This window comes from Capra hircus, chromosome 28 (genome assembly GCF_001704415.2).
Source record: "Capra hircus breed San Clemente chromosome 28, ASM170441v1, whole genome shotgun sequence".
NCBI lineage: Eukaryota > Metazoa > Chordata > Mammalia > Artiodactyla > Bovidae > Capra > Capra hircus.
In genome coordinates this window covers 4,585,475-5,738,907 of record NC_030835.1, presented here as the reverse complement: position 1 = coordinate 5,738,907, position 1,153,433 = coordinate 4,585,475, and the positions used below count along the sequence as shown (strand labels likewise).

The 1,153,433-nt window shown below is 45.1% G+C and overlaps 1 protein-coding gene and 2 non-coding genes across 3 annotated transcripts; 1 reads left to right on the top strand and 2 right to left on the bottom strand.

Moving 5' to 3' along the window:
• TRNAG-CCC lies at positions 13,485 to 13,555 on the top strand. The gene has a single exon. It is a non-coding gene; the product is annotated as a tRNA-Gly (tRNA).
• GRID1 (glutamate ionotropic receptor delta type subunit 1) lies at positions 410,508 to 1,096,400 on the bottom strand. Its single transcript, XM_018042611.1, is given in 17 exon segments — positions 410,508 to 411,249; positions 422,449 to 422,689; positions 426,989 to 427,155; positions 454,550 to 454,745; positions 524,680 to 524,818; positions 525,996 to 526,299; positions 526,301 to 526,321; positions 529,552 to 529,749; positions 531,130 to 531,231; positions 622,305 to 622,424; positions 624,074 to 624,235; positions 637,063 to 637,233; positions 683,637 to 683,690; positions 882,818 to 883,023; positions 948,824 to 949,108; positions 1,093,926 to 1,094,081; positions 1,096,197 to 1,096,400. Coding segments are annotated over 17 exon segments (3,030 nt in total). The 5' UTR covers positions 1,096,276 to 1,096,400; the 3' UTR covers positions 410,508 to 410,820.
• MIR346 (microRNA 346) lies at positions 1,005,608 to 1,005,717 on the bottom strand. The gene has a single exon (NR_129716.1). It is a non-coding gene; the product is annotated as a microRNA 346 (primary transcript).

The window sequence follows — 1,153,433 nt, the reverse complement described above, 5'->3', positions numbered from 1 at the left end:
ACAGTATTTGACCAAACACTGTGTTAAGTGCTGGGAAGGAAAAGAAAAATGCTATTTATTTCCTTTTTATAAAGATGCCCAAGGCTAAGCACAAAGGAGGCACCATAAGGGCCATCTGTTGTAATTAGAACTGCAATACAGACAGCGAGGGCATAAAAGAGAATGATTGTCTCACGGGCAGAGGTTGGGTGGTGGTGGCCCTGTGGACATAGAAATCTTCTTCCAAAATGTCACTTACTTGCTTTCTTTTTAATTGAGGTGTAGCATATATACAGTAATGTTCACACATCTCCATTGTGTAGCACAGTGAATTTTTATATATGTTTACACTCATGAAATTATCACGCAGATTAAGATATCGGATGGGGCATTTCAACCTCTCAAGAGAGCTTTCTTTGTGCCCCTTCCTAGCCAATCCTCCTCACCTCCAAGAGGTAGCTGCTAGTTTATCACTATGAATTTATTTTGCCTGTTTTGAATTTCACATAAATGGGTTCATATTCTATGGTAGAGCAGCAACTGTTTTCTTGAGTGCAGCATTTGTCTGTGAGATGCATCCCTGGATAGTGGGTTCCTGTAGCTCTTTTTATGCCTATGAAGTCTTCCATTATAGACAATGGCGTTTGAAGGATGGATACCAGTGGCTCCTATGTGGACAGCTGGGAAAAGGCACTTCATACATTTCTTGGAGGAGGAAATGGCAACCCACTCCAGTATTCTTGCCTGGAGAATCCCATGGATAGAGAAGCCTGGCAGACTATGGTCTATGGGGTCACAAACAGTCACACACGACTGAGTAACTCAGCTTACTGCTTACATTTAAGCATGGTATATTTGGAGGTCCATGGGATCACAAAGGGTCAGACATGATTGAGTGACTGAGCATGCATGCATGGGAGACTGCACTGAAAAATAAGATTGGAGCTATACTGGGAAGGATGTAAAATGTATGTAAGATGGTTGAACTCTGGTTTTTTTTCTTTGCTTATCCCCCAACAGTTTTAGAGGTCAACTGGAGATATGGTATGATCAAATCTAAGAGTTGGACCCAGTTTTCTGATGTAAGCATGGCAAATGATAGAGGCAAGGAGAATTCAGCATCAAGAAGCTAGAGGAAGGCCATCACAGTGATCCAGCTGGCTCAAGGTCAAGGGAAGGAGAGAAGAGGAATAATCAGAGTGAGGTTAACATATTCAGAAGTGACAGGAGGGGAGGGAGGAGTTAAACACCAAGTTGTAGCCTGTAAAGCAGAAGCTTTGGAGGAAATGAAAAATTAGCAATCACTTTTGATGTTGATTTGAAACTTCCCTTTGAGAGTGAGTGAGAGCCTCCAGGCTCTGCTGAGACCCTTCCTGCCCGACTCTCCACCCTCAGCTAAACCGACAGGACTCACTAGTTTAGCAGCACAGCCCTTAGGGGGAGATGGATAAAAAATGCCTAGAGGAATTATGCACATTTAATTTACATCTGGGCCTGAATTCCCTGTGCCTGCTCTTCTGTCATTTTGCCATTTCAAAGAATAACATACCAGGGCTTTTTATTCCAGCCCTGTGGTGGTGCCCTTTTTGAGAGAATAAATCCCAAGTAGTGTTGCCAAAAGCCAGTGACATTTGCCATGTTTGAAAAGGCCTTATTTTGAAGAATGATTATTGATTCTTTTTCACATTTCAGATCATTCTTTTGATGCTGCCTTTTACTGGCTCTGGTGAGTGACCCTCAGCTGCGTTCCTGGCTCCCTGACACAGCAGTTCACCTGAAAAGAACAGCGTGTTCTTCTAAGCAGCACTCACCCTGGGAAAAGTCACTGTTCCTCTGATTATTTCATCACATAGAGAGCTTCTCCAGGCCTTGGCTGTGTTGTTGAAAATATGCAGATATGCTTCTCAGTGAACACACGTAATGATGGTCTTGTGGAGGAACGGATGAGAAGTACCAGGGTACCTCATTAGAAAGAGTAATAGCAATGTTGGGACTGTCAGTGCTGTGGGTCTGCCTTTTGCAGGACTGGAGAGAGGATAGCAGGGGAGTAGCAGGCCAGGAGAAAAATGAAAAATAAGCCATCGAAATTGCTCACAACATATTGACTCTCAAGGAATGAATGTTGAAAAGAACCATTGGGTATGGATGGTGTCCCTGGAACAGAAGACCCTAATTAATGGTTTTCAGAATCAGGAAGTCACTCACCACGCATCTTAGGAATCTTGAAATCATCCATGACTGTTGGAAGTGAAACCTCTCATTCAAATGCACTGATGGTTTTGTGGGCCTAGTAGAAGCAGCTTAAAAACAAAAGAATGAGGCTGCAAGCTAAGGTATAGACTCTGCATATTTGAAATGTACTGTTTATTCTCTACTATATATCTCTCTTGATATCATGTTGCCTTTAGGGTATTGTCAAGGAGAAGGGAGAGGATACTGCATGTCAATGAATTTCTGGGATTCAGAAATAACTTTTTATCAAATACTGATTTAATTCCTCAATGGGGGGATAAGGCTAACACCTCAATTATATCTATCTATCTATACATATATATAGTATAAATAAATTATATATAATATATGTAATTATATGTGTATTATCTATTTTATATGTTTAAATTTGTAATACATATTTATATATTAATACATATATTATATATGTATACATATAAAATTACATACAGTTGAGCATTCACCTCTCAGAAAGTAAAGCCTTAAATTGTGAACAGTGTTTAGTATAATGCATAGAACAAGGTTATTTTTATTCTAGCTTTTCCTTTAGAACGACTCTCTGCAGTGTGTATGGATACTTCTATTTTAGACCTAAACATCCAAACTGTACTCTTAATGACTATTTTGCCAGTGCCAGGATTTTTACGTAAGGACTCTATGAAATCTGTTTGGCAGTGAGTGGTTGAAATGTGTCTGTAAAGGCCTGACAACCCTATGGCACTCCATCTTCTGCTTTCTCTGGATGTAGCCTTAATTTCAGCCCATCAGGAACCCTGATGTTTCAGAAATGGAGCATCTATTCATCCAAGTAAGAACCTACAATGGAGTATGCTGTCCCTATATGGCCGACATACCTGGGCAAGATGATGGTGAAACTACAAGACCTGTAATTTCGATAGCTTCTTGTGCTTTTCTCCTTTAAAAAGCTGTTCTTCCATTTCTAATACTTAATACTAGAACAAAATGCTTCCATTTATATTTTTGTATCAGCCTTTGCACTACCTTCTCATGGATATTTATAAGTTATGATTTACAGCTAATACAGTCATTCTCAAGTATTACTGTGCATTGTAAGCACATGGGATATTGGTTTAAAGTGCCAAGCTTAGTCCCAAACTTATTCAGACAGACTCCTTAGATGTGTTTAAAAAAAATAGCAACAATGAAAATTCTTACTTTGATGACCACCATTGGCTTAATTAACTTGAACCCTTCTTTAAAATTTACCCTAACTCCAATTTTGGAGTCAGACACATAATATGACTGGATTACAATCTAGTTATCTAAGTTTGTGTGACTTCTGAGCGCTTTTGTCTGCCTAAAACAGGATTGGTCAGCTCATTTGCTTTGCAATTTTTGGATTATATTAGAGATATGGCTTTCTCTGTGAAAGGGTTGGCTATTGCACATATTATGTTTTTCATGTACTGGGGAAGAAATAACGAGCTTAACATTATGATGACTCTGTGGTCCCTGATGTCTAAGACAGGGTCATGAAGCCAAGGAACAAAATGTCAAAAACTAGCAAGTGTCTCAAAATAGTAACTGATAATAGTTCAGAAATACTTATCAAGATTCCAAAGCATGTCAAAGTCGAAAACTCCAGAGATATCACTTCAGCAAGTAGAACACCCTGTGTAAAGCTTATCCTGTATTAGACACACCCTATACCAATGTTTTCACTTCTTGGATGACTTCACTTTAAAACATTCTGAAAAATTGTGACTTTCCTTACCTTTAAAAGAACATAAGAATTGGGACAATTTTAACTGTTGTAATAAATACTAACCAAATTTCAGTGTCTTAAGACAACAGAAATATATGTCTGGCCCCTGAAATAGTACAATATGGATGGTCCTGGCCAATACATGACTTTTCTCCAGGCAATGGTTATGAGAATCATGTTCCTTACAACTTACGGTTTAACCATTCCTTTAACCTCAGGAAACAGCAGACAATTGGGAATACAGAGGATGAAGACAGCATTCTCACTTCCTAAATAGTTCTCCTCCAAATTAACGATCAGCACATCTGTTCATCTTGGATGAGGCTTGGTCACATGACCTCAACCAGACTCAAGAGGTCAGATAACTGTAATCTCTGACCTGGTATCCACGTTCCAGCATCAGCTCTATCACAAAGCTGAGACTTTTAATCTTTCTTTGGTAATTCCCAGTGTTGAGGCTAACCTCCATATGAAATTCCCTTTCATATGCATGTAATATGTATGTTCTTAGTAATAATGGAAAGATGGCTTTGAAGGTCTTTCTCCTAATGACCTCTGAAGGTCATCCATCTATGTCTGAATGATAGCCATTAAGTCACTGTCTTCTCTCAGGTATTAATACTACTTGAAATTTTATTATAAAATGAATTCACTTAAAAACAATTGACTCAATTAAAAATTAATTTTTCTTTATTTCTTACTTTTAATTCAAGTATAGTTGATTTACAATATTACAGTTTCAAGTATACAGCATAGTGATTCAGTATTCTTACAGATTGTACTCCATTAAAAGTTATTTTAAAATGATAGCTATAGTTCCCTGTATAATATATCCTTGTTACTTACCTATTTTATACATTGGAGAAGGGAATGGCTACCCACTCCAGTATTCTGGCCAGGAGAATTCCATGGACTGTATAGTCCATGGGATCATAAAGAGTCTGACATGACTGAGCAACTTTCGCTTCACATTCTAAACACAGTAGTTTGTATTTCTTTAATTCCATCCCCCTGTGTTTCCCCTTTTCCTTTCTCTCTCCCTACAGGTAACCACTAGCTTCTATATCTGTGAGTTTGTTTCTGCTTTGCTATATTTTCATTTAATTTTTAGATTCCACATATAAGTGTTATTATAAAATATGTATATGGTGTGAGGAAATGTTCTAATTTTAGGAAAAGGAGTACATCAAGCTTGTATATTGTCACCATGCTTATTTAACTTATATGCAGAGTACATCATGAGAAACGCTGGGCTGGATAAAGCACAAGCTGGAATCAAGATTGCCGGGAGAAATATCAATAACCTCAGGTATGCAGATGACAGACACCACCCTTATGGCAGAAAGTGAAGAGGAACTAAAGAGCCTCTTGATGAAAGTGAAAGAGGAGAGTGAGAATGTTGGCTTAAAGTTCAACATTCAGAAAATAAAAATCATGGCATCCAGTCCCATCACTTCATGGCAAATAGATGGAGAAACAGTGAAAACAGTGGCTGACTTTATTTTGGGGGACTCCAGAATCGCTGCAAATGGTGACTGCAGCCATGAAATTAAAAGATGCTTACTCCTTGGGAGAAAAGTTACAACCAACCTAGACAGCATATTCAAAAGCAGAGACGCTATTTTGCCAACAAAGGTCCATCTAGTCAATGCTTTTGTTTTTCCAGTAGTCATGTCTAGATGTGAGAGTTGGACTGTAAAGAAAGCTGAGCACCAAAGAATTGATGCTTTTAAACTACGATGTTGGAGAAGACTCTTGAGAGTCCCTTGGACTATAAGGAGATCCAAGCAATCAATCATAAAGGAAATCAGTCCTGAATATTCACTGGAAGGACTGATGTTGAAGCTGAATGGACTGATGTTGAAACTCCAATACTTTGGCCACCTGATGCAAAGAACTGACTCATTTGAAAAGACCCTGATGCTGGGAAAGATTGAAGGCTGGAGGCAAAGGGGACAACAGAGGATGAGATGGTTGGATGGCATCACCGACTCAATGGACATGAGTTTGAGTAAACTCTGGGAGTTGGCGATGGACAGGGAAGCCTGGTGTGCTGCAGTCCATGGGGATGCAAAGAGTCAGACAAGACTGAGCGACTGAACTGAACATGTAGCTGTCCAATTTCCTAGCACCACATATTGAAGAGACTGACTTTTCTCCATTGTATATTCTTGCCTCTTTTGTTGTAGATTAATTGACCATGCATATGTGGGTTTATTTCTGTGCTCTCTATACTTTTTTACTGATATATGTGTCTGTTTTTGTGTCAGTGTGATACTGTTTTGATTCCTGTAACTTTGTAGTATAATCTTAGGTCTGGGAGGGTAATACTTTCAGCTTTGCTCTTTTTCATTAGATTTTTTTTTCCCCTACAAAGATGTCCAAAAGTTGTATTCTAAAGAGGCCAATGTTCTTTCCGATACAAAATAATTTTCTACAGTGTGTAACTAGAAATCAAGTTATTAAGCAATTTTTAAAAAATGATTTTGTTTTACTGATGTAAAGGACAAACTGCATATGTTGGAGACAACGGATTGCAAGGAGCCAGATACACATGCCTCCTACCAGACTCTGTAGAGGGTTGCCTGCGGTGAGTGCTACATGTTTTGCATTTAGACGTGAAGTCCATGTGTGCCAAAACCAGATGTTACGAGAGCATTCTCTTTCCTAATGCTGGCTAGTGACTAGAAGTTGTTTAGATGATGATTTTGAGAGCCCCTCCTGAGCCCTCCCAGAAGAAGAGACACCATACGTTGTTTTAAACAATATAATTGAGGCTGAGAGTTTTGGCTGTATTTGAGAAGCCACCAGCTCTCATGAAAGAAGCTGTGTGGTGCTACAACTTGATGAGAACTGCCTCTCAGCCTGAGTTTGAAGAGGCAGCAAATGGTCTTTCTGTGCCATATGAGGGTCAGTTACACTCTCAATCAGCTTTCGGAAAGAACTGAGCTGCTGTAGCTGTTAACTCTGCTATGACATCAGTTGTGCAGGTTTTCATGATGCATGCAAGGTATTTATCATGGAAATAGATTCCTACTTCACATTACTCTTAACAGTAGTGAACCCTGAGCACTGGGAAGTTTTGAGTGCTTACTTTGCGCACTGTAATAGGTATTTGCGGATACAACATAACCTAATCTGTATCTTATGGTAACTTTATGTGAGGGTACAGTATTATCTCCATATTACAGAAGAGAAAATGCCAAGGCTTAGAGATGTTTAGTTTCTTGCTCACAGTCACAGGATAATTAAATAGCAAATCTGTGTTTCCATCCCAAACCTGTCCAACTCAAAAGCTTGAGCACCAGCTTCAGTATGAAATAGCTTTGCCTTCTTGTATAAGGTTCCTCATTTATTCACCCAGTTCATAAATATTTATTGAACAGGTACTGGGGGTCACAAAAGAGTCAGACACAACCTCATGACTGAACAGCAACAACTGGGCTTAATGTTGAGAGTAGACCAGTAAATCAAAAAGACATGGTCTCAATATGAAAAATACATGTGAACAGGGATGAAGGCAATTAAGTGAAAATTACATGAGTTACCATTTAAAAGATAAAAAGCTAACCTAAGTAGTCATTAGCCTCAAAAGCAGGGCAACGAGTGTGCCTTGCAGAGGAGTAGTGTGGTACAAGCCCAGAGAGAGGAAATGGCTGGTTGAAAATCAGAAACCTGAGGCAGGGAGGCCAATGTTGCTAGATCAAGGAAGCTAGGCAGAATGGCCAGAGAGGAGCTTGATGGAGCAGGCAGGGCTGTGTTCAAGGAGGGCCTAGACTACACATGTGGCAGAGAAAAGCACAGACCCATGCCCCAACGACACCTATTAGATATTCTGGAAGGTTGAAAGCTGCTGAGGGTTCTGATTTTCTTTTTAATATAATTTTGTAAATATAATTGTTAACAGTGCATTAAAGACATTTTACATAGGACTAACCTATTTTATCCTTCCTTATAGAAGTTAATGCAGAATCAAGTGCTCAAAATGTCATCAATAGTTAGGAAATCAATTAAGACATATTTTCCAGCATAGTGAGTTGCAAACCATAATTTGTAGCTTATTAAACAGACTGTGTATATGAGCTATGCCATTTGGGATGAGCAAATTGCAGATAATTGGAATATAATTAAATACCTTAAAAATTAAAACTTATAGTAACATAGTTCACTTTTCTCTGAGTCTTCCAGTCAAATATACCATCTTACTGGGCAGGCCATTGCACTATCTCCTTCAGCTTCTGCAGGCTTTCCACTAGAACCACAACTGATGGCAGGAGAAAACAAAACCTATCAAACAAATATAACATTTACCTAAAATTAAACACAGACATTTCTGGAAACCCTGCAGTTTGAAAACCCTCCAGTTGATCATTGTTCATTGAACACCAATCAAGTACTGTGCTAAGCATTTCATATGTTGTGTTTTTTATGCTTTATAATCCTTCTAACAACTTGGCCAACCAGGACCTTTAAATTTCTATTTTAAAGGATAAATCTGAATGCTAATAATTTAAGTAATGTGTCCAAGATCACACAGCTCATCAGAGGTGAACTTGGACTCTGGAGGTGCCTGTGCCTTTAACCACAAGGTTTCATGGCTTCTCTCCCTAAGAGATCCAAGGTGTCACTGAAGATCCCTTAAACAGAAGCACTAAAGCCTTCTTTTGTCCCACTTGCCAGTCTCACTTATTCCTAGTGAATAATGTTTTCACTTATCTCGAGATAAATGCTAACTTATTCTCCAGGGAGACAGTTATACATGTGTGAGCATCAACTATTGCAAACATGTCTTTCCCTTTCCTTTCCTCCATTTACCATTTCTAGAAAGACCTTTCTCACTTTCTTCTCTGAAGGGTTGCAGTTCAAATGTGGCCTACAGTCTTCTTAGCCGAGGCTCAATTACCCACCAAGTGGTCTTTTTCCATGTATAACATACCTCTGTGTTAAGTCCAGATGCTGGGTAAATCCCATCTGGTCTCATAACTCTGGGTCAATTTTCTGCAGATAATGGATCAGAAAAGGATCTGGGTCACCTTTTCTGCAGATAATGAGTGGAACTGAATCCTGACTGGTCTCATCCAGTAGAGAGAAGCTACAGGTTGCCAAGGATATGCCAGGTTTTGAGAAAAAGCTCAGCAGATAGTATGTGAGATAGTTTCAGACAGATCCTTGGAGCCAAGGTGTATCCATGCCACAGGAATTTTCCTGTAGGTATATAAGCAATCCTGCTAGGCAGACCAGTTTAGGAAGAGAATTGCCAAGCTTCCCTAGAGTGCTTGTCTGTGCCTCATGTTCCAGACCATACCTGAGATTCTATAAGGGCTGCACCATTTCCTAACCAGGCCAGTATAAAATCTGGGACATAAGTCAGGAGACTGCATGAACCATCATAATAAAATGTCTCTGTTACATGAAGAGCTTTCCAAGATGCAGAGTTTTGAATGAAAAAGTATTAACTCTCTCTGGGTAACTCCAAAAAATTTTCACAAAGGAAAGTATTAGAGGAGAGAGGACTTTTTGTGCTCACTGATGGGGGAACGTGGACACAGGAGAAAAAAGAATATAAAGAATTTATATATTCATGAAAGATTATAACTGAGGAAACTGAACAGACACGGAATTGTTGATATAAATTAATCTGTTGGTAGAGACAGTGTGAGATATTTTGTGGTGAGTCTTCCTGGTGGTCACTGCATATGTTCCTTGGGTGGCAAAGAGACGTGATTTATTAAGAGGATGTAGGAGGTCCTGAGGGCTTCCCAGGTGGTATTAGTGGTAAAGAACCTGCCTTCCAATGCAGGAGACATGAGAGATGTGGGTTTAATCCCTGGGTTGGGAAGATCCCCTGGAGGAGGGCATGGCAACACACTCCAGTATTCTTGCCTGGAGAATCCCATGGACAGAGGAGCCTAGCAGGTCACAGTCCGTAGAGTCGCAAAGAGTCAAGACATGACCAAAGTGACTTATCATGCACGCTGGAGGTCCTGAACCACCAAAAAGTTTAGGGTGTATTCCTTTCTCCAGTATCTGCTCGGGACCTATTCTCTTCCCACTCTCACACAGTAGAAAACCAGGGATTATAAAGTCAAGAGATGATTAGCCTATGACCATGGTCATTCTTTAACAAGAAGCAAAATTAACTCTATAGCATTCTTGTCAGAGCTCTAGAGCATTCTTGTCAAGGATATATTACTTCTCACTTGGGTTAATAACCTTCCCACCCTCTTGAATATTGTCACCTCGGTCTCCCTCACACCTCGTTTGACCGGCCGCATTCTCACCAAGGTTACTTGTGATAGCCTCATTCCTAAATCCAGGGACTCCTGTCAACCCAAATGGTATTGCGTGCTCTGCAGCTAGGTCACTCTTAACACTTTTCATCTTTCTTTGAAATGATCCTGCCATTTCCTCCCTTTACCATGCATGGTACTCTATCTCTAGGCTTTCTGGCAGACATCTACCTGTTTGCATTTCTGGCACCTGTTTTTTCCCCTCTGATAATTCTCCCTTATTCTCCAAACCCAACCAACATAGTTGCAAGGCAAGGGGGTGGCTCTTGCCCAAATGAGCTGGTCCATCAGTAGGACTCTGACCCAAGTGAGACTAATCATCATTTTTGTATTGGAGAGAGGACAGGTACTGGGGGAAGCAGTTTCAGGGTGACTTTGAATAAGAATCTTTCACTGGCTATCTGAATTCTCAGATACAAAGGGCAGGAAGTGATGGTAAGTTTCTTACCATGTGCTCAAGAGAAACAGGTCCTTAATGAGACAATGAAAGATGGAGCAGACACAGAGAATGGAGAGACCGAGAAAAGTAACAGCTGATGTTTGAAATTGGACTTGCTTCTCATTGTGAGCCCTTGGTTTCTTCTTCCCAGGGCTAGCAAAGGAAGAATGCAAAGGTTTTGAGTCAGGGCATCATGGACAATGGGAAAAGCCTAGTGTCGCTGCAATAATGTCACCTAAGGATTTGAGGGGGAAGTCCTTGAAAGCAAGTCAAGGTACTCTTTGCGGAAAAGGTGGAACAAACGAACCCAAACCAAACAGAAACAGCAGCTTTCCCCCACGCAGAAGCCATGCCCAGATTTTCTTTTGTAATATTAATCAATATGTTTATTGAGAGCCTAATTAAGAGAAACTTTAATGAAACTTCCTTGATAGCTCAGTTAGTACAGAATCCACCTGCAATGCAGGAGACCCCAGTTCGATTTCTGAGTTGGGAAGATCCGCTAGTGAAGATAGGCTACCCACTCCAGTATTCTTGGGCTTCCCTTGTGGCTCAACTGGTAAAGACTCTGCTTGCAGTGTGGGAGACCTGGGTTGGATCCCTGGGTTGGGAAGATCCCCTGGAGAAGGGAAAGGCTACCCACTCCAGTAGTCTGGCCTGGAGAATTCCACTGACTGTGTAGTCCATGGGGTTGCGAAGAGTCGGACATGACTGACTGACTTTCGCTTTCACTTAATGAAGCTTTAGAATGTTTGCAGACATATGAAATAAAGCTAATTAATATTCAGTTAAGGCAATAAATCTTTTAAAGAGACTCATCTTTGTTGAGGACGGGCTCACCATTCACAATGAAAGATAATTAATAAGTTTTATTTGAATATTTTCATAAAATAAGACCATTTCAGTGATTTGTTCAATATTTTGAGTTGATTAATTAATAATTGTGGCCATAAAACATTACTACTCTTCACATGAGTGCTGGGTCACTTCGGTCACGTTGGACTCTTTGCTACCTTTGGACTGTAGCCAGCCAGGCTCCTCTGTCCATGGGATTCTTCAGGCAAGAATACTGGAGTGGGTTGCCATTTCCTCCTCCAGGGGATCTTCCCCACCCAGTGATCGAACCTGCATCTCTTGTCCTCCTGCATTGGCAGGTGGGTTCTTACCACTAGTGCCACTTCAGAAGCCCCCAGTACTCTTTAATGTTGGACTAAACCTGCCATGTGGGCTTCCCAGGTGGGGCAGTGGTAAAGAATCTGCCTGCCAGTGGAAGAGATGTAAGGGACGCTGGTTTGATACCTGGGTGGGGAAGATGCCCTGGAGGAGGAAATGGCAACCCATTCCACTATTGTTGCCTGGAAAATTCCATGAACAGGGGAGTCTGGCGGGCTACAGTACAAGGGGCTGCAAAGAGCCAGATGTGACTGAGCACACACACACGCACACACACACACACACACACACACACACAGAAACACACACAGACACACCCCTACCATGTAACATAATTGCAAATCAGACGCTCAAACACAGTCCAGGCAGCCTGTGGCAAGAACTCGCACAGTATTTTTAAGAACCTTGGATTTGAATTTCTTTAGTGTGCTTTCACTCTCTAGGAGCTTACAGAACCTACTACACCCTATTGGGATTACACCAGTTTCCTTCAACCAGTTGAGTTACCTTTCTATCATCTAAAGGGTTTAATTTTTAAGCTTCTGTAGAAATTCCAAAGTATTGGCATAAATGAATAGATTGGGGCTCATTCATGCTATGCAAATTAGACATGATCACATAGGTAACGAGTAGTATAAGGAATATAAAAACTGAAACTGCTTTTCACAGTGAAAGCAGAGACATTAATTTGCTGACTAAGGTCCGTCTAGTCAAGGCTATGGTTTTCCTGTGGTCATATATGGATGTGAGAGTTGGACTGTGAAGAAGGCTGAGCGCCAAAGAATTGATGCTTTTGAACTATGGTGTTGGAGAAGACTCTTGAGAGTTCCTTGGACTGCAAGGAGATCCAACCAGTCCATTCTGAAGGAGATCAACCCTGGGATTTCTTTAGAAGGAATGGTGCTAAAGCTGAAACTCCAGTACTTTGGCCACCTCATGCGAAGAGTTGACTCATTGGAAAAAACTCTGATGCTGGGAGGGATTGGGGACAGGAGGAGAAGGGGACGACCAAGGATGAGATGGCTGGATGGCATCACGGACTCAATGGACATGAGTCTGAGTGAACTCCAGGAGATGGTGATGAACAGGGAGGCCTGGCGTGCTGCAATTCGTGGGGTCGCAAAGAGTCGGACACGACTGAGCGACTGAACTGAACTGAATACTCTCTCCAATGCAACAGGGACCTTCTATCACCTGTTTTTTTCTTTATTGTTTTCTTATCTTTTCTCGTTCTTTGTCCTCTTCTTTTTCCTCCTGTTCCTTCTTTTCCTTCCTCTTTTTCTTAACAGATCTATAAAAAAAAAAAAAAAGAAAACAAAAAAAAACCAACCTCCTACCCAGAGATTTAACATATAAGCAGACATTCTCTGATAGAAATGGGAATTGACAACAAAGCCTCACTCTCTTCTCTGGCAACTTCTTGGTCTTAGAAAGTGAAAGTGAAGCCACTCAGTCATGTCCGACTCTGTGACCCCATGGACTGTAGCCTGCCAGGTTCCTCCCTCCATGGAATTTTCCAGGCAAGAGTACTGGAGTGGGTTGCCATTTCCTTCTCCAGGGGATCTTCCCAATCCAGGGATCAAACCGAAGTCTCCTGCACTGCAGACAGACCCTTTACCTTCTGAGCCACCAGCATAGTGACAAAGCATTGGTGGTTCAGTGGTAGAATTCTTGCCTCCCATGCAGGAGACCCGGATTCGATTCCCGGCCAATGCACAGTGTCCAAGTACTTTTCTTGGTCTTAATTAGCAGAAAACACTATATGGGCTAGTTTCTAATCAATCAATAAAAATATCTCTCTTGTATTCTGCCTATCAAAATGACACATTGTATAACACTTTAATGTATATTCAACACAAAATATAATCAAGCATCCTGGTCTTTACCATATTGATAGGCAAGAAATGATGTAGCAACTACATTTTCAATTTGTTTCTTCCTAATTATCAGTATGAAAGAATGTAGTTTAATATTTTTGAACATTGGTGCATTTTATCTTTAAATTATCCATTTTTGTCATTTACTTATGTTTCTGTTGGTTTATTTGTCTTTTATCTTCTTGGTGCAAAGGAGCACATTAAAGAGTGTAGACATGAATGCTTTATGTATTATATATGTTGCAAATCACTTTCCTTGTGCTATAATGTCTAAAGAATACATTTGCAATGCAGGAAATGTGAGTTCGAGCCCTGGGTTGGGAAGATGCCCTGGAGAAGGAAATGGCGACCTATTCCAGTATTTTTGCTTGGAAAATCCCAAAGACAGAGAAGCCTGGGGGGCTACAGTCCATGGGATTGCAGGGAGTAGGACGTCACGAACCACTAAACAGCGACAGAATGGCTTAACTGAATAAGGAAGGAGAGGACCCAGTTAAAGGAGTAGAAATATCTGCTTTTGTTTCAGAGGAAGATCTGGATGTGAACCCTGACTTCTCCATGTACTGTCTTGTCTCCTGGAAGTTTTCCAAATCTCTCTGAGTTTGTGTTTCTCTTAGACAGAGAAGGTGTGTATTATTAGTTTTGAAAGGATTAAGTGAGATAACACAAAGGAAAGCACTATAGGATTATCAAAGTGCCATTCAAATTTAAGTGGCCCTTTGTAACTACACTCGTGCTCTTGAATAGCACCTGGTGTGTCCCTCACCCTGAAATAGACATAACCGCTATCTTTTGTACAAGCAAACCATTCTACATTTAAAACTTGGGTCACCTTAAGCATTAAGCCTCAGGTCATTGTTTGTAATCTTGTCTTTTTCCATAACTGACAGCATAATATACACATTGAGGGGCTTGCTTAACTTTTCCCTTTTGTTCGATAAGTATAGCCTCTTTTGTGAAATGACCCACTCATTTAATGAACTCTATTCTTCAGTCTAAAATGCACTTTGTATCAGTTTGTCTATTTGTTACCAAAAATCCGTTCCTCTTATTTCCCTGCTCTGTATTTCAGAGGATTATATTTTCCAAGCTTCCTTGCTTGATGACTTGTTTTACCACATCTTCTGTAATTAAAAAACAAAACTTCATTCAAAGTGTATATAATCAAATTTATAGCCTCCAGATTAAAAAAAAATTTAAGAAAGATTTTTAACTTATATATGAATATGAAAATATTCTCTATGTGTTATAGTACATTTTATAGCATTAAAGAAGTAATTTCATCTATCTAGATTTTGTTTCTGAGTGTGATGTGAGATATTTATATTTTGTTCCCAAATACCATTATGAATAAATAGTCCCAATACTATCTGTTGAATAATCTATTCCTTTCTCACCGACTTGAAAGCCACCTTCTGCATACACTAAACTGGCGTATGTACATTGACTGTCTTGTTCTGTTTCAATGACCTCTTCATCTATGGCTATGCATGTTTTCACCTTTTGTGTTACAAAAAACTCAGATGTCTTCTTCTTTTTGAGGCTCTGAAGCATGTTAAGTGATCTAAAGGACTTGTTCCATCATCGACTTCCACTATCAAACCTCTGACACTGCTGTTGTTGTTTAATCTCTACATCCTATCCACCTCTTTTGAAACCTCATGAACGATAGCCCTCCAGGCTCCTCAGTCCATGGAAATTCCCAGGCAAGAATACTGGGGTGGGTTGCCATTTCCTTCTCCGGGGGATCTTCCCGACCCAGGGATTGAACCTGTGTCTCCTGCACTAGCAGGCAGATTCGTTACCGCTGAGCCACCTGGGAAGTCCTAGCACTGCTACTACTATAGTATTAATACTCTAGTTTAGTTACTACATCGTGTTATAGTAACTCTTAATATCTGCTAGAACAGGTGTGCCCTCACCTACTTCAGATCTGGCCCCAGAGAAGAATGAAAAGCTTTCCAAGTAGTTACCCCTCAGATGAAGAACTGATTTTCACGGTACCTCCCCAGTTATATTTCATTAGTCCAGCAAACAAGTGAACAAGGGATTCATCTCCTTTGTGATGAAAGTGTTCATTATAGACATTCTTTGCCTTTTCCACCACTGTGGGTTAGAGAAGGCAGATAAAATATTTTTATTCCCAGATCACTGGGCCATCAAACAAACCTGATGGAGAGGAATGAGAATCATCTGGAAATACCAAACTTTGAACCAGATAGGCATGTGGGTTATCTCAGGAGAAGGATAAAATGAGTATTTCAAGATGAGAAGAGCATGATGTTTCAGATACAACACTGTGCATTCATCAGTATACTTTTTCTTACTTTTCCTGGGTTCTAAGCTACCCTGCATTCCCCATTCTTCCTCGCAGCTTGCTGTGAGTGATGGGCTATTTTCCAGCCAAGAGAATGTGAGCAAGAATGATAGATGACACTTACTAACCAACGTTCTCATTTTGGATTTTACATGAACAAGAAATTTACTTGTATAATGTTTGAACAATGAAACATTGCAGAGGTTATTAAACCTGGTGGGCTACAGTCCATGGGGTCACGAAGAATCGGACACAACTGAGCGACTTCACTTTCACTTTTATGCATTGGAGAAGGAAATGGCAACCCACTCCAGGGTTCTTGCCTGGAGGAGTCCCGGGGACTGGGGAGCCTGGTGGGCTGCTGTCTCTAGGGCTGCACAGAGTCAGACACGACTGAAGCGACTCAGCAGCAGCAGCAGCAGCAGCACTCAGGTATGTTTTTCTCTTCTTTTTTTTTTCTGATTAGGATGTGTTTTACTTCTAGGATTTGAAGAGCAAGGCATTTGATTAATTATGGACTTAATTAAACATTTATTGTCTCTCCTTCATTCTGTCAGTTTTTCTGGACCCCAGTTGCATGTATATTGGTTCTTAGCAGTCTATCCACTGCTGTCTCACATCTGTCTTTCATTCGCTTCATTTCTATGTTGCCTCTGGGTCATTTCTTAAAACCAATCTTTTATCTCACCATTTCTCTTTCTAGTTACGTCTATTCTGTTTTTTAACCGAATGACTGGGCTTTTAATTTAAATGAGTATAATTTTTGATTGCAGAGAGTTTGATTTGGTTCATTATTCAAATAACCGTGTTCTTCATAAATAGCATCTTTTTCATATTTTAGATTCTATTTTATTTCTTTAAACATTTTAAGTAAAAGTTTCATGTTCTGTATCTAATTTCTCCTCTTTCTAAACTCCTTGTGGATCTAATTCTATTGATCGTTGTTTCAGCTTACTTTAGCTTATGACTTTAAACATTTTAAGCAAAAGTTTCATGTTCTGTATCTAATTTTTCCTCTTTCTAAACTCCTTGTGGATCTAATTCTGTTGATCATTGTTTCAGCTTACTTTAGCTTATGACTTCTCTATGCATGAGCTCATTTTCTTTCACTGGGTGTTTATTTGGGGCCATCCCTGGGGTCTCAGGAAGTAAAATGTCTGCCTGCAACGTGGAGACCTGAGTTCGTTCTCTGGGTTGGGACGATTCCCTGGAGCAGGAAATGGCAACCCACTCCAGTATTCTTGCCTGGAGAATCCCCACGGACAGAGGAGCCTGGTGGGCTACAGTCCCTGGGATCACAAAGAGTCAGACATGACTGAGCGACTAACACACGCATTTAATTGTGACAAAGTTGAGAAGGCTGGCTTCTTTTCTCTCCTGAAAAGGATGTCAAGATCCTGGAATCTCTTAAAGTTCACATCCAGAATTGGAACTTTCTGGAGGATTCAAATAAATGTAATCCCCTTATCTATGTATTCAGTTACAAGACTGCAATTATGACTTTCTGCTTTTGGTCGAAGCATGGTTTTGTGTTATCTTTTTTAGAGGGATGTTGGGGGGAGGGAGGTGGGAGGGGGGTTCGTGTTTGGGATCGCATGTACACCTGTGGTGGATTCATGCCAATGTATGGCAAAACCAATACAGTATTGCAAAGTAAAATAAAGTAAAAATAAAAATTAAAAAAAAAAAGAAAAGAAGTATCTTTACCTGACCGTATAATCTTCTGAGGGCTGTATATGATGGATTCAATCTAAATCCCACATTTATGCACCTAAAATCCTTTCTCCTAAAGATCTGGAGGTTGTTAAAAGTCAAATTTATAGCTGGAAAATGTCCTTAGGATGGCCAGGTCTTCAGCTGTAGCTTATGATCCTGATTACTAGATGTCAGACTGTTACAACTTCTCTCACACTCTTGAAAATTCAGCTAGGCAAGCAAAATAATCTTTATTTAATTTTATCTGATGTTTCCAGGTTTTAAATGAGAGTGTTTTCATAAAATATAATCAACAACTGTGCTTCTAGACACAGTTTATGTTTTCTCTTTATTAAGCTTTGTTTCATTAAGTTACAATGGATTTTTTTTTTCCTTTACCCTGAGTTTTGTTAGATTGATCTTTTGCTGTTGTTCTCATGGATTGGACTTTCTACTTCACAAATCTGTTTTACTAGTTATTACACTAACTTTTAAGGAAATGCATTATTAAAACTGGATTGTTAACCATAGCCCAAACCTAGAATCCCATGCTGCTGCTGCTGCTAAGTCACTTCAGTCGTGTCCGACTCTGTGCGACCCCATAGATGGCAGCCCACCAGGCTCCTCCGTCCCTGGGATTCTCTAGGCAAGAATACTGGAGTGGGTTGCCGTTTCCTTCTTCAATGCATGAAAGTGAAAAGTGAAAGGGAAGTCGCTCAGTCGTGTCCGACTCTTCGAGACCCCATGGACCGCAGCCTACCAGGCTCCTCCATCCATGGGATTTTCCAGGCAAGAGTACTGGAGTGGGGTGCCATCGCCTTCTCCAGAATCCCATAGAAGAGACAAAAATTCGAGCAGGATTTTAATTCTTTTTTTTAGAATTTTCTACTCTGTCAGTTTTATTCTTTGGTCTCATAGCTTTGAAATGGGCATTTTTTTTTTTTTACATTCTTATTTTTAAATATTCTTTTCCATTATGGTTCTTTACAGGATATTGGACATATTCCCCTGTACTATACCATAGGACATCGTTTATCCATCTTGCATACAATAGTTTGCACCTGCTGACCCCACACTCCTAGTCCTTCCCTCCCTCTTGGCACCGACAAGTCTGTTCTCTGCGACTGTGAGTCTGCTTCTGCTTGGTTGATAGGTTTGTTTGTGCCTTACTTTCGCTTCCACATGGAAGCGATATTGCATGGCGTTTGTCTGTCTCCTTCTGACTGACTTCTCTTACATCGTAGTCTCTGGTTGCGCCCATGTTGCCGCGAATGCCACGGTCTCATTCTGTTCATGACCGAGTGATGCTCCGTTGCGCTGCGTGTGTTATCTGCGCCACCTCTTTATCCGCTCCTCCGTCGTCGGACATTTAGGTTGCTTCCATCTTCCGGCTTTTGTGAAGAGTGCTGCTATGAACACAGCGGTGTGTGTATCTTTTTGAATTATAGTTCTGTCTGAGTGTATGCCCAAGAGTGGGATTGCTGGATCATGTGGTAATTCTATCTTTAGTTTTCGGAGTAAACTACACACTATTTTCCATAGGATTTGAATTCTTCTCTTCCTATTGGACGCTTCCTTTGGGGGAAGGGAAAGAAAGAAAGTGAAAGCGAAATCGCTCAGTCGTGTCCGACTCTTTGCGACCCCATGAACTGTAGCCTACCAGGCTCCTCTGTCCATGCAATTTTCCAGGCAAGAATACTGAAGTGGGGTGCCATCTCCTTCCCCAGGAGATCCTCCCGACCCAGGGATTGAACCCGGGTCTCCCGCATTGTAGGCAGACACTTTACCGTCTGAGCCACCAGGGAAGTCCTTTGGAAAGGGAACATTTTTTTAACAGCTGGATTGGGTTCCATAGCATCATTACCTGTAACTATTTAAAATTTATTATTGGTGTCATTAGGTATCCTCCACATACTTAGATTCATTTCTCAGTTTTCAAGGATATGTTAATGAATACATTTTGTGGAAAAGGAAATGTAAGTAAAACATAGCTTTTTTCAATTGATGTCTAAAATGTCTATTTTTTCCTCATAATTGAATCAAAGTTTTGATAGGGATAGGGTTTTTTTGTTTGCTTTTTTTTTTTCTTACTTCAAAATCCTTTGTTCTTACTTGTTACTTTCTAGAATCCAGCATCTGAGATAAGCTGGATGTCAGTCTGAATTTTTAAAGGATGTTGGTAACAGTAGACCTAGCCTCCATCTTCTCCTTAATGTCTTTTAACTCTTATTGCTTTGACTTTTTAAACTGTACATTGGTATAATTCTCCACTTAATTTTCTAGTTACAAGTGTAGTCTTTATCCATGACAATTCTGCTATCCAAACTTTATGTTATTATTGTAATTTTTAATCTTAGTAATCATGTTTTTAACTTAAAGAAGCACATAATTACTTTCCATGTTTCAGAGCATCCCTTCATTCTATGAAAATATGAGAACTAGACAGTTAAACTCTTTCTGTATTCAGTGCTAACTCTGATTCCGCTAGTGTTAGTTTTCCTGTTTGTTCATTTTGATTTCTCCGTTTAAAAAAGATCGTTCAGTTTTTAAAATTATTTTTTTCTTCCAATGTGTGATGATTTTCTTCCTTGCTAATTTCCATATATTAATATAGCTTCCCTGGTGGCTCAGTGGTAAAGAACCCTCCTGCTGATGCAAGACACACAGGTTTGATCCCTGGGGCAGGTAGATCTGCTGGAGAAGGAAATGGCAACCCACTCCAGTATACTTGCCTGGGAAATCTCATGGACAGAGGAGTCTGGCAGGCTATAGTCCACGTGGCTGCAAAAAAGTCGGACATGACTTAGTGACTAAAACAACAACTGTTCATGAAAGTATCCTTGGCACATGTAACAGTAATTATTGCCACAACAATGAGTGCTGAGACCAACTCTGTACAGTGGATGGGAAGGTAAAAACAGTGGGCTCTACCTTAAAGGTGCAGAAAGAATCTACGTGGACAATTTGTAAGTGGCCCTGTCCCCCATAAGAAGGACAAAAGCCTGAAGTCACCTCCCTATAGACCCCTTGGCTGAATTTCCATGGTGACAAAAGAAGTCCTGCAGATTTTATCCAGTTGGAAAATGTAACAGCAGGTCTGAAAGCAGGGGGCAGCAGTAACTATTTTGCAATCCTTTAATTAATTACACAGTGGGGGGAAAAAAAACAAAAACAAAACAGCCCACACTCTGTTCCAGTTTCTTTGCTCTTGCTCTCCATGAACTTACTTCTGAAGGATTCATTTGGTCAAAATTAATTTTTCAGAGGTTATGTTATCTGTTTTTAAAATTTCACAGTTCCTCAGATATATTAGGTGTGGTAATCAATATTATTGCATTGGCTTAGTATCATCCAGAAATACTCCATTTTTCTTTGCTTTTGAAGGCATTCTCAAATTTTAGCATTTACCTTTTTTCCTTACATCAGAATAATTTTGTCATTTTCATCAGATTTTGGGAGAAAAAAGAAATATTTATGCTCAGTAAATTGTTAAATGGGAATTCAGTCTTATATTATCTTTTATATATATATATTTTTAAGCTTCAGAAAAGTTCAGCATTAGCAGTCTGGGTTCAGATCAGTTCAGTCACTCTGTCGTGTCTGACTCTTTGTGACCCCATGAATCACAGCACGCCAGGCCTCCCTGTCCATCACCAACTCCCGGAGTTCACTCAGACTTACGTCCATCGAGTCCATGATGCCATCCAGCCATCTCATCCTCTGTCGCCCCCTTCTCCTCCTGCCCCCAATCCCTCCCAGCATCAGTCTTTTCCAATGAGTCAACTCTTTGCATGAGGTGGCCAAAGTACTGGAGTTTCAGCTTTAGCATCATTCCTTCCAAACAACACCCAGGGTTGATCTCCTTTAGAATGGACTGGTTGGATCTCCTTGCAGTCCAAGGGACTCTCAAGAGTCTTCTCCAACACCACAGTTCAAAAGCATCAATTCTTCGGCCCTCAGCTTTCTTCACAGTCCAACATTCACATCCATGCATGACCACTGGAGAAACCATAGCCTTGACTAGACGGACCTTTGTTGGCAAAGTAATGTCTCTGCTTTTCAAAAAATTTCAATGTGAAGTATCAATTGTCAACTCAATAAAACTTCTCCTTTTTTAATTTATTTATTGCTTATTCATCTATTCCATAGTCCTTTACTCAAAGATGTGTGTCTCTCTGCATAAACAATTTGGGTTCATAGAGTCTATCCTTGAACTTGTATTTATCTCCTTATCGTTTCTGCTGGGATCCATTTAATATTTTACAAACTTGATTTTTTAAATACACTACTTGTCTTCCACAGTTTCTAACCTGATATTCCTTTCACTGACTTTATACTTTTTGATAATCTAATTTTCAGGTGAAAACAGTATTTTCTCATTGTTCATTTATTTCTTTTCACACGTTCATCTTAAACTCCGATCTTGGTAAGTATATGAAGTAAAATATTTCTTGAAGTTTTTTCTTCTTAGAATAATCTGTCTTAGAAGGAAACATTTATTCTTATTCCTCAGTGTTTTTATCATGTGTACACACACACACACACACACACAGATATATATATATTCTGTTTGCTCTCATTAAAGTGGGAGCTTCATGTTTGTTTAGTATTGGAACCAAGATGGACATGTTTCAAGACCATTAAGAGCACTGTTCCAATTTCTAGAGCTGGATGAGTGAGAAGAACATGTTTGGATTTGCTGACTTTTATTTTGTGCATGAATGTACAGTGGTCCAAGCACAAAAGGAAAATGAACTTGCATGTTCTGAAGGTACAAATGCTCTTTTCTCTCACTTTCTTTCTTTTTCTTTTTCTTATCTTCTCTCTGTCTGTCTCTGTTTCTCTCTCTGTTTTGGAATACCAGACCACCTGACCTGCCTCTTGAGAAACCTGTATGCAGATCAGGAAGCAACAGTTAGAACTGGACATGGAACAACAGACTGGTTCCAAATAGGAAAAGGAGTACATCAAGGCTGTATATTGTCACCTGCTTATTTAACTTATATGCAGAGTACATCATGAGAAATGCTGGACTGGAAGAAACACAAGCTGGAATCAAGATTGCCAGGAGAAATATCAATAACCTCAGATATGCAGATGACACCACCCTTATGGCAGAAAGTGAAGAGGAACTAAAGAGCCTCTTGATGAAAGTGAAAGTGGAGAGTGAAAAAGTTGGCTTAAAGCTCAACATTCAGAAAACGAAGATCATGGCATCTGGTCCCATCACTTCATGGGAAATAGATGGGGAAACAGTGGAAACAGTGTCAGACTTTATTTTGGGGGGCTCCAAAATCACTGCAGATGGTGACTGCAGCCATGAAATAAAAAGACGCTTACTCCTTGGAAGAAAAGTTATGACCAACCTAGATAGCATATTCAAAAGCAGAGACATTACTTTGCCGACTAAGGTCCGTCTAGCCAAGGCTATGGTTTTTCCTGTGGTCATGTATGGATGTGAGAGTTGGACTGTGAAGAAAGCTGAGCGCCGAAGAATTGATGCTTTTGCACTGTGGTGTTGGAGAAGACTCTTGAGAGTCCCTTGGACTGCAAGGAGATCCAACCAGTCCATTATAAAGGAGATCAATCCTGGGATTTCTTTGGAAGGATTGATGTTTAAGCTGAAACTCCAGTACTTTGGCCACCTCATGCGACGAGTTGACTCATTGGAAAAGACTTGATGCTGGGAGGGTTTGGGGGCAGGAGGAGAAGGGGATGACAGAAGATAAGATGGCTGGATGGCATCACTGACTTGATGGACGTGAGTCTGAGTGAACTCTGGGAGTTGGTGATGGACAGGGAGGCCTGGCATGCTGCGATTCATGGGGTCACAAAGAGTCGGACATGACTGAGCGTCTGAACTGAACTGAACTAAAGTTATCTGATAAGTATATGGGTTTTTAAGAAGGTCCACCCTCCCTTGGATCAGTTAGAAGAGGATCTTCTCCCTTCTTTAGAACATTGTTCACAGACAGGTCTGCCACGCTGGTTGCCACCTTTGTGGGGCTGCGTTTGAACTGAGCCAGATTTGCAGTGGCCAAAGGTTGCCTTCAGGTCCTGCTTCTTGAAATCTGAACTTGATATTGGGTATTTGTGAGAGGCTGTCCACACACTCCTAAGCATAGGCAGCCCTGTAGGAGACTGTTGCCCCTTCATTTTATCCAGAGCTTTTATGCTGTAATTCACAGTCTTTGAGTTTTTCCTTTGCCTTTGGGTGCCTTGTCTCCTTACATGAAAGTGGTGATACATGTTTTTGCCAATTTATATTTCATTATTTGTTTCAGTGGAGTTGTTAGAGGATCAAGTTAAAGGTGTGGTTTTAAATTGCCATTTGAACTAAAAGTCTTACTGATTTTGTGTTTGACCATTTCAGATCTGCTCTTTTTTATGCTCTAACATCAATTTTAATTCTGCTTTTAGTTGTTTAGATGCCTTTAAGTCCTTCTGTGATCGCCCCTCTCTATAAAGCTTATCTTCTTTATTTCTTATCACATTCTATTGAATTTTCATCTCTATCTTTCAGTGGCTTAAGGTTTTCCACTCTTGTTTCACTGAGGACATGTCTTATTCTATTTCACTGATGATGCCAAAATATTTTTGACATTTTATCCTCAACCAATATTTTCCTTATCCTTCTCAGAACTTTGCTATACCTCTGAGTCATGTGGCTGTGCTCTTCTTTTATTATGCTATGACATTTTATTATGTGCTATATAATTTATCATTATTAATGAGACAGTTTTGAAAGAGAGGGTATCTAAATGGTAAATTCAGTTCAGTTCAATCCAGTTCAGTTGCTCAGTCATGTCCAACTCTTTGCAACCCCATGAACCACAGCATGCCAGGCTTCCCTGTCCATCACCAACGCCCGGAGTTTACCCAAACTCATGTCCATTGAGTCGGTAATGACATCTAACCATCTCATCCTCTGTCATCCCCTTCTCCTCCTGCCCTAAATCTTTCCCAGGATCAGGGTCTTTTCAAATGAGTCAAGTCTTCGCATCAGATGGCCAAAGTACTGGAGTTTCAGCTTAAACATCAGTCCTTCCAAAGAACACCCAGGACTGACCTCTTTTAGGATGGACTGGTTGGATCTCCTTGAAGTCCCAGGGACTCTCAAGAGTCTTCTCCAACACCATAGTTCAAAAGCATCAATTCTTCAGCACTCAGCTTTCTTTATAGTCCAACTCTCACATCCACACATGACTACTGGAAAAACTATAGCCTTGACCAGACGGACCTTTGTTTACAAAGTAATGTCTCTGCTTTTTAATATGCTGTCTAGGTTGGTCATAACTTTCCTTCCAGGGAGTAAGCATCTTTTAATTTCATGGCTGCAGTCACCATCTGCAGTGATTTTGGAGCCCATAAAAATAAAGTCAGCAATTGTTTCCACTGTTTCTCCATCTATTTGCCATGAAGTGAGGGGACTGGATGCCATGATCTCAGTTTTCTGAATGTTGAGCTTTAAGTCAACTTTTTCACTCTCTTCTTTCACTTTCATCAAGAGGCTCTTTATAACGTCATTTAAAATATCTCTATATTAATAGACATTGGTTTTATTATGTTGGATACCTATACCATCAGTTCAGTTCAGTTCAGTCACTCAGTCATGTCTGACTCTTTGCAACCCCATGAATCACAGCATGCCAGGCCTCCCTGTCCATCACCAACTCCCAGAGTTCACTCAGACTCACATCCATCGAGTCAGTGATATCACCCAGCCATCTCATCCTCTGTCATCCCCTTCTCCTCCTGCCCCTAATCCCTCCCAGCATCAGAGTCTTTTCCAATGAGTCAACTCTTTTGCATGAGGTGGCCAAAGTACTGGAGTTTCAGCTTTAGCATCATTCCTTCCAAAGAAATCCCAGGGCTGATCTCCTTCAGAATGGACTGGTTGGATCTCCTTGCAGTCCAAGGGACTCTCAAGAGTCTTCTCCAACACCACAGTGCAAAAGCATCAATTCTTTGGTGCTCAGCTTTCTTCACAGTCCAACTCTCACATCCATACATGACCACTGGAAAAACCATAGCCTTGACTAGATGGACCTTAGTCGGCAAAGTAATGTCTCTGCTTTTGAATATATTATCTAGGTTGGCTATAACTTTTCTTCCAAGGAGTAAGCATCTTTTAATTTCATGGCTGCAATCACCATCTGCAGTGAATTTGGAGCCCCCCAAAATAAAGTCTGACACTGTTTCCACTGTTTCCTCATCTATTTCCCATGAAGTGATGGGACCAGATGCCATGATCTTTGTTTTCTGAATGTTGAGCTTTAATCCAACTTTTTCACCTATACCATAGTCTGATGCAAAAAATCCTAAATATAATATTAGTGAGTAAAATTCAATGATGTATTAAAAAGATAATAAAATGACCTGGTAAGGTTTCTCTGGATCTGTAATACTAACCTAGCATTTGAAAATCAAAAATGTTATTGACATATTAAAAAAAAAAAGGAGAAAAAAAACATGATCACTGTGACATATGTAGAGAAAGCATTAGGTGAATTCTTTACCCATTTATGTTTAAAAATTAAATAGCAAACTCAGATAAGTACTTCTAAAATTTTTATAGTAATCATCATATTTATTTTTGAAATATTGAGTTTTCTTCATATCTTAAAGAAGAATGAAACAGAGACCTCATCACTTTTATTTAATTCTACATTGGATGTCCTAGACAGTGAAGTCCAGTCAAAGCACAAAGTTACTAGCAGATTCTAATACCACTTCTCTAGCAATTTTTGACTTTTTGTTTCCATGCAGCAAGAAAAAGTTCTATAGGCCCATAGTATAAAGTAAATCTTGATAAAAAATTAAGTTACAGGCTTATCATCAACTTTTGTAAGAAATGGAATTTCATTCCTGTTTTAAAATGAAACGTGCTCAAATTATCTTGTTCTCTTTTGCTGAAAGACTTACTGCAAAAAAAAAAATATTAAGCCTTACAAAAGCAATAAAGCAAATATATACTTTTAGATTTGCAACGTATAATAAATAAAATCATAGTAGAACAGCCCTCAGAGCATTCCCTTCACTCTATGACAGGACAGCTTAGCGTTTATATCCTACATGTATTTCACATCATCTAATCTCTATGTGCTCAGTAATGTCCAACTCTTTGTGACACCATGGACTGTAGCCCACCAGGCTCCTCTGTCCATGGGATTTTCCTGGCAGGTATACTGGAGTGAGTGAGTTGCCATTTCCTCCTTTCAGTTGAGTTCAGTATAGTTCAGTCACTCAGTTGTGTCCAACTCTTTGCGACCCCATGAACCGCAGCATGTCAGGCCTCCCTGTCTATCACCAACTCCCGGAGTCCACCCAAACCTATGTCCATTGAGTCGGTGATGCCATCCAACCGTCTCATCCTCTGTCTTCCCCTTCTCCTCCTGCCCTCAATCTTTCCCAGCATCAGGGTCTCTTCAAATGAGTCAGCTCTTCGGATCAGGTGGCCAAAGTATTGGAGTTTCAGCTTCAACATCAGTCCTTCCAATGAATACTCAGGACTGATCTTCTTTAGGATGGACTGGTTGGATCTCCTTGAAGCCAAGGGACTTAGGGACATCTCATCTATTATTTACTACCTTTTCTTCTAACTCTTTGGACTAGCAGTGCAGCAGTATCTGACAGGTTACAGAAAGGGTCACAATGAAACTGTACACGAAGCAGCTGGGACAGCAGAAACAATTATCTGAGCCTGGCCACCCCTCTCAGAGCACATTTTGTTTTAATAATAAGCTTCCTGCATGCATTCATTGAAAGGGAAAGTCTACTTAAGTTGAACCTGGGTGGAATTAGGAAGGGAGGGATGGGCCTCTTGCCTGGACATCTTGCAGATTTCTCATTTTAACAGGTGACTATATTAACTTTGTGCATTCTTTTTTAGTGGTTTCTATGGAGATCACACATACATTCTTAATTTTTCAAATTCTACCTTGAATTTATATGGTACTACAACGGGCTTCCCTGGTAGCTCAGCAGTAAAGAACATGCCTGCAGTGCAGGAAACCTGGGTTCAGTCCCTGGGTCAGTCAGGAAGATCCCCTATAGAAGGTAATGGCAGCCCATTCCAGTCCCCCTGCCTGGAGAATTCCATGGACAGAGGAGCCTGGTGGGCTATAGTCTATGGAGTGGCAAAGAGTTGGACATGACTAAGTGACTAATACTTTTCTTGTAAAATATAGAAGCTCTGCAACCATGTAGGTGCTTTAATCTTTTCACCTCCTTCCTGTAATAGTTGCCATATATATTGCATCTACTTATGTAATTAAGATAATTTATATTTTTGCATATTTTTGTAGCATTTTTTTTTGTAAAGAAGCTAAGAGAAAAAATTAATCTTTTATATTCAAATGCTTTTCATTTATTCTTGAAGAATCTAGTTTCCTTCTGATAGCATTTCTCTTCATGCTGCAAAACTTCCTTTGAACATTTCTTGTGCTACAAAATCTGATGACAATGAATTACTCTATTTTTCCTTTATCTGGAAGGATTTTGATTTTCTCTTCCTTTAATAAGATATCTGCTGCTTATAGCATTTTGGGTTGACAGATATCTTTTTTCTTAGTCTTTGAAAAATGTTGTTCTACCACCTTTTGACCTTTTTTGTTTCTAATCAGAAGTTTGTAGTCACTCACATTTTTATTTCCCTGTATGTAAAGTGTTGATAGTCACTGGTTGCTTTCAAACTTTTTCTCTTTATATTGATTTTTAACAATTTGATTACGATGTGCCTAGGTGTGGTTCTCTTCAAATATATCATCTTCACTGGGCTGCCTGAATCTATATACTTATTTTTGAACAAATTTGGGAAGTTTTTCCTTTCATTTTAAAATATTTTTCTCCCTCTTCTCTCTCCCTATCTTCTAGACCCTTTGAAATGTCCCTCAGGATTCCCAGACTCTATTTAGATGATCTTTGATACTTTTTCTTCTTGTCTTTAGATTGTATGATTTATATCTATCCATCTTTGTATTCGCTGATTCCTTCCTTTTCATTGCTACACTCACTAAACCCATGTGTGGAAAAATTTATTTCAGGTGTTATATTACAAGTCTTAAATGCCCAATTTTTTATTTCTTTTATTATCTGTTTCATTTACGATCCTTTCGAGTGTTTTGTCTGTGTATTTTATTTCAGTGTGCATACTTAAAAGAGACATTTTAATGAACTTATCTAATATGTCCAGTATCTGTATCATCTCAAGATTGATATCTGCTACAAGTCTTTCTTCTTGTTTGTTATATGTCAACTAACTTTGGATTCTATCTGAGACATTCTGAATATTTTGTTGGTAGGGTTCTGGATTCTCTTTTGTTTCCCCAGAGGTTGTTGAGTTTTTTAAGCAGGCAATTACTTGTTAGATTTAGATCCAACTGATCACCTGTGTTGAATAGCCCAAATACCAATTCTGTTCTTTGAGCTAAAGTGCAAATTGCTTTCAGTTTGATTTTCATATACATGGTTTATGATAGTCACAGACTTTCACAGAGTTTATGTATAGAATTAGGAATTCCATAACTTTACTCTCTTTTGCTCTTTCATTTTCGTTTCCCTTTATTTATCTATTTTGCTTAACCTTGTAGTACCAAGGTTTTCTCCACTGACTAAGAAAACTAGTGGATTTTCTACCAAAGGTTTAGCTGCCTGGAGCAATTGTGATAATTGCAACTATGGCTACCCCTTGAAGTAAAAATTAAGAGAGAGAGAAAGAGAGAAGAAAGGAGGGAGGGAAGGGAGGACAGAGGGAGGAGAAGCAGAAAAGAAGGAAGGCAGGAAAGAAAGAAATAGGGAAAGAAATAAAAAGGAAATAGAAAGAGAGAAATGAAAAAAGGAAAAGACAGAAAGCCAGCAAAAGGAAGCATAGGAAAAAAAATACAGGAGGGACTCAGCTCCCATTAGATACTGTCTTTAAATTTTGACTCTCCTCTAAATAGTATCAGCTTTCATTTAGTCTCTAGAGCCCTCAAAGTAGACACCTTGGGGCTTTGTTTTCTTGTTTTGATTTTAAGTTAATTCAGCTTTCATAGGTATCATTTTGGGGTGGATCAGTTTATCAGGAACTCACTCCTCCTTACTGAATGCCATTTCCAAAGTTTTAAACTTCCATAGTACAGGGGCAAAAATCCACATAATCTTCGTGCCGTAAATGGTTAGTTGATACTGGATTTCTTATCAATCCTAGGAAGTGAGGTTGACCCAAATTTAAGATTACTTAGAATAAGCATTTTCATACTCCCAGCTATTTTATATGCATGTATGCAAATTTGTGTGTAATAGGATATTGAAATTAAAGTCTTAACCAAGAAACCAAAGCACTAAAGATGTTTCTTGTAAAGTGAATTATACCAGATTAAAAGGCCAGATTATGTAATAAGGGACTGGTAACTGACTCATGGTCACCTTGAACAGTGAATCTTAAAACACACCTAAGCTCTAAAAGATTGAAAGAATGGACCTGGAAATAACAGTTTATGATAAAATTTCTTTGGCAAGAACTGATGTGGTACTGATTTACCTGGTTCCCACCAGGGTGGGTGGGAGAATGCATAGATGGATGAGGATTCTACTTCCTTCACTTCAATACTAGAGACAGGGATTTCACAGGAGTCTCACAAGGACTTGAAATGTGTGGGAGCCTGGAAAGGGGATTGAATTCTGAGAAGGTATATGGAGGGCAGGCACCATAAGCTGGCACATTGCCCTACTTACAGAGAAGAAGAAGGCAAGTTGCTGCTACTTCTGGGAAGCAACTTAATTCCCCTCTGTTGGCAGTTCAAATAGGGACGAGCGTTTTCTGGGAACCAGATGCATACTCTGCAGGAGAGAGTGCCAGCCTGGGAATATTGTGTGGCTTACTCCAGAACACTATGTCGGAGATGAGAGTGTCTCACTATGTCCAGTGAGAGTCAATGTGGACCGCTAAAAACAGGACTCTGGGGGACGCGAGTAGTTGAAGGCATGTGGGAAATTGTATGCAACATGCCTTAGCAGGGGAGCCTCCAAATTTCGGTAAACACCCAAGACAGTCACTATCAACATTGGCCAAGGTTGAAGACCACCAAGACATCTCATGAAAGGGTAAGCTCTAGAAGAAAACACCTCTGCCCTGTTTTCTTCTTCTTCCTCTCTCAAATAATTGATAAAAAGAGAAGAAGCATGGCATCTTCTGCCACTCCCAAGTAGCCAGGGTTATTTTTGGAGATTAATGTTTTTGGCACTTGACATTCTAACTTCTCAATTGAGGCTACGCTTGCAAAGTAAAGAAGCAGGAGAAATTATTATGACCTAAGAGTGAAGCAGTCAGTTATGGGGCCTAATAAATATTGAGCTACAAAAGTCAAAAGTGAAGACTTAAAAAAAAAAAAAAATTACCTACGACAATTTGTGCTTGTGCAGTGTGCTGACATTATACACGTTCATAAAGAGAAAAGGTGAGCAATCGATTTTGTTCCAGGATCCTGGGGCGTAGCAGAAAGTAAGTGACATTTGAAATGGGTCTTAACAATACTGAATAATAAAGGAAGCAAAATGAGCAAAGTCTGGAGTTTTGAAATTACACAGTGTGTTATAGGCAACAAGGAGAATTATAGTATATGGAGAAAGGAGGGTTTTGAGGAGAAGAAAAGTGCATTTGTAAAAGTGGCCTGAAGCCAGTGTATTAAAAATAGCATGTGCCACATGGATTTAATAAAAAAAATAAAAAATAAAAAAATGAGGTAGCAGGAAGCTATCCATTTCCCAGAACCAAAAATTGTTTTTTGAGTGTTGTGAAAGTATTTGTGTTTCAGAACGACAGTCTTGTCAGTACTTTGGAGGACATTTTAGGGGACAAAGATGAGAGGCAGAGGCATGGTTGTAAAAAGTCGAGGCAGCACAGTTGAGAGGTGATTCTTACCTGGCCCAGGGAAGAGGCATGGATGGTGGATTTGCTAGCCTTAGTGGTGAGTGGACAGTAAGTATAAGCAGCCAAGGAGTGGCCCGAAGCAACACTTAGATTGTCTGGTGTGAGGTCTTTAGCTGGCTTACAAGACTGGTAAAACAAAACTGGTTGAAGGAGAAACATTAGATTTGAGCTGGTGGCAAACGAAGCAGACTTTGAATATATTCACGTCGACTTACCTGTAATATATCCAGATGCAGATGTTCAGTCAGTGATTAGAAGGAGATTCCATTGGTTCAGATTTGGGAAAGATTGGTATTTACAAGCTTGGTTTCAGGTAGGTAGAGACAGACATTGCAAATCACTTTAGAGAAAGTGAAAGGAAGAAGATTTGACAAAAAAGATAAGGAGCTGTCGGCGGTGTGAGAAGCAGGAGACAGTGACATCATAGAAATTTAGGAAGGAAAGAGAGGTTTCTATAAATGATGAGGGGGTTACACTAACATCAACTTTTGCAAATAAGCCAAATAGGATAGAATTGAAAAGAAACCAGTACATTTGATTATTAGTCAATTTCATTTGGTTTTTGCCTGAATCATTTAATAGAGTGGGGATTCAAGTGTCAAGATGCTATGGCGAGTGAATCAAAGGCAACAGCTTAAAAATAGTGAATACCACCTTGGCTACCTAAAATATCACCATGTAAAGAAAGGAGAGAGCTGGATAACTGTGTAGTTATATACGTGCCAGTTTTAGAATGCAGGAACTGAAATAACGTGAGATGTCAGAGATAATATGAATGTGAACTACTAAAGAAAAATACACAGTAAAAATTAGCTCAGTGGTGCCCTCTGTGACTTCTGCAATGATTAAGAGCAGCTCTGCGATAACAGCATCTAATATGTTCTTACAAAATATGTTTCCTTGTCTTTGTCCCCTTTGGCCAACTTTAATTAATTTAGATCTAGAGATAATACTTGACAATTGTGTGAGAAAAATTGGATAGACAAAATTAAATGCAAATAATCTGTCTGCAGATGACCCAAAATGTAGTGGTAAATGCTTCTGTTCAGAACTCTGCACTATTGTATTTCTCAACTGTTTTCTTTGTTTTAAGGATGGAGGGGTTTTGGGGCTCTCATCACAGAGTGCTTACAGTCTGGTTTTGTTGGTTTGTTGGTAATTTGTGGTTATTCTATTTAGCACTTGGTTTTATATTGATTTACACAGTGGGTTTGAGACCAAACAGATGTGGACTTGAATACCAGTTTTACTACTTCTTAGATGTATGATCTTGACAAAGAATTAGCCTCGCTGAGACTCAGTTTTCTCACCTGTAATGCAGACAGAACACTAGGTCACCTCACTGAGGATTCATGAAGATTATGGGTAGGCAATTCCACATGAGTTGCATATATTTAGTGAATGGTAGCTGTTAACATTAAGACATGATCCAGATCTCCCAAAGGTGGTCTATAGTACACTTTTCTAAGGACATTTCTGGGAGAACAGTGTTTTCCTCCTCTTAGAGTGTCACCTACTCACTATTATAATGAAGGTTTAGAGAAGTCAAGTGATGGGGGCATCTGATTGACTGTGTAGTGAAGGTTTCACAATTGCACACTACGCTCAAGTGTAAAAAAAAAAAAAGAGAGAGAGAGAGAAAGCTTTTAAAATGATTATGTTGTGCCTCTTATTGTATTCCTAATCCCTCATATCCTAGATGAATTTTGTGAGTGTGTGTGTGAGAGAGAGAGAGAAGGAGAGGGCAGAGATGGCGTCAAATCTTATTATCTGAAGTAATTTCATTCTCTTCCACTTAAAAATAACTTTCAAGTTAGCTTGATATTGTTTTGATGAATTCATAAATGTTTCATCAAATTCAAAGTTCAGCCTCCTTACCAGGATTGGTTTTTATTTTGCTAAAGATTTCTTTAGGTCCTCAGGGAGTTTGGGAAAGGTCTACTGCCAACCAGTCCATTCTAAAGGAGATCAGCCCTGGGTGTTCTTTAGAAGGGATGATGCTAAAGCTGAAACTCCAGTATTTTGGCCACCTCATGCGAAGACTTGACTCATTGGAAAGGACTCTGATGCTGGGAGGGATTGGGGGCAGGAGAAGAAGGGGACGACAGAGGATGAGATGGCTGGATGGCATCACCAACTCAGTGAATGTGAGTTTGAGTGAACTCCAGGAGGTGGCAATGGACAGGGAGGCCTGGCGTGCTGCGATTCATGGGGTCGCAAAGAGTCGGACACGACTGAGCGACTGCACTGAACTGAACTGAAGTGAACTACTGCCTTATACAAGGCTGCTTGTGCCATGCTCTGGACTCATGAGCCCTCTGTAGTGATGGTCATTTCCCTGCCCAAACACTTGGCATCTGACAAGCATCAGCTGCTCACATTCAGGGCTGGTAAAATCCATGACCTATTTTTTTTTTTTTAATCATAGTTCTCTGGTGACTGTCTGCTAACTTAACTTCACTGTGGTTCCTCCTAGCCCTTCAGACCCTTGTATTTAGGCCAAATTTTCTAACTACTAGATGTCTACTGCCACAGGAACTCTTTTTTTTTTTTTTTTTTTTTTTTGCTTACCTTGAGCCCAAGGGAAGCCCACCATCTTAATTCCTCACCACTTCCTCCTGTATCCTGGAAGCACGCAGAACTTTGGATTTCTTCCATACTGCCAGGAAGCAGAGAGCAGGGGTGCTACCTCTGGTCTTGCCTCTTCCTAAACATACCATGTGGCTGCTCCCGTGTCATTTTCAGGCCCTTTGTTGAGGGGAATTTTCTCTAAGAATTCCAAACATAGCTCCTCCTTCAGCCTTCTTGGAGTTTCTGTCATTCTTTCATCTTTTTCTCCTACAGCTTTAGCCACCAAGATCCTTATACCAGATTACTGGATCTCTTTCATGAGTCTCCTCTCATTCCTTCCTCCCTGAACCAAAAGAACTTCCACCTCTGCTTCACTTTTGATGGAAAATGAGAACATTTCTGAGTCAGGGCCTCCATTTTCCCTCCAGTGACTCTGGTGTAATTGAAAGAGTCAGAGACGACTGAGCGACTAACACTTTTGTAGAAGGAAATGGCAACCCACTCTAGGATTTTTGCCTGGAGAATCCCATGGACAGATGAGCCTGGTGGGCTACAATCCATGGGTCACAAAGAGATGAACATGATTGAGTGACTAACACAGTAAAAAGCTTTGTTCAACAGATGGAACGGAGAAGGCGATGGCACCCCACTCCAGTACTCTTGCCTGGAAAATCCCATGGATGGAGGAGCCTGGTGGGCTGCAGTCCATGGGGTCGTGAAGAGTTGGACACGACTGAGCGACTTCCCTTTCACTTTTCACTTTCATGCATTGTAGAAGGAAATGGCAACCCACTCCAGTGTTCTTGCCTGGAGAATCCCAGGGACGGGGGAGCCTGGTAGGCTGCCGTCTATGGGGTCGCACAGAGTCGGACATGACTGAAGCGACTTAGCAGTAGCAGCAATAGATGGAAAGCCTTAGGGAGTCATGGTTTAGGGAGCAGGAGACTCCAATTTTTCTTTGACTTTTGTGCATGCATGCTAAGTCGCTTCAGTGGTGTCCGACTGCTTGTGACCCTATGGACTGTAGCTTGCCAGGTTTCTCTTGTTCATGAACTTCTCCAGGCAGGAATGCTGGAGTGGGTTGCCTTGCCCTCCTCCAGGAGATCTTCCTGTCCCAGGGATCAAACCAGCATCTCTTTTGTCTCCTGAATTGGCAGCTGGGCTCTTTACCACTAGCACTAATCCAATTTCCCTGAAATCTATTTACATACACAACTGCTCCACCCCCTGCAATGTGTGTATCAGCTATTAAGCTATTGGCTATTGTTGGTTGGCTCTAGACCCATCTTTCCATACTTAGCTCTGTGATGTTGCAGCTGGGCCTCTGAACCACGTTTTTGTTTGACTAGATGCTCCTTGTTGGGATCTTCAAACAGGAGACACTAGGGGTAGACACAGGGCAGGAGGAGGGAGAGGCCGACACGCTCCTTCCTGTCCTGTCTGTTTCCTTTTGTCAAGTACTTCCTTTTCCTGTGTCTGCCCAGCAACACCTCTTCACCCTGGCAGAGGCATTTCCTTCCTGTAGCAGCAGCTGAAGCCAGTTTGCAATTACCCCAACGCTTGCGGAGCGAACTTTCTTACATCTCTCTCCAAGATGCCAGCACCTTCTTAAAAGGTTGGGCCCAAGCTCATGGATCCTCTCACTCAAGCTCAGACACCGGCTCTGGGGGACTGAGTTTCAGTTCTCAGGGCCCTTCCTCTGAAGCTTCTCATTTTTAATAAATTCAGCCTCTTCCCTTTGTTCCCCAGCTCTGGGTGTGGGCGGAGCTGCTTCCTGCACTTGCTACCCCCATGATACCTAGGGAAATTTTATACTCTGTTTGCAATTCCATGTATCAAGTGCTTTCTGTTAAAATTACTAGTATAATTTCTATCACCTGAACGGATCTAGACTGATATAAACTCCACCAGAACTAGTGTTTGGAGAAGGAAATGGCAACCCGCTCCAGTGTTCTTGCCTGGAGAATCCCAGGGACGGGGGAGCCTGGTGGGCTGCCTCTGTGGGGTCGCACAGAGCCGGACACGACTGAAGCGACTGAGCAGCAGCAGCAGAGCTAGTGTTACGTGAATGTCGGTATGTGATGGACTCATCTACCCATTTGTTGGAGGGATGGTGAGAGTGGTGATGGGATGGTGACAATGCTTCGCACATATGTCTATGTGAACACATCTGCTGGTCATGTGCGCTTGGTGAACATTCTTTTGCTCAGTGGGGTGACCCCCAGCCCAGGGGAAAGGGAGACATTGAGCCATCAGTTCAGTTCAGTTCAGTTCAGTCGCTCAGTTGTGTCCGACTCTTTGTGACCCCATGAATCGCAGCACACCAGGCCTCCCTGTCCATCACCAACTCCTGGAGTTCACTCAGACTCACGTCCATCGAGTCAGTGATACCATCCAGCCATCTCATCCTCTGTCGTCCCCTTCTCCTCCTGCCCCCAATCCCTCCCAGCATCAGGGTCTTTCCAATGAGTCAACTCTTCGCATGAGGTGGCCAAAGTACTGGAGTTTCAGCTTTAGCATCATTCCTTCCAAAGAAATCCCAGGGCTGATCTCCTTCAGAATGGACTGGTTGGATCTCCTTGCAGTCCAAGGCCTCTCAAGAGTCTTCTCCAACACCACAGTTCAAAAGCATCAGTTCTTCAGTGCTCAGCTTTCTTCACAGTCCAACTCTCACATCCATAGATGACCACTGGAAAAACCATAGCCTTGACTAGATGGACCTTTGTTGGCAAAGTAATGTCTCTGCTTTTCAATTTGCTATCTAGGTTGGTCATAACTTTTAGGACTCAAATATACATGAAAGAAAAATTGGTTTTCTGACTAAAACAATTAAGTGTATCTCCATCAGACTTTCCAATACTCATGGTCATTTATGGATTAGGGATTAAAAAGTGTCTAAGAGTCAACTTTTAAGACCAAAAGGTCTAACTATGCAACCAACACAACCAGATTAAAAAAAAAAACACACACACATTTTATCTTTTATGTGTGCTCTGCCTTTTGAATCCAGAATGCTTCATTTCAATTCAGTAGAAGAAATACTTGAAAAGTGTCTGTTATAATCCTGGCACTGAGCTAAGTTCATATAATATGATCCCTGCCTCAAGGAACTCACAGTCTTGCACCTCAAAGTGTGGTCCATGAATCAACATCATTGGCATCATCTGGGAGCTTATTAGAAACAGAAAATCACACGCTCCATCCCAGATCTACTAAATTAGAATCTTCATTTTAACTATATTCCCTGGTGATTTTTACACACACTAGCATTTGACCTTGCAAGGATGAAAACAAGTGCTCCATCAAGCAAAAATCATACCATTCACTTCCAATTCCTATATCTCTCCTGTTTCTGGATTTCTACATCCCCTCACTATACAGTGTAGCTAAAAGTTAGAGAAGGTGGGATGAGACATCTTGGGAAGTATAATTTTCCCAGATTAACTATACTAGATGAGGTGGGGGGCAGCGTTTTGGGCATCATGATGGGCCTTCCTGGTGGCTCAGAGGGGAAGAAGCTACTTGCAATGCAAGAGATGTGGCTATGATCCAGGGGTTGGGAAGATCCCCTAGAGGAGGAAATGGCAACCCACTCCAGCATTGCTGCCTGGGAAACCTCATGGACAGAAGAACCTCACGGGAGAGTCCATGAGGTTGCAGGAGTCAGACACGACTCAGTGACTAATCAGCAACAGCAGAGACCACCACACATTCTCCACAGCCTGTATTTTTACTCTCTGCTGGAAGAATTAGGCAGTAGCAGTGCAATACAGCATTTCTGGCCGGCATAATGTGGGTCAGGGATGGGCACCCTCTTCCCAGTCATATGCCCCAAAGGAATTTTCCATGAGGGTCCAGGTGGGTATGTCGCCGTCTAGGACTGTCCACATACCTGGTCCACTGGTGAATAGCAGTCGTTGAAGATGGTTCCTTCTTCACAGATTGAAAATGAGTCCACAGGAAGATGTGAAGTTGAGGCTGTGGGTAAAGAAAATAGATTAGGACTCTGGCTTATACTGGGGGTAAAACAAAGGGCAGAGGCGCTGTTTATCAACTCTGGACTCATGTTCGCATGAGGGTGGAGACTTGGGCTGTCCTCTTACTTGGGAGTGCCTCCAGATGTAGAATAGCCGAAGTGGAGCCTACTGACACCTTAGACCCAGAGTGGATCCCTGCACTATTTCTCTGGGGACCTTCAGAAGCAACACACTACAAGCAAAGAGCCAAGGGGATTTATTTCTCTGCCAAATGTTTCACCATCTTGCTGCATATAATGTTGTGGCCTATAAGAAAAATCTGCGGGATAATAGTTGTGGAGGATTCAGAAGAAAAGACTATCTTTGATAATTGCTGTGAAAACAGACCAAGTTTTTAAAAAAATATGTCTGGCTGGTGTTCTTGGTAAGATAAAGAGGAATCATGAAACAAGAAAATGACATACAGGGAAAGAACAGGTGTGATAAGAAGACAAAATTCTGAAATAAAATAGCATAAGCTGAAAACATTAAAGTCTGACATGAAACCAAAAATAAGAAAGCTGTGTCAGGTTTAAAATTGGCATTGGGGTCAAAAAGAAATAAAATTGATGGTGCAGAAAATTAAATTATGCCGAAAGAAATGTTTGAGAAATTATTTCAGAAGGCATAGGAAAGAGCCAAAGTGAGGTAGACAAAGATAGTGAGGAGATAAAGATTTAGTGTGTTTGGAGGGGGAGAGACCAGAGAGAGAAAGGAAGAGAGAGGACTGGTAGAAAAGACACACACGTAGAAATCACCTATAAATTAGAAGCGTTCCTACAGAAGATCTTCTCCCTCTATGAAAGGAGTCGGAATATCAGAATAAAAAGGTTATTTTAATAGTACATAAGAACTTTGAGCTGAAAAGAAAACCCAGTTTAAAACAAGTGTCATAAATCAATAAGAACAAAATTGATTATTTAGTACCTGCTGCTGCTGCTGCTGCTGCTGCGTCACTTCAGTCATGTCTGACTCGGTGTGACCCCATGAACGGCAGCCCACCAGGCTCCCTGTCCCTGGGATTCTCCAGGCAAGAACATTGGAGTGGGTTGCCGTTTCCTTCTCCAGTGCATGAAAGTGAAAAACGAAAGTGAAGTCGTGCAGTCGTGTCTGACTCTTAGCAACCCCATGGACCGCAGCTACCAGGCTCCTCCATCCATGGGATTTTCCAGGCAAGAGTACCGGACTGGGTTGCCATTGCCTCCTCCGATTTAGTACCTAGTATTGAATAACTGGAAATAAATTATATCCCTACTTTATACACACTACAAAATAAAATTTATGGATTTAAATTTCTAAAAATTACAAACAATTTAGTAAAATAGATGTAAATATTTATTAATGTATGCATGGAAGAGAAATCTTCCAATCTTGGATGCAATGAAAGAATTATAAGTTAAACCAAAAAAAAAAAAAAAAGTGGACTGTTGTTTAGTTGGTAAATAGTGTCCAACTCTTTGCAAAGCCATGGACTGCAGAACACCAGGCTTCCCTGTCTTTCACTATCTCCTGGAGTTTGCTCAGATTCATATCTATTGAGCCACCCTCTTCTCCTGCCTTCAATCTTTCCCAGCATCAGAGTCTTTCCAGTGAGTCAACTCTTTGCACCGAAGTATTGGACCTTCAGCTCAGTCCTTCCAGTGAATATTCAGGGTTGATTTTCTTTAGGATTGATGGGTTTGATCTCCTTCCTGTCCAATGGACTCTTGAGAGTCTTTTCCAGTACCACAGTTCAAAAGCATCAGTTCTTCAGCACTCAGCCTTCTTTATGGTCCAACTCTCACATCCATACATGACTCTTGGAAAATACCTTTGACTGTACAGACCTTTGTTGATGGAGTGATGTCTTTGCTTTTTAATATACTATCTAGGTTTGTCATAACTTTCCTTCCAAAGAGCAAGCGTCTTTTAATTTCATGGCTGCAGTCACTGTCCACATTGATTTTGGAGCCCAATAAAATAAAACCTGTCACTGCTTCCACTTTTACCCTTTCTATTTGCCATGAAGTGATAGAACTGGATGTGTGATCTTAGTTTTTTTTAACGTTATTAAGATTAAAGAGTAATATGATCCAGAGGTGTCCAAGTATAAAAAGGCAAAATTAATTTGAGAATCAGGTTTCAATAAATAAGATAAACAATGAGATCTCAGTGTCTGCCCCAAGTGAATTTATGCAACCAAGGATGATGACTATGAGAACCAGAAGCCAGCCTCCTGACACCCATGTCCAGCTGAATAGATTGAACAGTGTGCATCGACCATGAATGGACCTGCACTCCTGAAGGTCACCCTGCATGTGCTCATTGACTTGAGATAAAGCAGTGTTACCGTTCATCACCGCTGTGCTCATTCTCCTACAAGGAACTGACTTATGCAGCCACTCCTGTATCTATTATAAGAATCTGAAAATGAATGTGATTTTTCTATAGTCATTATGCCTATCTCATCCATTACATTGGTACAGAAGCTCACCAAAACTCAGATTACCCCCAAAGGAAATGAAGAGCCAAATATAGAAGAGAACTAGCTTGAGGCAAAGCAGGAAGCCAGAAGGCCAGTCAATCTGCTCATTGTTATTTATCCTGAACTCTCCTTCCAATACAGACTCAAGGGAAGTGCTCATGAGCCCAGATAGCTCATCTGTTTTTTTTTTTTTTTTTTTTTTTTTTTTTTTCATGGTGTATACAGCCTTTGGGACTTCCCCAGTGGCTCAGTGGTAAAGAATCTGCCAATGATGTAGGAGATGCAGCTTCAGTTTCTGTATTGGGAAGATCCCTTGGAGGAGGGAGTGGCAACCCACTTCAGTGTTCTTACCTGGAGAATCCCTTGGACAGACCATCCCTTGGACTGGAGCATTACAGTCATAGGGTCACAAAGAGTAGAACACGGCTGAAGTGACTGAGCATGCACACATGCATACGGCCTTTATTTTTCTCTCTCATCTTCTTTGTCCATTGCTTTTTCTCCATTTTCCCTTTTCTCCTTTCCTAGTAAAATGGATCATAGACTTTGGAATGAGACAGTGTAGCCAGTTCATCCGCTTTAATGACTTTTAAACCTTACATAAATTGTTTATGGGCCAATTTTCTCTTCTGTGAAATGGAGAGAAAGATACCTAGACTCTAGGATTTTGTGGGCATTAAATAAAATAATGCATGTAATGTGCTTGGCAATAGTAGAGCTCAGGAAATATTAGGTCCCTTTCCCCTTGAGTTCACCTCCTTCCCGGGTGTTCTACTAGGCTGAGCCTTTCTGTGATCTCAGGCTAGATGACCCCTAAAGCCCTACGTGCTGGATGCCAGTCTGTGAAATGCCCAGTTGCTTTCGAACAACAGGAAATGAGGAATAAGATGAGCATAGTTCTATGTTCGTCTCCTACCCCGCAAACACCACCAACTCTATGCTCTCCGACACTACGCTCCCAGTCTCTTACCTGCCTATACTTGGAGTCCTCTAGTCTAATCTGTTTAATCTTTTAAACCAGAGATGGAAATAGTGCGAGGTTCTCCAGGTTTAAGTGGCTTCCAGGACATAGATTGTGAGACAGGGTTTCCTCAACACCGTTTACAAAGATTCAAAGGTTCCTCCCATGGAATTTTGTTCATGAGTACTCTCTGGGTGTTGGCCAGAGATAACAGTCATTTCTCCCTCTGTAGCTGTCCAGACCTGTGGTGCTTTCATTCCTTCTAAGGCAGGCAATAATTACCTAACCCCCTCCAGATAACCCTGGAAATAAGAAAGTTGCTGGCTTTGTAGATGGAAGGTCCCAGCTTCCTTTCTCTATAGCAAGTATGGTATCATCCTCATCAGGTGGAGGCACGAGAGTATGGTAGTGCTTACTGGCGTAAGGATCAAGGGATGAACTGTGTCCTAAAGTTGTGAGGTCTTCCTTCCATACTAACCTGTCTGGGAAACATAGGGGAGGAAATTAAAACTAATGAAAGGACATAACAAGGGCACATAATAAATCATAGAAAATATCGGTAGTCTTAAAAAAAAATAATAAATTCAGCTTAAGTACCTGTGTGTGCTGCGAGCTTAGTCATTTCAGTCATGTCTGACTCTTTGCGATGCTATGGACCATTGCCCAGCAGGCTCCTCTGTCCATGGGATTCTCCAGGCAAGAATACTAGAGTGGGTTGTCATGACCCAGGGGATCGATTGATCACCTACTGAGTGCTAAAATCTGGAAAGATAAAGGCAAAGGTAACACAGGGATGGCGATGGAGTGCTCTCGCTCTAGTGGGTGAGACACTTGTATATACAAGCGCAGTTTGGTGTTCGTAGCTGTTGTGGTAGAAACCTGAGGAGCCCTTTGTGGCATGCAGAGAGCGGTTTCATTTGAGGCAGTGGGTGGTGGTAGCAGATGGTGGTGATCGAGAAATGCTTCCCGAAGAGGTTGCCCTGAAGGGCTTTGCTGCACCGACTTGCATGCTCTATGAGGTGTCTTCAAGGCCTCATGTAAACACCAAGGCTTTCTCACCTCTGCTAAAACACCCACCCAGACACCATTTGTCCTCCCAGGGTCTTGATAAGTTTCTCAGATCATGTCTTATTCAACTAGAGATATAGATTCCAATTTCAATTACATTTTCTGAGAAAGACTTATAGGATCCAACTTAGGAGAAACACTGAAAGTGTTTTCATAGAATTCCAAATCTGCCATCCTTCTTTGGACTCCCACGCTGAGGTCCCAGTAGAATGCCTGGTGTGGGTGGAATCTATAAATCATTCAGGGAGAAGCAGCATCAAGGCAACTGAGAGACCTCCACATCACAAGAGCAGCTCATCTTGTCATGGCTGGGCCATCTTATTAAATAGCCATAAAAATAGACGGTGGAAATCAAAGGGAACTCAGAGCTGGCCCATGTGCTTGATCTGCCTTCATTTTCATGCCCCTGTCCTCTGAGTTCCCTGTTTCACTCTTTTCCAGGAAATGTTCCTATCTGTGAATTTTCAGGAGGATGTTTGCATAAGCCCTTCCTGTGCAGCACGTCCCACCAATGGGTGAAATGTTTTGCCGTTAATTCCAATAAAGGAAGAGTTTTAGCGCCTTCAGCATTGTCACGGTCAATTACATTTGAATTAAAACTGTAGAGTAAAATCTGCAGAGGAGCAAACCTCGGTTAATGCACACAGTTTGGCATTTTGTGCTTCAGAACACTTGTGCACAAATACACTGTAGAGGGCGAAATGGTTCCCTCAGTAACAATTTAAGGACTTTGGAGCCACATTTGGATAGACAGAAGTCACTTGATCTCCAGTATTGAATGTCAGACAACCGATTTCCATATTGCCCTGCAAAATGACTCAGGCAGGGAAAAAACCCTCTCTTATGTTGAGGAATGCGGGCAGTTCTGTCCTTGCTCCTCATCTCTGGAAACTAAATGAGTGAACATGGCTTCTTGAGTTTTGAAACAGGATTGCCTCCCATTCTGGGCTACAACGGCCCATGAGTATGATTTCTTCTCAGTGGTATAGTAATGCAGCTGAATTTGCGCTCAAGGAGGAAGGAGAGAGTGACTGCTATACACAGGTAAATGTCTTAAACGTGCTTAGATCCACAGAAGGTAATTAGCATGTAAATGGGATTCTGAAGAGGAGAGCACAAATAGTCATGCCACTAAGGACCTACCTATAGTGGATTTTTGGTGCCAGAGTTTGACCTGCAGTCCTCTCTAACGAGGTGATAATGAGCTGGGAAAGCCCAAAGGAGCCATTGGGTAGCAATCCTTACAGGGTAAGGTAAGCACATTTCCATACACACCACCAGTCCTTGGAGGTAGCAGTAAAGTCCCTGATGTCAGCTGCCATGATTTCCCTCAGAAAGCATATGTTGTTTCAGAGATGACACTGGCTGAGGCTTCTCGTCTTTTGAAGTTGTCAGTGTCTCATCTTTTGAAGTTCTAGACATCAGGAAATGAGAGCAGACCTGGTGGGATATGAAGCTGCTGGCATCCTAAGAACAAACCATCTGTCTTTACCCAGAGACAGAGACATCTAACTTGAAACTCCAGACCCAGGCCCATTCTTCCTCATTGAGATTAATTCTCAATTTAGGCCAAAGGGAACTGAAGGTTCCTGTGCCATCCTCTGAACTCATCATCAAGACTCTCTTGCTCTAGGTGGGTTTGGAGCTCTGGTTATTAAATTCAAAATAAAGTGTTTGCCTCATAGTAGAGAAATAAAGCTGCTTATTTCCAAAAATACCCACCTGCCAATGCAGGAGACATAATAGACGTGAGTTCAATCCCTGGGTCAGGAAGATTCCCTGGAAGAGGGCAGGCATCTGATTCCAGTATTTTTGCCTGAAAAATTACATGGACAGAGGAACCTGGCAGACTGTGGTCCATGGGGTCGCAAAGAGTCGGACACAACTGAGCAATTAACACTCTCACATTCGAAAGTTCATTCCTCCTAAAGATAAAGTTGTTTTTTGTTGTTGTTGTTGTTGTTTGCTGGGGATTTTAACTCTTCCCCAGATTACAGAGTAAGGCCTGAACACTTATATTTAAGGACCAGCTGAGAATGGATGGTGGCAGGTCAGAAGCCAGCTGAGACAGGACAGATGTCAAAGTCTAAGATATGTGTTCAGAGCCATTCAGAAAGAAGACCAGGGGAGAGGAACTGAGTTAACTGGTAAAAGGACACAGATGCTCAGAACAAAGGTAAAGAAGAAGAGCCAGGAATTTGAAATAGATCCATGCCAGGAAATTATCTTAAAGGCAGAAGAATATATCTATAGCTATAGCTGCATATAATCTAGCAGAACTTGGTTGAAAATACAGTATTTTAAAATGGGTCTGGGACAGTGACGGAATCCTTAGAGTATGAGCATATTCACAGAACAGGAAGACAAAAGTTTCCCCAAAGGTCTGTCCTAGCTTCTTTAATTGGAAGTTGCCCCCTATGGTTTACTTTAATCCTGACTCCCTAGAAGAAGTTGAACCATTGTATGCATATTTATCAGATGCCACTTGGTTCCCTTGGCCTCCTCACGGCTGCTTTGTTTATCCTTGTGATAACCTATACAAAAGAAGTCTGGTATAGAGTAAGAACCAGTCACAGAAGATATGGCCTGGTCTATAGGGACAGATAACGCCTATCTGGGAAAGTGACATTTAACATGAGATCTGAAGGATGAGTGAAGACTTGATCAGAAGAGTGGAAGGTGAGGTTTGACTCCTAGGCATAAAGCATGGTGTGTGCAGAGGTCTTGAGGCACAAAACTGGCAAGCCTGCTAGTTCTGTATATCCTGGGTCAATCTCAGTTGGATAGCTCCTGCCAAGTCACAGCCCTGGGCTGGAGAGAGCTGGGGAGAAAACGAGGGAATGGATGCATTTATTTGTAGAGATGCTCAGTCTGCTCAGAGAGGAAAGATCAGGGGGTTGAGGGAACAGAAAAATAAGAGAGTGCTCAGTGAGACCTAGTGTTCTATTTCTCATCACTTTGGCCATCATTTCTGAATTAGAAATTAAAGAGAATGCTTGGCAGTTCTGACATTTCACAACACTCTAGCTGACCTCCAGTCACAGCTAGAAAGAACGGCAAACCTCAGTGTCAAGAGCTGTTGTAAGGAAAAGTTATATATATATATACATATGGTTCCTTTTTCTTAACAATGAAAGATTTGGAACTCACTATATATTTACTCAGCTGTGCCTAGCAATTACCAAACAGCTAAATGGTCAAGAATTTCCATAAAGCAAAACACAAATACCTTATATTTATGCTTTAATGTCTCCCCTTTCAAACCATCGTATTTTAACCCTCAGCATGGGAATTCCCTGCTGACACAAGGATTTGAATGACAGATGTGATCAGCCACTATATTTTGTTTCCATTGGGGTCACATTATCAACCTGTAATTTTTCATATTAGAAAATAGCACTTGATTTCCACATAATCAGCAGTTGAATGATGGTTTTGCCCCCTGCCACCTAACACTAGTGCCATTTATATTTATATCCCCCCATGTGGAGGTAGACACAAGTGACCTACTTCCTCTAATCACTTATGGACTGGATCTTGGGGCTTCTGAGAATAGGATCACACCATCCTTCATAAATGACATGGCCCAGAAGACCCCTTGCCTCCTGCTCTCACTGTTGAGAGCCTGGGGCCCAGGGAGCTCCTTGACACTTCCCTGGAGTATCGGAGCTCACTTGGAGCATTTCCCAGCATCTTCCACTTGACTGATGCCTTTCCTGGGTGGCAGGGATACTGTTCTCTGGAGGTTTCAGAACACAGTAGGTTGACTATAGACATTTATCTAAAGGAACTCGGTTCAAGCACCCCCTTTTCAGAGAAAGTGAAAGTGTTAGTCATTCAGTCGTGTCTGATTCTTTTTGACCCAATGGACTATAGCCCTCCAGGCTCCTCTGTCCATGGAATTCTCCAGGCAGGAATACTGGAGTGGGTAGCCACTCCCTTCTCCAGGGAATCTTCCTGACTCAGGGATCAAACCGGGGTCTCCTGCATTAAGGCAAATTCTTTACCGTCTGGGCTACCAGGGAAGCCCTTTCAGAGAAGTCCTGTCTAAATATTAAACTTTCTAAGTCCTGTCTTGAAAGGCGTCAACTATATAAATTCTGAGGTTCCATGTCCAGGGCAAGGTAGTGACCATTTTTGGTCTTTGAATCTTCAGGAGAGGGTTGTGGCATAAACTAAGACAGAGGCAGGAGAACGTGCAGGCCTTCAAGTCCAGGGAGACCAGAATCACAACAAAAGACCAATGGTTGTGAAAACGCTTGAGTCCACTTAACGGCACTTACACTTGCTATTTCCTATGGGAGTGTTATGAGGGGTTTAATTCTAGGGGAGGAGAGGGTGAGCTTAATTCTCAGAGTCTAGACATGCAGAGCTGAGTCCTGTCCAGGGATGCCCATGAAGGTATAGCTTGGGTGAATACATTCTCATAGAAAGCTGTCAGCATGAAAGCGAGGCAGATTCGAGATAGCCAGCTATGACCAAGGGCAAGTCATTAAACTTGTCTCCCATTGTTGAGAAAGAGATGATATTGACTTGAAACTTTCAATGCTAGGATGAGGAATTAATGAGAGGTCATGTACTAAAAGTCCAGCATTTTCCTTAACCTAACATGTCTCAAACTTCTATTTAAGAAGTTTGTTTTAACATCTAACTCCTAAGTTAATAGAATAAATATAATTCCTAGAAATACATAGTAAAAATCCCAGCTGCTCCCATCTGCTGATCCCCATTTCCCAGCCTCCTCCCTTCTTGTACAAATAAGATGCAAACTCTTGGGCTGGGACTTTACAATTGTTTTGCCTTGGCTAGCCAATCTCCGTGGAAAGTCAGGATATTGTGAACTCTCACTGAGGATCCCCTAGTGGCCCTTTTCCAAACTGATCTGACAGGCAATGATAATCTGAACATCTTTGCCAAAACGGCTGCTCCACAGTGACCTTCCTGAATTTATCATTGAATGGGAAACATGCTTGGTTTTTGGCAATGAATTCTTTTCCTCCCAGAGCAATGATGGGTTGAGGATGTTACTGAAGGATCTTCTCTTGCGTCTTATTGATCATCCATCAAATTCCATCATGGTCACAAAAAAGTATGACTTTTATGTTGCCGAATGACGGGGGAGGTAAGGAGCAGGGAACTAACAATGAATGGGCCCGCCCCTCTGAGTGTTCCCAGAGGAAGTTGTGGTGGGGCCACAAGAAACAAATCTAGTTTGTACAGCTCTGTAGAGCCTGTTCACTCACTGCAAGGTGGGGCAACCACCCCATTTACAGATGAGCAAACAGAGGTCCAAAGAGGTTAATTCAAGTGGTCCATGTTCAGTTCAGTTGCTCAGTTGTGTCCGATTCTTTGTGACCCCGTGGACTGCAGCACCCCAGGCTTCCCTGTCCATCACCAACATCCATCTCCTGCTGCTGCTGTTGCTAAGTCGTTCAGTTGTGTCTGACTCTGTGCAACCCCATAGACTGCAGCCCACCAGGCTCCCCCATCCCTGGGATTCTCCAGGCAAGAACACTGGAATGGGTTGCCATTTCCTTCTCCAATGCATTAAAGTGAAAAGTGAAAGTGAAGTCACTCAGTCGTATCTGACTCCCAGCGACCCCATGGACTGCAGCCTACCAGGCTCCTCCATCCATGGGATTTTCTAGGCAACAGTACTGGAGTGGGTTGCCATTGCCTTCTCTGCACCGACACCCAGAGCTTACTCAAACTCATGTCCATAGAGTCAGTAATGCCATCTAACAATCTCATCCTCTGTTGTCCCCTTCTCCTCCTGCCTTCAATATTTCCCAGCATCAGGGTCTTTTCCAATGAGTCAATTATTCATATCAGGTGGCCAAAGTATTGGAATTTCAGCTTCAGCATCAGTCCTTCCAAAAAATATTCAGGACTGATTTCCCTTAGGATGGACTCGTTGGTTCTTGCAGTCCAAGGGATTCTTAAGAATCTTCTCAAACACCACAGTTCAAAAACATCAATTCTTCAGTGTCAAGTTTCTTTATAGTCCATCTCACATCCATACATGACCACTGGAAAAACCATAGTTTTGACTAGATGGATTTTGTTGGCAAAGTAATGACTCTGCTTTTTAATATGCTGTCTAGATTGGTCATAGCTTTTCTTGCAAGGAGCAAGCATCTTAATTTCATGGCTGCAGTCACCATCTGTAGTGATTTTGGAGCCCAAAAAAATAAAGTCTGTCACTGTCTCCATTGTTTCCCCATCTATTTGCCATGAAGTGATGGGACCAGATGCCATGATCTTAGATTTCTGAATGTTGAGTTTTAAGCCAACTTTTTCACTCTCCTCTTTCACTTTCATCAAGAGTCTCTCTAGTTCTTCTTCACTTTCTGCCATAAGGGTGGTATCATCTGCATATCTGAGGTGATTGCTATTTCTCCCGGCAATCTTGATTCCAGCTTGTGCTTCATCCAGCCTGGAATGTTGCATGATGTACTCTTCATAGAAGTTAAACAAGCAGGGTGACAATATACAGCCTTGATGTACTCTTTTCCCAATTTGGAACCAGTCTGTTGTTCCATGTCCAGTTCTAACTGTTGCTTCCTGACCTGCATACAGATTGTTCAGGAGGCAGGTCAGGTGGTCTGGTATTCCCAACGTTTTGAGAATTTTCCACAGTTTGTTGTGGTCCACACAGTCAAAGGATTTGGCATAGTCAATAAGACAGAAATAGATGTTTTTCTGGAACTCTCTTGCTTTTTCCATGATCCAGTGGATGTTGGCAATTTGACCTCTGGTTCCTCTGTTTTTCTAAATCCAGCTTGAACATCTGGAAGTTCATTTGGAGAATTTTGAGCATTACTTTACTAGCATGAGAGATGAGTGCAGTTGTGTGGTAGTTTGAGCATTCTTTGGCATTGCCTTTCTTTGGAATTGGAATGAAAACTGACCTTTTCCAGTCCTGTGGCCACTGCTGAGTTTTCCAAATTTGCTGGCATATTGAGTGCAGCACTTTCACAGCATCATCTTTTAGGATTTGAAAGAGCACAACTGGAATTCCATCACCTCCACTAGCTTTGTTCAGAGTGATGCTTCGTAAGGCCCACTTGACTTCACATTCCAGTTCGTCTGGCTCTGAGTGAGTGATCACACCATCATGGTTATCTGGGTCATGAAGATCTTTTTTGTACAGTTCTTCTATGTATTCTTGCCACCTCTTCTTAATATCTTCTGCTTCTTTTAGGTCCATACCATTTCTGTCCTTTATTGTGCCCATCTTTGCATGCAATGTTCCTTTGGTATTTCTAATTCTCTTGAGATCTCTAGTCTTTCCCGTTCTATTGTTTTCCTCTATTTCTTTGCCTTCATCACTGAGGAAGCTTTCTCATCTCTTCTTGCTATTTTTTTGGAACTCTGCCTTTTGGCATTTCTTTCTCTTGGGGATGATCTTGATTTTTGCCTCCACAGTGTCACGAACTTCCATCCATAGTTTTCAGGCACTCTGCTATCAAATCTAATCCCTTGAATCTAGTTGTCACTTCCACTGTATAATCATAAGGGATTTGATTTAGTTCATACCTGAATGGTCTAGTGGTTTTCCCTACTTTCTTTAAGTCTGAATTTGGCAATAAGGAGTTCATGATCTGAGCCACAGTCAGGTCCCAGTCTTGTTTTTGCTGATTGCATAGAGCTTCCCCATCATTGGCTGCAAAGAACATAATCAATCTGATTTTAGTATTGACCATCTGGTGATGTCCATGTGTAGAGTCTTCTCTTGTGTTGTCAGAAGAGGGTGCTTACTATGACCAGTGTATTCTCTTGGCAAAATTCTATTAGCCTTTGCCCTGTTTTGTTTTGATTCCAATGCCAAATTTTCCTGTTACCCCAGGTATTTCTTGACTTCCTACTTTTGCATTCTAGTCCTCTATAATGAAAAAGACATCTCTTTTTGTGTGTTCGTTCTAGAAGGTCTTGTAGGTCTTCACAGAACCGTTCAACTTCAGCTTTTTCAGCATTACTGATCAGGGCATAGACCTGGATTACTGTGATATTGAATGGTTTGCCTTGGAAACGAACAGAGATCATTCTGTCATTTTTGAGACTGTATCCAAGTACTGCATTTCAGACTCTTTTGTTGACTATGATGGCAACTCCATTTCTTCTAAGGGATTCTTGCCCATACTAATAGATATAATGGTCACCTGAGTTAAATTCACCCATTCCAGTCCATTTTAGTTTGCTGATTCCTAAAATGTTGATGTTCCCTCTTGCCATCTCCTGTTTGACCACTCCCAATTTGCCTTGATTCCTGGACCTAACATTCCAGGTTCCTATGCAATATTGTTCTTTACAGCATCAGACTTTACTTCCATCACCAGTCACACTCACAACTGGGTGCTGTTTTTGCTTTGGCTCCATCTCTCATTCTTTGTCGAGTTATTTCTCCACTGATCTCCCATAGCATATTGGGAACCTACCGACCTTGGGAGTTCATCTTTCAGTGTCCTATCTTTTTGCCCTTTCATGCTGTTCATGGGGTTCTCAAGGCAAGAATACTGAAGCGGTTTGCCATTCCCTTCTCCAGTGGACTACATTTTGTCAGAACTCTCCACCATGACCCATCCATCTTGGGTGGGCCTACACAGCATGGCTCATAGTTTCATTGAGTCAGACAAGGCTTTGGTCCATGTGATCATTTGGCTAACCAACAAAACCTAAACCTAACCCTAACCCTAACCTGTGATTGTGGTTTTCATTCTGTTTGCCCTCTGAAGGATAAGGATAAAAGGCTTATGGAAGCTTCCTGATGGGAGAGACTGACTGAGGGGGAAACTGGGTCTTGTTCTGATGGGCGGGGCCATGCTGAGTAAATCTTTAATCCAATTTCCTGTTGATGGGTGGGACTGTGTTCCCTCCCTGTTATTTGAAAGTGAAAGTGAAGTTGCTTAGTCCTGTCCGACACTTTGCCACCCCAGGGACTGTAGCCCACCAGGCTCCTCCATCCATGGGATTTTCCGTACTGGAGTGGGTTGCCATTTCCTTCTCCAGGGGATTTTCCTGACCCAGAGATTGAACCCGGGTCTCTTGCATTGTAGGCAGACGCTGTACCGTCTGAGTCTCCAGGGAAGTCCAGAGACCAAACTATGGTGGAGGTAATGAAGATAATGGTGACCTCCTGCAAAAGGTCCCATGCAGGCCCTACTGTGCTCAGTGCACTGACCCTGCAACAGGCCACCGTCAACCCACACCTCCACTCGATACTGCTGGATGGGCAAGGCTGGGTCAGTCTCTTGTGGGGACGCTGCTCCTTTTTCCTGGGTCCTGGTGCACGCTCCTTTTTCCTGGGTCCTGGTGCACACAAGGTTTTGTGTGTGTGCCCTCCCAGAGTATGTTTCCCATGTCCTGTGTAAGTTCTGGCTGCTCTCTGGTGGGGTTAATGTTCAGGCAGTTACTAAATGGTGCTGGATATACGTGGTTTGTTTTTTTCTGCTGCAGAATAATGTCCTATTAGTCTTATTGGGAAATCTTGAAGGTTTAGTGCTAGCCTCTCGTGATTTGCTCTGCCTTATGCTATCTGTGGATTGCACACAAAAACTCAGCTGGCTTTGTCAGGTTGACAATGGATGCTACAAAGGTCCAGGAGACCAAGAATGCTGGAGGATGAACTTCTGCCACTTGACCTGGTGTCCCAGGAGATGCCTGAGTGATTGATCTCCTCACTGGGCCCTGGGAGAGTCTGGTTCAGAGATTGAAGCACAAGGTCCCTGAGGAGCCATTGGGCCAAGAGTGCACCCTCCACAGAAAACTTGAAGATAATACCCTTTCATAAAAGGAGCAGTATCATTAAATATAGCAGAAAGATTAAATTAAAATTGGAACACATGCTTAATTTTACATTAAGGTTTATCCTAATCTCCAGCAGAGCTTTAAGATCTCTTTGGTTTGTAATATCCACCAGGAAAAATAGAGCTATCACTTATTCTCTTTCTGTAGCTTACATTTTTTTTTTCCTTTTTAATTCTAACACTAGATACAATATCAGGTTATTTTAATTAGTTTTTCTATAAAAACACATTTGCAAGTATAGTCTGGTTTAAAATCTAATGGAACCATAGTTTGTAAATGCTCAGTTAAAGATTTAGGTGAATATGATTGTCCCATCAGTGAGTGCTATGAAAATCTGTTCATGGAAATTAGAGTTCTGATGCTACTTCATTTCCCAGGTGGCACGTTATCATCTCTTTAGCTACATTTTCCAATGGGTTATAGCTGCAGACCTAACCTCAATGTCAAAACAGTTGGGAAAGCAATATCATATTGGGAACAGACTCAATGATATTTTGCTGCTATTTGTGGAATATGACAGGATATTCACAGTACAACCTCATCACGCCCATAACGACCTTAAAGAAGATCACACCCTTGTGGGCTGATGGTCCCCTGCTTCGATCAAGCAGGAGGCTTGAAAGCTGCAAGTTGCTGGTATGGATGCAGCGACTATCAGAGGCAGCCCTGAAACTGTCAATGTATAATCGTATTTGTGCCAGTTGATCGTTATTCTTTCTGGACCGCATAAGGATCTTACTGATACATTGACAGCTGATGCCATAGAATGACTGCACAGAAAGTCATCCTTGCCCAGAAGCAATTCAGGATCCAATCAGGGTGGGCTATAGAAGTCAATATTGTTTTAGTCATTTTATATTTATTTCTCTGAGGTTCCTTTGACCAACTCACTGATAATGTAGCAAGGATTGCAGAGCTATTTGTCTTCTGTAAATTCATCTGAGAAGAGACTCTGGCATGTTGCAATGCGTCAGGATTGGCCCCCGAGGGTTCCATCTGTGGATGTGCCCATAGGCATTTGGGGAGAGACTAGCCACTGGATGCTTTGGAGTTAAATTCACGGACAGTAAGACTCTGATGTAAGTGTCCTACCTTAGTAGTTAAGGGAAGATACTGAAATTTGTAACAGATGGAAGAGTTGATGTTGGATGTGATTCTGTGGGTGCAGGCACTTTCTTTGGACCAATCCTACAGATAATACACTTAAAGAGTTTTGAAAATGAAGTAGGATAAAAAAAAAAGTGGACTAGTATCACCAATAGAATTGCTGTTATAAGAGAGCAAAGTTGAAGAGCGAGGATCCATGTGTTGGGGATACCACATTAACAAAATGGAGGATAAAAATCATTTGGTTATCAATATATGCAGAAGAAGCTTCTGACAGAATTCAACAACAATTTATGCTAAAACAAAACAAAAGAACTGCCAACAAAATGGGTCTAGAGGGGCATATCTCAACATAATAAAGACCATATGTAACAAACCCTATCAACAGATTCAATGCAATTCCTATTAAGATAATAAATAGCATTTTTCACAGAACTAGAATGTACAGTCCTAAAATTTGTATGCAATCTCGAACAACCAAAGCAATCTTGAGAAAGAAAAACTAACTGGAATTGTCACACCCCCATACTTGAAGCTATAATACAAAGCTATGGTAATCAAGGGTGTGATGCTGACACAAAAAATATAGATCAATGGAATAGACTAGAGAGTCCAAAAATTAACCTGTGCTAGCGTGGGCAATTAAGCTATGGCAAGGGAGCAAGAACATACAATGGGGAAAAGACAATTTTCTCAATAAATGATGTAGGGAAAATTGGGTCAGTTCAGTTCAGTTCAGTTGCTCAGTCGTGTCCGACTCTTTGCGACCCCATGAATTGCAGCACACCAGGCCTCCCTGTTCATCACCATCTCCCGGAGTTCACTCAGACTCATGTCCATCAAGTCCATGATGCCATCCAGCCATCTCATCCTCTGTCGTCTCCTTCTCCTCCTGCCCCTAATCCCTCCCAGCATCAGAGTCTTTTACAATGAGTCAACTCTTCGCATGAGGTGGCCAAAGTACTGGAGCTTCAGCTTCAGCATCATTCCCTCCAAAGAAATGCCAGGGTTGATCTCCTTCAGAATGGGCTGGTTGGATCTCCTTGCAGTCCAAGGGACTCTCAAGAGTCTTCTCCAACACCACAGTTCAAAAGCATCAATTCTTCGGAGCTCAGCCTTCTTCACAGTCCAAATCTCACATCCATACATGACCACAGGAAAAACCATAGCCTTGACTAGATGGACCTTAGTCGGCAAAGTAATGTCTCTGCTTTTGAATATGCTATTTAGGTTGGTCATAACTTTTCTTCCAAGGAGTAAGCGTCTTTTAATTTCATGGCTGCAGTCACCATCTGCAGTGATTCTGGAGCCCCAGAAAAAGAAAGTCTGACACTGTCTCCATTGTTTCCCCAACTATTTGCCATAAAGTGATGGGACCAGATGCCATGATCTTAGTTTTCTGAATGTTGAGCTTTAAGCCAAGGTTTTTACTCTCCACTTTCACTTTCATCAAGAGGCTTTTTAGTTCCTCTTCACTTTCTGCCATAAGGGTGGTGTCATCTGCATATCTGAGGTTATTGATATTTCTCCCAACAATTTTGATTCCAGCTTGTGCTTCTTCCAGCCCAGCATTTCTCACATTAATCATCAGGGAAATGCAAATCAAAATCACAATGAAATATCACTTTGCACATGTCAGAATGGATATCATCAAAAAGACAAGCAATAACAAGTATTGGAGAAGATGTGGAAAAAACGGAACCCTTGTGCACAGTGAGTGGGAATTTAAATTGTTACGGCCACTGTGGAAAACAGTATGGGGTTCCTCTAAAAACTAAAAATAGAACTACCACACAGTCCAGCAATTTTGTTTCTACGTATTTATCCAAAGAAAACATGGATACTAATTTGAAAAGATATATGCTTTTCAATATTCATTGCAGCATTATTTCCAAGAATCAGGATATGGAAGCATAAGTGTCCATGGATAGGCGAATGGATCCTATTTTAAGGCTAAATAATATATTCATATATGCACATATAAATATTACTTAGCATTAAGAAATAATGAAATCTTGCCATTTGCGGCACCATATATAGATAGACCTAGAGAATATTATGCTAAGTGAAATGTCAGAGATTAAAAACTAATTCCATATGATTTCACATAAATGTGGACTTCAAAGCAAAAAACAAATAAAACAGAAACATATCATAGATACAGAGAATAGGCTGTTGGATGCCAGAGTGGAAGGGTTCTGAGGGATGAACAAAGCAGGTGACATGTCTGTTGAGAGGTACAAACTTCCAGCTATAAAATAAATAGATTACAGGGATATAGTGTGCACATAGGGGATACAGTCAATAATATTGTATCAACTTTGTATGGTGATGGTGGTAATTGGTTTTATTTGGTGATCATATCATAAAGTATAAAAATATTGAATCATTTTGTTGTACACCTGAAGTTAATATAAAATTCTATGTTAATTGTAACTCAAAAATCAAAGTGCATATGGCTGGAACTTAAGCTTTTAGTTTTCTTCTTTTTCTCTCTTTCTATCCCTTTTCTACTTCCTCTCCTCCTTTACTCTCTTCTTCCTTTACTGTCCTTCATTTATGTATTCAAGAAACTTTACTGATCTCTTCCTAGCTCCTAGGGTTACATTGGGAATTGTTAAGTACATGTAGTAAGTATTCTTAACAAGTTTTATTGAGGAAGAAATTTTAAATGGAAAATAGGTAATATATTTGGGGGCAATTAGGAAAGGCTGCAGAGATTATGTAATTTATACACTGAGTATTGAAGAATGATTTGGAGCCTTCCAGGTGGACTGGAATGGGGATGATGGTGGTGGTAGGGATGTGGAAAGTGTGAAAGTGAAAGTAGCTTGGTCATGTCTGACTTTTTCAGACCCCATGGACTGTAGCCCACCAGGCTCCTCTGTCCATGGAATTCTCCAGGCCAGAATACTGGAGTGGGTAGCCATTTCCTTCTCGAGGGAATTTTCCCAACCCAGAGATTGAACCCAGGTCTCCTACATTGCGGGTGGATTCTTTACCTACTGAGCCACAGGGAAGCCCAAGAGTGTGGATGTAACTTCATTTCCAAAGCAAAGTGAACAGCATTTTCCAAAGAATTGAAGAGTTGTGAAAGACCAAGGCATTAAGACAGCCTCCAGAAAGACAGGACTGCACTTAATAATCCAGCAGCCCTGCGAAACATACAGCATGTCTTTAAAGCAGCCCTGGGAGAAGTATCAGTAACCTCAGACATGCAGATGACACCACCCTTGTGGCAGAAAGTGAAGAGGAGCTGAAAAGCCTCTTGATGAAAGTGAAAGTGGAGAGTGGAAAAGTTGGCTTAAAGCTCAACATTCAGAAAATGAAGATCATGGCATCCGGTCCCATCACTTCATGGGAAATAGATGGGGAAACAGTGGAAACAGTGTTAGACTTGATTTTTTTGGGCTCCAAAATCACTGAAGATGGTGATTGCAGCCATGAAATTAAAAGGCGCTTACTCCTTGGAAGAAAAGTTATGACCAACCTACATAGCATATTCAAAAGCAGAGACATTACTTTGCCGACTAAGGTCCATCTAGTCAAGGCTATGGTTTTTCCAGTAGTCATGTATGGACTGTGAAGAAGGTTGAGCACCAAAGAATTGATGCGTTTGAACTGTGGTGTTGGAGAAGACTTTTGAGAGTCCCTTGGACTGCAAGGAGATCCAACCAGTCCATTCTGAAGGAGATCAGCCCTGGGATTTCTTTGGAAGAAATGATGCTAAAGCTGAAACTCCAGTACTTTGGCCACCTCATGCGAAGTGTTGACTCATTGGAAAAGACTTTGATGCTGGAAGGGATTGGGGGCAGGAGGAGAAGGAGACGACAGAGGATGAGATGGCTGGATGGCATCACGGACTTGATGGATGTGAGTCTGAGTGAACTCTGAGAGTCGGTGATGGACAGGGAGGCCTGGTGTGCTGCGATTCATGGGGTCGCAAAGAGTCGGACACGACTGAGCAACTGAACTGAACTGAACTGAACTAGTGGTATAAAATCCACATGATGTGTGGAAGTTTGTGAAAAACACTGAGCTGTGTTTAAGAGGACAGGAGTAGAGCTTAGAGTCTGGTAGGGTCATTCCTGGCTTCCTGAAGCCTGTGTTTGCACATCTTGGTTTACATTGAATTTACGAGGGCAATTTTCCTTAAGAGAGAGTGAGGTCCTCCAATTTAAATGGATTATTTATCCTTGTTTTGGTTTTTTTTTTTTTTTTCCCCTCTAAGGAGTCCCTTGGACAGCAAGGAGATCCAATCAGTCCATCCTAAAGGGGATCAGTCCTGGGTGTTCATTGGAAGGACTGACGTTGAAGCTGAAACTCCAATACTTTGGCCACCTGATGTGGAGAGCCAACTCATTTGAAAAGACCCTGATGCTGGGAAAGATTGAGGGCAGGAGAAGGGGATGACAGAGGATGAGATGGTTGAATGTCATCACCAACTCAATGGACATGAGTTTTGGTAAACTCCCAGAGTTGGTGATGGACAGGGAGGCCTGGCGTGCTGCAGTTCATGGGGTCACAAAGAGTTGGACACAACTGAGCAACTGAACTGAACTGAACTGAAGGAGATATATGCATTCAACCCCATGAACAGACACAGATTTATGTGTAACCCTAGAAAATAATGGAAATGTGGCCAAATGGGCCAAAAGTTAGGGAAACCTAAAAGCCCAGGCAACACCAAGGATTCAATATTGGTGTAGGCTGTTTCCTTTAAAAATATCCAGCTCTTGGAAATAAAAGCAAAAAAAAAAAAAAAAAAAACAAATGGGATCTAATTAAAATTAAAAGCTTCTGCACAACAAAGGAAACTATAAGCAAGGTGAAAAGACAGCCTTCTGAATGGGAGAAAATAATAGCAAGTGAAGCAACTGACAAACAACTAATCTCAAAAATATACAAGCAACTTATGCAGCTTAATTCCAGGAAAATAAACGACCGAATCAAAAAATGGGCCAAAGAACTAAATAGACATTTCTCCAAAGAAGACATACAGGTGGCTAACAAACACATGAAAAGATGCTCAACACCACTCATTATCAGAGAAATGCAAATCAAAACCACAATGAGGTACCACTTCACACCAGTCAGAATGGCTGTGATCCAAAAGTCTACAAGCAATAAATGCTGGAGAGGGTGTGGAGAAAAGGGAACCCTCCTACACTGTTGGTAGGAATGCAAACTAGTACAGCCACTATGGAGAACAGTGTGGAGATTCCTTAAAAAATTGCAAATAGAACTGCCTTATGACCCATCAATCCCACTGCTGGGCATACACACTGAGGAAACCAGAATTGAAAGAGACATATGTACCCCAATGTTCATTGCAGCAGTGTTTATAATAGCCAGGACATGAAAGCAACCTAGATGTCCATCAGCAGACGAATGGATAAGAAAGCTGTGGTACATACACACAACAGAGTATTACTCAGCCATTAAAAAGAATTCATTTGAATCAGTTCTAATGAGGGGGATGAAACTGGAGCCGATTATACAGAGTGAAGTAAGCCAGAAAGAAAAACACCAATACAGTATACTAACATGTATATATGGAATTTAGAAAGATGGTAACAATAACCCTGTATGCGAGACAGCAAAAGAAACACAGATGTATAGAACAGTCTTTTGCACTCTGTGGGAGAGGGAGAGGGAGGGATGATTTGGGAGGATGGCACTGAAACATGTATACTATCTTGTAAGAAACGAATCGCCAGTCTATGTTCGATACAGGATACAAGATGCTTGGGGCTGGTGCATGGGGATGATCCAGAGACATGATATGGGGTGGGGGTGGGAGGGGGGTTCAGGATTGGGAACTCATGTACATCCGTGGCTGATTCATGTCAATGTACGGCAAAACCAATACAGTATTGTAAAGCAAAATGGAGTAAAAATAAAAATTTAAAAAAAAATAAAAAATCAAGCTTTTTTAAAAACAAAACAAAACAAAAATATCCAGCTCTTGTCGTTGGTGACATTTTAGGGAACCTGTGCTCTGAACCATGTCTTTGACCGTGACGCGGGTGGCTCATGGCCAAATTATTGTCACACTCTCGTTGCCACGTGCATGGGCCCCAGCCAGTCACACCCCGCTTACCAGCATGACTTTGTTTCCTCACTCATGCTCTCTGATTTTCAGCTTTTCCAGATTTAACAAAGTTCTAAGTTGGTATAGGATTTTGACTGAGCATATTTAGTGGATTGACATTTACAGTTAAATGTCATGCGCTTAGTTCACGTCCATCACCACACACACAGCCTTTTCCTCTTTCCTGGGCATCGTGGCCTATCCAGTCTCTGGTAGGGTTCTTATCACTCTTCACACTACAGTTCTGTCTCCAGCTCACCAAGGTTCCTGTGCTCCTTAGTCTTTTTTTCTTGCCTCTGGAGGAAAAATTTTAAAACAGCGTTGCCATGTAGCAAACTTGCCTCTTGAATAGACTAATATGTTTGCCTTAATACACTAAATGGGAAACAAGTTTATAGAAGTTTTACAGGTTTGCTAGAGATTGGGTCTTGTCTTACTTGATACTGAATTCAGGTTCCCAACAAGCCAAGAAGGTAGGGTTATTGGGGTTTTAAACCAATGCGCACCAAAGGAGACTGCTGAGAAACTCTATGTAAAAAGAGGAAAATAAGAAATATTAGACAAGCATCCCAATCAAAACCAAACCTAGTATGTGACTTTGAGCAGGTTACTTAACTTTTCCCTTCCTGGGCTTACAAATTGGGAAGATAATCACATTATCTTCATCACAGTACTGCTATGAAAATGAATTGAAGAAAGAAAATTTCCCAAGCCCTTGCTCAGTACTTGGAATATAGCAAATGCTCCCCAAATGTAAGACATTATTTTTTTCCTAGCCTGACCACCACCCGCCCCCCAAAAAATACAAAGTTTATAGTCACAGGAAAAGTAGAATTCTAACTAATGTTTCACAATTTATGCTGCAGCTTTACTGTTCTTTTGACAGTTCTATCATATTTCCCAGCGTTTGCTCCTCTAGGCCACTGAGGTTTTAGGTCGATGGTAAAGGGGCTCATTCCTATGGTTTCCCAGTCTCCAGAGCATGAATGGCCCAGAGATCATGTTCGGTCTAATGTATCATGCAGTCTGTTCAGTGTTTTAGTTTTTCACGAAATGAAATGTTAATGCTTGAAAGATCACTTACATACAGCCTACTAGTTATTTAAGAAAACAGCAATTAACCACGTTGAGATAATTAACAGTGTGCACACGATTAACAATGCTTTTTCGATGCTAGACGTTAATGGAGTAGGTGCCAAATAAATGTAATCCATACCTCCATTAGCATTTCTTCGTTAATTATATTAATTTACAAATTTAAAACAACAAAATCGCACTCATTCAAACAAAATTAGTATTTTAAAAGTTGAAAAAATCAAAGGGGGGTCTCCACTCTGAGGACAGAATGTAATGAACTCACCTTATTTTCTGTCCCCAGCAGAGGACAGTGTAATTAAGGACAAGAAATAATCCTATGCTATAGGTCCATCCACAATGGACCCCTCCAACCCTTCCACAGGCATCATTTGTTTTCAAGCTAATTCGCCTGCTGGTATCTGACAAAACAGAATTGTTCTGCAGCTGTGATGCCTGTGCTCTTCCCAAGCTCTGAGTCCTGTGTTGACCCCACAATACGGCTTCTCAATGGAATATGCGAGAACATCAGGCAAACATACTTTCAGTCCAGTTCCTTGGCTGCCTGGCCTGGAGTCACACACACAGCAGGTTGAGGGGACTCTCATATTCACTCTTATTCACAGCAACATTTCACAAGCCCGCGACTGCTCCCAAGATCATCATAGTCTATTTTGAGGATAACGACCCAACCACCGCTGCAACCGGGGCATCTCTAGTGTCTGCTGAGCCACTGGCACATGAAACAGCCCCACTGAGGGGCAGTCGGATCCCAGAGAAACCTTGGATTGACCATTTCCATCACTTACTGGCTGGGGGGTTTTGAACAAGATGATATGCTTCAATGTTGCTGAACTTGTAAAATGGAGATAATATATTATTATCTATTTCATGGAGTTATTTTGAGGACTGAAATGAGATCATCCCTTGAATGTTAATTCTTTTCCACTTGTTTTCGATGTTTTTTCAGCTCTCTATATTCAGGCAGCTGCAGCATGAAAATTTAAATTGAAAGAAAGGAAAAGTGGGAGGGAAGAGAAAGTTAAAATTCTGGAGTTGACTGCTGCATGAATCTGCAGGTATCATCAGAAGAAGCATTGGCTATAAGGCTAAAGGTCAGGCTATAAATATAGCAGGCAATATAAGGGAGGTGAATAGAGTGAGTGACAGTTGGAATCTCCTCCAGGAAGCCTTCCCTGGCTACCCTTCACCCTCAATATGTGGTTATGGGTCTTCCCTTCTGGAATGTTTTATTGTCTTCATCACACTAAATGTTACATGTGTATTTGAGCCTCTGCACCCCTTAGTATACCAAGTAACACCAGACAGACGCTGTTTTGATCTCTCTGCATGCTAAGTCGCCTAAGTCCTATCTGACTTTTTGCACCCCTGTGGACTGTAGCCTGCCAGGCTCCTCTGTCCATGGGATTCCGCAGGCAAGAATACTGAAGTGGGTCGCCATGCCCTCTTCCAGTCTCTTGGCTCCTGCATTGGCAGGTGCGTTCTTTAGCACTGGCACCACCTGGGAAGCCTTTTGATCTGTGTGTGTGTGCGTGTGTCTGTGTGTGTCTGTGTGTGTCTGTGTGTGCGTGCACACACACTCATTAGTTACTCAGTTGTGTCTGACTCTTTATGATGCCATGGACTGTAGCCCACCAGTCAAGAATACTGGAGTGGGTACCCCTCTCCATTTGATCTCTGTACCCTAATACATATCCATACCCCGAACTAAACACGTTCACCAAAAAAAATTTCACCGTCTGGTCCATGGAATCTATATGTGGCTTCAGCAGTCCAGATAAGAGATCACTGGGGGAATCGCAGACCTTCCTCATTAGGATGGACACAGATGAAACAACTAATTAACATGTACCAACCACACTTTCTGGAAAGAGAATGAGATCTATTTAGAGCAGGCATTTTAACCCAGCTCCCTCGACTAAGTTCATCAGCAGCCACAGGGACTGAGGAAGGAAGGTCAGTAATTGTTCCATAATTTAATCAAGGCAAGAGCTCATCTCCACCTTTTATACTAAAGCAACAACCTGTTCATCAATAGTCTTTTGTTCGGGCCTTGTTACAGTTCAATCTGAAAGTGAAATTTCCCTTTCATTCCTGTCTTCTGTTCCTTGGCATTTTGCCCCTGCTCTGGAGCAGCACATCTCAAATTCTCATGTATTTAAGGTCACCTTGAGATATTAATAAAATGCTGATTCTGATTCTGGAGTTCTGAGATGCGACCTGAGATGCAGAGATTCCAGCAGACTCCCGGGCTAAGTGCTGTTACTGCTGGGGAACACACGTTGAATAGCAAGGTTTAGAGATGTAATTTTCAGCCTCAGCTGTTCATCATTATCACTTGGAAAATTTTAGTAAAGTACCAGTTCCCAAATTCCACCTCAGACCATTTAAATCAGAATACGGATGAGGTATTCTGAGAACGGTATTTTGTAAAATGTCCTCTGGGGATTTCAGTGGGACACAGGATACCAAGGTGGAAAACCATTGGTCTTAATCAGTGGTTCTCAAAGTGTAGCCACCAGAACAGCAGTTCTGGAAACGTATTAGAAATGTACATTCTCAGTGAATAGATAAATCTTATGAATAGAACATTATTCAGCAGTAGAACAGGAATGACATACTGATACATACTATAACATGGTTAGACTTCAAGAATATGACATAAGTGAAAGAAGATAGATGCAAAATAGCACATATTATATGATCCTGTGCGTACATGATCTGTTGCTAAATCACGTCTGACTCTTGTGACTCCACAGACTGTAGCCCACCAGGCTCCTTTGCTCATGGGATTTTCCAGGCAGTGGGTTTCTATTTCCTTCTCCAGGGGATCTTCCTGACCCAGGGATTAAACCCAAGTCTCTTGCATCTGCTGCCTTGGTAGGAGAATTCTTTATCACTGAGAAGCTTGGGAAGCCCTGTATGATCCCGGATAGGTCGTTTATAGAGACAAAAAGTGAATGCCTCTCAGGAGCTAATGGAGAATACCAACAAATAGACACAAAGGATCTTCCTGGAGTGACGGGAATGTTCTAAAGCTCAATTGTGGTGATGCTTGTACAGGTAGATCAAGTTATTAAAAATCATTGAATCGTACACTGAAAATGATTGAATTTTAATATATGTAAAGTCTATTTTAACAAAGCTGTTAAAACTGTTTTAAAAAAGAAAGAAATGCAAATTCTCTAGCCATCGCCCTGACCCACTCAATTAGGAGACTCTGAAGGGCTCAGCAATGCATCGGCTCTGAGATTCACTCCCACTTAAGAGCCCTTGGTCTAAGGTAGGGTCTTGAAAAGTTGTCAGCTACTGGGATAGGGGTTCTGGTAGGAGTTTTAGGGTAGGACCTCTAGAAAAGTGCTCTGGAGAATTAAAAAAAAAAAAAAGAAGAAGCAAAACAGTATTCCAGAAACAGTGTCCTTGGAAGGAAAAAGCTGCATTCCTCATCACAGCTTATGGCTCTGTGGACCTGGGTAAATGACTAGCCTTTTTCTCAGCCCCAGTAGCTTAACATGCAAATGGGAAAAAAACAGATACCTATTAAGGTTGATGTGTAGATTCTGGAGGGCAAACATGAAAGATCTTTACAGTAATAGACTCATAAAATGTGCTGGTACAGTATACATTGAGGAGAATAATAGATATGACTTCATTTTTCCTTCATATAAACCTGACATAATCCAGCCTCTTTCGAGAAGCTCATCCTGGAATTTTCCTTCATATTGGGGAAGTTTTGTGCTGCTATATTTAGAAGCTTATTATTACAGTAAATGCATATTCTTCTGGATTCTTTCTTGCCTCTAGGGTCTTACTTATTTAAGGCTGCTTTTTTTCAAAGTCATATATATATATATGCTACTTGGAAAAAGTTTCAGGACAATGCCCTGGATTCAGTTTCCTTCTCTTTGTAATCACGAAAGCAGAAACAGTGCTTTTACTGTGTCTGGGGAAATTGACACCCTGAAAGAGTTCTCATTCTTATCTTAGAACCAGTGAATTATTCTTTGTACTCCCTGACCTGGTAAGTGGACTTAATATTACAAGAGACCACGTGCTTGTTCCCTAAAATGGTCCCTTAGGTGTGCTAAGAGAATTTCAGCTTAGCCCCAATGACACAAGAAGAAGTAAATGGAAACAGTCTTCAGAGGAATATATTTTAGGGTATCATATAGCACTTTATAGCAATTGGAGCTCAAGTCAAGACATAATCAACTAATCATTGGTAATCATTAGTAATTCAGATGTGAATCAGGCTAATTTCCAGACAAACAGCCCTTCAGATGGTTCCATCAAATTGCAGGCAAAATGTTTATGATAAGTAGTGTTTCGACTCAAGGAAAAAGTCAAAGAGCTATACTGTGGGACAGCCAGACTAATTCTCAGTCATCCTCGGTCACCCTTGCACACTTTAACCAGCGCACAAAAAGCTAGAGCCCCTTTCTCCTCTCCTGAAACCCTGCCATGTCATTTCAACTGGCTTTATCTTTCAGTTACTCAGTAATGCTTAGCTGGGGATTCGAATAGAAAAGGCTTCATCCCAGCTAACATAATTTGCCTGCCATCTAATATCCTACTGTAGACCTCTTTAGGGAAGTGCCTTTGTCTCGTCCACTGATGCGTCCTGCCCAGAGAACCCCGCCTATTGCAGCAGAGCACTGTCCCTTTAATGTTCTGCTAACAGTTAACATCCTCACTGCTCCTGGGGAGGGGGAAGTATCATTTGGAATTTATCAGGAAGTATGTGGTAGAATAGGGGCATGAAGGCACATTTCAAACTCCAAAGACCATGCCCTGCATTTGGTCCCTTTTTGCTGCCTCCTGTATTTATATCTAAGAACAGGCAGCAAGTTTGACACACTGGAACCTGACCCTCCAGTTTATCTCTTAGTTCCTGGGTTATCTGGGACAGTAGAGGCTTACAAGCCTTACGTGTCTATGCAGTGACAAGAGAACAAGCCCACACTCCCCACTTGCTATTTTCTGAGGCAGCCTTGATTCTTTGAGCCAAATCCATCTCTGCCGAAACCTCTGAGTCCAGTTCTGCCCATAAGCTCTTTAAACAGCTTGCTCATCCTGTCTATAACAGTAAAAATCCCTGGTACAACAAGCGAGGAATTGCTTAAAATTCCAATTAAGCCAAGTCTTACCAAGGCCTTTCCCATTATCTCAGTAAGCTGCTTTCTACATTAAAAGGCTCCCCTTAATTAATTCTTCTCTCTGGTCTGTGGACATGCAATGTTTTATTATGACCTGCAAATTCAAAAGCAGGAAAATGAAGTGTAGATAAGCAGGACGCTGAGCTTCCGTCATCAAATCAGAGCAGCATTGCTGCTTCCAGGAGCTGCTCATAGAAAATTGTCTCTCACATCTCAAGAAAGAACCTCTCAAGAGAGGGGCAGGGAACACTCAGTAAAGGGTTCTCTGGGGTCTTTGGAATGAACAATGGCATCTTCGGGGGGCTGCTTGGATAGCTGTGTCATGCCCTTTTAGAGACAGAGCGCTGAGACAGAAAAGGTGGGACCTTGTCCCACATTTCTTGCCCAGCAGTGACTGCGCATGAGGGATACGTTACATGACTGGATGCATGGTGGGACAGCTTTCTTTGCCTGATGGGTTCTGACTGTGTATCATCAGATGCCCTCCTGCCAGAGGACCTGTCACATAGAGCCCACCTTACCGAGGTACTTTTTGTCTTGAATCTTCTGTGCTCTGCCAGCCTCCCAGTGATCCTAGTGGTCTTTCCAGTGAAATCCAAATAAAGATATCGAGGCAGAGGACCTCCTGCCCAGCTTAACCCAGTCTTGCCTAATGCCATAGTGGAATCCGAGAAAGTGGCATTATCTGTACATAGCACTTTCCCTGGTTCTACATGGGTTTGGGGAGCTCTCTGCTTCCCTGATATTTGTTTCTCTCTTCAGTGTTGAGTTTGTCTCAACACAGGCATGTATGTGTGTGTTCACTTCAGATCAGTTTAGTCCCTCAGTCGTGGCCAACTCTCGCAACCCCATCTGCAGCATGCCAGGCTTCCCTGACAATCACCAACTCCCGGAGCTTACTCAAACTCACATCCATCGAATTGGTGATGCCATCCAACTATCTTATCATCTGTCATCCTCTTCTCCTCCTACCTTCCGTCTTTCCCAGCATCAGGGTCTTTTCCAATTGGTCGGTCCTTTGCATCAGATGGCCAAAATATTGGAGCTTCAGCTTCATTCAGTCCTTCCAATGAATATTAAGGGTTGATTTCGTTTGGGATTGACTGGTTTGATCTTCTTGCAGTCCATGGGACTCTCGAGAGTCTTCTCCACCGCAGTTCTGAAACACCATTTCTTCGGCATTCAGCTTTCATTATGGGTCAACTCTCACATCCATACATGACTGCTGGAAAAACCATAGCTTTGACTAGACCAACCTTTATCAGCAATACTATCTCTGCTTTTTAATATGCTGTCTAGGTTAGTCAGCTTTTCTTCCAAGGAGCAAGTGTCTTTTAATTTCACGACTATAATCACCATCTCCAGTGATTTTGGAGCTCATAAAAATAAAGTCTGTCACTGTATCCATTGTTTCCCTATCCATTTGCCATGAAGTGATGGAACCAGATACCATGATCTTAGTTTTTTTAGTGTGGAGCTTTAAGCCAACTTTTTCACTCTCCTCTTTCACTTTCATTAAGAGGCTCTTTAGTTCCTCTTCACTTTCTGCCATAAGGGTGATGTCATCTGCATATCTGAGGTTATTGATATTTCTCCCTGCAATCTTGATTCCAGCTTGTGCTTCATCCAGCCCAGCATTTCTCATGATGTACTCTGCATATAAGTTAAATAAGCACAGTAACAATATACAGCCTTGATGTATTCCTTTCCCAATTTGGAACCAGTCCATTGTCCAGTTCTGTTACTTCTTGACCTACATACAAGTTTCTCAGGAGGCAGGTAAGGTCATCTGGTATTCCTATCTGTAAGAATTTTCCACAGTTTGTTGTGATCTACACAGTCAAAGGCTTTGGTGTAGTCAATAAAGTAGAAATAGATGTTTTTATAGAATTTTCTTGCTTTTTGATGATCCAACAGATGTTGGCTATCTCTGGTTCTTCTGCCTTTTCTAAATCCAGCTTGAACATCTAGAAGTTCTTGGTTCACGCACTGCTGAAGCCTTGCTCAGGGAATTTTAAGCATTACTTTGCAAGTGTGTGAGATGAGTGCCACTGTGCAATAGTTTGAGCATTCTTTGGCATTGCCCTTCTTTGGAATTAGAATGAAAACTGACCTTTTCCAGTCCTGTGGCCAATGCTGAATTTTCCAAATTTACTGGTATATTGAGTGCAGCACTTTCACAGCATCATCTTTTAGGATTTGAAATAGCTCAACTGGCATTCCATCACTTCCACTAGCTTTGTTCATAGTGATGCTTTCTAAGGTCCACTTGACTTCCCATTCCAGGATGTCTGGCTCTAGGTGAGTGATCACACCATCGTGACTATCTGGGTCATGAAGATCTTTTTTGTATATTTCTGTGTATTCTTGTCACCTCTTCTTAATATCTTCTGCTTCTGTTAGGTCCATACAATTTCTGTCCTTTATTGTGTCCTTTATCTTGGCATGAACTATTGTACCCTTCTGTTGTATCTCTAATTTTCTGGAAGAGGTCTCTAGTCTTTCCCATTCTATTGTTTTCCTCTATTTCTTTGCACTGATCACTGAGGAAGGCTTCTTATCTCTCCTTGCTATTCTTTGGAGCTCTGTATTCAAATGGATATATCTTTCCTTTTCTCCTTTGCCTTTTGCTTCTCTTCTTTTCACAGCTATTTGTAAGGCCTCCTCAGACAACCATTTTGCTGTTTTGCACTTCTTTTTCTTGGGGATAGTCTTGATCCCTGCCTCCTGTACAATGTCATGAACCTCTGTCCATAGTTCATCAGGCACTGTCTATCAGATCCAGTCCCTTGAATCTATTTGTCACTTTCATTGTATAATCATAAGGGATTTGATTTAGGTCATACCTGAATGGTCTAGTGGTTTTCCCTACTTTCTTCAATTTAAGTCTGAATTTGGCAATAAGGAGTTCATGATCTGAGCCACAGTCAGGTCCCAGTCTTGTTTTTTCTGACTGCATAGTGCTTCTCCATCTTTGGCTGCAAAGAATATAATCAATCTGATTTAGGTATTGGCCATCTGGTTATGTCCATGTGTAAAGTCTTCTCTTGTGTTGTTGGAAGAGGGTGTTTGCTATGACAGTGTGTTCTTTTGGCAAAACTCTATTAGCCTTTGCCCTGCTTCATTCCGTACTCCAAGGCCAAATTTTCCTGTTAGTCCAGGTGTTTCTTGACTTCCTACTTTTGCATTCCAGTCCCCTATAATGAAAAGGATATCTTTTTTGAGTGTAAGTTCTAGAAGGTCTTGTAGGTATTCATAGAACCATTCAACTTCAGCTTCTTCAGCGTTACTGGTAGGATTGGATTACTTGGATTACTATGGATCCAATCCATAGACTTGGATTACTGTGATATTGAATGGTTTGCCTTGGAAACTAACAGAGATCATTCTGTTGTTTTTGAGACTGCATTCAAGTACTACATTTTGGATTCTTTTTGACTATGGTGGCAACTCCATTTCTTCTAAGGGATTCTTGCCCACAGTAGTAGATATAATGGTCATCTGAGTTAAATTCACCCATTCCAGTCCATTTTAGTATTCTGATTCCTAAAATGTCAGTGTTCACTCTTGCCATCTCCTGTATGACCACTTCCAATTTGCCTTGATTCGTGGACCTAACATTCCAGGTTCCTATGCAGCATTTTTCTTTGCAGCATCGGACTTCACATCCATCACCAGTCACATCCACAGCTGAGCCTTGTTTTCACTTTGGCTCCATCCCTTCCTTCTGGAGTTATTTCTCCACTCTTCTTCAGTAGCATACTGGGCACCTACTGACCTGGGGAGTTCATCTTTCAGTGTCCTATCTTTTTGCCCTTTCATGCTGTTCATGGGGTTCTCAAGGCAAGAATACTGAAGTGGTTTGCCATTCCCTTCTCCAGTGGACCACGTTTTGTCATAACTCTCCACCATGACCCGTCCATCTTGGGTGGCCCTAACATGGCATGGCTGACAGTTTCATTGAATTAAGACAGGCTTTGATCCATATGATCAGTTTCATTAGTTTTCTCTGATTGTGGTTTTCATTCTATCTGCCCTCTGATGGATAAGAACCTTGTGGAAGCTTCCTGATGGGAAAGACTGACTGTGGGGGCATTGGGTCTTGTTCTGATAGGTAGCGCCATGCTCAGTAGATCTTTGAACCAATTTTCTGTTAATGGGTGGGGCTGTGTTTCCTCCCTATTTTTTGTTCTGAGGCCAAACTATGGTAGGGGTGATGATGGCAATGGCAACCTCCTTCAATGTTCTAAATACCCTGGGATCTACTACCAATCCCTGGACTGAAAAAAAAAAAAAGTTCTCAAACTTTCCAATGTTTCTGCTTCATGCAGTTGCTGCCCTAGTGCTAGATTTTCTCAAACTTTAACCTCCTATGTGAGAGCCCAAGTCCCTGCCACCTAGACAGTTTCTCTGGACAGAGAAGCCAAGGCAAGCAGTTTTGGATTTGGAGTTAAACAGGATTCTTGGGGACCTGGCTGTATTCTCGGGGGTCTGGCTGTATATGGCCACCCACAATGTCAAAAAGTGATGGTGATGCTATAGATTGCGAAAGAGGCATCTCCACTGAGTCTAACAACAGGTTTAGATTTCAGCAATGCCAGGATAAAGCTTTAATAAAATTGGCACCACACCCACAAATGTATCTATTTCCCCCACAGTGTCTGTTTCACGTTGTGTGGCTCCAGTACCGGGCTATGAGAGACAAAGTCCTCATCATAGTGTTTTATCATTCCCCAAGCAGTATGAGCAGATGACTGAACATAGGGTTGAACGGTTATAGTGGCATCTCTTTCTCCTGAGTGTGCAGAAGGACATCTCAATTTTGATGAAGAAGACAGTTTGAAAGTATTTCTAATTGCTTTTATTGAAAGGGATAAAAAGAAAGAACCCTAGAAGATGAAGTGAGATGGCTTATGGGACTAATATCTGCCTCCGAAGATTATGCCTAATTTATGGTTTTGCATTACTGAATGCTGGGGTTCTTTCTCCACCTCTCTGTAAAAGCCATTTATTTCTCTCCATCCCCATGGATATATCCTTTTAGGTCAAGCAAGAGCCTTTCCTCATAGGGGCTATCACAGCAGCCACCTGTCTCACCCACTCCCCTCCCAGCCCCATGAAGCACTTAGACCAATTTTTCTAAAATACACAACTGATCATATCAGCCCTTGAAGGAAACCCTACTCTGGTTCCACATCTTCTTGAGGATGAATGGCATGTGCCCACATCATGAAGCTGCAAGGGCTAGTGAGACATCATTCAGCATGATTTAGAAATCCGTTGAACTGGCCACCAACACCTGGCCACTCCCCAGCCCTTCTCTTCCATTTATCTCCTCTTCTAGTCTATGGCGTTTTCTTACTGTGCAGTGGCTTCCTCATCTTCTGTATAGTTTCTGATTCCTAACCTGTTTTTGGCAGATGTTTTGAATGAACTCATCTATTCCACCACTATTTGAGAAGAATTGCCTCCCAGGCACTGAAAATACAACTGAGAAGTCAAGAGAGCTCACTGCCCTCCTAATGTTGACTTAGATAATGATGGAGGGCAATTTCATGTAAGGCGTCTAGGATGGCCTCTCCTTAAATAGAGACCTGAAAAAAAGGGAGAAAACCAGTCTTACAGGTGCCTGATAAAAGAGCGCAGCAGGCAGGGGGAGGGGCCAGGGCCTTTCTTGAGCCAAAGCCAGGCTCAGGCCCTCAGGGCTCCTGGAATAGTGAGGAGCCCTGTTATGTCAGGAGGAGGGGAGTTGTGGAGAAAGAAGGATGCGATGGAATCAGAGAGGCGTATAGGGGGCACATGGACAAATGCAAGGTATTTGGGTTTTACTCTCAATAAAATGAAAGACCATTGGAGGATATTAAACAAAGAGAGAATGTGACCTGACCTAGATTTTCAAAGGACTGTAAAGACTGCTGCATGGAGGTAAAGTAGGTCGAAGGAGGGGACAGACAGTAAAGCAGAGAGCAACTAGAAGACGACAGAATGTGGGTGGTTGTCATAACGTGGTAAGTAATTGGATTCTGGGGACATCTTGAAGGTAAAGCCAACTGGATTTGCTTATCGATTGGATGAGTGGGACAGAGAAAGAGAAGAGTTAAGGTAACAGGAAGGATGGCCCTGGCTCCCCATTCTTGGCTATCCTGGAGACCTGCAATAACAGAATGACCTCTTACTCTAGAATCTTTACTCTCATCTCCTGAAGTCAGATACCCCATTATCTAAGGTAGCATCTTCTTACCTTTGCTGCCTGGCACTGTGCATGCTGTTGACTGCATCCCTCCTCAGCCTGGACCACCGCCGTAGCCTCCCAGCCAACATGGCCGCTTCCATCCCTCCACCCTGTCTGCCTGCAGGGGGAACCAGATGCTGAGTCCCTCCCAAGGCATCTGTCAGTGAGAATAAAAACTAATAAGGATCTACTGAATAGCTCAGGGAACTCTACTCAAAACTCTGTAATGCTCTCTATGGGGAAAGAGTCAGAAAAAGAGTAATATACGTCTATGTACAACAGATCCACTGTGCTCTACAGCAGAAAGTAACACAGCATTGTAAATAAACTATACTCCAATCAAACAGCAGCAGATAAACTCTGTGTCCTAGCCTAAGTCTCCCACCACATTGCACAGCACGCAGCCACCATTGGCTCATTTCCCTTCTTGTAACACCACTGACCATGTCCTCTGGAAGCCTGACATACTGTTTCCACGGCCTCCATACCTTTCCCTCAGTACTTTAATCTCATGGTCCAAGTTTCATTTCTACTCTTGCCTACTCAGAGAAGCACACTTGCCCTGATTACTTGATTGGAAGGAGTGCTCAGCTACTCTCTACCTGGACCTTTTGAGCTCCTGCACACATTTGTAACTAATAGCCTTATTGACTGGTTTGTTTGTTTACCAGCTACCTGTCCCTCCTCCCCACCCCCCGACAAGGCCCCAAGATGGACAGAGTTCATCTGTCTTGCTAAGCACTGTATCATCAGTTTCCATAATGCCTGGGACCAGGTAGACAGGCCATGGTTACAGGGTGAGTGGAAGGCCATGCTGCTGCTGCTGCTAAGTCGCTTCAGTCGTGTCCGACTCGAGGCATGTTTAAATGTAATTATAAATGCCAAAGACACAAAAAAATGCAGACTTTCTTGTGCCTCTGAATAAACTGCTGATAACATTTTGGTGCAAATCTTTCTGAAATCTTTCTTTTCCCACAAAGATGAGAACATACTGAGTATAATGTAGCTTAAGTTTAAGAATTAAGTTGTGAACATCACACCGTTAGAAAAATGTGCTCATAATAATATACTACTAATTGTATATTTCTATTAATGTATACATTAACATCTTGTACATTATTTATAATGTATAAAATGTGATAGTGTTCTTAATGGTTGCTTTGTGTCTCGTAACACTGGTGTACCATAATTTAAACTACAGATTGTCTATTTTTAGATGCCTAATCTCTGCTCCCCAGTTTTGGAGTTTATAAATAATATGTCACAGAAGAAATTTATCTACATGCACATTTCTAGTTTTTACCTGGCACCTATACCTAAAGATAGGTTTATTTTGTATTAAAGTTCTACTTATAAATTTTCAGGAGATTTAAAAAATTTTAAGACTAAAAACATCATCTCTTTGCCTGTCCTGTATCAGTTTTCTGCTTACTTCTATAATGATTTATAATGAGTTTCTTTATATACAGCTTTATTTTTATTTAGTAAAATCTATTAATGATATTCATCATTTGCCTTTGATTTTATTCTTAGAGGCATTCCCCAGCTTGATATTTAACATATATTTGCCATTGCTTGGTTATATTCATGCTTTTCTTTATTACTTAACTCATAATCCATCAGAAAAATTCTGGTGTACATCATGGCATGAGCACGTAAATTCTACATTTCTGTAGTAGTGTACCAATTGCTTAATTTTTAAAGCAAGCAATCTTTTCTTCCAGTGACTAAAAAATATCTATCATGTATATTATTCATATACTTTGTTGAATGTCTTTGGCTTTCCACTTGTTGCTTATTATTGTCTTTTCTTATTTTACTATATATTTTGCTTTATGATCCCCAAATAAAATGTAATATATGATAGCTCAAGTCTATGAGTTTGGGCAACTTACTGAATCAGTATTCTTGTTTGTGAAATGGAGATAATTATCTGTACCTCATAGTCTAGTTGTGAGGATTATATTATACAATTCATATAAAGTGTTTATTTCCTTTAGCAAAAATTTATGTCCTTGCTCAAAAGAATCCTGAAGATTTCTTACTAAATTTTTATAATATATTTGATACTGGAAAGGGAGTTTATTTATTTATTTTTAGTCTTTTCCAAATGGTTACTTCTGAATGGTAGGATAAATTGTTAAATGTGATTATATATACACTGGGAGAAGGCAATGGCAACCCGCTCCAGTGTTCTTGCCTGGAGAATCCCAGGGGCAGAGGAGCCTGGTGGGCTGCCGTCCATGGGGTCGCACAGAGTCGGACACGACTGAAGCAACTCAGCAGCAGCAGCAGCAGGATATGTAAACTAACTTCTTTAGATAATTTCACGCTTTCTAAATTTGTTGAATAAATTCTCTTGATTTGCCAAGTAATCAGTTGCCTGTGCTGCTTCCGTTTTCCTGCAGGTGTGTCTGTCATATTTATTTCTTTTCGCTTCTTTCTCTAGCCATAGCGATGTTAAATGGCAGCAATGCCCCTGAGAGCCTTTGGGGCTGTAGCAGCATTGCCACTAGCTTCTCCTTCTCACACAATGGTGGCTGTTGACTTCAAACTGAGGGCTTGTTCTCATCTCCCTGGTGGCCTACAGTAAATCTTCATCAAATACCTTTTCTGCTTATCTTTCTGATAATCATATTGGCCTTTTTTCTCTATTAAAGTAATTACATATTAGGATTTTCAAAATTTTTTAAATCCTGTGCCTTGTTACTTTACTGGGGTTAATGCTTACATGTGTGCATAGTACATGATTCCTAACACTTGAGGGTACTTTATGTGTGATTGCATTCATGGTCACAGTGAGATAAGAGTCACAGGCTTCCTTCTGGTCCTGTCTTTCTCCAAGTTTGCATCAGTTTTACTCTGGTGTTATATAGTTCACTGAGAAATTTGCATTCATTTCTTATTCATTGACAGTTTAAATAGCATTGGATAAAATTCTTTTGAAGAATGATTTGGTTTAAACATTTATTTTGGAGGAAGTTCTTTGACAGTTTTTATCATTTCTAAGATAATTGGAGAAGGGAATGGCTACCCACTCCAGTATTCTTTCCTGGAGTATTCCATGGCCCGAGCAGCCTGGTGGGCTACAGTCCATGGGATCGCAGAGTCAGACACAACTGAGCAACTTACACTTTCAACACAATTAATGGCCTGTTTCCCTCTTCTAACTTTTTGTGAATAAATGTTGGTAGTTTACATTACTTTTTCTAGAAAAGCATGCATTTATCAATAAACTGCATGTTATAAGCTTATAACGACACTTTGCATCCCATTCTATTTTACTCATTCTCATGTCTGCGTGTATATGCTAATTTGCATAATGTAATACATTTTTGTGTTTTTATTTTTGCCTTTTTTTGTACTGCCAGAGATCGAGCCATCTTATTTTTCTTTCCTAAAAATCAGGTATTTGACTCTTCACTTTTATTACATCTTATTCTATTTTGGGTTTTTTATTATCTGTTTTCTATGCCTTTTCTAGGAAGTCTCATTGTTCTTTGCTTCAGGAATTGAATGAAAGTTTATTTTTGTTTTTTTTTTTCATATTTAGTCGTATATTTTACAAGCAAACAAATTTTCTTGAATATAGTTTCTTGTGAGATAATCTCTGAACTGTAATGATAGCTTGACACTAATTAATTTTGAAAAAAATCTTTGAAGTTAATTGTCTTCTTTGCCTCAGTCAAAATTAAAAGTTAAAAAATAAGTATTTGGAGATTTTTGCTTAATTCTTTCCTGTTTAGCTTTAAATATATTCTAACTATAATTATTAAGTTGGTATTTTGTTAAAATTTATTTAGTATTAAGTATTTGGTTTGTTTACATTATCATAGAGTTGCTTTTTTATTATTGATTTTTAATTGGAGTATAATTGCTGTACAATGTTTTGTTGGTTTCTTTTCTTTTTTTTTTTTTTTTTTTTTTTTACCCCCATCCTTGTTGGTTTCTGCTGTATAACAGTGTGGATCAGCTATGAGTATACATATATGTAAGTGTTAGTCACTCCGTCGTGCCCGACTCTTTGCGACCCCATGGACTGCAGCCCACCAGGCTCCTCTTTCCATGACATTTTCCAGGCAAGGATACTGGAGTGGAGTGTCATTTCCTTCTCCAAGGGATCTTCCCAACCCAGGAATCGAACCCGGGTCTCCTACACAGCAGATTCTTTACCGAGTGAGCTACAAGGGAAGCCCCGTGTATACACACATCCCCTCCCTTTTAGGCCTCCCTCCACCCAACCCCATCCTGCCCCTCTAGGCCATCACAGAGCACCAGGCTGAGCTTCCTGGGTTATACAACGGCTTCCCACTAGCTGTCTGTTTTATACGCGGCAGCATATACACGCCAATGCTACTCTCTCAGTCTGTCCCAGCCTTTCCTTCCCCTGCCGTGTCCACAAGCCCATTCTCTGCATCTGTGTCTCTATTCCTGCCCTGAAGGTAGGTTCATTGGTATCATTCTAGATTCCATAGTGTGTGTGTGTATGTATGCATACTATATTTGTTTTTCTCTTTCTGAGTTACTTCACTCTATGTAACAGACTCCAGGTTCATCCGCCACACTACAATTGACCTAAATTTGTCCCTTTCTATGACTGAGTAATGTTCCATTGTGTATATGTACCCCAGCTTCTTTATCTATTCCTCTGTCGATGGACATCGAGGTTGCTTCCATGTCCTGGCTATTGTAAATAGTGCTGCCGTGAACACTGCGGGTACATGTGTCTTTCAGAATTTCTACTCTTTGGATCAGTGAGATTCTCTCTCCTTTTAATTATTGGATATCTGTATAAATGCTACATTGGCATCAAAAAGTATATTTTCTATAAGTATGTTAGTTATATGTTTGATATATTCCCATTAGTGCAACATTAATTAGTAAAGTGCTCCATACCATTTTTTTAAATTTTTGTCTTCTCAGTGGGTCATACTGAAATTTGTGTTTTGGACTTTCACTATAATTGTGATACTGTCAAATTCTCCTTGGGTTTCTAACACTTTTTCCTTTATATTCTCAACGTTTTATTATTCTTTTCATGAATGGTATATCTTCCTTGTGGATTATTTTTTTAATATAAAATAACTCTCTTGGTATCTTTTTATGCTTTTGCTCTTCTATTTTCTCTTCCCTATTAATTTGGCTACATCTGCTTTCTACATTTTCATTTATCTGATCTCTAGCTACTCTTCCTGTTTGCCTTTCTTTTCCAAGCTTTTTTGAAGTATAATTGACAAATAAAATTGTAAGGCATTTAAAGTGTGCAACATGATAACTTTATACACACACACACATTGTGAAAGAATTCCTCCCATCAAGTTCATTAACACATTTATCACCTGATATATTTACTTTTTGTGTGTGATAACAGCTAAGTTTTATTCTCTCAGCAAGTTTTCATTAGATAACACAGCATTATCAACTGTAGTCACCATGTAATATGTTAGATCCTGAGACCTTATTCATCTTATAACAGAAAGCTTGTACCCTTTTACCAGCTTCTGTGCCCCTCACCCCCAGCCTCAGCACACTACTCTCTCTTCTGTAGCTTTTGTTTCAAGCTTGTTATCTCTTCGCAAATGGCTTATCTTCTAGTTTGCTTTTGTGTTTTGACCCTACCCAAGAGATTGCTCTTTAATTATCTGCATTATTTTTGCAGCTGATAAGTTTTGGCTTACTGTGATTCTCTAAACAATCTTATTCTCTGAAAATATCTTAAAGTCCAACAAGGATTTTCTTTTACCTTTTCTTTTTCTTTTTGATTTTCCTTTTCCTCTAAGTGATTTTGAAGTTGTCACTTTAGAGGTAAATCAAAGCTGTGCTGAAGCATTCTACACAACTAAATCGAATTGATTTTATACAGTCAGTGGGTAAACACCATAGCTAGCAATGTGGCAGTGGTCTCGGGTCTTCCCTCTGGGAGTTCCCCGTGTTACCCACCGGAAGTTGCATGACTGCTCCCCCCAGTACAGAGGGGAAGATGTTCTTCATGCTCAACCTCACTCCTGTACTGTTCTCTGGACACTCTGTTCTGTCTTGTATGCCAGGGACTATTGATCCATTATTAATTTAACCTCCCATTAAAAAAAAATAAGCTTATTCAAAAGTTGTAAGAATCATACAGCAGACACCCACATACTATTTACTTTGATTGGCCAAATGGTAAGATTTTCTGCATATACATTATATGTGCGTGTGTGTCTGTGATATGTGGGAATTATAATGACCCTTGTGGTTGTTCAGTCACTCAGTCACGTCCAACTCTTTGCGACCCCATGGACTCTGCCTGCAGCATGCCAGGCTTCCCTGCCCTTCACAAACTCCCAGAGTTAGCTCAAGCTCATGTCCATGGAATTGGTGATGCCATCCAACCAGCTCATCCTCTGTTGTCCCCTTCTCCTCCTGCCTTCAATCTTTCCCAGCATCAGGGTCTTTTCCAGTGATTTGGCTCTTTGCATCAGAGTATTGGAGCCAAATATTGGAGCTTCAGCTTCAGTGTCAGTCCTTCCAATGAATATTCAGGGTTGATTTTCTTTAGGATTGATGGTTTTGATCTCCTTGCTGTCCAAGGAACTCTCAAGAGTCTTTCCCAGCACCACAGTTTGAAAGTATCAGTTCTTTGGTGCTCAGCCTTTATACTGTAGCTCTCACATCTGTACATGACTGTATGGACATTTGTTAACAAAGTGATGTCTCTGCTTTCTAATATACTGTCCAGGTTTATCATAGCTTTTCCTCCAGGAGCAAGTGACGTTCAATTTCATGGCTGCAGTCACCATCTGCACTGATTTTGGAGCCCAAGAAAATAAAGTCTGCCACTTTCATTGTTTCCCCGTTCATTTGCCATGAAGTGATGGGACCAGATGCCATGATCTTAGTTTTTTGAATATTGAGTTTTAAGCCAGGCTTTTTCACTCTCCTCTTTCACCGTCATAAGAGGCTCTTTACTTCCTCTACACTTTCTGCATATCTGAGGTTATTGATATTTCTCCCAGCAATCTTGATCCCATTTGAGCTTCATCCAGCCTGGCATTTTGCATGATGTTCTCTGCATATAAGTTAAATAACCAGGATGACAAAATACAGTCTTGACATTCTTCTTTCCCAATTTTGAACCGGTTCCTTGTTCCATGTATGGTTCTAACTGTGGCTTCTTGACCTGCATACAAGTTTATCAGGTGGCAGCTAAGGTTATCCGGTATGCCCATCTCTTGAAGAATTTTCTATGCTTTGTTGTGATCCATACAGTCAAAGACTTTAGAGTAGTCAATGAAACAGACATTCCTTGAATTTTCTTGCTTTTTCGATGATCCAACAGATGTGTGGAATTTGATCTCTGGTTCCTCTGCCTTTTCTAAGTCCAGCCTGGATATCTGTAAGTTCTCGGTTCATGTGCTGTTGAAACCTCACTTGCAGAATTTTGAGCATTACTTTGCTAGCGTGTGAGATGAGTGCAGTTGTGCAATAGTTTGAGCATTCTTTGTCATTATCCTTCTTTGGGACTGGAATGGCAACTGACCTTTTCCAGTCCTGTGGCCATTCTTGGGTTTTCCAAATTTGCTGGCATATAGAGTGGAGCACTTTTACAGCATCATCTTTTAGGATTTGAAATAGCTCAACTGGAATTCCCTCTCTTCCACTAGCTTTGTTCATAGTGATGCTTCCTAAGGCCCTCTTGACTTCACACTCCAGTATATCTGGTCCTAGGTGAGTGATCACACCATTGTGGTTATGACCCACCATCTCTGAATACTTTGGTACAAATAATGACCTTCTATTGTAACTACTGAAGTACAAACTTCCTAAGAACAAGAACCTATTTTAATATAACAAAATTATCAAATAATAGAAATTTAACATAGATAATTTGCTGATACCAAATACACAGCCCATGTTTGAATATTACTAATCTTTCTAATAATGTTGTTTAGAGCAAAACAAAGTAATTTTTCTTCCTGTGGACACCACCCTAGCCAACTGACCAAAGTTGACACCATTAATATTTGGATAAAACCATTTTAAGAGTTCTCATCACAAAGAGAATTTTTTTCCTTTCTTCTTCCTTTGCTTTTTTATTGTACATGTGCAAGGAGATCCAACCAGTCCATTCTAAAGGAAATCAGCTCTGAGTGTTCTTTGGAAGGAATGATGCTAAAGCTGAAACTCCAGTACTTTGGCCACCTCACGCAGAGAGTTGACTCATTGGAAAAGACTCTGATGCTGGGAGGGATTGGAGGCAGGAGGAAAAGGGGACGACAGAGGATGAGATGGCTGGATGGCATCACCGACTCAATGGACGTGAGTTTGAGTGAACTTCGGGAGTCGGTGATGGACAGGAAGGCCTGGCATGCTGAGATTCATGGGGTCGCAAAGAGTCAGACACGACTGAGCAACTGAACTGAACTGAACTGAACTGGTGAGAAGGTGGATGTTACTTGAACCTATTTTGACAATTATTTCACAGTATATGTAACTCAGACCTTCATGTTGTATGCCTTAAATATATACAGTAATATGTATTAGTTATATCTCAATGAAACTGGAAAAAAATAAACACACATATCTCTTGATATGATGTATTAAAAGAATACAATATCAACTTAGTGATATTCTTGCCAGAAATGAAGAACCTGAATCTCATCATGAGGAAATATCAGATAAAGACAAGTTGAGTGGAATTTTACAAAACAGTCCTGCCATCTTAAAAATATCAAGGTTAAGAAACTCAAAGAAAGGGTTAGGAACTAATTCAGATTAAAAGAAATGTTAAGGAGCTGACAGCCGAATGCAATACATTACCCTGTACGAGAGGGGAATAATATAGCTCTAAAGCAGGGGTTGGAAAACTATTTCTGTAAAGAGCTGGATAATAAATATTTTAGGTTTTATGGACCATATGGTCTCTGTTGCAACTACTCAGCTCTGTGGTTGTAATGCAAAAGCAGCCACAGACAGCATGTAAACAAATGGAGCATGGTTTTGTTCCAATAAAACTTTACTTATGAAAACAGACGGTGGGTGGGCTGCAGTTTGCAAACCCCTACTCTAAAGGGCATAACTGGGACAACTGGCAAATTTGAATATGGACAGAGAGCTAGATGATATTTTTATTTTATTTTATCAGCATTACAGTTTCTAAAGTTGATAACCATGTGATCGTTACATGAAATGTTGTCCCTCTCTTGAAATACACACACACACAGAGGGAAAATGATCTACAGATAAACAGATAAATAGATTGATCTTTAATCAATAAAGATTAATGAATCTTTAATCTGTATCCAAATACGAATCCAGGGTATGGCTTTAGTGGGAAATGTTTTCTCCTCTTTTCTTTTTTAAGGTTTTGATGTTTTTGAAGATCAAACTTTTTTACTCTCCCTCAATTTACATTTATCTTGGGGTTAGAATCAAGGTATGCATTTTTGGTACAAGTACTGTAAAAACAATATTCTGTTCTACTCAGCACGTCACATCAGGAGATACATGCTGCCAGTTTACGTACTTATTGGTAAGGTTAGCATTGATTACTCACTAAATGTGGGGTTTTCCAGATTTCTCCACTGTAAAAGTAATTACGTTCATCATTCTTATTATTTTAAAATTTATTTGAACACCCTTTATATCATAGTGAGATCTGACAGCTCCCTCTGTTCAGAGGAGCCATCATCTTTTGCATTTCTTACAATTACAAAAAAGAACCATCCGCATTGTGTTGATGGTCTTTGAACTCTATAGATACTTGTGAAATCTTGTAAGAGTTGACATTTGTTTCTGCCACATTAAAAATTCTTTCCATTATATTTTCACATAACAGAAACACAGGAGCTGGGCCTTTTCACCATGTGGGCGGGCCCCTTGTCGAGACCCAGTGTGTTTAAGAACATACTCTTCTATTTAAAGGTTACTGTGCTAAGACCAAATAACTTCCACAGCTGGGTGTGAGGTGGCGGCATTGATTCATAGAGCTTTCAGGGCTTCTGTGATTTGCATTACTATAGTTGGAAGGTTTTATTAAAAGTTATACATTATAATAACCTAGTTTTTAAAATGAATATGGGTCTTAAGATATTGATGTGCCAGTTACACAGCTAATTAAGAGTTCAGAGAATCAAAAATACCAAATTTAAGGCTTTTGATGTTTTAAATGGTTTTTTAGAACTGAGAAGGTATAGGTTTGGTTATGAATGTGGCCCACCGAAATGATTTTCTTTGCTTTAGCTGCACACCTCAGGGGATACTGATCAGCAAGCCAGGATCCAGGGAACTCAGGCAGGTACAAACCTATCATCAGACCTACTTTAGGAACTGGGCATCCTGGCACCGTGATGGGCATATGATAATTTGCAATGTGAAATGAACAAATGAATATACTCATTAAAAGAAGAGTTCGGTCCAGTTCAGTTGCTCAGTCATGTCCGACTCTGCGACACCGTGGACTGCAGCGTGCCAGGCTTCCCCCCTGTCCATCACCAGCTCCCAGAGCCTACTCAAACTCGTGTCCATCACGTCAGTGATGCCATCCAAGAGAGGAAGCCTTAAATCCAGACAGAGCAGTGGGATTAGTAGTTTAGGCACATCCCTTGTGAGGAATTGAGCAACATGATATGCTCACCTGTGATGGAAAAGGTTAAGTACCTTGCAGAGTCAGTGGATTAAGAGAATTCTCAAGTTCCATACATCGGAGCTGAAATAGGAAATCATTTGGGATTCCTTTGCTAAGATGGATGGATCCATCTAGTACATTTTGGCTTTGAAAACAAATATACCCAGATGAGTGAAAGGGAGGTGAGTGCTGAAAGAGAGTAAACTCAGAAGTCACTGTCCTTCCAATTATCTTCAGAGGAGATAAAGATTTATTGAAAGATGTTTGTTCAGGATGATCAATGGTTTCCTATCTGGCTCTTCTGGGAACCCAGCAGAAAATTTTCATTTTCTATAGAGAGTGAAGGACACCAATTTATCTTTTTTTCTAGAGGCTGTGCTTGACTGGAGGTACAGTCAGCACACCTAACTTAGACTCTTCCATCACTATCTTCATACAAAGAGATTTGATAAACCCCCCTATGAGAATGTCCCACAGTGCACTGGCTTCCTACAGGAAGATTTGGTGGTCATCCCTCTCAGAGGCGGGCCAACAGAACACTTGGGCAGAAGTGGGTATGAAAGAAATGGGAAGAGTGCTGTCAGGCTCGAGATCTGACAGAATCAGCGCTGAGCAAAATTTAAACTGAGAAGCTCAGAACTGCTCCAGCAAGAACCAGGGAACCAAAGCTTCAGGCTGGAGCTGAGTCGTCTGAAGAGAGGGGTGAGGCAGGACGCAGTGGAACTGTTTCTTTTCTTTTTGTTGGCCAGCGCTGTATTGACTGGCTTTCATTCCCAGAGCACCGCTCATTCCCGATGCCTAGTCTGTTTCTGCAACCCACAGAGGTCCAAGCCAACCCTGGGTGGTGATCTTCACCTTGATCTGACGGAAGGCAGGCAACATCTTGGGGTAGGATACAAAAGTTTCCCAGCATGATGTTTCTGATGGTAATGGGGCTTTCCATTCCTCCAGGAGTTTTCATTTCCTCATTCCTGTCTACCTATCCACCTTAAATATTTTACCTTCCTCAGAGACCCTGCTACTCTATAAAAGTGGCCCTGGGTAGCTGCAGCTCTTCTCCAAGTATGTGATTTGCTTCTAACTAATTTTCCATCTGAGTTAACAAGACCAAGTGAGGTGAAGCAATTTGACCTTGATTCCTAGTGAGCCTGTGACTGAGTCTACATTTAGAAGAGAACTCACCTTTTGCCTCCTAGGGCTTCTCCCAACAACCACAATGTCCCTGAACCTTTCAGCTGTACTTGGATATGGGCAAGATTAATATATACTTAAGTATCAGATGGATGTTTGCCAAGTCATATCACTGGCCAGGCTGTACTGAAGAGTCCTTCATCCCTCCTAAGCCAGGCGCCATCAATTTTTCCATACATCCATTCATCAGTCAACTTTTGTAAGATAGTAAGACAGAGCTTTCCAAAAGGCATACTTGTTCCTCAATCACTCTTATTAACATTCTTATCATAGGGGATTATTTGCAACTTTTTTTTTTTTTTCCTGAAAGAAGTCTGAAGAGACAGACAGAAGAAATTTCAGAGGAACTTTCTTACTCACTGTTGGGAATAAGTTATTTTCCAGCCTCATAGTCTCTTCTTTTAAAATTCATTTCTTTTTTAAAAACAGAAAAATCTATCTATAATCTGATACATTAAAATAGTTGTTGATAGCATTATCATTGATACCAATTTTTATAACTAGCATTCAATTTGGCAGTTTCAATTATGGTTTCCAAGTCTGATCAGAGTCTCTAAGACACAGATCCAAGGTTGGATATTTACTGGGCTGTGGCTTTATGTTTAATTAAAGGAGGAAAAATGTCTGCTTTCAGTTTGCCCAGAGTGCTTGCTTAGCATAAGGATAATCAAGAGCAGTGGATTGGTGAATGTCATTACTTCGTTGCTAAGTCATTCCTGTCTCTTTTGCAATGCCAGGGACTGTGGTCTGCCAGGCTCTTCTGTCCATGGGATTTCCCAGACAAGAATACTGGAATGGGTTGCCATTCCCTTCTCCAGGGGATCTTCCCAACCCAGGGATCAAACCTGTGTTTTCTGCATTGGCAGACAGATTCTTTACCACTGAGCCACTGGGAAGCCCAAAGGACATGGATAATTGAGATGGGTGGGGATCCTTCCTGGAAGGGCTTAAAGGCACAGAAAGGCCCAGATATGGTTGCAGATAAGCAGGGCCAGAGGGCAGCAGGGTGTGGTCCAGTGAGCATCCTGGGAGGAGAAGGAAAAAATGGAAATGAGTCAGAGCATCACAGAGACTGGAAACCACAGCGGGGGCAGCTCTATGGAGGATTTGGTTTAAATCCCCCTCCCCCACTTCAGCTCTGGGTGTGGAGTCATACAGGGAAGGGCAGCGCGTAGCACATGTAGGGCTTTTCAGCTTCCTCTGCTTGCATGGATGCCACTGTCCAACAGGGAGCTCATTGGCTTACAGAGCCCAGCTCACTGGGGCAGGATACCTGGATCCAGCTTCCACATGCAGGGACTCCAGCTTCTAGGAAATGCCCAACCCAAGGAGTTGTGTACAAGAGATAAAGTATTCAAATAGCTGAGCCAGATGCCATCCATGCACCAAGCAGAGGCTTAATAAATCTTTCTTGAATGAATAAAAGAAGGAAGAAATGGATGCATGCAAGTTAACTCCCTTGGCACATTCTGATTCCTACAGGGTCTGTGATTTAGAGACCCAGGGAGGCCCCTAAGTGATCTTGCTAAGATGGCTAACCACTTGAGGGCTGGGAGTGCGTCTGAAATATCAGCCTAGCCAGGGTCTCACTCACTAATGAGGAAAGATAGGAAGCCCAGATAATCAGTAAGCTTAATCCAGAGTGCACTCTCTGCCAGGGAGCCTTTCAAAGGCACTGCATGCCTTAACCTTTTAATCGTCACTATACATCTATAATGTAGACACAATTATTAACCCAAACGGCAGATAAGAAAACTGAAAAACCACTTGCTCATAGACACCCTGCTGGGACTGACCCCATTAATAAGAACCATAGTCCAAATACTACAACCAGATGGAGGCTGTTCCTGAGGAAGAACATGAACACGGGAATCCCCAGGAAATGGATGACTCACAGTCAGGCGGGAGGTGGTCTGGACTCAAGGCAGTCCATTAAATTTGGCAGAAAACAGTGCCAGAAACCAGATTTAAGGGGACAAGGACTTCCCTTAAGAAGAGGCGTATGGCAATAATTAGGCAGAAGTTTTAGATGCCAGACAAGTGTAGAGAGCAGGAAGACATTGTAAGGAATGAGCAAAGGAGCAAATTCATCGCATTTGGTGCATACGGCAGAGATCAGGAGAATCTTACAGTCTCCCGCAGACAAAGGAACAACCCTGGGTTCGAGCTGTGAGACTCTATTCCTTGTGTGCAAAATTCAGTCCCTGTGTGCAAAGACCTGGCCTGCAGAAACTCTGCCGGTTTTGCTCAGGATCTGAATCATCTGGATGTGAAGGACTCAGAGGGATTGTGATTACTGAGGTCAGAACCCAACACATGTATGCAAAGACAAGCACAAAAGGGAGCCATCTGTCCCAGGGAGGGAAGAACAGGTGGCAGGCAAGTGGTCCTGGCAAAAGGCTGAGATGGACTGGAGTAACCAGAGTGGACGTTCAAGTACAGGGTGAGCAGACAGCTGGCAGATGGGTGGCATCAGGTGTCCGGCACTCATACAGGTGGACCACCAGATGGTACCTATTGGAAAGATAGCTGGCAATGCGTGACGGTAGTCTGTGTGAAGTCCTTGCAAGGCACTGATGAGATCTGAGCACAACAGAGATGCAGGTGGACAGAGACAGTAGCATCACAGGATGGCCAGACGTTCAAAAAGCATGATGGAATCCCACCCTCACTATCCAAACTGTCTGCTCTCCAAACTTGAGTATTAGATAGGGTTGGGTGGGAAGGGATTCTTGTATCAGGGTCTTATGAAGATTGAGTTCCATGGAGTATATTATCCTGACACTGGAAAGACTGGGAAGAACCTCAACGCCTGTGAATTTAGGTTTCCCAAATAAGCATTCCATAGCCTTTACTGGTAAGGTCTCAGCCCTATGAGAGGTCAGGCAGGCAATCATGTCTGGAAACCCTGGACAATGTGCTGATTGAAATTCCAGTTCCTTGTACACCGATTCTCCACCCCGTAAGAGGCCCCACACAAAGTGGTCCAACCCATTACAAAGTAATTACACACCCAGGAGCCTGCTGTGGAGGCTCCGCCCAGTGGCCCCAAGTCACATGACGCTCCACTCAACACAGGGCTCAGAGAAGGGCTGATAGGTGAAGATGGTCATAGAAGGCCTCAGACCCTACATGGAATTGTATTATTTTACTGTGCTTGCTAACAGAAGGAATTGACTTGGAAACTCCCCACACATATACACTTTCTATACTTTTGGGGGTGTGGTCTCTGTCCCACAGTTGGCATTTTTCTCCCTTTTAAGAACAAGACTCCTTTTGTTCTCCTTAGCAATAGCTAGTCTTTTCTGCTAACCTCTGCCTGCACTATGGTCCCTCTTTGGCCTCCTCTGGAGTGGACGGCAGACCCTTCAGCCCTGTGGACAAGGACAGAGGAAATAGCACAGAGTGGGCATTCTGCAACCTGAGCCACCACCAGCTCTGTGGCCTCCCGTGGCTCACCTGAGTCTGGCTCCCAGACAAACTCTTCAGCCTCATGAGGCCCCATGGCTCCTTCTCTCTGTGCTCTTTCAGCTCCTCAAATGTCTCTCAATGTCTCCTTCCATGGGTCTTTATACTTGCTTTTCTAGCTGCCTAAAACCATCTTCTTTCTCCCCTTCATCACCTAGGTATCCTTTGTTGTTGTAATTTAATTGCTAGGTTATGACTGTTTGCAACCCAATGGATTGTAGCCCACCAGGCTCCTCTGTCCATGGGATTCTCCAGGTAAGAATACTGCAGTGGGTTGCCATTCCCTTCTGCAGGGGATCTTCCCCACCCAGGGATCAAACCTGTGTCTTCTGCATTGGCAGGAGATTCTTTTCTGCGGAGCCTTAGACCTCAGCTAAGTCATCACTTCCTTCAGGAATCCTCCTCTGACCCCCTGAGGAGGCACACGTTCCCTCTGAGAACACATGGTCAGCACTTACTTGTGATAGCTGTAATTATATATCCATTCTTGTGCCTATCTGATTCATGTCCTGTTCCTTCTCTGAGCTATAATGTCACCTATTTCATTCACTACAGCTTCCAGCACAGGACATGGTCCCTACTAGATGCCCAGTGAAGGGTTGTTGGATGAATGAATGAGTGATGTCCTTAGGGAACACACTCACAGTCTCAAGTTATATTTGCATAAGCGTGCAAGGCTGGCAGTGAAAGCAACCTGCCAGTATGATTGCGATAGGATCGATTCATAAGGCATCTGTGAAGCCCTCCCAGGGTGCCTGGCACATGGTGGCACCCTGTCCCTTCTAATTCCCTTGTTCTCGTCACATCTCCCGCCCTCTGCTGGGGCTCTAATCTGCACTTAGACTGGAGAGACATACAACATGCTAAGCAAAGTGATTAGAATGCCAGGCTGACCTACAGTGTGGCCACAGCAAGGCTTTATTTCTTCTGAGTCTCAGTTTTCTCACCTTTAAAGTGGGGGTTTTAATAACGCTTGCCTCATGGCGTTTTCATTGATGGTACACATAGCAGTGCTTAGAATAGTCTCTGACATGTGAGATTTGGGAATTAATGGTTGTTGTTATTAGATATATCTTTATATTTCTATTACAGGGACTCAATTTGACGCTCATGGGAAAAGAATTATGAAAACTGGCCCAGAGTTTGCCATACCCCAAATATTCTATTAACATCTCATATATTTAACCAGCTAGATAGCTATCTGTCTGGCCAGGCAAGGAGTCCTTCAAAACCAGGGAACACTCCCATGCTGTTTTGGTTAGAAGACTGCCTTGAATAAGCTGGCTTCTCAGCCTTGTCAATTCAGTTAAAATGCATTTTACTGAGTCTTGAAAATGCTTTCTTGATCGTATTTCCACTTATCCTTTCTGAATACAGCTCTGTTAGAACCCTGCTAAGATTGGCAGTTGCATTTCTCAATTCTCAAAGGACATCCCAGAGGATAAAGAAAAATTCTCTCCACTGCAGTTGGCTATGTATTACTCAAAACAGGGTTCATAGAAGACCGACTTGAGCTCTAGGTGGACAAGGGGAAAAACTGCAAAGGATGAGCCAAATAAATGAACAAAGAAACAAAAAGAAATGAAAAGAAAAAAGTTTTAAAGAAATGCATCCTTTTTGCCATCAAGGACAGACTGTAACTGAGTTCTTGAATGGAAGCAAGACCACCTTAACAAGGAGAATGAGGGAGGAGTCCATGATAAAGTCAAGATTCACCCATGAGGTTTCTCCAAACAGGATATTACAAACAGGAGGCTGGGATTCCACTGAAGGAGCCCAGCATCAACTCCTTATCTTCAAGAAGAGGGTCTGCAGAGTTAGCTTGCAAGTAAGCCTCATAGTGGTATACTCACTAGAACAAGGACAATTGCTTAAAGAAACTCTGATGAAAGTATATAGGACAGAGCAGAGAGAGGCTGAGTAGGTCATTGGATTTTCTTTGGAAAGACTCCTCTCACCAGCACTGCCCTGCATGTGGCTTTAACTTCAGGCAGTCTCTACGGGTCTGGAATTAGAACTAAGATAATTAATGAGCCTCCTTTGAGCAGGAAGGGTTAGGCTCCACCTTTCCCCAGAGGAGATGAAAAGTGCTCATGGTGGGGTGTGATCACCTACTCCAAAAGCCGCACGGTGCATGCTCAGTCACTTCAGTGGTGCCCAACTCTTTGCAACCCTATGGACTGTAGCCTGCCAAGCTCCTCTGTCCGAGGGATTCTCCAGGCAAGGATACTGGAGTGGGTTGCCATGCCCTCCTCCAGGGGATCTTTCCAACCCAGGGATTGAATCTGCATCTCTTGTCTCCTGCATTGGCAGGCAGGTTCTTTGCTGCCACCTTGGAAGCCCAAGCTACATGGTACACGGATTCCCAAAGACTTCAGTGATTCTTCAGTATTAATAGGGTCAAAGAGGAATATTTGAGAGTAAATAAATGAACCATATATACTATGGAATGAATGATAGGCAATTATATGCAGGTATTTTTTGGTGCTCACACACACATACATACTTATCAAGCTGTAATAGATATGCTTTGGGATTCTGTATTATCTCTAATCATTCCCTCAACACAAAATTAAGGAACTGCTTAATCTTCTTGGTCAGGTATCCGCAAAGAAAATCTCTCTTCCCTAGTCACGTTTTCCTCCTCTTCTCTGCTTCTCCCTAGTTCATTCATTTTTCCATTTTCACTTTTGCAGATTAGAAAAACAGGGTAGCCTTTGAAACCAAGAGACCAGAGCTCAGATGGCTTTTGTGCCATTACCAAGTCTATAGCCTCTGGCAAGTTGTTAAACTCTGAGCCCATTTCCTCCGTTAAGAGAACCAGAATAGCCATAATTACCTTAATAGTATTGGTACAAGGATTAAATGTCATCATAAAGGTAAAATACCTTTAAACATGCCTAGCAAGAGGAGTGCCCCACTCCAGTACTCTTGCCTGAAAAATCCCATGGACGGAGGAGCCTGGTGGGCTGCAGTCCATGGGGTCGCTACCAGTCAGACACGACTGAGTGGCTTCACTTTCACGTTTCACTTCCATGCACTGGAGAAGAAAATGGCAACCCACTTGTGTTCTTGCCTGGAGAATCCCAGGGACGGGGGATCCTGGTGGGCTGCCATCTATGGGGTTGCACAGAGTTGGACATGACTGAAGCGACTTAGCAGCAGCAACAGCAGCAAGAGGAGGCAAAATCAATGATAATTCTCCATTTTTTCTTCCATATTTTAGTGCACTTTGGATTCTTCTAATATTTACTTCAGGGTTTCACAATAACTTCAGAGAACTTTTCAACTCACCCTTCCTCAAAGTTTGGATTTTAATCTAGAATCTTTGTCAACCATGTAAAAAGCTCTTTCTCACAGTTGCTCTTCCTACTCTGCTATTTTTAAGAACTGTGCACCTCTTGAATTTGGGGAGATCTCCTCTGTCCTGATTCTAAGTTGATTACTGGAAATAGATTTGGCTTCTCTTATTCCTCTCTGCGTCATGTTGAGAGGAGGAGATTTTGGACTGCCTTGGCTTTTCAAGGCAACAGAACCACTTTCACATTAAATCCCCATTACAGATTTCCCTCTAGTTGACAAAGTCATTGCAAATTTAAAACGTGACCCTAAGTAATTTAACCATCTCTTGTATTGCCATAGTGATATAGACAAAGCAAGAGATAGCTACTATTCCTACTGTATTTGGATCTGAATCCTCTTGTGCTCAGAACTGAGAAAAGGGTCCATATGTTTGGCCTGGACAGGCAGGGGCTTTGGAAATCAACCATTGTAGTTGGCAGGGGTGTGGATCCCTGGACTGGTCAGGGCAGAGTATTCATATAATTGAAAGTAATTATGTTAACAAAAAGGGGAAGTGTAAGGGCACTTCATAATTGCAAACAGATGTGTGTAAATAATGGCAGCCACTCTTTCAGGGGCCCCACAGACTGATGCTTCAGCAGGAATCCATATCCCCAGTGGGACAGTGAGGCTTAAGCATCTCTGATGGCCCAAACATGGCAAGTGAGACTGATTGAGCTATTTTCAGAGAAAACTGTACACCAGGCAATCAGATAAGGAGGGTATTATAGTCAGAAAAACACTGGTTTTAGAACGAGATCATCTGATTTAAATAGAAGATATTTACTTAATGGCACAAGTATGTCTCAGTAGCTATATAAACAGTCTGTCTTGCTTTCCTTACCTCTAAAATGGGTAGAATAATATCCATCTTATGGAGTTGTTAGTAGAACTTGTAAATTACAGGTAAGTTGTCTAACATATAACAGGCACACAACAGTTACTAGTCCAACCAACATCATCATAGGCAGTGTCCGACCTGTTCTCCCTGTTTCTATTCGAACATTATGTGTTCCCCGGAGGAATTTTTTAAACCTAAGTCAGAACACCCAACTGCTCAAAACTCTAATCACTTCCCATCACACTTGGACTAAAATCCAAGATCCTCCTCCTATAAGATCTGGGCTCAGCTCCTGGGATTCTCCAATCTTCTCTCGTCCCACTTCTCTTTCTAATGGCCTCCACCCAAGATCTCCTCTTGGTCTTTAAAGCATGTCAAGTTTATGCCACAGATATATGCACTCTTGGCTACTCTTCATCACTTATTTCCCAGCCTGAATAGGATAACTCAAAAGAGACTTTCCTCAACTGCTCTCTTGGCTGTGCTTCCTAGAAACAGAGCCCCTGAGAGAAGGTATGGCAATGCATGCTTTGTTCAAAAGTTTAAAATATGCTTAGGAAAAATGGATGCAAATGGATGAGGGCAACAAGGAGGGGAGAACAAGAGAAAGAGAGCAAGGACATGGTCTTAAATGTGGTCTTTGGTAGCGTCTAGCTTGGCCTGATCTCTGGGTTATGGTGGTGGGGGGTCTGGAGCATAAATCATTCCTCGTAGGTACCCAGCCTTGAAGGAAGGAGCCAAGCTTTTGTTACTCTGTATCAATCCATCATTGGCTGCCTCCAAGGCATCTTCTATAGGCCAAGGACAATTCTCCTGAAAAGGTTTCACATTTAAGCCACTGGCCACAGGATTATCTTCCAACAGGAGGATGTGTGTACTGGTTTGTTACTAGGATCTAGCAAGACATCAGCTTAATTGCTATAACGCCTGGCCCTGCATTGCCATCTATGTGTTATCTATGTGTTAACATAAACCTAGGTTAACTTTTAGCTTACATTCATTTTCTGCCATTTCCTTGCTTAATTAGTTGATTTTCCTCTCTACCTGACTAGACCACAGGATCTTGAGAGCAGTGATTTTGTCTATTTTGTTCATAGACACATGTCTAGACTCTAGAACAAACACTGGCTTAATGAGTGAGTGTTGATTGTCCTACACCTTTTCCTCAAATGGAAAAAAAAAAATCTGTTCAGATAAAGGATGTGTTAAAACAAAATGAGAGGTGGATGAAACTGGAGCCGATTACACAGAGTGAAGTAAGCCAGAAAGAGAAACACCAATACAGTATACTAACACATGTATGTGGAATTTAGAAAGATGGTAACGATGACCCTGTATGTGAGACAGCAAAAGAGACACAGATGTGTAGAACAGACTTTTGGAGTCTGTGGGAGAGGGAGAGGGTGGGATGATTTGGGAGGATGGCATTGAAACATGTATACTATCATGTAGGAAACGAATCGCCAGTCTATGTTCGATACAGGATGCTTGGGGCTGGTGCACGGGGATGATCCAGAGAGATGACATAGGGTGGGAGGTGGGAGGGGGGTTCAGGATTGGGAACTCATGTACACCCGTGGCTGATTCATGTCAATGTATGGCAAAACCAATACGGCATTGTAAAGCAAAATAAAGTAAAAATAATTTTTTTTTTTAAAAAAAGGAGAAGACTGACTTGTCCATCATCCTTTTCATGGCTACCTGCTGCTTGGAGTGCCTTTGTTTCCTTGGCCGTTTCCACGTTCCATCAGTCATTACTTGACTGTCTTAGTTTCTGTTGCTTTTATTATTATTATTTTTAAGGTTCCAAGGAAACTTGCTAATAAACTGTGTTTTCTAAAACAATGATATCTGCCACCAGGGAGGCAGAGTCAGCTTTCAGTGCTTATCCTGAAATATTTACAGAACAGATTTGAAGAAAGGGGAGAGAAGAGCTGTCCCCAGAAGCTTATATCCTCAGTTTATTAAATATGACATCCCCCCAAAGATATTCTCCAACCAGTTCATTGCTACTGGGGCCCAATTTGATGGAGCATTTGCTGTGGATGAAGTGGTTCTCCCCTCAGACCATTCATGGGCATCAAAGCACAATCTGTCTGTGGGGTGCTGTTGCCTCCCTCTGCCTTCTCATTTTTGGGGAAAGGAGATTATGGCCAAACAGCAACATGTTAGAGGATTAATGGGATAATGAGCTGTGTACTTCTGGCTCTTGCTTTGTCTACACAAGTCACACACCACTCCTGTTGAAACATGATAGCTGCCAACAGCTTTTGTAGTAGCCTTTCTGATAGTTCCAGCTTCCCATGGACCCTCCGGCCATCAGAAATTCAGATTGTGTGACAGATTCTGGACTATTTAAATAAGGTATCAGAGGCATGAGGAAAAAACAATGCAGTTGCATGTCGGAAGGTATGAGAACCGAGTCATGAGGGCTGGGACAGTGTAATAACATAATGCAATGATGTTTGGAGGCCTTGTAAAGCATCAAGTATGGCGCTGAGCAATTTCAAACATTTTATCATTGGATTCTTTTCAAAGGCCATGAGGTGCACAGACTGTTTTACAGATGAGAAAACTGATATACATACAGTGTATGCAAATTATCCTATATCACACCATTGGTTTGGTGGTTATTTTTTTGCTTGTCCAGTGATCATTTGCCATTATTCAGGTCATCATACCCTGATCTGTCTTTGAAATGCCTTTTCTCAACTTTTAGTACACATTGTGTTAAAATGGGGCTGACTCCGTCCAGTGGTCTGTGTCTGGCTAACCAGTTTGTTCCATCATCCTGACCATTCTGTGAGTTCAGCATGGGCACATGGCCTCGGCTAGATCTGTGAGACTGCGTTCCTGCATTTTTTGGGCATGTGAGGAGAGATAATATCTTTCTTGTGATCGCTTGGGCAAGATAAGTGTAGCTAATTGTGATGCTGATGTGAAGGGAAATATAGACATATGAGAAACATAAACATATTCCTGGTGCCTTTGCTTTAGCTCCTGTGTCCCGCCCTTGCTGAAGCTGGTGCTACTCATGGGTTTTTTTAAGAAGCCAACACTTTTCCTTTGTTCCTCAAGATAGTTTAAAGTGGATTTCACTTTCTAGCAGTTGGATGAGTCCCAAGATAGAATTAAATAAGTAATGGTTGACCCTGGATATAACTGCAGAATGGCTGACCCCTCAATGCTTGTGTACATAGCTGGAGAGCAGATACACTCTAAGGATCGTGCAAGGGGAAAGGATTCAATATTTAGTCTTCCTTTTCTATTGAATCTTTGACTATCTAAAATACAGCTTTTATTCAACTAGACATGGAAATAGCCCAGAAGAGAAAGAGTGAGACTAGGAAAACAGATTGAAACCCTGAAGAAACCTGAGCTCAGTATCAGCCAGTACCTGCTTCAAATCTCAACTCTGATGTTACAAATCAAAATATGATGATAAAACCTATCTCCTAGGGTTATTTTGAGAAATAGGGAACAGTATTCATGCAAAGCCCTTGACCAGTGTTTTTTCTAGTCACTAACTCTTCTGACTCTTTGCACTCCATGGACTGTAGCCCACCAGGCTTCTCTGTCCATGTGATTTCGCAGGCAAGAATACTGGAGTTTGCTGCCGTTTCCTACTCCAGGGGATCTTCCTGACCCAGGGATTGAACCCATGTCTCTTGCATCTGTTGCACTGGTGGGAGGATTCTTTACCACTAGCGCAACCTGAGAAGCCCCAACTGCTACTGACACTCACAAATACTGGTTTAGGAAAGAGGTTGGGGGTTTTCACCCATGCCCACCCACAAATAGTCATTCCTTTTTTTAAGGATGAGTAAATGAGGCACTTTGGGGCTCATTCTCTAGCAATTTGAACAACTAAGTGTATTTGCACTTTATAGAGTCTTTGAGGGAAGGCACGTTTCTAAACAAACCCAACCTAACTAATAGAAAATCATGTTTCAGCCAAATAACTGAAGCAACTTTGACATCTTGTCAAATAACTGATTTGACTGATTTGTCTCTCCCCTCTGAATAAAGGTTGTCTGGATCGATCAAGCCAAGGAGGTTTCTTGACAGCCTGTAATAAGAACAGAACCATCCTTCATCTCCACGCTGGGTCCTGAACGGGGGACAGGTGTGTACAAGGTCATCTGCACTCCAAAGAGTCCCTTAAAGTTAATGACACATGCTAACGAAAGACTAGTTAGAGTTAGGGCACAGATAAGGACTAGGGAAAAAGTTTAGATAGATTTTTTTCTTGAAAAAGGGGTGATGCCTTTATCATCTTCCTGCTATAGGTAGCCTGTGGGGTCAGTCAAGGACCATGTGCATAGCAGGGCAGAATAAAACTGCGAGGGGATGGATGGCCAGATCCCAGTCTTAGCTGAAATTATTAGAGACCATTTATTCATCATGCATTTTTTGAGGGCACACTATGTTCCAGGAAGCATTCTGGAATCCAGATAAAATTCTCATCCTCATGGTGCTTAAAATGGAAGGGGAGGAAACAGACAAAATAATGAAAATATGTAGCATGTTAGAACATGATAAGTTCTGTGATGAAAATAATAAGGCAAGGAAGGGATATCAGAATAATAGATACCACCAAAGTACAGGAGGCAAAAGTTACCGTTTAAAATGGAATGTTTGTGTATGTTACCATATGTGAAACGAGATTACCAGTCCGAGTTTGATGCATGAAACAGGGCCCTCAAAGCCAGTGCAGTGGGGCAACCCTGAAGGATGGGATGGGGAGAAAGCTGGGAGGGGGGTTCAGGATGGGGACACATGTGCACCCATGGCTGATTCATGTCAGTGTTTGTATGGTAAAAACCACTACAGTATTGTAAAGTAATTAGGCTCCAATTACAATAAATAAATTGAGTTAAAAAATGAATGGAATGTTTACTGAAGACCTGAAAGGTTGTATTTGATGGGAAAAAATAAAGGGAGGGAAAAGAAAAAACAGTGGATTTCTGGGAGAAGAGCATTCCTCTGAAGGAGAGGCCTGCCTAGCATGTTGGCAGACAGCGGGAAGGAATCAAGGGGCAAAGAAGGCAGGAAGTGGGATCAGGTTGTGGGCAGCCCGGGGTAGAAAGGGTAGGGGCTGAGTTGCTGAAAGCCCTTTCTTCCTTGGAGCAGAGGGAGCCAGAAGCTGGTTCCAAGCAGCTGTTACATTTAATGAGCCCCTCTGTCCCTGCTGCTCTGAGAGTGAACCCTGGAGTCTCATGAGTAAGAGGAGCAAGACATGAGGAAAGGGACCAAGCAAGCGGTTATTACAATAATGCAGGTGACCCATGAGAGGGAGTTAAACAGGGAGGGCAGCAGTGGAGGGGATGAGGCATGGCTGGCTTACAGAATGTTCCAGACTGTGGTCAGCCTTCACCTATAGACAGGGACAAAAGAAGTGGTCATCCTGCTGGAAAAGGCCCCCAAAAAACATTTTAAAAACTTGAATAAAATTGACAGTGTCTCAGGTCAAGGAGCTTGAGGCCAGTCAGCACAGTACCATGCTGGAATCATAAGCTAGAGTACGCATTCCTAATCCCTCAAGCCCTAAAAGGAAATGAAGCCAGTGGGGACACCAGAGGGTGAGGCGTGGCCAAGGGTGGTGACTGGTGTGTGGGAGCGGGAGTGTTACAGAGGCCCCTTGGATGTCCTACATGCACGGGAGGCAGAAACAAACTTTACGGAGCCCCAGAAGGTGGAGGAGGGTGTCAGCTGAGGAGCACCTCCAAGAAGCAAGGTGGAAATGGGGTCAAGAGAGCTGGGCAGCATGGACTGCACTTTGTGCTCTTTGGGAATGGTGTTTCAGGTGGGGAAGGTGTGGATGGGAAGGACGGTGGATGCCAAGGGCCAGCCTCATCAAGGTTTCCTTTTTGTGGGAAATCAGAGGGAACATATAAAGTGGCTCCTTCTCTTCCTGAGAATGACACTGATTGAAGATGATCCTTCCGAAATTCATTGCAGAAAATGAAGAACGGCTCCTGGTGAGGGTGATTTTCTGCCTCCCTGACCCAGGGCTGCGGCGGGAGAAGGCTCATCCTTCATGCTGTTGCCTCCGTGCCAGAGGGCGGCACTCCCCTCAGGGCGCCGTGCATCTCTCACCTGGCAGAGTCCTGGATACGACAACAGTCAGAGCTCATTTTGTTAATCTTTCAAATCCTCTGGGCCAGAGATCAACCCCTGGCAGAAGCCTGAATCTGAACGTGAAAGGAAACACAAGAGACGAGAGAGAGTATACACACGTTAACCGTTTCCTCTCAAGCAGGCATCATGCCAAATACTTCTCATGTCTCATCCTATGTAACTTGCAAAGCCCCCTCAGAGGCAGAGTCTAGAAAGTGACTGAATCAATGAACTAAAAACAGTTCCATGACTTACTCCAGGACACTTCCACCCCGTGTTTCTCATCCCAACATCATGATCTCCCCGGGCCTGCTGCTGTCCATGGTCCTGCCTGGCACGAGCCTCCAGATAACAGGCAAGGGAATGAGGGCAGGCACATATGTTTTCCAAGCATAGCCTTTGTGACAGCTTTTGAACTGGTTTTACATACAAGGTTTCTGTTAACCCTCATCATGTTTGCTTGAGGAAACTGCCATTTCTATGAAGAAGCTCAGTGTTTACCTAGCCCATGAGGAGCTTTTCTGGGAGGCCAAGGGAGACCCCAGTATGCGCCCAAATTCCATGCTCATGGGTGCATGAGCCCTGGGGAGCCTTATTGGTTGGACAAAGTTCAGACACAATTCTCTGATTCTCTTCATCAAGAGGCACAGAAATTAAATTCAGAAAATCAGACTTGTCAGAATTACTGAGACTGGAGTATACCAAAGAGGTATCCAGGATTCTCTGCTCACTTGGAGCAGAGAGGAGAGTGGGGATTGTAACCTGCTCACTGTCATTATCAAGAGCGTTTGTGGGTGCAGGGCTCCATAGAGCTGACATTGCCACTATCTGTGTGACCTCACACATGTTGCCTAGCCTTTCTGTTTCCTCAGCCACAAACTATATATGATATAAGAATTTGCTTCCTCCCGAGTTCCTTGTGAGGATAAAACGAGACACTGATATCATTTAGTACCGTGCTGACTGTGTGTGTGCTGGATAAGTCCCAGCAGTAGCACTGGTTGCTGAAGGACTCATACACTGTACATGCAACCAGTCTTTCACAGTCAATAGAAGCTTGCTCTGCAGGGTCATATTTATTTGAAACTAATTAGAGTCATCATTACAAGGAAGAGATGAGAAGGAAAGAAAGGGAACAGGAGACAAAGGACAGGAAACCTTGCAGACGATGCTTGAGAATACAGGTGGGGCCACATCAACATGTGTAGGAACACGCTGGCTCAGGAGGCCACTGATAGTCAGAACTGCTTTCCCAGGAGCCAGTAGGGCCCCATGGCAGTAGGGTGATGAGCACTCAGACCTGAGTCATTGGTAATGGGTAGAGAAGGAAAAGAGGGACCTTATCTTATCTTCAAGGTCATTTTCTAATGAAAAGTGTTACAAGCCCCTTGCCTGGTGGGGCTCAAGCATGGTTAAGGGGGTGACTTCATCTTCACTTCTGCTTCATCAAAATTCCCAACCATCTCCTGCCTGACCACCCAGCCCTTCATTCCAGCATGTGTGGTAGGGACTGGCTGCCTGGATGTATTTATCATGCAAATAGTTGCAAATTTTCCACTTGACTTGCCCCAGCCCCACCATCCCACCCACACACAGACACACACTTCCATCCCTTCTGGACAATCTTATTTTGCTCCAATAGCTTCAAGAATTATTATTTCTCCTGTGCTTTCTACTGAGAAAGACAGAATAGAGAAAACTAATCCTCAACTCAGGTTGTGGCTTCTAATTATCTTATTAAAACCATTTGGGTTCCTTAAGCCTTTTATGTTGGTACCCTTAAAAAAAAAACTTCCTATTTTATGATGTCATTTTCAGGGATGTCTTAACACCTGTTGAGGAATTACAGGTGAAAAGAACTTTGCCATAATTTTTTTTTTTTAATCAAAATGTGATTCTCACATACAAATTGTCTTAGCTTTAAGAGGTCTGTAGGGAAAAGGTCAATCTGGAATGTTTACTCTTTACAATGGAGGCTCACCTAAAATGTCATAGAGTTAGGAATCAGGAAGACTTGGAGAAGTCAAGCTTATCTTAAAATATAATAATATCTAAAAAACTGCCTTTGTTAGGCTGAAGATACCTCTCATTTGTCAAATCCGTGATTCTATTGCCAACAGAGTGAGAAACAGGTATAGGGCAAGAGAGGACAGAAAACATTTATTTCAATGGGGGAAAACAAGGAACTTTTTCTAAAACGATTACCAACGTTCCATCTGCCCAAAGGCAGATGATGCACTAGATAGCTGAGTCGCAGTATGGCAGTCTCTTTGGATGCATCAAAATTTCAAAATTATCTAAGTAGATAAAGGTTAAAGATGGGAAAGTCACATCATTAGACGTTTCCATGATTCGCAAAATAGGCTATCCTGAGAAGACACCCAGTTACTCACAGGATGTCACTAACCCCTTCTCTGTTCTATAAGAGTACTGCGTCTCCTTGTCTGTTTGTATAGTTCTGTTTCTTATCCCATTAACCTCTTCTCTCTCTAAATCTGTGCTCACATGATATCTAAACACATCTGTGAGTTCCCCAAACCATCTTTCCCTGAACCATTCCAAATGGTTCTACCCATGATCTCCCCACTTTCACCTCCTACCTCAATCCTCTACCCCTTGCCCACACAGCAGGCTCAGCACAAACACCACCTCCTCTGTGAGTCCTTCCTCTCTGCTATTCCTACCCAGCACTACTGAGTCTTGATCGTCATCAATCAGCTTTAGCAAGTGGTAGAAAGGATAGTCTCACAAAATATCCTGTCTTTATATGTACCCAAGTATACATCATTGAGGTTTATTGACTCTTGGGGATTTCTTTTGTACATATGGAGAAACTGAGAAAGTGTGCTGTTTTATCCTCAAGAAGTTATGTACCACGGGTATACACCTTAAGATGTTTGAGTGCTGGGCAATCCTTATTTGTGGATCAACTATGGTGTGTGAGCCCAAAAAGAATTATATGAGAAACTGCCATACTGGACACAAATCAACACCAAAGCCATGAATCTATTTAATTCAATTCAATACACAATTATCCATCCTCTACTAGGAGCAGGCACTGTACTGCCTGCTGGTTGGAGATTTACTCAGCTCCAAGATAAGGTCTGGACATTGTGCAGCTACAAATTGAATAAGAGCCTAGACAAGGCAATGATATATCCTCTTTGGGGGAAATGCTAGTATTGGAGGGATTTTTTTTTTTTTCTCTGATAGTTAAACCAATGATGTTTCTTGTAGTTTCCATCTATTATCCCTGGTGAGACCTATAAAACATTCAGAGGTCTTTATATACAACAGCATAACTTTCTGCCGGGGTCCAGCCCTGGTGGATCCAGGGAATTTGAAGTGGGGATGGCGTTGGTGAGGAAAAACTTATTTATTTAATTAGAAATATAAGATTAGATTAGGAAGAAATAGTGTAGTAGGAAAATTTAGTGGCGAAAAGAGGCTGAATAACTTGGTTTACATGGAAAGCCAATAAAGTTACAGACAAGGAGCTTGCATCGTCTACGTTAGGCCACCAGCATCCTCTTGAATAGCAGGGGGGGGCCCTACCTTGGGCTCCCTCTCATGTGGATCTTAGAAGCCAGGGCAAGTAAGTAGACATGGCGAGCCTCCACACCCCAGGTGGGAATTCAGCCAGAAAAGGAGTAAGACAAGAAGACATGGGGGAACCAGTCTTCCCAGGATTGGCCCGGGCTCTATTGTCTAGAAAGGCCTTTTATACCTTTTTGATTGTACATAGAGATTAATGGGTAATACAAAATTAAGCAGCATCAGCAGCCCTGACTCTTATCAAAACCAGGCTTTCTCTCTGCATACCTAATTGTATACACAAGTCTTAGATGATTTACATCATCTTCTGGCCAGAGGGCCAATTAACATTTTACAGCCTTTTTCTGATAAGGGCTTGTCAACCAGAAGACTTACTTGTGTTGTTCTGCCCAAAGTCTGGTGCCACTCTCAGAAAGCACTAAATAAAGTTACATTCTTACATAGCAAAGATACAACAATTTGTAACAAGTAAAAGGAGTACAGTGATTTATAACAAAGAAAAGTAATTAACTCAAAAGTCTAGTGTTGCTAACATCAAAACTATTATATATCTCTTTCCATATCCTGTTTACATTGATTAACATCCTCCCAGATGCCTAAAAGATAAAGAATATGGAGGCCTGGCGGCAATCATTGAGTCAACAGTGAAAACCTATCACCAATATGATTTTTAGCTCTTTAGAAAAGGCTCTGTATCTCTAAGATGCTTTTAAGCTTTGTGCCTCTCGTGGTTGGGGGGCTGTAAGCAATTCACAAGCTGTAAGAGGTCCAGGGAACCTATTAGGCAAGCTAGAGAGTTATCAGAGGGGGTTTAACTGAAACATCCCTTTCAAATGCAGAAGACTAAAGCCCTGAGTTGACTTTTTCCAGAGTGTGTCAGAAAAGTGGAAAAGCAGAGTACAAAGGCCGGCAGATTTTTGGTTTTGGGGGCACATGCTCAGGAAATACCAAGGGGACACCCTGAGATCTGACTCACCTTGCCCATCAGATCTCTGCCGCATGACCTTGTCATGGGTGGGATTCCTCACGCTGGCTCCCGGCAACTTTCTTTTTTAATGAGCATTGTTTGGCTTGTTGTTCAGTCATCAAGTCATGACCCATTCTTTGCGACCCTATGGACTACAGCATGCCAGGCTTCCCCGTCCTTCACTATCTCCCAGAGTTTGCTCAGATTCATGTCCATAGAGTCAGTGATGCTATCTAACCAGCTCATCCTCTGGTGCCCTCTTCTCCTTTTACCTTCAATCTTTCCCAGCATCAAGGTCTTTTCCAATGAGTTGAGTCTTTGCATCAGGTGGCCAAAGTACTGGATCTTCAGCTTCATCATCAGTCCTTCCAGTGAATATTCAGGCTTGATTTCCTTTAGGATTGACTGGCTACTCTCTCCCTTTTGCCCCAAAACATCTCTTCTTTTATGAAACAGCTGTCTTCCAATTGTTTCCTAATCTAAAACAATGGCTTCTACACCCTGGCAACTCTTCTCTTGACTCCCCTGTGAATATTGCTCATAGAGTCGGCCAGCCAGGTCTAGACTCAGTGTGCAGCTGTGGTCTGAATCATGCTGCTATGCCCCACCTTCCTCTGTGTCACCAGCCACTTGAATAATCCATCTCCTGAAGGCACTGGCAATTTTGGGGGCAAGTTGCGGCTCATGAGTCGGCATATTAGATACCTACATATCACATCCCTTTCTGTTCTTGTCATGCAGAAACTTGATAGGAATATCATCATCACCTGTATAAGTCCATGATAAACGTCTGAACAGGATAAAAGCAATGGGCCTCCTCTGTCACGAAGCAGTGATTTCTACCCTGAGAGTCATGGAACAGGAAGAGAAGTGGGGTATTAACATAAGTTTGCCAATATTTTATTTTGCCATGTCAGGATATTGTTTGTTTATTTTAAAAAGGAAACTAAAGAAAGTACCGCCATCTAGAATCACTATCATTTTATAAGGGAAAGGACAGACATGCTCTCACCTCTACCACCATTAATATTCTCTATATCATGGTCCCACTGCACACACTTGCCCAGTATTTGTGAATAAATGGATATAAAACTAAATATGATTTATAGGAAATATGCTCCACTGATTTAACAATTATCTCCAACAACTCTTTAGCTCAGTGACTATCGATACGATGGCAGGAGAAGTTTCATTTGTCATAGGGGACTGACCAAGAGAATAGTTTACTGGCCTTGTGGGACAAGTGAAAACCTGCCTTGGATGACATGGTGTCCTGAGTCCTGCAAATACCTTGTCATCCAGAAGGCCTTAAACCCTGGTCCGACTGTCTTTATACCCCACTGCCACCAACAGGATGACACAACCCTTCCCCAATACCTCCCGTGCCCACAGCTGTGAAAACTCAGAGTTACCCACAGTTACCCACAGATGATGTGTACCACCAAGGTTCCAGCTCCAAGGAGATTCATTTAATAAATGGCTGAGTAATAGCACACCTTTCCTCTGTCCACAGCTGATAGAGCTAACTCCAGGCATCTTCATCTCCTCATCCTTCAGCACTGCCTGATACGCTTCCCTAAAGCTCAACTTTCATCATAGCCTTCTCCAGTTCAAAAGTCTTTAATGATTCCCATTAGGCACAGAAAAAGTCCTTAGGACCAACATTAAAAGACTCTCATACTCTGACTTTAATGTATCTTTCCAGCCTTGCAGTACTTTGTCTTCAGCTCCCCTCTGGCCTTTTCGGTATTCACTGTGCCTACTAGTGAATCCCTGTGTCTCCTGTCCTCTGCTAGAGAATAAGCAGGGTGCCTTCCCAATCCCAGTACAGTCTTACAAACTTTACCTCAAATTACAACTGTGAGATGAGCGAATAAGGGAGGCAAGCCCAGGGAAATGAAGCTGTATCTTTACTCAGTGACTCAGACTGTGACGGGTCCCAGCACCTAGCACAGGCTTAGGTACTCAATATGTCAAAGTGAAAGTGTGAGTCGCTCAATTGTGTTCCAACACTTTGTAACCCCATGCACTGTGTGTGGCCCACCAGGCTCCTCTGTCATGGAATTCTGCAGGCAAAAATACTGGAGTGGGTAGCCATTCCCTTCCCCAGGGGATCGCCTCTCCCCAGGGATCAAGCCTGGGTCTCCTGCACTGCAGGCAGAGTCTTTACCTTACAGGGAAGCCCCACTCAATGCATAGGTCTTGTAGAAAGAAAGGATAGAAGGCAAGAAGGCAAGATGAAAGGGAGGAAGGAACGGAGGAGTGAGCTCATAGGAGGTCAAGATTTAACTATATTAAAATCTCAGCAGTTAAATTTTCTCTCTTGGACCAGAAGGCAAAGATTTGGGTGAATAATGCTGGGAGAGTGTGAGTGATTCAGACGATATGCATCAAGTCTGTCCACGAAGAGTTAGGGAAGGCAGACACAGTCTCCCACGATGGGCAGTGGGAAACACTGTCCTCAGCAAAGGAGAGAAAAGCTGAAACTGAGAGCCTGAAGTAAAGGCAAGGGTGGTAACGATTTGATGAAGATCAAACGCACACGTGCATGATGGCGCCCAGCTGATCCTTGTGCTTGTCTGCTCTGCATCCGGACCTTCTTCCAGATGCTAACTCTGCTGACCAATGGTCGTCCTTGACCATTATGAGACAGGAGTTTGCAGGCCCCCAAAGGCAACATCCACATAAAATCAACAGCTTTCCATAGATGTTTTCCCAGATCCTCTTCACTGTCCACTTTGGTGCTTTATCAGCCAGTTTCTCTACTTGTTCACCTTCATTTCTCCAGGACATCCAGTTTGTGACTTTCCTATAATCATCCACTTTTTCCTTCTTAATAGACCCTGACTGACCCAGCTCCCTCCATGACTTTGGAAATTCTAACCACTGTAATAGATTCCCTGTTCCACAGAGCTTATAGGGGATCTCTTTCATGGTTGAACCAGACTTACAGGAAATGAGGAAGCATCCATAGCCTCAATCTTCTTTAGACAGGGAGCAGCCTGAGAAAGCTACTGTATTGCAAACACGAACCATTTCTTATGTAAAAGGAGATATATTAAAATGTTTCCAGGGTTTGTTTTAATCAAAGATAGTAAGACAGCAGACACAGAAATGACTGCCTTGAAGGAAAAGGTTTCTATTCACAGGCAAAAGCTGAAGGCAGAACTTCCCTGGTGGTCCAATGGTTAAGACTCCATGCTTTCACTGCAGGGACACAGGTTCAATCCCTGGTCGGGGAACAGATCCTGCCATGTAGCATGGTGCAGCCCAAAAAGAAAGCTGAAGGCATACAATGCCATGCAGGGCCTTATGGGGAAGAACCATAGATGGCAGAGAAGGGCAGGTATAATCCAGAGACTTAATTGGGTTTTTGAAGGAAGAAACGGATGAAGCAGAGTAGAACATGATGGGTTTCGGATTAGATTGTTTGAATAATTTCACATGGGCTCTAGGCTATAGAGGGGGTCCCCAATTCTCAAGTGTCTTGCTCTGGGGTGATTTAGGGTAGAGGAATGATTGGCTTAGTGTGTGAGATTTAATAAAGGAAATGGTTAGGGGTATGGACTCTGGATTGCTTGATATCAAAGGTGTACTCTAAAGGAAGCTGTTTCTAAGCCTTGGAGGGGTATTCACTTGAGGATGAAGGTCGCAAATGTCAGAGCATCAAGAGTATAGAAAATAAGAAAATGCAGTCAATACAGGAGAGACGGCTCAGATAGGTAGAACCAAGAGCTCAGACAACAAAGTTAAAACCCAAGGAGAGGATTTGCCTGGTGATCCAGTGGTTAAGAATCCACCTGCCAATGCAGGAGGCACAGATTCGATCCCTGATCCAGGAAGATCCCACGTGTTTCAGAGCAAGCAAGCCCAACGTGCCACTACTTTCGAGCCTAGGCTCTGGAGCCTGGGCACCACAGCAGCTGAAGTTTGTGTGCCCTAGAACCTGCACTCTGCAACAAGAGAAGCCGCCGTAATGAGAAGCCCCACAGCACAGCCAGAGAGCAGTCCCCACTCACTGCAACTAGAGAAAAACTCACACAGCAACGAAGACCCTGCACAGCCAAAAATAAAGAATTACAATTATTTAAAAAACAAACAAACAAGGAGAATCTGATCTACCAAAGCTACCGCGGGAGCAAAACCAGGTCCTAATCAATGTACATCCCTTGCCCCCAAAGCAGGAGTCGTGAAATGTGCTGGACTTCAGAATTTCTATGGAAGAGTGATGTTTACATACCTCATATTTCCTCCTTTTGTGAACATGAGTTTCTATAGTAGTTATTCTATGCCTGTTCCATCACTGATTATTAGATTGTATCTCTTTAATTCCTAGGTCTTCAAGTCAAGAAGGGAGAAGGCAATGGCAACCCACTCCAGTACTCTTGCCTGGAAAATCCCATGGACAGACGAGCCTGGTGGGCTGCGGTCCATGGGGTCGCGACTGAGCGACTTCACTTTCACTTTCCACTTTGATGCATTGGAGAAGGAAATGGCAACCCACCCCAGTGTTCTTGCCTGGAGAATCCCAGGGACAGTGGAGCCTGGTGGGCTGCCATCTACGGGGTTGCACAGAGTTGGACACGACTGAAGTGACTTAGCAGCAGCAGCACCAAGTCAAGAAGAACCGTTCTAAAAGACTACCCCCGAGGAATGACCTGTCAGGGTAAGTTTCTCATGCACTCTCGAACATGATTAAGTGATAAGATCCTGGACTTCAAACCTAATTTTGATGTTATCATTGAATAGGATGTTTACGGTTCCTGGGGTATAGGGGAGTGTATTTTCATGTGGGAGGAATGCAAATGATCTGCAGCCACAGGATGAACTGCGGGTACAGATGGTGATCATTTTTGTTTGTTTGTTTTTGCTGTTTCCTGAATCGAGATTTAAGATCTAGTCCTCTGCACTGGAATGTGGCCTGGTCTGGGTCTGCTTTGGAAGGGACCTTGCATATTTTGCAAGTCTGGATCTTAAGAGCTGTGCAGCTTTCGTGCACTCGAAACACTTTCTCTTGGCGCCCAGAGGCTGAACTGTGAGAGTCTCGAGCAGTTAGTCTGGGTAGAGGACCTGCGCCAGCACACTCTCTAGTTGACAGTCCTAGCAAGCTCCCAGCCAGCAGCACTAGTAAACATCAGCCATTTTGGTGTGTTATCTCTGTTGTTCCAGCCTAGCCAAGCCTACTGCTGATAAGTGTTACTGAACCAAACTTGGATCTGCTTGTCCAAGTGCAGTAAAGCCAGTCTACTGAAGGAAAGTGCAGCATTTATCTCAGGGCACCAAGCAAGGTGTCCAGGCAGCTACTGCTTAAAAAGTCGTGACGTGCATGATCAGCTCATGGGTTTTCTTCTGATTGGTTGGTGAGATGATTGGGAGTCAGCATCATCAACCTTCTGGTTCCAGCTGGTGGGGGGGTTCAGTATCTGCCAAACAGCTCAAAGGACATGGCTCAGAATATTATCTTAACACTTGAGAAGGAACTAAAAGTCCTTGTTTACTGGATAACCTATTATTATTTTACCTTGTTTTACTATTTTCCTGTCTTTCTGCATTTCTTTCCTTTCTTTTTGCATTTCTCCAATTAAATTTATTCTTTGACTATAATTTTTCTTCAGACAAAAGGCAGACACAAGACATGAGGGTGGGATCTGTTCTGAGAAGACCACATAGGATCTTGCTTGGTTACCATAGCAATTCCAGCCAATAACATGAGGAGAAAAAGCACTCCAGCTAAGCTCATGTGATCTGCAGAATTGTGAGAGATAATATTTTTGAGTTGTGTGTGTGTGTGTGTGTGGAGAAAGGGTGTGGTTGGTACACAGCAATAGGCAGCTTACACAAGAGAATGGTATACTTGGAAATGCATCAAAAACATCTAGATTATAGGATTTAGCCTATGATCTCAGATGTTCCCAATGCACATCCTTCTGAGAGTCTACTTGCCTCTACCCCTGTCCAAAGAACCACCTGCCTCTAAAAGAAGGACAGCCACAAATCAGGCCTTTAGAAGGACACACTGAATTTTCTGTTTGGACTGATCTCATCTGTCCTTTGGGGAGTTTTGCTCTCCAGTTTCTTACAATAGCAGAGACAAAGAAATATTCTTAAAAGAAACAAAATATGTGAAAATTTCTTTGGAGATTGATGCTCCTGGATAGAGAAGTAGCAAGCATTCTATGGGTTCCAGCCATTCTGTTCTCATTTTGCTTTCATATTGCTGCTGGCAAATCTACATATCATAAAAGTATATCTCCACACTCTTATGACAAAACTTCTAAATTTCCCTTATAGATTGATGCCTCTGAATGAAGAGGTAATGTGGTTTATCTGGTTCTAGCTGTTCTGTTTTCATTTTGTTATTGTACTGCTCTTGGCAAATTTACATATCATAAAAAAGATACTTGCGTCTACTTGCCTGAAGCTTGTTAAGATCTTTCCAGTGTTGCCTACAACATGATTAAGATTATACGGGACAGTCATCATGACTTGGGATCCAAATTAGGCCAACCTAATTTGACTAGTGCCCTTGAGCCCCTAACGTTGCTCAACCAGGTAAGGCAAATGAAGAGTCATGAGATACACGTGAAAGTAGGCTGCCAGAATTAGTGAATCGCAATACAGTTCAGCCCATTCAATTAAAAATTCAGATAAGCAATAAATAATTTTTGGTACAAGTGTATCTTATGCCAGTTTGGAATTACTTAAACTAAAACCATATTTAACTGGACGCCTTGTATTTTACCTGAAAACCCTATCATAGTCTCAATAAGGTATAAGGAGGCCAGGTATGTTTCCTATAGTCATACATCCTTTCAGAAATGTGTCTCTTTGTCTGCTTTTGTGGGATCAACAGTAGTGTGGTTATACTTTAACATGGGGCATGGGAAAGTGAGATAGACTTCTGGGACTCTAGAGCCCTCACACCTATTGGACAGTTATAATGCATCCAGTATTTCACATATGTTATTTCAAGTAAACTTCTCAACAACCCCAACAGATCTGAGTGTCACCACTTTGAGGGAATACTGGGAGAGGACTTGCCCGGGGTCACACGGCTGGGAGACTGAAGCTCAGTTCTCTGATCAGAACTGGCTGGTTCCCAAGCCCATGTGTGGGTATCTCCACAATGTTCTGATCTCGAGGGTGATGTGACAGGAGCCAGGAGGGGGTGAGGAGGGGGTGGAGTTCTTGCTATTTTCCTGTCACTGTTGTGTCCCCTTGCTGCATGACATTTGAGAGGCTTGTTGATAACTAGATACTTTATTGAGGACAAATGAAGGTAAGAGAAAGCAGGAAAGGTGCAGCAAAGACATAAATGTACCTCTTTTTTAACCTCTGAAGGAGGAATAAATCCTTATTCAGTGACTCAAACAGTCCCCTAGCCACTTGCGCTTGTCACATACAGATGGCAGCAGGTTCCTCTTCCATGGGAAGGGAGCCTAGCGGGGTGAAAGCTCTGCAGTAAGCTTGCGGTTAAGTGATCCCTCTTCGGTCACTCAGAGCCTGAGTGGATCGGAGTCTATTTTTATGTGGAAGAGCCCCTTGGCACAAAGTAGATTTAGAATGACTCCCCTTTTGAAGCTCCAGGACACAATTCTCTGTCCTGGAATATTGCAGGAGGGAATAAAGAGAGATGAAAATGAGGACATGGGGCAATGTCAAGCCAGTTATGGGTCCCTGTGCTTATAGTTCTTACTTATGCTGCCTAGTAGGGAAGCAAGTCAAGTTTAGGAATTCGATTGTAAAAAGGTGGTAGATACTATATCACCTCCAGGCAGAGGTTCCCTTTTTCAAAAAGAGCAAGCCAATATTCAAATCCGAGATGTCAGCAGATTGGTATGTTTTCCATGAAAGACTAACGTCTCTTAGTCGGGTTAAGTAACTCCAAACTGGACTTGTATTTTCTGTCACTCGTTTTGCATACTTGAGAGCTTGGAATAAACCAGTCAGCATTTATGCTCCAGCTTGACCTAAATCATTTTCTGGAAGGACACTGACATGAAAGGAAACCAATGGCCCAAAGCTGAACTGAGCAAATGATTCACAAAATGCTCTTGTCTCTGCTGAGGCATGTGGTCCTGATGCTGCTGGGAACCAGGATACAGGACAAGGGTCTTAGCTGGCCCTCAGCCATTCATAGACGCCATACAGGATGTTTTTCTTCTGAGTCCACACAGGCTTACATCACTACCAGGATTAGGACTCAGAAATGCTCATCGTAGACAAAACCCAGCAAATTGATTAAATGTACTTGTGTTTACCTACTAACGCTCCCAGATAGAAGTATCCCTTTTGCTTTCTGTAGCATGTCTTTTTCTATCTTGTATGTATTTCTGGGATGGAGCTGGGAAATTTTGATAGATTTTCAAAGAAACCCATGACCCCTTGGACAGAGAAGTTACACATTACACTTTGCTGTTTTCATCTGAAGAATGATTTGATATTTTGGCTAGACCAGAAACTGCCTTTTACTGTTTGGTTTTCAGGCAGTTTTCAGGGTGTAGGTGACTCACTGCCTTGAGCAGCAAATGCAGGCCAGATAAGTGCAGTGCTGGGATCAAACAAGTCTTACCCCTAGAATCTTCTAATCCACTCTGGATGTGAGCATCAGTCTCCCTGGCTCACGTGTGAGTTGGCCTGGCTGAGTGGAAGATGTTGAGCATCAGCCCCGCTGGATCACTGCCAGACAGTGACACGGCAAGAAGACCTCGCCAGGTCTATCTTCCAAAGCTATTCTTTGTGGTGCCTCTTATTTCCTGGTTCATTGAAGACTAGTTTGTTCCATTGCTGTTGAGCTGGCCCTTACCACTTGTGCCTGAATTATTTTGTGGAAGGCCTTCTCTTGTTCGAGAACTCTTTCTGCTATCTTTGCCATATGCTGAAAGCATGGAAGAATTAACTTTTCCACTTCTGGGACTCCCCAACCACGACTGCTGAAGTCAATAGATGAAAACTCAGCTCACCGAGGCTGTTCCTCGGTGAGTTAATCCTGCTGTGTGTGGTCTAGACTGTTACCTCACTTCTTGGTGAGGCCAAACCCAGGTGCTAAGATTCACAGATGCCTCACTAACTTATCCTTTCTTGGCTGCCTTCCCTTCCTTCTGTCATTTCTCCCTCCTCCTAGTGTTGCTTCCTAGGTTATCTCTTGTATTGCTGGCTCATGGCCTGCATTTGAGGGAAACCCCAAAATGTAGCTTCAGTTAATGGAAAACAGAGATGGAGAGGGAAATAAATGTGGTATGTGGTGCGTGCGTGTGATGGGAAGCGTGGGAGCTGGTGATGGTCCAGGATAGGAGCTTCCGCCATTCCCGTTTGCTTCTGTTTTCCAGTTTGTAAGATGTGATAAAACACCTGCTTGATGTGCCCATTAAAAGTGTTAAATCACATGATGTCTGGAAAGCTGCTGCCTATAGTGGGTTCTCAATAAATTTTGATCAATTGTACAGTTAAATGGTCATGAACTTTGAGTTTGACCTAAATCACACATATGGACTTAAATTCTGTATCTGTCACTTACTAGCTAGATGAATTTGGGTAAATCACTCCAAGTCTCAGTGCCTTGAGCTGTGCAATGGGTGTAAAGCTATGCTCTCCACAAAGCTGTGCCGAGGACTGAATGTGTGCGAATCAACTACAGACCGAACCCTGTTAGTTCCCAGACCACAGACACACCTTTGCTTCTGTTTTTTCTACTTCTGCAAGGACACAGGCAGAGCCTTCTGGGCAGAGTGGTTTGCCAGCCTTCTTAGTCCTACTCTAGCAGGAATTAAAACCACACTCACAATTTCTCTGAGTGATTGATAGGCGTTGCGTGATGATTCTATCACTTGGTAGAGGGTGAAAGTCGCTCAATGATTAGCCGGATTTCTCCATTAGAACCCACCACCCAAGACATACTCTAATTACCCACAAATTCCTGTTAGGCTTTATAGTGTAATTGCTATTCATGGTCCAATTAAGGGGCAATTGCAAGCCAAGAAAAAACAATGTGTTTTATTGCTTCAATTTTGAAATTCGTGTATCTTGGAGCCTTAATCTACTCTTGGTCTATAGAGTTCCACATAGAACAATGCCCACGCTGCTTCAATGAGCCTTGTGGGACTCTCTTCCCGGGCCAGCCTCTTGCAGGAAAGCTCTGTGGCTGACAGCAGAGCTTCATAGGCTTAGATATTTGGAATTTTAGAAGGTAGTGGGACAGATGGACAAGGGGGCTTGCTTTTTCACGTGTGTATATGACCTTGAAAGAAAAGCATCAAGTCCTTTCAAAGTCTGAGCTATCCAAGTGGGCTCTGCTGGGTTGGAGGCTGGCCCGCCCCCCAGGGTAGGCAACCTGCCATTGCTTAAGAGACAAGCAAACGCTTTTCTTTTAAGAGAATTCAGGTGAGTCTGGCTTCAAATCCCGTGTTACCACTTCCTTGTGGTATGACCTTTGGCAAGGTAGGTCTCTTTGCCAGGTTCCACATCTGTATGAATAGGGATGAAAATAACACTCACTCTTTATCAAAGCTGTACGAATTAGATGAGACAACACATGGAAAACACCTCACACCTACTAGTCTCTCAGTAAACACTGCCGTCATCAATATCACCAGCCCCACCACCACCAACCACACTACTGCTTCAGCCCTGCATGCGTGTCCTGTTCCGAACCTACAGGTCAGGAAGGGATATACCTGCTGGTAGTGGCAATTGTACTTGGAAATCTTAACAACGCTTTTCATGTTAAGATGAAGCATGATTAAATAATGCTCTTTACTGAGCACATCTCAGTGCATTCAATCCTCTCATTGGTATTGTTTATCTGGAAAAAAAAAACAGCCTTCTGGGGCAGCACAGAACGTAGTGGTAAAGGATAAAGACTTTGAAGGCAGAGACATCTGGGTGTAAGCACCTAGTTCTGTACTGTAGGCCCCTTGATTCTCAGTCCCTATAAAATGAGAATAAGAGTATTTTGTTCATAGATGTACCTTTGGCAATTAAATGAGATAATTTGTGAAAAGTATTTAATACTGTACATGTATTTAAATATCCGATGAAAGTAAATTCATCATTATAATTCCTATTTTTAATTTTAAGAAGAGATGGAGTCATACTATTTTATAGAGCTTCCCATAGCCTCTCTTGTATAAAATGACTGAATCTGAAGCAGAGTCGGACATGACTGAAGCGACTTAGCAGCAGTAGCAGCAAGAAGAGAACTATCATGTTTCCTAAGGTTCTTCTCAGAAAACCTTGGTGCTGTTGTACAAAGTGAACACAGATGATGGGCAAGGGAAAAAATTTCCTCTCTGTGATTCATACTCTATAGTGTCTGCAAAAGGACCCTGAGGGGAAGGGGGCTGATGGTTTGACACGAACGGATCAATCAGTTCTTCATGAGAAAGACACTTTTCTGAGGACAAGCAGGATGGGATTCCCAAGTAGAGATTTGGGGGAAACTTGGATTATGCCCAAGTAGGGAGAGAATGAGTCTCAGGTGGCACAGTGGTAAAGAATCCACCCGCCAATGCAGGAGATGCCAGAGACGCGAGTTCCCTGGGTCGAGAAGAAGTGGCAACCCACTGCCACTTTCCAGGTATTCTTGCCTGGAAAATTCCACGGACAGAGGAGCCTGGTGGGCTACAGTCCATGGGGGTGCAAAGAGTCAGACACGACTGAGCAACTGAGCACGCACACAAGGACCAAACATCCCCTGATCAACTAGGAACTGTTCTTTTGTCAGCAAGGACCAGGGCTTGCTGAACAGCCCTTGGTCTAATAGGTATCATGATGAATGCCATGTCCAGCTCCCTGGAGTGGCCTCAGCTTCCAGATACCATCTTCAGAAAGAACCCAAAGAATGTAAAACAAACTCTGATCTCCAAACACTGCTAGGTCTGCAGGGATGTGGCCAAGCCACTTCGTCTACCTGCAGAAGAATCTTCCAAGCATCTCTCCATATGCCCAGAGGGATATGCTTAAGGAGTCCTTCATCTTCCAGAAGTCATCCCTCATCCATAGATCTTACAGACGAGGAGCAGGTGGTTCAGTTGCCTTTACTCTGTTTTGCCAGATAATTCATTTTATGCCAAACAGAACGGATCATTTTGCTGAGAGCTTGGTTCAATGGTTCCCAGGTTCCCATTGGTGAAGCATTACCCCTTCACACTCTGGCCCATTTGTTTCCACTGTGAATTCCCCAGAGACGTATGGATATGATCTTCATAGATTTTTCCATTTATGTTGTTTCCTCATGCATAACAATGAGCTGCCGGCTTTCATTTCTGTTAATGACCCTCTGAATGGAGGAAATGTTCCCTTGTTATGTCGCATGTCTGATGCTGCCGGATTTCAGAAGCTGAAACAGTCTTGCATGATGCTGACCTGAAAAGGGTCACCCTCCACCACGCTGTAGGCTGATAGCAAGTCCCTATCCAAAGAGGAGGGCATCAGAGAAGGGCAGCCTGGGGTAGAGTGAGACTTTTTTTTTTTAATATAAATATATTTATTTTAATTGGATGCTAATTAAGTCAAACAGGTAAGGCTTGGATTTATAGCTCTGGTGCTTTGTCAATGTTTGGCCTTGGGCAAGTCCTTTAACTGCTTTAGGCCTCAGTTTCCTGAGCTTTGTAATGGAACGAGTGCTTACAGATACTTGAAGATCACAGTAAGGCTTGCAATATTATTTCCACTTTCAGTAATAATGTGAGATCCCCAGGAATTATGAGTCAGGACTCTATTCCACCCTGGCTTCTCCAGAGATGATCCATAAATGCTAACATCTCTAAATTACAAAGGACACGCAGTCTCCTGGACTTGTTTGTTTATATGTTCTCTTTCCCCTAGAGTGTGGTTTTCTTATAGGTAGGAGCTGTGTCTTATTTTCATTTGTATCCCCACTAATCACTAATCAGTAAACATTTATTGAACTAATGCAAATGCCAGCTGTGTACTGAGGCTTGCCACGACGACAGCGATCCCTATAGAAGTCAACAGTGCAGCCTTGAATGAATGCTGTCTGATCCTGGAAAGGCGGTAACCTCTGGGGAGAAGTTGATAGCCTATTCCAACCAAGGTCTTGGGAGAAAGGGCAAAGCAGCTCTGAGCAGGGGGAGCCTGTCCAGGGTCTGTACCCAGAGAGATCCAGGACCTCCTCCAGGGTTCGTGATTTTGGTCAGAGAAGTTAAGAGCAGTGCTATGGGGAGTTGAGCTGGGACACATAAGCCTGCTCATCACTAGGGGAAGTGAAGGAGAGGGGAAGATCACACCCACAACTATGTATGCAATTGGAGACTGAGCCATTTTGCTGTGATCCTTGTAGGAGTCTTGATATAAAATCCTTCACAGCAAATGAGGTTGTCAGTGTTTGCAGATTCTTTTGAAACCTCAGGGGAACTCACTGTAGAGGTAGTCACTATATTCTGGGCAAGTCCTCAAGATGCTTGGCTGGAGAGAGAGGACGGGAAGCCATGCTGGCCCACAGGGCACACGTATGTACACACACAATGATGGCAGAGCCATGTGTCCCGCTGTGCATCACACTCCAAGGGACAGAAGCAAGGGTGTGCCTGTGACCGCAGGTTTCCCATGGTTCTCACCCACAGTATTCATGCAGAGAAGTTCTGCAGGATGTTGCCTGACGCTCTCCTGGACACCCCGGTCAGTAAACTGCTGGGCTCTAAATGCATCGGAGTGTATGCCCCAGGGATTTACTTTCTGATTTCACAGTCGGAGATGGAAAAACCTGAGGGACAGGAGGAGGAAGGGAAATAAAATGGGCAGGAGGAAGAAAGAGAGGAAGGGATGGAGGAAGGGATCAGCTATGAGTAAAATAACTTTTACGGTACTTCACGCCCAGGCTTATCCTAAATAGGTTTTCATTTCCAATGCCCAGTGAAGAGGAATTTATCTTAAGTTCTCGTTAATGCTTTGTGCAGGGAATGCCCCTGCTGGGAGTGCCTGTTTGCATCAAGAGCCAGCTGCCCTGTGCAGCTTAATCATGGGAAGATGCTCGGTAATCATGTCATTGCCATCTTTGCTCCCATTAGAGCTGATGGGGATTATTTTTTTTGCAGCCACGGAATCATCTGAGGTTGCTGCCTTTCCTCTGATGATGTACACAGCTTTGCCTGGCAAGTCATTTTAAATGAGAGACATATTAAGGGCATTGTTGGGAAGGCTGGGCCCCTGGGGGGCTAGCTCAGGCCTGGTCCAGAGGCCATCTCCTTCTTTGTTGCTGCCTCTGGAGCAGCCAGACACTGTCATCCAATTATTGGGTCACATTCTATACAAGGAAGTGGAGGGTAATAAAAATAGCACCTCACATTTGAAAAAATGTTTTACAATTGCCAAAGTGCTTTTCATACCTGCCATCTGACTCGGCCCTCACAATACCCTTCCCTGGGAAGCAGGAAAATATCCTGTTTGACAGAAAGAAGCCCCACGTGGCAGAGTCACCTGCTTGACATCCCACAGCAGGTTCCCCCAAGCCCTGCCTCCCCTGTCCTCTTCCTTGTAGTCTCCTTGTAATTTAAAAGGAAGTGGGAGAGGCTTGTCGTGACCTCACAGCGGGCTTCCTCCATGGCCTGAGCCTCTTTGCTGTCCAGTCCAATCCGCAGCTGCTCATCACTCCTCTTAAATATCTCTGTCACCACCTGCCCCAACGGCCCTTCCCAGTGCAGACTGCTAGCATCTCCCCCACCCACAGTCTTGCTCACCTCCCCCACTCTCCATGCCACAAGCAGAAGAAGATGAAAAGACAGGTGCTTTTCCTAAAACACAAATATGAGCATGTCACGTTGTTACCCAGATCTCTCCCCTGGCTCCCAAGGATAACATCCAAGGTCCAGCCTACTCCACAGATCTGTTCCCAGATCTCAAGGGTTGTCATTCATGGCTGCTGAACGCTCTATGCTTCACTGCTACTGACTTAAGACCTTTCTGAATGTGCCTGGGAGGGCGTGCTCTGCTGGGCCTCACTCATATGCTTGCATTCCTGGCGTTATAGTTACTGTAATCATTGTAATAACAATGTAAGTGTCATAAACAGAAAGATAGTGAAGATAATAAACATTTTGGTGATAGTTGGCCATCAGTTATTTAACTCACTTATCTACTCTACTGTATGGAAAATGCAGTCGTCTTATCAGTCAGTGCGTGCGTGCTAAGTCACTTCAGTCGTGTCCGACTCTTTGCGACCCCATGGACTGTAGCCTGCCAGGTTCCTCTGTCCATGGGATTCTCCAGGCAAGAATACTGCAGTGGGTTGTCATGCCCTCCTCCAGGGGGACTTCTCAACCCAGGGATCAAACCCACATCTCTTATGTCTCCTGCATTGGCAGGCAGGTTCTTCACCACTAGCGCCACCAGACCTCAGGTGGTCAGGGAGGTCTAGACATCCTTCCCTAAAACCCTCTGTGCTTCTCTGTGTCTCCTTGTCTTCGTTGTCCTGTTTGCATTTTGTCACAGCTTATCTTGTTTATGCCTCTGTGTGGTGGTATCCCATCCCCAGTCACACAGCCACTAGCAAAGTAAGAGCTCCTTGGGAACAGTGACAGGCTGTCAGGCTTACTCTCCATAGCCCCATGCCTAGAACATGCTCGTGTCCGTGGTAGTGAGTGGCTCAGGACTGTTTGACTGATGAAGAATCTGAGGCTCCAAGTACCTAATTATCTCACCTGAGGTCAACCAGCTACCAAGAGGCAGATCCCAGAGTTGATGCAAGGTTTTCTGATCTTAAAATCATCTTCTGATTTCAAGGTCATGTGGTTCAGAAACTTTTTCTAGTGTCCCCAGGACTGTATGTCTCAGTACACACAGGCACACATGCTCTTGAGCTCATCACTCCCAAAAACTACTCCTCTCTTGGCAGTACTCTGCCTTGTAACAGTCCATTCATGTACTTCTAGACAAGAAGTCACTGACACCAGGGATTCTGTCTTGTTTACTGGGATATCTCTAGCTCTTGGCATGGTAACTGAAATCAAGACTAAGGTATGGAGGAAATCGAACACTACTTCCTGGGGTGCTCTTTGTCTTAGTGTTACTTTAGACCATAGCTACTCAAAAGGTGGTCCCTGGACCAGCAGCATCAGCAACCTTGGAAATCGTTAGAAGTACAGATTCTCAGACCCCATTTTAGATCCACTGAGTCTGAAATTCTGGGGATGGGGCCAGATATCTGGGGTTGAAAAAGCCATCTAGGTAATTCTGAAACATGCTACACTTTGACAACCACTGCTTTTAACTGAGGACTGACACCTCTAAGTACATTTAACACAACTCTGGCCGAATCCCATATTCCCTCTGGCTGTAGGGTGCTGTGGTCTCAGAGTGGAAGGCAGTAGAAAGCGCAGTCACCCAGCCCTTGCAGGGAGAGTTAGCACCCGTTTGCCCTGCCTCAGTGGGTGCAGACACACAGGCTCCTCCTTGTGCACTGTAACACCAACCTTCTGTAGGAACCTCACGCCCAATGGCAGGATCAGGGAACAAAGGAACTCTGCCCACTCCCAACACTTCCTCCACCCTCCTGCACACCATCTGTGTCTAGGGCACATCATTCTTCCTTTTCAAAGTTCCAGACCCCCACCTGGACCACAGCACCCCCTCAGTGGGGTCTATGACTTGACCTTGTACTCTTATCAGAAAGCAGAGCTGACCCTACTCTTTCAAATCCTGCCAAACATCCTGCTTAGCTTCATTCATTCCTCTGCCCCTTGTAAGCTGGATTAATACTGCCACCCAGCTCACTGATGCTAGGGAATGCAGTCCCCAGCAGTCCTTTGCTCTCATGCAGTCCAGATTGGAATGGTGAGTGGAGATGACAGGACTGATTTGGTTAACAGCTTCCTTCACGGTCAAGTACATGAACTAGTTATTTCCCAGAACCCTGTCCCCATTGTGCAGACCTGGGGGTCAGGTTTTTGGGGCGGCGGGTCGTGAGCCCTTCCCCTGCCGCTTTAAGTACTTCTGCAGCCCTCTCAGTAACAAGAAACTCTCTGCCTTCCAAAATGGTTCATTTCATCCTCAGGCAGCTCAGACTATTAGAATGTCCTCTTATGACCACAATCTACTTCTCTATAATTTCTTCTCACAGCCTCCCTGCCCTACACCTCCCACCCCCATCATTCACTGCTGGCTCCCAAGCTCCCATCATTGCTCTAGGGATGCTTAGAGATTTCTGGGTTTTGATCTTCACTCAGTACATTTTATCTTTAATGAAATGGAGGCTGATAGAATCTGCACTGGTCATTCGGGGCTCCAGAGGCAGGCGGAAGGGTTTCGAGGTACGGGGAGTAGGTGGCAGTGCTGTGAGAAGTGGGACAGGTCTCTGCAAATGTGTCGGTGACTGCCTGGAGCTCCCCAGAAGCTTAGCTCTGAGCAAATGAATATTCTTACTTCAGAATAGTTTCATTTTATTTTTAGAGCATGCCCCATGGAATTACAAGCTTGGAGGGACACGGGAAAGCATATGAACCTTCTCCAATCACGGCAGACATGTTACAGGGATATGAAAGAGGAAGCCTGGAAGGGGGGTAAAATGTCAAAGTGGGGAAATAATGAAGGAGAAGCTATTTGCCAGGTCCAAGGGGCCCAAAATAGAACATCTCAGCCAGGGTCAAGCCCTCTAGTTCTAACCCATTATCCATGTGTGTGAGCTCCTGCAATACCAGTCTTGTCTCCTTGGCCCATAAGGGACCACCATCACCTGAGAAGAACCTTGGTAAAGCACTCTGTCCATCAGGAATGTCCTGCCCCAACAATTCATTAAGTTAGAGACCATCTTAATTTCCATGGATAATACTGAAGTGTAGCCCCCCTAGATACAGTATCTCTGGAAAATCAGTGTGAGTTCTGGAATCAGACAAATCGACATCTAAATCTTGGCCTCTCATTGTCTCTAGAGCATTGGACAGATTATCTAACCTCCTTGAATCTCAAAGTTCCCATCTTTAACATGGGTATACAAATATATACCAAATATCCATTTGGAAGACAAAAAGAGTAACATTTGTAAGACGACAGCAACTTTTTTCACTAGTATTACAGGACAGGTAGAGCCTGGTCTAACCCCCTTTGCCTCCCTCTGTTAGGTGCCTTCATCTCCACCTCTCAGAGTCACAATGATGTTACGTGATTCTCCAGCTGCAAGGTCTGGATTTAGAGTCCTGCTTCATGTTCTTCTACACTCATTTCCTGGTGTCTGGCTCTGAGGTGCATTTTTTTTTTTTTTTGCCTCTTTTTGAATCCAGATCTAAGGATCAAATAAATGCCTGGCAGTTCCCCTATCTCCACCCAGCACTAAGGGATACACTCTTGTTTTATAAACTTAGATTGGACTCTGTTCTCTCGCAATTGGGCAGGGCTTGCAATGACCCAGTGCTATTGAGAAGAAAAATCTTGAAGGTCTAAAGTAGCGAAAAGTCAGTGGAAAGGGATAGAAAATGTTTTCCCACTGTAGGAATAGGCATGCTGTTAAATTTTAAATCTCAAGAAATGAAGCATGATGCTACTTTGCAAAAGAACACGGGAAAACACGTGCCCACAACAATGTATAGAGTTTGACTGGACTATCTGGCAGGCAGAGCTGAGAAGGAGCTGAGACATCAAAGCCCTCAGTGCAGTGTGAGGGCAAGGAGGGGGTGTCCTTGTGGCTCACAGACCTGAGACCCAAAGCAAAACATACACAGAGAATCCAGGCTAGACCTGTGACCATAACATGAAAACGACCCTCAGAGGAGGGACCAAGAACAGAGAATGGGCACCACACAGAGGTACTAGAACAAGAGCTTATTTGTACACAATTGACTGGGCTGTAGAGCTAGAGAGGAATTCTCACAGCCCAGGTTTTCCCCCTGGAAGCATGTACACCTCCACTCCCACAGTGCAATACACCTGTACCATGAGGTGTGGGACCTTGAAGACTCTTCATCTTAGCCTGCTCTTTTGACACTGCACCAGGGTGAGATGCCAAAGACCTAGGCACTGCACAGATGTGCAGTTGAGTCAGAGGGGCTGGGTGTCCAGCTTCATCAGATCTGGGCTTAAGGACAAAGCTGACCATTCACCAGCTGAATGAATTTGCAGAGAGTTTTTAGCATCTACAAACCTGTTTGCTCACTTGTAAAATGAGAAAATAGAAATAGGAATCATATAACACAGTCTCAAATATAGTGGGGTTATTAGTTGTTTGTTTCATAGTTTGGTGATAGGAGTATCAAAGTTACTACATTTTGTAAAGCTGCGAGTCACTGGTTGGAATCCCTCTCCATGAAAAGACATTGTATTCAGCAAGCTCAAGGGATTTATGAAAAAATAAGAGAGACAATTGCTCACACAAGTAAAATGATACCTAAAGAAAAAAATCTGAGTGTGGTGTGCCATTGGAGGAGGAAAGGTGACATGTGTCTGTCCCCGGCACTATTGTTAGAACTCTACAAACCTTATTGTCCGTACTCCTCCCAACTACTTTATGGGAAAGGTTCATTACTGTCTCCCTAATTAAACTTAAAAGCTTCTGCAAAACAAAGGAAACTATAAGCAAGGTGAAAAGACAGCCTTCAGAATGGGAGAAAATAATAGCAAATGAAGCAACTGACAAACAACTAATCTCAAAAATATACAAGCAACTCCTGCAGCTCAATTTCAGAAAAATAAATGACTCAATAAAAAAAATGGGCCAAAGAACTAAATAGACATTTCTCCAAAGAAGACATACATGTGGCTAACAAACACATGAAAAGATGCTCAACACCACTCATTATCAGAGAAATGCAAATCAAAATCACAATGAGGTACCATTTCACGCCAGTCAGAATGGCTGCTATCCAAAAGTCTACAAGCAATAAATTCTAGAGAGGGTGTGGAGAAAAGGGAACCCTCTTACACTGTTGGTGGGAATGCAAACTAGTACAGCCACTATGGAGAACAATGTGGAGATTCCTTAAAAGACTGGAAATAGAACAGCCTTATGACCCAGCAATCCCACTGCTGGGCATACACACCGAGGAAACCAGAATTGAGAGATACGTGTACCCCAATATTTATTGCAGCACTGTTTATAATAGCCAGGACATGGAAACAACCTAGATGTCCATCAGCAGATGAATGCATAAGAAAGCTGTGGTACATATACACAATGGAGTATTACTCAGCCATTAAAAAGAATACATTTGAATCAGTTCTAATGAGGTGGATGAAACTGGAGCCTATTATACAGAGTGAAGTAAGCCAGAAAGAAAAACACCAATACAGTATACTAACACATATATATGGAACTTAGAAAGATGGTAACGATAACCCTGTATGTGAGACAGCAAAAGAGACACAGATGTATAGAACAGTCTTTTGGACTCTGTGGGAAAGGGCGAGGGTGGGATGATTTGGGAGAACGGCAATGAAATATGTATAATATCATGTAAGAAACGAATCGCCAGTCCAGGTTCGAGGCATGATACTGGATGCTTGGGGCTGGTGCACTGAGATGACCCAGAGGGATGGTACGGGGAGGGAGGAGGGAGGAGGGATCAGGATGGGGAACACGTGTATACCTGTGGTGGATTCATGTTGATGTATGGCCAAACCAATACAATATTGTAAGGTAATTAACCTCCAATTAAAATAAATAAACTTATATTTTAAAAAAAAGAGTTGTTAGAACTGAGGCTCAGAAGGGCCAGATGACTTTCCAAGAAGCCCAACTAATGGACGATAAGAGGGATTTTACACCATCTTATGTTCTCTTTCTAGAATACCTCCTTGAGGAGAAAGAAAGTAGAAAGATATTTACACTGTCCCTGGGGGGCGGGGAGGGGAGAGTGCTATTCTGCAACCTTCCATTGGATAATACGGAAACTAAGTAATTCTGCAAAAGAGAGGTGGGAAATGAGCATTTTTCCCCTGAAATGATAACTGAAAACACAAGCACCGTTTCTCCTGTCAGAGCTAAGGGTGAATAACATGGATTGTCCTGGCAAAGTATCCCCAGGCAGGATCACTGATAGTTCAGCAGGGAAACATTCAATGATGATTTATTGGAAATCAGCCTAGAATACCAGCATGAGTCAATGGGCCATGGATTTCTTCCAAAACTTCAGAAAATAGATCAAAAGTATAAAAACATTAATACTTCTTAAAAATCTTAATAAAAATTTAAAACACAAAGAAAGAGGGTTTCCCTGGTGGCTCAGTAGTAAAGAATCCACCTGCCAGTGCACAAGACATGGGCTTGATCCCTGATCCAGGAAGATCCCACATGCCGTGGAGCAAGTAAGCCTGTGTGCCACAGCCATCAAGCCTGTGCTCTAGAGCCTGGAAACTGTAACTACCAAGCCCACGTGCCGCAAATGCTGAAGCCCGAGTGCCCGAGTGCCCATGCTCCACAGCAAGAGAAGCCGCTGCGATGAGCCAACACGCTGCGACTGGACAGTAGCCCCCGCTGCCCACAGCTAGAGAAAAGCCTGCACAGCCGCAGAGACTCAGCACAGCCAGAACGGAAATAAGGAAATTAATCAAATTTTAAAAACCCACAAAACTGAGTCAGCGATGCTGTCTAACCATCTCATCCTCTGCCGCCTCCTTCTTCTTTTGCCTTCAGTCTTTCCCAGCATCAGGGTCTTTTCCAATGAGTCGGTTCTTCACATCAGGTGGTCAAAGTATTGGAGGTTCAGCTTCAGCAACAGTCCTTCCAGGGAATACTCAGGATTGATTTCCTTTAGGATTGATTGGTTTGATCTCCTTCATAGCAGCTAATGTGCCAGACCTTGTACTTGAGGCACACTGGATTTAAAACAAGAGACTATTGAGATGGGACTATAACTGGCCTAGAGGGGGAAAGGTGATACCCAAAGCACTTGGTCTTGCTGTAGCTGAGGATATAATTCCGGAGCAGCTTGGGGTCAGCATATTGAAAGAGTTTGCATGTAAGGGAAACCAACACAGAGGAAAGTGGAGCTGAGGAGATGCATGGAGAGACAGAAAAGCTAGATCTAACGAAACTCTTATAGCCTCTGAATCCAGATGCACGTGAAGCCAGGGCCATCACTGGATTCTGTGTTGTGTAAGCTGTTGCATCTTCTCTTTGGTTTAGCTAGTTTGCATGGGAGTCACCATTAATTGCCACCAAAGAGTCTTGCCTAATGTGGAAATGAACTCATACTATATCTCCAGCAGTGAGGACAATGGGGGCCACATAGGAGATGCTCAAAGAGATTATTGGCTTGAGTGAATAATATGCTTGATCTCTATAAGCAGTAACTCAGATATTGTTGTTAAGTAAAACTCATCACCTGATTTCTAGTTCAGTTCCCCTTCAGGTTCTTTGCCTGCACCTCTACTAATTTGAGGAAAACCTTATGCCTCTAGTACATATGGAAGAATGCCCCTTTTTTAAAAAGAAGATATCTTTCTGCTTTGCATGATTTAAAAATTCTACATGAATACTTTTCTATCATAAAAGATCCACCCATCTACCGCATCCTTACTCTATCCTCAACTGCAGATTGATGTGTATGTAACAGACCTTCTTCTGTGCATCCACATCAAGTTAATTAAGTATCAAGTTGATGATAATCTTTGAATTAAAAATAACATTTTAATTTGCTTCCAAATAACACAAGGAGCATAAGGGTGAGTTCAACTGAAACAGAATAAACTCTGCTGATAATTGTTGAAACAGTATGATGGGTGTGTGAGAGCTTGTCACTTTGTTCTCTATACTTTGCATTTTTAAAATATACACAAGTAAAAAAAATCTTAAAATAAATATATGTACAGTGTAAAGAATTTTTAAAAAGAAAAATGAGAAAATAAAAACATCATCTTCTATTATCCAGAATTAACCACAGTTAATAGCATGTTCTTATATCATATGTCCTTCCAAATCTTTGTGTAGATACGCACACACACTTACCTGTTAGTTTAAAAACTTAGCCAAAATTAGATGAGTATACATGTTTAGCTACTTTTTTTCCTCCTGTTGTTAACTTGTTTCTTATTTGGGAGAAGTAATGTCTATCTTTATGCTTCTAAGTCAATATTCAATATTCTTTGTCTCAATAATGCCCATTCTATATTCAAATTTCTCTAACCATCTTTAATAATTCATTTATTTGTTTGTGAGCATCCAATACAGAATCAGGTATTATATCCAGTTTTTATGCTCCCTAAAACTCATGAGAAAAAAAAAAAGCTTTATTGAAATTTAATTCATGTAACATATAATTCACCCATTTAGAATGTACAGTTGAGTGTTTCCTAGTATATTCATAGACTTGTACAATCACTGCAACAATCTAATTTAAGAACAACTTAGAATTCCCCAGATTAGCAGTCATTCCTCATTCCCTTCCCAGCCCTCAGCCACTTTTTCTCTCTAGACATTTGCCTGTTCTGGACATTTCATAAAAAGAAATCATATAATTTGTTGTCTTTCATAATCAGCTTCTCTCACTGACCATCAGGTTTGCATGGAGCATGCATCCCAGCTTCACTCCACTTTATTGCAAATAATATTTCATTACATAGATACAACACATTTTGTTTTTTCATTGATCAGCTTATGATCATTTGACTTGCTTCCACTTTTTAGATATTTGTGGATAATGTTGCTATGAAATTTCGTTGTTTGTTTCTATGGATTTGTATTTTCTGTTGGGTGGAACCACTGGGACGATGTGGGCTTCCTTGGTGGCTCAGACAGTAAACAATTTGCCTGAAATGTAGGAGATCCAGGTTTGATCCCTGGGTTGGGAAGATCCCCTGCAGAAAGGAATGGCAGCCTACTCCAATATTCTCAGGGCCTGGAGAATTCCATGGACGGAGGAGCTTGGGGGGCTCACAGTCCATGGGGTTGCAGAGAGTCAGACAGAACTGAGCGACTAACGCTTTCACTTTCATGGTAACCCTACACTTAGCATTTTGAGAAACTGCCTAAATAAATGTATGATCTAAACGTGTGAAATACGTGGTATGTGGATGCTATCTCAGTAAAGCCATTAGAAATGTTAAATATTGTCCTCCCAGGTTTGGTAGTTTAGCACCCCCCTAGTAAGATTCCCTATTGAGTTATTTACTGACCGTTCCAAATATTCAACATACCCTCCCCACATTGCTTGGAACTAGTAAGTTGCTTATCCCTGCGTGGTCTGACAACTGCTTAGTTTATAGGTCCTTGGTGATTCTTTTTCACCAGGCAAAGAACAAAGAACAGACAAAGATTCAAGTAGAAACCTATGAATATTTCTGTTCTTTCTTTTTGTGACTTCATTCTCTCTGGTATCTGCCCTGGACATTCTAGCTGCCTTGGCCTCCATGAATTTCTGTCCTCAATGAAATGAGGCCACAGACTTCTCCCACTATGAAGGCATTCTCTGGAAAGTGGCTCAGAAATGTAGGGTGATTATAGGGCTCACCTCTTGTTTCTTTTCACTCAGAGATTACGGTCATGTCCTACCCATAGGAAACTTCTCCTTCATATAGGTTTTGTCTAATTTTCTACCTATCTATGGAAAGGTAGTAATCCAGTGTTTACTCAGTCCTGGTTAAATATACTCACTGGCCATTTAGCACCCCGCCCCAAATGGCTTTTGTGTAAATTTTACTAAAAAAACAGGTGCTAATTCTTTCTCTTCCACTTCAAATAACCAATGAGATTTCACAAAGTTAGTAGAACTTGGCTCATTGTTGTTCATAACCTCTTAACAAAGGAAGGAACACACTATGCAGGGACTGGTTTTCATGTTATCATTGGATTAAGAAGTCTGATCAAACAGTGACAGGCCTGCTCTGATTTTTGGATATCCATTTGGGTTTCAGAGTTGCCTGCTTTTACTTAGAAAAGAAGGGCACAAATCAGAATATTGTTCCATGAGTCTATTGAAAGAAGACAGAAGTGTATGTTACGGAAGTTGCCAACATTGTCTTGTTGACGAAAGTCATGGCTGTAGGTCGTTTGCCATTTCTTTTTAGGGTGCGTCTTTGCCCCACGATTACATAATGATAGACTGTTTTTATCTGGAAGCCAGTGTCTGATGCCAGTGAGCTATATGAGGATATGACCATATACATTGTTCTTCCTTTCTCTCCAGTTCCTGTTTTTGTCCTGGCATAGGGTATGTGTGAAGTTATTCTAAACATTGAGTGAATAGCTAAGTATAAAAGATGATATACATGCCCCAGACCTGCCGCCAAAGTAGTCTCTCAGAGATTAAAGTCTAGAAGTCTAGAAGATTAAAAGCCAATTTTAACAAGCTCTATGTGCGAGGAGGAAGACAAGTCAAAGATGAAGCACAGAGGCGTGTGTACTCCAGACCGACATATAAGTAGCTTCCTCGATCAATGGCAGGATTCCTTCTCCTGTAATCAGACCTGTCATGTTCCGATGAGGCCAGCACAATGAGACCTAATCAAGGTAAATGCAGGATCAGAAGTCCTTTTGCCCCAGAAGTGAAAAAAGAATTTCTCTGGAAGTAACATACTCCCCCATAATTGACACTCGACATTGCTGCCGATTCTGCTCAAATTAGGCAGAAATATGGATTACAGGGGAGTGCCTTGTGGTTTAGCGGTTAGGATTCAGCACTTTTATTACCATGGCCTGGGTTCAATCCCTGGTCAGGGAATTGGGATCCTTGCAAGTTGTGCGGGGCAGCCAAAAACCAAACGAAGAAATATGGATGACAGCCTGGGCTGTGAAACAGTACGGTAACTTCAAGAAACACGCTGAACTGTGGAGCGCCAAGACTGTCCACCTAGAAAAACAACGAATAAGTTGGCAAAATTCGTCAGAATTAACTTTCACAGAACTCTGGTGGGATCTAGTCAAAAATGTAAACTAGCCAAGGTAAAGCCTAGCTGGAGAAGCGAATCGTCTCACTGTGGGAAGAGCACCGTGATGTTTCACTTCGCCTGTCTACCTTCCGCCACCCCCAAGAATGTCAGGAGCCATGAAAAAAGCAGCCTGAACACCAGGTTCGTGTGGCAAGTACCATAAGGAGCAATAAATGCCTTACTATTAAACAGAAAACTGTGGTCTTAGGCTTCAACCTGGCTGGCAGCTGCCTCAATGATGGACACAAAGGCTGGCACTGGTTTTGTTTGGCTTGGAGCATTTCAAGGTCTGGAGAGCTTTCAGTGAAAGTACTTAAAGGCAGGAATATTGGCCGCAGCATCTTGGGTCAAGGGAAAGCAGTGAGGACAAGTAATAGATAGACCGAGACTCCTGGGAAAGAAGAGACTGGAATGTGAGATATATGAGAAAAGGGCTTTAAAAAGCTCTTGTGTACACTGGAGAATCAAGAAGGTCAAACCCATTCCCACCTATACATGCATTCTTAGTAAAAGCCTGAGAAGGCTTTGTTTTCACCTCTGGCTGATCTTCACACTCCACACAACAGGGAGTGAAGGCTAAGGCACAGCTGTAAATGTCCTGGCTCAGCAGCAAGAAAGTCCCAACACAGAGACAATCTACAAAGATTGCAAGTTTTCTTTTCTTTCCTTGGCTCCAGGAATTTAAGAAAATTCTTTCCAAGCACTGGCTTACTACTAAGTTCATAGAACAGAGATTTCAGTGATCACATGTGACAGAGAACGTAGACATCAGAATAGTTTAGAAGAGTCATTAACAAGCAAACAACCCCCAGCAAACAGCAGCACAACTCAGGGAGAAAAGAGTATGGTTTCTAGAGTTGCCACAGTAAAATATTCAGAAATAAAATATGCAGAAGAATATTTTCAACAGAAGGTGATAAGGTGTGGAAAGAGACAAGGAATTCTGTTCCAGTCACAGGGAGAAAAAAGATAAATTAGCAGAAACTGTCTCTAAGAAAGCAGACATTGAACTTTCACTAGCCGATGACTGTTAGCAAATATGTTCAAAGGACTAAAGAGAACCATGGACAAAGAACTAAAGGAAACCAAGAAAATGATGTCCCATCAAGAAGAGAATATGAAGAAGTAGAAATTGTAAAAAGGGATGAAATATAATTTCTGGAGCTGAAAAGTACAATAACTGAAATTAAAACTTCACTAGTGTGGTTCATAACAAATCTGGATATGAAGATAGAAAGGGGCAGAATCTTTGAAGAGGTACTGGCCAAAGCGTGATGAAAAATATGAATGTACATATTCAAGAAACGCAATTCAAGAAATTGCAAACTAGATGGACTCAAAGATAGCCACAATGACAGAAATTACAATAAAGTTTTGAAAAGCCAAAGAGAGTCTTGAGAGCAGCAAGAGAGTAGCAACTTGTCATATGTAAGAAATCCTCAGTAAGATTAATGGTTGATTTCTCTTCAGAAACCACACAGTCCAGGAGGCAGTGGGATGATATATTAAAGTATTTAAATTTTAAAAAGAACTGTCTACAAAGAATTCCATATGCAGAAAAAACACCCTTCAAAAATAAGGAGGGATTAAATTAGTCTCTGATTTTAAAAAATGGAGTTCATTGCTAGTAGACCTGTCCAACGACAAATGCTAAAAATAAAAGTCTGTTAGACTGAGCTAAAAGGACATTAGTCAGTAACGCAAAGCCAGGTGAAGAAACAAAGGACGTTGGCAAAGGCAGCTACAGGGGTAAATAAAAAAGCCAGTATTTTTCCCCATTGAGGATAATGTTTGCTGTGGGTTTGTCATATATAGCTTTTATTATGTTGAGGTATGTTCCTTCTATTCCTGCTTTCTGGAGAGTTTTTATCATAAATCGATGTTGAATTTTGTCAAAGGCCTTCTCTGCATCTATTGAGATAATCACATGGTTTTTATTTTTCAATTTGTTAATGTGGTGAATTACATTGATTGATTTGTGGATATTGAAGAATCCTTGCATCCCTGGGATAAAACCCACTTGGTCATGGTGTATGATCTTTTTAATGTGTTGTTGGATTCTGATTGCTAGAATTTTGTTGAGGATTTTTGCATCTATGTTCATCAGTGATATTGGCCTGTAGTTTTCTTTTTTTGTGACATCTTTGTCAGGTTTTGGTATTAGGGTGATGGTGGCCTCATAGAATGAGTTTGGAAGTTTCCCTTCCTCTGCAATTTTCTGGAAGAGTTTGAGGAGGATAGGTGTTAGCTCTTCTCGAAATTTTTGGTAGAATTCAGCTGTGAAGCCGTCTGGACCTGGGCTTTTGTTTGCTGGAAGATTTCTGATTACAGTTTCAATTTCCATGCTTGTGATGGGTCTGTTAAGATTTTCTATTTCTTCCTGGTTCAGTTTTGGAAAATTGTACTTTTCTAAGAATTTGCCATTTCTTCCACATGGTCCATTTTATTGGCATACAACTGCTGATAGTAGTCTCTTGTGATCCTTTGTATTTCTGTGTTGTCTGTTGTGATCTCTCCATTTTCATTTCTAATTTTATTGATTTGATTTTTCTCTCTTTGCTTCTTGATGAGTCTGGCTAATGGTTTGTCAATTTTATTTATCCTTTCAAAGAACCAGCTTTTGGCTTTGTTGATTTTTGCTATGGTCTCTTTTGTTTCTTTTGCATTTATTTCTGCCCTAATTTTTAAGATTTCTTTCCTTCTACTAACTCTGGGGTTCTCCAATTCTTCCTTTTCTAGTTGCTTTAGTTGTAGAGTTAGGTTATTTATTTGACTTTTTTCTTGTTTCTTGAGGCATGCCTGTATTGCTATGAACTTTCCTCTTAGCACTGCTTTTATAGTGTCCCACAGGTTTTGGGTTGTTGTGTTTTCACTTTCATTAGTTTCTATGCATATTTTGATTTCTTTTTTTGATTTCTTCTGTGATTTGTTGGTTATTCAGGAGTGTGTTGTTCAACCTCCATGTGTTGGAATTTTTAATAGTTTTTCTCCTGTAATTGAGATCTAATCGTAATGCATTATGGTCAGAAAAGATGCTTGGAATGATTTCGATTTTTTTGAATTTATCAAGTTTAGATTTATGGCCCAGGATGTGATCTATCCTGGAGAAGGTTCCATGAGCACTTGAAAAAAAGGTGAAATTCATTGTTTTGGGGTGAAATGTCCTATAGATATCAATTAGGTCTAACTGATCTAATGTATCATTTAAAGTTTGCGTTTCTTTGTTAATTTTCTGTTTAGTTGATCTGAAGGGTGTCCACTTTCACCGCTACTCTTCAACATAGTTCTGGAAGTTTTGGCCACAGCAATCAGAGCAGAAAAAGAAATGAAAGGAATCCAAATTGGAAAAGAAGAAGTAAAACTCTCACTGTTTGCAGATGACAGGATCCTCTACATGGAAAACCCTAAAGACTCCACCAGAAAATTACTAGAGCTCATCAATGAATATAGTAAAGTTGCAGGATATAAAATCAACACACAGAAATCCCTTGCATTCCTATACACTAATAATGAGCAATCCCTATCAAGCTACCAGCCATATTTTTCACAAAACTAGAACAAATAATTTCAAGATTTGTATGGAAATACAAAAAACCTCAAATTGCCAAAGCAATCTTGAGAAATAAGAATGGAACTGGAGGAATCAACTTGCCTGACTTCAGGCTCTACTGCAAAGCCACAGTCATCAAAACAGTATGGTACTGGCACAAAGACAGACATATAGATCAATGGAACAAAATAGAAAGCCCAGAGATAAATCCACACACATATGGACACCTTATCTTTGACAAAGGAGGCAAGAATATACAATGGAGTAAAGACAATCTCTTTAACAAGTGGTGCTGGGAAAACTGGTTAACCACTTGTAAAAGAATGAAACTAGATCACTTTCTAACACCGCACACAAAAATAAACTCAAAATGGATTAAAGATCTAAATGTAAGACCAGAAACTATAAAACTCCTAGAGGAGAACATAGGCAAAACACTCTCCGACATAAATCACAGCAGGATCCTCTATGATCCACCTCCCAGAATTCTGGAAATAAAAGCACAAATAAACAAATGGGATCTAATTAAAATTAAAAGCTTCTGCACAACAAAGGAAACTATAAGCAAGGTGAAAAGACAGCCTTCAGAATGGGAGAAAATAATAGCAAATGAAGCAACTGACAAACAACTAATCTCAAAAATATACAAGCAACTTATGCAGCTCAATTCCAGAAAAATAAACGACCCAATGAAAAAATGGGCCAAAGAACTAAATAGACATTTCTCCAAAGAAGACATACGGATGGCTAACAAACACATGAAAAGATGCTCAACATCACTCATTATTAGAGAAATGCAAATCAAAACCACAATGAGGTACCACTTCACACCAGTCAGAATGGCTGCGATCCAAAAATCTGCAAGCAATAAATGCTGGAGAGGGTGTGGAGAAAAGGGAACCCTCCTACACTGTTGGTGGGAATGCAAACTAGTACAGCCACTATGGAGAACAGTGTGGAGATTCCTTAAAAAATTGCAAATAGAGCTGCCTTATGACCCAGCAATCCCACTGCTGGGCATACACACCGAGGAAACCAGAATTTAAAGAGACACATGTACCCCAATGTTCATCGCAGCACTGTTTATAATAGCCAGGACATGGAACAACCTAGATGTCCATCAGCAGATGAATGGATAAGAAAGCTGTGGTACATATACACAATGGAGTATTACTCAGCCATTAAAAAGAATTCATTTGAATCAGTTCTGATGAGATGGATGAAACTGGAGCCGATTATACAGAGTGAAGTAAGCCAGAAAGAAAAACACCAATACAGTATACTAACACATATATATGGAATTTAGGAAGATGGCAATGATGACCCTGTATGCAAGACAGGAAAAAAGACACAGATGTGTAAAACGGACTTTTGGACTCAGAGGGAGAGGGAGAGGGTGGGATGATTTGGGAGAATGGCATTCTAACATGTATACTATCATGTAAGAATCGAATCGCCAGTCTATGTCTGACGCAGGATACAGCATGCTTGGGGCTGGTGCATGGGGATGACCCACAGAGATGTTATGGGGAGGGAGGTGGGAAGGGGGTTCATGTTTGGGAACGCATGTAAGAATTAAAGATTTTAAAATAAAAAATAATAGAAAAAAAATTGTAAGTGTACAGTGGAACACCTGTCACTGTGTGCAAAGTGCTTTAGATATAGAATATTATTAACCTTAAAGTATTAAAAATAAACATTAACCTTAAGTCCTATTAAAAAAAGCCAGTATTTTTGTATTTTAGTTTGTATTTCCTCTTTTTTCACTGCTATACAATTTTAAGACAAAGGCATAAGACAATTATTAATGCATGTTAACAGACAAGCAATGCATATAGATGTCACTGAGATAACACATAAAGGGAGGAGGGATAAAGCTGTAAAGGAACAGTGTTTGAATACTACTGAAACTAAGTATAAATTCAGATTTGACTGTTATAAATTTAGATATTAATTGTAATCTCGTGGTAACCACTAAAGAAAAAAAACTAAAAATATACACAAAGAAAAGGGAATTAAAATGATACACTAGAAAAATATTTATTTATAAATCATTGGGTAGGACAGGAACATAGGCAAGTAAACTGAAATGATACATGAAGAAACAAACAGCAAAATGACAGAAGTCCTTTATCAGTGACTAGCGATTGGTGGGAGCTGGGGGAGAGAGGAAGGAGAAGTGACTACCTAATGAGTAGGGGCTTTCTTTTTGCTCCTATGAGAATGTTTTAGAGCTAGATAGAGGTGGTGGTTGCACAAACATTGAGATTGTACTGAACGCCACTGAGTTATGCACTTTAAAATGGTGAAATTATGTGAATTTTACTTTAAAAAATCTAATATTATACTTTTCCCCAACTCATATGGATTCTAACTGTAAATCTTGAATTCATTTATTTCTGCTTCCATTTGGGATAAAACACTTTGAAAAGCATAAAATAATCTGCACACATTAAAATATATATATAAACCAGTAGGTTGATAGTCTTTCCTTAATTTTATTCATAAATAAATTACTTCAAAGGTACAGCAGCACTCATTTCCCCCAGCATATGAAAGGCACACATATTTTCACACTATATTCATTTTCTATGGTTCCTCAGTGTCTGCAAGATACAGTTTCTGCTTTTCACCATGCCCTTGAACATTTGGTCTATGCCTTCCCTGGTTGTCACCTGTCTTTGATTTATTCTGCTTCATTCCATGACACCAGAGTAATTACATAAACACAACGGACCATGAGTATACTCATCTCTCTACCTTAAATGCCTACAACACCTAGTTCAGGATGGAAACAGCGACTTAACTGTCAAGATACGGTTCACATCTTGGAGCCTTTGGGAAGACCATTCCATTCACATACCATGAGAGGATACACCTCCATTTCCCTGTGTTTCCAGCTCCTAGTTATTCAGAGAACGGTGCCTGGTCATCAGCACCATGCAAGAGCTTGTTACAAAGGCAGAATCTCAGGACCCTTCTGAGACTTCTGACTCAGACTCTGCCTGTTATCAAGTATGCCTTCTGATTTGTATGTACATGCAAAGCTGGGAGGCACGCAGGGCAGCCCTCACTCTTTGCAACCCCATGGACTGTAGCCCTCTAGGTTCCCCTGCCATGGAATTCTTCAGGCAAGAATACTGGAGTGGGCAGCCATTCCCTTTTCCAGGGTATCTTCCCAACCCAGGGATCAAACCCAGATGTCCTGCATTTCAGGCAGATTCTTTACTGTCTGAGCCACCAGGGAAGTTTTTTATACTTTTACTATTACATTTTTCTCCTTACTGGTCTGCATGAATTTCCAGACTGTTAAGTTCCTCAAAGATGAAAGGTCTATTTTATCAATATATTCTTACATGCACAGCACTGGGCTCATACCTCCTCAGAAAATAGCTTCAGAATTGTTAGAGAAAGAATGGATTTTGGCCTTCCCTGGTGGTCTGGTGGTTGGGAGTCCACCTGCCAATGCAAGACACAGGGGTTCGATCCCTGTTCGGGGAAGATCCCACGTACCTCGGAGCAGTGAGGCCCGTGAGCCACAACCACTGAGCCCGGGCACCTAGAGCCTGCGCTGCACAGCAAGAGAAGCCATAGCAGCAAGAAGCCCACACACCACAGTGGAGACGAGCCCCTACTCTCTGCAACGAGAGAAAGCTTGCATGCAGCAACAGAGACCCAGCACAGCCAAAAATAGACAAATACACAAAAATCTTCAGCAAAAAAGAAAGAATGGTTTCTGTAGTCTTCTAAGAAGTACTTATTTTTTCAATTCATTATTGCATCACTTTAGGGGCTTTGGTGGCAAAAACCCTAGAGTTCAAACTCAGCTATCTGTAGATTTTCATCATCAGGTTCTACCAGCATCATGAGGCTGATAATGCTGACAGTAGCGACAGAAGTAAAGTCATGCTAGCATGTGACTGGAGAAGGCGGTGGCACCCACTCCAGTCCTCTTGCCTGGAAAATCTCATGGACGGAGGAGCCTGGTGGGCTGCAGTCCATGGGGTCACTGAGAGTCGGGCACAACTGAGCGACTTCACTTTCATTTTTATGCACTGGAGAAGGAAATGGCAACCCACTCCAGTGTTCTTGCCTGGAGAATCCCAGGGACGGGAGAGCCTGGTGGGCTGCCATCTATGGAGTCGCAGAGTTGGACATGACTGAAGCGACTTAGCAGCAGCAGCACGTGACTACAGAAGCTAGGCTTCTCCTGCTATCCCAGAGAATACTTTGAAGTTCAATGGTGCCTTTCAGTCAAAATGCTTCTGCGGCCCACTTCTCATTATGGATCGTGACCATGTGAGGGCTTGTCACTGCGCCTGGGTGACAAGGGTCCATGTGGGAAAGTACAGCTCAGCCTGTTTGCTGCTAAGCCTGGCAGGCAGTGAGTGACAAGAGGTGTTGGGCAGGTTCCCCACTCAAAGGCTCCCTCCAACCCCACACTGTTCAAGCCTAAACAAAGACATTGCTGGAATGTATTTCTGCAGTCCTGGGCTCGATTCCTTCCCTCCCTATCTCATTTTCTGGCTTTCCTAAAATGTCTATTATCTCAGTTAAAAAGATGATTGAGACATAGCACCCGCCTTCAAAAAGCACCCTGTGCAGAGATAAAGAACCTTGTTGCGAATTCTTGAAATATACTAAGTACTACAGTAGAGGTGTGTTCAAGGGGGCAGAGAGGTGGAAGAGAATCAGCTTTGCAGGGAATGACTAGAGCTGGGTATTAAAGGACCTGTATATACGCACAAGGTTGGTGAGTTAGGGAAGGACTGTCATTTGCAAACACACAGGACCTGAAATTATACAGTGCATTTAAAACACTGCAAGTTGTTAAATAAGGCTAAAAAGATACATAAAAGAGACATACTACAGGTGGATCGAGGGGGTGAGGGATAGCAGAATTAAAGAAAGCCTCGCATAATTTACAAAGGTGCTTGGACTCTATTTTCTGTGGTGTTCCTCATACTTTGTGACGTGAACCACAACAAGAAACAGGATTTGTATCATGAGTCAGTAGACATGCATAGAACTGAAACAGACATTTCACTAAACCTCATTAAGTACCTAAATTCCTATTATTTTCATTTTATTCTATTTTATGTTTCAGATACTGGTTATGCTTTAATCTTAGTGTCTACTCTCCAGAGGACCTGATCTGTAATAGTGAATAGTTTTGTCTTGCTCTAGATCTCAAAGGAAAGCTTTCAACATTTCATCACTAAATGGGATGTTTGTTATGACTTTTGTACATTTTCCTGTCAAATTGAGGAAGTTCACATTTCAATAAAAGTCTTTAACATGACTGTTTAATTCCATCCAACATTATTGAGGTGATCACTTTTATCCTTCTATTCAGTTATTAACAGCTTCATTAAATTGTTTTTCTAATGTTAAAAGACAATTTGTATTTAAGAGAAAAGCTTAATCTGGGCATGATGTGCTACATTTTTTATATATTTCTGGATTTGGTTTGCTATTTTTTTGTTGCAGTTCATTTCAGTCGCTCAGTCGTGTCCGACTCTTTGCTACCCCATGAATCGCAGCACACCAGGCCTCCCTGTCCATCACCAACTCCCAGAGTTCACTCAGACTAACGTCCATCAAATCAGTGATACCATCCAGCCATCTCATCCTTGGTCGTCCCCCTCTCCTCCTGCCCCCAATCTCTCCCAGCATCAGAGTCTTTTCCAAGGAGTCAACCCTTTGCATGAGGTGGCCAAAGTACTGGAGCTTCAGCTTTAGCATCATTCCTTCCAAAGAAATCCCAGGGTTGATCTCCTTCAGAATGGACTGGTTGGATCTCCTTGCAGTCTAAGGGACTCTCAAGAGTCTTCTCCAACACCACAGTTCAAAAGCATCAATTATTTGGCGCTCAGCCTTCTTCACAGTCCAACTCTCACATCCACACATGACCACAGGAAAAACCATAACCTTGACTAGACGGACCTCAGTCGGCAAAGTAATGTCTCTGCTTTTGAATATATTGTCTAGGTTGGTCATAACTTTTCTTCCAAGGAGTAAGCGTCTTTTAATTACATGGCTGCAATCACTATCTGCAGTGATTTTGGAGCCCCCCAAAATAAAGTCTAACACTGTTTTCACTGTTTCCCCATCTATTTCCCATGAAGTGATGGGACCGGATACCATGATCTTCGTTTTCTGAATGTTGAGCTTTAAGCCAACTTTTTCACTCTCCACTTTCACTTTCATCAAGAGGCTTTTCAGTTCCTCTTCACTTTCTGCCATAAGGGTGGTGTCATCTGCATATCTGAGGTTATTGATATTTCTTCTGGTAATCTTGATTCCAGCTTGTGTTTCTTCCAGCCCAGCATTTCTCATGATATACTCTGCATATAAGTTAAATAAGCAGGGTGAAAACATACAGCCTTGACATACTCCTTTTCCTATTTGGAACCAGTCTGTTGTTCCATGTCCAGTTCTAACCGTTGCTTCCTGACCTGCATACAGATTTCTCAAGAGGCAGGTCAGATGGTCTGGTATTCCCATCTCTTGAAGAATTTTCCACAGTTTATTGTGATCCACACAGTCAAAGGCTTTGGCATAGTCAATAAAGCGGAAATAGATGTTTTTCTGGAACTTTCTTGCTTTTTCCATGATCCAGCAGATGTTGGCAATTTGACCTCTGGCTCCTCTGCCTTTTCTAAAACCAGCTTGAACATCAGGAAGTTCACGGTTCACGTATTACTGAAGCCTGGCTTGGAGAATTTTGAGCATTACTTTACTAGCATGTAAGATGAGAATTCTTTAAAATTTACATATAAAAAATGTACTCTATTTGGTGTACAGCTCTATGAGTATTGACAAATGCATACAGTCAAGCAACCATCACTGCAAGTCAAAAAATGCGACAATGTTCAAGTTTCCAATTGCATCATAAACATCATTTTTAAAGGTTCTTTGACTCAATATTCAACTATGTTCCATACTTCAAGTTCCTTTCCATTTTTTCCATTCCCCTTACAATGTACTTGTTGAAGAAATGGGATCATTAATCTTGTAGAGCTTTGTATAAGCTGAATTTTCCTGATTATAGCCCTATCGTTGTTCTTTAACATCTGTTATTTAACATAATATGTTGTTAAGCATATTGTTCTGTCTTTTATATTTTGCTAAATTGAATCTGGAGGCTTAATCAAGTTCAGGCTTGATCTGAGTGAGGACAAAACTAGCTTACATATAGATTTGTGTATTTCATCAGGGTACATGGAATGTTTATTTGCCCTTTTTTGTAATGTTGTTGGCTTGTTATTTAGCTGCTAAGTCACATCTGACTCTTTTGCTCCTCCATGGGCTGTAGCCTATGAGGCTCCTCTGTCCATGGGATTTCCCAGGCAAGAATAGTGGAGTGGCTTGCCATTTCCTTCTCCAGGGGATCTTGCCAACCCAGGGATCGAACCTGCATCTCCTGCATGGGCAGGTGGTGGGATCTTTACCACTGAGCCACTAGGGAATGTAATTTTAGCAGTAGTTAGTGACTTGCATTACAGGCAGATATTTTTCTCAGATAATCTGAGTCACCCTAGGATTCTATACATAACACATAAGCAATTCATATATTGAAGTACTGGTCATTAACTACTGCTAAAAGTACATTCCCTAGTGGCTCAGTGGTGAAGAACCCAAAATCTGCCAATGCAGGAGACCCAGGTTTGATCCCTGGGTCCGGAAGATCCCCTGGAGAAGGGAATGGCAACCCACTCCAGTATTCTTGCCTGGAAAATCCCATGGACAGAGGAGCCTGTCTGGCTACAATCCATGGGGTCACAAAGAGTCAGATGACACACTCGTATTATATAATGATGATGTTCTAGTTCTTTCCTTTTTTCTTTATGCATTAGCTAGATACTTGTCTAAAGAAAAATTGCCTCATCTACTTTTTGGTGACCTTATAAAATGGGAAGACATAATAATATGCTGAAGTCTTTCCCTTTATTTTCAAGTTTCCAGTGGTCACCTAGGTTTTTTTTTTTCTTTCAGTATCATATTGTGCCCTACAATCTTATACCTCTTTTTATATGTTTAAATTCATAGCAGAAATTAGTGCAAGTGATACTCAAATTGTACCACTTTTTCCAATAACAACTTACTCAGTTTGGCTTCAGATTTGCTTAGACATGATCCTCCCAGTTGATAGAGTTCTTGTTATCCACTAGAAAAAGATATTCCATGATAATCTTATACTGCCCCAGACTTAGAGGCAGTCATTCTTAAAGGAGATCTGGCTACTCTAAGTATGAGAAGTCATTTCAATACTGTAATCTGTGAGTCATGATTGTTCCTTGCTATTGATTTACTAGGTTTCCAAGGCATTTTCTGGGAACAGAGCTAGAAAATACACAGACACATATGTATGTATTTATAAAGGTATTTAATGCCCTGGGATTTCTTTGGAGGGAATGATACTGAAGCTGGGACTCCAGTACTTTGGCCACCTCATGCGAAGAGTTGACTCACTGGAAGACTCTGATGCTGGGAGGGATTGGGGGCAGGAGGAGAAGGGGACGACAGAGGATGAGATGGCTGGATGGCATCACTGACTTGGACGTGAGTCTGAGTGAACTCCGGGAGTTGGTGATGGGCAGGGAGGCCTGGCGTGCTGCGATTCATGGGGTCGCAAAGAGTCGGGCACAACTGAGCGACTGAACTGAATGTATATTCTTGTGTGTGTGTGTATGTATGTTTATCTCTGTCTAGACATATGGACTTCTCTGGTGGCTCAGATAGTAAAGAATGTCCCTCTATGAGGAAGACCCAGGTTTGATCCTTGGGTTGGGAAGATCCTCTGGAGAAGGGAATGGCTACCCACTCCAGTTTTCTTGCCTGGTAATTCCATGGACCGAGGAGCCCGGCAGACTGCAGACCATGGGGTTGCAAGGATTTAGACACGACTGAATAACTAAAACTTCCACTTTTCAGACATCTATCTTATATATCTATTTTATGTAACATATATATAAATGATAGTCTGAATCTCAGTATTCTACGACATAGGGACAATTGATTTAGAATATCACAGAATTACTCATTCAGTGAATCCCCAAATACACATACTCAATAATCTCACAAACAGTCAAATACAAATAATAAATAACAGCAATAAGATGTTTGCTGTAAAAAAAATGAGATTTTTTTTTTTTTTTTTTTTTTTACTGTTGTTGAGTTTTTCTCTCTGAGAACATATCCTACTAGGATATTAGTCAAACAGTTGGAGTTTTTGAGTCAGTTGTAATAGATCCACTCTGAATGATTAGCCATCAGTAGACAAGTATTTAATTTCATCTTTCCATATCACTCTCAATTTTTCAAGTATTTGATTCTGAAATTAAACTTATAAAACAAGGCACATTCAAAGACATTTGGTTTCTAACGCTGTCCCTGCTAGGATATTTCTGTAGGATATTTATTCCCCAACTATATTTAATTTCATATACACACATATGTATAAAATTTAGTATTCTCTATTTTCTTAGATAACAGATAGCAGGCTATATGCTCTTCTCTCCTTTATTTGCAGACAATAAGATAGCTTAGAGAACTCAGCAGATTAACATATAGAGACATTCCTCATTGTTTTTCACATCTGTTTAGTACTCCACTGTGAATAATATATATTTATTCATCCAGTTTCCTATCTGGGGACTGTCGGTCATCTGGGCTGTTTCTAGTCTGTTGATATATCAAATGTTCCTGCAAAGCACGCCAAGAGCATATCTCGTTTTATATTTTTGTCTGTCATTTTTGTTATCAATTCCTAGAAATGAAACTGCTGGGTCAAAGGGTTAGATATATATGTAATCTTAGGAATTATCACCTATGCCAGGACTGGGATAAGGGGAGTGAGGCACCAAGGGTGCAAAATTTGAAGGGCACTTGCTCACAGGATCTTAGGCTTGCTGTGAGAGTCGCTGCCTCCTGGACTTCTGTGCCCTGAGCCCTTTACTTCAAGTCTGAGCCTTGAAACTGATGCCCATGGAGAAAAAGTGCTCAGTCAGCTCATGTAGTTAGTTGGTGCCAGAGCTAGAGCAGGACTTCCCTGGCGGCTCAGACAGTAAAGAATCCGCATGCAGTGTAGGAGAGCAGGGTTTGATCTCTGGGTGGGGAAGATCCTCTGGAGTAGGAAATGGCAGACCACTCCAGTATTCTTGCCTGGGAAATCCCATGGACAGAGGAGCCTGGCGGGCTACACAGTCCATGGGGTCTCAAAGAGTCACACACAGCTGAGCCAGAACTGACACAGCTCTCCAGTGCTCACCTGGGACCCAACCCCCCACCCACCACAAACTCACATTAGGCTGCCTTTACTTTAGCCACTGATCTAAGGAATCACTCTCAAAACTGAGATAGCCTTGGAAAGCCCTTGAGCATCGGTTCATGCCAGACATGGAATGATAACCAACAAGAGCCCAGCCAGTGAGACCTCATCCACCATAAGATAATCACACTGTTCAGATGAGTACATGTTTACAGGGTGAATCAACAGGTGAACAAGGGAAATGATTACCCTTCATCATGAAAATCAAGAAGCTTTCTTTAAGTGTTAATGAAATTATTAAAAATAAAGCCATTAGCACACAGTGACCTCACTAATTTATCAGACTCTCCTCCTATTGATTGAAAAGCATGGAAAATCCTCCAATAAATAAAATAGCTCCACCTTTTAAGACAGTATGTGTTAAGAATTTGAAAAAAAGAGTTCCCCACTTCCTCAAGAATACTCTAAAACCTCAGGTTTTCAATAAAACAGGTAGACCCAAAAATTCTTATTTACCCAAAAGAAATGAAAACTTATGTTCACATACACACAAAAACTGTATTTCATGTTACAGCATCTTTTTTTCCTAATCAGAAAAAGCCTGGAAAAACCAAAATGTATTTCAATGAGTGAATTGATAAATGAATTATGGTATGTAAATACCCTGGACTACTACACAAGAACAAAAAGGAGTGTAATGAATATATATATATAAATATATATATTTATATATACATATATAAAAATCATTGTTGTTGTTGTCCAATCACTAAGTCCTGTCCGACTCTTTGTGACCCCATGGACTGCAGCATGCCAAGCTTCCCTGTCCTTCACTATCTCCTGGAGTTTGCGCAAACTCATGTCCATTGAGGCAGAGATGTTATCTAAACATCTCATACTCTGTGGTTCTTTTTTCCCGCTCTCAGTTTTTCCCAGAATCAGGGTTTTTTTTCCAATGAGTCAGCTCTTTGCAACAGGTGGCCAAAGTACTGGAGCTTCCACTTCAGCATCGAATACTCAGGATTGATTTCCTTTAGGATTGACTGGTTTTATCTCCTTGCAGTCCAAGAGACTCGCAAGCATCTTCTCCAGCATCACAATTCAAAAGCATCAGTCCTTCAGCGCTCAGACTTCTTGATGGTCCAACTCTTATTTCCATGTGTGACTACTGGAAAAACCGTAATTTTCACCAGATCTTTGTCGGCAAAGTGATGTCTTTGCTTTTTAGCATGCTGTCTAGGTTGGTCATAGCTTTTCTTCCAGGAGGAAACATCTTTTAATTTCATGGCTGCAGCCACCATCCGCAGTGATTTTGGAGCCCAAGAAAATATAGTCTGTCACTGTTTCTACTTTTTCCCCATCTATTTATCATGAAGTGATGGGACCTGATGACATAGTCTTAGTTTTTTGAAAGTTGAGTTTAAGCCAATGTTTTCACTCTCCTCTTTCACCCTCAAGACTCTTTAGTTCCTCTTCTCTTTCTGCCATCAGGGTGATGTCATCTGCATATCTGAGGCTGTTGATATTCCTCCCAGCAATCTTGATTCCAGCTTGGGAGTCATACAGCCCGGCATTTCACATGATGTACTCTGCATATAAGTTAAATAAGCAGGGTGGCAAAATACACCCTTGATGTACTCCTTTCTCAATTTTGAACCAGTCCATTTTTCCATGTCCGGTTCTAACTGTTGTTTCTTGACCTGCATACAGGCTTCTCAGGAGGCAAGTAAGTGGTCTGATATTCCCATCTCTCTAAGAATTTCCCACAGTTTGTTGTGATCCACACAGTCAAAGGCTTTAGCCTAGTCACTGAAGCAGATTTTTTTAAAAAATTCTCTTTGATTTTTCTGTGATCCAGCAGATATTGGCAATATAACAGGTGAATCTCAAATGCATTATACTGAATGAAGGAAATCTAACTTAGAAGACTATATGCTATAGGATTTCATTTATATGATATTGTAAAAAAAAAAAAAAAAGAAAAAGAACAAAAGGCAAAATTAGAAGGGGAAAAACAAACCAGTGTTGCCAGGGCTGGAGGTTGATGGAGCGGGTGACAACAAAGAGCCACGGGTAATTTTTGAGGTGATAGAAGTATTTTATATCTTGTTTGTCCCAATAGTTCCTGAATTGTATGCTTTGTCGAAATTCATAGAATTGCACACTAAATAGAATAAATTTTATTGTGATATACATGTTGATAAGTTTTTCCATATAAAATATGTTTTCTCTTTGTAATCCTAAGTATTTAATTATATGCATATAAAGTATCTAAAAATTATTCTCAGAATGAGTATTTAAGCTTCATTAGACTGTCAAAGGGAATATTTGGGAAAAAAATCAAGAACTTCTGTTGTGTGAGGTGTTCCTCTTAACTTCTGCCTCTGGTGGATTTGAGCTCCCAGCCTGTCAGCCCCAAGTGGCATCCGAAAGCTCTGCTCACTTCTCAGCTGTTTGTTAGGGATGCACAGGCAAGAGACAGGATCTCAGTGTGAGTGTGTGTGTGTGTGTGTTTGTGTGACAGAGAGGAGTTTCTCTGATCCCTGTCATGGAGTGACCGAACTCAGTGCTAACCTGCCTCCCGTCTGCTCACAGAGCTTCGCCTCCTGCTTGCTTCCCTCCTGATGCCTAGGAGGATATCCCTGAGCAGAGCATTCTGTTCCACACTTTAAAACATTATTTATTTATTTGGCTGTGTCAGGTCTTAGTGGAGACACTCATGATCTTTCGTTGTCATGCACAGGCTCTCTAGTTGTGGGTTCTATACTTATAGCATGCAGGGTTAGTTGCTCTGAGGCATGTGGGATCTTAGTTCCCTGGCCAGGGATCAAACCCAAGTACCCTGTGTTGCAAGGAAGAATCTTAACCACTGGACCACCAGGGAAGCCCATGTTCTACACTTTCTGCTTGTATTTTCAGCCAGTGACTTGGTCCAGTAAGCTTCAATATCTTGTTTGGTCTTTGATGTTATTAAGACAAATCTTTCTGCATGTTCTCAACTTTTTTATTTGTTGCTAGTGAAAGAATTAGTTTGAAACATCTAGTCTGTCACTGTATAACCATGTTTAAAGAAACTGAAGCTATCTAGTGTTTTTCTCTTGAGTTACTGCATAATATTTTACCTAAGTACATTCTTCATAGGAGCAAGGCTGTATCATCTTTACTTTTAAATGAATGGGCACTAATGATAGAAAATGCAATGACCTTCCTGATGGATTAAATCTCAGATTTAATGATATGGTTCTGAATATTCATCTGATTTCATTTCTATTTGATGTTTCAGTTCAGTTCATTATAGTCTCTCATCATGTCCGACTCTTTGAAACCCCGTGGACTGCAGCACGCCAGGCTTCCCTGTCCATCACCAACTCCAGGAGCTTACTCAAACTCATGTCCATCAAGTTGGTGATGCCATCCAACCATCTCATCCTCTGTCATTCCCTTTTCCTCCTGCCTTCAATCTTTCCCAGCATCAGGGTCTTTTCAAATGAGTCAGTTCCTCCCATCAGGTGGCCACAATATTGGAGTTTCAGCTTCAGCATCAGTCCTTCCAATGAATATTCAGGACTGATTTCCTTTAGGATGGACTGGTTGGATCTCCTTGCAGTCCAAAGAACTCTCAAGAGTCTTCTCCAACACCACAGTTCAAAAGCATCAATTCTTAGGCGCTCAGCCTTCTTCACAGTCCAACTCTCACATCCATACGTGACCACTGGAAAAACCATAGCTTTGACTAGATGGAACTTTGTCAGCAAAGTAATGTCTCTGCTTTTAATATGCTGTCTAAGTTGGTCATAGCTTTTCTTCCAAGGAGCAAGCATCTTTTAATTTCATGGCTGCAGTCACCATCTGCAGTGAGTTTGGAGCCCAAGAAAATAGAGTCTGTCAATGTTTCCATTGTTTTCCCATCTATTTGCCATGAAATGATGGGACCAGATGCCATGATCTTAGGGTTTTGAATGTTCAGTATTAAGGCAGCTTTTTAACTCCCCTCTTTCACTTTCATCAAGAGGCTCTTCAGTTCCTCTTTCTGCCATACGGGTGGTGTCATCTGAGTATCAGAGGTTATTGATATTTCTCCCTGCAATCATAACTTGGGCTTGTGCTTCATCCAGTTCGTCATTTCGCATGATGTGATCTGCATATAAGCTAAATGAGCAAGGCGACCTTGATATAATCCTTTCCCAATTTGGATCCACTGGGAAAGTCCATTGGTTCCAGTGTTCCATGTCCTGTTCTAACTGTTGCTTCCTGACCGGCATACAGGTTTCTCAGGAGGCAGGTTGGGTGGCCTGGTATTCCCATCTCTTTCAGAATTTTCCAGTTTGTTGTGATTGGGGGCAGGAGGAAAAGGGGACAACAGAGGATGAGATGGCTGGATGGAATCACCGACTTGATGGACATGAATTTGGGTGAACTTTGGGAGTTGGTGATGGGCAGGGAGGCCTGGCATGCTGCAATTCATGGGGTCACAAACAGTCAGACATGACTGAGTGACTGAACTAAACTGAAACTGAACTGATACAGTCAAAGGCTTTGGCATAATCAATAAAGAAGAAGTAGATGTTTTTCTGGAATTATCTTGTTTTTCCTATGATCCAGTGGATATTGGCAATTTGATGTCTGTTCCCTCTGCCTTTTCTAAATCCAGCTTGAACATCTGGAAGATCATGGTTCACGTACCATTGAAGCCTGGCTTGGAGAATTTTGAGCATTACTTTGCTAGCGTGTGAGATGAGTGCAGTTGTGCAGTCGTTTGAACATTCTCTGGCATTGCCTTTCTTTGGGATTGGAATGAAAACTGACCTTTTCCAGTCCTGTGGCCACTGCTGAGTTTTCCAAATTTGCTGGCATATTGAGTGCAGCACTTTCACAGCATCATTTTTTCAGTTCCGTTCAGTTCAGTCACTCAGTCACGTCTGACTCTGTGCGATTTGAAATAGCTCAACTCGAATTCCCTCTCTTCCACTAACTTTGTTCATAGTGATGCTTCCTAAGGCCCACTTGACTTTGCATTCCAGGATGCCTGGCTCTAGGTGAGTGACCACACCATCATGGTTATCTGGGTCATGAAGATCCTTTTTGTATAGCTCTTCTGTGTATTCTTGCCACCTCTTCTTAATATCTTCTGCTTCTGTTAGGTCCATACTATTTCTGTCCTTTATTGTGCCCATCTTTGCATGAAATGTTCCCTTGTTATCTCTAATTTTCTTGAAGAGATCTCAGGTCTTTCCCATTCTATTATTTTCCTCCATTTCTTTGAATTGATCACTGAGGAAGCCTTTCTTATCTCTCCTTGCTATTCTTTGGAATTTTGCATTCAAATGGATATATCTTTCCTTTTCTCCATTGCCTTGAGCTTCTCTTCTTTTCTAAGCTACAGGTAAGGGCTCCTTAGAAAACAATTTTGCCTTTTTTTTAATCAAAACAACCATTTGATGTTTCAGTCCTGACTAGATACCATGAACCTTTAGAATAAAAGAAAAAAAAGATTATGGTTATGAATTTAAGATTGGTTTCCTGTAGGACTGACTGGTTTGATCTCCCTGCAGTCCAAGGGACTCTCAAGAGTCTTTTCCAGCATCACAGTTTGAAAACATTGATTCTTTGGCATTCAGCCTTCTTTATGGTCCAAATCTCACATCCATACATGCCTACTGGAAAAACCATAGCTTTGGCTAGACAGAGCTTTGTCAGCAAAGTGATGCCTCTGCTTTTTAATATGCTGTCTAGGTTTGTCATAGTCCCCTCCCCCCCACCCCCCACAAGGAGCAAACATCTTTTAATTTCATGGCTGCAGCCATTTTCTGCAGTGACCTTGGAGCCCAAGAAAATCAAATCTGACACTGTTTCTACTTTTTCCCCATCTATTTGTCATGAAGTGATAGGATTGGATGTGATAGGACTAACATATTCTTAATTTTTTGAATTTTGAATATTAAGGCAGCTTTTTTACTCTCCTCTTTCACTTTCATTGAGAGGGTCTTTAGTTCATCTTCACTTTCTGCCATTAGGGTGATGTCATCTGCATATCTGAGGTTATTGATATTTCTCCTGGCAATCTTGCTACCAGCTTGAGCTTTATCCAGCCTGGCATTTCACATGATGTACTCTGCATATAAGTTAAATAAGCAGGGTGACAATATTCAGCCTTGATGTACTCCTTTCCCAATTTTGAACCTGTCTATTGTTCTATATCTGGTTCCAACTATTGCTTCTTAACCTGCAAAAAGGTTTCTCAGGAGGCAGGTAAGGTGGTCTGGCATTCATATCTCTTGAAGAATTTTCCACGGTTTATTGTCATCCACATAGTCAAAGGCTTTAGTGTAGTCAATGAAGCAGAAATATATGTTTTTCTGAATTTCCTTTGCTTTTTCTATGATCCAGTGAATGCTGGCATTTTGATATCTGTTTTCAGTTACATCTCTAAATCCATCTTGTACATCTGGAAGTTCTCGGTTCATGTAGTGTTGAATCCTAGCTTGAAGGATATTGAGCATGACCTTGCTAGCTTGTGAAATGAGTGCAATTGTGCAGTAGTCTGAACATCTTTGGCATTGCCCTTCTTTGAGATTGGAATGAAAATGGACCTTTGCTGGTCCTATGGTCACTGTTGAGTTTTTAGGATTTGCTGGCATATTGAGTGCAGCACTTGAACAGCATCATCTTTTAGGGTCTGAAACAGCTCAGCTGGGATTCCATGACCTGCACAAGCTTTGTTCATAGTGATGCTTCCTAAGGCACATTTGACTTCACACTCCAGAATGTCTTGCTCTAGGTGAGTGACCACACCATTGTGGTTTCCAAGTCATTAAGACTTTTTGTTTTGTTTTGTATAGTTCTGTGTATTACTGCTACCTCTTCTTAATATCTTAATGAGTCAAAGGAAATCAGGAAAAAGGAAACTAAAGCCTAGAATCAGCCAGGAATCTCGAGGAGACGGAGTTTTAATCACATTTTGAAGGAGATCAGTCTAGCTGTCAGTTACCCAAAGAGAGCATTATCTCTGTTGTAGGTGGCTCTGAGCTTTTCATTACCCAGGTGCTCTGTCCCAAGCTGCACACACACTTCCTAGAGAGGTTTGAGAGGATATTCTGTATCATGAGGTACACTGGACCAGTGCTCTCAAGGGACCCTTCCAACTCTAAGAATTTGCGAGCTTCTCATCCTGGAATGCTTGATTTTTTTTTTTTAATTGTCTAAGCTAAAATAATCTAATTAAATTGTAGATAATATCAGATTTCTTTATTTCCTTTCAAGTGCAAAGGTAAGTTAATCATACTACTTAATTCTTAGTATATTATTTCTGCTGGCCTGTGTAAAGCTCTCCTCTTATTTGTTTATTAGTTCAATTATTTAGCCGTGTCCTCTTATTTTCATGTGGCCTGCTATCATTTTTCTCACCCACATTAGACAAAATTCTAATGTATCCACTATATGTCTTTCCATTCATATGAAAAGCTGTATCCTTGCAAAATAGGCATTTTGCAAAATATACACTGTTGCTTTACATGCATACATTTTCAATTTACACTAATGATATGGTACAATGCATCTCATTCTGTTTCTTTATTCACTAAGCACTCTATCTTCACTCTGTTTGGTTCATTGTGATCACATCCTATTTGACCTAGTCACTTTCTACCTCCATAAATAAAAGGACCCTTATCTATGCCCTCGTATGAACTGGTAAATAAGGGTTTTGGCTGGTGTATTAGTCAAAGTTCCCTGAAAAACAGAACCCATAGGATGAGTGTGTGTGTGTGTGTGTGTGTGTGTGTGTGTGTGTGTGTATTAGTATATCAAGAAATTGGATAAGGAATTGGTTGGCATGTGTGTGTGTATTAGTATATCAAGAAATTGGATAAGGAATTGGTTGGCATGATTATGGATGCTGAAAAGTTCCAAGTTCCGCAGGGGGAGTCACAGACTGGAGACCTGGGAGAGACGATGGCATAGCCCCAAGGTTCAGGATGAGCTGTTCAATTCTAGTCCAAATGCAGGGAAAAAAAAAGGAGGGGGGGAATGTTCCAGTTTGGAGACTGACAAATAAGAAAAGTTCCATTTTACTGAGGAAGGGTTAGTCTTTTTGTCCTATCCAAGCCTTCATATGATTGGATAAAGCCCACACATATTGTGGAGTGCAGTCTATCAATTTAAATGTTAATCTCATCCAAAAAGACCCTCACAAACACAACCAGAATGCTTGACAAATATCTGGGCATCCCATAGCCCAGTCAAACTGACATGTAAAATTAACTCTCACAGCAGGTAGAGCCAGGAGTCTAAATGCTAGGTCATGAAGTATATTTCCCCTGAATTTGATTAGGTACTGACAACTTACTCTCCTGGGTGGTAGCCTTAGTCTACTCCCATTCACAGTGAACCAGGGTTCTTACTCCCAGGGTTCTTAATCCCTGGCAACACTTGGCATCATCCAGCTTTCTAATTTTCCAGTCTACATGGTTTAAAGAGATATCCCATTGTTGTTTTAATTTGCATTTTTCATATTACTAATGAGTTTGAACAGCTTGTCATATGCATGCTGTCTGGTTTCCTCTTCTCTAATTGTTGTTTTAATATGTTTAAATCTCTAATGTGTCTAAATTATCCCTCTTTCATTTGGTATTTATTTGTACTTTCTGATTTTTCTTGTTTAGTCTTGCCTGAGGTCTATCTTGTTAATCTTCTCAAAGAACAAATGTTGGGCTTTTAAAATCTTTTCTATTGCCTCTGTGTTTTATTTCCAAATTCCCCTCATCTAATATTCCTCTTTTTCATCCTCCTTGAGAAGAGTGATGTTGGTTTATTCTACACAAGACCCTCCTGAAAGCACAGCAGAGTATGACACATATTACAGATACGATATGTTTGTCAAATAACTGAATTAAAGAGCAAATACATCATCTTTGAAGTATATTGACTTATTCTATTTTTACATTGAGTTTTCTGCAGAAAAATGAGGATAGAATGACACAGGAATGACCAAAGGGGAAAATAGGAAGACTTCCATGGTGGCTCAGATGCTAAAGCGCCTGTCTGCAATGCAGGAGACCCGGGTTCGATCCCTGGGTCGGGAAGATCCTCTGGAGAAGGAAATGGCAATACACTCCAGTACTATCGCCTGGAAAATCCCATGGACAGAGGAGCTTGGCAGGCTACAGTCCATGGGGTCGCAAAGAGTCGGACACGACTGAGCGACTTCACTTTCACTTTCTTTCAAGGGGGCCTACAGCTTATATTTAACTTGACTCTCTGTCGTGGTTTGATTTTATTATCAAATGCTAACAGGCTTAAGAATGTGAGGAGCAAGGGAGGCAATTATCTCTCCAGATATTATACCTGTGGACCAGCATACAGAAGTTTTAATGAAACTATGTTTTTAGAGTAGTTTGGGTTCATAACACAATTGACGGGAAGGTATAAAATTGTCCTACACATCTCCCACCCCACACATTCATAGCCTCTCCCCCCCACCATTATCTATCAGCATCTCCCACCAGAGTAATACATTTGTTGTAACTACTGAGTCTAAATTGACACATCATTATCACATGAAGTCCACAGTTTAGAGTTCATACATGGTGTACATTTTATGGATTTGGACAACAGTATAATTATATATGTGTATATATATATGTGTGTGCGTGTGTGTGTATATATATATATATGTATCTCATTATGGTATCATAAATAAGAGTTCCACTGCCCTAAAACTCTTCCGTTTTTTATATTCATCCCTCCTTCCCCACAACGCTTAGCAAACAAACACTGATATTTTTACTATCTGCATAGCTTTAGAATCATATAGTAAGAAGTCTTTTCAAACTGGGTTATTTCAATCAGAAATATGCATTTAAGAGTTACCCGTACTTTTAAAAATGTATATTTATTGATTTTTGCTTGTGCTGGGTCTTTGTTGCTGTGTGTGGTCTTCCTCTAGCTGCGGTGCAGAGGCTTCTCATTGCAGGGGCTGCCGCTGGTGCAGAGAACAGGCTTCAGTAGTGGCCACAAAGGGCCCAGCAGCTGCGGCTCTTGAGCTGTGGAGCACAGGCTCACTAGCTGTGGAGCACGGGCTTAGCTGCTCCACAGCATGAGGGATCCTCCCAGACCAGGGATTGGCCATGTGTCCCCTGCGCTGGCAGGCAGATTCTTACCCATTGTACCACCAGGGAAGCCATCTCTGTGCTTTCTGTGGCTTGGTAATTGTTTGGTTTTAAGCACTGAATAATATTCTATAGTGTGGATATACCATGGTTTATCTACTCACTTAAACTGAAGGGCATCTTCTAAGTTTTGGTAACGAATAAAGCTGCTGTAGACATCCATGTGCAAGTTTGTGTGTGGACATAAATTTTCACCTTCTTTGGGTACCAAGGAGTACAGCTGCTAGCTCATATGGTGAGAGTGTGTTTAGTCTTCAAGACACTGATGAACTGTCTTCCAGCGTGGTTGTACCATTGTGCATTCCCATGAGCAATGAATGAGAGCTGTTCTTGTTCCATATCTTTGACAGTAAATGCTCTCAGTATTTTGGAGTTTGGTTATTCTCACAAGTGTATGAGATTATTCTCACAAGTGTAACAGCTGGTTGGATGGCATCGCCGACTCAATGGACATAAGTTTGAGCAAACTCCAGGAAATAGTGAAGGGCAGGGAAGCCTGGCATGCTGCAGTCCAAGGGATCTCAAAGAATCAGATGTGACTCAGTGCCTGAACAACAACAACAAACAAGTGTATAGTGGTGTCTCATTGTTTTAATTGCAATTTCTCTCGTGAAATATGATGTAGAACATCTTTTCAAATGCTTCTTTACCGTTTCTATATCAGTTTAACAAATTTGAGAGGCACTTCTTTGCTGCTTAAAAAATTCACTCATCAGGAAATGCTGTTTTTGAAGTGCAGTCTATATCTTATATAGTCCTTAAAGCAATGGCTAGTTTTTAAAGTCAATTGGACAGAATAATTAGCTCCATGTTTACATCATCCAAATTTGACTTATTTCAGCAAAAGCAGGATTTATTTTAAAATTCATCACATTTAAAGCACTCAAAGCATCAACTGTGAAATCATTCAAGCCGTACTGTTTCTAGACCTTTGAGCACTCTTACAGTCACACCTCAGAAGGAGATGTATTGGCTATAGGAACCAATAAATAGCCATTCCCATAACTGAGATGTTAACTTCTGGGAGTCATAATAATTGTTTCACTTTAAAAACTTGGGGAATCAAATTAAATTTGGGAAAATTTTGACAATTAGAACACAGTTGCTATAGCAATTTATCAATGCTGTAACAAACCCATCCCTACTTACCTAAGCAGTGTATAAAACTTGGCATTTTTCTTTCTAAATTAATAGGATGGTACATCCCTCCAAGCTGGGATCCAAAGAGAAAATGCAAAGATGATTCAGTAAAAGATAAAAAACTACAAAGCATCTTCCTCATATGGGGGTAACACAACAAGTCATCATTTCCCAGGGAAGACATTTTTTTTTTTTCATATTGCTAACCAGTGTGAATATCCATCTCAGACCTCCTAAGTTTAATGAAAAACTGCTAATACCTCACCTCATCCCTTGCTCTTTACCTGACAGTCATTGAAAGAGAAAATGTATTGACCATCGTCAATCCCCAACACACACACACACACACACTCTCTCTCTCTCTCTCTCTCACACACACACACACACACACACACACACACACACCCTGATCAAGGGAAAAGTGGTTGGGGCTATACTGAGGGTCAGCCCTGACACTTAATAATTAACCACAGTAAGTGAAATGCTTGTGGTTCTGGTATAAGGAAATCTAGCTTCCCATGCTGACATCCTCAGCAAAACACTAGCTTGTGATTGCTTCACTTTAACTGTGCTCTTTAAATCAGCTGGACCCCTGACCACATGAAGGCAAGAGAACAGAGCGCTCCAGCAGCCCAGACAACGTGCTGCACATGGCTGTGACCTGATCCATGATTGAAGTCCAGAGGTCCAGTCTATGAAGACCAATATCCATTTTGTCACTGATAGTGATAAAATAAATCTCAGGTTGACATGCATTTTGAATTGTAATTTTTTATTTAGGTGTATTTTGTCCAGGCAAGAATACTGGAGTGGGTTGCCATTCCCTTCTCCAGGGGATCTTCCAGACCTAGGGATCACACCTGGGTCTCCTGTATTGTAGGCAGAATCTTTACCATCTGAGCCACCAGTGGGAATCTCCATATTCATAAAAATAAAATGCAAACTAACTCATGTCCAGGTGGGGATAGGTCAAGCAGTTAAAGTAAGACCTAGTCCCATAACAATAGAGCACACACTAAGCAGGATGGTCTATAATTTTGAATAGAGGCAACTTTTTGTTGTTGTTTCTCTTTAGCTGCTAAGTCACATCCTACTCTTTTGCGACCCCATGGACTGTAGCCCACCAGGCTCCTCTGTCCGTGGGATTTCCCAGGCAGCAATACTGGAGTGGGTTGCCATTTCCTTCTCCAGGGGATCTCCTCGACCCAGGGATTGAACCCGTGTCTCCTGCATTTGCAAGCAGATTCTTTACCACTGAGCCACCGAAGAAGCCCAGCGACAACTTTAGGGTATTCCAAAATTGACCACAAAGAAAGAAACTGCCAAATATTCTTTATCTTAGAAGAGTAATGCAAAATCAAGAAAGATGGAAACCACCCAAAGGACAATATTATCATGAACATCCGTTTAAAAAATTTAAAATGTGGTACAACACAGCATGTTTGCACAGTTATTGGACAATGGGAATAGGGATGCAGTTATATTCTGCTATGTATGGTCTGTGCTGCACGTGAAATTGCCTACTCGGGTGCTTAATAAAATCTCAAGTTCTTCTAAGTGAACCACAAGTCAGCCTACTTATCTATATGCAAGGTCAGAGAGTGAGTAGGGACACCCACATCTGTGCTATGTCATACGCCACCAACACAATACTGATATTAAAATAAAGATGACAAAAACAATAAATTCAAAATGCTGCTCTCTGCAGTACAATGTGGCAGCCTTATGAGAAGACCCATAGTCGCTGGTGACCCGTATTCAAAAAAGGGCTCCTCAGGAATGTTATGTTGTCCTGGGGAGAGAGGGAAGCTCTACCATGAAGCTGAGTGGTGCTGATGACCAGGACATTTGCTCTCTTCTGCTCTCACAGTGATCAAGCAAGGAGAATAGAAACTTAGACATGTAAAACATGCAATGTATTTGAAGCTATAGTTCATCTATTGATACTTTTTTTTCAATACTAAGAAAGTTGGGCTTCCCTAGTAGCTCAGCAGTAAAAAAAAAAAAAAAATTGCCTGCAATGCAGGAGATGCAAAGGAGACAAAGATTTGAACCATGGGTCAGGAAGACCTGCTAGAGAAGGAAATGGCAACTCACTCCAGTATTCTTGCCTAGGAAATCCCACAGACAGAAGAACCTGGCAGGCTACAGTCCATGCAGTCCATGGCATTGAAAAAGAGTGGGACATAACTTAGTGACTAAACAACAACAAAAATGTTAGTGAGATTTACATTTTCCCCATTCTGTAGATGTTTCTAAGACTTCTAAGAAAGAAATATTTCCACAAAGATGATCCATCTAAGCTAGTGGCCTGCGGACCCCAAAGGTAAGGTACAAGAGTGACATTAAGAGGCAGAGATTTTAAAGACAGAAAATTATACAAAGAAGTTCCAGAATTAGGAGTCTAAAGTAAGAGAAACACTTATTATTAAGAATACTGAATACCAAATATAGAAATACCATATGATCCAGCAATCCCACTCCTGGGCATATATTGGAGAAAACATAATTCAGAAAGATACATGCACCCACATGTTCATTGCAGAATTATTTGCAATAACCAAGACATGGAAGGGCATCGCATGTACCTAAATGTCCAGTAACGGATGAGTGGATAAAGAAGCTGCGCTGCATAAATGCGATGGGCTATTACTCAGCCATAAAAAAGAATGAAATAATGCCATTTGCAACATGGATAGACCTACGGATTGTCATACTGAGTGAAGTATATCAGACAGAAAAAGGCAAATATCCTATGATATCACTTACATGTGGAATCTAAAAAAAAAATGGTACAAATGAACTTATTTACAAAACAGAAATACAGTCACAGATATCGAAAACAAACCTATAGTCACCAGGTGGGAAAGGGGAGGAGAGATAAATTAGGAGATTGGGATCGACATATATACACTACTATATATAAAACAGATAGCTAATAGAAACCTACTGCATAGCGCAGAGAACAGTACTCAGTACTCTGTAATCCCATGTATGGGAAATGAATCTAAAACAGAGTGGATATATATGTCAGTTAAGTTCAGTCACTGAGTCATGTCTGACTCTTTGTGACCCCATGGACTACAGTACGCCAGGCTTCTCTGCCCATCACCAACTCCTGGAGCTTGAGCAAACTCATGTTCATCGAGTCGGTAATGCCATCCAAACATCTCATCCTCTGTCATTCCCTTCTCCTCTTGCCTTCAATAATTTCTAGCATCAGGGTCTTTTCCAAGGAATGTTCTTCAATCAGGTGGCCAAAGTATTGGAGCTTCAGCTTCAGCATCAGTCCTTCCAATGAATATTCAGGACTGATTTCCTTTAGGATTGACTGGTTTGATCTCCTTGCAGTCGAAGGGATTCTCAAGAGTCTTCTCCAACAGTTCAAAAGCATCAGTTCTTTGGTGCTCAGCTTTCTTGATAGTTCAACTCTCACATCCATAGATGACTACTGGAAAAATCATGCTTTGACTAGACCGATCTTTGTCAGCAAAGTAATATCTCTGCTTTTTAATATGTTGTCTAGGTTGGTCACAGCTTTTCTTCCAAGGAGCAAGAGTCTTTTGATTTCATGGCTGCAGTCACCATCTGTGGTGATTCTGGAGCCCTGAAAAATAGTCTGTCACTGTTTCCAGTGTTTCCCCATCTATTTGCCATGAAGATGGCATGATCTTAGTTTTTTGAATAATGAGTTTTAAGCCAACTTTTTTACTCTCCTCTTTTACTTTCATCAAGAGGCTCTTTAGTTCTTCTTCATTTTCTGCCATAAGGCTGGTGTCATCTGCATATCTGAGGTTATTGATATTTCTTCCAGCAATCTTGATTCCAGCTTGTGCTTCATCCAGCCCGGCATTTCTCATGATGTACTCTGCATATAAGTTAAGTAAGCAGAGTGACAATATACAGCCTTGACGTACTCCTTTCCCAATTTGGAACCAGTCTGTTGTTCCATGTCTGGTTCTAACTGTTGCTTCTTAACTTGCATACAGATTTCTCAGGAGGCAGATAAGGTGGTCTGGTATTCACATCTCTTTAAGAATTTTCCATAGTTTGTTGTGATGCACACAGGCAAAGGCTTTGGCATAGTCAATAAAGAAGAAGTAGATATTTTTTCCGGAACTCTCTTGATTTTTTGATAATTCACCGGATGTTGGCAATTTGATCTCTGGTTCCTCTGCCTTTTCCGAAAAAACCAGCTTGAACATCTGGAAGTTCACAGTTGACGTACTATTGAAGCCTGACATAAAGAATTTTAAGCATTACTTTGCTAGCATTTGCGATGAGTGCAATTGTGCAGTAGTTTGAGCATTCTTTGGCATTGCCTTACTTTGGGACTGGAATGAAAACTGACCTTTTTCATTCCTGTGGCCACTGCTGAGTTTTCCAAATTTGCTGGCATATTGAGTGCAGCACTTTCACAGCATCATCTTTTAGGATTTGAAATAGCTCAACTGGAATTCCCTCTCTTCCACTATGCTTTCTAAGGCCCACTTGACTTCACATTCCAGGATGTCTGGCTTTAGTTGAGTGGTCACACCATCATGATTATCTGGGTCATGAAGATCTTTTTTGTATAGCTCTTCTGTGTATTCTTGACACCTCTTCTTAATATCTTCTGCTTCTGTTAGGTCCATACCATTTCTGTCCTTTATCGAGCCCATCTTTGCATGCAATGTTCCCTTGGTATGTCTAATTTTCTTGAAGAGATCTCTAGTCTTTCCCATTCTGTTGTTTTCCTCTATTTCTTTGCATTGATCACTGAGGAAGCCTTTCTTATCTCTCCTTGCTATTCTTTGGAACTCTACATTCAGATGCGTATACCTTTCCTTTTCTCCTTTGCCTTATGTATTACTTATTCACTTTGCTGTACACCTGAAACGAAGAAAACGTAAATCAACTACACTCCAGTAAAAATTTAACTAAATAGATAAGAATATTGAATAGAGGCCCTATCCCCAATGGCTCAAGCAGTAAAGAATTTGCTTGCAATGCAGGAGACATAGGAGATGCAGGTTCTATCCTTGAATCAGGAAGATCTCGCAGAGAGGGGCATGGCTACTCACCCCAGTACTCTTGCCTGGAAAATTCCACAGAGGAGCCTGGAGGAGCTTCAGTCCATGGAGTCACAAAGAGTTAGATCCCACTGAGGCTGCACGCATGCACTGAATATTCCGTAGGCTTCTGATTACCAGATGTACTAATTATAAAAATAATGAGTATCAGAAATCTCAATATCACGAATACTAAAAGATGGAAACCAAGAGTATCCGTGTTAGAGCGTTCTTGAAAAGTCCTTCCCACCCAGAAGAACTTGTACACAGGTTAAAATCAACAAAGTACTTGTGAGTCTTCCTGAATAATGTGAAATACCTTGTAATGTGAAATACCTTGTGAATCATTATCATGGAAATCAAAGAAGCTTGCTTCCCCTTAACCTTTTACTAAACCCTCTTCTTTGTCACATCTCTTGCGGTGACACTGACCACCCGGCTTCCTGGACGAAAGCCTCTTTCGGTGGATGGCCTGCAGTGTTTCTCAAGAACAGCTTAAAAGCTGAAACTCCCCCTCCTATTTCCCTATTCACTGATCTGTCAATCTTTCAAAGAGGTTCTCCTGTTTCCAAGATGAATAAAAATAATAATCAAGATGCATATTGTTAAAAATAATAATTAATTTTCTCATTTGAGAGAATCCATGACCCAGGTTATGGAGAAAGGGAATGAGCAGTTTGAAATCTTAGCGAATTCTTGGGTGATTTGCCCCATGAGGCGCCCAAGTGTCTCTAATCCAGGAGGGCAGCTGGGAGAATGAGGAAAACAAGCAGGGTCTAGACCCTTGAGCATTGGAGATTTTGCTCTCCCTGATAATTTTGCTCATTTGACTTGTTTGTTCCATTTTGTGATGTTGTGGCTCCCATGTCCTTGAACAATATCTTCTTCAGTCCTTTTGTACATTGGATAAATGGCTGGTAATCTGCATTGATGAAGTACAAATAATATCTCAGCACCGGCAAGTTAAACATAGTGTTTGGAGTGGACAAAGGCAAGCGTTACCACAGCCAACTCTTCAGCCTCTGGGGAAATACTTCAACATTCTGAGCCTCAGTTCCCTGGTCTCTTAAATGAATACATAACACCTTCTTCACAGATTATTTTTTATTAGTATTAAAAGAGGTGATAAAAGAATACTTGCAGGCCTATGGTATAGCATAAATGCTCAGGTGAGGGTTGTATTTTTGCCTTGTGAGGCCCCAGCCAATCACGGCAGATCCTGCCTGGCCTCAGATCCTGAGACTGCTGTCCTGGGTGTTATGCATCACCTTTCTGCTTCAAGTTCATTACTACCCATGGTGTGAATATGTTTCTATTGGGCCCCACACCATGCAGACGGTACACTCCCAAAACAGGTTTGGGAGTCACAGAGCCTAGAGCTTAAAACCTGGATCCATTCAGTACTAGCCTCGTGGCCTTAAGCAAGTGATTTAACCACTCTGAATCTTTTTTTTTTCTTTTTTAATATATAAAAAATAAACAAGTGGACTTGGCACACAGTAAACATCAAACAAGTATTGGTTATTTTGCATTATTAGTATGAAAGGTTATTACATTTTCATTTCTTTAACAGGCTTTATTTTTTATAGTCATCTTAGGTTCACTGCAAAATTGAGAGGAAGATACAGACAGTACATATCCCTGCCCCTACACATGCACAGCCATCCCTTCTATCAACATCTTGCAGCAGAGGGGCACATTTGTTAAAACCAATGATCCTACACTGATACATCATCATTGCCCAAAATCCATAGTTTACTTTAGAATTGATTCTGGGTGTTGGGTTTTGACTGCTGAATAATGACAGATCCACCATGGTAGTATCATCAAGAAGAGTTTCACTGCCCTAGAAATCCTCTGGGATCTGCATATTCATCTCTCCTTTTCCTCAGCCCCTGGCAACCACTGATCTTTTTACTGTCTCTATAGTTCTGCCTTTTCTAGAATGTCATATCGTTGGAGCCACACAGTGTGTAGCCTTTTTGGACTGGCTTCTTTCACTTAGCGAGATGCATTTAAAGTTCATCTATGCTTGTTGTGGCTTGATAGCTCATGTTTTAGCACTGAAAAATATTCCCTTGTCTGGATGTGCCACAGTTTATTTATTCACTCACCTACTGAAGGACATCTTGGTTGTTTCTAAGTTTCTACATTTTGCTTTTCAAAATTCACATGCAGGTTTCTTGAGTTGGTATAAATTTTAACTCCTCTGTATAAATACCAAGGAGCATGATTGTTGCATGCTAATGGCAAGAGTATTTTTAGTTTTCAAGGAACTGCAAAACTGTCTTCTGATGCGGCTGTACCATTTTGCATTCGCACCAGCAGTAAGAAAGTTTCTGTTGATCCACAACCTCACTAACACTGGGCGTGGTCAGTGTTCTGGCATTTGGCCGTTCTATCAGGTGTACAGCAGTATCTTATTCTAATTCCCTCATGACATATGATGTTGAATATCTTTTCAAATGCTTATATGCCATCTGTATACCTTCTTTGGAGAAGGCAATGACACCCCACTCCAGTGCTCTTGCCTGGAAAATCCCATGGATGGAGGAGCCTGGTGGGCTGCAGTCCATGGGGTCGCGAAGTCGGACACGACTGAGCAACTTCCCTTTCACTTTTCACTTTCCTGCATTGGAGAAGGAAATGGCAACCCACTCCAGTGTTCCTGCCTGGAGAATCCCAGGGACGGGGGAGGCTGGCGGGCTGCCGTCTATGGGGTCGCACAGAGTGGGACACGACTGAAGCGACTTAGCAGCAGCAGCAGCAGCAGGATACCTTCTTTGGTGAGATCTTTTTCAAATTTTTTTGTCCATTTTTAAGTTGGATTCTTCAGAGACGTTAAATCACTTGTTGAAGTCCATGAAGTTAGTACCTAACAGACTGACATATATGCACTACTGTATATAAAATAGGTAACTAATAAGAACCTAATGTATAGCATAAGGAACTCTACTTAAGATTCTGTAATGACCTGTATGGGTACAGAATTTTAGAAAGACTGGATACGTGTGTAACAGATTCACTTTGCTGTACAAAAGAAACTTCTACCAAAACACTGGAAGTCAATTATACTCCAGTAAAATTAATTTTAAAAATGTAGTGCCTAACTGAGCCAGTTTAAACTCAAGCCTACGTGACTCCCAAATCCATTCTAGCAGCACACAATCTCCATGGTTTGTGGTTCAATAGAGGTACACATATACATACCAGACCAGTTACGTATATATAATAAAATGGCTATATAAAAATATACACATGAATATTTGCATATATATATGCATATATATATCATATACTATACAATTCTTTATTGAATCTCATCCACTGGAACGGAAGTCCCATGTGGGCAGGGATCTTGTCTCGTTAACTACAATACTCCTAGCACCTAGAGGACTACCTGGCCCAGTGTGAAAGCTGTACTTTATAGTCTTCTAATAGTTCTTCTAACAGTTTCGTTAAGGTGTTAGTGATAGCTGTTCTAGGCTTTTCTGCAAATGCTTATTGATTAAATTAATACATGAACATATAAACTAAAATACAGGTTTTCAAATTATAGAGGCATAGGTGTAGGTGCTATACGTGCTTCAGAAGGAGACAGTTCTTTTTGGCTTGTAACAGTATTATGTTGACATTTCTTCCTTCCCAATGGTATTAAAATGTACTGTATTGACCATGGAGTTTTCAAATCTGGTATGCAGGTAAGAGTTCTTCATTCATGAAGAAGTCTGACTTCCCAGGATAATATGTGTGCAGGAGGAAGAGAGGAAAGGTATTATTATAATGCAAAATAATCATCAGCTTTTTCAGAGATCAGCTTAAAAATTCTGCCAGAATGGTTGCTATTTCAGACTACATTGATGGACTTCCAATAACTATGATCAAGTTTTTTCATCCTTAAGAAGAAACAAGTGATCAATGACATTTTTATAAGGTTTCTCATGATTGTGTAGCAGAATGCATCTCTCAAATGCTGTAATTTGTGAGGACTTCAAGAGAAGCTTTAATGAGGGTTTGGAGACAAGCAAACTGGGTAATCATCACTTAGCTGACAAAAAAAGTGTTAACATATCTAAAAAGGCCGAAGGTTAATTGAAATTTGGCAAACTGAAAGCCCTGCTTAGGTTATTTTTCTTGCCACAAATTGGAGGACATCAGATTTGCTCCTTAAACCTCCTATCAACATAACTCTGCTCATGTCTCCTCTGTTCACATGCCTTGGTTTACATTTCCAAAAATACGTGGGAGAGAAAATGGAAGAGGAAGCCAGAAGGGTTCTCTTAAAAAGTTCTAGGACTTAGTCTAAATATTTAGTATAAAATAATACACATTCATAATACAAAATTTGTAAAACATGAAACTAGAGGAAAAAAGGGGAGAAAAAATGCAGATCTCTACACTAAAATCACAAGGTGCAAACATTTGATGTGTCTCAGCTTATATTTTATATATGCACACCCTTAGCATATTTTAGACTTTACTCTATGTACAGTTTAGAATCTTTTAAAAACTTAGTCAAGAGATGGTCATCATCCTTATACATTTTGATGGTTAAATAATACATCAGAAGCACATTCTAATTGAAGCGATCATTTTCTTATTACTGAGAATTTCTTTTGCACTTTCATTAATGCTTCACTGAACAATTTTGTGACTATTTGTTTCCAAACTTGGTATAATGTTCTTACTCAACAGTCCCACCAGGAGAATACACAGATCAAAAATTCTGAGCAAATTTTAAACTCTGTTCTGAAATTTCTGGAATTTTTCTTTTCAAAAAGTTTGGACCACATGCTTTTACCTCCTTCACTAGAAATGAAAATCAGTTTCTCTCTGGCTTGAGTCTTTCACGGAATATATGTCATTACCCTGACGTTGATCTTATCCCTGTCCACAGTAGATGGGACGTGGGTCAACCTAATAAAAATCTCCCTTTCTTATTTTCTGTGTTATATTTCGCTCTGAAATGTAAGTGGGGTTGGGACCAGAGGTGGGTGCCAGCATTGGCTGGAATCACGTCACATGCAAGCCAAAGGCCAGGGGTACCAGTACGCAGAAACCAGAAGAGCAAATAGGGAGCTGGCGGAAGAAGTCAGTTTCACTGAAACAAGAAGTTGTGTGGTCCCTGGAGCAGGAGGAGCCTGAGACAGATGATCATGTCAGTGGCCTAGAGGGCTTACTCTCCCATGAGGTCTCACTGCACTTTCCCCTCTTCTTATAATCAACCTCCTATTTCCTTAAGCGTTTCTGAGTGTGTTTCTGCTCTTTGCAACAGAAAATCCCTAGCAAAGCATATGTCAGTGCCAAAAGGGACAGCATTTTGTACATAACTGTTTCCAATTTCTCAAGAGATTTCAGAGAAGCCAAGTATACTGGATTTGGGTTTATTGCTTCCGGGCTCCCATTGACTCGAGCGGCTTATTCAATCTCTAAGTGTAAACTAACATGCACTGTGTGTGTGTTATATATATATATAACATTATATATATATAAGTATTTATGTATGTATGAGTGTGCATATATGTATAACTCACATATATGCATGTACATGTATATCTCGAAAAACATATATGCCATACAGACACGTTCATGACTAGTTTTTGGATGGTAAAACTCAGCAAAGACTTGAGGAACAATGTCGGTTTCCTACGGGCATACTTCAATGTTATCGCCTAAGCTCCTGAATCCTTGAGAGAGAAGACTATGGGAAGCAAATCTATAACTATCAGGTTGGGAAATGCTGAAAAGGAATGTAGCAAGTCTATAACTTAACCTAGAGAAATGCAAAATTAGCTTCCCAGGAAAGGGTCAGGGAGGGTGATGACGTAACATTAAAATAAAGCACATCATAAACCATTAACATGGCACATGGTAGTATTTATGCATCTGAATTAGCAGCCACATGTCCACAGGGAAGGAGGAGCTCACCTGTTATGATTCTGCAGTGCGATTCTGTCTTGCGTGTCGCAGGGACAGCCCGTGTGTCCTCTCATGTACAGTAGCCACAGCAGTTCTTCGTGGGGGAGATGAACATACTTCTAACTGTGAGGATAGGTGAGGCAAGGCTGGCTGTTAGCCTGTCGTCCTCTCTTAGCACCTAAGAGAGTTAGGAGGTGCACCTGGGGCCACTCTGACCCAGAGGCCACGCTCCTTCCCCTCCTCCATTGGACTTACCTGTTTCCACTACCGCTAAACCTAGAAATAGAAAATGGTTCTGTACTTAGGGTCTTTTCTGACTTATCCTTAGGCTAAATACATTTTGTAGGGTTTATTTTCCTCTGGTCAAGGATTGGAACCTATTCCTCACTCAACTTGTCATTATTCCCTCAACTCCCACCTTCCCAGACTTCCTAACTTCTGAAATTGCAGATTTTGACAGAAGACATTCAGATGGCCAAAACACTCATGAAAAGATGCTCACATTCACTAATCAGCAGGAAAATGCAAACCAAACTACATATCACTTCATGCCAATCAGAACAGCCATCATCAGAAAGTCCACAAATAATACATGCTGGAGAGGGGTTGGAAAACAGGGAACCCTCTTACACTGTTGGTGGGAATGCAAACTGGTGCAACTACTAAGGAGGAAAGTACGGAGGTTCCTTAAGAAACAAAAATTAGAGCTACCGTATAATCCAGCAGTCCCACTTCTGTACATGTATCTGAAAAAATATATGTAATTCAAAAAGACATGCACCCCAGTGTTCCATTGCACCACTATTTACAATAGCCAAGACATGGAAGTAACCTAAATGTCCATCAACAGATGAGCAAGTAAAGATGTGGTACACAAACACACACACACACACACACAGGATTATTGTCCAACTCTTGTGACTCCATGGATTGAAGCCTGCCAGGCTTCTCTGTCCATGGGGTTCTCCAGGCAAGAAAACTGGAGTGGGTTGCCATTTTCTTGTCCAGGAGATCTTCCCGACCCGGGGGTCAAATCCACATTTCTTGCTGGTGTCTCCTGTTTCTCAGGCAGATTCTTTACTGCTGAGCCACTAGGGAAACCCCAGTGGACCCAGTCATAAAAGAGAATTAAATAATGCCATTTGTAGCAACGTGGAGGGACCTAGAGACTGTCATAATAAGTGAAGCAAGTCAGACAGAGAAAAGCAAATACCATACAATATTGCTTATGTGTGGAATCTACAAGAAAATGTACAAATGAGCTTATATACAAACCAGAAATAGACCCATAGACATAGAAAACAAATGTATGGTTATCAAAGAGGAAAGGGGAGGCGGACAGATTAGGAATTTGGTAGCACTTTATTCACATCATTATGTGTAAAGTAGATAACCAACAAGGATCTGCCATATAGCACAGAGAACTCTACTCAGCATTTTGCAATCACCTATAAAGAATCTAAAAAATAGATCCATATACGTATGTGAAACTGAATCACTTTGCTGGACACTTGAAGCTAATACGACACTGTAAATCAATTCTACTTCAGTAAAAAATAAAAAAAAGAAATTATAGAATTTTGGGACTAAGATATATAGTTATTAAGACCAAAGGCTGAGAGACCATACTCTTACAACAGGAGTTTTGTGAACTAGGCCCACCTTAGGACAAGCTCGTGCTGACAGTAAGCGGACGAAAGCAAAGGAGGAAGAAGAAGGAGGCTCCGGTTGTATTTCCTTGTTCAGGATTTCCCTCTCTGCCCCACGAGTGTCTTTCCTTCTCCCAGATTCTGTGACATGTTTTTATAATATCACTATATAGTCTCATCCATTCATCTACCTCTGGGTTCAAGGGAAAATTCACACTACTGACTTTTCTTCCCATGAAACTTTTATTTTCAGGTTCAAGTAAATTGATGTTCATTTTCAATTCTCCACATAATCTGCCCAGCACACTCATTCTATTCGATGTGCTCCATCTATAAGATACACCGCTCCACAATTGGTGAGATAGAGTGCAGTTACTGAAATGAAAGGCAAACCAGGGAGAAGAAAAAAATCACTGCAGCCCTACCTCACCCTGTTTCCAAAGGGTCAGACTGGAATTTATCCTCCAAAATATTCTCTTAGGCTTTATCTTACCCTGGGGCAAGTCTTAGATAATGGTCTGCAGAGATGCCAGAATGAATTTTCTATCAATAATAAATTCTACTTTATTATACTTATGTATTCATTGACTAGGGGCTTACCTGGTGGCTCAGATGGTAAAGAATCTGCCTGCAATGTGGGAGACTTGGGTTTAATCCCTGGGTTGGGAGGATCCCCTAGAAAAGGAACGGCTACCTACTCTAGTATCCTTGCCTAGAGAATTCCATGGACAGAGGAGCCTAGCGGGCTACAGTCCATGGGGTTGCAAGGTGTTGCACTTGACTGAATGACTAACACTTTCACTTTCACTTATTCACTCATTGAACAAACATTTATTGAGTGACGCTTTATGTACTGGGCACTACGCAAATTGCTTACCGAAAAGATACAGAACTTTTAAGATGCAGTCTGGCTGTTGCAGGAAGAAAGAGTCTAAACAAGCATGGGGCAGTGAGAAAGGGCTTCTGATGGGAACTCTGGGGCACCTGGAAGGGCACCCTCGCCCTTCTCGAAGGGTACCCGAAGAGATTCAGCCAAAGAGGACACTTTTGATTTGGCACTTGCTGAACAGAGAGACCCATGTGCCAAAGCCTGTGTGTTTGCAGAACCAGGGAGGATGAGGAGGCATGATTCTTTTAGTGATATAAACTGGTGCCAGAGGTTGTGGGGAGGCTGTGGCGAGCAGCACAGAGACCAGGGTACAGCTACCATGCCCAGTGAAGCAGGGGGCTAGGGCCATGTCACAGAGGGCCTCCTAAGCGCCGTAAAAGCTTAAACTCTACCACCCCCACCCCACCACCACACCCCCCCCCCGCCGCCCCCCACCGCCAATAACTGACAGAGGCGCGACAATGCCAACACAGCTGCATCACTCTGGCCCCAAGGATGTATTGTCCCTGGTCCAGGACTCATTATAGGCAGCAGATGTGAAGTTCCAGATCCTATGAGCTCCAGGAGGGGGCTCTAAATTCCTGGTTTGAAGGAAAAAATAAGAGGGGAAAAGAGAATCTTGTTTTGCTGCTTATTAACTGTGAGGTTAGAACAAATAAGTTAACTCTCATTCTCTATTTATTTGCATACTGAGGGTGAACTGGACTGCCTCATGGGTAAATATCTTAGTATATAAAATGCTTTGCTCGCTGTCTTCTTGGAGATAAAGCTTGCTGTGATATTTACCAAAATTCCCTCATCGTCACCTCCTACGCAGGCCTTCCACCTCTGTCAAATTCTGAGCTGTGGAGTGGCAGAAGCCCCATCTCCAGCAACAGGGTAAAGATTGGGTCAGTGTCTGAAGGGAAAGCGAGAGTTCAGCTTTAGTGGGTGTGGGTGTGAGGTTTGTATCAGCCTATCCTATTCTGTGTTTGAGGGGCATGATGAGAAGCGTCCCAGATGGTTTAGGGGAAGCCAAGTGTAGAAGGAGCTGGGTTTCCAATTCATTTCTCATGACTGCTGTAATAAATCACCCCAAAAGCAGCAGCTTAAAAAATACACATTTATTCTCTTATGGTTCTTAGTGGGTAAAAATCAAAGAGATCATGCTTCCTCTGAAAGCTCTATGGGACATCTGTTCCTTGCCTTTGCGCAGTTCCAGAGGCTGTCCATATTTCTTGGCTGGTGTCTTCTTCAATCCTTGACGTCCATAGCACAGCATCTTAAATCCAGCTCTTTGAAAATCATGGCGGTGCCTTCTCTCTTCTAAGTACTCAAATGTCTCTCTCCTTCCTTCTTATAAGGACACTGTGATCATATTTAGACCCCAAGAGGATAATGCAGGATAACCTCCCCCAGCTCAAGTTCTTTAAATTAATCAATATCTACCAAGCCCGTGTTGCAATTTAAGGTAACATATTCACAAATTCCAGGGTTTAGGACCTAGGTATCTTGGGGGTCACTCCTCAGCCCTCCAGAGTTCCTCTAATGAGTAAAGCCTGGGGAACCCTGCAGCAGAGCAGGGCCTGGGGTAAGGTAAGTGAGGTGCTCAGAGCCTGAGACTTAAGGAGTCGCTCACTTTCAGGATTATTCGGAGTGAGGGATCTGCTCCTGAAAATGAATGTGCCTTTAAATTTTGTGCTTTAGATGCCTTGCTCACCTTACCTTAGTCTGGATCCTGTCTTGGAGTAGCAAACAGAACTGGAGCAAAATTAGGTGGGGCTATGTCTAAGCAGCTGGAGAAGGCAATGGCACCCCACTCCAGTACTCTTACCTGGAAAATCCCACGACGGGGGAGCCTGGTGGGCTGCAGTCCATGGGGTCACTAAGAGTCAGACACGACTGAGCAACTTCACTTTGACTTTTCACTTTCATATATTGGAGAAGGAAATGGCAACCCACTCCAGTATTCTTGCCTGGAGAATCCCAGGGATGGAGGAGCCCAGCGGGCTGCTGTCTATGGGGTCGCACTGAGTCGGACATGACTGAAGCAACTTAGCAGCAGCAGCATGTCCAAGCAGCAGGCCCGAGACAGTCCAATAGAGTTCCTGCTGGTTCCAAGAGCTAGGACGTCTTTGCCTGAGTGACTGTCTGTGTGTGTGTGAGGGCAGTGAGTAAGAGACAGGGAGGAAGACACAGAGCAGTAGAATGACTGCCCTTGATCACAGGAGTAAATAGCACCCCTCTCTAGTAACTCCCCAGAAGGGTGTGGTTTCCATGCAGTCTTGAAGCAGCCTTGCTTCTATCTGGGAATGGGACTGCAGGCCAGATGGGGGAAGGGACTTGTCTGAGTTTGCAGCATGGATACCATTGAGGACCAGATGACTACCCCCAGAAGGTACATGCAGCAGGGAAAAGTGATGAGAAGGTCACGGGTTGGTATCTATTAAAACAAGTCCTGGGGAACGAGTCCTTGAAGAGGAAATGAAATGCAGACGTGACACGTCATGGATGGACCCACATGGACCCACATCCAGAGGGTCTCGTCTGTGAGTCCCACAAGCAACGATGCTCCAGTCCTCCTGGCTGCCCTGCTAGGACCAGATGCTTTCGGTGTACCATTTGTTCTGGAACTCCAGTCACTGAGAAACTCAAGGAAGAATGGCCCCTTCCCTGGTCCCAGGCCTGGCTGTCTTCCTCCTTACCTTCTCCTCCTCTCGCTCACATACTCCCAGCCAGGAGGACAGTGACTCATGCTAATTATACAGTAACAGCAGAAGAAAACGCACACTTTTTTTTTTTTCTCCCTACAGCAGCTGGGGCTTTCTATTTATTTGTCCGCTATTTATAACTCACTCAGACAAGGAGGTCTTATCTCCTCCCACCACCATTTCTCCAAATGAAATTTCTCTAGGGTCGATCCAGTTCTATCTAAATTGGTTGGATAGAGGAGCACAACATATACAATCCATACTGAAAGAGATAAGGCTTTCTCCTTGTACTTGATATAAAAATAACCAACAGGCAAAATGAGCATGGATAGGGGAAAATTAATTTACTTCCCTGCCTAATTAGTAGATACAGGATAGATGTATCTGCTTAGCTCCCTAATTATAATAATACTTAGCAGTTACATGAAACTCTTTATCATAAGAAATACCACCCTCTTCTGACACAAAATAATTAATCTTCAGTACTCCTATGTGAGCATCTTATCTGAGCAAGAGAAATGTCATGAGGTTGGAGGAGAGCAGGAAGATCAGAGTGGGGTGCTGAGGCCACCCTTTATCACTCATGCAGGAGCTGCTCCGCGTGTGCAGTCCCCCAGCCTCAGAACCGGCCCAGGGACAATCTGTCCACCTCAGCCAGCTCAGGGCTCTGCCAGCTATAGCAGGTAATTCACCAGCAAGTCCCAGAGTCTGCAGATTCTAGCCTACCTGGCTGTGCAGCTAGAATCCGCCTCCCAACATGAAAGAGGCCACGGTGGGCCCAAGCAGAGGGGCAGCTTCCAGGCGCCACGCTGCAAGGAGGGGCCATCACGAGATGAGCCCCTCTGGGTGCCTTCCGTCTGTTCATGGGCTTTCTGCACCACTCCTGACTCGGCGTGCATTCGCTCAGGGCTGTGCTGCGCTTGCCAAGTCGCTTCAGTCCCCTCTGACTCTTTCCGACCCTACGTACTGCAGCCTGCTGGCTCCTCTGTCCATGGGATTCTCCGGGCAAGAACACTAGAGTGGGTTGCCATGCCCTCCTCCAAGGGATCTTCCCGACCCAGGGATCGAACCTACACCTCTTATGTCTCCTGGGGCAGGCAGGGTGTTTACCACAAGTGCCACCTGGGAAGCCCTCACTCAACCCTACTTTTTCCTATTTCCTGTGGTGGGATACAACTCCTGGCCCATCTTGAATCAAGTCAGAGTTCCTGATAAGGCCTATGACTCTCTCCTTCACCAGGAAACATAAACTTCTTTGCCTCTAAACCCCATGGCCTCACCATCCCCTAACCTGGGATCAGATGTCTTAAGCAGATATGTTTTCAGCCTCCTGTAGAGTAGCGTTTGTTGCTCCGTCCTGAATTTGCTGCTCCCATACTCCTGCTTGCCATCCTTAGGAAGGGGGTTCACAATCTTCTCCCCACCTCAATCCCATGCCTTCCTCAGCCTGCTCCTCCCCCCACTGGGCAACCTCAGCGTGCCCGTGGACTGTTCCGTGGCAGCCAGGGCAGCTGCCTTTGTCCATGCCCAGGACTCGGGTTGTGATGAAGCAGATGTGGGCCCTGTCTCCCTGCCTCTTATGCTTGAAACTTGCCAGAAGCTGCAGGAGCCCCTCTGGTCTCCAGATATTGAAAACATGTTAGTACTATAAAACAAAAGTAAAAAAAATCCAATATAATTATCATTGTATTTAGTGCTTAATAGACCTTCAGTGAAGTTTGTTTAAAAAATTACATTTTAAATGATTTGCCAAGGCCTTATTTTTCGTGACTTTCAGAAAAAAAAAAAAAAAAACCAACCAAAAAACCCATACACAGCCAAGCTACAACTATGTGATCTTGCCTTTATCTTGTAGACAGGGGTGGGGAAAAGGAGAGCAATAAAAACAATCGTTACTTAAATTGCAACTTCACTGTCTTTTTATTTTTTCCTTACTTTTATAAACATAATAAGCCATACAAATATTGCTTACATTTAAAATTTGTTAAAGCTCAAAGCTACTATAATGAGATAAGAATTATAAGTTCTAATTATATGCTTCGAGGCAATGTAATTATGCAACAGTTTTTGGGGAAAATGAATGCGACATAACAGATCTTCTTTCTCATTTTCTTAATTTTGGGCTTTATCCTTAACCAAGGAAGAAGATCCAACTCCTACCAATTATTCCTCCACAGTTCAATTGACAATGCATCTCTGGTTAAATCATATGGGTCCAGAAAAGGAAAGAGGCAAAGAAATGGACATATTTGTTACATCTTCTCACAATATGCCTGTGATGTGATGACTTTTTTTGCTTTTTTTAATTGGAATATAATTCCTTTATAATGTTGTGCTAGTTTCTGCCATACAACATCATGAATCAGCCCTGTGTATACGTCTATCCCCTCCCTCGTGAACCTCCCTTCCCCCACATCCCACCCCTCTAGGTCATCACAGGGCACTGAGCTGAGCTCCCTGGATTGTACAGCAGCTTCTTAGTAGCTGTCTGTTTTACAGATGGCAGTGTATACCTGCCGATGCAGGAGACGCAGGTTCGATCCCTGGGTCAGGAAGATCCTGGAGAAGGAAATGGCAGCTCATTCTAGTATTCCTGCTTGGGAAATCTCATGGAGAGGGGAGCCTGGCGGGCTACAGTCCATGGAGTCGAAAAGGGTCAGGTATGGCTGAGTGACTGGGCAGGCACACGTGCAGTGTATAGCTCTCAGCCCCTCGGTCGTGTCCGACTCTTTGTGACCCTGTGGACTGTAGCCCACCAGGCTCCTCTGGCCAGGGGATTCTCCAGGCCAGAGTGCTGGAGTGGGCTGCCATGTCCTTCTCCGCACAATGTGCATGGGCCGATGCTGTTCTCTCATTTCGTCCTCCACCCCTCCCCCTTGTGTGTCTACAAGTCTGTCCTCTATGCCTGGGCCTCTGTTCCTGTCCTGCAAATAGGTTTATCAGCACCATTTTTCTAGAATCCATATATATCCCTTAATATACGATATTTGTTTTACTCCTTCTGACTTACTTCTTTCTGTATGACAGCCTCTAGGTTCATCCACATCATGAAATGATGCCTCTTAACATCGCAAATCAGAAATCTGACCTCATAGGTTCGGTCTGATGTAAAATCTCATGTCCTATTTCTGTGTGCCACACGATGGGCTAGTTCAGAGCGTCCATCAGGGTGGGGAAGGTGACGGTAAGGAAAGACTCTGCAGGATATGGAGCTGCCGCAAAATCACTGAGGCACTAGCACGTGGGAGGACCATCCTCGTTCTCCAAGGAACCCGGGTCTGGAAGCAGAGTAAACGCTATAGGAGGTCAGCTTTCCATCTGATACTAAAAGGAAAATGCTGGACCAATCTGGGCTCTGTCTCTGGACTAGGCAGTTTCTGGAGATGAATAAACAAAGAAAAGGAATTGACTCATCAGGGAGCTGTGGAAGAAATACAATCTGCAATCAGATAACTGCTTCTCGAGTCATTTCCAACTCTGAGGTGCTCCAACTGTATTTGAACTCTCTGCACCTCATTCCTCAAAGTGAGAGGAGTTAGATTGAAGCCTAGAAACGCACGCTTCCAGTTTTACAGATGTGTGTATGTATGTGTCCTCAAATGGAACCTACACTCAAGCCTAACTTGTGAAGACTGTATTTAGTGTGCTAACCACATTTACTAGAAGAAAAGAATAAAGACTATATTTTCTGATCTGTGATTGGCTGATTAAACAAAACAGTGGAGGAGAAGAGAACTGGTATCCTACTTTGATAGAAAATGACAGTCAAAAATGATGATCACACCTGGTTGGTCAGGATTTTTTTTTTTCCCCAGAGGATGTCTATCATATTTTCATAATAAAAGCAGACCACATATAATCCATATATTCTGTACCTTCTGCTATGTTTAATCTGTACAACAAATTATTACTGATTATCCTTCTCATTAGACATAAGGAGAAAATGAAGCTCGTAAAAGATGAGTTGCTGTTTAGTCACTAAGTTGTGTCCTACTCTTTGCAACCCCATGGACTGCAGCACGCCAGGCTTCTCTGTCCTTCAGCACCTCCCAGAGCTTGCTCAAACTCATGTCCGTTGAGTCGGTGATGCCATCCAACCATCTCATCCTTTGTCGTCCCCTTCTCCTCCTGCCTTCACTCTTTCCCAGCATCAGGATCTTTTCCAATGAGTCGACTCTTCACATCAAATAGCCGAAGCTTTGGAGCTTCAGCTTCAGCTTCGTCTTTCCAATGAATAATCAGGTCTGATTTCCTTTAGCATTGACTTGCTTGGTCTCCTTTCTCTCCAAAGGACTCTCAAGAATCTTCTCCAGCACCACACTTTGAAGGCATTAATTCTTCATCTCTCAGTCTTATTTATGGTACTCATATCCATACATGACTACTGGAAAAACCATAGCTGTGACTAGAAGGACCTTTGTTGGCAGAGTGATGTCTGTGCTTTTTAATATGCTCTCTAATTTTGTCATAGCTTTTCTTCTAAGGAGCAAGCACCTTTTAATTTCATGGCTGAAGTCACCGTCTGTAGTGATTTTGGAGCCCAAGAAAATAAAGTTTCACTGTCTCTACTTTTCCCCCATCTATTTGTCATGAAGTGATGGGACCGGATGCCATGATCTTAGTTTTTGAATGCTGAGTTTTAAGGCAGGTTTTTCACTCTCCTCTTTCACCTTCATCAAGAGGCTCTTTAGTTCCTCTTCACTTTCTGCCATTAGGGTGATATAATCTGCACATCTGAGGTTGTTCATATTTCTCCTGGCAATCTTCATTCCAGCTTGATTCATCCTGTCTGGCATTTTGTATTATGTATTCTGCATATAAGTTAAATAAGCAAGATGACAATATAAAGCCTTGATATACCCCTTTCCCAATTTTAAATCAGTTCCTTGTTCCATGTCTGGGTCTAACAGTTGCTTCGTGACTTGCATAGAGGTTTCTCAGAAGGCAAGTAAGGTTGTCTGATATTCTCATCTCTTTAAGAATTTTCCACAGTTTGTTATGATCCACACAGTCATAGGCTTCAGTGTGTCAATTAAGCAAAAGTAGATGTTTTTCTGGGACTCCCTTGCTTTTTCCATGATCCAGTGGATGTTGACAATTTGATCTCTGGTCCCTCTTCCATTTTTAATCCAGCTTGTACATCTGGGAGCTCTCAGTTCATGTACTGTTGAAGCCTAGCTTGAGCATGACCTTGCTAGCATGTGAGATGAGCACAAATGGTATGGTAGTTTTGGTCACTGCCTGCTATATGATGTCATGAGCCTCTATCCAGAGTTCTTCAGCCACTCTGTCTTTCAGATCTAAACCCGTCAATCTATTTGTCACTTCCACCGTATAATCATAAGATGGGTTGAAGTTGAAGTTGAATTGTTAGTTGCTCAGTCATGCCCAACTCTTTGCGACCCCATGGACTGCAGCCACTCAGGCTCCTCTGTCCATGGGATTTTCCAGGCAAGGATACTGAAGTGGGTTGCCATTTCTTTCTCCAGGAGATCTTCCCAACCCAGGGATAGAACCCAGGTCTGCTGCACCGCAGGCAGATTCTTTACCGACTAAACTGTGAGGTAAGCCCCATAAGATGGGTGGTGTACCCCAAATCTGCAGTCTGGTTCTAAAGCCCCTGAGTTCTTCACTGCAGCCTCTGCCCAAAGATAGTCAAAGAAACCAGAACTCAGATTTAAAACATAATCTACTCTCATAATTTCATGAGAAGTTATCTGTACATAATAAAGCCTATAGGAGTCATGGGTTCAAATCCCTGTTCAGTAAGATCCCCATGAAGGAAATGGCAGCCCACTCCAGTATTCTAGGCCGGTAAATCCCATGGACAGAGGACCCTGGTGAGCCGCAGCCCATGGGGTCGCAAAAGAGCTGGACATGCATAGAGTTAGAGCATGCATAGGCCTTACAGAGGCGGCACAAGGCCTCTGCCATCTCTGAGTCTGCGGTGTCCCACGTGGCATGTATGTGGGAGCCCATGGCTTATAGGCTGCCTTTGCTAGTGACCACAGAGCACCCACTAGAAATTATGTCAACTGCACTTCGTACCCAGACCCCCTGTAAAGAACCCTCCACCTGGGTTCTCCCTATACAGCTTCCTTACTCATCGACAGAACCAGCTTCTTTGAGATCTGCAGCACCATTCTCTGTCGCTGACTACAACACCTTAAAAGGTTAAAGACAAACACATTCTCTTTTTCAGAAAATTAATTCTGCCTCACACTGACATATGCTGTATTGACAAAGGGCCGCAGGCCTTTCTCTCCCCCAAATTTTCAAAACAGAAGGTCTCTGTCCAAAATAGAAGTGTATGTTACACTGTTCCCATAAAAGAAGGAGACAAGAAGAGTCTCAGAGCCACAAATATTCTATTTTCAAGTTCAGAGCAACCAAAAAATATGTCAGCCCAGAGGGGATGGATTTGGAGGGAAGGGGGAGCGAGACACGCAAACTTTATTCTATGTTTAAATCCCAACATATGGGCCATTCCTATTTTGGGATGACAAATACTGACTTCCATGTTTTGCAATTAATGATATAAAAAGAGGAACTAAGCTACATTTGAAGGTCCCAGTAGGCTATCCCCCTACCAGTGGAGACCCTCTGCCATCTTGCAGGTTAGATTCGAAGAAGTCAGTTGGCATTGCCCGATTTGAGAGCAGAGTGTAGATGAGAATCTGGTCCCGTACTTATTTCTCCTTATAAATCTCATTTTCTGGGATCAACTTTGAACCACTAAGTTTCTAAGTTGAAACTTTTCAGGATCTGAGAGGCCCCTTGAAGGTGCTGGGCTGATGGACAGATATTTCTGAAGGCTAGTGAGCCCTGGTAAAGGGGTCAAAGAACTCTGTGGGCCAAACTCAGGTCTCAGGGATCTCTGGCCCACTCCAGTTTGTAGGCTAATTGAAATAGCATTTGAGAAGTCAAATGAAATAAATCCTCTACCACTTTCCCATGAATGGAAGCAGGCTAGTTCTCACTGCCCATGGACATGCTGCTGCTGGCACCTGGACCATGGCCCCGAAGCCCAGGATGCAGCCCTTCCCTGCGCCCAAGCTGCACCCCTGTTCCTTACCTGGCCTTTGGCCCAGATCCTGTTCCTAGTTGTGACTGCAGACTATAGGTTTGCAGTGATTCCCAGCGGCTCCAAAATTCTACAACTAGATCTTGCATCCTAGGATGCTCACTTAGCAGTTTACCAACCAAGGTGTATGAAATGTGTAGCTTACTTTTAAAATTTTATTTATATTTTTACTTTAATGAGACACGATCCATTAGTAGGAAGGAGTGGAACACGGGAGAGTCCACTCAGGACTACCCACCAGCATTTCCTGGAGCTCTATCTAGGTTTCCAAAAATCTTTGTCAAGATTTTCGGGAGGTGTGGGAAGCAACTTGTGCAAGCCATTGTTTCCCATGCTGCCTGTGCTCAGACGTCACGGCTCGCGTTTGGTGTGTGGCTGTCGGTCCGCTCAGATGACTACAGTCTCCAGTTTTCCGACCTCTGGCTCCTGGCTGCGCAGGTCTCTCCCACTGACTCAGGAAGCTTTTCATGGGACAGGAGATAATTTGTCTGTAATCGCATCGCCCTGGACTTGAGAAATCGTCCCTTTCCCAAAGGCATGTTTACTCCTCGTGCAGAGAGATGTTTTCCAAGTCTCTGAGCCTGTTTCAGCGCTGTATGCAATGGACACAGCTGCACACTGCCGTGCTGAATTTTGATCCTTTCCCTGGGTTCCGTCGGAGGGAACAGGCATAGTTTCACTTAGAATTTGATTTTGCATCCTATCAAAAGTAGCAGTTTACTCCAAAGTTTAGCTCAATAACCATTCCCCCACCAACATCATCTTTGCTCTAGCATGTGGATTCTCTTTTCCACTGCATCTTTGAAATCATTTTTTCTAAAGGCATTCCAACAAATTTTAAGATCTAAATTTTATTTCACCTGGGACTTTTGATGATTCACACATGAAATAAAGAATTCACGAGTGGAATGGTATGTGTATGTGTACTAATGAGTTTGCATGCTTTATAGTTTATTAATTAAATCTTATCTAAACCGTAATTAGGAGAAGGCAATGGCAACCCACTCCATTACTCTCCCCTGGAAAATCCCATGGACGGAGGAGCCTGGTAGGCTGCCGTCTCTGGGGTCGCACAGAGTTGGACACAACTGAGCAACTTCACTTTCAGTTTTCATTTTCACGCATTGGAGAAGGAAATGGCAACCCACTCCAGTGTTCTTGCCTGGAGAATCCCAGGAACGGGGGAGCCTGGTGGGCTGCCGTCCCTGGGGTCGCGCAGAGTCGGACACAGTTGAAGAGACTTAGCAGCAGCAGCAGCAAACCGTAACTGACCTTCTAAATATGATTATGTGGTTGCACACCTTTATTTTATTAATGTGGTAAATTATAGTGATTATTTTTGAATGTTTGATCAAAATTTAGTTCCTGGAACACACACACAAAAAGTTCAACCTAATTAAAAGAATACATTTACTTTTCTATAATAACTCTGAATTTTATTTAATAGTGAGTGTTTAGGAATTTGACACCTATGTTCCTCCAGAGATTACTCTTCCTTGCAAGCCCTTTGTCTGCTGTTGATAGCAAGTTCTGCTGATCTCATAAAATGAACTGGGCGGGATTCCCTCTTATTCTATTATCTGGACAAGTTTGTTAAAATCTGTGTTTTCCTTCACAAATATTTGGCAGAGGTCACTGGTGAAAGCCTGTCAGCCTGCAGCTGTTCTTGCGGCAGGACTGTGGAATGGTGGGCAGTGCGTGTCCTGGGGTTATCATTCCTTTCACAGATCTAGAACTAGGCAGGTTATTCATGCCTCTGCGTCAGGCACGGTTTGTATTCTCCAGAAACTTGTTTCACCAAAACTGTCAAAATTGCTGGGTATCCTCTTATTATCTTTTAAAAGTGGCTATGGTTTCTTTGGGAATGATTTTCATTTCTAACAGTGGAATTTATCATCCGTTTTGCTTGTCCATTGCTCCCAGAAGTTTATCAATTACATTAATCTTTTCAAGTAACTTTGTGCCTTTGTTTATTCCCTGTAAACAGATTTCTTTTTGATTTCAATAAGCTTGTTCTAGTCCTTCCTGTGTCCTTCCTGCTGTCTTTTTGGGGGGTTAATTTGATACTTGCTTTAAACTTCTGAAATAAAGAACTTGCCTATATTCTACATGTTTAAGGTTATAAATCTGCCTGGAATCACAGATCTAGAGAGGCATCACAGATTTTAATATATCACAGGTTATTAGCATTCCATTCATATTTTTTGTTTTGTTTTTGTCCTAATTTCCAGTTCCTATTTTATATTCTTTTTTGGGTGTGTTGGTATCTATATCTGTATTCTCTTCTCCTCTGCATCTTTGAAATCATTGTTTCCAAAGGCATTCCACTGAATGGTAGCATCTAAACTCTTTTACACTCAGTTTTGAAAGTTTCAATGACTTGGAATTTTTATTTATCCAGTAAATCGGTTGGTCCCAGTTAGTAGTCCACATATACCTGAGAATAAATATATATTTTATTGCTGTTGGGTGCCTGGTTTTAATCATTATTTTAATCAAAATTCTTGCTGATGTTTTGTCTTCTTATTCTTATCAGTGATGAATGGTATGTTAATATCATCACATCAATCTTGGCTTCATCTTTTTGTGATTTTTTTTTTTGTTTTAGCTTCTTAATATTTGCTTTACATATTTTGAGGCTATTATGGGTTGAATTGAGTTCCCCAGAAAGCTATGTCAACTTTCCAAACCCTGAAATCCGTGAATATAAACATATTTGGAAATAGTCTTTGCATATACAAGTTAAGATGAAGTCATACTGGATTAGGGTAGGTTCTAACCAAACATGACTGTTCTTATAAGTGGAGAAAGCAGATAAATGGGGAGGGAAATGTCATGTGAAGACACAGAGACAGCACCATATGATGAGAGGCAGAGATTAGAGTGATAAAACTCCAAACCAGGAATTTCAGGGATTGACTGTCACCACCAGCTGCTACTTCATACCCAAAATACATTATTATTCTTTTAATAGACTTAGCATCCATTAAATTTTATCTACATTTTAACCCTTTCCATTGCTTTTTATTCCTTCATGCTCTCTTGAGCTTCTATATGGGATTAATTTTTCCTTCTCCCTAACATACTTGCTTCAAAATTAGATTTACTGTGAACTTACTGTTGATAAAGTCTCTAGTTTGTGTGTTTGTTTAAAAATATCTTTGTTTTTCTTTCATATCTGAAGGCTGTTTTGGGTATAGAATTCTAACTTGATAGTTTTTTTTTTTTGTTTCGGCATTTTGAATATATAATACAGCTGTCTTCCCTTTTTCATTATTTATGATAAGAAATCATCTATTAGGCTTATTGCTGCTACTTTTAATTAACATATCTATCTACCCCTGGCTTAAGGCTGTTTTTAAAGATATTTCTCTTTGTCTTTGGATTATGGCTGTATTATTATGCGTCTATATATGATTTTCAAAGTGCTTCTCCTGTTTAATATTGAGCTTCTTGAATACGCATCTCATGAAAAATTCTAAGCTATTATCTGTTAAAATATCAATCTTTCATATTTTCATTTTTTCTTCTCTTCTTGGGAGTTGAATTACACATATGTTATATTGCTTCACCGTACTTCATATGCTTCTTATGCTTCTATTTTTTGTATTTTCCTTGCTTTTATCTCCCATTCTTCAGTATGAATATTTTCCTCTGATCTTTGTTACATTCATTAATCCTTCTTTCATTGTGACTAGTAGCTGCTAAACCCTAAAATGAGCTTTTAAAATTCAACTATTTAAGTTCTAGTTCTCTCATCTTCCCTGTTGCTTCCAGAGGTTAAAAGCCTCAATGCAGTAATAATAGATCACAAAATTCTACATAGAAAAACTTATGGGCATCCATTACAGTTGGGTAGAGCAGACAGAAAAATGAAAAATAAAAAAGAATCCAATTCTGTATGAAGGGCAGGAATCTGTGCTAGGCACAGCACCAAAGCTGAAAAGAGGTATCAGATGACTAGGAAGGGATAGAACACCCACCTAGGATTGATGCTTAGTCAAAACATCAGGGACCCCGCCCCCAAACCACCACTTACTGCCTCCCAACAGCCTGAGCACAGAATGGAGATAACACTGGAGTGCTAACTGTGAAACTGCAGGAGACAAACTCTTTTTAGAGTTCAGAGTAAAAGGAAGATATGAAGCCAAGAAGGAAGCAGACACTAAGAAATAATTTCTGGAAAATAGCGCACAATCTAAACCCAAGGAATTACCACAAAGGGATGAAGTAGTGTTTAGGGGTGAAGTTCTTTTTCCTTATCATGTTAATGGTTATGTGAATGTATACATTGAAATATGCTCCAAGAATAGGTCAGTTTTGCTGCATGGTAACTAAGCTGAGCTCTAAAAGCTGTTCTTGTTTTAAAAGGAACAAGAAATAAATACATTCTTTCACATACAAACTCTGATAATACATTGCTAACAGATCTACTCAAGAAATATCAATGGAAGTCCTTGAGGCAAAGAAAATATGATATTATTTGCAAATTTACATCTAAAAGGATTACTAGAAATAGAATATAGCGTGGTGAAATAAGACTCATAATCTTTTCAAGAGTAAGTGAAGGGAAGGTGTTAGTCGCTCAGTCGTGTCTGACTCTTTGCAACTCCATGGGACTGCAGCCTGTCAGGCTCCTCAGTCCTTGAAATTTCCCAGGCAAGAATACTGGAGTGGGTAGCCATGTGCTTCTCCAGGGGATCTTCCCTGACCCAGGGATCAATCTCCTGTCTGCCACATTGCAGACAGATTCTTTCATAATTTGTACTTATGTTTAATTCCTGTAGAAGATAATCCATGTCCTAAGGTATATTTAATATAAATTATTGTGTACGTATAACAAGTTTAAAAGTAAAATACATGAAGATATTATCACAAAGGGTGAAAGACTGGGAATATACTATTTGATATACTCTATGATCCTTACTGTTCATGGGGTTCTCAAGGCAAGAATACTGAAGTGGCTTGCCATTCCCTTCTCCAGTGGACCATGCTCTGTCAGACCTCTCCACCATGACCCGCCCCTCTTGGATTGCCCCGCAGGCATGGCTTGGTTTCATTGAGTTAGACAAGTCAAGGCTATGGTTTTTCCTGTGGTCATGTATGGATGTGAGAGTTGGACTGTGAAGAAGGTTGAGCACCGAAGAATTGATGCTTTTGAACTGTGGTGTTGGAGAAGACTCTTGAGAGTTCCTTGGACTGCAAGGAGATCGAACCAGTCCATTCTGAAGGAGATCAGCCCTGGGTGTTCTTTGGAAGGAAAGATGCTAAAGCTGAAACTCCAGTACTCTGGCCACCTCATGCAAAGAGTTGACTCATTGGAAAAGACTCTGATGCTGGGAGGGATTGGGGGCAGGAGGAGAAGGGGACAACAGAGGATGAGATGGCTGGATGGCATCATGGACTCGATGGATGTGAGTCTGAGTGAACTCCCGGAGATGGTGATGAACAGGGAGTCCTGGCATGCTGCGATTCACGGGGTTGCAGAGTCGACATGACTGAGCGACTGAACTGAACTGATGATCCTTACACTTGGTGTGAAGCAGTGTGCTGTTATTTGACAGCAGACTCAGATTACTTAAAAATGCATATTGTAAACTCTTGGGCCACCACTAAAATATTTTAAGTGGTATAAATAATAAATCAACAGAGGAAATAAAATTTTCAAATAACTGAACAGAAGTTAGAAAAGAAGAAAAATAAAAGAACCAGAAGAAACAGAAAACAGGTAACAAGGTGGTAAGTATAAATCCAGTATTAGGCTTCCCTGGTGAGCCAGTGGTTAAGAATGTGCCTGCCAATGCAGGGGGATGCAGGTTTGATCTCTGGTCCAGAAACATCCCAGATTCCTTGAGGCAAGTAGATCTGTGCATGGCAACTACGTCCATGTGCCGCACGCAGCCACTGCCCTGGAGCCTGTGCCCCAAACGAGAGAATCCATTGCAATGAGAAGCCTGTGCACCCCAGCTAGAGAGGAGCCCCTCCTCCCTGCCACTAGAGAAAGCCTTCACACAGCAATGAAGAGCCAGAGCAGCCAAAAATAGACAAATATAAATCCAACACCATTTATAATCGCATTGAAAGTAAATGATAATAAATTACTTTAAAGATTGAGATCGTCAAATTGAACACAAAGCAAGACTTGACTATTGCAGCCTATAAGAAATCACATTAAATTTAAAAAATAGACATTAAGAGTAAAATGGTAAAATTATCATGTAAACACTAACCTTAATAAACTGAAGGAGCTATACTAATTTCATAGAAAGTAAATTTCAAAACAAAGAACATTTTCAAGGACAAAGATGGACATTCATTAATGAGAAAACATTTTGACTTTCTGTAGAAATACATTAATCCAAAAGTAATATATTTAACAAAGAGCTTCATAATGCATGAAGAAAAATTGGTAAAACTAAAATGAAAGGTAAGAGCCATGATTAAAATGATGAAAAGTTTCAAAACTTCTCTCTTAGTTGATAGTACAAGTAGGCAGAAAAGCAGATATTCCCTGGGGGCTCCATCAGTAAAGAAGAGGCCTGCGACGCAGGAGACCTGTGTTGGAACCCTAGGTAGGGAAGATTCCCTGGAGGAGTAAATGGCAACCCACTCCAGTATTCTTGCCTGGAATAATCCCATGGACAGAGGAGCCTGTCAGGCTATAATCCATGGGATCACAAAGAGTAGGACATGACTTGGCAACTAAACCACCAGGCAGAAAATCAGTAGGTCCCAGGAATTCAAAATGTAATCTAAACTGACGAATGAATCTAAAAGTATTACACATGTAAAATATGACCACACTAACTAACATATGGGGGTAAAGGAACTTACGTAATTATCTTAGTGAAACAGTGATTTCCACCTGATTTTGTATCATAAGGCTAAAGGCAAAAGGAACTGAACATAATCACTATGCCTGCTTCAGGCACTAGTGTATTTCAGTCATATCTGACTTTTGTCACCCTGGAAGACCTTAGCTCTACAGGCTCCTCTTCCAGTGAATATTCAGGGTTGATGTCCCACTGGAATGACTAGTTTGATCTCCTTGCTGTCCAAGGAACTCTCAAGAGTCTTCTCCAGCACCACAGATCAAAAGCATCAATTCTTCAGCACTCAGCCTTCTTTATGGTCCAACTGTCACATCCATACATGACTAGTGGGAAAACCATAGCTTTGACTAGACATACCTTTGCCAGCAATGTGATGTCTCTGCTTTTTAATATGCTGTCTAGAGATCTCTTCAAGAAATTACAGATACCAAGGGAACATTTCATGCAAAGATGGGCTCGATAAAGGACAGAAATGGTATGGACCTAACAGAAGCAGAAGATATTAAGAAGAGGTGGCAAGAATACACAGAAGAACTGTATAAAAAAGATCTTTATGACCCAGATAATCATGATGGTGTGATCACTCATCTAGAACCAGACATCTTGGAATGTGAAGTCAAGTGGGCCTTAGAAAGCATCACTATAAACAAAGATAGTGGAGGTGATGGAATACCAGTGGAGCTATTTCAAATCCTGAAAGATGATGCTGTGAAAGTGCTGCACTCAATATGCCAGCAAATTTGGAAAACTCAGCAGTGGCCACAGGACTGGAAAAGGTCAGTTTTCATTCCAATCCCAAAGAAAGGCAATGCCAAAGAGTGCTCAAACTACCGAACAATTGCACTTATCTCACCCGCTAGTAAAGTAATGCTCAAAATTCTCCAAGCCAGGCTTCAGCAATACGTAAACTGTGAACTTCCAGATGTTCAAGCTGGTTTTAGAAAAGGCAGAGGAACCAGACATCAAATTGCCAACATCCGCTGGATCATGGAAAAAGCAAGAGAGTTCCAGGAAAACATCTATTTCTGCTTTCTTGGCTATGCCAAAGCCTTTGACTGTGTGGATCACAATAAACTGTGGAAAATTCTGAAAGAGATGGGAATACCAGACCACCTGACCTGCCTCTTGAGAAACCTATATGCAGGTCAGGAAGCAACAGTTAGAACTGGACATGGAACAACAGACTGGTTCCAAATTGGGAAAGGAGTACGTCAAGGCTGTATACTGCCACCCTGCTTATTTAACTTCTATGCAGAGTACATCATGAGAAACGCTGGGCTGGAAGAAACGCAAGCTGGAATCAAGATTGCCGGGAGAAATATCAATAACCTGAGATATGCGGATGACACCACCCTTATGGCAGAAAGTGAAGAGGAACTAAAGAGCCTCTTGATGAAAGTGAAAGAGGAGAGTGGAAAAGTTGGCTTAAAACTCAACATTCAGAAAATGAAGATCATAGCATCTGGTCCCATCACTTCATGGGAAATAGATGGGGAAACAGTGGAAACAGTGTCGGACTTTATTTTTTTGGGCTCCAAAATCACTGCAGATGGTGACTTCAGCCATGAAATTAAAAGACGCTTACTCCTTGGAAGAAAAGTTATGACCAACCTAGACAGCATATTGAAAAGCAGAGACATTACTTTGCCGACTAAGGTCCGTCTAGTCAAGGCTATGATTTTTCCAGTGGTCGTGTATGGATGTGAGAGTTGGACTGTGAAGAAGGCTGAGTGCCAAAGAATTGATGCTTTTGAACTGTGGTGTTGGAGAAGACTCTCGAGAGTCCCTTGGACTGCAAGGAGATCCAACCAGTCCATTCTGAAGGAGATCAGCCCTGGGTGTTCTTTGGAAGGAATAATGCTAAAGCTGAAACTCCAGTACTTTGGCCACCTCATGCGAAGAGTTGACTCATTGGAAAAGACTCTGATGCTGGGAGGGATTAGGGGCAGGAGGAGAAGGAGACGACAGAGGATGAGATGGCTGCATGGCATCACTGACTCGATGGACGTGAGTCTGAGTGAACTCCAGGAGCTGGTGATGGACAGGGAGGCCTGGCATGCTGCGATTCATGGGGTCACAAAGAGTCAGACACGACTGAGCGACTGAACTGAACTGAACTAGGTTTGTTATAGCTTTCCTTCCAAGGAGCAAGCATCTTTTAATTTCATGGCTTCAGTCACCATCCGCAGTGATTTTGGAACCTAAAAAAATGAAATCTGTGACTGTTTCCACTTTTTATTCTTCTATTTGCCATGAAGTGATGGGACTGGATGCCTTAATCTTCATTTCTTAAATGTTTAGTTTTAAGCCAGCTTTCCACTTTCCTCTTTCACCTTCATCAAGAGGCTCTTTATGTCCTCTTCACTTCCTGCCATTAAAGTGGTATCATCTGCATATCTGAGATTTTTTATATTTCTCCTAACAATCTTGATTCCAGCTTGTGAGTCATCCAGCCTGGCATTTTGCATGATGTAAAAATACAGGGTGATAAATACAGCTTTGTCATACTCCTCTCCCAGTTTTGAACCAGTCCATTGTTCCATGTCCAGTTCTGACTGTTGCTTCTTGCCTTGCATACAGGTTGATCAGGAGGCAGGTAAGGTGATCTGGTACTCCCATCTCTTCAATAAATTTTCCAGATTTTTGTGATCCACACAAAGGTTTAGCACAGTCACTGAAGCAGAAGTAGATGTTCATTAGAATCCCCTTGCTTTTTCTATGATCCAGTGGATGAGGCAACTTGATCACTGGTTCCTAAGCCCTTTCTAAATCCAGCTTGAACATCTGGAAGTTCTCAGTTCATGTACTGCTGAAGCCTAGTTGAAGGATTTTTATCATAATTTTGGTAGCATGTGAAATGACTACAGTTGTATGGCAATCTGAACATTCTTTGGCATTGCTTTTCTTTGGGATTGGAAGGAAAATTGACCTTTTCCAGTCCTGTGGCCACTGCTGAGTTTTCCAAATTTATTGGGATAGTGAGTGAAGCACTTTCACAGCATCATTTTTTAGGATTTGAAACAGCTCAGCTGGAATTCCATCACCTCCACTAGCTTTGTTTATAGTACTGCTTCCTAAGGCCCACTTGACTTCACATTCAAGGATGTCTGGCTCTAGGTGAGTGACCACACCATCATGGTTATCTCGGTCATAAAGACCTTTTTTGTACAATTCTTCTGTGTATTCTTGCCACCTCTTAATCTCTTCTGCTTCTGTTAGATACTTGGCATTTCTGCCCTTTATTTTGCCCATCTTTGCATGAAATGTTCCTTGGTATCTCCAATTTTATTGAAGAGATATTTAGTCTTTTCCATTCTATTGTTTTCCTCTATTTCTTTACATTGTGCACTTAAGCAGGCTTTCTTATAGCTCCTTGCAGTCCTTTGGAACTCTGCATTCAGTTGGCTATATCTTTCCCTTTCTCTTTTGCCTTTCAATTCTCTTCTTTTCTCAGCTATTTGTAAGGCCTCCTCAGACAATGACTTTGCCTTCTTGCACTTCTTTTTCTTGGGGATGGTTTTGGTTACCACCCCCTACAATGTTATGAACCTCTTATCCCTAGTACTTCAGGCACTCTGTCTATCAGATCTAGTCCCTTGAATCTATTCCTCACCTCCCCTGTATAATCATAAAGGATTTGATTTAGGTCATATCTGAATTGCCTATTGTTTTCCCCTACTTTCTTCAATTTGAGCCTGAATTTTGCAATAAGGAGCTTGTGATCTTAGCCACAGTCAGCTCGAATTCTTGTTTTTGCTGTCTGTATAGAGCTTCTTCATCTTTGGCTGCAAAGAAGATAATCAATCTAATTTCAGTACTGACAATCTGGTGATGTCCAAAGTTGTGTAGAGTTGTGTGTGTGTGTAGGTGTGTAGAGTTACCTCTTGTATGTTGATTGGTAAATGTGTTTCTCAGAGTAGTATAGTTATTCTGAACCTACTTTACACATACTCTATATTTGGACAAAATCATATGTATTTAGATACTGAAAGCCAGGTTTTTCACCAACAGAAAGATGTATAACAGATAAGCAAAGAGGTAATGTTAGAATGAACCTATGATGTTGGATTGGAGTCGAATATATCAGTATAAACTTACATTGTTTAATGCACATGAAAACATATAGATACAAAAATAAGAATAACTTGATCTTCGAATACCATTGTGTCCTTCTTAGATAAATGGACCATTCTATGGCTGAGAAAAGTTTAGTATAAGAAAATCCTGGTATATCTTGGTGCCAGAATGAAGGAAATGCTTATGCTTCAAAAAGAAGAAACATAAAAGCAGGAGGGTATGTCAGAAAGTCAAAGAAACCAATCTGTAAAAGCTCCTGGTGAGCAATGCAGAAATTATTTGAGCAACAAAGTGAAAAATAATAGTATTGGGTTTTAACCTAGATAATAAATATATAAATGCATAATTGAATAAGTAAATAAATAAGGTATAAAGGGCAACTTGTCCTTATAGGAGAATCCCAAATAATAAACCTAGAAGTAAACAGAAATGGAAAATCACCACTGGAATGCCACAGTAATAACTGCTCAAACAAAATCCACTGATAAATGCCAGATTTAGTGGAAAAAATATTTTAAAAGAAATAGGATATTTGGAAAGAAAGTTATGGCAAACCTAGACAGCATATTAAAAAGCAAAAATATCACTTTGCCAACAAATGTCCATATAGTGGTCTTTCTAGTAGTCATGATATGAGAGTTGAACCATAAAGAAGGCTGAATACAGAAGCATTGATGCTTTCAAACTGTGGTGCTGGAGAAGACTCTTGAGAGTCCCTTGAACAGCAAGGTGATCAAACCGGTCAATCTGAAAGGAAATCAACCCTGAATACTCATTGGAAGGACTGATGCTGAAGCTCTAATACTTTTACCACCTGATGCCAAGAACCGGCTCATTGGAGAAGACCCTGATGCTGGGAAAGGTTGAAGGCAAAAGAAGAGGGCAGCAGAGGATGGGATGGTGGGATAGCATCAGCATCATCGACTCAATGGACAGGAACTTGGGCAAACTCCAGGAGACAGAGGAGGGAGGGACGCCTGGAGTGCTGCAGTCTCTGGGCTCCCAAAGAGTCGGACACGACTTAGTGGCTGAACAACAACAAGGACATTTGCATGTCTTCAAAATATCTGTCTTGAAACACTTCTTAACTACTCTGATGGTTTTAATATTGTCCACAAATTCCTTTATATTTTTCCCAGGTAGAGAGGCATAATTCCTCACTTCTTATGCATGAGTTGGATGTAGTGAGTCACATCTAACAAAGTAAGGGAAGGGAAATAATAACTTTATAGTACAGAAACCTGACAGACACAGCTTTAAACAACTGATCAAGGTTAACATCACCTGTCATATTGATATCACATGCCCCTGATTATGATGCAATATAAAAAGGCCATCACCTCTCAGCTGTTCCTTCCAAAAATGTATAAGCACAGCCTCATCATGAGAACATATACATATATAGATCAGAGAACATTTTATAAGACACCTGACCAGTACCACTTCAGAAGTGTCAAAGTCGCCGAGACAAGGAATAACTGATAACTTATCACGACTTAGATTAAAGGCACGTGACAACTAAAGGCAATGTACCATGCAAGGTTGGATCCTAGGATTCTTTAAAAAGTGGAAAAACTGAAGAGATGTAAATAAAGTATATAGTTGAGTCATTAATATTTTTCTGCCATTAATATCTTAGTTGTGATCATTTGAACTATGGTTACATAAGATATTAACATGAGGAGAAGCTATGTACAGCATATATAGAAACTAGTTTTGCAACACTTTCTACTTCTGAAATTATTTCAAGAAAATGAAGAAATTATATGGAGTTTAACAATATTCTACACTGAAAACAGACGCCCAATATAGCTCCCCTGTTCTAAATTATCACCAACCTTCAGTCAATCCTAGAGGTTTTCACATCCTAAGAATATAGAAATTGTCTACTCACTGTAAATCCCTCTTTGGTGTCATTCAGGTTAAGGTAGATTCAATTTATTATTCCTTTGGCTCAGCCAGATATACTTTGATTTCTGCAAATGTGAATCACAAGTCTCATCAATTTAAAAATAAAAGTTAGTCTTGTAATCACTTTTTACATTGTTCATGTCATTTTGCTCACTGTCTCACAAAGGGCAATTTTTTTTCTTCTAAATTGTATAATAGTTATTTTCTATGTAACATATCACATAGGTTAAGTCTCATTAAAACAATTTTGTTTCATAATACTCAAGGCACAGCAGGATTTGTATTTTAAATAGTATATATATATTTACATACTGTACATATCTTTTATTATATGTATGTGTACCTTTTGTTTTACTTGTGATGTACCCTACATTTAACATTTCCCAGTACATGTAGATAAATTCAGCAGCCTTTCTATGTCTCCTTCTCTGAGGCTGGCGGATTCACACTCCCAGTATATCCATCAGCTCAGTTCAGTTGCTCAGTTGTGTCTGATTCTTTGTGACTGCATGGACCATAGCACACTAGGCCTCCCTGTCCATCACCAACTCTGGGAGTTTACACAAACTCATGTCCATTGAGTTGGTGATGCCATACAACCATCTCATCCTGTATCGTCCCCTTCTCCTCCTGCCTTCAATCTTTCCCAGCATCAGGGTCTTTTCAAATGAGTCATCTCTTGGCATCAGGTGGCCAAAGTATTGGAGTTTCAGCTTCAACATCAGTCCTTCCAAATGAACACTCAGGACTGATCTTCTTTAGGATGGACTGGTTGGATCTCCTTGCAGTCCAAGGGACTCTCAAGAGTCTTCTCCAACACCACAGAAGTACAAAATAGAACTTCCCTAGTCTATTGCAAGGAACACTGTTCTCTCAAGAAGGTCCCAGATCAAAGAAATCCATAACAAAATTAATATGAAAAGCTGTATATATTTTACATTACTACTCAGAGATTTCAAAGCACATTAAAATCTCTAACATCTAACAGAAAATGTAATTCTTTGACTCAGAGATGTCCCAACTATTTTTTTTCCCCATAGTGTAAAGAGCATCTTGATGAAAGTGAAAGAGGACAGTGAAAAAGTTGGCTTAAAACTCAACATTCAGAAAGCTAAGATATGGCATCCAGACCCATCACATCATGGCAAATAGATGGGGAAACAATGGAAACAGTGGCAGACTTTATTTTCTTGGGCTCCAAAATCACTGCAGACTGCAACCATGAAATTAAAAGACATTTGCTCCTTGGAAGGAAAGTAATGACCGACTTAGACAGCATATTAAAAAGCAGAGACATTACTTTGCCAACAAATGTCCATCTAGTCAAGGCTATGGTTTTTCCAGTAGTCATATATGGATGTGAGAGTTGGACTGTGAAGAAAGCTGAGTGCCGAAGAATTGATGCTTTTGAACTGTGTTGTTGGAGAAGACTCTTGAGAGTCCCTTGGACTGCAAGGAGATCCAACCAGTCCATCCTAAAGGAGATCAGTCCTGAATATTCATTGGAAGGACTGACACTGAAGCTGAAACTCCAGAGGAGGAGATGGCATGAAACTGACAGAGGATGAGATGGCACACCCAACTCGATGGATATGAGTGTGAGAAAGCTCCGGGAATTGGTGATGGACAGGGAAGCCTGGCGTGCTGCAGTCCATGGGGTCACAAAGAGTCAGACACGACTAAGTGCCTGAACTGACTGAACTGATCTGTCATTTTTGGAAACCAATTTGGAAATCTGTTATAAACAGAATACACCATAAGAGCCAAACTGGAATGGTGCTACTTCAAGCTAGTTCATAGCTCAGGGTGTGCAGTCTATGCATGAAAGGAGATTTCTAAGCTGGCAGTTGCATGGATGGCTGAATTGGATAGATAAATGATAAGTGAACAGATAGATATATGGACAGACAGACAGACAGATGAATAGATCAGACCACTGTTTGGGCATATCCCAGTATTATCCTATCAAATGAGAAAGAGGCGAGGCAGTAGAAAGAATACAGAAGAGTAAAGTGTTTTGCATAATCCCATGAAGACGATATGGGCAAAAAAAGCAAAATAAATGCAGTGTTTGCTCTTTTTGTAACATTTTACGACACTCCTCACGTGTGCTTTTGTGTTTCCATGGGACCCTGTGGATATTATTTTAATGCTTTAATAGTTATAAATATCATGATGTTTTATAAAGTCTTATTTGCCAATCTGTTTTTCACTCATATAAGTTTCAAGTGGTGAGAAATATATCACAGTCATAATCATATTCTGATTATCAAGTAATGGCCTAGCACAGAGTTTGAAACTCTGGCTTAAATGAATGACATGTATAAAAGCACCATATCTAGAGTTGTATGTTGTAGGAAAGGTGCAGAAACAGGTGAGTTTACAGATTGAAAATTTCAATAATAATGATAGGGGACTTCCTTGGAGGTCAGGTGGTTAAGACTTCACCTTTCAATGCTGGGGTTGCAGGTTCAATCCCTGATCAGAGAGCTAAAATGCCACATGCCTTCCAGCCAGAATACCAAAACATTAAACAGAAACAATATTGTAACAAATTCAATAAATACTTCAAAGATGGTCCATGTCAAGACAATGTTTAAATAATAAAAATGATGATAGTCAAATAGGAATAATATTGTGCATTGGAAATTTAGGAAAGAAAATAAATTTGTTTTCTAAAATAATGCATATGAAAAAGGTTAAAATAAATTAGAAGACAAAAATATTCTGTACTTTGAAAAATAAATATCCAACAAAGTAATAAAAAGGAAAAAATATGTGCATATAAAGTGAGAAAGAGGAAAGGAATTGTAACAATAATTTAGAAGAGATGTTTAACTTATAAAAACATACGACAGATGGCATATATTGATTGATTTGAAACATGTACCAAATATTTCTCATAGAATAATAACAATTCAAATTACTCAAGTCATTACAAAATCAAGTAGAAAAACTGAATAAATACATAACATGAAAAGCAGTTCATAAATTTGTTAAAAGGTGACCCAAGTGAAGTCTTAGGTATTGTTTATTATTAAAGCTTATTTTTATAAATATTCAGCAGCAGAAAATTTCTACACAACAGAAAATGATCTAAAACCCAGAATAAATAATGTAAAAACAATTTGATTTATAAGGGAAATGTGACCTTGATATCAAAAAATACTAGGATAATAAAAACAGAAAACCGTAGATCAATGAGTATAGATTTGGAAATCCTCAGAATTTAGTGGCTCACTAAAACATGACTGAATAAAGTTTAATCTTTTAAACAGAAATATTAAGTAGTAAGAACTTTACTGTAACAAAATATCAACTCAATTGGCCAAATTAAAAAAAAAACAGCAAATTAAAATTCATCTCAAGAGAAACCAAAAAGCTTTGCTGAAATAAAAAATTCTTTCTAATAAATGGTGTATACGAAGAACCAATATTCAAGATGCTAACAGTACAAAAATAATAAAAATGATTCTATAAATATTAAGAATCAAATGACAGTTCCTACCATCATTGCTATTTAATACTCTCTGGATAATCAAGTCACTTATGTAACAATAGCAACAAAAGTAATGATATTGTTATCAAGAATCATGTCTTGAATTACCACTAATTTCCAGTTTTAATTATTTTGTCTATTAAAGTGCCTTATATCTCTAAGATTCATAGATGAAAGAGAGATGATATAACTTGCCCGGGGCCTGACAATCCCGGCTTCACACCTGGACTTTATAGGGAACTAGTTCTAGGAGTGTTAGCAAGGGTAAAAAAGACAGACAATTCATAAGAGAAACAGAAACTGGTAAATATTATAAGCAAAGACATGGAAAACAGTTCATCGTTACCAACAGTCACAGAAATGAGCATTAAGGCAACCAGGTCCTCTTCATCTATGAAACTGGCAAAATGTGAATAAGGTAAATATCTGATCCTAGGAAGAATAAGTAAAATGTTTCTCTTGTATAATGAAGGCGACATTGAAACTAAGAACGGAACATATCAGGACTGAAAATGACAGTGTCTGTGAAGAAGCAGAGGTTTTCTAGTTATTGACAGGATTAAATAGATTGTCCACGATTTTTTTTGAGGAGGGGGCTATTATATTAAATAGTTTCCTATATATGTAGTACTCATAGCAGTGGAAGATAGGAAGCAATCTACTGTTTCTGTAACAGTGGGATGGTTGGGTAAGTCCTAATTAATTCACTAAATTGACTGCTAAACAACTGTTAAAATCGTGTTTTCAAAAATCACATAGGAACTATGATATATATTAGTTTTAACTAAAAAAAAGGTGACACATGGAGTGAATACTTTGATAATGACTAAGATACTTGCACATGAAACCGACCGTATCATCGGGTATAAAACAATTAACCAGTGACACCCTTGAGTGACGGCTTCTGAAGAGTCATTCAACGGTAGGATGCAAAATGCCCCAGTGTTCTGCACAATCAGGACCTGTTTTCCTATCAGGCTGTCTCTGCTCATGTCACTGGAAGGCACTACTTTTATTCCAAAGCTGCAGCAGAATTCTGATGACGACCACATAGAGATGGTGTTGTCAATTTAAGGACACAGAGTTGCCATTCCATCCAGCCATTAAGGAGAAGAGCAAGGCCTCCGCAGGTTTCCATGCCTGTGATAGGAAAGCCAAGAATTGTGGGCTTTCCCACAGTGTCTTGAAAAAAAAAGGTTGACGTTTGAGCAAAGATTAATAACTGAAGCACAAAGATTTTCAAAAATATATGAAACAAACTGTAAAGCAACAGTTCATAACGGTTTATTTTCTTGAGAGAGGCATGATACTATAAGCTGATTAAGAAGGTTTATTTGGAAACATGAAGAAATTTTCTAATTTAAGGAATTTCAGGGACTTCTCCGGCAGTCTAGTGATTAAGACCTCATGCTTCCAATGCAGGGGGCATGGTTCAGTCCCCGCACAGGGAACTAATATCCCACATGCTACGCTTCACAGCCAAAAACCTAATAACAGGAGCTTCCCTGGTGGCTCAGTGGTAAAGAGTCTGCCTGCCAGTGTCAGAGACATGGGTTCGATCCCTGGTCTGGGAGGGTCCCGCATGCCGTGAAGAAGCTAAGCTCCCCAACTACTGCAGCGCACATGCCCGAGTGTCTGTGCCCCACAAGAGAAACCACAGCAGTGCGAAGCCCCCGCTTGCCGCAACTGGGGACAAGCCCTCACAGCAATGAGGACCCAGCACAGTCAATCAATTGATCAATCAAAACTGAAAAAGAAGAACCAACAAAAGAATTTCATGATTTGTTGGACTTGTAGAAAGGGTTTGCTAAATTTGGAAAATGATGTCACTTACAAAAATCTTTGATATCTTTGCTGTAAAACATGAACTTTCAATTCAATAATAATAGTTAATGTAAGGAAATAAAGACCATCACCCTTCTGGGGGAAGGAGGGAAAGGAAAGAAAAAAAAAAAAAAGGCACTTGAAAGAAAGCTGATCAGTCCAGGGAAAAAATTCCAACACAGGGCCCCAAAGGAGATCGCCATTACATAGAAGTTGAAATCCAGATGAAAAAATATTTCTTCATTAGTTACTCTGGTTAGGAGTTAACACCTCTTTCATAGTGAAGATGGAGCTGCTGCCTGAGGATTGTACCTACCGGTAGATACAAGTGAGATGCGTTTCTGAAGAGTAAATTTCCTGTGTGAAAAGATTTTTTGTGTTTTGGATGGAGATGGTTTGAATTGTACAGACGGGGGAACCGCTGCATGTGAGTATGTGTGCACGTGTGCACACGTACACATCTTCTTTCTTAAGCAATAGAACACAGAAGACCAAGATGTGTCTTCTCTGAAGAAGAATGAGCTTCTACTTGAGCAGATGGGGGATTAGAGCTACTATGTTTTGGCATAAAGGTACATATGACCCCAGTTTTTCACCACATTTGGAAAAACTGGGGCATGTTGCTTTCAAAAATTTGGGAGGTAAACCTCCCAACATACACAGCTTTTGTGTCGGTTCCTTACAACAAATACCCCTTAAAACAGTAACACTTGTTATGCCCTTAAGTCTACAGTTGGAGTAGAATCTGGGAAAGTTTGGCCTCTGCAAGCATTAACCTGAACTAGTTCCAAGGCTATGAAGTGTAAATATCTGAAAGTCTGTGTTCTTATATGTCTGGTTTGGTGAGGGCTTTGGCTCAGATTCCTCTCCACATGGCTCCTCCATGTGACCTCTCCACACAGTCTGTCAACAGAGGCTAGTTTGGACTTTTTCTCAGAACAGTGTCTGCCTTGCCCAGAGAGTGAGTGTCCCAGAGAGAAAGAGAACTTCAGAAAGAGAGAGATTCAGAGAGCATGAACAGAGAAAAGAGAATAAAGAGGAGGCCGAGTCAAGGTCACCTTGCTGTTTGTGATCTAGCCTGGGAAGTCATAGTGTGACTTCTACTACATTCTATTAATTAAGGCAGACGTGAGATTCATTCCTAATGGAGGAGCGTCAGTGCCACACTGTAGGAAAAATGCTTGGGATCAGATAAATATTGGTCCTTCCATCTCGGAAAAATATAATCTACCAGAGTTCATCCCTTGGCTTCCATAATCCCCTCCTCTATCATACCCAAAATACACTTATTTCTCTCCCCTAAGGCGATGGCACCCCACTCCAGTACTCTTGCCTGGAAAATCCCATGGACAGAGGAGCCTGGTAGGCTGTGGTCCATGGGGTCACGAAGAGTCAGACACAATTGAGCAACTTCCCTTTCACTTTTCATTTTCATGCATTGGAGAAGAAAATGGCAACCCACTCCAGTGTTCTTGCCTGGAGAATCCCAGGGGCAGGGGAGCCTGGTGGGCTGCCGTCTATGGGGTCACACAGAGTCAGACATGACTGAAGTGACTTAGCAGCAGCAGCAAGACCCTCAAGCTTTATCACAAGACATCATTTCAAGATTCAGATACTGTATATAGTATCCTATGCAGTTTGTCAGGTGAAATTTCTCAAAGGCAGCCCTTAAGTAAATTTCTTTAGATCTGAAGATCTGTGAACTAAAAAGGCAAGTTCTACGCCCTTTAGACACCCAACATACAATGGTAGTGCAGGCATCCATTAACTGCTATGGAGCTTCCTGTTCAAAGAAGAGAAAAAGGGAGACACACGGTTTAACAGCTCCAGTTCTGAAATCCAACTGGACTGACACCAGTTACCAAACTGGAACCCCATCCTACTTCCAATATTCTCCTTGATTCTTTTTTCCACCCTCTGACCCATTGTTTCTGTCTTATACCTCGTTCTTTTTTCATTAGAAATGACAGGTGTTTGTAGCTCTGTAGTTTACTCAGAGTACATTCTGACAGAGGTAATTTGGGCATCCAAAGGTCTATTTTCATTCTGTATCAACTATATCTCTTTGAGTCCAAAGCGATGGAATTCCTTTTACACTTTGTGAATCTGTTATGAATCAATCTATCATCAACTCTAATAGACAAAGAGCCGCATCCACAAATCTGTACAAGAATAGTTTTTTTTTCCCTACTTGAAACTTTCTAAGTCGACTGTGTGATGTGGCCATTATAGGGTCTTTTGTTTAATGCAAAGATTCTTTAATTATGCCTATTCTGATTGAATGACTCCCTAAGACAGTGCCTTACATTTTTCTGAGGTCTTTATAAAGCATATTTTAGTCTCACGCTGGATTTTATCACTGCTCAGAAGCTTGCCCTTAATTTGGGGAGCTAGGAAACAGAATGAGTTATATTTTTAATCCAGTAAGCCTAGGTCCCTTTATATTGAACAGCCATTTCTTTAGCTTGCCCCTCTCTTGCATTTTATTATGGACATATAAAATAAGCCAAGTAACAACATTAACCCTTTGCCCAGAAATCTCTCCAGTGAGACCCTCCAGTTCATTAGATACATTTTCTACTTTCCACATTATAATGTATAACATTGTTGCTAAACTTCCTGAATCTAGTTAAGGGATCCTCTTTCCTTCAGTTTTCAAGAATATTTACTTTCCTTTCCTTCAGTACTTCACAGGTAGCCTCTAAAAGGGCCATTATGCTCTTCTAGGTCTTTCCAAATACTGTCTAATCTCTTAGTCACAAAGCTATTATCATCATTTTAGTTTTTGCTTATGGCAGCATACAACATCCAGGTCCCAACATGTGTACTAATGAGCTAGCGCAGCATAACAAACCAATCCTAAATGAAAGAGACTTAGAATGATAATATTTAATCAGGGCACGAATCTGCAATCTGTACAGGTTCAGCAAATCCTGCCTCCACTCTCTCAACTAGACAGCTCAAGATCTACAGGCTGGGAAACATCACAGGCTTGTTCACTCTTAAATCTGGCATAAGATTTTGGCTGTCAGATGGGGCCTCAGTATCTTTCCAGGTAGTCAGTCTCTCCTCGTGGGTTAGTCTGAGTTTTCTCATGGCATGGTGACTGGTTTCCTACAGAACAAGCATTCTAAGGGGGGTGTGGGGGATGTGGGCAGACAGAAACTGTTTTGCCTTTTATGACCTGTCCTTGATTGTCATGCAATATCACTTCTGTCTACAGTTTTATCAGTTGTACTAGTTAGAAGGTTTTACCCAGGTTCATTGGAAAGGAACACAGACTAAACCAGCTAAGGCTGAGCGCCGAAGAATTGATGCTTTTGAACTGTGGTGTTGGAGAAGACTCTTGAGAGTCCCTTGGACTGCAAGGAGATCCAACCAGTCCATTCTGAAGGAGATCAGCCCTGGCATTTCTTTGGAAGGAATGATGCTAAAGCTGAAACTCCAGTACTTTGGCCACCTCACGAGAAGAGTTGACTCATTGGAAAAGACTCTGATGCTGGGAGGGATTGGGGGCAGGAGGAAAAGGGGACGACAGAAGATGAGATGGATGGATGGCATCACTGACTCAATGGACGTGAGTCTGAGTGAACTCCAGGAGTTGGTGATGGACAGGGAGGCCTGGCGTGCTGCGATTCATGGGGTCACAAAGAGTCGGGCACGACTGAGTGACTGAACTGAGCTGAATGCAAGGGTGTCAATATTGCACTTTAATAGAAGTACCTGCGATAGTTTATAAATTGATGTAGCCATCTTTGGGAAATGCAGAGCAAGTAGTTTTTCCTACAGATACTGGGCTTAGTCATTCTGAGTACATTATAGTGTCTCCTTCATATACCATGTTGTTATTGTAGCAATTCCTAAACCAGGTGGGCCCAATTAAGTAGAATCCAAACTCTAGTTTGATCAAAATCCTTACTGAATGCTTAATCAGGTTTAACTTTGAACATGCAACATATTAGGAATGTAAAAATAAAGTCTGAAGACAATGGAATCTGGGAAATGATCAAAAAGTTTAGGAACCCAGAACTGGAGAACATTTTTACTACCCAGAAAACCACAAAAAATAAAGAAAACCACAAAAAATAAAGCCTATTTAAATTAAATCTTGTAGAATGAATACAAGCTTTTCTAGTTAAGAGTGAGGCTGGATGAGGATAGAACTGCTGTGAAGGATCTAGCTTCAATCCACCTCTTAATCTCTGTGTAAATCAAAGGTCTGGAGAGGTTTCACTGCGTTGCTCTCTACTTCATTAGAAAGAAAAAGCTAAGCAAGCTTCTTTTTGATTAAAAAAATAGAAAAAGAAAGGAAATGGTCCAGTAGTAGTTATATCTACTCCTACTTCAGCATGTATTTCAGGAGTAAAGCATATTTAATTTATATGTCTCTATTTTTATTCCAAGAAGACAGATTTTCATCACATCTTTCTACTCATAGGGCACACCAAAGGTTTTGTTTATAAAAATAAGTAAGCCCAACACTTTTTGCTATTTTTTAAAGCCAATGTATTTCATCTCTCACTGTCTGCTGTAGGAAACCCCGTATCTTCTAGCATGCAGTTGGATTGTGTCGATTCTTCGTGGTCCACTATCAGCCAGACAAGATTCAAGGTCGCTGTTTTAGTGTGTCTGTTTCCTGGCAGAGCTCCCTGGACCTGATGAGGGCCCTTCAAGTTATAAGTGGGCACAGACTATTTTGGGCTGTATGAAAGGCAATTCATCACTCTGTCCACTGCTACCCATCTAGGCTTGCCTTGCATCTGAGCACTTGGCATTTTCAGCAGGTAAATGATGCTCTTCATTTTCTCTGAAGGTAGGGTTGGTCAGATGGTTGGAATTATCTACTGTAAAGAAGTCAACTTCTACCAAGGGTAGATAACACAGTCACTTCCCTGAATGTCAGGACAGTAAGAAATAACCCACCCACATTGATTTCCTAAATCAAACACATTGATGTAAATTTAATAAATATTATGTATTAATATTATACAGATTAGTATAACTAAAACTTCCCTAGGTTTTCGGTTCATTCCATGTTTTACCTTTTTATATCATTTTGACTGTTTATTAATTTACTATTTCTGATTTTAATCACTGGATTGGCCTAGTCTAGTTTTTAAAGTCTCCAGTTTGTTTATTTCCAAAATTTCTTTTTTTTCCTAATACTCTAAAGCTATACATTATTCAGTGTTTACTATTTTAAAACCATCTGGGTGTTGTCTTTGCTGTAAGTTTTTTTTGAAGTTAATTTATGTTTGGCTGTCAGGTCTTAGGTGGGGCACATGAGCTCAATAGCTGCCCCGGGGCATGTGGGATTTTAGGTCCCTGACCAGGGACTGAACCTGAGTCCCTGCAATGGAAGACAGATTCTTTACCCACTGGACCACCAGGGAAGTCCTGCTCTACATCTTGACTGTCATTTCTGTCTTTATGTTTTCTTGAATTTGAAAGTTACCTGTAACTGTGTGGGTTTTATGTATGCGCATGTTTTACTTCTCAGTGAGTGCAATCATTTGCTTCTATTTTGTTGTTAATTCTTAATTGTATTGTATTTTATTTAACGGGTATAAATTATAGGATGTCAACTTTTTATAATTTGTTGAGATTTCCTTTGAGCCCTAATTCATAATCAATATTTGTGAATGCTCATTTATATTTTTAAAAAACAGTCTTATGAAATTAAAAGTAATGCACATTTATTTGCACAAATAAATTTATTTTACTGTTTGAATTCACAAAACGATGTGCATTTCTATTGAATTCAAATTGTTTGTTCAAGCATTTTATTATTCAGTCTACATATATTTATTTTGATCTACTTATCTGTTCTGTGATTTTTGAGAGTGGCATAATAAACCCTCACTAGGTTGGTAACTTTGCCAATTTGTCCTCCATGGCTAATCATTTTTCTTTTACTTATTTCCAGCAGTTTTGCTGGGTACATGAATATTATTGACTATAACATTTTCATGGATAAGTGTTTATTTTATCAAAATGAAAAACTTATTTTTATGATTTTGAATCTTTTCATATTGAATTCTACTTGATCCTGCTTGCTTTATTTTGTTGACATTTTAAAAATCTGTTTCTACTACATGATTTTTTTTTCAGTCATATTGATTGTAATTATTCATTTATTTGGACATTCTCTATCCTTTTATATTTATCTTTATCCTGAATTCTAATGACCCCTTCCTCTACTTTTTTGATTTTATGTGTATCTCTATTATATTTTCTCAAGGACTTTTCATTGTTTTTCTGCCTCTAACAAACTGCAAGTTATTGATTCTAATTCCATTTTTCAAGTATTTCCCCTAAGGTGTTAACACTTGTATTTAACCCAGAGGGATGGTATGGGGAGGGAGGTGGGAGTGGGGTTCAGGATGGGGAACACATGTATACCCGTGGCGGATTCATATCAATGTATGGCAAAACCAATACAATATTGTAAAGTAATTAGCCCCCAATTAAAAATAAATTTATATTTAAAAACAAAAAAATAAAGCTATATTTGTCAAACAAAACCTTGCCAGTATTAACCCATATCTATATTACCTTCCTCCCATCAACCTTTTAAATTCCTTATTCAAACAAGAAAAATAACCCCCACATATCCTTTTCTTTTCTCTGCTGGATTTGAAGTTTTACATGCTGAATGTGATTTCTTTCTATCACGGTACAGATTTTTCTTAAATAGTTGATGATTATATTTCTGAGTGCACTGAAGAGTTGCTTGGACTGATGGGGGGACCTTGTGTCCATGTGGTGCTCCTAGGTGAGAAGAAGTTTTACATGCTGAATGTGATTTCTTTCTATCACGGTACAGATTTTTTTTAAATAGTTGATGATTATATTTCTGAGTGCACTGAAGAGTTGCTTGGACTGATGGGGGGACCTTGTGTCCATGTGGTGCTCCTAGGTGAGAAGAAGTTTTACATGCTGAATGTGATTTCTTTCTATCACGGTACAGATTTTTCTTAAATAGTTGATGATTATATTTCTGAGTGTACTGAAGAGTTGCTTGGACTGATGGGGGGACCTTGTGTCCATGTGGTGCTCCTAGGTGAGAAGAAGTTTTACATGCTGAATGTGATTTCTTTCTATCACGGTACAGATTTTTCTTAAATAGTTGATGATTATATTTCTGAGTGCACTGAAGAGTTGCTTGGACTGATGGGGGGACCTTGTGTCCATGTGGTGCTCCTAGGTGAGAACTGGGACGTATCACATCTTCCCATTGATTTCTGGGATAGTCCCACCATGTGGACATCAGTGCCCAAATTCACTGCTCCTGCCTTGAATGAGTCTGCTTTGTGGCTTTGCCTAAGCTACACAGGACAGATGAATTGCACTGATGTCAAAAACCTGACTTAGATCTTCCCTGGTGACTCAGTGGCTAAGACTCCTGCGCTCTCAGTGCAGGGGGCATGGGGTCAGTCCTTGGTTGGGGGAGATCCCGCATGCCATGCTGCATGGCGCGGCCACAGAAAAAAAAAAAGTTGGCCTAGTTGGGCGTTGCAACTAATTTCCATTGTAGCAATTGTCTTTTGTGCCTAATTTTGCCTGTGGTTTCTTTCTTTCTTCTTTTATTTTAAATATAAAAATATCAATTTTATGTGTATAGGTATTTGTTTACTTTCTACCAAAAATAACCTTTTATGTTTTCAGTGGTTTTTTGGATTTATTATATTTCTTTTCTACTTTTTTATTGTTGATGTGTTGCTACTGCTGTTGCTGTTTGGTTTGGTTGGGTTTTCATCTAATAATATTCTTTACCATATGAAGCATTTTGCAGAGGAGGTAAGAAGGGATTGGCATAAAACTCATCCTGTCATCTCAAAATATGAAAATTTCTCTTTTGATAGAAATTATCCATTTTTACTTAACCTTCCAATTCATGGTGTTAAACTTAATAATTTAAAAATAAATATTCTAATTTATTTGTATTTGGGCTTACACCTCCCCACATCATTCCTAATACTCTGCATTGTTCTGGCCTCTCTTTTTCTCCTAAACTTTGTTCAATTCCTAAATTGTTGGGAATTTATTTTACTCTTCTTGAAGGAAAAAGGGTTTTACTAATTGTTCTCTCACCATTTAGCTGTTTTCTATTCCTTCAATTCTTGTTCTTAATTCCTTCATTTTTTAGTTCTTGTATTGCTTAATTTTTTTTCTATATTTTGTAGGCAAGTTCTCAATGTATTTTTATTTTATTAATTTTAAAATGCCATTATAAATTTAGTATAGGTACAAATTTTGTTGTATTATACATATTTTAGTATTTTTCAGGGAAACATTAATATATAGGAATATGTTGCATTTCCATACATTAACAATGAGCTATCAGAGAGAGATTCTCTTCTCCCATTTACCATCACATCATAAAGAACAAAATACCTAGGAATAAAGACACCTTCTTACATGCCCCCTCCCTCCTCCAACAATATAGGTTATCTATCTCCTCTCCTTCAACTTCTCCCTTTCACGTCTCTCATTTCTCCATTAGACTTCTCCCCTTTCCTTCTTGTCTGTTATCCCCTGTTTTTACCCCTACTTTCGTGTTTTCTATTTCCCACATCCTTCTCTTTCCATGGAGGGAGGTGGCAGTCAGAAGGGAGAAAAATGTAGGGCAAGATTATCCAGATTCTCCTGTTGTACACTTATCTTTTTATGAAGGAATTTCAGTGAGCTCCAGTGCTTGCCTTGAGGAGTCAGAGAACATGAACAACATTTCAGCAAAGACTCTGCAGAACAATAGAAACAATGCCCATAAGAACCCAGCCACCAGGAAGCCTGAGTTCAGCTGCGACTCGCTGGCATCTGCTGACACTTGGTCTCACTGCAAGCGCTACCCCATTAAGGAGTTTCTCAGAGTGGAGCTCTTAAAATGAAAAGATTTCTCTAAAAAGGCACAACTCCATGAAGAACAACTGAATACATGGGTTTGAAATACTGCAAGTTTCCTTTAAGGAAAAAATATAGTAAGTGTGAAGATTGTATGAGAAGCCAAATAGGGAAAAGAAAAAAGCCAGGATATGCTAAATTGAATGCTGACTATCAGGAAATTGCAGCCAAGGGTTACCTTTAATTGCAAAATACTGTACAAATTTTAAATAACATTTGGCTTCTGGTCAAGGGATCAATTTGAGTTGAAGAGACATGAAAAGTATTTAATTTACCTTTCTATGTTTCCGGGTTTTGCTGTTTCCCAGCAGTTTGAAGAACTGTAAAGCTGCCACGCCTTGGAGAGGACTCTCAAGATACTAGATACGGCACATTCCTCAACTGTCTATGAGGATTAGAAAAGGAAAATAACTGAAATTAACCATATTTTAATTTATGTTTTGTGACTCAAGCAGTATATGGAGGAAAAGCCAGAAGGATACCCGTGACGGATTTTACCCATAACCACAAGACAGAGAATGAAGACGGAAAGGAGGAAATGTCAGACCAGAGCAAAGCCGCGTTAAAAGCAGACATTCAAGAGGGAACTAGGTTTGTAAAACAGATAGTGGGAGCTCAAGGGGCAGTTAGAATTAATTCCCCAGAAAAGTGTTCCCAAGTAGTCCGTTTTGAGTCACATTAAATTTAAAGATCATATTAGTGATCCCCACAGGGAGAGTTTTTAGGGAGCCACTGGGAAGTCTAGCCAGGCATGATGAACATCTGGTCTCTAATTTTCACTGTGAAGGTGAAGCTATATATGTAAAGCATCACTTATTAGAATAAAATCTATATTCCTTACTGTGACTCTTGATGACATTTCCCTGTCTGTTCCTCCAGCTTCATCTTATATCATGAAGACTCTTTTCCCGACACTTCTGCCATGTTGGCCTTCTTTCTGTTTCAAAAGCAGGGTAATCGGAAACCACACATTGGTTCATTTGTCTGTATCTCGTCACACTCATCTGGAGCTTAAACACCAGTGATTTCCAGTTTAACCTGAACTCTCATGTCCATCAACTTCAACACTGAGTAAAAATGAATTGAGAGCCTGTGATGCTCCCATCCCTCGGGTAAAGTGGTGAATAAAACCAGGACAGACCATGTCTCTGCCCTCATGCAGCCACCTTCTAGCTGGGGAAAATGGGAAATGAGCAAACAGGCAAAAAAGACAATTCTAGACAGGGACATGTGTAATGGCAATGGAGCAGAAAGTGGCTAGGAGACCCTGTTCTTTGGCAAAAGCGGTCAGAGAAGCTCTCTTTGAGGAGATATTTTAACAGACATCTTTTTGATGAGTATATTTTAATTAGCTTCAGTGTATGTTCAGTCTACACCCATGGCAAAGACTAAGCTGGCATCTTCCTCCCAACCCCAGATTCTTTTCTTATAAGTCTCAGTAATGTCACTAACGGCTTTACCTTCCAAACAGAAACCTGCCATTCCTCCCTTTCCTTCACTTGTGACATTAATTACATGCTAAATACTCTTGAGTCTACGTCCAAAATATCTCCATGATCCTCAACATCTAAGTCAAGGAAGACAGTACCTGGGCGCCTGCTCAGCACCCTGTAAGCTCGCCAAGGGCAGAAAACGTGTACTTGCTTCATGCCTGTATCTCCAGAGTCTTGCATGGTACCTGGCGCAGGATGGCCTTCAGCATGTCTTTCTTTATGACTGAAAGAACACATCTGATTGTGGAAATTACCTTAACTGGATTCTTGTATTGTATAGGATGGGCTTCCCAATGGCGCTAGTGGTAAAGAACCCGCCTACCAATGCAGGAGACATAAGAGATGCGGGTTCGATGGCTGGGTCCCTCCTGGAAGAGGGCACGGCAACTTGCTCTGGTACTCTTGACTTGAGAATCCCATGGACAGAGGAGCCTGGTGGGCTTCAGTCCATAGAGTCACAAAGAGTCGGGCATGGCTGAAGTGACTTAGCATGCATGCCCGCATTCTATATGGTGAAAGCTATGAGTAAACCCTAGCCTGTCTAACTTCTCCTTCAATAACTAGCTCCAGATACTCTGAACTGTTTCTATACATGACCTGCTCTTTCACAATCTGATATCTTTTAAACCCCTGTTATGCTGAATGCCTTGTTCCTGTGAGGAAAAAAAAATAATCTTGACAATACAGTCGAAATACTGTCTCCTTTATGGAGAACTTTTTGAATCCATAACTGTATTCCTGGATCTCTAGATATTCTAACACCTGTAATTGTCATTGTCTTCTTCCAACGCTCCCATTGTGAATTGCTCAAGACAGGAATTTTGACTCTGGCTGCCCAACATTTATCACAGTGCTAGGCACTAAGGTGTGAAATAAATTCTAACTGAAAAGAGAATATAGGCTCAGTGGCTTTGTTTCTAACAATAAAGGTCACAGACATTGGTCTAGTAGATGTATGCCTTTAAAAAATCATTGGTTACTGCTGCTGCTGCTGCTAAGTCACTTCAGTCGTGTCCGACTCTGTGCGACCCCATAGACGGCAGCCCACCAGGCTCCCCCGTCCCTGGGATTCTCCAGGCAAAAACACTGGACTGGGTTGCCATTTCCTTCTCCAATGCAGGAAAGTGAAAAGTGAAAGTCAAGTCGCTTCAGTCGTGTCCAACTCTTTGCGACCCCATGGACTGCAGCCCACCAGGCTCCTCCATCCATGGGATTTTCCAGGCAAGAGTACTGGAGTGGGGTGCCATCAACTTCTCCGAATCATTGGCGAATGAAACACTAACTATTAACAGCTAGTAGGAATCAAAATAATCAGTCATATAGTGCACCCAAAGATGCTTGATGTATAAAGATACATATAAAGATACATAAGATACATATGCTTATATGTATAGAGTGATTATATTTTTTTCATCATTTGAGATCAAAGAAAGGTGTCTGAGAGCATATCAGAGTTAGTTGTGTGTTAATACACACACAAACTAGCTGGCCTTATTTTAGATATATTTATTGATATCAAAGGCCAAATAATACCTATATTACACAAACCATTTCAAAGTAGATTTAAAAGGTTGGAGCTTATTTACTTCCTTGTCATGAAGCAAGTGTGACTGTCAAATATGATGTCAAGGGCAACAAAAGAAAAGAACATTATATTCTAATCTAACTTATGACAACCCATGCAAAACTATTTTTCAAGCTCATTTTAACCAACCTAATACCTTATGTATCTACCATGAAAAAAAAGTGACTTGTTTCCCAAATAGAAGGCTGTTTTAACGCATGCACATTATAATAATAAAATTTAACTCCCTGTGTGCCGGAGTGTTCATCTCTAAAGTGGGACTAGTATCTCATGCATATTCACCTTTTTTTTAATGAGGGTTAAATGATTTAACATATGTAAAGTATGTGAAAATAGGGCCTAGCCCTTATTAAAATTGCTTTATAAATGTTAACAATAATTAATTATAGCAGTAACACTAATCAGTTGTAAGCACTAATGTGTCTCATGCACTATTTGAATTCATTTACATATGTTATTACAAATATTAATTATTTTACAAAATCATTTAGTCCTTTCATCAACTTGTCGAGGTAGATAATAATACATGCTTCTTTTTATAAAAGGGGGAAATGAGGCTAAAAGGCATGAATTAAAGATACTTTCTGAATTAAAGACATGAAAAGGCACTTCAATGGCAACCCCCTCCAGTGCTCATGCCTGGAAAATCCCATGGGCAGAGGAGTCTGGTGGGCTGCAGTCCATGGGGTCGCTAGGAGTCAGACATGACTGAAGAGACTTAGCAGCAGTAGCAGCAGCGCATTTAGTGCTAAAACTAGATTTCAGCTCATGCAAATCTCTTTTTGGAAGTTCACATTTGGCCATTCAGTTGCATTGTCTCTCAGAATAGAGAGGACTGGGCTTTTAGAAGTGAGCCTCCAGCCATCCAGTGATTAAGACTCTGTGCTCCCAATGCAGAGGGCGTGGATTCCATCCCTGGCCGGGGAACTAAGATCTCGCATGCCACACAGCACTGCCAAAAAATAAATGAGTCAGATGATAAGAACTGAGCCTCCCATTCGTTAAAAAACTCATTATGCTTATTTGTTTTACTCTCCAAGTACACAATTGTAATTCCTACAATTAGTGATATATGTTACATTTCACATGTATTTCATACTACATGTGTCACTATGTAAACATAATTATTACAGTACATAACAGAATAAACTGTAATTGTAAAATTTATAAATAGATATTTCATTATGTACATTGTAGATGGTATAAAATTATAAATTAAACCATTGAGATAGATTAATCAATGTTCACATTTTAACATTTATTTTGGATATTAAATATACATAAAAACTTTTCACACAGTAAATATTCTCATTAATAATAAAATTTTAATAGTGAAAATGTGTTTGAATAGGCATCATTATTTTTGAATAATATTTGTTTCACTCTTGATGATACAGAAATTCCAAAATCTGGTTCTAATTTTAGTTCATTTTGATTCTTGGTTTAATGCCTATAGTATCTGAAAAAGATGGCTCACAAAGATTCATGAATCTAAATGAAAAAGTCATCATGGGCTGTACATAATTAATCATAGTATCATTTTTCATTCTAATTAGGTGTTGGTTTTTGCAGAAATCGGAATTTTATATTTCCACAATTCTTGAAGTCAATCAGCAGTCCTTACACACTAATGAGAAGATATTTCACTTTGATATTGTAGCACTTTTGCTCTATACCCATGGAAATTCTGTATTTGGAGATTTTCTAAACATGCAAAGATTCTAATTCTGAGTTTTGTATGTGTGTGCCAATGTTCATACATAATAGATTTTATGGTTTTATTTCATTTCTTTCATTGGCTTATGAGCTAAACTTACTCAGCTTGTGTTTAGTGGTTGCTTCGGGGTTGCAGCATGCACCTTGACCTTAGTCCCCCTGCTTTCCACAAGCCCTGTAAGAGCCTCACGCGTCCACTTCCATCTCCCCTCTCCCGGCCCTTCTGCTGCTGCTATCATGTCTGCCTCTGCACATCTTAGAAGCTATATGACATATTTACTTTGCTGTAAAGAGCCAATTACCTTATAAAGAGGTTTTTATAAAACAAGAAAATTGCTTTATGCTAGTCCACATATTTGACCATTTCCAGTGGTTTTATTATTTTAGGTAGATCTGATTTCCATCTCATAAAATTTTTTCCTTCTGTCAAAAGGACTCCCTTTAATATTTCTTATAATGCTGGTCTGCTGCTTATAAATTCCTTCAGCTTCCTTACCCGCCCCCTCACCAAATATTTTACCATCATCTTTGCAGAAATCTTATTGGATGTGGAATTCTAGTTGATGTTTGTTTGTTCGCTCTTTAGTACTTTAAAGATATTTCTCCACTGTCTTCTGCCCTAAATTATTTATAAAGAGAAGTCTATTGTATTTTTTCTGTTTTTGAGGTTCATATTTTTATGTCTTAGCTAAGAAATCAGTATGTGATGTAGGTCACTAAGATATAAGTGTAAAGCTTACACCTATACGCATTTTGGAAGAAAATGCAGACAAAATTTCGTGACCTGGATTTCCTTTGCCTTTCAAGATACTAATAGTCAGAAAAATTAAGAGAAAGTATTAGTAATACAAATATCTTTATACAGAATATATGAAGAACATTTAAATCAAAATAAAAATGGAAAATAAGAATTTTAAAAATCAGGCAAAATATTTTAATAGAGATTTTTTACCAAACAAGACGTATGAACAGTAAATAAGCAAGAGAAATGATTAACACTGTCATTAAACATTAGGGCGATTCAATTTATGACCACCATGAGACTGCTAGGACTAAAGTCACTAGAAATGTTGGACTTGAAAAGAACCACAGTACCACATGTTAGTTAGCAATGATCTGGTGTCACTAGCACTCTCATTGCTGCAGGTGGAAATACAAAAGGAACATTTCTTATAGTTGCATACGCACTTGTAATAGTAGCCTTAGGAATCCTACTCCCAGGTATTTATCCAAAATAAGCGAAAACTTATGTTCACACAAAAGCTTGCAGACAAAACTTTTACCAAAAATAAATCCAAACTGGAAATAGTTCAAATTTCCATTGAAGTGGTAGGTGCATTAACATGGTAGGTGCATTAACACATTGTACTTATCCCCACAAAAATAGGAACGGACTAATGTCTTTGGAAGGAATGATGCCAAAGCTGAAGCTCCAGTACTCTGGCCACCTCATGCAAAGAGTTGACTCATTGGAAAAGACTCTGATGCTGAGAGGGATTGGGGGCAGAAGAAGGGGACGACAGAGGAGGAGATAGCTGGATGGCATCACAGACTCGATGGACGTGAGTCTGAGTGAACTCCGGGAGTTGGTGATGGATAGGGAGGCCTGGGGTTCTGTGATTCATGGGGTCGCAAAGAGTCGGACACAACTGAGCAAGTGAACTGAACTGAATGATTTGCAACCACATGAATATCTTTCAAAAGCATTACTTTAAGTGAAAAAAGCCAATAAGAAGACACAATTTAAAAGAGAATGATAAAACTAATTCATTAATATCAAACTCAAATTAGAGGACAGAAAGAGGGGGACAGAGATGGTAGAGGGGGGAAAAAAATGAAGATCTAGTTTCTGAAATGTTTTCTAGTTTGGGTCACATGTAATAAAGAATCTGACTCCGTTTTAGACATTCATTTGCTGAATGCTTTTAAGCACCACCCCTCTTTTTCTCTTTCTGCTTCACAATTGGGCAAGCAAGTAAGAAAGCCCAGATGTGGCCTCTATTTGAGCTAGTGGGAAGTTCATACCATGCAACTCATCCTGGTCCGAAGTCCTAACCACCACAAAAACCCCAAGCCAACCTCCTTTCTGTATACTCTGATTCCATTTTGGACCTACTCAGGAAGACTGCCCTGCTCTCCCCATAAATCTTCATTATGTGAGTAATAAATTTTTACATATTCTCTTGGTGTGTGTATTTGGTGTTATCAGGTTTGATATTTGTACCAATATTTTTGATAGATGGGGGGACTCCAGGCCACTTCTATGGTGTTAGCAAAGCATGATATCAGAAGTTTACAAATTAAAAATCTCATTGGGATTTCCCTGGTGATGCAGTGGATAAGAATTTGCCTGCCATTGTAGGGAACACCAGTTCAATTCCTGATCTGGGAAGATTCCACATGCGCAGAGCAACTAAGCCTGTGTGCCACAACTATGAAGTCCATGTACCTAGAGCGTATGCACTACAACAAAGAGAACCGCCCACCCCCACCCACCCACTGCCCCCTACCCCACCCCCGCCACTGGCCACAACTAGAGAAAGCCCGTGCAAAAGTACCGAAGACCCCGTGCAGCAATGCTCACCTGCCCGCCCCAAGAAAAGCTCGTTGAATTCCAAGGAGATTTCACACACACACACACACACACACACACACACACACACACTCCTAAGAACATCAGCTAATGTCCTGAAACAAAAAAGAGACAGAGAGAGAAAAATCTTAAAAGGAACAAGGGGAAAATCATAGCATTCAGAGGTATAGTGGCTTGAATTATCACTGCTTTCTTATCAAAAATTAGAGTTCAGAAGACAGTGGAAACACATCTTCAAATTAATGAGAGAAAAATTATCTCAGTTCACAATTCTGTATCCTTAATTCTATACATCTTCAAGAGAGAGTGAAAAGAAAACATTTTTAAATAAAGGAAAATTAAAATCTTTTGACCCCTAACTATAAGAAATTTGGAGGAAGGTGCTATCAGCATTTAATGTTTAGAACACAAGGAGGCACCTACACATTCTACAATGCACACGATAGCCCAATACGACAAAGAAATTATCCAGGCCAAACTGTCCAGAGTACAAAAGGTGAGTAGCACTAAGTTAAAATATTTGTGACAATGTAGTTCTATGATGCTTTCGAACTGAGGTACTGGAGAAGACTCTTGAGCATCCCTTGGACAGCAAGGAGATCAAACCAGTCAATCCTAAAGGAAATCAACACTGAATATTCATTGGAAGGACTAACGCTAAAGCTGAAACTGCAATATTTTGGCCACCTGATGTGAAAAGCCGACTCATTGGGAAAGACCCTGATGATGGGAAAGATTGAGGGGAAAAGGAGAAGGGGGCAACAGAGTATGAGATGGTTGGATGGTATCACCAACTCAATGGACATGAATTTGGGGCAAACTCAGAGAGATGGTGAAGGACAGGGAAGCCTGGCATGCTGCAGTTCATGGGGTCGCAAAGATTCGGACACAACTTAGTGATTGAACAACCGCGACAGTTCTGACAAATAGATCAGTGAAATAGGCCTAAGGCACCCAATTAAGGTAGGTCATAGATCTAAACGTAGAAGTTCACACAGAGAATTTTAATGGAAAACATAGGAGAACGCATTTGTGATATAGGAATATTTCTAAGTTACATAAAGCAACACCTAATGAAACTGATGAATTTGACTTCATTGTTATTTTAAATATGTTACTCATCAACAGAGAAACACTGCTTATGTTATCAGGAAGCCCAGTTTGGGGAGAAACTGAACAACACACTTCTAAATTACCTATCAATTTAATTAAACAAAGGGAGCAATCAGAAAATATATTTAACTGAATGATTATGAAAATACAATGTATTTGGATCGGGGGATACAGCTAAAGCAGTGCTTAATGGGATATTTAAGCCTTAGAAACTTAGAAAGAAGGATGGTCTCAAATTATTGACCTAAACTTCAACCTTATGAAGCTAAAGAAATAGGATAAAAAGAAAACACAAAGGAAGCAGAAGGAAGGAAATAATACATGTTATGTTGAAAATCAATGAAATAAAATACATAAAAACAAAGGAGAATATCAATAAAACCAAAAGTTCTTTCTTTGAAAATATAAACAAAATGGATAAGCTTTTACCTGAATTGACAAACTAAAAAGACAGAATAGACACATTATCAAAATCAAGACTGAAATAGCTATCACTACAAATCAAAGTTTTTAAAGAGAATACTATAAATTACCATATTAAGAAATCAGACAACTTAGATGAAATAAAAATGGACACAAAGTATAAAAATTGAATAAAAGCAAAAATAAACAAATGGGATCTGATTAAACTTAAAAGCTTCTGCAAAACAAAGGAAACTATAAGCAAGGTGAAAAGACAGCCTTCGGAATGGGAGAAAATAATAGCAAATGAAGCAACTGACAAATAACTAATCTCAAAAATATACAAGCAACTTATGCAGCTCAAGTCCAGAAAAATAAACGACCCAATCAAAAAATGGGCCAAAGAACTAAATAGACATTTCTCCAAAGAAGACATACGGATGGCTAAGAAACACATGAAAAGATGCTCAACATCAATCATTATCAGAGAAATGCAAATCAAAATCACAATGAGGTACCATTTCACACCAGTCAGAATGGCTGTGATCCAAAAGTCTACAAGCAATAAATGCTGGAAAGGGTGTGGAGAAAAGGGAACACTCTTACACTGTTGGTGGGAATGCAAACTAGTACAGCCACTATGAAGAACAGTGTGGAGATTTCTTAAAAAATTGCAAATAGAACTGCCTTATGACCCAGCAATCCCACTGCTGGGCATACACACCGAGGAAACCAGAATTGAAAGAGACACATGTACCCCAATGTTCATCGCAGCACTGTTTATAATAGCCAGGACATGGAAACAACTTAGATGTCCATCAGCAGATGAATGGATAAGATAGCTGTGGTACATATACACAATGGAGTATTACTCAGCCATTAAAAAGAATTCATTTGAATCAGTTCTAATGAGGTGGATGAAACTGGAGCCTATTATACAGAGTGAGGTAATCCAGAAAGAAAAACACCAATATAGTATACTAACATATATATGGAATTTAGAAAGATGGTAGTGATGACCCTCTATGCGAGACAGCAAAAGAGACGCATGTATAGAATGGACTTTTGGACTCTGAGGGAGAGGGCGAGGGGGGGATGATTAGGGAGAATGGCATTGAAACATGTATACTATCAGGTAAGAAACAAATTGCTAGTCTATGTTCAATACAGGATACAGGATGCTTGGGGCTGGTTCACGGGGAAGATCCAGAGAGATGATATAGGGTGGGAGGTGGGAGGAGGGGTTCAGGATTAGGAACTCATGTACACCCGTGGCTGATTCATGTCAATGTATGGCAAAACCAATACAGTATTGTAAAGCAAAATAAAGAAAACAAAACAAAAAAATTGACTCAAGAAGAAACAGAGATGAGGGAGATCATTGGTGCATATATAAAAATCAATTGTATTTATATATTAGCAATGGACAAATGAATATTACATTTTTAAAAATCCTATTCACAGAAGCATTATGAAGAATAAAAACCCACAGGAAAAAGAGCAATTTATTGTACTATAAATATTATATATATATATATATTGCTAAGAAAATTTAAAAGAGATCTAAATAAATTAAGTCATTCCATGTTTATGGATCAGAAGTCTCAATATTGTCAATATGGTAATTCTACCTAAATCAATCTATGGATTCAATACCATCTGGATAATATCTAGTAGCCTCTTAGGGAAAAATTGACAAGTTGATTATGAAATTTATATGGAAATGCAAAGGGCCCCAAATAGCTGAAGCAGTTTAGGAAAAAGAAACCTTGGATGCATAAAATAAATTCTACTCAAAGGGCCTAAATTGATAACTGAATTTGTTCATACATACACTTTTTAACAAATAGAAGCATAGAAAAGAAAGAAAATTCATGTCCAAATCAAGTGATTCAATAGGTGTTTGCTGAGCATTCACTATGTACCAGTTACTCTTTTAGGTGCTAGAGTTATAGCAGTGAATCAAACAGACAAGATCCTAAGATCCAGGAGATAAAGATAATCAAATAACAGCCATGTCAGATCATGATAAGAGCAATGGGGAAAACTGAAGCAGAGCAAGAGAGGTGGGATGTTATTTAAACAGGATTGTTTGGGAAAGTCTCACTTATAAAGAGAGATGTGGGAATAGAAATGAAGAAAATGAGAAAAGGAGCCACTGAATCCTGTGCATGTGTGGAAGAGGAGTGTTCCAGGCAGAACACTATGTTGTCTTTCCAAGTAACATTAGGGAGTAGATGAAAATTCCCAGTGGTGACAGTCAGCTTCCTGCGGTTGAAGAACATGAAGAGATCCCATCACCTCAAGCTGGGCAAGCAAGGAAACAAGAAGACAGGACGCAAAGAGGATATAATACATAATGCTTCTGAAATCGCACTTCCATCAGCCTCTGAAAACCAGTTTCAGAGAAAAGAAAAAGTAACTTGGACACAATGTTTAATTCAGGTAATCTAAATTCAGTGGTTTTCAAAGCTGAAACCTAGCAATGTCCACTGTGTTTAACTTTAGGAAGCTTGTGTTACTGGATAGGGAATCCTCAACTTGGATTTTTATCAGAGAAGTCAGTCGTTTCCAGGAACTGCTCACAAGAAAGGAACATTCTAGCCAAGAGTCCGTGCCTCCCTGGCCCACGTGGAGGCTCTGACCAGCAGGGGAGATGGTGAAGTGAACCCCCACAGCTTGATAATACAGGGCATTAAGAATCCCAAGCTTGTTTTATTGCTCTATTTTTAAGTGGACATATTGCTTTACACGCAGTGAGCATGCAGTGAGAACACATTTCAGGTATTAAATGTGACACTGTCTCTGTGATGGTGCTGTTTTCAATGTATTAATACATCATTCCATTCACTGGTGTATCCATCTCTGTGAATCTGGTTAACGTGAGTGTGATTATATTCTGGTGTTTTGCTGGAAATTGTTGTTTCAGTTCAGTTCAGTTGCTCAGTCGTGTCAGACTCTTTGCAACCCCATGAATCGCACAGCATACCAGGCCGCCCTATCCATCACCAACTCTCAGATTTCACTCAAACTCATGTCCATCGAGTCAGTGATGCCATCCAGCCATCTCATCCTCTGTCATCCCCTTCTCTCCTGCCCTCAATCTTTCCCAGCATCAGAGTCTTTTCCAATGAGTCAACTCTTTGCATGAGGTGGCCAAAGTACTGGAGTTTCAGCCTCAGCATCAGTCCTTCCAATGAACACCTAGGACTGATCTCCTTTAGGATGGACTGGTTGGATCTCCTTGCAGTCCAAGGGACTCTCAGGAGTCTTCTCCAACACCACAGTGCAAAAGCATCAATTCTTCAGTGCTCAGCTTTCTTCACAGTCCAACTCTCATATCCATACATGGCCACCGGAAAAACCATAGCCTTGACTAGATGGACCTTTGTTGGCAAAGTAATCTCTCTGCTTTTTAATATGCTATCTAGGTTGGTCATAACTTTCCTTCCAAGGAGTAAGCATCTTTTAATTTCATGGCTGCAATCACCATTCACAGTGATTTTGGAGTCCAGAAAAATAGTCGGCCACTGTTTCTACTGTTTCCCCATCCATTCGCCATGAAGTGATGGGAAAATTGTTTCCCCAACATCTATTCCCCCTCCCTAATTGTTCTATCTGTGTGTTCTCCTTTTCCTGACACCGCATTCCAAGTCCTGCTCCCAGGGGACTGGGTCTATTGGATTCTCACCATACTTTTGCCCCCTGCATGCATGGATTGTGTGAAAGAAGTGCTGGATGCAAGCCTAAGGTAATACTGATGTTTATTGCCATCACATAGTAATTAGAAATAAGCAAGGGACCCACTTCAGTCCAATGAGAGACTATCTGGGAGGGAATAAGACTTATTTTTGAAAAGTTTCCTCAATTGTAAAAGGAGTCACAAGAAATTAAGTTTTGTTCCTTAGTTGGGTGTTGTCAGATGCAAAAGTGAGGCTCGGAGCTGTCTTAGCAGGTTTCCCTCCAACAGCAAGTAGACACGAAGAGAAAAGCAAAGCCAAGAGAATGCTGGAGATATGAGCCGCAATGCCTGTGAACAGAGCCGTCACCCAGCTCAGTATACCTGCTTCATGATATTAGCCAGTATGGATTTTCTTCTCTGCTTTCTGTTGCTGAAAGCATTCTGAAAGACACAGGCTCTGATAAAATCAAGTTGCTAGAATTGTAGGAGTGTTTCACACTCGAGTAGGATGACACTACTCTGTGATTTTTCCCTTGTGCTATTTTCCACGGCTGCCTCCTAACATAACTAAATTAGCAAAACAAGGTACAAGGGATAAAAAAAATGTTTCAAGTCAATGTTGACAAGACCGTGGGGAAACAGGCACAATTGTACATTGCTCCTAGCATAGCAAATTGGTTTCATCTTTCTAAGAAGAAATCTGTTGCTATGTAATAAGACCTTTAAAACTGTTCACAGTTTTGACCCAGAAATTCGACTTCTGTGTTTATATCCCAAAGAAATTCCCCTGGATTCAATAAACAAAAATTTAGGCACTCACAGAAATGCAACTGAAAATAGGAGAAAAAAAAAAACAAAAACTGGTAAATAATCCAATAACCAAGCAAATGGAGAGCATGACAAATCAACATAAAGAGAAATTATGTCACCTTACCAAATAATATTAAGACTATGTCCAACTTGGAATGAATACGAAATAAAGTAGAATGAAAATAGTAGAAAACAAAATGGTAAAAACATATTATTTTCTCGGACATCAGCCTCTCTTCCTATGCTCATAAACTATCAAATCAAATCATCTTCTTTTGATGTGGCAGAGTTACTCTCACACACACACACAGACATTCACTACAGAGTGCAGAGCACGAAAGTCAACCAGAAAACACACGAGTGAATAAGGTATTCACTGGTAGTACCACTAAGCTGCTGCTAAGTCGCTTCAGTCGTGTCCAACTCTGTGCGGCCCCATAGACGGCAGCCCACTAGGCTCCCCCAGTCTCTGAGATTCTCCAGGCAAGAACACTGGAGTGGGTTGCCATTTCCTTCTCCAATGCATGAAAGTGCAAAGTGAAAGGGAAGTCGTATCCGACTCTTAGCGACCCCATGGACTGCAGCCTACCAGGCTCCTTCGTTCATAGGATTTTCCAGGCAAGAGTACTGGAGTGGGGTGCCATTGCCTTCTCCTCACTGGTCATAAGTTGGATGGAAATAAGCATAGTGATGGCTAGTGTGTAACTGGATGGACGTGTGGGTTTCCTTTGGATTGGCGGGGGATGGTGGGGCAAGGGAACAACTTGTGTGGGGATGGTGGCGCTGTTGCAGGCACAGCTGCAGCCTCGTGCCCATAAGGTGGGTCAGCTGATCAGAAACAATGTCAATGGGCTGCAAGCTGTCTGCTGCTTCCTTTCTGCTTCCCCATCTCGCAAGCATCTGCCTGCGGCTCACTCTCACCAAAAACACAGAGGAAAGGGGATTTAGGGAAATGCAGTTCAGCCTAGCCAAGCTGACGCCTTATTACCAAGCCATCACACCCAGAAATGTTGATGACTGGAGTTGAAGAAGATCTTGGAGGCTCTGAGCTTTCATTACTCTCGTTGGAGCTAGATTCCTGATGCATCAAAATGAGGTTGGACTTCCTAAGACAATTTCCACAGTTAACTCATCATTTTTAATAAGAGATGCTCAAATCCTGAGCCTCAGCTGTAACAACCTCTATTAATCCTTCTAAACTGAGACACAGGCTCAAGGTCAGTTGGGACAGAACCCTTCCTCCTAAGGTGGAAAAGCTGAAGGCCTGCAAGTCCTGGCTCAGAGAACAATCCCCTGCTCCAAAGACCGTGGAACAGAAATAGCATCCAGTCCTATCGGTAGGTTTTGCTTTATTCTGCGCACACTGTGGATTGCTTCATTAATTAGTGGTAGGTAGGTAGCTGCACGGAGAAGGCAATGGCACCCCACTCCAGTACTCTTGCCTGGAAAATCCCATGGATGGAGGAGCCTGGTGGGCTGCAGTCCATGGGGTCGCTAAGGGTCGGACACGACTGAGCGACTTCACTTTCACTTTTTACTTTCATACATCGGGGAAGGAAATGGCAACCCACTCCAGTGTCTTGCCTGGAGAATCCCAGGGACGAGGGAGCCTGGTGGGCTGCTGTCTATGGGGTCACATAGAGTTGGACACGACTGAAGTGACTTAGCAGCAGCAGCAACAGGTAGCTGCACACACAGACGGATTCATGTCTAGTTATTTGGATAGTGCACAGTGTCTCTAATACAGAAACAAAAGAATTGCTCACAATTTTGACCATTCTTAATTCAAAATTTCTCCTGGGTTTCTTCACACAGATGACCATACGTGATAAAATCAGTAGTGCTTAGCAACATTCTGACAGGATTCACAATAATACATTTCACCAGGCTATTCTTTATTGTCTTCTTCAACTTAATCAAATTTTCCCATGCAAAAGCACAGTTTAATAAAGTGGTTTAGAGATACCCAGTATGATGTACCTGAGCTGGAACATTTTAATATATTAAATGGTGCGTCGTCACTTTTCCTGATGCTATTTTTTTATTCCCTGGCCCTTCCCAGTGCAACCTCAGAGAAGGGCTATTAGAGCTTTTTAAAATTTCAAAAAGCCAAATCCTGAGAGAATACACAGCATCAAAAGAAAAAATAAAAAGCATGTTGAGGCAGAACACAGCTCCGCCCTCAGCCACACGCTAGACAGAGTTGCCCAGGTCACGGGGAAGAAAGAGGCCAAGAGGGACATGGCATGGAGTAGAGAGTGACAGTGCTGAGGTGGAGGTGGCTGAACATCAAGGGAACAAAGAGCCAGGAAAGGAAAGAGTTATATCAGTCAGAGCAGGCTATGGCGTGCTGCAGTACCAACCTCCAAACCACAAAGGCTTCAAATAACAAAGGTTTATGTCCTATTTTTCGTATATGTCGATCAAGGGTCATAGGCTTTGCAGGTGGCTTGAGTGGTGAAGAACCCACTTGCCAATGCAGGAGACACAGGAGACTCCAGTTCAGTCTCTGGGTCCAGAAGATCCCCTGGAAGAGGGCATGGCAACCCACTCACTACTCTTGTCTGGAGAATCCCATGGACAGAGGAGTCTGGCAGGCTATAGTCCATAGGGTCGTGAAAGAGTCAGACAAAACTGAAGCAGCTTAGCACGCATGCTCATCAAGGGTTATTTGGAGAACTCTGCTCATTTCTGTTATTCAGAGACCTGGGCAGACGACGTAGTTACCATCTTAAATGTGGCCAAGTATTTTCCAGAGGAAGAGAAATTACTGTCCTTAAGCTGAAATTAAATATTCCAGCTAAGTTGATAAACAGGCCATGTATTCAAAACTCACTGGCTATAATATCCCAATCTTAAGCGTCTGGAGGTGCCATTCTACATGTGTCTAGAAAAAGAAGAAATGGTCTCTTAGCAGCACTGATGACATGAAATGGCATCAAGAAATGGCCTGTTCTCCATATACACGAGCACTACAAAAACACATCCATTTCAAAAATGTATGGTATATGCACTCAGTAAAATATTGTACAGATTTTAAAAGTTAAAAGTTTATAATATTTAGTCATCTGAAAGGGAAGAGCCTCTTCTCTTGCTGCCTCTATGAAACCATGCCCTCTTAGTGCTCCCATCCTGAACCTACCAGCCTCTCCTTTTTCTGCCCCCTCTTTGATTTTTTCTTCTCTTCCCAACTACAGAACCTCTGCTAGGGTCTCTGCGGATCTTGTATGCACCCTCTTCTTCAACTCCAGTGCTAAGACCAGTTTGACGGCAACATTGCACTTTCACATCTTCAGTCTAGGCCACTCCTCTCCAGATGGACAGATCTCGTTGACTACTGAAAACCTTCACTTGGATGTTTCACAGAATGTCAAATAATAGCAAATGTCCAGAATGACTCTCTTGATTGTTCCGTACTCGTGCCCCCAAAAGAAAGTAATTTGAAGACCATCTTCTCCCAACCTGATCCACATTAGTAAGTATCATACACTTTTTTTTTTACTTTATTTATTTATTTTATTTTTTTAATTTATTTTTTTATTTTTTAAATTTTAAAATCTTTAATTCTTACATGCGTTCCCAAACATGAACCCCCCTCCCACCTCCCTCCCCATAACATCTCTCTGGGTCATCCCCATGCACCAGCTCCAAGCATGCTGTATCCTGCATCAGACGTAGACTGGCGATTCAATTCAGTATCATACACTTTTAGAGTGTGAAGTCAAGTGGGCCTTAGAAAGCATTACAAAGCATAAACAAAGCTAGTGGAGGTGATAGAATTCCAGCTGAGTTATTTCAAATCCTGAAAGATGATGCTGTTAAAGTGCTGCCCTTAACATACCAGCAAATTTGGAAACTCAGCAGTGGCCACACGACTGGAAAAAGTCAGTTTTCATTCCACTCCCAAATAAGGGCAATGCCAAAGAATGTTCAAACTACATACAATCGCTACAGTCCATGGGGTGGCAAAGAATGGAATACAATTTAGCAACAAAACGACATACACGTTTAGAGCGCTTCCTTTGTGGCTCAGCGGTAAAGAATCCACCTGCCAAGGCAGGAGACACAGGTTTGATCCCTGGGTTGGGAAGATACCCCAGAGAAGAAAATATCAACCCACTCCAGTATTCTTGTCTGGGAAATCCCATGGACAGAGAAGCCTGGTGGGCTACAGTCCATGGGGTCACAAAAGAGTTAGACATGGCTTAGCAACTAAAGAACAAGAATAAATATCCTTTTAGAAACCTTGAAAATATAACTGACCACTCAGATCCAAGTCAGTAGCATAGATAGTTGGTCTACTCCTAAAGTACCTCTCAGAGACATGTACTTTTTCTCCATCTCTGATGCTACCAAGTCTGGCCAAGGCTCGGTGGCATGCTGCCTCTATCAGTGAAAGTGTTAGTCACTCAGTTATGTCCAACTCTGTGACCCCATGGACTGTAGCCCACCAGGCTCCTCCGTCCATGGGATTCTCTAGGCAAGGATACTGGAACGGGTTGCCATTTCCTTCTCCAGGGGATCTTCCCGACCCAGGGATCGAACCTGCATTTGCTGTGTCTCCTGTATCACAGGCAGATTCTTTACCTGCTGAGCCAACAGGGAAGCCCGTAGTCTCCTACTTATCCGTATCTCTGCTTCTGATGTGTGCACTATGTTCTCCAAACAGCAGTTGGAACAATGGCTTAAAAAGATGTAGGCAATTAAATAATAAACTCTCTTGTTTTCAATCCATGTGAGGCCTTCAGCTTTATTTAAATTAAAATCCTCCCATGGCTCACACGCCCCCGGCCTCCTCCTCCAACTTGAGCGTGTGTTTCTCCCCTTGCAACACCCTTCTCCCAGCTGTCCTAACACTCAGGTGACAATCACCAGCTCCAGAAGCCCCGCTCTGGTCCCGCTAGGCTCTGTGCCATTGCCATCTCTTGTTCCCATCAGAATACTAGACTGTGAGATCTAATTTTGGGTTTATGAGATGCTGTATCCTTCTTCTCACTGTCTGTTGATGCCACTGCCTCTCTAGGCCTAAGAGGGGGCCTGTATGAGGGGGTGTTAATACACGCTTTATGAATGAGTTATTGATTAATGCTAATAATCAGATTTCTAAACAGTACCATCCCATGATAATTGTCATACAAGAAGTACTAAATGAGTATGAATGGATGTGTGGAAGGGGAAGGTGTTTTGTGTATTTGTGAGTGTGTGTGTAAAAAGATTCAAAGGAGTTAACCCAGAATCCTAATGTGGGTATTACTGAGTAAGGAGTGAGTATTTAATTTTTCCTCTATTTCCTAAGGACTCCACAATGCAAATACTTTTTGAATAATAAGAAAAAATGATATATATTTTTAAAGGTATCCGATTTAAGTGGAAGTTTTCTGGAGGCAAGGGTGACCTCATCAATCTCTGGAGGTCCTTGGTAAACTCTCTGGTTCCTGAGGATTCTTGTCTCAAGCAGACATAATGAGCACATCCTTGAGTTTGGCCAATTTGTTGATTTTAATTTGCTCAGGAGTGAATCCACCTCCCCCCACATTTCCTCCTTACGAAGGTGAAGAGGTGCTGGCCTCCTCCTGCCTGTCTCTCATTTGGGCTTTTTTTTTTTTTTTTAATCTCTCACAGTAATTGAAGAAAGTTAACCCAGGATCAGAGGAGAGAAAGGAGAGAAAGCCTCCCGCTTAATTCAACCTGCATTTTAACAAGCTGGATACACCCGACCTGGGTGATTGCAGAAGCCTGCCAGTCCTGCTCGGCTTCCTCCCACTGAGCTCCTTGGCTCTCAGGAATTGTTCTGTCCCAATTCCTGGGGCAGTCAGATGGCAGTGCACTGAGCTGCCCTTCTCGAGGGCTGACCTGGAACATGGAGACTCAGGGCTGACAGCCTGAATCCTCCTCTTTCAGCAGGAAGCCCAGAAGATGCCCTAAGGGCTAGGTTAAGCCCCAGCTTCTCATTTCCAATTTCATCCAGGGGCATTTGCCCCCACATTAATTATGCTAGGAATGTTTGAAGTTCTCTGCTAGGCTACCACATGTGACCATGTTCCTTTTTTGAATGCTTGCTTCTTATAATATGCATAACTTCTCTCTGTTCTTGACCAAATTAAAATTCTTTTCATTCTGAGAGCTCATTTCAAGAACCATTGCCCTTGGAAGCTTCCTGGGTGCTCTCTTAGGTGTTCTTGCTATCCTTCTTGTACGCCTAACTCACTTTGTTCTGGACCAGCGGGGCAGTGGGCTTTCTCCCAGAAACACAAGCACTTTTACAGACAAATCAGCCACCAACTAATAAAGATATATGGTGCCTTCCCAACAGTGGACAAGAGCGTCTGCAATGCGTGGCTCCTCTGTCATCTCTCTGGAGTTCCACTTCCTAACTCTCCACCTTCTTCCTGGTATCTGGAGAAGCCCATTCCCATTATCAACTGTGGCCCCTCAGATTTGAGGGAATTGTTTAGACTTAGTGGATATGACTCCCAGCTAGACACTCAGAGGTATTCACTCACCAGAGTTTGGAATTACACCCTGGGTGACAGACGCTATCAAAACCAACACATTCTCCCCACCTCTCTCTTGATCAGAAGGGGGAAATTTGACACCTGTGAACTGCATCTGTTTACATTTTTGGCTCTTCCAGCACACTGAGTTCCTCATGGGCAAAGACCTGTCCCCATAGTTTGAGTAGCCCATGCTTGGCAGAGGACTTGGCAGCTGGCAGCAGAGAGCTAGAGAGTATTTGCCAACAGTAAGGAGTAAAAGAGTTGACAGTCCCCAGAGTACTCGGACCCAGAGGCTGGCCCTGAGTGTCCACATGGGATCTGGTGCTCTGGCTTCCCTGGTGTGAGAGTGCGTCCGCTTCCCCACCAAGAGCCTGTGCAGAATGGAGCCCCTTTGCAGGGCCCTGCAAGGGCGTATGCTTGACCTCATGGAAGTGGACTTCCGTTTTGGTCCCAGAGCTAAGATACTATCCGCCACCGGGTACGTATGTGCACGTGTGTGGCAAGAGCGCTGCCCGAGGATGGAATCCTCAGTGTCCTGCCTCTGCTCAGCTCTCAGTCGCTCAGGCATCTCTGACTCTGTGAACCCAGGGGCTATACCCCACCAGGCTCCTCCGCCCATGGAATTTTCCAGGAAAGACTACAGCAGTGGGATGCCGTTTCCTTTTCTAGGGCAGTGTCCTGCCCAGACCCTGGTTATTAGACCCTAGTTATCGGATGCCCGCGTGTTAACCCATGCACACTGGGGGCTGTTCCCTCATCTTTCTCCCTTAAGTCCCACACGTTAACTGCACTCCTGGAGCTAAAGATCATCACACACAAATATTTCTTAAGCATTCTCATCCTCCGTATGACCAAGTTACCTTCAGTATTAATCACATCATCATCATAATGACCAGAAATTTTTTAAAAATATTTTAAAAAGTATTTTTTAGTGAAAATTGTGTATTGAATGTCAATTAAGTATGAATTTCTGAAGATAAGAACAAAACAATCATTTGTTTCACTGTTTGAAAATTTAAACACAAACTCCAGCTGAACTAAATTGAATTCTGTCTGTGTTTAACATTACCTTTCATTTCTAATCAATCATTTAAATAAAGATGTATGGAGTAAATACAGGGGTTACAGACATAAATTCTACTAGATATGGGCTTGAATGAGTCCAAATTTTTAAGAATTGATTCTTGAAATGAATACATGCATTTGAGTCATCCTGTGCCAGGGTATAATACATGTTTGTGTAAGTTCATTTCAATGTTAAATAAATATTAAATTTATTAACGTAGAAGTAATAAAATTTCAGGGCTTCCCTGGCGGCTCAGGGGTAAAGAATCTGCCTGCCAATGCAGGAGACAAAGTGTTTGATCTCTGGGTCAGGAAGATCCACTGGAGAAGGAAATGGCAACCTTCTCCAATATTCTTGCCTGGGAAATCCCATGGATAGAGGAACCTGGCAGGCTACAGAACTGTACACGACTTAGTGACCGAACAAACAAAACAAACCACAATAAGAATTCAGCAACAACTAGAGCAACGGCTTAGTACTTAGATCACAAAAATACTTTGTGGTGGAAGAAAATATTATTGCTGAAGTTGTCTAGAACTGCTGGAACATGAGAATATTATTGCTATGGGCTGAGTCGCATCCCCTCAAAATTCATATATTGGCATCCTAACCCACAGTAGTTTGGAATGCAGCTATATTTAGAGATACGACCTTTAAAGATGTAATTATGTTGAAGTCAAAAACCTAGAGGTGGCCCTAATTCGGTCTTATAAGAAAAGGACATTTGGATGCACAAACGAGACCCCAGGGATGCGTGCACACGTAGGAAAGACCTTGTGAGGACACAGCAAGAAGATGCCATCTACAAACCAAGGCTTGAGGTCTCAGACCCACCAGCCCAGGCAACATCTTGGTCCTTGACCTCCAGCCTCTAGCACCATGAGAAAATACCTTGGTTGTTTAAGCCACCCAAGCTGTGGTATTTGTTATGGCAGCTCTAGCAAACTAATACAAAGCCAGATTAATATTTTAAAAGTTTCAGTATTGTTACTAAATTCTCTGCAGGCAAGGCTGCAGAGAGGATGGACTAGGACACCCAGGTGACCAGTGTGGCTGAGCATCTGCTTCCTGCAAGGTTTGCCCAGGGTCATTCCAGAGTGAACTGATAGCTCCATCGCCAGGCAATGCTCCTAGCCTGCTGCAGGATACCTGATAAATCCTAAAAGATCACTGACGCATGCAGGTGTTCCAGGGCAGAAATCCATCACGGTCACAGTAGCAAGGAAAGACCTTTTGCAGGAGATAGCAGTTTAAGGATCACAGTGACTCAGAAGGCTCTTCCATGGCACCTGCAGGGACACCAGAACCACAGGCAGACACTTGACAGATTCACAGGAGGCCACGGAAGCAAAAAGAGAATTTTCTACAGATACGTGTCATGTCTACACCCTCAGAGGCACAGACAGATGTTGCAGAGAAAACGGCTCTCTTCACAATCAAAGAAACACCCAGGTATTCCTCTCAGATCCCACCCTGGACAGAAGCCATGACGAGAGTGACACAGGTGGGTATTTCAGAAAACACATTCTGGCCTGGAGATTAAAGAGACCCAGCAAATGTTTCTAAAGATCTTTGCAGAGAAGCTCGGGACAATGACATCCCAATGTCAGATAAAGGAGCAGGGAGGCCCCAGAGAGCAGGTCTCCACTCTAGATGCCTGTTCTTGAATCTCCCCTCCCAGCCCAGTACCCAATCCTCAACCTGCCCAAAGATGGGGTGTGGGGCCGTGCATGTTTCCCTGCCCTCTGCCTAAAGAGCTCAGGATGCAGACACCATTTCTGGGTCTGTTTGAGGATGCTGTCCTCATGCCCTTGTGCATACACTGGAAGAAAGGATGCACTCTCATTGGGTGTGGTACTGAGGACACTTCATGAAAAACAAAGGTTTGCAGAGGACAGAAAAAGCCCAGCAAATCACTCCAAGTTTGAAAGGGCCAGAGATACTTTGTTGGCAGCCATCAACACATCCCCTGCTTTCTCTGCTATGCAAGTTAAAACTTCTCTAAAACTGAATAGAGTTAGGAGTCATCTATACAACTCCTAATCCAAGTGAGGACTGGCTGCTGAGAAAGGCAAGGCCACAGTTGATCTAGAAGGTGAGATTTGGATGACAGGGTGAGCTCACAGCCTCTCTCTCACTCCCAAGGGCATAGCCATCTGCACTCACACTCACCCACCTGCTCTCTCTCCCTGACTCAACAGCCCCTGTACCCAACTCAGAGTCCCTCTCTTCTCATTCACATTCTCTTTCTCCCATTCCAGTGCTGCAGAAGTAATAACCACGTTTACAGTCTGGGTCATTATGCCGCTCAGGGGATCCCACTGCTGAGCTCTTTTTGGCTTGGAATTGCTTGGTAGAGGCAAACAGCCCAAAGGGAGTGCAGTTTGCAGCGATAGATCAGTAGCAATCTCTTTGCTGAGCTTGCTCCTTCAGAACATCTGTGGGCAAGCTCGGGAGGGGCCGGCAGCGAGGAGGAGAGGGGGGTTTCAGCTGCAGTAAATGATGAGCTTTGGAAATTCTATCCCACCCACCCTGGCATCTACACCTACTAGGTCCTACCTGCAGGTGTGTATAAAGGTGTGGTGGGGGAAGCAGTTACCCCCGGGAAGAAAGATTTTGTCACTGATGTTGAGTTTTGTATTATTCAGTTCAGTTCAGTCACTCAGTCATGTCCAACTCTTTGTGACCCAATGGACTGCAGCATGCCAGGCCTCCCTGTCCATCACCAACTCCTGAAGTTTACTCCAACTCATGTCCATTGAGTTAGTGATGCAATCCAACCATCTCATCCTCTGTTATCCACTTCTCCTCCTGCCTTCAACCTTTCCCAGCATCAGAGTCTTTTCAAATGAGTCAGTTCTTCACATCAGGTGGCCAAAATATTGGAGTTTCAGCTTCAACATCAGTCCTTCCAATAAATATTCAGGACTGATTTCTTTTAGGCTGGATGGGTTGGATCTCCTTCAGTGAAAGGGACTCTGAAGAGTCTTCTCCAACAACACAGTTCAAAAGCATCAATTCTTCGGTGCTCAGCTTTCTTTATAGTCCAAATCTCACATCCATACACAACCACTAGAAAAATCATAGCCTTGAGTAGACAGACCTTTGTTGGTAAAGTAATGTCTCTTTTTTTAATATGCTGTCTAGGTCAGTCATAACTTTCCTTCCAAGGAGTAAGCATCTTTTAATTTCATGGTTGCAGTCACCATCTGCAGTGATTTTGGAGCCCAAAAATATAAAGTCCGACACTGTTTCCACTGTTTCCCCATCTATTTCCCATGAAGTGATGGGACTGGATGCCATGATCTTCATTTTCTGAATGTTGAGCTTTAAGCCAACTTTTTATTCTCCTCTTTCACTTTCTTCAAGTGGCTCTTTAGTTCCTCTTCACTTTCTGCCATAAGGGTGGTGTCATCTGCATATCTGAGGTGATTGATGTTTCTCCCGGCAATCTTGATTCCAGCTTGTGCTTCCTCCAGCCGAGCGTTTCTCATGATGTACTCTGCATAGAAGTTAAATAAGCAGGGTGACAATATACAGCCTTGACATACTCCTTTCCCAATTTGGAACCAGTCTGTTGTTCCATGTCCACTTCTAACTGTTGCTTCCTGACCTGCATACAGATTTCTCAAGAGGCAGGTCAGGTGGTCTGCTATTCCCATCTCTTTCAGAATTTTCCACAGTTTGTCTTGTGATCCACACAGTCAAAGGCTTTGGCATAGTCAATAAAGCAGAAATAGATGTTTTTCCTGGAACTCTTGCTTTTTCAATAATCCAACAGATATTTGCTATTTGATCTCTGGTTCCTCTGCCTTTTCTAAATCCAGCTTGAACATCTGGAAGTTCATGGTTCACGTACTATTGAAGCCTGGCTTGGAGAATTTTGAGCATTACTTTACTAGCATGTGAGATGAGTGCAATTGTGTTGTTGTTTGAGCATTCTTCGGCATTGCCTTCCTCTGGGATTGGAATGAAAACTGAACTTTTCCAGTCCTGTGGCCACTGCTGAGTTTTCCCAATTTGCTGGCATATTGAGTGCAGCACTTTCAAAGCATCATCTTTTAGGATTTGAAATAGCTCCTCTGGAATTCCATCACCTCCACTAGCTTTGTTTGTAGTGATGCTTCCTAAGGCCCACTTGACTTCGCATTCCAGGATGTCTGGCACTAGGTGAGTGATCATATCATCATGGTTATCTAGGTCATGAAGATCTTTTTTGTACAGTTCTTCTGTGTATTCTTGCCACCTCTTCTTAATATCTTCTGGGAACACAATATATCTGGGAACATAGTGATAATAAAAAACAGATCAACCTCTAGTTGACTTTAGTATTGTTTTCAAATGCCCTTAAGATACTGTCCTCCCTTGCTCTGGACAGCCAGGGCAGACTTCCGCTTTGCTCCACCTTTGATTTCTGGGCAAAAGTGGTCTTGCTTGCTAGTAAACACAGCCAATCCTAGATCCTAAAACCCTAGTGGTCTTAGGATCGGACCACTTAGATTGGCACGCCCTTCCCCTCAGGTGTGAGTCAACAGGGTAACTGCAGAAACAGAGGGGTGGCACGGACAATGGCATAAGTCAAGAGGTCACCCTCCTCATGCCACCCGCATGGCAGAAAGTGAAGAAGAGCCAAAGAGTTTTTGATGAAGGTGGGAGAGGAGTCTGAAGAAAACTGACTTAAAACTCATCATTCAGGAAACTATAAATAAGACAAGAAGACAACCTCAGAATAGAAGAAAATAATAGCAAGTGAATCAATTGACAAGGGATTAATTTCCAAGTCAATAGCAGAAAAACAAACAATCCAATCAAAAAGTGGGCAAAAGACCTAAACAGACATTTCTCCAAAGAAGACATACAGATGGCTAATGAACACATGAAAAGATGCTCACAACACTCATTAGTAGAGAAATGAGTAGACTGTTTGATTTCTATTAGTAGAAATAAAAATCACAATGAAATATCACCTCACACTGGTCAGAATGGCCAACATCAAAAATCTACAAACAATAAATGCTGGAGAAGGTGTGGAGGAAAGGGAAGCATCTTGCACTGTTGGTGGGAATATAAATTGATACAGCTAGCATGGAAGATAGTATGGAGATTCCTTTTGAAAACTAGAAATAAAACCACCATATGACCCAGCAATCCCACTATTAGGCATGTACTCTGAGGAAACCAAAATTGAAAAAGACACATGTACCCCAATGTTCAACCCACTCCAGCATTCTTGCATGGAAAATCCCATAGACAATGATGCCTGGAGGGCTGCAGTCCATAGGGTCGCAAAGAGTCAGACACACTGAAGTGACAGAGCATTCAGCCATGCTCAGCCCCAGTGTTCATTGCAGCACAGTTTACAATAGCTAGGATATGGACACAGCCTAGATGTCCATCAGCAGATGAGTGGATAAAGAAGCTGCGCTACATACATACAGTGGTATGTTACTCAGCCACAAAAAGGAACACATCTGAGTCAGTTCTAATGAGATGGATGAACCTAGAGCCTATTATACAGAGTGAAGAAAGTCAGAAGGAGAAAAACAAGTTTCGTATACTAATGCATATATACATAGTATCTAGAAAGATGGTGCTGATGAGCCTATTTACAGGGCAGCAGTGGAGACGCAGATACAGCGAACAGACTTACGGACACTGGGCAGGGGTGCGGAAGGAACGAGTGGGATACATTCAGAGAACATGGAAACATACATTACCATACATAAAATAGATAGGCAATGGGAATTTGCTGTATGACTCAGGGGACCCAAAGCGGGGCTCCGTCATAACCTAGAAGGGTGGGATGTGAAGGGAGGTGGCAGGGAGGTTCAAGAGGGAGGGGTCATGTGTGTACCTATTGCTAATTCATGTTAATGTTTGGAAGACACCAACACAATACTGAAAAGCAATCATCCTTCAATTAAAAAAAAAAAAAGCCCATCACTTCATGGCAAATAGATGGGAAAAATGGAAACAGTGGCAGATTTTCTTTCGTTGGGCTTCAAAATCACTGTGGAGGGTGACTGCAGACATGTAATTAAAAGACACTTGTTCCTTGGAAGAAAAGCTAGACAACGTATTAAAAAGCAGAGACATCACTTTGCTGACAAATGTCCATATAGTCAAAGGTACGGTTTTTCCAATAGTCATGTACAGATGTGAGAGTTGGACCATAAAGAAGGCTGCTTGCCGAAGAAATGGTGCTTTCGAATTGTATTGAAGAGGACTCTTAAGACTCCCTTGGACAGCAAATACATCAAGCCAGTCAATTCCAAAGGAAATCAACCCTGAATATTCATTGGAAAGACTGATGCTTAGTGTGAAGCTCCAATACTTTGGCCGTGTGATGTGAAGAACTGACAGGGAAGCCTGGCGTGCTGCAGTCCATGGGTCATAAGGAATGGAACACAGCTTAGTGACTGATCAGCAATAACAACTGATACATAACAAGTCACACAACAGACTGAAGTATGTGTCTTTTCCCAGCCCAACCCTGGTACCAGTCAGCAGAGAGGATTAAGGGGGAATATTAGTGGCTGGGCTCTGGTCCTTGGAGGTGTGAGCATCATCTCTGCTGAGCCTTTTTGGAGAGCTGAGGGCGAGAGCTGCATAGATGGCCTTGCAGCTCCCTTCTTGTCCCCTTGCTTCATAAGTCTGAGGCCACAGCATGAGGTGGGTCAGAGGTCTGGGTTTCTTTCCTTGTGGTCCATGAAGGGCCATACCACAAGATTTTTTTCCCAAAAATTGTTTTACTGTGCCTTTGTTTTTAAACCATTTCTCTTAGAAGGAAAAAAAAATAACCTTAGAGACACGTGCTTTCAGTGCCAGTGGGATCAAGGAAAATCAGCACAATCTCACCTTCCTTTCATTTCTGCTTAGGTTTGGAGGGGTAAACCAGCTTTGTCCAAGGCCTGGACTCCAGGAGCTCCTGATGACTAGCTCAGTGTACTTTGCACCCTATTGCTATCACTTCCTGCTACAACTGTCTTTAATAATGATGCTTGTGTAGAGTCACGCCACTTCCCCATCAAGAAGAAGGTCCGCTCCTGCTCTCCAAGCAAGCAGGAGCCAGAGTTTGGGCCCTGTGCTAAGGTCTCTGGGTCAAGAGAGGGGCCTGCACAACAGACTCAGTCAATTCATGTATCTAAAGCTAAAGGGAGCAATCTGAGCTGAACTACATAGGGAGAAATCAGCTTCAGATTCCAATCCTGAACGTATTAGTCACTCAGTCCTGTCCAGCTATTTTCAACCCCAAGAACTGTAGCCTACCAAACTCCTGAGTCCATGGAGTTCACCAAGCAGAAATGCTGGTGTGGGTAGCCATTCCCTTCTCCAGGGCATCTTCCAGACCCAGGGACTAAACCCTGGTCTCCCACATTGCACGCCGATTCTTGACCATCTGAGCCACCAGCCACGAAGGGCTCACCAATAAAGGGAAATCTTGCTGTTGACAGTAGTTTCTAGAGAAATCCAACAGGGGTCAGCGAATCCTTTGATGCCTTCATTCACTCTCATCTGTGAAGTGAAGGAGATGGATCGACCATGAGGGGGAGATGCTCGCTGGCCAGCTGAAGCAGATATTCCAGGCCAGCCAGCCACCAGGAGACCCCTTCGGTTACCATGGAAACAACTGCATGAAGCTGACGAGTAGATAGCACACTTTAACTCGGTTTAAATGCAAATTCTACGGGTAATTAAGAGGCAAACCACAGTAAGAACATTACAGGAGATATATAGTCACTGGAAAGGTAATAAATGCCTGCCTTGAAATGGATATAATGAAAAATTTGACAGTTTGTCTCAGCAAGAGATTCCATCTTTACAAAACCTCCATCATTTCTAACTTCCCCTACAGTTTTGGAAATTGTTATTCTAGGGGTGTTTTTTTCTTTTTTTTAAAAAACAAACAAACAAACAAAAAACCTCAGGCTTGCAATGGCTTAAAAAAAAAAAAAAAAACCTTCTTCTCATTAGCAGGTGTCTCCTATCTTCTCCAGAGCCCTCACTGGAGCTTTTTATGAGCTGGAGTTCTGTCGACATTTCAACTTCAATTTTCCTGTTGCTGCTGAAGAATCAATTGGTTTGAAAGGGAAAGTTTTTCTTCTGTTCGTTTTTCCTCAGACTTGTTCCTTGACTTGAACATATACGCAGGCTCCTCAATGAAGAGGCCCTGGGTGTTGAGCCCAACTGCCCTGATGTGCCTCCATAGGCCTCTGGTACTTTCCCAAATAATTGGAAGGCTCGTCTCAATAAGCTTATGTGAGAGAGGAAGACAGGGTCCCGTCAGGGCATACTGGGGCTGGGAATGAAACATTTGTGACTTGTTCTCCTTCAGATGGATGGTCTGAATTAGGTGTGACAGGGCAGCAGGCTGAGCCTGTGGGCCTCCACTTAAAAAAGGCAGTAGCGCCTTAACTAGGGTTTCATTGCCTTTGACACCTACACACCTAAGGAGGCTCTTGGCCCCAAATGGAAGGAGTTGATGGCTGAGAAAAGCGCTCTCAGCATTGGGCAACCCCCAATCCCATGCACACACACCAGTTTCACAAGTCTGAGACTTGCTTCCCTGAGGTCTTTCTTGATGAAGACCTTCCCCAGTTTCTGACTGACTGTTATTACCATCCACATTTTAAATTTCGTGTATTGGCTCTGGCCACTTTTAGAGTCAAACAGAAGAGATTGGGTTTTTAGAATTGAATATGATTGCAAGGGGCCTTCCCTGGTGGCTCAATGGTAACGAATCCACCTGCCAAGGCAAGAGACACAGGTTTGATCCCTGGATGGGGAAGATCCCCTGGAGAAGGAAATGACAACCCACTCCAGTATTCTTGCCTGGGAAATCCCATGAACAGAAGAGCCTGGTGGGCTACAGTCCATGGTGTCACAAAAGAGTTGGACACCATGGAAAAAGCAAACAACATTATTGCGAAGATAATGTTTAAAACTCCCTACTTAGCAATCTCATTATTTATATCTGCATAATTAAATTTCAAAAGGATTAAGAACTGGAAGAGATACTGGAGTTTATCTAGCCTATGGTTCTTAATTTGGGACCCATATATTAGTGTCAATGCAATCATAAACACCTCGCAAAGCAGGAGGCTGCCTACTGCTGACATCAAGAGCTAAAATAAGTTTGTAACATTAAAAAAAATGAAAAAGGTGAAGGACTAATGTTATTATTATAACATTTTGTGCAAACAGGTGGTCCCTCTTTATGAACTGTTGGTTGATTGAATAAGTCGAACCATATAATTGAGGTTTCACTAGCCCTCTGAAGACATTTTTTGTCTAGTACCATCTCACCTTTCCTCACTCCCCATCAAGTGGAAAAATGAATAAATACATTAGTAAATAAAAAGAGAAAAAAGAAAACAAAATGCCGAATAAGCAAGAAAACTGGAATGGATTCTGCTTTGGCATATTACGGATGTCCTTCTATGATCTGACCATTTGGGAAAAATAATCCTCTCATCCACGGGGCACACCTGCTGGGAGCATCCACCGGACAAGCCCACGGATGAAAGACTCTAAGTGCAATGTTGAGAGCTGGCCCTCGGAAAGATCTTTCCTTCATCCAAATTACTGAACAGTATCTTGAATTAACATCTCACCACCATGTGCACAGTAAGCGTTCCCATGTTAGGCTACAAGTGTTGGGAAAAGCAGCAGCCTTTGACGGAGCTGCAAACGTCTCACCCCAGGGGTCAGAGCTCCCCCTGCTGGAGACTCCATTCTGCCTCCAGCAACAGTAGTGCTTATCACTTATAAGCACCACAGAGCCTGACTTTGAATTTCTTTCCTCAGCTTTCTTTTTTTAACCTTTTTCCTTTGGGGTCATAAAGTATGTGACCCCAAATACTTTAGTCACCTTTGAAACAAGTACACAGCTCCCTGCTTGGCATCTGTGTAATTCAAGATGCATAGCACATATTGACTCTCCTGCTTCCAGAGCTGGTCCCCTCTAGGGCTGGGCTCCCTAGTCCAGCCACCATCATCTGTACATGTAGTGAAGTGTCTGACTTAAAGATCTTTTTAGGAAGAAAAATGGACTGGTATCTGAAAGTGATGCAGTGAAAACAGTGTCAAGTAAGCAATACGAACGGAAGGTAAGGAATAATGACAACTCACAGCAAGCCTTAAAGATAGAGGAACATCCTAAAGCCAGCCTGCCTTTCAGTCCAGTTCCAGGATGAGGATGGAATGAAACATTTTTTATTTGGGAGGGTGGAGGTGTAAAGATTCTTACCCCCCTGCCCCTAAATGATAAAGAACCTGATGATAAAGGACCTTGACACAAAACCAGCAACGCAAATGGGGAGGAGCTCTGGGAAGCAAAATGCTCCATCTACATAGGTAAGAGAGCTTTCCAGGTGGTTCAGTGGTAAAGAATCCACCTGCCAATGCAGGAGATGTGGGTTCCATCCCTGAGTTGGGAAGATCCCCCGAAGAAGGAAATGGCAACCCACTCCAGTATTCTTGCCTGGGAAATCCCATGGACAGAGAAGCTTGGCAGGCTACAGTCTATGGGGGTCACAAAGGAGCTGGACATCACTTGGTGACTAAACAACTATACGGGTGAGAAGTAAGTTAACCTTTGAGACACAGGTATTTTTTCAGGACCATGAAGAAGGCTAAGTGCCGAAGAACTGACACTTTTCAATCATGGTGCTGGAGACTCTTGAGAGTTCCTTGGACAGCAAGGAGGTCAAGCCAGGCAATCCTAAAGGAAACCAACCCTGAATATTCACTGGAAGGACGGTCGCTAAAGCCGAAGCTCCAATACTTTAGCCACCTGATGTGAAGAGCCAATTCGCTGGAAAAGACCCTGATGCTGGGAAAGATTGAAGGCAAAAGGAGAAGGGGGTGGTAGAGGATGAGATGGTTAGATAGCATCACCAACTCAATGGACATGAATTTATGTAAACTCCGGGAGATAGTGGAGGACAGAGAAGCCTGACATGCTACAGTCAATGAGTTAGCAAAGAGTCGGTTGTGCCTTAACAACTGAACAACATGTTTCCAGCAATACTGGATTAGAAGCCAATGAGACTCCTAAATCCCATTCAAGTACAGGTCTCTCAACCTCACCGCTACTTCAGTTTCATCATCTATCAGATGGGGATACTATTATCTGACTTGTCAGTTGTTTTATGGACCAAATAAAATAACACAGGGAGGGATTTGATCCCAGCACCTAATACTCCCTTAAGTATTCAACAGATGGCAGTTCACCTCTTTCTCAGCCTAGATCTGCGGCAATGATCCCCCCTCCCTCAAAGAGCACTGGAAAGCTGTAACAGGGAAGTGCTGCTTTTTTTGACTAAGAAGACCCTCTCTGGAGGCTCCAATTATGTTAAGAGGGTTTTTATTTTTATGACAAAAATTAATTTTCAATTACCTCTATTTGAAGATAAACTGGTGAAAGAATTCCGAAGAGATGGCAGAATAAGATGAATAACAAGGAATCTATTCCCCCCTAATGCTCATCATTATTACTATTAAATCATATAATTCAAGGAGTTTCCAACAGCAACAGCAGTAGTGGCAGCAATTATAGGGAATAACAAGGGCTCCCAGGAATAGAAGGCACATCATATTTTTTCTCTCAGTCACGACGCTCCCACAGCACTGGAGGGCCATCTCTGTTCCAACACATCTCATCTTTGCAGGGGAGAGCTGCTCCCACACCTGGTCTGTGCTGCCACTGAGTCTAGGAGACCATCTAAAAGCACCTGAGCCCCCGGGGCAGGTGTCAGGAGCAGCTCCCACCCTTCATCTATCTGCAATCTGGGTAGAGTTTCCGAGTGCAGCCAGACTGTGATAACATCTTGAAACATTCTCCTTGAAACTTCTAGAACAATCTCTGCAGTGCCAGTCCCAGAAAGTACTCTGTGCTCACTTCCGGCCACTCTAGACAGGTGAGTGAAAGCACTCAAGCTTCCACATGTTTTACCTTCTGCATCAGTGTCAAGGTGAGGGCATCGTTAGCCCCAAGGTGCAGGAGAAAGAGAAAAATGCATCCTCTCTACTGACTTCTCTTCTAGTCCTATAGAGGACTAGACCCAAGCAGGTTGGGAATGAACTTTCAAGGGGCTCCTTGAGACCAGGATCAACACGCCACACAAGGTACACAATCCTGGCACTCGTCAACAAAATGTGACAGCATGGGCACCACAACCAGCCAAAAATAAAATTGAAATAAGTAGAATGTAGCTTTGCAGAGAGCCAACTGCTGCCATAAAAGGTAAACCTAAGAAAAAATAGTTCATAGATAAGCCCCTCATCATTCTGAAGATCCCTTTGGATTCCCTGGCACAGTAGGCAGGCCTCGTTAAAGCCCTATTATTCTGGGAATGTGTGCACACGTGTTTCCTAAACACCAGCCAATAACCTTAGTTATTGCAATGGACTGAATGTTTGTGTCCCACCAAAATTCCTATGTGGAAACTCTAATTCAAATGCAATGGTCTTTGGAAATGTGACCCTTGGGAGCCAACTAGATCTTGAGAGCGGAGCACTCCTGAAGGAGATTTGTGTCAGTATAAGAGACCAGAGAGCTTAGCCAGCTCTGCTCTCCACTCTGTGGCGTTACAAAGAGAAGACAGCCATCTGCACCCCAGGAAATGGGCCCTCACCTGGCACAGGAACTTCTGATCCCTTAATCATGGATGTTCTAGCCTCCAGAACCATGAAAAATAATATTCGTTGGTTAGGTCACCCAATGAATGGTAATTTGTTATGGCAGCCCAAGCTAAGATAGTTATCTTTGAATCTCCAGCATCTGGTAAGTGTCCCTAGTGGGTATGGATGTTTGGAAAAGTTTATTGATTAAATGAACAAATTCCTAACTAAGTATTGGGCCAACTCAATAGCCAAGTGAGTTAGAAAATGAACAACAAGACAGAACCTGGAAATCTAGCCCCTAAATGGTCAGTATTACCAAGGAAGGACATTAATAATTACAGATCTAATGGAAAATTTGTAGAACAGTCGTGAAAATATGGAAAGGGTCTGAGGTGAGAAATGGAGAAGAAGCATCATATGCTAGATAAAGTTAGTAATAAGAAAATATGCCAAGGAATACCCTAGGGGGAGCAGGGGAAAACTTTCCATTTCAAAGATAAAGAAAGACTTCTGCAAGCTTTCAAGCCAAAAAGAAAAAAAAAAATCTGACATATCATCCTTCAAAAAGATCCTTTGACTTACAAGAATAAAACCCTGAGTGTTCCTAATTCAAAGAAGAAGAAAATGGAACACCTAATCTTACAGAGAGAGAAGGTTTTGAGAAGAGACTGTCTTTGTTTTGGCATAAGCTGTTATCCCTGGGAACTGTGGTCCTCTCCCACAGGACCTGCATCTTCAAAGGCTCCAGTCAGCATGGCTGAGAACCAGCTGTCTCTGCTTCTGTGGGTGGAATGGGGGCCCCAAGGCACCTTGTTACAGCTCTGGAGTAAGGACACCCAGAGTTGCCAACTGCCCCAGGGAGAACAGCGAGAACCAGCACAGGACACATGGCTATGCAGAAATAGTTAACATCACAGTTAACATCCACTGTGATACTTGAGAAGATCTATCAGCAAGGCGGGACCTTGACCAGTGTCTGGGAACTTAGATGTCAGGAAAGTTCCCAACATAGCCTGGTAAGAGTGGCTCACAGTGCCTAAGTTATTTGCAAGCTGGAAAGCAGCTTGGTAAATGACGGGGGAACCAGGAAAAGGCAACCTCTGGGTCTGAGGGCTATCAGGTAAGATATTTGGCAAGAGCAAGACCTGGAAATGATTCCTGAATGCCCCACCAACATGTCAAACAGAAGCTCAACATTCGCCTTGAGCACCCCGGTGTCTTGCTAGCTCCTTGCCCATTCCTGCTGGGATGATAAAGAGCTTTATTGACCCTCTAAAACAGAAACATTTTTCTCCAGCTGTGCCATCTGGTTGTTTTTCTCTGTACAGGTAGTCAGCAGAAAGACTCATCTGTTGAGATATAGATGGGGCAGTGTGTGTGTGTTTAGCAGGATGGGGTAGGAGGGCATCTGGGTGTGTTTGTGTTCATCTGTTTATGTGATGGGCAGAGGATTTGCAGGCTGGGTATGACAGGAGAAGAACATAGGTTCTTTGACAATTCTGAGGCACATGGAAAGATTAAGCCTTGAATGTTGTCTGAAGTACACAGACACCCGTGTCAAGAATGGTCAGCCTCAGCCTACTCCTGTTCCAGCACCCCCAGCTGCTGGGTTAGCTTCACTCCTGTTCCAAGCACAACCAAGGGAAATGCATGTAATCACCACAGGTGGGATTCTGCATACCTATGCTTTTGCTAGTCAAAGTCGGGCGCCTCTGAGATGAGAAAATGCTGTTGCCATTGGGATGATCAAAGACACAGTACCCAACTTCCTCAGCCAACTGGCCATCATAATTTATTACACTGTGAGAACAGCTGCTGTTAATATCTGCCCAACAACAGGGATTGAAACATCATTTTTTCTCACAAAAATCAAATGTTGCAGATTCAAGAGACAATCTATGCCCAAGGTTTGCCTATATAATTTGAAGCATCTCTGAAATATTCAAGATATTCTTGCCTGGAGAATCCCATGGAGAGAAGAGCCTGGCAGGCTACAGGTGGTGGGGTTGCAAAGAGACACAGCTGAATGACTCAGCACACAGGTACTCAATTACGGTCATTACTTTTCCATAAGTCTACAAGAAAAGACAGTTCTTCAACCTTCTTTCAATTGAGATAAAATTTTATTGAACATTTACTGCATATCTAGGCATTTTACTGATTATAGTGAGGTAGTCCTCCAAAAACCTGAGATTCAGAGTATTGCAATGGTTATAGCAATTAAGTGGAATGGTCATGGGTGGACCTCAAGTAAACCAGGTAGCAAATCGTGTTTGTTCCCCTAGAGAAGAATTTCTAAACCTCACTGCTGACATTTTGGGCCAGATAATACTTTATGTGAGGACTTTCCCATGCTTTATAAGATGTTGAACAGCATCCGTGTCCTCCATCACTATATGACAGTAGTATCTATCTCTATATGACAATCAAAAAATCCTTAGACATCACCAAGTATCCTAGAGGAGAGGAGGTAAGCCCTACCCACCCCTACCTCCACCCCTGCCGTTCCAAGAGCCGTAGAGCCAGTCACCTCTGAAGCTTTGCTTCTCAAAGTGTGGTCAAAGCCACACTTCAGCATCATCATTGCCTAAGAGCTTATTAAAAATTCATAATTTCACACCTCTTCTTAGGCCTACTGAATCAGAATGCGCATTTCAACAGGATCTCTAAGGCAACCCCTGTGCTCGTTACAGTTTGAGAAGTGCTGTTTCACAGTATCCTGTGGTCGGTTGTTCCCCTGGATTTTCCTGGACAAATTCAGTCTCTGAAAGTGTATTCCTAGCAGAGTGCTTATCGATTCAATACTACCATTTCAGTTCAAAGACTGAAAGATTTTTGTCAAAAGATCACAAATTTTTAAACTACCCTTGGATACTGCAGCATTTTCCTAAAATTAACTACCCTGGGATAGGGTAAATAGGGCCCTAAGCTTTAATCAATATATCCATGCATTCATTCATTATTGTCAAGAAAGTTTATTGCACAAGGCACTAGAGACATGGGGTGTGCAGCAGCCTGGGCTACCATCTGGAAATCCAGCCATGTTCCATGAGGCCCAGTATGAATCTCAGTTGCTGGGTGCAGACATTTCTCCGCTTTTCTTTGGCCTCAGTGCATTGCTTATAGTATCCTTTCTGGGAGTTCAATCTGGATACATTGTATCTACTAGAACCCCAGCGCAAGTATCTTGACTTTAGTCTATTAATCTGTTAGAAATACACAAAAGGGCCAGTCAATAACCTTGAGGTTAATGACTGATTCACAAAGATAAATGTTTAGTCCACCATCCATTGCTCCAGAAAAAAGTGTGAGGGAGGGGATACTTCTCATCCACAAAAAAGAATGAAATAATGCCATTTGCAGTGATGTGGATAGACCTAAGTGAAGGAAGTCAGACAAAAACGTCATACAACAACACATGTGGAATCTAAAAACATGATACAAATCAACTTATTTACCAAACAGAAATAGACTCACAGAAATAGAGAGCAAATCGTGGTTACCAAAGGGGAAAGACGGTAAGCAGGGATAAATTTGGAGTTTGGGATTAACACATACACACTACTCTGTGTGTGCGTGTGTGTGTGTGTGTGTGTGTGTATTCACACACACATATATATAAGCAAGTGCTCAGTCATTCGACTATGTCTGACTCTCTGTGGCCCCATGGACTATAGCCCACCAGACTCCTCTGTCCATGGATTTTTCCAGGCAAGAACACTGGAGCAGGTTGCTACATTTTCTTACTCCAGGGAATCTTCCTGACCGAAGACTGAACCCACATCTCCTGTGTCTGCTACATTGGCTGGAAGATTTTACACTTCTAGAGCTACCTGGTAAGCCCAACATACTATATATATAAAAGCTCCACTGCCGGGAGCCAGCACGAGGAATCCTGCCCATGGCAAAGGTCATGAGGAAGAGACTCGACAGGCAAAGGCGAGTCGGATCTCGAGGAACCTCCCTGAACCTACTTGAGCATCTACCCCAAAACCAGAATCTGTCTGCCTTACTATATTATGCCTTTCACCAACTTCTCTGACATTACCAGGGGGCTGTCCCCCAATCACCTTTTTCTGGAAAAAGTTAATTTAGAACTTTTAGATAATAAGTCTCCCGGGCATAATAAGAGTGTTTCAATCCAAAAGCCCCTCTTATGGCTTTCTAGCCTGCTTGACAGGTTTATCCGGAATCTTACAACTACGCTTGTGATTATTTACAGCCTCCCAACCCGAGAGGCACAGGAAGCTTAAAAAATTCTAGGAATGTAGGGCCTTCTGAGGAGTCAAAATCATTAGAATAGAACTGATTAAGGCTTTCATTGTTGAGCCAATACTTGCTGCCAAGTTTTCATATCTTTTATTTGTTAATATAGTTGGTATGTAGAAAAAACAGGTAGTAGCCCTGGCATTAGCAATATTAGATCTTTGAGTTAAGTACTTTCTTTGTTATAACCCACTGCACCTTTGTTCTAGAGGAATGTAGCTTTATTTAGTACTTTGAGGGTGATGCAGATTAAAGGAAAAACACTTCAAGGGAAAATGAGTTTTCTGGTTGATAGACATTTATCTAGGAAAAGAGCCATAAAATTGTTAACAGGCCTTTTGGCCAGAAGATAATGTAAATCACCTGAGACCTTTTGTATATGGGAAGGTATACAAAAAGAAAGCCTGGTCTCAATAAGGTTCAGGACTGCTGCCCCTGCATAACTCTGCATATTCCATTATTTTTTTTATGGAACTTAGGGTATATAAGCTGCCTTTGAAAATAAAGTTGTGGGTCTTGCACCAATGCTTGGCTCCCCCATGTCATTCTTTTCTTATTCTCCCTTATCAGGCTAAATTCCCATCTGGAGCATAGAGGCTCGCCATGTCTACTTATTTACCTGGGCTTCTAAGACCATGTGAGAGGGAGCCCAAGGTGGGGCATCCACATTCAAGCGGGCGCCTGTGGCCTACATAGATGGTGCAAGTTCCTTGTCTCGGGACTTTATTGGCTTTCTATGTAAACAAAGGAATTTCAGCCTCTTTTCTCGTCTATTTTCTCCACTACACTATTCTTTCCTAATCTCTCTTTATATCTCTAAATAAATAAGTCTCTCCTCGCTGACGCCCACTTTGAATTCCCTGGATCCACCGGGGCTGGACCCCGGCACTCCACCCAACACACACACACACACACACACACACACACACACACACATAGACACACACATACAAGGTCCTGAGCCACCTAGGAAGCCCTACACATGCACTGTATAGAGGGAACTATACTCAATACCTTATGAAGTGTGTTAGTCGCTCAGTCGTGTCCAACTCTTTGAGACCCATGGACTGTGGCCCGCCAGGTTCCTCTGTCCATGGGATTTCCCAAGCAAGAATACTGGAGTGGATTGCCATTTCCTTCTCCAGGGGACCTTCCCAACCCAGGGATTGAACCCGGGTCTCCCGCATTGCAGGTGGATTCTTTACCGCTTGAGCCACCAAGGAAGCCCAATATCTTACAGTAACCTATCATGGAAAAGAATCTGAAAAAGAATGTGTGTGTGTGTGTGTGTGTGTGCGTGCGTGCGCGTGTGTGTGTATATGATTAGCATTTGGACTAGACTTTAACAGGCAGGTAGGAATGTGTAGGGTGGAGAAAAGGACAAAGGGCCTCTGGGCAATGGAGGCAGCATGCAAAGGCGCAGCGATATGAGAGGAGTGTGGGCTCTGAAGAAGCGGTGAGTGGCAATGAGGAGCTATAACAGGCTTTGGGGAACTAATGTGTGACTTGTCTATAAAGTACATACAGTATGCAGCTGCTGCTGCTGCTAAGTCGCTGCAGTCATGTCCGACTCTGTGCGACCCCATAGATGGCAGCCCACCAAGCTCCCCCATCCCTGGGATTCTCCAGACAAGAACACTGGAGTGGGTTGCCATTTCCTTCTCCAGTGCATAAAAGTGAAAAGTGAAAGTGAAGTCACTCAGTCGTGTCCGACTCTTAGCCACCTCATGGACTGCAGCCCACCAGGCTCCTCCGTCCATGGGATATTCCAGGCAAGAGTACTAGAGTGGATTACCATTGCCTTCTCCAACATACAGTATGGCATCCTAAATAAAAAGTCACTTTGAGGACAATGTGAAGAATGAACTAGAGGTAGGGAAACAAACAGAATGCTATTCAAATAATCTTGGAGGGCCTGGGAAAAGACAGAAGCAAAGCAAACTAGAGCTCTGAGAGGCATTTCTGACATTAGAGCAGTTGTATCTATGTCAGAAAGGTTATTAGTGGTTAAAGAAAAAGAGGATGTGAGAATGCCCATGAGACTATTATACTAATTTAACTGAAACTGACCTCCCAAAGAGGGGCCTACAGTCCACCCTCACATTTTAATAGGACTTTAGGTCTACAAGTGGGAAACTCTATGAGATTTTGCCTCATTGTTAGCCAGTTATTGTCCAGGCTATTTACCTACTAGAAACTAGAATGTTCTTCTCAGTCAAAGAAGATGCCAAGATTTTGGAGAAAACAGCAAAGAAATGATTCATCTCTCCATAGAATAGTTCTGGGTACTGATGTGCTATAGATTATTCCACCAGATCTGGAGACAATTGTCCTAAAATGACTTTTTTCTTTGAGAATTGTTGTGGGAGGTTTAAAGTCAACTCAGTGCCCTCTTCATGCTTAGGATATTGACTGGGCCCAACACGGGCTTCTTCGATGGTCAATATTTATGAAGCGAGGCCACGTCCTCCAGCTGCAGTGGCAAAGCATGCTGAGCAGGAAGAGAAGCTGCACCCCATTCTACGAGGGCCTTTTGTGCTGAGGCTGCTGTCCTGTCTACACACAGGCTGCTGGCAAGAAGCATCCCCAAACCCTCAGCTGCAAGGTTGTAAATTTCAGCGAGGCTATTCAATATTCATGCAATTACCCTGGAAAGCACATTTGACATTTCATAAATACAGCAGAATATTTAGCATGTGTCTCTCCCTCTCTGCTACCTAGGCATACATAGAAAAATAATCCCCAGGGATCCCTGCTGTCTGAAATGGCAACAGTTATTGAATCCATAAATTTGATGGATCAAAGTCTTCCTTTTTCATGCCTTTCATAATTTACAAATGGAAGCCAGACCATATAAATGAGGAAGCCTGATGTCCTTCTGCACAGAGCTCTGCCTGTATCTCCAGTCCCTTAGGTTTGGATGTCTTCCCAAAAGGGAGAAGTACAGACCCACAAGTCCCAAGCAGGCTGGGGACTTGAGTGTGAGACCTCCAGATGCCCAGGCAGCAATAGGTAATATTGATTACCACCTGTGTCCAGCCTCAGAGCCACTGAACTGGAATTCAACTTCCCAAGGACTCTAGGACTCTGCAGACAGATTCAGACAACGCTGGTGCCTTGTACACAGCACTCCCACTGCACACACTCACTCAGGAATACAAACTGAAGCTCTCCAGCAGCTCAGCCATGAGCATAGCACTGAAGGAAGAAAAACACCTTGTATTAATCAAGTCCAGCCTTCCGTGAGCTAGCACTGAAGACGGGGCTTCTGTAGAAGAAAAACCCATCTCATGGTTGGCTGGTGGTGCTCCAGCTGCAGACTGGCTCCTCTTCTCAGGGTGGGGAGTGTCTCATCTCCACGGCTGACATGAATTAATGAACTTCTCCACCACCAACAGGCTAATAAAGATCGCAGAGCATATGTCCCCAGTCTAGGTGTTCCCAAAGGAATCAGTGGAAGTACTTGCGTGAGGCACTAAGATCACCAGGCCAGAGGGATATTTTCAGTTATGATTTATTTTGACTTGTTTTGGTATTAGAGGTGAATTCTTACTATATAAAATATGTAATATATATGTGTATATATATATGTCACATATATAATAACTACCTATGTGTGTGCTATGTATATATTAGATGCATAGACATACGCCTGATGTGGGTGTGTCTAAGAACACATTAATGAGCTCTTACACGTGTGTGTTTGCATGTTTGTTGCTGTTCTGTTGCTAAATCGTGTCCAATTCTTTGTGACCCCATGGACCTCAGCATGCTAGACTCCTCTGACCTCCATTATTTCCCAGAGTTTGCTCAAATTCATGTCCATTGAGTCAGTGATGCTATCTAACCATCTCATTCTCTGCATCTCCTCCTCCTTTTGCCTTCCATCTTTTCTAGCATCAGGGTCTTTTCCAGTGAGTTGACTCTTCACATCAGGTGGTCAAACTATTGGAGCTTCAGTTTCAGCATCAGTCCTTCCAATGAATATTCAGGGTTGATTTCCTTTAGGATAGGTTGGTTTGATCTCCTTGTAGTCCAAAGGACTCTCAAGAGTATTCTCCAGTATCACAATTTGAAAGCATCAATTCTTCAGCATTCAGCCTTTTTATGGTCCAACTCTTAGATCCATACATGACGACTGGAGAGACCACCATAGCTTTGAGTATGCACACCATTGTCAGCAAAGTGATGTCTCTGCTTTTTAATATGCAGTCTAGGTTTGTCATAGCTTTTCTTCCAACTAGCAAGCGTCTTTTAATTATATGGCTACAGTTGCTATCTGCAGTGATTTGGAGCCCAAGACAATGAAGTCTGTCACTGCTTCCATTTTTTCCCCTTCTGTTTGCCATGAAGTGAGGGAACCGGATGCCATTATCTTAGTTTTTTGAATGTTGAGTTTAAAGCCAGCTTTTTTCACTCTCCTCTTTCACTTTCATCAAGAGGCTCTTTAGTTCTTCTTCACTTTCTGCCATTAAAGTGGTATCATCTGTATATCTGAGGTTGTTTATATTTCTCCCAGCAATCCTGATTCCAGCTTGTGATTCATCCAGCTGGGCATTTTGCATGATGTACTCTGCATATAAGTTAAATAGAGTGACAGTATACACAGCTTTGTTGTAGTCCTTTTTTCCAAATTTTGAACCAGACAGATGTCTGGCTCTGACTGTTGCTTCGTGTCCCACATACAGGATTCTCAGGAAACAGGCAAGGTTGTCTGGTACTTCATCTCTTTAAGACTGTTCCACAGTTTGCTGTGATCCACATGGCTAAAGGTTTTAATGCAGTCAAGAAGCAGAAAAATATGTTTTTCCTGGAGCTCCCTTGCTTTCTCCATGATCCAATGAACGTTGTTGATTTGATCTCTTGTTCCTCTGCCCTTTCTAAACCCAGCTTGTATATCTGGAATTTCTCAGTTTACATATTACTGAAGCCTAGCTAGAAGGTTTTTGAGCATTATCTTGCTAACATATGAAATGAGTGCAATTGTGTAATAGTTTGAATATTCTTTGGCATTGCCTTTCTTTGGGATTGGAATGAAAACTGACCTTTTCCTGTTCTGTGGCCATTGCTGTGTTTTCCAAATTTGCTGGCATATTGAGTGCAGCACTTTCACAGCATCATCTTTTAGGATGTGAAATAGCTCAGCTGGAATTTCATCACTTCTACTAGCTTTGTTCATAGTAATGCCTCCAAAGGCCCACTTGAATTCATACTCCAGGATGTCTGACTCTAGGTGAGTGATCACACTACTGTGGTTATCTGGGTCATTAAGATCTTTTCTATTTAGTTCTTCTGTGTATTCTTGCCACTTCTTCTTAATCTTTTTCTGCTTCTGTTAGGTCCTTACCATTTTTATTCTTTATCATGCCCATTCTTGCATGAAATGTTCCTTTGATATCTCCAATTTTCTTGAAGAGATCTCTAGTCTTTCCCATTTTATTGTTTTCCTCTTTTTTTTTTTTTTTTTTTTTTTTTGGCATTGTTCATATAAGGCCTTACCTCTCCTTGCCACTCTTTGGAACTCTGCATTCACTTGGGTATATCTTTCCATTTCTCCCTTAACTTTCACTTCCTGTCTTTCCTCAGCTATTTCTAAAGCCTCCTCCAACAATCACTGTGCCTTCTTGCACTTCTTTTTCTTTGGGATAGTTTTGGTCACTGCCTTTTATACAATGTTACAAACCTCCCTACATAGTTCTTCAGACATTCTATCTACCAGATCTAATCCCTTGAATCTATTCATCATCTCCACAATATAATCATAAGGAATTTGATTTAGGTGATATCTGAATGGGGTGGTGGTTTTCCCTACTTTAGTCAATTTAAGTCTGAATTTTGCAATAAGGAGCTCATACTATGAGCCACAGTCAGCTCCAGGTTCTACTTTTGCTTACTGTACAGGGCTTCTCCACCTTTGGCTGCAAAGAACATCTGATTTCAGTATTGGCCATCTGGTGATGTCCATGTGGAAAGCGTCTGTCAGGTTGTTAGAAAAGAGTGTTTGCTATGACCAGCATGTTACATTGTCAAAACTCTATTAGCCTTTGCCCTGCTTCACGCTGGGCTCCAAAACCCACTTTGCCTGTTATTCTGCATATCTCTTGACTTCCTACTTTGGCAGTCCAATCCCCTATGATGAAAAGGACATTTTTTTTTTTTTTTTTTGGTGTTAGTTCTAAAAGGCCTTGTAGGTCTTCATGCTGCTGCTGCTGCTGCTAATCATGGAACCAGTCAATTTCAGATTGTTTGACATCAGTAGTTGGGACACAGACTTACATTACTGTGATGCTGAAAGGTTTGCCTTGGAAATGGACCAAGATCATTTTGTCATTTTTGAGGTTGTACCCAAGTATTGCATTTTGAACTTTTCTGTTGAATATGAGGGGTACTCCATTTCTTCTAAGGGATTCTTGCCCAAAGTAGTAGATATAATGGTCATCTGAAATAAATTCACCTATTCACATCCATTTTATTTCACTGATTTCTATCACTGATGTTCATTCTTGCCCTCTCCTGCTTGACCTCTCCAATCTACCTTGATTCATGGACCTAATATTCCAGGTTCCTATGAAATTTTGTTCTTTACAGCATCGGATCTTACTTTTACCACCAGACAGATCCATAACTGAGCACTTTTTCCATTTTGGCCCAGCCGCTTCATTCCTTCTGGAGCTATTAGTAATTGCCCCCCACTCTTCCTAGTAGCATACTGGACACCTTCCAACCTGAAGTGGTGGGGGCTCATCTTTTGGTGTCTTATCTTTTTGCCTTTTCATACAATTCATGGGGTTTCAGCAAGAATCCTGCAGTGGATTGTCATTTCCTCCTCCAGTGGACCATGTTTTGTCAGAACTCTTCACTATGATTCACTCATTTTGGGTGGCCCTGCAAAGCACGGCTCATAGCTTCATTGATTTACACAAGCCTCTTTGCCATGACAAGTCTGTGATCCATGAAGTGGGCATGTTTACGTATATTTATACATACATACATGTATATATGAATGGTTATAAAATACTATCCACGTATCTGAATAAAATCACTGCGTATGTTGGTATTTATGGTGGTGGCTCAGATGGTAAATAATCTACCTTCAGAGCTTCAGTGCAGGGGACTCGGGTTCAATCCCTGTTTTTGAAAGATCCCCTGGAGAAGGAAATGGCAACCTACTCCCGCATTCTTGCCTGGGAAATCCCATAGACAGAGGAGCCTGGTGGGCTACAGCGCAAGGGGTCACAAAGAGTCAGACACGACTAAGCCACTTACACTTTCACTTTTTCCATGAGCTCATATATATAAAAAATGTATGCGTACAGAAATACATGTATGCATGCATATGAATGAGCATATATGCATGTGGGTTTGGATACATATAGTTGAATGACAATTTATGTTTTGCTTAAATTTATACATGTCTAAATATGTAGGGGGTACTTAGTTTTTTACACACATTATTTTAGTTTATTTTCACATCACCACTGAAAGCCTATAATTATTTTCACTTTATTGATGCAGAAAATAAACATCAGGGAGAAAGACAGATTTGTTCAGGATCATAGAAATAGCAAGAGGTAAATTTGGGATTACAGCTTAAATCCCTGGTCTGATACACTATAGATTCAGTGTACCTGATGCTTGTGTGTGTCTGTGTGTGTGTGTGTGTGTGATATAGTCTCCATGCATGGAGTGTGTATGTGTGTGCATCTATGTATGTATGAAAGGAGTCCCCTGCAAAGGGGTCTCTGTACACAGAGAGCCTTTGACAATTGCCTGCAGACAGGACCCCCCTACGGGTCCATGTAAACAAAACCACCCCTGCTGGTTGATCCATTTCTTTTTCTCAAAGCCCTTCCTTCACCAAGCAGTCTTCACAGGATGATTGTCCATCTGTGGCCCCTTAGCTCTTTTAAGTGCTGCTGCTGCAACCGCAAGAGCAGTAGCCAGATGCAGGACCAGCTACTTTGGCCAAGCCACCTAACTCCTCCAGCACATTTTAAAGACCTGAAGAGCCAGGGTCAGGAGGGCCTGGGGTGCCAAAAATGAGCTTTGGAGACAGAGTGGCCCAGTCAGCTTGCTCCTATTCATGAAGAAAGGGGTTAAAGTGAAAAACACAAAATGAAAGTGTAAGTCCCTCAGTTGTGCCCGACTCTGTGACTCCATGAACAGTCACCCGCCAGGCTCCTCTGTTCATGGAGTTCTCTAGCCAAGAATACTAGAGTAGGTAGCCATACTCTTCTCCAGGAGATCTTCCTGACCCAAGAATTGAACCTGGGTGTCCTAAATCTTCATGTTAAACTGTGATTCTCACCCTAAAGTGGGTATGAGGCTCCAGTTGAATCACTAATTATAGAATACAGAGCACGATATGTCCTACCCAAAGCGAATTTCTAAGAGAAATTCCCTTAGACTACAAGGAGATCAAACCAGTTAATCCTAAAGGAAATCAACCCTGAATATTCATGGAAGAACTGATGCTGAAGCTGAAGCTCCAATACTTTGGACACCTGATGTGAAGAGCTGACTCATCGGAAAAGACCCTGATGCTGGGAAAGATTGAAGGCAGAGGAGAAGGGGGTGACAGAGGATGAGATGGTTGGATGGCATCACTGACTCAATGAACCAGAGTTTGACCAAACTACAGGAGATAGTGATGGAGAGGAAAGCCTGGTGTGCTTCAGCCCATGGGGTCACAAAGAATCAGACCTGACTGAGCGGCAGAACAACAATAAAAGCAGAAAGTGAGATAAGAGAAGAGTCTGGCATGAGGCCGTGCAGATGCGAGGCTCTGAAAGCCAATGTCCTCTCCTGTGGAGCAGATAGTCTAAACTGCAGTCATTCTGCCCAACAGGCAGAAGAGTATTTTCCTATTAATCTGACTTCAATGAAGCTAGTTCATTTCATATTTGAGAATCCACCTCCATGGTGGGGTACCTACCTCCACTCCCAGGTACAGATGAGTAGAGGGGACCCTACCCAGCAGCTGATCCATAGGGACAAACTAGTGAGATGCAGGCTCTCAAGAATCTGAACTGAGTGGGGTGGTGCCAGTCTGTGGCGAACATTTGATTGAAGAGCCCATCCCAAGGTTATCTAGAGCAAGGCTGGGGATCCCACGCATGCTGGGGTGGAGGAAAGAAAGACCAAATGCAGCTGGAAGAAATAGAATCAAGAGACCACATGGCCTCTTGAGAGCAGGCTGTGGCCTTGATTCTCAACTTCCTAGTTCTGTGTTCGCTCCCAGACCTGGCTCCATGCCTTGCCTTGGGTTCTTAGGGTAACTGCAATTTCTTTCCAGAAGAGCCTCCCTTTTGTTCAGTGATGCCTGAATCAAAAAACACACAGTCATTTCTGAGGCACTGAGTTTTAGAACATTCCTCACATTCTCTTCTGCAAAGACATCCAGTCTGGCAATGTATGCTCTGGTCCCATCTATTTCATGGGCTCAGTGAATAAGAGGCTGTAGATAAACTTGAAAGGTCAAGATGCCCTCATACCACTGAGCAAGAGAAATGGCTATGAAAATTTAATATACAGTTAAGGATCCTCAATTTTAAATAGTCTCAAAATCTATTCTCCTTATTTCTCCTGCTGCTGCTGCTGCTAGGTCGCTTCAGTCGTGTCCAACTCTGTGTGACCCCATAGACGGCAGCCTACCAGACTCCTCCATCCCTGGGATTCTCCAGGCAAGAACACTGGAGTGGGTTGACATTTCCTTCTCCAATGCATGCATGCATGCTAAGTCACTTCAGTCATGTCCGACTCTGTGCAACCCCATGTACAGCAGCCCACCAGGCTCCTCTGCCCACAGAATTCTCCAGGCAAGAGTACTAGTGTGGGTTTCCATTTCCTTCTCCATATTTCTCCTGAAGATGCACTAACTTCATGCTGTGTTCAAAAAAGACCTCATGCCTGCCAAGATCATAAGTGACATATATGTGAAGGCCAATGACAGCCAGTGTCTCTCTGTTAATATGTAAATAAAATTGGCTTAAAAGTTCTGCAGTTTAATACTCTCTCCACACTTTTGTGACTTCTTGGAGCTTTTTGTGTTTATGTCACCCAATTTGTACTCTATTTTGATACCTTGTCTCTTATTTCTGCCTTGGGCTGACCTCGACTCGGAGCTCAGCCCCGTCCCTTCATTTCGCACAGACACCATTTGTACAGGCGGCTTGGCTGTGCAACCACTTTTCCTGAAGAGGCGTGGCAGCATGGCACAGGTCACAGCCTAAACCAAGTGACAGACAGCTCATCCTTCTGTCTTCTCAGCAGCCTTGAAGCCCCTGCCCCACCTACACTGTCTGCCTGACAGCCACGTCTGGTCAACACCGATCCCCTGCTCCCTGCCCTCACCCTCTCTCCTGGTTCTGCCTTGCCCTGCATCTCCCCTGCCTGGTTTACTGTTCATCTCTTCCACCTGCTCCTCCCGAAATCCCCCTATTCCTCAGTTCACTCTCCTTGTTGCACCCCAAACCCATTCCTACAATGCCCACAGGGCCTCCAAGTATATTCCAAGGGGCCCATTAATGCTTGTTTTTAAACAAGCACAATTCTCTCCCTGAGTGGAATCCTGCTCCCAACATCTCAAATAGCATTGTTTCCCTCACTCTTGCACAGGCCGCTGAAGGCAACCAGGCCCTCCTGAAGAGTTCTGGGAGCTCTCCTTCAGAGCTCCATCCCCTGGTACTTCCCCCCAGACAGCCTCCCTGTGAACTTCTCCATGTTCTCCAGATCAAAACACAGGCCCTGCAGGGCCCTCTTCCTTTCCACAGGCCTTTCCCTCTGCCTGGAATAACTGACCTTTTCAGCTGTCAAATTCCCTCTCATCCTGAACACAACTCAAATATCACCCTCTCTGTGACTTCTCTCCAGTTCTCTGGACCAAGAGGGAGTTAGACGCTTCTTCCCCTGAGCTCCCGCAGACATGCGTTGTCATCTGCAGAGCACTACCTCCCTCCCCGCTGTGTATCACAGCGCCTGTTTACCCCCATCTCCCCCTTACAAGTAGGAGAGCCCTTCACGGAGGAGCCAGGGCTCTCCCAGTCCTGTATCTCTGCGTATTTTGCAGCTGGCAGATTATTGCCTCTCTGAAAGTATGATTTAAATGGAAGTATAAACGGACAATAGATGACATATATTTAGTGCTTACTCTCTGCCAGGCAGTGTTCTAAGCACCAAGCATGCACTAGCTCATTTAACCACCTGTGTGTACCTCCTCACCAGGACGCTATAAATATTATGGAGTACTTTACTTACATGTGAACATCCTGAGGCTCATCCACGTTAAAGGGCTTATACAAGATCACTCAGGTAGAAAGTGCTGGAGCTGAAATCTGAACCCACCCATGGCTCTTAATAATTATGTTGGACTCAAACCTACGGCTTTTCCAGTAATCATACACAGATGTGAGAGATGGACCATAAAGAAGGCTGAATGCCAAAGAACTGATGCTTTCAAACCATGGTGCTGGAGAAGATTCTTGAGAGTCCCTTGGACTGCAAGGAGATCAAACCAGTCAATCCTAAAGGAAATCAACTCTGAATATTCACTGGAAGGACTACTGCTGAAACTGAAGCTCCAATATTATGGCTACCTGACGCAAAGAGCCAACTCAATGAAAACACCCTGATCCTGGGAAAGACTGAAGGCAAAAGGAGCTGCAGAGGATACGATGGTTACATAGCATCACTGACTCAGTGGACATGAACCTGAGCAAACTCCAGGAGATAGTGGAGGACAGAAGAGCCTGGCATGTTATAGTCCATGAGATTGCAAAGAGTTGGACACGACTTAGGGACTGAACAGCAACTAAGGAAGTGGAGGGGAGGGTGATGAAGGCATCCTTTAGAGACCATAAATTCAGATTCATGGGACTTCCCTGGTAGTCCAGCGGTTAAGAATCTGCCTTGCAATGCAGGGCACATGAGCTTGATTCCTTGTTGGGGAACTATTCCCACATGAAGCAGGGCAACTAAACCCGCATGCCACAACTAGGGAGATGCATGCTGCCACAACTGAGTCCTTGCCCTGCAGCCAAGACCAAACACAGTTAAATAAATGTTTTTTAAAAAGATTCACTTAATCACTAGGGGCTGTGTTGACACTATCCTAGAACCAAAGTATACAAGGCAACTGTGCTTGCTGTGGCTGGGAGTGTTAAGCTCTCTGGGGTCAAACAGCTTTGGTGGGAATTCCTGATCCACTGATCGATCTTTCAGCTGGAATTGGGATGATCTATTATAAATATTTAGGATCCCACAAAAGACAGCCATGTTTAATTTCACTGTTGTGTAATCCAGCGTGGGAGAAAGGCACGCACATATGCATACAGATACACACATGCGCATACACATAATAATTCCATTAGACCAGGTAAGTGCTATAAACCCTGCAGGCTCCTGTGAGGCCACCAGCTGTTGTAGGAACCTGGCGTGTGCCTTGGCCACCCATGCAAGTTACCCTAGGGCTTTGGCTATAGCCAAGGAACAGAAGGTGCAACAAGGACCCAGAACTACTACCGTCGCCTTTGGGTTCTGTTGGAGTGGCCAGTTTGGGAGAAAGTGGACCCTTTCCCTAACACTTTAATGTCATCTGAATTGTAGTCTCATTGCCGAAAGAAGTGCCAGCCTCTTTGCGAAAATCAAACTCTAAAGGCCTCATAAAAAGATCCCAGCCCCATATGCCAATATTGACACGAAGACGATGGGAAGCACATGCAAATACAGCTGATTGGAGCCCATGGAGGCACACGTTCACTGCTCTCGTTTGCTGTTAGAATCATCATGCAGTAGCCTGTGAGACCTACGAACACGTGGGGAGAATATGTGTATACCTGCGAATACACACAGGAGGGGGATGCTTCTCTGGGTAAATCTGAGCATCTTTTTGAGCTTTTTCTAGAAAGTACTGATACTATGAATATCTGGCTGTATTAGCTAGCAATTGCTGCATAACAAACCACACCCACATTGATGACATAAATGACAACTGTGTCTTATTTCTCAGGGGTCGACAGGATGGCTGTATGGCTAGCGGATCTCAGCGGGGCTTGTTCGTGCCCCTGCAGTCACCTGGCCAGCTGGCTGAAGCTTGCCAGTCTAGAGCGGCCTCGTCTGCAACAACTCTGTTTGGCACCTTGCGGTTTTTCGTCTTCCTGCAGGTTAGTCCAGGCTTGTTCTCATGGTGGCACTAAGAGTCCACAAGACAAAATAGAAGGAGGCAAGGCCTCCTGAGACCTGCAGCTAATACACCATCACTCTGTCACTTTCTTTTGGCCGAAACAAGCCCCAAGGCCAGCTCAGACTCAAGTGAGTCATGGGGAATAGTCTCTGAGGACGAGAACTACAGAGTCATGCTGCAGTCAACCCACGCCACTGCACGATGGGAACAGGGTGAGTGGGCTAACTATCATTTGCTGAGCATTTAAGATGCACTATTTGTTGTTGTTAAGCTGCTAAGTCATGCCCGACTCCTTTGCGACCCCACAGACGGTAGCCCACCAGGCTCCTCTGTCCATGGGATTTCCCGGGCAAGAATACTGGAGTGGGTTGCCATTTCCTTCTATAGGATATCTTCCTGACCCAGGGATCAAACCCACATCTCCTGTAGTGGCAGGTGAATTCTCTACTGTTGAGTCACCAGGGAAGCCCAAGATACACTAGCACCTACTTATGATTCCCCCTTTTATGAGACTCAGAGAAGTTAAGTGACTTCGTCATGACCACAGAATTGAAAATTAGAAGCGGTGAGTTTTGAAGCAAAATTTACTTGACTCTAAAGCCTGTGCTTTTTCCGTTTCTCCAAATGGTGCTCTACACTCAACAATATTGATGTGAAGAAGTGACTGTGCTTGGTTCTGAGTGTTCCTGAGGGATGTGTGACAGGAGGGAGGATCAGCCTAGGCTCTGGAGGACAGGGGGTGTTCAAGCAAACAGGCTGGCACAAAGGAAAGAAAAATGGTTTTAGAATTAGACACCCCTGGCTCTAAATAGCTATAAATCTCTTTCCTCATTTGCAAGAAGCTGACAGCAAATACTCCCTCACAAGGCTGTGTGAAAAATAGATATGCTCTGGACAGTGGTTTCGGGTGCAGGCTCCACCACTGGCTGGGTGTTTGACCTCAGACAGGTTGCTCTGAGTCCTAGAGACTCAGTTCCTTCAACTATAGAAATGCATATAACAAAGATCCTTGTTTCCTAGGGTTATTGTGAAGACTAAATGAATTCACATCCGCAAAACACTTAGAATACCTAGTACCAGGTAGTGTTAATCACTCAAGCCTAGTCCAACTCTTTGCGACCCCATGGACTGTAGCCCACCAGGCTCCTTTGTCCAGGGACTTCTCCAGCAAGAATACTGGAATGGGATCTTCCTGACCCAGGGATTGAACCTAGGTCTCCAGCATTGCAGACGAATTCTTTATCTGAGCCACCAGGGAAGTACCAGGTAAGTGCTATGTAATAATCAACATGCAGATATGCACCTATATAGATGGTGCCAGAAAGTCAGAAGGGAGCAGACAACGCCACTGGGCTAAGCCCAATAAAGGGTCTGGAGAAGCACCAGACTTAGAGTATCTCAAAAATTAAGTGGGCATCTTCAGGGTCTGACCAGACTGAAAGGGCTGATGATTAAAATCAATCTCGAGACACAGCTGGATCTCAGACCCTCCCTAAGGAGGAAATGCATCTGCCCAGCTCAGGGAACGGTGATGGGAGTGGGCTTCCAAGCTGTATTATGTGGACAGGCTTGGAGATGCCTTGTCCCTCCGAGGGATAGAATTGCCATGCTCCTTGAAGGTACATAGCTCAGGGAGCTGACATGCATGGCTACTGAAAACCAGAAGAAATAAAGCATTATTAGAGAAGAAAACAATCATTTCATATTCCTACTTACACATATACACATTTATAATTGAGCACTTGGCTTTATTTGAGAGGAAAAATGGAAAGAGACAATGTTACGTGCTGATCTGTGCACAGTGCACCAAATCAGATGTTGTGGTCCTAAACCCTAGCCTGTCAGAATGTGGCTATATTCGGAGACAGGGCTTTTAAAAAGGTAATTCAGCTAAAATGAAGTCATACGGCTAAGTGCTGTTCCAATATGAACAATGTCCTTAGATGGAGAGGATATTAGGGCACAGACACTGGAAGGCTACATGAGGACATGGAGAGAATATAGCTATCCGCAGACCAAGGAGCGTGACCTCGGAAGACAGCAGCCCTGCTGACACCTCGATCTCATTCCTAGCCTCCAGAGCCATGAAAAGCTTACCTTCTGGTTTTTAAGTCACTCAGTCTGTGGTACTTTGTTATGAATGCCCTAGCAAACTCATTCCCTGGTAGCTCAGTTGGTAAAGAATCTGCATGCAATCCAGGAGACTCTGGTTCAATTCCTGGGTTGGGAAGATCCGCTGGAGAAGGGATAGGCTACCCGTTCCAATGTTCTTGGGCTTCCCTTGTGGCTCAGCTGGTAAAGAATCCCCCTGCAATGAGGGAGATCTGAGTTCTATCCCTGGGTTGGGAAGATCCCCTGGAGAAAGGAACAGCTACCCACTCCAGTATTCTTGGGCTTCCCTTGTGGCTCAGCTAGTAAAGACTCCACCTGCAATGAGGGAGATCCGGGTTCCATCCCTGGGTTGGGAAGATCCCCTGGGAAAGGAACGGCTACCCACTCTAGTACTCTGGCATTTGGCCAATTACTGGCCATGAACTCTATAGAAATTTCAGTAAAAAAAAAAAATCTGGGAATCCTAGGTATAGTCTGCTTTTCACAGGTCAGGAGAGCGGTGGGTCCTTGATGAAAGGGGCAGAGGGCCTGGCCCACAGAACTGTGGGGGAAAGGCTAGCCACAGACATATTTCCATCTGCCTCACCCCGTACAGTCCTGAAGAAACAACTCTGTTCCTGCCAGTAGAATCATGTTTCTGGACCCCTCCCTCCTCTGTGCTTGTGGTCAGCCTTTGGCTCCCATGGATTTTTCACTCTGATGTCAGCCTTGCCCCTCCTAACCTTGCCTTCCTGCTCTCCTCCCACTGGACACACAGTTCTGACAGGGATAGACTCCAGCAGGTGGGTTCCTCTCTGTTCTGCCCCTCTCTGCTTCTGGCCTGAATAAGCGTGAAGATGGAACATTACATGTGTGCCCATAATACCTGCTGTTTCTGCAGGGTCCCTTGGCTTATAACGCACTTCATATTAACATGAACAAGTTGACATTTTTAAGGTTAATGATCCAGTTGCTTATAAGACAGGCGGGGTTTGAAATCAAACAGCGCCTATGAACTGGTAGTGTGTGAAACAGCTTTTATTATGCTTCTCAGGAGCCTCCGAGAAAACTAACTTGTCCTTTGGCACCAATACAACCATCTAGGACCCATGTCCTCCATCTAATTTGCACTTTGAAAAATTTTCCCCAAGTCTTCTCACTTCAGCAAGTGTCTCATGGTTTTTTAAAACAATGTGCGTCATGACCCAACTTGTTGAAGCTGCTGAAGACGGGCCAGGGACTTTTCTAAAACTGAAGAACATACATAAACTGCTCTACAAGGAGGGATGGTCTGCAATAAACAGCAAAAAGCAGTTATATTGAATTATGACAAAGATTAAAAACTGGATGTATTTTTGACCAATTATAATTAAAGTTGGAATCCTCTCAATTGCATGACAAGCTGCAAATCATCTATTTTCCCCTTAACATTAAGAGGTTGTGAAGTATGAGGCTCTGTTACATGTCCCCGTACCCCTGCCATCTATGGAAAGCCAGTTGCTCCTCCTGTCTCTGAGATGGATCCTGAGTCAAAGTAGGATCCTGATAATGAAATCATCACGTCACACTGAGTTCTGTAAAAGGCCAGCTCTTCTTAGGCTTAGCCTCAGCTCTTTAATGCAGAGGAACAGTGGAATTTCACCTCCCTACTTGATTTTCTGTTTCCTTTTTAAAATTGCTTTTCATAAATAATAAAAAAAAAAAGCACAGTAGTTTCATGCACTTAAAAATGCAGAGTTAGGGACTTCCCTGGTGGTCCAGGGGCCAAAATTCTGTGCTCCCAATACAGGGGGCCCAGATTTGACCCTTGGTTGGAGAGCTAGATCCCACATGCCGCAACTAAGACCCAGTGTAGCTAAATAAACAAATAAATATTAAAAATAGATTAAAACACAGAGTTATAAAAATTAAAATATCAAGGGCTTCCTTGGTGGTTCAGTGGTCAAGACCGTCCTTCTACTGCAGGGACTTGGGTTCAATTCCTGGTTGGGAAAGTTCCACATGTCAGATGGGGCAGGCCAAAAGACAAATAAAATGAAATAATTGTTTAAAAGTTAAAATACTGGTATTGCTGCTTCTCCCCTCCCCTTAATCCCACTAAATTGAATTAGTCAGCATGAGTAGTTGGCTCTGGGTGTATTCTCTCGCCTTTCTCTCTGACATTATGAATATAAAGATATACTTATTTATGCACAAGTGCTATTTTCCATCCACACTGTTTACAAAAGTGTAAGGACACACACACAGTTGTCTGCCCCTTGACTTTCGTTCACACAGTAACCCATCAGAGCCATTGCTCTGACCCACATACATGTGCCGCATTCTTCTTTTTTAACAGCAGCATGAAATTTCATAGTAAGAATGCTCTGTGGCTTATTCAACCACCCTCCTTCTGGTGGATATTTAGATTGGGGTATCTTCAAGCTTTTTTTGTTGGATACTTCAAACATTGCTGTGATAAATATCCTTTTATGTATATTAATATGTTTTACTACCAACTTCCAGAAGGGCAAAACATATAGTTATTTTCAATTGAATTTAATACCCTGTTCCTTTCCTAGAAAGTTATAGCAATTTACACGTCTATCAGCAACTGTGTGTTTCCCCATACCTTAACTCATGAGCAGTATAAATCAAGATGCGGGAACTTCTAATATATTCAGGAAATTAATTATTAATGCTATGTGCAATTTGGATGTCCATCTGCAAATGCTTCCACATTTTCTTTTAGCTTAAAAGAGTGGTGATGGTCTCCGAGACTATCACAGCTTTGGTATTTGTTAAGTTCACTTTAACTCAAGCTAGTTTTACTTGTATTCTTTCAGTTGCAATTGAAAGAGACTTAGCTAACAAATTATGTATTTTGCTATGTATATAGTCTATATATATTTAATATATAACTTGTGTTTTCTTCTCTAAAATGTGCCTCCATCCAACAATACTACAATTGTTCTCCTAACTTTTCACTTAGAATTTTTGTTTCCTAGGTAGGTTTTTTTTGGCATGTTGGGTAAGATATGAGTGTCTAGGAGTTTAAGATTTTCTCGAGAGCAAGGAGGCAATGGGCATGTTTTCGGGTCTGTATGACCCTTAGTGCCTATATTTCACATAAAAAGACTCAGGAAACATTCATGGGGGAAAAAAGAAAGGAGGAAATAATGAAGAAAAGACAGACAAAATGAAAGAAGAAAAGGGAAGCAAAGGGATGGAGGTGGGAGGAAGAGAGGGAAGGAAGGAGAAAAATGTTCGAAAATAAGTCAAGTTGAAAAGAAGGAAAGAAAGATTAAAATGTGCCTCTAATCTTTTAGGAAAAAAACAAAAACACTGATTTTGTTCTATATTTACCAAGATGGTGATGTTAGTCCCTGAGTCTATCATAGCTTTAGATCTTTTAAGATTTGGGGGCAAGGGTGGCACTGCTCCTACTGATGATGACTATTCTACATTTTCACTTCTCTTTTCAAAATTTCCCATCATAGCAGTCAGGCACATTTGAGTCTAAAATTCTAATTGTACTCTTATTAGCTGGTTTGCCCTGGAAGAGTCATCTCGCATCTCTGGGCTTATTCCTCCCAATGTAACATGCAGCTGGCAGCATCGCCCTGAGAGGTTATCCATGAACCTCCAGCGGAATTATGGAGGCAAAGGGTTGACTCAAAAGATGCAGCAAAGACAAACCCACCATGCCAACTTCATTCCTTCTTTGAGCCATCCCCTGCCCCCAATTTCTTTTGATACCGATTTCAGCATAGACATTTCCAGAAAGAGAAAACATCAGAGCCTGAGGAGGTTTCCACACCTGAGGGCAAGGTTTCCAAGCCTGAGGGCAGGTTTCTCCCTGCCCTCTCTCCTCTCAGGAGGTGTTTTCTAGGGCCTGTGATGTGGCCAGGTACCAGGCTGCTCCCTCCATGTCGTGGACTGTCATCTAAGATTTACATGCCTTTCATTTTCTGGATCACAGAGCTCCTTGAGGAACTGTGAATGCTTTGGATTTTTCCCATGGTGGGAGAGGGGGAAAACAGATATAAATCTTCTCACAACTGTGTGCATGCAATTTGGGTGTCAGAGATGCCCCATATGAACTCGTCTTTAGACCCTCAGTTAAGGAAAGTGGTGGACAGAAAGCAAATCAAGTCCTTGCATCTTCAATGTTTACATTGAAACACAAGCTTATATGGCAGCGGTGTGTTCATCAGCCAGTGTCGACCCCATCAGCATGCCGCACCTGAACTGTAGGACCTCACCCTCAGCAGGAGCGCTGATGGTGTGCTGGGCCAGGCAGAGATGACTGCCTGTTCTCCGTCAGCCAGGAGAGGATGGAGGACTCTATCTTCCATCCAGGACTGGGGAGTAAGGGAAGGGAGGTCCCATGCAGTTTCACACGCTATCTGTTTTGCTTACTCAAAACCTTCTCAGTTAGAGAAAATGCCGAGTGACTATCTCTCTTAAGAGATTATTCTATGTAAACCCAACAACAATCCTGAGAAGCAGGCTGTTGTCTGCATTCCAGATTATGGATGTGGGAGGCTAAGAGAGAATGTGACTTGGCCAAGCTGACATCAACAGGAGGATGGATCAGGAGGCAAAGCCATAGCCAAATCCAGTGTAATTTAACCAAAACCAGGCTCTGATGCATGTCTTAAGACCTCATTGCTGGGGGACCACCCAGCTAGCCTCTCCATACTCAGGCATGCACCCTCCGGTTTTTCCTCTCAACCTCACTGGAACAGAAGTCACAGAGCATGGTGGCTAAAGGTATGGGCTTCAGAGTCACACTCACGTCCTACTTATTTAACTTCTTTGGGCCTCGGTTTGCTCATCTGAAGAGCAGGGATAATAACAAGGCCTACACTGTTAAGCTGCTGTTAAATGCAGTGATACATGGATCACTTAGCAGACTTCTCATAAAAGTATGTGTTTAGCATAGTTTAACCATTATCATCATCATTATCACCACTGCAGACCCCCACGCTCAGAAAACTAATCAGCCCAGCTTTTCGTGGTAAGTGGCCACAAAGTATCGTGATCCTCCACGGTGTCATGCACCGCAAATTTAGGAAGGAGATGATCTCGCGCCATCTCCTGTCCATGGCCCCACCATGGTGTGCCAGCCCCTGAGACTGTGACCATCACACTTAATTAGCATGCTGCACAGATGGTTGGAAATCAGATTTCACAATAGAACAGAGAAGGTCGTTCCTGGGGAATCCGATATAGCATGGACATGAATGAAGCTGAGTTAGAAAAGCAGGAGGGCCGAAGAGGCATCCGAGACAAGATCCAGATGCTTGTGTGTGTCTCTTTTGGACACACAGTAGCCAAAACAACAGCACAAACCTCCACAGTGATTGCAATGTGCGGTCCGCCCTTGTGGCACCACGGGCTCTCTTAGAGATACAGCTAGCCTCAGCCCCTCAGTCTGCAAAGCTTCCAGAATCTTTCTTTTTCGGATGGATAAAATCGCGAGCAAAACAAGACCCTGGGGAAAGTCTTGAATTCATATAATATATCGCTGCCTGCGCTACAAATGCTTGATTCAACAGAACTGGTTTTGTGTGCTTACTCCTTGCCCTGGGGAGAGAACACGAGCGAAGGATAAGGGCACTGCTCTCAGGGACATGCCTGTTAGCAAGAGAGACAGATCATCAACAAGTAAAACCATAAATAAGTAATAGGATTCAACAAATGAGAAGCTCTACAGATAAAACATACTGTAACAGGGAAATGAGGTGGAGAAGGCTAGAATAATAGGGGTTGTTCAGAATGTGGAGCGGGCAGTGTGTGGCCACCGGGAAGATGAAAACAACTGTTATCCAGATCTTGTGTGCAAGAGATAAGGACACACCAAAACAGGGCAGTGTGTGTGTGTGTGCCTGTGTGTGGGAGTTCTAGCAGGAGTTCTATAACTCGTTGGTCAGAATCTATTAGTGTCGTCAAGAGTGGCTCAGGAACAGAGCTTCTGACTGAGGATAGGGGGAAGAGCCAGATGATAATGCCACATTGCAGGCCCCACCCCCTCAGGGAAGGGTACTGTGAGCAAGCTTGTGGAGACCACCCTCTGTATTCAAAAACGCTGCTGCTGCCACTGCCTCTACGGCTGCCTGACTGCCTGGTGTCACGTGTGTGGGGCGGGCTGGGAGCCAAGGGGCCCTTTTCACATTAAAGCACAGCAGTCTACTCTGTTCTCCTGTTAGGTCGTAAATAAAAGGGCGTTTATCTCAGAAGATGGGCATCCCTGGCTTTGGTGTGAGCAAAGTGCCCGAGGACAGATGATTGTAAGTGCACTGGGTAACTGAGAAGGGAGGAGGACGGCCACCTCAATAGACCAGGGAGTGTTCTGGAGAGGAGCAGCTGGCAGCCTTCACCATGCTCCGGGAAGCTTCATGAAAACAGCCTGGCGGGAACATCTGGTGAGGTCAGCGCTCAGTCCAGGTGCCTCAGAGCCTTTGTTCTACCTCACTAATTGTGCTCCTGCTGGTGTCACAGATCAGAGAGGAGGTGCCAGGACCAAGGGTTCAGGCAGCACAGGTTAACAAGTGCACACTTCTATGCAACCATGAGAAAATCAATTTAGGGAAGGCCAGTGGACAACCCCAGAGAAGGCAACGGCACTCCACTCCAGTGCTCTTGCCTGGAAAATCCATGGACGGAGGAGCCTGGTGGGCTGCAGTCCATGGGGTCGCGAAGAGTTGGACATGACTGAACAAATTCACTTTCACGTTTCACTTTCATGTATTGGAGAAGGCAATGGCAACCCACTCCAGTGTTCTTGCCTGGAGAATCCCAGAGATGCGGGAGCCTGGTGGGCTGCCGTCTATGGGGTCGCGCAGAGTTGAACACGACTGAAGCGACTGGGCGGCAGCAGCAGCAGCAGCAGCAGCAGCAGCAGTAGCAGCAGCAGCAGCGGACAGCCCACCTGGCCTTCCACCTCCTCCTTCAGTGCCTTCCTGTTCCCTATGAACTGAAGCACAGGCAGCTCCATGGATCCTGAAAGCCGTGACTGAAGACACGTGGACTCTTCCAAATCCCTCCCTTCTATGAGGGCAAGGATGCCACTTGGAGAGCATGGCTGAGATGCCAGGGAGGAGATTCCTAGAAGTGTGAGCTGGAATTATGGCTCAATGTGATTCCTTCCTAGGGAAAAAAGTTAACAAATTTCCTGGTATCTCAAAAGGGTCTCTGACCCTAAATATCTTAAAGAGGCACAACCTTTAAAGATTCACTGGGCTGCATGATAGATCTAGAACCTGTAATTATCTCTCAGAGAAGGGATCTTTCTATTGAAAGCACGTGAAGTGAAGAAGGGCAAAGAACACCAGGATTGGGCCAGCCACTGCCCAGCTGCCTCACATCCAAGATTTACTCAACTTCCCCATTCACTGCAAGGTGCTGTTACTGTCCTCAGTTTACAGAGGAGGGAGCTTAGTCTTCAAGCAGTTGGTCAGAATGGACACACTCTATGACAGGATTTGGACCCAGGGTTTTCTGACTCCAAACTTTGTTTTGCCCACCTCATCACAGTGATACTTTCACATAACTGGTGCAAAGGAGTGGGACCTCAAGAGTACGACCAGGTCCATTCAGGACATCCCCAACCAGTTCACATGAATGCCTACCTTCTCCTTAAAGGCAACTTCCAGCCCTGAGGTGGTAGCGTAAGATCCTGACTCACTGTGGGTTCTTTCAGAACTGGCAAGCACGTGGATGAATCAGTGAGTAAGAATCTTGCTATTAACAGCATAAGATTTTAGCACAGGAAACCCAACAAGCAGAGTTTTCATCTGATCCAAATCCCCATTTCACAGATGAGGGGATGGGGGCAGAACTTGCAAATAAGCTATCAAAGTCACACCCGTTTTTGGTGCCTACACTTGGCCAGACTGGAAGGGAGATCCACTTGACCACGGTGATAAAGACTACTTCCTTTTTTATATAGATTCCCTTCTCACACCATTCCTTGGCTCTGGGACAATTTTAGAGGGTCTTGTCTCACAGTTCAGATAGTTCCGGTATTGTCCTGACCCCCTTCACAAGGTCCTGTGGGCAGAACATGGCTCTGAAGTCAAGACATCTGGATCGAATCCTTCCCTGCCAAGGCTAAGTTGTGTGACCTTGGGCAAAGGCTGTCGCCTCTCTGAGATGTTCGGTCTCTTCTTATAGAAAATGGGAGGAAATATTCATCGTACACAGTAGTCATGCAGTAGAGCATACAGAGCATCCAGCAGGCGCTCAATACATGTTCAATATCTCTTCTTGCACTCCTGCATTACTTGCAGCTGCAGCCGAGCCAGCAGGGCTGACTGGACTCATAGAGACTGCACTGCTGGCCCCAGGTGGAATTCCTTGCCCTTGGGCTGGTCACATGCTCTTCCCTTGCCAGTTGCTCTTTAAGAGGAACCAATTTCACACTTCCAGAGAGATCCACACTCCAAATTGTGTTTGTTTTAAAATAATGAATAGTGGCATTATTATCCCCCCCGCTCTCCAGGGCGCTCTGGGCTGAATGCATTCCTTCTGCATTAGTAGAGCTTCACTGCGGCAGATAAACGGGCCAGTGCCTGAGCTGAATGCACCGAAGAAAGGCGAGCCCACCCCGCCCGTCGCCCATCTCCCATCTCTCTCTCCCTGAGACCTTCCCAGGAGGCTGCCAGCAAGGCTTCTTCTGCTGCTTGGGGAAGCAGTCACATGTTTCAGAGGGCGCCAAGAGCCCGGGGCAGATGTAAAAGGAGGGGACAGCCAGGTGTCTGTCTTCCCCAGCTTCTCCCTGACTCCCAGGTGACAGCCTACAGTGGGTGGAAGTGTTGAGGAAGCCCTAAAGGAATTGAAGGAAGGGTAAAATAGTATCCTCCATAAAACACACAAACAAAAAGCCTGCCTGTGCACTGAACACCAGAGAAACTCAAATTGCTCAAATGCATGGCAGTGACAGGTGCGGCCAGCTCCAGAGAAGCCAGGGATGGAATCCCTGCTCAGAGAGATCCAAGGCCAGAGGAGCTCTGATTCAGCCCTGCTATTTCTGAGAGCAAGGGAAGATGTGCTGATGGTCCTCACAGGCCTTCTGCTGCTCTTAGGAGCAGAAGCTGAGGATTCCTTTCCTTCTCTTTGTCCCTCCCCCTTCCTTGCGGGGTTGGGGTGTAAGATCACACATGATCCTCCCATTGGGCAGGCCTTGCTGATGGGTGGCATCTAGAGCTGAGTTTAGGGTTGCAAATGTATAGATATGGTATTGGGTTTCTCTGGTGGCTCTGCTGATAAAGAATCTGCCTGCAACATGGGAGACCTGGGTTCAATCTCTGGGTCAGGAAGATCCCCTGGAGGAGGGCATAGCAACCCACTCCAGTATTCTTGCCTGGGGAATCCCCATGGACAGAGGAGCCTGGCAGGCTACAGTCCATGAGTTAAGAGTCAGACATGACTGAGCCTGTGAGGATCATCACAGCACAGCACAGATATGGGATCAGGTTGGGATGCTGCCACGGGTCAAACTGAGTCCCTCTAAAATTCAGTCCCCATCTCCAGTACCTCAGAACATGCCTGTATACAGAGATAGAGTCTTTAAAGAGCCACTTAAGCTACAATAAATTCATAAGGGTGGGCTGTAATCCAGTATCACTGGTCTCCTTTTAATGAGAGGAAATCTCAACACAGAGAGCAAGCCTTGTGAGAACACAGAGAGGACAAACATCCCCAAGCCAAGGGGAGAGTCCTCAGAAGAAATCAATCCTGCCAATGCCTTGATCTTAGACTGCTGGCCTCCAATACTGTGAGAAGCTAAATTTCCATTGTTTAAGTCACCCAGTGTGTAGTACTTTGCTATGTCAGCCCAACAAAACTAAGACAAATGTCATCTTCTCTGACATATTGCAGTAGGAAGCAAAGTTAGGACGGCTCTGAGCCCTTCATGAAGCTGATGATACAGGAAGACCATTTAGTTAATACCTCAAAGGATACAGGGGCTTCAAATGATACAGGGGTTTCATAGCATGTTCAAATACCATTACACTGGCCGTTGCAGAGCTAACTTGCTTGACTGAAGGAAGGTGACCACTCTGCAACAATAAATGTGTGCTCTTTCCTGGACCACCAGCTGTGAGGGCCTCCATATGCATGTGGTATTTAAAATTCTGGAATCATGTTGTGCAATTTTAACTTTATTTTTGTGAAAACATTAATTTATTTAAAAGAAACATTATTTTTTATTAACCTCTGTTTAATTTTTTCATGTTCTTAATATAGCAGGAACCTCAAATATAGAAGTACCTTGGACCTTTATCAACTTCTCCACGGCCCTGAGGGAGTTTGCATCTCTTCTTTTCTCACAACTGCCTTCCCTGGTGTTTGTCCCCTGGGACAATTCTTCCCACTTCTGGCATTCCTCTCTGCTTCTGCCTGCATGCTTGACCTTTCCAGGACTGTGGAGTGAAGCTCTGAGATACATTTAGGTTTTCAGGTCAAAACTTTGGAGGAGGTCAAAGCAGAGGACCTACCCAAGGTCAAGAATTTTCCTCAAGTGCAGACGAGCATTCTGCACTTACTCACAGTGACTGGGGCCGCACTGTGTTCAGAATAAATCACTGCTTTTCCTAGCTTTATTCTGTGCACACATTTCCCATGAGGCCCTTACAGGGAAAGGTGATTTGTCAATGGCATCTACGGCTGATTTGATTGTTCCTGGACCCTCTTCCCAAATATCACAAAAACATCATTTGAAGATTTTCAGATAGCCCTGGAGTCCAGCATAGCAATAGCTATAACATGATTCATATTTGGCATCTGTTTAAAATCTTCAGTTAAGGGACTGCTGACCAAGCTGGAGCAGTCTCAGAATGCAAAGCTGAGCTGCTACTGGTCTGTGCATGGAATGTCATCTGTCCCATGCCACGTATCAGCCAACTGAAACAGAACTGATCATCTCTTGAGAACCGCAGGCTAGAAGCACTTGGCAGATGCGAGGTCCCTGGGTTCCTAGCCTCCAGTCCCTCTCACCTGCTTCCAACCTCTGGGCTGTGAGTGTGCCTTCCTGATACCAGTGCCTCAATCCACACACGGAAACATCTCTGCCTGAGCATCTCCCTTGGTTCGTTTTGTTTGTTTGCTTGGTTAGCAATCTCTGGAGACCAAAGTTGTACCAACTCCAACCAGTTCTTTGGTCACAGAAATGTGGCATGACCTAGAGTCCTTCCTGCAACCCTGAGCAAGGGGCTGACAGAACACTGGGGGTCAAGCTTATGTAGAAATTGAGTCCCTGTAGGATCATTATCTACCCATCCATCCTTGCTAAGGAATCCCTTGCTATCAGCCATCCTGGGCTACATGAAGAAAAGTACTTGGATGAAATTCATGGCAAGAAGACCAAACTTTAAACAGTGCCTTCTTACTCTCCACACCAAACCTCTCAGCCTCTTTGTGTTGCGCTCTTGACTGTGGTGCCAGTTTCCTGAAAAGGAAGTTAAGAAGGTACAGCGATAGGTCCTGAGTAGCAGGAGGCACTCTAAAGAGAGATTCTTCAGTTGTGCTTTCATTTAAGCAAACCTCAGAGTCACTGGAGGGCTTGTTAAAACACACTGTTGGGGCCCTCCCTCAGGACTTCTGGTTCCACAGGTCTGGGGTGCATGCATGCTCTGATGTTTCTGACACTTTGCTATTGCATGGACTAGTCCAGGCTCTTCTGTCCATGAGATTTTCCAGGCAAGAATACTGGAGTGGGTTGTCTTTTCCTATTCCAGGGGATCTTCCTGACGCAGGGACTGAACCCACTTTTCCTGCTTCTCCTGCACTGCAGGGGCTTCTCTAAAGCTGGGCTATTGGGAAAGCCCATAGGTCGGGAGTGGACCATGACAATTGTCACCGCTTACACATTCCCAAGTGAGACCGACGCTGCTCTGGGCCCACACTCTGAGAACCACTCTTGAAACACTACAGGATGTAATGACTGCGCACATCAGAGGTCATGCCAGGGCTGACCCGTCTGTTTCCACTTCAGACTTGGCCACTGTGCTTTTTTCCAGAGTCTTGGCTTATTGCACCAACTCCTTAAGAAATGTCTCTTACTTGCCCCAACATCATATTCTGGGGCTTCTCCCAGCATGCCTCTCTCCCTGTAAAGAACACGAGCAGTAGCTAAAGAGCTGGAGTCAAGGGAGCAACTCGACGTGCCAGGTTGAGGGGAGTCTCTCCTGGGGAATTGCTTCTCCGCAATTCTGTCTCAGAACCTGAGGTTCTGTATCCCCAGACATCTGCCTCACTCACTCAGTAGCCTCTAGCCCTGTTTCCCAGAGAAGCTGCTTTTCCTAGACTGCCAACCAAACATCTCTATGCTCTTTCAATCCAAGAAAGAATCAGAAGAGCCTTTGTTTTTTTGTTTTTTTTGTTTTTTGTTTTTATCACATATACGAAAGCAGTGCAGTTTGGGCAGGAATGAGATGATGTGCTCCAAGCCTATTATTCAGCCCCTAGCACAAGGCTTTCTGAGTCCTAATAGCTTAGAAAAAGAGAGGTTTAGTCATGGATGTGGCTACATCCCATTCCCCCATCTTTTCCAAAGCAATCACCATATGCTGAGCATCGGGGGAGACCCAGAAATGCTGGACTCCTGCTCCAGAAGTTCGTAGGAATGACCACAATGACCCTGTGCTACCATAAACACAGGGCTCTATGGAACCAGACAGTGCTTGGACATAGTCCATACTCCCTTCCCATCAAACGTTTGCTGGAGTCAGTATGTTGAGTCAAGCAGATGGATCTGGAGAAAAAAGAGCAGGAACTCAAAGAACAGCAGACAGTTGCCCTGTCAGAGTCCTGGTAGAAAAGACACGGCATACTCAAATTAGATGGTTTTAGGAGAACTTAGTAAGGACTATTTGCAAAAAGGCAGGCATGGCTCAGTAGTAAAGAATCTGCCTGGCAGGGAAGAACAAGATGGCAGAGGAGTAGGTGGACGTGGAGTACGTCTCTCTCCGTGGATACATCAGGAATACACCTTCAGACACAGAAGTGCATGCAGAACACCAGCTGAGAGTGGCCAGGAGTACCTGACCAGTGGAAAAGAATATATAGAACCGCTTGGTAGGACGAAGGAACTAGAGGAGAAAACAGGAGTGTTAGTAGGACTGGCCCTGCCCTCGGCGGGTGGGGGAACTGAGGCAGGGGTCTGATCCCCGCTTCAGGGCAACTGTCTGAGTCAGAGGAGAAACATTTAAGGCTGAGAGTGAAACAGCCAATCTGCGGCAGCCTAAATGGAATGAAAGTCAGACAGTCCTTGCTGCAGCCATACAGGCTCCGGACAAGAGCACTGGTCCCCGTCCCCTGCAAGGTGCAGCAGCTGGGAGCTGGAGTTTGGGGATTGTGGAGCAATCCCAGGGTGAGGGCTGCTGTTGACTGTGGAGAGATGGATCGAGGGGATGTGAGGGAGGAGACAGTGGTGGGAAATGCCTGTGGAGGAAATCCAGGCAGCCATGGAAGCAAGGCGATACTGCTGAGTCATGCGTAGGGGGTGGAGCCATCACCATACTGCTCTCTCCCCACACGCCAGCATCGGCAGCTGAACAATAGAGAGGCTGGCCCATCAAATGCCTGACGCACTGACCAACAGAGTAGGACCCCGCCCAGGGTGACACTTTAAATGCCTGATGCGCTGATCTATAGAGTAGGGCCCCAGCCAGGGAGGGCCCCTCTATGTGCCTGACGCACCAAAGAGAAGGACCCCAGGCAAGGAAGCCTGAACGAGCAGAGCTACAAAGAAAGACTGGCCAGAGACCTTCTGATCGCCAGCTGTAAGAGGCTCAAAAAAAAGACTCTAATAGGGCCATAATTCCTCCTACAGCAGAGGCAGTCCATGTCCCTGCACACTTGGCGCTGCCAGGGTCCCCGCAAGCCAAGCAGCTGTACCTCCTTCGGGCTCAACTCTCCCTGGGGCAGAGCTGCCACAGGCAAAAAAAAGTCCTGAGTCTATGCAGGCAGGGTCGCTTTGGTTGTGTCCAACTCTTTGCAACCCTGTGGACTGTGGCCTGCCAGGCTTCTCTGTCAGGGGGGCTCTCCAGGCAAGAACACTGGAATGTATTGGCCAATACTGGTTGCCATACCCTTCTAGAGCACTATATTTCCTGCTGCCCTAGCCGCCAACTCCCCTGAGTACCTGGTGCTGCCAGAACCCCTGCAACCCAAGCAGTGGACCACCTCCACACCTGGCCCTCAACAGGGGCAAACCCAAGTCCTCCAATCAGGAGCACACCTGGCCCTCAACAGGGGCAAATCCAAGTCCTCCACTCAGGAGCAAACCCCAGGGGACCCACCCAAAGGCAGAGATGGAGATAAAACCACAACTGAACCCCAGGGGAAGAGTGACTAAGGAAGAAGACCCCGAATCTTCCCACAAGCTGTACAAGCTGTGGACTAAATTCACACAATCAACTAGGCAGACTCTATGTCTATGGAATATTTAAAAGGACATTGAGAACTCCCACAAAAGAAAACACACTAGTTCTGATAGCTGTGCACATTGGAGGCAAGAACACATGGGAGCAGGGCCAGATTAGAATCTGAGCTGTGCCCACAGCAGGTGCAGAGATCATCAGAGTGTTGGAGGGCATCCTGGGGAGATGAGGTGGACTGTGACTCCCAGCGAGGGAAAGGACTTTGACAGCAGTGACTCAAGAAAAACATTTATCATTCTCATGTTTTGACTTGTTCTATAGATTCTTTTGGATTTTTTTTTCTTTCCTTCCCACACCCCCTCTGTTGTAGTTATCAATTTTCTTGGCTATGAAATCTAATTAAGCTTTTGAGATTTTTTTTTCTCTCTCAGTCACATTTTTTGTTGTTGTTATAAATCTCTGCCTCTATGTTATGCTTCTGCAGTTCTATGGAATTTTCTTTTCTCTCTCTCTCTCTCTCTCTTTAATTTTATTTTTTAAAACCTATTATCATTTGTCTATATTTTTTCCTTTGTTGCTTTTCCTACTGTGTGGATCACAATAAACAGTGGAAAATTCTGAAAGAGATGGGAATACCAGACCACCTGACCTGCCTCTTGAGAAACCTGTATGCAGGTCAGGAAGCAACAGTTAGAACTGAACATGGAACAACAGACTGGTTCCAAATAGGAAAAAGGAGTTTATCAAGGCTGTATATTGTCACCCTCTTTATTTAACTTATATGCAGAGTACATCATGAGAAACACTGGACTGGAAGAAACACAAGCTGGAATCAAGATTGCCAGGAGAAATATCAATAACTTCAAATATGCAGATGATGCCACCCTTATGGTAGAAAGTGAAGAACTAAAGAGCCTCTTGATGAAAGTAAAAGAGGAGAGTGAAAAAGTTGGCTTAAATCTCAACATTCAGAAAACTAAGATCATGGCATCCGGTCCCATCACTTCATGGGAAATAGATGGGAAACAGTGAAAACAGTGTCAGACTTTATTTTTGGGGGCTCTAAAATCAGTGCAGATGGTGACTGCAACCATGAAATTAAAATACACTTGCTCCTTGGAAGGAAAGTTATGACCAACCTAGACAGCATATTGAAAAGCAGAGACATTACTTTGCCAACAAAGGTCTGTCTGGCCAAAGCTGTGGTTTTTCCAGTAGTCATGTATGGATGAGAGTTGGACTATAAAGAAAGCTGAACACCGAAGAATTGATGCTTTTGAACTGTGGTGTTGGAGAAGACTCTTGAGAGTCCCTTGGACTGCAAGGAGATCCAACCAGTCCATCCTAAAGGAGACCAGTCCTGGATGTCCATTGGAAGGACTGATGTTGAAGCTGAAACTCCAATACTTTGGCTACCTGATGCAAAGAGATGACTCAATTTAAAAGACCCTGATGCTGGGAAAGATTGAGGGCAGGCAGAGAAGGGGATGACAGAGGATGAGATGGTTGGATGACATCACCAACTCAATGGACATGAGTTTGAGTAAATTCTGGGAGTTGGTGATGGACAAGGAGGCCTGACATGCTGCAGTCCGTGGGGTTACAAAGAGTGGGACATGAATGAGTGACTGAACTGAGCTGAACTACTCATGTCCCCCTGCAGTTAATCTTTAATGTATATAAATCTTCTTCATCTTCCTCTATTTAACTTTGCATATCTATGTTTTCTTTCTTTTCTTTCTTGCTTTCCTCTCAACATATTTGTTAGTTTTGTTTTCATGGCTTTATTCCCCACTTGGCGCCTTGCTTTAGTTTTGTTTGCCAGTTTGTGCTTTAGTTAGTTTTGTTCTTAACTGGTAAATATAATTTTTGATTTCCTTTGTTTGCTGGGTCAATATACTACACTTTATTTCTGTTGGACTGTTCTGATTTTCCTTATGAGTGTATATGTATGCATGTATATTCCATTATTTTAATTATTATTTGCCTGATTTTATAACTGCCATTTATGCGGGGTTCATCTTTCATTTCTCATTTTCGGGTATCTGTTTTAACCTCACTTAATGCCATAACAAACCACTTGTGGAATCTTCATTCCTGACCAGAGATCAAGCCCTGAGCCTTTGGAGTGGAGCACTGACTCCAAGAACCTAGACTACCAGAAAACTAACCCTAGGGAGTATCAGATAGTGAGAACTCACACAAAGGAAACCACTTAAATAGACCAAGCATCACCCAACCACCAGTAGCACCCTGTGCAGGAAGCCTCATCTAAACAACAAACAAAACAAAAATATAAAGCCAGTCATCAGCAGACAGGATTACCACCTTACTCAGCCTTGCCCATCAGAGGAAAAACAAACAAACAACTCAGCACAGATATCACCCTATACAAAGTTTACACATACCACTGGACCAACCTTAGGAGGGAGGAAACCAAAAAGAAGCAAGAATTCAACCCTGAAGGGGAAAAGAGACCTCAAACACAATAAGTTTAAAAAAAAAAAAAAAACATGAAAAGGCAGAGAAATGCTACACAAATGAAGGAACAAACTAGAAATACAGAAGTCCAAATAAATGATGAGGAAATAGGCAAACTACCTGAAAAAGAATCCAGAATAATGATAGTAAAGATTGTCAGAAACTTTGAAAACAAAATGGGAAAAATGCAAGCATCAATTAACAAAGAACTAGAAAAATTAAAGAATAAACATATAGAGACAAACAACACAATTACTGAAATTAAAAATACTCTAGAAGGAATCAATAGCAGAATCTCTGAAGCAGAAGAATGAATTTGTGAGCTGGAAGATAAAATGGTAGAAATAAATTCTGAAGAGCAGAATAAAGTAAAAAGAATGAAAACAACTGAGGACAGTCTCAGAGACCTCTGGGACAATTTCAAACACACCAACATTCAAATTATAGGGGTCTCAGAAGAAGAAGAGAAAAAGAAATGGTATGAGAAAATTTTGGAAGAGAGTATAGTTGAAAATTTTCCCAACATGGAAACAGAAATAGTCAATCAAGTCCAAGAGGCACAAAGAGGCCCATACAGGAAGAACCCAGGGAGAAACACACAAAGACACATACTAATCAAACTAACAAAGACTAAACACAAAAAAAGAATATTAAAAAGCACCAAGGGAAAAGCAACAAGTAACATACAAGGGAAGCCCCATAGATTTAACAACTGATCTTTCAGCATAAATTCTGCAGGCAAGAAAGGAATGGCAGGATATGTTTAAAGTACTGGAAGGGAAAAATCTACAACCAAGATTACTGTCCCCAGCAAGGATCTCATTCAAAATTGATTGAGAAATCTAAAGCTTTTTAAACAAGCTAAAGTTAAGAGAATTCAGTACCGCCAAACCAGCTTTACAACAAATGTTAAAGGGACTTATATAGTCAAGAAATACAAAAGAAGAAAAAAGATCTACAAAATCAACCCCAAACAATTAAGAAAATGGTAATAGGAACATATATATCAATAATTACTTTATTTATTTTTTTAGTTTTTAAACGTGTATTTATTTATTTATTTTTAATTTTTATTTTTACTTTTTTTTACTTTACAATACTGTATTGGTTTTGCCATACATTGACATGAATCCACCATGGGTGTACATGCGTTCCCAAACATGAACCCCTCTCCCACCTCCCTCCCCATAACATCTCTCTGGGTCATCCCCATGCACCAGCTCCAAGCATGCTGTATCCTGCACCGGACCTAGACTGGTGATTCATTTCTTACATGATAGTATACATGTTTCAATGCCATTCTCCCAAATCATCCCACTCTCTCCCTCTCCCTCTCCCTCTCCCAAAAGTCTGCTCTACACATCTGTGTCTCTTTTGCTGTCTTGCATACAGGGTCATCATTGCCATCTTTCTAAATTCCATATATATGTGTTAGTATACTGTATTGGTGTTTTTCTTTCTGGCCTACTTCACTCTGTATAATCGGCTCCAGTTTCATCCATCTCATTAGAACTGATTCAAATGTATTCTTTTTAATGGCTGAGTAATACTCCACTGTGTATATGTACCACAGCTTTCTTATCCATTCATCTGCTGATGGACATCTAGGTTGTTTCCATGTCCTGGCTATTATAAACAGTGCTGCAATGAACATTGGGGTACATGTGTCTCTTTCAATTCTGGTTTCCTCGGTGTGTATGTGCAGCAGTGGGATTGCTGGGTCATATGGCAGTTCTATTTGCAATCTTTTAAGGAATCTCCACACTGTTCTCCATAGTGGCTGTACTAGTTTGCATTCCCACCAACAGTGCAAGAGGGTTCCCTTTTCTCCACACCCTCTCCAGCATTTATTGCTTGCAGACTTTTGGATGGCGGACATTCTGACTGGTGTGAAGTGGTACCTCATTGTGGTTTTGATTTACATTTCTCTAATAATGAGTGATGTTGAGCATCTTTTCATGTGTTTGTTAGCCATCTGTATTATTATCTGTCTATTTAGTTCTTTGGCCCATTTTTTGATTGAGTCATTTATTTTTCTGGAATTGAGCTGCATAAGTTGCTTGTATATTTTTGAGATTAGTTGTTTGTCAGTTGCTTCATTTGCTATTATTTTCTCCCATTCCGAATGCTGTCTTTTCACCTTGCTTATATTTTCCTTTGTTGTGCAGAAGCTTTTAATTTTAATTAGATCCCATTTGTTTATTTTTGCTTTTATTTCCAGAATTCTGGGGGCTGGATCATAGAGGATCCTATGATTTATGTCGGAGACTGTTTTGCCTATGTTCTCCTTTAGGAGTTTTATAGTTTCTGGTCTTACATTTAGATCTTTATGTAAATGGACTAAATGCCCTAACCAAAAGACTAGGCAAGCTGAATGAATACAAAAACAAGACCCATATATATGCTGTCTACAAGAAACCCACTTCAGACCTAAAGACACATATAGACTGAGAGTGAGAGGATGGAAAAATATGTTCCATGTCAAAGAAAGTAGCAAAAGGAAGCTGTAGTAATAATCCTCATGTCAGACAAAATAGACCTCAAAATAAAGATTACAAGAGATAAGGAAGGACACTACATAATGATCAAGGGATCAATCCAAGAGGAAGACATAACAATTGTAAATTTCTATGCACCCAACATAGTAAGCAAAGTCCCTCAGTCATGTCTGACTCTTTGCAATCCCATGGACTATAGCCTACCAGGCTCCTCCATCCATGGGGTTTACCATGCAAGAGTAGTGGAGTGGGTTGCCATATGTTCACCCAACATAGGAGCACTCCAATACAAAAGATAAACACTAACAGACATAAAAGGAGAAACTGACAGTAAGACAATAATAATAGGAGACTTTAGCACCCCACTCGCACCAATGGACAGATCATCAAAATAGAAAATTAATAAGGAAACACATGTCTTAAATGATGCTTTAGATGAGATGGATCTCATTGATATCTTCAGAACATTTCATCCAAATGTAGAATACACCTTCTTAAGTGCACAAGGAACATTCTCCAGGATAGACCACATCTTAGGTCATAAATCAAACCTCAGTAAATTTAAGAAAATTGAAACTGTATCAAGCATCTTCTCTGACCACAACACTATGAGACTAGATATCAATTACAAGAAAAAAAAACTGTAAGAAACACAAACACATGGAGATTAAAATACATTTCTAAATAACCAATAGGTTACTGGAGAAATCAAAAGATTTCTAGAAACAAATGTCAATGAAAGCATGACAACTCAAAACCAATGGGATTCAGCAAAAGCAGCTTTAAGAGGAAATTTTACAGCAATACAATCCTACCTCAAGGAACAAGAAAAACATCAAATAGACAATCTAACTTTACACCTAAAACAACTGGAAAAAGAACAACAACCAAAAAACCCTCCAAAATTAGTAGAAGGAAAGAAATCATAAAGACCAAAGCAGAGATAAGCGAAACAGAAATGAAAGAAACAATAGTAAAGATTAATAAAACTAAAAGCTGGTTCTTTGAGACAATTAAAAAAAAAAAAAAAAGACAAGCCTCAAGCCTCTAGCCAGACTCATCAAGAAAACATGAGAAAAGAATCAAAGCAACAAAATTAGAAATGAAAAAGGAGAGGTTACAACAGACAATGCTGTACAAAGGATTACAAGAGACTATTATGAACAGCTATATGGCAATAAAATGGATAACCTGGAAGAAATGGACAGATTCTTAGAAAAGTTCAATCTTCCAAGACTGAACCGGGAAGAAATAGAAATTATGAACAACCCAATTACAAGCACTGAAATCGAAGCTGTGATAAAAAATCTCCCAAGAAACAAAAGTTCAGGACCAGATGACTTCACAGGAGAATTCTATAAAACATTTAGAGAAGAACTAATACCTATCCTTCTAAAACACTTTCAAAAATTTGCAGAGGAAGGATCACTTCCAAACTCATTCTACAAGGCCACCATCGCCTTGATACCAAAACCAGACAAAGACAACACACAAAAAGAAAACTACAGGCCAATATCACTGATGAACATAGATGCAAAAATCTTCAACAAAATTTTAGCAAATAGAATTCCTCAACACATCAAAAAGCTCATACACCATGATCAAGTTGGGTTTATTCCAGGAATGCAAGGAGTTTTCCATATACACAAATCAATCAGTGTGATATACCATATTAACAAACTGAAAGATAAAAACCATATGATCATCTCAATAGATGCAGGAAAAGTCTTTGACAAAATTCAGCACCCATTTATGATTTATTTATTTATTTTTTAATTTTTTAATTTTTTTAATTTTAAAATCTTTAATTCTTACATGTGTTCCCAAACATGAACCCCCCTCCCACCCCCCTCCCCATAACATCTCTGTGGGTCATCCCCATGCACCAGCCCCAAGCATGCTGTATCCTGCGTCAGACATAGACTGGCGATTCAATTCTTACATGATAGTATACATGTTAGAATGCCACTTATGATTTAAACTTTTCAAAAAATGGGCATAGTAGTTTACTATGTTACTACTTCAACATAGTAAAGGTCATAGATGATAAGCCCACAGCAAACATTATTCTCAATGGTGAAAAACTGAAAGCATTCCCCCTAAGATCAGGAACAAGGCAAGGGTGTCCACTTTCACCACTATTATTCAACACAGTTCTGGAAGTCCTAGCTACAGCAATCAGAGAAGAAAAAGGAATAAAAGGAATCCAGGTTGGAAAAGAAGAAGTAAAGCTCTTACTGTTTGCAGGTGACATGATACTGTACACAGAAAACCCTAAAGATAGTATCAGAAAATTACTAGAGCAAATCAGTGAATTTGGCAAAGCTGCAGGATACAAAATCAATACACAGAAATCACTTGCATTTCTACATACTGACAATGAAAAATCACAAAGAGAAATTAAGGAATCAATCCCATTCACCATGCAACAAAAAGAATTAAATATCTAGGAAGAAACTTACCTAAGTAGACAAAAGAACTGTACACAGAAAATTTTAAGACACTATGAAATAAATCAAAGATGATATAATCAGATGGAGAGATATTCCATGTTCCTGAGTAGGAAGAATCAATATTGTGAAAATGACTATACTACCAAGTGCAATCTACAGATTTAACTCGGTCCCAATCAAATTACCAATGGCATTTTTCACAGAACTAGAACAAAAAATTTCACAATTCATATGGAAACACAAAACGCCCTGAATAGCCAAAGCATTCTTGAGAAAGAATGAAGTTGGAGGAATCAACCTTCCTGACTTTATATTATACAACAAAGCTACAGTCATCAAGGCAGCATGGTACTGGCACAAAAACAAAAATACAGACCAATGGAACAAGATAGAAAGCCCAGAAATAAACCCATGCACCTATGGGTACCTTATTTTTGACAAAGGAGGAAAGAATATACAATGGGGCAAAGAGAGCCTCCTCAATAAATGGTGCTGGGACAACTGGACAGCTTCATGTAAAAGAATGAAATTAGAACACTTTCTAACACCATACACAAAAATAAACTCAAAATGGATTAAAGCCCTAAATGTAAGACCAGAAACTATGAAAATCTCTTAGAGGAAAACATAGGCAGAACACTCAATGACATAAATCAAAGCAAGATCCTCTATGACTTGCCTCCTAGAGTAATGGAAATAAAAACAGAAGTAAACAAGTGGGACCTGATTAAACTTAAAAGCTTTTGAACAGCAAAGGAAACTATAAGCAAGGTGAAAAGACAACCCTCAGAATGGGAGAAAATAATAGCAAATGAAGCAACTGACAAAGGATTAACTTCCATAATTTATAAGCAGCTCATATAACTCAATACCACAAAAACAAACAACTGAATCAAAAAGTGGGAAAAAGACCTAAACAGACATTTCTCCAAAGAAGACATACAGATGGCTAACAAACACATGAAAAGATGCTCAACATCACTCATTATTAGAGAAAGGCAAATCAAAACTACAGTGAGGTATTACCTCACACCAGTCAGAATGGCAATCACCAAAAAGTCTACAAGCAATAAATGCTGGAGAGGGTGTGGAGAAAAGGGAACACTCTTGCACTGTTGGTGGGAATGTAAATTGATACAGCCTTTGTGGAAGATGGTATGGAGACTCCTTAAAAAATTAGGGATAGAAACACCATATGACCCAGCAATCCCACTCCTAGGCATATACCCTGAGGAGACCAAAACTGAAAAAGACACACGTATCCCACTGTTCACGGCAGCACTGTTTACAAGAGCTAGAGCATGGAAGCAACCTAGGTGCCCATCGACAGGCGAGTGGATAAACAAGTTGTGGTAAATGTACACAATGGGGTACTACTCAGCCATAAAAAGGAATGCACTTGAGTCAGTTCTAATGAGGGGGATGAACCTAGAACCTATTACACAGAGTGAAGGAAGTCAGAACGAGAATGATAAATACCATATTCTAACGCATATACGTGGAATCTAGAAAAACGGTACTGAAGAATTTATTCACAGGGCAGCATTGCAGAAACAGCCAGAGAATAGACATAAGGACATGGGGAGAGGGGAGGAGAGGGTGAGATGTATGGGAAGAGTAACATGGAAACTTACATTACCATAAGTAAATAGATAGCCAATGGGAATTTGCTGTGTGGTTCAGGAAACTCAGACAGGGGCTCTGTATCAACCTGGAGGGGTGGGATGGGGAGGGAGACAGAGGGAGCTTGAAAAGGGAGGGAATATATATATACGTATGGCTGATTCATGTTGTGGTTTGACTGAAAACAACAAAATTCAGTAAAGTAATTATCCTTCAAAAAAAAAAAACCTGCCTGCCAATGCAGAAGCCACTGGAGACATGGGTTTGACCCCTGGGTCGGGAAGGTCCCCCGGAAGAGGAAATGGAAACCCACTCCAGTACTCTTGCCTGGGGAATCCCATGGACAAAGGAGCCTGGTGGGCTACAGTCCATGGGGTCACAAAGAGCCAGACACAGATTATGCATGCAAATTAGACACAGGCAAGGTTTAGGAAAGCAAAACCAAGAATTGTGTGGTATACTGTATGGCTTGTAACAAAAGGATAAATCTTTACCCACCTCCATGAGGCTGAAACAGTCAAGTGAGAGGGGGAGTGTTTGAAAGAAGCTGTGACCTTTGATCAAGGATCCATCCAGCCTCAATGGTGCCACCAGAAGGAGCAACCAGAACAAACCTCTCTCTTCTTCTCCAATCTCTAGATTCTCTGTCGGACAAATTCAACCCAAAACCAGTCTGCAAAGGAACCGATCAATGGAATCCACACAGTTTATTCTCTGGGGATGCACAGCAGAGTAGAGAAGGGTAAGGAGCAAAGTTGAAGGGAAAAGCGGAAGATGCCAAGCGCATTTCCCAAATGGAACTACATTTGAAAGCAATGTAGCCCTAAAGATGTACATTTAGTTCCAGACAGGAAGCTGGGGAGAGGCAGAGAGATATCCTAATAAATGACTACTCAACCTGGTGTCCCTTCTTTCATCTTCAAATGAAAGAAGATGTGATTACAAATTTTAAAGATGATAAGACATGAAATTATATCACATGAATTTAATTCTCATTACAAGAGTTCCACTACCATATTCAATACTACAAAATAGGAGAGAGGGACATTAATTTAGAAGACAGATAAGGAACTCTCATCAGGCTTTGGAAAAACATTAATGTTTCCTGTAGGTCTGAAAGAAAGGGAAAGTAATAAGGAAAAGGTCACAGCACTCAGGGTGCAATTTGAACAGAGGCAGAAAATCACAAGAATAAAGGTGTATTTAAGGATTGGTGAATTGCCAGAAACAGTGCAATGTACAGTACACTGTGGTAAGATTCACAGGAAAAAGTAGACTAGTGTTAAACTGGGGAGATTTGGGAAGGCAAACAGAAAAATGTTCTTATATATGTGAGAGGCACGTTTGAGAGGGCAGTGACTCACTCAGCCTGAGATGTGCTGGGGCACCAACTTCACTAGGTAACTCGGGTGTGGGACAGATTGGAGGACACCAAGGCTGGATGCAGAAGGTCAGTCAAACAGAAAACAATGGAAAGGGCAAATGACTTAGGCAGTGGGAGAGGGAAGAAGGGACTGCTGCAAAAAAGAACATTATGAGGTTTCATCAAAGCACATTGGCACCTAGACATCAAGGAGGGGTGGAGAAGGAGAAGCCAAATATGTCTCTGAAATTTTTAACTGTCTTTTTAGGAAGATGCTTACATCATTCATCATGATGGAGCAGGATTATTGTGGGGACGTATGTTTCAGTTATAAAATGAAGCTGCTGCAGGACATCCAAAGCGAGATGCTAAATGTAATAGCTGGAAGAATGATCTGATGTGAGAAATCACAAAAGCGAAGTGAAAGTGTTAGCCGCTCAGTTGCGTCCGACTCTTTGTGACCCCATGGACCACAGCCCACCAGGCTCCTCTGTTGGTGAAATTCTCCAGGCCAGAATACTGAAGGGGTTAGCCATTCCCTTCTTCAGGGGATCTTCCTGACCCAGGGATCAAACCCAGGTCTCCCGCATTGCAGGCAGATTCTTTACCACCTGAGCCACCAAGGGAAGCCTGACAAATCACAAGGTGTGGGTTTTTTAAAAGGAGTGAAAACTGAGATGAGAGGTTATAGTCTGGGGTCAGTTAAGGGTCTAAGATGTCTGCCATAAAGTAGATATGAATACAGTGGAGACTGTTGAGGGAGAAGCGAGGAAGGGGGGCTCCAACAGTGAAGCTGGTTTAGAACTAAGTAAGCAGGGTTTTAAATGTGTCATCTGCTAGATACTGAAATACTTGGAGAAAAAGCAGAGGGAAGGGATAAATGTCCCTGGATTAAAGGATAAAGCTGCCTGAAGGACCAAGCCCTTCTCAGTTTGGAGTTCATGCATCTCTCTGAATCCAGTTCAGTATTTCCTTGCCTTGGGAATTAGAATATATTAGCTTCCTATTGCTGCTAGAAAAAATTCCCATAAACTTAATGGATTAAAATAATACACAATTATTATTTTATAATTCTGGAGCTAGCAATCTGAAATGGGTCTTATGGGGCCACAGTCAAGACAGTTGGTAAGGTTATACTCTCTCTGGAGGCTGCAGAGGAGATATTCTGCTACATATTCCCTATTGCAGAAACTGCCAACCTCCCCTGAGTTAAGGCTACTTTCCTCCATCTTCAAAGCCAGTAGACTAACATTTTCAGTTACCTCTCTGGTTCTGACTCTCCTGCTTCCTAGTCTTACTTATAAGGATGCTTAATATCTCATTCAGTTCAGTTCAGTTCAGTCACTCAGTCGTGTCTGACTCTTTGCGACCCTATGAATCGCAGCACATCAGGCCTCCCTGTCCATCGCCAATTCCCAGAGTTCACTCAGACTCACGTCCATCGAGTCTGTGATGCCATCCAGCCATCTCATCCTCTATCGTCCCCTTCTCCTCCTGCCCCCAACCCCTCCCGGCATCAGAGTCTTTTCCAATGAGTTAACTCTTCGCATGAGGTGGCCAAAGTACTGGAGTTTCAGTTTTAGCATTAGGCCTAGATGATCCAAATCCCATGGGCGGAGGAGCCTGGTGGGCTGCAGTCCATGGGGTCGCTAGGAGTCAGACACAACTGAGTGACTTCACTTTCACTTTTCACTTTCATGCATTGGAGAAGGAAATGGCAACGCACTCCAGTGTTCTTGCCTGGAGAATCCCAGGGATGGGGGAGCCTGGTGGGCTGCGATCTGTGGGGTCGCACAGTTGGACACGACTGAAGTGACTTAGCAACAGCCGCAGCATCAGATGATCCAGGATAATCGCTGCATTTTAAGATTTTTCCCTCGGTCCCATCAGCAAAGCCCCAACTGCCTTGGAAGGTAGCATTCACAGGTTTTGAGGATGAGGATGCAGATTTGGTGGGCAGCATTACTCTTCCTACCACAAAGAATGCACTTATCTCTACTTGGAATTCCCTGAACTACTCTAGACATTCTTTAAAACACAGCTCCAGTAGCACTGACACCACCGACACACCAGAGCTGCTCACTTCCTCCCCCTGTCCCTGCAGGTAGGGTCAGCCCTCAGGAGGTCGCCATGCACGTTTGACTGTCGCAGTGACCTCTCCTCTAAGACCGAGAGCAGGAAGCTTGGTTATGTCCACTCCATGTGCCCAAGGACTACCACAGGTTCTCTCATTCTAGGATGGGTAGTTCTGTTTTGTTTTTTGAAGATAAGAAGGAAGGGGAAAATGGAGAAGACATTGGAAAATAAGAGAAAAAGAAGAGAGTAAAAATGGTTGAGTCGATTTACTCTATTTAAACTAGGCCACTTACACAGTCTCTTGGTCGATCATCCAAACAGCCCAGCGTAATGCATGTTCTCATCCCCACTTTACACATAAGCAGACTGGGGCTCAGAAAAGAGAACTGCCTTGGCAAAGGCTGAGTTAGGAAGTGGTACCCTGCTCACAGTCTGCCTGGCTTTTACCATCATATTGTCAACCATTATCCCCGTAGTTTAATCCACTCTGGCCACACAGGACTGGACTGTGTGCTGGTCTATGAACAAACACATCAACTCATCCCCAGTGCAGCGCCTTCAATACACATTGCTCTCTGTGCCTAGAACATCCATCTCTCCACATCTTCTCATCACTTGCCCCATAGCCTTAGGTATCTTCCAAAATGTCGTCTCTTCAGTCAGGCCTTTCATACCCATTCTTTCTCTAATTGGTCCTACCCCCAAACACTCTTAGACTGCTTGTGTGCATGCGTGCATGCTAAGTCACTTCAGTCATAACTGACTCTTTGCAACCTTGTGGTCTGTAGCTGGCCATGGGATTCTCCAAGCAAGAACACTGCAGTGGGTTGCCATGCCATCTTCCAGGGGGTCTTCCTGACCCAGGGATCAAACCTGTTTTTCTTACTTCCCCTGCATTGGCAGGTGGGTTCTTTACCACTAGGGCCACCTGGGAAGCCCTCTTAGACCTATTAACATAGTGTATTTTTCATCATAGCTATTCTTCCCAGCTGAAATCAAACATAACAGCTTTATTGTTACTACACAGGTCTAGGGAGGCATGGAACTGATCAATTTTGTGCACTTTGGTGTCCCTAAAACCTAAAAGAATTATCTGGCATAGAGAAGGTCAGTTCAGTTCAGTTCAGTCGCTCAGTCGTGTCCGACTCTTTGCGACCCCATGAACCGCAGCACGCCAGGCCTCCCTGTCCATCACCACCTCCCGGAGTTCACTCAGACTCGTGTCCATCAAGTCAGTGATGCCATCCAGCCATCTCATCCTCAGTCATCCCCTTCTCCTCTTGCCCCCAATCCCTCCCAGCATCAGATTCTTTTCCAATGAGTCAACTCTTCGCATGAGGTGGCCAAAGTACTGCAGTTTCAGCTTTAGCATCATTCCTTCCAAAGAAATCCCAGGGCTGATCTCCTTCAGAATGGACTGGTTGGATCTCCCTGCAGTCCAAGGGACACTCAAGAGTCTTCTCCAACACCACAGTTCAAAAGCATCAATTCTTCGGTGCTTAGCCTTCTTCACAGTCCCACTCTCACATCCATACATGACTGCTGGAAAAACCATAGCCTTGACTAGATGGACCTTTGTTGGCAAAGTGATGTCTCTGCTTTTGAATATACTACCTAGGTTGCTCATAACTTTTCTTCCAAGGAGTAAGCGTCTTTTAATTTCATGGCTGCAATCACCATCTGCAGTGATTTTGGAGCCCAAAAAAATAAAGTCTGAAACTGTTTCCATGGTTTCCCCATCTATTTCCCATGAAGTGATGGGACCATGATCTTCGTTTTCTGAATGCTGAGCTTTAAGCCAACTTTTTCACTCTCCTCTTTCACTTTCATCAAGAGGCTTTTTAGTTCCTCTTCACTTTCTGCCATAAGGGTGGTGTCATCTGCATATCTGAGGTTATTGATATTTCTCCCGGCAATCTTGATTCCAGCTTGTGTTTCTTCCAGTCCAGCGTGTCTCATGATGTACTCTGTATATAAGTTAAATAAGCAGGGTGACAGTATACAGCCTTGATGTACTCCTCTTCCTATTTGGAACCAGTCTGTTGTTGCATGTCCAGTTCTAACTGTTGCTTCCTGGCCTGCATACAGATTTCTCAAGAGGCAGGTCAAGTGGTCTGGTAGAAGAGTAAAGACACAGGCTCAGCGTGTAGAGATATTTTGTCCCCTGATGCCAGCTTAATCCTGATGCAAATGAAGCCTAACCTTTTGAAAAGCAGGGTCATGTGGTCATGGATATGGCTGTGCAGCCAGGCTGGTTCCAGCTCTGTAGCCACACTCTGCTGCTCACCACACTTGAACAAATCAAATCCTCTCTCCAAGCCCCATTTACTTCCTCATATAATTAAGATGATAAATTCCAGTTTCCAGGATTTCCCTGAATGTGCAATTAGTGAAGGTATTTAAATCACCAGGTACTTAAAAAGTGCTCAAGAAATCTAAGTTTTCCTCTTCATTCCAGTTTCCCTAACTGCTTTAGATTCAGTCTAGTTTTGTTTTTTTTTTTTTTTTTCAAAATGTGCTGACATGTTTTTATTCTCAGTAATTTCCTTAAACTTCAGGGGTGAATCTAAAGGTTATTATTGTCTCTTCAGTTGCCCCAGGGGGACGCCTGTGTTTTAATGAATCACATTCTTCCACAGAGCCTGCCCCAAAGGGCTGTAACTGGAGGTGGCCATCAGCCCAGCTGTTCTTCGACTGACCTTGGGGAGGAAGGAGGACACATGGTTCCCTTGGGCCAACTGAGTACACGGGGAATCAGATGACGTGAGGCCAGCCCGGATTTGCTTTCCTGTCAGCAAGTCTGCCTCCAGAAGCCCATCCCTCTCCCTACAGACCAAATGTACCGCAGTGGGAAACGATCTCTACAGAACCACACAGGCCCTTGGGTAGAAAGCTACCGTTACCCTTCAGTCTTCATTACAACGGGGGCTTCCCTGAGCTTCACGGCAAAGAATCTGCCTGCAGTGCAGGAGCCACAGGAGACATGGATTTGATCCCGGGGTTGAAGATAAACTGGAGGAGGCGATGGCAGCCCACTGCAGTATTCTTGCCTAGAAAAAATCCCATGGACAGAGGAGTCTGGCGGGCTACAATCCATGCAATCGCTGAGTTGGACACGACTGAGTGAGCACAAGCTTCATTACAATAGAGAGAAATTAGAGCTGAGAGGGTCCCACAAGGGCATCCAGACTGCCTTATCCCCTTTCCTAAAAAGTCACTGCCACCATCACCCTGCAAGGATAGCTTCTGAGAAACACACAGAAAAACAAATTTTATCATGAAAAAGTCCATTTCAAGGAATCCAGCTTCAGTCCCCTGCACTATGGAATCCACTATGTACTTGGAATTTCACTAACCCAACAACCCACATGATCCCATGAAAGGTCCAGACAACCCTGTAAGATAATTACTATTATTCTTGGTGGTTTTTTTTTTTAATGAAGCTACTGACACTCTGTGAAGTTAAGTTCCTTAAATAAGGAGTATCCCTAATATAGAATGGAACTGTAACTGACTTTCCCCTCACAGCTACTCTCTGCAACAGTTCAATCCAGTCGCTCACTTGTGTCTGACTCTTTGAGACCCCGTGGACTGAGACACGCCAGGCCTCACTGTCCATCACCAACTCCCTGAGTTTGCTCAAACTCATGTCTATAGAGTCAGCGATGCCATCCAACCATCTCATCCTATGTTGTTCCCTTCTCCTCCTGCCTTCAATCTTTCCCAGCATGAGGGTCTTCTCAAATGAGTCCTTCGCATCAGGTGGCCAAAGTATTGGAGTTTCAGCTTCAGCATTGGTCCAATAAATACTCAGGACTGATTTCCTTTTAGGATTGACTGGTTGGATCTCCTTTCAGTTCAAGGGACTCTCAAGAGTCTTCTCCAACACCACATTTGAAAAGCATCAATTCTTCAGCACTCAGCTTTCTTTATAGTCCAACTCTCACATCTATACATGACTACTGGAAAAACCATATCTTTGACTAGATGGGCATTTGTCGGCAAAGTAATGTCTCTGCTTTTTAATATGCTGTCTAGCTTAGTCATAGCTTTTCTTCCAAGGAGCCAGTGCCTTTTAATTTCATGGCTGCAGTAACCAACTGCAGTGATTTTGGAGCCCAAGAAAATAAAGTCTTTCACTGTTTCCTTTTTTTCCCCAGCTATTTGACATGAAGTGATGAGACCAGAAATCATGATCTTAGTTTTTTGAATGCTGAGTTTTAAGTTTTTTTAAGTTTTAACTTTTTCACTTCCTCTTTCACTTTCTTCAAGAGGCTCTTTAGTTCCTCTTCACTTTCTGCCATAACGGTGGTATCATCTGCATATCTGAGGTTATTGATATTTCTCCCCGCAATCTTGACTCCAGTTTGTGCTTCATTCAGCCTGGCATTTCGCATGATGTACTCTGCATAGACATTAAATACGAAGTGTGACAATATGCAGCGTTGATGTACTCCTTTCCTGATTTGGAACCAGTCTGTTGTTGCAGTTCCAGTTCTAACTGTTGCTTCTTGACCTGCATACAGATTTCTCAGGAGGTGAGTAGGGTGGTCTGGCATTCCCATCTATTTTCCACAGAGTGTTGTGATCCACACAGTCAAAGGCTTTGGGGTAGTCAATAAAGCAGAAGTAGATGTTTTTCTGGAACTCTCTTGCTTTTTCAATGATCCAATGGATGTCGGCAATTTGATCTCTGGTTCCTCTGCCTTCTCTAAATCCAGCTTGAACATCGGGAAGTTCACAGTTTACATACTGTTGAAGAATTTTGAGCATTACTTTACTAGCATGTGAAATAAGTGCAATTGTATGGTAGTTTGAACATTCTTTAGCATTGCCTTTCTTTGGGACTGGAATGAAAACTGACCTTTTCCAGTCCTGTGTGCTATTGCTGAGTTTTTCAAATTTGCTGACATACTGAGTGCAGTACTTTCACAGTATCATCTTTTAGGATTTGAAATAGCTCTACTGGAATTCCATCACCTCCACTAGCTTTGTTTGTAATGATATTTCCTAAGGCCCACTTGACTTCACATGCCAGGATGTCTGGCTCTAGGTGAGTGATCACACCATTGTGGTTACCTGGGCCATGAAGATCTTTTTTGCATAGTTCTTCTGTGTATTCTTGCCACATCTTCTTAATATCTTCTGCTTCTGTTAAGTCCACACCATTTCTGTCCCTTATTGTACCCATCTTTGCATGAAACGTTCTCTCTGGATGTCTGATTCCAAAGCATGATTTTAGTTATTGTATCTGGAAATTTATTATATGCACAAGAGTAAATAAATAAATCATGTAAATACATCACAGTCAATAGGAAAGACTAACTTATGTGTTAGTAATAAACACCTGTGTCTCAGTAACCTAGCACATATACTATAGTTTTCACTCACACAAAGCCCACTGCCTGTCCAGAGGTTGGTTCTCCAGGGCACCTCCTTACAGTAAGAACATGTCTAAGACTCAGGAGGTCTACGCAGGCTCCATCTCAACATTATGCCAAAATAGCATGAGAAGAGTGTGCCAGAAAGATCATGTGGAAACTCTCACTGTGTCAGCCTGGAAAGGAGGAGCATCATTCACATTGCCATTGGAATGTGATGCCATTAATTCCCTAATGGCAAGGGGCTGAGAGATGCTGTGTTTCTATGTACCCAGGAAGACAAAGTAAAAGTTTTAGTTGCTCAGCTGAGCCCAGCTCTTTCCTACCTCATGGACGGCAGCCTGCCAGACTCCTCTATTCAAGACTCCTCTTTGTCTCGATTTCCTAGGCCATAATTACCTGAGTGGGTAACCATTCTCTTCTCCAGGGGATCTTCCCAACCCAGGGATCGAACCCTGGGTCTCACGAATTGCAGGCAGATTCTTTACCATCTGAATAACCAGGTGACTGCTCTATACCTACCACTCAAGAATCAAATAGAATTTTACAGTCTCATAGAAGTCAGCATGAGCCCTCCTTCATTCATCAGGGCTTCCCAGATGGCTCAGTGGTAAAGAATCCGTCTGCCAATGCAAGAGATGTGGGTTCGATCCCTGAGTTGGGAAGATCCCGTGGGAAAGGAAATGGCAACCCATTCCAGTAATTCTTTCCTGGGAAATTAAGACAAGGAGGAGACTTGGACAGAGGAGCCAGGTGGGCTACAGTCCATGCGGTTGCAAAGAGTCAGACCCGACTCAGTGACTGAAAACATCCATTTCACAAACCTCCCACAGGAAAATGCTACCTTAAATTTTGTGTTAATCAATACCTTTCTCTTTTTTATAGATTCTAATACTTGCACACACACACACACACACACATACATACATATAGGAAAGAGATTTTTCTCTTCTTGAACTTTATACACACAGAATCATAATGTGTATATTCTTCCATGGCTTCTGGGCTTCTGGGCTTCTGTTTTGACTTAATATGTTTCTGAGATTTATTCACACTGAAATATATAACTCTAATTCATTTATTTTCATGGCTTCCCAATACTGTATTGTGTGAATACATCAATATTTATTTATCTGTTACATAAAGATAGTTTCCATAGGTTTGTTATCATAAATGATGCTGATATGAACATTTATATACATATCTTAGCATAAAGTTTCTCAAAAGCATTTTAGGGTAAATATTGCTGAAATGATTTACTAGCTAAAAAGTATTCTTACTTTCAATTTCACCAGGAAATGACAAACAGTTTACCCATAAAGAGAACTGAATAATCATTGTTGTTTAGCAGGCATATTGGAGACTCTCACCTACTTCCAACAGGAGCATATATTGATTAAAACCACTTTGGAAAACAAGATAGAAATGAGCTCCTTGACCAGAAGCAATATTATTTGGGATAAATGTTAGTGACTTAGGCATTTCATAAATCTATGGATGGTGATGATGGAAGAATATTGGGATATTAAGGCAAATCCATATCTAAAGCAAGAGGCTTTCTACTGAGTACATTCACAATGGAAATGCTACTCATGAGAGAGAAGGTCACTGCAAATAACCTGACACCAGGTAGACAACGGATTGCCCTGTGGAAGGCGGCTGTATTAGAAGCTCGACTTTGGTCCCTATCATTAGCAGGTAGACAGTTTCTTAAAGACTGCAGACTGTTTCCAGCATGGAAACAGTCCTGATCCCTGGTTTCAGAGCAGACCTTATCCACAAATTATTGTGTTTGCTCTAAACTTTCTTTGAGCTCCCTGAAAGACTGCTGCAAGGCATTCATTTTTGGTCTAACTCAGAACTCAAGCAGCATTAAAAAGCAGCAGTTAGTCCTAGAAAGCATTACAATGTGAACAAAAAAAAATCCTGTAGCTACCTGGGGCATAAGATTCTGATTTAGACAAGCAATAGATCACTTAAATCTTGGACGGAAAGCTGGAGAGAAAATTCCTTAGAAAATGAAAACATTCAAAAGCAACATATGCCTCCTAGGTCAGAATGCATGTTCAGAAAAACCTGAGAAGACCCTGGGCTTCCAGAACTGACTGGTCTTTATGCTCAGTGAAAGCAGTTTAGCTAGGTGTTGAAGGAGTCCCCCAACACAGAAAAAATCCAGAAAGTCTAGGAGAAGTGATTTGTTTCTTCACTGTTATTTTATTTGCAGTATCTGGTATTTGATAAAATTTCTGTCAAAACACTAGCTAGGGCTTCCCAGGTGGTTCAGTGGTAAAGAACCTGCCTGCCAATGCAGGGGACACCGGATCAATCCCTGGTCCAGGAAGATCCCACATGTTGCGGAGCAACTAGGCCTGTGCACCACAACTATTTAGCCTGTGCTCTGGAGAAGGAAATGGCAACCCACTCCAGTGTTCTTGCGTGGAGAATCCCAGGGACGGCAGAGCCCAATGGGCTGCCGTCTGTGGGGTTGCACAGAGTCGGACACGACTGAAGCGACCTAGCAGCAGCAGCAGCAGCTAGAGTCCAGAGGCCACAACCACTGAAAACCATGCACTCTGGAGCCTGCGCCCCTCAACAGGAGAAACTACCACAATGAGAAGCCTCCTCATGGCAGCTAGAGAGTAGCTCCCACTCGCTGCAGCTAAAGAAAGCTCAAAGTAAGGAAGAACCAGCACAGCCAAAAATAAATGAATACATAAAATTATTTAAAAAAAAATACAAACTAAAGAAACAGGTCTTCAGGGACCACATACAACTAAGAATATGTGTGTGCTCAATCTACTTCTGCTTCATTGACTACACTAAAGCCTTTGACTGTGTATCATGATAAGCTGTGGGAAATTATTAAAGAGATGGGAATACCAGGCCACCTTACCTGTCTCCTGAGAAACCTGTATGTGGGTCAAGAAGCAACAGTTAGAACCAGACATGGAATAACTGACTGGTTCAAAATTGGGAAACAAGTATGACAGGGCTGTATATTGTCACCCTGCTTATGTAACTTATAGGCAGAGTACATCATGCAAAATGCCAGGCTGGATGAACCACAAGCTGGAATCAAGATTGCTAGGTGAAATATCCACAACCTCAGATATGCAGATAATGCCATCCTGATGGCAGAAAGTGAAGAGAAACTAAGAGCCTCTTGTGAAGTGAAGTGAAGTGAAGTGAAGTGAGTTGCTCAGTTGCGTCTGACTTTTTGCAACCCCATAGACTATACAGTCTATGGCGTTCTCCAGGCCAGAATACTGGAGTGGGTAGCCTTTCCCTTCTCCAGGGGATCTTCCCAACCCAGGGATTGAACCCACATCTCCCACATTGTAGGCAGATTCTTTACCAGCTAAGGCACCAGAGAAGCCCAATGAAAGTGGAAGTCACTCAGTCCTGTCCAGTTCTTTGTGACCCAAGGATTATACAGTCCATGGAGTTCTCCAGGCCAGATACTGGAGTGGGTAGCCTTTCCCTTCTCCAGGGGATCTCCCCAACCCATGAATCGAACCAGGGTCTCCTGCATTGCAGACGGATTCTTTACCAGCTGAGCTATCAGGGAAGCCCCAAGAGCCTCTTGATGAAGGTGAAAGAAGAGACTGGAAAAGCTGGCATAACATGCACAAAACTGAGGTTATGGTACCTGGTCCAATCACTTCATGGCAAACAGAAGGGGGGAAAATGGAAGCAATGACAGACTTTATTTTCTTGGGCTCCCAAGTCACTGCATATGGTAACAGCAGCCATGAAATTAAAAGACACTTACTTCTTGTAAGGAAATCTATGACAAACTTAGACAACATATTGAAAAGCAGAGACAACACTTTGCTAACAAAGGTTTGTACAGTCAAATCTATGGTTTTCCCAGTAGTCATGCATGGATGTGGGAGTTGAACCATAAAGAAGGTTGAATGCCGAAGAACTGATGCTTTTGAACTGTGATGCTGGAGAATCTTCAGAGTCCCTTGGCCTACAAGGAAACCAAACCAGTCAATCCCAAAGAAAATCAACCCTGAATATTCATTGGAAGGACTGATGCTGAAACTGAAGCTCCAATAATTTGGCCACCTGATGTGAAGAGTTGACTCATTGGAAAAGACCCTGATGCTCGGAAAAGACTGAAGGCAACAGGAGAAGAGGGCTAGAGGATGAAATGGTGTGATAACATCAGTGAATCAATGGACATGAATTTGAGCAAATTCTGGGAGATAGTACAGGACAGAGGAGGCTGATATTTACAGTCCATGGAACCATAAAGAGTTGGACCTGATTTAGTGACTTAAAAACAACAGTTGCTCAGTCCTATCTGACTCCTTGGGACCTCCTGGACTGTAGCCTGCCAGGCTCCTCTGTTCATGAGATTTTCCAGGCAAGAATACTAGAGTGGGTTACCATTTCCTACTCCAAGGTTTCCTCCCAACCCAGGGATCAAATCCATGTCTCCTGTGTCTCCTGAATTGACAGGCCAGATTCTTTACATCTGAGACATCTGGGAAGCCAAATGAAGAATAAATATACTTTGTGCAGAAATAGCCTGGAAAAGTCATTAACCAAATGGATAGCTATAACCTCTAACAATCAAAAATAGAAAACCTTAGAAAAGGAGGAGAATCTTATTTCCAGTATTATCACATTATAATATTATTTAATATAAAATACTTAAATGTTCAGTTTTCAACATAACAACAAAAATCACAGAGATACAAAGAAACAGTAAAGGGTGCCTCATTCAAAAAAAAATACATGAATAAGTTGACAGAAATCATACTAGGGGAAGCCTAGATATTGGATTTACTAGGAAAAAGTAAGCTTTAAAATGACTGTCTTAAATATGATCAGAGAGCTAAGGAAACTATCTGTGTACAAATAGAGAAAGGAAGAAAGTACAAGCGTTGAAGTGAAAAAAATCAGTGAAGGGTTAAACAGCAGTTTTGAGCAGGAAGGGGAAAAAAGAATCAATGAATTTCTTGAGGAGCAGAAAGAAAACAGAATAAATAAGTTAACAGAACTTAAGAAATCGGTGGAGCACCATGAAGCAGATCAAATGAAATATTAAGAGAGCCCAATAAAGAAAAGAGAGAAAGAAAAGGGGAGAAAAAATATTTGAAAAAACCATAGCCAAAACCCTCCCAAATTTGATGAAAGACATTAATTTATAAACCCACAAAATTTCATCATGTCTAAGTAGAATAAATGCAGATAGATCCACATGGAGACGCATTGTAATCAAATTGTCAAAAGGCAGGACAAAAGGAATCTTGAAAGCAGCAAGAGTAAAACAACTCACCACATACAAGAAATCTTTAATGAGATTGATAACCCATTTTACAAAAGAAAATACAGAAGGAAAGATGGCATAGTCAAACTGAAAGAAAAACAACTGTAAACCAAGAATTCGAATCTGGCAAAACGACCTTTCAAAAATAAAAGAGAAATTGATGCATTCCCAGATAAGTCAAAGCGGAGGAAAGCTGCTCTCAGTACGAAATGCCACTGAATTATTCACTTTAAAATGGTGAATTTTGTGTTATGTAAATTTCACCTCAAGGAAGTATACAAGGCAGGTATATCTCCAAAGGACACAGGTCTTTGATCCAAAATTCTAGTGATTTTGTACTGTTTCTTTCCTATCCGTTTACCAAGGGCTTCATTAAGAATCTGTAAGGACCTCACATACTTCAAGTCCCATTGGATCTGCTACATTAGAAAGCACAGCTGATAAAAAAAAAAAAAAAGGTCCAGTTCTGCAACAAAATTTCTTTTGCTCCACATCCCTCTCAAAACCAGTGGCTTTATAGCTTGCTTAATGAGTGGTTCAAAGCAGACACTCAAATATGATAAATTGTGTTAGTCACTTAGCCTCATCCAACTCTTTGTAATCCCAGGGATTGTAGCCTGCCAGGCTCATCTGTCCTTGGAATTCTCCAGACCAGAACACTGGAATGGGTAGCCATTCCCTTCTCCTGGAGATCCTTAGGACCCAGGGACTGAACCTGTCTCCTGCGTCTCCTGCATTGGTGGGTGGATTTTTACTACTGAGCCACCAGTGAGGTATACATATATCACCTTTTGGATACATAATGGACCAATGGAACAAAAATGTGCTCAGAAATTTTTACAGTACACATACATAATTTCTAATTTGTTTCAAAGCACTAATAATCTAATGAGTGCAGTAAGAGTATAGTCAAAATACATAAATGTTTACAGATACATAAAGTAACTGAATTACAGAATCATTGTGACAACATGTTGACTATAATGCATGTATAATATGCATATATATGTTGACTATTATATATATATTATATTTTATATATATAATACAAAATTGCTCACAGAAAATGTAAAGTGGCTTTCTGTCTCTTTTGGGGACATGAATGTCATGTTTTCATTTTGGAGAAAGTAATTCATCCTACTACAGGCCACAAGATCTCTTCATCTATGTTGTGTCGATGTTTTCAAGTTTCTGTAAATGAATCGTGTTAACGTCCCACTTCCTGGTCTTTATTTATATTTTACAGTGGGGAACTATAGTGATATCACTGATCACATTAAAACAAAAAGATAACAATTTGATTAAACTTTAGCAACCACCTCAAGAGTTAACATATTCATGTGGAGTAGGCCACACATGTAAGAAAGCACCTAGCATGGTAGGTGGTGTTGCTTTTCAACTGTGCTCTGGAAGAATATAAAAAGTGTGCATTCCTTTCTCTGTAATTTAGGAAGTCTGCAATAAAGGGTATAGCGCTGAGTACTGCTGGAACCCAGAGTAGAAAATCCTGAGCTAATCATATGGAATATGAAGGAACTCAGTATCTCTGATAGCCATCTTCCCTGGTGGCTGCCTGCAACGCGGGAGACCTGGGTTTGACCCCTGGGTCGGGAAGATCCCCTGGAGAAGGAAATGGCAACCCACTCCAGTATTCTTGCCCAGAGAATCCCATGGACGGAGGAGCCTGGTGGGCTGCAGTCCACAGGTTTGCAAAGAGTCGGACACGACTGAGCGACTTCACTTCAAGAGTTAACATTATTTTTAAATGATGCCTATGAATGATGACTAGCATTCACTGCAGACATTTTTATATAATGAAACATGACTTTCCTTTAGATCAAATGACAGATTTTCTAAATTAATTTCAGTTATATTTGATCCTGAATTTTTTTATGAATATACATGGGGTGGAGGATAGTTGCTAATAAGTTATTTCAATTGTAGAAGGTAGATTTTGCAAATAATTAGAGGCAGTAAGACTTACATGTCTTTTCAGAAGCATCAAAAAAAAAAAGTCAAGTTAATTCCAGTAGTGGGTCAGAATTACTCTATTCGGAGAATCTAAATAAAAAGTTGTTAGAAATTTGTTCTATTGAAGGTGAAATATCTGATGTTATTGTGAAGGCAATTTTAAATTCAGCTGAAAATTCAGCTTTGAGAATTCATTTGTTTTTCAGTAAAATCAAACCAAGAAATTTAATGATGCACAACAGCATTAAGGCAGAAAAAGAACATTTCCTTTTTCTGAGTTAATGGGCCAATGGAACAAAAATGTGCTCAGAAATTTTTGCAGTGAACACATAGTTCCTAATTGCTTTCAAAGAAGCACTAATAATCTAATGATTACAGTAAAAGACTATAGTCAAAATACATAAATGTTTACAGATACACTCAGTAACTGAATTACAGAATCACTATGACAAAAGTGTTGACTACGAAAATTCAGCATGGCAACACATGCTTTCACTGATGTTTAGCATCGGTCAAGTTTTAGAAAGAGCTTTTGAAGAACTACTTTGTAAATTGACTAAAATGTTCTATAATGATATTAAACATTTTAAAAAGAGTTTTCTAAATCTGGCATGTATTTTATTAAAAATCAGCTGTAAATCTTTAATCAGTATACTCAACAACTAGGGTACCAAAGAAACCCAGCCTTTGTGCTTTCAGCAAATTAAGACTTGAAATCAAAGCTTGGAAACAGGAAAGCATTTAAACTTAATTCTGCAAAAGCAAACGTGAAGCCGAACAAACTAAACAAAGAGAATTCAAATGGTGTTGAAGATTTACCTTTTAAATTCTGCAATTACTCTTGCAAATATCTCAACTGTGGGAAGAATCTTTTGATGGAGCTCCTATTTTTATTTCAGCAAATTGACATTTAACACCAGAAAAGAATGAAATTGAAATGGTCTCTGTGGTTTGACAGTCTCTGCATTTGTTGAAACATTCAAAATAATTTGATCAGATTTCAGTTGCAAAGATATTTTTCAGAGGAAGATAAACATTTTTGAGGCAAAATAACAGTACTATGGAAATATATGGTGCAAAATAGATATCAATGTTATTACAAATGTTAGAATTATGCATAGGTCCTGTTTAGACTAATAAATGTAAACATTGTCATTACAAAGTATCTTAGCACTTATACGGTACTTTTTAATTTAAAAATGTCATGGTCAACAGAGAATGATTAAATTAAATGTCATAACTTGAAAATTATTAATCATAACATGCAACCTTGAAGTTTCAGAAAATTTTACTTGAAAAAATAAGATTATACTAAAAAAATGCAATCTTCAAAAATACCAGTGAGCTACATAAGGCTAAAAAATTGATTAATATACATAAGTGTATTCCAAAAATGCATTGCTTTAATACTTTTTTTATTTCAGAAAATCAATATATATTTTTAAATTTTGTTTTAATGTATTTCGAAATATATCACTATTTTCTTTTAGACATAATTATGGAAAGCTTTTTCTTTTAAAGAACAATTTCATACACCCACAAATAAATCAGTTGCTAATCAATATAGAAATATTTTCCAAATGATATCATGTTAATTCAATAAATTTTATGGTCAGCCTAGCCATCACCCTACTGGACTCCTGACCTTGAGCTAGTAATCATAGGTGGCAAAGAGGAATCATTGCATTATCTCCACAACCAGCTAAACAAAGACAAACATAAAGCATAAGAGAGCGTATAGCTTGGGGGTTGAAAGAATGGATCCTGGGGCCATGCCATCGAAATTCATGGCCCCAGAAGAGACACTTTCTGGCTGTGTGACCTTGCTTCAGTTTCCTCCTTTGCTCGGCCCTGGGCCCTGTGACGATCAAATGAGTTAATACACGGAAAGCAGTTACAGCAGTGTAGAGCGAGTTGTAAGAACACAGAGCTGCTGCTCTTAGTTTTGCAATCCAAATAACTACATTATTACAGCTTCGTTACAGTTCTCTGCTGGCCTTAATTTCCTTTGCATTCACACTGATGCCCAAAAGTCCCTTGTTTCCAGAAACATGGGAGCTGCCACTCTCCAGCAGCTTGAATTCCATTGTGTTCTTTCCCTTTCTATAATCCTAGCTTTTTTTCAGTTGGTCTCTCCGATCCCTTCCAGATTTCAGCTTGCCCTGTGGCAAACCAGCCTCAGTTCCTGACTTTCTTTGCTTGACTTGGCAAATCTGTGCCTCAACGGTAGCACACCAGCAATAAAGAGACTCCTGAGCCCAATCTGGCAACAGATGAGGCAGTGATGTGAATGAGTCAAAATTCCCAGACGAGATTTTCAAAAGCACAAAGGGAAATTATGATGGGTTTCTCCTGCCACTGATCCTCAAGCTAGGAAATGACAGATTCATGAATGGTATCATCTTCAACAAGGCTTCCTGGTTCCAGTCTAGCAGTCCTGTTATTTTGCTTAAATCCGTGATATGCGCTAATTACTGAGATGGCTTCTTGTGTGAGTCTACCAAAGAACATCTTTTATGTGCTTGAATTCAGGCTTCTAGTAAATGGAACACAAGAAGGGCTTTTAGCCCATGGCTGCATTTGTACAAAGATGAAGCAAACAAAAGGAGCAGAAAAATGACTGGTCGATAGTTCCAAACAAATTCTTCCCTTTAATAACATTTGCTAGTAAAATAGGATGGCTGTGCTTGGTTCTCAAGGCAGGATGAGCTAAGCGTTTTTAGCCAAATTCTCATTAGAATTAGAAAGGTTAAGCTTTGCTGGGTGCCAAGAAGTGAATTCTTCAATAATCATTTTCTGGACTTCGCTGGTGGTCCAGTGGCTCAGAATCTGCCAACCAATGCAGGGGACGTGGGTTCAATCCCTGATCTGGGAAGATTCCACCTGCTCTGGGGCAGCTAAGTCTGAGGGCTACAACTGTTGAGCCTGTATTCTGCAACAAGAAAAGCCACCACGATGAGAAGCCTGCATGCCAACTAGAGAGTAGGCAATGCTTGCCGAAACTAGAGAAAGCTCGTGCACACCAACAAAGACCCAGCACAGCCAAAAAATGAAAATTATTTCCTAAGAACCAACCCCGCACCATGCTCTGAGGTAGAAACTAAATGCATGGGTATGAATGATCCTGTCATTTTATATTAGTTTATAAAATAATTTATATTTTATAAATTTATTTTAGTTTCCAGTGTATATTAGTTTCCTAGGCTGCTGTAACAAAGTACCACATACTGCATGGCTTAAACAACAGAAATTTATTATCTCACAGTTCTGGAGGTCAGAAATTCAAAATTAGAGTATCAGCAGAGTCAGTTCCTTCTTGAGGCTCTGAAGAAAATCGGTCCCATACCCCTCTCCTAGCATCTGGTTGTTCTTGGCATTCCTTGACTTGCACGTCCATCACTGTGATTTCTACCTATGTCATCATGCATCTTCTGTCCTGTGTGTCTCTGTGTCTTCATTTGGTTTTCTTATAAGAAAACCAGGTTTTAGATCTGGAGTCCATCCTAATACCCTGGTGGCTCAGACAGTAAAGAATCTACCTGCAATGCCGAAGACCCAGGATCAATCCCTGGGTCAGGAAGATCCCCTAGAAAAAGGAATGGCTATCTACTCCAGTATTCTGGCCTGAAGAATTCCATGGACAGAGGAGCCTGGCAGGCTACAGTCCATGGGGTCTCAAAGAATCGGACATAACTGAGAAACTATCACTTTCACTTCCCCTAAGTTAACTAACTATATCTGCAAAAACAGTTTCCAAATAGGTCACATTCTGAAGATGCAAATGGATGGGCATTTTGGGAAAACACTATTCAACCGACTACACTCTTCTTAAGGAGCTCACAGTCTAATGATAGATTGAGATAAGTAAGGAAGGGATTGGGCTTCCCTTGTAGCTCAGTTGGTAAAGAATCTGCCTGCAGTGCAGGAGACCCGGGTTCGATTCCTGGGTTGGGAAGATCCCCTGGAGAAGGAAATAGCAACCCACTCCATATCCTTGCCTGGAAAATCTCATGGACAGAGGGCTGCAGTCCATGGTGTCACAAAGAGTGGGGCACGACTGAGCGACTAACACTAAGGAAGAAATTACCACCCACTTTGATATGAGCTGTGAGAGAGAAAAGCTAGGATGCTACAAAAGCATGGAGGAGAAATATCCAACTAGCTTGGTATTGAGGAAACTTTCTTTAAATAGTTATATTATTAAATGAGAATGGAAAGAAAAATAGAAATAAGATAAGGCAGAACCATTTGGTCCTTAAAACTCAACATTAAAAAAACTAAGGTCATGGCATCTGGTTCCATCACTTCATGACAAATAGATGGGGAGAAAGTGGAAAACAGTGACAGACTTTTCTTGGGCTCCAAAATCACTACGGACAGTGACTGCAACCATGAAATTAAAAGATCCTTGCTCCCTGGAAGGAGAGCTATAACAAACCTAGACACATATTAAAAAGTGAAGACATAATCTTGCTAACAAAAGTCTAAACAAATGTATAGTCAAAACTATGGTTTTTCCAGCCGTCATATATGGATGTGAGAGTTGGACCATAAAGAAGGCTAAGCACCGAAGAACTGATGCTTTCAAACTGTGGTGCTAAAGAAACTCTCAAGAGTCTCTTGGACTGCAAGCAGATCAAACCAGTCTATCCAATCCTAAAAGAAATCAACCCTGAATATTTATTGGAAGGACTGATGCTGAAGCTGAAGGTCCAATACTTGGCCACCTGATGCCAAGAGCCGATGCGTTGGAAAAGACCCTGATGCTTGAGAAAGATTGGAAGCAGTATGAGAAGGGGGTGACAGAGGATGAGACGGTTGGATGGCATCATCGACTCAATGGACGTGATCTTGAGCAAAATCTGGGAGATAGTGAAGGACAGGGAAGCCTGGCATGCTATAGTACATGGGGTTGCAAAGAGATAGACATTACTGAGTGACTGAACAAGGACCGTTTGGAAAGGTTATTGGGAAATACTAATGTCGCCATAGACAATGGGAATCATGTCCCTAAAGTAGCACAAGATTTCAGGTTTGCCTAATTTTCACTAGAAGTATCCAATAGTATCCAATAGTCCCAAAGCAACATAAACAAAGGCAGATATCTGTATTTATCCAGGCTCACTGAATCATCTAGCAACAGAGGCAGAAAGGTGATGAAGGTATCCGCCAGAATGCTCTATATTTTTAAAAAGTAAATCTGAAATGTCATTGATATGGGAGAACATAGAAAATGAAAGGTCTGTGGTCTTAACAAATTGAAGGATTAAATGAAGGGCCTAAATTGCAGAAGGCATAGAAGTTAAAGTTCAGAGAGCAGTAAGATCCAGAAATGAAAAGATCTCAGATACAAAGATGACAGATGGCTGTCTCTGCATGAAACCTGGAGAGAAAGCAGATACTAGGGACATTCAACCAGGTGACCAAGTCACTCAAACTGTGATGAGTGACTAAACAGACAGCAAAAATAGGGCAGTAGAAAGTTTTATAGCTGGGTATCATGTCTCAAACAACCATCATTGTAACTGCCAACGTTTATTACATACCTTCTGTGGCCCACCACTAATATATATATTAATATTAATCTTCAAAGTTCCCCTATGGGGGATATACTGCTCTTCTCCCCTGTTTACGAATGAACACTGAAGGGTCAGATAAACAGCAGAGTGTTCTTCTAGGCCACCGTTTATTGGTGCACATTTACTCCTGCCTAAAGTGAGAGGCCAGGTTTAAGTAAGTGTAGAGTGATAGATTAGATTAGAAAGCCGCTGAGGAGGAACAAGATGAAGAAGCTGACTTTGTACCTTAACATAAGCATCTGTTAAAGAGGCGTGCCAGAAATCAATGTGCGTATGCAGCAGACCCCAATGTTATCAGCACCAGGGGCCAGTTTCATTGCAAGAAAATGTTTCCGTGGACGGGGGGGTGGTGAGGGGTGGGAGATGGGCGGTGAGGGATGGTTTCAGGATGATTCAAACCCATTACATTTATTGTGTACTCTGTTTCTATTACAATCACATCAGCTCCATCTCAGATCATTAGGCATTAAATCCTGAAGGTTGTGGACCCCTGCCCTAAGGGATACGGGATCTCAGTTTTATCAGGTAGAGGGAAGATCCTGTCTGGATGCTGAGAGGCATGTGTTGATTCAACATTCAGTGAGATCCTAAAGGCCCCAGCATTTGAGAAAAGCTAAGAATGCAAGGGGCAGCGGGGTGTGTGTACATGAGGCAGGATGGTTGAATATTTTGAAGATTTCACATAAGACACTGGATAGAATTGTTTACCACTAGCAGGTCCTAGGGCCCAGTGAGCCCCAAGAAACTTGTGATGTTGCTGGGCAAGGCACTGCACTGATTATACTCCATGAGGCATAAAGTTCATCCTTCCAGCTTCACTGTGACATATTCACATTCATATGCACTTTCATACAATCAACTTGCATTCTCTCTGGGCTACAGGGAAATACGCAGGAAAGAAAGGACTATGCCACTTCTCGGCTTGCTGATTGCTCTAGCCATTCCCTGAGTTTATCATCAGTTGGTAGGCTATGTTTGGCAGCTGAAAGCGTACAGGCTGGCCAAAGTTTTGCATATATATATATCTCCTCTAGAGAAATATTTATTCATATTCTTGCCTATTTTTTAATTAGGGTATTTACTTTTTGTTGAATTGTAGAAGCTCTTCATATATTCTGCATAGTAGATTCTGATCTAATACATGATTTCCCAATATTTTCTCCTAGTTGGGGGTTGTCTTTTCACTTTCTTCATACTGTCCCTTCATTCATGAAAGATTTTAATTTTGATGAGGTCCAAGTTATATATTGGTTCTCATGTTTGGGGTGTTATATCTAAGGAACTATTGCCTAACCCGAGATTGTGAAGAGTTATACCTATTTACTTTAAGAATTTTGTACTTTTAGCTTTTATATTTTGGTCTTTAATACATTTTCAGTTATTTTCATATGATATAAGCAGTAGTCATGCATCGTTTGTTAAAAATAAAACAAACAACTTTTCTTTTCCCCCCCGCTAAACTGTCTTGGCAGACTTATTTAAAATCAATTGAACACTAATGTACTTATTGTACTAATGTGTTTATTTATGGACTCCAAGTTCTATTTCATTGAGCTACATGTCTATCTTTGTACTAGTATCACCATAAAGAATTAATTACCATAGATTGGTAGTAAGTTTTGAAATCTAGAAATATAAGTCTTCTAACTTTGCTCACCACTGTCAAGATTATTTTGACTATTTGGTCTCTTACAATTCCACATGAATTTCAGGGTCTTCTTGCTAATTTTTGTAGAGAGGCAGCTGGAATTTTGATAGAGATGATACTGAATCTTTAGATAAATTTGAGGTGTATTTCCATTTTAATAATATTTAATCTGCTAGTCTGTGAACAAAGGATGCCTTTCAAGTCTTTTTCATTTTTGGTGGATAGGTGGCAATATTTCGTAGTTTTTTGTTTGTTTTTTTTTTTTTTGCGGTCCCTGACCAGGGATTGAATCTGCGCCCATGGCCGTGAAAGTCCTGATTCCTAACTACTGGACTGCCAGGGAATTCCTGATATTTTGTAGCTTTAAATGTCTTATATTTCTTTGTTCAATTTCATACTGTTATTTAGTATTTATAATGTTCTCATAAATGGAATTGTTTCCTTAATTTCATTTTTGTATTGCTATTTCCTACTGTAGAGGAACGCAACTGATATTTATGTATTGATTTTCTATCATACAACTTTGGTGAACTCGTTTACTAGTTATAATAGGCATAGGCATTTTTCATTGATTTAAACAATCAATGAAGGGGTTTTTACATTTAATATCATGTCATGAACAAACAGAGATAGTTTTACTTCTTCCTTCCCAATTTGGATGACATTTATTTAACCTGGCTAGAGCCTCTAAAAGAATGATGAACCAAAGTAGCAAGAATGGATACCCTTGTCTTGGTCATGATTTTACAGGGAGAGTTTTCAGTCTTTCACTATTAAATGTGATGTTCATCACGGGTTTTTCATAAACAGACTTTGTCAGATGGAGCTAATTCCCTTCTGTTCCTAGTTTGCTATATGTTTTTATGATGGAAGGGTGTTGGATTTTTTCAAATGCTTTTCATGCTTCTGTTGAGATGAGCGTGTGTTTTCCCCTCTTCCTTCTATTATTATGCTGCTTTACATTGATTTATTTGTGTATTTGAATCAACCTTGCATTTTTCAGGTTAAACGCCATTTGGTATATAATCCTCTTTAATATGCTGCTGGATTCAGTTTTCTAGTATTTTATAAGAGGACTTTTACATCTGTGTTTATAAGGGATATCATTCTTTACTACTTGATTTTCTTGTAGACCTTTTATGATTTTGCTCTCAGGGCAATGCTGGCCTTGTATAAGTTGGGAAGTGTCCCTTCCTCTTCCATTTTTCCAAAGAGTTTGTGAAGATCTGGTACTAATTCATCTTTAAATGTTGATAAAATTCACCAGGGAAGCCATGTGGTCCTCCTAGGCTTTTCTTTGCGGTGAATTTCTTTGATTTCTAACTCAATCTCTTGTTTTTTAACCTATTTAGAGAGTCTATTTTGTCTTGAATCAGTTTTAATAGTTAATATCTATCTTTCTGAGAATTTGTCTGTGTCACCTAGGTTATGTAATTTTCCAGCATACAATTGTTTCTTTATAGTCCTTTTTTTTCTGTAAGATTAATGATGTCCCCTCTTTCATAGTTATGCTCTCTTTTTCATGGGTATATTAAAAGGTCATAAGAGCCAACTTGAAGGGCTCCTATTAGCCAATTGTTAGACAAACTGAGCATCAAAATACATAATTAAATGGAGTAAGAAATCATGAGTTCATATTAATATAAGTAAGGAAATTAATAAATATGGGAGAAGCAAAACTCTTCCTTACAAGAGCATGTCAACTAACTATAGAAAGGATGATAAAGTTAGAAAATTTTCATTGACCCTAAACCAGTGATTTAACACTTAATGGGGAAAAGTATATTTTTTGGTCCCAAAGTGTCTACCCACAAATTATATTTCATGAGAGACAATAGTAATTTCACAGTGAAGAAACCTAGTAAACACCCCATTACCAAGTTATTAAAGTTAATATCAATAATATTGAGGATATCTGGAATCATGTGATTCTTGATTTGATACACTGAAGAGAACATGATACTCCTACTATTTCTAAACAACAAAAACATAAAAATAATGATAAGGAGATATCAAACAAACTATTAATAATAGGCATTCTATAATGTGACTGGGCTTTTCAAAAACATCAAGGTCAACAAACACAAAGAAAGCCTCAGGAAAGATTCCGTATTAAAGGAGAATGAAGCTCACAACAATGAAATACAATGCAAGATCTTCGGTTAGGTACTGCATTAGAGAAAATAACAATATAAAGTTTATTGTGGGACAAGTGGACAAGTCACTTAACCATCTCATGTCTAATTTTCTTCAACTGTCAAAGGAGGCAAACCTCTACCATCTTCTAAAGCCACTAGTGTAGGGAATGAGATATCATTGTGAAATATACAGCACAGGTCTAGACTCCATAAATGTTTAATATAAACTCACTGAAAGTGTCTTAATCTTCTATAACACTCTCATTCTACCCCATGATGGATTCTGACCTAGTGGCTAGGCTCATCCTGCCCATTTAATCTGTATTTACTACTTAATTCTACCCTTAGGGTCACTTTTGCAACTGTTCTGCCAGTGCTGGGTTGTAACAAATTGCTGCTGACTTTTCCTTCTAGATAGTTTCACAAGATGTGCGACTCTGATACCTCTCTTTGCAAGTGACCCAGACCCTCAAACTATACCTTCTGATAATAGAATTTTATCTCCCTCTCCTCCCTACCCACAGTGTGTGTGTGTGTGTGTGTGTGTGTTTGTGCCAGTGTTCATGCACATATTCAAGACTTCTCTTCTGATAGTGCGCTTCCTTGATGGCTCCGTAGGTAAAGAATCTGCCTGCAACGCAGAAGACACAGGAGACGTGGGTTCGATATGTGGGTTTGGAAGATCCCTGATGGAAGAGAATGGTGACCCACTCCAGTATTCTTGCCTGAAGAATCCCATGGACAGGGGAGCCTGGTGGGCTACAGTCCATGAGGTCACAAAGAACTGAATATGACTTAGCCACAAAGCACTTCTCATATTAGCCAAATTCATTATCAAATGTCAAATATCTCTTTCTCAGTAATATCTTCTCAAACCACTATTATTTATTACGATTATAAATTATGATGATTTAAAATTTTTTCTTTCTTTCTTTTTTCATTTTTTGGCTGTGAGGAACTTAGCTCCCTGACCAAGAATTGAACCCCAGGCCCACGGCAGTGAAGGCACCTAGTCTTCAACCACTGGACCATCAAACTACATTTAAAATGGCAATCACCGCCACCCAACAACCTCTAGACTTTTACATTTTTCTTTATTCTCCCTCATAACACTTTTTACACTTCTACAGACTATTTGTGTTTACTTGGTTGTTTTGACCATTTTCCGTCCCCTTTTGCTGGAATGTAACCTCTATCAAGTTAGGCGATTTCAGCTGTATTTTCAGGGATATATCTTCAGCATCTACTGTAGTGCCTGACACTTGAAAGATACTTGATAACATTTGTTAATAAATGAAAATTTCTCATTTGTTGGGCAGGTGCCCTTGTGCTGCTTTTGACAGAAACTGAGAGCTTTTGAGAATATACCACGGTCACTGTGGTAAACCTGTTCCTTCATCGTGTTGAACAGTATTTCTCAAACTGGGCTTCATTAATAAAAATTCAGCAGTTCCTGAGTTCATGTGGAATTTAAAAGACTTGAGAAAAGTTGTTTAAGATCTTATTTGAGACAAAGAATTACACATAGAAGAGCAAGCTTCTGGAACTCTGAGGAATATAAAGAAATGAAATGTGCCAGAGGAATTTCTGTTTTACAAAACTAGACTCACTCGTTACCAAGAGAAAGAGGACCCCTAGACAGTCACCATTCTGATGTCAGGAACAAAAGGAAAACAGAAATTAAAGTGATTTTAAATATGGGTGATAGATAGCAAGGGGAAGAGGGAAGTCTCAAGTTAGACCTGAATATTGATGCAGAGTGTCACTGCAACAATTTTCTAAATATTTCAAAATAAACAATATCGTAAATGCTTATTTGGAGAAGGCAATGGCAATCCACTCCAGTACTCTTGCCTGGGAAATCCCATGGACAGAGGAGTCGCGGAGAGTCGGACACAACTGAGCGACTTCACTTTCACTTTTCACTTTCATGCATTGGAGAAGGAAATGGCAACCACTCCAGTGTTCTCGCCTGGAGAATCCCAGGGATGGGGGAGCCTGGTGGGCTGCCATCTCTGGGGTCGCACAGAGTTGGACACAACTAAAGCAACTTAGCAGCAGCAGCAACTGCCCATTTTAATCTGTTTCTGAGTCTCCCAGGTGGAGGAGCTGATTTGAGCTTCCACCTCTAATCAAGAGTGACCTCAAGAAAGGAAAGACAGCGTCCTCTGAAACATCAGAGACCTCTAGCTTCAAAAATGCCAACTAGAGTTCTGACGGATGGTAGACTCCCACATCCCATATATCAAGATTAATATTCTGAAGAATGTGAGAAGAGATCCAGCATTTCCCTGTGTTCACTTTGTCCATAACAAGGAGAACATTCTTTAGCTCCCAGAAGAAACTAGTGGAGTGAACACTTTCAGCTCTTCTCTCACTCTTGCATGTTTTTTCTTTCTGTATGTGATTAGAGTCCAGGACACTGGCTGGCTTAGTGGGAGCACCAAATTGGCTTCAATATTTGAGTCATATCCTCCTGTTCTCCCTTCCTGAGGTCTATTATACAAGCACTGATTGTTCTCTCACCCAGGCATGGCGTGTCTCTGCCCTCACCCCTTCCTTCATAGCAGAGAAAACTAGTGGCCCTATTTTGGCTTTAATTAACTGGACTCTTGTATTAAGGTTTGCAGGTACAGCCTGGAAACACATTAGTCATACAGATATTCATGTTTTTGCTTTTGCTCTGTTCGTATGTACTCGAGAGAGATGAGAGTATCTTGGCCACTCCCTCATACCTTCAACAAAAGCAGTTCCATAATTCAAGCTTTCAGAGATTCCAAATCAAATTTAGGCCTGCAACAGTATTTTAATATAGAAACGCATCCCCATAGATCAGCTTTGTCTTCTGTCAAGAGCGGAATGGGGAGGTTGAGGGAAGATCTAAGAAAAAGCTGGGAGAAGGAAAGGGGCAGGATGTCAGACAGCCTCCTGTTTTTAGAGCTGGTAATGCTGCCTAGTCCTGGCTGGGCCAGCCCTGGAAGGAAGTATGTGGGCTGGCTGGAGAATTAATTGAATTTCACAACTTGCCTCACATTCCTGCTGACACAAAGTGCCTTGCAAGGAGGGAAGCATCCCAGGAGGCCAACGCAATGGCAAGGCCAAGGCTGGGCACTGCTGTGAGTCTTTCTATAAGCAACTCCTGGCTCAAAATAGCCTGCCTGTTAGCGCCCCAGCCGAGAGCCCCTACAGACAAGTAAGGAAGAGAGGTGCTGTCTCTAGGATACATGCGGGCTGCCCTCTGCTCCAAAATGAAGCCATCGACCTGTGGTCGCCCTTCCCCTCTCCGCGCTAGAGAGGCCTCACCTATAAAGAAGGCATTCTGACTGCATGAATTTTAAATTCCTTCCAGCTGTGATGCTCTATTTGTCTAAGGATGGGAGGATCAACTCAAGACTTCCTTTAGCAGCAGTCCCATGCCCCATTAATGTGTAGAACCTGACTCAGGGTATATAATAAGCTTCCTGTCTCGTTTCTCCACCTAGATAGGAACCAAGGGAAGGATATAACTCTGAGCCAGGCACTTTACAAGTCTTTACATAGGTAACTACATGCCACCTTTACAAAAAGAATGCAAGAGCTAAAGGAGGAGTTGTACTTTACTAATAAGGAGACAATGGCTCAAAGAATTTAGAGGACTTACCCTGTGTAAAAAAAATAATAATAAAAGGCAAGAAAAAGAGGTAGAATTAAAATTCAAACTATAAACTCCAAAGCCAGGGGCTATTCTCACAGAACAATTCTGCCTACATGAAGCCTGAATTGTTTCTGTGACCGTTCCCATAACATCATTACTAAATACATGTTTATTAATGAATGGCTGTCTAAAGGAAAATATGATTTATTAGGTTAAATATATTAAAGTGTTTGATCAGTGAACAGAAACATTATTGTGAACAAATTCTGACTTCAAATAATGTTTCTAAGAATATTCTGCAAGATGACCTTCATTTATTCATGTATTCATGCATTTAAAAAAAACGGCACCTACAAGATGCTAGGCACTGGGCTAGGGGTAGGTCAAAGAGGAAATGATCCTTGAATATATAGCACATACTGTTTTGTGGTAGGACAGCCTACATTCAGTTAATTTGAAGTCACAACAGGGATGCAAGCTGTGACAGAAGGGTGACCTGGAAGCTGAGAGTGTGTCCTGGGGAGTCAGGTCAGGCTTTCCTGTACTCATGGCGGCTCAGCTGAAATTTACAGGAAGTGCAGACATTAACCAGGTGGGAGAGGTCAAGAGTACAATCACTCTGTGCAGCAGACAGCATGTGCAGAGGTGCACAGGAGGCAGGGAGGAGCGGGATCCTCTGCAGGAATGGAGAGAAAGCTGCTAAGGCTGAGGTGAGCCTGTGGGGGCACGGGGGTCCAGAGCTCACTGCGCAAAGAGATGGTTTTCTAACATGCATACCTGCAAACTCTGCTGCACGCACACGCATCTCAACCTCCTTCAAGACCCTTTTCTGAGGAGCTCCTTCTTTTCCAGGCTCATCCCTTCATCTGGGGTCTGCAGCTCACCCCCACCTTCTTCACGGGTTTCATGTTTTGTCACTTTTTCTGGGTTCCACTTCACTTACATCCCTTTCCCTTCTGCAGATTATCATTAATATGCAAACATACTATAATTCCCCCATCTTAAAAATCAACTACATTGATACCCACATTCCCTTAGCATCTGCCACGATGCTTCCCTTTTTCTTTTTATAGACAAAATTGTTTATAAAGTTGTCTTCATAAGCAATTTCTCACATCTCATTCTCCACCTCTCTCTCTCTCTCTCATACACACACACACACACACACACACACACACACACACACACACACACACACACACAGATGGGCAATTACTATTCAAAATTAGTAAATATAACATACATTTACAAAAAGACAGCAAGCAACGAACTGCCACAACCATCAATAGAAGAACAACAGGACAGAGTCAGCACCTCAGGAGCCCCCTCGTTTGCCCTTCCCGATTCTACTCTTGCTATACTCCAAAATTAACTAGTCTTAATTTTACTTAAGTACTTTTACCTCTACTTTGTAGTTTTACCATCTATGCTTGCATCCTTAAATGCTATTGTTTAGTTTATCTTGTCTGATATTTTAAACTCATAACCATATGATATAAAGTTATTTGTATCTAGTTTCTTTCACTCAACATCATGTTTGTGAGGTTCATCATGTTGCACAAAGCTGCAATTTATACATTTTCATTGTTAAAAAATCTTCCGTTATATATACATAACTCTTCATTTGATTATTGATAGGCATGGGATTGTTTACAGTTTGGGCTCATGAATAATGCTGTATGAGCATGCATCCTTGCATATGTCTATTGGTAAATACCAATAGATGCAAAAGTGAGAGATCACAGGCTTTACATATCTTCAACTTGAATAGATATTTCACTAGTGTAATACAAAAATGTTTCCCAAAACACACCAACTTACACTCCCATTAGTAATATATGAGAGGATTTTTTGCTTTGTTTTGATCCACATCATATTCATTAGCACTTAGAAATATTAGTCACTTTTTCTTCTTTTTCTCTTAGTGTTCTGGTGAAATGTTGTATTAAACTATGATTAAAATTAACATTTTCTGATTATTTTCATAAAATTGAGCACTTTCCAAACACATGCGTTAAAGGTCAGTTGGACACTTTAGTAAAATGTTTGTTCAGTTATTTTGCAAATGCTTCTATTGGGTAGTCTATTATTTTTTCTTAGTGAAATAGTTATGGATTATCCAAGGCTTTATTGGTTATATGAGCTTAAAATATCATCCACTCTGTATCTTTTTAACCCTTTTACTAGTCTTTTTTAAACAAAAATGCCTAATATAGTTCCACTTTTCAATATTTTCCTCTGTAGTTACATATATTTACATCATTTCAAAAAGCTTTTCCTACACCAAGATCATGAGCATATTTTCAAACATTATCTTTCAGAAGCCTCATTGTTTTGTAATCCACATAGGCTTTGAAAATCCATACTTAAAGCCCCCTTGAAACTTATTTTTGTGTCATGTACAAGATAGGAGTCAAATTTCATTTTTGTTCACTTGGATATCCAACTGACTCAACAGCATTTATTATTTGCTATATTTATATTCCTACTGCTTTGTAATTCCTCTTTTTAAAACAAGTGACTATTTATGAGTATGTATGCATCTGGGCTGTTTACTATTTTTGCAGAGCCCTTGTATAATTTATAGAATATCATACTGCATTATGTATGATATTCACAACAAAATTCTTTACAGATATTCTTTATCAGATCAGCCAATTCTCTTTTATTCCTAGGTTGCTAAAGACATAAAGGATGAATAGATGTTAAATTTTATCAACATCTTTTCATCTTTTACAATAATAATATAATCATTCTTCCTTATTTGTTCCTGTGGTAAATCATATTATTTTTTAACACTGAAACCAAACATGACATCCAAAATTAACCTAACATGGTCATGAAGCTTTATAATTACATATATACTTTATATTATAAATATAATTGTATTGTTGTTGTCATGTCTGACTCTTTGCGACCTTATGCACAGCAACACACCAGCCTTCCCTGCTCTTCACTATCTCCCAGAGTTTGTTCAAACTCATATCTATTGAGTTGATGATGCCATCCAACCATCTCATCCTCTGTCACCCTCTTCTCCTCCTGCCCTCAATCTTTCCCAGCATCACAGTCTTTTCCAAGAAGTCTGCTCTTTGCATCATGTGGCCAAAGTATTGGAGCTTCAACTTCAGCATTAGTCCTTCCAATGAATATTCAGGGTTGATTTCCTTTAGGAATGACTATTTTGATCTCCTTACAGTCCAAGGGACTCTCAAGAGTCTTCTCCAGCACCACAGTTCTAATGCATCAGTTCTTCAGTGCTTAGCTTTTTTTATGGTCCAATTCTCACATCCATACATGACTACTGGAAAAATCACAGCTTTGACTATACAGACATTTGTCAGCAAAGTGATGCCTCTGCTTTTTAATATACTAGGTTTGTTATAGCTTTTCTTCCAAAGAGCAAGAGCCTTTCAATGTCATGGCTGCAGTCACTGTCCACAGTGATTTTGGAGCCCAAGAAAATAAACAGTTTGTATTTGGTTGTTTTCTCAAACCGGCTAATCAAAAATGTCATTGCCCAGTGAGAAATCATGATTGACAATGCCATCTCTTAAATCTACAGCTGTTAACCAGCGTGTTTCCTTTATTCTAACATTTGCACTTATCATGGATGAACTGTCATCATTCTGTGATTACCTAGGCAAAAGCTTGTGTATTTTGCAATGCCTTCTCTATCCTCTCTGGGATAGTAAGAATCAAGCCCTCAGTAGTGAGCAGGCAAGGTCAGCCACCACAGAACTGAGGCTGGGAGCTTAATACCAAGAGATCACAATGGTGCATGTCAAGCATTCTTAGGAGGAACAGTAGATCCTGGTGGGAGTGCCCAGAGCAGATCCCTAGAGGAGGGAGAGAGACCTAGAGTCCAAGGGAGCAAATGAGGGTATTACTAAACATCTGTCATGTGCCAGATTCTCCACAGGGGATCACTGAGAATGCAAAATTCAGGCAGAAGTGCTATGACTTAAAAAAAGAAAAATCCAATTTCTTTATCTCATGTTCTCTGCTCAGCCAATGCATTCTATCTTCCATTCCCTCCACTTACTGAAACTAACCTCCCTAATGCCAAATAGAGTATTTACATCTCAGACTCCTACGAGTTGAAGTCCTAAATCTTCTTACCATCTTTCTCTCTCTTGAGTAATTATGATAAGCAAAATACCATCTTCTTTCTGATGTTTTTCTGTTCCTCATCAGTCTCCACTCTCAGGCCTTTGCCCTGCTTGCCCCTTAGATATGTTGGTCTCCTGAGATTACTTCTGAGTCTCTTCCATTCTTTCTCCATGTCCTGCTTGTAATTCCAGTCTTGCCCATGGAACCAGCTATCAAGCCAATGAGAATTTCTCAAAGATCCACATCTTGAAACCCTTCGCCTCCCCTTTGCTGTTTCTGGCATATCCATAGTCTCTTTCCTTGATTGACTCTGCAGTTAATCCTGTGAAATCATGCACAACATCTGCACAGTTTTCTGCATCAAAAATCCACTGTCTCAGGCTTCACGGCTTTCACGGCTTTTTCTATAACAATGATGGCATCTTCAATGGTGTAATCCTTCCAGACTTTTATGATGTTCCCCCTACCAGGGTTATCTTTATACAGTTGACAATCCTTCCCATTGAGTACTGTGTATAATGTGCCTGAAAGGTTTCTTACGACCCTCTTTATCTGAGGTTGAATTAGACACATTTTGTTTGGGGGCAATTAGACCATCTTGACACCTTTGGTGTTGAACTTGTGGGGCTCTGGGTGAGCAGGGACAGTGCTCAGGATCAAAAGAACTATAAAGACAATCACTTACTGACAAGATACCTCCTGACATCAGAGACAAAGTATCCATGGACCCAATCTAGAAAAAGGAGTCTCGTTGTCCAGGCCACCTTGTGGTAAACCTTGTGCCACCTTGCGGCAGCTTGCGGTTATCTTTTCCCTTCAAGGCTTGAGGGTTAGCAGGCTTATAGATAAAGCTGGTCCTGATTACAAACCTGACAGCATTTGCACAAGACAACAGTTAGTTTATCCCTTCCTGCCTTAAGTCTTGGTGCATGCTTCTCTTCCTTCCTGATAAACAGCCTTTGTTGCATTTATCTTCTCCAGAATAGGGCACGTTTGTCTGCACTAAAAACCTGCGCAGGCAGATATCCTTTCTCCTCAATAATTTTCTTAAAGGTAACTGGGAACTTGTCTCCTGCCTCTTGGTTGGCAGAAGCTGCTTCTCCTATATCTTGACATTTTTTTTAAGTTAAACCTCTTCAACAATTATCAAACCATCCTTTGCTGGCATTAAATTCCCTAGCTTTAGAGCCTTTTCCTTCTTGCTATAAGTTGTTAAATGATGACTTTGCTTTTTCTTGGATCCTATAGATTCTCAGGTGAGCATTTTTTACAGAAATCTTGCAACCACATGAAAGTTGCATTTTCTGTGATATAGAAAGGTATTTCACGAAAAGTGCAAGGTATAGCTGGAGTCATGACGTCACAGATTTCCTTTTCTCTTTTTACAATGGTCCTTTAGCTGGATTAATTTATCTTGAAATGATGGTCAACTACAACTGCCAGACCTCAATCTATGGTACACATTAAGCAATTCGGCTTTTTCTTTTAAGTCATGACTTTTCTCTGCTTCTTGGGAGAATCTCTAGCATCACTAGTGGCCCTTCATATGGGTCCCCTGGTATCATTCAAGGCTTATGGTGTTGCACTAAACACGGTGGGAAATATACAGGAACAGCAAGAGATCACTTTCTATTATGACACAAACTTTACTGGAGAGACAAACTGCTCACACAAAGATGATTAGCATCACACGATGTTCTAAGTGAAAATGATGTTCACTTAGAACATCACATGATATATATATATATATGTATGTATATATTACCATCTTCCCTTGTGGCTCAGCTCGTAAAGAATCTGCCTGCAGTGCAGGAGACCCGGGTTTGACCTCTGGGTAGGGAAGATCCCCTGGAGAAGGAAATGGCAACCCACTCCAGTATCCTTGCCTGGAAAATCTCATGGACAGAGGGGCCTGGAGGTTGCAAAGAGTCGGGCAAGACTGAGTGACTAACACACACACACACACACACATATATATATATATATAAAATTTCTTATTTTATTTTCCCCTTTTTCTATTAAGAGATATATCAATGTAAGTGGTGTTGACATTTGCGTTTCAGTTCACAGGACACTAGAAACCACATCGAGAGGTTAAAGGGAAGATGGTGTATCACTGGAGATGTGAGACTTCCAGGTGGGTACAGTAAATAACAGGGCACTGTGTTGTCACTTCTGTGTCATGAAGTTGCTGCTGTTTGCAAGTTAAATAAAGGCAGAAGTTGAGACTCAATAGTGAGTAGCAGAAAAGCGGGCTCTGCTAGCCTAACATCTGGTTTGCTTCCAGATCTACTCCCTGACCAGCATCCAGAAGCAATGTGAGGGCATGGGAGCAGGATCAGCAAGAGGCAGCCCGTGGACAGAGGAGAAAAGTTCACAGCACTAGGAGGAGGGCCGAAGGAAAATCAGCAAATTCTGGCAGCTTTGTCAGGGTTATAGCCGACAGCCAACAGTGAATGGAGCATGGTGAGCATCTCAGGCCAGGTAGATTTAGATCCCTGTCTGAAACCATCTCAGATGCTCCAATCAGCATAGACTGGCAACACCAGAAAGAAGCATGGTGCGTGATATAAAACGGAGAAAACTGGACACTATAGTGGGCTATGGTCAGAGAGAGGGGCCAGCATCGTGGGATAGGCTGAGTTTGGAAACAATCACTCTGTAATGGTTTACACGGATCTTGACTTATAATCAAAGGAGACTGTTGTGAGTTCAAAGGAGAATGTCACACTGCCGGTTCATGGCATTTAAACCAGGTGGGAGTTGGCTTGATTAGTAACAGCAGTGACAGGACTGCCTTGGCAAGACACAGGACTCTTCCTCTCGAAAGGCAAGTGCTCAAGAACAGAAAGAGAGTGATAGGGAGATAGAAGTGAAAAAGAGAGAAGCTGAAGAGTGAACATGGGCTGACCGAGGAGGATTAAAGCAGCAATAACTAACGGAGAGAATTTTGGAGGCAAAGTCAGTTTCATTCAAGGATTAACTCTAGCCTTGGGGTATGCACTGATGGAATGCTACCAAATGATATCAAATTCACAGAAAACATCAAATTAAATGCTTGGGAGGAAAAAGAAGCAAAAACAAAGGAAACTACCCTACTGTTTTGAAGGCAACTGGCTTTTTCCTACTATTGAGCATGCAGCTGCCAACCCAAGCAAGTGAGATAGATGCGGTAAAGAAACAAAGATCTGAAAGACAGCAGAGAGAATAACACTGAAGAGTACTGGGCAGCCAGAAAAATGAGACACACTTGATGAGCCTTGAACTCGGGAGGCGGTTGGCCTGGGACTTTCCTGCTCTGTGATGGAAGCTACATCTATGGCCAGAAGGATTCCTGTGCACTGAAGCTGTGTTCCAGAGAATGTTATTAGTGCTAAGAAATAGGAAAATCTCCCCAGAGCAACTACTCAGTCTTCAGAAATGGTTCAACAAAAAGAATTTCAAACTCTCTTTCGCACAGACATTGATCACACCCAGTGTGTTCTTTGCAATGATTCCACTACAAGTTTCAGCATTCATTGTACACAGAGTCCTGCCAAAGCCAACAGAGCTTCCACTGTTTGCCCTGCAGGGAGAAGGGAGGACTTAGAGAAAGCCACTGGCCTCAAGGAGCACGCTGTCTAGAAGGAAAACATGGTGACTTATCCATGATAAGGCTTCCCAAGTGGCTGGGAAAGCATGAGATATAAGAGCTGCTGGTTCGATCCCGGGGTCGGGAAGATCCCCTGGAGAAGGGAATGGCAACCCACTCTAGTATTCCCGCCTGGAGAACCCCATAGACAGAGGCGCCTGGCGGGCTACATATAGTCCATGGGATTGCGAAGAGTCAGACACAACTGACTGACTCACACTTTATGCTTACACAATTAGTGCGTAAGAAAAAGTAGAAAGTGATAGCGCCACTGCAGACGGTAGAGAAATTCTACCATTTCTTGGAACATTTCAGGCTGTCTGGAGCTGCCCTTTGCAGACTCATCCTTGAGAGGCTGTTTTCTTTTGAGGGCGTTTTATTTGTCTTTTCTCTAAATCACTCCTTGCTATCTAGTGGCTTCACAATTTAATCCATATGACCCCAGCATCATCCAGTCCATGAGCACATCTCATATCAGTGGCTTGGGGCTTATATCCAGGACTGATAATGTAAACATCACCCAGTAGGTCCAGAAGTGTGTTAGCAAGAGATGACAAATTCTAAGTGAACTTTATAAATCTTTCTTCAGACAAGGCATGCATGACTTATATAAGCCACACCTCAGGACAGGGGCCATAGTATCTTTTTCAGCCTTCTCAACCAGATACAGGAATACCGTGCTTACCCTTGTCTCATGAACTGTGCTGGATTGGGACCCCCCACCCCACGTGGAGTACATTTGGTTCCCATTCCCCCAACATGTCATCCTCACTCCAGGCTGCTTCTGCCCGCTTCCAGACGGAGCGCTCAGCAGGCCCGTAACTACAGCTCTGCTCACCGCTGAGGGCTGAAGTTATGCTCTGGGCCCCCAAGAGGTTCTGTCGCTTGTGAGCACTGCGTATCCATCACGGATATGTTTAAAACACAGGGAGGTTCACAGCGTGAACTCCCAATGCCATTCTGATCCGTCATCTATGTCATCTCATTTAATCTCCATGATATTCTAAGAAGGTCAGGAACACCATAAATCACAGGGTAGATTTCATACAAAAATTATTAGAATAAAAAATTCACAGGCAGTTGGCTATGCCAAAAGAAGTAGGAGTCAATATCTGCATTTTAGCAGATGAATAAATTAGCCCAAAAAGTTTTGACCAAAACCAAGTCTTGAGTAACAGAATAGAAATATGACTCCATATCTGTGGGACCCCAGAGCCTGTAGACAGTGTTGCTTTAGTGGTTAAGGAGAGCTGGAGTTCCTTTCAGTCAAGTGCACAAAATTCTTCCTAGCCCTTAAAAAACCTGAGTAAGGAATGAGACATTTTAGACAAAGGGAACCTATATGTGCAAAGTTTTAGAAATCAGAAATACCAGGTACATCTCCAGAAGGGCCAGTCTTCCATGCTAAAGCATTCTTCCATCCAGTTACCAGTGAGTTTATGCATCTACCCCTTCAATTCCAATAAATTTATAACTTTTATTGAGTATTACTATGTACCAACCACTAGGTACTAAAAACGCAAAGGATGAGTAAAATCTTGACCTGTCTGAAAGGATCCCACATACTAGTAAGAGAAAGAGATACTTGACAAAAATATTCATTATTGTCTATACTTTAAAATATAGCCTAAATGGCCGTGCTATATTAGAGGAGTTGACATTTGACCAGGTTCCTGAAAGATGTATAGAATTTCAAGAGGTGCAGAAGGTGAGGGCTCTGGGCATTCCGAGCTGAGACAATAGCAGATGCAGAGACCAAAGTATAAAGCACACAATATTACTCTCAGGACTTGCAAGTGGTCCCTTTGGGCAGACCCCCCTTCTGCACTCCTCCCCGGGTGCAGAGACAGACTAGGGGTGGAGATGAATGGGAATGGATTGGGTAGTTTGGACCTGCCTCCCTTTCGACTGATCCCCAGCTGAGGCTGCAGCTCAGGAGCCTTTAGAAACCAACAGGTCAGAAACTGGTGAATCCCTGGGGCTGAAGGTGCCGCTGCTCTCAGTCCCAGGCTTGTCTTATCCTAGATTGCTCCCTGAGCTGCAGGCCCTGATGCCGGACGCTGAAACAGATACACTCATTTCTCCCACTGCCCATTCCTATCTCTACAGAGCATCCCTGCCTTCTTACCCTCTTCCCAGGTAAGCCAGACCACGCAGATGTGCCTTGTAAGGAATGATTTCACATCAGCAAGCTGTCAAAACACAGTATTTTTATCCCTGAGGCTTGCATACAAACAGCATGCCAGCTGACCTGCTTTGCTCCAGGGCCAAAGGTGAGGGAAGAAAGTGCAGGGGCAGAAAGGATGGGGAGCAGGTGGCTGACATATGCTGAAAGGAGGGTGGGCAAAGAGCAGGACCGGAGAAGGGCGAGATGGGGCCAGAGTGATGAGGGCAGTTTCCAAGCTGGGTGCATCTACCTTCTGTTTTTATTAATATGTTTGTTTTCAAATTCTTCCCATTGTCTGACTTCACATCCCGCATAACCTCCCAGGTCTGTGATGATTATTTCTAAATACCTATTGGTTTTGGCCATTTTTATTTCAATCCAATTCAGTGAAAATTTACCCAGGTTCATCCCAAATCCATGAGCTAGGCTGAAACTTGCAACTTAAAAGGAAATAGGGCATAAACTCCATTTTCATGGAACTCACAATCTAATGAGGAAAGACACCACACAAAGCACCATATTAGTAAAGAATTAAGCACAAGGGTGCTGAGGGGATGAAGAGAAATGAGCCTGGAGGACCAGGGCAAGACCTAAAGGCGGTGCTTCCTGCACTGGGTATAAAGATAAGCGGGAAGTATATTTAGTATTAATAGCATTGTCGATAATGATAAACGTTCTCAATAGACCTGCCATGAGATGTTCATGGGGAATAACACTGCATCAATGTAAATATAACGACTGCTATAATATGAGGGGAAATTAATGGAACTATCATCAGGTTTGGAGACTAATCCAATTCTCTAAATCTTTAACAGATCAAATAGACAGGAATAAGTGGGTTTCAGGAAAACAGAGTAATACAATAAATAAAGTTTATTTGCCAGATATATATATATATATAGTACTCTACCATATTTTTAAATGACCATAGTATATTGCAGAAAGAAAAACATAATATTACAATCTAGACATACACTGACTCTTAATACAGTCTGAAAGCTAAAATTATATTAAAATAAGACATAAATTAAAATTAATTCCTTATGGGTCTTTATGTATATCAATAAAACAGACAACATTCTGATAAATTTAACTAAGGACTAAAAGAGAAAATATCAATATATCAACACTTGGAATGAGAAAGAAGGCCCAATGACAGACACAACTGACTAATATTTTAAGGAGTTTTGTGCATAGGTTTATGAAGGTATTTGTTATTTTATTTTTCAATTATATATGTGTCTGGTTTGGGAATCTAGATAATGCTGGATTTATAAAATGAGGTAAGCAGATCTTCTTATTTTCTGTAAGGATCTGTGAAAATGAAATTATTTCTCACTCGAGTATTTGCTAGTGTTCCCCTGGTGAAAGCACGTGGGCCTGGAGTCTCTTTGTCTCTTTGTCTCTTTTAAGGAACATAGGGTTGGATCTTGCTTTTTTTTCCAGACTGGAAAGCTGTGACTTATGATTTTGTTCTGCTGTTCTTGCCTTTTTTTCCCCTCTTTTTATTTATTTATTTATTTTTGCCCCCGGGGGTGGGGGGTACGGGGGGTGCTGGTGAGGGGCATCAGCTTGGGGAGTATTACTTGAATATAAGAAACTCTTTTATTTCCTCAACTTCTTAGAAAGACATCTTTTGCTATTTTGTTAGTTTGCCGTTTTGTTTACTCCAGGACTAACAAGCTGTATTTTTCACTTTGAACATCTAGTTGGGTTGAATGCATTGTACTACTTCACACCTGAGTGGTCCACTCCTGACATGACAGTGTTCCACTTCACTCTTCACGCTCCCCACTTAGCAGCTTTCAAAGGGAATATCCAAAGAACAGTGTTACTTTATGTATACAATCCCTTTCTATAGTGCCATTGCGTTTTTCTAAATACATTAGCAATCCTACCTTATGATGTTATTCATTCTATTTTAAAATCCATTAATATTTATAGAAACTATTAGTGGGGAAAATGAGCAGTCTTTTATGTTAACCTGCTTCTTTTCCGCTTCTCTTGCCTTTCTTTACTTCCTGGATATCTGAGCTTCTCTCTGATATCACTTCCATTTTGGCTTCAGGATATTACTTAGAATTTCTTCTATTGTAGGTAGAAGAAACAAATTCAGCTTTTGTTTCTCTTAAGATTTCTTTATTAAACTCTCACTTTTGAACATAGTTTTTAGTTCATATAGCATTCCAGTGGACTGACCCCACTACCATCACCCCAGCAATGTAAGCAGGTCATTCCATTGCATTCTGGGCCTCTGTCTTCCTGATGAGAAGTCAGGAGTCACTCTCATCTTTGTTCCCATATATACAACACAACTTTTTTTTTTTTTTTTTCCACTGCATGCTTTCAAGCTTATAATTTGGGTGGGTTTTTTTTTTTTCTTTTTTTTTTTTGGTCTCCAGCAGTTTGACTAAGATATGCAAGGAAGTGGTTTCCTTTGTATTTATCCTGTGTTGTTCATTGAGCTTCTTGTGCCTATAATTCGATGTTTTCATCACATTTTGTAACTTTCCAGTGATTATATTTCAATTATTGTTCTGTATTATTATTCTAATAATTAGCATTCTAGAAGACTAATTAGTCCTTCTAGCACCCTTGTTTATGTGTCAGACTGAATGATATTGGTCCATATATGCATATCAGTAAAGTTCACTCTCTCTTTTTTCAACCTTTCTCCAATCTGCCCTAATTCAATATCTTTTTCATCTCAGTCAATTCCAAGTTTCGTATTTGGTTTCCTTTGGATATATTCCCTAAACTGGAATCCCAGGTCACATGGTAGTTCTATTTTTTTAATTTTTTGAGGAAACTCCATACTGTTCTGTCTCCATGTTGGCTGTACCAATTTACATTCCCACCAAGAGCGTTTACGTCCCTTTCTCCACCTCCTCACTAGCATTTATCATCTCTTGTCCTTTTGATGATAGTCATCCTAACAGGTGTGAGGTGATATTTCATGGCGGTTTCTATTTTCTTTGCCAGCGGTACTGAGTATCAATCCGGGAATGGAATCCAAAGTAAGTGGCATCAAAACAGAGTTGTGAATGTCAGAAAGCAGGAAGTGTACTAATCAAAATGACTTAACAAGGGAATTAAGTGGCCCCTTTTTTTCTTGGAAAGGTACGTTAGTAGTCAAGATCCTGCTCTCCAAAGTCAGGAAACCTTGATTAGAATCCTGGTTTGCTATCTACTTGCCCATCACCTCAATAACTCAATCCCTCTACGTCTCAGTACGAATGAGATGCATGACTCATGTAAAGCACTTTGCTCAGGGCCTAGTGACCAAGTAGGAGCTTAACAAATATGGCCTATTATCTTTTTTTGAATAATGTTTCTTCAACGAGACACTATTTTGTCTTTAAGAAGTCTATGAAAAATATTGCCAAAAAAGGAATGAAGCCTGAAGAATCTTAACATTCAGAATCGGCTATAATCCCATCTGCTGCAACCTCTTCCTTCTTGCTTGACCCTCTTTTCATCACAGTTTCACCCTTTTGATGTCACTGAATCCAAGAGATAGCAGTAATGACGGAGGGAAAACTGAGGCATGGTCTGGAGACGGAAATGAAGTCATCGGTGGAGTCCTGATCAGAAACCGGGTCCCTCCTATGTTGCCCCTCTACCAACTGGCCTATGAACAAGGGGAGGGCACTGTCCCTCACACCTCCTTGTCCTCAGCACCTAGTCTATAGCTTGAGGGGGTCAATAAATTTCATTCGGGAGAGCAAGGAGAGGATGATGCATGGGAAGAAGGGGAGGAGGAGGAGCAAGTCGAAGTTTCCACAGACCTATTAAGTCACATTACTAGTGTTATTATATTGAATTCTCTGCTTTTCTTCTTCTGCAGCAGTTCTTAAAATAACCTAAACCTATGATCCATGAAACTGAGAAAGAAGTCAAATCAGCGGTGATCTGATTTGGCTCTGAGTCCCTTTTCTACTGTCTCTAGGTGGATGGGAGCAACTGAGAGACTGTTGTGTGGAGGGGGGATTAAATGTGCCCTGTCAGATTTTACAGGTGTAGTTTTGGGCTAGGCATGGGTTTAAAGTAAGCCTTACAGAAATTTCTGGAAAGCATTGAGGCTCAAATTTTTCTCAGTCCTCCAGTTTCAGGGGAACCATACCTCAGTGACCCTGTTTCTTTGTCCCCTCCTCCTTCAACATGCAGACCTCGTGTGGCTGAGGAAGGGCCTTTTCATTAGGAGTCAGAGAGCTAGGCAATTACGCACAATCTTTGAGTTACCACGTAGAAACAGTCATCCTGAAATGTTCATGGGCAAAACCAGAGTTCATGGCAGTTGAGATTCTCAACAGGGTACTTAAAAGAAACCAGTCACAAGGCTTTACTGTGTTAAAATGGATTCAGCCCTGGCTCTGCTTTGCTAAGGCCTAAGTGTGAGTGTGTGTGTTGTGTGTGTGTGTGTGTGTGTGTGTGTGTGTGTGTGTGTGTGAGACTGAGTTAGTGTGTATATCAGGGGTTGGGAAGAGCAACAGGAAGGAAAGAAAGAAGGGGAGAAAGAAGAGGAGTATAACACCAGAGGATGCTAAGCCCCTGCCTCCCCTCCTCCATATTCCACATTACGCACTGTTCTACACCATTACAGTCACTACATGCCTGGTGTTTTTCTCATGAACTGAGACCTGCACTCAGCTGTAATGGGATGAAAACTCTCCCCCTGATGGTCTTACAGCCCCTTGAATAAAACCACTCCAAAGCTGCTGGAATAGATCAAGCCCTGTTTAGAATGATTTGGGAGCCAGGAAGAAGGCCGAAATCCAATTAAATGGGTATTCACTGGAGCTGGAAAGAGTCTGGACAAGCAGAAAGTAGGGGAAGGAGGGAGAGCCTAGATGTTGAACTTGAACAAAGTGCACTTGTGGGTGGGAGGTTGCTGGGAGTGGAGAGCAGGTGGGCTACAGCAGAGCTTGAAGGAAGGGGCCGCAGGAAGGAGGCAGGTAAAGAAAGGCTGGTGGAGACAGGGAGGCGAAATCAAGGATTGACCTGGTGCCACACTCTTTAGAGTTTAGAGTCACAAGTTGGAACCTTTTTATTTTTTTCTTTAAACTTGTATGGCACAATGACAGATGTTTGGGAAATGCACTTTCATTTCATTCTTTCCATGGCCCTGAATTGCAGGTATTAATGTATTCCCATTTTACAAGTACAGAAACAAAGAAGTCTGAAAGATGTTAAAAAATATATCTATGTTTTATCATAAAACTTGTGCTTTTTTCTATCTTTCTTCTACCACATCACCTCTGGCCTGGAAAATCCTTCCCGCTGGTAATCTGCTTGTCACTTGAGCAACCTGACCCATGCTATGAAGCACAGATGTTGGCCTAGGGTTCTGTGAGATTCCCTCTTACTCTCAAGCTCTAGCCCTACCAGCAGGAACAAGGGGAGAAGATCCAGTTAAAATGTATCGCACGAAAAAATTAAAATGTATCACACAAAACAAACAAACTGAAGTTCACTCTTGTACTCCACAAAACTTCTTTGTGGTTTTCTTGATGCTGGAGCATGATCGTTTGAATGCTGAAATGGTCCCTTTCAGTCCCGCTTGGGTCACTAACTCTATGAGCTTGCAGTTTCCTTAATATTGCCAAGTTTCAATTTCTACACGAGGCAAATAGGGATAATTACACTGTTAAAAACCTGCATTCATGATTAAGTGAAATGACCTTTCCATTCCTTTGTCTAAGAAAGGCAACAACCCTTGCCTCCTAGTGACTGATCTCCAGGAATCTGGGTGGGAATCTGGTCTATTGCTAAAAAACAAAAGCAGCCCCACGCTGGTGGCTTCTATTGGACCAATTCTCCACAAAGGAAAGAATACACAAACATCTGTCCCTTGAGTCCCTGAGAGAGTTGAACAGTTGTTTCAGACCCAGTTCCATGAGACAGGATGACTGAGAGTGTATTCAGAATTCAAGGTCGCCTTTGCGTTATTGGACAATGCCTCTGTACTCTCGGGGGTGGTCCACAGTAGGAATGTGTCAGAATGGCAGACATCATTCCAAGCAAAAATGTTCAGAAAACCCAGGTAATTACCTTTGGAGGAAGAAATCAGGTAGATGATGCCACAGGCCCTCATATACCGCTAGAGGCTTAGCAATAGCTCAATCATAAATGAATCCAAAATGATCATTTGGAGTCATTAGCAGGTAGCAACCTCTGCCTACATTCTGTCCCAGACTGGGGATACAGAACTCTGTCCAGCATCAATGGAGAATGTTATGGACTGAATGTTTCTGTCCCCAGAATTAATGTGTTGAACTCCAAATCCCCAATGTGTTGATATTAGGAGTTGGAGCCTTTTGGTGGTAATTAAGCCATAAGGGTGGGACCCTCATAAATGGAATCCATGCTCTTACAAAAGAAACCCCAAAGATCTCCCTTGCCCCTTCTGCTGTGTGAGGATACAGTGAGAAGATGGCTGTTTATGAACCAGGAAGTGGGTCCTCACCAGATACTGTAAATGTATTTGGTAAAATCTGCAGGTACCTTGCTCTTGGACTTCCCAGTCTCCAGAACTGTGAAGAATAAATTTCTATTGTTTATGAGTTGCGCATCTGCAGTCATTCGTTAGAGAAGACCAAGTTAAGATAGGGCACATCGTTGCATTTGGACGAGACAGAAGAACATCCAGTCCTAAACTCCAGCTGTCCTTTCTGCACTCAGAACATTGAAGCTGAAAGGAAACAGCTCCGTGTGTGAAGAGGAGTTAAAGAAGGAAAGAATTCATCCAAGAGTCTTGTCTTGGAGAATTTCCGTGACAGGAGTGTAGGAAGAGTGAGGCTGTGAAGATGCAGGCCGGTGGGCTGGGGACCAGAGGGAGCAAGAAGGCCCCACACAGGATATTCAGCTATTAGACCCAGAAAACTGCACGTAAGACCAGTGGAGGCAAGCCTTTACGAGAACTACTGGAAACCTTGTAAAAACCCCTCTTTGCATCCGAAGAAGACTACTATCTTCCCAATAGTGAGGGAAATGGTAGGGATTCAGGTGGTGAGGGTAGGAAATGGTAATAGCTGTGAGAAGGAACTGCACTAACCTGGAACATGCATTATCTTATTTACCTTCACACAAATAATGAGAAAAGGTGAAGCGGCTTCAAGGTCAGAGAATGACCTGAAATCTGCAAGCACTAAAAACATGTTATTTGAATGGCTAAACAGGATTGTTCTAGGCTGGGGCTAAGGCTCAGAAACTTGCCAGGTTACAGCTTCACTCTGTGCCTGGGTCTGGATTAACATGGAGGATTGGTCAGGGTTTCGTGAGCCTGAGGACAGGTGCCGTTTGTAACTAATGCTCAGTTTCAGGACTAGGCTATATCTGAGGCCAGGCTCAGATCAAACTGTGCACGTATCAGATCTGCGCTTCAGTACCTTCCTTCCACCACTTGGAGCCTACTCTGCAGACCTGGAGCTCATTTCTCTCCCCATGCCTCTCCCTCACTCACCTCTGAGCTGACAGTCAATGTCACTGTGCCCACAACCGCTCCCACGTGTGTCCTGCTTCCTTGCAGACCACGGGCTGTCTGGGGTCCTTAGTATTACACCCTGCCTCACGCCAAGTACAGACAAGGCTCTGCTCCAAAATGGCGATGCCAGGTGTTACGGGATACTACCAGGTGATACAGAATTATGCCTCCCATACAGCGCATGCTAGTCTCTTATCTTCCACAAGGAAATGTGTCCTAAGACACATGACTTTGAACAACAACAAAACATAACCTTAGGGGTGCAGGAGAACCCACAATCAAGTCACAGACAATTTAATATCAGTTCATCTAAACCACAATTTTACCATTTAACTGGATAATTGAATGGACTGAAAAGGTAAACTGGGGTGGGTCTTGGTACCCTGTCCACTCTGCATATCTTGTGACCTACTGGGATGGAGACTGCAACCGCGGGCACCAAGCACTGGGCTTCCCTCATCACGGGTTTCTTCCTCTGTTGGCTTCTTTCCATTTCCTTCCCTTAAGACACACAAACAGAATCCAAAGTTACTGTGACCCAAATGTGTAACATACGGCGCAATTAGTGAAAGTGCATTAGGAACCAAATTGGTCCTCCACTGCCACTTTTGTGATAATGAGGGGGAGGAAAGCCTGGGAAAGCAATTGGCAAGCAAATGGTGGGGACCCAGTGTGGACTTCCAAGAAGACAGAGGCTCTGAGGATGGGCTCAACATCCTGACTCAGGGTCACGTCTTAGAAAAGACACCTGTAAAACTTCCTTTGCAGAGAAGACTGCATTTCTGTTAGGCAATTTGGCAATATGTAACCAAAGTCTTAAAAATGTCTGAAACCATTGCTCTAGTAATTTCACTCCCAGGAACTGATTATAAGGAAACCGAAGAAAAGGTAAACTAAGATTTATTTCTACACTGATCCTAACAGGGAAAACTTGAAAATAACTTTGAAAGAACAGAAATATGAGAATAGTTAAGGAAATTACGATGAGAACAAACAATGGAAAATCATGCAACCATCAAGCATGATGTTTACAAAGAAGCCCTAATAATGCAGGGAGATGCTGCTAATAAAATTGTGAGCCAACTGCAGCGCATAAATCTAAAAATGTAGTGTGAGCTCAACTGTTTTATCTACCAACTGACATCATCTAGCTTAAAAACACATTGTAAATACATAAAAATTGTAAATAGTGGTTACTGCTAGATTTTGAGCTTCTGAGTCAGTGAAACAGTTATGCCATTATTTTAAGTATCTTGCAAATGATTCATAAAAAATACACAATGTTTTGATAATCAGAGGGGAGGGGATGCATCCTGTGGAATAAAAAGTGCGTCTCCCCTGCCTCATTCTTCTTTCATATCAAGTAAGACATTTCTTGGTTTTGTTTTTGAGACAAAGGGCCCTGGCTCTTTCCTCTATTACCAACACCTTCCCCAGCTTCCGAGCAGAGGATATGATGCCCCATAATACAGATTCTCTTAGATTCTTCAGTAATTGCTCTCTTCCTTTCACACAGCCAGCTCAGCTGCTCATCCAAAGCCGTTGTTTCCCTGGCTGTCAGACCAAGGTAGATGAGGATCAGGTAACAGAAATCCTCTTTTGAAAGTAGTTTTATCTCAAAAAGGGGACTGATGGCTGGAGCCATACATCCAGTCTCCAAATACCTTGCTCCTCAAAATATAGTCCCTGGATCTGCAGTACCAGCATCACCCAGGAGCTTGTTAGAAACGCAAATTTCTGTGTCTCACCCCAGACCTACTGAATCGGTATCTGCATTTTAACAGGATAGCCAAGTGATTCTGTGCACAATAAGTTTTGAGAAGAGAAGTGCTGTTTTATAATATATTTGTAGCCACCTGGTGTAATAAAGTATAAGATCACGAGTTGGGGTACCTGATCTTTGGTACCAGCTATTGGAAAGGAAAGAAAAACGTTTCCCTCTACCCATCTTAGTTTCATCGCTGGGACCCTAGAAGCGAGACTGACAAAAGCCAGATTAACGAGAAAAACAAGCAGAAGTCTATCAACATGTGCCTCACCCATTCATGTGAGAATACCTAGAGATGAGGAACTCAAAGGGGCTAGTTAGAACTTGTGCTTACACAGCACCTTAGCAAAAACCAATAGATTTTAAGAGAAGTGACATCATAAAAGAAAAAGGATTTTGAGCTTCTAGAGGTGGCAAATGGTGGGAAAGCAAACATATGGGGAAACTAATGGTGGATAAGGGCTAGTTTTAGCAAAGATTATGGTCTGTATTCCTCTGGTGCTGTCTCTGGGCTGATGAGGGTCTGGAATTATCCTTGCTGATTAACCTCTGTGCTTTGTGGTGGAGTGTGAACACCTTTACAAATGTATGACCTACTTTGAGACAAGCAGGGGAAAGACAGGGAGCTTTTCCTGTGTCAGCTTCTTCTCAATTGCCTTCAGTTCAGAATACCAAAGTGACCTATTTTGGTATGGTATATTCTGCCACCCTTCACAGTTCCATAACCAAAAGTAGCATGACCTTGAAAAGCTTGATGCTTCTGACTAAGGGATATTTAAGTTTCAGTTTTTATCTCTGAAAAAATGGGAATAAGATGAACATGTACACACTGTTATATTTAAAATGAATAACCATCAAGGAACCACTATATGGTGCACGCAGCTCTACTCAGTGTAGCAGCCTGGAGAGGAGAGGAGTTTGGAGGAGAATGGATACGTGACGTATGGCTGAGCACCCTTCACTGTTCATCTGAGTCTATCACAACATTGTTAATCAGCTATACCCCAATACACAATAAAAAGTTTAAAAATAAAATAAAATCTCTCCATGATAAGGTTTGGGAGAACTGAATTGGGCAGTACGAACCTTCGAGGACACTGCAAACTGATTAAGCATTAAATAATTTTTATCATCATTATTGTGATTGTACAAGACAGGGATAAGGATCAAATGAGATAATAAATACTCAAGGCTGCCAAAGATGTATGAGATTCTTATGCAGATGTGAAGAGAAGTTATCTTTATAGACGTTAGGAAGCATTCTGATCCAGAGAGCCAACTGTGAAATGATGACTCGGAAAAAGGCAGTGAAAATACAGGGTTATTGGAGCGTTTGGATTCCTGGGGCCTGGGCTCACAGAGTCAGCAGGGGCAGGAGCCAGCAGAGTGGAGTCAAGGTTCCACAGACTCACAGCTTCTCTCACTGCTCTCAGTTCCTTCCCGCTCAGGGAGGAGAAGAAAGGATTCTCTTGTTAGGAAAGTAAAAGGAAGTTTCAGTCAATCCACGCTCTCACCTCCCTGGCTCCATTACCTGACAATCCACTCATCCTCTTCTGGCTTCTGGTGAGCAATCTTTGCAAAAATTTCCCCCCATTTTCAAATGTTGGGAGGTTCTGCCTTGATGCCCTTGAAAGAGGAAGAGGAAAATGTCTACGTATTACACAGCCCTCATCAGCTTGTCAAGCAAAGTGGTCAGCTGCCATGGACAGGGAAATTGACAAGGGAAAAGCTTTCAGTAATGGTTCAAATCTACTCAGCTTTGAAGAAAGGCAGTAAGAACATGTCCTAAGAATTTGAGCTTGAAATGTAAAGAACAGAATGGACTCAAATGGGGAAAAGTGGATAGAGATAAGCTATGGAGATGGATGGGCGTCCCCGGTCATGCTAGTGGTAAAGAATCTGTGGGCCAATGCAGGAGACGCAAGAGACATGGGTTCGGTCCCTGGGTCAGGAAGATCCCCTGGTATAGGAAATGGCAACCCACTATAGTATTCTCACCTGGAAAATTCCATGGACAGAGGAGGCTGGCAGGCTACGGTCCATGGGATCACAAAGTGTTAGACACAGCTGAGCCAGACATACACACAGGGTGGATATGAGAATCGGTTTCAGGAAGTAGGGATGAAAACCTGGGGAAAGGGGTAACCAGTGTTCTTTTAGACTGCAGAGGGACCTGGGGGGCTACAGTCCATAGGGCTACAAAGGGTCAGGCATGACTGAAGGACTTAGCACACAGCATATACATGGCAATCTGAATACAACTTGAATTGTATTCATCAGAATCCTGGCAGAGAAGACAATAATGAAGCAAATTGACCCTAATAAGCTTGCTTCTTAAAATTCAAAAATTTGGACAAGGCCACAGCAACCAAACAGGACACAGTTTCATTTTGCTCAGCGCTACACCCAAGGGATGTTACAAGTATGCATTTTCCCTGACCTTCCTCTGACATCACGCTCGACTTCACATCTTCCCCTCTCTGCTAACAGTCACGCTTTCTCCAGGCCTCCATCACGCCCCTCTTACTGCTCTCCCTCTGATCCCTGTTACTTGGTCGTCCCCAAGCTGGCCTGGTCTCTCCTCGAGTTCCGTGATTTGTTTTCTCACAGGTCTTGAACTCAAATACCTAGAGGGTCAGGGAAGGAGAATGAACGCGTAGATGAATCAGATGCAATAGGGAGTGGTGTGGAGCTTGGAAAACTGGAAATTAAATGTTCTGCTAAAAAGGATTTAGGTGTCTTTTTCTGAAACCATGTGCAGGCCAGGTTTATCCATCCCCAGTGTTGGGCTACTGTCTCTCCCAAATGTCTGTCCCTAGCATTTGAATCAGGATCACACTGTGTCTCAAAAAGGAAAGGGATGTCTACTGAGATCAGTGAGCCCCAGAGGAGCCAAACAGTGCACCAGGAGCCAGGGGCAGGCGTCTGTCCGACACTTCTCCACTCTCTCTGGCCTCTGGCTGGACTATTTCAGATTCCATTCTGCTTTTATTTTGATCTCATCTGGGCCTCTTGAGTTTCCTGACAATAGCAGTTGATCCAAGAACACCTACTCACAAAGTCATGTTTGCAGAAAGATGCCCCAGTACTCTACATCGCACACTTCTGGCCTCTCATTTGAATGGATGGTTTCATACAAGCCCAGTCTCACCTTACAGGGACAGTGTTCTACTGTAAGCAGAAGCCAGGCGTCTGTCAGCTTTGCTTCTCAGCCAGGACCTTGTCGGACACCATGGTTATCTGCTCGGCCCACGTGTAAGTACAGCCAAAAGTACAGAGGAATAAGGCTGACCTATCCATCCCCTTCTTGCGCGTTGTTTCTACACATCAGTCAGCCATGTCTGAGCTTCTCAATACACCCCTTAGAATATCACTCTCCAAAGGATACGCTTTGTCCTTCACCTCTTTCCTTATCTACCAGGCCGAGTCCCACTCATTTTTCACAATCCCCCTCCTGTTCTCACTCCTCTAGAAAAGCTTTCATCATCCTTTACCCGCTTCTTCCATCGGAGTTAGGTCTCTTCTCTCATCTTGTCAACAAAGAAGAGCTTACTACTCTTTCTTATGATTAATACTTTCTTCTTTTTCTCTCACATATACTGGGAGTCCTGTCAAGGACAGAAGCCCTGTGAATCACCTCTGTATCTGCATTCCAGCATGTTACACACAGCTGGCGCTCGGCAAACATTTGTCGAATGAATGCATCGGTGGTTTGCATTGACGCTCAGGCTCCCACCACCACATAGATCATTGCGTATAAGATGCAAATCAAAATTAACACATAGTCTGGGCGGGGGGGGAACTTATTTGCTACATAGAAATCATTCAACAAATGCTGAACTCTTAACAGAACTAAAAAAAATCACTCAAGAGAATGAGGAAAATGAATCTAAATGTGAGAAAGCTGATCATCAGAGTTTTAATGACTTAATGAGTCAGAGAGTGGGCAAGACTATGACTGACTGTTTCACGGAAGCCGTGGGGTTGTAAGAGAATGCCAGAGCTAGCGAGACCAGTATTATTCATTTAAGAAATGCTTATGGGATGCGTCCTTTATGCCAGGTGAAGTATTTAGTAAATCTGAGCTTATGCAATGAACTACTACAGCATTGGCAAAGCTGTAATTATGGTGAAGGCAAAGGGGTGTTTACTTGGTGCGAATAAATTCTAAAATCTTTAGTATCCTGAAGGTGAAATTTGAGTTCAGGGCAGTAGGATATCCTGGCAATAAATGGTCCTTAGTTCCACTCTAGGTTTTTTCTTTCTGACTCTTTAATTTTATTTCTTCGGCTGCATAGGATCTTAGCTGCAGCGTGCAGGATCTTCAGTGAAGCATGCAAGACTCTCTAGTTGTGGCCTGTGGGCTTTCGTTACACCACAGCATGTAGGATCCTAGTTCCCCGACTTAGGATTGAGCCCACATTCCCTGTATTGGCAGGCAGAGCCTTAACCATTGGACCACCAGGTAAATCCCCTTCACTGTAGATTTTGATTGACAGCAGGCTATCTGTGCCTGATGTTTCTCACTTCAACTAAATCTTGAGTCTAACTTTTAAAGATAGTTGCAAAAATTATTAGGACCAACCACAATTGTGCTGATGTATTTATTGGAGGAGGTAGTGTCTAAGCACTTAGGAAACTTAGTCAAGATGTTGAACCTGTTGCTACCTGGTCAGGGTCCTAAGGCTGCTGTTACGGAAACAGAATTGATGTTGCCCTAGTGTTGATGTTGTAACTTCTCTTAATCCCCTGCCCACCCGGGCATATGTCTGGAGAGGTAGCTTGTTAAAACAAAAACGGCAGGGTCTTGGGAACCAAACTGAGTCTGCCCTTTATTTAAATGTTCGTAAAGTTGCACTAATTGGTTTCCCTCTTGGAACCTTGGTTTATTTACCTGAAGCATGGGGTAAAATTGTACACCCTGCAGAATTGAATGAGATAATATAAGTTAAGTGGGCCTGACCCAATGACAAAGATTCTTTTGTTGACCAAACTATAGTCAGGCTCCTAAACCTTCTTTTGGGTCCATGAATGTACTTCCTCATAAAATCTAGTTTTAACAAGAACCCTGCTAAGTATTAGCAAAGAATTCCTCCGCTCTCAATATCTGATCACCCTCATCCTTGATAATGGACCAAGTTCTTCATCGTGTGCCATCTATCCCCTGGGCAATGTCTGATTACTCTGGCCTGCTGTCTGCCAGAATCCTGTTAGATCAGTTTAACCAGAACCTCCTTTACCCCTAATGTTTCTTCTTAGTAATTTTCCATCCAGTAACCCCATCCTGTTCCTTGGTTAGAAATTGCCATGTGCCCATCTTTATTCAGAGTTGAGCCTCACCTCTCTCCTGTGAAACTCCAGTGGTCCTGTGATAATAGTCCTAAGTAAATTCTGCCCCACCACCTTTAACAAGTGGCATTGAATTTTTTTTCTCCTCTTACCATCAGTCCCTGGAGTGGGGGACCTGACAAAGTTTCCCTTTTTCCTTGCCCCACAATCAAGAACCCTACTATTGGGATGCTTCTGCTCAACCTTCCAGATCTTTGATATTTCCCCCTCCCCGACCCCCCCATCCCCCATCCTCCTGGCTTCTCCTGTGCTCTAAATTTCAGGGTTAGAAGCAACTATGTGGCAAAGCTGTTGCTGTTGTTGGCTGTTCAGTTCCTAAGTTGTGTCTGACTCTGCAGCCCCATGGACTGCAACACGCCAGGCTTCCCTGTTCTTCACTATCTCCCAGAGTATGTTCAGACTCACGTCCATTGAGTCAGTGATGCCATCCAACCACCTCATTCTTTGTCATCTGCTTCTCCTCCTGCCTTCAATCTTTTCCAGCATCAGGGTCTTTCTCACTGAATCAGCTCTTTGCATCAGGTGGCCAAAGTACTGGAGCTTCAGCTTAAGCATCAGTCCTTCCAATGAATATTCAGGACTGATTTCCTTTAGGATTGACTGGTTGGATCTCCTTGCTGTTCAAGGAACTCTCAAGAGTCTTCTCTAGCACCACAGTTAGAAAGCATCAATTAGTTTGGAGCAAAGGACCCGAGGACAAGAATTCCTTGCCTCCTCTTTGTACTCCTAAGGTCTCCAGTGCTGCAGTTTCTTGCTTGCACTAAATACAACTTGAATAAGAAGGACAAGTGTCCTGGAGAGAACTGCAGATCCTGGAACTTTTGCTTCTGATTATGTAAAATGAAAACATTTGAAATGCCTGCATAAATGCATATTTGTTATTATTATAATCTCATACTTTATCTTCATTTTTGATTGCTATTTAATCAGCAAAAGCTTGGAACACTTCAGCTTTTAGTTTCTTCCTCTGTTAAGCAAGTAATGATCTGTAAACAAATACTTAAATAAGTGCTACTTAAAGGAACCTCTAAATCCTTTTGCAATGTAAAGAATTCTTTTATTGTGCAAACGAGCTTACCTTCTAATTTTGTTTTTGAGAGTTTGCTTTTCAGTAACTCCATTTACCTCTGTGTTTAGAACTTAATTACACATGAAGGAGTAGGTATTAGCCTTCCCTTGCTGCTGTAATAAATTACCACAAACTAGCAACATAAAACAAATGTTTTTTTGTTAGCTCACACTTCTAGAGGTCAGCAATCAGGGAGGCCTCTTTTAGGTTCTAATTTCTGGTTCTCACAAAGCAAAAGCGAGGTGTGACCCAGTTAGGGCCTTTTTTGGAGGCTCTGGAAAGACTCCACTCCCAAATTCATTTAGGTTGTTGGCCAGATTCGATCTCGACCATCAGTAAGAGGTGCTGTCTGCTCCCAGAAGACACCTAGATTCCCCTGCATTTGGCAGGGTCCTCTGTATCTTCATACAGCTAGGGCACATCAGTCCTTATTCTTCACATCTCTGTGTTATCTTCTGTGCTTTAGGGGCTCCTGTGATTTGGTTCACAAAATCTGCCTGCCATGTAGGAAACACAGAAGATCAGGAAGATCCCCTGGAGGAGGAAAGGGCAACCCACTCCGGTATTCTTGTTCAGAAAAGCTCACGGACACTGGAGCTTGGCGGGCTCCAGTACATAGGGTTGCAAAGAGAGGAAAAAAACTGAGAGGCTGAGCCTGTGATCAGATTAGCTCCGTCTGAATACTCTCCCCTTTTCTTGGTCAAGTGTGCTACGTAACTTAACACAGCCACAGGAATACTTCATGTTCAAGGGTTCCAGGCACCAGGATGTAGAATCTCGAGTGTTTTCCTAGAACGTCTGCCCAGCGCAGGGACGCCGCTACAGAAAAAAGTGTTTGCTACTCTGCTTCCTCTTTTGTCTTCTCATGAATGTTCTTGAAGAGGATATCTCTTCGAGGTTGGGAGACTGAACAGAAGTCAGCACAGTAACAGTGGCAGAGTGAGACGTCAAATACAACAGATTGCTCGACAATTTTCTTAAGTTATCATTATTGAAGAATTGAAGCTTCTCAGACGGAGCCAAACCCAAGTTCTGAGGAGGAATCATTATTCAAAATCATTGAAATCATTATTGAAGAATTGAAGCTTCTCAGATGGAGCCAAACCCAAGTTCTGAAGAGGAATATATACAAACTCAAAGTTTCCTAGTGTCAGAAAGAGCAACACTGTTGAGCTAGATTCTCTGAGGTGCTAGATTATATATTATATATTTAATGCCTGGAAATACTCTGTGATTATAGTAGGTACTCAATGTTTCTCCATTAACTATTTTTTTAAAAAAAGACTAAACCGATATGGAAAAGACTGATAAGTAAGAAAGTTCTTGATTAAAACTAGATATTTTATCCCAGTGCCATACAGTTGTGATCACTATAGCTTTGTGGTATGGTTTGAAATCTGGGACATGATATCTCTAGCTTTGCTCTTCTTTGTTAAGATTGCTTTTGTTATTTGGGATCTTCTCTGACTCCATACACATTCTATAATTATATTTTTTCAGTACTGTGAAAAATCCCACTGGTATTTTGATAGGGACTGCATTGAATCTGTAAATTGCTTTGGTTACTAAATGGGCATTTTAGCAATATTAATTTTTCCAATCTGCTAGCATAAAATACTTTCCATTTATTTGTGTTATCTTCCATTTCTTTCAACAGTTTTTTTTATAGTTTTCAGATTATAGGTTTTCTACCTCCTTGGTGAAATGTATTCTTCGGTATTTTATTCTTTCTGATGCAACTGTAAATGGGGTTCTTTCTAAACGTTCTGTTTCTGATAGACATGTGTCAAGCACTGAAGATCATGCCACCCTGTTGCAGAGTTCGGTTGGAGTAACAGTTAAAGCTGAGGCACCCCCTGTCCCTGTTTTGCATGAGAAGTCTTTCCTTGTCTCCTAGAAACTCTAGTCTTCACCTGTGTCTACCCTGGAAAGATGACGGAATCAAACAGGAAGACTTAACCTATTGACAGCAAGCAGGTTTACCTGAGGGATATATAAGCTCCATATTATTCAAAATATATAAAATTTGGTCTTGCATAGGAATTGGGTAAGATAGTGATTTGAGCAAAGGTATCTTGCCTCTGTCTCCATTGATTTCAAAAGATTGATAATGCAAAGAGAGAAAAAATTCTTTTAATCAGGCTTGGGTTACAATCAAAAATGAAAAGTAAACTTGAGGGATTTCTAAATGAAACCTTATTTTCAACCACAGGAAAATAAAGGGGCATGCCTGAAACTCTGCTGCTGCTGCTGCTGCTGCTGCTAAGTCGCTTCAGTTGTGTCCGACTCTGTGCGACCCCAGAGACGGCAGCCCACCAGGCTCCCCCATCCCTGGGATTCTCCAGGCAAGAACACTGGAGTGGGTTGCCATTTCCTTCTCCAATGCAGGAAAGTGAAAAGTGAAAGCGAAGTCTCTCAGTCGTATTTGACTCTTAGCGACCCCATGGACTGCAGCCTCTCAGGCTCCTGTCTGTGGGATTTTCCAGGCAAGGGTACTGGAGTGCGGTGGCCTGAAACTCTAGAGAGACATCAAATAGGCTGATAAGGCAGAGTCAATGAGAGAACTGGTCCATAAACACACTTTAAAAATAAATCTGACAAAATCTTCTTGTCTGATTGGGATTTGCAGATGCCGAGTGAGTGATGGGGGATTGGTTGTGGAATCCTATCTTGAATCTAGCACTGGAGGGAAAGAATGAGCACACCCACAAGGGAAGCAAAGCCATCCTCCTGAGACTAAAGTCTGACAAGGGAGGCAAGAGATCCCGGACAGAGCTCCGCTCGCCAGCCATCATGAGGTCCAGGAGCAAGTCTGCAACCGGCCTCAGCCTCAGCCAGCTGTCCTCCTCCTCTGTTCCTTTTTTATCTGAACAAGCAGTATTTGAAAATAATTGAATGCGTGACCTCAGGCTTGTGAGCTTGGAGAAGGTGGCCAGTGCCGCCAACCTGGGCTCTTCCCTGACAGAGTGAAGAGCAACACAGCAAAAGGAGCTCTGGTGCAGGAGGCAGGAAAGATGAGGGTTCAGTCCCTGGGTTGGAAAGATCCCTGGAGAAGGGAATGCAACCCACCCCATAATTCTCGCCTGGGAAATCCCATGACAGAGGAGCCTGGCGGGCTCCAGTCCATGGGGCTGCAGGGTCGGACACAACTGAGCGACTGAAAAACAGCAACAATCTCCCTCCCAGCCTTAGAATCCCTTTCAGAAGACATGAGAGTCAGGTTTCTCATTCTCAGAAACATAAGAATCCATGCTATTACAAGCACCACCTCCTTCTCCTGTTCCATCCATATCAAGATTTCTGCCCTGTCCGTGTCCTTCTCTGTGTCCTGACTGCATGGAGCTTCTAGAACTCTGCATCCCTTTACACTGCCAGGAGGAAGTAGGAGTAACAGATTGGTCCCAGGACAGTCGGCTTCATCACTGAGCCTCCAGCTCCAGCTCCCCAGGAAGTGCCCAAATGCAGCATGAAGCTCTTGAGTCAATGGCTGGTATCGTCTTAGGCACCTGGTAAGCTTTATGAGCCTTTATGGTACTTGATACATAATAAATAATATACCGCTAGATGACTACTGCATGACTGCCGCTATGATGAACCGTTCAGGAGGAAGTAATAACCATAAGCAAATAGAAAAGCAAACAAAGAAACAATCTGTTGCACTGCACCTAAAAATAAATCTAGGAACACAGAGAGATTCATCAGGGGTTGAAATATTTTGTTGACAAAGCCACAGGGATAATAGGTGTATTTAAATGTGCCCTTCTGTGCACAGCTTCCCTGGTACACACTAGCCCACCTTCCTCCGGCTCTCACAGCCACATGAAGGCAAAGTGGGCCACTTGGGGTTAGACATACATTGACCCCTTGTCATCCCTTGTGATCTGAGGCAATGACTCAGATGTTTTATGTCCAGGGAATATGGTTTCATTCTGATTCCTGAAGGCCAGGAGTTGAGTGCTCAGAATAATGGGATGCTTGCTCCTTTAACAGACCATGGATATATATTCACCCTGGCCTCTAATTCCTTCTTTTTAAATTCCCATACTTGTTAGAGGGACTTGAGAGGAGGGACCAGTATGTCACAGCTTTTGTCCCAGTAAAAGAGTATTGCTTGATGTCTGAATGCCTGATAGCAGCAAACACACAGTGCCAAAGATTGAACCCTGTTAAAAACTGATGGATATACTGTATGATTCCTGGATATACCTATGATTTCCAAGGTTATTGTAGAATAACCTTGAAATGACCAAAAATTGTAGCGATGGAGAATAAATCAGTGACTACCCAGGGTCAGATTTGGGGTGTAGCCTGGAGGTGTTTTTTTTTTTTTCTTTTGTAGTGATAGAAGAGTTCTGTATCTTCCTTGTGGTGGTAACACAAGTGTGGAATTTCATGGTACTATACACCACCAGCAGCAACAAAGACCTGATGAAAACCAAGCAGGGTCTGTTGTTTAACTGATAGTATCATGCCACTGCCAATGTCCTGGTTTTGAAATGCACTGTGATATGTAAAATGTTACATCACTGGGGAAATCTGGATGAAGCATGCACAGAAATTCCCTGTATTATTTTTGCAACTTCTGTGAGCCTAAAGTTAGTTTCCAAGAAAAAGCCAAAATATCTGCAAAAAAAAAAATATTTTTTTTTAATAAAACCTCATGGGAGAGATTCCAGTTCTGTTAAGTGGAATAACTATACTTCCCACTGCTATGACTACCATACCTGGAGGAACTACTTTAGGGTCTGGAAACTAAGTAGTAGCAAGTAGATCAGGAAAAAAGAGCAGAATTCCAAATAGCAACAAAACAGTGGTGAGTCTGCATGTTTTTTTCCTCCAGGATCCATTGGCCTAAACTCAGTTCAAATCAAAACCTAAAGGTGGCAATCAGCTCTAAGAGAGACCTCCTGCTTTCTGGCTCTGGGAGCTGTGAGGGAGTTCTGAAATCTCAAAGAGCATGTGGAAATCCCAGGTTTTGTTTTATTTGTGTGTTTATTTTCCCATCTCTGGCAACTTATGCCCAGCCTCTAAGCATTAACACCATGATGGCGGCAAAGACCTCTCTGGTAAGTTGGGCTGGGATCCCAAAAGTGTAAAGTGAATCACCATTTTCTTTTCATGTTCTCCTTCCACCTGACCCCAAACATAGCTGCAGTCTTGGAAGCACAGGGGAGAGCAGGGAAAATTAAGCCACAGCACCTATGTCTGGAGGACAAAAACAAAGAGTGCCATGAGCCCTTTGGAATCTGTTAAAAACTGATGGATACACTGCACATGGTGAACTGTGAAGAGGAAGTGTATACTGAGAAAACAACCCTATAAGGTTGTGTAAGAACTAGTCTTCAAGCCACACGCACACGTGGATCTGATTCTACTGAGCAAGAAAAAAGAGTTTAAGAACTGAACTAGCACACGGATGGGTGTCTAGGCCCAGACTAACCTCAGGGGGGCACCTATCTGGGGCAAAACTGAACTGCACTGCAAGACACTGAACACTGAACTGAGCCTGGATCCACAGCCAACCAAAGGCAAGAGGAGCCCTGCAGTCTGAAGCTAACCAGGTCAACTGACTGCTAAAAGAACAGTGCCAACATTCTCCATAGAATTTACATAAGACCCAGAAGTACACACATGATATTCAGAATACCAGGAAACAATCCAAAATCACTTCTCTTCCAAAAAACCAGGAAAACTCTCAATTTGCACGGAAAAGATAATTAACAGGTACAAATGCCAATTTGACATTGATGCAGCTATTATGGAAGCAGTGTAATAAGCAAGAGTAAGTACCCGAAAGTGGGAAAGCAGGAAGCCGGCAAAGAACTGGAAAATGTGAGGCAGAAACATAGAAATGCTGGAGCTGAAAAATCTACTAACCACATTTTAAAACTCACTGGATGGGTTCAACAGTAACAACAAAGAGAAAAAAGATAACGAAAGTAAATAGAAACCCAAGGAATTGTGTGACAATAACATAAGACTTAACATATATGTTATGGGAATTCTAGACCTGGGCGAGAAGAAGTACAGCTTGAAATAAGTATTTGAAGAAGAAATGGCTGAAGACTTTCCTATTTCATCAAAAGACGTAAACCTATAGAGCCAAAGTCAGTGAAACTTAACCAGTATAAACCCAAACAACTCCCTACTCAAACACATTATAATCAAACTGCTAAAAATGAAGAGATGAAGAAAAAAAATCATGAAATAATCAGAGGAAACCAACACGTTACCTTTCAAGAAATTTATTTCAAATGACTGCAGATCACTCATCAGAACGCATGAAAGCCAGAAAATGCCACAACATTTTTAAACTGATGAAGAAAAGATCTATGGACCAAAAATCCTGTACACAGTAAAAATATCCTCTGGATACAAAATGACATAAATATATTCCAACGTGAAAGAAAATGAAAGCAATTTGTTGTTAGCAGATCTGCACACAAAGAACTGCAGACCAAAGTTTTTCATACAGAAGGGAACTGATATCAGGAGGAAACTTGGAACATTAGGAATGAAGGAAGAGCCACAGAAGTGGTAAATGACTATTAATGATAAACTATTCTTTTTTTCTCAGCTTTAAAAATACTGATATATTCAGTTGCTGAAAACAGAAAATATAATCATTGTATGATGAGTTTTTTTTAATGTAATTGTAATACATAAGACAACTACAACATAAAAGAGGGAAACTTAAAATTCTACTTGATGAGGTAAAATTATTAGGAGTCAATGAAAGACAAAAAGTGTCCTGTGATTATGAGAATAGGTAAGCTAAAATATAATAAAAATGTAAAATTTACCCAATGAAGGCAAGGAGGGACAAATGGAAATGAAAATATAGAAAAAGCATTCAGAGAACAGAAAAAATATTAGATCTAAACCAAAACCTATCAATAATTATGTTGCAGGCAACTGGCCTAAACACAGCAGCTGCATGAAAATGTGGGTTTTGTTTGTTTGTTTTGCCATTTGCAGCATTACGAGCAGACTTGGAATGCATTGTGCTAGGGCAAATGAGTCAGAGAAGGAAAGACATACACTGTGTGATATCATTATATGCTGAGTACCTATACACTTAGATATAGGTAACAAACTAGTGGTAGTGGTTACCGGTAGGGAGAGGAAAGAGGGAGGGGCAACTAAGGGGTAAGGGATAGACAGGTACAAATGATACTGTATAAAATAAGCTACAAGGATATACAGTACAACACACGGAATATAGTCAATAATGAATAATAACTATAAATGGATTATTGGAGAAGGCAATGGCACCCCACTCCAGTACTCTTGTCTGGAAAATCCCATGGGTGGAGGAGCCTGGTAGGCTTCAGGCCATGGGGTGGCGAAGAGTCAGACATGACTGAGCGACTTGACTTTCACTTTTCACTTTCATGCATTGGAGAAGGAAATGGCAACCCACTCCAGTGTTCTTGCCTGGAGAATCCCAGGGACAGGGAAGCCTGGTGGGCTGCTGTCTACGGGGTCGCACAGAGTTGGACACGACTGAAGCGACTTAGCAGCAGCAGCATAAATGGATTATAACCTTTAAAATTTTTGAATCACTATATTGAACACTTGTAACATATAGTATTGTACATCAACTATACTTAAATTAAAAAAAACTATTAAATACATGCTGCCTATAACAAACTCACTTCAAATATAACAATATAGGAAAATTTAAAATGAAACGGATGGGAAATTACTTCTATGCCAAGGTTAACATGGAGAGAGCTAAAGTGGCTATGTTAATATCAGACAAAGACTTTGGGACACAGAAAATTACCAGGGATTAAGAGAACTATTACATGCTAATCAACTAATCAATTCACAAAAAAGAAATAGCAATTCTACATGCGTATGTACCTAGGAACAGAGCTTCAATATGCAAAAAAAAAAAAAAAAAAGAATGCAGAAATTAAAGGAGAATAAAAACATTCACAATTATATTTAGAAAATTTAACATATACCATTCAGCAATAGACAGAACTAGTAGACAGACTATTAGCAAGGATACTGAAGAAATTAACAATGCCATCAACCAACTGATCCAACTGTGTTTATGGAACACTCCACCCAACAGCAGCAGAATGTACATTCTTTTAAAGTCCACATGGACAGTTCACCAAGATTGTCAATATTCTGGTCATAAAACAAACTTTAACAAAGTCCAAATAATTAAATCCTACAAATTATGTTCTCAGGTCTTAAAGGAATTAAATTAGAAATCAATAATGGCTAACTGGAAAATCTTCAGACACCTAAGTATCAAACAATACACTTCTAAATAATCCATGGGTCAAAGAAGGAGCACTGAAGTAAATTATAAAAAACAAAAACAAAAACAAAAAACTGAACTTAGAGAAAATAAAAATTCAGATATTAAGTTTGGGTGCAGTTTAAGCAATGCTTGCAATGAAATTCATAGCAATAGCTTTTATTAGAAAATAAGAAAGGTCTCAAGTCAATAATTCATGCTTCTAAGTTAAGAACTGAGAAAAAGAAAAATGGTATAAGCCTAAAGAAGCATAAAGAAGAAGATAAAAGAGAGTGAGTTTCAATAAAATTAAAAGCTAAAAAATAAAAGTCAATGTAACCAAATATTTATTCTATAGGTGAATACAATTCAATATACAAAAGACATGAATTCTTCCCAACTTGATCTGTAAGTTAATATAATACTAACAAAAATTTCAGCAAAAATAATATAGATTTAGACAAGCTGAATCTAAAATTTACATGAAAATGTTAGAAGAAAAACTTGAATAGCATAACACTTTTGATCAAGTATCAAGCATTTGGAGAAATCACACTATCTAAATTTAAGACTTGCTATAAATCTATAGTAGCCAAGAAATTGTGGTGTTGAAGGACTAAACACATATATCAATGAAACAGGATAGTGTCTGGAAATAGACCCTCACATATATGGCCAATTGATATTTGACAAACCTGCAAAAAGTAACTGAAGGGAAAAAGACATTCTTTTTCAACAAATTGTGTTAGAACAATCTGATATATATAGACAAAAAAATAAACCTTAACCTACATCCCATATCCTATGCAAAAATTAATTCAGAATTGCGTATACATCTAAAGATATGACGTAAAACTATAAATGTTTTAGGAGAAAATCTTCATAACCTGGGGCTATACAAAGAATTAGAATTCTCAGACATGACACCAAAAACCTGAGACATGAAAAAAAATTTTTTTTGATAAATTAAACCATCAAACTTAACAACTTTTGCTCTGCACAAGGCACTATCAGAAGAATGAAAAAAGCAAATTACCGATTGGGGGATGTTTATAAATCATATATCTGACAAAAGACTTCTATTCATAATAATAAAGAACTATCAATACTCACAGTGAAAAAAACAAGTATTTTTTTTGAAATGGGCAAAATATGTTGACAGATGCTTCACCAAAGATATATAGATGACAAATAACCATATGAAAAGATATTCAACATGATTAGCTAGTGAATGCAAATTAAAATCATGATGAAACAAAATTGCCATCCACTGAACGTCCAAACCAAAAATTATTGACTATGCCAAGCACTGGAGAAGAAGTGGAACAGCTGCATCTCACATACATTGCTGGTGGGAATATAAAATTATTCAGCCACTATAGAAAATTGATCAGTAGTGTCTTCAAGAGTTTTTCATGTACTTATTATGGCCCAGCAATTTCACTTCTAGGTATTGAACCTAGAGAAATGCAAATTTATGTTCACATAAAACCTGTACCTGGGTATTTACAGCAGCTTTACTCTTAATCACCAAACACTGAAAATAAACCAAATGTCTCTCAAAGAAAGAATGAATAAACAAATGATGCTATATCCATACCATGGAATATTCCTCAGCCATAGTAAGGAACAACTATTAATTCTCATTTAAAAAGGGATAATCCTCCAAAGCCATTATGCTGACTGATAGAAGCCAATCTCAAAAGGCCATATATCATATGATTGCACTCATCTGATACTCACAAAAAGGAAAAATCACTGTGCTGGAAAATAGACTGGTGGTTGCCAGACATAAGTGAGTAAGAAATGGGAGTATAAGGAGAAAACATAAGGAAGTTTTTTTTTTTTTTTTGAGTGATGGAATTGTTCCATATGCTGATTATTGTGTTGGTTACATAAATCTACACGTGTATTAAAATTCATAGAAATGACATTAATCAGGAATGGTATGGTATTGGCGAAAGAATAGACAAATAAATTCATGGAGCAGAATGGAGAGCCCAGAAATTGACCTACACAAATAGAATCTATCAAACTTTGAAAAAAGAGCAAAGGAAATTTAATAGAGAAAAGAGAGTCTTTTCAACAAGTGTTGATGGAACAACTGGACATCCACATGCAAAAATATTAATGTAGACACAGGCCTTACACCTTTAACCAAATTTAATTGAAGATGGACAATAGATTTACATGTAAATGCAAAGGGCTTCCCTGGTGGCTCAGTGGTGAAGTGTCTGCCTGTCCGTGCAGGACACACAGATTCGTTCGATCCCTGATCCAGGAAGATCCCACATGCCACAAAGCAACAGCCCGTATGCCACAGCTGTTGATCTCTGCTCTAGAGCCCAAGATCCGCAACTACTGGGTTCATCTGCCACAACTACCAAAGCCCACATGTCATGGAGCCCACGTGTGGCATTAAGAGAAGCCACCTCAATGAGAAGGTGGAGCGCCACAGCTGGAGACTGGCTCCTGCTCTGCAACCAGAGAAAAACCCACACAGAAGTGAAGACCCAGCACAGCCAAAAATACATAAATAAATAATATTATTTTTTAATGTAAATGAAAAATTATAAAACTTCTCGAAGTTAACAGAGGAGAAAATCTAGGTGTCTTGAGGTTGTCTGACTTTTTACTTTTATTTTATTTTTTTAATTTTTATTTTTATTTTGCTTTATACTGTACTGGTTTTGCCATACATTGACGTGAATCAGCCACGGGTGTACATGAGTTCCCAATCTTGAACCCCCCTCTCCCACCGCCCACCCCATATCATCTCTCTGGATCATCCCTGTGCACCAGCCCCAAGCATCCTGTATCCTGTATTGAACATAGACTGGCGATTCGTTTCTTACATGATAGTACACATGTTTCAATGCCATTCTCCTAAATCATCCCGCCCTCTCCCTCTCCCACAGAGTCCAAAAGTCCGTTCTACACATCTGTGTCTCTTTTGCTGTCTCGCATACAGGGTTATCATTACCATCTTTCTCAATTCCATATATATGTGTTAGTATACTGTATTGGTGTTAATATGACAGGAAAGCATACTTGTAGAAGAAAAAATTGATAAGCTGGACTTCATTAAAATGAAAAACATCAACTCTAAGAAATACACTTTTAAGAGAATGAACAAACAAGCCACAAACTGAGACAAAATGATTACCAAATGCATATCTGATAAAGCATTAGTACCCAAAATATACGAGGAGCTCTTGAGAAAAAATAAGAAAACATACAGCTCAATTAAAAAATGGGTAAAGGATCCAAACAGACAAAAAGATAAACAGAGGGCAAATAATCATATGAAAAGTTGTAAAACATTATATCTCATTCACTTCAATCCAGTCACTCAGTCGTGACCGACCCCATTGTGATCCCATGAATCACAGCACGCCAGGCCTCCCTGTCCATCACCAACTCCCGGAGTTCACTCAAACTTATGTAAATTGAGTCAGTGATGCCACTAGGTAATGGTAAATTAAAATAAAAATCAACCGCTACACACCAATTAGAATAGCTAACATTCAGAACACTGACAGCATCATATGCTAGAGAAGAGTTAGAGCAACAGGAACTCTCAATCATTCCTTAGGAATAACAGTCTAGCAGTATCTTCCAAAGTTAAACACAGTCTTCCCATACAATCCAATATTACCATACAATATCTCTCCTTGCAGTTCCACACAAAAACCTACATATTAATTTCATAACTGTCAAAACTAGGAAAAAACCAAGATATCCTCCTTCGGTAGGTGTATGGATAAATCGCTACATCCAGATAATGGAGTATTATTTAGCACTTAAAAGAAATGGGCAATCAATTCACAAAAAGACATGAAGCTACCTTAAATGCATATTATTAAGGAAAAGAAATCAGTCTGAAAGGGAATGGGCAAAGCTATAGATAGTAAGGCTTCCCTGGTGGCTCAAATGGTAAAGCGTCTGCCTGCAATGTGGGGGACCTGGGTTCAATCCCTGGGTCGGGAAGATACCCTGGAGAAGGATATGGCAATCCACTCCAGTACTCTTGCCTGGAAAATTCCATGGACAGAGGAGCCTGATTGGCTACAGTCCATGGGGTCACAAAGAGTCGGATACGACTGAGCGACTTCACTTTCACTTATAAACACTAATAAGATTAATGATTTCCAGGGATTAAGGGGAAATAAATAGCAATAAATTGGTAGACAAAAGAGGATTTTTAGGACAGTGAAGATATTCTAATGGTGGCTATATGTTATTATATATTAGTCAAAATCCAAAACCAAATGTGAACTATAAAGTAAACTATGAAATTACAAAAAACTATTCAAACTGATCACTTGATCACAGCCTTGTCTAACTCAATGAAACCGAGCCATGTCATGTAGGGCCACCCAAGATGGACGGATCATGGTGGAGAGTTCTGACAAAACATGGTCCACTGGAGAAGGGAATGGCAGACCACTTCAGCATTCTTGCCTTGAGAACCCCGTGAACAGAATGAAAAGGCAAAAAGATATGACCCTGAAAGATGAACTCCCCAGGTCTGTAGGTGTGCAATATGCTACTGGAGAAGAGTAGAGAAATAGCTCCAGAAAGAATGAAGAGATGGAGACAAAGTGAAGACAAAACCCAGTTGTGGATGTGACCGGTGATGGAAGTAAAGTCCGATGCTATAAAGGGCGATACTGCATAGGAACCTGGGGTGTTAGATCCATGAATCAAAGCAAATTGGAAGTGGTCAAACAGGAAAAGGCAAGAATGAACATCAACATTTTAAGAATCAGTGAACTAAAATGGACTGGAATGGGTGAATTTAATCCAGATGCCCATTATATCTACTAATGTGGGCAAGAATCCCTTAGAAGAAACAGAGTAGCCCTCATAGTCAACAAGAGTCCAAAATGCAGTACTTGGGTGCAATCTCAAAAAGGATAGAATGATCTCTTTTCGTGTCCAAGGGAAACCATTCAATATCACAGTAATCCAAGTCTATTCCGCCACCACTAATGCCAAAGAAGCTGAAGTTGAACAGTTCTATGAAGACCTAGAGACCTCCTAGAACTAACACACAAAAAAAGATGCCCTTTTCCTCATAGGGGACTGGAATGCAAAAGGAGGAAGTCAAGAAATACCTGGAGTAGCAGGCAAGTTTGGCCTTGGAGTACAAAATGAATCAGGGCAAAGGCTAACAGTTTTGCCAAGAGAATGCACTGGTCATAGTAAACACCCTCTTCCAACAGAGACAACTCTACACATGGGCATCACCAGATGGTCAATACCAAAATCTGGTTATATACTTTGCAGTCGAAGATGGAGAAGCTCTATACAGTTAGCAAAAACAAGACCGGGAGCTGACTGTGGCTCAGATCATGAACTCCTTATTGCCAAATTCAGACTTAACTTGAACAAAGTAGGGAAAACCACTAGACCATTCAGATATGACCTAAATCAAATCCCTTACTATCATACAGTGGAAGTGACAAATAGATTCAAAGGAATAGATCTGATAGACAGAGTGCCTGAAGAACTAATGACAGAGGTTTGTAACATGGTACAGGAGATGGTGATCAACCCATCCTCAAGAAGAAGAAATGCAAAAAGACAAAATGAGGAGGCTTTGCAAATAGCTGAGAAAAGAAGAGAAGCTAAAGGCAAAGGAGAAAGACATATCCATCTGAATGCAGAGTCCCAAAGAATAGCAAGGAGAGATAAGAAAGCCTTCTTGAGTGATCAATGCAAAGAAACAGAGGAAAACAACAGAATGGGAAAGACTAGAAATCTCTTCTAAAAAACTAGAAACACCAAGGGAACATTTCATGCAAAGATGGGCTCCATAAAGGGCAGAAATGGTGTGGACCTAACAGAAGCAGAAGATATTAAGAAGAGGTGGCAAGAATACACAGAAGAACTGTACAAAAAAGATCTTCATGACCCAGATACCTAGGATGGTGTGATCACTCACCTAGAGCCAGACGTCTTGGAGTGTGAAGTCAAGTGGGCCTTAGGAAGCATCACTATGAACAAAGCTAGTGGAGGTGATGGAATTCCAGTTAAGCTATTTCAAAGAAACATGTATATTATCATATGTGAAACAGATCGCCAGTCCAGGTTTGAAGCATGAGACAGGGTGCTCGGGGCTGGTGCACTGGGATGACCCTGAGGGATGGGACGGGGAGGGAGGTGGAAGGGGGGTTCAGGATGGGGAACACATGTACGCCCATGGCTGATTCATGTCAATGTATGGCAAAACCACTACAATATTATAAAGTAATTAGCCTCCAAAATAAATAAAATAATTAAATAAATAAATAAAAGATGATGCTGTGAAAGTGCAGCATTCAATATGCAAACAAATTTGGAAAACTCAGCAGTGGCCACAGGACTGGAAAATGGCAGGTTTCATTCCAGCCCCAAAGAAACGCAATCCTGAAGAATGTCCAAACTACCACACAATTGCGCTCATCTGACACATTAGCAAAGTAATGCTGAAAATTCTCCAGTCTAGGCTTCAATAGTAAGTGAACCAAGAAATTCCAGATGTTCAAGCTGGATTTAGAAAAAGCAGAAGAACCAGAGATCAAATTGCCAACATCTACTGGATCACTGAAAAAGCAAGAGAGTTCCAGAAAAACATCTACTTCTGCTTCACTGACTACTCTAAAGCTTTTGACTGTGTAGATCACAACAAATTGTAGAAACTTCTTAAAGAATACCAGACTACCTTACCTGCCTCCTGAGAAATCTGTATGCAAGTCAAGAAGCAACAGTTAGAACCAGACATGGAACAATAGACTGGCTTCAAATTGGGAAAGGAGTACATCAAGGCTGTATATTGTCATTTTGGTTATTTAACTTATATGCAGAGTTCATCATGTGAAATGCCAGGCTGGATGAGGCACAAGCTGAATTCAGGATTGCAGGGAGAAATATCAATAACCTCAGATATGCAGATGGCACCACCCTTATGGCAGAAAGTGAAGAGGAACTAAAGAGCTTCTTGATGAAAGTCAAAGAGGAGAGTGAAAAAGTTGGCTTAAAACTCAACATTCAAAAAATGAAGATCATGGCACCTGGTTCCATCACTTCATGGGAAATAGATGGGGAAGCAGTGGAGACAGTGACAGGCTTTATTTTTTTAGGCTCCAAAATCACTGCAGATGGTGACTGCAGCCATGAAATTAAACGATGTTTGCTCCTTGGAAGAAACGCTATGACCGACCTAGGCAGCATATTAAAAATCAGAGACATTACTTTGCCAACAAAGGTCTGTCTAGTCAAAGCTAAGGTTTTTCCAGTATCATGTATGGATGTGAAAGTTGGACCATAAAGAAAGCTGAGAGCCAAAGAATTGATGCTTTTGAACTATGGTGTTGGAGAAGACTCTTGGGAGTCCTTTGGAGAGCAAGGTGATCCAACCAGTCAATCCTAAAGGAAATCAGTCCTGGATATTCATTGGAAGGACTGAGGCTGAAGCTGAAGCTCCAATACTTTGGCCACCTGATGTGAAGAACTGACTCATTGGAAAAGACCCTGATGCTGGGAAAGATTAAATGCAGGAGGAGAAGGGGACGGCAGAGGATGAAATGGTTGGATGGCATCACTGACTCAATGGACATGAGTTTGAGCAAGCTTCAGGAGTTGGTGACAGGCAGGGAAGCCTGGCATGTTGCAGTACACGGGATCACGAAGAGTTGGAGACGACTGATCAACTAAACTGAACTGAATGAAATTTGGGTTATGATATAGCAATGGAGGTTAATCAGTTTTAACAAACATACCACCCTTGTGAAGGACGTTGATAAAAGGGAAGGTTGAGCATGTACAGGGACAGGAAGTATATGGGAACTCTCTGTAGCTTCCCCTCAGTTTTGCTGTGAACTTAAAACTACCCTAAAACTAAAGTTTAGGAGTCACTCAATTTTCCTGGGTCTCTCCTGTGTATACAGGTGTTGTACATGTTATTAAACTTAGTGTTTTCCTCCTGTAAAAAAGAAACAAGAAACCCCACAAAGGTCTATTTTACAAAGAACAATAATTTATGTCCCATACTAATAATGCAATAATAGCCTATATTCATTTGATGCTTAATATGGATAGTGAAAATATGATATTGACATTGGTCAAAACCTATAGAACTGTACAACACAGAAGGAGTCATAATGTAAACTATGGGATTTAGTTAATAATAATGTATCAACATGAGTTCATCAAGTATAACAAATATATCACATTAATAAGATGTTAGTAACCACATACAGAATCTGGGGTAGAAAGATAGTGTATAGCAATTCTGTAATAGCAGCTCAACTTCCTGAAAAATTAAAACTGCTCTAAAAAATAAATGCCATTAGCTAAAGAACTGTATACTAAAAGAAAAAAATCTATTTTACTGTATTGATCATTTAAAACTGAAAATAAAGCAACCTAGGTGAAAAAAAAAAAGCAACCTAGGAATACAATACCAGGGTAATGTTTATATGTGCCTATAGGCAAATCCACTCAGTCATCATTCAACAAATATTTATTTAGAGCCCCATGGACTTTGAAATTAAAGTTAAACCTCTACTCAGAGTACTGGTATGTATTCTTCATTTTCTTTCGCTTAATTAGTGTCAGTTAATCTCCATCTTGTGAGACTCTCGGTCCTGTGAAGCTTTTTACCACTTTTTGTAGTCAGCTTAGATTTTTCTGGCTGATCATTTTCTCCTCTTTCTTGCCGTTATCTTTGCCTCTCTTGTCCTTTTGTCAAACCTACCTGGCAATTGTATGACTATTCAGCTACTTCCCTTCTTCACCTCCAGACATAGGACACTGCCACTGCTGGAGAAAACTCCCGTAGGTTACCATTGGGATGCTGCTCATTGTAGCATATCTGATTTCAAGGAAGCTCCCAGCACCACTCAATATTCATGTTATATTTGTGTGTGTGATATCTTATTCCATAACAGTAATTTGAAACTTTCTCCATTTTAAAATATCTGGCCGTACCATCCTGCTTTCCCTCAGCAGTTGACATTTCATTGAAAACACAATAGGAATCAGCACATGAGATCTACCAGAAATTCCCACTACTAATTAAAATAGAAGCATTATCCTCCAGGTCTGCTCTTGCTTCTGGAAACCTCATCCTATTAATTACTTCTCTCTCTGTTATCATTCTACTATTTTCAAAGTATCCTTTTCGACAAAATGTCTCCCCAAAGCATTTACACTTCATCAAATCTTTTCCAGTTTTGAAGAAAAAAAAATCGTATTCAGATAAACATTAGAGCAACTATCTTATTCTCTCTTCTTATTGATAACCATCAACTGTCATTAAGAGATAAATCCTCACTTTTCACTCACTTCTCAATTCATCTGATCCTTTTCCATAAAAAAAAAAAAAATGCACTCAGAAAGATACTAATGAACTGTTTGGTGCCAAATCTAATGGGCACTATTTATCTTTATTTTCCTTGATCTCTTCTTAGCACTTAAAATTTCCTCCCTTGGTGTCTCTGATTTAATACACTTACTCTATTGCTCATTTCTATTTATTTTTTCCTTTATAACCTCTGTTGTCAGCTTTTATTCTTTTATCATTCACTTAAATGATGGTCTTCATACTCTGTATGTGATCTCTGAACAACCTTCTTTACTCCTCTACATTTAATTAGGAATCTTAACTTCAGTGTAGTTCTCGCCTGAATTTCAATTTTACAGCTAACTTCCTAACAGTTGCCTCTAGTTATAATTCCAACGGTACCTCAAAATTAAAATAAAAATGGAATTCATTGTCCTCTCTTTTCCAATAGTCCCTGTCTTAATTTTCTATCCAATCAACCAAGTCTAAATTCTGGGTCATCCCTAACATATTCCTCTCTTTAACTCCTTATATCCAATCAAGTCCTAAGCCCTGTTGGTTCTACCACCTAAATATCTCTTGAATGTTACATATTTCTCTCCAATGTCAATCATAACCCAAGTAAACCCACCGTCATATCTCATATAATGCAGCTGGTCCTCTAACTTGTCTTTTCCTTCAATTCTGTCCACTTCTCATGTCTTTTTCCACAGAGCAACCAAGGTTGCCTTTCTCAAGCACGTTTCTGATTGAATCATGCCTCTGCTTCAAATACTTCAATGACTCCTCCTGCACTTAGACTAAACTTGTGTCTCCTTAGCAGAGCTGACAGTCTTCCACAATTTGACCCCATTCTGGTTTAACTTTCACCACTTCCCATTCCCAATCAGCCTGAACGATGTGTGCTTCCCAGAGCTCGCTGCTCTACTCCACGTCTCCAGGCCTTGGAGAATGGTACCCCTACTCTCCCCACTCTGCGGAATGCTCTTGAACTCTTTTTTTTAACCACACTAGCTTCTATTTCGGAGAAAGCAATGGCATCCCACTCCAGTACTCTTGCCTGGAAACTCCCATGGACGGAGGAGCCTGGTAGGCTGCAGTCCACGGGGTCGCTGAGAGTTGGACACGACTCAGTGACTTCACTTTCACTTTTCACTTTCCTGCATTGGAGAAGGAAATGGCAACCCACTCCAGTGTTCTTGCCTGGAGAATCCCAGAGACGGGGGAGCCTGGTGGGCTGCCGTCTGTGGGGTAACAGAGTCAGACACGACTAAAGCGACTTAGCATCAGCAGTAGCTTCTATTTATCCTTTATTACTAGTTAAGATACCACCTTCTATAGACATCTGTTTCTGGGATAAGTGCTGCCTAATATCAGGTATTTATGTCTATCACATACTTTTTCATGGTATAACAGGTGGTTGCTTGCCTGATCTCACGTTGGTAGAACTTGAGGGCAGATTTAAAATTCTGGGTCTAATTTTCTGATTGCACCACTTGGCCTGTGGGATCTTAGTTCCCGGACCAGGGATGGAGACCACGCCTGCTGCAGGGGAAGAGCAGAGTCCTAACCACCGAATTGCCAGGGAATTCCCCAAATTTTGTGTCTTATTGATCTGTAACCGTTGGCAACCAAGAAGTGTTTCAACAAAATGAAACAAGAAATGTTTAAAGAAAGAAATCGCAGAGTCAAAAAGGAGGGGAGTAAGGGAGTGAGGACTACTCAAGCGCATGCCCTCTAAGTTCCTGGCCATGTAAAGTGGCATAAACACTAACAGGTACTTTGTTCCTGGCATAAGATTGTGGGTAATTCCTCTCTAGTTTTGAAGCACTATTGTTAATGTTGTTACACTGCTTCTATAATTAAAATGAATTTGTGCTCCGCAGATGCCTGACAGGGACTCCTGCTGTTGCAGGGACTGTCCTATGTTCTCCAGAAGTTATGTCTTCTTCATGGCACGCAAACTGGTCTTCCTAGTCTCTCTGTTACTGTAACCATGGGATCAAGTTTCAGCAAAGACAAAGCAGTGCTGTGTGCCACTTCAAGGCTTAGTTTCAAAATATCCTCCCACAGTGAGCTCTGTTCTTTCTTCTTGTCTGGAAGGTGACCAGAGAGAACTTCAAGAACCTCAAAAAGGGAAGAACCACAGGAGGGAAGAATTCTGGGCTCTTAAGTGATGTCCTGGAGAGCCACCCAACCAAAAACCCCTCAACTGGACTTTATATGAGTGAGAAATTTGTTTATATTTTCATAAATCTCTGAGGTTTGAAAATAGATAGATAGATAGGCAGGCTTCCCCTGTGGTTGGTGGTAAAGAATCTTCCTGCAATTCAAGAGACACAGGTTCGATTCCTGGGTAGGGAAGATACTCTAGAGGAGGAAATGGCAAGCCGCTCTAGTATTCTTGCCTGGAAAATCCCATGGAGAGAGGAGTCTGGTGAGCTACAGTCCATGGGGTCACAAAGATTCGGACATGACTTGGCTACTGAACAACAACTAGGAACGGCAGTCCACTCTAGTATTCTTGCCTGGAGAATTCCATTGACAGAGGAGCCTGATGGGCTACAGTCCATGGGGTCACAAAATATTGGGCATAATTGAGCGATTCACACACACACAGACACACACACACACACACAGTTGTTAAGTTGCTCAGTAGTGTCTGACTCTGTGACCCCATGAATTGCAGCATACCAGGCTTCCTTGTGGAGAAGGCAGTGGCACCCCACTCCAGTACTCTTGCCTGGAGAATCCCATGGATGGAGGAGCCTGGTGGGCTGCAGTCCATGGGGTCGCTAAGAGTTGGACACGACTGAGCGACTTCACTTACACTTTTCACTTTCATGCATTGGAGAAGGAAATGGCAACCCACTCCAGTGTTCTTGCCTGGAGAATCCCAGGGACAGGGGAGCCTGGTGGGCTGCCGTCTATGGGGTCACACAGAGTCGGACATGACTGAAGCAACTTAGCAGCAGCAGCAGCAGCAGCAGCAGCCAGCTTCCTTTTCCTTCACTGTCCTTCACTCTCTCCCTGAGTTTGCTCAAACTCATGTCCATTGAGTCAGTGATGACATTCAACCATCTCATCCTCTGTCACCCTCTTCTCCTCCTGGCCTCTGTCTTCCCCAGCACCAGGATCTTTCCCAATGAGTCAGCTCTTCACGTCAGGTGGACCAAGTTTTGGAGTTTCAGCATCATATAAACTTAGTAAACAGTTTAATATGGTCCCACCCATAAACCTTGATTTAGGGCGCATGAGAAATTCACCAAACTTGACTCTGATAACTCCAGAATGATTCAACTTATAAATTGGTAAATACATATATTCTACATGTATTGTTTGAGCTGAAGCAGATAGCAGAGATGTTATTGGCCATCCTCTCCATGTTACACAAGGACAGTACTGAGGTATAGCAAAGGAAAGGCTGTGTCTGGTGTGGTTGAGTTGTCTTGATGTCAAGCCTCCTAACCCACACAAGAGAATGTCCTGTTTGGAACAGCTTGGTCTCCACTGATCGTACAGGATGACGCCTGTGCCCAGGGTATCTAAATGCAGGCTTCTCCCTTACACCCCCATGGGAATTCCTCCTGAAACTGCCCCTGTGATTGAGAAGGGTGACCTTCACAGATAAAGAAGAGTTCTCTGACCAAGAGGATCCAAGGAACTTCCTTGCCACATCACATTTAAGAATTCCCACTTAATAAAGGATGCTGTCAATTTTGTTTGCTGATAACAGACTCAGAGAAGATCATGGAAAAATAGAATCCCTCATCCACTTCTGGTAGAAGTGTGAAATGAGATGTTATTTGGAGCTGATTAAGAGCTATCTGGGTATACATAGTAGAATTACATACATGTGCATTCTGTGATCCAGCAATACATGAAGAAAACTCCTGCACAGGTCAAAGAGGACAGGTAAAATGGCAGAAGGGACCCATCACTAGAAGAATGGAAGTAAATGGGAGAGGTGAATGCTGGAATGCACGCGGCCCTCAGGAACACTGAGGAAGATCAGTAGAGAGCGATACAACTAATATTAAGAACGAAACGAATCCTGAGGGAATAGAGTATAAAATACAACAATGTTTGTGTGTGTGTGTAATATGTAAACTTAAATACATAGAAAACAGCATAAAATACATTTTTATTTTTTATCAAGAAAGTTGTTGGGCATACAGATGTATGCACATTATAACAAAAAAACAAATATTCTTGCTACTCAGCTTAAGAAACAAAACATTATATGTAAAATCCAACTCCATGTGTAATTGAGAAATCTCCAAGAACATAGTCCCCTCTCCTCTGACCAGAGTTTGAACTAATTTGACCCTGCTGATCATTTCCACTCATGTTTTCATTCATGCAGAAGCAATATATAATGTTATTCTATATACTTAAAGCATTAGAAAACAGAATTGCACTGTACATATCCTTTTAAAACTAGCTTGACTTATTCAACATTATACTTACATTTTTTTTCCTATTGTTACTTGTACATCAAGTATATTAATTTTGACCATAGAGCATTTCATTGCATGGATATACCATATATTATTTTTCTTTGTCTTGTTGATGAAATTGTTTCAATATTTTTGACATTGCAAGTAAAGTTGAGCAATTTTGTACATATCTTCTCGTTCATGTGTGCATGAGTTCACCTATGGAATAAAACTAGAATGGAAATTTCTGTGGTATTTGGACTTGTGTTTCCCTAGATATTAGCAGTGATTCCCCAAAGCAGTAATACCAGTTTACATGCTCATCAGTGGCACATGATTGCGTCTGACCCTCTATATCCTGACCAAAATGTGGCATATTCAGGGATTGCCATTAGTTTATTATTATTATTATTATATTTACCAGTGAATACGAAAAAATCTCCTGAGGTTGAAAATCTTATGCTTTTATCTAGTCTTTGGATTTACCTGCTTATATATTTTGTCTATCTTCTATTTTCATCTGTCTTCTTACTGATTTACAGTAATATTTATACATGCCAAAGGCTAATCATTTGTCAGTTTTATATATTGCAAATATTTCTCCTGATTGTGACTTATCGTTTCAATTTGTTTGTTTCTGACATATAACTTTTTAAATTATTCAACAAATCCACATTTTTCCTTTATTGTTCATATTTTCTTGATATTTAAAAAAAAAGCTATATTCTTATGCCAAGGTCATAAAGATAATTTCCTGTATTTTCTGACAAGTATTTTTGAGTTTTATATTTCACATTTAGGTCTTTAATTGACTAGAACTGATATGTTGGCATAGTGTGAAGATGAGACACATTTTTTTTTTCATATGGGTAAGTTATTGCTCCAGGAACATTTATTGAAACTCCCTTCTCTCCCAGCTGATTTGCAATGTTAACTCTGCCACATGTCACGTTGCCTTTCATTCAGCATATTTCTATTGTTTACCAAGTATTCAAATCTGTCTTAAGAACTAGTTATATATTAATGATGAAGTATTTGTCCCTGAGTCTCATTCTGGATTTCTTTTTTTTTTTAATATAAATTTATTTATTTTAATTGGAGGTTAATTATTTACAATACTGTACTGGTTTTGGCATACATCAACATGAATCTGCCACAGGTATACACGTGTTCTCCATCCTGAACCCCCTCCCTCCTCCCTCCCCGTACTGGATTTCTATTCTATTCCTTTATTGAAGTTGTTATCTCTGTGCTCCAAAAGCTCATTCTTTAAATGATTATAATGTTGTCATAGTCAGAATATCTACCAAAGAAATGCCCCACTCTTATTCTTCTTTTTGAAAATATTCTATTCTCAGTGCCATATATTTTTCAAGTTATTAATTTTACATTACTATTAAATATATTTTTAAAAATATTCAGTTTAGAATAATTTTGTAAATTCATAAAAATTTTATATAATGTATATGTGTCTCATGTATATGTAAATCATTAACTTGTATGACAAACCTGGGTCTTAGGTTAGATTTTCTAAAGGCAGAGCCTGAGGGAGAGGCTGGACATGCTTCTCTTGAGAGGAGCATGAGTGAAGTTATGCAGGGCAAGAGAGAGGTCTCCCATGCAGCTAAGGATAATTCTCTAGAGAAGGGGCAACTGGGAATGTAATCAGTCAACATTCATGACAGTTTAAGCATGCATCAGGCTACCAACATTATCTATTACAATCTTCCCATTTTTCAGAATGAATATATACCCCTAAACATATAGATTTTACACATTATGACAACTGTTGAGAAAAATAAATGAAGTTAGGGATGAGTAAAATAAAAACTTATATGCATATTACTAAATAAAGAGAGTCATCAGAAAGGCTATATACTGTATAATTTCAACTACATGATAGCTGGGAAAAGGCAAAACTCTGGAGATAATAATAAGATCAGAGGTTGCTGGGACGAGGGGATAGGGAGGGAGAAATAGGCAGAGAACAGAGGATTCTTAGGGCAGTGAAAATATTCTGCATGACACATGCCACTATTTACATACATGTCAATATTAATTTGTAAATATTTACATACACTTATATACATATTTACCAATATTTACACACATGCCAGTATTAATTTACATTAACATTAAATATATTTAAAACATAGTTGAGTTATATATAATTTTGTAAATTCATAAACATAAATCTATGTCTCATGTATATGTACATAATATCTCTGCCTATGTACATAATATATAAATATGACATACATGGTTTTGTCCAAACCCACAGAATGTTCAACACCAAGAGTGAATTCTAATATCAGCTATGGACCTTGAGTGACTATGATGTGTCAATGAAGGTTCATCAGTTATAACAAAGGCACCACGCCTGGTGAGGGGTGCTGATAATGGGGAAGACCATGAAGGTGTAGGGGCAAGAGAGCTCTGGGGAACCTCTGTAAACTCCTCTCAATTTTGCTCTGAATCTAAAACTGTTTTTTAAAAAACACAGCAAAAGAAAAAACAAAATCTGAAAAGGTTTTTTACTGGCTAATTAGTGAAGTTCAAATCATGTACATCTCTGAATCTGAGATACAGTAAAAGACTGATATAAATAAATAAGTGAGTAATAAAAGCACCATCTCTTCCATAACCAACATGCCCTTTAAAAACATTGATTTGCCAAAACAGAAGAAGCCCTGTGAACAGTGAAGGTCTATAATTTAGGTGGTTTTTGTTGAGCTTTTGTAACTCTCTGCTAATAAGCCTATGTTCAGGCACTCGTCAATTGCAGCTTTTAATTGCAAACTTTGGTACACTCTAAATTAGGGCTGAGTGCAGTCAAATTCACTAAAACCCAATACATACTCATGGCCTTAATTTTATTTCCCAGTGTAGACTTATTTTAAACCTCATCTCACATATATTTACATTATGAAGAAGCACAAGTCTTATGTTCTGATTTATTTATGCTTAATTCCACAGGAAACTTTTTACCAAGACTTGTTTGATATCTAAGATGTCTCAGGAGTGATATTTGTCTACGGTGGCTATCTTGCAAGCAGAATAAAATATATGTTACACAGTTCATCTATTTCGTCTTTTTTCCTGATCACCCAAATGCATTCTTAAATTTCCATATTATCTCCATTTGTCCTGCCATCCCCACCACCTCGTTTGAAACATACAGATGAGGAATTAATCAAAATCCAGTCTAACTTTTATAAAGGTAGCCTAGAATTGAATGTTGGGCAAGATGATGAAAGCATTAGCAGAGTTCTCAATCCCAAAGTAGTACCACCCATCTAGTCAAAAATTTTAAAGTAAAGAAAATTCAGAAGCATTGAATAAAGTTAAGCAGAATAATAAGACCTACAGATGTTATTGCAGAAGCCACAGCAAGACAAACGGAGGCTTCAGAGGGAAGATTTGGCATCCCAGTATTGTCTCAGACACAGAACACTCGGCTTCAGGCACAAATGAGGTAAGGAAGGCCAATGAGGCCTGGTTTAGAATCAGAATCATGGGAGGATCACAACTGATTGAGACTTCCGTGGTGGTAGTAGGAAAGAACTCGCCGGCCAGGATAGAACCCTGGGTCAGAAAGATCCCCTAGAGAAGAGAATAGCTGCCCACTTCAGTATTCTTTTCTCTGGGAAATCCCACGAGCAGAAAGAGGGAGGCTTGTGGGCTACAGTCCACAGAGTTGCAAAGAGTCAGACATGACTTAGCAAGTAAATAACAGCAGCAACAAACGAGCTGATTGACAGGATGGAGAGAATGCCTGCACTCCCTCACCCCTGGAACCGTGGGAAATGAAAGGCGAACAGCTTTTGCCTAGGGCTTTGCGTGGGTAAAAATATCTTCCAGGTCTCTATGGAAATTTTATTCATAAACTTAATTCATGTAAAGTCAAAATTCTCACTATGCACTCAATTCACAAGTGAGAAAAACAAAAGTAAAATGTTGTTTCCAGCTGTTGAAAACCCTTTAGGCAGCCTGACAAAACTATATGTAAAGCAATCCAGATTAATTATCCAGTTAGGGTGTCTTTAGACAAACAGTCTCTGCTGAAGATGGGCTTTAAAAAAAAGGAATGATTCACTATGTGGGAAAGTCAGAAGATGGCAAAAAGTAAATTAAGTCCAAAAAGGAAGCACAAAAGAGAAAACCAATATGATAAGAGAAGGAAATAAAACAAAAAAAGAACAGAGTGAAAGTCAGTCAGTTGTGTCCGACACTTTGCGACCCCACAGACTATACAGTCCGTGGAATTCTCTAGGCTAGAATCCTGGAGTGGGTAGTCTTTCCCTGCTTCACAGGATCTTCCCAACCCAGGGATTGAGCCCAGGTTTCCTGCATTTCAGGCAGACTCTTCACCAGCTGAGCCACAAGGGAAGCCCAAGAGTACTGGAGTGGGTAGCCTATCCCTTCGCCAGCAGGATCTTCCTGCCCCAGGGACTGAACTGGGGTCTCCTGCCCTGCAGGAAGATTCTTTACGAGCTGAGCTATCAGGGAAGTCCAAATGGACTGACAAAACGCAGATGGGTTCTTCAATGAGTAAAACAATTGGTTTTAAAAAATTAATCTAATGAAGATAAAAGAGAAAGGAAATATCTTCAAAATCAGGAAAGAAGAGGAGAAAGTCACATTTAAAATTGAAGGTATTTGATCAACTTTTTGAAAATAAATGTCATAATTTAAATGAAATTAACAAATTCTTAGAAAAATCATAGTTCACTAAAATTGAAATAAGAACAAAGAGAAAATATAAATGGTCTTTTCTCTATCAAGGAAATAGTATCCTTAAAAAAAAAAAAAAGAAAGAAAAGAAAAACTCATAAATGATGGCAGTCCACTACTACTTAGCAGGGCAAGTCTGGTAAACCTTTAGGCTAGATAAGAGAAATCTTTCCAGAGAAATGAAGATGCAAGATGATCCACCATTTCAATTTACAAAAACAGAGTAACTTGGCTTTAAAACAAAATGAAAACCAAAAGGAAAAGTACTGGCCAATCCTACATATGAACATAAATGAAACTTTTAAAAGATAATATTTGCAAAAACATGCAGTCATATATAAAAATGATAAAATCTATCTCCAATTTAAGTTTCACTCACGATTGCAAAGTTGGTTTATCATTCAAAACTCAGTGTAATATGACTCATTAACAGAACAAAGGAGAAAAACATTATTTCAATAGATTCCTATGTATCTTTTTAAAATTTATTTACTAAAAGGAAGTATTTATAGTAATACAGGTTAATAATTATTTTTCACATTTTATAACACATGCATGTGGTTCTAATCAATTTTGTTCCAAAGACTGCAACAGCAACTCAATCTTGAATATGTTCTGAAATATTTAGATCATTGTATTTAAACAGATTTCACAATAAAAATTATAATCTATATTCATTTTTAGAGAGAAATATGATAGAATTAACAGTAATAGATTTTCAAAAACAAAAATATATTAAATTATAATTTATGGATATGGCTGAATATAAACAAAGTTAAACTTTAAGAAGGAAAAATTGTATATTTCTAACTGTTAAGGAGACTCATTTTACATATTTATTAATTATGAACAACAGATTCTATGCATTCAGGTTGAACTGTAAAGAAAATTTGCAATTTTTTCACATGTGAATTTTTATAACACACCTGTAATCATATCATCTTATTATATTATATGAGTTTATTAAGGAAAATTTTATGCCTCAATTTAAAATTGTTTTAGAAAAAACTTCGCCTTAAAAATTCAAAACAGTTAGGCTTCATATATCATCTGGTGCAGGCTGATGATTTGTGTTCTATTATCCTAGTCATAATGGGTTTTTTTTGTTTGTTTGTTTGTTAATTAGTTTATTTTTATTGAAGGATAATTGCTTTACAGAATTTTGCTGCTTTCTGTCAAACCTCAACATGAATCAGCCATAGGTATACATATATCTCCTCCCTTTTGAAGCTCCCTCCCAACTCCCTCCCCATTCCACCCCTCTAGGTTGATATAGAGCCCCTGTTTGAGTTTCCTGAGCCGTACAGCAAATTCCCATTGGCTATCTATTTTACATATGGTAATGGAACTTTCCATGTTACTCTTTACATACATCTCACCCTCCTCCCCTCTCTCCATGTCCATGAGTCTATTCTCTATGTCTGTTTCTCCACTGCCGCCCGGTAAGTAAATTCTTCAGAAACAGTTTTTCTAGATTCCGTATATATGTGTTAGAATACGATATTTACCTTTCTCTTTCTGACTCACTTCACACTGGATAATAGCTTCTAGGTTCATCGAGCTCATCAGAACTGACTTGAATCCTTTTATGGCCGAGTAACATTCCATTGTGTATATGTACCACCGCTTCTTTATCCATTCTGCTGATGCACATCTAGGTTGCTTCCATGCTCTCGCTATTGTGAATACTGCTGCAGTGAACAATGGGACACATGTGTCTCTTTCAATTTTGCTTTCCTCAGGGTATATGCCTAGGAGTGGGATTGCTGGGTCACATGGTGCTCTTATTCTTAGTTTTTTAAGGAATCTCCATACCATCTTCCATAGTGGATGTATCAATTTACATTCCCACCAACAGGGCAAGAGTGTTCGCTTTTCTCCACACCCTCTCCATAATTTATTGTTTGTAGACTTTCTGAGGAGGGCTCTTCTGACCCGTGAGGCAATATCTTGTTGCAGCTTTGATTTGCATTTCTCTAATAATGAGCAATGCTGAGCATCTTTTCATGTGTTTCTTAGCCATCTGTGTGTCTTTTTTGGAGAAATGTCTGTTTAGGTCTTTTTCCCACTTTTTGTTGGGCTGTTTGTTTTTGTGGTATTGAGTTACATGAGCTGCTTGTGTATTTTGGAAATTAATCCTTTGTCAGTTGTTTCATTTGCTATTATCTTCTCCCATTCTCAGGGTTGTCTTTACAGCTTGCTTATGTGTGGATCACAATAAACTGAGGAAAAATCTGAAGGAGATGGGAATACCAGACCACCAGACCTGCCTCTTGAGAAACCTGTATGCAGGTCAGGAAGCAACAGTTAGAACTGGACATGGTCCAAAAGACTGGTTCCAAATAGGAAAAGGAGTACGTCAAGGCTGTATACTGTCACCCTGCTTATTTAACTTCTATGCAGAGTACATCATGAGAAATGCTGGGTTGGAAGAAGCACAAGCTGGAATCAAGACTGCTGAGAGAGATATCAATAACCTCAGACATGCAGATGACATCACCCTCATGGCAGAAAGTGAAGAGGAACTAAAGAGCCTCTTGATGAAAGTGAAAGGGGAGAGTGAAAAAGTTGGCTTAAAGCTCAACATTCAGAAAACTAAGATCATGGCAGCCGGTCTCATCACTTCATGGGAAATAGATGGGGAAACAGTGGAAACAGTGGCTGACTTTATTTTGTGGGGCTCTAAAATCACTGCAGATGGTGATTGCAGCCATGAAATTAAAAGATGCTTACTCCTTGGAAGGAAAGTTATGACCAACCTAGAAAGCATATTAAAAAGCAGAGACATTACTTTGTCCACAAAGGTCCATCTAGTCAAGGCTATGGTTTTTCCAGTAGTCATGTATGGATGTGAGAGTTGGACTATAAAGAAAGCTGAGCACTGAAGAATTGATGCTTTTGAACTGTGGTGTTGGAGAAGACTCTTGAGAGTCCCTTGGACGGCAAGGAGATCCAACCAGTCCATCCTAAAGCAGATCAGTCCTGGTTGTTCATTGAAAGGACTGATGTTAAAGCTGAAACTCCAATACTTTGGCTACCTGATGTGAAGAGCTGACTCATTTGAAAAGACCCTGATGCTGGGAAAGATTGAGGGCAGGAGGAGAAGGGGATGACAGAGGATGAGATGGTTGGATGGCATCACTGACTCAATGGACATGGCTTTGGATAGACTCCAGCAGTTGGTGATGGACAATGAGGCCTGGCATGGTGCGGTTCATGGGGTTTCAAAGAGTCGGACACAACTGAGCAACTGAACTGAACTGAATAGGTTCCTTTGCATGTGAAAGCTTTGAAGTTTAATCAAGTCCCACTTGTTTACTTTTGTTTTTATTTCCATTATTCTAGGAGGTGGGTTATAGGGGATCTTGCTTTGATTTATGTCATCAAGTGTTCTGCCTATGTTTTCCTCTAAGAGATTTTTATATTTCTGGTCTTACATTTATGTCTTTAATCCATTTTGAGTTTATCTTTGTGTATGGTGTTAGGAAGTGTTCTAATTTCACTCTTTTACTTCATTCTTTCATTCAGTTTTCCCAGCACCATTTATTGAAGAGGCTCTCTTTGCCCCATTGTATATTCTTACCTCCTTTGTCAAAAATAAGGTACCCATAGGTGCCTGGGTTTATTTCTGGGCTTTCTACCTTATTCCATTGGTCTATATTTCTGTTTTTGTGCAAGTACCATACTGTCTTGATGACTGTAGCTTTGTAGTGTAATCTGAAGGAGGAAGCTTTGATTCCTCCAGCTTCATTCTTCTTTCTCAAGACTGCTTTGGCTATTTGGGGTCTTTTGTGTTTCCATATGAATTGCAAAATTTTTTGTTCTAGTTCTGTGAAAAATGCCATTGGTAATTTGATAGGGATTGCATTAAATCTGTAGATTGCATTGGGTAGTACAGTCATTTTCACAATATTGATTCTTTCTACCCAGGAACATGGAATATTTCTCCATCTGTTTATGTCATCTTTGATTTCTTTCATTAGTGTCTTATAATTTTCTGTGTACAGTTCTTTTGTCTCCTTAGGCAAGTTTATTCCTAGATATTTAATTCTTTTTGTTGCAATGGTAAATGGGATTGATTCCTTAATTTCTCTTTCTGATTTTTCATTGTTAGTATATAGAAATGCAAGTGATTTCTGTGTATTGATTTGGTATCCTGCAACTTTGCTAAACTCACTGATTAGCTCTAGCACTTTTCTGATACTATCTTTAGGGCTTTCTATGTACAGTATCCTGTCATCTGCAAACAGTGAGAGCTTTACTTCTTCTTTTCTGATCTGGATTCCTTTTATTTCTTTTTCTTTTCTGATTGCTGTAGCTAGGACTTCTAGAACTATGTTGAATAATAGTGGCAAAAGTGGATACCCTTGCCTTGTTCCTGATCTTAGGGGGAATGCTTTCAACTTTTCACCATTGAGAATAATGTTTGCTGTAGGCTTATCATATATGGCCTTTACTATGTTGAGGTAGGTTCCTTCTATGCCCATATTTTGAAGAGCTTTAATCATAAGTAGGTGCTGAATTTGTCAAAGACTGCATCAATAGATGCCTAGGTATCTTTTGATAAAATTCAAGCTCTATTGATGACAAAAATTAAAAACTACTAGCAAACTCTGAATATAAATCTTTGCCTTAATCTTCAAAAAATAAAAATCTTATGTTATTGAACAACACATATGTTCCTTCTTACTCCTTTTCAATATCACAGGACAAAGGAAAGAATCAAGACATACTAGAGCCATATTTATTTTTAATAATATCAAAATCACAAGTATAATTTACAATAGCAAGTTTAATGAAAAGTAGAATAGCAAAATAAGGTACATACTATTCATATAATGGAATATTTTTCAGCCATAAAAGTGAATGAACTAAGGCTTTACATAAAAAAAACATTGTTGAGTCTTACATATGTATTAATAAGTAAATAAGCCAGACACTATAGAATATTTGTCTGATTTCATCTATAAAATTTTAAAAGCTTGCATAACTAATCAGTGATGGTAAAAATCTGGATATTGGTTATATTTGATGAGAAAAGAGCATAATAATTGAGAGGGGACATGAGGGAAGTTTAAGGGTTTCTATTAACACTTTATTTCTTGGAAAATGTAGTGATTACATATATGGTTTCATTCATAATCAATTAGCATTTCTATCCTTTTCTGTATTACAGTCAACTTTAATTTTTTAAGTTTACCATCAAGATACAGAACTCTTTAAAATGCAAGCTTTTGTGTAAGAAAGGATGGGAAATAAATATCTATATATCTATATTATCTACCTATCTAGATACATACACTCATACACACACACACGTGCTTACATTTGAAAAAAGAAACACTGAAAAAATAAACAAGAAGCAAAGCACAACTATTATTTTTAAAAAGAGAAAAGATTTTTTTTTAAAGTTCTCATAATACATTTTATATGCTTTTGGTTCTGAACCAAGTAAATGCTTTACATATTTAAAATAGACTTTAAAAAACAATCCCCAAAATGAAAAATCAACTGAAACAGACTTTCTCCTGTTAGTATTTAGAAAGAAGCAAGAAATCATTGTTCTTATTCTATCTACCAAAACAAGCTGGTTATGCAATCAAATTACAGCTTTAAAAAAACTCATCAGTAATTTGAGAATGCAAATGCACTAAATTCCAGAAAAGGATAAACACATTATCGGATAAAAGAAACAGATGATTCAGGACCTCCCTGGAAGTCCAGTGGTTAAGACTTGTGCTTCCACTGCGAGAGGCAAGGGTTCAATCCCTGGTGGGAGAAGTAAGATCTGGCATGCCATATGGTGCTGCCAAAAAAAAAAGAAAGCAACTGATGGCTCATGCTTTTGAACCATGGTGTTGGAAAAGACTCCTGAGAGTCCCTTGGGCTGCAAGGAAATCCAACCAGTCCATCCTAAAGGAACCAGTCCTGAATATTCATTGGAAGGACTGATGCTGCAGGTGAAACTCCAATACTTCAACCACCTGATGCGAAGAACTGACTTATTGGAAAAGACCCTGATGCTGGGAAAGACTGAAGGCAGGAGGAGAAGGGGCCGACAGAGGATGGCATCACCAACTCAATGGACATGAGTTTGACTCCTGGCGTGCTGCAGTCCATCGCGTTGCAAAGAGTCGGACACAACTGAGCGACTGAACTGAACTGAACTGATGGCTCATGGAGAAGTTTAAAGAGGAAAACTCCATCATGGGTGAGGTTTAGGGGAATGTACAAACACTTTTAACACAGTTGCCATGGTCCTGAGTGGGCATGTATAATAATCTGAAATTCTAGCTACCTCATCCACAGATAAGTCTTCCTTACTCACCAACTCTTTCCCATGGATCTTCACTGAATGCTCAGGGGGACCATGTGAAAGGCTAAATGTAGGGCAAGAGCTGAAACAGATCCCAGTGAGGTGCCTGGACCCTGCCTCAAGGGCAAGGCAAATATCCTCCAAAAGCAGAGCCAGAAAGAGAACTGAAAGAAACTGATCTATCAAGGCAAGCAGGGGTTGCCACAACTGGAAAGCTAAGGGGAGGGCAGGAGAGCTGAGAGAAACTGCAGTTGGGTGTACACTCCTCTCTCTGTAACCGATAGAGTAAGTATACCAAATGGCTCCCCAGGTGGCTCAGTGTAAAGCATCCGCCTGCCAGTGCAGGGGAAATAGGGGACTAGGGTTCCATCCCTGGACACAAACGAGCAACTGAGCACGCACGTGCATGCAAGTACACAAAAACTGGTAAAAGACAAGCTCGGAAAAATACAGTCATGCAACTTGATGTAACTGGCTTCTATAGAACACCCCACATCAAAACTGCAGTATACCTGTTATTTTTAGTGGCATATTAAAAAGTCACTAAGAGAGAGCAATACTCTGGGTCATTAAAGAAGTTTTAATTAATATGAAAGAGTAGAATCATGCAGAATATATCTGGCCAAAAATATTTTAAATTATAAATAAACATCATTAAAATCCCCCAATATTTGGCAATTTAGTAATACCGTGTTAAATAATTCAAGAGTCAAAGAATCAGAAAGAAAATTAAAAAGCATTTTAAAGTAAGTGATAATGAAAACATAGCATATCTAAATGTGTGGTTTATGGCTAAAGAAGTGCTTAGACAGCATTAAATAGCTTTAAATGATTGCATTAGAAAAGAAGGCAGGGGTGAAACCAATTACCTTAGCTTCTACCTTAAGAAGCAAAGAGATCAAATTACACCAGAATTAAGCATAAATAAAATTATTAGTAGCTCAGTAAAATAGAAAAATGACAAAAAATATATTGAAAACTTGAAACTTTGTAAACTAATAAAATACATCAAAATCTAGCATGACTGGTTAAGCTAAAAAGAGAAAACACAAAATGCCAACATCAGGCAAGAGAGACTATTATTATCTATCAACATCAGAGTGCTAATAAGGGAACAGCATGAAGAACTTCAAATATAAATTCTTTAACATAGCTTAAAGGAACAAATCCTTAATCAACGTTAATAAAAGTAGAAAAGCAGAAAGTCCCAATATCTCTTTAAAAATGAAATTCACAATAAAAAATCATTCCACAAAGAAAATTCAAAGCTCACATGACTTTAGAACAATTCAAGGAAACATTAAGAGCAATAATGCAAATTCCACACAAACTTTTTAGAATATACAGGAGAGAAAGGCAATTTATTACCCATTTCATGGAACTGATATTAATACTAATACCAATACTTTATAAAAACATTAGAAGGAAAACAAACACAGTCACAAAATACTTAATAAAGTATTTGGAAATCTTTTCCAGCAGTTGGTAAAAAAAAATAATAAATCACCAAAAGGAATTTATCTAAGGAATCCAAGGTTGTTTCCGCATATGAAAGTCAAGCAATGTAATTTACCACATCAACAGAATGACTAGAAAAAGAAATGATCACCTCAGTAACTGCAGAAAAGCATTTGATTGAATTTGCCACATTGTCATGATAATAACTCTGAAGAAACCAAGAACAGAAGAGAAATTCTTCATTCTGATAAAGTACATTTATACAACGAAAGAAAAAAAAAAAAGAAAACCCTATTGCTAACACCATACTTAATTGTGAAATACTGAATCCCTTTCTACCAAGATGGGTGAGGGGGGAGGCAAAAATATCTGCTCTTAATTTGTATTCAAATTGAAACTCCCCTGGGCTGCAAGGAGATCAAACCAGTCAATCCTAAAGGAAATCAACTTTGAATATTCATTGGAAGGACTGATGCCGAAGCTGAAGCTCCAATACTTTGGCCACCTGATTCAAAGAGCCAACTCATTGGAAAAGACCCTGATGCTGGGAAAGACTGAAGGCAAAAGAGAAGAGAGCTGCAGAGGTTGAGATGGTTAGACAGCATCACTGACTCACTGGAGATGAATTTGAGCAAACTCTGGCAGAGGATGCTGGACAGGGGAGCCTGGCACACTATATAGTCTATGGGGTATCAGAGTTGGACATGACTGAACAACAACAAATTTGTATTCAACATTATACTGGAAGTTCAAACTAATTTAAAAAAAAGGGGGGGAAAGGAAGATAAAGATTGGGAAAGAAGAGGTAAAATTGTTACCTGTTATCATTTTCAGATAATGATTTTGTATATAGAAACCCCTATGGAATCTAATAAAAAATGTCAACTAGAAGCAAAAATAAAATTTAGCATGGTTACAGAAGGTAATGTAAATCAAAATCAAATTCTAATACTAGCAAATGAAAATCAACAAAGAAAAGTTATACAACAATAATGCAATACTACCAATAATATCATAAACATATTTAGGAGGGAATTAACAAATAATCTGCAGGTCTTTTATACTAAAAACTACAAAACATGCACCAGAAAGAAATTGAAGACAACAAAGAGAAAGATGTAAAGATAGATAATAAAGGTATCTATCTAATTCTTATATTAGAAAACACAACTTGGTTACGGAGAAGGCAATGGCACTCCACTCTAGCACTCTTGCCTGAAAAATCCCATGGACGGAGGAGCCTGGTAGGCTGCAGTCCATGGTGTCGCTAAGAGTCGGGCACGACTGAGTGACTTCACTTTCACTTTTCACTTTCATGCATTGGAGAACCCACTCCAGTATTCTTGCCTAGAGAATCCCTGGAACAGGGAAGCCTAGTGGGCTGCCGTCTATGGGGTCACACAAAGTTGGACACGACTGAAGCGACTTAGCAGCAGCGGCAACTTGGTTAAGATAGCAATTCTTTCCAATTGATACTCAGTGCAATACCAATCAACATCACATCAGATTTTCATTTTTTATCTACTTATTTTAGTAATTGACAATATTATTCTAAAATCAATGCAGAAAACAATGGACCTAGAATAATTAAAACCAATGTGAGAAAATAATACAGTTCAAGGATTTGCAATATCTAATTTGAAAAACTGAAGAAATGAGTGTGTTCTGCTGGCAAAGACAGATAAACAGCTCAATAGATTAGAAAACCCAGAAATGGAGCCAATACATTATTTGATTTTTGATGAAGTCACCATATTAGGTATCTACAACCATGTAACAAATTGCCACAAAACTTAGCAGCTCAAAGTAACAAACCCCTATTATATCACAATGTTAGTAGGCTAGGAATCTAGGCACAGCTTAGCTGGACTGCAATCAAAGTGTGGCTGGAGCCCTAACTATCTCAAAGCACTACTAGGAAAGGATGTGATTTGCTGCTCACTCACGCCACTGTGGCCAAGATTCAGTTCTTAGAAGGTTGCTGGACTGAGGACCTCAGTTCTTTAGCATTAGCTATTGGGCTTCAATTCCTGACCACACTGGCCTCTCCAAAGGAGAGCCTATAGCACTGTGCCCTGCTTCAACAGAGCAAGTGAGCATCTCAGAGTAAAGGAGGGGGAGACAGGGAGGGAGGGACTGACAATATTTAATGCTTTTGCATCACTGACTAATCAACCTGACACCATTTTGTTATGTTTCTGTTCAGTTTTTCTACTTGCTTTTCATTAAATTATTGGAGCTCTTCACGTATTAAAAAAAAAATTCAAATTCATAGAAGCAGAAAGTAGAAAAGTGATTGGAGGTGGGGGAAATAAGCAGAGCTTGGTAAAAGGGTACAACTTTCAACTATAAAGATGAATAGAGTCTGAAAGATTTAAGTATAACATGGTGACTATGTTGATAACTGCACTTTATAACTGACATTTACCAAGTGAATAAAACTTAAATGTTAACAACAGGACTTCCCCTTGCAATGCAGGGGCTGCAGCTTCGATCTCTGGTCTGGGAGTTAGGATCTCACAAGCCTCATGGCCAAAAAAACAAAATGTAAAATAGAAGTACTATTGTAGCAAATTCAATAAAGACTTTAGAAATGGTCCACATTTAAAAAATATTAACAACAACAAAAGGTAAATATGTGAGGTGATGGAAGTATTAATGAATTTAATAGGGGGAGTCCTTTCACAATTTGTAGGTATATTGAAACATCACATTATATACACTGTAAATATCTTACAATTTTGTCAGTTATACTTCAATAAAAATTATGTTAAAAGTTAAAACACTACCTCTAAGAAATAGTGTAGGTCTATTTCTGGACTCTTCATTCTCTTCCATTGATCCATTTGCTTACCCTTACACTAAAGACTTGCTCTCTTGATAAATATAGCTTTCTACTATCTTGAAAGCATAAAATTTAATTCCTCTATATTTGCTCATAATTTCAAAACTTTTGTGGATGTAGAATCAGCTTCTAAATTTATAGAAAACACCAACTGAAATTATGATTAGAATTACCTTAAGCTTACAAACAATTTGGAAAAATTGGCATCACAGAATGTGGAGACATCTAGTTCATAAAAATGTTATACCTTGACATTTATTTAGGTCTTCTTTAATTTCTTTCAAGTGAAAAAGTGAGAGTCAGTTGCTCAGTCGTGTTCGACTCTTTGGAATCCCATGGACTACAATCCTCCAGGCTCCTCTGTCCATGGGATTTTCCAGGCAAGCATATTGCAGTGGGTTGCCATTTCCTTCTCCAGGGAATCTTCCTGACCCAAGGATTGAACCTGGGTCTCACACATTGCATGCAGACTCTGACCCACCAGGGTAGCCAGTTGTGTATTTATTTTTTAGTTCATGGCTTTCATTATATCTAGTCCTAAGCATTTTGATTTTTAACCATTTTGGAAAAAGCAGCATGGATGCCTATACAGGAACATATGTAAATAGATAGCCAATGGGAATTTGCTGGATGACTCAGGGAACTCAAACTGGGGCTCTGTAATTACCCAGGGGGGTGGGGATGGGAGGGAGATACAAGAGGGAGGAGACATGTGTATACCTATGGTTAAATTCGTGTTGATGTATGACAGAAATCAAACCGATATTGTAAACCAATCATTAATCAATTAAAAATAAATATTAAAAGCATATAATGGGAGAAGGAAATGGCAACCCACTCCTGTATTCTTGCCTGGAGAATCCCATGGACAGGGGAGCCTGGTGGGTTGCCATCTATAGGGTCACACAGAGTCGGACACGACTGAAGTGACTTAGCATGCGTGCATGCACTGGAGAAGGAAATGGCAACCCACTCCTGTATTCTTGCCTGGAGAATCCCAGGGACAGGGGACCCTGGTGGGCTGCCATCTATAGGGTCACACAGAGTCGACACGACTGAAGGGACTTAGCAGCAGCAGCAGCACAGTGAGAAATGTGCATTAAAATGGTATATAACATAACCACACTTATTAAGAATGTATTCTAATGTTAAATGGCAAATTTCAACAAAAAATAAACTATCTCTTATCTATATTCAATAAACCATATTCTAATTATCTGCTGCTATGATATAGAAGTGTGCTTCCCTCATAGCTCAGTCAGTAAAGAATCTGCCTGCAATGCAGGAGACCTGGGTTTGATTCCTGGATTGGGAAGATCCCCTGGAGAAGGAAATGGCAATATTTCCATCCCAGTATTCTTGCCTGGAGAATCCCATGTGCAGAGGAGCCTGGCAGCAACAGTCCATGGGGTCACAAGAGTTGGACATGACTGAAACAACTAAACCACCACCATGATGTAGAAATCAAATTGATCTGGTATATCGCTCAGATATCCTGCTATCTTACTAAATTCAATTACTATCCAAGTTGGGTTTTTTACAGATTCCTCTAGATTTTTTATGTAAAAGTCATGTCTATTAACACAACTTTTTTATTTTACCAAGTATTACTTTTTTTTACTTTTTCACTTCTTTTATTTTTTAATTCTTGCCTTACTGTGCTGGCTGGGACCACCATACAATGCTAAATAGAACTGATGAGATCAGGCATCTTTGTCTTGATCTGAATCACAGGATGACAAAGTTTAATATTTTATCATTGAGTGTATTGTTAGGTGTAGTCTTTCATATGACTTTTTTCATCTTGAGGAATTTTTTTTCTATTTTTAGTTCTTCTGACATTTCTCAACATGAATGGGTTTTAAATATCATCAAATTATTTTTAGGCATCAATAACTGCAATCATATGCTGTCCACTTTTGTTCTGAAAATCTGGTAAATTACATTGATGTTCAAAAGTAAAATAACTTTGCACTCCTTGAATAAATCTTATTTCATTATTATCTATTTTCTATATACTCTGAATTGACTCTGCATTTATTATGTTTAAGATGTGTATCTATATTCATGAGGGTATTTGCCTGTAATTCTTTTCTTGGTAATACCTTTGTCAGATTTTGATGTCAGTTATGGAGGCTTTGTGAAATAAGCTGAGAGTCTTTCTCTCCCCTTAATTTTCTGACAGAGTTTATGAATGCTTGATATTATTTCTTTTCCAAGTGTTTGATAGAATTCATAAGTGAAGGTAAATAGTACTTGGACATAACATAAAATCTTTTTAATGTAAATCATTTTCCTATATAGACAACTATTAACATAGTTTTCAAGAAATTGTTTCACTTAAGTGGTGACATATATTGGCATTCAATTATAGTTCCAAATTCTTTTAATAACTGTAGAACCTGTAGTAATGTCCCCTTTTACTGTCTTAATAAAGATAATCTGTTTTCTCTTTTCTTGATAAGTCTTGTGCAGGGATTATATATTTTATTCATTTTTTTCTGATAATTTTTGCATTTGTTAATTTTCTGTATGATTTGTCTGCTTTCTATCATTGGTTTCTGCTACTATATTTAACATGGCCTTCTCTTTATGTGCTTTGTGTTCAACTTACTTACATGTTTCTAGATATTTTTTGGCTGTGCCAAGCAGCATGTAGCATCTTAGTTCCCAGACAAAAGATGGAACCTGTGCCCCTGCAGTGGTGTACAGTCTTAACCACTGTACTAACCACAGTCTTAACCACAGGGAAGTCCCCTTTCACCAGATTTTTAAGGTAAAACAAGTTATTCTAAATCTTTTCTAACATGACCACTGATACCTCTAAATTCTCTCTAACCACTGGTTTAGTTTTACTCTACAAATCTTGATACATTATATTTTATTTATATGTACTTTCAAATAGTTCCCAATTTCTCATTACTTACTCTTTGAACCATGAGTTAGTATTTGGTACTTAATTTATTTTCATAATTTAATTTTATATGGCCAACTATTTGTTAGCTTTAAATATTTTTAAATGGCTTGAGATTTACATTATTACTCTTCATGAACTTTTTATATATAGTTGAAAGGACTGTTTAATTTGAAGTTGTTTAAATAGCCTATAAATATTTAGAAATTCTATATCCTTACTGGTTTTGTGTCCAGTTGTTCTGTTAATTACTGAGAAATAAATGTCAAAATTCCAACTATGGCTGGGATTTGTCTGTTTTGCTTTTTATTTCTGTAAGTTTTTTATTCATTCTGCAACTTTGTAAATTACATATGTTATTACTGATATATATTCCTAAAAAACTGACACATTTATCTTTATGAAATATTCTCCTTTCTCCCTGGTAGTTTCCGTGAGTTGCAGTGCATTTTGGTATATTAATACTGCACTCAGTTTTATTTGGCTATGGGTTTCATGGTATTATTTTATCAATTTTTATTCAACCATTTAAGTATAAAGCTCAGCTCTTTATAGAATATAACTAAGTACTGCCATTTTTAGATAATCTAAGTTTACAGGCTGTCCCATTTAACTGCAGTGTTTTATTCTCTTCATTCAATATATTTAGGGACACAGTGTATTACTTTGTTTCAATTTATCCTGGTTTTCATCTTCTATTACTCTTGTATTGTTTTCTTTTTGTTTAAATATTTTTCAGTAATTGATTCAATGTGTCCATTCGTTTTTTAGATATAGTTCTTTTTTTTTAATTTTTTTTAAATTTTTTTTAATTTTTTAAATTTTAAAATCTTTAATTCTTACATGCGTTCCCAAACAGAACCCCCCTCCCACCTCCCTCCCCACAACATCTCTCTGGGTCATCCCCATGTACCAGCCCCAAGCATGCTGCACCCTACGTCAGACATGGACTGGCGATTCAATTCTTACATGACAGTATACATGTTAGAATTCCCATTCTCCCAAATCATCCCACCCTCTCCCTCTCCCTCTGAGTCCAAAAGTCCGTTATACACATCTGTGTCTTTTTTTCCTGTCTTGCCTACAGGGTCGTCATTGCCATCATATAAAAGATTCTTAATTCCTAAAGCAACACTAAATGTAACGCAAAGAACTATATCTAGATTTTTAGATATAGTTCTTTGCGTTACATTTAGTGTTGCTTTAGGAATTAAGAATCTTTTATATGATTTTTATGGTATTAAAATCCCTATCCCATAAACAGGGATTTTCCCCAAGTGCAGTTTCATTTTTTTCCTTATCATTTGCAACTTTTTTGTTCATATCTATGTAACATAATACTGCTTTATAGACCTCAGTCAGTTCAGTTCAATCCCTTAGTCACGTCCGACTCTTTGCAACACCATGGACTGCAGCATGCCAGGCTTCCCTGTCCATCACCAACTCCTGGAGCTTGCTCAAACTCATGTCCATAGAGTCGGTAATGTCATCCGAACATCTCATTCTCTGTCATCCCCTTCTCCTGCCTTCAATCTTTCCCAAAATCAGGGTCTTTTCAAATGAGTCAGTTCTTCGTATCAGGTGGCCAAAGTATTGGAGTTTCAGCTTCAGCATCAGTCCTTCCAATCCATAGTCAGGACTGATCTCCTTTCGGATGGACTGGTTGGATCTCCTTGCAGTCCGAGGGACTCTCAAGAGTCTTCTCCAACACCACAGTTCAAAAGCATCCATTCTTCTTCACTCAGCTTTCTTTATAGTCCAACTCTCACATCCATATATGACTACTGGAAAAACCATAGCTTTGACTAGATGGACTTTTGATGGCAAAGTAATGTCTCTGCTTTTTAATATGCTGTCTAGGTTGGTCATACCTTTTTTTCCAAGGAGTAAGCATCTTTTAATTTCATGGCTGCAGTCACTATCTGTAGTGATTTTGAAACCCAAGAAAATAAATTCTCTCACTATTTCCACTGTCTCCCCATCTATTTGCCATGAAGTGATGGGACCAGATGCCATGATCTTAGTTTTCTGAATATTGAGCTTTAAGCCAGCTTTTTCACTCTCTTCTTTCACTTTCATCAAGAGGCTCTATAGTTCCTCTTCACTTTATGCCATAAGGGTGATATCATTTGCATATCTGTGGTTATTCATATTTCTCCTGGAAATCTTGATTCTAGCTTCTGCTTCATCCACCCCAGCATTTAGCATGATGTACTCTGTACAGAAGTTAAATAAGCAGGGTGATAATATACAGCCTTGATGTACTCATTTCCAGATTTGGAACCAGTCTGTTGTTCCATCTCCAGTTCTAACTGTTGCTTCTTGACCTGTATACAGATTTCTCAAGAGACAGGTGAGGTGGTTTGGTATTCTCATTTCTTTAAGAATTTTCCACAGTTTGTTGGGATCAAAGGCTTTGGTGTAACCAATAAAGCAGATGTTTTTCTGGAACTCTCTTGGCAATTTGATCTCTGGTTCCTCTGCCTTTTCTAATCCAGCTTGAACATCTGGAAGTTCACTATTCATGTACTGTTGAAGTCTGGCTTGGAGAATTTTGAGTATTACTTTGCTAGCATGTGAAATGAGTACAACTGTGTGGTAGTTTGAGCATTCTCTGGCATTGCCTTTCTTTGGGATTGGAAAGAAAACTGATCTTTTCCAGTTCTGCGGCCACTGCTGAGTTTTCCAAATTTGCTGCCATATTGAATGCAGCACTTTCACAGCATCATTGTTTAGGATCTGAAATAGCTCAGCTGGAACTCCATCACTTCCACTAGGTTTGTTCATAGTGATGCTTCCTAAGGCCCACTTGACTTCACATTCCAGGATGTCTGGCTCCAGGTGAGTGATCACACCATCATAGTTATCTGGGTCATGAAGATCTTTTGTGTATAGTTCTTCTGCGTATTCTTGTCACCTCTTCTTAATATCTTCTGCTTCTGTTAGGTCAATACCATTTCTGTCCTTTATTTTGCCCAACTTTGCATGAAATGCTCCCTTGGTATCTCTGATTCTTTTGAAGAGATCTCTAGTCTTCCCCATTCTTTTTTTCCCTCTATTTCTTTGCATTAAGCACTGAGGAAGGCTTTCTTATCTTTCCTTGCTATTCTTTGAAACTCTGCACTCAAATAGGTATATCTTTCCTTTTCTCCTTTTTGGACTGTAAAGAAAGCTGAGTGCCAAAGAATTGATGCTTTTGATCTGTGGTGTTGGAGAAGACTCTTGAGAGTCCCTTGGACTGCAAGGAGATCCAACCAGTCCATCCTAAAGAAGATTAGTCCTGGGTGTTCACGGGAAGTACTGATGTTGAAGCTGAAACTCCAATACTTTGGCCACCTGATACGAAGAGCTGACTCGTTGGAAAAGACCCTCATGCTGGGAAAAATTGAGGGTGGGAGGAGAAGGGGACAACAGAGGATGAGATGGCTTGATGGCATCACTGACTCAATGGACATGAGTATGGGTGGACTCCGGAAGTTGGTGATGGACAGGGAGGCCTGGTGCACTGCAGTCCATGGGGTCACAAAGAGTCAGACACGACTGAGCAACTAAGCTGAACTGAACTTCCTTTTCTCCTATGCCTTTTGCTTGTCTTCTTTTCTAGGCTATTTGTAAGGCCTCCTCAGAAAACCATTTTGCATTTTTGCATTTCTTTTTCTTAGGGATGGTCTTGGTCACTGACTCATGTACAATGTCAGGAACCTCCTCCATAGTTCTTCAGGCACTCTATCAGATCTAATCCTTTGGATCTACTTGTCACTTCCACTGTATAATCGTAAGGGATTTGATTTAGACCATACCTGAATGGTCTAGTGGTTTTCCCTGCTTTATTCAATTTATGTCTGAGTTTGGCAATAAGGAGTTCATGATCTGAGCCACAGTCAGCTGCTGGTCTTGTTTTTGCTGACTGTATAGAGCTTGTCCATCTTTGGCTGCAAAGAATATAATCAATCTGATTTCGGTATTGACCACCTGGTGATGTCCATGTGTAGAGTCTTTTCTGGAAGAGGGTGCCTTGACCAGTGGGTTCTCTTGGAAAAACTGTCAGCCATTTGCCCTGCTTTATACACCTACACCTTTAATAATTGGTAAGTGACTGGGCAGTGATATTTGTTACTGTCTGAATTTCTCCCCCTCATCCAAAAAAAAAAAAAAAATTCACCCAAAGTTTTTTTTGCATCAATTGGTAATATTTGCTAGGATAAATTTTTGCATTAGAGGTTGCAAATATGTGATTTTCAAATTCTGCATTGATTAGCTCTCATTTTTTCCCTCTCCCTTTATGAAACATCTCTACAGAAACTGAAAGCTAATGAACAAGAATTAGAAAATTATCATTTCAAAGATCAACATCTGCAGGTCACTTCCCCTTTGGAAATGTCCTCTGTAATTCTGGAGTGCAGGGTGTGAGCCAGTCTGACTGGACTTTCCTTTATCAGAGCAGGATGGCAGCTCCAGGACTCCATGAAATTTCAAGAACCATTACCCAGGGGTCTCCCATGGAGCACATAGTTTCCATGGAGCTGATTCTGGAAAGGGTCTTTCCTTAATAATGTAGTCGGAAATGATTAATTTCCCAGTGGAGACATGTGGGCATCTGGGTTGCAGGGGATTAAGGTGTGGGTGTCTCTACCTGATTAAATGCCTACCAGCCAACTTCTATAAAAACAGATTTCATACCCAAAGGCATACTCTCTTTTCTGAGCGGATTATCCTCTTTCAAGCCAAGAAGAAACAATCCCTGACAAGCACTCTTGGGCAAAGACTGCAACAGATCCTATTTCATTTTACCTCTGCCTTATTTGCTTGAAATGGCCAACTCTCTCCTTAACAGAAATTCAGAGGAGTGGTTCTTTTTCTTCTTAAAAAAAAAAATAAAACTTCAGGTTGAAAAGGTCACCTCTTTTGAGAAACAGTCACCACCCTGTATCTCAGACACTTCAAACTAGTGTTATCCCTAGCCATTCTTCTCAGCAGAAGTGCCTCATTGGGGCACCGGGGCTCCCAAGCCTATATTTTTCAAGGAAATTCTTTCAGCTGCATCAAACCCCTTATCCCTACCATCTGGTTCTCAAAGGTAAGTCTACTACATTCTAGTCATATAATTTGGGACAAGTGATAGTGCCTCATTAACTCATTTTTTTCTTAAAAAACAAGGAAAACAATAATATTACAAACAAGCATTACAGGAGATGTAGCGCCAGCATGGGTTCAGAGAGAACGCTCCGCGATTTTAGTTCTTTGTCCCTTTTCCTCCAATACTAATCATAGCCTGGCGGACTGCAGCCCATGGGGTCGAAAGAGTCCATGGGTCGAAAAACACAACTGAGCAACTCAGCACAATTATAGCCCAGACCTCACAGTGACCATACACAAGAGGAATCCCTCCTCCCTTCTTTATGCATAAGGATGCTGAGATTGAGAGAGAATTGATTTCAGTTGCAAGAACTTAGCCACCCTACCATCCCTCTTGGTGCCTTTCCTGAGGCTCTCCTGGAACCTGCCTTGATGACTCTTTCTCCATGCACTCCAGACACAGGGATTTTCTAGAAGTAGGGCTTTCAGTGAAAAGCCAAGACAGTCTAGGGAAGCTGATTGGTTAAGCACCCAAAATCCCCACTCCTGGACTTAACTGCCATTTCTGTCGTATTTAGGTTTTTCCTGCTGAGGGATTATCACGCTGACTCTGCAAGTTATCCTAATGAAATCCTTCTTCTGCTGGAACTTCTGTGACCCTCTACCCTACATTCTGAAATCACCCCGTGTCTTCTTTACCCTCATATCTTACTTAATTTCAGGTTGTTTAAGCCAAAGGAAAAGATGGATGTCACTCCTGCATTGTGGCAATCTCCAGTTAGATTCTAGACTAACAGACCTTAATCTCTGATCTTCTTGAATCTTTGCCTGGAGTTTTCTTAATAATAGGTACCCATCAACCCCAGTAATTCTCGATATCACCTTCCCAATAAGCCTTGAGCCCCTGAATGCCCAGTGCTGTGCTCTAACCTACTAAAATATCTCACCTTGGTCCTGGATGTTCCCCACATAGGTGGTCTTGCAAGCTATAAGTACATAGTCCTTTATATAATTTGCTTACATTTCCAGTAAAACCTGAAAAAAGTTTCTGAAATACCTATACACACAGAGGAAAAAACAAAACAAACAAACAAAAACCCACTAACAGTTCACTAAGCATCTGGGCCTTTGTTGTTCAGTTGCTCAGTCATGTCTGACTCTTTGCAACCCCATGGACTGCAGCACGCCAGGCTGCCCTGTCCATCCCCAACTCCAGGAGCTTGCTCAAACTCATGTCTATTGAGTCGGTGATACCATCCAACCATCTCATCCTCTGTCATCCCCTTCTCCTCTTGCCTTCAATCTTTCCCAGCATCAGGGTCTTTTCTAATGAGTTGGCTTTTCACATCGGGTGGCCAAAGTATTGGAGCTTCAGCTTCAGCATCAGTCCTTCCAATGAATGATTTCCTTTAGGATGGACTGGTTTGATCTCCTTGCAGTCCAAGGGACTCTCAAGAAGCTTCTCCAACACAACAGTTCAAAAAGCATCAATTCTTTGGTGCTCAGCTTTATAATCCAACTCTCACATCCATACATGACTACTGGAAAAACCATAGCTTTGACTAGACAGACCTTTATTGGCAAAGCAATGTCTCTGCTTTTTAATGCACTGTGTAGGTTTGTCATAGCTTTTCTTCAAAGCCTTAGGTTTCATTTGTTCAAGAATTGTTAGTTGCTCAGTCATGTCTGACTCTTTGTGACCCCACGGACTATAGCCCTCCAGGCTCCTGTTTATGGGATTTTCCAGGCAAGAATACTGGAGTGGGCTGCTATTTCTTTCTCCAGGAGATCTTCCCCACCCAGGGATCAAGCTTGGGTCTCCTGCATTGCAGGCAAATTCTTTACCAACTGAGCTGCCAGGGATGCTAGACTTCATCACACCTGGCTTTATATCTCAGCTTCACCACTTTGTGCGAGCTTAGACAAGGTGTTTAATTCTCTGAGGCTGGCTCTCCTTCCTGTAAGATGGGGTAATAATTATACGATTGGGACTTCCCTGGTAGTCCAGTGGATAAGAATCTGCTATGCAATGCAGGGAATGAAGGTTTGATCCCTGGTCAGGGAGCTAAGATCCCACATGCCGTGGAGCAGGTAAGCCCACTCCCCACAACTACAGAGTTCATGTGCCACAACATTTAACATCTAAGAAAGAGCTCATATGATGCAGCAAAGATTCCTTATGCAGCAACTAAGACCCAATGCAGCCAAATAAATACATATTGTTTAAAATAATTAAATGATTTGCGATCACTAATGGCACTTAAAACTATACCTGGCACACAGAAGGCTGTTATTAACTGATGGCTTCCTTTCTTCTCTTAAGCTAGGAATCATAACTGATCTTCCCTCAGGTCTTTCATCCTGTGTTGAACATCCAGATTTATGGGCTTTAATGAGTCACCAACTATGGGCTTTAATGGGTCAGGACTATAGGACCCTGAAGGTGCTAACATGGTTGGTGTCTGCAGAGACAGCATGTAAGTGCCATCTTGCAGGAGCCAGATTCTCTCCATCTTCTATGCAGGGCACACAATCACCAAACACCCCTGGAGAGTACCCGGGGTCACTCTCAAGCCCACCTGAGTCCTCATTGACTACACAGTGTTGAATGCACACGTGGGCACTAATTGAATAAAGCTTTCTCAGAATCAATATGGCTTGACTCCAAGTAGGCTATTTAAATAAGCAAAAGAAAATGCTACCGACTGGCCTCTGCTTTTTGTCTCCTAATTATGAGCATATTTGGCTGACTCAGAACCAATTTCATGTGCAGAAACCAAACAATTAAAAAGATCTCATTGTTGAAACCAGGGCATCCTTTTACGCAAATGAAGCACTGTGATGTACATGGGATGACTACAAGCAAACCAAGCTGAACTTGGCTGTACATGTACTCTTGTTGCAAGAGGGTCCCAACTGGGTTGAGTCTCAGCCAACCCAGTTGGGACCTTTGTTAAATGCCTTGTGTAAAGCAAAGGAAGCCAAGAGCACCATCTCCAGCCTACAGCTGTGGGACCCAGGTCGGTTATGGAAACAAAGCAAAAATACTATTATTCACCCAAACAGCCATTGAATCACCCTTCCTATACCCTGGTCTCAAGTCTTCTCCACTCTGAAATTCTGCCTCTCTGCACTTCTTCAGCCTCTTACAGTCACAGGTACATCCTAAGGTCACATCATGATCACATAAAATTAAGAATATAAATATCCACCTACTCCTAGAAGGCTTACCATAGTCTACACTATGCTAAGTGCTTCACAAGCACTGTCACATTTAATTTCCACTAGAAGCTTTTGACATAGGAGCTATTATTATCTCTACTTTACAGATTAAGCAATTGAGTCCCAGGTTCACATAGTTAGTATCTAAGAGAAAAGATTTATACACAGGTGTGTCTAACGTCAAAGTACGTATTTTTATCGGTTTCACATTGCTTCTTTTCTAGCCTCTGGTTTAAACATTTCAGTGTCTGACTACAGTTTCTCTCTTCCACTGACTCAATAGAACTGCCCTAAGCTAAGCTTCATGGAGAATTCCAGCCTCAGAGCCCTGCTTTATCTTTCCAGCCCATCAACCTTAGCCCAGCTTCACTTCCTTCCTTATCAACCTCCTTGCCGTTGTCAGTCATTTCAGCTACATGTTTACCGACTTCCTCCACTCCCTTGATCCCTTAATCTTTGTTAGCACTGACTCTGATGATGTCCACACCTGGATTAATACAACCACCTATTTTTCCCTTGGCTGGCCTGGGGATGTGGAGTGTCACTGGCTTAAATGGACTACACATGTATGAACTCACCTGTCTTTGAGCTTTCTGTTTCACTCCAAATTCTCTATCCTGCTCAAGCTGGCTCCCTCTCCTGTTCCCCATAGAGATGACTCTCAGTCTTGTCTTCATTGTCAGGCACCCCATCAGGCTCCTGCCCTCATTCTCTCCCCTGTGAGTAAGTGGTCCGTGTCACTGAGAAAACTGAGCTCATTAAGCATAAACTCGTTCATCTAATTTTTTTTCTGAAATCCCATACCTTCCCTGTTTCGGCCCCCCACCTGTCCCTTAGATTTCAAATATCCTGGTTTTCAGCAGGACCCCACTTTGTCAAAAAGTTCCAAGGATCATGCCTTGACCCTACGTGTCTGCTATGTCTTTATGTATATCGCCAGTCATTCCTCTCACTCTCCAGTGCGCTGCCATCTTCCCATGGCCACTCTGGAAAGACTGCAGTCCCCACGCCATTCCTCATCTTAACGGAAACTTGCAGCTTATAATAGTGTTTATCATACCCTCCTCTTGAAACCTCTTTCCTTTGTGACGTCCGTGATGACACATTCATAATCTTAGGGTGGATCAGTTCCCCCCTCTGCTGAATAGATTTTATGCACATTTGTCGTAGTTCAGTCCCTAAGTCATGTTCGATTCTTTGTGACCCCATGGACTACAGTGCATCAGGCTACCCTGTCCTTCACTTGACTATAAATACCATCTAAGAGCTAATGATTTCAAAATCAATTGCCCAAGACCAGACCTGAACCGAATGCTGGAGATCTGTATGTACATAGAAAAAAATCGTATGTCAAAGAGTAAACCCAACCTCCTCCCCCTAAAATTGCTTTTGTGACTTCTGTTTTTGTAATTGGCATTAACATCAATCATATTGCCCAGAGTCAAAACTTAAGAACAACACTTTGTTTTTTTTTTTAATCAATTACTCCTGTTCAGTTCAGTTTAGTCCCTCAGTTGTGTCCAGTCTTTGCAACCCCATGGACTGCAGCATGCCAGGCTTCCCTGTCCATCGCCATCTCCTGGAGTTTGTTCAAACTCATGTCCATCATGTCAGTGATGCCATCCAACAATCTCATCCTCTGTTGTCCCCTTCTCCTCCAGCCTTCGATCTTTCCCAGCATCAGGGTCTTTCCCAATGAGTCAGTTCTTCATATCAGGTGGCCAAAGTACTGAAGTTTCAGTTTCAGCATCAGTCCTTCCAATGAATATTCAGGACTGATTTCCTTTAAGATTGACTGGTTTGATCTCCTTGCTCTCCAAGGGACTCTCAAGAGTCTTCTCCAACACCACAGCTCAAAAACATCAGTCCTTCAGTGCTCAGCTTTCTTTATTGCCCAACTCTCATATCCATACATAACTATTGGAAAAACCATAGCTTTGACTAGATGGACCCTTATTGGCAAAGTAATGTCTCTGCTTTTTAATATGCTGTCTAGGTTGGTCATAGCTTTTCTTCCGAGGAGCAAGTGTCTTTTAATTTCATGGTTGCAGTCAACATCTGCAGTGATTTTGGAGCCCAAAAAACTAAAGTCTCTCACTGTATCCATTGTTTCCCCATCTATCTGCAATGAAGTGATGGGACTGGATGCCATGATCTTCATTTTTTGAATGGTGAGTTTTAAGCCAACTTTTTCACTCTCCTCTTTCACTTTCATCAAGTGGCTCTTTAGTTCTTCTTCACTTTCTACCATAAGGGTGGTATCATCTGCATATCTGAGGTTATTGATATTTATCCCCACAATCTTGATTCCAGCTTGTGTTTCATCCAGCCTGGCATTTCACGTGATATACTCTGCATATAAGTTAAATAAGCAGGGTGACAATATACAGCCTTGACGTACTCCTTTTGTGATTTGGAACCAGTCTGTTGTCCCATGACCAGTTCTAACTGTTGCTTCCTGACCTGCATACGGATTTCTCAGAAGGCAGGTCAGGTGGTCTGGTATTCCCATCTCTTTGAAACTTTTCCACAGTTTGTTGTGATGCACACAGTCAAAGGCTTTGGCGTAACCAATAAAGCAGAAGTAGGTGTTTTTCTGGAACTCTCTTGCTTTTTTGATGATTCAACGGATGTTGGCAATTTGATCTCTGGTTCCTCTGCCTTTTCTAAATCCAGCTTGAACATCTGGAAATTCACTATTCATGTACTGTTGAAGCCTGGCTTGGAGAATTTTGAGCATTACTTTGCTAGCGTATGAGATGAGCGCTATTGTGCGGAAGTTTGAGCATTCTTTGGCATTGCCCTTCTTTGAGACTGAAAGGAAAACTGACCATTTCCAGTCCTGTGGCCACTGCTGAGTTTTCCAAATTTGAATGCAGCACTTTCACAGCATCATCTTTTAGGATTTGAAATAGCTCCACTGGAATTCCATCACCTCCACTAGCTTTGTTCGTAGTGATGCTTCCTAAGGCCCACTTGACCTCGCATTCCAGGATGTCTGGCTCTAGGTGAGTGAACACACCATCGTGATTATCTGGGTCATTAAGATATTTTCAGTATAGTTCTTCTGTGTATTCTTGCCACCTCTTCTTAATATCTCCTGCTTCTGTTAGGTCCATACCATTTCTGTCTTTTATTGTGCCCATTTTTGCATGAAAAGATGCATTACTCCTATGCATATACTCAATTCAATATTGTCTCATTGATTTAATCTCATTCATTCACCCTACAGTATGTATTATAAATCCTTTGGGTGTGATGGAAATAATTCCAGCTATAGCAATGCATGTTTCCAGGGATAGCCTGCATTCTGTGCAACACAGTGACCCTGTGAGGTACTGGGCGGTACACAGGAGGATATAATAACAAGCAGTAAATGACATCCTCTGTGTTCATGGATCTGAAAATCTAAATGCTTTAAGCATCAGATAAATAAAACAGTGCTTAGATAATTCAGGAAATGATAATAGAGCCAGGAATTGAAGGAAGAGATAATGAATTGAATAGAGGAGGACAAATGGGTTCAGGTAGAGACACACACTCAAATCCCCTCAGGCAGAAGCACCAGGGAGCATCCGTGCTACTGAAAGGCCAATGTGGCTGAAGCAGACACTGGGAGAAAATAGTACCAAATAAGACTGAAGGTTAGGGGAAAAGCTGATCAAATAGAAGTTTAGTCTACATATCAAGTCACGTTTCTGTTCTAAAAGTATTGGCAAGTCAATGGAGATATCTGCAGATTTTGAGCAAGTGTGTGTGTGTGTGGTGTGGTGTGTGTGTGTGGTGAAGTTTGTGTGTGTGGTGTGGTGTGGTGTGGTGCAGTGTGGTGTGTGGGAGAGAGTCAGAGACACCTGGAGAGAAACAGAGGCACAGGGAGTCAAGGAATCTAATTTGAATTTTGAAATAAAACCTGCTCTGGCTACAGTGTGGCAACCAGCTGGATAAGGAGCAGGAGTAGATATACCAAGGCAGCTATGGCAACAGATCAGCGTGCGGGCAGTGGGACTGGAGACAAGATACGCCTGTGAATTACTTGGGAGGCAAAATCGACAGAACACGGAGATGTACAGAATAGAGCAGATAAAGGAGAAGACGCCCATATGGCTTCCTGACTTTTATAACTGGATGGATCATGGTGCCACTCACTGATGCAGAGAATAGGGGAAGAGGATTAAGAAGATAGGAAATTGCTTAGGAAATCTTGACTTCAGTTCAGGACATATCGGTTTGCAGAGACTTTCAGCCTTCCAAGAAAGATTATACATTACAAGCATAAAACTCAGAGGAGAGATGAGATTGGATATAAAAGTGTGAGCCGTCTATATAGATAATAACTTAAGCCATGGTATAAATTAAAATGTCCAGGATATTTTTCTGTCTTGGTAGGCTATCCAGGGAGAAAACTTGAAAGATATGAGAAGAGAGCATGTGAGTCAGCTCGGAGAACAGAATTAGCAGTAAAGTAGACGAGAAAGAGCTCAGAAGACAGACAAATGGCAAGAGAATAGAAAAACCAGGGGAGTGATGCTTCATTGAAGCTAAAAGCAGAGGGGCTCAAGAATCAGGAAGTGATCTTCAGAGCCAAAAGAGACCAAGAGGCCAAGAAGCATAACATGCAGAAATGCAGTAGGGCCACGTGGAGGTGCAATTATGGAAACCAGCATCGCGTTGGGATGGTTGAGCATTCCATTCGAATGTAGAAAAAATTAAATATTAAGTAAATAAGGACATTTCCTTTCAAGAAATTCAAAGATAAAAGAAAGGAGCCAGAGGGAGTGTAAGGCCAAGACAGACTTGTATTTAATGGAAAGGGCTTGAACTCAGTTAAAAGCAAATAGAAAAATTTAGTCGTGGGAGGTATCTATGTGTAAGGAAAAGGGAATCTTGTTTCAACTGTCCTGGGGAAGAAGGAGTGGATGAGATCTAGTGTCTAACACGAGGCTTGGCCTTAACTCCAAGATGGGAAAGCTTCTCTCTTATGGCAAGAAAACAGAGGGATGAGATTGGAGGCAGTGGGTTCCCTGGGTTTTCTGTTTTGTCTCATATATCCCAGACACGGAGCTCAAGGAGCAGGCGACCTGGGGACACTAATGCATACATGGAGGCTAAGTTCCTTCAGTCGTGTCCAGCTCTTTGTGATCCCATGGACTGCAGCCCTCCAGGCTCCTCTGTCCCTGGGATTCTCCAGGCAAGAATACTGGAGTGGGTTGCCATGCCCTCCTCCAGGGGATCTTCCCAACCCAGGGATCAAACCCGTGTCTCTTGTGTCTCTTGCATTGGCAGGCAGGTTCTTTACCACTGGAGCCACCTGGGACATCTGGGAACACTAATGAAAATGAAAGTCACTCAGTTGTGTCTGACTCTTTGTGACCCCAGGGACTATACAGTCCATGGAATACTCCATGCCAGAATACTGGAGTGGGCAGCTGTTCCCTTCTCCAGGGGATCTTCCCAATCCAGGTATCGAACCCAGGTCTCCTGCATTGCAGCTGGAATCTTTACCAGCTGAGCCACAAGGGAACACTAATAGGCACAACCAAAAATAAACCCGTCACTAAAGCCCTACTCTCTCTAACAAAGGACCAGGAAGTGGATAGCTGATGAAGACAGAAAGCTACAGAGAATAACTTCTCCACTATTATGAAACGACAGAAGAAATCTCGGCCCCACCTCTATCCCTGCCAACAAAGACAAAGTGGGGGAAGTGGGGGATGTAGACTTCTGCCTGGGTCAGGCTGTAACCAAGCGCTTCTCCTCCAACCAGTGTGTTATATAAGTCCAAGGTATTCAAGGAGACCTGGTAGAAAGCCAGGACTTTCTTGGCTGCTCAGCAGTAACGAGGCAACCCTGACCATGGTGTCAGTGAGGCCGAAACTCCCACCTCTGTCTAAAAGTAACAGTCCTCCAATGTTGGATGCCATTGGAAGCCAAGTGCTGAACTTGAATTTCTATCCCTTATGAAAGTGACCAGGCAGGGCTACAGAGCACTGCACTCTTACCAGAGCAGTGTCAGTAAAAGGAAGCAAGCTAAAGCAGAAGGTTTAAAGAAAATCCACAGCTTTATAATACCACGAATGTCCAGACTTCCATGGGAAAGCATTCATTATTGAGGCCTTATTCACTGAGACCAGGAAGTTATCAAACTATGAAATAAGATGATCAACAGATGCCAACACTGAGAAGACAGATATGTTAGAATTATCTGACAAATATTTTAAAGTCACTATAATTTAAAGAAAAAAGGTTCAATGAGCTATTGATGTTAGCACTGAGCTTGAAATAAAATTTTAAAAATGACCGAAAGAAAGAATGTCTCAGCCAACAAATAGGAAGTTTCAACAAAGAAGAATGAGTAACTTAAAATTTAAAATTTTAGAGCTGAAAAATATAATACAAAGCTAAAAATGGTAAGCTAAACAGCAGAACAGAGAGATCAAAGGAAATCAGTGGACATAAAGATAAAACAATTACCCAATATGAACAAAGGAAAGAAAATAGACAGCATTAAGAATGAACAGAACCTCAAGTAACAGTGGAACATCATAAAAATAGCTGACATTCATGTCGCTGGAGTCCCACAAGAGAGGACAGGATTGTAAAAGTACTTGAAGAAATACTGGCTAAGAATTTTCCAAATTTTACAAAAGACATAAACGTATAGATTCAAGAAGCTGACTGACTTTCAAATAGGATAAATCAAAGAAATCCACATGAAGAAACACCACAGTCTTATGTATGAAAACTAAAGGCAAAGACAATATCTTGAAATTAGCAAGAGATCAACATTACCTCACCTAGAAAGGAAAACCAATTTGGAAGACAGCGAAGTTCTTAGAAACCACAGAGGCCAAAAGGAAGCACACAGCATTTTTAAAGAGCTGAAAGGAAAGAAGAGTCAACCTAGCATCATCTTACATTCAGTAAAAATATCCTTCAGGAAAGGAGACAAAATTGAGACAGTTTCAGATAATGTAACACTAACAGAATTTGTCATTGACAGATGCACCCTAAAAGAATGAATAAGGCAGTTCTCAAAACAGAAAGAAGATAATAAAAGGAGGACTCCTGGGACATGAGGAAGGAAGGGAGCACGTGTGAGCGTAGATACCGGCAACAGACGTCCCTTCTTCCTTGAGTTTACTAATGGATGAAGCAAAGTCATATGGTCTGATGTGCTTCTAAACGTATGGAAAGAAAATATTTAAGGTGATTATAGTATAAACAAGAAAAGTAAAGGAGTGAAAATAGACGTAAGGTGATAACACATCATTCTAGTGGATAAAAGGACAAAATCAGTAGATGGTGATATTGTTGTTTAGTTTGTAAGTCATGTCTGATTCTTTGCAACTCATGGACAGTGATACCATGTACATATTACATCTGTAAGCTTCCCTCATGGCTCAATGGTAAAGAACCCACCTGTCAATGCAGGAGATGTGGTTTCCCTGCCTGGGTCAGTGAGATCCCCTGAAGAAGAAAATGGCAACCCCCTCCAGTATTCTTGCTTGCAAAGTCCCATGGACAGAGGAGCCTGGCGTGCTACAGTCCAAGGGCTGCAAAGGAGCTAGACAAAACTTAGTGACTAAGCAACAGCAACACTGTAATATCTACAGAAACCCTTAAGAAAACTGTGCAAGGAGATGCACTCAAGAATGCTTTATCGAAACGGAAAGGTAATTTGAAAAAAGGTTCACACAATCCAAAGGAAAAAGGAGAAGGAAACAAAGAACTGGAAAAGGGAGAGAGAAGAAAAAGAAATGATATACTTTAGCCCCATCAAAGGAATAATTATCATAAAGCACAAATATTTGCAGAGTGGATTTAAAAATGTGACCCCATTATATACTGTTTATTTTTTACTCTACAAAAATAATGATACAGGCAAGTTGAGGATAAAATAATGGAAAAGTTATATTATGTATACATTAAACAAACGAAAGTAGGAGTGCATATGCTACTATTGGATAAAGCATTCTAGACTTCAAAGAAACGTATTACAGAAACAGACAGGGACATGATATGATTTAGAAAGGATCAAGGGTCAGGAACACATAGACATGCTAAATATACACCTGTATTTACAAAACAACAGAACTGCAACTGTGAAGAAAACCCTACAGAACTGAAAAGGAAAATAAATCCACAATCACAGTTGTAGAAGCTACTGTGCCCCTCTCCACAATCACTATGACAAACAGACAAAAAATGGAAGAGCCTAACAACATCAGTCAACAAGGTTTAATGGACATGTATAGAACACCTCCCCCAACAACAGCAGAATACATATTATTTTCAAGTTCATGCAAAACATATATCGACATTGATATGACCATACACATATCTTGCACCATAAGATAGTCTTCAACACATTTAAAAATTGAAATTGTACAGGATGTGTTCTTTGACAATAAAGGACTTGAACTAGAAATTGATAATGTAAATCTAACAAAAAAATCTCCAAACACTTAAAAGGAAAGAATATACTTCTAAATAATCCAATGATCAAATAGAAAATCTCTAGCAGAATAAAAAAAATTGTTGCATTAAAAAATCAAAATTATGGGACACAGAAAAAACAGTGCTAAAAGAAAAAAAAAATAACACCAAATACATATATTAGAAAAAGGAAAAGTCTCAAAACAATAATATAGGCTTTCAGCTCAAGACCCTAGAGGAATAAAATAAATCAACAACAATCAACAGGAAGAAAACAACAAAGAAAATAATAGAAATAAATAACATTGCATACAGAAAAAACAGAGATAATCAATGAAACCAGGATCTGGTTCTTTAAGAGGATCAATGAAACTGACAAACCTCTAGCAATACAGATGAATATGAAAAGATACAAATTACCAATATCAGGAATAAAACCAAAGATATCACTACAGACTGTAGACTTCAGAAGGATAAAAAGAAAATAACATAAACTCTACAAAAAGTATTTGACAACCTTGGTGAAACAGAAACAATTCCTCAAAAAGCAAAAAAATTGTTATAATTCATCCAATACGAGATGGACTAATAATGAAACTGAATTTTTCATTTAACTATCACCACCCCACCCCCAAAATGCAGACCAGGAAGATTTCACTGATGAATTCTATCAAACATTCAAGATGAACTAATACTCACTGTACAAATCACTCTAAGAAAGCAGTAATAATTAATTTTATGAAGCTACTGTCATCTGATACCAAGACAAAGACAGAATCAAAAACAACTCCAAAACCTAGACATATTTATCCTTTAAATATAGATGTAAAATCCTTAAAAATATTTTGGTAGACAAAATTCAGCAAGGTATAGAAAGAATTATAGTGTTACCAAGTGAGGTTTATTCCTGGAATGTAAGGAAAGATCAATATTTGAAAATTAATCAAGGGGAAAAAAAAGTAATCATATCAGTCAATGCAGAAAAAACATTTGATTAAATTCAACACCCATGACAAAAATACCCAGGAAGGAGATTGGTCAAGATGGTAGAAAGACCCTAGCTCGCCTTTTCTCAGGAACACACCAAAATTGAGACAGGAAGACAAGAGCACAACCATTTTGGAAACGGGGACCAATTTTGAGCAAAACAAGTCTTGCAAGCTAAAGAACAAAGGCCTTAAGAGCCAAAGTCCCAGAGACAAAAACCAGGCTTGCAGGAATAGAAGACTAACTTTATTACTGTTACACTAACAAGTATCCCTAGTTGCCACAAGCCAGGAAGCTCAGCTATAAATTTTAACTTTGTTCTGGGCTTTCTTATAGGAAATTCTCGTGCATTTCTTTCCCCTCACAGGAGTGCTTCCTATTCCTGATAGCCACCATGGAGCCACCTGCTGCTGATCAAAGAAGTCTGAGGATTTCGGCAAATTATCAATGATCGGGACACAAACCCTCCACGTGTCCCTTCTATGCAGGGAGCTACCACTTGGTTCTGCCTTCTCCCTTGTGCACAAGCAATCTCTTTTAGTACAAAGCTTTGCTTGTTCGAGAATCTTATAGAAGTGATATTTATTTCTATGGCATTGCCTTCCAAGAATCTGTAAAGGGCCCTGTAACATGACCACATGTGTGCATGTGGGCCTGCTCAGCCGCTCAGTTGTGTCCGACTCTTTGTGATCCTGTGGACTGTAGCCCACTAGGCTCCTCTGTCCATGGAATTTTCAAGGCAAACATACTGAATTGGGTTGCCATTTCCTACTCCAGGTGATCTTCCCAACCCAGGGATCTAACTTGAAAACTCCTGTGTCTCTTGCATTGGCAGGCAGATTCTTTACAACTGTGCCACCTGGGAGGCCCCAACATAACCACAACTATCTGCAAAACAGTTATCGATGAAACAGACCAGAATCTACCTGAAAAGATCTTCTGTAACTAAAGACACAAAGGACCCACAAGGAGACTAGCAAGAGGGGTGCCAGATAAAATCCACATATAATATAATATACTCCAGATATAATCGAGCCTCATATCCCACAGTAGGGCTTCCCAGGTGGCGCTCGTGGTAAACAATTGCCTGATAATAGATGCAAGAGACACGGATTTGACCCCTGGGTCAGATCCCTGGATGAGGAAGATCCACTGAAGTAGGAAATGGCAACCCACTCCAGTATTCTTGCCTGGAAAATTCCATGGGCAGAGGAGCTTGGCAGGCTACAGTCCATGCGGTTGCAAAGAGTCAGACACGACTGAGCGACTAGGTACCATCCCCTGGGTAGGCGACTCACAAACTGGAGAATAATCAAAGAGTAGAGGTTCTCCCACAGGAGTGAGTCATTCTGAGCCCCGTGTAGGGCTCCCCAGCCGAGGGTCCAGCACCAGGAAGAAAATCCCCCAGAGCATTTGGCTTTAAGGGCCAGAAGGGCTTAATTTCAGAAGTTTCAAAAGATAGAAAAACAGACACTTCACTCTTAAAGGGCATACACAAAACCTCGTATGCACTGGGATCCAAGGCAAAAGAGGTAATTTGATAGGAACCTGGAGTGGACCTACCTGCTGGTTTCCGGGGAGTCTTCCAGAAGAAGAAGGGCTCCTGGTGGCGACACAGGCATTGACGGCAGCCGGATTTGGAAACAGTCTACCGCATGAAAATGTGTTGGCTGTACTTTGGTGGGCTCCTCCTTCCAGCATAGTAGAACCAAGACCTGCCCCACGCAACAGCCTGTAGTTACCAGTGGTGGGACAGCTTAGGCCAAACAGCTAACTGTGCTGGAACACATTCCCAGCGGTCAGTAAAGGTATTGTTTAAAGACTTCAGAAACTCACAGCCAGCCACCTCAGGACACGCCCCTAGACACAGCCCAGCCTATCAGAGGGCCAAGTTCCGGCTCTGCCCACCAGTGGTCAGGCGGCAGTCTCAGAGTCTTCGGGACCCTGACTCCACTTACCAGTGAGCCAGCATTAGCCCAGGCACTCCCTGACATTTGGCAGTCAGGCACCTCATGACCAGGCCCTACTAACCACATACAGCCAGCAGCAACCCCCACAAGGTAGCACCTGGCAACCTACTGGGCCAGGGGCCACCCAAGCCTACCAGACCACGCAGAGAGTAAGCCTGCCCCAAAGTAAGGATCAATGCAGCTCTCTTAAGGGGAACCCCTAGAGGAGCACTCCCCAAACTTTTTGGCACCAGGGGCCAGTTTCATGGAAGACAGTTTTTTAGTGGATGGGGATGAAGGGTGGGGATGGTTTTGGTGTGATTCAAGCTCTTGAGAAACTGATATGCAGGTCCGGAGGCAACAGTTAGAACTGCACATGGAACAACAGACTGGTTCCAAATAGGGAAAGGGGTATGTCAAGACTGTATATTGTCACCCTGCTTGTTTAATTTATATGCAGAGTACATCATGCAAAATGCCAGGCTGGATGAAGCACAAGCAGGAATCAAGATTGCTGGGAGAAATATCAATAGCCTCAGATATGCAGATGACACCACCCTTATGGCAGAAAGCAACGAAGAACTAAAGAGACTCTTGATGAAACTGAAAGAGGAGAGTAAAAAAGTTGGCTTAAAACTCAACATTCAGAAAACTAGGATCATGGCAACCAGTCTCATCACTTCATGGCAAATAGATGGGGAAACAGTGGAAACAGAAATTTGTTTTTGGGGACTCCAAAATCACTGCAGATGTTGACTGCAGCCATGAAATTAAAAGACAGTTTCTCCTTGTAAGAAAAGCTATGACCAACCTAGACACCATATTGAAAAACGGAGACATTACTTTGTCAACAAAGGTCCGTCTAGACAAAGCTATGGTTTTTCCACTAGTCATGTATGGATGTGAGAGTTGGGCAATAAAGAAAGCTGAGCACTGAAGAATAGGTACTTTTGAACTGTGGTGTTGGAGAAGACTCTTGAGAGTCCCTTGGACTGCAAGGAGATCCAACCAGTCCATCCTAAAGAAAAACAGTCCTTAATATTCATTGGAAGGACTGATGCTAAAGTTGAAACTCCAGTACTTTGGCCACCTGATGCAAAGACTCATTTGAAAAGACCCTGATGCTGGGAAAGATTGAAGTCAGGAGGAGAAGTGGATGACAGGATGAGATGGTTGTATGGCATCACTGACTCAATGGACATGAGTTTGAGTAAACTCTGGGAGTTGGTGATGGGCAGGGAAGCCTGGCGTGCTGCAGTCCATGATTTCACAAAGAGCCGGACATGACTGAGTGACTGATCTGAACTGAAGCACATCACATTTATTGTGCACTTTCAATAGTACCGCAGATCTGACAGGAGGTACCAGTCCGTGGCCTGGAGGCTGGGGACCCTTACCCTAGAGCATGTAGCTTTGGTGACAAGAGGGAGTGGGCTGCTGGGATGCATAAACACTGCCTACAAAAAGCCACTTCTTCAAGATCGAGGAACATAATTAACCTACCACATACATAAAAATAAAAACACACAAAGAAGAAAACACTCAGGAAAATAGATATACAGAAAAACTTCTTCCACTTGATAAAGAACAACAACAAAAAATCTTTTGACAAAAATCTACACCTAACGTAGCACTTACAAGTGAAAGAATGTCCATACCGATGGCAGTTTCTTTTAAAACCAACATATGACTATCATAGCAATTCCAACCCAGCAACTATACCCCTGAACTTTTATCCCATAAAAATGAATACTTATGTTCACATTAAATCTGCACCTGTTTGTCTGCGCAGCAGGTTTACTTGTAACAGGTGAACACTGGAAACACTCAGATAGCCTTCAGTGGGTGAATGGTTAAAATAACAGTGGTTTGTCCATGCGATGAACTATCACTCAGCAATATGAATATACAAAACAACATGGAAGAATCTCCAGAGAATTATGCTGAGTGATAAAGGCCAATCCCCAAAAGTTACATACTGCATGATTCCACATATTTAACAGTCTTGAAATGACAAAATTATGGAAGTAGAGGAAAGGTTAGTGGTTACCAGGAGCTAAGACAAGGCAGAGGAAAGTGGATATGGCTATAAAAGGACAGTATGAAGAGTCCTGTGATGGCGAAAATATGTTCTATCTTGGCTGTGACTGATGTCCGTCTCCTGAGTGTGATGCTGTACTCTGGGTTTGTGAGTTGTTACATCGGAGGAAACTGACTAAAGGGCCATTGGATTTCTTTGTATTATTTCTGTAATCTATAATTATCTCAAAGATTTTTAAATTTAAGTTTTAAAATGCTGAGTGAGGGAAGGGGAAGGCATGTTCATGCATTTCAAAAGTGTGAACAGTTTCTGGGGAAAGTGAAGACTGAATTGGTTAGAATGTCCTAGTAGAATTTCCAGGTCTCCTTGAGACTGGTGATCATGAATTTACTAGGACAGCAACCTGCTCTGCTGTAAACTTACATCACCTATAAACTTACATCTACTTTCTGGCTGTAGGAATAGAGAAAGCAGGTGGTTGGGTTTATTCAGGGTACAGAGGTCATCAAACAGGTACAACAATGAGAAATAAAGGATAATGTTTCTCAAAGCCGTCTTTATCCTTTTCATTCTCTGCAGCTGCTGCACAAGCTCAGAACCCTGTTCTTATACTTTAGGCTACGGCCAGTACTTCCTCATGATCCTGCTATCTATTTTTTCCCATCCCACCACTCATCCACTGCTAAAGAGAGCCTTAGGAAGAAGTCAGCACCCCCAGGGTTTCTCTCCTTACATTCTCTGGTGGTCCCCCGTTACCACCAGAGAGCACTTTATTGGAAGTGAAAACTGCTTTGGCCTTTCAGAGCTTACCCCTAATTTCTCTTCCAGGCCCTCCACCAACTTCCAGCCACAGAACTCAGCATCCCTCAGCCTTGTCATTTAGCCTACTTTCCTTTCAGATTTGTGGGTCCAGAAGAAACAATGTTGCCTGCAACTAGCCTGCATGGGAGTAGCAAATGGAAACCCACTCCAGTATGGGAAATCCCAGGGACAGAGGATATAATCCATGGGTTGTATCCTGGCAGGCTATAATTCTTGGGGTCACAAAGAGTTGGAAACTCCTGAGCAGCTAAACAACAGTGCCTCCATAGCCCCAGAGTCCCTTATGCAAAAACTCATTATAATTGTCATAGTTCTCCAAAGAAACAGAACCAACAAGATGTGTGTGTGTGTGTGTGTGTGTGTGTGTGTGTGTGAATAAAGAGGGATTTTTAAGGAACTGGCCCATTCAATTATACATGCAATTATGGAGGAGTCTGAGTGAATGTTAGTCACTAAATCTTGTCTGACTCTTTGTGACCCCATGAATGGTAGCATGCCAGGCTCTGTCCATGGGATTCCCTAGCAAGAATAATGGAGTGGGTATCCTTTCCTTTCACCAGGGGATCTTCCCGACACAGGATCGAACTCAGGTCTCCTGCATTGCAAGTGGATTCCTTACCGTCTGAGCCATCAGGGAAACCCATGGAAGAGTCTGGCAAGTACAAAATCTGCAGGACAAACAAGCAGGCTAGAGAGCCAAGGAAGAAGTGATGTTGCAGCTTGAGTCTGAATAAGAATTGGAGCAGAATTCCCTCCTCTCTGAAAGCGGAAGTTGTTCAGTCGTGTCTGACTCTTTGCGACCCCATCGACTATACAGCCCATGGAATTCTCCAGGCCAGAATACTGGAGTGGGTAGCCTTTCCCTTTTCAGGGGATCTTCCCAATCCATCGATCAAACCCAGGTCTCCTGCATTGCAGGCAGCTTCTTTACCAACTGAGCTATCAGGGAAACCCCTCTTCTTTGAGGACCTCCATTTTTTCTCTTAAGGCTCTCAACTGATTTTTATTTTTTCCCTTAAAGCTTTCCTCACATGATAGAGGATAATCCTCTTTATTCAAAGTCTGTTGACTTAACATACCTTCACAGAGACATTGTGTTTGACCAGATATCTGTGTGCTATGTCCCTAGCCAAGTTGACACAAACAAGTCATCAACACATCAGTGACAGCTAGAGTGACCACATAATTTATCCTTCTAATTGAAGCTATTAGTACTAACTCTGCTAGAACAATAAGCATAATGTCTCTGGCAGATGAGGATGTGAGGTCATCCTCATTATAGACTCATCACAGTATACTTTGACATCTCCCTGGGAATTTCTATGCATCTCTGCATCCCCAGAGGAAGATGGTGCCCTGCATGTTGCTATCTTTGATAAATGTTTACTGCTTCTCCTGGCCCTTGTTAAAGATATATGTAGAATTAAAGTAACAAAATGTGGGAAATAAAGTTTTAAAGTTGTTTAAGATGCTGACATTGTCTTCAGTTTGGTAAAAATACATATCTATATCTTTAAGAAAATTCCTTTAAGGATTTAGAGAATATAAGAATGTGTAACCAGCATGCTAGCAAAGATACCGAAAGACAAAGCATTGTCTTGACTGTACGATTATAGATCTAACCCAACTATATCAGCAATTACGTTGAATGCAAATAGACTAATTACTACAAGTAAATAATTTTTAAAAATAAACTAAATTAAACACAGGACCCACCCCCCCCACCCCCAGCACACACACACATTCGCACAGAACTTCAAGCTGCTAACGAATGCTACACCTTAAATATAAGCACACAGAAAAAGTTGAAAGTACGGAATGGAGAGGTTTCAATTTTCTCCAAATTTATTTCTGGATTCAATGCAGTTTCAATCAAAATGTCAGGAGGAATTTTGTGAAAAATAGGATGGTGATTCTAAACTTGATGTGTGAATGCCTAGGACTGACTTAAATTGCCAGATATCACAACTGATCACAAAGTTGCAGTAACTGAGATGGTGTGATCTTAGTAAAAATGGACAAATAGGCCATCAGAACAGAATATGAAAGCAATCTAGCACACACAGCTCAGCTGATTTATGATGAACCTGATATGGCAGTGGGGATGGCAAGGGCACTTTTTCCCTATAGGTGGTGCTAGAATAACTGAATCTCTGTGTTTTAAAAAAACGTCTTTTAACTTCTATTTTTAATTTAAAAATTAAGTCCAGGAGGATTATAGGTGTAAATATGAAAAGCAAGCCAGACAGCAACGAAGCATGAATGTCTCCCTGACCTGGGTTAGGCAGAGCTTTCAGAAGCAGGGCAAACTGATACTGGGGGCAAGAGAAAAGTTGACACATGAACCTACATTTAATTTAAGAACTTCTGTTCATCAAAAGATAGTAGAGAGTGAGAAGGCAAGCCATAGTGTGGAAGAAGAGGGACATTCACAAAAGCAGATATTCAGCTAAGTGTATGCAAAGACTCAATCTCATTAGTCAACAAGAGCATGCGAATAAAATCCACAGTTTGGTATACTACATTCCCACTAGCGCATGGCTACAATTAAAATATCTGAAGGCACTAGTGTTAGTGAGGATTTACAATAATTGCAATTCTCAGACATCACAGGTGAACTGCATAAATCAGGGCAATGGCGTCTGAAAACATTTTAGCAGTATCTATATAAAGTCCAACCAATGTATACCTCTGACCCAGCACTCTAACAGAAACATATACATAAATCTGCCCAAAATCATGTACAATAAAATCTTCATAGGGACACTATTTGTAATAACACAATAAAAATAAACCGAGTCTATAAACAGTAGATTGCATAAGCTGTGATATTCATATAATTAAATCCTCTATAGCAATGAAATGAACTTCACATAGAAATGAAGAGAAACCTCTAAGGCCAACATTGAATGAAAAAAAAAAAAAAAAAACAAAACCCAGGGCCAAAAAAGGATAATTGAATCTATCTGTACCTATTTTAAAAATATATTAAATTAACGAGTAGTTACAGAACTAGGAGGCATGGTTTACTCTGAGGTTTCAGAGGCATTAATTAGGAAGTTGGAAATGTTCTATTCCTGTTTAGGCTGCTGGCTACGCAAGAGTGCTCACCTTGTTAAAATGAATCAAGTGATTTGCACACTTTTTTGGATGTATTCAATAATTTTGTTTAAAGATATATTTTCAAACTGTGCCCCTGTAGTCAGCTGGGCTCTTTGCAATCATATTTTCTATACCAATGATGTTCATCACTGATTAAAGCTCTTGCTACGTGCTAGCCACTAATGCTGACACTAGATGATTTATTCCAGTTATTATTTCATCCTTTGAGATGGGATTGCTCCTCTCTTTGTATAGATTTCACAGATGCAGAAGCTGATACTCAGGTTAAGTGACTTACTTAGGGTCCTATAGAAATAAAAATAGCAGAACTTGATTTCGAAAGCATGCCTTTCTGATTGCAGGTCAGTGCCTCTTCTGTAACTCCCTGCCTTGGCATTGTCTGGGATTCCATTTAGAAGGGTGGCCTCCAACAACTAAATTAGAGTTTTGAGGGATACAGTCTCTGCCTCAGCTGTGAAAAGGGAAAGGAATGATTTTTCCAAAATGTTCCACACTCCATTCTGTCAGCCTTCACCCACAAGCTTGCGATCTGTGATGGCTGAGCTCCAGATCTAGGAAAATAGCCCTCTGCCTGATGTCTCTGCATTTCATGTCTACATCTTCTGAACACATGGAGCAATCTAGGATGGAGAGAGCACAGGTTTTATCTAGGCAGATAAACTAGCTGGACCTCCTTGAGCAAACCACGTAACTATTCTGAGTCTCTTTTACCTCATTTGCCAAAAAAGAGATTTCTTGATTTTCCAAGATAAGAAATGAGTTAATTCTCATAGAACATGATAAGCATATAATCCATGTGAATCCCCCCTTTTCCTTCTCTGCATCCTGACATGTTAAGCATCTTTCATTTCTCCCCCTCACCATAGCCATTCCACCCTGCTCTGTGCCCCAGGAGGCTGGCCAATGTGAGTCTTGGTGAGCTCCTTGCTCTCTGCTCTTAGAACTGGCAGAAGATTAAGAGGTGGGGAACCAGTGAAGTCAGAGTACACGTTCCTCCTCCTGGCTCCTTGTGGGGTTGCCATCAGATGGCTTATCCCCTGGAGATGGACTTAGCCCATTTCACACCTCCTCTCTCCCAGTTAAAACACATGCTCCCTCCTCCTCTCCTTTCTGGCCACGAGGTGCTAAGACCGTGCTGCTCCCACCACCCACAGCCTTCTTCACTATTCTTACGGCTGACCTGCGTACATCCTTCTGAATGGTGCCCCTCTCCTCAAATTCCTCAGCTTCAGTGTGGCCTCTCTTTCTTACTGGGCGGGATCCTTACGGATCTGACAGCCTGCTCTTTATCTCCTGAATTGAGAAGCACCTTCTTCCTGAGAAAACCTAGCTTGTCCAGATGACAAGTTGCTCATCAAGGAAGATCAGCCACTGTGAGCTTCACACCTAAGGTGGTGGCAGAAACTGAAAAACAGATAGACACAGTAAATGTAAAATGATCTCAGCACACACACTCACGCATCTACTTTTTTCATCAGGCATAAGGGAGTTAGGTCCTATCTCAGAAGCAAAGAGACATCACCCCAGAAAGCCCCTGGCCATCTGGGGTTTTATGGAATGTGTGACTATAAACCTCACCCCTTATGCTCTTGAAGACTCAGTACCTCTGTAGCTTTGGAGGCCAGTCCTCCCCAGAGCCTGCTTCTTCTCACATCTGCATTCATTATAAGCCCATAGGGAAGTCAGGGTACTGACTGAACAGCTTCCAATCAATTTGTGCCACTCACTGTAGGTAAGCCAGGCTGCTTTTCATTTGCTTTCGGGGAACAATTAAGAATTATTATCTGAGCCAGTGTCGGGAATAGACGTGAGAGCTGCAAGCATTGTCAGCTCCCAGTGGGACAGGGCTGGGACATAGGGCAAGTGTCCCAATCCTAGGGGTGAAAATGGAAATGCTGTTTTCCTTTGCCCTGGCAGGCAACTTTGCCTTCTGCCCAAGCTGAAAGGAAGTGTCCCCTGTGTGATCACTATGAATGAGACAGTTGTCTACACTCAGAGGCTGAGCAGTTCCCACCAAGAAGTAGGGTGCTGTCGGTATGCAGATAAGCCCAAGAGCCGCCATTTTCGAGGCCCTATTTGTGCAGAGGCTTTATCGCAGGCCCTCACAGCTGATCAGGACTCAGGACCCATTCTTAGGGGAAGCTATACAGCAAGAGGCTCGGAGCTGAGAGTGACGGGACCAAGGATACTCGTATGGTGAGTGACAAAGACCAGAGTTTAAGTCAGATTTGTTTGACCCTTAGTCTCTGCTTATTGGATGAGTGTTAAGCCAGGCTGGTTCCCATAGCCATTCATTTGGCTCTGCCTTAATATGGAAGAAAGCAATCTGACCTCCACAAAGCAAAGGTAAGAACTCTTGCTTGTCAGCCTCCGTGTAGGTTCAACAGGTGGGTCAGATACCACAAGAGGGGAGCATATGAAATGGGAAAACTTTGTTGTCAGAACTCACAGATAGCTCTACAAACATCCTTATCACCTTAAATCCGGGATAACAGAGCTAAAAGGCCCAGAAGCTAAATGAAAAGCCAGCTCTTGCTTATTTTAGTGACACTCAGCAGTTGCCTTGCTGGAGGTCTGAGGGATCCCAACCCCTTCTCCCTGTCCCATCCCACAATGAGCCCAGCATAGGAGAACGTATGTTGCTCTGCTCCAGGCCCCGTGATAACACTCTCAGTGTAAAGTGCTAATACTGTGTCACGAGTAAAAGCTTGGGCTCTGCACTCAGATTCCCTGGATGTCACAGCCCTGTTCTACCCGGCCAGCAAGTCACTGAACTTTTCTGAGCATCCTTTTCTCCCTTAGCTACAATGCACGATCAAAACAGGAACAAATGAGATGATATAGAGAAAAGTTTGGCATGTAATAAACACTCAATAACTTGCAGCTATGCTTATGATTACTAACTATGGTATTCTCAAAAAAGACAATGAGATATATATTATCATCATCAATATACAAATAAAGCAGTGAGATTCCAGGAAGTAAAAACAACACCAAAAACCCACTGTACTCAATACGTCACAACCATTATGTGCCAGAAATAGGATTCCAGCCCACACCTGGACAGTTTCACCAGCTGCCCCTTTGCCTCGTCTGGACCACGCTCCCCTGCACCAGGATTAAAGCATCGGAACCACTCCACGGCCCCTTCGTCCTGCGGTGCCTTTTGTGCTCTGCCAGTGGGCCTTCTCTGCTGCTGCTGCTAAGTCGCTTCAGTCGTGTCCGACTCTGTGCGACCCCGTAGACGGCAGCCCACCAGGCTCCCCCGTCCCTGGGATTCTCCAGGCAAGAGCACTGGAGTGGGTTGCCATTTCCTTCTCCAATGCATGCATGCATGCTAAGTCACTTCAGTCATGTCCGACTCTTAGCGACCCCACGGACTGCAGCCCACCAGGCTCCTCCATCCATGGGATTTCCCAGGCAAGAGTACTGGAGTGGGCTGCCGTGGACTTCTCTACCTCTGGGTTAAAGTCCCAAGGTTCCACCTGAAGTGTATTTCCCACACTTTCCTCTGGGTAATGTTTCATAATTCTTCCCCCTCAAATGGGTACTGACCTGGGGTCACACCTGAATACCAGCATTGAGAGACTGGAACACAGGGCCTTCCCGAATCCCATCTATCACAGGCAGAGACTTAACATTTGTATAGGAAAAGTTTTAAGAATATCTGAGAAGATATGGATCTTGTTTCTGAAAAACATGCACACACACAGAGGAACCAAACAATTTAACAAACAATTAAAAAAATCATTCAGGCACCTCAGAGGTTTATCCAGGGGCTTCCGGGGAGGCTTCCCTTGGCCTGACACACAGTTTACTTTCTGCAGAAGGAGGGGCTTTGGGAAGAACAGACACCCCACCTAAAAGCAGCCTGTTTTCTGAGTAAATCTAGGAGACCCTGACACCCTGCCTGTTAAAGAGTTCTTTAAAGGAGCAGGTACCCGGCCCAGACTCTGTGGATAGGAATGACCCTGCTAGTCCAGGCTAGCCATGGCCACAGCAGGGGTGCAAAAGCAGATACTCACCTGAGGCCACTGGAGAGAAAGCAACTAAGGCAGAAGCTGAGGGAGCTGGTGGGGCTGGCGCCACGATGCCTTGGGGCAGAGAAGGTCGGCATGGGTCCAGCAGCTGAGGGACAGCAGGGCCGCTCCCTATCCAGGGAGAGCCAGCTGCGTTGGCAGGAACACGGGGCTATGGACTCAGACAGACAAGGAAATGTGTCTCCCAACACTGTCACTTACCAGCTTTGGAACCAGGCCTTTTTGAGTCTCAGCTTCCCTTTCTACAAATTTGAGACAATAATCTCTACCTTGCAGGGCTGCTCTGAGAATGAGAGAGCATTTGTATGTAAAGCGTAGAGAGCAGACCCTGGAACACGTTACTGAACTGCACAGATATTGTGCTGGCTATAAACTGAAAGTTTGTGGCATCTCTGTGTCAAACACGTCTATTGGCACCGTTTTCCTAACAGCAGTTGCTCACTTTGTGTCTCTGCATCACATCTTGGTAACTGTCACAATATTTCAAACTTAATCATCATTATTGTATCTGTTAGATCTGTGATCAGCAATCTTTGATGTCATGATGGTTAGCATTTCTTTGCAATATTTTCGATTAAGGTAGGTATATTGTTTTCTTAGACATTATGAGACTATACACTCAATAGAGTGTAATGTAAACCTAACTTTCATATTCAACAGGAATTCAAAACAGTTCGTATGACTTGTTTTGTTGTGATATTCATTTTGTTGTGATGGTCTGGAACTGAACCTGTAGCATCTTTAAGGTCTCCTGGCACCTGATCAATAAACAGTCAGTGAAACGGATGTGATAATGTCTATTCTTAAATGGAAATATTTAGATACCTTGGGGGATGCTGGAGACTTCTTTGCATAGTTCCAGGATTTGGGTTGAAAATCAGGAGGACTGCACAATAATGGTTTGGTGAGAATGGGCAGTTCACTGGGCACGTTTGGCGCCTGGCCAGAGAGAGACCAGATAGAAGCAGGAAATGCATCTCCCTCCAGAGTGGCTGACTGCAGAGCACCACGTGGCTGATGGATGCATGGAGGCTGGACACTGGACAGAAAAGCTCTGAGACAGCCTCTTTCCTCCCTGGACTCTGTTTCCCAGATCTGAGAAGCAGGACCTGCTTCCGTTGCCCAAGTGCACAGCAGTGTGCTTCCAAACTGCATGCCTGCTTCTGGAGTGCTGAGTGTGTGTGCAAGGACCCCAGTGTTCACGCAGGAACGTGTGTGTAAGTGTATATGTGCGTGTGTGCTGTGTGCTCAGTTGTGTCCAGCTCTTTGAAACCCCATGGACTGTAGCCCGCCAGGCTCCTCTGTCCATGGGATTTTCCAGGGAAGAATACTGGAGTGGGATGCAATTTCCTTCTCTGGGGGTCTTCCCAGCCCAAGGATCGAACCTCCATCTCTGGCATTCCCTGAAACGGCAGGTGGATTCTTCGCCACTGTGCCACCTAGGGAGACCTGCTCGCGCCCGTGTAAACTTACCTGGTTTGTTGATAAGTCTCAGTGTGTTGATGGATATTTTGTTTCCCTCAGAGACTGACTACCTGGTTGCCCTAGCAACTGTATGCTTGGATCTGCCAGTAACAGAGCCCTTCCTGAGACATTTGATTGCTCACCCTGGTGCCCTCTCTTCCAGATCTTGGCCATTGCCCATTGCAAATTTCTGTAGCAGAAGTTGTTTTTTCTTGTTATGGAGAAAACCTCTCCTTTCTCTGGAGCTCAGCACCCAATGTCAAGTTCAGAGGTCAGAAAATGAAAGCTGGAAAGAGGATCTGATATCATTGACAACTGTCCCTTCCTCCCTTGTAGGAGGTGATTATTAGCTCATCTGATTTATCTGGAACAACTGTACTTTTCTCATAAATAATCTCCACTATATACCACAGAGAAGGTAAAAAGACAATAATTAAAGTTATTGGCACAGGAAGTTGTTACCTATTTGAAATTTCCTGGTATGAAGGGTGAGAATAATAAAGATAGAACATAGTTTCATTTATTAAAAGCAACTGGCATGAAAAAATAATATTTTAAGTACAAAAAAACTCACATTAGGAACAGAAATGCTGTCTCTTTCATTGTGTTCATAGCCAGGGAAGGTCAGTTAAAATATTTTGAACTTTTATCTAATCTTGTGTTGCCAAAGCTAGGAGAGCAAACTAAGGCTTTTGTTAAGACATAGATGCTAATTCATGAGCATATTCCTGTGGGAGTGAAAGGTGAGTAACTAACCCCTTAGTCTTGGAAGCATAAGGTCGCATAGAGACCCAAGTTCCCCAAGGGGCCTTACCCACCCCCATGGTGATTAAGTGAGACGGCACAACCCAGAGGAGCTGAATGTTCCTGCCGTGTCATCACGGCCTGTAGGGCCAGTGGTATTTTGTTCCTTTATGTGCCATTTGTCTCCTTTCAAAGCTTGAAAAGACAGGATTAAGTATCGAATTTGTTTCACCTTGGTAAGATTTAGAATGATTTAGAATTTAAGAACTGAGTCGCTTTTTCTCAAGTAAATAGAACACTTTGGGATTCCTGTCTAGATCCAGCTGTCTGTTCAGATAATCTGGGAATGCCTGAGGGTTCTATGCCTCCCCACCCCCAGTCCTTCAAGCCTGCACTCAACATGGGGGAAGCCTCTCATTGGTGCAGGGACAGAGGACAAGGGCCAGACAGGCTCCTTCCAGTTTCCAAAAGTTGAGATTTTGATCATGAAAACCAAACTCCTGAGGTCAGCCCTGCTTGGCCCAAGGCTGCCAGGAGGGGAACTTTGTGATGCAAAAAAGTGGGGCTGGAAAGCATATGACTCTGGAGGTGCAAGGGCCAGACTGGTGATCCCAGGGTCATAGAAATGACTGGGTATATGGATATTCACTGGAAAAAATGGTACCCCAGAGCATCTGAGGGTCAAATATTGAAAAGCCAAGCTATGGGGCCTCAGAGCATGACAGAGCCTTAACCCTAAGGCCAAAGCACAGGGAAGCAACTTCTCCGAGATCGGAGTGGGTGTAGATCTGAGAGAAGAAACAAAATCACTCAATAGTTAAAAGGGTGCTCATCCTACAAGGCCGTGGGGACACTTCCCTATGTAACGTGTCCTGGTTCTCTCGTAGGCATCCTTCGAGAAGGCAGACATAGCAGGAAACTATCAGGTCAACCAAGCATTAGAATCACTTCTCCGCCTGCCCCTCGCGTTGCTGCCCAGCTGAGAGGCGTGCTCTGCAAACACACTGCGTGAGGGGGACGCGCCTCCTCTCCCAGGTGTGTCGAGAGCCACTTGGCCTGAGAAACTTCTCACAGCAGTCCACACCAAGGGGACAGAGTATAGCTGGTGCCCAGGAACACACAGATAGCATTTCTTCACCCCAGAGAAGAAGAGGGTAGGGAGCAAAGTCAAGTTTTATTATTAAACAACTTTAATCCAAATGCTGATTATTATTTGCAGTGTCTGAAGGCACAAAATATACCTAAAATGTATGGAATAGTCTAAACAGAGTTATAAATCCAAAGAGCAAAGCATGAAGGAAAAAAAAAATACATTCTGAGCCGACACAGAAATCTGAGTTGGGAGGAATTTTTTTCTAGAGAACTTGCTTGAGTATCAGCCATTTCCCCTCATGCCAAGGATAGGAATTTTAAAAAAAAATTATATAAACATGGTGAGGAATAATACCATGAGTTGTTTAGTTTTTTTTATATATATAAGCAAAATACCTTTCCTTTAAAGATCCACTTGTTCTCATTCTCTCTCTCTTTCACACACACACACACACACACACACACACACACACACACACACACACACACCAGCACTCTCCTCTCCCTGACACCCATTCAAAGCAAACTGCCCAAGAAGACACCCATGGTATACTCCAGAAGACAGGTCATTTCAGGGAAAATAAAAACAGACTTGAGTGTGAGATAGGCAGTGAGACCAGAATTCGATTAAGAAAATAGAGAAATATATATATGAAAAAACTGACCATCCAGGGAAGGCCCCCTCAAAGTGCTGATGGAAAGAAGATGAAGTCTGTTCTGCCTCAGGATGACTGTAGCCCACCTAAGCTTCCCCGCTTGCACGCACCCGGCTCCAAACTCTACGCGCTCTGATTAGAGGAATGTCAACGGATTGTCCTGGCAGCACGAGTATCAGGCCATTCGCAGCATCCAGATAAATAACATAATTATAAACACTCTCCTTCCCAGGGTGTTTTTAGCTGACTCTGTGATGCAGCCGTTCCTTACTGCTCAATCATGTCACACGGGACTTTGGGAAAGAAATCAATCCCAGGCTAGTTATCACCTTCATAAATACGTCTCTGGAGTAACTCCACAGGGCTACAGGAGAGGCAATCAATAGGACTTCGTATTTCTTCAGGACCACAGACAGACCCCAGCTCTCAGCCCCGTCCCACTACTGCTGGGGGATGGAGCCCCGCCCTTCCCGGTGCCGGATGTGGGGTGTGTTCAGCACCATGGCAAGTTATGAAAGCAGAATCACCTTTGTCTTCAGAAGAAAAAGAGCTAAAGTTACATATAGTTACATACAGCTTAGAGCACTTGAATGACTGCCTCTAGAGTCATTTCCTCTCCCTGATTCTATAGTTTCATTGCCCCAGAAAGGGCAATGGAGGGAGGCAGGGCTATCAGGTCATTGCAGCCTGAAGAAAAAGAGTTTCCTAGCAGGTTTATCAGCTCAGGGATAGAGCCGGGGAGCTCAGAGGCTAGACGATGCCCTCAGCCAGGAGAGACCCTGCTATGGGCTGGATCGCAGACTGAGAGCTTCTGCTTTGGAGCAGGTGGCGAAGCAGGACGTGAAGTCTCATGCTGGGTTTCAGCCCTGTCTGGCACACTGTCTGCAGGGTTTAAGACCCAAGGATATCCTTTCACTTTGGGAGCTTCTTCTCTGGAGGTTGGGAATTACTTATCTCCACATCACACAGGTTACACTGTTCTTTCCGTAAGAGCCAAGGCTTCCTCTTACCTGCACGAACATGGCCCTTTTTATCTACTGTGGGCACTCGCATCACCTAGGGCACTAGTCTGCTCACCTGCGGTCCCTCTCCCCACTCCTGCAACGGGATCCTTTCACCTGAAAACACACCCACACCCAAGTGAATATTCCCCCCTAGCTGGCTTCTCGCACCCTCCGCCTCACCTGGTCCACACACCAGACCTCACAGCTTCCGATCCCCATGGGAAAAGCCAAGCCCACCTCTGCTCAGCCTCCCTGAGGCAATGGCGGGACCCCGCCTCTTCCTCCCAGATTCCATCACTTGTGGATGTTTCTTATTAAGAAAAGAAAGTCAAACACACACACACACACACACACACACACACACACAGAACAAGGCCAACAGGATAACCCTAGAACACGTCGGCCTCCACGTCCTCAGAGTTGGCTGCATCTGCCTGGGTGCTTCTCTTGACCCACAGCACACCGTGATGTGAAGCGGGGTGACCAGCAGGACAGCTCCGGTCCCGGGAGCCTCCTCAGTCCCAGGCTGACTGGCACAGGGACCCAGGGGTCAGGCTAACGCTGGTTCGAGGGTCACCCTTTATTTACGTGAGAGGACTAAGGGGAAAAAGGCCTGGGACAGAGGAACACGGCAGGAACCAGGAGACACGGAAGGAGGCAGCGCCCCAGGCTGCTCTAAAGGGACTGGCTGGTCACCTTCCCCTCTGCGCCAGCAGGGGGCGTCCTTTTCTGATCGCCCCTCCTGCCCTCGCCCTCAGAAAGGCCCAGGAACAGGGGGCTTCTTTGGCACTTCAGAATGATCACAAGTAATTTGCCATTTTATTCATATAGAACAAAATTTACAAAGTCATTCATACAGGTTTTTGTTTTTTTTTTACTGACTTCGAAAATTGGGAATATTCAAAATACACTTTTACCCCACTCCATTCTGTCATTATTTACACGTATATACAAGAAAAATGAAAGAGTCTCTGTGTGTGTGTGTGTGTGTGTGCGCGCACAGGCACGCGCGTGTGTGGTTTGTGTTGTTGTTTTCTGGTATTAAAAAGCTCTGCTGGTCGGGTGGGTGGATGGGCGGGCAGGAGGGCAGGCGGCGCGGTCAAATGGAGGTGCCGTGGGAGGTGTCCAAGGCCTCCGGAAGGACGCCTCCAGGCACGGGCTGGAAGGACATGGGGATGGGGGTCTTCACGGGGCTCTGGCGGAACAGCCCCCCGTTGGGCGACCTGTGTTTGCACTGCATGGAGGGCATGGTGGCCGAGCTGCTCAGTGGCAGAGGCAGGTTGCTGCTGGGCCCTGATGAGAGTGTCCGGCTGGTGCCGTGGCTGCTTTGCTCCGGCAGGAAGGTGCTGACCGAGAGCTGCGTGTTCTGGTACTCTCGCGTGGGCTCCAAGGCCTGGCTGGGAGCCAGGCCCCCCATCTCCAGGGCCGAGAGCTCAATGGACGCTGGGGAAATCTGCTTGTGAGCAATGTCTTCATCCATTAGGCTGTTCATGCGCCGATGGACCTGCTCCAGGTTTACTTCTTTGTCCTGAGGGAGAGCACAGGAGGAGGGTCAGGCCAAGCCCTAAAGGGAGCCCCAGCTGGCTTTCTACGAATTTTGGGAGGCTGGAGAGCGCAGCTTGCTGGGCAGTAGGGTAAAGTGGGCCCCCATTCCTCCCACCCTCCCCCAACTGCATGGCCAGCCCTCCTTACCTGGGATACCGGTAGCCTAGGACACTGCTCCCAGGTAGCAAGGACCCAGCAAGAAGGGCTTTGCAGCATTTGCCCCCCAAATGCACTCTGCTCAGGACCAATCACACCCAGAGGCAACCCTTGGGAGAAGATGCTTTGAACAACTGGCAGAAGCAATGGAAGAAAGGAGTCCCATGGAAATAAAAAGGTGTGGTCCTTGAGCCCCTGATATGCCCCATGGATGTGCAATTTAGGGTTTACAGTGCTCAGAAGACCTGGTGTGATCATCCCCGCTGTACACAAAAGGAGGCTCGGGTTCAGGAAGGTCAACGGCCTCCCGAGTCATAACCCCAGTGAGCGGCAGACGCAGCAGGGGAATCCTGGAGTACACGAAATCTTCAGAGATGCTGGGGAGGGGGCCTATCCCTGTCTGGAAGCTCATGTGGCTGGGGGCCTGGATGAGGATGGGGCATGGGATGGTGAGGAAAGGGAATTCCTCAGGATCAGCTGTCATTCCTGATACTGTAAAGGTTTGAGGCTGCCGAGGTGGGTGACCCTCATAGCTGATTCTCCATGTAGTGAATTGCACACCCGACTCTTTTGCGATAAGGGGGATGGTATCAAGGAAAATATTTTGTTTGTTCAATTATTTATTGGCTTAAGAAACAGAACAAATATCACTGGTATTTTGTCTTCAATGTCAGAATAAATCAAAGAGGCCAAACTACTTGAAAGCTCCTTAAAGACAAAGACTATATAATCTACTTCCTCAGTTTCTCCCCAGTGACTTGGGGTACAAAACCAGATGTCTGTGGAAGAGCCATACCAACCCCTCAATGAGGTATTAGAAGCTGCAGTCCTATTTTCAGGCAGCATTAGGGCCTCTGTGTCAGGCAAGGTTAATCCCTCCACCTATGCGGCCCTGGTGTCAAACTCCAAGACAAGTACCATGTCGAAGCTTTGCTCCAAAACAGGACATCACAGGCTGTCTGATGCCAGTCTTCATACAGCAGAGAGAGGAACCTGTCCCCTGCTAACCCTTCGGCTTGTTAGGAATAACCATGAAAGGTAAAAGTCTTGAATATGATTTCAAATGGAGAAAGAAGGAGCCACACAAATCCAAGGACCAGTTCAGCGAGTCTCTGGGCTCCTCTAAGGCTGGTTCCCCAGGAAGAGGCAACCCTGAATAACTGGCCTGAGCTCCCCTCTCAGAGCAGGGCCCATGGGGCTAACCCGCATGGAGTCTCACCCCAGGTCTCCTCAGACCAGGAAGCTGCCTTGGCCGCCCACTCCGTGCCCCCAGTGCCCTCTGGCCTGGAGGAGGCAATGTCACTGCTCTCTACCGCCTTGTCGAGGCCATGACCGGCACACAGGCTTGGCTTCTCGGGGGAGATCTGCTGTCTTCCCCAGAACAAGAAATCTGACAACACTCAAACAACAATGAGGAGCTCATTCCAGGCCATGAAAAAGAGAGGATGAAGAAAGCCAACTGGTGTGACAGTGAAGGTACGACGGTGAGGAGATCGTGCTGTGGATAGAATTTACTGCAGAAATCACTGACATGGTCCCAGCGGCAGAGCCAGGATTCCAGTGAGTTGAAGCCCCACATAGCAGAGCTCAGCTTGCTGATGCCGGCAGACCAGCTCCAAGTATAGGAACGTCTGGGTGGCAAATGGGTGGAACTGGGGGAAGGGTACTAGGGCTTTACTTAGACTAAATGTGGTTCATACAATGTCTTCCACGGACTCCAACAGTTTGTAAAATGTTAACAAACCAAATCCAAGTTCGCTTCTTAATTAAGTTATAGCATGGTTAATCCAGCTCTGTGCTATCTTGGTCTTTTCCCTGTGTTGTCTATATGCTTTGTTTCCATTTTTGAGTATTTGAGCAAACTCTGGGAGACGGTGAAGGACAGGAAGCCTGGCATGCTGCAGTCCGTGGAGCTGCAAAGAGTGGGACACGACCTGGCGACTGAACAGCAAGCTGTTATGTTAGACGCTGGCTGTTTGACTGCCATCAAGCATCAATTCTCCCTTCCCAAGAAGACCTTATTTTATTTTGTCTCATTTTTGGGAACTGCTCTTTCCCCCACTGGATAACAGTGTGGCCGCTCCCTGTCTACCTGTAGCCAAAAGGCAGGAGCATGACCCAGTTAAGGACAAGAGAACTGGATCTGAGTTCTGAACAAAGAGACAAAGAGATGGAAGATGTTCGATGGTCCATGACGGTGACAGTTTAAGAAACTTTGCACTCTCTGATCCCCCTTCTGGATCTTGCCTCCCAGCTCTCCAGACGAGCCTGGACTTCTGCGCATCGCCGGGCAGGCTTCCCCAGCCTTCTCTTGGCTGCTCTGAGCCCCTGATGAGCTCCTGACGAGCTCCTGACGCAGCGTGTTCGTGTGTGGCAGCCAGTGCCACAGCTGTGTTGGTAAATATTTGTATCTACAGGCTATTTTCACTTCAAAATAAATGAAGGACACAAGACAGGTACCAGAAAGCCTGGAAGCTGGAGAAATTGAAGGAGAATTTCAGTCATTTCTGAAGTTTAATAATACAAACTTCCCTTCTCCCTGCAGCCAGCAAAGCTAGAAGAATGAACAAGCCGAGTGCCTTGGCTGGCAGAGCCTTTAGCTGATGAAGGAAACTGAAGACCAAATAAGTGGTCCTGGGATCACTGGAAGAACTAGTTAGTTGCATAATCTTGCTTTTACTTCCTTTCTATGTTCTTTTCAGGGCTTTAAGAATCCTTTTGAGGATGGAAATAAGTAGTTCAAAAGTGGACTAATTTGGAGTAGGAGGAAAATGTCTTGGTCCCAGCTGTATTCACTCTGGAATCTGGCCTTAGAGAAGAGCTGGTGGCGGTTTAGTCACTAAGTCATGTCCGACTCTTGTGACCCCGCTAGACTGTAGCTGCCAGGCTCCTCTGTCCATGGGATTCTCCAGGCAAGAATACTGGAGTGGGTTGCCATTTCCTACTTCAGGGAATCTTCCCAACTCAGGAATCGAACCCAGGGATCCTCCATTGCAGGCAGATTCTTTACTGACTGAGCTACAAGGGAAGCCCCCCTTCTCTCTTAGAAAAGAGAGCTTGGCCTTTCTTTTCATAGTCAATGGAACACTCAGCCAAGACAAGTGATCAGGAGATGTTCCTCATGTTGTTGGGGTCTATAGGTAGAGAAGGGATAACTTCCTGCCAAAGAGGGAGACAGAGCTGAGAATGGGGGGCCCTCTTACCTATTGCCAGGGAAGCAGAGCAAAGGAGAGCTTTGGGGGAAGGCAAACCAACCAACATCTTCCAAAGAAACATTTGTGCACAAACGAGGTCTCTAAGACAAACTCCTTTAGCAGTGAAGGACAAGGGAGAGAGGTTTGGTGGGTAGTGTTATAAAAGATTTAGGTCTCAGGCACTAGTCTAGCATAATAGTCACAGCTCTGAGGGGTCGGCCAGGTACCAGCAAAGCATCTAGACCAGCAGTCCCCAACTGTTTAGCACCAGGGACTGGTTTTGTGGAAGACAATTTTTCCCTGGACCAGGGCATGGGGGATGATTTTGGAATGATTCAAGTGCATTGTATTTATTGTACACATTATTTCTCTTATTATCACATCAGCTCCACTTCAGATCATCAGGCATTCGATCCTGGAGGTTGGGACCCCTGATCTAGACCACACTGTGGATGTGGAGAAAATCCAATTACCCTAGAGTCAGGATTTTGGAAAGAAAGCACTTGAATAAGTAGTCTTTTTAAATCCATATTTTTTCCTGCCTCCAATTAAGGACAAATGAAGCAGTTTCAAGGAGGTTGCAAAGCTGTGCAGTGGGTCTCGTTTCCATTGAGGTTATTCATTAGCCTATAACCCCTCCACATCAAGACATAGAGAAAACTTTCACTCCGATTGAACAGACTTTCCAAGCTGACCTTCCTACTCCAAATGGCAGTCAAGAAATCCGTTCCCTCCACACAAGTGGCACCTCATTCTATTCAAAGTCTATTACTGCGGGTAGTGCCTGCTCAGTCACTCAGTTGTGACCGACTCTTTGCAACCCCATGGCCTATAGCCCACCAGGCTCCTCCCTCCTTGGGATTCTCCAAGCAAGAATACTGGAGTGGGTTGCCATTTCCTACTCCAGGGGATCTTTCTGACCCAGGGATGGAACCTGAGTCTCCTGTGTTTCCTGCGTTGGCAGGAAGATTCTCTACTGGTGCACCCCCTAGGTAGCCCGTTACTATTGGCACACCCAACACAAAGTCACACCTGGAAGAAGAGGGTGCCATCTTGAGCTTCCTACATTGGATGCTTAACTGGAGAGGAAAATGAGTAGGCTTCCCTGCTGACTGAGACAGTAAAGAATCTGCCTGCAATGTGGAGACCTGGATTCGAGCTCTGGGTAGGGAAGATATCCTGGAGAAGGAACTGGCAACCCACTTCAGTATCCTTGTCAGGAGAATCCCATGGACAGAGGAGTCTGGTGGGCTACAGTCTACAGTCTACCAAAGAGTCAGACACGACTGAGACTAACACACACAAGGCAAATATCTCCCTGGAAAACACATGTGGCCCATTTCTGAGTCTCCCAGTATGTTCCATCAGGCATCTGTTTAGGAGGCCAGAAGGGAAGTGCAGGCAACGGGAGAAAACCACCTTCTTTGGAAACTCTGAAAACACTGTCTTCTTGGACCAGATTGAGCCCACATGAAGTCATTTTTGGTGCCCTCCTGGCCAAGGAAATAGGAGGCAGACATAATCTGCCTGCTCAAGGAAAGAGACAGGAGTGATTTGAATAATTATCTATATTTTACAGAAAATGGGGCATTCTATTATGTTATGCAAATTCAAATAATGGACTTTTTTATGTGCACTACATCAGTTTACATCCTCATTATCTCAAGGTTTCGGTGTTCAAGCAGGTAATGACAGCTGTGGAAAGAGACTCGGAAGCTTGCTGTGGCATCCATTAATTTACTGTAGGCAACTGACCTAGTCAAACAGCCCTGAATAGGACATAAAATTCACTGACGGCATTTATTCATGAATCCTGCTGAATTCCAGCTCCATGCTGGAATTAAACATGATAGCACACGCACCAGCAGAGGTTACTGGGGACCCTCTCACAGGCATTGTCTTGCAGAGAGAGAAAGTTCTGTAATTGAGCCGCTGTTCACCAATGTGGAAATAAAACATTGTACTGGAAAGCAGTAATTAACTCAACTATCATCTGTGTAACAGCAGGCTACACGTGGGACTCATCAGAACCGACTTTGGAGTCCAGCAGCTCCCACTTTAAGTTAGGCAGGAACAAAACGGGATTGGGGACTTCCCACCTGACAAAGATGGTTGTAGGAGGTGATCTCCTGTTACTGCAGACCAATCAGGTGGGAAATAAGACTCAACTGACTGGGAGAAACACCATCAATGTAATCTTCTTAAGTATTGCTCCAAAAAATTGCTCAAGCCCAAAGGACTGGCTGAAGTCTGAGAGTGATGACTGGGTAAAAGCAAAGAAGCTGGGCTTTAAGTCCATGAAGTGGCTGCAGGGTATGATGGGCAGTCCCTAACTTTTTTGGCACCAGGGCCTGTTTTCGTGAAAGTCAATTTTTCCATGGATCTGCAGGGAAGCGTTCCAGGACTATTCAAGCTCATTACATTTCCTGTGCACTTTATTCCTATTCTTACTACATTAGCCCCCTCAGAACACCAGGCGTTAGACCCCAGAGGCTGGGGCTCCCCGTTTCAGGATGTTGTAGGAAAGAACTCTGGTGAGCTTAACTGCAGATTTTGCAGAGGAGGACTGTGAAAGGAGGGAGTCCATAGACACTTCCCATCGCATGTAGTGGCAGCAGGTACACAAGGTGTAAAGGGACTTATTGAGGACACACAGTTCTACAATAAATGGAGCACCAGGATGACAGCCCAGTGTGCCTGCTTCCAAAACCTGAGCTGTTTTCTGCTCAACTTCCCCTTGGCATGACAGTCTAGAGCAGCAGTTTTCCTCCTTGGCAGGCTATCAGAAGCACATGGGGAGCTTCTAGAAATTACAGTTGTCCTCAACTGCCTAATACAACCCTTTGGAGAATGGAGCCCAAGTATCCGTATTTCTAAAAAGCTCCAGGATGGATCACCTCTGATGTGCAGCCAGAACGGAAAGCCGTTGATCCAGGTGCAATGACTCTACAACAATTTAACATTAATAACGTTTTCCTTATAGGATCTCAGACTGGTTCACTCATTCAGTAAACACTTTGGAACTCCTACTACCAGAGGAGCTCATGTTCCTCGTGAAGCATCCATCTTGGCCCCTGGCACATAGAATTTGCTCGATATTTTATATTCATGACCCCTTAATGAGAGGTCTCACTGTTCCGGAGACTGAGCAAAGTGATGGGAATGCAGAGATGAAGTGCCAATAGACTTGAAGCAGAGACAGGCAGGTAAACCATCAGTTGTAATTTGGAATCACACCCAACGTGAGTGTATACACAGGGAGGTAAGGAGACCCATGGTGATGGGAGAGGGGAGGTTTTACAGAGGGGAGTGATGTGTGAGTTGGTTCTGATATACATACTGGTGTATGATAAGTGTTCAGTGACCTCTTACTAAAAGGCACACACACTCACTTTCTTACCCTCATGCCAAGAGATCCGGTTAGTAGCAGTGTAGTCATCGGGCCAGGCTCAAGTCAGAAGCCCTGAACCCTTCTGGACTGGGGCTAAACCTAATCCCTCTGGGGTTCAGAGGATGTAAATACCTAGCTAGGAGCCAGGATCCTGGCTTAGGAAGAGTTCTCAGTTACACCCTTCATCCCCAAACCATCTGGAAAAGCCAGGTTGGGACCCCTGCTCCTGCACACTCCCAATGCCAGGTCCAGAGCTGGACACATAATCCCTATTCCAGTTCTGCCCCTATTGCTTCTGAGTCCTATTTCTCCAGGGACATGGACGCCTTCCTTAACTGTTGTGGAAGAGAATCAAAAGAGTGAAGAAGATAACATGGGAACCTGAGACTCATGTGGGGGCCTTGGGGGAAAAAAAAAAAGACCCAGGTTCAGCTTTGAATCCATGGAGTGGGACCTGGGAGTCCATATCTCTAATAGTGCCACAGAGGCAGATCCCAAGTCCGGTTTGGGCAGGCTTCTTAACCTCTCCCCATCTGAGACGCAACAACAGGGATGGCAGGCCGCCAGGTCGTGAGCTGTCCTATGGGGAGGCCCATGTGCAAATCTGCTGATGACCCCTGGCCAACATCCAGTGAGGACAGGAAGCCTTCAGCCCAGTGGCCCACAAGGAACTGAATCCTGTCCACACCATGTGAGTGAGTTTGGAAGTGGATCTGTCCCCAGTAGAGCCTTCCGAAGAGACCCCAGCCCTGCTCAACAACTTGATCACATCAAGTGAGACACCTTGAGACAGAAGACCCAGCTAAACTGCCCTTGGGTTCCTGACCTACGGATACTCTGAAATAAGTATGTCATGTTTTAATCCAACAAAATGAAACATGTGCTTTTCCTGGCATAGAGCAGGTACCCTAAGATGTGACTCCTCTTCCTCACAGCCCTTTCTGCCTATCACAGGGTCCTTGAGAGGGAGCAACCACTTGGGCACCATCCACCACGCACGTTCCTATGGGTCAGATGCTGATTACGGAAATTTACACATCATCCCTCGTTGAACCTCAGAGCAACCCTGTGAGGTTGGCATAAAGGAAGAAGGCAAAGATGCTGGAGGAAGTCTCCACATGCAGCTGAAGAAGCATTCGAGGATGGAGGTGGGGAGAGGCGTTCATTCGAGGGGAACGTCCCCAGCAGCGAATCTCCCCCGGAGAGCAGGAGCGCATTGTGGGAGTCTGCAGATGAAAGCCAGCCCGCTGGCCAGGATAGAGGAGCCTGACTGCTGCTCCACCCTTACTGCCTGCCCCCTGCCCTGCCTCTGTCAGCCCCTGTCTGCAGTGGAAGCAGGGCCTGGGGGAGAGCAGACACAGCCAGAAGCAACAAGAATTCCAAGCTCCCAGCCCAGTGACAGACGATTCATTCCCCCACTTCTCATGTCATCTCTCATTTGTGCAGTTCTCATCTTTATTTCATGAATATTTTATTCTCAGAGCAATGGCTCCACTTCCCCCATAAATTTACAGGGTGGCTCTTTATTGCAACTGCGGAGCGGGGTGCACTCACCTGCACTGGATAACTACATAATCGTCTGATTCCTTAGAAAAAAATATGACCTCAAATCCACATGAATATTAAGAGGCTGAACGTACATTACTACTCTTCTCCAAGTAGCTGTCTAAACTCTGAAGACGTCGTGGCATAAGCTGATAAATACGGCTAGGACTCCACCCAAAGACAGGTTTCTGGCTTTTAAGAAATATGGTCAATGGCCCAAAATGAAGCATTCTAAGCTCAAGCAGACACTCTCACCTAATTGCAAACGCTGCTCCATAAAATATAGGCAACCAGTAACACAAAGTAGTTCTGGATTAAATACCATCATTATTTGTCAAAGGTTTTAAGTATATGCCTCTAAAATCAGTTGTTTCAACCCCTTTCCTGGGTCCTATTCCCTGTGATGAGCTATAAAGCCTTTCGCCTGGCATTTAGTCCTTTAGACCAAGTCTCTGCTTTGCACTCCAGCCTCCTCTGCTCTAATTTCCTTGCTGATGCCCCAGAGCTCTGGGAGGTGGGATGACTCTGCCTACCCCATGCTGGCCACCCTACTCCAAAGGCAACATCTCCTCTTCAGCTTGAGGATCAGTACCGATCCTTCATCTAACTCAATTCTAACAACCCCAAGTCCCAGGAACTCTTCACTAACCAGCATCACTACCCTCTGTAACCCTACCATGTCCCATCTGGGCTGGGTGCCCCTGAGCCCTGGATGGAACCTGTAGTTCATCCCAGGATGGCGCTGATCAATGGACAATGGAAACCACTTGGCTGACCTCTGCCACATCTGCCCACACAGAGGTAAGCCCCCTAAGGACAGAGACTGTGTCCTTATAGGCATACTTATTAAAGGAAGAAGGAGAGAGGAAGGCAGAGATTTCATTTGAAAACCAGAAACTCATAATAACAGGGGAAAACTGGAACATTCCCTCCTTTTACCATGTAACACCCAAGTGGGCTGGAGGAAAGGCAGCTGTGTTTTATTCAACCTGCGTCTGCATCGACTCTCTTTCCTATCTGGAGCAGGCTGGCATCTCTGGGCAGAAAGTTTCACACTTTCTAAGCACTGCATCCTCGTGGGGTCTGAGATCCTGGGCTTGTGTAGAAGCCAAACAGAAGACGGGATACTTTTCAGGCAAGACAGGAGCTGTTCCTCTCAGCTAGCTCATCTCATGCTGTCCCTGGCCTTCCTGTCCTTTTGCCTCTGCCTTCTATGTCTCTCAAGTAACCCCCCACCTGCCTCCCACTCCGCCCCCCGTCATCTCTCTCTCACAGTGGCAGTTCATCTGGGTTGTCCAGGCTGGATCTGGCACTAGATACTGAACCAGGGGATGCGAAGAGGCATGACTGGAAGCAGACAAAATTGCCTCGCACAGTACCTGCCTCACAAGGGACATTCTGGAGGAGTGGGCCTGTGTCTTCTGGGCTCCACACTGCCTGCAACATCCTAGCACGGTGCCGCCGTGACAGCGCACTGCTCAAGCAACTGGAAAACCTGTCCTCCCCTAACCAAAGGGACATTCGCTAAAAACGTCACTGAAAATTTTCCAGTAGCAACAGAAGCTCAGGACAGAATCATTCACTGTTCTTTTCAGTGGGCTTTCCTCAAATATTTCCTTCCTTCTCTCATGGCCTAGGAGTGACAGGAGAACCCTGAGTTTGTGGGAAACTCTAGCCTTACATTCCTTACATGGAGGTTTACAGGTGATGTGAGAGAAAGATGGATGTCCTCAGAACATTTCAGACGTGCTGAATCAAACAGCAAGCTCTTTCCAGGAAAATCAAGGTATGACAGCGAAGAGCTCCCTGCCTGCTGTGAATGGTGGGTCTGCCCTCACTCCCAGCCGTGCCAGGGACTCTGTTACAGACTGATGTAGGGGGGCATGGCCAGTCAGCCTTTCTAGGATGCAGAGATGGTGTCTATGGTGACGCTGCCTCTTTGAACGTCATGCTGGTTACTTCATTGCTCCTTGCTTGAAATTTACACCTGCCTGCGTCAACATCATTTACAAGCAAAGCTGTGATTCAAGAAGTAGCTGAGATGTATGTATCAGGTAATGAGAGTGCTACGCTGGAGTGGCTGGGCCTGTGCTGCAGTGCCTGGGTATAGTTTCAGCCAGGAGAGCATCATTACCAAATGATGCACCTTGCCACCCTCCCTTAGGGGCACTGGTTCCAAGAGAACTTCCATGAGGACTTTATACTCCACCCTCCCCAGCCCCGCCACCCCATACCCCCAAAATATTGAGCTTGAAAACCAGCAAAACCCCAAAAGAAGGAAGTGTGGAGGGCAGAATCAGCTGTGGCTGGCACACACAGGGAAGGAAATGTGCCCAGAAGCTGGAATCAGAACAAAGCCACAGTGGTCCCTGTGCTGGGTGTCCCTGGAGGGACAGAGGCAAGGCTGGGCCCTGCAAGGAGGAAGAGAGGAGGAAGGGATGATGAGGGGACGGGAGCCGATCCCCCTTCGACATGCTGGGAGAGCAGGGCTCGTGGCCCTGGGTGAACAAGGAGAACCAGGAAGGAATGCAGTTTCCTCTCTTACCCTACAGCTGGTCTCTCCAGGTCAGGGTGGAGGCACATGGGCGGGGCAGGGTGGGGAAGGGCTCTCTGGCGCTGCTCATGCTGTACCCGCTCTACAGATAGATACACGACTTTAGTGGCCATGCCTGCTGCCTCGGCATTTTGTTCAAGCATGAAAACACCCCCTTCATTTGTTCTTCGGCTTGCAGTACAAAATAAAACAATGTCACCATTCCCCAGTATAAAACACTGCTGTGCACAGACAGGTGGTTTGGGCAAATACTATCTGGAAGAGAACCACCCGCCAAGTTGCCCAGGGGGCCTTTCCTGCCTCTAGGCTGCAGAAGGGAGAAGCAGGGCCCAGGAAACGGACCTCTTTGGGGGTCTCCTGGTGGCACCGGTTGCTGTTCCACCACAACTCCAGGGCAGCCACCAGGCAGGCGAGGAGGAGGCCGATGGCCAAGATGCAGAAGACTCCAGCGAAGCTGTGCAGCTTGAGGGACTTGCCATCCGCCTGGGCACTGGCGTGGCTGGTGAGGTCGCAGCGGCCCGTGTGTGGCCACCACTTCTGCTTGAGCACATCCAGGTCTCCGGTGTCCTGAAGCTCCAGGATCCTGCAAGATACACCCCCATGTGAGCCACAGCGCTGGCCTCATCCACACAAGCTTGGGGCCCTGGTCCCTTCCCCACCGTGCCGGCCCCTCCACAGACAACGCTGAACCATCAGAGTGGCTCTCTGTCTCCGCTTTTCACTTTCCAATTCATTCTCCACTCTGCTGTCAAAGCACCTTTCTCAAAGCACTTAGCAGATTTTGTCATTCTCCTCAGAGTTCTCATGTCCTCTCCCACCCTGTCCCACTGCCCAAGGACAGAGTCCAATAGCAAACCATGTAAGGATCCTTCATGTGGGAGCCTGGGGCAAACTCTGAGGATAAAATCAGGTAATTACGGAAATGGATGATGCAAACCCTCAGACTGTGGACCTACTAAAAGGCTCTCTTTCAAAAGTCAATTCACTACATCCTAAGTCTCTCCTACTAGAATCCAACAAACCATTCATGTATCTTGATTTGAGGAGCATCTGGTTTGTGCCAAGTACAACATTCAACGCTGCTGAGAGCACAGTCTAGACACATCTACTTGGACACTGAAACAATTAGATGAATCAATGTAGAGACAGAAGCTGTGATCAATACAACAAAATTCAAGCAGAGGTGTGAAGATAGGGTGCAGTGGGAGGATGGCCTGAACCGGGGGGTGTGGCGAGACCTCGGCAAGGAGCCAACAGTTCACATGAGTTTCGCATACCTAGTGCCAGGAAATCTAAGTGCTTGACAAACTGTTTAATTCTCATGCCAACCCTCTGAGAAGGCTACTTCCACGTTCCCATTATTACAGAGAAGAAAACGAAGGCATAGAAAAGTGAACTCTGGTGCCATGTTGACCCACAGCCCTTTTCCTCCAATACTGACATGAGACGCCTTTTATTGAGAACATCGTAGGGACTGATCATTTTATATTGTTTTAATCCTCACAACAGCCTGCAAATCAGTTTCCAGGTTTACAGATGGAAGACCTGAGGCTCAGAATCTAGATAACCTGCCCCTAGTTGCAATTAGCAAGGGGTAAAGCTGCTGTTCAGAGCTGGATCACACTGACCCAGGGGGCAATGCTCTTTCCAGAACTCCAGGCTGCTAAACGCAGTCAGCCTGCTCTCCTTTCCAAGAGTCAGTTCCGGCCTAGGGCATGCGAGCCTGGCCAGAGAGGGGCCGTAGGGCTGGCTTCCTGCTCCTCCACTCACTAACTGAGGTGTCAGGCAGGCAGCTTCACTCTGCTGACGCTTTCCTTCTTCCTGCTCTTTATAACTGTATGCATTTTTATGCCCAATATTATTCCAAGAAGAATGTAAGGCAATGTATAGGAAAACAAAGACTAACAGAAAAACAAGCAGATTCAAAGGGAAATTTAAATATGTAAGCAACAGAGGAAAGATAAAACAAGCCATGGGCACAGAATGACTCCTGGAACAAGGCGAAACTAACGCACACCATAATAATCTCCACTCCTGCCTGTGAGTAAACCAGAGCGATAATAGCCACTTCCTGAAGCCAGTCCTTCTATTTTCCAGACAGATATAATTGCAGGTGCTTTCCTGTAGTCGATAGCCGTGGAGCCTGCTACACAGTAGGTGCTCTATAAATGGCTATTAAGTTGCTAAACATTTGCTGAATGCCTACTCTGCACGCCATGGTCCACAAAAGGGCTACAGCATTCAACCCCAGTCACACACACACACACACACACACACACACACACACACACACACACACACACACACGCTGTAGCCTAAAGACCCAGTCCTCTTCCAAAGCAAGGCAACACACATTGGTATTCAAAAAAATATCTTAGTTCTTGGGACTCAGGGTAGGAAGGCTACAGAAATTCCAGAGAAGGCCGGGATCTGCTATTTCCGCAGGACCCTTTTTCTGTCAATGGCATGGAGTGTTCGTTGTTTTCCGAACCTGGCATCTTCCTCCTCTCAGGCATGACCCGCAGAGGGGAGGCTCACCATTCTGCCTGAATCATAAAATGGGGCCTCTTAAAGAATTACTGGCAGCAGTAGGTTGGAAACCTGAAGTCCTGAGTGTTTCCCCCAAGTACAAACCCATCTTCCCAGGTGAGGGAAGCGAAGGATGTTTCCAGCCCAGGAAGGACAATACTTCAAGGGGCCAGCACAGTCCACTGGGGACATTTACTTACAGTCACAGAGCACATGGCCTTCTGATGAAAGCAGGGAGTAATTAATTAATCACTTCCTGCTAAAATATCACAGGAACTGGACTAGCCACTGTTGTTCACGTCCATTGAATGATCTAGTTGAGCACCAAGCTTTCTCCTCTCTGGTGTGTCACTGTTCTCTTCAGTAGACTTTCAGGGGATCCCTGAGCACTGTGAGTGCGTGGGGACTGTATGCCTTCTGTAGCGGGGTCCCTGCACTTCCGTGAGCGCTCTCTTGGGACACATTAGCTGTCTTGGTGGTGTTGATGCCATGGTGCTGGTCCCACACGTCCCCTTACCATCTGCTTCAGAGAGGTGATCACAGGTAGCTGGCCTGACCACCCCCTCTCAGAAAACCAAATTGGGTAAACCTCAAGAACGCCATTGTCTTATACATCTCGGAGGAAAGCCTTTGAGCCTTTAATCCAAGCAATCGATAAACCACTCCTCCTCCTTCTCTCATGTGTCATCCTTCTCTGCTCCGGGGAGCAAAGGGAGGCAGAGGATATACACTTGATTTAGTTCTAGACAAAACCCCAAAGCCTCATTGAATTTAGTTAGTTCTACCCCTTTTCCCAGTTTTGCAAACAAGCCACTGGATGAACGGGTTGCAGGCCCTCCTCCTCGGCTTTTCCCTGATGGGCTTTAGGCTTAGGTGCTCACGGTGGGGAGAGCCCAGTCGACAGGAGGCAGGAGGACGCAGTAAGTCTCAGAGATCTGAAGCACAAGGGCACAGCACTGGGGCCTGAGGACCTGCTTTCTCCTCTCAGCTCTGCCAGTACCTGCCTGAGCCACCCTCAGCACACGTTACCTCTCTGAGCTTCAGGAAGTTAAATGAGTGGTCTTTAGCAACTCTGGCCCCTCCAAATGGATGCTCTCCAATTCTGGAAAGCATGTGTTCACCAGGCAACTGGGGGCTGTCCCTAAAGCCCAGTGCCTTCCTGGCCTTTTCACCTGGATGCTTTGGCCACAGTCTGGACTTTGGTAGATCAAGGCAGAGCTCTTGTTCTGCTCCTTCACCGGCCAGGATGTGAGCGGTGAGCTTAGACAACCCTGGGGACAAGAGCCCCTGTTAGCAGGCCGGCTCCTTGGAAAAGGCCCCCAAGCTGACCCATGCTCTTCACCTACACCCTCTCGGCGGGACCAGGTAACCTGGTCGAAGACTAAGGACAGTTCCTACGGGGGAGCGAGAAGTGGATGACAAGCGACTGCCTTCCTCAAGGAGGCTGGCTAGGTGTCCAGACCAAGCACCTGGAAAGCTGATCACGCCCAAGAACCCAGAGAAGATTAAGCTCAAGGGACGGACTTGCACCAGAAAAATCTAAAGAGGAAGTAAAGAGGCCAATGCAAACTGGATCTGCACGTTCACTGCAGGTGGACGAGGTCTGCGGGTCTTTGCTTAGTCCAGAACACTCCTGTCTACGGCGTTGTCCCCCACCTTCCCCCAGTGCGCCCACCATTGCTAGTGTTAATTACCAGGAAGCTGATCTGGACAGGATGGGGAGGAGGCAGGCAACTGAGGGCCAGTCTGTCTCCTGCCACGGCAGGTGGTGCCCGCTCCCTCAGCCCCTGTGCAGGTGGATATGGAGTCAGTTTGCTTCTCTGGCCCCACTTGTGTTCACATCTCTACACCAACCTGCCCCACTTAACATTTATCTTAAGAAGTTATCATTGGGACCTTGCCAGATCCAATTAATCTTTCATTTAATTTTAAATTACTAGCTATCTCCAGCTAACTCCTATTCAACCTTCGGGCCTCAGGTGCCACTTCCTCCGGGACGTCCTCCCTGGTCTTCTGGGTCTGGTCAGATGCCCTCCTCTACCCTCCTCCACCCCCAGAATATCCTCTCTGTCTCACTGACTGCCCTGTTCCAGCATCGCCTGCTTACATCTCAGCTCCCACGAAGACCATGCAGCTTCATGGGAAGGCAACATACACTTCCTCCTTTTACTCTGGAACCTGGCCCAGGATGACCTGGGGATGCGGTATGGGGAGGAGCATGCGTTGGTGCACAGTCGGCGCTGAAGAAAACGTAATGAATCACCAACTTTGTGTTGGCTCTCATGCCCTGAACGAAGCTTGAACCCCACCCCAGCACAGGCGTGGTTGGCACCTCCTCACTGACCATGCCTACCTCTGCGAGAAGAGATCCCTGTAGGGGCTGCCATGCTGCAGGGCGATGCCATAGCCCTTGCTGCTCACACTGTTGGCGATGACGGTCACAGAGCAGTCGTCATCTGTCAGAGCTGCATACTCCACCACGGCCACATCCCACAGAAAGGCGTAGTTCCCCTTCTTTGCCTGAAAGACCAAAATCACCTTGCGGTTAGGCAGGCCTGGCCTCCCGTATTAGTTTTGAGCAGCGAGAAACCTCAATGGTGGGGTTTGGGGCCCCTCCTGAATGGTCCTCCTGCCCAGTCAGCTGGCACAGCAAACTCTCCTATTTTCGGATCTGCAGAGCCCACCCTGGTTGATGCCACTCACTGTGATTAGACATAGAAGGATGGGATGCTGTCTCTGCACATCTCCAGAAAGACGTAGGTAAGGTGAGCTACATGTGGGCTCTAAGTTAGCCCCTGGTTTCAGTGGCATGCACCTGTTTCTCAGATTAGCAAGCTCACCTTGGAGACTGCACAAAGTCTGACCCCAGGGAACCGAAATTTCTTGATCAGCGATTTAGAGGGCTGCACAATAGTATTTATTTAATTTCCACTTAGAACTTGACTGATCCCTGCTTTAGGTCAACAAGGGAGACAGCCCTAGGATCAGTGTCCCTGAGTAGCTGCAACTTGGTATCTAAGTCACAGACTTGCTCTGCCTGGGGAAGAATCCATTAAGGATCGGGTCTTGATTGTTATGGTGCCACAAGAGTGCGCGCACGCGCGCGCACACACACACACACACACACACACACACACACACACACCCCTGTCGGTTCGCATTCACACACAAGAACAGATTTCTGGTGTCAGTATCTCTATATCCACACAACAATGGCAGATTATTCCATCAGGAACTTGCCTTCGGCCACAGCTCAGGTCCTTTTCCATCGCACTCATCCACAGCAGACGTTAAATTCTCTGCAAGTGTGTTAAGTTGCTTTAGTCGTGCCAATGCTTTGTGACCCTATGGACTGTAACCTGCCAGGTTCCTCTGTCCCTGGGATTCTCCAGGCAAGAATACTGAGTGGGTTGCCATGCCCTTCTCCAGGGGATCTTCCTGACCGAGGGATCGAACCCTTGTCTCTTACGTCTCCTGAACTGGCAGGTTGGTTCTTCACCACTAGCGCCACCTCCTGAGCCATAATCCTGACTTGGCCTGGAGTTTAGGCACTCATAAGGAATGCGAGCTGTTTGCTTTGTGGAAGAAAACACAAGCTAGACATTGTCACTTGGCCAGCTTAAAACAGAGCATCGGGTTCTTAGTGAAGGAAAGAGCCTGGTTTAATTCTCTAGTGGACAGACGTGTGCCCTCTTCTTTCCTACTCTAGCTCATACTAGATGCTAGAAGATCCCAGCCTGGGGTGGTGATGGGGCTGAAACATTGCAGGTCGAGCTGGGAAGCCACAAGCCTCATGACACTGTCAGGGGTACTATTCCACTTCTCTGCTTTTGTTCAATTGAGTATTCATGTCCACTGAGATTTTCCAGAGAATGCCATAGCTGCTTAGATGGAGTCTGTCAGAATTTTGCTTCTTTGGGGACCCTAAGTGCCCATGGACCATGGGGCATGCGTGCCCAGTTGTGCCTGACTCTCTGTGACCTCACGGACTGTAGCCCATCAGGCTTCTGTGTGCATGGAATTCTCCAAGCAAGAATACTGGAGTGCGTTGCCATTTCCTTCTCCAGGGGATCTTCCTGACCCAGGGATTGAACCCACATCTCTTAAATCTCCTGCATTGGCAAGCGGATTCTTTATCAGTTGAGCCACCAGGGATGACGGCTTATTTTCTCCTCAGGAATTTTCCATCTGAAGGATTTGTGGACAGAATGTGGTGGCCTCCCTTTGCCAGGAATAGCCATTCACACAATTGTGCCTGACGACCTTGTAAGAAATGGCACACACCAGGCCACCCACTGATGTTCACCTCAGGGAACAATCCAAATATTACCTCAGAGCCTCTTTCCTTGGCCAAGTCAATTTCAGGAGTCCCTAAAGGGCGTTGACCCAGGTTGCAAAATTACACTCATCTCTCTCCTTCCATATGGGAAGATAACAGTCTTTGAAATTTTTTTCCTGCTGGCAAACACGTTTTCTCATGAAAAGATATACATTTTCCACCTCTTAGTAACCGAGTTTCTCAACAAAATGTTGACTTATGACCTAATACTTGGCTTCCACCCAACTCTGGAGAATTTCATAACCCACGCTCACAATTCAGTGTGACGATCGGACCTTGCAATTTGCACGATTTCAGAAGGGCACGTCCTGCTGAAGGAAGAATCAAGATCAATCTCGATCCCGTGTTTCAAGTGATGTCCCAGAAAGGAGAAAGAAATAAGCTGGCCCAGCTCAAGTGGAAACTGACTCTGACAAGTGCCTGTTACGGCCATTTTAATGGGCCACTTGGATCCGTCAAGCCACGTGCATCTGTGGTTCCAGTTTGTTCTAAGAGACAGGTGAGCACAGATGCCTGAAGGAAGCTGCATCTATAGTCCTGCTGCCTAAGCTGACAATGCAGAAAGCATATGGGAGGGGTGCTCACAATGTCTCAGCTACAGAGCCCTGCTAACCGGGAAGGTAGTCAGGGCAAGAAAATAGAAGTCCTCTTTCTTGAGTTTCTGAATGACCACAGACACTCACTCTCCCTGTTTGGAAACAAGGTCTACATTTATTACCATATAACTTCTTCGAGAAGCATGTGGCTAGTTCCTAACCTATAGGATGACACCAGAAGAGGGAGGACCTGGAGAGCCTTAGGTGCCACATCTTATATGTGGGCCAACTCAGATGCTACAGTTGTAATGGGGCTTTATCCTTATAAAATACTCTTCATCTCCAACATCCCTTCCTCAGCATCCCAGAGCTTCCTGGGGCCTCCTTTCCTAGCCCCAGTCTCATGCTGTGTAAAATGCACCACCAAAACCTTCCCTGAGCTTCCCAAGTCCATCAGTTTCCAGGACAAATTCCCGGACCTTGCTGACAGCTCCCCAAGCTTCCTGGTGTGTCACAGCCCCTGTATGAGACAGAAGGCTTCTTAGGTAGGACCATACTCTCAAGATCACTTTGAACACCAGCTATAAGAAGCTCAAAACATGCCATCCATCACAGCTATATCCCCTGTATATAAATCCTCTTCTTGCTCCATGCAGAATGAACGCCCCATAACCTCCCTAAGACTCGTCCTTTAGGATCAGAATCAGTTTTCCAGGTAGCCCTTAGCAGTTATGTATCTATCTTTTTACTCTGTGCTGCTTATCCAAAATTTCTAGCCCCTCCATATGTGGGGTTCATCAAATATAACAAAAATCTGCCTCTGAGAGATCCAAGAGTTACCTCGCTTTCTCTCCCCTCCTATCTCAGGCTCATCTTCTGCTTTAAGTCTGAGCATCTCTACTCACGCGACTCATGGTCCCTCCTCTGCAGCTCAGCCCCTTATCTCACTGCCACTACCACTGCGAAGGCATTTCTGCCACTCCCCCTCCACCCTGCACCCTCCTCCTCCTCAACTCCATGCCAGAGACCTCTCACACTGTGGGACAGTTGTCATTTCCTATTTATATTAGCTACTTCTTTCTGTTGAGGAATTCCCTCCAGTCTCTTGGGGAGGCAGAAAGAGTACTGGCAGGAATCTAGTCTCTTCTCAACTGTGTGCCATCGGCTGTTTCTCACAGAGAAAGAAAAGGGCGAACCAGACACCCTCCTGCAGGAGCCTGGGAGTCCCCTGGTTACACGGAGCAATACTTCTACAGGGTGGCTCTTTTGTCACTTCCCGTTCATACGAACTCATCCTTTCCTGTGTCTCCAGGCCCTGTCCTTCCCCTACTTCCCAGGGGGCTCTGGGGAATTAACAGGAATGTTATCTGAGATTAGGAGGACTAGGCAATGTTGTTGTTCAGTTGCTAAGTCGTGTCCAACTCTTTGTGACCCTACGGACTGCAGAACACCCGACTTCCCTGTGCTTCTCTGTCACCTGGAGTTGGCTCAATAGGCAGTAAGCGCTTTACAAATAGATTATTGACATTCATCTTATAAAGCTTGGGAAAGTGGTACCACAGATTTGTATTTTGCATTAAAACCAAATAGAAACAAATACCAGATGTCATATCTTTAATGAGTCAGATGACCTCTGGCTGGCTTATGTACAATATTAAGTGTATTCCTCATTTCTAATCACTGACTGTTTTGCATGCATGTGAAAGGTAATTTGCCAAAAGATGGACAGGAATGGTACATAATGGAGTGGGATTAGTGATGATTCTTAGGACAAGTTGACGAAAATATTTTCTTTAACCTTGTGACACAGTCTATGCTATCACACACTACACAGGTACCCGATTCTGTCTCCATTGTCCTGTGTGTTCCCAGAGGCGCCTTTGCCTGTCCACAGGACACAAGGGTCTGCCAGAGCTCTCCAGCTTCTCGGCCACCGGCTCCCTGGCATGACCCAAACACTTGGGCAAGTCTCCCTTATGTTCCTGGCCTGCATCTAAACATTTGGCTTCATTTCAGTCTTTTTCTTTCCCTACAAGAAAAAGAAAAGGCATTTGGCTCACACACACAAGAACAGATGTGAGGACTCAGGGAAAAGAGGAGAGAACAGCTTTGACACTGGAGAAAGTCAAGGGCATCTGGGCATTCATTCCCAGGATGCCAGGACAGCAGCAGGTACACAGACCGCCCCTAGTTTGTCTCTCGGGAAGCATCTTAGCAAAGAGGATCCAAGAGCATCCCTGAAGCCGCTTCCTCCACCCACACACTGGTGCACTGCTACAAATGAACGGGGACCCAGACCATGGGGCCATCTGACCCCAGTGCGTAGAGCATCCTCCCTACATTTGCAGGAGCATGATCAGCCTATTTTGCTGGAGGAAGGTTGGGCACCATATACAGAGCCACAAGTGAGCTGGGATATTGGCTGACTCATCTCCAAGGCTGCACACTGGAAATAAAATGAGACCACATCGCCCTTCATTGCACCACTGATTCGGCCCTTTACAGAACTCACTTGGGGCACAAACTTTCCGAGACAACAGCCTTGGAGGCAAGAACTTCACAACACTCTTCTACTCCATCCTAACTGCATTTGGAAAGGGACAAGCAAACCCATAATCCCCCCCAAACAAGAATGTAGGTGCTACAAACATCAAACACAAATGCTCTCAAAAAAGAAGTGCTAAAGGAAATCAGGGATCTGCATTGCCAGGTCCAGGGTCACTATGAAGTACCTGCTGGATGCTGGGTTGTCAGAAACCTGATTCCTTTTCCATGGTATAATTCGGAGGAGCTGAACATGAACCCATTTTACAGATGAGGAAACTGAGACTCAGGAAAATGAAACGACTTGTCCCAAATGAATCCAGATAGTGAGTAGTAGAGCCAGGAGAAAGGCTGTCATTGCCATTCCTGTGGGTTCTATCACCAGCAGCATTCCCCTGGGAAGTGCTCAGAGGACCAGGTACCATAGCAGTTTCGCTAGTCCTCCATTTACACATCCAAGCAGGGCAGAGAGCAGAGCATGGGTTTCTTTGGCCCCAGGAACTGTCTTCCTCCAGCTTTAGAGGTGGTTCGTGGCATGGCTGACAGCTGTGAGGTAGGACACAGGAGCCTGTGCCATCCGCGGATGCGGGTGTTAGGGTGTGAGGGACGCCTTGGAAAGCTTATGCAGACTCATGGGCAGTAACTGTCCAGTGACACCCTTGACCCTCACAAAGCACCGCCTTGGAAAGCTTATGCAGACTCATGGGCAGTAACTGTCCAGTGACACCCTTGACCCTCACAAAGCAGAGCTCGGCATCCCAAATTTTAGCTCCTACGGTCATGTTCACAAAATGACAACACATTGCCACAGGGAGCCTGAATCCTGGCTACAGTGATCCATTATTATGCACTAGGCCAAATCACAAGGGGCAACAGTAAAATCTAGACCATCTACGGAGAAAAGCACAATTTTACAGTCTGCTCGTGGGAATACGGCTGCATATTTCTGGACCGGCAATGCGGTGGGGAGAGTCAAATGCTTTTAAAATGTGCATATGTAGCAAATGTACCCCTAGGGATTCACTCGAAGGAATTAGTTTCAGAAAAGATGTTTGTACAAAGAGTCTCAGGGCACTGTTTAAACTAGCAAGAATTGGAAACAATTTAAATGCTCAACAATTGAGAATCAGCTAGGTAAATGATGTGTTAGATGATGGAATATTATGTTACCGTTACTATGCTGTTTTAAAAGAACATACCCTGCTAGGAGGAACAACTACCCATGGGGAAGAAGAACCAACTTGGGTTCTGGACTCCAACCGTATGGATACGAACACCAACTCCATTTTTGCTGGCTGTGTGAGTGCCAAAAAGATGCTTAACATCTCTGAACCTCAGTTTTTTTCACTCTCCTCTTTCACCTTCATCTTTATGGAGAATCAAAACCAAGTATCAAACACTGTCTTTGGGTCATGCAGTCATGGGTGACTTCTGCTGGTTTCTTTTAGTCTCCGGTGCCTGATGCTTTCTGCAGCCCAGTGAACATTTCTTTTGTGGTTCCAGCTGCTAAAGAGGGTCATTTTAGTGATCCGGCCTCCATCATAGAGCACAGGGCAGTGAAAAGAGCAGGATCTGGATGAAGGCACATCCCGGCTCTTTGGTGAACCTACAGTGTGTGTGTGTTAGCTGTTCAGTCATGTCCAGCTCTATGCAACAACATGGACTGAAGCCCACCAGGCTTTCCTGTCCATGGCGTTTTCCAGGCAAGAATACTGGACTGGATTGCCAAGCCCTCCTCCAGGGGATCTTCCTGACCCAGGGATCGAACCCAGGTTTCTTGCACTGCAGGTAGATTCTACCATCTGAGCCACATGGGAAGCCTGGTGAACCTATAGACCTGGGGCTAATAATCACTTCCTAGAGGACTATTCTGAGGATGAAATTACAGGAGACAGAGCACTGTGCCTGGCACACAGAGAGGAACCAACACAAGCTCCTCCTTCTCCTCTGGCAGCCCCAGCTCGAGATTGACGATCAGTCCATCAACTGTCATTAACACATCTTTCCTCCCACCTCCACCCCTCCTGCCAATCATTCCTCCACCTTGGCTAAGTCAGCAGCATGCTCTGTGTGGGGTGTGTGTGGGGGGTGTGTGTGTGCCCGTGAGGATGTCTGGGCATGAACATATGCATGTGTGGAAGTTTGTGTGCACACACGAGTGTGCACGTGAGCACCACAGACCCTAGGGAAGCAGCAGAGAGCTGAACTCAGATAGAGAGTTCAGCACCTAGAGACCAAATGGAGTTTAGAGAAAGGAGACCTTCAGCTGGAGACATCTCGATGGTCTCTCAGCACAGAAGGAAGAGGCCTCCAAAATGATGTGAAAAGGTAAGGCAGACACTCAGCGGGACCCTAGGAAGTGTTCCCATGCCTCCTCAGGAGGCTGCAAGGAAACCTGCTACCCAAGGAGAGAAAGATAATGACCCTTCTCCTGGACCAGCCCTGGAGCAGAACCAACAGGCAAAGGAGGGCAGGCCCAGTGGAGAGGAGGGGTGGGGCGGGAGGAGACGGCAGCTGGGTTCTCCCACGATTCATGCCACGACTGCTTTCCTAAAGCGTCCACACGGTACAAAGTCAATTCAGCTCTTGGCTTCAGACCAGAGTGAACAGGATGGAGCTGACAATGAGATAACATGACCCAAGGGGCAGCAAGAGCACCTGGTGGGGAGACGTCTTGCGTGTGAATGTGTGTGTGGCCACGAGCACAGGCCTGGGCCCTGAGGTTTTGTCTTGGTGGTCAGTCGAGTGAGGCTGCCCCTTACCTGGGTGAGAGGACCAAGATGGCAGAGCCACCCCAGGGCAATCACAGCAGAGAACAGCTTCTGATGGCTAGGCAGGAGGTCTGCAAAATGATTTCTGCCAATGATTGCCTTCCCGCTTCTTGCACTCCTGTGTTCTAGAGTGACACAGAAGAGTCAGGAGCAGAGCTAGAGGTGGAGAGAACGCCAAGTCCTTTCTCAGGCCATCAATGCTCTCACCCTAACATTACCTTCTCTTAGATTCCTCAACTTCCTTTACAGAATCTTCAACTCCTTTTCATAGAAAGTGTTGCATGGTACGTGGGTGAGAGCAAGGGTCTGGAGAGGAGCAGAGCAGGCCTTTTTTCTAGTGTCCTTGGCCAGGCGCCTGAACCCTCTTTGCCTGAGTCACCTCGTCCAGGAGACAGGAGTAGCAATCCCCACCTTCTCACACAAAGAGACAGCACAGAAAGTGTCTGAGGCAAAGGAACTTGAACAATAAGACACTATCCTTGTGATCACGAAAATCATCACCTTACAACTTAAAGTTTGGATTCTCATTAAATGCAGTTGCCTCGGAAAAAATAACATTTGAAATTGTCCTCAGTCACCATCCTGGCAAATCAGAAAACCTGTAAGATGGGGTCACAATCTTACTCACTCACTATCATTTTGTAAAACTGGAAAATGAATCCAGACAGTCCTTAAGATCTTCTCCAGCTTTAACATCCTCCAAGTCTCAGAGAGTGTTCCCTAGACCAAGAGCTTCAGCATCACCAGAGAAATGTAAATTCCCAGACTCTATTCCAGACCCACCGAATAAAAGACCCTAGGAGTGGGGACCACCAATCTGTCTTAATAATCTCTCCAGATGACCCTGATGTGTGCTAAAATTGGGATCCAATGATAGAAACCTCAGTGAAATGAATTTCTGATCTTCTCTTGAGAGTAGGTTTACGAAGGAAAAGAATATTATGGCTCACTCTTGCCTGAAAAATCCCATGGACGGAGGAGCCTGGTAGGCTGCAGTCCATGGGGTTGCACAGAGCTGGACACGACTGAAGCGACTTAGCAGCAGCAGCAGCAGGGTCTTGAGCAAGGGCCCAAAATGGAAAAGGGAATCACACGGGGTTGAGACCAAGATCACTAAAAGCAAACATTAAAGGAAAGTCACACTTTCCTTTAATCTTCTTCCAGAAAATCATTCTACTTGATGCGTTCCCATCCATTCTCTTCCAAAATAGTTCAGGATAAACTTCCATAGTACAAACTGTGCCCATTTCTCAAGGAAATCAAGACTCAGAGAAGACTTCCCAAGACTATAGATCCAGCCCCTCTGGCACAGCATCATCCCAGGTCTCCTTGGCCACAAGTGGCCTTCCCTTATCCACATCAAAAGCTCAACATCAGGAGCCCCAGAGAGGCATCTAGACCTCCCTGAGCAGCTGGCTCCTATCAGATTGCCAGATTCTGGACAAACTTTGCTAATGATGTCCACATTCAGCACCTGACCTTATGGAAGCTTTATAGCTGTTTTCCCATTTAGGGCCTTAAGCACTCTAGGCAGAAAGAATCTTAGTGAACCAAGTACTGTCTCAGTGGGAGAAGGTTTCTCACATCTCCCAGGGAGGAGAAGCTGGTTTGGTACCAAGGAAAAAAGAAAAGCCCTAATTTGGAAGAATCAATAGCTCCTTCTTCAGAAGTCTGAAGTTGTACACCATCAGCAAAACTGGGGTCGTAAACAACCTTCTCAGCAGGCCAAAGGGACACATCGATTTTCAGTGGTTTGTCAAAACTTTAAATTGTCCCAACACCATGGTAAACAACAATCTGAGTTATTCCATGGGAAAGATTAAGAATTATGTAAAGAAAGTAATTTGGTTTGCTTAGATATTGAACAGATTAGGAAGAGACAAGAATACAGAATAAGAAAGGCCCATGGAGGAAAGGGAAGCAACCCAAGAATGCATGAACCCACGCAGCGCAGAGAACAGGCATCCCTGAGGTCAAACATCCCATGAAGAAGCCCCGAGACCAGGCCTTGAAATACTCCCCGTGTGCACAGAGGCATGAACACACACACACACACACACACACACACACGGAAGGATGCGAGCCCCTTGGCCATGCGTGTCCTTTTCACTGCCCTAGCACAATGTCTGGCATACAGCTGGTGCTCAATAAACATGTGTAAAGTGGTAAATGCAGAATCTGAAGGCATGACTCCTAGAATCTGAGAAGCCTGGGTACTTGACGCAGGCTGCACTGGCTATGTGCTGTCTGCCCCTCCCAGTCTGCCCTCCACCCTTCCTTTTCCTGCAGCGTCCTTCAGAGGCTGATTTCATGGAGAGTATCAGTGGTCGCCTTGGATTCTGGCTAAGAGTCACTTCCTAAGATTCAAGAATAAGTCAAATACTGATATTATTAAAACAACAATCATGCCAGTAAGTACTGTTCATTCAAGCATATGTTCTCAGACTTGAGAGGGCCTGAGGATCCCCTCAAAGGCATGTGCAAATATAGATGATTAGCCTCCCCTCAACATCCTTTCTCCAGCTTCTGATTCATTAGGTCTAAAGCAGGGACCATGAATTTCATTTCTACATGTTCCTGGATGAGGCTGATGCTAAAGGCCCAAAGAACACCCCTGGAAAACTACTATGTTAAAATTCACTCCACAAGGCATTGTACTCATCCATTCACATCACCTCTGGACTTCACAATAAATCTGGGAAGACCCAGTATTATTATTCCTGGTTTTTTCAGATGAGATAACTTTGCTCAGGAGTAAGTTAACTTAGCCAAGATCTCATCTCTGGCACAAACCCAGTTCTCGTTAACTCAGACCCCACGCTCTTCCCTGGATGCTATGTGGTCTTAACTGAGCACTTGACTCCACCGAGACAAAGTGCCAGTGAGACTTCATGAAGCTGCCCCTGAGGCCAGCCTGTATGCTGTCTGCAGTCACATCTTGGTGTTTCTTTAGCCATAAAGGGTCTTAGGGAACTGGCAACTCAGACTATAAAGGACGAGGAGGGAAGCAGTGAAATTGTATGTGATCACGATTCATATTAAAAACTATCCTTTAATTGGTTCAGAGACCATCCCTGCGGGGCTTATGTTGAAGAGCTGTCTCATTCTCTAATCCCATTTGTAGCCAAGAATTCCTTTATGGCCTTTGCTAAAATGTCAGCCTTGAGGGAGAGAGAGAGAGAAAGGCTCTCACAACAGCCTCTCACACTTTGAGGAGCCACAGAAGAGGTCACGTCCTGAGTGAAAAGATCCAAATGGACTCCCCTACCTCACAGAACCAGCTCTAAGCTCTGCCTATCAGGAGGTACAGCTTTGTAAAGTTAAAGAATCAGAAAGATGAACCACTAGAGGGGCTTGCAGGGGCACGCCCCCAACAGAGGACAACTGCATGGTCCAGGGACGCTGAGCACTCACTCCAAAGGGTAGCAATGCCTGCTCATCACATCCCCACATCACCAACTGAGGTCTGAGACCGGGGCTGCAGGGAAAGCTTCCCTTCCTGACTCCTTCCATGTGAAGATTCTTCAAATATCAGAAATACCAAATTTCACTGCTGAGAGTGCCCTTTACCAGGCTCCTCACCACTCCTGTTTCCTCTGTCTGAGCCTTGGGAGGCATGCTTTTCTGAGCTCTTACTGTTATCACTCTTCCTGATTTAAGTTAATCCACCTCTCATTTCTCTCTCTCTCTGCCTCTCCTTGTCCACTTCTGTTTATGTGTATCACACACACATACACACACACACTCACACGCTAAAATTTTTAAATTTAAGGTTCAAAGCCAATCTAAGTATCTCTATGTCAGAGAGTAAAGAGACTCCATCAGAGGTTCCCATCACAGTGGAAACAACTGCTTATACCCAAAAAGGTTTTTTGTTGTGTTTTTATTTTGTTTTTTAAACTGAAGAATAGTTGATTTGCAATGTTGTGAGTTTTGAGTGTACAGCATCGTGAGTTCGTCCTTTGTTTGGTTTTTGAAGACTATATTCCATCGTAGGTTATTACAAGATATCGGGGGTAATTGGCATAGTCCTTGTACTATACAGCAAATCCTTGTTGCTTACCTATCTTATGATGGTAGTTTGTACCTGTTAATCCCATACTCCTAATTTGTCCCTCCCCGACTCTTTCTCCCCTTTGGCGACCAAGTTTGTTTATGTCTGTGAATCTATTTCAGTATTGCACACATATTCATTTGTATCTTTTTAGACATTGCACATAAATGATATCATACAGCACTTGTGTCTCTCTGACTTATTTCACTGCACATAATATTCTCTGGGTCCCTCCATATTGCTATAAGTGGCGATATTTCATTCTTTTCATGGCTGAGTAATATTCTATTATATATGTAAATACATGGAGGTAGAAAGAGTGCAATAATCTTCAGGCAAATTGTTTAAACTCTGAGTTTTACATTTCTTATTTTCAAAATGGAAATATCACAAGATGCCCTCAATGGTGAAAACAAAGTGTATGAACATAATATCACACATAGTAATTTCTTAATAAATGTTATTTTCCCTCCCCTCTTCTCTTTCTTTGTTCTTGGACAAACAACATTATACCAAGAAAATGGAAATAAAGATAAGGTAAACAAAAACTGCCAACAATTTGACTGACACAATAAATCAAAACTGTTCTCACCAGCTACTGCTTCTGGATTTTAATGTAATCAAAAAACAAAACAATTCAGTTCAAAATACAAAAACTTAAGTCATAAAACTCAAAGTCATAATATTCAGTGGAACACATAGAATGGAATCAGCCCACATTTATAGCTAGCACTGAGGTGAAGTGTATGAGACCTGGGTACAAAGCAAATTACAGGGCAGAGGAAATCTGAAGAATAAAATCAGGTTTAGGGGGAGTGAACATCCTCCCACCCTTCTAATGAGGATTGAAAATAATCAGCGTTAGCATGATGGCGCAGATATTGGTTTGATTCCAGAGCTTACCCTACCAAATTATAAAAATCGCAAAAGAAAGTAATTGAAGATTTCATAACGAGATTTGCTTGGCAATGTTCAAAATCCAAAGCAAAGTAATTTTATAAAGGAGGCACAGAGGGGGCTTTCCTCGATCTTTGCACTGTATTATCCCAAACCAATCATCATCAAACAAAATTAAGCTGCAGGGCATTATGCGGGGACAACTCACTCAATCGTACGGAAACCTGCTTCAGGAGACCGACTGAACACCTGCCCTCCCACCCTTCCTCACCCCTTTTTGCTCTCCCTGCAACTAGATCCCAGCAGTCCTGCTCTTTCTTCTTGAAGAAAGATGCCCATGGGTGTATTTCCAAATACTGTCACTTATTTTTCACTTACTGATTATTTATTTTGTTGATTTTTAAAAAGATAAAGCATTTGGATGCCCACATGTGTTGCCGCTGCACCTACCACTAACTAGGCCCTAGGACAACACATGAGTAAGAGACAGGCCTGATGCGATGGAGGCTCAGAGTCCAGCCAGCATGCGACAGAGCAGGGCTCTGAGGATGGGGCGGCGTCTGATGCGCCTGGACTCTGGGAGGCACAGGGTGTTGGGGAGCCCCTGACCCTGCCCTGAGAAAGAAGGAGCTTCACTGGGGGTCAGGAAGAGCAAATGCTCCTGCTGAGGCCAGGGAGATAACCAAGAGTCAGCCTGGAAAACAAGGAAAGGGAAGACTTTCCAAGCAGGAGGATCCTGGGTGTGCAGAGCAGGGGAGAGGGGAAGAAACCGCTCAGGTTTCCTGTGATGAAGACACTAGGTAAGTGGAAGTAGGAGCTGAGGCTTCATTCCGATCATGCATCGCCTCCATATTTTGCAGCGTGTCACACAGGAGCTAGAGTGAGAAAAGTACAAAGCCTGGGTTCGATATTGACTCAAACTTGATTTTCAGAAGGTCTCTTGGCCTCTTTAAGCCCTAGTTTCCTAATTAATAAACAAGTTGTCTAGAAGTCCAGTTCAGCTAATTTAATGCCTGGAAAAATCTTCAATTCCCACCCTTGATCCATCCCAGGCCTCTTTAATGGTAGTCATTACTATTAAATTAACCTTCTGATTGTTCAAACACTGATGCAAGGCCCCAAAGGAAGGAAGGAAAACTCTGGGTAAAGTAAGAAAGGAAACACATTTTTTGAAATAACATACCATACTAAACCAGCCTTTGTTAAAGCTAACTCAGTTTAAAGAGGAAAGCATCAACCACACTCTTACATATTAACTGAGCTCAGCACTACTAAACGAGTTGCTGCTGCTAAGTCGCTTCAGTCGTGTCCGACTCTGTGCAACCCCATAGACGGCAGCCCACCAGGCTCGCCCGTCCCTGGGATTCTCCAGGCAAGAACACTGGAGTGGGTTGCCATTTCCTTCTCCAACGCATGGAAGTGAAAAGTGAAAGTGAAGACGCTCAGTCGTGTCCGACTCCTAGCGACCCCATGGACTGCAGCCTTCCAGGCTCCTCCGTCCAAGGGATTCTCCAGGCAAGGGTAATGAATGAACGAATGAAAAACTCGAATGTTTAAAGAGCAACCACTGCGTACTCATGTTTTTATGTACATCAATTCTGATTAATAAAACAAAGGTAGGTATCTAACCATCTATTCAGTTTCCTCGAATGAACCAAAATTCATGAATTTTGCCTAATGTAGGCCAAGGAAAAAGTGAGTTGAAGAAAAAGTGATTTCTTTTCCATTCAGTCCCCAGAGCAATAAAGCAAAATAAAGTCAAAATACGTATATACCTATATGAAGAGAAAGAAAGACATTTTTATAAATCACAATAAAGGATTTTAGAAAAGTAGAAAAATACCAATTTATAAAAAGACTTTTCCTACTAAAGATAAATCCACAAGGATTTAATGGGGAAAAAAAAACCCACTGAAGCCTGTATTCTTTTGATCCCCAAGATAGAATGTAATTTATTCAAAGCTGTGCTTCTGGCAATACTCAGTAATATTTTGTCGAGAGCTTTCAATGTTTATATCCTTCCTTGACACCATGTTTCTACTTCTGCGAATTTGACTTCAGGAAATAAATATAGTAACTGAACAACCATTAGGCAATAAGGTGCTCATTATAGTGTTATTTGTAATTTGTGAAAAATTGTAATAGACCCAAATAATACTCAAGAAGGAAATGTTTAATTTTACATATATTTGATGAAATATTGAGCAGCCACTAAAATGGTTTTTAAAGTTTTACAACAGTGTTAGAAAGTGTAGGATAAAATATATTTTCTCTAACATCATAATTATCCAAAATATTTACAGAGATTTGAAAAGACTTCCCAGAAATACAAGAGTTCCTAGAGTCTTATTTAGGTGGTTGAAAAATATATATTTGATTGGTTCTTTTCTGTTTATTTTTAGAAATATTCTAACCTTTTAAAAATGGTGATATTTAAATGATATATACTTTCAAATTATAAATGTATAATCTAATATTTCCTTTCAAAACCTCTTATTTTAAACGTTGGCATGGATTGGGGGATATTTCATCTAAGTGCCCTTGGAATTGGGTTGGGCCACAGATTTAAAGGGGCTTCCCTTGTGGCTCAGCTGGTAAAGAATCCTCCTGCAATGTGGGAGATCTGGGTTCGATCCCTGGGTTGAGAAGATCCCCTGGAGAAGAGAATGGCTACCCACTCCAGTATTCTTGCCTGGAAAATTTCAGGGATAGAGGAACCTGGTGGGCTACAGTCCAGGGGGTTGCAAAGAGTCGGTCATGACTGAGCAACTAACACTTTCACTTCACAGATTTAAATCATGTGAGGAAGGCTCAACTGTATTACAAGATCAAGACACTCAGAACTCTGCCGGAGACCCAGAGAAGGGGTTCTGCAGAGAGCAACTGTTAAACAACGAAAATCCCACTGCCGTCATTCTCCCACAAGGAAACTGTACATTTAGTAGAAATAAAAATGGGTTTTGTTCTCATGGTATTCCACTCTCCTTTCTGCCTCTCTGGTTTCCCTTATTTTTTCTATGTATTTTATTTCCTGCTTGTCAGTTTTCTCTCACATTCTCACATTTGTGTTTTCAAAACTGAAAAGGAATTGAGGAGTCTGGATTGTAATATGTAGGTACATGACAGGACTACCTTAGGAAGCTTTCCTAACCTCACTAAGCAGAATAAATATTTCATTTCTGTTCTCCTACCCTTTTCCACACTAAATCACAGCTGTTTTTTTATCCTTCAGAACTCAGTAGGGATACCTTGGGGAAAAAAAGCAACAGCTAAGTCCAATGCTTTATGTTCTGAACTCGATGCTAATGAAAACACAGCATATAAAAGTTCATGGAATTCAGCTAAAACAGTGCTTAGAGGGAAATGTATAGCTTTAAATACTTGTACTGGGCTTCCCTGGTGGCTCAGTAGTAAAAGAATACACGGGCAATGCTGGGGACATGCAGGAGATGCGGGCTCAATCCCCAGGTCAGGAAAATCCCCTGGAGGAGGAAACGGCAACCCACTCCAGTATTCTTGCCTGGAGAATCCCGTGGACAAAGAAGCCTGGCAGGCTACAGTCCATGGTCCCAAAGAGTCAGACACGACTGAGCGTCTGAGCATGAAGCGGAGCAGGACCATATGGTCCTTGCCTCTCCACCCTGTCCTCTGCCTGCCTTTTGCCAGTGGAAAACTGTAGTCAAAAAATAAGTTTAATCAGAGAAGCGAGAAATGCTGAAACAAAGGAAACAGTCAAAGGAGACTAAATCATAGTGATGTGGTCATAAAGAATAGTAAGGACCTTCAGTTCCTTCTCAAGAGCTGTAGATAATATTCTGAGCCACATCTCGTGAGCCGTCTTATAGATACCAGAACACCAGGCGGAGAAGTTGAGCACACGATAGCCACATCGGACCCAGGACACGAGCTGCCGCAGTTCCGAGAACCGACCACAAACAAATGGGAACAAACGGACCCGAAACTGACGATGAACTGTATCTAAACAACCAAGATGATGCCAGTCAGACCACTGATGCCCAATTTGAAGACGACTGTTCGAGATGACTGTGCCGTTTCTGCATGTAGCCCGCTCCCCACTCTGTTTATAAAAGCTCTCACCCCCTGCTTCCCAGGGGTGGGGGAGTCGGCCTTTGGACAGATGTCTGCCACCCTCCCCCCTGCCAGTTGCCAGCATCAGAGATAAAGCAAACTTTCCTTTCCACCAACGTGGCCTGTTTACTGGCTTTTGAGTGATGAGCGGCCAGACACCCCCATGCATACCTTTCAGTAACAAGCACAGACACAAGAAAAAAAATTACCAAAAATCTGAATCAATAAGATAAAACAACTGAGAAAAGTCAATAATATCAAAAGTTGATGTTTTAAAAGGAAAAACTATGTTTACATATTTAAAAACTCAACAGTGTAAGGTTATAACTTTCCTTCCAAATATCTATAGATTCAATGTAATAGCTATCAAAAATCTCAAGTTTTCTTAAGGAAACTGACAAGATGATTATAAAATTTAAATGGAAGTGCAAAAGTTCTAGAACTCTCCAAATATTCTTAGTTGAAAGCACAGCCTGATTTAAAGAATTATTATAAAGCTATAGTGATTAAGACTTTTTATTAGCATAAGAATAGATCAGTGCAACAGAAGAGAAAATCTAGAATCTAATAACAGACCAACACATATGCCCAATTGATTTTCAATCAAAGCATCTAGTCATTTGCTAATTAAATACAAGTATTTTAAATAAATGGTGCAAGAACATGTAAATATAATCTGTGGCTTCCCAGGTGGCTCAGTGGTAACGAATCCTCCCACCATGCAGGAGACATGGCTTTGACCCCTGGGTCAGAAGATCCCCTGGAGGAAATGGCGATCCACTCCAGTATTTTTGCCTGGAAAATCCCATGGACAGAAAAGCCTGGCTGGCTACAGTCCATGGGGTCACAAAGAGGCAGACATGACTGAACGACTGAACAAGCACTCGCGCACCGGAAATTCATGAAGTGCCTCATGTCCTCAGTCGCACAGCTGTATCCAACTCATTGAACCCCATGGACTGTAGCCTGCCAGGCTCCCCTGCCCATGGGATTTTCTAGGCCAGGCTGAAGCGGGTAGTCATTTCCTACTCCAGGGGATCTTCCCGACCCAGGAATGGAACCCATGTCTCTTGTGTCTCCTGCATTGGCAGGCTGGTTCTTTACCACTAGCGCCACATGGGAAGCCCACCAGAAATTCATACTGGTTGCTGTTGAGGTCAGGGGGAGACATTTCTAGAAAGTAACATGAGAAAACTTTTGAAGATGATGGAAATGTTCTACACATTTGGCCCTCTGTATCTGTGGGTTCTGCACTGTGAATTTAACCACTGTGTAGGATGAAAAATATAAAAAAAACAATTCCAGAAAATCCCAAAAAGAAAAACTTGAATTTGTTGCTTGTTGGCACTGATTTGCATTTCATTTACATTGTATTTACAACTATTTACATAGCATTTACATTGTATTAGGTATTGCAAGTAACCTTATAATGACTGATGATTATTTAAAGCATACAGCAGGATGCTTGCAGTTATATGCAAATACTACCCATTTTATATAAGGGACTTGAATATCCATGAATTTTGGTATCTGCAGTGTCCTGGAACACATCCCCCTCAGATACTGAAGGATGACTATATCTTGTTTTGGAGTGGTGATTACGCAATTGTATACATTAGTCTAAACCCATGAAATAAACACTTAATGTACATGAGTTTTATTGTTTGTCAATTATACCTCATAAAAAGACTAAGTGCTGTTTGTCTTCATATTTTTATCATGCTCTTTTTCTAATATACAGAAAGTGCTAAGGCAATTTGCTGACATCTACTCAATGTCAGCTGTACCACCGGAGTCCACACTGGACACTGTACCAGAGTGGAACCACTTCTGCACTGGTAAACACAACTAACCTGGGCAGGCTTGTCTTGGTCTCACAGGTAGCCCAGAGAGGTGGATTCTCTTGACCAAAGCCACCGATTAAATCTGGTGGAAAGTGGAACTTAAATTCACATCTCCAAGCTCTTAGGTGGAAACTATTCAAATTACATGTCTTGAATAGATGAATTAGCGAATAAATGGACAAAGAGATCATTGAACTTGCAAAAAGGATATAGTACCTTTTGAACAAGTGCAAAAGAATAGAGATGGATTATTATCCAATGTGAGTGTCTGAGAGGAATGAGGCATCTGGAATCCCCAATCTGCATTGACTTGGAAGCAGGAAAAGGACAGAATGTGTGTCTTGGGGCATGCCCACAAGGCCTACCGCTGCTAACAGAGTTGCTGGTTCCCACTGTACAGGGTTGCCTAGTTTGTATCAGCCCTTTTTGTTGCAGGTGGTGGGGGTGGGGGGGGTGGCGCGGCAGGGAATGGGGTCAGACCTGCATCAATGGTCCCTTTCATTGACTTGACAAAATCTTCCTGATCATTGAACCCAGCATCTCCCAAACACAAAGAAGTGTCATCCCAGATAAGCCTCTTCCTGCTCCTCCATAAGGACATCTACTATGTCATGGAATCAGAATGCTTCCTCACGTCTCTCCTTCCAAATGAGGGGCATCAAAATTCCTGATCCCCCCATGGAAGACTGTAGTACTTCTAGGGCCCACCTTTTCTGCCATAAGGTATGGTCCCTGGCACTCAGTGGGGAGCGTACACAATGAGAGCATCCCCTGTCACAAAGCAGAGAGCCCCAGGAAAGAAAGAAAGGGAGGTGTTGATGGGTGATACCCACACGCAATCTGGCGCCAGGGCAAGCATTAGATCAGTGTGGAAATAAATAAGATTTGTGAGCCTGTTTTCTTCCTGTATTTGCATTCACACTTTATGACCTCAGCGATATTTACTGAGTGGAAAAAAACCACCTTCTGTTACAATTGCTCGACTCCACAGTAACTTCCCTCAGAAAAATACTGTCTCCAGCCACAGGGTCTGAAACTGGCTACTTGTCTATTTATTCAAAGAGCCCAGTGAGCTGTGAAGATTAACATTTAAACTATTAAACTATATTCTATTTGACAATGTTATTAAATATTAGGTCTGATTTATGAAAAGTCTTAATAAATTGGCAGCTTGGGTCAGCCCTGGCACTGCACAGAAACTGTGTTATGGCTGGATGTTACTTGAGAGAGTTGATCAAGCTCAAGAAAAATAAAGTCCCACCAACAACATTTAAAGTCTGATTTCATGTGACATAGTTTTTATCATATAAATTCAAACCACTTGCCAGCTCCATTCTGCATCCCAGAGTTTCTCTAATTGATATTTTTAATAATTGGGAAATCAAAAGATACAATTGCAGACCTAAATAACCTCTGCTATGTCACATGGAAAGAGAGGTAAGGCTTTTAAACATGGGAGTCAGCCATATATCTTGCTGCTTTGGTGTAAAAGAGGAAGGAAAATAGAGGCACAAGCGAACAGTATGCAAGGAGGGTGCGGACACGTTGGTTATGGAAATGGCGATGTAACCCTGTGGCAAGAGGCAAAGTTGGAGCGAGATATGACTGTACTGTGGCTTACTCACATCTGTGTGACCTTGAACAAGCCACTTACTCTCCCTGAGGGTCAGTCCCATTTCTCCATGACAGAGATAATGACCATCAAGTAGTTCTGCTGAGGATGAAAAGAATAATATACGTAGATCAGGGTGCCTGGTACATAGAGACTGCTCAACAGATTTCAGGGGGGAATTAGGCCAGGCCAGGAGTGAGGCTGGGTCCAGGGTAGTGAGGGTGAAGTCTGTGTGCCACCAGAGTTAGGCCTGAAAAGGACAAGAAAGGACACAGCCTGTATGCTACTAGGTGGTATGGAACTAGGTGCCTACGTGCTGTTAGATGGTGGAAAGGCAGAGGAGGACTACCTACTCAGTGTGCTCAAGCATTCTCAGATGATACAGAGCTAAGATGATGAGCTACTGGACATGTCTATGAGCTATCAGATGACATTAACCTTCAGGAAATATCCCTGGAACACCCATTGCTTTGGACTAGGGAGCCTCAAAACTTTTTCTATAAAAGGCCAGATAATAACTATTTTAGGCTTTGGAGACCATATGGCCACAAGTACTCAGCTGTACTTAAGTAGCAGAAAAGCAGCCACAGACTCTGTGTAAACAACCGAGTGTGTGTTCCAATAAAACTTTATTTGTAAAAGCAAGTGATGGGCCAGATTCAGCCCATGGATCATAGTTTGTGCAGGTGGCTGAGGGAAATGAAAGCCGTCTCTTCTCTGCTCACTAAGGATCAACAGAATCTCTTTCCTAACAGGCAGGCCTGAAAGCAACTCTAAAGCTATTTCCCTCATCCCGCCCATCAGGGAATTCACAGAGGGTAACCTGCTCACTGATGGCGCCAACTACACTGCCGATTTATGTGTTTCTGGTCAGTCCAACAACAAGCAGATGACTCATTCAGGGACAATCCAGTATTTATTGAGAATTAATGGGCACCAGGCAGGTTTGCTCTGAAAACTGCACATGGTAGGCTTTCAATAAATAAACAGAACTTCTCTCCCCTTCCAAATTGCTTTCTGCTCTCTTCACCAGGGCCCAGAAAGGGCTGCCTCCTCCTTATCTGAGTGATGGCTGGCATGAAAGAATAGGTCACAGTAGCAGGGGCAACCATGACATAATTCCTTTCTCTGGTTCTGATACTGTGCAAAAGTGATCACCTCTTGCTAAGCAATTTCCCACCTAAATTGGTTTCAAGTCATTAAAAGCTGCAGCACTCCCAAGGAAAAAAATAATAGCAGCTCTCTGAGGTTACTCACAGTATCAAGCTCCTTGACTTTAGCAGCAATTAGACATTGTTCCACTACCAAGCACTCTCTGGAAATGGACCCAGGTCACCAATGAGTAACTTGAAATTAGAAGTGGGAGCATCCTCCTTTTGCGAAGACAGTTTCCTCTGTTATTCCTTGGGGGCATCCAGTCCTCATCTTTGCCACAGCCTGCACTGCACCCAAGCAAGTTCTGTCTGGGATTTGGAGAAGTCCCGCCTCCCTGAATACCAAGACCATACTCATATTTCCCAGGATGCTGGATTTTTCCTTACAGTTTCTAGATTCAAGATATGACCCTCACTCAGGGCATAATCCTACCTAGTCTAGTCTGCCAGGGATTCACAAGGCATTTGCAGCCATAGGCTGGGGGGGTAAGGGCAGTTCCACAAGGGCAGGAGACAGAAAAAGTTTCAGATAAGCATGTAGGCACAGTAGCCACCCAAACAGGCACTTGGAGAAGGAGGGTTTGAGAACGAATCTGAACACTCCTTGCTCCTTGCAGTAAAAAAATGCAGTGCACTCTACTTTCTGACAGTACTATACACTCACTTATATGACACCAGCTATAAAACCCTTAACATTTGCCTAGGGCTGACAGATTGTTTGTTTGTTTGTTTGTTTTCCTTAAAGATCCAAATGCAAGAGGGAGATTTGTGACCTCCAAGGCTGGCTTGGGGTTAATAAAAGGAAGGCATCATAAAAGCAACTCTGTATTGGAAAAAGATTAGATGCTGTACCATGAAGCTTTCGGCATTTATAAAGAATCTCTTATTTGCATTTTCCACCACTTATTCTTTAACATTATCTTATTCATGAGTAAGACCCTAAATATCACCAGAGGATGATGTAAATAGGATGATGGGAAGATGCTTCTCTGAGGACCCATTTCCAGATTTATTGTGCTCCAGAGGGCTTCACTGCTGGTGTCTGCCTTCTTCATGTACTCCAGGAGTGAGAGGAGGCATGTACCTGGGTGCCTGCTAGGAGAGAAGGGAGCTGGCGTGGTCTGGGAGCCAAACTCTGCCTGGCCAGCCTGGAATTATTTATCCAAAAAAATAGGTAGGTGCAAAGAATAAGAATAATCACAAACTTTGGTTCATAATGAGAAATAAAAGATAAAAACAAAAAACCTGTGACTGTACAGCTAACACTGACCCAGACTTCCATCCAATAATATACTTCGCTCTTTTGTCTTGCTCTGACTTTCCCATGTGTAGTAAAAACTACCCTGTCTTACATTTTACCCTTACTTTGGATATATGTATGCCTGTGTTTTATACATTATGCCAAAGAATGCTCAAACTACCACATAATTGTACTCATCTCACATGCTAGTAAAGTAATTCTCAAAATTCTCCAAGCCAGGCTTCAGCAATACGTGAATCGTGAACTTCCAGATGTTCAAGCTGGGTTTAGAAAAGGCAGAGGAACCAGAGATCAAATTGCCAACATCCGCTGGATCATTGAAAAAGCAAGAGAGTTCCAGAAAAACATCTACTTCTGCTTTATTGACACACCAGAGCCTTTGATTGCGTGGATCACAATAAACTGTGGAAAATTCTGAAAGAGATGGGAATATCAGACCACCTGACCTGCCTCTTGAGAAACCTATACGCAGGTCAGGAAGCAACAGTTAAAACTGCACATGGAACAACAGACTGGTTCCAAATCAGGAAAGGAGTACATCAAGGCTGTATATTGTCACCCTGCTTATTTAACTTATATGCAGAGTACGTCATGAGAAACACTGGGTCGGAGGAAGCACAAGCTGGAATCAAGATTACTGGGAGAAATATCAATCACCTCAGCTATGCAGATGACACCACTCTTATGGCAGAAAGTGAAGAGAAACTAAAGAGCCTCTTGATGAAAGTGAAAGAGAAGAGTGAAAAAGTTGGCTTAAAGCTCAACATTCAGAAAACTAAGATCATGGCATCCAGTCCCATCACTTCATGGCAAATAGATGAATAAATAGTGGAAACAGTGGCTGACTTTATTTTGGGGGGCTCCAAAATCACTGCAGATGGTGATTGCAGCCATGAAATTAAAAGACGCTTACTGCTTGGAAGGAAAGTTATGACTGACCTAGATAGCATATTAAAAAGAGAGATATTACTTTGCCAACAAAGGTCCATCTAGTCAAGGCTATGGTTTTTCCAGTGGTCATGTATGGATGTGAGAGTAGGAGTATAAAGAAGGCTGAGCACCGAAGAATTGATGCTTTTGAACTGTGGTTTTGGAGAAGACGCTTGAGAGTCCCTTGGACTGCAAGGAGATCCAACCAGTATATCCTAAAGGAGATCAGTTCTGGGTGTTCATTGGAAGGACTAATGTTAAAGCTGAAACTCCAATACTTTGGCCACCTGATGCGAAGAGTTGACTCATTGGAAAAGACTCTGATGCTGGGAGGGATTGGGGGCAGGAGGAGAAGGGGACGACCGAGGATGAGATGGCTGGATGGCATCACCGACTCAATGGACATGAGTTTGGGTGGACTCCGAGCGTTGGTGATGGACAGGGAGGCCTGGCATGCTGCAGATCATGGGGTTGCAAAGAGTCAGACATGACTGAGCAACTGAACTGAACTGAAGAGGTTGCTATGTTGACTTATTTTCTATCAGTTGACCCATGCAAAATTGCCTTTAATATTTTTCTTTGGGGCTTCCCTAGTAGCTCAGCTGGTAAAGAATCCACCTGCAATGCGAGAGACCTAGGTCCGATTCCTCGGTTGGGAAGATCCCCTGGAGAAAGGAACGGCTGCCTGCTCCAGTATTCTGGGCCAGATAATTCCACAGACAGGGGCACCTGCAGTCCGTGGGGTCGCCCAGTGTCAGACACAGCTGAGCAGCGGTCACTCTCACTCTCTTCTGCAGAATTTATTAAGAGTCACCCACACAATTGCATGCAGCTGTGGTTTAGTCATTTCCCTGCAGGTCTTACTTATTTCTAAACTTGTTAATGCTCATTTGGACTGCTTCCAGAATCCTGGCTCTATAAGCAATGCTACCACGGCCTTTCTTTTGTCTGAGGTGCTACAGAGGTTTGTTTGGGATGGACACATAGGGGTGGAATTGCTGGGTCAGTGGGTATGAAAAACTCCATTTTCTAAGAGAATGACAATTGGTTTTCAAAGTGGCAGTACTGAGTACACCCCCACCAGCAATTAACCACCTGTTACTCAGTCTTCTCCACCACCTCTCCTTTGGGGCAAGTCTAATTGATATAAAGTGATATTATCTTTATGGTCTTGATTTTCATTTTCTGGAAACACTAATGACTTTGAACATCTCTTCACATGAATACTGGCCATACGTGATACCTCTTCTGTGAAAGTCCTGTACAAGTCTTTTGCTCATTTTTCTATTAAATTGTTTGAACTTTCCTTATTCATTTGTAAAAGGTTTTCATGTGCTATCCATTTAGGATATTAATCCTATATGGGTTGCATGCATTGTAAATATTCACTCCCGGTGTGTGACTTGCCTTTATATTTTCTTTATAAAGTGTCTTGTAATAAACGGAAGTTTGATGAAGTCAAAAGCTGTGTCTTTTCTTTAAGAAGTTCTTTTTGTAGCCTTGTTGCAATGAATCTTCATAAGCATCCAGTTTGGATGGGGGTATTGGCTCTCCATGAGAGACAAAGAAAGCAGAGAAGGGAAACTCAAAGGCCATTTGGCTCAAGTCTTACATTTATAAAAGGCCTTAAATCAACTTTGTATTCATTATCCGCAAATGAGGTCACCTACAGCCACAAAGATCCACTGTCAGGCATGAAAGAAGACCCAGCAGCTCGAGGTGAGAGCACCGTATTTCTCTGTGCACGAGGACATAAGAAGTTTTAATAAACCTCATGAGCATAGGACTAGCACATCTATGCTGCATTCTATTATTTTTGTTATGAAATATAAACATTCCAAATCTACCACAACATGTCCTTTAAAATGTTTCAAGTGTCTAAAGAGACCCCCCCAAATGCGAAATTGACCAGGCTTCTCTTGACACCTAGAGGTTTGACAAGAAGACTGGGGTGCTCAATGTAAACAGCACCGGGGAGCTGTGGAACGGGGATTCACACGCAAATGTGCCAGGCTCCAGAGCCCAGACACTCTGTGCTGCTTAACTCTGCTAAATGATGGGGAGAAGCCACTCTGAGCTGACTGGCCTGTGGGCATGCAAGCCACAGGGACTCCTCAATCACGCAGAGCCCTGCCTCAAGACACCATGCCAGGAGCCAGCCCCGCTGCTTCTGAAGCAGGTCTCAGGCTCTGCCTCTCTCCCTGGACCCATTCTTGACAGGGGCTGGCAAACTACTGAGGGCTTTTCTCATCATGAAGAGCAAGGTGGGTAGACTCTAGTGGCCTTGAAACTCTCTGGAGACTCCTCCTTATACCCACGGCCCTCTGCAGCAAGGCCAGGGCGTGTGTGTGCGTGCTCAGCTATGTCAAACTCTTTGTGACTCCATGGACGGTAGCCCACCAGGTTCCTCTGTCAATGATATTTCCCAGGCAAGAATACTGGAGAGGGTAGTCATTTCCTCATCCAGGGGATCTTCCAGACCCAGGAATCAGGCCTGTGCCTTTTGTATCTCCTGCATTTGCAGGCAGATTCTTTACAACTGTGCCACCTGGGAAGTCCACAGTAAACCCAAGGGATTGCCAAGTGACCAGGGATGTAGAACACAGGTGTGCGCATGCATGTGTGTGTGTGTGTGTGTGAATATGTGTGAGCGTGTGTGTGTGTGTGTGTGTGTGTGTGCGCGCGTGTGTGTGTAGTGGGAGCATGTGCATGAGCGACTATGTGTGAGAGAGAGCCTGTAGGAATGTTCTGCAGAGGTAGCATTGATGGGTAGGGAAATGTAAGCCACACCGAGGCAGGCTGGATGAGTGGATGCGTGTGCGAGTGCGTGCGTGACTGCATGTGAATGTGTGAAGATGCTGCAGAAGTGGTGGGGCAGCTTGAATAGAGAACAGAAGGGAAGAGATGCTGAGCAAGACGGGCTGGGCAGAGGTCCACCCAGAGAGGCAGCTGCGCTGGGCGCTGCGCACATCTTTCTTGTATTGTTCACTAATGACCAAGAGTAAGTGGCCTCTGTACGTGAGGGTCACTGAGAAGAAGGTGCCACCACCCGAGACATCCTTACAACATCTGCCTTCATCCCACTGTGACCTTCACATGTTCTGCCGCACGGGGCGGATAAACACCAAACCCCTCAGTCTGGAACCCCAGGCATGAGAACCTAATGAGGAGTGTGACCCATGTCTGATTCTCATCTGCATAATGGGACAATCACGATTAATTTGGGTCCCTGTGGAAACTCACTGAAATAAATCAGCAACGTCTAACCATCTCTGCAGAGCGGGTTCATCTCTCCCGCCCGTCCTCTCTGGCGTAGGCTCTCCTCACGCAGTGCTCCCGCAGCTCCACCCCGCCCCCATTCAGCCTCCATGCTGGGCTTGCTGTCCTGACCACCGCATCCCAAGCACACCCCTGCTCACAGCATGGTCCCAAATGGTGCCCACCCTTCCCTGAACCCTGTCCCCACCTCCTCTCCCTCTCCCCTGGTCCTCTGCGTCTGCTTTTATTGAGTGTTCTCACTTGGGGTGGGCAGACCCCTCTGTACCACCATCCTGTGAACCCAGGAAGAGGGAGATCCAGGTCTTGGGCTTAACCTCCCTGCCCTTCCCTGATCCTTTGGAAACTTAGAAGGGCCTTAAGTCTCCCTTCTGCCAGCCCCTTGGCATCTCTTGCCAGAAACGGGCATCTACCTGAAGAATGTGAGCCTCTTTACCCACATGTCTATGAAAAATGCCTATTGAGGCTGCTGAAGATGGGTCACCCTGCAGGTGACAGGGGTACTCAAAGGAGATGCCTCTAGGAGGGTGTCTCCTACTGCAAGGATGACAGGCCTTATGGCCCCTGTCACAGCACACACATGCCTGGGTGGCCAGCTCCCACCTACCTTCCTGATGCCTTCCGAAGGACTGGACACACAGTTGTCAGCCCCTCCATTCTTGCTGATGGTCCGCCAGAGCTCAGCAAACGTGCTGTCTTGCTCCAGAGGGTTGGTGCCCTTGGCTCGGAAGTACTCGTACACAGCAGAATCCCGGACAGTGCCGTAAGACATCTCCACTTGCTTGGACAGGTCCTGGAACGTCCTAAAATACAACATGGATGTGAAACATGGGTACACGGGGCACCCTGTGGGGACCCACACAAGGCCCGCCTGAGGTGGGAGCCAGGTGTGGTCCACTGTCCACATCCTTCACTCCCAAACCCCAGCAGCATGAGGCCCAAGGCCTGGAACATGACTTGCCAGGATCTCATTCTATCCAAGTTACTTTTCTTCCCTGTAGATTAATTCAGTAATGCCATTAAATGCCTAAAACCAGGTGCTGTGCTGAGCCCCTGAGCCTGAGAGACAAAAGGATGAATAAGACATGAATCCTGCCCTCGAGGAGCTTAGAGTTTAACTGTAGAAACACATAGACAGACCGTCATAACAGAAGAATGATGGCGACACAGGAGGATGTACACTGAGGGCTCCAACTCAAATGCCTGCAAAAGGAAAGAGAAACACCATGGCAAGACCAGCAACAGTGCCTGCTCTCTGACATTCAGAGCTGGCATATGGTGGGCACACATTCAGAGACTGTGCCCATGAAGAGGCATGTCTCCTCCAAAGCTTGCAGCTGTTCTGGAATTCCACCCAACTGTTGCCTTCCAAGCATCTGCCCTTATTGCCAAATTCAGACTTAAACTGAAGAAAGTAGGGAAAACCAATAGACTATTCAAAGAAAGTGAAAGTGAAGTCTCTTAGTCATGTCCGACTATTTGTGACCCCATGGACTGTAACCTATCAGGCTCCTCCAACCGTGGGATTTTCCAGGCAAGAATGCTGGAGTAGATTGCCATTTCCTTCTCCAGGGGATCTTCCTGACTCGGGGATTGAACACAGGTCTCCTGCATTTCAGGCATCTGAGCCACCAGGGAAACCATTCAGGCATGACCTAAATCATATCCCTTATGATTATATAGTGGAAGTGACAGACAGATTCAAGGGATTAGATCTGATAGAGGGAGTGCCTGAAGAACTATGGACCGAGGTCTGTGACATTGTACAGGAGGCACTGATCAAGACCATCCCCAAGAAAAAGAAATGCAAAAAGGCAAAACGGTTGTCTGAGGAGGCCTTACTGTAAGCTTTCATAAGAGAGATGAAAAGAAGAGAAGCAAAAGGCAAAGGAGGAGAGGAAAGATGCACCCATGTGAGTGCAGAGTTCCAAAGAACAGCAAAGAAAGATAAGAAACCCTTCCTCAGTGATCAACGCAAAGAAATAGAGAAAAACAATAGAAAGGGAAAGACTAGAGATCTCTTCAAGAAAATTAGAGATACAAAGGGAACTTTTCATGCAAAGATGGGCACAATAAAGAAAAGAAATTGTATGGACCTAACAGAACCAGAAGACGTTAAGAAGAGGTGGCAAGAATACACAGAAGAACTATACAAAAAAGATCTTCATGACCCAGATAACCATAATGGTGTGATCACTCACCTAGGGCCAGACATCCTGGAATGTGAAGTCAAGTGGGCCTTAGGAAGCATCACTATGAACAAAGCTAGTGGAAGTGATGGAATTCCAGTTGAGCTATTTCAGATCCTAAAAGATGATGCTGTGAAAGTGCTGCACTCAATATGCCAGCAAATTTGGAAAACTCAGCAGTGGCTACTGGAGTGGAAATGGTCAGTTTTCATTCCAATCCCAAAGAAAGGCAATGTCAAAGAATGCTCAAACCACTGCACAATTGCACTCATCTCACACGCTACCAAAGTAATGCTCAAAATTCTCCAAGCCAGGCTTCAACAATATGTCAGCTGTGAACTTCCAGATGTTCAAGCTGGATTTAGAAAAGGCAGAGGAACCAGAGATCAAATTGTCAACATCTGTTGGATCATTGAGAAAGCAAGAGAGTTCCAGAAAAACACCTACGTCAGCTTTATTGACTATGCCAAAGCCTTTGACTGTGTGCATCACAATAAACTGTGGAAAATTCTGAAAGAGACGGAAATAACAGACCACCTGACCTGCCTTCTGAGAAATCTTTAATGCAGATCAAGAAGCAATAGATAGAACTGGGCGTGGAACAACAGACTGGTTCAATTTGGGGAAAGGAGTATGTCAAGGCTGTATATTGTCACCCTGCTTATTTAACTTATATGCAGAGTACATTGTGAGAAATGCTAGCCTGGATGAAGCACAAGCTGGAATCAAGATTGCTGGGAGAAATATTAATAACTTCAAATATGCAGATGACACCACCGTTATGGCAGAAAGTGAAGAGGAACTAAAGAGCCTCTTGATGAAAGTGAAAGAGGAGAGTGAAAAAGTTGGCTTAAAGCTCAACATTCAGAAAACTAAGATCATGGCATCTCGTCCCATCACTTCATGGCAAATAGATGGGGAAACAGTGGAAACAGTGACAGACTTTATTTTCTGGGCTCCAAAATCACTGCAGATGGTGACTGCAGCCATGAAATTAAAAGATGCTTACGCCTTGGAAGAAAAGTTATGACTGACCTAGATAGCATATTAAAAAGCAGAGACATTACTTTGCCAAAAAAGGTCCATCTAGTCAAAGCTATGGTTTTTCCAATAGTCATGTATGGATGTGAGAGTTGGACTATAAAGAAAGCTGAGCGCAGAAGAATTAATGTTTTTGAACTGTGGTGTTGGAGACTCTTGAGAGTCCCTTGGACGCCAGGGATATCCGATCAGTCCATCCTAAAGGAAATCAGTCCTGAATATTCATTGGAAGGACTGATGCTAAAGCTGAAACTCCAATACTTTGGCTACCTGGAACTGACTCATTTGAAAAAACCCTGATGCTAGGAAAGATTGAAGGCAGGAGGAGAAGGGGACAACAGAGGATGAGGTGGTTAGATGGCATCTCTGACTCAATGGACATGAATTTGAGTAATGTGAAAGTTGGTGATGGACAGGGAAGCCTGGTGTGCTGCAGTCCATGGGGTCGCAAAGAGTCAGACACGACTGAGCAACTGAACTGAACTGAACTGAAGCATCTCCCCCTAATGTTTTTGAATAAAGAAAGGAATCTGGGTTTGCATATGAGCTTCTTGACTCCGGAGTGTTGATGGTTATTCAAATGGTGGTGAAGATAATCCAAAGCACCTCTGAGAGCCTCCGTCTGTTGTCCATGGAGGAGAAGCAAGTAGCTCAGGACAGGCGTATGATGCAGGGAGCAGGTGCATCAGGAAGGTCCATCAGCTCCAAGGAGCAGAAGACTGAGCTGCACCTTCTTTGGAGGAGGGAGCAGGAATCAGATCAGGGAGGACCGACTTGGCATAAAGTCTTCACGTGACACGAGATGAGTAGTACCTGATTCAATGCGCTGATAGGATAGAATTGCAAAAAAAACCATAAAGCTCACTGATGAGCCAGCCTCTCTCTCTTCAGGTTCCAACTGGATCCCCCTTTGCTTATTCCTCTTCTGGAAATCTGTCTCTCCTTTTCATCAACCAGAATCATCATTCCCACCACTCAATGAGTCACTGATTCCACGAAAAGACCCAATCATTTCAACCTGATCCACACAACCCTCAATCTGGTGAGCTCATCTTCAGCTATTGCACCTGTATCCACATGACCCCAGAGCTAAGGTTAAAAGGAGAAATTCCACAGGATCACCATTTGCGGCACCAGACCACAGAGCTCCCTCTGCCTGGAATCCCTTTATCTTGCTCATCCGCCTGATACACTTCTACAAACCCCATGAAGTTCCAGCAGCCGCCTTTCCCTATGGGAAGACATCAGCATCCCTCAGCTCCCTGGCCATCTCCGTACCCTGTGTGGTTTCTATGGCAGTAAGAGCTCACCGTGACTACAGGGAAAACACAGCCGAGTATGTGATGCACAGGCTCTGAGTCCAATTACTTGCCTTGCCTCTCGATCCCATCAGCACTAACACTGAGGGCCCTCTGTTAGTTAGCTGGCCCCTCTGAGCCTGTTTCCAAATCCTTAAATAAAAAGCAAAACAAAACACACACACACAAACACCAGGGTTAGATGTAGAGCCCATAGCAGAGGTTGCTGTGAAGATGAAATGAGGCGGTGTGTGCTCAGTTCTTAGAGCAGTGGCTGATACACACTCAGTGGCCAGTCACTGGTAGCAGGTATTATCATAGGTCGGGGTCCTCAGTATGTGTGTGTTTCGTCACTCAGTCATGTCCGACACTTTGCAACCCTTTGAACTGTAGCCCACCAGGATCCTTTGTCCGTGGGATTTTAAGAATACTGAAGTGGGTTGCCATTTTTCCTCCAGAGGTTCTTCCTGACCCAGGGATCGAACCTGTGTCTCCTGCATTGCAGGCGGATGCTTTACCTGCTGAGCCATCAGGTGTCCTCAGTAGACAGAGCCAAAGCAGCTCCGCATTTGCATCCTCAGCACTAGACGCGGGCTGCAGCCAGCCTGCACAGCCCGCACACAGAGGAGCCAGCAGCGTAGCTAGCTTTCTCCTGTTCTGGAGATACCCTCCATGGAATTCCTTCAGGCCCTGCCACATGGCCCAGAAACAGAGTTCTGTATTCGTTTCAATGCATTACAGATGAAAGAAAACATAAAATAACAAATTCGATGAAGAAATCTTTCTAATTATTGTTCATTATTTATATCTAATTGAAGCAAGATGTTCCTTTGCTTGAAGGGCCCCAAGGGTTGTAACTCTGCCGTAATTTGCCTGTAATGAAAGGAAGGGGGATCTTCTTTTTTCCGCAGTTTTTATTTTTCTCATGGTAATACAAACAAACACAAGTCTTTGATGAATGGGAAACATCAGGATGAATTACACAGTTGATTCTAAATACTGGAACTGTTCTAAATTACTGCAGTTTCCATGAGCCTAGAATGGATGTGTAACTGCCAAGGAGTTCAGCACTACTGTTTCATCCCCACATTTGAAATGGAGATTTCCTCTCTCCTCTTGGTATTTATTCATGACGGTGCCCCTGGTCAGAGGCTCAGGGAGCAGTTCTGGAATATAAGCAGGCAGCCCCAATGCTAATGGCTTCATGCCCATTTCTGTCCTGGTAGAGGTCACTGTTGTCATCCCCAAAACACCGCTGCCATCTTTGCTGAACCAGACCCATGGCTTCCATCCCTCACCACTCACAGCCATGGGTCTGTGTACAGGGATCTATTGCCCATCTTTATGCATCTTTAATGAACATTCCCTCTTTCAAGGAAAATTTCCAAGCTCACTAACACATGGGAGGTACTACCATCATATTTCAGAGTGAATAAACCTATCTAAGGCTCTTTGGCAGAGAAGGCAATGGCACCCCACTCCCGTACTCTTGTCTGGAAAATCACATGGACGGAGGAGCCTGGTAGGCTGCAGTCCCTGGGGTTGCTAAGAGTCAGATGTGACTGAGCGACTTCACTTTCACTTTTCACTTTCATGCATTTGGAGAAGGAAATGGCGACCCACTCCAGTGTTCTTGCCTGGAGAATCCCAGGGACGGGGGAGCCTGGTGGGCTGCCGTCTATGGGGTCGCACAGTTGGACACGACTGAAGCAACTTAGCAGCAGCAGCAGCAAGGCTCTTTGGAGGCTTGCAAGAGGGCCCAACTAATCATGGAACCAAACTGTCATCATCCAGGGGCACTCACCCTCTTGTCCAAGGGCACAGCTTTGGAAGGGACATGGAAGGAAAGAACAAAGAAGAGCCAGCCAGCCAGGGTCCAAGTCAACAGTCAGCCAAAAACAGATGTTCACATCCAATAGGACTCCCATACAAATGAGCAAGGAAGGCTTAACCTGGAGAAGGCTCCAGGAGCAACACACTCAATCTAGCATGTTTCCCAAATTAGTCTCTTCAGCCACAACTGCTAGAAAGTGTCCGAGCACCCCCACCGCAGAGAGGTGAAGGAGATCTTCCTTTCACAGGTGGTGTCTCTCTAAACCCAAATCATGAATGATGCAACTGGCTGAAGTCATTCAACCACGTGCCCCATCCACAGTTAACTAGTTAGTTAGTGGGTACTTGGTAAAGCACAGAGGCAAGGCAAGAATGTGAGCATCTTCAAGGGGTTCATAGTGATGGGTGACGAGTGGTGAGAAAAGTAAACCAATAGTAACTAAACAATGTGAGAAGTACTAGGAGAAAGCTGCTGCATGAGGGGTCTTGGAAGCAAAGGGGGGCAGCACCTAGCTCATTGGCCAGAGCTAAAGAAAGGATTTCTAGAAGAGTAAGTCTGCCTGGGCATGCACTGACTAACTAAGTGTCCCGTGGAGGCATGCACATTTAAGCAGCTGAGCCACAGCTCTGTGCATGGCTGTCTGTCTCCTTCACCTTTTTATTCATGATGAGGGTTACAATCTTCCCTTGGCAGACCTTAGCCTCTCTTCCAGTCTTTCCATTGAGCCAGTATCTTTTACCCTACTGAAGATCCCCCGGAGAAGGAAATGGCAACCTGCTCCAGTATTCTTGCCTGGGAAATCCCATGGGCAGAGGGGCCTGGCAGGCTACACAGCCCATGGGGTTGCAAAGAATCAAGACAACTTAGCAACTAAACCACAACAAAACCTGATTGAAACTGGTGGGTGGGACCAACAGAGCTGCTCCTCTGTCCTGAACAGCTAGTTTGGGGGTCTTCTCTAGCTGCAAGCAGAGCTGACTCCTATGAGCATATCAGGCTGTCTTACAAAAGCACTCTATCAGCATCCCTTGCCTCTGAGAACAGTTTCCTCCAATTGAACAGGCACCACCTGAAGGCCCCACATCGTCTCCTTCAGCTGTGGCCAAGGACAGTCTACCCAGCCCCGCAGCACCTCCCTCCCGCCCCTCACCTTTCTCATAAATCAGTCTTACTATTTCCCAGATACATTTTCATTAACAAAGAGATAAATGTGTTTGCAGCATGAGAAAAATCAATAATACAGAATGTATAAATACAACTTTGCATGTTACAGAAATATTTACATTGGCAATGGAGATAAATACACTCACAACAAGAGGAGAATCAATATACAGTATGTGCAGAACAGATTTCAGCAACTATGAGGTTGCCGTCGTCACAGGCCTGCTAAATCTCCTCCTCAAGGAGAAGAGGAAGGGGACTTCCCTGGCAGTCCAGACTGCAGCGGGCACAGGTTCCATCCCTGGTAGGGAACTAAGATCCCGTATGCCACAATTCAGCCAAAAAGAAAAAGAGAGACAGAAAGAAAGAAAAGGAAGCAATGGAGTGACCCCAAAGTCACAGGAGGGTGAGAAGGCTCATTCTTGTAATCTGAAGCTGTCGTAACTACAGCCCACAGAAGCCTCTACCATCATTTCAGCTGCCCTGCTTTTTCACTCTCATTTCTGACTCTACAGAAGAGGATGCTGCACCAATCAGTTGGGAGGGCATGGTCAGGCTTCCATAGCCAGCCTCCAGGACCTTGGGCAGTAGTGCTGCCCATTTCCCTGCCCTTCCTGAGTTCCTTCCCCAGGGCACCCATGCTTTGGGAGTCTCTGATCCTTCTAGGCAGAGACGCCCACTGAGGCTCTGCCACGTTTCCCATTCCCTCCACCCCAAACCTGGGCACTTCAAGGTGAACAGGACTTCAGGTAAGGCGAAGACACTCCAAGATGCTTCTCGACCTTGGGCTCTGAAAGGCATCTCAAGGTCTTTAGTCTTTCATTCATACAATGGGAAAAAAAATAATCTATTTCCTGAGCATATGCTTCTATCAAGCACTGTTGTAGGTCTAAAGCTACAAGCAGCACAAAGTCCCCCCTCTCATGGAGTCTGCATGAAGGAGGCAGGGAGAGAGAGAAGCACATACATGAAGAGCAAACACAGACACCAACCGTTACGAAATGCTGGGGCCACAAGCTTTCTGGGAAAGGACTCGGTGCATGTACGCAGGCAATAAGGGCCACACACCACTCTGCTGCGTATCCCTTGGTTTTGTGGCGGCGGGGAGGGGGGAGGCGGGGTGTTTTGGAACACTATAAAAAATGTTTCAAAAAAAGAAAAACAATCAGCCTGCAGGCTGCAGGAAAATAGGCTGCCAGCCAGATGTGGCCCAGGGGGGTGTAATCAGCCGACCCCCACTGTCATGTTTCCAGTGATGAAAAGTGCTATGAAGAGTCATAAAGCAGAGTAAGGATTACAGAAAACGATGGAGGAAGTGATTATATGCAGCAGACGGGGGCTGTTTTAGCCATCGGAGCTGACATCGAGGGCACGTGTTCCTTCGTTACCTTTTCTTTGGCTGGTCTGGGAGGAGGTGCGAGGAGAGACTGCTGAGGACAGGGCTGAGACCTGGAGAAGCTGTGCCTTCTGAGAAGCAGAGACCAGCAGGCTCGGAGCTTATCACCGTCTCTTCCCTGGAGACCAGGGATCCTCTGGGCCCCTCTGAGAGGCTGGAGCAGGCAATGCTGACTATTGCATGGGGCTCCTTGGTGAAAGGCTATGGTCTGAGTGGCCGCAGGTCAGCGCCCCAGCTCAGGAAACTGTCAGTTTAACACCAGTGAGGACACTCAGCGACCCACCAGGACAGGAGCCCATTCGGCAGGAAAGGCATCCCTGCAGGACGCAGGAGGCCGGGAGAGGGTCTGGGAAGGGGAGGTGGGGGTGGGTGGACTGGGCACTCACTGGCGTGCGCTCACTCCCTCTTGCAATTTTCCTCCACATTCTCTTCTCTCTAATCCCATTTCTTTGATTACAATTGAAATTCAAAGATGCCTAAAACATACTAAGGAAAAAAAAAAACACTTGATGCTTTTGTATACAGTATATTTCCATTCTTGTCAAAAGTAACCATTAAAAATGGAAGTAAACATCAGGACGAAAATAGGAGGAATAAGCATTGAACTGTAGGGAGATTTCCGTTTTTTACAGATGTGTTTCTGTAAAGTTTGCATTTTTTTATGATGCAAAAACATAATAAACATATGTGATCTGAATAATTTAACAGACCCTCCTGCTGCCAAGTGTCAGTTCTGAGACTTGGAAATCTAGCTGTGTGCTATCCTGTGCCCTCCATGTCCACTCGCTCTGCCAACTGCCCCGGCAGCCAAGAGCCACTTGGAAGAGAGGGGCCTCTCTCCTGCTCTTGAAGGCAGGCCCTGCAGGCTTTAGGGAGCAGGCTCCGAGGGGCTCTGGGAGTTGAATCTTCCTTCCCCAGAGTAAGACCAACATGCCAGGATTAACCCCACTGGGGCTGAGCCATCCTGGGCATCCAGGGCCCATCAGAACCAAAGTGGGCTGGAGTTTCCCTTATCTGCACCTTCTGTTTGGATTCTCCCAAGCCCAGGTTCCCTTGGCTGCCAAATCAGACCGGGGTGGCAAGACAAGAGTTTTTGAAAGAAGGGTATATGCCTCTTATGCGCTTCCCACGTCTACAAGAAACACCCCAAATCGTCACATATCCTGAAAGGTCACACACGGTCTGGACCCAAGAGCTTGCTCTCACCACATGGGCTGCCCTGCCTTCCTGCCTTGCGGGCTCGCAGCTGTGTGACACACTCTTCCTTCGCATCTCTAATCAGCTCGTTCCCTCAGAGCCATGGAAACATTAGATGTCACCTTCTTCATGAGACCTCTGCTGACAACCCTCTGTACAACTGTGTTCAGTCACTCAATTGCGTCTGACTCTTTGCGACCCCATGGACTGCAGCACACCAGGCTTCCCTGTCCGTCACTATCTCCTGGAGTTTGCTCAAACTCAACACTCATTGAGTCGACGATGCCATCCAACCACCTCATCCTCTGTTGCCACCTTCTCCAAATATCACCCTCTTTAAATTATATGATAAAAACAAAGAAATATACACCAGGCTGTTTCATGGCAGTTCTCCCCCTAGAATGGAAACTTCCAGTTTATTGCGATATCAACAGTGCCTCCATCTGCATGGCCAATCATCCTAGTTTGTACAGAACAGAGAGGTTTCCTGGGATATAGGACTTTCAGTACTAAAACCAGGGAAGTTCCAGCCAAATTGTGGTAGTTTTCCCCGCCTCTACCTACAATAGTGCCTGGCATATGGTAGATGCTCCAATCAACACAGGCTATTATGTGCATGAATAATACATTAATGAATTAGCCTTTGTCTCACTTTCCAATCACCTAGGTTGGATATTCTGTTGGAAAGGTCTCGGGTTATCTTTCCAGGATAAGCATGGGTCATTCACCTGCAGAGGACTAAGCATAGCAATAGCCTGGGAGGACTGACTAGAAGAGCTGAAGCCCTAGCCTGGGGGGCGCAGCACAGAGCTACAGAGTTAGAGCCAAACCAGAAACAACTCACCAGGAAGCCCGGGGATCAGCCCAGGCTGCCCAGAGGCTTCCTTCTCAGGGTCTTGAAGTTTCAAGATCAAGTTTCCTTGTGGATCAGATGGAAATCAGCATTGGTTGAGAGTCTCCTCTGGGGTCTGCATTCCCAGCAGCTGCTGTCTTCATCCCCAGATCCCATGTCCCTCCCGCTTGGCGGGATCCCCACCAGGCAGCAATTCCACCATGCCAAGAACATGGCTGGCTCCCAGCTCTCCACACCAGCAAATATTTGCTGCCACAAATCAATACAAAAGTAGGATGCACCATTAAGCTTTAATATATCAGTGCTAGGGCTCTTAATCCATTATGAGGCTGTCATAAATGTGACTGAAATGCAAATCAGCGCGGCAGCCCTCCAGGAGGGTGTGAAGGTGCCTTCACCACCTCGCGGCACAGCCTGCGTCCCCTGTGCTCCAGAGAAACAGCCTGAGTCTCCTCTCTCCCTGTTGCTTTTTGTTTTCACCCTCCTCGCCTCGCTCTTCTTCTTTCCAAATGTCTGACTGAGCCCCCTTATTATGTCAGCTTCCCTGGCAGGCAGTCACTTGACATGCTAGAAGAAAGCTATAATAACGCCAACTTTCAGACACTGAACTGAGACTTCATTGGCACTGCTTCATTTCACCTTGACCACAAATTCATAAAGCTATTATTATCCCTCCATTTTACAGATGAAGAAATCAAGGCTCAAGGAGATTAAGTAACAGAAGCAGCAAGGAGAAGAGCCATCTCCCCACTCAGGACTGGCTTAATCCCAGACCCAAACATTTGAATGCCATCCTATAGCTATGTTAGGAAGCCCATAACTAAGTGAGGAGAATTAGCAAGTAAGCAGGTGATCAAAAATATCATGCAGGCTATATTGCTAGAAATAAGCTCAGAGTCATTATAACAGGGATGACTGGGATGTTGAAGCTATTCCAGTTTGGCAGAAGAGAGACTGAGGGTGGAGATAAGGACACAGGATTAGGAGGAAAGGTGGGGGTTAAGTTGAGACTTAAAAAGCGGAAATTAACACAGAAAGGGACTAAAAGGTGAAAAGGTGATTGTATTTTCAAACCATGGATGTCTTGAGAGCAAAAGCTTCTGGGAACTACTAACCGTTTACCATAAGGGAGCAGAAATGATAAGTAATTAGGCAGCACTAAGGATAGTGCTTATTTCCTATTATTGAGGAAATAATTACTCACAAAATACTTATAAGCTAATATAATGGACTATGTCAAAGCCTTTGACTGTGTGGATCACAACAAACTGGAAAACTCTGAAAGAGATCAGAATACCAGACCACTTGACCTGCCTCTTGAGAAACCTGTATACAGGTCAGGAAGCAACAGTTAGAACTGGACATGGAACAACAGACTGGTTCCAAATCAGGAAAGGAGTACATCAAGGCTGTATATTGTCACCCTGCTTATTTAACTTCTATGCAGAGTACATCATGAGAAACGCTGGCTGGAAGAAACACAAGCTGGAATCAAGATTGCCAGGAGAAATATCAATAACTTCAGATATGCAAATGACACCACTCTTATGGCAGAAAGTGAAGAGAAACTAAAGAGCCTCTTGATGAAAGTGAAAGAGGGGAGCACTTGGCTTAAAGTGGAGCCTCATTCATCCCTGAGCCAAGCAAGCCTCATCAATATCAGAACATGTAATTCCTTTGTCCCCCCAGCTCCCTTCCTCAACCTCTTCATCAGAGTTCGTAGCCTTGTTGGCTTAAAGCTCAACATTCAGAAAACTAAGATCATGGTATCCGGTCCCATCACTTCTGGCAGATAGATCGGGAAACAGTGGAAACAGTGGGTGACTTTGTTTTTTGGGCTCCAAAATCACTGTGGATGGTGACTGCAGTCATGAAATTAAAAGACGCTTACTCCTTGGAAGGAAAGTTATGACCAACCTAGAGAGCATATTCAAAAGCAGAGACATTCCTTTGCCAGCAAAGGTCTGTCTAGTCAAGGCTATGGTTTTTCCTGTGGTCATGTATGGATGTGAGAGTTGGACTATGAAGAAAGCTGAGCACCGAAGAATTGATGCTTTTGAACTGTGGTGTTTGAGAAGACTCTTGAGAGTCCCTTGGACTGCAAGGAGATCCAGCCAGTCCATTCTAAAGGAGATCAGTCCTGAGTGTTCTTTGGAAGGAATGATGCTAAAGCTGAAACTCCAGTACTTTGGTCACCTCATGCGAAGAGTTGACTCACTGGAAAAGACTCTGATGCTGGGAGGGATTGGGGGCAGGAGGAGAAGGGGATGGCAGAGGATGAGATGGCTGGATGGCATCACCGACTTGATGGACGTGAGTTTGAGTGAACTCCGGGAGTTGGTGATGGACAGGGAGGCCTGGTGTGCTGTGGTCCATGGGGTCGCAAAGAGTCAGACAGGAGTGAGCAACTGAACTGAACTGAACTGAATATAGTGGAATGCAAGTGCAAAAATGACAGTGTTCTCTGGACAATTACAGGGTCCGAGTATGTGTGAGAGGAGCAGTTGGGCATGGGTGGAGGGTACCAGAGAAAGCTGTCACGTGTGTTTCAGAAGGCAGGGCTGAGAGGCCGCAGCGAGGCCACGTGCTTGCATGCAAGTGTGCACGCATGTCTACACACATGTGTTCAGGGCCTGGGAATGTGCACGCATGAGGCTTTCCCAGTGGTAAAGAATCTGTCTGCCAATGCAGGAGATGCGGGTTCAATCCCTGGGTCGGGAAGATCCCCTGGAGAAGGAAACAGAAATCCACTTCAGTATTCTTGCCTGGAAAATCCCACGGACAGAGGAGCCTGGCGGGTTACAGTCCGTGGATTCTCAAAAGTCAAACGCGACCTAAAGACTAAACAATGACAACAAACGTGCGTGCATGTACAAGGAAGACCCCCCCAAGACAGAAAGAAGACAGGAAGGGGGAGAAGGTATGACTGGAGGGCTGGGGGACTCGAGAGATGCCACTTGCTATGACAAGTGTTACAAAGCAGCAGTGGAATGGCGACCTCACAGGAGGAAGATGCGGATGACGAGGAAACTAACCAAAGCAGCTCTCGCAGGGATCACAGCACGTGAGACATCTCGCCCACTCGAGCACGCTGACGGGCCTGGGTGGTCAGCACTCCTCATGCAAGAAAATGGAGACTCGGGCCTTTCCCACATGGGAAAACCTGAGAGGAAACACTAGCATATGTGAGTCTGCTACTGAACACAAACCCAGCTGCAATTAAACACGAAGCGACAAGATGCTAGTCATTCTGCATCAGTCCGTAGAATGATCACTTTAACAAGGCTACGAACTCTGATGAAGAGGCTGAGGAAGGGAGCTGGGGGGACAAAGGAATTACATGTTCTGATATTGATGAGGCTTGCTTGGTTCAGGGATGAATGAGGCTCCACTTTGTGCCAAGTGCCGTGTGAGAGCTGACTCATTTCGTCTTTGGAATCACCCATTGTGATAAGTTATTTGACCCCTTCCTAGAGGAGGAAATGATGAGGTTTTTAGGGCTGATCCCATTCCAGGGCCAGGCTGAGCTTGCTGGTCTGTCTGATGCTGAGCTTCCCCAGGACTGTAGCTCTGAGATACCTGAGAGCTCCTCCCAAATCAGCTCCAACTGCAGATGATGCCCCTGCTGGGCACCATTCAGTTACAGCTGGTTCTCCCAAACAAAAGGCTCTTCCAGCTCCATTAGCAATGCCAGGTGCCAGCCACACCACCCAGAAGACCCACGAGCCAGATGGCCCCGACCTGGCACTCTCTCTGGCTGGTGACAGACTGTCTGCTTCACTCCCCAGGTGGACACCAGCAGAAGCCACCTGTGCCCGTCCAGAGGAGCAGCGCCCACAGCTGCAGCACTGGGGTGCTGGCAGAGCTCCGCCGTGGTCCGCTTCTTGTTCTCTAAGATAATCATTCATCCCATTAACTTCTTAGGGTTTGGGCAAGATACTCGGGACAGATCTGCCAGCGTCCAACATGAGACTATGGGATGGGAGCAAAGCACCCAGCTGGGGAACACCAGATAAAGCAGCAAGGAGAAATTCTGGAATTCTGTGGCTTCCACAGGCTGGTGGACACAGAGAAGGATACTGGCACCGAGGGAGGCGCCCAAGAACATGCCCCCCCCCCCCGGCGCTGTCTCCTCTTTCACTGGCTCCTCCCAGTCCTGGGAGGAAGTCATCTCAGTCCTCAGGACCCTGAAAGGTGAACTACCTCCCCTAAGAATTAAAGACTCACACCAGCTTACCCACGGTCCCACGGCATCAGCACTAGAGCTGAGTATGTACGTTTGTCCGTCCTGGCTGCACCTCGCCTGATGCCTCCTGAGAAATGGGAGCAAACTAGGAAAGCACCATGGCCAGTTTGTCACCTGGGAGTCTGGGGCCTGGGTTCGGGGTCTTGCCCAGAGGACATGGAAGCTCCCTGCTCTGAGGAGGCACCCTTACTGGTGTGAGCCCACAGTGCGGCGGTCCAGGGCTTCAGGGTGGTTGTCACACTGTGGTTGTATCACACTACCCTGCTAGCTCTGTGACCCTGGATAAGATGCTCAACCTCTCTGTGCATTGGTTTCCTCATCTATACAGCAGAGGTACTCACAAGACTGGGTGGATTCAGGCAAAGCCCTGAGGATAGTGCTGACCCTGGGAGAAAAGCAATGCTTGCCTCAGTTACCCAACTGTTGTGGCTGTTTAGTGGCTCAATCATGTCCAACTCTTTGGCAACCCCATGGACTGTAGACCCTCTCTCCTGGACTGTAGGTTCCTCTCTCCGTGGGATTTTCCAGGCAAGAATCCTGGAGCGGGTTGCCATTTCCTTCTCTAGGGGATCTTCCTGACCCAGGGATCGAACCTGCATCCGCTGCATTGGTGGGTGGATTCTTTACCACTGAGCCACCTGGGAAGCCCCAGTTACCCAATTATTCTATGTGAAATTAGGCTGTGTCATGGTTATAAGCTGTCATCCTCAGGACAGGTCCAGAAGTGGCTGGTTTAGCTAGCATGATGTTCGTGTCGAATTTGAATTTTTTTTTTAATTTAATTGCAGGATGATTGCTTTATAGAATTTTGTGGTTTTCTGTCATTCACCAACAAGAATCAGCCGTAGGGACACCCATGTCCCCTGCTTCCCGCTTCTCCCTCCCCTAATGAGGACCTGCGACTTCTGGGTCGTCACATGCTCTGGTGGTCTCCTTGACCCACCCGGACACTCTCTGCCTTGCTCTGTAAACAGCTATGATTGAAACCCCTGGACAAGATGGTATCTTAGGTCTCCCCGACTCTGACGTTTCATGAACCTGTGGCCTGGGATGGAACTCAAAACTGCACCTTACTTAAGATTCTCTCTTCTGACAAAGTAGCGGCACCATGGACTGTTTTCTCTGAAACATGGGCATTTTGTCTGAAAACTGGATTCTCATTTTACAGTGTCTATAGGGACTCAGGACTACCATGGGGAGGAGCCCACAAAGAAGAGACTTCTAGCAATTAAAAATCCAGTTTGACTGGATGCCAGAAGCTTTGCCCCTGTGGGAAGCCAGCAGCTACCTTCCCATAAGCAGGGACCACGGGAGCTGGTCTCCAAGTCACACCGAGGCTGAGGCCAGAACCTACTCAATGGAGCAAAGCAAATTAACCACCTCCAATGCCATTCACTCAGGTCTCTGCGGGCTGCCCTGACTCTTAGCAGCATAATATTGTCCCCACGGTGCCTTGGGATAAAAGAAAATGCACAAAAACCAGCCACAAACCCAAAGGGAACCCAATTCCTTCCTCAGTGGAACAGGGAGAGTTGGTGAATTTTAGGAGGATGCTGGCTGTCGTCTTCAAGAGAAAAAGCATTTCATGGGAACCCTCAAAGGACTGTGTTGTTCAAAGCTGGGGTGCCCTGTGCCTGCCATCCCTCCAGATTTCTGTCTGCCAAAATCAAGGCTCTGTCTGAAATGTTCCCCTCCTGCCATGTTCAGAAGCTATCCACATTCACAGCGACCTCCTGTGTCTCCTGGGAGTCAGACCCTAGAGTTCCAGGGTCAGGCTGTGCCTAGATCTCTATGCCCAGATCACAAGAGTCACTCAGGAGACAGGGCACCTCCATTTGGTTGAGTGGATGAATGATGTCTAAGCACACGTCTCTGCTGCCACAACCATGCCTTTCTCTCCTTCTATTCCAGACACACTGATCAGGTAAACAAGAGGGTTCCTGCACCTCTCTCTAACGGCATTTCTGAAAACATCCTCCATGGATCTGATCATCCAGGCCGGAAGGGGCAGAGGGAGGACTGAAAGGACACTGGCATGAGGGGAGGTAGGAAAGGGCTTGGATGCAAGGATGAGGGACTTCACAAGCCAAGCGATGGTGTGAAAAGACCAGCGAATGAGCAGAGGGAAAAGCTGGTCATCCTGCAGAGCCCCAGCTCTCTCCCAGCCCCACGCATTGTTGCCCATCACTTTCCCAAATCTCCCTCCCCATACATCCAATGCCAATCTCCTAAACCACTGGACTGGTCCCCCGAGGAAGAGGGCACATCTTCCTGTGCCCGAATGGAGCCCTGGGCAGTACTGTTCTGTGGTCGGGCCTGGTGGGGAAACTGGGCTGAGCAGACAGAGCTGGACCTTGCACTGTGGGCAGCCTGCTCCCTGCTATACCAGGTGAAAAGGTTCTGAGCAGGAGGCTGTGATGAGTCCTGACCATGATGCTGTCTGGACAGAACTTCCTGGCTTCCTATTCACCTCAGAACCAAGTGACCCCTTGTAAACATGACTCTATGCTTTGTGGGACCGTGTCCACCTAGTTCTCCAGCCACCATCCCTGAATTTTAAGTTCCCAGTGTGGGTTCTCAAGCCCACCCCACTTTCCTTCACTTCTAATCCTTTCTGTTTGCCACATGGAACACTTCTCCTTCCGAAACACACAGGTACCTTCTCATATTCTGGGTCTTGGGTTATATATCACTACATCCAGGCTTCAGTCTAAGACATCCCTCCCACATCACAGGTTGAATGGTGCCCCCTGCCCCCAGATAGATATTTTGGAGTCATAATTCCCAGTACCTCAGAATATAACCTTACGTGGAGACAGGGTCTTTGCAGCCGTAACCAAGTTACATGAGGTCATCGGGGGGAGCCCCAACCCAATGCTTCCTTGGCGGCCCAGCGGTAAAGAACCCATCTGCAAACACAAGAGATGCAGGTTCGACCCCTGGGTTGGGAAGATCCCCTGGAGAAGGAAATGGCAACCCACTCCAGTCTTCATGCCTGGAGGATCCCATGGACAGAGAAGCCTGGCAGACTGCAGCCCATGGGATCGCAAAGAGTCAGACACAACTAACCTAACTCAACAACAACCTAACTCAATATGACTGGTGTCCTAAGGGGAAATTTGGACATAGAAAGTCACAGACATGAGTGGAGCGCCATGTGGAAACGAGGAAGACGTCAGAGCAGTGCAGCTGCAAGGCAAGAAACGGCAAAGACTCCAACAAGCCGACAGAAACAAGGAGAGACACACGAACAGGCCCCAACACTCCTCAGAGGGGCCCACTCCCACCATCGCCTGGATCTTGGGCTTCTAGCCTCCAGAACTGTGAAGACAAAAACTCTCTGCTGTTTAAGCCACCCAGCCCATAGCACTTATTTACGGCAGGCCCAACACACTAACAAACCTCCTCCCCACGTGCTCTGACAATCACCACCCTTCCTATCATGGCACCTGCCCCACCATCCTGAGTCCCTGGTCCGCCTGCTCCTCTGAATTGCCAACTGCCACTCCATAAAGGTGAAGACCACGTGTCCATCACTTAGATGTTTAATCTCTAGAGCTTAACACAGTACCAGGCACATAATAGGAATAAATGAGCTCTCTGGTGCAGGAATTTATGATGCGACAAATAAGCGAAGAATGGAGTGAATAAATGACTTAATAAGTGAGCGATTGAAGAAATGAGTGAAGGAAGGAAGAGGACGACCTCTGCTTATGGGCAGCTCTTGCAAAACGGTGGTCGTGTCAGTTACGTGGAGATATTACTGCAGTACTGTTACTCCACCAACGCCCAGCCCAGTCTGGGTACCATACACGCTCAATGGCTGCCAAGTGGATGAATAAACGCATCAATTAACCTACGAAGAGACTGGGGATTTCACAAAATCTAGAAGGCAGTTTCCTCTGTGAGTTCATTCCTGGTGTCACATTCATTGAGATGAACTTAACCACATGGGATAGTCACTTGAATTTGACTTGACAGAGGTCAATTCTCAGTAAGCAGCTCCTAACAGGAAGTCAAGGACCAGAGTCTGAGAGCCCACATGTAAAAGCCTCCAGCAAGAGGAATCTTACTGTTTAAAGAACACCTACTGTGTGTCGAGCACCTGTCAAATCCCCAGGAAACTCAAGACAATTAAATATGAACATCTCAATTTTCCTCTGAGGAAGCCAAGGCATATGTATGAAATAGGGGATTTATCTGCGGTCTTCAGCCAGTAGGGGTGTGAGCAAAGATTTCCTCCTAGAGGTATCTGCTGACTCCAAAACGTTCTTCCCTTGGAATCAAAGGATTACGTTGAGGCTGTTCTTAGACTCGGGATTCCCAGGGGGCTCAGAGGTAAAGAATCCACCTGCCAGTGCAAGAGACGTGGGTTTGATCCCTGGGTCAGGAAGATCTCCTGGAGGAGCAAATGGCAACCCACTCCGGTATTCTTGCTGGGAGAATCCCGTGGACAGAGGAGCCTGGCAGGTTATAGGCCACTGGGTCCCAAAGAGTCGGACACAGCTGTGTATACACCATGCAGGTGCAGGCTTACAATCTATGTTTTCAGTTTTTAATTTCTTAAATTAAAATGTAATATCTGAATGCATTCAGGTTTTATCATCCTGCATGGGCTGATGAATCATTTTCAAGTCCCAGCCAAACTTAACTGTGCCTGGGGACCCAAGGGATGAACTCCGTCTCTTTGCTTAGAACTGAGCTTGAAGCTACAGCCTTGGGTATCTTGGAGATGGTGGTGGCAGGGATAATAGACTCCGAGGTTTCATTTCCCCCGAGGAAATGAAAATCAGGAGGGCACAACAGGTCCCCTCTCAGCCTGAAGACTTTCACTTTTTTAGCATAAATATCCTTTTAAATGATGTACACCAGTGAAAAGCTTTGACTTTGGTTCAAACAAGCTTACGTTTGAATCCAGTCCCAGCGACCTACCAGTTGTGTGGACTGGTTCTCTGCCTCAGTTTCCTCATCTGTAATAACAGTTCAACAGGGTAACAATTAAATGATAAAATTCATGTAAAGCACTTAGGCAACTTCTAGCACACCTAGATTTTTTAACTCTTTCTCCAACAAATAATATGCATCAATGTTATCATTATAATCATTACTATCATTATTATTTGGTGTTGCGGTGGAAGTAATTTCCCTTACAGAGTAAGGGGAATGGGTGATTGATATTCAGGAGACTCCTCTCTTGGGCCCATACACTACAGTTTCCCTTCCATACAATCAAAGCCGTCAATGGGCTTCTCTTGTGGCTCAGCTGGTAAAGAATCTGCCTGCAATGCAGGAGACCTGGGTTTGATCCCTGGATTGGGAAGAGCCCCTGGAGAAAGGAAAGGCTACCCATTCCAGTATTCTGGCCTGGAGAATCCCATGGACTGTATAGTCCTTGGGGTTGCAAAGAGTCGGACATGACTGAGAGACTTTCACTTCACAAGGCCCTCCAGCCCCAGGGTCACACCTGGGCTATAACCCAAGACATGCACTCACAGCCCTGGGCCCGGGATGAAGAACATCAAAAACATCAACATACAGATCCAAAGGCCTCTAAAGAAATCCCCTGTTCCACATTGCCACTTTCCCCCGCTTTTTCTCATGATCACAAAGGGTTAACATGGTGAGGAAAGCATGAAATCCTAGTTCTTATGATATTAATTAAAGTGAAAACTGCAGATGGTGTTTAATAACAATTTAGTCCCAGCAGGTTCCAGGCACTTTACCTAAATCAAACATATCATAAAGTTGGCATGAGAGTCACAGAGCCTGGCCTTGCCACATCTGGCCAGGGACACGTCCTCACTGAGGATGAAAGTAACAAACCATCTCTATTACTTATGCAGATGTGGCCTTAAATGGCTTGACAGTCAGATTCCACCCCACCACCTTCTGGAGCCAAAAATAAAGGAGTATTGATTGCAAAGATTAATAACGGAGCTCAAGAAGGAAAATGGTGCAAAACACCTTTTTCTCTCCGTTCGTGATATAAACGCCTGCCACCCCTGCAACCTAATTTTGTCACCCAGCACACGGGAGTGTATTAATTAAAGTGACACCAAGGACAGGAAAATCTGAGCTCTTGGGTGATGACTGGAAATACATAAATATGCATCTCCAGGCTGTCTCGAGAAGAGAGGCACGTTGCCAGGCAAGATCAGCATAATTCCACCAAGGGGAGGGGGGAGAGGAGTGCACACAGCTTACCCTGGAGGTCACGGCTGTGGTTTTTGCAAATAGCTCCTCAAACCAGACAGAGAAATTAGACCAACAGCGACTAGCTGCTATTGTACGTCTTCTGTAGAAAACTAGGCCATCACTTTTGTAAACGTCCCCTGATATGGCCTACGAATTTGCTCAGACGCTAAAGACTCTCCCTGCCAATGCAGGAGATCCAGGTTCAATTCCTGGTTTGGGAAAATGTCCCGGATAAGGGAACGGCAACCCACTCCAATATTCTTGCCTGGAGAATTCCACGGACAGAGGAGCCTGGTGGGCTAAAAGTCAGTCCATGGGGCCGCGAGGAATCAGTCGTGACTGTGCGAGTAATACACACGTGATATAGCCTGGGGAGTAGCTCATATTTAATGGGAAAATTGTGCACTCAATTTTCACAAGATACTGAGACAGAGTGGCATCATTCTGGATGAAGAAACTGAGGCTCAGGATGGCTAGTCTATGGCTCAGCAGAATTCAAGACCATGCTTGATTTAAATCACTGCCTTGCACTGTTTTTCAAATGGGAGGCATCCGAGGCCAAGGAATAAAGAGAAGACTTTGTCCAGGGGACCAGTCCCGTGATAGCCCTTCTGACTGGACATCCCTCCAGGTCAGAGCTTCCTTCTGCAAGCCGGTGGCCTGTGGCCGCCCCTCCCAACAGCAGAGGTTGCTCTAAGACTTAGACTTCATAGCCAGGGAAGCTCTTCTCCCTAGAGAGTGGCTGGTACCAGCAACTCTCTATGGAGAACTAGAGTTAGCTAGGGTTAACTTGTAAGGTATGAGGAGATGAGACTGGTGAATGACGGTAGAGACGAGATGAGACTGGTGAATGACGGTAGAGACTCCACGTTTATACTGCTTTATTTAGGTCAATTTCACTGTAGTCAGTAAACCAGTTTCAACAGCCAGTGTGCCGTGTGTCCTGATTTCAGATACTATAGGAGGTGGGACCTTACCTCATCCTGAGCTCCCTCACTGTCATTACCTGTTAGGCGTCTCCACCTGGACATCCATGAGCATCCAAAACTTATCTGGTCTCAACTGCCCCTCCACTGCACACCTCATGTCAGGTCAGGCATCACCAGTCACCTGAGCCCTGAAGCCAGGACCTGGGCTGCCCTGCATCCTCATTTCAGCTCTTCTCCCATCTGTCATATCCCAACAGGCATGATCAAGTTGACCTCCTCAATCTTTCTCAGACTTCCTTCCCCCTCCAACAGCACTGCTGCCCTAGTTCAGGAAAATACAGAGCATGTTCACTGGGCTGTAAGGAGAAGAGAACTAAGCAGAAGCGGAGAGGAGCAGATAGAATCAGCTTAGCTAGTCTCATTAAGAGCAGGAAAGCAGAGTAGATTCCATCCCGGCATCCTTCTGTGACCCCCATGTCACAGGGGTAGGAATTCTGACATGTAACACTTCTTCTTTAATCAAAGTCTTATATTATATATCTCATATTAGCTTGTTTCTTCCCCTAATAAGCTGTTATTTTTAAAGAAAAGGAAGAAAAGCAAATAAGAGGAGATTATTAGTGAGTGGTTACTGTGTATAGAGTTCTGTTGTTAGTATCTGCAGAATGACTTTTTCAGGTAGGGCATATTATTATTTTCGATCTACAGTTACTTAAGTTACCCAAAGTCATTCCTCCATTAAATATTGGGTCCCCAGAGTGAGTTCAAGCAATCTGGCTCCCTAACCTGCATTCCTTCCAGGCTTTAAGTGCCATGAAAACATTCCACAGGTCAGCCTTCTTCCCCAGTAGGTCCTAGAACTGAGCGCAGTGCCTGGAGCATAGTGATGATCAATAAAGAACTGGTGAGCGGATGAGCCCAGATGGTCCTATGGCGAGTGTGTAGGCGTCACTGTAGGCCCTGATAATGGCTCCGAAACACTCTGCTCCTAACTCCGCTCTTTGATGTGGCTTCCCTGTCCTGCAAGAAATGGCACCTCCTCCTTCCCCACCTCTCCGTCCACTCAGGCTGAACCAGCGCTCTCCCCGGGAGGGCACTCACCATCCCCACAGTCCCCCAAGCAACAGGCAAGGGCCAGCTGTGCAGAAATCACACACATCTCACCAGCCAAGTTCCCCACCCATCCCCGCCATGTTCAGAAGAAAAGCCTGTGCCAACCTGCTGTGTGTTTTGACCATCACTCTTATGATATAAAGCACATTAGCCACATGAGGGCATCAAGCACACGTCCACATCCCGCAGCTTGTCAGACATGGGAGTCAGGAGTGTTCTGACAAAGAAGCACCAAGAGGAATCCTAAAGAGACATGTACCACCAGCCCTGTCCTTCTCAGCCAAAAGCAGAGCGGGGAGTAGGAGAGAGCAGTACGCAAAGAGATCAGGTTCCCTGCCGGGTATGAGCAACAGGCTGTATGGCTCTGGTGTGTGTGTGGGGGGGGGTATACGTGTGTATCTGTGTGTGTCTACCTGCATGGCCACCTCTGGGTGGGTGTGTGTGAGCTGATGTGTGTCCTCCAGGTGTGAAGCTCTGCAATGGATGGAAGGAAACGTGTCTGTTCTTGACCCTAGTCTGAAGCCTGCTTTGCTTAGTGGGCTGGGCCAAGAGAAGCCACTTCCGAGATCCCCTACAGAAACTGCTGTGTCAGACCAGGCTTAGAGCTAAGTTGTTGATAAGCCTGCAAACTCTTGGAGTGGGAAGAAACTTCAGAAATCTTGTAAAATTCCCCTATTTTACAACTAAAGTGAGGTGCAGGAAGGACACTTTCCCAAGGACACACAGCTGTTAAGTTTGCCAGGACTCCCAGAACCCTACTCAGAGACACTGCACAGCACCTGCGGGGCTGCCACAGAAAACGGCCGTTGCTTAAAGGGAGACTTTGTCCCACGTTTCAGTAGTGGAGTAGGATAAGGCTCCTGAATAAAGGCCGCCAATATTCACACTCAGTGTGGCACACTCAGGTCTCATCGGTCAGTGTCTTGTCAAGTGCTCAGGACTCTTCTTGAGAACACAGAAGCCGAGTCACGACAATGGAGCGTGGTCTAAGGGGTTCAGGGCTCGAGAGGCCGGAAGGAAAGAGGTGGCCCTGAGGGCACATGGATAGCCACTGTGGATCTGCATGGATGAAGCTGGGTGTCTGGAGAGCATCATCCAAGGGAGGAAGCCTCTCAATTACCCCAGAAAATGACACACGCTTAATCGCAGAATTCTGCACTCCAGCCCGAGCTTGCATGTGACCCTAGCCAGCTCGGCCTGTTGTCCCTGCTCAACGCGTATTCCATGGCCGTGGCCCGAAGCCAGGGCACAGTCTTCTCCTATGGCTGCAGGCGGGGCTGTGGGGTGAAGGGAAGGATGGGATGAAGTAGAAGTGGAGGATGATGGGAGATCTATGGGCTGTGAGGTGAAGGGAAGGATGGGATGAAGTGGAGGATGATGGGAGATCTATTGACTGAGGACCCCCATGTGCCGAGCCCTTTGCTGATGGAATCTCTTTTCACAATCACAGCACTTTTGGGAAGTCAGTGCTGTCTCATGGAGGAGGGAACTGGGGTTCTGAGAAAACTCCCAGTGCTTCTCCTGGGGACATGAGGAAAGGCATGAAAGGCAAATGATTTCCAATATGGTCCAGCTGGTTGTGGAATATAAAAAGCAAAACACATCCGCAGACAACAATGCTCACACTTTTCTAAGCCTCCAGCTTCACCCTCCATACCCCTAACCCTCTGGTATGGCTCCTGACCCAGGTTTCTTCCTGCATTTCCAATGTGACCACCTAGCCTTACCCCTCATGGCATCCTACCTCAGTCCTCTTGGTAGGTCCTGAGGACCTTGGTAGATCCATGAATCCAGTTTTGATTCATGCTTAGATCAAGTTGCCTAAGGTAGGACTGCCGTCTCCCCCTCCTAGAACATACTCTGCGGTGTTTCAGCTTACACCAAGAGACGCAGGCAAAATTGTGTCATAAAAAATGGATTATGTTTCCTGTGAAAATGTGATGAAATATTTTTATCAAGTTAGCTTATTGAATTCTCTTTCTCATCTTCTTTTAGGAAATAAATATTTTTATTTAAAAAAAAAAAACAAAATTCATTAGTAGAAAACATTGGGGAAATGAACACTGTGGCTCTCTCCTGGAGATTTATGAAGCATGATAACACAGTAAAGACTCTGAGAAGTCCTCTAAAAGAAAACTTTTAACTTTATTTAGCCCAGATTGTTCTATCTTAGGAAAATAGGATCCCTGTGATTCACTTTTGGAAATGCTGGTGTATAGACTATCCAAGGACCTGAGGCTCTAGAATGGGCATCAAACGCGGAGTCAGCATTGAGTCTTGTATCAGAAACAGGGCATTCAGGACATTTCTCCTCCTTAAAAGCCTTTGTATTTCTATCTTGAATAATTTACTGAAGGAACTCTGCTCCTCAAGAAAGAGAAACTACTAAGGCTGACACCTCCAAAAAAGAGCTAAAAACAGTGTCAGAAGTTTAAAAGGCAAGCGAGGCACAAACTAACATAAAGATGCAGTCTTTGGGGTCTAAAGACAAAACTGAGGACAACTGAGAGCATGAAATGGCAGCCCACTCCAGTGTTCTTGCCTGGAGGATCCCAGGGACGGTGGAGCCTGGTGGGCTGCCGTCTGTGGGGTCGCACAGAGTCAGACACGACTGAAGCAACTTAGCAGCAGCAGCAGCAGCATGAAAAGCATGTGAATCCCCTGAGACTTCACCTTCTGCTCCCACCCATCGGTCAATGGCGTCCCCCACCTTGCTTAATTAGTAGACCCTACAGACCACCAGCTCCAAGAAACCGCCTTACCTCTTTGTGCCCATATCGATAACGCACTGTTTCGCCTTTTCTCTTTCATCTCTGATTGCAGGTCCTCGGTCCTCTTCTCCGTCTCTTCCACCTCCTCTCACCCACTTACAGATGGCTTGCAGCCTCTCCCTTACCCCTCAAGCCCTCTTATTCTCACAGGGTTACAGCAAGCGCCTTCATGATGCCAGCATAGGGTCCTTCCACTCCAAGAACTCCATCACTCAAACTTCTTTCAAAATCAGCTCTTCCTCTTGACTTCTCTATTTCCTCTGCGGATGCTGTCATCCTTTCAATCCCCCAAACGTGAATTCTTACCCCTATTTACGAGTCCTTTCCTTTTCTATAATTGTCATATTTAATCAATAAAATTCTACTGCCAACTCACTTTTTCTTTCACTCCTGCTGCTGTCCTTTAAATTCAGTTTCTTTCTCAGTTACCCAATTATTGTAGTATTCTCATTCCAGGCCTCCACTCTCCCAAGCTCTCTCTGCATGAGTCCAGCTACAAATTTCTCTGAATGCTATTAATCTATAAAACCATTTTCTAAACCTGACTTATGCTAAGGATTGCTACTCCTCTTTCCAACATCTCTGTCCATCCTACTTGATGAGGTTTCATTTCTGCTTCCTTTTATGAATCCTTCCACACTGCATGTGTGAGTTGGTCCTTTTCTCTGGCTCATATGTCCCAGCAGTTACCATGCTCTGGGCAAGTCTGATCTCCCCCTATATTTACTAGAGGAAAATGTCAACATCTTTCTCTGTTTGGTTCTAGATGTCCCTGCAGGCTTTTCTAGAAAGCCTCCCACAGGCCAGGTACCCAGGAAATGGTTATTAAGTAGAAATCAAATAGAAGAGCTTTAGCATATTCTGGTGCACAGCTCAAGAAATATAAATTATAGAAGTCCTATCCCACAGATTTATGGTTTATAAAAGCTTATACAGTATATCTCATAAGATATTTCATAGTAGTCCTGGAATCAGCACATTGATTGATCAAGATGACTATCTTTTGAAATCAACCGCAGTTATTCCAGGACATGGAAACAACCTAGATGTCCATCAGCAGATGAATGGATAAGAAAGCTATGGTACATATACACAATGGAGTATTACTCAGCCATTAAAAAAATACATTTGAATCAGTTCTAATGAGGTGGATGAAACTGGAGCCGATTATACAGAGTGAAGTAAGCCAGAAAGAAAAACACCAGTACAGTATACTAACACATATATATGGAATTTAGAAAGATGGTAATGATAACCCTGTATGAGAGACAGCAAAAGAGACACAGATGTATAGAACAGTCTTTTGGACTCTGAGGGAGAGGGAGAGGGTGGGATGATTTCGGAGAATGGCAGTGAAACATGTATACTATCATGTAAGAAAAGAATCGCCAGTTTATGTTTGATACAGGATACAGGATGCTTGGGGCTGGTGCACGGGGATGATCCAGAGAGATGATATGGTGTGGGAGGTGGGAGAGGGTTTCAGGATTGGGAACTCATGTACACCCATGGCGGATTCATGTCAATGTATGGCAAAACCAATACAGTATTGTAAAGTAAACTAAAGTAAAAATAAAAATTTAAAAAAAAGAAAGTTTCCTAATAAATCTCTAGTCATACTAAAGAAGGATAAAACTGATTTCTGGAAAGAAAAAATGGTAAATAAAAAACATGATGTTCTTTAAAAAATAAAATAAAATAAAAATAAAAATGAGGAAACAGGATTCTGAGAGGTTAAGGGTTACTCCGAATCACAGAGCTAGTACTGTATGAAACCTTATCATCTATCCTTTTTGCTATACCAGATATCACAAAAGAAGTGAGGAGCTGACACTGTAGACTGTATGTGTGTGTGTCAGCATGTGCACACGTGCACGTTCAGTCGTGTCCTGCTCTTTGTGATCCTCTGGACTAAGCGCCACATAAATCTGTCCATAGCAGAGACAAAGGCACTTTTCTGCCATGACCTAGTCAATGTACGACCATGGGAAGCTCACTCAGTATTAATGCAAGTCGTAGCCAACGACACACTAGATCCTCCATCCCAAAAGGGGACAGATGTAGGGACAACTCTGTTCGTGGAACTTAGACATGCAGAATCACTCTGCTTGAATTGCTGATATATTCCATCGGAGTTTATTGAAAATTATGTCTTAAAGCTCATTTCAAGATTCATGTTCAATGATCTATCAATGGTTTTACAGCTGTTTCAGAGGAGATAAGAAACCGTCCATCAGGCTCAATGCTGCTGTTTTGTGTCATTTCCTCTTAGGAAAACTGTCCAGAAAAAAAAGAAACATATTTCAGGGAAAGTTTTCAGAAATTATTCACACTACGAGAGGGTTCAGAAGGGATCTAATGTCAGTGTCAACCCTGAGGCAGCACATACATAAGAGCTGTGGCAAGCAGGGCGCGGTGAGGCATGTGAGGGTTTGCAACTGATCAGCATGGACGGTTTGGAATGTAAGTGTCTTCCTGCCCCATCTCTTCCCCTCTGCTCCAGTTTCTCCCAGGTTAGGGGACAATGAAGAACTCAGCCTGGAGCAAAATCATGCAGAAGGAGCTTGACCTTAGAGGAAGGATGCATGATGACTGGTGGGGGCAGGGAGGCTGTTCTGAGGAGTCACACTGTATGACATGCATGTCACTTAGGGGGTTCCCTGGACCAGTCCTGCAGACGATGGCTCAAGATCCTTAAGGGAGATGTCTGAGCAAACAACAAAGCAAGCTAATTAAAATGTGCTTATACGGTGGAAAATCAATCCCCTCTCTCTTTCCGTCTCTATCTCTCCTCAAACAGAGGGAGGTCATAAACACAATGAAGTCAGCATTTGAACTTCAGGAATAAGAAGAATAATGCCCTCTCACTGTCCAGCAGAAACCCTGGTATAAAAATGCTGTAGAATCTGGTATGACACTAACCCGTCAAGGCAAATTTGGATGTGTCAGCTTCGGGTATGCGTAAGAGGGACACTATTGGTCCTTGGTCTCTGAGGCAAAGTCAGAGGCCAAGGATGGAGTCTGTATCAGGGGTCCACAGGCTGGCGTTATGAACATTTCAGGCAGCCTACAAGGACTGGGAGCTTTAGAGGAAGCGGTAATTAGGAACTGAAGGTCCCCGGTTAGGCCCCAAGTTTAGAATCCTGGGATTGGTCAAAGAGCAATTGGCAAATTATGCCTCCTGCCCTGACCCTCCCCAAGTAGTTTTTCACTACAAAGGCTATGCAATGCCACTGGGGCAGCTATAGCAGGAAGGTTTTCCTAGCAGTAAAAAACACAGGTGCAATCTGAGTCCCTGTTTACAGAAGGGAGGTCAGCCAGACCTGCATGGTATACTGTTGGTGCCTTGCCTAGATCCCTTTTTGCAAGGATGTACACATGCTTGTGAGTGTTGGATGCTAACAGCACAGGAGCTTTGCCCTCTGGATGGGAGCTCTTACCCCTAGAGATTGCCCCCTCCTAGCTCCTCTGCGGGGCGCAGCTCACAGCCAACAGTTGAATGATGTGAGGCTGAAACAGGCCAGCCCTTTCACCTGAGGATAAGACCATCTCTGTAGAGCAGCTCACACACTAGCGCCCTTGTAGTAGTCTAGAGCTAGTTTCCAGCTGATATTACATCCTCTCTTAGCAGTTTTCCCTGCCCGTCTCTATTTCTCTCATCCTCTTTCTCTTGAGATTCTTCCCTCTCACCCTCAATCCCCTAAAACTATTGTGGAGCACTCCTTGGCTCAAACTCTGGTCCTAGGAATCCCAACTTCAGGCAGGAGGCCTGGAGCTTGGGGATGAAACACATCACGATGAAGATGCAGACTTCAACGAGCTTCCCCCAGCCCCAGGCTGGCAGACGGAAGCTGAGAGGCACACACTTCCACGTTTCAGAAAGCTAAGAGGCACAGAACTCAGCGTGTCGTAAGCACTCATTAAAGCCTGGAGGTCTGACTTGATTGAGACAATGCCGTATTTTCTTACGGCTGGCTCTCTGCACATCTGCACTTCTGCTCTCCCCTAAGTCCTCAGGAGGCAGGCTCTGCAAGGACAATTAATTTCACTTGTTCACCAGATTCAAGCACAGTTAGTCACTGAGTTTGCCATTAGTTCATAGCAACCAGAGTTATCAGAACCGTCATTTTTCTGTTTGGGGAAGGAATAAAACAAATAAGGCCTGGGAGAAAACTGGATTCACAGTGACTGCTGCTTGCAGACAAGCTGAGAAGCCAATTCTTCAGCACCCATATATGGAGTGCACATTCCAAGCTGCCCTGATGACTTTGGACTATGGGACACAACATCTCAGAGCAGGCTTTCTGACCCTCCAGAACAGCCAGGGCCACTCATAGGTAAGCCTGGAATGTACGTCTAGAACAATGTCTCAAGAGCCAAAATGTTCAACAGGACAAGACATAAAGTGGGACTAGGACAGTTAAGTTTTAATTAAGATCAAGGTCAGGTGTGATGGCTGCAGGCAGACCAGAGTCCACACCCACCCAGCCTTCCCAGCACTAAGTGGCCAGCAAGTAGGGGGAAGAGGGTCTGTCTCACCTGAGTCACCCTTGTGATTTTGGGGTGGCAGGAAAGTGCAGATCAGAGAGCAATATGTTCCTGAATGCATCAAGAATCAGGGATTTAAAAAGAGGGAATGAAAAGAGAGGTGGTCATCCCAGTAGAGGACCTACCACATGCTAGGTGTATTCACATGCTGATCTCTACGGACCTCTTCAACAGATTTATGGAGAAGGGAATCATTTTTCTGTCTAATAGCCCCAGGAAACAGAGCTGAGAAGATACCAACCTACATTGATCTAGCACCAAAGTTCAGGTCACTCCCACCCACCGCCATTCTACTCTCAGTATTTTTCTGGAATCTGACTTGGATGGCACCTTTCCTTGGAGAGATGGCATCTTTCCTGGAGAGATGGCATTTTGAGTCTGAACCTGAGTCTCCTTGAGGAAGTGTTTATGAGCTGAGTCATGAATGAAAAGACAAATGTTGCAGGTCAATAACCTGCAAGGACATTCCAGGGAGTAGGAACAGCATGAGCAATGATGAGTAATTGACAAACAAGGTCCTACTGTACAACACAGACCTATATTCAATATCCTGTGATAGGGACCTTCCCTGGAGGTCCAGTGGCTAAGACTCTGTGTTCCCAAAACAGAGAGTCCAGGTTCAGTGCCTGGTCAGGGAACTAGATCCCACACATTGCAACTAAAGATTCCACTTGCCGCAATGGAGCTCTTACGTGCCTCAACTAAGACCTGGTGCAGCCAAATAAATAAATCTGAGCTACCAGGAAAGCCCAAATAAATAAATATTTTTGAAATATCCTATAATAAATCATAATGGAAAATAATAGTTAAAAAAGAATGTACGTCTATATATATACACATAGACACATACACACACATATAAATATATGTACAGCTGCATCACTCTGTTGTACATCAGTAATTAATGCAATATAGTAAATCAACTATACTTCAGTTAAATAAAAGGACATGATGCATTTTGCAGACTGGTGAGATTAGAGAAAAGTGAGTTCATAGTCCTGCATCTTGGGACACACACACACAGAGAAACTCCAAAGAGTGAAGGCTCCGGAGCCTCCTCAGACACTGAAACATCACACTGGAGTTTATCAGTTCAGTTCAGTTCAGTTCAGGGGCTCAGTCGTGTCCAACTCTTTGCAACCCCATGGACTGCAGCAGGCCAGGCCTCCCTGTCCATCACCAACTCCTGGAGTTTACTCAAACTCACGTCCATTAAGTCAGTGATGCCATCCAACCATCTCATCCTCTGTCGTCCCCTTCTTCTCCCACCTTCAATCTTTCCCAGCATCAGCATCTTTTCAAATGAGTCAATTCTTTGCATCAGGTGGCCAAAGAATTGGAGTTTCCAGTATAGCACTGGAGTCTATAGAAGGGCTTTAAAATAGGAAATGTGCAGGCAAGACGCTGTTTCTCATTCTTCGTTGAATGGCACTCAGAGGTCAAGAATCCACCAGTCCCCTATCCCCGAACTTTAAGTTGGTCAGAGTTGAGGCAAGGGCTAGGGTGGGCTTCCAGGCAAGAGTGGGGTTGTCACTAATGAGCCTTCAACTGAGGCCTCAGTGAAGCAGGAAGTTCAGGGCCCTGTTGGGTGTCAATCTACTCCAGGAGGAAACGCAAATGGGATGATTCAGCAGAGGAGCAATTTTTTTCTTATTGATGTCCTTAAGGGAAAAGATCGAAGGCCGGACATAACGCACTCACTTCTACTTCTCCACCAGCTGCCTTCAAACATGTTCAAAGACAATTATGGCTCCAGGCTTCCCCTGTGCCCTTCCTCAAGCTTTAAGAGCAGAAATCACAAACTGGGAGCAGTGGCCTTTTACAAGTATCAAAGCCAAACATGAGCTTCTTCTCATGTAGTGCTGTGGAGAGGTGCTGTCACCTCTAACGGTCTTTGCATCTTTATTCTCTGGTTCTCTTGTCCACCTGAATCTCACCTTTAATCTCATTTTCTCCAGTCTTCTTAAAGACTTGACCCCTTGATCAGCCTTTCTTTATTCTGTTCTTGTTGTTGAATTGCTCAGTCATGTCCGACTCTTTGTGACGCCATGGACTGCAGCACACCAGGCTTCCCTGTCCATCACCAACTCCCGGAGCTTGCTCAAACTCATGTCCATTGAGTCAGTGATACCATCCAACCATCTCATCCTCTGTCGTCCCCTTCTCCTCCTGCCTTCAATTTCCTAGCATCAGGGTCTTTTCTAGTGAGTCAGTTGTTCCTATCAGGTGGCCAAAGTATTGGAGTTTCAACTTCAGCATCAGTCCTTCCAATGAATATTCAGGACGGATTTCCTTTAGGATGGACTGGTTTGATCTTCTTGCAGTCCAAAGGACTCTCAAGAGTCTTCTCCAGCATCACAGTTCAAAGGCATCAATTCTCTGGCACTCAGCCTTCTTGATGGTCCAAGTCTAACACCTGGACCTGACTACTGGAAAAACTATAGCCTAGACTATATGGACCATTGTCAGCAAAATGATGTCTCAGCTTTTTAATATGCCATCTAGGTTGGTCATAGCTTTTCTTCCAAGGAGCAAGCGTCTTTCAATTTCATGGCTGCAGTCACCGTCCACAGTGATTTCGGAACCCAAGAAAATAATGAAAATATGTCACTGTTTCCATTTCTTTTATCTCTGGTTATTCTCATTCTAGAAGCATAACCAGGTCTGCCTCATCTGAAAATGATAACTACCACATCCAAGTCTCCCTGGACAGTTCCTCCCCCAATCAATCCTATCACCACCACCTCTGCAAGCTACCATCTTCTCTCTCCTGCCTGTCAACAACAAAGTTCTCAATAATGATATATCCTTACTTCTTCAAGTTTGGTTTATACTCCTTGAAATTTAAATTACACCCTTAGAATGCAACTAAATTTCTCTCTCTGCAGATAAAAGAGAGGGAGCTATACTCAGCCACGTCTCCCACTACAGCTTAACATGCATCATTACAGGTAATCTACACCTGCCAAGAGAGAAAATGGGCTCTGAAAGAGTGCTGATGACTTAATTTGTCACTTAATCCAGTGTGTGTTCTGGTCTCACAAGCCTCATCAAAACTATTGCTTTTTATTTTTTGCCTGTGTCACATGGCATATGGAATCTTAGTTCCCAAACCAGGGATCAAATTTGTGCTCCCTGAATTGAAAGTATGGAGTTTTAACTACTGAACCACCAGGGAAGTTTCCACACATCACATCTAGAGATAGGACACCTTCCTAGTGGCAAGAAAGCCTAACTGCCATGGAAGCGATTCTCAGTGGTCGGGGCGGGGCGGGGGGGGGGAAGCATATTTTCAACTTCCCCCAACCTAAGAGATTCAACCTCCCAGACCAACCACTCCCCCCACCCACACCACTGCATTTCCACAATGCCTGCTCCTTGAACATCAGTTCAGCTCCATGGGGGCTCTCCCCCACCCTAACCATAGACCTCTCTCCTCTTCCTCAGTCATACCCTACCCTCCTGTCCAAGGCTCCTGATTTTATAGTCCACAGTATCTCCAGTGAGAATTCATTAACTTCCACAGTGATGAGTACATTTCTTGGCAGGGGCTCTGAAGGCTCTGCATTTAGCAGTCCTTATCTCTTGATGAGAGTGAAAGAGGAGAGTGACAAAGTTGGCTTAAAGCTCAACATTTAGAAAACTAAGATCATGGCATCTGGTCCCATCACTTCATGGCAAATAGATGAGGAAACAGTGGAAAAGGTGTCAGACTTTATTTTGGGGGGTACAAAATCATTGCAGATGGTGATTGTAGCCATGAAACTAAAAGCCGCTTACTCCTTGGAAGGAAAGTTATGACCCACCTCCATGAAGTTGCTCAGTTGTGTCCAGCTCTTTGCGACCCCATGGACTATAGCCCACCAGACTCCCCCATCCATGGGATTTTCCAGGCAAGAACACTGGGGTGGGTTGCCATTTCCTTCTCCAGGGGATCTTCCTGACCCAGGGATCGAACTCAGGTCTCCCACATTGCAGGCAGATGCTTTACCATCTGAGCCACCATGACCAACCTAGACAGCATATTCAAAAGCAGAGACATTGCTTTGCCAACAAAGGTCCATCTAGTCAAGACTATGGTTTTTCCAGTGGTCATGTATGGATATGAGAGTTGGACTGTGAAGAAAGCTGAGTGCCAAAGAATTGATGCTTTTGAACTGTGGTGTTGGAGAAGACTCTTGAGAGTCCCTTGGACTGCAAGGAGATCCAATCAGTCCATCCTAAAGGAGATCAGTCCTGGGTGTTCATTGGAAGGACTGATGCTGAGGCTGAAACTCCAATACTTTGGCCACCTCATGCAAAGAGTTGACTCATTGGAAAAGACCCTGATGCTGGAGGGATTGGGGGCAGGAGGAGAAGGGGACGACAGAGGAGGAGATGGCTGGATGGCATCACTGACTCGATGCACATGAGTTTGGATGAACTCTGGGAGTTGGTGATGGACAGAGAGGCCTGGCGTGCTGCGATTCATGGGGTCGCAAAGAGTCGGACATGACTGAGCGACTGAACTGAACTGAACTGATTTGTCTCAGACCAGGAGGTATACATTTCCAGCTATTCCTCAATCCATTCTAGGGGAATCTGAGAAGACTTCCTGGAGGAGGTAACAACTGAACTGAGTCTTCAGGGACAGATACAGATATATAAGTTCCTTGGAGAAGCAGGAGAGCAGCGTGTTCTAGGCAGAAGGGGAAGGATGCAGAATAGGGGACACAGAGCCAGGGAGCCCCCAGTCTGCTAGGGAAATGGGTCACTGGTGGGGGTAGGGAAGTGCATAAGGCAAAAACGTTTCCATAGAAATGGCAGCTAGGCTAGCTGAAAAGAAACTAAAAGAGTAGCTATGAACATTAGCAAGGCAGAAAGTATCCACAGACTAATTTCAGGATATGATGGCAAGGCACTGGCAAGAGCCATTACAGTGACATTAATGCACGTCAGTTCCGGTCACTGAGGCAGCTCTACTGCCTGTAAGGAGCCGCAGAAGAGTGGTGAGCAGGCACTGCTCAGATGGCGACGGCCAAGGGAGGGAGTACGGGTCAGTGTGGGTGTTTTGGAAGGTGTCACGTGGCTCTGGGAAGGCAGCTTGGGTTCTACCGCATCTGTCGTTACCGTGACCATTTCAGGCCAGGTGATGACCTCCACCACCAGCCCACTCCTCCTTCTATGCCCAAACCTGCTCCTCTGGCCATTCCATGGAAGTCCCAGAACTACCAATAATACTGAAGGGCCACGGTGAGAGAGCGTGCAGGGAATGGGAGGAAGGCGTGGAACGTGACAAGGGAACTAGGTGGCGGGAAGGCCCAGAAAGGCCAAGCTCAATAACCTCTCACCTCCTCTTCAGGCCGTGCCCACCAGCACCCACATTCCACCAGACACCCTCCGCTGCACCTTCTCCCACGCTGCTTCTCCCACTCAGGCTGCCCGTGGAAACACCCCCACTCCCCCCTTAGCCCAGGGGTGCACAACTCCTCTCTCCTGTATAGTCACACAAACACATCTCCCAAAGAGTCTGCCACCATGGTCATGGCCAATTCCTGATTGAAACTCTCATTCTCCACGCCATTAACGGTAACAATTCTTGATCTCTTCTGCAGGGCCCTACATCCAAGAACCTGGGCCAACCTCCGGCCCAAGTTTATTCCCCTGGTTCCCCTATGAGCCCTGTTCTCCACCTCATATGAACCCAGGAAGAAAGAAAAGGAGCACTTTGCACACCTCTTTGGGGTCCAGCCGTACATAAAAAAAGAATCCAAATAACCCTCATAATTAGTGTTTGCAATTATTTCTGGAAAAGAAAGGAAAGAGAACCAGAAAACTTACATTGAGCAAGGTTCATTAATTTCCAGATCAAGGACTCAGGCCTTTGTCTGACAGTCCCACACTGATGCCCCTTTCACTCCAACCCGATGCTTCCCCAGAATCCTCTCTGAATTCCCACCTCTGCTTTTACCCAGCATGCACTGCTTCTTTACCTGGAATGCCCCGCTCACCATCACTTTCTAAATCTTACACCTCCTTCACAACCCAGCTCCTCTCCTGCCACCTCGGCTGAGAATAATTATTTCCTCCACACTGCCTTTGGCCCACGCATCTGACACATCTCTCTGGGTTGTTCTGCTGGCATTTCTGCTTCTCTTTTATTTCTCACGTCAAACAGCATTCGCTCTGTCCTTTCCAGGGACGACAGTACCTGCCCCTACTCTGCCCACACATGCGGAGCTGATGCTCAACTAGAGTTGAATGAATGTCGGGATTCCCCAGGCATTTCATTCAAAGGCATCCTCTCAGTGTACTTGCTGGAAGAGCTTACACATGAGCAAACATGGGGAAAGCATCTCATCCCCTCTCTTATCATGAGCTGGAGCACTTTTTACATGAAACCAGCAGTAGAGAGGAAGAGATCCTGGATGATGATAACAGGAAAGACAGACTCGCCTTCTCAGAACCATAGGGCTTCTTGATAGCAAGAGATAAGGGTCTCAACTGAGGCCTTGAAGATAGAGATAGAGGTGATGAGTCAATAAGAGAGGGTGTGGGATGAAGCTCAGGAACACAGAGCTTTGATGAGCTGTCAGGTAACAGTAAGCAAGGCTCTTAATATCCCGGATCCTCTATTTCTACTTCAGTGAAGTGGGAATAAACTGGTACCCACCTCCTAGAAAGCTGGGATGATAATGAGATTATGAACCATAATAACATTATTTTTTTTTAATTTTTTATTTTTTTTTTAATTTTAAAATCTTTAATTCTTACATGCGTTCCCAAACATGAACCCCCCTCCCACCTCCCTCCCCACAACATCTCTCTGGGTCATCCCCATGCACCAGCCCCAAGCAAGCTGCACCCTACGTCAGACATGGACTGGCGATTCAATTCTTACATGACAGTATACATGTTAGAATTCCCATTCTCCCAAATCATCCCACCCTCTCCCTCTCCCTCTGAGTCCAAAAGTCTGGTATACACATCTGTGTCTTTTTTGCTGTCTTGCATACAGGGTCTATAATCCATTTACTAGAGAGTTTAGCACATAGTAGTTTTACAGCATTTATGGACTATGGTCAGTAGAAACAATGTCCAACAACAGACTCTGAAAGAATAAGCAAGCAAATAAATCTTTTTTTAAAAAAGAGCCTTGAAATGTAGAGTTTTCCAATTTCTATGATATGTTACCCTCTCCTTGGCCAGTTTCAAGCTAGCAACATGATGTCACCAGACTATGACTTCATCAAGTCTAACATATCACTATCACTGCTTATAGCTCTCTCTCTCTCTCTCTCTCTCTCTCTCTCTCTCTCTCTCTCTCTCACACACACACACACACACACACACACAAATGTTAATTCCATGTGCTATACTCTCTACCTCCCTGTAAACACAGATGGACTTATCTGCCAGATGGAGAAAGAAACAACTATGGCTTTTAGTTGGGGTATGGAGAAAAGACTGGGACCTCAGGCACCCTTCCTGAGCAGCACAGACTTGAATGGGCAGAGCCACTGCGCCTGGGGTGGCCAAGGTCATGGAATGCAGGCATTTAGAATCACGAGCTGGCCTGTTCTGAGGATTCTCTCACATGCACATTCTTCTCCAGGGAAGATGGCCCATAGCTAGACAACGTGTCAGTTGTGGTCATTTTTCAATTTCTAAGGGTGTGAAGCACATCCTATTTTTTTCATGGTTAATATCTATCTCAATTTGCCTCAGTCACTCTGGTAAAGCAACCTCTTCTTATAATCAGTACTTAAGTGATACTCAGTTCCTATGGCAACATGTTGGACTAGTAGCCCTCCCATTCATCTCACCACCACTGCCCAGTAAACAGCAGTTCCAAGAGACATCCTGCTTATCTCTTCCTGAAACCTACTCAACATCAGAGACCTACAGAACATCATTGAGAAACCTACTCAACATCAGAGACATCACAGAAAATCCTAGAGGTGTGTTGTAGGCATGAAGAAGAAAAACAGGGAAATGAAATCCCTGGACAAAAGTGAAAAATGATCATCTACAGAGATATTTTTAGGGATGTATGAGTGCCAAAGTAGATAGGGTGAGTTCCAAGTCTCTCTTGATAACAATGTACAAGTCTGATTGGAGAGGTGATCTCTAGACCTTAAGAGAGGGAATTTTAAAAGGTTTGCTGACAAAATATGAATCTTCTCAACACTGTTTTAGAGCCCTTAATGAATACTGGACAATGGGCATAAGAATCTGAGACATGATGTCACGGACCATTCCAAGGCCATGGCGTCCACTCTACAGCAAACATGTTTCCTCCTTTCCTCATTACAAGCAGCAAGAAAATTGCCATGTAATTCTTAGGATTCCAGCTAAAAGTTTTTGTGGTCATTTTAGTCATGAATAAATGCTTGAAAATATAGTACTCAAGAATTCTAATAAAATCAATATGAGAATAAATTTTCTAAAACTTAAATAGTCCTACAAGTATTAGTGAAACTAAATCCATATTTTGAAAACTTTCTGCATTAAAAACACTTGGCCCAGGTAGCTTCATTAATGTGCTGCTGAATGTTGAAGAACTAAATATTCCCCATCTTCAACAAACTCTGGCAGAGAACAGCCAATGAAGGCTTCTCCTTGTAATCATCAGTGTCTAAATACTCATTAAACCTGCTTTCTCTTACTGGACACAGTGGAAAACTACATTTTCTAACCTTCCTGGAAATTAGATAGGACCATGTACTAGATTAAAATCAATAATATATGGGTATAAATTATGTATAAAAATTATAGACCAGACCACAAACCCTTAGTCTTTCCCCTTCCCTGACAATCTCAGAAAACTACACATTTAAGATGAGATGATGGACCCTTAATCACCCCATGCCAAAAAGAGGCCCCTAAACTAGTCTAGACTATAATCTGTCTAAAATGAATTGCATTAACACATTTTGGCATTTGTTGTCACGATATATAGATTAATCTGACAGATATCAATATCCCCACATTTTGTCAGTGCTCAAGCTGGATTTAGAAAAGGAAGAGGAACCAGAGATCAAGTTGCCAACATCCGTTGGATCACAGAAAAAGCAAGAGAATTCCAGAAAAACATCTACTTCTGCTTCATTGACTACACTAAATCCTTTGATTGTGTGGATCACAACAAACTGTGGAAAATTCTTCAAGAGATAGGAATACCAGACTACCTTACCTGCCTCCTGAGAAACCTGTATGCAGGTCAAGAAGCAACAGTTAGAACTGGACATGGAACAATGGACTGGTGCAAAATGGGAAAGGAGTACGTCAAGGCTGTATATTGATGCCCTGCTTATTTAACTTATATGCAGAGTACATCATGTGAAATGCCAGGCTGGATAAAGCACAAGCTGGAATTAAGACTGCCGGGAGAAATATCAATAACCTCAGATATGCAGATGACACCTCCCTTATGGCAGAAAGTGAAGAAGAACTAAAGAGCCTCTTGATGAAAGTGAAAAAAGAGAGTAAAAAAGTTGGCTTGAAACTCAACATTCAGAAAACTAAGATCATGGCATCTGGCCCCATCACTTCATGGGAAATAGATACAGAAACAATGGAAACAGTGAGAGATTATTTTGGGGGGCTCCAAAATCATTGCAGATGGTGACTGTAGCCATGAAATTAAAAGATGCTTGCTTCTTGGAAGAAAAGTTATGACCAACCTAGACAGTATATTAAAAAGCAGAGACATTACTTTGCCAACAAAGGTCCATCAAGCCAAGGCTATATTTTTTTTTTGGTACTCATGTATGGATGTGAGAGATGGATTATAAAGAAAGCTGAGCACTGAAGAACTGATGCTTTTGAACTGTGATGCTGGAGAAGACTCTTGAAAGTCCCCTGGACTGCAAGGAGATCAAACCAGTCCATCCTAAAGGAAATCAATCCTGAATATTCATTGGAAGAACTAAGGCTGAAGCTGAAACTCCAATACTTTGGCCACTTGAGGCAAAGAAGTGACTCACTGGAAAAGACCCTGATGCTAGGAAAGGTTGAAGGCAGGAGGAGAAGGGGACAACAGACAATGAGAGGGTTGGATGGCATCACCTACTCGATGGACATGAGTTTGAGTAAGCTCCGGGAGTTGGTGATGGACAGGGAAGCCTGGCGTGCTGCAGTCCATGGGGTTGCAAAGAGTCAAGTCAGGACTGAGCGACTGAACTGAACTGATCAATACCCCAACCCAAATGATGAAACTAAACATAACTTTTATTTAAAATCTGACAAAGACAGTAGGAGAATGGAAAATGACAGATCAATCAATCAAAGTATAGACGTAGAAATCCTAAACAAAATGTCAGGAAAATGAATATAATAATATATATCTTAAAAGATAGACATTGTGACCTAATTGGGTTTCTTTCAGAAATGCAAAGTTGGTTTAGCATTAGAAATATCAATGTAATTTACCATGTTAATATAATAAAGCAGGAAAAGAAAGCTTATGATCACCTTCACAGACATGGAAGAAGTGTCAAATGAAAATGCAATGTCCATTCATCTGAAGAAAAAACTTAGCTTCGTAAGAATGAAGAATTTCTCAATAATGGTTATCTGTAAAACATATCAAACATCATTCTATACAGCAAAATATTGAAAGCTTTCCCCTTGAAACAAGAAACAAGATGAGTAGGCTTCCGTAACAAAAATACCAAAGACTGGCGGTTGTAACAACAGAAATATATTTTTTCAGTTTTGGAGGCTGGAAGTTTGAGATCATGGTGGAGTTCTGGAGGACTGGCCAGGGCACAATTCAGTCTGTAGCACTCCATCCCTGGCCTGCCAAAATTTATGTCCTTATCACAGTCCAAATAAATTTTATTCCATCCTAATAGACAAGTCTTATTCATTTCAATATCAAGTCCAAAGTCTTATCTAAATTTCTAAATTAGATGTGGGTGATAATTGTGATACAATTCATCCTGAGGCAAAATTTGTCTCCAACTCGAAACCTATGAAACCAAGCAAGCCATGTGTTTCCAAGGGACGAATGATGGAGGCCACTTCCCTAAGGGTCCAGTGTGTAAGACTCTGTGCTTCCAATGCAGGGGGCCCAGGTCCGCTCCCTGGACAGGGAACTAGATCCCACATGTTGCAACTAATGTTCTCATGCTGCAACTGAAGATCCTGCATGCTGCAACCAAGACCCAGTGCAGTCAAATAAATAAATATATTTTTTAAAGATTAAGGGTAGGACAGGCATAGGACAGACACTCTTGTTCTAAAGTGAGAGACTGGAAGGGAGAAAGCAATGACAGGTCCCTAGCAAGCTCAAAATATAGCTAAGGTAAATTCCATTAGGTCTTAAGACTGGAAAACCATACTCTTTGGTCAATACCCTGCCCTCCACTGGGGTTGCCACCCTCCAGGTTCTATAGGGCCACTCTCCCCCTTGGCTCTCCAAGGGTCCTGCACAGGAGGCTCCAGAGAGTAACTCCACCCCTAAGGCACTAGGGTGAGAGAACCTATCCCACTGAAACCAGAGAGGTGAGCCTCACCCTTTGAAATCAGGGCAAAATTAACCTTGTCCTTGGGTCTACGGTGGGAGTGGCAGCTCTGAAGATAGTTGAATCACCTACCCAGTCATTCTCCCCTTTCCTTGAAAAATAGCATATGCTCACAGCCAAAGAAATCTATGTTCCAGGCCTATCGAATCCCAGAGGTTTCCGGTGGCTTCCTGCCTTCCATCCCACTTTGTCTCCTTTAGCTCAAGCTGGCAATGCTTTTGTTGGTGTTAATCCCAGTCTACTCCTGGATTTTGCAGAGATGGCTGATTAGGTCCACGAGGCACACCTGGGTTCTCTTTATTAAATGACTGGTCTTTATTGAATGGTTGTTCTGCCAAACCCTTACTGTGAGGCTGAGGATTTTCCAAATTTTCAAGTTCTGTTTCCTTTTTGTTTAACATTTCCTCCTTCAATTCATCTCTACTTTCACATTTGACCGTAATGATTCAGGAGAAACCAAACTGCTCCATTGACACATAGCCTGGAAATCTCTTCAGCTAGATATCTAAGTGCCTATCTGCCAGTTCTACCTTCCACAAACTCCTAACACAGGTCAGCCATGTTCTTGACCACTTTATAGTAAAGACTGTACTCTGACACTTTCCAGGAACATGTTCTTGTTTCCATCAGAGACCTCACTAGAATCTCCCTCATTATCCATATTACTAGCACAGATCTCAAAACTCACCAGTCTCTACCTATTACCAGTTTCAGAGCTGCTTCCACAGGTTTAGATATCTGTTAGAGTAGCACACTGCTTTGTATCGAGATCTGCATTAGCTCAGACTGTCCAAATCCACATGATTGCGTGCTCAGTCATGTCTGACTCTTTGCAACCACGTGGACCGTAGCACTCCAGGCTCCTCTGTCGCATGGCATTTCCTGGGCGAGGATACTGGAGTGGGTTGCCATTTTCTTCTGCAGGGGATCTACCTGGCCTGGAGATCAAACTCATGTCTCCTGCATTGCCGGTGGATTCTTTACCCACTGAGGCAACAGAGAGAACCTATTATTAGCTCAGACTACAATAACAAAATACCAAAGAATGGATACCTTGAAAAACAGAAATGTATTTCCCCACAGCTCTGGAGGCTGGAGGTCCGAGAGCAGGGTGCCAGCATGGTCAGGTTCTGCTAAAATATCTCCTCTGGCTTGCAGATATGACTATGTCTCACTGTGCCCTCATTTATGTCAGAGAGGTGGAGAGAGAAATCCCTCTTCCCCTTCTTTTAATGCCACAGTCCTATCAGATTAGAGCACCATCCTTATGATCTCAGGTATCGTACCACCCTCTAGAGACCCAGTCTTCAAATACAGTCACTTTGGAGGTTAGAACTTCAATATATTAATTTTGGGGAGACGCATTTCAGTCCAAAAGAATTCATTAACACTGTTTTTATTCAACATTATTTTGGAACCCCTGTTTAGTGCATTAAATGAAAGGAGGATGAATGCTAAGGAATGGAACAAAAAAACAAAATGCTGGATTTTCACAAATGATATGATTGTGTACATAGAAATTTTAAAAAATGTATAGTTAAATTACTAGAATTAATAAGACTGCTCTGAAAAGCAATTACATTTAAATAAAGAAACTAAATAAATAACATTTCTACATATAGCCAATGTTCAAAATAAAGTTAAAAATTATAAAGTTAAAATTTTTAAAGGGTGTCAAAATTTCAAATACCTATCAAATGGTGTTCATGTCTTTGTCACAAAAACATCATTGAGAGAAATTAAACCAAAAGAAAGAATACTTACATAGATGGAGAGACTACCATTTACATGGGTTGGACTATTCAATATTGAAGAAAAAATCAAAATAAATAATAGAGGGGGAAAGAGATGCACTATATTCATAAGTGGAAAGACTCATGCCAAAGAGGGGCCAATTATCCCTGAATGTATCTACAAATATATCACAGTTTTGTTTCTGTGAAATATAAGAAGCTTATTTTAAAATGCATGAAAGAATGAACAATGCTTCAAGACAGTTCTAGAGAAGAAAAACAAAGATGAGTGTGGCAATTATGAAAGAATACAGCACATAGGGGCAGACAAATAGATCATTCAAAGAAAAAAGAAAGCCCAGACATAGTCTTAAGGACATACAAAGCCTGCTTATGTGACAGAAAAGGCTCTGGCAGCAGTGGTGCAGAGGCACTTATCCAAACCCATAGCTCTTTACAGGACAAAGAGTGAAGGAATACAAGTTATGTAAATCGTGATGCAGGAATCTAACTATAACACAAAAGTATCTCATAAACTCTGAAAGGTAAGGGAGATAAGGTGTGTGTGTGTTTAGTCACTTGGTTGTGTCTGACTCTTTGTGACCCCCATGGACTGTAGCCCACCAGGCTCCACTGTCCGTTGGATTTTCCCAGCAAGAACACTGGAATGGGTTGCCATTTCCTCGTATGGGGGTCTTTCTGGCCCAGGGGTTGAACCTGCATCTCCTGCATTGCAGGAAGATTCTTTAGGCAAACAATGTGAAAAAGAAAAGGGTAAGAACAAAAGGCAATGTCCATAAATGCTGTGTTCTAGTTGGCAAGTTTGTCTTTCATGGAATAAGGGTATCAATTCTGAAACTGGTTCGTGTATAAGTAAATAAGTAAATGGAAGGCAGACAGTGGGACCCAGATTTCTGCCTGTTGGAAAGGGAGATTACAGAGAAGCAAAGGAGAAAATTAGACAGTAATACATGACACTGGATTAGAGTAGACAGCACTATGGATTCATGTGTTACGTAGTAAAGAAACAGATAAGGAGACCATTATATTGATAGACACATGGGTTAGTAGATGGATGGATGGAAAGACAGACAGATAAATAATTTTCTAGTTCTGACCTCTAAGAGAATCTAGAAACAGTGATGTCCCAGTAGTAATGAGCACAGCTAGAACCTGTATGTTAGATTCCCATACCATTCTTAAACAAAAGGAACTAAGTTCCTTGGAGAAATGGCTGATTCTAAGGCTGGGGCAGGATATATACAAGATGAGCATGGACCATCTGGTCATCTTAGAAATCAAAGAAGTGCTAAAACATAAAAAGAAAGGGGATATTCCCACCATGATCAAGTTGGGTTTATTCCAGGGATGCAAGGATTCTTCAATATATGCAAATATATGGTGTAATGCGATAGATACACCATATTAACAAACTGAAAGATAAAAAACATATGATCACCTCAATAGATGCATAAAAAGCCTTTGACAAAATTCAGCACCCATTTATGATTGAAACTCTTCAAAAAATGGGCATAGAAGGAACCTACCTCAACATACTAAAGGTTGTATATGATAAGCCTACAGCAAACAGTATTCTCAATGGTGAAAAACTGCAAGTATTCCCCCTAAGATCAGGAATAAGACAAGGGTGTCCACTTTCACCACTATTATTCAATATAGTTCTGGAAGTCCTAGCTACAGCAATTAGAGAAGAAAAAGAATAAGTAAAGCTCTCACTGTTTGCAGATAACATGATACTGTACATAGAAAACCCTAAAGATAATAACAGAAAATTACTAGAGCTAATCAGTGAATTTAGCAAAGTTGCAGGATACTAAATCAATACACAGAAATCACTTGCATTTCTATATATGAACAATGAAAAATCAGAAAGAGAAATTAAGGAATCAATCCCATTCACCATTGCAACAAAAAGAATTAAATATCTAGGAATAAACTTACCTAAGGAGACAAAAGAACTGTACACACAAAATTATAAGACACTAATGAAAGAAATCAAAGGTGACATAAACAGATGGAGAGATATTCCACGTTTCTGAGTAGGAAGGACCAATATGTGAAAATGACTATACTACCAAATGCAATCTACAATTCAACGCGATCCCTAACAAATTACCAATGGCATTTTTCATAGAACTAGAACAAAAAATTTCACAATTCATATGGAAACACAAAAGACCCCAAATAGCCAAAGCAGTCTTGAGAAAGAAGAATGGAGCTGGAGGAATCAAAGCTTCCTGACTTCAGATTACACTACAAAGCTACAGTCATCAAGGCAGCATGGTACTGGCACAAAAACAGAAATATAGACCAATGGAATAAGATAGAAAGCCCAGAAATAAACCCATGGACCTATGGGTACCTTATTTTTGACAAAGGAGGAAAGAATATACAATGGGGCAAAGAGAGCCTCTTCAATAAATGGTGCTGGGAAAACTGGACAGCTACATGTAAAAGAATGAAATTAGAACACTTCTTAACACCATACACAGAGATAAACTCAAAATGGATTAAAGACCTAAATGTAAAACCAAAAACTATAAACCTCTTAGAGGAAAACATAGGCAGAACACTCAATGACATAAACCAAAGCAAGATCCTCTATGACCAACCTCCTATAGTAATGGAAATAAAAACAAAAGTAAACAAGTGGGACCTGATTAAACTTAAAAGCTTTTGCACAGCAAAGGAAACTATAAGCAAGGTGAAAGGACAACCCTCAGAATGGGAGAAAATAATAGCAAATGAAACAACTGACAAAGGATTAATTTCCAAAATATACAAGCAGCTCATACAACTCAATACCAGAAAAACAGACAACCCAACATTAGGTAGGAAAAAGACCTAAATAGACGTTTCTCCAGAGAAGACATACAGATGGCTAAGAAACACAGAAAAGATGGTCAACATCATTTATTATTAGAGAAATGCAAAACAAAACTACAATGAGATATCACCTCACACCAGTCAGAATGGCCATCTTCAAAAAGTCTACAAACAATAAATCCTGGAGAGGGTGTGGAGAAAAGGGAACACTCTTGCACTGTTGGCGGAAATGTAAATTGATACAACCACTATGGAAGATAGTATGGAGATTCCTTTAAAAACTAGGAACAAAACCACCATATGACCCAGCAATCCCACTCCTAGGCATATACCCTGAGGGGGCCAAAACTGAAAAAGACACATGTATCCCACTGTTCACTGCAGAACTATTTGCAATAGCTAGAACGTGGAAGCAACCTAGATGCCCATCGAAAGATGAACGGGTAAAGAAGTTGTGGTACATATATACACAATGGAATATTCAGTTCGGTTCAGTTCAGTCGCTCAGTCGTGTCCGACTCTTTGCAACCCCATGAATCGCAGCACGCCAGGCCTCCCTGTCCATCACCGTCTCCCAGAGTTCACTCAGACTCAAGCCCATCGAGTCGGTGATGCCATCCAGCCATCTCCTCCTCTGTCATCCCCTTCTCCTCCTGCCCCCAATCCCTCCCCAGCATCAGGGTCTTTTCCAATGAGTCAACTCTTCGCATGAGGTGGCCAAAGTACTGCAGTTTCAACTTTAGCATCATTCCTTCCAAAGAACACTCAGGACTGATCTCCTTTAGAATAGACTGATTGGATCTCCTTGCAGTCCATGGGACTCTCAGGCGTCTTCTCCAACACCACAGTTCAAAAGCATCAATTCTTCAGTGCTCAGCTTTCTTTATAGTCCAACTCTCACATCCATACATGACTACTGGAAAAACCATAGCCTTGACTAGATGGACCTTTGTCGGCAAAGTAATGTCTCTGTTTTTGAATATGCTATCTAGGTTGGTCATAACTTTTCTTCCAAGGAGTAAGCGTCTTTTAATTTCATGGCTGCAGTCACCATCTGCAGTGATTTTGGAGCCCAAAAAAATAAAGTTTGACACTGTTTCCACTGTTTCCCCATCTATTTCCCATGAAGTGATTAGACTGGATGCCATGATCTTCGTTTTCTGAATGTTGAGCTTTAAGCCAACTTTTTCACTCTCCTCTTTCACTTTCATCAAGAGGCTTTTTAGTTCCTCTTCACTTTCTTCCATAAGGTTGGTGTCATCCTTATGACATACCTGAGGTGATTGATATTTCTCCCAGCAATCTTGATTCCAACTTGTGCTTCTTCTAGTCCAGAGTTTCTCATGATGTACTCTGCATAGAAGTTAAATAAGCAGGGTGACAATATACAGCCTTGACGTACTCCTTTTCCTATTGGGAACCAGTCTGTTGTTCCATGTCCAGTTCTAACTGTTGCTTCCTGACCTGCATATAGGTTTCTCAAGAGGCAGGTCAGGTGGTCTGGTATTCCCATCTCTTTCAGAATGTTCCACAGTTTATTGTGATCCACAGAGTCAAAGGCTTTGGCTCAGTCAATAAAGCAGAAAAAGATGTTTTTTCTGGAACACTCTCGTTTTTTCAGTGATCCAGTGGATGTTGGCAATTTGATCTCTGGTTCCTCTGCCTTTTCTAAAACCAGCTTGAACATCTGGAAGTTCATAGTTCACGTATTGCTTGAAGCCTGGCTTGGAGAATTTTGAGCATTACTTACTAGCACGTGAGATGAGTGCAATTATGCGGTAGTTTGAACATTCTTTGGCATTGCCTTTCTTTGGGATTGGAATATTACTCAGTCATAAAAAGGAATGCACTTGAGTCAGTTCTAATGAGGTGGATCAACCTAGAACCTATTATACAGAGTGAAATAGTCAGAAAGAGAAAGGTAAATATATTTTAACGCATCTATATGGAATCTAGAAAAATGGTGCTGAAGAATTTATTTACAGGGCAGCAATAGAGAAACAGACATAGAGAACAGACTTATGGACATGGGGAGAGGTGGGGAGAGGGTGAGATGTATGGAAAGAGTAACATGGAAACTTTCATTACCATATGAAAAATAGCCAATGGGAGTTTGCTGTATGGCTCAGGAAACTCAAACAGGGACTCTGTACCAACCTGGAGGGGTGGGATAGGGAGGGAGATAGGAGGGATATTCCGAAGGGAGGAGATATATGTATACCTATGGCTGATTCATGTTGAAGTTTGACAGAAAACAACAAAATTCTGCAAAGCAATTATCCTTCAATCAAAAAATAAATTTAAAAAAAGAAGAAAAGGGGTATGTCAAAGGACAAAGGAGCCAACCCAAAACAGCTCCCAGTGGCCACAGCTGAAATAACCGGAGCAACATAATAAACACAGTAGCACTGAATTATCATTTGAAGCATAAAATATTCATGAGTCCATACTAATAAAAATTAATAGCTGAATAAATGGGGAGAAGGGATAAATTTCCCTTCAAGAAAAACTTCAAATAAATTATGCAGACATTCTCTCCTCCAGGAAGTGGAACTTAACCCTTCAACCCTGACTTAGGCTGTGCTTAATGACTCACTTCCAAAGGACAGAGTATGGAAAACATGAAAAGGTAACTTAGAACTTCCCTGGCAGCCCAGTGGTTAAGACTTCACCTTTCAATTCATGGGGTGCCGGTTCAATCCCTGGTCAGGGAGCTAAGATCCCACATGCTTCTTGGCCAAAAAACCAAAATGTAAAACAGAATTGATATTGTAACAAATCAATAAAGACTTTATAAATGGTCCACATCAAAAAGACAGAAAAGATAACTCCACTTTGGAGAAACCTGGTAAACACTACCTTGGCCAGATGAACAAGGTTAACATCACCAGTAATAAGTAATGTCATAGAACGTAAACCTTATATGATGTTATGAGAAGGTAAGAAGGACATTTCTTCTCCATGATCTTCCTCCCAGAAACCCATGGGGGGAAAAAAAAAAAACAAGTAAGCCCCAACTGAGGAACATTCCACAAAATATCTGACCTATGCTCTTCAAAACTTCCAAGGTCATGAAAAACAAGGACAGTCTGATCAGTCACAGACTAAGGAGAAACATGATAGCTGCATGTAATATGGGATTCTGGATGGAATCCTGGAATGAATGAAGGATACTGGAGGAAACTGGTGAAATCCAAATAGACTGTGGCATTGAGCTACTAGTAACTTTAAAAGCAATGGCAAATGTGGTATTTTAGTCATGACAAATATAAGATGTTAACCATAGGAGAAACTAGGGGAGAAGTATACAGAAATCCTCTATGCTATTAGTTCAACTGTTCTGTAAATAAGAACTATTCTAAAATGAAATACTTATCTAAAAGAATCACAGGGGAAGGCATGGATTTTTCAATAATTGGTGCTGTAAGAGTAGTTCACTCATACACGTTAAATGATAGTCTCTAAAATAAATTCATGATGGATAAAAAAATCTATCTGTGAAAAATCAATGCCGTGCAATTTTTAAGACAAATTATATGACCTGGAGTTAGGTATGATATTTTAAAATAACATACAAACAGAACAAACCCTAAAGGGATAACTGATAAAGTTGACTCTATTAATATTAAAATCTTCCTCACAGTAAAAGACACTGTAAAAAAATAAAATATGAGCCCAGATAGGAAGAAAATAGTTGCATACATGGAACAGATAAATGCACGCTAAATAAGATTAAAACTAATAATCCGATTGAAGAAAAGCAAGAAGTATGAAAAGGGAATGTGCAAAAAAAAGCCTAAGTGGAAATAAACTTCTGGAAAAATGTTTAGCCTCACTTGTAATCAGGAAACTGCAAATTAATATAGTCATAACATATCATGTCAGACATAAGATTTCCAAAAGTGAAATGTGTGAGATCAAATATTCAGAACATTGACAAACAATGAGTATTTTCCTTCACAGTTATTGAGAATGTAAATTTGCTAAACCGCATTAGAGAGTGTTTTGGCAATATCTAATAAAATCAAATGGGCCTCTACCAATGAGCCAGCAATTCTAGCTCAAATCTGTATCCCAAGAAACATATCCATGTATTCATCAAACACAGACAAAAACACATAAGGCAGTGCTGTCAATACTGGCAAAATATGGGAAACAATCCAATGTAGAAGTGAAAGTGAAGTCGCTCAGTCGTGTCCGACTCTTTGCGACCCCATGGGCTGTAGCCCACCAGGCTCCTCTGTCCATGGGATTCTCCAGGCAATAGTCCTGGAGTAGATTGCCATTTCCTTCTCCAGGGGATCTTCCCAACCCAGTGATCGAACCCGAGATAGGTAAATATATGCTTATATAATTAAAATATCCTCCACCATATGGGTGTCTAAATAAATGGACTAAAACTTTATGCAAAAAATATTGATTATAAAAGACAATACACAGAAGAGCTTCTACTGTATACAGATTATATGCTATAATACTATCCATATACATTGGAAGATAATAAAAATATTACACTGAATATGTTAAATATATAGATATGAATATATTAAGATATTAAATATATGAAAATAATACTATTTTTTATTTATAGATGCATGTTATATATGATAAAATTATATATACACATACATATATATGTAAACTCAAAAAACTCTGAATTCATGTTACAAATGCACCTGGGTAGAATAAAAGATAATGAAACTGCGTGTTCAACTGTGTCTGTAAGATTTTATTTCAAAAACATAACTTGAAACAAACTGATTAAGTAACATTTGCTACATTTGGGTGGTGGGGCATAAGTCTTTGTTATATTATTTTTTATTTTTGTTCACAATTTAAATGTTTCATACAAAACCCAAAATAACTAATGAGATGTGAACTATGCTACAAATATTAAGCAAATCCTGAATTTATGTACTTACAGAACTAACATTTGGCAATCCTGAGTTATGTGGTTACAGAAAAGTAATGTAAATGTCATAATTTTTACCATGTAAATATAATAATTAATTTTTAAAATGAAAAGTAATGCTCAGGGAAATGGAGAGGATATCTGTTTATGGTATTTCTCTTTTCATAGTAGAAATGAGAGATTCAAATAGTTGAAGCAGATGGTTATAAGGTACTTGGATTCTTTGAGTTTTTCAGATTTGATTTTATAATTACAAAGAATAATTTAGCAACTAATATTTCCTGCCATAAATAAATATTTATCAAATTTCAGCAATATCTTTAGTTGTACTTTCTTCATTTTTCTTCAAAGTCAAGAAAAAAATAAGTGTAAAATGTAATTTTTTTTAGTAAAAATAAATTTGACCTTATGACCCCATTGTTTCCTAGATTACATCTTTATATTCATAAATATGCAGAGCCAGACACCTAAAATTATTTTCTCCAAATGGAAATATTGATGGTTTTAGAGGGAAGGGGAGGAATTTTAGTGATGGTTAGTATTTTTACCTGAATTTTTATGGTAAGTATAAGACACACTCATCAAAAAGAATACAACTATTCTTCTAAGACTCATGTGGCAATGACAGTGAGGCACCCCATGCCAGGAAAGGACAGTGTGACAAGGAAGCTTAAAGAAAGGAGCCTCAATTAAATTAGAAAAGTTCAAGAACCATTCAAGAAGAAAAGAACTTCAGCAGGCCTGGAAGAGTAAAGTGTCACAAAGAACAGATGGTGAGTGTGTGTTAGGAGTGGGAGAAACTAACCTGAAATTGATTGATATACCGACAGTAGAATAACTGTATTCAAAACCACAGAAATATTTAAATGTTAAATATTTAAATGTTAATATACTGTATAGGAAATACAGTATATCAACGATACAATCTGGAGAAGGGAAAGGCTACCCACTCCAGTATTCTTGCCTGGAGAATCCCCATGGACAGAGGAGCTTGGCGGACTTCAGTCCATGGGGTCGCAAAGAGTCGGACACGACTGAGTGACTAAGCACAGAGGGAGTTGGACATTAATACTGATATGTGTAAAGTCCTGGAAAAGGATGGAAAAATAAGATTGTTCAGAGTCAGGGAGATCACAGAAGGATTCATAGAGGACAGATTGAAATAGAAAATTATGAATTTTCCAGGAGGATGAGGGTTAGTATTCCATGATGGAAAAAATGATGCAAAAGGACAGAGACAGCTTGTGATTAAAACACGTATGAGAAGAAATGGAGAAGAGTGAGGCTGCAAAGGCAGGCAACGATAATATTCTTGCCTTCAGTGATTTCTAAAAGAGCTTACTTCTAGCAGAAAATCACTAACAGACTTTTTAGAGCAGGGTGGAAATGGGAAATAACATGATCAAATTCGTCTTTTATAAAGATGCTGAGAAGGAAATGGATAGAAGGAAAGCAGAAAAGATGGATTTAAACACATGGGGAGGAAGTCATTCAGGTGTATGAACCCTTGATCCGAAAGTTCAGTGAAGAAGGAAGATCCTGAGAAATAATAATGAAGTAGACGGAATGTATAGGCGGCAAGTGATTTCCTGTGGGAAAGGGGGACAAGCTGGGTTAAGGACGACTGAGTGACCTGGTGGATGGTGATGCTCTTCAACAAATGAATAATGTTGGTGGGATGGCTTGGGGGTTGAGCTAATGAGCTCAGGGTTGAACAAGTTGACTTGAGGTGCTTGGCCTGGACCAGGGCTGCAAATGTCACATCTGCTGCAGCTGGTGGTAATTGAAGCCTTCAGAATGAATGAGATTGGCTGGGAAGGTCAGGAGAATGAGCAGAGCAGTGAGCTGAATGTGTAAGCCTGGAAATACACCCAGTCAGGCAGCCCCCTTCCTGTCCTGTACACAAGCAGCTGATTATTTTCAGGCAGCCTGTCAGATTTCATTTATCCAGCTTGTTGGTTTCAGCACTTTGTTCCATCTTGTTGATATCATTTAGCATCTTGATTCTATCAGTCAACATATTAACCATCCTAAGATGTTTCCACTGAAGACAGTTTCTGTCTAACATCACTGGTTTCCCAACTTCCTAGTAAAATAACCATAGAAAAGGATAAAATGTCACAATCACTCAAAAATTACAATTGTGTAAAACAGAAAATGCACTCTTCCTTTGCAAACATTTTTGGAACTGGTACAGAGAGCCTGAGAAGAAAAGAGTTTTCATAGAAAACTAAGCAGTGAAAAGTCAACAGGGTGATTGTAAAGGACAAAGGTTTATAAAATAAAGAACTGCAGATGAAAACCTGTAGTTGCTCAGATGAAATCCATGTTGATGGCAGAGAACATAGAATAAACTGCATGAAGGACACAGTTCAAAAGAGGGCTCTGAATGCAGAGTAAAAGAATACAGGAGTTACCACGATACAAGCAAACATGTATGGTAGAAATAATAGACAAAGTTGCACTTAAAAAAAATCGTAAAATACAACAAAGGAACAAAATATAAGAACAGGAGCGTTGAAAGGGTTCATCCCATTCAAAGGAAAATCAGTGAAAATAAATCTACACTGTCTGTGCACATGCTAACATAAATCTGTCAAAACCCTAAAATTCGAGCTTAAAAAACGGGGAGCAGGACAAATCCAAAGGAAGAAAATTAAAACTGCCTCTCAGGTGCAGTCTTCATGCTAGTGAATACAAACTTGGATCCATTGAGTTATCCTTCACATCTTAAAAACCAGAAATGAAGCAGTTTTGAAAAGAAAATGCCTATAGTCTGTTGTTGAAACCCCTATCAAAAGCATACTTCAAACAATCAAGAGTTAAATTAACAATAAAATCCCAAATATGGAGAAAATTGCATATAAAAAGGATTTTCAAAAATATCATCAGGAGGAACAACACTCTACTTTTCAAACTTATCTTAAAGAGAAAGATTTTAATAAACTATACCTATTTGAATTTGCCATGAATTAAATCTGCGATAAAATAAGTATACATTAACATGCACAGTCTTGTATTTTTGTACTTTGATTTGTGTATTTGTCTTTAATGAATACATATTTTTAATAAACTTCATAATGAAACATAGTATATGTCCTTGAAATTTTATTTCATCTGGGAAATTGATTAATATGTCTTTGATTAGTATGACTTAATATGTCTTTGATGATTATTGAATACAGTGGTTCCAAGGTCAGAACTTTATGCCTCTCAATCAGGCAACCATCTGCCAAGTCAAATCAAATATTTTATTAACAGTTTGGGACATTTTTAAATCAAACTAAAACCTATCTAACTATAAACCACATTTTCATCTTATTCACAAGGTTACTATACAAGCCCACCAAATATATTGCTTAAATTAAGATATAATATACCATTATTCTAATTTGCCAATCTAATGTGCCAAACACAAACAAACACAAATTGAAAGAGGCTAGGAGAAGGAAATGGCAACCCACTCCAGTGTTCTTGCCTGGAGAATCCCAGGGACGGGGGAGCCTGGTGGGCTGTCATCTATGGGGTCGCACAGAGTCGGACACAACTGAAGCGACTTAGCAGCAGCAGCAGCAGCTTAACCCAATATGATTTGTTTTGGGGGAGTCGGTACCACCTTCTAGGAATCACGTTTTCCTTTCAAAGAATCCAAGGGTCTCTTTCCAAATGAACCACTTATAAATTTTGCCATAGTTGCGCATCTAATTCACTAACCTACCAAATAAAAAATCCAACTGTTTTTCAAAAGGTTAGATATTTAACCATCATCAAGAATCTGATACTATTTCCATTTTAAAATATTATAAGCAGTACACTCGCATATATATCTGCAGATTTCCAGTGTCTTAGGATAGTTATTCAATTCAGTCTGGAAGCAAGATTTAAAAGGCATCAAGGGAAAGACGATTGATTGATTGAGGACCAACTGAATGCCAAAACCATGCTGGATTTAATAAAGTTCAGTTTAATTAACTGACATAACACATCACTGAACTGGTCGGTTTCTGTCTGTTTTGGAGAAGAGAAAGCTAAGACTCTGATCTATGAAGTGACCATCTAAAATCACACAGACAGCAAGCTCCTATGCTGGTACAAGGCTAAAATCCCATGGTTTTCGTATTGCAGCAGCGATTCTGCTTTATCATCCATTCAGACCACCCGGTATTCCTGAAGCACTGGCATCCTCTTTCTTTGTGATAGTTTCAAAATCAAAAGTAGAGTTTAGAAATTAATTCTACCTAAACTCTGGCTTTGTTTTGTTCAGCATTTTTCCCTAGTTGAAGCTAATTCTGCAACGTGGTCCTAGCTGCAAATGTTTTCAAGTGACATGCCTATCTCAGCACCCTGTGTACCATCTCTCAACTTCTGTACTTGTCATTGGGCCACCTGACCCCATGGGAGATGCCCTGAGCATCGGCTTGCTGTCCCTTCCTCACTGGGATCATTTGTGATGAGACAATTATCATTTTAATACTTAAATCATTTATTATTTAAAGACCTCTGAGATTTCTTTTTTTTTTTTTTCACATGAGTTCCCAGCCCTGAACCTCCCTCCCACCACCCTCCCCATATCATCTCTCTGGGTCATCCCAGTGCACCAGCCCCAAGCTGAGATTTCTTATAATCCAAGATAACTGCCAAGTTATGTCTAGCTCTTTTTCTATTTTGTGTCTATTGTAATAAATTTCAATAAGACAGTTCCTCTTTCCCCCAAACTTCTCATGACTTGCATTATAAACACATTATTTTCTTTCTGTAACAATTAAAATGTGAACAGAACCACATGGCCCCAAATATGCCATAATAAGGTACTCACTTTCTAAGGAGATGCTGTATCTTTTAGTAGTTATGATTTATATTTGAATGCCCTGGTTACTTTCTAAAACACTTGACCTGGGCTTGTTGGAAGAAGTCCGGGTACACAGAGAAGTGAAAACCAATTTAAGGGGTATTTTTCCATCTTTGCTGTGTCATCTTTAATTTACTGTCATATAAAATGGGACAATTTTAGCAATAATAGTGCCTTCTTTTAAAAAAATCACATCATATAATTAAGAACCATTAACTTTTGGTAGGGGATTTACTTAGGTCTTTTTTAAGTTTATTAAAACAAAATGAATGACCTTCCATAATCTTCAAACAGAGTTATGGACTTTGCAGACAATAAGAAACTACTGTCAACTCTCCTGGGGTAGTACTCACTGTGTGAGGTTCATCACAGATGTTTTTAAGACCTTATGAGAGTTTTTATGTAAACGTACTAAAAGGTTTTGGGTTTACAAAGCAACATTAGCTAGTTATAACAAGACACTCACTTTTTAGGGAGATGCTGTATTTTTTAGTAGTTATGATTTGTGTATTTAAGAATGGATATGTTGCTAAATAAGCAGAAATTAAAACCTGAACACAACCATTAATGACAGTTAAAAACAGAAAGAAACCCAGGTGTTCTCGGGTTACTGAATACGAAGAACCAGCACTATGGATTGGCTGGAAGATGGATGGTTCCACAGTCACTGTACACTAAGAACAATCACCAGCCCAGTGAGACTGTCTCATTTCCACTGCTGAGGATCCTGGAATCAGGGTCCTGTTGTACACTGGGCGATCTCACTTCAAATTTGCACTGTGTCCCTCGTTCTTGTTAATGCTTGATAGAGCCTTGCTGGTACCCAAATGTCCCACGTGACAATATCAAAGCCCATTGAGGAACTCATTATCAGCAACAGATATTTTTCTCCCTGGTTTTACCAGCAGCCTTGTTTTCACTACTTTCTGTCTACATCCAGCCATTTCTTCCTCCAGCTCCCAAATGCTCATCTTCATTATTATTTTCCTACTAATTCTAGGTCACCTGAGTCTGTTAAGTTCCCTTATCCATTCATTCAAGCATTTGTCCAACTCTATGAAGTTCTAGCTAAATGCCAAGTCCTTTACTTATGATAGAGAATCCTAATATGAATGTTTCTACTCTCAAAGGGTTCATGGTCTAATGAAGGAGATATAAATGAAAAGTAATAACTCAGTTTAATCAGTCTGATGATAGAAACACAAAAAGAACCAAAACAACAACAACAACAACAACAACAACAACAACAGCTAAAATTCAGTTTAAGAAGTTCTATAAGGAAGCTGCCATCAAAAAAAGTAAGGGAAGGAAAACCATACAAAGTTTTTTAAAACCTGCATCTTAAAGAAAATTAACTCTTACACTAGGTAAGTACTGGAAGTATATACATTGACATACCCACCAAGGTTTAGCAATTTGAGACAAAATGGAACATATATATAGTTATAAAGTTGAATCTGGAGAGGTGGCTAAAGTCAAGAGAAGATAGGGTGTTAAGAAGCTGAACTGTTAACTTGAAATGTATGCAGAACCACTGGAAATGTAAAAGTAAGGGACTGACTTGATCAGAATTTATTTTACAAAGATGCTTCTGCTGGCAACACAGAGAAAGGCTTGAAAGAGTTCTCCAAGAAAGAAAAAGAAGGCTGCTGTAAGAAACTAAATGGTCATCAAGACCTGGATATGGCAGAAAGAATACAGAAATGACACCCATTTTAGAAATTTTGCAGGTAGAAGGAAAATAAACTGTTTACAGAGTTGTCTGGAGAGTATGGAACAGGTAGGTATTTAGAAGGATCTCAGTTTCTGCTTAGTCAACATCATATTCAGGGCACCTCCCTGATGGCCCACTGAGCTTCCAATGCAGGGGGTATGGGTTCGAGCCCTGGCTGGGGAACCAAGATCCCACATGCCGTGAAATGCAGCCAAGAAATAAAAATAAATACATAAAATAAAAAGTGAAATTCAGAGAAAGAGGATAGGATGAATAGAGAACAGGGAACTTTTAGTACAGTGAAGCTATTTGTGTGCTACAATGATACTGGATACATCTCATTATATATTTATCAAAATCTACCTATCATACACTATAGGAATGAGCCCTAGGTAGACTATGACCTTCAGTTAATATCAATGTATCACTGTCAGCTCAGCAAATGCACCATATTACTGCAAAATAATAATAATAATTCTGGAAGAGATGGGAATATCAGACCACTTGACCTGCCTCCTGAGAAACCTATATGCAAGTCAGGAAGCAACAGTTAGAACAACTGGGCATGGAACAGCAGACTGGTTCCAAATAGGAAAAGGAGTACGTCAAAGCTGTATATTGTCACCCTGCTTATTTAACTTATATGCAGACTACATCATGAGAAACACTGGGCTGGAGGAAGCACAAGCTGGAATCAAGATTGCTGGGAGAAATATCAATAATCTCACATATGTGGATGACACCACCCTTATGGCAGAAAGTGAAGAAGAACTAAAGAGCCTCTTCATGAAAGTGAAAGAGGAGAGTGAAAAAGCTGGCTTAAAGCTTAACATTCAGAAAACAAAGATCATGGCATCTGGTCCCATCACTTCATGGCAAACAGATGGAGAAACAGTGGAAACAGTGTCAGACTTTATTTTGGGGGGTTCCAAAATCACTGCAGATGGTGACTGCAACCATGAAATTAAAAGATGCTTTCTCCTTGGAAGGAAAGTTATGACCGACCTAGATAGCATATTAAAAAGCAGAGACATTACTTTGTCAACAAAGATCCATCTAGTCAAGGCTATGGTTTTTCCAGTAGTTATGTATGGATGTGAGAGTTGGATTATAAAGAAAGCTGAACACCAAAGAATTGATGCTTTTGAACTGTGGTGTTGGAGACGATCTTGAGAGTCCCTTGGACTGCAAGGAGATCCAACCAGTCCATACTAAAGGAAATCAGTCCTGAATATTCATTGGCAGGACTGATATTGAAGCTGACACCCCAATACTTTGGCCATCTGATGCAAAGAGCTGACTCATTGGAAAAGCCCCTGATGCTGGGAAAGATTGAGGGCAGGAGGAGAAAGGGACAACCGAGGATGAGATGGTTGGATGGCATCACCGACTCAATGGGCATGAGTTAGAGTAAACTCTGGGAGTTGGTGATGGACAGGGAGACCTGGTGTGCTACAGTCCATAGGGTCACAAAGAGTGAGATACGACTGAGCAACTGAACTGAACTGAATAATTATTGGGGATATTGGGGGAGAAGGTATTTGGAAACTCTCTATACTTTCCACTCAATTTTCCTGGAGACTTAAAAGCATTCAAGAGCACAGTCTAGTTTTTAAAATTAGAAGGTGTGAGATATTGCAATTTGAGTCCCTGGGGTATGACACTTTAGGGTAGCCATCGAGAAGGGTCATCTTCTTGAAGAGTCTACACAATAAGCCTGAGGAAGCCCTGTCTCTACATTTATTTAGGATCCCAACACCTGCTTCAGGGAAGTGGGTTCGAAGCCTTTCATGTTTCTCTCACCGCATGATGCTTTAGTTCTAGATGTGACAAGAATGAAACGAACATGTACCCTACGACAGGGGTGGTGCAGTTTATCTCCCCCTCATGCACCAGCTTTCCTGAATGATACCAAGTTTGCTAATACACTGCAGACTCATAAGCCTGAGTCTGAATACAAATTCTACAGCCAGTTTGTGCCTGTGGATGATTTATCATAGCCATAAAAATCTGGAGCTTTTCAATCCATGAATCTCATGGTTCCAATGTGAAGCAGTGCACAGACTGCAAGCTGCATTTCCTGCGATTCTACGGATCCATGAATACAGGAGCGATAGAGGAATAAAAGGGACAATGAAAAAAAAAATCAAAAGATACAGAAAATCTCCATTGCGACCTTTAGTAAAAGGTATTCTATTAACATTTTTCCCAGCAGGAGACAGACTTGTGTATCTAACATAAAAGCCTTTGCCCTCAAGATAAAAATAAAGAAAGAAAAACTAACAGAAAACAAAGCCAGCTCCTTTGCATACAGATCTATACATGGAGTGTGACCCAAAGGGCAGGGAGCACAGAACATATTACATCAGAGTTTAGGAGTGACATTCCTCATCCCCAGCTACTGCAGACACACTTCTAGGGATGTGCAGTTCATCGTCTCCCAGGGGTGTTCATTCAACTTCAGATAGGTTTGACACCAGGAAGGGACATTTTGTTGCTGAGCTAACCTCTATATCTTGACTCATCCTACTCAAAGTTCCCCATTCTCTATATATTAACAAAAAGAACAAATTTTCCTTCAAAAATTAATTCAGCCATTTACCATATATTAGGCATGCATAGTTAATGCTATGGACAGAATGCTTGCTCTCCCCTCAAATTCACCTGTTGTATCCCTCATCTCTGATGTGATGATATTTGGAGGTGGGTCTGTAGCTCAGATGGTAAAGAATCTGCCTGCAACACAGAAGACCAAGGTTCAGTCCCTGGGTGGGAGGATCCTCTGGAGAAGGAAATGGTAATCCACTCCAGTATTCTTGCCTGGAGAATCCCATGGACAGAGGAACCTGGCGGTCTACAGTCCATGGGGTCGCACAGAGTCGGACACGACTGAGTGACTTCACTTTCACTTTTCACTTTCATGCACTGGAGAAGGAAATGGCAACCCACTCCAGTGTTCTTGCCTGGAGAATCCCAGGGACGGGGGAGCCTGGTGGGCTGCCATCTATGGGGTCGCACAGAGTCGGACACAACTGAAGCGACTCAGCAGCAGGAGCAGAGCTATGAGAAATAAATTCCTATTGTTTAGGTCACCCAGTCTATGATACTTTGTTATGGCAGCTGACCTGTGCCAGACACTGTGCCAAGGGTTGGTTATACAATGGGGAACAAACTCAGTATCCAGATCCAAGGAATTTATGATCTAGAAAGATGGATGCATGGTAACAAACAGTAAACACATAAATTCATTTATACATGACAACTGCTAAGAAAGAAAAGTACTAAAAAAGAAAGAAAGAAAGAAAAGTACTGAAGCATATGAAAGAGAAAAACAGAAAAGGGTGATAGTATCCAGGAAGGGCCACTATGAGGAGGTGACATTTGAGTAGAGACTTGACAAATGAGTCAGTGCTGGCTAGGTCAAAAGCATAGGGGAGCATTCCAAAATAACTAGCTCAGTGAAGGCCATGGAGCAGAAAATTAACTGCAGTCTTCGAGGAGTACTGTGAAGCCAGGAAAGCAAGAGCACTGAGAAAAAAGATTAAATCCAGTTAGACAGAGGACATGCAGAATGCCCCTGCAGCTTTGCAGGAAGTCAGAAATCACGTAGTGCCAGTCGTCCAACTTTGTTCTTTTTCCAAATTCTGTTCCTCAGTCACCTTTTCCAGTTCTATTTTCTGCAGTCTGCTGGAGTTTTAATAGATATTGTATTCAACCTGTAGCTCAATTAGGAAGATTTGCCATCTCAGCAATATTGAGAATTCAAATCCATGAATATTGGATATCTTTCCACTTATTTAGATATTTAATTTTTCTTGATGACATTTTCCACTAAATTTTCTGTTAAGAGTTTAATATTTATACACTTTAAAAAATATTCCTATGAACTTTATACCTTTGGGGATATTGTAATTTTTTTTTAAATTTGTCTTCCAATTGTTGGTTTTCAGTTCAGTTCAGTCGCTCAGTCGTGTCCGACTCTTTGCGACCCCATGAATCGCAGCACGCCAGGCCTCCCTGTCCATCACCACCTCCCGGAGTTCACTCAGACTCACGTCCACCGAGTCCGTGATGCCATCCAGCCATCTCATCCTCTGTCGTCCCCTTCTCCTCCTGCCCCCAATCCCTCCCAGCAGTTTACTAGTATGTGAAAACATAATTTGTTTTTATATAGGGATTTTGTTTCTGGCAACTTATGAAGATTTATTTATTAGACAATTTTATTAAAAGATTGTTAGGATTTTTCACAAAGATGATCATGTCATCAGAAAATAGACAGTGGAATTTCTCACATCTGTGAAAGTGTCAGTGGTCCAGTCATGTCCAGCTCTTTATAACCCCAAGGATTGTGGCCCACCAGGTTCCTCTGTCCATGGGATTCTCCAGACAGGAATACTGGAGTGGGTTGCATTCCTTTCTCTAGGGGATCTTTCCAACCGAGGGATCGAACCCACGTCTTCTGCATTGCAGGTAGATTCTTTACTGTCTGAGGCACCAGGGAAGACCCTTCTCAAGTCTATACAACCTCATTTCTTTTATTGCTTGTTGGTCACATAAGGGCCTGAAATATTGTTAGGGAAAAGGCATCATTAAATCGTTGCTAGTAGTCAGCTCTCTGTTTGTGCCAGTTATCAGGGTATGGAAATTTCTTTTTATATATTTATTCATTAATCATGAACGGGAATTTAATTTTGCCAGGTTATTTTCCGTATCATTTGAGGTGACAACATATGTGACTTTTGTCCTTGATTTTTTTTAATGTGGTGAATCACATTAATTGGTTCTCAAATACTAAAACAAGTTATATCCCAAGGATAAAACTGCACTGGAATATGATGTATTATCCTGTTCATACATTTGTAGATTTAATGTGCTACCATTTTGGTGAGGATGTTTACATCTAAGTTCATAGGGGATATTGGGCAGTGACTTTCTTTTCTTGTAATATCTTTTTTGGCTTTTGGTATCAGAATTATATCAGTTTTGTTAAATGAATTAAAAAACATTTTCCCCTCTATCTTCCGAAAGAGTTCACAATTAGTGTTATTTAATTGAGTGTTGGCTAGAACTCACCAGCAATGCCATCTGGGCCTGGAATTTCATTCGTAGTGAGGCTTACAAATCTATTATCTTTAATAGCTTTATCAATATTCATATTTTCTTTTTAAATCAGTTTTCATAAACTGTTTTTAAACAAATATATCCATTTCATTAAGCTGTTAAATTTATTGGGGCCAAGGTGTTCATAATATCATCTTATTATTCACTTAATGTTTAAAAGATCCATGGTGAAATCCCACTTTCAATGCTGATATTAATACTTTCAGGTTTCTCTAATTTTTTTTGAATAGTCTTGCCCGAGGTTTATTAACTTTATTAAACTTATCAAACAACCAAATCAAATTAAGACTTTGCTAACTTTCTATGTTGTTAAACATACTCTATGTCTTTCTTTAAAGTTGCTTTGAGTTTAGCCTGTTCTTATTTTTATAATCTTTTTTGAGAGGGAAACTAAGAATCTCAAATTTATGCATTTTTTGGTTCTGTATTAGGCATTTAAGGCTATAAACATTTCTTTAAGCGTTGTTTTACCTGCATTCCACACATTTTGATATGTTGTATTTTCATTATCACTTACTTAGAAGATGTTTTTACATTTCTTTTATGATTTTCTTCTTTGACCCATAGGTTTAGAATTATGCTATTTAAATTTCATTGGGAATTTTCTAGTTTTTTTTAATTGATTTCTATTTTACCTTAATTATAGTGCTAGAACATACTTCGTCAGATTTTGAAATGGACTGCGACTGAGACTTAACTCTATGGCCCAATGAATGCTGCATCTTGGTGAATGCACACTTGAAAAAGATGTGTGTTCTGCAGCTGTTGGGTATGCTGCTGCTGCTGCTAAGTCGCTTCAGTTGTGTCTGACTCTGTGCGACCCCAGAGACGGCAGCCCACCAGGCTCCCCCGTCCCTGGGATTCTCCAGGCAAGAGCACTGGAGTGGGTTGCCATTTCCTTCTCCAATGCAGGAAAGTGAAAAGTGAAAGTGAAGCCGCTCAGTCGTGTCTCACTCAGCGACCCCACAGACGGCAGCCCATCAGGCTCCCCCGTCCATGGGGTTTTCCAGACGAGAGCACTGAGTGGGGTGCCATTGCCTTCTCTGACTGTTGGGTATAGTGTTCTCTAAATGTCAATTATGTCATGTGGGTTGACAGCATTATTTAGATCTTCATAACCTTATTAGGGTTTCCCTGGTGGCACAGATGGTAAAAAATCCGCCTGCAATGGGGGAGACCTGGATTTGCTCCCTGGGTTGGAAGATCCTCTGGAGGAGGGCATGGCAACATGCTCCAGCTCCATTCTTCTTGCCTGGAGCATCCCCATGGACATAGGAGCCTGGCAGGCTACAGTCCACAGGGGTGACAACTGACTGACACCCAACCGACGGGCACGACTGACGGACTGAGCACAGCGTAGCGTACAGCCTTAGAAGGTGTTTTTTTTTTTTTTTTTTTGCTTATTTGCTATGTCAATTTCTAAGAGAATGAAATTAAAATTTGGACTATATTAGATGTTTCTATTTGTCCTACTATATTTGTCATTTTAAAAAATCATTTTGTATAATGATAGAGCTTCGGATCTGATACAATAATTCAGAAATATAAAACAAATAACTACAAATGTTAGGAGATATTCAAACAGCATTTCCTCAGAAAAAGCTACTAATTCTGTATCATTCTGATGTGGACACCTACAGTCATCTGGGGTGAAATGTGAAGACAGGCCAGTGATCCAGCAAAGGGGGGAAGGACTTATCAAATTTTATATCATAAACTTGAATGTTTGTTATATGGTGTAAACATATTTGGAATTGTTCTTTATCGCTATGTAATCCCCTATAATACTGTAAGGCAAAAAGTCTAATTTGTCTAATATTGAGATGGTCTCTTATACTTACAATTTGCATGGTATATCTTTTCCTTCTTCTTCAATCTACCTGTTCAGTTCAGTGCAGTTCAGTCGCTCAGTCGTGTCCGACTCTTTGCAACCCCATGAACCGCAGCACACCAGGCCTCCCTGTCCATCACCAACTCTCAGAGTGTATCCAAACTCACGTCCATTGAGTTGGTGATGCCATCCAGCCATCTCATTGTTTGTTGTCCCCTTCTCCTCCTGCCCTCAATCTTTCCCAACATCAAGGTCTTTTCAAATAAGTCAGCACTTTGCATCAGTTGGCCAAAGTATTGGAGTTTCAGCTTCAACATCAGTCCTTCCAATGAACACCCAGGACAGATCTCCTTTAGTATGGACTAGTTGGATCTCCTTGCAATCCAAGGGACTCTCAGGAGTCTTCTCCAACACTGCAATTCAAAAGCATCAGTTCTTCAGGGCTCAATTTTCTTTATAGTCCACCTCTCACATCCATACATAACTACTGGAAAAACCATAGCCTTGACTAAACGGACCTTTGTTGACAAAGTAATGTCTCTGCTTTTCAATATGCTGTCTAGGTTGGTCATAACTTTCTGTCCAAGGAGTAAGCGTCTTTTAATTTCATGGCTGCAATCACCATCTGCAGTGATTTTGGAGCCCCCAAAAATAAAGTCAGCCACTGTTTCCACTGTTTCCCCATCTATTTCCCATGAAGTGATGGGACCGGATGCCATGATCTTCTTTTTCTGAATGCTGAACTTTAAGCCAACTTTTCACTCTCCTCTTTCACTTTAATCAAGAGGCTTTTGAGTTCCTCTTTACTTTCTGCCATAAGGGTGGTGTCATCTGCATATTTGAGGTTATTGATATTTCTCCCAGTAATCTTGATTCCAGCTTGTGCTTCTTCCAGCCCAGCGTTTCTCATGATGTACTCTGCATGGAAATTAAATAAGCAGGGTGACAATATACAGCCTTGATGTACTCCTTTTCCAATTTGGAACCAGTCTGTTGTTCCATGTGCAGTTCTAACTGTTGCTTCCTGACCTGCATATAGGTTTCTCAAGAGGCAGGTCAGGTGGTCTGGTATTCCCATCTCTCTCAGAATTTTCCATAGTTTTTATGATCCACACAGTCAAAAGCTTTGGCATAGTCAATAAAGCAGAAATAGATTTTTTTCTGGAACTCTTTTGCTTTTTTGATGATCTGGCAGATGTTGGTAATTTGATCTCTGGTTCCTCTGCCTTTTCTAAAACCAGCTTGAACATCTGGAAATTCACCGTTTACGTATTACTGAAACCTGGCTTAGAGAATTTTGAGCATTACTTTACTAGCATGTGAGATGAGTGCAATTGTGTGGTAGTGTGAGCATTCTTTGGCATTGCCTTTCTTTGGAATTGGAATGAAAACTGACGTTTTCCAGTCCTGTGGCCACTGCTGAGTTTTCCAAATTTGCTGACTTATTGGGTGCAGCACTTTTACAGCATCATCTTTCAGGATTTGAAATAGCTCAACTGGAATTCTATCACCTCCACTAGCTTTGTTCGTAGTGATGCTTTCTAAGGCCCACTTGACTTTACATTCCAGGATGTCTGGCTCTAGGTGAGTGATCACACCATCGTTATTATCTGGGTCATGAAGATCTTCTTTGTATAGTTCTTCTGTGTATTCTTGCCACCTCTTCTTAATATCTTCTGCTTCTGTTAGGTCCATACCATTTCTGTCCTTTATCAAGCCCATCTTTGCATGAAATGTTCCCTTGGTATCTCTGATTTTCTTGAAGAGATCTCTAGTCTTTCCCATTCTGTTGTTTTCCTCTATTTCTTTGCATTGATTGCTGAGGAAGGCTTTCTTATCTCTCTTTGCTATTCTTTGGAACTCTGCATTCAAATGGGTATATCTTTACTTTTCTCCTTTGCTTTTCACTTCTCTTCTTTTCACAGCTATTTGTAAGGCCTCCCCAGACAGCCATTTTGCTTTTTTGCATTTCTTTTCCATGAGGATGGTCTTGATCCCTGTCTCCTGTACAATGTCATGAACCTCCGTCCATAGTTCATCAGGCCCTCTGTCTATCAGATCTAGTCCCTTAAATCTATTTCTCACTTCCACTGTATAGTCATAAGGGATTTGATTTAGGTCATACCTGAATGGTCTAGTGGTTTTCCCCACTTTCTCCTATTTAAGTCTGAACTTGGCAATCTACCTGTGTTTATGTTAAAAATGCTGTAAACAGCAGATGTTTCCAGTTTATAGCTGTTAATGATAGGAAGTCTAGTCAGATACCTGTAACTTATGGCACGTGGAGTAAGTCTCATATTCTTTTTCTTGAGTACCCTTAATATGCACCACCTTTTCCAGTCTGTGGTACCCTGAAGGCAGAAACTGATGGATAGCTCTATTAAAATGCATTTGTTGGTTGCAGCCAATCGCTTCAGGCTATGAGGATTTCACAGATCAATTTTTTTCTAATTGTTGGCAGAGCTGTCCAAACTTCAATGCGAATAAAAATCACTTAGAGACCTACTTAGATACAAATTCTGGTTCGTGAGATCTGAGGTAAGGACTGAGTGTCTTATGCCAGCAATATTGGCCTGGGTACCACACAATGAATAGCATGGATGTGTAGGTCTTGCTCTCTCCCCAAGAGTCAACCAGGTCTTCTATGTCACAGGATACTAACTTGTATGATTTGATGCTGAAAAGTAAATATGTTAAAGTGTGAAGCTGGCATATGTAATAAAGTAGAGGACAGTGGGACCAGAGGCAACCTGAAGAGTGTTACCATCACCAAAGTCATTCAAAGTTAAATATTCAGCATACTAAGCTGCCAAAACCCCCAACAAGCTTGCAAAGTAAATTCAGGTCACATCCAACTGTTTATGATTCCTGCTCAATGTCTTACTCCACAAATGAATTTTAAAAATGGAAACTTCACATCCAAATTTACAAAACAGAAAATGACAAAACTTTCAGAAAAACAAACAAAATATCCAAGATTATATTCAGGGTCTAGGACCTGGCAGAGTTAGACTTAACACCAAAAGCATGATTCACGAAAGAATAAATTTATAAATTGAACCTCATAAAATGAAAAACTTTTCTTTGTGAAAGACTTTGTTAAGAAGTTGAAAAACAAACTTCAGAGCGGGGGAAATATTTGCAAACCATACATCTGGCAAGGAACCAGTATCTAAAGTATATAAAGAACTTTCAAAATTCAACATTAATAAACAATCCAGTGAGAAAATGGGCAAAATACATGAAGATATATTTCATCAAGGAAAATATAGCAATAAGCACATGAAAAGGTATTCACTGTAATTAGTCATTACGGAAGCAAAAAGCCACAATGCACTATCACATCATGACTATCAGAAGGTAAAGTAAAAATATACTGACACACTGCTGCCGCTGCTGCTGCTGCTGAGGTGCTTCAGGCATGCCTGACTCTGTGCGACCCCAGAGATGGCAGCCCACCAGGCTCCCCCGTCCCTGGGATTCTCCAGGCAAGAACACTGGAGTGGGTTGCCATTTCCTTCTCCAATGCGTGAAAGTGAAGTCGTTCAGTCGTGTCTGACTCAGCGACCCCATGGACTGCAGCCCACCAGGCTCCTCCATCCATGGGATCTTTCAGGCAAGAGTACTGGAGTGGGGTGCCATTGCCTTCTCCGATACTGATACACTAAATACTGGCAAAGATGCAAAGAAACTGGATCATTCCTACATCCATAGTAGTAATTTAAAGTGATAGTTACTCTCGAAAGCAGTTTGATCATTTTTTTTATAAAACTCAACATGCTGTTACCACGAGATACAGCAATTGCATTCTTGGATATGTATTACCTATTAATGAAAATGCATGTTCACACAAAAACTTTCCCACAAATGCACAGTGGCTTTATTCATAATTGCCCCAAACTGGAAAAAACCTAGATATCCTTCAATGGGGGGACTGTTAAATAAATTGTGTTACCTTGGATTCTACCGAGCAACAAAAAGCAATGAACTATTAATACACACAACAATTTGAAAGAATCTCCAGAGAATTATACTGAAAGAAAAAGCTAATCCTAAAGTGTGATTCTATTTATATAATATGTGTTTGAAATGACAAATTTCAGAGATAGAGAGCACATTAGTGTCTGCTAGGTGTTAAGAATGGGACAAGAGGCAAAGAAGTGCGAAGGAGGTGGGTGTGGTTATAAAAGAACAACACAAGGAATTCTTGTAGAAACAAAATTATTATACTTAGTATCTTTACTGTGATGGTGGATACACAAATCCACATATACAATAAGACTGTATAGAATCAAATGCACACACACACACACACACACACAGAGAGAAATGAGTACAAACATGAGAGGAGAAATTTGAATAGAATCAGTCAATTGATACAATAGAATCAGTCAATTGATATCCTGGTTTTGCAAAATGCTACCATTGGGTGAAACTGGCTAAAAGATATTCTGAGATCTCTCTGCAGTATTACTTATAATTGCAAGTGAATCTATAATTATCTCAATAAAAATATCAATTAAAATTAAAACTAGACCATATCATTCTTAATTTTTAATCCTAATCAAGGAATCTTTCCTCTTTCAAATAGGCACTTGGGAGCTACAGAAGCTGGTTGAGTATGGATGACCTGACTAGGGTCGAGGATCCAAAGAATTGATATAATGACAGTAAGTATGATGAATTAGAGAAATTACCAAAGGCAGGGACACAGAAAAGCATGATCAGGGATAAAGAAAGAGGTGATACTGAGGTTGATATTGCACCCAAAGAAGTGTGGACTAAATCTGTGCCACTGGTCAGTTTAGCAACCACATAGCCAGCGGACGTTCACTTTATCCAAGTTCTTTTGTAATTCACACAGTATGTGAGACTCTGATTATAAAGCAAAGGCATTTCTGAGTTATTTCACTATGTTGAACTAATTCTTTTATGCCCTATTTTTAACATTTTGGTTAAAATGAAACATTTTTAGTTCTTGGTTTCAATAATTTTACAATTTTATAACTGTAAGTGAAATACATTTTCTAATCACTACAATAACTGGCATGTTTTAAAAAATATTTTTTAGATGTTTGAAGATTGGAGAATTGGAGAAATATATTAGATGTGTGGTTTTAATGAAATGTTTATAAAATTTTGATTAAATGAGTTTGTAATCAATATTGAAATGTCTGAGGACATTTCACTTGCTGATTTTTAATTTTTTGACTTATTAGTTACAGGTAGAATTTAAATGTTCAAAGAAATACTAGTCAGGGAATTTATCCATGTATTTAATTGCACATAAAATAAAATACAACAGGAGTGAAGTTCCTCATGCATTAAAGATCACTGCCATCAAATTGCAGATCCGGAGGAGTCCTTCCCTGCCTCCATGACAGCAGGCCACCATGGCCAGGCTTATGTTCTCTCTTTACAGCCTTCTGGAAGGAGTAATGGACCTTACCTTATGGGGTTGTCCATCCGGGACACTGTGAGGAAGGCGGCGAGATTGGCTGTGTAGGAGGAACACACGATCAGAGTGAAGAGCCACCAGCTGCCCATCACGATTCTCATGGCCATGGAGTTCACTGAGGACTCTCCACCTGCAGGAGACAGGCAAAGAGGATTGGTCTGGGGTTTCTGCTCTCACTCCTGTCCTCAGAAGTTCTCTGCCCTGCAGCCAGCCATAGGGAACCTCCCCTGGTGATGAGCTGAGGATCAAGAAAGTGACCGCCAGCTGGTTAGGGTGGACTCTTGACAGTTCTGAAAATAAAATCCTAGGACCACCAACCTCAGAAAGGGGTGGAGGGTCACAAAATACAGCACAGCTAGGCTTGGCATTTTTAGTGATAGGATGTTTCTGAAAACGCCAACAGTAGAGTTCTGAATATCAAACTCTTCCCCTTAGAAGGTTCTCCTCACTGTGTCGAGAATTTCCAGGGTTGCAACCCTATGTAAGGTCCCTATCTGTTTTAAATTCACATGAAACAGTCTCAGGAATTCTGTAAATGTAAAATTACCTTCTACCTAGAGGGTTCTCTAGCTGTCTTTTAAGCCTCAGAAATGAGATGCACCATATCACTTTTATTAACATTCGGCCCTCACTAGATGACTTTTTTCTATGATTTTCAGAAATCATTGTATATGACTTATAGTCCAAAGCTGCCTCTTTGAGGTCAATCGTTCCTCCTCGGTGTCTCAGGCGGTAGCAGAAAAAAGCTCCTTGCTGACTATTATTATATAACCTCTCGAGCAGATAATACCTAATTTGCTATAGTGCAGATAAGTCCAGGACTCACATTAGGAACTTTGCAACTTTGTTGTTTCCCATCAAAACTGTAACTTCCCAACTGCTATCAAGATTTCTCTGAGATAGGAGACTGAATCTCAAGAATGGCTGGAGTATTGCTTAGACGACTGCAAAACAATTGTGATTTTTTAGCCCATGAAGACTTCACATTTAAGGAAGATAGTTTCATTTGACAACCCCGTCTGCATAACAATCAATCTAATGTGGGAGGGGAGGAAAGTGCAAAGCAGAACTAGAAGTTAATTTTATCTAAAGAGGAAAATCAGGACCCGAAGTTCTTTCTTTTTTTTAATCATTTCATTTACTTTCTATCTGAATACTTGGAGTACAGCATGATATTAGGACCATCTTAGAAGTTTAATAAAATTGCATTTTAAATGACTTTGGGAACATGAATCTAGAATGTCGTCAGTAGACAAGTCCCTCCAGGACCTTGGGGTTACTCCAGCATGGAGAAACCAGGAAGGTACCTTGCTGTACGAAGGCTCCGTAGACAATCCAGATGGCACTGTGCAAGGTGGCGGAAGCAGATGGTCGGGGCTGGGCTGCACTCTGAGCCCTCACAGCCTGAATCCGGTTCAACACGAATATCAGCACACCAACCACGGGGATGGCTGCCGCAATGCAAGCCCACACGGCAAAATCAAACGGAGCAAAGAGGGAGAAGATGCTGATTTTCTCCTCGGGCTTCTTAATGAGGATTCCCACCGAGTAGTCCAGGTACCGCTTGCTGAAGTCCACGACGCTCTCCCTCTCCGGGGTGATGGTGATGGCAGGAGATGGCCAGATCTGCTCTCTGCAAGGCAAACCCATCTGGTCAGAAGGCAGTCCTCAGATTACTGCTGGGTTCTACCTTTGCCCAAGGCCTGTCCGCTGCCCTTTGGGTTGCTCAGAGGAAAAGGCTTCGAGTGTTGACGCCTCATGACTTTGAACATTGTAAGGAAAATCCAGCATCAGGATTTATTGCCATTACCACCTTACCTTACACATGTCTCCCCCAAACCCTAAAAACTCTTGGAAACCACTTCTGGAGGAAAGAGTCTATCACCATTTTCATTTCTGTGTGAATTGTAGGTTTTCTTCAATTTCTTAATGATTCCCTTAGTGAACTACCTCTTTCCTTTTACTGGTATTTCCATCTTACTGCCCACCCTTCTCCCCACCCTGTCTTCTATCTTCTGGACTCGTCTTCATCCTTCCTATACTTCAAGACCACAGGGACACTCCATTATTCCATCAAACCTCTCCAAACTCCATCAGCCCACACAGATATATCTCTTCTCTAAAATACTTTTGAAGTTATATGGAGAGTGTACAACTACCTTGAATCTCATTAGAGTATCAGTCCTAAGTTGCTTTATATGCAGGCTCTATGCCAGAGAGTAGCATATTCCAAGAAAAAAGGGATCATCTTCCTTCTTCCACTTCCCTTAACTCATGGCTTCTCAGACATATGGTTGATTCTTCCTTCAGTAAAGCCATGCAGTGAAGGGGCCCCTAGGACATCCTCTGCTGTGACCTCAAAAGTACCTCCCAAGATGTTTGCTTTCCAAGATGAGCTTAATTTAAAAATAGACAAAGACCCCATTAAGATGAAACTAGATTGTGAGGTTAAAGCTGCCAAGACTGGTGGAGACTAAGATCCTTACGCCTGAGTTGAGGCTGGCATAAGAGCATTAAAATTGCACAGTGATCATCTCTCTCTTGGCTCTCTAAGTAGGAGGCCTGTCAGAACTAGGTTTATTTTAGAATGACCAGTTGTGACAGCTTATCCAAACTACATATTCAAACTGGGGGAAACTACATAGAAGAACTTTATCAGGTCCAATACGCAGGCTGGAGGGGCAGATATACTGATTGCCAAGCTGAAATCTAACATACGGAGAATAAAGAGAGAAACTGCTGGGGGAAACCGTGTCAGCGCTCCCACTTGCCACACGCGCATTTCTCATTCTGCTTCTCTTCTCAGAAACCCAAGATCCAGGGAGGTGTGTGTATGTGTTTGTTTGTTCTGTTTATGCTTGGAGAATATGTAAGGACTGAGAAGGAAATCTAGGGGATCAGGATAGGTTAACAACATAGGATGGAGGGAAACTAACGTATGAAACCAGGTCCAGAGAAGGCGCCAGGGAGGTGACTGGTGACCCCAGTGAGGGGTGAGCTGTGATAGGCGGAAAGACACTCCCCACTCTGAAACTGGAGGTGAGAGCGCACGTCTGCAGATGTGATCTTTATAGGAAATTGAAGTAGACTCTCAAGTTCAGATGTCTTCATTTCTTTCCTTAATAGAGGAGCACTTTTTTTTCTAGTTTAAGATAGGAGATTCTTAGGTTGCTTGAGGAGAAAGATACAATTTTGCAACAGTTTCTAAGGAATGTTGCTAAGGGACCCAGTAAAGGCCATGTTAAGGAACTGGGGCTGTCCTGAAGGCCCAGCTGAGGTGGAAGGCCACACATTGTTTATGCATCTATCTGGACAAACTTGTGGTTTTCTCCTCTAATTGCATACAGCAACCTGGATGTCAGAGTCAGAAGGTAGGTAATAGAACCAAGTCAAGGTTTCAAGGTAACAAGAAATCAAAAATAATTTAGGAGAATCACATAAGATGAAGGGAACAGGGGTTTATCTGGACAGCCACAGAGGGCATGCCAGGCGGGAAAGGATGCCACACCAGAAAGGCACAGAAATCCCAGAGAAGAATGAACCTCAAATACATGTGCCAAGTGAAAAGGGTCAGAGACAAAAGCCTGGTGTGGTATGACTGCTTTTATAGTACATATTTGCAAAAGCAAATCTATTGACTAGAGAGTAGATTACAGTTTGCCTCGGGCTGGGCTGGAACGGGATTAATCGTAGATGAGCATGACGGATCTCATTGGGGTGATGAAGTATTGCAAAATTAGACATGGTGATGGTCGCACAGCTCACTAAACTTCCTAGAAATCCTGAATGATACAGCATCTGAAATGGGTACAGATTATACATAAATTATTCCACAATAAAGTTGTTATGGGATTGGCTTTTGTTTTCACCTCCTTTTTTATATTAAGCTGATTTAATGAGCAATTTCTTGTCAACAGGATTAGAATGCACGCTACTGGAAAAAAATGACAGCCTAGGAGAAAATGGAGAGAACATAGGTATCCTGTCTGCCTTTATGGGTTTATGAAGAAAAGGACTTGTGTTCTAAGATAAAATGCCAGAGTCAGAAGGATGACAGGGTATAGTCATGGAGTGGGACAGTGACATGTAAGATGCTAACAGGATGCACGGGGACAGGTACTCCAAGCCCACTGGAGATGAACGGTCAAAGCACCGGAAGCCCAGGGTTATCTGTAGGGATGTCAGAAATGTCCAGATTGACGGTGACGGAGGGCTTGAGCAGACCCACCAATGTAAACGGCTGTCAGTAAATAACCCAGAGGCCACAGGCTGGCAGGGAAAGGAGGGGGACCCAGTGAATCGGCCTCATGCCACAGGGACCCAGGTTCTACAGGAAAGAGGAAGAGTAAAGATTTGAAATTGATCTGAGGCACTGGGGAATGTGATTTCACTTATCCATAGCAATGCAGACACGCCTATACACTCATTCACACACATACATGCATGTGGACACACACAAGACACCCCGCCCAGTTCTGTGAGCCATGAAGAAGAGAATAAGCATGCACCCGTCTTCCCCATCCCTGTCCCCATGAGCACTGGGCTCCTATGGCAGCTCAAATGTGGGGGTGGATTTCATGAAGGGTGGATTATAGAACAGGCACAATGGGTGTTTCAAAGGAATGATAGCAATGGACACAGAAGGAAAACCCAGAGTGCCTGGGAATAGGAAAATAAAAGCAAGAATGATACAGCAGGGAGGAGGGTGGAGGTGGAGGAAGAGGTCCTTATCGCGTGGAGAAGGGTGACTGTGATCTGTCTAGCTGGTCCTGAGGTTCCAGCTTCATAATGGGCCCAATTAAGACATCACCCCAGAGGCAGACTAGGGGGCCCCCTCCCCATGGATCTGCTTTTGGGACCTACCTTGCTGATGAGCTCCCCGATCATCCCGTTCCAGGAGGTGTTATGGAGCTGGTGACCGTACCTGCCATCAGGGGCCTGGTAAATCTCATATTTGAAGCCCAGAGCCTTGGCCAGTGCATCCAGAACATCGATGGAGAACCCTTTATAGCGCTTGGGCTGTCCAAGAATGTTCTCAGCCACCATCACAAAAGGTTCTTCCTGAGGACAACAGAATGAACGTTCTTCAACTAAATCACTGGTTCATTAACACACATCTTCCCAGGGTCTTATTGGAGAGACCAATCTGATGAACCATAAGTTCAGAACGTTTGTGGACACACGCACTGTATTCGCCCAATTTAGGCCTGGAGTCTGAACCTCTCTGACCTTTTCTAAAGTGGTTTATAGACACTCAGGATACAGTGCACAGGAAAATCCCTCCAACCAGCATACTGAAGGAGGAACAGATTTACTTGTCCTCTGTCATTTCAGACTCAGCTCAGCATCCCATTCTCCTAGGATAACATGGCTTGTTTTCACGCCTTCATCTGTGACATTCAGGACTCTGCCCTTTGGAAATGCAGGAATTCTTTAGGACACACATAAGAAATGTGAATACCTCTCATCTGGGATAATAAATGACCACAGAGCTCTGTGAACCGGGTTGAGAGAAGACTATTACATCTATCAGACTGGACCAGAAAAATGGATGCCGAGTCACAAGACAAGGTCATACCGCATGGCGGGTTAAACCTCACTGTCCAAAAGTCCAAAGGCAGGCCATGGGCACATGAACACATTTGCGCTGTGTCACGCGCGCTCCTGTAAGGCACATGGTCATCTGGAAAACACCTCAGCCTTCCCCGCCATAATCCGTGAAACTGAAAAAGAAGGGGCCTTATGGCAACAGCCCCAGAGACCTCATTTCATTAATTTAATTTGGGGAAGGGGGGATAAGGTACAATGCTTATTCATGGTGTGCATATGGGGACTGCAGGAATGGCAATGCCTGTCTTCCCAGCTAATAAGAGATAAATCTAAAATGTCCCCTCCAGTTCTAAAAAGTTGAAGGAAGAAATGGGAAGGAAGATGCTTTTAAGATAACTGGAAGATGTCCAAGTCTGTGGTTCCAGGACAACCATGCAGAGAAATTGCAACCAACGGTCTTCATTGTAAACTTTGTGTCACGTGGGCTCATCAGTGGTGCTGGATTCTAGAAGGATGTCTTCCCAGCATCTTTCTGGGGACTCTAGCTAGCAGCAAAAAGGTCCTAAGGACAACCAGTAGGTTAAGATCCGACATCCAAAACCAAGTAGAGCTATTGTCCGCGCTCTGGGGTTCAGCCCTGGTTCTGGAGGAGTGGTCCTTCTCTAGAGCAGCCCAGGGACCTGCCCTGGAGGGTCTCAGAGGCCCTGGAGCAGAATCTCCAATCTTGCTCTTCCTTCACTGTTCACAGAATTCTTTGAGTGAAAAGGCTATGAAAGCTCAAGCCACTACTTAAGATCCCCTTGTCTCCAAACTCAGCATTAAGCCAAGCAGAGCAAAGCCCCTGACTCAAAGCCTGAATGGCAGACCTCCCCCATATGCCCAGGATCCTACCAAGACAGTCACCACTTTGAGAGTCAGTCCTTGGAGGCGGCTGCCCATGGGCCTTTCCTGCAGGCTGCCATTCAGGCCCTTCTCCGAGTCCCACGTCGCCAGCTGTGAAGGAAAAAGGGAATGTGAGGGGCAGATGGGCACCTGTGCAGACCTTAGGAGTCAACTGCTAAAGTGGGCTCCAGAGTCAGACAGCTACGTAGACAGCAGCCCTAGAAGTCTCCTGGAGACCCAGAGTCATCTCACAACCTTAGAACGAATAAAATTGTGACAGATAGAGCTCCACCTCCTCCATCAGCTCACCTGGATCTTGAAGACGTAACACATGCTTGAAATGAAATCAATCTGTAGGAACTTGTTTACGGAATAAACATTTATGTCCAATTTTATTCTGTCCACCCACTGAGGCCATATCATCGTGCCTTTCACAAAGCGCCCTCTTTCTTTAATGCTCCTTTGACTTGCCCAGGCCAGTGGTCCTTGAGATCAGTTGCTTCACCAGAGCAAGGTGAATTTTAACAGTGAAGCAAGTAACAAAGACCCAGGTTTAAAGCTTGTGTTGCACCCCGATGCCAACTGCAATTAGGACCAAGAGCTCACTGTCTTACCGCAAACTTTGTAACTTTCCCTGATAGGTAGATAGAAGTCAAGAATACACATGCCTTAGGTCTGCACATCCTCCCAAGCCTGCAGGATCTAACAGATACATCCCATCTCTGTCAGGCACCTTAAGATGGTCAAGGAGATGCTATCCTGGCTCAGAAACACCTGCAGACACAGATGCCCTAGAGACTGCTTCCCTTCCCTGCATCCCTGCAGAGCCTGAGCAATAATGATAAACCCTTTGTCTGATCAGTGATTTTCAATCATTAATTGGTGAGATGTAAATAATATAGATATTGGCCCCATCTAGAGCCAACATAACCAGGATCTTAGTGCTTGGACATGAGAAAAGTTAATATTTTCCCAGTGATCCTGGTTGAAAACCTCTACTCTTCCAGGTCACGGGGGCTCTGACTTAGCTGCACATTAGAATCTCTTAAGAGGGCTTTTAAAACATCCTAAAGCCTGGGTCCCACCCATAGAGACTCTGATTTAATTGGTCAGTAGTGGATTGGATATGGATCATTTAGCTCCTGGAAGATTCTAAGGCACAGCCTGGATTGTGAACCACTGCTAAAGATGAAAGCAGTGATCTTCAAACCGTAATATGCAGACAAATCGCCCAGGGGCTTTACATGCACTTTCTGATCCTGGGACCTGAGATTATTCCTGTCTAACAAGCTCCCAGGTGCTGCTGCTGCTGATCCATGGACCATCAGTTCAGTAGCAAGGGGTTAAAACTCAGATTGTCACAGACAGCATCTTACCCTTTATCAGAGAAAATCCACAAGACTCCTAGTTAGGGTGAGCAAAAAGAATTACCCCTCTGTGGAAAAGTCACCAGGCACCCTAAAGAAGGCACCAATAGCATCATCTAAGGACATTTCTACTCTCCCAGCATTTCTCATAGCCCCGATATCTTCAGCAAGGTTAGGGCACACTGAGCCTTGACTATGAGGCCACACTTTCAGAATCTGTGGGGCCACTCTGCCTGGAAGATACTAGAACCCCAAAGCCTACAGTAGAGACATCAGAATGAGCTATGTGATTCTAGAACCAGTTTAAAGGAACCTAGAAACTCCTGCTGTCACTTTGGATGTGATACCAGCTAAGACCCACTTCACCCTAAATAATAGGATGTCTGGCAGCGATAAGGATCGTTTAGTTAAAGCATGGCCATATACTCTGAGGCTCTCCCCAGAGGCACCACTAATTCAATTGTGGGGCATTTCCATGAAGAGCAACGTTAAGATCTATCCTAAGCCCTCTGCAAAGACATCAAAGATGTTGCACTCTGGAAACCGACATAGTGAAAAGGAAACCTGGTGGCTCTCTCTCCACTGAGTCTCAGGAAACAGCCCTGGGACTCGGGATCAGCTCCTGCAGCTGGTTGCAGATGCTGGTCAAAGTGAAAAGACAAACTCAGACAGACAGAGTTGAGGTGTTGACTCCTTACATTCTTTGGACCCTGTGACACTGGAATCAGGGGGCTCATGCTATGGATTTGGGCAGCCTGCATCTCATCCCCAGAAGTGTCTAGCCCAGGCATTGGGGCTGCTAACCCTGTGTGGTCTGTTGCATGCCCTGGATTGGGTGGTGTGATGAAGGCCCCCTTTACTCCCTTGTGATTTACAGAGTTACGATGGAAGCAATGATGACATGTCAGTTCCAGGGACCGGATATTCTGCTCTGCACCAGGACTTGAATTCCTGACACCTGCTGCCCAACTTCCTCGGCACTGGTGAAGGGCATCTCCTCCCTGTGCTGCTCTGGCTTGGATGAGCACCTGGATTGAGGCTCTGCTTGGCATTGATCAGACTTCATCTGTCTTTCCATGGGATTATAATCCGTCATGGGAGTGGAGGCAGGAAGAAGCACTTGGGATAAGGCCCTGTCTGTCTAGGGTTTTAGCTCAGCTGTGAGAAGGGCTCCACCTCTTCATCCTTGTCCACACCATCCTCTGCTTCTAGCCCACTGTCCAGCTCAGGGCAGCAGCATCTCTGCCCCAGGCCATTGCAACAGCCTTTCCGCTGATCTCATTACACTGTCTTCCAGCCCTCCTCCATTGTGCTGATATTTATTTTATCTTAAATAAAATCAAACACAGACTATGTTAACTAAAATTTCCTAATCAATTCCTATTTCCTAAACAATAAGTCCTAACACTTTTACACTCAGCCAAAAAGAAAGCCCCTTCTGATCGAGACCCAGCCCTGACAGTCAGCTCCAGCACGCTCCATCTCTACTAAGTCCCTCATCTTTCTCATGCACATGGTGTTCCCTCCTCTCCACATTCCAGTTCCTTCTGCCTGGAATGCCACTCCTCTTCAATTGGGTCTGCTACACTCTTACTCAATTTCTTTCTTTCCTTTTCCTTTTGGCCGAGTGGCACGCGGAATTCTAATTCCCCGACCAGCTACTGAACCCGGGCTCGCTGCATTGGAAGCACAGGTCCCTAATCACTGGGCCACCAGGGAATTCCCTCAATTTTCTAAAAAAATAGAAAAGCTTTCAACTTTAGTATTTTTAGATTCACAAAAAAGTCACAGATTGTGCAGAGACTGTCCATAAACCCCACAACCAGTTTCCCTTGTAGCTAAGGTGTTACTTTGGTATCATCATACATTTCCTCACCGTGTTAGTCCCTTAATAGTGTCCGACTCTTTGCGACCCCATTGATTAGGGGACAGCCTCCCCTGTCCATGGACTTCTCCAAGCAAGAATACTGGAGTGGCTTGCCATTTCCTTCTCCAGGGGATTTTCCAACCCAGGGATCGAACCCAGGTCTCCCGCGTTGCAGGAGGATTCTTTACTGTCTGAGCCACCAGGGAAGATCCATTTTGGCTCAGTTTTTAGGAAACCTCTACAAATCTCCATGCACAAAGAGAAAAAACCCAAGAAACAGTGTTGTTGTTTAGTCACCAAGTCATGCCCAACTCTTTGCGACTCTATGGACTGACTGTAGCCCGCTAGGCTCCTCTGTCCATGGGATTCTCCAGGCAAGAGAACCCACTGGAGTGGGTTGCCATTCCCTTCACCAGGGGATCTTCCTGACCCAGGGACTGAACTCAGGTCTGCTGCATTACAGGGAGCTTCTTTAAAGTCTGAGCCTCATAACTAATGAAATATTTAGCTCAAATCTCCACCACTGATACAGAGCTGCAGTAGAAATGATCCTCCACTCTGGACCTAAGTCTGTGATCCTGCTGTGCTATCTGGATTTTTTATCTTGTTCCCTGGGATCAAAACCCTGTCTTCATAAACTGTCTCTAGAGGCTCAGGCTCTTGGATTGGACCTTGCCTTGCTTATTCTAATCTTCAGAGTTTCTCACCTTGCCTGAATGCCATTCTCCTCTAGAAGATCAAGTCTCTATTACTAGTATAGATTTTGGGAACTTGGAGATATTAAATTAGCATATATTTAGGAGCCAAGAGATCTATGTTCTAGGTATGTTTCCACCACTTACCTTAGTGACCTCACCACATTTTACAGCATAGTACTAAATCACAAGAGGCAATAAATATTTTTGAATAAATTTATCTTCACTGAAATTCCATTTTCTTATCTATAAAATGGAAAAAAAAAAGCCTTTTTGCCTACCATATTGAAGAGCTACTCGAAGGAGAAAATGATTTTAAAATAATACATTACAAATTGGGGCTTACTTGGTGGCTCAGTGGTAAAGAATTTGCCTGCTAATGCAGAAGACACGGGTTCAATCCCTGATCTGGGAAGATCCTACATGCTGAGAGCCGCTAGTCCTGTAACTAGAGAGTAGCCCCCTCTCTGCACAACAGGAGAAAAGCCTGCACAGCAACTAAGACTCATCTCCGACAAAAATAAATAAAATTATAAAAAACTTAAGAAAAAGCAGTAGGTTAAAAATCCATAATAACAAAGTAACAGATCGGGATATAAAAAGGTATGTACAATGTGACCTTAATTGTGTGTGTGTTTTAAAGGCAGTGGTTAAAGTGGGAAGAAATATATTTAAATGCAATATTTGGATTTATCTTAGTGGTGGAATTATGAATAACCATGATTACCTTTTTATGCTTTTCTAGGCTTTTAACAGGCTTTTCTTTCCTTTCACAAATAAAAAAGGAAAATAAGATTTTGATAAAAATAACTAGCCAAGGTAATGAAGCCAAATCCCATCACACATCCTTGTGTGATTGAGGGCTGAGTGGAAGGAAGCAATCAGAGTCAAATTATCTGTCAGAAGGTCAAGGCCAGGTGAGAGTCAGAACTCAATACAACAGTCCTCTGGCTACAAGGAGCTATGGTTGAGGTGCCCATCTCCCAGAGTAGACACACATCAAGGTTCTGTGGGACAGCATCTTATATTCTAAGGTATTTCCAAGATGCTGTGGGGCCCAAGAACCTGCTGGGTTTGGAGACAGGGCAGTGGCCCCTCCTAGGACCCAACTCCATGCAGGCAGGCAATCTTTCTCCAGTAAGGAAGAAGGGCAGCCCCAAATTATGTTAGTTACTTCTTGAGCCATCCCAAGGCTAAGTCATTTAAATCAAAGTGCAACTACATGAGGGAAAAAAAAAAAAAAGATTCCTCCAACCTGTAATTATTATTCCTGTTTCTTTTGTCTGAAAGTATGTAGGGCTTAAAGATTTTTATTTCATTGTTTTTCAATACGGATTTCTCTCTCCCTGGCCTTCAGGCATCCTGTACTCTGACAAAGAAAGAAAAAATACTTCAAAGAGAAACCAAAATTCTGCCTTCAAACACATCAAAGTAACCATGTTCCAGGATCCTGGATCCTTCGAGTCAAACAAGAAAGTTTATTATTCCCTCACATCAGCCTGAAGCTGACCGCCCTAAGCTGAGTGAATCTCCCTATTTCCACAAAGCCTTGAGCTCTTACCCAAATCTTAAGACCAGAGTGGTAAACTCTCATCATTTCTGAGTGAGGCCATCTCTCTGAGCACCTGATTTGTAAGATCAGAACACAGAAAGTCACATCCTTTTCAAACAAATGTTTTTGTTTAAAAGACTGCAGTGGAAATTAAAAATAAAGTAAAATAAAAGCCTGTAAATGGATTCCCAAACTTGCAGCCCATTAAGATTAGGAGAGAGTGTGTTCTGCCTCCCTCCTGAGGGTGCCTGGGGCTCCCAGTTCAGAAAGCTGGATGGAGAAAAACTTTCAGATAATAAAAGCTAAATGAGGCTGATAGGCTTGATAAATGAGAAGCCAGAAAATTCTTTCACCCGGAGAAGTCCTGACACTTAGTCATACAGCTGCAGACCATTTCATTTGTACACAAGTGCGCCTACATTGACTTTCCTCTCGCATTTTGCAGACAGAATTTTGTTTATGGGATCGATGAATTTATGGCCACAGACACCCACTTTTGACAGCTGAACTGTCAAGATCAGAGCCTGAAAAACTAATTTCTAGCACTGTTTAAACGAGAACTGCTGCTATTTGATAAGACAGCTATGGTTTTCATTCATTGCCAAGATCTGCTCTACCCAAACCAGAAGTGAAGATGGAGCCAGAGGTTACAGCACAATCGTCACTTGAAAAGAGATATATGGTTTCAAAATCTGATGATGACAAACAAGTGTTCAAGAGATCAGCCAATTGGAGAATAAATTTCATAAACCATTGGTCTCAGGAAAATATATTTCTTTGAGTCAATCAGGGTGTTCTTCATGTCAGCATTTGAGTTGTGAGATACAGGGGTTTGGGACTTTGCGGCCTAGCCTTATTAAATGCAGGACTATTAACCCTAAATGAGATGAACCTCATTTGGCAGATGGGGCTTTGTGGTCTGTCATCTAGGAATAGAGGTGTTGTAAAGTATTGGTTTCTTTCCCTGGGGAGGAGGAAGGAGAGAAGAGGCAATCCAACTGCTTTACAGCCCAGAATATGACCATCTTCACACACTGAGCCTTGCCAATTCTTTGGGAGGGAAGGGGGACGAGAAGAAAGAAAGCAGGTTTGCTTAACCGCAAATCTCATGAATGCGTGCATGCCCGGTCGCTTCAGCTGCGCCTGACTCTCTGTGACCCTATGAACTGTAGCCCACCAGGCATCTTTCTCCATGGGATCCTCCAGGCGAGAGTACTAGCGCGGGTTGTCATTTCCTACTCCAGGGGACTGAACCTAGCCTGACCTAGGGACTGAACCTGTGTCTCCTGAATTGCAGGCAGATTCTTTGCTGCTCAGTCACTGGGGAAGCCCAACCCCAAATCTCATTTAGCTAAATCCAACAAGACAATAGATCAATAACCTCTATCATCACATTTTTGCAACTGAGTAGGCAATACTTTGGTAGCAAACATGTCTCAAGAGAGTACTAGAAGCAGGAAGTGAAGTTTTTATGACCGTGCCTATTAGACCTCACAGCCATCGCTGGCGCCCCATCTGAGCAGTATGCTCATCGACGGAGTGCAGACATCTTCGGCTGGGATACGGGCTTCGGTATGATGGCATATTGAGCTTATCATCATGTCAGTACATGGCTTTTCTGAAATACTAACCCCTCTATTAGCTTTTATTTCTCAGCCCATTTTTATTAGAAAATAAAACCGTTTGATATGTGTTTCAAAGAATCAGAGCCTTGGGTAGGGGTGGGGTGAAGGGGAAACCCACATCTTGCATCACCCTGAATTGGGTGATTCAGCCAGCACTGATCTCAGTCAGGAAACGTACCCTTTAAACTTCGGCTAAATCCAGGGACAATATGCTTAGACACAGAGCATCCTGGAAGCAGACTGTAAGCAACAGAAAATAGAATATCGACATGTGTAGCCAAGGTTCCTAAAGAAGGCCCACTCTGAGAATTTATTTTGGGAATTTCAGTGCATCAGGGTTACTAAGGGTAGGCTTGTAGAATATGAACCACAGGATAGGGTCATCAGATTGGATATATCCATGGAGAAAGGTGCCAGGGCCACTCTTGAGGCTCCGGATGTGCTGTATGAGGAGAGGGGAGGGTTCTCCTTCTGAGACATGGGATAAATGAAATTCTCAGCCCAGGAGCATTTGCAGAAGGAATTAAGCACTTGGTGAAAGTTGTACTTTCTAAACACAAGACTCAGCAGAACTTGGGCTAAATGTCCAAAGGAAAGAGCCCTTAGAAAATGAAAGAAAAATGAAATTCTCTGGAGAAATATCGTATATGAGAGCTTCATGAAAAAATCTTTCGCAAGGATCAGAGGAAGAGACTCCCCTGGTAGTATTACAGAGGAGGGCAAGGAAACCTAGTCGTGCCCTTGACCCAGATCGCTCATGATGGAGGCTACAAACAGACTTAAACTCTAGCTTCTCCTCTCTGAAAGCCCCAGGCACAGAGGGCTCACCGGGCGCACACTAACCACCTCCAATGGTGCCAGCAATAAGATTCTTCTGCCACAGCCACAGGGAGGATGGTGGCAGTCCAACTTCAGCTTAAGTTGCAGAAAGTGGAAAGCTGACATTGCTCTCATTGTATCAATCAAACAAACAAACATTCATATCAACAAAATACATTTTATTTATTTTTAAATTACTTACTTTATTTGTTTGCCACATGGCGAGGCATGCAAGATCTTAGCTCGGGATCCCCACTAGGGATCGAACCCACGGCCCCTGCAGGGGAAGCGCAGAAGCTCAGAATCTTAACCACCGGACCTCCAGGGAACTCTCAACAAAACTATATTTTAAAAATCCTCTGAGGCCCCTGTGGTCATAAGAGCATCTGGCAAACTGAATTTCAAAGGATGAGAAACTCCTCCAAGGAGAGACAGGATATAAGAAATATTTCATCTTTGGCAGAAAATGGCACAAAAGAGGTGGTATTAATAGTTATATGAGTGAATATGAAGGAAAAAACCTGAAACTTTACCAAGTTCTTAAAGGGCATGTGTGGGCCAACCTGACAGCTGAGGCTCCCTGGGAGCCCAGATTCAAGGGGGACCCTACTGTGGCGGCCACATCCACTCATTAGCTCTTTCCATCAAGCCTCCACTGGGTGCAGAAAGAAAAATGGACCAAAGCACTCATGAGTTATGGGATAATATCAGATACAAGATACTAATGTCTAGTATAGGACTTAAATCTGGTATACACGAAGAAATCTTACAACTCAATTACAAAAAGGCAAACAACTCAATTTTAAAAAATAGAGAAAGAACTTATTTTCCAAAGAATACATGTGAATGGATTATATGCATATAAAAACTCAACATCATGAGTCATCAGGGAAACATCAAACAAGACCACATGACATCCCACTATACCACATCAGTTCAGTTCAGTTCAGTCGCTCAGTCGTGTCCAACTCTTTGCGACCCCATGAATCGCGGCACGCCAGGCCTCCCTGTCCATCACCAACTCCTGGAGTTCACTCAGACTCATGTCCATCGAGTCAGTGATGCCATCCAGCCATCTCATCCTCTGTCGTCCCCTTCTCCTCCTGCCCCCAATCCCTCCCAGCATCAGTCTTTTCCAGTGAGTCAACTCTTCGCATGAGGTGGACAAAGTACTGGAGTTTCAGCTTCAGCATCATTCCTTCCAAAGAAATCCCAGGTCAGTAGGTGCCCAATATGCTACTGGAGATCAGTGGATAAATAACTCCAGAAAGAATGAAGGGATGGAGCCAGAGCAAAAACAATACCCAGCTGTGGATGTGACTGGTGACAGAAGCAAGGTCTAATGCTGTAAAGAGCAATATTGCATAGGAACCTGGAATGTCAGGTCCGTGAATCAAGGTCAAACAGGAGATGGCAAGAGTGAACGTCGACATTCTAGGAATCAGCGAACTAAAATGGACTGGAATGAGTGAATTTAACTCAGATGACCATTATATCTACTACTGCGGGCAGGAATCCCTTAGAAGAAATGGAGTAGCCATCATGGTCAACAAAAGAGTTCAAAATGCAGTACTTGGATGCAATCTCAAAAATGACAATGATCTCTGTTCATTTCCAAGACAAACCATTCAACATCACGGTAATCCAAGTCTATGCCCCAACCAGTAACGCTGAAGAAGCTGAAGTTGAACGGTTCTATGAAGACCTACTAGACCTTTTAGAACTAACACCCAAAAAAGATGTCCTTTTCATTATAGGGGACTGGAATGCAAGAGTAGGAAGTCAAGAAACACCTGGAGTAACAGGCAAATTTGGCCTTGGAATACGGAATGAAGCAGGGCAAAGACTAATAGAGTTTTGCCAAGAAAATGCACTGGTCATAGCAAACTATACCACGTAAGAATGGCTAAAATCAAGGCTGATGCTACTGAGTGCTAGGGGGATCTGAAATGCAAGAGAGCAGCCACTTGGCAGACGGTGTGGCAATTTCCAATAAAGTTAAATGTACACTGCGCACACCTTCCCGCAACTCCACTCCTAATTATTTCCATAAGGGAAATATAACATATGTACACACAAAGGTCAGGATGTGGGTGTTCATAGAGACTTGATTCATAATAGCCCCAAAGTGGAAATACTCACATGTCAATCATGGTGGCTGGTGAATGAGTAGATAAACAAAGTGGGGTATACTTATACAATGGAATACTACACAGCAAAAAAAAATAAGATAGAGGCAACAGCATGGATGAAGTTCAAAAGCATTACACCAAGGAAACGAAGCCAGACTCAAAAAACCACAGACTTTATGATTCCATTTATATGACTTCCTTGAAAAGGCATTATTATAGGTCCTGGCATCCAGTCCCATCACTTCAAGGCAAACAGATGGGGAAAAGTGGAAACAGTGACAGATTTTATTTTCTTGGGCTACAAGATAACTGTGGACAGTGACTGCAGCCATGAAATGAAAAGATGCTTGCTCCTTAGAAGAAAAGCTATGACAAACCTAGACAGCATATTAAAGAAAAGCAGAGACATCACTTTGCTAACAAAGGTCCAATAGTCAAAGATATGGTTTTTTCAGTAGTAATGTACTGATGTGAGAGTTGACCATAAAGAAAGCTGAGCATCAAAGAATTGATGCTTTCAAACTGTGACGCTGGAGAAAACTCTTGAGAGTCCCTTGGACAGTAAGGAGATCAAATCAGTCAATCCTAAAGGAAGTCAACCCTGAATTTTCACTGGAGGGACTGATGCTGAAGCTGAAGCTCCAATACTTGGGTCACCTGATGTAAAGAGCCAACTCACTGGAAGAGACCCTAATGCTGGGAAAGACTGAGAACAGGAGGAGAAGGGAGCAACAGAGGCTGAGATGATTGGATGGCATCAGCGATTCAATGGACATGAGTTGAGCAAACTCCAGGAGATAGTGAAGGACAGGGAAGCCTGGCGTGTTGCAGTTCATGGGATCACAAAGAGTCGGACATGACTTAGCAACTGAACAACTGAACAACAATAGGTCCAGAAGATAGATCAGTGTTGCCCTGGGGCCAGGACTGGGGGGAGGGTATCAAGTGAAAAGTAAAAGGAAGGCTACTTGGGGATAATGGAAGTGTGACTGATTATACTACCATTTACATTTGCCAGAGCTCATCACATTGTACAACTGATGAATTTGTATAATTTGATCACATTGTAAAAACCAATGAATTTATTGCAGGTAATTGCATCTAAATAAACCCAACTTGTTCTATACACATACGCACATCTTGATAATAACCTGAAAGAGGATGGAGCCATGTGCTGGAGAGGTGGGCTAGTGGAACTAATCTATCATGTGACCCATCTATGACCCTTTGGTAAGGACGGTGAGGTGAGAGGATTTTCACAATAACATGATGGGCACTGTTAGTACACTCAGGCAATTGTACCTGAACTAGCCAGAGCTAGATGGATATCAAGTGGCCAAGAAATCATTTATCCATCTAGAAGAATTTAATTCATCTTTATAAAGGTTTAGGAAGAACATAAGGGTATTTTCACCTTCAAATAGTTCCTTGGTTTGTGGGTTTGTGTGGGAGAAAAATTAGATTACATAACATTATATATGGTATGATCCAATTTTTTTCATGCTTATTTCATTTTGCGAGATGGCACACGTGGGTGACTAAGACACAACAAGGCAGTTGTGAATGGCTATTTCCGGAATTAGGGAGGATGATGAGATTGCAGAGAATGTTCATCTCTTGCCCAATACCATCCTGTAATGTTTGAATTATTTTACAGAGAGGAAACATTGCTTCTGAAATCAGAAGAAAACAATAAGCTATTTTCATTTTGAAGCGGCACTGCAATCTGGCGTATAACTGAAATGTTGATTTCGTATCTCTCTCTAATTGTTTTGGGTGTATTGGTCTTGTCTCTCGAAATAAACTGCAAGTTCTACCAAGGGCAGTATCCACAGTGAAACAAGCCAGGATGGAATTTGCTTCTCCCACCTGCGTGCTGGGAGACCTCTGGCAAGTTACTTGAATTGGTTATATTTTTTCTGGGCCTGTGTCAGCATCTCTTATTGGTTATTAATAGGCTTTAGTTAGTATTATTGATGATACTTTCTTTTTTTTCTCGGGTATTTACTATGCTCAGCTCCATGTTAACAGCTTAGGATATTTTTGCTAGTGTGAATTGACTAAAATTAACGGCACTATACATCAGTCTGAAATCTGACAAGATACCCCCTGACAGTCAGTACTATGAGTCTTTGCACTGAAAAAGGAGCCGATGTCTCTCATTATACCATCTCTAAATGTGGGCTATCTTCTCTCCGAAGAACACTCTGCTTGTCCTTGGCCCTCTGACTCTGAGTTATCCTTGAAGATCATTCTAGAAATCCATCCTTGAACCTTTCACCAAGAGGACACGTCTCCCTTTGGTGATCCCAAGTCATAGCACTCCAGCCTGGACGCTGTGGAAATGGTTTTCACGATATATTAACATTCCATGTCTATTATTCACAAATATACTCTATCTCTTTTAAGGTAGAGACTCTCTTTTCTTCATTTTGATTCCCTCAATAAAATTTTATTAGAAAAATTAATAAAATTTATCATCCCCTGGGCAGTTCTTCATTAACTGGTTCAAAATGCGTGCTCTTCACAAACTCTTAACTCCCAGGATACATCTCCTATCTGAAGCTCTGTAAAAAGGCTTTCTCACTCACTTCTGATTTATTTATAATGGTTGCAAGTGCCTGGGCTGGATTTTCTCTTTTGCAAGATTTTGTTTTGCATACTTACTTTAAGACTTCCAGTCATGGGAAAGTGTTAGTAAAATGAATGTTTCAAAAGGCATTTTAAAGACCCACTGTTTTTTCACATCTTTACCTCTAAACTCTCTTTGCACAAAGTGTGGTGCTTGGACCAGGGCATCACATCACCTGGAAATTCATTTAAAGCAAACAATCTTGGCTCTATTCCATGTTTCTTGAGTCAGCTTCTGCGTATTACCAAGATTCCCAGGTCATCCGTGGGCACAGAAAAGTCTGAGAAGCACAATTTCTAGATCATGCTATCACGATTTCTGATCTAGAATGTTTCAGTTCAGTTCAGTTCAGTCGCTCAGTCGTGTCCAACTCTTTGTGACCCCATGAATCGCAGCACGCCAAGCCTCCCTGTCCATCACCAACTTCCAGAGTTCACTCAAACTCACATCCATCGAGTTGGTGATGCCATCCAACCATCTCATCCTCGGTTGTCCCCTTCTCTTCCTGCCCCCAATCCCTCCCAGCATCAGAGTCTTTTCCAAAGAGTCAATTCTTCACATGAGGTGGCCAAAGTACTGGAGTTTCAGCTTTAGCATCATTCCTTCCAAAGATCACCCAGGGCTGATCTCCTTCAGAATGGACTGGTTGGATCTCCTCGCAGTCTAAGGGACTCTCAGGAGTCTTCTCCAACACCGCAGTTCAAAAGCATCTAGAGTCTTTACGAGCTGCTTTGCCTATCTCTCAAGGCCTCTTCTCCTGCTATTGAACCCCTACTCTGTAGCCAGAATTTCCTTTCTTTTCCTTTTCTAATAAAAATTGTTATTGTTCTATTTCACTTTCCTTCTCAAAATTCTCAAGTGGTTTTCTGTTAAACTTGGATTTAAAAGCAGATGTCATTTTCATGGCCTATAAAACTTTCTAAGACCTGCCCCAGGCCTGCTCTACAAACCCAACATCTGCCATGCTTTCCATCTTGGTTACTAAGTTCCAACAAAATGCATCACCTTTCAATTACTCTCTAAAGCCAAACTATTTCCTGCCTTGGGAACTCTGTGTACCCTCTTCACTTTCCTGATATTTCTTATCACCAGACTTCATATCCCACCGCTGGCTCTTTCTCATCTGGCAGGTCTTACCTTTATCCTCTTTATAAAGTCTTTCCGGCTCACTTTTCCCAAGTACTCAATATGCTTAAGCATAGAACTTTGTTATTTTCTTTATAGCTCTCAAATATTGCATTATTAATAGTCAAAATCACCCTCCAAAATAACTATTTTTTGTTTCTATCTAGTCTACTCTTTGTCTGTTTTGCTCACCATTCTATATTAAACCTTTGATACATTTCTGGCATATAGCATCCACTTAAGAAGTATTTGTTGAAAAAACAAATAAACTGATGAACTAGTCTAAGGGGTGAGCAAAGTTTCCCATAAAGGGCTAGGCAGTAAATATTTTAGGCTCCTTGGGCCACATGGTCCCTGTGGTTAACTACTCAAAGAGTAAATATAGCTTGGTGCCAATTAATCTTACTTACAAAATAAATAACAAGCCAGATTTAATCCAAAACCCATAGTCTGCTGATCCTTAAGAATGAATATCTTTATTCCTATTGTTCTTTCTATTTATAATGCTTGTCTCTCCAACTGAGTTTTTCAAAATACTCCACTTCTTTCAAGGTTTAATTTATCATTGAAAAAAAAAATTGTTGAATTGTCATGTTTTCCGGAAATCCCATTTTATCCCTCCAACCAGAAGAGGCAGATCCTCCCGCATCCTTAAAGCACCCTGCTTGCCCCTTTTCTGTGGCTCAGATCACAGTCAGATTTCCCTGACAGTTCCTGCAGCAGATTGTATTTTCTAAAGATGGTTGTGACAATGTTTCCATCCCACATTCTCTTCTATAATGTGACTTCACCACCCCCTATCAAGAAGTGATGTTTAATTCCCTTCTCTGTTAAAATCTGGTCTGAATATGATGCTGCTTGTCTTCAAGTCTAGATCAGAAACTTCTGCTTGACTCTTAGGATGCTCGCTCTAGGAAAGGAATTTTCAACCTTGACCACGCTGACATTTGGGACCAGGTAGTTCTTTGTTGTGGACCTTGGGGGGTGGGGTGGTGTTTGCCCCTGTGCATTGTGGGATGTTGAGCAGCATCTTCCCTGTCCCCTTGTCCCCACCAGAAATATCTCCAGACTCTGCCAAATATTCCCCCAGGGCCAGAATCATGCTCCATTCAGAATCGCTTATCTAAGAGAAGCCTGCTGCCATGCAAAACAGTTCGGCAGCCCTGAGGCTACCATGCTGGAAAAACCACATATAGGTTTTCTAGTCAACAGCTCCAGATGAATCCAGCCTTCCAGCCACCTCTGCCAAAGCACGAGACGTGTGAGTAAGGCCATCTTAGACCCTTAGGATCCGTCCATCAGGCGGCTGAGTATCATCAAGCCATCTCAGCTAATGCCAAAAGAATCATGGAGCCAAGCCCTGATCAAATTTCTGATGCACAATACATGACATACAGTATTATTGTTTAAAACAGCAGGTTTTGTGACATTTGTTATTAAGGAGCAATAAGTTGAACAGAATGTGGTATCTGGAAATACGGTGGCATTCCAATGGGGAAAATATAAACTATGTGGAATAGACTTTGGGACTGTGGAGCAGGAGTAATCTAGAAGGACCTTAAGGAGACTTTTAATGGAAGCAAAGTGAACCTTGAGGAGATTCATGAGTTTAAAGGAAAGTGAGGAAAATATTACTGGGAGTTAGAGGAAAGGGTACCCTTGTTATATAATTGCAGAAAACTAAGCAAACTTGTTACCTGCAGTAATTTGGAAAATAGAAAATCTACTTAATAAACAGATCATTGTTGTTTACTCACTAAGTCATGCCTGACTCTCTTGCGACCCCGTGGACTGTAGCCCAGCAGGCTCCTTTGTCTATGGGATTTCCCAGCAAGAATACTGGAGTGGGTTGCCATTTCCTTCTTCAGGGGATCTTCCTGACCCAGGGATCAAAACTCACGTTTCTTGCATGTGCAGGCCATTGAGCCACCAGGGAAGCTCTAATAAACAGATGTATGCTAAGTCACTTCAGTCGTGTCAGACTGTACAACGTTATGGACTGTAGCCCTCCAGGCTCCTCTTCTCATGGGTTTTCCAGGTAAGAATACTGAAGTCCTCCAGGGGATCTTCCAGGCCCAGGGATCGAACCCATGTCTCTTACATCTCCTGCATTGGCAGGCAGGTTCTTTACCACTAGCAACACTGGGAGGCTAACAAAGTATCAGGCAGAATTTGAAGGATCTTTTGTCCTCTCTTAGCTGTATATCATAAGGTAAACACAGATGCATAGACAGCTGAAAGATGGAGTACAGAAGGGATTTTGTTTTCAAGCAAAATTTACAGAAAATATATAGAAGCCATGATTTGTTAGATTCAGAAATAATATTATTTCTCAACCCAGGTCTCCTGGAGCAGAAAATTCCAAAATAAATGAGGTTCTTGATGCAAAGAACTCTCATAGGTTATTTCCCTTGACTTTTGACTGACTTCTCTTGGAATTTATAAATTGTGGTGGAAATGACACTGATTTCTAAAGCTATATTCTAAGAGAGCAGGCAATATCCACTTGGTTCTTTTGTGACACTTGTTCTGAGGGAAGCAGTCACCCAGCTACGAGAAATCTAACAGCCCTGAGATGCCATACTGCATGTAGGTTCCCTGGAAGACAGTCTGGGATGAGCTCAGTCTCCCTTTCCACTGCCAAGGAACCTGACATATCAGCGAAGTCCTCTTGACTCTCCAAACCAGCCCATCTGCCAGCTGAGTGCAACTAAGAGATCTCAGCTGTTGCCATGTAGAGCTAAGCCCTGCTCCGTGTCCTGACCACCAGGATCTGCGAGACATAATAAAATGTTGCTGTCGGACGCCACTAAATTTGTGGGTAGTTTGTTATGCATCAGTAGTAACAATTTTGGGACTTCCCTGGTGCCTCAGTGGTAAAGAATCTGCCTGGCAATGCAAGAATCCGCCTACCAGTGCAGGAGACATGGGTTTGATCCCTGGTTCAGGAAGATCCCACATGCCACAGAGCAATTAAGCCTCTGTGCTACAACGACTGAACCTGGGCTCTAGAGCCCGGGAGTCCCAGCTACTGAGCCCATGCGCCCCAACCACTGAAAACTGCACACCCTAGAGCCTGTAGTCTGCAACAAGAAAGGCCACCGCAACGAGGAGGCTGCACACCGCAACTGGAGCAGCCCTGCTCTCTTCAACTACAGAAAAGCCCGCAGAGCTACAAAGACCAGGCACAGCCACAACTAAATAAATGAAATCTAAAGAAATAGTAGCCGTTTCCTCTGCATTTGTCCTTGTGCTTATTATTATTATTTTTTTTTTTAGGCTTGTAGGATCTTAGTTTCCCAACTAGGGATTTAATCCATGGTCGTGGCAGTGGAAGTGCCAAGTCTCAACTGCTAGTCTGCCAGGGAATTCCCTCCTGTGCTCATCTTAAAGGTATGACCTGATTCATTTCTCTCTGTATTCTTAAGGTGTCTGTAGTAATGCCTCCCAAACATTAAGTGGACTTTCTTTTACTCTACAGGGTATCACCACATGCTACATCTCATTTGAGTGTCACCGATACTTTGTGAGTTAAGCAGAATAGGAATTAGCATTCTCAGGTTTGCTAGTGCAGAAATCATGGCTCAGAGAAGTCATATGACTTCTTGTATGTCTACTAAATAGTTGAGGGAGGCTATAAACTCAAGATTTCTGAATCTAAGACCACTGGGATTTTCTTGTAAAATTCTCCCTCCACACATAGTAGGACCTTCAAAAGCATCTTCTTCTCTCATAAAGGAAGAAAGAAAGGACAGATATCTCCAAGGCTGTTAATAACCATGGTGATAGAATCTCTTCTGACTCCAGGACTACAGAGGAGGGGCAGAATTCAGACATGTTCCTGAAGTCCTTAAATTTCTCCCGGCATTTTATTGACATCCTGGGAACCAGATCATTATACTGGTGCAATCTGAAAGCTTCACAGCCTCAGACCTCCGCTCTCTGGCCTCTTCTTCTCAGCTTCACAGTTTAGATGTCTCTCCAATCGCACAGAAGGTAAATGGCCTCTCACTGCCCTCAGAACCAGAGTCAAACAATTAATATTACCCAGAAAGTGTATAGAAGGGTGACAATAAGGGGGCTAAGGCCTACCCCTGAAGGTGGTTGTTTTATATAGTAGGAATCAATCGAGCAAGAGAGATTTTGGAAACATTTCTTGTTATGGGAGATAGGAGAAGACTTGAGCTGGCTATAGAGATAGTTTAGGAGGAGAAAGATGGCTTTTCCTGTTTCTCATTTTCTCTTTCATAGCCCATAATCAGAGAGGAAATGATATTTGCTTCCAGTCCCAGTGATTCTTCTTTAGATTATACATGTAACTCAGATCTGAAAGTAACCAAATAAAGCATCTTTATTTCTACAACAGTGAAAACAAAATGAACAGAATACTACCTTGTAAGAAGACTTCAGAGAAGACTCTGCCTCGGATGAGCTTTAAGGCTATGAGTCATACAGTAAAGGGTATCTGGTCATCTTGACTGTGTACATCCAAAGGTCGGCATCTGAAACTATCTATATCTTTGTGGCCTCCCTGCACTCAGAACAAATACCCAGGAGGGTCATTTGTAACTGAACTGAAAATAAATGGAGTGGGGTAAAATGTTCATAAAACTTCTTATTGATTGAGACAGTATAGTATAAAGTACTAGGGTTGAAAAACACAAATCAAGAGTAAAATTGCCTGAAATACATCATATGATCTTAGCCAGTAACTTGAATATTCTATGTCCCATAGTCATCACCTGAAAATTGGGGGTGAGAGCTTTTATTTCAACTCTCTCCACTAGTGAAACTCTGCATGAAAAAAAGAGGGCTGAGAGCTACAAAATGGAACAAAAAGTTGACATGGTATTAATAATACAAAAGCAAATATTATCTTTGGCAGGATGAGTTGGAAAAGACTAAAATTTGAACCCTATCTTAGTCACATGGTAATTATAACCTTAACCAAGCTACTTAACCCTTTTCAACCTCAAGCTTTGCTTTTTTAAAAAAAAATAGAGAATATAGTAGCATTGATGGTAGGTTCTTTTAAGTTTTAAAGTCTACCAGTGTTCTGATCACTTTCAAATATTTCTTCCTAGATCAGGTTTTTCCCCTGGCCGCCAGGTTCCAGTGTTTGGGTTCTAATTTAACATCTCCATTTGAATACTTAATGGACAACTCAGATTCAAACAAATACCAAACATAACTTTTGATCCTCACACTCCTGAAATATTCATTAGGCACTAGTGTTTTATTTTCATTCCCTCAGTTACAAGCACCATCATCCACTTAGTTGCTTAAGCCAAAGACATCAGAGTTATCTTTGATTTCACCTCCCACATAAAACCCATCTGCTTCTGAAATATGTCCTGGAACTGAACCATCTCTGTTGCTGTCTCCCAAGTCCCAGCCAACAATACCATTTAGCTCCTTGAGACCGCCTGTAACTGGTATCCCTAATATTACAATTTCCATGCCAGGGGCATGTGGTTATAGGCAGTCACTGTTCATCAAATATCAGTATGTTTTCCCTTAAATTTCTCAGTCTTCGTCAGTGAGAGTGGGGCTACCTCTAGGGAATACCTTCTCCATGCGTTGACTCATGGATCCAGGCAACATCTATCCTGTGATTATCTATAGCAACACGTGATATCCATAACACAAAGACATGAAAAGCACACAACTCTGATATGCTCTTGACAAAAAGTAAGAATCCCTTTTGCAGACATCCCCATTTGTTAGAAATTTGGGCACATGGGCTTATGACTAGCATATGGTTTTTATGCGGGAGGTGAAATCAAAAATGACTACGAAGTCTTTGCATAAGCAACTAACTTTGTGCAAACAAGAAATAAACTTGTATTAAGCTTCTCACAGCAGCACAGTCTAGCTCATCCTGACCATAGTCCATTCTTCACACAGCAGGTGGAGTGATATTCAGAAGCATAAATGATTTCATATCACTCCATTTAAAATGCTCCCTTAGCTCTCAATTAAAATAAGATCCAAAATCCTAAGCACCACCTACAGCATTCTCCACATTTTGATCCCGATTAGTTCTCTAATAACATAGTATCGCTTCTTCCTAGTTACCTGAAACAGCCACCCTGGCCTTTTTTTTCCTCAAACCTTCTACAACTATTGCTAGTGTAGAGCCTTTGTACATGTTATTCTTCTAGAAACATTTTTACTTTAGAACTATTCTGAGTTGGCTTCTTTGCATCATTTTCAGTCAGTTCTCATTTTCTCTAGAGATTCCTTGTCAATCCTAAGTAGATTCTCCTGCTGAGTCCCTCTCTATCTCATTTTCCAGTTTCATTTTTGAATAGTATATGTCACCATATAAAATTATGCAACTTATTTTATTATGCAATTACTAAAAATGTAATAAAGGTGTATTCCATCTCCCCTCACTGGAATATAAGCTACATGAGGACAAAGTAGTTTTGACCCATTTTCAGCAGTGCCCTCAGCACTTATGAAAATGCCTGGTGCAGACCAGGCACTCAATAGCAGCTAATAATTATTACTATCACTATGTCCAATCATGCAGATATTCATGCCTATTTTTATAGTTACTTGAATCCAACAGGAACATCTGTCCTGGTGCAGACAGATGACTAGAATGTGGATCTGGAAGAATCCTAATATAAGATCATATGGCAACTTCCCTCACTCAAAACTCAGGGAAGACAGTTATGCTCAAAAGCACAAGATTCTTCTGACTCATTATCAGGTAATAATTTAGGCATCTGATCACCTCTCATGATTGGTTGAAAGGTGTGATACTTCAAAGGTGTCAAACACCTGGACTTCCCAGGTGGCCCAGCAGTAAAGAATCCGTCTGCCAATGCAGGAGCCACAGGGATGGGATCCCTGGGTTGGGAAGATCTCCTGGAGCAGGAAATGGTAACCCACACCAGTATTCCTGTCTGGAAAATTCTATGGACAGCAAAGATTGGTGGCTACAGTCTATGGGGTTGCAAAGAGTTGGACATGACTGAGCGCACGCACACACACACACACATACACACACATACATACACACACACAGACAGACACACACACACCTGCCCTCCAGTATCATAGTCAAAAAGCCTTGTATCATAAAACATCTTTTAAACTGAAAGGAAAGAAAACCAGTAATCATAGGGAAAAAGACAAAACCAAATATTTCCATAAAAGATAATATGTAATTACCTAAAAATATGTTATATCTAATGTCATAAAAAGATAAGTTGTAGTGATATACTATTTCCTGCTTATAAAATATTTTTAAAATTAAAACACCTAGTTGATGATACATTGAAATGAGCACCATCATAATACAGGGTAAATTGATACTCTGTGGAAGGCACTTAACAGTCTGCTTCAATAGCTTAACAAATATACCTCTTGACCAGTCATTTCAATTCTAGGGGACTTTCATAGGAAAGAAACGCTACTCATTAATGACAAAAAAAAAATCACCCACAAAGATGATCATCAAATAATTAAATACAATAGAGAAAATAAACCAAAAAGGGTACTTTAAAATCCAATTACATGAGAACCGTTAGGTAGGTATGGTCCAGCCCAAAATATAATATTATACAGTGCTAAAAACAATTATTAGAGATTGCACTAACATTAGAAAATATCATGACCCTAAATGTTAGTTAGTGAAATCAGAAGGGGACTCTTGTAACTGTTGAAGAGGTGTTTTGTCAGTAGAAATAGACTGTATTGTGTGTGGGGGTTGAGGGGAGGCCCTGGAAAAGAGGACACAGATGAAGGCAGATTCTGGGTGTTTACACTCTCACAGCCTCAAGAGAGAAGGGAGTCAAGAGTAGATCAGAATCCAGCTAAATGGAGCAGAAAGTCTGTTGAAGTCTGAATTGCAAAAGCACCCCTTCTGGTTGCCCTGGTTACAGGCCTCCTTTTCTTGGTGCCGGTATTATAAATGGGCCAAGTCACATGCAAATGAAGTTAGCAGTATTAGTGAAGAGCTGGGTTGACTCTGAGAAGCTATGCTTTGGGGTAGGGCTGGCGAAGAATTTGAAAAGAGTTTGTGCAGGAGACAAAAAGTGACTTTAAGAGGCAATGTCACAGTCAAAATAGAAATAAAGTGCTGCCAAAGCTTGAAAACACCGTGTCTTCTGTCACTCCCATCACAGCAGGGGGTCCACAGGCCTTTACTTTTTAGTCTGTTGACTTTGGGGGTCAGCACAGGTCAAAGGTAGGGGTCAAGATAATATGACTTTAAAAGGAAACGATAAATATACTCTTAATGTTACATATGTGTATATGAAACTATATACTGTGCATGTGGTGTGTATATAGTACGGGTCTTTATAATACATGATAGATAAATAGATGTTGTTTACTCGCTGAGTTGTGTCCAACTCTTTTGTGATCTTATGGATTGTAGTCTGCCAGGCTTCTCTGTCCATGGGGTTTTTCAGGCAAGAATACTGGAGTGGGTTGCCGTTTTCTCCTTCAGTGGATCTTCCCGATCCAGGGATCAAACCTCCATCTCCCATGTCTCCTGCATTGCAGGCAGATCCTTTATCCTCTGAGCCATCAGGGAAGCCCCAGTATATAGTATGGGGTGGTATAATACATGATATTAATAGACAGATAGAAAACTTCACAAGGATTCCTTTTAAGTAATGATATTATTGCTGATTCTTTTCTCTAGAATTCAGTGCATTTTAAAACCTTTCTATAATGAGCTTGACTTCCTTCTGTAAAGAAAAATAAACTGTACTTTGAAATTAAGCCATGCTTTGACACAGGAAGGCTCAGCGTTCCCTGGCAGAGAAGCCGAGGGGTACTGCCATGCCAGTGACCAACTGAAAGCCATCATCCCCACATTTCTGTAGTCAGCCTACTCTGGCCAGGACAGAGCCACATGAGTCTTCCCAAAATGGTCTTTCTTTAATCCACATTCTTTAATGAAGCTTGGAACAGACAAACTGTAGAAAGAGTCAGTGCGCCCCTTGAGCGTATCTTTATGATCCTTGTAATTGGTACAAGATCAAAGCACACACAATTCCAGCCCTCAGGCCCTTTATGAATTCGAACTGGTGGAAAACACATTCCAGGGCCAGCCCTAAGCTCCGACTCGTGGAGACCAACTCCAGCTGGAGACTGGCCAGAATCCCTGACTTGTGCTTGCAGAGTGAAAGGTGAGACGTGCCTGGGCATGTTCTCCAAGCTTAGGAAGGTCTTGAAGGTGACCCCTTGCCTAGGTCTCTACATTTCCTGGACATTCCTCCTTCAGTGAAAGTATGTCAAGCCCCAAGACAATATGTTATGCTTATTTATGAAGCCTGGCATGCTGCAGTCCATGGGGTCACAAAGAATTTGACACAACTCAGCGACTGAATAACAACCATAATACATATATGCGAACATACTGCGTATAGTGGGCTTCCCAGGTGGTGCCAGTGGTAAAGAACGTGCCTGCCAATATAGGAGACTTTAGAGACATGGGTTCAATTCCTAGGGTGGTGAGATCCCCTGGAGGAGGGCGTGGCAACCCACTCCAGTATTCTTGCCTGGAGAATCCCATGCCCAGAGGAGCCTGGGAGTTGGACACAACTGAAGCAACCTACACACACAGCACATTGCATATAATATGAAAAATAAAGTCGAATTTTTCAGGTGGTGACACAGATGCAATCAATTATCATTAAATGTCCTGCCAAGTTTGGAAGATTATAATTTCATTAGGGAATATTTCAAGATTCAATATACACTTAAGGAAAGGTTCATTATTAATCATTATAAATTCAATTTGATATCTTAAATACTTCCATGGATAACTTGGAATGTTTTTTACCAGTTTCCTACAATATCAGAACATACTGTCCTTGTTTTTATCTTATGGCTGATAAGGAGTTCACACTAAAATCTGAAGAAATGTCTACTTGGTCATTTTCATATTTTTTATATTACCTTCAATCTGAAAATTATTAACAGGTAACTTTTTAAGCCATTTTGTCCCATTCTCTAAGGATCATTTTACTCAAAACTCAGTGTTATCTATAAATCCCTTGATAGGCATATATGAATTATAATACATTATAATTTATTGAAATCAAATAAAAATTTGGGCACTTTGGTCAACCATCTGTGTTCTAAAATCCCTACTTTTCCCTGGAGGTACCCCACATTCTACACATCAGTATTGCCTAGAGTGTGATCTCTTGACCAGTGCCAGCCCTCAAACCATTTCTAGCACTCAATGAGATAAGCAGAGAAATCAAAATCAAGTGTATAAACACATCTAGCAGTTTGACAGATTACCCTGAGTAGCGTAATTTAACACAAAGAGGGAGGGACTTATATTTGTAGGTCTTTCATTTCATCTTTTTAGAAACTCATTTTATGAAATGAGTGAAAATATTGGTTAGTGGCAGATCAAAAACAGAACTAAGTGGCCTTTCAGTGTAGAAGCTGAAAAGATCTGCCGTGGGTGATACACGGAGGTGCCATCAGGCACATAGGTGAGGCCAGAACCAAGACCTGAATGATTCAGCTGGTAAAGCCACGTCAAGTCGCTTTTAGATTCAGTTTATTACTTATACAGACAGAGAAAGGAAGCGTGGCCGAATGTGCTGCCTCCCTGGGCCCTTTTGCCACACATCAAAAGGGACAGCATTGGGCTTCTCGGGTGGTTCAATGGCCACAGCTCCCCACTACCAAAGCAGGAGGCCGGCTTCAAGCCCTGATCAGGGAACTAGACCCCACATGCTGCAACGAAGACACAGTGCAGCCAGCACATAAATGAATAAAATCATAAAACAGAAACTCACACAATGTGGTATGTCAATAGATCTCAATCAAAAGCAATCAATTTTTTAAAAAAGACAGCAATGAAACAAAACCATCCGGATGATGTAACAAAAATGGTGGAATACCCCATTGCTATGGGGCCAGTCTGAGACTCAGCTAAGCATTTTTCTAGCCCACAGCAACAATCTGTATTCAGAAACCCTCCCAATTCGTCAGGACCTGAGCATAAGTTAGAAACTGTCTTAAGGACGGCTCCCCAGGAGAAATAGGGAGGGGATGGGAGATGACCATAGCAAATGCCTCACAGGCTGCCCTCGCCTCAGGTTCCGGGAGGACTGCAGAGTGCTCCACCCAGACTTACAGCAGCTGCAGTTCAAACCTTTACCTGTAGCCCATCCGGATCCACACAAGGCTGTCAGAGCATCAAGGCAGAGCAACCTCCCTACAAGCATCAAAAATGACAGCATTGGACTTCCCTGGTTGTCCACTGGCTAAGACTTCATGCTCCAATGGCAATACAAGCACCAGTCGTCAATCTGTGTAGTAAATATTGCAGAGCTTCATTTCCTTCTCAAGTTTTAGAAAATAAAAACCTGTAAGGAAACGCTCTAATTTTACCCTCTGTCACCCAATGGTCCATTTCACTCATGAGATCACTCATCTAGTGAAATCTCCATATGACATCAGAATCCACATAGCATCAGCCTAAATGACTACTGAGGCACTCAACCGATGGAGGGGAAGGGGCTCACCTCTCTCCCAAGTGTCATTTTCCAAATACAGGCAATAGTTCACTGAGTTATTTCTTCGGTTGACTCATCAATATATCCATTAACTAAACAAATATTTATTGAAGCCTGTCACAGGCCAGAACCCGACAGGCAGTGGTCACAAAGATGGATGAGCCACAGCCCCTGTCTTAGAGAAATTTATGATCTTGAAGGGAGAAAGGCAAAGTGAAAAATAGTAATTAAAATCATGGGCTGCCTGTGAGAGAGTTTGTAGAATGCACTTGGAAAGACAGAGGGAAGAACGGTCCTCTGAGCCTGGACGTCTAGGGAAACTTAGGAGTGTAAGATATGATGTTCAAGGGCAAACAGGATTCCTTATCAGAAAGGTCATTTCTGGTTAAAGGAAGAGCATATGCAATGTAGCAGAGGTGAAAGAGAGCATTCAAGGCCCAGAGATTGCCCCGTCCCCTGAAAGAAATGTCCCCTTTCCTTGTGTTCTATCCGGTAGGCCAAGAAAGAGATGGCAAGGCATACTGGAGAGAGGCCCGTCTTGGGAGATGACCTTAGGCTTGAATTCTAGTAGCATCTCCCCTTTATCAACTGTGTGATCTTGGGCAAATAACCTCTTTGATTCTGTGTCTTCACTTGCAAAATAATGAATTCTAACCTTAAAGAGGTATTTATAAGATTAGGGTAGGCTGTATGTAAAATGCCTGGTTTATTGGAAGTTCATATTTATATCATTGTTACAGTTTCTCTTAGAGCACTTGGATGTTTTTAGATGAGTCTCATGTCTCTCTAGCACAGGACTGCCCTCCTGCTATTTGAAGCAGTGGGTTCGATCCCTGGATCAGAAAGATCTCCAGGAGGAGGAACCGGCAACCCACTCCAGTGTTCTTGCCTGGGAAATCCCACGGACAGAGGAGCCTGGTGGGCTACAGTGTATGGGGTCGCAAGGAGTCAGACACGAATGAGCATGCATGGATGCAAATAATGGGCCTCTGGGAAGTTTTTAGTCTTTTTTTTTTTTTTCTCAACATCTCCTCCTAACGTTCCTGATGAGTCATGATTCTGTGCTTGCTCTTTTCCAAACACAGTCCAGTTTTACTTCGTATATGAGTAGAGGGGCAGTCAGAAAGGGCCCAAGACTCCATGCCTGGTCTGACCTAGGCAGGTGTTTCAATGATCTACCAAAACACACTATCCCAAAACCTAGTGGTCAGAAGCAATTACAGTGAGCATCCAAGTGTGCAAAGTAGAAGTAGAGCAACTTCCTGGGGCTCCAGAAACTTCCACAGTATCATTTCTGCCATATTCTATTGACCAAAGCATGATACTGGCCAGGCTAGATTCCCAGGGTAGATCAAGAGACTCTCCGTCTGGAAGGAAGAAGCAGCAGAGCCCAGTGACGAGGAGCACAGAAGCTGAATGAAGGGACCTGCCACGGCAAAGAGAGCCTAGCAGAGCAGGACAGGGTTCCATTCTCACCTCTCAGCTCTGATGTGGCACCTCTGCTCAGGGACACCTGCGCAGAGGACCTGGAAGGCAAAGCAGACCCCAAAACACATGTGATGGGGTCCCTGATACCCAAGCCCCTCCCAGGACCCCGGACCTTGGTGACAGTGACGGGGACAGGAAAGGTCTGATACCGAGTTACTCCAAAGTATACAGGTCTCTCCCCTGGCCCTGGGAGGGCATCAGTCATCTCGTCCTAAAACTTGGGGTGGTATCCTGACCTCGCAGAGTCCTTTCACCACCACAAGGACTGACTGAGACCCAGCCATGCCCTGGACAGGGAAGAAGTGCCCCATGGCAATCTCTGCACATTCTTCCTGCTTCCATCCTTCACCCAGCCATGTGTCCAACTGTCTGTACCCTGAGGCAGCCATCCCTTCTTTACTGATTAAAGCGGGTGCTGCCCAGAGCACTGCACACACATGAACTCCTCTAGTCCTCAAGACATCCTAATGAGGTGCCATCATTACGAACTCCAAGCACAATGGGAAAGAGAGTAGGGAGTCGTTTTGTCTTTAAGGGAAGGTGGCTGTACTTTTTGATCAAATATGCTCATGTCTGCTGGCTACTTGTGCACATGGATCTAGCTGCTGGGATATGCCCTGATCTAAGCACCAGATCTAAGATGTAAGAAACATACTGAGCCCACAGAGGAGAGCCTGGGGGCGCAGGGCTCACCCATCAGTAGATGCGTCGACCTGTTTGTTGAGGCTCTGCGCCCCTGCTCCCTGGGAAGCTCCAGCCCTCACTTAGGAACTCCTCTCTGCTCATTCACTCCGGGTAAGGAGGAGAGATCTGCCTATGGCCCAGCCAGAACCTGATCCCTAAAGAGCCACAGGAAAGCAAGCTGGCCATGCTGCCGCTGTGCTCAGAACAGTGTTCAGGATGCTGAGAGGGCCCGATGGCCCCTCTGAACAGAAATTCTCCCATCTGTCTTCCGTGGAAGTTAGCATGCCCAGAAAAACAAGCACTGTGGTCTCTGATCAGGGGATTGAGGAGGTGCTACCAAGTCTGGGTGATCTTACAAACTTGCAAAGCATCTCCGGGGTACTGGCTGACCTTGACGTTGAAGAAGGGAGAGGGTAAGGAGCTGAACTTGGACAAAGTTCAGCAACAGCGTGAAGGAGGAGCAGAGCCTGCTAGGGATACTGAATAGTGGCAAAGTCGGACCACAGACTGTATGAAGGTGGAGCTGGACCAGGGTCAAATTTTAGCTGCACATTCCAAACATACTATGTTAACCTAAGCAAATGAAATCTCCAAGCCTCAGTTTTTCTATCTGCAAAGTGGGGATACTCATCTTAACTGTGGTTAAGATTGCACGGTAAGGCTGCTGAAAAGTGTCTAGTACATACTTGGAGTTCATTAAAGTCTGTAGCACGCCCCTAGGCTGGGAGGCATTCTAAAGGGGGAATGGAAACTCCACCCAGACGGAGAAGGCCCAACAGGCAGGAGTCAGGGCTCACTTATGACACTATTCTCTATACAGTACATCCTGGAAGATGCGCCAACAGAGGGAAGAGAGAATAGTGCATAGGGGGCAGAGAGCATCTCTGCACTCGCACTGCTTGATTAATTTGCATCTGCTACTTCCTAGCTATACCGTTTGGGGAGTGTTCTACAGCCTCTTTTGTATCTCACACTGTTTATCTGTAAAGTGAATAGGTGTTTCAATTATGCTTTGCTGCATTATCAAACAATTGCAAAACAGTAGCTTAAGATAAAAAGCATTTTCAATCATTCTATTTCTTTGCTCACACCTCTGCAATTTGGATAGAGTTCAGCCTCAGCTCTTCTCTGCTGCACGTCGGGGAAGCTCACTGAGCCGCAGAGTCTATTTCCAAGATGGCTCTGATCATCTAACTGGCAAGGTGGTAGGACTATAGGCTGGGAGCTCTGCAGGGGCTACTGGCTGGGGCCTCAGTTTCCCTCCAAATAGCTTCTCCTCATTGCTGAGGATGGTGTCCTCAGCGGAGTCAGATGTCTTACATGGCAGGTGGCTTCCCCCAGAGCATAAAATAAAGGCTGACACAGACTGAGACCCAGAGTAGTCCCAGGGTCAGCTCTGCCGCAACCTATTGACTAAAGTGGGTTATAGGCCAGCCCAAGTTCAAGGTGAGGGGACTACAAAAGGGCATGGAAACATGGAAACCTGCGATTCATTGAAAAGGAAGTAAAAGTGTTAGTCATTCGGTCCCTTCCAATTCTTTGTGACCCCATAGACTGTAGCTCGCCAGGCTCCTCTGTCCACGGGATTCTCCAGGCAAGAATACTGGAGTGGGGAGCCACTCCCTTCTCCAGGGGATCTTCTCAACCCAAGGATCGAACCAGAGTCTTCTGTACTGCAGACAGATTTTTTTACCATCTGAGCCGTGAGGACCACCAGAATAGCAGCTCACCATCGTCCCTCTTTCCTTATACAGTGTTGAGAGGATTAAACACATGTGGGAGTCTACGGCACTTGGTGAGTCATGAGTGACCCGCTTATCCACAGAGTGGTCAAAGCAAGGGCATCCAGCCAAACTGCTGGAGTTCCTCCATTGCTGGCTGTGTGACTCAGGACAAGCTGCTCAACTCCTATGCACCTCAAATGTAGATAATAATAGCACTTGCCTCTATAATTGCTGTGAGGATTAGATAAGTGGGTGTTTGTAAAGTTTCGGAAACACGCTTTAACAACACTGAGCAACACTGAAGTTAACACTAAGTTAAACAGTAGTGTTTAACAGCATGAGAGTGCCTGACACATAGGGCGCATGGTGGAGGGCTTGCTGCTTTTACGACCCCAACCACCCCCAACCTCTGAGTCTTCCGGGTCAAACTGCAGGCATCAGCACTTCCCAGGAAGCAAAGTGACTTCTACAGCCACTCTCTTCTGCCCCATCCTTGAATGGTAGTCAAGCTGAAAGTGAAAGTGAAGTCGCTCAGTCGTGTCCGACTCTTTGCGACCCCGAGGACTGCAGCCTACCAGGCTCCTCCCTCCATGGGATTCTCCAGGCAAGAGTACTGGAGTGGGGTGCCATTGCCTTCTCCAGGGGATCTTCCCGACCCAGGGATCGAACCCAGGTCTGCCGCATTCCAGGCAGACGCTTTAACCTCTGAGCCCCCAGGGAAGGTAGTCAGGTGCTATTAATGCTTCCCCTACCCTGGCGCTCTCTGCCAGGCAGCCCAGTCTGATGGGACTTGGGGCTGGCTCCTATACCAGTCCTTGGCCTTGCTGCTGGATACCCTTACATTCCCAGGACCTGGTCAAGCAGCTGAAGGCAAGTGCTCTTGGGGAGAGATATGTATGTAGTCCCAGCCAAGTTGACCGCGACCCCTCTGTCTTCCTGCAAAGAAGAGCACCTGTGTTTCTTCGTCTTCAGGAACAACCAGCTCCTTCTTGAATAGGTCTCCCTGACTCTTCCTTGACTAATCACTGCATAAAAATGACCCTCCATAACCAGAGAGAACCGTCCTCCTGGGTGGTAAAAGACGATTTGCACAGTGACAGGAAAATAACATTTTTTATCCCATCCATAATTAGGTCTTGGAGAAACAAATGAAACGAAGGCAAAATTATATTTCTTTAAAGCATGAATACTGATCTACATAATGATGTACATTTAATGGTTTTAATTTCCAAGGGAAACTATTTTTAAAATGAGTTTGGAAAATATATTTTTCCCCTAAATTCTCTGTCTATAAAGTTGAGTCCCCAGGCCCGGTGCTGCATTGCCCCAGCCTACAATCCTAGCTAATCAGCGATGACATTTTAAACTTAATACAGCAAAAGCGTCTTCCACCTCTGGGGGGTACCCTGCCACGCAGGTGAAGAGCAGAAAGAGCCCAGAGCATGGTCCATGGGAACATGCTCACTTCCCTCACACCACAGCCACCTCTAGGAACAACTGTCGTTATTGTGAATATATAACATGGCATGCTGACATCTGTTTTGGCAGTAGTACAGAAGCTTACCTCCTTGGGAGGCAGTGTCACAACAGGAAATTTGGAGTCACATGGCCTGACTTTAGTTCAGTCACAAATAAGATATGTGGAAAGTACTGACCTTCCATTGCTTTTTATCTTCTCAGATGGCAATTTTATATGGTTCAGCTTTTTGAAATGCCAACATATGGCAACTGCTCAACAGATTTCCGATGTTATCATTATTACTAGTTGCAGGAGTTGGGCGACTCAGCTGTAAATGGAGCTGGCACCACCTACTCCTCAGGTTGTCTAGAAGGGTAGATGGAATTATATGAGATAATGTACTTAGTACCCTTCCCAGCACACTGGCCAATTTGAAAATAATTTGGTTCCCTCCCTTTGCCAGTTTTCAGTTTGCCCTATTTGTTTGCTGTCAGGAAAATGGAATTAACTCAGCAAGCCATAGGCACCTTGCATGCCTCTATCTTTAAGCCTGCCCACATCTTGGAAGAGCAGTTGATAATAGTCACCCTCATCTTATTAACTCAGTGGGGGCTTCCCAGGTGGCGCTAGTGGTAAAGAATCCACCTGCCAATGCAGGAGACGCAGGTTCAATCCCTGGGTTGGGAAGATCCCCTAGAGGAGGGCACAGCAACCCACTCTAGTATTCTTGCCTGGAGAATCCCATGGACAGAGGAGCCTGGCAGGCTGCAGTCTGTGGGGGTCACAAAGAGTTGGACATGAGTGAAGCAACTTAGCACCAGGGAGACAAATGTCAATAGTAAATGTGTATTTGCAATATTCTCCATGGTTTTTCAAGCACAATATCCCCAATTTTCCCATTTTATCTCTCCTAAGAGCCCCATGGAATTACCCCTGGATTTCCTGTATGGTAGCCATTCTGCTTGGCTGTAGCAATTTGAGGGTTCTTGACCTTCCAGGGCAGGGAAAGTTGCATCTCACAGATACCAAGCCCCAGCAGGGCCATCAGACTCCACTTGCAGCAGCGGAGTTAGCTGAAAGCATGGGCAGAAGCTGTTTCTTCAGCATTGCAGATTTGCCCACAGACCACTCACACCCACGTGGCTTCAGGTCCGTGGCATTGATAATCCAACAGTAACACCTCTAACCTGGAGTTAAAGCTCCTGGCTTGTGGACCCTTACCGAAATCTTGACCAAATCTTCAACAGATAATGAGACTCTGAGCTCAGATGAACAAATGAAAAGTAACTTTTTACACATATCCTAGAAAGACAGGGGCCCGGCGGACCTCCAGGCATTTGCCATACACTTTCAGTTTGTCCTCTCAAAGATTCAGAGACCAGCTTTATACACCTCCTCGACCCCAGAGAAGCCGACCTATTAGCTCCTACTCCCGCATCAGATGGAAGGTCCACATTTCAAACACGCACGCTTTCACCTTCAGGGGGTTATAGATCACACCTCTAAACCAAGAATCTTTGAAGACAGCTTGTTTAGGTTTCAGCACAGTTAGGGATGTGTGGAGAGGAAGGATTGATTCCTGTTCTTTCCAGTTTCTGATCACACGTTCTAACAAATACCTCCTGATCCCTTTCTATGCAGCTAAGCTGGAGACTGAAGAACCAGGACTGAACAAACGATGTGGCCCCTGCTCTCACAGAGGGTACCCAGAGTGTACAGGGGTGAGAGGCACACCCTTACCCCTATGAATTAGCATGCACGCTGAGGCTGCTGTCCTGTGAAAGTAAGTTCACGGCACCCAACCCAATCCAGGGCCATCAGGGGAGCCCTCTTTTTCTATTGAAGTATAATTGATTTACAATATTGTGTTAATTTCAGGTTATAGTGAAGTGATTCTATTATACATATGTCCTTTTCAAAATTCTTTTCCAATATAGGTTTATTGCAAGATACTGAATATAGTTCCTTGTGCTAAATCCTTATTGTTTATCTGTTTCATACATAGTCATTTGTATCTGTTAATTCTGTGCTCTTGATTTATTCCTCTCTCACTTCCCCTTTGTTAATCAAAGTTTGTTTTCTATGCCTGTGAGTCTGTTTCTGTTTTGTAAATAAGTTCATTTGCATTATTTTTTTGAGTCCACATATAAGTGATATCATATGATATTGGTCTTTAGGGGAGGCAATGACAATAAGTTCTAAAGGGCTGGTGTTAGTTAACCCAAGGGAGGAAGGAGGGGTGGAGGCCAGGAGACAGATAAACCTGGCGTGTGTCCCCAGTAGGTCAGGCTCTAATATTACAAACTCTGAAATCCCTGGGATCCACATTGTCATGGTCCATCTGTCCACCACACACTTCATAACACCCTCATATTCTCCCCCAAACACACATATCCTTTCAAAGTCCCCTTCAGCAGCTCACTTGAGTATTCCAAGCTGAATTCTGCGATTCAGAAGAGGTGAGGCTACTACAAGAACAGAGAACAAAAGAAATGCTTGAAACAGAGAAACATTTTTACCAGCCTACTTGAAATGTAGTTTGCTTCTCTCCGATATGTTGAAAACACTGAAAAGCCTTTCCAAATATCTCCAACATCTGCTGAGTGAGGCCAAACGCACCCTCCCTTTTGCTCCACCCACCATCTCTATATCCATCAAGCCTCATATTAAGTGATACTCAATTACAACATGTATAATTTTGTACCACGTTCCTCAATCAAGAGCCCGTGCTGGAGCAGTCTTTCCCCTACTGTCCTCTGGGTGTGCTCGGTTATACCGACGAAACACACGTGCATGATAATTAAATTTGGCATAATTACTTATCCAAATGATTGCTGACATTCCATTGTTCTGAAAGGATTAATCCTCAGAGCCTTCCTTATGCAGTCTGTTTCTTGGATCTAAATGAGAGTTCAAGGAATATAATTTATAATAACCACAATCCCTAATGCATACTTTAATATATCCTTTCTTTGTTACAGTCATTTGCTGGTAAAATCCTGCCAAATTAGAATTCTCCCAGGGTGCCAAACTACCTGTCCGTGGATGCTGACGGCCCTGTCACAGACATTTCATTGCAAGTCCCTGCCCGATCTGCCCTGACGCAAGGACTGTGTTTCAGTCGACTTCCTCCTCTCTCTAGCTAGGCCTTGGACAACTGCACGGGCCAAGGAGAGGGAACGGGCCACTTGCTCTCTTCCTGCTGACCCAAAAGGTGACTGGGGCTTTGCCAGGACAGAGAGAGGGTAGCGGGGGCGGAAAAGGGAACCCCTAGTCCTAATGTTTAGAAATGCATGACAGGTTGGAGCCAGTGGGAGAAGTGAGTGCCTGCTATGAACCAGGTGATTTGCCAGGTGCCTGATGAAACATTAGCTCACTGATTAACAGAATGATCCCAGGAGATGGCTGTGTCTACCCCTCTTTAACACACAAAGCTCCCTGAGCAGCCTCAGCCTTTAAACCTAGACTAAAGCCACACAGCTAGCGCAGGGCAGGCTAGAATTAGCAACTACCATTTATCTATGGAGCTCAAAGTCTCACGCTCTTTCTGGAAACTTGGAAACCATAGGGGAACACAGAGCATCTGGAGAGAGGAGGTGGGTGGACAGCAAGCTGGCAAAGATCCTCTGTGGCCTGAGCCAGAGGTACTGCCCTCCTTCAAAAATCAAGACACCTTTTGGAAAAACAGGTGGGGGCCACCGGAGTCTCTATCATCAGTGACCCCACACCAGCTGCCCCCCACAACCCCACAGTAGCCATAATCCCCTCTCCTCTGTCTGCCTTCCCTATCAGAGTATCTGTGTTCTATTCCTTGTAGGAAAGGATGCTATGGCCACCTGGTCAAGGATGCCCACTGAGATGACAGTTCTCGGCTATAGTTTCTCTTATGAAGAAGAGAAGACGCCATGATAAACTTTGCAAGGCTGTGCTGGGGAGGACCTGGGGCTGCCCATTGCCTTGCCTCTCACTGAAGGCCTCCTGGTGGACTAAGGTCTGACACTCCATTTTCCCATCACACCCTGCCAATGCGCCTCTACCCCATCACCTTCTGATTTACATGATGCAACGTATCTCATAAAAACATGTCCTCAATGCTAGGTCAGTTTCTTATAACAGTGCCAATTTATCTGGTTAAGTCAACATCAAGTGACGAAACATCACCTGCAGACATCACGAACATGGGCCTCATTTATAACACAATTTTTACCTCATTCCCTGGAAATGGATAGCAAAAATAGCAATCACAAGGAGATTTGGGGATTCCTGCAATTTTAAACAGCACCTTCTGCATTCGTGAGAATCTTCAGTATTTAGACAGATTTGAATATGTATAACATTTATTAACTGTAACGTTAGCGCTGACATTTCAATTTAATCAGTGTTACTACAGACAAGTAAAGTAATTCTCTCATACTCATACATAAACAGTATTATCTTTTCATTTCCAAAAGGTAGCGTTTCGTGATCTAAGACACTCAGGGAATAATTTCGTCTCTGTGCGGGGAGGCAGATGAGGAAATCCGGCAAGGTCTCTGTGAGACTGCATTTGAAGATTAAATCATACATAAATTACAGAGGCCACAGAGAAGACCTCTGGAGACAGCTGGATGCTTCCAAATTAGTTCATAATAAAAGTTAAATAAATATGTTTTCTGCCCGCAAAAATCCAGTTTGTTAAGAAATAGGATGATGAGCCTATGAAATGGTGAGACTTTCCATGAAGGGTGAGGGCAGGTGATTCCTAAATGCCCGAGAAATCCTTCCCAGACCGTGGAGCAGCCATGTGTAATGATCAGAGACGGGTGCTGCCTTTCTACCCTGCTGGGTGCGGTCTTGCAGAGTGATGGTTCCAGAAGGGCAGCGCAGAAACCCCCAATGAGAGTGATTTTTGGTAGGGGGGCATGTGGCAGATACACCCACCACGTGGCCTTAGAAATAAACGCAGGGCTTTTGCCTGGCCCCAAGTGGCACTTTTTGGTAGGATCGCAAGCCCTCGGTGAGACCCTTAAGGGAGAGAGAAAGTAAAAGTGAAGAAGGCCCCCTTGGTCCCTTTAAGAACCAGCCTTCTGGGTGTGGAGAAACTCAGCCATCTGGGCTACTATAGGTAATCAATCCATAGGCACCAAACAGTCCAGAGCAAGCTAGGACCCAGGACATGATGGGCAGAGATAAGTGGATGAATGTCCAACCTCTGCTATGGAGAAACCCTGACAAACACACTTAGACTTTATTCCCAAATCTATTCCAACTAGGTTAGCAAACCTGTATCTTCAAGTGAATCCTCCCAACGTATACTGTCATCACCCTTGATCCACTCACAAAAAAGCATCTAGAGTTTGCTCTCACTTTAGCTTACACCTTTGATTAATGTTGAGTGAAAACAGCAAAATGGAAAACAAAAATCAGAATCACTAAATACATGATATTACTTGACTGTGCCACGCAGCATGTGGGATCTTATTTCCTGGACCAGGGATTGAACCGATGCCCCCTGCAGTGGAAACACAGAGTCTTAACTACTGTACCACCAGGGAAGTCTCAAAGTGAGACTTTTATAGCTCTAAGCCATGAAGCATCATCAGACTATATAGTACAAATACAGCAAGGATTTGGTCCCATAAAGAACAAAGCAAGTGGTTAGCCTTTCTGAGGATGTCCAGTGTATCTTTATACAGATATTTATCTAGACTTTATGATGTTTCAGGTGCTGTACAAAGCAACTGAAATATACCTCATTTAAAAGAATCCCATACGTTCACATTATTGGGAATATCACAGATCAACCAGATGAAACTGAGGCTCAGAAAAGTTACACAACTAGCCCTTGGTCACACCACAACAAACTGGGAACGGGAGTCTTCCATCAATTCTCACATGTGAAGCCCTCCAGAAGGTATAAGAAACGACAATGGTTACCCTGTGGAGCTCTGCACGCAGTGGGAGATTTAACAATTGCTACTGCTACTGCTAAGTCGCTTCAGTCATGTCCGAATCTGTGTGACCCCATAGATGGCAGCCCACCAGGCTCCCCCGTCCCTGGGATTCTCCAGGCAAGAACACTGGAGTGGGTTGCCATTGCCTTCTCCAATGCATCAAACTGAAAAGTCAAAGTGAAGTCGCTCAGTCGTGTCCGACTCTTAGCGACCCCATGGACTGCAGCCCACCAGGCTCCTCCATCCATGGGATTCTCCAGGCAAGAGTACTGAAGTGGGGTGCCATTGTCTTCTCCGTGGAGATTTCACTAAAGGGGATCATTTAGACCTCAGGACCTTTCTGCTGTTCTAGCAAATTGGTCATATGGCGAAGGGAGACCCTAGCTATGTGCTCACATTCCCCTTTAATTTTGTAAACTTGGAAAAGTGCAGTACATAACTGAAACCGATTAAGGCCACAATTCCACTCCAGCTCCCTTTAGCCACGCTTTTTCTTACGTTTACTACTGTTGGAATCTGCCTAGCAATGCAGAGACCCAGGTTCAATCCCCGGGTCAGGAAGACAGCCTGGAGTAGGAAATGGCTACTTACTCCAATATTCTTGCCTGGAGAATTCCACGGACAGAGGAGACTGATGGGCTACAGTCCATGGGGTCACAGAGTCGGACGCGACTGAGTGACGAACACTTTCACTACCATCGGAGCAGCAGGTAGAAATTTGAGGGAGTTAAATTTTGGTATGTTAGGTTTGAGTTTGGTGGGACACTGTTCCATGGTCTAAGGGCATTTCTGTGCACAGTTAGCTTGTTTCCAGCTCTCTCAGGAGGTAATCCAGGATTTCTGTAAGCCGCACTGTGTCCCCTCAGCTGGCCTCATGCTACCAAGGTGAGGTCATGTGATGGCAATATACCCTGGCACAGGAAGTGTTGAGGCAGTGGAGGAGAAACGAGGTTTGAAATAAACCACGTCAGCAGCAAGCCGTGGAAAAATCTTCTAAATCTTACAACTCACATATGGACATCCAAATTTGACAATAATCTTAAATATCCAAGACCTTGACAATGATGAGAAGCAGAATAAAACTTTTCTAACTGCTAAAATAAAAAGCTTTCAATCAACCATACTAGAGGATAGATTTAATTATCTTTCTAATCTTCTTACATAAAATTAAATGTAAAGAGATGGCCATATGACGAGAGGGTCAAACAGTAGCCAAAAGACATAGCGGAAAGTTTATAGACCATGTGCCGGGCAGTCTGTGTGTGTATTCTATGTGATTTGTTGTACTTGTCATCCTTTTCATGTTTTTTAAATGGTTGGTGTTACGATTTATATTCTCAGTAAATACATATTCATTTTCATGTCTGATTTCATATTCACAATTTCATATTCTTTTCCTTTAAAATGCTCTGAAATTGCATACACTTCCTGTCTCACAAAACCTGGATGCATCCTGCCTGCCAAGCTAACCAGAATTGAAAGATCTTCTTCACAGTGTAAAGATTCATCTATGTCCCTCTGATTCCTCTGCAATCAAATTCACACACATGACTGTCAATCCCAAAGAGGTCTAGAATTTCTTTTTAATGAGCATTTGAGTCTTTTGGAGAACAAGGCCCCAGGACTTGATATCAGAAGTTAGATTTCTCATGTGCAGCTCCTTATCTTATTGTAAGGGTTGTAACTAACATTCCCCTTTTTTGCTTTGCCTGCTAGAAAATACCGAGCCAAATCAGCATCTGGTGCAAATGCAGCAACTGTACCGATACATCTAAGTCGCACTGTTATGAGCCTGTCTTCCTTTTCAACCATCATCCCCAGTGCCCCAGCTTTATGACTTTCTTTCCTTCATTATCAAGTTCTGCCAGTTATTCTTCCTTATCTGCTTTAGTTTCTTTAGCTGCTTCAAATTCTTTATTGAATCAGATTCATTAAAAATTCAAATAAGTTAAAAAGCTTATCTAGATACAATGAACATGGTTATTTTTATAAGGAGAAATCAACTGTCTATAGAAATGCATTCATTTACAAACAGGACCCCAAAGTCCTGAGTTATTTACATTTTAATGGAATTTTCAGCTTGTGGTTAATCATCCCATTGGCAAGAGTTGTTGGATGAGGGAGATGGAAAGGGGAGAGGGTGGAATTCAGGTGAAGGGTGTAGGTATGTTAGTTCTCTCTTCATGTGCTTAAATAGCTGATATTTTCTCCCACCTTTATGTTTTTATTTCCCACACACAGCTCCACCCCACTTGTCAATATTTCTTCCTTGTCTGGCATCACCCATCCTGTGCTGAGGTAGAGGGATTTGGTAGAAATGAACAAGCTATGAGGTATTTGTTGAGAACTCTCTGTTGGCAAATGGCTGTAGCTGGTGCGATAGTTGGAATCACCATGAATGCAAATCAGACACATTGGGTCTTGATGTGACTTTTTGTAGGGAAAAAAAAAAAATCCCATTACCAAGGGAGGCAGCCACAAAGGCTTGGAAAGCAGGTGACAGAGCTAAAGAGTACATGGCAATCCCAGACAGAGCAGGAGACACGCACACCAGAGGTCTTGACAAGGAGATTTATCATCTTCCCAGGAAATCCCAGGCTAAAATCTATTAGGGCAAGCTGAGGGTTGAGAATGTTTTGCCCTTAACCAAACTCTAAGGAAGTGCAGAAAATGTGAATTATTCAATAAGTGGTATTGGAATAACTAGGCAACCACCTGGAAAAAAATATTAAATGGGATCCATCCTTCTAACAAGGCACAAAACACACCAAGATGAATTCCAAAATTATCATAGCTTCAATAGGATCAAATTAAAACTACAAAAAATACTAGAAGAAAACATGAAAATTTTATTTAACAACCTAGAGTCCATTAAGGGGAGAAGGCAATGGCAACCCACTCCAGTACTCTTGCCTGGACAATCCCATGGACAGAGGAGTATGGTAGGCTGCAGTCCATGGGGTCGCTGGGAGTCAGACATGACTGAGTGACTTCATTTTCACTTTCACTTTTCACTTTCATGCACTGGAGAAGGAAATGGAAACCCACTCCCGTGTTCTTGCCTGGAGAATCCCAGGGATGGAGGAGCCTGGTGGGCTGCCGTCTATGGGGTCACACAGAGTCAGACACGACTGAAGCTACTTAGCAGCAGCAGCAGCAGTCCATTAAAAGAAAAAAGATGGTAAATGGACTTACAAACATCTTCCATGTGGTAGAAAATAATGATGATAACAATAATAATAGTAAGTATAAAAGTAACAATATTCTAGAGAAAATACTGTCAGTGCACAGCACAAAGGGTAATAATCTCCCTTATGTATACAAACATCTGCAAAACAAGAAAGAAATGTATCAACAACCCAATTTTTAACATGGAGAGTTATATGAATAGTGGCTAACAGGAAAGGAAAAACAAGTGGGTCTAAAACATCTGGAAAGATACATAGCCTTTATAAATGTAAATTCCAAATATTCTGTTACTTTTTTACCTATCAAGTTGGCAAGTATCTCAGTTTGGTAAGACAGGGTCCTAACAGGGCTGTAAGAAATTGGTACCTCCATGCATTGTTGGTGGTTGTAGAAACTGACGTGACCCTTATGGAGGGTATCTTGGCAATGTTTAGTGGTATCACACACACACACATCCTTTTAAATCAGCAATTCTATTTCTAGATATTTATTCTTAAAGGTTATTCTCAAAAGCTTACGAGTTGATATATATTCAGTGTTAGTCATTCAATGATGTTTTCAATAGCAAAAGATTAGAAATAGCTTAAATGCCCCTCAACTGGGTACTGGTAGGATAAATCATGCTCCATTCACTCACAGGAAAGTATTATAGCTATAAATAGACAAATAAAATACCCGTAGACATGCATCTGTAAAAACTGAAACAAGAAGTACTTTCTGAATTATTAAAATAACCACAAGAATATCAGTAGGTAAGGGAAGGGGTTAAGGTCTATATATACATTCTTACGTGCTTGCATGTCATTTAAGAAAAGATAGGCAATGAGGTGTCTATTCAGGCAGGGAGGAAATCAGGACTGCACACCCAGGAGCTGGTCTGCCTGTCAAAGTGGGGACCAGGCAGAGAGGAGCATTTCTACTATACACTATTTTAATACTTAAAGAGATTTTCCGAACCCTGTGAACACATTACATAATTAATTTACAAGTTAAGAAAAATTCTAGTGTGATGAATTTTAATAACAGTACCTGCCTGAGTTCTATACCATCAGAAAAACTGACAAATACTTTCTGTTAGTGGTGTCATTAGCGAGCTGGCCAGTTAGATGCTGGGGGCTGAGAGCCCTGGGTGTGCATGCCGACCCTGGCCCTAACCAGCTCCATGATCCTGGAGGATCACGCAATACCCCTGGGCCTTGCATGTTGGAGGAGACAGTAAGCAAGGCCTCTGCTGCTCTGAGAGAAGCTACAGGAAGCTAGCCATCAGATCTGGATGCCAGAGGCCCAAGAATGAGCACTGAACATATGTCTATGAAATAAAATTAATCCTCAAAGCAATCCTGCTTTTATAAATAAGAAAAGTAAGTCTTAGGCCAATTTAACGATTTCCTCAACAAAGGGCATGGAGCAGAGAAGTGATAGAAGATAAAATACAAAAGGTTAATAAGTAAATAAGAAATGCCCCTCCCTCATGAGGAAAATAGAAAACACGCCTTTATAAGACAGTGTTGGGATCCTGGCTGGGGCAGAGCTAAGGTCACCCATGCAGAGCGTGGGTAAGACATAGAGCACCAAGGAACTGAAAGGAAGTGACAGGAGTGAAACCACTCCTAGCGGCCAGACCCCCAAACGGAAGGGCTTCTCCCAAGAGCCACAACTGAGGCTGTCACCCCTGGACCCTCGCACACAGACAGGCAGTCCCTGTAAGTTACCAGGGTGCATGGGGAGCACCAGCCCTGGCAGAAGGGGGTCCTGGGGTGTGGGATCCGCCGAGGGCCCAGGCTCACGGGTTGAGGCCACATGCAGCACGCCCTTCCATCCTATGAGGCAGGAGGGGAACCCAGCGGGGCTCACAGACAGGGGAGCAGGGGATCGAGGGACGCGGTGACGATCAGCTGGCTCAAGGAGGAAAGATGCAGCCGGCAAGCGGAGCCAAGATGAGCGCCAGCAACGTTCCTCCAGGGCCAGCTTGTCAAGAACAGTAAATACATAAAAAATATATTGTGCCTCTCAAGAACTCTACTTAATACACCATGGTGACTTGAATAGGAGGGAAATCCCAAAAGGGAGGGGATTTATGTATAGGTATAGCTGATTAATTTTGCTATACAACAGAAGCTAATACCACATTGTAAAAGCTACTATCGTCCAATAAAAATTCATTTTAAAAAAAGTGTTGCGCCTCTCTTCTCCATTTGCCACATATAGGCCCTTGGGATACTGCTATGAACACAAAAGATGTGGTTCCTGACCTCAGGAAGCTCACTTTCCAGTAGATGCGAAGGACCCATGAGAGACCATTTCAGAGCAAGGGGACAAGTAGCCTGCATGTGTGAGGCTGACGTTCAGGATTTTAACTGTCAATAAGAAACCAAAATTCCTAGCAGAAAGAAAGACCTCAGTAATGAACTTCAGAAAGACTGCGGAGCTGGAGATGAACAGAGAAGTTCCTCAAAGCTGGGCCATGACAGATACCAACTAGAGAGAGTGTGAAGCAATACAACATCCCCAGGAAATTACAATATTTAAAGGGATGCAAAGGAGAGAAAAAGCACCTGGGAAGCCTAAGAGGGAACTGCCTATTTAAACAGAAATGTTTTATGTTGTCATTTTTCAAAATATTTTCAGAGAAGTACAATACATCTCTTTCTGCCTGCTGTTCATGTAACTGAGCTGCTGTTGGAGGAAAGTTGGGTGGCAACTTTCATGTGAGGGTAGCGTGCACCTCGAAAGGCCCCGGCCCGGGGATGCCTTGTTTCATTTGCTGGTGTCTCTCGTACTATGAAGGCCTTCAGGCAAGCAGGGAAAACACATCAAATGGAAACAAGACTCGCTTTTTGTTTCCCTTTCTCTGCCAGAGAAATCTAAACCCTGCCTTGGGGACATGATATCTCTACTCTCCAGTGGGGGCTGCCTCAGTTTTCCTGCCAGAGTTTCAGCACTGCCATCCAACTCAGGCACTGCTTACTAAGCAGGTCTTCCCAGTTGGCGCTAGTGGTAAAGAAACTGCCTGCAATGCAGGAGATGTAAGAGAGGCAGGTTCAATCCCTGGGTTGGAAAGATCCTCTGGAGGAGGGCACAGCACCCTACTCCAGTATTCTTGCCCAGAGAATCCCATAAACAGAGGAGCCTGGTGGGCTATGGTCCATAGGGTTGCAAAGAGTCGGACACGACTGAAATGACTTAGCAGGCATGCACACACTCTGTGCCAGGCCTAATGCTCCTGGAAGACACCAGCTCCCAGATGTTTCAGAAGGAGGGAGCCTGACAGGACGATAAACGCCTTGGCAAATCCGAAAAGAAACACAGCCTCAGCTGTTTCTCTCCCTGCACAGTCCCTGCTTCTCTGTTTTAATTAAAACATGTCGAATACCAGAATGATCAGACAGCATTTGACAACGTTATCCTCTCTACAAGCAGAAACGTGATGAGGTTAATTACATCGTCTAAAGAGGTCCTAACTGCCCCTCCCAGGCATGTTCTATCATTTTGCCCCTGAGCGAGCAGTCAGTAATAGCAGCTAATCTCACACAACAGACACTGACAAGTCAGCTGCCGAGGTGAAGACGGAATGAGAAACAGGCAAGTGGAATGCAGAAGAAGGTGGGTGGGTGGCTTCCGCATGCCACTGAGTTCAGGTCCTTTGCGTTAGGACCTGGTTGGCTAGAGTCTAGGGGTGATGGAGAGATGCCTGCGGGGACCAAGAAAGGAGAGCTGATGAGGGCAGGGGGCAGCTGTGGACAGAGTCTCAATTTATCCACTTTCCACAGGCGTGAGTCCCGATGGCATCATTTGTTGCAACTCAGGAGGTATCAGGTCAGGGCTGGGTGGGACACGAGCAGGACAGGAGCTCTACTTTGTGTCATCACACAGAGTTGAGAGGACATTGCCAGCCCCGCATTTACCCCCAGCTGGAGGATTTCAAAGTAAATCTTCTGTATGGGAAGGAGGGGCTGCTAGACCTCTGTCCATGAATTGCTTTGCTCCCGTGGGCACTCTAGCCCAAATGAACAAAAATCCAAGGCCACCAGAAGTTGGGGTTCTGGGAACTTCAATGGCCAACAGACCCCCACACACTCACAAACCAACGTGTGCTTGGAGGAGGTCGTGGGAGGGCTGGAAGGAGGAGAACCAGTGAGAAATGGGGTTACAGAGAAGAAGAGAGCCTGCTTCTCACCCTCCACCGCTGGGCTAAGGTCCCGTCTCTCCAACTACTATTCACGTGACCTTGAGCACATTGCTCAACCTCAATCAACCTCAGTCCCCACACTGGGGAAATGTGGACCATAATCCTTCCTAGAGGGTAGCTGCCAGGATGGAATAAAAGTGTTAGTCACTCAGTCACATCCAACTCTTCACGACCCCATGGATTACCCCATCAGGCTCCTCTGTCTATGGACTCCTATAGGCAAGAATACTGGAGTGCACAGCCAGTCCCTTCTCCAGGGGATCTTCCCAACCCAGAGATGGAATCCAGGTCTCCTGCACTGCAGGCAGATTCTTTACCATCTGGGCCATGAGAAAAGCCCAAGGAGAATTGATACTTAAAAGGTGGCACGCAGCAAGCCTGATGTGAGATGAGCTGCGTCAGTGATACTCATGAGCCAACGTCCCTAACACCCAGTCTGGAGGCAGCCCCTCTGGATCAGGCCCTACTTCCGCCCCTTCTAAACTATGTGATTCTGGCTGAGTTATATACCTCCTTATGCCTCTTTTTAAGAACCTGGAGGCCAGGATCAGTTCCTAAGTCACAGAAGCATGAGGATTAAATTAGTTATCAGATATAAAGTGCTTCAAATAATTTCTGGCATGTAGTTAAGTGCTTAATAAATATAGGTTACTATTATGGTTTCCAGAGCATGTAGTCTTGTCCAGAGATACAGATGCCCTGCTTGGCCCTTCCACGACAGACACAGGTGTGCTCAGAAGCCTGGACAGAAATGGAAGTGAATGCTTCTCTGCATCACAAGAAGTGTGTCCTCCGATCCCTGTATAGCAACGTGTGTGCCTGCAAAGTTGCTTCAGTCACGTCCGACTCTTTGCGACCCCATGGACTGTAGCCCACCAGGCTCCTCTGTCCATGGGATTCCCTAGGCAAGAATACTGGAGTGGGTTGCCATTTCCTCCTCCAGGGGATCTTCCCGACCCAGGGATCAAACCCACATCTCTTATATCTCCTGCATTGGCAGGCAGGTTCTTTACCACTAGCATCACCTGCAGGAGACTCCTTCTGGCTCCCTAACCAGAAGGGAAGATGAAAATTTGGGTGCTCCCAGGATTAAAAGCCTAACATTTGAATCTCTGCTCTCAGATTGAATGTGAATGCAGCAGAGTCTAATTTTTAAAAATCAATATCAAATCAAGGATAATTTTCCTCTGCTAGAAAGAAATTAATCTAATTTTCCTGCATTCCCGAGTCATAATATCATTTGGGAAAGAATATTTCCCTTCAAATATTGAGACACCTCTTTATGCTTCCTCTGTGCCACGCAAGTACTTCTGGCACCACCAGAAATTAGTTCTTTGTCCTCTGAAATACATAGTGCTATGCTTTTATAGTGTGTCTCTGAAAAATGAAGAAGCTTTGCGTTTGTAAACTGTGGCATAGATTTTGTAAAATTGAGGATAGAAACTATGATAGAATGGTGCTCGACTAGTATAAACATGAGTTCAGATGGGAAAATGCTGTGACACAGTTAATAGGCAGGTTTCTAGGTTTCAATTTCTAGCCTGAGCGTTTGACTCAGGAAATGCTGACTCAGTCCTTTAAGCCTCTTGAGTAAAATCTGTATTTAATGAACACCTACTACATGCCTGACCTTATAGTAGGCATTTTACACAAAGGAGTTATTTAAAATAAGTCTGTGAAGTAAATACCATTTTCTCCATTTTCCAGCAAAGAAACAGAGATTTATTGCACATTAAAAAATGAGTTCAAAGTATTTTTTATTATTTCATCTATTGTGCATTAAAAACTAGTTTAAAAAGTAGTTCAAAGTAGTTTTCACACAGTAAGTGGTTGGCCTTGGATTTGAAACCCAAAATATTTGGCCTCAGAAGCCCTGATCTTAATCACTAAGCCCTGACAAGCTCTTTTAGACTTTGTTGGTTATTAAGGAGGCCAGGAATTCTCAACAGTTTGGCATTGATTTGACCTCTTTTTTAGTCTTTTGTCTCAAAATTAATCCTCCTCAAGGCTCAAATAAGTTTTTAATTACAATGAATCCAAATTAATATTCTTTTAAGAATTTCATGATGTTCCTAAGTTGAAAAGTCAGCCAGGTCTGGGAGCCACAGCAGTTAGTACAAAATGATAATGACGGCAGCAGTATTAATACTGACACCTAACAGTTAATCTTCAGACCAGAACCATACACACACTCAGAGCAGTCTGAATCTATATCATAAGATATCATATCAAGGGAATGACTCAATTATAGACAATCAATGCCTTTCACAAAGAGTCTATGGGATGGACAGCATTATTGTCTATTGACAGCTCGAAGACAGAATTTCTTCATTCATTCGACATGTTGATTGAGCACATCAGGCCCGTTGCTAAACCTTGGGGACCCAGCAGTAAATAAAACAAGCACAAATCACAGCCTTTCTGTATGTCAAAATCTAGTGGAAAGAGACAGACAAAAAGCAAGACAAGTCAAAAGAAATACAGTGCTACATAACATGATGGTTAATTTTATGTGTCAACTTGACTGAGTCATGAGGTGGACCAGATATTTGCTCAAATGTTATTCTGAGTGTTTCTGTGAGGGAGTTTTGGTTGCATGTGTGAACATTGAAGTCTAGAGATTGAGTAAAGCAAAGTGCCTTCTCCAGAGTGAGTGGCCTCACCCAATTAATTGAAGGCACAAGTGAAAGAAAAAGGCTGACCCAACCCTCCCCAAGTGAAAGAGAAGTGCTCCTGCTAACTGCCTTCAGACTGGGATATCAGCATTATCACGCATTCCAGATCAAAAGAAAACATGGGCTCTTCCTCGGTCTTCACCAGCAAGCCTTTGGACTGGAACCACACCACCATCTCTCCTGGGCTTCCGACTGGCCACTCACCCTGTAGACCTTGGAACTTGTCAGTCTCCATAATCTGTGAACCAATCCATATATAAATATATGAATTCATGGGCCTATATATATATACCATGCGGAGCGTCCATGGACTAATACAAATATTTATATAGGAAGAGATATAAGGAATACTCAAACCTTAAGTTTTTAAGTAAACGGACCCTAAAAAGCCTCACTGAATAGGAGATATTTAAGTGAAAACCTGAAGGATTTGAAGAAACAAGTCAAATGAATGTCAGAAGAGCATTCCAGGCTGAAAGAAGAGCAAGTGCAAAGATCCTGGGATAGGTGCATGCCTGGTAGACAAAAGGAGCAGAAAGGAGGCCAGGGCAACTGAGGCCGAGTCCAGGAGGTCAGGGAGGACAGACTGCACTGGCTTCCAGACCTGCTCTAGGAAAGAGTCACCTACACAGCAGTCTACTTGTGTGCACATGTGCAACCCTCTTTCCCTGAGGGATTTGGGGCACCTTAAAAAAATGCATTGCAACATGTATACTATCATGTAAGAAACGAATCTCCAGTCTATGTTCGATACAGGATACAGGATGCTTGGGGCTAGTGCACGGGGATGATCCAGAGAGATGATATGGGGTGGGAGGTGGGAGGGGGATTCAGGATTGGGAACACATGTACACCCATGGCAGATTCATGTCAATGTATGGCAAAACCAATACAGTATTGTAAAGTAAAATAAAGTAAAAATTAAAATTTAAAAAAATGCATTGCAATAACTGAGTGTACACTAACATAAAATCAAAAGAAGAAAGGGAAAAAAATAAGGATGAAAATAAACTGGAGGCAGAACCGAACTAGAAATCAAGGATGTTCTCTGCATCTCCAACAAGTGATCTTCTCTTTTACTGCCAGCCTCCTAGGAGTCAGCAGGAGCAGGCAAACACTGGCACCAAACGCCTCACCTCCTGAAGATACATGCAAACAAAGTGCTCTCCGGGGTTACAAACATCCTTGGCGTTATAATCAGAAAAGACTCTCCTGGGGGATCAGACACCCCTCCTGTGTAAAACAAGTGACCAACAACATCATTAGCAGCATCCTTACAATGAGCGCAGCTAGAAGCTTCCCAGACTGTTTCTTAGGTAGCAAAGAGCAAGGCACTCAAAGTAATTCTGCTGAGGGTGCTGGGAAGAGTGTGTTTCAAGGTGCCACCTTTAGACAGGTAGACTGACTTTATAATGTATTATAAAACATCAAGAAGAGAGGTGAGGCCTCTTGTCCTTCATGTAACCCTCACTGGTTTGGGTTTCTTACAGCTGAACTATGGACAGAAAGAGCAATAGTGAGCTTGGGACTGTCCAGTACTGCCCAGCAATCTCCAGGGATGCAGTTCTCTGTTCGCCAGGTGAGTAGGGACCTCTGAGACTTAGCAGGAAATACAGCCAGGGAGAGGTGACATTCTTTTGTAGAATCCACGAACCCTGATAGGAATGCATTCCACCTGTGTCACGAGGTGAGCTGAGAATTACTGCCGGTGGCACCAGGAATCACCCCAGAAGACTGCCGTGAATCTGCTTCAGGGCAGGCAAATGGGCTGTCAGGAACTGCTCCAATGTTCCCTGTCATCTAGCAGGGCCAGAATAATTTTACTCTGAAAAAAATACAAAGGCACTGCCACCAGACACTTGTTTGAGCCAAAATATAACCCCCTAAGAGCACGTAGAGAATTGCATCCTTTGAGAAATGATAGCCATACCAGGACGCACCGAGGAAACCAGAGATGTAGAGAGAGAGAGAAAGCGTGTGTGCATGTGTAGAGGGAGCTACTTGAGGTCACAGACACCCCTGGCATCAAGGGGGCCAAGGGCTTTTTAAGAATGTGAACGTGCAGTGTTAACTCTCTGTGTGGCTTCCTGTGTGGGGATGGAATACACTGACGTGCATCATGTCAAATCTTCAGTAAAATCAGCTACAGATGAAATAGTATCTGGGGGACAATTAGCAAAGATAATAACATAAATTTTTGGAAGGTCAAAACAACATGGACCTTCTCTTGGAAGAATTTATTTTGGAGGGTTTACTGTCTGACCAGGAATCTTCCAGTTCAAGATGTTAAAAGCATATCAGCTCCTACACGAAATAATTTTTGATTCTCATCTCAATAGCTGGGTTCCTGCTTATATACTACTATCTGTATAAACATACATCAGATAAGAGCTTTGCCTATATAAGCCAGTTCTCAAGCCTGTAAACCCGTGTGCATACTCCACAGCAACCCCATCAGATGCGACACAAAGGCTGATGGGTAACGAGCAACCTCTGGAGAAGGAATCAGAAGCTGGGGAGGACATGGATCAAGGAAGTTACCCCCAGAGAGTAGAACCAGGCTCTGCTCGGAGAACACTGTCCACTGCAGGGAAGAAGAGCTCACAAGGGCTTTCCAGGAACTCAGCATCACTTTGAATGACTGTTGTCTTTCGCCCTTTCTTCTTTTTCCTGAGTGTTCGCTGTACTTATCCCATCTCAAATCCAGGACTGTGTATGTGGTTTGAGGAGAGCGCAGCAGCCAACCAGAGACACTGGTTGTTTCAGCTTGTAAATCCCAGGACCACAAGGAATCACATCATAAGCCGACAGAATCCAGAGTTTACGGCCTTTGGAGCAGATCCAGAGGCTGCACCAGATTTAGGAGCTGTCGCCTTTGGGGATGGGTGTGTGCATGTTCCATGTGAGGGCAGAAAGACGCAACACCATGGGCTACCTGAGGCAGGGCCCTGAGTTGGTAATGGACTTCCCTGCTTCTCCCCCACGGCCCACAGCGAGGCTGTATCTTCAACCTTCTTTCCATCTCAGTCTGACCGTGTGACAGAGCGCTGCTCAATGAGAGGCGACAAGTAACACTCCTAAGCCTGGCAGTGATTCTCCGAGGAGCCTCCCATGCTCTCCACTGCAGATGGGATTGTCTCCCCAGCACTGCTTTGGAACCAGTCACTCAGTGTGGAGCACAGCACACGCCTAGGAGGAGCAGACACACACACACACACACACACACACACACACACGCCTGGGAGGAGCAGACAGACAGACACACACACACACACACACACACTTCTGTGGATTTCATATGAATGAGAAATAAACTCAGAGGCTAAAAAATTCAAGTAAGGGATGTCTTACGCTGGTCTCTGGGCATCACTGAAACTCTCCCACCACAATAGCCTCGTCTTGGGGTCACTTTGGTAAATCAAAGGAAAAGAATTTGGCACTGCAGTGGTTCAGAGCAACACCAAGGAAAGAGACTCAGAGTCAGAATCTCAAAGACTCAGATGAAATGATGAGGAGATAAATTTCTTGGAGGTAGGAAAGTGACAAGAAGGACAGTGACCGGGAGGAAGAAAGCATCCCTGAGATATCCAGGGGAGATTTGGGGTTGTCATCATGATGCGGATAAAAACTCAGCCATTTCTGCATATTGACACAAGCATGACCTCCAGAGTCTGAGGCTTGTGGGCTGAAAGGAACCCTCTCCACCAAGTCCCTAGAGACAGGAAAGGTGATTTTTTTTTCCTGTGTTCCTGGAGTCTGGTGCTTCAGCAGACTCCATCGAAAGTTACGACAAAGCCCCAAATAATAAATGGTTTGTATCCAAATCTCTACTGCCACAACCACCACCAACCCCCAGACTTCTAAACCTTGGAATCAAATCAGGAAATGTGTCTGACTCAGGGTAAGGCTGAAGACAGATAAGAGCCACTTCAATAGAAGGAAAAGGAAAAATGGCCACAAAACTACATCAAACAAGGGTACACATACACATGCAACACACCACATTTACACCACACACACACGCACACACATACACATGCTCACACACACGTACACACACATGCATGCACACACGCACACGTGCACACACAAGCACACATACACATGTGCACACGTGCGCATGCACACACATGCACACACATACACACATGCACATGCACACACAAGCACACAGATACATATGTGCACACACGTGTGCACACACGCACACATGTGCGCGCACATACGCACACATATGCACACGTGCGCGTGCACACGTGCACACACGCACACATACGCACGCATGCATACATGCACATGCATGCACACGCACACAAGCACACATGTGCACACACATGCACACACACATGCACACACACATACATGCACACACACAATCTCTAGCCCAACTACATACCTAATGCTATGCAAAATGAAATTCTTTTTTCATAAATTATTCCCCCAAGCAATCATCTTTTTCAGATTACAGAGGCAGTGAGTCCCAACTCGCAGATAGAAAGCTGCTTAGATCAACAGCCAGCCTAAATGACACAATATTTATTTTTAATGCTGCTTTTACATCATTTGCCAAAGATTCATTAGGCACCAACCATGTGCCAAACATCACATTAGGCACTTGAGAAACTCAGTGTAGGAGCTGTCATGCCCATCCTGGAAAAATTCTGCAAACAGAATGCGGTGGCCACCTCCCCGGCACTGGAGCTGGTGGACACTCTGGCCCTCACGTCCAAGATGACCCCCTCCCTGAGGAGTCAGTCCACCTAGGATTGACCTGACAAGCCTGCCTTTTCCCAAAAGCTCAATGGCCCACCCACGAGCAGACATGCTGGACTCCAGGGGCAAGTGGGGGTGTCCCGGGAGGGGCCACAGGGGCAGTAACGGGCTTGCAAAAGCAATGGACACAGGCTGAGGCAGCAATCTCCCCCACAGTCCTCCCCACCCCGCCACCTCACCCAGGGGCTTATTTCTATTGGCAGTCTCAGCAGTGCACATCCACATTTAGATAAGTGGTACTAAAATAAAATGGACTGTAATTATTGTTATAGATTACAGTAATTACAGAGGGGGAATGGGCCGATTAGATTAGCATGCCCACCCCCCACCAGGACCCGGCTGACATGAAGGGGATTTGCACAGAGGGCGATGAACCAGCTGTGAGCGTTGGCTGTCACTAAGGCCTCCCAGGGCCCAGGCTGCAAAGGGCAGGGTGGCTGAGGAGGGGCAGTGAGAGGGAGGAGGTTTCAACCTGGAAATAAACCAGCCATGAGAGAATGAAGTCTCTTACCAGCTTGCCTGGGGGTCACAACCAGCCAACCCCACAGCACATGTGAGGGGCAGCGTGGTGGCTGGGTTTCCTACTGTGGTCCAGGACTTGGGTACTGAGTCCCCCTTCTATGGGAAGGCTGCAACTTCCAGCTCTGGTCAGCCATCTGCCACTGGGGTCACACAGGCCTGCCTGGAGCACAGCACCCACCAAGGATGACCAGAATACTAGCGAGTGGCTTAGGCTCTCTTTCGGAGCCTCGCTGTCCCCCCTGGGGGATGAAAAGAACATTCCCATGCATATAACGCCGTAGTGAGATCACAACACAGAGCATCCAGGACAGACTGCCTGGCAAGGAGAAGGACCTGGCTAACGGGACTGCTCCTTCCCCTGCTCTGGCCACGTCCAGCCGCCACTGGGCCTGCTGGTGCTCTCCTCTCACTCCCAGCCTGCCTCTCCCTCCCCCTGTGTGAATATGCTGGCCTCGGCAGGAAGACTTAGCCCACAGTTGCCTTGGCCGTGAAATGTGCGTTGCCCTCTGAGTCACCGTTCTGGTGTCTACTTGGATCCCATTCATGAAAGGCCCCATGGGTAAGGCTACCACAGGAGCAGCTCCTGGCTTGTCCACGCCCGTCTCCAGTGTCCAGACCTCCCTCCCTCTCACCCGTCTCTCCTACAGGAATTAGGGTCCTGTGCCTGGTTCCATGCATGGTTCGGACAAATGGGTAGCCCTGGGTGTATATAGTGGTAGGTGTCACTGAAGCTGGGCAGGTTCTGGGAAGCGAAATAGGATTGGTTGGGCAAGAGATATTCATGACTTCAACTTCCAGTGATTCTACCCCAAGAATCAAAAGCTAGTTAAACTTCCAGTGATTCTACCCCAAGAATCGTTAGTTAAACTTCCAGTGATTCTACCCCAAAAATCAAAAGTTAGTTAGTTTTGATTAGTTAGTTAAACTTTTGATTCTTGGGGTAGAATCACTGGAAGTTGAAGTCATGAATATCTCTTGCCCAACCAATCCTATTTCGCTTCACAGAACCTGCCCAGCTTCAGTGACACCTACCACTACATACACCCAGGGCTACCCATTCGTCCGAACCATGCATGGAACCAGGCATGTGCCCAGCCTGTGCGCTGGCCTCCACCGTCTCCCAGGCCAGACCATCCCTTGGCTAGTCTCAGCAAGTGTGTCTACTGTCCCCTCCTTCTCTGATGCTCTGTCCTGTTGATACCCATCAGCTGGGGGTTCATGGAGCCAGGCAGTCCCCATTCTCCCTACGCTGACACTTCTGTTCCTGGTCCTGAGAAAGGTCCCTGCAACTCACAGAACCCAGTTCAAATTCACTCCCCATTATTGGCCCCCTTACGCTCTCTGCTTTCATCTCCTATTTCCTGCAAAATACTTATTCCATCTTAAGTATCTGCTTATTCATCGGTCACCCTCTGAAGGCTATAAACTTCATGAAAAAAAAAAAGAAGTTATTTTGTCTTTTAATTACCCCTTAGCAGAGTGTCTGACACACAGTAGACACCAATTAAGAGTTGATGAATGACTGAAAAAAATAAGAAAGTACTGATGCCTAGAAGCTTGCCAGCCTTTTTTTTTTAACTGTCTTGGTTTACTCCTTCTCTGCTTGAGGGGAGAGTTTCCTTACAGAATGTGGTCAGGGATAGAGGGTGCCGTGGATCTGGCCAGAAGAGGCAGGTGCTCGGTGCACCACTAGACAGGGACGTATGCTGGCCAAATAAGGAAGGAGGCTGGAAGCAACTGGAAAACCTCGCCTGTGACTGGCTTATCCTCCCCGCTGGAGACACAGTCTTGGTCAATGCAAGGAAACTAGCAAATCTGTGACTGCCCTTACCTCATAGCTACTCTTGCAAGAGCTGAAACCCCAGGGCTTAACCCAGGGACTGGTACAGCTTGGCTTCAGTTGCTAGATTATTATCTTGGCTCCTTATCTTCATGAAGAAAAACTGAATCTAAATGGAATGCTTTTCTGAAACCCTGCTAGTTGCTACCAGGCCAGATTTTGTTTCCAGGCTCCAGAGTTTGCCCATTGGCCCCTGCCCTCTGGATAGAAAACCAAAGGACAGATCTATCCACAAACCAAGAGCATGGGCAATTCAGTGACATCACCCCAACAACCAAGCTCTTGCCCCTATTTCCCAGTGTCACAGTCAACTCAGGAGCATCTGTAGTGACACAGAAGCTCAGAAGGATAACCACTCAGTGGAAAATCTTCCAAATCTGCTTGCCCTGTGGTAGGTTTTACCCAAGGTGGCCTCTACATATAACTTCCACATTCTCTCACCATCCCTCTTGGTGCCTCTTAAAGCCAATATCTGAGAGTGAAAGTGGGGTGAGTCTGATCTGGGTCCTTCTGTGCCATGTAATGCCATGATCAGATTTCACTGATGGTGGGGAGCCAGGCAAGGTCCCGTTCCTCCAGGTCCTGAATATAATGCTGACTTTGCCCTCATACCCCATCCGCTGTCTTGAGGGTAAGCTGAGGCAATGACGAGTGGCCCCCGCATGCACTTCCTCACCATGCTATCCTCAGGGAGAATTTGAGTTGAAAATTACTAGCCATGGACACTTCCTAGAGGAACCGCCTGCTCCCTGGAGATGAGGACAACTCTTAGAGGATGCCTGGTTTCCTGTCCTTGGTCCTATGCTCTGATCCTTACCCCCAAATCCTCAAATTGCCCCTCAGCCAGGCAGGCTCCTATTCCAGCTCCTCCCCTTTCTCATCAGGTTAAAGTCAAGCCTGACCAGAGAAGATGAAGTCCTCCACTGACCCCTAGCTGCCCTACCCAGCGTCCACCCAGGACTGATAAATGCCTTCTACTTTAAGAGCCAAAACCCTTACAGGTTCCTGAGCCTCTCCTGCCTCCAGGAGAGCACAGACTCTCACCAGGACTAAGTGCCAGGGTCAGGCTCTCAGGCTGAGGTCCTGGGAGCCCCAGGGTAGAGACAGGAACCGGGGAGTCAAAGTTCAAGAAGTGGCCCTATCTTCCCTCAGTCCCTGGAATGATCTAAGGTTCGTCTCACCTTGATGCCTTTGCCCCTTCCTCTCCTCTGCCTGCAACGTGGCTCCCCCGGTTCTTTACGTGGCATTCTCCCTCTCAACGTGTGGGTTTCAGTTTGTATGTTACCTCCTCGGAAAGAACTCTGCAGAACACAGCCCTGTCAACAGCATTGTCCATTTCCACCAGAACCCCACGCAGTCCCTTCCGAACAGTCACTAAGACCTTCATGTATTATGTGTCCTCTCTATGGTCTAACTCCTGATAGCCCCTCTCCAGCAGTGAACGCAGTGGCTGCACCAGAGTAAGGTCAGTAAGGACTTGTTGACTGATCACATGGATTTATTCCCTGTTGAAAGGAAACGCTATTTGCTTCTAAACGTCAAGGGACGATTTCCTCAGTCGTGAGTATCTGGGGAGGCTCACCTTCTTCTGGGGTACCAGGTTTATCTTTGCCTTAGGAAGCCCAGCACCTTGACCAGGTCTTGTTCCCTTCTTCACTGTAACCAGTAAGAGGCTCCCAAGCACATAAGGAGCATTGGAGCTGACCTCTAGCAACTGATCACATTCTTAGCAGATGAGTTGCTGAACACCAACCACAGGAGCCTGGAGGGCTTGGGCTGTTTTACAGGCTTCATCCCATCAGGACTCACTTGGGAAACAGAACTGGGCTAGAGAATGTAGGATGGGAGGGGGAGTGAGCACATGCGTTTTATAAACTCATCTTTCCACTGTCTTCAGTTTACATCCCTGCCCTCATTTTTCTCTTTGCCCTGATTTCCCCAATTTCTTGATTAGGGGAAGAAAGAAAAAATTCTTCAGTTGTATATTAAGCATTTCTGTAAGTGGCAACTAATCCTTTTTTGGAATGAGGCAGGATATAAATAAATATAAATAAATAAGTTCCGTCATCCCCCAGGGTGCCCCACTCCACTAGGATTTAGGTCACCCATGTGTCTATTTGTGATCTATTTTCAAATTTTAGGATTCTGACTGTGTAAGCAGGACTCACAGGGCCGGCTCTGCGATGGAGACACCTGCCCAAGTTGCCAATCCATGGAGCCCTGCAGCTCGAGTGCAGGCTGAGAGCAGCTCAGATGCCTGGGGAAGATGCTGGAGCTCTCATGGGGGGTACTGGCAGCACGCCAGGTCTGGAGAGTCCCACGAATCCATCGTAATTCTCGGTAGTCATATCCCTTCCTGGGCCTCAGCTCGAACTTAGTGGAAATGGAGGTTTCGGACAAAGAGGATCTCTGAGGATGAAAAGGGGATTTTGCAGAGCTCCTGGGCCACTGTCTGGGACAATGTATGACCCCTGGTATCTCCAGCTCTTCCTGCTGCACATGTGGTCTTCAGATGCTGTGTTCTAGGCTCAGCCTCACCTGCTCTTGGCCACAGTTAAAGCAGAAGATGCTCTCGAACTGAATGAAGGATGGAGCTGACTTCAGACTTGCCCATAAAGCAGATGACCCCCTAGGCACCCACATAATTCTGGGGCCTTGTGGCCAGGGTGAAAGAGGTAGAGAGCAGAGGTGCAGCAATATTCCAGACTCCAGTGTCCTCAGCATCCCCACACTGTGCATTTGATCTCACAGAATGCAAACCTTCCCACTATCCTCAGAGCACAGTCCAAACACACAACTGCAGGTATGAGGGCCTGAGTGATTTGGCCCCTGCTCTCTTGTGCTTCACCCACCCTGGAGAGTCCCCAGTTCTCTGGTGGCGGCACCCGCCTTCCTCATGCCTCACGGCATTCACATCTGCTCCTCCCCCTGCAAGCAGCCCCATCCCTTTTCCACTTCTTACCTTGACTCTGCCTCAGGCCTCAGCTTAGATGTGACTCTGTCCGGAAGCCTTTCTTGCTGCTGCCCCCCACGCCAGGCTGAGACCACTGCTGGGCCTCTCCTGTAACTCCCTGCCCCCCAGCCCCCAATCACAGCACTCAGCGCATCGCTGGAAATGTCTACTGGATGGGATGGACAGCCACCAGACTGGACAGAGGGCAAAGCTATGTCTCCTTTTGTCCCCTGGCATTTCCCCAGCATCAGAGCCCATGACTGGCAGCTACCAGGAACTCAGTAAATATAGATGGAGCAGAAGATGATCAAATGAGATGACACTCAGCCCACCAAGCAGCAACAGTTGATAAACTGTTGGCTAGGCAATTGTCCTCAGGGTACCTGGCTCTTTACCCAGGGGCCATCCCCTGGAAAAGGGAAAACTGGCAAGAAACAAACAAGGTCTACATCTGTGAGACGTCAGGACAGAGAAATCACAGGCAGGATTCAGAGCCGGGCAGAAAGGAAGCTCTGTCATAGAGAATGGGCTAGATGGGCAGAGGTGGGGTGATGTGGAGAGGGTTCAAGCCCCATCCGGACAGAGATGTAGGGCACACTGGAGTCATTGGCTTTGTATTTGATCCTATCCTGAGTCAGACCTGAGTCTGACATTGGGTAGCCCATGGTTCAACCTGCTTTCTGGCTTGGCCAGGCATGCCTGGGAATGGACACCATCTTGCTCAATAAGTGGGCATCCAGAAGCAGAGGACAGAGGTGGCTGCTGACACGCTGGGCTTTAAACGAATCAGGTACCTTGTTGTTGTAGGAGCATTCACCTTGTCATTCCTCCTCATCAGCCCCCTCCTCTCCACCCCGACCCACTGCCCATAACAAGCCCTCGTCAGGGGCTGCACAGAGCCCTCTAGGACCCAGCTCCTGCTCTGTTAAGGCAGATTTCCAAGGTGCTAGCCACAGCCCGACACTGGGGAAGCAGGGATGAGAAATCCACTGGTCTTCCTGAGGGCCAGTGGCAATACTCTCTACTGTCAGACTTAATGTGCTCCCACTTTAATCCTGACTTTCCCCAAACAACAACTTTACTCCCAGAGACTCCAATCCACAATGATCAGAGCACAGCTGTTTGGGGGTGACATCTGAGTGGTGAGGCAGATGCGAATGAGCCAGAACACAAATGTCCCCAGGACAAGTGTCCCCACTGTGGCAGGGAGCCCATAGAAGAAGTGAGTGATGTCCCAGAAAAGGTCGGGCCCGCCCCTAGAAAGAGCAGAGGAGGGAGCAAGTGTGAGGCCATGTGGTGGTCTTCAGCCAGGCCCCAGCCAGGAGAGATGCCTCCAAACTGAGGTGCAGTAAAGGAGCTGAGGGCAGCCCTCCCCAAGTCCTCATGAAGACAATGCGGCTCTCGAGGTGATTTTCAGGAAAAACCATTCACATTTGGAATCCTGAAAATTATGACCAGGCACACACCCAGGACAGAGTGAACCGAGGGAGGCCAGGACTGCCCGCCTCCTCTCACCCGGATTCCCGAATCCCCCCGTGCTTCCTTTACCAAGGAGCTGGCAGTCCTCAAAGATGGGTGACAACCAGAAAGGAAGCAAATAATGAATATACGAGCAGACTTCCTCCCAAAATGGAGGGAGGGAGGGAGGATCAGGCATGGAAAAAGAAAGGAACATCAGAAGAGCAGATAAAGAAAACGTAAAATCCATCATAACGAATTATCTCTCAGGGAGAGAAAAAACGAGAAAGATGAAGAGTTCAAACAAATATTCTCCCCAGTCTCAGAGAAGTTACAGATAACATGGTCTGTCTAAGGGAAAAGAAAGCTAGGAAGAGAGACGAGAGTTCAAAGAAGAGATTATAAAACAACAAACGGAGATAAAAAGCAAACAGTGGAGCTGAAGAAAGAAGCCAGGAGACTCTGTTTAGGGGGCACAGCGGGAGGGCTAGAGGGGAGGGTCTGGCTATTCAGCGTGGAGCAGGGAGCGCTAGGTGGAGGGGAGCGAAGTCCCTGAAGCTGGGGCAGCAGACAAAGTCACTGAGCAGGCGGAGGAGCAGCCCAAAGAGAAGTACATTTTCAGGTCAGGGCAAGACTAAAGTTCTCTGTTCACCCCCTGCCACATCAGGGGGCAGGGCGTTCCCTAAATGCTCCTTCAACAGGCCTGGGACTGCAGCCGCCTGGGAACCACTGCCCACCTCGCTGAACCATCACGTCCCCACTGCCAGTGCCACCAGTGAGCCATCTGTCCTGTGAAGCTTCCAACAGTGGCAGGGGCAGTGGGAGAAACAAGCTGTAGTTGTCACTTCTGAAATGCAGACAGCATCGTCCCTGTCTCTGGTTGATGCTGCGGGACTCGGGGCCTCAAATGAATCTTGTATTGATATTTCCACCAGCGGAGGGAGCCCTGGCGAGGTGCCTTTCAATATTTTTAAAATGACTTTTTTTTCCTCTTGGTTCTACTTCATAATCAGTCATCAGACACTGGAAGCCAAAATTCTCTTTCTTGCTGAAATGATTTGTTCTCTGGCAGGATGCAAGGTTTGTGACCCTGGAATCCAGCTCATGAACCAAGCTGAGCATCACGGAAAGCCTCCAGCCCCTATTCCCCCTCTGCTGTCTTCACAGAACCGGCTGAATAAAGCCACTGCTGCAACTCTGTCTGAGCACCCAGGTTCACAGGGCAGGTTCAAAGCAGGGCCATCCCAGGCTTTCCCAAAGGAGCTTGTCTTCTTCCCCGTGAAGCTGAAGCCTTTCTGATACCCTAATGGGCCAATGGAAACAACACCCCAGGGTTCTACACGGGGAGCCACAGGGATCCTGGGTCTAATTTCCTTTCCAACAAAACTATACCAGAGCAGAAGCTTCAGAAACAGCAGACTAGAAAAGGAGAAGTGATGGAAACCCTCCCCTATCAGAAAGACACCAGGAAGGATGATGCCTGGCGCCTGATTTACTCAGATGCCTTATCAGGGCTCTGGCACACCTGTGCCCCCCCCACTCCCTCCCAAGGCAGGCATCCAGCAGGTTAGAGAGCTAGCCATGTACACCAGTGGACCAAGCTGGCCAGGCCTCTGGGGGCCCAGCCAGAGAGCTCCCACCAACTCCAGGACTGTCATCAGGGCCCTTTCTTATTAGTAGCATCACCTTTAAACAAAACAATTGTTCATGGATAATACACCTGATGCCCTGAGTCTACAGTGGAGGAAATCTGTATCCATATCTCTAGGGAGATGGAAGCCCAACATACCCAGCATTGGCCTTCAACATGCGCTGAACCTGGGGTCCCACAAATGGAGTACATGCTTTCTGTCCTGGGCTCCAAGGCCAGCAGGCCACCAAGCATGACCTGATACAGTCTGGATCCAAACACACGTCGATCGTGACAAAAGAAAAGCACCGTGTTTCATGTCTTTTGTGTGGTGTGGTCTTAAATCCATCCCCATCTTTATGACTAAGGTTTTAGGAACTCCTGAATATCTCAGAATCTGGGAGAGGCTCAGAATTACAGAAACCTAGAATGGGAAGGAATGCGTAGGAGGTCAGCACATCAAAAATCTCACTGACAACAGAAACTCCCTCAATTTTATCTAGACCCTGCTCGAATACCCCCAAGGATGGGGCAGTCATTACCTACCCAGACAGCCTGTGTTAGCTTCTGACAGCTCTGTTAGGAATTTACTCTCGGTGCGGTTGTCTTCCTATAATCTCTCCCTTCTGGAATGGTACAGAGCGCACCCCTGGCCCCATATGACATACCGTCCTAGAACCACTTCTAGGGTCAGATGTGCTTTTAGAAGATACGTCCTCGATTATCAGCAGTACTTAGTCATCCCAAGACAGCCTCAAACCCCAGCTCCTTCTTACAATTCTTTCAAGCCCTTCAATCTTTTCCAAGCCTCCCTGCCAGGGCCTTGGTCTATACTCTCAACAGCTCACTCCTAAACTATTTCAATGGTCTCCTTACCAGCCTCCATGCCTCCCATCTCTCTTCCTTTCAACCCCCCATCACATGGGATTATCCTTCTCATTTATGAACTATGCCATCACCTCTTGGTTCTCCACTGTCTTTGGACACATCCCACATCCTTCAGTAGGGATTTCCATAATGAATAACTAGCGATTCTATAACATGTATAACACGTACCTACATAGAACTCAGAGGATATGCCAGGCAAAGCCTATGGTATCTCATTTAAGCCTTTAAGTTCCGCTTCAACCCTCATTTGGGCTTCCCTGGTGGCTCAGCCAGTAAAAAATTCGCCTGCAGTGCAGGAGACCTGGGTTCGATCCCTGGGTTGAGAAGATCCCCTGGAGAAGGGAACCGCTACCCACTCCAGGATTCTGACCTGGAGAATTCCATGGACTATAGTGCATGGGGTCACAAAGAGTCAGACATGACTGAGTGACTTTCATTTTCTATCCCCATTTAACAAGTACAGAAAAAAGGCCTTTATCAAGTCTTGATGTAGCTTTCTCATGATTAAATGTCTGGCAAGTGCCAGATGTTAGATCCCAGCATTTCTTGCAAAGATACCCACTTGCTGTACTTCAGCACCTGAGGACGGGTTTTGGTGACCTTTCCAGTACTATCTTCCGTCTTTCTTCCTCTCCCTAGAGGTTCTGTGATCTGGCTACACAATACCCACTGCCTCAGGTAGAAGCATCTATTGGCAGTTCTTCACATAAATCTTTGGGCCACACGTTCTAGGGATGTGGCCAGGCTTCCCTGATGGATATCCTCAGCCAGCAACCCACCTGGCAGCCCCTGTCCATCCAGAGGCTCCGGTGACCTATCCTCACTCATGTACCAAGACTAATCACTTCCTCTCCTGGAGTCTCTTACCCCAGGTCCTGTCAGCTGCTGGGCCCTGCATGTTCACTTGTCTGTCACCATTTGGATGTTAAGCCCTTGGAGACAGTATCTATATCGTATTTGTAACTTTAGTCACAGAGTGTAGCACAGCCTGGAAGACAGTCAGTCAAGATGTGAATGAAGGAATCAAGTCCTGCTCTTGAACCACCAGCTGTCACATGCAGTCCTCCAACCTGTATGGTGCAAGGCCTCCCCTTTCAGGACACTCAGTGTGCTTACTTTTATTAAATGTACGCAACGTATACAGAGAAGGCAATGGCACCCACTCCCGTACTCTTGCCTGGAAAATCTCATGGATGGAGGAGCCTGGTGGGCTGCAGTCCATGGGGTCGCTGAGGGTCGGACACAACTGAGTGACTTCACTTTCACTTTTCACTTTCATGCACTGGAGACGGAAATGGCAACCCACTCCAGTGTTCTTGCCTGGAGAATCCCAGGGACGGGGGAGCCTGGTGGGCTGCCATCTATGGGGTTGCACAGAGTCAGACACGACTGAAGCGACTTAGCAGCAGCAGCATACAATGTATAACATGTCCTGGATAGCCCACAAATGGTAGCTATTACTGATATTGTAAAGAAAAAGTTCCAGACAAATAATGAAGAGTCTATGAGAAAATAAAAGCACCATGAGAGTGGGAGAGAGTCCATAGAATAAGGGAAAATTCACTGGTCTTTTACGTTAAATGATTTCACCCAGCATTTTCTAAAGTGAATTCTTTCAGGCACTCCTCAAATAGTATGAGGTCCTGTAAGGAATAACACCAACAAAAACAACATGCGAAGTCCTGCGGTCAATGAACTTTGGAAGAAAAAAGACGGCGACAACAAAATTGAAACATTTCTTTACTACAGACTTTTAAGATGTTAATAAGTGCTGTGAATGATCATAAGATACATATAGCCCTTCCCATACTTTGTTTTCCCCAGGGCTCTTCCTTTGGGGAGAATCTCCTTGAAGTATGGTTGCTTACAACACATTTTTGGAAAAGCCAAATTAATCTTGCTGTCAGGACAGGTGTTTCAGTTGATTGTTTGAAGGCTGTAGATTTTCCCCTGCTGAGGTTATTTGGTAGCCTACACCAGCCTGCCATGATGATTTAAATATCAACTCTGTCAGCCATCATTCTAGCTAGTTAATATGGTCAGTAACTAATCATTTACATGGTTTATGATATCATAGCACCAAAACAAGCAGGCTTTTTCTATGGCTGAGGCTGAATCTCTGTGCACCAGTGCTTACAGAGAAAACATGTGTCAAGCTGCCAATGTTTTCAAGATCAGGCTCCAAATAAAGTCAATAATGAGTTTCATAAGTGTATTTCTAACCATGCCTCTACATGGCAGCCAATGACATGACACCAAAAATATTGGATGAAATGGGTCTCCATGGAGAAAAGCAATTCTCAACAGAAGAAGCTCATCTGATGCCAGCTTTATATCAGATTATAAATATTAGAGTGTCCAAAGGACTGACGGATTGAATAGCTTTCAGGTAATCTATTAAAAGGGCTTCCCTCATAGCTCAGTTGGTAAAGAATCTGCCTGCAATGCAGGAGACCAGGGTTCGATCCCTAGGTTGGGAAGATCCCCTGGAGAAGGAAATGGCAACCCACTCCAGTATTCTTGCCTGGAGAATCCTACGGACAGAGGAGCCTGGCGGGCTACAGTCCAAAGCGCCGAAACAGTCGGACACAAATTAGCAACTACGCCAGCAATCTACTAAAAGTATTGTTTCTCTCAAGCTGCCTGTCATGGGGACTAAGCAGTGGCAAGTTCAAGGTTTTACCTCTAAGCAAGTACCTGGGGTGCAGCCAGTACCCACCACTGGGTGCTAACAGAGCCATATGCTATGAAAGCAAGGCCTTATCTCCTGCTCAGCCTGCTGTCATCATGAGACAACACAGCCAGGCCCTTGAGGTCAAAGGCTCTTGGAGAGGTATAAAGCTGCCATGCTTCCCAATGATTGCTTTCCCTGCCCCCAAAGACACAGCACACCCAATGTGGATTATTTACCAAACTTGCACTGTTTACCTAAATCTTTGCTTTAAAATGGCAGATGGTACATTTTCCCCCAAATTCTAATGAAAATATTTATGAAAACACAGAAATGACTTTTTAAAAATCAAAGAAGAAAGATGAAGACAATTTGGCAATCACACTGTTGCAAATATTGGGGGAATTTCCACTGAATATAAGGTTGATGGTTATGGATTGAAAAATATAACTGCCTATGTTTTCTGGCAAAAGACAGAAGAGCCTGGCCCTTCTGAAATAGCATAAGCCTGTATTCTAACATCATCTTTCCCTTCCCTGCTTGCTCTTGAAATTGGCACCCAGGGTCTAAGCTAACCTGAAGAGTGCACAGCAATTCCACAAGCACGTGCTTTCTGTTCCTGGGCAGCTAGCAAAGTTCTCCATCGTCCCCAAAATATGACAGCTAGGGTTCCTGGAAGGAGATCTGCGGAACATCAGTCTTACAAGATGAGTCTCAAAGAGCCTCATCCAGCTCCATCTTGAGGAGTTATAGAGCCATCACAGTCTCAGAGAGGACATTCAGTAAAGAATCCTTTATGGTTCTGTTTCACTATTTCTTAAATGCATTTGAATACATGGCACTTTTATTTTTCACTTAATGTGAAAAATACACACATTTGGAAGAATGACACACATTTGGAAGAACTACCGCTCCCTGAAACATATTTTCAGAAGATGTTCTAAATCCATTTAGGGAAAAGTTTGCAATGAACAACAGAGCAGGAAGTGGAGAAGTGTGGGGACAGGTAGGGACACACTGCATTCTGGGAAATGCAACCCTCCCAGCAAAGCACGCCTGGATGAGACAGATTTGGAGAGAGGCTTAACGCCCTATGGCAGGAATTGCAGGTGCTTACTGAATCTCTTCAGAGTGTCAGAGAAAGTGACCACAGACAGAACGGTGAACAGTGTGGTAAACAACACTGCAAAATAATTCAGAGGACTTTGTTTTTTAATGAAACTTACAAAGAACTAAAAGAAACCAGACTAAGAGGAGAGTCACAGGAAGAGACAAAAAGATCACAAGCTGAGCTTGAGGCATCTGGTGAGTTAAGGAAGGAGGGTTGCCAATAAAACCAAACTTCTAATCCCAAGATTTAAGTCTCCACAAAGAGGAGACTGGATTGCTGAGGCGGTGCTCCCCTTCCCAGCTGTATGAGGGAAACAACAGCAATAGCAAGACTAGGACGAAACGCTTGGGGAGGACCAAGGATGGGGGGCAGGGACAGAATTACAGACGACTCTTAGAAAATACGTACGCAAACCTGCACACACACAAAAAACGTTAACACAACCAAAGGAAGAAACACATGAAGAAATATTTCTTGAATTATAGAAGAATTCATTATAAACCAAAGAGACTTATAATACTGAAATATTATTTCAAACCTAAATATTTTCTGGTAAAATAGACATTTTGCTTGAACAAGGAGTACATATTACAACAAATTCTTACAGAAAAATAATGATGTTGATTAAAATCAGATTGACTTCAGATTTTTCCTTCCTTATACTAAAAACAAAGAAAAAGGAGTAAATGTCTTCAGCTTATGTAATAACATAAGAAAAGTGATTTTGAGGTTAAGAATGGCATTGCCAGATATAAAAGCCCAGAAATTAATAAAAAGTGATATAGCTGGAATACTTGCATAAATTCATAATCCAGCAGATTGGAAAAATAGCATGAATATAAAATCCAGCCACCTGAAAGAGATAACAGAGTTCAGAAACCAAGACAGGCAAATCATACCACAAAGGCAGTGATGCTGAACACTGAAATAATTCAAGCACATAGTTCATATGTGTTAATTCCAGTTTTTGGATTTCTGATAATTAAATGTCTTTTAAAAGTAGGAAGATTATCAAGAAGCAATATTTAGTTCCCTTGTTTGGAACATAAGAATGCAAAATATAGATCAGTAATAGAGCATCCCAGTCCACACTGGACACAACAGAAAAGCAGAGGAGGGGCACAGAGGAAGAAACAGACAAAAATCAGTCTGTGGATGAGACTTGGCAGAGGAGAAAACAAATGAGATGACTGCAGATAAATTTTTTAAGACTCAAGACTTCAAGAAAGATAAATTACATTGGTTTGAAAGTGCCACTGGATGAAATACAGGGAAATAAGAAAACTGACATTATAATGAAATTTTAAAATATTCTAAACAAAGAAAAAACTCACAGTTGCCTGAGAGGAAGAGCCAACGACCCATCACAGCCATTCGACATCAGACTTCACAATAGCAACACTAGGCTCACGAGACAATGAAGTCATATTTTTTTAAGGTGTTTGAAGCAAAGGTACATTAAACCTGGAATTTTATATCCAGCCAAATTGCCTTTCCAATGTCATAAAATAACTGCCATGGAAGGCTTCATTAGACTTGTCACACAAAGGCCCATTTTAAAAAGATTCTGTGAGAAAGTACTCAAATAAGAAAAGGGAAGAAAGTAGATGTTGTAGGAGATTCCTGAAGTAGGGGTGAAAAAAATATTTGTTAAGTTTCCTTCTGTCTTTAAAAGGCTAAAAGCATCCCGCAGAAGGGAAGACAAAGTTAACCCATAACTAACCAAACAAAATTCCAGAAAATAGCAAGATGATGGAGCGATGGTAGACGTTAATGATACAGAGTAGCTACACTTGTTATCACTTGAAAAAGGCAAAAAAGGTTTTTAAAAGGAAGAAAATGTTGGATAATTTACATTAAATTTTCAAATCATAGAAAAATTCAAATTTCTTGATGTGTGTGCTTAGCCACTTAGTAGTGTCCAACTCTTTGTGACCCTTTGGACCGTAGCCCACCAGGCTCTTCTGTCCATGGGATTTTTCAGGCAAAAATACTGGAGTGTGTTGCCATTTCCTTCTCCAGGGGATCTCCCCAAACCAGGGATCAAACTCACATCTCTTGCATTCCTGCCCTGGCAGGAGGATTCTTTACCACCGTACCACCTAATAAACTCAGAGAGCATAGAAAAATTCAGAGTGGATATTTCAAAACAACCTAGAACTAACTAATTAATACAACCACAAGATATCAAGGTTTACAGAATGCAGCAGAAGTGTAGTAATTTGTGGAATATGTATAGCTTCTAATTCTTAGAAGAAAAGATCTAAAAATTTAGAAAGAGGAAAATAATAATTCCAAATACATATGAAAAAGAAGATAGTAAAGATAACAGAAATCAACAAATGATTTATTTAAAAAGTAATTATATATAACTATTTGCCAGGTATTACGCTAAGTCTTTTATAATTAGTAAGTCATTTAGACATCATAACAACCATACCACAATGGCAAAGGTGCAAACCAAAAGGCAAAGAGTTGAAATGATTTATACAAGAAATTTATACATGTGGCTAGCAACTGCTGCAGCCAGGATTTGGTTACAAAGACTGGGCTTCTTTGCTTTGTTAAAATGGAAAGACTCAAACAGAGATAAATCTATTTGTTTAAAAAAAGAATAACAAAATGGAAAGATTTCTAGGATTACTGATTTTTCAAGAAAGAGATGTTACAAATAAATAACATTATTAATGAAAAAGTGACATAATTACCAATACAGGAGAGATTAAAAATGTAAGAGGATATTAGTAACTCCTCTACGCCAGTAACTTTTAAAAGTTAACAAGGATATTGATTAAAACTACTGCATAAACAGCTTAAGAAGAAATAAAATACAAAAATTCCTACAGCTTTTAGATGAATTTTAAAACAGTAGTTTGTACATATATTAATCCCAAACTCCTAGTCTATACCTGCCACACTTTTCCCCCCTTTGGTTACCATAAATTTGTACACACTATTATATTTAAAATAGAAAACTAGCAAGGACCTACTGTAGAGCACAGGTAACTCTGTGCTCATTATTCCCTAATAACCTAAATGGAGAAGAATTTGAGAAAGAATAGATCATGTATACATGTAACGGAATCACTTTGCTGTGCACGTGAAACTGACATGACATTGTCAATCAACTATGCTCCGATATAAAATAACTTTTCAATTTAAAAATAAAATAGTAGTTAAATTTTGTGCACAGATAAGTTCTTGACAGCCTCACATGCAATTTCCAGTAAATTTATAAAGAACAGATCCTTTTAGACCCAGAGAGATGTTATGGGGAGGGAGGTAGGAGGGGGGTTCATGTTTGGGAACGCATGTAAGAATTAAAGATTTTAAAATTTAAAAAAAAAAATTAAAAAAAAAATAAATTATAAGAAGAAGGAGAAGACCCTAAGTCATGACCCACCCTAAATCTGATACCCAAAGAAACAAAACAAAAAAATACACACAGCATGAAATTTTACTGAACCATTTCATTTATAAATATAGATGCAAAATATTCAGGCAAAAATATTTAAAACAAATTCTGAACAACTGTTACAACAGCATTTAAACTAAATTAAATACATTAATAGAGAAAATCCATCTTCACCTCACAGTGGCAGAAAAAGCTTTTCATTATACTCAGTATCTATTCATGATGAAAATATGATATAATAGAATAGGAGGAAAGTTTTTTAATCTGATAAAAGGTATCTACAAAGTACGCTTAATAAACATAATCCTAAATGGGGAAATAGTAAAGCAATTACTTTAAAATCAGAAAGATGAAAGGATGATCATCATTATCAAATCTATTCAACATGATACTAGAGGTTCTAATGTATATAATATAAAAAAGGGCGGAAAAAAGACGTAAAGATTTTAAAGAGAAAATGAATCAGTTTCAGGTTAGATTTATATGTATATAAAACAAAAATGATCTTGAGAAGAATCTTTAGTATGAGATGAATTTAGCAAAGTGAGTGACTGGAAAATCTATTTGATATAAAGTCAGCTGTATGTCTGTGTACCAAATAATTGGAAAAAAAATCTTTAAAGGACAACATTTAAAATAACAACATAGCAGATAAATCTAACAAAATAGGTGAAAGATCTATACTGAGAAAATTATAAAAATTACTGAACGTCATTAAAGAACTTTAAAAAGTGAACAGTTAACTCATGAACAAGAAAAGACACACATAATAAGGTAAAGACACTAATTTTCTCAAATTGATCTATATGAGCAAAGAAATGCTGAGCAAAATACTATCAGTATTTCCCCTCAAACTTGGAAGAATAAAGAACTAAGAATAGCTAAGGCATTTCTGAAGAAGAACTGGGAGACAGGACCCAACTTAAAGGATAGCATATTTTACGCATTTATTATTAAGCCACAGAAATTATGATAGTTTAGTATTGGTACTGGGATCAGTCAACTGACCAGTATATTAGGATAGAGAACCCGGAAACAGATCCACACGTGTCTATGGAAATTTGCTATGGAGATGAGGACGCACCATAAATCATTAGGAAAAGCACAGTTCAATAAATAGAAATGAGATAAATGGTTGGTTATCAATAACTCTTTAAAAATGAAATTAAAATCCCTCAAATAAAATCTGTCAAAAACTAAAGTACAGTAAAGCACATTCACAGACACACACATACAAAATACCCAATGGAAAATGTTAAAGGACGTTTTCAGGCTACTGGAAAAAATTATCACATGGAAATGTGGAACTCACAGATCTTGATTAGCATGGAGGAAATTGTATATATAGAATAGATTTTAAATGTTTGTCATTTTTAAAATATATCTGAATGTCTAAAACAAAATTACTAGCCATAAACTATGTTTCTAAAACATGAGTAAAGGGACCAGGTTCAAGACAGCGGAGTAAAAGGATGCGCACTCATCTCCTCTGAGAGCACCAAAATTGCAACAGCCATTGACAGGAGGATGCTGGGAACCACCAGAAAGGGATACCCCGTGTCCAGAGATAAAGAAGGAGCTGCAGAGAGATGGCAGGAGGGGCACAGTCACGACAGAATCGAATCCCATACCTGCCAGTGGGGGACCCACAGACTGGAGAACAGTAACACCGAAGAAGCTCTCGCACTGTCGTGAAGGTTCTGAGCCCCACGCCGTGCCTCTCAGTCTGGTGATAGGACAAAGGGACTGGGAATCCCCAGGGAATCTGGCCCTGAGGGCCAGCGCGATTTGATTAGAGGCCTTTCAGAGGACTGAGGGTAACAGAGACTCCAGTTCTGGAGGGCACAAACAAAATTTTGCATGCAAAAAGACCCAGAGGAGAGGAGCGATGACCCCACAGGAGACTGAACTGAAACTAGCTGCCGGTGTTGGAGGGCCGCCAGTGGAGGGTGGGTCAGCAGGGAGTCACCACTGGGACAGGGGCACTGGAAGGGCCCCCTTGGCACAAACCCTCTTGGAGTTCACCATTAACCCCACCATAGCCCACAGACCTCAGGCTGGGTCTCCTCAGGCCGGACAGCTACCAGGGAGGGAGTGCAAACCCACCCAGCAGCAGATACTTGCATTAACGCTTTACTAAACGGGGCCCTGCCCACACAGTTTTTCCTATCGGCAGTCCCTCCCATCAGGAAGCTTACATAAGCCTCTTAGTCTCATCCATCAGAAGACAGACAGAAGAAGCAAGAAGAAGCAAAATCTTATAGCGGCTAAAACAAAAACCATATTATAGAACGTTAATCATGATGAAAAAGCAGAAAGTTATGTCCCAGATGAAGTGAAAGTCACTCAGTCATGTCCAACTCTTTGAGACCCCTTGGACTATACAGTCCATGGAATTCTCCAGGCCAGAATCCTGGAGTGGGTAGCCTTTCACTTCTCCAGGGGATCTTCCCAACCCAGGGATCAGGGTTGGGAAGATCGAGGTCTCCTTCATTGCAGGCAGATGCTTTACCAGCTGAGCCACAGGGGTAGCCAGATGAAGGGACAAGGTTAAATCCCAGAAAAACAACCAAATAAAGTGGAGATAGGCAACCTTCCAGAAAAAGAATTCAGAATAATGACAGTGAAGAAGATCCAGGATCTTGGGAAAAGAATGGCGGCGAAGATTGAGAAGATTCAAGAAATGTTTACCAAAGACCTAGATGAGCTAAAGAACAAACAAAAAGAGATGAATAACACACTAAAGGGATCAATAGCAGAAGAATGGGTAAATGACTGGGAGGCCAGAACGGTGGGAATCACTGCCTCAGAGCAGAATACAGACAAAGAATGAAAAGAAATGAAGTCAGCCTAAGAGAACTCTGGGACAATATTAAATGCACCAACATGTGCATTACAGGGGTCCCAAGGAGAAGAGAGGAGAGAGAAAAGACCTGAGGAAATATTTGAAGAGATAATAGCTGAAAACTTCCCAAACATGGGAAAGGAAATAGTCAACCAAGTCCAGGAAGCACATAGAGTCCCAGGAAGGATAAACCCAAGGAGAACACATCGAGACACATAGCAATCAAACTGACAAAAATTAAAGGCAGAGATAAAATATTAAAAGCAACAAGGGGAAAACAACAAATAACATATAGGGACCTCCCCTCAGGCTATCAGCTGATTTCTCAATAGAAACTCTACAAGCCAGAAGGGAATGGCATGATATATTTAAAGTGATGAAAGGGAAGAACCTACAGACAAGAATATTCTACCCAGCAAGACGCTCCTTCAGATTTGATGGAGAAATCAAAAGCTTTCCAGACAAGCAACAGTTAAGAGAATTCAGCACCATCAAACCAGCTTTACAACAAATGCCAAAGGAACTTCTCTAGACAGGAAACACAAGAGAAAGAAAAGACCTAGAGAAAATAAACCCAAAACAATTAAGAAAACAGTAATAGGATATCATGCATATCATTACCTTAAGTGTAAATGGATTAAATGCACCACCCAAAAGACATAGGCTGGCTGGTGGATGAAAACATGAGAATGTATGCACTTTGCTTGATCTCCCCAAATTGTATGCAATTATTTTATATTGATTTAGTCATGTTCCCATTAATGCTTGTGATTGTAATTATCTTTTTTTGGGGGGGGGGGCGTCTGGCTATTGATTGTGAAAACTGATAATCACCTTTTACTGTTGTGATTATGTAACTATTACTCAAACCATCGTATCATGATTGGTCAACAGAAAAATAACAGGACTCTGAGAGTCCCTTGGACTGCAAGGAGATCCAATCAGTCCATTCTGAAGGAGATCAACCCTGGGATTTCTTTGGAAGGATTGAGGCTAAAGATTAAACTCCAGTACTTTGGCCACCTCATGCGAAGAGTTGACTCATTGGAAAAGACTCTGATGCTGGGAGGGATTGGGGGCAGGGGGAGAAGGCGACGACAGACGATGAGATGGCTGGATGGCATCACGGACTCGATGGACATGAGTCTCAGTGAACTCCGGGAGTTGGTGATGGCCAGGGAGGCCTGGCGTGCTGCGATTCATGGGGTCACAAAGAGTCGGACACGACTGAGCGACTGAACTGAACTGATATCACCAAAACTAGAATCTAACAGAAAAACCTGTAATCACATTTTAAAATCTGAATGCATATCAGAATTATCTTGAAATTTTAAAAAAAAATACAAATGCTCAGGTATTGCTTATTTTCTCCAGAGCTCCAGATAAGCATACAATGAGCAGTCATGTTTAAAAACGACTGGACTATACGATGCTCTTCCACTTTTATCTAGTTTGTTTCACTTTTCCTATTTTATATTCAGCGCTCCCATTTCATTTAGTTTATGTTCTCTAATTTCTCCATCTCTTCTTTTTCTTTTGATGTTCTTTCTCAAACCTTTATCAAGTATAGTAGGAAAGCTTTCATATACGTATATATACACATGTATAATATACATATTTTAGAAAACTGACCAATTTTTACCTAACAAAAAAAATGTGACATTTTGATTCCACTTGTTTGACTTAGTATGAATACTAGATTTCTAATTTAAAAATGGATATACAACAAGGAACAAAGGTTTACTGTATAGCATAGGGAACTAAGTCAATACCTGTGATAGAAAATAATTTCAAAAATAATACATGTATATTTGTAAAACTGAATCACATTGCTGTGCACATGAAATACTATAAGTCAACAATACTTCAATAAAATAAATATATTAAAAAACATAAGTAAAAATAAAAGTAATGACAATAATAACTAAGTATAGGTAGGATAGTGGAAATTGAAAGTATACTATTGTGAGGTTCTTTCACTATATGTGAACAGGTATAATATTATTTGAAGGTAGAAGATAATAAATTAAAGATATATATGATACACCCTAGCACAAGCACTAAAAAATAACTTCAAAATTAAAAACATATATCTAAGAAAGTTAGAACCAAGATTGCCAGGAGGAATATCAACAATCTCAAATATACAGATGATACCACCCTAATGGCAGAAAGTAGAGAGGATCTAAGGGCCTCTTCATAAGAGTGAAAGAGGAGAATGAAAAAAAAACTGTCTTAAAATTCAACATTCAAACAACAAAGATCATGGCATTCAATCCCATCACTTCATGGCAAAGGAAGGGGGGGAAAGAGGAAACAGTTGATAGATTTTACTTTCTTGGGCTCCAAAATCACTGCAGATGGTTACTACAGCAATGAAATTAAAAGATCCTTACTCCTTGGAAGGAAAGCTATGACAAACCTAGACAGCATATTAAAAAGCAAAGACATCACTTTGCCAACAAAGGTCCATATAGTCAAAGATACAGTTTCTCCAACAGTCATGTATGGATGTGAGAGTTGGACCATAAAGAAGGCTGAGCACTGAAGAAATGCTTTCGAACTGCGGTGCTGGAGAAGACTCTTGAAAGTCCTTTGGAGAGCAAGAAGATCAATCAAACCCATCAATCCTAAAGAAAATCAACCCTGAATATTCATTGGCAGGACTGTGCTGAAGCTGAAGCTCCAATACTTTGGCCACCTAAGGCAAACAAACAATTCATTGGAAAACACTTTGATGCTGGGAAAAATTGAGGGCAGGAAGAAGGAGGGGTTAAAGACGATGAGATGGTTGGATGGCATCACTAACTCAATGGACATGAGTTTGAACAAACTCTGGGAGATGGCGAAGGACAGGGAAGCCTGGCATGCTGCAGTCCATGGGGTCTCAAAGAGTCGGACACACCTGAGTGACTGAACAACAAAAATACATGAGAAACAAAAGACATTGGCCATAAAATCGGCAAATCTGATCCCACTAAACATTAAACTATTGGTTACAATTATTTAAATGCTTAAATCCTTTGAAGACAACATTAAGGAAGTAAAAAAGCAAACCATGAGCTGGGGGAAAATGTTAATAATACATATATTCAACAACTAATTAATATCTAAAATATTTTTTTAAATCATGCAACTCAATAAAAGGAGAAAAAGCAATCCAATGTTTTAAATGGGAAAATATCTGAATAGATATTTCAGAAAAAAACATTATAAAAATTTCAAATGAGCATATAAAATGGTGCTCAATATCATTCATTAGTCATTATAGAAGAGAAATTTGAAAACACAAAGAGATACCACTAGAATGGCAAAACTATAATAGACATACCAATGTTAGTCAGCAAGAATGTCAAGCAACTAGAACTTTCATACTTTGCTGGTGGTATTGCAAAAGGGTACAGCCAACATGGACAGCAATTTGTCAATTGCTTATAAAGCTAGACACACACTAGCAATGTCCCTAGATATTGACTCCAGAGAAATGAAAGCGTAAGTCCACCTAAGGAATTGTATATGAATGCACTTAGTAGCTTTATTCATGATCCAAGAATATAAATGGCCATAAAGTTGTATTCATATAATGGAATACAATTCATCAATAAACAGAAACTACTCATATACAAAAAAACTCAAAACATTAGGCTAAGTAAAAAAAAAAAAAAGTATTGTAAAAAATGATTATATATTTTACTTATATTTTCCAGAAAAGACAAAACATGGGCTTCCCAGGTAGCTCTAGTGACAAAAAATATGCCTGCCAATTCAAGAGATGAGGGTTCAATTCTTGGGTCAGGAAGATTCCCCTGGAGTAAGAAATGGCACCCCATTCTAGTATTCTTATATGGAAAATTCCATGGAGAGTTTGGGGGGCTACAGTCCATGGAGCTGCAAAGAGTTGGACATAACTGAGCAACTGAACACACACACACAAAATCTATAGTGACAAATACCAGATCATCATTTGTATACAACAGAGGGGGGAACTGAATTCCAAGGGACATGAGAGAATTTGGGGGGTCATGGAAACATTCTATCCCTAAAATAGATTGGTGATTACCTAAACAAACTTAACACGATACATTAACTCGTTTAATATTAAGTACACAGAACAAACTTTATTAACATAAAGTTAAATTTAAATTTTAGTCTCAGGAGAATATTTACAACATGGTATCCTTATTTAAAAGCTCAAAACTATTAAACCAAACTGCTTCAAACAGGAAGACAGTGGCACGTAAACAAACGTGTGATTGTTGTTGTTCAATTGCTCTGTCGTGTCCGACTCTTTCTGAACCCACAGACAGCAGCTCATCAGGCTTCACTGTTCTTCGCCATCTCCCAGAGTTTACTCAAACTCATGTCCATTGAGTCGGTGATGCTATACCACCATCTCATCCTCTGTCTTCCCCTTCTTCTCCTGCCCTCAATTTCTCCCAGCATCAGGGGCTTTTCCAATGAGTCAGCTCTTTGCATCAGGTGGCCAAAGTATTGGAGCTTCAGCTTTAGCATCAGTCCTTCAAATGAATATTCAGGGTTGATTTTCTTTAGGATTGACTGGTTTGATCTCCTTGCAGTCCAAGGCACTCACAAGAGTCTTCCTCAAGACCACAGTTTGAAAGCATCAGTTCTTCGGCACTCAGCCTTCTTTCTGGTCCAACTCACACACCCATACATGACTACTGGAAAAACCATAGTTCTGACTAGACAGACCTTTGTCAGCAAGTAATGTCCCTGCTTTTTAATATGCTGTCTAGGTTGGTCATAGCTTTTCTTGCAAGGAGAAAGCGTCTTTTAATTTCATGGTTGCAGTCACCTCTGCAGTGATTTTGGAACCCAAGAAAATAAAATCTGCCACTGTTTCCACTGTTTCCCCATCTATTTGCCATGAAGTGATGGGACCAGATGCCATGATCTTCGTTTTTTGAAAGTTGAGTTTTAAGCCAGCTTATTCACTGTCCTCTTTCACCTTCTTCAAGAGGCACTTTAGTTCCTCTTCACTTTCTGCCATAAGGGTGGTATCACCTGCATATCTGAGGTTACTGATATTTCTCCCAGCAATCTTGAGTCCAGCTTGTGCTTCATCCAGCCAGGCATTCTGCATGTAAGTTAAATAAGCAGGGTGACAATATACATCCTTGACATACTCCTTTCCCAACTTGGAACCAGTCCATTATTCCATATTCAGTTCTGTTACTTCTTGACCTGCAAACAGGTTTCTCAGGAGGTAGGTATGGTGGTCTGGTACTCCAGACCTCTTTAAGAATTTTCCACAGTTTGTTGTGATCCACACAGTGGAACTTCCCGTGATAAAATAACCAAACAATCTATTAAAATGTATAAAATAACCGCTTTCAGGCCTTTCTGTATCCACCAGTATAAGACTACATTTGAGATCATGAAAAAAACATGAGAGGAACCCAACAGTCACACTAGATCATCTTGCCTGAAGACATTTTTCAATCCATTTCGCATGGATATCAAACAAAATCACGGATTAGCAGTGTCAGTAGGTGGAGGAAACAGTTTGTGGTACCAAGGAGAGACAAATTTGTGAAGCATGTTAACAGAGAGGAAGAGCTACACTGCAAAAGGACAAAATATCTCTGCAAGAATTGCATGCGTGTTCTTGCATGACTCCTAGGATACGTATCCAGCTCACACAGAATCTACAAGGATGTGATGGACTTGCTAGCAGCACAGAGAAATAAGAAGGAATTTCAGAGTCTTAGAATGCTGGAGATATGTTACATTTTAAGCTCAGCTAACAATAAGACTCTGATGCTGGGAGGGATTCAGGGCAGGAGGAGAAGGGGACGACAGAGGATGAGATGGTTGGATAGCATCACCGACTCGATGGACGTGAGTCTGAGTGAACTCCGGGAGTTGGTGATGGACAGGGAGGCCTGGCGTGCTGCGATTCATGGGGTCGCAAAGAGTCGGACAAGACTGAGCGACTGAACTGAACTGAACTGAACTGTACAATAAATATCTTGATGAATCTCAATCCCTTTCAGTTGAGACCCCAGAAAGCTGTATCCTCAGTGTAAGAATTCTATTTTTAAGAGTGAGCGAAGCAGCTATTCTTACACTACTATGAAAGAGATAACTAATGAGAACCTAATTGCAGAACAGGGAGCTCTACTCAAGGCTCTGTGGTGACAAAGAAGGGATATATGTATATGTGTACCTGATTCACTTTGCTTTACAGCAGAAACTAACACAACGTCGTAAAGCAACTAAGTTCCAATAAAAGCCAAAAAAAAAAAAAAAAGAGTAAGGAATGACTCATCAAAGAAAGACAACATAAGTCAGGCCTTTAAACATATCTCCCACAATGCAAGTGGAGAGATTCCTTACAAATCACAACTTATCAAAACTGACTCGAGAAATAACACAGAACCTAAATACACATACTATTGCATGTATACACATGATCAACATTACTTTGCTTCACTAATGGAATCTCCCAAATGTTTAAGAATGAAGTTATACCCATGCTATCAACGGTTTCAGAAATAAAAACAAGGGAACAGTTTCTATCTCATTTTAAGAACCTCAACCCTCAAAAACCTTGATACTGAAACCTAACAAGGACATTACCACATAGGATAATTACAACATAAAAACATAAAGAAATTATCACAAAATATTAGCAGATTGAATGTGGTGATGCATAACAAGGATAAGGAATTATGACTTAGCAGGGCTTATTTGAACAATGAAAAATTGCTCAACTTTCAAAAATCAATGAATGTGAAAGTTTTTGAATGAGATGGTGTCGACTCAGTTCTCCCTGCTCCTCCCTAAGTACAACTAGGCATGAGTGCTAAGTCACTTCAGTTGTGTCCGACCCTTTGTAACCCTATGGACCATAACTCACCAGGCTCCATGGGATTCTCCAGGCAAGAATACTGGAGTGGGTTCCCATACCCTCCTGCAGGGAATCTTCCTAATCCGGGATCAAACCTGTGTCTCTTAGGTCTCCTGCGTTGGTAGGCAGGTTCATTACCACTGGTGCCACCTGGGAAGCGCTGGTACAACTATACATCCTGGAAATAATGCCACAGGCCACCAAAAGATAAATCTGAAAGGGGCAAACTAGCTAAAGAAAGGAGGAATGTCAGTGACGGAACACCCTATGGTCCTCAACCAAGAAAAGCAAGTGGAGCCTAGAACTGGGAACTCCGATTCAGCAACAGAAGGCGGTCCACCCAGGCTCATTCTTCACCAGCCAGCCCAGGAGCATTGGTAAGGGAGATCCATCAAGAACCCACCTGGCAACAAAGGCGTTGCCCAGTCTGGAAACTACCCCCCTTCCATACCAGCCTGAGCCTCTCCTGGCCCCCCACAGTTTATCAGGCAGCTGGGCAGCACAGGGAAAGGGGTCTCGCTACACTCTTACGGCCGAGGCATTCCTTTTGTCGCTGTGGGTGCAGCTCTGTTCCCTTACAAACAGACACTGAGGCAGGTAGGCAGGACCAACGAGGGAGATTCCACCACAGCAAGTGTGTAGTCCAGGAAACCTCTTTTGCCCCAGAGCCCTCAGAATGCCCTCCATCACTAAGAGCCGCGGGTGGCCTTAGCAAGGCGCATCCTGCCACAACCTGGGCTCCACCAGGGGAGTGCTCTCCATTCCCCAGAAGCATGGTCTGGCCTCAGGTGCCCAGCCTGGGAAGTGCTCCTCATCTTCACAGGCCAGAGGTTCTTTTCCTCAGAAAGAAGTACCAGGTGGGGTCCATCCTGGAGAAACCCCTTCACCTTCCCCAGGAAGCATGAAGAGGGAGCAATAGGAGCCCAACGGCGCCAGGTAAATCCAGCAGATCAAATCAGCAGCACACAGTAGCAGCAACTCCCAGGCAGAGCAGTGGTAAAGAATCTGCTTGCCAGGGCAGGAGATGCAAGAAATGTGGGTTTGATCCCTGGGTCAGGAAGATGGAATAGGAAATGGCAACCCACACTGCAGTATTCTTGCTTGGAGAACTCCTTGGACAGAGGAGCCTGGCGGGCTGTAGTCCATGGGGTCACAAAGAGTCAGACATGACTGAGCACAGCCACACAGCTTAAAATTAAGTAGTCACTGTAAGCACAGCTGACAAAAACAGGCCAGACATGTATGCCTAAACTAAACAGGGTAAATCCCTACTAAAACAAAAGACTTAAATAGAACACAGTCCCCTAAGATAATTACCATGACGCAATGAAAAAGTACATATCCTATCAAGGACCAGGAAAATCACAACTCAGATTTAAAGGAAGACAAGCAACTGATGCTAAGACCAAGACAATCAGATGTCAGAATTATCTGATGAAGATTTTAAATTTCTTTATAAAACTGCTTCCACAAGAAATTACTAAATCTCTTAAAATGAGTGAAAAAATAGACAATCTCAGCAAAGAAAAAAAATAAAATAGATATAAACGAAGCATCAGAAATAAGAACAGAAAGAGCAAAAATATGAGTATATACAGTAGACCGACCTCCACATAAGTTTTTACATGTCATATTTGATGACTGAAACAGAAAATATAATACTATCTGACACTCAAGACAATTACATTTGAAAGTGAAGAAAATAAAGAAACTCAAATGAAAGCAAGATTTCCATATGTCACTCAAAATGGTAAAATGCTGACCAGCAGACTGATATCACACATGTATACTGTAATACCCAGCAGAAACACACACACACACCTGCGAACTGAGGAACTCTGACAGTAAATTAGATTCGTGGACTATATCAGTGTCTACTGTTGAAAGAAACATACAAGGTATATTTGATCTCAGGATCTCTCTGCATTATTTATTACACCAAATGTGAATCTACATTAATCCCAAAATAAAAGTTTAACTTAGAAAAAGAATATTATGAAAAGAAATTAGGAGGTAACCATCTTTCCAAATACTGGAGCATATTATGAAATAAAAATATTCAAACATGAAGGTCTAGTACTTATGTAAAGAAGAGAATTAACAAGCTACCATTAAAAGGAAAAAATAAATCAATGGAATTTACTGCATTAACAGGAAAAAGTAAAAATATAATTATCTCAATAGATGTAAAAGAGACTTTTACTAAATGTAAAAATGCTTTTGACTAATACCCCCTTTCACAAAGCTGTTAGGAAGCTAGAATTCAAGGGGATTTTCTCAACCTGAAAAATGAACACAAAAATATGTGGTAAACAAAATGGTACATTATAAAAAGTTATCCTCTGAGGTTAAGAACCAGATACGCATACCCACTATCATTACATCTATTCAACTTGAATTAATGACCCTAAGTAGTGCAATAAGTAAAAGAGAAAGGAATAAGATACATAAAAATTTGAGAGGAAAAAAAACTATCATTTTTCATAGATGATATGATTGTGTTTATAGAAAAATCTTAAAGAATCATCAGGTAAACTATTAAAATAAATCAATGACTAGAGTCCACTAGAGACAAGTTTCATATATAAATCAACTATATTTCTATATATACACAATAACACGTAGGAAAATAAATCTAAGTATATTCCCTGGTAGCTCAGTAGGTAAAGAATCTGGCTGCAGTGCAGGAGACCTGGGTTCTATCCCTGGATTGGGAAGATCCCCTGGAGAAGGAAATAGCAACCCACTTCAGTGTCCTTGCCTGGAAAATCTCATGGATAGAGAGGAGCCTGGTGGACTGCAGTCCATGGAGTCGCAAAGAGTTGGGACGACTGAGTGACTAATACTTACTTACTTACACTTACATACCATATATAAGATTACTGTAAACGTCAATATCTGAGGACAAAAATCAAACAAAAGTCACTCATGATCTCTACAGTGACAGCTACAAAACTGTTGAGGGAAATCAGAGACCTAAATAAATTCAGGGGATACCATGTCCATGAGTTAGATTAGTTAATATTGGTAAGATGTTAATTCTCCCTAAGTTGATCTAGGGTCCATGCAATTTCAATTGAAATGCTAAATTTATAAAAAAGCGAAAAGGGCCCAAAACAACCAAATATATCTTGAAAAAAAAAGAGAAAGAGCTAGAGAACTTACACTACCAGAATTTAAGTGCTATTATACAACTATGATCATTACAATGGTGTAATATTGCACATAGAGATAAATAGCTAAATGGATGGAAAAGAAGGCCCAAAAGGTGATCTACAAAACACAGTGGCCAGACTTATGAGAAAGGTAGTATGGCAAACCAGTAACAAAACAGTTTACTTTTTTTTGATAAATGGTATTGGGTTAATAGGCTGTTTAGTTTGTTCACTTGTTTTTTATATACCTTGCCTCCAAACTCATGCCACAAGCAAATATCAATTCCCGATGTAATGCAGGTGTGAATATGAACTGCGGAACCAGAATAGATTTAGAATAAAATTTAGGATAATATCTTCACATTCTTAGGTAAACAGTTCTTCAACAACACACCACATGTAATAACCAAATAGAAAGAAAGCTAAATTGGGTACACTAAACTACATTAAAATTAGAAATTTCTGTTCATCAAGAGACATCATTAAGAGCATTAAAAAGGCAAGCTACAGAGTAGGAGAGAACGCCAGTGCATATACTTATAAATGACACATATTTGGTTCTCCTACAAATCACTGAGAAAAGGCTGAAAACCAAGTCAAAAAACGCATGAAAGACAGACACCTCACAATGGAGATATCCAAATGATCAATAAACATTGAAAAGGTGATCCACATTCTTAATAATTGTGGAAATAAAATTACCACACTGAGAAACCGTTACCCACTCCCCAATAATGGCTAACGTGTAACCGACTGACAATCCGTATTAGTTCACTGAGGGTTAGTGAAGCAGTAGCTGGAACTCTCAGGAACCACTCACAGGAGTACAACCTGGTACCAGCACTTTAGAAAAGTTTAGCAGTATTCATTAGGCATACACACATCCGTGGGCCTAGTAATTCCACTCTGAGGTATATACACAACAAAAAGACAGACATATGTCCCCCCAAAGGATGTATCTAAGAGTGTTTATAGCAGAATTATTGCATTCTAAGTCACTTCAGTCATGTCCGACTACTTACAACCCCATGGACTATAGCCCTCCAGATTCCTCTGTCCATGGAATTATCCAGTCAAGAATACTAGACTGGGTTGCCATTTCCTTTTCCAGGGGATCTTCCCAAACCAAGAACTGAACCTTCATCTCTCTCTTACATCTCCCACATTAGTGCCACCTGGGAAGCCCACAGCAGTATTACTGGAAATAGACAAAATCTGGAAACAACTCAAGTGTACTCAGAATAAACAAAGTATGAAACAGTCATGAAAGGAATATGATTTGTCAATAGGTATTAATCATATCTTTTATTTTCTCTATTTCTGGTGCTTTGATAGCTGGGCCACTGCTACCCCTGGAGAGAGTCCCTTCCAGGGTTAGCCAATTTCTGTAACAGTAAATGACTGTCCTGCACTTGTATATTTATATGCAAATTAACCAATCCAGAGCCCACATCTCCCAACCACCTCCTCTGTGGACCTCTTACACTCTCAGCTACTATCCCCCTGCTCTAATCATCCTAGGACAAGATATTTGACAACTAGGAGCAAGCCCCACACCCTGGAGCCTGCTGAAATTATTCAAGCTAGCCAATCCTAAGCCTGCTTACCTTGCTTTGCCGATCCCTTCCTACACAAACCACAATAAAGGCTCGTGCTCACATTTCCCCTCCTCCTTCTGCCTCCTGACTCAGCCTGGTGCTTCCCCATGTGGCCTTGAATGGTATGCCTCCTCCCCTCTTGGGAATTGTAATAAACTATCTTTTCAGTGGCAGGCATCTCCTGACCTGTTGGCATCACCATACATAAATAATAATAAAACCTACATTTCTAAAAACACAATAGAATGAATGAACCAAAACTATGCACATCAATAATAGTAAATCTCACAATGTCAGTGTGTTGGACGTCAATGTTCCCACCGATTAGTGTAATGACCAGAAGGGGGCACGAGGGGGACCTCTGGGGGCACTGGTGATGTTCTGTTTCTTGTTGCAGTTGTTGATCGCATGGGTGTGTTCTATACATTCACTGTGATTTACTCATGATTTAGGCATTTTTCTGTATGAGTGTTACACTTCAGTTTACACGAGAAAAACCACTAGGATTCAGTCAAAACTATATTCAAATAAAATAGAGAACATTCCAAAACTGGAAAGAATATAAATAAATTATCTAACACCTCACATAATAAGTTTAAAAATTAACAATGAAAATGAATAGGAAACAGCCGGGAGACAAGAAGGAAAAACAAACAAGTTAATTAGAGTAACATAAAATGCAACAAAATTGATTAAACAAATTAGAACTAGCTCTTTGAAGCAATCAGTAAAAATAATTCCATCTAGTCTAATTAAAAAATAAAAGCAGCAGCACAAAAATACAACAGTATCAATGAAAAGAAATGTATTTCAACAGGTAGATATTTTTAAATTATTTGCAAATACTATATCAAGCTTTAATGAAACATGTGAAAATGCCAGTGTTTTATAAGATTTTCTATAAAACAGGTTTCTAAAAATGACTTGAGGAAATACAGAAAGCAGAAAAGAAATGTTTCAAGATATCAAAGTAATAGCTCCAACATCAACACCCAGCTCAGATAATTTTAATTTTTTTCCAACTTTCAAGAGCTCTGTCCATACAAAGGCAAAAGAATGAGCAATTTCTTATATATGTCATGAAGAGAGTACATCCTAATACAGGTTAAATACAAGCAACTGAGAGAGAAATTACTGATCAAGGTCGCATTCGCATTAGGTGGAAAACTTCAAGCGCAGTAACAAAAAAGCAAAAAAAAAAACACTATAAAAATTAGGAAGCCAAGGCCAACTGCTGGGAAAGCTCTTCTCATTTATAAAATGGAGACACACAGCAGAGAATACCCTCTTCTTCCCTGCGTAGCTCTTTCTGGGCATGGCAGTTGGAATTGCCACAGCCATCCTAAAACTATGAGGGAAGCTCAGACTCCGCCCTGTGGACAGCAAGAAGAAAGATGAAAAAGACCAGAGCCTTTGATCTTGGCATTGAATGTCTGAAGTGGCCAACCCTGGAGTCCAGTCCTCTTTTCATGTGAGATAATGTCTCCCTTATTGTTTAATCCACTCAAGGTGAGCATTGTTACTTTCAGACAAGTACATTTTAATAATATACAAAGATGAATTACATTTAGGCAGAGGAAAAAAAAAGAGAGAGAGAGAAAAGAGTCTAAGAATTTAAAAAAAAAAAAAACCACTGAGGAAACATGTAAAATTTAGTAAAGCATAGGATAAATATGATGTCCTAGTCTGTGGGGAAAGAAAGGATTACTGAATAAGTGATAGAAGGAGCCAGTACTAAAAAATGTAAAAATGTAAAATGCATGATAAACCATAACATTATAATTTATCCCAAATCAATCCCATGTGGCAGGCTCCACTGAAATAAAATTGAACCATAAAAATACTAAAAGAAAGTATGGGTTAATAGTATCTACTTTGCAAACTGGGTATGGCTTTCTTAAAAAAATACAAGCACATACATTTTTAAATGTCCCTAAGTGAAAATATTTTCTTAACTCAAAAGCAAACAATATATGGGAACAAAATATTTGACATAAATAATTGTCAATTCTCATATGAAAGAAAGATTATATGAGTTAACAAGAAAAATTTAAATTTGATATTAAAAAAGCAAAGGACCTGAGGTATAATTTATAAAATGTGAAATGTATATGACCAATGATTACATTTTAAATGTACAATCTCCTAAAATGCAAATGTAGTAACATTATTTTTTCATAATGTTACCAAATTAGCAAGCATGTTTTAATATATCATTCAATTTTTGAGTATAGGATATAACAGACTTCCATATATTACTGATGTTTGTGTAAATTATTAAATCTTTCTATAATCAATTTTAAAATATGTTTCAAGAACATCAAGAACCTAAAATTATTATCCTTCACTCAACTTCTACTTACTAAAAAAATTTAAAGAAATATAGCTATAATAAAAGTATATGTATTTTGGATATTTGTCACAACACTATTCTACAAGAATATGGTGAAAATGCCTAAAGATTCATCATATGGGAAGATAAAATTAATGATGGCTCCCTGTAAGTTGAGTAATGTGTTTCCATTAAAAAATCATCGTTGTAAAGAATAAAGAAGTGAGAAAATACTCCCAAGACAGCATTAAGTGACGAAGTCAGGATATAAAATTTATGTGCAATAAATAACTATTTGATAAATATACATATTACTATCTCTATCTGTATGTACAGGGTGATGGAAAAAAGAAAAATATATTTATATAAGGAAAATGTACCAGAAATGCTAACAGTATTTCTTGGTTCAGAGATTATAGCTGACTTTTATATTCCCCTTTTCATTTATCTGTATTTTCTAAACCTTCTACCCTAAATGAGCATGTATCGATGCTATCTCCAAAACGAAGTGATGTCACTTAAAATGAAATATTTAATTGTATCTTTCCCTTTATTCAGAAGCAGCAGCAGTGATTGTTTTGGTTCTCAGCTCCATCAAAGGTGGTTCTGCACAAGGGTTTGGAACGGTTGACATTTTACTTGGGAAACACGCTGCAAGAATGCTAATCCATGAAGAGGGTGAAGTTTATTTGTCTTCCGTAACTCGCTGTGCACTGTCGGAGTCTCTATCAGAACAGCTTAACAGATGGTGAACAATTCTCAAGCTGGATCCTCCCAGCCCTACCGCCACCCACCACCCCTTCCCCATTATGAACCCTGGTACTGGCTTCAGGAGCCACTGGGTAAAGGATCCCACCTAAGAGGCAGTGCCTGCTTCATTACCAGGGCACTCCTGTCTGCTGGCTGCTGCCTTGTCCGCCTGGCCTCGCTGCTTAGAACTCCTGAGCCCTGAGACTGTGGGACACTTGCACGGTGCAGCAGAGCCGGGTAAGAATGTTAACGACGCACTTCCAAGCCCAGGGAGGGCTGGGGTCCTGTGGTGTGACAATCACTACACGATGAGCAATTATTACCTTGTGAATTATCAGCAGCCACAAGGCCCTCCCGGGGACATGACATCAAGAGAGGCGTTTGATTCCTGTCCAAAGCCAGCTTTTATGAAGAATCAAAATTGGCAGAGAAGACAGGAAAATGTCTGAAACTAGTGAAGGAGAATGAAGCCCTCCCATCTCCCTGGATAGCTGCTGGAACAGGGGAGCTAAGCCAAGGGCATTGGTGGAGCTTCATGTCAGCAGCCTCTAGATCAATGGGAAGGGACGATGAGGCCCTAGTGCTGGCTGGGAGGAGGGGAGGTGGTCAGAAGCAGGAGGATGAAGTGGACGGTGGGCTCAGGGGGGTGGGGGAGTCACACCAGAAGGGCCAGAAAGGATAGTCCAGGCCCTTTGCCACGTATCTCCCAACCCTCACTCCAGGAAATTTGCCTTCCAGCCCTAGCACAGCCACCTGCTTGTGGATACCACCTAACTGAGTTTTTCCAGGCTCTGGGCCTCAGTTTCTCAAGCAGAGCTGCACAGAACATCATGGAGAGGTTGGGGATCAGAGAGACTGTTAACATGAAGCTGAACTCCAAACCACTCCATGTCCACTTCCACGACTGTCTAATATATTCGGGTTACAGTAAGATACTGCTGCAACAGATTTTCTAGGACTAGAGAAAAGCAGGAAAACCACTGAGCTAAAAATTCTTTCTTAGTCTCTTGGTTTTAACTCAATTCTACTCTATGGAAAGGAGTTTAAAAAAAAAAAAAAAAGCCTTTTTCTCTCTCTCATCACACCAGGGTGTCCTTTGTCCTGGAATGTCAATGCATAAAGCAAACCCACAGTCTTTCCAGATGCTTTCCACCCACTTCCCCACCCTCCTGCCCAAGGAGACAGGCTAACCTCCACTGAGCTAGTGAATTAGGTGGATGGTGCCCATGGGAAATGAGGTTCAAGGGGCCTTCGGGAAGCTGGCAATTTTCCCAGAGTTTTCACTGTACCAGGGACCCATGTTAGTGGAACAGAATGATTTCCCCACAACAGAATCTTCAAGACAGAGAAGGGCAGATATCCTCAGCAATCATGTCATGAACAAAATGTTTCTGCTAAGCTGTAGCTCACGTTACACTCCAAGCAAGCCATGCCTCTGGAGAAGAAGTTTTCCTTCTTCCATTCACTACATCAAAACGGTCCTGAAAACAAAATCTCATCAGAGCTAAAGCCCCCAGCTCCCTCTCAGTCCTTGGTCTTGATAAGAAGTGGACATCTCTCCCCAGACGTGGGAGGGGAGCTGAGCACTGCTCACCATGCAGAGCCCTGTCTCTGGCCTCAGGCTTTGGTACACAGGTGGAGAGAGGAGCTGCCATACAGGGTACTTCCAGGCAGAAAGCCAGGCCTCTCTGGGCCTCTCTGCTCTTGTGGGATCCGGGATAGAATACTCAGAGAAGGGCTAAAGCTCCAGTCACCCGAAGCTGATGTAGAGTTCTCACTGCCAAGTGCTGCACCAGGGTCATTACATGGGCCGACCCCTCTATTCAACCAAGAGGTTCCTATTGTCTGCACCTTTCATCTGAGAAAATGAAAGTTCAAAAAGAGGAAGTGGCTGCAAAGCTCAGGAGAAGCAGAGCCAGGAGTGTCACAAAGGCCCCCAAGTCAGGGAGACAACACACGTGTGATGCGTCTTTGTCCACAGCAGGTGCTCAGTGGCCCCTCCTAGGCTCCCTCTTGTCCTGTGCTTTAAACAGCTTTCCCTGTCCCCACCTTTGAAAACTTTCCTACAGGCGGTCTTCACCAGTCCCATCCCAGCTCCCGTCATGCGCTGAGGACATCTGCATGGACAACTCCAGGGGACCGTCCTTTGGAGATTTCCATCTGAACAAAGAAAGCCAACTGGATATTTGTAAGGCTCCATTAGGAACAAGCCTCGACCCCCAGGACAAATGTCAAGCCAAGTCCTGTGGGAGCTAGATGTGACTTTCCAACAAACCCTGGCCCTGGCGAGGTTGCCTGGTAATCACCCATGCCAGACAGCTCCAAGCAGAACACAAAGATAATTAATGTTTTGTCTGCAGTTACACAGCAAGCGGGTGACATAGACCTTTGATTTTGCCATACCGCACTCCTTCAGCAAGAACGCACTTCCTGGATGAGATAATTTAATTAGTATTTGTCCAGCACCCTGCAGTGAAAGGCGATCACCCACTCCTTCCATCTTCTGAAGGGGCTAAGTAAGATACAGTCTCTTGATGCCACTTAATCTAAAATGTCTGGGTGACTCACCCTTCCCGAGAGTTCCCTGCAGGGTATTTACTTTAAGAAAACATCCATTTGCTCCTTAATTTAAACAGTTCCTCTTGATTTAAATCTTAAAGAAACTACTTGGTTAGTGTGTGTGAGTGTTTACTGTTGTTGTTTTTCCATATAAACAGATAGATGGATATATGATATATTCATATATTAAGATACGATATATTCATATATTAAGATATATAATGTCTTTTCAGGGAACCCTGACCCTTCCCCACCATGAGCGCATCCTGTGATCAGTCCTCTATGCACTCTTACTGGCCACAGAGAGATACAGTTGAGGGGACCTCCTCTGAGATCAGGATTACTGATCTCTGCACTGCCTTTGTATCCCTCTAAACCCTTCCCCTCTCATCTGCTGCCCACCCTAAACTTTATTTTCAGGTTGCCCCAATTTCCCAGCCCTATCCCTCCCAGCCCCACCTTCTACCAGGAACCACAACTCAGCTTTGCCTTTAAATGCTAACCTAGATGTGTGCCACTCGTCCCAACGCTTCCTCCTTGCTTCCTCCTGAAACCTCCCAGACCTTGCTTTAAGGCACCCTGGGCCTAAATAACAAACATTTGCTATGGTAAATCCCATTCCCTGCTTTCCAGATAACTTCTCCTTAACAGAGATAAGCTGCCAGGCAGACAGATAACAATGGGGATATGCAGTTATTAAGGGCAGATTTTAAAATGACAAAAGGATACATTTAAAAATAAAGCCCACTTGAAAATCAGCTTCCCTTCCAACTCAATCACATTCAGACCTCCTGCTCCGCAGCTCCTCATACCGAGAGATTCCAGCTCCCATTGGCTTCAGGGTATTGGAGGAGCGTTGCCATGGCAACACGGAAGGCCCAGACACCTGAAATGGGAAGTGGAAGACACAGTATCTCTCCCTCTCTCAGACACCTGGAGTGGCCAGCATGACCCCAGTCAGCTGCCTAAGTCGAGGCAGGGAGCCCTACTGCTAACATTTCCACCTGCTGGTGGGATCTTGGGGTTAGAGCTGAGCTAAATAAAAGGGATGCGTACCAAGCCTCTTTAGTCGTGCCTGACTCTTAGCGACACCACAGATTGTAGCCCACCAGGCTCCTCTGTCCTTGGGATTCTCCAGGCAAGAATACTGGAATAGGTTACCGTGTCCTCCGCCAGGGGATCTTCCCAACCCAGGGATTGAACCTGCGTCTCTTATGTATCCTGCACTAAGCAAATGGGTTCTTTACCACTCGCACTCTCTGGGAAGCACCTCCAAAAGGGGATGGGGGGCAGCAAAGAAGCCAGCAGGCAGGGCGTGGTTATCTAGGAGCTCAGAGGGACATCTGGGGATGAAGGCAAGGACCATGGCAAAAATGAATGGTCACCAAGGTAGGCAACTCCTTTCATACCAGAGTAACTGAAAGGGTTCCCTGGTCCTGGTTTCCCCTTGCCAGGTAGGAGTCCCAGCACAAGCCAGTTTCTATTGTGGCTATCTATGAATATCCAGACCGACACTGACCATCCATCCCCAGGCTCCCAACCACCAACTCTCATGGCTTGGGGCAACCCTAACAGACAGCGCAGGTCATCTTTGACAGTGCAAGCCACACTGTGGCTTTCCAAGGCTTCACACCGCAGTCACCAACCCCCTCTCTGATGCCACAAACAATCCTCTGAGCTCCCCCATGCCATCGTCACCATTGCCTCACAATCACTTATTAAACTTACTATTACTTGACCAACTCATGACTCTACTTTCTACTGAATGGGCTGAAAGTCCCCCATCTGCACATCACACATGGACACCCAGGCATCCCAGCTTCTCCCTAGCAAGCCAGTCCTCCTCCCCACAGTCTAACTGATGAGGGTTCCCATCGTGCTTTCTAGCTCTCACACTGTCCATGACTTCACAGGTGTGTCCTTCCATGGAGTCCTCAAGGAGCACAAGTAGAGAATGCCTTCCCAGATTCTCAGGACTCCAGCGTCACGGAAGCCCTTCCCACCACTCTGTTGCCCCCAGTCGTGCTCTCTGTCAGAGGTTGATCCCACGTATTGAGAGTTCACCATGCCCTTTCATCTCCAGGAGACTGTCATTAGTAGGTATGTCTTCCTCTCAAATGTATAGAAATGTGTGTGTGTGTGTGTGTGTGTGTGTGTGACTGCAAGAGCCTCTGCCTGAGTCTGTGCCAATCAGCTTATGCTTTCGTGATTATACTGAGCCCTGTGACCCCTTTACATCACGGATGCTCCCATCTCTGGCTCCAACAAGCCAACAAGTGGTCCTCCTGTGCAGGCCATTTCTGGGAGAGCATCACTGAACAGCCAGCAACTGCCCCTCCCTGCACCCCCACCATCGGCCCCACACTGGCTCATAAGGACCTCATCTGAGGTCCCTTGCTGGATCACTGTTCCACCCCCCACCCCCCACCCCAGCTTGCCACATTGACCTCTTGGCCCCAACTTCTTGTTAGAATCTTGACTTCACAGGCTTCCCTTTCAACTTGGAAGTTCCAACTCTGGGTAAAGGCCACCTTGCCGGACCTCAGCCTTGAAAATGCACCCCCCATGGGGGGAAGGACGAGACGATGTATCACTGAAAGGAGTCCTCAGGGCTGCCACTCACCTCAGTCCCGAGTCAAAACCAGCCAAAGCCCACCATGAACTCTGTGGCTCACCCGTCTTTCACTTCTGTCTCCAATGGGGGCCAGCACTGTCTGCTTCTCACCCTCCATGGGGCTCATTTTCTATTTTTGGCTTTGCCTCACTCTTGGACTGGGGGACACTCTCTAGCCATAACCTCTGCCTCCTGCCTCAGTAACAGTCACACTTGTCCTCGCATTTGGGACGATTTCAGCCACTCCAGGAAAATGCATCACCCCTTCTGGTCTCACCCAGGACCACAAGGCGGGTCCTTCAGGCCCAAGCAGTAGGACCCATCGGCACCAGGGGTCCCTGCTGCACTCAGAGACAGCATTGGTATCACTTTGGAGCCTCCTCCCCACCACGCCCCATAAACACCAGCATCAATAGCAGCAGCCGCAGAGAGAGACTGGAGAGGGGACTGCTGTGCTGGTCACCATCAGCTCGGAACACAGGCCCAACACACGCAGCAGGAGCAGAGGGAGGTGGGCACGCCGAGGCTTACCTTCCGCATGTCTTTACCAAAGGTCTCACTGTAGGTCGTGCCAAGGATTTCAAACTGCACGTAGGGATTCGAGCTGTCTTCCCGAAACTCCATCACGCCTGTGAGGCCAGTGATGTGGCCCTGCAGGAGAGAAGGAAAAACCACGGGAGGATAGTCAAATGTGGATGGAATCCCAAAGGCAAGGAAGAAAGAGGAAGTAGTTGCCAAGAGGGAGACAGTCACGGTCTGGGCAGCAATGGACACCCTGCAGTAAGAGCAGAGAGGCTGCCGGTCCTGGGGCCTCCAAGCAGGACCAACACTTCCTAGGCCATTGCTCACAAGCAACGCTCCCCAGCTTTGCCCATCATTCATGCCGTTAATATGATTACAGCATCTGCTCTGTGCCACACACGTGCCGGCCCTGAGATTACAGAAAGACAGCTTTCGTCCCCACCCTCCTGGAGTTTATGGTCTTCCACTACAACCAGCTCCAGGGGCTCACCTTAGCCTGAGCCAAGGAGGGACAAGGTCAGCAAGAGCCATCTCAGGCATGTGGTGGGAAGTGGTGGGACAGTGAGTGTGAACATTAAAACCAGCTCAGATCCTGGCTCTGCCACCTTGGGCAAGTCATCTCCTGTCTCCCAGCTTCAGCCTGCAACCAAGCTCACATCACAGAGCCTGCAGGGACCAAAGGAGAGAATGTGTACAAAACGTGGTGTCTGATAGAGACCAGATGCGGGGGTGCACCGGCCCTCAACCTCACTCTGGCAGTTCCATGAGGCTCTGGAGGAGCAGGGGGCAAAAGGGTTGAGTGAGCCTTGGCTGAGCCCTCTTATTCCTTCAAGCCTGGGGTGAGGGGTTCTCAGCCAGCCTTGATCTCCCACAGACTGAGCCGGGAGAGTTCCAGACAGTGAGCTGGCCCCAGGGGGGCCCCTGCTCAGACCTGGGCTCAACAGATTCAAACCAGTATAGACTACATTCACTGCTATCAAAACCACGCAGAATTTATTGTGACTAAGACTTCTGGCACTATAGATTTCCCTAAATGTCCTTTTGAAGCCTCTCAAAGCCAATTCACTCTAACAAGCCTTGTGTGGATTACCCAGTTCACTTCAATCTAGTCTTTTGATGGATTTAATGTCACACCTAAGCCTATAGGACACACAGATGTCCTACATGCTGAGGTGTGACAGCATCCACCAAGTCACAGGTATGTCGATGCACACACAGGCGTGCACACACAGACACGCACACACGCACACAGACACATACATAGTGTGGTCTTGCACAAGCCCTGCCAACTGAGACAAACTCTCCCGGGGACAGTGGCAGCCTGCACAGTGGGTATCTGGCAGACGTGAGAGAGCCAGGTTCCTTCACTACTTTTCTTACTTGTGATCTTGGACAAGTTACATAACCTCTCTGAAGTCTGATCACCTTAGATAAAATGGACATGATAAGACATATTATTAATGGACTCAATGGACACGAATGTGAGCAAACTCCAGGAGATAGTGAAGGACAGGGAAGCCTGGTGTGCTGCAGTCCATGGGATCGCAAAGAGTCAGACACGACTTAGCCACTGAACAACAACAAATAACACATATCCCTGAACCCCAGCTTACCAGCCCTCAAACGCTGGGACAGAAAGAGGGGCCAGGGGAGAGGCCTGGGAGGGGCCTGGCTGGGTGAGCACAGAAACAGCTCAGCTCCCCAGAAGGGGCAGAGAGTGGGGATGTGAGGAGGGGCCTGTCTTTTGCCTTGGCCAGGAGGTTACCCCTTGCACACACCTTTTTGATTGTGTCTAGCATAGACCTCCCTCCATTCCACGGCTTGGTGGACTTGCGGATGCAGTTGAGGCTTGCCATGCTGTGCCACTTCCGGTCCTCCAGCTTCCTGTGGAAGGCGTTGGCCAGCATCAGGACACTGTCATACAGGTAGAGGTTGGAGATCTGCAAAGACAGACATGCAATGCATTTGGCGCACTCCCAGGGATGGGGAGAGACCGTAGAGGGCTGGAGTGACCCAGGATGCCAACACTGAGAAGTGAGGCCCGACAGCTAGGCCATGATCCTCTGGCTTCCAGGCGGCCATTCAAGCACCCAGCTGGAGTCTTCAGTAGAATCAGACCTGGTCCTGCTTCAGGAACTAAAGGGGGAGGTGGATCCATATATCAGTGGAACCAGGGTGATCAGAACCATGACTGAGTCTTGGACACAGCTCTGTGGAAGACTGGAGGGGCCATCCCACTCAGGTATAACAAAGGATGGAGAGAAGGATGGGCAGAAAGCTCGGCCTAGAAGGATTAGGGTAACGTGTGGGGAGCATTGTAGGGAGGGCACCATAGTAGTAGAGGCATGAAGGTGCAAGGAAGCCGGGCCACATGGGGCAGGTTCCACCAGCACTTTTGGCAAAGGATGAGATAGTAAAGATTTTACACTTTGTGGGCCTTATAGTCTCTCCTGAAACTGCTCAACCATGCTATTCTAGTAGGAAAGCAGCCACAAATGATACCATGATTTCTATGCAATGAGTCAGAAAAGCCCAAATGAACTTTTTGGCCAAACCAATACATAAACAGAGGATGTGCCAATAAAACTATACTTAGAAAATAGACAGTGAGCCACAGTTTGCTGACCCCTGAGTTGGAGAGACTAAAGACAGTTCAATATGTCTGCATCAAAGGGACAGCAGGGAGGCAGGGATCAAGGACAGAGCCATGCAGAGCCTTGTGAGCCATGCTGAAGAGGAAAAACATAGGTGGATTCAGGATCTGTGCCTGAAATCAGATCTGTGCCTTAGAATGATCACTCTGGTCCCTGGACCTCCACAGGGGGTGGTGTGGTGGCCTGAGTGACACTGGCAGCTTCTGTGAGGGTCCAGAGGTCACGGAGCCTGCTCTGCAGTGATGTCACTGCCAGCCAGGGGATGCACTTGGAAGTTGCTGCTGTGAGCATCTGAGAACTGCTCCTCAGCTTAGCTGTGCACAGTACAGCTGGATCTTACAGGAGAAACAGCCCATCTCAGAACTCTCGAGATCATGACAATGAGGCAGAATTCATAATAACAGTGAGCAGAGTGGCCCCACAGCAATGAGAGGCAGGGGTCGAACCGGTCTGGGAACCCTCCTGACCGTGAGTAAGACCCTGAGGTGCATGAGCCTGGACTCCAGAGGTCACAGGAGCCCTCGGTGGGGAGGAGGTCAGCCCTGCTTTGTCACCACCCTACCCTGGCCCTCTCTGCTCCTCCAAGGGTTGACATGGAGCATGAAGGGAGGTGACAAAGTAACGTCCATCCCGGGTCAGATTTGTGACCCCTCAGGGTAACTGTTGCACAAACAACCATTAGCCAAAGTGGGTCAAGGGGATGGCTCTCTGCACACTTCACCAGCAAGGTGTCTGCTAAAAATATTCCAAGAAAACAAAATCACTGGATATAAATAGGAGAATACGTTGGCCTCACAGAACTCCTGGGAAGATCAAATGAGATCCTAGGGCTATGGGAAGCATGCCTGCTGTCCCCCACCACTCCCCAGTATGTCCCTCACACTCTCAACATCTCTGAGCCTCCTTCTCAGCCTGCAATCCCCTTCTTCCCACATCTTAGGCAGGATATTCCCAAAGCAGAGGCCCGGACAGGAACCTGGGTGTGGGGAACTGTCCTCTGCAACTGAAATCAGACGTGGCCCAAGGGAGCTGGTCCAGGTCATCATATACACCTGCTCCATTGTGCGTCTTCTCTCTTTCCCCCTTTCATGCTCATCTCCCAGGGTCACCTCTGCGATGACATGTCTGAGAAGAGCTGACCCCTCCCTCCATGGATGTCCCTGTGCTTGACCGTTCCTGCACTGCCCTGTTGCATCTGCCTTCAACCCTCAGCCTTGTAGTGGGCACAGGGATGTATGCCACAAAGGCCTGCATATCTGACATCTCTCCATCCTGCAGGTGTAAGAAGTAGGGGAAAGACCTCCCTGGTGGTCCAGGGGTTAAGAATCTGCCTGACAGTACAGGGAACACAGGTCCGATCCCTGGTCCAGGAAGATCCCATGTGCCTCGGAGCAACTAAGCCCACCCACCGAACTTACTAACGCCCAAGAGCCTAGAGTACATGCTCCACAAGCAGAGAAGCCACTGCAAACAGAAGCCCCCGTGCCCCACTCGAGGCTACTAGAGAAAGCCAACGCAAAGCAACAAAGATCCAGGGCAGCCAAAATAAATAAGCAAATAAAGTACCAAAAAGAAGTAGATGGCGGATGGCATGAGTGTGCTGTTATAACCAACTGCTGACTGAAATATAACCTCAGGCTGTAGGGAAGCAGGCAAGTCAGTGCCAGGTGACCTTTGTGGGGGCCTTGCACTACACAGCTGCTTACCTGACAGCAGAGAAAGGTCACTCCCACCACCAAGAATTCACCCCCTGTCCTGAAGCGAACACCAGGACAGAACACCATCTCCTCCCTCTTGATGCCTAGGAGCACAGACTTGATGAGAAATATTAACCCACTCCCTGCTTTTGTCAGCCCCCATCCCTCAGGAGTCCCTACAACTGCAAAATTATTCTGATATGTCTCCTGCCCCTCTGAAATACAAACCAATAATGGAAATGTTCTAAGAGGATGTAAGCCACTTAGAGTTGCTTTAGTGTTATTTTTTATTTGCTTTTTTTTTTTTTAAAGGATATCTCAAAGCTGAGAGTCCTTGATGATGTGAAGATTTCTCTTCTCAAGACATTTATGGATCTCCCAGCCACCCACTCACAGCCAACGCTATTCACATAGCTGGTACCCTCTGACCCACATCCCCGCCTATGCACACACTCGTGCACACACACACACACACACACACACACACACACACACACAGGGCCACTCCTCCCCTGCAGTGGCCCAGTGCACTTCTAGTCACAATAAATTAAGGTACTTAATTACATAAGTGATTTATCCAATACAAATATATGAATGCAGAAAGGCCTGCCATGAAGAGGAAAACAACAGGATGTGACTCAGAAAGGCCAAAGGAAGAATAGGCTTGAGCAATGCTCTTTTCCAGGTTTAGGTATTGATATTTCCACTATCTCTGGAACCCAACACCAACCAAAGCACATGGTTGGTACTTAAAGTATGTTTGATGGATGGATGCATGTAGATGAACGGGTATGTGGAGGTGGGTAGGGAAGATGGGTGGATAGATAGATGAATGGATGGATGGATCTCTACTAATTGATCTTGGTTCACAAAAAGACAAAATGTAGAAAACAGCAGGAAAAAGAGATTTTTACGCCCCCAACTTTGACTTGAGTGGAGTCATGCTTTATTCAAACAAAAATGTGTTTCTCGTTTATATTTGCTCAGAGTGTCTTCTGGCTCCTCACCTGGAGCTGTTTCCGTCTTCTCCTCTCTCTTCTGCCCCGTCTCCTACAAGGTGCTGTCTCAATACTTCTCCCCGCTTTGGGCAGAAGCTAACACTTCAGTACTTATCTGTGGCTTCATGGTCATCTCAGCAACCTCAGCATCCTAACTTGGGTGACCGTCTAGGTTCACTGGTGGGTATACAAGGGAGGGTTGTCAGGAGAAGGCACTTTTAGGGAAACAAAGATCAAGAACAGCAGAAAGGCTGCCTCTCCATGGGGCTCCCTCCAGATCCTGACAAACATAAAAGAAACCTTTCCTCGGGGTAGGTGGGTGAAGACCAGTGTGCTAATGTCCCGGATTGGTGAAGCCAGGTCCCTGAGTCAAAAGGAAAGATCTAGAGAGACAGAGGCTCCCAGCTTCACTGACTCTCACTCAATGCTTGTCTTGAGGAGCAAACAGCCTGAGCTGGTGCTACAGGTTGCAGGGTCAGAGAAAGGGGCCTGGCCTGAAGGAGTCCTTGCCTCTCTCTCTCATGTCTCAGGTGAGGCCCGGAACAGAGTTCTCTAGCAAAAGACAGACAAGCAGCTACCATCACCTCATTCCTCTGAGAGTGGGAGCCCAGGACTCTGGCTATCCTAAGAGCACTGCAGCCCAGAAATGACAAAAGACTGTAAAAGCATTTCAGGTGAGAGCTGACTTGACAAGGTAAAGAGAGGCCAGAGTGTCTGGGCCAAGAGCATGGCAGAGGAAAGACCCGGATGCACAGCAGAAGACCTAGAACTGGGTCAAAGAGGCCAGATGGAGGAAAGTCAGAGGCAGACAAGAGCCAGAGCCGGAAGAGGAACCTGAGGCTTTCCTGGGAGCCTATGGCCTCCTTTCTAAGTGTACACACAGCTGCAAGGGGCCTGGCTGGTTTGGTGAGCCCACTGAGAGATGCACGCTGGGTCCTCTTTTGTGTCATACAGCAGAACTCTCACTCTACTATTGTGTAGCTTAGCCTGGGGCCTGGGTTGACCTGGGCCAGCTCTGCTCACTGCTCAACACCCAGCAGGGACAGGAGCCCATAGATATAGCATGTGTTTGATAAATGTTCAAAGTATGGGTGAATTGAATCTCCTCTTCCTCTCACTCACAAGGTGATGCTGAACAAGTCATCTAAAGTTCTAGCCTTGAGGTTTCCCTCGTGGTCCAGTAGTTGAGATGCTGTGCTTTTACTGTAGGGGACACAGGCTTGTTTCCTGATGGAGGAACCAAGATCCTGCATGCTGTACAATGCAGCCAAAAAAAGTAGACAAAAACAATTTTTAAAAGCTCTAGCCTTATCTTGGTTACAATAACATACAGTATGTTCAGCGTCCCTGGAGAGGTGCAGTGGGTGGTTTTGATTATAACCCTGGTGCCAAGTAGCCAAGTATCATCCCAAGCTCTCTGAATTTAGTTTTATTTTTGGAGGGAACAGGGACAGAAAGGAATAGAAGGAGAAACAAAGGACCCAGGCAGGCTCCTGACTTCAATGCGGGTCAGCAGAGAGCTTGTCAACCAGGGGTGTCCCCGGTGGCCAGGGCCCAGTGTGATCTGTCACACAGAAGTGTGGAGGCTCTTGTGAAAAGAAACTTTGATCTGCCAACACCACTCGCCTCTGCTCCAATGCCCCTTGGCCTGAAAGCTTTTCAAGGGCAAGCAGGGGTCATACATGGCTCCTGCAGCTTCAGGGTCAAAAGACTGAGCAGGGATCAGCCCTGGGTATCAGGACCAGCACAGAAAGCTGCTCACCTGGGTGTATGTCCCTGGCTTCCTCCTGGCCCAGCAGCAAGGTCACAGCGGCCATGGCACCCTGGGCCTGAGCTGGGCCTTTTAGGTCTGCATGTCCTAAGGTGTTGCAGGGCTGCCCTTTGAGGAAAAGGCCACTTCTCTGCTCTCGGGGTGCGTTATAAAAGCTGCCAATATAGGAAGGCCCGGAGTGAGGGCCTGCACAATACCCTGACCCAGGTTCCTGAAAGGGAGACGGCTTGGTGTGCTTTTAAGCCTGACATTTGCACTGCAGGGCTGGCTCAGCCACAAGAGTCCAGGGCACAGCCAGTCCTGCGCTAAGACCGTCCAGGTGTGCAGGGGGGAGTAAGCGACACGTGGGAGGCGGCTAGAGCTAGAACAGGCACGTCAGCAGCCCCACACCTGCGGGAGGCGCCACGCCCTGCACCCTGTCACCAGCCGCCCATTCCCTGCTGGGGCGTAGGAGTTTCACCCCTGGGGGTGCTTCCTAACATCCTCTCTACATGGTCACCTCCCACAGCCTCCACATAGTTCAAATGCCCTTATTTCTCCCTGGGGATAGGGCAATCCCCGGTTACCTGGTCTCCAGCTTCCACCCTGCACTGAGTTGTCATTCCCATAGGCACGTTCCGCCCTGTCATATCCCCGAGGGCTACCCACTCTGGCCTCCGTTCCCTGGCACTGCTCTCCTCGCTAATTGATTTCCCAGTACTTCTTGCCTCAGACACACTAAACTCAGCCCCTGCCTTCCTTGGCTTCTGGGCCTTGACACATGACATTCTCTATAACTGGAAAGTGTTACTAAATGGAGATTAAAATTCCTGATTTATTTGGAGTTTGTGAGAATCAGAGAGACAACATTTGTGAAATGTCTAACATAGGAACTGGCATATAATACGTGCTTAAAGTGTGTCTGCGGAATTAATGGATGTTGAATGAATAGTTTTAAATTGGTTCTTAGGAAGAAACAAAGAGATGTCAAAGTGTTTGCAAAGAGGATGCCTCTTAGAATTAAAGTGATCAAGAATAGAAGCCACACTGTGAAAGGGAATAGGACCTCTGTATGGATACATTCCACGTGGAACTGTCCATCTGTAATCTGAATCTGGGTTATATGCTTCCATGGGATGGGGGCATCCTGGCAACGCTTGTCTTTCTAAAGTCAGTCCCCTATGTAAGAGGCAGGTCCTCAGATGGGAAATAAGGAAGGTGAGGTCACATCCATAGGAGACATAAGAGAGAATTCAGCTATGAGTTCCTGACTGGACTTCAGCTTTTAAGAAACCCAGGTAGACATTCCTAGCTTCTAGATAATTAAAGACCAATCACATGAAACCAACTGAGGACCAAGAATGGAAAGATAGATTTATTTTCTAAGAGTTAACACCAAGAATCCCCATTACATCAGTAACTATATTTTATTTAAGAAAACACCTTGTGTCAGCAGGAGCAAAGGCTACCAGTAAAATTGTTAAATTGATCTTCATGAGAAAATAAGGAGAATTTATGCTGGAGTCAAGCCCCAGTTAGGGGATAGGAAAGGGAGGGTAGCAAGATGCAGAGAAAGGATGAATCACAGGATGGGGGGAATGGGGCAGGAGAGGAGCAATCGTATCTCACCGGGGAAGACTTAGAACCTGAGAAGCTGTTTGTGCAGCTACAATGCAAAAGTCCCACTCCAAGGCCCACCATATGTGACACCATCTCTGAGACGGAGATGTGTTGTCTTGTTGAAACCAGAAAAGGCTCTGATTTCCCATCTGGGTTGGTACTAGATGCGGTAGCAGCAGTCCCATCAGAAGCCCAGGTGATTTGTTTACTTACTTACTGAGTCCCTAGAAGCAGTACGAGGGTCAGCAGTAATGGAAACAGAGCCTGCCTTCCCCCACCCTACTCCCATGAAATGTCCTGAGCTCTCCAGCAGAGCCATACACATTTGGTTCTATCTGACCCTCAGCAGGCTGAGCCCTGTGTGCATCCCCATCAGAGTGGAAGGGAGAGGCCCCCAAGGATGATGATGGCTCTGCTAGGGCACCAGCTGTCTGCCCTCCCAGAGGTCCATACACATTTCTCCACAGTATATCAGAATTTAGGCAAATCATATTAGATTGCTCCAGCCTTGCCTCCCTTATACTCAGGGGCCCAGGGAGGTGCTGGGCATTCACATTATCAAGGTACAAGTCATCCTGGAAGGCATGGGAAGATGGATGGAAGGCGAGGGTCACAGCCACATGGGCCAGCTGCATCTCACCACCAGACCATTATCTGCCCAACACCAAAGTTGGCAATGTGGGAAATGTTTTCATTAAGAAAGGCTGCATTTCCTCCAGCTTTCCAAAGAGGCTGGTTTTCTCTTGCCTCCATCATTAATCAAGCAAAGTGGACTGTGTAGAGAGACCTCACAGAGGCAAACAGCAGGAACTGACCTCTGATCAGATCCTCAGACAGGCTCTGTCCATCCAGCACACTCAGACCAGCAGAGGGTCCCACTGGGAGGACAAGCCGATGCCCAGATGTCACAGCTCAAGAAATCCATCTCCAGGTGCAACCTCTCTGCCAACCTGCTGCCAGCCCACCCGTCCCGAGAGGGGAAGCCACATCCAGGCCTGAGGAGGGAACAGATGGTGGCAGAGGACAGAGAGTCAGGGGAGCTCTCCTCATGTTGAATCCAAGATGTGAGGAGGGTGGAGCGTTGAGGATCATTTGCTCTACCCAAGGCTCTCTGGCCTCCAGCTGTTCATATAGCCACCCGCGGCCAGGATGGCAATCAGCTGTAGCCAAGGGGACCACCTGTGCACCTGTCTCTGAGAAAGGCATCGATCCATGCTGGCCACTACATGTTCCATCTGGGTCTTTAGGGTGAAGTAAACCAGAGAAAATGACAAGATGTCCAAAGGAACTCTGGTATGAAGAGGTTTGGTGCTGCTTCAGAGGAAAGGCTTCTATAGGCAGGTTGACAAGAAACTTTTAAGCTTGGGACAAGTGTGCAGAAAGCCTTAAAGAAATAGAGATGCAAGAGGTGGTGGTGTGGGGAGTGGGGTCAAAATGCTGTAACAAGTTGAAAGAGGGAGCAACGATTCCATCTATTAAGCCATCTTACGATTTTAAAATTCACAAAGAAGAGAAATCCCAACCTAAGGGAGCATTTTATGACAACACCACTTTAGCTCCTGCAGCCTCATTCAAGGTTCGGGCTCCACAGTGACCAGACAACACAGCTTCTATCATTTGCCTGTCCCGCTTTGGAAACACATTTGAATAGAAGTGGAGTAAGAATGTGACAATTCATTTGTTAGGTTAATTGCATCCCTGAAGTCATCAGGCAATGCAGTCCTAAAGACCAAGGATGGTTCAGATGCTGCTCTGAGCAAGGCTGCCCATAAAATCTGAGCAAAGCCTCGGGAGTTCTTAGGGTCTTGTCATTTTTATCACAGACAACCCCTAAACAAACCTGTTGAGAAAATAAGAATGAGAAGCACCCAAATAAGACAGTGCTTTGTAGGGAAAAATAAACAACAGCACTGCCCGTTGCAAAAGCAGTGCCTCTGGAGCCAATAGAAGCCACTTACTTAGGTACTTTTCTTCCAAAAGATGTTCTCTTTACTAAATAGGAACCAAATTGATTTGCTATAATAGTGCCTGGTTGGCTTTGCAGCACAAAAAGCCCTGACCACAGGCCTAATAGAAGAAGATGGAGCTTCTGAGGTGAGCTCTGTGCAGAAGCAGAGAGATGGATGATCTTGCAAAAATTCCCTGCTTTTGATAGCCTTCTTGAAAACTTCTAACCCAGAATTATCATCCCAAGAGAAGCTGTCTGGGGGAAAAACTAAAGATGGACTTGAGAGCTCCATTTCCAAAAGAATTTTCATTAATTCCATCAAGACAAAGTTAATAATCCATGACATCAATGTTGTATTTTTTTTTTCCCTTCAGTTGGTTGTGCTAAACATGTTGGAATCTTCTCAATAAATCTCACAGCTAGAGGCTAGTAGAAATTAGTTTGCCTTCTACACTGTCATTAAGAAAGAAAGAAGTGGTAATAGCTACAGAGAAAACTTGAAGGGAATGGCTTGTAAATGAGATGAATCTACAAGCTGCCCAAATGGTTGTTGGGTGGGATGAGTAAATAAATCCACATTTGCCTCTCATCACAGCCTGTACAAGGAAGCAGATGCAACAAATGGAGATAGATTCATTTAATAAAGTATTTTATTTATAGATATATAAAGAGGCTTCCCGAGACAGTTTAACTTATGTTAAGACCTGCATTCTTAACAGATCTACCCCATTAGCCCTTATCGAGAGTCTCCAAGGAGCAGGGTCTTGTCTGAAGAGCTATGCAGGCCGCAAAGACACTGGCCTCCCCTCTCCCCACCAAGGCAGCACTGATGGAGTTTCTGCATGATTGAGGCAATGGTAAGTGGTGCCCAACACCGGTGATGAGGGGCCAGACAGAAGTGAGCTCTCCCACCCGCTGCGAGACTTTCAAAGAGCACACTCAGGACAAAAGTAGACTACATCACACTGTTCAAAAAATCATGAGGCCACGTTCAGTCTTCCCATGGAAACCCAAGCACACCTGGCCACATCCTCTAGTAGGAGAGTTCTGTTAACAGCTCAGCCTTGTTCTTGTTGCTGTCTATACATCCTCTCATTTATTTTCATTATGACTCTGAGGGGTAGGTAATATTTGAGTCCCCAACGTACAGAGAAGGAAGCAGAGGCACAGAACGACAAATAAATAATAAAAAATCGTTAGCAGCTAGATTTACTGGGATCTGAGCCCAAGCAACCTGGCTGCTGTGCTGTCGCTGCTACTTCTTCTTCTACGAAGGCTGTTGTTGCTTCTGCTGCTGCTGCTGCTATTGCTACTGCTGCTGCTACTATTACTACCAATACTGCTATTACTACTGCTGCTGCTACTATTATACTACTGCTGCTATTGCTGCTGCTGCTATTGCTGCTGCTGCTGCTATTGCTGCTGCTGCTATTGCTGCTGCTGCTATTGCTACTGCTGCTGCTATTGCTGCTGCTGCTATTATACTACGCTATTGCTACTGCTGCTGCTATTGCTGCTGCTGCTATTGCTACTGCTGCTGCTATTGCTGCTGCTGCTATTGCTACTGCTGCTGCTATTGCTGCTGCTGCTACTGCTGCTGCTATTGCTGCTGCTGCTATTGCTGCTGCTGCTGCTGCTGCTGCTATTATACTACTGCTGCTATTGCTGCTGCTGCTATTGCTGTTGCTGCTATTATACTACTGCTGCTATTGCTACTGCTGCTGCTACTATTATACTACTGCTACTATTATACTGCTGCTGCTATTGCTACTGCTGCTGCTATTGCTACTGCTGCTGCTACTATTATACTGCTGCTGCTATTGCTACTGCTGCTGCTGCTATTACTACCGATACTGCTATTGCTACTATTAATATTACTGCTACTGCTGCTACTTCTGTTACCGTTACTATCACTGTTGTTACCACTGCTATTGCTACTGCTGCTGCTGTCACTGCTGCTACTGCTGCTGCAAGATCTGTGAGGCAGCCCTTAAATCTTGCTCTTCATACGGCGTCTGGCTCTCAGCAGAAACAGAGAGAGGTAGGGTGGCCAGGATTCTGTGTTCGATATTGCACTGACCTCACCTGAGGATTAGCCCCCCACCGCAGAGCCATGGCTTTGTTCATCCTCCTAATAAACGTGTGTCGTTTCAGAAAGTCCTCTACTGCATTCTTCTCTGCTGCAATCAGTGTCTTTTCCTCTCTTGTCCTCCAGGACAGATTCTTTACATCCAGTGTGACTGATATGAATGAAAGAGCTCACCTGAGCTTCCTGTCCATGGCAAAATGACGAATCAAGACCTTGATGAGCCATACTTTGGCTGTCTCCCTCCACCCCACCAGGGCAGGACATGTTGGTGAACTAGGAAGCAGCCCTCTTTTCTTGTGGAGTAGAAGAGGTACAGTAAGGCAAGAAAGAAATGGAAACATGAACAGGGGGTATGGGGCAGGGTAGAATAGGGGTGGTGTGTCTTTGGGGAAGGATGAAGCCTTTTGGGGAGAGAGAACCCATAGAGACCTTCCTGGGAGTGAGACCCCCTCGGGGTCTGGCCCCCACAGAGAGTGGCAGGCACCTCCCCCTCCGGCCCCGGGTGGGGACGAGCACACATTGCCTGGGCCACGTGGTCACACTACACTTCCATCCACATGGAGAGTGAGGTGCTAATACAGAGTCAGTGTGAGAGGCCCTCACCTCTTCTTCCAAACTCTAGAAAAGAGGAAGGCAGAGCAGGACAGCAGCACCCTGAAATAAAGCACCTTCCACGCCTGCTGCATATGCCCGGGGCTTTCGAGTCCATGGGCCCTTCAGAGGTCTTTGATCTGCTTTCCTGGTCAGCGCCTCACCATCTTTCAAAGATCCCAGACCTTGTGATGTCTCCCTGGAGCGGTGGACTTGGGGCTAGTGGGAGTTACTCCAATGAAATCCTGATGTCTTCTATGCTTCCTTATCAACCAAGAACATATTTCTAGCATTTGCCATCTGTGGGAGCATGCTTCCTCTCTCCCCAGTTAAGATTATAGAATGGATTTGGTACTTTGACAAATCACACACGTACATAGCTCACTCTAGAGATTATAATAACCTCCCTTCCCCAAATATATGCCCCATGATTAGATGTTACCAAGATGTCCTGGGATGGGACTCATACTCTAGAGGCAGACACAGCCCATCACTGACCTGTAGTCCCTATGCCAGGCAGAAAGAAGGGGTAAACTACTTCAAACACTGAATGGCAACCACATTCCATGCATAAATTATAAGTACTTTTCACAAACGCAGGTGGGAAAAATTTCCTTCTGTTATGTGGTTCCCACCAAGCATCAAAAGAAAATTTTCTTAGGGACCATGTTCCTAGTGGAGTTTCAGATGCCAGTCTACCAACAGACAATCTTCACCATTACCCCCAAATATCCAGGAAGAAAATCACCTCTCACCATGGGTGCACAGCTCCACATCCACCTCCCAGGCCTAAGAGAAGCTAACCTTGATTGCACCTATGTCAAAAGGGTAGTGGAGGGACTAATCATACACACTCTGTGTTTCTCATCTTGGAAGGAAGGGACCAGGTGGGCAAGTCATGTTTCTACCTTTTGCGCCCTCCTGATCAGCTAGGATTCCAGCAGTGTTCTGGTTGACTTAAGACTTAGCATTCAGAAGAGGAGCTGAGACGTTTCCCAGTTATTTCCATATTTTTGACTTTCTACAGGGAAGAACTTAAAATGGGTTCAAAATGATGACTCTCCACGGGAAGGCTCTGTCCCCAGTCCTGACAGATGAAATCATTCCCCATCAACACAGTCATCACAGAAACTTAAGATACAGGACTCTCCTTACTCCCTAAGTGTGCAACTTTTAAATACAAGAGGCACCCAGTGAGCTAATATGCTGCAGCTGCTGACGTCGGCCATAATTGCCTGCTAATGTGCTTAGAGGTACTGCCCAGTTGACTGGTTTCAATTTCAGCAAATGACAGAGTTCTAATAATTACAGTTGGTGGTGAAGTATGCTCAACCAGAGCTGAGGCACACTGTTGCATGAGGCAAGCCAAGGGTATGGGTGAGACTCCCTCCTGGAAAAAACTTAGGAGGCCAGCACTGACCTGCAGCATCTGGAGGTAGCCTTCCTGGGGGTCGCAGAGCAAGGAGGAGATGCGGTGGTTGTTCCTCATGCATTTCTGGTTGTCCTTTGCAGAAGGGAAGATCTGCCGGACCACAGTCATCCTGCCAAGGGCGCTGTGGACCAGATCCAGGATCTCTGGGTCACTGATTTCCTGGGAAGATAACCAGAAATGCTTACCATTGACTTATGACCTCATAATCTCTGCAGAAGACTTACCAGTAGATGTCTAGGTTGACAGTCCAAAGAGTTGATGCCAAAGGGGTTATGAGTTTGGACTTAAGGTCAAACAGTCTGTTAGCTGCATACTTACAAATAATACTTGTTTACCCTAAAATGCAAACAGGATTATTCGACACCTTCCCAGAAGGACAGGAAAAGATAATCTGCAGCTAAACCACCAATGCGTTGGCTTCCATGGAGTCAAACCCTAAAAGAACCAATACTATCAAGTGTCATGAGAGGCATTAGCTGGAATAAAAGGCTCAGTTTCCTGTTGGGAGTTGTCTACCTGATATAGACAAGGAAAACTGGCTTCCTCTGACAGAGCTGAACAAAATGCAGTAAGTTTCCCATAATTCTTTAATAATTAGATTTTTTAAAGATTTGCATACATACAAAATTTTAAAATATATCCATTCATTCATCCACTCATTCATTGCACAAAATCTACCCAACAGCTCTTCAATGTTTTGTTCTGTGTTACGACGGGTATAGCTGTGAATGAGTCAGGCTTAATTCCATCTGGTGAAACTCAAGGTCATCATAGGCTGAAATATATGGAGTGATGTCATACGGAAATCTAGGGGCAAAGGAACCCATCGAACTTCCACATGGGCCCATGTGCTAAGTTCTTTACACGCATTATCTCATTTTGTACTTGCAACAGCCTAAGGAATTCTATGAGGTAGATCCTGTTATTACCCTTTTAAAATGAGCACTCTCATGCATAAAAAGAGCTAAGGGAGCAGGCCAAGGGGGGCTCTTTCCAGGATGAGGCTTCTATGAGGAATTAGCACTGAAGCTGAACCTGAAGGATGAACTCATTAGGCAAAGTGTTTGCTGGTAAGGCGAGCAGGCAGGACAGCGAAGAGTCGAGTTGGTGGTAGTACTGCTGAAGATGGAGGCAATGGTACAGGCAGCAAGGTATCCCTCCAACCTAGGGAGGGGCAGGGCCACTGGCAGGAGAGAGGAATGATCAAAGGCAGTGTGGGATCTGTGTCCTAGACCAGATGTGGTTATGGGGTTCAGTAAATACTGCTAAAACATCCACACTATAGATGATGAGAAGCACTTGAAAGATTTTATGCACCAATAAGCCACAATCAGATTTACATTTTAAAAAATTTCTGACTGCTGTACAGAGAGAGGATTAGAGAGTAACAAAACAGCTCCATGTCTGAGATCAACACAGGGACTATAAAAAATGGACATTCACCAAGGGTTTTATTGGTGGAAGAGAGGTTAAGAAAGCTCTGGTTCACTGGTTCTAAGAAGTGACTCTTATCTGTGTTGGTTGCAAGTCAAGATTTTAACCATGAATAACTGTGTTTTAAAATTGGCCTTAAGTCTTCCTCCTTGCAGATGACACAGCCCAGCTTTGAGACAATGAGAAAGTATAAATGGAGCTAATGAGGTTAGAAATAGTGATCGGGAATTTTCAGAATCACATAAACAAGAACATAACATGTTTAAGGATTTAAAGGTAAACAAAGCACTTTCAGGAACTGTCCTAGGTACTCGAAATGAGTGTATAGACTGGTCAGTTATAACCATGTACTAGATCTGGGAGAAAGGAAGAAATTAAGAGTTGCTTCCTTTTAGAATGATCAATAGTTCCCAAATGTAAAAACTACAGGCATTTCTAAAGAATTAAAGTGCTTGTACATACTGAATCTGGGTTTCAACCACTTAAACTTTGTATTTCAGACAAAAGTCTGTTTAAGGAACGATGATCATATTGGATTGGGACCAACTGACAATCGATGGTGAGGAAATTGCAAAATGTTCATATCTTTGGACCATCAAGTGAGAAGAGCCCAGGATCCAGTTGGGCTTCAGAAAACAAAGCAGAGAATGTAGCTGAGCCTGGACATTTGTGCTCTGCTCTTAGCTGCCCTGCTAATGGACACATTGCCCGAAGCAGGATAGCAAGATGAGAGAACTCATGTTCTAACCTACTAGAAAGTAACACTCTAAGAAAGACCAATGCACAGCATGGTCAGCTTTACTTGAAGAAGGAATATAGAGGTCTTCATGGGTGGGAGGTAACCTAGAAAAATCATGAGGTCATGAGGAAATAATTCAAATTATGCGTAAGGGGGTTCATCAAAGTCAGCACACTTAAAAGAAATGGATATGTGACATACCTTTTGTTTTTCTCACTTACTCTTGATAGCAGTGGAGAAGGCAACGGCACCCCACTCCAGTACTCTCGCCTGGAAAATCCCATGGATGGAGAAGCCTGGTAGGCTGCAGTCCATGGGGTCGCGAAAACAGTAGGACACAACTGAGAAATTTCACTTTCACTTTTCACTTTCATGCATTGGAGAGGGAAATGGCAACCCACTCCAGTGTTCTTGCCTGGAGAATCCAGGGACGGTGGAGCCTGGTGGGCTGCCATCTATGGGGTCGCACAGAGTCAGACACGACTAAAGTGACTTAGCAGAAGCAGCAACAGCTTGATGGCAGAGGTCACCATAGAAGCTCTTTTATTAAACCTATCCTGCACCCTCAATTTCCAGATAGGATAGCACTGAACCCTCCCTACTACCCTGCAACAATAACTTTGGAAATTGTAGGGGGCCTGACGGATAGGAGAACACAGTCCCTTTCTGGTGGATATAGCCTCACTTCCCTACAATAAGCAGCAGCATATGGCGGGACTGATGTCAGGGCAGCCAGGACCTAGTCAAGGGTCCCGCAAGTCAAGCCCTCCTGCAAGTAGCCCCGATCTCCAGACCATTCCTTTCCAATTCTACCTTCCCAGGACAGAGATGAAAACTTGGCATAGCTTCCTCCAACCCGTTAGCTGCTATATGCCTCCCTTGCCCTAAGGATCTCTGCAGAATCTCCCACAGTCCTGTTCTCACCCACTCACTCTGAGTCAGAGCACTACCAGCCACCTCCCCACACCTCTGCTGCCACTGCTAAGTCACATCAGTCATGTCCGACTCTGTGCGACCCCATAGACGGCAGCCCACCACTCTCCACTGTCCCTGGGATTCTCCAGGCAAGAACACTGGAGTGGGTTGCCATTTCCTTCTCCGGTGCATGAAAGTGAAAAGTGAAAGTGACTGCAGCCCACCAGGCTCCTCCCTCCATGGGATTTCCCAGGCAAGAGTACTGCAGTGGGGTGCCATCGCCTTCTCCGCCACACCTCTGGGCCTATCCCTAGTATCTAATACAGAGATAGCTGCAATCAGATGCTAAGAATCCACGGAAGCAACTCCCCTGGGTCCTTGGAGGCAGTGAAAAGGGTCACTTCTCCCAGGGATTTATCCTTTGCTTTGGAGATACCCAAGTCTGCACCATCAGTCAGCTCCCTCAGCTCCATGCCAGGCCTTCTTCTGTCCTGATGGCCCCACCAGGTCCTTTAGTACTACTGGGCTGCACGCAGGTATCGGCTCACACCCTGCCCACTGATGCCAGGGACTGCTTCCAGGCTGGAAACCAGGTCAGCCTCTGGACTACTGGGAAGAGGATCAAACTCTGGTTCTTCCTAAGGGTGCAGAGGGCAATCAAGCAGCCAATTTACATAAACAACTTGGAGAACAAACTTTCCCGTTGTCTCAGCTGAACATTCCTTCCAGAGAGTGCTACTACCAGAAGAAACAAGACAATGTGTGTATACTGTGTGGCCTCCACTGACCTCACCGAAGTCAGCAAGGCAGCAATGAAACAGTAACACATCATATCCATACATTCAACTAAGAGCTGATGTGTGGAAGGGCACAGGCTCAAAATAAATCTTCCTTGTTACAAGCGTTGCCAGGATGGCCCCATCCCATGGAAGCATATAACCCAGATTCAGATTACAGATGGACAGTTCCACATGGAATGTATCCATCAGTTCAGTTCAGTTCAGTCGCTCAGTCATGTCTGACTTTTTGCGACCCCATGAACAGCAGCACATCAGGCCTCCCTGTCCATCACCAACTCCCGGAGTCCACCCAAACCCATGTCCATCGAGTCGGCAATGCTATCCAACCATCTCCTCCTCTGTTGTCCCCTTCTCCTGCCTTCAATCTTTCCCAGCATCAGGGTCTTTTCAAATGAGTCAGCTCTTCGCATCAGGTGGCCAAAGTATTGGAGCTTCAGCTTCAACATCAGTCCTTCCAATGAACACCCAGGACTGATCTCCTTTAGGATGGACTGGTTGGACCCCCTTGCAGTCCAAGGGACTTCTCAAGAGTCTTCTCCAACACCACAGTTCAAAAGCATCAATTCTTCTGTGCTCAGCTTTCTTTATAGTCCAACTCTCACATCCATACATGACTACTGGAAAAACCATAGCCTTGGCTAGATGGACCTTAATGCACAAACACTACATAAATTATAAATAATAAAATTATTTCAGTGTACCTTCCATCAAGAAAATAAAATAAAACCTACATCTTGATTGGATGCCTCTTTCCCAAATGCTTGCCACTTCCTCATCAGGAGTTCCCTGTCATGCCATAACTTATGTATGTAACCTAGATAATATATATCTTAGGCTTGCACATTTTGTTTAGCTTTGTGTAAGCTAAACAGTCTGCATGCCTCTTACCATTGTGCTTTAACACAGTGGTTCTCAAACTGAGTCTTGTATCAGGATCACCTGGGGAACTGACAAAATTACAGAGGTCCAGTCTCGTCCCATTTCAACAAGCTAAGCTTCTGTGTTCTACATTAGCTCTCCAGATAATTCCAGTATTCACCAACATCTAAAAACCCCTGGGTTTAACATTAAGTTTTTGTGATCTATTCATGGTGATGGATGCAGCTCTGGTTTATTCATTTTCACAGCTGTATGCTTTGCATTGTATGATTCTGCCACAATGTATTCATGGTATTGTGATTACCATTTGAATGTTTTTGCTTCTTTCCTATTGGGAACAAACCTTCTATGAGCAATTTTTCTTTCCTGTGTGTCTTGGTGCACACCTTTAAGAATTACTCTACATACCTGGAATTAGAATTCCTCCACAGGAGAATATGAAAGTGAAAGTCGCTCAGTCGTGTCCGACTGTGTGTGACCCCATGGACTACATAGTCCATGGAATTCTCCAGGCCAGAATACTGGAGTGGGTAGCCTTTCCCTTCTCCAGGGGATCTTCCCAACCCAGGTCTCCCACACTGCAGGAGTATTCTTTACCAGCTTGAGCCACAAGGGAAGACCATAGGAAAATATGAATGTATTCAAATTTACTGGATCATACCAAATTTCCAGAGTGATTTGCATCCACTTATAATCATGTGTGGTGAAGAGTTCTTGTTGTTCTTCCTTTCCTGATCCTGATAACCTGCTGCTGCTGCTGCTGCTGCTAAGTCACTCTTGTTGTGCCCAACCCTGTGCAACCCTATGGACAGCAGCCCTCCGTCCACAGGATTCTCTAGACAAGAATACTGGAGTGGGTTGCCATTTCCTTCCCCACCTGATATCCTATGACTTCCTAATATTTGCCAGTCTGCTGAGAATGAATTGGTACATCACTAGACTTTAATTTCCATTTCCCTAATACTTAAAAGTTAAATAGCTTTCATACACTCATGAGTCATCTGTTTCCTTTTGTGTGCTTGTGATTTTTGTCTAATTTCCACTGGGTTTTATATTGTGCATGTTGATTTATGGGATCCTTTTTTCAGTTCTGGATGTTAAGTTTTTATTACATGCTACAGATACCTTCTCTAGTTTCTAGATTATTAAGTAAAACTAGGCTATGAATTCATCCAACTTGGTGTTTTCTTCGTCAAAAGATTTTTATTACTAATTAAATTTCCTTATTTCTATAGGAATTTGCTTGTTTTGCCTTCCTCGCCCTGTCATTTTTTTTCCTACATGTTTAGGCATGTTGTCCAAATTTTCCAACTGATTGGCATAAGTTGTTCACAATGTCATTCTACTTCTTCTATTCTCCCCAATGCATCTAAAGTTGTGTGCCATCATGCATTTCTAGTAATCTGTATTTGTGTATCTTCCCTCTTATTTTGACCCTATAAGTTAATATATTTCACAAATTCTCCTTAAAAAGTATGTTTTACCTTAATAGATACTGTTTGATGTGCTGGTTTTCTATTTCATCAATGTCTACTCTTAACTTTATTATTTTTATTTTTCCATTTTCTTTGGATTTATTAAGTGGTTACTTTTGAAACTGTTTCCATGTGAAACTTAGCTGATGAATATTAAACATTTTTTCTTTCCTAATGCAGGTCAGAAAGCAACAGTTAGAACTGGACGTGGAACAACAGACTGGTTCCAAATAGGAAAAGGAGTACATCAAGGCTGTATATTGTCACCCTGCTTATTTAACTTATATGCAGAGTATATCATGAGAAACCCTGGACTGGAAGAAACACAAGCTGGAATCAAGATTGCCGGGAGAAATATCAATAACCTGAGATATGAGGATGATACGACCCTTATGGCAGAAAGTGAAGAGGAACTAAAAAGCCTCTTGATGAAAGTAAAAGAAGAGAGTGAAAAAGTTGGCTTAAAGCTCAACATTCAGAAAACGAAGATCATGGCATCCGGTCCCATCACTTCATGGCAAATAGATGGGGAAACAGTGGAAACAGTGTCAGACTTTATTTTGGGGGGCTCCAAAATCACTGCAGATGGTGATTGCAGCCATGAAATTAAAAGACGTTTACTCCTTGGAAGAAAAATTATGACCAACCTAGATAGCATATTCAAAAGCAGAGACATTACTTTGCTGACTAAGGTCCGTCTAGTCAAGGCTATGGTTTTTCCAGTGGTCATGTATGGATGTGAGAGTTGGACTGTGAAGAAGGCTGAGCACCAAAGAATTGATGCTTTTGAACTGTGGTGTTGGAGAAGACTCTTGAGAGTCCCTTGGACTGCAAGGAGGTCCAACCAGTCCATTCTGAAGGAGATCAGCCCTGGGATTTCTTTGGAAGGAATGATGCTGAAGCTGAAACTCCAGTACTTTGGCCACCTCATGCGAAGTGTTGACTCATTGGAAAAGACTCTGATGCTGGGAGGGATTGGAGGCAGGAGGAGAAGGGGATGACAGAGGATGAGATGGCTGGATGGCATCACTGACTCGATGGATGTGAGTTTGAGTGAACTCTGGGAGATGGTGATGGACAGGGAGTCCTGGCGTGCTGCGATTCATGGGGTCGCAAAGAGTCGGACACGACTGAGCGACTGAACTGAACTGAACTGAACTGAATGGACTATTTAAGACTATAGATCTACAATCAAACATGCTTTAGTTATGACCCACAAGTTATCATATATATTAATTGTATCATTGTTTCTAAAAGTCCTCTTTGAAATGTTTTTGACTCATGAGTAGTTTACGAGAGTTTTAAAATTTTTCCAAACATGAGGTAATTATTTTCCAGTAATCTTCAATGCATTATAACCTGAGCATGTGGAATGCGTGACACAAATCCTTTAAAATGTATGAAGCCTCACTTTGTGACAGTTTGCAGGAATGTTTTGTGTTTCCACTGTCCAACTGCTGCTGATTTCAGTGGTCCATTTTTAGGTCCATTAGATGGGGAATTTTTCCACTTCTGTTTGTATTCAGTCTTTATTTTCAACAATCATATTTGGAGTTTTCTTAATTACATATAAGTTTAGAATTATAACCCCTTGCTCAACTGAAACTTTTGTCATTATATATATATCCTCTATTTCTAGTAACGTATCTTGCCTTATAGTTTACTGCTATTGATATATACACCACTTTCGTTTTGCTTAGTATCTGGCTGTTCTTTTCCTATTTCTTTGCTGTCAATCTTCCTCTGTATCACATTTTAGTTGGGATTCTTGTAAGCAAAATATACTCAATTTTTTATATCCATCCTAGACATTTTAGTTGAAATCTCAATCCATTTATACTGGACAATGATCATACATATAAATGAACTGAGTTCATCATACTATTGACATTACATATTTTACTGGTCTTTTTCCTTCTCTTTAGTTTCTTGAAATGATTTTTTCCTATTTTCATTTTCTTATTCTCTTTTCAAAGCCATAACAATATTGTCCATTATTTTTTCATTGGATTCATAAATAATTGCATAAGTGTGAAATTAATCAATATTCTTACTCTCTCAATCTTTATCTCTAATCATCTCAACTAATGTCGTAACAATGTCTAGTGTTTTAATTCTAGTTTTCATTATGCTCTATTCTACATAATTTGTATTATTTTATACAGTAAATATTTATCCACTTAACCAATATTTATCAATATATTTGTTAAACATTCTTCTGTGGCCCTCAAACCTTACATCTAAGATTATTTTTCTCGCCTTGAAGTATATCGTTTGGAATTTCCTTTAAATGTGGGTTTTTTGGTGACAGAGTTTTTGTTTATTAAAAAGCATTTTTATTTGGATCTCATTCTTAAAATTAAAAAATTCTAAGTTGAACATTATTTTTCATAGCACAGTAAAGATAATACTGCACTATAGTCTTGCTTCCATTTTAGTTCAGTGTATTAGATTCCTAAGGTTGTAATAACAAATTATCACAGACTTGGTAGCTTGGAACAACAAAATTTTATTCAGTCACAGTTCCACAGAGCAGCAGGTCAAAGGTCAGTCTCACTGGGCTGGTATTAGGATATTGGCAGGCGTATTCAGCCCACAGCCTCGAGTTATGAGGAATCAGTTTAACTGTCATTCCTTTGAAGATGACCGCTTCTGCATGGATTCTCTTCAGATGTTCCTCCATTTCTGGCATTCTGCATTCACAACATGGAGTGTATTTTCAGTTTTTATTCTAGGCTTCCTAGACCTGGAGTTTAGTTTTTTTCAATAATTCTAGAGAAATCTAAACCATACTATCTTTCAATACTATTTTCCCCTGCTATTTCCTATTTCCTTCTAGAAATCCAATCAACAGTATGTTAGAGCTTATCATTCTATTTTTCATGTTTATTAACCTCATTTCCAGCTGGTTATTGTTGTTGTTACTTGTTCAGTTCCTAGGTTGTGTCTGACTCTTTGCAACCCCATGGACTGTTAGCACATCAAGCTTTCCTGTCCTTCACCATCTCCAGGAGCTTGCTCAAACTCATATCCTTTGTTGACCTATGGACATTTGTTGGCAAAGTAATGTCTCTGCTTTTTAATATGCTGTCTAGATTGGTCATAGCTTTTCTTTCAAGGAGCAAGCGTCTTTTAGTTGGCTACAGTCACCATCTGCAGTGACTTTGGAGCCCCCCAAAATAAAGTCTGACACTGTTTCCACTGTTTCCCCATCTATTTCCCATGAAGTGATGGGACCAGATGCCATGATCTTAGTTTTCTGAATGTGGAGCTTCAAGCCAACTTTTTCACTCTCCTCTTTCACTTTCATCAAGAGGCTCTTTAGTTCTTTGCTTTTTTCCATAAATGTGGTATCACCTGCACATCTGAGGTTATTGATATTTCTCCCAGCAATCTTGATCCCAGCTTGTGCTTTATCCAGTCCAGCATTTCTCATGATGTACTCTGCATATAAGTTAAATAAGCAGGGTGACAATATACTGTTGAAGCCTGGCTTGGAGAATTTTAAGCATTATTTTGCTAGCATGTGAGATGAGTGCTTACCCCTTGGAAGGAAAGTTATGACCAACCTAGATAGCATATAAAAAAGCAGAGACATTACTTTGCAAACAAAAGTCCGTCTAGTCAAGGCTATGGTTTTTCCAGTGGTCATGTATGGATGTGAGAGTTGAACTGTGAAGAAAGCTGAGCACCAAAGAATTGATGCTTTTGAACTATGGTGTTGGAGAAGACTCTTGAGAGTCCCTTGGACTGCAAGGAGATCCAATCAGTCCATCTAAAGGAAATCAGTCCTGAATATTCGTTGGCAGGACTGATGCTGAAGCTGAAACTCCTATACTTCGGCCACCTCACGAGAAGAGTTGACTCACTGATAAAGACCCTGATGCTGGGAGGGCTTGGGGTCAGGAAGAGACGGGAACAACAGAGGATGAGATGGCTGGATGGCATCACTGACTCGATGCACATGAGTTTAGGTGAACTCCGGGAGTTGGTGATGGACAGGGAGGCCTGGTGTGCTGCGATTCATGGGGTCGCAAAGAGTCGGACACGACTGAGTGACTGAACTGAAATGAACTGAGATGAGTGCAATGGTGAGGTGGTTTGAGCATTCTTTGGCATTGCCTTCCTTTGGGATTAGAATGAAAACTGACCTTTTCCAGTCTTGTGGCCAATTCTGAGTTTTCCAAATTTGCTGGCATATTGAGTGCACCACTTTCACAGCATCATCTTTCAGGATTTTAAACAGCTGAACTGGAATTCCATCACCTCCACTAGCTTTGTTCGTAGTGATTCTTTGTTCGTAGTGATGCTTTCTAAGGCCCACTTGACTTCACATTCCAGGATGTCTAATTCTAGGTGAGTGATCACACCATTGTGATTATGTGGGTCATGAAGATCTTTTTTGTATAGTCTTCTGTGTATTCTTGCTACCTCTTCTTAACATTGTCTGCTTCTGTTAGGTCCATACCATTTCTGTCCTTTATTGAGCCCATCTTTGCATGAATTGTTCCTTTGGTATCTCTAATTCTCCTGAAGAGATCTCTAGTCTCCCATTCTGTTGTTTTCCTCTATTTCTTTGCATTGATCACTGAGGAAGGCTTTCTTATCTCTCCTTGCTATTCTTTGGACCTCTGCATTCAAATGGGTATACCTTTTCTTTTCTCCTGTGCCTTTTGCTTCTCTTCTTTTCACAGCTATTTGTAAGGCCTCCTCAGACAACCATTTTGCCTTTTTGCATTTCTTTCTCTTGGGGATGCTCTTAATCACTGCCTCCTACACAAGGTCACGAACCTCCATCCATAGTTCTTCAGTCACTCTATCAGATCTAATCCCTTTAATCTATTTGTCACTTCCACTGTATAATTGTAAGGGATTTGATTTAGGTCATACCTGAATGGTCTAGTCTTTTCCCCTACTTTCTTCAATTTCAGTCTGAATTTGGCAATAAAGAGTTTATGATCTGAACCACAGTCAGCTCCCAGTCTTGTTGACTGTATAGAGCTTCTCCATCTTTGGCTGCAAAGAATAGAATCAATCTGATTTTTGTATTAACCATGTGGTGATATCTATGTGTAGAGTCATCTCTTGTGTTACTGGAAGAGGGTGTTTACTACGACCAGTGCATTCTCTTGGCAAAACTCTACGAGCCTTTGCTCTGCTTCATTCTGTACTCCAAGGCCAAATTTGCCTGTTACTCCTGGTATTTCTTGACTTCCTACTTTTGTATTCCAGTCCTCTATAATGAAAAGGACACCTTTTTGGGGTGTTGGTTCTAGAAGATCTTGTAGGTCTTCATAGAAACGTTCAACTTCAGCTTCTTCAGCATTACTGGTCGGTGCATAGACTTGGATTACTGTGATATTGAATGGTTTGCCTTGGAAACGAACAGAGATCATTCTGTCATTTTTGAGATTACATCCAAGTCCAGCATTTCAGATTCTTCTTCTTCTTTTTTTTTTTTTTTACTATGATGGCTACTCCATTTATTCTAAGGGATTCTTGCCCACAGAGACAGGCATTGCTTCAAAGAATACTTGTGCCTCTTTCTATCATGAACCTAGGATCGCACCCAATCTAAACCACATGATTTAACATTAAATTTTCTTTTGTGCTTTACTAGACATCATAGGTGATGTGACTTGGATCACAAGCCTGCATGAGACTTCTGCAGTTATCACTTCTCAAGAAAATGTCCCTCTTCCAGGCAACTCCAAAGTCAAGATAGAAAATTTCCCTTCTTATCTCCTTCTGCACAGTGGGTTCATTTCTCATCAGTGCTTAAACTGAGGATATAGATTTCCAGCTTTTGTGGAAATCTCTCATTTGCTTCGTCCTTACACTGGATCCCAAGGGTTCTATGTCTCATTAGCCAGAGGAACAAATGCTCAAGGTCTCCATTTTTGACCAATCAGTTTAAGGCAAAGCCTAACCTGAAACTCTATTATTTCACAGAGTTTCCTTTGTTATATTTTGTTCCTGAGGACATTATTCTTGACTGTTCAGTTATCTATTTTTAATATTTTTCAGATATATTACATTCAGAATTTTTAGTTCTTTTCCTTTTGGGTATGTCATTGAAGCTAATTACGCTTCTATATGCAGCATATTAAAAAGCAGAGACATTACTTTGCTAACAAATGTCCGCCTAGTCAAAGCTATGGTTTTTCCAGTAATCATGTATGGATGTGAGAGTTGGGCTATAAAGAAAGCTGAGCGCTGAAGAATTGATGCTTTTGAACTGTGGTGTTGGAGAAGATTCTTGAGGGTCCCTTGGACTGCAAGGAGGTCCAACCAGTCCATCCTATAGGAAATCAGTCCTGAATATTCACTGGAAGGACTGATGCTAAAGCTGAAACTCCAATACTTTGGCCACCTGATGTGAAGAACTGACTCATTGGAAAAGACCCTGATGCTGAGAAAGATTGAAGGCAGGAGGAGAAGGGGATGACAGAGGATGTGATGGTTGGATGGCATCACCTACTCAATGGACATGTTTGAGTTTGAGCAAGCTCCAGGAGTTGTTGATGGACAGGGAGACCTGGCATGCTGCAGTTCATGGGGTCACAAAGAATCGGGCAAGACTGAGTGACTGAAGTGAACTGAATTGATGCTTCTATAAAAACATATTACTCAGTCTGTACATAGAACTGTAATTCTTTAAGGCATGACCCTGCCTTTTTCCTGGAACACCTAACTCCAAGTTCCTCTCTATATGTCTTGGCTGTGTGAGTGACTAAACTTCAATTCTTTTGCTACAATTTACATTTGCCTCATTTGCCTGCCTTTTCCTAAGTTCACTGTCATTAATATTATAAGGAGGCCTATTTCTGAGGGGCCCAAGAGAAGCATGTGCAACCTTTTCCATCTGGTTAAATCTCAACTGTATTCTTAAATCATCTCATTATTACAGGTGGAAGAAGGTAAGGACTCTGCAGATTACATCTTAATTTTTTTGTGTTGTTCCAGAAATATCCTCCCTGAATTTCTCTGTTGCCTTCTTCTCCTGCAGTCTAGAAGTTTCCACGATAAATCCTCTTTCACTCAAGAGATTTTCTTTGTGAGAGAAGATGGAAGCTTGGACTAGGGTGGTTGTAAATGGATCATCGTTAGAAATGGTGAATTGCCAGGAGCCAGCACAGGAGATCCCACCCATGACAAGGTCATGCAGAGAGACCTGATGGGCAAGGTGAGTCAGGTCTCAAGGGGTCCTCTGCCGGAGCATCTGCCCCAAAACCAAAATCTGTGTTTACTGTCTGCTATACTATACTCTTCTGACATTACAGGGGGCTATCCCCGACCACCTTTCTCTGGAAAAAGTTAACTTAGAGCTGCAACTGGTCTCCTGCATATGAAAGGAGTGTCTCAGCTCAAATCCCTCTGAAGGCTCTCTAACTTGCCTGACAGGTTCCCCCGGACTTTTACAACTTGTAATTGTTTACAGTCCCCCAACCGTGAGAGGCACAAAGCTTAAAACATCTTAAAGATATAGAGCCTATTAGAGCTAAGAATTAGTTTGGTGAAGGGTTTCATTGTTGAGTTAATGTTTGCCGCCAGGCCTCCATATCCTTTATCTTTTAGGCACCTGGGAGGATATTAATCAATGTAAACGGGATGCAGAAATAGGAATATAGTAGTTTTGATGTTAGCAATACTAGATTTTTGAGTTAATGAATTTTCTCTTTGTTATAAATCACTGTACTCCTCTTTCTTTGTTATAAATTGTTGTGTCCTTGCTATGTAAGAATATAACTTTATTTAGTGCTTTCTGAGAGTGGCACCAGATTTTGGAAAAGAACAACACTATTAAGGCAAACAAGTTTTCTGGTTGACAGACCCTTATCAGAAAAGGGCCGTAAAATGCTACTAAGTCTTCTGGCCAGAAGATGATGTAAATCACCTAAGACTTGTGTATACAGCTAGGTATGCAGAGAGAAAGCCTGGTCTCGATAAGAGTCAGGGCTGCTGACGCTACATAATTTGGTATTATCCATTGATCTCTATGTACAACCAAAAGTATAACAAGCTTTCCTGAACAATAAAGGATGGACCAGTTTCTCAGAAGAGTTTCTCGAACTAGTTTCCTGGAAATCTGGCTCCCCCCATGTTGACTCTCTCTCCCTCTCTCTTTCTCCCTCTCCCTCCCTTTCCTTTTCAGGCTGATCCCTTGGAGCTTGGAGGCTCACCACGTCTACTTACTTGCCCTGGCTTCTAAGACCCACGCAAGAGGAAGCCCAAGGTGGGGCACCCTCCGCTATTCAAGCAGGTGCCAGCGGCCTACGTAGATGGTGCAAACCTCTTGTCTCAAGGTTTTATTGGTTTTCCACGTAAACCAAGGAATACAGCCTCTTTCCTCCTCTAAATTCCCCACTACACTATTCTTTCCTAATCTTTATATTTCTAATTAAATAGTCCCTTCCCAGACGCCAACTCCATCCCCGCTTCGAATTCCCTAGATCCAACAGGGCTGGACCCCAGCAGTGAATAAAGGGAATGGAGCATCTATTGACCGCAGAAGTAAGAGAGACAGCAAACTACTGCTGGAAGTAGCTCCTTTTCCAATGGGAGAATTATATGCAGTTTGATAAGGAAAATATTGTAACAAGTAAAACAAGTAGAGAAGAAAACAGGGATGAAGTTCCCATTAACGTTCCATCCTTCTTGCCAGTCATCAGAGGGAAAGATCTTTTGTGCCTTTTAGCACACCTGAAGAAAGATTTCTATGAAAACAATAGCATGTGAGACTTGCAGCATGCGCTAAATAATAAAAATATCCACTGTCTCTAACTGTATACTGAGAATACATACAAAAGCTCAGATGATCTGTGCTGTGCTTAGCCACTCAATTGTGTCTGACTCTTTGCGACCCTGTGAACTGTAGCCCACCAGGCTCCTCTATCCATGGGGATTCTCCAAGCAAGAATACTGGAGCAGATTGCCACACCCTCCTCCAGGGGATCTTCTCCACCCAGAGACTGAGTCCAGGTCTCCCACATTTCAGGTGGATTCTTTACCATCTGAGCCACCAGGGAAGCTGTAGATGATCTCTTTTGGCTGAATAAGTTATGAAGAAACCTCCTTAAATCTCCACTTACAAAGAGGTAAAACTGAAGAAAAGTCGCTGTTTAGTCCCTAAGTCACATCTGACTCTTCTGAGACCCTATGGACTGTAGCCCACCAGGCTCCTCTGTCCGTGGGATTTTCCAGGCAAGAATATACTGGAGTGGGTTGCCATTTCCTTCTCCAGGGGATCTTCCCAACCCAGGGATCGAACCCTTGTCTCCTGCATTGGCAGGTGGATTCTTTACCACTGAGGCACCAGAGAAGCCCAATTAGAAGAAATCTGAAGAAAATCCAATCTTCACATCCTCCAAGATGGTATGTACTTAATTCACTGATCGAAAGCAAAATTGTTCTTGTTAGCACAGAAAGGAACAGAGTGGAATCTGATTGCCTCCATTCAGAGGTAACATATTTCTTCAGTTAGGCTCTCAGGCTGGCGTCAGGGGAGCTCACTCTTAGCATTCCAAAATGCTAAGTATACAAATATATGTGCATTTTCCTGTGGAGAAAAGCCCACAGATTTCTAAAGAAGCATTTGACTCCAAAAAGATAATAAACAATTGATATGCAAGTTATAAGGGTTTTTTAAAGTCCTTCTTGGATTCCCCTGCTTGTCCGGTGGCTAAGACTCTACACTCTCAATGCAGAGGGCCCAGGTTTGATACCTGATCAGGAATCTAGATGACATGATTCTGCATGCCACGACTAAGGCCCAGCGTATGCAAATAAACATACACAAGTAAATATTTAATTCAGTGAAAAAAAATATTAAAGTCCCTCTTGCGGCCAAATATGAGAAGAATATAAATGATAATGACAATATCAGCAGAACAATTTGGAGATACAGGAGTCTCAGTATCTGTCAGACTCAGTCAGCTATTTCCTCCTCACTTTCATTCAGACCTCTGGCGCAGAATCGACAGTGACAACATCAAAAACAGAGTCAAAGAAGAGGTGAAATTTATATGGTGAGCTTCAATCAGGTACAAAAACGACGGAATTAATCTACAGGACTGTGTTATTACCTTACAGATGTCGATGAAAGAGTTAAGGAAACAAAACAGAGAGGAAGAGCATGAAGAGCAAATCCCAGAATGATATACCAAGCAGCAGACATATATGCAATAGGACAATAAAAACATCATTATGAAGGACACACACCGACTTCAGGAGAACGAGCATCGCTGAAGAGCACGCAGATCTGCTGTCTCCCTGATCAGCTCACCCCACAGCCAGGCTGGCACAGCCCTCCTGTGAACAGGTGTCCTTCCCTCCACCATGGTGTTCCAAGTAGAGGTGTCCAGAACCAGAGGTATATCCTGCTGGGTCTGAGCCCACTTGGGTGGTCCTAGCACTTTAGGCCATTTTAGGGGGAGGGTACATGACTTCATTTGTGATTGGTGAGATGTGAGGAGGAAGTTCTCCTTGAGAGATTCTGAGATTTGTTCAATCCTAAGAAGACCAAGAAGAGACTACATCTTTCTGCCTGGGGAAGTTTGAATCACAAGGAGATTCCATGTGAGGGCAGCCCCAGCACACGGAGGACAACAGACAGAACAGGGGTCCCAAGTATACTACTTAGCCCCTGAATCACCCTGTCCTGCAATCTCATGGCCTATCTCTGAGTCTTCTCTAAGGTGAGGACCCTGATGCTGGGAAAGACTGAAGGCAAAAGAAGAAGGGAGCAGCAAAGGATGAGATGGCTAGATTGCATCACTGACTCAGTGGACAGGAATTTGAGCAAACTCCAGGAGATAGTGGAGGACAGAGGAGCCTGGCGTGCTGCAGTCCATGGGGGTGCAAAGAGTGGGACACCACTTAGCAGCTGAACAAGGTGAGATAATAAAATCTCAGTCACTTTAAAGAAAGTAGATACAGATTTTTCTGTAATTTATAGTCATCAATCTGACTGAGTCAGAATTTAATGGGATCTGTAAGTGGGTACACAACAGACTCCAAATACATCTGAATGGTCAATTTCCTAAAAATTGCAATCTTAAATACAGCAAAATTTGAATGGTGGACATGTAGGTGTTTGTTAGATCATATTCTGTATCTTTTAAACTTCTTAAAACTCTTTTATTTAAAACAGAGAATCACTAAAGAAGTCTCACTCTGAGTCTAAGTAGCAAAGAGGATACATTTTTATAATGAGGAGAAATCTTCAAAATAGCAATTAAAATGATAAGAGTCTCCTTTTTCTAAATATTCATTTTGGCAAACAAGATACAAACCTCAAACACAAATAAGTTTTTGTCTGATCTCTAAGACTTCAGTAAAATTTCTGAACTTTCTGATATCAGGGGAGACTATTATTAAATATTTATTGAGAGCTCTAAACTTATATAGAACTGTGCAATCACATTATCAGTCATTTCTTTTTATTCCTTAGAAAGACCTAGATCAATCAAATATCGGTATGATACCAACATTATTCTATCTCTGAAAAAATAATAAAGTTTATTTTCTTCATAAAAAAGATGGTGTCAGTAATTTAAAGTTGATGATCGTAGAGGAACTTCACAGACAAGGCTGGCTTGAGCGAAGCTGAGAAAATAGGAGGATCCAATAAAGTTGTGATGAAAGAATTACTCCCAGTGAAGTCAACAGGCTTTTCAGAATGCCTGCTGTATTCAGGTACCTACAGAGTGCTGAAAGCGAGGCAAGCTAAGGCTCCAAAAAGACAAAGACATCCTGTTGAGGGAGAAAGGGTGGGAGAAAGCTGCCAAAGCATTCACTGGTTCATTTCCAGGACCCAGGGTGGTGGAAGGAGAGCACCTTTTGAAAGACTGTTTTGACTAGAACATACCTTGCCTCATTATTCGTCCCCTTCCCAGGTGGCTCAGTGGTAAAGAATCTGCCTGCTAGTGCAGGAGACACCGGAGACGTGGATTCAACCCTGGGTCGGGAAGGGGAGAATGGCAACCCACACCAGTATTCTTGCCTGGAGAATCCCATGGACAGCGGAGCCTGGTGGGCTACAGTCCACAGGGTTGCAAAGAGCTGGACGCAACTGAGAGACTGAGCCCACATGGGAACACGTGGGATGTGCATAAGCCTCCCTACTTTGCATAAGCCATAGAAAAGGCCCATATAGTCAAGGCTATGGTTTTTCCAGTAGTCATGTATGGATGTGAGTGTTGGACCATAGAGAAAGCTGAGCGCCAAAAATAGATGCTTTTGAACTGTGGTGTTGGAGAAGACTCTTGAGAGTCCCTTGGACTGCAAGGAAATCAAACCAGTCAAACCTAAAGGAAATCAGTCCTGAATATTCATTGGAAGGACTGATACTAAAGCTGAAGCTCCAATACTTTGGCCATCTGATGTGAAGAACTGACTCATTGGAAAAGACCCTGATGCTGGGAAAGATTGAAGGCAGGAGGAGAAGGGGATGACAGAGGATGAGATGGTTGGATGGCATCACTGACTTGATGGACATGAGTTTGAGCAAGCTCTGGGAGATGGTGATGGACAGGGAATCCTGGCATGCTGCAGTCCATGGGGTCACAAAGACATCACAAACATCTCAGACACAACAGAGTGACTGAACTGAACTGAACTGATAGAAAAGTTGCCATAGAATATCCCCTTTGCTTCTCAAAGTGTGGACCATACACCAAAAGGATCTGATCTCTGCCAGCTTATGAGAATTGCAGGCTCTTAGGATCTACCCTTAGACCCTGCATTTTAACACGATTCCCAGGTGATTCATAGGAATGGTATGTTTGAGAAGCACTGGTCTAAGATATTACACAGTGAAGTGGAGAGGCTATAGGATCTGGAATCAGATGGGTTTGGGTTCCATCCAAAACTTTCCCTCTTCCTGGCTTTGTAACTTTGACAAGGCACTGAATTTCTCTGAATGTCATCTGTAAAGGGGATAACAGTACTTCCCAGGGTAGTGGTTTTTTTTTTTTCTTTTAATTCAGTGACTTTAATTCACGGGATCCAACAAAGTTTGGCAGTGAGTACCCCTTCTAACTCAAAAACTAAAACTTCTTCTAGAACCTTAGAATCCCAGCAGAAGATCCACCTCAGCCTGGTCTCCAGGCAAGCCAGGCCAGGGCAGCCCTTTCCCTGCCCTGCCTGTCACCCCATTGCTTCTGCAGCCTCCTTCACACCCCTAAGGGAGCCCATAGCTGACCAACTGCAGTTTCTAAGAGACTCCAGCACACACTTGACTCCTTGACAAGAAACATCATACCAGAACTCAGCCATTCCATCATTTTATTTAAAACGGCCCATTGATTGAAAGTTGGTATATAGTTTGTCAGGTTGCCAAGGGTACAGGAGGCAGAGCTCTCGCCACCTCACCTCCTTTATCACAGCCCATTCCCATGACAGGTCCAGTCAGACCAGCCAGCAATAAGAAGCTGAACTTGTTCCTTAAAGATCAGTAGCTATCTGTGGTCAGAATGGCAGATGCCCCTTCAAGCTCTCTGTGCAGTTCTGTGAAACCCTCTCCAGCCTGCTGGTTTACCAGAAGAATCTTCTGTCCTGTGTGAGAAGGTTAAATTCCCCCAGAGCTTTGCATCTTAGTGGCTGTTTTATTCTATTTCATTTAATAGAGTTTTTATTTCATTACATTTTATTCTATTCTATTTGGCCCTGAGCACAAGGTGGATATCTGCTCTTCAGTGAGCCAGGGGACACACATGTGTCCAGCATTTCCTGGGGACAGTTCCTACAGTGTCTCTGACTGGCTGGTTACTTACGGATGATGCACGGGCTTGAGGGGGCTGTGAGATTCATCCACCCTTTCTCTCCTTTCTTCGTTTCTGACTCTGATTTTCACTCTTTCCTATTTCTGCTGTCTCCTCTGTCTCTCCCTCTTCATTTTTCTGCCTCTTTGTCCTTCACCCATCCTTTCCCTCCATCTTCTTCAGGCTTCCCACTTCTTCTAACCTTGCGAGTTCTGAATTCTTACAACCCCATGTCACCCATCTCTACTCATACAGTTTCTCTTCATTCCCATGGACTTAGGACATCTAAGGTAAGTCAGAACAATTCCTAGAACTGGTTCAGGATCTGCTAATCTTACCCTCTCTTTTTCAGATGTGATATTCCCAAAATACACTCTAAGTTGGACCTGAAATGTGTATTTCTGTAGGTCTGGACCTCGGCTTTTAAAACACTAAAATAACTGTAAGGACAGGCTAAAAATAGCTGGCTCTGTCATTCAGAGGGCAGAATAAATCACAGTCTGCCCAGTTCAACAACTCAGGGCAGAGTCTGAGTAGAAATTCTCCACCTAACAGGATTCTACAGTCACAGGCAAAGAAGTGGCCGCTCATTCAGTCCTGTGCCCCCAGCAGAGCAGCAAGAATATACCCAGAGAGAGGGCTCCAGAGCTGCAAAAGGAAACTCCATTTTTCAGATCCTTTGGTCCTTAACTGTATACCCACAACTCTGATTCAGATCTGGGGTGCTATGAATTCCCAGTGCTCCCTGCACTGAAGATAACCGTAGGTATTAGTCTATCACTGCATCTATGCTGGAGTTGGAACCACAACTTGATTCCAACTGGACCTGGACTGTGCCCAGCTCAGGGCACAGATCTCCCATACTCTGCTGCCTTCCTAATGCTGAGCACTGAGCCTGGCAAATACTTATGAAAGAAGAAGGAAAGGAAGGAGGAAAGAATGAAGGAGGGAGGGAAGACATGAGGGATGGAGGAAGAGAAAGAAAGGGAGGGATGGGAGGAAGGAGTTCTTCAGAATTAAACACACACACACACAGATGAAAACCTCAAAAATTTTAACTTTTAAAGCTCTGACCTAAGTAACTATCTCTATAACACAAAACCAATGCTTTCTTATTCTGTTAAAGTTTTAAAAGCTGAGTAAGGCTTCAGTTTGCAGCTTACTCCCCAGGCAGATATTCAAAATGGAAAATATATATATACATGTAATAGCAGCTGATCCTTCACAGCATTCATTTACTTGCTTGCTACAAGCCACTTTAATTATTTTGTTTGCAATACCTAGTCGTTCATCTTGGGAGAATATTTAAATCTGCTTTTATTTGTGCACAAGTACCCCTACCAATAGGAAAATGAGACCCTATGTTTCACATTAACACTTCACAGTTGGTTTTTTTTTTTTTTTCTCCCCAAGGAGCTGACAGAAAATTAAAATTTTTAATTGCATTTATAATTTAAAATCCAGAAATATTACCCAAAACAAATTCCAAAGATGATATGAAAACAAAATTGCATGGCCCAGAGCCCTGAAATGGATGATTCTGAAGTTTATAGGCCTGTGTTTAATATATCAAAGCCCTTACATGTAAACTGGATCCATTTGTGAAGGCTCAAGTGTAAAGATGTGGGAATATAAATTCAGAAGACGAGATACACAGTATGTATAGATGTTGACCATGATGGATTAATACAGGTTGAACTTACTTCTCATCTTAAATAACTAAAAAGCAAACAAAACATATGAAACAGTGGTTCTCAGATATAGGAAAACAGGCATAGCTAAACAGTGATATTCAAGAAAAAAGAAATAAATGAAATAATCCTGCATTTATTGTTCCAACAGGCTTTCCAGGTTGCTGCAGAGGAATGGGAAACCTAGGCAGAGCCTTGATGATCTCCATGAGTGGAAGAGAGTTTGGGATTTGAGAAGTCCAAGGAAGCAGAATTCCAGAGAAGAGACAGCTACACAGAAAAAGTCCTCTACAAATATGAAGAAAGTTCCCTTTGAGTCTTTAGCTAAGTATTGATTAGCATATGTGCATGAGGAAACTGGGCTCCCAGGTGGCTCAGTGGGTAAATAATTCGCCTGCAATGCAGAAGACATCACTCAACCCCTTGGAAAGATCCCCTGGAGGAGGGGATGGCAGCCCACTTCAGTATTCTCACCTAGAGAACCCCACGGACAGAGAAGCCAGGTGGACTGTAGTCCATAGGTTCTCAGAGAGTTGGACACAACTGAAGTAACTGAACATGCTCACACAAACACACGCATGAGGAATCAACCAGGAAAGGCCACCTAAAAACCAGGGTTAACAGTCCTCAAAGGTGGGTCAAATGGCAACAGACTAAGAGTGGTTTTGACCTGCTTACCAAAGTTTCAAAGCAAGCCTTGAAAAATCAAAATGTTCCTAAGTAACTTGGGCGGAAAAGAAGAATTTAAAGGAATAAAAAGGATTCAAGCAACCAACCATGTAAAATTTACAATGCCTGGCATTAATCAAAACAGACTAAGCATGCAAAGAAATAGAAAAACACAACCCATAATGAGGAGAAAAATCAATTAATAGAAACAGGTCCAGAAATATTGCATGACCCAGAGGGATGGTATGGGGAGGGAGGAGGGAGGGGGGGTTCAGGATGGGGAACATGTGCATACCTGTGGCGGATTCATGTTGATGTATGGCAAAACCAATACAATATTGCAAAGTAATTAACCTCCAATTAGAATAAATAAATTTATATTTTAAAATAAAATAAATATATATATATATATAAAGAAATATTTGCAGATGGTAGAATTAGTAGAATAGGACATTAAAACAGATATTGTAAATATTATAAATCCACACAATATGTTCAAGAAGACAGAGGGAAATTTGTGCATGACAGGAAGAAAAATAAAAGACACAAATTGAATTTCTACAAATAAAAATGGAGTGTCTGAGATGAAAAGTACTCTAGATGAAATCAACAGGAAATTAGACACTGTAGAAGAAAAATAAATGAACTTGAAAGTATGGAAACAAAAAGTCTCCAAATGAATCACAGAGTGAAGAAAACAAGACTGGAAAAAAAATCAATGGATCACTAATAATGAGCAGTGGAACAACTTCAAGTAATCTGATATACATGTCATAGTCCATGAAGAAGAGAGAAATGGGGGGAGAGAAAAAAATAAATAATTCAAAATATGCTTTGAATTAAAATATGTTTAAAGAAGATATGATATCAATTCTATAAAACCCTTTCCAGAAAATTGAAGATAAGTAAATACATCCCATCCAGGAGGCTGGTACTACCCTGATAACAAAATCAGACAAAGGATTTACAAGATAAGAAAAATACAGACTAACATCCCTTGTGAACACATACACAAAACTTCTTTAAAATATCTTAGTTAATGCTTTAGCTGAGTTTAAATGCAAAAGTTAAAGGAAAAAACCCCAAAGCAACATGATCAAAATGAGGTTTATTTCAGTCCCGTGAGACTGGTTTCACATTTGAAACTGAATCAACTTCGTTCACTGTATTCACAGAATTTTAAAACAAGAAAAAGAAAAGAAAAAGCATGTGATTATCCCAATAGATGCACAAAAAAATTTGACAAAATCCAACTTCCAATTACATTAAAAACCCTCAGGAATAAAAGAAAACTTCTTTAACTTGATCAAGGGTATCTATGATCAACATGCATCTAACACTATAATTAATGGTGAAAAGCTGAATATTTTCCCCTAAGGGCAGGAAAAAGACAAAGATATCCACCCTTATTACATCTATTCAACACTGTACTGGAGGTTCTAGCCAGTACAATTGGGCAAAAAAAAAAAAAATAAAGGAAATCCATATTGGAAAAGAAGCACGCTGCTGCTGCCACCGCTGCTGCTGCTGCTAAGTCGCTTCAGTCATGTCCGACTCTGTGCAACCCCATAAATGGCAGCCCACTAGGCTCCTCTGTCCCTGGGATTCTCCAGGCAAGAATACTGAGAGTGGGTTGCCATTGCCTTCTCCAATGCATGAAAGTGAAAAGTGAAGTCGCTCAGTCATGCCCGACTCTTAGTGACCCGATGGACTGCAGCCCCCCAGGCTCCTCTGTCCATGAGATTTTCCAGGCAAGAGTACTGGAGTGGGGTGCCATTGCCTTCTCCAAAAGAAGCATACACTGTCTTTATTCACAGATGGCATAACAAAAGAACAGCGCTGTAACTAAGTGAGTTTAGAGCAAAGTTGTGGGATACAGGTTAATATTCAGGAATTACTTGTATTTGCAACAAATAACTGCAAATTTGGAGTGAAAAAGGAACAACATCTACAATAGTACCAAATATTAGATTAGATACACAAAGACAAGTTTAGCAAGATTTTGCACACTTAATACTCAAAACATTACTAAAAATACTTAAGAAGGATATGATAAGTTAAAATATATATATATATATATATATATATATATATATATATATATATACCTTGATCAGAAGATTTAATATGGTGAAGATCTTAACTGTGCCTCAGGTTATCTTTAGATTCAATATAATAGAAATTAAAATTCTGCAAGTCTTTTTCTAGAAAATGAAAATTCTCAAATGTATGTGGACAATCTCTAGGTCCATCTGCATTGCTGCAAATGGCATTATTTCATTCTTTTTTACGGCTGAGTAATTATGTCATACTAAGTGAAGTCAGACAGAGAAAGACAAATATATGATATTGCTAATTATGTGGAATCTAAAAAGGGGTACAAATAAAGTTATAAACAAAACAGAAACAGAGTCATAGATGTAGAAAACAAACATGATTCCCGTGAGGTGAGGAGGGGGAAGGGATAAGCCGGGAGACTGGGATTGATATCTCACACACTACACTATATATAAAGTAGATAACTAATTGGACTGCAAGGAGATCCAACCAGTCCATTCTGAAGGAGATCAGCCCTGGGATTTCTTTGGAAGGACTGATGCTAAAGCTGAAGCTCCAGTACTTTGGCCACCTCTTGCAAAGAGTTGACTCATTGGAAAAGACTCTGATGCTGGGAGGGATTGGGGGCAGGAGGAGAAGGGGACGACAGAGAATGAGATGGCTGGATGGCATCACGGACTCGATGGACGTGAGTGTGAGTGAACTCCGGGAGATGGTGATGGACAGGGAGGCCTGGCGTGCTGCGATTCATGGGGTCGCAAAGAGTCGGACACGACTGAGCGACTGAACTGAACTGAATAAGGACTTACTATAGGAGCAGGGAACTCTACTCAATACTCAGGAATGGCCTATATGGGAAGAGAATCTTTAAAAGAGAAAATAAATGTACATATATAACTGATTCACTTTGCTGTACACTGAGACTAATGTAACATTGTACTCAAGTAAATATTTTGAAATAAAAAATAAAATAAATAAAATAAAACGTACAAGGAAACGCAGGCCAGAATGAGGGTGAGACATATGCACGCACTTGAGAGGGTGTTCCCCCTTTAATTTTTTGTCTCAGTTGCCTCACTCTAATCCTAGCCCTATGAAAATGTGAAAGACCTAGAAGGTAGAAGCACATTTTTCAAAAAGAAAAAGGTGGAGAACTTATTCCATTTGATTTCAGGATTAAGTATAAAGCTGCAATATAAAGGCAATGTGGCACCAGTGTGAAAATAAGCATAAAGGCCAGTGGAACAGAGTAGAGTCCAGGAATAGATTCAAATACTGAATGCCAATTGATTTGCAGCAAAGGGTTCAAAGGAGAAAGTATACTATTTTCAACAATTGGTGCTGAAACAATTAAATATCCACGTGAAAATTAAATAAAAAAGATCTTTCACATCAACCCTTACCTCACACCATATCTTAACATTAACCATTAACCATACACTACAATATAAATGAATGACAAAATCACTATGCCATGTGAAATAAGCTGGGAAAAAATAATACACACTCTATTTGACTGTGTGGATCACAGCAAACTGTGGAAAATTCTTAAAGAAATGGAAATACCAGACCACCTTACCTGCCTCCTGAGAAATCTGTATGCAGGTCAAGAAGCAACAGTTAGAACTGGACATGGTACAACAGACTAGCTCAAAATTGGAAAAGGAGCACATCAAAGCCGTATATTGTCACCCTGCTTATTTAACTTATATGCAGAGTACATCAGGAGAAATGCCGGGCTTGATGAAGCACAAGCTGGAATCAAGATTGCCAGGAGAAATATCAGTCACCTCAGATATGCAGATGACACCACCCTTATTGCAGAAAGAGAAGAGAAACTACAGCACCTCTTGATGAAGGTGAAAGAGGAGAGTGAAAAAGCTGGCTGAAAACTCAACATTCAAAAAACGAAGATCATGGCACCTGGTCCCACCACTTCATGGCAAATAGATGGGGAAATAATAGAAACAGAGACAAAATTTATTCTATTGGGCTCCAAAATCACTTCAGACAGTGACTGTGGCCATGAAATTTAAAGAGACTTGCTCCTTGCAAGAAAAGCTATGATAAACCTAGACAGTGTATTAAAATGCAGAGACATTACTTTGCTGACAAAGGTCCGTCAAGTCAAAGCTATGGTTTTTCCAGTAGTCCTGTATGGATGTGAGAGTTGGGCCATAAAAAAGGCTGAGCATTGAAGAGCTGATGCTTTCAAACTGTGGGTTGGAGAAGACTCTTGAGAGTCCCTTGGACTGTAAGATCATAGCAGTCAATCCTAAAGGAAATCAGTCTTGAATATTCATTGGAAGGACTGATGCTGAAGCTGAAGCTCCAATACTTTGGCTATCTGATAGCAAGAACTGACTCATTGGAAAAGACCCTGATGCTGGGAAAGATTGAAGGCAGGAGGAGAAGGGGACGACAGAGGATGAGATAGTTGGATAACATCACTGACTTAATGGACATGAGTTTGAGCAAACTCTGGGAGATGGTAAAGGATGGGGAACTCTGGTGTGCTACGGTCCATGGGGTCGCAAAGAGTCGAACACGACTAAGCAACTGAACAACAACGTAAATCCATTGATACAAAATTCTAAAAAATGTAAATTAATCTGTAGTGCCATAAAACAGATTAGAGGTTGCCTGGGATCAGGTGGAGGAAGAAACTGATTACAAGGGGGCATAAGAAAATTCCCGTTGGTAATATAAATGTGCATTGTCATGATTATGGTGATAGTTTCACAAGTATACAGGTCAGAACTCCAAATTGTAACTCATCAAATTATGTGGTATTTTTAATGTTGGTTATACATCCAAAAGCTTGTTTAAAAAAAAAAAATAAGAGTATAAGCAAGTGAGCTAGAATGCCTGGATTCAAAGCCAGAGCACCCTACATAAACTACCATTCACCTCACTCACACCCTAAACTCTCACCTCCCTTTCCCTGATTTAAATGCTTGCTAGGAGCCTGCTCTTCGACTAGCCATTCGCCTTCTTTGCATATCAGTTTGGTCAGCAATATTCGCTGGGGGCTCAGAGGTTAAAGCGTCTGCCTCCAATGCGGGAGACCTGGGTTCGATCTCTGGGTTGGGAAGATTCCCCTGGAGAAGGAAATGGTAACCCACTCCAGTATTCTTGTCTGGAGAATCCCATGGACGGAGAAGCCTGGTAGGCTACAGTCCACGGGGTCGCAAAGAGTCAGACTCGACTTCACTTTCACTTTCACTACCTTCAAAATTATAGAATCTGAGCACATCTCATCTCCTATGTGCATATCAGCCCAGACCAAGCCACCATCATCTCTAATTAAAAACCCTAATTTAAAAGAAATAATTCTTTATTTACTTATTTGGCTGCACTGGGTCTTAGTTATACCAGGCAGGATCTTAAGTCACAGCATGTTGGATCTAATTCCCTGAGCAGGGATCGAACCCGGGCCCCCTGCATTGGGAGTGTGGAGTCCTAGCCACTGGATCACCAGGGAAGTTCCTTTGATCATTTCTAATGAGGTGGATGAAACTGGAGCCGATTATACAGAGTGAAGTAAGCCAGAAAGAAAAACACCACTACAGTATACTAACACATATATATGGAATTTAGGAAGATGGTAATGATAATCCTGTATGCGAGACAGCAAAAGAGACACAAATGTAAAGAACAGACTTTTGGACTCTGTGGGAAAGGGAGAGGGTGGGATGATTTGGGAGAATGGCATTGAAACATGTATACTATCATGTAAGAAACGAATCACTAGTCTAGGTTCGATACAGGATACAGGATGCTTGGGGCTGGTGCACTGGGATGACCCAGAGAGATGATAAGGGGAGGGTGGTGGGAGCGGGGTTCAGTGTTGGGAACTCATGTACACCTGTGGCGGATTCATGTCAGTGTAGGGCAAAACCAATACAGTATTGTAAAGTAAAAAAATAAAATAAAATAATAAAATTTTTTTCACTCCAACCCCCACAATGTATTTTCAACACACAATCCAGGAGTGGTCCTTCCAAAGTATAATTCAGATCATATGACCTCTCTGCTCAAGAACATCCCAGTGGCTCCTCAGCTCACTCAGAGTGAAAATGAAAGCCCTGGTAGCAAGAGGTGCAGCTGGATCACCTCATAACCTCCCTCAGGCACCACCACCTTCTACTCCAAGCCACCGCCCCTTTATTAGAGGCCTGTCCATAATTGCACACCCCACTGTCACCACACTTCCCAGCCCTAGCTGCTGTGACTGCTTCTCACCTAGGGTACACACCCCTCCCCGGGCTGTGTCATGAGAGCTGAGACACAAAAATCTAATGGATACTAGAGCCCTTCTTCCTGAAGGCAATATTTGGGGGAGGAAATGGCACTTTATATTAAACTGAACCATTATACTAAATTGGAATTTCCCTCGGAGGCACCGAGCTTTAATGATATGAAATTCCATAGTGAAGTGCCTGGTGCATAGGCAGATGGGCCAAGGGAAATGACTGAGAATCAATTTCTTGATTCCAAAAATTCTCACCCACAAGGAAGATATAAAAAGTCCAGAAGAATCAAGATGGAAGGAAAGAGGATTTAGAGAAGAACATTTCCCTGAGGGGAAAAGAGAATCCGGATATGCTTCTAACTCCCCATAAGAGGAAGGAGAGTGCTCACCCATTCCCTGAAAGTCTTCCTGGAGGGCCTTCATGTGGGGGCCACTGAAGATTCCCACAGAACAGAGCCAGGGCCTTGAATAAGCAAGATTCTTCAAGTTTAATCATAAAAGCAACTTAACGTCTTCCATTGGCCTTTTGACCCTGCTCATTTACTCAATTGGATGAAAATTAGGGAAAGTTTCATGACTTTTCTGTTCCCTAATCAAGGTTAATAGAAAATTCTATTTCAGTTTCAAAACCAAGTTTTGATGCAGAAATTAAAATGACCTAATCCAATATAGTAACTGGAATATTTCCTTGCCTTGGTGCAGGAAATTTGACCCTTTAAAGACATAAATCAATATGTATCTCCCATTAAGGTAGATCTGGGCTGATTCAAAAGCAATACTATGTGGAAATAACACAGGTTTTGAAATGAGATCAACTTGAAAACTCCAGCTTGTCTTTTAACCTCACACAGTTTTTAGGCCTCAATTTTATTATCAGTCTTCCTGTATTAATAATATATCTCTTGGGGACTTTCCTGGTGGTCCAGGGGCTAAGAGTCCATGTTCACAAGGAAGCAGACTCAGGTTCAATCCTTGGTCAGGGAACTGGATCTCACATGCCTCAACTAAGAGTCCACGTGCTGCAACAAAAACCTGGTGCAGCCAAATAAACGAATGAGTATTTTTAAAAAGAATGCTTCCCTTAATGTTGGAAAGATCTGGTCGTGTGACACAGGATGAATACATTCACACAAAGGACAGAAGCAAACAAGTCGCAAAGTTACAAACAGGTATGATCAGCCAGTAAAAGTTCAACATGTCTGACGTGACTAATAAGCGAAGAAATGCACATTAAAACAAGGCAGGGTGAACTTTTCTCATCTAAAAAATTGCTAAAAATGGAAAACTAATATATCTTGGTCTATGTTGATTATATTCATGTTCAGGAGACATAAGAGGGGGATGAGACAGGCACTCTGATAAGGCGCTCAGGTCTTCGGGAGCTCCCACACTCTGAAACAAATACTTTACCATCATAAGAAATTAGAGACATCAGCAGATCTGGGTATAATGATGTTCATCACTGTATTATTTGCAGTAGTATTAACTAACCCACGTTTCCAAAAATGGTGAAGATGTACCTACACTACAATTCCTCCAAGTGACAGACTACTGAAAGGCTGTTACATGTTATCCCAAATGCTGTTTACTGAGTTGATAAAATGCTAATGATACATTATTAATTGGCAATAGTAGGACATAACACTGAACAGAAAAGGAAAACCTCAATCTGGCAAAACAAGCTACATGTATAAAGCTGCTTGACAGGATAATTTTGTTGGTATATTGATTTTGTGTATTTGGTTTTAGTATTGTAGAAGAATCAGAAAGGATGAGAGCAATATTTCTCCATTTTCCTTCTAACCCTGTCCCTCCCTCTCCACCACACACCTCCCCAAACAGAGGTCAGGAATACCTCATGCTCTAGGAAGTCTGTGCTCGTCTTTCTCCCAAAATATTTTCTTTGAATACAGATGAACTGAGATGACAGCTGATTGAGAAGCCCTTTGTGGCCTGGAGAATTGGGGGGCGGGGGGTTAAGTGGCCTGAGCCAGGAAGTTTCCAATAGATAAAGATGTAACGGAACAGAAGCTTGTGGCCTACTCATCCCTAATCCACGTTAGTCCCAGGGGCAGAATATGTGAGAGGAAAGGTTGGTGGCCATTTAGGAAGGGCTGGGCCCCCAGCACGGGGTCTCTCACACTCAGGAAAAATATCACCATCCCTAAGCAAGTGAATTGGAACTTCCTGAGTGTCCACAGAGATCTTTCTATGATTGACCTTGACAGTGTAAAATCCAGAACTCACCTGCCAGTGCAGATAGACGTAAAAGACACAAGCTTGATCCCTAGGGCGGGACTATCCCCTGGAGGAGGACACAGCCACTCACTGCAGCATGTATGCCTGGAGAACCCCACGGACAGAGGAGCCTGGCAGGCTAGAGTCCATAGCGCTGCGCAGAGTCAGACATGACCGAAGTGATTTAGCAAGCTCACATGCAGGGAGGAAGCTCCTGTTAAAACGGCTGCAAATTTCTTGCAATCTCTTTAAATGGGATTTCATGGGAAGATATCACTTGTTTTGATGATAAAGCATTCAAAGCAGGGCCTGGCACACAGTAGGTACTCAGTGATGTGAGTCTCCTTGCTTCTGAGGACTAACCGCCTGGCTCACCATTTTATGCAACACCCCACAGCAAACAAGCAGAGATCGGAGGGCGGGGGGAGGTTGTTCAGAAACCAGGGGCCTCACAAGGGGGGCTCTTCAGCAATTCTTGACCAGGAGGCCCATTCTACGGCTGACCAGGAGTAACATCAGGCACGACAGTGGCAGCATCCGGGCCTCAGTCTCTCGTTGCCATGGTAACTGACAAGCCAGTCTCTAGGGCTGTAGGAAACTGCCTCACAGTTCTGATCACTGACAATTATAGGGGTTCTTCCCCTTGCTGCACAATCCTCACTTTATATTCTACAACGAGCTCTAAGAGATAGGTTACTCCAGTGTGCATATCATCTGGTTTGAGACAGCAGAGGAAAAAAACAAAACAAAACCCAAAGCTGAGTTTATGGGCTCTATGAGCCCTCACACATCATTTAAGACACTGCCCAAGAAGTTCTGGTGATTGAAGTGTTCTCCTGTCTCCATTTCTGCTTTCATATCCCAGTTTTGAAAGGACTCTCCCTGGGAGCTCCACCAGGAGCTGCACACAAAGGCAGTAGCCGTGTGTGTGTGTGTGTGTACACACTTGCTTTTCACTTCTCTGTGTGGTGCCTGATGATTATCCAGCCTGGCAAAGCAGGTGTAATAACAGGGTAGAAAGCACAGATAATAGGGTCTTTCTGGCACAAGCAACAAGTTCATCGGAATCCATCAGAATCCATTTGTGGCAAGAGTGATAGATGGGAATGCATAAAGGTAGAGACACTCACCTTTAGTTTTTAGACACATTTGCTGCACGTGGTAATTAAAGCTATTTTTATAACTCCTAAGTGTCACCCCTAAGTGTCAGCACTCCCTTTCCCAATGCTTTTCCCAAGCATTCGTCTGTCAAAACTCTGCAAAACAACAGTTGTTGGGAACAATTGACTCACGTCTGAAACATGGAGTCTGATTCCACAGCAATGGTAGGGGTCTGGCTGAGCCATTTGTCTGTAGGGAGGCTGGAGCTGAGTGCCAATTGCAGGGGATCGGGAGCGGCTCCTACAGCATTGCCTACCTGTAGTTCAGTGAGCTAGGGACACAATCCTACCCACAATCATACAAGCTCTCTGAGGGTGAGGAGCATCTCTCTCTGATTCTCATAAGCACCCCAAGTGCCTCATAGGTGTTGGATACACAGATGCTAAATTAATGATAGGTGGTCAAGAGTTATAGATTCAGGCAGGGAAATAGGAGATAGAGCAAGAAGTTAAGAACCACTAAAGAAGCACAGCCTGAGTTCTCTGGGGCATTGAAAGAAGGAAAGGTTTTGGAAGAAATCAAGAGGTCTTGCAACATGGGGAAATGGTAATTTGATATGAGTCATAATGGATGCATAGGAGTTTGAAAAACAGAGTAAGGAGAACTCGAGTTCCAGGAAGCAAAAAGCACGGTTATAAATACTGCAACTCAAGCTCATCCAGGCAATGAATCAAGTTATGGCCCCAACCGCCTACACTCCTCATAAAGACATGTATTCCTTGCTACCAAGTCCTTAAATATCAGTACTTCCTTGATTAAGGTCCGAAAACAAGCTTGCCCTCAGAACATCAGTTGGTTGTTAATAAGAAAAGCTATCATTTAAGAGTGTCTGCTGTACAACAGACCCGTGATTGGTTGTTTCTCATGAGTTATCTCATTTAGTCTTCCTAAGTTTCCCATGGGGTAGTTCGCCTCGGCCACCACCCCTGATCTCGGATATGGGATAGCTCCTAAATGCCAAAAAGCAAAACGGCTGTCTGAGGAGGCCTTACAAATAACTGTGAAAAGGAGAGAAGCGAAAAGCAAAGGAGAAAAGGAAAGATATAAGCATCTGAATGCAGAGTTCCAAAGAATAGCAAGGAGAAATAAGAAAGCCTTCCTCAGAGATCAATGCAAAAAAATAGAGGAAAACAACAGGATGGGAAAGACTAGAGATCTCTTCAAGAAAATTAGAGATACCAAGGGAACATTTCATGCAAAGATGGGTTTGATAAAGGACAGAAATGGTATGGACCTAAAAGAAGCAGAAGATATTAAGAAGAGGTGGCAAGAATACACAGAAGAACTATACAAAAAAGATCTTCACGAACCAGATAAACACGATGGTGTGATCACTCACCTAGAGCCAGACATCCTGGAATGTGCATCACTACGTACAAAGTTAGTGGAGGTGATGGAATTCCAGGACTGGAAAAGGTCAGTTTTCATTCCAATCTCAAAGAAAGGCAATGCCAAAGAATGCTCAAACTACCGCACAATTGCACTCATCTCATACACTAGTAAAAGAATGCTCAAAATTCTCCAAGCCAGGCTTCAGCAATACGTGAACCGTGAACTTCCTGATGTTCAAGCTGGTTTTAGAAAAGGCAGAGGAACCAGAGATCAAATTGCCAACATCCGCTGGATGATGGAAAAAGCAAGAGAGTTCCAGAAAAACATCTATTTCTGCTTTATTGACTATGCCAAAGCCTTTGACTGTGTGGATCACAATAAACTGCAGAAAATTCTGAAAGAGATGGGAATACCAGACCACCTGACCTGCCTCTTGAGAAACCTATATGCAGGTCAGGAAGCAACAGTTAGAACTGGACATGGAACAACAGACTGGTTCTAAATAGGAAAAGGAGTATGTCAAGGCTGTATATTGTCACCCTGCTTATTTAAATTCTATGCAGAGTACATCATGAGAAATGCTGGACTGGAAGAAACACAAGCTGGAATCAAGATTGCCGGGAGAAATATCAATCACCTCAGATATGCAGATGACACCACCCTTATGGCAGAAAGTGAAGAGAAACTCAAAAGCCTCTTGATGAAAGTGAAAGAGAAGAGTGAAAAAGTTGGCTTAAAGCTCCACATTCAGAAAACGAAGATCATGGCATCTGGTCCCATCACTTCATGGCAAATAGATAGGGAAACAGTGGAAACAGTGTCAGACTTTATCTTTTGGGGCTCCAAAATCACTGCAGATGGTGATTGCAGCCATGAAATTAAAAAACGCTTACTCCTTAGAAGGAAAGTTATGACTAACCTAGACAGCATATTAGAAAGCAGAGACATTACTTTGCCAACAAAAGTCCATCTAGTCAAGGCTATGGTTTTTCCAGTGGTCATGTATGGATGTGAGAGTTGGACTGTGAAGAAAGCTGAGTGCTGAAGCATTGATGCTTTTGAACTGTGGTGTTGGAGAAGACTCTTGAGAGTCCCTTGGACTGCAAGGTCCAACCTGTCCATCCTAAAGATCAGTCCTGGGTGTTCTTTGGAAGGACTGATGCTGAAGCTAAAACTCCAGTACTCTAGCCACCTCATGAGGAGAGTTGACTCATTGGAAAAGACCCTGATGCTGGGGAGGGATTGGGGGTAGGAGGAGAAGGGGCTGACAGAGGATGGGATGGCTGGATGGCATCACCGACTCGATGGAGATGAGTTTGTGTAAACTTTGGGAGTTGGTGATGGACAGGGATGCCTGGCCTGCTGCGGTTCATGGGGTCGCAAAGAGTCGGCCATGACTGAATGACTGAACTGAACTGAACTGAAGTTTCCCATGAGATGTTTATTATAAAGTCTATTGAGTGGATAAGGAGAATAAAGTTCCAGGAAGGAAATAAAACAATTTCCCCAGGGACTTCCCTGAAAGTCCAATGGTTTGACTTCACCTTTCATGCAGGAGGTTCAATCCCTAGTCAAGGAACTAAGATCCCACATGCCTTGGGGCCAAAAAACCAAAACATAAGACAGAAGCAATATTATAACAAATTCAATAAAGACTTTTAAAATGGTCCATAAAAAAAATTTAAAAAAATTTCCCAAACTCAAAGAAGTGGTCAGCAGTAGAGTCAAATCTTATCCATGGTATTTTCCCCAAGACTGATCTAAAACAATGGTACCTTATCACTTTCTCAGTACTGAGCCCCAAAGCCACCATCTGTGTAGTTCCAAGTACTCTTCTCATGGGGCTTTAAAAAGGACTGAAGAATGATATTACATACAAATATTTCCTAACCTATCTGTAACCATAAGTGTTAACTCTCATAGATTCCTTTGGGGCTGAGAAAGGAAAATAGACATATTCTGATTGACAAAGGGAAGTACATTTCGAATAAATATGGCTTGTTATTTTCAGACACCACTCATATGACATGCATTAGTTTACCTGCGTGGGTTTTTTCAGGATTTATTCACCTTCTTCATAGGATATTTTAAAAACAAGGTGCTGATACGTAAAATAGCACAAAGGGAAGAAAGCTAATCATAAACAATAAAAAATTATAATAAGACTTTCCCCAAGAAGATAATATTACCACTTCCAAATTATTTTTAAAAAATGAAATATTGCTGGAAATCAGTCATATATTTGGCATTTAGTTAATGCTGAGTGAGGAGGGAAAAGTTGAGAGAGTCAGTGTGACCTAAGGTATGTGTTTCTTAAATTCTGAGTCACTCATCAGTTCAGTTCAGTTCAGTCGCTCAGTCGTGTCCGACTCTTTGCGACCCCATGAATCGCAGCACACCTCGCTGTCCATCACCAACTCCCGGAGTTCACTCAGATTCACGTACATCGAGTCAGTGATGCCATCCAGCCATCTCATCCTCTGTCAGCCCCATCTCCTCCTGCCCCCAACCCCTCCCAGCATCAAAGTCTTTTGTAATGAGTCAACTCTTATGAGGTGGCCAAAGTACTGGAGTTTCAGCTTTAGTATCATTCCTTCCAAAGAAATCCCAGGGCTGACCTCCTTCAGAATGGACTGGTTGGATCTCCTTGCAGTCCAGGGGACTCTCAGGAGTCTTCTCCAACACCACAGTTCAAAAGCATCAATTCTTTGGCACTCAGCCTTCTTCACAGCCCAACTCTCACAACCATACATGACTATTGGAAAAACCATAGCCTTGACTAGATGGAACTTAGTCGGCAAAGTAATGTCTCTGCTTTTGAATATGCTATCTAAGTTGATCATAACTTTTCTTCCAAGGAGTAAGTGTCTTTTAATTTCATGGCTGCAGTCACCATCTGCAGTGATTTTGAAGCCCCCCAAAATAAAGTCTGACACTGTTTCCACTGTTTCCCCATCTATTTCCCATGAAGTGATGGGACCAGATGCCATGATCTTCGTTTTCTGAATACCTAAGTTCAAATCCTGACTATGCCACTTACCAAGTGACATCGAAAAGTCAATCCCTTTCTTGGAGCCTCTGATCCCTTATCTGTAAAATGGAATGATATAAGTTGAGTATCTGAAAATTTATCCTCCAACCCTTTCCCAACATTCACCCCCAAGGTCATCACATCCTCAAGGCAGTAGCACCTGAGGCCAGTAGCACTCTCTCCCTTCTCATTGAAATAGTTTCTTCATTAGGCTTCCAGGACCCCATGCTCTCCTAACCATATCTATACTCATATTAAATTATCTAAGCACGTGAATTAAAGCGTGAGTGAAATGAAGTCACTCAGTCGTGTCCAACTCTTTGCGACCCCATGGACAGTAGCCTACACCAGGCTCCTCTGTCCATGGGATTTTCTAGGCAAGAGTACTGGAGTGGGTTGCCATTACCTTCTCCAGGGAATCTTCCCGACCCAGGGATCGAACCCAGGTCTCCCGCATTGTAGACAGATGCTTTACCATCTGAGTCACCAGGGAATTAAAGCGTAGTGTCCTAATAAATAAAATAGCAATATCCAAGTAGAAACTGCCTTCAAGAAACATACTTCAAAGAAACAAGAGTGAAAAAAATATACTAGGTTAAACCCCCTCTTCCAACAACACAAGAGAAGACTCTACACATGGACATCACCAGATGGTCAACACCGAAATCAGATTGATTATATTCTTTGCAGCCAAAGATGGAGAAGCTCTATACAGTCACCAAAAACAAGACCGGGAGCTGACTGTGGCTCAGATCATGAACTCCTTATTGCCAAATTCAGACTGAAATTGAAGAAAGTGGGGAAAACCACTAGACCATTCAGGCATGATGTAAATCAAATCCCTTATGATTATACAGTGGAAGTGAGAAATAGATTTAAGGGACTAGATCTGATACACACAGTACCTGATGAACTATGGTTGGAGGTTTGTGACACTGTACAGGAGTCAGGGATCAAGACCATCCCCATGGAAAAGAAATGCAAAAAAGCAAAATGGCTGCCTGAGGAGGCCTTACAAATAGCTGTGAAAAAAAGAGAAGCAAAAAGCAAAGGAGAAAAGGAAAGATATTCCCATTTGAATGCAGAGTTCCAAAGAATAGCAAGGAAAGATAAGAAAACCTTCCTCAGCACTCAATGCAAAGAAATAGAGGAAAACAACAGAATGGGAAATACTAGAGATCTCTTCAAGAAAATCAGACATACCAAGGGAACATTTCATGCAAAGATGGGTTTGATAAAGGACAGAAATGGTATGGACCTAACAGAAGCAGAAGATATTAAGAAGAGGCGGCAAGAATACACAGAAGAACTGTACAAAACAGATCTTCATGACCCAGATAATCATGACGGTGTGATCCTTCACCTAGAGCCAGACATCCTGGAATGTGAAGTCAAGTGGGCCTTAGGAAGCATCACTACGAACAAAGCTAGTGGAGGTGATGGAATTCCAGCTGAGCTATTTCAAATCCTGAAAGATGATGCTGTGAAAGTGCTGCACTCAATATGTCAGCAAATTTGGAAAACTCAGCAGTGGCCACAGGACTAGAAAAGGCCTCCTTGTCCATCACCAATTCCCAGAGTTTACTCAGACTCATGTCCATCGAGTTGGTGATGCCATTCAGCCATCTCATCCTCTGTTGTCCCCTTCTCCTCCTGCTCCTAATCCCTCCTAGCATCAGTATTTTCCAATGAGTCAACTCTTTGCATGAGGTGGCCAAAGTATTAGAGTTTTAGCTTCAGCATCAATCTTTCCAGTGAACACCCAGGACTGATCTCCTTTAGGATGGACAGGTTGGACCTTGCAGTCCAAAGGACTCTCAAGAGTCTTCTCCAACACCACAGTTCAAAAGCATCAATGCTTCAGCACTCAGCTTTCTTCACAGTCCAACTCTCACATCCATACATGACCACTGGAAAAACCATAGCCTTGACTAGACAGATCTTTGTTGGCAAAGTAATGTCTCTGCTTTTCAATATGCTGTCTAGGTTGGTCATAACTTTCCTTCCAAGGAGTACGCATCTTTTAATTTCATGGCTGCAATCACCATCTGCAGTGATTTTGGAGCCCCAAAAGATAAAGTCTGACACTGTTTCCACTGTTTCCCTGTCTATTTGCCATGAAGTGATGGGACCAGATGCCATGATCTTCATTTTCTGAATGTTGAGCTTTAAGCCAACTTTTTCACTCTCCACTTTCACTTTCATCAAGAGGCTTTTGAGTTTCTCTTCACTTTCTGCCATAAGGGTGGTGTCATCTGCATATCTGAGGTGATTGATATTTCTCCCGGCAATCTTGATTCCAGCTTGTGCTTCTTGCAGTCCAGGGTTTCTCATGATGTACTCTGCATATCAGTTAAATAGGCAGGGTGACAATATACAGCCTTGATGTACTCCTTTTTCTATTTGGAATCAGTCTGTTGTTCCATGTCCAGTTCTAACTGTTGCTTCAGTAATATCAGATAGAGTATATTTCAGAGCAAAGGGTATTTCAGGGCAGGGGGATAAGAAAAGTCATGCCATAATGATAACAGATCAATTAATCAACAGAACATAAAAATGCTAAACATTTATCCCTCTTGTAACAAAGCTTCAAAATATATTAAGCAATAACTGATAAAACTGCAAGGAGAAATAGGCAAACTCAGAATTAAAGCTGACTATTTTTATCCCCTCTCTTAATAATTGATAGAACAAGTAGAGAAAATATAATCCAGGATACAGAAGACATAAACAACACTATCAACAGAACTGACCTAATTGACATTTATAGAACATTCCTCACAACAACAACAGATTATACCTCCTTTTCAAGTGTACATAAAACATTTACCAGAAAAGACAACCTATTGGACTATCAAATAAGTCTCAATAAACTTAAAAGGATTCAAGTAATATCCAAGTAATTCAACTATGGTCTCTGACCACATGGAACTCATTAAAATCAATAAGATAAAGATCTCTTATTTAGAAATTAAGTAAAACATTTCTAAACAACTCATGGGTCAAAGAAGAAATCAAAAGGTAATATAGAAAGTATTTTGAACTGAATAACAATGAAAATTTTGGAGATGCCATTAAATCACTTAAAGGAAGTTTAAAGTAGTAAAGAAAAATAAAGTTCTCAAATCAATTATTTCAGCTTTCCCCCTAAGGAAGCTATAGATATAGGTGGCAAATAAATACCCAAAATGCTTCTCAATATCATTAGTCATTCGCAAAATGAAAATTACAACCATAATGAGGCACCACTACAAACCACTACAATGACTGATAGCTCTCTGATTAAATCAGGTATTGAAGATCTGAAACAACTGTGATTCTCACACAACCTGAAAGTTTCTTAAAGAGTTCCAAGCACTGTAATTTCACTTAGAAATATGTACCCTCCCCCTAAAATGAAAGCCTGTGTTCATGCAAAGACTTGTACATGAATGTTAACAGCAGCCTTATTTGAAATCACCAAAAATCTCAGATGACCCAAATGTCCATCAAGAATAAACATATATTCAAGTTGTGGTATAGTTATGCAACTGAACATGCCTCATCAATACAAGGAAAGAACTATTACTGTATACTGCAATAAGGGTGACTCTCAAAAGAATTATCTGGAGGGAAACAGCCTTAGGAAAACAGAAGAAGAAGAGAGTACATACTGTATGATTCCACTTATATAAAATGCTCGAAAATACAAATAATCTGTAACGTTTACCTACAGTTAATCTCTAGAAAATACGAACAATCCGCCTGAAAATACAAACAGACTACCTGAAGAGTGGGCTTCCCTGGTGGCTCAGCTGTAAAGAATCTGCCTGCCAAGGCAGGAGATGTGGGTTCGATCCCTGGGTCAGGAAGATCCCCTGGAGCATGAAATGGCAACCCACCCAGTAATCTTGCCTGGAGAACCCCATGGACAGATAAGCCTGGCAGGATACAGTCCATGAGGTCACAAAGGAGTTGGACACAGTTTAGCGACTAAATAACTAGAATAATCGCCTGCAGAGTAGGGAAGATAGGACAGGGGTAGGGACTCCAGGGGCACAAGGGCACCGTTGGGTGATATATCTGTCCACCACCTTCATTAAGGTTACAGTTTCACAGGGGCATACATACATCAACAAAAACTGTACACACACACGTGTGTGTGTTTATTGTATGTGATTAAACCTAAATAAAATGGTTGATTTCTAAGTAAAAAATATATAGGTTTAAAAAATGATGCTCAAAAACAGTGCCTGGCTCCATCTAATATCTGACAAATGGCAGCTCCTAGTCTTGGTTCTGGGCTCTCAGTGGGGCTACAAAGTTGGCTAGGATGTGATCCTTGGGCTCAAGGACTCCTCGGTGGGGCTGGGGAGAGAAACAAGAGAATCGATTACAATAAACATAATTGTTTTAGAGTGTTGCTAAATGAAATTTTCAGATGGTAAATGTTACAGGGACTTAATATTCGAACAGAGTTAGAATCTTCAAAGTGAAAGGAAGAAAAAAATTAAATCTCTTCCCTCCCTCTCTTCCTGTGTGTCCCGAATAGAGATTTCTTAAAGCTATTTCATTCACCATGCATATCATGGTCTTTTATTCTTGCTTTCTTCAATTAGTATATTAGCATTTCTCTCCCCTGCATCATGCATGTGCAGCCTAATCCCATTTTCATTGGCTTTAACTCAGTGTGTGTTTGGGGGCAGGAATGGTTTAAAAGTCTGGAATGATGTTCGCAGGACTGTTGACAGGAGTCTCCTCTGGTGCGAGCCAAGTCTGTACTCAGAGGGTCCTTGTGGAATATTTGTTGGTGACAAACCAGTGGAGATGCCAAGGTGAGGGCTGGAGCCTCAGGGGCAATAGCAGGAGAACTGTCTGGGCAGAGGGGTTTGAAGAGGTTCAGACATTGGGATGACCTTCTGCTCGGGTGGCAGGGATATCTCATGATACAGGCAGAGCAGCTCTAGATGATAAGAAATGGCAGGAGTTGAGACCAGAGAGGGCTCTGAAGTCAGTTCACAAACAGCCTCATAGACCACGTGAAAGAATCTGAACTCCATCCTATGGGCCCTGACACCCTACCACCTGCTGAAGACCTATTCCAGCAGAGACATGAGCAGATGTTGAGAGAAAAAGCACATGCGTGTGTCTGAAACACAAATGCACATAGCAGCCTGGGTGCACCAGCTCATCCTCAGAAAGCACAGCATGCATTAGAGAGGAAGGTGCCTGCAGGAGAAGCCTGTTTTTTGTTGTTTAACTCTAACTTATCAGCCTGCTTTGATCATGGAATCCTTTTCCCGCAAAACACCTACGAATTAGCAGAATACAGGTTCCCTGGGGCATAGTGTAGAGACTGCCTGGCCAGTGCTTCCTCTGTCCTCCTCCCTGGCTGCTCCATCACCCGCTGATGGCCTGGTCAAGAATGGAGAATGCAAGCCTAGGAAAGGGAGGTGCAGTGGAGCCTGGGATGCTAACAGCCATAGCTTGTAAAGCAGGATCACAGCTTTCTGAGTTCATGAAGGACTGGGAGGTCACAAATGTCTCTTCCTCTCCATGAAGGCAATTTAAAAAGCAGAGTCAAGGTGAGGAAGCAAGAGGCAGATATGGCAGCGGGAGGCTTAAGCCAGCACCTCCTCTGCATGTGAACCCCCCATGCTGGGGACTCCAGGGAGCCTGACAGAAAGGAGGTGCAGCCCTCACTCATAGGCTGTTCCAGAAGCCAGATGTGTGTATCAAGTCCCCAGCACAGCTAGCTGGGGTGAGGAGTACAGGACGGCAGAAGGGTGAATAAATCCAGGGAGATCTTTTGGCAGAGGCAATGCTCAGCAAACTCCTGCAGGAAAGGTAAATCCTTGACAGTCAGAGGTGGTCATTCCAGGCCTAAAAGAAAATCCTAGCAAAGGTCCAAAACCAAGAAAGAAAAATAAATAGAGGAAACAACAAGTCAGCCACTGCTTGTAGGGATAAACCACGGGAGTGCAGGCAGAGGGCAAGAAGTAAGGAAAGGATGGAGAGGTGGTATGGGGTCATCCTAGAATGAGTTTTGAGGCAGGGGGCAGGATGCAGGCTTTTCCACTGGCTAGGGAACCAACCAGGAGGTTGGAGACACTGGTCCCTGGGACTGGAGCACTGGGTGAGAAACAGGTGAGGGGAGGGTGATGAATTCAGAGAGATGCAGTGAGCTGGAGGTGATCACGAGGCTTGTGAGCAGCTGAGTCAAGAAGGCATCTGTATCCCTGGGTCTGGAGCTCAGAAGAAAAAGATATGGGATGTGGGGGTCATGGAAATAGGCTAGTGATGGGGCAGGGCCTTCTGGCTCTGCCTCCTCCCTCCTTAGAACCTACCTCCCCCTGGGCACCTGCTGAACCACAGAACAGAGCCCACCCAGAGCATCAGTTGATGACAAAACCTAAGCACAAGGGTTGTGTACCTGCTTCTGCATTTCTTGAACCATGTGCATGAAAGTTGGCTTTGTTCCCATGTCTGGAGGAACTCCTCTGACAGTGAGAGCTGTCCAGTAACAAAGGGAGTGCTTCAAGTCCCCTTCACAGATGGTTTTGGAAGAGGCTGGAAAGACAGACATTCCATGAAAGAATTCCCTCCACAAGGTTCTCAAGAGGCCAGACAATGAGGCACATGTGTCCTGCCTGGACGCAGGATGTCACAGGAGAGCGTTCTCCTCTGCCCCCTGGTCTGCATCCAGACCCTGCCTAGCACTGAGGACAGGGACACCTGCGCATCACTAAGCCAGAGCCACATGGAGAGGAAGCTCTCCAGATCAGCTGACACAGAGGTTCTGGGAGCCAAAGTCAAGTCTGATGGGTTCTAAACTGGTAGCTTCTGATGAATGACACAGAGCAGTTCCCTCCATCCCTGGGTTTCCCATCTTAATTGTTCGCCTTTGTCTTTTCTTGGAGGCTGACTGGGAAGTACTCTTCAAAGCAACTTGCTGTACCCTATGCTATGTACACTGACTTGCTTTCAACCAAACCCTTTTGAGAATCTCCTCTTTATACAGGGTATTGGGGATTCAGTGGGGACTTGGATCCTGTCCGTGTCCCCAGGGAACTCACAACCTAGCGGCCACCTTGACTAATGTTCAAATTTGCTATTCACACTTCTTTTGAATCCTCCACCCCCCTCCAAGTTAATGTGTAACTTAATCAAGTGATAAAAATACAGTTTACGCCCCAAAGCACACCTGCTTGCCAGCGTCCTTTCCCTCAGTAGAGCCCAAGGATCTGTAGAAACTGTCAGCGAGGCTCACACACTCACAGCCTTTCTCCGCATCCAATTACCCCTTCTCCAAATAAAACAGACCTGTAATATGCAACACCAATACTCACCAGTGAGGGTGCAGGCAATATTAAGAAAACCACCGCATGAAGAAAACAAACAGAAACACGTGCCCTGGAGTGTTTATCTTGAATCCAGAAAAACATATTAAGAAAGTCAAATACAGAAAGAAACACTGAAGGACAGAGCCGTGAGGAAAGAGGGAAGCAGCGGGTGGAGCTGGAGGATCACCATGGAGGCCACCTTGGGGAAAGATGTGGTAGGAAGAGACGCTGACCTGAGCTTTTCTGATGGACTGACCTTCCTCCAGAGAAGTCGGGAGCAGTTCAGGAAGCAAGAGATGGAGTCCCAGTGCAGAAGCTAGGTTCTGGAGATCATGGAGGAGCTGCTAAATACATGCCCCTGATTCTTTTCCTCCCATTTTATTTTTTCCGAGCCATCACATATGCTAAAAGGAGAAGCAACTGGGAAACTATTGGTCTGTGGGTCTGTATTTGGATAGAGCCTGGAATGCTGTAACCATCCTAAGAATAATAGGACTTGTTTCCAATGGGGCCATGCTGTACTAGGAAACAGCAGATCTGAATAAGTGGGATAAGTTGACTTGTGATTTGGAAAACTTCTCAGTCATTAACCGGAGGCCACACTGGGGTCTAAGAGTCAAAGCTTTACAAAAGGACCCACCATCAGATCTCAGACTTCAAGAATGTCCCTGAGTGGACACCAAGGCCAGCACAAAGGCATCCCCATCAGTATGCATACCAGAGCCCTACTGATTGGTCTTACGGAATCAGACCCTGACCATAGGTTAAGGATCACTGCCAGGGCTACCTGCAGGATGGTGCCATTTGGTGTGAAGGTCTCTGGAGCCAACAGTCGTCATTCAAAATCCCAAAAGCACCTTTCAATAGCTGTATGACCTTGAGCAAGTAATTCAACCTCTCGAGCCTCCCTTTTCCCATCTGTAAAATGGGGATGCTAATAACTACCATACAGGGTTGTGAATGAGGGCTAAGGATGGTAACAAACACAAAATGCCCTGACAAGTACTTGACTTCCCCATAGAAAAGGAAACTCAGAAAGTGGGAGGGGTCACTTCCGGAGGATATTTATCCCAGGGACAGACACATGATTTGTCTCTGAGTTCACGGTGCGATGTGCTACTGACTGGGGTGGAACTCAGCAATCCTCTTGGGTGAGGCTGTTCCAGTGTGGCCCTGACAGGTGTGCCCACACCCGACACCTCCCAGTAGCATTTCCCACCGCCCAGCAATACCCTGGGGACACTTCACACTGGTTAGTGCTAACCCCAGCCCTGGAAAGGGGCTGGGAGGGACAGACAAGAGAGTCCTTGGAGTGGGTCAGGATTCAGGGGAGGAAAAAGGAAATAAGTTAGAAATGTAAAAACACAGTACTTTTTGAAGACTGACAATATAGAAACCCTGGCTATTTGATTTGAAGGAGCACTCCCCAAAATAAAGCCAGCATCTGACATCTGCCTTACGGGGCACATGGAATGCCTCCGTCTCCAGAAACAAAAGAAACCTATAAAGAAGCCAGCAAAGCCCAGAGGATCAAAGCCTCCCCAGCACCAAAAAGGACTCCGGCAGGCTCTGAAGAAAGCAGCCGTCATGTCCCTTCTCCTAATTACCAGCACAACCATCTGCAACCCCAGGGAAATGGACCTTGCAGGTCTCCAATTGGCCTGTGTAGACACGAAGTTAACAAGATATGAATTTATGGACAAAAACCATGAAAAGTGGGCCTCGCAAGCAGTTACTATCTGATACTACCTGCAAAATAAGAAAATAAGCCACCCCAAACTCTTTCCGCCATGGTAGCACCGAGCTAATGAAGAAGCACACATCGTAAAAGCATAAATTACCTGCACAATAAACCTGCATCTTCTAGAGTGTGGCCATTAGAAATCCATCAGTTAATTTAGGAGCAACGGAAGGCCACGGGCTGATGAAAGCCCGTGCCAGGAAGCACTTTCAAGAGTCAGCTATATTAATAGCTGGCAGGGGTCATATGCACTGTCCCAGAGGGTGCTTCCTGAATGGATGTGCGGGCAGAGGGGGCTTTTCAGGGAAGCTAGGGCATGTTGCTACAGGCCCCTCCCATGTAATGTCTGCGGCGTGAGCAGGCCAGGGCGAGTCAGGGTGTAAGCGGTGGAAAGCGGACCACGGCACCATGAAACCTCGATGTCCCCATTCCTCCCAGGGCCCAATCCAGTGGGAAGGTCACCTGGGAGAGAGATTTACCATTTATTCCCTTTAAAAGGTTACACTGGCCCACTACCTGAGCTGCACAGGGGGGTGTGTACACACACGCACACACCTATACAGATACACACATACACACACTGACACGCATGCATTAATGCACACACATCCATACACACTCTCGCAAATATATACAGTTACACACTCACACCCATGCATTCGTACATACGCACAGTCACATAACACGCATACACCTCAGGCTCCTACAAGAGGCGCAGCCTCTGGCCCATTCTGCATTCCTTTGCACATCCCCTCTGCATCCCCTTTTCTGGCCAGCCTCATCTCTCCAGTCTCTGACCCCTGGCAGGTGGCCTCCCCTCACCCAGCACATCTAGTGCCTGATGCCACTTCCTCCCGGACTCAAATCTGCACTGTTTTCCTGGCTCCCGCCTGCTCCAGGTGAGCAGCTTGGCATGCCCCGTCCAACTCTCTCCCCTGCTGGCTCGCTCAGTGAAGCCCTGGACTCCACTCTAGCACCCCAAGTACAGGTCACTCTGTACTTTCCTGAGTGGCAGGAGCTCAATGTAAGCCACGCCCTTCAGCATTCTGGAGCTCTTACCTCATTCACAAAGACCCAGTGGCTGTCCTTGGAAGCCAGGTTGGTCTCCACAGCCTGTAGAGAAAAAGAAATTTAAGAAAAAAATATGAACAGAAGCAAGCCAGAAGCTGGCAGACACACAGGATGACTGCTGAGATGGAGTTTGATAAACATTGTTCTTGGAGAATTTTTTCCTCACAAAACACGCCATCCCCCTGGGGCAGCTCTGGCTGCCTTAGCTACGAGATGCATCATTTGAACATGGACATCTGATTTCCTGCTGTTCTTTGGAATTCACATGCACCGGCCCCGAGCAAGGTTAGAAGCTACAGCTCCTGTACGCATCACAGGGCCACGGGCAGGGACGTCCCTCCCTTTCTCATGTCAGAGATTGCCTGCAAACACTTTTCTAGAGGGTTACTGGGGTGGGGGATGTCTCATCATTGCCCAAGGCTAGAGACTCAAGAATCTGGAACAAGGGATTTACAGCTGCTTGGCCAGCCAAGCTAAGCGATACCCAGGAAGATGGCAGCTCACAGCCAGGGCTCTGAGCTGCCTTCAGCTCTAAAGAACCCATCAAGGACCCTAGAACTGACTCTTCTTCTGCTCCTGAGCAGTGACCCCCACCCCCCACCATTCTCTATTTGAGCATTTTGTTCTGTTTCTTTATAGCGCTTGCCGGGTCTGCACTTGACTAGTTTTCAGCTTACTTATTTCTTATTGTCTATCTTCTTTAACCAGCTGGGTTCTCCATGAGGTCAGGGCCACACCTGTGGCCATGATATTTGCATCTCAAAACCTTCCACTATAACCAGCACATCCTCAATGTTCAGTATATAAAGAATACTGTTGTGGAACATATGAATGAAGGATAGGAGAGCTCGGCAGATGGGACCCAGTTACTTATTTTGCTTCTCATGTGTTTTTAGGAGTGCTCTTTCCCTTTTTAGACTGGAAATCCAACTACTTTAGCACATTAAAAAATGGGGCAGGTGTATGGGATAATTTTGAACATTTAAAAATTTCTGTAGTTTTCCAAATAAAAAGACTAAGTGTATGTAGATTGACAAAAGAGGAGGAATTGATAAGTTTTCCAGCTTGTCCTGTAAGAATACTCACAGTTAACACATGCCAAGTATTGCTGAGTGCCAGACAATATGCCAGGCCTTCTATGAACCTGGAAGAGAGTTCAGATCATAGTTCTCTTTTATTTTTTTTATATTTTTATAATGTAATTTTATTACTCTTTATTTGGAAAGATACAGAAAAAAAGCAAATGTTCAAAATTATCCCATAAACCTACCAAATTTTTTAATGTGTTAAAGTAGTGAGAACTCCCCATGCATCCCTCCAAATTCGTCCCCCAGAGACTATTCCAAATGGCCCCTTCCAGAACTTTTTAGTCACGTCTCCATGTGTCTTCATACACTCTTCAAACTGATGTTCTTAGCAAAATGGGGTCAAGAAACACACATCAGGTTTCAACTATCATTTTTGACTTATCAGTGTATGAAGAATATCTTTTCCTCATCAGTATACAGAGGTTTGACTCGCTCTTCTTAACAGGTGAGGCATAGAGGGGTAAGGAGCCTGCAGGCTCCAGTGACCCAGCATATATATGGCACTGCCATTGTACAGGGCCTCAGTGAGAACCACACTTCTGCAAGGAATGAACATGTTTGCTGGTCAACACAATGAGCACGTGGAAATAGGGCCTGTGGGGTGCCTAGGCCAGCTCTAGCATCCCAATCCTTTGGACACTAAGGGTGGTCATTGGTGAAGGACACAGACGCTCCTTCTCCCACCTATGAATGAAAAGGTGCCATCCCCTGTGAAGACAAGTGGGGACAGGAGTCCAGACTGGACTGGAGGGGATGGCCTCCACCAGCTGGCATTTACCACTCTGGTCTCTGTTTGTTCATCTGTAAAATGTACACAATACTTGCTTCCTCTTGTCTGCCTATATAGGTAAGATATTTCGGTCTTAAGAAGCAGCGAACATGCAGAGTCATGTCCAGGGAAGTCCCAACCCTTCCCAGGAAGCAGCAATGGGAAGTGTGCACCCCCATCCTCTGTGAGTTCCAACCTCACCTCTCGACTCATCTACATTCTTAGATCCTGAGAGTCTTCTCTGGCCGCAGGAGTCCTTCCCTGAAGAGACAGGTGCCCATGAAAAGCTTTCTTCTTCAGGATGCAAGACTTGTATCTAAGAATACCTTGGCCACTCCCTCCCAGCCAGAAGCAGAAGGTGCCAAGCACTCTGTCTCCTGCACTTGTACGAAGGAAGCTCTGAGAGAGGCCGTGCCCTATGCCTGGGTCCCTCGTGGGGCCATGAACTGAAGACTCCTTTCTCAACATTCTACAAATTCCATAAACAATACTGCAAAGAACTCACAGGGACTTTGGGGTCAGCGGCTCTCTGGGGAACCCTTAGACCCTCAGGCAGGGTGGAGAAAGGAGGGCCCCCTGGTCTATAGCTTCCTTCCTCCCAATACACAGACTGTCAAGAATGTCTTCAGAAGCTCAGAGGCCCAGGAGGAGGTGGGAGGGAAACGTGAGACAGGCGATCTGAAGTCACCGTAGCACATAGCCAGGCTGTGACTTGCCTCCATTCCTGACACCTCAGCATTTCCTTAATGCTCACGTGGAGGACAACCAGCAACATGCTCATCAAATCTGCACATGATACAGAGCCGAGGGGTGTCAAGACATCTGAGAAAGCTGAAACACTGAGCCAAATCTAAAGAGAGTTGAACAAGGCTGAACTCAAAGCCCTACACTTACTTTCCAGGAGCAGAAGGGCACATGGGGAGATGAGACTTGAAAGTGAAGACCCATGAAAAGGCAGGGGCTAGAAGGTCTGTGCTGCCCTTGGGGAGCTGACTAGTGGGTCAGTCTGCTTGATGGAGGGCACTGCAGACTGGAAGTGGTCACGGAGTTGGACAGTGTAAACTGATGGCCAGTTACAGTCACCAGGGACAGTCCAGGAATGCAGAGAGGCTGGAATTGATCCTTACAGCCTCTGAGAGCTGATTCAGGACCAAGGTCTCCAGTGCTCGGGTAAGGAGATAACAACTCAATATAAGAGAGAACTTTCTGCCACCCCAGGAGGAGCAAGGCCTCACTGAAGAAATGCTTAAATGGAAGGCAGATAGTTGGACCATGAATGGTATGTGAATATCAGCATGGAGCTTGACCATGGGTGAGGGGTAACACCCCATCATCACTGGCATTCTGCAGCCATGAATCTCAGTCTGGCTACATGTAAGAACCTCCTAGGGAGCTTTGCAAAATGCAGACCCTGGGGCCCTACTCCTTGGAATCCTCATTCACTGGGAATGGTCATGTGCCTAAGATGCTGTGTTCTTTCAGAGCTCTGAGCCCTGAATCTTCGCCTCCAGAGCTGGGAGCTCTCTAGTCCCAAATGTGCCGTTCTGTGAATATGAAGGTGTAGGTGCATCTTTATGGGTGAGAGGTCCTCCACTGTCCCTGCAGGAGCCAGCAGTGCAGAGGACCTAACTCAGTGGCCAGGACATCCCACGCTCATCCCTGCTGCAGCAGGTGAGAGCCCCGGCTACACGCAGGCATCTTCCCACCAGGTCTCAGACTCGTGTGTGGAAGATAATGACGGAGAGAATTGATCAGAAACCCCACAGGACAACTGGCCAACTTTCCTGTCCTACTTTCCCTCACCAATTAGCAATTAGCTAATTTGTTAAGCCTCTTTTCCCCACATGGAGATAAATAGCACTTGGCTGCAGCCTTTTCCAGAGGGTGCAACTCACACAGAAGCTGAGATGGCTGGTGAGAAGGAGATGCAATTGCAGATTTAGCAAGAACACCCTCCCCTCCCCGATGACTGGAGACCTGCTGCCAGCTCCCTGGGCAGAACCCTAAATGCTCCAAGCCCAGCGGATGGCGTCCCCTTCTAAGTATGTTTCCCTCATCTTCTCCAGCCACAAGTGAGGCAGGTGGAGGCCCCCAAGATCTCCCTTTTATCTCAGAGCCGGCAAGGTAAGGAGAAGGCAGGCAGGCAGAGCATGGTCAAACCCCAGGTCTGCCTCTACTTAGCTGAGTGCTCCTGGGTTAGCTACTCCACCTCTCTGAGCAGCAGCCCCATGCCTGCAGGCTGTTGAGATGCCAGCAGTACAATCGATGCTGTGCCCTGGGGCCCCTCAAATCCCATTAGGAATTCTGAGCACACTGGCTCTCCAAGTGCATCCATTGCCAATGGCAGACACTGACCAACTGGCGGAACTCTCCTTGGCACTTGTGGAAATGTGCACTCTCACTAAGGACTAGGGATGCCACGTATCCAACCCCAGCTGCCCCGTTCCACAATGGGGACTGTTTGGAGTGTAAGCTCAACTGTTTCCCGGTTCCTTCTGCAGGACCCGCCCACACGGCCTCACTGCTGGCTGCCTCTACTTCCATGATCCACGTTCCCACTCCCTTGCTGGGCTCTTCTTAATTCCCCTGGGGAACTTCTTAATAAATCGTCAGCACACAAACTCTCACATCAAAGTTGGCTTCTGGGAACCCAACCTGAGACAAGCACCTCCCATCTTACAAATATTGTGAGAACTAAAATGAAATTAAGTTGAAGCTTCCATCCCAGAAAGAAGCTCACTATGGGTCATCAGTGAACATGAAGACCCTCCCCATTCCTTTCACTCACATCTCTTACCTGGTTGTCACTTGATGGTCTTTTTTGAATACATAGAAATCTCTATACATTTCTATGCATACAGTAATTACTCATGTGTTCCTTTTTTTTTTCATTCAGTAGACAGCATTAGCCACATAGAGCAGCTGTTCCAACTCTCCTGGTTACTGGTGAGAGCCAGGAGTCTCATCCCATGACATCACAGAGCCCAAAGTGGCCTAAAGACCAATAATAAACACACCACGCAAGTGTGTTGAGCACTCCTCCTCCCTGAGCTCATAGACCCTTCAAAGCAGCACAAAGTGGGTTTCTGCTGTTGTCACCTCAGCCATGCTACAGGTTTACCGCTGGAAAACACTGCTGGCAAATGCAGAGGAGTGTTGGGCAGCTAGATAAGTAAAGGATGGCCCCTTCTTTCCATGAGCAGGGCAGGGAGCAGATCTGACCTTCTGCTCTGGGTGGGTTCCTGATCACTGGCCCACTGCAAGTAGGGCAGCTGGCTTCCTCAAACCACGCTTCTCTCCTGCAGCAGGGCACTGACACTCCTCACTAGAGCATGCAGTAGCAGGAGATAGAGTCCTGAGCAATTGCAGGAGCTCTGCACAGACGTGTGGGCCCCAGAATCTAGGTCTCAATGAACCCAAGGGCTGCTTGTAGTAACAGCAAAGGAGCCCTGGTTAGGTCATTGCTGTGAGTCCCTAAAAGGCCATGCCTGACCATCAGAGCTCAAAGGCCTGGCTCCTGGGTTCCCTCAATAGGCTGGCAAGCAGAGAGCTTTAGAAGAGGAATTGAGGAGGTGGAAACTTGTAAAGAATCATGCTGACTCCTGCTTTAACCCCTTGTGAAGAGGAGACCCAAGATGCTTAGGTGGCATGTAGCCCAGGCCAGGGCTGGGACGGTGGACATAAGCAGCCATGGGAAGGAGCATCGCACACAGAAGCTGAACTGGACACCTGCCCTGGTTCTGATAAGCACGCTGTCATAGGCTGACCCCACTTAAAGGAAGCGGAAAGCCACTGTTCTTCCCACACCTGAGGAAAGGAATGAGTCTTCTCGTCTGTAAGCAGCAGCCCCTGTCCGAACCTCAGGGAGCCTTTTTCCATGGTCAGTGGCATCTGCAGAGCTGAGGTGTGAGTGACATGGGACATGCCATCCTACAGACCTACTAGGGGACATTTAGATTCTGTCCTGGCCACCCAGCTACTTTGATCCCACAGTTCCCATAAAGAACTGGATGCAGACCAAATCCCAGCTCCTGGTTCCCAAATGCTCTGGACAGAAAGCACAGCCAAGAATGGGATGTCTGGGGCTGCTTGCCTGGAAGAGGGTGAAGAGGCCCGCTTACCCACACAGAGGTAAGAATCAATGCTAATATACCAGTGCCTGGAAGGAAGCAGAGGAGACAGGGGTCCTGAAGGATCAGGAGAAGTAGCTCCAGCTTGGTCCTATGTTCTCAGCCTTTCATGCAGGACCAAGCTGCAGCCATTTCTGAGAGTGAGGAGAATCTGCTTTTGTCAAGCACCAGCCAGATACTTCAATACAACACATGTACTTCATGAGCCACAGGCCTCACTTTATTCGCAGCACCCTAAGGAGCCAGGAAAGTTCTCATTCCCATTTCACAGCAGACAAACTAAGATCTACATCTAGACCCAGACTTGCCAGGCCCCTCAGATTCAGAGACTGAATCTGAACTTGGGCCCTTTTGTACCCTAAACTTGTGTTCTTTCCCCTTGATCATACTACTCTCCCAAAAGCCTGGTCACCCATCAGAGCAAGTGTACAAGCCTTCAAGCCTGGCCCTCTGACCATGGGAACAAAACAATCTTTTATTTTTTCATATCTAAGAAAATACCCTTATGAGTCATGGTGCCTACCTTCCCAGGTTAACTTGTCCTCCTAAGTCTGAGACCGTTGTTTCACTTGCCTTTCTCAAGTCTGAGCCTATTTCACTTTATCTTAGCCTCAAGAAATACTAAATGGAGTGGAAAAAACCTCCACATGGAAGCCTTCCAGCAACATCGCTGAGGATTTATTTTACAAAGTGCAAATGCCACTGACTATTTATGTACGTGTTAATTGTTGGCCATGTCTCCATCCCCCTCCCCCAACACTGGGAGCCTGAGATAATGAAAGCTTGTCGACGATAAGCATCTTTTAAAACCCCAACTCTAACATTTCAGAACAGTTCCCCCCTGGAGCCCAAGGCCTGGCATTTTCCCAAGGACAGACATGGAGCTAACTTTAAAGACCCACTGGTGTCTTTGCAACAGCATGCTATTTAGGAACAATTCTGTCTATGCAATGTCACCCCTCTGGAGCCTGATCGAGTGCAACGCCCCTCTCTGCAAGGAAGGGGAGGAGCTGGTTGCAAGACTATGGATGGTCCCGGGAGCCCAAGGAATGGTCCCCAGGAGCCCAAGAAGACCAGCAAAATAGTCACCACGAGGCCCAAATTTCAGAAGATATGCCCAGAACTACCATGAGGAAACCCATTAAGGGCAGTTAGCACTGAGCTGCACGGTGCCACACCGTGCTTCCCAGGGGCTGCCTTCTCGGGAAAAGGGCCTGAGCTTCTGGTCCAGATACTCACCCTCTATACTCCAGCCTTGCCTCCAGAAGCCCTTGGGGCCTGGCTTTCACCAGGAAACTGGTGGATGGCCCCTCATCTCTTCCGCCTCCCCTCATCTCTTCCCATGGCTCCTCCTTACTCTTACTCCTTAGCTCTTCTGGCTCCATCCTTACTCGTAGATCTCATGGAGGAATCTTGGGTCCTGTATCCCAGCCACACAAGGCCATCTGGGTAAGGTGTGGCAGAATTAATCTTGTGTAGCTTCCAGAAGTAACTCTGGGACACTGAAGAGGCAGATCTGAGCCTGTAGCCTGGGAATGCAGGGAGCACTCTGGCTGGGCCAGGCTGGATGGAGGTGAGGGTTACTTACACGCTGGGTCCAATGACTGACACTCACTAAACAACTCTGCCACGTGACCCGGAGCTAAGCCCTCTACAGGTGAAACTTCCCTGGGTCCTCAACACAGCTCATTGACAGAGGTTCTGAACTGTAGGTGGGGAAACTTCCCCGAAGCCTCCCAGCAAGTCAGTGCAGCCGACGCAGCACAATCCAGCCTTTCAGACACCAGAGTCCATGTGCTTTTGAGGGGAGCATATTGTGCAGACTCGGGAACTGAGCAAAGACAAACTTACTCTTGGCACTTTCTGTAGACGTTTAATGCAAAATCAACAGTTGAGCTGGAAGGCGATGCAGATAGTGGTGAGGCCTGGCATGTGGAGCTAAATAGACTTCTGTAAAGTTGGGTCTCACATTCTGGAGTTTCCTGCCCCCATCCTTCCCCAGAACTCCCGGGTCAAGTGGTCCTCTGATTGTCACAGGGCTTCTGTATATGGAAAGCAGCCTTCAGTCCCTCACCAAGAAGTGAGTTCCTCAAGGGCTGAGGTCTGATGTAGTCACCACACAGCCCTGGCAGATGATGAACTTCAGAAAAATGTCTATGGAAGGAATGAACAGGTGGGTCCACACTCCTGGATATTTCCTGGTACTCAGTATGAGGAAGGTCAGGGGCATAAGTAGGAAGCCCAGTACAGCACAAAGGGATACTGACAGACAGGCAACCACAGCTTTGCACAGCAGGTACCAAATTAATGGAAACCCACGCACATGAGGCCTTTGTCCTCACTTCCCGCAGTATCATATGCATTTGATTTCCAGTTTACATTGCGCCATGCAAAGTAAGTCCTGCCTGTATTTGAAAGCAGCATCCTTCCTCTTCAACTCTGAGAGAACCTGAGACTGAAATGAAGTGAACGTGAAAGACAGATAAATGCAAGACAACAGGACCTTTAGAAGCTGATGGAAACATAATCAAATTTTAGAGCTTTTCTGTGGGAATGTAATCATTTCTTCACTTCTGCTGAGTTCTGAACCTCCTGATGAAAGCTCCCATTCATCCTATATCCCGCCTAACAATACAATAATTTCTGGACTTGGTTGGTCCATCAATGGCATTTTAAAAGATATTACTATCACATCAGAGAGAGTGTTATTCATGAGATTTGTTTCTTGTACTTGCTTTGATCTCAGAAAAACTATTATGTTGCTATTAGGGAAAAAAAAGAAAGCATAATGGACTAAGTACATGTGAAAATCTGATGGATCTAACAATTCCTAGTCAATCATGACACATCCCTGGCCTCAGTCCCCACTGTTTACTAAGTTTGAGATAAACAGCTCTTCTAAACTGCCTTCCCACTTTGAACAGAGGGCAGAAGGGCCAGCCCACGGCCTCTGGGGGATGAAGATTCATTACAGGTCATTTGTTGATCCTTCAGATGAAATAGAGACAGGATCCAGGGCTGTGCAGGAAGTGCAATTGACTGTAATAAAAAGTGAGAATATGCTACATGTGGACAATTTATGAAGAAGCATTAATATCAGCAGAAAAATGAAATGGAGTCTGCTCGCAGGCACGATCTGTTTAATAAGATCAACTTGAAGAAGGGAAGCCAGGCAGTAGCGATGAGTAGCAACTGATGGATACTTGGATTTTAATCAATGGTCCATAATTTCCCTGCCACCTGGAGGGCAGAGAAGCCAAACCAGGCCCTCCATGTTCTCACTCTCACAGACACCCAAGCTGTCCTGATGGGAGGGGGTGGGAGTCAGCTTTTCTGTCAATCTTGCATGATGGAGTAGAAAGGTATTCCCAGTCCTTGGAAACGTCTCCATAATCATTTGGGGGATTAGGGTGTACAGTAAAGCCACGGCTTCTGAGCTTATTTACACTTGCTCTGATTTGATGAGAGCAGCCGTCAGTCTCTGCAGTGGGCTGTGAACAATCTCACCACATGGTCCCCCAGGGGGCAGGGGACGCTGATCTTAGGTGGCAGGTGGCTGCATTGAACCATTTCTCATAAACTCTGCTGTTCAGCTCCAGCTTCAGATGATTTTCAGATAGAAGCAAAGCAAAGTCTAAAACTGGTTAAATGTTTTCTTATTCTCCCTCCCACAGGTATCTGCATGTTCATACTAGAGCTTGAGCCAGTGCTGCGTGGATCCAAAGACCAGCTCCAGGGAACCACAGCATCAGATGCTGCTGAAGGAGAGAATGGGGACTGTTTGAGGCAGAAGAGTCCCTCCCCTGCCACTGGGTCACATGATACCTCAGAGGCCTGTCCCACACACGTGGTTCGTCAGCCCCAGAGTCCGAGACCCACAGTGGGACATCCGTTGGGAGAAGAACTACACTGTCTGTGTCGCTCAATTAAAGCATCAGTGTTCAAGGTTAACACCATGACCCCTTCAGTTCATGCCAGGCAAGCCATTTCTGCACATATATCTAATTCCTTTTCCCAACCTAAATTGTTTTTAAAAGATGGAAGCGTTTGAATTCTTTTTAAGGCAATAAAGTTGAAAGTAGCAATTCTTTACCACGCTGATAAGAGCTGCTGGGTGCAATTTGTATTCTTTTTTATGAGCCTGACTTTTGAGAGAATGAAATAGGAAGAAAAATGTCTTCTTTTTAGTTCTGGAGACAAGAACCACTTCTTCCTCAGGGTGTTGGGGAGGAGTTCCTTGGCTCAAGAGTTGTCAGAAAACAAGTCGCTGATTCGTGACACAGGAAACCCAGGAAACAGCCTCTGCTGGGGTGGGCACAGGGGCTGGGGAGCTGGGGTATCAATAGCTGCTCATCTTGGTGCTCTGCTTAGGACTCTGGGTCCCCTGAGAATGACTCAGAGTTCATGCGCGGGGCTCCACAGTCTTGGGGACTAAGGAAGAGAGGGTGTGGCAGACCCAGTGAAAAGAAGGAGGAGGATCTATTTCTTTTAGAATCCACAGTAGAAACTGCTTCACAGCCTTTGAGATGGTTTCTTATCAAGTACAAAGCCTCTGTACAATTGGAACCCAGACCCAGGCACGGTCAGGAGCCTAGGAGTCCTCTGAGCCCAACAGTGAAGCCGTGACACTTTGCATTGAGCTGCTAAGGAATACTGAATAGACGCAGAAGCCAAATACACATGTGCTTCACCCCCAGGGACGTGGCCTAGCTGCCCACCTTCCGCCACTGCTGCCTGCACAAAGAACCTGGAAAGGCACTACCCATGAGATGGCATCATGTGGAGAGAAAACGCTCTGAACACAAGGCTTCCAAGCTCAGTACCTGGAGTAGGAGAGACACTGAAGGAATTTGCCACCACCCACGTCCTGCAACCTGCCTTGATCCGAGGCGCCCCACTGGTTTAATCTAATAATCTTGGTATTAGGCATCACCTTGACCCCCAGGACAGTTTTAAACCTTAAACTCTCCAGATACTCCTATTTCCATGCATGTGTGCATATATATACACAACATACCCCCCCCCACACACACACACACAAATAACTGTATTTCATTCACTTTGTGGGAGGAAGATGGGACACAAACAAAAAGGATTAATATTAATGTATCAACAAACATAAAATGTCCAACACAGGCTTTACTATATCCCTCTGAAATTCCTGCCTCAAATCCACACTCATCTTTCCATGACCAGATTTTTTGTATGAACTGCTGCTGCTGCTGCTAAGTCACTTCAGTCACGTCCGACTCTGTGCGACCCCATAGATGGCAGCCCATCAGGCTCCCCTGTCCCTGGGATTCTCCAGGCAAGAACACTGGAGTGGGTTGCCATTTCCTTCTCCAATGCATATAAGTAAAAAGTGAAAGCAAAGTCGCTCAGTCATGTCTGACTCTTAGCGACCCCATGGACTGCAGCCTACCAGGCTCCTCCGTCCATGGGATTTTCCAGGCAAGAGTACTGGAGTGGGGTGCCATTGCCTTCTCCTATGATATGCTTATTCTAAAATGTAAATCTCAACTACATTGTCAGTAATCCTTGCAACTACCATGGAAGGTGATCGATTATAATAGCATCTTAATAGAAGAAGAAAGTGAAGCCTACGAACTATTAACAGTTTATAGCTAAATGGTCAGCTCTTTGGAGTCACAGGCAGGAACAACATCGTCTCTTGCCCAGGAGGGAGAGCCCAGGTGCACAGCCCAAATCACAATAGCACAAGACAGCCTGTCCCGAGGTCTTGAGTAGCCATCAGTCCTAACAGACTCAAAGAGCCAGGAAGCTCAGGAGAGGCTCAGCCCCTCCCTGAGCGGTCATTCAGGGTGGACGTGACTCACCTCAACTCTGTCCTCCCTGGTACCAGTCGGCTGTGGCCCAGGGAAGGGCCAAGTGCTGGCTAGTGCCCAGCTAGCAGTACAAGGGCCAGGGGAAGGCCACCAGCAGAAGTGAGAAGCTTCAGGCTAGAAAGCAATTCACTCCACAGGCCTCCTGAAGAAAGAGCAGGGCATGATGGAGGCCCCAGGGAGAAAAACAGGATTGTTTGACTCGTCCACATTGTGGATTAATGAGATCGGTGGGATGGAGAAGTCAAACAGGAGGTGTCATCCTCAGGAAGAACCATGGGGTGAGAGGGAGACAAGAACAGAACCCACACGCCCATCTGGCAAGCATGTCCAGGGAATCTGCGAGGCGCCAGGTGCCATGAAGGGCGCTGCACATGGAGATAAGGCAGTCTCAGGCTCCACCATCGAGCAAAACGAGCTGGCAGGGAGAGACCAACCCAGACAGAGAGAGAATTCCACTCGACCAGAGGACAACGTGCAGTGATGAAGATGTTTCCAGAAAATCAAGGACCAGACACTAAATCCTGCCTCTGGCAAATGGAAGCCCCCATGCTGGGGGTGGGTCCTGGTGGGACAGGAGGGTCTTTCAGTCTAAGGAGACAACATGTGCAAGCCTGGAGGTGAAATGGGGCATTCAGTTAGTAGAGCATGGTGGTTGAGTCATATTTTCATATTTTATGAATAAGGATGTGGTTCTAAAGTAATTAGAAGAGGTAAAATCAGTTATAATCAAAATTAGCCATGGAGGTTTCTTAGCTCATGGATGAAGTATAGTACAGAGAAATACAATTTGTGTAAAGAACCCTATAGCCAGTCCTCTCACTTTTACTAACCAATGTTTCTCTATGGCGGGCCTCAATTAAAGCCTCATTTCCTTCCCTGGGTGGCTCAAATGGTAAAGAATCTGCCTACAATTCAGGAAACCCAGGTTCGATCCCAGGGTCAAGAAAATCCCCTGTAGAAGGGAATGGCAACCCACTCCAGTATCCTTACCTGGAGAATCCCATGGAGGAGCCTGGTGGGCCGCACAGTCCAGGGGGTTGCAAAGAGTCGAACAAGTCTGTGCAACCATCACTTTCACTTTCTTTCGCTTTCTTCCCCTGAGTGTATTCACTAACTCACCACTCACCTGCCCAGCCCTGTGATGTCATGTACCTTGCCCTGGCCTGTCACATCACGGAGCTATCCAAATGTCCTGACCAGAATCTCTTCCGGCCTTGCAAGGGGAGACATATGGTTAGAGCTGCATTCCAGAAAGGTCAGACCGGCCCCGCGGAGAAGCCCTTGAGACCATACACCCATTCTTTCCAGCAGTCTCTTTCTTACTACGTGCAGCTTCACCGTGCCCACGGTCTGCTGGTGAGGCAGTCACGGCATCATCTGGCTCCAGTACCTCTCAACTGTAGTTAAATGTGCACGCGAACCATCCTCACTGATGGCCACACTGTGGCCCATAATCGGGGGTGGAAGGGCTCGCAGCACAGAGCACGAGTTATGAGCTGAAATACTGCCAGGCCCCCGTCAGCAGGGCCTTATGCTATGCAGTCACATCTGGCCTTTACCCTGTGAACTGGGAACTTCCAGATTGTGGTCAACTAAATGGAAAAGGCTTAGGAGATGATAAACGTTCTCCTATTTAAAAAAAAAAAAAAATCTACACTGAGAAAGTTTGAGATATATAGTATCTATATCCCTACCTTGAAGAACGACAAAGGCATTCACAGAAATGTCCTCAAAATGCTATGGGCTGAACTGTGGCCCCTCCATATTTATATGTGGAAGCCCTTCAAAATGCAACTGTATGAGGTCGGCCAAAAAGTTCGTTCGGGCTTTTCCATCACATACTATGGAAGAAATGAACGACCGTTTTTGGCCAACCCAGTATTTAGAGGCAAGGTCTTTAAAGAGTTAAATTAAAATGACGCCAGTAGGATGGGCCTCATCCAGTGTGTCTGGTGTCCACTAATAACAAAGAGTAAGAAACACCGAGGGTGCAGGCTCACAGAGAACAGGCCAAGCAAGGGTGAAGAAAGAAGGCAAAACTGACAAGACAGGAAGGGAGACCTCGGAGGACTTCAAGCCTCCGAAACTCTGAGACAACACTATGAAAACGCCAGTCCCTACTAAGCCAAGCAGGGAACTATGGCTAGAGTATTCTCTTGCTTGTACCACTTTAGCTTTCCTCACCTTAGGAACTACTGTGATTTGTATTTATTTGTACAAGTTCGATAATACATTTGTCCAAATGCTCAGCCATAGAACAGTCTTTCAGTCCCCCTCCTCTCCAGAGACAGCCTCTCAGCGCCCCCTCTCCACTGCTCCTGAGTGGACCCCTGCCCTCCTGCTGGGTGACAGGGGCTGTCCTGAGACTCTCCTTATCTGTTCTGCTGGCTGGATTGTCCCTACTTGTTTTTACTTACTTTTTTTGTTTGTTTGTTTTTGTTTTATTTTTCTAAGCTCATGCGACAACATCTTCCTAAGAAAAGGTTCATAGACTTGGGCTGTAAGTTTGCAAGTCTATGCATGTTTGGAAATTTTTAAATTTTTTTCTATCACATTAATTGATGATTTCACCTAGACATAAGAGGGGAGTGGTGGCATTAGTGGTAAAGAACCCATCTGCCAGTGCAGGCAGACGTAAGAGACACAGGTTTGATCCCTGGGTAGGCAAGATCCCCTGGAGGCGGGCGTGGTAACCCACCAGTAATCTTTCCTAAAGAATCCAATGGACAGAGGAGCCTGGTGGGCTACAATCCTTAGGGTTGCACAGAGTCAGACACGACTGAAGTGACTTAGCACACACACAGTAACTCACCCATAGAAATAGTGTTCCTCCAAGGTTTTTTTGTATCTATCATTAACCCTAAGCACCCTGATGTCATTCTGACCCATTTTCCCTTTATGGCACCTGCCCATCTTCCTCCCCTCCTCCTTCTCCTTCTCTTCTTCTTTCTCTCTCCCTCTTTCAATGACCCACCCCAACCCCTGTCCCACGTTCCTGCCTTTCTCTCCTTGGTGCTTAGAAAATTGGCATTGAAGTACCTTAATATGAGTCTTGTTTCCCTCTATTTTTGGCTAAGAGCTAAATGGTTGAGAGGACTTTTTAGTCTGAAGACATATTCCTTTTGTTCCTAGATATTTTCTTGTTTATTTCTTTGATATCTGCCTTCTCTTCATTGTCATCTGTTCTTTCTCTAGAATTTCTGCTAGAAGAACAGTGAACTTTATGGACTGAACCATTAATTTTTGTCGTCAAGTTTTCTCTCTCATTTTATATCTCTTTACTTTTGATTATACTTTCCTCAACCTTGTCTGATAGTTCTATTGGATTTTTTAAAACTCAGCCTTATTTTTTGCCTTCAGTTGCTATTCTGTGCTCTCTGTTCTTTTCCATAGTTTCTGTTCGTGTCTTAAGCAAGAAATATTTTTAATTTCCTTAAGATCATCAGTGACATGGTTTTTGATGTTTTATTCTGTTCCCTGAACTAAGTTTGCCCTGGATCCCTTTTTCATTTTTGTTTTGTCCTCTCTCTCATATAAGAGATGTCCCTCAAATGCATTATAATCCTTGGTTGGTCTTACATGTTTAAAGTGAAGCATTCAAATGCCATTTGCAGCAACATGGATGCAACTAGAGATTATCATACTAAATGAAGTAAGTCAGAAAGAGAAAGACAAACACCATATGATATCATTTATATGTGGAATCTAAAACACGGCACAAACGAATCTATCTATGAAACAGAAAGAGAATCACGGACATACAGAACAGACTGCTGGTTGTCAAGGGGAAGAGGGCTGGAGGAGGGTGGAGTAGGAGGCTGGGGTCAGCAGATGTAAGGTTTACATATGGATGGATAAACCAGGTTATGGATAAACAAGGTTCTACTGTATAACACAGAGAACTATATTCAATATCCAATGATAAAGCATATGGAAAAGGATATTTTAAGAAAACAATGTATTTACATGTATAACTGAATCACTATATGCTGTATAGCAGAATTAACACCACACTGTAGATCAACCATACTTCAATACAAAAAATAAACTGGGGGCATTCAGAAGCTCACTGGAGGGCACGAATGTGGTCTGTAGACCATGGACTGGAGGGCTTCCTTGCTTTTGCACTGGAAGGCACCTCTCTCCTCCATAATTTCAGCTTCTGCAAGTCTTTTCTCCAGTTCAGATTCTCCAGAAAAGACTCTCCCTATATCCTACCTGAAGGGTGTTGGCCAGCTACTGGCATTCTGAGAGCCGGAAAAGGGAGGAAAGGTCCCACTGCTCACCAAGCGAGTCTCTGTTTAGCTTCTGCTGGCCTCTGCCTCCTGCCTCATCCCGCTGTCTGTGGTGTCTGGGTTCCAAGGCTCTCAAGCAGGTGGAACCACAACATCTTTATGATCGGGCAATGGGGTTATAACACCCTCGCCTCAGCTGAATCAGTTACCTTCCGCCATCCACTGTCTATTTTCCAAAAACTAGCCCCAAGATCTCACCCACTGCTGTCTCCTCCCAGGGACTCTTTGACCTTGTGGGTTTCTAACACTAAACGTCACTGTTATTTTAAAATAGTCTGGGGGAAAGAGGGATTAAACATGAGCAACAAATCAGAATTGTCTCATCAATCAGAAATCAATAAAACTGAAATCACTCAGGTTAGCAGTTTTCTTATATGCTCAAGATAACTAGAGTAGGTTTTTGTTGTTGGCAACTGAACACACTGACCAACCCAAGAAGGCTGATGGAGGGCCCAGTAGGGATGAAAATGGCCTGTGCCAGGGCTGATGAAAAAGGGTAAGGTGGAAGAAACACTAGATTAAAAGGAACATCATTTTTCCTGCAGTGAGCCTGGAAAACTCGCTGAGAACTCAAACTCCAAAACTTCTCATGCAGTTCTCATTAACTTATTTTCATAAGCTTTGGGGCAGGGTAGGGGGCAAGGGTGGCTGAGACTGCTCACCCAGACTTGGAGATGAGAAAGGGACAGCTACTCTTCTCGGCTCTAGTCTCTAGCCCCTGGAGGCTGTCTGGGGCAGTGTGTTCTTCGCACGATCATGCTGCTGAAAAGGTACAATTTCACAGAGAATTCTTGATCAAGCCCACAAGCACATTTTGGGCTCAGGCTCTGTTTATCACTCCTAGAGGGGAAGGATGTCAGATTCTTATTCAACAGCTTCATTCTGCAGCCCATTTAAATAACCCTACATCAGGTAACCCAAGGTAAGGACAGGGAAGGACCCATCTGCAACCTGGGGAATGACATGGTATCAGTTGGATGTGTGGGAGATTTGGGGATGCATAATAGCCTGTTCAAAGGAATAGTTCAAACATACTGACTTACTTTGATCAACACATCCCACTAGAAGGATGAAAGATTTAAGAATCTGTAGAATTCAGAAACCTGGGCTCCTTTAACATAAATCCAGGCTGATGGTTTCCTAGGCATGTCCTCACTGAGGGCGAGCCTGAAGGCAACAAGGGAAGCCATGGATGACGTCTCTTTCCCCAGTTAGACCTGTTCTGTTGGGAAGAGAGGGGTGAAAAGCAGGCGTGCATGCGGTCTGTGGTTGGGTGAGCTGGCTTGAAGGGCCCCAAAAGGGACATGGGGAAGCAGCCTGGAAGGTGGGAAAGGCTTCATGGAGGGAGGGCCTGGGCTGGAAGCATGAGAAGGTTTGGAAAGACTTAAAGGAAGAAGGAGGCCATTAAAAACCCCAGGTAGGAAGTGGGACGATGAGCAAAATGGTGAAGACAAGAGGGTGCAAAACATGCTTCTGCCCTCAAAAATAACAATGATACAGACAAATGGCTCTGAGTCCAGAGTGCCCACAGAATGCCCCAAAATAGTGGCTGGAAGTATCCCTACTGACAGAGACAGGAAATATAAGGAAATCCCAGCAAGGCTGGGGATAGCAGAGGTAGCCACTCACCTAGGACACGTTCAACTGAAAGGATGTACCAACAGGCCAGGGGGTGGGACAGAGACAGAGTCTAGGGGATCCCTCTGAGAGAAGAGACTCACGTGAGCGGCCCCTGCACCATGCATATTGCCAGGTGTGTGTATCTTTCCCTCCAGGACTAAGATTTCTACAAAGCCTAAACTTAAGGCTTCTTTTTTGACTCTAGTACATAGCACACTGTATTTACATTAACAAAATCATACGCTCTTCTCAAAAAAAGAAACAAAAAAAGCCACTTCACACATCAGGTTCTGCACAAGCATGGTGAAAAGTATCTCTTTTTTCTTTTTCCTGAACACTTTTCTAGTAAAATATCTGTGTGTCTTTCACAGCAAAAAATGCAGTTAGTGTAAAGAGGGCCCTGAGAAGCCCATCCTGGCCTAGATATACACAGGCAGACAGGAGGCCAGTGGGGCTGGCTGGGGTCACTGGCCAGGCCAGGCCTGAGGGTCAGGCAGCCTACCTGTCACAGAAGGACTTGGTGGGAAGGGGTTGTCCGGGGGCTCCTCTGACTCCAAGATATGGTTGGCGAACACTGGCCCTGTCCACAGCTAAGCCCTGGGGACCTTGGTTCATATAACGCCACCACGAAACTTTAAGGCTTCCTGAGTCTTTCTGGCTGTTATCAAAAAGATGAATTCTAAAAGGCATTCATGTCATGGAGAAAAAGGCTGGGTGTAGACATCAGAGAAGTGAGCTTCCCAAAGTCCAGAGGAGCAGCATCTGATACTGGGTGTGTGCCAGTCACATGCTGGGCCTCAGACAAGCATGGTACATAATAGCCAACCTCGCCGAATCCTTACAACAGGGCCCCTTACAAGGCTGCGTGTGCTAAGTGGCTTCAGGCGCATCCGACTTTGCGACCGTATGGACAGTAGCCCGCCACGCTCCTCTGTCTCTGAGATTTCTCCAGGCAAGAATACATGAGTGGATAGCCATTCCCTTCTCCAGGAGATCTTCCCGGCCCAGGAACTGAACCCACATCTCTTCTGTCTCCTGCATTGGCAGGTGGGTTCTTTACCACTTGGGCCACCTGGGAAGCCCTTTCATAATAGCCATCATCCCTGTTATTACAGCTGATGTCACATGACCCACCCTTGTTCACACAGGAAATAAGAGATGAGACAGAAGAGGATCCCAAGTCTGCTGGTGGCCTCAGACTCAACTGCCTCCCAGAGCAAACTGAGGCAAGGTGAGAAGCCCCGGAGGAAGGCTGGAGAGCGTCACAGACGGAGTTCCGACCTGAGCATCACAAATATCCTTCCATGAACCTACCCCAGGATGGCTGCATGGGGTTGCCCAACCTCTAGACAAAGGCAGCTGGGAGAGCCAAAGAGCACAGAGTATCAGCCTGGTTCCCCACCAGCCCAAGAGCTTTCGAGTGACCAACAAGTGGCCGTGTGAAGGCCCAGTATGGACAGCTCATAGCTTAGTCCATCTGCCTTGCAAAAGAGCTGCAGTCCACTATCCAAAAGACACTGTTCACTATTCATGTCTAATTACACACAAAGCAAGATGGATGCGCCAGGCACTGTACTAAGTGCGTTCCATGTATCAGTCCCCTTAATTCCCTCAGCAACCCGACAGCGCAGGTACAATTATCAGCCCCATACTACAGATGAGTAAACTGAAGCACAGAGTGTTCAACTTGTTCAAGGAAGCAGGGTTAGACAATGGCAGAGGCCAAGCCCAGACACTGACCATTCTGTACACTACCTCTCCTTATTCCAAGAACTGCTCTGCGTTGTGGGCATGCCTGAGGAATACTCACAAAGGCCTGCTATGTGCCAAGGCCACTGTAGGACCTGGGAATACAAACAAAGCTGCGGTCATGCCTGCCTCTCAGGATGTCACCATCATCAACACAGACACACATCCAGGTCTAACGAGGCAGGGGCTCCTGGGAGGGGAAGGACGCACAGGGCAATAACGGAGCACAGTGAAGGGCATCTAACCCCCCCTCAAGGAGTCAGGGAAAGTTTCTTGAAACAGATGATGCTGGAGCTACATCTTAAAAATGAACAGAAGTGACCCAGCAAGACAATCTAAGAAATACCACTTTTTAATTCTTCTAAAGCTTTTAAGCTCTGCCTTGTGCCAGGTCAAATCCCTAGGAAGCTCCTAGTCTGGGTGATATCATTCCGGCTTTCCCCAGAAAAATCTGTAGTGAACTAGAATCTCACAATGTTTATGCCCTTGGCTCTCAGCCAAGGCTGATATAAGAAGCAGCCGTATGAATCACATTTGCATTGTTTGTAAAACTGCAAGCAAAGACACTATCCATTATGTTGTTCTATGTCCCTTATCTAGAAACTCACGTGATAAATGCCTCCCAGAGCACTAAGCTACAAAATAAAATCAGAAATAGAAGCCTCTCTCCCAGGGGCGTTCATCTTCATAGTGAGCACTGAAGGCTATGCATTCTGTCAACTTCTACTGTTGCCTTGCCTGCCAGGAAGCTCAGAACTGAGGCTAATATTAAGAGCTTCCATTAGCCTATGTTTTCTGGCCTAAAGTTCCATTGCCCTTGATTATTTGGCTCTTAACAATGTACTTTTATGTTAATGAATTTACGGTTTTATATTGTTTTAAAGGGCTTCCCTGGTGGCTCAGACAGTAAAGACTGCCTGCAATACAGGAGACCCAGGTTCAATCCCTGGGTTGGGAAGATCCCCTGAAGAATGGAATGGCAACTCACTCTATTATTTTTGCCTGGAGAATTTCATGTGCAAAGGAGCCAAGCAGGCTACAGTCTATGGGGTCACAAAGAGATGGACACGACTGAGCGACTAACACACACACACATACACACACACACATTGTTTTCAAACCAGATCTATAGTTACCAATGCTACTGTGACACAGTGCATGTGGAAAACAGCTGAGTAGGCTTGCTTACTACTCAAAGCTACGCTGATCCCCAACTCATTAATACTTACAATTTCCCATTATTTTCTTTAAACCCTCAGTGTCCCTTTATACCCAGAATGGATGAATACACATCTGCAGTAAAATATGAAAGGGCCAAAACAGCCCCCATCTGCCACCTGCAGGATGGGTCTTCTCAGAACACAACAAAGACTCGTCCCTCACATCTCTCCAGGCATGACCCCCTCCAGGACTTCAAGAAAGCTTTGGAGACATGTTTTTTTGGGGACTCCAAGCATCAAGGCCAGATGCTAAGAGGCATTTGAGATAACTGCGGGGAATGGAGGTGCTCTGCCACCTTTCAGATGTGTGTGTCGGTTTGTGTGTGTGTGTGTGCACGCGCGCATGCACGCACGTGTGCTCAAATCCACCCTAACTCTCATGCCCCATCTAGGCATGACTGATGCTTTTTTATCCCCTTCCACAAAATGAGGTTGCTATGAAGCATTTCAGAGATGATGCATCTGACATGCAGTACCTGACATACAGCAGGCACTTAACAAAAGTTATCTCACCCTCATTTGCTCTCTCCAGGCTAGATGACAGTCTCCATGAAGCTGAGGACTGTGAATGTCTTACTGTTTCACTTTGCTGCCTAACACAAATCCTAGCCCTAGGAGCTATCAGCTAGATACTAGTCTTAGAATACTAGCACTCACGTCCTTAGAACACCAGTATTCAAGATAAATACTGCTTGCATGAACGAATGACAACAAACCACAGTTCTGAACAGATGATACAATACAAAGCTGAGCTTCAATTTTGCTCCTCCTTTTACTCAGATGTGCAAAGATAACACAGCCTCTTTGTTTTCCAGAACATTCTTCACAAGTCTCCATCCCCACTCTTGGGCACTAAGGAAACAGACGTGGCTATAAAAGACACAATCAGTCAGACACAAACAGACTGCGTCTCAGCTGCTTTCAGTTTAGCTGGCCTCCTTGGTGGATGCTCAGTATTCTCTGTACCCTCTCCTTGCTGCTGTCCTTCTCCCCATGGACAGGCTTCATGGTCTCACTGCATGGAGCTCTCTCCTCTGATGCAGCTGGTCTGGTCTGGTCTGCTACTTTGCCCCACATGCTGGTCTTGCTGGCAGGGTTGCTGGGTGGTTTCCGAACTAGGTGAGGTCCTGGTGGTCTTGCCTGGCTGCCTTGACGCTCATGATTCTTGGATCTGGGTCAAGTTCCAGCCATGTCCTCCTTTTGACCACAAGATAAATTGTATCTTGTATGTTGTATGTGGTCCCCATGCGACCCTTGCAGGAAGAACATTCCATCCTTCTCTATGGAGGTTCTAAATCCAGCTATTCCCTGCCTTTCACAGCAGACATTTCCAAATGTTCAGATCCCCTACCTAAGTCATCACGCTTTCTGGCCCAGCACTGAGTAGAGAGCAGACCAGAGTCACAGTGTATCTTCCCTCAGTTCAGTTCAGTTCAGTCACTCGGTGGTGTCCAACTCTTCGCAACCCCGTGAATCGCAGCACGCCAGGCCTCCCTGTCCATCACCAACTCCCGGAGTTCACTCACACCCATGTCCATCAAGTCAGTGATGCCATCCAGCCATCTCATCCTGTCATCCCCTTCTCCTCCTGCCCCCAATCCCTCCCAGCATCAGGGTCTTTTCCAATGAGTCAACTCTTCTCATGAGGTGGCCAAAGTATTGGAGTTTCAGCTTTAGCATCATTCCCTCCAAAGAACACCCAGGACTGATCTCCTTTAGGATGGACTGGTTGGATCTCCTTGCAGTCCAAGGGACTCTCAAGAGTCTTCTCCAACACCACAGTTCAAAAGCATCAATTCTTCAACGCTCAGCTTTCTTCACAGTCCAACTCTCACATCCATACATGACTACTGGAAAAACCAGAGCCTTGACTAGATGGACCTTAGTCAGCAAAGTAATGTCTCTGCTTTTGAATATGCTATCTAGGTTGGTCATAACTTTTCTTCCAAGGAGTAAGTGTCTTTTAATTTCTTGGCTGCAGTCACCATCTGCAGTGATTTTGGAGCCCCCCAAAATAAAGTCTGACACTGTTTCCACTGTTTCCCCATCTATTTCCCATGAAGTGATGGTGCCGGATGCCATGATCTTCGTTTTCTGAATGTTGAGCTTTAAGCCAACTTTTTCACTCTCTTCTTTCACTTTCATCAAGAGGCTTTTTAGTTCCTCTTCACTTTCTGCCATAAGGGTGGTATCATCCGCATATCTGAGGTGATTGATATTTCTTCCGGCAATCTTGATTCCAGCTTGTGTTTCTTCCAGCCCAGCGTTTCTCATGATGTACTCTGCATAGAAGTTAAATAAGCAGGGTGACAATATACAGCCTTGACGCACTCCTTTTCCTATTTGGAACCAGCCTGTTGTTCCATGCCCAGTTCTAACTGTTGCTTCCTGACCTGCATATAGATCTTATGAATTTCTTTTTTTAGCCACTTGACTGCCAGGAAAATCCCCAATGGGGCTTCTACTTTTTGGGCGGGGGTTGCTGCTCTGGGTCCTCCTGGCCATGCATGTGCTTTCTCTAGGTGTGGAGAATGGGGGCTACTCTCTAGTTGTAGCTCATGGGCTGCTCACTGTGCTGGCTTCTCTTGTTGCAGAGCACATGCTCTAAGGTGTGTGGGCTTTAGTAGTTTCAGCACATGGGCTCAGCAGCTGCAGGCTTAGTTGCCTCGTGACATATGAGATCTTCCAGGACTAGGGATTTGAACCAGTGTCCTCTGCATTGCAAAGTGAAAGTGAAAGTTGCTCAGTCAGGTCTGACTCTTTGCAACCCCATGGATTGCAACCCACCAGGCTCCTCTGCCCATGGAATTCTGCAGGTAAGAATACTGAAGTGGGATGCCATTTCCTTTTCCAGGGGATCTTCCCAATCCAGGGATTGAACCCAGGTCTTCTTCACTGCAGGCAGATTCTTTACCATCTAAGCCACTAGCAAGGCAGATTCCTAACCACTAGACCATGAAGAAAGCCCACTTTTCTCAGAGACTCATCTGCATCTCAATTTTTAGGCTTGTGCTGAACACATAGTAGGCACCATAGAAACTGAAGTGAGCTGCCCTGAACTATTAATAAATACAAATTGAAATGATTTGCATTTGATAAGGATCCCTCCTTATTTCTGAGTTTATATAAGGAAAACTAAATCTTTTGAAAACTAGTTTGTAGAACCCATTCAAGAGAAGAAGTCGACACTAGTTTGAAAGGAAAAGTGGACAGTCAATATTTTTATTGAGCTAGTTTGATATTCAATTTAAAAGATGAAAAGTGAAAAGTAAAAGTGTTAGTCAGTCAGTTGTGTCCGACTCTTTAAGATTCCCCCGGACCGTAGCCTGCCAGACTCCTCTGTCCATGGAATTCTCCAGGCAAGAATGCTGAAGTGGCTTGCCATTTCCTTCTCCAGGGGATCTTCCCAACCCAGAGACTGAACAAACCTAACCCCTGGAGAAAGGATTTCATCTTGAGAGATACAGCAAGCTCACATCCTGCTCTGCTTTCACAAACCCTCGTTCACTCTCCTCTCTCACTTGAGGCAACTGGTTCCTAACCTGCTGGGAAACTTAAAAAAAAAAAAAAAAATCTGTGTCTAGGCTCCACCTTTTCCAATACTGACTTCATTATTCTAGGAGGGGCCTGAGCAAGCCTTAGCATTTTCAGACAAAAGCAAGAAGCTGGAGACAGACTGTGAACAATAAGAAGGGCAAACTGCCCAACAGACACACAAAGTCAAAATGTACAGTGGTCTGGGGTCATTTGCTATAGGCTCAAAGAGCAGTACCCTCTGACTGGCCCCTGCGGCATCAGGAAACCAAAACTGATATTGAAAATACTCACCTGTATTCCCAAGAAAAGGATCCTTTGTCTTTGTATCTAAAAAAGCTGCTGTGGGGAGGACACTGCCCACCCCCTTGTCCTTTTTATCTTCCCCTCTGGCTTCAGCCCAAAGTTTTACCTGACTGTACTGTCATGACCCATTGTTCATAGGGGTCTCCTCTCTAAACTGAAAGAGTTTCCACGGCAAGGGCTGTCTGATTAATTCTTGGAACCCCCATTCCCTAGCCCACTGGTTCTCAGTTCAGTTCAGTTGCTCAGTCGTGTCCGACCCCATGGACTGCAGCATAGCAGGCCTCCCTGCCCATCACCAACTCCCAGAGTTTACTCAAATTCATTTCCACTGAGTTGGTGATGTCATCTAACCATCTCATCCTCTGTTGTCCCCTTCTCCTCCTGCCTTCAATCTTTCCCAGCATCAGGGTCTTTTCAAATGAGTCAGTTCTTCTCATCAGGTGGCCACAGTACTAGAGTTTCAGCTTCAATATCAGTCCTTCCAATGAATATTCAGGACTGTAGAGGCAATTTAGTGCCCGCCACCATATCCCAGGAACATGTGGGAGGATCAGGAGACTTTTGGTTGCCACAGTTCCAGGGGGAGCGCTACTGGCATCTAGTCGATGGAAATCCTGCTGCTAGACATCCTACAAGGCACGGGACAGTTCCCACCATAGAGAGTAATCTAGACCCAAAAGTTAGTATTACCCAGGTTGAGAAACTCTGGTTTAGTCTAACACTTGACACACGTGTGCTAAGTCACTTCAGTCGTGTCCAGTTCTTTGTGACACTATGGACTGTAGCCTGGCAGGCTCCCCTGTCCATGGGATTCTCCAGGCAAGAATACTGGAGTGGGTTGCCATGCTCTCCTCCAGGGGATCTTCCCAACCTAAGGTCGAAAGAGCACCTCTAGCGACTCCTGCATTGCAGGAGGATCCTTTACTTCTGAGCCACCAGGGAAGCCCGACACTCAATACACTTGGCACTAAAAATCAGAAAGATATTCCATCAGGAACTTTCTGCTTGGGGCAGGGAGGGATAAATTAAGATTTGGCATTTATAGGTACATACTGCTACATATAAAATAGATAAACAACAAGGATGTGCTATGCTACTGTATAGCACAGGGAACTATATTCAATATCTTACAGTAACCTACAATAGAAAAGAATCTGAAAAAGAATATGTGTGTATAATTCAATTACTCTGCTATACACCTGAAACTAACACAACATTGTAAATTATCCATACCTCAATTTAAAAAAAAAAAAAAGAAATTTCTTCTTCTCCCACATAATCATCATCCAGATAAGACCACCGTGATCTATAGGCTCCTCATAGCAGATTTGTTACTATCTGGTCTCCATTTGACAAGCATTTGAACTTAACACGTTAAGTAGCACAGTCCTCTCAGGAGGTCTGAACGCCTCCATTCCAATGACAGTCCCAGAGTTCTTGTCGAAAGAAATGTAGATGGAAAGGACTGACTCCCTAGGGCTTGTTCTCCAGGAAAATCCACCTAAATTAAGGGGGAAGAGATCTGGACACATCTATCTATAATTAGGGCTAAATACTGAGGAGGCACTTCCAGCTGGACCCCCTTCTTGGACCACTAGCATCTAAATGCTCTGATGGGATTATACTCCATCCTGTAGACCTGCTTTGACCCGCAATTCTTCAGCTGTTCATAAATTTTTTAATTTTTCATTTTTCTTACTGGTGTTCCTATTATAGCTCAAATTTATAATAACAATGAGATAAACTGCTATTTTTATTTGAGCACTCAGTTTACACTAGGTGATGGGCTCAGAATTTTATATAGCTTAACTCCTGGAATGCTCACCGCAACTCTGTGGGTATTTTCTATCATGATGTCTATTACACAGATAAGAAAAATGAGGTGCAGACACATGTTAATACATCATGATACAACACAGCCAAGATTTCACCTCAGAAATGGTGAGTAAACATGCTGAAAATGTACAAAAGCCTCTCTAATTCTGGTCAGCAGAATCCAGAAAGCCAACAACTGTCAACAACCTAGTCCTCTATGAGACATCACCTGTAACAACATGGCAACAGATTGGAAACAGGCCAGAAATCAATTCTGTTAGCCGCTATCTGGACAATTGACGATAGTCACTTAACCCCGGACTCAAAAAGCTTTAAAAAATTTTTTAGTGCACTAATGCCAGCAATAAAATAATCTCCATATTGGATCTAAGGAAGTCACGCAGAAATACATTATGTAAATAAAATCCCTTTTTAAAATTAGTTTTCTCAAAAAACAAAAATAATCAAACATATTTGACCATACGTATTCAAATCTGCCAAGGGCTCTTTATTAGAAGAATGGGCAGTGATAGTTGTGGGCCCGGAAAGCAGGGCCTTGCCACATGGCTGTGCCCTCTAGCCAACCCTCCACAAGTTGGTCAACGCTCAGCCCCAGTTCCACCTGGCACCTGGTTTGCAGTAATACCTGTCAACTGCCCTGAACTGCCTCGGGGGACCATAATCTGCCACCTGTGTCAGCAACTAAGTCAGGTCTAAGCCTTCCCACCTCACCTACACAAGGAAATCATTGTGGGCGCCCAGTGGTGCACACTGAGAGTCCCTTCTTATTGGTTCACAGAAAATACACCACTTGTGTGAGCTCTCTCTGGACACTGCAACACACTTTACCCCAGATTTAGCAGCTGAAACTGCACACATGTATCATCATGGAGTTCTACAGATTACACGTCTAGTATGAGTCTCACTGGTCTAAAATCAAGGTGTCCGCAGGGCCGTATTCCCTTCTGAAGGCTCCAGGATAGAACCCATCTCCTTGCCCGTTCCAGCTGCCAGAAGCGGATTCCATTCCTGGTGGTACCTTCCTCCATCTTCAAAATCAGCAATACTGCATCTGTGTGCCTTTCAGTAATCACATCTTCCTCTGACTCCTGTCTCCCCGTCCACGTTTAAGGACCATTGTGATTATATCAACCCACCTGGATAACCCAGGATAATTTCCCTAAAGTCAGCTCATTAACAGTTTTAATTCCATCTGCAGCCTTCATTCTCCTTTGCTGTGTAACCTAATATATTCACAGAGTTAGGACACGGGTGGGGGTTGGCGGGAAGGAAAAGGTGGAGAGGCATTACTCTGCCGCCAGAACACCTCTCAGATGGGGCACCAACTGTCAGGAGACTCTGGCCCCCACGACAGTTTCTCAGTTGGATTTTACAGCTTTTCTATGGGACACACCATTTCCAATTTGCCCAGTCTCTACCACTTGTTTTTGGCCACACTATGCACGAGACCTCAGTTCCCTGACTAGGGTCGAACCCATACCCCTGCTTTGGAAAAGTGAAAATGAAGTTGCTCAGTCATGTCCAGCTCTTTGCGACCCCATGGACGGTAGCCTACCAGGCTCCTCCGTCCCTGAGATTTTCTAGGCAAGAGTAGTAGAGTGGGCTGCCATTTCCTTCTCCAGGGGATGTTCCCAACCCAGGGACTGAACCCAGATCTCCTATATTGCAGACAGATGCTTTACCGCCTGAGCCACTAGGGAAGCCCTGCTTTGGAAGGGGGGCGGGGGGTCTTAGCCACTGGATGGCCAGGGAAGTCCCCCTACCACTCTTGACTGTCTTTCTTCACCCTAACCCTCATTTACATTATCTGCCTGAATCCAGGAGGAATTTGGGTTTTCCAAACCAAGTCTAGCAAATCTTCAAGAGAGGCCCACGCTTGCTTAGCTTGGGCTCCTCTCTTAAGAGTGGTCTTATGAATGGACCCCAAAAATCCCTGGCACTATGCCATCTGCAGTTCTCTCAAAAGTTACTGGAGTGAACAATGAATGCAGATTCTGGGATACACACACACACACACACACACACACTGATGTGACTTCCAAAAAAGAAACTGGAAAAGCGTTTGTTTCCATTGATGTCTGGGTGACTTACAGCTCAAGACATATATATATCTCCAGAATGATTTATCTGAAGTTTATAGACCCTAGACTTTTCCCAGCTGAAACCCAGTGACTGCTTCCACAATAACTCATTGAATTGATCGCTTTAAATTTAAAGGGGCGCTGGGAGAACTTTGGCGGCCTGGACTGTTTAAATCTTGTCCTCTGTGAAGGGTTCTGCTATACTTCTGGGTGACCTGGACAGAGCAGTGCAGGCCCGTGGTAAAACATGGCGCGGGGGAGGTGGGGAACGAAAAGGAGACAGAGCCGGCGTGGAGGGCTGGAGAAGACGCCAGCCGGAACCAAGGACAGCAAAGCAAGGCGGAGGCTGGGGGCCAAAGGGAAAAGCTGCGGAGATGGCAACTCAAGCAACAAGAGTGTCCTGGAAGAGTGGCACAGAGGGAGGAACCCTGGTAGGGAATAAGCATTGCCCTGCCAGAGGAAGGCAAAGCGAGGCAGGTGGAGAAAAGTTTATCAAGGACCAACACATGCCAAGTACATTTCATCAACCTATGACATTTTTTCATTTATTCTTTAAACCTTGGGAGGACTGTTTGGTCTTAATAATCAGGAAGATATAGGTTCAAATCCCAACTATAGCATATGCTAGTTGGATGTCCTTGGGTAAGTTAATTAACCTTTCTAACCCTTCTCATTTGTATTTAGAAATTATTATATTTATATATATATATACACATATAATTTGTATTTAGAAATCATTACATATGTATATATATATTATAGTATACCTCACAGAGCATGCACCTTTTAAAGTATGCTTTCAAAGTATATTTAATAGCATGGGGAAATGCTCATTAACAATATGAAAAGGCAAAAAAGTAGATGACAAATACTAACACAATTCTGATTTTGTAAAAAGAATATATATACTTTGAATCTATCTGCACATAAGCATATGAAAGAAAACATATAAAGATATTAACGATGGTTATTTTCATGGTGGGAATTTGGATGATTTAATTTTTAAATATACTTTTCATATTTTTCAAATTGCCTACAATGAACATGACATACTTTGAAATATTTTCTAGATTTGCATTTTTATTGCAAAAGTGATCCATGTTCAGTGTAGGAAATTAAACTTTGTTACCATTGGGAACAGCTTGTTATGAGTCCGCCCAGATGTTTTTCTACGCATATCTAAATACATCCATAGAGGGCATGCATTTCACAGGCCACATACTCAGGTGTGCAAAAGAGGGCAGCTTTAGTTCTCTGTAACTAAATTTTGTTTCTATTTTGAGTCCCCATTCCACCTAGGCAGAAACTTCATTTTAAGCAATAGAGAAAACTCAGGCAAATAAGGGTTTTCCCTGTGAATTTAGGGCTTCCCAGGTGGGGCAGTGGTAAAGAATTTGCTTGATGTATTGAAGGAGACACCAGTGATGCAGGTTTGATCCCTGGGAGGGGAAGATCCCCTGGGGTAGGATGTGCCAAGAACTCCAGTATTCTTGCCTGAAAAATTCCAAGGAGCCTGGTGGGCTACAGTCCATGGGTTTGCAGTCAGACACCCTGAGCAACTGAGAACGAGCATGAACTGCGGATTTAACTTACCCACCCAATCTTCTCTTGTGCCTTCATCCTGGGGGGCTGACACCAAGGTATGGGGATGGGGGGTGTCTGTCACTCACTCATCATCTGACCTTGTTAGTGGAACTGGTAACAGACTTTTCACCTGGCCTTGGTCTGCAGGATGTACCCTAACAGACTCCAAAAGGTCAAGTTTCCCAAATCTACTTATCAACGATGCTGATACTTGGGGCGCCCTCTTCTCCACCGGCAGCCCTCTTCTGGCCTAACACCTCTGTGTTCTCCATTCTCAAAGCTCTTGAAGGGCGCAGGGGAAACCTTCTGGATGCCCCTCCACTCACTCCTGGGAGGGGCTTTCTCAGGCTCTCTCTCTGGCTCTGAGAGAAATTTCTGTTCTTCTGAAGCTGCAGCCACCTGACTCAAGGGATGTTTTGAGGGCCACCACCCCGCTGAGCTCTGGTATGGTCTCACATCACCCACCTTCTTCACTCAGGGAGAGCCTCGAGGACACTGAGTCCTTCTCAGCCATCCTCGACTTCCCTACGCTCCGAGACCAGTCTCCACTCAGTCTCTCTCCTCTCCAGGACCAGTGTGATCTGCGATCTTAACTCCTCTGCGTGGGACGGATGACGAGCTTGGGTATCTGAGGTTAATAATCTCATGTCAGGAGCCCTTTGCCTCAGGCTGGAGACTACATAGGTCTTCTCTTCTATCCACTATCTCTACTGTGGAGTACAAAAGTCTATTTTAAAATTTCAAAGTTTGAAACCAACTTGGGTTCTGGGGCTTCACGTTCTGTACTCGCATGACCATTCCGTTCTTAGAGCAGGAGCAAGAAAGGACCTAATTGCTGCCTGGAGGGTGTCCGTGAGCTCGGCATAGCAAAAAACATAAAAACATCTGTTAATGTCTTAAAATATTAACTTGCTGTATTTGTGTATCTGGGTGTGTGAAATATAGATGCATAGTTTAATAATAGTATCACAGTGGGATCAGACCACTCATACTTTCCACGGTGTTCCTTTATTCACTGAGCAATAGGTCTTGGAGTTATTGAGCTAATACAGTCTTTGTAACAGTTGAGCGATAGTCTATTGTCCTATTTGGTTATCTAATCCTCTATTTCAAAAAGAGAGTACTTCCCAATTTTTCACTCTCATAATGCTGCAATGCACACGCTTATTCATATCTCTTGTTCAGTTGATCAACTATTCTGGAGGATAAACTCTTAGAGGCCAATTTCTTATGTCAAAGGATATTGCTAAATAGCTTCCCACCAGTAAAATATATACGGGAATATTATAGGTTAAAAAGTCAATTCCATGTCAAAGTGATAGTTCATTAAATAAATAAGTATAACAAAAATACTTGAATAAATCAGGATAAGTTAAACATATGTAAGATATATATCACATACAAAACAGTATACTAAACAGGTTAAAGCTCTAAATAGGAAAGAATAAAATGGCTAAATCAGGAAGGAAAAAGATAGTAGAAACATGAGTATTACCTCATACTCGAATGAGGAAGAACTTCTTAAGAAAGAAAGTTTTTAATACAGTAAGAGATACCACAAATAAAGTGTATTTACAAACGTATGACAAACTGGTTAATATCACAAAACAAGGAGCTCCTTTAGAACTGATGAGAAAAAAAAAAAAAGAAAGCAAAAAATTGCAAAAAGCAATGCAGGAAAGACATTGGAAAGGTAGGTTGCAACCAATAGCCCCCCAATTTCTCCTCCATATCAGGAGGTAGAATCTAATTCTCCATGCTCCACCCCAGTCTGGATTGGCCACGTGCCTTGCTTTGACCAATGGGAAATTAACAAGCATGACGCAAGCAAAGAAAAGCACCAGATATGGAGCGTGCCCTGTCTTGCTGCTTGGAGGAACTGTGTAACAAGTACCCTGTGACTAGGTCCAGGCCAGCCTGGGAGATGATGAGAGACAGATGGCCCACTCAGCCTACATCCCTCATCCCAGACAACAGTCAGCCAACTACCACGCACCAGAATCATTTAACTGAGAGCAGCTAACCACAGACCCATGAGGGAGCTGAGAGGAGTAGTAGGAACCCAGCCCAAACTGCTGATCCCCAGAATCATAGCTAGATGAATAGCTGTTGCTGAAGCTGTTGCTGTAGACCATTAAGTTTCTGGTTGGTTTGTTATGCAACAAATGCTAACAGGAAGAGCTAATAAATAAAAACATGTGCAAACTCACAAGCAGCAAATTTAAAGAAAACATCATTTTTTACCCATCGAAGTGACAAAAATGAAGAAAAATGATAACTTCAGTTCAGGCAAGGATGTGAAGACATAAATACTTTCATTCATTGCTGACAGGAGTGTAGACTGCTGCAAACTTGTACGAACAGTAATGTGAAAACACCTATTAATATATTTTGTGACCACTTTGGGGGAGGGGTTTATCTTACAGAAATTTAAAAATGTATAAAGAGATTTATTGGAGCATTGTCTAGATTGGTGTAGGTGGGGGAGAAATCATCAAAGAAATAAGAAAAAAAAAAGAAAGGATGATAGAGGAAAAGGAAAAACAAGACAGAAGGACAGAAAGAAGGAAAGAAAAGAAATTCTAAGACAATACGCATGCCTCTGAAAAGGAAAATGCTTAATAAAATGTGGTCCATGCATAGTATAGATAATCATATAAATATGAAAGGAATGGACTAGATATATATCTACCAATTTGGAGGAATTAACTGGATTTACTGCTGAATTTTTAAAGCAGCTAATAATGTAATGTATATAATTCCCTTTTTCTGAAATACAAAAGATGTACATGCTTATATTTTAGCAGAATAATACTGACATGCTTTCATATCACTCATTCAGTGACCCTCCTAAAGATACAGGAAAAACACATGTCATAGCAGATTATAGAAACCTGGGTTAATTTGTGGCTTCTGAGTCTCAAATTCTGAGGTCCTTGTCTAAACCATGACTACTAAACGTCTTGTGTTTGCCTATCTATAAAACCTGTGAAGCAGGTACCCCATTATATATGGACTTAACTACCTGAGATTTATGTACCTGAATTACTATGCAGGCTGAACATATTGGCTTCCCTGACGGTTCAGGGGGGAGAGAGTCGACTGAGCAACTGGGCACATAAAATATGAAAAAATATAAATATAAAAGGGAGGGCCAAAAGGAGATATACATTATTTTTAATCAGTTTATATTATATACAACTCATTAAGAGTACCAAATCTTTTTGCTAAGACTAAAAATATGTATCTTCAATCGTAAACAATTTTTAGTGATAGCAGAGCAACTGAAAATACTTTTTTTTGTAAACTGTCATGTAACTAACTCTGTATAATACAGTAATTCAAAGACCTGGTTCCAGTTTCCTTTATTTCAATGCTTGATTTTAATGGTGATTATAGCTGAAAGCGGTGACTTCCAGAGCCTCAAGTGCCCAAACTAAAGAAGTTCAGCTATGGTGGCTTTGGTGTCTCAATCTCAGTCATTAGAAAATATGTCAAACGTTCACTGAACTAGTTTCATCCACCCAGAGATGTTAATCAGCTCTTCTTGCAAAGGCTTCAGAACTTAATGTAATTTCATGTTTTTAGAAAATCATTTAGACACACAAATTCTGCACTTTGGAAGACTTTTATATATGGGTTGGAAAATATTGTTTCCTGTTTTTTTTTTTTAAATGGCAGACATGAGAAGGTTTTTTTTTTTAAATATTATTTATGGATGACATATGCTGTTTGTGGCAATGACAATGAAATAATAGAAATATTTCCAAACATTCACTTTCAGAATGCCTTCCAAGAGCAAGAGTTCCTTTCAAAAAGCAATTGCTTTCTCATGAATTTTTAAACACTCTCTTCCATTGAAGGAACCAATTAAACATGTTTAACTTTTCAAAAATACCTGCCAGGTAGCATTTGACTAACACTGTCATCTCAAACAAAGGTCGGTAAACTTAAATGCCTTTCTGTGAAAGAAAAGGTATCTTAATATCTATTTCAACGAGTCTTTTAAACACTTTGCCATGAAATCATCAGTGAAGCTTTGGATGATAAAAGAGATTTCAAAATGTCTTCCATTCCATTACAAAGTACTCTAAAGAAGTCTACCATTTAAAGGTTTTGTTTTTAGCAAAGCAATCAGCTAATGGTACCCATGGCAGGTTACGTGGGATGGAGTGGTCTCCACTCCATACACTCCTCAGTGTCCATTACACTTGGTCCAAGTGCAAACTCATATCAAATATTAGGAAAACGTAGTTTCTTTCCTTTTGAATTAAAAAAAAGAGAGAGAGAAACAGACATTTAAAATTTTTCCTCTCATACCCCAAGGGATCAATTGTACAACCCACTCTAGAGATCACTGCCCTAAATGAGCCATTTAGAAAAACACCTTCTATGCCACAAGGAGATAAAAGCACATTGCTAAGGCAAGCATAGAGAGCATGAGGTACTTGAGAATAGGGTCAATGGGGTCCCTGAAAGCTGTGGTGTCCCTACTCTTTCAGCCCTGGCCCCAACTAAGGCCAGCCCTGAGTATGTGCATGTGTGCATGCTAAGTCACTTCAGTCAGTCCCATCCAACTCTTTGCAATCCTATGGACTGTAGCCCACCAGGCGCCTCTGTCTGTGGAATTCTCCAGGGAAAAATACTGGAGTGGGTTGCCATGCCCTCCTCCAGGGGATCTCCCCAACCCAGGGATCGAACCCACATCTCTTACGCCTCCTGCATTGCAAGCGAGTTCTTTACCACAAGCGCCACCTGCCCCACTGGACTTTAATTTTGTTAGGAGGCTATGATGCCAAGAAGCCTAGTGTTCCCAGGCATCTAGAAAGAAGGATGTTGGGCCCCTGACAGAACCCTGGTCACACTCCCCAGAGTGGGGCCTAGAGCTGCCTGGTGACCTGAGTGTTGTGGGCAAGGACAATTGTAGGTGCTGTTGAGAAAGACACAGCACAAGTGCCAAAAACTAAAGATGCGGAGGTGTGAATGGAGCAGGAGAGATGATGGAAAATTCAGGAAGGGATGTGCTGTAGCTCAGAAGAAGGGAGGTAGATGATGAACCCGGACCAGACCAGTCCCCACCATCAATCCCACCATCATCACCATTTTCACCACCAATCAGAGAGACTCCTCCACAAGGGAAGGGAAATTCACCTTGGCTAAGACAACTTTCTCAGTCTCTAGGCAGAAAGGAAAGCTTAAGATAAACATTAAATGGGGAGGGAGGTGGGAGCGGGGTTCAGGATGGGGAACATGTGTATACCTGTGGCGGATTCATGTTGATGTATGGCAAAACCAATACAATATTGTAAAGTAATTAGCCTCCAATTAAAATAAATAAATTTAAATTTAAAAAAAAAGATAAACATTAAGCTCAGTTGAAGGCGCAGAAAGTTACACTGTTTTCACTTCTGCATTTGTGGTTTGAGACAATTACCCACCACACATGTTAAAGATCTGTGCTTAGGCAGAGACATACAAGGATATACTCTACTGTGAGCAGGGGTGAGTTCAACAGGCTGGGATCAGAGGGTGGTAGAGGGTAGGGGAAGAATCACTAACTGATGCTTCTGATGCTTCACTTGTCCTCATGGTCAGTCATTTGTAACTTTTGTAACTAGTGTGTGCTGTGCTAAGTCACTTTAGTCCTGAACGACTCTTTGCAACTCCATGGACTGTGACCTGCCAGGCTCCTGCCCATGGGATTTTCCAGGCAAGAACACCAGAAGGGTTGCCATTTCCTCCTCCAGGGGATCTTCCCCACCCAGGGATCAAACCCCCGCCTCCTATGTCTCCTGCATTGGCAGGCAGGTTCTTTACCCTCAGCACCACCTAACATATATATTTAAAATATATGTGTTGAGCAATTAGCAGCAGACTGGCTGGTTTGGGGAGTGAATTTGTGATCACAGACTCCCCTAGAGGACTCAGCCACATCCTAGAAAGTAGGGTGGGGGCTTGTGGTTCACCCCTAGGTCATCAGAGAATAGTTTTGCACGCAAAGCCTTGTGATGTTTCTACAGGAGGTTGTGCCATCGTTAGGAGCACAAAAAGCAGGAACCAGATGCTTCTGTCAGAGTCACAGAATTTTCTCAAGAATGTTTAGCACAGAAGAGGCCCACCATGTCTCCTAAGGAGGGAGGGAAACTTGAAAACATGTCAAAAGTATACAAGCCTTGTTACAGATGCCTCACTTCCCTCTGAAGGGAAAGAAAAGAGGTTCAAGAATCCTAACGCACCAAGCAGCTTCTTTCGACCTTGTTCTTGCTTGTTCTGCCTATCACCCAGACATCAAGGCTGAGCATCTTGGAAATGGTGCATAAGAATTTGGAGGATGCTAAATAATACTAAGGATGATGAGCAACAGTCTAAGAAGTCAGCTAAGCCAAAAAAAGAAAAAAAAAACTGAAAATGACATTGCTATACTACATTAAAGGAGAGTCTGGCATAGGAAGAAGGGAAGATGTCCCCATTATAGTGTGAGACCCTGGGTGGAATCCTGGAACAGAAAGGGATATCAGTGGAAAAACTGCTGAAGTTCAAAGTTCAGGGTTTCCTGAAAGGTAATGAGCCAAGGTCAGTTTCTTAGTTTTGATAAATGTACCATAATTGAGTAAGATTTGATTAAATGAGATTGTTAACATAAGGGGAAACAGGGTGAGTTTCATATATCTCTGAAAACTCTCTGTACTATATTTAATAATCAAAAACTATTCCAAAACATCCCAAGTTCTGCATATTCCACCAGGAGAGAAAATCCTTCCGTTCGTTCTTTTTTACTGTAAACTGTACATCCTGGGTGAACTGATGATGGGGGCAGGACCTTTAAGTGAGGTGACTCCCAGATAAGCAAGCGGAAGGGAGGGGTGGCCCAAACAATGAAACGTTCCTTGACCCCAGGGCTTTAGCAGAAGTTTGGAGTTTCCTGCCTGAGAGTCTGCAATGTGTGTCCATGTACAAAAGAGTGTTCTGTTTTGTTTTGTCTTTTTAAGAGAGATTATCAAAAATGAAAAGAGCCAGAAGAGAAGGATGAGGGGAAGACAGCTGAAGATAAGTCAATGCTGAGTTGTTGGTTCCAGTGTACCTTTCCCTCTAAAGGAATGAAATGCCCTACACACATCTCACTTGCTAAAAAAAACAAGACCACTGAAGTCACACGGGTACATAAGATCATTTTTGTACAGTAAAGCTAGTATTAAGATAACCTTGCATTTCAGTGATATTTGCAATGCCATTAACCTTGAATGGTACAGCTCGGGACTGTAAATTGGCATGCCAGTTTAAGGCAGATCGCATGTAATACAAATTATATATGGGTTGGTAGTTTTGTATTTGATATATAGCTTACATTAAATCATTGTTCTGTGAACTGAACACAAGTTTATAATTTTTAAAAAGTTGTAACTGTGTTGTTGACATTCTGAATGCTTGGAAGTATACACATTTTTTAAATTAAATGAGAAATGTACTTTAAGGACAAAAAGAAATGTATATGTATATATATATATGTGTGTGTATATATGTATGTATATATCAGCTTAGTTCAGTTCAGTCGCTCAGTCATGTCTGACTCTGCAACCCCATGAATCGCAGCATGCCAGGCCTCCCTGTCCATCACCAACTCCCGGAGTTCACTCACACTCACGTCCATCGAGTCAGTGATGCCATCCAGCCATCTCATCCTCTGTCGTCCCCTTCTCCTCCTGTCCCCAATCCCTCCCAGCATCAGAGTCTTTTCCAATGAGTCAACTCTTCGCATGAGGTGGCCAAAGTACTGGAGTTTCAGCTTTAGCATCATTCCTTCCAAAGAAATCCCAGGGCTGATCTCCCTCAGAATGGACTGGCTGGATCTCCCTGCAGTCCAAGGGAGTCTCAAGAGTCTTCTCCAACACCACAGTTCAAACGCATCAATTCTTCGGCACTCAGCCTTCTTCACAGTCCAACTCTCACATCCATACATGACTACTGGAAAAACCATAGCCTTGACTAGACGGACCTTAGTTGGCAAAGTAATGTCTCTGCTTTTGAATAGGCTGTCTAGGTTGGTCATAACTTTTCTTCCAAGGAGTAAGATAAGTGAAAATGAAAGTCATTCAGTTATGTCTGACTCTTTGTGACCCCATGAACTATTCAGTCCATGCAATTCTCCAGGCCAGAATACTAGAGTGGGTAGCCTTTCCCTTCTCCAGGGGATCTTCCCAACCCAGAGATAGAACTCAGGTCTCCTGCATTGCAGGCGGATTCTTTACCAACTAAGCTATCAGGAAAGCCCATATATATAAAACCTTCTGCCTAAATACCTTGATCATTCTGAAAGATAGTATGATATTTTCTTGTTGTCATAATTTACACTTTAGTTATTCTTTTTATAATAAAGAAAAGGTTTACAGAAAGAAACTTTAAGCCCACACACAAACTGGAGAGGGGCGAAAAGATGTGAACACGATGGCTAAAACTGAGCAGAAAGGATAAAGGCAAAGCCTTCGCTGTGAGAACAGGAAAGATGCTTGGGAGGGAGGGAGGGAGAGACACTAGCTCTTCCTTGGTATCAGGGTGTGGTTTTAAACAGGCTTTTAAATTTTTATGATAACAGTGTGTGTGTGTGCGTGTGTGTGTGGTTAGTCGCTCAGCCATGTCCAGCTCTTTGTGACCCCATGGACTGAGGCATAACTATTATTAAAATAATATTTATAAAAATTTCAAAAGAGTTTTCATTGAAAACTCCTCTCTATTACCCAACCTCGTTTCCCAGAAGTAACCACTGATAGCTGCTGCACACGTTAGGGCATTCTTCCAGACTCTTTTACATATATACAAATATAGAGAGATGATCCCAATGGAAATGGAATAATACAATACATATTGTTGTATAATTTGCTTCTGTTTTCGTGAAATGATAGATCATAGATATTTTCTACCCTGTGTATATAGCTCTAATTCATTCTTTTGAAAAGCTGCATCGTATTCCATTTTATGGATGAACCTTAAATTACTTAGCCAGTCTCTTATTGATTTTCATTTACAGTGTTTTCAGTTTCTTGCTATTACAGATGAGGCTGCCACATTGTTAGTGCTCTGATGAGCACGATCCTTACAACAAGCCCTCTGAGCTACCATCCTGGCCTTCCAAAAACAAACTCTGTGCTTTGGGATGGATCATTTCACCTCCTTAAAACACAGTGCCCTCATTTTATTAGAAATAATATCTGCTTTATAGGGAAGTGTATGGATTAAATGAGTTTACATTAATGAGTGAAATTACATGAACAAAAACATCTAGCAGTTTCCTTGATTAGTGTGTTATCAGGAGATGGAGAGAGCAGGGAGTGAGACAGAGAGAGAGAGATGGATATAGAAATAAAAATGGATGGACATATGGCTTAATGGATGGACTGATGGACAGATGGATGAATGGATGGATGCATGGACTAATAGACAGATAAATAGATACCTGGTAGGTAAGGAGGCCCAGCAGGAATTATCCCTCACTAACAAGGCATACAGGGAATTTTAAAAATTAGTGATCAATAAACTTAATATTCCTCCTTGTCTACTCACAGAAATAGGGAGCAGACAAAACAGAAGTGATGCAAGAGACAGATCCTCTAAGGTGCCTGTTTGAGTAATGCATCTGGAAGTGACCGTAGCCTGACTTAGAGGGCAGCGGAACAGACGGCACTACTGCAGACCTAAGGGCAAGCGGCTCAGGTAATAGGAGCGGCAAGCACACCGAGAAAAGGGCCCTGTTGCTTTAATAGCGATTAGCCACGGAGGGTCAAGCTCTATAGAATAAAAAATGTATCCTAGCCTGTGACCAGTGAGATCGTAAAATACCCAGAAAAACAAGATTAAGGCTCTTAAAAATGACACAGCTACATATATAGGAGGGTCCCAGAACTCAAAACTGACCACGCTATAATAAGTAATCCTGGCAAGGAGGAGAAGCAGAGAATATCTCAAAGGCCTATAAGAAAAATTTAAAATTAGAAGCACAGCCTTGTAGTTACCTTTGATTCATCCTCTAATCCAATCTGTTCCCAAACCCTGTAAACCTTACGTCCAATACAAACTTCCTGCATGAGAGATCACCTTAAACCTATTCTTGATCATGCCAGGCCCACCAGTCCTCTGTGGTTTACAGAAGAAAATCTACAGTACTGGCTTAGCTCCAGAGTCCTCCCAAATATGGTCCCAGCCTGACTTGTTCCGCTCCCCTCAACAAACCCTACACACTGATCACACAACCAGGCAGGAGTCCCTCCTGTGACAGCGACTGCCTGACCTGTACCCTGCACCTGGAGAAGGCGCAGTGGACACCTGGGGTCTGGATACCCACTGGCACCCCCATTCCATTTAGAAATGGTACCGACAAGACTTCAGCTGATTCCCATTAGATATCACTCACAAGATCCTACTTCATACCTGGGCATTGCAGGCTTACATCCTCCTGATCACAGTGACCAGTGCAGAGAATAAGAACCCAGGCCAGGCCAAACACAGCCTTTCTAAGAGAGGTGACAGACGAACCTGGGGACAGACTCAGCTTCTATTTGCCTCGGGATCAGAAGTCATTAAAATGTGGGTTGGGGCTGCCAACCAGCATCCTACCCACCATGAGGGGAAACTGGCCTCTGAGCTCTGTCAGGGCAGGGGGTTTCTTTCGGGTGCATATGCCTGCACATTTTTGGATGAATAAATGAATATGACAGGGTCCATTTAGATCAGCCAGTATGCAGACAGAGTTCTGAGCGTGTGCCCTTTAGACTTCCAAATTAAGTCCGCTCACATGTTCCATGTCTGTCTTTCTGCTTACACTAACTTGAGTTGGGTTTCTGTCGCTTACAACCAAAAGACCTGACCCTATGCATGCTCTGAAGTTCAAACCCCTCCAGATTTGTTTCATATGCTACTTCTGTCATGCAGGCTTCCAAGACGCTCCCAGATTAAGGTACCCTCTACATTTTCCAATTACACTTACATGTTATCTAAACCTTCTAGTAACATTTATTATTTTTCTATCTTGATTTAAGATGGCTTACACAGCTGAAGCAGACACCATCGGTGCCCCACCTAGAAGCAACCCCAGGATCCTCCCGTGGTCCAGCAGCTATGGCCCTGCCTGGGAGGCTACAGGTGCTGGGCTAACAGCTCTCACAATGTCACTAGAGCTACTAAAGCCCAGACTTGCCTAGGAGTCACCCAAGGGCCACATCCCCATTCCGTAGCCAACTTGCTGGAGAACAAGAGCTGGCCCTCTCACCTCAAGGCAACAACACTCCACAGCAAGATTCATGCTCCTCGGGAGTCAGGTTCAAGATAGGTTTCTCCCGAAACCACATTCTTGAATAGCTCCACCCCTTCCTCTACCCCAATCTCTCACTCCTTTTTGAGTATCTCCTATTCCTCAATAAACAAAGTGCTAACAAATCTCCACGCCAAGCTCTGCTTTAAAGAAATCTGATCTAAGGTAACATCCCAACTTCCCTACAAATCTCTTAAAAGCCAAATGTATATCGATCTTTCCTCCTGTCTCCTGTAGCGCAGTGCCTTTGTAGCATTCTAAAAACAAACAGGAGGTGGTTGTGTGAATGAAGGAATGGAGAAGTAATTGCATGGAGTTAGTAATTTTTAATAAATAAGAAATAAATGTTATGACACAAACCTGTAAACACAGTATAAAGAAGCAAACTTCTAGAACAGGCTAAAATTTCTAAATAATCCAGAAAACAACCAAAATGGCAATTTTTTTTTTTTTAGTTGAATCCAGAGGAAAATCTAGACAGGGAAATTTGAAAATCCTTTTTGTTAAACTGATTTTCCTCAATGTTTCTTAAATTCCCAACTCATCTAAATTCCCCAATTTATCTTTGATGAAATGGGCACTTAGAAATCAATCTCAATGTTCCTGCAATGCCTTGAATATCTACACAACAACCTGTTTCTTTAAGCAGGTTTGTTTTCCTCCAAGCTTACCTCCCTCTCCAAAAATACAAGTCTTCTACCAACAACAAAACAAAATAAACAAGCAAAACCCTAGGAACGGGGTCTTAAAAATTGAATCTCAGTTCTGAAGCCTCCCAGGTATGCATTTTTTCCTCCACTGAGCTGGACTATCACCTTGGGAGAATTGTATCATTTCTAGGATATCTTGTGAGAAGAAACTTCCCAATCACATATAACCAAAAAAATCTTCCTTGTTGTACAGAATCCTTGAGTTCTGGGGTACTCTGGGCTTCCCAACATTAAACTCTATCCCCTCCACTCTGCTTCAGCCCCTGAGGGGTTAATCATGTGACCATTTCACAGACTCTTCTTCAGGTTCATGAGTGTGAAGGCGCAGGCATAATAACTTTCCAGCACAGCGCATGCACCCATAGAAACCTTCACAGAGAAACATCACACTTTCCGGTTTTAATAGTCATCAGCTTCTTAGCCTAGAGTTCCTAATTCTCAGTATGGGACAATGCTTTCCTATTAAACATTTTCCCCTAAGCCTCATTACCTCTCTGTGGTAGAAAATCATTGTGATGCTTTGGCTGTCCTTGCAGGGAAGAAAATTAATTTACAAAAGAGGGCAAAATAATTTCCAAATAACAAATCCTTCTGAATCTTGGAATTTGCCATGACATAACCAAGTCAGATAGAAGGAAGAGGCTGTGGCTGCTCCACAAATTACTGGGAGCAGCCGAAACTGACCTGAAATTAACAAGTGCAGAAGATGGAGGAAAGAGGGGGAGCCAGTGGGAAATCCTGGTCCCAGAAAACCACAGCATGTAATGCCATAACCGGATGGCACTCTCAGAATAGGTGGGTGAAAACAAGAAGAGAGGAAGGATATTCAATTAAATACAATATAAACTGGAAAAAAAGAACTGCACTTTCACTGCAAATCCATGACTGCCAGTTACTGCACCTAATGAATATAAACACATCTCTCCTTACCCTGTGCCCTACCTATTCAGTGAACTGAGAGTAACTTACAGTCACGGGAAATCTTCCAAACTTAAATCTACATGAAAATTTAAGTCGTAAATTCAGGAAATACAAATGACCCTTTCAACAGCACTCTAGGCATGCAGAAAGATCTCTATACCTTTTATTTTAAAAAGAATTAACTCTTGAAATACAGATAGCTGACTTTTGACATATTTGAGGAAGCTGTCCCGAAACTGATGTTACTCTACCATGCGGCTGCTCTGATAAATTGTGTGCTCACATATAAGCAGAAAATAACAACAATTGGATGATCGGTGTCCCCACACCAGCCTCCCAGGTCCTCACAAGCTTGCTAAACTGTGTTAAACCCCCAAAATGCAGATCAAGGTAGTAAATTAGACTAACTGTTGAAGTCGTGTGAACTCAAACACTTACTAATCGTGTGATCTAGAATAAATCGCTTAATCTCTCTGAGCCACAGTTCCCCACCGGGTTGTTGTGAAACTTAAATGAGGTCATGGAAATAATGTGTCAAATCCATTGCAGGTGCCCGTTGAACATTAGTTTTTTCTCCTCTCTAGTACCTGCTGTGAAATAGATGTAAAGGATCGGAGTCCCCAGGCGCAAGAATACTGAATGCTCCGGCGCATGCATGTCGGTTCGGCGCCGCTCCCCGAGTAGACAGTGCGTGATGGAGTGGAGAGGACCGCTGACCCCTGCTCACTGATTCACAGAGGACGAGCAGCTGGGACTTGAAGGAGAGATGCCATCCCCCTGTCCTTTGGGTAGTGCTCACTTAGTAGGAACTGGGGCAACAGTAGCTTTTCTGATCTTGGCCCAGAGTCCAAACTCCCAGGGACTAGCAGTCAGCACCAACGTAGTAAACCTCTAGCCGTGAGCAAGCAGCACCTGGAGATGCCAAAAGGCCCCTGAGAATCTGCACCCGGGTGACCAAGCTCTAGTCATAGGAGGCTTGTAAGTACCAAGAGCCTGCGTGCAAGGGCCTCTTCCAGGAGTAAAACTGACATACGTGTGTGGGGGAGGGGTCTCACAGGCTTCCTGTTGCCCCTCCGCAGTCAAAGCCAGAACAGAAGGACCTGGGAACAGAAACTCATTAAGGGTATTGCTCCACTGAAAGACACAGGGCAGAGTGAAGGATACAAAAGTGTTCCCAGGCCTCCAGGACAAGCAAGCAAGAAAGTTCTAGGCAGCAATGAAAAGGGTCCAGTGGGACAGAGAGGTCTCTATCAGTAGACAAGCAGAGGCCTCCGGACGCCATGATTCATTCATTCACTCAATCCATCTCCACTGAGCATTTTATGCACCGGACACTTTGGCATGTCCCTGAGTGCTTCAGTGGGCACCTCTCCTGCCCCCTCCCCAGCTCTCAGATACTGCCATACCCCCACAGAAGCTCCTCCAGTTCAGCTTCCACAAGAGGGCCTGCTGGCCTGCTACCAGACACTGTGGGCTCCCAGACCCTGTCTAATCCTCAGTATAGTAAGGGAATTGGAATCTGACATGAGTGATCATTTCTTGTGAATTTGACTGACTTGAGTCACCTTTGGGCACCCAGGCATCCTGGCAGGGTTGATTCTCAATACAGCCCTGAAGTGAAGGACTCCAGTCCAGATATGGCTACTCAGGATCTGTGATGCTCAAGTTACCAAGCAGCCTCACTAGCCAGCCAGAGGTCTCATATGCTTTCTCCCTTCAACATCCATTACACCATGTTTCATTATCCACATACTTTTTCTTATTTTAATTTTAATCAAAATAATTTCCTGAATTGGTTCATAACACTACTGCCTCAAGTGGTCTGAGCCTACCTGGCAAGTCCCGGGCTCCAGAGGTCCAGACAAACGGCCTTACAATTGGATACCACTGACCACCTGAGCTTTTAGTTGGCTATGCCAACTCCCTTCCAGAACAATTCCTATTCTAGAAAGCACCTTCTAGCCCAAACTTCCCCATCACTCTTCTCTAGACACTCTCGAGCTGCTGATGGTTATTCCTTTGAAAGTTCATGAAGATCCTTACAACTCCAGCACATTATATAAATGTCATGTATAAAGAAATAGATGCTCAGGTTTTCTCTTTCCGAGTGGGAGCAGGTGGGGATTAGTGCAGTTTTTCCCCTAGGGAGCATCTTAGCCTGATTTGTGTTCATGCCATGTGGTCAGATCACCATAAGCTGCCCAAACATTCAGTAGCAGCGTAAGAACAGCCCCTCCAGAGGCCAGCTTTCTACAAACTCTAATTAAAAGAGGTCCACTGAGCTGATCTGAAAATGCCCTTCCTCATATTGATGAGGTCAGTGCAGGAAAGAGGCAGGAATGGGAAGCATCAATCAAATGGGTCCAGGAAGCTACCACCATCACTGAATTTTTTTTTCAGGGCAAATAACAGAAATTAATTCTAATTAAAGTTGAAGAATCATTGGGAGGAATCTGGGAGCTCACAGAGTCATTGCCAAAGACTGGAAAATGAAGCTCAGATACAAGACAGCTCCAGGAGGCTGGAGGATAAACAACAGAAATGGCCTGAGAGCAGGAACACTGTAACCAGACTGCCCCCAGCTCCATGCCCCGAGATGAATGAGCCTAGCCGCGTCTTTGGTCCTCAGATTTTCAAATCCACAAGAAAGTATGTCACATGAGATCTTGACATTCCAGTCTCTGGTTGTACTAGGGACTGACAAGAAATAATGGATCCCTTTGGCATCTGTTTAGTGGGCAAATCTCCTACAAACTACAAACAGAAACAAAAGTCATCTCTCCAAAAGGAAAGTAGAGAACGGTGAGGTAGACAAGGTGACTATACCCCTGGTGAAAAGGAAGATAAGAATGTCCTGATGCTCAGAGTCCCCACAGCAGGGTGGCACCCCAGTTCCCAGCCAGGGCTGGCCTAGCAAGGCCCCCGTCTCCTCCGCAGACTGTCTCCCTGCATCCATCCTAAAGGTGAGCCACACTTCCCCAACTAATCCTTCCCCAGAGCTTAGGAGACAGGGGGTTAACGGAAAGGCAGCAAGACTTGGGGTGTTTCTTGTGGCTCATCAGGTGAACCTACCAGTCCGAGGTGCTTCTGCAAACCTAGCTGTCACCTGCCACAATGAGGCCAGCTGGAAGCAGGGACCTTCCCCCAAACTGAGCTACTTTTGGTTAAAATGGGAACAAAATGTATGAAACTACTTCTAACAGAGGTCAAGAAACGTGCTGGCTAGATAGGCTGATGATGCAGAACCCAGCAAGCAGGCAACGAAGGCAACCCTCAGCCGACCTGGGGCCACAGTCTTCTGGAAACCCCGCCCGACAGCCAGCTGCGCCACCCAGGGCTGCTCGGAGACCCCACATGGCTCCTTTGCGGATGTTGCTGCAGTCTGGATTTTATTTCCTAGGGCGACTACTTATTGACAATGGCCTCTCTCAATGGAGCACAATCTTTGAAAGCCACAGGAACCCAGTCTGATCTTACGTGTGCTCCCACAAATGTCACAAGCATTTAACATCTGGTAATTAGAACTGGAAACTCATTAAATCTGTGTGTGTCAGGCACCAGTCAATCTCTTATTCCACCTTATCCCAGGAAACCAGTGACCTGCTTTACATCACCAAGGATCAGATTAGTCTTTTCTAGAGATCCATATACATGCAATCATACATATGGCACTCTTTAAAATCTGGCTTCTGTTGCTCAGCATAATGTTTTTGAGATTCATCCTTGCCTCTGCAGTTAACAATACGGTGTTTATTACTTCACAGTTTTCTAAGTTTTCTATTACCTGAATATATCATAATTCCTTTATCTATTCACTTGCTAATGGGCATTTGGATTATTTCTAGTTTTTTCTGTGAAGATTAAAGGTCTTCTAAATATTCATGTCCAAGTCTTTGTATAGAAATGTATTTTCATTTCTTCTAGGTAAATATTTAGGCACCAAATAGTAGTTTCATAAGGTAAGTTTACACTTACTTAAAGTCGCTCAGTCCTGTCTAACTGTTTGCAACGCTATGGACTGTAGCCCACCAGGCTCTTCTGTGCATGGAATTCTCCAGGCAAGACTATTGGAGTGGGTAGCCATTCCCTTCTCCAGGAGATCTTCCTGATCCAGGAATTGAACCCTGGTCTTCTGCATTGAAGGCAGATTCTTTACCATCTGAACCACCAGGGAAGCCCAAGTCTACACTTAACTTTATGAGAAATGGACAGACTATCGCTCAGAGTGACTGCACCACCTTCCATTCCCAGAGCACAGTCTGAACATCACTCTGGCCCACAGACACATAGGGAAGTGTTTCTCTGGGGCTGCAGGGTATGCAGGCTGGAAAAGGCTGTGACATATGATGGTGGGATGAGAATTCTCAGCCAGGTCTGGAGGGCCCGCCTTGCAGGAGCCTTCTCGAGCCCGCAACTCTAAACTGCCTCTGTCCGTCCAGTGTGCACAGCGACATTGTCTACCAGCACTGGCCATGCTGAGGGAGAGGGAGCACCATATGCTCCTGCCAGCCGAGGGTTCAAGGGCAGAGCCTCATCTTATTTACCTGAGTGTCTCTCCTGCTAGCCCCTACCCCTGAGAGTTTTTCCCCATGCCTGGCGTTACACATGGGTGATGAACAATGGCATGACTGAATACGTGAATAGAGCCTGGGTTAACCACTTCTCTCTGCGTGCCTGCCTCAGTCAATTGGAACATTGATTTCTCCACCTGGATGCACAACTTTGAGCACTGATCTCTCTCTGGGAGCACGTTTCCTTCAGTCTTTTGGGAAGAACACTAGGCCTGATGGCTTCGGGAGGGAAAGGGGGCTTCTCAGAGCCCCTTACACTCCTTGCTTTCTCCCTGAGGACTGAGAGAGAGAGCACCCCCCCCCACGCCAGTGGGGTCCTTCGTCTTGCACACACACAGGCCAGCACACAGCTCTCTTGTGTGGCTGTCCTGGTCCTGGGAGGGAGGGCTCCAGAACTGGGGTCTCATGCATCTCAGGAGTGGTCCCTGCCTTGGTTGAGTGGCAGGACCATTCTAAGCCCAGATTTTCTACTCTGGAAAGAGCAGTAGTAATAAAACATTCACAGCATTGCTCTGAGGACAGAATGAGATAATGTACATGAAAGTGCTTTCAAAACACTAAATTACTCCCCAAACTGAAACCCTATTACCATGTGTCATTTGGTTTACCTCACCCTGCCTGTAGATCCTTAGTCCAGCTAGCACCACCAGACTCATCAAGTGTGTTGAACAAGTACTAGTGTATCTGTCAAGTCTGGAAAAGCCAGGAACAGACCTATTGTTAGCGCCCACTGTTAAAATCTCCCTATACTCCACCTCTTCCTTCCCTTGTACATTGCTACTGCTCTAGCCCAGGTACTGGCCATCATTTCTCTGTGTAATTTGTATGCAATAATAGCACAAAGGAGGAGGGGGACACAGCTATATTGGGGTAGAGTTTTAGTGGCTCACACAGTAAAGAATCTACCTGCAATGCAGGAGAACCAGGTTCAATCCCTGGGTTGGGAAGACCCCCTGGAAAAGGGAATGGCAACCCACCCCAGAATTCTTGCCTGGAGAATTCCATGGACAGAGGAGCCTGTCGAGCTACAATCCATGGGGTCCCAGAGAGTCAGACATGACTGAGCAACCAACACTTTCTAAAATTAAGCTACTATTAATTTGAACTAGATTATTTTAAATTAAGATATTAATTATAATCCCCAGAGCAACCACTAAGACAATAACTCAAAAACATCTGTAATAAAAGACACAAACAAGAGAACAAAGAGGCTGCACTAGAAAATATCTATTAATGCACATTAAGGTAATAATGGAGGACAGGAGGACATAAATACATGAGGCATATAGAAAACAAATGACAAAATGAAAGAGGAAAATTATACTTTATCAAGAATTGGATCAAATGTAAACAGACTGAACAATTCCAGTATATAAATCACTGAAAAGATCCAACCAGATGCAGTCTACAGAAAACAAGCTTTAGATTCAAAGATAGAGGTATGGCCAAGGAAGTGAAGCAGAAAGCCTCTGCGCTCACCTCCTGCCCCAGGCACACCATAATTACAATCTATACAGCAACTGTCTGTGAGAAGGTCCTGTAGACTAGCAGAAAAGATTTTCCACATCTAAAGATACAAAGAAGGGACCACAGGGAGGCAGATTAGGAGGGGCAGAGATGCAGTCCAGTCAAGACCCACAGCTCCACGTGATGACCCACAGGTGGGTGGATAATCACAATGGAAGAGGTTCTCCCCCAAAGAGTGAGGAGTCCAAGACCCACATCAGCCTCCCCAGTGTGGCACCAGGAAAAAGAGCCCTAAGAATGTCTGGCTTTGAAGGCCAGGGAAACTGACATACAGTGCCGGGGTCCAGCCCTGGTGGATCCAGGGTAATTCAAAGCGGGGACGGAGTCGGCGATTAGGGAAGAATTATTTAATTAGAGATATAAAGAGAGATTAGGGAAGAATAGTGTAGTAGGAAAATTAGTGGAGAAAAGAGGCTGAATAACTTGGTTTACACGAAAAACCAATAAAACCCTGAGACAAGGGGTTTGTACCGCCTATGTAGGCCACGGGCGTCTTCCCGGTCTCCTGAAGGAGTGGAGACACAAAGTGCCTCCCCGTTCAGATCTTAGAAGCCCAGGCAAAATTAGTAGGCCCAGCAAGCCTCCGCGCTCCAGATGGGAATTCAGCCAGAAAAGAAGAGACTGAGAAAAGATGACACAAGGGAAACCAGTCTTTCCAGGAACTGGTCTGTTTCTTTATTTTCCAGGGCCGCTTTTATACTTTAAGTCATACATAGAGATAAATGGGAAATACAAAGTCATGCGGGGTCAGCAGTCCTGACCCTTATTGAAACCACGCTTTCTTTCTGCATTCCTTCCGATATATAAAGTTCTCAGGTGATTTACATCATCTTCTGGCCAAGAGGCCTGCTAACATTTTATGACCCTTTCTGATGATGATTAGTCAACCAGAAAACTTATTTTCTCCAAAGGTAATTTTTCTTAAGTCAGGCACCACCCTCCAAAGGCACCAGATAAAGTTGCATTTCTACAGGGCAAAGGTGCAGTGGGCTACAATCAAGAAAAGAATTTACTTAGCCTAAGGTCTAACGTGATTAATATCAAGGTTAATACTTATTTCTCCTATATGCTAGTTATATCAATTAGTGTGTATAAGGGTCAAGGGATATGGAGGCTTAGCAGCAAATATTGGCTCAACAATGAAACCCTCCACTGGTATAATTTCTAACTAACTTGCTAATACTATACTAATAATTTTCTAACTTCTCAGAAGAATCTGTATTTAGAAAGTTTATGGCATCTCGTGCCTCTCACGGTTGGGAGGCTGTGAACAATCACATGTGGCCAGATAACCCTGTCAGGCAGGCTAGAGAGCCATCAGAGGAGTTTTTGGACTGAAACACTCTATCACGCCCAGGAGATTTATTAACTGGAGCTCTAGGTTAGCTCCTTTTCAGAGAGAGGTGGTGGAGGATAGCCCTCCGTAATGTCAGAAGTGTAGGTGAAAGCATAAATGCAGTAAGGTAGGCAGACTCTGGTTTTGGGGGTAGATGCTCGAGAATGTCCAGGGGGACCCCTGAGACCTGATCCCGCCTTTGCGTATGTCAGGCCTCCTTCCTCATGACCTTTGCCATGGGCGGGATTCCTCACGCTGGCTCCGGGCAATACAGGAGAGAGAAAGAGCTGTAAGAAACAGACTCCACTCTTAAAAGGTGCAAACAAAAACTCACAAACCCCGATTCTTGGTGCAGAGGCAGTAATTTGAAAGACGACTAGGTTAGATCACTACATTTGGACTACTTTCTCACATCATGTACAAAAACAAACTCAAAGTGGATTAAAGACTTAATGGAAGACCTGGTACCAGAAAGCTCCAAGAGTAAAGCAAAGGCAGCACATTCTTTGGCATCATTCTTAGAAATTTGTTTTGACTATGAGTCCTTGGGAAAACAAAAGCGAAAACAGAAAACAAATGGGACAACTCAAACTGAAACCTTTTGCACAGCAAAAGAACTATAGACAAATAAGAAGACAGTCTAAAGGGAGAGGATATTTGCAAATAATACATCTAATTAGAGGCTGATAACCAAAATATGACCAAAAATGACTCATATTCAGAACACATACTTTAATAATTTTACAAATCAGAAAAGAAAAAGAGCAACACCCTTTGGAAATGTACAGTGGGCAAAAGAGCTGAGATATCCAAATGATCAGGAAGAATGTGAAAAGATGTTCAAAATATTTAGTCATCGGGGAAATAAAACCACAGTGAGACCCCACAGTATTCCCCTCAGTAGACCTAAAACTAAAACCACTGACAACAGGAAGAGTTGGCAAGAATGAAAAATATCTGTAACTTTCATACACTGCTCGTGAAAAACGAGTGAAAAATGCTCCAAACACTTAGGGACACTGTTTTTGACAGCACCTTCTAAAGCCAGGTGGCACTAGTGGTAAAGAACCCGCCTGCCAGTGCAGGAGACCTAAGAGATGTGGGTTCGATCCCTGGGTTGTGGAGATCCCCTGGAGAAGCAAATGGCAACCCACTCCAGTATACTTGCCTGGAGAATCCCTTGGATGGAGAAGCCTGGAGGGCTACAGTCCATGGGGTTGCAAAGAGTCGGACACAACTGAAGCAGCTTAGCATGCACCTACTTGATAATCCTGCAATCCCATTCCCATGCATATGTATTAGACAAATGGACCCCAGTCGACACCAACAAAAGACATGGACAGGAACATGAACATAACAGTACCACAAAACTAGAAATAGCAATTATGTCTATCAACTGGAGGATGGATAAATAAATTGTGGCATGTGCATAAAATGGATGGAGAAGGAAATGGCAGCCCACTCCAGTATTCTTGCCTGGAGAATCCCAGGGATGGGGGAGCCTGGTGGGCTGCCGTCTCTGGGGTCACACAGAGCACTTAGCAGCAGCAGCAGCATATAATGGAAAGCTACATAGCAAAAACCCCATGGAAGATATAACAACATGGGAAAATCTCTATGACATTACATTGTATGACAGAAGCCAGACATAACAAGAGTATGCCCTGTATGATTTCATTTATGTGATATTCAGAGAAAACTAACTGATGGTGATTAAAAGCCAGTGGTCACCTCCAGGTGAGCAACAGATGAGAAACGACTGAGACCAGAGCACCATAGAAGCATCTGGAATACTATTACGTTCTATATCTTGATCTGGGTGGTAGTTACATAGAAGTGTGCATATTAAAGAAAAAAGCTCTAGTTAAAATTAACATATTTATACACTTGACCAAACCATGATTTCAAAGTTTTTAGTCACATCATCAAAGATTAAAATAGACTGAATAATAATTTAACAAAATAAAATAAATTATATTAAAAAAATAACTGCACCAAGAACTCCAGCCTGGGTCTGCCCCAGAAACACAGCATGTCTGTGTCCCTACGTCCTGAAGGTCTTACGCTGTGTTGCAATTAAAGCAGTCAAGGATTTCCTGAGCATTTTTTACTGACCTAAAATACTAATGAGTCATAGTAAACTTTCAGTCAACTAAAATTCCTGACTTTCTTTTTCCCATGCCCAGCTAAGACCTACTGTCCTCATTCTGTCCTTATGAATGTTTTAAATGTTTTTAATGTCATTATTATCCCTTATTACTGCAAACCATAACAACCTTAATGAAAGTCAAATGCAGTTGGGAGAGGAAAATTTGGCTTGCTGTGCCACAAATCATCAAGTTCCAGGAACCTCCAGTTCCTGTCCACTAACATATTTAATTTTTATGTACTGATAATCACCTCATTAAATACAAATTTGCTATTCTTTTTAATATACATACTGTTAGATCATAAATATTTCCCATCTCTTCATCATCTTTATAATTATCATTTTTATTGCCTTCAGAATAGGCTACTGTGTGGCTATACCCACAATTTACCTAACTACACTGCACTGAACATTCATGCTGTTTCCAATTTTTCACTATGACAGATAACACTGCAATAAAATCCTTATATACTCACCTGTCTTACTTGACTTTATTTATACTTTTAGGCAAAATTCTTCAGAGTGAGTTCATTGGGTCTAACATATTATTTTAGGTATGCTTTGCAAAGTGATTTCCTAATGGACATAGTCACCAAAACCATATAAAGGCAAGAATTTTATCACAAGCTTGGCAACATTATTATAACTTTTAATCAAATACAATAGATGTGAGTTCATGGATTTTGTCTCATTTGGCAATTATCTGCGTACTCCAGGAGCTGTCCATTTTGCCATGTTAGTTTCTGAAATTCTGGCATTTAACACAGGGTCAGCACAGTGAAGGAGCTCAATAAACACCTTTTGAGGGACCTGAACGTTATTTCTTCTGCTGCCACTGTTCACTCATGCCTTTTATTCTACTATTTGCCTCATTGATTTGAATGAGGCAAGGTAAACACTTCCATCTTGTTATATTTGTAACAAGGGCTCTTTCTTCAATCATTTCTGTCTCTTTTGCCTTTAATTGTAAAATAAAGTCATGTCTACTTAAATTCCTTTTTTATTGAAGTATAGTTGACTTACAATACTTTATTCGTTTCATGTCTACCATTTAAAATTTAGGAAATTATCTAAAAAAAATCTTGTGGTCTATTTTTTGCCAGTTTTCCATGATTTAAAAAATATGCTTAACTCCTTGGTACTTCCCTGGTGGTCCAGTAAGACTCTGGGCTCTCAGTGCAGGGGGCCTGGGCTTGACCCCTGGTCAGGGAACTAGATCCCACATGCCACAACCAAGACCCAGTACAGTCAAGTAAGCAAGGAAATATTTTAAAATAAAATTTAAATTTAAAATATTTAATTCCTTAATAGGACTATTATTTTTGGCTCATTATTAGATGTGTGGCTATTTTTTTCCTAATAACAAATTCTACCAATATCTTTTATTAAGCCATCCTTCCTTTCTCCATGGTATTTGATTCCCCTTTTATCCATTGCATAAATTCAGTTCAGTTGCTCAGTTGTGTCCAATTCTTTGTGACCCCATGAATCACAGCACTCCAGGCCTCCCTGTCCATCACCAACTCCCAGAGTTTACTCAAACTCATGTCCATCGAGTCGGTGATGCCATCCAGCCATCTCCTCCTGCCCCCAATCCCTCCCAGCATCAGAGGCTTTTCCAATGAGTCAACTCTTCACATGAGGTGGCCAAAGTACTGGAGTTTCAGCTTTAGCATCAGTCCTTCCAATGAACACCCAGGACTGACCTCCTTTAGAATGGACTGGTTGGATCTTCTTGCAGTCCAAGGGACTCTCAGGAGTCTTCCCCAACACCACAGTTCAAAAGCATCAATTCTTCAGCACTCAGCTTTCTTCACAGTCCAACTCTCACATCCATACATGACCAAAGGAAAAACCATAGCCTTGACTAGAAAGACCTTTGTTGGCAAAGTAGTATCACTGCTTTTTAATATGCTATCTAGGTTGGTCATAACTTTCCTTCCAAGGAGTAAGCTCTTTTAATTTCATGGCTGCAGTCACCATCTGCACTGATTTTGGAGCCCAGAAAATAAAGTCTGACACTGTTTCCACTGTTTCCCCATCTATTTGCCATGAAGTGATGGGACCAGATGCCATGATCTTCGTTTTCTGAATGTTGAGCTCTAAGCCAGCTTTTTCACTCTCCTCTTTCACTTTCATCAAGAGGCTGTTTAGTTCCTCTTCTCTTTCTGCCATAAGGGTGGTATCATCTGCATATCTGAGGTTATTGATATTTCTCCCAGCAATCTTGATTCCAGCTTGTGCTTCATCCAGCCCAGCATTTCTCATGATGTACTCTGCATAGAAGTTAAATAAGCAGGGTGACAATATACAGCCTTGACGTACTCCTTTTCCTATTTGGAACCAGTCTGTTGTTCCATGTCCAGTTCTCACTGTTGCTTCCTGACCTGCATACAGATTTCTCAAGAGGCAGGTCAGGTGGTCTGGTATTCCCATCTCTCTCAGAATTTTCCACAGTTTATTGTGATCCACACAGTCAAAGACTTTGGCATAGTCAATAACGCAGAAATAGATGTTTTTCTGGAACTCTCTTGCCTTTTCCATGATCCAGCGGATGCTGGCAATTTGATCTCTGGTTCCTCTGCCTTTTCTAAAACCAGCTTGAACATCTAGAAGTTCACGGTTCACATACTTTATGTAATAGAATGTTTTTCAGCTGTAAATCTCTGCTTTCCACCAATATCTCTCTAATTTAATTATTCTTGGTTTATGTGTTCTAAAATCTGCTAATACTGGCCCTCTTCATTATTTCCTGTTCTCTGAATATTTTACATTAACCATGTTTTTCTTTCTAGAATAATTTCCTAATTATTTTTTTAAAAAGTCCAATAAGAAAATTGATTGGGATTTTGATAGAGATTGAACTACAATTATAAATCAAGAATAGACTTTTTTATATTTAGCTAAAGACTCTGCCCAGGAATACAGTAAGTCTTCTTGATTACTCTTCCCTATTTCTTTCAATCAGATATGATGAAATGCCAAAGAACATGGGCTGTGGAGTTGTATTATCTGGGTTGGAATCCCAGCTTGGCTATAAATTGTATATTTACAGCTATGTGTATCAGTCAGCACTGCTAAGTGACAACCATAAAATCTCATTTAGCAGCACACAACATTGAGGGTGAATTTCTCACAGCAGCAGATTTCTAGGTCACCAGGATGACCTTGCTCCATGTGTCTCTTTCCTGGATCCAGGCAGGAGGGCAATTAGTACCTGGGTCATGTTCTCATCCACACGTGATCAGAAGCCCAGGGGCAGGTGGAATCATGTAGCCATTGAAGGCCTAGGCTCAGAATTTGCACACTCACATTTGCCCGAATGTCACTGGCCAAAGCAAATTCATGGCCAGATCCAGCATCCATGGGGCATGGAACTAAATGTTATCAATGAATATTTAGGAAAGGGAATGAATATCCGTTGTACAATAATTCAGTCCACCACCATACAACCTAGGGAGACTCACTTAAAGCCCAAGTCTCAGTTTTCTTCCTTTGTAAAACAGATTATCACTTACTCATCTCATGAGGCTGCCTTGTGGACTAAATGGAATAATGTCTGAAAATCACTCAGCATTGTACCTGATGAGTAGCAAGAGCTACTCATTTACTCAGTAGTAAATGTCAAATATTATGATGGTTTTTAATTACAGAGCAGATACTCCAATTGACCTTTTGAACCCAGGTGGAGACTTTCCATTTTTCCACATCAGATTTCAAGCCTGTTATCTCTGACACATTTGTTCCAGTGACTGGAGATATTTGGGATCATCATCTATCAAGTAAATAAATTCTGATTGTACTACACTAAGTAGGTTTCCCATATATTACCTGGCTGGCTTGTGCAGGGCTGATGAAATAGCTTTCCCTGTTGACTTGCTATAATTTGCATGTTCAATCACTGTGCTATTGCTCTTCATGGGTGGTGGACGTGTTCAGGGAGACAGGACAACCCTGAAGCCCGCTTCTGGTTGACATAAATCAGTGAATCAATAACCTCTGGGTACAAGCCCTTAAAGTTAACACATCCGCCTAACTGTCCTGCTTTAAATTCTGTTTTTCCATTTTCTTTACAAGGGCTGGTCAACAGCCTTGTGTACATCTGAATATGCTGCCTTAAGTTTCTCCGCTCCTGTTTTGTGTCCTTGTCGTAGGTATGAATTTGTCCAGAGTCTCTGGATATGGCTCTGCTGGTCTATTTCAATCTTCCCTGTCTCCTCTAGGGAAATTCCCAATTATTTGTCCACATTCAGTTCAGTCTCTATAGCCTGAAGAACCATCTCTTCCCTTGTTTAGACAAAGACACTGGGATTTCTTTGAGCCTTTTGAAATCTCCTTTACCAAAGTGTAGGATGAGCATGTGTTTGTCCAGCTTTCCCTTCCTGGTTTCAAAAACTAAAAGATCATCTGGGCAGGCTATCACAGGTTTCTTCTTGATTCTGTGTGTGTGTGAGTGTCAGTCGCTCAGTCGTCTCCTACTCTGCGACTCCACAGACTGTAGCCCGCCAGGCTCCTCTGTCTGTGGAATTTTCCAGGCAAGAGTACTGGAATGGGTTGCCATGTCATACTCCAGGGGATCTTCCCAACCCAGGGATCAAACCCACATCTCTTGCACCTCTCTCTTCCTTCTACTTTACCAAAAAATTTTCTCTGTATCATCCCCATTTAGAGCCAAGGGAGCAGTTGTCCTCACTGGATTCTCTGTTATATGGGAAATAAAGTTGTCAAGCCATATGATGCCAATGATATCTCACAGATGCTAGTGCATTGCTGGGATCAGCTTAGGGGTCAGCCTAGAATTTTCAAACAGAGGATGCTAACTAGCTTCACTGTGGATGATGAGCAGAGGCCAGTTTGTAGTAGGCTAAAGTTGCAGCCCACAGTTCTAGGGAGGGACTATTTGGAGTTCAGATTTGCAGTCAGTGGGCCCTCCTTCACCCAAGTTCCCTCCAGACAGGTGCCCACCCAACAGGTGATCAAGAAAATCAAGCTGTGTGAAAGGCCATCTGTTCTAACAGCTAGGTGAATCTGTGCCCTAAAAAAGACAAGAGGGATTTTTTTTCCCTATAAAATATAGTTCACCTACATAAAAAATTAACATTTATATGTCTTTTCTTTACTATTCTTTCAAAATCTATCTATCCAAAATGGTGTGCCATATGTGCTAGGAGGCCTTGCGAGAACTCACCTAAGGCTCAGGGGCCCTCTTTGTTTCTGTTTACTTGTCAGCTGACTGCTGGGTTAGCAAATGCTGTCTGATAGATGCTAATGCCTTTGTGTTGCATGTCTTGTCTTTCTTAGAATCCTAACATGTCTGTGCTCTTCTCTTTTTTATTAATATAAAAGCATTTATTTCTCTAATTTGATTTTCAGTTTTTTGTTCTGTTTTCAACTAAAAATAAAACAACCAGAGATCAAACTGTGATCATTTCCTGCAGCAATTAATCTGTCTTTAAGGCCATGTTCTGCTGAGCACTGTGATCCCTGTTAATCACGACTTAGGACCATGTTCCATCAGTACAGCACAATTACCAGAGTGGCTCGCAGTCAACTGTTCAGAATCGCTGCCCCAGGAGTAGGGATGCCTCCAGACTGGGTGAAGGCATCTGAGTTATTGCTCACGTGACACGTGCCTGCCTGTCTGCAGAGAAGGGTGGCCCCTTAGCAGCTCCCACTGACCTTGAAGGAAGGTGCCAGATCCTGGCTCCTCCCAGAACTCACTGGTGGGGCACTACTGCTTGCTTCCTTATAACGTCTGACCCACCCATCTAGCTCCTTGCTTCCCCAGACCCTCCCAGGTGTGTGCAACCAACCGAAGAGGCACTCACATCCCAGGCAACACCCAGAAAAACAGCCCTCCTGTCCCTCCTACAGCCAGAGCAGAAACAGCAGCTTCTCTCTCAGCCACAGCCTGGATCTCCCAATCTCTGTGTCACTTTTTGTAAATGTCTGCCTTCGGGCGTGACAGTCTTCAAAAGCTCCAGATGATGGGCAAAAACAGAAACACAGAGCTATTGAGGCCCCAGGGAAATATAAACCACTGGCACAGATTTGCTCCAACCATACTGGAAACTGATCTGTATGCTCTGGGACCATGAATGATCTGAAATCATCAAAGGACGCATTCTGCCTCTCCTGGCCCATAGGGAAGGCACGGAGGGAAGTGTATTCTTGCTGGAGGCCCTGGCCCGGGGACCCCGGAGTAGTCCTTTCCCTCTGACAAAGCCCAGCTCCCAAGGGAGAGAAGAAAGCCCCGAAGCCCACGCAGAAACCAAGGATGAGGAAATCCTGGAACACACTCTGCTTACTCATCTGACACGGGGTGCAGCCCTGTCCACTGAAAATGCAGTTAGTATCCACATTTTTAGGATTAATATAGTTTGAAGAAGACTACAAAGAGCAGACTCATTGGAAAACATCCTAATACTGGGAAAGACTGAAGACAGAAGTAGGAGAGTTCCAGAAAAACGTCTTCTACTGCTTTATTGGCTATGCTAAAGCCTTTGACTGTGTGGATCACAACAAACTGTGGGAAATGTTTAAAGAGATGGGAATACTAGACCACCTGACCTGCCTCTTGAGAAAACTGTATGCAGGTCAGGAAGCAACAGTTAAAACTGGACACGGAACAACAGACTGGTTCCAAATAGGAAAAGGAGTACGTCAAGGCTGTATATTGTCACCCTGCTTATTTAACTTCTATGTAGAGTACATCATGAGAAACGCTGGGCTGGATGAAGCACAACCTAGAATCAAGATTGCCAGGAGAAATATCAATAACCTCAGATATGCTGGTGACACCACCCTTGTGGCAAAAATCAAAGAACTAAAGAGCCTCTTGATGAAAATGAAAAAGGAGAGTGAAAAAGTTGGCTTAAAGCTCAACATTCAGAAAACGAAGATCATGGCATCTGGTCCCATCACTTCATGGCAAATAGATGGGGAAACAGTGGAAACAGTGAGAGACTTTATTTTGGGGGGCTCCAAAATCACTGCAGATAGTGATTGCAGCCATGAAATTAAAAGACACTTGCTCCTTGGAAGAAAAGTTATGACCAACCTAGACAGCATATTGAAAAGCAGAGACATTACTTTGCCAACAAAGGTCCATCTAGTCAAAGTTATGGTTTTTCCAGTAGTCATGTATGGATGTGAAAGTTGGATTATAAAGAAAGCTGAGCACTGAAGAACTGATGCTTTTGAACTGTCATGTTGGAGAAGACTCTGGAGAGTCTCTTGGACTGCAAGGAGATCAAACCAGTCAATCCTAAGGGAAATCAGTCCTGAATATTCATTGGAAGGACTGATGCTGAAGCTGAGACTCCAATACTTTGGCTACCTGATGCGAAGAGCTGACTCATTTGAAAAGACCCTGATGCTGGGAAAGATTGAAGGCAGGAGGAGAAGGGGCCGACAGAGGATGAGATGGTTGGATGGCATCACTGACTCAATGGACATGAGTTTGAGTAAACTCCGGGAGCTGATGATGGACAGCGAGGTCTGGTGTGCTGCAGTCCATGGAGTTGCAAAGAGTCGGACATGACTGAGCAACTGAACTGAATTGGACGACAGAGGATGAGATGGTTGGATGGCATCATTGACTCAATGGACATGAATTTGAGCAAAATCCGGGAGATGGTAAAGGACAGGGAGGCCTGCTGTGCCGCAGTCCATGGGGTCGCAAAGAGTCAGACACAACTTAGTGACTGAACAACAGCAACGTTTTTTAAAATGCTTAGAAACGTGACTGGAACATGGTAGAAATTCAGTAAATAATTTTCTTCCATCCTACAGCCTACTGTGGTTAAAATGCAGATACCAGAGAAGCTCAGACTTAGTCGTAGGTGGATCATCAGGGAGGAGTGGGAGGAACAGACAGGGATGAGCCCACGACTTCAGGGCTGACCCCAAGGATGCACACCCTACCTAAAGGCACCCCATGTGTATTGCAGAAACAACTATGCCAGCCATCCAAACACATCTGAGCTGGGTTCACCCCAGAGGCAGTGAGTTTTCAACTGTGCACAAGAGAAACTTCTGGAAAACAAGGGAATAAAAATAGCTGTAGAACATGTCTAACAACATAAAGGGGGCATGTCAGAGCAACGCCACCAGGCACACCTGCTGAGCCTAGAAACTCCCCCTCTTGCATGAACACACTCAAGTCTGCCCCTGCAGGACTCAATGCCATCAAGGGGTCCCCTTCACTTTCCTGGATTAGATCACAAGTCCCAATTCCCATGCAGAAACATCAGGCTAATGCACACATGGCAAATACCCACAACTTGATAAGGACCCCCCACTCAAAATGAAATCTCAACCCGTATTTAAACAGAGTGTCAACAATGGACCCCAGTGTGCCATCATGGACCACACTCTGGAGCCTGGGCAAACACCTGGCCCATCCAATACACTGGAGGGTGAGCAGGTCTGATAACAGTCAGACACTGCAAGGCCCCATGAGGGTATCCACATCAGGCTGGACCAGAGGGACCCAAGAGTCAGAAAACTCATTCAGCTCTCAGAAAGCATTTCGCTAAACTCCTGGGACTCCCCCATAGAGCTGAGGTTATCCCTATAGTTCTTGCTCGCTGTATAAAATAAAGCCATCAATAAGTGAGGCAGGGGTGGGCATTCTCCCAGACCATGGAGCGCCTTCCCCATGCACTCAGAGATTAAATATCCCTGAAGACACATCCCTGGGGCTCAGGCTCAACACCATGCAGCTCCCAGGGTTGCTCCCTTCGCCTCTGACTGTCTGCTGGACTTAAAGACCCAGAAATGCCACAAAGTGCGTGAGCCAAACTCTAAAAACACACTGTATTTACTTCTGAATGGTTTCCCCAAAGAAAGTGGGATGGCTTATCACAAAGAATGTGCTTAATCGACTGGTACAACATAAATAAAGCATAATAAATTAGAACAAGGGAAAAGGGGAATACGATCGTGCAGGCTTGAGAATTAATAGTCTTGACCTTCCTGGCCATGACAGCAAAAGAAGGAAATACATTCGGTTCCGTGGATCATGATGCCAGGGGAGAGGAAGCGAATGTTCCTTACACTCTGAAAGATGACTCTCCACCTGAGGAAATGGACAATTTCTTCAAGAGAAGACGCAAATGCTTGTTATACATTGACGACATGCTGGGAATGAGATGAGACCCTTGATGTACGGGGCCCCTCAGCCCAAAGGGGCTTTGGACATAGTCCAGTGTGGATGAGGTGGAGAGCAGCATGCTGGCCAGGTCCAGCTCTGACTCGCCCCCGGCCCCCCATGCAGGACACAGCCTGCCCAGCCGTATGCGGCGGCCATGCTCCTGTGCATCTCCCCTGCATCTTCACAGCGACTCTGCAAGGACACGGTTCTATCTCATAACAGAGAAACCGGGGCTCAAAATCTGTAAATGTCTGGGCCAAGTCCAAGTCAGTGAGTGACACCCAAATGCTCCTACTCCCATATCCGACTTCTTTCTGAGGCTACTGCTGCTGCTAAGTCACTTCAGTCGTGTCTGACTCTGTGCGACCCCAGAGATGGCAGCCCACCGGGCTCCCCCGTCCCTGGGATTCTCCAGGCAAGAACACTGGAGTGGGTTACCATTTCCTTCTCCAATGCATGAAAGTGAAAAGTGAAAGTGAAGTCGCTCCGTCGTATCCAACTCCTAGCAACCCCATGGACTGCAACCTACCAGGCTCCTCTGTCCATAGGATTTTCCAAGCAAGAGTACTGGAGTGGGGTGCCATTGCCTTCTCTGAACTTCTTTCTACTATACACCAATAACGATGTCAGCCAGAGATTGTGGCGAATTCCATACTGCTTGTTGCCTGTAGGGCCCTTGACAAAAGCTGCCACTTTGTGTAGGGAACTCTAAGTCTGGGGACATAATGAAGGCCACACACAGAGCTTTTTGGTGGTCCAGCTTCCCCCCAAGGATAGAACTGAGGACCAAAGGGGAAAATGACTCAGGCTCTGCATCCTGCCCGCTCCATACCCTGAAATGCTCATCAGCATCACCAGGAGAGCCCCCTCCACCATCACACATCTGCATCTCCAAGAGTGGGACCCGGGCATGCTGATGTTTCAGAGGTTCCCTATATGAAGAGAGAAGGATGTATTAACCTGCTAGGGCTGTGTAACAGTCTACCACAGACTGGGTGGCTTAAACTACAGAAATTTTTCTTTCCAGTTCTGGGGACCAGAAGTTCAAGATCAAGGTGTCTGAAGGATTACCTTCATTCTGAGAGCTGTGTGGGAAAAATCTGCTCCAGGACTCTCTCTTCCGCTTGTAGGTGGATGTCTTTTCCCTGTATCTTCACACAACCTTCCCTCTGTATGTTTCTGTGTCCAAATTTCCTTCTATGACACTAGTCATGTGGGATCAGGGCCCACCCTACTGACCCTCTCTTGACTTCATCACCTATAAAAACTCTATTTCCAAATAGGTACACATGCTGAGGTACCGGGGTTAAGACCAACAGATTTTTTTATTAGGAGAGGGGATTCAATCCATAAAAGAAGGCTATAGCACAGACAGGTATGGTCTGTGATAGATGCTGGTGTCCACAGGGATCAGGAAGGATCAGGACGCCAAGCAAAGAACTGGCTCGCAGCCAGGTTCCAGGTCTGTCTGCTGCCACTCCTAGCCACCCTCATCCTTTGCCAAAACAACTTCAGTAGCCTCCTGGCTGGTTTCCACTCATCCAAAACTGCCACCCACATCAAGGCTCCACAAAGCAGCCAGAATGAACTGTTCAAACAAACACAAATCTGATAACAGCAGCCACTGTTTAAAAGCCCTCAGAAAGCTGCCCATTAATTTCAGAAGAGAGACCAAAGCCACTCCATCCTTATCACTTTGCAAACACTGCAGTGGGTCCTGAACCACTCTCCCCTGCCGTCCTCCCCAACCTGGGACTCACAGTTAAGTTCCTCTCACCCATCGTATCCAGCTCAGACATTTTCTTTCCCAGGTCTGCTGTATGAGACCATAGCACCCAGCATAACAGCGTCAAGACTTCTCTGCCCCCATTAGACCCCCACCCCACCCCCAGCACTTGGAACACTGCCCATCTCATGATGGTAGCTCCATATTTGTTAAGTGAAGACCAAGTGTGACAGTGATTCGTTTAAGTGTATTAGCCTGGATCACTTTCTCTCTTTTTGTGAATGCTTGTTAAATCCTTTCTAGGCTTAAGGCACTGCACTAGAAGCTTTAGCTACAAAGACAACTTTTATTTCCACATAATACATGAGGATACTGAATTTTTGAGACCCGAACGGATTGTCTAAGGTCACGCAGCTGACACAATCTGACTCCTGATACTGAGTTCTCAAAGCTCCACCGGCTCCCTGGGCTGGGGCTTACCCAGGGCAGCCCTGATTTCCTCCTTCTGCCGCTCATTTCTGGGTATTTATTAGCCAGGAGAGAAACCTCCCTGCTCCTTCTCCACAGAAATATCCTCATGTTCCCACCCAGAGGTTATGGAGCAAAAGGCTGATAAGAGAGCAACAATGATAACAGGCAGTAGTATGGGCTGTGCCCCAAGTCGGGTCAGAAGGGGGATTCACCTCCTGAATACACCGTAATGAACTGAGCCCTGGATCTGAGTTCCCAAACGAGGCATTTGATTCTGCTTCTGCAGGATATGGGGGCAGGAACTTGGGTGAGTTGCATGGCTTCTCTGAACTCTGTTTTCCTCCTTGTAAAATGGGAGCGAACGTTGAAGTGCATTTCACAGCGAGGACTCAGGAAGTCACAAATGCCTGGCTGGATGCTGGCCACTGCAGGCACTAAGGCAATGCCAGCAGTCTCTTCCTTCCTCCACACTTGTAGCTTGGGCAGCCCCAATGTGAAGGGGCTACTGGCTTCCACTAAGGCTATGGGACAAAAGGCTGTGTGAGGATTAAATCTCAGTTCAGCCACAGCCAATGAGCGCAGAGTGTTAAGAACTGACCAACAGGCGGCAAGTTCCAGTCCAGCCCCTGGAGGAGACGACCACCAGCAGGCAACCGAGAGGAATGTAGCCAGCCACTTCACACCCTCATCTCTGCAAGCACCACCTCTGGTCAGATAAACAGCTAAAAGGCAAGACTTGTTTGCTTTTGGCTCTACCGTACATGCGGAAATGTGCAGGCAATGGCTGTGGATTGAGTCACTCCACAGAAAATCCCTCAAGGATTATTAGCCTTTGTAGAGGGGGACCCAGCAGCACCTGGCTGCCAACAGCGCTCACTACACAAGGGCCTCGTTGCCTGCCCAGCCTTAGATGGGAGCCCGGCAGCCACTAGGAACCTCGGCAAAGGACTTCATGCTGCTGCTGCTGCTGCTGCTGCTGCTAAGTCGCTTCAGTCAAGTCCGACTCTGTGCGACCCCATAGACGGCAGCCCACCGGGCTCCCCTGTCCCTGGGATTCTCCAGGCAAGAACACTGGAGTGGGTTGCCATTGCCTTCTCCAATGCATGAAAGTGAAAAGTGAAGTCGCTCAGTCGTGTTCGACTCTTAGCGACCCCATGGACTGCAGCCCACCAGGCTCCTCCGTCCATGGGACTTTCTAGGCAAGAGTAGGAGTGGGGTTCCATCGCCTTCTCCAGGACTTCATGCTGGTCTCCTTCAAATGGTGCCAAAGCTCCTCTAAGCTCTGCTTCCTCCCTGCCTGGGCTCCCTGGCAGGCTGGTGACTTATGCCCAGATGGGCGCATTTGGAAGCGCTGTCTACAAAGATCGGGCCTTCTCTTCCTCTACTGCCATCTTTTGTGTCCTCCCACACCAGCGCCCCTTTGATCCTGGTGTTTGTTCCAGGAGTGTTTCACTGACCAATTACATGGAGTCTGGACTGCGCCAGCTGCCACTGCAGACATGGAGGCTACGACAGGGGTGGGACAGACATAGACCCTTCTTGTCATAGACTGGTGGGAGAGAGAGAGTCAACTGACCACCACACTAGCATCCGATACAATATCGAGTCGTGATAAATACTATGGAGTAAAGCAGGGGAGGGGCCAGAGGGGAGTGGGGTCAGTGCTGTTTCAGGAAAAGTGGTCGGGGGCGACCTCTCTGACGAGGCAGCATTATGCAGAAGGACCAGCTAGATAAGGAGGTGAACCCAGGCTATCTGGGGGGTAGTTAGGGATCCAGTTAGAGAGGCAGCCAGTGACAAGGCCCTGAGGTGGGAGCCTGCTTGGCGTGTCTGAGGATCATACAGGGGGCACCCAGTGACTCAGGGGAGGGATGGTGGATTCAAGGCCAGAGGGGGCAGCAGCCGTTTCATGAGAACCTTGGAGGTGCTGAACAGGACTATGGATATTATTCTAAGTGAGAATGAAAGCCACTGATGTGAGCAAAAATAATCTGAGTTATATTTATGATGCTCAATCAGGTACTCTATGGAGATTTATCTCTAGATGTCAAAGGTGAAGACTCCTGTGTCTGTGGTTAATTAGGCAGGAATGGAAGGTGGCCCGGGTGGTGCCGGCTCCTGGAGAGCCCAGTCCTTGGCAGATGTGTGATTTGAGACAAGTCAGGGAGGCTTCAGACTTTCCAGGTGAATCAGTGGTAAAAGAATCCACCTGCCAAGGCAGGAAACGTGGGTTCAATTCCTGGGTCAGGAAGATTCTCTGGAGGAGGGAATGGTAACCCACTCCAGCATTCTTGCCTGGAGAATTCCATGGACAGAGAAGCCTGGTGGGCTACAGTCCGTGGGGTCTCACAGAGTCGGACACGACCAAGCTACTGAGCATGTACACATGCATGTGGGGGCTTTTCTGAGCTCGCTGTCTGCTTCTGGACAGCCTCACGGTCACATGGGTTTTCTTGTTAGAATGCAATGATATAATGGATGTAAAGGGCTGTGCACCACGCTGCCTCTTATCAGGACTGTCTTCTTCCACCATCGTCTCTATTCTGGGGGAAAAATATCTCTCCACAGTGGCTGTTGTGGCTGGAAAATGTTCTCCCTCAGAGGATGCCCAAGCTTCTCAGCAAGAGCACCCCATGGGCAAAAAAACAAGAAAGCTCAAAAAATTTCTTAAATCAAAGCCTTAAAAACAATCATAAAAAAAAGACAACCTGCTAGTTTTATGGCTCCCTAAAAACACTTTAGAAACACACACGGCTTTCTCCAAGGCCCTCGGCCGCTGATCCAACTAGCCGATTTGAGGCCCAGATTTCCAGAGGCCGGTGGCCCCCGAGAGGCGGGGAACTGCCCAAGAGGGAGCAGACGCTGGCCACAGCCTGGATTCACTCCTCTCCTGCCCCCACCTCCTTGTCTGCCTTGTGTGTGACCGGACAACTTCTGTTGAGTTACTAAGTAAGGAAATAGGGCCTCTCCCCCGACATACTGGTGGACTCTGGGCCTGGGGTAGGACCCAGGTCAAACCAGGAACACTGGGAGAGCCAAAATGCAGAAGGTGGGAAGGGGAAGATGGGAACAGAGCGTGGGTGTATGCGTTCCCTGGGTGAGACTGAGGCCAGCAGTGACTCCTGAGTTCACAGGACTGCACGGCCTTGGAGAGGAGCCCAGCTCATTTTCACAGCTGCCCTGTAAGACGAACAGGGCAGAAATGATTATTCCAAGAGAAAATCTGCTCACCTCTGGGCTTACAGAGGGGACAGGAAGACTGAAGACCTCCTTCCAAAATGACCAAGGAGTCCCAGTTGCCCAACCTCTCCCGGGCCTGTGGGTCACATCCTGGGATGTCGGACTGGAATGGGCCTCTGGCCCTGTGGATGGTCAGCAGGAACTGGCCAGGCCAAGAAAGGTCCCATAGAGTCTCCACGGCAGTGCTCAGCTCCCTCCCTGGCCAGGCCCCCATCAAGGGTGAGGGGACCAAGACTCAAAACTGAGGTCACGGCCTTGGGGACTGCTGAGAGACGAGGCTCCTCCTCTCCATCTCTCACTCCTTGCCACCCCATGGAGCGTTGCCTGCCAGGCTCATCTGTCCATGAGACTCTCCAGGCAAGAGTACTGGAGCGGGTTGCCGTGCCCTCCTCCAAAGGATCTCCCCAACCCAGGGACTGAACTCTAGTCTCTTACGTCTCCTGCATTGGCAGGTCCCTTCTTTAGCACTAGGGCCGCCTGGAAGCCCTAGTAGCCATCTATTAATGCCGCATGGCTGCCTGGGGCCAAGGCACAAGTTCCGTATTCCAAGGGCGAATCCCCATGCTGAGGGTCCCGGGGAGAGGTGCACCACCCCCCACCAACCGCCGTGCCTCATCTCCAGCAGCTGCAGGGGGTCCAGAAACCCGCGCTGGCAGGAGTGCAGGGCAGGACCCAGGGAAAAGCTTGCAAGAACTCCGGTCCTGATCAGAAGCCAAGGAAGAACATCAGAGCCGGCTGGCTCTCAGAAGCTATCAGACCTGTCGCATTACAGGCAGAAGGGGTGCGGGAAGTGCCCTCCGACAGCAACAGGCTCAGGACCCACTCACTCATGCTCCCTGACAAAGAATAACCCCCACTCACGGCACCCTGCCCCGCGTCCCAGAGGCCAGTCGTGGAGCACCTGAGTAGCTGGCAGGAGTGCCAGCAAGGAAGCCTCCTGCTCTTAACACCCTGAATCAGATTCAGTTCATCCTGATTAACACCCTCTTGGGTGCTAAGAACTAGGCGAAGCTCCATCATTCACACCTGAGTTTCTCAACCTCCGCTCTCCTGACATCCTGGGCTGGATCATGCTTCCTGGCGGACGGCTGATCTCTGCACTGTGGAACACTGAGCAGAGCCCTGGGCTCTACCCACAAGATACCACAGTCCTCTATCCCCTAGTCAAGATGATAAAAAAAACCTCTGCTGACATTGCAAAATCTCCCCTGGAAGGCACAGTCAACTCGAGCTGTGAGTGACTGGTATACACCATTTAATCCTTATGATGGAAACCTTCTACCCCAAGCTGCAGTGAGAAAGCTGAAACTCAGAGAAGTCTCCTGGACTTGCCCAAGGTCACCAAATCAAGTGGCAGAGTTCCATATCTGAACCCAGGACTTTCTGATATAAAGTGCAGGGCACTTTCCACTGTATAACTCTATCTCCTGATACAAAGAGCAACAGTAAGTCTCTCTACCTCAGTCTCCCCTACTGCAACCAAGAGGAAAATGTCTGAATTCCATAGTGAAACAGAAGTAACCTCCATGGATGTAACCAGACTATGGCCTTCAGAGGTAGGGCTCACTTCACAGTACAGGGAACCCATAGGGTGGCCCTCCTTGTAGGAGCCACTCTCAGCCCAGGACCAACATCCCCAGGGTCCCAGGATGGCTGCTTCGTGCATATGAAGCCCCTGGAACCCATCCTCCCTACCTGGTTGATCAGGTGTTTGCGCCTGTCCCCACCGTGCTTCTCTGTTCCACCCATCTCTCTATCCGCAGAACCTAATCCAACATCTCCAGACACAGCCCCCCATGACCTCCCAGATTCGACCTGCCCAGTGGGAGAGACAATAGCAGGACAAGCCAGCTGTTGTCTGCCTGTCTCCCCCACGCTCAGGTTCACAAGGGGAAAAGGGCACAATCTGGCCTCTCGGTACAAATTCTGACAAATTTTTGAACAATGGTTTCATCTCACAAAGCCTTCATTTACTCCCCCAGAGAACAAAAATAATAACATCTGCCTCGCAGGGACAGAGTGGAAATCAAACCAGACACTGGAGGCTAAAGGCCCAGCACAGTGCTCAATAAATCATCCATTTAATGGAATTATGAAACACTAAGAACGGCTAGGAGAGAAGCTCTGCATGCCTCCCAGGTGTTTTTGAACTCATGGGCAGACTGGGTGGATATCTAAATGTATGCTAAGAAGTCCATGATAAGTCAGGCTCCCCAATTTAATACAGAACAATCTGAAAGGTAATGAAGTTGTCTCAGACTGCCTTTGTCTTAAAGGCAATCGCCTGCAGATAGCAAGCCCAGAATATTTTCAAATGAGATGCCCTGGGAGAGCCCTTGGTGGGCGCCAAAGCAGTCAGTCTGATAGGAAAAAAGAAATAATAAGAATACAGATTGTTGTCCGAGGCATTTGTCTGTGCAGTCTGTTGAAGAAATAGCATTAACTGCAGAGACAGGCCTGACAGGGCGGCCAGCTGCAGGGAGCATCGGGGAGATACAGAAGCTTGGAGAAGCTTGACATCACTGCCAAATCCTGCCTGCAACATCAGTGCACCCCTTTCGCCAGGCGCACTGCGGGAAGGTAAAAGCGTGAGCAAGCAGAAGCGTGTCAGCATCAATCCCGGAGGGTGAGCGGGTGGACAAGGATGCCCGCACCTTCTGAGACTTGCCCTGACCCCTCGGTCAACTCAGCCCACATCTATATCTAAGTCTCAGGTCTGTGGAATATCATTTATTCAACAAGTGTTTGCTGAGCACAAAGACCAAAGTATCACTTTGGATGCTGAAAATAGAGCAGAGGACAACTCAGAGAAAGCTTTCTTCTCTCTCAGCTTTCATGTGAGTGGGAAAGTGAACAACAATCCCATTTGCTCCGTTTCTTCAACATAGCCAGGATCCTGCCCCATCCCCTGCTCAGTACCCTGGCCTAGAGCAGCCCCATCCTGGCACGGTGGCATTTTTTAGCCGCAGGTGCAGAGTCCTATGTGGGGACTGCCAGCCTGAGCTCAGTGTGGCCAGAGCTCCCCTCCCTGCCCCGTGAGAGCCGTTCCTCCCATCTAGGCCTATCCTGGGGGTGGGGACAGAAGTGCAGAGGACAGGGCAGCCACTTAATGCCCAACCTCGGAGTCATCCCTGGGCAGCCAGCTCCCCAGCCCAGCACTCAGGGTGATCATTCTAACTAAAACCCACCCTGGATGGAGTCACCATCCCATCTTTTAAAGGACCATCCGTAAGGATCAGGTGCTCCCTTTCTGCCTTACCTTACTCACAGGAGGCTTCACCTCCTTCCCTCTCCACTTCACCTCCCGCCCTCCAGCCTCAACTGTGTCAAATGTTATAGAAAGAGCCAGGAAACAGGAACAAGCTCTGAACTGGAAATGTGAAAACCGTCGGCCTTGACAGGGTAGTACAAGGGCACGAAGAGTGTCACACCGTGGTGGGTTGAAAAGTGGACAAGCAGAGAGAAACTGGGGATGAGAGAAACAGGAAGGCCACTAGAAGGGAGTGTGGACCATTTTGTGTTTCTTTTCTTGAAGATTCTAAAACAAGCTTCGAGGCAGGGCAGAAATTCATGGGGGAGACAGTGACTGATAATGCAAGAGAGATGTGGAACGCGGAAATGAAAAAGCCTACTGAGGAGAAAGGGGATGGGTCCGGAGCCCAGGGGAAGAAGCGGACTTTCGCAAGGAGTGACCAAAGTCACTCCAGAGTAACAGGGCAGGGCCATCAGTCAAAAGGTCCAAGTGCAAGTGAGGCCTATAAGTGTGGAGATGGGAGAGGAGCGGGCTCCCATTCAGCAGATGAGAAATAGGAAAGGAAGACGGTAGGGGTTTGAGAGCAGAACACAAAGTATGAAATAGGGGATTGGGGAAGAAGAGTAAAAACTGAACAGAGACGAACATGCAAGGTAAAACCAGCTTCTTAGCTCTGTGACTCTCCATGGCAACACTCAGTGCTTCTGTGCAGGATGCAAAGGTGGTGGCCAGGTTCAGCTCCTGCTGGATTTCTGCCTGATGAATATCCCAAAGGAAAGGAATCAAAAAATTGGGCAGGCAAAGGAGGGATTATCCTGTAACAAAATTTTGCAGCTTAACTCAGAAGCTATGACTGCAAGGGTTTTGTTTTTTTTTTTAAATGTAGGAATGGAGGTCTCACTAAGGTTGAATAATATTTCAGTGGAAAAACTGGTTGGAGAATGGTATATCGTGCTCGTGATTTCAGATACCATATCGTTACCGCTGGTGGGCCTGGCTGGAGTGGTATATTCACAAAGGCAGAAGGTTCAGGTAAACGGAGAAGATGGAAATTAAGAGATTAAGGAAATAAAAGGCCAAGCTGTGAAAGTCATTAGGAATGAGCCAAATTGGGGGTGGAGAGAGAGCCAGAGGGTTCAGTGAATGCTAGGAAAGGGAAGTGAGTTGAGTCTGAAGACGGGGAGAGGGTGGTGGAGGCAATGGTGTGAGCTAGAAAAAGACAGATATTGGAGAAAGGAGGAAAAGAAACGGTTTGCAGGTGGTGATGTGGAAGAAGGAAGGTACCTCCTAGAGACTGTGGAATGTAAGGAGAAAAAGACCTTCAACTTGACAGGTTGTCCAAGAGGATACCGAGGTGTGAACTAAGGTAAGCAGGAAAAAGGGAAGAGGAGATTGGAAGGCTTGCTGGCCCGAGGCTACCAGTTGCAATGGAGAGGAAAGGGGCTGGAAGTGACAACAGGTGGAGGTTGTGAAGATTCTGGGACAGTTTTGAGGTAAACAGGCTGATGGTAGCTGACAAATGAGTAGCAGGAATGGACTCACTTCTGGAGCCAAGGTCTCGAATTCTCTAGTAGATGGTGCGGTTAATCCCAGGACACTACCTCACTTGGCTATTTTCTGCCCACAGGCCTTTCTTTATATATTAGAAAATGTTTCCAACGCATAGCCATATATATTAAATAAGGTATACTGGGGAAGCAATTAATATTGACAACCCACTGGTCGCAGGACAGGTTATTTGTGTCCCATTAATCCCCCCACGATCTGCAAAGAAAGTATTACTGTTCCCAATTTACACCTGAGGGAAAGGTTCGGAGCAATTAGGTACCACACCCAGGGCCTGCGACTAGTAAGTAACAGAAGAGCAACTTTAAGATTTACTGCAGCAGACTGGTGGCTAACTGCTTCCATATGCACTGTCTTATTTAATCCTCATGACAAAACTAGAAAGTAAATTATGTATGTACTCATTATATAGATGACAGAATTGTGACCTGGAGAGGAATGAGTCTTGCCCAAAGTCAAAGGCAAGGCACCCCCTTCCATTGCAGGAGGTGACGTGCCCAGGCATGGCAGCCCGCCCACAGAAGGTCTGCTCCAAGCTCTGCCAGGCCTCTGCCCCAACAAGAGACCAGCTTAAATACAGAGCAGGTGCCCCTGCCACGGAGACAGACACCACATCTTTTAACCTCACTGGACTCTGGCCCTGCTGAGCTATCCCCCGTGATGAATCAGCTAATCGGACATGCGCTGGGGCAGGGGCTGAAAGCTGCTTCAATTCTTCAAACACAACAAATAACAGGAAAGAAAAAATGAGCAAAGTGGACCCAGAAAGAGGCTCGACCCAATGCCCCACACGGCTCCTCCAGCTGAGAAACAGGCCCTCCATCTGGGCCTGCAGATGCTGTGCAGTGACCCACAGCATGGCAGTCTCGTCCGCAGGACTGCGGGGACAGCGTCTGCGAGCAGGCAGAGGCAACGCAGGGCGGTGTCCAGGGGAAACGCTGACCAGTCAGGATAGAAACAGCCCGAAGTCCAGCCAGCAACTGTCAACAACTACAATCCCTGCACCAAGACATCTCTGCCCTGGAATTGCACACCCAGAATCAGAGGCTGAGGACCACACAGAGCCCCAGGTCCCCGCTTCTATGTAACTATAAAACCAAGCAAATCCAAGAGACGATGGGAAACTCAGGAATGGAGAAAAAGAGGTCTGTCCTGGCCAGGGCACCAGGCACGCTCTCCATTTATCGGTGAGCCACGGTACGCTTTGCACACTTGTGAGCAGTTGTGACAGTCGACTGAATGCTGAGGTCATCCTGATGGCCACCCTACAGTTAGGGACCATGGCTGGAACCTTATCTTCAGCTGCCCAGGCAGGATTAGGAAAGGAAGCCTTTGATTTTGAAGAGAGAGCCTTCTACTGACAAGAATCCCCTACTTTTTAATGCAGTTTAAGGTTCTTGGAGGAATAAAAAGCACTTCACATGTAAGATTTATCAAGAGAAAATGCTATCTTCAGTCCAAATGCCACTGGGCTTATATTTTTAAATGTTTCTGCTAGCCCAACCGAGGATTGGTTGAAATAGATGCAAATGTGAAATTAACCTTTACAGACCCTGTTTGGCTTCCCAAACTCACCATAAATGTTTTCAAAGGCACTTATTTGTGTTTTATATTCTTTTCACTTGTTTCATGTTAGACTGGGAGGGGGGTATTATGTTACAAAGTGATTTTCCAGAAGTAGAATCCTGCACCCATAGAAAATAACACTCTGTCCATAGGAAACTGAGGCTTCACTTCCAACAACTCCACGTAGAGGCATCATCTAGGAACAAAGCACTATGGTATCAAGAGCCAACTCTTTCTGTACCATTTTTCTAGACTCTGTACATATGCATCAACATACAATATTTGTTTTTCTCACTTCATTCTTTTGCAACAAACTCTAGGTCCAATCCGCACCACTACAATTAATTAAAATTAGTTCTGTAAATCAGATATATATAACTTCCTATGCCCTCTTTCCATTTTGTGAATCAGAAAAATAAGAAAGAGCCAACCCTCTGATTTGCCACCTACTGGCTATTCTGTATTCTGTTTCCGGATACACCAAGTGTCCTAAGCGCATTGAGCTGGCAGAGCAGTCCCCAGCCAGCGAGTGCCTGGATCCTCTCACCCCATCTGCTGGCTCTGCCTCAGTTTACAGGGACTTTCCCACCATGGCTACACTGTTTAAGGGTCTCCAGCCTTGGGTATGATGAAAGGTTGCAAACACCGTTTGAAGAGCACCATTAGAAAAAAAAAAAAAAAAAACCTACCAAAGTGAAAAAACATTCTCCAGCTGAGTTAGAAGCAAACATCTGGTTATGAAGCATTGATGGGACATGATGGAGCAGGCACAGCCCACCACGATTCTCCCCTTGAATGTAACCATTAAACCTGGACAGCAGCACAGACCAGCTACTGGAGGAATCTGGAAAGTAAATAATGGTAAGCAGATCAAAGAAGAAGACAAGAGTTTGAAACAGGACAAGAGTGGCTTTCAATTTACCAAGTTTTTATCTTCTGTTCCTCTTACCACTTGGTCCTGGCGGCAGGTACAGCAAAGAAAGTCTGCAGCAAGTTGAGATCACAAAGGTCACACCTACATGGCTGAAAGAACCTTTCAAAGGGGAACCCCCCCCCCCCAGGAACTGGAAAATTCTGGAGATGTCACAGGCAGTTCAGAAAAGTAGCCATATCAAGTTGTTTATGAACTCGCGGACTCACTCCTGAGTGCTCAGGCATAGACAGGATCCTAATCATGATATTAAAAACTCTGAGAACAGAATTTAAAGACAGATTCCCACCTAAGTTCCACCAAAAATCCCACAAAACTCAAAAAACAAACATCAAGGAAAACAACAACAGAGATTATGGCTATTATTCTCAATATTGAAAGATTGAAAGTTTTCCCCTAAGACAAGAAAAGGCAAACATATTGTTATTAGAAGTCATAGCCAGTACAGTAAAGTAAGGAAAATAAATTAAAGCACATGGACTGGGAAGGAAGAAACAGAACTGACTTATTCATAACCAACAAGACTGTTTATGTAGGAAGTCCTAATTAATCTACAGAACAATTTTTAGAATCAAAAATTAAGTCTAGCAAGTTTGCAGAATACAAGGTCCGCACACAAAAACCAACTGTATTTCTATATACTAGTCATGTAGAGTTGAAACACAAAATTTTAAAACACTACTATTTACAATAGCTCCAAAATAAGAAATAAGTTGTAAAGCTAACATAAACTGTGAAGCATCTGCACAAAATACTGAGAGAGGAAATAAAAAATCTAAATAAGTAGAACAAACCATGTTCACAGATTGGAAGACTCAATGTAGCAATATCAGTTCTTCCCCAAGTAAGTCTATGGATTTCAAGTAATTCTGGTCAAAATCCCGGGAGGATTTTTTAAATACAGAAAAATTGTTTCTGAAATATAAACTGAATGGCAAATGAATTAGAATAGCTGAAAGAGTTTTGAAACAGAAGTTGAAAGAATCACTCTATCCACTTTTAAGAAGGATAGTAATCAGGACCACGCATACTGACAACCCTGTTTGCAGGGAGGAATGCAGCCATGGGCATTGAGAATGGACTTGGGGGCCCGGCAGGGGAAGGAGTGGGCAAGGTGAAGTGAGAGCGTAGCGCTGTGTAGAATCACTGCTGCTGCTGCTAAGTCGCTTCAGTCGTGTGCGACTCTGTGCGACCCCATAGACGGCAGCCCACCAGGCTCCCCCGTCCCAGGGATTCTCCAGGCAAGAACGCTGGAGTGGGTTGCCATTGCCTTCTCCAATGCATGAAAGTGAAAAGTCAAAGTGAAGCTGCTCAGTCGTGTCCGACTCTTAGCAACCCATGGACTGCAGCCTACCGGTCTCCTCTGTCCATCGGATTTTCCAGGCAAGAGGGCTGGAGTGGGTGCCATCACCACTAGCATGGGGCTTCCCCTGGGGCTCAGAGGGAAGGAATCTGCCTGCCAGTGCGGGAGATGAGGGCTCAGTCCCTGGGTTTGGGCAGATCTTTTGGAGCAGGAAATGGCAACCTGCTCCAGTATTCTTTCCTGAAAAGTCCGGTGGACAGAGGAGCCAGGTGGGCTACAGTCCATGGGGTCACAAAGAATCAGACACGACTCAACAACAACAATGTGTAAAACAGACAGCTGGTGGAAGCTGCTGACTAGCACGGGGAGCTCAGCTCCGTGCTCTGTGACGACCTAGAGGGGTGGGATGTGGGAGTGGGAGGGAGGGTCGAGAGGGAGGGGATATATGTATACACAGGGCTGACTCACTTTGTTGTAGAGCAGAAACCAACATAATATTGTAAAGCAATTATACTCCACTTAAAAAATTTTTAAAAAGACAACACTGGTGGAAGGAGACAGATCAGTGGAATAAAGAGTCCTGAAATAGACCCATGCCAATATGCAAATTGATTTTAATGGTGCAAAAGCAATTCAATGCTTAAAGGATAGTCCTTTCAATAAATATTTATGGTATAACTAGACATTCATATGCCAAAGAAGAGAGAGAGAGAACCTAATACTAAGCCTCACAACTATACAAGCATTAACTCAAAATGGATCAGCCATAATGAGAAAGTTTAGCAGTTTTAATAAGTTAAATATGCACTAACCAGATGGCTTAGGATACACACCCTAGAGTAATAAAATCTTCACACAAAAACATGAATGCAAATGTTTTCAGCAGCACTATTCATAATCACCCAAAATTTGGGGGGAGAAATCAATGTCTTTCATCAGGTGAATGGATAAACACACCACGGGACATCCAATAAAGTCCTACTCTGCAGAAAAATGAGCGAACTATTGATGCACACACAGATGAATCTCAAAGCCATTATTTTAAGTCAAAGAAACCAATCTCATAAGGCTACATTCCTATCTTACTCTATTTGCAGGAGAGTCTGAAAATTCTAAAATGATCATGATGAAGAACAGATCAGGTGTTAGGAGTGGAGAAATGGCGGGGCTATAAAGGAAATAGCACAAAGGAGTTTTTGATGGAATTGTTGTGTATCCTTATTGGGGTGGTTACATCACAAATCTCTGTATGTGTTAACATTCAGGGAACTGTAAACAAAAATAAAACAAAGAGCAACGCAATGACAAACTAGATGGGGCACCGTGGCAGACTGTAACCAGTCTCCAAGGTCTTGGATGAAAGCGTCTTAAGTTGAAAATTTATAAACAAAACAAAAAATTCATTGGAAATCAGAAGACCCAGAAGGATAATGAAAAGTTGTTGAGGGACTTTTGCTGCCAGTGCACGAGACACAGGTTCAACCCCTGGTGCGGGGAGATTCTACGTGCCACAGGGCAGCTAAGCCTGCTGAAGCCCACATGCCCTAGAGCCCACGTTCCACAACAGGAGCAGTCGATGCAACGAGAAGCCCATAAACCACAGCAAAGAGCAGCCCCCGCTGGCCGCAACTGGAGAAAGCCCGTGCACAGCCGAGAACACCCAGCGCAACCAAAAATAATAACAGTCAGTGAAAATTCTAAATAATAAGGCTTTGAAGGAGCAGGTCCGTAAGGGCCCTCTCCCGAGCCTGGAGCACTGTTCAGCCACTTTCCCCTGAGTCTAGTGAGTTCTTACGGCACTGGTCCTCAAACGTACCTGTCTACAGAGTCTGCAAAGAAAGACTGGCCTTGCAATAGAAGAGTATCTGTTACAAACGCAGGAATTCAGCTTCAGTGATGTCTGTGATTCTGCTATACAGCTCAGCATCCAACAATCTAGAAAGTTCCCTAATGTGGGTTATACAGCTGACAATTGGCTTGACTGTTGAAACTATAGTTACCTCAAATATATTAGCTTGCTAGAGTTTCTATAACAGTAAGCACAAACTGAATGGCTTAAAATAAATATATTCTCTCACAGCTCTGGAGGCTAAAAGTCCAAAATCAAGGTGTTGACAGGATGCTCGCTCCAAAGCCTCAGAGGAAGGATCCTGCCTCGCCTCTTCCATGGGCCTCTTCTGGTAGCCCCATGCATTCCCTGGCTTGCGGCCCCATCACTCTACTCTCTGCCTCCATCTTTACTTGGCCATTTCCTTTCTGGGTGTCATCATATGACATTTTTCTCTGTGTGTGCGTCTGTCTCTGAATCTCCCTCTTCTTATGAATAATCCAGTCATATTGGATTAGTGCGTGCATGCGAAGTCATTTCAATTGCATCCAAGTCTTTGGACCCTATGGACTATAGCCCATGGGATTCTCCAGGCAAGAATACTGGAGTGGATTGCCATGCCCTCCTCCAAGGGATTTTCACAACCCAGGGATCGAACACTCATCTTTTATCTCTTATGTCTCCTGAATCCGCAGGCGGGTTCTTTACCACTAGCGCCACCTCGGAAGTCCCTATTGGATTAGGGCTCACTCTAATTAGACTTCATTCTAATTTGATCACATCTGGAAAGACACTACTTCCAAATAAGGTCACACTGACATACAGCTTAGCATCCAACAATGTAGAAATTTCCTGCATGTGGGGTATACATCTGACAACCGGCTTGACTGTCGAAGCTACAGCTTGTATGGGGATAAGTATGGTAAATCAGGATTTCAATAACCTTTTGATGTGATACAATTTAACCTATAACATCAAGATTTCATAGAAAATAGGAGTTGAAAGGTAGAGTAACCACACTGGCATTAGTTTGTTTGATGTACTAATAGCAGAGATTTCTAAAGAAGCTCACTGGCATTAAGTCTCTGCTCTCCTTATCTTGAATCACCTTTTTGAGTTCCTGGGTAAAACAGAGCCTCCCCAGAGCTGTATGTTTTTATATGATGCAGGCTGCAACACTATTTAAAGTTTTCAAACCAGCCCTCACAAATGTAAAATTTAATGATTTGATTGTGTGTGGTTTTTTTTTTTTTTTTTGGCACTTGCATTTCTCCTATGTTTTGATTTCCCAAGTCTCAGCAAAAGTATTGTTTAACCGTCTAGCCTTTTTCACAAAATTATCATGGAAGTTACTGGGCCTGGGAGGGGTATAAACAGATCTCTCTACCCTTATAACTTCCCCAGACTCAGCCACATGTTCTAGTTGGAAGAAGCCATATTTATTGCTGTGTTCTTTTGTTTAAAGGGACTATGTTGAATTATACATACATTAAAAGACTGTGAAATTTAACATTTTTAGTAGATAGAAACAAAAGTGGCATTGCAAAACCACGATTGGCAAGGATCATTTCACCTTCCTCTGGTGGTTTACTTATTTACTCAGTAAACATTCGCTGAGCAAGTACTATCTTCCACACCCCATGGCCATGCATTGTGCTGGGGATACAGTGGGCTTCCTAGGTGGCACAGCAGTTAAAGAATATGCCTGCCAATGCAAGAGACTCAGGAGATACTGGCTCGATCCCTGGGTTGGAAAGATCCCCTGAGGGAGGAAATGGCAACCCACTCCAGCATTCTTGCCTGGAAAATTCCCTGGACAGAGAAGCCTGGCAAGCTACAGTCATATGGGGTCACAAAGAGCTGGGCATGACTTAGCGTGCACACACACACACACACACACACACACACACACACTCACACACACACAAAGACAAATAGGACAGAGCCATAAAACCGACAAAAATCAGCCTAAGTGTTCTCATGGTGCTGGCGTAAGGCTTCCTGGGATCTAGGGGCTGCTCCTAGTTCTTCCTGGAGAGTGAGGGGGTGACTACCTTCCAACTAGTTTAGTTCACTTCACCATGTCCATGGCAAACCCACAGGACAAAGATGTCTCCTCCTCCTTCTACCTCCCCTATCCGTTACGGTCCAGAACTTGCAGGGCAACCAGAGACACCAGACATCCACTTAGCAAATGCAGGTACACCGCTACAGTATGCCAAGTGCTGTGCCAGGCAGGTGGGCTAATGATGCTGGAGAGCCACAGCGCAGTCCTCCCTGAGCCTTCATCTACTCAAGACTTGCTCTGGGAGAATGGGGAGCCCTTAGCACATCAGCTGGCTGGGAGAGCCTGTGAGGCAGCCGACAGCTGCTCATCCAGATATAGCCCTGCTGTCCTGAGAACATGTCAGCTTCTTATCCAAACACAGAAGTATTTTTAATTCTCTGGCACTTCTGCCCCACTTAGAATAATACTTCAGTGACTAATCAGGGGAGCCCAACTGCTCTGAACTCCTAAGAGCTCAGGTGGCTTCTCAAAGCTCCCATTGTCACTAGCAGCCAGCAGGACCCAGCACAGATGGCTCGTGGAGCCCCAGGTGGGCCTGGCCACCTTCCCAACTTTCTGCAGGCCCAGGTACACTGGGGAAGCTGCCATTGCAGACATCAAATGTGAAGGTGGCTTTCTTTTTATAAGGTTTTGGAAACCAATTGTTTACTCACTAAGTCATGACCAACTTTTGCAACCCCATGGACTGTAGCCCACCAGGCTCCTCTGTCCATGGAGTTCTCCAGGCAAGAATACTAGAGTAGGTTGCCATTTCCTTCTCCAGGGGAATCTTCCTGACCCAACGATCAAATCTGGGTCTCCTACATTGCAGGCAGATTCTTTACCAACTTATCCTCCAGGGAAGAATGTCTGAAAATATATTCAAACATCAGCAAACAGGGAGCAGTACATGACAAGACACACTTGAAGTCATCTGACAGGCAAAGACTTTAAGGTCTGTCTATACCAACCAAGTGTTGGCCAGAGTGTGAAGAATAAAGTACAACTATCTTTGAGTTCTGTATTAATACCCAGGGAACCTCCAGCCTGTTTGCCCTGCTCTACAACCCAACACAAGGGCAGAAAAAGAGCCATAAGCTGTGTCCCTCACAGCACTGTTTGTAACAATAAAACACGAGAAACTCCGCACCCTTCAGGAGTACAGGCACAGGGAGGTAAGCTATTCATATAAGGAATCTAATCAGCATTAAAATGAGACGATTCTCTGTATATTCCAAATTGTTAGTGCTCAACAGCATATTACTGAGTGAGAATAAAGCAAGTTATAGAATATTATGCAAAACATGAAGCCACATTTCATCATTTGAAACACAGAAAACATTGCTCTCTCTTGTTAATGGATATGTAGTTAAAATGAAGGAAAATGTAACTGCCATATTAGATGCCAAGCTTAGGACAATGCTTCCTTCAAGGAAGAAGAAAGGGAAATGAGCTTGGGGAGAGAAACAAAGGAGGTTTCAACAATGCATATTATGCTTCATCAAAAATATTTAGCTGAAACAGATCATATCATGATGTTTAGATTCATTAACTCTAAGAGGTGAGTGATAGAAAATAAGTATTGCGTACTGATCTATGCTTTGCATGAATTTTATCATTTAATAGCCACTGCAATTCTGTGGGGGTAATGTGCTATTTACCTATTTACCGACAGCTACCAATGAGGAAACTGCCGCACTGAGAGGATGCCCACGGTCACCTACATAGGATCCAAACCCAGGCCACGTGGCCCTGTGCCTGCGCTCCTAGTGACTCTAGAGTCCTGTCTCTGTGGAATGGACACGGAGGCACACTGCAGTTCTTCCTGATGTTTACGTATGTTTCAACAGTGTAATCACAGAAGAGGGAAAAGAACTACAAGAGAGAGCGTTCCAAAGCCCCCCTGGGGTGGCTCATCTTGTCTCAATCCGGTTAGGCCAAAGTGGCCAGATATTTCATCAGACATTACCCTGGGTGTTTCTGTGAGGATGTTTTTGGATGAGATTTACGTTTAAATCAATGGACTTTGAATAAGGCAGATTGCCCTCCATAATGTGGATGGGCCTCATCTAATCAGTTGAAGGCCTGGATAGAATGAAAAGCTGACCTACCTCAGCAAGAGAGAACTTGGCCAGCAGGCTGCCTTTGGATTCACCTGCAACAGCAGCTCCTCCTTCAGTCTCCAGCATGCTGGCCCACCCTACAGATTTTAGTCTTGCTAGCCTCCATAACTGTGTGAACCAGTTCCTCCTAATTCCTCCTTAAAATCTCTCTCTCCGTCCACCGCAGCCCGCCCCCACCCGCCGACCGTGTGTGCATATCTCCCATCGGTGCTGCTTCTCTGACTAATACACCTTCCCTTCAGCTCTTGCCTGGCAGAGGCAGGCCTAGCGCAGATGTTGTTGGGACAGATGGAACAAGGCCTGTCTGGCTTGCTCTTATTCCCGCCTGTTTGGATTCTTGAAAAAAGAATCACAAGAAGACACCAACTGTCAGAACATCAAGGTAGCTACTGTTAATCCCATTTTATAAGAAGAATATTGAGGCTCAAGAAAGCTAACTAACTTCCTGACAGCTCCCATCAGGCAAAGTGCTTTTACGCTCAAATCTCACACCTATTCTTAAAGCATATGGCAAGGGCCAAGAGAGTGGGTGTGACTTGGCTCTGCCAGCAATGAAACACAAATGAGGTAAATATAAGGGAACCTAAGAGCAACTGAGCAATTGAGCAGACACTGAATTGAGACAAAATACAGGATCATGTAATTATCGGGCATAGCTCATGTTATGACTAGAGAAATAGATGATTAAGGCATCCGTGACAGCAAGAGAAATATTGGAATACAAGGTCCTACCTGATCTAAGAAAACCTTAACTAAATGAAGTCACATACCATCCTCACGGGAGGAAAATATAGTATTACGAAGGTGTAAAATCTTTCCAAATTTATCTGTATCCTTAATGCAATTCTACTCAAGATTCCAACAGGATTCATGGGTCCAAGAAGCTGATTCTTAAATTTACATGGAAGAGTAAAGACTAGCCAATACACTTGTGAGAAAGAAGGCTGATGACGAGAGGTTCAAGAATTATTATGAAGCTGTAGCAATTGAGACATGTGTACTACTTCAGTAATAGATAAATTAACCAACACAAGAGAATACAAGCCCTGAAAGAGACATTGCAGATATATGGAAATGCTCTCGATCAGTGGTCCCCCTTTTTGGCACCAGGGACCAGTTTCACAAAAGACAATTTTTCCATGGACTGGGGAAGGGGATGATTTCAGGATGATTCAAGTACATTTATTGTGCATTTGATTTCTGTTATTATTATTACAGCAGCTCTATGTCAGATCATTGGGCATCAGATCCCAGAGGTTGGGGACCTCTGTTCTAGATGACACAAGAAGCACGCCATGGGACACATAAGGGGCTATTCGGTAATTCTGTTCAGTAGATGGAGTTAGAAAATATGGCATCCGCTTGGGAAAATAAGTGAATTTCAATCCTTAACTCAGTTCATACATAAAAGCAAAATGTCACTGGATTAAGAACTTAATGACAACAGCCAACTTTAACACTCTTATACAGGTAAATGTCTTTCTGATCTAGGGAGAGAAAAGGATTTCTTAAGCCACCATCTCAAAAAAAAAAAAAAAAAAACCTTTAGAAAATAAATAGGTGATAAATTTTGACTGTATCCAAATTTAGAACTCCTGTTTATCTATGGAAACTTTCAAAGAAAATAAAGAGGCAATTAGGACAATAATATTTGTAGTGATTCTAAAAGGCAATGGACTAATACATCAATAACATATAAAGAACTACAAATCAATAAGAATAAATCTTCAAAACCAATAGAAAAATGAGCAAAAGACATAAATGGGCAGTTCACAGAAAAAGAAACACCTGTGAACAGCATAGCTCTAAGATCCTTATTCTCCTCTGTGATCAGGAAAAGCAAATAAAGACTACAATACAATACCATTTTACACATATTCTGTCTACACAGATTAAGAAGCCTTTACCTGTTGCCGAGTATGTAGATCAAGGGCATCTCCTATATGCTGCTGGTAGGAGAATAAGCTGATACAGTCAATTTAGAAAATAATTTGTAATTTTCTTGTAAAATTGAACATTCAGTCCCTGACAACTCAACAATGCCACTTCAGAGAAACTTGTGCATGTAGAGAAGGAAACTCACACAAGAATGTTCACAGCAGCACAGTTCACAATAGCAGAATCTTGGCGTCTTGCCTAATGCCCATCAACAGGAGAATGGATTAAAAAGGATACATCGTTTGCAATAGCAGCCCATTGTGATATTATACAGTACTCAAAATGCTACATAACTAACTCTGGCTACACATATTAATAATGAAAATGTGTCATAAACCAGGGATTACAATTATTTAAGTGGGAAAAAAAATCTTTGAAAGGATATCTATCTTTCCCTGGTCACATAAATGCTGTGGTCTCATCCTTGCAAAGGGCATAAATGTTTATGGCATAAGAATTTTTTAACAGCAAGTCCTTCCTGACATTCCTCAAACCAATGCCATAAATGAAATATCTACACCAGCATCCTGCAATGAGATAAGTTGGGATTTAAATGGCAGAGGATGGAGGCTTAGCTGCAGCCATGTTTATTTATGTATGCATCCAGGCAGAGAATTCTTCAGTCCTGATGATAAAAGATAACAGGAATGTCAAGCTACAGAATTGGGGAAGGAAATGGCTTCTAATCAGTCTGTCTGCTGGAACCGATTGCCTGAGATAAAGCCAGGCCACGCTGCTGAAGATGGATAATCAGGAGTTTACAGGACAAATGAACAAGCAATGAAAAAAGAGGTAACCTCCTCACCATGAAAGAATGTAAATTTAGCTGGAACAACTGAAAAGGCTGCTGTTAGATTTCAGTTTCCCAAGCACTGTTTATGCTCCTCCCCTGAAAAGGCCTTCTCACTTTCCTGAAGAATTTTGAAGAACTAGGGACTTGGATGGGCTTCCCAAGTGGTGCTAGAAGAATCGCCTGCCAATGCAGGAGACACAAGAGACGTAGGCTAATCTCTGGGTCAGGAAGATCTTCTGCAGTAGGAAACAGCAACCCACTCCAGTATTCTTTCCTGGAAACTTCCATGGGCAGAGGAGCCTGGTGGGCTACAGTCCATGGGGCCACAAAGAGTCAGACATGACTGAATACAGGAAGAAGAGGGACATGGATACATTACCCAGACATTCCCTAACCCAACCTAAGCTGAGGCCTGTAAGCTGCTTGAATTCTCTGTTTCAGACACCAGAAGGAACAATAAGGGAATAACAATCAGAAGCTGGGGCATAATCATTTCCAGATAAATGAGCAGAGAGGTTACAAGGTTAAAAACTTGTGTCTTAATGGTCTCTGAAGACTGAGACAAAAATATTACTACCTCTTTCCACTTCCTTGACTCCAGATAGTGAATTAAAACCAACAATTATCTCATTCAGGTTGGAATAGCAGGCAGAGTAGAGCCAGAACAAAAAGACCCAGGCTACTGTCAAATACCCACTTAGACACATACCCAGTTCATTTCACAACCTAACCTCTCCTGCAGGAAGCCATCCCTGATTGCTCCTGGAAGCCTTGAAGGGCCTCTTACCCAAGTGACAACGGTGTCACTACCATCCCAACTGTGGCACTTTGAGACTGAGCAGGCACCAGAATGGACACCCTGGTGCTGTTCACTCATTAAACAAGCGTCACTGAACACTGCACTGTGCCAGACAGTGCGCTGCACACTGCGAGCATGGCCATAGACAGATACAAAGACGGGACCTGCTTTCTTCAGACCCGCTTGTTGCCAAGGGAGAGACCCTTCATCAGGTCAGCTTGACGGCAATTTGAACCAAGGGCTATGAAAGGCAGGCAAAGGTGCTGAGGGACCTGATCATGTTGGCAAGGATGGGAGTGGGGTTGGGAAGTAAAGGGTTAACTTGATTTATGCAAAATGAAAAGGAAGTACCTGTTGAAGGCGTCTGTGTGTGTGTGCACGTGTGTGTGTGTGTGTGTGTGTGTTTGAATGGAGGAGCAAACGGTCAAGGGGAATATGTGCAAAATTAGGTGCTAAATGGACCATGAGGACCATGCTTAAGATTGCGGTCTATCCCTTAAATTCAACTGAAATCTTAATTTCCTCTTGGGGCAGGAAACAGCAGATGCAGGGGATGACCTCTGCTTTTTGTTTTTTGGAAATATATCACCCTGGATGAAGATTAGAGGTGTTCAAAGTGAATATGTGAAGACAAATTAATAGTCTACTTCAACAAGAAACAAAAAGAGATATCTGGGGCTAATATTCTGGAGAATCTTATCATCAGGCTTCAGGAATGAGAAGCTGAAGCCAATCCTTTGCGATGATGAAATAACTCATTAAATTATCACCTGTGATCATCTGAGATAAAATATCTGCTACACTGGGGACTCCATGAGGTTAGGGATTTTCCTCAGTTTATTTCTTTTCCTCTACTACATCCTGACAGCTAGAATAATACCTAGTAAACAATAGATGCTTATTAAATAGTAGTTAGAGGATACAGCGATTGCAAGACTTTGGAAAAGTAAGGTTAAAATCCCAAAGAGCAGCACAAAAAGCATGAAGATATGAATAACTATAGAGCTGGGGGAGGAGGGGTGTCTAACTATAAAATATAAATGAAAGAAAGAGAAAGAAAAACTCAGATCTCTACAAGTGCTGATTTATTATATTAGTTGCATTTAAAACTTCATCAAGTGTCTTAAGGTAAAGTGATGGCACTGACTGGGAGTAGACAGGGAGCTGATAATTGAAACAAATATTAACGGGAGAATTTAAGATGACTCTAAGTGGCCTCAAGACCCCCCATGCCACTCAGCCTCCCTTATCAGCTGAAACAGCTCCTCCTCCCTTTCCTGTTGGCACAATCTTCCTTTATTGGAAGATTGCAGCTTCTGCTTTGAAACAAGGAGCTCATTCTCATCAAGCTCCAACAACACCAAACCCACAGCACACACACAGACACACACATCAGTGTTTCCTCGTCTATAACTAGAGTATTATCCTAGCTTCTCTTGGAACACAGTTACAAAGTTAAGCCTGGGAGAACAGTCTTGATCACACACAAATATAGCAGGACTTAGCTAATTTACACCAGGGAAGGACGTATAGAAATGGACTCCAAGAGGGTTAGACCAGAGAGAGAGACAATCTCAGACCAGGCTTAGTTCATTGATAGGAAAGCACTCAGCAGACTTCTGAGTTCAATGTCTTAGTTCAAACAGCTGGGAGTGGTTCTAATTGTTTGCTCAACTATGTAACAGGAGTCTAAACTCGACAGTGATCTACTCCAAATGAGGCTGAGATGCCAGAATTGCTTTGGCGTAATGCAGATGAAGTAGCCCAAAGACCGCAGAGTGCTGGCATCTGTTATCTCCCTCTGCTGACCCTTCACCACCCTCCGAGCCAGGCCCATCACCAAGTGCGGATAAACACACAGGTGAAGGAAGCACCAGCCTCGTGCCTAACCGTGGCAGTGCCTGGCATCTGCAAGCCGAAAAGTTCTGGCTCAAATGTGGCCCTGAACCGGGAGCCCTGACTGCAGCAGCGGGGACAGAGGTCGTGTGCCAGTGCCCAACACTGGAGGTGAAGTGGGCTTGGCGGCTGGAAGAAGCAGCAGGACAAGAGGTGTCACCAGAATGTTCTCATCTACAGGGATCTGGGTGTGTGCTTAGTCACTCAGTCGTGTCCTGTTCTTTTCCATCCCATGGACTGCAGCCCGCCAGGCTCCTCTGTCCATGCAGTTTTCCAAGCAAGAATACTGGAGTGGGTAGCCACTTTCTTGACACAGAGATCGAACCCACGTCTCTTGTGCCTCCTGCACTGGCAGAGGATTCTTTACTACTGTGCCACTTGGGGTAGCTGACTACGATTAACTGACTCTGAGGTCCCCAAACAAAAGTGAACAGGTGACCCACCAAGATCTTACTTGATTTGTATAATCTGGGGGAGAAGGGAAGAGTACTTGTACAAGCTATAAAAAATAGAAACAGAATTTTTATTTGAAATGAATGATTCTATACTCTTTAAATGAGAGGAGGACCTAACTCTCCCTGAAGCATCACAATTAAGTGTTGTGAATATTCTGCTTGGCCTTTCTTAAAGAGATCTGAAACTATTTCTCAAGATAACTTTGCACTGGAGCAAAGGAAATACCATAACCTACTAGGTGTTACTGAATGTTGAATCTTGGCTAGTCCTAATTCCTAGAAACCTGGGACATTCCAACCTATCAGTTGGAATGGAGGCTAATGGAAGTCAAACAAAAAATCAAATTTTGACCCAAGTCAGCCTTACAGAATAACCAAGGGACTCCAGGCCTTTCATGAGTGAATGTTTAGATATCTTCAGCAATAAGATGAACTTCCTAATTGACTTTCTGAAAATCGACTAAGGGCTAATAAGGCAGAAAGGGCAAAGTAGAAACCATTTTCCTCTCCCTGTCAAAATAAGAAAACAAAAACACTGCTATATCCCCAAGGAAATCTGAGAAATTAGCATCATCATTAAATATTTGAAAAGTGCAAAGCAAAGGCTTCCAATCACATGCTTATGTAACTTTCTCGGTTGGCAGGCACAGAAGATAATGAGTCCTAAGGAGTGGCAGCGGATCGTCATCGACTTAATCAAGTGATGACTCCAACTGTGTCCCGCTGTTCCTGACATGGTCTCCTGATTGGATCAAGTCAATAGACCCTAGCAACCGGTACGCAGTGATTGATCCATTGGTATTTTTTCCCTCTAACCCAACAAACAAAAAACCCACTAGAGAGTTAGCTGCACTGTGCTGCCTGAGGACCATATCAGTTTTCTGTCTCTGAGTTACACAGTCCACAAGAATTTGACTGTCTGATCATCTGGGAGAACATCACACTAATACATTGATGACTTTATGCTGATACGCCGTGGAGAGCAGAAATGAACAGGTGCCAAGCGCTTTGGTAAGACACGTGTATATACAGAGACAGTAACTTCTATGAAGGTATAGAAACTTGCCAGACTTGGTCAGCTTCTTTGGAGTTCCCCTGTTCTGGGGACTTTAAGAATGTGCTCTAGAAAACAGAGAACCAGATGCTGTTCCTCGTATGAAAGTGAAAGTGAAAGTGAAGTCGCTCAGTCGTGTCCGACTCTTTGCAAGCCATGGACTGTAGCCCACCAAGCTCCTCCGTCCATGGGATTCTCCAGGCAAGAATACTGGAGCGGGTTGCCATTTCCTTCTCCAGGGGATCTTCCCGAACCAGGAATAGAACCCAGGTCTCCCACATTGCAGGCAGACACTTTAATCTCTGCACCACCAGGGACCAGGTCATTAATAAAGAGGCACAACACAAGATGGATCTCTTTGGATTTTAGAGGCAATAGATATTTCATTTTCTTTTAGGCCATGCCATGGAGCTTGTGGGATCTTAGTTCCCCGACCAGGGATCAAACCCGGGCCTTTGGCAGTGAAATCTTGGTGTCTTAACCACCGGACCACCAGGGAATTCCCGATAGATATCATATTCAAGCATGCTGCTCCCATCCACTCAGTGGATGACCATCCCCTCAGCCACGCGGACACACACTTCTCATGAGCTCCTTTACGCCATGAGCCATAACCAAGCCCTGGCATCAGAAACCTCTCACAGAAACATAGCAAAGATGACCCAGCTTGGTCAGAGTTCTGTGAACCTCTACGGTGGGTGTGAGAGGCAGCACCTTGCTCTCTGGCCTCACACCACTCTGTGTGGAGAGATAAGACAGGCCTGTGAGGAGCAGCCAACACTATAAGACAGACAGCACCCCGTGCCAAAATGTCTGGGAGGACCGCATCCAGTTACACAGGCGGCGTTCTCAGCACAGCACGACAACCCGTCTCTCACTCCAACAGGTCTGATTCTTTATTGCTGCTCCCAGGCCAAGCACAAACAGCTGGCTTTGGCACACGGCATGCGACTGCAGGTGCCCACGCCTTCATCTGGGCCGAGCCTCTGCCTTCCGGAGCTGCTGGGAAAGAGGTGATCCCTCCCCAGCCTGTGGAACTCACCAGCTCCGAACAGACAGCCCAAACACACCCTCAAAACTGGCCTGTCACTCCGTCTTGCCACTCTGTCAAAGGCTACCACATGTCCCACCATTCCCACCCGCCACAGACCCAGGGTCCCGACATGATCCACAGTCCTTGCCTTTCTCAGGATGCAACCAGATGTTTTCTGCACTTGGGAAATCCCAAGAGCACATGCACATCCAGCCCTCCATGGCGCTCCTCCAAAACATAGTCCAGATGCAGAGTGAGGAGTCTGCAAACCCCAAATCAGGATGCATGGTCACGAGACCTAATGCTGATGCCAGACCACAAGGACAGTGAAGGACACAGCAGCTCCTATCAGACAGGAAGGCATCTCTAATGAAGAGCGGAGCCTTTGTGCCCCCATGAGAGTGCAGAGGGAGGGACGTGGGCAGCTTGAGCCACAGGCCTGGCTGTGCCCCGGAAGCCCACTTGGGACCCATCCGGACCAGATGCAGCTTCTGCAGTGCAGGGTGCTAGTCAGCCCTGCAGGGCCCTGACCCCAGTGCTAACAACTGCATGCCCTGCCTCACAGCCGCCCTCTGCACAGACACCCTGTCCCCTGGATGAGACAATGCTCCCACGGGGACCACCACGGCAAGCCGCACCCCCAATGCCACAGCCCAAGGCTGTCACCAGGAAGGTCACAGCATCCCCATCAGGGAGCAGGCAGCAGCCTTCGGCTCCTGGGGACTGGAGGACTCCACAGCACAAGCTTCTTCCCGTTTTCTTGCCCATGAAAGAAACCAACCGCTGCTCCAGTTTGCTTACTCCAACCCAGCGGCTCTTACCATCCATGTGGATGGAATACCTTGGCCAGGCCCTTGTCAGATTGCTCACATGCTCCTCCCAGACACCTCCAGGGGACCTATAGCCCTCAGGTACACACTACATGACCTGCCACAAGCCACATCCTCTGATTACAGTAGCTTATCAGCAGATCAGGATACAGAGATCTGTCTGACTCAAAGCCAAGGCCAAAAGAAAGCAGAGGCACATCTGGGCAGGGCCACCAGCCGTCCTGGGCAGGCTGCCGAGGGTCAGCAGCATGAGCAGAGCTTGCTGGTGCCAGGGATCCGCTCGCTGACAACCCCGCACCCCACGCTGCCGGCTCCATCCTGGTGATCACAGAGGGGAAGTGGCGATCCCACCAAAAGCTTGGAAATGCCCAAGTCCAAACAAAGCAGCTCTCCTCTAGCTGTCCTACCACGGGAAAACGTGGCAGACATCGTTCATCACCTAAAACCAAACTCAATTTGTACCCATTTATAACACAAACATGTCTCAGGTGTTAACACCAAGGGAGCTCATTTAGCATTCTGCCCACTCACCTCCAAGGGCTAGTAACACACAGTCAGAGGCGACGGCGCAGATCCTCTTATGAGCAAACTTGTTTCAATGCGGGAGAAAAATTGGTTGACTTTAGATTGCGGAAGGCGGGGGAAACCCCTCGCTCATTTGTAAAGTGCCAGACAGGAGGAAGGATGGGCAACATGCGAGAGGAACAAAGGCTGACTTGACTGCTTCGATCCCCTGTGACTGGCAGGATGGTTCCTGGCCACTGACAAACTGGCTCAGCTTGAGATGAGCAGTCCACCCACTCAGCTCCAGCCTGCAGGGCCCCTTGGGTGGTCCTGAGTGCAGCCTGTGGGACCCCAGAGAATCGAGCTGAAGTGAAGTCAAATCCTTGCCGAGTGACCTTGTTGAAGTTACTTGACTTTTCTAAGCCTCCATTTCCAGCCTATTAAAATGAAGTCAGGTCTGTGAGGGTGACTGTGGGTCAGAGGAAGTAAGAGACACGGGAAAAATAGTAGAAAGTACTTTGTCATCCGTCATCATTAATTCTATCCCTGCCATTTGTACAATCCTGAAACATCATGTCATTTCAGCCAGACTACCGATCCCCAGCAAAGCCAGCAAGGCAGCCACGTCTCCCTGGGGAGGTCGGAAAGCCATTCTGGGAGCCGCGTTCTGCTGGCTCCTCGTGGGTCTGAAGAAAGTGACAGCTAACTCTGGAGCCTTTTGTTAAAGGAACTATGTTTACTGAAGTGGAATAGATAAACAGAAAAGTGCAAAAAATCCTCAAAACTGGTGAGTTTTCATAGAGGGATACACAGAGATGGGGAAATTGAATACTAACATCCCCACTAGGACTCTCAGGGACCACTTTCCAAGGTGTTTTTGCCTCCTGATTCTCAAACATGCTGAACTTAGCCCTGGACCAGCCTGCCTGGGAGGAGGATCAAAGGGTCTGAAAGTCGCTCTAGAATTCCATGAGCACATCCATGATCGAAGCTTGGATGGAATTCACCTGTAATTGCACGGTTTGCTTTGAGGCCTTGATCTCCAACACAGAGGCCAGCCAAATTAAGAAAAGGGATTGTCTTTCTTTCTGGGCCTCTCTGAGTTTCCTGGCGAGAGTCTCAGGAGGGCAGGCGGCTTCTGCTCGCAGCTCTGCCTTGCGCTGTGCAGATGGGCAGCCTCAAGCTTGCTCTGATGATGAGCTGCTTTGATGACAGGCACCTTCCCTGTGTATTAGTGACTGACCGAGCAAATTTCTTTGCCCGCAAAACACTGACAGCACTCTGTTGCGTTCTGTTGGCTGTTTGTTTTCCTTACTCTTCTGCCTAAAGTTTTAGAAAAGTTTTTAGGCTCACAGCAAAACAGCAGAAAATAGAATTTCCACCCGCCCTCTGCCCCTACATAAGCACACCCGCCCCCCCATTAGCAACATCTTCTACTGAGTGATCCAGCTGCCACAACTGATGAAGCTACACGGACACAACATTAGCACAAAGTCCAGAGCTTGAATTACAGTTGATGTCGGCTCCAAATTTGCAAAACGTTCTCATCCATCCCCATGGCATACTCTCTAAGCAGAGCCCAGAGCCATGGGCTTCTCAGACAGGAAGCTAAGCTGGGTCTCCCCAGGCTCTAGTTTACTAGCAGCCATCTTAAAAAGAAACATGGGAAATTAACTGTAGGCTGCAGGTCTCATTCAGCCCAATGTATCCAAAAATATCATTTCAACATGTAATCAATAAAAAATTATTAATATTTTACAGTCATACTAAATCCTCAACTGATGTGCACTTTACATTTATAGCACATCTCAGCACTAAATTTTCATCAGAAACACTTGATCCCCATTTAGGTTTCATAAAATTTACCTTCAGAAAAGTAGACTCATGTAATCAAGTTGTTCCAAACACACTTAAAATGTTTCTAATGCTTGAATAAATGTCGGTTTTTAAATTTGAATTAAAATTAAATATTATTAAAAGTCCTCAGTCACATTGCCACATTTCAAGTGCTGATTAGCCATATGACGCTGGTGGCTCCTCTGTTGGTCAGAGCAGGACCACAGGGCAAGGCAGGGGAGGCCCATAGTCCAGCCGGTACCTGCTTTGGCCCATGATGGCCATTATCCCCATGATGCCAAAGTCAATTAAAAGTGGAAAAGTGAAGGTGGCTCTGAAGTGCTTTCTTTCCCAAAGTCTCCTTGGATGGCTAGTTCGAGGCTGCTAGCCTACTCGGGGAATGAGTGGTCTGGCAAATACCTTTTGCAAGATACGCAAGATGGTTAAGAGATGAGGGTTCAAAGCGAAGTCACATGGTGGGGAGGCCCATAGATTTTTAGCCACTGCCTCCTGGGCAGACTGACTTCAGCCCTCCCAACCCCCCATGCAGCCCTGGGGCTGGTCCCCTCATTCTCTGGTACTGCTGCCTCCAACTGTGTCTCAGGGTCTCCTCTGCCCTGAGGGACGCAGTCAAAAGTCCCAGCTCCCCACCCACTAACATCTGAGCAAAGGTGAAAGGTTGCCCCAAGGAAGGCTGGAGAGACCAGCTGAAGCCAAAGCCCACAGCAGCCATACACTTAGTCTGCCAATTTCAGGGTCTGTGCTCTGCGATAAGCACCCCAGCCTGCATCACCTCAACGACCTCTCAGAACCCCACAAGCTGAGTTCTCTAATGATCTTGTTTTGCAGGGAGGCCCTTGACCTCTCACAACCCCACAAGCTAAGTTCTCTAATGATCTTGTTTTGCAGGGATGCCCTTGACTTCTCATGGCCTCCGCCCAGCTCATCTATTCTGGCTCTGCCCGAGTCCGTTTTCCTCCTATGCTCTCTCAACAACCTGCTCCATGCCCACGGCGGCTATCACTACCTAAAGACCCAGGCCTCCTGGCCAGGGCTCTTTCTTGAACACCATTGTTTTAGTACCATCTGGTTACTGAAAACACCTGCAGGGCAACACCACAGCAACCCTGCACACCCAAAACACCCGCGGCTGGACTCTGCATCTCCCCCTGGCCACACGCTCTTCCTGCCACCTTCTTGGTCTCTGTGACGTGTGCACACTTATACAGGCACACAGGAAGCGCCCAGGCCTCACCCCAGCCTTTGTCTTATGTCTCACCTGTCTCCTCTCTCCCTACATTCAATTACACCAACCCTATACACGACCCAAATCAGTCCCCTCCCACTTCTGTGCTGCACCAGCTTTTACTTAGGCTACAGCAAAAAACAAACGCACAAGTTCCCAGACAAAAGAGTGATAATCACAAGCCCACCCTTGTGATCCAGTGGTTAAGAGGCTGCCCTGCAATGGAGGGGATATGGTCCACTCCCTGGTGGGGGAACTCAAAACCCACATGCTATGGAGCAACTAAGCCCGAGCCACGACTCCTGGGCCCACACGCCACAACTACAGAGTCCATTTGCTGCAGCAAAGGCTCCACATGACACAGTGAAGACCCCGAGTGCTTCAACTAAGACCCGATGCAGCCAAATAAATAAATAAGTAAATAAATATTTTTTTTAAAGTTGGCTCATGTATACTTAAAAAAAAAAAAAGTAATAATCACAACCACGTCTGGATGCCTAGCACAGAACAAGCATGCAGTTACTACCTGTGCTAAATTACTGCTTTCCTCTTTTTCCCCCTTCATTCTACCTTCTGTGGCCCACCCTTGTCCAAGGCCAGCCATTTATGCCTCCAGGGGGAGCAGATGGTATAAGTTGTCAGATTTCCCTATCAAGGGTCCCTACCCTCCAATAGCACAATGAGAAGGAGGTGGGTGTCCACACTCTGACAGCCCAAGAGCCACGGGCGGCAAAGCAACAGCTAGAATGGGTCATCTGCGAGGAGACCCCCCCCAGCTCCCAGACTGGTGGGCAGAGACTAGACCTGGTCACTGTCCTGCAGAAAAACCTTCCTGCTCCCTCTTTGCTACCCCTTTCTACGATCGCCCAATCATCTGGTGGGAACGACACATTCATCCATCTCTGAAGTGACGATGAGAAGCAGAATCACGTGGGAGGCAGCCCTGGACCCCGGGCAGCAGTCGGGATTGGGTGCAGGACGGGGTGCGCAGACTTCTCCATCACTCTCGTGTGCTACACATCAAATAAGAGAAGATCTATTTTTTCCCCAGGCAGCATGCCTACAACTTCAATTGGCCCAAAATACGCTTGGCTAAATTTACCTATGTGATGCTCAAAATGGTACCCTGTGTTCCATAAGAAGGCATGGTGAGAAGCCTCAGTACAAAGTGGCAGGGACAGGAATCCACACGGTGAGCATGCAGGAGCCAGGCGCAGGGCTCCTCCCAGCAAATGACATCGCCAGCTCTGAGCCCCACTTCTCCAGTTGGCTGCAGTCCAGAAGTCCTTGTGGCCACCAGGCTGCTTCCTGGCAGCCTGACAGCATCCTTCTGGGCCAGAGAGCATCTCCTTCTTGCCCCTGGTGGCTTCCTCTCTGGGTACCCACCCCTGACTCATCACTCACTGCTGGTCCCAGCATACAGGGGGCTGCCAGCTCCCGGCACAGGGAGCCTAGAGAAGGAGAGAGATCTTCAGCAGCACCTGCCAAGACATGAACAAGGAAAACACCCAGAGAGCACATGCGCCCAGGCATCCCAAGATGTCACCTGAGACCCAAGGGGTTTAGACCAGGCTAAACCCAGGAATGCAGGCCTGGGAAGTGTACAGCATCAATTCCAATAAGCAGAACCCTGAAACAGCACCAGTGGTTTGACATGTCCTTAAACACGAGCATGTGATGAGAGGGGCTCAAGGTGCAGAAAGACAGCCCCACGAGGCCAGCACTCTTCAGAGAGGCTGCCCTGATAGAAGGAGATGGCCACAGAGCAGTGTACTCTCGACCCAGAGAGGACTGGACTCAAAGCCTGGCTCCCTCTGACCGGCTCCGTGACCTGGGCACACAGTTCCACTCACTGAGCTGCAGCTGCCTCAGCTGTAGGCCAGGGATAGTAATGGGATCACCTCTCCATTTGGGAGGCAACAGGTCATAAAGTGCATATAAAGCACTTCATGCCCGGCACAGAGTAGGTCCTCATAAATAGGGCTTATATCAGTTCCCTGGTGTCTGGACTCTGTGATGTGGGGCCAGCCCTAGAGTGCAGATGGTTGCATCCCACTCCACTGGGCACTGAGGGGGCCATCGGGTCGCCAGCTCCAATAGGAAGACCGGGCTTCCCACTAGAATCAGCTGCCCCTGTGGAGCGCGCCTACAGTCAGAGTCACAGTCACGGGACCTGCCAACGGGCACTAATTATGCAGGCCAAGGTCTTTTCACATGGTATTTATTTGGTTCCCACCACAACCCTGAGAGAGGATCTGTTTACCCCTTGTTTTACAGAGAAAGCAGACCCTTAGAGAAGGTAAGTGTCTCCCCCAGGGATCCCACACACAGCCAGGAAGTGCCAGGGCTGGGTTTTGAATCCAGAGAAGAATCTGATGCCCATGCTCTGGACTGTGTCAGCAAGGGCAGTCCATGTTAATTGACCAAGGTGAGACTCTTACCCAGCTGACAATGGGTTCCTAACTACGAATAATCCAGTCTCAGCACTTCAGTTAACGTAGAACCGTGCCTCTGGCCCATTCACTCCCTGGTGTCCTTTTCTGACATTTATCTATCAGACACACACTCAGTTTCTACCCTCTGCCAGGGCCCCCATATACTTGAATTTCAGGTCTGCCAAACTGAAAGCCAGGCCTCTGGCCTAGGGATCGTGCATCTAAGACTTCTGCCTTGGGGTCTAGCCCTCTGCGCCCCAAAGCAGCCAGCCAGCCGCCTCCCTGGGCCACATTGCTACCCAGCTCTCCCCTGCCATTCCCAGGCCTGCAAATGTGTTGCTAACACACCCATCACAAACCCATCTATGCCCAGAGTATTGACGACAATCAGCTCAAACTAACATATGTGCCACGTCTATATTATTGCATAATTTATATACATTTCACACTCTTTGTGGGGAATATATGCACCACACCACAAACTATTTGCATATAGATGGCGGGTTGTAGACAGATGCCGGTATTCAGTGGGTAATAGCTGATACACACATATACATACATTGCTCTTGCAAAAGCTAAAATGCTCATTTTCTGCCACCACTTGTAGAGCACTGATCCTTTGACAGTTTGTTAATTTTCAAAATTTACAATATCAAATTGTCCATTTCTGAACACAGAAATAATTTTCAGCTAGTTGGTATGCTGCGGGTGCCAAGTCTCGGAGAAAAGGAGGATAAGGGTTTCAAGGAGCTTTATTTCAGAGAAATCAGGAGTCACGTTCACTTCTGCAGAAATCACTCGTATGAATGGTGTCAAAGAGAAAGCCATTCCACCAATCCAGCCTGCAGTCTACCACCAATTCCCCAATCTCTAGGACAAAAGCCTGACACGTGTTTATCAGACACACACACAATTTCTACCCGCTGACAGAGATCGTATGCTGTGCTAAGCACGGGGGGCCCAGAAGTGAACCCAGATGGGGAGAAAGCAGCCGAGACCCAAACAGCCAGTGCTTGATAAACGGCAATGACTACGGCGGTTAACAGAAGGCTGGTGCTTGTGGTGGCAAGTCCAGCCCTAATGTGGAGATGGACACAGTCGGTCTGAAAGACAGTTCAGCACGTGCTAGTTCTGTGATTTGAGAAAACGAACGACACTTTCTCAAACACACATTCCTGGTCCACGAAGCAGGACTAACATCTCCACCCTTGTAAGAGCTGCTGTGAAGATCATGTCTGAAGCATTCTGGACTGTGTCTAGCCCACAGAGGGGCAGGTGGAGACATGAAAAAGAGCTCCACGTGGAGATAGCAACCTGCTTGAGAGCCTTCAGGGTAAAATTCCAGAATCCCTCATCTGATTCTTTTTTTTACTGAGGGAAAATACACATAACATAAAATTAGCCATTTAGCAACATTAAAGTGCCCAATTCAGTGACACTTAGTGCAGTTCCAATGTCACGCAGCTGTCGCTTGCATCTAGTTTCAGAATATTTTTATCATCCAAAGAGGAAATCCTGTATCCATTAGCAATCACGCGCCAGGTCTCCTCCCCCAGCCCTGGCAACCACTAACCTGCTTTCTGTCTCCATGAACTTGCCTGTTCCAGACATTGCACATAAACGGAATCATACAGCAAATCATATTTGTCATTTGATGTCTGGTTTCTTTCACATGCGTTCAAGTTTCATCCAAATTGTAACATTCATCAGCACTTCACTCCTTTTTCTGGCTGAATAATATTCCATATGTGTACAGACCACATTCTATTTATCTATTCAATGGTTAATGGACATTCAGGGTTCCTCCCCTTTTTGCCTACCACGAATGGGGCCGCTAGAAACTTGTATCTGATTTTCAAGGATGGCGACAATATTGCTTCAATTGCAGGGTGTTGTGTTCACTAACTCAGATCATACCATCCTTGAGGGGTCTAGACCTGCTTCTCTGAGATTTCCTCTGGGAAAGCCAGCAGCTAACGGCTTTCCCATTAACACACACCTTCTTTGTTTTGCCTACACACCAGGTACCACCTTCTGTTTCAGGCCCCCTGATTGATTTATTGATGTTAAATCCACCCTCACGTTATTACAATAGTCATTACAGAGACTATTCATCATTAACTTTTATCATCGTGAATTTCTTGTTGGCTGCATACAGATGAGGAAAGAGAATAAACACTGGGGGAGTGCCAGATTCCTACCAGGCTCTAGGCTGGCTCCTTTATCTCCTTTTTCTGACTTGATCTTTACAACCACCCTCTGAGGTAGGAGTTAACATCCCCTGTCACATGGATGAGAAAATTCAGGCTCAAAGAGATAAATGGACTTGTCTCAAATTACACAGCTAATGAGAGGCTGAGTGAGCATTCAGCCCCCAGGTGTGTCTGGCTCCAACGATGCCCTCTGTGTGACAAGGCAAAGCTTCCTTGATAGTATAATTATCAACACCAAGCCATCTTTGCATGCCCCCACTTGTCTCCCATAGTCCCTGATGCTTCCTGCTCCATCACACTGAGTACCACCGCCTGTCTCGGAATAAATGAAGCTCCCGTCCCTGCATGGGGACCTCCCAGGTGGCACAGTGGTCAGGAATCCACCTGCCAGCGCAGGAGACACAAGAGACGCAGGTTCATTCGTGGGTCAGAAAGATCCTCTGGAGTGGGAAACGGCAATCCACTCCAGTATTCTTGCCTAGAAAATTCCATGGACAGAGGAGCCTCGTGGGCTACAGTCCATGCGGTGGCAAGGAGTTGGGCATGACTGAGCATGTACATACATGTGCTGTCCTTGTACGCCAGGTTCAGGGGCATTTCTACCTCCATCATTCTGGGAAGGGAATCAAATGTTATGGAACTGGGGTTCTAGGACAAGGGGCTCGAAGCCCAGGCCTCTGTCCTGAGTTACTCTCTGATTTAAGGTGAGCTGGCCCTCACCTCCCTGCCAGCAAATGGACATGTGCTGTCTGGACTAGGAAGAGTAAGAATTGTCTTTAGATATTGGCATCTTTAGCTATTCCTTTGCAGAACAGAACAGGAAGAACATGGAAGAACAGGGCTTGAATCCAGAGAAGGGGAGAGAGTGATGTGTAGTACCTACTAGAGTCCAACACAATCAGAAGGGTTAGGGCTCCCCTTGGCACCACCCCTCAGCCAGGGTCCTGGGGCATCCCTGGTCTGGTAGAAGGAATTCAGGAGCCATGAGAAAGGGATCATTATCCACCTCACATGACAATTCTGTAACTAATGTTTGCCTTATCATGAGCAAAACATCCACAATTTTCAGAAAGCATCCCTGGTCTTTGAGTAGGAGACTTCTAAACTAAAAGAGTCAAAGGTCAAAAAAATCCCATGAAGTCTCAGGGGTGAGAGGCAGAAAAGAGACTGCTTTAGACTCCCACCTTCAGTCCCTACAATCAGGCCTCCTGAGACCAATCCCCAGACCTCTTCTCTTCTCCCCCTTCACTCCCCGCCTCACCTGCGGGTCTCACTGGTATCCTGGCTTTTTGAGTCTGTGTGATGCTGTTGACACTGTATCTGCCACCCTGACCTCCCTCCAACCCCAACATGGCAAACCCAACTGACTCTAAGCCTCCAAACCAATGTCCAAGGAGCACCTCAAATTTACCATGGCCAAAACTGGACTCCTAGTTTTCACATCTCCCAAATCCACTCTTCTGCAATCCTCACCCCAGGAAATGGCCACTCTATTCTCATTGCTCAAACCAAAGTCGATGGCCCCGTCCCTGACTCTTGACGCCCATTCCTCCCAATACCTACATCTACACTGTCAGCAAATGCTATCACTCTGCCTTCAAAATATATCCATAGTCAGACCACTTCCCAAGTTTCCCACTTCTGGGAAAGAATTTTATATACTCAACAAGGTTAGAGAATCAGAACTGCCTTTAGATATACTGGCATCTTTACCATTTATTCAAGGCCAGAAATTCAAGCTGGTCTAACTTCATCCAGCCAGAAAGTGGAAAAGCCAAGAATGTGAGCCCAGGCTGTGAGGCTCTAAAACCTTTGCTCTTTGTTCAACAATGAATTGCCGCTCTGAGACACATTCTTTGTAGAAATTGAAATCACTGTCCTGAGTCAAGCAGAGCTGAAGACAGATACCATTTCTAAGAAAAATGTGAAAAATAAATGTTATGGTAACAAATTGCCCATGATCTAATTATCATCATCAAACATTTATTAAGGGCCCATGAGCACATGGTGCTCTGCTTGGCAGGCTCCTGAGAAGGAGAGGGAAAACTAGAACAGCAAACAATGGGAGGCCCATTAATATGAATGATGCTTCAGCCTCTGCACTGTCCGTGGGTAGAGAAGAGAACAGAGAGCCAAGGCAAGCTAGAAATGTGGAGCACACAAGATGAGAATTGGGCTTCACTAAAAAAAAATCCAACCTAGGCCTGTGTAGAAATCTCCTGGAGCTTTGGTAAAATGACAGCGGCCTTGCCCTCGTCCATGGAAGAATGGACCCTAAGACGGTCCAGAGCAGCCCCCAACACACAGACATTATGGCCTCCTTCCAACGGCCCCATGTTTACGGGTTCTCCCCTCTTCCCCCAAGCCCTCTCGAAAGGGGCTGGGTCTCTGGGTTGGACCAGCCACCAGCCAAGCGCAAATGCTAGCTCTCTCCCGCCACTTGCTGGGGGTATCACAAGAGAGAAATGGTAATCACTTCCTATCACAGCAACACATTCCAATCATCCTGACACCAGTGTTAACAGGTGCTAACAGCATTCCTGCCGACTTTGATTATCACCCTGTATCACCTCATCCCCATTTGAATACCGTGGTGTCTCTCTACAGAAAATATGGATTTTATGTCTACACTTGGATTATGGGAAGAAAGTTTTCTGGGAAGTGTGCTATTCAAATTTACAACTTCAGAGTTATAAATTTGCTTATATTAAGTAAACTTACCCTTCAGAGTAATCAAATAGAAAGCCCAAGGCTCTGCTATGTGTGTTAATATTTGATTTTTTTTAACGAGGTACTTATACGTGTGCTAACACAGCTAATGGCATCAAGGTAACAGATGTCCTTTTGAGTTGCCAAGGAAAATGGAGAGCTTTAGTGCTGAACTGAGAGTTTTAAATTCTATGGATGTGTGTGAGTGTGTACGTGTAAAATATGGGATATATAAACATGTTTAAACAGGATCTGTATTTTGTAAACAAATTAACCAAAGAGAGGATTTGTACAGGACAAAGAGGGAAAAAGATACCAAAATTTAACACCCAGCTACTAATGGCAGGTATTCAGCTGAGCCCTTCACAGACCGCATCTCACCAATTCCTTATAGCACTGTGCTGGACATCACTGTCTCCATTTTAAAGGTGAGGAAGATTAAAGCTCTGAGAGGCTCCATAATTTGCCCACCGTCACTCAAATCACAAATGGCAGAGCCAGGATTAAAATCTATTTCTGACAAGTTCCAACGCAAACATTCTTCCCATTATAACACACTTCCTGCTTCTCAGGAACAGGCTGAAGTCTCAGCTCCTAGTAACAAGTCGCTCCCCTGGGCTCCCAAAGCCTCTTAAAGGTCCTCAGTAATTACACTCATTATGCAGCCACTGTATTTGCCTGTTTCTTCTTGGTCTCCCTTAGTGGACACGAGTTTCTTGCTCAAGGGTCTCGTCTATCTTTTCACCTGTTTATCCCCACACTGCACTTGGATGCAAGGACAGATGGGCAAGTGGGAGGATGGATGGATGGACAGATAGATAACAAATGGATGGATGGATAGATAAATGGATGGAAGGATGGAATCACAGGGGGCTTATTGAGTCTAGGTTCTGGCCATCAGGGACCATGGTTATTTGTTCAAGAACCTTTGGGAACTGGGCTGTCTTAAGCCAGGGCTTCTCCCCATGGCCAATCAAAGGGCAGCGGCTGCACCCACCCTCTCACCAGCCCCTCTTATTTTATCCTCTTTCTTCTAATAGGCCAGTGAACCCTCCATCACAGCTGGTGGTAAGACTTTGCCTACCAGCCCTGGGACAGATTTCTTTGGAAAGGGATGCTCCCTGCCAACAGATGCTATTCTTATTCAGAGAGGTTTCTGATCCCCTCCCTAGCCATGCTGAATTATTTGCTTCAATGATATCCTGCAGAATTGAGTTCCAAAGGTTGATTAATTGTATGTTGCCAAAAATAGTGTTCCCACGTGTCTGTTTTAAATTTGCAGGCTTTAAATTCCATCAAGTACCCTCTGACTACGAAAGCACCGATGGTGGGAGTGTGCTGGGCGGGACTCACCCCCATTTGGATGCCCACAGGTCCCAGGCAAATGCCATAAATGGGGCCTGCAGAGTCCAGCAGGTCAATGAGGTATCCCTGGGGTCCTCTCTCAGGGCTAACTAAACTTTCTGTGCACGAAACAACTATTTGATCGAGCACTCACTAGGTGCCAGGCCTGGACTAGTCACCAGGTATGTCCTGATGAACAAAATAGATATAGTCTGAGAGGGAGCCAATAAGCATAAATAAATAAATATCAATAAATAGGTAAAGGGTCTGTCTGCCAATGCAGGAGACACAAGAGATGCAGGTTCAATCCTTGGGATGAGAAGATCCCCTGGAGTAGGAAATAGCAACCCATTCCATTATTCTTGCCTAGAAAACTCCATGGACAGAGGAGCCTGGTGGGCTACAGCCCATAGGGTTGCAAAGAGTTGGGTGTGACTTAGAGATTGAACAGGTAAATACATACATATTTATAAGCTGAGATATACACTCCAATGAAAATAGCAGTTGTTTTGATAGAATAACATCGGGGTAGCAAAATATGGGGAAATATCAGAAAACTGACATCATCAGACACTTGGGGTGGAAGCCTCAGGTTGAAGCCTAGGGGGCATCCTATAGTCCACCCCAAAGGGCAAGGCTGTGAGGGCACCTCACCAAATGTATTCTAATTAGTTTGGAAAAAGAGAAGTGACGTGATAAGCCTGAAACTCATGGAAAGAAGCGCCAAGAGGCAGAAGTTAGGGGCATGCATGCAAGTGCTACCAAGGAGAGGGTGCCCAGGGCCCTCAACTTGAGCACGCCAGGCCTGGGGCAGGCGGGTCCTGGGTGGTGGCCCAGACAAGTGATGCTCCCACAGTGAGACAGGGCTCCCTGGGCAGGCAAGAGTTATGGCTTTGCACCCCCCAGGTAGTCTGGCTTGGGGTCACACAGGGTTTTCCTTAGTTGGAAGTTTCCTTGGTATGAGCTTGTCCCTCTTTCCTTGGTATGAGAACAGTCCCTCTCAACATGTTGACAAAATCAAGCTTTAAGGATTCACTGCTGCTGCTGCTGCTGCTAAGTCACTTCCATCGTGTCTGACTCTGTGCAACCCCATAGACGGCAGCCCACCAGGCTCCCCCGCCCCTGGGATTCTCCAGGCAAGAACACTGGAGTGGGTTGCCATTTCCTTCTCCAATGCATGAAAGTCAAAAGTGAAAGTGAAGTCGCTCAGTCGTGTCCGACTCTTCGCGACCCCATGGACTGCAACCTACCAGGCTCCTCCATCCATGGGGTTTTCCAGGCAAGAGTACTGGAGTGGGGTGCCATTGCCTTCTCCGTTAAGGATTCACTGCAAACACCAAATCCTGCATTTTGGTGAATCTCCCAAGGAACTCTGGCCCCAGAAGTCTTGGAAAGGGGCTTCTGGCAATTTGACCACATCCTCGTCACCTCCAACCCCATGAAATCCTAGGCAGAAGCCCAGAATCAGTTCCCCTGACACTCTCTGTGGCCAGCAGAGGCCCACAGGAAGTGACCATGTCTGGCCTTTCAGTCCCAGGGGGCTTGGGAATCAAGGTCTTTGGTTTGAAAGGGCTCGTGAGCTCTTCTTTTTTTTTCTTTTGCCCCCACGGCAAAGCTTGTGAGGGTCTTATTTCCTTGACCAAGGATGGAATTCCAGCCATGACAGTGAAAGCGTGGATGTCCACCCACTGGGCCTCTGGGGAATTTCCCTCATGAGCCCTTCTTACAACCCATATCCAGGTGGGTGTGTTCAGCAGCTGACAAGCAGGGGGCCCTCTGCTGTCCACTTGGTGGGAGAAGAATGGTCTGAAAGAGGAGCTTGGAGTCCAAAAGGACCTCTGGGCTTCCAGGAGTGGCGAGCGGGGCTAGAACACACACCCATGACGTGGGTAACCCAGGCCAGAGCTCTGACGGCCTGGAGGGAACCTCCTCCCCCACACACTGCCACCTCCCATTTAGAGCTTCAAACAGTGCAGGCTACATTACAAATCAAAACAAGCAACACTGCATTTTATAATTAGCTACAACTTGACAAATTAATTAGTACAGCAGCCCAGTGTGTTCCCTGAAGCATGGCTTACTATATTTTGCTTAGAAAATATATGTCACAAATTACAGATGTATTATTATAAGTACTTATGCAATCAGAGTGAATTCTAAAAGTGCCCTTCTGACACCACTTTCTGGGATGGAACAAGGGGCTCAAGGCATTTAGAAATATCATCAAATCTACCGTTCAAGCTTCGAACCACAAAAGAGTTTGCAAAGATTTACTTCTTTTCCTGGAAGAAGAACACTGTCAACGGCCAAGACCGGGCATCTGGGAAAGTGTTATTAACAATTAATTAGTCAAGGTAGTGTGAGGAGGGAGACGCTGGGCCTCAGGAGAATAATGATCAAGGCCATCAGACTGTGGGGCTGGAATCCTGACTCAGCCATCTATTAGCAGCACCTGGTGTTAGGCAGGCTTCTCATCCAGAAATTGATATGGTCATAGTAATGCTACCTACCTTGCAAGGTTACTGTGAGGGCTGATGTGTGATTGCATGCCAAGTGCCTGGACCAAGGCCTTGTCCACAGGAAGAGGCCAGTAAAAACTGTCATTATTATTGCAAAATGCAATTCCATTGGAAGGCTCAAGAGGGCACTGTCTTAGGAAGCCTTGTAGGCTGGTGGATTAGACGCCTTATCCATCCTTTCTTTCACGGATAGTCTAGCTTTATTTGTTCAGAAACTCAAAGGTGTTTCTCTCTGAGGAATCACCAAGCTCGCTGAAATGCATATAGACACCATAAGACCAATGAATGAATGGCAGTGAGGGCTCTAACCAGTGGTATGTGGGAAAGTGTTTAATAACCAGCTCTCAGGTGGTGGGAGGGGAGAGGGGGAAGCCCTGAGCTGAAGGATCTGCCATGCTATAAATACTCCCACCATGACCGATTTCAAGCTATCAACATGATGTCCCTGAACGCAGCAGAGCTGGGAAGAGATGCACACGATCAGCGCTCACAAGCAGGTACAAGCTGGCCTAGCACAATATCGGCTAAACTGAGCCTGGGGTTGACATCGTGCCTCTAGGAGACAAGCTGCATCCTTTTTCTGGAGGCAAATCTCCCAGATGCAGCAGGGTGCCTAATGGGACAAGGGGAGTTAGCCAAATGTGAATTATCTGCAGGGCTGACCATCGTGTCCATAAGCCTGCGAGTCCATTAGCTTTCAGCATAGCTCTCAGCTATGCTGTCACTGGTGATGGCACTGTCTGGAAACCATACCCTTAGCGGGCCCGGGGGCTCCCCCGCCTCACTTGCATTGGGGTTAGATGGACACGGCCAACTCTCCTTTGCCTTCGTCTCTGGGAGGACCACCCTCCACCTCTCAGTCCTTCTGAACATCCTGATATAGAAGTCACTCCACTCCCTTCCAGGCAGCCAGTCCTCGCTTTCTTGTGCATGTCCATATAGATCCATCTGTGTTGGCTAAAGTGATAACACTCGGAGGATGCTCTTATTTCTATTATTTCCTAGTTCTTGGGATAGAGAGTCGCCTCACAGCAGCCCTTACTCTTCAACAGGCTAGATGTGTAACCCCAAACCCCACCCTAAGCCACTGTTATCCTTGAGATGACAAACCAGTCAACAAGCCCCATCCCTTCTGTCTTCTGAATGGTTCTGAAACCCACCCCTGCTCCCTGTCCACCCCAGCTTTGTTTCGTCGGGTTCTCATCGTCTTCTGCCAGGACTATTCCATTGTCCCCTAGCTCAGTGCTCCACTTTTCTTTAATCTTACACCTTCCATTCCTTCCCTCCTTAACTCAACTAGAAAGGGAAGTCAAAATGCAAAACTGACCTTGTCACTACCGCTTCTCGGTATCTCTGTGGTCATCTTCCCCTGTTCCTCCAACCCCTATCCTCAACTCTGGTAGTTCTGGATGATACCACAGACCCCATGCTGTGTCTCTGCGGCTTCCCTGGTGGCTCAGATGGCAAAGAATCCATCAGCAATGCAGGAGACCTGGGTTCAATCCCTGGATCAGGAAGATCCCCTGGAGAAGAGAATGGCTACCCACTCCAGTCTTCTTGCCTCGAGAATGCCATGGACAGAGGACCCGGCAGGGCTACACTCCATGGGGTTGCGAAGAGTCAGACATGACTGAGTAACTAACACTTTCACACTTTGCATGCTGTGTCTTTTCACGTGTAGTTCCTTCCACTCAAAATCCTCTTCCCCACCCTAGTTGGACAACTCCTCTTCACGCTTCAAAACCCTTTTCTGAGTTTTCCTACTCAATGTTAATAGATTGTGATGAGGAAAATCTTACTTGCTTTCCTCACGCTTTATCCCAGATGCTAAAGGTGAAACATCATCCCTTAAATGTACAAACAGAAAGCTGCGGTTGTTCCTTTCACCCTCCACAGGCTCCTCACTTTAGGAAGGGAAAGGTTTTACCTGCTAGTGGAGAGGGCAGGAGTTTGATACCTGTTGGCTCACAAATCTCGAGTGGCCAGCAAGAATGAGTAGAAGGGTAAGGACTGGGGCCCAAGTCAGGTGCCTGAATGAAGGTCAGATCTGCGGGCTATCTCTGTGTGTAAGGCTCAACAGATGCATTTGAGAGGAAATAGCAGAAAACCCATTTTGACCTCAGCTCCAAAATGGGTCTTAATTCAGCAGTAAAACAGACATCTTAATGCCTATTTGACTCTTATGTATGTTTCTCCATGGTCCAGAACTCCCAGAAGAATCCAGTATGAATAATTGGCCCCGGGAAGCCAGGACGTGTGTCAGGAACAGACTTGTTCTCAGAGTGGTAATTATCTGCTGACTTGTCGGTCTCTCCCAGTGGGCCGTGAGCCCCTGGAGGACAGTGACTGAGTCTCTTCCCTACTGAATAGGAAGCATTCTAGAAGCGGTGAGTGTCCATCCTACTTCACTGGGACGTCAAATGTTCTAGGACGTGAACAGTTTGAAAGAGCAGGGCCAAGGTATTCTCCAGGCTGCAGGACCCGAGCCTTCTGCAGTGTACGGCAGAGATGTACCCTCCATAGAAGGACCCAGATGCTGCTCACAGCCCACTCCCTCTGTGGTTCTGCCTCCCCCTGCCGCCTCCTCTCTTAGTTCCTTTTACTCTTGCTGCTTATCTCTGCCTCTCTCTTGCTCCCCACATATGTGATCTGTGATGTAGCTGCTCACTGATGCTGGGGAGCCAACCATCCCTGGATCCTAGAGGAAGGGGAATCATGCTCCACTCACTCATTCCCTTGGAGACCTCCTAGAACACCTGAAATCAATGGTATACAAAGCAGATCCACTAAAATCTTCTGCAAGCCAACCCAGGGTGTCAGTGGTAGTGGCAAGGGCCTTGAGTCCCAGTGGGGCCTCCTGCAAACACCACCTCTACAGAACAGAACCTTCACCTGCCGTCACCATCACCACCACCAGGGGCTCAGAAAGAAACACACAGGCCTTTGAGGTGCAAGTCCACGAGCCATGCCCTGTCCTGTGACCCATGGGGAAGAGGCTGACCTTATATGGAGACCTCCTTGGCCGGTGCTATTTACCAGGTGGCCTCCTGAAATAGGGTGGAGGAAAGAAAACGTTAGTTTGCTCTCTGCCCTGGTGGGGCCAGCCACGGGACCCATGCAAAGCAGCCTGGCTTTCCCAAAGAGTCCCTTAAGCTGTGTCTTGTTAAGGAAGCATGAGGGCAGAGCTTCCAGCTGCAGCCCTGATGAATCTCTAACTCTGTTCCCACCAATTTTCAGGGGAAGTGTTAACACACCATCCCTCACCACAGATAACCTGCCACCTGTCACTAGGATCGGCCCACCAGGCCCTCCTGCCTGAGTAGCTAAACCCTCTGATTCCAGCCCTATCCTGGGGACCTCTCCAAGGAGACCGAGCAAAGCCAGTCATCTTGTCCAGTGGCAGCCCCTTTGAGCAGTCTCGGCCCAGAAACAAGGGCAGGTCCACCATAAACAAGGGCCAGTCCACCAGCTCCACAAACAGCCTGGCCATGCAATCAGGAGACTGTGAGGGTGCCAGACAGAGCTTGTGAGGGCTTCAGACCATCCTATAAAGGGCTTTGTCAGCACAGCAGCTGGCCGAGTCCTAACCCCTCAAGAAGGCTGTCTCCAAACCCCCAGGACAGAGAGGATGCTTGTCTATGTGCCTGGAGTCTTTCCTCAGCCAGAGGAGGTCAGCCTGGCCTGGTAGTCTGGCCTCTGGGCTTCTGGACACCACACCCAGCTTCCAGAAGAGTGGGAGCCTCCCTGGGGGACAGAGACCCCTCCAGATGCAGAATGGGGCCAGTAGTGCCTGAACAAAGCTAGAGAGGGAAGGGGCACTTGACCCAGAAAGATAAAGCCCCAGCTGCCCTGCCTCCCAGGACCAACCAGTGAGCAGAGGCTGCTGTGCAGCTGGAAGGTCTGTTCAATGGTCCAAGAAGTTTCTAGGAGCCTGGAGGTTTGAAAGTAGCTGGAGATGCTCCCAACACCAGAGCAGCAGGCTAAGAGCAACCTCAAGTTCTACCAGGCTCCTTCCAAAGAACTCCGTGGGAACCTGTCCGGGATAGCAGGTGGTCCTGCCTTCCTGCACCATCCAAGCTGCACTCCGAGCATCTTCCTCTTCCTCTCTGAGCTGCTCAGAAAGCCCAAGATGCCAGCACAAAGGAAAGACTTCCCGAGAGGCCATCAAAATGTCAACTCTTCCAATGGAGAATAGCATTACACATGCTCTAGCAACCACAAACATACCTGAAACTCCCAGCCAGGAGCTGCCTCCCTCAGCCCTGAGCTCTCCAACCCAGGCACCCAGCAGGGCCCCTCCCTCAGACTCGCTCCTCTCCAAACACCCTTAGCCTTCCATTTCTGCAGCTCCATCAGACTAATAATGAGTCGGGACCAGAAATAAATAAAGTTCTCCGTCCATTCCAGTGGAATTAAATCAACATAAGGAAGACCTTCCTGACAGCAGAGGGGTTGAGACCCTGCACTGAGGATGTCGGGGAGCCCAAGGACCCCCTGGGAGTGTCCTGAAGTCTCTCCTGCAAGCCTCTTGCCTGCGGCCCACTGACCCCTGCCCTCATTACCAACTGGATGGGCCTGGAGCCACAGGAAACGGCACAGTGGGCAGGCTGCAGGCTATGGGTGACCTACGTCAGCTCTGCATCCAGCTGGAGCTTCAATCTGATCTCTGGCAAATTCACAGCTCAACTGAATTCAATAAAAACCCTCCAGAACAGTACACTGCATCATAAACAACCCAACTACCAGATTTCCGACTACTCTTCCCAAAACAATTTCTTCTCCTCCTCCATTTCTGATCCCACAACAGCCCTGGCACTGAATTTCACCAATCTACAAAAACTTATACTTCCTGAAACTTTCAATAGCTGGATCTTAACTGACAAGGGAAGTTATCCCATGTGTTATGAACCTATGAGATTCTAAATTTCAGTGAGAATGAATACATGACAACAGAAAATGAAAATACAATATTTCATGATTAAATATTTAATAACCATCATGTATAACATGTGTTCAATATTAAGAAAGCAAGTAGTATATTATTATACAATACCAGTTTACATCTCTTCAACAGACCACTAGAGAAATAGCTGTTTTATCAGACTCCCATACACAAACACTGCTTAAGGTAATAAGATTGTCAAGGTCAAGAGCTGAACTATGCTGCATTAAATTCTCTACCCCAGCTCCTTGGCAAGTGCCAGGCACGTAATATGTGACATAGAAATGTTTGCTAAATGCAGGGGTAAAGGAATCAATGGCACTCCAGTGCATCCAGTGTTTATTTTTCAAATTCCAGGCAAGCATCCACACAGCCTGCCTGCCTCCTTCCCCTCCTCAATAATCGCAATGCATAGACTTAGGAACTTATGTTGACCTAACCATTTCAAACAGGCCAGTGAGTGGTTATGTGTTAGTTGCCAGTCCTTCTGAAGAGTCAGGAAGGCCTGAAACATTGCTGATTTATGGAGGACACATGATTTGCTTAGAAATGAAGAACTAGGCATTCACACAAGCAACCCCGTCTCTCTACCCTGCTTCTTTCTATTTCCTATCAACTGAGAGTCTATGACACCCCAGCCAGTTCCCCCAGGGCTCCTGAGACCTTCCCTCCATAGAAAACCTTATTCAAAAGAAGAAAACCTACCAATCACATCACAGAGGTGCTATTATCAAGTCCTCTGGGGAATTCCCAACAGATAAGGACAGTCATGTATGGATGTGAAAGTTGGACCATAAAGAAAGCTGAAAGGCAAAGAATTGATGCTTTTGAACTGTGATGCTGGAGAAGAATCTTGAGAGTCCCTTGGACTGCAAGGAGGTCCAACCCCCAGTCCATCCTAAAGGAAATCAGTCCTGAATATTCGTTGGAAGGACTGATGCTGAAGTTGAAACTCCAATACTTTGACTACCCGATGAGAAGAGATGACTCATTAGAAAAGACCCTGATGCTGGGAAAGATTGAAGGCAGGAGGAGAAGGGGACGACAGAGGATGAGATGGTTGGATGGCATCACCGACTCAATGGACGTGAGATTGAGAAAGCTCCAGGAGATTGTGAAGGACAGGGAAGCCTGGTGCGCTGCAGTTCATGGGTTGCAAAGAGTTGGACACAACTGAGCGACTGAACAACAAGAACAGAAGCTACCCCACTGGGTGTGTATGGATTAAATGATTTAATAAAAATAAAGCTCCTAGAACAGCATCTGGCCACATGAGAAGCCAGATATCTCTGTAAATGCTATTTCTGCTGTAATTATTTCTATTAGACTGTAGATTCTATGGGAGCAAGGATTTGTAAGTCCTTTTTCCCTGTGTTGAGAGGAGAACCTGGCACATGAAAGTTGCCCAATAAACATTTGAGTTGACTGATCCCAAGCTTCAGAGGAAGGGGAATGAAGCTGTATTAGAGGAGAAGCATGTGGGGCTCCTGGAACAGTCTTGGAGGGAAAGGATTAGAAGCAGAAAAGGAGGGAGGGAGAGAAGAGAGAGGAAGATGGCGGGAGGAAGGCTAAGGACTGAGTGATGGCTGACAATCTCTGGATGCCCTCTCAGTTCAGTTCAGTTGAGTTCAGTTCAATTGCTCAGTCGTGTCCAGCTCTTTGCGACCCGATGAATCGCAGCACGCCAGGCCTCCCTGTCTATCACCAACTCCCAGAGTTCACTCAGACTCACGTCCATTGAGTCAGTGATGCCATCCAGCCATCTCATCCTCTGTCATCCCCTTCTCCTCTCACCATCAGCAAATCTTAAAGAAAGCCTACCAATCTCATAACTGATTGATGTGATGATTGCTGACTAGGGGACTGTTCTGGTTGTCGTAATCAGAGGAGGGCTAAGTCTCCCATTCTGAATATATGGTGAACAGCAGAGGCTGGCTCAGAGATAAAGAAGCCTGAAGACTGGAAAACCTCTGGAGATACACCACTATCTCTCAGTGAGTTTTGGACTTCCACTGGCCGTGGACTTGGGCAGGGGTTTGGGGAAAATTTCACCTTGGTCTCAAAGCACAGAGTGGCCAGTGGGGAAGTTCTTGGTTATAATTGACATGACCACATTAGGTAGACAGCCAAGAATTTCTTTCTTTTCTTCTCAAAGTTTAATCCCCCAAAGAGCTGATTTGATAAAGATCATAACAGTTAACCCTAAACTCACTTAGATCCATCTGGATTGCCCTCCCCATGCCAGCGGAGGAGGATGGAAGACATCCTGACAAGTGATTCTGTCAAAAAAGGACACGCCAGGTGTTCATCTCTGGACAATTACCTCCATATAACTCGAAATTATTGACCACATGTATGCAGGCTCCTTACACATATGTAAATGCACTAAATCTCGGCAATACTGCTGAAAATCATTAAGCGCATTGCACGCAGAAGACATGGAGCCTCAGAGAGGTCAAATCATTGCACAGGCTGTGTGGTCAGCAAACGGTCAAGTGGGCACACCACCCAGGTCTGTTGATTTGATAGCAAAGGGCAAGTCCTATTCCCACTCACACTTCTCTCAAGATAGGCCGCTGGAACAACGGTTGCAAAACTTCCCCACTGCTCAATACCATGTCCGTGAGCATCAGAACAAAGGATTGCCTTAAAACTAATTAGCTGCTCATATTCAAAACCAATTAATTTTTGTTAAGCTCATTGAAGCCTCACCCTTAATGATTAAAAATACCAAACCTGAATTCATCATCAAAGACGACTCCCCAGCAGGAAACCCACTCATCTAAATAGCTTATTCTCCTGAGCTACCTGGGCGCTGATGGAACAAAGGAGTATGGCCACAGGCTGAACAGTAATCTAGGAGCTCAGAGTGGAGCCAAACCATGAGTACAGGATCCTAGCTGGGCGCACAGTATTAAAACATAAGCTAAAAATCACTTATTCTGCATTCAGTGATTAATAGTGCCGGCCCTTTCCTAGGATATGGCCAGCAGCCCTGAGAAATGATGCAATTACTCCCAGTGAATGGAGATGTTAAGGGACTTGTTACTACCAGGGCAATGTGTACAATTTCATGGTTAATTAGGGCTTTGTGGGGGAGCTCCGCTATATCACCTAACCTAAACAGAGTTCCTAACCCTGCCCCTCTCCTTGCCTTTAAACTGTGATGAAGGCAACTTTAAGGACTGAGGCAATCAAAGAAGCTCTGGACTAAGGAGAACCCAGCAGTGACTGCTGGGCATGATTTTCACGGTGATCTTGGATTAGCCGAGTCCTGATGGTCTTTCATCCACACGTGAGCCACCTGAATGCCCTCCGTAGTACAGAAGAGGCACTGCAGACGTGGTTTCCAGGGAGAAAAATGAGTTTTAATCAAGACTGGGAAATGGAATTACATGTGCAATTAGACAGAAACAGCCACAAAACCACAAGCGAGGGAGCAGTCTGTAATATTGGGCTTCCGTTCTCAGAGCTAGCAAGAGCTTAAGCATAGACTGTGCTGATGTAGGTATTTGGGGGTTTTGTTCTCAGGCTGACCAGAACTTCCCAGGAGGAAAATAATGGCTGCTTTGTCCTCACTGGGAGCACCCCCACGTGGCCATGAGGCGGCTGCACGCCCTCTGTCAGCTCCTGCTTTTTGCTCTCCTGGCCCTGACCTCAAGCTTATCATCCTGGCAGACAAATGAGCACATGTGTAGGTTTTCCTCACATTCCGAAGCACACTCTGAATGCCTAGCGTGAAAGATAAACTATTCTGAGGCTCCAGGATCAAAGGTCACCAGTTAAGTCCTCTAATTTGCATGCATTTCAAGTTCGTAGGCATGTTAAACAGAGTGCCACATAAATAGATACGCACAAATGTATTTTTAAAATAGAAACATTGACTTCTTTGACCTCTGAAGGATCACTTGAGTGCCCGACTTAGGCAAAAGTAGGGCAGAGAGGCAGCTACGGCCTGGAAGTCTGAGTCTGTTAACACAATCACTTCCTTTGGAGCTTTGTAAAGGCTTTCAGGGGCCTCTGTGGTACAAGATACTGAAACCCCAACCACTGCAAGCTAATATTCTAAGTTAGAGTGACTACCAGGGGAGGCCAGTCAGGATCCCCCAGTCCCAGAGGCAGAATACACAATGAGACTAGGAAATTATGCCATATCAGGGGAAAACGGGGCTAGGCCAGCGGCATGGACTCAAAGTCCAGTGCGTGGCGTCCACAGCAGAGCTTCTGGTTGCTGCTAACAGCTTCTCCCTCCCTGATGGAAGAGTCTGGGTGAGTGGCTGTGGGTAAAGATGCCATTTGGGAGGTAGGGTGGAAGGAGAACTGCAAACTGTGTGGCTCCATGTGGCCTAAAGCCACGTTACTTTTTATTCCCAACATGTCACACTGAAGATTGACCTTGTTTGTAATGTCAATAATAATAATGATATGGAATTCTGCGGGAGATGTAAAAAGTTCACAGGACTTAGAGCCCTGCAGACCTGGGAATGCATCTTTTATTCCTTCTCTTTTCTGAGGTTCAGTTTCCTTCTCTGTAAAGTGGAAATAGCAACTCATCTCTCACAGAGAATCAGTGCGAGAATTGAGAATGGGAAATTTAAAAAAAAAAAAAAGCTCTTCTGTATGTCAAGCCTCGTGCCAGACACCTTATACATGTTGCTTTATTCTCAGTCTTTCCATAAACTTGGTATCACCGTTGTCCCTGTTTTCCAGGTGGGACGTTGAGGTTCGCAGAAGTTAAGCAACTTGGTCCAAAAGCCATTAGCCAGTGAACCGCAGAGCTGAGATGTAAAGTCAGTGTAGTGACAACGAATCCTGGGTGCATCACCGCCACACATCGCCCCTCACGCAGCAGCCACAGCTGCACCCTCCTCTCCCACCCTACCCCACTGACTTCAGCTGGATCACTGGGATGGAGAGGCGGTCTCTTACACATTGCACTGATTCATATCAAATTTTATTCTGTTTGATCTGACTCGACATGATAACAACAGGGAAATTTTTGAGCTGTAAAATTTCCTTCATCAAGATATTATTCCTGAATAAAGAGGACTGTGTGGAAAGGGCAATTGTGTGGCCCAGGAAAAGCGTGGTCTGGTAGTAAAGGTGAGTCACTAAGCCAGAAGACAGAAAGCAAGTCTGGTATTAAAACCAAGGACAGGCACACCTCTGGCCCCTCAACAGGCAGGGACTGCTTCCCACTGGCACTGAGATGACCCAGCTGTTAGGGAGCAGGGGGACCCACGGGAATCGGGGTGGCCACAGATGCCGTGCATTTTCCAAACCACCAAGCCTGTTCGTGGGTCTGGCTGCACTGCCTGGCTTTGACTACCACTGGGATGAAACTCTATCCTAAAAATCATATTTGTCCAAACCCTTAAGAAATATAACAGTCTTCTCACTTTACAATATTGTATTGGTTTTGCCATACATCAACATGAATCCGCCATGGGTGTACACGTGTTCCCCATCCTGAACACCCCTCCCTCCTCCCTCCCTGTCCCATCCCTCTGGGTCGTCTCAGTGCACCAGCCCCAAGCATCCAGTATCATGCATCGAACCTGGACTGGCGATTCGTTTCATATATGACATTATACATATTTCAATGCCATTCTCCCAAATCATCCCACCCTCTCTCTCTCCCACAGAGTCCAAAAGACTGTTCTATACATCTGTGTCTCTTTTGCTGTCTCGCATACAGGGTTATTGTTACCATCTTTCTAAATTCCATATATATGCATTAGTATACTATTAACCTCCAATTAAAATAAATAAATTTATATTAAAAAAGAAAAAGAAAAAAAGAAATATAACAATCTTCTTGAGACATATTTCATCTCTCCCTGAAGCTCAACTCTTCTCCTTGTCACCCTCTCAAGCCGGTCACACTGTTGCCAGTCTTCCTGTAACAGAATGTCCACATTGCCCCTCACGTTATATAGAATGTCCAGGTTGCCCCTTACATTACCCAGAACGTCCACATTGCCTTTACGTGGTTGGTTCTAAAAAGGGACAGTCTCTTCCCATTCTTCCGATGGAGCAAGGGCATGTGTGTTGAGCACTGGCCAGAACTCAATCTCAAATTGTCTGCTTGTCCAAATCCTGCAAAACCTCGCAGGCACCGGGGAAATGACAGGCTCTGTGCACGTGAAAATCCAGTGCACTGTCACAAGAAAGCCAGGGGTGCTTCCGCAGAAGACACATACCCACGGATCACTGGAAAAGCAAGTCAATAAATGCACGAGGGGCGACAAGTTGGGAGTGACACTTTATGAGTCTGTATTGCTGATTATCTACTTACACTTTTAAAAAATTAAGCACAGGTGTGTTATTGTTGTTTTTTTTAGTCAGTAAGTGATATCTGACTCTTTTGCAACCCCATGAACTCCAGGCTCCTCTACCCATGGGATTTCTTAGGCAAGAATACTGGAGTGAGTTGCCATTCCCTTCTTCAGGGGGTCTTCCTGACCCAGGGATCAAACCTGCATCTCCTGCTTTACAGGAAGATTCTTCACCACTGAGCCACCAGAGAAGCCCAAACGCAAATGGTAATCATCAAAAAGACAATAAATAACAAACAATGGCAAGGATGTGCAGAAGAGGGAACACTCGTGCACTGCTGGTGGGCTTGTAAATTGGTACAGCCATTATGGAAAACAGTAGGGAGGTTCCTTAAGAAATTAAAAATAGAACTATCTTATGATCCAACAATTCCACTTCTGGGTATTTACCCCTCAAAACCAAAACACTAATTCAAAACACACATGTACCCCCATGTTCACTGAAGCAATTTTTACAACAGCCAAGACATGGAAGAAAGCTAAGTGTCCATCAACAGATAAATGAATAAAGAAGCCACGGCATACACACACACACTGGAATATGACTCAGCCATTAGAAAAAAGGAAATCTTGCCATTTGAGACAGCATGAATAGATCCGAAGGGTATTATGCTAAGCGAAATGTCAGACAGAGAAAGACAAATATCATGTGATCTCACTTACGTGTAGAATCTAAAAAGCAAAACAAATGAACAAGCAAAACAAAATGAAAACAGACTCAGATATAGAGAACAAATGGGTGCTAGCAGAGGGAAGGAAATGGCAGCCCACTCCAGTGTTCTTGCCTGGAGAATCCTGGGGATGGGGGTGCCTGGTGGGCTGCCGTCTATGGGGTTGCACAGAGTCGGACACGACTGAAGCGACTTAGCAGTAGCAGCAGCAGCAGAGGGAAGGAGGGACAGAGTTGGATGAAATAGGAGACAGAGATTAAGAGGTACAAACTTTCCACTATAAAATATGTATACTGATGTAATATACAGCATAAGTGACACGGTCAATAATATCGTAAGAACTTTGTATGGGGATATATGGTTACTAGACTTATTGTGGTGATCACAATGTATTTAAATGGTAAATCACTATGTTGTACACATGAAACTAACATACTATTGCACATCTAAGAAAATCCTTCAAAACTTTGTATTTGGGGTATGTTTTGTTATGAACTAAAATTCAGAAGCCAAAGAAATCAATAATTTTACTACATATAAATCAAAAACTTCTTTATGAAAAAAAGCAAAGTAACAAACAACAAACTGGGTTCAGTATGTTCGACTCATTCTAGAGATCAAGGGATAAAATCTCTAATTATAAAGAGCTCCCCAAAACCAATAGAAAAATAAGCAAAGCACATGATTAACAAAATGAAATACAAATAACTCCTAAGCCTGTGAGAAGATGCTTAATCTCACTCAAAAGAGAAATGCAAATTAAAACCATGCTCTCATACTATTTTTATCCATCAGATTGGCAAATATCCAATAGTTTGATAACGCATTCTGTTGACAGAGCTATGGGAAAGCAGGCATGTTGATATGTTGCTGGTAGGAGGATAAATTGGCACAGCCCTTTTGGAAGGGAATTTTGCAGTAGCTATCAAAATTACACATGCAAAAATCCTTTTACTCTGCAATTCCACTTTTAGAACTTTATCTGATACTTGGAAAAATGCAAACTGACCTAATTACAGCATTATTTTTGAAGCACTATTTTTGACAGCAAAAGACTGGATAGGGCCCAATATTGTCATTAGGAAGCTGGTTAAATAGGTAATGACACATCCATACAATAAAATACTGGGCAGCTGGGAAAAGGATGAGGAAATTCTTAACATAATACTACAGAAATATCTCTAAGATGTGCTATCAAGTGAAAAAACCAAAGTGCAGAATAGGGATGCATTGTACATCCCCTTTTGCATGAAGAGGTTGGAAAATGTGAGTTTATAGTCATAACTGCTTACAGTTCATTATGAAAATCTAGAAGAACTCCCCTAAAATGAACACTGTGTTTATATTTGAGGGTCTGGGAAGGAATGGAGCTGAATGGAGCTTAGAAAAATTTTCTCCCTACACTTCCTTTTTGAGTCATGGGAATGCACTGTCTATTCAAAAATTAAATAAATATGTTCATTTTTTTCAAAAGATAAATGCCAGTGGACTAGATCACAGAGACTACAAAACAAAGTGAGACTCTAGAACTACAGAGATAAAGGACATAAAAGAGACAAACGGTAGGAAAGGAAATGAGCAAAACTCTGTAGGACTGCAGTGGAAGTGCCAAGCGCAGATAATTGGGATCACGAAGAAATAATACACAAGAAATACGCATTCTAGCATCTTCTAACTACAATAGTCTCCTCTTATCCTTGGTTTCAGTGTCCAAGGTTTCAGTTCCCCATGGTCAACCACAGTCCAGTATTATTAAATGCAATATTCCAGAAGTAATTCATAAGTTTTAAATTGTATGTAATTCTAGTGGCATGAAAAAGTCCCATCATCCTGCAGGAGGTGAATTATCCCTCTGTCCAACATATCCCACCCCCCATCTCGTTAGTCACTTACTAGCCGTCTCAATAATCAGGTCATCATCAGAGTGATCTGACAGCATCAGACTATCAGAGTGCTTGTGTTCCAGTCACCCTTATCTCACTCAACAGGAGCCCCCAAATGCAAAAGTAGCGATGCAGGCAATTCAGATACACCAAAGAGAAGCCATAAATTGCTTCCTTTAAGTGAAAAGGTGAAAGGTCTCGATTTAATAAGGAAAGAAAAGAATCATATGCTGAGTTTGCTAAGCTCTGCAGTAAGAACAAATCTTCTATCCATGAAATTGTGAAGGAGGAAAAGGAAGTTCATGTTAGTTTCACTGGCATACCTTAAACTACAAGAGTGGCAGCCACAGTGCCTGATGAATAGGTGCTGGCCAAGATGGGAAGGCATTAACTGTGTACAATAAGATACTTAGAGGGGGAGAGCATATTCATTTAACTTCTGTTGCAGTATATTGCTATAATTGTTCTATTTGACTATTAGTTAAGCTCTTACTCTGCCTAATTTATAAATTAAACTTTATCACAGGTGTGTATGTACAGGTAAAACCGCAGTAAAATATATTCAGGGTTTATCACTATCCTGTTTCAGGCACCCACTGGGGATCTTGGCATGTATCCCCCATAGATAAAGGGGGCTACTATATATATATACTTTATATAAACTCATATGTGTACACAAATTTATATAAAGTTCATAACTCAAAACATTTTCATGAGCAAAGTATGTGTGTGTAGTTGCTTCAGTCACGTCTGACTCTCTGCGACCCTATGGACTGTAGCCTCCCAAGGCTTCTCTGTCCATGGGATTCTCCAGGCAAGAATACAGGAGTGGATTGCCATGCCCTCCTCCAGGGGACCTTCCTGACCCAGGGATCAAACCCACGTCTCATGTCTCCTGCATTGTAGGTGGATTCTTTACCACTGAGCCACCAGAGAAAAATACCCTTTGTCCCCAGCAATTGTACATTTATAAATCTCTTTTAAGGAAATCACCAAGAATGTGTCCAAAGACTTTAGTACAAAGGTGCACTTCACACCCAAATGTTCGACAATAGACAATTCATTAAAATCCTGGTTTCCCATATAATGCAATGCTACGTGAAGTCGCTCAGTCGTGTCCGACTCTTTGTGACCCCGTAGACTGTAGCCCACCAGGCTCTTCCGTCCATGGGGTTCTCCAGGCAAGATTACTGGAATGGGTTGCCATTTCCTTCTCCAGGGTTAGGAATGCCAAGCAGGCACCAAATTTATGTCGCTGAATGTTTGATGATATCAAAAGATGTTTACTCTCTGCTGGCAAAGATATACACTAAAATATTCACTGCAGTTATCTCTAGGACTGGAATTATGGATCACTTCTATTCTTTTGCATATTAATATATTCTAATTTTTCTATAATGAATATGTATTACTTGCATAATAAAAACACAATAAAAGTTATTAAAAAGGAAAAAAAGAAAAAGAAAAACCTCAGCTTAGTTGATTGATATCCAAGGGCGCTAGCTTAATGGACATCACTTGTCTAGTTTCTCTACTCTAATAATTTTTAAAATCACACTGTGGTAAAATCCAAAAGCTTCCTCAGAAACTGTAGAGCGCAGGCAGGTTTTGAGGCTTTGCTCCACACTCTGGCCCTCCCAGCCCCACACGCACACACACACTCAAACACAAAGAGTAGCTCCCCTTTTCCACATTTCACAAATAGGCCTTCTGCCTGAGGTTTAACTTGACAGATGAAAAGACACCAGAATACTAGCCCATGAAGCTCTGTCCTTCAGCCTGCTCCAAGAACCAAGAAACCATTTCACTCTCATTACCCCCAGAAATGAATTCTCAAAACTCAGGTAATGAGTCTGACGGGCCTTTACCCCAGGCAGATGACAGAATGCAATTCAATAGGATTCACAGGGAGACAGTGTGGGCTTGTCTGTCTGCTAGAGAGTGAGGTGGTGGGGAGGAGAGCAAGAAGAAACCAGAGGAGGCACCTGAGAAGCAGAGGCCCCTCCCCACCCCTTCAGCACATGCCCAAGCACAGCACGGCTTGGTCTTTGAGAATCTACGGAGCCACCTCTGCCATCAAAGATGACTTGATGCTGGAGGTGCAGACCCGGGCTGGTCTTCCCCCAACTCTAATAGTAGGTCAAGACCAACATCCTGCTGACTGCCCTTCCAGGCAAGGCCCCTTCCTGTATCCACAGCTTTTTCCTTGTGAGTGTGAAGTAGGGAACAGCCTGCCCTGCAAAGGCTGACGTACTTCTCACTTTGGCCCCTGGCTGCATACAGTGGCTGGCCTGTCTGTTCTGAAAAGTCATCAGTTCAGTTCACTTCAGTTCAGTCGCTTAGTCGTGTCTGACTCTTTGCGACCCCATGAAGTCATCAGTGTAATAATAATCTAATAGCAATGATCATTTATCATGTCTTCACTATTTATCAGGTGCTGCAATAACATAAACAAATTCATTTGAACCCAACAGCAAGGTTCTGGAGAAGAAGGAGACTCACTGTAAAAGTGGTCCCGCGTCTCCACTCCTTACTGTGTCCACACACTGCGTGATGTGATTTCTCCCATCAAGAGGTGGAATCTCTATTTCATTTCCATCCCTTGACTTGGGACAAATGTTTTGACTTTTTTTGGCCAGAGAAGTGAATCAGAGATGACAACCCTGTGCCAATTCTAAGTCTAGATCTCAGGATCCCTTGCTCAACTTATTTTCTTAGAGTTCTGCTACTTTTATGAGAATAAGCCTGGGGTAGCCTCCTGGAGGATGAGAAGCCCCTTGGAGAAGAGCCATCTCAGCCAAAGCCACCCTAAGCCAGCCAGCTATCCAGCTGATCACAGCCATAAGTGAGCCAAGATCAGCCAAGCCAGCTCAGATCAACAAAACCACCCAGGAGACTCGTAGATTCATGAGAAATATTCTACGGTTGTCATCTGCAACTTCTAAGTTTAGGGATAGGTTGCTATATTGAATTGTTGTGGCAATAGACAACTGGGTGCAAGTGAGTACCACTGTTATTACCAAACCCAACCTGAGAAAGGAGAAACGTTCCTGTTACAGACTGAATGTGTCCCCTCGCCCCGAACTCACATGTTGAAACCATATTCTCCACTGTGTTGCTATTTGGAAATGGGGCATTTGGAAATGGGGCCTTTAGAAAGTAATTGGCAAGAAATGAAGTCATGAGGGTAGGACCCTAGTTTCATGGGATGATTGCCTTTAAGAGAAGAAATAATAGCACTCACTTACTCTTTCTGTCTCTCTCTTCCTCTGCCGTGAGAGCACACAGTGAGAAGGTGGCTGTCTGCAAGGCAGGAAGATGGCTTTCACTAGACCCAACCATGCTTGCACCCTGATACAGGACTTGCAGCTTCCAGAACCGTGAGAAAGTTAATTTTTGTTGTTTAAGCCCCATTTCGTTATGGTAGCCAGAGCAGATTAAGGCAAGCTCTCACAGCTAGTAGGTGAGAGCAAGAAGCCAAAGCCTGTGCCCCCAAAGAACAGTTCATGACTCCCCACCCAGCCTCGGGACCACACCAGACAGACCCTGATTGCAGGCAATTCATCAACCACACCCACTGGGCTGCCCTCTGTCCTGAGCAATCCTTAAATCCTGAATGTCGAGGCCCCTGGAATTCCAAAGCCAGACACAGACTGGGAGGGCATTAACGCCAATTCCCTGGTTACGTAGATGATAATGGTGAAAAGTGGTTGATCCAAATGAGTTGTCCAAGGTCAGGCTGTACATGAAGGCAAAGAAGAGACTAGAGTAAATGTGCCTAGCCCCAGAGAAACGCTCATTGGTCCACACTAGACTAATCTGTCTCTCCAAGCATAATGAGAGCAAGAAAGAATTGTCCTTTGGTAAGTCTTTTCTTGCTCCCAACACTAGTGCCCCAAGGGTTCCAGTTACGAGTTTTGGGATGCAAAACTCATAGGAGCTGCTTATGACTTCTGACCTCATCTTCCTCCTTCCCCAAGCTCTGCTCCATGAATCAGCCTACTGGACCACACAGCCAACACGGCATGGGCAGATGATAAGATCTAGGTCCCCAGCAGACATCTAAGGACATGAGGCCGCTTCAGCCCACCAGCATCGTAAAGGCAGCAGCAGAGGTGACTGCCCATCTAGAAGTCCTTGGGTCATCCTGAGAGCTTCTGCAAGGCCACCCGAGGCACCTGTAACAAGGGCTATAGGTTATGAAAGCAGTTTGGCTGTTGCCATGCATATGGCGGCCTGGCAGCTACTTCTAAGAGCTTGCAAACCGCATAGTAATCAGGAGCCCCGAGGGCTTGGGGCCCATCTGCTATGCAAAGACAGCGCCTCGTTTCAGATGCCACAAAGCATCAGAGGGTGATGTGTGCTTCCCTTGGAGCTGGAGCACTGCCCCAGCCTTTAGGCTGTGACGAATCTCTTAGAGAAGAGGCAGTTCACTCAGCACAGAGGCAAAGGGCTGCTGTCTCCAGGACTCTGGGGCCACTCTGATGAACACGGCACGATTGTAGTCTTCAAGGAACCCTCTGCTGAGGGGTAGGTGGCCCACAGAGGTGTATACAGTCCTGGGAGTGCAGAAAAGATAATTGCTTCTGGTCTAGAGGGAGAGAGGATAGGAAGGGCCTTAAAGAAAGCTTTTCAGAGGATAGAACCTATGTACCAGGCCTTCAAGAAGCTCTTTCCTAGGATCAGTTCTCTGGAGGTTGCCCCAGGAGTCATCTAGGATTCAAGTTAGGAAGGGAGTAGATGAGAACTCTGTTTTCCGTGTTACCTCCTAATCATGCCACACTCTCCAGCATCTGAGCTCACCTTCTTCTGCAGTGACCAACAAGATGGGCAAGATGGCCACCCTACTAACTGCCCTACACTGCTCAACACCAAGCCATGCCTTCCCTTTTTTATTCAACAGAGATTACAGTCTTCCATGTAATCCACAAGACCCTACAGATTTGTCTTTACCCTCTCTACTAGCCTTTTGCCTGTTCACCCTTGCCCGCCCTCACGGGTCCCAGGCATCTTCCCAGGCATCCTGGCTTTCCTTCAGTCCCCAAACCATATCTCGCCTACACAGGCCTCAGCACACACTGTTTCCCCTGAGTTTAGGTATCATCTCATCTGTTTAGGTATCACTTCAGCGGGGGAGTCTTCCCTGGCCCTTTAGTTCAGGTCAGCGCCCTCAGATTTACTTTCTCATAGAACCTCATCCCTTTCTTTCACGGCACTTTAATGCGTCTTGAAGCTATATTCCTGTTGATGTAATTTTTCAGTTAACGTCTGTCTTGCCCACTAGCCAGCAAACCCCATGGGAGTAGAAATCACGTCTGCTTTTGCTTACACTGGTATGCTCAATATCTAACACAGTGCCAGGAACACGGTTTACACTCAGCAAATATTTGTTGACTGAATAGATAGATGAAGGAGAACTGCAACAATTCTAACTGGGAGTTTTGCTCTGGGAAATGGAGCATCCATGGGGTCTTAGGTTAGGTGTCCCCAGACACAGGTCTTGGGACAAAAATTTGAGTACAAGTCAGTCTATTTGTGGGGTGAAACCAGGAAAAATTGATCCAGGAGTGGGGGAGATAGGGAAAGAAGACAGGAGGGAAAGTAGGAGGGAAGAAAGAGAAAATGAAGGAAGGGAAACACCAGGGTGTACACAGGAGGTCCCTGGCCTAGAGGGGCAGGGAGGAAGAGAGAAGGCGACCCCTGGACTAGAGGCTGGGAAAGACGGGGTAGGGAGGAAGGGAGAAGGCCACCCCTGGACTAGAGGGGTAGGGAGGAAGAGAGAAGGCGACCCCTGGACTAGAGGCTGGGAAAGATGGGGTAGGGAGGAAGGGAGAAGGCCACCCCTGGACTAGAGGGGTAGGGAGGAAGAGAGAAGGCCACCCCTGGACTAGAGGCTGGGAAAGATGGGGTAGGGAGGAAGGGAGAAGGCCACCCCTGGACTAGAGGGGTAGGGAGGAAGAGAGAAGGCGACCCCTGGACTAGAGGGCTGGGGGAAGATGGGGTAGGGAGGAAGGAAGAAGGAGAGCCTGGATGCTCACCTGTGTGCATGATAGGACAGGTGGAAGAAAGCCAGGAAGCAGTGCGTTTCTGTCTGGCTTTCTACTTGACTGGTGGTGACCCCGGCCCCAAGTTCTAGCCACGCTGATACAGAAGCTCTGGGATCCAATCTCCCTGCTACACTCTAACACTGGTTTCTCATTAGCACACAATTTCAGCTCCTCCAGTACAAGAATCTTTTCAGGTAAGTCTCAGCCCCTACTGGCGGCTGCATGTTATCCCAAAACTGGCTGATTACACGGAAAGATCCAACTCTTTCCTTCCAGAGGAAGAAATGGCACCTTGTTTGCAGACCTCGACCCAGAGCTGGAGGTGCCGAGCACCCACCTGCCTCTGTTTCCCGAGCTCATCCTATTTATGCAAACAGACGGAAGCCAACATCTGCCAGAGTTCTGCCAGAGGGTGTTCAAGACACCCAAAGCAAGTCAAGATTTTATGATTTGACTAATACTTCTCCTCCATCAAATTTCGTCTGCAAGCACCACACACTCAGTCCAAAGCCCACCCAGTGCTGCTCTGAGCACTTGCTGTGTGTCTGGCACAACGCCGAGGGCTGGGAGTGCAGCTGTGAAGGCAGGTGAGGTCCCTGCCCTTGGAGAAGTTATAATCCAGAGGAGGAGACATGTAGCAATCAACTGGCTACCCAAATGCATGGTCAATTACAACCTGGGAAGGAAAGGTACTTGGCTCTGAACGTAACATGGGGTGCGGGGGGACTAACTGCATCTAGAGGTCAAGGACACCCCCTGAGGAACGGATGAGAGAGGGGGGTGTAGGAGTTACTGAGGAGCGGGGCCACGCAGGGGGAAGCGTGTGTAGCAGAGGGAACAGCAGGTGCAAGGGGGATCTGGGCCAAGTGGGCAGACTGACTGAGGATGGTGGATGGGATGCTGGAGGCAGGCGTGGCATCCAGGTCCTGAGTCCCACCATGCAGGATAGCGCCAAGGGACCTTGCTTCTAGGGGACCTGACAACATCACGAATGAGAGAAGGTAGGCAAAGGTGACCTGCTGGTCACACCCTAAACAGACAGCCAGGAAAGATGCAGTGGGACTCTGACAAGAAAGGAAAGAATTGGCTTTTCCTGAGCAACTCCTATGCTTTAGGCATTTTGCCATACATAAGAGTTTCATTTATGAAATCCTTAGATTTATTCACTCATTCATTCAGCTCAACACATAGCGATCGATCCATGGCTACTCTTCAGGGCCAAGCAAGCAGCAACGGTGATTTTTACCAAAATTACCCTTCAGAAAAAGAGTGAGGGAACTTATATTCAAATTCCTGACAAACTCTTGCCTATTAAAGGGCAGTTTTCTCACTGACTTTATTTTAACCAACAAAGTACCATTTGGGGAAAAGATATTAGTCTGAAATGACCTCAATCAATGCAAGTTTTGGATGCTTATGAGAGGTTTCCTAATGGAACTGTTAAAAACAGGAGGCAAAGCTATTTAACCCCCATTTAATAATTATTCCTGAGTATGACCTTAGATTAGCAAGCTGGGGATGTTTTTCTAAACAATCCTGTTACAAATCACTTTTAAAAGCAATACCATAAGTAGCTCTACTGCAGGGAGCATGAATATACCTAGAGAACAAAAGGGGAAAAAAATCTTCTAATATTATGCAAATGAGTGCAGGTGGCTTGGGATAGAATCTCCAGTGACAGCATTTTGTACAGACCCACAGACTGCCGGACGTCAAACAACTCCAATGGAAGCAGAGATTTTGTGCCCTAAAAACTAGGTTAGTCACTGCCTGTCGCGGTTCCGGCAATGATAGGAGGGCAGCTGCCAAAGAAGAGGCTTTGAATAAAATTGCTCCATCAAATGTGAGAGGGGGAAAGAAAGCAGGATTTCTAAATTATCATACTGTTTTACATAACATGTGAGTTTAAATATGTATGCGTCACTAAATTAATAAATCCAGGACTATATATAGAGATCTGACTCTTTCATCTTCCTCCTGAAGAGTTTATATGTTCAACTTCAAGTTGACCCTCTCCCCTAAATATAGGCTCTTCCCACTTGGAAAATGCAAAAGGCACTTTCTATGGGGAGCTATTTTGTATGTCAGCATTTAAGGGAGCCTGCTACAGGGAGTCGAGTGGAAGCTCACCCAGTTCTACCCACCAGATAGAAGCGGCCTGGCCCCACCAGCCAGAACACTCCAGACACATACCCATACCTTGGAGATAACACATCCCTGTTTCACTGATGAGGGACTAGGTCCAGAGAAGCCCCGGAGGCTGACTGGTTCATGGACGCAGGCGCGAGGACAAACCGGGACTTCAGCTGAATCTGCCTCGCTCTGAAATCTTGCCACCTAAGTGCTTCTGATGTCCCCAGGTGTCAGCACTGCAGGGCCACCACAGCAGAGCCCTGGCCTCAGGGGCCTGCCCTCCTGATGTGGCACACAGCATGCTCGGGAGTTCAGGGTGAGCAGAAGCTCCATCTCCCCCCGCTGAGTGCACGGCACCCAGGTTCAAGACCCACAGCCTCCAGGTCACAGGCAGCCCCGTGTCAGGCAGCCCCTTCCATTCCTTGGGTCCTCTATGGGCTGACATGCGAATCTGTCTCCCATCTATTGGCAGCTCCTTCCTTTATGGATGCCAAAGCCCTCTGCACAGGTGCCTCCTAACAGCTGGGAGGCGAGTGAGCTGAGCACTCACCTCTGGCCACCAAGAGATCAGCGGACTCAGAAGTCCACCTTCCCCAAAGCTCCCAAGGGAGGGGCAATGCAGCCCCCACTCTGCAGGGGCCCCACATATCCCCTGATGCCAGCACCATCCTTCCTGTGGGAGGAGGTACCATCCTGGTGCCTCCGCTCCTTCCTCTTCCTGCCCTCTCCTGAAGGTGGACTCGAGGGCCTCATTCACTGCTCTCCAGAAGTCTCCAATCTTAATGCCTGCAGACATCTTCACCATGTAGAGGTTCCAACAGCAGCTCATGAGAACCAAACACTGACAACCACTTCCCCCATGAGTTACGTCCACTCTGCCAGGCCAGGCCATGCAGCCTTCGGGCAAGAAGCCCAGGTGATGCCTCTGACCCTTCTCTCTCCCTGCTCCCTTCCACTGGCAGGAAATCCCATCCGAGGATTTCTCCTGTTGGGGAGTTATTTCTGTCCTGAAAGCGGCCACCTCAGATTTGACATCAGCCTTCAAAAAGGCGGCCCTGCCAGCTGGCTCTCCCCTCCAATCTGTCCTGCTCCTATTGCCAGATTCCCACTCCTCAAATCCCAGCCAGGGGCTCATCAGATGCTGGCAGGGCTCCCTGCCACGTAGCAAGGAGAGACAAACTCCTCCCTCGTCATTCCAGATAGTCACGTGTCCCTCCAGGCCCCTCATGACCATCATATGGGACCTCCCTGAATCCTGTGCTCTCAGACTGCTTCTGTCCCTCTGCCACCCTCAAAGTGCCATCACCTCTGCATTTACAACCTGGCACTGATGCCACCCCCAGACCCCTCCTCCAGAGTCTGTCCTGAGGGCTCCCATTTCTCAAGTACAAGGGGCTCACCCTCCCTTCCAGGCCGAGCTACAGCCCTGGTTCCTGCACGTGGTGTGATGAGTTAGTCAAAACTTCTCTCTCTAGTTTCTCCATCTGTCCAGTAGGAGGATATTAACATTCTAGTTCAGGGAGGATAAAGTTTTATTTTGCTTCCCACTTGAGCCACCCAGACCCTGATTGAACTAGATAAAGAAGAACAGAGATGGATGAGAAATGCCATGCAGGAACCTAACAGAGAAAGACCAGAGGGATCAATGAATGCTTCTTGAAGCTCTACAGTGCTAGCCTCTAAAGCGGCGATTTCAAAATTGGACAAGTGTGCAAAGACATAAGGAAGAGCTTATGCTCAGTATTGTGTTTAATAAAAATGAATTGGAAAAGCATCCAACACTTCTAGACTGGTTACATCAATTATGAATGTCCAATAATTTATTTATCCAGGCCACTATGGTGAGAAGTACCTTGCAGCTCTTAGACATGAAAATAGAAATGAGCGTATATTTATATTGTCCTATATTGTAAAGGGAACAATCAGATTAAAAAGGAAAAAGTATTAACCATTCCATGCTTCATTGACTATGTCAAAGCCTTTGCTTGGATCACAACAAATTGTGGGAAATTCTTCAAGAGATGGGAATACCAGACCACCTGACCTGCCTCTTGAGAAATCTGTATGCAGGTCAGGAAGCAACAGTTAGAATTGGACATGGAACAGCAGACTGGTCCCAAATTGGGAAAGGAGTATGTCAAGGCTATATATTGTCACCCTGCTTATTTAACTTATATGCAGAGCACATCATGAGAAATGCTGGGCTGGATGAAGCACAAGCTGGAATCAAGATTGCCGGGAGAAATATCAATCACTTCAGATCCGCAGATGACACCACCCTTATGGCAGAAAGCAAAGCAGTACTAAAGAGCCTCTTGATGAAAGTGAAAGAGGAAAGTGGAAAAGTTAGCTTAAAGCTCAACATTCAGAAAACTAACATCATGGCATCTGGTCCCATCACTTCATGGCAAATAGATGGGGAAACAGTGGAAACAGTAAGAGACTTTATTTTGGGGGGCTCCAAAAATCACTGCAGATGGTGACTGCAGCCATGAAACTAAAACATGCTTACTCCTTAGAAGAAAAGTTATGACCAACCTAGACAGCATATTAAAAAGCAGAGATATTACTTTGCCAACAAAGGCCCATCTACTCAAAGCTATGGTTTTTCCAGTAGTCATGTATGGATGTGAGAGTTGGACTATAAAGAAAGCTCAGCACCAAAGAATTGATGATTTTGACTGTGGTGTTGGAGAAGACTCTTGAGAGTCCCTTGGACTGCAAGGAGATCCAACCAGTCCATCCTAAAGGAAATCAACCCTGAATATTCATTGGAAGGACTGATGCTAACACTGAAACTCCAATACTTTGGCCACCTGATGTGAAGAGCTGATTCATTGGAAAAGACCCTGATGATAGGAAAGATTGAAGGTGGGAGGAAAAGGGGATGACAGAAGATGAGATTGTTGGATGGCATCACCGACTCAATGGACTTGAGTTTGAGTAAACTCTGGGAGTTGGTGATGGACAGGGAAGCCTGGCGTGCTGCAGTCCATGGGGTCCCAAAGAGTCAGACACAACTGAGTGACTAAACTGAACTGAACTGATTCTGAAATATAAGGTATAATTTCCGTAGAGTAGAACAGGAGTCCGCAAACTACAATCTTTGGACATGTTTTTACAAATAAAGTTTTCTCAGAAAACACCACATTCATTTATTTATGAATTTAATTTTCTGTGGCTACTTTCAGGCTACAAGGGAAAAGTTGAATAGTTTGGACAGAGACCATATGTGCTGTGAACAATATTTACTCTGGGGCCCTTTAAGAAAGAGTTTGTTAACCCTGGTCTAGAAGAATAGATATCAGATGTTAATATCAAAGTGTTAATGATGTTTATTTCAAGGTACTATAGAAGGAAGTTGGGTAATTTTAATTTTCTTGTTTTTTCTTTTATCCCTAGTTACATATTATTTATATATATTTATCTATTTACATAATATGTATATTTTTTCCTACCATGATAATGTAAAATCATCTAAAAAAGCAAATAACATAGAAAAATAATCTATTGGCATATTTACATTAAAAATAATTGCATTAATGCTTACAATGATTTTCCCCATTTTATAGGTGAGGAGCCAAGTTTGAGAAAGTTTTAGCAGTGTGTTCAAAGTCACACAGTAAGTGGCACAGGTAAGACCCCAGCCTGAGTCTGTCTGACCCAAAGTCCTTCTCAGGACCTCAGTGAAAGGTAGGTCCCTAAGCTCCTTTCCTAAGACAGGGACAGAGGTCCCTTGCCAAGAAGAGGCATCACCATAACCCACAGACTCTCTTCCGGGGAGTTGGCCTAGATGGGAAGCATCACGCCAAGGAGTGAGGCATCAGAACTCTGCACGTGATCACTAAGTCCACGGTGGCCACCAGCCTGCTGGGCCATCTGTAACGCGTCAATCTATCCCAGAACGCAGAAGAGCTGAGGTCAGCAAGCAAATCTGGCCAGGCTGGGGTCAAACACCAGATCAAAACGTTCCCTGCCTGCTTCCCTTCAATTCCTCCACCTCTCTCCTCCCCCATCCAGGGCATCCACTCTGTGCTCCAACCAATCAGAAGGCTTTGCACATCCAGGCTCTGGGTATTTTGTGCTTCTGAGCATTTGCACATGAGATCGGTTCCCTTTGCATGAAAAGCTCTTTCCCTTCCCAGCCACCTGATAAAGTTCTATTCGTTCTTCAAAAACAAAGATCACAAAAGAAAAACTCACTGGCCCCATGAAGGATGTAGATGTACTTTCTCAGACCTATGTAAAAATAAGGACATTTGACCTAAAAATTTTTTGAGATTCCCAGACTTTATCCAGACCAAGTGGAGAATCTAGTAACACTCACAGCACATTTCCAAATGGCAACCACAGGCTGTGGCTGAGTAGCAGCTGTTTTCTTTTCATGGGGTACATGCTTCTTGGCTGGCCATGGACCCCACCAGTGCCACCTCCCAGCCTCCCCTGCTGGCCTCTTTGTCCATCTAAGATTTTGACTCCTGCATTAAATGCTCCAGCAGAGTGGTTCTCAAAGTGTGCTCCTCCGCCCAGTGGCATCAGCATTAGCTAGAAACATGTGTGCTAAGTCGATCTGTCATGTCCGACTCTTTGCATTTCTTTGGACTGTAGCCTTTCAGGCTCCTCTGTCCATGGAATTCTCCTGGCCAGAATAGTGGAGTGGGTTGCCATTGTTTCCACCAGGGGATCTTCCTGACTTAGGAATCAAACCCGCATCGCCTGTGTCTCCTGCATTGCAGGCAGATTGTTTACCCGCTGGGCCAATAGGGAAGAAATTTGTTAGAAATGTCAGTAAGTACCAGGGATGGAGCTCAGATATCAGTGCGCTCCTAAGCCTTCTGGGAGATTCTGATGACCTCTCAAATGTGAGTTTTTCTGCTCTAGCACGGTGGGATCTAACCCAAGCAGCTGGCCAGCCTTCTCAACCCCCAACCTCTATTCTTTTAACCTCAGTTCCAGCAAAGTTTAGCCCTGTGCCAGCTTCTGGTCACACTCATTACCCTTCTGGTACATGCACTCCCCGCCACGTAGCCCTGGGCTGTTCACCTGTCCTTCAGACTTCCTATGCACTGAGATCCTCTTGAGCAAGGGCTAATTTTGATACCTCCCTCTGCAGCATCGAGCACAGAGCCAGGACCCAGTCAGGGACTCGGGGGCTTCTCTGAGTACTGAATCAACTCACTTGCTGACCATTTATGTGCCCCTAATCTGTTGAAGCAAGAGTGACTGAGAGGCAGCCTCAGCCCCACCCTCTGGCATGACAAGGATGTCGAGCATCAATTGCTAGCAGCTCCAGGAGAAGCAATATTTCAGCAGCAGATGAAGTAATTCCTATTCACAGCATCTGTTAATCACTCAAGATCCTTCTAGATGTGAGGGGCTATAGAATGAAAGGTGTTATTAATGAAACGGTACAGACTAGCAGGCAGCGCTGAATAGCAGCTCTCCTTCCCAACAATGCCTTCCCCTGCAAGTTAATCCCCTTCCATTATTTTAAATTCTTCAAGTGCTGCAGAAGTCATGTAGGTTGTTTTCCTGAATAGTCACTTCACTGACAAGCATTTTCTAATTGACAGAACATTCTGAAAAGACAGTATAAAGAGGGGGGAGAGAAATATTAAGATGGTGCAATTTCCCACACACCGCAGGAGGCTAAGTTGACTGAAATGTAAGATTTGGAAGAAAAGTTATTCATCAAACCTCTCAACCCCGCAGTCCCTTCCTGGAGGGAGAAATTCAGAGATGGTCCTCCATGAGTAGCTCTGATGCAAAGACATGCCCCAAGGGACCACAGACCTTCCACAACTCAGACCCAAGTTGAGATCCAAACTCCAACAGCAATAATGAAAATTGTCACTAACAGCTGAGCAGCTAGTATGCATCCGGAACTTTCCCAGAGGCTATATTTCAAGGGGGATTACATTTATCATCTCTAGATCCAACCAGTCCATTCTGAAGGAGATCAACCCTGGGATTTCTTTGGAGGGAATGATGCTGAAGCTGAAACTCCAGTACTTTGGCCACCTCATGTGAAGAGTTAACTCACTGGAAAAGACTCTGATGCTGGGGAGGATTGGGGGCAGGAGGAGAAGGGGACGACAGAAGATGAGATGGCTGGATGGCATCACAGACTCGATGGACGTGAGTCTGAGTGAACTCCAGGAGTTGGTAATGGACAGGGAGGCCTGGCGTGCTGCAATTCATGGGGTCGCAAAGAGTCGGACACGACTGAGTGACTGAACTGACTGAACTGAAAGGATAACAGAGGTATCCCCATTTTCTGGAAGAGAAGACTGAGGAACACATCCAAGTTCACAACTTGTAAGCAGCAGAGCTGAGATCAAACCCAAGTTTGCTTAACTCAGAAACCTCTGTGTGTTCTTTCCCGCCATGAGGTCACCTCCTCTCCTTCAAGGTCATGTGTATTGGTGTGATGGCAGAGTGATAGTGGGCTTAAATGACAAACACCCTGAGCCACAGCCCAGACCCCACTGGGGCTGCCTTTGGGTACAAACACCTCACAGGCACAGACAGGGTCTCAGGCTCAGTTGTCACCCTTGCCCAAGAGCTCCTGATGCTGCAGGAATAACCTATCAATCACCCCTTCTTTAATGTAACATGGAGCTGATAGATTTCCCCCCAATGGTCCTCAAACCACACATGCTCTGAACAGTTAATGAAGCATGCAGGATGGCTCCACATCTAATGTCTTCGAACCTCCTGGAGTGAGATAATGCTGCAGATGAGGTAGTGTACACTGAGTCGTCCCAAGCCCTGATGAGGTGTTAACAAACCTTAGCAGCTGCTGATCAGAGGCAGCTCCAGGAGCACGGAGCCCGCTGTTTTGTACACACACTGCAGGGTTGGCCAATTAAGCCTGGGGAGATTCTCAATTTGGAAGTGATCCCAAGTCAGCAGCAGGAAGCATCTCCAGTGCCTCAGAGCTGCCTGGCAGGTAGCGCTTGCCCACTGGCATCAAGCCTGAGTTTAGTGCCCAGGGACATAGTGAGCAGGAAGTGCTTCACAGACTGCACCCCAAAAGGCTGATGAAGTCAACACACATCCTTCCCACCTCAAATAAGCTTTAGGTATCAGCCATGTTTCAGTTCAGTTCAGTTGCTCAGTTGTGTCTGACTCTTTGCGACCCCATGAATCGCAGCACGCCAAGCCTCCCTGTCTATCATTATCTCCCAGAGTTCACTCTGACTCACGTCCATCGAGTCCGTGATGCCAACCAGCCATCTCACCCTCTGTCATCCCCTTCTCCTCCTGCCCCCAATCCCTCCCAGCATCAGAGTCTTTTCCAATGAGTCAACTCTTTGCGTGAGGTGGCCAAAGTACTGGAGTTTCAGCTTCAACATCATTCCCTGCAAAGAAATCCCAGGGCTGATTTCCTTCAGAATGGACTGGTTGGATCTCCTTGCAGTCCAAGGGACTCTCAAGAGTCTTCTCCAACACCACAGTTCAAAAGCATCAATTCTTTGGCACTCAGCTTTCTTCACAGTCCAACTCTCACATCCAGACATGACCACTGGAAAAATCATAGCCTTGACTAGACGGACCTTTGTTGGCAAAGTAATGTCTCTGCTTTTCAATACGCTAGTTTTTGGTCATGTTTGAAAGGAGTCAAAATTTTCTTCAGCACACTTACACTTAGAGCTGGTACAAAAACTCATGAGATAAGAGGTTTCAAAATAGTCAAGGGGAAGGGAGTAGATGCCGCTGGTTCCCTGACCCAGATTCCTTCTACCAGCTGGTGTACCCATCCCCCCAGCAGCTATGCACGCAGGCTCGGCCTCACTCAGAAATCCCTGGGAAGTCACCTCCCCCTCTGCAGGTGGCCTGCAGCCAGCCAACAATAGATGACTGAGATGGGACACAAACCTCCAGCCCTTTTGCTTCAATCTGGGTAACCTCATGGTGCAATTCCCCCTCCAAGCTTCTCTTGGGATCAGGCTGAAGTCACGTGTCAACTGTGCCCCAGCTGTGTTCAGCTTCTTCCCCTGCGCTATCCTGCTTCCTTCAAACCCTGACGGACCTCACCCGAGAGCTGCCCCAGGATACATCACCTGGGCATTGCCAGACTCAGCTTCCAGGGAACCAGATTTAAGTTTAAGAGACGGTCAGAGTTACTCATGTTTGATCCCTGTTAAGTGCAGGGTGCTATTAGACATTTCTATGCTCTGTTTCACTAACATTCCTCAGTAAACGTGTGAGGTATGGAATCATGGAATCTCTCACAGGCAAGGAAACTGAGGCTCGGAATGGGAAGGGGACTTGGCCTAGGCGACACGGAGCCTAAATGGCCCCAGCAAGATTTGACCCAGGACTGGTTGATGCTGAAGTCAGAGCGGGTCTGTTTCCATGACACCATATTGCTTCCCCATGTTTACCACATACTATGTGGAGTCAGCAGAAAAGAGAACAGAGCTTGATAAAGATACATATTTGACAAGATACATACGGCTGAAAGCTGACCAATCAGCAGAAGAAAGAAAACTCCCCCCGCACTGAGCTGAGGGACTCAAACCACCACTCTATAAGCTCCCAACATCCCCAGCAGAGCCTACACTATTGCTTGGCAAGAAGCTAATTGTTTGCCGCCTCTCGGATTCACAACTGTAAAGCATATTCTACTTTTTAATTTAGGATGTATATTTCACTGGTCCACAGATTGAGGCAAATGTTCCTTGGGGCTCCAGCCTACAGGAGCTAACAGTTCCTGTAACGGTGAAGAAAGCCCCTGTAAGTGACAGTCATACATACTCTAGTTTAATTAGAACATGCTCTGTGAGGAGCATTTCTGAAGAAGCAACCTACTCAGATAGTGTTGTCCAAGGATACCGCCATTCCTAAGAAGGCAGATAGCCTAACTGCCAGACCCAAATCTTTCCCATGGAAGCTATTTCCTCCCAGCAGAGTCCTTGGGGTCTTATGCTCAAATTAGGGTAATTATTTCAAACTTGAATCTGGCCAGGCTGGGATGGGCACAGGGTCCCCATCCTACCTGCTCCCGCAGTTCCCCCAAAACCCTCACCAGGAGCCCTTACCCACATGGTGTCTGGACCGGAACAAGGTAAAGGAAATCCCAAGAGATGCTCAAGCTCCCTTTTCTCCACAGAGGACATTTGGGAACTTCCATCAGCCTTCTCAGAATCCCCAGAGCAGCAAGGAAAGAAGGCAAATCTGGTGACATGACCTCTTCCTACACCCACCCACTCACCTGTGCACCTGAGTGACTGCTCATCAGTCATTGACAGACAGCCTTGGTGGCTCAGTGGTTAAGAACCCGCCTGCTAATGCAGGGGACACGGGTTCGATCCCTGGTGCAGGAAGATTCCACATGCCTTGGAGCAACTAAGGCCACGTGCCGTAACCACTGAGCCCGCATGCCGCAACTACAGAAGCTCATTTGCCCTAGAGCTCCTGCTCCGCAACAAGAAAAGCTACTGCAATGAGAAGCCCAGGCACCGCAACCAGAAAGTAGCCACCACTCGCCACAGCTGCAGAAAGCCTGGACACGGCAACAAAAACCCAATGCGGTTGAAAATAAAATAAATTTTTAAAAAATTTGTGGACTGGGCACTGAACTAGGCATCGCTAATATAGAGATGAATGGGATTGATCAGATTTTGTTCTTGGAGTTCTTGGAGGAACTCTTAGGCTAATAGATGGGAACCCATAATGAAGGAAGTGTCTGGGAAGAGCTAAGAACCACTGCAGGCCCCTCCCTGTTCACCTAAAGGACCATCCAGCCATCAGCATGCCCAGGGGCCAATTTCTGCACCTTGCCCCTCAATTCTGAGCTGGCAGGTGCAGCTGAATTTGAAAACCCAAGTGCCCTCTAGGTGTGCAGCCCTCAGTTTATCTACTACATGTATTGAGTCAACTTATGTGAATATTTGTTATCACTTGGCCTGATTTTGACACGCGCACAAGAAGAATTGCTTAGGAATAAACTCAAGCAGAGCAACTTCCCAATAGACACATGCAGGCACAGCCTGTTCTGAGGGAGCTCCTCTCTGAGAGAGGAGAGACACTGGTCCATTGTCCAGAAACAATGAACAGGCTTCACCTATGTCAGGCACTTATGGGTCTGACATAAGTGCCCAGAATTCAGAGGCAGAAGGTAGTGGTATATGGACCTGGGGCAGGGTCTGCCAGCCAGACTGTAGCAAGTCAGCAACTTACTGAGTCTCAGGTCCCTCATGCATGAAATGGGGTCCACAAAAGTTTCTCAGGTGTTTGGGGATGGTGAGCAAGAAATGGGGTCCACAAAACTTTCTCAGATGTTTGGGGATGGTGAGCAAGAGCATCAGGAAAAGTAACTCAGGCAACGGCCTGGACAAGCAAGACTGTTTTCAAATCAAAGTCGTTTCCTCACTCCACTTTTACCCCATTCCAGTAAACTCCTACACCATGCTTTCAACTAAACAGAGACTGATACCATTCTTTTTACAGGTTGTTGTTGTTGTTCAGTCACAAAGTTGTGTCTGAGCCCACAGACTTCAACACACCAGGCTTCCCTGTCCATCACTACGCTGGAGTTTGCTCAAACTCATGTCCATTGAGTTCACAATGCCATCCAACCGTATCACCCTCAGTCACCCCCTTCTCTTCCTGCCATCAATCTTTCCCAGCGTCAGGGTCTTTTCCAAAGAGTTGGCTCTTTGCATCAGGAGGTCAAAGTATTAGAGTTTCAGTTTTGTTATCAGTCCTTCCAATGAATATTCAGGGTTGATTTCCTTTAGGATTAACTGGTTTGATCGTCTTGCTGTTTCACAAGTTATGGCAAACATTTTCTGAGCACCTGTAATGTGCTGGGTTCTGAACTACACGTGTGCTAAGGGGAGCTGGAGGGGGTGGGACAGAGACCGAGCCCTTGAGAAGTTCATCGTCTACAACTCCTGAACGGTCTGTAATGTTAATATGAGACGGTAGCCAGAGGACAGAGGGAAGCCCAGATTGCCACGAGACGAGCATTGCCGGGAAAGAAGCCTCCCCAGGCAGTGGAGCAAGAGCTCAGAATGGCTACCTGGCGGAGACAGCACCTGGGTGAGCCCTGAAGGACGTGAGGGATAGAGAGGCGAGGAGTGGAAGGCCCAGGGCAGTGAGGAGGGCAGGCCACCGGTCATCTGGGGCTGCTGGCAGGGAAGGGGAAGGAAAGAGGAGTGCGGGCATCAGGCGGAGGAGGGTGGGCAGCTGTCTGAGGACCCCACAGGGGCTAAAGGAACAGAACGGTGCTCTGGGACAGTGGAGAACCATGGAAGAGTTGTCTGCAGGGTAGTGACAAGCTAAGTTTTCTACTTTGGACTTTCAAGTTTAAGACAGTGCCTGCAACAATCCATATCTCAGCCAACTTCCCTCCGAAAAATCTACAGTGACTCAGACCAAGATGAAAATGGTAAATGAGGATTTATCACTAACCAAAGGCCCGATGCCAGGAGAGACCTCTGCAGTTTGTAACATTTAAGTTGCTAAAAGAAGACTCATGGACAAGACAATGCCTGGCCATTTTTCAGGCCAGGAGATTTCTTTTTGCAGACAAAAATAGCTATTTCCTCATCTTACCAGAGAAATCAATGATTCATTCTCTCTCTCCCTCTCTCTCTCTCTCATTTCTATTGGGGAACAAAATACACGTACGTTGTTTCAGGAAATACAGATACATTTTTTAAATAGCATAGGTCATTAAAGGCCTAAAAAAGTAAAACACCCTGGACGTAAAACAAGACGTATTCACTCCGAACTCCTAAGGAAAGTAGCCACCAATGGAAGCACAAACCTCATACCAAAATATAAAATCAGAGCAACAACAAGAAAACAAAAACATAAAATAAAATATCAGAAAGAAGACCTGTGCATTTCTCTCAGCATGGCAAACATAAGTTCTCAAGCTGAATCAAAAAAAATAAACAAAATCCAACCGTATGCCCGCTTAAGGAGCGCACCTGACACAAAGCAGCTCCGATCTGATCAATACACTGCGTTTCTCACGTTACGACTGTGTGTTCTTGGTCACATGTTTTCATCTTTCCAGTCCTTATTTTTTCATGGTCTCAGATGTGAGTCTGCACCAAGAAGATATGTTCACCGCTTTGCAGAGTGTAGGAAAGCAAGTGGTACACTTGTCCTCATTTCACCCACACCACTGCACCCTGCAAAGCATACCGATTCCTGCACAGCACACACGGTGTCTCCAGAATGGAGGTGAGATGGAGAGCAAGGTCCACGGGCTCACACATGCTCACATGCTAGAGTCTGCTTAGATGTTTGCAGAGTCTCTACTTTGCTAATCATCTTATTGAGAATTTCTTTCACTTACTGAAACCTCTGGGGGTGCTAATGTCTCCTCCTAAATCCCTTTAACAAGCGAAGACTTTTTTCCTTTACAAGTAAGTTACCAATGGGAAATATGAATAGAGCTGTTGCTCTGTATCGGTTCCTTATGCTCCAGACTCACAAAGCCACGCATCTGGTACCAAGCAGGGAAATTTCCATCAGTTAGCTGGATATTTCCAAATACTGTAGCTTTGGTATTGGGTAGATGAAAAAAATAGAATTTACAAGGCTTCATCTATCCCATCTGGAACTCATGATCTGGGGCTACTTGGGATCCGCCCCCCCCACCCCACCCCCACCCCACCCAATCCACAAAGCATTCTCTGCTCCCTGTGGACAGGATCACATCCTCTATTTCCTACGTCTCAATCTGCAGAGAGCTCCCCTAAAGCAGGTAGTGCATAACTGGGATTGGTGATTTGTGTCAGAGGAAGGTGTCTGCCCCACCTGCATGTGGCCAGTGGCTAAGCCGTCTCCACATGTAGACTGTGCTCCTGCAGCCGTCTGAGGACATATCCTAGGAGACCGATGTCAGGACGGGAGGCAGGAATGAATGGAAAGCAGACAATCCACAGTTGGGAAGAAACTTTGGCTTCAGACCCCACACACCTCTGCATGGTTGTTAAGTAACGAGAATAATAGTGCATTTGACCTGGGCTACACGGCAAGCCCCGGGAGCTTTGGTTCCAAAGCTGACCAGCAAGGTCAGCCCGAGGCTGCCCAGGGGGCTCGCAGGAGCCAACATCCTGACGCACTGCCAACTCAGTGGTTTTAATGCTCGAGGGCTCCCTAAGACATAGATTAAAGAGGAACTAGGCAGTGCTCAGGCCAGCACCCGCCTCTCCCTTGGCAGGGCTCAGCCTAAGCACCCACAGGCTGTCTCAGAGCCTTGATTTTCAGCTCTGCAGCTAGGAAAGAGCCACAGTTTCACTGGTTATCTATTCCAAGATAACCTCCAAGACCAGGAGGCAGATGACTCCAAAGATATGCTTAGCAAAGCCCTGAAATGAATTTACCGGGTGGCATGAGGATCCTCTCCTGCCTGGGCTTCTTGCCTCCCTCTAGTTTCCCGCTAAGATGAACAGCTGCTTCCTCATGGCAAAAACCCCGGAGTGTAAAATTGGTAAATCACAAACGTCCCCTTGCGGATCGTCAGCAGCTGGCCACCCTGGGCACAGTCGGCAGGCCGAGCAGGCGGTCCCTGTGGCTGCAGCAGCCTCTCCACACACCTTCTCCTGGTTCTGCCTCCCTTTCCCTCCCTTCTCTCGCCCCTATCCTGTAAATCAGGGGCTCAGACTCTTTTCCAAAGCCCTTATGCTCTTGAAAGTCTTGTCTCTTGTCCCGCACCACCCCTGAACAAGGAATAAGACATGGGACCGATACGGGAGCAGGTGGCTCTGCCCCCAGCAGCATCTGTCCCCACTGTTCACAGAGCTGCAGGCATGACCCTGGGCCCCAGGCTGGCTTGGGGATGGGAGCCACGCGCGAGGACTTGGAAGAAGCAGACAGACATCTGAAGCCAGCCTTCTGCCCAGAATCCGAGCCACCCACCTCCACCCCCGCTCCCCTGGGCATCTCACTAACCCTCTAGCACCATGCCAGCCTTCTCCCATCCCCTCAGCAGCAGCGGCATGAGGGGAGTCAGCAAGGCATTCCTCGCCGGGACACACTGGTACACAACTGAAAGCCTGGCTGGACGAGGCGCTGTGTTGGCAGCTGTGTAGACTCAGGGCACCTCCGGGGGGTCAGCAGATCCGACCACAGACCCCCTGCCAGGGCGCAGGGGCCTCCATGGCATCTCAGCCCCAGGAAACGGAGCCACAGGCCAGCAGTTGTGGTTCCCTTCCCCTGGCGTGGAGGGCCTTCCTTCTGCTTCATTCTGAGTGCCTCGAGCACCCTCACCAGTCACAGGACACATTTCAAGGAAGTGAGTGTCGGAATGAGGTCCCATCACTTCCAGGAAGCCCCATTATCAGCCTTAATGACTTGGACCAAATCACAGGGACTGTCTGGAGCGCCCGTGAATCACTCAGCCCCGTTTCAACAAATGGCCTGGATGGGGGCTGATTACCCTCCAAACACAGTTCTGTAAAGGAATTTCTAAGTCAGCCTCGATCTCCCTGATGGAGGCTGAATGCTCCAGACAGCGGGGGCAAGGGCCTCCTGCGACTGGCTGGGGCTCCGCACTATTGATGAGTTAATCAACCGTTTTTCTCTGGGGCTTATTCAGCGGCTCAACCAAATCAAGGGCTCGGGGCACTGGGCTGCAGCGAATAAAGGCAGTCATCAGACCAGGAAGCTGGGGAGAAAGATGGGAAGGAAATCAGGGCCCACGTTATGCATGGCTGTCTCAGGCCACATCTGCCTCCTCATGGGGGAAGGAGTGGGACAGTCCATGGTCTGAATCCTAGCACCACCTCTGGAGGACAGGCCTTGACCAAGCCTCTCTTCAATCTGCCTGAGCCTTTATTTCCTCCTTTGTATACAGCAATAAACGGCACCTCCATCATGGGTTGTTGTCAGGATCAAACAACTTAATGATGCAAAGTGCCTAGCATATACTCGTCCCTCCATAAACAGCCACCTCTCTCCTTGATTTAAAGGACACAGATGAAATTAACACCTGCTCTGTTTGCAGTGTGTTATTTCCTTTGTGTATATTTTGGCTGATCTTCCTGGCAGTGAGTGCTGGGGTCAGGAAGATGAAAAACAGCTAACCAAGGAATATGAAAGGATCGGCCAGGAAAGAAAACATTAAAAAAAAAAAAAAAAAACAGTGTCCCAAAGTCCAAGTGAGGAAATATTCTGAGCACAAGAAAGTAACTGGCAGAGCCAGAGACAGCAAGAAGTGGGGTCAGATGAAGCCTTGGGAATGAGCCAGGCTTGGGCCCATGGAGGTCACTGTTGACCACACAGGAGCAGTGCTCAGATGCTGAGCATCACCTTATTGGAAAGTGTCTGAATCTGAGTCCCCAGAAGCAAACTCTAAGACACGGATTCAAGCAAAACGGGTTAATCTGGGAGGCAGAGGGAAGCGGTACAGGGAAAGGAAGTCAGCCAGGAATGGGGTTATCAGGAAACTTCCACATAATGGCTGGAGCTTCCTCCTGTGGGGAACGCCTGAACACAATGCAGGCCTGAGGATCATACCACCTGAAAGACAGGGGACAGGGTGTCTTTACACCAACTGCCATCCATCTTCAGAGGAGGGCCATTTCCAGGTGTGCTAATTCCCAAGCAGCTTCTGCCTGCTATGAGCGCAAGCAGAGCACAGTCTTTGAGGTTCCAGAAAACACCCTTGGGCACCAAGAGGCAGAAGGATGCAGACTGAAGGCAGGAGGAGAAGGGGACAACGCAGGATGAGACGGTTGGATGACATCACTGACTCGACGGATAGGAGTTTGAGCAGGCTCTGGGAGCTGGTGATGGACAGGGAAGCCTGGCGTGCTGCAGTCCATGGGGTCGCAAAGAGTCGGGCACAACTGAGTGACTGAACTGAACTGAAACTGAACAACATATTGGGAGCAAGGAGGGAAAAAAGGAGACAGAACCTGCTGCACAGCACAAGGAGCTCAGCTTGTTGCTCTGTGATGACCTAGAGGGATGGAACGTGGGGTTGGGAGGAAGACTCAAGAGAGAGGGCATATATGTATATGTATCACTGATTCATGCTGTTGTAGAGCAGAAACCAACACAAAATTGTAAAGCAATTATACTCCAGTTAAAAAAAAAAAAGCTAAAAATAAAAAAATAAAAAAAAAATTTTTTAAAGCTTTTCTTAAAGGATTTTCTTAAAGGATATAAGAGTTTCCCTCTAGAGAAGGTGATAGAGGATGGTTTCCAGTCTCCAGGGAAAAGGGGTTGGCTTTACAAGGGGCCCACATTGCTCACACACAGGCAGGACAGGGAACCCAGTTTTCTGGGAACTGATGATGGAAGCTGGTGGCCCTGAGTACACAGATCAGCTCTGCCCTCACTGCTCTGGTTTCTCAATGATTTAAAAAGCAAAGTCATCATGCTTATCACAGCTTTAATGACAATTGCCCAAAATGCAGCAGCAATCAAGATGCCCCTCAGTAGTGAATGGATAAATAAACTGTAGTACAGCGAGGCAATGGAATATTATTCAGCACCAAAAAATGAGCTCTCAAGCTATGAAAGTTTACATGGAAAAACCCTAAATGCATATTACTAAGTGAAAGCAGTCCATCTGAAGAGCTACATACATACTGTAGGATTCCAATTATATGACATCCTGAAAAAGGCAAAGCTATGAGGACGGAAGAAAGATTGGTGGCTGTCAGGAGTTAGGGAGGGGGAGGGGAATGAAGAGAGAGTAGAGAGGATATTCAGGACAGAAAAACAACTCTGCATGACATCATAATGATGAATACATGTCATTACACATTTGTCACCAAGCGTGACCCCTAATGTCCCCTGCTCACTTTAGTTGACAATAATGTACCAATACTAGCTCATCACTTGTAACAAATGGACCTGATTAGTGCAGGATATTAATAGGCGAAGTTGGGAAGAAGAGGGAGGGGTATGTGGAACTTTATTCTTTCTGCTGAACTTTTCTGTAAATCTAATCTACTCCGAAAAGTAAGTAAAGTCTGATAAGTTTTCAAAAAGAAAAAACATCAGCAAAAAATAAGCATAGAAGAACTTTCGGAGAACTGAAGAGAGGAAACTTGTAAACTACTCTTCTCCACAGTGGGAGAATGAGTGGCCTGGTGGAGGGGCAGGAAGGGTCCACCGAGGTGGGCAGCCAGGTCACAGAGAACAGCTTCAGCCTGGCTGTGTGTTTTCCTCCAAGCACATCTGACTGCCCAGGTTCAGCTGTAAGTACAGAGGGGTGGAGGGTTGGATTCACCCAGGATGTGGATGCAAACATGCTTCTAGAATGTTCTCCTTTGCCCCCATCCTCATTTCTCTCCTGGGCCACTGTAAGAGCCTCTCACGGGTCCCCTTCTGATGAGAGTCCATCCTCAACATGACTGCTAGGTGGGGCTTTGAAGAAAACTCACCCAAGGGAATCCCTCTCCCTCCTTGCAATCTCTGCTGGTGCCCAGTTGCCTAGAGGACAAACATCAGGCTCCTAAGATGACACACAGCAAGGCCTTAGCCCCCCAGGCTCACCCTGTCCATCCTACCTCAGCTCCCCATCCACCTCCAAACCCTCTGCTCCTGACACACAGGGTTTCCCAAACCATGACTCTATCTGGGCACACACTGTCCCCCTGCCCACTGCCCTGCCCCCATCCTTCGCTTTTGCCCTGGACCCTCAGCTCTCACGCCCCTGCCCAGGCAGTGCTTCCCTGGCACACTCAGGAGGAGTTGAGGAAGCAGTTGGGTCTCTCATGGTTCCGGAATACTGTTTCCATTTCTGCTTTTATGCCTGTGCAGTGAAAGGGCTTACCTGCCTCTCTGTTCCACCAGACAGGTGCCTCAGAGAGACAGAAGACAATGCATTATTCCCCTTGTCACCATCGCCCCCCCATCGCCAGCACAAAGCCAAACATGGTGGGGCTCAGGAAACTTTGTGCGATGACTGAGCAAATGGATGAGCGTAAATGGATGGAAATCACCTAGCCCAGTGCCACCAGAACCTGGAATGTAAGGCAGCATTTTCTTCTTCCCTGGAACACGATCCTCTCATGCAGTCTCACTGAGCATCACTCGCTGGGAGAAGAGTCTGTCTCTGAGAAGAGCATGGGACTCTGGGGGGCTTGGCCCTGAGCCAGACAGACACAGGGGCACCGCCACTGTCTCCAGTTCCCAGGCTCAGCGCCCTTTGGCTCCCATCTCGACCTCGTGCACTCTTGTGAGGCCACAAGAAAGCACACTGAAGGTCTGCACAGTAGGTGCTTAATTTTTCCCCACTAATTCCCCTCCATGCTGTAATGGGACAATCCGTGTCAAGAAGTCTGCTCCTTACATCTCATTTCAGAGGCAGACATCCCTGCTGCTGATAAGGACAGCTACCACTTACACTGCTTTCGCAAATGATAGCAAAAGACCATCCCCCCTTTAGCTCCAAGTCCCTCGGCCATTCTAAGAAATGAAGGGGCTGTCAGGAAATCACAAGGAATATAAGTTATATCATCATCTGTATCACTGGGAAGAAGAATGATAAATCGGCCACCATCAGCTTCAGGAATCGTTCAGTCACCTTGATCCATGGCACCAATGACCTCCGCTCGACACAGTCCTCCCGCGCTTCCGCCTACCTGAACACCTCACACCCGTGCAGACCAAACCCAACTCAGCTCACACTAAGCTCTGCCTCTGCTTTCCCGGCTATGAGACCCTGAAGTGGCACTGCTTTCTAGGATTGTACCAGAACCCACAAGAAACTCTCCCCATGTCCTCGGATGAGCAACCCCAGGTGAGGTGACCAGGCTCTTCTCCTAAGTCTGGAGTCCCGTTGTTAGACTCTGGAGGCCAGCCTGGGTCTAGGTGTTGGGCATTCATTCCACAAAGATGTCCTAGGCACCTCCTGTGGGTCAAAGCATCAGACCCTGGCATGGATGGGGGTGGGATGAAGAGGGGGAATGAGGACTGAATATTCACAGCATATTCCCTCACAGGCCAGTTAGGGAGAAGCTGTTCACACAGACTAATCAAGGGAAGCACCGGGGGCTGCAGGAGCACAGAGGACAGATGCCTTGCTAGGCTGAGAACATCAGGGAAGACTTCCAGGAAGAGGTGATGGGTGACTTGGGTCTGAAGAAATGAGAAGGCCTCACATCCACTAGGCTGGCTTCACTTTAATAAAAAGCAAAAGACAGAAACGGAAAATAAATACTCGTGAGGACATAGAGACATCGGACCCCATTACACCGCAGTGGCAATGCAAACACGTACAATCACGATGGAAGACAGTGGGGCAGTTCTTAGAAAAATCAAAAATAGAATGACCATACGATCCAGCAGTTTCACTCCTGGGTATACGTCCAGAAGGACTGAAGGCAGGATCTCAGAGAGATACCCGTATACCCACGCCAACAGCAGCATTATTCGCAAAAGCCAAGAGGTGGAGGCAACGCAAATTCTCCTCAGCGGACAGATGGATAAACAAAATATGGTTTAGTCACACAGTGGAATATTCAGCCTTAGAAATGAGGGCAATTCTGACACAGGCTTCAATATGGATGAACCCTGAGGACACTATGCCAAGTGAAATCAGCCAGTCCCAAAAAGACAAATACTATATGCTTAATATAAATACTTCCACTTATATCTACAGTACTGAGTCAAAATCATAGGGACAGAAAGTAGACTGGCGGTTTCCAGGGGCTGCAGGAAGTGGGAGATATAAAATTCACATTTGATGGGTGCAGAGTTTCAGTTTGGGAAGATGAATAAGTTCTGGAGATGGATGGTGGCGATTATGGCACAGCAATGCCCTGAACTGCGCCTGAAAGAGGTTAGAATGGTATCTAACCAGTATCTCACGGAAAAACCTGAGTGAACTCTTTGACCAAAACACTATTGTGTATATTTTATCACAATTTTTAAAATAAACAAACAAAAATGAAAGGGAGTCTCCCGGGGAGAGCATTTCAGGCAGGAGCACTGTAATAGGCCTCTCTCGCTATCTCTTAGGGCCAGGGGTACTAGAGGGTACCAGCACCCTGCAGGGACATCTAGGGAGCCAGCCAGTGCCCAGAGTCCTCGGTTTGTCCTGCTGGGCTTTCAGGGCTCACCTAGCTCTGCTACGTGCCCTGATCCCTTTGCATCTGCCTGCCCATGAGCTTCTGCCTCGCTCTGCTCATTCCACCGGCCCTGCCCTGCCAGCCCTCAAAAGCACCCCTCAAGGATGAGAATTACAACAGGGCCAGCAGAGGCAGGCAGGCAAGTGTGAGAAAACAGTGGAACCAAGAGTACAAGTAGAAGCACCCCTAGAGCACGGTCAGGAGAGGACAGATGGGCAGGCCGGTGAGGAGCGTACAGCCCTGCCCCACTGCCGCCCATGGGAGCTGCTCTCCAGGAGTTAAAGGTAACCGCCGGCCTGCCCCCAGGAGACAAAGCTCAAAGAACCAGAGCTGCTCGTAGAACAAACGGAGAATCACAGGGAATGTCTCCTCCGCTGACTGCCCGTCAAGGAAGTCGATGGCAGCTGGGCCCAGTCGCCGTCACCCAGGGGTCTCCCTGTCCCTGTGGGTCCCGAGGACACGTAGGCTTGCAGGCACAAAGAGGACATTGACCCCACACTCCCTGCTGATCATACGTTCCACGGTGCTGCGCCAGGCACAGGCTAGGGACAGGAAGGGTCCTGACACTCCCCAGCATGTGACCCTACGGACAGAACCCAGGCTCTCCTCCACTGCCGACAGGCCCGTCGCGTGACTCAGCTCTCTGACCTCATCTCGACCCACTGGCCGTCCGGCTCTCAGTGCCCCAGCCCCACTGAGCATCCCTCGGCCCCTCCAGCCCACCAAGCCTTTGGAGTCTCATCGCCTTTGCATTTGCTGTCCCCTCCATCAGGACCGCTGCTCCCCCTCTCGCCAGGACTGGCTCGAGCTCATCCTTCAGGCCTCAGCTCAAATGTCAGGCCTCCAAGAGGCCCTCCCTGACCGCCCAGACGTCCTGCCACATCCGCTGCTCCGTTTATTCCCTTACTTGCCGGCTGGCGGGCTCCTCCTGGCAGCATCACATTGATGGTCCCATGAAGGGACTTGTCTGCCATTTTTGCCCTAGTACCCAGATTCAGTACTGGGCAAAAAGTCAAAATATCTGTAAAGTAAATGAATGAATGAATATCATCTGCCAGGCACTTTCACACCCATCGTCTCACTCGAGCTATCAGGAAATCGCTTTGAGATGGGAATTACCACCCCCACTTTATAGATGAGTAAACTAAGCGAGCCCAGGGCACACAGTGAGACAGACACAGAGCTGGGATTCAAAGCCACATCTGTCTGAGGGTCTTGCAGAGCCTTCAGGGGACATATGACGTAAATGAAACTGCAAGCATCTGTGTGTGCGTGCTTGCCAGGCACCAGCCTGGGGCCCTCAGGCTTGGACATGGTTCCTCCACACAAGCCTGTGAGACTCCTGGAGGAGAAGACCCTCATCTTTTTCATATGCTTGTGCCCAGAACGTTCCACAAGGCCTTCAGCTGAGCTTCAGCAAAAGTTTGCTGAACTAACCACAAATCCATGAGCCGTCTCCATGTGAGCAATCGTTGTTTTATGTTCTTGTGCTTTTTTCCACGTGTACATCAGGGCAGACAGGACACCTGAGCCTCCGGAGACTAGCTTAGCAATCGCTTAGGGGTAAACGATGACCTAGAGGGCGTGAGGCCTGGAACCATCAAAGTGCCTGATGTCTCTATGCACTTCCTGTCTGGGCCTCACCACCTACTGCATCACCTCTGTACGTGGAAGAGGGAATGTGAGTGTGTGAGTCTATGTGTATCTGGGTGGGTGGAGTCTTCTGTGGGAGTCTGGGGTTGTCTGTGCGTGTGTGTGTGTGTGTATGTGAGCATGTGTGCATGTGATGTGTTACTAGGGCTACTTTTGGCTGAACCTACATGCAGATCTGAGTGTGTGTGTGTGTGTGTCCGGGTGGGTGGTCACAGGTGAGGTCTGGGCGTTTCTGTGGACGTGTTTGTGTGCACCTGTGATACGTCGCAGCTATTTGTAGCTGCGATTCTACATGCAAAGGTGTGTGTGTGTCTGCGTGTGTGTGTGTGTCTCCGCTTTCCCCCTCAAGATTGTAAATTCCTGACAAGTGAGAGACCAGGTGGGCCCCTTTGTCTTTTCTTACCAACCACTTCCTGACCGTCCAATAAAAACCAACTAATTTGTTAATTAGCAGCAGGTGACCTCAGGGCTTACCCTTCCCCTGGATCCCTGGCCACAGGGCCTCCCAGCATCACAGTGATGAGGGCCCAGCCCGCCCAGACAGCACAAAGAACACAGTCCCTACTTACCCACCGCTCACCCTTCCACCCCATCTGCCTCAGCTCCCTCCACCCACCTGGACTACTGACACCCCACCTTGAAAAGGCAGTCTACGTTTCAGAGGTCCACTGAGGCCTGCAGCTCAGCCACCAGCTCCCATTCAGGGCCCTGCAGAGGCTGATCCTCCCCACCCCCTTCACCCTCCACCAGTTCATGCAGCACACGTCGTGTGGTCAGTGCAGAAGGAGGAACTGTCTGCAGAGCCCCCAACACTGGCCGCCTCTGTCCTCACCAACAACCGCGGACTGTTCCAGCCCCACAAACACTTCCGTGGCTTTGTCTCCATTAAAGGCACAACCTTGCTCAGTCAATTAATGAAGCACCTTCTCTCCCGCAATTCTAAAATTTCCCCAGAGTCAAATGTAAAGTGTATACAATTACACAGCCCACGTTTTGATAAAGAAAGGCTTACGTCTTTAATAATTCTCAATGAAAGAACATCCTGTGAAAGAATTGTTTAATTAAAAGACAACAATGGGATAAAAGGCGGAAAAAAAGAGAGAGATCACAACTGTTAATTCAGAACTAAATAAATATCCTCCACTTGAGATCCTTAAATAGTTTTCTTGGAGTCCAGATATACTTGTTTAGCATGCAAATGAATTCTAGCATTAATCATGCCAGAGAAATGAGCAACTGTGCTTTAACTAACTTTGTATCTCCCTGCTTAAAGAACAGCAGACATGTCCCAGGCAGCTCTGAAACTTCAGGTTTGACACAGTGACTCTGCTTCTCCAGGACAAACTTGGGATCACTGGAAGGAACTCTGGCTGGCTCAACCAAAAGTGGCTTGTTGAGAACAGGACATAGTCTAGACTTCAGCTTCTGGGGAAATAGAATAGAGATATTCTCCTCTATTCCTCCTCCTAAGTACAACTAAAATCCCCAAACAGAAACCAAAGAAGAATCTGAACAGTGAAGAGAAGGTAGGCCAGCAAGGAACCTTGGAACCCAGGGAAGATGGTGATGGGATCCCTGAGTTTTCTTTCTGTCTCATGTATTCCAATCTTGGCGCTGAAGAGTTGACAACCCATAAACAGCCACAGGCTGAAAAAAGACAAAGCCTGCTTTCTCTAGCCAAAGGTCCAGGAAAGGGAGCAGTGGAAAAAGATAGAAAACTTCTGGACAGTATGCACTCTGTTGCAGCCAAACACCCCAGAAAAAGGTGTGACCACACCCACACTCTGACCAGCAAAGGCACAGAGAGGCCCTAGAGACCCACCTTCACCAGGCTGTGACAAGGTTCCCTTTCCCCCGCTGGGTGATGTTACAGGAAGCTCAGTGGAGAGTCAGGGCTTTAGCCACCACAGCAGTAAAGAGGTTACCCCTATGGTTTTAGTGCAGGTAGGAAATAGTTACGGGACATTCCTGTTTCCCCCAGCCAGGGAGGGGTCAGTGAGACCTTCAGGAGGAGCCTAAACTCCCACATCTGTCCAGCAATCTTACCTCTAGTGTTAACAGAAGCCAAGAGGAAAATCAGGACGTTACTCCCACTTGGCAGTAATGAGAAAGCTAGCTTCTCCCTAAAGTGGAGTCATAAGAATCAAACAAAAACAGAAGGTTGAAATAAGATCCAGAACCTCATAGTATAATAGCCAGAAATGTCCAGCATTCAAGTGAAAATGACTGTTCTTACCAAGCTCCAGGAAGAACTCAAGCAATGAAAGAATACAACACTGAGATCATGAAAGTGGTCAAGAAAAATGTGGCAAAGATTGAAAATAGCCATCATAGAAGATAATTCCTCATTGAGAAATTGCCATACTTGATGCAAATGAAAAAACAGAAAGTCTCAGCAAACACGTAGAAGATATCACAAAGAACCAAATGGAATTCGAGAACTGAAAACTGCAATAACTGAAAATAAAACTCAGTAGAGGGCTCAACAGCAGAATGGAGGGACCAGAAGGAAGAGTCATGAACTGAAAGACAGAACAATAGAAATTACCCAGTCTCAACAACAGAGAAAACAGACTAAAAAATATAAAAAGGAATATAGCCTCAGGGACCTGTGAGACGATTAGAAATATGTCTAAATTTTGTATTACTGCAGTCCTAGAAGGAGAGGAGAAAGAGGGTTGTGCAAACATGTACTTGAAGAATTAATGGCTGAAAACTTCTCAAATTGGGTGAAAGACCTAAATCTACAGATTTAAGAAGCTGCTGCTGCTGCTGCTGCTAAGTCGCTTCAGTCGAGTCCGACTCTGTGCGACCCCATAGACGGCAGCCCACCAGGCTCCCCCTTCCCTGGGATTCTCCAGGCAAGAACACTGGAGTCGATTGCCATTTCCTCCTCCAATGTGTGAAAGTGAAAAGTGAAAGTGAAGTCGCTCAGTTGTGTCCGACTCTTTGTGACCCCATGGACTGCGGCCTACCAGGCTCCTCCATCCATGGGATTTTCCAGGCAAGAGTACTGGAATGGGCTGCCATTGCTGGGTGAACTCCAGACAGGAAAACCCAAAATAAATCCATGTCAAGACACATCTTAATCAAACTTCTGAAAACTAAAGACAAAAAAATTACTTAAGGCAGAAAGAGATAAACAGCACCCTACCTATAGGTGGAGATCAACCTGAATGAGAGCAGATATCTCATCAGAACCACGGAAGCCATAAGGAAGTGCCGCACGTTTTAAGTGCTGGGAGAAAGGACCTGTCACCCAGAATCTTGCATCCATTAAAAGTATCTTTCAGGACTTATGGGAATATAAAGACATTCTCACATAAAGGACCACTAAGAGAATGTTTCACCGATAAACTTTCTCTAAGAACGGCTAAAGGAAGCGCTCCGAACAGAAAGAAAACAATGAAAGAAAGTACCTCAGAATATCACAAAGGCAGAAGAAATACAGCAAGCAAAAATATGGGCAACCAATATATTTTCTCTACTGAGCATTACAAATTATGCTGAAACTTGAAGAAAAATTGCAGCATTGCCTGATGTGTTTCTAAATATATGTCAATATGTAAGACAAGAGAATTACACAGTGGGAATTTTTTTTTTAAAAGAGAAGTAGGATTTTGACACTTCATTTGAACGGGTAAAATGTCAACATCAGTATATTGTAACAAGATTATATGGTTTTCTGTGTGTGTGTGTGTGTCTACAGAGAGAGAGAGACAGAATCATACTTATAACAATCACTTTAAAAGTTAGGCAAAGCAAAGCAATATACTTCACTACAGATTAATCAAAATAGAATTCGAAAAAATATTCAAGCAAAGAAGAGGGAGGAAAAGGAAAGAGAAACAAACAAACAAAAACAGAAAAACAAACCAAAAAAATGGCACTTAAATTAAAATATATCAATAATGACATTAAATATAAATGGCCTAAATACAACTAAAAAAGAAAAATTGGCAGAGTGGATTGAAAGCCAAGTCCAATTATATGCTGTCTGCAAAAATAAAGTCAATTTTGTTGCAGGAATATTGTTTATATAACAATACAGAGGTTGAAAGGAAAAGAATGGAAAATGTTCTATTACACCAGCATTAATCGAAAGAAAGCAAGAGTGATAACGTTACTATGAGATAAAGTAGACTTCAGAGCAAAGCAAGTCTACAAAGACATAAGGGATATTAAATGATGAAAAGAGTCAATCCATTAAGAAGACACAGCAATCCTTGATGTTTAGGCACCAGACGGCAGAGCTGCAAAATGTATAAAGAAAAACTGATAGAACTGAGAAGATAAACATTCAAATCCACAGTCATACTTAGGGACTTCAATGTATCTCTCTCAACAACTGATAGGGAAAGATTAGGCGGAAAGTCAGCAGTACAGAAATATCTAACAGTATCATCAACCAACAGAATCTGATACATATCCATAAAACCCTCCGCTCAACAACAGCAGAATACACATTCTTTTCAAGTGCCCAGAGAACTTATACCAAGATAGACCATATCTTCAGTCATAAAAAAAATGCCAACCAATTTGTAAAAATTGAAATCCTTACTACTGCATAGCACAGGCAACTCTGCTCAGCGTTATGTGGCAGATTGAATGGGAGAGGAGTTTGGGGGAGAATGGATACAAGTGTACGTATGGCTGTCCACCTGAGACTTTCTGTCCACCTGAAACTATCACAATATTGTTAATCGGCTATACGCCAATACAAAATTAAAAGGTTTTTTAAAAATGTCAACAGTCTACTACTATTCATAATATGTAAAATTATACTACATATGTATACAGACAAAAAATGAAATGTTATAGAGTACATTCTCTGACCACTATAGACTCAAACTAGAAATTAATAACAGAAAAATAACAGCAAAATTTCTAAACACTTGGAAGCCAAACAACATACTGCAAAGTAGTCCATTGGTCAAAGAGAAAACCACCCCAAAAGTTATACTTAGCTGAATGAAAATGAAGATACAGCATAAACCTGTGGGACACAGCTGAAGTAATGATGGCAAGAAATTTTATAACGCTAAAAGCACACGCTAGAAAAGAGGAAAAGTATCAAATCAATAAAGTTCCCACCTCAAAAATCTAGAAAAAGAAAAGCAAAGTAAACCCAAAAGAAGCAGGAAAATAATAAAGCTAAAACCCAAAATCAATGAGATTGAAAGCAGGAAAAACAAGTAGAAAATATAAATAAAAAGTTCTTTGAAAAGATCAATAAAATTGACAAACCTCTAGTGAGGCTGACAAAGAAAAAAAATTACCAATATCAGTAATGAAACTAGGATCACTATAGACCTGCAGACATCAAAAGGATAATAGGGGACTGTTGTGAACAACTCTATACATGTAAAGTTGACAACGTAAGATGAAATGGATCAATTCCTCAAAAAACACAAACCACACAACTTATCCATTATGACACAAATCTGAATAGCCCTATCACTATTGAGGAAATTGAATTCAAGAATAAATCTCCACCCCCAGATGTTCTCACCGAAGAATTCTATTGATTGTTTAAAAATCAATTAACACTAATTCTATACAATATTTTCCCAAAAAAATAGGAGGAAATACCTGTCTCAATTAACTTTATGAAGCTATCAGTACTTTAAACCAAACCAGACAAGGATTGTACAAAAGAAGAAAACATTAGATTGATATCATTGGTGCATATAGAAGAATAAATACTTAACAAAATGTTAGCAGATGGATTCCAGTAACATATAAAAAGGATTATACAACATGACAAAGCAGGGCTTATTCCAGGGATGCAAGAATGTTTCAATGTTTGAAAATCAATCCTTTAATAACCTACCATATTAACAGACCAAAGAAGAAAATTCACATGATCATATCCATCAATGCAGAAAAAGCATTTTACAAATTTCTACGTCCACTTATGATAAAAACTCTCCAGAAAAGGAATAGAGGGGATTTCCTCATTTGGCGAAGCACAGCTACCCAAAAACCTACTTCTAGCATCACTCTTAATGGCAAAATTAAGTTGAATGCTTTCCTCTTTCACTTATTCAGGAAACAAAGTTAGAATATCTGTTCTTACCAGTCTCAACACAGTACTGGAAATTTCAGCCAGTGCAATAAAGGGGAAAATGGAAATAAAAGGCAGATGACCTCACTGTAAAGAAAATCACAAGGAATATAGAAAAAATGGAGATAAGTGAATTTAGCAAGGCCACAGGATATAATATACACACACAAAATCAATTATACCAATAAAATTTTAAAATCATTTTTATACACTAGTAATGAACATATAGTCACTGAAATTAAAATAAAATGCCATTTATTAATGGCAAAAATATGAAACACCTAAGCATAAATCTAAAAAAATAAAGAAAAACATGTATAGGACTTTTATGCAGAAAACTACCAAATGCTATTGAAAGAAATTAATGGAAAGATCTATATAAATACAGAGACATAGTGCATTTATAGACTGGGAGACTCAACGCAGTAAAGATACCAATTGCACTCAAATCGATGTATAGATTTACCTGCAAGCATGCTCAGTCACACAGTCATGTTCAACTTTTTGCAAGCCCACAGACTAGAGCCAGCCAGGCTCCTCTGTCCATGGACTTTTCCAGACAAGAACACTAAAGTGGGCTGCCATTTCCTACCCCAGAGGATCGTCCCAAACCAGGGACCGATCCACATCTCTTGTGTCTAATTTCTATCAAAATCCAAGAAGATTCTCTCTAGATATAGACAAGATTAACCTAAAAATTATTTGGAAAGGCAAAACAAGTGGAATAGCTAAACAAGTCTGAAGAGGGGGAAAAATCAAGTACAAAGAATTTCAAGACTTACATAGTTATGGAAATCAAGACTGTGTGGTATTGGTAGCGAAACACACAGATCAATGCAACAGGATAGAAAACCTACAAACAGACCCACACAAATACACCAAATGAATCTTTAGCAAAGATGCAAAGTAATTCAGTGGAGGAAGAAGTCTTTTTAACAAATAGTGCTGGAGCAACTGAACATCCACAGACCAAATAAACAATAAATAAATAACCTCAAACTAACTCCCATGCCTAATACAATAATTAACTCCAAATAGATAACAGATTTAAGTGTAAAACGTAAAACTATAAAACTTTTTGAAAAAAAAATAAGAAAAAATCTTATATAAGCAGAACCAAAGAGTTCTTAGACTTGATACCAAAAGCATGATCCATAAAATTAAAAATTGATAAACTGGACTTCATCAAAATAAAATATTTTCTCTCTGTAAAATATCCAGGGATGTTTCTTTCAAACAACGAAAGGAAGAACAGAAATGCTACAGACTGGGAGAAAGCATTTGCCAGCCACATATTGCTACCTAGGATATTAAGAACTCACAAAATTCAACAGTTGAAAAAAAAATCCAATTAGAAAAGAAGTACATGAAAAGATGGCCTTCCCAGGTGGCACTGGTGTTAAAGAACCCGCCTGCCAATGCAGGAGAGGTCAAGAGCCGCAGGTTCCATCCCTGGCCAGGGAGGATGCCCTGGAGAAGGGCATGGCAACCCACTCCAGTATTCTCTGCTGGAGAATCCCATGGACAGAGGAGCCTGGTGGGCTACAGTCCACGGGGTCACAAAGAGTCGGACACGACTGAAGCGACTTAGCACAGCACGGCACGTGAAAAAATGTTTAACATCTTAGTCACGAGGGAGATGCAAGTTAAAACTACAGTGCTCTATTACCACACACCTATTAGAATAGCTAAAATAAAAAACAGTAACAACATCAAATACTCATGATGAGGAGAAATTAGATCATCCGTGCACTGGTGGGAATATAAACTAGTACAGCCACTCTAGAAAAGAGACTGACAGTTTCTTCAAAATAAAACAAAACACGCAGCTACTATATGACCCAGAAATTGCATTCCTGAATATTTATCCCAAAGAAATGAAAGCACGCTCACACAGAAACCCACACGTGAATGTTTTTAGCAGCGTTATTCCTAATAGCCAAAAACTGCTCAGAAAAGCATGTCATTTTTTAATAGTCCAAGATACCACTTCGCCATCACCAGTGATGCTGCTGCTGCTACTAAGGCGCTTCAGTCGTGTCCGACTCTGCGCGACCCCATAGACGGACGCCCACTAGGCTCCCCCGTCCCTGGGATTCTCCAGGCAAGAACACTGGAGTGGGTTGCCATTGCCTTCTCCAGTGCATGAAAGTGAAAAGTGAAAGGGAAGTAGCTCAGTTGTGTCCGACTCTTAGCGACTCCATGGACTGCAGCTACCAGGCTCCTCCATCCATGGGATTTTCCACTACTTTTCCTAATTTTTTTTTTAATGTTTACCTTTTGACACTCTTCATTCATTTTTCCCCACACCCACCCCACCTGTGGCAACTACCAATCTGTTCTCTGTATCTATAAGCTTGTTTTTTGTTTGTTCCATTTCGCTTTATGTATACGCTTTACATTCTACATTTAAGAGAGATCATACAGTATTTGTCTTTCTCTGGCTCATTTCACTAAGCATAATGCCCTCAAGTCCATCCATGTGTCCCTATATCCTGTATCTTGACTATATTGATGTTAATATCCTGGTAGTGATACTGAGTTACAGCTTTGCAAGATGTTACTACTGGGGGAAGCTGGATAAAAGTGCACTGGGTCTCTGTATTACTTATTATACCTGCATGTGAAACTCTCTCTCAAAATAAAAGGTTTAATTAAAAAAAAAAAAAGTCGAGGGCAGAGAAAAGTCAGGCACTCAGGATCCCAACCAGCATCTCCAGAGGTCGCTTGAATGAGTTCCAGAAACTGCAGAAACAAGCAGCCTCGTTCTTGATCCGCAGTAGCTCACGGCATTGGAGGAACAGAGAACAGGAGGAGGGTTGCCCTCCCAGAAGACCACTTCTGTTAGGCACCCAGACGGCAGTGGAGATGCTCCATGGTATCCCACCACAACCACTGTCCCTTGCTGCCTATCACAGCATATGCCTTGAGAGGCTGGGGCCGTGAAAGGGAGATGACAGCAGAATCCCTGCATTCCAAAGGCACGGCTCTGGCTCACAAATACACAGGAAGGATAATGACAGTGAGACAGGTCACTCAGAAAGACACCTTCTGGGCCAGCCACAGACTTTGAACATGACAAGGAGAAAGGGTGTCAAGCAAGTCTCTTGTCCAGGGTCCATTCTGGGGAACCCTAGGTTTACAAGATATTCTGGGGAAAGGATTCAGTGGTCAGATTAGTTTGGAACCACTGCATTTTTCATGCCCCTCTTGACAACTCACAGTGCACCCTAGCACACTGAAGGCACTGTAAACAATCTGCCAACGTGGCATAGTTTGGCCAGAGAAACGGATTGCCATGCAACTTCCTTTATGATTACAACAAATACACTTTGAAAAATGATGATCTACTCCTAACTTTCACTAGATTCAAGAGACCCAAACGGATGGTTCCTGGCCTCTGCAGTGAAGAGCTCACCACCTTAATGAGATCAGGGTAAAACAGCATAGAGTGGGTGCCTTAAACAACAAACACTTATTTTTCTCTATTCGTTCTGGAGGCTAGGAAGTGTAAGTTCGAGGTGCCAGCAGATGCTGGCACACTAGCCTTCCTGTACCCTCACATGGCAGAGCGAGGGAGTTTGGGCCTCTTCCTCTAGGAACACGAATCCCACCATCATGACCTCAGTCAAACGAACCACCTTCTTACCTCCAAATACCACAGCATTCAGGTTAAGACTACAACACATGATTGGGGGATGGGTGGGGATGGAGACAAACATTCAGTCCATAGCAGAGTGTTTCTGAAGGGCACAGTCTCAGGAATGAAGTCAACAAGGATAAGGGGTTTTTATTATAGTGTGTATATGTGTGTGTGTGTGTGTGTATGGAATTTTCCAGGCAGAAATACTAGAGTGGGTTGCCATTCCCTTCTCCAGAAGATCTTCCCAACCCAGGGATCGAATCTGAGTCTCTTGCATGTCCTTGCTGGCAGGCAGATTCTTTACCCCAAGCCACCTGAGAAGCCCATAGATACTGCTAAATTGTCATCTGAAATTTTTTTTTACCAATTTACACTCTGGGCAACAGTTTGTGAAAGGGAGCATTTGCCTACAATGTCTATAAAGAAATAGAAAAATGTTCAAGAAAATTTACTAAAAAAAAAAAAAAGCAGACGCATACTATGACCCAAACTTAAAAAAAAAAAAAAAAAGGATAAGCTATAATTACATGACACTATATTTGTGGGGAAAGATGGGCAGATATACACTGAACCTTTGATGGTGATTATCTCTGAAGGGTGGGAGACAAGCCTTGCTCACTTTTAATTGCGTAGGGATTGATCATGGTTGAAGCAGAAGGAAAATATTCGAGGTACTTTTCAAGAAAAAAGAGAAAGTGATAGGAACTAAATATGAAACAAAACAAAAAATTCCAGATATGAAAAAAATGCAATCGAGTGGCAACTGTCCAGCACAGCTTATCATCAGAAACCATCTCTTTCTTTTCTACAAAATGAATTTTTCACATGAAAATACTTTATGAGAGAGCAGCTCCTTGGCCCAGCTTTGCTTAGCACCTCTATGCTGGCAGCGTCTAGGTGTCTATTCGCAACCCCACGTCAATGCAGACGACACAATATTGTCCCCTCGTGAAACAAGGGCATGCTTCCTACCTAAATACTGACTTTAAAGCACGGTTATTCATTCCACCCTCAAACAAGCATTGCTAATGTTTCTGTTTAACTTCCCTCCAGATTTAGTTTTATGCAAAGATATCTAGGATCTCTTACCTGGTTGTCACACGATGTGTACAACCTTATGGCCTGCTTTGCTCTTCAGAGTCTATGAGTCCATCTCATGCAACTGGGCAAACATTCACGGAACAATACCTGATCACTTGGGTGTACCACAGTTTCCTTAACCACCCTCCAAGGGTTGGCTCTTTAGAGTATCACCAATTTTTAATTCAGGAGTTTTGAACTACATCGTGCAGAAGGCTTTCTGTGTAATTAGGATAATCCCTTAGGAGAAATTCCTAGAAATGGAATTACTGAGTCAAAGGGTTTAAACACTTTTATGGTTCCAGATACACATTACTAAATTATCTTCCGAAAAGTCTTCACCAGTATATGGTAGAAAAGGCAAGCATTCATTCAACCAAAGTCTCACCAGCACTGGGTATTCTTTAATTGAGTGGTAAAAAATGGCATCCTGTCTTAATTGGCTTTGCTTTGATTACAGCTGAGGTTTTAGTGATTTTCCATATGTTTGTTAACAAGCTGAATTTCCTCTTGTGATTTGTTTGATCATGTTCTTTGCACATTTATCTACTGAGAAGGATCAGTATCACATTTAAGTTTCCCGAAGAGCTCTGTTTCACCCTTCAGCTATGGCTCCCTTATCTGTTGACCACCACTGGTGCCCACTTGAAATAACACTAGTTATGAAATGTTAGATCTATAGAGCATTCAACACAGGCAACCTCTGGTTTGATTTTCACAACAGTCCTATTCGTAGGACAGGTGGGATTTGTAATCCACATTTCAGAGCAGACAGTAGTGGTACACTGTGGTTAGGTTTCTACATGACCTACTAAATAGCAAGGCTGGGACCAGAATGTGTCCTTCAATTTCAGGAGGCACGATAGTACAAAAGCTCTGAGTCCAGTTCTGCAAACTAGCTCTGCCCTCACCACCTGCACCTCCGTGAATGACGAGACCACTCCAAGCCCCAGGAATGACAGCGGCAATTTCCTCCTGGGGCAGGTGAAAGGGGCCAACAAGGTCATGAACATATAAAGCTGTGGTCAGTGTCTGGCTCACTGTAACTGCTCCATAAATCATTAACAATTCCATAAACACTTGCTGATGCCTTTGGGCCCACTCTGCTGGGCCCTGGAAATTCACTGTGGGAACGCAGGAGTTCAGAGTCCGGCGAGAGAAACAGACAAACTGCCAATCCACATGGCAGGCCTCACAGAAGCACATTCAAGGCACTGACCGGGCCTGACCTAGACTCCTTGTCCCCTCACTAAGATATCCATCACTCAAGGTCAAATTCATCATTCTGACCTTTCTCATTTGGGCAGTCTGGCTGCTTCATTCCAACGTCATCCATGAAGGGTTACCAGACCAAACAGAATGACTCATAAATTTTCCCACGTCCCATCCATCAAGCCCTTCCTCCATGTCTCTGCCCTCAGCAGGAGGAGCCTATGTTTTTCGTGAACATGTACTTCTATGATCTCTGTCCAGAGGCCCAGCCACCGATCCTCAGGGCCTGACCACTTCGGAGTCTGCAGAGAGCTGCCCTTCTGGGGTTTCAGCACACAGGGCCACTAGCAGATGGAAGGAGCACAGAACAGCCACTGGTCCCTGATGCCCCACACTGTGCCTGACTCCTGGGGAGCTGAGAGGGGTGTTTGGGATCTGCTTCAGCACCTCTGTGGGACCAGGCCCTAATCTGATCAGTTATTCTGACTCTACAGGGACTCTGGTAAAAGGAAAGAGGCCAGACCGTGGAAACTGACATGAAGGGAGGTGCAGAAGCAGGGTAGAATGGGAGAAACACATGAGCTCTTGGTGAAAGGGATCCTGGTTCACCACACGACTTTGGGCAAGTGACAGCATCTCCCTGCCTCAACGCCTTATCTCTGAAGTCAGAATTAAAACAGATCTTGCTTCAAAGGTCAATCATGCAAACTATTGCAATCATTTTTATAACTGAATCCCCGACTCTCCCAACAACATTCAGTCTGTAGGGAGAAAAGAGTCACCAGTTCCGAGAACTTCTTGTGTGTAGGACTTTACGTTAAACACATCTCCTGAATTCATCTCAGTACATTCTCAGCATAACCTCATTCAGTCACTGAGCTAAATATCTATTCGGTACAGCAGTGAATGAAACACACACATGAGCCTCCTCTGGTGACACTTACATTCCAGTGAGAAAAAGAGAAAATAAACGAGATAAATAAATAAAATGCGCATTACGTTACAGGGTCGTGAGTGTTCAGAAAAACAACAAAGCAGAGAAGAAGGAGAGCAAATGTGAAGCTGGGGACCAAAACTTTAGAAGGCTGGTCAGGGGAGACTCCCCTGGGAAGGTAACAGCGACAGTCTGGATCACTGGTAATATCCATTCCTCTCTTCCCGTGGGTGGTACATGCTGCACAGCTCAGCTTGCTTTGGCAAATGGGATGTTAACCGACGTGACGCAAGCAAAAGCTTGAAATACGCACATGAGGACACTTGCCTGCCTCTGCTTTGGCCAAAAGAGAGTTTCCTAACAATAGAGAGCTGCTCCTCAACCTCGGCCCCAGCTGAGAGGCCAGGAAGAAAATCCACAGGGGGAAGCGAAACCTACCAGCCCGTCTGGACGAGTCGCCCCACCCAGCCTGCAGGGACCCATGAGGTGCCGAATGCCAGAGAAACTGCAGGTCGTTTTTTCACAGCGCATGATACAGTCATATCAGTGACTGGATGGACTTTGGGGTAAAGGCCTCAAGGAAGCGGGAGAAGGAGCAATGTGACTATCTAGGGGAAGACTGCGCCAGGCAGAGAAGAGAACAAGAGAAGAAATCACACCAGGAATATTCAAGGGACAGCAAGGAGGCCTGGATGGCTGGAATGAAGGGAACAAGAAAGAGGACAGGAGGAAATGAGGTCAAAGAGACGAGGCACGGCTGGATCGAGTAAGACATTAGATGCGGGATGACCACTTAGCATCCAAACCAGAACACGCTTTTAAAATTGAAGTATTATTTTCATATAGTAAAATACAATCATTTCAGTATACAATTATGAATTTGATAATCTTAGATCATCATGTAACCAATTCCCTAATGAAGATATAGAGGCGTTCCATCACCTACAAAAATCCCTTTGTCTCTTAGGTCAGTGCTGCTGACAGTCCCAGCAAATACGGCTCAGTTTTTTGCCCTGTACTTTGCCTGTTTCAGAGCATCAGTAAACGGAATCTCGAGTATAAGGCCCCTAGAGTTTGACTTTTTTCACTGGGCATATGCTTTTGAGAGTCACCCCAAGTTTCTATGTGTATCAGTAGTATGTTCCTTTTCAATGCTGAATAATATCCCATTGTATGGATGTTATCCATTCACCAGCTGAAGGACATCTGAGTGGTGTCCAGTTTGGGGCTGTCATTAATAAAGCCACTACAAGCAATAGCATACAGCAAACCAGGACAATTCTAAGAGTGAATAATTCTTTTGGAACAAGAGGTGTAAATGGGGACCAACTCATGAAGATGGGAAGTATGTTCACCTGACTTAGGTCAAAGTAGGGACTGTGGCTGTTCCCCTGGAAAGGTGGGAAGCTATAGGCAGAGAAATAACATGCTCAGCTGACATGTCAGCAGCCACAAGCAGGAAGGCCCATCACGAGGCTATTGCCATAATGATGGTGGGATAGACCAGGGAGATGGCTGTGGCAGTGGTGAGGGATTATCAGATTCCAGACACGCCGAAAGGACAGCAGACAGCATTGCTGATGGGTTAATTATGAGGTGCAAGAGAAGCATCAAAAACACCACCAGGATTCCTGACACGAGCAAGTGAAGGAAGGATGCTTCACCCGTTTTACAGAGGAGAACACTCTGGGCTTAGAGCAGAGAAGACATTTGCTCGTGACCACATATCATGACAGCAGAGCCGGGAACAGTATTCTAGCAGCCAACTGCCTGGCATCATCACACCATCTGCCTTACATCAGAAGGAAGCAGCAAAAGTTCTCCTCCAAAGGAGAAATCGCATGTCGGGAGTCCTCCAGACAATTCCATTCTGAGAGCACGAATGTGCCCCTATCCAGGAAAGGCCCTGCCTAGGGGTATACCACGGAGAAGGCAATGGCACCCCACTCCAGTCCTCTTGCCTGGAAAATCCCATGGACGAGGGAGCCTGGTAGGCTGCAGTCCATGGGGTCGTGAACAGTCGGACACAACTGAGCGACTTCACTTTCACTTTTCACTTTCATGCACTGGAGAAGGAAATGGCAACCCACTCCAGTGTTCTTGCCTGGAGAATCCCCAGGACGGGGAAGCCTGGTGGGCTGCCGTCTATGGGGTCATACAGAGTCGGACACGATTGCAGTGACTTAGCAGCAGAAGCAGGGGTATACCAACAGGTCCCATGAGAGGAAGCTGCTGTTCACAACCCGAATATAAAGCCTGGGGGAGGGTTGGGAGCAAGTAAAAAGTGAGGACAAGCAACCAGCAGGAGCTGGGGGCCCTGACCACGCCCCACACGCATCAGCCCACCGGGTCTGAGCAGGCTGCAGGAGCATGGCTCAGGGAGGGGCACTGTGGGGTCAGACCTCGCCACTCTGCTACCCGAGGTCGCCCATGGCAACCTGCTTCTTTCTGGGGCTAGAGGTCTGAGCTAGTACTGAATTCCTTTTGGAGCCTGGATGGAGGATTCTGGTCCCCTCAGAAGTTCCGTGTGAGCTGTAACAGAGGCCACAGCCCCCTGCCTACCCATGGACCTCAGCTCAGTGCCAGGACCTAGATTCACAATTTGACCTCTAGAAAGATCCTACCATACCCCCAAACCGCAGGCCACCATCCTGGCTCACGTCTCCAGGCTTCTGATACATGCACACATACACACAGTCCAGTCTGTGCAGAGGTAGGCAGGAGCCCTTTCCACTAGTAAGGCACCATCCCCCTGCCTGCCTCACTCTTTTCAATATCACAGAGTGGAAAAGAGCAAGGTCTTAGACGTACCTGGGCCAGGGTTCAAACTGGCCACTTTCTGGCTGTGAACTTAGTGGGGGTTATTTAACCCCAGAGCCTCATCTTCCTCACCTGCAAGATGTCTCAAGCTGTAAGAAATCAATGTGCTCACGTGCCTGGCACACAGGAAGAGCTCAGTCCTCTTGCAAAGCTACCAGTCAGCCCAGCTTGGAGCCTGGGACCATCTCACACCCGCAAACTGCCTCAGCTCTAGGCAAGGCCTCAGCCAGCTCAAGAGTGTCCAGGCCTCTCACACCCATATTTTTAGCCTATGGAGGGGCACAGCTCACAACCCCTTGCTTGGCCAGGGGCCTGGGGTCCCCTCCCTGAGTACAAGGACAGTCCAGACAAGGGTGTGTCCACCATGTACAATATGACAAGGCCCAGTCTTAGCTGGCAGCAGACAGGCAGATAGCGAGGCCCAGAGAACAGTTCACACCACACAACTGAGGGAAGCCTCAGCAGATGAATGCCAACAGCCATCCATGCTTCCTTTGATGGGATGCATACTACTCCCCCCGACCCCAGCCCCCCAGGACAGTAGGGCTCTGCCTCCACCACTTCCATTTCAGACACACGGCTGGACCCAGGTTCCCACTGTGCTCATGTTCAGCTGAAAGCCAGCCCCAGTACCTTGCTCCCATGACCTCCAGAGCTGGATAGAGTGCACTATCCATGTGCCTGGTGGTCACGCAGTCCTATCCCACGAGGAAGGCAGGGTCAGGACCGTGAGGCAGGGAAGACAGAAGGGCAAAGGCCACAAGCAAGGACTAGGAAGCCGGAAGCTCTACAGCAGGTGACGGGGCTGCAACAAGTCCCGGGCCCCACACGCCTCCGCTTGCAGCTGAGATGAATTTACCTGATGCACCAGTCCGGCCCTCTTCTGACTTCATGATTTATTCACGCACTTACACCCAAGTTTTACAAAATACTGATTGACAGCTGCTGTAACCTGGATATCACTGCATTTCTTCCCAGGAAGTTGAAGAGCACTCTGACTTTAATGGGCTGTGTTTTCCTAAGAAGCGTTACCCTCCCTCAAAGACCTGGGAAGAAAGTCAAATGATATGGGAACTGAGATAGTCTTCATTTGTTCAAGGAGACAAGGAGGGAAGGGAAGGTCATTTACAAGTCCAGGGGGGCACAGTGTATACCCATTGTCCAGGTGAGAAAACTGAGGCCCACAGCCATTGACTGCTCAAGCGCTGATTAGGGGCACTGCCATCAGCGCTGCTGCGGCCTCATGCACCTCGCTGCACCACGCTGTCTCCCAGGAACATTACAAATGTGCTCACTGCTAGTCTCCAGCTGCTGGCACTCTATCCTCAAGCGTGAGATCCGTCTTTCCAAGGCACACAGCTAGATGACGCTGGGAACACTTTCTTCAAAGACAGCAAAGGATGAGGGGCCAGCTGCCCCTCACCAGTGGTGTCCCTGTTCAGCAAGCATTTAGTAAGACCCTTCTGCATGCGAGGCACCAGGCTGGCACTGCAGAGAGAAGATGGCCATACTCCCATTAGTCACAATAATTATGTGACTGATACATCATTGCAGAGTGAAGCATGCTCTGTGCAGGAAGAGTGCAGGGTGCCATGTGCCTGTCTAAATGGCCTGGGTGTGGCAGAGCACCCAGGAAAAGCTGCCCCAAGAAGCCATGACCAGGCTGAAATGGGAAGGATGATGGAAGTTAGTGAGGTGGGCAGTGTGGGCACAGGAGCAGTTAGATTGTGCTAACTGCTAACCAGGGAGAAGATTGTGAGAAGATTCTGGAAAGGCCAATTTTCTTATTTGTAAAAGGGTGGTGATGATACTACCATGGGGCATGGTTGTTGTTCAGGTCCTAAGTCGTGTCTGAGTCTGCTGCTCCATGGACTACAGCATGCCAGGCTTTCCTGTCCTCACCATCTCCCGGAGTTTGCTCAAACTCATGTCCATTGAGTCGGTGATGCCATCCAACCATCTCATCCCCTGTCACCCCCTTCTCCTCCTATAGGGCATGGTAGCCAAGACCAAGATGATGCCATTCAGGAGACTGGCACCCTGGCCCTTTGCATTCTAGAAACTTCCCATCAGCAACAATCCAAGGAGGAAAATAAAACCTGACAAGTGAAGATTTTCAATGAAACATTGTCCCCAAAATTGACCAAAGAATCGGAACCAGTTACAATGTCCAATAACAGGAAACATTAAGTGGGTTATGGAACATCAATTCTTTATCTCAATGCAATCATTTAGAATGATCATTAGCAGGGCTTTGCAACAACACAGGAAATGTTTGTGCCAGGATGTTAGGTTGAAAAAAAAAGCGGAACACAAAATTGCATCTAGATTATGAGTGATTCTGCACAAAATATGTGCGCATGCAGTTACGGAAGAATATAGACAACAAAAAAAGGGACCGTTGGCAAAACCAATACAATATTGTAAAGTAATTAACCTCCAATTAAAATAAGTAAATTTATATTAAAAAAGGAAAATAAAAAAATTAAATAAATTTTTTTAAAAGGGACTGTGCTAAGCAGGAAGGTTATGAAATTCTTCGTAATATTGTCAGAAGGCTTGAAAATAAGCAAAATAGCTAGAGGGTATGAAGAAGAACTTGCATTCAGGTGTGAGATGGGAGGAGGAGCCTGTCTTCAGGTGCTGGAAATAGAACGGACCTGCCTTCAGGCGTGGGATGGGAGGAGGGACCTGCCTGCAGGAGTGGAATGGGAGGAGGGGGACAAGTTCACGTTAAAGCTCTATTCGTGGGTGGCACACTTCGGCTAAATCACTCCCCTCTCTGATTCCTGCTATTGATGAGGTGAGGGTGGGAGTGTCTCAGTGAGGTCAAAGGACATGAGCAGGAGGGAAAGTTGGAATGACAGAGTGGAGGTGGAGCCGTTCTGGGGCTGGGCAAGCTCTGGGATGAGCTGGTTGCTCAGATGAATGCAGAACGTAAAGCACTCAGGTGAAGAGGAAAATGAGCTGATGATGACAAGGAGGAGGCTAGGAGAGGGGTAAGGTCTAGCAGAGAAGGCTCGTGGGTCAAGAGAACGCCGAGATGAGAGAACCAGACACCTGTGTGGGCTGAAGTCCAATCTGCTTACAGAAAACTCCAAATGGATGCAAATTATTGCACTACAGACCCAGGAAAAGGAGGTTTTCCCTGTGCCGACACAGCATGAACGTTGAGACCTCAAACCCAGTTGCTCCTCCTGGCGCTGTCTCACCGAGCATTACTCTTATTGCTGTAGGCAGTCCCGACACTGATGCTGATACCACCGAGGGCTCACAGGCCCTCAGCCTGCAGGTTACTATTCCTCCAATCTGCCCAGCATCAATGTCCTCCAGGCTGCCAAGACAGCAAACCTCAGGGGCATGTCCATGAGCTTCCAGAGGGGCCCTGAGCAGCTTGCCACTCATCGGCAGCCTTTCCAGGGGCTCACATTCCCCTTGTTCACTTGCTGCTCTGCAAGGGAACCCAGAAGTGGACTGGAGGCCTGCACCTCTACACCAGACCAAAGAGCTGTTCGGCCCAAGTGCGCTGACAGCGGAAGCGCTGTCAGCCTGATAATGATAATATTCACAGCTGCCATGACCATGAGCTGAAAGGTGTCCCTGGAAATTGTGCAACATACAAGCAAATGCAAGTGTTAGCAGCCATTTCTGAGCCAGGCTGCCAGCCCAAACCCTGGTCAGGTTAGTAATCTCCTTGCATGTCAGTGCTTCCCCGGCGGCTTAGATCGTAAAGAACCTGCCTGCAGTCCAGGAGACCTAGGTTCAGTCCCTAAGTCAGGAAGATCCCCTGGAGAAGGAAATGGCAACCCACTTCAGCATTCTTACCTGGAGAATTCCATGGTCAGAGGAGCCTGGCGGACTACAGTCCATGAGATCACAAGGAATTGGACATGAATGAGCGACTAATGCTTTCCCAAACAAAATGGGGATACAGTTTGTTTAGATCCCTACCTCATAGAATTGAGGGGATTCAATGAGACAAGACACAGAAAGTGCTCAGAAAGTGCCTGGCCTGTGATCAGCCTCCACCAGTATTAGCTGTGATTACTGCTGACTGCTTGGAATAGAGCAGTTGTCCATCTGGTCCTCTGGCACTAGAAACTTCCATGAGAAAAGGTGTATGTGCACGCAGGCAACCACACACACACATGCACACACCTGCACACACACATGTGCACACACCTGCACGCACACCTGCACGCACACCTGCACGCACATGCACGCACACACATGCACACACATGTGCACACACCTGCACGCGCACACACGCACACACCTGCACGTACACCTGCATGCACACCTGAACGCACACACACGCACACACCTGCACACACACATGTGCACACACCTACACGCACACACACGCACACACCTGCATGCACACCTGCATGCACATGCACGCACACACACGCACACACCTGCACGTACACCTGCATGCACATGCACGCACACACATGCACACACACCTGCACACACACCTGCATGCACACACACGCACACACATGCACACACCTGCACACATGTGCACACACCTGCACGCACACACACGCACACACCTGCACGCACACCTGCACGCACACACCCACACACACATGTGCACACACCTGCACGCACACACATGCACACACCTGCACTCACACACATGCGCACACACCTGCATGCACACACATGTGCACACACCTGCACGCACGCATATGCACGCACACACATGTACACACACATGCACACACCTGCGCGCGCACACATGCACACACACCTGCACACACACCTGCACGCACACACATGCACGCACACATGCACACACATGCACACACCTGCACACACACATGTGCACACACCTGCACACACGCACACACCTGCACGCACACACATGCACACATGCACACACATGTGCACACACCTACATGCACACACCTGCACACACCTGCATGCACACATGCACACACCTGCACACACCTGCACGCACACACATGTGCACACACCTGCATGCACGCATATGCACGCACACACATGCACACACCTGCGCGCGCACACATGCACACACACCTGCATGCACGCACAAGCACAGGGGATATCTGGAGACCCAGCTCCATCCCTGCCTAGGAGCAGAACCCCTGAGCTGGGGAAACAGTGCCAGCCCCCACACCCCACCACCTGCATCAGACCGCCCTCTGCTTTTCTCCTCAGACTTGTTTACGTTTTCTTACTTGCCTTTCCTCTAGTCTTTCTGATTTCCTACACTCCTTGATTTGTCTGTCCTGTGTTCAACAGGGGAGGTCTTTGATCACTTTTAAAATTCTGTCAGCACTTTTTGGAAGAGGCCCATGCATCAGAGGGCCCATGGGTGCCTGTGAGTGTGGCAGTTCTTGTGTTTGATCACTTGGTCTCCCTGAGTTATTTGAGTGGTCCTTGCCTCAGCGGCCTTTCATCCATCCCCACCCTGACCCCCTCCCACTCAAAGCCCCTCCTTCCCTCCATGCCATAGCCCAGCCCTGAATGCCAACCAAGTTCAAGAAATCCGAACATTCATTCCACTTTCCTCTCTCTGCCCTTTGCTTTTCTCCTGATCCTTTTCTAAGCAAACACTCTTCCAACCATGCTCAGAGATGATCTAGCACAACACACATTTGCCTCCTGCATATCTTGCCTTAAGGTGCTTCCTGCTGTCAAAACAGCCAGTCCCTAAACTCCAAAGAGGCCTCTGCTTAGCAACTCATCAGTGAATGAAGGGAGAAAGGAGCAAGTTGACATGCAAAGAGAAAGAGAAATGGCATGTTCAGCTGTATCGCTCACCCAGCCCTGGCATGTGTGTGGCTCACAAACCTTTCAGCAAAGTGCTTAGCCATCCAACTCAGAGGCCCTCACTGACCTGCCCCAGAGGAGCCAGTCATCAGGCCCAGGGGCAATGGCTACTCTCGAGGTCACACTGGCCAAGCAGGCTCACGGCTCTCCCCAAGGCCATGCCACTCCCTCGCACACTCAACTGCACAGAAAGACAACAGTACCCACTGCTCGTGTCCAGATGCCAGATGGCCCTTCAGGCCTAGCCACAAGCAATAAGGCCTGGACATCACCTGACTGTCCCAGCCAGATGTTCATCAGATCACCTGGGGAGATTTTTAAGCTTATGATTGGTCTCAACCGTATAGCTCCCTCCTAAATGATCTAGAGTTGGGCCTGAGCCTCAAAGCTGTCTGAAAGCTCCCTAGATGCCTCTAATGCATGGGCTAGGGTGAGACCACTACACTTCCAAGAGCTCAAATTCTGGGCCTGGGTGGCGGTGGTGGCTTAGTCACTAAGTCGTGTCCGACTGTTGCAACCCCATGGACTGTAGCCTGCCAGGCTCCTCTGTCCATGGGATTCTCCAGGTAAGAAAACCAGAGTGGGTTGCTGTTTTCTTCTCCAGGGGATCTTCCCAACCCAGGAACTGAACCCAGGTCTTCTGTTTTGCAGGCAGATTCATTACCAACTGAGCTACAAGGAGCCAGGTGGCTGGGATCCAAATCCTACTTCCACAATCTGCCTCCAGCAAGGTACCCAACATCAGTCGGCCTCAGTGTCATCAGCTATAAAAAGGGGAATCAAAGTAACACTTCTGATATATAAAGTAGAAAATGCATGTAAAGAGCTTAGCACAAAGTAAGCACTCAATAAACACCAAGTACTCCCATTATTCTTTCATCCCAGGGTCATCCCATCCCAATTCTCTCCCTATCCACCAGGTAGCCTCTGCAAAGGGCTTTTCAGAGGGAAATGGAAAGGCCCCCTAGGTCTGGCTCTCAGATTGGGCCAACTATCCAAAACATAGGGACAATGGTTTGGGCCACAGTGCCTGCCACAGGGCTCTTGAAAGACCCCGCTGAAGCACTTAGCTCCTAGGAAGGAGAACACATTCCTCTGCCTACGTGCTGTTGGCTCGAAAAAGACACACAACCAAACCAAGTCAAAGCACGGGGAAGCCCACCCCGTCTATCAAGCGGCCATAGCAAGAGCGTGACGGAGAACTGGGGGGACGCTAGTCGACTGGCTACACCCAGCCTCTGCTCTTCAACAGCCCCTCCTGGTCTGCACAGGGAGCGCCATGTGTCAGGAATAACCGCAACACAGCGTAATGTGCCCCAACCGTCAGGGTCATCCGGGACCCAGAGTCTTTTCTAGCCAGAAAGGATTGCTCACTATCTCATTCCCCCTACATACGTGCCCTATGAATTAGACCAGGGTGTCTTCAGCCCTATTTGACAGGTGAGGAAGAAGCCTTTAGGGGCATAAAGGGGCTTGCCCAAGACACACTCAACTGCCTCAGTTCTCCACTATTATTCACACGTGGTGAAAGTGTTTATTTGAAAAAGGCAGTGGATCTGAGGTGCATAGTTGCCCATGTTCATAGAAGCCAAATATGGGCTGCTTGATCAGTCAAGCCACTTAAGGAAGTCGAAAAACTCAAACTAGTGAGAAGAAGCACTCATGATTTGACCCAGCCCGAGTTACAGGAAGGTACCATCTTTTGGAAAGAAAATGGAAACTTCTGGAGGACTTCCACACTCTGAGTGCATTACAGATATGGTCTCATCAGATTCCCCTAAGAACCCTTAAGATGCTGGGGTGTGCTGGCTCCATCTGATGGATGAGGAAATGGACCATCATAGAAACCAGAGTCCTCTCCCGGAGTCCCAGAGCTGATGCGGGCAGAGACAAGGCCGCACTCAGGGCCCCTTGTTCTAAGACCTGAGGTGCCACACATGCCTCAGATGGTAGCACAGGAGTTGTCCACGTTGTCCCAGCTGAGGACAGAGCACAGCCAGGCCAACGAGGATCAGCCGGGCTCGTGGAGCATCCCCACGCGACATCTGTCAGGTGAGGGGTGGCCCACAACCTCCTGGAACGGATCTCATTGGCTAGTTGCAGGAACATTCATTCTCTTCCCAGCTCCTCAAGTGAACATCTGCTTTTCTCAAAGCTGTGAATTTCACGTCAAGAATTTCCAATTACCTTCCCCTTGGTTTTATTTAGCATCAGTGTATTGGAGGCATAATTAGTCTGAGATGAAAACCTGTATTGTTCCCTTCTCCTCTGCAATGAAATAGGTTTCCAAAAGCTCTAACAGAGAGGATCCTTCTCCAAAAATGACAAACAGTAAGTGAAGGATGAAAGCAGGAGTGAAATACAGATTGATGACAACTGGGGCTGAGCTAGGATGGGGGTTGGGGGGGTGATGGTGGAATCTGCCAAGGAGCTCTGGCTCCAGATCTCACCTCCTCCTCGCCTCCTAATGAGGATGGGCCTTTTCTGCAACAGAAAAGTGATGCTGATGAAGATGAAAGGCCAATTTTCACCAATATGTTTCCTAATGATACATCATGAGAACCAGGCGCCTCCGGGATTGTGAAGCGTGGAGGTATCCCGAGCATTCTTCTCCCTGGAGCTGGCCATTCTCAGACCCTGGGGACTTTGACCAATGTCTACAGGCTTCCTACTGGCCAGGGTTACCCAGAAATGGGGGGGAATAAGGAGAGACACAAATTTTACAAGAGCAGAAAACACCCATCGAGTTGGGTATTCAAGTAACCAAGACTCAGAGGCTCTCGTTGACCCCAGGCCTTGCAAAAGACCAGACATTTAGCTTCTGATCTGTCCAGTGCTTGTCAAAGTCAGTCTCCTAGGATCCAAATCCTGGGCAATGATACCCTTTCTGCTCCCACTCTTGCCTTCTTATAGGCTCATCCCACAGAGCAGCCAGAGCGATCACTAAAGGGGAAATAGCCCTGTCACTGTCTTAGAAAAACCCTCTAATAATTTCCCATCACACTTAAAATGACTTCCTCACCTGGGCCTCAACGCCCAGAGCCTAGAAGGTGTACCTTCCCCCACCTCTCTCACCTCACCTGGTCACTCTCTCCCCTCCTCTCACTAAGGTCTAGCCATACAGCCATTCTCTCTCTGTTCTTCTAACCAGTCAGCCTTTATTCCCACCTCGGGATCTTGGTGATGGCAAAGGTCTCCCTTACAGAAGCAAAGGCCTTCACACGTCTGATTCCATCACACAGGTCTCAGCCCAGAAGTCAAAAGTGGCCCCCAGTCACTCCCGATCAATGTCATCCTGTTCTGGGTTCCTTACAGATATTGTTTAAGACCATCTTGCTTTTTGCCTCTGCCTCTCTCCCGCACTTAGAATGTAAGATGCATAACTGTGGAGAGCTCACTCGTCTTCTTCCCCACCACACCCCAGCACCTAGCAGAGTTGCAGAGCACCCGACAGAAAGCAAGGACTCAATAAATATTGATGGACTAAAGATCAGTAGGAAACTGGTGGGGTTTGGTTTACCAAGAGGACCACAGGGTGAATGCATATTGCCTTCAGATAACTGAGGGACTGACATGCGAGAAAGAGTAAAACTGTCATGTGGCCCAAAACACTGATCGAAGACCAATGAGAAGTCATAGGACAGATTTTGCCCAACATTAATAGGAGCTTTCTCACTGTTGAGCTGCCCAACAAGAGAATGGGTTTCCTTAGGAGATGGTGAGCTCCCCATCTCCGGAGGTGTGTAAGCAGAGACCACCGCTAGTGCCCATGAAGTCGAGAGATGAACATTCTTCTGTGCTCCTGAGTCCACAGCCATCACCAGCACCCACTTTGGTTTCTTCTTTCTCGATCTTATTCTCCTGTCCAGATCATGAGCCTCTGAGCAAGGGTGGGAGCCCTCTCCAGCTCCACAGCGCCTTGCACAGGGCAGGGCCACGGTGACAAACGGAGCATGCATGTCACCAGACACGGAGGGAAGCAAGTGGGCCTGATTCCCTCTAAGCTGAAAGCAGGAGGCTCCAGGCAGGGCTGTCTCCATGGGGCCCCAGGTGGAGCTGGGCACCTTCCTGGCAGGGCTAAGCTTGTGGCCTGTGCCTTCATCCAGGAGAAGAGGTGGAAGAGGAAGAGAGGCCATCACAGGAAAACAAAACCTGCACTCTGATCACTTATCTCAGTCAGGTTTCCTCACAGCCCTGGGAGGGGCTGACACGCCTTGCAGCCCCAGACAAGGAAACCCAGGCTCAGGGAAGCCAGGCTTCTGGTCCAGTCCTAGAGTGGGTCCAGGTGATGCTGGAGCAGAGCTCAGATCTGAAGGATGCCAGGACCTGCAGTCCTGACCTTGACCCTCAACGGGACAGACACTTCCCTCCCAGTTTTAGACCGTCCAGTTGGAAACAGTCTCGACTCATTCTGCCTCTTCCTCTCCTGGTCTCCTGAGAAACTGAGGCCCATTGGATCTGCCAAGTCGAGCCCGAGTCAGAATTACATTCAGTTCCCTGTTCTGTCAACCCGGCTCAGGACTGCTTGGAAAGAAGCTAGTGAGATGAGAATATTCTCATGCCCCCTCCTCCCAGCCCTAGGCAGGCACAGGGCTCCTTATGCACACCACAGCTTCCTTCCCGTCACTTGGGACAGACACTCACGCGGAGGCACTCAGAACCTATGCGCCAGGACATGTCAGGTCAGAATACTCCTCCCTCCTGGCCCACTAACAGGGACCCAATGTAGTTGTTGCTATTGAGTCACTCAGTTGTGTCTGGCTCTTTGCAACCTCATGGACTGTAGCCCACCAGGCTCCTCTGTCCATGGGATTTCCCTGGCAAGGCACTGGGATGACCCAGAGAGATGATATGGGGAGGGTGGTGGGAGAGGGGTTCAGGGTTGGGAACTCATGTACACCTGTGGTGGATTCATGTCAATGTATGGCAAAACCAATACAGTATTGTAAAGTAAAAAAAGAAAAGAAAAGAAAAGAATTTTTGCCGTTTGCTCCCCCAGCAGATCTTCCCAACCCAGGCATGGAGACTGCGTCTCCTGTGCTGGCAGACAGATTCTCTACCACTGAGTCACCAGAGACGCCCTAACAGGAACCCAATATCAGCCACTGTGTCTCGTCCACCTCCTCAGGCTTCCTGGGCTGATTTGTAGGCTTTTGTAGGATAAAAACAGGGGCAGAAAGAAGGAGGAGCAAAGAAGAGAATCAAGAGCACAAGTGGACAATAAAAGGTGACGTATGTGCAGAATCTGGGGAGACAGTGGCTACAAGAGACAAAGCGGGAGAGAGAAAGAGGACGAGGATTCTAAGACGTGTTACCGTGAGCTATGAACTGGACCTTCTGACAGTCTTCAAAGGATTCAGTAAAGAATTGTTAAGCACATGTTACGTTTCCTGGTGTTTTCTTTTCCTAAAGTGACTCAACACAGAGACTGGGACATGGGGCACCACCAGTTATACTTGGATTACCAATGAGGAAACACTAGTCTCCAGTGATAGTACCTCTGACTTACTATGTCAGCCATATTTAGAATGAGTCACACAAAGAAACTTAGCCCCTTATTCATCTCACAGTAAAGTCTATTACTCTCCCCAGAACAGAAAGAAAGACTTCCGGTGAAAATTTTGAAACTGTAAATGTCTACTTTTGTACTCAACTATGAAAGAATATGTGAATATATGTAAATATGTTTAATAAATTTTATTGGTCATGTTAAAACATTTTTAAGCAGATAAAATAAGTAAGTAAATGAGAACCCCAAATCCATTGTTTCACTCACAAAGACACAAGTCTCTCCTGCCTGGGAGCAAAATTTTAACAGCCAACACTTCCTAGGTAAAGATCTGCCCTGTGCTAGGCACCTATTTACATGCATTAACTCTCTAAATCTTGACAGCCATCTAGGAGGTAGGTAATAACATTACCTGTACTTTACAGGTGAGAAAAGGGAGACATTCACCTTGGGTCCCACAGTTAGTAAGTGCTGGAGCCAGAATTCCAGCTCAGGAGCATGGTTCCAGACCCATATGCTTAGCTACTCTACTGACCTGGGCAAAGGTCCAACCTACCTGCCGAAAAGGACTGACGGAGCAAGCTACCCCCCGACACAGGGTTGACCCCATCCCAGCTGCTCCCATCAAAATGAGCCTGTGGGCTGCTACCCTGAGAGGCTAAAGCACGTGTGTATCTCCTAACAGCTCAGGGTTAAATGGCAGCAAAGTCAACCAAATGCAGTTGTCACCTTCTTGGCTATAATCAGCAAGTATTTACAAAACTTTATTTCACAGAAACACAACAGTGGCATGAAAAACAGGTATTTGGAAAGACAGCCTCCAATGTTGAGGCTAAGGCTTGTCTGCAATGCCTCTATCCCCAGAATCTTTCAAGCAAAAGCCCCAAAGCAATAAGGCTGCTCTCTTCCCTTCTCCTCAACAGAGCCTTCAGGGAGGCGCCCCAGGGAAGAGAAGCTGCAAGGGGCAGGGCTGGAACCTCCAGCAAATTTAGGTTGTCTTGGAAGCCATGAGGCTGGAGACTGTGTATGGCAGGAGGGTACGCACAAGGGACAGGCTTCTCAAGGGCTGAGAATGTGTCTCCCTCATCTTTCCATCTCTGGAGATCAGTGCCAGGCCTGACACACCGGCAAAAGTCAATATGCAAAAGTGCTTGAGGGTTTGACTTAAGTTGAACTGAATGGCCTTCTCTGCTTCATAGAAAGAAGAGCGTGGCAGCTGCAAGACAGACCACGTGGCGAGGGCTGTGGCTCACAGAAGAGGACATGGAGCACAACCCCCTATTCCTTAAGTGTGGGCTGCACACAGTGGCATCTTTCCAAAAAGGACAGTATAGGAAAAGGGAAACGAAAAATAACTATGGTGAAGAAACTTGACCAACACAACCTCAGCCAGGTGGTCAAGGTCAACGTCAATGGTGATCAGTCATGCTGACAGCATGCTTCCTGGATGAGATGTGAGCGGAAGGGCACTCTGTCTCTGTGCTCTTCTTCCCCTAAATCCATTTGTTGTTGTTCAGTTGCTAACTCGTGTCTGACTCTTTGGGACCCCATGGACTGTAGCCAGGCTCCTTTTCCCCATGGGATTTCCCAGGCAAGAATACTGGAGTGGGCTGCCATTTCCTTTTCCAGGGGATCTTTCAGACCCAGGGAGGGAACTCATGTCTCCTGCTCGGCAGGTGGATTCTTTGCCACTGAGCCTCCTAGGAAGCCCTCCGCTAAATCCATAACCCCAACGTGATCATGAGAAAACATCAGACAAATCCCAACTGGGGGACACGCCACATCATACCCAACCAGTGCTCCTCAAAACTGCTAAGGTCCTCAACACCAGGGAAAGTCTGATAAACTGTCACAACCAAGAGGCGCCTAAGGAGACGCGATGACTAAAGTAATGTGGTGTCCTGGACGGGAACCTGGAGCAGAAAAGGCACAGCAGGAAGTCTGAGTAAAGCGTGGACTTTAGTTAATAAAGATGCATCGGTAATGGCTCATTAATTGTGACAAATGTGCGACACGGATGAAACACACTCATAATGGGGGCAACTGGGTGTGGGGTGTATGAGAACTCTCTGTGCCATCTTCGCCCTTTTTCTGTAAATCAAAAACTATCCTAAAATTAAAAGTTTATTTTTAAGAATTGGAGCCTCATCCTGAGTTCTGTGCTTCCAAAATAGTCCTCACAAGTGTTCCCTTTTCCCCAGTTATCCCTGCCTTCATCAGGGCTATGTCAATGCTCACCCAAATATTGGCACCACCCTTCCTCCCTGGCCCCAGGCCCCCACCCAGTCCACCCAGAGCTTTCAACACCCTCACTGGGATGGCTCCCACGGCTTCAGGGTTGATTCCAGCCCCCAGCTCGGTATCCAGAGTCTTTTCACTTCCTAGACTCCTATTCTTCCTTTAAGTGTCTACTGTACTTTCCAGAAAAAGCTGTCCCTCCAGCTTCCTGGCCTCCCTCTCAAGCTCTTGTACTTGCTGATCCCTCACCTGGGATGTCTTTTCCCCACTGTTCACCCTGGCTGATCCATGCCTGCCCTTTGAGACACAGCTCATACATTATTTCCTACAGAAAGCCCTCTTTAACCCCTTATGTTGGTTTTGGTGAACACCCCAATCCTACCTACACTGAAATCTGTCCTATATTGCTGATGACTGCCTACCTTCCCTGAGGAAAGCAGGCACAGTGCTCTCACCCATGTAGTTTTAGGGCCAATTTTCACCAAATGTTATTCAATGAGGAGTAAGTCACTAGGAGAAAAAGAGGGGTAAAAAAAAAAAAATCATAGATAGCATTCCAGGTCTTTTGGTCCTGGGTTTTAAATGACAAACTTTATTCTTCAGAGTCCCATTATCCTCACTAGAGCCCTATGTAACGGCAATATGATGGATTACTAGATTTAATTATAGCAGGATTATTAATGTCAAGGTATTGCCAGCTTGCACATAAATATCACCTTCAATGTGACTATCTTCTACCTCTGTGATGCCTGTGCTTGGAAAGACCAGTTTTTGATGAGAAGTACCTTTATCATGGGCGAAGCAATGCCAAGGAGAACATCTGTTTGCCAGCTGCCACTGTCCTCCAGGAAGCATGCCTCCACCCTGGCTTCAGGCTGGCTCATGGCACCCCTGACCCTGATATGAGCTCCATCTCTTACACACCCAGGCACAGACCACCATACCTGGACATGTGCTGGCTGAACCAAGCACCTTAGGCAGAGGAATTTCTCAAGGGCTCTCTCTGGGACCCAAGTCTCATTCTTTCATGACCTCCACTTATCTTCATTGCAAGAGGTAAGAACATCCATGAGAAGTGAGGGACTCTCAGAAGCTAGGTCAAGGCAGAAACAGTACAGCCAGCTCAGGGAGGGGATGCTACAGGTCTTGTGGACCAAGAAGGCCCCACCCTGGGCCTCCACCCCAGTCAGGCCCTCTCCTTCAGCTGCTCACAAGCCTGGCTCTGGCGCTACCCTTAGACTGATTGCATTCTGTGCCTTGACAAAAGAAACATCCTTTCCCATCAGTTGCCTTCAGGCTACTCTCAAATAGGACCACGAATGTTCAGGCCACAAAAGCCACAGGAAGCAGGGTCCCACCCTGGCCCTGCTCTCTCCCTAGAGCCAGCCAGGACTCGGGAACAGACAGGTCCAGGCTCCCTCCTGGCTTGCGTGAACACTTATGCTAGAGCCCTGAGCTGCCACAGAAGAAATTCGCCTCCCCTAAGGCCACCATGTCATGAGGAAGCTCAGACTAGTGTATTCAGAGGGTCCCCGTGAAGAAGAAGAGGTGCCCTGCCAGCCTCCAGCTTCTCCTTCCCCTCACTCCCCCATGTCTGACATGGCCACTGTCTGACTGGAATAGCAGGACAGACTTCAATTAAAAATCGCCCGGCTGAGCCCTTACCAAATTTCTGACCCAAGGAAAACATGAGAGATAATAACATGATTTTTGTTTTAAGCCACTTAGTTTGGGGACGGTTCATCACACAGCAATAGATAACCAGAACAAAGATACAACATCAGAGCCACTGTGGTCAACAGTTCATGGATGCTTCTTCCAGCAGCCAAAATCAACTTCCGCTTCTCACAGCGGTGCTGGTCCCACCAGGGAACAGAGAAGGATGTTCCAGTGTACTGGTGCTTCTGCTCAAACATCTCCCTGAAACATTTACTCACACCCCACAGCCTCAAGGCCTGGAATTCCCAGGCCCCATTAACCCCACACAGTAAGGATTGCTTGCCCATACCTCACTCCCACCCACTAATTAGAAACATAATAATTTTTTTTTTTAAAGCACCTTTGAGGACACTGTGATTGGGCTGAGACCTCATGTCTCCAAGGAAGACAAAGGTGGTACCAAAGGCTACAGTTCTGATGGGAAGCACAAACTGCGCTGCCATTCACGTCAGCAGCAGCACCAGCATCATTACCATCTTCACAATCACCTTCAGCCTCCTCACTATCACCACCACCATCATCATAGTTATCATCATCACCACCACCACCTTCATCATCATTATCATCCCCATAACCACTATCAGTTTTCATTCCAATTCCAAAGAAAGGCAATGCCAAAGAGTGCTCAAACTACCGCACAATTGCACTCATCTCACACGCTAGTAAAGTAATGCTCAAAATTCTCCAAGCCAGGCTTCAGCAATATGTGAACCGTGAACTCCCTGATGTTCAAGCTGGTTTTAGAAAAGGCAGAGGAACCAGACATCAAATTGCCAACATCCGCTGGATCATGGAAAAATCAAGAGAGTTCCAGAAAAACATCTATTTCTGCTTTATTGACTATGCCAAAGCCTTTGACTCTGTGGATCACAATAAACTGTGGAAAATTCTGAAAGAGATGGGAATACCAGACCACCTAACCTGCCTCTTGAGAAATCTGTATGCAGGTCAGGAAGCAACAGTTAGAACTGGACATGGAACAACAGACTGGTTCCAACTCAGGAAAGGAGTACGTCAAGGCTGTATATTGTCACCCTGCTTATTTAACTTCTATGCAGAGGACATCATGAGAAATGCTGGACTGGAAGAAACACAAGCTGGAATCAAGATTGCCGGGAGAAATATCAATCACCTCAGATATGCAGATGACACCACCCTTATGGCAGAAAGTGAAGAGGAACTAAAAAGCCTCTTGATGAAAGTGAAAGAGGAGAGTGAAAACGTTGGCTTAAAGCTCAACATTCACAAAACGAAGATCATGGCATCCGGTCCCATCACTTCATGGGAAATAGATGGGGAAACAGTAGAAACAGTGTCAGACTTTATTTTTTTGGGCTCCAAAATCACTGCAGATGGTGACTACAGCCATGAAATTAAAAGACACTTACTCCTTGGAAGAAAAGTTATGACCAACTTAGTATATTCAAAAGCAGAGACATTACTTTGCCGACTAAGGTCCGTCTAGTCAAGGCTACGGTTTTTCCTGTGGTCATGTATGGATGTGAGAGTTGGACTGTGAAGAAGGCTGAGCGCCGAAGAATTGATGCTTTTGAACTGTGGTGTTGGAGAAGACTCTTGAGAGTCCCTTGGACTGCAAGGAGATCCAACCAGTCCATTCTGAAGGAGATCAACCCTGGGATTTCTTTGGAAGGAATGATGCTGAAGCTGAAACTCCAGTAATTTGGCCACCTCATGCGAAGAGTTGACTCACTGGAAAAGACTCTGATGCTAGGAGGGATTGGGGGCAGGAGGAGAAGGGGGCGACCGAGGATGAGATGGCGAGATGGCATCGCTGACTCGATGGATGTGAGTCTGAGTGAACTCCAGGAGATGGTGATGGACAGGGAGGCCTGGCGTGCTGCGATTTATGGGGTTGCAAAGAGTCAGACACGACTGAGCAACTGAACTGAACTGAACCACTATCAGCGAGAGCATCACCACAGTACTGCCAGGGACATCTATGGAGCGCTACGCACCAGGGACCATGCTAAGAACTGCAAATGCCCTGTCTAGTCAGACTCTCACCACATTCTCATGGCACTGTCCCGCTAGTATCTCCATCTTAAAGATGAGAAGTGGGAGGGGGATTCATGTTTGGGAACGCATGTAAGAATTAAAGATTTTAAAATTAAAAAAAAATTAAAATTAAAATTAAAAAAAAAATAAAGATGAGAAGACAAAGCTGTAACTTGCTCCAGCCACCAGCCACAAAGCCAGTGCTGGGATTCCAACCCCAAATGCACTAACTCCAAAGGCCACGCACACTTCAACTGCTCTGGCTCCTCTTCCCTCAAGCCCACTCTGAATTGCTTTAGAAAATTTCCACTGGAGAACCCAGACCCCTCGAATGCAACCCTGCAGTGTCTCAGTCTCCGCATCTGGAAACTGGGAGTCACGACAACAGCCTGGCTCTGGGCAGAATGTCAGCCCTCAGGGACCCTGTGTCGTGGAAGGGGCAGGGGGGAGTCTCTTACTAACCACCTGCTCTAGGCCAGGGAACACGGGGCGCTCCCCACACACTGTCTCATTTAAACTTCATCAAGCTCTAGGGGCAGGTAGGGATCAATTTCCCTATTTCACCAGTGACCCCAGATTTAAAGGGCTTCCCTGGTGGCTCAGCTGGGAAAGAATCCACCTGCAATGTGGGAGACCTGGGTTTGATCCCTGGGTTGGGAAGATCCTCTGGAGAAGGGAACAGCTACCCACTCCAGTGTTCTGGCCTAGAGAATTCCATGAACTGTACAGTCCATGGGGTCGCAAAGAGTTGGACACGACTCAGCAGCTTTCACTTTCACTTTACCGATTTGGGACAACCCAGAGGGATGGGGGAGAAGGCAATGGCACCCCACTCCAATACTCTTGCCTGGAAAATCCCATGGACGTAGGAGCCTGGTAGGCTGCAGTCCCTGGGGTTGCTACGAGTCGGACACGACTGAGCGACTTCACTTTCACTTTTCACTTTCATGCTTTGGAGAAGGAAATGGCAACCCACTCCAGTATTCTTGCCTGGAGAATCCCAGGGACGGGGGAGCCTGGTGGGCTGCCATCCATGGGGTCGCACAGAGTCAGACACAACTGAAGCGACTTAGCAGCAGCAGCAGCAGCAGAGGGATGGGGTGGGGAGGGAGGTGGAAGGGTGGGTTCAGGATGGGGGACACATGTACACCCATGGCTGATTCATGTCAATGTATGGCAAAAACCACCACAATATTGTAATCAGCCTCCAATTAAAATAAATTAATTTTAAAAAAAGACTGAGTCCAGCTGTGTAACTCCCAAGCCGTTGTTCTTTCTGATGTCCCCACTGTGTCCCAACCTGAAGGGGGGTCATACCTGCCACTAGGAAAGGCCCCTCTGTCTGACCATGTTCAAGAAGCGGGGTCATTCCCTGTACACTCACTGAGAGGGATTAATGAACCCAGGGTGTGTTTGCTCTGCCTTCCCTGCGGCAGGCAGCCATTCTGGGCCTGGTTCCATCCTCATAGGAAGAGACACCGAACAACTAGAAGGGGACACACAGCCCCAGTGCAAAATTCTCCCTGTTCATCGTCTTCCTGGCTCTGGAGCCCCTCTGGGTACCGGGCTAGCTTATTCCACCGCTTCCCTTCTTTTGGAAGCTAAAACTAGCCAGACTTGAAAGGACAACTCCCTCAAAGAAAGAAAAGGTCATAATTTTTTTTTAATTGGTCACTGAATTAAATGTGCAAACAGTGCCCCCATTATACAGAAAAAGTATTTTTCCCCATTTTTTATTTGTCTCTGAGGCTTCCCATTCTGTGTAGAGTATAGCCTCATCCCCTGATTAGACTGACTCCATGGGATTTGAATACATGGAGAACCCAGGGGAAGTGGGATGGGGAAGCAGGCAGGCAAAGGAAGGACCCAAGAGCACACCGCCCTCCACCCACCCCACCACACATATGCACACAAATATACAACAGCAGTCCAAATCGGTGTGCATATTGGCACACGTGCAAACAAGCAGAGGCCGCCAGGGGAGAGGCCTGCACAGGCTCAGGAGTAGTCCTGCCTAACTCTCATCAGGTGACTGAGGAAAGGTTAGCCGTGGTTGGGTTTGAATTCCCTGCTGAAGGATAGAGGAAAGATGTTTCTGCAAAGAGCATGTCCTCTCAGCCTTTCCAGAAGGAGAGTCCTTGGAGCAGCAAGGCAGGCCCATATGCACACACATTAATAAAATGCAAAGCTCTTTAGGTTGATCACTTGTTCCTTGCAGGAAGCGGACACAGTGGCTCCCAGAAGGCTACACTCACGCTTGTGAATTTGCTTCGCAAGACGTGAAGCAGGGGCCTGTCTAATTCCCACACCAAGGGCCCATACAAGGAGCCCCATGCCAGCTCCAGTGCCCTCTGAGTGGTTCCGGAGGCCACTCTGTGCTCGGATCCTGGACCCCTTCCCACATTCAGCTCCCACCCCCCAACCCTTCACTGGGCTCACACTGCACCAGGCACACTCTCCTCCTCACTGATCCTCCAGTGTGTGTCAAGCTCATTCCAGCCCCAGGACCTTTGCACATGCTTTCCAACTGCTGAAACTGCTCTTCAGTCAGATCTTGCTTAATGGCTTCCATCATATCCTTATCGTCCTCCTTGGAAGCATCAGCTCTGATCAGTGCAACCAAAATAGTGTCCCAGCAAACCACTCTCTTTTTACCTTGCCTTATCTTTCTTCAGGGAGGTTATCACTAACAACTTACTTCGGGCTATTCATTGATTTTTTTTTTTTTCAGTGTCTTCCCACTGCCTCCACTAGAATGTCAACTCTTTGAAGTCAGAGACCATGTGTGTCTCAGTCCTTCTGTAACCCCAGTATCTAGAACAGCGGACGTATATCAGCTGTTCGATTAGCATTTAATCCACTTCAAGAAGAGCACACCGTTACCTGAAGAGGAGCTAGAGTCGCAGAGGGCGCAGCATCCCAGGGGAGCCTGGTCTAAGCAGGTCTCGTGCATTTACTGCCTGGCGCTAGAGGCTCACTTTTCAGGTTTTCCTAAGCCATGTCTCACTTGCAGAAAGGGACCAGCCTCACCTCTCAGTTGCCTCCAAGTGCTCAGATAGAACTGTGCAGAGTAGGAGCTCAGAGAGTCACCAGGCTTTGAAGAAATTGACCAATTCCCAGTATCACATTCAGGAAACCCCAGGGCCCTGGAGAGCTACCAGGCCCCCAAACAGGACGCTGCCAGCTCTGGGATAAGCAACTAGCAGCAGTAGTATGGAGTGATGTTAGGGGCCAAACCAAGACCATGAGCCTCTATCTAAAGAGCTGACCTCCAGACCCTTAATTAGCATTTAACATGGACTTTGAAAAATGATGAATAATAAATCCAAGGACTTCCTGCGGATCCTAAGGCCAGTCAGCAAAACATGGCAGCAAGCAGCAAGGGCAAGAAGAATAACAGATACACAGGAAGTGGGGTACCTTGAGGATCCAGGGGGAAAATAGGAACTCAGAAACACTGTGCTAAGGATGACTGTCAATTCCTGGTGAGAAAGTACAGGGAAAGCAGAGTGGGCTCACTTCACTCCATGCCCATGTTTTAATACGCTGAAGTTGACAGTATATAAGCAACGTCAGACATTGCCACTCAGCAGTCCGCAAATCTTATCAGCCCTGCCACAGGCAGAGTTGGCCAACAGAGAGCTTAAAAATTTAGTAATTCATTGCCAATGTTTAAGAATTAAGAGATTTCACAGTAAAGTCCAGGTTTCTGCCTCCTCTTGAGACACAGAAATCAGTGGCTGCAGCAGACCTTCACGTGGGAACCTTGTCGGAGCCTGAGCATCCCTTCCCAGGAAAGAGGTGCCCACAGGCGCTACTCTCTGCTCTTCTCACAGTCCACCTGCTCTGTGCTTAGCTATCCCTGCCTAGATGTTGTAGGCACACAGGTTTGTGATTTGTGTTATACCTGGCCGGCATTCCAAACAACGACTTTAGCGATTCTTTGGATGGTGTTTGGCTGAGACTGTAGGACCAGCCTGGGCTATTGGGGTCAAGGGTGGAAGTGTCAGTGGCTCAGAGGAGCAGTGGTATGACAGCCTTCCAGAAGGATGGCTCCTCATTCCCTCCACATCCAGATGCAAAGCTCCAGGAGCTGTGTAAGGAAGACCAGATGCAGGGAGCACCCTTTGGAAAGCAACAGGTGACAGCATTATCCAAGAGTGGTTCCTGTGGTTGCCTGAGTTGGGTGGACCCATTTGACTACCGCAGAGTCACAAGGAAGGAGCAGACACGGCACCCTTCCCCACACGTAGGCATGGTGCCGTCTCTAGTCGGGGGTCTCACAGTTGGGTACCCATTCTCTTGCTCATAGCTCTTTTGAAGTGTGAATTTTCTCTCCAGTTAAGCTTGGCCACTCTCTGGGGGCAGGGCCTGTATCCTTCTCCCCCAAAGCACCCACTTGGCTGCCCTTTGCAGGAAGGGGCCCATGGTGCCTTGGTGGTGGCTGGCCCCCTGACAGGCTGCTGAAGGAATTCCTCTCATCGCAAGAGTAGAAAGCATCAGCAGCTCTCCCTAATTCCATCAGCCCAGCAACCAGCAGTTCTGAGAAGCCACGAGGGCTATGCGTCTGGGATGGGCCTGCAAGAGCCCAGATGGGGGGTGCCCCACATGCTCCCGCCCCGCTCCTGGGCAGGATCAGACCCATCAGGAGCACTGAGGTATCCTCTCCTCCTCCACACCCCCACGGACGCCGACGTTCTCTCTAGCCAAGAACTGGGCCAAGCATCCAGTCCTCAATTCCAGCTGAGCTGGCTGAGGCCCCTGAGGGCTTTATCACTCTCTGCTAGCCCCATTCGCCATCGTCTCTGGGTGTACCCTGCATCTGGTCTTCCCCACACGGCTCCCGGAGCTTTGCATCCTGATGTGGAGGGAATGAGGAGCCATCCTTCTGGAAGGTTGGTCATAGCACTGCTCCTCTGAGCCACTGACACTTCCACCCTTGACCCCAGTGGCCCAGGTTGGTTCTACAGTCTCAGCCAAACACCATCCAAAGACACAGGGAAGGTATTACTATCCCAGTTAACAGACCAGTGAACAGCCCAAAAAGAGGACATCAATTTTGAGCTGGGATCTCACTGTGTGTATACTTGCTCCAAAGGCAATGCACCTTCTTCTGTCCTATTAGAAGCCTTAGTCCCTGAAGACGCACCGTTATGTCCCCAGTTGAGCATCTAAAAGCCTCCAAGAAGAGGGGACTAGGTTGGAGATGGAGGGAAGAGGAAAAAAGGGAGCTGACCTTCAGGTCTTCTGCCTGGCTTTTGTTACTGAAATTAAAGTGCTTCTGGCCCAGAATCTCTCATATGGTAGGAACCCAAAGCCTTCCCTCCCTGCCTGTCTATGTGCTGAGGCTTTACGTGTGGGGCTGAGGGACGCACACAGTTATCTCCTAGAAGACATTTCCTTCAGTGTCCTACTCGTATCTAGTTCTTTCCCCTCACGCCTTCACATTCATCTCCCCCAGCATCTCCATTCTCCCTAATCTCCATGTCTCTAACCGTGGACCACAAACCTTGTTCTTTCCTTTCTCCCTGCCATCATTCATGGACGCAGATACCGAAGATGTGTGGGTAACACACCAGGGGAAGGAAGACACCGTGCCACCTTGTACAGAAAAGAGCTGAGAAATAAGTATGAGACACACCTATTAATGGCCCATCAACCACGCCCACGCCTCTCCTTCAACCAACTGACCCAGCAGCAGGTCCCCATAAGCATCGCTGATGTCAACCAGCAGAGCATTTCAAAATGTGGAATGTTGACCTTGCCCAGAGTCGTAGAAGATGTTGTTTTTCTCAGCACCTCAGTGCCTCATAGCTTCACATTTCCTCAGACTGTCCATCTCCCCATTGCTGCTAAGTCGCTTCAGTCGTGTCCGACTCTGTGCAACCCCATAGATGGCAGCCCACCAGGCTCCGCCATCCCTGGGATTCGCCAGGCAAGAAAACTGGAGTGGGTTGCCATTTCCTTCTCCAATGCATGAAAGTGGAAAGTGAAAGTGAAGTCGCTCAGTCTTGTCTGACTCTTTGCGGACCCCATGGACTGCAGCCTACCAGGCTCCTCTGTCCATGGGATTTTCCAGGTAAGAGTACTGGAGTGGGGTGCCGTTGCCTTCTCCGATCTCCCCACTGACACACTAGTTACTGGACACCTTCTGGTGGCCACCCGTGTGCTAGACCCTGTGAAAGAGGAAAAGTGGGGCTCTATATCCCAGAACATTCCCCATGCTTAATCCCTGGAGTAACCTGTGAGTCAAGTATCATTAACTCCTTTGCACACATAGGTAAGCAAAGCTCAGAAAGATGCCGGGACAGGAAATGGGACAGAAGCTGGACCAAACCTGCTTGCAGAGCTCTTCTCTGTCCCATTAACCACACTACAGAAGGGTTAGGCCAAACGCCCTCAGGCTGTTTGGTGAATAGAGGGTCTCTAGGAGGACATGCTTACTGGTGCCAAGGAGAGAGGCACGGGCGGCCTGTCCAGCCCCTCACACTCTCTGCAGGTGAGTGGGCAGAGACAGGACCATGATGGGGAGGGAGGGAGCCCTCCTTCCCCAGATGACTCTCAGAGGCTATCCAGTCCACTTCTGGAAGCCTACCCTGCCTGCTCCTCAGTGGCGATTCTCACTGAGTCCACCATTCAACATATTCTAGGAGGAGAATGGACTCCCTTTGATCTGTCAGAGGCAGCAAGTCTGCTCCCTCTCCCAGTGGCATACAGCAGAAGAGAGCTGGGCTGTGAGTCAAGGGGTTCTGAATTCCCATCCCAGCTCTGTCACCCTACCTGTGGGAGCACAGGAAAATCCCTAAATCCCCGGGCTCCAGAGCACGATGACAACCCTTCCTCTCCAGCATTGCTGAGATTAGGTGAGCTCATGGGTCCACATAAGCAAGCTTGATAAAGGCTTTTATTTTTATTTCTCCCATGGTTCCACACCCTCTGCCTCGCCACTCTGACCCCAAAGTCGAGCAAGGTCAAAACAAAGTTAGAAGAAGAAGGCACGTGGCCCCTGTCACACACAGACCTGCCTCCTAGGAAGCCCACGTGGGAATGGTAGCAGACTGCAAAATGGCCCCAACTCACCCTCCTTTACTGTGTCCACGCCCTTTGCAACGTGACCTTGCAGTTCCCCCAAGAGTTTTCCCCAAGGCTCCCTCCTGCTGCTGCTGCTGCTAAGTCGCTTCAGTCACATCCGACTCTGTGCAACCCCATAGACGGCAGCCCACCAGGCTCCGCCATCCCTGGGATTCTCCAGTCAAGAACACTGGAGTGGGTTGCCATTGCCTTCTCCAATGCATGAAAGTGAAAAGTGAAAGTGAAGTTGCTCAGTCTTGTCTGACTCTTTGCGGACCCCATGGACTGCAGCCCACCAGGCTCCGCCGTCCCTGGGATTCTCCGAGCAAGAACACTGGAGTGGGCTGCCACTGCCTTCTCCCTCCCCGGGCCCTTAAATCCAGGCTGACCTGCTGGCAGAAGCCACGATGCTCCAGGTCTGAACCCAGACCTCCAGCAGCCCCGAGCACCTGCGTTTGCTCTCTTGAAACTCTGCTGGTGCCCTGCAAATAAGTGTGGGCCAGCAACTGGTGATGAGAGACCCGGAGCCTGGTGCCAGACTACCACAACTCACAGCCAGCCAGCCACCATCTCAACCCGCCAGCCCCAGCTGAACAGCCAGCTGACCGCAGATGCACAAGCAAGCCCAGACAAGATCAGTTGTGTCTGACCCCGGTCTGCTGACCAGGAGACTCGCAAGTATGAGCATTATCGTTTCAAGATGCTGAGCTGGGGGCTGGTTTGTTACGCTGCACCAGCTAACTGATAGAGAGGCCTTCTCTTCTCCAAGCCAACTGGCAGCTTGAGCACAGAAAAAGCAGATGACCGAGATCGAGTTCCCGATGGCACCAAGCGAGGGCTCCACAGGGTGGCACAGAGACGATGGCGCCAGATTTGGGCTACACAGCGTAGGCAGCTTCTCTGAGATGAATACCACGGAGCTACCTCGCCGCAACTCTGCCTCTCTAAACATCCCAGTCTTCCTCTGGCTTCCCGCAGTGCTGAGGAAATGCTGCCTCTTCCCCACTGGGCTCCCCACCCAGACATTCAGCCAACAAAGGGCTGACTCACCACCTCAGGGGAGACCTCCCCAGACTCAGCACCCTGGGGGTTCCCGGAGCAGAAAGGGTAATTGAGTCATTCCACTGCTTCAGGCTGCTTCCCTTAGTGAACACCTATTTCTCAGGCCTGCCGCCTCCCCAGTCCCAAGGGCTACCTGCTAATAAGCCACAGAGACTCCTGCAGGGAGGAAACACTTGACTGGCTATGTAATGGCCCACAAAGGAAGAAAAGAACACCAGGCATCTCCAGCCCCACCCTTCAGGTTTGAGATCCCTCTCTTCAACCCAGGAAGGAGCAGACAGCTGAGTAAGGCCTCCCTGAGTATCACGAATGGGGTGGCAGATTCAACATGTAACTTGAGATAGTGTTAGGACCAAACTGAAGCCAGGACAGGGTCTAAGGGGCAGGCTAGGCCTGAGGTTTAGTCTCTAGGAAAGCTGAGGCACTGGGAACTCCCACAGGCAGTGTAGCTCGACCAATCAGAAAAAAATCCCTGTAGCCCACCCCCGCCCCGCGCCAGACCTGAGCCACCGGATAGGGATGCGAGGTTAAAAGTCCCCTGCGCGCGAATGGTTTAACCAATCAGCTATGCTGTTACAGGAACAAAGAACTGTCTGTATAAAAGCAGATGTGATTCAGAGCTCGGGACTCTTGTCGGATTCCACTGTGCTGGATGAGACCTGGGCCCTAACTCGAGCTAGCAATAAACCCCTTTATGCTTTTGCATTGCTGTGGATGTCTTATTCTCTCAGTTTTGGGGACTCAGACTCTGGGCATAACAATAGAAACAGCATTCAACAGAAAACAAACTCCAGAACGTCCAGCATCATTCAAGCATTTCCCTGGACGAGGGTTTGGATGGCCCTTTGAAATTTAAAAACCAAACATTAAATTCTTTCAAAACAGTCTCTTACTCAGGTGCTCCTTCTTGGCCTGAAGGCTCAGATTGTTTACTCTGTCCACTGGGTAACTGAGCATCTAGAGATTATTTGCTTGGAACAGAAGTCAGGGCTGAAGGGAGTGCACCCTGCCTGCATGCCTTTGAAAACAATCATTCATGGGCCCGGGAAGGCCATTAAGAAAGATGAATGTGTCTGCACTCCTGCTCTCCTGGGCTCCTAGGCCTCCTGGGAAGAGAGCTACACAAAGGCTCGCAGCATGGTGGCGGGGGGCAGGGGGCGGCCATGCCAGGGCGCCCGGGATGCTGCAGGCCCCTGCAGGCCCGGGACAGCTTTCCCAGTATGCACAGGCTTAGGAAGAATGAGAGGAGTGTGGGGACAGAGAAGGGAGGGGACAGTGGTCAGGACACAGGCCCTGGTGGGACAGCTCTCTGCCCTTCCCTGTCTTGACCAAGCCAAGGATTCCAGCTGTTTTGAACATCACTGAGCTCCAAATCTGCCAGAATATCTCTACCAAATATCTCTTCCTCCTGAGCTCATTTCTAAGAATTTCTAAGGAAAAAAGAAAAGGAATTTCTCAGACTCATTGCCCTTTTGGTATAGTATGAAGGCTTTAAAATCCGTAAACAGTGGGATATAATTAAATGCAAATGCGGGGCCACATTTAAAAATTAATCTTCTATAATTAATCAGTAATTTTAAACATTCTGATAAGTGATACTTAAATGGCACAGAATTATCCTAGCTCTGAGTGATAAAGTCATCTGCTGAAGATTTACCACGTTGGAGTGAGAAATATTTGCATATATCATGTGGGACAACAGAATGCCACAATTATTTAATTTACCTTTGCTATGAATGTATTAAAAAGTGCCATCTTTATATTCAAATTGTGGGCGCAAACTCACTCACTGCAGCAAACTCTGAGAAGCAATTGATTTGAAGCCAGGCATTAACCCTGACTGTGCTTCTCAGCTCAGTCACTCAGTCACGTCTGAGTGCAGCACGCCAGGCCTCCCTGTCCATCACCAACTCCTGGAGCTTGCTCAAACTCATGTCCATCGAGTCGGTGATGCCATCCAGCCATCTCATCCTCTGTTGTCCCCTTCTCTCCCCGCCTTTGATCTTTCCCAGCTAGATTGTGCTCCTAGTAAAGATTAAATTGGCCTCCAGCCACACTCGCTCCCTGGGAAGCCAGTCCTGTGCAGGGTGGGGAGGGATGTTGGAAGTGGGGCTGTCCACCATTGTCCCTTCACATTCACCTCCTCCTCCTCCCAGCCGGGGAGAAAGACAATCACCACTCCCAGAGCCATGGGGAGCTGTCCCACCAACAGGCTATTCAGCTCGCTGTCCTTTCTCCCATCCTTCTCGCTGCAGAAGGAGGCTACAGAGATCATGTTAACAGCAAAGGCAAATGCCATCAGCTGCAACCGTCACTGAGCGCAACTGCTTCTCTCCCAGCATTTCAGTGCCTTCCCCAGACTGCTCTGCCACCAGCAATGCCTTTCAGGATGTGTGAGTGTGTGTGTGTGCATGCGCGCTTGCCTATGTGCCCAGGTCAGTGCCTCTTGCTAGTTAGTCTTAGGGTCTGCTCGTACCCGTGTATGTGGCTGGTTGGCTATTATCACTCTATCAGCCCGTGTGTGTGTGTGTGTGTGTGTGTGTGTGTGTGTGTGTCCAGTCGTCCAACCTGTCTGCACTGTTACTTACTGCCAGGCCTCTCCTGATCCACTCGCCTCCCTGCACTCCACTCTTTCCTGGGGTACCACGTGCCACCCACAGGTTACAGTCTACGCCATTCGCTGACCAAGGAACCAAGACCAGGCCAAGGCAGTGTTGAGAAGCAAACTTAAGCCTTCCCAAAAGCAGAAGTTTTAAGATCAAAGCCCTTGCGGATGAGCTGGCCAAGGACTTGAGGACCAGCTCAAAATAGGCAACTGAGGCACATACAAAGAAAACAAAACACAGCTTTCTACTGAAGGTAGGAAATATAAAATATCCATCCGTTCATTCCCTCAACAGCCACTGTGAGCCAAGACTGTGCTGCTCTCGGAAGATAAAACAGTGGACACACTCAGTTCCTGCCCTTGAGGAGGCCGCACTCCAGTGGGAGGAACAGGCCCCACAGAGCTGGACGGTGCGTGGACGGCAGGGCGTGGACAGCATACAGTGCCTGCCTCAGGAACTGTGAGAAGCAGGGGCAATTCTTCTCCATAAATACTTAAGATCGCTTAATGTTTCTACTTTTCCCAGTAAAACAAAAGAGACAGGGAGGGAGAAGAGAGAAAGAAAGAGGATACAAAAGGAGAGGGGAGCCCCCGCACAGTTACAAACAGAAGCAGAGAAACGATGGATGAGAGCTGGAAGGACGAAGTCCTGGAGTCCCCCACGCACACCCAGAGGACGCCCTGGTGGAAGAGAGCCCTGAGGCGCCCCTCAGTCACCAGCGCACATGCCCAGCAGAACCACTGCCACAAAGTAGCCACAAGTGTTATGGCAGGTCTCCAGGAGAAGATACGTCAGTGTGTTTCCAGCTAGTACTTGATATGGTTCCTGGTCCATAGCAGACACCCAATCTGTACTGGATGGATGGATGACTGTGTGGATAGACGGACAGATGGATGGAAGGACTCACGGATGCATGGACAGGTGGACGGACAGATGGACACCCGGACACACGGATACTGACACACAGATGGATAGAATCTCCTCCAAGAAGATGAGATGAAGCCCAGGGCCAAAATGGACTGTGGACTGGAGTGCTCTGCGTCAAACCTGACCTGGAGAAGAAACAACAGTAAGACATTCACATCCCCCAACAGAACGGGGGCTAAGGTTATAGCGGCCACAATAGCCACTGACCTTGAAAACCCTGGAAAGGACCCCAAGAACAAAGCAGTCCTGAAGTTCAGATTTCCCTCCCCTGGACTAGGGAGCCCCTTCCTGTTGCCATCTCAGCCTCAGCCTCACCACTCCCTGCCCACTGCTGCAACCACGCCACATATGTGACCCTGAAGACACTGGGGCTCTCCAGAGCCCTGCCTCCAGCCTCACCTTGACCATGAAACTAATGAGATTTCATTCCTAGAGATCCAGACCCAGTGTCCCTCACTCCAGGGAGGCCCTAGCCCCCTGACCACTCCACTTCTCCTGGACCAGAGGGCACAGCTCCAACCTCAGAGCTCTCACAGAACCTGGTCCACACCTCTGCTTTTTATAGGTGAAGGGGGCTGTTAACACCTCTGTCTTCCCCACCAAGCTGGGGGACCCATGAGAGCAGAGATAGCGGCTTTAGTACCCACCACAGAACCTGGCCTGGAAAAGGAAATGGTAACCAAGTCCAGTGTTCTTGCCTGGAGAATTCCATGGACAGAAGAGCCTGGCGGGCCACAATCCATGGGGTTGCAAAGAGTCAGACACGACTGAGTGACTAACACACGCAGAACTTGGCCCAGCATCAGACTCATTCAATGCTAGACCAATGGAAGAAGGAACTCCTTTCCTAAACACAAGTTTGCAGCAGAAAGAAAGCGATACGCAAAAAATTAATACGTCCAGGGTCATGGAATTATTACTCCTTTGTATATAAACTAAATGTGCTCTTTTAACTCCTAATTAACTCCTTATTCCAGCCGTTTTCAAACATTTTACACTGTGAAACATATATTTTAATAAGTACACAAATTGAACTTAAACTACAAAAGCTCACTGAAGGACATTAAAGAAAGCTTCAAAAAAAATGAAGAAATACATGTTATTGAATAAGAAGTATTGTAAAGTTACTATTTCTTCCAAAATTAATCTATAAATCCAAAGCAACTCTAATCAAAATACCAGTTTGGGGGGATTTCACAAATGAATTAAATGAAAGCTATTAAAATATTTCATCTGTTTGTGAAACAGAGAGAGAGAGAGAGAGAGAGAGAGAAAAGGAACTTCTGAGCAGAGGGGAGGGCTCCAGTGGCAGGAACAAGATCCCTACCCTCAGCCCCTCTCAGCAGCTGTCACCTGGATTACTTCAGGACTGCCACAGCCTTCCCTGGCTGGTGGTTTGGGCTGACAGGTTACATTGAGTATAGCATCAGAGATTGCTGTCACCATCCTCCAGAATTCTGGCTCAGCAGGCAATGGTCTGGAGAAGAACTGAGGCTCACAATGAGTCCAGCTCAGTCCCCAGTTAGGGATGACTGGGAGGTGCCACCTCCGCTCACTAAGGGAGCCCCAGTGCTGAGTCCACAGAAAGCTCCCCTCCATGGCCTGGGTCCTCACTGCCCACCCAGGGCAGCCTCACAGGGGTCTCCAGGTCTGGAACCGGGAGGCCAGAGTTCTGTCACCTCTGAGCCTAGTCTCCCCAAGGAGAGCCTTAATGCACTGATGTGGTAATTGTTAAGACTGTGATTTTTTTAAAAAGAGATCTCAGAGGGGGAAAGGTGGATACAGCACTTAGAGATAAAAGCTGAGGGAAACTTGAGATGCATGCGTGCCTAGTCATGTCTGACTCTTTGTGGCCTGGACCCATGGCCTGCACCCCACCAGGCTCCTCTGTCCATGGGATTTTTCAGGAGAATACTTGAGTGGGTTGCCATGCCCTCCTTCAGGGAATCTTCCTGACCTAGGGATCCAACCCAGGTCTCCCATCTCCTGGACTGCAGGCAGATTCTTTACCACTCAAGCCATCAGGGATAGGGCCTGTTATATGAGCCCACAAGGCCCCACAAGCAGACTCCAGTGCCTTGGCCTACAGCACTTGACGACTCACCCACCATCAAGGCTAGATCCCCCAAGCTCACAGACCCTGGTCAAGGTAGCCCCTTGCAAGTGGGATCACAGATGGGCCAGCAGTGCATGGGCTCCCAGGCCAAACCCCTCGCAGGGACTGAGTGTGCCTAGACGCTGGACAGGGAAGTGGCTCCCAGCATAGCAGATGAACAGCCTGGCGGGGCCCGGACAGCCATGTCCATGTCATGTAGAATCTGACATTTACGACCGTGAAGATGCCAGTCCACCTGACAGATTCACATGTAGCAAAATGTGAAAGAGTCAAGCAGAACCCTGTCCTCCCTTACTCCCATCAGCCAGGCTCTGAGCAGGGAAGGGAAGGACTTACCGCTGGGAGGGCCACATCACCCACCTCCACTGTAACTGGTCCATCCCTGACTGTCTGATACCAACACGTCATCAACAGGGTGAGGGTGGTCAGGCCATTTACTTCCCCACACCAACGTTTTATCTTTTGTAAAATTCAGGACGTGCCCTGGCAGTGGGACACCCTTGTGAACATCCTCTGTCCTTGTCACCACAAAGAAGAGGCTGGGTTACTCTGCTTGAAAAGCCCAAGCAATGCCTGGGAGCAGGGAATAAAGGTTTTGTTCCAGGATTGGCATCATCAAGTCTCTCTTAAGGGACCTGCTAAGGTAAGCCAGCCATTCAGGTCACGTTCACCTCCACAGTCCAGATTCCTTCCTCTACCACGCTTAGTAGATGTACTAAAATTCTTTGAGCATAAGCACCCTAAGAACTTCCACCAGACCCCAGACAGAGGCAACTGAATTATACCTTCCCCCATGAAACCAGCACAGCCGAGTTTCACCCAATACAGTAACGTCTACGCTTGTATTTTCTGTATAGCATGTATTTTCTGTATTTTCAGAGATAGCATGGATTCAGTTTCAGGATCACGTCAATAAAGCACATAGTGCAATAAAGCGAGTCACACAAATTTTTCGTTTCTCCAGATATATAAAAGTTACATTTACACCATACTGTGTTCTATTGTCTGCAATAGCATTCTGTCTAAAAACACAGTGTATATACTCTAATTAAAAGATACCTCATTGCTAAAAGATACTATCATCTGACAGCACAGGGTTGCCCCAAACCATCAATTGGTAAAAAGCACAGTATCTGGGAAGCGTAATAAGCTGAGGTGTGCCTGTAGTCATGCAGAGCAGTATGGCATACAGGGGCTTTGGAGAGGGTCAGTCTGGACTTGAGTCCTGTTTAAACCCTGATGGCTGCTTGTGTGACTTTAAGTCATTTAACTTCTTCAGCTCCAATTGCCTCATTTTCAAAGTGTGAGGATTAGAGAAGGCACACAGAATGCCAGGCTGCGGTGGGCACCCAGGAAATGATGGCAATCCCTCCTCTTGACAGCAGGTATATGGCACCGGAGACCGACTCTGAGGGGCTGGAGCCGGAGGCCATGACGCCCATGGGCTGTCCTACCCCCACAGACTCCTGCCATCTCTCCCTCCTTGTCATTCTTGCCCAATATTAAGAGCAGCACTCTCTGGGCAACCCCAGCTCTGCACACCCAGCAAAGTAAAGGCTTTGCAAACAAGGTCTGGGGGATCAAGAGGCTGACCGGCCAAAGCCAAGTCATGTGCATCAACCCTGCAGGAGTTTGCGTAATTAACCACTTGGAAATGCTATCTTTAGGCCCATCTTGGTTCTGTGGTAAATCCTTGTAGGGCCTAGAAAGAGAGTGGGGAGCTGAACTCCTCTGGAAGGGAAATGCTGAATGTGAACACTGTATGAGCCTGGTGCTTCTTGAGAAGCTCTGCATCCGTCACCCCCTCCATCCTTACTTTCTGATAAAGATACCGAAGTTTCAGAGGTGAAGCAAATCACTCAGGGTCACACAGAGCCAGGGGGCGGAGCTGGACTTGACTCCAAAGTCCTTTACCTCCAAAACCAATGTTTTTCCAATTTGCAAGCAAGGAGAAGAGGCAAGGAACTGGTGAGAAGAGGGAGGGGTGGAGCCTGGCGCCACTAGCAGACACTCAGCCCAGAGCAGACTCTGAGATCGGATGGAATTCAGCAAGGAGAAAAGCTTTCCTAGGAGCAGACACCGGCCAGGACACGGGTAGGAACGGTCTGAGAAAGCCTCCAACGCATTAGTGCTGCTAAGCCTCGCCTGCCCATGACTAGCCTGAGTCACTTCATACAGGGAAATGTGTTCTGGTGAAAATGCCAAACGCCGCCCAGACCACACAGTCTGGCTGGACCACCAGCGTGATCCAGGGCCTGATTAGCCCAAAGCAGCATGGCGGCCAGCCAACTGCATGAAATTAAGCATTCCCGAATTTTAAGTTCTCCAGCAGTGGGCTTCGTGCTGGCTCCTGATACATGAGGTAGCATTTTGAGTAATAATTAATTAGAGGGGAAAGCGGAAGCAAGCAAAGGACATCAAGTAGGATTAGTATGATTCTGCCCTTCACTTCATTTAACATTCAGAGAGGGCCAACAAAGTGACTGGGGTTAGAAAGAAAGCTGCAGGAAGCGTTCGGCAGTGCCCTGATTCCTTCAGTCCACTGCTGTTGCCAGCCTGGGCCCTAAACCCACCCAGGCCAGCGAGGCAGGAGTCCAACTCCAGACCGTCACTTCTTTGCCTTCAGATCACCGGGTCCCACCAATCAATTGGCTCACAGGCTATTTCTAGCTGTCTCTTCCCAAACACTTGCGGGCCCTGTCTTCATTAGAAGGTCCTAACCGCTCATAGAGGTGTTTAGAAAAAAAATCACTGATTCTCCCAGGCACCAAAAAAGTGAGCACATGTGCAAGCATATGCAAGTGACACCTCGTCCAGGTGTGAACACATCCCCGAGAAGAGCAGCCCACCTCTGCAGAGAGCTGGAAATCTGTTTTATCTCTAGAGGCTTACACCTGTCAACAAAGAGAGGAAACTTAAAAGGAAACAAACAGCAACAAACAAAGGCCTGAGTTTTGTCACAGAAATCCCTGGCAGTGACTTATAAGCAGGCTTCCCACTAGCTGCCCCAATCCTCTCAGCATCTGGGCAGACATTGCATCACTTGTCAGGGACCAGTTGGGAGCCAAGTTGTGCTGTGGTCTCCACCTTTGTGGTCTGAGCTGTGGGCCCAGCATCCAGGGGTTCCAACATCCATTCCAGCCATGCCCGAGCAGACAGCACCTGCAGCCCACCTGAGTCACCCCGCAGGGAGCCCTGGGCAGAGCTCCTGGGGCCCCAGGCCCCATCACCTACCTCGTTGATGAAGGAGTGCGCCCCCTGCGGGCTGAGCAGCAGGATGGCGCGGCGCAGCGTGTCTCGGTAGCGGTTCAGCTCCTCCGTCTTCATCGTGGTGAAGAGGCTGGTGAACACGTGGCTAATGTTCTTGTCCACCTTTTGTAAAGAGACGTCAAGGCCCAGCCTCGAGGCCTGGTCCAGAAAGCTTTGGAGCCCGCGGATATCTGAGCAGTGGAGAAGAGGAGGGGGAGAGAACCGTCTTTAAGCAGGAAAGGACCTTGGATGGTGTCTATCACCAGCGCTACCCCCATATAAGCCTTGCACAAGGACTCAAGTCTGCCTCCATGGACCAATGGACAAAGGAATGCAAGGCATCTATTTGGTGCCAACATTCTATACCAGCATCCAGCCCTTGGGTAAGTGTCTCCCACCGCAGGGAGCACTTCCTGCCACCAACAGGTTCTGAAGCCAAAAAGTGTCCTGAAGAACTTCCCTTTCTCTCCCTATTTTTTTTCATCCAATAGGAGTGAAAGTTCTGGCAGTCCTGTCCTGGTTGCTATATGTGGTGGTGGTCCGTAACCCACAACCCACAATCCTTCCACCTGGCTCTGCTCCCCAGGGCTGTGACTCCTTGACCCTCAGTGATGAGCTAAGGCCACTGACTGACCTGGCCTTTCGTGGTTCCAATCTCGGTCCCTGCCCCAATATTATAATTGAATACCCTGTACCCTCACACCCCAGCCCTGAGGTCTGGGGCACTGTCTTGTTCCAGGGACTTGATTTTCCTAGATGAACTTTTCTCATCCACTCTTTTTCCAGCTGAAGTGACTGCCCCCCAAGTCCAGTGAGAACTGCACATCCTGACTGGATCAGGGGTGAGCAGGTGGTCTGGGATGGTCCTGGACCGGGTGCCGTCCTGGCATTTTGGTGAAGCATCTGGGAGACAGGGCTGCTCTTTCCCCTGTAGTCACCAAGAGGGCAGAATGAAATCCCAGGGCAGGAGGGGAGAATAAGGAGCTGGAATAAACCACCAGGGAGCAGGGGTCCAGAAGGAGCTTGGGGCCCAGCTATGTTGCTCATTGGTGAAAACTTACTCTTATGATGGCCAGCACTGCTGAACATTTTTTAATTAGGACCAAATCTCTCAGCAGCAGCCTTGCATGGGCTTCTGACTTCTAAAGGTGATCTGCCCAAAAATGGACCCAGCAACCAGGTCTGAGAGTAGGGTACAGTCCTGCTGATGTCATTTAAGCCTCTGGATCCATCTGTGAAGCCGGCTTCTCCTGGACTGTTCAGTTTCATGAGCCAAAAAAACACCCTTTCCCACCTGAGCCAACTTGATCTGGATTTCTGTCACTTGCAGCCCAGAGTCTCAGTTCATAGGCCACTTTTTCAAGCCTGGGATGTTTCCTTCATCTGGTCCATATCTGTATCCCAGCTCCCAAAGGCAGGCCCTGCCCCTGAGCCACCTCCTCCAGAGGACACTCTGGGCCAGCCTGAATCACACAAACTGTCCTCTTCCAGCACCTGGGCTGTCGACGGGCTTCCCTGGGCACACCTTGGCCCAGCCAGTCACCGAAACTCAAAGTGTACAGTGTTAATTCAACCCAATTGTTTTTCCAACCAATCTTGCCTTCGCAAACTTTCACTTTGTGCCTATTCCACAAATTTTCTTGAACTCGACACGTGCCAGGCACCATGCAAGCAGTGGTCTCTTCACTGCCCTTCTTGCCAAGAGGTCAGGCTCAACAGTAAGTCTAGTCCTAGCTGGATATGACAAGAATGGCCATGGAAAGCCAAGCACAGTGCCAGGCAGGAGGCCACAGTGTCGTGGAGTCATAACTGGGTTCCGGGGGGCAGGTGCACAGGGTCCCTATTTCCCATCATGAGGGGAAGCCCTAGAATAGGTCTGAGCACCTGCCGCAGGCTCAGATGCTTACAGTCTAGTATAGTTCCTTAACACCTGGGCAAACCATCCATCTACTTTGTGCCTCAGTGTTTTCATCTGTACACTGGGAATGAAAGTCCCTGAGTATCATTTTCAGAGGACTGTGAGGAACCACAGTTCATGAAGCTACCACCTGCTTCCATCTCAGGGGCCTGCATCTGGGAGGCACAGAGAGCTGACCTCCTCATGGTCCATCGGAGGACACGGCAGCCCCCAGATGAGAGCCCCAGAGATCGCAAACATCTGACATTCAAGCTCGTGTATTTTAGCCCAGCCATGACCTCAGCCAGCATTGTCCATCATCAGCCTGGGCCCCAGAGCACAAACATGCACCCAGAGAGGCCTGCCTGACAAAGCACGAGAGCCTCAGGGGTACCAAGCAGCAGGATGGGCCCTCTGCACCCAGCCCCCGAACTCCCCCAAAGGCAACCAGTGGAGGACCACACAGTGGCTTACATCTCCCCCAGCATCAGGAGCTCCCGACACACAGGCTCCAGACTCTCAATAACCCTTGGGCCCCCCAGAGAGGCTATGCAGTCCCCACCAACCTGCTGGGGACCCTAGAGATCTTTATTTAGCCTTAGAAAGAAAAGTGTGAAGAGATTCTTCAGAGTTTCTTCACCCATCAGAGGCAATGGCAGGACACGTGGGTAGAAATGGCTCAAAGAACAGAAATTCAGCACCCCAACTTGAACAATTCAGGGCTGGTGTCAACCCCGGCCTCTCCCTCTCCTGAGCACATGGCACAATTCGCGCCTGCTAAGGGTAAGCTTGTGAATATCTCAGCACCCAGCAGACACCCTCGCTCAAATCAGCAGTGGCCTCCCGTGCCAGGCACATAACAGCTTGTGCCCAAATGAACCCTGATGCTACCCCCTCAATCTGGGCTTGTTACTAGCCACCTGTAGCTATTTAAATTCAAACTTAATTTCATTAAAATTAAATAAAATCACACATTCAGTTCCTTGGTCACACTAGCCACATTTTAAATACTCAATGGCCACATCTGGATGGTGGTTACCATATTTACTAGCACAAATATAGACCATATGTGATGGGTCATCTCAGAAAGTTTCAGTGCAGCTCTGCCTGAGAAACTGTCTTTTAACCAATGCAGTGTAAACAATGGTCCAAACATAGGCGATGAGCTGCACTCAGGCCTCCCTATTACCATGCTTCTTGCCCTGTCACTTTGAAGACCCTTCCAGCCCCTACCAGCCCCTACCTTCAACCACACGACCTGCTTTGACTCATAAGACTGCTGTTATTTGGTACAAGCAGAGGTTAGAGTAAGTGGGTATTTCTGTTTCCACTCTCAGACTCTGCCACCACCAGGAGAAGAGCCCTCCACTAGCCTCCAGAGGGATGCAGACACGTGTGGAGAAGGATCAGGTGGACCAGGTAACTACCCTGGGCTACCTGTCAGCTGAATTCAGATGCTCCAGTGAGACCAGAAGAGTCGGACACAACCGAGCGACTGAACTGAACTGAACTGAACTGAGTGAGACCACAGCAAAACTTCCTGGTTGACCTACAGACTCACACACACATACACACACACACACACTCACAAATACACACAAATGACTATTTATAAACGACTTGTTCTAAGCTACTAATTCCGGGGATGGTCTGCTTCTCAGCAATAACTAACTGATAAACCAAGTTCATCAGATGCATCATATCTAATACGCCTTATGAAAAGTTCACTGAAAGAGCAAGGCCTGTATCTTAGAAAGTCTCTCCAACACACAGCTTCCCCACATGGGGGACTGAGGGTTGGCCAGTTCAGGGAGGACGCTGGTAGCTTCTGAAGCCCTATCCCTTCAGTGGACACTTATGGTCCTCACTGCCCCATGGCCTTGGCTTTGACCCAGATCTGAGCATAGCTGATGGGCCTCGCATGAAGGCAGTACTCTGAGATCCACCATCTACCAGCTCCCACTCCACTTCCGGTGTCTTTCAAGGCAACTGCAAGTCTTAAAGTGGCAGAGACTGGCCACATCTGCAGAGCTACGCTTTACATGAGCACGTGTGCAATGAGGGGTCCACCACGGCTGTGTGTGCGCCCACAGGTCCATGAGTCTGGTAGGGGTCCAGGATTCTCATGCATCATGCCAGCATGACCAGTTCTCACAAGCTGGGGGAGAAGTCCCCTCCAGTCTCTTCCCTGAGGTCTCCCGCCAAAATCCATCTCAACTCACAAGACTGCTTCATTTCCTCAGGGAATAGGAGGTGCCATATGGGGTGGCAAGTGTCTTGGGACCCACAGGTACACACAGAGGCGTGCACATACAGAGAACACAAGCCCACAGAGCTCCTGCACCGCAACCCCTGAGCTGCTGTGTCTCCGCCTTCTGTTTGGGCAGCCCCTGATGGAGCCAAGCCATCAGAGAGAGTTTAAGCTCCCTGTCAGCGGCTGGCTCCGCATACCTGGAATAAGTGATGCAGGTTGAAGGCAGTGCTCCCACGGGACCACAGCCCCTGGCTCCAGCTGCCTGCTCCCACTAGGTTGAAAAGGTCAGCTCGCAGCCTCTGAAGTTCTTATCCAGCTGCACTTGGGAGGGCGGCTAGGGGCAGAATGACAGTCAAGAGCCCAAGTAAACGTTGCCGCCTGCCTCCTGTTCCCCAGGAATGGGGCCAAGGAGGCCTGCTTCTCCAGCAAGTCCCTTCCTCCCTGTAAGACTGAGTTTGTGATGCCACCCTACCCCCATCCCCCAAGAAAGTCAGCTGCCCACCGCTGCTCCCCGAAAAAGGGAGACTTCCCCAAGAAGTTAGATAAGGGGGGTATGGGGCTGCTCTCAGGGTAGCAGAGTGACCATCCCAGGAGCCCCCTGGCCCCTACAGGGGTCTGGGCCTTGGCCCAGGCCCTTCTACTGGGACCTCTCTGTGCAGACTGGCCAGCCCAGTCCACCTCCACTGGCGCAGCTCCAACCAGACCCATCTCCACTAGAGAGGGAGACGATGGGGCCAGAAGGGCCTCCCATCAGCCCAGAAAGGGCAGGAGGAGGCAGATGGCTAACAGCTCTCCAAGGTGGCTGGGCAGGGCAAGAACCAGGAACAAGGGCATTGTCATCACCCACAGGGATGACAGAGAGAGGCTCCCAGGAGAGGCACCCTGCTCCCCAGAGAAAGGAAGCAGTTTAGGGACCTGGGGCAAGTGCATTCCTGGGAGGAAATCGATGTGAGCACCCCAGGACGGACCTCAGCTGCAGTGGCCCATCCTCAAGGGACCTGGTCGCCAGAAGTCCATCCAATGCAAGGCATCCTGTGGGCATTCATTCATCCCTTCTTCCCTCCAACATTCACAGAGAGCTTTCTCTGTGTTGATGCCTCTCCTTAGGGCTGGGGCACAAGAACGAATGAGCCCACGGTCGTCCTGCTGGCACAGGATTTACATTTCAGGGTCTGGAGAACAGACTGGAAACAAACAACATGCCTAGTAGGTAATTTCCGACTGCGGTGCGACTGCTGAAGAAAGCAGAGACTGGGCTTCAGGACACCGCTGGCAGTGTCAGGGTGGGAGCCAGCCCTGGAAACTGCCAGGGGAAGAGCACTCCTGACCACAGAGACAGCACGCGGAAAGCTGCAGAATGAAGCCTGTGGGACCCAGAACAAAGAGGGACCTTGCTTGCCCCATGATGGGGATTGGGCAGAGGGAGGACTGGAAGTGTGGAGCCACCAGGGAAGGAAGCTGGAGTCTCCGCCACCAGCAGGGGAGGAGGTGAACACAGTGCCCGAGCCCCAGCCCCCCGCCCCATCCCTCCTCCCCTCCATGGACCAGCTTCCAAATGCTGGGCCCAGGCAACCACTGGCGCATCCCAACACTCACTTCTCTGCCCACCACCACCCATTCCACAGTTCTCTAAAGCCCTTGCGGAAGCCATCAACCAGCAGCAGCCCTTCTGTCTCTCCATTTTCCATGGGTTCTCCAGAACACCCAGCCTGTGACCACCTGACCTTGAAGCCCTCTCTCTTCTCTCTGGGCCTCCAGACACCCTCGGGCTCCTTCCTCTTCCTCAGTCCCCTCCCCTCACGCACTCCTGCTCACACCCCCACATTCCTGAGCTTCCCTCTAGTATCACCCATCAGCCGGCTCAGGGAACATCAGTACCAGACACCCAGGCTGGCTCCTCTGAAACATCCCACCACAAGCCCATCTCCATGACCCCTTCGCAGGTTCTGACACCATCATTTCTTCCCTAGAACTTCAGCCTCAGCCTCCTAGGAGGTCCCCCAACCCTGCGGTCCTCCCCATCAGTGCCGTCCGCCAAGATGTTTGCAGAGTTCGTACCTGCTCATGATAAAGCTCTCCTCTAAAACTTTCCATGAATAATACATTTCTTTTAAATTTGCCCAGAAATTAATATTCTCAAAAGAAGCCATCAATCACAAACAAACAATAAACCTTCAAGAGACTTTATTATTGAACGTAAATAAACTCCATACATCTTAGTCTGATACATAATAGACTCTCTGGTCTTAGCAACTTTTTTAAATTTTTACTTTTGTATCACCATCACCTGCTTCCACCAGCAGAAACCACACACCCAAACTCCAGAAAAAGAAGCTCTTTGCCCTTCCTTGGACACCCTCCACACACACATACACACCCAGTACACCACCACAAGACACACATATACATACCCCATATGTGCCCTTATACTCTCAGCTGAGACTCACCCAATTTGAAATTTACAGAGCCTTGCATTGGGCTTCCCTCGTGGCTCAGATGGTAAAGAATCTGCCTGCAAGGCAGGAGACCCAGCTTCAATCCCTGGCTTGGGAAGACTCCCTAGAGAAGGGAATGGCTACCCACTGCAGTATTTTGCCTGGAGAATTCCATGCACAGAGGAGCCTGGCAGGCTATACGGTCCATGGCGTCACAAAGGGGCGGACATGACTGAGCTGCTAACACTACTACTATCCTTCCATCAAGGCCCAATTGAAACCACACCTCCCTGCAGGCCATCTCAGATCCTCAATTTAGAATTCATGTGTCTCCCAAGTTTCAAAGCTCCAGGACCAGGGAAGCAAGAACTAGATCTCTCTAATTTCTTTGTCCAAGCCCAAGGCTCCATGCCTAGCGCAGAGTCACGTTCAGCCAAAGTCAGTGGAACAAACTGAACTAAAGCAAGAACCAGGCTAAAACCCAGGGCAAATTCACCAACCATATAATTGTCCTGTATCCGATGGAGGCAAACAAGAAATTGAAGTTGGGCAAGCTTTTTTCCCCCCAGAATTTAAGGTTATATCTCTACTATCTCACTACTCCTTCAGGGAAAAAAAAAATCATATAGTCATGGGTATATTAAATACTTTCTGAAAAGTAATTGAAATGAAAGAACACATTTCAAATTGCTTCCCAGATCATTTTCAATTTCCAAGAAATGTCCAAGCACTGAGGGTACTTATAAAGAATATTTTACCATCTGTAATATACATATGTATGTATGAAGGCTTCCACCTCATACCCAGAAGTTCACAGTTAGAAGTGTCTGGGGATTTTTGGCAAATTTTCCAACGCTGAGACACAGTTTTCATTCTACTGACTTATATTTTTTAATTTTTTTTATTTTTACTTTATTTTACTTTACAATACTGTGTTGGTTTTGCCATACATTGACATGAATCGGCCATGGGTATACATGAGTTCCCAATCCTGAACCCCTCTCCCCCTTCCCATACCATATCATCTCTCTGGGTCATCCCCGTGCACCAGCCCGAAGCATCCTGTATCCTGTATCTAACATAGACTGGCGATTCGTTTCTTACGTGATAGTATACATGTTTCAGTGCCATTCTCCCAAATCATCCCACCCTCTCCCTCTCCCTCAGAGTCCAAAAGTCTGTTCTATACAGTAATGATAACCACTGTACTGACTTTAAAAAAAAAAAAATTCCTTTTGTATTTGGCCTCCAAATACATGGTTCAAATAGTTTACCCAAATTCAAATTCATCTCCAAGACCTCTGCTCAGGCTCCTCTCTCCCTGTATTGCTTACTCCCCTCCCCAGCACCAACTCAAAACGCCATCATTCATGTCATTCATGGAATAGCTACAGAACCGGGGTGTGACGGAGGCTAGGTTTGCAGAGGAGGAAGCACCCACAATTTCCAGGGTAAGAGATCACAAAGACCCGCCTGCTGCGGCTTCAATCAGAAGCTGATACCCTTTCCCTCTTCTCAAAATCCATTTGGTGCCCCACCTCCCATAACTCAGCTGCCCAGCTGTGGGTTCCTACCCCCCTTCTCCCCCTCTCCTTCCTTGACTATTTCCTGACCACTGCTCTGGGAACAGCAGAATCTGAAAACTCGACAGCCCTGTCCCGACAGCCCTGTCCTCAAGGACTCAAGGAGCTCTCAGTCCTGCACGTAAGGCTGAGCCCTCAGCAGAGCGTGGCTCCGCCCCACCATTCACTGAGCGCCGCCCACATGCCAGAGTGTGCTTCATTTGCAGACTGCATTTCATGGGTGCATTTTCAGTCCATGTGGGTGTGATAAAAGCCATCTCCAGGGAAGTCCGGTGATCACAAAGCAGGCTCATGGGAGTTCAGCAAGGAGAGGAGCAGAGACCCACAGCTGTGGTGCATCCAGCCAGCTCTCAGGAAAGCAGGATGCAGGCCTCTCCCTGTCATGAAGTGACAAGGTCACCCCAGAGCTAATGCCCCCAGAGCCCAGGCAGGGGCTGGCTATAGGTGAGCAGAAGGACCCTCAAGCGCTATCCCCCCTTTCGTGGTGGCACAGCGCCACTGTTCTACGGCTTCTTGCTGAGGTTCTCCTCTGGGAAGGAGGTCTCCCCTGTCCTGGTCACAATCTCAGCTGCTCAACTGGCCCAGGGAGTCCTTCAGAGTGACTTTCCATCCCCAACTCCCCAAAACCCTGCCCTCTGTATTAACCACGTCTTTTATTTTTGGTATTCAGATGCTTTGACATGTGGCGCTTTGCTGACCCTGGAGAGCTGCCCCTCAGAGGGAAAATCAACTCTTAAAGATAGTAAACAACTTGCCCCAAAGCACCCCATTCGTAAACCAGCCACCCCAAAGCCCACACCCCCAACACCTCCTCCACGGGACTCCCACATTTTGAGCCACTATTTACCTGTTCCAATCATCCCAGGACCAGGTACTAGACAACTCAGGACACCCCATGCCCCAGAGTCTGCCAAAATTATTCTAGTTTGCCAACTCTGAACCTGCCTAGCCCACCTCACCCATTCTTTACTGTGGAAATCACATAAAGGGCTCTTGCCCATAGTTTCCCTTCCCCAGCCTCCTGATCAACCCTGGTGCCTCCCCCAGTGGCCACCCAAGGCATGGTGTACCCCCTCCATCTGGGAATTATCACAAACTATCTTTTCAATGGGAGTTGCCTCCTAATCTGCCAGCCTGGTCATACCTAGGTAATAACGCAACACCCTCGGCACGGTGACCAGGGACAGAGCTGAGGGAAAGGCACACAGAAGTGGCCCCACTGGCCACACTCCGGGGGCTACAGAATAAGCACAAGCAAGCGTTCAGATCCCACCCTTCGCAAGCCCTGCGACCCTGGGCAGCCACTTCTCGGAGCCCATCCCTCATCTGCAAACAGGGCTCACCCCACCTTCCTCCTGGGAGCACTGTGACCCTCCACTGAGGATCTACCAGGGCACACGGCAACAGCGATGCTCAGTGGCTGTCAGCCCCCTCCCAACCTTGTATCAGCACTGGGAACGCCCCCGAAAGGTTCCCAAATGAACAAATCATCTCTCTTGTTCTAGAGGCTCATCGAGAAGGGAGGTGCCGTCCTGACAATCGGATGATACAATAGAAGACTAAAAAGGTCAGCTCTCCCTTCTGTGATAATGGAAATTCCAAAGTTGTAAAGTGGCTGAAGGGGAAGGGCTGACATTGAAAACTCTCTGAGAGAGAGAGCAGATTTCTGCCCATAATAGGGGCCAATAATATCCAGGAGCTTTCTGTTCAAACAGGTCTCAGAACAAGCCATGAAACCATACGTGAGCAGATTCTGTAAAGAAGAAAGAGTCGTCTGGAAAACTCCTTGTGAGCACATTCACACAGCGTGTGCACACACGTGTCATTTCAGACATAGAGGTCCATGTGTGAGCCTTACTCACACCCACTGCCTGGAGCCTGGCAAAGGAGGACACCATGTGATCACAACATGCTCACTTCTCCCCAGACTCTATTCTTTTCCATTTAAAAAACAAACACAAGGGGGAAAACATTTTAAATAATCATGCTGGAAGGCCGAGATTAAAAACAATTTAAAATAAACGTCTACTCTGGCACTTTGGAAAAAAAACATACCACGCTGCATTAAGTGCTTTGAATTAAGTAAATTACACCAAGTAACTAATTTACATAATGATCAGAATTTGCATTTTACACATGTTATGATGAAAATAGGTTTATAAAATAATCCCTCACCAACTTCTGTTCCGAGCTGGGTTCCAGTATTTGGATAAAATTCTGCCATGTTGATCTGCTACTGTCTTTCATGCTTCGAATCTCTGGCTCCGTCAGTAGTTTTTCTTAATCTGGCAGGTCCCTTATCCCCACTGCAATAAATAGTCCCTCTGATTTGCAATTCCTTTCCATCCATGGACTGAGATCATATTTCTAAAGAATCCATAATACACTAATGATTCTTAAAATTTTCACAAATAAAGTTTGATGTTCCTGTCACCTCTCCCTTACTAGGTATTTGGTATTGATTTTAGCAATTCTTCCTCCAAGATAGGTAGGATTGGCTTAAAGTCCTTCAGCTTTGGTTGCCATCTTTTCAGGATGAGGCATCAGAATTGCATTTCTTAGCAAGCTTCATTCTTGCACCAAAAGACCTTTCAGGAAGGAACCAAGACCCCACTGAAAATACGAGACATGCCCAGAGGAGACTGAGTACAAGGTCCCTAAGGAAACTGACCACCAGCCCCAAAAGGCCACCCCATGCCTTTAGGTCCCTAGAGCCCCGCAAGCAAGCTCAGAACCAAAACTCCCTCTCGTGTTGCTGCTGAATCCTTACATGTGTCTTTTATGCTCTCCTTCCCCACAGTCTGTGAGGAAGTGACAACCATCCCATTTCACAGATGAGAAAACTGAAACCAGAGGAGTCCCTCCATCAACACCACACAGCCAGCAAGAGAAACAACCCACATTCATGCTTTGAGAAATTTCTGTTTTTTCCTGGACTCTTCTCAATTTAAGTAAGATCTGGAAGCAAATCTAGAAAAGTGATTTCCAGGCATTATGGATGTGAGAGTTGGACCATCAAGAAGGCTGAGCACCAAAGATTGATGTTTTTGAGCTATGGTGCTAAAGACTCTTGAGAGTCCCTTGGACAGCAAGATCAAATCAGTCAATCCTAAAGGAAATCAACCCTGAATATTCACTGGAAGGACTGATGCTGAAGCTGAAACTCCAATACTTGGGAGCTTCCTGATGAGAAGAGCTGACTCATTGGAAAAGACCCTGAAACTGGGAAAGACTGAGGGCAAGAGGAGAAGGGAGCAACAGAGGATAAGATGGTTGGAAGGCATCACTGTCTCAACAGACATGAGTTTGAGCACAGTCCAGGAGATGGTGAAGGACAGGGAAGCCTGGCGTGCTGCAGTCCGTGGGATCCCAAAGACTTGGACACGACTGAGTGACTGAACTGCAACAACTGGAAGCAAGTCTAGAAAAGTGATTTCCAAGTGTTTAGCCAAAACAATCACATTTGAATTTCCAAGGGCCCCAAAGACAGTGACTTTGCTCCTTGATAATGCCACCAACAAACGACCTGCCTCGGAGGCATGGCAGGAATGGAGCCATGTGGTGAGGATGATGGAATAATCATCACAGTACTGGCTTGTTAAGGCCTGACGTGCCAGCACGATGCTAAGCATTTGGCACGTATCATCTTATTTAATCCCCATGACACCCTACTGTCTGGCCCAAAGTCATCCAGCCCATTAGAGGCAGGACTGGGGATCAAACCTAGAACGCTGGAGTCAGAGCTCTTTACCCGCAGCTGCCAATTAGCCAACAGCTCCTGGGGAGGGACAGGAAGGAGGCTGGTCAGAGCCCCTGACCGTGTGCGCATGCAGAGGCAGGTGCCTGTCACACACACTTCACCTGAGCCTCACATACCCCTGGGGGCGTCGCCAGATTACACCCATTTCACAGATTAGCCACCAGCTCTGAACAGAGCTGGTTCAACCCCACAGCCACACACTGAGTCAAAGACTCTGCTCTGTGTCCCATCACCATACAGGACTTGCTGGTGGTGGCCAGGGCAGCCCCCAGACCCTACCCAAGCCTACAGAGTGGTCACCTTAAGGTACCCAAAGCTCCAGAGAGGCTTCACAGCAAGCTGGTCAACTGCTAGAGTCTAGCTTTTAGAAACGGAAAGAAGACAGAAATGTGATGCATGCTATTACCAGCTGTTAATTTGCAATCAGTATTAATAACTGACATTACACAGTGAAATGCAGCATCTCCATTAATTTCGTAAATTATCACTGTGCGGAAAAGCCCACGCTCCTGGAAATGGAAGCTCGACTGGGTTGACTTGGAAACTACTCTGAGCTGGGTTCCACATCTTCAGACGTGCTCAGGACAGGAGGGGGGGAGGAATGCCGAGGGACGCCATTGGCTGACCCCAATCCTCGCTGCCCCCGCCATTCCTCACTGCCCTAGGACCAGCAGCAGCCTCCCACCTCCAGTGCCAAGGAGATGGGACTGGCCTCTGACTCAGGCTTTCTGCAAGCACGTGCCTGGTTGCCCACTGTGCCATAGCCACTGTGGAGGCTTGAGAGAGGGTCAGGCTCGATGGAAACAGACATGCAAGCAAGGCTTGAAGCTGCGTTAGGACCCATGAAAAATGCCCAAGAAGCAGTCTGTTTCCTGGGGCAGTGTTGGGGGAGGACGGGTCTCTAGGATACCTTCAGAGAGCTCAGCCCTGGAGCCTGTACGCCTAGGTGGCCTTTCCCACAAGAGAGAGACATGTACTCCAGGCCAAGAGAACAGCAGGACCAAGGAGCTCCTGGACCCAGAGCCTGCCCAGACCTGCTGATGGCTCCGTGTGGCCGTGAGGGACACCGAGCCCGACGCGCTCCTGAGGCGGAGAGCCACAGCGGCATTCCTGGGACTGGCCAGAAAGCAGTAGGACAGAGGAATGGCATCAGAGGGACCCTTGGGTCAGCTGAGACCAGGACTGTGGCCCTGGTCACACCATCCCCACCCTGTGGCTTACTCCAAGTCTCTGAAGCAGAGGCAGGACCGGGGGGCAGCAAAGTCAGTTGCTCTGGAGGCAGCCCGGAGCCCCCGTGTGCGCCTGAGTATCCCCCACGACCACAGCCAGGCAGCCTGAGCAGCTGCGGCCGGACTCTTGCTGGGGCCTTTCCAAAGCAGGGCTCTGGCCCCAAGCAGGAGAGTCGGGATTTGGAGCCTGACACTGGGAGACGGGCTCATACATGTTGTCATCCATAGCCTGATCATGCCCCCTTAGCTCTCGGAGCCTCAGTTGCCACCTCTGTAAAATGGGCAGGGTGGGGCCTCCTCTGAGGACCACCATAGAGAGAGAGCAGGAGGATGGATACAAGCGCCTGGACTAAAGTCTGCATGTGGGGCAGGGCTCGGAACGATGGGCCTGTCTCACCAGTGACACTGCCCCCTCCATGCCACCTCCAGCACCACCCTGCCCCTCCTGCTCCTCCGCAGCCCGGGCTCAGGAAACCCCACTCTTCACAGCTCTCTGCTGACCTCATGACAAATGTTCTTTTACTTTCGCATTTAATTTGCATAATTACCCCCTGATATTTACTCAGATTTAATTTGTTTCCTCTGGAACTTGCCTTTGAAGAGGCAGTGCCAACCACAGCTAGGAGTGAAGCGCAGCACAGGGCTCATGGGTGCCCCTGCCTCTCGGGGGGCCTGCAAAGGCAGCTTCTGCAGCAGAACCAGTCTCTGCCCTCACACAGGCACCGTGTGTGGAGCCTCATACCTCCCGGTGCCAGATGGGGGCCAGGCTGGTGAGGATCGCTGTCTATGAAGACCTCACAGTGGAGAGCGGCGCATAAACACCGGTCCGGGGAAGGATTCTCTGTGCCAGCCCCAGAGGGAAGTGTGGGCAGTGCCAGGTGAAAGGAGGGCAGGAGTCCTCCACCCAGGAAGGGGTGAAGCGGGGTATGAAACTGAGCCAGAGGCAGCGGGTGTGCTGACGGCATCACCAGAGCCTTCTTTGGTGCAGCAGAGGGGGGGTCCCAGGGCTGTCGTATAGATGAGGCTGAAGTCTAAGTCGTGGCAGACCACAGAGAGCAGTGTGGACATAGCATGGGGTGGGAGAAAGGGTTTGATTTTGAAAAATCCACTTGACAATTCTGCAAGACGGAGCGTGACCTGGAGGGCAAAGGGCCATCGGTCATAAAAATTTCTAAACCACCGCCCAAGCATGACCCAATGGAGCCTGAACACAGGCTGGGGCGCTGGGGTGGAGAGGAGGGCCTTTGGCTGCAGGAAAGGAAGGCGAGAGAGGAATAAAGTATCAGGGACACCAGTTATACTTTCCAGGCTGGCGGACGGGGAACCAAGAGCAGAAATACAAGAGAGGGGCTCAGTTGCGGGAAGGCAGACACAGCCCCAGACCCACGCTAGGTGCACAGAAGCCCCTCCCCTCCTCCCCTCTGCTCCAGAAGGTGATGGGACTGGGCCCAGCCAGGCTCTGCTGTGCTGGGAGCCTCAGTTACCCTCGGATCTGAGCCTCTTCCCTCCGAGTTCTTGGGCTGGAGCCTGCCCCTGATTTTGTTCTTTAAAACTCATGTTTTTAAATAATTTCATTCTGTGCTTTATTGGCTGTGCTGGGTCTCCACTGCTACACGGGCTCCTCATTGCGGCGGCTTCTCTTGTTTCAGAGCACAGGCTCCAGAGCGTGCAGGCTTCAGTGGTTGGGGCGCACGGGCCTAGCTGCTTCCTGGCATGAGGCCGCTTCCTGCGCCAGGCATGGAACCCCTGTCTCCTGCATTGACAGGCACACCCTTCACCACTGAGCCACCAAGGGAGCCCCAAAACCCATGGACTTTCGTGTCTGTACCCCCAATCATTCACGTGCACTCGCATGGGTGACTTGTGTGTATATACCCCACACTCATTCACGTGCACTCACATGGATGACTTTTGTGTATATACCCACACTCATTCACATGCACCTGCATGGGTGACTTTTGTGTGTATTCCCACACTCATTCACGTGCACTCACATGGGTGACTTTTGTGTATATACCCACACTCATTCACATGCACACGCATGGGTGACTTTTGTGTGTATTCCCACACTCATTCACATGCACTTGCATGCCCACACTCAGAAAAAGGCACACTTGTGCTCACAAACTCACACTCAGGTCCACATTCTCACGTTCATGTATTCACATTCACACCTTCACACACACTCAAATACACTCACCTACACCCGCATACTCACATTCATCTCAGACACTCATTCACACAGTGGTATGCTGGAACCAGCCTGAACCATCTCATGAGAGGCTACTGTTAAATTTTTGGGAATTTTGTGAGCCAGTTACCCAACGCAGTCACTATAAATCAAATAACAAACATATAATTAAGCAAATTACATTACAAATAAAATTGACAAATACACACAACTCATCACTTCCTAGTTATTTAGCTACATTTTACTATTATCTGTGTTCATGGAGATACTAATGTCTGTTGTATCTGAAATATCACATAATGGTGCATCATTCCTGGCGGCTCCTGGTAAAGAAAATGCCTGAAATGCAGGAGACCCAGGTTCGATCCCTGGGTTGGGAAGATCCCCTGGAGAAGAGAATGGTAACCCACTCCAGTATTCTTGCCTAGAGAATTCCACGGACAAAGGAGCCTGGCAAGCTACAGTCCATGAGGTCACAAAGAGTCGGACACAATTGAGCAATACACACACACACATCCCTTCCCAACTACACGTTCAAGGACATCACAACACTCAAAATCAGCCACTACCCCAGGAACCAGTGAAACTATAAAGTTTTCTGTTTCGTTGGAGAGCCGTTGTTGAACACTCACCAGCACACCAGGGCTCACGACACTCACACACATTCACCACCCCACTCTCATGTATGCACGCCTGCACCCATGACCCACTCACATGCACACTCACACTCACACAGTGCTGCCCAGGTCATGCACACACACTCACACTGACACACGCAATGCCCTCCCACTCTCTTAACACACATGCCAGCAGTTCACCCCCCTAACACCACGCAGATGGCCAGAAGCCACAGCCACGTCCAGCAAGAAGAGAGCTGTACCCTCCCCTCACCCTGGGCTCCCCCACCCTCCCCTGGGTCGGGGAGCTGACTCCCGAAGGCGCCTGTGCAGCAGCCTCCCCACACCACCTGAAGGGCACCTCCCTTGGTAATAAAAGCAAGAGGATGGCAGAGACCAGTCATAACAGAGCCAGTGGTCCACAGAGACCAGGAGCTCTGCGAGAATGGGTGAGATGGCTGGGCACCCTGGCCCAGGCAGCCAGGCCAGTCTGGGAGCAAACACAGGTGGCCAAGGGCTTCTGTGGCCCCAGGCAGCCCTGCTAACCCCCCAAATTAAACCCACATCTATATTAATTAAGAGTCAGGATCTGCAGGCTGAACAGAAGTGCCAGCCCATCCATCACAAGCTAGTTAACTCCCGCCAGAACTTCTTGGGCCAGATTACAAATGGGATTCAGGGTGGGGGCCAGGGGAGGCAGGGTATTATCCTGAAATATAATTTGAACTTTCCTTCCAAAATACCATCCTCGGGCTGATCCATCACATGCCCACGCCCGCCTGGGCCCATCACAAGCGAGGCCTGGACTGTGGCACCATCCATCACCAGGCTCTGGAAGGTCCTGGAAATGCCAGGGCTGCTGCAGGGCTCAGAGGAGGATGGGCACAACTGGGATAATAGTTTGATCAATGCCAGTGGGGCAGGCCACAGTGACAGAAATGTGGCCGCCAGAGCCAAGGTCAGCCCTGCTCCTCCTCCCAAGGGCAAACGTCCTCCCAGCCAGGAGCACTGGGTGGGGGAGGAGAGGTGCAAAGACCAGTCACAGAGCATCTCCGGTGTGCCAGCCCTGCACGCTCCGATTCACGCCCTCCTCACAGCACGCCTGTGAAGGCAGTGTTCCTATTCCTGGCTTACAGATGAGAAAACTGGAGTCCAGAGAGCTTCGGTCACTCAAGAAACAGAGCAGATCTGACTCCACCACACTCTGCCACCTACAGAGGAATGAATATAATAGAATGCCAAGCCCCAAGGACCACAGCCCATGCCCTGGCCTCCAGGAAGCCCCCTGACTCCTGCGTGACTCTGGGCCAGCCACAGCATCCTGGGGGCCCAAGCCCAGCAGCAGCAGCAGGCATCTCTGGTCAGAGGCTGGGGATCCTGAGTATCTGATTCACACTGTGCATCCTGAGTTCCAGGCATGGAGCCTGGTGCCTAATATGAGCTCAACAAAGCATCGTGGGGGAAAAAAAAAATGTGCAAATTAATGAATTAAAGGCAATTCTCTGTCCAGAGAAGGAAGTTCATGTCCAAGAAGACACTCCTGGTTGAAGCAGAAGCCCACGCTGGAGCTGGGGCCTGCGTCTGGAGAGGAGCCGCTGGCAGGGCTGCCGTTCACAGGCTGGCTTGGAGCACATGCCTCTGCCCACCATGTCCTCCCCAGGAGCAGCGACCTTGGGGGACATCCTGGCAGTGCGCCGGGCACTGTGCCCTGTGCCCAGCTCTCCCCATCTCATCTACTTACCCCAGCAAGGCAGTTCTAGCATCATCCCCATTTCACAGATAGTAAAACTGAGACTCAAGAATGGTAGGTGCTAGAGCCACCACTCCAAAGCCTCTGCCCTTAGCCTCTCTGCTTTATGAGGATGTATCTGCCACCCAGAACCCCTTCATTATTATTAGCCCCCTCTGCCTTCCAGGAAAACCAACAGTTAAACCCATACTCTTCCAGGATCCCCCTCTGAGCCCAGCACTCCCAGGGTGGGGACTGCCCTATGGTGGCCCTGGGACCAAGCTGCCCCAGTCTGCAGCTGGCGGCTCAGCGCCCACATTATGGAGCTCCACAGCTCCGGGTGGACAGCCGGCCTGCCTCTCTCCATGGCAGCAGCCCCACAGCCTCTGCTCTGGGCACCAAATAGCCTCTTTCATAACCCACAGCTGCCTTTTCCCCAACTTTGCAAGAGCAGGTAAAGATGCAGCTTCCAATTCTGAGTCAGAGTTTTCATCGTGATCCTAGTGATCTCCAGTCTGGAAGGAAATGAGAGCCCCAGAAAGCATTCAGGATTACTCCTACCATCCTGAAACAGCAATAAAACTCTGTTAGGAAATGAAATACATGCAGCCGTGTCACCAGGAGAAAAGGGGAATCCAATTGTCTGCTGGCTGGCCCGTGCTCCCGGGCAGCGGGAGGAATCAAAGATCTGGTGTAAGCTCCCCCTCCTCATCCCCACACCCTTGCCCTCTTCCTCTGACTACATACATCAGCATCAGGGATGGTCAGGTTGATGGTCCTCAGAGCGCTCTTCTGGGAGGGGGCATGGAGACTGTGGTGGGGGGAAAGTCTTGAATCTCAGGTGGGGCTCCACTGTATTCCCCTCAAGAAACCTCTGAGGGTCGGCTGCAGATTTCAGGCCTGGGGAGGATGGGGAGGCAGAGAAATATCCGGAGGATGAGGATGGCTTAAAGCATTCAAGAGCAACCAGGTCTGGAGATGGTTAGGACCAAGCCCCCAGATACCCAGGGTCTGGTCCAGCCCAAACTCTGAACTCACACTCCTCCTGGAAGCCAAGAGGTCAGAAATAAGAGCTCCCCATGCATGTGCTGAACTACCAACTCTTTTATTATATTTTATTACCAACTCTTTTATTACATATAAGAATATTACATGTATTCTTAATACCCTGAGGCAGAATCAGGATTTCAGAGATCAGGACCAGCATAGGATCCCAGAAGGAAAGGGATCCTATGAGATCCATCTGAGTGACAGTGTTACTGTCAAGATCCCTACAGCCAGTATGCAACAGCAGCTGCCGGGCGCTCCATTTAACTGGAACTCAGGAGTCAGCACCCCATTCCCTCCAAAGCCCTAACCAACCTCTTCTCTCCCATAGATGATACCATCCAGTACTGCGGCTTCCAATGCCATCCACGCCTGACTTACATTACTAGCCTGGACTCTCCCAGGATCTCCAGACTGACCTAGCCACTCACAAATAGGTATTTCAATAAAGAACAGAGTTTTGGACTCAGTGAGAGAAGGAGAGGGTGGGATGATCTGAGAGAACAGCACTGAAACATTTACCATACGCAAAACAGATAGCCGGCGGGAGTCTGGTATATGCTGCAGGGCACGCAGAGCTGGCGCTCTGTGACAGCCTAGAAGGATGGCTGGGGTGGGAAGTGGGAGGGGGGCTCTGGAGGGCAGGGACATATGTATGCAGGTGGCTGATTCATACTGATGTATGGCAAAAACCATCACAATATGATAAATTTAATTAAAATTAAATAATCTAATTTAAAAAAATTTTAATCTTAATCAACTATTTTTTAATATATATTTCAAACTTATCTTTAATTAATTGTTATTGGAGTACAGTTGCTTTACAATGTTGTGTTAGTCTCGACGGTACGCCAAGGTGAATCAGCTCTACATGCACGTACATACCCTCCTTTGTGGACTTCCTCTCCATTTAGGTCAGCACAGAGCACCTAGCCAAGTTCTCCGAGCTATACAGTAGTTTCTCGTTGGTTCTCTGTTTCATACACAGCGTTAATAGTGTATATATGTCAGCCCCAGTACCCCAGTTCATCCCTCCCCTCCACTCTTGCGGTCCGTGCGTTTGTGCTCTACATCTGTGTCTCTACTTCTGTTTTGCAAATAAAATCACCTGTAAAATTGGATCATTTGTAGAGATGTGGATGGACCTAGAGACTCATACAGAGTGAAGTAAGTCAGAAAGAGAAAAACAAATATTATATATTATATATTAATATTATATATTAATTCTCTCTGGAGAATCCCATGGACAGAGGAGCTTGGTGGGCTACAGTCCATGGGTCGCAAAGAGTCGGACATGACTGAGCAATTTCACTTTCACTTTCACTTTCATACCATTTTTCTAGATTCCACATACATGGCATTAATATAGAATATTTGTTTTTCTCTTTCTGACTTACTTCACTCTGTATGAGTCTCTAGGTCCATCCACATCTCTACAAATGACCCAATTTTCACCCAAAACGAACTCTCAATTCTTGATTTCCAATCAGCTCTGCTCCCCTTTATATTAAACACCAATCAGCTCTGCTCCCCTTTATAATAAACACCAAACGTCACCAACTCTCTGGGCTTCCCTGGTGGCTCAGTGGTAAAGAGTCCACCTGCAATGCAAGAGACTGGGAGACACAGGTTCAGTCCCTGGGCTGGGAGGATCCCCTGCAGAAGAAAACGGCAGCCCACGCCAGTACTGTTGCCACGGAAATGCCATGGACAGAGGAGCCTGGAGGGCTACACCACAGTCCGTGGGGTCGCGAAAGAATCAAACACGACTTTTTAGTGACTAAACAGCAATAATAACATCTCTCCAGAAACCCAGGGACGGGGGAGCCTGGTGGGCTGCCGTCTATGGGGTCGCACAGAGTCGGCCAGTGGGCTGCCGTCTATGGGGTCGCACAGAGTCAGCCACGACTGAAGCGACTCAGCAGCAGGAGCAGCCAGTTGCTTAGGCCAAAAGCCTGGGAGTCTTCCTGGAGACGTTCCGTTTCCTCACCCCTCCATAATCCACCAGACTTTAAAACCCACCTCTCCCCCCATCACCACTGTTGCCTCCCCAGTCCACATCACCACCATCTCTCCCAGAGGCTATTCTGACAGCCTCCTAGCGGGCCCCCCTGCCTCCACCCTTGCCCTCTTACAATCTGCCCACCACATGGCAAAGAGTGATTTTTCTAAGTGTAAAGCAGACATCTCTCTGCCAGCTTACAACCCAACCAGGCTCGCAGCACACTCAGCATAAAATCCCAGCTTCTCACTCAGGACCTAAGAGGCTCAGGATGACACAGTCCCTGGCTTCATCTCCAGCCCAACATCTTTCTCTCTCCTCTCCTTGCCGCCCTTCAGCCACACAGCTCTCCTCCTTTTTGAACACTCCAAGGTCATTGCCACCTCAGGGCTTTCACACCTACTGTTCCCCCTGCTGGAAAGTTCTTCCCAGTTTTTATCTTGCTGTCTCCCTCAGTGCATTGTGTTATGGATCCAAGTGTGACCTCCTCAAAGAGGCCTTCCTTGAGCTGCAGGTGGCCCATCTCCACCCCTACCTGTGAGTCTCTGCCACATCCCCTTCCCTCTTCTTCCTAACATTCCTCACCTCCTGAAATGACCACTTCATTAGTCAGTCCTACTGTCTCATTTCTACTTGTCCCCAGGACCCAGAGCAGTGCCTTGCATATAGCAGGCAGTTACCAGATGTTAACTGATGGCCCAAGTAAAACTTAGGGCCCATATGCTGCAGCAGGGAAAACCAGGCTTGGAACAAGACTGCTCTGGGTTTGAAATCAACTCAGCCCCTCCTGGCCTATGTTCAGTTCAGTTCAGTTCAGTCGCTCAGTCGTGTCCAACTCTTTGCGACCCCATGAATTGCAGCACGCCAGGCCTCCCTGTCCATCACCAACTCCCGGAGTTCACTCAAACTCACGCCCATCAAGTCGGTGATGCCATCCAGCCATCTCATCCTCTGTCATCCCCTTTTCCTCCTGCCCCCAATCCCTCCCAGCATCAGAGTCTTTTCCAATGAGTCAACTCTTCGCATGAGGTGGCCAAAGTACTGGAGTTTCGGCTTCAGCATCATTCCCTCCAAAGAAATCCCAGGGCTGATCTTCTTCAGAATAGACTGGTTGGATCTCCTTGCAGTCCAAGGGACTCTCAAGAGTCTTCTCCAACACCACAGTTCAAAAGCATCAATTCTTCAGGGCTCAGCTTTCTTCACAGTCCAACTCTCACATCCATACATGACTACTGGAAAAACCATAGCCTTGACTAGATGGACCTTTGTTGGCAAAGTAATGTCTCTGCTTTTCAACATGCTATCTAGGTTGGTCATAACTTTTCTTCCAAGGAGTAAGTGTCTTTTAATTTCATGGCTGCAATCACCATCTGCTGTGATTTTGGAGCCCAAAAAAATAAAGTCTCTCACTGTTTCCACTGTTTCCCCATCTATTTCCCATGAAGTGATGGGACCGGATGCCATGATCTCCGTTTTCTGAATGCTGAGCTTTAAGCCAACTTTTTCACTCTCCTCTTTCACTTTCATCAAGAGGCTCTTTAGCTCCTCTTCACTTTCTGCCATAAGCGTGGTGTCATCTGCATATCTGAGGTGATTGAGATTTCTCCCGGCAATCTTGATTCCAGCTTGTGTTTCTTCCAGTCCAGCATTTCTCATGATGTACTCGGCATATAAGTTAAATAAGCAGGATGACTATATACAGCCTTGACGTACTCCTTTTCCTATTTGGAACCAGTCTGTTGTTTCATGTCCAGTTCCAACTGTTGCTTCCTGACCTGCATATAGGTTTCTCAAGAGGCAGGTCAGGTAGTCTGGTATTCCCATCTCTTTCAGAATTTTCCACAGTTTGTTGTGATCCACACAGGCTTTGGCATAGTCAATAAAGCAGAAATAGATGTTTTTCTGGAACCCTCTTGCTTTTTCGATGATCCAGCAGATGTTGGCAATGTGATCTCTGGTTCCTTTGCCTTTTCTAAAACCAGCTTGAACATCTGTGACCTTAGGCAAATCAGTTCAAATCTTTCTAAGCATCAATTTTCTCATCTTTTAAATGGGAATAATAAAACCTCCTTTGCTCAATGGATGCCAGGATTCCCTGAGATAGCAAATGTAAGGTGCTTGGAATGAACTTAGCAAACAGCCACTATTTTTATTAAAAGCAATAACAGCAGAAGTGAAAATACCTGTGCCAAAGTGGGAATTGAAAAAATGATATACGAGCAGGGAAAAAGGAAAGAAATGTCCAGACACTGGGCATCCACCACGCTCCAGGCACTCTGCTGGCCCCGGAGAGCACAGATGAACAAGCGCAAGCAGTGCCCTGGAGCAGCTGGTGGGCTGGGGAAGAAGCCAGGCTCGGACGCGCTGGGTCAAGCAGCCAAACTAAACATTATATTAGAGGCACGTGTAAATGCTATGGGACCAGAGGGGAGACCTTGCTGTCGCAAAGCCACAGAGGACACCCAGCTTGTTGTCTGCGGAGCAAATCCCTCTTCTTCTAGGAGCAACCCTGCTCATGTTTCAGGGATGTCTCCTTACCCTACTCCGATCTTGCAGCTCTCAAGGGGCAGACATCCAGAGCCCCCTGTTCCCCAAACACTGGATGGGGAGAGGGCACAGGACCCACACCAGGCCAACAGAGCCCACGCCCAACTTTTCTCAGACTAGAGCTAGGAGAAGAGGGCTACACTGTCTAGCAACAAAGCTCGTCACCTAAGCCCTGGAGGTGAGAGCTGCCGTGTTTCTTGTCTTTCGGGGTAAGCAAAACTGAGGGAATTAACCAACAAACAAGTGGAGAAACAAAGGGGAAAGCTGGGGAGGGAGCCTTGGCCAGATACAAAGGAACTAGCTTTTGCGACTGTGGGGGCTGGCAAGTCGGAAATCGGTGGGGCAGACAACAGGCTGGAAACCCTCAGCTAGGAGCTGGTGCAGCAGGTGGAAGCAGAACTTCTTCATTCAGGGAAGGTTTTGGTCTCAAGACTTTTCAACTGATTGGACGAGGTCCATCTAGATTATCCAGGCTAATCTATATTTAAGGTCAATTGATTGCAGACGTTAACTCCATCTACAGAATATGTACCTTCAAAGCAACACCTAGATTAGTGTTTGACTGAATCACTGAGTAGCAAAACCAGCCAGGGCAGAAGTGAAGAAGAGGTGGTAGGGGCAATAAATACCGATGATACTTTCAAGACTCCAGCTCGAAGGGAAGATGGGAGCTTGGAGGACAGGCAGGATGGCAGGGCAAGGAGCCGGTGTCCTAGCCCTGTTAGGGAGGGGGGGTGAATCGGAGGGGACTGATGCAAGGGAAAGCCTGACATAAGAAACAGAGGAACTGATCTGAGAGACAAGGCTCCTGAACAAAACAGAGAAGATGAGAATTGGTCGGGGTTGGGGGAAAGGAGGGGCAGGGCATGATGGTTCTCTCATTACCCACTGCAGCGGGACGATGTTCAAGATCTATACAAGCAGCTCAGCTTGGACACAGACAACCAAATGGATGCTGGCTGCCAAGTGGGACCAGAGAGAGTTTGCTCCAAATCCTCAACATATTCTGTAAGGAGGTACAGTTGGTCGCCTTAATTTCATAGATAAAGAAATCGGTGGAAGCCCAGAGGCGTTTAGTAACCTACTTGGGGCCTCACTGCTTAGGAAGCCAGGCTGTGGACCTTGATGCAGGAAGAAAGAAGGAGACAGCGGGGGCAGATTCTACGTACTGAACGCCACTCCTTGCTGGGGATCCAGAAGCACACACACAGCAGCCCCGGACCCTCTGCCTTCTCTTCTGCTGATCTGGAAAGGAGGGCAGAGGCCCAGGGCTCTGGAGTCTCGAAATCTCTGCCAAAGAGGCGCTCAGCACAGCCCTGGACAGGACTCACGCACAGAGGGTCCCACTGTGGGACAGCACAGATGCACAGGGGTTCTTCAGGGAACCCAGTGTCCCAGTTCAGAGCCCACAGGGCAGGAAGGTGACCACGACCTGCCATGCTTCACCCTTTATCTCCTTAAAGCACAGCTGATGGTGTCCGCCGGCAGAGCATCCTCCCACAGGCAGCTCAGAGCTGGGCATGTGCCTGTGACCTAAGTTCCTTGGGTACCTATTCTCCATAGAAGGAAGCAGGGGAAGAGTCCAGGGGTGAAAGTGAGCTTATCCTAGGATAAGCTGGAATCTGCCCAACGTGTAAATGCGAGCTGATAGCAGGCAGTCAATAAAGACATCCACCTTCGTCTTCGCATTACCGCTTGTTAGGAGCAGCACCCTGGAGACCGCCCACTGCTGATGCGGCTCATGCATCCTGACCATCAGGACAGCTGTCTGGGGCTCTCAGCCCGACTCCCAGCTTCACTCCCAGGCCTGCAAGGTGTCTGCCCCAGAGGGATGCTGCTACTCCTGAAGTATGGACCCGAAGAGCCTGAAGAGTGACATTTATCCCAAGCAGGCCATCCGAACCGGGGGCATTCGGGGCTTTCTGCCACGCCATGTCGTGTCACCCGCATTTATCCATCGAGCTAAATACAGCGCAGCCTCACCAGCCAGACTTGTCCCAACACATCCCCTGTTCACAAGCCTCAAGGCGCCCTGGTCCCTACAGACAGTAGTTTCCATTCCTCGGTCCGAACTGAGCCTAAGTGCCGAGGACCACGGAAATGCCTGGCCTTGGGAATCAGACAGTCCTGGGCCTCAGTCTTGGCTTCACCACCCATTGGCTGAGGAGCCTCTAACCTCCCTGTGCTTCAGTCTCCCTACTAGCAAATCTACTGGCTAAAATAAACAGGGGAATCACATCTACAGTGTGGGGTGGCTGTGAGAATTTAGTGAACAATGTCAGGCATATTGCCCAGTAAATGGCAGCTACTCTGCCTGTCATCAGAAATTCCCAAACCCGCCTCCTAATCATGGTTGTGATCGTCTCTATCGCCCCAGCACCCCCACTCCTGATCTTTCCAAATTCCTTCTGCTCTGGAAGATTCTGTTCCAGCCTTGAAAGGGCTCCTGGACAGAAAGAAGCACCTCTGTGAGATGACAGAGGTATGAAAAGGACAAGAAACTACACGGAGGGGTGTGCTAGAGAGCCATGGGGCCAGGAGGCCAGGGAGCCGGGAGACGAAGCAGCGTGTGTGTGGCAAGCGCAAAGCAGAAAGCAAGGCCATCTGTCTCCCAGTCAGGCTAGCAGCCGTGAGAGGACAGAGGATGGGTGATCTGGTGCTAGTCACAAGCCACATGGGGCCACTGAGCACTTAAAAGGTGGCCAGTCCAATTGATAACACTGTAACTATACAATAGATGTCAAATTTCAAAGACTTAGTTCAAAACAAAGAATATAAAATATATCATTAATAATTTTATGTTAATTATATGTTGGAAAGACAATAATGGACTAAATAAATGAATTGAGCTACATAAAATAATTTCACCTGGATCTTTTTAGTAATACTTTCTAAAATTTGAATTATACATATGGTTCATGCTGTATTTCTGTTAGGTATCTTTAGCCCATAGCCTTGGTTGCTCCACAGGACACTGCCTCCCTTAGCATAGCTGCTCAGCACGCTTGGGAAAGAAGCAGGGTGGCAAAGGGTTAAGTCAGCCAGGGTTCAACGTCAGCCTCCACCCCTTGACACTGGACACTTTGCTAAACCTCTCTTGCCTCTGTTCTTCACCTATATAGTGGAGATAATAATTGCAGCAAGTTATAGGATGCTTACGAGAATTAACTCACGCAAAGTTAGGCATGTGGTAAGTACTAAAAGATTGAGGGCAGGAGAAGGGGACGACAGAGGATGAGATAGTCGGATGGCATCACTGACTCAACGGACATGAGTTTAAGCAAGCTCCAGGAGATGGTGAAGGACGTGGAGGCCTGGCATACTGCAGTCCATGGGGTCACAAAGAGCCGGACACGACTGAGCGACTGGACAACAATGACAACTACCACCACCATCACGTGGGTCAAAGTACAGTTGTTCCCCCGTATCTCCAGGACACTAATCTTTAAGCTGGGAATTGGGCTTGGTTGCCTCTTATTTCCCTACAGAGGGTCCACCATGTACAAGCTTTGGCAAACATTTTCAAAGTCTGGGTGAGGATGAAAGAGACCTCCAGGTGCTCACTCTGTGCCTGTCTACCCCCATGTTGAGTGCCCTTGTGCAAACCATGCATTCCACCTCAACTGTATGGAATTCCCAGCTCAGCCCTGTGCAGACCACCTCTGCCGCCCCTCCTCGCCAGCTGTCATCTTCCTGAAGGCCAACCCTGCCACGGCTGCTCCCAGGAAACTCTTTAGGAACAATGACGCCAACAGTTGACACAACCATGCCAACAGGAAGGACATTCAATGTATACCCTCTGGTAGACAACGGGGAGGGAAAAAGCAGGTGTGGTCAGCAGAGGGTCCTGAGGTTGAATGACTGGGAGCCAGCAACCTGCTAGAGGTCACCATGCTCCAGCCCAAGTGTCTGCCCACAACTCTGCTGTAGACGTGCTGGGCAGAGAGAAGATCGTGAGTAGCAACTCCCAGAATTACAGGGCGAAGAAAGCTGTCCTCGTGCACTGAGGTCCTACCATGAGCCAGGAACCATGTCCCCAAAACAAGCCTTCTGGGTGGGAGTAAGCACCTTCATGTTTAGATCAGCAGCCTGAGGCTCAAAAAGGTGAAGTAACTTGCCCAACATCACACAGGGCATGAGGGTGGGGAGCAGAGGATGGAATCTAGGGAACTCAGCTCAAAAGCTGTTCTCTTATTACGATGTAGCCCACTATCAGAGTACAACTCAGCACATGAGGACTCAAAGCATCCTTATTCTTAGAAGCCAAAAACCATCGATCTCTCGACATCTGTTTGAAAGTTCCTCTCAATACCAAGAACCAGGGAGTTCTTGTTGAGAAGCGTCAGCCCAGCTGGCTCTCGGGAAAGCGGTGCATCCATCCCAGCCTCCCACCTCTCAGCTGTCACTGCTAACAACGACAGACAAGCTGATGGTAAAACCTAAAAGAAGCCACGACCATACAGAAACCACCTCCCGCTTGACCCAGTGACCGAGAGAACCTGCTACCAGCCGTGCTCTTTGAAGTAAGAGACGACACGAGAAGATAAGCTGATCCCAAGAGCATCAGGTGGGAAAATGAGCAAATTCTGGGCCCTGCCCTGACACGCTAGCACATGCAGGGAGCTCAGAAAATGTGGGGATTTTTATGCTGGGATTTCTGAAGCCTCATGGGATGGGTGGCCCAAGAGAGGGCTGGGACCCCTGGAGAAGTGACTCAGTCTGAGAAGCTGAGCCAGGACAGGCAGCTGCAGGAAGGGACACTGCGCCAGGTGGTGGGGGTAGGTGGTCAACATGTGTTTCCTGCTGAGTGCTCCTGGTTTTCAGAAGAAATGCCCTGAGCCCATTGCACAGATGAGAACACTGAGGTCTGGAGAATACATCAAGCCAGGAAATAACCTCAGCAATGGAGGCTATGGCTCTGAGGAGGGGCCCCTCTAGGGCCTGAGGGACTAAGGTAGTTTCCAGGAGGGTTAGCCTTCACATCAGTCAGAGCTCACCTTCCCAAATATACTGCGGAACTCAGCCATGTCACCATGGTTCAAAGGAGGCAGCAATGACCTCCTGGCTGACGTCCTCACACAACAAGGCTTGCAAGTAGATGATGGTAGTCATGGAGGAAGTGGATCACGGACATGGCTAGGGGTGGAGGAATTGATAAGAACATCTCTATCCACTTGGAAACCAAGAGGAAAAATCAAACAAAAATTACATCCAGCTTCTTCCTGCTAAAACCAAATCAATAAAGAAGGCAGAAAAACAAGCGTGTTTTATTTTCTACGAACTTCCAATCGCAATACTCTGTCCACAGGAGGAAAAGGCTGGCAGACACACAGGAGCGCTCATGACAGCTGGTTGAAACCCGGCTTGTTCTAGGGGTCAGCAAGACACGTTAACCCTCAGTGGGGCTGGGACCAGACATGTTTTGGGGTGAAATTTTACTTCTAATTCCTATTAAACATTGAATAAATGGATGTGTTCTGGTGTTAGCAATTTATCCAGATGACTCCCTGTATCCTGGGCAACAAGGCTCAGGGAGGAAAAGGGAAGAGGATGCGGGCACACAGGGAGGGACTGCCGGGGGCCAAGACAGGAAAAGGGTGAAATCTATGCTGTCTATGCTGACCTGGACACACGGGGGACACTGGTGTTCCTGTAGCGCTACAACCGAAACCCCGTCAGCCAGCTCCCAGTGCCTTCAAGGGGACCATGGAAACAGAGCATCCACAAAGCTGGGCAGGCTGGCGGCCGTCCAGCATGCCCTCCTCGATGTTCCTTCTCAACTGTCCTGGCAGGGGTAGCGTGGTTAGGGCCTCTTCCTGCTTCCTAAGGGGAAGGCTACTCCAAGGGCCCTGGGATATGAGCCAATGAACCTGACTTGGTGGAAGCCGGCATCCTCCCTGGTTGCTGCCTCCTCTGCCCTCGGCCTGGGTCCGTGCAGCCTGCGGCACCACCTTTGTGTAACTGAGGGGCACTCAGGGTCCAGGAGCAGGGGTACGCACATGGGACAGCCCGTGACGTCTCGGCCTCTGACCCCTTGTCCGTGTCTCACATCAGCCGACTGACCTTTCAGTCCAGGATGCCCCACTCCTGCCTCTCAAGCCCTCATCACTGGCTTAAAACTGACTGATGTGTTGCCAGAGCATGTTTGAGACATGAAGGCTCAAAGGTGCTATAGGGGCAGCCAGGAAGCCCCAGGCCAGCCAGGTCTGACCGACCCTTGCAAAGCTCCCAGGGGAGGCCCAACGGCTCCATGAGGGGTGGCAGGGCAGAAGGATTCACTCTCCACTGCTGAAGGGCTGAGGCAGCCAGTGGATTTGGGATGTGGACTGGGATCAGGAGGGAGGTGGACTCTGCACCAGGAGGGAAGGATTACTGCCTTCCTGAGACATGCCCGGTCAGCCCACAGGCCCGACAGCTCCATCAGAGCTCTGGGCTCCCTGCTCCATTCTTCCAGCCCCAGCCCTGATTTGACTTGCCCTGACTCCACCCACCTCCCGGCACAGTCTGCCTCTGTGACCAAGACTGCCTTTCCCTGCTGGAGGCCAGCCTTCTCACCTCACCTGCTCCTTCTCATCCTTGCGCTCCGAGGCCATTGTGCCTCTGCTCAACCAGGAAGCCCAGCACCCAGGAAGTGCATATCCTCATTTGGGGGAGTGGAGGCTCCAAGCTGGCACCTGCGTGGCCCACATCCCATGCCTCCCTGATCCACTCTTCTTAATCTGCACCCCACCCCATAGATGGACACCCTTTCATAGACAGGGAGTGGAGGCTTGGATTGGCAACACGATGGGCCCCACATACCTCAGCCGGAGTGGCAGAATTTGAGCTCACACCCAGACAGGCAAGTGCTAACTCGGTGCGTCTTTTTTTTTTTTTTTTTTTTTTTTTTGCATCATTTAAATTTATTTATTTTTTAATTGAAGGATAATTGCTTTGCAGAATTTTGTTGTTTTCTGTCAAACATCAACATGAATCAGGCATAGGTGTATATATGTCTCCTCCCTCTTAAAGCTCCCTCCCACATCCCTCCCCATCCCACCTCTCTAGGTTGATACAGAGCCCCTGTTTGAGTTCCCTGAGACATACAGCAAATTCCCATTGGTTATCTATTTTACGTATAGTAATGTAAGTTTCCATGTTACTCTCTCCATAGATCTCACCCTCTCCTCCCCTCTCCCCATGTCCGTAAGTCTGTTCTCTATGTCTGTTTCTCTACTGCTGCCCTGCAAATAAATTCAGCAGTTCCATCTTTCTAGATTCCATATATATGTGTCAGTACGTGATATTTATCTTTCTCTTTCCGACTTACTTCACCCTGTATAATAGGCTCTAGAACGACTCAAATGCGCTCCTTTTTATGGCTGTAACCCGGTGCTTCTTGACACACAAGGAAGAGCTTCTGCATGTTGCTGGCCCCAGTCCTAGGAGAGCTCACCAGGCAGAGAGAGCGAGGTGCTACCCCACGGACCCAGAGCTCCGTCCTGGCTTTCCTCGCACCAGGACTTCCTACATAACAGCTCAACAGCATCCAAGCCCAGGCCGTTTCCTCCCCATCCTCCAGACTCATCCTCACCCTCTCCAGCACCCAGGGGGGCCTCCCCTCTCCACAGCCCCAGAACACCCACTTCCAAGTACTCAGAGCAAACAGCCCCAACACGCTCACCTGCCTGCCGGCGCACAGCCAGCTAGCTCCATGTCCCAAACCTGTGTCTCTCTGCTTTTGAAGAGACGGCCCCCAAGATGCCTATTCTTATACAGGAAGCCCTCTGCTTCTGAAGATTGCTGCGCTGTGCTCAGTTGTGCCCGACTCCTTGAGACCCTACGGACCGTAGCCCACCAGGCTCCTCTGTCCATGGAATTCTCCAGGCGAGAGTACTGGAGTAGGTTGCCATTTCCTCCTCCAGGGGATCCTACCGGCCCAGGGATCAAACCTGCATCTCCCAAGTCTCCTGTATTGCAAGCAGATTCTTTACCACTGAGCCACCAGGGAAGTCCTTTTGAAGATTAACTTTGCACAACTGGAAATGGAAATTGGGTGTGAGCCATTCCATGCCTTACCTAAAGAAAGCTCCTGAACCAGGAAAGACTGGCAGGTTTATATTCTGGAGATAAAGTTCTTTTCTCGGGACACAAAACTCCCCTTTGTTTTCGAGCTATATATAACACCTACGCGGTTTGCTGGTCATTGGGCCCCTCCCATACCCAGAGGATTCATGCTGTTGGGGGCGGGAGCAGTGGGCAGCGGGCACATTTGCTGAGCCCCTGCTGAGTGTCAGGGACAGTGGGGACCACTTGCCTGTGGTTTCATTTAATTTTCTTCTGTGACAACCCCACCTGAATGTTGGAGAGTGCAGAGTGGAGAGTGGACCTGGATTTGGCTGGTGAGCAGTCCCTGCCCAGCCTGGCATCACACCCAGCCCACCTCAGAAGGCACTGGTGTGCAGGGGAAGGTCTCGGCCAGGCGCCTCTGCACCACCTGCTCAGCCCAGCTGACCCCGGTCCCTGGAGCCCAGGTTGGGGCAGGTTGTTAAGACAAACCCCAGCAGTGCCTTCACAGACACACCAGGCCAGGCAGAGCAGGAGGGGCCTTGCGAGCTCAGTGAATAGATTACCCGCTTCAATTATTTTATCTAACGATGACATTTGTACTGTAAAAGTCAGCACAAAAATCAATGAGTTTTAAAGGACAAAATCTGGGGGAGGCTCCAGCCTAGTGACCTGGAACAGCAGCCCAGGAACTCAGAGGAAAGAGGTTCAGAAGTGGGGGTAAGGGAGACTCCCAGGAAAGCAGAGCCGGGATGGACCCAGACCCGTCAGTATCCCGGGGCAGAGGAGGAGAGCCATGCCGATGCCCAGCCCCGGATCACCCAGCTTGGAACAGAGATGCACGGGCTGCAGCTGTGCTTCCAGCAGGCTGTCCACACAGGCAGGGAGGACAGTCCCCTCGCACACTGGCACAGCGGAGAGGCAGATGTGTAATTAAACTGATAATGGCGCAATCAAATAGTTATGTTATAATTAAACGAAAGCAAAGTACAGCTTGCCGGGAGGGTCGTGGAGGGCCTCCAGAGAGATGACTCTCAGCTGAGGCTTAGACAAGGAGTTTGCCCCAGGGCCGCATGCAGGAACAGCATTGGAGCAGGATGGAAGAGCAGGGGAAAGGCTGGGAGCTTGATCTCCTCAAGGGCCTGAGAAGCCACTGCCTGCAATCCACTGGACTTTGCAATTACTCAGCACCTCCCCCAGGGCCCCAAGGGGTAGAGGATGATGGTGGGGACACTGACTTCCTCCTGAACATCAGCAGCATGGAAAGGCCATGTAGGCAGTGGTAAGGCATGTCTGTGTGTGCTCACAGCCCAGAAGACAGGCCTGGCATCCAAGCCAGGGGAAAGGGTTCAAAAACAGTGGGTAGAAGGAATTTCCCGGTGGTCCAGTGGTTAAGACTCTGTGCTTTCAATGCAGGGGGGTCAGGTTCAGTCCCTGGTAGGAGAACTGAGATAACACATGTGCATGCTACAGCAGAAATATTTTTTAAAAAAACTTTTAAATAAATTGATTTTTTTTTAAAAAAAGAACAGTGGACAGAAGCAAACGAGTGGTGAAAATCCACGGGGCCTAAGGAGAGCGGAGCTGCCCTCAGGGGACATACCATGTGCCCCCAGAGGAAGCCTGGGCGCCTGGCAGAACTAACAGCCGCAGAGCAGCCACTGGGGTTTCCCGTGGACCCAGCTGCACCCACTAGAAGGAAAAAGACTTCTGTGATCCTGACGGTGTGCTCTCAGTGCACAATTCTTACTCTCTGTTATTACATCCTGGGCGTGGGGAGCACAGGGAGGGCGAGGAGCCCCACGAAGAGCTAGATCTGAGACAAGGTGCAGGTGAGTGGTCATGTCAGCACAGCAGCAGGGTGCGGCAGTGCTCAGGGTCAGGACTTGCTGAGGCCGTGCCTAAACAGTCCTCTCTCTGTGTGGAAGATCAGATCCAGCCTAGACTGAGGAAAGGGGAGAGAATACCTGGGCTCTGCAGGACCAAGAGACAGACCAGCACTGTTTACTGGCTTCCTGGAGACGGAGGGCTGGGGGGAGTAGGAGGATACTGAGCATCAGGAGAGAGTAGCAGCAGGAGGGAAGGATTAAGCCACAGGGGCTTAGGTTAAGATTGAGTCCAGGCTTCCCTGGTGGCTCAGATGGTAAAGAATCCACCTGCAATGCAGGAGACCTGGGTTCGATCCCTGTGTTGGGAAGGTCCCCTGGAGAAGGGAACGGTTAACCACTCCAGTATTCTGGCCTGGAGAATTCCATGGACAGAGGAGCCTGGCGGGCTTCAGTCCATGGGGTCGCAAAGAGACAGACATGACTGAACGACTTTCACACAAGACTGAGTCTGGGGCTAGGGATTAGACCCAGGCTCAGTTTGAGGGGCTGAGGTTAGGATGAGTGTCAGATTATCATCATCCCTGCCTTTAGTCTGGAATTTTGATTCTGGCCCCCAGGCCGCCTTGCACTAGGGGACACAAGAGGATGGTTCCTGCTGCAGGGCCAGGTTAGAGTGAGATGCTGGAGGCCTCGGGAAGTGACACGCCAGCAGGAACTGATATGCACTGGGGCCTGGGATTCAAGAAGTGAGATTCGCCTCCTGCTCTCACCGCCAGAAACCCTGGGCAGAGCAGTGACGCACATCACATTCAGAGGGGGCCCAAGTCCTGCTGAGTGGCCATTAGAGCAAGAGCAGATGGGAGACTGTTGGAGACACAGGAAAACATGCCATGGACCATTATGCCTAATATGCAGAGGACGCCATGGGAAATGCCGGGCTGGAGGAAGCACAAGCTGGAATCAAGACTGCCGGGAGAAATATCAGCAACCTCAGATATGCAGATGACACCACCCTTATGGCAGAAAGTGAAGAGGAGCTAAAGAGCCTCTTGATGAAAGTGAAAGAGGAGAGTGAAAAAGTTGGCTTAAAACTCAACATGCTTAAAACTCAACATTCAGAAAACTAAGATCATGGCATCCAGTCCCATCACCTCATGGCAAGTAGATGGGGAAACAGTGGAAACAGTGGCTGACTTTATTTTTCTGGGCTCCAAAATCACTTCAGATGGTGATTGCAGCCATGAAATTAAAAGATACTTACTCCTTGGAATGAAAGTTATGACCAACCTAGACAGCATATTAAAAAGCAGAGACATTACTTTGCCAACAAAGGTCCATCTAGTCAAGGCTATGGTTTTTCCAGTGGTCATGTATGGATGTGAGAGTTGGACTATAAAGAAAGCTAAGCACTGAAGAATTGATGCTTTTGAACTGTGGTGTTGGAGAAGACTCTTGAGAGTTCCTTGGACTGCAAGGAGATCCAACCAGTCCATGCTAAAGGAGATCCTGGGTGTTCATTGGAAGGACTGATGTTGAAGCTGAAACTCCAATACTTTGGCCACCTAATGTGACTCATTGGAAAAGACCCTGATGCTGGGAAAGATTGAGGGCAGGAGGAGAAGGGGACAACAGAGGATGAGATGGTTGGATGGCCTCACCTTCTCAATGAACATGTGTTTGGGTGGACTCCAGGAGCTGGTGATGGACAGGGAGGCCTGGCGTGCTTCGGTTAATGGGTCTCAAAGAGTTGGACACGACTGAGCGACTGAACTGAACTGAACTGAACTTTGGAGTAAATGCAGTCCATGGGTCGGCCTCTGTTATGTGAGGTCTGTCCTTCTCAGCAGTCCTTGATGTCACTGTCATCATCTTAGCGCCATTTACTGAGCCTTGGGTCCAGCTTCACTAGTACTTTACATGTGTTTTTTCACTCAGTTCTCAAGAGCACTCTGTAAAGTCTGTGTTACGGTCCCATTCTGCAGTGAGAACACTGAGGCTTGGGGAGGACAGGGAACTCAGTGCAGTCCCACAGCAGGGAGAGGACACAGCAGGATTTGCAGGCAGCAGAGTTCAATGGCTGACCCACAGCAGAAGTTGGCTTGGCTGACGTTTAAGGTTTAGAGAGGAACTAATCGCTCTATCTCTGCTTCCCCAAACCAGGTTACCTGTGACCAGGATGCAGTTTCCTTTGGTTAAACCACAGCCGTACCTAAGTGTTGGCTCGCCAATCTCTATTTCCACATCATTTGTGCACAGACTCGAAAGAAAGAGCACAGGGCTTTGAAACCAACACAAATCTTTCCCCCTCGCACTTAGGGGCTGTGTGACCTTGGTCAGGGACTGAACCTCTCTGAGCCTCAGCTTCCATTTCTGAAAAATGGGCATAATGACATCTACTTCACCAGGCTGGTATGGGGAGCTAGTGAGGCAATGCAGGTTAGGCAAAGCGAGTTGCCCCAAGGAGATCTCACCTTCGGTCCCAAGATAATCGCCTGCACTCGATGAGCCTGCTATTCACACACCACTTGCTGACTTGGCATCCTTTGCCCTGCAAGGTGTGGGAGGATTCCCAGCCAACTACCCTCCTTTACCCACCCCAGCCCCAAGGCAGCCCCAGCGAATCCAGAGCAGAACAGCAGGTAAGTCATTGACGGCAGGGAGAAGGCACGCAGAGATGCACAGAAATACTCATTCACAGAGAAACGCACGCACTTGGAAACATCGGCCTCCACCAGATCTTCTAGCCCCACCCACTTACCCCAGTGGGACGGGGCAGAGGACCTGGGGAAGGGGTACATCAGAGGAGGGGACGTGGGAGGCAGCACCATTCAAAGTCCAGAGGCCCAGAGACGGTGAATAGGACTGTGTGAGCTCAGCTGGGACCGTGGGGAAAGGAAGCCAATTAGAAGGGGGAGCACACGTCCATAGCCCCAGCCGCCTCTTTATCCCCACACTAACATGCTCTCTATATGGAGGCATGGAGCTGCTGAGGCGTCCAGCCATTTCAGGGAGGCTGCAGAACGTGGACTGGCTTCTATGGAGTGATCCAAGCCAACACAGGGTCAAACCAAGAGCTACACAATAAGGGCTTCGGTCAGACCTATGCATTCAGTCACAGCAAAAGGGCTACAAGTGACCTCTGGAATTGCTGTGAGGAAGCCAAGTACCCAGGCATCCAGTGACGCTGGACTGGGACAGGTGGAAGATAACACAAGCAATCTTGGGCTTGTCAGGCCATCCCGCAGCCCCAGGAGTGCTGATAAAGGCTTTACAACAGACTCTCAGAAAATAAGTTAATAAATAAATAACCCCCTGAGTTATGGTATCTGCAGATTTCTCTGGTGCAAATACATCCCAACAGGATCAATTTCAAGCTATCAAAGTGACATGGCTGAGCATGGACTTAGGAAGCCAACCCATGAGAGCCGCTCTTAGCACACGCCTGCCCTGGAGACACCCACATGTGCCTCGTTCTGTTTCAGAGGTGTGACGGGCATGCCCTTCAGGAGAAAATGGAAGTGGGCATCAAAGAAAGACCCCCAGGGAATGCTAACAGGGCAACCAGTAAGGCTTTCTGAGTCCAGCAAGTCAGAATGAAAGTCTCCCAGCTGTTTCCCAGCAGCAATCCAGGCTAGGATTTCTGGAACACGGTCCTTCCCAAGCCGAGGAAACCCCCTGTTCTAGAGGCAAAGAATCAAATCCTATAAGAGGAACTGCCAACAGGAGCCTTGTTGCAAGAAATTTGCTGCTGAAACAGGGCAGCGGCCGTCCATGTGACTCAGCCTGGCGCTCTGAGAACTCGGCTTCTTCGAGGTACAGTCACCGCCTTCTGTCTTGTTGCTCAAGGCCTGAGGGGAGGCAGGAGAGCGGCCCATGCAAGTTCTGAATCAACACTGCCAGGGGCTCCCAGCGGGCAGGAGGACTTTTCCCAACACACTTAATGAAAAGTAAATTTCCCAAGCTGCCTCTCCCAGGAAGCCTCCAGGCACACCCAGGACTCCAGGGAATCAAGGGGCCGAAGAGAAGGAGGATGTCCAAGCCAGCCCCGGTGCCTGTGCAGCTCTGGCCTGGCCCCCAGGGTGGGGTCCCGGGAACATTTCGCACAGAGCAGCTGCGGGATGCCACCCCTGCCGTACTCCCGACAGGACCCTGGAGCTGCCTACCCAGGTCCTCCTCCACGCTCTACCACCCATCATCCATGGGTCCTTGAATGCACGCCCTGCCACGCCCAGCCTCAGTTTACTCCCCTGTAAAGTGGAGCTAGGAGACTGGAGTCAGGTCTGAAGACGGCAGGAGATAAGGGACCCAGCACAGGGCCAGCCTCCAGAGGCCCCTCCCCCCGAAGAGGCCAACACCTTGTTCTTTAATGAACGAACCGCTCTCCCTGGTGGGCCTGGTCATCTCCTGGAGGATACGAGCCTCTGCTTCCCCAGGGACAGAACAACCACAGAGAAGCTGGGCTTCCACGAAGGGCTCAGGGCTGAGCAAGCCTTGCTATTGTCACCCGGGCACACACGCTCCCTGTGCCAGAAGACAACAACTGATATGTTGGTGGACAAAGGAGGAGAAGTTGTGCCCGAGGATGTGTCAGAGCAGAAGGGGAGCTATTCTGGTCCCTGTTCTAAAAGCCGAATGGATGGCTGGACCCGGGCTCCCCGACGATCGGCAGCAGAAACCCGAACGGTTGCACATTCACACACGGGCTCTCCTCTACACGCCAGCTAAGAGAAATGTTTACCCTCTGTACTTTCTCCCCTTACTAATTAAACACTCATGATTCTTCTGCCTTCAGACCTCCCATTCGGTGTGTCTTCCCTCAGAGGTGGTAGTTCCCATACTTGGCCGCATGTTAGAATCATCCAGAAGCTTTGAACCATCTCTGTACCCTGTACCAGTAACATCAGAGCATCTCAAGACAGGTCCCAGTCACCAGTATTTTTTTAAACTCCCCACGTGATTCGACGTGCCACCGCTATGTAAGGGCACTTTGGCCCTGCCAGAGCAGTAAAAGTTTAAATTAAAGCGAAAGCGGGACTACCCTAGCAGTCCAGTGGTTAGACTTCCATTACAGGGGACAGGGACTCCATCCCTGGTTTGGGAACTAAGATCCCGCAAGCTGCACGGTATGGACAAAAACAAAACTAAATAAATAAACAAAACTAAAACTATGCCTTCCCTTCATACTCCAAGAAATGACCAGGAAAGGGACCAGGGTCAGACCTGAGGTCATCTGCCTTGAGCCCATGGATTGGGTCTGCAAGCCTGGAACTTGAAAGGAAAGGAAAGTCCCCAGCATTAAGGCCAATTCTCAATCACTTCTGTGGGTCAGGCCTCTCTCTGTCTCACTCACAATGGTTTAGTCAATTAAGAAATTACTGAAGGAAGAGAGATAAATTAGGAGATGGTGAATCAATTAGGTTAGTTACTAATTAGCTTTATATTTGCTAATGGAAGGAAGACTCTAAAGGTTGAAGCTGTATCAAGATTCAGACACTCACAACCTGAAAAATGTGGATACAGGATTGGAGGATTGTCTAAATTGGGGTGGGGAGTAGCAGAGCAAGAAACTGCCACCCTGTAGACTGCCCAAAGTCTTTCCAAGTTTAAGAGCGATTTTAAGACCGAAAATGTGGAGGTCAACGAAAAATCTATTTTAAGGCTGCTTAGAAGACTTTTAATTCCAGGCCAGTGTATAGTCATTAAAACCCTAAGATTGTACTTCTAGCTAAAACACTGACATCCGAAGTTTCCATAGCATAATACATATTAAACACTTCAGAATGTAAATGCTGTAAGAAAATGCTCCCTACAATGATTTCAGTAAAGTATCCAGAATTATAACTCCCATGTGACATGCCAGGCACGCTTCTAAACACTTTATACATAGCATTTTATTTTATCCTTAACTCAGTTCTATGATGTGGGTGTTTTTTTTACAGCTTTATTGAGATATAATTTACATGACACAAAATTCACCCATTTTAAGTGCGCAGTTCAGTGGTTTTCATTAGATTCAGAGCTGTGTTAGGAGATTCTCACCATCTCAGAACGGCGTCTCATGCCCATCAGCTGTCACTACCAGCTACGGTCTAAATGTCTGCGTCCCCCTCAAAATTCTTTGTTGAAATCTTAATGCGATGGTATTGGGAGGTGCTTAGGTCATGAGGGTGGAGCCCTCCTAATGAGATGAGTGCCTTTATTTAAAAAAAAAAAAAAAAAAAACATGGAGCTCCCTATTCCCTTCTATCATATGAGAACATAGCCAGAAATCGGCAGTCTACACAACGCAGAAAATGGCCTTCACCCAAAAAATATGAATTAACTTTTAAAAATAAAAAAATTAATTAAAACTAATAATAATAAACAAATTGAAAAAAGAGAAAGGCCTTCATCAGACTTGGGTCTGCTGGTGCCATGATCCTGAGCTTTCCAAGCCTCCAGAGTTATGAGACATTAACTTTTTATTTATGAGCCACCTTATCTATGGTATTTTTTATAGCCACTCAGACAGAATGAGAGATTTCCTAATCCCACACCCACACCCCAATGCTGTCCCTGGCAACCACTTTCTATCTCTAGGGATTTGGCTAGTCTGTAAATTTCATGTAAGTGGAATTATATGATATGTAGTCTTTCGTGACTGTCTTCTTTCGCTTAACAGACTGTTTTCCTGTCTCACCCACATTTCAGTACTTCATTCCTTTTTGTGGGTAAATAATATTCCATTGCATTGGGATACAGTAGGTGCTCTCTTTATCCTCATTGCGCAGATGGGGAATGAGAGTGACTCCCCAAGGTCAGAGGGTGACTACAGGCAGAGCCAGGCAGTCTGCCTTCAGAGTTCCCACTTGAGCTTCTATTAAACACCTCTTCAAAGTACTGGCCTATTGAATCCCATGGCATGAATCACTGTCTTATGAAAAATAATATGACTATATTATATGCATGTAATTTTGCAGAAATATCCAGGGATAAAAGCAAGCTGTCCAGGAAACTCAATTGATAGTTTCCTGTTCTCATTAATATTTGCTCATTACTTATCCATTCATCCTGCCATCTGTTCCTCTCTCTAGCCAGCAAGTAACCACAGGACCTAAGATTACAGAAAAGTTAAGGCATAAAACCTAAAATAAAAACCAAACAGGATTCCTTTCATAACTAGAGGAAAAATACTATTTTATGATTTTATTTTACTTTTTATTATGGAAAATTTCAACATTCAAAACAGTGGAATGAACTTCTATGGATCTATCACATAGCTTCAACTCTCATCAACCACACCTTACCCACCCCCAAATTATTTTGAAGAAGATCTCCAAAATCATATTTTTCACACATAAACATTTCAACTGTATCTCTAATACAACATGGTTAAAAGACAAAAACATAAACACAACACTCTGAGTACACCTAAAAAAAGTGAATAATTCCTTAACGTTGTCCAATATCCAGTGAAAGTGAAAGTTACGTCCGACTCTTTGCGACCTCATGGACTATACAGCCCATGGAATTCTCCAGGCCAGAATACTGCAGTGGGTAGCCTATCCCTTCTGCAGCAGATCTTCCCGACCCAGGAATTGAACATGGGTCTCCTGCACTGCAGGCAGATTCTTTACCAACTAAGCAATCAAATTTCTCAAGAATCTCATATGTTTCTCTAACAAATTTTTCCAATCAGGATCCTGATGGAGTCCACGAAATACAGCCAATTGTTTGCTGTGTCTCTTTGGTCACTTTAATCTACAGTTTGTCCCTCTGTTTCCTTTTCTCCCCCAAAACAGCCAGTGTCCCACAGGACCTTTGAGAAGTACGAAAAGTTATAGAATGATAGGCGTGTGAACGTTTGCATGTGTGCGTGGTGAGTATATGTGTACATACAGCTGTAAATATAGATATAGATGTGGACGTAAATGTAGATATAAGACATAGATGCAAACACAAATAAAATGTCTCCAAGTGTTGATTGTTTTCTATGTATTTCTCTCCCCCTTTTCTCACTCACTTACTCCCCAAGGAACATTTCTTTTACTTTCCTATCTCCATCAAAGCAGGAAAAAAAAAAAAGGCTCAAAGAAAATGCCAACCTAAGTTTGAGAAGATTCAAGGCTAGTTTTTCGTTTTTCACTTCTGAGACTCCAGTTAGGTCCAGCCTGGGGGAAGTCAGCGTGAAGGCCAACAGAAAACTAAAAATGCAAATTGGGGAGAGACAGGGAGGATCAGACAAAACCTTCCATAAAGAAGGAGCAGAAGAGAGAGGCAGAGACGGAGGGGCCCGGAAAGATGGACTAGCCCTCCCCAGCAACCCACCGCCTGAAAGCCCTCCTCCCAGCTGCGCCATCAGTGGGTGGTGCCACCAGCCACGACCGGAGGGGCCGGACCTGGAGGAGAAACGCTGAGTCCACACTGCACTCGTGAGACAGCCGCAGGCACGCAGCCGGGCCTCCCTCACGCCTCACGCCGCTGTCAATGTTTCGCCCCTAAAGCAGCAAAGGCCAGCAGCAGCCAGGGCCCCCCGCCGGCCCTGAGGGGTGAGAGGCGAGCACCACCGCCAGGGACAAGTGCTTCCAAGGCGGGGAGAAAACCCAGGGAAGAGAGTAGCCGTGTCTGCTCCTGGAGAACTTATGCGCCTTAACACTCAGCAAGAAGGGCTGTTTAGGCCAATTACAGGGCATTGTCTTTCCCTACTCGCTCCAATTAGGGCTGTTTTCTGAGCCAGCCCATGGGAAAAGCCTGCCCGACATCCAACTTCTATCTCCTGCAGTTTCAGGCGAGTGTGTGTGTGTGTGTGAGAGAGAGAAGGAGAAAGGGAAAGAGACCAGAGTGGGGAGCCCAGTCTGTCACTGAGAAGAGAGCGCTGAGCTGCTCTCTCTGAGTCGAGAGACTCACAGCCTTCAGGGTCATAATGCGTGGGGTGAGTTTTCTCCGGAGGCGGAGACCGGTGGCTTCCTTGTAAACCTCTGTGCTGACAATTCACTTCAGAAATAAGGTCGACTCAGCAAAAACCAAATCTCCAATGTCTGTTCCCCAAATGCCCAGATCACCAAGTGACCAGTTCTCCTAGCAGCCAACTTACCAGAAGCAAATCACAAAATCATGTGTCTCTGAAACGCCACTTGGCATTACTGAGGGTTTTGTTCTAAAAGGTTCTGCCCCTCCCCTCCCTCCACCTACCATCCGCGCATAAAGCAGCAGCAGAGGAAGGGGCAGAGGCAGAAATACCGAGGGGCAGAGCTGAAGACTACGGCCAGAGCAAAACTGGGGAAGTGTCTTCAGTCTTTTAGCAAACAGACTATTAAGTGAGTTGCTCTAAGGACACATTGGCCTGATTTTTGGCAAATCAGCACAGGTCTGTATGTGAGGGCATCCAGGCTGCTCCCACCCACATCCCAGAATCATGCCTGAGGGCCATTTGGCTGCTTCTGGTGGGTCCTAGCAAGGGTTTCAGCCATTTGCCACAGAGGACAGACTCAAAGAGAGACACTCCCACACGCAGGCCTCCAGTTAACCAACACACGGCTCATTCCTCAAACCGTGTTCCCACACGATGAACCAGGGGCTCCTTAAATTAAGCAGCCCCGTGGTCTGTACTTTGGAGCGTGGGAGCCACAGCCAGGTCTTCCTGGGACTTTCTGACTTTGAGAGGTTTGGTTTTCTCTCCCTCCTCCTCCACCACGCCCTCCTCTCAGCAGACCACCTCTCCCATGCTGCTGCTGCGGCTGCTGCTGCTGCTGCTAAGTCACTTCAGTCGTGTCCGACTCTGTGCGACCCCAGAGATGGCAGCCCACCAGGCTCCCTGGGGTTCTCCAGGCAAGAACACTGGAGTGGGTTGCCATTGCCTTCTCCAATGCATGAAAGTGAAAAGTGAAAGTGAAGTCGCTCAGTTGTGTCCGACTTTTCCCAACCCCATGGACTGCAGCCTACCAGGCTCCTACGTCCATGGGATTTTCGAGGCAAGAGTATTGGAGTGGGGTGCCATTGCCTTCTCCAATAATTCTTGCTAAATTCTGAGTGGGGTCATCTTTTCCAGAGACTCTTGAAATCAGTGTCGTGACTATCTAAGTTTTCTGATGGGGAGAATTTTCTCTGCTATTTTGAGCTGAGGGCCTTGATCTTGGGTGGGCAGGAGTGCAGTCTTCAGGGTCTGACTGATCTTCAAGCCTTAGTCCAGCCTCACTCTCCTCAGGTCGGTCCAGAGTCCCAGCCTGGCCGGAGAGGTGCATGTGATGGAGAGTACAGAGCTTCCAGCATCAGGTCAAGCTGGGCACCTGCCAGCCCCCAGCAGCTCTATTCCCTTATTCCCTCCCCCTCCCTCCTTTTCCTCACTCCCCTGGGATCCAGCTGAACATTTATTCACCCAAATTCATTCAGGCTCCCCCTGATGACATGCCAGGCATTCTCATCAGGTCAGCTCCTCTGATTCTCACCCCAGCCCAAGCAGGAAGTCACTTCCATCCCTAGATTTCATGGAAGGAAACTATAGCTCAGAAAGTTTCCCTTCCTTGTCCAAGGTCACATAATTTGCAAATGGAGAACCACAGTGTAATTTTGGATTTCATTTGCTCTTACAGGCAATAGAATTTTGTGGCACCCCCAAGGCCCCTTCTTCTCCTTGAGTCCCCCAGTTACTGCACCAACAGGCCATGGGGCAGCCTTCTTCCACCCATGGGAATGTCTTTTTGAGGCAGGGGGCCACAGCTTTCACAAGTTCTGCCCTGTCCCAGAACCACCAGTCATGACAGCTATAGACGACCCTCCTAGCCCAAACCAGTGAATCGGGTCTAAATAAACATTGGCTAGGAGCTCAGCACCTTAGTCAAGAGAGTGATTGAAAAGTGAACAGTGAAAAGTCACTCGCCCCAGGTGATCTCAAGGAAACCCATCTTCCCTCTAAAAGGTAGCTTCCTACAAAGGAAGAGAGGAAAGGGCTCCCATTATTGCTCATCCACCTCTGTCCAAACCCCTTTGCTGCACATGGGCAGGGAGAATCCCAGGCTCTAGGTCCAGAAAGACTCCCAGAGGGGTCAGTACCATGCTTAAAGGCCTGGGGCACCACAGAGAAAATAGAACTCCAAAGGCCCAAAACAAAGGCAGAGCTGAGAGTTTGGGACCCACTGGGGCAGGGCAGAGTAGGACTGGAAAAATGGAGGGGCACAGACCTCACCGGAAGTGAACTGACTTAGAGAGACAAGGAGGAGAGAGTCATGGTGGGTCCAGGAAAGAAGGAGGAATGGACACCTGTACCCATGGACATGAGCGGGGTGGTGAGCTAGAGATACTGTCTGCCCTTCCTTGGAGCATGCATGCTTTAAGCATTAGGTGGACTTTTCCCAGAGAAAAAGATAGAAACACGCACAAACACACACACACTTTTTCACACAATTTCAAGGAGCGTAGGGGGGTCTATGAACCCAAGAAGAGAACCTCTGAATGAGAGGAAGTCATATGCATTTTGTGCGTTGAATAAGAATAAGATTATTAATCACTTACTGGTACGTATCTTCTTGCTGCCTTATGTCTCTATTTTCCCTCTCCTGTGCTAGACTGTAAGCTCCACAAGTGCAGGAACCTTGACTCCGCTTTTCTCCTGGAGCCCCAGTACCGAGAACAGAGCCCCAGTACCGAGAACAGAGCCCCAGTACCGAGAACAGAGCCCAGCGTGCAGGTGGCTCATCACAGACACTTACTGGATGGATCAATGGATTTACAAGCTTTGTGCTTCAGTTTTCAGAATCTACTATGGCCTCACTCCCACTGCTCAGCAAACAGACATGGGACAAACCACAAAGAAGTTTGTTTCTATGAACTCGCCTTGGAAACTTTAGCCCCCTCCCACCAGAACTAGGCCCTGGAGTCAGTTTCACATGGACCTCCACAGGTACAGACAGACCGGAGTTCCAGCTGGGAGTGTGGGGCGAGGTGTGGACTGAGACAGTGCGGGGCATGCAGGACTCCAGGGTCTGCGGGCGCTTCCTGGAAGCCTTGCCCTGAGGCTGCTGCCCACCAGCCCCAGACAGCAGCCAGCAAACGGGCCTGCATACCTCAGCCTCCAGGCCAGGAAGATGTGAGGCACCGGTGGGCAGGGGTGGGGTGCCTCCACACTGCTGGCCATTGATCTCCACTAATGAATTTCTTTGTGGAGAGGGACAAACTGCTCCACAGTGAGACTGGCCAAGGCCGCCCAGCGCGGGAGCCTGGTGTCTCGGACATGCTAATTACCATGCTGTCTGGGTACATCTGATCAGCTTCTCCCCACCGCTGTTCCATAACTGACACGCTAATCTGTCCCCACCTGATGGCTCTGGAGCAGGCCAGAGACTTACTAATCAACCCTAATGCAGACAGTTGATAAAGAAAGAAACTTAGAAGGCTGAGATGAAAAACCATGATGTCAGCTGCTGGAAGATCACGATCCATTTTGCTTCTTTTGTAGTGCATTTCAAGGACTCTTCGTTGAAATCACTCATTGCATTCAGGGCCCCAATCCTGACTGTTCCACCCTTTCCATCTCGTGTGTGACAGAATTCCAACAAGCCAGCATGATTCACTTCTGTGGTGGATGTTACACAGATGGATTCTCAAACTAACACGTCTTTGGAAACCCTACGGGAGAGGCAATTGTTTGAATGAATTCAGGCGTGATCGTTTCCCTGGCATGGAAACAGAACCCCTGTGACGGGCAGCGTGGTGTCTGGAAAAGGCAATGAAATCTTCATCAGCTTTATTGAGGTATAATTGGTATGCAATAAATGGCAAATATTGAAGTATACAAGTTTAGCATATCTTCCACATATGTATCAGCACATTCAGAACAACGAACATATTTCATGACTGCCCGAAGCTTCCTTGTGCCCCTTGGCGGCCTCTCCCACTCGCCCCAGTCCCCAGGCAACCACTGAATTGCTTCTGTCACTACAGATCAGCTTGCATGCTCCAGCGTTCTAGACAAATAGAAGCACTCAGTTGTATTCTTTTCAGTCTGTCTTCTTTCACTTAACCTAATTCCTTTGAAATTCATTCATGCTGTTGCTTATACCAATAATTGATCCCATCTTATTGCTGAATAGTATCCCATTGGATAGATGCCCCACAATGTGCTTATCCATTCACTTGCTAATGAACATTTCAGTTGTTTTCTGTTTTTAGTATTACAAGATAAGCTGCTACAAAGAACCCACCTGCAATGCAAGAGACCAGAGTTCAACCCCTGGGTCAGGAAGATGCCCTGGAAAAGGAGTGGCAACCCACTCCAGTATTCTTGCCTAGAGAATCCCACGGACAGAGGAGCCTGGTGGGCTATAGCCGTAAGGGGTCGCAGAGTCAGACATGACTGAAGCGACTTAGCGTGCATGCGTGTCTTTGAGTGGATATATGCTTTCATTCCTCCTGAACAAATACCCAGAATGGATAATATGGTAGGTGCATATTTGACTAAGAAACCATCAAACTATTCTCCAGAGAGCTTGTCTCATTTTACATTCTCACCAGCAGCATTTATAATAGCCAAGACATGAAAGCAGCCTAAACATCCAGAGACAGACAAACGGATGAAGAAGACACAGTTCATATACACAATGGAATATTACTCAGCCATTAAAAAGAATGAAATAATGCCGTTTACAGCGACATGGATGGACCTGGGGATTATCACACTAAAAGAAGTAAGTCAGACAGAAGAAGCAAATAGTATATGGGATCACTCACATGAGGACTCTTGTAATGAAAAATGGCCAGTGTGAAAGAATGTAAGATACAGATGAACTTATTTACAAAACAGAGACACTCACAGACTTGGAGAATGAACTTACGGTGACCAGGGGGAAAGGGCGCAGGATTGGGGAGGAGGGATAGATCGGGAGTTTGGGACTGACATGCACTGCTACATTTAAACTAGACTGCCAGCAAGAACCTGTTGCATAGCACAGGGAACTCTGCTCAATATTCTGCGATAATCTGAATGGGAAAAGAATTTAAAAAGAATAGATACTTGTGTACGTAAAACTGAATCGCTTTGCTATACACCAGAAAACTAATACAATATTGTTAATCAATCACACTCCAATATTAAATTTTTCATTTAAAAAAATAAAAAGTAGAAGTGAAAAATTCCAGTTTCTCTGTAATCTCACTAACACTTGGTCTTATCAGTCTGGCCATTCTAACAGGTAGGCAGTAGCTTTTACCTGTGGTTTTAATTTGTGTTTTCCTAATCAGGAACTAGTAAGCATCTTTCCATGTGCCTACCTGTCATATATATATAATGTCAATATATATATATATTCTTTGGTAAAGTGTCCATTCAAATATTTTGCCCATTTTTCATTGTGGTGTTCATTACTATTGAGTTTTAAGAGTTCTTTATAGTCTATATTTGATTCCTTAATCAGATATATAACTTGAAAATACCTTCTCCCATTCTGTGGCTTGTCTTTTTATTCTCTTAACAGTGTCTTTTCAAAGAGCTTCATTCTCAAAGAGGTCCTAATTTTGGTTAAATTCAGTTTATCAATTTTTTTCTTCTATGGATTATGATCTTTGCCTAACTTAAGACCACAGCAGTTTTCTATTGTGTTTTCTTATAGGTGTTTTATAATTTTAGTGTTTTTACAGCCGTGGCCCATGTTTTACTTATGCTTTATATATAGTACGAGCTACGGACTGAAGATGATTTCTTTGCACACACACGTTTACTTGTTCCAGCACTGTTTGTTGAAACGTCTCTTCTTTCTCTGCTGAACTGCCTTTGCACTTCTGTTGAAAATCAATCATCCATACATGTGGGGGTCTGTTTGGTGGTTCTCCATCCTGTTCCAGCGGTCATTTGTCTATGTATGCACCGAAAACACATTGCCTTGATTATTATCGCTTTTAATATCTGAGGTGATTAGGTCATCCTCCAGGTTTATTCTTCGTTTTCAAAACTGTTCTAAGTATTTTAAGTACTTTGCATTTCGGTATGAACTTGAACATCAGTTTGTCAGAAAGCCCTGGTGTGTAGCCCTTGCTGATTTCCACGGTGCAAATACTCCTACGTGGCCAGTTGCTAGCTACTCAAGTGCTGTCACTGAACGTGGAGCTGGGAAGCAGCAGCCCTGTGGGTCCAGTGAGCCCGCGCACCCTGGCTGCAGGTCCCCACACACAGCTCCCCCGTCACTGGCCCCGTACCCACAGCAGATGCGGGGGCCGAGAAGGCTCATAGTGCTGGCCGGGGCCTCTGCTGCCACCAGGAGAGGTGAGGGCAGCACCACGGCCATGGGCTGGCTCTGTAGCCAGGGCTCCTGACCACAGTGGCTGCCACTGAGGCAGCCAAGGTGGGCCCCTGGGGAGGCAATTTCTCCCTCAGTCCCTGTTTCCGGATAGCAAGGTGCCTCTGACACACCATCCCATCCTGCGGGTCTGGAGTGCGCCTGACACTCACTTTGCACCCCTCCCCACACATATCACCTAGCTGGAAGTCCTCAGGAAGACTTCTCCTTGAGCTGCCCTAGGCCCTGCAGTGAAATCTGGCGCCCGCTTAGAAAGAAGCAAATTTATTGATCTTTCTTGGCGACTGTTAGCAAGATTCATAGCTGGTCATGGACCACACTCATCTGCGCCTCTGACTTTAATTACTACAGGCACCTGAGGGGTGTGTGCGTCTATGCCTCTGTGTGTGTGTGTGTGTGTGTGTGTGTGTGTGTGTGTGTGAGCCTTCAGATCTCTGAACCTTTTATTTCTGTACAACGGACCCATGTCATACAACAAGCATCAGCTCAAGGCCTCCTCCATGCTCCCAGCTCCCTCGGCATGGCCCCTCAGGGTGATCCCCATTCCCACTGGGTGGTCCTGACTCCAGGACCATCTCTCCCATTTGTCCCTTAACCCTGGGTATTCTGGTGCCTTCCTAAAGTTGTTAGTCTGGGGTGCTTCCACATCACCTGTCTCACCTCTGGGGACACCTGTCAGTTGATAAATTCCTTCAGCCTGAAGGATGTGGAGTGGACTGTATATGCCTGGATACACTCCAGCTGATACATCCTGAGCAGCCAGGACCTACGGCTTGGGGGATGATGAAAGAAGAGGTGGAGAAGGAGCAGGCCAAGGGACAGACCTTGGGGCTCATGGGCTCCCTGAAGAGATCTGAACTCCATCCTGAGGAGCAGGGCTGCTGTTGTTGGACTGCAAGCTGAAGAATGGTGACTTTGGTGACAGAGTGAAAAATGAATGGATATCTTCCAAAAGGTTATAACATGCAAATGCGTGCACACACACACACACACACACACATACACACACATACACACACATACATACATATACATATACACACATACACACATACACACATGCACACACATACACACATACACATATACACATACATACATACACATATACACACATACATACATACATACACACATACACACACATACACACATATACACACATGCACACACTACTACACACACTACTACACACACATACATACATACACACATATGCACACACATACACACATACATACACACATAGACACACATAGACACACACATACACATATACACACACATACACGCACATACAGACATACAGACATACACATATACACACACATACATACATACACATACACATACACATACACACACACACACACACACACACACACACAGGCTCCCAAGAGGCCACACTTTTCTTTCAGCACTCTCAAAAAGCAAAGTAGACCAAAGAGGGCACAGCCCAAATATCCATCACAGACGAACGCATTAAGAAACCCTGGTGAGTACATAGCCTGGACTATTACGCAGCCTGGTAAAGGAAAGAGATTCTGACACACACCAGGACATGGATGAACCCTGAAGACATTCTGCTGTAAAATAAGCCAGTCTGTCACAAAAAGACAAACTCTGTATGATCCCACTATCTTAAAGTCTGGAGAGACAGAAGGGAGAAGGATGGTCCCCAGGGACGGGGGGAGGGGGGCTGGGGAGTTACTGTCTAACGGGTACGAGTTTCAGTTTCACAAGATGAAAAGAGTTCTGAATACCGATGTGGGGACGGTTCCACAGCCGTGGGAATATGCTAAATGCCACTGAAAATGGCTAAAGTGGTAACCTTCGTGTTGTATAGATTTAACCACAATTCAAAAACTAAGCAAAGCAGGCCATTCCTAGCGTCCCATGGCATGGACTCCACTACATGTCACAGGGACCCATAGGCAACATCCCTTCATATCGACATTTGTGACAATGCCACAGAAACGTGAAGGTCTCCAGCAACAAAACCCATCCGGCCATAAATGAGGGTATAGCCTCCAAAGCAGACCTCTGAGTTCAGGTCCTAAGGCTGCACTACGTGCACGTCCCAGGGCCTATGTGTCAGGAGGGGCCTGGAGGGTGGGAGTGTAGTCCGAGGGGTAGAGGGTGAGGCAGAAGGGACGGGACAGCTGGGAAAGGCCTCCTGAGGGCTCGCGCAGCAGCATCTCCTGACCCAGGGGCCCTCAAGGTGTCACATGTTCCCCCCCCCATCACACCAGGGGAACATATATCTGTCACTTGGAGCAGTGGAGAGGCAATCAGGAGAGGGAGAGTCTGAGACTTAAATCACCACCTGCAGCTGAAATCCCTCCCAGCCTCAGTTTCCTAGACCAGCTGGTGCGCAGGTGCCGACTCTGCTGAGTGGCTATGAGACAGGAAAGAACCGTGAAGGCGTCCGGCACAGGGTCACAGCACAGGAAGTGTGCGACCCCCTTCCTTTGGGAGAAGCCGCGCAGGGCTCCTCACTCTGTTTATGGTCCATAAGCTAAGCTCAGCCCAATGGCCTTTAGTAAGCCTGCAGGCCCCGGGGAGACAAGACAGACCTCTTCCGTGGGATATACGCCCAGACGTTCAGTTGTGTCTGATTCTGTGCAACCTCATGGACTGTAGCCTGCCAGGTGCCTCTGTCCGTGGGATTCTCCAGGCAAGAATATTGAAGTGAATTGCCAATTCCTCCTCCAGGGGATCTTCCCCAACCAGGAAGCGAACCCGCATCTCTTGCGGCTCCTGCATTGGCAGGTGGATTCCTTACCACTAGCGCCACCTGAGAACCTTTGGTTAATAATGACTCACCCAAGGATGCTCCCCACCCCCAACATGGGTGGACGAGGGACAGGGACACTTCCTGCCACAGTGGCCCGGGGGGCTCTGGCAGCTGGACAGTTCCTGATTTCCTGTACCACCTCCCCCTTAGTCCAGGTCCGGTCCTAGTACCACTGAGAGCAGGCCGGAGCCCTCGGCTCACATCAGCCCTTCCCCAACTCCGGACTGTCAGCTGCTCCTCCTGAGACTGCAGGGTCTCTCCTCCGCAAACCCAAGTCAGCTTGGCTCCACCCACGAGTGAGACCCCTTCAGAGCAGGACACACCACAGGACCACCGTTCCCCCGCTCATCCCCACCGAGCTGTAGCTGACTCCATCCCACAAGAGCTGCTGCTCACCTAAGAGGACCCCTGCTCTATCGCATCTGTTTCTCTGATTTTGGATTTTGTCCCTGACTTTCTGTCTAATCACATTTTTTCTCAGCAACATGACATTCAAGAAACTATCTTCCTCTAAGCCATAAAAAAAGAAAAAACAGGGACCAGAACAGGGTCTGTTCTTCAAAACACTTAAATACTTCTCTCTTCCTGCCTGCCTTATTTTGGTACCTGGCACCTCGGCACTATCTTTCTAGCTTCCTAACTGGAAAACACAGGGTTCTCTGCAACTCAGCAGCTCTGCTTTCTAGCAATCCAGCCCAGAGAAATACTCGGGCACATGTACGAGGCTGTGCCTTCGAGGATGTGCATTCTAGCGCTGCTCGTCAGAGCGAAATCACCAGAAACCACCCTAGTGAGGGAGGGGATCCATAAACCCCACTCTGCAAGATGTCAGACAGCAGGTAAGAACAGGGGAGAACCAAACGGGCTAATACAGAGTGAAGGCTCTGAAGCATCTCAAGTGAAAAGTACATGGCGAAAGCTTCTGCTTTGGAAAAGCTCCCTGTATTTCCAGGCGAATGTTTGCACATAAGAAAGTGATGAGCCCAGACAAGGCCTTAACTTAGCTCTAGAGAGGAACGCGGAGGAGGGAGCATAAAGGACACATGGTTTTCACCTTAACTGCCTCTGCAGTTTATTTTATTTTTCACAATACATGTTCGTTTCAGGTATTACTTATACAATCAAAACTAATTTCAAGCACTTCCCTGGCGATCCAGTTCTTAAGACACCATACTTCCACTGCAGGGGTGTGGGTTCGATCCTTTCTCAGGGAACTAAGATTCCACACGCCATGTGGCATGGCAAAAAGACTAACTGCAGGGGCGTCCGTGGTGGCTCAGTGGAGAAGAATCTGCCTGCCAATGCAGGAGACAGCGGTTCGATCCCTGATCCAGGAAGGTCCCACATGCCATGGAGCAGCTAAGCCCACGTGCCACAACAAGTAAGCCTGTGCTCAGGAGCCACAGCTACTTAAGCCCAGGAGCCCTAGAGCTATGCTCTGCAACCAGAGAGACCACCACAATGAGAGGCCCTCTTGCCGCCAATAGAGAGAAACCCTCGCAGCAGCAAAGACCCAGTATGGCCAAAAATTAAATAAACGAATATTTTTTAAAAAGACTAATTTCAGAGAAATATCAACAGAGAAAAGAAAGCAGAGTGGCCTACCCTTCCATGGTTCCCCGTTGGCTTTAGAATACACAGCCCCTCTGCCACCCAAGCTGAGCACTCCTCATCTGGGTCCCTGATCCCAGACACTGCACTCCCACCCGGCATAGCTTCCTCCAAGTCTTGGAACATCCCTCCTTTCTCTCACCCCTGGACCCCCACATCTGCCCATCTTGCCCTCCCCTCAGGTCAGCCCTCCTCACTCCACTAGGACTGAACTCCATGCCAAAAAGACTTCCAGGCTCTGCCGGGCAGGCCAAGCTCCCAGCCACAGTTACAGCGGCTATGATAGTACAGCCTCCATCACAACCCTCTTCCCCACTGACAGTAGTTAGCTTTGGGGCCAAGAGGGCAAAAGCCATGCCTGCCTCCCTCACTTCCAATTTCCCAGCACAGCACCTGGAACTCAGTGGATGTCTGACCAATGCAACTGGACTGACAGGTAGAGGGGGCCTCGCTCAGTGGGCAACAAGAATCCGCCAACTCCATGAAGACCGGCCTAAAGGAAGCTCACGTGAGGGCTGTCAGACCCACCCTCCCAGAATCGTGAGCTTCAGCCTAGGACTACCCCCATAGTCAGCAACAGTCAAACAAAACCCACCTCTGCATTGCTTTGAAGCTGAGCCAGAATTACTATCCATCCTGTCTCCCATGTTCCCGGCACAGACCAGGTCCCACTGGGGGAATTCTTTGAAGTGCTGGAGAAGCCTGGTCCCTCTGAGAAGCAAGCCACCCTGGTACTTCCTTTCAGAGGACGCAGATGCCCTGTACCCATGGCTTCCTTCCCCACTTCCCGCCTGCCAGGAGAGCATGCCCACAGTGATCTTTGCCACCCTGCCAGCCAGCACAGCCACTATGGCCCTGTATTTATTTTCTGACTGCCGCTGCCTCATTAGAAGCCTCTGCAAACCTTCTCTGGATGTGTGCAAGAAATAAATAAACAAATAAGCAAACAGAAAAACAAGGCATCCCAAAATAATAAACCAGAAGTCCTGACAGCATGCCAGGCCCAGGTGGAGGCTTCCGCCTGGGACCAGGGGTGTCAGGGCAGGAAGCAGGAAAGCCCTCACAGGTACCAGGTCAGGTGACTTGGAGGGTACTTTCCAGCAAGAGACTGGAAAAGCAGAACCCTGGAAGGAGACATATGCTATTTATAGGGAAAGTGTGACCCCGCCCCCCAGCCCCATCTTCTGTCATCACTCTCAGAGCCTCCAGTGGGAAACATGGGGTGAGCAGCTGACCCCAAAAATCAAAACCCCCAGACTTCGTACAATGGAGAACTGGCCACACAATGTACAAGCTTTTTCATTCTTGTCACATTCCAGGGTGACGCAACCCAGGAGAACAGGCTTCTGTTCCTAAGCATCTCACTAGATAGGAGAGTTCCCACGGGAGGGTGAGCCTTGATGACACAGCACAGCTCACATCTAAAGGGGGGAGCCCTGCCGTGGACACTATGAATCAACCACTCACTGCTCCCAGCCAGGCTGCCTGAGGCCCCTGCCCACCCTTCCCTCTGACACTTTCCATCACTTCCAGCTCTCAGCACAGCTGCTGGTCGTCCAAACCCTCCTTTTCCAGAACACGGCGTGCAATTTCACACCCTGATGTTTTGCACACAGGTTTACCCCTATTTGGAATTTCCCTCCTCCCTCCTCTACCTGATGAAGCCCTTCTTGCTCCCAGCTAATTCAAAACCCACCGCCTCCCAAGGCAGAGTTGGGATGGGCTGGGGAGTAGTTTAGGCTACAAGGCTCTGCAATCGCATGCCAGCACTTGGGGCACTGTCCTGGGTACTGAAGAGGAGAGAGACAAATGAGTAATCACTCTCATATCCATCATTTCATTTCATTTCAATCTCCCAAGAACCCTTTGAGGCAGGCATTTTTATTATCCCCACTAACAAAATGAGAAAACCAAGGATGAGAAAGATTTGTCAACAGTCCAGAGATGAGTAAGAAAAAAGGCTGAGGCAGGAACAGAACACAAGTTTCCCAAAATGTTCACCCACAAAACTTCAGCGGCACTGCTAACCTCGCACTGCGATGTACACAGGAATTTTGTGTTTAATCCTCCTGTGAAACTGTGCGGAAAGCTTTCTCAAGCCCGGGCCCATCTGAAATCTGGCCAAGCCCCGCACCTTGTGGAGCGCATGAGTGCTCCCTCCACACTTGCCAAGGAGGACAGTGTAGACATACTCAGCGGGCTGAGCACACTGGTGCTCTGGTGGGAGTGGAGGAGGGTGAGGTTTCACCTGACCTTTGGACTCCGTGAAGTGACATGTTATTGTCGTAATCGGGAATCTCATAAAAAGAAACAAACGCTTCCTAGAAAAATAAGTAGTCAGTGAAATGCCCCCAGTTATACATTCATCCACTCATATACTGAATACCTCTTGAGCACCTACTATGTTCCAGGTGGTATTCTAAATGCTGGATATGCAGCATTACTTAATTAAACACACCAGATCCCTGCTTGAGTGGAACTCAACATCCTCACTAGGGAAAAAGTTATGACCAACCTAGATAGCATATTCAAAAGCAGAGACATTACTTTGCCGACTAAGGTCCGCCTAGTCAAGGCTATGGTTTTTCCAGTGGTCATGTATGGACGTGAGAGTTGGACTGTGACGAAGGCTGAGCACCGAAGAATTTATGCTTTTGAACTGTGGTGTTGGAGAAGACTCTTGAGAGTCCCTTGGACTGCAAGGAGATGCAACCAGTCCAACCTGAAGGAGATAAGCCCTGGGATTTCTTTGGAACGAATGATGCTAAAGCTGAAGCTCCAGCACTTTGGCCACCTCATGCGAAGAGTTGACTCATTGGAAAAGACCCTGATGCTGGGAGGGATTGGGGGCAGGAGGAGAAGGGGACAACCGAGGATGAAATGGCTGGATGGCTTCACTGACTCGATGAACGTGAGTCTGAGTGAACTCCGGGAGATGGTGATGAACAGGGAGGCCTGGCGTACTGCGATTCATGGGGTCGCAAAGAGTCAGACACGACTGAGCGACTGAACTGAACTGAAACATCAAAAAATAAGCAAATGTCAATAAATTCAATGAAAAAAAAAGGCATGGAAGGGAGAAGAGGGCGTCAAGAGGAAAAGGAGCTCTATTTCTCAATGAATTGATGAGAAAAGGCCTGTGGGGGCAGAGGGGATTGAAGCCCTGAAGGTGAGGACGCAGCCTGCAAACATCTATGGGAACAGTGTCCCAGGCAGAGGGCAAAGCCGGTGTAAAGGTTCTGATGCCTAACTGTCCTGGCACGTTCATGGAGCAACAGGGAGCAGGAGGCGGGCAGATGGGGTGCAGTGAGGAGAGAGGGTTACAGGGAGCAGGGCAGGGAGGCCAGCTGCAAGGACCATGGCTGGTATTCCAGGGCAGTGGGGAAAGTTTCAGTCATCACAATGAAACTTTGAGCTTAGATCTGAGGCTCCCATGCAACCTGTGAGAGGGAAACCTCTTAGGGACTCCCGGAGCCTTTCTGCTTCCTTAGATTCCCGAGGACAAGGGCATTCTTAACGCTGTTTCAGAGACACTGTCTAAACACAAGTCACGCAAGACCTATGACCACCCACCCCTAGGTCCCACCTGCTGAGCAACCAGGAAAGGAAACCCACTTCCCAGGCCTCAAAAAAGGGTTCTTGGGAGCTGGATGCCATCTGCTGAGATCCCTTTGTAAGAAGCAAAGGAAAAGTTTTAAAGCATAAGACTCTCAACCCTCTAGAGCACTGAGCATGTGCTTGGCCAGGACCTGCCAGGAACCTAGGAAAGAAGTGCTATGATACCCATCTTACAGATCAGGAAAACGGAGGCTCTGAAGGGCAACCACAGTTCAGCCAGGACGCAATAAGCAATGGAGCGGGAACTTACATGCAGCTCTTTTCTGATGCTGGAGTCTGTGCTCATAACCACCCAAATGTCACCTCTCAAGGAGGTGCCAGACCTTGCCTGGCAAGCGAAAACAAGTCATCTCTGGCCAGCAAGCAGACGGTCAGGGCTCTCATCTGGATGGAGACAGCTTTAGCCTGAACATCATTGCCAGCTGCTACAGAGCTTCCACAGCTCTCCCCTCCTCGCCCCTGCCTTTCACGCCTCCCTGTCCTTTCCCTGTCTTCTGGTCAGACACACTGACACCCCAGGTCTCTGAAAACATTCCTAGGAGCAGAGGACGCTGCAGGTTCCAGGCACATAACATTCTTTTCAGGGCCTATGGTCTTCCAGCAACTGCTGAAGTGACTGGGGCCAGAAGGAAGTTAGTTATGATGGTCTCTCTTCACAACAAAGGCATTTCTATATGCCTGGCAACATTCTGCTCCTTGACTGGGATAGCGGTTATTCTATTACATATATTTGTCAAAATCCATCAAGCAGTACATGGCTAATGAGTGCATTTTATTGCATACCAATTAATTATGCCTCAATGCAGTTCACTTCAAAAAATGAAGGAACTCTCCTGACATTGCTGGACCTGTTAGGAAAGAGCCATGCTCTCCCAAAGAGGAGGATACGAGATGCTTCAGTGGAGACAATGAAGAGGACGTTCTATTTCACTTCACTAGGAGAGCCGGCAGGGGTCTCATTGGGCCAATGGTCCTTCCAGATGTTTGGGGCCACATCTTGTGGATACCCTTCCTAGAATTCTAGTAGAGTTCTAGTAGATAACAGCAAAACCTGTTCCCTCTTGTGTGCTGGGGCTGAGGAGGTCTGGAGAAGCAGGGTTGGCCGGAGGGGAGTCAATGGGGCCATATTTGTCTTCCAAGGCGGCACTGTGGTACTGCATGGCAAGAAGGAAGTGTAGGTCTGGCCAAGGTCTTGCTGTAGCAACTGCCTTGGTCCCAGCTGTGCAATGGGCCATGGGGGGAGGGGGGCTGGCACCGTCATCTTCCTGTCCTTCATCCAGCATCTCCTTATGTCCTCAGACACACCACGGAGTCCAACAGAAGGGTGATGGAACTTCAGAGTTAATGAATTTTAATCTTCCAACAAATGCTACAATTAACGTGCCCTGAAGTACAGCTGCTTTATAATTAGATCGAAGAACAAAACCCAAAACACTCGTCCCAGTAAAGTTATTGTCGAACTTCTTGGTAGGTTTCCTAGCAATTAAACTCACTTACTCATTTCACCTGGAAAAAGTATTTATTACTTCAATTTAAACTAATGCCATAATGATACGATACGTGTTATTAATAAGAAGGCGCACCAGAGCAGCTCAGTTGTCTGACTTCCTATGCCAGACGTCAGAAAGACTTTGTTGGCATGAAGCATTGGTTAAAAGAGTAGGTGTCCAATTCTCTTTCTTCTGAGGAGTTTCCTGCCAGGAGGACTTGGGGTGAAGATCAACTGCCAACAGATGGTCACCAAGGGAACCTGTCAGGCTGTCCAGCTGCGAAGGTGTGAGGACTCACCAGGGCCACTTGGGACTGAGCAGTGAGCCTTCAGGGACTCCTAGCAACTCACCTCCACCACCAGGGAGGCCTGGAGTGTCCCCTGCAGGTGAGAGAGCTGAAACTCTGTCTCTTTCTGCTAGCACCAAGAACACAAGCAAGCTGTTTCCTGGGTTGCAGAACAAGCCAGAGCAGAGATGAACCAGCTCAGAGGCTAAGGGGCTCCAGTAGCTGTAGTTCCTGAGTAAGGGAGTCTTCCTGAGCACTCAGGTGTTAGGCTCTGTGCTAAGCTCTTACGGTTGTTCAATCGCTCAGTCATGTCCGAGTCTTTGCAACCCCATAGACTGCAGCACGCCAGGCTTCCCTGTCCTTCACCATCTCCCAGAATATGCTCAAACTCACGTCCATTGATTTGGTGATGCCAACGAAGACCCTGGCATGTATTAATGCATTTAATCCACACATCAAGCACACCAAATAGGAATGATTACTTTATTCCCGTTAGACAGATCAGGAAACCACTGCAGAGAGAGGTTGAGTGACTTGTCCAATGTCACTATAGAAGCAGAGCCAGCATTCAGCTGAGGCAGACTGCTCCCAAGTCCTGCTCCTCACCACTGTACTCAAGGACCATCCTGAGGAGGGACAAACAGCCAAAGCTCTCAGGCCAAGACTCTACCAAGCCCTGTGCCCACATCCAGCCCTGGGAAGGAAGAATACCGACCACTGCCATTCTTGGTCCCCACTCCTGATTTGTTATTATCACACAGACCATTTGCCACGTACCAGGAACTCTGCCAGGGGTTTTAATCTGTAGCTCAGAAATTACCATCCCTGTTCCTTAGATGATAAAAAGGGAGGTCACCATGGGCGATCAGGAGGAAGGAAGGATGGCCACCCTCTCTCTTTTTTATTTACTTACTATTTTTGGTACTTGATAGAAAACTTTAAAGATATTAAACAAAAAAAGCAGACCTCACATCTTTGTCCCAAGTCATTGTGTTTCCCTCCCTGACACAGCTGTCCCCTATGACTGTATGTGTGCTCACACACGCATGTGACCTTGCTTACCCAGAGCAATACTGACACCACTGTTCTCACCTTGCTACTGCGAGCTAACAGTACCACGTGTTGGAACTATGGCCTCTTGGTTCATTAGGAATCATAGTTTCCCATTATGTATGTATCATAATATATTTAACCATTACGGTTGTTGGCAGTATCTGTGGCCACCAACAGTGCTCCAATAATCCCTTGTGCATTAAGTGAAGAGTCTACCTGCGGGCCTTGCTCCCCACAGCTTTGCCACAAGGATCAAGAGGCTGTGAGCAGAGCTGTGGGGTGACCTGGGCTTCAGGAATCAGACTTAGCCAACCCCCTACTCACCAGCCACCCACTCACTTTTCTGAGTCACAGTTTCCTCATCTGTAAAACAAGGGTGGTATGAACCCACTTTGAAGGGTTGCTGTAAGGATGCCATGAGCTGGAGCCTCAACGGTGCTTACACGGCGCCCTGCTTGGAGTGAGGCTGGAGAAACACAAACTGTGACTAACTGACACCTGGGCCAGCTGGTCACCTGGGAAGTTCAGGCCCTGCCTCGGGGCCTGGGATTTGTCCTCAGCTCATTCCCGTGCATTAGCTTCTTTCCTTTCAGAGGAAGCCAATGAGTCTGGACACAGACAACAGGAAGACCAGAGCCCTCCAAAAAGAAGACCCAAGTCCAAGTTCAGGTCTCTGGACTGGGTGTAATGAATAGGACCCAGAGGCACAAACTGAGGAGGCGAGCTATGGCTCTCAAGGATTTCTGGAGATTCTGTACCCATCAGTGAGGCCTCTAAGGCCTGCTTGGCCCCGAGTTTCAGCCTCACCCTTGGCCACTGCCCACAGTCCAGCCGTATCTTTTCCCTCTCTTTTCCCACTTGCCCCCAAGCCTTCCAGCATGCTTTCCTTCTGCCTGGCACACTCTTCATCCTATCCACCCCCAGTGCCCTTTGCTTGCCTATTTCCCACTAGTCCTTTAGAGGCTTGTGTACATGCCGCCTCCTTCAGGAAGCCCTCCTGAACCACCATGCCACAAGCTGTGCAGTCACTGCTAAGATAAGATCAGTTCCATGGCCACAGCAGAGTGAAGCAGTGTCGGGGAAGAATGTCAGGCCATAGCTGCAGGGAGAGGTGGTCTAGCCACAGGGATCCAGGCATACTCAGAGCCAGGACCTAGCTGTGGACACTCGGGCTGGAGGGCAACATCTGCTCTCAGAGCAGAGACAAAGGTTTCAGCAGGAGAATATCTTTATAACATTTGGATAGGGAAAGACCTCTTAAATGAAATAGGAAATGGAGCTATTTGTCTAAAAGATGAATAAATTGATAATAATACAGTATAGAACTTCTGTGAACTTAGACAACAAACTGAAAGAAGGCATTTAACATCCCTAACTTACAAAAGAAAAGACTCAATTTTAGAAATGCAAATCAAAACCACAATGAGGTACCATTTCACACCAGTCAGAATGGCTGCAATCCAAAAGTCTACAAGCAATAAATGCTGGAGAGGGTGTGGACAAAAGGGAACCCTCTTACACTGTTGGTGGGAATGCAAACTAGTTCGGCCACTATGGAGAACAGTGTGGAGATTCCTTAAAAAACTGGAAATTGAACTGCCTTATGACCCAGCAATTCCACTACTGGGCATACACACAGAGAAAACCACAATTGAAAGAGACACGTGTACCCCAGTGTTCATCACAGCACTGTTTATAATAGCCAGGACATGGAAGCAACCTAGATGTCCATCAGCAGATGAATGGATAAGAAAGCTGTGGTACATATACACAATGAAGTATTACTCAGCCATTAAAAAGAATACATTTGAATCAGTTCTAATGAGGTGGATGAAACTGGAGCCTATTATACAGAGTGAAGTAAGCCAGAAAGAAAAACACCAGTACAGTATACTAACACATATATATGAAATTTAGAAAGATGGTAATGATAACCCTGTATGCGAGACAGCAAAAGAGACACAGATGTACAGAACAGACTTTTGGACTCTGTGGGAGAGGGAGAGGGTGGGATGATTTGGGAGAATGGCATTGAAACATGTATACTGTCATGTAAGAAACAAATCGCCAGTCTAGGTTCGATACAGGATACAGGATGCTTGGGGCTGGTTCATGGGGATGACCCAGAGAGATGATACGGGGAGAGAGGTGGGAGAGGGGTTCAGGATTGGGAACTCATGTACACCCGTGGTGGATTCATGTCAATGTATGGCAAAACCAATACAGTATTGTAAAGTAAAATAAAATTTTTTTAAAAAACACATCGAATAAAATCAAGGCAATTGCCAAATGATAAAAAAAAATAAAAATAAAAATGTTTTTTAATATAAAAAATAAAAACCTAATAAAAATAAATAAATAAAAATGGGCAAAAATTTAAAAACTACACATGGGTATTCAGAAGAGCAAACAAAAATACTGCATAAAGATATGCTCAGCTTCATCTTTTATCATGGCAATGTAAATCAAAATCACAGTGAGACACATTTCACATGAAAATCTTCAAACTAAAAGCAATGCCAGAAAAAAAATAAAATAAAATAAAAGCAATGCCAGGTGTTGGTGAGGTTGGGGAGCTTCGAGAATGCTCATACATCGCAGATAGCAGTGAAAATAGGTAGAAATGCTTTGGAAAGTAATTTGAAATGATCTAGTAAAGTGAAACATGCATAAGCCCAATAGTTCATAATATTTAATAAAAAAGCAACCACAATCCTCAATCAATTAAAAATAAATAAACATTTAAGAAAAGAAAGCAATCACAAAAGTGTACAGTAGTTTAACTCTATATATTTAAGGTTCACGAAGAGGCCAAACTAGGCAATAAGTATTTTAGGATCCATACTTGCATGACAAGCTATAAAGAAAAGCAAGGAGCTCATTAGAACACAATGAAGATACTGGGTAGATCCCCTAGGTAGATGACATGATACAATGAGGACACATAAGGCTCCTAGACATTTTTCAAACTGGTCTGGGTTCATGGGAGCTCACTTCATTATCATTCTTTTAACTTGACATATACATTGTAAAAGTGTGCAACTTTTAACTTTTTAAACATAATTTAAAAACAAGCACAAATAGGAAATGGACACACATTTAGAGCCCCAAGCTTTTGCCTCTGTGGAATCCCTGCTGCCAACTCATCCCAGGCCAGCAAACTAGCCCAAGAGGCTAACAGGGAGCATCACACCCCAAAGATGCTATGGAGGAAGGAGCCCCGGGGTCCTAACTTCACATCCCAGCCCTATGCAACTTTAGCCAAGATACTCCAACCATCTGTTTCAACATCTAAAATGAGTACCTAGCAAAATAGTTGCACATGGTAGGGACTCAGTGAATATTTGTTGATGAATGAGTCAGTGGTTTCTAAGATCCCACCATAAATACATCCCTCATCCAAATGTGCTCACTGGGGAGAAATTGTGGCTGCAGCTTCTAGCACACCCTCCCCAAAACACACACGAATAGCCCAGAAATCGAAGTGGCAAGACAGAAAGTTCTCTCTTCTGTTCAATCCAAACTTTTGGTATTTTAATGTTACAGATTTTCTCTCCCAAATGTCAGCTTCTCTTTTATTTTCCCTTTCGCTGTCACAACAAGCATACAAGTATTTTCAATGGAATTTTACCAAATGGCATGTCTTGCTTTCTGTAAACCTTAAACATACAAACTCCTCTCCCACCGCTCTGCCAAATTCTGTCGTAGAACTTGCTTTTGCCTTTCTGACCCTTGACCCAGATGCCTAGTCCTCAGGCTCCACCCAGGGCAGGACATTCCTCGGTTTAAAGGGAGGCTGAGGGGCAAATGAGGAAGGATCAGCCTTACCTTGCAGGGGTAGGATCTTACACATGACATTTATCCAAGTGACTGACTGCACAAACCTAGGGCATGCCAAGTCCATTCCACACATGCCATCCTTGGCATCAACTCTGCCTGGCTGGTGATAAGAGAAGAAGGCTGGAGGCTAGCAAACCCCAGATGACAGTAATAAGATGGTGCCATGGCTAAGTGCATGGGCATCAAAGTCAAAAGGAATCTCTCTGAGCCTCATGATCCTCATCTGTAAAATGCAGCAATAATCCCACTTCAGAGAGTTACTGAATAGCTTAAATAAATATATGTAAAGATACTTGCAGATCAGCATCAAAAAAACAAAGTTACTATATTCCAACCCACTTCTGTGTGACTTTGGAAGAAATGAAACAGTCTTTACACTCAATTTGCTTTTTAATTGGGCTCATCGCAGCTAGTGCTACAGCGGTCGGGTGGAGGAAGGGCCCTGAGGGGTTGTGGAGGCACCATTTGTCTTGGACGTATCAGTAATGTAAATCCACCCACAGCCCTCAGACAGGCCAATGCCAGCCAAGCTGAGGAGCACTCACACTCTGAATTCTTGGGGCTGCCTCAAACAGCATGTTTCTACAGCCTTGGCTTAAATAACATATTAAAAATGGGCCACAAATTTGACTGTACACAAAGGGCAAGGTCAAAACAAGTAACAGGTGCTGGAGTTGTTAATGTTTTATAGAGAATGTTTGGGGTAGAAACCTGGCTTCAAAGGTTGTCAAATCAGGAGGGTAATGGCCAGGGCAGGCAAAGGCAGAAGGTTCTTCATAGAACCCAATGAAAGAGCACTGGCCTCCAGGAAGGCTAACGCCAAATGGTCAGCACCTTGGACAGTGACAGCCATGTGTAAGCAGCTCTGAGATGCTTGATTTCACAGCCACCTTTAGCAAAACAGGACGGGTTGCTGCCAGTCCATGCCCTGCATCATGATGCTTCATGGAGCAATCACAGCATTTTATGTTGCTGAGGCCATATGCTTCCTCAGAATCCTTCCCAACAAAGCAATCAAGGTTCAGCCAATTGCCGGCAGTGGTCCACCGGAAGAAACCTATTGGTCACCCTGTGTGTTTATAAAATTACTAATAAAGGTCAGTGTGGTTGAAAACTGACTTCAACCCTACAAGAGGGAGCAAAGGTCTCCGTGTGACAAAACAGGAGAACACCTTTTTGCTTAACTGGAGGGTCTGGATGGGAGAGGAGAGGGGCAAAGGAGTGTATCTGCAGAAGGAAACATCTGTTTCCTAGCTTACCTCAAAGGTCTTTCCTTGTCTTTCCCCCACATTTCTCCTTTGTCTTATACTAAAATTTCTTGAAAGGTCCATGTTCTCATAAATGAGTTGGTTCATTCACAGAGAGACAATTTCTTTGGGCATTCTCTGTGCCAGCCACCAGGCTATGACATGGTCTCTCCAACTCCTCCCCAGAGTCAGGGATTGAGCAGGGGTGGGAGGGAGAAGCCAGGCCCTGGACAGAGTGCAGTTCAGGCGCCTGGAGCCTCTGGCCACCTTTGTCCCCATCACCCCCCTCATTTTAATTTCAGTACAGTGACTGTTTGCTTTTCAATTCCTTCTGGAAGACTCCAGACAGCATATTTGCTTAAGAGCTGAAGACAACATTCCAGTCTTAGAGAAGCAGAGTATTTAGGCAAATGCAAACATATGCTGCTTTCTCTTCTTAGTTACAGTCTTGGCAAAGGGATTATTCCACCAAGAGAGGAAAAAAGGACTTTCGAGGGTCTACCTCATTCCACCCTGGCCCCAGCTGTGAGGCGCCAACCCTCACCTTTGAAGATGCAAGGTGAGTGGCTGTGGTTATAAAAGGGTAGCGTGGGGGTCCTTGTGAGGGACTGCTCTGAATCTGACTGTGGTGGGCACATGAATCCACACGTGACAGAAATGTACACACAGTGAATATACACGCCCAGGTGCATGCAAACTGGTGAATATGAGCAAGGCCTATGGATTGTGTCAAGGTGAAATCCTGCTTGTGGTATACTATGACAGTTAGGCAAGATTTTGGAGCACACAGGATCTCTGAATTATTTCTCATAATTGTATGTAAGTCTCAGTTATCTCAGAATTTAAAAATAAACAGGTTTTTTAAACATATAATTTTTTTCAATAAAAAGGTTTTGTTTATAAACCATTTATCCTGGGACCAGAACTGGTCTCCATTTTCACAAAGCAGCCATAGAAAAACTGAAGCTATCTCTTCAAAGCCCATTTTTCTAGTTTCCTAACAAGGAAACTATGATTTTTTTTTCATACAGTAGGCCTTCAAAGAATCCATATCCAGCCTTGCCCTGTGTCCCCAGACCCACACGATCCCCACCTGGGTCCATGACATTAAGGTTGTAGCTCTCCCTGACCTTTGCCCCAGCCTGAAACCCTGAAACTAAGGGCAGATCAGCGTGGAGGGAGGCAAGGAGCTGAGGAGGCTGGGAGAGCATCCAGCGAGAGGGGGACACTTTGCAGAGGAGGCTTCCGGGAGGACCCAGGCTGGCCAGCCTCCACCACTGCTGCCTGCATGCAGCCTTTCGGATCTCTGCCAGCAGTTTATTAATATTTTATTGAAAACTCGAAGATAATTCAAACTTCAGCTGTCATGATAAGGTGTTGTTGCTAGGCAACTTTAGTGCCTGTCTACAGATCTGTTTTCAGAGCTCATCCCCTACTCATGAAGCTCAATGTTGGGTCCTACCACCCAGAGACCCACTCGGTTCAGACTATCAACCGCTGTCCACACCCAGCCCTCTCCAAAGGGCTCAACCTCCAGGAGCAAAGGTCCAGCTCGCAGGTCTCCCAGTGTCTGGCTGTGCCCCACCCCGGAGCCCCAGTGCAGCCCTTGCCCCCACTCACCATACTCGCTGTCGTAGAACATGACAAACTTCTGCCAGCGCAGCTCTGTCACCAGCCTGAGCATGACGTCATTGAGGCGCACAGGCGGTCTGGAGGCCAGCGTGTAGGCCTCGCCATCGGGGCTGGGGTTCAGATGGCAGGCGGTGCGCGGAGAGCCCCCTGGGTTGCGCTGGACAAAGAGATGTGGGATGTGCATCGCGTCTGTGAGGGACTGCAGGGCGTTGGCAGACGCACAGCCGGTGGACGTAACCAAGGCCAAAATCCCCTGGGTCATGAGGTCACAGGCTGGAAAGAGAGGGGAGAGAGAGGGAGGGGTCAGCATGGGGGTGATGCTGCCCTGGCTTCAATTCACACAGCTCACACTGGGCAGCTCATTCCTGCGGTTCCAAGAAACACCGTCTCCCTCCAGGGACCAAGAACCCTGTCAGGCCAGCCCAGAGGCTCTCACAGGCACAGTCTGTGAAGCCCTAGTGATGCTGCCAACTAGATACTCCTGTGTCCATTCAACAGATGAGAAAACAGAGGTCAAGAGAGGCAAAATCAATCATCCTAGGCTGCTCAAGCAGGGAAAGTAGAACAGGGGTCCTACCCACATCTGCCTGAGACACTCAGCCACGCTACCATAGTAGCTATCTGGTTTCCCACTTGGGCTGTGAGCCTCTTAAGAGCCATGAGCTCGTTTTGTTGATCCTTGTACCCCAAGGCCGAGCCACAGGCCAAGAATGCACTGTGTACTCTACAATCGTTGGCTGAACTGAGCTGATTGGGGCGGAAGGGAATGAGTTACATTGGAAAGCCAGGGAGACACTTACCCCCGAAGACCCAGATTGTAGGCGACGAACCCCAGAAAGCCCCAGTCTCCTGGCCAAGTCCACTTGACTCATACCATAAAAATACTGGGTCAAACCCCCAGGGAAGTATTTGGTTCCAGAAGATCAGGATTATTTAAAAGCCACTTGACAATAACAACGGAAGAAGCTCCCACAGCTGGGGCACTGACTGCAGGTGAGGAGGACGACGGCCAGGTGTCAGCAGCCATCTCTAGGGAGGGAGCACTTAGGGACCGCCTTTTGAAGTCATCTAGTCACCGTGAGTTCCAGTAACCCCTTTTAGCCACACTCTTACACCTTTTTGGAACATCAGACCCATTAATAGAACGATGCACCTCGCAACACTGCAACCCACTGCACCAGTTTTGAAGCAAACATTTATTAATAACGCTTTATGTGACGGCAGGAATGTGGGAAAGCAGATGCAGTTTCAAAACACAGCCTGTGAATGTCAGCAGGCCATCTGCTGCAGACGGCAGACTTTTGAACAACTTTGACAATGCGGTTCTTTCGGTTGAGAGCACTTGGGTTTATGTAATGCCTCAGACCAGTCTGGGAGAAGGAGATGAAGACCAGGAGAGGAACCCCAAGGAGCAAGGCAGAGGGAGGCTGGGAAGGTGTGGGAAGAGGAAGACACCCCCAGGCTTTCCAATACCGAGGACCAGCGGCTCCCCACGCAGGGGCAATCACCTTGCACATTCATGGGCTTAAGCAGGAGGACAATTTGCCCACAACTCTTCCTGCGGAACCCTCAGGCTTCAACACAAGGCGGAAGGAGGCGGTGGTTAAATGAGAGATTCTCTGCGGTCCCTACTGAAGATCACACAGCCACCTAAATGCTCTGGACCCTCGCATTCAGGCTCCACGTGGCCAAGCTCACTCCTGAATTGTAATCCAATCCTGCCATGCTTCTGTTTAAAGCCCTTGGTGTCCCAAGAGCCTTGGGCAGGGAGTCAAACTCCCTAGGGCAGTCTTGCAGGCTCCCCAGTGCCTGCAGCCTCAGGTTCCTCCTGCTGCGCTGCCCCACTGCCCACCCGTCGTTGTCCTCTGGAACCCATCACACTTCCTTTTGCCTTCTGAACCTTGACATCACTTGCTTCAAGACCAGGCTCTACACCCCCAGACTGACTAGAGACCCTGTCATGCGCTTCGTCTCCATCCCACGCTTCCCCTCTCACAACACTGAACTGTCTCTCTCTGCCACTTGACCTCAGGTTCCAGGGGAACAGAGGTCACGCCCTTCTGCTCACCATCCTCATCCAGGGACACAATGTGTCTGCCGGCACACAGCAGTCAGTAAAAACTCATACAATAATGCCATAATCCTTGACATTTGCATGCCCTCTGGTCAATAATTCCACTTTGGGCATCTACCCAAACTATAATATAAAAATAACTAGGAAATTCCCTGGTGGTCCACTGGTTACAACTTTGCTTTCCATTACAGAGGGCACAGTTCAACCCTTGGGCAGGAAGCTAAGATCCCACATGCCACAGGGCAAAAAACCAAAACATAAAGCAGAAATAATACGCAACAGACTCAATAAAGACTTTAAAAATGGCCCACATCAAAAAAAAATTTTTTTAAGAAAAAAAAATGGCTTTAGATCCATAAACATTCAGAGGATACTTATCCAGATTCTTGATCTATTGCCAACAATCAAAAAAATGCAGATAGGTGAGGGACACAAAAGTGTTCCACTTGTTGAAAGCACACCCAACCTCTAAAACTACTTATGAAGATACTACGGTGCATGGGAAAGTACCTGTCATTAAAAAGTTATGCGACAGTCATACCAAATGGTATGTATTTTATGATATCAATCGAATAAAACTTAACATGCGTGAAAGAAAGACCAGAAGGAAACATCGCAAAGCCCTCAAAGTGACCGCATTTTAGGTGGAGCCTCAACGCGGTTTTCCTTTTTTTCTGTACTTTGCCAAAACTTCATGCTGTGAACAGATAACTCTTTTACAAAAGGAAAATAATCCTTCAGTAATGGATAAGTAAGGAGCTCCAGGAGGACGGACTATTTTGTGAGAATTTTCTCTGTGCTCAATACTCCGTCGAGCCCTCTCTATACATGAGTTCACGTTATTCTCATGACATTCCAGTACAGCAGGCATCGCTGTGTCTGTTTTCCAGATAACAAGTTGTGAAGCCGCACTACTGCTAAGGGCCGGACCGAGACGCCTTCCTATCTAAAAAGGCTTCTGCGGGGTGACTGTGGCAAAACCAGAGCGTGACATTTTATACTCGCCAGGATTACAGCAATTTCTACCATTAGCTAAAAAGCATGCTTATGAAAAAGACAAGAATAACACTAAAAGCCAAGGTCTGTGATGATACATGGATTTTTCTTTCTTCTCTTGTACATATTCTCTTTAATGCCAATAACACTGCACTGAAACCTCTTACAAGTAATCTTGCAAAATTCACCACACATCACTAAGGCGTAAAGTTGCCCAGGAACTCAAGTCTTTGGTCCTACCCAGGACCCTCGCTGTGCCATCATGGGGTCTCAGCTTTCTGTCATGCACCCCACCTGGCTCCCCCTCAGGTCACTGCCCGGCTTCTGATGGCAAGCGCCCCTCCCTGCCCCCGCTGGTGCCCATTCCACAGGTGCTGTGTTACTAAGTCACTGAACCCCCCTGAGGCTCCATTTCTCCATCCGAGCCCGCATCCTGTACTCCCACTTGTTTCTTCCCCTCTATGCATTTCATGCATACGCTCAGCACACCCTCCAAGCACAAAGCCTTCCAATGAGCACTGAGGCCAGGGTGAGAACAGGACACACACAGGCCCCATCTGAGGAGCTTAGGATCTACCAAGGAGCTGGACCCCACAGTTCAGCCTGGGAGGAAGGAGAGGGGAAGGTCCCTGGGACCCAGCAGAGGGTGAACTCATGTGGGGTTAGCACCAGAGCCTCAGAGGAAGAAAAGGATTTAGACCAGGAGAGATGGCGGGCGGGGGGGGGGGGGGAGGCGGGGGGGGGGGCAGGGTGAGTGAGGGGTGCACGGTGACACAGACACGGGGCTGGGTAGCAGGAATGTGCTCAGGGAGCAGGTCCCATGCCCCAGCCCTGGTGGCAGCCACAGGCACCAGCTTCTTGGCTGGGCCTGGGCTCCCCAGGGCAGCAGAAAGAGCGCTAGGATCTCACAAAGTTCTGCTTTGGGCTCCTCCGGTCGACAGCCGCGTGACCATAGGCATGTCTCCTTCCTGAACCCCTGTTGTCTATTAATTCAGGATACAAATCACAACAGAGCTATGGGAGTTCTGACTTATAATGCGGACCACAGTGCCAACCCCATGCTGGGCCCAAGAAAGATGCTAAACACATGTCAGTCTCCTGCCCCTCTCCTTGAGCATCCCTACCTCTCTATCAATATCCTCACCCAAATCATGTCCAGGAGCCCAAGAAATAGGAGTTTACAACAGAGAATGACCTCACTCTCGCTACTGACCAGCCCTCCCCTTGGAGGTGGGCACCCTGACCCACCCCAGTACGGCCACTTGCAATAGCACTGAAATCCCTCAAGGCCCCCACCTCCTCCCCCACAGGGCGGGTAATTAAACGCAGAAGCCTCTCCTAGGTGCTAATGGAGAGGCCTAATACAAGTCAATTTCTAATCCACTGTGAATGGCCTGCTAATTGGGGCTCTGTTGAAATGATGGTTATTTAGAGGCTCCTAACATAAAAATAATAAGATCAAAATACATCAGATCAAAGCCACACCAGCTATTAGCTTCCATAAGGTTATGGAATGTCCTCACTCCTGGGACAGGGTACCACACCATTCACACCCCCCTTGGGGAGAGAGACACTGAACCCCAGGGCCACGTCCGTGGCCCTGTCATATCCATGCTGTGGGACTCTGAGTGAGGGAGGGGCTGACCCTCTCTTGGCCTCCAGGCCTGTTTTTTCTGTCAAAGAAAAATGATGGCACTCACTCCTCAGAGCTGTCGCGCATATTCTCTGAAAGGCCTTTGTATGTGAAGAACCATTTGGCACTGGCTGGTGCATAGTAGGAATGCGGAAGTCACTCTCTCCAGCTTAGAGGTGTTTTGCAGCTCGCTAGAAGATAACAGCCTTTGTTATAATTCTTTGCCTCCAATAGCATATGGTCATAAAGCTGATCTCCCTCTTGATGATAACAATGCAGGCTTGATGGACTGATAAGAGCTCCCCAAGAATGGCTCATCAGCTGGGGAAGTAAGTAGTAAAGATGAATGTAATGAGGAGCTTCGAGTGCCCTTAACCTGAGCTCGGTGGCCTAGGAGAACAGAGGTCTCTAGGACACATGATGGATTCCCAGAAATCGAGAAGAAGCAGGCCGTTCAAACCCAGGCCTGGATCTAGACAAGAGGATCCAGGAGCTCAGCCAGCCTTCCCAGACAGCCCCACCATTCCATCCCTGCCAGCTTCCCCAGAGGTGCCAGCATCCTGCTGATTCATGATTCTCCAGACACACAACTCTCAGGGAAGGACGCACCAGGCATAGCACAGGCCCCTTCAAGGGCAAGCAGGATCACCCTCCTCCTCACCCCAGATGAGCTTTCTGATCCCCTGGTGAGAAAACTGAAGCACAGACAGGGCTGACCCCTCCTCCAGGGTCATACAGCTAGAGAGTGAATGGCCACAAGAACACCAGAACCGGATCACCAGGTACCTCTGCAGCCAGTCCCAGGAGGAGACGGTGGCTAGCAGAGGACAAAACCCAGGCTTCCATGACTGACTCTACTGGCCCTTCCCTGGGTGGAAACTCCTGGGGCAGTTGCACTCTCAACACAGGCCCCAGAGAAGGAGGCAGCAAGCAAGAACAAGGCCTCACTCTGCTACGGGCAAATGCTTGGCTCATCAAGTCACCCGGGGCCTTAGGTGGGCACTGGAGATAAGAGAGGTGCCCCTGACCACTACTGATTCACACCCAGCCTTCTCCATCCCCTAGGGGAACTCCTGGAAAATTCTCAGGCCAAGACTGAGAGAAGCAATACCTCAGGAGGCTTGTGCTGGAAGACACACAATTGCTAGTGCTGACGCCTGATAGTGATGCTAGCCGCAGCCACCCCAGCCCTTTGCTCCACCACGTGCCCTGAATGCATGGTGCCCTGGGCACACGCACACCTGCTCCTCCTGGAAGACGTGACGTGGTCTCCAAACACAGGAGAGCCACCTTGCAGCACAGGCTTCCCTGGGGCTGCAGAGCCTCCCCATCCCAGGAGCTAACTGGCCTCTGGGTAGCCCTTTAAAGGACAGGACTGCTCCTGATGGACAAGGCAAGAGGGGGCGCTCTGCCTGCATGGAAGCAGCCTGGTAGAGGTGCCCACACATCAGAGGGGCCTGGCAAGGCAATCGAAGGGAGGGCCAGGCTGTGGGCAGCCCTGGGCTCAGCTCTGTCCTCCAAAAGTAATGCTCCCTCTCTGACCAGCCCCAGCAGGCCAGTCCCTGGCCGTCCAGCACCTCTGGCTGCCCCACACCTGGGCTCCAGTTACCACCTCACTACTTCAATCATTCACAGCCAGGGGCACACACCCTCCCCTGAACCACCCTCATTATCTGTGCCCTTCCTCTCCTCCTTCCAGCTGGCACAGTCTTTATTAATATTTGAATTCTGGTGGCTAATGCTTTAAATTAAGGTCGCATTTATAAATACTTTATGGTCAATGAATAATTGACCAAATTTAGTATTGTCATAACTCACAGTAAATTATTGATCCATGAAGAATAAATATTTTTCATGTTTTATTAAGACATTTAAAAGGTAAACAAAATCATGGAATAGGGCGGGGGAAACGGGTTCAGTTCAGTTCAGTTCATTCGCTCAGTCATGTCCAACTCTTTGCGACCCCATGAATCGCAGCACGCCAGGCCTCCCTGTCCATCACCAACTCCCAGAGTTCACTCAGACTCATGGCTATCAAGTCAGTGATGCCACCCAGCCATCTCATCCTCTGTTGTCCCCTTTTCCTCCTGCCTCCAATCCCTCCCAGCATCAGACTCTTTTCCAATGAGTCAACTCTTCGCATGAGGTGGCCAAAATACTGGAGTTTCAGCTTCAGCATCATTCCTTCCAAAGAAATCCCAGGGCTGATCTCCTTCAGAATGGACTGGTTGGATCTCCTTGCAGTCCAAGGGACTCTCAAGAGTCTTCTCCAACACCACAGTTTAAACACATCAGTTCCTCAGCGCTCAGCCTTCTTCACAGTCCAACTCTCACATCCATACATGACCACAGGAAAAACCATAGCCTTGACTAGACGGACCTTAGTCGGCAAAGTAATGTCTCTGCTTTTGAATATACTATCTAGGTTGGTCATAACTTTTCTTCCAAGGAGTAAGCGTCTTTTAATTTCATGGCTGCAGTCACCATCTGCAGTGATTTTGGAGCCCAAAAAAATAAAGTCTGACACTGTTTCCACTGTTTCCCCATCTATTTCCCATGAAGTGATGGGACCAGATGCCATGATCTTCGTTTTCTCAATGTTGAGCTTTAAGCCAACTTTTTCACTCTCCTCTTTCACTTTCATCAAGAGGCTCTTTAGTTCCTCTTCACTTTCTGCCATAAGGGTGGTGTCATCTGCATATCTGAGGTGATTGATATTTCTCCCAGCAATCTTGATTCCAGCTTGTGTTTCTTCCAGTCCAGCATTTCTCATGATGTACTCTGCATAGAAGTTAAGTAAGCAGGGTGACAATATACAGCCTTGATGTACTCCTTTTCCTATTTGGAACCAGTCTGCTGTTCCATGTCCAGTTCTAACTGTTGCTTCCTGACCTGCATACAGATTTCTCAAGAGGCAGGTCAGGTGGTCTGGTATTCCCATCTCTTTCAAAATGTTCCACAGTTTATTGTGATCCACACAGTCAAAGGCTTTGGCATAGTCAATAAAGCAGAAACAGATGTTTTTCTGGAACTCTCTTGCTTTTTCCATGATCCAGCGGATGTTGGCAATTTGATCTCTGGTTCCTCTGCCTTTTCTAAAACCAGCTTGAACATCAGGAAGTTCACGGTTCACATATTGCTGAAGCCTGGCTTGGAGAATTTTGAGCATTACTTTACTTGCATGTGAGATGAGTGCAATTGTGCAGTAGTTTGAGCATTCTTTGGCATTGCCTTTCTTTGAGATTGGAATGAAAACTGACCTTTTCCAGTCCTGCAGCCATTGCTGAGTTTTCCAAATGTGCTGGCATATTGAGTGCAGCACTTTCACAGCATCATCTTTCAGGATTTGAAATAGCAACACAGCTAGGGGGTCTTCCCCAGTGAGTCCACCGGCAACTCACACTTGGTGTGTCAACACCGAGCTCTCCAGGATGTGGTCCTGCCCCTCCCGGTTGCTCAGTCTCAGTAAAGGGGTGCCCCCAGCCACCCACTTGCTCTCGACCTCTCTCCCTGAGCCTCTGCACCCAAGCCTTTGCCAAGTCCTGAGTGTCTTATCTTCAAAATACATCTTGGATCTGTTGGCTTTCCTCCCTCTCCATTGCCATCACCTTGTTCTAAAGCACTATCACCTCCCCACTGGGCCTCCACACACCCCCCACCAGATCCACGTGCCATCCACCCTGCACACCGCAGTGCACTGGCCCTCTGCAACGACAACCAGACAGTGCTGTCCCTGCTTAAATGGATTAGCTTCCAACTGCTCTTAACACAAAGCCTGCAACACCAACAGGGTCCTGCGCCGTCCACTCCCGGGCCCTGCACTCCAGGTGCCAGATTTTACGCAGTAACGCAGATTTTGCCCACTTGCGGGTCCCCTCACGTACATCCTCCTTGGACTGCAACACTCCTCTCAGCTCTGTCTGGCTCTCTCTCCTCATCCTGTATTTTTGGGGGTGACTGTGATTCCCTCAAGAGAACTGTCCATGACACCAACCTTCTCTCATGGTACTCTTCCTACAGACCGCCCACTGATGTTTGCAATCGTGGACTGTTTCATGCGGCCGCTGTCAGTCATCCCATTCTCAGAGCCACGAGCCTGTGAGCAGAGACACCTGCGCATTGCTCATCCTCCTAGCCTCTGGCCCAGTGCCCAGCATGGCCTAACAGAGCAACAAACTATTTAATACTCTCAGCAACTCACAAGATCAGCACTATGGGTGTCCATATTTCATGGTGAGGCAGAGCTTTCAAACTTGCCAAAGTTCCCAGATGTTCAGGTCCTCCCCAGAGTGAAGCCACATCCTACAGCCTAGAGAAAGGGAGTTTCTTAAAGCCAACCCTCCACTCTAAGGCAAGTTGCACCAAGAGCACAGAGGGGGCCAAAGGGACAGTGAGGAGGAAGCTGGCTGAACCTGAGGCCTGGCCTAGGCAGCAGCCTCTGGGCAGGGGCCTCTCCTGTGGCCTCTCCTGGAGCCTCTCCAGGCTGGCGCCTCCTATGCCCCTCTGGCTTCATGGTCAGCCTAGCCCAAGGAAGCAAACAGGAGCAAGGCCAGAGGGTCCCGATGGGTGCTGGACTGGAGCCTGGGGCAGGTGTGCAGCTGGAGCAGGCAGGATGCGCAGAACCAGCCAGGAGGGGAGGTTAGGGGAGGGCCAGCGGTTCCATGCCTGTCTCTGGGGCCCTATCCTGATGCCAATTAATGAATCAAACTGATTCCCTGCTCCCGCAGATGCAAAACACAGGGAACACTGGGTGGGATCATGCTGGCTTATTTATAGCTCTCCGGCTCCTCGTTAATGACTTTCACTGCTCCGCCAATGGAACGCCAGGCTCCCGGACTGGGATTCACCGGAAGCCTCCACTGTGGTAGTTAAATCAGGACAGTGATGAGTCCTGGGAGACCTGGAGAACCTCGAAAGCAGCCGAGCATTGGGCTGGTGATGTGTGTGTTGTGGGTGGGGGTGGGGGGGTGAGGGGGCGGTGCATGGCGGGGGGTGGTGTGTGATTTCTGCAGCATCTCTGTTCCAAGCCCAGACATCTCCTCTTGGTCTCCCCTCATCCTGCATCTGTCCTTTCACTTACTCATTTCTTCACCCCAAATCCCCTAATCATCACTGTGTTGGGCCCTGAGCCAGGAGACATAGAAAGCCATGAAATGCAGTCCCCTTTCTTGGGAACGTTAAAAATTCAGCATAAAGTCAAATAATACATTCTCAACAGAAGTGTGCTAGATCTGGAAAGGAAAGGAACGATTAATTTTGCCTAGCAAGGAGATGTCAGGGAAGAGTTCCATAGAGAAAGAGGCATTTGGGATAGGTCTAAGGGGATGAGTAGGACTTTGAAAGGCATAGTATGGGCCAGGCACCATGTAGACCCATCCAACTAGTCACTGAGCTCCATAACCTCCTGGGGAAGTGGGTTCTGCTACCCTATTCTAGACAGGAAGCCCAGGAGCAGAGACTCGAGGTTAGGGTGCTGCTTGAAGCCACAGGAGAGCCTGGATTGTAACCCTGAGCTGTCTCTGACTGCAAAGTTAAGTACATGGGCTCAGGAGGCAGGCAGGACCACTGCTATAGCTGTGTGCTCTCAAGCAAGTCACTTAACCTCTCTGAGACTCATTTCCTCACCTATAAATGGGCTAAGAACAGTCCCCACCTCTAGGGCTCTCATGAGGATTAAATGAGCACAGTGAACCAGAGGTCACATTTGCGTGTACATGGACAGGCCAGACCACGGGGCCTGCCCCGAGCTCTCCTCATGTCCTCAGGCTGCCCAAGGCCAGTTCCATGCCTGCCCTTCCCTCCTTCTGCATGTGCCAAGGCCATCCAGACACCAGGCCCCAGCCTGGCACTCCTTCCCAGGCCTACTGACCCTCTCAAATGGGGACCTGAGGCTCCATGGGGCTTCCGATTCTCCCTTTTACATCTCAACCTGTGTCTGACTTTCTCTAGCTCTCTCTGGCTATCTCTCTTATCCTGTTTCCCACTTCCTAAGTCTCAGCTCTCTGTCAGAGAGATAGAGCATCTGTTGTATGTGAATCTCACTCTCTAGTACAGGCCACCAGCCTATACCCTCTCTGCCTGTAGGACTGACCACCCGAGAGGGACTGAGCCCCCACATTTACGCCTTGGCACCTACTCTCCATCCACTGGAAGCTGACCCGCGGATGCGCACCTGTCAGGCCCTCAGCTCTCCAGTCTCTCCCACCCCAGTGGATTCGTGAGGCAAGAACAAGTGTCACCTCTGGGCCAGGGCCCCTCTCAGGAAAAGGGGAGGGATAGCAACATCCCCATCCTGCCAAGCTCCGGTTCTGAGCTGCAGCCGCAAGACCTCATGCTAAGCCTGCCAGCAGGCTTCCAGAAGGCAGACTCTGTGCTCCCAGGTACAAAGCAGAAGTCCCTGAGGCCAGGCTATGTCAGGCTCAAATCACTGCACCTGCATGTCCCTGCTAGCAATCCACATTGCTGTCACCTCCTCATCATTCCAGACCAAGCATCCAGGGGTCTCCTTCGCCCAATCAGAACAGCACAAGCCTTGCCCCTGCTGTCTCCCTACCATACACACAATTACAGCTCAGCGTCACTGTTTGTTTTGGGAGTCTCTGTCACCTCTGGAATGAGCCCCGTAACACCTCTCCGTCCCTAGCACCCAGCTGGGGATGGATGGAGATGTCTCAGGGGGCAGGCGGCAACAGAGCAATGCTGCATGAACACGAGGCTGGCCCTGACCTGCCGCCATTGATGGGGAGCCCCACGGCTGCTCCCACCAAGAAAACCTCAAGGCCATATTCTGTCACCACCCTATGGGGCTGTCTCTAGGGTCAGGATCCACAGGGACCCCCACATACCTCAGCTCCCCGCCAACAGTCAGGGCAGGGCAGGCCTCTGTGAATCCAGCCCTCTGCATCACTGCCTGGCCTGTCACCTGGTTGGACCCACGCCTGAAGCCCTCCCAGGTGGCAGAGACAGCCACCCTCCAGGGTAGGGTATCACTGCTGAACCCTGAGCTTCTGGGCTCTACTGGCCCAGAGGAGCCCCCAGTCCATTCTGCCGCCTTCCCAGGTTGCATGACTGGAGAGACACACCCAGGCTCCAGATGTGAGCCTTGAGCTCAACACGGCCAACTGCCAGACGTTCCTCAAACAAGGGGTCTGGCTGCCTGACCCTTTTCTAGGGCTGCCCCTCCGCGGTTCAGCCGCTTCCGCACTTCACCCTGCCTAGTCGCCAGCCCCCCGTGGCTGTCACCTGCCTCCATGCTCTGCAGCCAAGCCCAGGAAGACAAGCAGTGCAGGGCAGCCCCTCGCATCTTCCTCACTCCTCCTGCACAGCTCCCCCATAGCCCTCAGTAAATGGCACCCGGGCTGAGGACAGGAGGCAGGATGCTGGGCCACACCAGGGAGATGATGGGCCTGGTTACACCACCCGGGCCCTGCCATGCTCTTCATGTCCTTGTCATGGTCTTTGTGTGGGCAAGTCCAAACAGGCGGCAGTCCATACGTACTGTTCCAAACCCACAGCAGACGGTGATCAAAATGGTCAAGGGGGAGAGGCCCCACAAATTCCTGATGTATCTCTCGTGCATGAACTACTCTCCACCCTGCCCTCTGATACTCTCCCAAAAGGCAGCAATCTAGAGACCCAAGCCACATCCTGTCACCTTGCATCCAGGAACCTGAGCTGGACACTTGTCAGATGACATCGTCGAATCTTTTTTAATGGGAGGAGGGCAGGGAGGGATGGGTCACAGCAACCACATTACACAGAAGACATGAGAAGAAACCTCTGGCACAAAATACATCTTGAGTCAATTCTAAGATGCTAATTCCTTCGTCTTGGGAAGTGTGTTCATTCACTTATTAAGCAGTTAGCACCCTCCTTTAAACTGAAACCCGCATTAGTGCAGAGGACACCCAGTGACACAGAGGACACCCAGTGACACCCTGTCCAGCCCTCTGGGGCAAAAACAGAAAGAAATGAAGCACTATTTCCATCATAGAGAGATGAACGGTGCCACTGTGAGAGGACAGGTCCTGGCGCTGAACTGTCCTGACTCTGCTCGTACAGAGTCAAGTTGCATGTGGCCTGAGTTACTGCATGCAGGCCAGGAAGCAGCAGTGAGAACCGGACATGGAACAGCAGGCTGGTTCCCAATAGGAAAAGGAGCACGTCAAGGCTGTATACTGTCACCCTGCTTATTTAACTTACATGCAGAGTACATCATGAGAAATGCTGGGCTGGAAGAAACACAAGCTGGAATCAAGACTGCCAGGAGAAATATCAATAACCTCAGATATGCAGATGACACCACCCTTATGGCAGAAAGTGAAGAGGAACTAAAAAGCCTCTTGATGAAAGTGAAAGTGGAGAGCAAAAAAGTTGGCTTAAAGCTCAACATTCAGAAAACGAAGATCATGGCATCTGGTCCCATCACTTCATGGGAAATAGATGGGGAAACAGTGGAAACAGTGTCAGACTTTATTTTTTGGGCTCCAAAATCACTGCAGATGGTGATTACAGCCATGAAATTAAAAGACACTTACTCCTTGGAAGAAAAGTTATGACCAACCTAGATAGCATATTCAAAAGCAGAGACATTACTTTGCCAACTAAGGTCCGTCTAGTCAAGGCTATGGTTTTTCCTGTGGTCATGTATGGATGTGAGAGTTGGACTGTGAAGAAGGCTGAGCGCCGAAGAATTGATGCTTTTGAACTGTGGTGTTGGAGAAGACTCTTGAGAGTCCCTTGGACTGCAAGGAGATCCAACCAGTCCATTCTGAAGGAGATCAGCCCTGGGTGTCCTTTGGAAGGAATGATGCTAAAGCTGAAGCTCCAGTACTTTGAACACCTTATGCGAAGAGTTGACTCATTGGAAAAGACCCTGATGCTGGGAGGGATTAGGGGCAGGAGGAAAAGGGGACGACAGAGGATGAGATGGCTGGATGGCATCACAGACTCGATGGACGTGAGTCTAAGTGAACTCCGGGAGTTGGTGATGGACAGGGAGGCCTGGCGTGCTGCAATTCATGGGGTCGCAAAGAGTCAGACACGACTGAGCGACTGAACTGAACTGAACTGAACTGAGTTACAGTTACATGTGGTTTGGGCAAGTTACACCCTCTCTAGACCCTACATTAAAAATGGAATCACAACACTGATTTCAGATATGATCAACGCATTTAACCAAGCAAGCCAGACAAAGACAACAACAAAAGACAGTGCCTGCATAGTGGGACACCAAGGAGAATCAAATGAGTTTGGACCCAAGAAGGCCCTTGGCCACCACCACCAAGTCCAGGTAACGGACCACCTTATTGCATGAGGCGTGAGCTAAGACTAGAGGGGGAAGTGGCCCAGCTGGGTTCAAACCCAGATCCAGGTCAGTGGAGCAAGGCCTGGGCTGCTGGTTAGTGCTGGACACGCCCAAGGCCAGCCACGGCCCACCTGTGCACACGCCCAGAAGAGTGCCAGCTGCAGCTCTGCTGGTGAGGGGTAGGGGGGGAGGAGGCCAACACCCAGCCTGGGTGCCTGCCAAAGCCGACAGCCGCTTTGCTCCTTCACCCCAAGGCCTGGCACGCCCTTGAGTTCTAACAGCACCTCATTACCCTAACAGCCATCACGACAACACCCAGCCTCTAAAACTGTAGAGAAAGAGCCACTTTTCGAGAATGAGACTAAACGAGGCAGCTGCCCCTGCTCCCAGTGGCCATGATCTGAGGCTCTTTCAAGAACAGAGAAGGGGATGGTGAGGGTGCTGGCCTGGCCCCCAGAGGCAGCCTTCCCAGCCGGACCAGCCCTGCAACCCGAAATAAAAGCGAAACCCTCAGGACATAGGCTGTGGTTTGTGTGACCCTGCCATTCAGGCCAGCTCTGCTGATCGCAGTCCAGAGGACATCTCACTCCTGAGATATGCACGGGAGAGCCCAGCTGGTGCTGGGACATCACCCACCCCAACTCCCAGGTGCTTTGAAGCAGACGGGGAGAGAGAAACCAGAAATCTCCTGGAGCCAGCAGGGATGAGAAGGGATCTTTGCCAGTGATAATGAAAATTTTCACAGTGGCAGATGCTTGCAGAAAATTGAAAAACAATACAACCAATTTCACAAACCAAAGAGGAACTTAAGAGAAGGGTGGTCGGAGGGCTCGATGTTCCCACTGATTCCTTCCTAGCCACAAGAGCACTAGAAAGGAACCACGTCCTCCCCACCAGGAAGCCAAACTGCCCCCAAAAGCCCAACCCAAATCTCTGCAAGCATCTACCATGTGCGCAGCTGGGGCCCATGCTGGGAAGGCAGGGATAATGCGGATGTGGCCCCAGGTCCCAGAAACATCGTCTGGAGGGGGACCCAGAACAGGGACCAGACGTGGCTCAGTGTCCATGGAAGGATGGCAGGCAGAAAGAGTGCAGATAGGTGGTCATGTGGCCTGGAGTACAAAGGGTTTCACAAAGGACAGAGCTAAAAATGCTGAGCCAAAACATGGATAAAGGGGGATCAAGAGAAAGAGGGCAACCAGGTGAGTGGCCTGGGGAGAGCCAAGGCCCACACATAGCTTTGTGTGTGTGTGTGTGTGTTTATTTTAACTGGATGATAATTACTTTACAATATCATGATGGTTTTTGCCATGAATCAGCCACAGGCAGATCTGCCAGGAATGGGCCCCTCAGGCTGGCATGAGGGTAATGTGAGGAGGTAGATTTACCGTGCAGGTCTTGCCTGCTCAGCTGAAGAGCTTTGTTTTGACCTCTTGAGCACCAGGGAGCCCTGGAGGGTCCTGAGCACAGGCAAGGCATGCCTTTGGAAAAGAGGCCCCAGTGAGAGCACAGCAAGAGGGCAGGAGGCCTAGGCTGACCCCTCCTGCTCCTCATCCTGGAAGGACGCGGGTCAAGAGGCACAGGGGAGGAGGCAGAGAGGACAGTCGAGGCCATTAAAGGTCAGGGGACAGTGTCAGCTTGAAGCATAGCGATGGGGGGCACACAGAGGGCCAGGCCTGGGAGCCCAGGCCCCAGCCCAGCGCCAGCAGGACTTGGGGAGGGCGCCTGTCGCCGAGCAGCAGGCACTGCCCTTACAAGCCAGCACCCACGGGCCCAGGAAGACACATCCCCCTGCAGAAGGGACAGCTCAGGTTTGGTGACACGAGGTCTCTTGCTAGGTCTGATCCACCCCTGGGAAATGAGCATGAATTAGAAAATTCAGGCCTTCTGAGAGGCCCCTCAAGCCTGGGCCAAGGGCACAAGGTGCAGGACAGGACAAGAGCCGGTGCTTCCCAGCTCTTCAGGGAATGAGGCCAGCCCTTGAGCCTTCAGTCAGCATCCGAGGAGACCCTGGAGGCTTCAGAGAGCTTGGAGAGGCCTGAGTGCCAGGGAGGAAGCTGGTAGAGGAGAGGAGATGAGAGCTAAAGGAAATACAGTGTCCCCACCCAGCTCTGCCCTCACGGAAGCCCCACGGAGGCCATGCGTGTTGTGGGCCAGGGCAAGTCTGGGGCACGGCCACACTGGCACAGCTGGTAGCCAGTGGGCAGCGCTGCCCCGGGCCTGTGCGCTGAAGGGGACGAGAGGCCTCTGAAGGACGCACCCTAGGAGAGGCAGCCAGGCACAAAGGGCATCAGAGCCAAGGGGGACCTGACGTTCAAGGACCTGTCCCTGGAACTGACCACGCCCAAGACCCCGATGGTGTAACCGGGGACAAAGCCATGTCCCTGAACTCTCCAAGTCACAGTGGGCACAAGCAGCACTTGAGCCTTTCCAGAGAGGCCAGCTTGAGGGGAGCAGGCACCCGCTTCCTCATCAGCAGGCACCGGCGTCTCGGTCAAGCAGGAGACAGCAATGCCAGGTGCACGCATGGAACAGCGCTAGCGCAGGCGGGGGCACCTGTGAGGCTGCCCTCCTCCCCAGGGCAAGCTTATCTGGGCTCAGGCGCCCTCTGTGAGTTCCTGGTTGCCGGGAGAGGAGCCTGGGGACCCAAGTTCCCATGCAGCCAGCCTGCTTCCAGAGGGCTGTGTGTACATCGAACCTGGGGCACGGGGTCGCGGGGAGGGCTCAGGGAATAAATAAGACACACCCCTCCCACACACACACAAGAAAACCAGCACTGCACGCTGCTATTGTGATCTGCACTCCCCAAGGCATTTTCTCGCTGTGAAAGAGGCTCCTTGTGGATGGTTAGATCTAGAAGGTACGGCAGGTTACAGTAGGTGAAAGTGGTGCCCAGCTCCAGCCCTGCTCTGGGTGAAGAAGACAGCACCCCATCTCTCCTCTGCCCAGACAGCTTCCCTGGAGAAGACAAGGGGGCAAGGGGGCAGGAGCGCTGGACAGCCAGCAGTGCCCACACCAGAAGGGGGCAGGGAAGCTGTGGGCTGGGGGCTTGGTCCCTCTGCATGCTCAGCCAGCAAGCGCGCATGCACACCGCTCTGCACAAAGGAGATCCCCTGGCGGCTGCCCAAGCCACACTCCAAGCCACTGAGCAGGGATTTGGCAGGGATGTCTCCAGGCAGTTCTGGAAGTGTCTGAACTCCATGGCCTGCCTCAAAGTAGTCTCTCCTCTGCAGGGACTGACACCTCAACCAAGGGCAGCTCGGCTCAGCCCTTTGGACAAGAGCACACTCCCTCCCGTAGGCCCATATGTGTGGGCAGCACCCCTGAGTCTGCTTTCCAAGATGTAGCCTGAGGTTGCATGGGTAGCAAGAGACAAGCACACAGGCCGCATCTCACCACAGACGCACGGTAGCGCTGCGGCCAAAACAGACAGAGGGAGAGACCTAACTTCTGTTCTGCACAGCAGCTTCTTCCCTATCTTACTGGATCTGCCTGACAATTCTGAGGCAAGATTACTGATCCCATTTTTCAGATGAAAACACTGAGGCTCGGAGAGGGAAGTCATTTGCCCAAAGTCACACAGCAAGCAGACAAGGGAGTCTGAGTTCAAATTCAAGTAAGTCTAACTTAACAGATCCTGCTCTTCCCATTCTCCCAGGAGATGCAGGTGGAGGCCAAGGACCAGTGGGTGAAGGTCATGCATCAGAGTGAACACCGAGCAGCAGCAGGCAGTAGACAGATGTTAAAAGTCACGTGGGGAAAGGAAAGAAGGAGAACCTTCCTGCGCATATCCCAGGCACGTGTTCCCACTGACTGCGCTGTGTTCCTCCCCTTCCAACCTCCTACTGAACTCCCAGAACTCCCACCCTCTCAGGCATCCCCCCGCCCAACACTCCCAACATACAGGGGTTCGCAAGTCTATTTCCCTCATCTGTTTAAACCATGACAGCATCAGGCTGAGCCTCAGTGACAGCATCCCAGCAACCATCTGGGCAGAGCCTTACAGAGAGGGCATCTCTCCTGACCCTGGACCACTCCTCCTTCCCAGGGAGCTGCTCACACTCGCACACAGTTAACCAAAGACGATCTCTAACCTCAGAGTCTAGGGTGGACTAGGGTGCGTCTCTCTAGAGGGAGATGGAAGGCGGCGGGGGAGGGGGGGCAGCGCGGGGGGGTACGGTGGGGCGGCACTGGGGCACTGCAGCCCACCAGGCTATAGTCAGACCCATGCCACCCTGCCCCACTGGCGCTGCCCTGGCCCTTCCAGCATGGCTGCTTCTGCTCTGACAGGGCCACATGGAGCCTGGGCATGATGGGATGTGGAAGTGCAGTCACTCAGTTGAGTCCGACTCTCTGTGACCCCATGGACTGTAGCCTGCCAGGCTCCTCCGTCCATGGAACAGACACAACCTGTTCCCAAAGACCCCACCCACAGGCAGCACCTCCATCGTGCTCCAGGGCCTCTGACCCATCCTGAGGAGACAAATGCTAACATCTTTAGTGCACTCAGGGGTCACTCCCTGGACACAGCCACCCAGGCTAGAACACTCAATGCCACACCACCACCCAAGCTCCGTGTGCCCTCCTCTTCTCACTTCAAAGCTCAACTCAAGAGCTTCCACCTCCAGCAAGCCTCCTGGAACCCGCCCCACCCCCAACACCCCAGCTCAGCTCAGCCTGGCACTTGTCACTCTGAGTGATCACCTTCTGTCTCTGCCACCAAACGGTGCGCTGTCGGAAGTCTGGGACCATGTCAAGGCCACTCCAAGGTCCAAGGTGCAGCTGCCCAGGGAAAGGTCGTTGAAGGAGTGAGTGAAATTATTGAGTTAAATCAAACTACGGTGCTGAGGACTCATTTCTTGCAGAAGGTATTGATTTCGCCCTACAGAACTGTGGCTCGAGTTTCCAGCTGAGGACCCAGGTGTGAAGATGCAGGGGAGGGAAGAAGGAAGGATATGCCATTTCCAGCCTCTCCCACAGGCCAGGCGTCAGCTGAACTGCCCGGTGACTCGACCAGGGCCCTGGTGCATCACAGAACTGAGAGGCAAGCACCACTCGCTGTCTCCGTACGCCCTCTGCACTTTTCCAGTCGGGCTACCAGTGGAGGCAGCCACCCGCAGCAGCACAGCCCTTTCCCCTTAAACGGCTGGCTTCTCGAGTGGTTTGTAAACGGATATAACACCAGAAGCACTACTCCAGGCTGAGAATCACGAATATTCATAGTGTTTAAGCATAACTGCATTCCGATGAGGACTATACATTGCTCACTGCAATTCACAATCTCCTTAGGGCACATTATTTTGCAGGGAAGGAGGACTGATGCCGGAAGTAGGCGTGGAGACAGTGGGGCCTGGAGGCACCTTAAGAGGCATTGGTGTCCTGACTTAGAGGTCCCCACACCTCTTTGAGGGAGGAACCTTTTTTTAAAGTCCAGGACTGGTCTGTACCTGCGGGAGTTATTCTACCAGCACCCACTGGCTGAGAGCATTCATCCTAAGCCTTCAGGAAGTAAACTTGCAAGTGGTTATATCAATCATAGCAACACGGTGGTCATATGCGTGTGAGGGTCAGGCCGGGAGCACTCATGCAGCCTCTATAGAACTGGGACCCCCGGGGACCCACTCCATGAGGCTTTGGAATTCCATAGGCCTAGTTCCCATGTTCAAACTACCACATAATTGCACTCATCTCACATGCTAACAAAGTAATGCTCAAAATTCTCCAAGCCAGGCTTCAAAACCATGTGAACCATGAACTTCAAGATATTCAAGCTGGATTTAGAAAAGGCAGAGAAACCAGAGATCAAATTGCCAACATCCATTGTAACATCAAAAAACTGAGAGAGTTTCAGAAAAACACCTACTTCTGCTTTATTGACTACGCCAAAGCCTTTGACTGTATGAATCACAATAAACTGTGGAAAATTCTAAAAGAGATGGAACACCAGACCACCTGACCTGCCTCCTGAGAAATCTGTATGCAGGTCAGGAAGCAACAGTTAGAACTGGACATGGAAAAACACACTGGTTCCACATCAGGAAAGGAGTATGTCAAGGCTCATCTAACTTACATGTAGAGTACATCATGCGAAATGCCAGACTGGATGAAGCACAAGCTGGAATCAAGATTGCTGGGAGAAATATCAATAACCTCAGATATGCAGATGACATCACCCTATGGCAGAAAGTGAAGAACTAAAGAGTGTCTTGATGAGAGTGAAAGAGGAGAGTGAAAAAGTTGGCTTAAAGCTCAACATTCAGAAAGCTAAGATCATGGCATCCAGTGGGTCCCACCATTTCATGGCAAATAGATGGGGAAACAATAGAAACAGTGAGAGACTTCATTTTGTGGGCTCCAAAATCACTGCAGATGGTGACTGCAGCCATGAAATTAAAAGATGCTTGCACCTTGGAAGAAAAGTTATGACCAAGCTAGACAGGATATTAAAAAGCAGAGACATTACTTTGCCAACAAAGGTCCATCTAGTCAAAGCTATGGTTTTTCCAGTAGTCATGTATGGATGTGAGAGTTGGACTATAAAGACAGCTGAGCAATGAAGAATTGATGCTTTTGAACTGTGGTGTTGGAGAAGACTCTTGAGAGTCCCTTGGACTGCAAAGAGATCAAACCAGTCAATCCCAAAGGAAATCAGTCCTAAATATTCATTGGAAGGACTGATGCTGAAGCTGAAACTCCAATCCTTTGGCCATCTGATGGGAAGAACTAACTCCTTGAAAAAAGACCCTGATGCTGGGGAAGATTGAAGGTGGAAGGAGAAGGGGACAACAGAGGATGAGATGGTTGGATGGCATCACTGACTCGATGGACATGAGTTTGAGTAAGCTCCGGGAGTTGGTGATGGACAGGGAAGCCTGGAGTGCTGCAGTCCATGAGGTCGCAAAGAGTCGGACACAATTGAGCAACTGAACTGAACTGAACTGAGGCCTAGTTCCTGTAGTAAAGAATCCACCTGCAATGCAGGAGACCCCAGTTCAACCCCTGGGTTGGGAAGATCCCCTGGAGAAGGGATAGGCTACCCACTCCAGTATTCTTGGGCTTCCCTGGTGGCTCAGACGGTAAAGAATCCACCCACAATGCAGGAGACCTGGGTTCGATCCCTGGGTTGGGAAGACCCCCTGGAGGAGGGTATGGCAACCCACTCTAGTATTCCTGCCTGGAGAATCCCCATGGACAGAGAAGCCTAGCGGGCTGCAGTCCATGGGGCTGCAGAGTCGGACATGACTGAATGACTAAGCACACAGGCCTAGTTCAGTTAACAGCTGCCAGATGAAGGTGTCAAGACCTGTGGATGGGTAGGTGGGCCGACGGGGCACAGGGCAAAGACACGGAGAGAAGAGGGTGAGGATGAAAGGATCCCATCATAAGCATCCCAGAAGACGCAGTGCCACACACCCAGAAAGAGAGGACTGGTCTGCTCCTACCCACCCATCCTTGGCCACCAGACACACACACACAAACACACAAACACCAGACACATAACACATGACACTCACCACACACCCATTCTGTACATACACACCAAGTACCACACACACACAGGCCACAGTCCTCACACCGCAAACACACATAAGCACACCACATACCAAACACACAGCCTGCTGACCACACACACACACGCACACACACCCTCACTCCTATGTAAAGCTAGTGGAAAAGCCGCCTTCCTGGCTGACACCGCCTGGAGTGGTGGGCAGAGCCCACCCAGCACAGCCTCCCACCTTCCGTGTTCCCAGAAGAGTAGAAGCCAGCCCGTCAGGGGCCCCGAGTCCCAGACCAGCCTCCCTCCTGCCCTCCACAAGCAGCTCAGAGGGAAGCCCCAGCAGAGAAGCAGCAGGACCCCACTGCCCACACAGCCCCTTCCACAGACACAGCCCCTCCCTGAGCTCCCCAGCTTACAGCACTAATTAGGAAACTGAGAAGCCAAAGGCAGCCTGGAGACAAGCGCAGAGAATCAGCAGGCTGGGCCCTGCCATCACCTCGGACTTGCTGTGTGTGTCCCTCCCACCCAGGCTTCAGGGCCCAGAGTCCCTCCTCTGCACCATCACACCTGGAGGAGGAGCCACAGGAATGTTCATGCAGCTCATGGAAAGAGCCCAAGACGCACATAAAACCGCCAGGAAAAAGGAGAGGGGTCCTCCAAGGGTGTATCTCCCCTGGGCCTGGGTGCAGCCACAGAAGGTCCCTCTGCCAGTTGGGGTGAGGCCTGGGACAGATGGCAGGGAAAGGGGAGGTTGGGGGAAGGTGCAGTTAGGGAAAAGGGGGCAGTGGCAGCTGAAGCCACCCCATCCACTCCATGAGGCCCTTTTTCTGGGGTGGAGACGGGCACTGTGCACCTACGGGAGCCCACAGGCCCTGCCTTAAAGCTCTGGGGGCCACCCTAAGGACTCCTGCAGAGCCAGATGGACAGTAGCAGAGCCTGCTGCCTTCAAGGAGAATAGAAAGGAGACCCCGAGAGGCAGCGAGCTCTCTTGGTCCCACTTTCATCTTCCTGCCTCCAGCCTTGCCTCTTAGGCACACTGCTCACCCAAGCCATCCGGAAACCCTCCCCTGCTTAAAACCTTCACAGTTTCCCATTCCCATGGGACCAGCCCCTAGAAGGTATGGCCCAACACCCTATGAGCTGAGCCTCACCCAGCTCTCCACTCCATTCCCTGACATCTGCCCCACCCTTCACACTACATCACACACATGACCTCCTGCCCTCTGTTGCCCTTCTTCCTGCCTCTGAGCCCTTGTTCATGCCAGCTCTCTGCCTAGACAGCTAGTCCCACCCTTGACTTCCCTGCTTGGTCCCCAAGACACAGCTCAAGACACACCACCGCAGTGGTGGCGCTCTGTCTCCATCACTAGACTGTGAGCAGGATGCTGGGGCCCAGCGTGGTACCTGGCACGGGGCAGATCAACAATGAACACAGAGGGAATGAGTTACTACATGATGACAACAGAAGGACGGATGGATGGAAGGAAGGATGGATGGACGGAGTGGTAGATGGGCGCAGGGGTGAGTGGGTGAATGGGTGAATGAGTAATACACGGGTAGATGGGTAAACAGGTGGGTGGGTAGGTGGATGGGTGCACTGGGGAGTAGAAGTGAAGGGAAATGCAGACAACCGGGGCAAGGCTGACCTTGCTCTGGCCTTGGCCCCCGCCATCACTCCGCACTGCCAGAGCACAAAGGCACTTAGAAGGATTAAGCCTCCTTGATACAATTGGAGTGGCTGGAAATAGCTCTGTGCAGCCTGCAGCCGCTGCCTCCCAACAATCATCCCCAATCAACACCCACCTGTCCCTGCTGCCAGTTAATTCCACCTGACACCCTGGCTGGGAAACAGAGCCTCCAGGTGTCAGCCCCAAATGAGGGATCGCAGGGGCTGGGCCCGCTCAGCCAAGGCTGAAGCAAAGTCACCCTCCTGGGTCCCCAGTGTCCAAGAGGGACAACATGAGCTCATGCCCATGAGCTGCAGGCAGAGAAGAGCTTGGAGATCGCAGGAGACCATGCACCTCCAAGGCAGCCGGGTCAATCTCAGGAACAGACATATGGGTCCCCTCCTGCCCCCAGCCACTCTCCTAGACTGTTTAAGACTCTCAAGAGTTGGCACCAGGAGGAAGGACTTTTAAGGGCTTCATGCATAGAATAAGCAGTCTCTTCACCAAAAACTGACAGTGGCATCTTGGTCATTATTCGAGGCAGTGAAGAAGAGGGGTACATTCCCTCCAGATCCTCCACATGCCCACGGGCACCTCCAAACAGGGGTGGACTATATGGGGGCTACCGGCAACCCAGTGGTGAGGGGCTGCTCTGGCGCAGATGGAGGCTCTCTGTTCTACAATGAAGACTATTTGAAGCTCAGAAGGAGTTTCCACGTGATTTCTTCCGGGCTTTCTACGTTGCGACCCCCTCCTTCCCAGCCCCCTGCTTCCTCGGTCTCTCCACCCGTATACTTTCCATGCCTCTATGATGCCCCCGGGCACTCAGTCCCAGCCAGTGCGTGGGGCCAACGTGGCCTGTGCCCCGCCTCCTGGGGAAGAAGAGAGTCCCCCAAAAAAACACCCAGCACCATGGAAGAGTGCAGGATTCAGAGTGAAGACATGGGAACCAGGCTGCCCTCTCCCAGAAGCCACTCGGTTACACGATAAGCAATGAAGAGGCAGCATATAGAGCGCGTATAGCTTCACCTGATCAACTCCGAGTCACCATCAGCAGCAAGCCCAAAGCGCGGAAAGAGGCACGCCGTACTATCTCCACACCTGAAATACCATTCTCGGAACAACTTCACCTTTCAAGGTTTTGTACTTTTCCATGCCCTGTTACCTCCATCTGCAGAACTCTCCCCTGGCTATTAAAAACTCCTACTCATACTTGAAGAATTTGCGCAACCGTTACCTCCTCCAGGAAGTCTTCCCTGATTTCTCCCAGGTCCCTCCTCCGTGTTCCCAGCGTTACCTCTCGCTCTGGTCTGTGAGTTCTTCCACACAGGGTCATAGCCAAGCCATCTATTCATCCCCTGCCGAGGGCTGGCAGGAAAGAGCCCTGGCAGATGGGTCCCTTCCACAGATGGTATGTGAATGAGGTGCTGCCACCTCTGCCCTGCAGTGTGGACAGTGATGGGCCCCAGGCGGCCCTGTAATTGTCCAAGCTGCCAACCCAGGTTCCCTGCAACTCTGCTGAGCGCTGGGCTCTTTCCAGGTCTCTAAACACAACCCTGGCCTCAGCAAACCTAGAAACCTGCAGTGATGGCTGGGGAAAGAAGAAACACTGCCTGCCCAGCCAGGCTCTGCAGAAGGGGCCTGTGATGCACACCCTGCAAATAGCAGGAGGCGTGCATGTCAGAAAAGCGTCCACGATCAATTTCAAATTCCAAATGGACATGGTTGGTTTGCTGAAGTCCCTGCTAATTTGCCGGAATATCTGAAGAGAGTGTCTCCCGGGAGGGTGGCTGGTTCCTGGGAGGTCAGGACACACTTTCGACCTCTCTCACCATCTCCGAGTACGCAGGGCACAGCCTTTCAGGGACCGCTCATTCTGTAACAGGACAGAGACTCTGGCTCCACGGCTTCTGAACCAGCAGCCCACCTGTAACCCAATTCCAGCTTCACTGTGAGAAGCTCTGTGCCCTGAGCCAGGAACAGGCCACGCCTATGCAGGCACAGGATCCTATTATTCAACCACTGTCTCACACCACAGGTGCCCACCGAGGGACCATCTGCCAGGTAGGGCCCCAAGATAGGTCACACCCAGACTTTTATATGAAGAGCAAGATTGAGACAGTGTCTCCAAGGACCTCAGTTTTCCCACTTGACAAATGGGAAGAAAATCTGCTCTCAGGGGAAGTAGCAGAGGGTTAGCAGCTACTGTAAACCATCCATGGGATCACGTGACATATGATGCTGAGCTGGTAACCAGTTCTGGGCCTGCCCACGGCGTACGTAGACCCAATGTCTTCATGTACTCCTCAGCCAAAGCCCTCCACAGTAATCTGCATATGCCAGTCTCTCTCCCCAAGAAAGCAGGCAGTCCAAGCCCTCTGTTACCATGATTCTCCGTGACAGACCTACAGAAGATACTCACCAAGTGCTTGTGGGATAGGCGATGGAGGGAGGCTGGGTCCCCTACTGCCAACCCTCCCATATATCTGCTCTGACATTTTTTTCTCCCTCCCCAGGACTGGGCTTCCCTATCCTCTCTGCATTTGGGGATTAGAGAGTGGAAAGAGAGATAGAAAAGGGGCTCTTGGAAGCCCTGAATCCTAGGTCCCCTGTGCTGTGAAAATGCAGCAATTAGGAAGCCAAGAAGGGCCCCAGAGTAATAGGGCAGCCATGCTAATGAAGCCAAGAGGAAAGGAAAGCTGAGCAGCTCCAGTCCTGCAAGCCCTGATACAATGAGGGTTCTCTAGCCGGCACTCCCTGGGCACCTCTATGAGCCTCAGTTTTCCAGTCTCTATAATGGGGACAAAGGTAATGTGAAAATTCAGTGATGTTTCATGAGCCCAGGGCCTGGGCAGTGGCAGGCAGGGTCAAGGCAGGACACAGTCCAGCTTCCTCCCCCGTTTCATGTCTTGTCCACCTCGGAAACCACCACCACCACCACCACCACCAGCCTGACAAACCTGGGCAGCCTCCAAAGGAGAGAGACACTGAGAAGCAGTTGGAATAAGAGGAGGGAGAAAGTTTAGAAAAGAGACGTAGAAAACACTTTAGTACAAAAGCCCATTTTTAAGTTTTTCTCTAAGAATAGGGAATGCTTAGCAGGGTTCAGAGTGAGGCTTCCTTTTCAGGGTACTAACAATTTGTATTTTTTCACTATCTGTCTTCTCCGCAATCCATTGCAGGGAGGGGACGTCTATAAATATTTTTTTTAAGAAACGACTGAATTTTGATGAACTCAGCTAAGTGAGTGCTTTGCATATGAATGGAAACTGATTAGCCCGACACTTTTCCACAGCAGAGTGGCCCGCAACTCCAAGCTTTCCAGAGAGTTAAAAAGTTGAAGTGGCCACATTTATGTGGCTCCTCTAATAAAAAAATCATGCAGCATTTATTATTAATACTTGGCTTTGATAAATAGCCTCATCTAAAATTCTTCACTTGCAGGAACCCTTCAGTATAATTTCTCAGGGTAACCAGAGAAAGCTACTTCAGCCAGACCTCTGCAGAAGCCATGAAGTCTCTGTTGGTGGCCGGGGTAGGGGACAGGAAGGAAGCAAGACCAACGTAAGTGGCAGGCAGGAGTATCAGGTGAGAGCTGAGCAGCTCCAGTCATCTGGAAAGGGAAGTCCATCAGCCTCAGAGGGGTCTCCGGCTCAGCTCTCACAGACTCATGCAGGCTCCAGTCAGCTACTGAGAAGACTGGTGCTCAGATTAAATAGCCAGATGAGATGGCTGGGGAGCAAGGGGCTGGGTTTCTATCAGCCCAAGGCATTTGCTAATTGACATCCATTTCCCCCCACCCCTAAAGTCATGCTGTGGTGTGGCTGCCATTCTCTGAGTGGGCGGAGCTGTCATCTCTATTTCTCAGAGCATTAAGGGGTTGAGAGTCACAGCCACTTCCTTCACCAGCAAACCATCCTCCCCTGAGAGAGCCACCTTGCCCAGGAGTGATGGCCCACTCCCCACCTCCCCACCTGAGGGTAGCTCACAGCCAGCGACCTTCAGTCACAGTCAGGGTAGAGAAGGTGGCCTCCTCCTTATCCCCAGAGGGGACAACCCTACGTCCCAGACTCCCCAGGGGGATAGGCTAGACTTAGATGACACCACATCCTTGCGTGGCTCTTTCTCCTTCTCTAACCTGCCTCCCCAGCAGGCCACCTGTCCCAGGCTCTGCTCCCACGGAGCCTGAGTGGTGGCCATGTGCCCCTCCCTGCTGAGCTCCCCCGGGGCTGCGGAATGCTGGCAGCCATGGACGCCGTGGCTTCCTCCAGCTCCCATTAGGATCTGGACAAGGGAAGTGAAGTGAAAGCCGTTCCGTCGTGTCGTACTCTGTAACCCCATGGACTGTAGCCCACCAAGCTTCTCTGTCCAGGGCTCAGACGGTAAACAATCTGCCTCCAATGCAAAAGACCCATGGGTCAGGGTCTCCCTGCTTCAGGAATATCCCCTGAAGAAGAAAATGGCAACTTACTCCAGTATTCTTGCCTGGAGAATTTCATGGAAAGAGGAGCCTGGTGGGCTACAATCCATAGAGTCACAAAGAGTTGGACATGACTGAACGTCACTTCACTTCACTTCACTCGGCCAGATTGTAACAGGAGCTGAAGGACAGGAAGTCCTGGCCATGGTGTCCATGACGCCCAGCCTTCCAGAGCGCAGGGATGGCTAAGGGAAACTCAAGGAGGAGATGAGAGGGGCCGGGAGAGGAGGGGGGCTGTCCCCCATTCCCTCCTTACTGGTTGGCCACGGCTGCACCTGCACTCTAGCCATCGTCCCCTGTCTTGGCTCCCTCGGGAGCAGGAAGATGCCATCTCCCCGGCAGCACTAGCCCACGTGCTTCGAAAATCTTAGCGGACCCAGACTTTTGTAAAGACTCAGTTCATTGACCTCACTCTGATTACCCTTTCCTGCCAGCTCTTAATTGATCCAGAAGTGATGCTCCAGTCTCCCTTTCCCGCCTCAGTGTGAGGTGGGTGGTTTCATCAGAGGCAGCCCCAGAAACAGAAACACGTGGCTCTCAGGATTACTGAGACTCTCCCCGTTGGGCCCTTCTGCCCCCACCTGATCTGCCTTACACAGAGCACCACTCTCTACACCACATGCAGGGCGCTCCTCCCTACTGGGACCTTAAGGATGCAAGCCAAGCAAAGGGATAGGTTTTCCCAAAATCCCCAAGTGTGCACCCAGACACACAGAAGTGCCCACACCCCCAGCTCCTTAGTGACTAACACCTTAACGGAGATGCAGTGTGAAGCAATGGATTAGAATTCATGCCTCGGGCTTCAAAAATCTATAAAAACTAAATTTCTCGGAAGAAAAGAGAAAACCCTTTATTCCAAGCAAGACAAAAAGTGAAACGTGGCCCAAGCCCTCCCCTGGCTGGAATCTGGGTGCAAACCTTTAATCTCATTTGCTGCTCTCGTCCTCTGACCCCAGCAGTATTCCATAAATATTTAGGTAGCAAGCACCAGGCTTGTTTTCCACTTTGGAATGCTAATGGTGGAACTGGAAGGATGAGAAAGCAGCCTCCGTGGTCGAGCCGCTCTCGGTCTATCAGCAAAATACAACAGGCGTTCTGGAAGCCCAGGGAGCTCCAGGCTTCCTTAATGAGCTGAAATGCTGCGGGGGAAATCGCTGGCTTGCTACCTGCAGGCGCACTGATGGCAGAACCACCAGCCCAATCAATAGCAGTAGAGAAAACTCGAAGGGAAGGAGGTGCAGCGGGGACGAGAAACAGCTCCATAGATGGACATGCATACAGACTGACTTTCCAGAAAAGACCTGGAGCTGCCAGGCCAGCCCCATCAGCATCCCACCCCTAAGTCCAGACCCTCACACATCCCCTGCACTTGCACACACACACCCTTCTGCAAGATCTGGGCCTTCCAGAAGGCACTTCCCAAATCCCTACTGCCACATGGAACCTCACCTGGGGCTCCCCACCTGCTAAAGGTAGGGGCCTCTCAACTCCTGCCCTGGCTGATCTGTCTCTGCCTGGCAGGGGGGGCCAGAGGCTGGGGCTTAAAAGAAGGCAGACCTTGATTTGAATTCTATCCTGGTCATTTGCAAGCTGTGTGGTCTTCAGCAAGATTTTTTTTAGCAGCCTAAGTTATAATTTACATGAAATTCACCCATTTTAAGAATGTAGTTAATTTGAGTTTTAGCAAATATATTCAGTTGTACAACCACCAGCATTATTCAGTTTCAGAACACTTCCACCATCCCCCAAGAGTCCCCTCATGCCTGTTTACAGTCGGTCCTTGCTTCCACCTCTAGCTCCAGGCAACCATAAATATGCTTTCTGTTTCTATAGTTTTGCCCTTTTCAAGAAATTTCACATAAAGAGAATCATACAACATGTACTCTTTCTCGACTGGTTTCTCTCACTTAGGATAATGCTTTCGAGGTTTATCCATGTTGTAGCATGTGTCAGTGTTTCATTCTATTTTATTACTGAGTTGATTCCACTGAAATAGATACATTCAATTCTGTTTATCTGTTCACCAGTTGATGGACATTTGGGTTGTCTCCAGTTTGGCACGATCATGAATAACGCTGCTGGGACCGTCCCTGTCCAAGTCTTCATATGTACTTCTCTTTTCACTTCTCTTGTGTGAATTCCTAGGAATGGAACAACTGAATAATATGGTTTAGTATATGTTTATCTTTTAAGAAACTGTCAAACTATCTTCTGTAACAGCTGTACCACTTCACATTCCCACCAGCAGTGTATAAGGGTTCCGGTTGCCTCACATCGTCCCAACACGTGTTTATCATAGCCATCCTGGTAGGTGAGTTGTGTTTTGTGAAGCATATCTTGTGCTTGAGATCTAATGATGCTGAGCATCTTTTCATGTGTTTATTTGCAATCTATCTGTATTCTGTGGTGAAGTATTTATTTAAATCTTTTGCCCATTTTCTACTGCATGTTCTGCCTTCGTATTATTGAGTTGTAAGAGTTCTTTATATATTCTGGATACAAACCCATTACCAGATACGTGATTGGCAAATATTTCCTCTTAGGTAATATTTCAGCCCCTTCAATGTCTTTATCTGCAAAACGAAGTGTCCCGTAACACCTTGCCTCACCACAGAGAAGAGCAGGGGTGATGCGCGTGAAGCCCGGGCCTGAGGCCTGCCCCACACTAGGCCTGCAATACAGGGGCCAGCACCACTGTCAGTGACCCTGGAGGTCACTGTCCAGTTTTTACCTGTGGCTTAGAGCAGCCAGTGTGGGGTCTGGTGCAAGAGGAGGACCTCAGGCACGTTGGGTCCCCACCCACGCTGGCCTCTCCTTGAGTGTTCCCTCCAGGTTCTCATCTACCCTCGGTAGCACCAGCCCTGGTCCTTGCAAAGCAAAGTGCAGGGCAGCAGGCAAGGCCCCACGTGAGCACACGGGGAACTTGCGATGGCATTCCAGCAGGGGGAGAATAACAGGATGTCCTAGCAGTGGGCACAGCACGGGCACAGCAAGGAAAGGAACAAGGGCACATCACATTCTGGGAGCCCAGGTCAGAGCTACGTGTCCGACCCAGGGTGTGCGGCCAGCCTGGCTATCAGGGTCCCTCACCAGGAGGGCGGGGGCGGGGCGGTGCTCTGGAGAGTCAGGCCATCCTAGAGCCCCTGGGGCATCTCTGCTGACATGGCAAGATGCCCTCAAGAAGAACACTTAACCCCATGTGCTGCCAGGATGGCCCAGCCCACTGCTTCTAGAAGCCCAAAGCCCAAGGAGAACCAGAGGGGAGCCCTCTGCGCCAGGGGCTGCGTCAGGACACTGAGTCATCCTCTCACTACAGGCGTGACTGGAAGTGACAGTACTCCATGCAGTGGGCTGACTATGGTAAGGAACCGAAGTCCGTAGGGTGAGGTCCTAACCCCCAGCATCTCAGGATGTGATTGCATTTGAAGAGACAGCCCTTAAATTAAGTTAGAATGAGATCATTAGGGTGGACTGTAATCCAGTATGACCACTGTCCTTGCACAAAGGGGAGATGAGGACCCACACACAACAGAGGGAAGACCATGCTAGGACACGGTGAGGAGACGTCCACTGACAAGCCAAGCAGACAGAGACCAGCCCTGCCCACAGCACGACCTCTGTCTTCCAACCCCCAATAAATGGGCAGTAAATCTCTGTTTAAGCCCCACAATCTCTGGTACTTTGTTATGGCAGCTCTAGCAAACTAATACAGTTGACCTTTGAAAAACACAGGTTTGAACCGCATGGGTCCATGCAGGTTTTTTCCCCAAATAACTACGTTCTACAGTGCTATGTGACCCAGGGTTGGTTGAATCTGCAGATGTAGAAACTTGGATACAGAGGAACTAAGATGGACAGGGAGGCCTGGCATGCTGTGATTCATGGGGTCACAAAGAGTCGGACACGACTGAGTAACTGAACTGAACTGAACTGAACAACCAGGACACAGAAGAATCTTCTATACACATGTATACAGAGGGCTGATGATAAATAATACACAGATTTCTGACTGTGTGGGGGGTCAGTGCCCCTAACCCCCATGTTGTTCAAGAGTCAACTGAATGTCCCATTTCCAGACAAGGAGACTGACATTCAGAGGGTGGCAGTGTGCCTGAGGCCCACAGCTGGGAAGAGGCAAGCCCAGGCTGTCTGGCTTCAGGTGCCTAGATTTCTATCCTGCACCCTGACCTCACCCACTAAGACACAGAACCTTGCCTGGATGATGCCTGGCCCACAGAGGGGCTCAGGGACCCTCTGATGGATAGGAGCTGAGCATCCTCTCTCGAGCACCAAGCGCCATGCTGGAGAAGCAGGAGGCACCCAGAGGAAAGACCAGAGAAGGCAGCAGGTCAGTGAGAAGACTCGAAGCAGGCTCGGAACAAGACCTTAGGGACTGGATGTGAAAGATTGGAGGGAAGATGTGCCCTGGGGACCTACCTCCTCTCAGGGATCTGCCAGCCACGCTCTAGGGCCCCAGGGACAGGGCCAGGACTCACAAGAAGCGGATTTTAGCTCCAGACAAGGACAGACCACTTGCCTGCCAATGGGATATGCTTCCCGGTGGAGAGTCAGAGCAGCCCCAAGGGGCTGCACACAGACCCAGAATCCAAGGAGGTCATCCCCATGGCGCCCTCCATCTCTGGCGCTGTGTCCACTTGGGATTCCCTATCAGCAAGGCAGCAGCCAGAATGTTCTGGTATCCCAGCCACAGCATCCAGGCCGCCACCAAGCTGTGGCTCACCTGTGCCCCTCCTCAGACCCCACCCCAGGCCTCCATCCTCCAGAAGTGAGAAGATGAGAGCCCCAGGGACTTCCCTGGTGGTCCAGTGGCTAACAATCCACCTTAAAATGCAGGGGATGCAGGTTCGATCCTTGATTGGAGAACTAATATCCCACATGCCGCAGAGCAACTAAGCCCCACGCTGCAACTACTCAAGCCCACACGCTTTGCTGTGCACACACAGCTAGAGAATCCGTGTGCCACAGTGAAAGGTCGTGCATGACACCATGAATATCCTGAGTACTGAACTAAGACCAATGCAGCCAAATAAGTACGTACATTTTCTTAAAAATGAGAGCCCCAGACCAGCCTCAAGGAGCCCAAAGCACAGAGCAGCAGGAGGGCCAGGAGCAGAGCAGCTTTCCACCGCGTGCAAAGGCACAGAAGGTGTTCTTCCATCCTCTAAGCATTCTCAAGCACTGCTTGCCAGACTAAGTCAGGCCCCTTGGGCCCCTGAAGGCCTGGAACCCAAGCAGACACCGCATCTTACAGATCCACATGAGGAGACAGTCTGATGCTGAAGTCCCGGCAAAGGGACCAGACAGGGCGCTGCCCGCCTGCACTCCCTCCCTGATGGACAACCAGGGTCCCCAGGCCTCAGCCGGCACACGCTCCCCTTACTCGGGGATCTTCATCCCTATCCGACCATCACGGAGTTAAAAGCATCGACTTAACCCCAGAGAGAGTTTGCACGGTTATTTCCACTTTTTGTTCAATTAATTATTGTAATATCAATAGATCTTTAATTTTCTCATCACTGAGTAATGGGAATGCGTCTCAATTCCACAATATAATTAATTAGTTATGAGTGTTCAAACGCAAGCTCCTGCTCAAAGTCTTGCTGGGACAAGCTCCCAAAAACTGCCCCAGGGAGACCAGCACTAGCAGACAGATGTCCTGTCCGGAGTCTGAGAACGCATGGACCAGCCTGGGTCTGAGAAGGGGTAGGAGACACTCCAACCCGACCCAATCCGGTCAGAGCCCAGGGGAGGGTATGGAACTGGGTTGAACAGATCTTCAGGGGGGTGCTTCCTGTGTGCCAGCGCTAGAGCCCTGGACACGGGAGGATCTTGTGTCAAGGGCTCACAAGGAAACAACAGAGGCAGGACACGCAGAAATCCTGTGCGCTAGTTCAGTCACACATTGTCGAGCATCTGCCAAGTTCTGGAGACATGGTGGAGTCTGATCAAGGTGCCAACCCTGCCTGGTAGGGGTTCCTAAAAACAGGAGCTTAGCACTGAAGGCTGAGCTGTTCACCAAGTAAACAGCAGAGTCAGGCATCCCGGGCAGAAAGGGGCAGCAAGTGCAAGGACTTGCAGATGGGAGGAGAGCAGTGATCCAGGGAACTCAGTTTCTGGATCATTAGGGGAGTGTTTGGGGCAAGAGCCCCATCTGATGCTGAGAAGGCCATGGAGGGACAAGGAGACTTCCTCCCTACTTCTACATGATCACTGAGAGCCTGAGGGAGCCAGGCTGAGGTCAGCCAAGTGGACGCCTGCATTTCCAGACACTTCCATTTCCAGAAGGGAATAGGGGTCAGGGTGGGGAGGGGTGGCACGGCAGACTCTGGAGCTGCCTGCCTGCCAGCAGAGGAGGACCTCATGGGAACCTCACCCTACACGCCCTGGTTAAGCCCCACTTGGATCACTTCCACAAGTCCAAGTGGGTCAGACAGCTGACAGAGTGAAGCGCAGGGTCTGGGAGGCTCCCGAGGAATGGAAGTGGCCCATGCCACCCCAAGACCTCAGCCCCAGCTCCAGGTCAACTCTCCCCAGAGGTCTCCTTCCCATTCGCTACCCTCGCCAACAGTCAGCGCTCTCCATAAGCCGGACACAGGGCTAAGGGTTTCACCCAGGCGCGCTCACCCCATCCTCTCCGAGTGATGCCACAGATGAGCGAGCTCAGGCACAGACAGGTGACTTGCCCTTGGTCACAGTGATAGGTGGCAGGGCAGGAACCTGACCCTGACAGCCGATGGACAGATGGACACGGCCTCTCCATCACCCTTTATCCAGTCTTGCACACACCCTCCCTGCCACTGGCATGGCCTGGGACCAGGCTCAAGCTCCCCATACCTCATCTCTGAAACAAAGTTCATAGGGGCGCCATCTTCCCAGAGCAAAGGCGAGGATATCAATTCCCGGGACAGTGCTCGTCCCTGGGCATGAGCTCAGTGCACGTGGCCTGTCACTCTTGGTGCCGGTGTGGCTGTGGTGGAAGTGGTGATTTGTAGCAAAAAATCTGGCACAGGTGAGGGGCCGTCAGGAACAGGCCCCACCCCCCAAAGAAAAAGAGAAAGTCTCACTCAACAGACCAGAGCTCAGTGGAGTGGGTCTCCATTGCAGGAGGCCAGGATGGGGACAGTTGTCCTCAGATAGACCCTTCAGGGGCTCGGTTACTCAGAGCCACACCACAGACCAGGGAAAAGAATACTGCCGGCCCTAGCCTGCCTTTCCACACACATCCACATGACCCGAAGCCACAGGGCCTCCTGGGTCTTACATGCCAGGTGCCAGTGGGCACTCAGCACCACACACCACCCTGGGAGCCAGGCAATATTAACCCTATTTAACAGATGAGGAACCTGAGGCTCAGAGAAGTACAGTAACAAAAAATAACACTGAAAAGAGCTGACACTTGTTGCGCAGTTGCTCTGCGCAGGCCCTGGAGAAAGAGCTTCACTTGCATTATCCTCTTAATTCTCAAAAAGAGCAGGATTATTGCTGCCAGTTTGCAGATGAGGAAACCGAGGCTTGGAAGTGGACATTACATACCAAACTGTCACTTCTACTCTCTAGCATGTGTGGAATCCAAACCCTCAAGCCTGATGACGGTCACTCTTTCACTCAAGGTCCCCAGGGCAAATCGGGCAGATGCCAGGGTGGACGGGGACCACTCTCTCCTCTAGGATGTTTAATCCAGCCATCCTTCACTGCCATCACTCTGCACATGCAGACACATACACAGAGTTCCCCGCTCCCTCTCCGCAACTCTATTCCCACACTGGAGGAATAATCAGGGTGAGCATTGGATGGTGTCAGAACAGGGAATTTTTCCAAACCAACACAAGCTTCTCCCAGCTCCCACAAAGAGGCAGCAGCTATACAGAAACCCCCAGCAATGTCAGGAATCCCATCAGAGCCCCAGATTGGCAGGAAGAGGAGATGCTCTTCTTCAAGAGACCAGCTACATGTCCAAGCCCGGGCTGAGCTCAAGGCTCTGCAGGGCCAGGGCAGACCCTGGCTACTCAAGAGGCCCAGGCAGGCACCAGAAGGAGAACTGTTGTCTGGGAAAGAGACACGGGGATTTGATGCTGCAGCCCTGATTTCTCTGACTGCTACCGATTAAATCAGGGATAATGTCCCCGCTCTAGGAAGCAGATTCCGATGCAGCTTAAAATCTACTCAGACACCGCACCATTATGCTAAGCAGTGCGGCTGCAAGGGGGCGGTGCCGCCTCGTTTATCATCCCTGGCAGGAGAAGCACCGCCAGCCAGGCCACTACCCGCTCCAGCGGGAGACAGAGGGCGCAGCAGGGCCTCCGTCTCCTGGCTGGACAGACAGAGGGCAGCCGCAGCCCCCTCCCTAGTCCTGCAGACCCGGAGGCAACAACAGTGAGAGTCCGTGTTCAAGACATCATCTCCCAGAGCCGGGGCTAAGCTAGTACTCACACATCCTCAGAGATGTAAATTATGTGGGTTGAACTAATGAGCTATATATGTATCTTTCATCCCCTAATTAACTGTGGTTTAATGAATTTCTCAGCACATTGCTGCCAGAATAGCCTTGCAGCCCAAAAGATTTTTTCCCCCTCCATTTCAGGTAAATATTTAAACATCCCAAATTAAAAGGAGCACCCGTGCCCGAAATTAGAGGTTTGATGCCACCCAGGGTAATTAGACCCCTATCTCATTGATTCAACATTTTCATTTATCCCTCTCTCTTCCCGTGGCAATGGCAGGACTAGGTCCCTGGCCGGGCACAGGGCCTTGAACTCCTGGCAGACCAAGGGGCATATGTCTAGCTTCCCATACCTGGAAGCTCCCCTCCCAGGCTCTTGGGGACTGGCTCCGTCCAGGAGGGAACAGAAGAGTTACTCGCCTGCCAGTCCTGGGGTTGGCACAGAAATCCCTCAGGGCAAGGGGGCCTGAGACATGGCCGAGCATCCTGCGAGGTCAGGGTGCCGCCCAACCAGGAGCTCACATCCCAGCACCCACCTCTCACCTCTGATGGTGAACTATTCCCAAGTCTCATTATTACTATCATCACGACTCCTATTATCATTAGCTTTTTTCTATTACTGGCTAGTACATATCAGATACTTAAGGCAACATTATCTGGAGACCAGGCCTGCCGAGAACCATCCCATCCCTAGGCCTCTCTGACTAGCTCAGGGTCAGTCTAGGGGGTGGAGGACCCTCTCCCTCACCTCTCGCCACTGGCCCTGCCACTTCCTGCCCCCTCTGACCTGGGCCACTCAGGCAAAGCCAGAGACCCCTGGAATATATGCTGCCCACATGCAGCTCCCTAAGAGCCTGGTGTGGACACCTCTCCTCACTCTCCTGGGGCCTCTCTGGCACCTGGAATTGTGTGTTTGGAAAGTGAAAAAAAACCCTGGCCTATCTGAACTCAAGCCACCTCCAGAAGAATCAAGCAGGGGAGCTCCTGACAATGACTCCAGCTGGCCCTCAGTGCCCCAAACCCAGCCACTTGCAGGCCACCTCACAGGGCAGTGAAATGTGACTCTGGGAGGAGTCTGAGGGTCTGTTCTGCCACACAGACCACAGAGCCCAGAGTCTCCTTCACTGATACCCCCCACAGGCCACCCAGCATCCCTTGTTTCAGCCCCTCTGCCTCCCCCAAGCCTGTCCCTTCTCCTCCCAGGGGTGCTGGGTCACCACTGCCCAGGGGCCCTGCCTACCCAGTGCACCCTGCCCAAGAGCACCCCCTCGTCTTCCTGACACCACCCAAAAGCTTATTCCAGGCCTTGGGGTCCTCACTGAGGTCACCTCTCCAAAGCTGTGCCCCACCCACGGCCTCCCACAGCCTGTCTTGACTCCTATCTGCCCCTCCACATCCAGCTCACATGGCCTCACAGTAGTGGCCATTGTGATGAGTCCACCCGTTCAGAACCCTTGGGAAGCTCAGCAAGCTCATGACAGCCTTGAGTCACTAAGGCTGTCACTAAGTAAGACCTCACAACTGTCCCTAAGGGTGACTGGTGGCCCCTCTGCGCAGATGAGGAATGGGCTGACCTCTTCAACACAGACAGGACTCGTCTACTTTGGAGTCCCTGGCATTGTTCCTGGAAGCTGTGGGTGTCAATAAATACCTGTCTAGATGACTGCATAACTAGAGGGACAAATGGAGAGACGGGATGGATGAGTGAGTGAGTGGGAGGTGGGATGAATGTATGGATGTATGGATGGACAGACGGATGGATGGGGAGAAGGATGTAAGAAGAGAGGGATGGGCAGAGAGATGGACTCTCAAACAATAACCAAAATGAGACCCCAGCCAGCCCCCAAATCCAAAGAGTTGGCTGGACACTGTCTCCAAGAGCAACAGGTCAAGAGGAGAGGCCCTAAGGGTCTCTCCAAAGCAGGGGGAACCAAGAAGAGGCAGGAGACGGAGTCTGAGGTCAGGAAGGGGAGGTGACTGAGCCAGTGGCACTAGGCAGAGCCGACACCAGCACCAACTGGGCCCCAAGAGGCCCCCGGGAGCACCAAGCCATGAGCTGGAGATGGGATGGGGCAGAACTCCACCTCCTAGGGAGCCTGGCAGAGTCGGACAGGACCAGTGTGGGCCCCCTGCCAAGCCCTCAGAACACCAAGACTGAGTTGGTAGCATGTCTATTGGTCCCCAGGTCCTCCAGGCAGGCCTGGAATGTGGTTCTGACCACTCTGACAGCTACACACCAACGGAATCTAGAGATGGATTGAGTCCTTCCCCAGAGGCTGTGGTGTGGCTGGGCTGTGGACGGGCACTGGCCCAGAGCCCAAGTATAGTCAGTACTAACCCAGCCAGGGAGGAGGTGGTGCGTCCTTGGACAAAGCTGTACCTCCCCTTTTGAGCAGAGCAGGAGGCCAAGGAGGCTCAGGCCTCAGTTTGGACTCCATTTCTAGACCCTGAGAAACGAATCTTTGGACCCAGGGACCACCAGCCATAGAGGCGGCTGCCCACCCCTCCCAGTGCCCCCACTTCCCCCAGAATGCACAGAATCTCATCTCTGCTTATTAAACTCCTTTCACAAAACCCACAGGCAAAGCAGGGAGACAGCACAGAAGGAGCAGATTCGGATGCAAAGGCACCATCTAATGAGGTGGTCACTTTCACCCACCTGGACGCCCCCTCCCCACTCCAGGAGGCTAGGGCCTGCCTGAGCACTGAGGCCTCACACTGAACAGGTGGCCACAGTCAGGCAGATCTGCAGAGCCAAACTGGGAGGAGGAAAGCAGGGGCGAGGGGCCGCCAGAAATGGCTGAAACAACAATAACAATATTACGAGACTCTACCAAAAATATCCATGAGCTTTGTTCGGAATCAGCAGACTTAGAAGAAATCGCTACCTTCTGTGTGGGTCGTATCACCTGGGACAAGTCGGTTTCTCAGTCAGATTGTCTCTGGGTGTGACAATCTCCACCTTTCAGTTTCATCAGGATTGAAGGAACCAAATAAAGCACATCAGCTCACAGGCCCAGGCACTTCGCAGGCACAGGGGAAATGGAGCCATAACCACCCTCACTCCCCCAGGAGAAAACTCCGGTCTCCTGACACCTGCACTTACTCTGGGGCAATGCAGCCCCCAAGAGCCCCCAGGAAACTTGTGCTTGCGTGCTAAGTTGCTTCAGTCATATCCGACTCTTTGCGACCCCATGGACTATAGCCCGCCAGGCTCCTCTGTCCATAGGATTCTCCAGGCAAAAATACTGGAATGGTTTGCCATGCCCTCTTCCAGAGGATCTTCCCAACCCAGGGGTCAAACCCACACCTCTTGTGTCTCCTGCACTGGGAGGCAGGCTCTTTACCCCTAGGGCCACCCGGGAAGGGCCACCCGGGAAGGGCCGCCCGGGAAGGGCCACCGGGAAGGGCCACCGGGAAGGGCCACCTGGGAAGCCTGCCCCTAAATACTTCACTCTTCTGGCCACTATGATACCATCAGATGGAGACAAGAGCCCATACTAAGGCTTCCCCTATTCTTTAGGAGGTGGGGGTTCTCAGGGTGTCCCTTCTTGACAGCAGGACCTATGCACTGGGGCTGCGACTGGAAGGCAGAAGAGGGTCCAACTCTGTTGGCCACCAAGGGCCAGCTGCAGCCACCACTGCAGGGCCCCACCTTCAAGGCCCGCACTGCAGCTGAATCAGATCCTCCTGCACCCCACCCCAGTCTCTGACCTCAGACAAACCTACCTGAGCACCGATCAATCCCTCACCCCACCAAGAGGAGAGAGCTATTCCAAGCCTCAGTGCTTTAGCCCAGGCAGTCTCCTCTGCCGAGAACTCCTCTCCCTCAACTCACTGCTTTGCAGAGCTAATGCCTTCTTTCATCTTCAGAATTAACGTCAGCCCAGGCGTCTGCTTCTTGAGAAAGGCTCCAACTGCCACCAAACTACTGAGCCCCCAGTTCCTCTTACACGCGCTCGCTTTCATGCCTGTCTCCCCCAGCATAGAGCCTACCAGTCCTCATTTACTGGACAGGGCTCACAGCTGGTTTCATCAGGGACTGATGAGTGAATGAGTGAAGAGGCCCCACAGGAATGCCGCATGAAGAAGATGCAAAGGCAGGAGCCAGCATGGCTACCGTCTCCAGGGACCAAGACGCGCCCCGTGCAGAAGGGGCCCCGCCAGACTGGGAATATGACACGTTTCCCTCTGCGCTGGGCATTCAGGGCAGCCACACTCAGAGGCAAAGAGGGGATGACGTAACCTCACCATCCCCTCAGCATTTCCCCTCCGGCTGCCTTTGAGCAGTCTCCTTATTTCCACGGTTATATTCTCACTGCTCAGCCTTCTGGAAGAAGAGTGTGGTGTGGGGAGGCCTGGGCACTGGAGTGTCTTTTGGGCACAGGGAAATTCCCTCAGTGAGCAGCAGAGTGCCGAGCCTCCGATTTGCTCTACGGAGCCAGCTCCTCATGCAAGCATGCTGCATCTCAGGTCCCCATTAGGACACTCAGCAGTCTTGTCCTAGAAGCATTTTAATATTGTGTGTATTTCAGAGATATAGAGAACAAACTAGTGATTACCAGTGGGGAGAGGGAAAGAGAGAGGACCAAAGTAGGGGCAGAGGATTAAGAGGCACAAACCACTACGTATAAAATAAATAAGCTACAAGGATATACTGTGCAGCACCGGGAAGATAGCCAATATTCTATAATAACTTTAAAAGGAGTGTCTCTATAAAAATATTGAATCACTACGTTGTACACCTGAAGCTAACATAATATTGTAAATCAACCATACTTCAACTTAAAAGAAGAACCCTTAAAAATTGTGTGTATTTTTATATACAATAAGATAAACTTAACACCAAATTAAACAGTCTCACAGCTACAGCCAATCCCTGTACCCACACTCACAGGCCCCCGCCTCTGCCAGGAGCTGGTGCCCAAGCCTTGCAGGGCCACCACCCAGCTGTTCCTGAAAAATCCTCAATTTGTACCCTTCTGCTCAGTTCCCCAGAATGTCAAGTCCCAGATGGAGTGACCTGCAGGCTTTTGAGTCAGCAGTAGGCACTACCACCTGAATCTACTCAATCCATTGCCAAGAAAGGCAATACGGAGTGCCTCCTCCAAAGAGCTCACACTTCGGAATTTGTCACCAGTCACAGCCTGTGAGAGTCGGAGCCAGGATGAGATAGCGGCTGGAGTGAAACAGCCCCCAATCACCTAGCTGCCTCTCCGGTCACTCAGGGTATCACCAGGATCAGAGACACAGACGTGGCACAGACGCAGATGCCTCTCACACACCTGTGTGGCCAGGAGGCAGCTCAGGGCCAGACACCTGCGGCAGCCACTCTAAGGTCCAGCTGGGCCGAGGGCTGTTCTGGGAAGCTCCGTGAGCACAGACTTCCTAGGGGAATATCCTGATGGGTGCTCTCATTACCTAAACGAGGTGCCTTGAGCAAGACCTGAACGGAGCAGCACCTGCATCTGGGTAAGCTGTTTCACGACATCGTCACCACTGCTCTGGTAGGCAGGCCCGGGTGTCTTCATTTCCTACCTGAGGCTCTGACCTACCTGAAGTGACCCTGCTGTTGAGTGGCAGTGCCAGAGTGCCAGGCTTCCCAAGCGGCGCTAGCGGTTACGAACCTGCCTGGCAGTGCAGGAGACATAGAGACACGGCTTCGATCCCTGGGTCAGGAAGGTGCCCTGGAGGAGGGCATGGCCACCCACTCCAGTATTCTTGCCTGGAGACTCCCATACAGTCCAGGGGGTCACACGGAGTCAGGCATGACTGAAGCGACTTAGCATGCATGCACACCAGCACAGAGCCCAGGCCCAGCTGACCCCCAGGCCCACAGTAACTTTCCCCTCCATTCCACCGGCCTCTAGTAGTGATGAGTTCAAGGGGGAGCAAGGCGATGCCAGTCTTCCCTCCAGCCAGACACAGGACTGGCCAAGCAGAGCTTCACTACGAGGCCCAGCCTGGAGCATCTTTCTTCAGCCTCAGGCTGCCCAAAGGCACCACCTCCACTCAGAACTCGCTGAGTGGTCTCTTCGCCGAGGACCTGCCTAGACCACCCCCTTGCTGGGCAGCTCTCATGCTGCCCCCACCACGCTCCCTCCAACGCCAGCACTCCACACTGCCCACACAGGATTATTGATGGGTTTGGGGGAATAGATCCACAGGGGGCATGTATAAATGGATGAACAAATGGATATGTGGTTTGGCACCGACTCTAATTTGGTGTGCAAACTCTTTATGTCTCCAGGATCAGTGAGGAAACGTGTCTCCCCTCTAACAAGCTGCAGTCGGTGACTTCCATTATCCTAGACCAAAGACACTCAGCATCCGTCATCTGTGTTGGTAGCCAAGTGACACTGTCTGACACCTACTGTGGCTGGGCGGTGGAAGGATGTCTTTACATAGTTTGTGCCCCCTGAGATAACATTACCGTTTCCAGGGGGCCTCCAGCTACGTGTGAAATATCGGTGCACAGTCTGAATTACCTACCTGATGATTTCATGCTGAATTTCCTGAGTCTCCGAGCAGAATCATGAATGTAAAGAAGGACTACTTCTCTGGGCCTTCACCACATCTTTCATCCAGAAAATAAGTGGTGATAATATGTGTAATATGTTTACTGACAGGACCGGGGGCTCTGTACAGATAACTCTTTTATGACACAAAGTACTTAACTAAGATGGAAAATGGCATTACTCATGTTAAATTCAAAATGAGCATTTTGTCCCAGATTGCTAGAAACCCAGTAAATGTCATTAGCTATCAGGTTACAATGAAATCCGCAAAGGGTTACTCTTTGGTAATTACATTTACTGTAGCTATAGAAACAAGGGACATCAGACTCAACCAGGCTGGCTGCTTTGTCTTTTTCCCCAAGAACAAGCTGCTCAGCTACAGGTTGCCATCTCCTAAGTCTGGGCTCCATACCTTCCATCTCGGCAGCCTGCTCTTGGGAAAATTGTTTTCCCCACAGGCTCCAGGCTGGAGCCCTAGGACATGGGCTTCTGTGATTCTCGATTGGAAAATGATGATAAAAGACAAAGGATGTACTCTTCCTGCGGTTTCTGCATCAAAATGTGCCTCCTGAACGTGTGCTGGGAAGTCCTGCTTCCTGGGGCCATCATTCTGTGGAGAATGCTTTATTTACAGCCGTGTGCTACCGTTCGATGCATGTCCCCACCACAGAGCCCCACACACACCGTCATTTCCCACCCAACCTTCACAGCCCTCCCTCCAAGGACAAGAAATGCACCCATCCAAAGGGAAGTCTGGAGTCCACTAGAGTGGGCTTCCCTGGTGGCTCAGACTGTAAAGAATCGTCCCACAGTGCAGAAGAGCCAGGTTCAATCCCTGGGTTGGAAGATCCCCTGGAGAAAGGAATAGCAACCCACTCCAGTATTCTTGCCTGGAGAATCCCACGGACAGAGGAGCCTGGCAGGCTGCTATATCCATGGGGTTGCAAAGAGTCGGACACGACTGAGCGACTAACACTTTCACTTTCTTTGAGCTCCACTGGCCTTCTCAGACTCCTGTGGCATTCAGGGGCAGACAGGCCAGGCCAGAGGGCCCGGGAAAGAAGAAATGGGAGGACACACAAGGGAACCTAAGAGGCGGAGGCTGCTTCAGCCGCAGTGGAGAGCGGGGCTGGCGCCCCATGCAGCCAGAAGGGCCAGCAGAGGCCTCTTCACCAAGGGCTGACACCTCCCTCTCTCACGCGCCTGCTCTCCTCTCCTCGCCACCTGGTGGCCCAGCCCCTTCCCTCTCCAACTGCAACAAGCAGCGCTTCCCCACCGGCTCCCCTCCTCACTCACCGACCGGCCACGGTCCTCTACCACCTGTCACAGCCAGCATCTGCCTTCATCTCCTCAGCCAGAAGCTCTCCTCATTACCTGATACCAGCCAGACACCCTCCTCCCCAACCTGTGACAGCCACCGCCTCCCTGGACCGCCGGTGGGTGTGACAGCAAACACCTTTCCTTACCAGCACTCGCCCTCCACACCTGTAACAGCCAACCTCTTCCCTCACCATCTTTGACAAACATCATCTCTCACCATCTCTGTGTAGCAGCCAACACCTGCCCTCACCAAATGCTAGTACCAGAAATTTCCCCAGTCATTTTCCTCTCATCTAGTGGTTCTCAGAGTGCAGTCCCCAGACCAACAGCATCAGCACCCCTTAGAAACTTGTCAGGATTCAATTTGTTGTAAATCTTGGGCCCCACCTAAACCCAATGAATCAGAAAATTTTGAAGTGGGGCCCTGCAATTCATGTTTTTTAGCAAGATTTTCAGTTGATCCTGATGCCCATGAAATTTGAGAACCACAGTGTCTATTTTTCAGAATCACCTTGGGAGCTTGCAAAAACTCTGATAGACAGGTTGCACCCACAGAACAAGGGGGACCTGGTGTCACGGATTTCACGAGCTCCCAAATAACTGTAACATGCATCTGGTCCCATCTGCTTCTCTGGAAAGGCTGCAGCTGGGCCGCGGGCAGAGGTACACGCCACCTGAGACTGGCCATCACCTGCCTGATGTCCAACAGCCCCCTTATAGGCCACAAAAATGTCCACGGGACGAGAGTTCCTGGCAGCAGACCTGGCCAGACCCATGCCTGCTACAGCACCCCAGCCAGGGATCCCTGGGCTGCAGAGAGAGACCCATTCTGGCCATACCTGCCTAGGTGCCACTCATGACGTCACTGACAGCCACCTGTGATGACAGGGGAGCCTCTCAAGGACACAGGAAGCCCAGTTGAGGACCAGCTTCTGGGATGAGCCACATGGGAGTCCACTGTGGATAAACCCTGCATGAGCCCGGCCCCAAAGCCCCAGGCCAGGCCTACCCTTGGGAACCAAGCTCTCTCTCTGCTCCATCAGCCCTCCATTCACCTGCGTGTCAGCCCACTGTGACCCCTCTCCTCCACTCCCTGAGGAATCACAATTATTTGAGAAAGACCTGGAAGGCAACAAGCCAAAATGCAACCCTGGTTGGGTTAGGGAGTGTGGTAAAGGTAGATTTTTTTTCTTTCCTTTCTTTTTCAAAGATTCTGTCATATAATGATACTGCCTTTGTAATTTTTTTTTTTAGCCATGCCCTGCATTTTGTAGGATCTTGGGTCCCCAACCAGGAATTGAACCCAGGCCCAGCCATGAAAGATACCAAATCCTAACCACTGGGCCACCAGGGAATTCTCAACACTTTAAAATTAATAATTACAATAAAATGTCTCCATCCCTCAGGGCCTCGGGCACTGATGACCTCAGGAGCAGCTTCCCTGGCCTCACACACTTGGGGTGCCTTGGCTGAGCTCCCTTGCAGCCTGTGTGTACACCTGGCTGGGCTCTGAGCACCCACGGCTCAGGAGGTCCTGCTTCTCCCGCCATCACCAGCTTTCTCGCACAGTGCCAGCCTTGGGCCTCAGAGGGGTCCCTGACTGCCCACTAAGAATCCTGGGGTAGCCTTGGCACTGTGCCTATAAGAGTTCAGCTTGGTCCTGCCAGGCAGAGGCCCTGGATACCACAGCTGGAGAGACTGGCCATGTCCACTCACCTGTGCTAGGCTGGGTCAGCAAGTGGACAGGCAAGAGCGGTCCAAGGGCCTCGCCTCGGCTGCCCACCCCGGCACGTACTTCATCTCAGCTTCTTATATCCTCCGCATCGCCTTCCCATGGATGCACAGGGCAGTTAGTAACCAGAGCTCCCAGAGAGGAAACCAGGATAATTCAGATCACAACTCGCCTTTGCCTTTCCTTCAAAAGCAGGCATGTAACAGGTGCCGTCCAGCTCTTCAGAAGATGACACAGCTCTCCTAGCCCACAGGTTTGTCAGTGTGAACTGTACCTATATGTCTTGCTTAGAATAGTCCTGGGTAGAGGGACAACTCCGTGGCCTCCCATCCAACCCTCCCCACACCTGGGGGCTCAGCCAGCTCTTCTTCCCCTCCTCAGCAGCCTGAGGCCACCATGTCTGGCCAGAGCAGGGGCTGCGCTCCCACCAGGACATGCCCCAGCTGGATCCCACAGATATTTAGTTTGCCAGACTATGTCAATGCCTCCACATTCCCACGATCGTCATAAATTCACCTTCTTGGCAAGTGAGCCCATGAGTGATGGCAGAGACAGACCAGCCCCATCTCCATTCCAGGAGGGTCAGCCCCCAAACAAATATTTAATTCACAAGGTTGTTTGGGACATCAGTAAGCAACTGCGTGCAGCACCAGGCAGAAGTTAAGCGCACCGTCGTAGAACTGCACGCAAGCCTGACCTGGTGGGCCGCTTATTCTTCTTATACCTCCCAATCCACCCTGCTGAGTGCCCTGTGAGGCTGGCATCTGGGGGCTCCACTCTTGGGCTTCCTTGCTTCCTGGTTTCTCCTTGGCTATACATGCCGGAAGGCATCATCAGGTGATCAGAGGGTTGAGCTGGGCCTGGATTTGCAGTGGCTGTGCTCCCACACCTGGGACACAGCTCCAATGGGCAGCCCCTCTCTGACTGCTGAATCCTTCCCTCAGGGCTCAGTAACACTGACCCTACCCTGACCCTTCAGGCCCAGGCATGGTGCAGCTCCCTACTCGCTCCTCACTGCTTCACTATCCCTGTTTGGTTCCTCTTCATTCAACTCTGTTCAATGACCCCTGGGAACATGTGGTCTGTTTCTTGCCCAACACTGACCTCACCTGGAGAATCTATACCTTTAGGTTTTGATGTGGGGTTGGATTTCAGCAAAGTATTGTACAGTCCTCTGAGGTGGGCTGAGTGCCAGTACAATTAGGTGGACTCAGAGATCGAATTAACCAGATCCAAAGTAGGATGATTCACAACAACCAGCAAAGTGTCTCCAGTGGTACACCTGAGGGCTCTGTCCTAAGACCTGTCTGCTCAACATTTTTATAAGGGATTTGGCAGAGGACATCGATTGCTCCTGATCTCATGGAAGAGATAATTAGTACACAGAATGGAAGTGTTTGGGACCCAAATACTTGGAAGCTACATGGAACAATGGGCCATACTCACAGAACAGAGAGAGACGGAGGACGAGAGGTTTAGAAAGCCAAAGGCATAAGAAGAGGTGAAGACTCAGTGAGGAGCTCATGGGGGAAGGACTTGGGTGCAGCCAGCTTTAGGCTGAATCTGAGTCAGCAGACCAGCATGGCAGTCACAACGATGACGGGTGAGTGAACAGGACGGCACGCTGGATAAGGAGAGAACAGGCCAGGTGTCAACTGAGAGCTCAGTCCCTCCCGGGCTGTAAAGGGACAGGGGAGTGCTCTGGAGGAGGCTTGGGAGGGGACAGCCAGGCCAGGTGTACAGGACGCAGAGACCCACCACGGAGCGTGATACTGCGGGGGCCAGACAGAGCCGGGGAGAGGCAGGCCAGGGAGAAGGCGACATGAGAGGCGGCTCCAGACCGCTAAAGGGATTATCTGCTGGAAGATAAAGGACAAGGGAGCAGTGCCAAGGACCTTCTCTCCCTGATCCAATTAAAATTGTCTGCAATCACCGAAAAAAGACCATCAGCAGCACTAACAGTCGTGAACAAAATCGGACCCCTGCCTCAAAACACATGCTTCCTGCCAGCAGCCAGGGTGCTGGGGTAGGTGTCCCCCTCCAGCCTTACAAGCCAGCTTTCTACCCAGAAGACTCTACGAAATCTCTCAGCAAAACGGGAAGGAACAACAGAGAAAACACAGGGATGTGTAAATAGGTAAAAAATAAAATCTCCGGTCCAATTTTAAAAAAAGAAAAGTACAATTTCAGAGGTATGGCCAACCCTAAAATAGACTCGCACATGGAGCACAAGAAGATTTCAGAAAAATGCTACCAGTTGTTTTCAAAGAGAAAAAAAATACATTTCATCGATTGAATAATAGAGCTCAAAACAAAAGTAATATCTGTATGATTCTAATAAACTCACTGTTGGAAAGAGTAAAAAACAGAAACGGTACTGCCAAAAAATTGTACCAGTAAAACAAAAAACACATTGGAGAAATCTCAGTATTAATCAGTTAAAGCTAAGATATAGTGTCATAACAAACAATCCCCAAATCTCAGTGGCTTAAGTGGGCAAAGGATTATTTTCTTCTCATACTACATGTGTATTGCAAGTTGACTGCAGCTATTCTTTGTGGCATCGTGATCCAGGCGAAGGGAGCAACCCCCACTTCTCACGGCAGAGAGAATAACAGACGTGCCAGAATCACATGGCAGCTCTTAAAGCTTCTATGCAAAAGAGGCTTACGTCACACTCATTCCTACTTCATTGGCCCAAGTAAGTCACGTGACCAGGAATGACATCACCAGAGCCACCCATAAATCCTCCCACTGTGGAAATTTCTAACAAGACATACCACACATATCCAGAACACAGAGTAAATGAGTGGGGAAGAGGGCAAACGGAAAATGCTGGAAGAACTCTAGCAAGGGCCCTGGTTCCCAAAGAAGATGTAAGAGACAGATCATAGCTCCTGCACAAGGCCACCAAAAGAGTTCCCAGAACTGGACAGAGAACTGAGATTAAAAATCAAAAGGACACACCCTGTCTTAGGAAAAATTTGCCCACTGAAAGGAACGTGAAGTTTCGTGACTGAGTCAGGTTTCAATTTAGAAGAAAAAGAGGACGAGATATTCTGACGAAGGAACAGCGCCACTTGTGGTCTCAGGCAGGTGGGTGCTGACAGGGCTGGCCCAGCAAGAGGCAGTCGGTCACACGCGTTCCACAGCTGCACCTCGGAAGCCTCTAGACAACACCTAAGAATGTGGACTCGCTTCCTTCAAGGAGCCCAGCCCCCGCCCAGGACAGGTAGCCTCTTTGCAAACCGTCAGCTCTATCGTTCATCCCAAATGTGTAAAGACAGGTGGCGCTAGTGGTCAAGAACCCGCCTGCCAATGCAGGAAATGCAGGTTCGATCCCTGGGCCGGGAAGACCCCCTAGAGAAGGGCGTGGCAGCCCACTCCAGTACTCTTGCCTGGAGAACCCCATGGACAGAGGAGCCTGGTGGACTACAGTCCACAGGGTCGCAAAGAGTCGGACACGACTAAAGCGACTTGGCACTCACACAGACAGGACTGGCTGGTCCCATACCTCTGCAGCCGTCTTCTCTCCTCTCATAAATCTGTATCGGCCCGTGTTCACCAAGGACAGTCTGGTGCCCATCCTTCCTCATCTGTGTCTGTAAACTATTTGCATGCATAAAACAAAACATCTCTGAATCATTAAAGAATATGAAAACCATATAAATCTATAATTATATATAAAATTATACCCAAAGAATATTAGTGTAAAAGAAGAACAAGGGGAAACTTGGGCACCACCAACATGAGAGAAAAGAATCTGAAAGGTTCAAATCAGAGAAAAGGTTGCTTTTTTTCAAACATACTTAAGCGTGGAGTCCAGCTGGAACTGCAGCTCTAATGGTGCACGTCTAGAGGAGGGGAGGAGAAGAGAGGAAACAAGACGGCAGAGGTAAGGAAAAGGAGAGGATGGCGAGAACCCCGTAGAGAAAGCGCAAGGAGCAGAGGAGCCAGCGAGAGGCCCCGCCCTGACCTCTTTCCACAGCAGGCTCCAAATGGCCATCAAGACATCTGCTGAGACACGCCCAGGAGGGGCGCCTGGTGGAAATAGATTTGGGAAGCTTACAAGTACCTGCCTTATGGAGCAACTGGCTGAAATTGGACTCCTTGCTAGGATTTCTCACTGGAGGAGCCTGTGAGATTCCAGGCAGTGGTTTCTCCCTATAAACTCATACATGAACATATATTCAGCCAAAAGTCAACCACTCATAAGTTTGGTTAGTATGACTCAATTCCCACCTGGTCCTAAGATAGCCATGAGTCTGTTCCCTACCCCAACCCATGGAGACTGCCCCCACCCATGGGAACCCTGTGGAGCAGTCGTTTGGGCAACGATCACGCTTCTTGTTCTCTGCTCTGCCTTCACCAGGGAAATTCAGCAGTGCCCACATGGCTTCCTGTCACTTTAGAGCCAGCATTTCTAAGCACTGACTATGTGCCAATGCTAAGGCACTAAGCTACACACCATTAATATTCAGTTCAGTTCAGTCACTCAGTCGTGTCCAACTCTTTGCAACCCCATGAATTGCAGCACGCCAAGCCTCCCAGTCCATCACCATCTCCCGGAGTTCACTCAAACTCACGTCCATCGAGTCCATGATGCCATCCAGTCATCTCATCCTCTGTCGTCCCCTTCTCCTCCTGCCCCCAATCCCTCCCAGCATCTGAGTCTTTTCCAATGAGTCAACTCTTCGCATGAGGTGGCCAAAGTACTGGAGCTTCAGCTTTAGCATCATTCCTTCCAAAGAAATCCAGGGTTGACCTCCTTCAGAATGGACTGGTTGGATCTCCTTGCAGTCCAAGGGACTCTCAAGAGTCTTCTCCAACACCACAGTTCAAAAGCATCAATTCTTTGGCACTCAGCCTTCTTCACAGTCCAACTCTCACATCCATACATGACCACAGGAAAAACCATAGCCTTGACTAGATGGACCTTAGTCGGCAAAGTAATGTCTCTGCTTTTGAATATGCTATCTAGGTTGGTCATAACTTTTCTTCCAAGGAGTAAGTGTCTTTTAATTTCATGGCTGTAATCACCATCTGCAGTGATTTTGGAGCCCCAAAAAATAAAGTCTGACACTGTTTCTACTGTTTCCCCATCTATTTCCCATGAAGTGATGGGACCAGACGCCATGATCTTCGTTTTCTGAATGTTGAGCTTTAAGCCAACTTTTTCACTCTCCTCTTTCACTTTCATCAAGAGGCTTTTTAGCTCCTCTTCACTTTCTGCCACAAGGGTGGTGTCATCTGCATATCTGAGGTGATTGATATTTCTCCCAGCAATCTTGATTCCAGCTTGTGTTTCTTCCAGTCCAGCATTTCTCACGATATACTCTGCATAGAAGTTAAATAAGCAGGGTGACAGTATACAGCCTTGATGTACTCCTTTTCCTATTTGGAACCAGTCTGTTGTTCCATATCCAGTTCTAACTGTTACTTCCTGACCTGCATACAGATTTCTCAAGAGGCAGGTCAGGTGGTCTGGTATTCCCATCTCTTTCAGAATTTTCCACAGTTTATTGTGATCCACACAGTCAAAGTCTTTGGCATAGTCAATAAAGCAGAAATAGATTTTTTTCTGGAACTCTCTTGCTTTTTCCATGATCAAGCGGATGTTGGCAATTTGATCTCTGGTTCCTCTGCCTTTTCTAAAATCAGCTTGAACATCAGGGAATTCACGGTTCACGTATTGCTGAAGCCTGGCTTGGAGAATTTTGAGCATTACTTTACTAGCATGTGAGATGAGTGCAATTGTGCAGTAGTTTGAGCATTCTTTTGCATTGCCTTTCTTTGGAATTGGAATGAAAACTGACCTTTTGTGATACCTTAGGACAACCCTTACAGCAATGGGTACCACCATCACCCTCATTTTAGAAATGAGAGAAGTGAGGCTCAGAGAAGTTACGTGACCTTCCCAAGTTCACACAGCAAGTGACAGAGCTAGACTTAAAAGCCAGTCCATGCCTCTGAGGGCTTCCCTGGAGGCTCAGCTGGTAAAGAATCCACCTGCAATGCAGGAGACCTGGGTCGGGAAGGTCCCCTGGAGAAGGGAATGGCAACCCACTCCAGTATTCTTGCCTGGAGAATTCCATGGACAGAGGAGCCTGGCAGGCTGCAGTCCATGGGCTTGCAAAGAGTCAGACACAACTGCGCAGCTCACATTTCCACTCCCACTTTTCCACATGCCTCTGAGGCTTGTACCCCCCCCCCCATCAAGTTCCCCACTGCTCTCCTCCTTAGACCTTCAGGGGTCCCTGCAGTGCACTTCTGCCTGAACCCCAGCCAAGTGTTCAAGAGTTCATGGTCTCAGTGGGAACACAGACAGACACCGGCAGAAGTGTCTGGCATGGCAGAAGGCTCAGGGGGGCGGCCAGGGAGGCTGGGAGGAGCTGGGCCAGTAGAACAAGCAAGTGAGTAAAGGTGAGAGCTACATCTGCAAGACACGGAGACCTCTGGCCAGCGCGGCTTTCCCCGCGTCTGCGTGGGAGTGTGATAACCGGGACAACAGACATGAACAGTGATGGGAGGAGCCTCCCAGGAGAGGCCCCCACTGCCAGACTCCACAACACGGGCCTGGGCTCGCTGGCAGCTCTGGCACTGACAAGGCAGACAGTTCCCTCGCCCCAGAAGCAGGGAATGTTTTGTGTTTTCCGCTTTCGCTTTAATTTGGAGCTAAACAAAGACCCAGCGTGTGGGAGATGGAATGCTGCCTAGGGAGCCTGCTCCATCCCAAACACACATTTCCAAAACCAGAGGAAAGGCCAGGGCTGGGGCTGCAGAGGGCATGGCCCCCACCCTGGGACACAGCCTGGGACCTCGGAGCCCACTCCCCAGAGAACAAGACACCCAGCCAGGTTGGCAAGCCCCAGGAGAGCAGTGTGCTTGGCGGCTTCCTCCTCACACCCCGGGAGGCGATTCGAGCAGTATCCCTCGTTTGTGCATGAGGGGAACTCAGACAGCTGATGTGCCTTGCAATGCAACAGGACCAAGCCAAGTCCCAGCCCTCCCTGTCTGAGCCTAGAGCTCTATCTGGGCAGGCCTTGCAGGACTCTAGGAGAGAGGGAGGCCACATAGACTCTGCTTGCCTGGGAAGGGCGTAGGGTCCAATGCGGCCCACAGCCTGTCCACTCCATGGTGAAGATCAGATGTGGAAAGCACTGGCAGCGAAACAGACAAAGGAACAGTGGTGGTGCTTTAAGTCATGTCTGACTCTCACGACCCCATGGGCTACAGCCTGCCAGGCTCCTCTGTCCATGGGATTCTCCAGGCAACAGTACTGGAGTGGGTTGCCATTTCCTCCTCCAGGGGATCTTCCCGACCCCAGGTCTCCTGCATTGCAGGCAGATGATTTACCAATTGAGCTATGAGGAAAGCCCGGAAGGGCTCCATAATTGTTTTCTCAGAAGATGGAAAGCTCCATGAGGACAGAGACTTCTACTCTGCTCACCTGGGACCCGAGTGCCTGAGGACACCAGCAAGGAGATGCTCCATAACGACCAGGGATCCGTGTGCCAGGGACCTGTAACAGGCTTTAGCGGACCAAGTCCAGACCTGGACACTTTCTGAACTTTTATTTTTCAACCTCTGGGCTGGGTGAGACAGAAGCTCTGGTGGAGCAGATGGGGATGAGAAGGGAGGAATGAAGGAGGAGGAAAAAGGCAGAACAAGACACAGGCAGCCCACTGCCTGAGAGGGCAGATCCTGCCAGATGCAACAGCACCCCAGGCCCGCCAGCCTTGAAGGCCCAGGGCAGGGCCACACAGGTAGCGCCTAAGGACTTGGATGCATTCTGGCAGCCACTGGCATCAGATCAGCTGCTGTTCAACTCCTAGAGGTCACAGCGTGGCTCTCTGCCCATCACTTTCTCTCTGGAGACCAGCCCAAGGCCTGGTACATAAATACTTGTTACAGAACGTGACGGCCCAAAGGGACTACTTTGTACCAGGAGCTTCACATTTCATCACCAGTTTTCCAGACCTTTGGAAGTACTGTTCCAGTGTCCAAAGGTAGCAAAACTGAGGCTCAGAGAGAGAGCAATGGGTCCAGAGTAACGCAGCTAAGCGGTGACAGTAGTGAGTCTTGGCCTCAAAGACTGTGCCCTTTCCACTGCCCCCACGTGGCCTCTAGAAGGAGGAGAGAGAGGGAGAAAAGGGCTCTTCTAAAGCAGAAAGCAGTTAATCTCCCCTGAGCAGCCTCCCTGAACTCTGTTCCTACAAGCCCAGGGCAGCCAGGGCAGCAGCTCAAAACGCCTGTCTTCACATTCACCCCAAGGCAGAGCCAAGTCTCCCCTGATTCCGGTCCCACCCAAGCAGGAGCCTTCATGCACTGGGCAGACTGTGGCGGGTCAGAAGGGGGCTTTGTACCGTCAGTCGCCTAAGGAGCTGGGTCCTTCAGCCCGGCCCCCAATCCATACCACAAGGTCAAGGTCCAGCAGCACAGCAGCCTCCTAGGTCCCCACGCCTCACCCCTCTCGCTTGGGAACCAAATTTGCAGAAAGAGGAGGCAGAGCCTTGACTGGACTGCACCCACGGCTCCACCCCCAAAAGTTGGCTGTGGCTGGCGCTGTCCAAGGTCCTTCATTCATAGTGTGTTATCTCTCATACAAGGGGCTTGTTATCCCCATTTCCCTGATAACAACTGAGCTCAGAGAGGTAACAGAACCTGCCTAAAGACTGAAGGTGGCTCTGTGGTAAAGAATCCACCTGCAGTGCCCGAAATGTGGGTTCGATCACAGAGTCGGGAAGATTCCCTGGGTTGGGAAGATCCCCTGAAGGAGGAAATGGCAACCCACTGCAGTATTCTTGCCTGGATAATCCCATGGACAGAGGAGCCCGGCAGGCTACTTACTATCCATGGGGTCGCAAAGAATCGGACACAACTGAGGGACTAAGCACACATACATGCAAAGATTGCACAGCTGGTGAGCAACACCCAAACCCAGGGACGGCAAACACAAAGCCGTAGCCACCACACACACTGCCTTTCCATGAGCTCTCATCCTAGCCCCATTCCCCCAGACTCCCGCACCATCCACACAACTGCAGACTGGCTCCTCTCCCCCAGAGCCCCAGAGGCCTGGCAAGAGACAGCCCAGGAGCCCGGAGCCCCCAGGGGACAGTGCCCTCGCCCCAGCAGGGATCCCCCCACGAGCCCCGTTCCCAGGCCCATGGCTCCCTCCCTCCCGCAGCGAGCTGAGCGGGGGCATAGGCTGCATTTGTGGGAAACCGGGACTCAGCACGCAGAGAGGGAGTCAATTTATTCTGGAGAAAACATCTTTGTTCTGCGAGTGAAGGGAAGCCATTTCCAACAATTTAATGCTCTGTTCGCGGGCCCGGGTGCTGGGGTTGCAGCGCGAGGCTTGTTCTTCGAGGCAGAGCGGCACATAATGAGGCTTCTCACTGCCGCTCCCTGCCATCCTGCCAAAACCCAGAACGGTTATTTATCCATTAATCTGACATTACACCCCCTGCATTTTATCTGCTTAAATAAATTTGGTGGTTAGAGTGTGTGCCTGGCGGAGAAACTCCTGCATTCAATTTCCTAGGTGCCAACCTGTGTGTCACTGCCATCACAAAACCCATCTTTGACACCCCGTGGCCTCGACGGTCCCAGCTGAAAAATGGAAAGGGCAGCAGGCAGGATCCAGGGTCTCCCAGCTCTTCCAGACCGAGGCCCCTGTTCTCCAGAGACTGTCTGTCTGGGGTCCCAGCGTGCAGCCACACTCCCTGAAGTCACACACTGGTGGCCTTACACCCAGCAGAATAAGCCACCTCTTTCCACCAGCATCGATGGATCACAGGGAAGAATGGGAAAACCTAGAACCCTGATGCCTGGGCTGGAATCCTGGCTGGGCCACTCACTAACTGTATGGCCTTGCGATGGTGACTTCACCTCTCTGCGCCTCAGCTTCCCCATCTCATTCCTAGGGTTGTGAGAAGTGAATGAGTTAATACTCTTGAAATGTTTAGACTGTGCCAAGCACAAATCAAGTGCTCAGTAAAAGTTGGCTTAAAATATACATAATTTTAAAAATCTAAGGCAAGCATTTTAAGCACAGCAGTGGAAACAGGCTCAACCACTGGGTCCTAAATGTGTCCTGTAATGAGAAGGAAGGTGAGCAGAGCCCAGCATCCCCACCCTACCCATTCCACCTCCTTCACTCAGTTAAGGATAGAAAGACTACGAGAACATTTCACTTGAACTAGTGGTCACACTGCTTGAAATGTTTGAAAGTTCTTTTTTAAGCCACGCCTTGTTTTTTAAAGAGAAGAATAACTGAAAACCAGAGAGGGCTTGGGACTTGCCCAGGACTCTCCTCAAGCTCACAGCAGAGGTGGAAGCAGAATCTAGACCTTTGACCCCCGGGTCAAGTTTTTTTAATTGTTTTTAGTACATGACCTCAGGATGCATTCACCTCGTCTTCAGTAATGTTTCTACCAGCCTCTCTACCTAACAGCCTCTCTACCAGGGGAGGCTGATCCACAAACGATACCAGCTGGGCACTCTCCTCTACCACGCCAGCAGCTGCAGTGCCAACCACCCTATAGGAGGTAAAACCTTGGGACCCTCAGACTTCAATTTCCTCCCACTCTGGAGACTGGCAACCCCACTGCCCATTTGTCCTTCTTCTGTCATCTCCTTTCCTCCTCTGGGTCTCTGCAGCATCTCCTTGGTCTGGAAACATGCTGAAACTCCCTGCCTCTCCTCCCTATATCTCTGGGAATAACGCACCCCCACCCTCAGAGCCAGAATCTGCACCCTGGCTCATCTGCTGGAGGCCAGCCCAGGGTTGGGTGACTCCTAAGCTTTGCTACCCCCCTGCCACCACTTAGCTTCAGATGCAGGCTCCTTGGATGTATCATCGGCCAGCGCACACCCAGCCTGAGCTCACCACATCCCTCTAGGGGCTGTCCCCTTGCAAAGCCATTCCCTGAACACCCTCCAGAGGGCTGGTTGCTCTGCCTGGAGAATGAGACTTCCACAATCTTCTCGCCTGGGAGAGCCTGGCCGGATGCCCCGTGCCGACTGTCGAGGTGGGTGGGGAGCGAAGCGGTGAGTCTGTAACCAGAGAGAAGAGCTGTGTCCCACGCAGGATCCGCTCTGCCCAGGCAGCTGCAAGCCCAGCCCCTGCCTCCTTCAGAGCAACAGAGAGGCAGGCATGCGGGCAGACAGACGCCCAACACAGAGACCCCCACACGCTCGCCCGCCGAGTCACTACTGCCCCTTCCTCCTCGGACCTGCAGGCTCAGAAGCCCCTCCAATCTGAACTTGACTGCACCCTGGCCATCCAAAAGCTCCCCAAGGGAGGATGGCTATTTCCTAACCTCCAGAAAGCACCCTGATCGTTGCCATCTGCCATCAAAGCCAGGCAGGACCTACCCTTGCCCAATTGCTGGCTTCCAAGGCATATTTAAGCAAGAAAAATGTCATGGGCAAGAAGAAGCCCCCTTGGCCACAGAGAGGGGATAGGCAGGGGCTTCAGGTGGCCAGTCTGGCCTGAACCTTCACTCTGTCCAGCCCTGAGTAGGCTTGAGCTCCTGACACTCCCACCTTGGACAGTCTCATCTTAAAGAGCTATTCTCCCTAGCTTCCTACTCTACTTCCCTCACTGATCCCCCCCCATTGATCTGTGTCTTGCCCTCAATCTCATGCTCACACTTGAGTGTTGCTTGGAAAGTGACCTGTGTCCTAGACCGCATCCGCTTCTGATCATTTCAGCAAGACCCAGGCCCACCCTCTAATAACCTGTGCCAGGCACTGTGCTGGGAGACTTAGGGTCTAAGACATAATTAGGTATATCCCTCCCATTCTAGAGATGAGGACACTGAGGTTTGCCCAAGACACAAAGCTTCTAAGTGGCCCAGTCTGGATTTAAGCCCAGATGTGTCTGAACCCAGCGCCCCAAGCCTTATCCCCAGCCCTGCCACGTGGCTGGCAGGCCCACAGACATGGTTTTGCCCCCTGAATGAAATCACACACCAGGTCCTACCCCTGCATCCTTGGAGGATGAAGGAAGGAGAACTGGACCCCACAGGCCACATTTGCTGTAAGATTGTGATCAGGGGTCTGTCTTCCTTCAGTGCCACTAAGACTTACCTGTCTCTGGCGGAGAGAGAAAAATCAACGTTTAACAGCAGTAAAAGGCTGCTCCTGGTTAGACATCAAACGAATCAATCTTCTCCGACAGTTAATTTTCATTTTGCAACTTTCCCCAGTGACAACGACAAGTAATGACCCTGTGGGTCTGCAAAGTCGCTGAGCAGCAGCCCAGCCTCCGATGCCGCTGGCTCACCCCCTCCCCTCCTGTGCGTGCCCCTCGCGTCCGCCTGCTCCTCAGAGCCAGCCTACAGAGATGCCTCTCTATCCAGGAAAGCCTGAAGTCGCACCCCTGGGGTGGGCAGACAAGAAACAAACCCTTCAGAGCTCAGGAAGGGGCACTGACGACCCCACGGCCAGTGGTCCCCACCCCACCCTTGCTGAGCCTTGCCCTTCACCACATCGCCAACCATCTTCCCTAAACAGCCCATCATCACTTACTCTCCAACACACCTTTGACTCCAGGACCTGCCATCAGCCCCACAATGCACACCACCAACGACCCCAACAGAAAGCTCCTCAAGCACACCCCTCCCACTCCCCCAAACCCCATCATGGAGAATCTACACACACAGCACTCCTGGGGGCCGTCAACAACCCCCAAACCACCATAGCTGGTCCCCATGTGCACTTCACAGATTCCCAGCACTTCCACACAGCCGAGGGGCCCCTCCAGTGCTGCCTGAGTCTGGCCCAAGGCTTCCTCCACCCAGGTGTGAATGGGTGGCAGGTTTAATACAGTGGGGACAGAAAGATCCTCTCCCAGGAAAGGGCCTTTCCCCCACTCTTCCACTCCCAAATCAGCTGATGGCTGAGAGCTCAGAGCCTTCCAGCCGAGCTCGCCACAGCTGGCTCTGCGGCCTGCTAAGAGGGATGGGGAAAGACCCACTCGGCCCTGGACTGTGGCTCCACAGTGGGTTCAAAGCCGACTGCAGCAGCTTTCACTGGCTCAGGAAACCCCCACTCCCCGCTACTTTCTGGGACTCAGCCAGGACAGAGCCAGTCCACAGAATCCTCCCATGAGCCCTACCCCTCCTCCAGCAGGGCGATGACACCACAGAGTGGGACCCCCCCCCATTCCTCTACTTCCCAGAAATACTCCAAACCTGGGAGGACTCCTCTCCTAGCCCCGCAGATCTCCTGACCTCAGAAACAAGCACAGCTACCATTAGTGAGTGTCCCTATGTGCTGAGGATGGTGCCAGCCAGGCTGTCTGGCCAGCGCATCCATGTCGGCCTCACGTCACTGCATGGATTCCAGCCCTGGGAGAGCACTCGGCACCGCTGACAGCAATAAGCATTTATTGAATAAATGAACGGAGAGAGGACTTTCCATCTATTCCCTTATGCAATATCTCAGCCACCCTGCAAGCTGGGTATTACTACCTCCAGCGGTTTGAGGACAACCATCAACTAACAGAGCCACGTTCAAGCACAAATTTCTGTCCCACTCCAGAGCCTCTGCTCAGCTCTGACGCACAGAGAGCCCCATTCAACGAGGGCGACATGGGGAGGGGCCACTTGTGTGTGGCCCCACCCTACTCGGGACAGGACTCCGGAGCTCTGTGCCCATCTCTTCCTGACACCAAACCACAGCTCCAGGAAGTGCAGGCAGCAGCCCCCTGCATCTCCCTGGCAACCCAGGAGCTTTTGTTCTTGAAGAATGGAGCTGATTCATCCCCCCTGGGGGAACAGCAGAGGCTGCCGGCAGGGGAGCGCGTTGAGACCCACTCTGCAGCCTAGAGCAACCCAGGCTAGGCTAATGAGTGTGGGGAGGGGAGCCAGGCCAGGCTTCCTGGACAGGCATTTCAGTGCCCACCACACCCTTCGGCCAGAACTCTTACAACCAGAGCTCAGTAACAAGACAGCAAAACCGTGGAAGTCTCACTCCTGGCCCGCCCACCTCGCCGTCTTCTTCCCCTTCCCACCACAGTCCCAGGGGCCCCTGGACTTCATACATACAGGTCACTAGCGTCACCTAGCCCCACGTTCTCACTGCGCTTCACACACCCTGTCCTTCAGAAGGCAGAGTCCCTGTCCTTGACCCTTGCTCTGGATTTCTTATCTTCAGATGTTGCCCCTCACCTGCAGCTCTCCCTAGGCAGAACACATCACCGCTCCCATGTACCCCACAGCCCTGTGTACACCTCGTCTGTATCACACACAGTTCCTCTCACTCAGAGGCATCCCTCTCTTGACATGATTGACTATCCTGCTACTAGACGATGAGTTCCTAGAGGCAGGGAGCAGGACCCTTCTCCCTGAGCATCCCCAGCTCAGGAGAGCATCACAGGGGCTCTGTAAGTCACCCCTGATGAGACAGCACGGAGCATCCACTGCAGACTGCCACTGTCATCAATGCCCAATCACTCCTCTGTGCCACTGAGCGAGGCCTGGCAGGTGACCTGCTCGGGCCAATGAAATGCAAGCAGTTGTGATATGTGTTCACTCCGGGCAGAAGTTTCAGAGCTGGTCCTTGATTCCCTACCCATATCGCCAACGGTGGCTCAGCACACTGCTGCCCAAGCTGGTTCCTGGAGTGGGGAAGATGACGACAGGCTAGCAGCACCCTTGGGCCAGCCCCTGATGGACACGTGACCTGAGCAAGAACTAAGCCAAGAGTGGCAAGCTGCTTGTTACTGTCGCATTCTGGCAAAGCAAGGGGAGAAGGAACAACGCTTCCCGTATCTGCCCAGGAAAGCGCAGACGTCAGGACTCGGCTGGACACCACTAACATGGCGTGGTTTTCGAAGTCAGCCTACTCTGCATTTCACACAACTAAATCCAAACAAGGAAGAGAAACTGGGGCATGCTAGAAAGACTGAGGTTTCAAGGCAGATAGACTGGGGTTCAAATCCAAGTGAAGACATATCTATGACCTTGGACAAGTCCCTTCACCGCTGTGAACCTCAGCTTCCTGATCATAAAACAGATGCCACCATACCTACCCATCGAGGGCATTCTTAAACCATCTAGAGTCCAGACACTGCATGTGAAGGGCCTGGTGCTCTGGGAGTCCTTCAGTGTTCATGGTCGCCAGTTCCTCTGATTAACTTTATCAAAGATATCTGGGGAGTAGGGAGCAGGGTGACCCAATCTGAACAAAGTCCTGGCATTGGAAGGCACAGGCACCAGCCACCTGCCTTAGGACAGGCTATACCTGAGATAACACCACCTGTCATTCACAAGGTGCAAAAAGAGGCCCAGGTTGCTGGTGAGCTGGGTACTCTGAAGCCACCACGCCAATCTCCAAGTTATGATTCCCACGCTTCCCCCCTACACACACACATACAAATGGGAGCATTCTGAGAAGTCCCATTTCTGGCTCCCCTGGGGCAACTGAATCCTGGCCTCCACTGATCCCCTATTGCTTAAGGGACCTCTCGTCCTCGTCCTCACTTAGTCCTTCCTCTCCTCCTCCCTGAGCACAGGTGGCCCCACCTAGGACTGCTTCCTCTGTCCTTCAGCCTCAGTGCCCAAGCAGAAGACACTTTTGAGGCAAGTTGGCAGCAACTTCTTGGAGACAGGGACACCTCCCATTTGCTTTCTGCTGTTCCTCTAAGCATTCAGACTTCTCTTATTTAGGGACACAACAGGTGTGTGTACTTAGTCACTCAGTCATGTCCAACTCTTTGTGATCCCATGGACTATATAGCCCGCCAGGCCCCTCTGTCCATGAGGATTCTCCAGGCAAGAATACTGGAGTCGATTGCCATGCCCTCCTCCAGAGGATCTTCCCAACGCAGAGATAGAGCCCAGGTCTCCCGCACTGCAGGCAGATTCTTTACCATCTGAGCTGTGAGAAAAGCCCTGACATAACAGGGGATATTCCTCGTGAACAAGGGGTCCCACTAGAGCCTGAAACTGCACCTCTCATAATATAGTCCATAAGCCAAAGCCTCCACAGCTCCTTTCTGGGGAAAGTCTGACATGCCTGGGTTCTTGAGACTCATGAGGAAATGCCCATCAGAGTCACGCTGTGCAAAGATACACAGCAAGGCTCATTCTGCACAAAGACATGGGAACCACTTTTGCTGATCACCTCCTAGGTGCTAGGCACCATGCTGGGTACTCCACATGTGCACCTCACGGAAACCCTCCAAGATGCCTGCCATTATCTTATTTTACTGTGCACGCAGGAGCTAATGCTCCCTAAGGGGAGAGGACCCTAGGGGCTCACATACGAATCTTCTGATCCCAAGTCTCAAGCTCCTTCCTACAACCTCTTCACAGAATTAACCATCCTCTTCCCTTAAGGGCTGAACAAACCTTCCCTGATTTGTAGCCCTTTCTGGAATAGCATTTAAAATTGCTTTCAATAAAAAATGTTTTAAATGAACTAATCCTTCATAGTTTGGAAGCATGAAACACCTGCTTTGTCTCAGCAACTGTGTCTCCTGATTAAACCAGCTATAAACCACCTCCTCCACCCCTTCAGATCATGGGCTTCCAAAAGGCAGGGGCTATAAATTATTCCACCCAATACCCTCAGGAGGGTGGCAAAGAGTATTGATCAGTAACAAGTAAAATAATTAAATCATCCCTTCCCACCTCATTACAACAATTGTCTCCTCTCCAGCATCCCTCACATCTTTATCCACTCCGTTCCCTCAATCACTAAATAAAGCCAAATTATCAACATTAAAAGTAATAGGACTTCCCTAGTGGTCCAATGGTAGGGAATCCACCTGCCAAGGCCAGGGGTCACGGATTCAATCCCTGGTCTGGGAAGATTCCTCATGCCAAAGAGCAGCTAAGCCCATAAGCTGCAATTAGTGAGCCTGTGCCTGGAGCCCACAAGCCACAGCTACTGAGCCCTGCTGCTGCTGCTGCTTCAGTCGTGTCCAACTCTGTGCGACTCCACAGACGGCAGCCCACCAGGCTCCACTGTCCCTGGGATTCTCCAGGCAAGAGCACTCGAGTGGGCTGCCATTTCCTTCTCCAAGGCATGAAAGTGAAAAGTGAAAGTGAAGTCGCTCAGTAAGTGTCCGACTCTTCACGACCCCATGGACTGCAGCCTACCAGGCTCCTCCACCCATGGGATTTTCCAGGCAAGAGTACTGGGGTGGGGTGCCATCGCCTTCTCCGAGCCCTTGTGCAGCAACTGCTAAAGCTTGTGCGCTCTAGAGCCCATGCTCTGCAACAGGGGAAGCCACCACAATGAGAAGACCCCACTCCGCAACTAGAGAGCAGCCCGCCCACTGCAACTAGAGAGAGAGAGTGTGAAGCAGGGAAGGCCCAGGGCAGCCAAAAACAAAGAAATGCAATCTTCTTTTTAAAAAATAGTGACATTTGGGCTTCTGTTTCTGACCAAGATGGAGTAACAGGGACCAGATTTACCCTGACTCCTGAAACAAAGAGAGGGGGGTAAATATATTTTAAATGGTTTATAAGACACTGGACATGAGACAACAAAGGACAGATCCTGAGATCCTGAGAAATGAAAGCAAGGCGAACTCTATAGTGGCCTCATTATCCTGTCCTAAGAGAGTTTCCAGGGTGACATAGGAGCTGGGCAGACATGGAGGGGACACAGATGACACACAGATGTCCTGAGTTAAGGATTTAAAGCTGAAAGTCCAAGGAGACAAAGACAGCCAGAATTCACAGACCAGAAAAGAGAGAGATGTATACAGACAGAGGAATCAGAATTTTCAGAAGGTCCCACTTAAGTATTTAGCAGAGCAAACCTTTTCCAAGACCAGAAAAAGAACCTCAAAAAGATTTGAGGGAATAGTGCCTGACATTTACACAGGGCTACGAACAGTGCCTATTTCCAACCAGACTAGAAAACCTCATGATTTACAAGACATTGGGGAGATTACACACAAAGGTTCTGCCTCAGCAGTAATAGCTGTGGTCCTGCCCAACAGATGCAAAAGCAAGACTCAAAAGGCTCAAACTGTTTCCAAGTAACTTAACTACACCCCAGAAGAAAGTTCAAGGATACTTCTAAAAATAAAAGATCAAACTGTTTCCAAGTAACTTAACTATACCCCAGAAGAAAGTTCAAGGATACTTCTAAAAACATAAAAATACCCATCACAATACAGGCAATCCAACAAAATTCAGGAGGCATGTTTAAGAAGCAAAAAAATGGCAAACCATATGAGGAGAAAATCAACCAACCAAAACCAAACCAAAATTGGCACAGATGTCCGAATTAACAGACAAGAATATTAAAACAGTCATTATTACTGAATGTCATGTGTTAAAAAGCTAAGGAGAGACATGAAAGAATTAAAATAAGATGCAAATTAGACTTCTAGAGGGAAAAACTCCAATTTCTGAGATTAAAAAATAAATTAATGTTGGATTAAATATAGTAGAAGAAAAGATGAGTGAACTTAAAGACATAGCAAACGAATGTATCCAAAAGGAAATAGGGGGTACCATCTTACACTGCTCAGAATGGCCATCAAAAAGTCTACAAATAATAAATTCTGGAGAGGGTGTGGAGAAAAAGGGACCCTCCTACACTGTTGGGGGGAATGTGAATGTTAGCCACTATGGAGAACGGTAGGAAGTTTCCTTAAGAGAATAAAGCAAAGTCACCATGTGACTCAGTGATTCTACTCCCAGGTAAACGTCTGCAGGAAACTATAGTTCAAAACATACGCGCACTCCAAAGTTCACAGCAGCGTCATTTACAATAGCCAAACCGCGGAGACACCCAAACATTCATTGGCAGAGGAATGGATAAAGATGTGGTGTGTATATGCGGCGGAATATCAGTCATTTAAAAAATGAAATGACGATGCCATCTGCAGAAACGTGACGGGACCTAGAGATGGTCAAACTGAGTGAAATAAGCCAGACAGAGAAAGACAAATATCAGGATATCAATTACATGCGGAATCTTAAAAAATGATACAGATGCACTTATCTGCAAGACAGAAAGTTACGGTTCCCGCCAGGCTGGTCTCTCCCGACGGCTGTGAGGGAAGGGACTGTTTCAGGCCTCCCTCCTTAGCTGGCATACGGCTGCCTTCTCCCTGTGTCTCCTCATATAGTCTTCCCTTTACGCATGTCTAGCTCTGCGTTCCAATTTGCTTTTTATCAAAATAGCAGTCATACTGGATTAAGGCCCACCCTAATGATCTCATCTTAACTAATCACATATGCAGTGATCCTACTTCCAAGTAAGGTAACATTCTGAGATACAATGGGCGAAGCCTTTAATATGAATTTTGAGGGGGTTATAATTCAATCCGTGACACTCAGTAAGATTAACAGCCAGTTTCTCATCAGAAAGGAAGGAGGTGAGAAAGCTACAGGGGAAAAAGCTTACAACCAAAAATTCTATATCCAGCAAAACTTCCCTTCAAAAGTAAGAGAGCAATTATGTCAAATGAAACCAACTAGTCACAAAAGGAAAAATACTATGTGATTATACTTAGATAAGGTGTGTGGAATGGTTAAATTCATAGAAGCAGGAAGTATAATGGTGGTAACCAGGGGAAGGGGAGCAGGGGAATAAGGAGTTATTGTTCAATGGTTACAGAGATTTCAGTTTGGGAAGATAAAAAAAAGTTCTGCAGATGGAGGGTGTTGATTGCACAACAATGTGAATATACTTAATGTCCCTGAAGTGCACATTTAAATATGGTTAAATGACAAATTCAATATTTTATATATATATATATACACAATAAAAAATGAAAGTGAAATTAAGACATTTCCAGATAAACAAAAGATAAGGGAGACTGTTACCACAAGACCTTCCCTATAAGAAATGCTAAACGGACTCCTTCAGGTTGAAATGAAAGGACACTAGAGAGCAATTCAAAACTATATGAAGACATCATGATCTCCAGTAAAGGCAACTACAGAAGCTGTTGCTATTTTATCATTGGTCTGTAACTCCATTTCTTATTTCCTACATGATTTAAAAGACGAATGCTTTCTTCAAATTATAAATCTATGTTAATGGACACGCAGTGCACAAAGATATGGTTTGTGATAATGATATAAAGGGGATGGGACTGTTGTAGGAGCCTAGTTGTCCTCTTTAGTTGCTATTGAACTTAGGTTAGAATCAATTCAAACTACATAAATTTAGGAGATTAAATGTAATCCTCATGGTAACCACAAAGGAAATATCTCAGAAATATACACAAGAGAAAATGAAAGAGTAATCTAATCTCACTACCAACAAAATATCAAATATACACCCTCAAAAAGCAGTAATAAAGAAACAAAGTGGAAAGCTATTAGACATACAGAAAACAAACAGCAAAATGGTGGAATAAGGCAACCCTTATCAATACTTACTTTACGTATAAATGAGGTGCGTTCTCCAATCAAAGGCAGACACTAGAAGAATGGATTTTTAAAAACATAATTCAACTATATGCCGTCTATTAAAAACATTTTAAGTCCAAAGACATAAGTAGGTTGGAAGTGAAAGATTGGAAGAAGGTATTTCTTGCACATGATAACCAAAGGAAAACCGGGATGACTCTCCTAATATCTGGAAAAAATAGATTTTAAGCCAAAACTGTTATGAGAGACAAAGAAGGATATTATTTATTCATAAAAGAGTGAATTCAATGACCTCAGATTCTATTTAAGAATTTGTTTTAAAAACAGCAGACTTGCAGTTGCCTGTTCTGCATATAAGGAGCTTAGAACTCATCACTCCGTCAAAAAGATAAAACTAAAAAAGCATAACAAACTGAAAAATCAACAACTCTTCTTGGATCCATAAGAGAGGAGTACACAGGGAAAATCACTAACAAGTGAATACAGGTAGCTGCAGTTTACTGGAGCAGAGACTCACCTGTGGGAACCAGTGCTGGGCAGGAAAATCGAAATTGTAGCTGATGAATTACTGGAGGTCACTGTGGACAACTCAGAGTTAAAACTCCAGGGGGATCCAGTAACAGAAGGGATCTGTGAGATTTGCTTCCAGGAGCTCAACCAGACTCCCATAGCAAATATCAGAGAAAAATACACTGGGGGTCCTGGAATCCCAGCTCAGACTCTGAGGAAAGGGCAGAGTCTCAGTGAGGGGCCTGCAGGTAGGTGGCAGAATGGAGCTGGTGGGCACTGTGGTTCAGAAGAAGGAAGGGAACTGTGGTCACTCATGTCTGGCTCTGCCCCAAGCTGTAGGCTGGCTGGGGACAGCCCTGTCATCCTCAGGCCTCAGTGTCATGACGCACAGGAGGGTCAACAGCAGCGGGGTGGCTGGAGGGTGCAGCGCAGCCATGCCCGTGCCTGCACCAGCCCCACCTGGGCTCTGTCGACCTCAACACTCCGACCGTCAACAGTTTTCCCTCCGTGGTGAGGCCGCATCAGGACAGGTGAGAAGGGGGCTCTCCTGGCAGTCAGAGACCTTGACCTCTGCCCCTCCGAGGCCAGGTGAGGGCCCAGGGCACTCCTGCAAGCACCACTCCCAGCACCAGCATCGTCAGACTCAGTGGCCTGGCGAGGCTCTGCATCCCCCGAGCCAGGGCACTGGCGCCATCAGGACGCCGCGTGGGCCAGACACGGTCTCTCACTCGGCCTCAGGCAGCCGGCAAGGGAGTTCCTGGAGGCGCCTTCAGAACCGCCCTGTACGTGATGCTCTCAGAGAAGCCCCGTGGTGACACGCTCGCCTAAACCAAATGTGACATTCTTAATGACCCGCAAAAGAGATGCAGCCAGGGAGACGTCAGACACAGAAAGAAAGGGAGCCGCTTCTAATAAACAAGCTGCTTAAATGTCCAGGCCCTGAGTCCCTGCCAAACAGATCAGCAAAACAGGAAGCCTGTCCACACAATCAGGTCAGGCCTGGGGGCCATGCGGGGCAAGGAGGAGACGGAGGGCAGCATGGGCTGGGAGAGTAAGGCAGGCATGCTTGCAGACCCTCAGAGAGGCCCAGCACTGTGCCCCACCCAGCACTTGGCTTCAGTGAGAATAATCACAAGCCACCTAACACAGGCCCAGCACTCAGCCTGCCAGCACTGCTCCAGCACAGGTATGTGCGGCTATTGGCATAACGTACATCTAGATTAACACATACATTGTTGTTGCCATTGCTGTCGTTTAGTCACTAAGTCGTGTCCGACTCTTTTGAGACTCCATGGACTGTAGGCCACCAGGCTCCTCCTCCTTCCATGGGATTTCCCAAGCAAGAATACGGGAGTGGGTTGCCATTTCCTTCTCCAGGGGATCTTCCCAACCCAGGGCTTGAACTAGCGGCTCCGATGGGAGGCAGATTTTTACTGCTGAGCCACCAGGGAAGCCAGTACATACGTTATATATCAACACACTGCAAATGCAGCTCTAGGTCCAAATTAGTCACACTCATCTATACACCTCTGCCTCTGTGTGTGTGTCTGTCTATATATAGGGGCAGAGGTATACAGATGAAGCATCTACCTTAATCCTCACCACAATCCAGGAAATAGATACTTAATCTTCCCACTTTAAAGATGAGGAAACAAGGGCAGCAGACAGCCTGGACCACCACTGGGAAGTGACCCTGGGAACTTGGCCCTTCATTACGGACCTAGGAAATACGCCTTGGGGAGCAGCCTGTGTACCCTCATCTCTGCACAGTCAAAGGACGGAGATGGAGGCAATCGCCAAGATGCTATCACCGGGGGAAAAAAATGTCTAGTTTTTATGGTTCCCTTTCCTGCCTGTCCACTGGTTTAGAGAAACTAGCACGGGCTCCACAAGGCCCCAGCCCCCTCCTACGAGTGAGGCCACAGGAAGCAGAGCGGGAATTTGCAGCAGGACTGCCCTCCACGAAGGGCAGGGAGGGAATGCTTCTCAGCAGCTCGGCATATGGTTAAGATCCTGGAATCGGATCAGATGCAGGATGAAATCACTGCCCTGCCAGGCACCAGATACGTGACCGAGAGAGAGCCACCTGACTTATGACCTCTTTTCCTCGTCTGTGAAGCAGCGATGACAGCCATACCCACACCACGTGATGGAATTAATAAAGCTCTCGGCTTGGGGCCTGGCATCGCACAAAAGCTCCATCAGTGTTACCTGCTCTTTGTGTCACTGAGAAGCCATCAGCACCCACGCAGGGAAGCAGAGGGGAAAAATGAGGGCCCTCGGGACCCTCCCCCCCTCCCCTCCCAGCAAGAAGCCCACCAGTTTGGGCTACCACTGTCTGGGCACATTCAAGGTCCCAGAGCCTGGGTCACAGACACAGCCAGCCACATGTGTTTGCTGAGTCAAACCATGTTTCATGGTTACATCGTGCGCCCTCCGCTCGGGATAGCCCAGGCTGGTGGGGGAGGCAGACACACAACATTTGAAACACACTCCTGCTGTGCAGTGAGGGATTAGGGGGCAGGAGAGGGGCACCACTCTGTTTGGCAACTGGAAGGCTCCAAGGAGCAGGGCTCTCAAGGAGGAGTGGGTGAGATGCCAAAGACGCATGAGACAGGCTTGGAGGCTCGGACGTAGCTGGGGCACAGGAGGACCAGTGGGGAAGGAGCTCCAGCGAGGGAGGAGAGGAGCCAAGGCTAGACAGAGCAGATAAACCACACAAAAGGCTCAGACTGTAAAGGTCCCCAAAGTCTCCACCATATTCCTGAAGGAATGGGTTAGGCGTTCACAAAGTCACCCCTCGCTGAAAATTATGTGCCCACTTCAAAGCAGGAGATAACGAAGGAAAAGTCCAAAGCACTGTGTGAGGGCCTCAATTAATGTATCAATTAATTAAAGGCGGCTGCTGCTACTGGTTTATCAACTGCCTTTTGCAACAGAGAAAAAAAATGTACATGAATGACTATACTTGTGTTTGGCCCAGCCCCCTGATTCAAATGGTCTGTCTGGACTGTGTCAGGACCCAAAAGAATGGAAGGGAGGCTCGTCCTGAGGATGTGATGCTCAGGCAGACCTCTGACCATCAATGGGGCCATCAGAGAGACCTCAGTACACAGCCAACCACCCCCCTCCACAATGTACACCCCAGCAGGGTGACCACACCTCCTGGTTTGCCCTACACAGCTGGGATGCACTTGCGTTTTAGCACAATTATTAATAGCACCAGCTTTCAGAGTCTTCCCGTGTTGGATGCGATCAACCTAAATTCTGAGTCATGTGTTTTTAGCTCAGACCTCCTGCTGTCCTGGGACTTTCTGAGGCTACTCAGACATCCCAGAAAGTGGCTGGGATCCAGATCAACAGAGGATGTACGTGCAGATTCCAGGAAATTCCTCCTTCCTCAGTATCTCACCTGGGGTGTGCCCAGAACTGCCAGGGTGGCGTCCTCCAGCTCTGACATGCTCTTCTGCAGGCTCAGCACCACCGCCCCAGAGAAGCTCAGTCCCTGCTATGTTCTGCCTCCACCAAAGGTGCTGGTTAGTGAGTCACACCATTGCCTCTTGGGGAAAAGACCCCATGGCAGTGCTCTTGGCCACCCAAAGATGCATTGATGGATGACAAGCTGTGCATGGCAGAACCTGAGTGTGTGCAAGAGGACAGGACTCTCACTTATCACGGGCTGCCTCCCCTACGGAATCTCGCTGCTGATGCACCTCCCTGCCACGCCAGAGCTGTGGGCAGCAGCAAACACCATGAGTCCCCAGTGTCTCTTGGACAGGAACCCCCTCAGCTCGAAGGACCAGCACAGCGCACCAAGAACACGCTCAAGGAGGCTAAGAGGGCTCGCTGTCTCCAGCCAGGATTCTATAAGGGCAGTAATGGTGCCTGTCATTTGAACAGTGTGTGTTCATTTACATCATTGATTGGGGAGACTCCCTGAAGCAATGTTAAGCTCAAGACCTGGGTCAAAAACCCCAGGAAGGAGGCTTTTCTTGGCACTGTGATTCTCAAATGTGATTACCATTCACTCCAGAAACTTGCTCTTGAACTGAGTCAGAGACTGTAAACAAGATAGAACCTCGTGAGGACCCAGAAGTCCTACTGAACACCCACACTGGCCCTTCGGGTACATTCTAGAGGAAAAGCATTTTGCTTGGTAGCCACCTCAAAATGGCACCTGGGGGCTGGCTCTCAGGCTTCACCACAACCATCACCACTACAAGTCCCAAGAGGGCAGCACTCAAATTGCCAGATAACTGCCAAGGCCCTTCTGAGCCATCACTGCTGCTCATCACAAGAGGTTATGTCAGCCTCACGAATGGCAGGCAGTGCAGGCGCCAAGTTACCCCAGGCAAGCTCCAGGGGGATACCTGCAGGAGAGCGCCAGACCCTTCCATCTCCCCACCCCATTCCCGACCCCCACTCAGCATTAGGAAGTGGTCTTACCCACACCTCATGTCACTTACGTCTGCTGCAGCTTAAATGTAAATGAAACTATGTTCTGCCTCACAGCTCTTACCTCACTGAGGCGCAAGAGCCCATGGCCATCAGAACTACAAACTTGACAGGTGAACTCCTAAGTCCATGTCACTCAAGGTTATCAGACTGATGATAGACCAGTGGACCCCACCACGCTGACTGGAGAAGCACAATCCATGAGGGCCAAAGCATCCATAACCCTCAAACCTTCTAACAAGACCAGTTGTCAGCTCCCAGGAACATCAGCCCCAGTCACAGTGGGAGCGTTTGCCCTGTGATGCAGGGAGTAACTGGAGGTTTTGAATAGAGTGATGTGAAGTTAGTTGCTCATATCAGCATTACTCTGACTGCCACTGAAGTCAGGCTGAAGGGATAGGGTAGAGGCAGGGAGACCATTCCAATAATCTGACCGGGAGATGGTGGTAGCTGAGACCAGAGTAGCAGCTGTTGGGGTGAGGACTGGGGCAATACAGAAGGATGGGCTGCTGGGGCAAGGGACAAAGAGGGCAGTGAGGTGAGCTCCATGATGTGGGGCCTGAGCACTGGGAGCGATGGGCAGACAGAGAAGACCTGGGGAGCCTGCATGGGCTGAAGAACTGAGCTTGGCTGGGGACACGCTCAACCAAAAAGCCATCCAAGTGGACAAGTCAGTCTGGAATTGAGGACAGTGGCTGGCTATACTTGGGAGGCATCGGTATGTACATGGTATTTTAAAAAGGTCCAAATCACCGGGAAAGGGAGTATCACAGAAAAGAGAAGAGGTTCAAAGTCCGAGGCTTGGACACTGCAATGTGTAGAGGCTGGGGAGGTGAGACTCAGCAACAGAACCAGGAAGGCTGGCCAGACAGCCAGGAGGAAGAAGCCCACTCCCCCTGCTCCCCCGCTCCCCCTGCTCCCCAGCCCTGTGGAAAGTGAGCAGGAAGGAGAGTGTCCAGTGTCCCAGAGGCTACATACAGGCCAGGCCAGAAAAGATTAAATGACTGCGTCACTAGAGCGACATGCGCGCTGAGGGGGGAGTTCTGACAGTCTCGAAGGCTCGCTCCTGATTTCAGAGGATTCAGGAGAGATTGGAGGGGAGGCACTGGAGCACAGAGCAGAGATGGTGCTGCAAAGGGGCAGGGAAGCGGCACAGTAATGGAGAGGGAGTGGGGCCAGACCAGGGCTTTTTTAAGGCAGGAGAAGATAGCACAGTTCTATGCAGAAGTTATGGCTTCCCTGGTAGCTCAGATGGTAAAGAATCCACCTGCAATGTGGGAGACCTGGGTTCGATCCCTGGGTCGGGAAGATCCCCTGGAGGAGGGCATGGCAACCCACTCCAGTATTCTTGCCTGGAGAATCCCCATGGACAGAGAAGCCTGGCCGGCTACAGTCCATGGGGTCACACACAGTCAGACATGTCTGAGCGACCAAGCACACAACGCATGCCTAAGCTGATAGAGAAGATCACCAGAGAAGGAAACTCGACAACAAAGGAGGGAAGGGAGATGTGCTGGGCCCGCAGCCTTAGTGAACAAGAAGGGGCCGAGTGCACAGCTCAAGGGGAGGGGAAAGCACGTGGGCACATCAGAAGCGACCCAGAGCATCATCTGGAGTGCAGACTGCTGGGCAAGCCAACTTGGTGGTGGGCAAGTCAACTTGGTGGTGGGCAAGAGAGAGTTCTCTTCCACTGGCTTCTATTTATCAATGAAATATAGAGGAAGAGGGTTTTCTGCTAGCGGAGAATGGGCGGCACAGATGAGAGACGGCATCAGCGGCCTGCAGAGAGAAGGGAAGGCAAAGGGAACGGAGAAGCACAACATGATGAAGCCAGCACGAGTGGGCTGCCCCTCACATCATGGGTTCAGAGCGAGGCAGGCCAGGCCGCCCCACGCTGTTGCTGCGCTTATGAACTATATATTGATTCAGGGCCTTGTCTGCTAAAATCCTGTATTTCCATTCCAAGCTTTCACAAGAAAACCAGAATAAAACTATCTTGACCCTGGGAAAAAATAATAACAATGAAATGCCTCCTGAGAAATCTGTATGCAAGTCAAGAAGCAACAGTTGGCACTGGACACGGACCAACGGACTGGTTCCAAATTGGGAAAAGAATTCCCAATTCCTTTCGTCAAGGCTGTATATTGTCACTCTGTTTATTTAACTTATGTGCAGAGTATATCATGTGAAATGCCAGGCTGGATGAAGCACAAGCTGGAATCAAGATTGCCAGGAGAAATATCAATAACCTCAGATGTGCAGATGACACCACCCTTATAGCAAAAATCAAAGAGGAACTGAAGAGCCTCTTGATGAAAGTGAAAGAGGAGAGTGAAAAAGCTGGCTTAAAACTCAATCTCAATAGATGCAGAGAAGGCCTTTGACAAAATTCAACATCCACTTATGATAAAAACTCTCCAGAAAGCAGGAATAGAAGGAACATACCTCAACATAATAAAAGCTATATATGACAAACCCACAGCAAACTATCCTCAATGGTGAAAAATTGAAAGCATTTCCCCTAAAGTCAGGAACAAGACAAGGGTGTCCACTTTCACTGCTACTATTCAACATAGTTCTGGAAGTTTTGGCCACAGCAATCAGAGCAGAAAAAGAAATAAAAGGAATCCAAATTGGAAAAGAAGAAGTAAAACTCTCACTGTTTGCAGATGACATGATCCTCTACATGGAAAACCCTAAAGACTCCACCAGAAAATTACTAGAGCTAATCAATGAATATAGTAAAGTTGCAGGATATAAAATCAACACACAGAAATCCCTTGCATTCCTATACACAAATAATGAGAAAGTAGAAAAAGAAATTCAGGAAACAATTCCATTCACCATTGCAACGAAAAGAATAAAATACTTAGGAATATATCTACCTAAAGAAACTAAAGACCTATATATAGAAAACTATAAAACACTGATGAAAGAAATCAAAGAGGACACTAATAGATGGAGAAATATACCATGTTCATGGATCGGAAGAATCAATATAGTGAAAATGAGTATACTACCCAAAGCAATTTACAAATTCAATGCAATCCCTATCAAGCTACCAGCCACATTTTTCACAGAACTAGAACAAATAATTTCAAGATTTGTATGGAAATACAAAAAACCTCGAATAGCCAAAGCAATCTTGAGAAAGAAGAATGGAACTGGAGGAATCAACTTGCCTGACTTCAGGCTCTACTACAAAGCCACAGTCATCAAGACAGTATGGTACTGGCACAAAGACAGACATATAGATCAATGGAACAAAATAGAAAGCCCAGAGATAAATCCACACACATATGGACACCTTATCTTTGACAAAGGAGGCAAGAATATACATTGGAGTAAAGACAATCTCTTTAACAAGTGGTGCTGGGAAAACTGGTCAACCACTTGTAAAAGAATGAAACTAGATCACTTTCTAACACCGCACACAAAAATAAACTCAAAATGGATTAAAGATCTAAATGTAAGATCAGAAACTATAAAACTCCTGGAGGAGAACATAGGCAAAACACTCTCAGACATAAATCACAGCAGGATCCTCTATGATCCACCTCCCAGAATTCTGGAAATAAAAGCAAAAATAAACAAATGGGATCTAATTAAAATTAAAAGCTTCTGCACAACAAAGGAAAATATAAGCAAGGTGAAAAGACAGCCTTCAGAATGGGAGAAAATAATAGCAAATGAAGCAACTGACAAACAACTAATCTCAAAAATATACAAGCAACTTATGCAGCTCAATTCCAGAAAAATAAACGACCCAATCAAAAAATGGGCCAAAGAACTAAATAGACATTTCTCCAAAGAAGACATATACGGATGGCTAACAAACACATGAAAAGATGCTCAACATCACTCATTATTAGAGAAATGCAAATCAAAACCACAATGATGTACCACTTCACACCAGTCAGAATGGCTGCGATCCAAAAATCTGCAAGCAATAAATGCTGGAGAGGGTGTGGAGAAAAGGGAACCCTCCTACACTGTTGGTGGGAATGCAAACTAGTACAGCCACTATGGAGAACAGTGTGGAGATTCCTTAAAAAATTGCAAATAGAACTACCTTATGACCCAGCAATCCCACTGCTGGGCATACACACTGAGGAAACCAGAATTGAAAGAGACACATGTACCCCAATGTTCATCACAGCACTATTTATAATAGCCAGGACATGGAAACAATCTAGATGTCCATCAGCAGATGAATGGATAAGAAAGCTGTGGTACATATACACAATGGAGTATTACTCAGCAGTTAAAAAGAATTCATTTGAATCAGTTCTGATGAGATGGATGAAACTGGAGCCAATTATACAGAGTGAAGTAAGCCAGAAAGAAAAACACCAATACAGTATACTAACACATATATATGGAATTTAGGAAGACGGCAATGACGACCCTGTATGCAAGACAGGAAAAAAGACACAGAAAGAAAAACACCAATACAGTATACTAACACATATATATGGAATTTAGGAAGATGGCAATGACGACCCTGTATGCAAGACAGGGAAAGAGACACAGATGTGTATAATGGACTTTTGGACTCAGAGGGAGAGGGAGAGGGTGGGATGATTTGGGAGAATGACATTCTAACATGTATACTATCATGTAAGAATTGAATCGCCAGTCTATGTCTGATGCAGGATACAGCATGCTTGGAGCTGGTGCATGGGGATGACCCAGAGAGATGTTATGGGGAGGGAGGTGGGAGGGGGGTTCATGTTTGGGAACACATGTAAGAATTAAAGATTTTAAAATTTAAAAAAAAAAAAAAAAGAAAAGAAAAAAGACACAGATGTGTATAACGGACTTTTGGACTCAGAGGGAGAGGGAGAGGGTGGGATGATTTGGGAGAATGGGAATTCTAACATGTATACTGTCATGTAAGAATTGAATCGCCAGTCCATGTCTGACGTAGGGTGCAGCTTGCTTGGGGCTGGTGCATGGGGATGACCCAGAGAGATGTTGTGGGGAGGGAGGTGGGAGGGGGGTTCATGTTTGGGAACGCATGTAAGAATTAAAGTTTTTAAAATTTAAAATATAAAAAAATAATATAATAAAATAAAAATAAATAATAAAAAAAAAACTCAACATTCAAAAAACTAAAACCGTGGCATCCGGTTCCATAACTTCATTGCAAATAAATGGGGAAACAATGGAAACAGTGACAGACTTTCTTTTCTTGGGCTCCAAAATCTGCAGATGGTAACTGCAGCCATGAAATTAAAAGACGCTTGCTCCTTGGAAGAAAAGCTATGACAAACCTAGACAGCATATTAAAAAGCGGAGACATTATTTTGCCAACAAAGGTCCATATTGTTAAAGCTATGGCTTTTTCAGTAGTCACATATGGGTGTGAGAGTTGGACCATACAGAAAGCTGAGTACTGAAGAATTGAGGCTATTGAACTGTGATGTTGGAGAAGACTCTTGAGAACCCCTTGGACTGCAAGGAGATCAAACCAGTCCATCCTAAAAGAGATCAGTCCTGGGTGTTCATTGGAAGGACTGATGCTGAAGTTCAAGCTCCAATACTTTGGCCACCTGATGAGAAGAACTGACTCATTTGAAAAGACCTTGGTGCTGGGAAAGACTGAGGACATGAGGAGAAGGGGATGACAGAGGATGAGATGGTGGGATGGCATCACCGATTTGATGGACACGAGTTTGAGCAAGCTCCAGGAGTTGGTGATGGACAGGGAAGCCTGACATGCTGCACTGCACGTGGTCGCAAAGAGTCAGACACGCCTGAGCGACTGAACTGAACTGAGACCGGTGAACATGCCTGTTCATTTTCCTCCACCAGAAGCAGCAAGTGGGGGTGATATTGTAGGTCACATCTGAGCTTGTCTTGTTCATCTGTATCTCTGGCACCTAACAACATTCTCTAGGTACTTGGTAAATGTTAAAGAGGTGAAAAGATGAGGGAGAGAGACATACCAATGAGATGTACACTGTCCCCCTGGCACCAAAGCCAGAGAGATCTAAAAAGTATCCTGTCCCTCTGACTCTATAGGGCCTTTTCCATCAGTTAATTCCAAACTCACCTCCTCATTTCTCCTGAGACTGATGCTTCTGATTCTTTGCTCCTCCTGTTTCCATGAAGGTTCGCGCAGCTGGGATTAGCCCAGCCCTGGCAAGCCCTGCTGGGAACAGGGTGGATCCCTGTACTGCCTGCTCCACCAGCTCCATGCTAATCACAGTATCTTCTGCACCACGGCCAGAGCCATAGTGCCTCCCTTGCTCCCATATGCTCCTCAGGATGTCTGAGAACCAACATTCAGTCCCCATGGCTCACCTTTAAAGGGAGTCATTAGCAAAACTCTACAGCAAGAAGGGAAAATGCTTAATATACTATAAAAGAGAAGCCACGGGATGCCAAACAGATCATCATTGAGGTTATAGCTATGCGCGACACCTGTCTGAGGGTAAGTTCTAGAAGGAGCAACGGAAAATTTTAAACTATTTGCATACTAAAACGGTGACATTGTGGGTTACCCCCCTTGTTTCATTTTTTAATTTCTTTTTGAATTCTGCAATTGTTATTACCATGTTGGTTATATAATAAATAAAATGCATAATTATTAAAATTGATTATTCTACCACTGTATTCTAGCCAGGTATAAATATAAAATAAAGTTAAAAAGGAGATCTCATTCATAGAGTCATCAAAGAGTGTAACTACTTGGGAATAAATTAAACTAGAGATATGCATGACCTACTTAAGAAAACTACCAAACTTTATTTGAGTTATAAAAAATGACTTGAATAAATAGAGAAATGACTGTTCCCAGATGGGAAGACTTTATGTTATAAAGATGTCAGTTTTCCCCAAAGTTAATTTATAAATTTAATTTGATTCCAATCAAAATCTCAAAAGGATTCCTTAAAGGAATTAAATTATTCTAAAATCATTTTGAAAATAAACAGATGAGAATAGTAAATCTGTAAATGGGAACAATAAAAAGAGAGGTAATTAGCTATAAAAACATATTACAAAGCAAAATAACTTAAAATATTTGGTAAGATGTTGTGGAAAAACCCGAACAAACTTTTTGATCAATCCCATACTATGGAATTGGCACAAATACAGAAATGTGAATCTGCATTTTAAAACCCAGACCTAATTGCACTAAGAATCTAATGTCTTACAAAGTAGGGAATACTAAACAATGAAGAAAGGAATTCTTGGTTGATAAATTATGCTGTGATAACCAGTAATTCTGAGGAAAAGTAATTAACTCAGAAACACATTTTACCACACACTCCAAAATATAAATTCTAGAGAGATTAAAGAATCAAGTGAAGAAGTCAAATGAAAACAAACAAACAAACAAAATAGCAACAAATATTTATCTGTTCTTTGAAGGGAGTGATAACTTCTGAAGTTTCATGCTGGTAAAAGTACAAATCACACACACGCACACACACAAAACCAGATTCAAAAATATAAAAGTACAAAAGCTTTGCAGGAAAGGAACAAGATAACTAAAATAGAAATAGTCCAGGAAAAACATTTGTAGCAAGGTGTCAGGCAGAGTGTTGATAACTCTACAATATAGAGAGTTCACACAAATCGTTCTGAAAACTTCAAGATGCCAGCAGACGAATGGGCTAAACAGAAAAAGCCCCATACAAAAGGGTGCCTTTAGTAAGCACACATGAAGAGAAACGCTCCATACACCTCTGTTAATCAAATGAGAAGTCATTTCACGTGTATTAAAGTAGCAACAACGAAAAACCAAGGTTTGCCTTGCAACACCAAATGTTTCATGAGTTATAGTCAAACTCATCTTCTCACATATTGATGAGAAGTGATCCTTTTTGAAAATAACTTGACATTACCATTTGGAGAAGGAAATGGCAACCCACTCCAGTATTCTTGCCTGGAGAATCCCATGGACGGAGGAGCTTGGTGGGCTACAGTCCACAGGCCGCAAAGAGTCGGACAGGACTGAGCGATTTCACTTTCACTTTGACACTACCATTACAAGTACCACAAAAATGCCCACATTCTTTGACTCAATAATCTCACTTTTTTCCCCAAGAAAATAATTCACGAGAAGGAAAAGCCTACTTTAAGAAGATGGTCAGCATTACATGATTTATAACATCCAGAAACTGAAAACAATCTAAACCATCTCAACCTCTAACAAAGGGGAATGTTTAAGCAAATTAAAGAACATCAACTTAATGGCCAATTTATGCAGCCATTGAAATGATAATTATGGGAACTCTAGCTACAGTGAAAAATGTTTACAGTATAATGAAGAACGCTGTAAGCAAAACTGCAGTTGTGCTGTGATTAAAAATGTGCCCATGGACCAAGGACTCGAAGGGAATATAGAAAATGAAAATGGAACCAAGGGGCTTGGCTCTATTATTTCCATTCCAAAGTAATAGCACTTTTGTCTACTATATTAAAACTCAGACAAAGGACCCTCTGGCTCTGGGGTCAGCCTCACCTGCCCCTTATCCCGGAGCTCCAGACACCCTGGGCTGGGATTGAAGGGTTCTGGTGGGCCCTGACCATTCTCGGTCAGGGCCTGGGGCACCCCCCAGGATATGGCCTGCCCAGATTCAGTGGGTGCCCCAGATTTGTGTGGTGCTTCTCCTGGGATGCCTGAAACAGCATACTTACCTCCTTGGAAAAATCCCATCTGTCAGGATTTATCCCATGGTTTGCACGCTCCATGAGGTTTGCTCAGCTCCCTCTCAGCACCCCTCACTCACTCCACCTTCAGAGCCCCCTGCCGCTCTCCCAGACAGAGCTGCCAGCGCATCTGTGCTGCTCCTGCTTAGCTTGGGGGTCTTCCTTGAGGGCAGTGATTCGTCCAGTTGACCTTTGAAGTCCTAGCTCCAACCAGGTACAGAGTGGACATGAGGAAAGACTGGCTCATTTTGGGTATTACTCCCACTTTCTACCAAACCTTGGTGGGGGGAGGGGTTACACAGAAAAGTACACAGGAAGAAGGAATGGAAAGCCTTCTAGAAGCTCACAGATTAGATGGAAAGGAAAGGAAGCTCACAGAAGAAACTGGGGACTGTCTATGCCTTACCCTAATCCTCACCCAGCCCTATAAGGGGGAGCCCTCATCACCTCCACTTTATGGATGTCCTGACAGTTCAGTATGGTAACGTCATGCACAGCCAGGAGGTGAACAAATCTGTTGACCCAAAGGTTGTGCCTTTGCCCTGTAACTTCACTCAGCCTGTCTATTTCACAGGGAAGCTTTGGTGCAGGGACTGGCTTGCCAGATGAGCAATAACACTTTGCTAATGCGGATTGTGAGGTCTTAGTAGAAAGACAGCAGAAATATTCAGGCTTATCCCTTTCCTCGCCGCAAGGCCCACACACAGAGGCCACCAACCACACTCCCTGCCCTAAAGAGACTGCTTCTCACTGACACTCTCCTAGCATCAACGGCCACCCCAACGGGGCAATGGGACAGGGCCATGGGCTGGAGAGTCGTGAGGGCAAGAAATCCTGGCCCCATTAACTCACCTCTGCCTGGACCCCCACAGATGGACTATGTAGTGGGTTTAGTAGTTTCTCCCCCGCCCCCGCCGCCGAAAAAAAAAATGTTTCATCCACTGGAATCTGAGGATGTAACTTATTAATGGAAATAAGGTGACTATAGATGTAATCATTTAGCTTGAGGTCCCACTGGATTAGGGTGGGCCCTAAATCCTCACAAGGCCTGGTGTTCTTACAGGGGGATGAGAGGACACCAGAGACCAGAGACACACAAAGGCAAGAAGGCCTCAGGAAGACGGAAACAGACTAGAAGGATACGTCTGCAAGCACGGAATCCCAAGAACTGCTAGAAGCCACCAGAAGCTAGAAAGAAATAAGCAGGGGTTCTTCTCTAAAGCCTTCAGAGGGAGTTACGGCCCTACCGACACCTTGATTGCAGACTTCTAGCCTCCCAAAAAGAAGAAGAATACATTTGGGGTGTTTTAAGCCACGCAGCTTGTGTTAACTTGATACGGAAGCCCTAAGAAAGTGGACAAGACACCTCTCAAGTCCACCTGGAAATAGCCCTCCTCACGTGGAATTCTCTAGAGGCTCCATTCCTTGTCTGGTCCTGCCCTTAGGGTCACACAGATTGACCTCTTCAAGGTCCCAGCAGAACCATCCAATGCTTATGAATGAAACTCTAGTAACTCTGACGTAGGAGAGGCGGAGCCCCCAAAGCCCTGGGACTCCGGGCTGCACCCCAGTAGAGCCAGCCACTCCACACCCCCATCTGGAGAAGGGCTTAGAGTCCAGCGTGGGGCCTGGGAGCCTGGGCCAGGAGGGAAAGACAGGACAAGACAGACCCACAGCATCATAAGACAGCAGGAAGAGCAAGGGCTTTGGAAGCAGGAAGACTGAGTTCAAATTCCACCTCCAGCATTTACCAGCTGGGCGATCTGAGAGGAGAAGTCGCTGCAAGTGCAATCCGGTAAGGGCAGGGAGCATGGCACAGCCCAACCTGCAGAGCTAACACATGGCTACGGGCCAGGCAGGCCCTGCAAGTTCCTGCTGCCCTCCAAGGAAGGCAAAAAAATAAAAATAAATCCTTATTTGAAAAGTAAAATAGACCCCTCACAGGAGCAGAAAAGAGACAGCTGAATCAGCTCCCCATGGGAACCCATCAGGTTGCAGATGAGCTCAGGGGCAAGTGGGTCCATGGCCCATGGCTCCCAGACTGGCCCTGCTGCCCAGGCCCTGGCCTTGGCCCACTCTGGCTCAGGGCAGCTCGTCGACTTTCTGCTTCAGGTTGCACTGAAGAAAAACCCCAAATAAATCATCCCCATCTATCTATCTCCGCCACTGACACCCTTCATTTCCGTTCATTTTCCTTCCTGTTGTGCTAATGGTGTGTGGCTAAGCCACAGTATAAAAGAAGAAATAAAATTATACAGCATTATCTTTCCCCTGAGCCTGAGCACCTGTGTTTCCCTCTCCAGCTCTGTGGATTCTTTGAAGAAAGGAGTGGGCACAAATCTCCGCCAGGCTAGACCCATTTCTCAAGGGGCTCGCTGGTCCAGTAGACGGACCTTCAGACATGGAGTATCCCTCCAACGTTGTAGCCTGAATTGTCTGAGGAAAGGACCAGCAGGGACCCACAAGGTCTTAGAAGGGGAGAGCTAGCCCACTGGCTGCTTGCCTTGCCTCTGAGCTATGTTGGTCTGAACCATTAGCATCACTGGTCCAAGGGATGACAATCATTACTAATAGCTGACTCCAGTTAGTATGATCCCCTTCTACCATTGGGCTCTTCCCTCCTCGTAAGGCCTCAGGGGTATTAAAGAGAGGAACTGTTCTCAGCCTTTGCATAACAGCTATTCTGATCCAAGTGAATACATTCTGGAGTCTCAAGTTGTTCTGAACCTGAAGGGGCCTCTTAAGCCATCAAAGCTATCCTCACACCCCTAACAATAAGCTGACTCAGGGCATAGTTCACCATCTCTTTCCTGAGTCACTCACCCTGCTAGCTGTGACTCCACTTCCCACCATCCTGGCTCTCAACCTGGCAGCTGTTTCTCTGTTTAAGGCCGCATCTCACTCAGCACAGCTCTGTACCTTTGACCATGCACTCTCCCCCTGCCCTGGCATCTGGTGTGGAGCACTGCCTGGCAGGCAGATCACAAGCAGTGGTGCCTGTGGCCAGGTTCTTCCCTGGGACTCGCTCCACAGACGCAAACACGCCTCCTGAGGAGACTCATCTGCAGCAGGAGGCACTTCTGTGAGTGAGGAGACGGGAACAAAAAGCCATTCACCACGGATGGCTCTGATGTCCTTAAGGGTTTGGGAGGTACTATGGTTGTCTTTCGTAGTGAAAACTCCTTTGAGAATCTGAAGCAATGAATGAATCCGTTCCCCACCTCCTCAAATGTGTACACTCACATCCAATGACATCCACCAACAGCTCCAAGTGGTAAAGGACCCCTTGACGCCCGGCCATGAAGCGCACGGGAAGACATGTTTCCATGCCTCTGGATGTCATGCAACACGAAGCAAACAGACCTGACGATACATCTCTCCACAAAGGCCTCACGTGGGCCACGCTCGCCTCCAAACCTAACGTCCAGCTTACAGACAATCCAAGGAACAGATGAGCAAGCTAAACGACACCATGAAGGAAAGTGAAACTGTTAGTCTCTCAGTCGCATCCGACTCTTTGAGACCCCATGGATGGTAGCCCGCCAGGCTCCTCTGTCCACAGAATTCTCCAGGCGAGAATACTGGACTGGGTTGCCATGCCCTTCTCCAGGGGATCTTTCCAACCCGGAGATCAAACCCTGGTCTCCTGCACTGCAGGCAGGCTTTTTACCATCTGAGCCACCGTCTAAATCCAGCAGGGGACACTGTCTTCAATGTCATAAGAAAGAATCGGGTAGGGGGGCGGGGTATGGAGGGAGTACTGTTTTAGACCCTGACTGCTCAAGAGTGTATTCCATGGGCCACCAGCAGCAGCATCACTTAAAGTTTGTTAGAAATGCAGAAGTTCATGCCCCTCTCAAGCCCCTAAATCATAATCTGTATTTAGCAAGAACTCCAGGTGGTTCATGGGCACACATGAAAATTTGACAAGTACTGGTATAAATAAGAAGAAACTTAGAATAAATAACAATGGATGGCAACAGTTGGTCTTTGACTGAATCTTGACTTGAACCTATCAGTTATTAAGAGATATTTAGGGGACAGCTAGGGAAATCTGAATATGGATTGTTAGATTACAATAAGGAATATGATTATTATCCTCGGCATGATAATGGTGTTGTGATTGTGTAGGAAAATTTCCTGAAATTTTTAGGGATAAACACCTAAGTATTTAGGAGTGAAATGTCATGTCTGTAATTTACTTCAAAATATTTCAACAAGAAAAAAATAGTAAGTGAAGCAGATTCATAGCAAAATGTTAACAGCTGTTAAATCCAGGTGATGGATATGTGGGTGTCCATTATACTATTCCACTACTTCTCTGTATGTATGAAAAGCTTAAGATAAATATGAGAAATAAAAGGAAAGAATCTTTTACTGCATTAAAGAGATTTTCTAAACAAAAAGGAGAGTGCTCCTCAGGTAGGAGTCAGCTCAAGTTGTTTCCCCACTTGGCAGGGATTAGGCTCTGCAGGAAGGCAGTCAGCAGAGGAGGGGCAGGCAAGGGGAGAACACACATTGCTTGAGCACCTACTACCTACTAGGCACAAGGGTGTTTGTTTTGGGCTTCCCGGGGGGGCACAGTGGTAAAGAATCTGCCTGTCAATACAGGAGACACAGGTTTGATCCCTGGGTCAGGAAGATACCCTCAAGGAGGAAATGGCAACCCACTCCAGCATTCTTGCTTGGGAAATTCCATGGACAGAGGAGCATGGTGGGCTAGGGGTCATAAAGAGTCGGACATGACTGAGTGGAGGAGGGGCAGGCAAGGGGAGAATACACATTCCTTGAATACCTACTACCTACTAGGCACAAGATTTGTTGCTGTTTATTTTCCTCATTTGTCTTTTTTTTTTTTAAGATTTTTTTATGTGGACTATTTTTTAAGTCTTTATTGAATTTGGTATAGTACTGCTTCTGTCTCATGTTTTGATTTTTTGGCAGCAAGGAATGTGGGATCTTAGCTCACCGACCAGGAATTAAACGAGCACCCCCTGCATTGGAAGGTGAAGTCTTAACCACTGGACCAGCAAGAAGTTCCTTCCTCATTTATCTTAACATCACCCCATGAGTTAGGTCTTGCTGCTGCTGCTGCTAAGTCGCTTCAGTCGTGTCCGACTCTGTGAGACCCCATAGACGGCAACCCACCAGGCTCCGCCGTCCCTGGGATACTCCAGGCAAGAACACTGGAGTGGGTTGCCATTTCCTTCTCCAAAGCATGAAAGAGAAAAGTGAAAGTGAAGTCACTCAGTCCTGTCCGACTCTTAGCGACCCCATGGACTGCAGCCCACCAGGCTCCTCCATCCATGGATTTTCCAGGCAAGAGTACTGGAGTGGGGTGCCATTGCCTTCTCTGAGTTAGGTCTTATTTGCTCCATTTTACAGATGAGGAAACTGAGCTGCCTGGTGGATGGCGTATCACCCCACATCACACAATTGGGTAAGGATGGGGGTCTGGATTTCAGTGACAGCCCCAATTCTCTCTGACACAGCAGCAGCCCACCTGGTTCCCCAGGGAGCTAGTTGAGGAGCCTCACCTGAACTCTCCTCTGGGCACCCCAAAGCTGGCAGGAGCATGGATGAGGCTCTCCCTGAGTAGCTCCCGCCCACACTGCCGCCTTTCTGGACACCCCTCCTAGACCTGCCTATGCAAGTTATCTCCTGGCTAATTGACCTCACAGCTACTGACCTTTTAAAGACCCAACAAATTTTCCCTTTTTAGTCTCAGATCATTACTTCTCATTACAGTGCCCTTTCCCTTCTCCAATATATCCTCCCCCTCTGACTGGATGCTCTCACGGTATACCTATTAGCTGTGCCAGAAGAAGATGCTATGTCAAGTGTTCTCTGCCACTCTTCCTTGGCAGGCTTTTGGAGCCCCTGACCCTGGCAGTGACCCTCTCAGCTCTTACCTCACTGAGAAGAGGCGATGAGAGGGTCTCAAGGGTCCAGTCCCCAGCTCACTCCATTGCACTTCTCTGTACGACCTACCTGACCTGCCTCTTCAACAACCAGCTTCAAAATGCACTCTTCCCTTGTCACACCACATGCTCTCCCTGGGGAGCTCAGAAGCCGCTTGTTTAAGATGCACCAGGACAAAGGGAGGGCGTGAGCAAGGACATGATTAAGAGGAGGGAGGCATTGGCAGAAAGGATTTCCCTGAATAAATGCTCCATGTGTCTCATCCTCAGCTGCCACATTTGGCTCCTCATGAAGTCTGGTCCTTCCCTACTCCCAGCTCTGCAGCTGGGGTCTCAAGGGGGGTCCCACCTGCTCATGGACCCTGATGGGGACCCCAAAAGCATCTGCTAAGCCCCACTGAACTCTGCCTCTGTCTGCTTTTCCCAGCCCAGAAGGCATGGCAGGTGCCAGGGCTGCAGACAGAGGCTCCCAAAGGCAGGAGGAGAAATGGAGAGGAAACTGGCACTGTGTTTGGCTCTGTGCTATCTACGATCTCCACTCATCTCCAGCAATCCTGCGAAGTGCATGAACTATGGTCTCCCTTTTACAGATGAGAAAACTAAGGCTCAGAGGACAAGGTGCCCTGTCATTGCCAAGAGCGTGAGAAGCAGAGATCAGATCCAGCCTAGTATACTCAAAAGTCACACTTTGTCAATGGTCAGGGTGCAGGGTGTTTTCGGCCCTGAAACTCACAGATTTAAATATGGGCTACAGGAGCATTTTAAAGTCACTGAATGGCATTGTCCCCATTTGTGATGATTAATTTTATGTATCAACATGTCTAGGCTATGGCAGCCAGTGTCTAGATGTTGCTGTAAACGTATTTTTTTTAAATGATTAACATTTAAATCAGTAGACTTTGAGTAAAGCCAGTTATCCTCTATAATGTTGGTGGGCCTCATCTAATCAGTTGAAGATCCTAGAGAGAAGATCAAGGTTCCCCAGAGAAGAAGGCATTTTGCCTACAGACTGCCTTCAGATTCAAGACTGCAACATTCATTCTCCCCTGGGTCTCCAGCCTGCTGTCCTGCTCTGGAGATATGGACTTGTCAGCACCCACAATCATGTAAGTCAATCCTTAAACAAATAAATAACTATCTCTTGCTCTCGCTTTTGACAGACTGATGGATGGATGGAGGAGGGGAGAGAGACAGAGAGAGGGAAATAAGCATGCCTATTGGTTCTGTGTATCAGGACAACTCCAATGAATAAAATATTCCCTGGAGCAAGCCCTCATCAAGATCCTGTTGCTGGTCAGGAGTATGGGGGTGCTGAGAAGCAAGCAGAGAAGCAGGACCTATGCCTGCCCTGAGATATGTCCCATAAAACTTTCTATATTTCTCTTAAAGCGACTGGAAGCAGCATTGTTAAGGATTGATCTTGGCTTTATGAGGTGTAAAACTCAAACGAAAGAGCTATTAGTTTATAACCATGTGATTCCAAGACCTCATTCCCTGCCCCTCATTCCTTCTTGCCCGAGGAAGCAAGAGAACATCTAACATCCACAGTGGAGGTCCCAAATGCTGCAGGAGCAGAAGTGTCACCATAGCTGGGAGCACATCTGCACAGGGAAACCCTTCAGTTCAGCCTCTCTGTGCAGACAGAAGGGAGTGGAGTCTTATTAGTCCCAGTATCAGCTCCCAGAAATAGTGGGAATTGGGAATTCCATCTTCTCTGGGGGACCTTGATCTTCTCTCTAGGATCTTCAAACTGATTAGATGAGGCCCACCAGGGCCAGACCACTGAGACTCTCCCAGGACTTCAGAAAGAAGAATCACACAATATCTTGGATCCTTTGAGAAGGAAGGCCTGACACTCCCAGGGAGCACTTTCTACACTTTGTCTCTAATCTTCCCAACAATCCTATAAAGTAACACAGTCCGCATTTACAGTTGAGGAGCCTGAGGCTCAAGAGTCGTCACAGCCCTCTTTCCAAAGGCCTTACAACAAGATGGTTGGAAGCCAGGATTACAAATGAGTGTTTTGACTTCAAAAATGCAATTTCCTGGTTTCAGCCCAAATCCTCCCACTGACCTTGAGAAGGTGATCAGGTGCTCCAATTTACCTGACTACACTTAGAAATGTCCCTTTCTCAGATGTCTTCTGGCCATGGAAAATGCTGACTCTATCTGACATGTGAAAGCAGAGAAGAGAAACTGCCTTCAGGGGTCATCCCACCAAGACTCTTTAAGCAAATCTTCAGATAAACTGGGATCCCTGCCTCTTCTCCAAAACTAGAATGGATGAGTCCTCCACCCCAGTTGGTCCACCTTAGGTCTCCCTCCTGCTGGAGCCCCAGGCCCCGGGTGGCCCCAGCTTTGGCCTTGGCTCCCATAAGAGCTCTGGTGTTAGTGGCTTGTCTGGGGCTCTCTTGAGCCAAGCCAATGTAAAAGTCTCTTTCCAAGGGTATCCTTCCCCACTTTCTCTCACTAATTTAAAGTTGTTCCTAATCACATTTGGCTCTCTCTTATCTGCTTCGAGGAGACATCCAAATCCCAGGGAGAAACAGAGATGCTATGTGGAAACTCCCAAATAAAGAGTCGTGGTGACCTGGGATCAGAAACCACAAGGTCTCTAAGATAGTTAAACCCCCTATGTTTGGGGTCAATTTCCTCAGTTCTCTCCCTCCTGCCCTTGCCAGAAGTCTGGCTTCCAGAAGCCAACTGTCAAAGAAGAAGAAGAAGAAGAAAGCCACCTTCTTTGCACGGTCAGGGTGCGCAGGGTTTTCACCTCTGAGCCTCTTGGGTATACACATGGGCTAGAGGAGCACTTCTAAGCTGCTGGATGACACTGTCCCCTACTGTGGTGGTTAATGTTCTGTGTGATTTGCGTAGACCACGGCGGCCAGTTACTTGTTGTCTAGATGTATTTCCCAGACTAGAAAACAAGGGACCTTCTGACACGGAGATCCAGAGTCCTGAGGAGAAGTTACATACAGTAAACAATAAAAGATCCAGAGAGGTACCAGTGACATCTGAACCATCTCAGAATTGCTTAGGGGGAAGACGCTGTCCTGGAGCTGTCCAAGGTGCTGGCCTGGCCTTCTGAAGTGTATGTACTGGGATCAAAGCGAAGATGAGAAGAATCACCATCTTTAACCCCACCTTGATGTGAATTCTACCATCCAGGATTCACACACTAATTCTGCCTCACCTCCTGTCATCATGCCCTTCTTGCCCGCTCTCCCCACACACTTATCTTTGCAGCTGAACCCTGCCCTAGAAGCAACTTATCTTCAGCTTCATGGACCTATAAATTGAGCCCACCTCTAAGAGGTGGGTCCCTCCACTCTCAGACCTGAACAAAAGCCCACCACACTTTGGGGTGAGGCCTTGACACTTGGCAGAAGCCCCAGAGTCACTTCCAGAAAAGGTGAATATTTGGTTCAAAGAGGCTATTGCTCCTGCACACTCTGACAAGTGGGGGAGTCTACGCCCAAATGTACAGAAAGAGTAAGAAAGCATCGGTCTCAAAGTGGTCTTGTGTCATTCTTGATAAGTCATAAACCCTCCTGTAGGTTGATTTTGATTAAAGAGAAATCTGCTGCGCTAGAAAAGGAAAGGGTACTAGGCTCAACAATAAGTACATAAAATATACTTAGAGGGTTTCTAAATATATAATTATTTGGTTATTTATTTTTAGAAGTAGTGTATACTTTATGCTAATGGGAGGATGATACAGTAAATTAGTGGACTGAGGAGAATGTCTTAGACTTGGGATTTATAAAGCCGTAGGTGAGGTAGAGGGGGGAAGTCGCAGGGCATTAATTTCCTTGAGGCCACAGAGTGAGCCAAATCCTAAACGCAGCTAGATTTGGCAGAGTGAAAAAAGGGTCAGCTGAGACTAAAGCCTGCAAGCTCTCTTCTCAGTCACCCATAAAAGGGACCCCCACCTCATGCTAATGAATGAGAATTAATAAAGTCACCGTAAATGAAGTAGCCAGGAACATTTAGTGCTGTAAAAACTACCTGGGTGAGGTACTACGGTGGAGTTTGGAGGGGCTGAGCAAAGGACGAAGAAAGAGGGCAAAGAGAACTCCCTGGTGGTCCAATGGTTAGGACTACACGCTTCCACTGCAGGGTTCAGTGCCTTGTCTGAGAACTAAGATCCCACAGTCTGTGTGCTACAGCCAGCAAAAATGTGGACCGGAGGGACATAACTGTGAGGGCCAAGGTTTTCCATAAAAGGAATCAACGAGCCTGTGTTCTAGAGAGTTCTGGGAATGGTGCCTGCTTGTTGTGTCTCTCAAGGGCATGGTTTCAAAGCACTGTAAAGAACTGGAGGAGTCTGGACTGCACCATTTCTACCTGGAAAGAACCCTGGACAGGAGAGAGAGCACTTGTTTCCCTGGCACTCTTATGAGAGGCTTGCATTACTAGCAGCATGGCCTCTGGCTTCCATGGTTAAGGCCATTCAAGAGCCCCACACCCAAGGAAAGACCAATAAGTGAAGTGAAGTCAATATCCTTCAGTACATAAGCACATACATGCAATGTTCACAACAAAAGTTACACTGAACTTCCTCCTCCTTCAAAGCCCCTTGCTGGGAGAGCCCATCCTCTCCACTGGACCCTGGAAGCCAATGCCTCAGTGAGTTCAGCCCCTGGAGCTCTAAACCCTCACCTCCATCCCTCCCCTGCAAAATGAACACGTCCAGGATCGAGCCAAAGTCACTTTATCTCACACCCATCTTCTCAGAACTCAGAGCCAGATCCGTGCAAGCTTACCATCATCCCCTCAGGGTCAGCAGCCTCAGCTCCACCATCTGTGTAGCTTGATTGCTCCTGTTATCACCTGAGCCAAAAATTCCCCATCCTACTCTCCACTGCATCTGCTCTGTCCCAGAGCTATTTAGCAACAGCCCTCTCACCCTCCTTCCCCAGATCCCCAAGCTCTGATCCTTCTAGCCATGCGCAGTTACTAGTAAATTTAACAGAGACAGCCCAAAGCCCCAGATCTTTAGCCAAACTTCTCAACAGACTGAACCCCAAGATTCTGTTCAGGAGAGAACCACACTGGTCTTTATACACTTGGACCTGGTGCCCCCGCACTCCCTCCAGGGCCAGCATTTGCAGTGGGCGCTTCCCAGCCCAGGGGCAGAGTGGCAGGACCAGGGCTCCAATGGCCCTCAGCCTGTGTCCCACCTATAAGCTCTGAGTCCCCAGGACCCCAATCACAGTTTAAGGTATCCGTCCACCAGTGCTCTTGCAGTGTCTGAGTGTTGGGAAGAAGGGCATATATGGGCCCAGACTCCAGGCATCTCTCTGCCTGGTCTGCGGTTTCTGCAAAGAGGCTGGAAATTCCAAAAGAGGCGTTTGATGCCACTCAGACCCAGCCAGACATACCTGCTGCCCTCTGTCATCTTGTCCCAAAGACTACACATGCACTCCAGTCTGCTGAAGCCTGAAATGTCCCCATGTTCATTTTTGGAGCTTCCAAAAAGCCAAAGTCAGAGGAATTTACAACTTGGCCATGTTTGCTAACACTGTGCAGCGGTCTGCGCAGTAATAGCCTGTTATCTCTGAGCTCAGATCTCTCCAGCCCAGACAGCAGAGGGTACAGGAAGGTGAGCATGATAGATTTCCAGCCAACCCATCCTGAAAGAGCCTCACGGGTCCAAATGGAGGAGGGAAGGAAGGAGGTGGGGAAGAGGAAGAAGAAAGAGCAGAGGAGGAGGAAGCAGTTTCGGAAGGACCACAGGATGTGTTCTGGGCACCTCGCTTGTGCCAGCTCGGGAGCTAAGACATCGTCTACTGCTATTTTGTTCAGTCCCCCAGAAGTCTGTGTCATTCTGTCTTTACAAATGAGGAAACCTAGACTCAGAGAGGTTAAGAAGCATCCTTGAAATCACATAGCCTACAAATGCAAACTCGGACAGCCGGGTGTGAAAGATACTCTTGTCTCCACTGTATCATGAAGTTTCCAACAGGCAGTGGGGGAAACGCTGGGGCAGTTGGGAGACCTGGTCACAGCAGATAAGTGTTATCCACCCTTTCATGCTTGTTCCCATAACATTCTACCACATCATGCAGAGGGCGTTACCCATAACAAAACTTCCATCCATCCATCAAAGCCTGAGAGTGTTATTGGTGCCCGCACGGACCACGCCCTACCCTCAACCAGGAAGGGCAAATACCTAAACACCCAGACCACACCTTTTTTTAATATTTATTTATTTGGCTGTATCAGGTCTTGGTAGCACACAGGATCTTCCATCTTTGCTGCAGCATGCAGGATCTTTGGGCTTCTCCAGAGGCTCAGTGGTAAAGAATGCATCTGCAGTGTAGGAGACACAGGAGACATGGGTTCAATTCCTGGGTTAGGAAGATCCTCTGGAGGAGGGCATGGCAACCCACTCCAGCATTCTCTCCTGGAGAATCCCATGGACAGAGGAGCCTGGCGGGCTACAGTCCACGCTGGTCGCAAAGAACTGAACACAACTGAAGTGACTAGGCACGCACGGCAGGATCTTTAGTTGCAGCATGTGGGATCCAGGAATTGAACCGGGGCCTCCCTGTGTTGGGAGCATAGAGTCTTAGCCACTGGACCACCAGGGAAGTTCCCTAGATCGGGGGTCCCCAAGCTCTGGGCCATGGGTGCGGGCCTCCTATCAGATCGGCAGCGGCACTAGAAGTAAAGTGCACGTGGAAATAAAGTGCACAATAAATGTAATGCGCTCGAATCATCCTCAAACCGTCCCTCCGTCTGTGGAAAACCGTCTTCCATGAAATCAGTCCCTGGTGTCAAAAAGGTTGAGGACCACTGCCCTAGACCACATCTTTATGACCCAAGAGTACAGAGGGCTGGGGCTTCCTGGCTCCTGAGTACACTGAGCCACCAGGTGAAGAAATGTACCATGATCCTTCCCTCTCTCTCTCTCCCTGCCCCCTCCAGCCTGACCTCAGGGTTCAGAAGCTAAAGCAAAACCCACTGGCAGAACTACAGTCTGTTTTAATGACCTGGTTTTGAAACCCTTGGGTCCATATTTCCCAGGGTTCCCAGTGACTCAGCCCAGGGTGCCTGCCCCACATGGACAGAAGCGGGGAGCCCAGCTTCTCCCTTGAGGCTGGCTTCCACTTCCCAGCACTTGTAATCTGAGCAAAGTGCCTCCTGGCTGAATGCTACTGTGCAAGCTCTTTCTGCTGACAGGGGCACTTTTGTAAAGTTCAGACCGTGGTGGATACTGTTAAGTGTGGGTGAAAACAAAGCAAAGCCATCTCCTGATGTTTCCAGGTGGTTCTGCTCTGTTAAGCCCAGATGACATCAGAGTCATTTCACTTTCAAAACAGAAATTACCCCAACCTGGAAAATGACTTTTCCATGGTGGTGCTGAGCAGTGCATGGAAGACATGCACTTTTTGGTCCCCAGCTCCACCCTACTCACTCTGTCCCTTTCTCTGCTGGAGCTAAAGACAAGAGTGCCCACTCATCACCTCCCAAGGGGCAGCTCATCCTTCATTAGTCAGCAAACGGAAAGTGACTGCTTTCCTTTCCTTCCAAGCTACTCCCCCAGAGGGAGATTTCTCTCGGTCTGCCTCTGGCAATGGAGGCAGAGGCCACCTTCCATGGAGGTGGTGCTGCCTCAGACCTCCAACCCCAAAGGTCAGGCTGGGCGTGGAGGCAGCAGAATGGCAAGAGGGCACAGACGGGGTGGCGGGGGGAAGGTTCAGATCCTGGCTCCATCGCATATAAGCCCTGCAACATGGGCAAGATGCTCCACCTTTCTGCCTCCCCTCCCATCTCCTCACCTGGAAGCCACCACTGGCCACATCAAGAAGACTGGGCCATTTATTAACAGTGAAGTGCTGTCAGGGTTTCCATCCACCCCAGCCCCAGAGTGCTATTCACCTAAACTGCACCAAATGGTGCCCAAGCCTGTAACAACATCTGCAGTGGTCCACCCACCTTGGCATCCCATTTGGAGGAGTGATGGGACATCAAAGCAGCTCTGTAGGACAAGAAACCAGGAAAGAACATGTCAAACCCAGGGGCTCTTTCCTTGGTACCAAGAGGGACAGGCCACGTCCTGTGCAAAGGACCAGGGCTGAGGGTGGGCAACGAGATGAGGGCACCAACTTGCAGGTTCTCTGCAACGGCTCTGCCATTTAAATAATACAGGAGTTAAGACTGACAGCTGCCATCAGCCAGCACAAACCACATGCCAAGCTCCTCACACACATCTTCTCAGGTAATCCTCACGACAACCTTGAAATGTTGACAGGTGAGGATGCAGAGGTTCTGAGAGGCGCTATAGCTTGCCCAAGTCACTCAGCCAGCAGGTGGCGTGGCTGGAATTGGAGCTCAGTCCTTTAAGCCTTACCCATCTCTTGCACACGTGAGCCGAGCAAAGGGATGTTGATGTAATGCACAGAGCACTCTCCTGTTCAGGCCCCCTGCCTCCCAGTCTCTCAGTGTGACTCAGGAGCAGGAAGAGCCACCTGGGAGTCTCCCCTCCCAGGAATCCGTAGCCACCTGGAGAGGTCTCCCCTCCAGAGGCGCAGTGCAGCAAGGCCCGGCAGGCATGCAGTGTGGCCCAAGACTGGGTGACATCCTGTGTCTTGACCCCTCCCCCACCCAGTGGCCAAGGCTCTCCCAATTCTGACCCTTGCTCCAGTTTCCAGGCTCCGGAACCTCAATAGCAAAACCCTGGAAATTCACAGGACGGCAAAAGCCCCCTCTGGCTGGGGAGCAGAGGAGAGCCGGGCTGTCCCCCAGCTGGGGTGTCACGGCCCCCGCCTCCCTGGCCCCCGCCTCCCTGGCGGCCGGCTCCCTGGCCCCCGCCTCCCTGGCCCCCCCCTCCCTGGCCCCCGCCTCCCTGGCCCCCGCCTCCCTGGCCCACAGGCTCCCTGGCCCCCGCCTCCCTGGCCCCTGCCTCCCTGGCCCCCGCCTCCCTGGCCCACAGGCTCCCTGGCCCCCGCCTCCCTGGCCCCCGCCTCCCTGGCCCCCGCCTCCCTGGCCCCCGCCTCCCTGGCCCACAGGCTCCCTGGCCCCCGCCTCCCTGGCCCCCGCCTCCCTGGCCCCCGCCTCCCTGGCCCCCGCCTCCCTGGCCCACAGGCTCCCTGGCGGCCGGCCGGGCCTGCTAGTGCTTCTTGCTCCTGTTACACTTGCTGCTATTACAGCAGAACTCCTGTGTTTCTTGCAAACAATTTTCCCCTTTGCAACCTCATAAATTAATTCCCTCCTTTCGAGCTGACTGGCTTCCTGCTAATCTAAGCACTAACCTATCACCATCCGTAAACTAAATGATCCGTAAACATTCTCCCTTCTCTAGTCTAAGGCACTAAAATTACTTTTCTGTTTTTCCTGCTTTATCCTTCTTTGCTCAGGCCAGTTCAGGGCCAGCTTCCTCTCTCCTTCCTCTTAAACATGGGGGCGTCCTGTGCTCCACTCCTGAGGCTCCATTCCCTTCCCCAACCCCAGACTCACTCACCAAGTGGGGCCAGCCACTTCAACTGGTGCCCAGGGTCTGAACTGATGAGCATTGATTCCTCCAGCCTGAAACTCCCAGAAAATAAGCCAAGTTGTTCCTGCCCTGATGTTAGAAGCTCCAGGTGAGGGATGAGTGGCATGGAGATGGCTCAGATCCCTGAGACCAGGGCTCCTCCCACCCTTTAACCTCCTGTGTCAAACGGTCATCTGTTCTACCAACCCCTCAGCCCTGTCTAGAGGCCCAGACTAGGAAGACATCAGAAGAACCCATGATCTGGCCCAGAGGCAGAGGCAAGGAAACTTCAGGAGTTCTGGGGATGTTTCCTGCCAGCCTGGGAAATCATGGCACAAAGGCCTTGGAATGAAAGTGTCAGCGGGCTGCAGGGAGTGCCTGCAGCTCATGAGAGACACCGTGAAAAAGCAGCTCTGAAGGTGGGGTCTCCTATGAAGCCACCTTGGGTTTTGGGCAGTCCTCCCAGCACCTGTCACAGGTGTGCCAGTTAGCATATGGGGCTGACATTCCAGAGCCCTGCCCAGTCCCCTAAGACCTAGTTCAGGAGCATCAGAGAGGCCGCATGTCCAACAGAGGAGCGGATAAAGAAGATGCGGTGCGTATACAAAACAGAATAGTGCTCGGCCACAAAAAAGAAGAGCCATGCCATATGCAGCAACGTGGATGAACTATCATATCGAGTGAAGTCAGACAGACACAGAAAGACAAATACCACATGGAATCATTTACACATGGAATCTAAAAAAAAGGATGCAAATGAATGTGTTTACAAAACAGAATTAGAGTCGTGGATGAAGAAAACAAACTTACGGTTCCCAGAGGCTGAAAGGGGGCAGGGATAAACTGTGATCGGGACTGACATAGGCACCCTACTACATGTAAAACAGACAGCTAAGAAGAACCTGCTGTTAGCACAGGGAGCTCTACTTACTAGTCTGTAATGGCCTACGTGAGAAAAGAATTTTTTAAAAGAGAGTGGGGATATATATATATATATATTTACAGGTGGCTCAGTGATAAAAGGAGAAGGCGATGGCACCCCACTCCAGTACTCTTGCCTGGAAAATCCCATGGACGGAGGAGCCTGGTAGCTGCAGTCCATGGGGTCGCGAAGAGTTGGACACGACTGGGCGACTTCACTTTCACTTTCCACTTTCATGCATTGGAGAAGGAAATGGCAACCACTCCAGTGTTCTTGCCTGGAGAATCCCAGGGACGGGGGAGCCTGGTAGGCTGCCATCTCTGGGGTCGCACAGAGTCGGACACAACTCAAGTGACTTAGCAGCAGCAGCAGCAGCAGTGATAAAGAATCTGCCTGCCAATACAGGAGACACGAGTTTCATCCCTGGGTCGGGAAGATCCCTTGGAGAAGGAAATCTCTACTCCAATATTCCTGTCTGGGAAATCTCATGGACAGAGGAGCATGATGGACTATACTCCATGGGGTCACAAAAAAGTCAGACACAACTTACTGACTAAACAACAGTGTATCTATATACATATATATATATATATATATATATATATATATATATATATATATATAATATGTGTGTGTGTGTATAACTGATTCACTTCATTGTACACCTGAAACAAACACATTTTTAAATCAACTAAAGGTCAATCAGTAAAGAATTTGTCTGCCGTGCAGAAGACCCAGGTTGAATCCCTGAGTCGGGACGATCCCCTAGAGAAGGAATTGGCAACCAACCCCAGTATTCTTGCCTGGAAAATCCTAGGAACAGAGGAACTTTGCAGGCTACAGTTTATGGGGTTGCAAAAGTCAGACACGACTTAGCGACTAAACCACCATGTACTCCAATTTAAAAAAAAAAAGAAAAAAGGAAAGACCACATGGGTGTGATACCCAGAGAGAAGGCTCACGACCCTATCCCTGAGTCACCAAGCTCCTTGTGTTCATTAATCCTAAAGGAAATGTCCCCTGACACCAGCCCTCTGCTTAGGCCTACCATCAGGATCCTCCATCCAATCTGTCCTTCCCCGGACTGACCTGCCCCAGATCCCACTGTGACCTTCCCAGTCCAGAGCCCCCAGCCTCTGTTGGATCTCCAGTCTCTGTCCCTGTCAAACAGGGTGACCATGACCCAGTCACCCACCTTCCCCCAGCTTCACTCTCTTGCCCTGTGAGGCCCAAATCTCCTCAGCTATCATAAGGATGAAATGGCATGTTTAGTACCTTGCCTGGTTGGAATTCCATAAAACAAAAGTCACTCTCTCCCTTCAACCCTTTGTCCTCCAAGCTCCACATCATGGCTCTCACCTTGCCACCCCGGCCAGGCCCAGCCCCATCCCAGGCAGGACTCTCTAGATTCCACCAGGCAAGGATGACTGGGGCCACAGGGCAGAGAGCACCTCACAAGGAGGAAATGGTCTGGTGGCCCAGGATGGGCAGTACGGGGATGCTTTCTTGAATGGGTCTGAGGCTGAGCAGCTCCTCTCAGAACCCCTTCAGCTTCTTCAAGTCCCACAAGGAAGCTGGCTATCTGCATATCTGCATATCTCTGGCTGCAGTTTAATATTATATTACTTAGCCTCATCATTCATCTGGGCTGCCTCCCACCCAACAACCCATCCTTCCAACCCCATTATCCCATCCACCTGTAGATCCCTCCATCCATCTTTCATCCCTTCATCCTCCTACCCACACATACACCCCCACCTATCCATCTTTTCCTTCAGACACCCTTATTCATCTCCCTCCAGTCATCCACCCACCATCTACACTCCATCAATCCACCCAGCCATCTCCACCCTCCAATCCATCCACTCGTCTACTTATCCAACTTCAATTCCCATCAATCCACCATCTACACATTCTCCCCAACTACCCAATCAGCCATAAACTCAATCAAACACTTGTCCATACATACATACATATGTGCGTCTACTTATCTTTCTAAATCCCATCTAAAAATTCAGTTCACTCATCTATCTAGTCCATCCATCCACTAGTCCCCATCCATCTATCCATCCAATTACATGTCCACCCATCCGCTATTATCCAGCCATCTGCACCAAACTCCATTTGCATCCAACCAAACTCCATTCCCCTGCTCTTCTCCTAAGACCAAGCAAAAGTGTCTTGGAATGCAACATGAGGGGCTAGCACCGGCCACAGGCCTAGCTCATGGCAACCCTGTCCACTCCGGTCCATACCAGGAACCTCTGTTCAGCCAACACCTCCCAAACCTTTTGGCACTGCATCCTTGGAAGTCTTCCCTGATCCCCTAGCCAGATTTTGTACCTCCAGAATGTTCTAGTAGGATCTCACTTCACTCATTTTCCATCCTCACCACGCATTCCTATAAGCTGGGACTGCCAGCTGTTTCATGGCAGGGACTTTGCTGCCTTGACTTTTACAAGAGACTCCAATCATAAGGCACTGCCTTCCAGGGTCTCCAGAGCTCCAGTGGCCGCAAACGGCAGGCCCAGCCTGAGCCTCACGGTTCTGCCCACTCCTGAAACCAAGTGAAAGAGCCTTTCCTCAATGGTGGACCCAGAGGCCCTTCAAAAGTGCCCCGAGCCAAGCTGGGATAGCATAGGCGAACGAACCCTCCAGCCTTGGCAGAGCCAGACCCAATGGAAGACAGGCAGGTGGGTCCAGCCTAGAAAGACCCAGCAGTGATTCATGAAACCTGAGTGCTCCTGGACCCCAGCCTTCCCAGCTCCCAGGCCATCTTTACAGGCATTGATCACAAATGTAAAAACCTCAAACTAACCCATTTGGCCTCCAGCAAAGGTCCCTGTGTTGGGCTTGTGTAGTTTTGTCTAAGACAGGAACAGGCTGGAATTCTGAAGCCCCAATTCCCAACCTTCTCATACTACAGTGTGCACAGGAGTCACTAGAACTATCTATGCTGAAATGCAGATCCCCAGACCTTTCCCCAAGAGATTCAGTGGGGCTGGTGGGAGCAGGAAGCTGTGCAGAAGTCCAGTCTTGGTGATTCTGATATAGACAGCCCTAAGAGATGATGCTGTCAAAGTGCTGTTCTCAATATGCCAGCAAATTTGGAAAACTCAGGAGTGGCCACAGGACTGGAAAACGTCAGTTTTCATTCCAATCCCAAAGAAAGGCAATGCAAAAGAATGCTCAAACTACCGCACAATTGCACTCATCTCACATGCCAGTTAAGTAATGCTCAAAATTCTCCAAGCCAGGCTTCAGCAATACATGAACCGTGAACTTCATGATGTTCAAGCTGGTTTTAGAAAAGGCAGAGGAACCAGACATCAAATTGCCAGCATCTGCTGGATCATGGAAAAAGCAAGAGAGTTCCAGAAAAACATCTATTTCTGCTTTATTGACTATGCCAAAGCCTTTGACTGTGTGGATCACAATAAACTGTGGAAAATTCGGAGAGAGATGGGAATACCAGACCACCTGACCTGCCTCTTGAGAAATCTGTATGCAGGTCAGGAAGCAACAGTTAGAACTGGACATGGAACAACAGATTGGTTCCAAATAGGAAAAGGAGTACGTCAAGGCTGTATATTGTTACCCTGCTTATTTAACTTATATGCAGAGTACATCATAAGAAACACTGGACTGGAAGAAACACAAGCTGGAATCGATAGCCGGGAGAAATATCAATAACCTCAGATATGCAGATGACACCACCCTTATGGCAAACAGCGAACAAGAACTAAAAAGCCTCTTGATGAAAGTGAAAGAGGAGAGTGAAAAAGTTGGCTTAAAGCTCAACATTCACAAAACGAAGATCATGGCATCCGGTCCCATCACTTCATGGGAAATAGATGGGGAAACAGTGGAAACAGTGGCTGACTTTATTTGGGGGGGCTCCAAAATCACTGCAGATGGTGACTGCAACTATGAAATTAAAAGACGCTTACTCCTTGGAAGAAAAGTTATGACCAACCTAGATAGCATATTCAAAAGCAGAGACATTACTTTGCCAACTAAGGCCCGTCTAGTCAAGGCTATGATTTTTCCAGTAGTCATGTATGGATGAGAGTTGGACTCTGAAGAAGGCTGAGCACTGAAGAATTGATGCTTTTGAGCTGTGGTGTTGGAGAAGACTCTTGAGGGTCCCTTGGACTGCAAGGAGATCCAACCAGTCCATTCTGAAGATCAGCCCTGGGATTTCTTTGGAAGGAATGATCCTAAATCTGAAACTCCAGTACTTTGGCCACCTCATGCGAAGAGTTGACTCAATGGAAAAGACTCTGATGCTGGGAGGGATTGGGGGCAGGAGGAGAAGGGGACGACAGAGGATGAGACGGCTGGATGGCATCACTGACTCGATGGACATGAATCTGAGTGATCTCCGGGAGTTGGTGATGGACAGGGAGGCCTGGCGTGCTGCAATTCATGGGGTCGCAAAGAGTCGGACATGACTGAGTGACTGAACTGAACTGAACTGAGGACCACTCATAAGAGAACACATCTAAATCCCCTGAGAACTGAGTCCCCGCCCCTCACCTCCATGTAAAAAGCAGACCCTTGCCTTCCACCAACCCATACTAGGCCCTTTCTTGGGGCCTCCAGGCTCAGCCCATGTGAGCATAGCTGCCCCTCTGTTCTGACTGCCTCATTCTGATTCTAAACACTGGGCGTGCAGCTCACTGCTAGGACCAGACAATGCCTTGTCCCGCAGTGCTCAGCCCCCTGAACCCAGAACCTTCCCCACCCATGCCTGCATACTCCAGCCTGCTAGGCCCTCCTCCCACCCCCACATCACAGAACAAAAGAGGCTCCATGGAGAGAACCAGTGGGTGGCTGCTCTGTGGGCCTGTGAATTTCTGCAAGTATTATGAATGACCCAAGGAGAAAGCACTTGTAAAAATGATGACAAATAGCTTGACAATGTTTTCAATTACCCACAATTACATCTCACCTTCTGAAAATGGATTCTCCACACTGCTGTTTTTCTCAGGAGCACCCACCTGGCATTCTCACTGGCTGCCTCTGCTGGAACAGCAAGGAGAGGCGGGCAGGCTGCGTGCAGCAGGCACCCAGTGCCTAGGGAGCTCTGCCAGTGCCCCGGCTGGGCCACGAAGGCAAGTGGGTCCTCTTGTCTGACTCTGATTTAAGGAGCAAGAGGCCAAAGGCCATCTACCACGTGGTGTCAGTTTGGCTCATACAGTCTACAAGCCCAGCCTGGGCTTCCTGAGTGGAAAGAAGAGGCTCTGGGTGTTTGGGGCACCTCACCCCACCACTGGCCCGCTTTTCAGAGGCATAAAAAGGGCCATGGCCCACCTCCGCACAGGCAAGTAGGAGCAGTGACTCAGTACTTGAGTTCTGGAGCCAAGCGTGGTCACTGTGCCCCCAATGCTGTGGGCCTTAGTGCCCACTAGGCAAGGGTGAAGAACCCAAGGGCAGAAGAGCCCTGAACGGACACCCACCAGATGCTTCTGGTGGTCTTAGCCTCCTTCCAGCCTCCCCAGCAGCAAGGTGCCCAGGCCCCTCTTAGACCATGAGGGACACAGCCTCTTACTATTCCTTTCAGACTCTGACTCCTCTTTTCCAGCTGCCCCCTTTGCTATGGAGTAAGTGTAGTGGGCTGGTTCTCTCCCAAGTGCCAGGACCCCTGTTAAGAGTCAGCCCAGTCAAGCATCCATAGGACTCTCAGGGTGAGAAAGGCGGGTATAGGGGCTTTAGGCCCAAGGAATGCACATGAGTTAGGCAGTCAGCCCCCATGCTGACTGTCAGCCCACCACCGTCCTTCTCAGTAACAGAACAAGGCTGACCCCAGAGACCAAGTCTCACTCTGGCTTTTATTCCACATATTGCACTGAACTCAGACATGCTCATGGCCACAGCTGCTATGCAAAAGTTGTGCCAGGGCTGGAGAATGCCCCTGCCATCCCCAGTCAAGCTCTGCTCTGCTCCAGTCCCTACTCCCAGCCCCAGCCCTCCACCTGCCAGGGCCTACCCACAGCCACATCACATAGGCTGACAGGGTGAGCAAACCTCACATGGCTGCCCTCTAACTGTAAAAACCCCGCTTCCGGTGTCCTAGGGATATGCTGGGATCAAAAGATGAAAAAGCCCGAACAGGCTCAGCCCAATGTCCTGCCTGTCCAGATCCTGCTGGGACACATCTGAGCCAAGGGGCTGGGCCTGAGGTCATAGGCAGAAGGAGAGAATGTGGGAGGGGAAAGTCCTGCTCTTCCTGAGACCCTGCCATTGGTAGGACAACGTGCTAGACACTCTCATCCACTCACTCATTCATTCATTCAACTGAGCACCTACTATGCACCAAGTACTAGGGGTTCATCTGAGAACCAGATTCAGAACCTGTCCTTGTGGAGTTTGTATCTAGCAGGAAAAAGAGTATTAGGAAACAAGCAAGTTAGGTACACACAGAACACACAGGGGTTACGGGTGATGAGTGTTCCATGGAAAAAGCAGGGAAACAGAAGACGGGATCGGGCTGTGAGCTTTAATTTAAAATGGGCTTCTCCGAGTTGCTGCTGTTGGTCAGTTGCTAAGTTGCGTCCAGCTCTTTGTGACCCCATGGACTGCAGCATACCAGGCTTCCCTGTCCTTCCCCATCTCCCGGAGTTTGCTCAAGCTCCTGTCCATTATCCATGTCACCGAGCTGACATATGAACAAATAATCAAAGACGGGAAGGGAAACCACACAGGTGTCTTAGAAAGAGCATTCCAGGCAGAGGGAACAGGGAGGTGTAAAAGCCCCGAGGCTGAATCATGCCTGGGGTGCTCAAGGAGCAGGGAGAGGGCCACCGGGCCTGGAGCAGAGGGAGCATGGGAAGAGAGCAAGGAGACGAGGCCCAAGAGGTTCAGGGAACCAGCTCACCAGGGGCCGCACAGGCTTCAGGTCTAAGAGAAGGAGAGACGTGGAGGGTTTTACGTCCAAGAGTGATGCGATCTGCCTTTGCTGTGTAAGGCTCACCCTGACAGCCGGGCCAGGAATAGAGGCACCAACACTAGACTGGCGTATCAGCCTTACAAAAACTCACCACACCCCGCAGGGTGGCACGGTAACAGAAGCCAAGGCTCAGAGAGGCTAAGAAGGTGGTCCCAGTCAGGACCGCAGAGCTGGAAATCCAAGCCAGGGCTCCAGCTTGTTGCCCCAGGATCCTGCAAAGACGCTGCCTACCACCACCGGGCTGGCTTAACCCGCACATTCCCCATGGCAGGCCCTGCCCTGGGCAGGAGGGAAGGAGGTGCCAGACCACGTGGAGTTCTGGGAGAGACCCAGCGAGTGCGGAGCAGGAGTGCATCGTGCCTTCCACCCACTCCAGGCTCAGTGAACTTCTGAAAGCCCTCACCTCTCCCCTTGCCCCATGGGTGAGCACCCAACCTGCCACAAGGAACAAACTTGGGCTGTGACCCTGGACAATGAGCCTCCACTTACCCGTCCATAAATGGCCAGAGTAACGGGTCCCGCAGAGGCCCCTGAGGGAGTCTGGGAGGTCTGTGTATGCAGAAGCTGCTGACATGGGCCGTGAGGGTGGCAAGGCTGCTGCTGAGTACCCTCGTGAGCACTTGCTGGGTCTGCTGTCCAGGGCGCCACAGGTGCTGGCCCTCTCCATCCCCCCACTGCCCGTGGACTCTTTCAAATTCCCTGCTAGGACCAGCTATTAAAGAATGAACTGCAATAGGAAAAAGCTGTACCAGAAGCCCCCTCACTCCCTTAAGGTACCAGCGATAATCAAATAATAACAATGCAATTCCATGCTTATACTGCACGCCCCCCCCCCGCCACCGCCCACCCACCCCACAGGCTCAGAGCATCCTGAGACCTTCCCTCGGGCCTGGGCCCCTCAGCCCACTGCAGAAATGCAACTGGTAGAGACGGAAGAAGCGGAGCGGGCAGAGCACGGGCGTTCAGTGTATAGATTACTGTAAAGTAAGTTTATGAGCACACACTTTCAGACCAGCGTTTCTGGGAATGAAACACCATTTCATCTGGCTCTGGCTCTGAGATGAATCACTAAGCGAATGAGGATGGCAGAGTCTCCGGGAAAAGCCCCTCTGCAGAGGAAGGAAGAGAGAGGAGAGCCACCTCCTGCAAGAGCACCAAGGCTTCCCAAACCTGGGGGAGAGGGGCAGGGCAAGGGAAGACGGGGGACAGAACAGCGTTTTAAAACAGATGACAACATGGGTGAACCCTGAAAGCATATGCTAAGTGAATAAGCCAGTCACAAAAGGATAAACACTTACATGACTCCACTTACCTGAAGTACCAAGAGTTACTCAGATTCATAGAGATGCAAAGTAGAATGGTGGTTGGGGGAGGGGGCAGGGGCGGGGGGGGGTTTGGGGGTGGAGGGGTGGGCAATTGTTTACCAAGCAAGGAGTTTCAGTTTAAGATGGTAAGAGGGAATTCCCTGGCAGTCCAGTAGTCAGGACTCCGCAACTTCACTGTCAAGGGCACTGGTCCCATCCCTGGTTGGGGAACTAAGATCCCATAAGCTGCACAACACGGTCAAAAAAAAATTAAAAAAATGGTAAGAAAAGTTCTGGAGATGGACAATAGTTGTACAACACTGTGAGTCTACTTAATGCCACTGAGCTGTACACTTAGAGGTGGGTAGCATGATAAACCTTGGTAGGTACGTTTTACCACCATAACCAAACACAGACACATACACACACACATACACACACACACACCTTCTTAAGACTCTCTGTTAGGAAAATAATCCCAACAGTGGACAAAGTATAAGAGGTTCACTGCAGCATTTTTTTTTTAATATTTATTTATTTAACTGTGTGGAGCTTTGTGGCACGTGGGATCTTTGATCTTCATTGCAGCATGTGGGATCTAGTTCCTAGACCAGAGATCAAACCCAGCCCCCTACAGTGGGAGCACGGGGTCTTAGGCACTGGACCACCAGGAAGCACCAGCATTTGTGGCTGCAGCAAAATGCTGAGAAGAAAAGCGACATGGCTGAGTCAATTAAGGTATACTCACCAGGAGAAATATCATGCAGTCATTAATACAGTGATTACAAGGAACTTTTAATGACCCGGGAAATGATGACCAGATCACCATAATTATATGGAAAGGGGTGCAACATTGTAGGTCCCTCTGGAACAAGGTCATCCATAAAAAACGAATAGAGATTGGATCAAAATACTGGCCTAAGGGCATGCTCCATCTCTCCTTCCCAACACAAAACACTTAAAATGACATAAAAAGTAAGAGACTTAGCCCTTATGGTTATGAGATCATCAGATGCACACAAGTCAATGAAACAGTGTCTCAGACATGCTTAGGTGGAAATGGCATAAATCTTCAATTCTCTACTCAGTCTCTGGGAAGGGAACAGGCAATTTCAGATGTGTTGAGGATGCAGAGAGTTCATCACCTACACATCTTCTCATACCCTCTCAAATTACCAAGAATTACCAAGTAGTGTGTTCCAGCCACCATAAAAATGAATCTAACAGAGAACAGATGGGTGGTCACCAGTGGCTGGAGGGAGCGGGGAGTGGGGAATGACTGTGCATGACGGGAACAGAGTTTCTTTCTGGGGTGAAAGAAATGTTTTGGAATTAGAGAGTGGTGATGGTTGGACAACACTGTGAGCGCAGTGGAAGTCACTGAACTCTACACTTTAAAATGGTTAAAATCATCAATTTGCTATTATGTGAATTTTACCACCACAACAAACGAATCCAAGAACAAATCCATGAAATACAAAAACAGCAGTGAGAAAAATGTTAAAGCAACCGTTAAAAACCATCTCCTGACTATCCGTAAGGACTAAAATTTGGAACTAAAATTCCAGCTGGTCTCACCTTGAGTGGTACTAAGGTTTGGGTGTAGACACAGTGAAGGCATGTGAAAGTTCTTGATTTGTTTTGGGAAATAACAGAAATACCAATTGTACGATGAGAGACAAAGTTTTGGGGTTTTTTTCTTTTTTGCTTTGTTTTATGTGTTTTTTTAATCTTTATTGAGGTATATCTGATTTACAATATTGTGTTCATTTCAGGTGTATCGCAAAGTGAATCTGTTACACAAAGTCATATGCATGGGTGTTAAGTCTCTTCAGTCGTGTCTGACTCCTTGCAACCCTATGGACTGTAGCCCGCCAGGCTCCTCTGTCCATGGGGATTCTCCAGGCAAGAATGCTGGAGAGGTCGCCACGCCCTCCTCCAGGGGATCTTCCACCCGGGGATCCAGCCTTTACCTCTGTGGCTCCAGCATCGGCAGGCAGGTTCTTTACCACTAGTGCCATCTGGGAATCTATCCACTCTTTTTTAGATTCTTTTCCCATATAGGTCATTACAGATTATTGAGCAGAGTCTTCTGTGCTATGTAATAGGCCCTTATTAGTTGTCTATGAGAGATAAGCATTAATCCAAATATATCTTTAAAATATAAGTAATCACTAGGAAACAAAAACATGTTATTTGAAACCTTAGTAGATGGTTCTCCACTGGGAACAGAAAGAAGGGTACATTTTTGGTTGTCACCGTGATGGGGAAGGCTCTACTGTAGTATCCAGGGTTGAGAATTCTCAATGTTCAACAAGGTAGGGAAGAGGACCACGTCCCCAGGCACAGTCCTGCCCAAAATGATAGCAGCACCCCCTGTTGAGAACACTGCTTTAAAGAACAAAAACTGGGACAAAGAGAATCCAATCAACACAACAAAAGGCAGGAAATGGGAAAAACTGTACAACAAAGCAGAGCAAATTAAAAGCAATAAACTACAAGAATAATGTCCAAGCATATCAGTAATCTCTTTAAATATAATTAGATTAACTTCCTCTAAGAAATACCTCAATAAAGGCAGCAGATTTTTTTAATTTTTTGCAGAAAGTTACAAAGATAAATACCTAGGAAGGTTAAAAATAATAGGATGAGAAAGGCAATACTAAACAAAAGATAATCCAGAAAAAGAAGGAGCTTATCAGACATAATGCAATTCAAGGTGCAAGGTGCTCACAGGAAAAGACAGGGAAACTTCATATTGATGAAAGACAACAAGCCACACCAAAAATATAACAGTCGCAGCAAGTTACGAACTTTACAACACAACTTCAAAACAGATACAGCAAAATTCAACGAGAGTTAAAGAGGAAACCAACCAATTCACAGTAGTAAAGTTAACTTCTTGACTTCAGATTCAGTAGACAAAACATAACAATATGGAAGATATGCATATTTCACCTACAAATTTATCCAATAATATTTATTTTATTAAATACTTGAATTACGTTCTAGGTTCTGTTTTAAAGTTTTGCATATGTGTTAATTAATTTAACCCTTGTGTGTGTTTGTGTTCAGTCGCTTCAGCCGTGCCTGACTCTGCAATGCTGTGGACTGCAGCCCGCCAGGCTCCTCTGTCTATGGGAACCTCCAGGCAAGAAGACTGGAGTGGGTTGCCATGCCCTCCTCCAGGGGATCTTCCCAGCCCAGGGATCAAACCTGCATCTCCTGCGTCTCCTGCATTGCAGGTGGATTCTTTACTGCTGAGCCACCAGGGAAGCCCCAGTTTAATCCTTCAGTTCAGTCGCTCAGTCGTGTCCGACTCTTTGCGACGCCATGAATCGCAGCACGCTAGGCCTCCCTGTCCATCACCATCTCCCGGAGTTCACTCAGACTCACGTCCATCGAGTCCATGATGCCATCCAGCCATCTCATCCTCGGTCATCCCCTTCTCCTCCTGCCCCCAATCCCTCCCAGCATCAAAGTCTTTTCCAATGAGTCAACTCTTCGCATGAGGCGGCCAAAGTATTGGAGTTTCAGCTTTAGCATCATTCCTTCCAAAGAGATCCCAGGGCTGATCTCCTTCAGAATGGACTGGTTGGATCTCCTTGCAGTCCAAGGGACTCTCAAGAGTCTTCTCCAACACCACAGTTCAAAAGCATCAATTCTTCAGTGCTCAGCTTTCTTCACAGTCCAACTCTCACATCCATACATGACCAAAGGAAAAACCATAGCCTTGACTAGACGGGCCTTAGTCGGCAAAGTAATGTCTCTGCTTTTGAATATGCTATCTAGGTTGGTCATAACTTTTCTTTCAAGGAGTAAGCGTCTTTTAATTTCATGGCTGCAGTCACCATCTACGGTGATAACAGTACTAAAATGTAGGTGCTATTATGATGATCATTTTATACATGAGAAAACTGACATCCAGCCACTTGCCCCCATTATGCAGCCAGTGGGAGACGGACAGAGACTCAAGACCCAGTGCTCACCCCAGAGTCGGCTCTCAGTCCCCACTTCAGAGCCCTTCTCATAATACCTAACAGAAACAGTGCTGTCTTTTCCAAGCACACCCAACTCACCACAGTGGAAATTTCAATGAAATCCTAGAGGAGAAAATTAATTTAAAATTTATTGTACCTTAACTGAGTCTAATGTAATCAGATTAGGGATTAACAATACAAAGAAACTGTCCCCAATCTATCTACTTAGAAAACTTGAAATATCCTTTTATACAATATACATGTTCTGACTGAAGAGAACAAGATGACAGAAACTCCAAACTATTAAAATGAATCTGAACTGGGCACCTGTTGGATTTGACCAAAATAGTACTCTCAGTAAAACTCTTTGAATAGGACTTCTCTGGCTGGTTAAGTCCAGTGGTTAAGACTTTGCCTTTTAATGCAGGGGGTGCAGATTCGATCCCTGGTCAGTGAGCTAAGATCCCACATGCCTCGTGGCCAAAAAAAAAAACACAAAACATAAAACAGAAGCAATGTTTTGGTTGCAACAAATTCAGTAAAGACTTTAAAAACAGTCCACACTAAAACAATTTTGTTTTTAAACCCTCATAGTCCATGGGGTCACTAAGAGTTGGACACGACTGAGTGACTTCCCTTTCACTTTTCACTTTCATGCATTGGAGAAGGAAATGGCAACCCACTCCAGTGTTCTTGCCTGGAGAATCCCAGGGACGGGGGAGCCTGGTGGGCTGCCCTCTGTGGGGTCGCACAGAGTCAGACACGACTGAAGCGACTTAGCAGCAGCAGCAGCAGCTCTTAATAAACTAGGGATTGAGAGGAACTACCATTATCTGATAAAAGACATCTCCTGAAAACCTACAGCAAAAGTCATATTTAATTGACAAGTTTTAGGATATTCTATCACTATCAATAAATAACATTGCCTTAGACTATGTGATAACACCTGAAAAAGAAATAAGGATAAACGTTGAAAAGGAAGAAACAAAATTGGCATGATTCGTAGAAAATATGAGCATCTACCTATATAAGGTCTAAGAGAATCAACAAATAAACTATTAGAACTCATAGGAGAGTTCAGTAAAACTCCTAGATAGAAGATCAATATGCAGAAATCAATAACTTTCATGTATGCTAGCACTCCCAGTTAGAAAATATAATCCAAAAGAAAGCTCATTCATATTAGAAAAAAAGTCTATAAAATCCCTGGGGATAAACCTAATAAGAAATGTGCAAGGAATCTATATGAAGACAAATGTAAAACTTTACTAAAAGCAATGAAAGACTCTGCACAAAGGGAGAGACAGTACGCTCCCGGATGGTAACTCTCAGTGTGAGAAAATGACAGTTCTCACTTTGTTAATCTATATACTCAGAGCATCCAGTGATGGACACACTTTTTCATTTGTAACTGCTAACAACAGCGTGTGACAAGTAGCTGATGACTGTGTATAAGAATTGCATTCATTTTCTATGCACTCATTTACTTAATGCAATGTTTGAAAGTTTGCAGAAGGGTAAAATGGTCTGAATCACATGGACAAACTCTAAGAAATCAAAGAAAAATTATAATGAAACAGTAGAAGACTGTTTAAATAGACCATGACAGGAGAATTAAAATCTAGGGCCACAGAGTCACACAAAGGCATGAAAGAAAGAGGAGCATGATTGGAAGAGAAGTGGAGGAGCATTATCAGACCAAGCATTATCGGACACAGTCCCACCTCCCTGGGGTACTAGGCTCCAGTAATCAGTGAACTGAACGCCCCATGGATGCACACAGCATGGGAGGTGGGGCCATGACTATGGGTCCATCTCAAGTTAACTTACAGGCAAGAATGAAGCATGCATCGCATTACCCAGCAGGTGGCCAGCAGAGCGGTAGCCCCAAAATAAGAACATATTTTTTAAAACAATTTAATTTCAGAGTTAGTCATCCTGAGAAAACTAACCTGACTGTTAGACATCCTTATATTTATGTTATAGTTTGGGCTGGTTTTATTTTGAATTAGATATGGAGGTACGGCAGTCTAAAATCCCAGTGCTCACAGATTCCAAGGGCCTCACTGTAACCCCGGTTACTCTGTCCACTGCCAGAGACCCCACCCTTTGGCAAAATCATCTTTAAAATTTACACACACAGCAAACCCACCTGAGAAAAGCAGCTCACACATCGGTGGGCACCAACCAATCGATCACCGACAGTGCCAAGCCCCAGAGCACCCTATCCTGCTTTTACAAAGCTTTCACCACTGGGCTCATCAAGTGTTGGATCAGAGAGAGTGCCTGTACTAACTGCATTTATAATGAGGTGTTTGGATAAATAAGTTGAAATGATATTTTTATTAACAATGAAGGTCTGCTAACTGTCATGCAGGTGGTAGGAAAAGACGCATAGTAACAAGGGAAATGCAAACTACGGTAACAATGAGGGACTGCCTATTAGGCACCAGACCGGCAAAACTCAAAAGGCTGACAATATCAAGTGTTGACAGAAATGTGAGGAAGTGCGTGCTCTTCTTAAACTGCTGGGTGGGAGTGCAAATTGATCCAGTCTTCCTGAGGGTAATTTTGCAGAAGCTATTTTTAAAATTTTACCATGCCTTCTGTTCAGCCAAGCACACATGCAATCTTGGAATCTACCTAGATAAATACTCATAAGCATGTATAAGAATTTTAATCACAACATGGCTTCAGTTCAGTCGCTGAGTCGTGTCCGACTCTTTGCGACCCCATGAATCGCAGCACGCCAGGCCTCCCTGTCCATCACCAACTCCTGGAGTTCACCCTATGGCTTACAATTATGAAAACTCAGAAGTACCCAACATATATCTACTGACAGGGAGACACGTTGTGAGATTTTGTGTAAAATGTGGTAGATTTATGTGACATAGCATACAGTGAGTTCACCAAGACATATTGGTTAGTGAAAATAAGTAAGGTACAATGTCTAAATATTGTAAACAGCAATATTCTAAACAGACAAAGCAAAACTCTATATTCCATTTTGTCTATTCATAAATGTAAACACAGAAAGTTACGGAAGGACAGAGCAATATGATTCCAGTTTTCCTTCAATGGAGAGAAATGGGACTTTTTTTTCTTATAATTAGCTCTTAAGTCTTTGATATTGAGAGGTATTTGTGTGTTATTTATGACATCTAAAGAAACAGAAGTGTTAAGGTTGAAGACAAAACTAAGGAAGCCATATGAGCTCAACCTTGTGAAGAGGCAAGTCTGCAAGGCTGGAGGCTGGAAGCTGTGAACAGTGGTTCTCTGCATGGCTGGGTTCCTAGCAACATTTATCTACTTTCTTTTGCTTTGGGGGAATGTCCTAATTTTTCTGTGATGTTTTTACAATCAGAAAATTTCAGAAAATCTTTTTATGTACGGATGTCCAGTGCCCCACTGCTCCCACTGGGAAAGGTTGTCTGTAATTCTCTCACAGTCTGAGAACTGGTTCAGGGACAAGAGGGAGCCCCAAAGTCCATGCAGCTGGCAAGACCCCTGCTGCCCATATCAGCCTTTCAGACTCACCGTTCTTGCAAGCTGAGGAATCACTGGGTCCGGTGACTCACTCACTGCACGAGGCTTTGCTCTGCTTATGGCTCTCCCCAGGACCCTACCGATCGTTGGGCTCAGAACCTCCCGGTACTGTTAGGAGCTTGTAGGAGAATGAATCAAGGGCCTCAGATTCAGAGGCTGAACTTGGGACTTCCAGGACACAAGGATTGAGCGCCTCTCTTCCGAACACCTGCCTCCCTGGGGTAGGTGGTTAAAGCATGAAGCCCCAACTGAGGGAAAGAAGCAGGGGTGCAGGTCCTCAGCAAATATCTGCCAGTGTCTTCTTCCATGTGTGTGGACAGATGCCAGGATCCCTTCTCACCTTTTGAAGGGAAATGATAAGGTGGCCGTCTGGCTCGCCTGCCCTTGTCAGCCCTGCCAGTCAGCAGCACACACACCACCCACTGCAGGCTGCACTGGGCTGCCAAGCCTGGCCTGCCTCCACCCCCCTTTAGAGCCCCACCATGTCCCTGAGCATCCCCAACCATTTCAGGACTTCAGGGACCCTCTGAGGCATGTAAATGTACTGTGGTTTCAAAGGATCACCAGCCCCTAGCAAGCCCATGTAGCTAGAAGACAAGTACCCCCAACATGTCACCACGAAAACCAGGAAGAGGGAAGGACCAAAGCCCGTGGGCCACCTTGCCTGGAAGAGCTTTGGACAAAGGACCTCCTGTCTTTGAGTCAGAGGATGGGAGCAGGCTGGGCGGAGGAAGGAGTGAATTTCCCCATCTGGCAATGACAGAATGGCCCATATGCCACCTTCTGTGCCCATTCCCTACACTACATTGCTGACCCCTGATCAGTCAATTCGCAGAACCAGGAGGTCTGAGCTGCAGAGACCTAGGGGGCAGAGCCCCACGGGTGACCCTGCTTCACTCAGTATTCCAGTCTCCTCCCCACCCAAAATTTGGACAACTCAAGATTCAACCACAAAGACCAAAGGCCTTGATCTTCCTGGAGAACTTGGAGGGAGTCTCCCTCAAGGCCAAACGGGCCACAGCTTGGCTTAACAAGTGCATCACCAGCAGATCCTCAATGCCGCCGGACTCAGTCCAAGCTCCAAGAGGGAGCCCATAGCCAGACCTCTCCCCATATTTTCACTAGGCATTCTGGGCACCTCTAAGTGGGACAGGAAGCACACCCAGAGCCACCCAGACAGGACGCCTACCCAGGTAGGTCACAACACAGTTGAGCCCAAGCAGCTGCATGGACAGCTGGGGTAAGTGACTCCAAAGCTCAGCTGCCACAGGAGTGTCCACCTGTCCCCTACCCCCAGGGAGGTGGGCAAGGTGCCCAGAGCACCATTTGAACCTGCATGGCCAGAGGCAACTCAGCGTTGGATATTCCCACTAGCGGCCCCAGCCAGGCAGGACTGGAGGGAAACAGAGGCCTCCAATCTCCCCACAATGCTCCCCAGAACTCTGGAAGCAGGGAGAGCAGAAAGAGCCCCGAACTTGGGGTCAGCAGACCTGAGTTCTCAACTCAGCTGTCACTTCTATCCCAGCTTTGGGGCAGCTATGAGAGTCCCTGGGTCTCAGTTTCCTCATCCCAGACAGGTTGTCTTGAAAAATAAACGCATTAGTACGTGCAATGCAGTTGGCACAAAAACAGGTAACAAGGCTGCCTCCTCTCCAGAAAAAAAGGGATATCAGGCCCACTGTCACTGCTGGATCTTACTGTGGTGAAAGTGAAAGTCACTCAGTCATGTCCGACTCTTTGCAACCCCGTGGACTATAGAGCCATGGAATCCTCCAGGCCAGAATACTGGAGTTGGTAGCCTTTCCCTTCTTCACGGGATCTTCCCAATCCAGGAATCAAACCCAGGTCTCACGCATTGCAGGTGGAGTCTTTACCAGCTGAGCCACAAGGGAAGGCCAAGAATACTGGAGTGGGTAGCCTATCCCTTCTCCAGCGGATCTTCCCAACCCAGGAATCAAACCGGAGTCTCCTGCATTACAGGTGAATTCTTTACCAATTGAGCTATGGTAGGCAGACTTGCAGAGAAGGCAATGGCACCCCACTCCAGTAATTTTGCCTGGCAAATCCCATGGACGGAGGAGCCTGGTAGGCTGCAGTCCATGGGGTCTCGAAGAGTCGGACACGACTGAGCAACTTCACTTTCACTTTTGACTTTCATGCATTGGAGAAGGAAATGGCAACCCACTCCAGTGTTCTTGCCTGGAGAATCCCAGGGACGGCAGAGCCTGGTGGGCTGCCATCTATGGGGTGGCACTGAGTCGGACACGACTGAAGTGACAGCAGCAGCAACAGCAGCAGGCAGAGTTGAATCAGACACAGGTCCACTGTCCAGGACGCTGGCCTTCTTGTCAGACGGGGATGACACAGAGAACAGAGACTGATGCAGGGCACAGACCAGGTGGAGGAGGGGGGAGCTCAGGACAGGCCTGCAACACCAGAGCTGCCTGCACATGTCAGAACATGCCGAGTCCAGATCATTCACTTCGGAGATGGAAAAACTTGAGCCCAGGGAGAGGGGGACTTCCCTTAGGTCCCACAGCCAGCCAGCGGCAGTCTGGGACACGGAGTTGGCTGCCCCTGGCCTTCCCAACCCTCACGGCTGATTGGCCCCCTCACAGCCCTCCTCTAGTGCTCTGGAATCAAGGTCAACCTTCTGCTCCAGGAGGGGAGGCTGGCGAGGTGAAGGATGGGTAAGAATAGTCCATGGAGAGGAGAGTAAGGGAGGAGAGGGAGCCACTCCGGAAGGGAAAATGGGGTAACAGAGACCAGGGAGACACAAGAAGTAGGCGTGATGAAGGCCTGGGGAGCTGGGCAGGGGCTCCTCTTCTATTCTCCTTCCCCTCTACGTGTGAAGGACAATGGGATGTGCTCCAACGCCCTCTCTGGCAGTGAAGGGCTCCTGGGATGCTGCGTTCAAATGCTCTTCACGGTCAGTCCCGAATGTCGGTCTCCCCAGCAGATGACAAACCCTGTTCCCAAACCACATGCCACTCCTGGAGCAGCTGTTCCCCCAGGGCTGAGTAGTGTGGGGTGTGTCAGGCCCAGCCCCCCGACACCATGTCAGAATGCAGGTGAAAGGTCATTGCATCTCATCTACAGAGCCCTAGGATGACCTCACTCCTTGTCTTGTTCCGCTACCCAGGCCTGACTTGACCTCGTCCTTCCCTTCCCAGGCATGCATACCAAGAGCTCCCACTAATAAGCCTCCTAAAAGTCTAAAAGTCTGTATATACTCTGGAAATTGATCCCTGGTCAGATATACGACTGCCAAATCGCTTCCCCCATTCCGTAGGGTGACTTTTTTCACCCTGCTGTTTCCTTTGCTGTGCAGCAGATTCTTTGGTGTGATGTCCTCCCACTTGTCTATGTTTATTTTTGTTGCCTATGCTTTCAATGTCATATCTATAAAATCACTGTCGAAACCTATGTCATGAAACTTTTCCCCTACGTTTTCCCCTAGGAGTTTCACAGTTTGGGGGTCTTACATCTAAGTCTTAAGTGCAGTTTGAATTGACTTGGTAATTTTTGTGTGTTTCATAAGACACTGGTCCAATTTCATTCTCTTGCATGTGGATACCCAGGTTCCCCAGCGACATTTGTTGAAGAGACTATCCTTTCTCCATTCTGTATTCTTGGCACTCTTGTCAAAGATTAGTTAATTGTATATGCGTAGATTTATTTCTGGACTCTCTGCTCCATTGGTCTATGTGTCTCAAACATAAACAAACAAAAACTACTAATAATTCACTCAAAAATAGGCTAAGAACTTGAACAGACATGTCTCTAAAGGAGACAAACAAATGGCTGATAGGTACATGAAAAATGCTCAGCATCATCCATCACAGGTAAATGCAAATCAAAAACACAATGAGGAAGCAAAACTGCCAGAATGGCCATTATCAAAAGGAAAAAAAAAAAACCAGACAAGTATTGGTGGGATATGGAGAAACTGGACCCCGAGTATACTTGTAATGGGAATAAAAATGGGGTAGTTGCTATAGGAAACATCACAGGGGTTCCTCAAACAATTTAAAATAAAACTGGCATATGATCTAGCAATTCCACTTCCGGGTATTTATCCAAAAGAAATGAACTCAAAATCTTGAAGAGAAACTAGGAAACCCATGTTCACTGCAGTCTTATTCACAATAGCCAAGATGAAAAAGCAACCTAAATATCCATCAATGGATAGATGAATAGGTAAATAAAATGTTGTATATCGGCATACCACAATATTATTCAGCCCTAAAAAAGAAGGAAATCCTGAAATATGTGCCAACATGGACGAGCCTTGAGGACATGACACCGTGTGGTGTAAGTCAGTCACTGAAGGACAAATGCGGCATAATTACACCTGTGTAAGTCAAACTCACAGAAACAAAGCACAGAATGGTGGTTGCCAAGGGGCTGGGAGGCAGGGAGAATGAGGAACTGCTCTTCAGGGTACCAAGTTTCAGCTACGCAAGATGCGCGCGTTCCAGAGGCCCGCTGTGCATCACTGTGCCCATATTAACAACACTGCATTGTGCACTTAAAAATCCGTTAAGAGGGTGGATCCCACGTTGTGTTCTTACCACAGCAAATAAAGATTTTAATTTTTTTTTTTAATTTTCAAAGTTGTTTCCCAAGTGCCTGCTTCATCCCTGCTGGAGCTTCCTCCCTCCTTCCAACACTGACTCCCAAAGTGCGGCCCCCAGCACAGTCCTCACTCTGGACCTCTCACCAGAAGGACCCACAGGGACCCCAAACTCTGCAGTCTTGGCTGACCTCACCGCCTTTCCCTGCTCCTCCTTGACTGTCCATCCCAAGTGTGCCCACCCCGAAGGGCTAAGTTCAGACTTAGGCTTCACCCTGACCCTCCCCTTCCTTCACACCAATATCCCAAATCCAACCTCCAAGCTCCTACCTTGGCTTCCAGGAAACCCTCATCGCTTCCTCTCTGGCTGCATTATCAGCCTCTCCAGCCCACCTCCACAAGGATAATCTCCCAGAAACACAAACCACCTCATCACATCACCCCATCTTCAACCCCCTCCCAGCTCCTCTCTGCTATCAGGTGAAGCTCCAGCTCCTCTCCTTGGGAGACCCACTCACCGCTCAAATCAATAGCCTCCTCTCCTACCAGATCTTCCCTCATGCCAGAGATCCAGAAAACCACTAAGCACTCCCTACACATCCCATACAACGTCCTGCCATCCCTTATTAACATCTCCTATTCTTAACCCTAGACAACCTGGTCAACTCATATTCACACTTCAAAACCCCAACAAAAGTGTCCTCCAGAAGCCTTCTCTGACATCACTAGAGAACAAAGCTTTCTCCCTACTCTATGCTGCTTCTATGATAACCTCCCACTTATTCCACGAACTATAATTATTTGTTTCCACGTCTATCCTCCCCCCCCGCCACCAAACTGGGAGCGTGTTGAGGGAAGAAATTGTACTGTAGTCATTCTGGAAACCCCTGCATTTAGCACAGAGCCTGCCAGGCAGTGAGCTCTCAATAGATGTTTTCTGAGAGTGCAACAGAAGGAATAAATGAGTAAGTCCACTCTAGCGCTGGACGCCAGCCACCTCCTCCCCTCCCCTCCCCTGCCTTGCCTCCCGCTCCTCTCCTCTCATGTCGTGCTCAGCCCATCCAGGGCAGGACCCTCCCCTCCCGCATCTCTCAGGGCAAAAGCTGCTTCCCTCTCCTCTTGGCCTCATGACCCCCGGCCCCTCCTGGCTCCTCTAGCCCATCCATCTGCTTGACTAATGAACAGAACAACCTGCGTTCCTTTTCCAGGGAATGCGCCTGCCTGAAACTGCTTTAAAGAGCACAGCACCTGCACACATATCAATTAAAATTATAATTAGGTGGTGAGAATATATAATTAAAATAACATGTTCCCTCTCCCTCATGTAGTGCTGCTGCTGGCTGTCAGGTGGAAGTCAACCAGTTCCCCAGCATGGGGTGGGGGCGGGGAAGGGATCACTCTTGTCTCTGAACATATCATGCTTCCCTTCCTGGTGTCTCTTCTGGGAGAGGAAGCATATTTCCAAGGTTGCCCTATCCAACTCAGGTGAGAAGCGTTTTCTGTCACTTGCTCAGTCCTTACACATTCCCTGAACTTTATCATTCATGTCACAGGTCAGACTTTTTCAGGCTTCCATGTCTTTGTACATGGAGTGCTGTCTGCCAAGAATTCCCTTCTCCTACTACATGTATTCTTAAAAACTCCTATTCATCCTTCAAAACCCAATTCTGATTTTCACCTGTGCTGGGTTAGGGGACACAAGAAGGGAAAGATGCAGTCCCTACTTCAAGACACCCACAGTCCTGAGCATGATGACCCCCATCTTCCAGAGAAGTCAACTATCAGAGGCTCTCTGATCCTGAAACACTTCTGGGAGACTCAGGATGTGGCTAGGTCTGCAGAGCTTCCTATGCCCTCAGTCCCTCCCCAAATCAGTAACTGCAGGGCTGCCTTTTCCAGAACACAGGCCTGCAAGATTCGCTGCTGTCCACAGACCAGCCAGGGGCTTGCCAGGTAAATCTGTCAAGCGGTGTGTCCTGCTAACAAGAACAGGAGTGTGGCTTTGCTACTGGATGGTGCTTGCTTGGCAGAGGTTTCTGCAGCCAGGAGCAGTGCCCAGCACCCAACACACCCCACTGCAATATTTATGAAGTCCTGTTGTTGGCAGAGCATCGGGAAAATCACTCCTTGCCTTTTTAAGATTAAACTCACTTTGACTTTTGTTGCTGTAACCATTAATACCTGAGTGTGTGAGCTACCGTCAGCTCCCGCAGGCTGATTTGTGAGCAGCTGGGCCTTGCCTGGTCCCTGCGTCTCCTTCAGGACATCGAAGCAGGGAGAGACTCAGGTATCAAGCGCCTTGCAGGTGCAGGTACTCCACGGGGCACTTTGCATATGCTACCTTGGCACCCCCAAAATGGGCTTTCTGAAGCGGTAATTACACAGGATGCCATTAGGTGCTCTGCCAAAGAAAGTTCCATGCTCAACTGGGCCCGCAAATGCTGAGTTCACAAAAGTTAATGGACTTCTTGACTGCAGGACTTCTCAGAGCCTTAAATATGCCAATGCATGTGGTGATGTCTCCAAGAGAAGCATCTAGCTGGGTCACGTGTTGTTTCTTCAATAACATTTTGTAGAATCGGTTGTGCAGAACTCAATTTGGAACATGCTGTTACCGTATCTCATTTCTCAGCAGCCAAGGAAAGTAGAGCTGTCCCCATCTTGGAAATAAAGACAGACTCACGAGATCTCCACCATTCACTGCTGTATCCCCAGAACCCAGCCTAGAGACCACCGCAGGGCAGGCCCTTGACACACAATTAGGAACTGCAGCTCAGGAAACGATGCCAGGAGAAAAGCACAAGTGCGAGAGCTGGGGCAGCCTTCTGGAAATATCTGACTCCCAACTCCCTGCACTTCCCATGACTGCTTCTCCAAAATGAGAGGAGGGCCCCTCCCCACTTTGACCTCCCCAGGGAACCATGAAGATAGGGTGGGAGGTACAGGCACCTGGCCTGGCCCTGGCCCAGGGCAAACCCTTTCGTGGATCCTCCCAAAGTTCTGTTGAGCATGGTTTCTATGGAGCCTCATCAGCCAGTAAGGGGGCAGGAATCCAGTGGCCATGTGAACATCACATATATTGATCACAAAGGTCAACCCTAATTGGAGCCAGGCAGTTGGCAGCGGCTGTTTTACTTTTCTGAAGACTGTGTTGGTCATGGACAACTTGAGGCTGCCCTCCTGGGAGTTTGATCACTGGACTTACTAGTCTAGCATTGTGTCCCAGAAGGAGGCTTTTTCATTATACACTCACACTAAGTAAGAAAGCACTAATGGGGCTCAGCGTGGCATCTGTAGATACTAATTAGTTTCCACTGAAATCCCTAACCCCTAACCCCAAGCCAAGCAGACATTCAGGTATCAGAAAGGGCTGGTGACTGAATGAAAAAACTGTGACACATCAGAGACAGGAGGGCAGGGTGTGAGAGCCTCCAGGACTGTCAGCGTTCCAGAAGCAGAGCCACAGCACACGGAGCCTGGCGGCCCAGGGGCTCCTCTGGAGCCCAAACCAGAAGCTGAAGAAGAAATCCAAACATGTGTCCACAGCCTGACCACTCCACTGTGACCCACTGGGGCTGCATCCCACCCACAACAGCTCCATGCCTTCCCAGACCTGGACTAGCTCCCCACAGCATCCCCTGGGGCACAGGAGCCCTGTGGCGCACCGCCCCCCCAATCCAGTCCCCAGGCTGCCTTTCATTATAGGCACTAAAGGGCAATGATTAGGTGACAAACCTCATTTGCCAGGAGGCAACATGCAAAGTCATAACCAGGCCTGGCTCCATGGGAACACGGCTATAAATTGTTTCTGACAGTTGTTTTATTTCATGCGAGCATTGCCTATACACATTCTAGAAAGACCCTGTCACACAGCCCACTTGACTGCCTGGCCCACTCTAGTTGCCTGCCTGATTAGTCAACAAATGGACTGACCACAAGCCCAGGCCCAGCTATGAGGAATGCAGCCCAGCCCCTAAAAGAGAGGCCCCCACTGAGTCCACTCACCCCTTCTGAGTGTGGACAGGACAGGCCCAGAGGCTGTCTCAGGGTGTGGCAGGAGCCAGGAGCCTCTGATCCTTGAGGCGTCTACGGCCAGGGCACCTACCCCTGAGACACTGTCCTGTAAGGGGAAGACAGCTCCCAACCACAGCTGAGCCCCAGGTACACTACCACACAAGTCCCCATCTGGTGGAGCCACTGACCCACCTCTGAAATCCCCCCTGGAGCTGTAAAGGTACCAGGCACTGTTCAATAGAGGAGGCCTAACCCAGCCCTGAAACCAGCATTATGGGGACAAGACACCCATGAGGAGTGCTGCCATGGCGGAATTCCTCAGTTCTGAATGACTAGCACATTTACTCACTCACTTCATTCGGCTCACAGTCTTTTTCTTTCCCTTTGGGAACTTTTTCTTCCAATTTAACAGTCTTGGAAAGAAGTGAAGCACAGGGCCAGTGAGGACACCTTTATGTCTGGTAACACCAATTGGTTCATGAATGGGCACATGACTCGGGCTGGGCCAATCAGGATGCTTCCACCCCTAGAAGCACTGATTGGTTCTTGAATGGACACATGATCCCCACTAGGCCAATCAGAGTCCTCCAAGGTCGTCTTCCTTGGAGTGAATAGAGAAGGGGTCTCTTATCCCCACACTGTGGAATTTTTGCTAAGCAAGAAGAATGACTGACATATATGGAGGAAGCCTGGCCAAAGAATGAAGTCAAGCAGAGTCACAAAGACTTCACTCCAAAGTCCAGGATCCAGTCTTTCCTGAGTCCCCTTATGGCAAAGACCAAAGTGAGCTGGGTCCTTGTTCCATACAACTGAAGGAGCCCTGACTGGAATTCACTGGGAAGCTTGCCACCCTCTCTCAGGTCAGGAGCCCACTCGCTATCAGATCCCCGTGGTGCCTACTCCAACACCTAGGGGAGCCTCCCCTGCTCTTCTTTTCCAAGCTCAGTCCAACCTTTAATGTCCAGCATGGAAGGCCCCCCACGTCAGGGACCCTCCAGGCCCCAGCTGAACTAACAGCTCTGTCCTCCTCCTCTGTTACTTTGCCCAGCACGGCTCTCACCTTGCCCTCCCCCGTCTCCTCTCCCTCCACCGTGAGCCCCTGGAGCTCTGAGGCCCGGCGAGATTGCCTCTGTATTCCTCACCACACCCAGCACACAGCAGGTGCTTGACTCACGCCTGCTGCTCTGATGTGTGTGGAGGATGAGGATGGGACCGGGTTCACTGAGCACCGCCTAGCATCATGTGTCCCTTTAAATTCACATAAATACCTTGGGTGCCAGGTGCTATGTCAATCCCCATTTTACAGATGAGGAAAGTGAAGCTCAGGGAGCTTGAGTAAGACTCAAGGTCACGTTGGTAAGTGGCAGAGCTAGGGTTCAGACCCAGCTGGTCTGCCTCCAAAGTGCTGCCTCTCACTTCTCGCTCCATTAGATGGCAAGCTCCATGAACTTGCCATGCCCACCACCAACCCAGCACCCAGCACAGTGCCTGGCCCAGAGAGACCCCAGTGAACATCTGTGGAAATGAAAAGATGCCCGCACCAGTACCACACCTGGGCATCTCCTAGGAGCCTCCCAGGAGAGCGGCCCTCCAGAGAAAATCCCCATAGAAGGGGAAAGGCACGAGAAGGCAGGAGAGGAAGAAGAGGCAAAGCGTGGGGGCCAGAGAAGCGTGCCAGAGGCTGGACCGCACCACCTCAGAGCCCCACGCAGGAGGGTGGGCTGAGTGAGGGCTAGGGTAGGCACATGCCTGCCCTTGGGGATGGATTTGCTGATTATCCAGATTCGGTGATTACTTCAGCCACACTAATTAACCTGCTGCTCCCAGGGGTTCCAGAGTTCCCGAGGCGCCCTGTGACTGGGCCAGCCAGGCAGCCCCGCGCTGCAGGATGCACGCGGCAGGAGGGGGTAGTAGTTCCCCCACTGAAGAGGCGGGTCCAAAGCTGGCCCTCAGGGAGGGCCACACTGAGCACCCTGGGCACGGGGCAGGTCACACCTAGCCCAGGAAGCCGTGAGCATGAAAGAGGGAATGTGTAAAGGAGGAAGAAGGCTGGGAGTCAAGAAAAGAGAGGTGACGTCAGGAGGGAGGTGTGAGGGGTGACTCTTAGGAGATCACAGGGCAGCTTCCTGCACCAGGGTCTGGCAGCCAGCTAGGAGGTATGCAATCTTTCATGCAACCCACACTGACTGGGTACATTCTGTGTGCTGGGGGTTAGGCCAGAAATGGGGGACCCAAAAGGCAGCTATCCCTGCCCTTCAAAAGCTTCCATTCCATCTGGGGTGGACACACGATAACAAGGTCAACCATCTAGATTAATGGCACCTTCAAAACAGATGAGTATCACGGAGTAAAGCAGGACCCTGAGGGGCCTGCTGGGGGATGGAACAGGGAGCGGAGGGAAAGTCTAGAGAGGGTCAGGGAAGAGCTCTCAGAGGTGGTGACGTTCTGAGCAGAGACTAGGGGGAGCTGAGCATGAACCCCACAGATATTTTGAAGAAAAGCACCCCCGAAGCAGAAAGCTTTAGGGCACGTGATCAAGAAGTGGCACAGAAGCCACAACCAACACGAATGAATGAAGGGAACAAGAGGACATGCACGTGACTGCTAACAGGGTGGGAACCAATGAGTGGGAAATGCAGGGAGGATGAAGCCCCAGACAACCAAAAAACTGGTCCATAACTCCAGAGTAAACAAAAGGGTACAAGAAAGACACAGGCCGCCCCAGTCAGCTCTGGGCGTTGACACAGGGCTAAAGTGGTAAACCTTTCCAGGCAGTGCTCAGCTGCCGTAATGATGATGCTGGAGAGAGGGGAGACGGGAAAAGCATGGGGGGAGGAGGCCCAGAGTCCCCGCCTCCAAAGTGAGAAATCAAGGGGTGCAGTCCAGAGTGTCCCGAGGAACTGTGCAGGTAAACACCCAACATCTGCTAAGAAGGGACAGGGCTCTGCTGAGGGTAAGAAGGCAGGGAGGAGGAGCTGCTGGTCGTCCAACCCGGTAGAAGTCGTCAACTCTTTTACCTATCTGCATACGTAATTTTGTTAAAAAATAAAAATTAGGGAAGGGGAGAGGGAGGAATGATAGGAAGGAGGGAGGAAGCAAGAAAGAGTGGCGAAGAACTTCCTGCCCCCTGGAGCTTCCAGGGCAGCCAGAGCCTGCAGGGGCAGAAGAGCAGAGCTGCTGGGGAGGACCGGAGGCCCGAGGGGCTGCCTGGAGGCGGTGGCCCTGGAGGACTGCATGGAGGATGCCCACGAAGGAAGGGAAAGGCAGAGCTCTCTGTCCATCTAGCTCGGGCTCCTCATAACTGAGGATGTAGGTGGACCTCCTGTTCCCCTCAACTCCAGGCCTCTTTCATCCAGTCCCTATAGCAGGCACATCCATGCAGCTCCTTCAATCCTATGCACTCTCAGAGGGCTTCCATGCTTTTGGGCTCCTCAGGCTCTGCAGGCTCCCAATGCCCACCTCACACCTCCCCTGTCCTTCCCCTAAGACACTCCTCCTTTTGCCTCTCAACCTTTGCACATCCTGTTCCCCCTCCCTTCCCTAGGAAAGCCCTCCTTACGCTTCAGGCCTCACTGAAGACACTGCCTCCTACCGGGACTATCCCTGACCCCCCACGTCCATCTTTCAATATGAGCCCTTCAGACACAAGGCAAAAGGGAGCAAGGTGCTCTGCGGACAGAGAAAATCCTACTGCTGACACAGAGATTCCTATATGACATACTGGCAGATCCCCCAGGGCCTCCACTGCCCAGCTAAACAAGCCAGAAGGACAGCAGAGAACCCTGTGGCCAATGGCCCATGTCGGCCACATCCCCTCCCACCAACACGTTATCCTTGCTCAGGGTAAAACTCCAGCCAGTGAGGACCGACAGTTCTTCCCTGCAGGGCTCCCAGCCCTCAGTCCTCTCAGTCTGAGCATCCCCTTTCTTCCATTTTCCAGAACTATGGGACTTCTCGCCAATTGTAAATGCCAGGTACACTGTGAGAGGCCACATGTTGTGAATCCTCAGTCACATCTCACAACACGCGGTCTCTCCCGAGGGCTCAACATTTATTATTTGTGGAGTTGGAACCGCCAGCAGTGGGAAAGCACCCCATCTCCCCATCCCTGCCTGCCCAGACAGTGGGGCACTGGGCTGAGGTTCTGAGCTGAGTCTGGCTTCGAAGGTGTGGTTCTGGGGTTCCATAACAGGGGACCTTAGCTTGGAGGGTCTGGGTGGGGTGGCTTTCCCACTGGGTCTCCTGGCCAGAGAGTTCTGAGTCTGAAGCTCTTACTCTGAGGTGTCCATGTAGAGGTTTGGACCCTGAGGTTTCACCACGGAGATTTTTAACCTGGGATGCTCTACTGGGGGTTTATGAGGCCGGTTAAGGGGTCTAGTTTTAAGTGGACTAATTCCAGAAGCTCTCTCATGGGGTGGGAAGGGGTTCTGAGTTCAAGGTTCTATGCTGAGGAAGCTTATAGAGAAGAATCGCTCTGGGCTTTTCCAGTGGAGGGGCTAGTGGGGATGAGAGGGAGCTGGACCTCCTGAGCCTGCTCATCCTGTTTGCTCCTGAACCCTCAAGGAGATTCTCATCGTTTCCCCCAGAGCTGTTAAGAGACCCTTAGCTGACTCCAAACACAGTGCCCATGGACTGCAAGAACAGGGATAAGAAGAAAGCGCTGGAGAAGGAAGGGGTCTCACTGCCCTCGTGCTCAAAGGCACATCTCCCTGAGACTGTGCTAGGACCCCCCACTGCATACCTGCCTGCCACAGACAGCAGCAGGAACAGAGAGGGCAGCGACTCACAAAGGTCACGCAGTACTTCCAGCTGCTTCCAGGTGCCGATTTCAGTAGAGCATCAGCCCTAGGCCAGGGGACCCAAGGAGGAACCAAGGGGCCAGGGGACCCAAGGAGGCTGAATGTCACCGCCTCGAGTGCAGACACACACAGCTCCCCAGTGGATCCTCAGCCACTGACTATAAGGACCTAAGAGTCTTTTTCTGGCAACTCTATGGCCTGAGTAGGGCAGCCTCACCAGTTAAGAGGTAGGTTGACTTAAGACTGGGTCCCAGTAGCTACTCAAGTTGGTTCTGAGACAGGGCCAGGGCCCCAGGGCAGAGTTGGGAGGGTAGGGCTGAGGAATGCCCTGGGTCTGAAGAATAGGTGCTTTAGGCCTGGTCAAGCCCACACTCCAGAAAGCCCTAGAGAATCACATTACTCCCCTGCTAATAGCAGCCTTACTCAGACCCCTGTGCTCCACCTCAGCATTTAGCGGTCGTCAGCAGAGAGGGAGCCCTGTGAGCTGTAATCCCTTCCCTGAAGCCCAAGACACAGAAGCACCGATCACAGTAAAGGTCTTCTTTGACAGTCATGTATATAAATGCTTGCTTCTCTGAAAAGCACCAGCTCTTTAAGGATAAAGAGCATGCCTTTCCTTACTGTGTATCCCCCAGTTCAGGGCCAAGTCCACAGTAAGCACTCAGGAAATGAGTGCATGAATGAATGAACATTTCCTTTCCAATATCCTGGTGGAAGGATCAACAAAGAAATTTATAAGCATAGGAATGTTCTCTCTGCCGCAGTCAGTGACGCTGATAGCTTTGTACATCACTTGTGCTCTGAAAACCTTGTTCTGGAGACAAGGAGATGCTCAGAATTCCATCCAGGAATTTGGGCTGGGTTTTCCGTAGACATTTATTTACTTTTTTCTAATATAACAGAATCTCGCAGTACTCCTCTGAAGCTACCTTATATCTAATTTTCTGAATTTCTAGATATAAAATAAATCATTATACAAAAAAATCTGTATCTACAGTGTATGGAACAAAAGGAGATTTCAAAGCCCATTAACTCACAGAGATGGTATGTTACTGGGAGAATATGGGCTGTATAATTAAAACAATTTAAATCCGATTATAAGAAGACAGTGGGCTTTACTGCCTGCCACCATCTCACTAACAGAAAGAAAAACAATATCTTGAGGGTTTTTTTTTAAGTTACTGTAAAATTGTGAATTAGGACACGCATGTACCACCACTCCATTGCTTTATGTTACTGATGAGACGAAACATTCCTTGCAGAGAAATAGTCCTTACGGAGAATGTAAGCCATCTTCAACTGAGAGATGCTGGCTGAGTATACCATCTGCTAGCGGAGGCCCCCGGGTCAGGAACGGAAGTGGTCCCCATGTCAGCCAGGGTGAGAGTGGGTTCTTTCTGGAGACGCCAATCTCACGGTTAGTGATGCCTGGCTGTCCTTGCCCGCCCTCTACTGAACTCCAGAGTCCAGTGTCTGAGGAGGGAAAATACCGAAGGGCCTGGGACAGGGAGATGGACCAAGTGACTGTTCACAGCCCAGCCAGGAACAGCTCCTAGTGGAGCAGCAGTGTGCATTTCTTTCTGTTTGTTCGTTTTTGGCGATTCTGGGTCTTAGCTGTGGCAAGCGGGATCGCTGATCTTTGTTGCGGCACGCCAACTCTTCAATTGCGGTGTGCCTGATCTTCAGTTGTGGGACTTGAGACCTTTTAGTTGCAGCACGTGGGATCTAGTTCCCTGGCCAGGGATTGAACCCGGGCCTCCTGCACTGAGAGCTCAGAATCGTAGCAACTGGACCACCAGGGAAGTCCCAGAAGTGTACATTTCTAAACCCAATCTGAACTGGAGAAGCATGCCCAGGGCTGTAATGAAGTAAATCTGTGATGATGAGTGCCCCCGTTTGCTCATCCACTGGGAAGCAGGATGGAGTCTGGGTGGTTGAGCCCAACTTCCACATTCCTCTGCATCATTAGGGGCTGGAGTTGATGGGCTGGTTCCATTGCACATCGGAGCCATCAGGAAGCTCTTGAAGAACACGCATGCCTGGGCCCTACCCTGGCATGTGAAATCAAAATCTCTGAGTGGAGCCTAGGCCCTGACCCTTGTCTGAGGTCCCTGAGGATGCAGACGGGTCTGCGGTGTTCACATATGCTTTGCACAATGGCTGGCACAGGGTCAACCGTGGCAGAGCTGGAGATGGGGAACAGAGAGTGGTGGGGGAGCTGACGGCCCCTTAGGGTTGCCCCACTCCCGTGAGACTCTCCTCTCTCAGCTCAAGGCCCCGATCTAGGTGTATGGCTCTGGGCCCCAATTTCCCCTCTAAGGTCTACAGCCTGCACCCCATGCTCACCTCAGGGGTTCAGATCCGAGAGCTGGAGTCACTTCTGCCAGAACCACAGAAAAGAAGTTCTAAGAGCCCTGCAGACCTTGTCAGACTGTCAGCACCCTCCTCCTATGCCCAGCAACCCTGGACAAGGATCCTACCTTTTCACATCCCTGCACTTTCACCCAAGCTGTTCCACCACCTGGAGTGCCTGCTTCCCTTTCACCACCTAAGTGGCCCTCATCCCCCAGTGAAGACTCTGCTCAGGAGTCCCTTCTCCCAGGATGTCTCCCGTGGTTCCTCCCTGGCCCAGGCTAGGGGACCTAAGAGTGTGATCTGTGCTACAAGAGAACGAAGCCAACCCACGGCCTGTGGGAGAGCAGATGTCGTGCCTAACCCAGCCTGGGCCAGGGAGCAACCGAGGGAGACAGCCTGGGAGAAGTGACTCCCGTTCCTATCCCACCCAGCTCCACGGCCACAGCAGACAGGACGGGCAGCCCGCCAGGACTGTCGAGAGAAAGAGCAGTCTAGGTGGGCTGAAAACCAACCCATCAGCCCTGCCCAGCCTCATGCCCCACGCAGAGACTCACATTGCCTCCTCGACCCTCACCACCAGCTTTCTCCAGCCAAAGTTAATAATTTTAAAGTAATTAAGTCCAGCAAACCGTAACAGATTAAGTAAGGACTGCTGGTGGCCGGCAGAGCTAAGCAGCCTCACCTCTGCCTGAGCCCATGTGTGGAGGGCAGCTGGCTGCAGACTGGATCCCAGGTCCAGCCTCCAGGGGCCTAACAATCACGGGGCAGAGATACACCTCTCTGAGCAGCCAGCTGCCTAATAAGACTGTCAGGGGACTTCTTAACGAGATTAGGCAGAACCTGGGCTCTACCCCACAGTGTATAGAAGATTTTTATTCAATTAGTGGTTCGGGGGCAGGGGGTAGATACTGCCTGGGAGGAGTGGGGAGCCTCTGCCGATAAGGCAGCGCCCCCCTGGCACTCCTATTTCTGGCACGGCCAGCCCAGACTCCCAGGATGCACAGTGGCCTGGGACAGTGTTCCCACCGGTCAGAAGGGTGAGCAGAGCTGGCCTGGAGTGTAAGGTAAAGCCAGGTCTCTGGCTGCCAACCCCAGGACACCTCCTCCTCCCTTGGAACCTAGGTGAGCTCCCAGGGGTGGCCACAAATGGGCCACCTGGAAGAAGGGGACAGAGATCCCTGCACCCCTGCCCACAACAGGTGTGTGGGGATAGGAAAGACCCCCTTTCCTGGGGTGGAAAACACTGATTCTGGGGCCAGGAATTCTGCAGACACCCCTGCCCCTACAGGGGGCCACGGAGCAGTGAGTTCCACCTCCTGGGCATCAGGCCCTGCTTCCCTTCAGGACGCGGGAGTACAAAGGAATTCCGGGCCACACCACACCCACAGGGGCCCTCGGGACACCCAGGGAGGGCTCAGGCCCAGGTCCCCTCCTCTCTTCCTATCCCCAAGTTCCTGCCCTGCCAGGCTGGCTCCCACTGTCCCCTCACTGCCCCAAATGCCACCGCAGCTCAGCTCATTCTGCCCCATGCCTGACGTACAACCTTCCCTAACTCAAAGCCTTCCTGCACGGCCAGGCCCACAGCCCATCTCCTTCACTGATGCCCACCCATGGGCACACCACAGAGCTCAAAGCCTGGCTCCTTCCTTCCTAACCCTGCCTGCCCCACAGAGCTTTCAAGTCAGCCAAAACTGAGGCCTCCTGGAGCTCACTGTGTAGTAACAGCGGCCCCAGGGTGACCCCAGGGCTTCCAGTCCAACCCGTCCCGAGTGCCCTGTGGGCAGAGAAGCCCCACACTGAGAGGCTATTCCTTCTTCTGGAGGACAGCTCAGAGAAGGCACAGGGCACGTGGTGTTCTGTGGACCCAGCCTCCTCTCTCTTCCTCAGATGACACCCATCCTCTGCCCCTCACCCTCAGCTTGGGGCTGCAACAGCCCCAGGCCTGGCTAATCAGGGCATCCCCTCCACCGGCACCAGGGCTGAATCCGGGAGGAGGCTGTCCCCACAGCCAGCCAAAGAGCAGCAAGCCTGGGACCCTTGTGAGACTCTTGTTAAAGAGCCCCCCTCTTTCCATGGGCAAGGAGCAGGGTCTGGCTGATCAGACCCCAGCCTGCAACGGTCCAGGGGCCCTGAGTGGATGGCGCTCCCTGGGAAGGAAGCCCACCCTGGGGATGGCAGCGACAGGGTGTGGAGAAGGAGCCTGAAGTCATACCTCCTCAGGCCTTTTCCATTACGTGGCCTGATGAATATCCTTATTTGCTCAGGCCACTATTTGTGTTCCTAACACCCACATGACTAGTATGATTAATAGAGAGCATGATTTCAGACCCTCGGCAGATTCCCTGATGTGAGGCTGCTAGGGGATGGTATCTTCAGATGGTTCAACCTAGCAGCCCCACAAACACACATGGAGGCAACAAGATTCCCCTAGGGCATGAGAGGCTCCATACACCCCAGGGCACCGTGGCTCAGCCACCTTGTCACAGCCCCAGCGGGTCCTCAAAGCACACCCTGGGCAGGCCACCCAACAGGCTCCCCCAGGGAGAGCTCAGTCTGTCTACAGGGGTGTGTCTGTGAGGTCTCCAGGACACAGACCCACACGTGCACATGCCTCAGTACAGTCACACAGCCGCTCAACAAACATTGCTCTGGCCCAGCATGCCCTCGGAGACCTGAGCGTCAGAGCTTAAAGGCCTCACAGGTACCCCCGAGACACATGGGGAGATGTGAAGGACAGCATGGCGGCCAGGGGAAAGACCCCGTGCTGGCTATGAGGGCAGGGCAGCCGGGGGGGGCCTCCTGAAGAGCGTCCCCGGGCCAAGACTGGAGCAGGGTGGGCGTGGCACCCCGTCTAACAGCACCCTGCCACTGAGGCTCCCCTGGAGCACTGGCCAGTGCTCATCCTCACCACAGACCCCCTGCCCTCCCTTCCATGAAGTGCATTTTCTTGGCAGGAGCTAAGTAGCCTGACACAGTTGGCTCCCTGAGCCACGCTCAGGCTGGCTTCTCCTGACGAGGATTCCATCGTGAACAACTGCAGGGCTTCAGAGCCCCTTCAGCACCCGCTCACTGGGAGGGTGCCTCAGAGGCCAATGCATCAGGGTGGCAGCTACATTCTCACAGACGGGCACTACGCACCAGCTCCTGTAGGGGTGCTGGCAGGGGGTCGGCAGTGCCCTCCCCTGTAAGCTCGAGCCGCCTGCCGCGGCTCCTCCATCTCCCGGCCCCTTCTGCTGCCCAAGTTTGGAAGACAAGTGGTTGGGACAATGCCATCACCGGTAAATGCAGGTGGAAATTGAGGCCGCGTGTTGGGGAGCTCCCGGGCCCACCAGAGGATTCCCAGGTGGGAGACAAGAATGGAAACCCCAGTCCTGACTCCCATCTAACACCCAGCCGGCAGTCAGCCCACACAGCCCCAGAGGGTCAGTACCTGGAGCCCAGGGAGAGTGTCTCCCCCCTCACTACCCACCCCCATCCCCATAAGCACATCTCAGAGTGGATGGACAGGCCAGTGACCCTGAGCCCCTGCCAGGGCACCACAGCCCGGGAAAACGCCTTCCAGAAACGGAGCCTCCAAAATCATTTCCTGCTCCAGCGCACAAGTGTGGAAAAGCCCTCCGTGGTAACTGCATCCCTGTGCTGGGCCTTGGAATCCCCCATGAAAGTGGCCACTGCCAGGGAGAAGGCTGGTAGCATTTCTTACCAGAAGAAAGACCTTCACATGCAGAGGCTGATCAAGAGGAAGGGGCCAGCATAAGTGGGCCTCAAGTGGCAGGATGGGCTGCTATAAAGGCAACAAGCCCCCAAGCCCCACACGCCTTGGGACTCCAAGTGGTTCTGAGCATGAAGGCAGGGCCACAAGCTTGAGAGGGGTTTCAGAGAGCAGAGGTCTCATGTGTCCACCTGTCCTGACATCTATCTAGGGGCTCTTACTGAGCACGCACAACCAGCTGCACACCAGGCTTGGTTCCGGGAAGCTAACAATGAACAAGACACTTACCTGCCCGCACAGACCCGACTCTCCTCACAAATAAATTAATAAATAACTGCAGGTGAGGAAGCATGCAAAGAAGGAAAAGAAGGCTTAGAGAATGAAACAGCCTTCCTTGGAACCAAGGGTAGCATCTCTGAGGAAGTGAGATCTGAGGAGCAGCTGAGGTTGAGAAAGACCCTGTCGTGTGAAGTGCCTTCCTGATGGAGAGAACAGCATGTGTAAAGGCCCTGGGGCAGGAACAGGCTTCACCTGTTGCAGACTTGGGAAGAAAGTCAATGTGGCTGGAGCAGGGGGTCAGGAGGAGTGGCCGTAGTGAAGCAAGTGAGCTCAGTCCTTGTCGGGGTACTTAGGGGCCTGCAGGCTCTGGCAAGGGGTTTGGCTTTTATTCTTAGTACTGCAAAGAGCCATTGAAGGATTGCAGCAGAATGGGGGCAGGGGGGTGACTGGATTGACTTTTTCAATAATTCTGGTTGCTACACAGACAGAGGCCTGGAAAGGAGGGCAGAAGGCAGGGAACAGACAGTAAGTGACCACAGGGGCTGAGGCCTGTGAGCTGGTGAGATGAAGAGAATTGGACAAGGGCTGAGATAAAGGGGAGTCGTGTGCATAGTAGGACGGCATGTGAGGAACGGGGGGGATGCTGACTCAGCCACTAATCCTTTACTTCTTTGAAGCAATCTCTGCTTCGCTCTGCTCTCTGTATAATTCCTTGTGCTCCCCAGGGTGGGCCATAGACGATGCTCACACGGCCCTGGGCACAGGTGTCAGTAGACACTGGGTATTGACAGGTACCTCTGCTTTTTAACAGGCCATCACCAAGAGCCTGTGGCAGACCACAGCTGCCAAGCGCATTGCATTCTTCCTTTGCTGAGGTTCCTGGGCTGGCTCCCAGCACCGCCCAGGTGACTGTCCATGAGGCTGCTGCAGTGAAAGGAAGATAAATGGAAAAGTCTAAAGCCTAGGCTCCCAGCAGACTCTGGTGTGCTGGGATTCTGAAAAATTCATGTATAAGGAGTGTGCAGGGATAGAAACAGAACATATGATGAATCTGGTGCAGACGTGCAGCCGTTAGTGACGTCAGTGTCAGTGATTCCCAGCAGATGAGACCCTGTGTCCTGTGGGTGCTGGTCAGTGAGCCGGCGTGAAATCTGGGAGCAGGCTGAGCAGCCAGGCAGCGGGCTCAGGCTGGGCTTAGGCTGCAGAGTGTGTCCGAGGTGGATAAAACCAGCACAGGCACCCCTGTGAGCTGGCTCAGGGTAGGAAGGAGAGCAGTTCTCTGCAAGGTATCAGTGAGAGTCACAAGCTCGGAGCTCTAAGGAATCAGTGTGAAGTCACACACTGGAATCAACAGCCAACTGTACAGCTTCAAGAGCGGGCATCTGGTGCATCACCCTTTCTTGGGCAAAAGCCCTGGGCTTGAGGACGAGAGGCTCACCCAGAGTCACGGAGGGAGGAGAGGCCAAGAGCCAGCACTCACTAGGGCTTCATTCATCTCAGCAGAGCATCCAGAACACGCAGGGACCATCCCTCCCCCTGCACTGATCAGACAGCATCATGAGGGCAATAACCGTGGCTCCTGTTTATGGAGCATCCCTTTGGTGCCAGGCACTGGCTACATTCTCTATTGTCCTCACCTCATTTGGTCAAGACAACCTGTTAAGGGAGGTGCAACTGTCCCCATTTTACAGGCAGGAAAGCTGAGATCAGCAAGTTAAGTCTCTTGTTAGGAACGCTGTCTTATGAGGGGCAGGGACAAAGTGAACATATCCAAAAGAGAATTCAGTGAGAAATATTCAGGCTTCAGGATGTGAAGCCTGCAGAAGTCTGAGGGGCATAGAGGCTGTCTTTAAATGTTTAAAGGGCTGGGGTGGAGAGAGTTTCCGTTCAGTGTATCCCAATGTAAAGGCCACCTGGGGAAGAGAATAGCTGATCCTTGGAGACGTGGGGATCTCATTCAACACACGTTGGCCCCAAGGCCTTGGGAAGGCCAACTCCTTCAGTAAGTTCACACCACACTTGTTGGGTCCCAGGCCAGGGCTTGCCCACAGCCCACCCTCTCCTACTCCAGTCTGCTGGGGCTGCTACACTGAACACCAGAGATGGAGTGTATTATAAACAACAGACATGTGTTTCTTTTTTTTTTTAACTTATAATTTTTTTCTTTTTTGTTTTTATTTAAATTTTTTTTTTTAACGTTACAATACTGTATTCGTTTTGCCATACAATGACATGAATCCACCACAGGTGCAGACATGTGTTTCTCAGTCTGGAGGCAGGCAAGGGTAGGATCAAGGTGCTGGCTGAGCTGAATTCTGGCCGATCTGAGGGCTCTCTTCCTCGTTTGCGGACAGCTGCCTTCTCACTCTGTCCTCACATACTGGAGAGAGAGAGGAAGCTCTCGGTCTTTTTTTTTTTTTTTTGGCTGTTGTACTGCACAGCTTGTGGGATTCTGGTTCCCCAACCAGGTCCCTGGCATTGAGAGCGTGGAGTCCTAACCACTGGATGCCACTGAATTCCTCCCTGGTCTCTTCTTATATCAAGTCCGGGCAGGAAAACACCACTCTCAAGATCAGATCTCAACCTAAGAACTTCCCAAAGCTCACCTTCCAAATACTGTCACACTGGGGTTTGGGGCATCAACATACGAATTGGCAGGGGAACCGCTCAGTCCACAGCAGGTCCAGGTCCCCCCTGGGTCTGGCCTCGGCTCTGCAGGGCTCTCCCTCAGCTCCAGACACCAGAACCCTCTGATGTCCACCTGCCTGGATAGCTGGGGTCACAAGAAGACCACTCCTTGGGGCGTGCAGCGAGGCTAGCTCCTGCCCTCATGCCAGCAAAGAAGAAGGGCCCATGCTGTTCCCCACAGCCTCCTGCTGTTGGCCAAGTCAACCACAACACAGTGACCAGAACCTCATGGGGGTGATCTAGGCCCAGGGATGTCCCCCGGAAGGGAGGGGGAAATTATATTTATGGAGTGGGCCCCAGGAATTGCCCTGTCTCAGAGCTGGGGACACAGCAGGACACAATAAAGGTAGCCCTCCCTTCCTGAAGCCCACAGCCCCCAGGAGGCTCAGCAAACACAGCGTGATGGGAGCACACAGCAGGCCAGCTTCCCTTGGGCACGCGAGGCTGCCCGAGGATGCCACGTGTGGACAGAGGCTGGAAGCACGGCCACAGGAGGGGCTCCAGGGGCTCCACGTGGCGGGCTGGCACCGTGGCTCACTCTGCCCAACGTGCCTGGGCATTGCGGACACCTGCAGCACTCTCCCCACGTGTCCACGTGTATGTGTGCACACACACCCCCATGCACACACCTCACACCCAAATACTAGCACACACACACATTCACACTCTCACATGCAGCCTGGGGTGATATGCTCGGATTCCAGGGAGTACGCAAGGATCTGACCCCCACTGCTGGACAGTACCCTCTCCTCAGCTCTGCCCAACATACCACCCTCCCCCAGAGGCATGGCCACCCCGGTCTTTTGAGGAACACCGGCCGTAGGTACCTGGCGCAGCCCGGTCCTGCACTTGGGTCACGCAGGGTCATGCCTCAGCTCTCGGAAGCCTATATCTGGGATGCAAGCTAAGCCCTGAGCCAGTCCTGAGCTGAGGCCCCAGCCTGGGGCTCCGTGACACGGAGAGGTGCTCCCCCAGAACTCTGGGCTCGGCCGGCAGCCTGCAGGCCTCGGGGGCAGGCCCCTGGGCTGTGTGGGCCAGTAGAGGTGAAGGGGGGAGAGGTGAGCGCAGGCACCCTGGGCAGCGCGCAGGGCTGAAGCGGAGCAGCACCGATGTCTGCGGCCGGGACAGGGGAGGCAGCAAGGGCCCTAGAGCCACACCACGTGGGGACCCCCTCGGCACCTGGCACTAGCCTGCTGAGATGGGCACCACTGCGGCGAGCACCAGCCCAGGGCCCAGCTCGGGTCTCAGGGCTTTGGTCCCCGAGCCCAGGCCAGGACCCAGAGAGTGGCCTCTCCCTCCCTCCTGGGCCTCTGAGTGCTCAGACAAAAGGACGGAAGAAAGCCCCCAGCCCCAGGCCAGGAGCAGAGCCAGGGCAAGACCTAAAGCCTCTGCCTTTGCAGCAAGCAGAAAGAGCTGGGAAGGAGAGAGCTGAGGACAGCCTGCCAGGCCGGGCTGAGTCTGCAGGGCCTCAGGCCACATCAGAGCCGGCACATGGCTGGGCTGAGCCATGAGCTCCAGCCAAGGGGATAGGGCAGGGATGATGTCCAGCCAGTGGGGCCCATGTCTCTGCCCTGACCTGGGATTTGGCAGCACCCAGGCAGAGTGCAAAGACCAAAGGGTGTCATGTAGCCCTGGCAGGGGAGCAGGAGAACAGAGCAAACAGAGAGAGCCAGCGCCCACTAAGCATACTTGCGTCCCCAGCCACACCCTCAGTGTGACACTGCTGGGCCCCAGGGGATGCTGCTTGCCCACAGCCTCCACCTACCAGGTGTAAGGCACCTCACTAGACTCTTCACCACAACAGTAAGGTAATCTCGCTTCACGGATATTAAAACTGAGGCCTGAAGAGGACAAGTGACCTTTCAAGACCACACAGCTAATTGGTCACAGAGCTGGGATTTGAACCCAGACCTGCCTGACCACTTTACACCGTAGTGAGCAAGTTATGGGCACTATGGCCAGCTGCTCAGGGCTGGGTCAGGCTGCCTGGCTTCAGGCCACTCTGTGCACGCAGAACAGCAAGGCTGTGGCAAGATTGCAACTTCGTGCAGTGAGGGTCTACAGGCTCCCAGACCCCAGCCCACACTGGGGGCTCCAGGCAGCCTCCACATAAACCAAGTCATCAGTCTAACTTGTTTCCCTGCTCTCCTGGGACACCCAGCAAGGCCGGGATCAACTCCAGGCCACACCAAATAGGGCAGGGGTTGGGAAAGCCTGCCCAGCCCAGATCAGAAAGTAGGAGATCAAGAGCCCCTTGGAACCACTTGGGCTGGTACTATAGCAACCATCCCAACCTGGGCGCTCAGTCCTGGGCTGGGCATTGTAGCACACTTCCTCAACTGACCATCATGGTGTTCTCTGCATCGTTGCCATCTTTCAGTCAAGGAAACTCAGCTAACCTACCCAGAGTCAGACAGCAGAGCAGCGACAGGAACCCCAGTCTGTGCATGAGATCAACCAGACTCCTGCCCCCAGCCCAGCTTGTGGGCACCCTGTCTGTTCTCGTGCAGGGGCGTGGGAGGGCCTGGCTGAGCTGTGGCTGGGAACAGGCACAAGGCAGGCAGAGACGGAGCAGCCATGTCTGGCTGCCTCTGCTGGATCTGGCGAGGAATTCATGTAAGGAAAGCAAACCAGGAGCCAGGGCCAGCCAGAGCCACAAACCCAGATCTGGCTGGAGGAGGAGGTGCAGCTGGGGATGAGGACAGTCCTGGGCCCCAGCCAGCAGCCCCTGGCTTCACCCACTGGAAGCCTGCTCTGCCCAGATTGGGCTCAGGAACAGAAAGAAAAGGGCCTTCTAACCACCTCCCCAGCTACCCTGCCTATGCTTCAGGCCTAGGATGGAGAACCCTGGGTCTTCTCTCCCCAACCTGCTATTGGCCAGGAAACTGGCTGTTTATAGGCTAGAAGGAAGGTCTTAAGGGGTCCCAACTGACTAGATTCTGGACATGGACCCAGCTGCCTTCCTGGGCCCCATGCCTGTCAGAGAGGCCAGATCCCAGGGAAGGGTGTGGTCATACCCCAGCCCATGGCAGAGACAAGTCCCCACTCCGGACCAGTGCCTCAGCAAAAGAGAGAGCTGGTGCTGCCTGGGAATGCGGGGGTTAGGAGGGCACAGGGAGGAAGCAGGGGACATCTGTAGAAGAAATGGGGCCACGGGGAGTCCTGCTGAGTCCAGAGAAAGCACAAGCCTGCCTACGGCCAGCTGTGGGGCCCAATACTGCTGGTGCCAACAACAGTCGGGCCCGGACGCCAGTCTTCACCTCATTCCTTAGGAAGCATCAAGCCCAAGTCTTTTGAGACCTGGGCCTGTCCAGGTAGACAAAGACTGGCTCTCTGGGACCTGGGCTTCCCGACTTCGCCCTACACCAAAAGGCTGCCCGGCGCCTCCTGGGGCCGAGGAACAAGTAAGCAAGCAGGCAGAAGGGAACTGATGGCACCCATGGATTTGGTCCAACCAGGACCCAAAGCCTAAAACTCCTTTTGGGTTTTGTTTCTGTGTTGTTGTTGTTGTTTTAACAAGTCGCCAAGGAAATAGGAAGGCTGTTTGGACATGAAGTGGCCAGTAGATATTTGTGTCACTCACCATTTCCAGCTCTCTTTTTTTTCCAGGCACACAGTAGGTCTGTGCTTCCTGGATCCTTTACAATTGCTTGGAACCATATGACTGGTCTTGGTCAACAAGTTATAAGCAGAAAGACTTGTGTCACATACAGGCAGAGACCCCGTGGGGCTCTCTCTCCCTCTGGCATAGCAACGAGCAGTATTCAAGCCGAGTGAGCACGATGAGCTCAGTTCCAAGCCGACCAATGATGGACACAGAACGTGAAATGGAGATGAGTTTGTGTTGCATTAAAGCCACTAAGACTTGGACAGCATTTGTTACCACAGCATAACGCGGTCTACCCTGACTGATACCAAGGGAACCACAGAACAAAACCAAAGGGCTGGAACAAACAGGAACTTACCTGGGTCGAGCCTAAAAAGAGTCATGTCCAGGGATCGGTCTGGGTTAGAAATGGTACGGGAACCAACGGCACAGACTCAATGTTCCAGTTTTTAGGTGAAAGCATTTTCCAGGTAGTGAAAAGGCCGAGTAAAAGGAGAAGATGGGCCTTTAGACCCAGCAACTCCAAGAATCTGGGAAGAGGCTGTCTGCCTTTGCAAGATACGGCTTTGAGTGTTCAGGGGCATCCTTAGCTGTCTTCCAAGAAAAGTCTAGAGAAATGACCCCCACATATTGCTCTAGACAGGAAGACTGTCAACCAGGAATGGGAACAGTAGCAGGTTGTAGGCAGCACAAGGAAGAGGGTCTCACTAGAGCCCACAGCCTTTGACCCATACGCCTGATATGGGATGCCTGTCTGTTCACTACAAAGAGTAAGTCCATCTTCCCCACTTAACGGCAGGGCCATGGCATAGTATCCACAGGGATACTAGAAAGGACGGTGAAGGACAGGAAAGCCTGGCGTGCTGCAGCCCGTGGGGTTACAAAGAGTAGGATATGACTGAGCAACTGATCAACAACAACAATAATCCATTAGCTACAAGGCTGTGGGTAAGGCAGGGGTACAGGCTATAAAGAGGGTGTGTGTGTGTGTGTGTGTGTGTGTGTGTGTGTGTGTGTGTGTGTGTGTGTTTAGATACACAAGAGGGACCCTGAGATGAAAGGCAACTCTGAACCTAGCAGTTCAGCTGAATGAAGATGGTAGTTATTCTTTTACACAGATACAGGCTTGTGAGAAATCCAGAGGGGACTAGTGAGAGGGGTTTAGCGAGTAGCCATCAGCACCCACAGCCACCACCTTCTGACCTGAAGCATCACTGGCAGGAGTAAGTTGAGGGTGTCAGTAAGCAAAACTGACCTTGGCAGGGACCTCACCATGTGCTCTAGGCGAGCGGGGTGGAAGGTGGGGAGAGGAGGGGCATTGGAAGAACTGGCCTGGAAGAAATGGAGGTCATGGGCCTGCACAGTGGCACAGCCTTGCAGTCTGGCTATTCACAAAACAGACTCCTCTAGGAACCTTAGACGTGAGCAGCTTGCAGGCTCTGGGAGGGAAGCTGTTGTCTCACTGGAGAGTACCGGGAGGTCTACAGAGGCCTGCAGGCTTACAGTGTGCCACCTCCAGAGCGAAGATGATAGACAGGGAAGCATGGCCATGTGCTCCAAGTAGAAAGAGGACGCCACCCAGCATGCAGGAATGCAGCCAGCCGTGCAGAAGAGAGGGCAGGGTCATGAAGGGCAGTGTCTACGACAGGCACCCCCCAGGTGTACCAACATGGCAGCAGAAAAAAAGGGCCCACAAAGACATCCACATCCTAACCCCGGGAACAGTGAATATGCTAGAAAGCGGAAGTGTTAGTCGCTCAGTCGTGTCCGACTCTTTGCACACCCCATGGACCTTAGCCCACCAGGCTCTTCTGTCCATGGGATTCTCCAGGCAAGAATACTGGAGTGGATTGCCATTTCCTTCTCCAGGGGATCCTTCCCAACCCAGGGACTGAACCCAGGTGTCCTGCATTGCAGGTGGATTCTTTAACATCTGAGCCACGGTAAAAGAGAATCCAGGTTGCAATGGAATTAAGGGTGCTAATCAACTGACTTGAAGATAGAGAGATAGGCTTGGATTATCCCCGTGGGCCCAATGCCATCACAAGGGTCCTGGAAGGAGGGAGACAAAAGGATCAGAGAGGAGATGCGAGGACAGAGTGACTCCCTGCAAGAAGGACTGTACCCACCACTACTGGCTTTGAAGCTGAAGGAAGGAGGCCAGGAGCTGAGGAAGACGAGCAGCCCCGGGAAGCCAAAAAGGCAAGAAAGTGGATTCTCTCCTCGAGTCTCCAGGAGGAATCAGTGCTGCCGACACCTTGATGTTAACCCAGTGAGACCCATGTCAGGCTTCTGATCTGCAGAACTATAAGATAATATAATTCTGTTTTTAACCAGCAAAGTTATGGTAAAATTTGTTTCTGCACCAAGAGAAAAATTATGCAGCTGAGTGGATGGGAATGATGACAGTGGGCCTGCAAGCATCTTTAATGACACTAACATCAAACTCAGGGAGATGCTGACAGTGTCTTCCAGACAGGGACCAATAACACCATTCCCAGGGAGAACAGTGGGTCTGCCAGCAGGAGCTGCAAAAATACAGCCTTAGCGGGACCTGAACGGAAGTCAAGGAAAACAGTAGAGGCATCAAACACAGGGAGCCCAGCCTGGCACTCCGTGATGAGCTAGAGGGGTGCAAAGGTCGTGGGGAGGCTCAAGAGGAAGGGGGTATATATCACTATGATTGATGTATGGCAGAGACGACTACAACATTGTAAAGAAATTATCCTCCAATAAAACTTTTTTTTTAAATAAAGGAAAACAACAACAAAAGTTCAGTTAGGGAGACCACCTAGCAGCTGTCACAGAGTGCCAGGGGCAGAGTGACCACCTAGGAATGACCAGTATAATATGAGCAAGACCATCAGATGGACACCACAAAGCTCACTGCGCTTTACTTTCATTTTATTTCATTGCTTCACTGTTGTATTCTGTGAACACCCAGCTATACTTGGGTGATTCTTACCCTGTCTTCCTAAAACACTTTCGTGCTTATTGTAACTAAAAGGAATATTGCCTCACATACATTCCTTTTTTCTTCCTCTTCCCTAAATTGTTATCTTTCCACTCTATGACAGATATGTCTACAGCATAGCCAATAACTCAAAGTCTTTTACTTACAGTAAAAGATAATACAATGAACAGAGAAGACTCATGCTCAGCCAGTTCTTTTATGCATTTATGCATTTATATAATCTTCTCCTTGAGCAAGCACTTTAAAGCAATATGAAATTTTTTAATTTAACAAATTAGTGTCTCTTCTAGTATCTAGAAGACAAATTTTCACACTTATTGTTAATATGGACTTCGCCAACTAAAGCTAGGATACCACCTTTCAGGGATTTAAATATCAATTCTGTGTTATCATTCGCTAAATCCTCAACAAATGCACATTTTATTAAAAATGATCCAGTCTTTCACATAAACTGACCAACTGCTTCAAAGCTTGTAAGAAGCCTGCACAAAATCAGCCTGAAGAAATTGCAGGTATAAATCTTAGGACCCACAAGTCAAAGTAGAGTTCCTTATTTTCTTCAATTAAATACTCAAGCATATCTCAACCTAAATGCTTCCATTTTTTAAAAAAATTGGTCGTTTTGGATATTTTAAAATATATGCAGACAGTAAGAGGAGTGTTTATAAACAGTTCACATGATTTCAGAAAAAGTCACTGATATGTTAAACAAAAAAACAAACAAAATATACAACTGAACAGAATGGGAGCTCTCAGCACTTAGGAAAGTCAGTGGGTGAGAAAAGACTAGAAGGGAAGAACAGTGGTAGGCTTCTGAACGATTTTGTTCTGTCTCTTGATGCTTTCCTGCACCTTCCACACATTTTATATAATGAGCATGCGTTGCCCTTTTCCTTTTTCACATTTTTAAATTAATTCATGCTCATTGTAGCAAGGCATCTCTTTTATAATCAGGAAAAAGAAAGTTAAGCAAAAGGCTGAAAATGAAAAGGTCAGTTAGGGTCCGCTCTCAAGGAATTCACTAGCTTAAGCAATGATGCAGCTGAAAATACCAACAGCCTGAAGAGAAGCTAGATGCACTCACAGTTGGTCAAGGAACAGACAGGGAATCCATGTCTACTGAACACCTACTGCAGGTCTTTTGCAGACAATTCATACATGTCTCATCTCATTAACCCTCACAAGAAACCCAGGAGGACCCCTCTCAGCAGACATGTGAACAAATTTCGAGTAAGGCCAGGCCTCCCCCAATATCACACCGCACATGAGACAAGCAAGATTTGAAGCCAGTTTCTTGGGCCCCAGAAACTAAGCTCTTACCCCTGTGTGGTGCTACCTCTCAGACCACAATCACTTCAATCCCAAATCCACCATGGGGGTGGGTGGTGGGTGGTCATGGGGAGCTCATCCAGTCCATGATGAGGACTGAACCCCATGCCTTGGCCACTCCCAGCCAACACGTCTTTTCCTTTCCCATCCAAGCTGTATCTTCCACCCATGTCCTGGGACTGTGACTGTCCAAGTCCACAAGAGAGATATCCATCAACCAGGGCCCAGCCACGAGATGGACAACACCCACAGAGCACAGAAGGAAGGGCCCAGTGAGCTAAGCCGCACCAAGCCTGAGGCCAGGGAGGGAGAGCCTCTGCACCCTGCTTGGGCACTCCCTGAGGCTGCTGAGGGGCTCATTCCTCCCATCCCTGATAGCATCCCAGGGCTTCAAAAGGTCAGGGATGACAATGCGAATTTCTGCCCCTGCCGCTTATCAGTTGAAAGCATGCCAATTCTAACCAGCACATGCCCTCTGGGCAGAGGGTGGTCCAGCACCATCTCTTCAGTATTCCTCTACCTGGACAACTGTCAGGCATCGTATCTGATTCTCTAGTTCTGGATGTGAACACATCCTCACTCACACCCTTCTAAGACTGTGTCAGCCTGAGACATTTTTCCAGTTATAAAAACAGAGGAACTAAGACCCAGAGAAGGCCCCTAGGTGGAGCCCTGTGTCTCCAGAACAAAGCTGCCTTAAGGCTTGAAGGTTGAACAGCCCATAGTTGTTTGATTTGACTTGTACTGCATTACTCAAATTGTTTGGTTAGTTGACAAGAGTTAGAAATCAGATTTTACATTAAAGTAAAGATTTGAAGCTCATCTTTAAAATAAATAATAAATCAGCACATTTATAACACCGGGATTTTCATTCCCAAATGGTAAAATCAGGAGAAGCTGCACAGCAACTTCCTTTGATAGAGATGACCTCTCCAGACCCCACACTCCAGGTCCTTCTGGGTCCAGAGCCCAGTTCACCCATGTGTTACCTGTCAGAGTTAGTAACCGTGGGCAAGAGCATTATCTTCAGTCTTTGGGGACCTGCTGCTGGAGTGGGGAGGGGGGCCAATGGGCATCATTTGGAGCAAAATGAATGAACCTGGAAGACTCAATACAGTAGAGGGCAAGTCAACAGAAGTGAGATATGTCAACAGAGAAGGTGGCAGAGCCAAACTGCCATGGAAACACAAGCAGCATCCCCATTACACTGCGAGTTCCCTGGGGCAGGTGTCTCCCAGCTGTGTCCTCAGCTCCCAAGCACAAAGGATGAATGCCCACAAAGACAAGAGTGTGGGGAGTGTGCAAAGGGAGCACGAGGCACTGTGAAAATCACGGCAAGTAATTGGAAAAGCCTCTGTCCCCAGAGATCCTTACCCGAGTTAGGGCCACTCCTGCCTACAGAGGTCCCACCCTGCCCTGGCTAGAGCCCACCACAGAACGTGCAACAGTTGCAATGAGAGAGCAAAGCAGTCTAACGGCAGGACATGCAGGGGCAGGTCCTGCAGGTAGGGCACAGTCAGACAGCTAAGGAGGATGGGTTCCACCTCCTGCACCTCAGTGGACACCAGACACCTGCCAGGGCTAGGAAAACCAGCTCTTGTGATAGACCATCAGCCTCACCCCAACTCAACCACCACCTCCAAAACACATTCAGACCTGCAGGCTTTTACAGCTACCCAAAGACATCCTTGGACCTTCAGGTCCCAGAGCTGGGCCTTCTCCCTCCTCTGCAAGAACAGGAGACTCCCCAAAACCTCTTTCCATCACAACGTTCTGAACCCAGGACACAGCCTTCAGAGTTACCCTATCCTTGGAGAAGACTAGCAGCCAACATACAGCCTGAAGCAGGAAGAGGTCTCTGGGTCTAAGGGGCTGGGGGTAGGGAGAGGGGGACAGGAAAAACTTGCCTGGAGCCTCGGCCAACCTACCTCCTCCCTGCGCCCACTGGAACGTTTGCTCCTCCTGGGAGGAATCCCCACACCCTGCGCCACCAGCTGTTCCCTGTGTCTTCAGTATGGGCAAGGGCCTCAGAGCCAAACCCATGGCTATAAGGAACTAGGAGAACCCATGGATATGGGGGCAGATGAGAGGAAAGGGGCCCGAGGACAGGCAGATACCGGCGCAGAGAAAGCCTTAGTCCCTGATGAGGAAGCAGGCATCATGGGAGAGAAACCCGAGTCCCCGAAGCCGGGCTCAAGCCAGGTGGGAGGGGGGCGAACGAGGGAGGAGGGAAACGCAGCCCGCTCTGCCTCGCTTAGTCGCGCACTTGTTGCCCCCGCCCGCGGGCAGAGTCTGCGGACCAAGGTGGCCTAGGCGCGGGCTAGGATTTCCCCGCAGCCTGGCCCGGCCCAACTCCGCTCCTTTCCTGGTCAAACAGCGCCCACCTCCGGCCCAGGCGGCTATGCCTCCGCCCACGGCGGGGACCGCAAGTGAGAGCGGCTGCTCCAACCGGGAGGAGGAGAGTGCCCGAGAAACGCGAGCCGAAGCACTGAGGGGAGCGAGATGCTGCGCGCCCCGGGATGCGCTCGGGAGAGGGGAGAGCACTGGCTTGGGCGCTAGACGCTCCTCCTCCTCGGCAGCTAAGAAGACACCGACCCATCCAGGTCAGGGGAGGTGCACCAACACAGGTACCCTGCTCGCAGACACGCCCACCCACACTCTAACAACAAAGACGGCCCTGAGCCACACACGCCTGCGCGGCCAGCACCGGGCGCACACACGCGCCCACCCAGCTGGAAAGGAGCCGCACAAGCCCGCGACACGCCCCGCAAGGAGCCCAGCTCGCCGTTCACACGCTCTCGGGTCCAGCCCCGAGGCGCAGGGCACTCCCAGATGCACAGCTTTGGTGGGCCGGGGAGGGAGCGCGCACCATGCTTGCGGTCCAACCCTTGGCAACCCAGCAGGTCTCCAGTACTGCGCCCGAGGCAGGCCCGGCCCTGTTAGCCCTGGGCACCGCGGCAGGCCACTCACCTTCCTGCACGGCCTGGAACGGATTGTTGGCCTCGATGACCTTGATGGAGTAGGTGATCTTCTCGCTCTGCAGGATGTCATCGTTGAGGCTTAGGTCCGATACAGCCAGCTGGAACACCCTGTCGTCCTTGGCCGCGTTCTCCTCGAAGATGGCACCTGGAGGAGAAGAGGGGTCAACACCAGGCCTGGAGATGGGCTCTCCTTTCCCACCCCCTCCTATCACCGCGCTGGCAGGACTGCGGGCTGCCGGGTGGTGGGAGTTCTGGGTTGGGGTTTCAGCCTGATAGGATAGTTTAGAGGTGGGCCTCCGCCCACCGACACAAAAATACACCACCCCAAATATGCCAACACAGTCCACAGGAGACACATATGCACGTGGTCCATGCAGCCACCCGGTCACACGAGTGTCTCACACCCAAGCTCCCTCATATACCAACCATGCCCCACATAACGGGCTGAGCCAAGCTGGTGTGACCTCGGGCACCTAAATACCCTGCCTAAATGGCCCCACGAGTCTTATCCCAGGAGCCAGAAAGTCCCCTGGCAACCCCAATCCCAAAATGGAAAGATGACTTCCTTCTGCCCTGTGCAACCGCCTTCCGTAGGAGCAAAGCAAACAGGTCCCCAGTGGTTTTCCTGTGCTGGGGGCGTCTTTCTGCAGGGGCCTTTGATGACCGGTGGCAGGCAGAGGGACTACTCAGTCCCGCCTGACTCCCTGGGCTCTGCCTCCTGCTTTCCATCCCTCTCCTGATAGGAGAATGTCCCTAGACCCTTTGCCTTCTAACCCAGAAGCTGAGGAGCCCAGAAGGAGCCGCTCTTGAACGGGCCTTCTAGAACCATGAACAGCTCCTCCAGAGCAGCCTCCCGCTGGCCTTTGCGCTCTTCGCGCTGCCTTGGCCGACTCTCCGCGCTTGACGCCGAGATCGGTCGGACTCGCCTGAGCCTGGCCCCTGCAGCCTGGAAAACTCAGAGTCCAACCCCCTTGTCAGGCCCTAAGAGTCACCACAGTCCCAGAGCTGGGCCCAGTGATCCCTGAACTGGGGGCTAGGCAGGAGGAGGGAGGTCCCGTTCCATGCTACACCCAGGGCCGCAATGCTGACCGCAAAACCCAAGCCCCACCACCACCTCCACCCACAACTAGGAAGCAGGTCTTGTCCCGGTGCCTGCCAGGGATTGCAGCGTTCCAAGGCCAGGCCTAGTCCCTGATCACCCATCACCTGTCCCATCAGCCCTGCCTTCTCACACCTCCCGACCCCCCAGCCTCTCTGGGCTCGCTGGTCTTCCCCAACTTCCGGAAAGACGACTGCCGACGGGCTCCCCAAAACCAACCGCTGCCAGTCCCCCAATCCCGCCCAACTTCCTGGGATTTCACCCCTGCTGCTACCAACTCCCACACACTCCCCGCCGGCGTGCCTCGTCCTCCTCTCCATCTCGTCTTCTCTCCTCGCCGGGTTCTCTCTCTCCATCGGTCTCTTCCCGCTCAGCGCGCACGCACACACTCCGCACACACACACCGCGGGCCCAGGCTTCTTCCCTGACTCCCTGCCCAGACCATCTGCCGGCCTCCAAGACTTGGGCCGTAAGAAACTCTGAGACTGTCCAGCTTTGGGCTGCCGTCGCCACAACCAGAAATACACACACACACACACACATACACTGAGAAATACACAGACACACACCAGGGAAACAGACAGACACTGTCCACTCTAACAGGCTGATAAATCGTGCACGCATCAACAGAGGCTCCGATGGCCCCACACACCCCGACGCCCCCTCGCAGTGACACCAACACGGTGCCACGGGCGCACACACAGAAACACACGCTGACAACACCCACCCACCCACATTCACGCACGGTTCCGGTCGGGCCTCTTCGGTCCTGCGCTACCAACTTGGCGAGACCCCGGGCCCTGCCCGCCCCCTGCCCTCGCTGCTCTGAGCTGCACCTAAGGGCTGGCCCTACCCCGCCGACCGCCCCGCTGGGGACGCGGGGCTGAACCTGCGTCCAGCCCTGGGTTCCCCGCAGCCGCGGCCCTAAGTGTCGGCAGAGGCCGCGGGGCCCCGCGGGGGGATCGGAGCCCCGGGAGTAGCAGGAGCCCGCGGGAGCGCGGCGCGGCCCGCGCACAGCTCCTCCGCGGGGCGGCGCGGCCCTTCGGGGGAGCACCGCCCGCCGAGCCCCTCGGCCCAGGGAACAGCCAAGTTTGGACGCCGCGCACCCCCCGCGCCGCTGGGGCCCCCGCCCAACCTCGGCCCCGAGCCCGCCGCGCTCACCGATGTGGATGATGGAGTCGGCCCGCACCGACACGCACTGGCATATCCAGGGGAGAAGCCACAGCGTCAGCGCTTCCATGTCCCCCGGGCGCGCGGCTCATCCGCCCGGGCCCGGGGCGAGGCCGAGGGCAGCGCGCAGCGGGGAGGCGCCGGTCGGGGTGCAGTCCCGGGCCGCTCCCCGGGAAAGCCGAGCCCGCCCGTGCGTCTTCCCCCGCGCGCCCGCCCCTGCGCCCTGAGCCCGCCCCAGCCCAGCCCAGCCCAGCCCGGCGCGGTCGGGCTCCCGCTCCGGCTCCGGTGGTGGCTGCGGCGGCGCTGGCAGCCCGAGCCCAGGCCGGCGCGGCGGGGGCGGCCCGCGGCGGCGGCGGCGGCGGCGCTCCCCGCGGCTCGGGAGGATTCGGAGGCGGCGGAGGCGGCGGCGGCAGCAGCCGGGCCGGCGCGGCGGCTCCGGGATCGCTGTGTGTCTGAGCCCCGGCGAGGAGCGAACTGCGGAGGACGCCCCCTCCCCTCCCCCTCCCCCTCGACTCTGCTCCCCCTCCCCTCCCTCCCCGCCTCCCTCCCCTCCGCCCTCCTCTGGACCACGTGACTGCGGAGCCTCTGCCTCGCCGCGCGGCGCTCTCCAGCTCGCGGCTCGGAGGGGGCGCCGGGTGCTCCGCGCTCCCAGTCGGAGGGACGCTCGGAGGCCAGCAGGACGGTGGGACGGGCCGAGGCTGCGGCGCGCAGAGACTTGGTGGCTCTGGGCCTCGTGACCCCCACCCCCACCCCCGTTCGCCAGGGACCAGAGAAAGGAGAAGGGTCGGCCTCCGACTGCCCTCGGGGATCCCTGGAGCCCCCTGGCCCCGGCTGACCTCAGCCGCCGAGCGTTTTGGGCCCTGATCCACGGCCTGGGCGGAGAGCCCCTCGTGGAGCCGGGCCGGGATAGCCCGGAGAGAGATCGGGCGAGGCGCTAAGCCAGCCACCGAGAGGCAAGGGGAGCCAAAGGAGACTCGCCGCAGCCGCGGGCCCGAACCTTAGCTGGCCCCGCGGACCTTGGCGGGCGCCCATCCCCCGCCCTGCGGCCCGAGGCTCAGCCGGGAGTCGGGCAGGAGGCTCGGACTCTGAAGCCCAATTCATGGCCGGAAACCGGCGCATCCGTGACCGCGGCGCCTGGACGTGAGGAGCCTTTCAAGCGGCCGGCGTAGTCAGACTCCGACTCTGCACGGAGCCTTTACGCGCGAGCCCGGGCGAAGAGCCGGCTCCTCGCGGCCAGCGCAGAGCGGGGCTCGCTCCACCGCTCGCGGAATGCCTCCGGCTACCACCAGATAGAGCGTTAGGCCGCTTAGGCTCCAGCCTGGGAGGGGGTGGCAAGCCTGACGCTGGCCACCCTCCCCGCCGCCTCCGCCCCCAAACAAGTTCCAGACAGACTGAGCTCCACGTGGCACACCCAAGATTTCAGGGAGACAGCTGAGCCTCCACGGACCCGGCTTCGAGAGGAAGCTCGGTCTGGGCGCGCCTGGCAGAGCCTAGCGCTCGGGGCCACTTCTGCGGGCCGGGAGCGCCCATTGGCCCTGTCGTTGGCCCAGCCCCAAGGTCCCTGCCTTGCAGGGCCATGCGCAGGGCGTGAGGAATTCAGAGAGACCCAGCAACAGACCTTCCTGGAACTCCCCGCTCCCAGGAGAGACGGACACCTAAATAGATGATCAAAAGATGCGGCAAGGACCCTGAATAAGCTCTGTGTGTACAGGCGCATTCTGGGCTGTGACCCAGCCTGAGAGGAAAAGCCAAGGGATGGCTTCCTGGAGGAGGTGACAGTTTTAAAGGTTGAGTGGGGTTACCAAGGGAGAAGGAAGGGAGGCTTCCAGGCATTGAATGCTGGTTAGCGCGCCAAGTTAAAAGAAAAAGAATTTAGTGTGTGTGTGTGTCCCAAGCTGCCTGCCACAGAAGTCATTGGCAGAAGCCATTTAGTTCAGAAAGGTTGGGGGGGGCGGGTTGTGCAGAGGGGAGGTCCAGGGCAGGCTTGGGGACAGTGAGGCAGCTCTTACAGTGGTCGGTGGGGCTGCAGGAGCAGCCTCCAGAGAGGAGAAGCTGGGTTGAAAAAACAGCAGGGAACCACAGGGGCTGGCAGGGTGACTTCCAAGATGAGGAGACCATGGGCCAGAGGGAAGGAATGGCCATGCCTGCGCGGCACTGGGCTGTCCAGCTGGCTGGGGTGCCCACAAGGTACTTCCTCAGGAAATCCATCAGTGGGGAGGGGCTTGAATTGTAAAACACACCCCTCTCCGGCTCTACAAACCCCCATGCCTCCATTCTCATTCCCTGGCTGAAAAGTTAGGGGAGAGGGAAAATAAAGAATGGGTTTTATTATTTAACAGTTTGGTTCCTATGGAGACTGTCATAACCTCAGAAGGATGGTGATATGTTCACCCTGTTGGGGCTCAAACCTGAGGTTAAGAGCCATGGGGTCAGGGATCCCCAAATACACTTGTTTGTTAGTATGTTAGTAAAGTAGGCCCCAGTTGGAAGTTTTTCTTGATATTTATTATGCTAGGTAGGGGTAGCATGCTTACAGTGAGACAAGTCTCAAGACCCCCTTCCAAATATTAAGAAGTCAACCTATACACACATTCAATTTGGGAGAGATTTCATCAGCTTCTAATTTCAATGATGAGGCCCCTCTAGTTTGGAACCTGAGGGCTGTGACTCAGGTTGGCCTTGCCCTGGAAGCGCCTCTCCTGGGTACTGCCTTCCCCTCCATTTCCCATAATGTGGGCTCCTTCACCATCCCACAATGCTTATCTCCTATGCTCATCCTCTTGTACTCCCAAGCTAAGCCCGTGTTCCGTGCCAGACTGGAATGGCCTGGATGCCCTTTGGCCAGGAAGGGTACTCTGCACAGGTCCCATTTCCACCAGAACTGGGGAGGCGGGAGGGTGCAGGCTCAGAGATTACTGGGGCCCCATGCCTGCAGGAGGGCATGGCAACCCACTCTAGTATTCTTGCCTGGAGAACCCCCATGGACAGAGAACCCCGGCGGGTTACAGTCTATGAGGTCGCAAAGTCGGACATGACTGAGCAACTAAGCACAGCACAGCACACGCTTGTTCACGTCTAGGCACCTCTCTGCCACCTGAAGTTGGGATTACCAAATTCCAGGGGCATTTGCTCATTGGGGCTTTATCAGGTTCATCAAAACCTTAATTACTTATTGATCCTGGCCAGTCCAGTCCCTTTAAACCCTGTTAACCTCTGGGATTGCAAAAACTGCCTCCCCCAAGTCATGATCCTAGAGAAGCAACTCCACCTGAGGAACAAGTACATTCCGACTCTAATCATCTGGCTGGAGGAGAGAGATTAGCAATCCCTGGGACATATGATACAAACCCATTTCACAGAGGGGAAAACTGAGGCTTGGCAAAAGGAGTAGCTTGCCCAAAGCACCAGTTTTTTCTGGACCCAGGGCTAGTCCTCTTGGTTTCTTTCTTGCTAAACAAAGACATATTCACAGAAAGTAAAATTGGGTCAATAAATCCTTCATTTGCACAGAGTTCAGCCAACACAGGTAATTGCTTTTTCTAAAGAGATCTTCAATTTTACTAATTCTAACTATACGTATTTCCTGGAGAAGGGCATGGCAACCTACTGCAGTATTCTTGCCTGAAGAATCCCTAGGGACTGTGGAGCCCGGCGGGCTACAGTCCATAGAGTTGCGAAGAGTCAGATCTGACTGAAGCGTCTGAGCACAACTATACTTCTTAGCCTTTACCATTTGCAGGCACTGTGCTCAGCACCCTACATCTTACTAGATGACAGTCTCACTTTACAGTTGGGAAAGGAAGGCGCAAAGAGGCAAACTGGGCCCACCAGGAATCTCAACTGGCACGCTACTGGAAGCCAGTAGTTTGCCGACAAACCTGCAGATGAAATGTCAAGACAAAGAGATTATGTTGATCTGCTCGGAAGTTTAGTCATCATTACTTAAAGCTTTGTCATTCCAGAAAGTGGAGCTCTGTCATCTCGTGTCTCACTGTAGTCAACAACTGGACTAAGGAAGTACCAGCTGGAATTCTGACCCCACAGGAGTCTATTGCTCAGGCTTATTGCGTGCGGAGCTGTCTGCTCCATGTAGAGCCACCACTGTTCAACCCCTGCAGAGCTGCCCACTCCCCAGCCACCTTCCTTCAAGCAAGCCCCCAGGTTAGACAAGATACTGTACCATGAAAGACTGCCTTCCCTCCCTCACCAGCTTAGAGCTCACGGGGATTTTTAAGATAATTCAGCCCAGACCCGCATAAAGGTTAGTACCGGCAGGAGACACCAAGGCCCAGCCTGGGGGATTCTCTGCAGGCTTTGGCCCGGAAGACCAGCTGTCTTGGGAACAGAATGAAGAGGGAAACCCAAGTCCTGGGGCCGATTCCCCCCAAGGAGGGGTCAGCCGGCATCTAAGGAGGAACCAGGCTTAATGCGCTGCAGTTTCAGTTCCAGGTGGGGCCCTCCCTTCCCATAGGCTCCAAGGAACCCACAATCAGTCAGAATCTGAGCTCCAAAAACCTCACTGCTACTTTCCTCTATTAATCCACTGGGTTATTCTTTACACACACGCACACACACACACACACACACACATACACACACACACACACACTCAGTTGCTGCCTCTGGTCTACTGTTGTATGTTAATTGTCCATCTCCACTTTGTCTTCCTTACTTTTTCTTGCCAACCTCTTTGATCTCGTTTTCACTGTTTCTCAGCTTGTGTTTATTTTATTTGATCTTCTTCTATATCATTGTATTTTTATTTTCTTTTTACTCTGGTTAGCCCCTTGGGTATTTTACTTTTCAATCTTTTGCATCTGCTCTTTCCATTTTTCAAGGCATTCTATTCGTATAGCCTTAGGTTTTTTCCCCACAGTGGTGGTTGGGCGAGTGAGACTGGAGGTGGCCTCCCTGCCTGTGCCCTTCAGGAGCCTCTAGGGTAGGACCCACTAGTATGCCCAGCCTCCTGCCCATATCCAGCCCTCACACTCTTCCCAGGTACCCTTTCCAGGCCACTGCCAATGGCACACGCAGGTACCCACGCCTGGCAACCCCACTGGGAAGTCTTTTCTTAGCCAAAGCCTCCAGGCTAACGTGGAGGAAGGAAGTCACACACAGCGTGTCCATCCTGGATAGGAGCATCTCAGTTTTGCAGGGCAGAGGCCCTTCTTTTTTCCCATTATATGTTCAATTAACAGGGCCCAGTTTGGAATGTGCAGTCCACTTAGAACAAGATAGTGCAAAAAGTTAGCTATGTGAAAATCTGCCTCCCTCACAAAAACAAGCTGGAACCTCTTAGGTCTGGTCCCTGGACCCAGGCTCTCCAGACAGGATGGGTGGCAGGACCAAACGCCAGCTTAGGCCCATCTAAGGCCCTCATGTTGACGTCTAGCACTCCCCTTGGCTCCTGGAGTCTAGCCAGTTCCCTGCTTCCCATAGGTCCCTCTGAAGAGCAGAGTAGTGAGAGTTTGCACAAAGGCACCACCAAATGTCAAAGGACAGCAAGAGTGTGACCTCAAGTTGAAGCTCACTCTGCTCACCGCACAGTAGGCCAATTAACCAAGAGACAGTGTTGAGGCAAGAAATATAACTGTATTCGGAAAGACAGCAGACCAGAAAGACGGCAGAATAACCATCTCAAAATAACCATCTTCTTGGGGTCTGGTTGCCAGGTTCTTTTATAGAATGGAGGTAGGGGTAGGTAAGGAAATAAAGTTTAAAAAAAAAAATCTATTAATCCTGCAAGTTTCTCCTGGACCAGCTAGCCTCGGGGAAGGCATGAGCTGATTTCTTCCTTCCAGGAGCCATTCACAGGTGGAGAGAGTCCTGAACAAAGGCATTTGGCTTCACATTCAGGCAGAGGGGCAGGATTGCTGAAGCAGACCATTAAGTATGGACCGTATCTTTCAATGAACAAAAGCAACAGGAAGCAAGGTTAAAGAAACAGATCCAGCATGGAGTTAGTTCTTCCCTGTAACAGGAGGAGGGGAGGCTTGGTTCCCTGGAAGCCTCCTGAGTGGTCATCTCAGTCCCAGCCCTCCCAGGGCAGCCTGTGTCCCAGCCTCCTGCTAAAGCATTGATCCTCCCAGTATGAGTTCCACAGCCTGGGTCCAGGGTGTTCTTCAGAGGAGGTTCTGGCTTCCAGGGCTCAAGGTCAACCTCATTCGCTTCAGGCCTGAACTTGTGTGCTCAGAGTCCATTGTGTGCGAGGAAAAGGTTCTGCTGCCAAGAGTCTAAGGTTTGAAAATCTCAGCCTTGACGATCTCCCCTGAGCCCAGGGGCCGGCCCAGACCCTTCCTTCCCAAGTTGCATGCTGGGATCCCTGCTCCCCCACAATGAGGCCTGAGGAGACTTCTCCTTTCCGTCCCTGGGCCTTGCAACTTTGCACTTGGTTGGGGCGGGGGGGACGCCTCCCAATTCCCCAGAAAGGATCAAGTAGCAAGGAACCGAACCCTACCCTGTCTTCTTCCAAAGCAAAACTCAGGCCTCCACACCCTCATCAGCCACTGCCAAGGCTCCAGGACCAGCAAAGGGAGCATCACAGAGGCCCCCTCTGCTCCGGCTCCTTCTGCCCCTGCCATCTGCTGCAGGGGGTCCCTGCAGTGGGCTCCACACAGGCTGAGTTGAGCCCAGGAGGTAAGGAAGACAGTGCATGCTCCAGGGAGAGAGTAGCAAAAGGAGAGGTATGGAGGCAGGAGCGTGCAACGGAGCACAGAGAGAAGAGCAGCAAGATGTGAAGGAGAAGTTGGTGGAGGGGCCAGGACGGAAGTTGCTAAAATGATCCTGGTGGGAGGCGCTGAGGCCAGGCTCACTACTTTTCAGACACGTCTCAACAGAGCAGGGGCCCGAGGTGGCCCCAGGCAGTCAGAGACACATCAACCATCATTTCCTCAGTGGGCATCTCAGGGAAGCCCGAGAGTCACTGATCTGAACAGGAGCAAAGCCCTTGTCCCCCTGGCCACCAGGGAGCTCACAGGAGGCTGACCTGCCCTAACTGTGCACACAACACTCTGTGACCGTCCTGTGTCCTCTTCCTTCATGAGCAGACACCTGCGGGTGTTCACAGATGAAGCAGGGCCCTAGGCTCACTGGACCTCAGACCTGGCCCACTCCCTGTGATGGGGTACCCAAGTGTCACCCCTCCCACTGGGCTGGGAGCTGCACCATGGAGACCCCAGACACTCTGTGAAGTGAATGTGAGGGGCTCGACCCATCCTATCTCCTCCCATGCCAAGTCAGGTAGAGCCCTGCTGTTCCCATCAGCCTGGGCCTCCAGCCTCTCAGAGCCAAGCCCCAGCTTTCCCAAGGGGCAGAGACTGGGGAAACTGAAAATGCCTGGAGCCCTGGCTCATCGGACAGATAATCCCCTCTCTAGACCCAGGCCTCCAGCTAGATACAACCCCTAACAAATCAGATCACCCTGGTCATGGACATACTCATTTCCATGAGCAATTTTTCTTGCCTGTAAACCTCTTCTTTTATGCGGCAATGAAATGATATTGTGATTGATTTTCTCTGTCTGGGTGTCACTGCACATTTAGCACCCTGTAAACCCAACAGACGAAGGTGCTGTCTCCCAGGGATGCGTCTGAGGACCCGCCTTGGAACAGGGACTACCCAGCGTTCCTTCGGATAAGAGAGGGAAATGGCACAGGTCCTGGGTCCATCGCTGATATACTGGGTCCCTAAATTCCTAGACACTCATTTGAAAAATAGAGGGGAAGACCCAGGAGTTTGGTTTGCGGGAACACAATAGGAAGTAGAACAGAGAGAAGACCCAAGGGGAGACCCCCCGAGAGAGGAATAGAACCCGTATGCTCTAAACTTGCCAAGTGCCAGGCCTGGACACAGCAGTATCACACACACCTCATTGCAGAGGGGCAGCGATGCCAGAAAAAAGGTCAGCTGGGGATGGGGATAAGGGTCTGCTTGCCTCCCAGCTTCACTTTAACTGTCTCCAGAATCAGGGCAGGTTAATGGTAAAGGGGATGGAGGGAGAAGCTGTCTAGGAGATGGCAACAGCCCTCAGAGGTCAGAGGAGAGAGGCAGAGTTCAATCACAGAGAGACCCAGTCCTCGCATCACTGCCCTATAGCTGGTGATCAGTACAAGACTTAGCTGCAGCAGCAGCAGCAGCAAGACCCTCTGAGAATAGGGCTGTCATCCCCAATCTACAAGTGAGATCACTGAGGCTCCGCACAGCAAAATCCCTGGACATTTAACTGATGTGATAGGCTGAAAGGTGGTCCCCAAAAGATATTCAGGCCCTAATCCTCAGAATCTGTAAATGTGACATTGTTTTATAAAACTGTGTTTTCAGATGTGATTAAATTCAGGACTATTTGGGACAAGGTGATAGTCCTGGATTGCCTAAAAGTGAAAGTGTTAGTCATTCAGTCATGTCCGACTTTTTGCGACCCCATGGACTGTAGCCCACCAAGCCCCTCAGTCCATGGAATTCTCCAGGTAAGAATACTGGAGTGGGTTGCCATTCCCGTCTCCAGGGAATCATCCCAACCCAGGGATCGAACCTCGGTCCTCTGCATCACAGGTGAATTCTTTACTGTCTGAGCCACCAGGGAAGCCCCTCACCTCCATCACAGGTCCTTGTGAGAGAGAAGCAGAGATAGACACGGAGACAGAAAGCAATGGGGCCAGGGAGACATGGACTGCACTGATGTGGCCACAAGCCAAGGAATGCCGGCAGCCACAGAAGCTGAAAGAGGCGAGGACAGGTCCTCCCTGGAGGGAGCACGGCCCCACCAGATGTCAGACTGCTGGCCTCTAGGACGTGACAATAAGTATCCGTGGTGTTAAGACACCCTGCCTGTGTGGTAATTTGATAGCAGCCACAGGGGATGAACAGATGTTGGCTGAAGCTTTGCTCTTGGCTAATAAAAAGGCAAGCACCTCAGAAGGAGAAAGACTTTGTTCTTCCTAGTCGCCTCTCTTCCTTCAGACCTGGAAAGTGGACAGCAGCTTTAAAACAGAGCTGTCATCCTACGACCTTGAAAAGCCAAGAAAGAGACTGACAGCCTCGCCCCAGGACGGCAGAGCCGCCAGATGACGGTGGTGGGCCTTTTCAGCCCTGGACACGCAAGACTGTTCAGCAAGCCCTCAGCTAGTTAACTACCAGCGTCAATTTTTCAGTTGTTTGTAACACAAACCGTAACTGATAACCACCAACCTGAAATTACGACTGTTGACACGATGACGTTTTTATTTCTGTCCATTTTTCTAATCAGGTATAATTTTTAAATACAAGCAGACAAAACTATCATACCTCAAATTATTTTATTAACATGCTAATTGTCTCTCTTTCCTATAGAAGAAAAGCCTCACAAGAAGGATAGTGTATCTCATTATGATTTTATGCCCTGTACCCAGAACAATGTCTGGCATGTCTAGATGTTCAATAAATGTTAGCCAAATCAATGAATTAATTAGTGAGTGAATGAACATTTTAATGTGAACCCTTCCCCTGGTCGTGAAATTATTTTCCGAAACCTGTTTTTTTTTATGATTTCAGTTCTCTCCTATGCACTTATCATACATACTTTATTTAACTAGTCACTTGCTGGTGGACATTTTTTTAATACTACTGTAAAAAATACTGTTACATGGATTCCAGGCTTTATGCAATTATTTTTTATGATAAACACCTAAAAAGGCTATGCATAATTTAAATATCTTAACATGTATTTCCAAAATTGCCTTCAAAAGCAGTTTTTAAAACCAGTTAATATTTCCACAGGAAATTTATGACTGTTTTTCTCTCCACCTTCACCAACATTAGGCATTATTAATTTTTAATGTTCTTTCATTTTGGTACATCAACAGTTATGTCTCAAAGTTGTTTTAACGAGTATGTTCTGGTCACTGGGGCCACAGACTGTTCATCTGCCAGCTTGTAGCACTCTGGAAGGTCTCCTAAGGCCCAGGCTCCTGTGGGGGATTGGGAGGCTGAACCTGGCATCATCTATTGAACACAGATGGAGAATATGGGTCCCATGAACCAGTGCTCAGTCCTCTTCAGGAACTGTGGGGGAGAAAGGTCAAGGGCTAGACCCCTGGAGTGCCTGAGAGGCCAGGACTATAACTGCTGAGCTGGGGCCTTCCTTTACTGGAAGCTGGGCCATTTCCTTGGTTCCCTGCTAAGGACCATAGTGGGAAAGACACGTATTCTGGTGTGAGATCCAGAGCCTGGTGGCAGGAACTTGGGAAACCACATCTAGGGACAGGACTGCTCTTGGGGTCTGGCAAGGACCAAGGAAAGTTAATGCCAGGCCTAAGGCTTAGGCTTCTGAGAAGCCTAAGAGGAGTTAGAGGAAGGAGAAAGGGGAGGCATTCCAAGGGGCAGAAGCAAAAGCACTGGGCAGTCTCAGGAATCAAGACTAAGGCAGACTCGTGCCCACACCAGCCCCGTCTGCAGGGCCTCAAAGCCAGCCACAGCCTGGGGCCTCATGGCCATACTCTCCCTCAACTGGCCACAAACCCAGAAAACTACCTGGCCACCACCCGGCCCAGCCTACCCCTAATGAAGGCCTGCACGGAGCTTTTGAAGCATCTGCCCCTTACCCTGCAACCCTGCAGCACAGCGCAGTATCCTCGTTTCACAGTTGTTGGGACTCTGCATCAAACAAAGAGCATCCCTAGTGCCACCAGGTTGCCCAAGGGGCAGAGGAAGAGTCACAGACACCCCAAGGACTGGGAGCCTCCTGGAGGAGGCCAGGTACCAGGTAGGTCCACAGAGGAGCCCGGGGCCAGACAGAGAGAGGAGGTGTGGCCAGGCTTCCCAGGCTGGACCTAGTCCTGAGCAGAGGCAGCTGTGGTGCAATGCTGCCCCCTGCCGGCAGCCAGGTAACAGGCCTGGCTGCAACTGTGATGAGGTTTCCAGGTGTACATAGGACCTAGCTTTGGGCTACACAGACACCTTGACCAGGGTGGGGATTGTTAGGGAAACTGGGCTGGGTGGTAGCTAGGTCAGAAGCCAGAGAAGTCCTGATTGCAATTAAAATCACAGTGAAAGTGAAAGTGAAATTTGCTCAGTCCTGTTCAACTCTTTGCGACCCCATGTACATACAGTCCACGTAATTCTCTAGGCCAGAATATTGGAGTGGGTAGCCTTTCCCTTCTCCAGGGGATCTTCCCAACCCAGAGATTGAACCCAGGTCTCCCGCATTGCAGGTGGATTCTTTACCAGCTGAGCCACAAGGAAAGCCCAAGAATACTAGAGTGGGTAGCCTATCCCTTCTCCAGCAGATCTTTCCAACTCAGGAATCGAACCGGGGTCTCCTGCACTGCAGGCAGATTCTTTACCAACTGAGCTGTCAAGAAAGCCCAAAATCACAATAATTCCCATCATTTACTAAGCCAGGTACTGCTCTAATGTTCTACACACATTGAAGTGAAAGTCGCTTAGCCGTTTCCGACTTTTTTCAACCCCATGGACTTTACACTCCATGGAATTCTCCAGGCCAGAATACTGGAGTGGGTAACCTTTCCCTTCTCCGGGGGACCTTCCCAACCCAGAAATCGAACCCAGGTCTCCCGCATTGCAGGCGGATTCTTTACCAACTGAGCCACGAGGGAAGCCCTCTACACACATTATTAAACTCTTTTATTCCTAACCCAGTGCTTAATAGGGAAGGCACACTAACTATCCCATTTTACAGAGGAGGAAACTGAGGTACTAGAAAATTGTGTAACTTGCTCAACTGGGAAGTGACCAAGTATCCCACCGTAGTGCCACTTCATTCAATCTCTAGAGCCCAACCCCTGCGTTCCAGTCGCAGTGGCAGAAGAGCAGACACCTGCAGCCCTGATTATGAACCAGTCTCTGCCTGAGCGACACGGAAGGACTGAGGTCCCTGGACGTCACATAGGCCTAGGACTTCCTTGAGCTTTCCCAGGGAGTTTAAATGGCTAGAATCTCAGAATACTCCAGAATTTAAAGGAATGTCCTGGGTCATCCTTGTCTTAGACAATCAAGATCCAGAGACAGAGAGCCTAGTGGGCCTTTGTAAAGAACACCTGTGTCCAGTGTCCACAGGCAGCCCTGGCCCTCCTATTCTTACCCTGATGCCTGCAAAATTTCAGGCTCAGTTCTCCCCAAACCGCAGGTCACACCATGATATCCTGCTTAAGATCTGTCACTACAACTCGGCAGCGACAGCAAAACAAACAACTGAAGTCTAGAACAGGCAAAGGATTTAAACACTCCTCCAAAGAAGACATACAGATGGCCAATAATGCAAATAGATGTGCAACAACTTTAGTTATTAGGGAAATGCTAATCAAAATCATAGTGAGATACCACGTCACACCCATTAGGATCAAAACATTACCAAAAAAATAACAAGCGTTGGTGAAGATGTGAAGACGTTTGAAGCTTTGTGTACCATTGGTGGGAATGTAAAATGATACAGCCACTACGGAAAACAGTATAGCATTTCCCCCCAAAAATTAAAAATAGCATTGCCACACATGCAAAAATTGATTATGTATGGTGATGAGTACTAACTAGACTCAGTGCTGTGATCATCTCAGAATATATACAAATGTCAGATCAGTATGTTGTACACCTGAAACTAATGTAATATTGCATGTCAGTTTTATCCCAATTTACAAAAAAACTAGCAATATATGGGCTGAAAAATTACATGTGGTCTAACAATTCCGCTTCTGGGTATATACACAAAATAATTGAAAGCAGGCTCTCAAAGCGATGTTAGCACAGGCACGTTCACAGCATTCGCAACAGCCAAAGTGTGGAAGCGACCCAAATGCCCATCAAAAGATGAACAGATAAACCAAATGTGGTGTATACATACAAAGGAGTATTATTCCGCCTTATAAAGCAAGGAAACCCTCACACGTCTAGAACACGGATGACTCCTGAGCACCTGGCTCCCCGCGAATAAACCAGTCGCAAAAATACAAGCACTCTGTGACTCCACTCATCTGAGGTTCCCAGAGCAGTCAGATTCATAGGAATGGAAGGTAGCATGGTGGCTACCAGGACCTGGGGGAACGGAGGATGGGGAGTCATTGCTTAAAAGGTACGGAGTTTCAGTTAGGGTAGATTTTTAAAGTTCTGGGTAACTGCACAATCCTGTGATATCTATTTTACTCAAAATTTATTCACAAATTAATTTTGTTCGACTTTTTCCCTTTAATCATGTAAAATGCTGTTTAATGTAGGGAAATATGAAACACATAACGGAATTACCTAGATAGTATTTCAGCCTCATATATTCAGGCAACATGGCGGTTATAAACTAACAATCATGCTAAATTTTATTTCTTACCACTAGTAAACATAATAACAACATGCTTTTTATTTATTTTATTGAAGTATATAGTTGATTTAGAATGTTGTGTTAGTTTCAAGTGTAGAGAAAAGTGATTCAGTTATACACGCATATATATGCTTTTTCCCATTCTTTCCCAGTACAGGTCATTACAAGATGTTGGGTATAGTTCCCTGTGCCATACAGCAGGTCTTTGTTTATCTATTTTATATATAGTGGTGTATATAAGTTAATCCCAAACTCCAAGTTTATCCCTCTGACCTCCCCCCATCCCCTTTGATAACCATCAGTTTGTTTTCTGTCTCGACGAGCGATAGCAAAATGTTCTCACAGCCCTGGGGATAGATGGCTGAACAGCAGCACGAGTATACTTCTTGCTGTTCAGTTGCTCAGTTGTGTCTGACTCCTTGTGATCTCAGGGACTGCAGCACGCCAGGCTTCCCCGTCCTTCACTGTCTCCCAGAGTTTGCTCAAACTCATATCCATTGAGCTGGCGATGCCATCCAACCATCTCATCCTCTGTCGCCCCCTTCTCCTCCTGCCCTCAATCTTCCCCAGCATCAGGGTCTTTTCCAGTGAGTCTTCACATTATGTAGTCAAAGTATTGGAGCTTCAGCTTCAGCATTCGTCCGTCCAGTGAACTTTCAGGACTGATTTCCTTTAGGATTGACTGGTTTGATCTCCTTGCAGTCCAAGGGACTCTCAAGAGTTTTCTCCAACACCACAGTTCAGGAGCATCAATTCTTCAGCACTGTCTTCTTTATGGTCCAACTCTTACATCCATACATGACTACTGAAAAAACCATAGCTTTGACTATCCAGATCTTTGTTGGCAAAGTTATGTCTCTGCTTTTTAATACACTGTCTAGGTTTATCAAAGCTTTTCTTCCAAGGAGCAAGAGTCTTTTAATTTCATGGCTGCAGTCACCATCTGCAATGATTTTTGGAGCCTAAGAAAATAAAATCTGTGCTATTAAATTGGGTACTTAAAAACGGTTAAGATGATAAATTTTGTTATGCATATTGTATCACAATCAGAGCTAACATAAATTAAATTGAATGACTATTTTTCTGATCCCTCTGCCTGCTAAGCAAAGGTGAGACTCCTCACGCTGCATGAACATTGGCAGGACTGGCACCCATAACGCCTCCTCCCCTGGGAACTACGCCACCCCTCAGGGCTGCCGCACTGACAGGGTTAGTGGGAGGGCAGGTAGGCGAGTTTCTGACAGTGTTGGCTTTAAGGAGGAGCCTCACCCAAGCGCTGGTGGGCTTTTTCGTTCTCTAAACTCCACTTGGAAAGCCAGCAGGGTAGGGCTATGGGAGCTCTGAGGGCCTCTTCTCCCAGGGTTGCCAGGGGGCAGCAGAGACCTCCGGGCTCACCTGCAAGCTGTTGGTGGGAGGAGTTGCAGGGCTAATCACCTGAGGTTGCCCAGGGTCCCGGCCACCTGCCACTCCAGACCGACAACTCCCAGGGCCACGGAAAAAGCCCTGGGGGAGGAACGGAGGGCTCAGGGAGAAGCACCTTCCAGAATCTGGGATGAGATCTGCAGGAGGAGTCATCCAGGTAAAGAGCTAAACGGGGTCCCAGCCTGGGGCTTTTGAAGGCTGGGGGTGGGGGGGAGTCAAAAACAGAGGCCAGAGTGGCTGGACTGAGGGGAGCAGGCGACATGGGCTGCTGGCAGGAGGAGGGGCTTAAAATCTGGCTGAGAACTGGGGCTTTTCCCCAAAGAGCTGCTGAGAGACTTCTTGTTTGTTAGCAGAGTCACAGGGACAGATTTGTCTCTTAAACCTCCCACTCTAGCATCAGAGGGAATGATAAATAAAAGCGAAGAACAGAAATGGGGACAGTGGCAGTCTGGACTAGGAGCGGGGAGGGAGATACAGGGAGAGGATGATGCATTTCGGATTCGGGATCCAGGGACAGGGGATGAGCTGATTGCCTGCGGAGATGAGGAGGAAAGAGGGGGCAGACAGAGACCCAGGGTTCTGATTTGAGCAGGTGCTGCTGCTGCAGGGACATGGTGGGCAGGGGTGGAAGAGAGCTCCAGAAGGCAGTCTGGGCCCAATTGACACCTAGACCCTTGTGAGATTAGATCATCTCTGATCCACTTTCCTGATGAAGTCGCTGGGAGAAGCTGCTACTCAGAGGATTTTGAGCAAGGCTGAGGATCTTCCTACCCTAGCTGACAAAATCCTCTTGCTCCTGGTGAAGCTGACTCTGTGTTCACTGGGGTTGGGCTAAGAGGAAACATTCCAGCTGGCCTCAGGGAGCGAGCCTGAGGCATTCATCTAAAATGCCTCTTGGGGAGAGGCCTTCAAGGACAGGAAGAGAAAGGGAGCAGCAACTGAGACTGGCAAGTCTCTCTGGGGATGGCAGCCCGTCCTCTGCCAGCCTGTCCCTGGGCCGCCGTGTGTCCAGCCGCCAGAGAAGCCAGGCCTGCCAGGCCGTGTGCCCCGTGAAGGCTGTCATCTCTCCGCAGCCAGCGCCGTGGCTGTGAGTGTGGACACTGGAGCCAGGCTGTCTGGGTCTGTCAACCCAGCTCCAGCTCCTGTTCCCTGTGTGGCCTTGGGTCACCAGGTTCTCACCTCCCAGGCCAAGGCTGGAACTCCTCTCCTCAAGTTTACTCTGGAAATTAGAAACCCTAAAATCCTAGGAAGCTCTTGCCCATCCCTCTCTAGGCAGGAGTCTTCTTCTGGCCTCCAGAGAGCGCACACTGGTGCAAACACACACGTGCACGCACACAGATGTGCACAGTGGCACTGAATAAGGCTTATGTGATGTGATCAGAAGGGGGACAGACAAAGGCAAGGGAGGAAGAAGAGGGGTGGGCGTACAGCCTACATGTGACATCGCTCCCACGTGTTTTGAGTTCTTTTCACACCTATCCTGGAGACGGGAATGACTACCCACACTAGGATCCTTGCCTGGAGAATCCGACGGACAGAGAAGCCTGGCGGGCTACGATCCACAGGGCCGCAGAGAGTCAGACACGACTGAGCGACGAACACAGCCCAGCTCTACCTGAGGACATCCCTAGAACATGCTGGAATCATTCCCCCAGTGCAGATGGGAGACAGACAGGCGTTGAGAGACACAGTGCCTTATCCAGGGTGGAGATGAGGTACAAACAAGGAGATGAGTCTGGACACCAGGTCTGTCTCCTCGAAGTCACACACAGACCCTCTCTGGGGACTGTGGAGAGGGCTGTGGGTGTAACTGTGTGAGATGTGGGTTTGCATGGAGAAGGGGCTGAGGAGTCTGCAGCCCAGAGGGCTGTGTGTAGAGGTGCTGTATGAGGAGGGGATTCAAGCAAGGAGACCCCAGGAAGTGAAGTCACTTTCTGAAAACAGATTCCAACAGAACTCGGAACCCCTATAACCAGGCACCCACATTCTAGTGACAGCCCTGTAGCCAGCTCACTTGACTGAAGACAGTTCATAGAGAAAGACGTTCTCCTGCTGTGTTCTGACTCCGCAGGTGTTCTGCTTCAGGAAACCCTGGAGTGAGAGGTTTCAGATTCTCTGGGGAAAAAAATTAATAAATGAAAAGAAAGAAGCATCTAAGCTACCTTTCCCCTAAGAACCGTTCTGCCAGGTGACCAAACAGTAAATGAAGGGGAGTGCCTCTCTATAAAATTAATCCAGCTGATAAATGAAAGAGAAATTATGTTGTTAGAATATCATTTTCACCCGCAAATGGATCAATGACCGTCAGCACTGACCATCATCTCTGCTAACATCTCAAAAAAAGACAAACATGATACACAGCCCTTGATGAAAGAGCACATCAATTCCTAGAGTCTCATCAAAAATCTCCTTCCTGAGCCTGATCAAGCCTCTGAATACACTTGAAAATCTGCAGGAAATGTAGAGAACAGAGGGATGTGCTGAACTTCATCCTGCAGAGATGAAGAGAACATTTGCGGAGAACACAGTCTGCAAAATCCTGACTGGAAAGTTCTGTAGGGGGCAAAGGCTCCAGTTCTTCCACGGCTACATTGTAAGAAAGGGATGGAGAAGGAACTTACAGGCTAAAAGAGATTTAAAAGACATCAATAAAATGAGCAAGTCTCATCCACAGGGTCGAGAGAGCACTCTGGGTGACAAAAACTATAAAGAAACTCAAGGAGATGAATGACCGTAAAAGTCAGGACAGTGAGCCATTTTGGAAGTAGGGAGGTGGTTGAGTTTGGGAGGGGACAGAGGGAGGGTGTTCTGGGGTTGATGGAAAAGTACAATTTCTTGGCCTGCATGGTGAGTTACAAGGGTGTTCTTTTTTATGGAAGTATTGTCTATAATATTATAGTGTCTATTATATTATATTATAATAGTATAATATTATAATATTATACTGGTCTCAGTACTCAACATAGTGATTCAAAATTTTAGAGATTATACTCCATTTAAAGTTATTTAAAATATTAGCTATATTTCCTGTGTTGTAGCTTATTTTTAAATCTCAAAATATTTATGCTGAATGAAAGCAGCCAGATACAGTAAGATGTCATTTATATAAAATACAGTGTTATCCTAGTGGAAGAAAGCAGATTAATGATTGACTGGGGATGGGAGGTGGGGAGGTGTGGTTTACAAAGGGGCATGAGACACTTTGGGGGGTAATAGGTATGTTTTTTATGTTAATTAGGCTGACGCTCCAATCCCAAAGAAAGGCAATGCCAAAGAATGCTCAAACTACCGCACAATTGCACTCATCTCACACGCTAGTAATGCTCAAAATTCTCCAAGCCAGGCTTCAGCAGTACATGAACCGTGAACTTCCAGATGTTCAAGCTGGTTTTAGAAAAGGCAGAGGAACCAGACATCAAATTGCCAACATCTGCTGGATCATGGAAAGAGCAAGAGAATTCCAGAAAAACATCTATTTCTTCTTTATTGACTATGCCAAAGCCTTTGACTGTGTGGATCACAATAGACTGTGGAAAATTCTGAAAGAGAAGGGAATACCAGACCACCTGACCTTCCTCTTGAAAATCCAGTATGTAGGTCAGGAACAGACTGGTTCCAAACAGGAAAATGAATGCTTCAAGGCTGTATATTGTCACTCTGCTGATTTAACTTATATGCAGAGTACATCATGAGAAACGCTGGGCTGGAGGAAGCACAAGCTGGAATCAAGATTGCTGGGAAAAATATCAAGGACCTCAGATATGCAGATGACACTACCCTTATGGCAGAAAGTGAAGAGGACCTAAAGAGCCTCTTGATGAAAGTGAAAAAGGAGAGTGAAAAAGTTGGCTTAAAACTCAGCATTCACAAAACGAAGATCATGGCATCTGGTCCTATCACTTCATGGGAAATAGATGGGGAAACAGTGGAAACAGTGGCTGACTTTATTTTGGGGGGCTCCAAAATCACTGCAGATGGTGACTGTAGCCATGAAATTAAAAGACGCTTACTCCTTGGAAGGAAAGTTATGACCAACCTAGAAAGCATATTAAAAAGCAGAGACATTGTTTGTCAACAAAGGTCTATTTAGTCAAGGCTATGGTTTTTCCAGTGGTCGTGTATGGATGTGAGAGTTGGACTATAAAGAAAGCTGAACACCAAAGAATTGATGCTTTTGAACTGTGGTATTGGAGAAGACTCTTGAGGGTCCCTTGGACTGCAAGGAGATCCAACCAGTCCATCCTAAAGGCGATCAGTCCTGGGTGTTCATTGGAAGGACTGATGTTGAAGCTGAAACTCCAATACTTTGGCCACTTGATGTGAAGAGCTTACTCATTGGAAAAGACCCTGATGCTCGAAAAGATTGAGGGCAGGAGGAGAAGGGGACGACAGAGGGTGAGATGGTTGGATGGCATCACCAACTCAATGGACATGGGTTTGGGTGGACTCCAGGAGTTGGTGATGGACAGGGAGGCCTGCCATGCTGCAGTCCATGGGGTTGCAAAGACTCGGACACGACTGAGCGAACTGAACTGAACATATGTCAAACGTCATTGAACTTCACACTTTAAATATGTGCCATTTTTTGTACCTCATTTATACATCCATGAAACTGTGAATGAAGAAGCACAGAATGAATGATTACAAGCAGTGTTTCCCAGTCTTAATTGGTAGCAAGAAGCCCCTGGTGCCCTGGAAAGTCCATCGTCCTGGTTCCGCTGCTGAGCCTGCCGTAAAGCGAGCGTGAGTTGCTCTGGTTCCGCTGCTGAGCCTGCCGTAAAGCACCAGGTGAGTTGCGCTGCTCCTGATCAGAGAAGTAGAGGCAAGACTGGAATGAAGTGAGCGGTAGCGAGAAGGAGCCTTCCCTCCTCGCGACCAAACCACCATCGTGAGAAGCCAGTTGCAACTACCACCATCAACAAACAGCCAAGGGAAAATGAACCTCTGATTTCCTAGGGGCTCACTATAAGTATATAATGATATCTACCATATAACAAGGATTTGTCCCCAGCCCCTCCTTGAAGGAGCTTTCTCAGCGCCCCAGCATCTTGTATCATTGGGTTAATTGGAGAAAACTAAGCTTTCTCAGCTTAGCTAAGGTATAAAGTGGTGCCTCCCTCAGAATCCATGTGATTGTAATTATCCAATCAAGATCCTGTCTCCTATAGGAAAAACACAAAGAGCTGTGCTCAGCGTTTCATGTTGAAGAGTATGCTGTAATAGTTTCTGTGGTGAAAGAGGTGCATTTAATGCCAGGTAAAACGTGCTATAATTTTTAGATATTTACATAAAAGTGCGTGGCTGGAAGTCACTAAATGCTGCTTGTATTATGACTTGCTAAGATGCCTTTGAGGCCAGAGCCTGGCAGTTCCTCAGATTTGAGTTTTCTGTTCTGCCTTTCAGCAGTTATCCTATTTTTTTTCCTTAAATTTGTGGAATTCTTTGTATGGACTTGATTTTAACTCTTTGTCTTATCTGTGTTGAAAATATATTCTTCCATTTATCACTTACTATACTCTCATTCCTGGTGTCTGTTTGCTTCATGTTAGCTGTTCTTTTGTTTTTTTTTTTTGGTAAAAACCTGAACTTTTTTTTTTTTGCAAGACTGAGATTATACAAAACAAGCATTCACGCTAAGCATTCAAAGGAAACTTTTAAAGATTGGCAATGGTTGAGGAATATAATTTGGAAAATCTAAAATAACCAATTAAAAAGCAAATACTATGCTTGATGGATACAACTAAGTCCTGATTTCTGGAAAAGCAAAGTATTGGCTTACTACTCAGAAATAGGTGAACCCTGTCAAGCCAATAAAAATTAGCTTACTTTGAATAAAACAAGACATACTGTACCAAAAAAAAGAATTATTAAAAAAGGCAATGAACAATTTCCTGCCTATATACTTGACGTGTTAGGCTACACGAATAACTTTCTGAAAAACAGAAGTAACAAAACTTCAATCAAGAAAGGACAGAGACTCCGAACAGAACACTTTCTTGAAAGGCGACATACTCACTAGGAATGGCCCAAGGAGATGTCCCCTTGAGCTCTTAGAAAGCTTTGCAATTATTTGACAACTGTAGCTTTACTCGAGCCCTGGAATCCAGAAAAGTCCCCATAATACAGGACCTTGTTTAAATTTAAAACATACGTATAAAATTCCTGACAACACACAGCTTATTTATTTTCCACTTAGTAGTTTCTGGCTTTTAATCCTTTACCCCGATCCAGTCCCTCCCCTTCCCTCTCTCAACTAGTAACAGCTAGTTTGTTCTCTATATCTGAGTCTGTTTCCATTTCATTATATACAATTGGTTGTTTTATTTTTTAGATTCCACATCTAAGTGATAACATACAATGTTTGTCTTTCTCTATCTGGCTTATTTCACTAAGCATAGTATCTTCCAGGTCCATCCATGTGGTTACAAATAGCAAATTTCATTTTTCATGGCTGAGTAGTATTCTCTTCTATATAAACATATCTATTTTATTCATCCGTCTGTTGCCGGACACTTAGATTGCTTCTGTATCTAAGCTATTGTAAATAATGCTGCTATGAAGATTGGGGCGCATATAGCTTTTCAAATTGCCTTTTCGTTTTCTTTAAATATATATTCAGGAGTGAAATTGCTTGATCCTGTAGTAGTTTTATGTAATTTTTTGCGGTGCTGCCATACTAGAGTGGTTTCTCAGATGCTGTGGACAGTGGTTCAGCCCTCAACCCTGATGCCTCGGGTCATTTACCAGGAGGTCACCTAAGGTAACACAAGGTGGCCACAAGCAGGCAGTCCAGGCCTGGCCACCCCCGGGAGCCCTCTCTGGGCAGCTCCACATCCCCTCGTCTCCTGTGGGGGAAGGGGGCTTGAGGGGCTTCCCCTCTGGACGGGGACAGGTTGGTGAGGACTTGGTAACAAGTGGTGCTGTCGTGGTTGCACCCGAGGACAGGGCTGGTGAGGGAAAAGCGGATTCCTGAGGCGCCTGTGATCTGTGCCAGCGTGAATCCAAAGCCCCCAGGTCATCAACTGTTTTCCGTCCTTGAGGAGGTCTGTGCAGAGGCGGTGTGTGTGTGTGCAGAGTGGAGATGGCTGGTGGGTCTGAGAACCAGCGCAGACAGCCGGACAGAGCTCTGACCGCTGGGCACTATGTCCGCAGGGCTCCACACAGGAGAAGGCACAGCAGCCCGTGCATGGAGCCCCCTGCTCCCTCTCCCCACAGGAGGTGCCCCCCACCAGCAGTGGAGCCCAGGGCGGGCTCAGGGTGAGTGCCAGGGAGGAGCAGCCTGGACCCCAGAGCCACCCTGGCCTCCTCTGGGCTCCCTCCTAGAGTCCCGCTCCCAAAGGACCCTGGGCCCCAGCTCCCCTCCCCCTGTCTTCACGGCCCAGGCCCTGCCTTGTCCAGATGCAGTCAGTGACCACATGGTTGACAGGATTCACTTCATATGAAGTCAAGGGTGTTTCTGCATTTTTCTACAGATTTTCCTATTTTAACTCCATCCTCAGGTGTCCTTGTTGGCCTGACAGTCCTGATCCCTCCCACCCTGGGATCAGCCTCTGTGTTCTTCCCCTGGAATGGCATATTTTGATAACAATCACAGGGATGATACAGTTAACACAGGAAAGAGCTCTCAGTATTCTGTGCTACAAATTACCCTGAGAGCCTAATACACTGAACTGGCCTGCCGCCAATTCCACTGCTGATGCCAGGAGAATTCTGCTGAAGGCACTCCTGTCCCACCTCTTACCACAAGTCCCTGAGGCTTTAGGGACTTGCCCCAAGCCTCCTCGTGTCCATGGTGCTGCCTCTGACTCTCCTCAGAGGAAGAGAGACCACCCCAGGGGGGAAACGTATCCGCAGTGAACGGGCAGGGGCCCTGCACGTCCAGGCAGCCAGGCTGGAGCAGCTGGCGGGCAGCCTGGAGCCTGCCTTCCTGGGTGGCCACCCCGTCCCCCGCCCCCTATCCCTGAGCACCTACAGAGCCTTGCAACCACCCAGCAAGTGCTGGGCCTCTGTTCACAAGGTGAGCACTCTGCCCCTCCTGGAACATTGGAGACCCAGCCATCTACTAGCTGTCAGAAGTGGGAATGTCAGTCCACTTGTCCGAGCCTCAGCTTGCCCCTCTGCACACTGGGGTGAAGAAAGGACCAGCCCCCTCGGGTGGCTGTAGGAACTGAGTGGGTCCTTCATGGAAAGTGCTTCTGGAGACCTGGCCGCGTGGAAAGGTTGCAGGAGGGGCTGCAGTCATGCTGAGCTGTCGTTTTCCTGCTCCCCGTGAGGGAGCCTCTGCCTCATTTGTCGCTGAACTATTCACTGGACTGGACTGAACTGTCTTCCCATTTGAGAGGTGAATCCCACTCGGGGTTCCCTGTCCCGAGTGAGTGACAGCGGGGATCCCTGGGGGCAGGTAGTATAGCCCAGACCACTGAGACATGTGTAATGGGGACAGCAGGGCTCATTCATTCTTCAAAGAACTAGGAAGGCCTACCAGGTGCAGGCATTTTTCTAGGAATGACCATCACTAAGGCACTGAGCAGACAGCAGTCCTACCCTCCAGGGCTTCCATCCCCCCAAGGGTCACATTGTCACACTGGCCATCACATCCAGATGTGCTCAGCATGGTCCATGTGACACCTTCCTGGCCTCCTCTAGGTATGGGTACACCCAGCCTTACTCTGATGAGGGCAGGGGGCCCCTGCACCAGCTGAAAACCCAAATGGGCTTTGGTTGAACAAAGAGCTGCATAGAGATATGGGGTCTGTGGATGACCAGGGGCTGGCAAAGCCCTGGACTGCACATATCACAGTGGGGGAATGATAGGCCAGGCCTCTTGACTCTTTTTCCCACCTGCCTTCCCCCCCGCAAGGGCCATGTCCTCCATCCTGGGTACCTAATTGCACTATGACCCTGAGGATTTCCATCAGTCCCTGGAATTTCCCTGCCTGAAGAAGCTATTAGCTTCCCTAGGGCTCAGCATGCCTGGCTCAGACCTGGAGCACCATGCCCACCTTCTCCTGGAGCACCTGGACCCCACTGAAGCAGAGGGTGATGGTGAGGAGGACTCTGGATGGTGATGGAAGTAAGTGTGACCCAGGCAGGCACTGGGCCACAGAGAGCAGAGCCTCCCAAGGCTGGAATGGGCCAGGAGCAACGAGGAGGCTCAGATCACTATTGCCCTGGACTGCAATCAGGAAGGCTTTCTGGCATCTTGTACTGAGTCTTCATCGATTGGCACTGAGAAATTTCCTCTCTGGAAGGGACGTGGAAAAGCAGTCCTGTTGATATTTTCTTGGAGCTACCCCGCCAGCTGCAGAACAAACTCTGGGAGCCCCTCAGGACCTGAAGCCCCTGCACCTCTACTGCCCACTGCAGCTCGAGCCAGAGCAAGCTCAAGCCACAGCCCTCATTCAAGGTCAAGGGCCAGATCAAGAAAGTACGCCAGTTCCAATTCCAGAGTGAGACAGCTTGCTCCTGCCCTTGTTCTCAGTTACGCTGAAGGCTAGAAAACACCTACACAGGCTCCAATCCTAGATCCAGACAAGATGCCAGCAGCAGGCTGTCTTGAGAGCTTGAGTCGTCACGGAAGCCTGACCTCGCGCCTCCTCTACGACCCCAGCCAGTGTCCTCAGCAGCCTCGGTTCAGAGCTTAAGTCACCCCAGCTCCAGAGACATCATGGCTTCGGCACCAGCTCTTGGCCCCAGAGGGTCATCCAGCTCTGGGTCCTGACTCTAGAGACCACAGCAGAGCCAGTTCTGTTTACTCAGGTGCCACAGCCAGCGCCTCCCCTGACATCCCCGGAGCTGCTCTCAGATCAGCCAGGAGCGGCCCACGTGCGGTCTTCGGGTCCCTGCCCCCAGACCAGCAGCAGCCCTGGAGGCTTCTTCCCCTTCCCCTGTTATTCCACTTTTAAAATACTTTTAAATTACATATTCTACAGGGGTTATTTTACGATATGAAGTACACTTACAATTTAATTCTTCGATCATTTTATATTGTACAAGTAAGTGGTATTAAGTACATTCACAAGGCTATGTAACTCCTTTTCTGTCTATTCCAGAACAGTTGTATCCATGGGGAACTCTGTATGTATCCGTCACTCCTCATTCCTCTCATCTTCAGCACTGGGATACCCCCAATAATCCTTAATTGTCTATGGATTTATCGATCCCTGATTTTTCATATCAATGGTGACATATAACTTGTGGCTTGTTGTGTCTGGCCAAGTATATGAGGAGACTGATGAACATTTGAATTTATTTTTTTGGTTAAATAAAAATGTTAAAAATTTTTTAAATTTATTTAAAGTTTAAAAATTCTAAGTTTGGTTGAATAAGAAGTCAGAGCCATGGCCTTGGACATATTCCACTCAGGCGAAGTTCTGAGTGGAATTTGTGTAAGCAGCAAGGGTTTTTGTGTTTTTTTTAATTGGAGGATAACTACTTTACAATACTGTGATGGTTTTTGCCGTACATCAAAATGAATTGGCTATGCCCGTATTTCCCAAATATAGCAGAAAACCCAGAATACCGCGGGCACAGGCAAGAGGGAAGTGTCTTCCTTTCTTATGAATGTAAGCTGTTCATAGCAGTGTTAGTTGCTCAGTCGTGTCTGACTCTTTGCGACGCCACAGACTAGCCTGCCAGGGTCCTATGTCCATGGGATTCTCCAGGCAAGGATACTGGAGTGGGTTGCCATTCTCTTCTCCAGAGGATCTACCAACCGAGGAATCAAACCTGGGTACCCTGCGTTGCAGGCGGATTCTTTACTGTCTGAGCTACAGGGAAGTTCCCTGGCCCTCAACTGTACACCATAGCAGTCAGCCCATACCTGTCTTTCGGCCCCAGCACTTTTAGCTAGTGTCCAACCCCGCGGCTATCTGTCTCTTTGGCACAAAACGGCTGCTGGAGGACCAGCCTTGACCAGCCACCATGTCTTCATTTCTGAGGCAGGAGAAAGGACAAGTGAAGGGCAAAAAGGCCCCTTCAGCTGTGTCTGCTCTAAGCAGCCTCCCCAAAGTCCACACAGTTGTTTTGGTCTCTTACAATCGGACTATAAAGAAAGCTGAGCGCCGAAGAATTGACGCTTTTGAACTGTGGTGTTGGAGAAGACTCTTGAGAGTCCCTTGGACTGCAAGGAGATCCAGCCAGTCCATCCTAAAGGAAATCAGTCCTGAATATTCATTGGAAGGACTGATGATGAAGCTGAAGCTCCAATCGTTTGGCCACCTGATGCGAAGAACTGGCTCACTGGAAAAGACCCTGATGCTGGGAAAGATTGAAGGCAGGAAGAAAAGGGGACAACAGAGGGTGAGATGGCTGGATGGCATCACTGACTCACTGGACATGAGTTTGGGTAAACTCGGGGAGTTGGTGATGGACAGGGAGGCCTGGCATGCTGCAGTCCATGGGGTCCCAAACAGTCGGACATGACTGACTGAACTAAACTGAATTGAAGTACAAGAAATCGTAAGGAATATTATGCAGCCATTAAATTCATAAATTCTAAAACTTTAAATGGATGGAATAACTACTATTAAGTGACTGGTAATATAAAGTAATCCCATTTTTTAACTCTATATAAGTTTGGATGATTTTACACAGATATGTTGAGTTACAAGTTTTTAATTTTCTAAAATCTTTTATTGTTAATATAAACAGAGAAGTGCCATCAACTTCTTTAGTTGGATAAACTAATTTCTCCTCACCAGACATGCAGCGCTGGGGTGCAGACCAGGGAACCCAGCACGGTCCCCCCCCCCCACCCCACTGCAGGGCCCCTGAGACAGCAGCCTCCTGTCTTCTGCTGTGGACCCAGGGTCTGGTACTCAATCAACACTCCCTGAAACAATGCACTTGGGAAGTGGCCTGTTGTGTCATAGACAAGGCAATAACTTCCACTAGAAGGCACTTCCAAAACTCTGAGTCTTACAGAATTTGGTTTACTCTAACAGCAGGACTGTGAAAGTCTGGTAAGCTTGCGAGTCGGCTGCTTTGGTGGGCGAAAAGCTGGAGCCCTGAAGCACTCATGCCATATCTCATAAGGCCACCAGAGGGCAGTGTGTAGCTGCTTACGACAAACACACCAATCCAATCCAAAAGTGGCCCTTTCCAAGTTAGCCTTCCTCAGAACATGTTTTATAAACTTACAATATTTCTTTCAGATATATCCATTTTCTTCTTCAAAGTTATTTTGAAGTTAATGAAAATCCACTATAATAACAAATGTAAAGTTAGTTCAGTTCAGTTCAGTTCAGTCGCTCAGTCGTGTCCGACTCTTTGCGACCCCATGAATCGCAGCACGCCAGGCCTCCCTGTCCATCACCAACTCTCGGAGTTCACTCAGACTCATGCCCATTGAGTCGGTGATGCCATCCAGCCATCTCATCCTCTGTCATCCCCTTCTCCTCCTACCTTTAATCTTTCCCAGCATCAGTCTTTTCCAATGAGTCAGTTCTTCGCATCAGGTGGCAAAAGGATTGGAGTTTCAGCTTCTGCATCAGTCCTTCCAATGAATATTCAGGACTGATTTCCTTTAGGATGGACTGGCTGGATCTTCTTGCAGTCCAAGGGATTCTCAAGAGTCTTCTCCAACACCACACTTCAAAAGCATCAATTCTTCGGCACTCAGCTTTCTTTATAGTCCAACTCTCACATCCATACATGACCACTGGAGAAACCATAGCCTTGACTAGATGGACTTTTGTTGGAAAAGTCATGTCTCTGCTTTTTAATATGCTATCTAGGTTGATCATAACTTTCCTTCCAAGGAGTAAGCGTCTTTTAATTTCATGGCTGCAATCACCATCTGCAGTGATTTTGCAGCCCCCCAAAATAAAATCTGCCACTGTTTCCACTGTTTCCCCATCTATTTGCCATGAAGTGATGGGACCAGATGCCAAGATCTTAGTTTTTTTAATGTTGAGCTTTAAGCCAACTTTTCACTCTCTTCACTTTCATCAAGGGGCTCTTTAGTTCCTCTTCACTTTCTGCCATAAGGGTGGTGTTATCTGCATATCTGAGGTTATTGATATTTCTCCCGGCAATCATGATTCCATCTTGTGCTTCATCCAGCCCAGCATTTCTCATGATGTACTCTGCATAGAAGTTAATAAGCAGGGTGACAATATACAGCCTTGATGTACTCCTTTTCCTATTTGGAACCAGTCTGTTGTTCCATGTCCAGTTAATGAAAATCCACTATAAATAACAAATGTAAGGTGACCCACTGACTGGGAATTGTCCCTTATGGCACGTAAAGACGTGGAAATGTATGCATCCAACCTCCTATCTCTGTCCTCCTTTGTCTCTCTTCTCTTCCTCCATCCATCCATAAGCATCTATCTGTGTAAAACACCTTTGACAATCTATGCATCGCATGAGATATTTTTCAATCATGTTGTCACATCTGTGTGAACTGAATTTTGGGGTGACAAGGGGTCTGCTCGTAAGACAGTAGAAATGACCCTGACTCCCGAGGAGACAAAACGAAGGTGGGCAGTAGGTGTCAGTGGGAGTTGGTAAAGTGGGAGATCTGTTCAGGACAGCCAAAGTCAGGACCTCACTGTCTCCTGGCCCTAACTGCTATGGCTAAAACTACCAGTGCTATGTTGCGTAGGAGTGGTGAAACCTAGCATTCTTATAAAGTTCCTGATTCTCAAAGGAAAACTTGTCAGTTTTTAACCACTGAGTGTGACAGCTCTGGGTTTTATATATATGGCATTGATTATGTCAAGGTAATTTTCCTTCAAACTTGTTGAGTGGTTTGTATCATGAAAGGCTGTTGAATTTTTTCAGTTGCTTTTTCTGCACTAATTGAAATGGTAGTGTTTTTTCCCTTCATTCTGCTAATGTGGTGTGTTACACCAAAGCGTTTTCCTAGGTTGAAGCATTCTTGCATTCCAGGAATAAACTCCACTTTTTCATGGTATATAATTCTTTATTCTATGAATAGATATGAATAATTATTATATAAATAGCTGTAATGCACTCCCAACCTCAGCTCAGGCTTTCTGAACCCTGGTAGGTTGGCAGGTGATATTCAGGACACAACACTGAACCGCAGAGGTTTATGTCTTCTAATCAGTCATGATTATTGTTAATAATCCCTGATTATTTTACACAGTCAATGACTGTCTAAGTTAGCCCTGCACTCACTCCATTCCTGCCTCCATGTCTCTGTTCTCCACCCCTTCCTCCTGGGATGCATTTACTTCTTCAAATACATTGTTCCTCATGCTCAGTGAGAGCGTGAGAGAGGCAAACACGCTTATTCTTTTTTATCTGAAAAGATCCTTATTTTGCTTTTATTTCTGAGTGGTTGTTTAGAATGAGAAGCATCCGTTTCCCTTGGAATCTGAAGATGCCATTCCCTGTGTCCTGCGCTGAACTGTGGCTGCCGACTGGCCTGCTGTTCATTCTCATAGTCATCAGGCTTCCCTCCTCTGTGATAAAGTCCTCAACTGTCTTTAGTATTCTACAGACCATTACTGTAGGGCAAGGGCAAGTTTGTTTTTATTTTTTCTGCTCAGGACTGGAATCTGCAGATCCTTGTCTTTCAAACATTCTAAAAACTTCAAATTCTGTCCTTTCACCACTCCACCCATTTCTCATCCTAAAATCTCATGTACATTAGACTCTCTATATACGTATTTCATGCGTCTAATTGCTCTTGCCCTCTTTTTATTTTCCATCACTGTATCTTTCTGCAATATTCTGGGTCACTGGTTCTATCTTCAACTGTGTTTAATCTGCTATCTCATCCATCCAATAGAGTTCTAATTTCCATGGCACTGGTTTTCAGTTCTAGAAATTGTTTTTAATCTTACTTTGTTTTTCTAATTTTCCTGTTGTTTTTTTTTTCATAGTATCCAATTCACTTACGGTTCTACCATGATTTTTAGGCCGTTGACCAGTTCCTAGGAATTTCTCTGATAGCTTCATCAAATTATCCTAGTTCATGATGGTCTTTGGGTTCTTATCCTCCCATCTGTAGTAACTGCTGACTCTTTTTCATGGGGAGATCAAGGCACATTTTGGTGATAGTGGATCCTTGCTGGCTTTGCGTTCAGTCATTTCCGTTGTGTCTACCTCTAATCGGCCCCATGGACTGTAACTCACCAGGCTCCTCTGTTCATGAGGATTCTCCAGGTAAGAATACTGGAGTGGGTTGCCATGCCCTCTTCCAAGGGATCTTCCCAACCCAGGGATTGAACTCATGTCTCTGCGTCTCATCTCTGGCATTATAGACGGATTCTTTACCCACTGAGTCACCTGGGAAGCCAGGTTTGTATACATACATACATATATACATACATACATATATATATGTGAAAGTGTTAGTTGCTCAGTTGTGTCTGAGTCTTTGCGATCCCTTGGACTATAACTCACCAGGCTCCTCTGTGCATGGGATTCTCCAGGTAAGAATACTGGAGTGGGTTGGCATGCCCTTCTTCAGGGGATCTTCCCAACCCAGGGATTGAACTCATGTCTCTGCGTCTCATCTCTGGCATTATAGATGGATTCTTTACCCACTGAGTCACCTGGGAAGCCAGGTTTATATACATATATACATACATACATATATATGTTTATATATATGTGTGTGTGTGTGTGTGTGTGTGTGTGTGTGAAAGTGTTAGTTGATCAGTTGTGTCTGAGTCTTTGCAACCCCGTGGACTGCAGCCCACCAGGCTCCTCTGTCCATGGGATTCTCCAGGCAAGAATACTGGAGTGGTTGCCATTCCCTCCTCCAGAAAGTCTTCCCAACCCAGGGATCAAACCTGGATCTCATGCATTACAGGCAGATTTTTTTACTGTCTAAGCCATGAGGGAAACCCATATGTATATATGGCTGTTAAGGACATTTTGACTTCTGACCATTTTTTAAAGTGCTGTTTTGGTTTTTCATCAGAAAAGGACATTGAATTTTCTCCAGTGCATTTTCAGTCCCTTTGGAAATGGACATATAGAATTCTCTGTAAATGATATTTCATTCCTGTTCCTCCCAATATAAAGACTTCACTTATCATCCAAGTTAAAACAAAGTGGCCCCCCTCCCCCACTCCATCACTTTCCTCTGTTTCCTAATGTTGACAGCACTTAGAACCAGACACTGGCTGCCTGACTCACAGGCTGCCTACTCCGTTTGGGCAGTTGTAACAGATACCACGGACGGGGTGGCATATAAACAACAGAGATTCCTTTCTCACAGTTGTAGGTGCTGGGAGTCCAAGACCAGGTGCGGCACGTCCCCGTCTGGTGAGGCCCACTTTGTGGTTCACGGGTTCATACTTCTGGCGTGTCCTCCCCTGTCAGAAGGGACAAGAGGCCTCTCAGGCCTCTTTTACAAGGGCGCTTATCCCTTCATGACGCCTCTGCCTTCTGACCTAACCGCCTCCCAAAGGCCCACCTCCTGATACCATCACCTCAGGGGTCAAGATGTCAGCGTAGGAATCTGGGGCACATAACTGTTCAGTCCACAGCACAGGCCTATTGATTATCCCCTCAGAGGAGTCTCTTCCTCCTCACCCAGAACCTAGATGACAGTTTCCTCAATGAGTGGAATGTTTCCTACTCATCCTTCTATTAGGGGCACAACCCACCAGCAGACTTGGCTTTGTGTGTGTGTGTGTGTGTGTGTGTGTGTGTGTGTGAGTGTTGAGGAGGGGGGGTCTCCTTCTCTGATCCCTACCTCCTCTCCCATCAAAAGGCAGGGAAGCTGAGTGCCTCATGAACTATGGAATGAGGTTCACGACATTGTACAGGAGACAGGGATCAAGACCATCCCCATGGAAAAGAAATGCAAAAAAGCAAAATGGCTGTCTGGGGAGGCCTTACAAATAGCTGTGAAAAGAAGAGAAGCAAAAAGCAAAGAAGAAAAGGAAAGATATAAGCATCTGAATGCAGAGTTCCAAAGAATAGCAAGAAGAGATGAAAAAGGCTTCTTCAGGGATCAATGCAAAGAATTAGAGGAAAACAACAGAATGGGAAAGACTAGAGATCTCTTCAAGAAAATTAGAGATACCAAGGGAACATTTCATGCAAGGATGGGCTCGATAAAGGACAGAAATGGTATGGACCTAACAGAAGCAGAAGATATTAAGAAGAGGTGACAAGAATACACGGAAGAACTGTACAAAACAGATCTTCACAACCCAGATAATCATGATGATGTGATCACTAATCTAGAGCCAGACATCTTGGAAAGTGAAGTCAAGTGGACCTTAGAGAGCATCACTATGAACAAAGCTAGTGGAGGTGATGGAATTCCGGTTGAGCTGTTTCAAATCCTGAAAAATGATGCTGTGAAAGTGCTGCACTCAATATGCCAGCAAATTTGGAAAACTCAGCAGTGGCCACAGGACTGGAAAAGGTCAGTTTTCATTCCAATTCCAAAGAAAGGCAATGCAAAAGAATGCTCAAACTACCGCACAATTGCACTCATCTCACATGCTAGTAAAGTAATGCTCAAAATTCTCCAAGCCAGACTTCAGCAATACATGAACCATGAACTCCCTGATGTTCAAGCTGGTTTTAGAAAAGGCAGAGGAACCAGACATCAAGTTGCCAACATCCGCTGGATCATCGAAAAAGCAAGAGAGTTCCAGAAAAACATCTATTTCTGCTTTATTGACTATGCCAAAGCCTTTGACTGTGTGGATCACAATAAACTGTGGAAAATTCTGAAAGAGATGAGAATACCAGACGCTCTAACTTGCCTCTTGAGAAATCTGTGTGCAGGTCAGGAAGCAACAGTTAGAACTGGACATGGAACAACAGACTGGTTCCAACTCAGGAAAGGAGTACGTCAAGGCTGTATATTGTCACCCTGCTTATTTAACTTCTATGCAGAGTACATCATGAGAAACGCTGGACTGGAAGAAACACAAGCTGGAATCAAGATAGCCGGGAGAAATATCAATGACCTCAGATATGCAGATGACACCACCCTTATGGCAGAAAGTGAAGAGGAGCTAAAAAGCTTCTTGATGAAAGTGAAAGAGGAGAGTGAAAAAGTTGGCTTAAAGCTCAACATTCACAAAACGAAGATCATGGTATCCAGTCCCATCACTTCATGGGAAATAGATAGGGAAATCAGACTTTATTTTTTGGGGCTCCAAAATCACTGCAGATGGTGATTGCAGCCATGAAATTAAAAGACGCTTACTCCTTGGAAGAAAAGTTATGACCAACTTAGATAGTATATTTAAAAGCAGAGACATTACTTTGCTAACAAAGGTCTGTCTAGTCAAGGCTATGGTTTTTCCAGTGGTCATGTATGGATGTGAGAGTTGGACCGTGAAGAAGGCTGAGCGCCGAAGAATTGATGCTTTTGAAGTGTGGTGTTGGAGAAGACTCTTGAGAGTCCCTTGGACTGCAAGGAGATCCAACCAGTCCATTCTGAAGGAGATCAACCCTGGGATTTCTTTGGAAGGAATGATGCCAAAGCTGAAGCTCCAGTACTTTGGCCCCCTCATGCGAAGAGTTGACTCATTGGAAAAGACTGATGCTGGGAGGGATTGGGGGCAGGAGGAGAAGGGGACGACCGAGGATGAGATGGCTGGATGGCATCACGGACTCGATGGACATGAGTCTGAGTGAACTCCGGGAGTTGGTGATGGACAGGGAGGCCTGGCGTGCTGCGATTCATGGGGTTGCCAAGAATCGGACATGACTGAGCGACTGAACTAAACTGAACTGAGAATTAATAACAATTTGATGCTAAACCAACCTGGAGCCTTGAGGCAAAAGGAAAAAAAATAATGGTCCCATCTTTATAACTGTGTTTTGGTAGAGTGTTCCAGAGCCCCTGAATCTACTAAAGAACCAGCTTCATATAGCAAAGTAACTAAAGAGACATTGCAGTAAGGATTAGTGTGTGCAGTAAATGTATGGTTATTCATAGAACTAAGATTAAACGAGGGTTAAAAAGAGATTATACTATGTAATTGAGTGTTTTGGGTCCTTGAACTCATCAATCAACAGAAATTGGTAAGACACCGCAGAAGGAATTCAGGCAAGGTTTCACTGAGACTTGTGCTATAGGATGAAGGAGCAAAAACAAGTAACAGGTGCTCTTGTTTGCTCTTAGGAGGAGGGCAGATTGATTCTTTAAACGGATAAGGGTGGGGTGCATCGGTGGGTCAGGCCAGACGGCTGGCTCAGGGAGTCTGCCCGCCGCCTTGGTGTTGCCACGTGCAAGGACCATGCGCGGCTCCCAGCTTTTGCTCCTGACACCTCAGAGGTGGCAGTGGGCTGGCACCTTTTTGCATCTTCCTGTTCATAACGGCGCGCGCATGCAGTTATTTTTGCCTTAGAGGTTTTTTGTGTTCTGTCGCTCCAGGAGATGATTGCTAAGGTGCTCGTGCTCAAGTAGTGGGACCCAGGTCCTGGCCTCTCCTAATGTTCTGAGGATGTAGATAATTGTGCAAACAAAATATTGGAAAGGGAGAAAAGAATTGAAACGCCATACAGAAAAAGTTTTGTCTGTTTTCAGAAGTCACAACTAGTTCTGATATTATATTTTTCCTAGGATATCATAGGGTTGGTTTTTTTTTTTTCTTGAGGTATAGTGACACATAACATTGTTAGTTTCAAATGTACAAACATAAGGATCCAATATTTGTATATATTATGAAATAATCACCAAAATAAGTCTTGGTAATATTGTCACCATACATAGGTATAAAAACATTTGTGATAACTTTTAAGGTCAGAAAATCAGTTTTCACCCCAGAATGAATGAACACTGAATGTTATCCCGGCTAACATCTCAAAAAAAAAAAAAAAAAACCAAAAACAAACACACACACACACACTTGACATTATGTTCACCTCAATGAAAGTGCACATCAATACCTAAAATTTCTAAGATACCTAAGATACCAAAAATTTTCTCAAAATTTTTGATCCTGAATCTGATGAAGCCTCTCAGTAGAGTTGAAAATCTGCAGGAGCTGTAGAATTCTAATCTACAGAGTCTCAGGGGCACACGTTGGGGACAGAAGCAAGGAAGAAACGCAAGGAGCGTAAGGAGTATAATAATCAGGACAGTGAGTCTGCTTGGAAGTAGAGAGGCAGGTGAGGTTTGGAAGAGGCACAGGGAGGGTGTTCTGGTGTGGATGGAAAAGTGCAATTTCTTGGCCTGGATGTTTGTTACAAGGGTATTCTTTTTTTTTTTTTTTTTAGATTTACAACCCACTTCTGGTATAAAACATAGTGATTCGAAATTTTATATGTAAAGCAATTATCCTCTAATTAAAAATAAATTATTTAAAATGTTATAGATTACACTCCATTTAAAGTTATTTAAAATATTGTCTATATTCCCTGGCTTGTAAAATATATCCTCGTTGTTTATTATTTCAGTCTCAAAATATGTATACTGAGTGAAAGCAGCCAGATACAGAAATGTTATTCATATGAAATATGCACACTGCTACATTGAAAATGGATAACCAACAAGGACCTATTGTATAGCACATGGAAAAATGAATACAGTTTAACATTAGGACAAAAAAAATTTTTTTAATGCAGTGTTATTTTCAGTGGAAGGAAGCAGGGTAGTGTTTGCCTGGGGATGGGAGGGGAGGAGGGAAGCGTGGATTACAAAGGGGCATGAGGAAATTTGAGGAGGGTGATGGATATGTTTATCTTAATTAGGCTGATGCTTTTCTGGATATATACATATGTCAAACCTCACTGAACTGTACACTTTGAGCACGTGGGTTTTGGTACCTCATTTGTATATCCATGAATCTGTGAATGAAGAAGCACAGAGTGAACCATTATAATCAGCATTTTCCAGTCTGATAGTAAGATAACCCTGGGGTGCTATGGAAAGTATATCCTCCTGGCCTCACTGCTGAGTCCTCTGTGAAGCACTAGGTAAGTTGTGCTCAAGAATGTACGGAAACCCTGGTATGAAGTGAGTGGTAGCTAACAAAGAAACTTCCCTCCTCTTAACCAAACCATCATTCGGTGAAGCCAAATGAAACTCCTGTCAACAACAACCAAGGGAACACAAGTCTGTGATATCCCGGTTTCATACAAGGACGTGATGGTTAACTAATATATAACGAGGTTTTGTCATCAGTCTCTCCTTGAAGAAGCTTTCTCAGCCCCCCAGCATTTTAGATCATGGGATTAATTGTGAGAAAGCTAAGCGGGTGAGTGAAATAACTCTCCATAGCATCCATGTGATTCCATTTCTCCAATCAAGATTCTGTCTCCTATTAAAGAAACACAAAGGATCTGTGCTTAGCATTTCATTTTTTTTCATTATTTATATATTTATTCATTTTTATTTTACTTTACAATACTGTATTGGTTTTGCCATGCATTGACATGAATCCGCCATGGGTAGCGTTTCATCTTGAAGGGTATTTGCTGGTTCCTGTTGTGGAAGAGATATTTACTGCCAGGTAAAGCATGCTGACATTTTTAGATATTTGTATAAAAGTAGTGGTCTGATTGGCACTCACTAAAATGCTCTTTTTATTATGACTAGGTAATGGCAGGGATGTCTTTTGAGATTCGCTGAGCATTGCAACCCCTCAGATTGAGTTTTCTGTCATGCCCTGTGTTGGGTTTTCTATTTTTCTTAATTTGTGGCATTCTTTGTATGTTATTGGTTTGAACGCTTACTGTGTTATCTATGTCAAAAATACATTCTTCCACTCATCACTTACTATAATCTGGTTCATGGCGTCTTTTTTGGTGTCATTTCTGGTGTCTTTTTCCCTTTATGGTAGCCGTGCTTCCCATTTTACAGTAAAAACTTGAACTTCTTTTCTTTATTTAGCAAGACTGAAACTGGACAAAGAATTGAAAGTAAAGTTTTAAACATTAGAAATGGAGGAGGAATTTAATATGGAAAGCCCACATAGCTAAATGAAAGGCAAATGCTGTGTTTAATAGATGCAATGAGTAGCTAGTGTTTGGAAAGGGAAAGTGCTGTCTTTCTATTTGGAAATAGATGAACTCTGTCAAACAATAAGAAATTAGTTTTTGAGTAAGACAAGAAATACTGTACCAAAAACATATTGTAAAAATAATGAACAGCTTCTTGCCCATATACTTGATGTGTTAGGCTACATGAATAATTTTCTGGCCAACAAAGGTAAACAAAATTCAGTCAATCAATAGAAAGAACAGAAACTCCAAACAGACCACTTTCTTCAAAGAATTTTTAAAGTTGGTCACGCGTTCGCTTAGGCATGGCCTGAGATGCTGATTCCTTGGAGCTCTCGGAAGGTTTGTAATTATTTGACAAAGGCAACCTTACCCTAGCCCCAGCATCCATAAACATCCCCACAACAATACAAGGGCCTTAAGTCTAAAACATACACGTGAAATTCCTAACATACTTACTTTATACATAGTAGTTTGTGTCTCTCCATCCTTTACCCCGCCCTGTCCCCCATATCCCTCTGCCCACTACAAACAACCAGTTTATTCCCTTTATCTGTGAGTCTGTTTCTGTTTCGTCATATACTTTCGTTTATTTTTTAGATTTCACATATAAATGACAACATACAGTATTTGTCTTTCTCTAAGTTCACTGAGCATAATATCCTGCAGGTTCATCCATGTTGTTCCAAGTGGCAAAATTTAATTCTTTTTATGGCTGAATAGTATTCCCCTATATGTATAAATATATCTATTTTATCAATTCATTGTTGCTGGACGCTTAGGTTGCTGCCATATTTTGGCTCTTGTAAATAATGCGGCTGTGAGCACTGGGGGGCATGTATATTTCTGAATTTGTGTTTTCTTTGAACATATATCCAGGACTTTAGTTTATGGTGAATGACCAAACAACTGCCCGGATTTCAGCAGCACGTTGCTCTATATTCCCCACATGGTAGTGCTGCCTGGGTGGTCACACTGGGAAGACTGCCCTTCCTCATGTGATCATTCAATAGCCCAGAGTCTCCCATCCTGGGTCTCTTCTGTCCCTAGGACCTCATGCCCATCTACGTCCATCAGCAGAAGGGGCCAGAATGTGAAGAAATGCCTGTGGGAGGTGATAATGGGCCCAGCCTCGGAGGACACACATCAGCTCCTCTCCTGCCCCAGTGGCAGTGACATGGCCCTACGGCCACAAAAGAGGCTGCGAAGTCTTTGAGCTACGCTCCAAGAAGGGGAGCAGATGTTCATGGACAATTAACACTGTCAGTGCTAAAGTTTCATCATCTCTCCTAGGAAAAATAAAAATGAGAGAAATCCCCTAAGGAAAGTACGTAAAAAATGGGCCTGGTGTGGCTAACAGAGACCAGAAGTAAAGTAGAGCCAAGCAGGGATGACAGACCTGGGGTTCAGTAGAAAACCGCAAACAAAAACTCTGACTGATTCTGCCTGGGGCCCCGCCTGGAACAGCCCCGGAGGTGAAGCTCCAGTGACAGCAAATCTTCACAAGCTGCGCTCCAGCTGCGAGGACTTGGGGCCAGGCTGCAGGGGCCAGGCAGCCCTCTCACACGTCTCCCTACTGTGTATTCTGTGGGTTTTGCTTTTTAAAACTCCTCTGGGAAACTACTTTCAGTTACAGACAAAAGATGTGTACCCCCAGATTGCAAACCTGCCAACAATAAACTAGTCTTTTGCCTCCAGACAACCTTGAGGGTTTCTGACTTACTTCTAATTTTAGGAGGACATCAGCAATAGTGAGTAGCTCATTTAGATCTCTTTGTGTTTTCAAGTCTTTGCTGACTGTTTGCCGTACACCACTCACTGTGTGGAGAATGGCCTGAGAACTGGCTGAGCAGCGTCCTGGGCTGGGAGGAGCTCTGAGGGGCCATTCTCCAGGGCGGTGCGCAGGCTCCTCACTGCAGTGACGCCTCTTGTTGGGGAGCCTGCTCTGGGCACTCACACTTCAGTACTTGCTGCCATGGGCTCAGGACTTGCGGCTCCCGGGCTCTGGCTCAGCAGCTGTGGTGCACAGGCTTAGCTGCTCCACGGTGTGTGGGATCTTCTCGGACCAGGGATGGAACCCCTGTCTCCTGCATGGGCAGGCAGATTCTTTACCACTGAGCCACCACGGAAGCCGGCAATTGTTATTGGATATTTGCCGTGTGCAAAGTGCTGTGCTGAGAGTGGCCTGAGAGTTGACTGAGCAGCATTTTGGTCTGGGAGAAGCTCTGAATCCGCAGAAGGAGAGAAGACGTAGAATGAAAATGAAGTGCCTTGCTATCCTAGGAGAAAGGATGAAGAGAACCTTCTCTGCAAGTTCAGGGAATGAGTCTAGATTAGGAAGCTTCCTGGGGATGATGGGATTTGGACTCCATTTGCAGACATGAATCAGATACAGTTGTGGAGGAAGCTGGCTGCAGGCACTATAGAAATGGGTCCTTTAAGTACAAGAGATCATAAGGAATATTATGGAGCCATTAAATTCATAAATTCTAAAACTTTAAATAGATGGAATAATTACTTGTAGTAAGTGATTGGTAATACAAAATAATCCCATTTTTTAACTATAAATTTGGATGAATTTACACAGATATGTTGAGTTACAAGTTTTTAATTTTCTAAAATCTCTTATTGTTAATATAAACAGAGAAGTGCCATCAACTTCTTTAGTTGGATAAACTAATTTCTCCTCACCAGACAGGCAGCGCTGGGATGCAGACCAGGGAACCCAGCACGTCCCCCGCCCTCCCACTGCAGGGCCCCTGAGACAGCAGCCTCCTGTCCTCTGCTGGACCCAGAGTCTGACTCGGGGGCTCAGTCAACACTCCCTGAAACAATGCACTTGGGAAGTGGCCTACTGTGTTGTGGTAAAGACAATGAGTTTCACCAGAAGGCACCCCAAACATTGAGTCTTGCAGAATTTGTTTTGCTCTAACAACAGAACTGTGGAAATGTTTAAGTTTAAAAGTTGGTTTCTTTGGGGGACACAACGCAGCCCTGAAGCACTCATGCCATATCTCACACGGCCATCAGAGGGCAGTGTGCAGCTGCTTATGACCAACACACGGCTCCATTCCAAAAGGGATCCTTTTCAAGCTAGCCTTCCTCGGAACATGTTTTAGAAACTTACGGGCTTTCTTATATTTACTTGCTTTTCTTCTCCAATCTCCTTTGGAAAGTAGTGAAAATCCACTACAACTAATATAAGTAGAGCCACTGACTGGGCATTGTCCCTCGTGATAACATTGTAAGCATTTAAAATTATGTGTCCAAACCACACCCCCATCTGTGTGTGTAAAACAGCTATTCACAAACTAAGTGATGTAGTAGAGATGTTTTTCAGTCGTGTTGCTCCTTCTTTGTGATGTGAATCTTTGGGTGGCAAGTGCTCTGCTCACGAGACGGTGGGAATGGCCCTGATGCCCTAGGAGACAAAACAGGAGTCGTTTCGTCCTTAGGTCTCAGTGGGAGCTGGTGAAGCGGGGAGATCTCCTGCCCAGCACAGCCAAGGTCAGGTCCACACTGTCTCCTGTTCCCAAAACACTGAGCCTGCTTCCTGCCCCCCACCCCCACCCCGCCCCAGGAACTTGGCTAAAATCCTGTATATTCTGAAGGAGGATCATGGTCAGAATAATGAACAATGGTTATAATAATTGGGGGAGAGAGATAAGGTTATGCATTTTCAGTTCTTTATTTTGAGTTAATGTTTGTAAACATTTGCAGGGGAGGAGGCAATGGCAACCCACTCCAGTACTCTTGCCTGGAAAATCCCATGGACAGAGGAGCCTGGTGGGCTGCAGTCCATGGGGTCGCTAAGAGTCAGACATGACTGAGCGACTTCACTTTCACTTTTCACTTTCATGCACTGGAGAAGGCAATGGCAACCCACTCCAGTGTTCTTGCCTGGAGAATCCCAGGGACGGGGGAGCCTGGTGGGCTGCTGTCTATGAGGTTGCACAGAGTCAGACACGACTGAAGCGACTCAGCAGCAGCAGCAGCAGCAGCCTCATTCCTCTCAACATGGATGTTACATTTCTCCCAGCACATTTTGTGGACCGTTCTGTCCTTCCCCCATTGAATTATCTGCCACTCTTGTCAAAAATCATTGACCACGTACGAGAAGGCTTGTTTCTGGGTTCTGAATGCTATTCCACTAGTGATAATGCTGTCTTTATGCCAGTACCAAGCTATTTTGTTTATTGTAGCCGTGCAATGTTCTGAAACTGGGAAGCGTGCGTCCTCCCAAGTTTTTCTTGCTTAACATTACTTGACTATTTGGGGGTCTATTAGAGGTAAAGTATTTTAGGATAGGCTTTTTGATTTAGGATGGAGTTTTGAAGGGATTGCATCAAATTATCAGTTACAATGGGTAGTATTGAGATCTTTAGCAGTAAATTGTCCAAACCGTGAAAATGCAGTTTGTCTCATATAATCAATCTCTTAACAAGTTAGGCAAGCTTGTCTTGCAGTCTTCACCTCCTTGGTTAAGTTAATTACTAAGTAGTTTATTCTTTCTGACGTATTTATAAATAAAATTGCCTTAATTTCCTTTTCAAGTCTATCATATTTGCATATAGAAATGCAAATGATATCCAGTGTTGACTTTCATATTATTTGCTGAATTATCATTTATAACATTATTTTTGTGGCTTCCTTAGGATTTCTAAATAAGAGATCATGTCATGTGTGAACAGAGATTAATTCTGCTACTTTTAAAATTTGAATGTAAGTGATTTATTCATTGATTCTGTTATTGATGTGTTTCCTAACTGCAGTGGCTAAAACTGCCACTTCTCTGTTGCTTAAAAGTGGTCAAACTCAGCATGCTTACATGTTTCCTGATCTCAAAAGAAGTTTGCCGTCTTTCGCCGCTGACTGTGAGGTCGGCTGCGCGTAGTCTGTACATGGCGTTAATTACGTTACGATTACCTTCAAACCTAGTGAGCTGAGAATTCTTTTTTTAACCATGAAAGTGTTCTTGAATTTCTTCAATTGCTTTCTCAGCATTAACTGTGGTGATCCTGATTTTTTTTCCTTCATTCCATTAATGTGATGTATTACACCAATGCATTTCCCTAGGTTGATGCATCTTCTCAATCCAGGAATAAATTTCACTTGTTCATGATTCTAATTCTTATTATATAAATAGATTCAAGTGATTAATATCTCAACAAATATATGAGTACTCCTAGCCTCAGCTCAGGTTGTCTGAACCCTGGTATGTTGGCAGGCAGTTGCCAGGATTCAACACTGAATCACAGAGGTTTATGTCTAATTCGTGACTGCTGCTTTACACAGTCAGTGACTGTCTGACTTAGGCCAGCATTCACCCGTTTCTTGCCTCTGTGTCTCACTCCATTGCTTCCCTCTGGGATTCATTCACTTCTTCCTTAAATACGTCCTTCCTGCCTCTTAATGAGAGCCTGAGAGATATAAACTCTCATAATCTTTTTTATCTGAAAAGTTCGTATTACACTTTTATTCTTGAGTGAGAGTTTAGAATGAAATCTATACAGACATTTGTCCTGCCCTGAACTGTGACTGCTGGCTGGTCTGCTATTTGCTCTCACTGTCGTCTGACTTCCCTCCTCTATGATAAAGTCCTCAATTGTCTTTAATTGATTTAATTGACTGTCTTCAATTAAATCAGGAAAGGAGTACATCAAGGCTGTACATTGTCACTCTGCTTATTTAACTTATATGCAGAGTACATCATGCAAAATGCCAGGCTGGATGAAGCACAAGCTGGAATCAAGATTGCCGGGAGACATATCAGTCACCTCAGATATGCAGATGACACCACCCTTATGGCAGAAAGCGAACAAGAACTAAAAAGCCTCTTGATGAAAGTGAAAGAGGAGAATGAAAAAGTTGGCTTAAAACTCAACATTGAGAAAACTAAGATCATGGCATCTGGTCCCATCATTTCATGGCAAATAGATGGGGAAACAATGGAAACAGTGAGAGACTTTATTTTTTGGGGGGCTCCAAAATCACTGTAGATGGTGATTGCAGCCATGAAATTAAAAGACTCTCGCTCGTTGGAAGGAAAGCTATGACCAACCTAGATAGCATATTAAAAAGCAGAGACATTACTTTGCCAGCAAAGGTCCATCTAGTCAAAGCTATAGTTTTTCCAGTAGTCATGTATGGATGTAAGAGTTGGACTGTAAAGAAAGCTGAGTGCCGAAGAGTTGATGCTTTTGAACCATGGCATTGGAGAAGACTCTTGAGAGTCCCTTGGACTGCAAGGAGATCCAACCAGTCCATCCTAAAGGAAATAAGTCCTGAGTGTTCATTGGAAGGACTGATGCAGAAGCTGAAACTCCAATACTTTGGCTACCTGATGCCAAGAGCTGATTCATTTGTTTTTGTTTTTCTTCTTTTTTTTTTCTTTTTTTTATTTTTAAAATTTTAAAATCTTTAATTCTTACATGCGTTCCCAAACATGAACCCCCCTCCCACCTCCCTCCCCACAACATCTCTCTGGGTCATCCCCATGCACCAGCCCCAAGCATGCTGCACCCTGAGTCAGACATAGACTGGCGATTCAATTCTTACATGATAGTATACATGTTAGAATGCCATTCTCCCAAATCATCCCACCCTCTCCCTCTCCCTTTGAGTCCAAAAGTCCGTTATACACATCTGTGTCTTTTTTCCTGTCTTGCATACAGGGTCGTCATTGCCGTCTTCCTAAATTCCATATATATGTGTTAGTATACTGTATTGGTGTTTTTCTTTCTGGCTTACTTCACTCTGTATAATCGGCTCCAGTTTCATCCATCTCATCAGAACTGATTCAAATGAATTCTTTTTAACAGCTGAGTAATACTCCATTGTGTATATGTACCACAGCTTTCTTATCCATTCATCTGCTGATGGACATCTAGGTTGTTCCCATGTCCTGGCTATTATAAACAGTGCTACGATGAACATTGGGGTACATGTGTCTCTTTCAATTCTGGTTTCCTCGGTGTGTGTGCCCAGCAGTGGGATTGCTGGGTCATAAGGTAGTTCTATTTGCAATTTTTTAAGGAATCTCCACACTGTTCTCCATAGTGGCTGTACTAGTTTGCGTTCCCACCAACAGTGTAGGAGGGTTCCCTTTTCTCCACACCCTCTCCAGCATTTATTGCTTGCAGATTTTTGGATCGCAGCCATTCTGACTGGTGTGAAGTGGTACCTCATTGTGGTTTTGATTTGCATTTCTCTAATAATGAGTGATGTTGAGCATCTTTTCATGTGTATGTTAGCCACCTGTATGTCTTCTTTGGAGAAATGTCTATTTAGTTCTTTGGCCCATTTTTTGATTGGGTCGTTTATTTTTCTGGAATTGAGCTGCATAAGTTGCTTGTATATTTTTGAGATTAGTTGTTTGTCAGTTGCTTCATTTGCTATTATTTTCTCCCATTCAGAAGGCTGTCTTTTCACTTTGCTTATATTTTCCTTTGTTGTGCAGAAGCTTTTAATTTTAATTAGATCCCATTTGTTTATTTTTGCTTTTATTTCCAGAATTCTGGGAGGTGGATCATAGAGGATCCTGCTGTGATTTATGTCTGAGAGTGTTTTGCCTATGTTCTCCTCTAGGAGTTTTATAGTTTCTGATCTTACATTTAGATCTTTAATCCATTTTGAGTTTTATTTTTGTGTGCGGTGTTAGAAAGTGATCGTTTCATTCTTTTACAAGTGGTTGACCAGTTTTCCCAGCTCCACTTGTTAAAGAGATTGTCTTTACTCCATTGTATATTCTTGCCTCCTTTGTCAAAGATAAGGTGTCCATATGTGTGTGGATTTATCTCTGGGCTTTCTATTTTGTTCCATTGATCCATATGTCTGTCTTTGTGCCAGTACCATACTGTCTTGATGACTGTGGCTTTGTAGTAGAGCCTGAAGTCAGGCAAGTTGATTCCTCCAAGAGCTGATTCATTTGAAAAGACCCTGATGCTGGATAAGATTAAGGGCGGAAGGAGAGGGGGACAACAGAGGATGAGATGGTTGGATGGCATCACCAACTCCATGGACATGAGTTTGAGTAAGCTCTGGGAGTTGGTGATGGACAGGGAAGCCTTGCATGCTGCAGTCCATGGAGTAGCAAAGAGTTGGACACGACTGAGCAACTGAACTGAACTATCTTCTACAGTCCCTTACTGTAGGGCAAGGTTCGAATTTATTTTTATGTTTCCTGCATAAGACTTGGATCTGCAGACGCATGTTTCCAAAGATTCTGAAAATACTGAATCTGTTCCTTCACCAGCCCTCCCATTTCTCATCCTTATATCCCACTTGCATTAGACTCTCTCTCTGTATGTGTGTGTGTGTGTGTGTGTGTGTGTGTGTGTGTGTTGTCATGTTCAGGACATTTCTACTTATTGGCACTTTTGTAAAGTGTTATTTTGGTTTTTAATCAGAAAAGGATATTAAATTTTCTCCAATGCACTTTCAGACCCTATGGAGATGAACGTATAGAATTCTTCTTAAATATCATTTCCTTCATTTTCCTCCCAAAACAGAGACTTCACTTATCACCCTGGTTAAAACAAAACATCCCTCACTCTCCACCTCAACCCCCTTCCTCTGTTTACTAATATCTGTAGCACTTAGAGGCTAGTATAGTAATGCTCAAAATTCTCCAAGCCAGGCTTCAGCAATACATGAACAGTGAACTTCCAGATGTTCAAGCTGGTTTTAGAAAAGACAGAGGAACCAGACATCAAATTGCCAACATCTGCTGGATCATCGAAAAAGCAAGAGAGTTCCAGAAAAACATTTATTTCCTCTTCATTGACTATGACAAAGCCTTTGACTGTGTGGATCACAATAAACTGTGGAAAATTCTGAAAGAGATGGGGATACAAGACCACCTGACCTGCCTCTTGAGAAACCTATATGCAGGTCAGGAAGCAACAGCTAGAACTGGACCTGGAACAACAGACTGGTTCCAAATAGGAAAAAGAGTACATCAAGGCTGTATATTGTCACCCTGCTTATTTAACTTATATGCAGAGTACATCATGAGAAATGCTGGGCTGGAAGAAGCAGAAGCTGGAATCAAGACTGCCAAGAGAAATATCAATAACGTCAGATATGCAGATGACACTACCCTTATGGCAGAAAGTGAAGAAAAACTAAAGAGCCTCTTGATGAAAGTGATAGAGGAGAGTGAAAAAGTTGGCTTAAAGCTCAACATTGAGAAAACTAAGATCATGGCATCTGGTCCCATCACTTCGTGACTGCAGCCATGAAATTGAAAGATGCTTACTCCTTGGAAGGAAAGTTATGACCAACCTAGATAGCATATTCAAAAGCAGAGATATTACTTTGCCAACAAAGGTCCGTCTAGTCAAGGCTATGGTTTTTCCAGTGGTCATGTATGGATGTGAGAGTTGGACTGTGAAGAAAGCTGAGCGCCCAAGAATTGATGCTTTTGAACTGTGGTGCTGGGGAAGATTCTTGAGAGCCTTTTGGACTGCAAGGAGCTCCAACCAGTCCATCCTAAAGGAGACCAGTCCTGAGTGTTCATTGGAAGGACTGATGCTAAAGCTGAAACTCCAATACTTTGGCCACCTCATGCGAAGAGTTGACTCATTGGAAAAGACTCTGATTCTGGGAGGGATTGGGGCCAGGAGGAGAAGGGGACGACAGAGGATGAGATGGCTGGATGGCATCACCCTACTCGATGGACTTGAATTTGGGTGAACTCTGGGAGTTGGTGATGGACAGGGAGGCCTGGCGTGCTGCGATTCATGGGGTCGCAAAGAGTCGGACACGACTGAGTGACTGAACTGAACTGATAGCACACAGAACCAGACACTGGCTGCCTGACTCACAGGCTTCCTATTCCGTTTGGGCAGCTGTAACAGAGACCACGGACTGGGTGGCACCCAAACAACAGAGATTCCTTTCTCACAGTTGTAGGTGCTGGGAGTCCAAGACCAGGTGCGGCAGGTCCCCGTCTGGTGAGGCCCACTTTGTGGTTCACGGGTTCATACTTCTGGTGTGTCCTCCCCTGTCAGAAGGGACAAGAGGGCTCTCAGGCCTCTTTTACAAGGACACTCATCCCTTCATGACGCCTCTGCCTTCTGACCTAACCGCCTCCCAAAGGCCCACCTCCTAATACCATCACCTCAGGGGTCAAGATGTCAGCGTAGGAATCTGGGGCACATAAATGTTCAGTCCACAGCACAGGCCTAGTGATTATCCCCTCAGAGGAGTCTCTTCCTCCTCACCCAGAACCTAGATGACAGTTTCCTCAATGAGTGGAATGTTTTCTACTCAACCTTCTATTAGGGGCACAACCCACCAGCAGACTTGGCTTCATATGTGTGTGTGTGTGTGTGTGTGTGTGTTGAGTGTTGGGGTGGGGGGTCTCCTTCTCTGATCCCTACCTCCTCTCCCATCAAAAGGCAGGGAAGCTCACTCACTCACTTCAATCCATGGACCAGTGGCAGGACCCCACCCTGGCAGCTGGGTCACAAACTTGCACCTGGTTTTCCCTTCCCCTCTTCACTCCCAGGGCCTTTTCCATTCTCTCCTCTGAGTTTGGCCAGGCCATCACACAGCTGGGTGTTTGTAACAAGGCTGTTTAGACTGCCTGGTCTACATCCTGCGGGGACCAGGAGCTGTCGCCTCCCAGCAGTTACAGTCTCCCTTGCTAGCAATCGCAGCAGTAGACCTTGAGCAAACAGGACTCTCTTGTGGTTTTTAATGTATTTTTGAAATGCTTTCTGTACACACACACACACACACACACACACACACACACACAAATTCTGGTTTTCCATTGTTTTCTTTTAAAATATTCTTTTTAAAACAAAATAAATTTAAAACAAAATAAATTCTGGAAAGATGGCAGTGTTCATGGAAGTATAGCTTTTGTTGTCCAGAATCCCCTCATAAACACAGATGGATCGATACGATATTAAAACCAAAACCCATAGGCAGTATTCACAAGACTAGATGACAAGGTATTCCCCTGCGACCACAAAATACAAGTGGGTGGACAACAGCCGTGACCCTGCCCAGCATCACCATGAGCGTGGGGCAAGGAGGAGAAAGCATGAGCGGACCCCTGAGAGCCCTGCGCATGCTCAGTACAGGAGTGGTGGGAGCCCACGCTGTGTTCTTCCTCGGACAGCCCGAGGCCTGCGCTGCGCAGGAACTAAATGACCCACAGCAGAGCCTAGAACTTGTGCAGTGCGGGAGCCTGGCCAGGACCTGCTGCTGAGCAGGAGGAGGACTCGGCCAACTCCACACTGAATGAAACAGAGTCTAAGGTAAGGCGTGAAAGTCTTTGAATTTTCACACTGCATGCTAAGTTGCTTCAATCGTGTCCAACTCTGCAACCCCTTGGACCATAGCCTTCCAGGGTTCTCTGTCCTTGGGATTCTCCAGGCAAGAATACTGGAGTGGGTTGCCTTGCGCTTCTCCAGGGGATCTTCCCAACACAGGGATCAAACCCGTGTCTCTTAGTCCCCTGCATTGGCAGGCTGGCTCTTTACCACTGGTACTACCCGGGAAGCCTGGTGCCAGAAATCCATTGGGACTGGGTTCCCACAAGGGACATCAGCTATAAGAAGTGGAATCAGAATTAAATAGGATAGGAGCAGTAAAGATAAAGGACAGCAAAAACTCAAGGGCTAGAAGTAGGAGAGACAGGAAAGGTACTGGCAGCCTACACAGAATTTTAGGGACTCCAAACAACTCAGATATCAAGATAAATGAGATTTTAATGTAACAAATTAAAAAAAAATTAATGCTCAAAATCCTTGATAAGTAACATATCAAACTTTTAGATAAAGGCAGAGTTAGTAACAGTCTGAGGCTGAACTATCCTGGAGCCTTGAGGCACAAAGAGAAATCTGTAATACCGATCCCTGTCTTTATTACAGAAGAGTGTCCCAGAGCCCTCCTTGAGGAATCTAGGAAAGAACCAGCTTCAGAAACCAAAGTAACTAAAGAGACAGTGTGCAGTAAACATATAGGTATTTGTAAAATTTAGATTAAGCGAGAGTAAAGAGATTATACTATGTAACTGATAAGATTCGGGTCCTTGGACTTGTTCATCAACAGAAATTGATACGGTGCCACAGGAGGAATGCAGAGAAGGCTTTATTGGGATTTTAGTTTGCTGCAGCACAAGGGAGTGAATACAGGGAACAGGCGCCCTTGCTCACTCTCTCAGGAGGGCTGGCCGGCTCTCTAAATGGGATAAGGGTGGGGCGGATTGTTGGCTCAGGGAGTCTGTGCACCGCCTTGGTGGTGCTGTGTGCAGGCATCATGTGCAGTTCCCTGCTTCTGCTCCTGACACCTCAGAAGTGGCAGGTGGTCTGGGCCTTTTGTATCTTATTATTCCTAATCGCATGTAAATGCAGCTATTTTCAGTCCCTTAGACGATTTTTTTTTGGGGGGTGTTGTGTTGCTCCAGAAGATGTTTGTTGCGATGCAAGTGCTTAGGCTGAGGGTCCAGGTCCCAGCATTTCATGTGGCTTCATGTTCAGAGAATGTAAACACGGCACAAAGGAAAAATGAGGGAGAGGGAGGAAAGCATTGAAGTAGCACGCAAAAAGTGCTCACTGTTTTCAGAAGCCACAACTAGCTCTGATATATTTTTCCTAGGATATCACAATGGGTTTTTTCAGGTAAGTTGACTTCTAACATGATTAGTCAGATGTACAACATAATATTTTGTTATTTGCATATATTGTGAAATAATCACCACAGTAAGTCTAGATGAGATCTGTCACCATGCATGGGTATGAAAACTTTTCTCTTGTGAGAATTTTTAAGGTCTCTTAGCAACTTTCAAATATACAAGATAGTATTATTGACTATAGTCACCATACTGCGTCTTACATCTCCATGATTTATTTATATTAAAACTATGTTAGTACCTTTTTAAAGTGAAGTCACTCAGTCGTGTCCAACTCTACGACCCCATGGACTGTAGCCTACCAGGCTCTTCCCTCCATGGGATTCTCCAGGCAAGAGTACTGGAGTGGGTTGCCATTTCCTTCTCCAGGGGATCTTCCCCACCCAGGGATCGAACCCGAGTCTCCCACATTCCAGGCAGACGCTTTAACCTCTGAGCCCCAGGGAAGTACCTTTTTACCTTCACTCATTTTGCCATTTCACCTCCTGCCTCTGGCAACCCCAATCTGTTCTCTGTATCTGTGACCCTGGTTTTTATTGTTGTTGGGTTTTTTCGGTTTTTTTTTTTTTTGGAGTGGGGAATGATGTTTTAAGATTTCACATACAAGTGAGATCATGCAGTATTCACCTTTCTCTGAGTTATTTCACTTAGCATAATGTCCTCAAGGTCCTTCCACGACATGGTGTGATTTCCTTCTTTCATTTGGCTGAGTAATATTTGATTGTATACCTATATCAATGTTTCTTTATCCATTCGTCTCTCATCGGACACTTGGATTGGTTCCATAGCTTGGCTATTGCAAATAACGCTGCAGTGAGCATAGGTGTGCCTATATCTTTTCTAAGTTACTGTTTCCCTTTTCTTCAGATAAATACCAGAAGTAGAATTGCTATGTCTTGTGGTAGTTCTATGTTTAATTTTCTGGGTAAACTCCATACTGTTTTCCATAGTGACTGCACCAATTTTCATTCCCATAAACAGTGCACAGGGTTCCTTTGTCTCAACATTCTTTCCAACAGTTGTTATTTGTTATCCTTTTTGATAATAACCTTTCTGATAGGTGTGAATTGGTATTTCATTATGGTTTTGGTTACCATTTCCCAGATGATTAGTGATGTTCAGCATGCTTTCACGTACCTATTGACCATATGGATATCTTCTTCATAAAAATGTTTATTCAGACCCTCTGCCCATTTTTTAATCAGAATATTCATTTGTTTGTATGCTATTGAGTTGTATGAGTTCTTTATATATTTTGTATATTAACCACTTATCAGATACATGATTTGCAAATATTTTCTCGCATTCCGAGGGGGCCTTTTCGTATTATTGATTGTCTCCTTTGCTACACAGAAGCTTTTTAGTTTGATATAGTCGCACTTGTTTATTTCTGCTTTTGTTTCCTTTCATTTTGGAGTAAGACCCAAAAAATCATCACCAAGACTGAGGTCAAGGGGCTTACTATCTGTTTTTTTTTTTTTTTTTCTAGGAGTTTTATAGTTTTAGGTCTTACATGCAAGACTTTAATCCATTTTGAGTTAACTCTTGTGTTTGGTGTAACACAGTGGTCCAGCTTCATTCTCTCACATGTGGGTGTCCAGTTTCCCCATCACCATTTACTAAAGATACTGTCCTTCCCCCATTCTGCATTCTTCACTATTTGTCGTAAACTGACTGGCCATCTATGCATGAATTTTTGTGTAGGCTCTCTGTTCTGCCCCAGTCACCAGTGTGTTTGTGTTTAGGACAATATCATACTGTTTTGATATTTGCAGTTTTGTAATATAGTTTGAAATTAGGAAGTACCTCCCTATTTATCCTTCTTGCTCAAGATTGCTTTGGCTATTGAGTGTCTTTTGTGTTTCCATACCAATTTTAGGATTGTTTGTTCTGTTTCTGTGAAAAATGCCATTGGAGTTTTGATAAGGATTGCATTCAGTCTGTAAATTGCTTTGGGTAGCTTGGATATTTTACCTAATTCTTCCAATTCATGGGGATGGAATATCTTCCCATTTAGTCCTGTCTTCAATTTCTTTCATCAGTGTTGGCTTTATTTATTTATTTTTGGTTGTATAGTTTTACTTATTTTTTAATTGAAGGATAATTGCTTTACAGAATTTTGTTGTATTCTATCAAACCTCAACATGAATCAGCTATAGGTATACATATATCCCCTCCCATCTCACCCCTCTAGTTTGATACAGAGCCCCTGTTTGAGTTTCCTGAGACATAGAGGAAATCATCAGTGTTTTTAGTGGTATTATAGATATTGTTAATCTGAACTTACCTGTGCATCAGTTGAGATTAAAAAAATGACTGATTGGGTATTCTAATTCAGTTATTTCCTGTGTCCTTGAGAACACAGTGTGGAAGATTTCCAGTGTGGAAGAAAGGAGATATAGATGTCACAGAAGAGATAAAGTAAAAATCTTACAGTTCTCAATTTGAATTGGATGTACCTTTATAAACTATTATTTTATCCCATATGTAATATCTAGCTCTTCCCACTGAAAAGACCTAGAAACAATGGCCAAAGTAGAAGCAAGGAGCATCCCTAACATTTCAGTGTTCAGTATTTAATATTCAGTATTATTTCCTACTAAAAGAAACCAAGGCTTCTTGGAAAAATGACTGATTCTAGTCCTGGGCAGGAAATATACAAGATGAACTTAAAACATCTTGCTAAACCAGATATCAGAAAGCATTCAGATTATTAGGGTCAGTTCAAAATGACTTAAGAGTAACATGAAGAGGTTCCAACTGGTGAAAGATGGGACAGTTTAAATATCAAGATATGTAATAACTGTAATGTATTAAAAGCCATCAAATATGTGTTAATCCTTGACTTTATCATTTTTAATTAATTTATCATCTTTGAAGGATGATAGGGTAGCAATTCATTCTCTTGATAATGGATAAAGGAAAAGTAGGAAACATCTATCCTACCCTTCCTCTATAAGCTGTTCTACCAGCTGACCAAGTAGTAGATGAAGAGAAGAATGTCTTTATAAATTTAATCCAGGTGATAAATGAAAAAAAAATAATGTAATTAGACTATTATCATTTTTCACCCCAAGTGGATTAATGAATGTAAGTATTGGATATCATCTCTGGTAGTATCTCAAAAAAAACAACAGACACCTTGAATTATGTGCCCCTCGATAAAAGAGCATATCAAGACCTAGAATATCATCAAAAATCTTAATTCTGAGCTTGACCAAGCCTCTGAATACGCTTGAAAATTGCAGGGAATGTAGAGAACAGAGGGTTGTGTTGAACTGTATCCTAGAATACAGTCTGTAAAATTATACTGAAAAGTTCCATAGGGAGAAGGGCTCAGGTTTTTCCATGGATACAGTGTAAAGAAAGAGAAAGGGTTGGAGAAGGAACCTACAGACTAAAAGAGATTTAAAAGACATCAACAAAATGGGCAAGTCTAAGCTATAGGTCTGGAGAGCATGATTTGGTGATTAAAAACTATAAACTCAAGGAAAGTCATGAGTATAAAAATCAGGATAGAGAATACTTTTGGAAATAGGGAGGTGATTGAGATTGTGAAGCGGTACAGGGAGGGTGTTCTGGGGTGGGTGGAAAAGTACAATTTCTGGGTCTAGGTGATAGTTGCAAGGGTGTTCTTTTTTATTGAGATATGTGCTCAGGATTTCATCTTGAAGGTTTGCTGGTTTATGTTGTGAAAGAGATGCATTTAATGCCAGGTAAAGCATGCTACAAATTTTTAATATTTATACAAAAGTACTGGTGTGATTGGAACTCACTGAAATGCTCCTTTTCTTACAAGTTGGTAAGGTCAAGGATAGCTTTTGAGATTTAGTGAGCATTGCAGTTCCTCAGTGTGTCTGCCCTCTGATGCCCTCTTGCAACACCTACCATCTTACTTGGGTTTCTCTTACCTTGGGTGTGGGGTATCTCTTCACGGCTGCTCCAGCAAAGCACAGCCACTGCTCCTTACCTTGGACGAGGGGTATCTCCTTACCGCTGCCCTTCCTGACCTTCAACGTGGGATAGCTCCTCGGGTTGCTCCTCCCACGCCCCTGGCCTCGGGCACCACCCCTGGCCTCCAGCATGGGGTGTCTCCTCCCGGCCGCCGCCCCTGGCCTCAGACTTGGGTAGCTCCTCTCGGCTGTTCCTGTGCCGTCGCAGCCTGGCACTCTCGGTCACTGCCCCTGACCTCAGACGTGGGGTAACTCCTCTCGGTCGCGCTTAGTGTGCCGGGTCGCAGCCACCCGGCCGCCCACGCTTAGTCAGTCTAATCACTCTAGGACCACAGCCTTGAATGAAACCAAGCCATGCCCCCAGGGCAACCCAAGACGGGCGGGTCATGGTGGAGAGGTCTGACAGAATGTGGTCCACTGGAGAAGGGAATGGCAAACCACTTCAGTATTCTTGCCTTGAGAACCCCATGAACAGTATGAAAAGGCAAAATGATAGGATACTGAAAGAGGAACTCCCCAGGTCAGTAGGTGCCCAATATGCTACTGGAGATCAGTGGAGAAATAACTCCAGAAAGAATGAAGGGATGAAGCCAAAGCAAAAACAGTATCGAGCTGTGGATGTGACTGATGATAGAAGCAAGATCCGATGCTGTAAAGAGCAATATTGCATAGGAACCTGGAATGTCAGGTCCATGAATCAAGGCAAATTGGAAGTGGTCAGACAAGGGATGGCAAGAGTGAACATCGACATTCTAGGAATCAGTGAACTAAAATGGACTGGAATGGGTGAATTTAACTCAGATGACCATTACATCTACTACTGTGGGCAGGAATCCCTTAGAAGAAATGGAGTAGCCATCATGGTCAACAAAAGAGTCTGAAATGCAGTACTTGGGTGCAATCTCAAAAACGACAGAATGATCTCTGTTCGTCTCCAAGGCAAACCATTCAATATCATGGTAATCCAAGTCTGAGCTCCAACCAATAACGCTGAAGAAGCTGAAATTGAACGGTTCTATGAAGACCTACAGGACTCTTTAGAATTAACACCCAAAAAAGATGTCCTTTTCATTATAGGGGACTGGAATGCAAAAGTAGGAAGTCAAGAAACACCTGGAGTAACTGGCAAATTTGGCCTTGGAATCCGGAATGAAGCAGGGCAAAGACTAATAGAGTTTTGCCAAGAAAATGCACTGGTCATAGCAAACACCCTCTTCCAACAACACAAGACAAGACTCTACACATGGACATCACAAGATGGTCAACACAGAAATCAGATTGATTATATTCTTTGCAGCCAAAGATGGAGAAGCTCTATACAGTCAACAAAAACAAGACCAGGAGCTGACTGTGGCTCACATCATGAACTTCTTATTGCCAAATTCAGACTTAAATTGAAGAAAGTGGGGAAAACTGCTAGACCATTCAGGTATGACCTCAATCAAATCCCTTACGATTATACAGTGGAAGTGAGAAATAGATTTAAGGGCCTAGATCTGATAGATAGAGTGCCTGATGAACTATGGAATGAGGTTCGTGACATTGTACAGGAGACAGGGATCAAGACCATCCCCATGGAAAAGAAATGCAAAAAAGCATGTCTGGAGAGGCCTTACAAATAGCTGTGAAGAGAGGTGAAAAGCAAAAGGGAAAAGGAAAGATACAAGCATCTGAATGCAGAGTTCCAAAGAACAGCAAGAAGAGATAAGAAAGCCTCCTTCAGCAATCAATGCAAAGAAATAGAGGAAAACAACAGAATGGGAAAGACTAGAGATCTCTTCAAGAAAATTAGAGATACCAAGGGAACATTTCATGCAAAGAAGGGCTCGATAAAGGACAGAAATGGTCTGGACCTAACAGAAGCAGAAGATATTAAGAAGAGGTGGCAAGAATACACAGAAGAACTGTGCAAAAAAGATCTTCATGACCCAGATAATCATGATGGTATGATCACTCATCTAGAGCCAGACATCCTGGAATGTGAAATCAAATGAGCCTTGGAAAGCATCACTATGAACAAAGCAAGTGGAGGTGATGGAATTCCAGTTGAGCTGTTTCAAATCCTGAAAGATGATGCTGTGAAAGTGCTGCACTCAATATGCCAGCAAATTTGGAAAACTCAGCAGTGGCCACAGGACTGGAAAAGGTCAGTTTTCATTCCAATTCCAAAGAAAGGCAATGCCAAAGAATGCTCAAACTACCGCACAATTGCACTCATCTCACACGCTAGTAAAGTAATGCTCAAAATTCTCCAAGCCAGACTTCAACAGTATGTGAACCGTGAACTTCCAGATGTTCAAGATAGATTTGGAAAAGGCAGAGGAACCAGAGATCAAATTGCCAACATCCACTGGATCATCGAAAAAGCAAGAGAGTTCCAGGAAAACATCTATTCCTGCTTTATTGACTATGCCAAAGCCTTTGACTGTGTGGATCACAATAAACTGTGGAAAATTCTGAAAGAAATGGGAATACCAGACCACCTGACCTGCCTCTTGAGAAATCTGTATGCAGGTCAGGAAGCAGCAGTTAGAACTGGACGTGGAACAACAGACTGGTTCCAAATAGGAAAAGGAGTACGTCAAGGCTGTATATTGTCACCCTGTTTATTTAACTTCTATGCGGTGTACATCATGAGAAACGCTGGGCTGGAAGAAACACAAGCTGGAATCAAGAGTGCTGGGAGAAATATCAATGACCTCAGATATGCAGATGACACCACCCTTATGGCAGAAAGTGAAGAGGAGCTAAAAAGCCTATTGATGGAAGTGAAAGTGGAGAGTGAAAATGTTGGCCTAAAGCTCAACATTCAGAAAACTAAGATCATGGGATCCAGTCCCATCACTTCATGGGAAATAGATAGGGAAACAGTGGAAACAGTGTCAGATTTTATTTTGGGGGGCTCCAAAATCACTGCAGATGGTGATTGCAGCCATGAAATTAAAAGACACTTACTCCTTGGAAGAAAAGTTATGACCAACTTAGATAGTATATTCAAAAGCAGAGACATTACTTTGCCGACTAAGGTCCGTCTAGTCAAGGCTATGGTTTTTCCAGTGGTCATGTATGGATGTGAGAGTTGGACTGTGAAGAAGGCTGAGCACCGAAGAATTGATGCTTTTGAACTGTGGTGTTGGAGAAGACTCTTGAGAGTCCCTTGGACTGCAAGGAGATCCAACCAGTCCGTCCTAAAGGAGATCAACCCTGGGATTTCTTTGGAAGGAATGATGCTAAAGCTGAAACTCCAGTACTTTGGCCACCTCATGCGAAGAGTTGACTTATTGGAAAAGACTCTGATGCTGGGAGGGATTGGTGGCAGGAGGAGAAGGGGACAACAGAAGATGAGATGGCTGGATGGCATCACTGACTCGATGTACGTGAATCTGGGTGAATTCCAGGAGTTGGTGATGGACAGGGAGGCCTGGCGTGCTGTAATTCATGGGGTCACAAAGAGTCGGACATGACTGAGTGACTGAACTGAACTGCGGTTCCTCAGGTGTGAGTTTTTGTTATCCCTTTGTCAGTTTTTCTATTTTTTCCCTTAATTTGTGGTATTCTTTGTATGTTATTGATTTAGCTCTTTGTTTTATGTTGAAAATATATTCTTCCACCTGTCACTCACTATTGCCTTGTTTCTGGTGTCTTTTTTCTTTTAGGGCAGCTGTGCTTCATTTTTTTTTTTTTTTTAGTAGAAACTTGCACTTTTTCTTTATTTAGCAAGATTGAAATTACATAAAGCAAGCATTCAACCTAGGAGTTGAAGACAAAAATTTTAACACCTAGGGAGGAGGAATTTAATATGGAAAACCTAAAACAATCTTACTCCTTGGAAGAAAAGTTATGACCAATTTAGAAAGCATATTAAAAAGCAGAGACATTACTTTGCCAACAAAGGTCTGTCTTGTCAAAGCTATGGTTTTTCTATCAGTCATGTATGCATGTGAGAGCTGGACTATAAAGAAAGCTAAGTGCCGAAGTATTATTGCTTTTGAGCTGTG